The 1,114,414-nt window shown below is 36.0% G+C and overlaps 38 protein-coding genes and 4 long non-coding RNA genes across 74 annotated transcripts; 21 read left to right on the top strand and 21 right to left on the bottom strand.

The window, feature by feature from the left end:
• Positions 1-3,253: 3,253 nt before the first annotated feature.
• Positions 3,254-9,381, top strand: LOC131806716 (dipeptidase 1-like). The gene is made up of 3 exons (XM_059131326.1): positions 3,254-3,280; positions 3,417-3,678; positions 9,302-9,381. The coding sequence occupies exons 1-3, from the start codon at positions 3,254-3,256 to the stop codon at positions 9,379-9,381; spliced, it is 369 nt and encodes a 122-aa protein (XP_058987309.1).
• Positions 9,382-102,178: 92,797 nt separating this feature from the next.
• LOC101898622 (guanine nucleotide-binding protein-like 1) lies at positions 102,179-104,650 on the top strand. Its single transcript, XM_059131333.1, has 6 exons — positions 102,179-102,386; positions 102,469-102,800; positions 102,859-103,005; positions 103,070-103,259; positions 103,317-104,192; positions 104,256-104,650. Exons 1-6 carry the CDS (start codon positions 102,308-102,310, stop codon positions 104,393-104,395), a joined length of 1,764 nt encoding a protein of 587 aa, XP_058987316.1. The 5' UTR covers positions 102,179-102,307; the 3' UTR covers positions 104,396-104,650.
• On the bottom strand, positions 104,181-110,012 carry LOC131806720 (ATP-dependent DNA/RNA helicase DHX36-like). Its single transcript, XM_059131332.1, has 10 exons — positions 109,207-110,012; positions 108,865-109,027; positions 107,983-108,800; positions 107,750-107,926; positions 107,282-107,674; positions 107,111-107,224; positions 106,932-107,051; positions 106,704-106,859; positions 106,513-106,641; positions 104,181-104,621 (listed from the first exon to the last, which is right to left on the bottom strand). The coding sequence occupies exons 1-10, from the start codon at positions 109,953-109,955 to the stop codon at positions 104,522-104,524; spliced, it is 2,919 nt and encodes a 972-aa protein (XP_058987315.1). The 5' UTR covers positions 109,956-110,012; the 3' UTR covers positions 104,181-104,521.
• A 1,171-nt stretch (positions 110,013-111,183) lies between these two features.
• Positions 111,184-113,913, top strand: LOC101898799 (dosage compensation regulator). 2 transcript variants are annotated; one of them, XM_020038710.2, is made up of 4 exons: positions 111,184-111,316; positions 111,378-111,913; positions 112,393-112,555; positions 112,617-113,913. In XM_020038710.2, exons 2-4 carry the CDS (start codon positions 111,423-111,425, stop codon positions 113,637-113,639), a joined length of 1,677 nt encoding a protein of 558 aa, XP_019894269.1. In that variant the 5' UTR covers positions 111,184-111,316; positions 111,378-111,422; the 3' UTR covers positions 113,640-113,913. The 2 variants fall into 2 exon arrangements, with proteins under 2 accessions (XP_019894269.1, XP_058987351.1); XM_059131368.1 differs by lacking the exon at positions 111,184-111,316 and having other exon boundaries at positions 111,323-111,913.
• A 1,051-nt stretch (positions 113,914-114,964) lies between these two features.
• On the top strand, positions 114,965-116,068 carry LOC131806712 (methionine aminopeptidase 1D, mitochondrial-like). The gene has a single exon (XM_059131322.1). The coding sequence runs from the start codon at positions 115,103-115,105 to the stop codon at positions 116,039-116,041; it is 939 nt and encodes a 312-aa protein (XP_058987305.1). The 5' UTR covers positions 114,965-115,102; the 3' UTR covers positions 116,042-116,068.
• A 1,015-nt stretch (positions 116,069-117,083) lies between these two features.
• On the top strand, positions 117,084-168,086 carry LOC101889879 (protein diaphanous). 4 transcript variants are annotated; one of them, XM_059131338.1, is made up of 5 exons: positions 117,084-117,244; positions 143,277-143,581; positions 162,476-164,428; positions 164,496-165,026; positions 167,232-168,086. In XM_059131338.1, exons 2-5 carry the CDS (start codon positions 143,278-143,280, stop codon positions 167,702-167,704), a joined length of 3,261 nt encoding a protein of 1,086 aa, XP_058987321.1. In that variant the 5' UTR covers positions 117,084-117,244; position 143,277; the 3' UTR covers positions 167,705-168,086. The 4 variants fall into 4 exon arrangements, with proteins under 4 accessions (XP_058987321.1, XP_058987322.1, XP_058987323.1 ...); XM_059131339.1 differs by having other exon boundaries at positions 117,086-117,381; XM_059131340.1 differs by lacking the exon at positions 117,084-117,244 and adding an exon at positions 118,407-118,535.
• A 3,883-nt stretch (positions 168,087-171,969) lies between these two features.
• On the top strand, positions 171,970-397,000 carry LOC101895886 (platelet-derived growth factor receptor alpha). Of its 15 annotated transcripts, none has more exons than XM_059131342.1 (18): positions 171,970-172,220; positions 340,317-340,685; positions 367,172-367,585; positions 367,645-367,772; positions 373,679-373,850; positions 375,138-375,329; positions 381,966-382,117; positions 382,194-382,850; positions 384,866-385,175; positions 385,230-385,385; positions 385,440-385,718; positions 385,777-386,256; positions 386,321-386,480; positions 389,147-389,391; positions 392,093-392,119; positions 392,221-392,816; positions 392,879-393,029; positions 395,655-397,000. In XM_059131342.1, the coding sequence occupies exons 2-18, from the start codon at positions 340,556-340,558 to the stop codon at positions 396,209-396,211; spliced, it is 4,806 nt and encodes a 1,601-aa protein (XP_058987325.1). In that variant the 5' UTR covers positions 171,970-172,220; positions 340,317-340,555; the 3' UTR covers positions 396,212-397,000. The 15 variants fall into 15 exon arrangements, with proteins under 15 accessions (XP_058987325.1, XP_058987324.1, XP_058987334.1 ...); XM_059131341.1 differs by having other exon boundaries at positions 340,402-340,685; XM_059131351.1 differs by having other exon boundaries at positions 340,402-340,685; positions 395,811-397,000.
• Positions 397,001-399,836: 2,836 nt separating this feature from the next.
• On the top strand, positions 399,837-403,134 carry LOC101896629 (large ribosomal subunit protein bL28m). The gene is made up of 5 exons (XM_005179524.4): positions 399,837-400,024; positions 400,159-400,593; positions 402,127-402,273; positions 402,345-402,586; positions 402,647-403,134. Exons 1-5 carry the CDS (start codon positions 400,004-400,006, stop codon positions 402,723-402,725), a joined length of 924 nt encoding a protein of 307 aa, XP_005179581.2. The 5' UTR covers positions 399,837-400,003; the 3' UTR covers positions 402,726-403,134.
• Positions 403,135-404,764: 1,630 nt separating this feature from the next.
• On the bottom strand, positions 404,765-408,869 carry LOC101896811 (GDP-mannose 4,6 dehydratase). Its single transcript, XM_005179525.4, has 3 exons — positions 408,672-408,869; positions 407,966-408,401; positions 404,765-405,871 (listed from the first exon to the last, which is right to left on the bottom strand). The coding sequence occupies exons 1-3, from the start codon at positions 408,813-408,815 to the stop codon at positions 405,291-405,293; spliced, it is 1,161 nt and encodes a 386-aa protein (XP_005179582.2). The 5' UTR covers positions 408,816-408,869; the 3' UTR covers positions 404,765-405,290.
• A 7,431-nt stretch (positions 408,870-416,300) lies between these two features.
• On the top strand, positions 416,301-422,306 carry LOC101896982 (uncharacterized). Its single transcript, XM_005179526.4, has 3 exons — positions 416,301-416,460; positions 420,304-420,474; positions 422,014-422,306. The coding sequence occupies exons 1-3, from the start codon at positions 416,403-416,405 to the stop codon at positions 422,220-422,222; spliced, it is 438 nt and encodes a 145-aa protein (XP_005179583.1). The 5' UTR covers positions 416,301-416,402; the 3' UTR covers positions 422,223-422,306.
• A 2,865-nt stretch (positions 422,307-425,171) lies between these two features.
• LOC101897158 (V-type proton ATPase subunit F 1) lies at positions 425,172-426,250 on the bottom strand. Its single transcript, XM_005179527.4, has 4 exons — positions 426,090-426,250; positions 425,941-426,022; positions 425,674-425,879; positions 425,172-425,598 (listed from the first exon to the last, which is right to left on the bottom strand). Exons 1-4 carry the CDS (start codon positions 426,141-426,143, stop codon positions 425,566-425,568), a joined length of 375 nt encoding a protein of 124 aa, XP_005179584.1. The 5' UTR covers positions 426,144-426,250; the 3' UTR covers positions 425,172-425,565.
• Positions 426,251-428,865: 2,615 nt separating this feature from the next.
• Positions 428,866-478,329, bottom strand: LOC101897335 (mucin-5AC). Of its 2 annotated transcripts, none has more exons than XM_059131320.1 (4): positions 478,254-478,329; positions 431,336-432,649; positions 430,177-431,266; positions 428,866-430,110 (listed from the first exon to the last, which is right to left on the bottom strand). In XM_059131320.1, exons 2-4 carry the CDS (start codon positions 432,297-432,299, stop codon positions 429,810-429,812), a joined length of 2,355 nt encoding a protein of 784 aa, XP_058987303.1. In that variant the 5' UTR covers positions 432,300-432,649; positions 478,254-478,329; the 3' UTR covers positions 428,866-429,809. The 2 variants fall into 2 exon arrangements, with proteins under 2 accessions (XP_058987303.1, XP_005179585.2); XM_005179528.4 differs by lacking the exon at positions 478,254-478,329 and adding an exon at positions 447,147-447,630.
• On the top strand, positions 436,754-623,283 carry LOC101897737 (inward rectifier potassium channel irk-1). Of its 2 annotated transcripts, XM_059131321.1 has the most exons (8): positions 436,754-437,231; positions 509,191-509,398; positions 617,574-617,635; positions 617,693-617,820; positions 618,514-618,909; positions 618,972-619,078; positions 622,679-623,015; positions 623,077-623,283. In XM_059131321.1, exons 1-8 carry the CDS (start codon positions 437,204-437,206, stop codon positions 623,125-623,127), a joined length of 1,317 nt encoding a protein of 438 aa, XP_058987304.1. In that variant the 5' UTR covers positions 436,754-437,203; the 3' UTR covers positions 623,128-623,283. The 2 variants fall into 2 exon arrangements, with proteins under 2 accessions (XP_058987304.1, XP_005179588.2); XM_005179531.4 differs by lacking the exons at positions 436,754-437,231; positions 509,191-509,398 and adding an exon at positions 611,106-611,688.
• A 4,270-nt stretch (positions 623,284-627,553) lies between these two features.
• LOC101899116 (protein NEDD1) lies at positions 627,554-631,959 on the bottom strand. The gene is made up of 5 exons (XM_011292611.3): positions 631,887-631,959; positions 631,601-631,808; positions 631,382-631,540; positions 630,815-630,953; positions 627,554-629,295 (listed from the first exon to the last, which is right to left on the bottom strand). The coding sequence occupies exons 2-5, from the start codon at positions 631,797-631,799 to the stop codon at positions 627,915-627,917; spliced, it is 1,878 nt and encodes a 625-aa protein (XP_011290913.2). The 5' UTR covers positions 631,800-631,808; positions 631,887-631,959; the 3' UTR covers positions 627,554-627,914.
• A 10,381-nt stretch (positions 631,960-642,340) lies between these two features.
• LOC101897904 (glutaredoxin-related protein 5, mitochondrial) lies at positions 642,341-643,997 on the bottom strand. The gene is made up of 2 exons (XM_005179532.4): positions 643,612-643,997; positions 642,341-642,619 (listed from the first exon to the last, which is right to left on the bottom strand). The coding sequence occupies exons 1-2, from the start codon at positions 643,895-643,897 to the stop codon at positions 642,429-642,431; spliced, it is 477 nt and encodes a 158-aa protein (XP_005179589.2). The 5' UTR covers positions 643,898-643,997; the 3' UTR covers positions 642,341-642,428.
• Positions 643,998-645,254: 1,257 nt separating this feature from the next.
• Positions 645,255-658,834, top strand: LOC101898071 (Golgi phosphoprotein 3 homolog sauron). The gene is made up of 5 exons (XM_005179533.4): positions 645,255-645,869; positions 655,584-655,711; positions 655,797-655,915; positions 655,991-656,166; positions 658,135-658,834. The coding sequence occupies exons 1-5, from the start codon at positions 645,654-645,656 to the stop codon at positions 658,381-658,383; spliced, it is 888 nt and encodes a 295-aa protein (XP_005179590.1). The 5' UTR covers positions 645,255-645,653; the 3' UTR covers positions 658,384-658,834.
• Positions 658,835-661,670: 2,836 nt separating this feature from the next.
• On the bottom strand, positions 661,671-667,458 carry LOC101898251 (protein transport protein Sec24C). The gene is made up of 10 exons (XM_005179534.4): positions 666,799-667,458; positions 665,672-666,091; positions 664,990-665,604; positions 664,466-664,925; positions 664,295-664,410; positions 663,981-664,229; positions 663,477-663,926; positions 663,240-663,408; positions 662,392-663,182; positions 661,671-662,334 (listed from the first exon to the last, which is right to left on the bottom strand). The coding sequence occupies exons 1-10, from the start codon at positions 667,039-667,041 to the stop codon at positions 662,194-662,196; spliced, it is 3,654 nt and encodes a 1,217-aa protein (XP_005179591.2). The 5' UTR covers positions 667,042-667,458; the 3' UTR covers positions 661,671-662,193.
• A 2,589-nt stretch (positions 667,459-670,047) lies between these two features.
• Positions 670,048-677,643, bottom strand: LOC101899288 (phospholipase A1). The gene is given in 4 exon segments (XM_020035391.2): positions 670,048-672,411; positions 672,414-672,528; positions 676,881-677,169; positions 677,300-677,643. Coding segments are annotated over 4 exon segments (1,245 nt in total). The 5' UTR covers positions 677,382-677,643; the 3' UTR covers positions 670,048-671,652.
• A 5,448-nt stretch (positions 677,644-683,091) lies between these two features.
• Positions 683,092-686,216, top strand: LOC105261559 (zinc finger protein 337-like). Its single transcript, XM_011292612.3, has one exon. It carries the CDS (start codon positions 683,229-683,231, stop codon positions 686,154-686,156), a length of 2,928 nt encoding a protein of 975 aa, XP_011290914.2. The 5' UTR covers positions 683,092-683,228; the 3' UTR covers positions 686,157-686,216.
• A 3,961-nt stretch (positions 686,217-690,177) lies between these two features.
• Positions 690,178-693,130, bottom strand: LOC101898422 (FAS-associated factor 2). Of its 2 annotated transcripts, none has more exons than XM_011292613.3 (6): positions 692,855-693,130; positions 692,555-692,791; positions 691,504-691,783; positions 690,814-691,445; positions 690,605-690,748; positions 690,178-690,545 (listed from the first exon to the last, which is right to left on the bottom strand). In XM_011292613.3, the coding sequence occupies exons 2-6, from the start codon at positions 692,672-692,674 to the stop codon at positions 690,345-690,347; spliced, it is 1,377 nt and encodes a 458-aa protein (XP_011290915.2). In that variant the 5' UTR covers positions 692,675-692,791; positions 692,855-693,130; the 3' UTR covers positions 690,178-690,344. The 2 variants fall into 2 exon arrangements, with proteins under 2 accessions (XP_011290915.2, XP_005179592.2); XM_005179535.4 differs by having other exon boundaries at positions 692,851-693,130.
• Positions 693,131-696,146: 3,016 nt separating this feature from the next.
• Positions 696,147-697,080, top strand: LOC101898597 (protein C10). Its single transcript, XM_011292614.3, has 2 exons — positions 696,147-696,679; positions 696,741-697,080. The coding sequence occupies exon 1, from the start codon at positions 696,292-696,294 to the stop codon at positions 696,622-696,624; it is 333 nt and encodes a 110-aa protein (XP_011290916.1). The 5' UTR covers positions 696,147-696,291; the 3' UTR covers positions 696,625-696,679; positions 696,741-697,080.
• Positions 697,081-698,924: 1,844 nt separating this feature from the next.
• On the bottom strand, positions 698,925-731,041 carry LOC101898772 (tudor and KH domain-containing protein homolog). 2 transcript variants are annotated; one of them, XM_059131385.1, is made up of 6 exons: positions 730,834-731,041; positions 703,099-703,502; positions 702,207-703,031; positions 700,296-700,402; positions 700,097-700,225; positions 698,925-700,020 (listed from the first exon to the last, which is right to left on the bottom strand). In XM_059131385.1, exons 2-6 carry the CDS (start codon positions 703,419-703,421, stop codon positions 699,584-699,586), a joined length of 1,821 nt encoding a protein of 606 aa, XP_058987368.1. In that variant the 5' UTR covers positions 703,422-703,502; positions 730,834-731,041; the 3' UTR covers positions 698,925-699,583. The 2 variants fall into 2 exon arrangements, with proteins under 2 accessions (XP_058987368.1, XP_005179594.2); XM_005179537.4 differs by lacking the exon at positions 730,834-731,041 and adding an exon at positions 713,192-714,030.
• A 1,287-nt stretch (positions 731,042-732,328) lies between these two features.
• On the top strand, positions 732,329-733,210 carry LOC101897120 (uncharacterized). The gene is made up of 3 exons (XM_005187103.4): positions 732,329-732,482; positions 732,548-733,003; positions 733,062-733,210. The coding sequence occupies exons 1-3, from the start codon at positions 732,422-732,424 to the stop codon at positions 733,199-733,201; spliced, it is 657 nt and encodes a 218-aa protein (XP_005187160.2). The 5' UTR covers positions 732,329-732,421; the 3' UTR covers positions 733,202-733,210.
• LOC101896242 (ubiquitin carboxyl-terminal hydrolase) lies at positions 733,198-735,611 on the bottom strand. The gene is made up of 4 exons (XM_005187098.4): positions 735,433-735,611; positions 734,983-735,266; positions 734,788-734,914; positions 733,198-733,684 (listed from the first exon to the last, which is right to left on the bottom strand). The coding sequence occupies exons 1-4, from the start codon at positions 735,469-735,471 to the stop codon at positions 733,448-733,450; spliced, it is 687 nt and encodes a 228-aa protein (XP_005187155.2). The 5' UTR covers positions 735,472-735,611; the 3' UTR covers positions 733,198-733,447.
• Positions 735,612-737,422: 1,811 nt separating this feature from the next.
• Positions 737,423-740,277, bottom strand: LOC101896943 (uncharacterized). Of its 2 annotated transcripts, none has more exons than XM_005187102.4 (3): positions 739,785-740,270; positions 739,489-739,726; positions 737,423-737,811 (listed from the first exon to the last, which is right to left on the bottom strand). In XM_005187102.4, the coding sequence occupies exons 1-3, from the start codon at positions 740,153-740,155 to the stop codon at positions 737,662-737,664; spliced, it is 759 nt and encodes a 252-aa protein (XP_005187159.2). In that variant the 5' UTR covers positions 740,156-740,270; the 3' UTR covers positions 737,423-737,661. The 2 variants fall into 2 exon arrangements, with proteins under 2 accessions (XP_005187159.2, XP_019893623.2); XM_020038064.2 differs by lacking the exon at positions 737,423-737,811 and adding an exon at positions 739,299-739,428 and having other exon boundaries at positions 739,785-740,277.
• On the top strand, positions 738,151-739,186 carry LOC101896086 (protein ABHD11). The gene has a single exon (XM_005187097.4). It carries the CDS (start codon positions 738,225-738,227, stop codon positions 739,113-739,115), a length of 891 nt encoding a protein of 296 aa, XP_005187154.2. The 5' UTR covers positions 738,151-738,224; the 3' UTR covers positions 739,116-739,186.
• Positions 740,278-743,255: 2,978 nt separating the features above from the next.
• Positions 743,256-746,126, bottom strand: LOC131806717 (zinc finger protein 493-like). The gene has a single exon (XM_059131327.1). The coding sequence runs from the start codon at positions 746,124-746,126 to the stop codon at positions 743,256-743,258; it is 2,871 nt and encodes a 956-aa protein (XP_058987310.1).
• A 4,015-nt stretch (positions 746,127-750,141) lies between these two features.
• On the top strand, positions 750,142-760,237 carry LOC101895851 (UDP-N-acetylglucosamine--dolichyl-phosphate N-acetylglucosaminephosphotransferase). Its single transcript, XM_005187096.4, has 4 exons — positions 750,142-750,435; positions 750,498-750,853; positions 750,910-751,144; positions 759,480-760,237. Exons 1-4 carry the CDS (start codon positions 750,290-750,292, stop codon positions 759,967-759,969), a joined length of 1,227 nt encoding a protein of 408 aa, XP_005187153.2. The 5' UTR covers positions 750,142-750,289; the 3' UTR covers positions 759,970-760,237.
• Positions 753,766-759,357, top strand: LOC101895677 (beta-1,4-mannosyl-glycoprotein 4-beta-N-acetylglucosaminyltransferase). Its single transcript, XM_005187095.4, has one exon. It carries the CDS (start codon positions 753,869-753,871, stop codon positions 755,555-755,557), a length of 1,689 nt encoding a protein of 562 aa, XP_005187152.2. The 5' UTR covers positions 753,766-753,868; the 3' UTR covers positions 755,558-759,357.
• Positions 760,238-764,871: 4,634 nt separating the features above from the next.
• On the bottom strand, positions 764,872-833,449 carry LOC101895152 (uncharacterized). Its single transcript, XM_059131334.1, is given in 11 exon segments — positions 764,872-768,546; positions 769,310-769,951; positions 773,642-774,226; positions 774,337-774,432; positions 774,435-774,555; positions 781,871-782,011; positions 782,166-782,310; positions 782,386-782,511; positions 784,317-784,594; positions 786,786-789,110; positions 832,772-833,449. Coding segments are annotated over 10 exon segments (4,407 nt in total). The 5' UTR covers positions 789,045-789,110; positions 832,772-833,449; the 3' UTR covers positions 764,872-768,532.
• Positions 775,747-781,864, bottom strand: LOC109613364 (uncharacterized). The gene is made up of 2 exons (XR_002194929.2): positions 781,712-781,864; positions 775,747-781,627 (listed from the first exon to the last, which is right to left on the bottom strand). It is a non-coding gene; the product is annotated as an uncharacterized LOC109613364 (long non-coding RNA).
• A 2,588-nt stretch (positions 833,450-836,037) lies between the features above and the next one.
• LOC101896412 (protein maelstrom 1) lies at positions 836,038-838,081 on the bottom strand. The gene is made up of 2 exons (XM_005187099.4): positions 837,093-838,081; positions 836,038-837,024 (listed from the first exon to the last, which is right to left on the bottom strand). Exons 1-2 carry the CDS (start codon positions 837,960-837,962, stop codon positions 836,386-836,388), a joined length of 1,509 nt encoding a protein of 502 aa, XP_005187156.2. The 5' UTR covers positions 837,963-838,081; the 3' UTR covers positions 836,038-836,385.
• A 2,914-nt stretch (positions 838,082-840,995) lies between these two features.
• On the top strand, positions 840,996-844,631 carry LOC101894988 (5'-3' exoribonuclease 2 homolog). The gene is made up of 2 exons (XM_005187090.4): positions 840,996-843,748; positions 843,818-844,631. Exons 1-2 carry the CDS (start codon positions 841,174-841,176, stop codon positions 844,126-844,128), a joined length of 2,886 nt encoding a protein of 961 aa, XP_005187147.2. The 5' UTR covers positions 840,996-841,173; the 3' UTR covers positions 844,129-844,631.
• Positions 844,632-848,321: 3,690 nt separating this feature from the next.
• Positions 848,322-926,918, bottom strand: LOC101894606 (uncharacterized). Of its 4 annotated transcripts, none has more exons than XM_059131377.1 (5): positions 926,499-926,918; positions 917,908-918,160; positions 857,752-859,498; positions 856,688-856,957; positions 848,322-850,263 (listed from the first exon to the last, which is right to left on the bottom strand). In XM_059131377.1, the coding sequence occupies exons 3-5, from the start codon at positions 858,317-858,319 to the stop codon at positions 849,107-849,109; spliced, it is 1,995 nt and encodes a 664-aa protein (XP_058987360.1). In that variant the 5' UTR covers positions 858,320-859,498; positions 917,908-918,160; positions 926,499-926,918; the 3' UTR covers positions 848,322-849,106. The 4 variants fall into 4 exon arrangements, with proteins under 4 accessions (XP_058987360.1, XP_058987361.1, XP_058987363.1 ...); XM_059131378.1 differs by having other exon boundaries at positions 926,757-926,917; XM_059131380.1 differs by lacking the exons at positions 917,908-918,160; positions 926,499-926,918 and adding an exon at positions 876,677-876,960.
• A 3,752-nt stretch (positions 926,919-930,670) lies between these two features.
• LOC101890992 (protein MON2 homolog) lies at positions 930,671-953,988 on the top strand. Its single transcript, XM_005178865.4, has 19 exons — positions 930,671-931,133; positions 936,524-936,655; positions 936,823-937,314; positions 940,910-941,474; positions 941,548-941,689; positions 941,843-941,969; positions 942,038-942,841; positions 942,899-943,111; positions 943,176-943,514; positions 943,574-943,718; positions 943,780-944,060; positions 944,123-944,374; positions 944,434-944,588; positions 946,018-946,180; positions 946,255-946,548; positions 946,610-946,794; positions 946,856-947,344; positions 949,448-949,530; positions 949,594-953,988. Exons 1-19 carry the CDS (start codon positions 930,993-930,995, stop codon positions 949,869-949,871), a joined length of 5,280 nt encoding a protein of 1,759 aa, XP_005178922.2. The 5' UTR covers positions 930,671-930,992; the 3' UTR covers positions 949,872-953,988.
• Positions 953,989-985,390: 31,402 nt separating this feature from the next.
• On the top strand, positions 985,391-988,274 carry LOC131806734 (uncharacterized). Its single transcript, XR_009344154.1, has 3 exons — positions 985,391-985,781; positions 986,029-986,645; positions 986,740-988,274. It is a non-coding gene; the product is annotated as an uncharacterized LOC131806734 (long non-coding RNA).
• On the bottom strand, positions 987,675-1,070,603 carry LOC101893684 (neuroplastin). 7 transcript variants are annotated; one of them, XM_059131372.1, is made up of 7 exons: positions 1,070,462-1,070,603; positions 1,032,289-1,033,021; positions 993,317-993,437; positions 991,048-991,208; positions 990,874-990,981; positions 989,593-989,787; positions 987,675-989,519 (listed from the first exon to the last, which is right to left on the bottom strand). In XM_059131372.1, exons 2-7 carry the CDS (start codon positions 1,032,359-1,032,361, stop codon positions 989,386-989,388), a joined length of 792 nt encoding a protein of 263 aa, XP_058987355.1. In that variant the 5' UTR covers positions 1,032,362-1,033,021; positions 1,070,462-1,070,603; the 3' UTR covers positions 987,675-989,385. The 7 variants fall into 7 exon arrangements, with proteins under 7 accessions (XP_058987355.1, XP_058987357.1, XP_058987358.1 ...); XM_059131374.1 differs by lacking the exon at positions 1,070,462-1,070,603 and adding an exon at positions 1,070,179-1,070,441; XM_059131375.1 differs by lacking the exon at positions 1,070,462-1,070,603 and adding an exon at positions 1,069,826-1,069,978.
• On the bottom strand, positions 998,426-1,004,276 carry LOC109611844 (IQ motif and SEC7 domain-containing protein 2). The gene is made up of 2 exons (XM_020035186.2): positions 1,003,488-1,004,276; positions 998,426-1,000,344 (listed from the first exon to the last, which is right to left on the bottom strand). The coding sequence occupies exon 2, from the start codon at positions 1,000,244-1,000,246 to the stop codon at positions 999,056-999,058; it is 1,191 nt and encodes a 396-aa protein (XP_019890745.2). The 5' UTR covers positions 1,000,247-1,000,344; positions 1,003,488-1,004,276; the 3' UTR covers positions 998,426-999,055.
• Positions 1,070,604-1,074,458: 3,855 nt separating the features above from the next.
• Positions 1,074,459-1,107,698, top strand: LOC101891165 (CD109 antigen). Its single transcript, XM_005178867.4, has 7 exons — positions 1,074,459-1,074,661; positions 1,094,975-1,095,891; positions 1,099,246-1,103,014; positions 1,103,085-1,103,278; positions 1,103,351-1,103,525; positions 1,106,128-1,106,233; positions 1,106,307-1,107,698. The coding sequence occupies exons 2-7, from the start codon at positions 1,095,029-1,095,031 to the stop codon at positions 1,106,519-1,106,521; spliced, it is 5,322 nt and encodes a 1,773-aa protein (XP_005178924.2). The 5' UTR covers positions 1,074,459-1,074,661; positions 1,094,975-1,095,028; the 3' UTR covers positions 1,106,522-1,107,698.
• LOC131806726 (uncharacterized) lies at positions 1,083,988-1,085,803 on the bottom strand. Its single transcript, XR_009344150.1, has 3 exons — positions 1,085,198-1,085,803; positions 1,084,602-1,085,134; positions 1,083,988-1,084,230 (listed from the first exon to the last, which is right to left on the bottom strand). It is a non-coding gene; the product is annotated as an uncharacterized LOC131806726 (long non-coding RNA).
• On the bottom strand, positions 1,086,021-1,087,344 carry LOC131806727 (uncharacterized). The gene is made up of 2 exons (XR_009344151.1): positions 1,086,423-1,087,344; positions 1,086,021-1,086,353 (listed from the first exon to the last, which is right to left on the bottom strand). It is a non-coding gene; the product is annotated as an uncharacterized LOC131806727 (long non-coding RNA).
• A 3,055-nt stretch (positions 1,107,699-1,110,753) lies between the features above and the next one.
• On the top strand, positions 1,110,754-1,113,183 carry LOC101891447 (mRNA export factor Gle1). The gene is made up of 3 exons (XM_005178868.4): positions 1,110,754-1,110,955; positions 1,111,032-1,111,295; positions 1,111,354-1,113,183. Exons 1-3 carry the CDS (start codon positions 1,110,950-1,110,952, stop codon positions 1,113,073-1,113,075), a joined length of 1,992 nt encoding a protein of 663 aa, XP_005178925.2. The 5' UTR covers positions 1,110,754-1,110,949; the 3' UTR covers positions 1,113,076-1,113,183.
• Positions 1,113,184-1,114,414: the final 1,231 nt, after the last annotated feature.

The following is a 1,114,414-nucleotide window of genomic DNA, read 5'->3' on the forward strand; positions in this document are numbered from 1 at the left end:
AGCTAAAATCATCAAAATACCGAATATTGGGAGGTACGATTATATGGGGTCTATATCAAAATGTGGAACTGCACAGAAAATTTTAGTCATAGGCTGTAGTATCCATTGCGAACTTCGAATACGAAATTTGAAACATTTTCGGTGAATAATGCCGCTTAAACCATCGAAATACAAAATATCGGGAGATGCCCTTATATGGAGCTATACCAAAAGGTGGACTTACAAGCGGAATGACCAACTTAATATACCCTCCATACCATGGTGGAGGGTATAAAATCTATTCACTTTTGGCTGATATTATATATATGGTGAGCGATAAACGTTAAATCGGATGAAGATGTATATCGAAGCTATGTAAAAATCTGACTCGATCTAGTACCAAATATCATTGTTGTGGAGCGCATATTACTCATTTGAAACATATATATGAGAGCTATAGCTATATTTGAACCGATTTTCACCAAATTTGAAGTACATGCTTCTAGTGGAATTCAGTGAATTCGGAAGAGTCAAAATTCGGTCCATTTGGGCTGATATTAGCACAGTTGGCACTTAAAAATACCAAAGTATCGATTAACTCAAGCAAGCGCTTCGCCGGGAATGGGCCAAAATACCGCAGAGCAACATTCGGGCAGCGTGTGACGGTTTCATTGGCTGTTTGAAGGCCATAATTCGTGCCAAAGGTGACCAATTCGCAGAAATCTAAATGTATTCTAAAATTTGATGGTATTTCCGACATCTCTTGCTTTCATTCAATAAAATTTAAAAAAAATGTAAAAATTATGGCATTTGATTTTGGTGCAGTTTTTTATCTCACCCTGTACATTTTTATCCGATATCAGGTTTATTGTGCACCAAATGGCTAATATCAGCCCAAATTGAGTGAATTTCGGGACGTACGTTTCCATTTTGTGAAAATCGACTTCGATATATTTTATTCAATGTTGTTTGATATAAATGATTAAAATGTCTTCGTCAAATTTGGCGAAAATCGACTCAGAACTTGATATGCCTGCCCTCCGAAACCAAACTATAACTGCTCTAAAGCCAAATGTGGATAGGTGGTATGATCTACTTCAAATAGATTATTTTGTTACGGGAGCTTTACTAAATATGCATAGGTGTAGGGTATCATATAGTCGGCCCCACCCAACTTGTTAAGTTTTCCTTACTTGTTTTACATTTCACAGTTCCTTCCAAATTGTGGAGGGTATTGAAAGATCGGCCCTTCCAAACATAGCTGCTTTTTGGCTTGTTGTACTGTATTGTTTCTGTAACTACTTGGCGTTGCACAGTGTTTTGTTCTAAGAACCCGAAATGTTAGATTGCAAGAAAAATCGAAACCCAAACCTTCAAAATCCATTCTTTTTGAAATAATCCCAAATTCTTTTTGGGAGTTTCCTGATTAATACCAGCCCGAAAAGCGTTTGAAGTTAATGAAAATCCAGATAACAAATTTCATAGCAATATTAAATAGTGAATAAATATCGATCCACTTTAAATTAATCGCCATGTTTTACATCCCGATTAATCAAAACAAATAGCAACTAAAAAATTCAGATAAAAACAAGAAAATAAAAGAAAAACAACAACAAATGACATAAAATAGAAAAAGTTGTTCATTTTTTCCGAACAATTAGCCAATGAATGATTTGACTATAATAATCATTATAATGATTAATGTTTTAAAGTAAGTGTGTGTGTGTGTGTGTGTGTATGTGTGTGTGTGTCATTAAATTTTCACTCTGATGGCAATTATTGATGACTGCAATTGGAGCAAATTGACAATGACAAATTCTAACAACAGCAGCAACAAAAAGAATCTGAATAAAAAAAAATCGAAAAAATAACTGTAATCATCATTAGTGTGCAATAAAGATAATACTTTTGTCACTTGCACTCACTTATTGCGGATTGCAGGAGTAACTCCAACACGGTGAATTCCTCCACACATACATAGATACATACATACATGTATATTGATGTATGGATGCACAGGGTGAGATAAAAAAAACTGCAACAAAGTCAAACGCTATAATTTTTACATTTTTTAAAAATTTTAAATTTGAATTTTTTTAAATTTGAATTAGAGCAAAATATGTCAGAAATAGCATCAAATTTTAGGATAAGTTTAGATTTGTTCCAATTGGTCACCTTTGCCACAAATTATAGCCTTCAAACGGACAATGAAACCGTCACACGCTGCCCGAATGTTGCTCTGCTTGAGGTGATCGACACTTTGGTGTTTTTTAGTGCCAGCCTTGCTCTCCAAAATACTCCAGACACTATAGTCCAACGGATTGGTATCCGGAGATTTTGGTGGTCATTTTGAGCTGAAATGAAGCGAGGAACCTCATTTTGTAACCATTCTTGGGTGGAGCGTGCTGAGTGCGATGGTGCTGAGTCCTGTTGGAATGTGCAAGGTCGACGGACAAAATGTTTGCGTGCCCAAGGCTTTAATACACCCTCCAGAATACTTTCGCGATAATATTCGGTAGGCATTCATTCTGATGCCACGGTCGATTAATACGAGCGGAGAGCGACAATGGGCTGCTATGGCGGCCCACACCATCACCATGGCCGACGCTTGAGTTCTACTGGCCAACCGAAGGTGAACATTTTCAGCTGACCTCTTTGGCAAGTAAACACGATAACTTAGTTTGTTTACAAACTGCTGGACAACGAATGGTTTCTCATTGGAGAAAACCAAATTCGGCAGTTAGCCAATTTCGGCCAAGCGAAGCAACTCTTTACCTCTTTTGAGTCTATTTTCTTTCTTCTGTGGTGTAAGTTCTTGCACTTTTTGGAATTTCAATGGCTTTACCCCAAGCTCATTTTTCAATATTTGCCGAATGGAATATTGCGATATGTTCAGCTCACAAGCCATTTTCGGCCACTGCGACGCGGGTTTCGATCAAGTCGCTTCTCTACTTTTCGAACCATTTCTGCTGATGTTGCCGTTTTCTTCCGTCGTTTTCCTTGACGCTGACGGGCTACGCTACCAGTATCATGTTAACAAGCGATGGTACGAGACACAAAATATTTATTCACATTTAAATGGTGGAGTGCTCTAACGATAGCCACTTGTGGTTTTCCAGCCAAATATAAAGAAATCACACTATCACGCTTGAATTCCATCACGAATAACTTTTTTTCTGGAAAATTCTCACCAAAATGCTTTTGTAGGCTTGCAAAAAATATAATGAGCTGTCACTGGAATAATTTTAAAAGCTGTCGGACGAGTGGCATAGTAATGACAGCACCCTGTGTAGAAATGGATGTATGTATGTATTTTAGTTTTTAACATCACCAGCATTATTGTGTTTGACATGACACATTCATCATTCTGACTTTTGTAATTAATGGTAATTTTCTCTCTCTCTGTTCTCTCTACCTCTTCCCCTCTCTCATTACAGACAATTATACGCGAAATGAATCGTTTGGGCATGATGGTCGATTTGTCACACGTCTCGACGGGCACAATGCGAGATGCTCTGGAAGTCACCGAAGCACCTGTGATATTCTCCCACTCGTCCGCCTACGAACTATGTAATTCGAGTCGCAACGTCCAGGACGATATGCTGCAATCGATGGCCAAGAACGGTGGCATAATTATGGTCAACTTTTACTCGCGTTTTTTGTCGTGCAGCGAAAATGCCACGGTACACGATGCTGTCGGTAAGTGGGACAATCAGTTGATAATGGTTCAATGCATGCTCTATTGTGTTGCTTTTATTTTTTATGTTGCCAGCTGGCTATTCTAACTTTAATTTTGAATGAGTCCATTATGAGGTTGGGATTGGTTCAAAAGTTTTGGTCGACCAGTTGAATAGGTGATGTGTGTTGTGAGTTGCTTTTAGAATTTCTAGCTCAATACTGATACCAATCGAAGCAAACATTTTCTGGTTTGTTTTTCTTTTTTCGGTGGTTTGTTCTGTCGTTCTTCTGATGCAATGGGTGACAAAACTAAATATTTTTACATGGCATAGTAATGGCATTAGCTGACCACACAGCCGAGTCGCTTATTACAGATTGGTTTCCCCTTTTTTAGAGGACAAGGGTAGAATCTGCTCGTCAAGAGTGGAATCTGCTGGATTTCGAGCGAATATTACTCCCACCCTAAATCGAGCGAAACATGCTCGTTTTTAATTCAAGCGACATCGATATATAAAATATAAATGATTTTTTTCTAATCCTAGGAGTACTCTCACTCGAATTGGAGTAAAGAGTGAAACTCACTGGAGTTTGCCGAAATTGCTGATTTCTCACTTCTTTTAGTTTCGTTTGCAGATGTAGGTTGAGACAACACACATCCATAGAAACATAACAAAGTTAAAACAAAAACTAAATCGGTGCTCGTCAAGAGTAGAATCTACTCCATCTCGAGCGATTTTTACTCCCGCTCTAATTCGAACGAAGTATGCACGATCTTATTCGAGCGACATCGAAACATATAATATCATAGATTTATTTTTTTTTTTTTTTTTTTTTTTTAATCCCGGGAGTAATTTTACTTGAATTCGATTAAAGATTGAAACTCACTCCAGTTTTTCGGTGTTCTTCCGGGGTTTTGGGAGTGATTTAAACATTCACCAAAATTTACTCGATCCGGTGCTGTGCTCGCATTTTAACATATTTGTTAAAATTTGTTCTTCCAAGGTAATCAGGTTCCTTTGCTAACAATGTTAACTTTTGTGGAAAATGCACTCTAATTTAGGGCATTTGACGAGCAGTTTAATAGCGATTGTCGATCATGACCCAAACTACCCTGGGCGTATTATAAGTTTGATTTGGCCAAACAGTAATATGTGTAACATCGCGAAATATTGGCCCAGACCAGGGCTAGCCAAACCAAACCCACCTCTCACACAATCATAGCTTTGTGTATAAAACTCACCATCGATTAGTAAACTCACCACCAGAACTCTTCACTTCTTTACCATCAACAAATTTGCTATGCAAACAGTCAGTAGCTTTTAATCTTTCAACGAAGTAGGAGATCCCGATAGAATTAACACACCCAATGTTTACAGAGAGAGGGAGAGTTACTCTCTCGATGTTCACGTCACATCTTTTGTGTTCGTAGTGGTTGACCAGCCCCACGAAGTTTTGTATCGATCTTCCTACCTCGCCGAGTAGAGTTGCTAAAACCCACCTTCCAACGAAAGTGCTAGTACATAAAGGTGCCACACCTTTACATTGATGCTCAATTTTTAGATCTATATATAGTGTGGAATCGGAGGTATAGCAAAATATACACATGAATCTAAATTTTCAAAAAAAATATCGAATTCCTACAAGCACTACAGGGGTGAAAAAAAATTGGAATTTGATATTTTTTTATGTCTCTGGCCATGTTCGATCGAAGTAATGTAACAACAACAAGAATGCCAGTCATATGGCTACAGAGGGTATAATCTTTCGACACGGCCAAAACGCGCCTCATTGAAATAACGGATTTAAACCCTAGGTCTCTTTTGACCAAATCCGTTTCAGGACATTTGGAGTCGATGTAAGAGCGTCCGCACGTCCGTCCGTCTGCCTGGATAATGCGCACGATAACTCTCGAAAAGAGTATACGATTTGGTTCTAACTTTGTACATCGTAATATTATTATCATTATTATCAAACATAGATCGAGTCCGGAGATGGGCAACACCGCTACAGTCCTTCTGGTACCTTCTCCAAAAAATTTCGAAATTTAAAAAAAAATAAATATTTTACTGCATAGAAAGATAAAAGATACTCGGATTTTGCCCCAAAGCAAATCTTAATATTTGCTTCAGTACTAGGTCAGTGGCGAAAATGGACAATATCGGTACACTCCATCAAGTACCTCCCCTACAAAGGATCAAAATGTTAAATAATTATAACTCTTATAAAACGTAATATATAGGAGTCCGATTATCTTCAAATTTCGCACATTTCAATGTTTCTACTAACAACAGATCTAATATGAAGAAAAGATAGAGCGGACCACTCTTTCTGGTACCTCCCCCACAACGGGTCAAAATTTGGAATAGAAAATAGTTCATAAATAGCGATTTGAGCATCCGAGTAATTTGAACTTTTGTATACCTCAATATTACTTACCAACACAAGATGTGGTGGGAAGACGGGATATATCCGCCAATTCCTTAGCCACAAAGGGGTCTAAATTTTGTTTATAAAAACACTCATAAAATGCGGAATAAACATCTGATTCTCATCAAATTTCACACAAGCCAATATTCTCTTCCAACACAAGATCTGGTGTGAAAATAATATATATCGACCTGCAGGTACCTTGCCACAAAGAAAAATTATTCAATATCTCATATAAATATTTATTTCAAATACTTATTTTCAAACTTATGTGAGATACATAATGTAAAATATTCACCCACTCCTTCGAAAACAACCCCATAAAGGGCCAGCAGTTTAAATAATCATAAGGGAAGTCGAAAGATAGGCTATATCGGTCCATGATATTGCATGGCCCTTATATATTCGGTATTTTGAAGATTTTAGCCACACTGCTCAATGAAATTGTCTGAAATTCTACACAAGGAGTTCTTTGTGAGTACTTTAGACCCTGAAAGCGAATTGTCTATATAGGTCCACGATATCGAATGTCCCCATATAACTCTACCCCCCGATATTCAGTATTTGGATGATTGTAGCCACATTTTTCAATGGAAATGTGTAAAAAGCCACACCAGGAATTCCTTCAGAGTATATTACCGCCTGGAAGAGAATTTTCTATGCAGGGTGAGATAAAAAACAACAACAAAGTCAAACGCCATAATTTTTACATTCTTTTAATTTTATTTGGCACGTCTTATGGCCTTCCCGGCGAAGCGCTTGCTTGAGGTGATCGACATTATGGTATTTTTTAGTGCCAACCTTCCTTTCCAAAATACTCCAGACACTATAGTCCAATGGATTGGTATCCGGATATTTTGTTGGTCATTGTGCGCTGGAAATTAAGCGAGGAACCTCATTTTGTAACCATTCTTGGGTTGCGCTTGCTGTGTGCGATGCTGCTGAGTCCTGTTGGAATGTCCAAGGTCAAAATGCGGCCAAAATGTTTGCCTGCCCAAGGGTTTAATACGCCCTCCAGAAAATTTTCGCCATAATATTCGACATTTATACTGATGTCACAGTCGATTAATACGAGCGGAGAGCGACCATCGTATGTTATGGCGGCCCACACCATCACCATGGCCGGCGCTTAAGTTCTGGTGGCCAACCGAAGGAGCACATTTTCAGCTGACTTCTTTGGCAAGTAAAAACGATCAGTTTGTTTGTTTACAAACTGCTGGACAACTAATGTTTTCTCGTCGGAGAAAACCAAATTCGGCAGTTCACCACTTTCGGGCAAGCGAAGCAACTCTTTAGCTCTTTTGAGTCTATTTTCTTTCTGTTGCGGTGCAAGTTCTTGCACTTTTTGGAATTTCATTGGCTTTACCCCGACTCATTTTTCAATATTTGCCGAATACCATTTTTCGGCCACTGCGACGCTGGTTTCGATCAAGTCGCTTCTTTACTTTTCGAACCATATCTGCTAATGTTGCTGTTTTCTTCCGTCCACTTCCTTGACCCTGACGGGCTACGCTACCATTATCACGGTAACGAGCGATGGTACGAGACACAAAAGATTTATTCACATTTAAATGCTGATGTGCTCTAACGATAGCCACTTGAGGTTTTCCAGCCAAATATAAAGAAATCACAACTTTTTTTCTCACCAAAATGCTTTTGTACGCTTTCACTGGAATAATTTTAACAGCTGTCAGACGAGTGGCTTAGAAATGACAGCAGTCTGAAGTTGGTTGCAGTTCTTTCATCTCAACCTGTATATATTCACGATAACGTATGCCCTCAATCAATGGAACCCCCCGATATTCTGTATTTTGATTATTTTAGCGACATTTTTGACGGGAATTGTTTCAAATTTCGTATTTAAAGTTCGTAACGGGTCAACGTCTTCGTATAGCCTCCATATGTCGGTACCTCCCTTTGTTCGGTATTTTGATGATTTTAACGACATTATTCACCGGAATTGTTTAAAATTTCGTATTTGAAGTTCCTAATGGGTACTTCAGTCTATGACAGAAAATTGTCTATGAAGGTCCAGGTCTTCGCATAGCCCCTAAATATCGGTAAATCCCAAAAATCTGTATTTTTAAGAATTTAGCTACATTATTCTCAGGAATTGTTTAAAATTTCGTATTCGAAATTCGTAATGGGTAATACAGCCTCTGAAAAAATATTACCAATGCAGGACCACGTCTTCGTATAGCCCCATATAACGATTTTCCTTTGAGCGGTATTTCGACGGAATTTTTTGGACATTTTTGAAGTCCCTTCAATAGTGCGGAGGGTATTAAAAGTTTGGCCAGCCGAACTTAGCTGCTTTGTTGCTTGTCCCTTAATAGTTTTCTAGCAACGATGCTCCTATTATGATTAAATCTTTTTATGCGCAAGCAAAAATAATAATAATAATAATAAGATATATTTATTTTCCCATTCCTTTTACCCTCCCCGTTTACTATTCTACCCATTAAGAGCTGATTAGTTTCTTTCAAATAATATTGAAAACTACATAAATCTAATTTATATATCTTTTCTATTTTCATTTTTCCTTTATGACTACTCCACCACCACTCTACGGCTGCCAACTTCAATCCATTGGCTTGTACCTACTCTTCATCTAATCTGCCTCATCAAATGTTCCGCCATTGCTGGGATTACTTCACAAATCAATTTTATGGTGACTGGCTCTAATTCGGGTGATTGGTGCATTGAACTTTGATTATACGTTTGTTAATTTAACCAATTTTTGTCGTCGTCGTTGCTGCTGCTGAACAACCGAACAACCATTACCTTTAAAACTACAACTATAACGACAATGCTTATATGAATGCCAACAACACCAACAACAACAAAAAATTCAATTGCATTATGCAAATCGTCTTTTGCTGATTTATCCCAACGCACACTCCAATCAATTTTCTTTTCATTCTTCGTTTTGACGATGACAACTGTCACGGCGGCGACAACGACGACCTCGATGATGCTGATAATTCTGCTGCTGCTGCTACTTCTGCTCCTGCTGATGACTGTCAATTCTATGGCCTTAAATATTTGCTGGAATGTTGCCTATATTAATCTACAACGCTGGCGTGTCTATCTTCTTCATCTTCACTGCTGTTCTGCTGTCATATCGCCTGGCCTTACCATGAACCCCGCTGTTGATGCTGCTGATGATGATGATGACGATGCTGGTGTTGGTGTCGGTGTGTCGGCATTTGTACAGCTCATATAAATCACATTAAGCGTGTTGCCGGCATTGATCATGTGGGCCTTGGTGCCGGATACGATGGAATCAATTTGTAAGTAAATGAAATTTATTTTTGTATTATCGCATTACTTGTATGCGTGTGTGTGTGTGTGCGTGTATATAATATATATATTGCATCTTCGAATGCCCGGTCAAAGTGCTAGTGTACGTAAAAGGGCACAGTGGTATTTCAAAAATAACTATCTACATCTACATAAGAAGGCTCAGTTAAAATTTGACGAAACCTCTGAAACTAGAGGTGAAATGTGGACGAACTTTTAGTAAGAGCAATAAAAGGCTACAAAGATTTCTTATATCCATTCAGTTCTACTCAATTCCCAAAAAACGATTTGAAATGAAAATTACGAAATTTGGAACAGGGTGAGATAAAAAAACTGCAACAAAGTCAAACGCTATAATTTTATACATTTTTATACCCTCCACCATACTATGGAGGGTATATTAATTTTGTCATTCCATTTGTAACTCCTCGCAATACTCATGTCAGACCCAACCAAGTATATATATTCTTGATCAGCGTAGAATTCTAAGACGATTTAGCTATGTCCGTCTGTCTTTTGTAATCACGCTATCTTTCGAACGAATTGAGATAGAAGGTTAAAACTTTGCACACATGTATATTTTGCCAGCAGGCAGGTTAAGATCGCAAATGGGCCATGTAGGTCCACGTTATCATATAGCCCCCATATAACGGTACCTTCCGATATTCGGTATTTTGATGATCTTAGCGACATTATTCACCTGAATTGTTTCAAATTTGGCATTTGAAGAATGATTTCACGACAATATTCGGCATTTGTTTTGATGCCACGGTCGATCAATACGAGAGGAGAGCGACCATCGGCTGTTATGGCGGCCAACACCATCACCATGGCCGGCGCTTCAGTTCTGGTGGCCAACCGAAGGTGCACATTTTCAGCTGACCTCTTTGGCAAGTAAACACGATCATTTTGTTTGTTTGTTTACAAACTGCTGAACAACGAATGTTTTCTCATCGGAGAAAACCAATTTCGGTAGTTCACCACTTTCGGCCAAGGAAAGCAATTCTTTAGCTCCTTTGAGTCTATTTTCTTTCTGTTGTGTTGTAAGTTCTTCCACTTTTTGGAATTCAACGGCTTTACCCCGAGCTCATTTTTCAATATTTGCCGAATGGCATATTGCGATATGTTCAGCTCACGAACCAGTTTTCGGCCACTGCGACGCGGGTTTCGATCTGGTCGCTTCTTTACTTTTCGAACCATTTCTGTTGATGTTGCTGTTTTCTTCCGTCCACTTCCTTGACGTCAGGCTACGCTTTTAGTAGCACGGTAACGAGCGATGGCGCGAGACACAAAAGATTTATTCACATTTAAATGCTGGAGAGCTCTAACGATATCCACTTGTGGTTTTCCAGCCAAATATAAAGAAATTACACTATGACGCTTGAATTCTAACAGCAAGTTACAACACCATTTTTTGGGAATTCTAATTAAAAGGTCCTAGAATGTTCCAAATAATACCAGAAATTTGGAAAGGGTCAAACTGGTGAGTTGTAGGGAAGAAAGTTAGACTCGTCATTTTTAACCGATCTCGATACAATTTGGCAAAGGTGTTTCCGAGCTCTATAAGATATCTGGTACTAAATATCATTCTTGTCGAATGCATATTACGAATGCGAGGGACTTTAAACCCCAAACCGGATGAAATATATATATGGGAGCTATATCTGAACCGATTTTCTCCGGATTCGATATACTTGCAACTAGACTGAATCCGGTCGGATGTGCCAAAATTCGGGTCATTTGGATTGATATTGGCCATTTGATGCATAATTAACCCGACATCTGTTGAAGATATATATGGGAGCTATATCCAAATCTGAACCGATATTGATAAAATTTGGCAGAGGTATTTCTGGGCTGTATTTGATACCAAAAATCATTTTTGTGGGGTGCATATTACGGAATTCACACCGAATCACATGAAACATATATATGGGAGCTATATATATCTGGACTTTTGGACAGATATTGGCCATTTGATGCAGAATTAACCCGACATCTGTTGAAGATATATATGGGAGCTATATCCAAATCTGAACCAATCTTCTTGAAATTTGGTAGAGATATTTCCGAGCTCTATAAGATATCTGGTACCAAATATCATTGTTTCGAATGCATATTACGAATGTGAGGGACTTAAACACCAAATCGAATGAAACATATACGAATTTTACCTCCCCTACAAAGGGTCAAAGTTTTGAAAAACCAAAACGATTATAAAATCCGAAATAACCATCCAGTTCTCTTCATATTTTACACATCCCATCATGCCTACTAACACAGAATGTGCTGTGAAGATGGGATATATCGGTTCACTCCTTCTGGTACCTCCACAACAAAGGGTCAAAATTTTGAATATCCATGAAGCTCATAAATCGCAAAATTAACATCCGATTCCATTCAGACTTGGCACATCTCAATATTTCCATCAACACAAGATCTGTTATAAAAATTGTGGAGTTCGGGCCATTTCTTCTAATTCTTCCTCCACAAAGGATCAAAATTTTGAGTAACCAAAACGTTCATAAATGCGAAGTAAGCATCCTATTTCATTCAAATTTCACACATCCCAACATTTCTACTAACACAAGATTTGGTATAAAAATGAATTATATCGGACCACTCCTTCTGGAACCTCCCCCACAAAAGGGTCGAAATTTTGAGTAATTATATCTCTTATAATTTGCGAACAAAGTCTGTGACTCTTTTAAAACTTGGTAGCGTGAGATCTGAGATTAATACAGAAATCATCTAGAATCCTTGTGGAACCTCCCCCACCAAAGGGTCGAAATTTTAAATAATTATATATCTTATAATTTACGAAAGAAGTCTGTGATTCTTTTAAAACTTGGTAGCGTGAGCTCTGAGATTAATACGGAAATCTTCTAGAATCCTTCTGGAACCTCCCCCACCAAAGGTTTTAATTTTGATTAATTATTCGCATCAACTTGGAAATAAATATTAGATTCTCCTCCCAATATTTTTTTTTTCGGTATTAGATGAAGTGGAATCCTTTGGTCCCCTATATCTGGTACCTCATGCATATTTTCTCCTTTTCCAAAAGTTATTACACTTCTCACGTAAAGGTGAATAAAGTAGTCAATTTAGCCCAAATCTGGCACATTTATATGGGGCTTAGGTCAGATACGAAATGGACAATATTGGCCACTCCTTCGGAATCTCCCCCATAAAAGTTCTCTATGGCTACAAATTTTTATATTTATTTTTTTTAAAGAAGCAATATAATTAACGCTCAAAAAAACACTGTATCTTTTTGTCCTGCCATCCAAAGTTCATTTGTGTCCATCCCAGCGGTAAAGAGAGCAAGCGAATCTGATTCTCAATTCTGGATGGGCTAGATGCGATTGTTGAAATCGATTTTTTTGGTGTTTTATGGTTTTTTATTTTTCAATCTTTCTCTCGCAGTTTTCCCAACGCCATTCACTTTTAATCGTTTATAACGGCCAACCGAACGACAGACTGAATGACTGACTGTTGTTGGACGACCAGACAAAAGTAGTAGCGATGTAAAAAAAACAACAAACACCGAAATCAAATGAATTCCCTTGATCCTGTTGCTGTCCCAGTTGTTGATTGTCTGCTGCCGCTGCTGGCCAATGTCTGGCATTCGTCAATATCATTTAATGGTTGGTTATATTTTTAAATTGAATCCTAGATACTGGCGAACTGGACGTTCTTCGCATTTCATTCATTCATTCATTTAATAATCTGAAGGGAATATTTGATTAATTTATGTCGAAAAAATGAAAAACGAAAATCGAAAAACAACAACGACGATGAAACGAAACGAAACCTTTTAATTGGCCAAAGGGAAAGTAAACGCAAATTGAGTTGGTGGTTCCGGGGTGTGGGTCGTTGGGATGGCTGAGGAAAATAAAGTTTTATTTATGTAATGGGATTTTGCTTTTTGTTGTTGTTGTTTTTTTTTTTCTGTGCCCTCTGGGTTAATGGTTTTTCTTGTCCAATAATTAATTAATATTCCTTTGTAATTGAAATGGCCTTATGTTGACGATCGACCAAGCGACCAATCGACCCGGTTTATGATTGATGTTCAGCTTCAGATCCATTGCAGGGGAAAAATTAATCAAAAACATAGACATTGAAACCGACAGCCCACAGAGGAGGACAATTAATCGATTGTCACCGGCCAAATGTTAACATGGGGAGGTTATGACTGTTAATCGATGCTATTACCATTTATTATTTATGTCACCAAGTAGCAGCGGCAGGGCAAATATTGACTTCCAAAATTTAAGGAACTCTTTAGTAACCTTGGAATTATCTGTAGCAATTAATTTAGTTATTAAGGAAGTTGTATGAATGGCCATCGATTTGTTAGAGAGATAGGTCACTTTTCTTTCTCTCAAAATACATCAGCAAGAAACAAGGATATAAAAGGATTCCACAGCCAGATGGCTTCATATTTGCTCAGGCTAGGGTTTTTCGTATCAATTATCTACAAAACATAATTTCAAATTATAGCTAAACAAGTTAAAGAGTTTATTTCGTTTTTGCGACAGATATATAACCTCAGGCAATCTTCGCTCATTAAACCCTCGGTTTTGCCGATAGATATATACCCTCAGTCAATCTTTTATTATTATACCCTCAGCCATATTGCTAGATAGGGTATATATCAATTGATATGGCCAAACGTGCCTCATCGAAATAACGATTTTAGACCCTAGGTCTCTTTGGACCAAATCCGTTTCAGGACATTTGGAGTCCATCTAGCTATGTCTGTCTGCCTGGCTGGTGCGCACGATAACTCTCGAAGGGAGTATCCGATTTGGTCCAAACTTAATACATTGTAATATTATTGTCAAACTTAGATCGAGTTCGGAAATGGATAATATAGTTCCACTCCTTCTGGTACCTCCACCACAAAAGGTCGAAATTTTCTAAAAAAAAACATTTTACTGCACAGATAGTGAAAGGATGATCCGATTTTGCTCCAACTTTTCAAACCCCAATATTAAGTGTGAAAATAGACAATATAGGTCTACTCTATCAAGTATCTCCCCCATAAAGGGTCAAAATTTGAATAATTTAATATTTTTAAAGGGTAGCAATAATCCGCTGTTGCTCCAACTTTGGAAAATTTTGAATAATTACAACTCTTATAAAATGTAATGTAAGTGTCCGATTGTCTTCAAATTTAACACATCACAATATTTTTATAAACTCAAAATCTGGTGTTAAAAGGGAATATATCGGTCCACTATTTCTGGTACCTCCCCCCAGAAATGGTCAAAATTTTGAATATCCAAAAAAACTCATAAAACCGAAATTAACATTCGATTCCATTCAGACCAGGCACATCTCAATACAACTATCAATACAAGTTCTGTTATAAAGACGGTAGAGATCCGACAATACCTTCTGGTACCTCCCTCACAAAGGGTCAAAATTTTGAATACCTAAGCCGAAATTAGCATCCGATTCTCTTCAAATGGTCTATAGAGACCTAGGGTTTAAAATCGTTATTTCGATGAGGCACATTTTGACCGTATCAAATTATACATGTACTAGCCATATGGCTGAAGGTATGATAACGAGAAAATTGGCTGCATGTATAAAAAATCTTTTAAAAATGTTACTAAAATAAATGTTAGAAAATAATAATTATTCGGTGGTGCCGTCATATGGATGATATGATAAATCACGGGCTTATACCAGTATTTTTCCACAGAAGACAGAACCCATTACAAAAGCATATATACCGAATTTTTCAAGAAAAAAATCACCAAAATACCAATTTTCGGAGGGTACCGTTATATAGGGGCTATACGAAAACGTGGACCGACATGACCCATTTACAAAATGTATCTGGCTACTGAAAAAATACACATATGTGCAGAATGTTAGCCTTCTATATTAATTCGTTTTATTACAACAGACAGGTGGGCAGAGAGACGGGCATCACTAAATCGACTTAGAATTCAATGCTGATCAAGAACTGTATAAAATTTTGTATTTGAAATTCGTAATAGATACTACAGCCTATGACAGAAAATTGTCTGTGCAGGTACAAATCTTCGTAGAGCCCCCATATAATCTTCCTGTATTCTATATTTTGATGATTTTAGCGTCATTATTCATCGGAATTGTTCCAAATTACATATTTAGAATTCGTAATGGGATCTACAGTCTGTGCCAGAAAATTGTCTATGCAGGTCCAGGTCTTCGTATAGGCCCCATATATCAGTACCTCCCTATATCCGGTATTTTGACGAGATATATCCACCGAAATTGTTTGAGATGTCGTATTTGAATTTCGTAATAGATGCTACAGCCTATGACAGAAAATTGTCTATGCTAGTCCAGGTCTTCGCACAGCTCCGATATAACGGTACCTCCCTATATACGATATTTTGATGATTTTAGCTACATTATTCACCGTTTATTTCAAGTTTTCGAATTTGAATATGGAAATGGCTTATGACAAACAATGCCTATGTAGGTCCACGTCGTATTGACCCCAATAAAACGGCTATATTCGGTATTTCTAAAATTTAAACAGAATTTTTCAAGGATTTTATTTTTTGAAAAATTCCAAATGGTGGAGGGTATTATTCGGCCGGGCCGAACTTACTGCTTTTTAACTTGTTTTTTTATGTTTCCACTCTGTCGAATTTTATTTTTTTTCACGATTTTTAACCTCACTTTCAATTCGCATTTTAAATCCTTTTTCATTTGGTAAATATCGGTGCTAAAAGAATTAACTTAAAAATCGCAGCCCAACTAATTATGGCGCCCAATTTAAAATCGATAAACTTATCAAATCTCCCCAGTTGCACAGCGCTTAATGCACTTACATAGCAGTCATAAGTTATGTATTTGTTTTTCGGTTGAATTTATCAATAAATTATTTGTGATAAACAAAATACCAGCCACATTGATTGCAAAAAAAAAACAACAACAGCAAAACAAGTGATTTGAACAAGCAACATGAAATTCACACAAATTAGTTGAATTTGGTTGCACACCAATTCTCTCCTGTCTCTCTTTTGGTCACTCTCTCTCTCTCTCTCTCTCCCACACTCACCCATTCATAATTCCAATGCCATTATCACCCGGACATTGGTAATCTCTCAATTGGCAAATACTACAACTTCAAATTAGATAATGATAAATACATAATAAATTAACTTAAATATGTAAATACATATGTATGTTCGCCAAATTTGTGTTATGAATATAATATGGCCCAGCAAAAGCTTAGCTCTAACCATGTAGTGCAGCTGGAAATGAATCAAAACAAATAGTCGAAGACCAACACCCAGCAATTATGCCGACCACAAGTTCAATGAAATTTTAATCAGTTTTATATAAATCAAAATAAAAATTTACAATGGTCTCCTCTCTCTCTCCCTCTCTGCCTCTCTCAATACTCAATGTGGACCAAACAACGAATGAATTTGACTTCATTTGTAATAATTCCCAAAACGAAGCAAATATTGCTACCATGACAGAATCAAACCCATGGTCATAATGAAAATGCCAACATTGAAAATCAAATATTGCCAATGGCTAAAGTCTATGTAAAATACAATATGACCAGCTGGTTGGCTGGCTGTCTGGTCAATTGAGAACAATAATTTTAACAGCAGCAACAACAATAACAACAGTAGTTGTAATAAAATGTGTCCAGGGGTTCGTGGACATAATAGTATCCAGCAAAACGAGGGATATTAGAAAATGAAAAAAAAAAAATCACAAAAAATAAACAACCGGATTTTTTGCCACATGACATTCAGTTTTAGTCCTTTATGGTATGTTCGGGCTAGACATCCATTGAAGAGTAAGGATAACAATTCAATATGTGTTTTTCCCTCCGTTTTATTTCATCCTCATTCATAATCATAATAAACAAAGCTTCATCATCGGCCAAAGTAGTCCTTTTTTTCTAATATGGTCACCACAACCGGAATTTATGTTCAAAACATGACAAACAAAACAGGCCACAAAAATAACAAAATGACCAGCGAACAATGGAAATTATTTGTGGGACGTTAGTAGTATATGCACAAAATGACACCGGATAAAAAGTATCAGTCGGTTTTGTCGACAGATGTATACACTTAGCCAATTTTCGATTATTTAAACTTCTGTTATGATTATTCAAATTGATGACTCCCTATGGAGTAGGTTCCGCAGGAATTTGGCAATTCTCAAAAACAATAAAATTCGTTAAAAATTCTGTTAAAATCTTAAAAATACCAAATGTAGCTGTTATATTAGACGACATGGACCTGCATAGGTAACATTTCTCATAAGCCATTACAATATTCAACGTAAAAAAATCGGTAATAATGTAGATAAAACCATCAAAATACCGAATATCGGGAGGTACCATTATATGGGGGGCAATTTTCTGTCTTAGGCTGCACTATCCATTACGAACTTCAAATACCAAACTTGAAACAAATCCGGTGAATAAATTCGGTAAAATCATAAAAATACCGAACATTGAGAGGTACCGTTATATGGGGCCAATACGAAGACGTAGACCTGCACAGACAATTTTCTGTCTTAGGCTGTAGTATCTATTACGAACTTCAAATACCAAAGTTGAAACAATTCCCGTGAATAATGTCGCTAAAATCATAAAAATACCGAATATCGGGAGGTACAGTTATATGGGGGCTAAACGTGGACCTTCATGGCCCATTTTCAATACCAAAAGTCCTGCAGACATAACATACACTTGAGTAAAATTTTATCAACCTACTTCATTTCGTTCGGAAGCAGACAGGGCTAAATTGTCTTAGAATTTTAGGCTGATCAAAAATATATATACTTTGCTGGGTCTTAAATGTATATTTCGAGGTGTTACAAACGGAAAGACAAACTTAATATAGCCTCTATACTATGGTGGGCTGATATTTCCTATATGGTGATATATAAAATCGGAAGAAGATATCGAAGCTACATACAAATCTGAACCGATTTCAATAAAATTTGACAGAGGTGTTTTCGAGCAGTATCTGATGCCCGGTATCAATTATCATTGCTGTGGAGTGCATATTAAGCTTGTTAGGGATTTAAAACCCCAAATCGGATGAAATATATACATGGAAGCTAAAGCTATATCTGAACCTATTTTCACGAAGGTTTTCAGAAGTGCCAAAATTCAATCCATATAGGATGATATTAGCCATTCAGTGCACAAAAAACTGAAATCAGATACAGATATATATGGGAGCTATATCCAACTCTGAACCGATCTTGACAAAATAAAAAAAAACTCATTTCTGAGCTGTATCTGATTATTATTGTTTTGGATTAGAGTGCATATAAAGCATGTGAGGAACAAATTGAACTACTTGTTTCTAGGATGAATTCGGAATTCAGGCCATTTGGACATATATTGACCATTTGGTTAACAATTAAGCCGAAATCCGCTATGTCAAAATTTAAACCTATCTTGACAAAATTTTAAACACATCTTTCTGAGCTGTATCTGATATCTCTTACCAAATATTATTATTGTGGAGTGCATATTAAGCAAATGAGGGTCTTTAACACCAAATCGCAGAAAACATATATATGGGAGCTATAGAAAATTTGAGTACTTGCTTCAAGACTGAATTCGGTCGGATGTGCCAAAATTCAGGTCAGGTAGAGTGATATTGGCCATATGGCGCACAATTAACCACAAATCGATTGAAAGTATATCTAAATTTGAACCGATTCTCACCAATTTTAATAGGGTTCGTCCATGAGCCAGACAAATATTGTTTGGAAATTTTCAGCTCAATCGGATAATAAATGCGACCTGCATTTTGTTCACAAAATCCCATCTTCACAGCAGATCTTGTGATAGTAGAAATAATGGGATGTGTGAAATTGGAAGATGCTTTTGGGATGCTTTCGGATTTTATTATCGTTCTGGTTATTCAACAATTTGACCCTTTGTGGGGGAGGTACCAGAAGGAGTGGACCGATATATTCCATCTTCACACCAAATGAATATTGTAATGAATATAATTTGAAGACAACCGGACTTTTACATCACATTTTATAATAGTTATAATTATTCAAAACTCTGACCCTTTGTGGAGAGGTACTTTATGGAGTGGACCGATATTATCCATTCTTGAGCCTTACCTAGAACTGACACAAACATTATGATTTGAAAAATTAGAGCAAAATTGGATTAGTGCTATCCTTTCTGTGCACAAAATATTATTTTTTTGAAAATTTTGAACTTTTGTGGGTTAAGTACCAAAAGGAGTGGACCGATATTGCCCATCTCCAAACTCGGTTTAAGTCTGATGATAATATTACAATGTACCAAGTTTAGATCAAATTGGATGCTCCATTTGATAGTTATTGTGCGTACTAGCCAGACTGACGGCTAGATCGACTCCAAATGTCCTGAAACGGATTTAGTTCAAAGAGACTTAGAGTATAAAACCGTTATTTCGATGAGGCATGTTTTGGCCGTATCAAATGATATATGCCCTCTCTAGCCATATGGTTGAGGGCATAATTAAGCGAAAGTTATTCGAAATGTATAAATTCAAGCTTTATCGCTTTATATACGTTTTTTTTAACAATTATCTATTATCGAACCTTTTCTGTAACAACACATTTTACAAATGTTAGCACGAAAGGTAAATTTACTGCCAATGAATTTGAAAATTTAGCTGAAATTGATTTCACAAAATATATACTCTACAAATATTGCACATCTATTTCAAAATCATTGGATTGTGTGACATCTATTTTACATTCACAGTTGTGACCCCAATAATGTGAATATTTTTTAAATTTGTGTAAATTGTTTGCTAAATATTCATATGTTTTGCTGGTTCTTTGTGAAATACATGGCATTATATTCTGAGATTCGATGGCAATGACAAATATATTCGGTATCGCATAACGATATTGAAATACAAACAAAATTTCGCTATCATTTTCGCTGGAAAGGATGACGCCGGTGGATTTTTATGGTTGCTTCGCGTTCGATAATGTTGCATGATTATGAACATATATTTGTTACAACAGCTGTTCAAAGACTAGGAATGTTTTTTCGTTTTTTTTTTTGTGTTTGTGTGTGTGTGTTGTATCATTTTGATGTCAATGCTGTTGGCAAAAGCAATATGGGCCCGAGGGAAATTGTCAACTCAAACAAATTAAATTGTAAATCATAAAAATGAAATACTGAAAAATTTGCAGCAGATTGGAGTTTTAGGTATGTGGAGGTGTTAAAGTCTTATTGAAGTAAGAATAGGTTAGGAAAAGGTATTTATTTTTCTAGTCTTTAAACTAATGAGTTTTCTCAGGAATGCAGGAAATTTCTCAAACGTCTTTTAAAGACATAATCGTCAGTTTTTAAGGATAAAAATGGAAAGGACAACCCAGAATTTATACCCTCCACCATTCTGTGTAGGGGATATTAACTTTGTAACTCCTCGAAATAGTCATATTAAACCCTCCACCATTTGGAACGAATTTGGAAATTTTCAAAAAAAAAAATAAATAAAATTAAATTCGTTAAACATTCTGTTAAAATCCTAAAAATACCGAATATAGCCATTATATTGGGGTCTATGCGAAGACGTGGTACGGCATAGGCAACTTTTGTCATAAGCCATTATAATATTTAAATACGAAACTTGAAAAAAAATCCGGTGGATAATATAGCTAAAATAGTCAAAATACCGAATATCGGAAGGTTCCGTTATATCGAGGCTATACCTGGACCGGACCTGCATAGACAATTTTCTGTCATAGAATGTAGTTCCCATTACGAACTCTAAATATGAACTTTGAAACAACTCCGCTGAATAATGTTGCTTAAATCATCAAAATACCGAATATCGGGAGGTACCGTTATATCGGGACTATATGAAGATCTGGTCCTGCACGAACAATTTTCTGTCTTAGAATGTAGTTCCCATTTCAAGTTCTCAAAACGAAAATTGAAACAACTTCGGTGAATAATGTCCCTAATGTCAATATATCAAATATCGGGGGGTACCGTTGTATGTGGGCTATACGATATCTTGGACCTATATAGACATTTTTCTTCCAGGGCATAAAGTGCTTAGAAAAAACATCTAGTATGAATTTTTAGACAATTACATTTTAAAAATTAGCTAAAATCTTCAAAATACCGAATATAGTGAGGTACCGTTTTATGGGGGATAAACAATCATCAAAATACCGAATATCGAGGGGTACCGTTATATGGGGACTATACAATATCGTGGAGCAATATGACTCTAGTGTGATTACAACATACGGACAGACGGACGGACGAACAGGGATAAATCGTTTTAGAATTTTTTGCTGAACAAGAATTTTTTGTTATGTCTAAAATTACTATTTCGATGAATTACAAACGGAATGACAAACTTAATATACCCTCCATACTATGTATGGTGGAGGGTATAAAAATTGTAAAGGACAAGCCTAATTTTATACCCTTTCAAATTCTACGGAGGGTATATTAAATTGTAACAAATATTCATAATCATGCAATATCATCGAGCAGAAAACAACCATATCCCATGGCGTCATCCTTTTCAGTGAAAATGATACCGAACTTTTGTTTGTATTTCAATAGCGTCATGCGATACCAAAATATTTCTCATTTGCCATCGAATCAACGAAAATAATGCCATGCATTTCACAACAAACCAGGAAAAAATATGAATATTTAAACAAATTTGAAAAATATTCACATTATGTGGATGGCAACTGTGAATGTCAAATAGATGTCACGGAATCCAATGATTTTGAAACAGATTTTGTAATATTTGTAGAGTATAAATTTTGTGAACTCAATTTCAGCTAAATTTTCAAATGCATTGGCAGTAAATTAACCGTTCGTGCTAACATTTGTAAAATGCGTTCTTCCAGATAACTGTTTAAAAAAAGTAGATAACAGTTCAATTTAGACATTTCGAAGACCTTCGCTTAATTATACCCTCAGCCATGTGGCAAGAGAGGGTATAAAGGGTGAAAATGAAAAACCTTCAACAAAGTCAAACGTCATAATTTTTACTTTTTTTATCTTATTGCATGAAAGCAACATGTGTCGGAAATAGCATCAAATTTTAGAAGTTTAGATTTGTTCGAATTGATCGCCTTTGGCACGAATTATGGCCCCGAATGTTGCTCTGCGGTATTTTGGCCCATTCCCGGTGAAGCACTTGCTTGAGGTGATCGACACTTTGGTAGTTTTTAGTGCCAACCTTGCTTTCCAAAATACTCCAGACACAATAGTCCAACGGATTGGTATTCCGAGATTTTGGTGGCCATTGTGCGCTGGTAATAAAGCGAGGAACCTCATTTTGTAAACATTCTTGGGTGGCGCGTGCTGAGCGCGATGGTGGTGCTGAGTCCCGTTGGAATGTCCAAGGTCTGCGGCCAAAATGTTTGTGTGCCCAAGGCTTTAATACACCCTCCAGAATATTTTCGCGATAATATTCGGTCAATTAATACGAGCGAATAGCGACCATCGGCGGTTATGGCGGCCAACCGAAGGTGTACATTTTCAACTGACCTCTTTGGCAAGTAAACACGATCATTTTGTTTGTTTACAAACTGCTGGACAATGAAAGTTTTCTCATCGTAGAAAACCAAATTCGGCAGTTCAGAACTTTCGGTTCTTGCACTTTTTGGAATTTCAATGGCTTTACCCCGATTTCATTTTTCAATATTTGCCGAATGGAATATTGCGATATTTTCAGCTCATGAGCCATTTTTCGGTCACTACGACGCGGGTTTGGATCAAGTCGCTTCTTTACTTTTCGAAGCATTTCAGCTGACTTTGCTGTTTTCTTCCGTCCACTTCTTTGACGTCGACATCTGTCTGAATTTGGTTGCAGTTTTTTCATATAACCCTGTATACACATTGTTATGTCTAAAATTATTATTTCGATAAGTTACAAACGAATTGACGAACTTAATATACCCTCCATACTATGTTTGGTGGAGGGTATAAAAATTCGAAAGCACAACCCTGATTTTATACCCTCCACCATTATTAGCTTTGTAACTCTTCGAAAAACTCACGTTAGGCCAGAGAGACAGACGAACATCGCCCTATTGACTTAGGATTTTACGCTAATCCAGAATATACACACATATATATATATATATATATATATATATATATATATATATATATATATATATATATATATATATATATATATATATATATATATATATATATATATATATATATATATATATATATATATATATATATATATATATATAGAAAATACTTTACTGCACAGAAAGAGAAAGGATAATCTGATTTTGCTCCAACTTTGCAAATCCTAATATTTGCATCAGTGCCACTTCAGGTGAGAAAATAGACAATATCGGTGTAGTCCAAACCTGGCACGTTGCAATATTTATATCATATTTATTTAGCTCCGATACGAAATGGACAATATTGGCCCATTCCTGCGCAACCTACTCCATAGAGGGTCAAGAATTTGAATAATTATAACAGAAGTTAAAATATATTTCAACCAGTAAGGAAAACTCAAAAGTCGGGCGGGGCCGACTATATGATACCCTACACCACTATGCATATTTAGTAGAGCTCTCTTAAAAGGTTTATACAGGGCATTTCAGAGCTGTATGAGATATTTGGTACAAAATCAAAATCTATCTAATTCTATCCTGCATTTTACGAACTATAAATATCTCTGAACCTGGTTTCTCCAAATTTGACGTATTAGATTCTAGACTGAATTCGGTCTTATGTACGAAAATTCATGCCATTTGGGCTGATATTGGCCATTTGATGCACAATTAACACGAAATCGGATGAAAATATATATGGGAGGCATATTCAAATCGGAACAGATTTTAATAAAATTAAAATCAACTATTTTTGGGCTTTATCTGATATCTGGTACCAAATATCATTCCTGTGGAGTGCATTTTACGAATGTGAGGGACTTACAGACCAAATCGTATGAAAGATATATATGGGAGCTATAGCTATATCTGAACCGATTTTTACTAAAATTGGTGTACTTGCTTCTAAGCTGGTTTCGGTCGGATTTGCCAAAATTGATGCTATTACGGCCATTTGGTGGTCAATCATCCGAAATCGGATGAAGATATATATGGGAGCTATATCCAAATCTGAACCGATTTCGATAAAATTTAAAACAGCTATTCCTGTGCTCCATCTAATACCTGGTACCACATATCACGGTTGTGGATTGAATATTACGAATGTAAGGGACTAAAACACTAAATCGGATGAAACATATATATGGTTGCTATATCTATATCTGAACCGATTTTCACTAAATTTGATATACCTGCTTCTAGGCTGAATTTGGTCCGATGTACTAAAATTCAGTCCATTTGGACTTATATCGGCCATTTGGTGCACAATTAACCCGAAATCGGATGAAGATATATATGGGAGCTATATCCAAATCTGAACCGATTTCGATAAAATTACAAACAGCTATTTCTGGGCTGTATCTTATATCTGGTACCAAATATCATTCTTGTGGAGTGCATATTACGAATGTGAGAGGCTTAAACACCAAATCGGATAAAACATATATATGGGAGCTATAGCTGTTTCTGAACCGATTTTCTCCAAATTTGTTGTATTTGTTTTAAGGCTAATCTCGGTCACATGTGTCAAAATTCGGGCCATTTGGGCTAATATTGGCCATTTGGTGGTCAATTAACCCGAAATCGGATGAAGATATATTTGGAAGCTATATCCAAATCTGAACCGATTTCGATAAAATTTAAAACAGATATTTCTGTGCTCCATCTAACACCTGGTACCAAATATCACGGTTGTGGATTGCATAGTAGGAATGTGAGGGACTTAAAGATCAAATCGGATGAAAGATATATATGGGAGCTATAGCTATATCTGAACCGATTTTCTCCAAATTTGATATACTTGCTTCTAGGCCGAACTCGGCTGGGTGTGCCAAAATTCAGGTCATTTGGACTGATAGTGGACATTTGGTGCACATTTAACCCGAAATCGGATGAAGATATATATGGGAGCTATATCTAAATTTGATCCGATTCTCACCAATTTCAATAGGGTTCGTCCTTGGGCCAAAAAAGTTATGTTTGGAAAATTTCATCTCAATCGGATAATAAATGCGACCTGCATTTTGTTCACAAGAATACATGGACAGACGGACGGACGGACAGACGGACTGACATGCATAAATCGACTCAGAAAGTGATTCTATGAAGGTTCTCAAAAGTAACTATAGGTCTATCTCGTTTCCTTCTCCATGTTACAAACAAATGCACAAAGACATAATACCCTTACCACTATGTGGTGTAGGGTATAAAAATCGAACATTGGCTGAGGGTATACATCTGTGGGTGAAACCGTCTGATAATTTTTAACTTGTTCAAATTTAAAATGTTGAAATCTAATTGCTCTACAAATTTAAATGCCAAACACCTCTTTACTCTCCAGAATTTTAATTATTTTTATTATTGGCATCAACTATTCATTTTTCTCTCCTAGTTTCGCTTCCAAACGAATTCTTTGGCATAGTCCAAATACCATCATTGCATCTATTCTCCACCACCACCATTGGAGATAAATTGAATAAAGTTCTTAGATTAGTGATTTCCCCCCGTCAACTCCCCCGGCCCCCCAACATCTGTTGCAATTATTCTTCAGATGATTAGCTGCCATAACATCTCCTCTTCTCCCATGTCTTACTCTTTGCCGGCTGGTATACACAACTCAAACAGACTTTACACATCATCAGATCTGATTAGCTCAGCCTAAAATAGGCAGTACAACAAAGGAATTGTTCGCATCACATATAAGGGTACCTCCCGTTTTTCAGCATTTTGATGATTTTTGCCACATTATTCAACGGATTTTGTCTAAAAATTGGTATTTTTAGTTCATAATGGGTTCTAGCTCCGGTGGCAGAACATTGAAAATGTAGGTCCACGTTTTCCTAAAGCGCACATATAGCGATACCCACCGATATTCGGTAGTTTGATAATCCTAGTCACATTTACCCACGAAAGTGTATCTAATTTGGTATTTAAGAAGTTTTGGTAGATGACAATCTTTGAAGTATAAAATTGTCTATAGAGGTTCCCGTTTTGGTATATGGGGGCCTGTGGCGGCCTCACCCACTTTATGGTGGTTTGAAAAGTTTAACAGCATTATCCAAACGATCTTTGTAGTTTAAAGTGGAACTCGTTTGAATTCAGATACTTTTGTATAAAAATGTTTTCTTCACCCAAAAGTGGAGGGTATTAAAAGTTCGGCTCGGAGCCTAATGTATTTTTCTTTTTTTTATACCCTACACCACATAGTGGTAAGGGTATTATGTCTTTGTGCATTTGTTTGTAACATGGAGAAGGAAACGAGATAGACTCATAGTTACTTTTGAGAACCTTCATAGAATCACTTTCTGAGTCGATTTATGCATGTCAGTCCGTCCGTCCGTCGGTCTGTCCATGTATTCTTGTGAACAAAATGCAGGTCGCATTTATTATCCGATTGAGATGAAATTTTCCAAACAATATTTTTTTGGCCCAAGGACGAACCCTATTGAAATTGGTGAGAATCAGATCAAATTTAGATATAGCTCCCATATATATCTTCATCCGATTTCGGGTTAAATGTGCACCAAATATCCACTATCAGTCCAAATTACCTGAATTTTGGCACACCCAACCGAGTTCGGATTAGAAGCTAGTATATCAAATTTGGAGAAAATCGGTTCAGATATAGCTATAGCTCCCATATATATTGTTCATCCGATTTGTTATTTTTGTCCTCCGCAGCCGTAATATGCACCTTGTAATAACAATATTTGAGGAAATATATCAAATACAGCTGAGAAATACAGTTGCTAAATTTTATCGAGATCGGTTCAGATTTGCTCCAGTATATAACTTCGTCCGATTTGCCTTTTATTGTGTACCAAACGTCTAATATTTGTCTAAATGGTATGGGATTTGGCACTTAAGACCGAATTGAGTCTAGAAGCTAGTTCTTTACTGGTTTTGTAACCATTTTTGGGTGGCGCTGCTGAGTGAGATGGTGCTAAGTCCTGTAGGAATGTCCAAGGTCTGAGGCCAAAATGCTGGCGTGCCCAAGGTCTATATACCCTCCAGAATATTTTCTCGATAATATTCGGTCGATTAATACGAGCGGAGAGCGACCATCGGCTGTTATGGCGGCCAACCGAAGGTGAAATTCGGCAGTACATCACTTTTGGCCAAGCGAAGCAACTCTTTAGCTCTTTTGAGTTTATTTTCATTCCGTTGCGGTGTAAGTTCTTGCACTTTTTGGAATTTCAATGGCTTTACTCTGAGTTCATTTTTTTGCCGAATGGAATATTGCGATATGTTCAGTTCACGAGCCATTTTCGGCCACTACGACGCGGGTTTGGATCAAGTCGCTTCTTTACTTTTCGAAGCATTTCAGCTGATGTTGCTATTTTCTTCTTTGATGTCGACATCTTCTTTGACGTCGACATCTGTCTGAATTTGGTTGCAGTTTTTGCAGATCACCCTATATACACATTGTTATGTATAAAACAAGTAAGCAAAGGCTACAGTCGAGCGGGGACCACCGTTGAATACCCTACAACACTATAATAAACGATACAGTTTATATAGGCGAGATACTCGAAAGAATTCCACAAGATATTGCGACAAATAATAAAAGAAAACCATCAGGTTTCGTTCTCAAATTTTCGAATAATATCAACTTAAACTAATTTGCTCATTTCCAATTTATTGGTAGATGTTGCACTTAAATGGTCTTCCTTGATCTGGAACCAATATTTCCCAATGACCTATAATCTCTCAAAAGTGGCAGGAGATTAACATTTATTATTGGTTTTTGACTGAAATGCATCTATATGAGATACAGACATTTTACTATATTCTTCAACGGAATTAGCGTTAACGAAATAGTCGGAAGTGCGTCTTTCCTGTATTTCTGAATTCTCCAAAAAGTCACTGGAATTGACATTTTCTTATTTTGTCTACAAAAGTTGGCAAACTATTTCCCACATTAAATATTTTTGGATGGCCATCCAAAACTGCTTGGCTTTTGCAATATGCGGTTACCCCCATTCAAATGTGCGTGAGGATCGGGCGAGAATTACGACCTGCTGAAAATTTTGCAGTTTTTTGGTCCATTTCAACCCCTAAATATATGGCGATCATCTCCAAAAAGAGTAGGCATCTATTCTGATCCTCATCTTATCTCCATGCAAAATTTCGTAAGCATCGGGCCATAAATGCGATCTGTATATGATATCCTGATATCCTAACTACTTAGTTTTGTTAGCTGTAGAAATATTACCAAATGTTTAATTCAAAATGAAAATATGCCAAAAATATGACAAAATTGAAAAAATATGAGAAAATGTTACAAAATTGATATTTTCATCTTTAGAGAGATATTTTTATGCGGGTTTTTTAGACGTTTTTTCTTTCCTGCCAAGAGGCCATTCTTAATTAATGAGAACTGTCGAAATCAGTTCAGACGTTCTCGACATATAAGAGATTCTCAAGCATATCTTCTTTGATAGACATATATATCGCACATATATCCAATTTGTTGGATGTTAACATCAATGTAAAGGTCAGAAGTAACCTTGTCATGGCTTTGTGATTTCGCCGGAATTTAAAATATTCGTGGTTTAATGAAAAATGTTGAATTTTTTCAACACAAAAGATATGGTCTATTTTACCCGCTAAATATTATCCGATGACCACCCAAATTGATAGAATTCTTCCCCGCCCTAAACTCTAGCTACACGCGAAATTCCGTGTCAATTGATCTATAATTGCCACCTGTATAGCTACTTCAAAATCCGACATTTTTTCAGTATTTGGTCCATTTCAACCCCTAAACATTTGGCGATCATCTCCAAAGGAAATAGGCTTCTATTCTGACCCTAACCCCACCTTCGTGCAAAATTTTGTAAGGATCGGGCCATAATTGTGACCTGTAGCGTGATTACAAATTAACATGGACGACAGCGACATTATTCACCGGAATTATTTTAAATTTCGTGTACCTAATACAATAGTATTTTTTCAGAATTTTTAAAAAGCTTCAAATTCTTTCCAAATGGCTGAAAGTATAAAAGGGTCAAGAATTTGAATAATTATAACAGAAGTTAAAATATATTTCAAAAATCGAACATTGGCTGAGGGTATACATCTGAGGGTGAAACCTTCTGATACTTTTTAACTTGTTCAAATTTGAAATGTTGAAAATTAATTCCACTACAAATTTAAATGCCAAACACCTCTTTCCTCTCCATAATTTTAGTTATTTTTATTGGCATCAACTATTAACTTTTCTCGCCTAGTTTCGCTTCCGAACGAATTCTTTGGCATAGTCCAAATACCATCATTGCATCTATTCTCCACCACCACCATTGGAGATAAATTGAATAAAGTTCTTAGAATAGTGATTTCCCCCGTCAACTCCCCCGGCCCCCTCAACATCTATTGCAATTATTCTTCAGATGATTAGCTGCCATAACATCTCCCCTTCTCCCATATCTTCCTCGTTGCCGGCTGAGATACACACAACTCAAACAGACTTTACACATCATCAGATCTGATTGGCTTAGCCTAAAATAGGCAGTACAACAAAGGAATTGTTCGCATCACATATAAGGGTATCTCCCGTTTTTCAGCATTTTGATGATTTTTGCCACATTATTCAACGGATTTTGTCTAAAAATTGGTATTTTTAGTTCATAATGGGTTCTAGCTCCGGTGGCAGAACATTGAAAATGTAGGTCCACGTTTTCCTAAAGCGCACATATAGCGATACCCACCGATATTCGGTAGTTTGATAATCCTAGTCACATTTACCCACGAAAGTGTATTAAATTGGGTATTTAAGAAGTTTTGGTAGATGACAATATTTGAAGTATAAAATTGTCTACAGAGGTTCCCGTCTTGGTATATGGAGGCCTGCAACGGCCTAACCCACTTTATGGTTGCTTGAAAAGTTTAACAGCATTATCCAAACGATCTTACTGGTATTTGTAGGTTAAAGTTGAACACGTTTGAAGTCAGATACTTTTATATAAAAATGTTTTCTTTACCCAAAAGTGGAGGGTATTAAAAGTTCGGCTCGGAACCTAATGTATTTGTTTTTTTTTTTTCAGTTTTTTCCATATAATTGATTGATTTAATATTAGGTTCTCAAATTTTCAACTGCATTCCATCACCTTTAACAGCGCATTAATGTTGAATTGCCAACAAGAGAAACCTGGCATATCAATTACACGACGAACTACAATAACCTCCAAATTGGTATTAGGCCCATAATGTCCTTTGTAATGGGGTTGGTGACTGACAAACAGAGAGAGATTCGTACATGTTATGGCATTTCCAGGATTCAGGGGGGTCAACACCTCTCTCTCTGCCTCAGCTGGGTTTGACTGCTCGAGCAATAAGAACGGCTTCTAATTAAAATCGCCAAATTGCCAATTATTCACTACAACTGTAAATCGCATCGTAACTGTCCACGAACTCGCAATACATGCCAAAGCGTTTAATGGATGGACTTGGAAGAGACGCAGTTGCAGCGGCGGCAGTTGCTGGCTATTTAATCAATCAAAAATGTTGACTTCCTTTGTCTGTTCAAGAGAGCGAGAGTAAAGCTTTAAAGGAGAAGAAGAGTTGCTATGCCAAAACTGGGGTTTAATTTGTGTTCGCCAAACAATTGAGTGGCGTCAACAGCACACCGGATATCCTTTGGTTGTACCAACAAACCAACACCACCATCACCACCACCTCCCGTTGACTTCATTAGAGACTATTGCACCGCAAAACAACGAATATGAAAGTAGGCAAGTGGTGGCTGGCTGTTCGAGTCAAAGCCTTTTGTAAATTTACCCAGCCAACCAACACTCGCTCTCACACACACACACTCGTACATTCGACCACTACCACACCGCAAAAGTCCAGTCGAAATGCAAATGGAAAAAGAGTTAAATTAATTCCTATTGTTCAAAAGGCACAGCCGAGCAGCAGCTGCTGGCTGGAAATACAACAACAACAAACAGCCACTAAACGACCAAGCGACTAGTCCAAATAGCCACAGCCAAAGAGCATCAGCAACTTAAAGGCGTTAAATCAGCCGACCAACCAGCCAGCCAGCCAGCCCGTGGTGGTCTCTATTAAAGATGGGAAATTAGTGGAGCACAAACAATCGAAAATTATTTCTGGTCTGCTGTGCATGTAGATTATCCAGTTGTAATGTTTCAGCTCGTACTTCATGTCCATCCTCCACATCTTCTTCGGCATCTCCACTCTTCTCCATGCTTCCTTCAGTCATTATATTGCTGTTGGCTTATTTGAAACTCAAGAAGTCCAATGATGCGAACAATTCCTTTGTTGTACTGCCAATTTTAGGCTAAGCAAATCAGATCTGATGATGTGTAAAGTCTGTTTGAGTTGTGTGTATCGCAGCCGGCAACGAGGAAGAGGAAGACATGGGAGAAGAGAAGATGTTATGGCAGCTAATCATCTGATGAATAATTGCAACAGATGTTAAGGGGGTCGGGAGTAGTTGACGGGGGGAAATCTCTAATCTAAGAACTTAATTCAATTTATCTCCAATGGTGGTGGAGAATAGTTGCATCAAAGCAATGATGGTATTTGGACTATGCCAAAGAATTCGTTCGGATGGGAAACTAGGCGAGAAAAATGAATAGCTGATGCCAATAAAAATAATTAAAATTATGGGGGGAAAGAAGTGTTTGGAATTTAAGTTTGTAGCATGGGGCTGGGATAATTGCGTCCTTTAGTGGTGGCAGTGGAATTAGATTTCAATATTTTATATATAAACAAGTTTAAAAGTATCAGTCGGGTTTGCCGATATATATACCCTCAGCCAATGTTCAATTACTTAAATATATGTTGAATTCTGTCATGATTATTCAAATTGTTGACATTCTATGGTGTAGGTTCTGAAGGTATGGGCCAATATTGTCCATTTCGTATCGGACCTATTTAAATATGATAAAAATATACCGACCAGCTAGGCTTGGACTATATCGACTACTTCTTTCACTTCATAAGAGATATGTAATAATTTTTAGAAAATATTAAAATTTATGTGAGCTACATGATATAGCCGAAGCATTCCTTTTTCACCCAATACAGATAAAAATATTGGTATGGGAAAAAAATAAATGAAAATCGAACATGGGTGAGATAGAAAAAAACTGCAACAAAGTCAAACGGCATAATTTTTACATTTTTTTTTTTTTAATTTTATTGAATGAAGGCAAAAAATGTCGGAAATGGCATACAATTTTAGAATAAGTTTAGATCTGTTCGAATTGGCCACCTTTGGCACGAATTATGGCCTTTAAACGGCCAGTGAAACCGTCACACTATGCCCGAATGTTGCTCTGCAGTATATTGTCCCATTCTCGGCGAAGCGCTTGTTTGAGGTGATCGGCACTTTGGTATTTTTTAGTGCCAACCTTGCTTTCCAAAATACTCCAGACACAATAGTCCAACGGATTGGTATCCAAAGATTTTGGTGGTCATTGTGGGCTGGAAATGTAACCCCATTTTGTAACCATTCTTGGGTGGCGCGTGCTGAAGCTGCTGAGTCCTGTTGGAATGTTCAAGATCTGCGGCCGAAATGTTTGCCTACCCAAGGCTTTAATACACCCTCCAGAATATTTTCGCCATAATATTCGGCATTTATTCTGATGCCACGGCATTTATTCTGATGCCATTAATACGAGCGGAGAGCGACCATCGGCTATTATGGCGGTCCACACTATCACCATGGTCGGCGCCTGAGTTCTGTTGGCTAAACGAAGGTGCTCATTTTCAGCTGACCTCTTTGGCAAATACGAACACGATCATTTTGTTTGTTTACAAACTGCTGAACAACGAATGTTTTCTCATCAAAGAAAACCAAATTCGGCAGTTCACCACTTTGGGCCAAGTGAAGGAACTTTTTAGCTCTTTTGAGTCTATTTTCTTTCGGTTGCGGTGTAAGTTCTTTCACTTTTTGGAATTTCAATGGCTTTACCCCGAGCTCATGTTCAGCTCACGAGCCATTTTTCGGCCACTGCGATGCGGGTTTCGATCAAGTCGCTTCTTTACTTTTCGAACCATTTCTGTTGATGTTGCTGTTTTCTTCCGTCCACTTCCTTGACGCTGACGGGCTACGCTACAAGAATCACGGTAACGAGCGATGGTACGAGACACAAAAGATTTATTCACATTTAAATGCTGGAGTGCTCTAACGATAGCCATTGTGTTTTCCATCCAAATATAAAGAAATCACCCTATCACGCTTGAATTCCATCACGAATAACTTTTTCTCTGGAAAAATCTCACCAAAATGCTTTTGTACGCTTGTAAAGAATATAATGAGCTGTCACTGGAATAATTTTAACAGCTGTCGGACGAGTGGTATAGTGTCCGTGTTCGACTTGTGTTTTTTTTTTTTTTTTTTTTTTTTTTTTTTTGTTCACCAAATGGCGAATATCAGCCTAAATGGACTGAATTGTGGCACTTCCGACGGAATTCAGCCCAAAAGCAAGTGCTTCAAATTTAGATGAAAATCGGGCCATATATAGCTATAGCTCTCATTTATATGTTTCATCCGATTTGATGTTAAATTCCCTCACATGCGAAATATGCACTCCTCAACAATGATATTTGATACCGAACATCAGATACTGCTCGAAAATACCTCGGCCAAATTTTATTGAGACCGGTTCAGATTTTTATATATCTTCGATATACATCTTCATTCGATTATTGCTCGCCATATATGTAATATCAACCCAAATTGAATAGATTTTTACATATTTAATCGAATTTTCCATTTGGCGGAACTCGGTCCGGTATATCTATTGTTCCAATAAATTTTTTTTGTAATATAATCCTTATCAAAGTCATATAATGCACTATACATCAATGTTATTTGGTACTAGAGGTACAAAGGCCTATTTCAAATTTGTTAAAAATCGATTCAGAGTTAAATTATGACCACTCTAATGCCATGATACGCCATCAAATAAGGTTCATAGTTGGTATGATCTACTTCACATAAATTCCCAAATATAAACTTTTTTTGTCACGGGAACTCTACTAAATATGCGACGTGACCTTTCCTTACTGTTTTTATATTCTCAGTTATATGGCTCGTTATACCCTTAGCCATATGGAGGAGAGGGTATATATCATTTGATATGGCCAAAACGTGCCTCATCGAAATAACGGTTTTGCACCCTAGGTCTCTTTGGACAAAATCGGTTTCAAAACATTTGGAGTCGATGTAGCGATGTCCGTCCGTCTGTCTGTCTGGCTTGTGCGCACGATAACTCTCGAAGGGAGTATCCGATTCGGTCTAAGCTGGGTACACCGTAATATTATTATCAGACTTAGATAGAGTTCGGAGATGGACGATATCGCTCTATCGATACGTCCCCCACAAAATGTCAACATTTTCAAAGAAAATAATTTAAACAAAAAAAATTTCTATAAAATCGGTTATAAAGATGGTAAACATCGACCAACTGCTTCGGAATCTAAAGGGTCAACTGTTCGAATAATCATAACTCAAGGCTGAGGGTATAAATCTGTCGGCAAAACCGACTGATACTATTTTACCTGTTTTTTTTTTTTTTTTTTATTAATTTCCCTTTGCAAATCCTTGAAAATCTCCATCACAACACAGCGTTCCTTTTGGCAATATGCTACCTGTCTTTAAAAAATATTGCCTCATCTGTTTAAAAACGAATGCAAATATTTAAGGACAATTTACAAATAGCCATGGTTAGAGCATTATACCTAAATAATTTAAAAAGTCAACTTACCCCTTAACCCATCCGCAAATACACGAAATAATTCTTTCGTCGTTAGGCGATTCGCTGCTCACGTCAAAGACACGTAATTAAATTTCCGCATAATTACCTTTGTTCAACACGCAATATTTGGTTCATTTACCAGGACCAAATTGAAATATTAATTTTAATCATTCGGCATTACCTGAGAACAGCACACACAATGAAGGCTGAAAGTCTGAATAACGAGACAATGAATGGCGTCCGAAGGCTGGCAAAAAGGCACCCTGAGATTTATTACCCCGTTCAGTGGTAGCCGTACCCCCTGCTGGGCAGACAATAACAAATAGGCCATTTAAATGTCTTAATAAAAGATTTAATGAAGACTTTTTCGCTGCCGTTTGTTGTTTTGCAATTTTGCAAACCACCCCCTCCCCCCTCTTCCACCCCATTTCTTAGTTGGCCAGACTTGAAAATAACCATCGCCCCGCAAATTTATTGATAATAAATAATAATTTTATTGAATGCCAACTAAGATGGTGGTGGTGTTGCCGAGGACATGCTGGCCCAAAAAAATAATTGCCAAAATATGTAGCTTACCTGCTGGGAGCTGGCTTTTGAATTATTCGAGAAAACAATGGTGGCCAAGGGTTTGAATTGGTCTGGCTTTCAGCAAATGAAAAGACCATTACCATTTACGGCGGCCACCATGAGGGAGGGGGCGTCTGGAGTGAGTAAATAAATAACCCAAACAAAGACATTAAACAAACATCCAACAACAGCAGCAGCGGCAGAAGAGAAACATTAAATAGGAAGATCCATTCGAACATAAAGTACTCATGCCAGGGTGGATGCCAGTGAGCCGACCAGGGGAAACGGAAATAATAGTGAACGGAAACGGAAAAATTTCGTAAACAAACATCTTAACTATGTTTTACTTCTTCTGCCAACTGAAATAGAAATATTTAGCAACTAATCGGAAAATATCATAAATATAAAAGAGAAAATTTTAACAATTTATTATTTTCAATGGCTACAACAAACAACAACAACAACAACAGGATGGAGAACAGACAACGACAACATTATCTTTGCCAAACAATGTAAATTATTTATGAGGCAAATAGAAATATTGCGGTCGCCCTCTTCCGCTCTCTCTCTCTCTCTCACTCTCTCCCACACCATCTCTCACAATGGCAATATATTACTTTGTACTTGATGGTTACTATGAGCATACACACCTCTCAACATAAATTCGGAAAATAAATGGTGCATACATAAGGGCAAGTAAAGCCACAAAAATTGTTTATATATAAAAGAATAGTAAGACAAGTTGAAGAGTATCCGTCGGGTTTGCCAACAGTTGTATACCCTCAGCCAATTGTTGAAAATTTAAATATATTTTGACTTCTGTAATGATTATTCAAATGGTTGAGCCTCTATGGAGTAGGTTGCAAAGGAATGGACCAATATTTTCAATTTCGTAACGGACCTAAATAAATATGATATAAATAATGCTATGTGCCAGGTTCGGACTTTATCGACTAATTCCTTCACTTTCTATGCGATAATGTGATAATTTATTGAAAATGTTAAAATGTGCGTGAGGTACCAGATATAGTCGACCGAAGTTTCCATTTTCATGCTTCATCTAAATGTTGGTATGGCCAAAAATGACAAGAAAATCTAACATTTATATCCAAATTTATGTGAAATCATAAATTCAGATAAATTCCATATTCATATCAGGTTTCTGGTTGAGAGAAATATTTATATATAGCAAGTTGTAAAGAATCGCTGACTTATTTCGCAAGATCCTCATTGTGAGTGAGGTACAAAAATCGGTTCGCAGATATACAGGGTGAGATAATTTTTTTTTTATTTATTTTTATTTATTTTTATATTTTATTTTATTTATTTATTTATTTATTTTTTTTTTTTTTTTTGAAATTGAATAAAAGCAACAAATGTCGAAAATAGCATCAAATTTTAGAATAAGTTTAGATTTTTTCGAATTGGTCACCTTTCAGATTTGTTCGAATTATGACCTTCAAACGGCCAATGAAACCGTCACACGCTGCCCGAATTGTGCTCAGCGGTATTTTGACCCATTCCCGGCAAAACTCTTGCTTGTGGTGATCGACACTTTGGTATTTTTTAGTGCCAACCTTGCTTTCAAAAATACTCCAGACACAATAGTTCAACGGATTGGTATCCGGAGATTTTGGTGGCCATTGTGGGCTGGAAATGAAGCGAGGAACCTCATTTTGTAACCATTCTTGGGTGGCGGGTGCTGAGTGCGATGGTGCTGAGTCCTGTTGGGATGTCCAAGATCTGCGACCAAAATGTTTGCGTGCCCAAGGCTTTAATACACCCTCCAGAATATTTTAGCGATAATATTCGGCATTTTTTCTGATGCCACGCTCGATTAATACGGTCTACACCATCACCATGGCCGGCGTTTGAGTTCTGGTGGCCTGTGGCCAAGCGAAGGTGCACAATTTCAGCTAACCTCTTTGGCAAGTAAACAAGATCATTTTGTTTGGTTACAAACTGCTGGACAATGAATGTTTTGCTCATCGGAGAAAACCAAATTCGGCAGTTCACCACTTTCGGCCAAGCGAAGCAACTCTTTAGCTCTTTTGAGTCTATTTTCTTTCCGTTGCGGTGTAAGTTCTTGCACTTTTTGGAATTTCAATGGCTTTACCCCGAACTCATTTTTGAATATTTGCCGAATGGAATATTGCGATATGTTCAGCTCACGAGCTATTTTTCGGCTACAGCGACGCGGATTTCGATCAAGTCGCTTCTTTACTTTTCGAACCATTTCTGCTGATGTTGCGGTTTTCTTCCGTCCACTTCCTGGACGTCGGGCTACGCATTCAGTAACAAGGTAATGAGTGATGGTACGATACACAAAAGTTTTATTCACATTTAAATGCTGGAGTGCTCTAACGATAGCCACTTGTGGTTCTCCCCCAAATATAAAGAAATCACACTATCACGCTTGAATTCCATCACGAATATTTTTTTCTGGAAAATTCTCACCAAAATGCTTTTGTACGCTTGCTAACAATACAATGAGCTGTCACTGGAATAATTTTAACAGCTGTCGAACGAGTGGCTTAGAAATGACAGCAGTTTGAAGTTTGTTGCAGTTTTTTCCTCACCCATCTTCACAACAGATCTTATGTTAGCAAAAATGTTTGTATGTGTGTACAAGTACTAAATTTGATATTGGGTGAAGGTATAGAATTGAAATCCTAAAATTTGATATTTAGGCCACTGTTGGTGTCTAGTACGAAGTGATACTAAATTCGGTATTGGGTGAAAGAATAGAGCTGGAATGCCGAAATTTGATTTGGAGTCGCTGTTGGTATCTGAGACTTATTTTGCGAATAGTACAAAATGACACAAATTTTGGATCACTGTTGGCATGATTGGTATTATAAATAGGCTTATAGGCGATTTTTCCACCAGAATATCTATTTTCTATTCGACATTCTTCGCATCTTTAGAAGTTCTGCTTGCAAAGTGGTCTTAAGTAGATCCAGTATTTTCTACACTCCTATATCACTGTTCCTCCTGATGTTCAGTTGTTTTTTTCTTTCTGCCCCAATTTACAACAAAATTAGCTAAAACTTGGCATATCGAGGTCCCATTAGGTAAATTATCTTCTTAGCAGATCATGTCCACCATTTCGTATAGCTTTCAGGTTGGGGTACCTACCTACTGAGTTGCAGTATTTTGAAGGTTTTAGCCTCAAGAGCTAGGTTAGAGATGCGGCAATCTTCGATCGAACAAACTAGTTCCGTTTGACCCCAGCCGATTTTGCGATAACTCTGCGTATGATTGATATGAAATTTATGACGTCACTCATACGTTTAGGATCTTGTGTATTGAATTATGAACTGCATTTTTTACAACTCTAATAGAGTCGCCAGTGTTTTTTTTTTTTTTTTTATTCCTGGTAAGCCCTGCCCGTCTGTGGTAATCACGCTAGAGTCAAAACGAATAAAGATAAGAAGCTAAAATTTTGCACAGATCAGTCTTTTGTCTGCAGGCAGTTCTAGTTCGTATGAAGATGGGCTATATCGTATAGACCCCATTTAACGGTTGTTCATAAAACTATGAACATGAAAGACTGCTGCAATAAATTAGATCGTTAAGTGATTTAGGCTATAAAATGTTTATGTAATTTTAACCCAACATTCTAGAGTACTTGTAAATGTGTGTGCATGAAAGATAAGAGCATAAGGGATGATAACACTTCATGCTGCTGGAGACGCATTGATAATAAAGAATATTCTCCCATAAACATGCGCTCAGCTGGGGAGTAAATATAGATCACAGCAATTGTGTGTTGCATTAGGCCTATGCATAGAATTAGAAATGTCAAGTGTTTGTAGCCTTAAGTAGATGCATAAGATTAAACCCCCCTAAGATTTCTGTTGTGTACTAGCACTTAAGTAATACATTTTGTTCAATAAAATTAGAATTAAACTGACAAACGAACAAACAAGTTCTAGAATTTGATTCTCCCGCTAACATTGGTCCTTCGACAAAAAAAAAACCAGCGGCCACAAAAATATATTTCAAAAAAAAAAAAGAGAATTATATTTTTGTAAAAAAAAAAAAAAACAAAACAGAAAAAAAAGCCATAGGGGCAAAACAAAAAAAGCCATAGGGGCAAATAAAAAACAAAAAAAAAGCCATAGGGGCAAAACAAAAAAAAAAGCCATAGGGGCAAATAAAAAACAAAAAAAAAAGCCATAGGGGCAAAGAAAAAACAAAAAAAGCCATAGGGGCAAAGAAAAAATCAAAAAAAGCCATAGGGGCAACAAAAGCAAAAAAATAAAACAGAATAATTTTGAAAAAAGCCACAGGGGCATTAAAAGAAAAGAAGCTAAAACTACAAATTTTACTTGCTTCACAAAACAAGGAAAAATGGCGTCGAGACATAACTTGTATAAGCTCCAAAGCCTACTCCTTAAAGAAGTAATTGGGATTAAGGAAAAACTGCAAGCAGGCATGGTTCGGAAAGCAGCCATGGGTGACACACTACGATCCCTGGAAAGCAAAATGAAGGAAGCCACTACGAACCACGAAATGCTGAGAGTGCATGGCGAAAACACTGATCCCTATTTCAAAGAAAATGTTTGGGATCTCATCAACTTGAACTATGGAAAAGCAAAGGAACTCCTAGCGAGTTTGGAAGAAGAGGTCGAGCGAGAACCGCAAAGGGTAATAAAAGAAGCAGAGCCCGAAGTGCATGGGCTAATGCTCGATCAACAGTTAAAGGCCATCCAAGAGGAAATGCAACAACAGATGCAACAACAAATGCAACAATTTATGTTGATGTTCGAGAAGAATAAAAGAGAAAATGAGGAAGAAAGACAAACCCATATAGAATCATCACCAATGGGCAATCAGGCGAATATAAAAGTAAGCGCAATCATCTACCAATTCAGGAAAAAAGTAAACAAACTCGCCGATGCCGTTGAAAGCGATTTAGCTGGACTATCAAAATATGCTTTGGAGTACATGAAGTCATCGTGGGAGAAGCATATGGATGAAATTAGGAAATTGCATCTCGAGCTCTCAACGGTGCATGGAATGGAAGAGGTAGATCTCGAATTTGAAGAAATTGAAGAAAAGTTTGAGAGCAAAATGCAGGATATGATAAGAAGGATAGATGGTCTTAAAGAGGAGTCACTGGAAGTAGAACTAAAAAGAGTTCAAATACCATCCTTTAGTGGTCATGTGGAAGAGTGGAGTTCATTTCACGATTTATTTAAAAAGATGATTGATGAAAACTCCAAATTATCAAAAGTTCAAAAACTGTACTACCTCAAGACAAATCTAAAAGGAGAGGCATTTCGCTTGGTGCAACATCTTCAAGTGACCGAGGCAAATTATGAAGCAGCATGGGAATTACTGGAAAAAAGATATGGCAACAGGAGAATTTTATTCACTAAATTGGTAGATAGAATACTGGACCATCAAAACATCAACAGCCTGTCAGCAATAAGCATAAGAAATTTGCTGGACAATGTAAATGAAAGTATTCAGGCGTTGAAAGCAATGGATATTCCCCTAGAGCAAGCGGATCCCATTTTAGCCCGAATAATTATACGGAAACTGGATAAGGATGGGCTTATTCTTTATGAGCAGAATGTAAAGAAATCCAAGGACATCCAAAAACTTGAGGATGTGATGGACTTCCTGGAGCAGCAGTTTCAAGCCTTGGAAGCTTCAGTAGGCAGAAAACACAATAACATAGGACTGTACAAACTCCAAGAAAAATCAGCAGTGGTAGCGGAATTAAAACAATGTAAGTTCTGTAAAATGAGCGGACATGATATCGCATGGTGCAGAAAATTTTCGGCGTTATCTTCGAATGAAAGATACAATTGGGCAAGATCAGCACAGGTCTGCCTCAGATGCTTAAGCCACAACAAGGATAAAAAATGTTACAATGAAATTAAATGCCAGAAGTGTGGAATGAATCACATCACAGTGATGCATTTAGAGCGAAGAGGACATACGAAAGCAATGACCACCAATACAACAACAAATGTTCTGCTAGCAACAGCCCAAGTTCGTATAAAATCACTGCATGGAGAATTTGTAACAGTCAAAGCGCTGATAGACCAAGGATCACAAATTACATCCATATCAGAGGACGCGGCTCAACTGTTGCAGCTACCAAGGAAGAAGACAGAAGTGAGGTTACAAGGTCTAGGAGAGACCCTAGTTGGCGTGGCGAAATCTAAAGTTGCACTGGAACTACGACCCAGATTTTTGAGCAACATAATGATTAAGGCAGAAGCACTAGTCCTTCCAGCACTTGCATCAGCACATCCCGACAGAAGGTTTCAATATGACGTGGATAAATGGAGAAATGTAAATTTGGCAGATCCAAATTTCAACAGCCCGGAAAGAATCGATTTAGTCATTGGAGCCGATCTTTACTCACAAATATTGGAAGAAGGAGTTCGCCACGATGAGCAAATTGTGGGACAAAATACGAAGTTGGGTTGGATTTTATCTGGAACAGTAGTAGTAAATCCTGGATTGAACATAAAGAAATCGGCAGCAACAACAACAATTGAGAGGTTCTGGGAAATAGAGGAAATAGAAGATGAAAAAACGACCGAAGAAGACGAATACTGCCTTAAGTTATATGAAGACACAACACGCCGAGACAATTCAGGAAGATTTGTCGTGCGTTTGCCGTTAATTGAAGAAAAAGATTTGGGAGATTCATATAAAAGAGCCATGGCGAGGTTTATAAACTTGGAAAAAAGATTAGAAAATAATGCGGAATTAAAGTCAGAGTACGAGAAAACAATGAACGAGCTCATATCCATGGGCCAAATGGTAAAGGTGGATCCAAGTAAGAAGGCTTTGTATTATATGCCGCACCAAGCAGTGGTACGTGAAACAAGTCTAACCACAAAAGTTAGAGTGGTATTTGATGCTTCATCGACAACTTCAAATGGGAAGTCGCTGAATGACATACTTCACGTGGGACCAAGGCTTCAAAAAGATATATTTGACATTGTAACAAAGTGGAGATCGTGGAAGTTTGTCATCTCAGCTGATGTGGAGAAAATGTTTCGTCAGATTAAAGTTGAAAAAGAAGACCAGGAATACCAACATGTGTTGTGGAGGAGTAATCCGTCGGAGCCTATCCAACAATATAAACTTACTACGGTAACATATGGCACTGCATCAGCACCATTTCTGGCTGTAAGATCGCTCATAGAAATTGGAAATAGGTGCCAGAATCAAGAAATCGCTCAGAGGATCAAAGAAGATTTCTACATGGACGACCTTTTAACAGGAGCGAATACAAAACAAGAATGCAGGGAGGTGCAGAAGAAGATAACGCTGCAACTGGAGGATTATGGGTTTCATTTAAGAAAATGGATATCAAACTCTCCTGAAGTATTGAGTGCGGTGAAATTGAATGAAGAAAATGAAGTGCTGAGAATAGAAGAAGATGAATGCTTGAAAACATTGGGATTACAATGGAATCCACAGATCGATTGCTTTACATTTAGTATGCAAATTAAAAAAGAAGACAAGTTGACAAAACGAATAGCATTGTCAAGACTGGCACAAATATTCGATCCATTAGGTTGGCTGACGCCAGTCACGGTAACAGCAAAACTATTTATACAGCAGTTATGGATACAACAAATAGAATGGGATGTGCCATTGGAGGAGAAATTGAGTGGAGATTGGCGGCAGTTTACATACAGTCTGCCTGCTTTAGAAAATTTAAGGATTCCAAGATGGTTTGGAATATTGGAAGACAAAACTGCACAGTTACATGGGTTTGCAGATGCTTCCGAGAAGGCTTATGCAGCAGTCGTATACCTTAAGGTAAATTCGCAGGTGACCATAGTGGCTGCAAAAAGTAAGGTAAATCCAGTAAAAAATAGGAAGACGCTTCCAAAGCTGGAACTTTGTGCAACACATCTATTGGCTAAACTACTACAGAAGATCAAAGGAGTATTGAAGTCAGCAACACCAACTTTTGCTTGGAGTGATTCCATGATTTCCTTGGCATGGATTCACAACTCCAAAAACAAGGATAAGTTCATAAAAACAAGGGTGATGGATATTTTGGAGAGAATACCCGAAGCGAAATGGGGCTACGTCAAGTCAAAGGAGAATCCAGCAGATATGGGTTCAAGGGGTGTCCCACCGGAGACTTTGACAAACAATACATTGTGGTGGGAAGGCCCCGAATGGCTGAAAAAAGATGAACAAGATTGGCCAAAAAGCAACATAAATCAAACAGTAGCAACAACAGTAAAGTTTTCGACTGAAAACCACTTATATGAAAGTATGATGAAGTATTCGTCATTTAAGAAACAGATACGTGTAATGGCTTATCTACTGCGTTTTATAAAAGGGCTAAAAAAGAAGCGAGCAGTAAATGAGCATTTGACGGCAAAAGAGTTGGAAGAAGCAGAGATGGAGATAATAAAACTACATCAAGAAAGAGAATGGCCAGTGGAACTAAGGAAATTGAAGACATTGGGAACGGTGGATCATCAAAGTAAAATAGCTTCACTACATCCACAGTTGGATCGAAATGGCATAATGCGGGTTGGTGGAAGACTTGCTTTGTCAGAGCTGAACTATAACCAAAAGCATCCAATAATTATTCAAAAGTCAAGATTAGCGGGAAATATCATTCGAAATTGTCATATTCAAACGATGCATGGAGGAAATCGACTTATGGAAAATATACTAAGACGAAAATATTGGATTATTGGAGCTAAAAATAGGATAAAACTTTGCATTAGGTGTTGTCCAAGATGTACGCGCTTTAGAGGTGAAGTGCGAAATCAATTGATGGGAAATTTACCAGCTTACCGTGTCAGTATAAATCAACCCTTTCAACACTGTGGCATTGATTATGCGGGTCCGCTACAAATACGGTGCTCCAAAACAAGAGGAGTGAAGGCTATGAAGGGTTACGTAGCGGTGTTCGTATGCATGGTAACTAAGGCGGTTCATTTGGAAGCTGTCAGCGAACTTACAACGGAAGCATTTCTGGCGGCGCTAAGGCGATTTTTCGCGAGAAGAGGAAAATCAACCGACTTATATTCAGACAACGGAACGAACTTCGTAGGGGCAGCAAGGCAGCTTGACAGAGACTTTTTGGATGCCGTTAAAAACAACACGAAGTTAGCTCCCATTTTGGAAAATGAAAAAATAAGTTGGCATTTCATTCCGCCGGCAGCTCCTCACGTTGGAGGAATTTGGGAAGCAGCAGTGAAGTCCATGAAATATCACCTAAAAAGAATAATTGGTGATACGAAATTGACTTACGAGGAGTTGAGTACGGTGCTATCTCAGATTGAAGCAGTATTAAATTCGAGGCCGCTACATGAACTTGGAAGCGGTACAGAATATATTGACACTTTAACACCTGGACATTTCTTAATTGGCCGTCCGATGTTAGAATCACCGGCGACTATCGATGAAGGTAACTTAGGATGTCTTAATAGATGGAAACTGCTACAACGAATTAAAAGTCATTTTTGGAGCAGATGGAAAGAGGAGTATCTAACCACATTACAAAACCGAATGAAATGGAAGAAACAAAATAATAATGTGGAAATAGGCAATGTGGTGATATTGAAAAACGAAGAAACGCACGCGGCGCGATGGCCACTGGCCAAGGTGGTAGAAGTCCATCCAGGGAAGGACGGAGTTGTAAGGATTGTGACAGTTAAAACACAAGACGGCGTGATAAAGAGGCCAATTAACAAATTACGTCCATTGGAGCATATGGACGAGGAATCTGAAGAATTGCCCAGACAGGAAAAACAGGCGGAAATTACACATACTAATATGACAAGATGTGAGCGAAAAATAAGGAAACAACCAATAACGTGGGCAATGATGCTGAACTTATTTTTACTAATATCTACCAAGGCATCATCTGTACATGAACTGAATAGTTCGGCTGCGGTATATTTGGATCCCATGTCTCAAATTCACATGGTTTCCTCATCATGGAATATGGTTGTGTACTTTGAGCTGAAACCATATTTAGAAACATTAGACCTGGCTTCCGAATTGCTGAAAACATCAAAAAGCTTATGCCCACGACTTCAAACTTTTGAGGAGCAGTGTTGGTCCACGATTAACAATATGGAACTCAAGATTAATAAGATAAAGACCAACAATCGATTATTCCTCAGAGAAGACAATCGTCAAAAAAGAGGAGCTCCGTTGAAATTTGTAGGTTCGTTTCAACACTGGGCATTTGGGATAATGGACGATGACGATCGAGTAGCTATGGAGAGCAATATGAAAAATCTATTAGCCAACCAAAAGGATTTGAAGAAGTTAGCAAAACAACAGACATCTGTAGTCGACGCTACAGTAAATCTTTTAAGGAAAACCACAGAGGAAGTGAATTCGCACTTTTCGGATATCAAAGGCAAAATTGAGAACATAAGTGCTACAATGAATGAGAATTACTTCGTGTATAGAGAATCCATACGATTCTTTATAATAGCAAAACAAATTCATGAGCTTTTGGAAGAATGTGACGAAGTCCAAAAAGAAGTTGTTGATGCATTAATTGATGTAAACAGCGGTAAGTTTCATCCCGTCCTGATAACACCCAAACAATTACAAGCAGAGATAGTAAAAATACGAGATGCTCTGCCTGAAAAATATGTACTGCCAGGAAAGCGTACAGGAATGGAATTAAAAGAGATCTTACATTTGATGACGTGCCACGGATCGTTTGTGGGGTCCCAACTGGTAATTAATATAAAAATACCGCTGTTCAATCGGCAGTCATCCCAGTTTTACAAAGTAATTCCGATACCATTTGAAGAAGGAAATACGATATTGATAGCCCGGGTGAATTCCCCGTACATTGTATATAATTTTGAGCTGGATTCTTTTCATTTCTTAACACAGCCTATGCTGAATGAGTGCAAAGAGACGTTGGGTAAGGAGATAATGTGCGAAGAGAATTTTCCATGGAGAGATGCAACTACAAATAATTGTGAATTATCTCCTCTGAGACCGCACATAAAACTAAACTGCGCCTATGACGAAGTGGAACGAATGCCTTATTGGATGCCATTGAAACGAAATGGCAATTGGCTTTTTAAAACCTTTTCAAGTACAACAGCTCATTTGCAATGCTCTCACAAACAACAGACGATTATGGAACTTCCAAAGCAAGGAATTCTCACGCTGGATGCAGACTGTACAGCGAGGATCGGTAAAGATGTAAGTCCGGACGAAAAAGAATCAATCAAACCCCTTGGAAATATACTTATCAATCATCATCAAGAAATTGACGAGCTAAAGAAATTCGTGGACAAGTTAAAGAAAGAAAATGTGGAATTGCGAGGCTTGAAGTTCCATCACATCTCATCACACGTAGCTTTTATTTTAGTAATTATAGTAATAATAATTCTAATTATTTTATTTATAAGAAGACAGAAAAAATTAAAACGCATAACCGAAATTCAATTTCCCCGAGGCCAGGATGTCTAAATAAATTATTTGCCGCCCGGGAAAATGTTCATAAAACTATGAACATGAAAGACTGCTGCAATAAATTAGATCGTTAAGTGATTTAGGCTATAAAATGTTTATGTAATTTTAACCCAACATTCTAGAGTACTTGTAAATGTGTGTGCATGAAAGATAAGAGCATAAGGGATGATAACACTTCATGCTGCTGGAGACGCATTGATAATAAAGAATATTCTCCCATAAACATGCGCTCAGCTGGGGAGTAAATATAGATCACAGCAATTGTGTGTTGCATTAGGCCTATGCATAGAATTAGAAATGTCAAGTGTTTGTAGCCTTAAGTAGATGCATAAGATTAAACCCCCCTAAGATTTCTGTTGTGTACTAGCACTTAAGTAATACATTTTGTTCAATAAAATTAGAATTAAACTGACAAACGAACAAACAAGTTCTAGAATTTGATTCTCCCGCTAACAACGGTACCCCACGATATTCAATATATTGTCGATTTTAGGGACACTATTTCAAATTTCGTATTTAAAATTCGTAATGGGTACTACAGCCTATGACAAAAAATTGCGTATACAGGCCCACGTCTTCTTATAGCCTCCATATAAAGGTACCTCCCAATATTCGGTATTTTGATGATTTTAGCGATATTATTCACCAGAGTTGATTTTAGTATTTGAAGCTGGTAATGCGTACTACAGCCTATGACAAAAAAAAAACTGCCTATGCAGGCCCACGTCTTCTAATAGCATCCATATATTGGTACCTCTCTATATTCGGTATTTTTGATGAATCTAGCGACATTATTCAGCGGAATTGTTTCAAATTCCGTATTTGATGTTCCTAAGAGGTACTTCCGTCTATGCCAGAAAATCGTCCATACAGGTTTTCGTATAGCCCCCAAATAACGGTATCCTCCTATATTCGGTATTTTAATGATTTTAGCTACATTATTCGCCGGATTTTTTTTCAAGTTTCGTATTTGAAGATTATAATGGCTTATGACAAAAGTTGTCTATGCAGATCCACGTCTTCGTATAGAACCCAATATAATGGCTATATTCTGTATTTTTAAGATGAGGGTAGAGGGTATTCGATGTTGGGCCCGGCCGAACTTACTGTTTTTAACTTTTTTGTCATAGAATGGATATCTTTAGCATCAGGCAGTCTGTGTCTTTTTTCGGTACCCGAATTTTTGGGATTCATCGCAGCTCACGATTTAAGTAACATCAACTTTACTTTCGACATGCAGTATTTTTAAATGAACTAAAGAGTTCAGGTTGAATGTTTAAGTCAGTGATTTATTTTTTCCCCAAAAGAATAAACTGGCATTTGTTTTTCGAGACGAGTCGAGCATAAGGCCCACTTTTTTTAGAATAGTGTCTCTTCAATGAATCCTTTTTATATTTTCAAAATTACCGCATTTCATAACCCTTTTATCGGCGGCCATAAAACAGACCCAGAAATTATTTACAACAGACAATAACTCTTTTAATTTGACCTCGAGGGTGTGTTCCTCCAACGCTGGTATGGGCAACATTTTCTGTTACATATTTATGTAAATACTTTCATGGTTAGGAGAAATTTTTGGTCTGGGCACATTATTATGTTTTATTTGCAACGTTATGGCTAAATGTACGGATGTTTATAAAGTCAGTCAGTGGTTCAAATATTGCAGTCATATATACATACATATATACGAATACTTTTAACCATAGATAAATATAAACCATTCATGTACATACATTATGTATTGTTTAGTTGTGGCTTTCGGAGGCTATGTGAAGTGCTGGTGGTGGATGGAGCAAATAAATGTGGTCAGTAGACCACAGGAATTGTACTCAAATGTTATAGTTTGAGAAGTGGGGAGAGTGGGGAATTGTGAACCCTTGGGTATACGTTTTGACGTAACAGATACGTCCATCGTGAGTGCATTGAAAGAAATTTCGGAAACTTCGAATTAAGATTCCTCGCAATCCGTTAATTTTCGGTACATAGTGTCTTCGGCAATATTACAGATAACAATATGAGGATTATTTTGATCAAATAATTTAACTGCAAAGTAAGTCAAATAGGTGTATTTTTGGTCCTTTTTTTTAAAATGTGGTTACAGCAGAAATGGTTCGAAAAGTAAAGAAGCCACTTGATCGAAACCCGCGTCGCAGTAGTCGAAAAATGCCTCGTGAGCTGAACATATCCCAATATTCCATTCCAATATTGAAAAATGAGTTCGGGGTAAAGCCATTGAAATTCCAAAAAGTGCAAGAACTTACACCGCAACAGAAAGAAAATAGACTCACACCCATGGGGGTGTGGGCCGCCATAACATTCGATGGTCGCTCTCAGCTCGTATTAATCGACCATGGCATCAGAATAAATGCCGAATATTATTAAGGAAATAATCTGGAGGGTGTTATAAGACTTGGACATGCAAACATTTTGGCCGCAGGCCTTGGACATTCCAACAAGCACTCAGCACCATCGCACTCAGCACTCCCAACCACCCAAGATTGGTTACAAAATGAGGTTCCTCGCTTCATTTCCAGCGCACAATGGCCACTAAAATCTCCGGATACAAATGCGTTCGACTATTGTGTCTGGAGTATTTTGGAAAGCAGGATTGGCACTAAAAATACCAAAGTGTCGATCATCTCAAACAAGCGCCTCGCCGGGAATGGGCCAAAATACCGCAGAGCAACAATTGGGCGGCGTTTGGCAATTTGAAGGCCATAATTCGTGCCAAAGGTGACCAGTTCGAACAAATCTAAACATATTCTAAAATTTGATGCTATTTCCGACATTTTTTGCTTTCATTCAATAAAATGTAAAAAAATTATGGCGTTTGACATTGTTGCAGTTTTTTATTTCACCCTGTATATGAGAGCTATATCCAAATCATAACCGATCTCAATATAATTTGCCAAAGATATTTCCGAGCTTTATAAGACATCTGGTACCAAATATAGTTCTTGTGGAGTGAATATTACGAATGTGAGGGACTTAAACCCCCAAATCGAATGAAACATACATATGGGAGCTATGGCTATATCTGAACAGATTTTCTCCGAATTCGATGCACTTGCTTCTAGGCTGAATTCGGTCGGCGGTACAAAAATTTAGGGCTTTTGGACTGATATTGGCCATTTGGTGCACAATCAACCCGAAATCGGTTGAAGATATATATGGGACCTATGTCCAAATCTGAACCGATCTTAATAAAAAATTTGGCAGAGATATTTCTGGGCTTTATCTGATAACTGGTGCCAACTATCATTGCCGTCGAATGCACAATACGAATGTGAGGGTCTTATACACCAAATCAGATGAAACATATATATGGGAGCTAAAGCTATATCTGAACCGATTTTCACCAAATTCTAAACTGAATTCGGTGGGATGTACCAAAATACAGGTCATTTGAATTTATATTAGCCCTTTGGTGCACAATTAACCCAAAATCGGTTGAAGATATATGGGAGCTATAACCAAATCTGATCCGATTATCACCAATTTCAATAGGATTCGTCCTTGGGCCAAACAAATATTGTTTGCAAAATTTCATCTCAATCGGATAACAAATGCGACCTGCATTTTTTTCACAACAATACATGGACAGACGGACGGACTAATATGCATAAATCGACTCAGAAAGTGATTCTATGCAGATCCTCAAAAGTAACTGTGGGTCTATCTCTCATCCTTCTCCATGATACAACCAAATGCACAAAGACATAATACCCTTACCACTATGTGGTGTAGGGTATAAAGAATTTTATGTATAAGTATTTTCACGGTGTATTCGATACACATCGGAACACTGAAACATTACGAATAAAAGAAGTCTTTAAGTATTTTTATTGTCAGCTTTCTTCCGGCCGGAGGAAACCATTAAACAGCTTACAAAAATCTACAAGAATAACAACAAACAACCAAAAAAAAAAAAAAAAAAAAAAAAACAAAAGATAAATGACCCGCAGACAAGCCAATGTAAGTGAATACATAAACTAGGGAACTTAGAGATATATGTACGTACGTATGTATGTGCCATAATTGTTTCTAGGTCTGTTTAGGGAATTGACGACCACAACAAGAGACAAAGGCGAAGGATGGGGGTCGCCATAACCACAAAAAAGAAAGAAAAAAGGTTACATATTTTTTTGGTCAAAAAATGGTAGACAAATTATTTCGATGGACCTATTGTGTAGTATTTACTTCCCGAACAAAATAAAATAAATTTTGAAGGTAAATAGTGAAGACATGAAAGTTTATAAGGCCATATAAATAAATAGGTCGAGTTGTAGAAATTATATAGATTGTTCCTCATTCCAGCTACACGCTTCATATACAATTGTATCAAGTGAAAAAGCTGTAAGTTCGGCCGGGCCGAACTTTGAATACCCTCCACCATTTGCAACGAATTTGGCAATTCTCAAAAACAATAAAATCCGTTAAAAATTCTGTTAAAAACTTAAAAACCGAATGTAGCAGTTATATTAGGGTCTATACGACGACATGGTCCTGCTTAGGTAACTTTTGTCATAAGCCATTATAATATTCAAATGCGAAACTTAAAAAATCCGGTGAAAAATGTCGCTAATATCATCAAAATGCCGAATATCGGGAGGTACCATTATATGGGGGTTATACGAAGACGTGGACCTGTACAGACAATTTTCTATCATAAGCTGTAGTATCTATTACGAACTTCAAATACCAAATTTGAAACAGTTCCGGTGAATAATGTCGCTAATATCATCAAAATGCCGAATATCGGGAGGAACCATTATATGGGGGCTATACGAAGACGTGGACCTGCGCAGACAATTTTCTGTCATAGGCTGTAGTATCTATTACGAACTTAAAATACCAAATTTGAAACAGTTCCGGTGAATAATGTCGCTAATATCATCAAAATACCGAATATCGGGAGGTACCATTATATGGGGGCTATACGAAGACGTGGACCTGCGCAGACAATTTTCTGTCATAGGCTGTAGTATCTATTACGAACTTAAAATACCAAATTTGAAACAGTTCCGGTGAATAATGTCGCTAATATTATCAAAATATCGAATATCGGGAGGTACCGTTATATGGGGGCTATACCATAACGTAGTCCTACATGGCTCATTTTCAATACCAAAAATCCTACAGACATAATATACATTTGAGTAAAATTTTATTAATCTACTTAAATTCGTTCGTAAGCTAGAGTGATTTCCACAGATGGACAGACGGACGGAATAAATCGACATAAAATATTATGCTGATCAAGAATATTTATGTGGGGTCTAAAATATATATTTCGAGGTGTTACAAACGAAATGACAAACTTAATATACCCTCCATACTATGGTAGAGGGTATAAAAAGTTTATGTACCCTTTTGACACCCTCAGTCATATGGCTATCGAGGGTATATATGATTTGATACCGGGTGTCCGTCTGTCTGTTTACCTGGCTGGCTGATACGCACGATAACTGTCGAAGAGACTATCCGCTTTGGTCTAATCTTGGTAATTCGTAATATTAAACTTAGATAGAGTTTGGAGATGGGAAATATCCGCGACCTCCTTCTGGTACCTCGCCCAAAAAGGTCAATTTCTCAACAAAAAAATATTTTACTGCACAAAAAGATAAAGGATAATCCGATTTTTCTTCAACTTAGCAAATTCTAATACCTGCATGAGTGCCAGATCAGGTGCGATAATGGACAATGTCGGTCCATTCCCCCACAAAGGGTTAAGATTTTGAATAATTATAACTCTTAGAAAATGTGATTCAAATTTATCTTCAAATTACACACATCACAATATTTTTATTAACCCAAGGTCTGGTGTGAACATCCCCCACAACAGGTAAAAATTTTGAATATTCATAAAGCACAAAATTAACAGACTTGGTACATCTCAATATTTCTGTCAACACAAGATCTGTTATCAAGGTGATAGAGATCGGACTATTTCTTCTCGTACCTCCCCCACAAAGGGTCAAAGTTTTATTAAATCCGAAATAAGATCCCGTTTCTCGTCGTATTTCACACATCCCATTTTATTTACTAACACAAGATCTGCTCGTTGGGATATATATCTGTCCGCAAAACCGATTGATACTACTTTACTTGTTTGATATATGTTTAATTATACCCTACTTTGTGTTGGGGGTATTATAAGTTTGATTGGGCCAAAAATTATGTAACACCTCGAAATATTGGTTTCCCACATAGGAAAGTATATATGGATCTTCCTATCTCGCCGAGTTGAGCTGAGTCGATCTAGCGATGTATGTCTGTCCGTCCGTCTGTCTGTTCGTCTGTCCATGTTAATTTGTAATCACTCTACAGGTCGCAATTATGGCCCGATCTTCACGAAATTTAAAATGTAGGTGGGGTTACGGTCAGAATAGAACCCTATTTCTTTTGAAGATGATCGCATAATATTTAAGTTGAAATGGACCAAAAACTGAAAAAATTCCTTATTTTGCAGTTGCTCTACAGGTCACAATTATGGACCAATCGAAGCGAAAGTTAGCATTTGGGCTGGGCAGAAGCCTTCCAATTTTGATGGTCATCGGGTAATATTTAGTGGTTGAAATAGACCATAGCATTTGTGATAAATAAAACTCAAATTTTCCATTAAACCGCGAATATTTTTAATGACGGTGAAATCACAAATAGACGAACAGGTCAATTCTGATTTTTGCACTTTACAACACAGGTTGGGGTTATTATATACAGATTGTAATTATCGTCCGATCCTCACGAAAATTTTCACAAGGGTAGGATTAGGCTTAGAAGGGCTAGGTCTATCGTTTTCAAAGATGTCCGCAATATATTTAGAGGTTGAAATGGACCAACAATTAAATATATTCCTGATTGTGCAAATAGAAACCAAAAGACACGAAATCTCGCATGAAGTTAGAGTTAGGACAGAGGATATAATGGACCACTACTTTTGTGTGACAAAATACCAACATTAGTATTGTAAATAAGCATTTTTGGTTCGAATTGAGTAAAAACTTCCCCTCTCAAAATTTCCAAAATTATAATCCTGCCTCCTCAAAAAAATGTCTTAAAGGTGCAGGGCATAATTTTCCTTTTGGTACTTCTAAAAATCTGCATACATATTTTAGTTGGTCCTTAAAAAAATCCCAATGCAATATGCCTGATAGTTTATTAAAGATCCACGAATATATTCCTTACAAAAGATTCGCGTATATATCCCGTATTATCATTCATTCCAAAGTTTAGTAGTTTTAAGACGGATAACAGTTTTCAAATTGCCTCAGCATGGAAATATTTTTTTTAAGATAGTCCTTTAAAAACTCCGGGTGCATATTGCTGATATTTATTACATTCCAAAGTTTAGTATTTTAAGAAAGATAAGAGTTTTAACAGATTGGCTCAGCATGTAATTAGTATCCGTATGGTGGGTTTTCAACTATTGTTGAAAAATTTTGCAAATTATTATATATTTAATTAATTGAGGCAATATTTCAATTTAACTTTATAGATATTAATTTTTATGAACAACTTGCATTCCCTTCCTTCCACAATAACGACAAATGAAACCTCACCGTATACTTGTGGTCATTATGTATACGCCACCTTGGCATTCACAATTGATTTAATGACAATCTCTATACAAATTCTCTCCCCAGTTTTTGGGTTCCTTTAAAATCTTCTATTTTGGTGTATGTGTGTGCCTGTGTGTATCTTAATTAATTTATTCAATTTGCCCATCCTCAATGTTTCCGGCATTGTCTGCCTCTCTCTCTCTCTCTCTTTCTCTACACCCTTCAAACCAACTAATGTCGTTTTGTATTTTAAAGTCATTTGTTTAAACTAATCGTTTGCTAAATGTGTAAAATTTTTCTAATCTTTATTAATTAACATTGAAAAGATAAGAACATTAAAGATTTCCAGATTGTGGTTTCAAGTTATCGATAACGAACAGGTAATGTGTTATCTTTAAAGGAGAGTCAGATGAGAGGAGAGAAAGAGAGTGGATAGAGAATAAATAATGAGCATAATATGTTTGGTAATAAATTATTCAATAATACCGTAAAGTTGTTTGAAATTATGGGACTTTGTTTAATGGCTTCCTTATTCACACAGGTAATGGGAGTAGTTTTAAGTCAAAACAGGCGAATAAATTTTAATAAAACAAATTAGAAAGTATCAGCTGAGAGCATATGTTCCATCAGCCGATGATTACTTATATACATTTATGTTTAAATACTAGCCATATGGGAGCGAAAATTTGGGGTTTGCAAAACTTACGAAACGCCGTATCAAATGCTATATATACCCTCTCTAGCCATATGACTGAGGGCAAAAATATCGGACTCATAATTAAGTGAGCAAGAAGGAAGTCCAAAAATAGAGTCCCTAAAAAATATGTAATTTTGTGCAATGAAGCCTTTAAATAACATTCTTCAGACGTCAGGATGTCAATCAGTCCATGTAAATAATTTTAGAAATAAATTTAATTTCCATCCATCAAATTTCTGATGGTAACAACATCATTTATTTTCAACAGTATTTCTTTTCATTAGAAAATTTTGGCTATTCGAAAAATTAAATAAATAAATATTCACCAATATGCCCGGCAGTAATTTATTTTCTCATCATCATCATCATCGAAAAACGAAAACCAAATCTTATATAATAAATTAAAGTCATTTCACTTCAATTAATCCTATTTCGAAAAATTTATTGGCAAAAATGTTGCCTTAATCATTTTTAATTAACATTCAGTCATTGAGATGCAGATATTTAAATTTCTCAATTGTGGTTGGCAAGCCGATGAAAGGTCTAATGAAATACTTAAGTTTTACCACAAGATATTACAGAATAAATAATAGATATGGTAATTAAAGATGATGATATGCACAAGGGTGTGTGTGTGTGTGTGTCTCAATGTCTGGTGTCATGGAAATTTGAAGAAAATTTGATTGGTCTATTGAATGGTTGCAACAACGGCCACAAACAAAGGCTTTACAAGACCATGAAAACTTAAGAAAATTTAGTTAAAGGCCTAACAAAGAATATAGACACATGTCAATTTTATGAAAGAAATACATACGTTTCTTTGTGCTTGACAGGATATGACAGGAGAATATGTTACTAAGATTAAAATATTATTTTAGTAATTGTCAAGCTAGCAGGGTGAGGCCCTGATATGGTAACCGTGTTGGGATCATCAAACAAATTTAATACAAATTTTGTACAATTTAGTACTTTTCGTACAATTATAGTACACATTTCTAAAAAATCCAGATAACAACAGAGATCTCAATATCAAATTTCGCGATTTCAACTCTATCCCTTCACCTAATACCAAATTTAGTACCACTTAGTACATTTCGAACAATTATAGTAGACACTTCCAAAATCACCTCCATATCTTAACCACAGACACCAAAAGTGACATCCATGTAAAATTTCAGGATTTAAGTTCTATTCTTTCACCCAATACCAAATTTAGTAACATTTAGTACGCATATATAAAAGAATCTGCATCGCACCATCCTAGACACCAACAGTGATCCAAATTCAGTACCATTTAGTACTTTTCGAACAGTTGTAGTAGGCATTTGTAAAACACCAGATACCTTAAAACTATTCTTCAAGATGTCAGTCATATCCTTTTATCCAATACAAAATGTAGTACTAATTAGTACTTTTCGAACCATTATGGTACACATACCCAAAACCACCTTCATATATTAAGCGCAGATATTAGCAGTGACATTTATATCAAATTTCAGAATTCCAGCTCTATTCCTTCACCCAATACCAAATTTTTTACTATCTTGTAGTTTTCGTAAAAACGTGGGACGCATTTTCAAACTGCCGCCAAATTTCAAATACAATTTCCAAATCACAGCCAAATCTCAAATACAGATACCTATAATAATCTAAATATGAAGATTAATATATTAATATATTATTTCAGTAAAAGTCAAGATAATTCCTTATCCTGATATAGTAATCGTGTTAGGATCATCAGACAATTTTAATCAAAATTTTGTACTATTTAGTACTTTTCGTACAATTATAGTACACATTTGCAAAACCAACACCAAATGCCAACAGAGACCTCAATATCAAATTTCAGGGTTTCAGCTCTATTCCCTCAGCCAATACCAAATTTAGTACCATTTAGTACTTTTTGTACAAATATGGGACACATTTCTAAATCTCCGTCAAATCTCAAACACAGATATCATTATCATTAATCTAATTATCACATTTCAGAATTTTATCTTTACCCAATACCAAATATAGTACTATTTAGTACTTTTCGTACTATTATATAACGCATATGCAAAAGTCCCGCCATATTTTCACACAATAGCAAATTGTACAAAATATAACAGTTTTTGGCACTTTCTTACTTGTAGTACACATTTCAAAGATTTTCCATTCACCCAAAATGGAATTGTACCAAAATTGGTACCATTTAGTACAGTTTTTACACATGGCACATATCTCCAAAACTACCTTCTTACATCAACCTCATTTCCAAGTACTGATTCTCATACCAAATTTCAAGATTTCAACAACTATCCGTTCACATAGTTCCAAAAGGTACATTTTAGTACATTTGTAGTACACATTTCGAAAACTACCTCTTTATCACAAACATACCACCCACAGGGACGCTAATATAAATTTTCAAAATTCCAGCTTCATCCGTTCACCCTATGTTCAAGGATTCCAAATTTAGTACCACTAAGTACAGTTCGCACATTTCCAAAACCACATCAAACTTACTTTCCAGCCTTGATTCTCATGATAAAAAATCTCAAGTTTTTAGCTCTACCTGTTCACATAATACCAAATGGTACCATCTTAGAAGTTTAGTGCCATTTGTGCCCAAATGTCTTTTGGTACATCTATCCTGCACTCCATCAGTGAGTCTCATTCCAAATTCTAGCTTATTCCGTTGGTCCAATACAATGGTATAAGCGACTACCTAGGCTGCTCTGTCTTATGGCGCGAAAGCTCCCTCTCCAGATCATAGTATATTCTCCCTTAGACGACTGGATGGAGGAGTTTTATCCACCATATGATGACATCCAAGCAGGTACTGCAACGAGAGCATATGGTTATGTTGATGTACGGAAAGAACCTTCGGCCGACCTATTGCGGTCAATAAGAACTCATTGTCCGCGCCTTGAGGACCTTGTTCCTACTTTTCATTTTGTTGCAGATAGCTCTGCACGGACGACTTGCTGTCGAATGTGACACCTAGGATATTGAGGTAATTCTTGGTCTGAATTAAATTTCCCTCGACCTGCATATTCAGCTGTGTTCTCATCTCCGCAGATCATGTGGTAAAAAGTGAGGCCGCTGATTTACTTGCGGATATTTTCATATTCCTCGCGTGAAAGTAGGCGTTAAGCTCCGCGACATAGGTATTTAGCCTTACCCATAGTCCATCAACAACAGGGCCCGACTCCATGATTCTACCATCATCCGCATATGTTACAAAGAGGTAGAGATTAAACAGTTCCGGAGATATCACCAACCCTTTACTAACTCCCTGTTTCAATCTATGGGTATAGGTATTCAACCTTACACATATATCATCAACAGACTACCTGTTTCAATCTACGGGGTTTGAACTTCTTGTTCCGGAATTCCACGTACCCACCGCTTCCCACAGCTTACTCATCTCGGTTTCAAAGTTGCAAAACTTCAGATGGTATATCTACATTTTCCTCTTCTGCTCTTGTACCAACCGGTTGACTTCCGGCAGATTCTGGCAATAGTAGGGTTGGAACGACGGATATTCATAACGTTTCCTAGTCCCCTGTTCCTGCTGGTCTTATTTCGGGTATATAACGAGAGGCTGTAGCTTCGATGATGTCTCGGAAAATCCTTTCTGCCTTCTCTGCATGGGACTGATCCAAGATAAACGACGGGTTACCAAGTCACGTCGTTTATCAGAACGGCTGACACTAAGATTAAGTCTAGCGAACTGTGACTTTCTCCTCTTATTCAGGTTGTAGAGCCCTGAATCTGCCGATCCCCTCTGCTCATTACCTGGTCAATGTCACAACTTATGGTGGACATTATAATCCCCTAGTACCAGGTGATTAATGCCGCGGCTCATAGTTATCAATCGGCGGGATATACACATTAAGCACCTCTACCTTGGCACTTCCACAATTGACTGGCTCAAGCGAGATAGTCCTGCATTGAACATAATGGCGTTACAGAAACACTAATCCTCCATCTCCACATCTGGAGCGATCCTTCCGAAATACGTTGTTACCACATCTAATTTCAAGAACGATTCAGACTCCGGAGTTGGAGTAGCAACAGTTGCACTAAAACAGATCTGTACCGGATGACATTCTGATAAAGCGAGCTAAACCAAGTTCCGGGTTTTCCTTCGATTCCGACACGGACCAAAAGAATCCGGAGAAGGCATTCCGGGATATGCTGCTCCAAAAGCAGAAAAATAAACAAACACAAACTGAGGTGGCAGCCGCTGGCCGATACTGAGGTTACTTTGCGATGTAAATTTTCAAAGTTCCGATACACGTTCCCTCTTTTATAGCTCTACTTTCATTATCTTTTGGATTTTCCTGTAATTATCGAGAAAATGAATAACACTGTGCGTACTTTTCGAATTTTTAAATAAAATATGCTTAGGAATCTTTTTGGACTTTACAAGGTTTCTCTGGCCTAATAGTATATTTAAAATAAAGTTGAAGAACCTCCAAACCGAAAATAGTGTTTTTAAAGGGAAATCCTTTAATTATTTGCTTTCGAAGTTACTTTTTGAATTTTTTTTTATTCCGTATGAAACTTTTTAAAAACTTCCGGATGAATATTATGGATTTTTGATGAAATTTTCGAAGACTTTCTGGCACAAAATAGGGGCATTTTTAAATCCATCGAATTATAATAATTTTATTTTTCTTTAAATAAAAGTTGTTTTGTAAAAAGCCACCCGACTTCAGACCTCTCCATACTCATGTTTATTTTTTTCTCTCTGTCCCTCTCTCTCTTAACAAATGACAATTAAACAATTAATTCACATTCCGAAAGTGTAATTCACAATAATAATAGTAGTAATAAAACCACAAGCCGAATGGTATCGATTATTGAGATTAACCGCATGTAAGTGACGTGCCTGTCACTTGTTGTCACTGGCCATGTTAAAAACATTAAACAATGCTCGATTAACACTACAATCAGCAATGGAGTTTATGGGTATCTTTCGATTACAATAGGAAATATAAGTATATAATTGGAATGCGAGAATTATGTCGATTATAAAAATATAAAAAAATTAACCCTTCTTTAAGGTCTAAATGCAATAAATGGTAAAAATGTCATTGGGATTTTTTTTATTATTTAAATAATTTGCTGCCAATAACATCAAAAACTTGTCTTCTGGGCTCCCATCACAAATTGATGGGTTAAAAAAAGAACTCTTTGTTATTTAGTGTACTTGTTTTGTTAAGTTTGTTTTTTTTTTTAATTATAAATTATATTTTTAATTTGTTTAATTGCAAAACTTGCACATGTCAATCGTTAATTCATTTGCAGTGTTTAATTATTTTTAATACTAAATCCGTTTCCTCTTTTTTTCCTTTTCCGTTAACTAAATATCATAAAAGTATTTGTATATATGAATACGATATTGGGGATATAATAAAACAATATAATAACAATACTACATGGGAAAAAAGCCAGTAAAAATCGTAACGAAAGCCATTAGGCAGGGCTTAATTATTAAAGAACTTATAATATTTTTTTCCATTATGAACACAAAAATCCAAGAAAAACCAGTAAGGAAAGATCAAAAGTAGGGCGGAGCTCACTATATGATAAGGATCATATTAAAAAATAGTTATTGGAGCAATAGATATACCGGACCGAGTTTCACCAAATGCTAAAATTCGATTGAATATGTAAAAATCTATTCAATTTTGGCTGATAATTCATATATGGTGAGCAATAACCGTAAAATCGGATGAATATGTATATCGAAGCCATATAAAATCTGAACCGATCTCGATAAGATTTTGCAGAGGTATTTTCGAGCAGTATCTGATGCCCGGTATCAAATATCATTGTTGTGGAGTGCATATTACACATGTGAGGGACTTAAACCCCAAAATATTTGGGCTGATGTTAGCCATTTAATGTACAATAAACCTGATATCGGATAAAGATATACAGGGTGAGATAAAAATAAACTGCGACAAAGTCAAACGCCATAATTCTTACATTTTTTTAATTTTATTGAATGAAAGCAACAAATGTCGGAAATAGCATCAAAATTTAGAATAAGTTTAGATTTGAATTATGACCTTCAAACGGCGAATGAAACCGTCACACGCTGACCGAATTTTGCTCTGGGGTATTTTGGCCCTTTTTCGGCGAAGCGCTTGCTTGAGGTGATCGACACTTTGGTAATTTTTAGTGCTAACCTTTCTTTTCAAAATACTCAATAGTCCAACGGATTGGTACCCGGAGATTTTGGTGGTCATTGTGCCCTGGAAATGAAGCTAGGAACCTCATTTTGTAACCATTCTTGGTTGGCGCGTGCTGAGTCCTGTTGGAATGTCCAAGGTCTGCTGCAAGGCTTTAATACACCCTCCAGAATATTTTCGCTATAATATTCGGCATTTATTCTGATGCCACGGTCGATTAATACGAGCGAAGAACGACCATCGGCAGTTATGGCGGCCCACACCATCACCATGGCCGTCGCTTGAGTTCTGGTGGCCAACTGAAGGTGCACATTTTCAGCTGACCTCTTTGGCAAGTACACGATCATTTCGCTTATTTACAAACTGCTGGACAACGAATGTTTTCTCTTAGGAGAAAACCAAATTCGACAGTTCACCACTTTCGGCCAAGCGAAGCAATTTTTTAGCTCTTTTGAGTCTATTTTCTTTATGTTGCGGTATAAGTTCTTGCACTCTTTGGAATTACAATGGCTTTACCACGACCTCATTTTTCAATATTTGCCGAATGGAATATTGCGATATGTTCAGCTAACGCGCCATTTTTCGGCCTCCTCCATTTCTGCTGATGTTACTGTTTTCTTCCGTCCACTTCCTTGACGCTGACGGGTTACGCTACCAGTATCATAGTAACAAGCGAAGGCACGAGCAGCGCTGCTCAAGAAAAAATATATATTTCCAGTCAAATATCTCGTTGCTGATTTAAATCAAGAACAAAACAGCGTTAAGTCATTATTTATACAAAAATTTTTTATCCATTTGCTTCATAAATTATTTGTCAAACATTCTTGTTTAAAAACAATTAAATGGAATCGTAAAATATAAAGAAAAACTGTTTTTTACTTTTCTCTTAAATTATCTCTTTTTTCGGCTCATACTCTAGAACGCGGTTTTGAGCACGGCTGGTACGAGACACAAAAGTTTTATTCACATTTAAATGCTGGAGTGCTCTAACAATAGCCACTTGTGGTTTTCCAGCCAAATATAAAGAAATCACACCATCACGCTTGAATTCCATCACGAATAAATTTTTTTTCTGGAAAGTTTCCACCAAAATGCTTTTGCTTGTAAACAATATAATGAGCTGTCATTGGAATATTTTTAACAGCTGTCGGACGAATGGCTTAGAAATGACAGCAGTTTGTACAGAGACCATACCCACTAAACATTTGAATAAGTGCTGGTTGAAATAATTGGGTCCACTTATTAATTTACATATTCTTCCACGAGTAATGTTAAGTTTTTACGTAATCTCCAAATAAAACATATATTTTTATATATATTGATAAAAAAACTTATTTATTAAAGTTCTAATGCAATTCTCTTTTTGGTTGCAAAAATAGAATGTCAAAATAACTAGACATTTCTTGCAAGCAAACTGTGCCCTTTTCTTGCACTGATGCTTCTTCTTATTACAACACTGGTTATTATTTTCTGAGCAAAGACAAATTCTATTTCCAACTCTTTTTCTCTTTGTTGTGTGATTGTTTTTGTTCTACTACGATTTTGCTAACCATTACCGGGTTTTCTGCAATTAGCATAACAAGAGAAAGAGAGTAACAAAGGGGGGAAGAATAACAAGGAACAGTGTTTATGTGGGGTATGTTCAATGATGCTGCTGTAGCGTTTCTCACAAAAACTTTGTGTATACACTAGCGAGGCACAAAATTCCATTCTGGCTGCAAAAAATCGAAGAAATACTGTATTATTTTTTTTTTTAAATCTCACCTTTACTGTGGTTCCAAGGATATTTTTTCCATTTTTTCTCTTCATCCAGTTAATTACTGCAATCGAATACTTAAAGTTACATTTGCAATTGCAGTTTAATTTCATAGCATTGTATTTATTTTAATTAATGTTACATTGTTTATAACTAATTAAATAACAATAGTTTTATGCATATTTGACATATGTATATATGTACACAGCTACATGTGTATTTGTTTGTTTGTTTGTTTTTGTTTTCATTATTTGTTTATGAACAAAACTATAATCCAACGGTTAAATAAACGATTACATTTCATTGAATGTTAATAAATTAATTCAAATATGAAAATCCATTAAACATTTATAAATACAATAAATAAATATATATATTTTTACGTGTAAATTACAATGGCAAATTAATGTAAGTAGGCAATTTTCGCAATTGCTTTTCGGTGAATATTTAAATTTTGCTCATACATCGACTAAATACTGACTCGATATATTCGGATATAACTTTCCAGGTGACTTTTTACAGGGTGAAATGAAAAAAATGCAAACAAACATTAGACTGCTGTCATTTCTAAGCCACTCGCCCGACAGCTGTTAAAATTATTCCAGTTACAGCTCATGATATTATTAGCAAGCGTAAAAACGCATTTTGGTGAGAATTTTCCAGAAAAAAAGTTATTCGTGATGGATTTCAAGCGTGATAGTGTGATTTCTTTATATTCGGCTGGAAAACCACAAGTGGCTATCGTTCGAGCACTCCAGCATTTAAATGTGAATAAATCTTTTGTGTCTCGTACCATCGCTCGTTACCGTGATACTGGTAGCGTAGCCCGACGTCAAGGAAGTGTACAGAAGGAAAACAGCAACATCAGCAGAAATGATTCGAAAAGTAAAGAAGCGACTTGATCGAAACCCGCGTTGCAGTGGCCGAAAAATAGCTCGTGAGCCGAACATATCACAATATTCCATTCAGCAAATATCTGAAAATCAGTTCTGGGTAAAGCCATTGAAATTCCAAAACGTGCAAAAACTTACACCGCTACACAAAGAAAATAGACTCAAAAGAGCTAAAGAGTTGCTTCGCTTGGCCGAAAGTGGTGAACTGTCGAATTTGGTTTTCTCCGATGAGAAAACATTCGTTGTCCAGCAGTTTGTAAGCAAACAAAATGGTCGTGTTTTCTTGCCAAAGAGGTCAGCATCAGAATAAATGCCGAATATTATCGCGAAAATATTCTGGAGGACGTATTAAAGCCTTGGGTATGCAAACATTTTGGAGGCAGACCTTGCACATTCCAACAGGGCTCAGCACACGCCACCCAAGAATGGTTACAAAATGAGGTTCCTCGCTTCATTTCCAGTGCAAAATGGCCACCAAAATCTCCGGATACCAATCTCTTGGACTATTGTGTCTGGAGTATTTTGGAAAGCAGGGCTGCACTAAAAAATACCAAAGTGTCGATCACCTCACCTCACCTCCGGGAATGAGCCAAAATACCGCAGAGCAACATTCGGGCAGCGTGTGACGGTTACATTGGCCGTTTGAAGGCCATAATTCGTGCCAAAGATGACCAATTCGAACAAATCTAAACTTATTCTAAAATTTGATGCTCTTTCCGACGTTATTTGCTTTCATTCAATAAAATTTAAAAAAAATATTTAAAAATTATGGCGTTTGACTTTGTTGCAGTTTTTATACCCTGGAGGGGTATTTTGATGTCATTCCGTTTAATAACACCTCGAAATACACATTTTAGATCTCACAAAGTATATATATTCTTGATGAGCATAAAATTCTATGTCGATTTAGCGATGTCCGTACATCTATCCATCTGTGGAAAGACGGTATAGCTTCCGAACGAAATGAAGTAGATTGATAAAATTTTACTCAAATGTATATTATGTCTGTAGGACTTTTGCTATTGAAAATGGGCCATGTAGGTCCACGTTTTGGTATAGTCCCCATATAACGGTACCTCCCGATATTCGGTATTTTGATGATTTTAGCGACATTCTGTACTGGAATTGTTTCAAATTTCGTATTTGAAGTTCGTAGTGAATACTACAGCCTATGACAGAAAATTGTCTGTGCAGGTCCACATTTTGGTATAGCCCCCATATAATAGTACCTCTCTATATTGATGACTTTAGCTACATTATTCACCGATTTTTTTCAAGTTTCGCATTTGAATATTGTAATAACTTATGACAAATGTTGCCTATGCAGGTCCACGTCGTCGTTTAGACCCTAGACGGTTACATTTGTATTTTTAAGATTTTAACAGAATTTTTAACGGATTTTATTTTTTTTAAATTTGTAAAGGATTAATTTTTTTTTTTGAAAATTGCCAAATTTGTTGCAAATGGTGGAGGGTATTCAAAATTCGGCCCGACCGAACTTACAGCTTTTTTTACTTGTTTTTATCTCACCCTGTATATATCCAAATTAGTGTTTGGGTTATCATTAGCCAAGACGTTTCTGATTATGTGCTGTTGGGTATCATGTGGTCAAACCGGACCAATTTAAATGCCTTTCTCATTGGCTTTATTCCGAATACCTCTGCATCTTACGAACACAAGTTCAAACACACGCACACTCAAATACTTCACAAATATTTTATGGCCTCGGCAAAAAATCATGAATAGTTTGTGTTTTGGTAGACACATCTGCAAAATAATTACCAACACTCAAAATACGATTTAACTGACAAAACCAGACAATTTGTCAAATCGGTCATCAAATGCTTCAAGATAAATGACAATTTCTTTGTTTACCCCTCAATAGAAGACGAAAGGGTTATTTCTGTTTTATTTTTTGTTTCTACAGAGACAGAAGAAAATCTAAACATTAATCTTTCAACAAAATACCAACACGCACGCACCCATACATACACAAACAACATCTACACATCTTTCAATTTTTTGTTGATGTTGTTGTTTCAACTATGTATGTGATGAATGTTAAATGTCCTTAAAAATGATTACTGGTAATCGAGAGAAGGAGGTAAGGGTATACATTTTGTAATCTGTCGACATGTTTATGTGTGTGCGTGAGTTTCTCCCTCTCCGAGACACTCATGCAACAACCCAAAATAAAATTGAAGAAATATTTCAAAACTCTTCTTCGTAAAGAAAGACAAATGATGGAATCAAAACAAAACTTCAATAATCTATTGGATACATATGAGTGATTGTGTTAAAGTTAAAGCAATGGGAGAGTCGGAGATGGGGCAATTTGATGACATAAACCTGAGTAGTATTCTTAGAAAATCTGAAATGAACCACAATACAACAGCAGAAAAGTCGAAGACATTGTAGATATAAGAGAAAAATTCCATGTTTTGTAGAGTATTTTTAACAATTTTGTTTTCGATATTTTGTAGCTACTGGTCGGGCAAAAAAAATTGAAAGAAACTATTAATAGCAGATAGCATGAAAATCTAGAGAGGTATGAGATAGGGACAAATAACGTGGATTTTTAAATATTTTAATGAGGATTTAATAAGTCCGCAAAACAGGACTATACACGTCTCAGTGGGTTCTTTGTAAAGGATTAGCCATAAGAAGGTACTCTTATATTTTGAACTATACTTTGTAAGATTTAAGATAGAGAATTGACATTTGATAGAAATCATTTGTTTAAAAAATGAATTTTTTGACTTTTTATACCCTACCACATAGTGGTAGGGGTATCATGTCTTTATGCATTTGTTTGTGACAGGGAGAAGGAAGCGATATGGACCCATAGTTACTTTTGAGGATCTTCATAGAATCACTTTCTGAGTCGATTTATGGATGTCAATCCGTCCGTCCGTCTGTCTATGTATTTTTGTGAAAATATCCCACCAAATTCAGCAAATACATCGAATTTGGTATAAATCGGTTCAGATATAGCAATAGCTCCCATATCTGATTTGGTGTTTAAGTCCCTCACATGCGTGATAAGCAATTCACAAACATGATATTTGGTACCATATCAGATACAGCCCAAAAATACCTCTGTCAAATTTTATCAAAATCGGCTCAGATTCGGATGTAGCTCCCATATATATCTTCAACCGATTTCGGATTAACAGTGCACCAAATGGCCAACATCAGTCCGAAAGTCCTGAATTTTGGTACATCCAACCGAATTTAGTCTAGAATCAAGCACATCGATTTCGAAGAAAATCGGTTCAGCTGTAGCTCCCTTATATTCGATTTATCCGCTTTGGTGTTTAAGTCCCTCACGTTCGTAAAATACATTCGACAACAATGATGTTTGGTATCAGATATCAGATACAGCCCAGAAAAACCTCTATCAAATTTTATTAAGATCGGTCCAGATTTGGATATAGGTCCAATATATCCTCAACCGATTTCGGGTTAACAGTGCACCAAATGGCCAATATCAGTTCAAAAGTCCTGAATTTTGGTACATCCGACAGAATTCAGCCTAAAAGCAGGTACATTAAATTTGGTGAAAATCGGTTCAGATATAGCTATAACTCCCATATATATGTTTTATCCGATTTGGTGCTTAAGCCCCTCACATTTGTAATATCCATTCTACAACAATGATATTTGATACCAGATATATTATAGAGCTCGGAAATACCTTTGCCAAATTTTATCGAGATCGGCTAAGATTTGGATATAGCTCCCATATATATTCTTAATCCGATTTCAGGTTTATCGAGTAAATAATGGATAATATCAGCCCAAATGGAGTGAATTTCGGGACGTACGTTTCCATTTTGTGGAACTCGGCTCCGATATATATTTTTATACCCTCCACCATAGTATGGAGGGTATATTAAGTTTATCATTCCGTTTGTAACACCTCGAAATATACATTTTAGACCCCAAATGTACATTTCTGCCCGACTGTGGAAATCACTCTAGCTTCCGAACGAAATGAAGTAGGTTGATAAAATTTTACTTAGATGTGTGTTTGATATGCAGGACTTTTGATATTGAAAATGAGCCAAATAGGTCCATGTTTTGCTATAGCCCCCATATAACGGTAGCTCCCAATATTCGGTATTTTGGTGATTTAAGTGACATTTTTCACCCGAAATATTTCAATTTTGGTATTTGAAGTTTGTAATGGATACTAAAGCCTTAGACAGAAAACTGTATGCGCAGCCACCATATAACAGCACCTCCCGATCTTCGGTATTTTGATGATTTTAGCGAAATTTTTCACCGCAATTGTTTCAAATTTGGTATTTGAAGTTCGTAATGGATGCTACAAATTATGAAAGAAAATTGTCTTTGCAGGTCCAGGTGTTCGTATAGCCCCCATATAACTATACCTCCCTATATTCGGTATTTTGATGATTTTAGCAACATTATTCACCGGATTCTTTTTTTCAAGTTTCGTATTTGAATATTGCAATGGCTTATGACAAAAGTTGCCTATGCAGGTCCACGTCGTCGTATAGACCCTAATATAACGTCAACATCTGTTAATTTTATGATTTTAAAAGAATATTTAACGGATTTAATTTTTTTGAAATTTGCCAAATTCGTTACAAATGGTGGAGGGTAGTCAAAGTTCGACCCGGCCGAACTTACGGCTTTTTTACTTGTTATTAGTTAGGTTTTACATGTTCGACCTTATCTCTCGTCGTTTATAAAATAAATCATATTTTATTTCGACCTCAATTCTTATTGGAAACCCTCAACTACAAATGCAAAAAAAAATCCTATTAGTTTCTTTCATTTATCACTGCCAATACTTACAAGTGTTTACAAGTGTGCCTTGCGCCACACCACCCCACCCTCCCTAAAACATATAAAATTGAAGATGAAACTCAAATCCTCTAACTCAATGTTATTTTTTTGCAACAAAGGTGCGAGAATTCCCTTTGGCACCTTTTGCACGTTACTTTGTACATTGGTTTCGACAACATTGTCAACAAAAACAACAACAACAACGATGGCAACAAACGCAGCAGCATCAGCAACAACCTTGCAGTGCTATTAACAGCTAACAGCAAACATCATCACTCAGAAATTGAAGGGTGATACAAATTTTCAAAATACAAAGCAACGAGAAAAAAACAGATCTATTGAATTGAAAGGTGTATTTGTTAAGATTCATGTTGTTCGGGGGTTCGGGATTTGCTCTTCGAGAGTATGTTGGTATCATGTTGAATATATAGACAAAAATAAATCGAAGTGTCAATATTTTCTGACACAGAATGAGATTGCAATGCTGTATTCGTTTGTGTTGGAGTGTTCTTTATGGTTGCTCTCCCCATCCAGCACCTCTATCCTTCTTTACAAATCTTTCTCTCAGCCCATGCATGCATTGACCCATATTGGCACTCCAACCCAATGCCAGTGTGTAAATTTAAGATTAGAGTATCGTTTCCATTTCCATATGCATTGTGAGTTGTTGTAACAAGCAAATAGGTTGGGTTGCATTTTTTCAAACTGGAATGTCCAAATCATTCAAATTCCAACACTCAATTGTAGGTTTAGAACATGACTTAAAAATAAATTGTTACACCAGATTTTAAATAAATCAGACGAAATATCAGAATTTTTTTACGTTTGGTTTATCTTTCCTACTTTGATTCCAATAACAAATCGTCTAGATAATCCGCAGCGTTATGGATTATGTAAGGACGAGTGTCCACCTGTCGCTGGAATACGTTCGCGGGGGTAGGGTTCCTCACAAGAAATTTTTATTGAAGAGACTGACAGTGAAACAGGTAGTTTTTCGTTTGAACAGGTAAAAAAGCTGTAAGTTCGACCGGGCCGAACTTTGCGTATCCTCCACCATTTGGAAAGAAATTGGCAATTTTCAAAAAAAAACCATTAAAAATTCTGTCAAAACCTTAAAAATACCCAATGTAGCCGTTATATTAGGGTCTATACGACGACGTGGACCTGCATAGGCAACTTTTATCATAAGCCATTACAATATTCAAATGCGAAACATTAAAAAAAATCGGTGAATAATATAGCTAAAATCATCAAAATACCGAATATCGAGGGGTACCGTTGCATGAAGGCTATACGAAGACGTGGACCCTCACAGACAATTTTCTCTCATAGGTTATAGTATCCATTACGAACCTCACATACCCAATTTGAAACAATTCCGGGCAAAAATGCCGCTAAAATCTTCAAAATACAAAATATCGGGAGGTTCCGTTATATGGGGGCTATACGGAGACGTGAACTTGCATAGACACTTTACTGTCTTAAACTGTAGTATCCATTACGAACTTCAAATATCAAATTTGAAACATTTCCGGCGAATAATATCGCTTAAATCACCAAAATACTGAAAATAGGGAGGTACTATTATATGGGGCTATACCAAAACGTGGACCTACATGGCCCATTTTCAATACCAAAAGTCCTGCAGATATAATATACATTTGAGTAAAATTTTATCAACCTACTTAATTTCGTTCGGAAGCTAGAGTGATTTCCACAGACGGACGGACATCGCTAAATCGACATAGAATTTTATGCTGATCAAGAATATATAATTTGTGGGGTCTAAAATATTTATTTCGAGGTGTTACAAACGGAATGACAAACTTAATATACCGTCCATACTATGGTGGAGTGTATAAAAAATTATTTGTATCGCATTATTACATCCTGCACCATAGTATGGGGGGTATATTAAGTTCGTCATTCCGTTTGTAACACCTCGAATTATACACTTTAGATATCACAAAGCAAATGCAGGGTGAGATAAAAAAAAGGTGATCGACACTTTGTTATTTTTTAGTGCCAACCTTGATTTCCAAAATACTCCAGACACAATAGTCCAACAGATTGGTATCCGGAGATTTTGGTAGCCATTGTGGGCTGGAAATGAAGCGAGGAACCTCTTTTTGTAACCATTCTTGGGTGGCGCGTGCTGAGTGCGATGGTGCTGAATCTTGTTGGAATGTCCAAGGTCTGCGGGCAAATTGTTTTTGTGCCCAAGGCTTTAAAACACCCTCCACAATATTTCGCGATAATATTCGGCATTTATACTGATGCAACGGTCGATTAATACGAGCGGAGAGCAATCATCGGATGTTATGGCGGAACACACCATCACCATGGCTGGCGCTTGAGTTCTGGTGCGATCATTTTGTTTGTTTACAAACTGCTGGACCACGAATGTTTTCTCATCGTAGAAAATCAAATTCGCCAGTTCACCACTTTCGGTCAAGCGAAGCAACTCTTTACCTCTTTTGAGTCTATTTTCTTTCTGTTGCGGTGTAAGATCTTGTACTCTTTGGAGTTTCAATGGCTTTACCCCGAGCTCATTTTTCAATATCTGCCGAATGTAATATTGTGATATGTTCAGCTCACGAGCCATTTTTCGGCCTTTTACTTTTCGCTTCTTTACTTTTCGAACCGTTTCTTCTGATGTTGCTGTTTTCTTCCGTCCACTTCCTTGACGTCGCTACCAGCATTACAGTAACGAGCGATGGTATGATACACAAAAGATTTGCTCACATTTAAGTACTGGTGTGCTCTAAACAGCCAAATATAAAGAAATCACACTATCACGCTTGAATTCCATTACGAATAACATTTTTTCTGGAAAATCCTCACCAAAATGCTTTTGTACGTTTTTAAACAATATAATGAGCTCTAACTGGAATAAATTTAACAGCTGTCGGACGAGTGGCTTGGAAATGACAGCAGTCTGAAGTTGGTTGCAGTTTTTTCATCTCACCCTGTATGTCCAGAGCCTACTACCACACTTGGATTTCACTTCAATTCAGTTTATATTCTTTTTTAATATCAAGGATCCCAGACGGCACTCCGATTTGGCTATAATTAAGGTTTTATCCTTTTTTAATGTGAAAGGTCCACGACGCCACTTTAATTCCGATTAAATTTAGCACTTTCTTACCTTCAATTTGAAAAGCCCAAGATCGCAAATAGTTACTCCTGCAATATTAACGTTTTCCACCCAAGACCCACAACGGCTCTGGAATTCAACACCACGTTCATGTTTCAATTGATGTTTTACCGTGACACTATGTCTTGTCTTGCATTTCCTCTATTCACTGGTAATTTTGATGGAGGTTCTGAATTTCACTTTAAGCGACTTTACCTTCTCCTTCACCGGTTCACCATAAACTGAATGCAAGCCAAGCTTTGTACGCCCTTTATGCCCTTGGCAAAGAATTCTAGGCTGCTTCCAATGGCCTTTCGTCGGTCGGTCCTCTGCTGCGGACTCGGCCACGTGGCTTGCAAAATAGCGGGACATTGTTTGTGATATTGGCGTTAGAATTGTCGGGAACTTGTTTACATCTTCAAGGTTTATTAAGTATTTTGGGCACAACTTTAGAATTCTAATATAAAATTCTGATAACTTCAAACATCGAGCGAATAATAAGTGAGAATGTTTCAACTATTTTGTTACAATTTTCATTAAAATTAAATTTAAAAAATCTTCTTTATACAAACAAAAAATGAGCGAAGATTTTTGCCATCACAAGTACTTATAGATTTTGCCATGGGTTATACTAATAGGGAGGCTTCCTACTTCAAGTGTAGTTTAAGAATTTATTTCTTCTCTAAATTATTTTATTCCATTTTGAAGCAATGCATATGAGTCCGAAACCCCTCATAAATCTTAAATGTTGTCCATTTTCTAATTTTCTCCCCAAAACCATGGGAAATTTCCAAACCATATGGCATTTTCTCACATAAACATAAAATAAGATTGGACAGCACTGATATAAATTCTTTTAAACTATCTAAACAAATATGTACCAACCAAAGTTGAATGTTAGAAAAATTGTTATTTTTTGCCATGCGAAAAAATACACAAATACAAATGGCAAAGGGCTCGTCTCGCACAGAGAAAGCTTTGTGAATAGAATAAAATATCAACACCAGACCAACAACAACAGATGTTTACACACCACTACAAGTGTAATGCAATATACGTTGTATATTGCACTTTTGTATTAACAATATGTCTGTACACATACATATGTGTGTGTGATATTTCAAAGGATAATTTTAACAAGGGTAGACTCAGTATGTGAGCTATAGCATAGAATTTCCACCAACTATGGAAATTTGAGAATTCCAATCTGAGAGTTACCGATAAAGGACTTTCGGAAATACTACTATCGCTATTGTTGCCTCTAAAATGAATGTTTCGATAAGCAAAGTAACGTGGAGAATGCTCGACATCACTTCGAGAAGGATTATATTAAAAACAAGTAAAAAAGCTGTAAGTTCGATCGGGCCGAACTTTCAATACCCTCCACTGTTTGCTACAAATTTGGCAATTTTCAAAAAATGAAAATCCATTAATTTTTTTTTTTTTTTTTTAAATCTTAAAATTACCGAATGTAGCCGTATATTAGGGTCTATACGAAGACGTGGACGTGTCATAAGCCTACACAGACAATTTTCTGGCATAGGCTGTAGTATCCATTACGAACTTTAAATACAAAATTTGAAATAATTACGGTAAATGGGGACTATACGCAGACGTAGACCTACACAGACAATTTTCTGTCATAGGCTGTAGTATTCATTACGAACTTCAAATACCAAATTTGAAATAGTTCCGGTAAATAATGCCGCTAAAATCATCGAAATACCGAAAATCGGGGGATACCGTTAAAATGGGGGCTTTACGCAGACGTAGGCCTGCACAGACAATTTTCATAGGCTGTGGTGTCTTTTATGAACTTCGAATACCTAATTTGAAACAATTCCGGTAAATAATGCAACTAAAATCATCAAAATACCGCATATCGTGAGGTACCGTTAAAATGGGGGCTATACGCAGACGTGGACCTACATGGCCCAGTTTCTGTCCTATGCTGTAGTATCTTTTACGAACTTCGAATACCAAATTTGAAACAATTCCGGTAAATAATGTCACTAAAATCATCAAAATACCGCATATCGTGATGTACCGTTATATGTCCCATTTTCTGTTTTAGGCTGTAGTATCCATTACAAACTTCAAATACCAATTTTGAACAACTGCGGTAAATAATGTCGCTAAAATCATAATATCGGGAGGTACCGTTATATGGGGGCTATACGAAAACGTTGACCTTCATGGCCATTTTCAATACCAAAAGTCCTGCAGACATAATACACATTTGAGTAAATTTTTATCATCTTACTTCATTTCGTTCGGAAGCTAGAATGATTTCCACAGACGGACAGATGGATAGACGCACAGACGGACGGACGTTGTTAAATCGACATAGAATTTTATGCTGATCAAGAATATATATACTTTGTGGGGTCTGAAGCGTATATTAAACGGAATGACAGACTTATTTCCATACTATGGTGGAGGGTATAAAAATATGTATCGGAGCCGAGTTCCACAAAATGGAAACGTACGTCCCGAAATTCACTCCATTTGGGCTGATATTAGCCATTATTTGCACAGTAACCCTGAAATCGGTTGAAGATATATATGGGAGCTATATCCAAATCTTAACCGATCTCGATAAAATTTAGCAGAGGTATTTCCGAGCTCTCTAAAATATCTGGTACCAAATATCATAGTTGTCGAGTACATATTACGATTGTGGGAGACTTACGCCCCAAATCGGATGAAACAACCGATTTTCTCCGAATCCGATGTACTTGCTTCGAGACTGAATTCGGTCGAATGTGCCAATATTCAGGTTATTTGGACTATCCGTCGTCAAGGAAGTGGACGGAAAAGCAGCAACATCAGCAGAAATGGTTCGAAAAGTAAAGAAGCGGCTTGATCCAAACCTGCGTCGCAGTGGCCGAAAAGTGGCTCGTGAGCTGGACATGTCGCAATATTCCATTCGGCAAATATTGAAAAATGAGCTCGGGTTAAAGCCATTGAAATTCCAAAAAGTGTAAGAATTTACACAGCAACAAAAAGAAAATAGACTCAAAAGAGCTAAAGAGTTGCTTTGCTTGGCTGAAAGTGGTGAACTGCCAAATTTGGTTTTCTCCGATGACAAAACATTCGTTGTCCAGTAGTTTGTAAACAAACAAACAAAATTATCGTGTTTACCTGCCGAAGAGGTCAGCTGAAAATGTGCACCTTCGGTTGGCCAACAGAATTCAAGCGCCAGCCATGGTGATGATGTGGGCCGCCATAACAGCAGATGGTTGCTCTCCGCTCGTATTAATCGACCGTGGCATCAGAATAAATGCCGAATATTATCGCGAAAATATTTTGGAGGGTGTATTAAAGCCTTGGGCACGCAAACATTTTGGCCGCGGACCTTAAACACTCCAACAGGACTCAGCACCATCGCACTCAGCACGCGCCACCCAAGAATGGTTACAAAATGCGGTTCCTCGCTTTATTTCCAGCGCACAATGGCCACCAAAATCTCCGGATACCAATCCGTTGAACTATTGTGTCTGGAGTATTTTGGAAAGCAAGGTTGGCACTAAAAAATACCAAAGTGTCGATCACCTCAAGCAAGTGCTTCGCCTGGAATGGGCCAAAATACCGCAGAGCAACATTCGGGCAGCCTGTGACCGTTTCATTGGCCGTTTTAAGGCCATAATTCGTACCAACGGTGACCAATTCAAACAAATCTAAGCTTATTCCAAAATGTGATGCTATTTCCGACATATTTTGCTGTCATTCAATAAAATTTAAAAATTATGGCGTTTGATTTTGTTGCAATCTTTTTTATCTCACACTGTATATGTGAGCTATATTCAAATCTGAACCGTTCTTGATAAAATTTGGTAGAGGTATTTCTGGGCTGTGTCTGATATCTGGTTCCAAATATTCTTGTTTTCGTATGCATATTACGCTTGTGAGGGACTTTAAATCCCAAATCGGATAAAACATATATGTGATGTGCACAATAAACCTGAAATCAGATAAAGATATATATGGGAGTCATAACCTAATAATCTGAACCGATCTCGATAACACTTAAAACACTTATTTCGGAGCTGTATCTTATATCTGGTAGCAAATATCATTCTTGTGGAGTGCATATTATGCATGCGAGGTACTTAAAATCCCGAATCGGTTGAAACATATATATGGGAGCTATAGCTATATCTGAATCGATTTTAACCAAATTTGATATACTTGCTTCTAGATTGAATTGGGTCGAATGTACCAAAATTCAAAACTTTTTATCATATATTGGCCATTTGGTGCGCAATAAGCCCAAAATCGGTTTAAGATATGTATATATGGGAGCTATATCCAAATCTGAACCGATCTTGACAAAATTTAGTGCACTTATTTCACAGCTGTATCTGTTATCTGGTATCAAATATCATTGCTGTCGAATGCATATTACGAATGTGAGGGACTTAAAACCCCAAATCGGTTGAAACATATATATGGGAGCTATAGCTCTATCTAAACCGATTTACAGCAAATTTGAAGTTCTGGGTTCTTGGATGAATTCAGTCGGAATTGCCAAAATTCTGGTCATTTTGACTTATATTGGCCATTTGGTGCACAATTAACCCGAAATCGGTTGACGATATAGATGGGAGCTATATCTAATTTTGAACCGATTCTCACCAATTTCAATAGGGTTCGTCCTTGGGTCAAACAAATATTGTTTTGAATATTTCATCTCCATCGAATACATGGACGACTGACTGACATGCATAAATCGACTCAGAAAGTGATTTTATAAAGATCATCAAAAGTAACAATGGGTCCATCTCGTTTTCTTCTCCATGTTACAAACAAATGCCCAAAGACATAATACCCTTACTCCTATGTGGTATGGGGTATAAAAAGAAGTTACAAAACCTATTTAAAAAAAATGTACTCTCAACCATGTAGGGGTGGATATATTCGTTAAAATCCACCCAAACATCAATTTCTATATGGTCTGGTCTAACAAAGTATTTAGAGCGTACAAGGAGGAAGAATGAATTTCCATTTCACCGGGTTCTAACTGAAAAAAAAAAAATAAAAAAAGGCAACAACTAAAGCAGATTGACACTTTGCCTAAAATTTATGGCCTGGTTAGCATTCATGTGTCTGCTTGTAGTCCAATGCCAATGGAGGAGGTTTCTTTTATTTCTTAAAATAACACATTATGCTCCTCTTGGGTTCCTCTCTTAGCCTACTTATCTTGTTGCTGTTGTAAAAGATTAAAAGAAAATGTCTATTTGTTTTTTGCATAAATTTTAAATAAATTCTAAAAAAAGGAAATCTTTATGTAAATATGTATAGATTAAATAGAGAATTAGTTTGACAACCGGTTTTTTGCCATAATGTGTCTTAATTCGATTCTTTGTTTTCCTTCTCTCGTTACAGCACACCCAAGGGCCTGGAAGATGTCTCATCATATCCCACATTATTTGCCGAGCTACTGGGGGCCGGATGGTCCATTGAAGATCTAACGAAATTGGCTGGTGGCAATTTTTTGCGTGTCATGCAGCAAGTGGAAAGGGTGCGCGACGAAAAACGTGCTGCTGGCGTCAAACCCTATGAGGATCATCCCAATTTCCGTGCCGAAGATCCATACAACTGTACATCCAGTTAATCGTATGTGGGCATTTAGATGGCAGATTAGGAAAGAATGCTTTAAGGTTGTACAGTACACACACACAGTTAGTAACCACATAGGGATACAGAAGGATGATATCCTTCTCGTTTTTTTTTTAATAAATAAAAATTATCATAATCTTCCATCATTCGACACCAGGACTATATATATTTTAGCTGACACCTGGCTGATGGCGAAATGGAAAACCGAACAAAATTTGTATTTTAGATAATGGCAAAAAAAATACATGAAAACAAAATTTGTTTTTCGGAAACATAGATATCTTAAGTTTAGTTATGTATAAGAGAAAAAAAATATATTGTATAAAAGTAAATATTTAATAGATATTAATGTCTAAATAGATTATGGAATGTAAAGACACACAAGTTTTTTTTAAATGAATTATAATTTCGTAAAAAATGTTTGTTTGGTTTCCTAAAAATATAAATTTGTTATTAGTGGCATTTCAAAATCTTAAGATAATCTTATACATTTAAATTGTTGGTCCTGATGAAGCAAGAAATCCTAATAATGGGGGTGAATCCAGATTGGGATGAGCCCCATAGACACACGGGGCCTTTAAAATTTTCCTAGAAAAATTTTCATAGCCCCCCTGTGCTTTTAAAATTTTCAAAGTCCCCCCCCCCTTCCCCCCGGGGCCTATAAAATTTTTATAGAACATTTTTCAAAGGCTCCCGGGGCCTATAAAATTTTTATAGAAAATTTTTCAAAGGCACCCGGGGCCTATAAAATTTTTATAGAAAATTTTTCATAGGCACCCGTGGCCTATAAAATTTTTATAGAAAATTTTTCATAGACACCCGGGGCCTATAAAATTTTTATAGAAAAATTTTCATGGGCACCCTGGGCCTATAAAATTTGTATAGAAAATTTTTCACCGGCCCCGCGGTGGCCTATAAAATTTGTATAGAAAAATTTTCACAGGCCCCCCGGTGGCCTATAAAATTGTTATAGAAAATTTTTCATAGGCACCCGGGGCCTATAAAATTTTTATAGAACATTTTTCACCAGCCCCGCGGTGGCCTATAAAATTTTTATAGAAAATTTTTCATAGGCACCCGGGGCCTATAAAATTTTTATAGAAAATTTTTCATAGGCACCCGGGGCCTAAAAAAGTTTTATAGAAAATTTTTCATAGGCACCCGGGGCCTATAAAATTTTTATAGAAAATTTTTCATAGGCACCCGGGGCCTATTAAATTTATATAGAACATTTTTCAAAGGCACCCGGGGCCTATAAAATTTTTATAGAAAAATTTTCAAAGGCACACGGGGCCTATAAAATTATTATAGAACATTTTTCAATGGCACCCGGGTCCTATAAAATTTGTATAGAAAAATTTTCAAAGGCACCCGTGGCCTATAAAATTTTTATAGAAAATTTTTCATAGGCACCCGTGGCCTATAAAATTTTTATAGAAAATTTTTCATAGGCACCCGGGGCCTATAAAATTTTTATAGAAAAATTTTCATAGGCACCCTGGGCCTATAAAATTTGTATAGAAAATTTTTCACCGGCCCCGCGGTGGCCTATAAAATTTGTATAGAAAATTTTTCACCGGCCCCGCAGTGGCCTATAAAATTTGTATAGAAAATTTTTCACCGGCCCCGCAGTGGCCTATAAAATTTGTATAGAAAATTTTTCACCGGCCCCGCGGTGGCCTATAAAATTTGTATAGAAAATTTTTCACCGGCCCCGCAGTGGCCTATAAAATTTGTATAGAAAATTTTTCACCGGCCCCGCGGTGGCCTATAAAATTTGTATAGAAAAATTTTCACAGGCCCCCCGGAGGCCTATAAAATTGTTATAGAACATTTTTCATAGGCACCCGAGGCCTATAAAATTTTTATAGAACATTTTTAATAGGCACCCGGGGCCTATAAAATTTTTATAGAAAATTTTTCAAAGGCACCCGGGGCCTATAAAATTTTTATAGAAAAATTTTTCATAGGCACCCGGGGCCTATAAAATTTTTATAGAAAACTTTTCATAGGCACCCGGGGCCTATAAAATTTTTATAGAAAAATTTTCACCGGCCCCGCGGTGGCCTATAAAATTTGTATAGAAAAATTTTCACAGGCCCCCCGGTGGCATATAAAATTGTTATAGAACATTTCTCATAGGCACCCGAGGCCTATAAAATGTTTATAGAACATTTTTCATAGGCACCCGGGGCCTATAAAATTTTTATAGAACATTTTTCATAGACACCCGGGGCCTATAAAATTTTTATAGAAAATTTTTCATAGGCACCCGGGGCCTATAAAATTTTTATAGAAAATTTTTCATAGGCACCCGGGGCCTATAAGATTTTTATAGAACATTTTTCATAGGCACCCGGGGCCTATAAAATTTTTATAGAAAAATTTTCATAGGCACCCTGGGCCTATAAAATTTGTATAGAAAATTTTTCACCGGCCCCGCGGTGGCCTATAAAATTTGTATAGAAAATTTTTCACCGGCCCCGCGGTGGCCTATAAAATTTGTATAGAAAATTTTTCACCGGCCCCGCAGTGGCCTATAAAATTTGTATAGAAAATTTTTCACCGGCCCCGCAGTGGCCTATAAAATTTGTATAGAAAATTTTTCACCGGCCCCGCGGTGGCCTATAAAATTTGTATAGAAAATTTTTCACCGGCCCCGCAGTGGCCTATAAAATTTGTATAGAAAATTTTTCACCGGCCCCGCGGTGGCCTATAAAATTTGTATAGAAAAATTTTCACAGGCCCCCCGGAGGCCTATAAAATTGTTATAGAACATTTTTCATAGGCACCCGAGGCCTATAAAATTTTTATAGAACATTTTTAATAGGCACCCGGGGCCTATAAAATTTTTATAGAAAATTTTTCAAAGGCACCCGGGGCCTATAAAATTTTTATAGAAAAATTTTTCATAGGCACCCGGGGCCTATAAAATTTTTATAGAAAACTTTTCATAGGCACCCGGGGCCTATAAAATTTTTATAGAAAATTTTTCACCGGCCCCGCGGTGGCCTATAAAATTTGTATAGAAAATTTTTCACCGGCCCCGCAGTGGCCTATAAAATTTGTATAGAAAATTTTTCACCGGCCCCGCAGTGGCCTATAAAATTTGTATAGAAAATTTTTCACCGGCCCCGCGGTGGCCTATAAAATTTGTATAGAAAAATTTTCACAGGCCCCCCGGAGGCCTATAAAATTGTTATAGAACATTTTTCATAGGCACCCGAGGCCTATAAAATTTTTATAGAACATTTTTAATAGGCACCCGGGGCCTATAAAATTTTTATAGAAAATTTTTCAAAGGCACCCGGGGCCTATAAAATTTTTATAGAAAAATTTTTCATAGGCACCCGGGGCCTATAAAATTTTTATAGAAAACTTTTCATAGGCACCCGGGGCCTATAAAATTTTTATAGAAAAATTTTCACCGGCCCCGCGGTGGCCTATAAAATTTGTATAGAAAAATTTTCACAGGCCCCCCGGTGGCATATAAAATTGTTATAGAACATTTCTCATAGGCACCCGAGGCCTATAAAATGTTTATAGAACATTTTTCATAGGCACCCGGGGCCTATAAAATTTTTATAGAACATTTTTCATAGACACCCGGGGCCTATAAAATTTTTATAGAAAATTTTTCATAGGCACCCGGGGCCTATAAAATTTTTATAGAAAATTTTTCATAGGCACCCGGGGCCTATAAGATTTTTATAGAACATTTTTCATAGGCACCCGGGGCCTATAAAATTTTTATAGAAAAATTTTCATAGGCACCCGGGGCCTATAAAATTTTTATAGAAAAATTTTCATAGGCCAATGGCTACATTCGGTGTTTTTAACATTTTAATAGAATTTTCAACCAATTGTATTTTTCTGAAAATTGCCAAATTCGTTGCAAATGGTGGAGGATATTCAAATTTCGGCCAGCCGAACTTACAGCTTTTTTACTTGTTGAAAATAAACGTTGCCCAAATCAATACCATTCACTGCTGGTAATTTAAAACCCCTTAGACATATCTTATGGTAATTGAACTTCATAAGCCCCAAGACTCAGTTCTTTCGCATAATTCGCCCAAAAAAATAATAATTTTAATATTTAAAATTCAAATCATGTTATAAAAAATAAACAATCTACAAGGATATCTAAGGATAAGATTAAAATAAAAAGCACTTGATATTGCCCATAATAACAAATTTATATGTGAATGTATTTTATTGTTTCCCATTTTTTTTTCAATTTCAATTTTTAACACCTTCAACTAATATTTTAGAATACCTCTGAATATAGGCTTATCATTTATATAATAAATAACAAGAACAACAAAAAGGGAAAAATAAAAAAATAGGATTTTTATGAATTCAATATTACACACAAACACAGTGAAAGTGACAATTGACACACACACATGGAAAAACCTACACGTACGCACAATAAAAACAAACAATCTAACTTTATTGACACTTTTTTTGCCAAGCCAACCAAAAAATGAAAACAAAACGAAAACTAAAAACCAAAAAATTATACTAATGAAAAACAATTTTCTACCTTCTGTTTTATTTTTTTCTATTTTTCTTCAAAGCCGAACTATGCCTGGACCAAACAAACGAACAAACAAAAACCTACACCCCCATGAAAAAACCACTGACATAACACTGAAATAAAAAAGTAAAGGATTATCAAGTTTTTAAGCTGATTTCCAAATTTAAATTACAACTTTTTTTAACAATATAACACACCCATACACACACTCTCATACCCACACAGGGACTTGCTAACAACAATACAAATGCACCAAAAACAGGAGAGAGAGAGAAAAAAAAACATCAGAAAACTTTTGCTAACAAAACACCTGATTTCTGTTTTGTTGTGTGGTATGACCCCCAACAACAAATCGTTTGCAACTAAAACAATCCTCTTTTTTATAATTCCCACAACAACAGCAACAACAAAGTATATAACAAAAATATAAAAAATATATATTATACATATCAAAGTTTAAGTATTTTTTTTAATTAATTGTTTTTCCCTCTTCCTCTACAACAAAAAAAGAGAAAAAAAAGGGTTGGGAGAAAGAGATTTAAATTTCAGTGGCCACACAAATCCCCAAAGTAACACCGATTGTTTTCCCCACTTTCTTTTTTGGACAATTTACAAATTATTATTTATATTTTTTCTATAAAAAAGAATAAAAATATGTTATATATAGCCCACACACAATAAAAAAAGGGAAAATAATTACACTTAAATATATTGAAGAGTAAAAATAATAAAGTGGATAGAAAATAAAATAATACAACTATTTAGTTTGTAAGAAGTTCTTTCTAAGAACCCATCGTTTAAGTGCAACATAAAGGGAATACAACAATTATAAATACATAAAATTAAGAACTCTAGTTAAATATTGAGATGGATATAAATATTAATAAAATGCATATATAGCATAGAATAATCTAGGGAATATAATGAAAATAATATAATATACATAATATTGAAAATGTTATGGAAATAATAGAGTGCTGGAGGAGATGAAATGAGAAAATTGAGGTTATGTTGAATAATTCTTTAATTGAAATTCCTTTAATATAAAAAGAGTTGCTTTAAATTAATTATTTTTGGAAATGATCATCCTTTGATGATCTTGTCATATTACGGCTTCTCGCTTTCCTAAAGGAATCAATCTGCGTACGAAAAAGTTGCTAATTAACTCTCTATTTCTTCTAAACGAATAGCAGAAAAAAGAAAACTGAACAGCACTAAATCGCTGCTGTCGGCTTCAAAATGTCGGCATTTCACACAACAATTCGAAAGTGTTCTTATCTCAATGTCAGTTAGCAGCTTTTTTATACTCTTGTCCTCCGAATCTGTGAAAATTCCGTTTGTAACACCTCAATCCGTTTTTAACACCTCGAAACATACATTTCAGACCCCACAAGGTATATACAGGGTGAGGTAAAAAACTGCAACAAAGTCTAACGCCATTATTTTTACATTTTTTTAGATTTTATTGAATGAATGCAAAAACCATGGCCGGCGCTTGAGTTCTGGTGGACAACAGAAGGTGCAAATTTTCAGCTAACTTCTTTGGCAAGTAAACGCGATAAATGTTTACTTACAAACTGCTGGCCAACGAATGTTTTCTCATCGGAGAAAACCGAATTCGGCAGGTCACCACTTTCGGCCAAGCGAAGCAACTTTTAGCTCTTTTGAGTTTATTTTCTTTCTGTTGCGGTATAAGTTCTTGCACCTTTTAGAATTTCAATGGCTTTACCCCGAGCTCATTTTTCAATATTTGCAAAATGGAATATTGCTATATGTTCAGCTCACGAGCCATTTTTCGCACACTGCGATGCGGATTTCGTTCAAGTCGCTTCTTTACTTTTCGAAACATTTCTGCTGATTTTGCTGTTTTCTTGCGTCTACTTCCTTGACGTCGGGCTATTCACATTTAAATGCTGGAGTGCTCTATTGTGGTTTTCCAGCCAAATATAAAATAATCACACTATCTCGCTTAAGTTCCATCACGAATAACTTTTTTTCTGGAAAATTCTCACCAAAATGCTTTTGTACGCTTGTAAACAATATAATGGGCTGTCACTGGAGTAATTTTAACAGCTGTCGGACGAGTGGCTTAGAAATGACAGCAGTCTATAGTTGGTTGCAGTTTTTTTCATCTCAACCTTATCTTTGTGTGTTTTTGCATATTGTCTGTGATCTCACGTTTCAGATTTATAAAGATGTCGTATGTATTTATAGTGGGTAATGTATATTTGATCGAATCTAACGGCAACACAATTCGGTCTATGAACATAACCTTGCTTTTACATGAGACAAATGATCTTCGATGAAAACATGTTTACATTCTGCATAATCGCATCTACTTTTCTACCTTCCTCCCAGCACCATATTCTTTCCATAACACAATGTAAAAATACTGGTTTTTATTTCCTGAATGTTTTCGAGTTTTATTTTTCACCAAGTAAGTCATCCGATATTCGATTTGAATACGAAATAGCGTAAAGTTGTACTAAAATTCGCATGTAAGACAAAGTAAACAAACAAAAAAAAAACGAAGAAATGTTATCTTCTGGACATAGTTATTATAATTTTAGGTAATTTAGTAGAATCCTTGAAATTAGGCTAATATAGGAAATATATTAATATATAATTATTTAAACTATGAGGTAGATGTTGTAAAATAAAAATCGATCATAAGAGCTTTCCAGTACCAAGTACTCTTGCAAGTCTAAAAAATAACACCTTTATCAAATTATTTATTTTTTTCTTTATATTATTCCGATTAAGAGGTGATTTGTGATTAAGAATTTTGATTTACTAAAAATTCACATGCATAAATAATATTTATGATCCGTAAATTTATTAAATTTGGTCTAAAAGTACGTTTAACGTGACAATTGACTTCTTACAATAATTCTGATCATGGAAAACATACGTTAAATATATTGTGATTGGTAAATTACTTGGTAGAAGAATACAGGTAGATGCATTAACATTTGGAAACATAGATATATCAAACTTTTTTAAGAATTTAAAAAAAATAAGTCGATTTTTATATGTTTTGTTCTACGACGCCGACCGGAGGTTCTTATGATATGTATTTTTCAACAATTTTAACGAATTTGAATAATTTTTCATTCAAAATTTTCAATTTCAAAGTTGATTTGACAGTACTTTAAGTTGTCTGAGTAAGAATAAAACAAGTTAAAAAGCAGTAAGTTCGGCCGGGCCGAACTTTTAATACCCTCCACCATTTGCAACGAATTTGGAAATTTTCAAAAAATAAAATCCTTAAAAAATTCTGTTAAAATTTTAAAAATACCGAATATAGCCGTTATATTGGGGTCTATACGACGTGGACATACATATGCATTGTTTGCCATAAGCCATTACCATATTCAAATTCGAAACTGGACCCGCACCGACAATTTTCTGTCACAGACTGTAGTTCGCATAACGAACTTCAAATACCAAATTTTAAACAATTCCGGTGAATAACGTCGCTAAAATCATCAAAATACCGAACATAGCGAGTTGCCGTTATATAGGGGCTATACGAAGACGTGGACCTGCACAGACAATTTTCAGTCTTAGGGTGTAGTATCCATTTGGAACTTCAAATACCAAATTTGAAACAATTCCGGTGAATAACGTCGCTAAAATCATCAAAATACCGAATATAGGGAGGTACCGTTATATTGGGGCTATACGAAGACGTGGACCTGCAAAGACAATTTTCTGTCTTAGGGTGTAGTATCCATTTGGAACTTCGAATACCAGATTTGAAACAATTCCCGTGAATAATGTCGCTAAAATCATCAAAATACCGAATATCGGGAGGTACCGTTATTTGGGGGCTATACGAAGACATAGACTTGCACAGACAATTTTCTATCTTAGGGTGTAGTATCCATTTGGAACTTCAAATACCAAATTTGAAACAATTCCGGTGAATAACGTCGCTAAAATCATCAAAATACCGAATATAGGGGGGTTACCGTTATATGGGAGCTATATGAAAACGTGGACCTACATGGCCCATTTACGAACTTAACATGCCTACTGGAAAAATAAACATGTGTGCAAAATTTTAGCCATCTATCTCAATTCATTCGAAAGATAGCGTGATTACAACAGACAGACAGACAGACGGACATCGCTAAATCGACTTAGAATTTTACGCTGATCAAGAATATATATACTTTGTTGGGTCTGACATGAGTATTTCGAGGGGTTACAAACGGAATGACAAAGTTAATATACCCTCCATAGTATGGTGGAGGGTATAAAAATAGTTTCATCCATTCACTTTTCATTGATACCATAATTATTATTCAATGACGCTCACATGGTAGAATAATATGGGTAGACGCATCGACACAGCTGCTGGGACAATAAACGGTCAAACCAATTTTGGAATTGAAAATGTTGAGTGAAAAATTATTTAAATTTGTAAAAATTTTTTATAAGCGCGATTTATGATAACCTCCGAATGACGTCGTATAAGAAAACATATAAATATATACTTATATTTGAAAAAACATTTATTTATTATTTTTTTTTTTTTTTTTTTTTTTTTGACATATTAATGCTCCCAAGCGCTGGACTTAAGGCGGAGAATACATAAAGCTCTTATTTGGCTGGCGGGAAATGAACAAAGAAGCCTAGGCCCAAAATCTACGAAGAATCCAGCCGATGACTTAAGCCAGCCAAATAAGCGCTTTATGTATTCCCCGCCTTAAGTTCTGAGAGTTTGCAAATTCTTCCTGGAAAAAATTTCTTCTTGCAATCACTTGCAACTCTTCTTCTCTCCTTCCGGTGATTTTAATTTGGCAAGTAATTTTTGAATTTTTCATTTTATGACGGACATATTGTTTTGTTACGACAAAACAGCTGATTGCTTGCAAGTTTTTGCTGGGAATTTCGTCTGTTTATATTTCAGAGTTTTCTTGCAAAAGAGAATAAAATTACTTTACTGTCTCAGAAAGATGTTACTGGACAATTCCTGCAGGAAAAGTAACCAGACACGCCTATTGTTGTGAGAACATAACCTAGCATTTATACAATACAAGATTTGATTGAGAAGTAAAACAAAATAATAATTTCGTATTTTGAAATACAAATTTGTGGCTCTATAAAACGAAAATAGAAATGTATTTTGGATTTTACCTTCAGTAAAAGCAATTTCAGAAAACATTTACCATTTCACACAAATCACCTCAAATTTCGATCACTCAATATGATGACATATTCAAATAATTGGCACATTCCTTAAAAACATCACAACATAATTATAAACCAAAAAAAAAAAACAAAATATGAACAACACACTCTATCTTTATCTCTGTACCTTCATCAAGAAACCTTATAAAAGAAAGCAGTTCGTAGATATAATTGCCCGAAATGAATAGTAAAATTTAGATTTTTACTTTAAATTTCCCTAAAATAGTTAAGAATTTTTATATAAATATTGTAAAATGAAATATTATAATTATTAAGACATTGTTAAGTTTTTAGTTAAGGAAACTATATTTCATAACTTTTTTAAAAAGTAAACACTAAAACACTCACTGTCTTTATACAAAAGCAAAAAACAAACTTCTAAAGTTAATTAAAAAAAAACTATATAGAAAATGTATTTGTATTTCTAGCAAAATATCTGTTAATTATTTTCTGTTGAATAAATATTTTAGGTTAATTTGAAAATATAGGGTGTTGCAAAATACCCAACTGTAGTCCATACTACTTTTTTTAAATTTATTCGATTTTCTCAAACACCCTGTAATGATAAGAAAAAAACATAAATAACAAATACGTATATAATTGTGTATTGTATTTAAAATAACAATGTAATTAATATGTAATTTATATAAATACATTATGTGTGTAATCTAATCCAATATAAGAACTTACACAAATACAAATATTTATGTAGACCCGCAGTGGTGAAAGAAAATTTAATAAATTCTTAAGAAAATTTCATTAACCGTAAATAAGAAAAAACCCAACTTATCATTAAGATATTTAATATCTGAACTGTAAAATCGTAATATAACATTATGAAATTGAAATAAGAAATAGTTAATAAAACAGTAAAATAAACAACTTTGAAAACGAAATAAAATTCAAACCAAATGAATTGCATTTTTATGGCAATTTTTTGTAATTTGTAAAGAAAACCCAAAACAAAAAACAGAAGAACAACAAACGAACAACAACAAGAAACCATTCATTGGTGGTGTATCCGCCGCTAAATTTGGAGCAGATTTTTTAGTAATAAATTTTAGATAATTTAATGAAAATAAAACAAAACATCAGACACACACATACTTATATATACATATTTACTATATAAAATTAATACAAACTCAAAAAACATACACATACAGTAATTAAAAATAGTTCTCCTTAGTTAATTAAAAAAAAAACAAACAGTGTGTACAAATTATAGATATATTATGCAAATATAAAATCATAAATCTATAATTTCTCAGTGATTCCATACCACTATTATTTCTTTCCACTTAAATAAGCTTTTTCCTGTAATTTATCCTATCAAATATAGCTGTTTAGAAAGCAAGTTTCCACCTCTGATTTGTGTATATAAAATGAATATAAAATTATTCCTTTGACAACATCCAAAGGAATAACTTTGAAAAAATTGTAAACATATGATTGAACTGAGTTACCTTTCTTAATTCTACCACGAGATAAAGGCTAAAACACATAAAAGTCTAAGAATTGACTTCGGCGTGAAAATACAACACTGTTACCACTTGTGAATTGGGAACACTGTTGTATTTTCACTCCAAAACATGGTAGAAGACTACAGGTAGACGCATTGACACAGCTGCTGGGACAATGAACTGTCAACCCAATTTTGGAATTGACATTTTTGAATGAATATTGTTCCTGATGATGTCTTCCGTCGGAGGACGAAATATCGAAAATAATAAATAAATATTATTAAAAAACAAGTAAAAAAGCAGTAAGTTCGGCCGGGCCGAACTTTGAATACCCTCCACCATTTGGAACGAATTAGAAAATTTTCAAAAAAAAAAAAAAAAAAAATCCAATAAAAATTCTTTTAAAATCTTTAAAATATCTAATATAGGAAGGTGCCGATATATGGGGGGATATACGATATTGTGGACCTATAAAGACAAATCTATGTCTGCGTGTAAAGTACTCGCAAGGAACTCCATGTGTGGATTTTCAGGCAATACGATTGGAAAATGTGGCTAAAATCATCAAAATACCGAATATCGCGGGGTACCGTTATATGGGAGCTATACGTTATCGTTAACCTATATAGAGAATTCTCTGTCGGTGGGTAAAGTGCTCACAAAGAACTCTTGTGTACAAAGAACCCCTTGTGACCATTTCGTTGAAAAATATGGCTAAAAACATCAAAATACCGAATATCGGGAGTACCGTTATATGAGGGCTATACAATATCGTGGATCTATATAGTTAATTCTCTGCCGAGGTATAAAGTACCCACAAGGAACTCCTTGTGTGGATTTTCAGACAATTCCGATGAAAAATGTGGGTCAAATCATAAAATACCGAATATCGGGGGGGTACCGTTATATGGGGGATATACGATATCGTGGACCTGTATAGACAATTCTCTCTCAGGGGGTGAAGTACTCACAAGGAAGTACTTGTGTTGATTTTAAGACAATTCCATTGAAAAGCGTGGCTAACATCATCAATATACCAAATATCGGAGGTTACAGTTATATGGGGGACATACGATATCGTGGACCTATATAGACACTTCATTTTAAGGCGGTAAAATGCCCACAAGGGACCCCTTTTGTGGATTTTCAGACAATTCCGTTGACAAATGTGGGTAAAATCATCAAAATACCAAATATCGAGGGTACCGTTATATGGGGGCTATACGATATTGTGGACCTATATAGATAATTCTCTGCCGAGGTATAAAGTACCCACAAGGAACTCCTTGTGTGGATTTTCAGACAATTCCGTTGAAAAATGTGGGTAAAATCATCAAAATACCGAATATCGGGGGTACCGTTATATGGGGGCTACACGATATTGTGGACCTATATAGATAATTCTCCGCCGAGGTATAAAGTACCCACAAGAAACTCCTTGTGTGGATTTTCAGACAATTCCGTTGAAAAATGTGGGTAAAATCATCAAAATACCGAATATCGGGGGGTACCGTTACATGGGGGCTATACGATATCGTGGACTTATATGGACAATTCTCTGCCGAGGTATAAAGTTCCCACAAGGAACTCCTTGTGTGGATTTTCAGACAATTCCGTTGAAAAAATGTGGGTAAAATCATCAAAATACCGAATATCATCAAAATCATCAAAATACCGAATATCGGGGGTACCGTTATATGGGGGCTATACGATATTGTGGACCTATATAGATAATTCTCCGCCGAGGTATAAAGTACCCACAAGAGACTCCTTGTGTGGATTTTCAGACAATTCCGTTGAAAAATGTGGGTAAAATCATCAAAATACCGAATATCGGGGGGTACCGTTACATGGGGGCTATACGATATCGTGGACCTATATGGACAATTCTCTGCCGAGGTATAAAGTTCCCACAAGGAACTCCTTGTGTGGATTTTCAGACAATTCCGTTGAAAAAATGTGGGTAAAATCATCAAAATACCGAATATCGGGGGGTACCGTTATATGGGGGCTATACGACATTGTGGACCTATATAGATAATTCTCTGCCGAGGTATAAAGTACCCACAGGGAACTCCTTGTGTGGATTTTCAGACAATTCCGTTGAAAAATGTGGGTAAAATCATCAAAATACCGAATATCGGGGGGTACCGTTACATGGGGGCTATACGATATTGTGGATCTATATAGATAATTCTCTGCCGAGGTATAAAGTACCCACAAGGAACTACTTGTGTGGATTTTCAGACAATTCCGTTGAAAAATGTGGGTAAAATCATCAAAATACCGAATATCGGGGGTACCGTTACATGGGGGCTATACGACATTGTGGACCTATATAGATAATTCTCTGCCGAGGTATAAAGTACCCACAAGGAACTCTTTGTGTGGATTTTCAGACAATTCCGTTGAAAAATGTGGGTAAAATCATCAAAATACCGAATATCGGGGGGTACCGTTACATGGGGGCTATACGATATCGTGGACCTATATGGACAATTCTCTGCCGAGTTATAAAATACCCATAAGGAACTCCTTGTGTGGATTTTCAGACAATTCCGTTGAAAAATGTGGGTAAAATCATCAAAATACCGAATATCGGGGGGTACCGTTATATGGGGGCTATACGATATCGTGGACCAATATAGCCCATCTTCGAACTTGACCTGCCTGCAGACAAAAGAGAGATCTGTGCAAAATTTTAGCTTCCTATCTTAATTCGTTTAGACTGTAGCGTGATTACAACAGACGGACAGACGGACAGACGGACAGACGGACGGACAGGGCTAAATCGTCTTAGAATTTTACGCTGATCAAGAATATATATACTTTGTTGGGTCTAAAATGATTATTTCGATGAGTTACAAACGGAATGACAAAGTTAATATACCCTCCATACCTTTTTTGGTGGAGGGTATAAAAACAACAAAGACCTCAAGCTCAATTTTAGTAAACTTACATTTGAAATAATTTAAAATAAAGGTCGAAGAAAATAACTAAAAATTAGAAAATTATTCAAATTTGTAAAATTTGTTGAAAACCGCATATTACAACAATCTCCGGCGTCGTATAAGAAAACATATAAAAATCTATTTATGTTTGAAAAAAATATTTTAACAATTTTGACATCCCAAGCGTTGATGCATCTACCTTTATTCTTCTACCATGCCTTGTAGTGTGTTTACATACAAAGGATGATGTGACTAAAGCCTTATTTTCACATTGAACATGTTTTCTTACACGTCGCCAATCTGCGATTATTATGATATTCATTTTTTTAACAATTTATACGAATTTGAATAACTTTTCATTCAAAATTTTCAATTTCAAATTTAGTTTGACAGTTCATTGTCCCAGCAGATGTTTCGATGCTACTACCTGTATTGTTGTACCATGCTACAAGGTCTACCCACATTTATAAGGGATAGTACACACTATTAGTTTTTCCTAGAAGATATCACTCAAAATAAATAGCAAGCAACCATTTTTTTAGCAAAACTGATAGTGTATACCCCGCCTATGTAATGTTTATTGTCATGGTGGAAGAATACAGAATGAGATAAAAAAAAACTCCAACAAAGCCAAACGCCACAACTTCAACATTTTTTTTAATTTTATTGGATAAAAGCAGAAAATGTCGGAAATAGCATCAAATTAGTTTAGATTTGTTCGAATTTGTCACCTTTGACACGAATTATGGCCTTCACGGCAAATGAAACCGGCACACGCTACCCGAATGTTGCTCTGCAGTATTTTGGCCTATTCCCGGCGAAGCGCTTTCTTGGGGTGACAATATAGTACAACGGATTGGCATCCGGAGATTTTGGTGGTCATTGTGCGCTGGAAATGAAGCGAGGAACCTCATTTTTAACCATTCTTAGGTAGCGCGTGCTGAGTGCGATGGCACTGAGTCCTGTTGGAATGTCCAAGGTCTGCGGCCAAAATGTTTGTGTGGCCAAGGCTTTAATGCACCCTCCAGAATATTTTCGCGATAATATTCGGCATTTATTCTGATGCCACTGTCGATTTATACAAGCGGAGAGCGAACATCGGCTGTTATGGCGGCCCACACCATCACCATGGCCGGCGCTTGAGTTCTGGTGGCCAACCGGTGCACATTTTCAGCTGACCTCTTTTGGCAAGTAAACACGATCATTTTGTTTACAAACTGCTGGAAAACGAATGTTTTCTCATCGGAGAAAACCAAATTCGGCAGTTCACCACTTTCGGCCAAGCAAAGCAACTCTTTAGCTCTTTTGAGTCTATTTTCTTTCTGTTGCGGTGTAAGTTCTTGCAGCTTTTGGAACTTCAATGGCTTTACCTCGAGATCATTTTTCAATATTTACCGAATGGAGTATTGCGATATGTTCAGCTCATAAGCCATTTTTCGGCCACTGCGACGCGGGGATCGATCAAGTCGCTTCTTTGCTTTTCGAACCATTTCTGCTGATGTTGCTGTTTTCTTCGGGCTACGCTATCAGTATCGCGGTAACGAGCGATGGTACGAGACACAAAAGATTTATTCACATTTATATGCTGGAGTGCTCTAACGATAGTCACTTGTGGTTTTCCAGCCAAATATAAAGAAATCACACTATCACGCTGTATTTTCACACAACAAACAAACAACACTTTTGATTAAATTATATTTTCCCGAGCTGAGAAAATAGAGCTCGCTAAAATCGAAAAAGTACTTTTGCACTTTACTCATAAATTTCACAACTGAAATGTCATCCAAGTATAACACGATGTAAACTACAACTACATGTGGAAAATTTGACACCACATATGTAAAACCGTTATCGTCTGATAGCAACGTATGCTAAGAGGTGCGTTACTTAAAATTTTTTTCTGAATATGAAATAATTGCTTTCACTGAAACATGGTTAAAATCTATCGGTAGGTCTTAGCGGCTACTTTGCTTTCTTCGCTAAATCATCGTTAACTGATTAGAGAATCGCACCACAGGACTGTTATGGTACATTTACACTTTATCGGATTTAGAAAAGTCGGTGAATTAAATTACATTGAGTATACATCAAATAAATCCTCAATCATAAAGGAGATTAATCCGGCAAAAAGAACTAATTTAAAATTTCTATTACATTTGAACCATGCATCTACCTGTATCAACGCTTGGGAACATTGATATGTCAAAATATTAAAATTGTTTTGTCAAAATTAAGTAGACTTTTATATATTTTCTTATACTATGCAAATCGGAGATTTTTATAATATGCATTTTTTAATTATTTTTCATTCAGCATTTTAAATTCCAAAATCGGTTTGACAGCTCATTGTCCCAGCAGTTGTGTCGAAGGGACTATCTGTATTCTTCTACTATGATTTGAACTCATTGCAGTTGATCATATTTTAATATGGCAACACCAGAGTGATTGCTTAGTTTCTTTAAATAGTGTACACACTATCTGTTTTGAGTGATAGTTTTGCTCAAATATCGATTGCGACAGTTTAGTTGGGCTGCTACAGTTTAGTGTTGGTTTTGCATATATCCAGACGTGTATAAATACAAACGAGAAGAAATTTAATTTATGGCAAAAATATATCAATTTGTACACTCACAGTTTTTTATGAATACCTCATTTAATATCGGCTAACCTTTAGTTTACTATGGCATTGCCCACGAAAATTTTCAAAATATCAATTTTTAATTTACTCTTTTATTAATTACAATGACTTTGGTCATGTTGTCATTTACGGCCTTCACCACCATAAAGCGGTCTATTTAAATTAATTTGACATAATAAGCTTAAAAATACAATGTCAAAAAAAAAAGATTAAGACAAATCCATTATCTTGACAATGATCAATGTCAATGTAAACGCAGTAATGCGACTCCCCAAATGCAATCATTTCTCTTTACATTTTTTTAGATATGCTTCTTCTTTTTAATAATTTTAACTTTGAATAATTTACAACTTCCTCTAGTATTATTACATTTTTACAAATAACAAAACCCTAACACGAACAAATAAAAATAATAATTTACAAAACACCTAAAAACCGCAAAGAAGAAGAAAAACAACAACCACAACAATTTCTACATAGTTAAATAAAAATAATAAATTATTGAGAAACAAAATCCAAAAACAATGAAACAAACAAAAAACAAATACAGCAACATCAACACAAACCAAACCTAAAAAAACTATACCAATAATTAATGCAACAAATGGTAATGTAAAAGATTATTAAAAAACAAGTCAAGAAAACATATAAATTTAAATAAAATATTTAGTGAATGACAAATGAAAAACTGAAATTAACTTAATATGTAAAATTTTATGAAATAAAAATTTCAAACAAAAAAATACGATATAGTTATTTTTTTAATGGAAAGTACTGTTCATTTCTGTGGTAAGTACATATGAAAATAATTAGACGTGAACATATCTCGATTTATATATATAAAAAATTTAACAATGGAAATATAAAATACGTGTCGTCTGATAGCACTTTAAGAATAACAAAAATAACGCTCTCTCATATATAAATTGTCAAAATACCACAGTTTGTGTTTATGACATGGGTGTCCCGACAATTGGAAAATCGATGAAAAACATACAGTTAAAAGTATCCACTTGAGTTTTTTATATTAACAAGTGCGTTTATTGATAATTAATAAATTCAATTTCAGTCTTTTTTAATATTTTAACATTAACGTCTCAACTTAAAATAATGAAATAAAAATAACAATATTCATGTTAACTAAAAATAACCAGTAAGAAAAGATCAAAAGTCGGGCGGGGCCGACTCTTCAGCAATATGCGTATTTAGTAGAGCTCCCATAACAAAAAAGTTTACATTGGGAATTTAAGTGAAGTGACCAAATATATTATATTATAAAATATTTATTGGAGCAATAGATATACCGGACCGAGTTTCACAAAATGGTAAAATTCGGTTGAATATGAATGAGCGATAATTGTAAAATCGAATGAAGGTGTATATCGAAGCAACATAAAAATCTGAATCGATTTTGATAACATTTGGCAGAGTTATTTTCGAGTACTATCTGATGCCCGGTATCAAATATCATTGTTGAGGAGTGCATATTACGCATTTGAGAGACTTAAACAACAAATCGGATGAAATATGTATGGGAGCTATAGCTATATCTGAACAGATTTTCACCAAATTTAATGTACTTGCTTCTAGGCTGAATTCGGTCGGATATGCCAAAATTCAGGTCCTTTGGACTGATATTGGCTATTTGACGCACAATTAAGCCGAAATCGGTTGATAATATATATGGGAGCTATATCCAAATCTGAACCGATCATGACAAAATTTGATACACTTATTTCAGAGGTGTATCTGATTGCTGGAACCAAATATCGTTGTTGTGGAATGGATATTACGCTTGTGAGAGACTTTGAACCCCAAAACGGATAAAACATATATATGGGAGCTATAGCTATATCCGAACCGATTTTCACCAAATTGGAAGTACTTGTTTCTAGAATGAATTCAGTCGGAATAGCCAAAATTCATTTCGTTTAGGCTGATATTAGCCATTTGGTGCACAATAAACCTCATATCGGATAGACCTTCTTTTATAGTCATAATTTATAAAAAGTGACCATTTCGGCTCCTAATAATTTTTTTACAGACTAGTTTCAGTTTCTCATTATTTGTTAATCAAAATATTTTTATTTAAAATATATTACAAAATTTTTTTCAAACGAAAATGTACAGAAAATTACAATTTTGAAGATATAGAAATTCTAAGACTTAAGTACTCTTAGACGATGCACTGGAATATATAGCAGGGTTTATTATAGTTAGGATATATAGTTAGGATATTATATACAGGGCACATTTATGGTCCGATCCTTACGAAATGTTGGATGGTGGTGGGGTTAGTGTCAGAATAGAAGCCTGATGTTTTTGGATATGATCGCAAAATATTTAGCGGTTCAAATGGACCAAAAACTGAAAGTTTTCTGACACGTCATAACTATTATCCAATCCTTAGGACATTTTAAGTGGGGGTTCGGTATTGGACCTGCCAAGCATTTTAGATGGCCATCCGCCACCAAAATGTCTATTCCACCGAAATGCTGAAGGTGAATTCCAGGCGAATTAAGAAATACACGAATGGCGCACTTCTGATTTTTTTACAACAATTCATATAGAGAAACCTTAATTTTCAAATATTGTTTTGAATAGCCATAAGCATGACTCTCTTTACTTAAGCTTTGATATGGGGAAAATTTTATAAAAATATGTATTACTTCGGTCCAAACCATGAATTTTTTTTAGAGATGAAAAGTTTAAATAGTCAAAAAGCTGAATATTCGCCCGGGCCGAACTTTGAATACCCTCAACCATTTAGAACGAATTTGAAAAATTTCGAAAAGGATAACATTCGCCAAAATTCTGTTAACATTTTAAAAATACCGAATATAGCCGTTATATCAGGGCCTGTACGACGTGCACCTACATAGGTATTGTTTGTCACAAGCCATTACCATATTCAAATTCGAAACTTGAAATAAACGGTGAATAATGTAGAAAAAATCATCAAAATACCGAATATAGGGAGGTACCGTTATATGGGGGCTATACGAAGACCTGGACCTGCATAAACAATTTTCCGTCACAGGCTGTAGTTTCCATTACGAACTCTAAATACGTAATTTTAAACTAGCTTCCATTACGAACTTCAAATACGACATCTCAAGCAATTTCGGTGAGTATTGTACCTAAAATCGTCAAAATACCGAATATAAGGAAGTACTGATATATGGGGCCTATACGAAGACCTGGACCTGCATAGGCAACTTTCTGTCACAGGCTGTAGTTTCCATTACGAACTCTAAATACGTAATTTTAAACTACTACTGTGAACAATGACGCTAAAATCATCAAAATACCGAATATAGGGAGGTACCGTTATATGGGGGCTATACGAAGACGTGGACTTACACATACAATTTTCTGTCTCAGGCTGTAGTAGCCATTTCGAACTTCAAATGCCAAATTTGAAACAATTCCAGTGATTAATGTCGCTAAAATCATCAAAATATCGAATATAAGGAGGTACCGTTATATGGGGGCTATATGAAAACGTGGACCTACCTGGCCCATTTACGGACTTAACCTGCCTACTGGCAAAATAAACATGTGTGCAAAATTTTAGCCTTCTATCTCAATTCATTCGAAAGATAGCGTGATTACAACAGACAGACGGACATGGCTAAATCGTCTTAGAATTTTACGCTGATCAAGAATATATATACTTGGTTGGGTCTAAGATCATTATTTCGATGACTTACAAACGGAATGACAAAATGAATATACCCTCCATAGTGTGGTGAAAGGTATAAAAAAGTTTCCAGATATATGAAGGTTATTCGGAAGGAGGACCAATAAGGTCCAACATCTGTTTTTGAATTTAATATGATTTTATTAAAATGTATTAAGTCCTACTACTGAAAATTATACACCGAATGGTGATTACAATGGGATCGTTTGTAATCTTAAAACTTTCACAACCTTTATTTAACCTTTTCAATCCGCATCTAATGTAAAGAAGTTAATTCATAGTTTATAATATCATTCTATTTCTAATTTCTGCTTCTATAAGGTTCATGCCTCTTAAAACTCTTCCAACTTCATTAACTTCTTCTAAATGGTAAAACTAGACACTTTATAACAAAACAAGTAAAAAAGCAATAAGTTCGGCCGGGCCGAACTTTGAATACCCTCCACCATTTGGAACGAATTAGAAAATTTTCAAAAAAATAAAATCCAATAAAAATTCTTTTAAAATCTTTAAAATATCTTATATAGGAAGGTGCCGATATATGGGAGGATATACGATATTGTGGACCTAAAAGACAAATCTATGTCTGCGTGTAAAGTACTCACAAGGAACTCCGTGTGTGGATTTTCAGACAACACGATTGGAAAATGTGGCTAAAATCATCAAAATACCGAATATCGCGGGGTACCGTTATATGGGAGCTATACGTTATCGTTAACCTATATTTAATATTTTAAATAAATTTTTATATGAACATATATAATTAAATTCTTTTTCTACGGTACATCCGAATATTTAGAAATTACGTACGTGATTCGTAGAATCGTAAACACTCATAAATGACTCGAATTTAAGACAAAGGGGACTCATAAAAGACTCCTAAATAAATATACATATGAGTGATATATGACACTTAAAAGACTAATAAATAACTCACTTAAGACTCATAAATGATCAAAAAATGACTTAAAAAGGACTCGAAATAGATTCACAGATTCACGTAGAACGATCAGAAAATGGTCGAAAAAGACTCTTAACCAATCTAGAGGAAGACTCATATGTGATTTATTTAGAAGAGTCGCGGGGGTTCACGTTTTTCTCCCGACAACTGAGTCTTTTATGATCAGAAAATGCGCTCATATTCCAGCTTTTTAATCGCGCAACCGGATCAAAAAAAAACTCGAATATGATTAAAAATTTCAAAAAATGCTGACTGGGTAGTAGAGCTCCCCTAACAAAAAAGTTATTTTGCGAATTTAAGTGAAGTAGATCATACCATGGCACAATTCTTATTGAGCTATTTATCATACCAACCATGGTACAATGAATTCAAGGTAGGGCAGAACTACCATATGATTTCAATTTTTTTATTTTTCTGGCTTAATATGTCAACTTCATTTGTTCATGTGTGCGTATTCTTTTCAATAATAAAAAAAAATTGTTCAGAAAATATTCAAATTCGGGTGTTTTCAAAATGCTTATTGCAACGTATGCATCGACAAAGTCTACAGTTTTTGTCGCGAAATAAACCATAAGAGATATATAGAACATGATTTTGAAAAGAAATTTTGACCTTTCATTCAGTTTTCGCAATTTTAAATTATTTATTCAAAATCAATGCAACAAGTTTTTTGTTTTTTATACCCTCCACCATACTATGGAGGGTATATTAATATTGTCATTCCGTTTGTAACTCCTCGAAATACTCACGTCAGACCCAACAAAGTACATATATTCTTGATCAGCGTAAAATTCTAAGACGATTTAGCCATGTCCGTCTGTCTGTCTGTGTGTCTGTCTGTCTGTCTGTCTGTCCGTCTGTCTGTCTGTCTGTTGTAATCACGCTATCTTTCGAACAAATTGAGATAGAAGGCTAAAATTTTGCACACATGTATATTTTCCCAGTAGGCAGGTTAAGTTCGTAAATGGGCCATGTAGGTCCAAGTTATCATATAGCCCCTATATAACGGTACCTCCCGATATTCGGTATTTTGATGATTTTAGCGACATTATTCACCGGAATTATTTCAAATTTGGTATTTGAAGTTCGTAATGGATACTACAGCCTAAGACAGAAAATTATCTGTGCAGGTCCACGTCTTCATATGGCCCCCATATAACGGTACCCCCCGATATTCGGTATTTTGATGATTTTAGCGCCATTATTTACAGGGATTCTTTCAAATTTCGCATGTGAAGTTCGTAATGGATACTTCAGCCCATGCCAGAAAATTGTCTGTGCAGGTCCACGTCTTCGTATAGCCCCCATATAACGGTACCCCCCATATTCGGTATTTTGACGATTAGCTACATTATAAACAGATTTTTCTTCAAGTTTCGCATTTAAATATTGTAATAATTTATGACAAAAGTTGCCTATGCAGGCCCACGACGTCGTATAAGCATTCGGTATTTTTAAGATTTTAACAGAATTTTTAACGGTTTTTTTTGGAAATTACCAAATTTGTACCAAATGGTGGAGGGTATTAAAAGTTCGGCCCGGCCGAACTTACAGCTTTTTAACTTGTTATTGTTTTGATAGTAATTCTGACATTACAAGCCAAACAGGTAGACCTCTATACTTGCAATTTTTTCAAAGTTAGCCTACCTTGAATTCATTGTACCATGATTGTACCATGCCTCCGTGCACTTTTTATAAATGAACAGTAATTCAACTTTTTGATAGTCAAGAAACAAAATGACCCTTGCATAACAAAACAAGCAGCATTTATGCACTTATCTGTGCAAAATATTATTAACCCTCTGCAACTGACGTGGTCTAATTGTAACAATGTGACTGACATGGGGTCTAGCAGACCTCATTTTTAAACCGATTTCCCATGCTCAAATTTTTGACTGGCGCCTTCTTGGCCTTATTTATCTACAACAGTAAACGATTGCTCTTTTCACACTGAGCGACGTAGGAGCATGAATAGAAAAGGTAACGAGAGCGTAGAGATCGTAACTTGTTATTTTACAAAGTTACGAACGATTGTTCTCTTTGCGGGGTCTGTCAGACCATACGTCAGTTGCAGAGGGTTAAAAAAAATACACAATTTTGATCACTTTTCAAACAGCTGCCAGATCTTTTTAAGACTAATTATTTTTCAATCTCTAGATGATCGCAATACGATAATAAATAACAGAAAAATGGTCGCATTTTGCACATCTCAATGATTAATTTGTGATTCCCCTACATTTTGTTGTTGTATATTAAACTGATCTCTTTTCACTCATTAGAGATAGTCATTTTCGAATCGCTTTTCGATCATAAAAGTCATTTAATAATTTTTTGGTCACCAAAAGGACTCGAAGAAGACTCACCAAAGTGATTTTTTCAAAAAACAAGCTGGGTAAATACGATTGGCCCCTAATGTGGGTTCTGGGGCTGGATTCTTGTTCTATGAAAATATGAAATAAAAAATATTTCCTTAATAAAATTTTTCATTTGACATTACTTCTCTTTATAAAAACTTTTCATAGAACAAAAATTGAGGCCCTGCTCCAGAACGCGGAATATATGTGACTATTTATTTGACCAATAAAGTGACTTTAGCACGACGTGAATATCGTCGCAGATTTCATAATTCGAAAATTGCAATAACAATCAACATGGCATGCAATTCTTACGCCTTTCTTTCTATCGGGAGGCTCCGGAGAGCACCAAAACAGCTGTTTTTTGCATTTTCCCACTTCTTTGTCAAAATTATAATTTTCGCACTTTGCTTTGTCCTCATTCGTACACATTCACATTTGGGGTGTCTTCCGAAAGGAGAATTCCAGACATTTTTGTAAAATTCCTCAATTTTCAAGTAATTAACCCGTCTCAAAAGGTAAAACAGCAAAAAAGATGCCACAAGCTCGTCGCAAAGTTCCATACAGTGGCAAAAAGAAGAAAGATCAATTGCTGCAAAAACGTCAATTAAAAGGTGAGAAGGCATTGAAATGCCGCAAATGAAGTCACTCGTAATAGACAATTGACTTGTTATTGTGCTTTCTTCAAATCTATAGGCTCGCAAAAATATTTGCGTACCCGCAGCGATGATGGTGAAACAACAGAGGACAATGAATTAACCGTACGCAAACTGATGATGCGTTCCCAAGGATCCGGTGGTGGTGGTAATCGAAATGCAAATCGTTATAATTTGTGTTTCTACCAGGAATCCAAAAAGGAAATGGAGCGTTTAAAATTGGAAGGATTAAAGCCCTATGCTCCAGCCACTCCAAAGCAACGGGAAATTGATGCAAGTTTTTATGATGGTTATGATTTTCCAATAAGACCAGAATGGAATTATGATATGGATAAAGCCACCTTGGATCGTAATGAAAATAAATATTTCAGGGTAGGTGAAGAGAGAATATCCTTTGGGATTTTCATTGGACGTGTCTTTTGTTTTTAAGGAATATGTCGAGCAATTGCAAAAACGCCAAAAGGAAGAGAACAAGGAGTTGTCTCTATTCGAATTGAATTTGGAAACATGGCGCCAATTGTGGCGTGTATTGGAACTGTCAGATATTCTATTGATCATTGTCGATGTTCGTTATTCGGTAAGTTAAAATGGTTGGGAGGTACTTATCCCACATATTTTGAAATAACAATGTATACTTTTAGACCTTGATGTTTCCACCATCCTTGTACGACTACATTGTGAACAAGATTGGCAAACATGCCATTCTGGTTCTAAACAAGGTGGATTTGGTGGCACCTGAAGTGGTGGTGGCCTGGCGCTCATACTTCAGAGAAACCTATCCCGGCTTGCCAGTTGTTATATTCGCCTCAAATCCCCAACAATCTAAAAAGGGTAAGTGATAAATGGAAGCGGGCTTGTCTTACAAATAAGCGACTTGCTTTCCTTTAGGTACCCAACAAAGCCGCCGTTTAAATTACAAACGTGGCATAGAAGGTGTTCACAATATCTTTAAGGAATGCCAAAAAATTGTACAATCCGAGGTTGATCTTACCGGCTGGGAGCAAAAGATACTTGAAGATATGGAAACGGATAATGCATTTTTGGAAACTGAAAACGAAACAGTGGTGGAGAAAACTGTGGACGAAGCCGAAAGTACAATGCCCCACGAAAGTGACGGAAGGAAACGTGAAAAATATTACAAAGGCATACTGACCCTAGGCTGTGTAGGTTTTCCCAATGTGGGTAAATCTTCACTAATTAATGCCCTCAAGGGTCGTAAAGTTGTCAGTGTTAGCCGCACCCCAGGTCATACTAAACATTTCCAAACTATATTTTTAACCAATTTGGTACGACTTTGTGATTGTCCGGGTTTGGTATTCCCTTCGTCGACATCAAAATACTTGCAAGTTCTTTTGGGTAGTTTCCCCATTTCACAGTTGCAAGTTCCCTATCGTTCCATCCAGCTAATGGCCGAACACTTGGATCTGCCGAAAATTTTAAAAATTCACTTGCCCGAGGACTATGATGAATGGTCGCCCGTGGCCATTTCAGATGCATGGGCCTTTAAGCGTGGCTTCATAGTGGCCAAATCCGCGAGGCCAGATCGCTATAGGGCAGCCAATCATCTTTTAAGATCTTGTGTGGCAGGACAGCTGCAATTGATATTACAATTCTATCCACCCAATTTCAACGAACAAAAAGATATGTGGCTCAAACATCCCGATGTGGAAGAAGTTAAAAAATATCAAAACCTACCAGAAACTGGAAATGAGAAGGAAGAAGACATACAAGATAATGAAGATACATCTTCAGTTAACTCAGAGAGTAAGTAAGATTATTCGATTTGCTAATTCTTTATTTCATTTGATTTTATTTCTTTTACTATAGGTGCATACGAAACCGATGAAAATAGTTCGTCCAATGATGAAACAAATGCCGATGAAGACGATGAAGCTGCTGAAAATGCCTATCTTGCTGGACAGGCCTCGACATCGCGTAATGCCTTCGCTTTGTTAGAAGACGATTAAAGAAAGCAAAAACATTGAAACATAATTGGATCTGTATTAAAATGGTCATGTTATCCAGTATTTTGTAGTCATTATTTGCAGTCCAATCTGGATTACATATCTACTGAAATTGGAGCACTGCTCCTTTTAGTAATCTTCGGTATAATCATCATCGTCCTCCTCATCCGTCGGATATTGATCAACGTGTTCACCCATATCATCCAAAGAAAGTAGCAAGTGTATGGCTCTGCAAAAAAAAAAAACACAAAATTAAAATGAAAACGCAACGAAGCATTTTATTTAACAAAAACATGTGTATGTATAATTGTTATTGATTAACAATATATAATAATAAACTATGACATTTTATATATGCAAAATAATGATATGTTGTTTCATATATAATATAAAACACAATATATAAAATACAGATAAATTGAAGATATGTCAAAAACAGGTATTAGGGTATACCTTCAGCAGGGATTATATAAAAATAATAAATTCTATGCAATTGCTACAGTTGAGTTCTGCAGTATATATAGAGGCCCTTTATCAAAACTTATATAGGCGTAAAATCAACTGCTTAGGGCCTATAGATATAAAGCCCTTTACGAGCTCCTACTGTATCTTGAGTTCTACCATGGGAATCTTCTATAAGTAGAAAAGCTTCAATAAGAATTCAATGAAGAGAATAACTATTACTTCTAGAATTTTTAACGATATTCTAAAATCAAATGGGTTTTCTAAAGATAAAATATTTTTAAAGGGGTCCTCTAATACTGCGAAGCTTTATGCAAGGACATACATACAGGGTGAGATAAAAAAAAAACTGCAACAAAGTCTAACACCATAATTTTTACATTTTTTTAATTTTATCAAATGAAAGCAAAAAATCTCGGAAATAGCATCAAATATCAGGATAAGTTTAGATTTGTTGGAATTTGTCATCTTTGGCACGAATTATGGCCAATGAAACCGTCACACGCTGCCCGAATGTTGCTCTGCGGTATTTTAGCCCATTCCCGGCGAAGCGCTTGTTTGAGGTGATAGACTATTTGGTATTTTTTATTGCCAACCTTGCTTTCCAAAATACTCCAGACCCAATAGTCCAACGTATTGGTATCCGGAGATTTTGGTGGTCAATGAAATGAAGCGTGGAACCTCATTTTGTAACCATTCTTGGGTGGCGCGCGCTGAGTCTTGTTGGAATGTCCAAGGTCTGCGGCCAAAATGTTTGCGTGCCCAAGGCATTATTAATACACCCTCCAGAAATTTTTCGCAATAATATTCGGCATTTATTCTGTTGATCGATTCATACGAGCGGAGAGAGACCATCGGCTGTTATGGCGGCCCACACCATCACCATTGCCGGCGCACATTTTCTTTAGCTCTTTTGACTCTACGTTATTTCTGTTGCGGTGTAAGCTCTTGCACTTTTCAATTTCAATGGCTTTACCCCGCGCTCATTTTTCAATATTTGCCGAATGGAATATTGCGATATGTTCAGCTCACGAGGCATTTTACGGCCACTACGACGCGGGTTTAGATCAAGTCGCTTCTTTACTTTTCGAGCCATTTCTGCTGATGTTGCTGTTTTCTTCCGTCCACTTTCTTAACGTCGGGCTACGCTACCAGTATCACGGCAACGAGCGATGGAACGAGACACAAATGATTTATTCACTTTTAAATGCTGGAGTGCTCTAACGACAGCCACTTGTGGTTTTCCAGCCAAATATAAAGAAATCACGTTTGAATTCCATCACGAATAACTTTTTTTCTGGAATATTCTTACCAAAATACTTTTGTATGCTTGTAAACAATATAATGAGCTGTCACTGAAATAATTTTTTTAACAGCTGTCGTACAAGTGGCTGAGACATGACAGCAGTTTGAAGTTGGTTGCAGTTTTTTCATCTCACCCTGTAGACAGAACATTTATTTGTAATTACAATAAGTTAGAAATACCACATAACAGTTTTCTATAGGAAGAAGGCCTGTAGAATGACAATTTTAAGGTCCTTTATAAAATATCATTTATCAGAGCAAACTGACTTCTGAAGATTGTCCCCAAATTAAAATCCCATTTTTAACCTACTTTTAATTTTGGGACATTCTGTAAAACATTTCTTTGACCATACCTTATTAATTGTTCATCACTGCTATTGGGTTCAATGGGTGAGGGATGCATAGCCTTTTTTCTGAGCAGCACACCAAGAAGTTGTCGGAGTTTTAAAATCACATTAGAAGATTCTCTATCGCATTTGAAGCTAGAAATTTAAGGAATTTAAGTAAAGGAAAATTTTATATACTTTTGTTGTTAATGACTTACAAATATATATCCGCCACACTAATGTAAGGTTCATGAGGCGATAACTCTCCTTGTTTTACACCATCGCCAAATATCAGCAAGGCCATGGGAAACACCATGGTGGCATCTAAAAGATAAACTTTAGATGTTTTTTGCTTTTGAAAATAAACAAAATAGCTAAAGAAATGGAAACAGAAATGAGGAATTTTTTTTTAGTCCAGATTTTAGAAGAAAAGGATTTCCACTTACTTGGCATCGAAAGAACCCTCTCCACTATTTACCGAAGATGGATGGAAGTTGACCTTACGATCTACAGGCGTTGACATACTATGTATGGCATGGACATGGCGACCAACACGTTTTACTTTTCTAAATGACAAAGATAGTAATTTAATATTGGTGCTTAAAAACAACGATTTTTCTTTCACCTTAAAAATGCCAAATTAGGATAAAGCCCCGAGGCAATTATGGCCCTTAGCAGGGGAACATTATCCGAATTAGTGTTGGAAATTCTGGCACAACAATCGGCAAATTCTAAGAAACTATTTGGAAAAGTTTTAAATTATCAATATCAAAATTGCAAAATAGCTTAATTTCACCTTGAATTCCTTAAAATTTCTGCAAATTGCTTTTTCATATTTTCAATTTGTGATACCGTCGATTTACTTAAGAAGTTGTTGTAGCAAAAATTCATATCTCTCCCCTGATCACAAGCTGTGCGATAACTTTTTATGACATTGTGAATTAACAGGTGATCACTTTTGGTATTTTGTGCCAAATCACGTTTTATGTTATCAACCTTTTTCTCCAAACCCAAGGGTGTGTAGAAGGGACTTTTGAATGAAATACCTGCGGCTGCCGATGTTATGGGATCCAAACAACGAAATAGGGCAGCCATTAAAATCATTTTCCCCATTTGTGGATCGATGGGTAAACGGGCTAAATGTAAACCCAAGGGCGTTAGATTACATTCATTGTCTAGGGCATCTATGCTGGAATAATTTATGGAAATAAAACATTGAATTGGTATTTAAAAATCTAGTAATAGGAAATAATATTAAATTTACCATTTCAAAAGTTTGAGACCATGATTTATGGCTCTAATGTCGGGGACATTTATCAATGTTTTTAGAAAATCATAAGGTTCTTTGATATGCAGCAGTTTCAAATTCAATATTATGGACTCTAATTTGGTACGTAATATCTCCGGTACAGGTATCTCAGACATTGACCTTTCTCTAACTCTGTAGAAAAATATTATTTTGAAAAATCTATCTAGGAAAGGTTGCCAAAATTTTACCTTGTAAATAAATTATAACAAACACCGGGCTGCACACGACCAGCACGACCCTTGCGTTGTTTGGAATTTGCCACGCTAACCCAGTCTTCTTGTAACGTTTGTATATTTTGTTCTATATCATAGTCATTGACTTTGGTTCTTCCTGTATTTATAACATAGACCACATCATCAATGGTCACTGAAGTTTCGGCCAAAATGGTGGATAAAATTACCTTACGCATACCCGGTGCCGCGGGTTCAAAGACGTTTCTTTGATTCACTGTGGGCATCATCGAATGCAAAGGATATATTTGGATTTTCTCTGCCAAATGCTGATGTCTCGGATTAGAGGGCCTCTGTAGTTGATCATTTAACTTTGAGATCCGTTCATAACCCGGCAGAAAAACTAAAATCGCTCCCGGCGGTTTATGTTCACAAATATAAAATATTAAAAATTCTAAGAAATTCAAATTTGCACAGCCCTCGGAATCGGAATATCGCCGCAAGGTATCAATAACTTGTCTATCGTATTTATCCTTCATTGCAGATACATACGAATCGATCATGTGGGTATATTGAAAATTCTTTTCCGACACTTGTTTCTCATGCTTGCGCCGCGGATTGTGACCCCTTTGGGGTTTTCCCGATGCTAGGCAATCATTTTGAAAATTTGTATAACCAGTCTCTTGTAATATATCCTCTAAATATAGAACTTCTACTGGAAATAAGGTACCATGTATATACAAAGTGTGACAATTATTGAAATATTCGCAAAATGTTTCCTCCGATACGGTGGCACTCATTAATATCACTTTTAAATCGGGACGATAGGGGAGTATCTGTAATGAAGAAATAATTTAAAAAAAGTAAAGTCTGGGAAGTTTATGTATTTCTCAAACTCACAATTTTCAAAAGACCCATCAGCAGATCCGTTTCCACACTGCGTTCGTGTATTTCGTCCAATATTATTGTGGTCAATTCACTCATCAGCGGGTCTGTTTGCATTTTCTGCAACAAAATGCCGGTGGTGCAATATAAAATGGATCCATTGTCTCGAGGCATGCGACTAGAAAAGAGGCAATTAGAAAGTTATGCGAACATTAGGAATGGAAGATTTTTTTAGTTAAAGTTTGGATGACTTTACAGAGGACTGATAAATAAAAAATGGATCTTCTAAGGTATTGGACCTTAAAACAAACAAATTCCATCCTTTTACTTTCCAGCTGTTTCCAGTAAAATACCCACCTTTCCAATCGAATTTGATAGCCCACAGAACTGCCTAGCGATTCATGCCGTTCATAAGCCACTCGCTCGGCAACTGATATTGCCGATATTCTTCTCGGTTGGGTGCATACAATGCGACATGTATTGCCCTTATTGGCCGCAATCATTTCATCCAATATCAATTGTGGTATTTGCGTTGTTTTGCCACAGCCCGTACTGCCCACTACCAATACAACTTGGTTTTCTCTTATCGACTTCAAAATATTCTCAGACTGCTGCATGGTAGGTAATTTTTGGCGCATTTTCAACTTTTTCAGATATTCTTCATTTTCATTTTTTCTTTCCAACTCCAATTTCAGACGTTCACTATGTTCTTCATTTGGATTTGGTTTCGAGTCAAAGTTCTCTTTGGCCTTTTCCAAAAACTCTTCGAAGCTAACATGTAGCAGGTTATGAAAATGTTCTCGGAACTCATGACAAACCTGCTCATCCTGATTTTGTTGTTCAAATGCTTCCAAGAATTTATGAACCTGACTGAGAACTCCGGGTGGAATATCTACGGAGGGATTAAGTCGTATACCGCCTGTTCGTTGCTCCTCATCTCTCTTTTTCATGCCAAGATTGCGATAATACATTCCGATTTCTCGACCACTTAGACCAGGTGGTCTACCACCTCCACGACCACGGCCTCCTCCATGCCCACTATGGCCTGCACCATAATCGCCGTCACCACCACCACCTCGACGACCGCGAAACCGATTTCGATTCATTTTCCTATTATCCGGGATAAATATTGAAACGTGCGTCCGCCAGGTAAGAAAGGAATTTAAATTGTTTACGAATGGCTATGTAAACGAAATAATCAATAGGGTTGCCAAGTTTATTTTATATAAGCAACAAAAAGCTAACATTTAAGATGAGAATACATAAAGCGCTTAAGGTGAGAGTACATAAACAGCTTGAAGTCTTCGCACGGCATACTTTGTGACATATGATAAAGGGATGCCAGAGCCGCACTCAAATTCTGCCGTCGCTTCCCTTTATAATTTGACATTAATTTGTCTATCCATGATGCCAAGGGTATTTAGGGTATTCTCACCTATAATGCTTATTTGACTGGCTTAAGGTGGAAGCATGGTACAATGATATCAAGGTAGGGCTATGATACCATATGATTTCAATTTTTTTATTTTCTTGGCTTAATATGTCATCTTAATTTGTTTATGTATGTGTTTTCTTTTCAATAACAAAAAAATTGTTCAGAAAACATTCAAATTCGGATGTTTTCAAAATGTTTATTTCATTGTATGCATAGACAAAATCTAGAGTTTTTGTAGCGAAATAATCCTTTAGAGATATATAGAACCTGGTTTTGAAAAGAAGTGTTGACCTTTCATTCAGTTTTCGCGGTTTTCAATTATTTATTCAAAATAAATGCAACAAGTTGTTTGATTTTTCATTGTTTTGATACTAATTCTGACATTACAAGCCAAATAGGTAGACCTCTATACATGCAATTTTTTCAAAGTTGACCTACCTTCTCTTCATTGTACCATGGGTGGAAGTACATAAAGAGCTTTTTGACTGTCATAAGTCATTGACTTGTGTCTTCTTTTAGTTTTAGATTGACTTAGTTCGATTTTGGCCGTATGATCCTTTGTTCATTTCCAAAGATGCCAGCCGATGTCTTATGTCATCAGGTACATATAATGGATTTCTAAATAAACATTTTGGAAATGACATGTTGTCAAATATATAATTTTGATAAAATTGCAAACTTATGATGCTTTCCAAGGTGTAGTTGATAATTATATGGATTTTATTTGTTTTTATTTTTTTATTTTTGGTCAAATACAACCCTGATTTAAGGGTAATTGTCTAGTGTAAATGCGCAAACTAATAAATTATCGATAAATTATAAAAACGTCAGGACCCTACAGCTGATTGCGTTTCTTCCATTCTTATTCGCAAACACCGTTTTTCTCTACCGTTATGCATCGCATTCATTCGTAAACAAACAAACATCTTTCGTTATTTTGTTTTGTGCCTATTTTTCATTTGGATCTTTTCTCTTGACTCCCTCAATTATATCGTTTGGAACGCTTTTAAATTTGTTCGGTCAAAAACAAAGGTAAAATGGCGAAGTGGCAATTGAAACATTCATTTACCATTTCATTTTTGTCAAACTTCAGATCGATTTAATTTCTATTGGAACTGATATTTGAATTTAGAAAACTATGAACCGTAATCCATATCCAGACTTTGTGGCACCGCCATCATGTTCGTATTCAAATCAAAGATATTTTGATGGCAATCGCAGCGAACGCGCTACAAGTGTTTGTTCCTCATCGTTAGAGGTGATGGACGAAGGCTATTTAAACAATTGGATCTTAAAATCGGAACTCCTGGAAAAGAATAAATGCGAAGAATTTCAAGAAATTTTCGAATTACGTCGTCGCTTGCCAGTTATCCAGCATTGCCGGGAGATTTTAAAAGCCATACGACGCCATCAAGTCGTGCTGTTAGTTGGCGGGCAATCGTGCGGTAAAACCACCCAAATACCCCAAATGGTTTTGGATGATTTTATTTTCAATAATTGTGGCAGTGAATGTCGAATTGCTTGTGTTCAAACGGATAGGCCAAATGCCTCATCAGCGGCAGAGCATGTAGCCTACGAACGGCTGGAATCATTGGGAAATTCAATTGGTTTACAAGTTGCTGGTGAAATGTAAGTGTTGCAATCATTATGTGGGGGAGTTAGTAGTGTTTCAAATGACATAAGAATATATCACATTTTTAAGCTTCTTACATTTCTCTCTTCATACGTGAGATGGACAAGCTCAAAGAACTCTATAGAAGAATTGAAGAGAAGTCTTTAAATGTGACCAGATACCAGCCTTTATAGATTACGAAAAGTGAATTTTAGCAGTCCCCTAGATACTTTAATCAATCAGATATGAGTCTCAATAAATGATATAATGTGAGCCTTGATTTGCCATTAAAAGTTTGTCTTTATAAATGATCAAAACGTAATCAGTGCGCTGAGAACTACGTTATGATCCAAATATAGTTGATAAATGTCTACACATTACCACATATCTACATACTAAATAAAACTGATTCCACTTTGCATTTTGGTAACTAGAGGACCTTTCAATATACAATTTCTGTATGACTAATTTTTAATTTATATTAATTCTATTTCAGCAACATGCCACGGGAAACAGGTTACATTTTATACTGTACTGCACAAATCTTAATTGGAAGATTCAAAAACGATCCGTTATTGAAAACTTTCACATGCGTTATATTGGACGATATACAAGATCAGTGTCCGGAGTATAATCAATTAATGGATAATTTGAGAAATGTATGTAAATAGTTAAGTAGTCTTAAGATTTTATGAATTTTTGTTTTGCATTGCTTTGTAGATTTTACCCTTTCGGCCGGACTTGAAAATCATTCTAATGAGTAACACAGCTTCAGAAGACACATTTTGTGATTATTTTCAGGAGTATCATGTCTTCTTTGTACATGCAATGCCACAGTCGTCGATGTCCAAAGCATCAAGTTTATCAACAATATACGACGATGCCATTCAACAAAATATTAACAATGATGATGCTATAACAATTTCTGATAGCGCATCGTCTGTTGTAACAAATGTAGTACGCGTTCAGCAGGATAACTATAGGAAATCCATAGCAATTCTAAGTAAATATGATGGCAAAGATATTAGTCAATTATCGAAAAGGGAAAAGAAACTAATAAACAAACATAGAAAAAGAGTGGAATTGTTTGAAAAAGTGCATCCCAGTGCTCGAGCAGAGATAATAACAGACTATGGATCTCCCACCACAAGTGCATCGTTTGCCGCAAAAATTAAACACAGAAGACTCAGCAGTATTTGTCCCAGTTCAGAGTTACAGGTTGCAATAGTTGATAGATCTAATCCTCAGGGGAGAATCAGCGATGAAAAATGGTATAATCTCGAGGAAATGTTAATAAGAGAAATGACCTCCAATAAATGGACTGAACGGGGTATATCATTTGAGGGTGCAAACTGGTCTAGAGGAATAAAAATTATTAAATGCGGCAACAGTCAATCGCTAGAATTCTTAAAAACTAACATTGCAAATGTCTGTCAAAATTGGCCCTATAACCATTTAGAAATTATACCTTATTCCAACTTGCCACCGCGCATTTTTGCCAGAATGTGGATTCCACCACCGGTGCCACCAACGTCTGCCATTCTCACGTTAATTGAAAAACAAAACAAAGGCATTGAAACCTCAAATTGGAAAATCCTCAGTTGTAAACCATCGAGAAAGAATCTCGGCACTGACTATCGTATGTTTATCGATGCCAACTCATCGAAAAAATTACAAGAGAGCCAAGGTCGCATAAAATATGGTCTAAACTTTATTAGGATTATAGTAGCAAATAAGCTTTAAGCATTACATAAAATAATAGAAAAAAATTATTTAAGGTAGCAAATGATGATCTCAAACAGCTTCCTTTTAATGAAAACAACACCAATGCCCACTGTCAAATGAAAGAAAAATATCCAAAGAGAAGCGGGCCTTCAATCATTACTATCACATTTACAGTATTTAATGAATAACATTTCAGTTTATTTTTTTTATGAATATTCATATCGAAAATTCATTTACAAATCCCATGCGTACATACTTATGTAAATAAATACATTGAACTTATTTCACTAAATATTTTGCAATTATAATTTTACAATTAATTTCAGAAGACTATAAATTTAAAAAAAAAAATATGTTAATTTTCTTGTTCAACGTAGGCACCAGTGCTAATTGGGAGTTTATATGACAGACTTACGTATAGAGTTTGCAGATGAACAATGATTGGAATGCAGAAATCGTCGAATATCAGGGGATACTTCTAAAAAGATGAGGGATCTTTGTAGACGGACTGAAAAGGAGTGTTCATAGACAAGTTGAGTCTTTATCGACGATCTGAGAGGGAATCTTTATATTCTATGTGGAAAGAAAGTCTTTATAGACGAACTTAATCTTTAAAGACGAGCTGAAAGAACCACCGATTCAAGGCCTAAATAAGATCAGGCAAGAAGGCTACATTTGACATAGTTTGTGCTCTATTGTGGTTTCACTCCATTTGAATTTCAAACCAAAACCCATATACGTTCGGCCAGTAAACCTATCTGATTACCAAGTGTGCGGTCAAAAACATTTTTGTGATTTGAAATTCAATGAAAACGAAATCACAATAGAACAAAAACTACGGATTTTTTTTGTCAAAAGTAATCAATCTGTTCATGGATGCATCTACCTGTATTCTTCTACCATGGGTCTATGTAAACACACCAGATCTATAGAACACACCATGGTAGAATTGATATGTCAAAAATTTTTAAAATGTTTTGTCAAAAATAAGTAGATTTTTACATCTTTTCGTATACGACGGAAATCGGAGGTTGTAATGATATGTATTTTTCAACAATTTTTACAAATTTCAATGATTTTTCATTCAAGATTTTCAACTCCAAAATCGGTTTGACCTTTCATTGTCCCAGCAGCTGTGTCGATATGTTCCTGTATTCTTCTACCATGACATTAACCTACAACACTGTAAACGCACTATAACTGCTATTTCTAATTAATTACTTATTGTGAATGGTTATGAAACCGCTGTTACTTCAAAAATGTGGCTATTTGCGATTTCCAAACCCCTGTAGTTTTGTCGATCTAAAAACCCCTATTACCCTTTGGTGTGTTTGGAGATTTTGTAGATTTTGTTTTGTTTCTTGATCTTTATCGACAATTCCTTTTACACCAATACACCAAACCATTGTGAATGGCCAGTCAACGTTCACGTAAGAAGATAGATTTCTTGGGGATTTTTGATTCTTTTAATAAAAAAAGAAATGAGAAACAAAGTGCTTCAGTATTCCGTAAGGCATTTTATGCAACGTTTCAGTAAGAACAAACCAAATTTTGGCACCTGCAACACAGTGGAAATTGGTAATGTCTCCGAAGAGAGGGAGGTGCCGGAGCACATAGTGAAGCCAGATTATTACTATAAACCAATGCCGCCCGGCTTTACATTGGGCGAGCCGGAAATTAAGAATCAACAGCAAATTGAATGTATGCGTAACAGTTGCAAGTTAGCAGCCCAGGTACTGAAGTCTTGTACGGATATTATTAAAGTTGGTGTCACTACCGATGAAATTGACGAATTTGTTCATAATAGTATCATCGCAGCGAATGCATATCCCTCACCACTGCGCTATGCCAGCTTTCCAAAATCAACCTGCACTTCGGTAAATAATGTTGCCTGTCATGGCATACCAGACGATCGTCCCCTGCATGATGGCGATATTATAAATGTGGATATTACGGTTTTCCTCAACGGTTATCATGGAGATTGTTCGAAAACCTTTATGGTTGGCGATGTCGACGAGAGAGGCCGCTATTTGGTGGAAAAAACCGAAGAATGTTTACATGAATGCATTCAATTGTGTCGGCCACAGGTCGAATTCAAAGCCATAGGAAATTTTATAGCAAAATTCTGCAAACAAACGGGACTCAATACAATTCCTGCATTTATTGGTCATGGCATTGGCAGTTATTTTCATGGTCCACCAGAAATACTTCATTTCAAAAATAATGTGCCCGGCACCATGCAGACTGGCATGACATTTACAATTGAACCCATATTGACGTTGGGTGGACCTGATATTGAAATCCAAGAAGATGGTTGGACGGCTATGAGTGTGGATGGTGCAAGGAGTGCACAATTCGAACACACAATTTTGGTTACCGATGATGGCTGTGAGATTTTAACAAAAATTGATGAGAATTAATGCTGTAAGAAATAAAAAATAATGATTGAGAGAAATGGAAAAATGTTTGAAATTTATTTGATACACATCCCAAGTCGGGAAATTGTTCCATGCTTATATTTCTCAGGGTATGAGTTTTTACTCCCTTTTTACAAAAAGTTATTTATTCTAATTATTTAGATGTGAGACTCGTCAAATCATAATAGATTAAGATTAATAATGGTAAATCCTTCAATCCTGACATAGAAATGCACTCTCCATTCACGCCTCTAAATTTCGTGATTAACGAAGGTAAGTCATAACAGAATTGACAGTTTTGATGTAAATACTTTTCCTGCAGAAATTCTTCAGCAACTTCTTTCTGAGAGAGTAAGGTAATTTTATTCTTTTTTGCAAGAAAACTCTGAAAAGTAAGCTGACGGAATGTTCCTGCATAAACTTGCAAAAAACAATTCGTCTGCTATAAAAATAAATAAATCTAGCAAAAATTAAAAATTAGTCGAAAAACAATACAATTAGACTTGTGATTTCAAAAATAAACATGTTTTAAATTGTTCTGCCCAAATATAAATAACCGGTAGAAGAAGAGTTGCAAGTGATTGCAAGAAGGAATTTGTCTAGAAAAAATTTGGAAACTCTCAGTAAAACAGCTGTCAAAATTTCTATTTCGAACCGCTATCTTTTGCAGAACTTTTGTGTTAATAGTCAACAGCCAGTAACAATATGCAACAATTGTTACAAGTAGGGTAACCAGATACACCTACAGTTACACATCACGTTTGAGCACTTTATCATGATGGCAAACGGATATGTAAACATGACAAATTTTTTAAATTAGATTAGATATCTGGCTGCTTATAACTTTCGTATGTAAACGATGGTATAAAGGCGCAGATTATAAAATATCTCCGAAATGTACAAATAACCATTTACATGGGCTACGTCACGTTATCCATTAATTGATGGTGGTCATTGTGGTGAAAATCCATAATTCACAGTTAACATTGTGAATGATCGAGGGGAATTAGATCACTCAGCGATAATTGTGAATGAACTCTGTGTTGACATTTGAACGAAATAACAGAAATACTAGAAATACACGCAAAGCAGCACGACGGAAAGTTTTGTCGCAAAAGATCTGAAAATCTCACATTTTTTTAGTAAAGTAAAACGCAACGACGAGACGTAGCAAGAAAAAAGTTATAAAAAACGAATGTAAACGAGGTATTGAAAATAGTGATTGTTTGAAAACAAATATAATACTTTGTTTATTAAAATCAATAGAATAAGAATAAAACAAGAAAACCCAAAATCAACAAGTGGGTTATATGTTCAATAAAATATAGCAGCAAATATACAAAGTAAGCAAGAAAGTGTGTGTGAGTGTGGTGTTGTTGGAGAAAAAAAAAACGAAAAAATTGCAAAGAAATAAAATAAAAAAGTGTCATTGGCTGATAAATTATTCGATAAGAAACCAAAAAAATATTGGAAACGCTTGAAACAGCGCATTTTTTTTTTTTGTTAAATTATATGGAAGCTTGGTTGTAGAATCAAGTTTGTTTAATTTTGTTTGTTTTTGTTCACACATAAAACAAAAAAACAGGCTGCTTGTGCCAAATACAACGAGTGTTGGTGTCTTTTTTTTTTAATGGCTGGCTGGCTGATTGAGTGTGTTCGCTGAGTGTGTAGAGAGCGCGACCAACAGTCATCATTTTGACTGACTTTTTCTTTCCAATAATTTTTCTTTTTCTTAATTTTGTGTTGCTTAAATACCTTGTGTAAGCTGTGGCAAATACCATCATAAGCATCAAATCTACCACTACTACAGAGTAAGGAGGCAACATCGGTAATAACAACACAGATTTGGATTTGATGTTGTCATTGGTTTTGTTGTGTTCATTTTTCTCTTGTGTGGTGCAGAAGAATTCAAGACAAGCTTATGACTTGTGTCATAAAACCATAAAACATCCACGAGAATCGTTATCATTCCATCAGAGAGTGTGAGAAACAAAATATAAAACGAAGGAGCAGAAGAGAGGGCTCATTGAAGGAAATAAGAAAAAAAAAAAACACTCACAGTATTTTGGTTATGCAAACAAAAAAATTCAAAGTCAAATAACTCAAAAGAAGGAACAACATAATTTGACTGTTAAATTTCAATTTGTTAAACGAACGAACCTAGGCTAAAAGGCTTTATCTTACTGCCATCATCCCCCTCTGTTGCTGGCCTTTGCAAATAATATTCCCCATAAGATTATAACTGCCTTTTTCGTCGCATCGCCGCATACTAACAAACAATCGGGGACTTCTACCGATCAACCCGACCGGTTTGAGTAAGTGGAATGTTCAATGTTTGGTTCTTGATGTTATTTTATTTTGGTATCTATGACGTAAACCCTGAGTTTTTAGAAAAACAGCAACCGCAGCAAAACAAAATTTATTGATAAGTTCAAGCAAAAACAAGCATTAAAAGGCCACCAAAAAAACCATAAGCAAAATAACGCATTCCACAGAGGTAAGTTGAGAATCTTTGTTGACAAGTACAGCTAAACGTATTGGATGTTTCTTCTTCAGTTCAGATGGAAGTAGCATTACTAATAAGAACAATTTCTAATATACAGAAGGCATAATATATCTGCATATAGCAAGGGATAGTATATGCTCTGGGAAGGATATGGAATTCGGAATGAATGTCCAATATATCAGATCACTCAAAAATGTACGAATTTGTGACCATGGAAGTTTATATTTACTGATGCCTTTATGGAACTCTATAGTTTCGGCACTTCTTGTCCAAATTAAAGTTTAATTTGATTACCAAAGCTTTTTTAGGTAAAAATTTAAAATCTGTGTCAACGGCAGTCCAACTTTGTGCAGAATTAAAATATTTTTTACCGAATTTTTCATTATTCGTTCAGTTTAGAGTCTGTCCACAGGCGATAGCCTTTAGATATTAGATATTACTAAACCGTAACAACCCAGCATGAGTTCAAAAGAAATCGAAATCGTTCCCTGTAAGAATTGAGGATATTACTATACCCCACCGAAGTTGGACTAAAGCAGAAAGAAAGTTGCAGCTCCGATATTGCAGGAGGATATTGATCTAGGATTTCATTGCATGTATAATAAATGGGCTTCTGAGAACGCCCATTGATAATTAATTTTTTTAATATGATTCGCTATTAACCTTTTGACGTCCGATATGAATAATATTTATGGTGCCTTTACGATAGCATCTGACGGTTGTGTCGTGGAGGTGGATCTTCCATCACCTTGTGATAGCTGGGATAACAGGGCAGAAAGATCGCCAGCAGGAACAGCCTAGTTAACAATACTTTATGTTATCCGAATGACGGTCGTGTCCATCACTCTGTGATAGCTGGTATAACAGGGCAGATTGCTCGCCAGCCTAGTTAACAATACTTTATGCTATTCGAATGACAGTATACTTATCTCCTCATTAAGGTGATGCATACTGGTCATTTGGGCACAGGCAGATGCAACTAGAAGTGCATTGTTTACAAATTTCTCCATTGAGTGCCCCTTAGGAATGGTTACGAATCCATCCTAGGTGCACATTTAAAAGCCAAGACCACTTTTGGGAATTTTTGGCGAAATTCTTAATTGAAGATAATTTTAACTTGTAGACGAATTTTTAATCTTAAATCGTGTAGCCGATTTTGAATCTCTGTCATATGCCATGTTTATGTTAGAACTTTTTGTAGGGATAACCCACTTTGATAGGATTTATTTGAAGTATAAGTAATGTATATGACAATGTTAATCCAAATCCAGTGGTTTAACCCATATATATGTAAACGTACTGATACAGAATTTATAACCCAAGCTCGCGAGCATTGTTACTATCCATTTTATCCATACATATATTAAAATCATGAGTTGACGATTTAGAGTTGACGTTTTTGAAAAAGAAAGAGAAGAATAATAGTGCAGTAAAAAGTCAAAAATAAGTTAGTGACACCATAATAATTTTTAAATGGACTATATTAGACTTTGCCTGAACAGATAAAATAATTGCCAAATATTTCTTTTTCTTACCATCGTGTAATGTCTGCTTATTGGTCTCTGAATGTGCGTCATAATTACCATAAATAAATTTTCAACAAGTTTGTTTTGTTTATTTACATTTGTTTATAAATAAACAAAAAACGCGAATAATAAATGGAAGTTCAAGGTTTAAACACCGTTAAAACAATACAATTTTCATATTATTCATAGCAACACACCAATTTCAAATTTAAAAAGGAGGCCATAAAATTTAAAATTCAAAAAGTAGGCCAAAAAATGAGATGAGTCAATACCATGTTTCCCGTTTGCCTGACTACAGGTATATAATTTTCTCCCATCAGTGAAAAAGTACCAACCTGAATAAATCTGTTATCATCTGTTAAAATAAACAGAACGAATTGAGGTTTGCCACCAGGTCATAAATTCCAACTTGTCGTACCCACTTCATCCATGTCAAAGTTCGTAACATACTCAGGTGTTATGCAATTAATGAAATTTTCACAGGCTTGACTTAATTTGAAGTTAAGATGAAGTGTATATCTTAAAGAAATCTGGAGACATCTACAGGGTGAGATCAAAAAAACTGCAACCAACTTCAGACTGCAGTCATTTCTATGCCAATCGTCCGATAGCTGTTAAAATTATTTCAATAACAGCTCATTATATTGTTTACAAGGTACAATATTTTGGTGATAATTTTCAGAAAAAAAGTTATTCGTGATGGAATTCAAGCGTGATAATGTGATTTCTTTATATTTGGCTGGAAAACCACAAGTGGCTATCGTTAGAGCACTCCAGCATTTAAATGTGAAAAAATCTCTTGTGTCTCGTGCCATCGCTCGTTACCGTGATAGTGGTAGCGTAGCCTGACGTCAAGGAAGTGGACAGAAGAAAACAGCAACATCATCAGAACTGGTTCGAAAAGTAAAGAAGCGACTTGATCGAAAAATGATGAAAAATGAGATCGGGGTAAAGCCATTGAAATTCCAAAAAGTGCATGAAATGACACCGCAAAAGAATGAAAATAGACTCAAAAGAGCTGAAGAGTTGCTTCGCTTGGCCGAAAGTGGTGAACTGCCGAATTTGGTTTTCTCCGATAAGAAAACATTCGTTGTCCAGCAGTTTGTAAACAAACAAAATGATGGTGTTTACTTGTCAAAGAGGCCACCATAACAGCCCTCATCTCATCAGAATAAATGCCGAATATTATCGCGAAAAAATTCTGGGGGGTGTATTCAAGCCTTGGGCACGCAAACATTTTGGCCAAAGACCTTGGACATTCCAACAGGGCTCAGCACCATCGCACTCAGCACGCGCCACCCAAGAATGGTTACAAAATAAGGCCCCTCGCTTCAATTCCAGCGCACAATTGCCACCAAAATCTCCGGATACCAATCCGTAGGACTATTTTGTCTGGAGTATTTTGGAAAGCAAGGTTGGCACTAAAAAATACCGCTTCGCCGGGAATGGGCCGCAGAGTAACAGCGTGTGACGGTTTCATTGGCCGTTTGAAGGAAATAATTCGTGCCAAAGGTGACCAATTCGAACAAATCTAAACTTATTCTAAAATTTGATTCTATTTCCGACATTTTTTGCTTTCATTCAATGAAATTTCAAAAAAAAAAAAAAATGTAAAAACTATGGCGTTTGACTTTTTTTATCTCACCCTGTACAGTTGAACATTGACATATTCAACATTGGCAGAGAATATGGTTATGGCATATAATTTACAAAAATTTGAAACATGCCAGCGGATTTTCCGTATTTTCCTTATTGACAATTAAACGACTTTTTAATAAATTAGCCATTCCCTTAACAAATTGTAATTTCAGCTCTTCTATTTCTTAAGACCACCCCATTTCAGTCGATTCATCTTTTTTACGTTTCCTTTAAGCTGATCCGTTTGCGGGTATGTTTCTTCAAGAACGTTTCGAAACATTTCTATGTACTTATGTCGATGTATTTGTGTGTGCTTCCAAAAGAGGGGTTGAAATACAAGATCGACGTCCTCGTACCAAACTTTTGTTTGTGCTGACACAAATATGACCGTTTCTAAACAGAACTAATCCTGTTAGGACTTTTTCCTTTTACTTTGTTTAGGTTATATTTTTTCTCATTTCGTTGTTTTTTTTTTCTTCATTTCTTGCTTCTTCTACTTCTTTTTATATCTACTCACCACATTTCTGGGTTGTCTTGGGGCATAGGGCGTAGACCATTAACACCATCCCAATAAGAATACTATAGTGTTGGTGTAGTTGGCTCTGTTATTTTGTTGCAGTTTTTGTATTTTTTGTTTTTCCTTTTCAGTGTTTCTTTGGCTCGTGATCTGCATATTATCAACTATCAACAACAATTATAATAATAATAATTGTAGCAGCGTCCACAATTGGGGAATTTGTTACACTTTGTGTTGCTTAAATAAGGGACATTTCTTTAAATGTCAGCGTATTAAGAAATACTGTCATGCAAAACGGGGGGTTTCAAATGGTCATATTTTGATGACTAATTTTTTCCCACCAAAGAATTAAAACTAAAAAATTACCGGGGGTAAGGCAGGGAATACCAAAATAATTACGATATCCAAAACAAAATGCCAACACTGTTCAAAAGTAATCGAAATCTTTCATGGAATTATATATTTAAACCCAGATTTTGAGGATTCCAGGACATAGCAACATAGAGGGTAATCACGTGTTTGATGAATTAGCTTGAAGCTGTTTCCAGTCGATTGATCTACCTTGACTGTAAAACTACCAATACGATATTATGTCAGTTGTGTCAACAAATCTCTCACCGAAAAATTTGGAAGAAGATGACACTTGGAAACCGGTTCCAGGCCATCTGGCCGGTAATCTCTAGAAAGAGAACAAACTCTTTTCTATCACTTAGTAGGTCGGATCTAAGAATCGCGAGAGGCATACTGATTGACCATTGCAGTTTTACTTATCTGAAGTCAAGAACAGTGTTTTTGACTATGTGAAGTTGAAGAGAAAGAAGCTATTTGGCAGACATAGATCCCATCATTACCCAAAAATTTTGCTAAAAGCATTTCTTGATAAGGCATGTCTCCCTGCTAGGATTATGTTAACGGATGCTGGCCAATGTTGTTCATCCTATTTAGAAAAGAAGTTCAATGTGGAATTAGGGTAAAATAAGAAAATATAGCAAAAGGGAAAGTTAAAAGAAAGAGGAAGAAACGAAGAGGGTGAAAGCGTATCCACGTTGTGATCAGCGTGTTGTCTTTAGCCATTTTAATCTTCTGGCTAACTTCTGGCTAACTGGCTCGGTTTCAGAAAAAGAGAACAAGTTGGGTAGACTTTGCTTACCCAGTAGCCTCTGTCTGACTCCATTAAGAGTTGGATAGTGGCAGAGTGAGTGCTCCACCGTCTCAGTTTCCTCTTCGTCCTGATAGAGCCTCCAGTATTCGGTGTCGGCGCTCCATCCCCACTTTGAAGTTATGGCCCTTATGTTGCAGTGTCCTGTAATTAGGTCCACCATAAGCTTTAGGTCAGATTTCGTTAAGGATATGTGTGACGTTGATCTCCGTTCGGAGATCACTGGCAATATTTTTTTTTTTTTGAGATATTAGATCCCCTTCCAATCAGCCAGCACTCTTAAGGTAGTGCTTAAGTAATACTTGGAGAAGTGACACAATAGCGGCTTCACTGAGCTGTCAATATCTAGATCTACTGACTCAGATTCGCCAGATATGTTACAATGACTAGTGCCCCAACAAAGTTTGATAGACGTCTTGAACTTTTCCAAAGCATTTCTGAATTCCAGAACAGACACAGCTTTGCCAGAGGGAGGGACATCCCTAGATCTACTCCAAATGTCCTGAAAAAGACCTAAATAAACTTAAACCGTTATTTCGATGAGGCACGCTTTGGCCGTATCAAATGATATACAGCCATATGGCTGAGGGTATAAAAACCTTTTGAAATGATAGTGTCCTTACTCCATTTGACAACAGTGTTTGTTATAGTATACAATTTCTATATCTCATACGCTGATGTTGTCGGAACATCAACAGCAATAACTTTTTATTCGTATGTTGCTGAATTCCCCTCTATTTTTTTCCACTCTCAATTTGTACATCACCCCCACTTGATCGATCATTCTCTTTATTGTTGTCCCTTATACTCTCTCTCCCTTAGCTTGTCACCCTCACTCGATTGTTTATTTATTTTTTCTCTATTCTGTTTGCCGGCTACCGGAATTTAGAATGTAAACAGAGATACAATTCTGTTCAGCTTCTCAATTGTTCGCTCCATCCACCATCAGTCATTGTACTTTTAAGGGGTACTGCAAATCTGTCCCTCCCCCCTCCAACAGCATTTTTATGTGGCTTTGGCATTCTGAAATTGCAGTGGATTGTAAATTGAGATGTGTATTGTCTGTCTGTCTACGATATGTGATGTCTAGGTTAGCTTAGTCATGGATAGTTGTTGTGTCGAGTTAATTTGAGTCAAAGATTACTTAATGTCAGCTCGTGCGAGGAACTAGTGAGTGACAAGGTTAGGGTCTGATATAATCACGGGATAACATCTAGTGGAATTTTATGGCAAAGATTAAAGGGTGGGCTATAGAAAATTCCATATTAAAATCCTCAAAAGTTGTATCAATGGGATTATGAGGTGCTTGTACATCGGACGGATAATACAATACTATTACCATGATATATTGCCGAGAGTAGTAGAAGTTATCGACCAATACGAAAAGGTCAATGCAAGAACAGAAGATCTGGATTGTTGTCAAAATTACCACGCACATAACAATGCCTTACATTTCATGAAAATTATTGTCTGTCTAGTAACATACAGTCATTGGCCACTCTTTGAACAATCATAAATTTATTCAAAATCCGTTCGCAGCATAATTTAATTTGAAATGCATAAATGAATAAAATTACCTTTTAAATAAATAAAAGTGGAATGACCTATAGTCGCTTTTATACCCTATATATTTACTCAATTCGGAATGAATAAATTATATAAATTCTATTAAAAAAGGAAGATCAGAAGAGAGATATTACACACCGGCTTGATATTTTGGTTTTTCGACGACAAGTCAGAACTTGAATATGAATTTGGCTATATTTGTCGTTGCCACATGGCTAGAGAGGGTATACGGTCGAAACGTAGCTCATCGAAATAACGGTTTTAGACCCTAGATCTCTTAGGACCAAATCCGTTTCAGGACATTTGGAGTCGATCTAGCGATGTTCGTCCGCCAGTCCGTCTGTCTGTCTGGTTGGTGCGTACGATAACTCTCGAAGGGAGCATCCGATTTCGTCCAAACTTGGTACATCGTAATATTATTGTCAAACTTAGATCGAGTTCGAAGATGGGCAATATCGGTCCACTCCTTCTGGCACCTCACCCACAAAGGTCGAAATTTCAAAAAAAAAAAAACTATTTTACTGCACAGAAAGCGAAAGGATAATCCGATTTTGCTTCAACTTCAAATATTTGCATCAATGCTAGGTTAGATGCAAAAACGGACAATATTGGTCCACTTCATCAAGTACCTCCCCCACAAAGGGTTAAAATTTTAAATAATTATAACTCTTATAAACTGATGTTAGAGCCTTCTTCAAATTACACACATCACCATATTTTTATTAACCCAAGGTCTGGTGTGCACTTGGAATATATAGATCCACACTTTCTGGTACCTCCGCCACAAAAAGGGTCAAAAATTTGTATACCAATGAAGCTTATAAAACCCAAAATTAACATCCGATTCCATTCAGACTTGGTACATCTCAATATTTCTATCAATACAAGACCTGTCATAAAGATGGTAGAGATCGAACCACTCTTTCTGGTACTTCCCCCACAAAGGGTAAATATTTTGAATAACCAAAACTATCATAAGAACCGAAAAAAGCATGCGATTCCCTTCATATTTCACACATCTCATTATTTCTACTGCCACAAGATCCGCTGTGAAGATGGAACGTATCGGTCCACTCCTTCTGGTACCTCCCCCACAAAGGGTCAAAATATTGAATATCCACGAAGCTCATAAAACCCGAAATTAACATCCGATTCCATTCAGACTTGGTACATCTCAAATATTTCCATCAAAACAAGATCTGTTATAAAAATGGTAGAGATTGGTCCATACCTTCTGGTACCTCCCCCACATAGGGTTCATAATTTTGAAAAACAAAACGCTAAAAGAAAGCGAAATAAGCGTCCAACTCTCATCAAATGTGTCACACACAAACTTTTTTGTTAACACAATATCTGTTGTGAAGGTGATATTCATCTGCAGACCCCTCCTGGCACATCACCCACAAAGGGTAACAATTTTCAATACTTTTATCTGTCATAACTTGCAAAACAATTCAGCGATTCTAAACAACTTGCTATATCTAAATAGTTCTCTCCACCAGAAACCTGAGATGAATATGGAATTTATGATTTCGCACAAAATTGGATAAAAGATGTTCGAAAATAGACTCAAAAGAGCTAACGAGTTGCTTCGCCTAGCCGACAGTGGAAAACTGCCGATTTGCCGATTTGATTTTCTCCGATGAGAAAACATTCGTTGTCCAGCAGTTTGTAAATAAGCAAAGTGATCGTGTTTACTTGCCAAAGAGGTCAGCTGAAAATGTGCACCTTCGGTTGGCCACCAGAACTCAAGCGCCGGCCATGGTGATGGTGTGGGCCGCCATAACAGCCGATGGTCGGTCTCCGCTCGTATTAATCGACCGTGGCATCAGAATAAATGCCGAGTATGCGAATACGCGAAAATATTCTGGAGGGTGTATTAAAGCCTTGGGCACGCAGACATTTTGACCGCAGACCTTGGACATTCCAACGGGAATCAGCACTATCGCACTCAGCACGCGCCACCCAAAATGGTTACAAAATGAGGTTCCCCGCTTCATTTCCAGCGCACAATGGCCACCAAAATCTCCAGATACAAATCCGTTGGACTATTGTGTCTTGAGTATTTTGGAAAGCAAGGTTGGCACTAAAAAATACCAAAGTGTCGATCACCTAAAGCTAGCGCTTCACCAGGAATGGACCAAAATACCGCAGAGCAACATTCAGGCAGCGTGTGACGGTTTCATTGGCCATTTGATGGCCATAATTCGTGCCAAAGGTGACCAATTCGAACAAATCTAAACTTATTCTAAAATTTGATGCTATTTTCGACATTTTTTGCTTTCATTCAATAAAATTTAAAAAAAAATGTAAAAATTGTGTAGTTTGACTTTGTTGCAGTTTTTTATCTCACCTTGTATAAAGCGAGGGAAGCAGTCGATATAGTCCAAAACTGGCACGTCCTTTGGAACCTACTCCAATAATTCAATAATTTGAATAATCATAACAGAAGTCAAAATATATTCGAATAATCGAACATTGGCTGAGGCTATACATCTGTCGGCAACACCGACTGATACTTTCTAACTTGTTTTAGTAAATTTTACGTTTTTTCTTTAATTGTGGCATTTCTTTCCTCTCATCTCCAAAAATACATCAATTCGATAAGTATGAGGAATGAATGAATGAATCAAATTATTGAGTGTTCTACGAATCGAATATGGCTATACAGATGGCTCATTATGACGGTCCACATGGTTATAATGTGATGAATCATGGTAAAGTAAACAAAAAGCAACTTCTAAATTTCTCAATTCATGACGGTACCGATGATGATGATGATGCTTATGTTGGGAGCAACAAGCATTCCAACTCCATCAACAAAAAATACATTAAGCACACCCTTTCAATGTGTGTGTTTTTTAACTCTTTTCTACACTTCATTCCTCTTTCGTCTTTTTTCTTTTTGTATTATTATTATTATTCTTTTTTGTTTGTTATGTTTTGTTTTGGCCAAATAACATTTATGGTTAAGTAGGTTTTTGACATCCCTCTCCCCACTCCCCATCGTTTTTGATTACACTTTTTTATTGTTAAATATATATTTGGTGGTTGTTTTTGTTTTTGTTTTTTTTTTTCTGAAAAATATTATTTTTTTAGATTGTTGTAAGTCAGGCGCTCAGCTTTTATGCCAGCCAGCAACAGTTACCGCTAGCATTTTTCCATATAACCAGGCTACCAGCCAGCTATGCCGGTTGTTTTAACCTAACTCACCACCACACAATTCAGTTTCACTTTTAGCCGAGAAGCTCATTACGTTTGTTATTATTTTGTGTAGTTTTCTGGTGATTCAAACGTTAAATTAGAAAACCAGTTATTGTGGCCAATTGTTGCGAAACCAGAAAAGGATTAAGTCCAACAATTCGTATTTAATTATTATTTAATGTTGAGGCATGTAATATCTAACGAAGATGGTATGCGATATACAGGGTGAGAAAAAAGAACTGCAACAAAGTCAAACGGCATAATTTTTACAATTTTTTTTTAAATTTTATTGAATGAAAGCAAAAAATTTCGGAAATAGCATCAAATTTTAGAATACGTTTAGATTTGTTCGAAAAGGTCACCTTTGGCACGAATTACGGGCTTCAAACGGCCAATTAAACCGTCACACGCTGCCCGAATTTTGCTCTGCGGTATTTTGGCCCATTCCCGGTGAAGCGCTTGCTGGAGGTGATCGACACTTTGGTATTTTTTAGTGGCAATCTTGCTTTCCAAAACAATCAAGACAAAATAGTCCAACGGATTGGTATTCGGAGATTTTGGTGGCCAGTAACCTTATTTTGTAACCATTCTTGGGTGGCGCGTGCTGAGGGCGATTGTGCTGAGTCTTGTTGGAATGTCCAGGGTCTCCGGACAAAATGTTTGCGTGTCCAAGGCTTTAATACACCCCTCCAGAATATTTTCGCGATAATATTCGGCATTTATTCTAATGCCATGGTCGATAAATACGAGCGTAGAGCGACCATCGGCTGTTATGGCAGCCCACACCATCACTATGGCCGGCGCTTGAGTTTGGTGGCCAACCGAAGGTGCACATTTTCAGCTGACCTCTTTGGTAAACAAGATCATTTTGTTTGTTTACAAACAGCTGGACAACAAATGTTTTCTCATCGGAGAAAACCAAATTCGGCACTTCACCACTTTCACCACTAACTCTTTAGCTCTTTTGAGTCTATTTTCTTTCTGTTGCGGTGTCAGTTCTTGCACTTCTTGGAATTTCAATGGCTTTACCCCGAGCTCATTTTTCAATATTTGTCGAATGGAATATTGCGATATGTTCCGCGCACGAGTCGTTTTTCGGCCACTGCGACGCGGATTTCGATAAAATCGCTTCTTTAGTTTTCGAACCATTTCTGTTGATGTTGCAGTTTTTTGCGTCCATTTCCGTGACGCAAAGGTACGACACATGGAAGATTTATTCACATTTAAATGCTGGAGTGCTCTAACGCTAGCCACTTGTGGATTTCCAGCCAAATATAAAGAAATCACACTATCACGCTTAAATTCCATCACTAATAACTTTGTTTCTGGAAAATTCTCAACAAAATGCTTTTATACGCTTGTAAACAATATAATGAGCTGTCACTGAAATAATTTTAACAGCTATCGGACGAGAGGCTTAGAAATGACAGCAGTCTGAAGTTGGTTGCAGTTTTTTCATCAAAACCTTTACTTGGCATTGCCCTGTGAATCCCCATTGACCTTTGCTCATCTTGAAATGTAACTTTGTATAGAAGGCTTAGGTGAATCATAGCTTAGCTTAAAAAGGGAGGGGGCACACGAACCTGTTTCCATTTCGACTTCCTAACCCAGTTGAAAACTTATTCAAATCATCGAAAAAAAAATCTCCATAAATTAAAAATTTCGGTCATGCCTCACACTTTGATGTATTGGACATATATTTGTCAAAGCCGATTATTTCTTCCCGATTGCTTTTGATTTACTTTATTTTATTTATTTCCTCAAATTTGGTTTTTATTCCGAACTGGACATTTTTTGTTTAATACTCCAATCGCGCACACACACTTGGAGGGGAATGGTGTTTTTTTATTTGTTTCTATGGCCTTTACAATTTATTGTTTTTTTTTTGCAATGATTCATTCTGTCGTTATTGAGTTTTGTTTTTATTATATTTCTTATTTATTGTTGCTAGTTTTGCATATATATATAAAAGTTTTTTTGTTTGTAGTTTTTCAATGATTGTTTCATGATCGTTTTAATATTCTGCCTGCAGCCAGCCGTTCTCGTCGCTGCCGTTAAAGAGTCGATCTAGTCTTATCATTTCTAGGTTCACATGATTCTGTACTTTTTTTTCACTTAATCGAAAGCGAGAAACAGCACGCTCTGAAGCTGTTGTGGGAATGCAAAAAATAATATGTAGTTCAAACTGATAATCAATGATTTAAGCGAAGCGGTCATCTGACTAATAAATTTAAAAGAAAGAAGGATTACATGAAAAGGCGGGAAAAATAGAAATGTAATCATTTAATTTAATAAAGAGGGGGAACTTTTTCTTTCAATTACACTGTGCAACAAAATTCAATACTATCGATAATTTCAGGAAAGGCTCAGTATATTATGAAAATAGAGATAAAAACTGGAGACACGCGTATCGCCGTTTTTATACTCTCCACCAAAGATAGTATGGAGGGTATATTAAATTCGTCATTACGTTTTCCGGAACTCATCGAAATAATCATTTTAGACATAACAAAGTATATACGGGGTGAGAAAAAAAAGACTGCAACAAATCAAACGCCATAATTTTTAAATTTTTTTAAGTTTCACTGAATGAAGGCAAAAAATGTTGGAAATAGCATCAAATTTTAGAATAAGTTTAGATTTGTTCACCTTTGTTACGAATTATGGCCTTTAAACGGCCAATGAAACCATCACACGCTGTCCGAATGTTGCTCTACGGCATTTTGGCCCATTCCCGGCGAAGCGTTTGCTTGTGGTGATCGACACTTTGGTATTTTTAGTGCCAACCTTGCTTTCCAAAATACTCCAGACACAATTGTCCAACGGATTGGTATACGGAGATTTTGGTGGCCATTATGCGTATGAAATGAAGCGAGGAACCTCATTTTGTAACCATTCTTGGGTGGCGCGTGCTGAGTCCTGTTGGAATGTCCAAGGTCCGCGGCCAAAATGTTTGCGTGCCCAAGGCTTTAATACACACTTCAGAATATTTTCTGGATAATATTCGGAATTTATTCAGATGCCACGGTCGATTAATACGAGGGGAGAGCGACCATCGGCTGTTATGGCGGCCCACACCATCACCATGGCTGGCGCTTGAGTTCTGCTGACCAACAGAAGGTGCACATTTTCAGCTGACCTCTTTGGCAAGTAAACACTATCATTTTGTTTGTTTACAAACTGCTCGACAAGGAATGTTTTCTCATCGGAGAAAATCAAATTCGGCAGTTCACCACTTTCGGCCGACCGAATCAACTCTTTAGCTCTTTTTCTTGCACTTTCTCTTTTTCTTGCACTTTTTGGAATTTTAATGGCTTTACCCCGAGGTCATTTTCAATATTCGCCGAATATTGCGATATGTTCAGCTCACGTGTCATTTTTCGGCCACTGCGATGCGGGTTTCGATCAAGTCATTTCTTTACTTTTCGAACCATTTCTGCTGATGTTGCTCGAAAAAAATGCAAAAAAGTAGTCTAATTTTTTGATAGATTTTCCTCAGCCTTTTTTCGAGTTGACGCCTTAACAATGACATAAAATTTCGTTTCAGACAGAAAGCACTGATGCCAATATTAGGATTTGCAAATTTTAACAAAGTCGGACTAACCTTTCTCTTTCTGTGTGTGTGTAATAGTGCCGAACACACTATATACCTAAGGTCGAAGTATTGCAAAAGCTACCAATGCATACAGAACAAGTTAAAAAGCAGTAAGTTCGGCCGGGCCGACGTGGACCTACATAGGTATTGTTTGCCATAAGTCATTACCATATTCCAATTCGAAACTTGAAATAAACTGAGAATAATTTAGCTAAAATCATCAAAATATCGCAGGCTTTGTTTGTCATAATAAGCGGTGAATAATGTTGTTAAATCATCAAAATATCGTATAAAGGAGGGTATCGTTCTATCGGAGCTGTGCGAAGACCTGAACCAGCATAGAAAATTTTCTGTCATAGGCTGTAGCATCCATTACGAAGTTCAAATACGACATCTCAAACAATTTCGGTGTCTATTGCACCAAAACTCGTCAAAATACCGAATATAGAGAGGTACTGATATATGGGGTCTATACGAAGACGTGGACCTGCACAGACGAAGACGTGGACCTGCACAGTGGACCTGCAATTACGAATTCTAAATACGTAATTTGAAACAATTCCGGTGAACAATGACGATAAAATCATCAAAATACCGAATATTGGGAGGTACCGTTATATGGGGGCTATACGAAGACGTGAACCTGCACAGACAATTTTCTGTCATAGGTTGTAGTATCCATTACGAACTTCAAATACCAAATTTGAAACGATTCCGGTGAATAATGTCGCTAAAATCATCAAAATACCGAATATAGGGAGGTACCGTTATATGGGGGCTATATGAAGACGTGAACCTGCACAGACAATTTTCTGTCATAGGTTGTAGTATCCATTACGAACTTCAAATACCAAATTTGAAACGATTCCGGTGAATAATGTCGCTAAAATCATCAAAATACCGAATATAGGGAGGTACCGTTATATGGGGGCTATATGAAGACATGGACCTGCACAGACATTTTTCTGTCTTAGGCTGTAGTATCGCTTTCAAACTTCATATCATGTGTGCAAAATTTTAGCCTTCTATCTCAATTCGTTCGAAAGATAGCGTGATTACAACAGACAGACGGACATCGCTAAGTCGACTAAGAATTTTACGCTGATCAAGAATATATATACTTTGTTGGGTCTGACATGAGTATTTCGAGGAGTTACAAACGGAATGACAAAGTTAATATACCCTCCATAGTATGGTGGAGGGTATAAAAAGTCACATTTTGGTGCCGTTTATGGGCTGGTGGTCTCGTTAGACCGTAGTCCTTCAAAGTTACTGCGAATCTTAAGATAACTGAATTGTAAGCTCTATCGTGAGAAGACATCCAACCTTATTTTGCAAGACCTTGACTTGCATGACATGGGGTTTCAACAAGACGTTGCCACGTAGCACACGTAGTAATGGATTTATTGAGAGGCGAGTTCGGTGAACATTTAATTTCTTGTTCTGGACCGTTCAGTTGGCCTTTAGAATATTTTTGTGGGGCTATGTTCATGTCTATAAAGACAGCCCGCTTCAATTAATACATTCGAAGACAACATTGAAGCATTTATTCAAGAAAATTGGACAAAACAGATGGATCCTTTTAGGCGCGGTCGCGATTTATAAATACATGAAATAATCTTCAATCCTTAAATTAGATGGACAATTCAAAATAATTAAAAAAAAACAGTAAAGAAAGTCCTAAAGTCGGGCGGGCCGACTTTATGATATCCTACACCACTTTGCTAATTTATTAGAGCTCCGCATAACAATTAAAAGTTTTTATGGTAGAATTCAATCATACACGCTATGATTATAATTATAATTTAAAGTTCAAAGGACTAAATATGCCGAAGCATTTGTATCTTTTAAATTCGGACTTGTATTGCCCATTTGGTGCAAAATTAATTTGAAATCAGATAAAGATATATATTGGAGCTATATCCAAATCTGAACCGATCTCGATAAAATTTGGCAAAGATATTTCTGAGCTGTATTTGAGATATTTCCCTGAAAATCGTTGTTACGGAGTGCATATTAAGGCTGTGTGTAACAAATATAACAAATCGGATGAACAATATATATGGGAGCTATAGCCATATCTGAAGCGATCTTCACCAAATTTGGCATACTAGCTTCTAGACTCAATTCGGTCGTAAGTGCCAAATTCCATCCCATTTGGGCAAATATTAGACGTTTGGTGCACAATAAAAAGTAAATCGGACGAAGTTATTTATGGGTGCTATATCCAAATCTGAACCGATCTCGATAAAATTTAGCAAATGTATTTCTGAGCTGCATTTGATATATTTCCCCAAAATATTGTTGTTACAGAATGCATATTACGGCTGCGGAGGACAAAAATAACAAATCGGATGAACAATATATATGGGAGCTATAGCTATATCTGAACCGATTTCGATCAAATTTGGCATACTTATTTTCAGGCCTAATTTGGTTGTATGTGCAAAATTCCATACTATTCGGGCTGATATTACACGTTTGGTGCACAATAAAAGCAAATCGGACGAAGATATATATGGTAGCTATATCTAAAGTTTTACCGATTATCTCCAATTTCAATAGGGTTCGTCCTTGGGCCAAACAAATGATTTGTGCAAAATTTCATCTGGATCGGGCAATAAATGCGAACTGTACTTTGTTTACAAAAATACATGGACAGACGGACGGACGGACTGACGGACGAACATGCATAAATCGACTCAGAATATGATTCTATGCAGATCATCAAAAGGAACTATGGGTCTATCTAGTTTCCTTTTGCCTGTTACAAACAAATGCACAAAGACATAATACCCTGACCACCTTGTGGTGTAGGGTATAAAAACTTTGTCACAGAGTGTGCTTGAAACTGTAATTGCAAAGCAATTTTAGGTAAAATTTCGAAATTTATATTGGAAATCAAAAAATTTTTGTTTGTAAATTGGTTACAACATAAGTATGAAAATTTATTCATTACGAATACAACATGCTTGTATTTTTTTATTCGATCATTAATCATGCGAATTAAACAACTTTCAAAAATAATAAACAAAAAAAAATTTTGATTAGGTGTCGGTGGAGACTCGTGTCTGTCAGCGTTTGTAGTCAGATTTTTGATGTCTACAGAGGTATGAACAACACCGCCACCACACGTTTCCAACAGGTGTGAGTGAGCTGTAGACATCAAAAGAGTTTACAAAACAAAAAAAAAAATCGGAAAATTTTTGGAGGAAATTCCTAAAAAAAAATCGGCTCTTGTTGAAAATTCAAGTTTTTCACATTACATAATTTTCCAATAATTCATTACATCTGTAATAAGCTGTTAAGAGGCGACTACAATGCATTTTCTCACACCTCCGGCTGGCGGTTGCGATGAATCTATTTATGATTAATTGATCATCTCCATGGGAACCAAGGCAAGAACAGATGTTGATGGTGATGGCGATGATAGTCATCACCACGTCATCTTCTTCCTTTGCAATCATGTGCTGTTTTGCTGCCGCTGACTTACTTAAATGGAAATAATTGAATGCCAATGTTTATTTGTATTAGTATTTTTTTTTGTTGTTTTTTTCCAATTTTGTTCTAATATAATTTGCACTTTTGTTTATTTTGTTGTTTTTTTTTTTTTCAAAAAAAAAAAAATACTCTCGCTTCCCCACAATTATGATGTCATTATCATTAGCTTAAGTTCTGGCTGTTGTTGCTATTATTGTTGTTTAGATTTCTTTGAATCGCATATATATATTTTAGAGGTTGGAAGGGGTTCGAGAATCGTTTGTACATTGTATTTTCAAATTCATTATCGCTTTGTGTTTATATTACGTTTTGGGTTTTTTGTTTATTTAGAAATACAAAGCTTCAGACATGTTGGAGCGCACAAGGGAATGGCTGACAAAAATTGTATACGGTTCATCTAATATTTTGAAAAAGAACATTAACCGAAGAGACAAATAAGGTTATATAACAATTAACATTAACGGTTTTTGGAAATCTTTTTCTGGGTGACATCTGACAGATGTCATCCATTTGTTTGGATTATAATGTTCTTATCTTTGTTATTTTTTTTTTTTTTTGTAACTCTTTAAAATAGTGAGAGAATGAGACGGCTTTATCGATTATCTTTCGCTGTAAAAGAGAAACAAACTTGCTCTGAGAATACGACTTTGAGGGGTAAAAATGTCAAAATGAATTTATAACACTGTGCAACACATAAAATAATAACAGAGAAATTCCAGTAGATTATGAAAATAGAGATAGTTTCCACCGTAAAGTTACCAAGAAAAAAGAGGGGACAAGTTCCCTCCTCTTCCACATTTTTCGAAATTTTCGGAGTAATATTCCTTGGAATCCCTTGATTTTAGGTACATAGGATCTTTGGCAATATTGTAAATAAAAACAGGAGGTTTATTTTGATCGCAAAAGGGTCTCTTTGGTCCTTTTTTGAAAATATGGTTAAAAAGGTAAAATTTTGAATAATTATAACTCTTATAAAATCTGATGTAAGAGTCCGATTGTCTTCAAATTACACACATCACTATAGTTTTATTAATCCAAGGTCGGACGTAAATATGAAATATATCGGTCTACTCCTTCTGGTACCTCCCCCCACAAAGCGTTTAAAATTTTGAATATCTATGAAGCTCATAAAACATGAAATTTCTACTAACACAAGATCCGATGTGAAAATCGATTATATCGGTCCACACCTTCTGGTATCTCCCCCACAAAGTGTCAAAATTTTGAATAACCAAACCGATTATAAAATCCGAAATAAGCATTCGGTTCCCTTTATATTTCACACATCCCATTATATCTACTAACTCAATGTCTGGCGAGAATATGGACTATATCGGGCCACTCCTTCTGGTACATCCCCCACAAAGGGTCAAAATTTTGAATATCCATGAAGCTCATAAAATACCAAATTAACATCCGATTCCGTTCAGACTTGGTACATCCAAATATTTCCATCAACACAAGATATGCTATGAAGATGACATATATATTTCTTCTGGTACCAACTCCACAAAGGGTCAAAGTTTTGAATAACCAAAACGATTATAAAATCCGGAAAAAACATCCATTTCTTCTGGTACCTGTCCCACAAAGGGTCAAAGTTTTGAATAACCAAAACGATTATAAAATCCGGAATAAGCATCCGGTTCCCTTCAAATTACAACACATTGCATTATTTCTACTTACACAAGCTCTGCTGTGAGGATGGGATATATCGGTCCACTCCTTCTGGTACTTCCCCCACAAAGGTTCAAAATTTCGAATATCCATAAAGCCCATAAAACGCAATGTTAACATCCGATTCTATTCCAGACTTGGTAAATCTCAATTTTTCCTTCAACACAATATCTTTATAAAGATGGCAAGATCGGACCATTTCTTCTGGTACGGTTATCAGCCCAAATTGGATCGAATTTTTTATTGTCCACCGATTTTTTTCCATTTGGCGAAACTAGGTCCGGTATATCAATTGCTTCAATAAATATTTTTAATAAAATTCTTATCGAAGTCATATCATGTACTATACAGCAAATCCGTGAAATTTGTTGAAAATCGATTCAGAGTTGGATATAGTTCCCAAATTGTGACTACTCTGAAGCCATGATACGTATTCAAATAAGGTTCGTAGTTGGTATGATCTACTTCACAGAAATTTTGGTGGTGTAGGGTATCATAAGTCGGCCCGCCCGATTTTTACCTTTCCTAACGTTTTTTTTTTGTTTGTTTTTTTTTGTGAAATGTTGACCTTTTGTGGAGAAGGAGGAGTGGACGAATATTGCCCACATTGGAACTCGATCTACGTTTTGATTATTATATTATGATTTAACACATTTGGACCATGCGCAAAGAAAAAAAGACGTAAAGATCGAGCCCAAAATATCTTTAAATGGATTTAATTCAAAGAGGCCTTGGACCTGGAACCTTTATTTGAACGAGGCGCATTTTGGCCATATCAAATGATGTATACCCTCTGTAGACACATGGTTAATGGTATAAATATTAGTTACGGTATAATAATTTCTACCATTACTTAATTCCGCAACACTTCCACGTAAATATTCAAATGATTTTAAACACATTTCCTTTCCCCGTCTATAGGAGGAACCGAGTAGTTGTTTTGTTTTTCACTTCACTTCGCTTCTCTTCTACTTTGTTTTTTTTTTTGTTTTGCTTTTTGTTCAGCTATAATTTATTAGAATTTTATCCGCCAATTCCGCTTTGTTTATTTACAGTTTACAAAGGGGCGGGGGAAAGGGATTGATGGTAATGCTTCGGTTAGCAGTGAGCGGTGGGGGCCGCGGCACACATTCAATATTCAATTCCATGTTAACTGGCCGTCAGCGTAGCTAGCTGGGCATTAATTCATTGCTTCCGAAAACGGCATTGTTGCGCTTGTTGCAACACATGTGTGGTAAAATAATTATGTGCATCGAAATTTGTTATGCTCTTATAATTTTTGTATTGCATTGTTGATGCAAGAGTGAGTGCATTACTCAGCCACTCATCTATCAGCGGGTCTAGGTGAATTAATTTATTGTGATATTAAAACGTAGTATTCTATGATTTTTTTTATAATTAGCAACTAAAAAATGGAAAATAATTAAAAAAGGCCTTAGCTGAAGATCTATATCACCGAGAGAGAAAAAATAATTGAGGGATACCCTCCGAGATATATAACCATGTACATTTCAAGATTATTTCTAAAAGCAACACCCTATTAGACATACCTATATATAGGCATTAGAAATCGGTTTCAAGGATTCTCAAAATGAGAACTCTTCTTTCAGAACGATAATTTATGTAGGAAAATAATCTCCTTGGTCAGACAAAAGCATCGATATTTATGTTTTAAATTTTTTGATAACAAATATCACTGTGCGACAAAAAAATAATAATACTAAATAATTACAGAGAAAATCCAGCTGATTATGAAAGTAGAGCTAAAAATAGAAGACACGTGGTATTGCCGTTTTAAAAGTTTACACCTCAAAGTAACCTAAATAGAGGGAACAAGTTCACCTCGTCTTCTACATTTTTTGAAACTTTCAGATTAAGATTCCCTGGATTCCGTTGATCTCTGGTATATAGTGTTCAAACCAAATGTTGCCAATATCCTCTTCTTTAATCTTTGTGAACTAAATGTTACCATTCACGAAATAAGCAGTAGTTTGATAGATGGATTGCAGACCATTTACATAGTCTTTAGATCTTTTTTCGCAAGGTTTAATATAGAACTTTAAAATTTGATGAAGTTCTTTGGATTACTTCTAGAATAATTAGCTTAAAAATGGATCATGTCGATCCACTTTTTGGTATAGCCCCTATATAAGTCTGCGATTTCAAGTATTTTTTACATTTTGTTCATATTTTCCAGCCAAGACTGGCTATTGGACAGTGAGTGACTGAGTCAGTCCACCTTAAAATTTTAGATTAGTTCCTACAGTTCGTTTTAGGCACAGTTTGACAACATCTTTTATCAAAACTTCAAAACTTCTTACATGGTCCAAAACTGTTTCAACGTCTCCATATGTAAATCCTAGAAATTAACAGTGACTTCAATATCAAATTTCAGAATTGCAGCTCAAATCCTTTACCCAATTCCAAATCTAGTAACATTTATTATCCACAGTGAACCGAAATTAGTACCATTTAGTACTTCTCGAACAATTATAATACACTCATCCAAAACCCCACATTCATATCTCAATTCTAGATACCAACAGAGACCTCAATATCAAATAAATATCACGCAATACCAAATTTAGTACCATTTAGTACTTTTCGTAAAACCCTAGGATGGATTTCCAAACCACCGCTAAAACTTAACCTCAGATACATACCAACAGCTATCTATATATAAAATTTCAGTATTTCAGCTATATTCTTTCACCCAATACTAAATTTAGTGCCATAGTACTTTTTGAACAATTATCGTATGCATATCCAAAAACACCTCTGTATCTCAATTCCAGATACCAACAGAGCCCTCAATATCAAATTTGAGGATTCCATCCCCATTCCTTCACCCAATACCAAATTTAGAACCATTTAGTACTTTTCTTACAAATATCGGACGAATCTCCAAGCCACCTCCAAATCTTAACCTCAGATACATACCAACAGTTATTTAAATATCAAATTTCAATAATTCAGCTAATACTTTTCGTACAATTTCTGTACACATATCCAAAACCTCCTCCATATATCAATTCCAGCTACCAACAGAGACCTCAATATCAAATTTCAGGATTCCAGCCCCATTCTTTTCACGCAATACAAATTTAGTACTATTTAGTACTTTTTGTGCAAATATAGGACGTATTTCTAAACCATCGCCAAATCTAAACTGCAGATACCAACAGTTATCTAAATATCAAATTTCAGGATTTCGCCTATATTCTTTCATCCAATACCAAATTTAGTACCATTTAGTACTTTTCGTACAATTATAGTACACATATCCGAAACCAACTGCATATGTCCGAACTACTCATGAACAACGATCCTATTCCCAAATCTCAGATTTCAAGCACTATCTGTTCACCCAATGCCAAATTTTACCAAATATAGTACTATTTAGTACTTTTCGTGCACTTGTAGTTCAGATTTCCATAACCACCATTTTATCACCACCAACAGGACCCCCAAATACAATATTTAAAAATTCCAGCTTCATCCGTTATTCGAAATTTAGTACAATTTAGTACAGTATGCACACTTACTACACATTCCTAAAACCACCTTTATATATCAAATTTACTTTACAACCTTGACTCACATACCAAATTTCAGGTTGTTGTCTCTCTCCGTTTGCATAATACCAAATGGTACCATTTCAGCAGTTTAGCACCTTTTTTAAATCCTCCACCTTGAAAAGGAGGGTATATTAACTTTGTCATTCCGTTACTAACATCCCAAAATATTCGTCGTCGGTCCCATAAAGTATATATATTTATGATCTCCATAAAATTTTAAGTCGATTTAACAATGTCCGTCTGTCTATGTGTCTGTTGAAATCACGATACAGCCCACATTATTTGTCGTAGAGCTTCAAAATTTGGCAGAACAACTTGTATTGTGTCTAGGATGGGATATACCGGTCCACGTTTTCGTATAGCCGCCAAATAACGATACCTCAAGATATTCGGTATTTTGATAATATTCCCCACAATTTCACACAAATTTGTCTAAAAATTGGTATATGTAGGTCATAATAGGTTTTAGTTTCACTGACGGAACATTGCATGTATAGGTCCACTTTTTCGTACAACCCCCATATAACGGTACCTTCTGATATTCGGCATTTTGATTATTGGATTATTTAAAAATTGGTGTTTGTAGTGCTTAATTGGTTCTAGCTCCTTTGGCGGAACATATTATATAAAGGTCCACGTTTTCGTATAGCCGCCATATAACGGTACCTCCCGATATTCGGTATGTTGATTATTTTTGCCACTTTATTTCCACGGATTTGTCTAAAAATTGGTATTTGTAGTACTTAATGGGTTCTAGCTCCTTTGGCGGAACATATTACATAAAGGTCCACGTTTTCGTATAGCCACCATATAACGGTACCTCCTGATATTAAGTATTTGATGTTTTTTTGCCACATTTTCCACGGATTTGTCTAAAAGTTGGTATTTCTAGGTCATAATGGGTTTTAGTTTCACTGGCGGAACATTGTACGTATACGTCCATATTTTCGTATAGCCCCCATATAACGGTACCTCCCGATATTCGGTATTTTCTTAATTTTTTTTTACTTGGTTACGAAAGATTCTAAATCTCAAAGTTCGAATTTCCCAAAACCCCATATATCCTGTTCTCCATCAGTGACTCTAATTGTAAATTGTATAATAGCTTGCTCATTTTGTTTGTCCAATACAAATTATTCAATTTTTAGTACTTTCGTACCCTTTTAGTACGAATTTCCAAAAATTTAGCCTGATCACACGCCTATGCATCAAGGCTGATCCTTGTTCAAAATTTCATGATTCAAGTTTACGTCGTTTCGTTTGGGCGTTAATTCTCACCACGACTGGTCTTCGTTAAAAATTTCAAGATTCAAGTTTCAGCCGTTTCGTTTGGGCGTTGATTCTCAGTCAGTCATTTCACTAATCTTTTTTATAGATAGATTTCAAGGGACATATTTTAACGAAACATATTTTTTGAAAAAAGGACCAAAAGGGGTCTCCTTTGGTGATTCACTTGAGGCTCATATTTTTTAACCAAAATAATCCTCGTGTTGTTTTTAGTAATATGACCGAAAATAGAAATATATATATAATGCAAGAATTTCAAGAAATCCTTATTTGAAAATTAAAAAAAAACTTGTAAGAGTTGGAGACCTGCCTCCCCGATTTAGGTTACTTTGAGATGCAAACTTAAAAAAAAACGATACACGCGTATTCTGCCTCTACATTCATAATCTGCCGGATGTTCTCTGGAATTATTAAAGAATTTGAGTTTTGTTGCACAGTGTTATTAGCTCTACTTTCATAATCTACGGGTTCTTCCTGCAATTATGGATAACATTTTATTTTGTCGCACAGTGTAATCATGGTTTTTTCAAGAACATTTCTTTAGGTTTTCTCAATTACCTCTAACCGCGAATTTCTCAGGAGTATATTCTAGGGTAAATTCTAGACATTTCCTATTTTCAAACATGAATTCATTAAGAATGTTCCCAAAAAAAAACTCTCTAATTTAGAATTTTTAGTTTTCTATAAATCTTCCATAATTTTCAAAAAAAATATAAATAAATGCTGTATTCAATAATTCCATCAAAATTTCCCCACATTTCCATTTACATTGATAGGGCAACACTGTACAAAATGTAAACAAAGATTTATATTTTTATTTTGTTTTCTTCATTTGGTCTTATTTTTTGCATTCGCTGCTCCAAACCCCATCATGAAACCAACAAACCTGCCAACCAGCCAACTAGGCATTCAGTCAGCTCCAGATGCCCCGTCATAGCAAAACTGCGGAATAAAGAGTAGTGATAAAAAGAAAAGGAAAAATGAAACACAAATTGCTGCAACAGAGCATTGGTTCAGTGTTTACGTAAAAAACGAAAAGAAAAAAAAGAGAACGAACGAAACAGTGGCAGCATATGGGGTCCTGAATGGCGGCCAACATAAACAAATCTATAGCTAACTCAAACCAAATGAAATTATGGAGGGAAATTAAAAAGAACGAAAACAAAAAAAAAAAAAAAAAAAAATGAAAACAAATGTCAAAGAGAGTGCGGCTAGACATATGACTGTTACGGTTAACATATCAGCTGGGAATTTTTCTCCAACCAAACACACACACACTCATGCACAAACACCCACCCATCGGCCAGACAGCAAGTCAGCCAGTCAGTCACAATAAATAACAAAATTTGCCGGCCAGGACTTACTTTGCTGCTCTACCAAAAAAGAGCCCCCCACCAAAAAATATACAAAATTATTTAATTAAATTAATTATTTTTAAAATCAAAGACAATCCAAACTAACAGAATGCACATTTTTGCTTTTAGAATGTCGAAAAATGACAAAAACAAATCGGGCGGCGGCCTCTTGGAAAGTTGGTTTGGCCGCCCAAAAGCCAAAGGCAATAACTACAGTACCGGTACGCTGTCGGGGCGACCCACATCTACAGATGGCGAGGTTGCCTTCGATATACAGGAACTGGAAAAGACCATACGAGCTCTGAGCGACTCCGAAGTGGATGCCAAATTTATGGAAATTCTGGAAGATATGAATATACCCAAGGATAAACGGGGGCCACTGCTATCGAAATCGATAACAGAACGTCAGAAAATGATTTTCATGCATTTGAAAGGTAAGTTGAACAGAAATAAAATTTACTTTTTTATCATATCTTCATAAACATTGCTGATGTTTCAGTTCATTTCGTTGTTATTTCGCATTCCATAGATAAGATTATGAGAATTCAAGAAAAAAAATTTCGTCACTTTGCTGAAACTGAAACAAGTGTTTCTTTTTTGTTAATACTGTTGGCGCTTAATGAGAAGTGTGTAATTGAAAAAAAAATTGTATGATTCATTTTTTTCGCCTGGAATTCATATTGCAATGAAGAGATTAATTCGTGAAGGTTGTATTTTTGTTCCAAATTGTTGAATATTGGAATATATCATACCACAATGCATGGATCAAGGATCACGGAAATCAATCCTTAAGATTATACCCCTTAACACCATGCCAATTTCACATAAGATAGACTTAGATAACCCATTGGGGTAAAAAAAGGAGTTGTCTAATATCATAATACCAAAGTCTGCATAACTTCATGATCAAAATTATAAGCTACTATAAAATGGATAATATCGGCCATCTGCTGTTGATACCTGGTCACAAAGAATCAAAACTTTAATGCAGCTATAATTTTTAGTTGTAAAATTACAGGAAAATCCAAGAGGATTCTGAAAGTAGAACTAAAAAGTAAAAAAAACTTTAAGTTCGGCCGGGTCGAACTTTAATACCCTCCACCGACCATTGGGTAAAGAAAACATTTTTATATAATAGTATCTGAATTCAAACGTTTTCCGCTTTAAACTACAAATATCAGTAAGGCAGTTTGGAAAATGCTGTTAAACCTTTTCAAAAAACCATAAAGTGGAGGAGGCCGTTATATAATGAGGCCATACCAAAACGGGACCCTCCATAGACAATTTTATACTTCAAGGATTGTCATCTACCAAATCTTCTTAAATACCAAATCTGACACAATTTCGTGGGTAAATGTGATTAGGATTATCAAAATACCGAGTATCGGTGGGTATCGTTATATGTGCGCTGTAGGAAAACATGTACCTAAATTTTGAATGTTCTGCCGCCACAGCTAGAATCCATTATGAACTACAAATACCAATTTTTGGACAAATTCGTAATAAAATGTGGCAAAAATCATCAAAATACTGAATATCGGGAGGTACCGTTATGGACCTACATATATATACTATATTCCGCCACCGGGGCTAGAACCCATTGCGAACTACAAATAACAATTTTTGGACAAATTCGTGGAAAAATGTGGCAAAAGTCATTAAAATACCGAATATCGGGAGGTACCGTTATATGGGGGCTATACCAAAACGTTTCGCCACCGAAGCTAGAGCCCATTGCAAACTACATATACCATATTGGCCTATTCCCGGCGAAGCGCTTGCTTGAGGTGATCGAAACTTTGATATTTTTTAGTGCCAACCTTGCTTTACCAAATACTGCAGACACAATAGTCCAACGGATTTGTATACGAAGATTTTGGTGGCCATTGTGAGCTGGAAATGAAGCGAGGAACCTCATTTTGTAACCATTCTTGGGTGGCTCGTGCTGAGTGCGATGGTGCTGAGACCTGTTAGAATTTCCAAGGTCTGCGGCCAAAATGTTTGCGTGCCCAAGGCTTTAATACACCCTTTAGAATATATTGGCGATAATCTTCGGCATTTATTCTCATGCCACGGTCGATTAATACGAGCGGAGAGCGACCATAGGCTGTTAGGGCGGCCCACACCAACCCCATGGCCGGCGCTTGAGTTCTGGTGGCCAACCGAAGGTGCACATTTTCAGCTGACCTCTTTGGCAAGTACGAACACGATAATTTTGTTTGTTTACAAACTGCTGGACAACGAATATTTTCTCATCGGAAAAAACAAAAATCGGCAGTTTACCACTTTCGGCCAAGCGAAGCTACTCTTAAGCACTTTTGAGTCTATTTTCTTTCTGTTGCGGTGCAAGTTCTTGCACTTTTTGGAATTTCAATGGCTTTACCCCGAGCTCATTTTTCAATATTTGCCGAATGGAATATTGCGATATGTTCAGCTCATGAGCCATTTTTCGGCCACGGCGTTGCGGGTTTTGATCAAGTCGCTTTTTTATATTTCGAACCATTCCTGCTGATTTTGCTGTTTTCTACTACCTTGACGTCGGGCTACGTAGTACCAGTATCACGATAACGAGCGATGGTACGATGGACACAAAAGATTTATTCACATTTAAACGCTGGAGTGCTCTAACGATAGCCACTTGTGGTTTTCCAGCCAAATATAAAGAAATTTTACTATAACGATTGAATTCCATCACGAATAACTTTTTTTCTGGAAAATTCTCACCAAAATGCTTTGTACGCTTGTAAACAATATAATGAGATGTCACTGAAATAATTTTTACAGCTGTCGAACAAGTGGCTTAGAAATGACAGCAGTCTGAAGTTGGTTGCAGTTTTTTCATCTCACCCTGTTGAAGTTGTCTTATAGGTACCCGTTTTGGTATGGCCCCCATATAACGGCCTCACTTTATGGTTTTTTGATAAGTTTAACTGCACTATCCAAACTTTCTCAACGGTATATGAAGCTTAAAGTGGAACACGTTTGAATTCTGATTGTTTTATATGAAAATGTTTCCTTTACCCAATGGTGGAGGGTATTAAAAGTTCCTAATATTTTTTACTTGTTAAGAATGTCTACGTTTTGAGAAAAATTGTAAATATTTTGATATTTTTATTTTCAAATGCAATATTTTTAATTAAATTTAAAATATTCCAATTACCATTTGAATGTGTGCTGTTTCATTTTTGGAAGAAACAGCCGAAATTTATTTAAGCATAAAAAAGTTAACTCTGCAATACTTCATAGTTTTATCTATCGCGATAAAAAACCGCTTGCTTTTTTTTAATTTGTCTTTTGGCATTAAAAGTTTATCCAAAACAAATGTTGTTGTTTATTTATATTTAAGAAAAAATGTGTGGTTAAACTAACAAAATTTTGATAAGACTATCCATCCCATCCAGCGTTTGTAGTTGAGTAGAGGGTTCGTGCCGTAAACACATGTGGGATTCAAACGTTTTTCGAGTCCACTCAAATCATGTGCTAAATGTCTGCCGTTGTTGTTCGATAGAACAAACACTTTGCATAAACATGATTTTCAAAATTGTTGTTTATCGAATATGGCCATGGCTTTAGGTGGTGTCAACAAAATATTTTGAATTTTGTTTTTAAACTCTAAACAAATACAAATAAAATTTAAGGTTTAATGTACGCCAGCGGGGAAAGGTTATAATGTCTAGAGGCCATTTGTCGCAAAATGTTGTGTTTTTCTTATCGCCATTTTCTATGATAAACATTTTTCAAATTTATTAGTACAAAATAAACATGCATATGCCACGAGTGATTAAATCAAATTTCATCATCCAGTTACTCTAAGAGTCTAGATTCAGGTGCCCTCTACTTCATCGGCGAAAAGTCCAATTCAAAATTTTAGAATCGTTCCAAGAGTTAATGTTCGGCCTTTTTTATACCCTCCACTATACTATAGAGGGTACATTAACTTTGTCATTCCGTTTGTAACTCCTCGAAATACTCATGTCAGACCCAACAAAGTATATATATTGATCAGCGTAAAATTTTAAGTCGATTTAGCCATGTCCGTCTGTCCGTCTGTCTGTCTGTCTGTTGTAATCACGCTATCTATCGAACTAATTGAGATAGAAGGCTAAAATTTTTCACACATGCTTATTTTGGCAGTAGGCAGATTAAATTCGTAAATGGGTCATCTAGGTCCACGTTTTCACATAGCCCCCATATAACGGTACCTCCCGATATTCGGTATTTTGATGATTATTGATGATGATTATTCAACGGAATTGTTTCAAATTTGGCATTTGAAGTTCGTAATGGATACTACAGCTTATGACAGAAAATTGTCTGTGCAGCTCCACGTCTTCGTATAGCCACCATATAACGGTTCCTCCCAATATTCGGTATTTTGATGATTTTAGCGTCATTATTCACCGGAGTAGTTTCAAATTACGTATTTAGAGTTCGTAATGAAAACTACAGTCTGTGCCAGAAAATTGTCTATGCAGGTCCAGGTCTTCGTATAGCTCCGATATAACAGTACCTCCCTAAATACGGTATTTTGATGATTTTAACTACATTATTCACCGTTTATTTCAAGTTTGGAATTTGAATATGGTAATGGCTTATGCCAAACAAAACCTATGTAGGTTCACGTCGTAGAGACCCCAATATAACGGCTATATTCGGTATTTTTAAGATTTTAACAGAATTTTTTACGGATTTTTTTTGAAAATTTCCAAATTCGTTCCAAATGGTGGAAGGTATTCAAAGTTCAGCCCGTCCGAACTTACTGCTTTTTAACTTGTTTAGTACTCAAAATGCACATTTTGTTCAGTTTGAGGATTTTTTACTCAAAACTGCATACATCGTTTCTCTTCATTCTCAAACTTTCAAGGTTTTATATATTATTCAAGTTGTTTGCCTTTTACACCATTTTTTTTTTTAAATCTTTCATTTTAAAATTTAGCGAGGAGGATATTAGTAAAATTATTGCACAATAGACCCACACCCAATTTTCTGCCCAAAACTGTTTCCATGTCTCCCTCCATATGTGACCTCAATATGAAAGTTCAGGATTTTAGCTCTATCCCTTCACCCAATACCAAATTTAGTAACATTTAGTACGCCTATCAAAAATAATTTATATCTATCCCCGCTATATATTAGTACCATTTAGTACTTCACAAAACATTTATAGTACTCATTTGAAAAACCACCACCAGGTATCAAAAGCAGATACCAACAGAATTCTCAATACCAAATTTGAGTATTTCAACCCTATTCCTTTTCTGAATACCAAATTTAGTACCATTCTGTACTTTTCGTTAAGTTTTGGTACACATTTCCAAAACCACCTAGATATACCATCAGAAACCTTAATATCAAATTTGAGGATTCCAGCCCTATTCCTATACTCAATACCAAATTCAGTAGCATTTAGTACTTTTCGTACAAATATAGGACGAATTTCCAAAAAACCACCTTCATATGTCAATCCCAGATACCAACAGTGACCTTAATTTCAAATTTCAAAGATTTCTACTCTATTCCTTCACCCAATACCAAATTTAGTACTTTTCGTAAAATTTTAGTATACATATCAAACCCGCCTCCATATCTCAACCACAGGCACCAAAAGAGGCCTCGCTATCAAATTTGAGGATTCTAAGTCTATTCCTTCATCTAATACCAGGTTTAGTACTATTTAGTACTTTTGCTACAATTTTAATACGCATTTCAAAAACCATTTCAATATCTTACTCCCTAATACCAACAGAGATCTAAATATCAAATTTAAGGATTCTAGCCCTATGCCGTCACTAAATACCAAATAGAGTACCATTTAGCACAATTTCAAGCACAATCTGTTCATCCAATACCAAATAGTAACAAATGTAGTACTATTTAGTACTTTTCATCGACTTGTAGTACACATTTGTAAAACCACCTTTTTATAATAAACCTACCAGAAACAGGGACTCCAATAGAAAATTTTAAATTTCCAGCTTCATTCGTTCATCATGTACCAAACTGTTCCAAATTTAGTACTATTTAGTACAGTTCATCCACTTAGTACACATTTCCAAAACCACTTTCCTATATTAAAGTTACTTTCCAACCTTGACTCTCATATTTCAAATTCTTTAACTCGATCCGTTCAATTGTTGTCCAAATATTAGCATTTTAGAAGTTTAGTACAATTCTAGAACTTTTCGTAAGCTTAAAGTTCGAATTTCAGAAGAAATAGTCCGATCTCTACCATCTTTATAACAGATCTTGTGTTAATAGAAATATTGTGATGTACCAAGTCTGAATGGAATCGGACATTAATTTCGCGTTTTGTGAGCTTCATGGATACCCATAATTTTGACCCTTTGTGGGGGAGGTACCAGAAGGAGTGGACCGATATATCCTCTCTGCACACCAGACCTTGGGCTAATTTTTTTTTTATTTCGGACTTTATGATCGTTTTGGTTGTTCAAAACTTGAGGTACCAGAAGCAATGGTCCGATCTGTACCATCTTTATAACAGATCTTGTGTTGATGATTGAGATGTGCCAAGTCTGATTGGAATCGTATGTGTGGGGGAAGGACTGGATGGAGTAGACCGATATAGTCCATTTTCGCACCTGATCTAGCATTGATGTAAATATTAGGATTTGCAAAATTGGAGCAAAATCGGATTATCCTTTCTCTCTCTGTGCAGAAAATAATTTTCTTTGAAAATGTTGACATTTTCAGGGGGAGGTAACAGAAGGAGTGGACCGATATTGCCCATCTCCGAGGTACCAAGTTTGGATAAAATCGGATACTCCTTTCGAGAGTAATCGTGCGCACCTGCCAGGCAGATAGGCGGATGAACGTGCATGTGAAATAAGAGTCCGATTGTTTTCAAATTTCACAAATACCAATATTTTTTGTCAACAAAAGATCTCCCCCACAACGGGTCAAAATTTTGAATAACCATGAAGCTCGGAAAACGCGAAATGAGCATACGATTCTTTTCAAATTTCATACATCCCAATTCTTCTACTTAAGCCAGATCTGGTGTGAAGATGGTAGATATCGGGCCACTCCTCCTGGTACTTCCACCACAAAGGGTCATAATTTTGAGTAAATGTAAAGTTTATAAAATTTGAAAAAAGAGTCCGATTATCTTCAAATTTGCCACAATTCAAAATTTCCATATGAAGATCGGGTTGATAGGAACACTCTTTCTAGTACCTCCCCCACAAAGGGTCAAAATTTGTAGTAATAAAATGAGCATCCGATTACTTTCAAACTCGGCACATCCCAATGCTTCTAATAATACAAGATGTGTTAAGAAGATGGACAATATCGGACTACTCTTTCTGGTACCTTCCCCACAACGGGTCAAAACTTTAAATAATTATAACCCTCATAAAAAGCGAACTTTTCGTAATATTATCAAATATTTGAGATTAACTGAAGCAAGTAGTCGATATAAAATCCGAATGTAATACGTTTTAACACACCTCTGTCAGATACGAAATGGAAAATATTGGTCCACTCCTTCGGAACCTCTCTAAGAAGGGTCAACGGTTTACAAAACATAACGCAAATCAAAGTATATTTAGATAACGGAACATTGGCTGAGGGTATGTAGTTGTCGGCAATACCGATTGATTCCATTTAACTTGTTAAAAAAATAAATAAAAAAAATAATTAAATAATACACTGGCTATCACACGCCGACGCACAAAGACTTACCTTCGTGCAAATTTTGATTGAGTCGCCGGCATTGGAAAATCTTATCAAAAATATTACTTTTTCTTATATTTTTAGAAAGAAACTTTTTTTATCATTATTATTAGGAGCTGATAGCAATAAGACATTATCTTCTTTTTCCACTTCGTTAAAAAAAACGTTCACCTTGCTGCGATGTCATTGCCAGTCGTTGAAAAAAATTCGCTATGAAAACATTATTCTAAAATTAATTGCTGATAAATAAATAAATGTCGCCGTCAAGTATTCTCAATTTGTTCTTTTTTCATTTTTGTGTTGCCTTGTTCCAAATTAAGTTAATTCACACCTCGCGGTGATGGACTCATGAATGTTTTTTTATTTTCCTATATATCAGATATGAAGAATATCTACATATATATAAACAATGTCATCTCCAGACACTTAAAAAAATATATAATAATAATAAAAAATATAAATAAAACAATAATAATTATATTAACTTTTTGCGTTTTTTTTTGTTCATTGTTCACTTTGCGAACGAACACTCAAAATAATGAGCAATGAATGAATGCCAATACAAATGACTGCTAAAAAGAAAAATAAACAAAACAAAGCAGCATTTCCAATTTAATATTCTATTAACGTCTTGGCATTATTTTAATATTTTATTGCATTTTTATAATATTTTTTATTTTACCTTATTTCACACGAGCGCTCACACACACACACGCATTTCAAAGGGAGGGAGGTAGGGGGCTGGCAAACGGTCGTTATTAGGAAGACGTTAAGCGACAAACTGCTGCTGGAAGCTAGACATCACGAAACAAACATTAATTATTTGTTTTGCTTCCACGTTTAAATAGCTTTTGGGATTTGTCACAGGCTTATCGAAAACACAGACACAAAAATATAACGGATACAACATTTTTAAATTCCATACAAAAAGGAAGTCCGTATTTGGAAACCTTAATTTAAACACACTTTTTGGAATCAATATTTTTCTATAAATTGAGGTTAATTGCAATTAAAAAAAACAAATTTGTTTAAATTTTAATCGGTTTTTTTGAGGTGCCAAATTGAGACATTTATTGGGAACTCAAAACTTTCAGTTTCAGATAGGAATTTCGAATTATCTGTATGCATGTGGCGGATTTGTGTATCAAAGACGTAGTGTAACAAAAACTGCAACAAAGTTAAACGCCATAATTTTTATTTTTATACCCTACACCACAAGGTGGTCAGGGTATTATGTCTTTGTGCATTTTTGCATTTGTAACAGGCAAAAGGAAACGAGATAGACCTATAGATCCTTTTGATGATCTACATAGAATCACATTCTGAGTCGATTTATGCATATCCGTCCGTCCATGTATTTTTGTAAACAAAGTACAGTTCGCATTTATTGCCCTATCCAAATGAAATTTTGCACAAATCATTTGTTTGGCCCAAGGACGAACCCTATTGAAATTTGAGATAATTGGTCAAAATTTAGATATAGCTCCCACATATATCTTCGTCCGATTTGCCTTTTATTGTGCATCAAACGTGTAATATCAGCCCGAATAGTATAGAATTTTGCACATACAACCAAATTAGGCTTGAAAATAAGTATGCCAAATTTGATCAAAATCGGTTCAGATATAGCTATAGCTCCCATATATATTGTTCATCCGATTTGTTATTTTTGTCCTCCGCAGCCGTAATATGCACTCTGCAACAACAATATTTGGGGAAATATATCAAATACAGCTCAGAAATACATTTGCTAAATTTTATCGAGATCGGTTCAGATTTGGATATAGCTCTTATATATTACTTCGTCCGATTTACCTTTGATTGTGCACCAAATATCTAATATTTGCCCAAATTGGATGAAATTTGGCACTTACGACCGAATTGAGTCTAGAAGCTAGTATGTCAAATTTGGTGAAGATCGGTTCACATATAGCTATAGCTCCCATATATACTGTTCATCCGATTTGTCATATTTGTTACCCACAGCCGTAATATGCACTCCGTAACAGCGATATTCAGGGAAATATATCATAAACAGCTCAGAAATAATTTTATCGAGATCGGTTCCGATTTGGATATAGTTCCCATATATATTTTTATCCGATTTCAAATTAATTGTGCACCAAATGGGCAATACAAGTCCGAATTTAAAAGATACAAATGCTTTGGCATATTTAGTCCTTTGAACTTTAAATTATAATTATAATCATAGCGTGTATGATTAAATTCTCCCATTAAAACTTTTAATTGTTATGCGCAGCTGTACTAAATTAGCAAAGTGGTGTAGGGTATCATAAAGTCGGCCCGCCCGACTTTCTTTACTGTTTTTGTTTTTAATTTCATTGAATGAAAGCAGAAAATGTCGGAAATAGCATCAAATTTTAGAATAAGTTTAGATTTGTTCGAATTGGTCACCTTTGGCACGAATTATGGCCTTCAAACGGCCAATGAAACCGTCACACGCTGCCCGAATGTTACCGTGCGGTATTTTGGCCCATTCCCGACAAAGCGCTTGCTAGAGGTGATCGACACTTTGGTATTTTTTAGTGCCAACCTTGCTTTCCAAAATACTCCAGACACAATAGTCCAACGGATTGGTATCCGGAGATTTTGGTGGCCATTGTGCGCTGGATATGAAGCGAGGAACCTTATTTTGTAACCATTCTTGGGTGGCGCTTGCTGTGTGCGATGGTGGCCAACCGAAGGTGTACATTTTCAGCTAACCTCCTTGGCAGGTAAACACGATCATTTTGTTTGTTTACAAATTGCTGGACAACGAATGTTTTCTCATTGGAGAAAACCAAATTCCGCAGTTCACCACTTTTGGCCAAGCAAAGCAACTCTTTAGCTCTTTTGAGTCTATTTTCTTTCTGTTGCAGTGTAAGTTCTTGCACTTTTTGGAATTTTAATGGCTTTCTCCTGAGCTCATTTTTAATATTTGCCAAATGGAATATTGCTATATGTTAAGCTCATGAGCCATTTTTCGGCCACTGCGACGCGGGTTTCGATCAAGTCGCTTCTTTACTATTCGAACCATTTCTGTTGATGATGCTTAGAAATGATATGAAGTTGATTGCAGTTTTTTAATCTCACCCTGTATTCTTGATCAGCGTAAAATTCTAAGTCGATTTAGCGATGTCCGTCCGTCTGTCCGTCTGTTTTAATCACGCTATCTTTCGATCGAATTGTGATAGAAGACTATTCTCCGGAATTGTTTTAAATTTGGTATTTGAAGTTTGAAAGGGATACTACAGCCTTACACAGAAAATTATCTGTGCAGGTCCACGTCTTCGTATAGCTCACATATAACGGTACCTCCCTATATTTGGTATTTTGATGATTTTAACGACATTTTTCACCGGAATTGTTTCAAATTTGGTATTTGGAGTTCGTAATGGATACTACAACCTATGACAGAAAATTCTCTGTGCAGGTCCACGTATAGCCCCCATATAACTCCTAATATTCGGTAGTTTGATGATTTTAGCGTCATTATTCACCGAAGGATTTTCAAATTACGTATTTAGAGTTCCTAAGGGGAACTATAGTCTGTGCAGGTCCAGGTCTTCGTATAGGCCCCATATATCAGTACCTCCCTTATTCACCGTTTATTTCAAGTTTCGAATTTGCTTATGTAGGTCCAAGTCGTATAGACCCCAACATTACGGCTACATTCGGTATTTTTAAGATTTTAACAGAATTTTTAACGGATTTTATTTTTTGAAAATTTTCAAATTCGTTTAAATGGTGGAGGGCATTCGACTGCTTACTGCTTTTTAATTTGTTTATAAATGTAAACATTTCATAAGGAAATGCAATATCAATGTCTTATCTATAGATGTCCCTTAATATCTTAAGACATTATCTCAGAAGTTGGACAGGATTCTGTAAGTAGTTTCAGAAAATTGGGCTTTCTAATTTTCTCTTAGCAATAAAGGAAAGTTTGAGTACCGAATAGAAACCACACAAAATTTCGTTAAAACATCAGATATTCATGTCACTCCAAAGAAAATGTCAACCACAACCACGTCATTAACTTTCAAATCGAAGTAGGTTTAGATATTGCAATTCTATTCTTAAAACACCAATGGTCTCTCATTTTATCTGACCTTTCCTTGTTACAAATCATTTTTTCCCTTACGTTATACCCTAATGTATGTACACACATGCGGACAATGATATGAATGGAATATGTAAAACATATGTTGGCCATTGCGTCCCCTCTTCATACACGAACAGTTTACCGCCATTTTCAATGACCTTGACTTTTTATCGTCGAAATTGTGTGTTTTTTTTAAATTTATTTTTAAACCATAGACTTGAAAAGAGAGCAATTGTGGCGAAAGAGAAGAGATAATGAGAAATAATTTAATAAGTGAGATATACTCGAAAGTCATAATTTTTTGATGTGATGGATGAAACGTGTTAATTCTATAAATATTTATATCTGAATGGATTTCTTTTTGTTTTCTGCAATCAGAATAAATATTTGAATGCTCAACAAGAAAGCGACAACTACGTTGTATTTTAAAATAGGTATTTTTCTATTATTCTCGGGTTATATGGAAAGCAGAAATAAGTACACGTTTGGTGGAATAAATTTTGTGCATTTTTTCAGTTAACATGTGTGTTGGGAATTTTAGCAGAGCTAAGGAGAAAGTGTATCAGTCGCAATTATAAATTATTGGAAATTGTTGTAATTTTTTTATAAAAAAATAAATAAATAAAAATAAAAAAATAAATAAAAAATGCGATTAAGGCTTCCTATTTTTTTTTATTATTTTAATAATAACACTGTGCAACAAAATTTAATTTTTCCATAACTACGAGAAAAAATGTAGCAGATTATGGCAGATTATAGCAGAGTTACGGAGAAAGTGTATCAGTCGTAATTATAAATTATAGGAAACTGTTGTAATTTTTTATAAAAAAATAAAATAAAAAAATAAATAAAAAAATTGGCGATTAAGGCTTCCTATTTTCTTTATTATTTTAATAATAACACTGTGCAACAAAATTTAGTTTTTTCCAATAATTTCAGGGAAAATCCAGCAGATTGTGGAAGTAAAGCTAAAGCAAGTTAAAAAGTATTGGTCGGTTTTGTCGACAGTTGTATAATCCTCATCAAAGTCTGATTATTTAAATATATTTTGAATTCTGTTATGATTTTTCAAATTGTTGACCCTCTGTGGAGTAGGTTCTGAAGGAATGGGCCAATATTGTCCATTTCGTATCGGATCTAAATAAATATTATATAAATATTGCTACGTGCCAGGTTCGGACTATATCGACTACTTCCTTCACTTTATATGAGATATATGAAAATTTTTAGAGAATGTTAAAAAGTGTGTGAGGTTACCAGATATAGTCGACGGAAGTATTCCATTTTCATACTTCATCTAATACAGATAAAAATATTGTTATGGGCAAAATTACAAGAAAATCGAACAATTATATCCCATTTTTATGCAAAATCATAAATTCCACATTCATCTCAGGTTTCTGCCTAAGAGATATATTTAGATATAGCGAGTTGTAAAAAATCGCTGACTTGTTACACAAGTTATGACAGATAAAAGTATTGAAAATGTGTGGGTGAGGTACCAGAAGGTGTTCGCAGATACATATCATCTTCACAACAGATCTTGTGTTAGCAAAAATGTTTGCATGTGTGAAATTTGAAGAGAGTTGGATGCTTATTTCACTTTTTTTGAGTGTTTTGTTTTTCAAAATCTTGAACCCTATGTGAGGATCTCTACCATCTTTATAACAGATCTTGTGTTTGTGGAAATATTGAGATGTGCCAAGTCTGAATGGAATCTTATGTTTATTTCGCGGGTTATGAGCTTCGTGAATATTCAAGATGTTGACCCTTTGTGGGGAGGTAACGGAAGAAATGGTCCGATCTCTACCATCTCTATAACAGATCTTGTGTTATTAGAAATATTGAGATGTGCCAACTCTGAATGGAATCTGATGTTAATTTCGCGGGTTATGAGCTTCGTGGATATTCAAGATATTGACCCTTTGTGGGAGAGGTACCAGAAGGAGTGGACCGATATATTCCATCTTCACAGCAGATCTTGTATTTATAAAAATAATGGAATGTGTGGAAAATGAATAGAACCGGATGCTTATTTCGGATTTAATGATCGTTTTGGTTATTCAAAACTTTGACCCTTTGTGGGGGAGGTAGCAGAAAGAATGGTCCGATCTCTACCATCTTTATAACAGATCTTGTGTTGATGGAAATATTGAAATGTACCAAGTCTGAATGGAATCGAAATTTAATTTCAGGTTTAATGAGCTTCATGAATATTCAAAATTTTGTCTCTTTGTGAGGGAGGTACCAGAATGAGTTGACCGATATATTCCATCTTCACATCAGATTTTGTTTTAGTAGAAATAATTGGATGTGTTAAATAACTAGAGAACCGGATGCTTATTTCGGATTTTATAATCGTTTTGGTTATTCAAAATTTTGACCCTTTCTGGGGCAGGGAGAATGTCATAAAGTGGTCGGTCTCATTGTGTGGGGACTGTACCACAAGGATTATCTATTGCAAGTTTCGAATACCAAGTTTGAAACAATTCCGTAATAAAAAAATAACAAAGATCACCAAAAATCCGAACATATGGAGGTACTGTAACATGGAGGCTATAGGAACTATATAGAAAATGTAATGCCACCGTCAGAAACTATAAATATTGACCTTAAAACAATTCCGTACAAAATGTGGCTAAAATACGAATACGGTACATCCAGAGTTGTCGTTATATGATGACTATAAAAAACGTGCACCACCGACATGACCCATAACGTGATTACTATAGGGTGAGATGAAAAAACTGCAACCAACTTCAGACTGCTGTCATTTCTAAGCCACTCGTTCGACAGCTGTTAAAATTATTCCAGTGACAGCTCATTATATTGTTTATACGCGTACAAAAGTATTATGGTGAGAATATTCCAGAAAAAATTTTATTCGTGATGGAATTCAAGCGTGATAGTGTGATTTCTTTATATTTGGGTGGAAAACCACAAGTGGCTATCGTTAGAGCACTCCAGCATTTAAATGTGAATAAACCTAATGTGTCTCGTTCTATCGCTCGTAGCCCGACGTCAAGGAAGTGGACGGAAGAAAACCATAACATCAGCAGAAATGGTTCGAAAAGTAAAGAAGCGACTTGATCGAAACCCACGTCGCAGTGACCGAAAAATTACTCGTGAGCTGTACAGAACATATCACAATATTCCATTCGACAAATATTGAAAAATGAGCTCGGGGTAAAGCCATTGCGATTCCACAAAGTGCAAGAACTTTCACCGCAACAGAAAGAAAGTAGACTCAAAAGAGCTAAAGAGTTGCTTCGCTTGCCGAAAATGGTGAACTGCCGAATTAGGTTTTATCCGATGAGAAAACATTCTTTGCCCACCAGTTTGTAAACAAACAAAATGATCGTGTTTACTTGCCAAAGAGATAAGCTGAAAATGTGCACCTTCGGTTGGCCACCAGAACTCAAGCGCTGGCCATGGTGATATGGTGTGGGCCGCTATAACAGCCGATGGTCGCTCTCCGCTCGTATTAAAAAATCCAAAGTGTCGATCACTTCAAGCAAGCTCTTCGCCGGGAATGGGCCAAAAGGGGCCGCAGAGCAACATTCGGGCAGCGTGTGACGGTCTCATTGGCCATTTGAAGGCCATAATTCGTGACAAAGGTGACCAATTCGAACAAATCTAGACTCATTCTAAAATTTGATGCTATTTCCGACATTTTTTGCTTTTATTCAATAAAATTAAAAAAATGTAAAAATTATGGCTTTTGACTTTGTTGCAATTTTTTTATCTCACCCTGTATATGGCCTATACAATTGCAACCAGTGCACTTCTAATAACATCTCTATTTTAAGAATATATTTTCGAATTTTGCTTAAAATGGAAATGACACCAACCAGAGAAACAACAAAAATAATAATTAAAAACAATATCTCTCACACACACACACACCAAAACAGAAACCACCTAAGATATGACTAATTTTGCAATCTTAGTATTTTCCATTTTTTGTTTTCGCTTGGAAGAGGTATAAAACGATAAGACTGCATTTACTGATACCTACCTGTTGTTGTGCCACTTAAAGCCTGTTAACACTTATTGATGGCTAGTGATGTCATAATATTCCGTTTTTAAACACAATATGTGCATATAAACACTACAATTTCATATCTATAAAAGTTATTAACTGTGACGTTATTGCAATCTGCGTTGGTACTATTATTTGTAGAATCAATAAGCGACTTAGCTTACATAGAAAGTTCTACTTACTGTTTGGTTCAAAGATCTCTCGTTTAATTCCAGTTACGATTATACTTTGTACCTTTTTCTAACAACCGATTGTTTGTGGTTAATCACGAGTTAGAAAATGCCATTCGTATTAAAAATATGTAATACTTCGTCAGCGAAAAGTCCACTCTTAAAATTTTAGGTCGTGTTAGGCCTTTTTAGTACTCGAATGCACAATTTTTTCATTTTGACAAAATTTTTATACCCTCAGCCTCAGAGGGTATATATCATTTGATACGGCCAAAACATGCCTCATCGAAATAACGATTTTTGACCCTAGGTATTTTTGGACCAAATCCTTTTCAGGACATTTGGAGTCGATTTAGCGATGTTCTTCCGTCCGTCTGTCTGCCTGGTGCGTATGATAATTCTCGAAGGGAGAATCCGATTTCGTCCAAACTTGGTCCATTGTAATATTATTGTCCTTGTCTCCTTCTGGTACCTCCCCCCACAAAATGTAGACATTTTCAAAAACAAGTTAAAGAGTATTTGTCGGTTTTGCCGATAGATGTATACCCTCAGCCAATGTACGATTACTTAAAAATATTTTGACTTCTGTTATGATTATTCAAATGTTTAACCCCTTATGGAGTAGGTTCCGAAAGAAATGACCAATATTATCGGATCTAAATAAATATGATATAAATATTGCGACACGCCAGGTTTGGACTATATTAGTAACTTCCTTCAATCTACATGACATACATGATCATTTTTAGAAAATGTTAACGTGCGTGAGCTACCAGATATAGTCCATTGAAGCATTCCATTTTCATGCTTCATCTAATACATTTAAAAATAATGGTATGAGCAATATTACAATAAAATCGAACATTTATATCCAATTTATTGAAAATCATAAATTCCATATTCCTCTCAGGTTTCTGGCAAAGAGAGATTTATTCAGATAAAGAAAGTTGTAAAGTATCGCTGACTTGTTTCGCAAGTTATGACAGATAAAAATATTGAAAATTATGACCCTTTGTGAATAAGGTACCACGTATGAGGAGCTCAGAGATATATATCATCTGCACAACAGGTATTGAATTAGCAAAAATGTTTGTATTTGTGAAATTTGAGAATAGTTGGATGCTTATTTCGCTTTCTTTGAGCCTTTGTGGGGAGGTACCAGAAGGAGTGGACCGATATTACCCATCTTCACAACAGATCTTGTGTTAGTGAAAATAATGGGATGTGTGAAATATAAAGAAAACCTGATGCTTATTTCGGATTTTATAAACGTTTTGGTTATTCACAAATTTGACCCTTTGTGGGGGAGATACCAGAAGGACTTGATGGAGTGGACCGATATTATTCATCTTTGCACCTGAACTAGAACTGACGCAAATATTAGGAATTGCAAAGTTGGAGCAAAATCGGATTATTGCTTCTCTTTCTGTGGAGAAATTTTGACTCTTTGTGGGAAAGGTACTTGATAGACTGGACCGATATTGTCCATTTTCGCACCTGATGTAGCACTGATAGTAATATTAGGATTTGCAAAGTTGAAGCAAAATCGGACTACCGCTTCTCTTTCGGTGCAAAAAATATTTTTTGAAAATTTCGACCTTTTGTGGGAGAGGTACCAGAAGGAACTTACCGATATACTCCACCCTAACACCAGACCTTGGGTTGATAAAAATATTGTGGTGTGTGAAATTTCAAGACAATTATTTTTTGTGGTGGAGGTACTTGATGGAGTGGACCGACATTGTCCATTTTCGCATCTGACGTAGTACTGACGCAAATATTAGGATTTGCAAAGTTGGAGTAAAATCGGATTATCTTTTGTCTTTCTGTGTAGAAAATATATATTTTTAGGAAATTTCGACATTTTGTGTGGGAGGTACCAGAGGGAGTGGACAGATAAATTTTATTTTCACACCAGACCTTGGGTAAAAAACATATTGAGATGTGTACAATTTGAAGACAATCGGACTTTTACATCACATTTTATAAGAGTTGTAATTATTCAAAATTTTGACCCTTTGTGGCGGAGGAATGTTCAAGGTTTGCATGCACAAGGCTTTAATAAACCCTCCAGAATATTTTCGCGATAATATTCGGCAATTATTCTGATCATCGGCTGTTATGGCGGCCCACGCCATCACCATGACCGGCGCTTGAGTTCTCGTGGCCAACCGAAGGCGCACATTTTCAGCTTTGGCAAGTAAACACGACAAACAAAATTGTTTACAAACTGCTGGACAACGAGTGTTTTCTCATCTGAGAAAACCAAATTCGGCAGTTCACCACTTTCGGCCAAGCGAAGCAACTCTTTAGCTCTTTTGAGTCTAATTTTTTTCTGTTGCGGTGTAAGTTATTGCACTTTTTGGAATTTAAATGGCTTTACCCCGAGCTCGTTTGTCATTATTAGCGGAAGGGAATAATGCGATATGTTCAGCTCACGAACCATTTTTCGCCACTGCGACGCGGGTTTCGATCAAGTCGCTTCTTTACTTTTCGAACCATTTCTGCGGATGTTGCTGTTTTCTTCCATCCGCTTCCTTGACTTCGGGCTACGCTACCAGTATCACGGTAACGAGCGAAGGTACGAGACACAAAAGATTTATTCACATTTAAATGCTGGAGTGCTCTAATGATAGTCACTTGTGGTTTTCCAGCCAAATATAAAGAAATCACACTATCACGCTTGAATTCCATCACGAATAACTTTTTTTTCTGGAAAATTCTCACTCATATGCTTTTGTACGCTTGTAAAGAATATAATGAGCTGTCACTGGAATAATTTTAACAGCTGTCGGACGAGTGGCTTAGAAATTAAAGCAGTCTGAAGTTGGTTGCAGTTTTTCATCTCACCCTGTATGTATAGATACAGAAGATATCCGCCATTCATGTTTCATGAAGGTCTCACAGAAATTTGAAATATATTAGATATATTCACAAGAATATTGAATGTTCGAACTTGACTATATTACTATGATTGAGTAATCCCGTCAAGAGAGGCACATTCAGGTTGGACCTGGACTTGCCTTTCCGGTGGGCTAATCCTTTTCACGCCAGAACGTAAAATTACAAATATAGTGGATTCCATTAAGGAGTTGTTTTGTCAAAAATTAAAAAATAAATCAAGGATATGATCCTCGTGAAATTGTGACCAACTCAAATTTTTGATCAGTTTTGTATTTCTGAATAAAGATATTAAAATTATATTTATTTGTCCACCTAAAAACAACATCGATATCATCAGTTCATGTAAAATATATATATTTTTATTTCCCACTTCAACTTTACTAATAGCTTTTATCGTTTTTCATTCTTTTTCCCGTAGGTAAAAATTCCCTCGAACATCGTGCCAATTCGAAATTCGAAAAACCTCTCGACTACATTGAGTACCTGCGAAATGGCGAACACAGTGAACCAAAAATCTATGCCTGCCTGGAAAGTTTACGTGTTGCGCTCACAAATAATCCACTGTCGTGGATTAAGGAATTCGGAGAGGATGGCATCGATGAGATCATCAATTTGATGCGACGCTGTAAAAAGGAACGAACTTTGGATCGCATCGAGCTGGAATGCATACGTTGCCTCAAGGCCATAATGAATAATACATGGGGATTAAATTTGGTCCTAACGCCAGATCAACATACGGTTGTATTACTCCTGGCACAATCGCTTGATCCACGCAAGGTGACCACAATGTGTGAGGCTGTAAAGCTATTGGCCTCATTCTGTTTGGTACCCGAACGCAACGGCTATGACAAGGTTCTGAGGGCCATTACAACGGCAGCCTCAACATCGTACAAATCAAGTGAACGCTTTCGGCCCATTGTCGACTCGCTGTTCATATCGGAAAAATATGATCCACGTCGTGAGTTGGCCTGTCACAGTTTGATTTTCATCAATACCCTCACAAACACCCCCAGCGACTTAAATTTCCGCCTCCATTTGCGCTGTGAAATCATGCGTATGGGTCTGTACGCGAAATTCGACGACTTCAAGAACATGGTGGAGGCGAGCAATAATGACTCGTTGAAACAACATTTTAAGATTTTCAATGAGATACGTGAGGACGACTTCGAGGAGTTTATCCAGCGATTCGACAATGTCATCTATAATATGGATGATGTGACGGACTGCTTTGAGGTTGTGAAGAATTTAGTTACCGATACACCTGCAGAACCCTACTTCCTGTCGATAATGCAGCATTTGCTGTATATCCGCGATGACTTCTACTACCGGCCTGCCTATTATCAATTGATCGAGGAGTGCATATCGCAAATTGTCTTTCACAAAGGCTACTGTGATCCGAATTTCGAAAATCGAAATTTCAATATCGATACCTCATTGCTGTTGGACGATATCGTGGAAAAGACCAAGGCCAAAGAGTCACAACGTGCCGAAGAGTATGAGAAGAAAATCGAGCAATTGGAAAATGCCAAACAGGAGGCTGAAGCCAAGGTGGCGCTGTTGGAGGAGAAAATCAAAGATATGGAGAAGAATGGTATTGCAGCTCCATCGCCAAGTAAACTGCCGAAAGTGAATATTCCCATGCCACCACCGCCGCCAGGAGGAGCAAGAATGCCAGCACCGCCACCACCACCTCCTCCACCGGGTATGGGAGGAGGACCGGGCGGTCCACCACCTCCGCCACCACCAATGCCCGGCATGGGTGGTATACGTGGTCCACCACCGCCACCTATGCCTGGCATGGGTGGTCCTCCTCCACCTCCCATGCCGGGTATGGCCGGAGGTCCGCGACCACCACCAATGATGATGCCCATGGCGCCAGTCTTGCCACATGGCCTTAAACCCAAAAAGAAATGGGAAGTAAAGAATCCCATGAAACGTGCCAATTGGAAAGCCATTGTCCCACAAAAGATGTCGGACAAATCATTTTGGGTCAAGTGTGAGGAGGACAAACTGGCCTCCGATGATTTGCTTGCCGAACTTGCTATTAAATTCTCCTCCAAACCCATCAAAAAGGATCAAAAGGATAGCGTCGATAAGCCAACTACGCTGACCAAGAAGACAATTGATTTGCGTGTTCTGGATGGTAAATCGGCCCAGAATTTGTTGATTCTTTTGGGTGGCTCTCTCAAGCATTTGTCCTATGAACAAATCAAGATATGTCTTTTACGCTGTGATACCGATATTTTGTCTTCCAATATTCTGCAACAATTGATACAATATCTACCGCCTCCAGAGCAATTGAAACGTTTGCAAGAAATCAAGGCCAAGGGAGAACCACTACCGCCCATCGAACAGTTTGCAGCAACAATAGGTGAGGCATTCATTCCACATCAATAACAGCTGAATTCAATGGATTAACTGATCTCTTTATTTTTCAGGTGAAATTAAACGTCTCTCGCCACGTTTGCATAATCTCAACTTTAAGCTAACCTTTAACGACATGGTCCAAGACATCAAGCCGGACATTGTGGCCGGCACCGCGGCCTGTGAAGAGGTGCGCAATAGCCAAAAATTCTCCAAAATTCTAGAACTAATATTGCTCATGGGCAATTACATGAATTCGGGCTCAAAGAATGAATTGGCGTACGGTTTTGAAATTTCCTATCTGACAAAATTGACCAACACCAAGGATACCGAAAATAAACACACACTGCTACACTATTTGGTCGATGTGGTGGAAAAGAAATTCCCCGACGCCCTGACATTCTACGATGATATGTCACATGTGGATAAAGCGTCCCGAGTCAATTTGGATACAATACAAAAATCGATGCGACAAATGAATTCAGCTGTTAAAAATCTAGAAACCGATTTACAAAATAACAAAGTGCCACAATGTGAGGATGATAAGTTTGCGGAAGTAATGAGTAAATTTGCGGCGGATTGTCGACAGCAAGTGGATGTGTTGGGTAAGTGGATTAGTGGTTAAGTTAAACTTTCACTCATAAACTTAAGCTAAGTTGATCAAATAGAGAGAATAGAGACAGGAAAATAGAAAATAGAATATAAAGAAAAATATATAGGAAGGAAATAGAAGGAATGTTGGATGTATATGGGAAATTATAATATTGTAAAATTATTTGTCCCTGTAACTGTCTTCCTGGCGTTAAGTTTTTTGTAGGTCTTTGCAAAGTCTTCCTCTTAGAGAGCCCAAAAACATAAAAATAAGAAGTTGGGATCACTGTTCATGTTTCTGATTTTTGGCGGTGTTTCTTATTTATGAGGAAGGGAATTTTCCTAAGTAATCCGTTAATAGAGCTCTCAATACCACAACAATTTAGTCTATCCTTATTGAAAAGCACATCTCAGAGCAAGTATTCCCATCCCTGATTAGAAAGTCCTATTACAATTAGCGGCAAAATTCATTTTTCTTCTATAATTACAGGAAAAAAATGCAGTAGATTATGAAAGTAGAGTTAAAAAAGAATAAACTTCGTTTTGAAAGTTTACCTCGCAAGGGGCAAGTTCCCTCTCATATACAATTTTTAGATTAAAACTTCTTCAAATTCTTATATTTTATTTTTAATCCCTTTGTCATATATCTAAAAATTGTTTGTCATATGCCTCAGAATAATTCAAAATTCTAAAGAAATTTATAAATATTAAGAATGCCACATTTTAGGGCGAAAGACGTGCTTCATATGAGTTTATGCAAAATATTCCTTCAACGCATAACTTTAGGAGAATGACGTTAAAGACAACAATGAAGGGTGAGATAAAAAAACTGCAACAAAGTCAAACGCCATAATTTTTAAATTTTTTTTACATTATTTTTACATATTTTATTGAATGAAAGCAAAAAATGTCGGAAATAGCATCAAATTTTAGAATAAGTTTAGATTTGTTCTAATTTGTCACCTTTGGAACGAATTGTGGCCTTCAAACGGCCAATGAAACCGTCACACGCTGCTAGAATGTTGCTCTGTGGTATTTTGGTCCAATCCCGGCGAAGCGTTTGGTTGAGGTGATCGACACTTTTTAAAGCCAATCTTGCTATCCAAAATACCCCAGACACAATAGTCCAACGGATTGGTATCCCGAGATTTTGGTGGCCATTGTGCTCTGGAAATAAAGCGAGGAACCTCATTTTGTAATCATTCTTGGGTGGCGCGTGCTGAGTGCGATGGTGCTGAGTCCTGTTGGAATGTCCAAGGTTTGCGGCCAAAATGTTTGCTTGCCCAAGGCTTTAATACACCCTCCACAATATTTTCGCGATATTTATGTGGGCCGGCATTTATTCTGATGCCACGGTAAATTAATACGAGTGGAGAGCACCCATCGCCTGTTATGGCGGCCCACACCATCACCATGGCCGGAGCTTAATTTCTGGTAGCCAACCGAAGGTACACATTTTCATCTGACCTCTTCGGCAAGATCATTTTGTTTGTTTACAAACTGCTGACAACGAATGTTTTCTCATCGGAGAAAACCAAATTCGACAGTTCACCACTTTCGGCCAAGCGAAACAACTCTTGAGCTCTTTTGAGTCTATTTTCTTTCTGTTGCGGTGTAAGTTCTTGCACTTTTGGAATTTCTTTACTTTTCTAACCATTTCTGCTGATGTTGCTGTTTTCTTCCTTCCACTTCCCTGACGCTGACTGGCTACGCTACCAGTATCACGGTAACGAGCGATGGTACGATGGACTCAAAATATTTATTCACATTTAAATTCTGGATCAAACGATAGCCACTTGTGGTTTTCCAGCCAAATATAAAGAAATCACACTATCACGCTTGATTTCCATCACGAATAACGTTTTTTCTGGAAATTCTCACCAAAATGCTGTACGCCTGTAAACAATATAATGAGCTGTCGCTGGAATAATTTTAACAGCTTTCGGACGAGTGGCATAGAAATGACAGCAGTCTGAAGTTAGTTGGTTGCATAGTTTGCTCTGAGACTCATAGTGAAATTTGATCTTGAATAATTCCTCTCTTAAGCCTTTCTGTCTAAAACGAAGTTTTATGTTCCTATCTTGCATCAACCCAAAAACGAAACCGAAGAAAAAACGAATATATTCGCTTTTTTCGAGAAAATAAAAATAGCTTTTAGCTTGATATGATATAAACTTTACTCCAAGTACTTATCGTGTATTTCTTCTTATCAATTTCAGGTAAAATGCAAGTTCAAATGGAGCGGCTCTATAAAGAACTTGGAGAATATTTCGCCTTTGATCCGGCCAAATATACAATGGAAGAATTCTTTGTCGACATCAAAACCTTCAAGGATGCCTTCTTGCAGGCACATCAAGAAATCATACGCCAACGCGAAGAGGAGCAAAAGAAACGACGACTGCAAGAGGCACGCGAACAATCGTTACGCGAGCAAATGGAAAGGCAGCAACGGAAATTGGTCGATATGGATGCAGCTCATGCTCAAGAGGGTGTCATGGACAGTCTATTGGAAGCTTTACAGACAGGTTCGGCATTCGGTAGTCGAAATAATCGCCAACAGCGAAGACAACGGCCGGCTGGAGCCGAACGTAGGGCACAATTAAGTCGATCGAGGTCGCGGACAAGAGTAGCGCCCACCGGTTTAGTGTCACGAGAACTGCTGGCCAACGAAGCATTAATGGGTTCTGCTTAGTTTAACAAATTGTGTTTCCTAGACTCGTGAACTTGTGTTGTATATATGCATATATATAGATTTCTTCTTTCTTTTTTAAGTTTAACTGAAAAAAACAAAACGAAACAAAACAAAACGAAAAGATGCCGCTTGTAGTCAATAAGTCATTACTGTAATGAGATAATACTTTTATTATTTTTATTATTCTTTTAATTTTCTTTTTATATATATAAATAACGACGTGAGATCCTATCTACAAAGACCGACAATTGAGATAACTACTTTTACTTAAACTACTCTAAACTATTGGTAACTATTTAATAAACTTTATTTTTATACATCGAAAAGAGAATGTAAAATGTAAATTAAAATAAAATAAAAACAACTACAAATATAACGGAAATTGGCAGTTTTTATGTGCAAAAATTAAATAAATTCTTATTTTAATTTAAAATTAATCTGACCAAGCCTGATAAAAGATCTGTAATAATCGTTAATGGAATATGTATAATAGTGGCAGTCAAGTGTGGAATAACTGAGCAGGAGGTCATAATGCCGACCATGAGTTGTGTAATTCCGTCTTAGGTACTGACCAGAGAGGGTCAGGGTAATTTGAAGATTGCTTAACCGTTGAAAGCTACACCTTCATCGCGAAGGAAAGGCCATTAATGCTCACTTCAAGAACTATTTACGCCTTCGGTAGTTAGGGTACCAGAATGGATTTTCTGACATATCACAGCCCCAGACCCTCGCTATATGCATGTTTTGTGAGTATATACTCTACGAGCTCACGTCTACACATGTAGTTGACGATCTAACCTTTCAAACTTATGTGGTGTGCTCAATATTCTTAAACATGATTGGCGTGATTGACTGCATTAAAAACTTTTGATAAATCAAGCGACACAATAACAATTCTGTCGCACGGCCTGATGTGGTTGAGTCCTCGGCTTACATGTGCGAAAATGGTGTGTAAAGTTGCAATTTCCGGAATCCGTGTTGATGATCTCTTATGTTTATGGGGAGGACATCGGCATGGATCACAGTAACGGGAGCACCCTGACCATGTTCTAGGCATCGGGAACTATTAGGGTGGCTGACGACAAGCTCAGGAGTGTGGTTAGGTACTTAACTTCTGGTTGTTCCAGTTGCTTCAAAATCACCATAGAGATTCCGTCAGGACCAAGCACTTTGGAGAACGTACACGGTGTGGGATTCTTTACTTAGCCTTGTCACTTCTATGCCGTTAAATGAGACCGATATTCGATTATCCCTTTTTCTAGGGGTTCGAGAGCGACTTAACCGTTGCCCTTAATTAACTCGGTCTGGTACTTTCTCACATTTTCCGCTTATGCTCGCCAACTTACCTGTTTACCTCCAGATTTAGTTCCCTGACTCTGTTAGTACGACGAAACTCATTTCCCTGATTTGTTAGTCCCGCTGCCTCTGCTGGGAAATTAGGTTTTACTTAAGGTATTCGACCAGCAGATATATATCAGGCGCTTGCTGATTTGATGATATCCCGGCAACACCTATCTTCCAACATTAATTGTGGTGGTACCTCCTCGGCTGGGAGTGATCGTGTACGTTGTAGGATCCTTCTCTTAACCCTGTCACTTTTATGCCGTTAAATAAGACAGATGTCCAATCATCCCATTTTCCAGGGTTCGAGAGCGACTTAACCGTTGCCCACAATTTACTTGATCCGGTACAGATTTTACAATGATTTTTAACTTTTTCCGCTCAGGCTCGCCAACTAACCTCTTTACCTCCAAATTTAGTTCCCGTTCCCTTAAATGAGACCGATGTCCGATCATATGTTTTTCCCGGTTTCCAGAGCTACTTAATCCACAATTTACTTGATCCGGTACTGATGTTGCATTACGTCTTCACTTTTTCTGCTCAGGCTCGCCAACTAACCTTGTTACCTCCAGATTTAGTTCCCAAACTCTGGGATTATTAGGGTTATTACGACGAAGTTATCGTTGATTTGTTCGTTCCGCTGCCTCTGCTATTCGACCAGCTGGTACATAGCGAACTGCTGCAGCTTTGATGATGCCCCGAAAATTCCTATCTGCTACTTGAATCATCAGATACGTAAGACAGTTCTCTGAAGCGGCAATTGGTATATTCTCTGAATTCTAGCCAATTGGCTTTCCCATGGTGAAGGAAAGTGCGGCGTTCAGAGTCCATAAAGTCTGGTGGTCTAATGATGGCGACGAAAATGGGAGGTGGTCTGAGTCTAATGAAATGACGCATCCTCATTTACTGTGCAAAATGTGAAGCTATCAATTTTCCTCAGCCAGCGCCTTGCCCTCTGGTCATTACCTAGGACAGAATGTCATAATTTATCTTGGGCATTGAAATCCCCAAGCGGTTATTGCCTACAGGAAGTGAAGTGATGTTTGGCATATAACGCGAAGCACAATTATTTAACGACGGCATGTACACGTTAAGCACCTCTACATCGGCGGTTCCACACTTGACCACCACCCCCATATATTCCATGTATGGGTCACTAGAGTCAAGTTCAGCCGTGATAGGTCTGTACTGGACAGAGTGATTCAATAAAAACCATAATCCTTCACCTTATTTGTAAACCTTCCTCCGTATGTTGTATCCATAACAACTATGAAGCCTGCATGTGTCACTTTGCTACGTCTCCTTTATCACAGCGACCTTGATGGTCTTCCGGTGCTTTGATACGAGGTGATGCTTGTGGGAGACTTTAGAGATTTTTATCGGAATTGTTTCAAATTTCGTATTTAGAGTTCGTAATGGGTACTACAGCCTGTGACAGAAAATTGTATATGAAGGTCCAGGGCTTCGTGTAGCCCCCATACAGCGGTGCTGTGACAGGTATTTTGATGGTTTTAGGTAAATTATTCACCGAAATTGTTTCAAATTTCGTATACAGGTGCAGGTCTTTGTATAGCCCCCATATTACGGTACCTCCCGATATTCGGCATTTTGATGATTTCAGCGACATTATTCACCGGAATGGTTTCAAATTTCGTATTTAGAGTTCGTAATGGATACTACAGCCTCTGACAAGAAATTGTGTATGTAGGCTCACGTCTTTGTATAGCCCCCATATTACGGTACCTCCCGATATTCGGTATTTTGATGATTTCAGCGACATTATTCACCCGAATTGTTTTAAATTTGGTATTTGAAGTTTGTAATAAATACTACAGCCTATGACAGACAATTGTAAATGCAGGGCCAGGTTTTCGTATAGACCCCATATATCGCTACCTCCCTATATTCGGTATTTTATGATTTTTGCGACATTATTCACCGAAGTTGTTTCATATTTCGTATTTGAAGTTCCTATATGGTACTACAGCCTATGACAGAAAATTTTGTATGCAGGTCGAGGTCTTCGTATAACTCCCTTATATCTGTCCCTCCCGATATTCGGTATTTTGATGATTTTAGCTACATTATTCACCGGAATTGTTTCATATTTCGTATTTGAAATTCCTATATGGTACTACAGCCTATGACAGAAAACTATTTATGCCGGTCCAGGTCTTCGTATAGCCCCCATATATCGGTACCTCCCCTTGTGCGGTATGTTGACGATTTTAGGTACAATACTCACTTGAATTCTTTAAAATGTCGTATTTAGAGTTTTTTGTCTATGCAGGTCCAGGTCATCGTATAGCCCCCACCCACACCCTATATCGGTACCTGCCTATATTCGGTATTTTGATGATTTCAGCTACATTATTCACCGGAATTGTCGCAAATTTCGTGTTTGAAGTTCCTATATGGTACTACAGTTTATGACAGAAAATTATTTATGCAGGTCCAGGTCTTCGAATAACCCTCATTAATCGGAACTTCTCTATATTTGGCATTTTGATGATTTTTGCTACATTATTCACCGGAATTGTTTCAAATTTCATATTTCGTAATGGGTATTATAGTATGTGAAAAAAAATGTCTATGCAGGTCCAGGTCTTCATATAGATACCCTATATCGGTACCTTCCTATATTCGGTATTGTAATTATCTATTGAGTTGCACAGTGTTATTTAGACATTTTTCTTTTACTCTACAGCGCCACCTACTGCAATTGTTGATAACTAACCACTACGTTTACATATTGTTGTACCACATTGCAGGGTTGCTGTATGGAATAAATTGAGGAAACGATTTCTGTGACTATCGATTATTTAAATCGTTTTGTGATTTTGGAAATTATCGACTATTTCCAACCAACTGTTTGCGAAGGCAGGCAAGCAGACAGACGGCCAACACAACAAAACGTTAAACGTTAGCTGTGTGGATGAGAGCCGGCCAGCTAGCAAATGAGCCAATGTAGATGTGGTAGTTCGAACTGTTCAATCGTAACGATAAGAACGTAGATTTACGGCTGAATGTCGGTTAGCGGAAACGGTCAGAATAGAAGCGAAAACAAACAAATATATTCGGGCTATTGTTTTGAAACATAAACGACGCGAATAAGAATACAAAACAAATTCAATGGAAATTTAAAACCAGTATTGGTATTGAAAGAAGAAATTTGGTAAATGAAATGAGAAAAAAAAAAATAAAATAAGAAGATCCAATTGGAAGAGAATTGAAAATCGGAAAAGAAAAAAAAGGGGGAAACAAAAATTCAAAAAATTCGGCGGTCAATGGCATTGAGAGAGTTGATATGAAACACCTTTACCCAGAAAAGATGCGGTGGATCAAGTTCGAAATTAATTGTTCTTTGTTTGTTGTAGTTCCACTTTTTTTTTTTTTTTTGAAAATGTGATTAAATCATCAAATTTGTTTGTTTAAATCAAAAAAATGTGAATAAAGTTGAAAATAGTGAAAGAAATGTGAAAAAATTTCATAACCTGAAATAATCAACAGGTGGTTGGTTGCTAGGTTGTCTAATTTTAAGCGTTCTTATCAGAAAAAAATATAATAAAAAATAATGTTAATCATTTTAACTAAATGCCTACCTTTGTTTTGTGGAAAATAATAAAAATAAACAACAACGAAATAATAAAAAACAAAATATCCAAACCAAACGACACGGCGTAATTCTTTTGTGTCCAAGTATTTTAATCATTGATCGCTGCTGATAAAGAAAAGTGTTCTCTAATGTTTAATATTCTCGTTTATAATCGCTGACGTAGTTGTTGTTGTTGTTGCTGTACTTTCTCAATAAAAAGCAAAAACAACGCCGCCGGATACGTTGAAAACTTCATAATTATCGTTCAGATGCAAAGGTGACGTTTCAAATAACGCCACGCAACCCCCCTCTAACCCTCACCTGAAATACCCATACGGAATGTGTTATGAGTGATCACAACAAATATCTGTTGCTGTTGTTGTTGTCTCGTCGTCGTCGTCGCTGCGCTGCTGTTTCACCTTTTATTTTTTTCGTTTTGAATGTTGTTGCTGCTGCTGCCGATAAGCTGTTGTTTGTCGTTGTTAGCGGTGCCGTTTTGAAGCCAAGGAATCACCAACAACCCTACCACCACCACAGCTCAAGTATGAATCATCCAAAGGTGTCATTCATTAAAACAGAAATATAAAATTCTTAATTTATTAATGTTTATTTTAAGAAGGAATAAAACTTGTTTTTACTTTAACCAAAAATACAAAAAAAAAAAAAAAAAACAGTATAGAAAGTCTTAAAGTCGGGCGGGGCTGACTTTATGCTACCCTACACCACTTTGCTAATTTAGTAGAGCTCCGCATAACAATTAAAAGTTTTTATGGGAGAATTCAATCATACACGCTATGATTATAATTATAATTTAAAGTTCAAAGGACTAAATATGCCGTAGCATTTGTATCTTTTAAATTCGGACTTGGGCATTTGGTGCAAAATTAATTTGAAATCAGATAAAGAAATATATGGGAGCTACACCCAAATCTGAACCGATATCAATAAAATTTGGCAAAAGTATTTCTGAGCTGTATTTGAGATATTTCCCTGAATATCGTTGTTACGGAGTGCATATTACGGCTGTGGGTAACAAATACAACAAATCGGATGAACAATATATATGGGAGCTATAGCTATATCTGAACCGATCTTCACCAAATTTGGCATACTAGCTTCTAGACTCAATTCGGTCGTATGTGCCAAATTCCATTCCTTTTGGGACAAATATTAGACGTTTGGTGCACAATGAAAAGTAATTCGGACGAAGTTATATATGGGAGCTACATCCAAATCTGAACCGATCTCGATAAAATTTAGCAAAGGTATTTCTGAGCTGCATTTGATATATTTCCCCAAATATTGTTGTTACAGAGTGCATATTACGGCTGCAGAGGACAAAAATAACAAATCGGATGAACAATATATATGGGAGCTACAGCTATATCTGAACCGATTTCGTTCAAATTTGGCATACTTATTTTAAGGCCTAATTTGGTTGTATGTACAAAATTGTGCCATACTATTCGGGCTGATATTACACATTTGGTGAACAATAAAAGGCAAATCGGACGAAGATATATATGGGAGCTATATCTAAATTTTTACCGATTATCTCCAATTTTAATAGGGTTCGTCCTTCGGCCAAACAAATGTTGTTTGGAAAATTTCATCTCAATCGGATAATAAATGCGACCTGCATTTTGTTCACAAGAATACATGGATAGACGGACGGACGGACAGACGGACTGACATGCATGAATCAACTCAGAAAGTGATTCTATGGAGATCCTCTAAAGTAACTTTGGGTCTATCTCGCTTCCTTCTCCATGTTACAAACAAATGTACAAAGACATAATACCTTTACGACTATGTGGTGTAGGGTATAAAAATTCGCTGCCCGAATGTTGCTCTACGGTATTTTGGCACACTCCCGGCGAAGCGCTTGCTTGAGGTGATCGACACTTTAGTATTTTTTAGTGCCAACCCTGCTTTCCAAAATACTCCAGACGCAATAGTCCAACGGATTGGTATCCGGAGATTTTGGTGGCCATTGTGCGCTGGAAATGAAGCGAGGAACCTCATTTTGTAACCATTCTTGGGTGGCGCGTGCTGAGTCCTGTTGGAATGTCCAAGGTCTGCGGCCAAAATGTTTCCGTGCCCAAGACTTTAATACACCCTCCAAAATATTTTCGCAATAATATTCGGCATTTACTCTGATGCCACGGTCGATTAATACACCATCACCATGGCCGGGAGCTTGAGTTCTGGTGGCCAACCGAATGTGCACATTTTCAGCTGACCTCTTTGGCAAATAAACACTATAATTTTGTTTGTTTACAAACTGCTGGACAACGAATATTTTCTCATCGGAGAAACCCAAATTCGACAGTTCACCACTTTCGGCCAAGCGAAACAACTTTTTAGCTCTTTTGAGTCTATTTTCTTTCTGTTGTGGTGTAAGTTCTTGCACTTTTTGGAATTTCAATGGCGTTACCCCAAGCTCATTTTTCAATATTTGCCGAATGGAATATTGCGATATATTTAGCTCACGAGCCATTTTTAGGACACTGCGACGCGACTTCTTTACTTTTCGAACCATTTCAGCTGATGTTGCTGTTTTCTTCCGTTCACTTTCTTGACGTCGGGCTACGTAGTACCAGTATCACGGTAACGAGCGATGGTACGAGACACAAAAGATTTATTCACATTTTAATGCTGGAGTGCTCTAACGATAGCCACTTGTGGTTTACCAGCCAAATACAAAGAAATCACACTATCACGCTTGAATTCCATCACGAATAACTTTTTTTTCTGAAAAATTCTCACCAAAATGCTTTTGCACGCTTGTAAACAATATAATGAGCTGTCACTCGAATAATGTTAACAGCTGTCGGACGAGTGGCTTAGAAATGACAGCAGTCTGAAATTGGTTGCAGTTTTTTCATCTCACCCTGTATACCCTTATTACACTGTAACGCAGTGTATCACAATCCACACAAATAAACAAATGTCCTACTCCAGAACTGAAAGAATGTAGAAGTTTTTACTACGATAATCGATTTTCCCTTTATGATATCGAAAAAAATCGCAAAATTAGTAGATTCTTTCCGGTTCTGGAACAGAACAAATATAAAATTAAACTTTTACAATTTAACGAATATTTAACGCTAAATTATTTTCAGATGATCTCACACATGTATCTATCTGTAGGTTTTTGTTGTTATTTTTATGAATGGTTGCTGTTGTTGTACTTGCATTTGTTGTGCACGATTTGGGTTCTGTTCAATGCAAAATTTCAACATAAAATAACACAAGTTTACAAATTTATGACAATTTGATGATAGGGCATTGAAACAAATATTTACAGATTTTTTAAAGATTTATTTTTTAATAAAAGAGTAAAGTAATTGACTGACTGACAGACAGATAAGGCTGGGTTCTGTTTGGAAATTCGTACTAGAACGGTACGAAAAGTACTAAAATGTACGAAATTTGGAACAATTTCGTATCACATGAAAGGCTAGAGCTAAAAACTTGAAATTTGGAATGGGATTCATGGTTGAGGAGTAGAGTCGATGTAAGGAGGTAGTACTAAACGGTACTATATTTAGTATAATTTGAATTTGGATGAACGGATGGAGCTGGAATTCTGAAATTTGGAAATAACAATACTATTGCATTCAAGGACCGAGGAATGTTGGTAGTTATGTAAGTATGTTGAGGAATGTTGGAAACAATAGGGTTGGAATCCTGATATTTGGAAATATGAATACTATTACATTCTAGGATTGAGGGAAAATGTGGTACAATTTTCATTTTGCGAACCGGCAGAGCTGGAATAAGATTACTATTGCAATGTAAGACTGAGGTATTCGGGTAGTTTTGGAAATTCGTACTTATAAATTTTAGTTGTTTAGTTTAGTTTAGTTTAATTTGAATATTGGGAGAACCGTTCGGAATATTGAAATTTGAAAATACGATTACTATTGCATTGTAGGATGGGGGTATGTAGTAAATTTTAAAAAGTCGTTCTTATGTGTAGTGAATTTGGTACAATTTGGATTTGGGTGAACCGGTAGGGGTGGAATCCTGAAATTTGGAATTGAGATTATGGCGTGGGAATACGATTGGGATATGTAGAAAATTTTGGAAATTCCTACATACAGGGGAGATGTAAAAACTGCAACCAACTTTAGACTGCTGTCATTTCTAAGCCACTCGTCCGACAGCTGGTAAAATTATTCCAGAGACAGCTTATTATATTGTTTAGAAGAGTACGAAAGCATTTAACTGAGAATTTTCCAGAAAAAAAGTTATTCGTGATGGAATTCAAGCGTGATAGAGTGATTTCTTCATATTTGGCTGGAAAACCACAAGTGGCTATCGTTAGAGCACTCCAGCATTTAAATGTAAATAAATATTTTGTGTCTCGTACAATCGCTCGTTATCGTGATACTGGTACTACGTAGACCGACGTCAAGGAAGTGGATGGAAGAAAACAGCAACATCAGAAGAAATGCTTCGAAAAGTAAAGAAGCGACTTGATCGAAACCGGAATCGCAGAGGCCGAAAAATGGCTCGTGAGCAGAACTAATCGCAATATTCCATTCGGCAAATATTAAAAAATGAGCTCGGGGTAAAACCATTGAAATTCCAAAAAGTGCAAGAACTTACACCGCAACAGAAAGAAAATAGACTCAAAAGAGCTAAAGAGTTGCTTCGCTTGGCTGAAAGTGGTGAACTGTCGAATTTTGTTTTCTCCGACGAGAAAACATTCGTTGTCCAGCAGTTTGTAAACAAAAAAAATGTTCGTGTTTACTTGCCAAAGAGGTCAGCTGAAAATGTGCGCCTTCGGTTGGCCACCAGAACTCAAGCGCCGACCTTGGTGATAGTGTGGGCCGCCATAACAGCCGATGGTCGCTCTCCGCGACGTGGCATCAGAATACATGCCGAATTTTATCGCGAAAATATTCTGGAGGGTGTATTAAAGGCTTGGACACGCAAACATTTTGGCCGCAGACCTTTGACATTCCAACAGGACTCACCACACAGCACCATCGCACTCAGCACGCGCCACCCAAGAATGATTACAAAATGAGGTTCCTCGCTTCATTTCCAGAGCACAATGGCCACTAAAATCTCCGGAAACCAATCCGTTGGACTATTGTGTCAGAAGTATTTTGGAAACCAAGGTTGGCACTAAAAAATACCAAAGTGTCGATCACCCCAAGCGGGCGCTTCACCGGGAATGGGCCAAAATACCGCAGAGCAACATTTGGGCAGCGTGTGATGGTTTCATTGGCCGTTTGAAGTCCATAATTCGTGCCAAAGGTGCTCAATTCGAACAAATCTAAACTTATTCTAAAATGTGATGCTATTTCCCAAATTGTTTGCTTTCATTCAATAACTTTAAAAAAATGTAAAAATTATGGCGTTTGACTTTGTTGCAGTTTTTTTAGCTTACCCTGTTAATTTAAATATTCGAAAATTGGCTAAGGGTATACATCTGTCGACAAAACCGACCGATCATTGTTAACTTGCTATTCATTATTATTGTTATTTTTTAAATCTTAATCAATTTTTTTTTGGTTTTTGAAAACGATATTGCTAAATAAAAAATTTGATTTTTTTTTGGCCAATTTATAAAATACAAAACGCTTGTTTCGACAAATCAGCTGATTGCTTGCAGGGTTTTACCGGGATTCTAATGTTTACTTTCTACAGTTTTCTTACAAAAGATACAAAAACCAGCTTTCCATACCTTCCTCGATTAGTGGATCGTGATATTTGTAAATTTTTTTGAAAATGAATATAGGCATATATTGATCCATTGCGTTTAGAGATCTTACAAAAATGTATGCCACTAGTCATCTACCTCAATTTAGAACACTTCGAAAATTGAATATTTCTTAAAATTAACTTTTGAAATTAAAAATTTAAATAAAATTTGTTTACCTGTGTATTTATTTTTTTAATAATTTGTTAAAACAAAACGCTAAACTATAGCATCAGCAATTTTTTGTGTTTAGTTAAATACGTTTTCACATTCCCACTTTTCGATGTCGATTTGTATTTTGTTCGGTCTGCACTTTTATTCTCTACGTTGTCGTTATCGTCGTGTCTGAACAATTATGGCTGTGTTAACAACGTGCAGTCGTTTTATTGGTTTTAGTTTGGCCAAAAACCACAACTTGTTGGGGCAATTAGTAATTGTTTTTTTTTCACAGTCCAAGGGGAAGTGTCATTAACGAAATTAACAAAAAGGTGAAGACGAGTATTTCATTTTGGGTGGATGAACGTGTATAACAATATGAAATTGTTTTAGTTTTAAAATGCATGAAATAAAGCAGGCAGATGCGTTGTGGTAGAAAACTTGAGAATATAACAGTGCTTTTGCAGTTTACCAGATTTATTAACAGCAGTGGATTTAAATTTGAAATCATGGTAGAATTAAGAAGGTAAAGTCATTGTCAAAATTTATATTTACCAACCCATTGTACATACAGATCTCAGGAGATGGCAATCTGTTTGCTATGCAGTGAAATTTGACACAGTAAATGACAGAAAATGCATAGATGGATATGCCCGTTTGAAATGACTTTACCTTCTTAATTTTACCATATTTGAAATATACATCAAATAAATCCTAATAAAGGAGGATGACACGGCAAAAATGTAAACCTACTATAAGCTTGAATGGAATTTGAAATAGCTCAAGGTTCAATAACTTAAAGTTCAATTAGACGTCTCATAACCATAACCACATTAAAAACGGTTAAAAACAAGCTTATGGAGTATACATAGTGAGATAAAAAACTGCAACAAAGTCAAACGCCATAATTTTTACCTTTTGTTTTTTTAAATTTTATTGAATGAAAGCAAAAAAATGTCGGAAATAGAAAATTTTAGAATAAGTTTAGATTTGTTCGAAATGGTCACCTTTGGCACGAATTATGGCCTTCAAACGGCCAATGAAACCGTCACACGCTGCCCGAATGTTGCTCTGCGGTATTTTGGCCCATTCCCAGCAAAGCGATTGCTTGAGGTGATCGACACTTTGGTATTTTTTAGTGTCAACCTTGCTTTTCAAAATACTCCAGACACAATGGTCCTACGGATAGGTATCCGGAGATGTTGGTGGTCATTGTGCGCTGGAAATGAAGCGAGGAACCTCATTTTGTAACCATTCTTGGGTGGCGCGGGCTGAGTGCGATGGTGCTGAGTCCTGTTGGAATGTCCAAGGTCTGCGGTCAAAATGTTTGTGTGCCCAAGGCTTTAATACACTCTCCAGATTTTTTTCGCGATAATATTCGGCATTTTTTCTGATGACACGGGCGATTAATACGAGCAGAGAGCGACCATCGGCTGTTATGGCGGGCCACACCATCACCATGGCCGGCGCTTGAGTTCTGGTGGCCAACCGAAGTTGCAAATTTTCAGCTAACCTCTTTGGCAAGTAAACTCGATCATTTTGTTTTTTATTTACAAACTCTTGGACAACGAATGTTTTCTCATCGGAGAAAACCAAATTCGGCAGTTCACCACTTCCGACCAAGCGAAGCAACTCTTTAGCTCTTTTGAGTTTATTTTCTTTCTGTTGCGGTGTAAGTTCTTGCACTTTTTGGAATTTCAATGGCTTTACCCCGAATTCAAATGGCTTTTTGCCCAATGGAATATTACGATATGTTCAGCTCACGAGCCATTTTTGGCTTGGAAATAACAGCAGTCTGAAATTGGTTGCAGTTTTTTCATGTCACCCTGTAATGTCACCGTACATACCAATTGAATTTTGGTTTTCTGTCGTAACAAAAACAAAACTCGGTCCACGTTTTTGTATTGCCCCCATGCAACGGTAACTCCCGATATTCGGTGTTTTGATGATTTGTGCCAACATTTTCACTGATTTATCTAAAATATGGTATTTGTAGGTCATAATAGGTTCTAGCTCGTGTGGCGAGATATTGTATAGGTTTATGTTTTCAACGGTACCTTCCGATATTCGGTATTTTGATGATTTTTGCCACATTTTTCCACGAAGTTGTCTAAAAATTGGTATTTGTAGGTCATAATGGGTTCCAGCTTCGGTGGCGGAACATTAAATATTTAGGTCCACGTTTTCCTATGGCGCACATAGAACAATATTCTGATAATCATAGTCACATTTACCCACGAAATTGTTTCAAATTTAGTATTTAAGAAGATTTGGTAGATGACACTCCTTGAAGCATAAAATTGTCTATAGAGGTTCCCGTTTTGGTATGGCCCCCATATAGTATGGCCTTAAACACTTTATGGGTTTTTGAACAGTTTAACTGCATTGCCCAAACGGTCTCACTGGTATTTGTAGTTTAAAGTGGGACACGTTTCAATTCAGATACTTAAATATAAAAATGTTTTCTTTATCCAAAGGTGGAGGGTATTAAAAGTTCGGTCCAGCCGAACATAGTTGCTTTTTTACTTGTTTTTAAAATTGTGATCTTTGTACGGGAGCTATATGAAGACGTGGATCTGCATAAGAAATTGTAGTAAGATCTTCAAATGCGAAATTTGAAACAATTCCTGCGAATAATGTCGCTAAAATCATTAAAATACCGAATATCAGGGTGTACCGTTGGTTGGGTGCTGTACGATATCGTGGACAATAGGCAATTCACTTTCAGGGGGTAAAGTGCTCAGAAGGAACCCCTTGTGTGGATTTTTTGACAATTCCATTGAAAAATGTGGTTAAAATCATCAAAATACCGAATATCGGAAGGTACCGTTATATGGGGGATATACGATATCGTTGACCGATATATACGAAATTTATAGGCACAGGCTGTAGTACCCTTTGTATACGAAATTTGAAACAATTCTGGTGAATGAAGTCGCTAATATCATAATTAAATTTCGAGTAATGGGAGGTACCAATATAGGGGGGCTATACGAAGACATGGAACTGAAATTTTGAGGCATGGTCTGTACTACCAATTACAAACTTTGAATACGAAGTTTGAAACAATTGGGGAGAATGATGTCGCTAAAATCATCAAAATACCGATCATTGGGAAGCACCGTTATATGGGAGCTATAGGAAAACGTTGACTGACCGACATAGCCCTGGCAAAATACACACGTGTGCAAAATGTTAGCCTTCTATCTTAATTCGTTCGAAATATTGCGAGATTTAAATAGGCAGACGGATAGGCACACAGAAAGACATCGCTAAATCGATCGATTACGCTGATCAAAAATATATTTACTTTCTTGGGTCTAATATGAGTATTTCGAGGAACGGAATGACGAAGTTAATATACCTACCATACTATGGTGGAGGCTATAAAAATCACTATTCGAGACAAAATTAAAACACCAAAAGTTTTGCGAAAGGTCATGGAAAATGTGCCGAAAAGAGCACATTTGTGCGGAAAAATGGCCATCACTTTCGGGATATCATTTTTAATAAATAATCTAAAAATATTCCGAAAAGGTCCGTACCTTATCCTCTTAAAAGAAAACGCAGACTTTTCTGATGGAACCAATAAAAAGTGCATAATATCAATTGTTCGCCATCTCCTCATTTCAGCTCTTCGTCGTTTCACCCATTAAATTAATACGACAACTCATGAGCAATTCCTCCGCAATAACTACACAAATTCTGCAGTTTATTTAAATTAATTTCCAAACATTACATGTTATGAAGCAATTTGAATTTTTAAATTCATTTGTTATTTTTTTTTTATTTTCCTTTTTGAACTGGATGACAATACCACCAACCGAAATAATGCAGACAATAATGAAAATACGCATCATATGACAGCTATCAAAAACAGTAGCGATTCAATTGGCATTGAGCCAAAATAAAAGAGAACGCCAGAGAGAGATACAAATGAGGATTTTCTTCTTGTTTTTTGGTGGTATTTGACGGCATTTGGCAATTGACGCTGTGTGTGACCAGCTGATTATCCCAGCAGGTGAAAATGACTAGTGGTGAATTAGTCTTCTAACCCCTAATTTTGGGCATGGAAATGTAAGGGGATTTTTAGAACACCAGGGGCCCTATTCTGTAACTTTTTAAAAATGTTACTCATTGTTTATTTTATTGACAATGAATTGTTTATACCCTCATCCATTTGCCTACCGAGTGTAAAGATCATTGGATACGCCAAAAACGTGCCTCATCGAAATAACGATTTTAGACCCTAGGTCTTTTTGAACCAAATCCGTTTCAGGCCATTCTCTCTGTCTGGCTGTTACGCACGATAACTCTTGAAGGGAATATCCGATTTGGACTTGGTGTATCGTAATATTATTATCAAACTTAGATCAAGTTCGGAGATGGACAATATCTGTCCACTCCTTCTGGTACATCCCCCACAAAAGGTCGAAATTTTGAAAAAAGGATTCAAAGAGGAAAGATAATCAGATTTTGCTCCAACTTTGCAAATCCTAATATTTACATCAGTGCTAGGCCAGGTGCGAGAATGGCTCCACTCCACTCCACTCCATCTAATACCTCCCCCACAAAGAGTTAAAATTTTAAATAATTACAACTCTTATAAAATGTGATGTAAGAGTCCGATAGTCTTCAAATCACACACATCACAATATTTTTACTAAACCATGGTCTGGTGAGAAGATGGGATATATCGGTAAACTCCTTCTAGTATATCCGCCACAAAGGGTCAAAATTTTGAATATTCATGAAGCTCTTAAACGCAAACCTAACATCCGATTCCATTCAGGCTTGAAACATCTCAATGTTTTCATCAACACAAGATCTGTTATAAAGATGGTAGAGATCGGAACATTTCTTCTGGTACCTTCCCCACAAATGGTTAAAGTTTTTGAATAACCAAAACGATCATAAAATCCGAAAAAAGCTTCCGGTTCTCTTCATATTTCACAGATCCTATTATTTCTACTAACACAAGATATGCTGTGTGAAGATGGGATATATCGGTCCACTTCTTCTGGTGTCTTCCACCCAAAGGGTCAAAATTTCGAATATCCATGAAGCTCAAAATACCCGAAATTAACATCCGATTCCATTCAGACTCGGTACATCCCAATATTTCCATCAACACAAGATCTGTTATAAAAATTGTAGAGATCGGACCATTTCTTCTGTTTCCTCCCCCACAAAGGATCAAAATTTTGACTATCTATAAAGCTCATAAAACGCGAAATTAAAATTCGATACCATTCAGATTTAGTACATCTTAATATTTCCATTAACAATATGTGTTACAAAGATGGTAGAGATCGGACCATTTCTTCTGGTACCTCTGCCACATAGGGTTCAAGATTTTGAAAATGCAAACGCTCAAAAGAAAGCGGAATAAGCATCCAAACTTCTTTAAATTGTCAAGGTCAAGGTTAAGTTCGAAGATGGGCTATATCGGTCCACGATATCGTATAGCCCTCATATAGCGGTACCCACGATGTTGGGTATTTTAACCACATTTTTCAATGGAATTATCTGAAATTCTACACAAGGAGTTCTTCGTGAATACTTTACCTTTTGAAAAATAATTGTCTATATAGGTCCACGATGTCGTATATCCCTCATATAACGATACCTCCTTATATTCGGTATTTTGATTATTTTAGCCACATTTTTTAATGGAATTGTCTGAAATTCTACACAAGGAGTTCTCTATGAGTACTTTACCCCCTGAAAAAGAATTATCTATATAGGTCCACGATGTCGTATAGCCCCCATACAATGGTGTCCTCCCGATATTCGGTATTTTATGATTTTAGCCATATTTTTTAATGGAATTGTCTGAAAATCCCCACAAGGAATTCCCTCTGAGTACTTTACCCCCTGAAAGAGAATTGTCTATATAGGTCTACGTTTTAATATAGCACCCATATAACCGAGATATTTGGTATTTCCAAGATTTTCGCGAAATTATTCACCGGAATTGCGTCAAATTTCATATTTAAAGTTCATAACAGGTACTACAGCGTATGACAAAAAATTACTTATCCAGAACCACGTCTTCGTATATCCCCCATATAAAGGTTTTCATTTAAGCGGTATTTTTCGACTGGATTTATTTTTTTGAAAAACTTCAAGTTACTTCCGAATGGTAGAGGCTTTCCAACGAATTGAGAAAGAAAGCTAAAATTTTGCATACATGCGCAGTTTACCAGTAGGCAGGTTAAGTCCGGAAATGGGCCATATCGGTTCATGTTTTCGTATAGCCCCCATATAACATTACCTCCCAATATGCGGTATTCTGATGATTTTAGCGATATATTTTACCTGAATTATTCCAAATTTCGTATTTGCAGTTCGGAATGGGCACTACAGCCTATGGCAAACATTTTTGTATGCAGGTCCACGTCTTCGTATAGCCTCTATATAACGGTAGATTTGAGCAACATTATTCACCGGAACCGTTTCAAATTTCGTAGTTGGAGATGTTTATGGTTACTACAACCCAGGTAGGTCAACTTTGAAAAAATTGCAAGTATAGAGGTCTACCTGTTTGGCTTGTACTGTCAGAATTAGTATCAAAACAATAAAAAATCAAACAACTTGTTGCATTTATTTTGAATAAATAATTGAAAAAACGCGATAACTGAATGAAAAGTCAACACTTCTTTTCAAAATCATGTACTATATATCTCTGAAGGAATATTTCGCTACAAAAACTCTAGATTTTGTCGATGCATACGTTGAAATAAACATTCTGAAAACACCCGAATTTGAATATTTTCTGAACAATTTTTTTGTTATTGACAGGAAAACGCATACATAAACAAATAAAGATGACATATTAAGCCAAGAAAATAAAAAAATTGAAATCATATGGTAGTTCTGCCCTACCTTGATATCATTGTACCATGCTACAACCTATGGGAAAATTTTCGTTTGCAGGTTCACGTCTTCGTATAGCCCTCATATGACGGTACCTCCCTATACGAGTATTCGGTATTTTCATGGAATTGTATCAAATTTCGTATTTAAATTTAGTAATGGATTCTACAGCCTATGACAAAAAAAATCGTATATAGGTTCACGACTTCGTATATCCCCCATATAACGGTACATCCCGATATTTGGTATTTTGATGATTTTAGCGACATTATTCACCGGAATTGTTTCAAATTTGGCATTTGAAGTTCGAAAAGTGTACTACAGCCTATGACAAAATATCGTAAAATTAAAAAAAAAAAAAAACTTGAAGACGTGGACCTGTCTTCAATTTTTTTTTTTAAATTTTCAAGTTCCTTCCAAATGGTGGAGGGTTTAAAAGTTCGACTCGGCCGAGCATAGCTGCTTTTTTCATTGTTTTTCAAACTAGATACTTTACTAATCTTGTTCGGCGAAAATCAAGTAAGTTAGGCTACTTTAAAAAATTTCCCAGTACCTCAGTCAAGTACCTATGCAACTAGTTCCCATATTTCCTACAGGCATCATACCCACTTTCGATTTTGGGACTTAGTTACGTACATTGATAAATGGATCAGTCAAATTGGCACAATTAATTGGTGACCGATTTTTTTTTTGCAGGACAGATACATATGTTCGATTGTTTGTTTGTTGATGTTTACACTTGTTTTTGAGATGTTATTTTTGGACATAAACACAATATTCAAATAATAAATAGTTTGAAGTGGAAGGAAAATACAATATTTTTCAAAAAACAAAAAAAAAAAAAAAAAAAAAAAAAAAAAAAAAACATAAACATAAACACAAAAAGAATTAAAATTCTCAACAAATAAGTTCAATGGTGTCGGCTATTAGTTCGCTTTTTCAATAAAAACAATTTATCTTTTGATTTGTTTCGCTAAAAAAAATGTTCATAATGACAAGCAGACCCGTAAATTTTAGCGTATTTAATTTTTTTTTGGGTGGAAGATTGAAATGCTTGCTAGCCAGCCAGCCATTCGAACGTTTTGTGAATGATGCTAATTTTGGCATTTTTTTGCTTTGTTGATGGAGTGAAAGAAATAAGAATTCACTCAAAATCCACATTTCCAAATGTTTCAACGAAAGACATTTTGCCTGGCAATGTGTGTTCAACCTCAGACGAATGCTAATGACGTCGATTGACGATTGCCTCCATTGAATACTTGATTGAATGTGACTGTTAATAGATTTGAAAATGTTTTGTTAAATTTTGCAACCAGTTTGTGGAGAAAACAAAAATTAATGACCTTTAAAAGCACATTTGTCAGAGTGGGTGCAATGAATTTTATGAATATTTCCAGAATTTCAATGCGTACTAGAATTGTTCGAAAAATTAATCTAACTAATTTTGGATCACTGTTTGTGTCTAGGATGGAGAGAAGTAATCATGGTACAATGAAGAGAAGGTAGACCAACTTTGAAAAAATTTCAAGTATAAATGTCTACCTGTTTGGCTTGTAATGTCAGAATTAGTATCAAAACAATAAAAAATTAAACAACTTTTTGCATTTACAAACACTCTAGATTTTGTCGATGCATACGTTGAAATAAACATTTTGAAAACACCCGAATTTGAATGTTTTCTGAACAATTTTTTTGTCATTGAAAAGAAAACACATACACAAAACAAATAAAGATGACATATTATGCCAAGAAAATTAAAAAATTTAAATCATATGGTATCATAGCCCTACCTTGACCATTACATTGTACCATGGATGTAATGGTTTTGGATATCCGTATAAATGAAGCTGAAGCTGACTATAAGCTAAGATTCTGAAATTTGCTATTGAGGTCACTGTTGGTTTCTGGGTGGATGTTCAAATAGTTTTGGACAGAAAAAATTAGATGTGTGTCCATTATGCAATGGGTTTCTTTTATTCTTTCCGAAAAAGATAGATTTGAGTAATATAAAAAACCTTTGAAAATCTGAAAATTTAGTACGATGTATAAAGTTTTGATTAAACAAGTTTAAAGTATCAGTCGGTATTGCCGACAGATGGATACCATCAGTCAATGTTCGATTATTTAAATATATTTTGACCTCCGTTATGATTATTTAAATTGTTGACCCTCTAAGGAGAAGGTTGTCCATTTCGTATGGTACCTAAATAAATATGGTATTAATATTGCGACGTGCCTGGTTTGGGCTTCATTGGTTACTTCCTTCACTTTATATGAGATATGTGATAATTTTTACAAAATGTTATATAGTCGACCGAAGTATTCCATTTTCATGTTTCATCTAATGCAAACAAAAATATTAGCATGGGTAAAATTTCAAGAAAATCGAACATTTATATCCAATGGTATGCGAAATCATTAATTCGTTCATCTCAAGATTCTGGTTAGGAGACATATATTTAGATATAGCAAGTTGTAAAGAATCGCTGAGATGTTTCGCAATTTATTATAGATAAAGGTATTGAAAATTGTAACACTTTGTGGGCGAGGTCCCAGAAGGGATTCGCAGATATATATCTTTTTCACAACAGATTTTGTGTTAGCAAAAATGTTTGTGAAATTTGAAGAGAGTTGGATACTTATTTCGCTTTCTTTGAGCGTTATATTTTTCAAAATCTTGAACCCTATGTGGAGAAGGTAGCAAAAGAAATGTCCGATCTCTACCATCTTTATAACAGATCTTGTGTTAATGGAAATATTGGGATGTACCATGTCTGGAATGGAATCGGAGAGTGGACCGGTATATCCCATCTTCACAACTCATCTTTTGTTAGTGGAAATAATGGGATGTGTGAAACATAAAGAGAACCTGATGCTTATTTCGGATTTTATAAACGTTTTGGTTATTCAAAACTTTGACCCTTTATGGGGAAGGTATCAGAAGAAATGGTCCGATCTCTACCGTTTTTATAACAGGTCCTGTGTTGATGGAAATATTCAAATGTGCCAAGTCTAAATGGGATCGGATATTAATTTCTCTTTTTATGAGCTCAATGGTTATTCAAAATTTCGATCTTTTGTGGGGGAGGTACCAAAAGGAGTGGACCGATATATTCCATCTTGATACCAGTCCTTGGGTTAAAGAAATTATTGGGATGTGTGAAATGGGAAAACAATCGGATTCTTGCATCACATTTTATGGGACTTATAATTATTCAAAAATTTTATCCTTTGTGGGGGAGGTGCCAGAAGGAAAGGACCGATATTGTCCATTTTCGTATCAGACCTAGCACTGACGCAAATATTACAATTTGCAAAGTTGTAGCAAAATCGGATTATCGTTTCTCTATCTGTGCAAAAAATATATATTTTTGAAAACTTCGATCATTTGTGGGGGAGGTACCAGAAGGAGTGGTACGATGTATTTCATCTTGGCACCAGACCTTGGGTTAATAAAATTATTGGGATGTGTGAAATTTGAAGACAATCGTACTCTTACATCACATTTTGTAAGAGCTGTAATTATTCAAAATTGTAACCCTTTACGGGGGAGGTACCTGATGAAGTGGACCGGTATTGTCCATTTTCGCGCCTGACCTAGTACTGATGAAAATATTGGGATTCGCAAAGTTGAAGCAAATTCGGATTATCATTTCTGCCTTTCCTTTCTGTGCAATAAATATTTTTAAAATTTCGTCCTTTTGTGGGGGAGGTACCAGAAGGAGTGGACCAATACATTCCATCTTCACAACAGAGCTTGGGTTTACAAAATTATTGGGATGCGAAGACAATCGGACTCTTACATCACGTTTTATTAGAGTTCTAATTATTCAAAATTTTGACCCTTTGTGGGGGAGGTACCTATTGGTGGACCGATATTGTCCATTTTCGCTCTTTATCTAGCACTGATGAAAATATTAGGATTTGCAAAGTTGGAGCAACATCGGATTATCCTTTCTCTTTCCGTGCAATAATTTATTTTCTTTGAAAATTTTTACATATTGTGTGGAAGGTACCAGAAGAAGTGGACCGATATTGCCCATCTCCGAATTCGATCTGAGTTTGACAATAATATTACGATGTACCAACTTTGGTACATCGAGAGTTATTGTGCGCTTCGAGAGCTATTGTGCGCAACAACCAGCCTTAAACGGATTTGGTCCAAAGAGACCTAGACCCTAGGTCCGTTATTTCGATGAGGCACGTTTTGGCCGTATCAAATGATATATACCCTCTGTAGCCATATGGCTGAGGGTATAAAAATGTGAATATTTGTAATTGGAAATTGTTAATATTATTACGTTGTTGTTTGGTAGATATGGACCTGACGTATTTGGGTAATACCGACGGACAAAACATTTTACCATAGTGGTCTGTGCTACTTCGAATTTTAGGTAAGAAGCTGTAAAACGCAAAATGATGAGTGAAAAAGTCGGTAACTCATTTTTTGAGTTATTAGTGAATTAGTGAATCCCTCAATAAATCCTTTTCATCCTGCCTTGGAGCATTCTTAGCTAAAATTTAGGAAAACCTCTTCGCTCTCAGTTTCTGGTAGGTAGTCAGAAAGACAGCAGAATAGTAGGTATACCCCAATCTGCCAGGGTATTAGCCAAACAATTTCCTCGTTTCAGGACCTAATATAGATGGAGTGATAGTCCTTCACTTCACTTCTCAGAGAATAATGGTGCGAAAACCCAAATTGGGCAACATAGACCACTCCAATGCATTGCATACTTTTAAACAAGAAAGATCCTATAACAATGTCCCAATAAGTGGTGGAACAACTGCGGATATAAAAATGAATACACTGTAACACATTGTGTAACACAAAAAATTAATTAAGGGACAATTCCTCTAGATTATGAATGTAGATCTAGAAAAATAATACACGTGTATCGGCTTTTTGATAGTTTATAAAGCAAAATTACCTAAAAAGAGGGGCAAATTCCCCCCTCTTCCCCATTTTTGGAAACTATCAGATTGAGATTACTCGGAATTCGTGCATTTTATGCATATAGTGTCTTCGGCATTATTTCAGATAAAAGATCAAGGAATAGTGTGGTCGATCTTTTAACCCTCAAGGTAGTCAACAGAGGGGGGCCTTTTGGGCCTTTTTTTAAATTTGATTAAAAACTCAAATTAACGGGATCGCAGCAAGTCAAAATATTCTACAAAATTATTTGTCATAAAAAAGTTCTAGAAGCCATCAAAAGCCAAAAGGTGAGAATACATAAAACGCTTTTTCGACTAGCTTATATCGACGGTTAGCTTCTTCGGACAAGAAAAAAGGAGTTTTAGGTTGACTTAGTTCGATTTTGACTCTGCGCTCCTTTGTTCTTTTCCGAAATAGCCAACCGATGACTTAAGCTAGTCGAAAAAGCGTTTTATGTATTCTCACCTTAAATCTTACCTAAACGCCAGGAATTCCTATATATTAAAAAACATTTGGGGTTAAATCCGTACTTAATGTGAGTTTATGCACCAAACTCCTACAAAGCATCATTTTTGGGAGGATGACCTCAAAGATAAAAATATTCTAAATCAAATTTCACCATAAGTTACTAAAGAAAATAAATATTTATTTTAGCTTTAATTATTGAAATTTAATTTTGTTGCACCGTATTATTATTATTTTTATACCCTCCACCATAGTATGGAGGGCATATTAAGTTTGTCATTCCGTTTGTAACACCTCGAAATATACATTTTAGACCTCACAAAGTATATATATTCTTGATTAGCATAAAATTTAATGTCGATTCGATTTTTTTTAAGTTTTGCATTTGAATATTATCATGGCTTATGACAAAAGTTACCTATGCAGGTCCATGTCGTCGTATAGAACCTAATGTAATTCGGTGTTTTTAACAGAATTTTTAACGGATTTTATCGTTTATGAGATTTTTCAAATTCGTTCATTCAAAAATTGGTTTTCAAAAATTGGCCCGGCCGAACTTCCATTTTTACTTATTATTATTATTATTATTATTATTATTATTATTATTATTATTATTATTATTATTATTATTATTATCATTATTTTTATTATTATTTTATTTATTATTTTAATTATTATTTATTCAATAAATTAATATATTTTTTTTTGTTTTTTTTTTTATTTCAGATTTTAGTATTTAAAGCCATACAAAAACATTGAACAAACTTACAAGGTATGTATTTTTAAAATTTATGATTTTCCATAAAGTCACAGCTAGCTGTACTTTGGGGATACATAATCAAAAACCAAAGTCAGCTTTTAGATTTTTCAAATTTTGTTTTCTTATAATTTTGTCCGATCAGCTATAAATAGATTTTCTTGTATGTTTTATATATTCAGTCATATGGCTAAAGAGGGTAATTATATGTGATACGGTCAAAACGTAACTCTTCCAAATAACGGTTTTAGACCCTAGAACTCCTTACACCAAATTAGTGTCAGGAAATTTGGAGTCGATCTGGGGTTGTCCGTCCGTCCGTCTATCTGGCTGGCTGGTGCGCACGGTAACTCTCGGAGGGAATATCCGATTTTGTTCAGACTTGCTACATCGAAATATTATCAAACTTAAATTGGGTTCGAAGATGAGCAGCACCGGTCCACTTCTTTTGGTAATTTCCCTACAAAAGGTCAACATTTAAAAAAATATTTTATTGCACAGAAAGAAAAAGGATAATCTGATTTTGCTCCAAATTAGCAAATCCCAATATTTCCATAATTTCTAGGCCAGGTGCAAAATTGGACAATATCGGTACACTCTATTAAGTACTCTCACACAAAGGGTCAGACTTTTGAACAATTATAACTCTTATAAAATCTATCTGTTTTGATATCTGCAGACTAAAGGCCTGCACAAGACGAATTATTTGAATTATGCTTTTTTCGACACACTGACTTTGTCTACTCAATCATGCGCTATGTATTTGAAAAGCAATGACAACCAACAACATCCCCCATTTTGATTCATGTGTGCCATTGTCTAAGGTTCGATCGTGGCATGGCTGACTCGAATATTTGCATGGTGTTCTCGAAAAATGCAGGGTGTCAACGATGACATGGAACCGTGTCATCGTCAAATTGTGTGTCATTTGTGTGCGTGTGCTTAAATTGAGAGAGTGTGTATGTGTTACTTTCGACGGTGAGGATGTGTTTTTGTGTGTGCTGTAATTTTGAAGTAACAAACACCGCGTAAATATAAAATTGAGTTCAATAACAAAATGTGCATAGACATAAGCAAATGAATAGAAAAAATGAAATATATACTGAACAATCCCAATTTATTGGTGATTATCATAAAATTTTGGTCATAAAAAAGAGGTAAATATTGTTTGCCTATTTCCTATCTACATAAAATGTTCTTTTAAAATTAAAGTTTGTGGACAGAGATTTGACTATCATTCAAAAACAGAATATGCACAGAATTGATCAATGGAAGTAGGGTAAGTGTGCCTAAGTTCGGCATGTCCCAGTAGTCGGCACTTTTTATTTTTAAGCCCAAATAAATGAAACTATTATAACTAAATGTATTTTGCTTACTTCAAATATATTGTCAGCTATCTTTGTATACAATTTCGGTAAGAAAAGATGAATTATTCTAATAAAAATTAAATTTTTGTCTGTGAATATCCTCAACAATCCATATTCTTAAGAAAAGTACAATAAAGACGTCGAATCAGTTTAACTAAACAAAAATATTATATTTTAATGAATTAATTTATTATTATTATTAATTATTCTTACAAAAAAATTGGTATGCCGACTGTTGGAACATGCCATACCGACAATTGGCAAGTGGTGCCGACTACTGGCAAAAAAGCATTGTTTTAATAAAACTACAAATTTATGAAATTTAATAAAAAATTATTAAAACTTTATTTATTATTGCAAAAACTATACAAAATTTCGAATCTGAATACATTAACTTTGTAATAATTGAAAAGTTCCACTCAGAATGGTGAGCGATTAAAAACGCGAAAATCCTAAAAGTGCCGACTACTGGTACACTTACCCTATATAGTGTTGTAACGTGAATTACAGTAGCACTCATTCTCAATTACACCTCACTACCTGAGGCAAACATAAGAAAATTTTTCAGGAGATTATTGTTTTTTATAAGAATTTACATTTTAGATTGTTTCGTCAATAACCACGAAATGTGAAAAATTTGTGTGGACCAATTAGAAGTACCTTTAATATTTTAGTATTCGCCAAGAAATTCTTTATTACAATTTTTTTCACATATCCGAAAAGCAGGTAGCGTTTGCGCTTTGCCTTCACCACGTGTATGTCTTTTTCGTTGGTAATTGTTGTTGTTTTTTTTGATAGAACATTTCTGATGACACACTATTCAACATTCCCTTTTATTGGTCATTACATGTTATGACGATGGGTTTGAGAGTGACCGACATGACGAGACATCGAGCATTTAGTTGGATGTCGCGTACTGTTATGCGTTTGATCAAACAGGGCACAACATGACGAGCGTTTTCTCTCCATGGCATAAACAGAGAAAATTGTCACATTTGCAGCCCTTTACTGCAGACTCCATAGACAGTAAACAATTTGAATAATCATAACAGAAGTCAAAATATATTTAAATAATCGAACACTGGCTGAGGGAGACTGATACTTTTTAACTTGTTTTGTATATAATTAATTCGATTATACCTATAATGACTCCCAAAACGGTACGAGCAACTTTTAATTGTTTTCAGATTATTTGCATTCCCAGAAAAATTTAAACTGCATTCGCATAATAATATTTATATATAACAGAGGATGACACAGTTTTCCCAATCACCTAAAGCTTTTCTTCCTCATTAAGAACAACATTGTCATGTAATTATGCCTTGTGTGTGTGCACGTTTGTCTGTCATCGCCGTTGTTGTACTTCGAACATCTGTTTATCACCACTCTTTCTGACTGTAGGATCTGGTACGTGCCATCCACGTTTATTTTTACACGATTACGGACAGAATTTTCGTTCATGAGATTTAATTTGATGTTCAGATTTTGTTGTCTGCCTTACAATGATTTCGAAATCGCAAATGAATAAATTCAATGTTCATTGTTCCCGTTTTCTTGTTGTTTTTAGCACCTGGGGTAAAGAAAAATGATGCCTTCCATATGCCGGGTAATGACTGAATTTCCTTATACAGCGTTTTTAATGTTGAAATAACGACGGAACGAAATTGCATCTTCTATAAAAATTAAAAATCGAGGAAAGGTTATCAAAAATAATAATAATAATAATAATAATAATAATAATAATAATAATAATAATAATAATAATAATAATAATAATAATAATAATAATAATAATAATAATAATAATAATAATAATATATAAATAAATAAAAATATTTTTTTTTATAAATATAATAAATAAATTAAAAAATAAAAAATAATAAATAAATAAGTGAGTATAGCCTGGTCTTTCCTTGCCCACATATGCTCTCTTTCATAACCTGCAAGAATGTACAAATATTACTACGATAACTGATTTTTCCTTAATGATATCGAACACAACATAAAAAGTATTAGTCGGTTTTGCCGACAGATATATACCCTCATCCAAAGTTCGATTATTTAAATATATTTAGACTTCTGTTATGATTATTCAAATTGTTGACCCTCTTTGGAGTGGGTTACGAAGGAATGAACCAATATTATCCATTTCGTATTGGTACTAAATAAATATGATATAAATATTGCGACGTGCCAGGTTTGGACTATACCGACAACTTTCTTAACTTTGAGATATGTGATAATTTTTAGAAAATCTTAAAATGTGTATGAGGTACCAGATAATGTCGACCGTAGTATTCCAGTTCAATACTTCATCTAACACAGCAAAAAATATTGGTATTGGCAGAGTTACAAGAAAATTGAACATTTATATCCAATTTTATGCAAAATCATAAATTCCGATAAATTACATATTCATATCAGATTTCTGGTTAATTGAAATGACCCTTCGTGGGTGAGATGCCAAAAAGGGGTTCGAAGATATATATTATCTTCACAACAGATCTTGTTGTTTGTATGTGTGAAATTCGAAGACAGTTGAATGCTTATTTTCTTCTTCTTTGAGCGTTTTGTTTTTCAAAATCTTGAACCAGTTGTGTGGGCGGTACCACAAGAAATGGTCCGATCTCTACCATCTTTATAAGAGATATTGTATTGATGGGAATATTGAGATGTACCAAGTCTGAATGGAATAGGATGTTAATTTCGCGTGGTATGCGCTTCATGGATATTCAAAATTTGGACCCTTTGTGGGTAGGCACCAGAAGGAGTGGACCGACATCTTCCATCTTCACAGCAGCTCTTGTGTTGATAGAAATAATGGGATGTGTGAAATATGAAGACAGCGGTGTGCTTATTTCGTATTTTATGACCGTTTTGGTTATTCAAAATGTTGACCCTTAGTGGGGAAGTTACCAGAAGGAACGGTCAGATCTCCACCAGAAGGAATGGTCCGATCTCTACAATCTTTATAACAGATCTTTTGTTGATAAAAAATATTGAAATGTACCAAGTCTGAATGCAATCGGATGTTAATTTCTCGTTTTATTCAAAATTTTGACCCTTTGTGGTTGCGGTACCAGAAGGAGTTGACCGATACATTCCATCTTCACATCAGATCTTGTGTTGGTAGAAATAATGGGATGTGTGATATATGAAAAGAACCGGATACTTATTTCGGATTTTATAATCGTTTTGGTTGACCCCTTTGGGGGAGGTACCAGAAGAAATGGTCCGATTTCTGCCATATTTATAACAGATCTTGTGATGATCGTTTTGGTTATTTAAAACTTTGATCTTTTGTGGGGGATGTACCAGAAGAAATGGTCCGATCTCTACCACCTTTATAACAGATCTTGTGTTGATAAAAATATTGAGATGTACCCAGTCTGAAAGGAATATGATGTTAATTTCGCGTTTTATGAGCTTCATGGGTATTAAAAATGTTGACTCTTTGTGGGGTGGTACCAGAATGAGTGGACCGATATATTCTATCTTCACAGCAGATCTGTGATAGTAGAAATAATGGGTGTGTGAAATATTAAGAGATAAGGGTGGTTATTTCGGATTTTGTAATTGTTTTGGTTATTCAAAATTTTGACCCTTTGTGGGGGAGGTACCAGAAATAGTGGACCGATATATCTCATCTTCACAGGAGACCTTGCGGTAATAAAAATATTGTGATGTGTAAAATATGAAGAGAACCGGATGCTTATTTCGGTACTGGTTATTGAAAACTTTGACCTTTTGAGGGGGAGGTACAGAAGGAGTGGTCCGATTCTTCCCATCTTTATAACAGAGTCTGCGTTGATAGAAATATTAAGATGTGCCAATTCTGAATGGAATTAAATGCTAATTTCGCGTTTTATGAGCTTCATGAATATTCAAAAATTTTGAACCTTTGTGGGGGAGGTACCAGAAGGAGTGGACCGATATATTCCATCTTCACACCAGACCTTGGGTTAATAATAATATTGCGATGTGTGTAATTTGAAGACAGTCGGACTTTTACATCACATTTTATAAGAGTTATAATCATTCAAAATGTTGACCCTTTGTTTGGGAGGTACTTTACGGATTGTGCCGATTTTGCTCATTTTCCCCACCTTATCTAGCACTGATGCAAATATTAGGATTTGTTAAGTTGGAGCAAAATCGATTTATCCTCTATCTTTATGTGCAGTAAAATATATATATTTTTTGTTGAATATTTCGATTTTTTGTGGGGGAGGTACCAGATGGAGTGGACAGATATTGCCCATCTCCGAACTCGATCTAAGTTTTATAATAATATTACGATGTACCAAGTTTGGACCAAATTGGATATTCCCTTCGAGAGTAAACGTGCGCACCAGCCAAACAGGCAGACAGAGAGACAGACAGACGGATGGACGGACGGACATCGCTAAATCGACTCCAAATGTCCTGAAACGGATTTGGTCCAAAGAGACCTAGGTTCTAAAACCCTTATTTCGATGAGGCACGTTTTGGCCGTATCAAATGATATATACCCTCTCTAGCCATATGACTGAGGGTATAACCAGCCATATACAAATATTCGAAGTAGTAAACTGGAACAATATGAACAAATCATCTATTATTTCTCAATATTACTCCAATTTAAGTTCCTCTATCACAGAAATGTTAACTGGAGGCAAGCATCCAACGATTCCAGACTGATCGATTGATGGACAGACAGTCAATCAGTCAGTCAATCAGCAATATATCATGGTCAGCGTAGGAAAGCTTGTCTGCTTCTGATAAGCTTTGAGACGTACTTATTTTATTTCTTCGAAAAATTCTCAAACCATCCAATATTATTGATATATACAGACAAACAGCTCCCATTCCCATGTAAAAATATTTTAGGGTGAAAAAAATATATTTATCATTTCGGAGGACAGTTATTTATTTTGCGGAAATTGAAATGATATCATTTTTCTTTGCAAGTTATTTTCCTTCTTTTTTTGGTATTCGTTGTTGTCGCATTACTTTTCGCAACAATAAAAGCCCACGTATTTTCCCAACGAAAACGGAAAATCATATTTAATTAAAATGTTGTTGTTTTTCTTGTTTTCTTGTATTTGGTGTACAATCTGGGAGTGAGCAAGTGTGGGTAAATAACATGTGTCCACCACCAGACACATGAAATGAGAGCTGTTGTCGTCGCCACTCGCCGCTACTTGATCTTAATTAAGTTGGCCATTATCTGCCACTGCTGTTTCACTCGGCGACTTGTTCACTGGCTGACTGTTGGCTGCCACATCAATTAGCCAAAGTATTCCAAAAATATAACACATTTATGCAGCTAAACTACAGGGTATAACTTGGGTTGGTAAAATCTTTTTGGGGCCAAAGACCAAAACATTTGACTTCTTTGGCCAAAAGTTGTGCCAAGTGTTTGTCGGTGGTGAATGGGGGTTCAAAGGACAAGTGTACGGTTTCTTCACATGCCAACAACATTGAGTAGGAAAACTTTTTGGATTTGATTATTTCGATAAAGTTTCTGTGTTATTTGGATATTGATATTTGAAATGGAAGGATAATGTACCTCTGAGGTTTGGAAGCAAGTAAAAGCATCTAGCAGCTTGAAAAGAATTTTAAAGTTATTAAAAACAGTCATAAAATTTTTAGGTGCGAAAATGGACAATATCGGTCCACTCCATCAAGTACCTCCACCACAAAGGGTCAACATTTGAAATAATTATAACTCTTATAAAATGTGATGTAAGAGTCCGATTGCCTTCAAATTACACACATCACAATAGTTTTATTAACTCAAGGACTGTTGGAATATACTCCAGTCCTTCTGGTACCAGCCCCACAAAGGGTCAAAATTTTAAATACCCATGGAGCTCATAAACGCGAAATTAACATCCTATTCCATGTACAGACTTGGTACATCTCAATGTTTTTCTCAACACAAGATCTGTTATAAAGATGGTAGAGATCGGACCATTCCTTCTGGTACCTCCCCCATAAAGGGTCAAAGTTCTGAATAAATAAAACGAATATAAAATTCGAAATAAGCATTCGATTCTCTTCATATTTCACATATCCCATTATATGTACTTATAAAAGATCTGCTGTGATAATGGGATATATCTGCAAACCCCTTCTGGTACCTCCCCAACAAAGGGTCACAATTTTGAATATCCATGAATAAAGAGCGAAAATAACATCCGATACCATTCAGACTTGGCACGTCTGAATATTTCCATCAACATAAGATCTGTCATAAATATGGCAGAGATCAAACCATTCCTTCTGGTACCTCCCCACAAAGAGTGAACGTTTTGAATAATAAAAATAGCATAAAACATACGGATCCCTTCCTATTTCACACATCCCATTATTTCTACTAACACAAGATCTGCTGTGAAGATGGGATATACCTGCGAACCACATCTGGTACCTCCTCCACAAGGGGTCAAAGTTTTGAATATCCATGAATATGGACCAAGCTCATAAAGAGCGATACCATTCAGATTTGGCACATCTCAATATTTCCATCAACACAATTTCTGCTATAAAGATGTTAGAGATCAGACATCAGACTTCTTCTGGTACCTCCCCCACATATGGTTCAAGATTTTAGAAAACTAAACGTTCAAAGAAGGCGAAATAAGCATCCGTTTCTCTTCAAATTTCACACATACAAACATTTTTGCTAACACAAGATCTGTTCTGAAGATGATACATATCTGCGAACCCCATTTGGTAGCTCACCCAGAAATGGTCACAATTTTCAATGCCTTTACCTGTCATAATTGGCGGAATAAGTCAGTCATTCTTTACAACTAAATATTTCTCTCAACCAGAAATCTGGGATGAATATGGAATTATTGATTTCGCATAAAATTGGATCGGAATGTTCAATTTTTTTGTAATTTTGCCCACACTAATATTTTTATCTGTATTAGATGAAGTAGGAAAATGGAATATCTCGGTCACGCAAATTTCAACATTTTCCAAAAATTATTACCTATCTCATATAAATAATATAGTCCAAACCTGGTAAGTCGCAATGTTTATATCATATTTATTTACGCCCGTTACGAAATGGACAATATTGGCACATTCCTTCGGAACCCACTCCGTAGAGGGTAAAAGATTTGAATAATTATAACAGAAGCCAAAATACATTTAAATATTCGAACATGGGCTGAGAGTATACATCTGTCGGCAAAACCGACTGATACTTTTTTTTTATTGTTAATAATTTACGCCATTTTGGCGTTAATGTCGGTTTAAAATAATCCGCTGATTGCTTGTAAGTTTTTGCAGGGTTTCCGTCTGTAATTTTTTTTCTCAGTTTTCTTGAAAAGAGAATAAAACATCCTTGTTCTCTCAGCAAGGAGTGGCTCTACAATTCCTACAGGAAACGTAACCAGACAGTCCCTTTGTCTTGTCTTTGAAAATGTTTAGTATGTTCAGTGTCAATTGATCGTTAAACCCAGTTGTGATACTGAAGCTCCGCCTAATTAGGAATATTGCTATCCAACAAGGGGATACAACATTCAGTTTGTGGTTCGTTAAAAACGAGTCCATGTATCATTTTTGCCCTTAACAACACTTTCCAGGGAGCAATTGTACTAGTACTCCACTTACCACCAAGTTCCAAATATTTTTGAGACTAAAAAATTCCGTTTTTTTTAATTGACGTCCCAAATCCCACTTGCTGATAAGAAAATGTACTCTTGCATTTAGTAGCATTTCTGAATTGATGTCATCATTGCTTTGTACTTACTTTAGTATCTAAGGCTAATTAGTATCTTAACGGAGCTGATAAGAAATCTAAAAAAATATTACTTTGGGAAAAAAATCAAAAGTAAAAAAGCAGCTAAGTTCCCTCCACCATTTGAAAAGAACTTGAAAATTTTCAAAAAATTACAAAAAATACCGTTATACCTTTATGCAGAGGCTATACGAAGACGTGGGCCTGCATACAAAATTTTTAGGCAAAGACTGAAGTACCCTTTACAAACTTCAGATACGAAATATGAAATAATTCGGGTGCATAATGTCGCTAAAATCATTAAAATAGCGAATATTGTGAGGTATCGTTGTATGGGGACCATACGAAGTTGTGGAACTGAATTCGAAATTTCCGGTGAATAATGTCGCTAAAATCATCAAAATATCGAATATCGGGAGGTACCGTTATATGGGAGCTATACGAAAACGTGGATCGAATGACAAAGCCAATATACCCTCCATAGAATGGCATTTTTTTGCAAAGTGAACTAACTAAGAAAGATAGGCTAAATATGACAAAGCCTGAGCTTCATATGGAATACCTTTATGTCCCAATTTTTAATATCATAACTCGTAAAAATTGAAATAACTCAAAAACAAGTAAAAAAAACATTAAGTTCGGCCGGGCCAAACTTCTAATACCCTCCACCTTAGGGTAAAGGAAACAGTAGAAGAAATATGACAAAAACCATTAAAATGCCGAATATCGGGAGGTATCGTTATATGGGGGCTATACCAAATCGTGGACCTACACATGCAATATTTCGCCAACGGAGCTAGAACCCACTATGACCTACAAATACCAATTTTCAGACAAATACGTGAAAAAATATGGCAAAAATCATCAAATTACCGAATATCGGGAGGTACTATTATATGGGGCTATACCAAAACGTGGACTCATAATTACAATGACTCGCCACACGAACTGGGACCCATTATGATCTATAACTACCAATTTTCAGAGAAATTCGTAAAAAAATGTGTCAAAAAATCATCAAATTACCGAATATCTGGAGGTACTATTATATGGGGGCTATACCAAAACGTTGACCTATACATACAATGTTTCGCCACACGAACTAGGACCCATTATGACCCACAACTACCAATTTTTAGACAAATCAGTGAAAAAATGTGGCAAAAACCATCAAAACACCGAATATCGGGAGGTACCTTTAAAAGGGGGGCTATACCAAAACGTGGACCTATACACGAAATGTTTCGCTACCGGAGCTGGAGTCCATTATGACCAACAAATACCATTTTTTAGACAAATCCGTGAAAAAATGTGGCAAAAATAATCAAAATACCGAATATCGGGAGGTACCTTTAAAAGGGGGGCTATACCAAAACGTGGACCTATACATGCAATGTTTTGCCACACGTACAGGTACTCGTTATGACCTACAAATACCAATTTTCAGGCAAATCCGTGAAAAAATGTGTCATAAATCATCAAAATACCGAATATCGGGAGGTACCGTTATATGGGGTCTATACCAGAACGTGGACCGATATATCTCATTTTAAATACCAACCATCCTAGACAAAATACAAATTGTTCTGCTAAATTTTGGCGCTCTACGTCAAATAATGTGGGCTGTATCGTGATATCAACAGACAGACGGACAAACGGTATGACAAAGTTAATATACCCTCCTTTCCAAGGTGGAGGGTATAAAAATTGAAATCCATAAATGATATATAGATCAACTCCAACTAGAACCTACTCCGCCAACGGTCTATATTTCGAATAAACCTGCATCAAATAAAATGCGAAGGGAGTTTATCCAGATTACCATCTGAACTAGGTTCAGAAGGTTCGATCGCGTTCATAATCAGATGTCTGAAAAAAGTGTTGTTAATCTGGAGCAAATCTGTTGTTCCCAAACATGCATTTTCAAGCAAAACGATTTAAATCGTTTTCTAAAATAAGGCATAGGTTTATAATATTTTTCTATTGTTCTGAATAAAAAAAATACTTATCACAAATCCGCCGGCGTAGAGTGGAAGGAAATAAGCAAATAATGCCGTGCCATACTAAAAATGTCTGTAAGCATGTAGGCTTGTGACCAAATATTTGCAGTTAGCGCTCTACCAAACTACGCAGCAGCAAATACTTAAGGTTAACCAACAACACATTTTGGGGCATTTGTTTATTTTTGCTGCGGCAGCAGAGTTAGCCGAGACTGGGTAAGTGACGACATAGCTACATAGATAGCTAAGCAAACGTTCCTTGGTAATGAACGACAGCTGGCTGGAGTTTTATTTTTGGAGTTTTTTTATTCGTTTTTTGTTTATACCCTCCACCATACTATGTAGGGTATATTAATATTGTCATTCCGTTTGTAACTCCTTCATATACTCATGTCAAACCCAACAAGGTATATATTTCTTGATCGGAGTGAGATTCTAAGCGATGTCCGTCCGTCCGTTTGTTGTAATCACACTATCTTTCGAATGAATTGAGATAGAAGTCTAAAATATTGCAGGCAGATTAAGTTCGTAAATGGGTCTTTTCGGTCCACGTCTTCGCCCCCATATAACGGTACTCCCAATATTCGGTATTTTAGTGTTTTTAGCGACATTGTAGGCCGAAATTGTTTCAAATTTCGTATTTAAAGTTCGTTTACGTAATCTATGACAACAAATTGTTTATGCAGGTCCACGTCCTCGCATAGCCACCATGTAACTATACCCCCAATATTGGAGTTTTGGTGATTTTAACGACATTTTTTAACGGAATTGTTTCAAATTTCGTATTCGAAGTTTGTAATGGGTAATTTAACCTAAGACAGAAAATTGTCATGTAGGTGCAAGTCTAGGTATAGCTCCCACCTCCTAATATTCGGTATTTTTACGATTTTAGCGATATTTTTTATTGGAATTGTTCCAAAATTCGTATTTGAAGTTCGTAATCTATACTGTAACCTAAGACAGGAAATTGTCTATGCAGGTCCACGTCCTGCATACCAATATTCGGTATTTTGATGATATTAGCAACATTATTCACCATAATTTTTTAAATTTCGTATTCGAAGTTTCTATTGGGTACTACAGTCTGACAGAAAGTTGTCTATGCAGGTCCACGAATTCGTATATAGCGATATGAACAATACCTCCCGACATTCGGTATTTTGATTATATTAGCGATATTATTCAACGGAATTGTTTCAAATTTCGTATTTGAAGTTCGTAATGGGTAATTTAACCTAAGACAGAACATTGTCTATGTAGGTCCAAGTTTACGTATAGCCCCCATACAACGATTAATCGATATTTTTACGATTTTAGAGACATTATTCACCGGAATTGTTTCAAATTTCGTATTTAAAGTTCGTAATGGGTACTACAGCATATGACAGGAAATTGTCTATGCAGGTCCACGACTTCGTATAGCCCACACATAACCGTACTTATTTTTATTCGGTATTTTGATGATTTTAGCGACATTATTTAGCGGAATTTTTCAAATTTCGTATTTGAAGATCTTAATGGGTACTACAGCATATGACAGAAAATTGTCTATGCAGATCCACGACTTCGCATAGCCCCCATATAACGATACCTCTCGATATTCGGTATTTTTACGATTTTAGCCATATTTTTTACCGGAATTGTTCCAAATTTCGTATTTAAAGTTCGTAATGGATACTGTAATCTAAGACAGGAAATTGTCTATGCAGGTCCACGTCCTCGTATAGCCCACATATAACGGGACCTCCCAATATTCGGTATGCTGATGATATTAACAACATTATTCACCATAATTTTTTAAATTTCGTATTCGAAGTTCCTAATGGGTACTACAGTCTATGACAGAAAATTGTCTATGCAGGTCCACGACTTCGTATAGCCCACATACAACGGTATCTCCCGATATTCGGTGTTTTTACGATTTTAGCGACATTATTCACCGGAATTGTTCCAAATTTCGTATTTAAAGATGTTAATGGGTACTGCAACCTATGATAGAAAATTGAGTGTGCAGGTCCAGGGGTTCGTATAGTCCCCATGTAACGATACGAACAATACCTCCCGACATTCGGTATTTTGATTATATTAGCGACATTATTCACCGGAAATGTTTCAAATTTCGTATTTGAAGTTCGTAATAGGTACTACAATATATGACAAAAATGTACTTATGCAGGTCCACGTCTTCGTATGGCCGCCATATAACGATACCTCCCAATATTCGGTATTTTGATGATTTTAGCGACATTATTTACCTGAATTGTTTCAAATTTCGTGTTTGAAGATGTTAATGGGTACTGTAACCTATGATAAAAAAGTGCGATACATCCCGATATTCGATATTTTGATAACATTAGCGACATTATTATACTACAGCCTATAACAAAAAAGAAAAAAAAAACAAAAAATATGCAGCTCACCGTTTTCATATAGTCTCCATATAACGTTTTTTATTGGAAAGGTATTTTTTTACTTTTTTTTTTAATTTTTAAGTTTCTTCCAATTAGTGGAGGGTACTAAAAGTTTGGCCCGGCCGAACTTAGGCGCTTGTTTATGCCCTCAGCCATATGGCAATAGAGGGTATATATCATTTGATACAGCCATAACGTGCCTCATCGAAATAACGGTTTTAGACCCTAGGTCTCTTTGTACCAAATCCCTTTCAGGACATTTGGAGTCGATCTAGAGATGTCCTTCCGTCCGTCCGTCTGTCTGGCTGGCTTGTGCGCACCATAACTCTCGAAGGGAGTATTCGATTTGGTTTAAACTTGGTGGATCGTAATATTATGGTTAAACTTAGAACGAGTTCGGAGATGGGAAAAATCGGTCCACTCATTCTGGTACCTCTCCCACAAAAGGTCGAAATTTTCAAAAAATATATTTTCTGCACAGAAAGAGAAACGATAATCCGATTTGGCTCCTACTTTGCAAATCCTAATATTTGCATCAGCGCTAGGTTAGCTTCGAAAATGGACAATATCGGTCCACTCCATCAAGTACCTCTCCCACAAAGCGTCAACATTTTGAATAATTACAACTCTTATAAAATGTGTTGTAAGAGTCCGATTGTCTTCAAATTTTAAACATCCCAATAATTTTATTAGGCCACGGTCCACTCCTTCTGGCACCTCACCCACAAATGGTCGAAATTTTCAAAAAACTATATTTTCTGCACAGAAAGAGAAACGATAATACGATTTTGCCCCAACTCTGCAAATCCTAATATTTACGTGCTAGGTCAGGTGTAAAAATGGACAACATCGACCTAATCCACTAAGTACTTCCCCCACAAAGGGTCAAAATTTGGAATAATTACAACCCCTAAAAAATGTGTTGTAAGAGTCCGATTGTATTTAAATTTCACACATCCCAATATTAACCCAAGGTCTGGTGTTAAGATGGAATGCATCGGTCCACTCCTTCTGGTACCTCCCCCACAAAGGGTCAACAATTTTGAATGACCATTAAGCTCATAAGACGCGAAATTAACATCCGATTCCATTTAGACTTGCATACCTGAATATTTCCATCAACACAGGATCTGTTATAAAAACGGTAGAGATCGGGCCATTCATTCTGGTACCTCCCCCACAAAGGGTCAAAATTTTGAATGACTAAAACGATCATAAAATCCGAAATAATCATCAGGTTCTCTTTTTATTTCACACACACAAACATTTTTTCTAACACAAGATCTGTTGTGAAAATGGAATATATCGGTCCTCTCCTTCTGGTACCTCCCCCACAAAGGCTCAAAATTTTGAATATCTATGAAGCTCATAAAAAGCGAAATCAACATCCGATTCCAATTCAATTTCACACATACAATTAGTTTTCCTAACACAAGATCTGTTGTGAAGATAATAAATATCTGCGAACCCCTTCTGATATCTCACCCACAAAGGGTCACAATTTTCAAAAAGTCGAAACAAGTCATCGAACCTTTACAACTTGCTGTATGTATTTAGATATTTCTCTCAACCAGAAACCTGGGATGAATATGGAATTTATGATTTCGCATGAAATTGGTTATAAATGTTCGATTTTCTTGTTATCTTGGCCATACCAATATTTTTATCTGCATTAGATGGAGTATGAAATGGAATACTTCAGTCGACTATATCTGGCAACTCACGTACATTTTAACATTTTTTAAAAATTATCAAATATCTTTCAAGGATGTAACCAACATAGTCCAAACGTCACGTCGCAATATTTATTCATATTTATTTAGATCCGATACGAAATGAACAATATTGTCCCATTCTTTCAAAAACCCACTTCATAGAGGGTCAAGAGTTTGAGAAGTCAAAATATTTTTAAATAATCGAACATTGACTGTGGGTATACATATGTCGGCAAACCCGACCTATACTTTTTTACTTGTTTTATCACACTTATGTCGCATACGAAATGGAAAATATTGGCCCACTCCTTCGGAAATAACCGAACATTGGCTGAGGGTATGCAGTTGTCGGCAAGGCCGACTGATTCTATTTAGCTGGTTACTTGTTTATTTTGGCTTCCGTTGCCTATGTCGTTTCTTTGTTAAGTCCGCTGTTATCTTTTGCCATCGCTTGTTAAAAGTTTGGTTGTTTTTTTTTTTTTGGAACCTTTCCCTGTCGTTTGCATTTTTTTGGCAAAAGAAAAAAAAAAAACATTTCTTCAGTAATGAGATGATTAATTAATGTTTTTTTATTTTTTTTTTCTCTTTCACTACGAACTGTTGCTGTCGTTCGAATGCCTCTGCTCTTGTCGGTAACTTCTGTTTTTTTTCTTTTGATTTTTTTCTTTCGTTATTCGCCGCTTAACGTGTGACGTGCAAAACCCTGAGATTAACTTTTCTTCGGTCATAGGCTACCAACCAGACATTTTAACTTTTAAATTTTCAAATAAATTATTTTGTGTTGAATTATTTTTGTGTGTTTTTCATTCGTCGAGACTTTCACTTGTAATTCTTAATGAAATTAATAGCTGACATTTTTTTTTATCGCAAATAACGATTAAAGGCCAGAGGTAACAAGGAAAGATTGAGAAGGGTTATAGCAGCAAATCATTTTTCATTTATTCCTCTAAATTGCCATTTTGACATTTAAAATAGGGTTGGCATTGCGATGTTAAATCCAGCTCAAACAATTTTCACTTGTTCCAGGTTCTCTTGTGTCCAAGTGAACCCCAACATCTTCTGGCCATGCCGTGGCTTCTCCTGTATGTCCTCTACCATAAACCAGCGACCATTTCGCCAAATTACAGTTTATTACTACGTTGTAAAACTGAAGCAATTTTTATAACACCTCTGCGTAAAATTACAGATTTTTATCACCGTCTCGCTCAGCAAAAAAAAAAACTGAAAATTTTGTTAACATTTTTTTTTGCAATAAAAAAGTTTTCCAATTGGAGTTGGGTTGGCTGGTACATTAAACAAACTATACAAAGTTGCCGTTGTTTATTTCTATCTCTGCGGAAAAATCTAAACTGCCGGAAAGGCCACCAACTATTTGCAACCACATCAGGAGAAGGGAGAAATAACCTTATCTGCATATTGGACATGAAACAGAACAATGAATATATATTTTGGTGAAAAAAACATAAAACGAAATGAAAACGTAATTTATTGCAATATTATTAGGGTGAACCCTAGGCCCTAGGTCTCTTTGGACCAAATCCGTTTCAGGACATTTGGAGTCGATCTAGCGATGCCCGTCCGCCCGTGTGTCTGTCTGGCTGGTGCGCACGATAAGAGAGTATCCGATTTGATCCAAACTTGGTACATCGTAATATTATTGTCAAACTTAGATCGAGTTCGGAGATCGGTCCACTCCTTCTGGTACTTCCCACACAAAATGTCAACATTTTCTAAGAAAATAATTTATTGCACTGAAAGAGAAAGGATAATCTGATTTTGCGAATCCTAATATTTGCATTAATGCTAGATCAGGTGCGAAAATGGACAATATCGGTCCACTCCATCAAGAATCTCCCCACAAAAGGTCAAAATTTTGAATAATTATAACTCGTATAAAATGGGTTTTAAGTGTCCGATTTGCCTTCAAATTACACACATCACAATATTTTTACTAACCTTGTAACCTGATGTGAAGATAAAATATATGGGAAATGTCATAAGTTTTGCTTTATTTATTTCTTCAAATTTAGTACTACTTAGTACTTTTCGTACAAAACATTTCCAAATTAATCTACATATTTCAATTACCCAACCAACAGAAGCCTCAAAATCAAATCTCAGTATTCCAACTCTATTCCTTACACCCAATACCAAATTTAGTATTTTTGGTACAATTCCAAAAGCACCTCCATATCTTAAACACAGACACCAACAGCGACACCTACATCCAATTCTCTATCACCGAATACCAAATTTAGTACTTTTCTTATAAATTCGATACCATCTCTCTATTTCAATTCAAGATACCAACAGAGATCTCAATACCAAATTTGAGAATTTCAGACCTATCCCTTCACTCAATACCAACATTAATACCATTTAGTACTTTTCGTGCAACTATGTATAGACACAACAACAACAATAACCTCAATATCAACTTTCAGGATTTCTACTCTTTTCCTTCTCCCAATACCAAATTTAGTACTATTTAGTACTATTCCTTAAATTTTGGTACACATTTTCAAAACCAACTCCAAAGATCAATACCATATACCATCAGAGACCTTAATATCAAGTTTGAGGATTTCAGTTCTATCCCTTTACTCAATACCAAATTTAGTTCCACTAAGTACCTTTCGAACATTTATAGTACGCATTAGCAAAATCAACACCACATACCAACAGAGATCTCGATACCAAGTTTAAGGATTTCAGCCATATCCCTTCACTCAATACCAAATATAGTACAATTTAGTACTTTTCGTGTAACTATAGAACGCATTTCCAAAACTACCTCCATATCTTAACCACAGACACCAACAGTGGCCTGAATATCAAATTTGAGGATTCCAAGTCAATTTCTTTATCCAATACCAAATTTAGTACTAGTTAGTACTTTTGGTACAATTTTAGTACACATTCCCAAGACCACTTCTATATATCAATCGCAGATACCAACAGAGACCTCAATACCAAATTTGAGGATTTCGGCCATGTACCTTCACTTAATACCATTTGGTACTTTGCGATCATTTATGGTACGCATTTGCAAGCCACCACCAGATACCAACAGAGACCTATCCCTTCATTCAATACCAAATTTAGTACCAGTTAGTACATTTTTTATTTAGTACTTTTGGTACAATTTCAAAATCTTAGATACCAACAGAAACCTCAATGGTCAATTTGAGGATTCCTTGAGCCCTATCCCTGCACTCAATAGCAAATTTAGTAGCATTTAGTACTTTTCGTACATATGTAGGACGAATTTTCAAACCACCGCCAAATCCCAAACACAGATACCATCAGTAATATAAATATCAAATTTCTGAATATTATCACTATCCCTTCACCCAATACCAAGTTGTACCAATTGTAGTACGATTTTGTACTTTTTGTGCACTTGCGGTACACATTTCCAAAATCTTGGAGTACACATTTCCAACAGGGTCCCCAATAAAAATTTTCAAAATTCCACCTTTATCCGTTCACCCTAAACCAAACTGTCTCAAATGTAGTGCAGTTTGCACACTTAGTACACTTTTCCAAAACAACCGTCATGTATCAAACTTACTTTCCAACCTTGGACACCGATAGTGAGGTAGTTAATAGGCAGAGGGGCTTATTTGCCCTCGAATAAAATTTTATAATGCAAGTTGAGTTTCTCATATGCGAATGTGTCTCACTTGGTTAAATGATGTTCAGTTAACGGAACGACATTAGGTTCCTTAAAGTAGGGAATATTTCTCATAACATTTTATAATTTTATACTTTAATTCGGAAACTATACCCGATGCTAATTGCAATTAGGTGGAATTTACTGTTGTATGTTTACATTTTTAAGTTTTTTTTTTTCGTTTGAAAATCATATTTGAATTTCACTGTTCAGATAACACTCAAATTCATTTATAACCGTTTCTTTAATTTAATACGGGTCAGCGAGTGATTACTCACCAGTCCATATGGTCATTTTGGGCATTTTATGGGATTTTCTTATCAACGTTTATGCTGTTGTGAATTATTGCTGAGACAATTGTTATTGAAATGTTATTTGTTTTGAGTGTAGAAGACGATCACAGGAATACACATTGAAATCGTTAGAGGGGCCCTATAACTATTTCCATTAGAAAAAAAGGAGGAGTTTAAGTAAATATTGCTGGCATTTTGACTTTGTTGCAAACATATGATTTTATAAAAGAAACGCCTTGTTCAATAATAAAATTACTTTTATTGATAGAACTCAATTTTAGATTTCTGTACACACGAATGAGAATACTTTTCAAGTGATGAAAACATTTTTCCACAAAAGGTATGAACACATATATCAAACAAGAAAATATTCAAATTCGATAACTTAAAGTAGAAATAAACAAGTTAAAAAGTATCAGTCGGTTGTGCGGACAGATGTACACCCTCAGCCAATGTTCGACTATTTAAATATATTCTGACTTCTGTTATGATTATTTAAATTGTTGAAGTTTATTGGAGTAGGTTCCGAAGGAATTGGTCAATATTGTTCATTTCCCATCGGACCTAAAAAAATATGATATAAATATTGCGACGCACCAGGTTTGGACTTTGGTACGACGGAAGAAGATGAAAATATTGGTATGGACAAAATTTAGATAAAGAAAATTGTAAAGAATCGCTGATTTGTTTCGGTTGGGGTACCAGAAGCGGTTCGCAGATATGTATCATCTCCATAAAAGATTTTGTGTTGGTAAATATGTTTGTGTGCGTGAAATTTGAAGAGAGTTGAATGCTTATTTCGCTTTCTTTGAGAGTTTTGTTTTTCAAAATCTTGAATCCTATGTGAGTGAGGTACGAGAAAAAATGGTCCGATCTCTACCATCTTTATAATTAATTTTTTGAGCTTCATGGATATTCAAAATTTGCCTATGTGGGGGGAGGTACCAGAAGGAGTGGACTATCACATCTTCACAGCAGACCTTGGGTTAATAAAAATATTGTGATATGTGTGTTTTGGAGGAAATCGTACTTCTACATCACAATTTATAAGAGTTATAATTATTTAAAATGTTGACCCTTTTGTGGGGGAGGTACCAGAAGGAGTGGACCGAAATATCTCATCTTCACAGCAGATATTATTTTAGTGGAAATAAAGGGTTGTGTGAAATATACAGAGAACCGGAAAATGTTTTTCGGATTTTATGCTCGTATTGGTTATTGAAAATTTTGACCCTTCGTGGGGAGGTTCCAGATGGAGTGATCTGATCTCTATCATCTTTATAACATACCTTGAAGTGCGAGAAATATTGAGATTTGCCGTTTTATGAGCTTTATGGATGTTTAACATTTTGACCATTTGTGGAGGAGGTACCAGAAGGAGTGCACCGATTTATCCCATCTTCACAGCAGATATTATGTTAGTAGAAATAATGGGATGTGTGAAATGAGAACCGAAAATTTACTTCGAATTTTATGGTAGGTTTGGTTATTCAAAACTTTGGCCCTTTGTGAGGAAGATACTAGAAGGAATAGTCTGATCTCTGCCATCACTATCAAATATCTTGAGTTGATAGAAGTATGTGCCAAGTCTGAATGGAATCGGATATTAATTTGACGTTTTATGAACTTCATGGATATTCGAAATTTTGACCCTATGTGGGGGAGGTACCACAAGGAGTGGACCGATATACTATATATATATAACAAGTAAAAAAGCTGCAAGGAGGTACGAGAAAAAGCCGGGCCGATTCTTCTCGTACCTCCTCCACAATTTTGACCCTTTGTGGAGAGATACTTGATGGAGTTAACCGATACTGTTCAATTCCGCACCTAACCTAGCACTGATGCAAATATTAGGATTGGCAAATTTGGAGAAAAATCGGATTATCTGTTCTCTTTCTGGTCAATAAAATATTGCTTTTGAAAATGTCGAGCTTTTGTGGGGGACGTACAAGATGGGTGGACCTATATTGCCCATCTCCGAACTCGATCGAGTTTGATAATAATATTTCTATATTCCAAGTATGGATCAAATCGGCTACTACCTTCGAGAGATATTGTGCGCATCAGCCAACTGTCCTGAAACGGATTTGGTCCAAAGAGACCTAGGGTCTAAAATCGTTATTTCGATGAGACATATTTTGGGCGCATCAAATGATATAAAGACCCTCTCCAGCCATGTGTGAGTCCGGTGGATAATAAAACTGGAACTGGTGGACCTATATTGCCCATCTCCGAACTCGATCGAGTTTGATAATAATATTTCTATATTCCAAGTATGGATCAAATCGGCTACTACCTTCGAGAGATATTGTGCGCATCAGCCAGACAGACAAGCAGACGGACGGACGGACATTGCTAGATCGATTGCAACTGTCCTGAAACGGATTTCGTCCAAAGAGACCTAGGGTCTAAAATCGTTATTTCGATGAGACATATTTTGGGCGCATCAAATGATATAAAGACCCTCTCCAGCCATGTGTGAGTCCGGTGGATAATAAAACTGGAATGTATCCGATCAGTGTATTTTTAGAGTTAATAACATGGATTCACTCCTCTCCACCGCACTGCAATACGTTTATTTACATATGGAGTATCCTCAGCCAAGTGGTGTAAATTACTCTCTGAGCACCCTCGATGATTAGTTAATATTTCCTTTAATATACTACCACCTCCACCCACCCACCATATGTTTTTGTTTTTCAATCTCAGCCTTTACTACTTTCTTTCTCTGTTTATCAATAAAATTCAGTTTTTTTTATGAAAAACAATAACAAAAATCCCAAATATCGAGTTTGTTTTTATAGTAAATTTTTTGTCTTCTGTTTTTTTTTTTTTGGTCTCTTTTCGTAATAAAATGCGGGCTATGTTTACATTACGTCGTCGTTTAATTGACACCAATATGTCGATGTAACACAAACCATATCTTCTGGGGGAGATATGCGTGTCGGTGTAAACACCAGCCAATCGTTTGTCTAACCATTCATTCATCCAACTCACTGCCTTGCAACTGCCTTGGTATGAATGCATGCGCGCGGAACCACGGGAGTTTGTAAATCACTGCAATCGATGTCTTCAATTGCTTGAATTTTGTTATTTTAAATTGTCATGCATTTGTTTGTTTGGAAATTTAGCGCGTTCGATTTTTATTTCGTCGAAATGCCATTGATATTTACCTACCTGCTTGACAGCTGAACAATTTGTTTCCAAAAAATACCAAAACCAAAACCACATGGCATATTTGGTACGTGTTGGCCGTTTGTTCGATCGATCGATTGGGTGCTGATTTCAATATATTGAACATAAGTGTAGACAAACAAGCCTGACAAATATTTGTATTATGTGTGAGCGTGAGTGCGTGCATTGGTAGCGGATATGACGTAAGTTTCACACTTACGCCAAATTTATGTTAAACGTTCGGCTATCAATCAGACTCTGTTTAAGAACGTTATTTAAATCTGCTAATGTAGCTCAAGGCCAAGCTTGTTTTATACAGAAAGAGAAGAAACAAATAGAGAACATTAAGTCTGGCCGTTTTTATGTAAAAAATAACTGAATTCCAGCCGTACTAAGGCCGTTTGAATAATGCTTTTAAACTTTTCAAAAAACCATAAAGTGACTGAGGCTGTTGTATGGGGCCATACCAGAACGAAAACCTCCATAGACAATTTTATACTTTAAGGATTGTCATCTACCAAATCTTCTTAAATGCTAAATTTGAAAAAATCCGTGAGTTAATGTGACTAGGATTATCAAAATACCGAATATCGAGAGGTAACGTTATATGGGGGATCTATATGCTCTATGTCCCACCACCGGAGCTAGAATACATTACGAACTACAAATACCAATTTTTAGATAAACTCGTGTAAAAATGTGACAATACCGAATATCTGGAGGTACCGTTATATGGGGCCTATGTGAAAACATGGGCCTATACAAACAACGTTCCGACGTTCCGCGGAGCTAGAACCCACTATGACCTAAAAATACCAATTTTAGACAAATCCGTGGAAGAATGTGGCAAAAATTATCAAAACTCCGAATATTGGGAGGTGCCGTTATATGGCGGCTATATGGAAACATGGACCTATATATACTATGTTCCGCCACCGGAGCTAGAACCCATTGCGAACTATAAATACAAATTTTTAGACAAATCCATGGAAAAATGTGGCAAAAATCATCAAAATACCGAATATTGGGAGGTACAGTTATATGGTGGCTATATCAAAACGTGGGCCTATACGTACTATGTTCCGCCACCGGAGCAAGAAACCGCCTAGTTATGCCACCGGAGAAGAATTTTGACCCACATATACCAATTTTAGACTGATCCGTGGAAGAGTGTGGCAAAAATTATCAAAATATCGAATTTGGGAGGTACCGTTATATTGGGGCTATGCGAAAATGTGTACCTTTATATATAATGTTCGCCACTGGAGCTAGTACCCATTATGACCCACAAATACTAATTTTTTGACAAATCCGTGGAAAAATGTGGCAAAATTAATCAAAATACCGAATATCGGGAGGTACCGTTATATGGCGGCTATACGAAAACGTGGACCGATATATCTCATTTCCATACCAACCTTCCCGGACACAATAGGAATTGTTGTATCAAATTTTAAAGCTCTACGTCAAATAATGTGGACTGTATCGTTATACCCCCTTTTTAAGGTGGAGGATATAAAAACGAAACAGGAACCATTTTAAAAGTCTGTTACATGGGTCAGCGTGCTAGCCAAGAATGGATCCAGGGGCCAAGTTTAAAATACAAGGTGGCGCAAAAGTATTCCTCCTATCAGAAAATGCTATAAATTATACGATTGGCCCCTAAAATCAGTTCTGTTTTGACATTGACAAATGCGAAACACGCGCTACACTGCTCCAGATCGCGGAATATTGTTGACTATTTATTTGACCAATAATCGGTCGGTGACCTTGGCACAACGTGAATTTCGTAGCAGATTTCCTGGCCGTTCAACGCGTCTACTGGTGAAACACTGCGACAATTAGTCGCTCGCCTCGAAAAGACTTTCACAACAAAAAATGCTGCCAGCCGTGGCAGACCCTGGAGTATCCATTGTGCAGAGTATATTGCTGCTGTAGCCGAGGCTGTCACGTGATGTTGCCATCGACATCGACCAGGCGACGTGTCACGCAAATGGGTATCAGTCGCGACGGTCTTTACAATTTTGCTACAAGATTTTAAGATGTTTCCGTACAAAGTCCAGATGGTGCATCAGTTGTTAGCTGCTGACCGCCAATCGCATTTAACATAGGCTCAAGCCATCCTTAATCACTACCAAGAAAAGGATGATTTTTCATCAAAAATCATGAGTGATGAGCCAATTTCCATTATAGCGGGTACATAAATATGCAAAAATCTGAAAATCCGCATGTAAGTCACGAAGAGCCATTACACTCGCTCAAAGTCACTGTATGGTGTGCTGTTTTCGCTGGAGGAGTCATCGGTCATTTTTTCCTCGAAAACGTCGTAGGCCAAAGGGTTACTGTGAATGGAGCTCTGAAAATCCGCATGTAAGCCACGAAGAGCCATTACACCCGCTCAGAGTCACTATATGATGTGCTGTTTTCGCTGGAGGAATCATCGGACATTTTTTCTTCGAAAACATCGTAGGCCAAAGGGTTACTGTGAATGGTGAGCGCTATAAAGCAATGATTAACGACTTCTTATTGCGGTAACTTGATGAGTTGGTATTGGAAAACATGTGGTTCCAACAGGACGGTGCAACGAAACACATTGCACGTGCCACAATCGATATGCTGAAGGATGCATTTCCCGGTCTCGGGTTAATTGTGCACCAAATGGCCAATATCAGTCCAAATAACCTGAATTTTTTTTAGCACATCCGACTGAATTCAGTCTAGAAGCAAGTACTTCAAATTTGGTGAAAATCGGTTCAGATATAGCTATAGTTCCCATATATATGTTTCATCCGATTTGGTGTTTAAGTCCCTGACATTCGTAATATGCATTCGACAACAATGATATTTGGTACCAGGTATCAGATGCAGCCCAGAAATATCTCTGACAAGTTGTATCAAGATCGGTTCAGATTTGGATATTGCTCCCATATGTAGCTTCAACCGATTTAGGGTTAATTGTGCACCAAATGGCCAACATAAGTCCAAATACCTGAATTTTGGCAAATTACCTGAATTTTGACATATCCGACCGAATTCAGTTTAGAAGAAAGTACATCAAATTTTGTGAAAATCGGTCCACTATAGCCATAGCTACCATATATATGTTTCATCCGATTTGGTGTTTAAGTCCCTCATATTCGTAATATGCATTCGACAACAATGATATTTGGTATCAGATATCTTATAGAGCTCGGAAATACCTTTGCCTAATTTTAGCGAGATCTGCTGCATATAGCTCCTAAATATCCTTAATCCAATTTCAGGCTTATTGTGCAAATAATGGCTAACATCAGTCCAAATGGAGTGAATTTCGGGACGTACGTTTCCATTTTTTGGAACTCGGTTCCGATATATATTTATACCCTACAAGACTATGTGTTGGGGTATTATAAATTTGATTGGGCCAAAAATTATGTAACACCTCGAAATATTGGTTTCCCACATAGGACAGTATATATGGATCTTCCTATCTCGCCGAGCTGAGTCGATCTAGCTATGTATGTCCGTCCGTCCGTCTGTCCATGTTAACTTGTAATCACTCTACAGGTCGCAATTATGGCCCGATCTTCAATTTAGAATGTAGCTGGGGTTAAGGTCAGAATATAACCCTATTTCTTTTGGAGATGATCGCAGAATATTTAGGGGTTGAAATGGACCAAAAACTGAAAAAATTCCTGATTTTTCAGTTGCTCTACAGGTCACAATTATAGACCAATCCAAGCGAAAGTTAGCAATTTTGATGGTCATCGGGTAATATTTAGTTGTTTAGTAGACCATAGCATTTGTGATAAATAAAAGTCAATTTTCCCATTAAACCGCGAATATTTTTATTGCCGGCGAAATCACAAATAGACGAACAGGTCAATTCTGACCGATAGACAGGCAAATCATATAGATGAGTCTAAATTAGGAGACACAGAGGGGCCTCTTGCTTTTGGAGATGATCGCAAAATATTTAGGGGTTTAAATGAACCAAAAACCGAAAAAAATCCTGATCACAAAATTGAAGCCAATCGACACGCCTGAGAAGATAGTTAAGCACAGGGAAGAATTCTGGCATTTTGAATGACCATTGGAATATATTTAGCCGTAAAATGGACCACAAAAACTAACAGCACGACGGAGTGCATAAATATTGGGAAAATGTCCCTGGTCAAAATGCTAAGGGTAATATCTGGGTAGTGCTCCGTGACATAATTTCAAAAGCGAAATCTTCCAAAATGGATTTGGACATGAGGGGGTTTCTAACATATTGTAGTGTTGTAGGGTATCACATGGTCGGCCCCGCACGTCTATAGCCTTTGCTTACTTGCATTAATATAATCCTTCTCGAAATGATATCATGTACCCTATAGCAATGTTATTTGGTATAAAAGATTAAAATGTCTCCGTCGAATTTAGTGAAAATCGATTCAGAATTGGATATGCCTCTCATATATTAGCTTCCTCTGAAACCAAACTATAACTGCTCTACATTCAAATGTTGGTAGGTGGTATGATCTACTAGAAATAAATTGTTTTGTTACGGGAACTCTACTAGATATGCATAGTGGTGTAGGGTATGATATAGTCGACCTCCCCCTACTATTGACTTTTCCTTACTGGGTTTATTCCATAAAACCTACAAAGACGTACTGTACACAAAAAGTCTTTTAGAAAATTATTTAACATTTTCATGAATTATAACACATTATTGGAATTCCGTTTTGCATACCACCACCTACCTGATGCGTTCATTTGCAACAATTAATTGTTGCAGAATGGCAACATTGCAATTGCATCCATCAAAGTTTTATGAAGATAATGGAGGTGTCATGACGCTATCACTTTTATGTGTGTTTCGTTTGAATAACGGCTTAAACTGTTTGCTTGTCATTCTGTCACTAGCTAAGTATCCATAAACAAGTGAAAACAATAGCAGAAGTGGCAACAGGAAAACAAACAAAAGCACTCATCAATATTTGTCCATTTCAAACTCACATCCACACTCACACTGCTCATACTATGTAGGACACACGAATGTTTGAACATACATTGTTGGCCTGTGGTGCACGGAACTAATTGTGAACTAGAACCAGTGATATTTATGAAAACAGCGTCATAGTTACTCAGCTATGCAGCATAAATTTTATAGTCTTTTGTGGGGCTTTCGCTATTATGAGTAATGATAACTACATACCCCATAAGGAAGCTGGGGAGCCATGCCAATATTTTTGTCAGCGATTTTTGAGACATTATCAACTTTTTGTCTACAAGCTTTAGTTTTCTCCCAATAAGAAGAAGCATGATAGTCTCATACTCTGATTTAGTGTTTAGGTCCCTCACATTCGTCATATTCACTCCACGACAAGGATATTTGGTAACAGATATCAGATACAACCCAGCAATATCTGTTTCAATTTTTATGAAGATAGGTTTAGAATTGGATATAGCTCCCAAATATATATATTTATCCGATATCAGGTTTATTGTGCACCAACTGGCTCATATTATTCCAAATGAACGGAATTTCGGCACTTCCGAAAGAATTCAGACTGAAAGCAAGTACATCAAATTTGGTGAAAATCGGTTCAGATATAGCTATAACTCCCATATATATGTTTCATCTGATTTGGTGTTAAAGTTTCTCATATGCGTAATATGCATTCCACAACAATGATATTTAATACCGGACATTAAATAGAGCTCGAGATTACCTCTGCCAAGTTTTATGGAGATCGGTTCACATTTTTCATAGCTTCGATATACAACTTCATCCGATTTTACGGTTATTGTCCACCATATATGTAATATGAGTCCGAATTGGATAGATTTTTTCATCTTTAACCGATTTTTTTTATTTGGCGAAACTCGGTCCGGTATATCTATTGCTCTAATAAATATTTCTAAATATAGCCTCAAATTGTTACTGCTCGAAAACCATGATACCCATTCAATAAGGTTCTTAGGTTTTATGAACTACTTCACATATATTCCCAATACAAAATTTTTGTTATGCATTGCGGATTAGGGTATCATATAATCGGCTCCGGCCGAGTTTTGACCTTCCTTACGTGTTATACCCAAAGCCATATGGCTAGAGGGGATATATATCATTTGATACGGTCAAAAGTTCCTCATCGAAATAACGATTTTAGACCTTAGGTCTTATCATCTGATATAATCATCTGATTCTCTTCAAAGTTCACACATCTCAATATTTCTATCAACACAAGATCTCATAAAATTATAGTAGGTACCTTCCCCACAAACGGTCTTCATTTTGAAGAACCCAAAGGATTATAAAATCCGAAATAAGCATCCGGTTTTCTTCATATTCCATACATCCCAATACTTCTACTTAAGCAAGATCTGCTGCGAAGATGGGATATATCGGTCCACCACTTCTGGTACTTCCCCCACAAATTATCAGAATTTGGGATAGCCATGAAGCTCGTAAAACGCGAAATAAGCATCTAATTCTCATCAAAGTTCATACTTGTCTATATTTTTACTAACGCCGGATCTGCTGTGAAGATGGAATATATCGCTCTACTCCTTCTGATACCTTTCCCACAAGGGGTCAAAGGTTTTAATGAAGCTCATAAAACGCGAAATTAACATCCGATTCCACTCAGACTTAGTACATTTCCATTTTTCCATCAACACAAGATCTGTTATAAAGATGGTAGAGATTGGATCATTTCTTCTGGTACCTCCACCAAAAAGGGTTAACATTTTTTCACACATCCCATTATTTCTACTAATACAAAATCTGCTGTGAAGATGTATATAATGTGTATCGGTCCGCTCCTACTGGTACCAACCCCACAAAGGGTCAGAATTTTAAATAGCCATGAAGCTCGTATAACGCGAAATAAGCATCTGATTCTCCAAAAATTTCACACATCTTAATATTTCTACTAACACAAGATCTGCAGTGAAGATGGAATATATCGGTCCACCCCTTCTGGTACCTCCCCCACAAAGGGTCAAAATTTTGAATATCCATGAAGTTCATAAAACGTGAAATTAACATCCGATTGCATTCAGACTTGACAAATCTCAATATTTCCATCAACAAAAGATCTGTTATAAAGATGGTAGAGATCGGGCCGTTTCTTCTGGTAACTACTCCACATAGTCATGATTTTGAAAAACAAAACGCTCAAAGAAAACGAAAAATCATCCAACTCTCTTCCTATTTCACACATACAAATATTTTTGCAAACACAGGATCTGTAGCGAAGATAATATATACATGCGAACCCCCTCTGGTACCTCTCCCACAAAGGGTCACAATATTCAATACTTTTATCTGTCATAACATGTGAAATAAGTCAGCGATTCTTTACAACGTTCTACATCTAAATATTTCTCTCAACCAGAAACCTGAGATGAAAATGGCATTTGCGATTTCGCAAAAAATTGGATATAAATGTTCGATTTTCTTGTAATTTTGGCCATACCAATATTTTTTCTGTATTAGATGAAGCATGAAAATGGAATACTTCGGTCGACTATTGCTCTGCTCCAGTACCTGCAAGAATCTACTAGTTGTGCAATTTTCTTCGATATCATAAAGGAAAAATGGGTTATCGTAGTAAAATCTTTTACATTCTTGCAGTTCTGAAACAAACCATAAGTGTGGAAATACATAAAGCGCATATTTGGCTGGCTTAAGTCATCGGCTGGCTTTTTCGTAGACGAATAAAGGAGTTTTAGGTTGACCTAGCTCGATTTTGGCCCTAGACTCCTTTGTTCATTTCCGAAGAAGCCAGCCGATGACTTAAGCCAGCCAGATAAGCGCTTTATGTATTTCCACCTTAAGTCTGGTACCGCACATTTTAACATTTTCTAAAAATTATCACATATCTCATACTTCCTTAGTCGATATAGTCTAAACCTGGCACTTCGCAATATTTATATCATATTTATTTGGGTCCGATACGAAATGGACAATATTGGCCCATTCCTTTGGAACCTACTCCTACTTCAACAATTATAATGAAGTGAAGATATATTTAAATAATCGAACATTGACAGTGGGTATACATCTGTCGAAAAAACCAACTGATATTTTTTTAACTTCTTTTATTTAAATTTAAGAAAAACAGTTTTTTAATAATAACCTTTTACAACTGTGATGTATGGTTTTATACTCTCTCATGTATTAGAATTTCTATTGGTTATTTATCCCCCAGAGCGTATATCTACTATTATTCCTAGGACTTTATTTTAATTTTAACCGGTAACGTGGCTAGTAATACGCTGGCCTGGTCATCCTCCATTCAAATACAGGACATTATTTACCAATGGCAAATACATGTCATTGAAAGATTCCTAACCAGCAGACCAGATACCACAGTACTATAGAATAGATGCTCTCTTAGTTTTAGTTTTGTTGCAAAACAATTATCCCACACACACACATTTCCTTTCCTTAGGAAAATTGAATAGATAAGAAGTTTTCAATTTGCATTGTTAGAGAATAAATGAGAGAGAGAGAGAGAGGGAGAGAGAGAAAACTGAATTGCATTCCATTTAAAGAAGAAATTGGCCATAATCGTTGTACGTGGACGAAGTGCAATGCAATTCAATTAAATGAGTTCAGAACAAAGTTCAAATGTCAAAGTACCATGGAAAACGTTTAGAGGAAGGGTGATTGAGATATTATGAATGTGAAAGGAATACTTCTTTAATTGCCACTTAACTTTATATGGTGGTAAAGGAGTTGAAATGCCTGATTGCGGATTTTAAAAGAAATGTGATATAAAACATCCACTAGACACATCAAAAATGGTATATACAACAATATCCATCAGAGTTTGGTTTGTTAGTGGTTAGGGGCCTATAAATTAAGTTTTTCACTTTCTGCCAGGAAGAACTAGGGCATTAAATTTTTATTATAACTCTCGGTCCATATAAGGTCGAACAAAAACTACTTTGGGCAAGAATTTGACAATAAACTTAGAAGTTTTTATACTATGTATAATTATGTATTTTGACAACAAACTTAGTAAACAGATGGGCTTACTTACTACCTTATATAGGACTTAATCGCCACTTTCTTAAAAAATATTTTATACGACCTACAAAAAAAAAAAAAAAAAAAAAAAAAAAAAAAAAAAAAAACTTTGCCGTAATAAAAAATATTAAAAGAGAACAAGTGTCCGTTAGACTGCGAATTACATAAATGTGTCAAAACTAAACTGAATTAGCATATTTTGTAGAGCTCCCGTAACAAAAGAATTTATTTCAAGTAGATCCTACCTTTATAGCAGTTATAATTTGCTATAGATAGATATAGGATTATATTAAAAATATATAAATCGGAGTTGTACAACATGGAAACGTACGTCCCGAAATTTACTCCATTTGGCCTGATAAACCTGAAATCGGATTAAGAGTATATATGGGAGCTACATCCAAATCTTACCAATTCACGATAAAATTTGGCATTTGACAGGTATTTCCGAGCTATATAAGATATCTGATACCAAATATCATTGTTGTCGAATAAATATTTCGAAAGTAAGGGACTTAAACACCAAATCGGATGAAACATATATATGGGAGCTATAGCTATACCTGCTCCGATTTACACCATATTTGAAGTACTGGATTATAGGATGAATTCAGCCGTAATTGCTGAAATTCAGTCCCTTTGGTCTGATTTTAGCCCTTTGGTGCATAATAAACTTGTTGTCGGATAAAGATATATATGGGAGTTATATCCTATTCTGAACCGATCTCAATAAAATTTGACAGATGTGTCTGATTTGAGCAGTATCTGATGTCCGGTACCAAATATCATTTTTCTGCAGTGCATATTACGCATGTGAGGGACTTATATAATTTGGAATGTGTAACGGAATTTAAAAAGAACATACATTTGCCAAATTATATTGAAATATAGCTCCCATATATATTTTCGACAGATTTTACATATTTCATGCAGCCAACGCGATATGTATCTCCGATTCCAATAAAATTCGGCATTAGTGACTAGATTTGGTAGAAAAATAAATTTACCAAATTATATTGAAATCGGTTCAGATTTGGATATAGCTCTCATACATATTTTCGGCAGATTTTACATATTTGATGCACCCAATGCGATATGTATGTCCGATTCCAATGAAATTAGGAAAGAGAGACGAAATGTGATACCAAAAAATTTACTATCGCAATCTACGTAACGGTCAGAATTGACCTGTTCGTCTATTTATGATTTCGGAGGGGTTTAAAAATATTCGTGGTTTAATGGAAAATTTGACTTTTATTTAACACAAATGTTATGGTCTATTTCACCCACTAAATATTACCCGGCGACCATCAAATAGCCCTAAGATCTAGCTCCACACTAACCTCCACTTGGATTGGTCTGTAATTGCAACCTAAAGAGCAACTTCAAAATCAGGAAATTTTTCCGTTTTTGGCCCATTTCAAAAGCAATAGGCTTCTATTCTGGCTTTAGTCCCACCTCTATTCTAAATTTCGTGAAGATCGGGCCATAATTGCGACCTGTACAGTGATTACAAATTAACATGGACAGACGGTCATACATAGCTAGATCGATTCAGCTCGGCGAGATGGAATGATCCATATATACTTTCCTAAATGGGAAACCAATATTTCGAGGTGATACATAATTTTTGGCCCAATCAAACTTATAATACCCCCAACACATAGTGTAAGGGTATAAAAAAAAAATATGAACATAAATATCCTTGAAAAATCTGTACAATCGATTCGTAATTTTTTTTAATAATTCAAATTGTGTTTTCATTCAGATCACAAACATTTTTAATAATTTTTTTATTTTTGAAAAATTGAAGCCAATTGAATAAAAACATAATAAATTTGAAATCCTTTATTGCGGCAAATTTTTGAAAGGGTCTACAAGGAAATCTTGCACAAGAAACTTGATAAGGAATTTCTGCTATTCTGGTACATATGAATGATTATTTTCTGTTTCAAATCTCGTATATTTTTTCACCGGCATCCTGTAAGTATTGCGGTTTGGCTTACAAATATTCTATCTTGATATAAAACAGATAATGCATTAGATTTATTTCCCCCGACAATTATGCCATGAGGGGGTTATTACCTCATAAATTCGTTGAAATTATCAAAGCTGAATCCCACGTGTTTTTTTTTTGGCTATGGTGTTACAAAATTCAAACAGCCAACACAAATTGAATGTAATGTTTTTACAACGCCTCTCTCTCTCTCTCAGTCTCTCTTTAGCAAATAAATTATTCATTGGCAATAAACTCTGATTACATTTGCACCAAATTTTTGGTCAACAATTTATAACCCAAATAAATAATTTAGTGGGTTATAATTTATAACCCACTAAATAACGGTTAGTGGGGGTAATGATAGGTTTCTGCTTCCCAAATGTACCGCGTAAATTCTCCCTTTTCGATTGTTTTTTCTTTCATGGCCAGTTTTCAATCGCTCCACAATTTTTCCCAATTCTACTTTGAATTTAAAGATTAGTTTATCATGTCCAACTAGGTCTTGTCAGTAGATTTCATCTTCAATTGCTGGCGACAGATTTATGCTTTTGTTTTTGCTCTCCACCAGGATAATAAAATACTCGTAATGTCCTTTATGTAACCAGTTCACATAACAATTTATCAATGTTTAACAGGGCGCTTGTTATTGTTCTCTTTGTTTGTTCTTTTGGATTATTATCATTTTTTTTTTTTTTTTGGTGAATGAATTTGCTTTTGTGAAAGCCACAATAACTGGACACGGTCTCCAGCAGTCAGACATTGAAATATTATCAAATAATAAAAGAGAATCAGTTTTGTTGGGAATGGAAGGACAACATCGTATATATATCTTGTATTCGCAACGTTTTGTTAGTTGAAAATTAATTTGGTTTATCCTTCTGCATGACGGAAGAGAGGATACACAGTTGTTCATATGTAATGGGGAAATTTTTCAGAAATGTCGTTATTTGTGGAACAATAGAAAATTTATAAAATAAAATAGGTTTAAACCAGTAAAAAAATTCTTAAAGTCGGGCGGGGCCGACTTTATGATACCCTACACCACTTTGCTAATTTAGTAGAGCTCCACATAACAATTAAAAGTTTTGATGGGAGAATTCAATCATACACGCTATGATTATAATTATAATTTAAAGTTCAAAGGGCTAAATATGCCGAAGCATTTGTATCTTTTAAATTCGGACTTGGTGCACATTTAATTCGAAATCGGATAAAGATATATCCAAATCGGAACCGATCTCAACAAAATTTGGCAAAGATATTTCTGAGCTGTATTTCATATATTTCCATGAATATCGTTGTTACGGAGTGCATTTTACGGCTGTGGGTAACAAATATAACAAATCGGATGAACTGTATGTATGGGAGCTATCCGACCGATCTTCACAAATTTGGCATACTAGCTTCTTCACTCAATTCGGTCGTGCCAAATTCCATCCCATTTGGACAAATATTAGACGTTTGGTGCACAATAAAAGATAAATCGGACGAAGTTATATACGGGAGTATATCCAAATCCGAACTGATCTCGATAAAATCTAGCAAACGTATTTCTGAGCTGTATTGGATATATTTCCCAAAATATTGTTGTTACAGAGTACATATTACGGCTGCGGAGGACAAAAATAACAAATCGGATGAACAATATATATGGGAGCTATAGCTATATCTGAACCGATTTCGATCAAATTTGGCATACTTATTTCCAGGCGTAATTTGGTTGTATGCGCAAAATTCCATACTATTCGGGCTGAAGATATACATGGGAGCTATATCTTAATGTTGTCCGATTATCTCCAATTTCAATAGGGTTCGTCCTTGTGCCAAACAAATGATTTCTGAAAATTTCATCTGGATAGGGAAATAAATGCGAACTGTACTTTGTTTACAAAAATACATGGACAGACGGACGGACGGATGGAAGGACATGCATAAATCGACTCAGAATGTGATTCTATGCAGATCATCAAAAGGATCTATGGGTCTATCTCGTTTCCTTTTGCCTGTTAGAAACAAATGCACAAAGACATAATACCCTGACCACCTTGTGGTGTAGAGTATAAAAAGGCGCTGCTCGAATGTTGCTCTGTGTTATTCATTCATTCCCGACGAAGCGCTTGCTTGAGGTGATCGACACTTTGGAATTTTTTAGTACCAACCTTGCTTTCCAAAGTACTCTAGACACAATAATTCAACGGGTTGGTATCCGGATATTTTGGTGGCCATTGTGCGCTGGAAATGAAGCGAGGAACCTCATTTTGTAACCATTCTTGGTTGGCGCGTGCTGAGTCCTGTTGGAATGTCTAAGGTCTGCGGCCAAAATGTTTGCGTGCCCAAGGTTTTAATACACCCTCCAGAATATTTTCGCGATAATATTCGATATTTATTCTGATGCCACGGTCGATTAATACAAGCGGAGAGCGAACATCGGCTGTTATGGCGGCCCACACCATCACCATGGCCGGCGTTTGAGTTCTGTTAGCCAACCGGAGGTGTACATTTTCAGCTGACCTCTTTGGCAAGTAAACACGATCATTTTGTTTGTCTACAAACTGCTGGACAACGAATGTTTTCTCTTCGGAGAAAACCAGATTCGGCAGTTCATCACTTTTGGCCAAGCGAAGCAACTCTTTAGCTCTTTTGAGTCTATTTTCTTTCTGTTGCGGTGTAAGTTCATGAACTTTTCGGAATTTCAATGGCTTTACTCCGAGCTCATTTTTCAATATTTGCCGAATGGAATATTGCGATATGTTCAGCTCACGAGCCATTTTTCGGCCACTGCGACGCGGGTTTCGATCAAGTCGCTTCTTTACTTTTCGAATCATTTCTGCTGATGTTGCTGTTTTCTTTCGTCCACATCCTTGACGTCGGGCTACGCTACCAGTACCACGTTAACGAGCGATGGTACGAGACACAAAAGATTTATTCACATTTAAATGCTGGAGTTCTCTAACGATAGCCACTTGAGGTTTGCCAGCCAAATATAAAGAAATCACACTATTACGCTTGAATTCCATCACGAATAACTTTTTTTTCTGGAAAATTCTCACCAAAATGCTTATGTACGCTTGTAAACAATATAATGAGCTGTCACTGTAATAATGCTAACCGCTTTCGGACGAGTGGCTTAGAAATGACAGCAGTTTGAAGTTGGTTGCAGTTTTTTTCATCTCACCCTGTGTATTGAAATCTGTACAGATTTGGATATAACTCCCGAATATAGTTTCGACCGATTTCACATATTTGATGCACTAAGCCCGATATGTATCTCCAATTTCATTGAAATTTGGAATGTGTGGCGGATTACAGACTAAAATTAAATTTTGTCAAACGATATTGAAATCCCTTCAGATTCGGATATTATTTTATTAAGAAACATAGACCAACCACGCCTTTGCAATGTTATTAGGCTAACACAACAATTGAATTGAGGCTACGATTATTACGGGGAAGTATGTAGGTTCAGTTGTATTGCTAGCTCGAATCTCTCTAATAGCAAAAATAAATGCCAAGGACAAACTTTTCATGTGTGCGGACTAAATGTGGCATGTCCCAGACTTCCTCGTGGCCAGCTGTTTCGGTTTCTTTGTTTACGCTCCTGAAGAAAAACCAAGGAGCCAGGTCGAACTTTTAATACCCTCCACCATTTAAAGGGAACTTGAAAAATCTGTCAAAAAAAGGTTCAAAAATGAAACCACGGCTAACGAAGACGTGGTCCTTCATAAGTAAATTTTTGTCGTAGGCTGTAGTACCGATTCCGAACTTCAAATACGAAATTTGAAACCTTTCCGGTGAATAATGCCGCAAAATTATCAAAATATCCCCGTTAAAGGGGAAACGTAGGCCGACATGGGCCATTTACGAACTTAACCTCAATTCGTTCCAAAGATAGCGTGATTACAACAGACGGAGTTCTGAAATGGTATTAAACTTCTAAAATGGTAACATTAGGTATTATACGAACGGATAGACCTAAAAAACTTGATATATGATAGGATGTTTGATTTGTACTACAAGTCCACGAAAAGTACTATATTTGTTTCAATTTGGTATTGGCTGAAGAAATAGTGCTTGAAATCTGAAATTTGATTATGCGGTCGCTCTTCATGTGTAGCCTGGATATATGGAGATGAATTCGGAAATCTGCACTATAATTGTACTTAAATTACTAAAAGACACAATTTTCTAATTTGGCATTGGGTGAAGGGATAGAGATAAAATTCTGGAATTTGATCTTTAGATTAATGGTGATTTCTGTATTGGAGATTTGCCGGTGGTTTGTACCAAAAGTACGAAATGGTACTAAATTTGATATAGGGCTAGAATCCTCAAATTTGACAATGAGGTGTTTATTGGTATCTGGAATTGAGATATGGAGGTGGTTTTGGAAATGTCTACTATAATTTGCCAAGTCCTAATTTTGATATTGGGTAAAGGAATAGAATTGAAATCCTGAAATTTGATATTGAGGTCTCTGTTGGTGTCTGTGGTTAAGATATGAAAGTGGGTTTGGATATGCGTCCTATATTTGTACAAAAAGTACTAAATGGTACTAAATTTGGTATTGAGTGAAGAGATGGGGCTGGAAATTGATATGAAGGTAACTCTTGGTGTCTATGGTTAAGATATGAAGGTGGGCTTGAAAATGCGTCCTATGTTTGTACGAAAAGCACTAAATTTTGTATTAAGTGTAAGGATAGAGCTGGATACCACAAATTTGCCGGTGGTTTTGTAAATGCTTACTATAAATATTCGAAAAGTATTAAATGGTACTAATTTTGTATCACTGTTGGTGTCTAGGATGGAGAGATATAAATTATTTTGGATAAGCGTACTAAATGTTACTAAACTTGGTATTGGTACTAATTTCGCATCACAGTTGGTGTCTAGGATTGAGAGATGTGGATTATTTTGGATATGTGTACTAAATGTTACCAAATTTGGTAATGGTTGAAGGGGTTGGGCTGAAATTCTGAAAATTGATATTGAGGTCTCTGTTGGTTTCCAGGGCTTACATATGGAGATGTCGAATTAGTTCTGGACTGAAAAATTGGATGTGGGCCCATTGTGCAATGGTTTTATTATTATCCTCCTCGGTAAACTTCAAAACGAAAGCTTTCCAAGACTCTTTTGTTGTTAAAGGTAAACATTTTTCTATTATTCTTACCGAAAAAGAAACTAAAAACTTGAATAATATATAAAAACTTGAAAGTCTGAAAATTTAGTACGATGTATGACGTTTTGATTAATAATTCTGTCATACTGAACGAATTGTGAATTCTGGTCTAAAAATTATCTTAAAATTTTATGGTTGACTTTTCGCTGACGAAGTAGCGGCCACTTTTGCTAGTAAATGAATTTTTGAAATTCGGAGCACATTCATTATTCATCCATTCCCCTCACTCGCATTGTAATTAATGTATCTTTAAATTCACTTGCAATTATCAATTGGCATCTAAATTCCGTCATTCTCAACTTAACAAATTATCTCTTCAACTTCAATTATCACTTCAAGTTTCAACGAAAGGAAAGACCCGAAGGGGAAAGATCTTACATTTATATTCCTCTTTATCCAAAAACTGTTTGTTATTTCTTTCTTCTCCTGATGATGAACTCAAATTCAATTTTCTCATTTTTTTACTATTTCTTTTCAGATTAATACAGCAATCAATGATACTCGAATTTATAAGGTAAGTCTTTAAAAATATTGATTCAATTTAATTGAATATTAAAAATTCTTACTGAAGATTAAAACAATTAACTTTTAATCTCATTTATCAAAAATGGTAATATCAATAATTTTCTTTTATGAACTTAATTGATTTATATCCCCATAAAGGACATAATAAATGTATGCTTGCGGAATTTCAATATAGAATGTCTGGGACATTGTTTGAAGGTTGGCCATATCGCAAATGTATTATGTCAGGAAAACACATTCCCTAAAGGGTGTGTGCTTTTGACCGAATTTTTTGATGAGAAATGATATATTCTGAAAACCTTAAGCGAAGATGCTAAATCAAGTCGAGATTCCCATTACCTAAGACTATTTAACATGAATTTTGCCCACTCTCAAACCCAAATTCAGTTCAGCAATTAGAAATGTTACCAAAGTTTAGGAAATATTTTAAAATTTAATGGATTTGCCTTCGGGGAACATATTTTCTAAAAATAGGTTATAACACTGTGCAACAAAATTATTTTTTCTTTTAATAATTACAGGGAAAACCCAGCAAATTATTAAAGTAGAGCTACATACCGAAGACAGTTTTGAGAGTTTACATCGCAAAGTAACCGAAATAGGGTAGGCAATTTCTCCCATCTACCAAAATCATTAAATTTTTGGGTATGAAGTGTCTTCGGCAATATTGCAGATAAAACAAATTAAAAAGCAGTATGTTCGGCCGGGCCGAACTTTGAATACCCTCCACCATTTGGAACGAATTTGGAAATTTTCAAAAAAATAAAATCCTTAAAAAATCCTGATAAAATTTTTAAAATACCGAATATAGCCGTTATATTGGGGTCTATACGACGTGGACCTACATAGGCATTGTTTGTCATAAGCCATTACCATATTCGAATTCGAAACTTGAAATAAACTCTGAATAATGTAGCTAAAATCATCAACATATCGTATGTAGGGAGGTACCGTTATATCGGAGCTGTGCTGTCACAGGCTGTAGCATCCATTACGATCTTCAAATACGACATCTCAAACAATTTCGGTGAGTTTTGTACCTAAACTCGTCAAAATACCGAATATAAGGAGGTACTGATATATGGGGCCTATACGAAGACCTGGACCTGCATAGACAATTTTCTGTCACAGACTGTAGTTCCCATTACGAACTTCAAATACCAAATTTGAAACAATTCCGTTGAAGAATGTCGCTAAAATCATCAAAATACCGAATATCGCGAGGTACCGTTATGGGGGCTATACGAAGACGTGTACCTGCACAGATAATTTTCTGTCTTAGACTGTAGTATCTATTTCGAACTTCAAATACTAAATTTGAAATAGTTCCGGTAAATAGTGTCTCTAAAATCATCAAAATACCCAATATCGGGAGGAACCGTTATATAAGGGCTGTACGAAGACGTGGACCTTCATGGCTCGTTTTCTGTTTTGGGATGTAGTATCCATTACGAACTTCAAATACCAAATTTGAAACAATTTCGATAAATAATGTCGCTTAAATCATCAAAATACCGAAAATCGGGTGGTACCGTTATATGGGACCTACATGGCCCATTTTCTGTTTTATGCTGTAGTATCCATTAGGAACTTCAAATGCCAAAATACCGCATATCGGGAGGTACTGTTATATGAGTGCTATACGAAGACGTGGACCTACATGGCCCATTTTCATTACCATAAGTCCTGCAGACATAATACATATTTGAGTAAAATTGTACCAACTTACTTCATTTCGTTCGGAAGCTAGAGTGATTTCCACTGACGGATAGACGGACAGACAGACGGTCATCGCTAAGTCGACATAGAATTTTATGCTGATCAAGAATATATATATACTTTGTGGGGTCTAAAATGTATATTTCGAGGTGTTACAAACGGAATGACAAACTTAATACACACTCCATACTATGGTGGAGGGTATAAAAACGAGCAATATATTGGTGGAAATTTTTAATCCTCGTACGAGTCATCAATTTAACGGAATTGTAGCAAGTAAAAATATTCTACAAAATTATTTGTCATAAAGTTCTACTATAGGTCCCAGAAGACATCAAAAATCTTACGTTCATAAATATTAAAAACACTTTTTAGGGTTAAAGCCGTAGTTTTTGTGAGTTTATGCAAAATCCCCTACAAAACTAAAGTTTAGAAGAATCATGTCAAAGGCAAAATTATTCCTCATTAAATTTTACCAAAGAAAATAAATCTCTATTTTAATTGTATAGCATTTTCAGATTAAATTAAACCTTTTGCAATTCAAATTAAACTTTTTGCAGTGGAATTGAAACCTTTTGCAGTGAAAATGAAACCTTTTGCAGCGGAAATGAAACCTTTTGCAACCGAAATGAAACCACTTGCAACCGAAATAAAACTTTTTGCAAATCAAATGAAACTTTTAAATTTATAGAAGGAAAGATATCAAAACATTTTTATTTTTACTAGTTTTTAAATTAAATCAATTAATAATTAATAATAATATAACTAAAATATTGACAAAGAGGATTTTTTATTGATTATAAATATCTACATTTATTTATATTATTTCTTAAATTTTCAATTATTGTAATAACAAATGGTTCTTTATTGATTTGATATAAAATGCTTCCATATTATTAAATTCCAAATGCTTAACGCTAAAAAGAGAATCTACACTTGTGTTTTATGGAAGCTTTAAGAAAAAAATTTATAAAAACATAAATATTAATAATCAATAAAAATGTCTCTTTAACTATATATTAGTTATAATTATTTGATTTAATTTTAAACCTACTAAAAATAAAAATGTTTTGTTATTTTTCTTTCTAAAATTCTAAAAGTTTCATTTGATTTGCAAAAGGTTTCATTTCCACTGCAAAAAGTTTCATTTAATCTGAAAATGCTATATATCAAATTTCCAAAAAAAAAAGAGAGAATTGAATCTATATCCCTTCAAATTTAGTACCATTTCACACAATTACAATACACATTCTCAAACCCACTTCCAGATCTCAATCGCAGATACTAACGTACAATTATAGTACACATACCGGAAACCACCACCAGATATCAACTTCAGATACCAACAGTAATCTAAATATTAAATTTCAGAATTGTATGTCTTCTCCCTCAACAAAGACCAGATTTACAACTATGGTACACATTTACGAAACCAGCTTCATGTGTCCAGGCTACTTATGAACAGCGAACCTAATACCAAATTTCAAGCACTATCTGTTCACCCAATACCAAGAAGTAATATAGTACTATTTAGTACATTTCGTGCACTTGTAGTACATATTTCCACAACCACCTCTGTATCATAAACTTACCACCAACAGGGACCCCAATACAAAATTTCAAAATTCCGCCTTCTTACGTTCTGCCTAAACAGAACCGTTCGAAATTTAGTACCATTTAGAATAGTTTGCTCACTTAGTAAACACTTCTAAAACCGTCTCCTATATAAAACTTTCTTTCCAACTTTCATTCTCAAATTTCAAGTTTTTTAGCTCTATCCGTTCATAGTAGAATTGTAGAATTTTAGCACCATTTGAGAACCTTAAAGATTGAATTTCCATAAGTGTCTCTATCCTGCACTCCAATACAAAGTATTTAATTTTTAGTACATTCTGGTAATTTTTGTACCATTTTAGTACGAATTTCGAAAAACCCAGCCTCGCGCAGATATTTCAAGATTCTAGCTTTAAGATTCTTTCAAGATTCTGCTTCTCGGCCAGTCAGATATTTTACTACTATTATATATATAGAGTAGTATAGATAGAAGGCTAAAATTTTTCACACTTTTGAATTTTGCCAGTAGGCAGGTTAAGTTCGTAAATGGGCCATGTAGGTCCACTTTTTCATATAGCTCCCATATAACGGTACCTCCCGATATTCGGTATTTTGATGATTGTAGCGACATTATTAACCGGAATTGTTTAAAATTTTGTATTTAAAACCCATGATGGGTACTCCAACCTATAACAAAAAATTACGTATTCAGATCCTCGTCTTCGTATAACCCCCAAATAACGATACCTCCCTGTATTCGGTATTTTGATTATTTTGGGTACACTATTCATCGGAATTGTTTCAAATTTCGTGTTTGAACCTCGTAATGGGTACTACACCCTATGACAAAAAATTACTTTTGCAAGAACATGTTTTCGTATAGCCCCCGTATAATGGTTATCATTTGAAAGGTATTTTTCTACGGATTTTTGGTTTTGAATTTCTTTCTTCAAGTTCGTTTGGTGGAGGATAGTAAAAGTGTGGCCTGGTCGAACTTAGCTGCTTTTTGACTTACTTACTGTTAGCCCAATAGCAAAGCGTTGTGGGTCTTAGTAAAATAATATGCGAATCTGAACCGGTTTTAATATAAATTGTCAAAATTAATTTTTAGACCAAATTCCGTCACAAATTCCAAACTTCAATTAAACTGGATATACATAGGGTGTTTTGTGCATCAAATACATGAACTCGGACAAAAATATATATGGGAGCAATATTCAATACTAAATTCCGTTACATATATCAAATTTTGTTGAAATTGGAAATTCGTAGTGTGTTTGGTGCATCAAATAAATGACGCGGGACGAAAATATACATACAAAGCGTGTTTGGTGCATCAATTACATAAATTTGGTCGAAAATATGTATTGGAGATATATATCAAATCTGAAACAATTTCAATATAATGTGACAAATAAATGTTCGTACCGAATTCCGTCTCTCATTCCAAATTTGAATACTGTATCTATAACCGAACAATAGATGAGTCCATACAAAAATTAATTTTTTTGGAGGTACCTCTGTTTCTGATGCCATATCTCCAGTTCCAAGAGGAATTTCAACAATGTATATAGCCTATGTTACTTTCAGGCTATGCTGTAAAATATGTGGAAATTTTCTGGAAAATCTGTTCAGCAGTTTTTGAGTCTATTAATTACAAACAAACGCACAAACATTTTTCTCTTTTATATATATATAGAAGAAAAGACATAGAAGACATATAAATATATAGGTTGAAAACATAGTTTCGTGTTCCTTTTTAAATTTGTATAAAAACTATAATTTGTTTAATTAAATTTCCACGCTCGTCATCCACAAATAATTATAGCTTTGCAACAAGTTGTCATGCTGAAACGTTTTCGTCGCCTGCCACAGCATAACCATCAAGCCCAAGCACCCACCCACACACACACACACATAGACAACGGTGTAATTATTTACTGTCCACAAATGTCAAAAGAAATTAAAAGCATATTTTTGTCTGCGGAAAACAAATTCCGGACGAAACTATCGCACCGGACATCTTCAGCACGCTTTGCAACAGAAACCATTGTTGCATGTTTTATGGTCATAATGAACGACCGACCAACCGCCTCAAAGAAAGAATGAATTGGACAACAGAATGTGTCGTCAACTATGTAAGTATGTACATTAAAATATTTGCCATGGGTCGGTCGGTCGGTCCACAATGGATCATTATGGCCAACCATAACCATAACATTTGTGCCGGGGGCACATTAGCCGCTTATTAATGGTTCGAGGAAAAAAAACCGAGTGTTAAATGATTTTGCCGACCAACTAGAAATGGGTATGTCGGTCGCTCGGTCGGACAAGTATGAATGAAATGTTGTCTTGAAACATTTAAATGTTTAACGAACAGCGAGGACAGAAAAAACGCTTCCTCATGAAATTCATGTGAAAATTCATTAATTAATTAGCATAATGTTGTTTGTTTTTTATAAAAATTATTTGGCGGATACTTTTGTCGTGCTGTACATTTGATTTTACACCTACAATTTCAAATGTGCTAAATAGCCGAACATTCCATTTTCATGCATATTAAGGAAAATGTAACACGCAATGGTGAAAAACAAAAAAGCTCTCGGAATTTTGAAAGACATCGCATATGATTCTTCTAAGGCGATAAAATAGCTCTCTCGGTAATTACAGCACCCCTAAGATTCAACCACGACATCATGTTTCTGTTGTTTACTGTGCGAAAGCAAATATATTGACCCCAGTCAAGCTCTCTGATATCTATATTTCATGTAGTGATATAAGCCATAAGGGTCAATCGTTTTATTGAAAATTTTGACCCTCTGTGTGGTGGATGTACTTGATGGAGTGGCTCAATATTGTCCATTTTCGCACATGATCTAACACTGATGTAAATTGTAGGATTTTCAAAATTGGAGCCAAATCGGATTATCGTTTATCTTTATGTGCAGTAAAATATTTGTTTTTGACAATGTCGGCCTTTGGTGGGGGAGGTAACAGAAGGAGAAGTACCGATATTGAGCATCTCCGAACTCGATCTAAGAATGATAATAATATAACTATGCACCAAATTTGGACAAAATCGTATACTCTCTTCGAAAGTTATCGGGCGCACCTCCCACCCAGAGAGACGGACGGACATCAATAGATCGATCCAAATGTCCTAAAACGGAATTAATCCAAAAATACCTAGGGTCTTAAACCGTTATTTCGATGAAGCACGTTTTGACCGTATCAAATGATATACAGCGTGAGATAAAAAAAACTGCAACCAAATTCAGACTGCTGTCATTACTAAGCCTCTCGACCGACAGCTGTTTAAATTATTCCAGTGACAGCTCATTATATTGTTTACAAGCGTACAACAGCATTTTGGTGAGAATTTTCCAGAAAAGAAGTTATTCGTGATGGAATTCAAGCGTGATAGTGTGATTTTCTTATATTTGGCTGGAAAGCCATAAGTGGCTATCGTTACATCACTCCAGCATTTAAATGTGAATAAATCTTTTGTGTCTCCTACCATCCCCCGCTCGTTATCGCGATATTGGTAGCGTAGCCCGACGTCAAGGAAGTGGAGGGAAGAAAACAGCAACATCTGCAGAAATAGTTCGAAAAGTAAAGAAGCGACTTGATCGAAACTCGCGTCGCAGTGGCCGAAAAAGGGTTTGTCAGCTGAACATATCGCAATATTCTATTCGGCAAATATTGGAAAATGAGTTCGGGGTAAAGCTATTGAAATTCCAAAAAGTGCAAGAACTTACACCGCAACAGAAAGAAAATAGACTCAAAAGAGCTAAAGAGTTGCTTCGCTTGGCCGAAAGTGGTGAACTGCCGAATTTGGTTGTCTTCGATGAGAAAACATTCGTTGTCCAGCAGTTTGTAAACAAACAAAATGATCGTGTTTACTTGCCAAAGAGGTCAGCTGAAAATGTTCACCTTCGGAACTCAAGCGCCGGCCATGGTGATGGTGTGGGCCGACATAACAGCCGATGGACGCTCTCCGCTCGTATTAATCGACCGTGGCATCAGAATAAATGCAGAATACGCGAAAATATTCTGGAGGGTGTATTAAAGCCTTGGGCACGCAAACATTTTGGCCGCAGACCTTGGACATTCCAACAGGACTCAGCACTATCGCACTAAGCACGCGGCACCCAAGAATGGTTACAAAATGAGGTTCCTCGCTTCATTTCCAGCGCACAATGGCTACCGAAATCTTCGGATACCAATTCGTTAGACTATTGTGTCTGGAGAATTTTGGAAAGCAAAGTTGGCGCTGAAAAATTCCAAAGTGTCGATCACCTCAAACAAGCGCTTTGTCGGAAATGGGCCAAAATACCGCAGAGCAACATTCGGGCAGCGTGTGACGGTTTCATTGGCCGTTTGAAGGCCTTAATTCGTGCCAAAAGTAACCAATTCGAATAAATCTAAACTTATTCTAAAATTTGATGCTATTTCCGACTTTTTTTGCTTTCATTTAATAAAATTTAAAAGAAAATGTAAAAATTATGGCGACCCTGTATGTGTAGTAAGTTGTACTAAATTTGGTACAATTCCATTTTGGGTGAACGGATGAAGTTTGTAATTTGAAATGTTGGTATTAAGGGTCCCTATTGGTGGTAGAATTTTAATAAAGATGTGGTGCAATTTGGTGTTGCTTGAAATCTGAAATTTGATATTTCGGTCACTGTGCATGTGTAACCTGGACATATTGAGGTGGTTTTGAAAATGCGTCCTATATTTGTACGAAAAGTACTAAATTGTGCTAGATTGGGTGATGGTATAGAGATAAAATTCTGAAATTTGATATTTTTGATAACTTTTGGTGAAGGGATGGAGCTGAAACTATGACGTTTGTTTTTTGCGACAAGTGTTGGTGTCTAGGATTGAGATATGAAACATTTACAAAATGAGTACTAAAGTTATACCAAAAGTACTAAATTGTACTAAATTTGGTATTGAGTGAACGCTGAGAGTTGGAATACCGAAATTTAATATTGAGGTTTCTGTTAGTATATGTTGTTGAGGTCCCGTGGTGGTTTTGCAAATGTGTACTATAATTGTTCGAAAAGTATTAAATTGTATTTGATTTGGATCGCTGTTGGTGTTTAGAATGGAGAGATATAGATTGTTTTGGATGTGCCTACTAAATGTGACTAAATTTGGTATTGGAAGAAGGGATATAGTCGAAATTCTGAAATTTGATATTGAGGTTGGTATCTAGGTTTTACATATGAAGACGTTGAAATAGTTTTTGGACAGAAAAATTGGATGTGGGACCATTGTGTAATGGTTTTACTAATATCCCCCTCGGTAAACTTCAAAATAAAAGATTTTAAAAACTTTTTGGTGTAAAAAATAAACATTTTTCTATTATTCTTCACCGATAATGAAGTTTTGATCAAAAAATGTTGTCAAACTGAGGTAAATTCTGAATCTCGAGTACTAAAAAAGACCTAACACGAACTGTTGAAACGAATCTAAAATTTGATGGTGAACTTTTCGCTGACAAAGTAGCCAGCACTTTTTGGTATTATTATATGCCAAAAATTATCTAAACTAGCATTGCATTGCATTTGGTCGAAAATAGATGCAGAAATGGCAACCCTGTCTAGATTACCACTTTCATTCAATACCACCACACCGGACAAATTATCAAAATAAAATATCCATAATTCATTTTAATAGAAGATAAAAGTCATAATTTATTATGGCAAAATAATTGGCCAACATTAAGAAAAAACAATCTCCCGACTCAAATCTATGTCAACTCTGCTGAACAAGAACACGATAGGTATTGGCATACGCCGTGCAGAGCATATGAGACAAAACAGGCAGAGAGACCGACACACATGAACTGCAAACAGAATTGTAATAAATTTATTTGCATTTCACAAATGATATCATTAACAAAATGGTGTTTTTTTAAACTCTTAACAAGATGCAGGACAGGCGAGCTGACAGTCTGATAGTCAACCGAAACTTTGCATGCTTATCTTAAACAAGAGAAACATTGTTCGTTCTTTACCATAAACAACTAACACGAATTTGTAAAAAAGAACAGAAAGAAAACAGAAAAAATCGAAATTTTTTTTTAACTTAGGGATGAAAATTTGGATGCCGTAGGATAGTTCAAGGCCTATATAGGTCGGCCAAGAAGACTATTTGTGTCAACAATTTGACAATAAACTTAGAGATTTTGGTGGCCATTGTAATTTGACTCACAAATGTTATTTGGCAGCAAACTTAGTAGTCAGAAGGGCTTTCTGACCGACCTTATATAGGCCATGAGATAGTTTAAACTCTACCAGCAAACATTGATAGCAAGTGATCCAAAGTAGAGTTATGGATTGAAGCTTCGTTTTGCATTGCCTGTAAGTTGAACATTGGTTGAAGCCAATGAGAAATACTACACTTATAGAGATAAAAACAACTGCAACAAAGTTAAAATTTTTTTTTCTTAAATTTTATTGAATAAAAGCAAAAAATGTCGGAAGTAGCATCAAATATGTTTAGACTTGTTCGAATTGATCACCTTTGGCACGAATTATGGCCTTCTAACGGCCAATTCGCTGCCCGAATGTTGCTCTGCGGCCCATTCCCGGTGAAGCGCTTGCTTGAGGTGATCGACACTTTGGTATTTTTTAGTGCCAACCTTGCCTTCCAAAATACTCCAGACACAATAGTCCAACGGATCAGTATCTGGAGATTTTGGTGGCCATTGTGCGCTGGAAATGAAGCGAAGAACCTCATTTTGTAACCATTCTCGGGTGGCGCGTGCTGAGTGCGATGGTGCTGAGTACTGTTGGAATGTCCAAGGTCTGCGGCCAAAATGTTTGCGTACCCAAGGCTTTAATATACCCTCCCGAATATTTTCACGATAATATTCGGCATTTATTCTGATGCCACGGTCGATTAATATGAGCGGAGAGCGACCACCGGCTGTTATGGCGGCCCACATCATCACCATGGCCGGCGCTTGAATTCTGGTGGCCAACCGAAGGTGCACATTTTCAGCTGACCTCTTTGGCAAGTAACACGATCATTTTGTTTTTTTTTTACAAACTGCTGGACAAAGAATGTTTCCTCATCGGAAAAAAAATTCGGCAGTTCACCATTCTCGGCCAAGCGAAGGGACTCTTTAGCTCTTTTGAGTCTATTTTCTTTCTGTTGCGGTGTAAGTTCTTGCACTTTTTGGAATTTTAATGGCTTTACCCCGAGCTCATTTTCCAATATTTGTCGAATGGAATATTGCGATATGTTCAGCTTACGAGCCACTTTTGGCTTGGAAATGACAGAAGTCTTAATTTGGTTGCAGGTTTTTCATGGTACCCTGTAATGTAATTGATTATTTGTGACATACCATAACAAACTGCTGGACAACGAATGTTTTCTCATCGGAGAACGGAGAAAACCAAATTTGGCACCATTGTTCACCACTTTCGGCCAAGCGAAGCAATTCTTTAGCTCTTTTGAGTCTATTTTCTTTCTGTTGCCGTGTAATTTCTTGTACTTTTTGGAATTTCAGTGGCTTTACCCCGAGCTCATTTTTCAATATTTGCCGAATGGAATATTGCGATTTATTCAGCTCACGAGCCATTTTTCGGCCACGTGCGATGCGGGTTTCGATCAAGTCACTTCTTTAATTTTCGAACCATTTCTGCTGATGTTACTGTCTTCTTCCGTCCACTTCCTTGACGTCGGGCTACGCTACCAGTATCACGGTAACGAGCGATGGTACGAGACACAAAAGATTTATTCACATTTAAATGCTGAAGTGCTCTAACAATAGCAACTTGAGGTTTTCCAGCCAAATATAAAAAATCTCACTATCACGCTTGAATTCCATCACGAATAACTTCTTTTCTGGAAAATTCTCACCGAAATGCTTTTGTACGCTTGTGAACAATATAATGAGCTGTCACTGGAATAATTTTAATTTTAATAATTTTCATCTCACCCTGTATATCTGTCGGCCTAACCGACTGACACTTATAAATTTGTTTTTTTTTTTTAAGAATATTTTTCTCCTATGGACATCCCTAAACCAGCATCATTGCCAAAGTACAAAAGCCAACGGTATCACTGGCATGATTAATGTGCATCCAGTAGATGTGTCTTGTAATAGATAGAGCGTAGGAGGATACAGATACCACCGGCATGACTATACTCAACTAGCAGCTAGTCAAAAAAATATGAACAGGGAACAGCTAATGTTTGCCAGCTGCCGTCGACCATTGCAATAGAATAGAAAGCATTGTGTCTCTCTCTCTCTCTGTTGGAAAAAAGTTCCATTTACCAATGCAGATCACAAAAAACTGCACCACTTCTGATACTTTTCTGTTTTTTTTTTTTCAATGAAAAACTTGGAGTTCATAGAAAAGTTTTTTTTTTCAAACAAAAAAAAAAATATCCAAAACACATCTACATGCACAAAAACTCACAATCGTGCCTTTATTATAAATGTAAAAATATTACCAAACAAAAAAAAAATCTACTCAGCTCACGTTGAAGTCACTTGACAGTCGTAAACATGTCAGATAGCATTTAAACAAATGAAAAGTCATTCACGTGGCAATAAAACCAACAACAGATAATGGATAAGTTCGCGGCTTCTGAAAAGAGGAAGATTAAATAAGGATTTGGTTATTTTCCTGGTCTTCACTGCTGCTTTAAAGGGTCTAATGTTAGTCATTTAGTCAACAATGCGTAATTCAAAGATTTGTTTAATTTTTGTAATGCTACAAACCATTTCCCGATACCTATAAAGGCTTAATAGCCTAGTCTACCAGCCCATCCGTATTAGATTAAGTTGGATAATATTATTACTCCCTTTTACATCAAAAAGTCTTGAAAATCATTCATTTTGACGTTTTCTGTCTAAAACTATGTCAACGTTTTTTATTTGTTATCCTTTGAAGCCAACAGTCAAATTTCAAAATTTCACCTCTATCCCTACACCCGATACCAAATTAAGTAACATTTTTTGCGCATGTAAAAACAATCTACATCTCCCCATCCTAGATATTAATAGCGATCCAAAATTAGTACCAATTAGATCTTTTCGTACAAATATAGTACGCATTTTCAAAACCATTATCAGATCTCGAAACCAGATATCAACAAATACCTCAATATTAAATTTAAGGATTCCAGCCCTATCCCTTTACCAAAAACCATGTTTAGTATCATTTCTTACCTAAATTTCAGGATTTCAGCTCATTTAATGATATCCCTTCACCCAATATTAAATGTAGTACTACTTTGTACTTTTGGTACAAATATAGGACGCATTTCCAAACCACCGCCAAATATCAAACATAGAAACCATCAGTATACATACATGTATTCATCGGCAATCTAAATAAATTTCAGAATTTTTATACGCTCCACCATAAATAGTAAGTTCGTCATTCCATTTGTAACTCTCATGGAAATAATAATTATAGACCCAACAAAATATATATATTCTTGATCAAAAAAATGACATAAAATTTTAAGACGATTTAGCCCTGTCCGTCCGTCTGTTGTAATCACGCGAGAGTCAAAACGAATAAGGATAAGAAGCTAAAATTTTACACAGATCAGTCTTTTGTCTGCAGGCAGGTCAAGTTCGAAGATGGGCTATATCTGTCTACGATATGGTATAGCCCCCATAAATCGGTACCCCCGATATTCGGTATTTTGATGACTTTAGCCACATTTTTCAATGGAATTGTCGGAGGAGTTTTTCGTGACTACATTACCCCTTGAAAAAGAATTTCCTATATAGGTCCACGATTTTGCATATTCCCCGGTACATACATCTATTCGGTATTTTCAGTCACATTTTTTAATAGAATCGTCTGAAATTCTACACTAGGAGTTCTTTTGTCTATATAGGTCCACGATATCGTATAGGTCCCATATAACGGTACATCCCGACATTCGATATTGTTATGATTTTAGCCACATTCAATGGCATTATCTAAAATTCTACGCAAGGAGTTCCTTCTAAGCACATTACCCCCTGGAAGAGAATTGTCTATATAGGTCCACGACATCGTATAGCCCCCATATAATGGTACCCACTGCCCCCGCCATATTTTTCAATGGAATTGTCTTAAAATCCACAAAAGAAGTTCCTTGGGAGTATAATACCCCCTGGAAGAGAATTGTCTATATAGGTTCACGATATCGTATATCCCTTATATAGCGGTTCCTCCCGATATTCGGTATTTTGGTAATTGTAGCCAAATTTTTCAATGGAATTGTCTGAAAATTCACACAAGGGCAAGAGAAAGAAAACTGTCGAAATAGGTTCACGTTTTAGTATGGCACCGATATAACGGTACCCCCAGATATTCGGCATTTCCATGATTTTGGCGACATTATTCACTGCAATTGATCAAATTTCGTATTTGAAGTTCGTAATGGGTACTACAACCTGTGACGGAAAATTGTCTATGCACGTTTTTGTCCTCGTGTTTGTATAGCCCCCAAAAAACGATGCCTCTTCTTATTCTGTATTCACCGGAATTGTTTCAAATTGAAGTACGGAATCCACGTCTTCATATAGACTCCATAAAAAGGTTTTCATTTGAGCGGTATTTTTCTACGATTTTTTTTGAAAATTTTCATGTCCCTTCCGAAAGGTGGAGGGTATAAAAAGTTTTGAAAATGTTCATGTTCCTTCCGAATGGTGGAGGGTATAAAAAGTTCGTCGTTTGTTTATACCCTACACCATAGTATGGAGGGTATATTAAGTTTATCATTCCGTTTGTAACACATCGAAATATACATTTTAGACCCCACAAAGTATATATATATTCTTGATCAGCATAAAATTCTATGTCGATCTAGCGATGTCCGTCGGTCTATCCGTCTGTGGAAATCATTCTAACTTCTGAACAAAATGAAATAGAATTTCACTCAAATGTATATTATGTCTGCAGAATTTTTGGTATAGAAAATGGGTCATGGTGGTCCACGTTTTGGTATAGCCCTCATATAACGGTACCTCCCGATATTCGGTATTTTGATGATTTTAGCGACATTATTAATCGGAATTGTTTTATATTTGGTATTTGAAGTTCGTAATGGATACTACAGCCTAAGATAGAAAGTTATCTATGTTGGTCCACGTCTTCGTATAGCCCCCATATAACGATACCCCCGGATATTCGGTATTTTGACAATTTTAGCGACATTATTCACCGGAATTGTTTCAAATTTCGAATTTGAAGTTCGTAATGGTTACTACAGCCTATGACAGGAGATTGTCTGTGCAGACCCGCGACTTCGTATAGCCCCCATATAACGGTACCTTCATGTATTCGGAATTATTATGATTTTCATTATTCGTCGGAATTGTTTGAAATTTCGTATTTAAAGTTCGTAATGGATACTGCAGGCTAAGGCAGAAAATTGTGTGTGTATGTCCACGTCTTCATATAGCCCCCCTATATAATGGTACCTTCCGATATTCGGAATTTTGATGACTTTAGCGATATTATTCATCGGAATTGTTTGAAATTTGGTATTTGAAGTTCGTAATCGATACTGCAGGCTAAGGCAGAAAATTGTGTGTGTAGGTCCATATTTTGGTATAGCCCCATATAATAGTACCTCCCTATATTGATGATTTTAGCTGCATTATTCACCGATTTTTTTTTTCAAGTTTCGCATTTGAATATTGTAATGGCTTATGACAAAAATTGCCTATGCAGGTTCACGTCGTCGTTTAGACCCTAATATGATGGCTACATTTGATATTTTTAAGATTTTAACAGAATTTTTAACGGATGTTATTTATTTTTGAAAATTGCCAAATTCGTTCCAAATGGCGAAGGGTATTCAAAGATCGGCCCGGCCGAACTTACAGCTTGTTAATTCTAACATGGTATATAACATATGCAGTATAGAATAAACTTTCTTTTTTTGTAGTTTAATATTTTTCGGTAACGCCAACGCTATAATGTAAAAATTCGAAACAAAAGTAGATGTCATATAACTTATGACTTTAAAATTATGTCTCAACTAACTTTAACTATCTATAATAAGGTATATTCCGCAATCTGCTTTTTCATTGTACAAGAAAAAATCACATCAGCACCTTACTTATCCTCGGCCAAATAAATACTCTGTTTAAAAATTTTTAAATATTTAAGCACAACCTCTAGGCTTTTTACCTTCAGAAATTTTATGACATTTTCTTAGTAACACAGGTATAAAAAAATCCTACGAAAACGTGGCAATTAAGTCAGTTTTATTGTTACACATTATGCTAAAAGTCAAAATGTTACTCATAAACTTGTGCGAGTATCTTGTTCTAGCATACCTTAAGGCGCAGCAACTGCTGCTATGGCTATGCCATCAAATGCTAAGGTAATAAAAATTCTCATATTTCAATTTATAAACAACGCTTGTGTGTGTCTCTCTCTCTCTCTCTCTCATTACCTTGAATACGCTCATCTTACAAGCTTCTTCAGTTCATGGTAATTTTTGGAAAATAAATTTAGTATTTTCTGGCATATCTTAAGGCGATTAATCTGAAATCATTGCGTGCATACTTTTAAGCAGGTCATTACGTAAAAATATTTCCTCCTAAAAATATGCAATGCAAAATGTTCATAAATAACAACCAACAGACATTGGCGAAATACCTCGTTAAAACTTGGTGAATGTGTGTGTGTGGGCTATGCAAACGAAAGTTTGCATAACCGTTAAGATACCTGCGACTTGGCGCCCAATTGCCCCAGAAGTTAGAGAACAATGTAATTTGCACTTCATGTAAATAAATCATGCAAGAACTGCGAAGCAATTGCGTTTTGCATAACTTTTGTAGGAGCAACAGCAGCAACTACAACAACCCAAGTTTACACCTTCCGTTGTCTGCCGGATGTTTAGATATTCGTGGAACAAGTGGTGGACTGTAGTCATCTTTGGGCGGCCCAGCTAAGGGTCCTTGCGAAACACAGCATGATACATTGATATATACGAGGCAAAGGTGCAAAGAATAAGATGACAAATTACGCAAAATCTAATTGGAATGCATTCGAAACTGTGAAGGACCTGGACACAAGTGATGCTACCTACGCTAACTAAGGGTCTGATTGTTTTTTTCTTCCTGTTATTTCTTTCCTGTTGGCCAGAGAGGGTCGAAAGGTCAATGGTGGATGGAGAAAAAAAATCAATAAATTTGGGAAAGTTAAGAGTTTTATGGTGATGGAGGGAGGATGAAGGATGAAGGATGATTTTTTAACAGCTATCGGAAATGATATCTCAGCATTAATTTATTTATTATTGTTTAATTCAGTTTAATACAACATTAATTAGCAACGTCTGTGCAATAACAATTTTTTGCGAGAATACATGGAATAATATTAAAAGTAGAAGTAAAAATAAAAACTAGAATAATCTGTAATAACAATATTAAAGTGGGTGCTATAGCGGGTGAGAGTGGGAGAAATTGAGAGCATGAGAGTTGTGATAATGCTGGTAGAGAGAGAGAGAGAGTGTTTGAAATTCAAATTAAATTAAAAGAGTAGAGAGAGTTTAACCAGCGGTGCTCAAATCCGTGTTCTAGAACATGAAGAGAAAAAAGATATAATTTAAGAGAAAATTAAAAATCTGTTTTTCTTTATATTTTACGGTTCTATTTAAACACGAATGTTTGCCAAAATAATTTATAAAGCAAATGGATAAAATATATTTGTATAAATAAAGACTTAACACTGTTTTGTTCTTGATTTAAATAAGCAAAGAGAAATTTGACTGAAAAGAGATATTTCTTCTTGAGCACCGCTGGTTTAACCTTTAAATTTTACCCTCTCTTTACATTTTGTTGAAATTCTCTCTTTTATTGCGATGAATGATAGTACCTGTTGTTTTTTTAATGAAATATTGTAATTTATTAATTAATTACGTCCCAACATTTCACATCGAGAGTTAAAGGTTACGAAGAAGTTCAGCTAATTGAGGGCAATGTAAATTCCAATTAACTCAATTTCGTCCGTCCTGTACTAGTTGTAAGACGTAATTGTACAAAATGTGTCCTTAAGTAATGCGAAGAGAACCAATTGATATTTTATACCCTCAGTCATATGGCTAGAGAGGGTATATATGATTTGATATGGCCAAAACGTGCCTAATCGAGAGACCCAAGGTCTCTTTGAACCAAATCCATTTCAGGACATTTGGAGTCGATCTAGCAATGTTCGTCCGTCTGTCTGGCTGGCTGTTGCGCACGATAACTCTCGAAGGGAGTATCCGATTTGATTCAAAGTTGGTACATCGTAATATTATTGTCAAACTTAGATCGAGTTCGGAGATGGACAATATCGGTCCACTCCTTCTGGTACCTCCCCCACAAAATATCAATATTTTCAAAGAAAATGATTTTTTGCACAGAAAGGATAATTCGATTTTGCTCCAACTTTGCACATCCTAATATTTTCATCATTTTCATCAGTTACGAAAATGGACAATATCGGTATACTCCAACAGGTACCTCCCCCACAAAGGGTCAACATTTTGAATAATTACAACTCTTATAAAATGTGATGTTAGAGTCTGATTGTCTTCAAATTTCACACATCTCAATAAAGGTATTAACCCAAGGTCTGGTGTGAAAATGGAATGTATCGGTCCACTCCCTCTGGTACCTCCCACACAAAATGTCGAAATGTTCAAAAAATATATTTTCTGCACAGAAAGAGACGCAATAATCCGATTTTGCAAATCCTAATATTTGCGTCAGTGCTACGTCAAGTGCGAAAATCGTCAATATCGGTAAACTCAGGTACCTCCCCCACAAGGGGTCAAAATTTTGAATAATTACAACTATTATAAAATGTGATGTAATAGTCCGATTGTCTGGAAATTGCAAACATACCAATATTTTTATCAACCCAAGGTCTGATGTTAAGATGGAATATATCGCTCCACTCCTTCTGGTACCTTCCCCACAAAAGGTCGAAATTTTCAAAAACAAATATTTTTGAGCAGAAAGAGAAACGATAATCCGATTTTGCTCCAACTTTGCAAATCCTAATATTTCTACTAGTGGGTGCGAAAATGGACAATATCGGTCCACTCCATCAAGTACCTCCCCCACAAAGGGTTAGCATTTTGAATAATTACAACTCTAATAAAATTTGATGTAAGAGTTTGATTGTCTTCACACATCGCAATAATTTTATTAACCCAAGGTCTGGTACGAAATTAACATCCGATTCCATTTAGTCTGTTATAAATACGGTAGAGATCTGGTACCTCCCCCACAAAGGGTCAAATTTCTGAATAACCAAAACGTTTATAAAATCCGAAATAAGCATCAGGTTCTCTTTGTATTTCACACAACCCATTATTTTCACTAACAAAAGAACTGTTGTGAAAATGGGATACATCGGTCCACTCCTTCTGGTACCTCCCCCTCAAAGGTTGCTCAGAATTCGAACCTACGTCGGTTCGACAAAACTTCAGACTTGAGCAGATGTATCATACGTCGGACAATACAATATAATTTTTCCCTTTATATCACAGCTGATGTCGTTTCTTGTGTTTACGGCGGTGCTGAAGTACGGAAAGTCTTTTACTACCTCAAAATTATAGGAACCAACTGCCACCGTTGGTCCTAGTTCAATTGACGCATTGCTCGTCGGCACCATCAACTTGGTTTTCTCACCGTTTACCGCCAGACCCAGATTCTCCTTCGACCTTCCTACAGGTATCAGTTATTACTTCTTTTACTTATCGTCTCATGATATCTATATCATAAGCCTAAGCAAGTAAGATGTGAAGATTGTACTATTTCTTTTGACGTTTGTTCTCGTAGAACCTTTTCCAGAAGCATGTTGAAGAGGTAACACTAAAGACTGTCTCCTTGCCCAAAAACCTCTTTTGGTACAAAACTATTCGGAGAGTTTCATTCCTATTTTAACTGAGGATTTCTAATAGCTTAAAGTAATTTAATAAAGCCCGGTGAGATTTGCGGGAATACCAAATTCAGACAAGGCTTCAAATGCCTTTGATCGTAGCAGGCTGTCGAAGGCTGCTATATAGTCGACAAAAAGGTGTTGAAAGAGATGATCTGCATCTCTTTCGTCTTTTCCAGGATTTGCCGTGGGGCAAAAATGTAGTCAATGGTGGACTTGCCAGGTCTAAAATCGCATTGGTATGGTCCAATTATTTCCTTGGCCAATAGGCCTTAGTCGTTCGCACAATATCCCTGTGCCTATCTTGTAGGCAATAGGGAGAAGACTTATGCCCCTGCTGTTGGAGCAAACAGTATTATCTCCCTCCTTGTGGACGGAGCCTAGGATGCTCACGTTCTAATCTTCGGGTATACGTTCTTCCTGCCAAATGCTGCTAACTAACTGATGAATACACCTTATCAGCGTGTTGCCTTCGACTGCTAGGCAATCGGTCATCAAATGGTCTATCTTAGTCCAAAATTGGCATACTCTTGCCAACATTTCGTCCGGTAGCTCATGTCCATAGACATGCGTTTTAACATAAATACCATTGCTAATCCCAGACAAAATTCCCGAGTTCTCTTTTTGGAAACAAAATTGTCCGCATAATTACTTCATGTTAATTTGGTATGTATATTCTCGAGGCTATGCAATGGAATTTCGACCGTAGAAGTATCCTTGAAATACACTCATTCTATTTTCATTAAAGTGGCGGCAAAGTATGTTAGTTATTTAAGTTGCGCGAGGACATGCAACCAAATCAAAGCTCATTTGAACAAAGAAGTGTTTTTCATGGCTGGAAAAATGTTGTAATTTGCATTTATTTTCACCTTAGGGCGGCGGGTATATACAACATTTTGACGACAAAAAAGCAAATCTATTAACCCTCCAAAAACACTAACCACCAGACTTCTGGTGGTTTTAAGCACTCCTCTATTTCCGCTTGTGCCATATTTCTATTCGACTTGCAGTCTCGTGTTTTGTCGCCATTAATCTACAGGGTGATACGAAAAAACTGCAACCAACTTTAGACTACTGTAATTTCTGTCATTATTCCAGTGACAGCTCATTATATTGTTTACAAGCGTACAAAAGCCTTTTGGTGAAAATTTTCCAGAAAAAAAGTTATTCGTGCTGGAATTCAAGCGTGATAGTGTGATTTCTTTATTTGGCCGGAAAACCACAAGTAGCTATCGTTAGAGCACTCCAGCATTTAAATGTGAATAAATCTTTTGTGTCTCGTATCATCGCTCGTTACCGTAATACTGGTTGCGTAGCCCAACGTCATGGAAGAGGACGGAACAAAACAGCAACATCAGCAGAAATGATTCGAAAAGTAAAGAAGCGATTTGATCGAAACCTGCTGGTCGCGGAAAAATGGCTCGTGAGCCACACATATCGCAATATTCCATTCGGCAAATATTGAAAAATGAGCTTGCAGTCAAGCCATTGAAATTCCAAAAAGTGCAAGAACTTACACCGCAACAGAAAGAAAATAGACTTAATGGAGATAAAGAGTTGCTTTGTTTGGCCGAAAGTTGTGAACTACCGAATTTGGTTTTCTCCGATGAGAAAACATTCGTTGTCCAGCAGTTTGTAAACAAACAAAATGATCGTGTTTACTTGCCAAAGAGGTCAGCTGAAAATGTGCATCTTCGGTTTGCCACTAGAACTCAAGCGCCGGCCATGGTGATGGTGTGGGCCGCCATAAAAGCCGATGTTCGCTCTCTTCTCTTGTATTAATCGACCGTGACATCAGGCATCAGAATAAATTTCGAATATTATCGCAAAAATATTCTGGAGGGTATATTAAAGCCTTGAACACGCAAACATTGTGGCCGCAGACCTTGTACATTCCAACAGGACTCAGCACCATCGCACTCAGCACGCGCCACCCAAGAATGGTTACAAAATGAGATTCCTCGCACATGGCCACCAAAATCTCCGGAAACCAATCCGTTGGACTATTGTGTCTGGAGTATTTTGGAAAGCAAGGTTGGGACTAAAAAATACCAAAGTGTCGATCACCTCAAGCAAGCGCTTCGCCGGTTTTGGGCCAAAATACCGCAGAGCAACATTCGGCCAGTGTGTGACGGTTTCATTGGCCGTTTGAAGGCCATAATTCGTGCCAAATGTGACCAATTCGAACAAATCTAAACTTATTCTAAAACTTGATGCTATTTCCGACTTTTTTGCTTTCATTCAATGAAATTTTAAAATAAAATTTAAAAATTATGGCATTTGACTGTGTTGCAGTTTTTTTTTATCTCACCCTACAGTATGGGCTTCTTAATGAAGTTAGCTGCAAAAAAGTTAGAAAGCAATACCCTCCACCATTTGGAACGAATTTGGAAATTTCCAAAAAACAAAATCCTTTTAAAATTCTGTTTAAATCTTAAAAATACCGAATACAGCCGTTATGTTGGGGTCTCTACGACGCGAAGCTACATAGGCTTTGTTTGTCATAAGCCATTACCATATTAAAATTCGAAACTTGAAATAAACGGTGAATAATGTAGTTTAAAAATAATCAAAATACCGTATAGACCTGGACATGCATAAAGAATTTTCTGTCACAGACTGTAGCATCCATTACGAACTTCAAATACGTCATCTCAAACAATTTCGGTGAGTATCGTACCTAAAATCGTCAAAATAGGTAAGTACTGATATACGAAGACCTGGACCTGCATACGCAATTTTCTGTCACAGACTGTAGTTCCCATTACGAACTCCAAATACGTAATTTGAAACCACTCCGGTGAATAATGACGCAAAAATAATCAAAATACCGAATATCGGGAGGTACCATTATATGGGGGCTATATGAAGACGTGGACCTGCACAGACAATTTTCAATTTTCGAACTTCAAGTCCCAATTTGAAATAGTTCCGGTAAATAATTTCGCTAAAATCGTGAAAATACCGAATATCGATGGGTACCGTTATATGGGGGCCATACGAAGACGTGGGCCTACACAGACAATTTTCTTTCACGGGCTGTAGTATCCATTACGAACTTCAAATAACAAATTTGAAACAATTCCGGTTAATAATGTCGCTAAAATCATCAAAATACCGAATATCGGGGGGTACCGTTATATGGGGGCTATACGAAGACGTGGACCTACATGGCGCATTTACGAACTTAACCTGCCAACTAGAAAAATAAACATGTGTGCAAAATTTTAGCCTTCTATCTCAATTCGTTCAAAAGATAGCGTGATTACAATAGACGGACGAATAGGCAAACAGACGGACATCGCTAAATCGACTAAGAATTTTACGCTGATCAAGAATATATATACTTTGTTGTTGTTGGAGTTACAAACGGAATGACAAAGTTAATATACCCTCCATAGTATGGTGGAGGGTATAAAAAAAGAATTTAATGGCAAATCTATTAACCCTCAAGAAACACTTACGACCTTTATGCCAATGTGGCCATGTAAATCTAATTTTAAAACTGAATATTGTATGGCAGCACTTTTAAACGATTTTTGATTTACATGTGTTTGTTTAAGGGTTAAAGTACGAAAAACTAAAATTTTTGATACGCCAAGTTGTAAGGATTTTTCACGTGTTCCCAAGATGTCTAGCTGTGTTGGCTACGTGACTTGAGATTGCTGCACGTTTGCAGGCAACGCTTGAATGGCTAATAGAAACATCAGAAATCCACACACGAACACATTCCTACACACATACCCTAACGCCTTGACGATTATGAAGTCAAGTGGAGTGGATTAAGAACCCATTTTTTATGATCCACTGGTAGTAAAAAAATTGCATCAAAAACTTAAGTGCTCTGGGTTTAAAAAAAAAAAAAAAAAAAAACTTTTCTATGAAAATGTCTTCTTTTTTCATTTTTGTGTTTCAATATCGACCGGGGTCACTACCTAGCCATTTGCGTGCAAGCGTTTGCATGTAATCGAGTTGAGAATTTTGTTTCGTTTTTTTGTTTTCATTTCTACGTTAAATTCATTTTTATTGTTCCCCCTTGGCTGTTTCACAGCCCCAAGGGTTCTAAGCATATAGTAGAAGCTCACAACAGCTTTTCGAAAATGAAAACAAACATTGGCGGGAATTCTGAGAACGTCATACAAGTATGTATGTCATGTATGGACGTACATGTACATGGTTGCCATTCGGATAACTGCTGTCGTTTTATGACCGACATAGATGCGAAGCGAGAAGATAAGCGAATAGATAATTATCTGCTGCTGCGAAATATTTGAAAAAGGTGTTTCGTCATACCATGTTTTGCTATCATTACTTTATTTGTCTTTTAATTATTTTAATTTTTTTTCGTTGGTTGTTGTTTTAATGTCGGTGGTTTGTTGTTGTTGTTGCTGCTGCGTTGTCGTAACGATAAAAACAATAGTCATGTGTTTCATATTTTTACTAATTTTAATAGAAGGGAAGGTAGAAAGAATGAAGGCCAAAGAGGAAAAAGCACGGCCGGACCGTGTGGGATTTTTTGAGGAAAATTCACCAAATTGAGCCTTTTCGCAATATAGAAATCTTGACAAGTTGGAGCAGGAAATTTTTCTAACCATTGTGTAAAAAATGAGAAGTGAAACACTAGTGCTTCGTTCTGGTGTAGAATCAATTCTCTATCCGGCTCGAAGGGCCAAATTCTTCAGTAAGAGGAGAAACAAGTAAAAAGGCTGTAAGTTCGGCCGGGTCGAACTTTGAATACCCTCCACTATTTGGAACGAATTTGGCAATTTTCAAAAAAAAAAAATCCTCTAAAAATTCTGTTAAAATTTTGAAACTACCGAATGTAGCCGTTCTATTAGGTCTATACGACGACGTGGACCTGCATAGGGAACTTTTGTCATAAGCAATTAAAATATTCAAATGCGAAGACTTGCACCTACACATACAATTTTCTGTCATAGGCTGTAGTATACATTGCGAATTTCAAATTTGAAACAATTCCGGTGAATAATGGCGCTAAAATCATCAAAATACCAAATATCGGGAGGTGCTGTTATATGGGGGCTATACGAAGACATGGATCTGCACAGATAATTCTCTGTCATAGGCTGTAGTATCCATTACGAATTTTAATACCAAATGTGAAACAATTCTGGTGAATAATGTCGCTAAAATCATCAAAATACCGAATATCCAGAGGGGCTATAGGTGGACCTGCACAGATAATTTTCAGTGATAGGCTGTAGTATCCATTACGAACACCAACTACCAAATTTGAAACAATTCTGGTGAATAATGTCGTTAAAATCATCAAAAACCGAATATAGGGAGGTACCGTTATATGGGGGCTATACCAAAACCTGCACATACAAATTTCAGTCATAGGCTGTAGTATCCGGACTTTGTTTTTGTAGCGATACACCTCTTGTCTGAAGAGTAGTTCCTTCTAATTGTAGTGAGTCTCTTACCACTGGTGGAGGAAAACTCCTACTATTTTTATAACCTACACCACAAGGAGGTCAGGGTATTATGTCTTTGTGCATTTGTTTGTAACAGGCAAAAGGAAACGAGATAGACCAATAGTTCCTTTTGATGATCTGCATAGAATCACATTCTGAGTCGATTTATGCATGTCCGTCTGTCCGCCCGACTGTCCGTCTGTCCATGTATTTTTGTAAACAAAGTACAGTTCGCATTTATTAACCTATCCAGATGAAATTTTGCACAAATCATTTGTTTGGCCCAAGGGCGAACCCTATTGAAATTGGAGATAATCGGTCAAAATTTAGATATAGCTCCCATATATATCTTCGTCCGATTTGCTTTTTATTGTGAACCAAACGTGTAATATCAGTCCGAATAGTATGGAATTTTGCATGTACCATCACATTGGACCTGAAGATAAGTATGCCAAATTTGATCGAAATCGGTTCAGATATAGCTATAGCTTCCATATATATTGTTCATCCGATTTGTTATTTTTGTACTCCGCAGCCGTAATATGTACTCTGTAACAAAAATATTTGGGGAAATATATCAAATACAGCTCAGAAATACATTTGCTAAATTTTATCGAGATCGGTTCAGATTTGGATATAGCTCCCATATAGATTTTTATTCGATTTCAAATTAATTGTGCACCAAATGGGCAATACAAGTCCGAATTTAAAAGATACAAATGCTTCGGCATATTTAGTCCTTTGAACTTTAAATTATAATTATAATCATAGCGTGTATGATTGAATTCTCCCATAAAAACTTTTAGTAGATATGCGGAGCTCTACTAAATTAGCAAAGTGGTGTAGGGTATCAAAAAGTCGGTCCCGCCCGACTTTAAGTCTTTCTTTACTGTTTTTTTTTTTGTGTGATCGCTAGTTATTTTCCCTTTAAGAAAACTGAATGCTCCATTGACCAAATATAGAAAAGAGAAGAGAAACATTTTGAGAAGCCCAATAGTTCAAACTTCTATTAAACTAAATTCATCCGAAATCTCAATTCCCCTCCACAATAAATATACATATCTACAAATTAAAACTATTGAACTTCCTGTCATATGTCAAACGATTTTATGTTATCCCAAGATCAAACACAAGAAATCAAAACCAATTACATTTGTCTTTATCAATCAACACCTGTAGTCAAAAGAAATGCAGAGAGAGAGCGAGAGTGCGACTGTGTGCGCTGCTTCCATGACCCTTTTATCCTCCTTGCCCTTTCGTAAACAAAACAAACTAAACTAACACAAAATGAAATGTTAATGAAATTCATGTTATCCCACAATCTTTGGTCTGCTGTATTTGCTGACATTCAAGGCAATTTACCTGCCTCAATAATGTTTCGTATGGAATTAGAATAAAATTCCAAGAGTTTTTATGTTTGTTTTTCCAGGGAAATTTATGGGAGAAGAAAGGGCCGGGGGTATTGAGAAAGGGAAATGGGAACATTCAAAGGGCTTTGATGACAGTTTCTTCATTAAAATGTACTGCTCTCCCCCTCTCCGTTTTCTCATTTTCTCCATTCTGCGGTAGTTTCTTTGTAGAAAAAGGTGCTGTTGTACGGTTGTGTTAAAATGTGATTTATAAGGATTATACAAGGAATAGTTTAGTAGTATTGTTGAGTCCCCTTTTGCCGATGGTACTAGTAGGGCATGAGGATTGATTGAACACATGTTGAAAGATTTCTGCACATATTATTCCAACAAGAGAAACTATTTCGTTTGGGATTCGATCTGGTTCCGGTGTTTTTCTTTGAATATCCTCCACTATACATACAGAGTGAGATGAAAAAAAAGCAACCAACTTCAGACAGCTGCCATTTCTAAGCCACTCGTTCGACAGCTGTTAAAATTATTCCAGTGACAGCTCATTATATTGTTTACAAACGTACAAAAGCATTCCGCTCGTATTCATCGACCGTGGCATCATAATAAATGCCGAATATTATCGTAAAAATAAACTGGAGGGTGTATTAAAGTCTTGGACACGCAAACATTTTGGCCGCAGACCTTGGGCTCATCACCATTGCCCACCCAGGAATGGTTGCAAAATGAGGTTTCTCGCTTCATTTCCAGCGCACAATGGCCACCAAAATCTCAGGATACCAATCCGTTGGACAATTGTGTCTGGATTATTTTGGAAAGCAAGGTTGGCACTAAAAAAATACCAAAGTGTCGATCTCCTCAAGTTAGCGCTTCGCCGGGAATGGGCCAAAATACAGCAGTGTAACATTCGGGCAGCGTCTGACAGTTTCATTGGCCGTTTGAAGGCTATAATTCGTGCCAATGGTGACCAATTCGAAGAAATCTAAACTTATTCTAAAATTTGATGCTATTTCCGACAGTTTTTGATTTTATTCAATCAAATTAAAAAAAAAGAAAAATGTAAAAATTATGGCGTTTGACTTTGTTGCAGTGTTTTTATCTCACCCTGTAGTATGGAGCGTATATTAAGTTTGTCATTTCGCTCCCCGTAAAACGGTACCCCCATTTTTTAATGGAATTGTCTGAAATTCTGAACAAGGAGTTCTTTGTAGGTACTTTACCGCCTGCAATTTTCTATATAGGTCCGCGATATAGTATATTCCCCATATAACGGTACCTCCCGATATTCGATATTTTGATGATTTTAGCCACATTTTTCAACGGAATTGTCTGAGAATGAATACTTCACCCCCTGGAAGAAAATTGTCTATACAGGTCCACGATATCGTATAGCCCCCATATAACCGTACCCCCCCCCCCCCCCCCCCCCCCCCCGATATTCGGTATTTTGGTGATTTTAGCCACATTTTTCAATGGAATTGTCTGAGAATCCACACCAGGAGTTGCTTCTAAATACTTCACTCCCTACAAGTGAATTGTCCATACAGGTCCACGATATCGTATAGTCCCCATATAACGATACCCCCCGATATTCGGTATTTTGATGAGTTTAGCAACATTTTTGACCGGAATTGTTTCAAATTTCGTATTTAAAGTTTGAAGCTCGTTATGAGTACTACAACCTATCCACAAATAACAGTACCTCCCTTTATTCGGTGTTTTGAAGATATTAGCTACATTATTCAACGGAATTATTTCGAATTTCGTATTTGAAGTTCGGGAGTACGAAGTACATATTTTTATATATATATAATTTTTTTCTTTTTTCAGCTTCTCTTTTTCGATTCTTCGGTACGAACTTTTTCATATTACTTTTTCGGGAGAAATGGGGGTATCCCTTTTTTATTAGATTTTTGGTATTATCTCATACTCCGTTTGAAATTCTTCTTTATTATCTGTTTCTATATTTTTGAGGATCACCTATGACGTACTTCAATGCAATCGTTTTTCGATTTTCTCTTAGCTTTTGGTACAAGGCAACTGCTTGCCTGAGGTCCTCCCTTATGATCTTCTGAATATTTTTAGCTTTACTAACAATGGTTTTCATCGCACTCAATTTTTCCCAAGTTTCACAAAACCATCTTCTTCTGCTATTTTCAGGCAACCATAACTAGGGAAGTTTATTTTAAGTGACACAACTAGTAATGATCGGCACCTGTCACTTCTTACTGTAGGGCTGTATTTGTTGAATAGATTTGTATGTATGTCTCTTTTCCTCTCTCTCTCTCTCTCTCTTACACAATTTTTTTCTCAGTTTGTTTTGTAATTTAACTATTTGAATTAATGTATAGGATTTCATGTTTGTAGCTGCTGTTGCAATGCCATACACATACCTTTTATTACAGGCCATGTTTTGTTTGCCTTTTGTTGTACTACAGTTGACATTTAACCTTTTTTGTGAATGTCGCCATTTACTTCTTTCCCAAAGAGTCAAAAGAAGTGGAATACCTTGTTGCAGGGCGTCTACTGTATCGGGCTGATATTCTGGCCGTTTTGTTGGCCTGTGGCATGTGTTTAGAATTTTTATTAGTTTTTTTTCTTGCTTTACTTGTTGTTGCCTACACTGTAGCCCGCCTTTACACTCTCATATATTACCATATGAAATTCAATATAAACATAGTTTTTATTGTTGTTACGTTAGATCGTCCTCTGCATTTTTCCTTGCACGTTATAAAGTAGTTTTTAATAATGATTGTAAATGTTGGGTTTTTTGTTGTTGTTTTTGGTTCTGTTGTGGATTGAAATTATAATCGAATTTGTTTGTTTAAATTAAATACTATTTGATTGTTTGTTTTCTTTTATGTTTTTTATATCTCCAGTCTTTGTTGTAAAAATGTTATTCTGAGGATTTAGAATTTAAACATGGTTTTTATTATGGAATTTTATAGCTTCTTTAAAATGCAGAGATTTAAGATTGTTTTAGCCGAATAAGCCATTAAAATGCAATTTAAACTATCTTTGGCATTACAAATAAGTTAAAAAATAATGGGTTATTTCTTAAAAATTGCAAAGCCAAATAAATTAATAATCTCATTGCCAAGCAATCAGTAACACTTCCTTCGGTGCAAGCGAAGAGAACAAACATAGTAAAAACCCGAACAAATATGCAGTTTATCTAAACATTTGTTACGTTTTTGTACCTTAAATTCTTGCAGTAAATTTTTGCTCATTTTATTAAAATCTTCTATATATTTAAAAGAGGAAAATTTTTGAAAATTTATAGACTCAAAAACTGCTGAACATAGCCTGAAAGTAACATAGTCTATATAAATTTTTTAAATTCCACTTGGAACGGGAGATATAGCATCAGAATCGGAGGTACCTCAAAAAAATTTACTTTTTGGCTAGACATATCTATTGATCGATTAAAATATGGTCTTCAAATACGGAGTGCGTAACGGAATTTGGAGCAAAAATAATGTTGTCAAATAATATTAAAATCGGTTGAGGTTCGAATATATCTCGGATATATTTTCGGCCGATTTCACATATTTAATGCACCAAACACGATATATGCGTCTGATTCCAACGAAATTCGGGTTAAGGGACGGAATTTGGTACAATAGTAAATGTTCATATAATATTGAAATCCGCTGATATTTGGATATAGCTCCCATATACAGGGTGAGATAAAAAACTACAACAAAGTCAAGCGCCATAATTTTTACATTTTTTTATAATTTTATTGGATAAAAGAATATCGGAAATAGCATCAAATTTTAGAATAAGTTTAGATTTGTTCGAATTGGTCACCTTTGGCACGATTTATGGCCTTCAAACGGTCAATGAAACTGTCACACGCTGGCCGAATGTTGTTCTGTGGTATTTTGGCCCATGCCCGGCGAAGCGCTTGCTTAAGGTGATCGACACTTTGGTATTTTTTAGTGCCAACCTTGCTTTCCAAAATGCTCCAGACACAATAGTCCAACGGATTGGTATCCGGAGATTGTTACGGAGATGTCACGGTCGATTAATACTAGGGGAGAGCGACCATCGGCTGTTATGGCGGCCCACACCATCACCATGGCCGGCGCTTGAGTTCTGGTGGCCAAACGAAGGTGCACATTTTTTGTTAGAATTTCAATGGCTTTACCCCGAGCTCACTTTTCAATATTTGCCGAATGGAATATTGCGATATGTTCAGCTCAAGAGCCTTTTTTTGACCACTGCGACGCGGGTTTCGATCAAGTCGCTTCTTTACTTTTCGAACCATTTCTGCTGATGTTGCAGTTATCTTCCTTCTGTCAACTTCCTTGACGTCGGGCTACGCTATCAGTATCACGATAAGGAGCGATGGTACGAGACACAAAAGATTTGTTCACATTTAAATGCTGGAGTGCTCTAACGATAGCCACTTGTGGTTTTCCAGCCAAATATAAAGAAATCACACTATCACGCTTGAATTCCATCACGAATAACTTTTTTCGGGGAAAGTACTCACCAAAATGCTTTTGTACGCTTGTAAACAATATAATGAGCTGTCACTGAAATAATTTTAACAGCTGTCGAACGAGTGGCTTAGAAATGACAGTTCTTTAATTTTCCAAATTTTATTGAAAACGGTTGAGGTTTGGATATACCTCCCATATATATTTTCGGCCGATTTCGTATATATGATTAACCAAATACGCTACGTATCTCCAATTTCATTGAAACATAAAAAGTGTGACGGAATTTGTTCCAAAAATAAATTTTGTCAAACAATTTTAAAATCGGTTCAGTAGCAAATGAAATGTCACACAACTTGAAAAGATTGCATATTCCTGCACGCTTGACATTTGCTATGAAATTAATAAATCCGAAGGACAAACTCTTCGTGCATGTGGACTACATTCGGCATGTTCCTGTTTTTCTCATGGTCAGCTTTTCCTGGCATGTTTACGCGTTGGTAGACCGAGCTTTTTTCCCTAAATATTCGTCATAGACCCCATAAAGTGTATATATTCATGATCAGCATAAAATTCTAAGTCGATGTCCGTCTGTTGAAATCACGATACAGCCCACATTATTTGACGTTGAGCTTCAAAATTTCGCAGAACAATTTGTATTGTGTCTAGGATGGTTGACATTAAAAATGAGATAAATCGGTTCACGTTTTGGTATAGCCGCCACATAACGGTACCTCCCAATATTCGATATTTTGATGATTTTGGCCAAATTTTTCCACAAATTTGTCTAAGAATTGATATTTGTAGGTCATAATGGATTGTAGCTCAGGTGGCAAAATCTTTTATGTATAGGTCCACGTTTTTGTGTAACCCCAGTATAACCTGATATTTGGTATCTTGATGATTTTCACCACATTTTTCCACCAATTTGTCTGAAAAATTGGTAATTGTAGTTCATAATGGGTTTTAACTCCGATATTGGGTATTTTAATAATCCTATTCACATTTACCCATAAACTTGTTTCACATTTGGATTTTAAGAAGTTTTGGTGGATTACAATTTTAGTAGTATTAAATTGTCTATATAGGTTCCCGTTTTGGTATGTCCCCCACATAACCATAACCATCGCTTGTTATCGTTACCATCGATACTGGTAGCGAATCCCAACGTCAAGGAAGTGGACGGAAGAAAACAGCAACATCAGCAGAAATCGTCCGAAAAGTAAAGAAGCGACTTGATCCAAATCCGCGTCGCAGAGGCCGAAAAATGGCTTGTGAGATGAACATATAGCAATATTCCATTCGGCAAATATTGAAAAATGAGCTCGGGCTAAAGCCATTAAAATTCCAAAATGTGCAAGAACTTACACCGCAACAGACAGAAAATAGACTCAAAAGAGTTGCTTCGTGTGGCCGAAAGTGATTAACTGCCGAATTTGGTTTTCTCCGATGAGAAAACATTCGTTGTCCAGCGGTTGGCAATCATACAAAATGATCGTGTTTACTTGGCAAAGAGGTCAGCTAAAAATGTGCACCTTCCGTTGGCCACCAGAACTCAAGCGCCGGCCATGGAGATGGTGTTGGCCGCCATAACAGCCGATGGTCGCTCTCCGCTCGTATTAATCGAATGCTGAATATTATTGCGAAAATATTTTGGATGTTGTATTGAAGCCTTGGGCACCCAAACATTTTGGCCGCAGATCTTGGACATTCCAACAGGACTCAACACTCCAACATCGCACTCAGCACGCGCCACGCAAGAATGGTTACAAAATGAGGTTCCACGCTTCAAATCCAGCACACAATGGCCAGCAAAATCTCCGGATACCAATCCGTTGGTCTATTGGTCTGGAGTACTTTGGAAAGCAAGTTCGCAGTAAAAAATACCAAACTGTCGATCACCTCAAGCATGCGCTTCGCCGGGAATGGGCCAAAATAACGCAGAGCAACATTCGGGTAGCGTGTGACGGTTTTCATTGGCCGTTTGAAGGCCATAAATCGTGCTAAAGTTGACTAATTCGAACAAATCTGAACTTATTCTAAAATTTGATGCTATTTCCGGCATTTTTTGCTTTCATTCAATGACGAAACAATTCGATAATGACTGCGGTGATTCGCATTACGATGCCGAAGTACTCGATTTCGACTGCGGTAATTTGACCCCTGATTATTTCAATGGGCATCTCCTTAATCTTTTGAGCTGAAAAAGTTTCAAAGGTTAAAATCCCATAATCACAGCTGCTGCAACACGACATTACAAGCTAATAATTTTATCTTCACAAAACGGAAGAAAAACCAAAAGACCATTTTGTCAGCAGCATAATTCCCTTTACACTGAGATTAAACGTCTGCAATATAACTGGTGAATTTTAACATTTTCTGCACCACTCCAGACTTTCTTGATATCTCCTCGCTATGCCACATGCAGTTCTGGCTGGAGCAGTGCGACCAGCATTTATGACGCTGCTTAAACGAATTAATTATTGTGAGTGGCTGTAATTGTTCAACTCGGCAACTTAATGTGGCATTTAATTTCACACTTTTTGCTCGTTCTGCTTTGGCATCTTTTTTATTCGTGCCATTCTTATGTTCGCTTTTATGTGGTTTTTATCACTCATTTTAGCAATGCCAGTCATAAATGAAATCCTCTGAAATTGGAATGGTGATGGGCATGATGTTGATGAGAAAGATAATGTCTTTCAAGGATGTTGTTTTTTATCTTTTTTCAGAGACTTCTAATTCGATTTCTTACAAGCATCGCCGTTTGCATAACGAAAACGCTTATAGGTATATTAATTGCTGTGAGGATAGAGATACGTTAAAAATATAACCGGTATTCAATATACTCATCCTTTTTTATACCCTCCACCATAGTATGGAGGGTATATTAAGTTTGTCATTCCGTTTGTAAGACCTCGAAATATACTTTTTAGACCCCACAAAGTACATATATTCTTGATCAGCATAAAATTCTATGTCAATTTAGCGATGTCCGTCCGTCTATCCGTCTGTGGAAATCACTCTAGCTTCCGAACGAAATGAAGTAGGTTGATAGAATTTTACTCAAATATGTACTATCTATGCAGGACTATTGGTATTGAAAATGGACTATGTAGGTCCACGTTTTCATATAGCCCCCTTATAAAGGTACCTCCCGATATTCGGTATTTGGATGATTTTAGCGACATTATTTACCGGAATTGCTTTAAAATTAATATTTAAAGTTCGTAATAGATACTACAGCATAAAACAGAAAATGGGCCCTGTAGGTCCACGTCATCGTATAGCCCCCATATAACGGTACCTCCCGATATTCGGTATTTTGTTGATTTTACCGACATTATCTACCGGAATTGTTTCAAATTTGGTATTTGAAGTTCGTAATAGATACTACAGCATAAAACAGAAAATGAGCCATGTAGGTCCACATCTTCGTATAACCCCCATATAACTGTACCTCCCTATATTCGGTATTTTGATGATTTTAGCGACATTATTTACCAGAATAGTTTCACTTTTGGTATTTGAAGTTCGAAATGGATACTACATCCTAAGACAGAAAATGAGCCATGTAGGTCCACCTCTTCGTATAGCCTCATTTAACGGTACCCCCCGATATTCGGTATTTTGATGATTTTAGCGACTTTATTAACCAGAAATGTTTCAGATTTGGTATTTGAAGTTCCTAATGGATACTATAGCCTAAGACAGAAAATTGTCTGTGCAGGTCCACGTCTTCGTATAGGCCCCATATATCAGTACCTCCCTATATTCGGTATTTTGACGAGTTTAGGTACAAAACCCACCGAAATTGTTTGAGATGTCGTATTTGAAGTTCGTAATGGATGTCACAGCCTGTGACAGAAAATTGTCTATGCTGTTCTAGGTCTTCGCACAGCTCCGATATAACGGTACCTCCCTATATACGATATTTTGATGACTTTAGCTACATTATTCACCGTTTATTTCAAGTTTCGAATTTGAATATGGTAATGGCTTATAACAACCAATGCCTATGTAGGTCCACGTCGTATAGACCCCAATATAACGGCTGTATTTTGTATTTTTAAAATTTTAACATAATTTTTAAAGGATTTTATTTTTATGAAATTTTTCAAACTCGTTCCAAATGGTGGAGGGTATTCAAAGTTCGGCCCGGCTGAACTTACTGCTTTTTAACTTTTAAATAGACATAACCCTGTTAGTATAGAGTTTACAATGGAGATGTAGTACTCTATGTTTATATTGGAAATTATATTGGAAATATTGAATGATTCTTACTTACTCTAGCCTGAACAAAATTATTGGCACACCAAGCAACGCTGTGAATGATTACGTATTTGTAAAGATATGGCAATGATGGAGCACAAAATTTCATAAGTAGTACCGTTGTTTTTTAGAGTGTTGCAAAACATACAAGTGTAAAAGGGAGGTACCATTATATCGGGGCTATACGAAGGCCTGAACTTGCTTAGACAATTTTCTGTCATAGACTGTAGTTCCCATTACGAACTCTAAATACGAAATTTGAAGCAACTCCGGGATATAATGTCGCTAAAATCATATATATATATATATATATATATATATATATATATATATATATATATATATATATATATATATATATATATATATAGTGGTACTGATATATGGAGGCTACAAAGACGTAGGCTTGCATACGTAAGTTTTTGTTATAGGCTGCAGTTCCCATTACAAATTCTAAATACGAAATTTGAAACAACCCCGGTGAATAAGGTCCATAAAATCGGTTGTACCGTTGTATGTGGGCTGTACGATATCTTTGACCTATATAGACATTTCACTTCCAGGGGGGGCAAAATACTCAGAGGGAACTCCTTGTGTGGATTTTTAGACAATTCCATTGACAAATGTAGCTAAAATCATCAAAATACCGAATATAGGGAAGTACCGTTATATGGGGGCTATACAATATGGTGGACCTATATAGGCAATTCTCTTCCAGGAGGTAAAGTACACAGAAGGAACTCCTTTTTTGGATTGAAGATGTTGGCTACAATCATCAAAATACGGAATATGGGGGGGGGGTGTACTGTTATATGGGGGCTATGTGAAAACGTGGACCTAAATAGAAAATTATCCACCCATTCCAATAAGAAATTTGAAAAAAATTCCGGGGAATACTGTCGCTGTAATCATCAAAATATCGAATATCGTTATATGGGGGATATACGATATCGTGAACCTATATAGACAAATATCTTCCAGGTGGTAAAGTACTCCTAAAGAATCCCTTGTCTTGAAGTTCAGATAATTCCATTGAAAAATGTGGCTTATATATCAAAATAGCGAATATCGAGGGGGTTCCGTTGTTTGGGACGATATCGTGAACCGATATAACCCATCTTCGAAATTTACCTGCCTGCAGACAAAATTATTGATCTGTGCCAAATTTTACCTTCTTGTCTTAATTGGTTTTGGCTCTAGCGTAATTACAACAGACGGACGGAAAGGGCTGAATCGTCTTGGAATTTTACGCTTCTTTCGACACCTGAGTTGTATTTGTTGCAATTTGTATTTTTTGCATTGTTTTATCATATTTTTTCTAATATTTTTTATAACAATTCTGGCTTTTTATTGCCTTCGCTCGGTGTTATTTCAGAGCATATTGCGAGGCGGTCTCAGTAAATAATAGTTTACTGAACTCACCGACTAACAAATTTGAAATCCATAATTTCCACTTCGTCATCCCTAGTTGCCAAACACAATACCAGTCGGAAGTATTAAATGTTAATACCATCATTCCAGACGGTAATGTTCCGAACATCTTCTTAACAGTGGACACCAAAAGATAATTCATCATCGTCTGTGAAAAGACACGCCCTGCAGTGTGTTTGTTTGTTCGCTGGCGATGTGTTCCCCCATAATTCTTGGCGCATTAGCCACATGACCAACACCTTGGAGGATGAAACATTCTGTCACATAATCTAGCAGGTAATGGAGGAAGAATGAATAAAATAATAAAATAGAATAAACAGAAATACGAATTTTAATGCATTTACAATAAGATATGGAATGACAGAAATCCGGGATGAAAGTGTCGGTAATGGAAGGTGAGTGGAGAGTTACGACATTGTACAGACGATAGAATGGTTAGCACTCTCTCAAAGACTTATACCTTTTCCATTTCTTGAATACGGGAATCAGTGCATTCCGACATTGAGTTTTTGAAATTGCGAGAAGTTAATGTTCATGAGAATTAATGCCTGATTTATCACAAAAATGTTGCAGGTCTATAAACTTAAGAATTATACCTTGTTCCGTCATTAGAAATATGATGCAGGCTCACAGCCAATATACAGAGTGAGATGAAAAAACTGCAACAAACTTCAGACTGCTGTCATTTCTAAGCCACTCGTCCGACAGGTGTTAAAATTATTCCAGTGACAGCTCATTATATTGTTTACAAGCGTACAAAAGCATTTCGGTGAGAATTTTCCCGAAAAAAAGTTATTCGTGATAGATTTCAAGCGGGATAGTGTGATTTCTTTATATTTGGCTGGAAAACCACAAGTGGCTTTCGTTAGAGCACTCCAGCATTTAAATGTGAAAAAATCTTTTGTGTCTCGTACCATTGCTCGTTACCGTAATACTGGTAGCATAGCCCGACATCAAGGAAGTGGACGGAATAAAACAGCAACATCAGCAGAAATGATTCGAAAAGTAAAGAAGTGATTTGATCGAAGCCCATGTCACAGTGGCCCAAAAATGGCTCGTGAGCTGAACATATCGCAATATTCCATTCGGCAAATATTGAAAAATTAGCTCGGGGTAAAGCCATTGAAATTCCAAAAAGTGTAAGAACTTACACCGCAAAAGAAAGTAAATAGGCTCAAAAGAGCTTAAGAGTTGCTTCGGTTGGCCGTAAGTGGTGAACTGCCGAATTTGGTTTTCTCCGATGAGAAAACATTCGTTGTCCAGCAGTTTGTAAACAAACAAAATGATCGTGTTCGTACTTGGCAAAGAGGTCAGCTTAAAATGTGCTCCTTCGGTTGGCCACCAAAACTCAAGCGCTGGCCATGGTGATGGTGTGGGCCCCCATAACAGTCGATGGTCGCTCTTCGCTCGTATTAATCGACCGTGACATCAGAATAAATGTCGAATATTATCGCGAAAATATTCTGCAGGGTGTATTAAAGCCTTGGGCAGGCAAACATTTTGGCCGCAGACCTTGGGCATTCCAACAGGACTCAGCACGCGCAACCCAAGAATGGTTACAAAATGAGGTTCCTCGCTTCATTTCCAGCGCACAATGGCCACCAAAATCTCCGGATACCAATCCGTTGGACTATTGTGTCTGGAGTATTTTGGAAACAAAGGTTGGCACTAAAAAATACCAAAGTGTCGATCACCTCAACCAAGCGCTTCGCCGGGAATGGGCCAAAATACCGCAGAGACAAATTCGGGCAGCGTGTGACGGTTTCATTGGCCGTTTGAAGGCCAGAATTCGCGTCAGAGGTAAACAATTCGAGCAAATCTAAAGTTATTCTAAAATTTGATGCTATATCCGACATTTTTTTGCTTTCATTCAATAAAATTTGAAAAAACAAGTAAAAAGGCTGTAAGTTCGGCCGGGCCGAACTTTGAATACCTTCCACCATTTGGTACAAATTTGGCAATTTTCTAAAATAATAAAATACTTAAAAATTCTGTTAATATCTTAAAAATACCGAATGTAGCCATATATTGGGGTCTATACGACGTGGACCTGCATAGGCAACTTTTATCATAGGCTATTACAATATTCAAATGTGAAACTTGAAAAAAAATCTGTTTATAATGTAGCTAAAATCATCAAAATACCGAATATAGGGAGGTACCATAGGAGTTATAAAACGTGGACCTGCACAGACAATTTTCTGTCTTAGGCTTTAGTATCCGCTACGAATTTGAAATACCAATTTTGAAACAATTCCGGTAAATAATGTCGCTAAAATCATCAAAATACCGCATATCGGTGGGTACCGTTATATGAGGGCTTTGTGGGGTCTAAAATGTATATTTCGAGGTGTTACACACTTAATATTCCCTCCATACTATGGTGGAGGGTATAAAAATGTAAAAATTATGGCGTTTGACTTTGTTGCATTTTTTTCATCTCACCCTGTATTTATGCAATTACCTACAGTTCCATCATCTATTTGGATATGCAAATCTCTTGTTGCTTGTTAATTGGAATCATAAATACTGTCTTCCCGAAATCGGCCTATAAACCTGAAATGTCAAAAAGCAGCATTCCATTTATTAGCAAATGTTTTCAACAAAACAGTTTCATAGGCAAATTGTCCATATTTCAGCAATGCTGAACGTTACTTTCCCGTATTTGGGTCAATTATGATATGATATTCGGTTCTTTTTATTCACGTCCGCAGAATATTCAAGGTAATGCCAACAATTACTTAAGTGTGTTTAGCCATAAAGAAGCTATCATTATTTGCGATTAAGTATCAGTTGTCAAAATACCGGTATAAGACAACGAACATGTCTGCAAGTTTGTTTGAAAAGTGACACTTGGGGAGGTGTTACTTGCATAACTAGCGAATTTAGGGAATGTCCAGTTCAACAACTTTTTATGAAGAGAAAGCAATTTATCTTCAGAATTCTACAATGAAAGAATAAATATTTACTGAAAACGCACAATTTTCTTCAAAGAAAAAAATTTCTAGTCGTATTCTAGTCATCTGTGATTCCTAGCACCTAAGCAAAATCTATGATATTTACAATAATTCTAATTACTTTTTTCATATATTTATTCGGATTAAGGATATATATGGAAGCTATATCCAAATCTGAAACGATATTGATAACATTTGACAGAAGTCCTTAGGGGTACTATTCTATATCTGGTACCAAATGTTATTCTTGTGGAGTACATATTAGGCTTTTGAGGGACTTTAACAACAAATCGGATGAAACCTATAAATGGGAGCTGGGAGCTATATCTGAAGCGATTTTCACCAACTTTGATGTACTTGCGTCTACATCGAATTCGATCGGATGTGCCAAAATTCATTTGGACTGACATTTACCATTCAGTGCACGATCGGTTATCCGAAATCGGCTGAAGCTATATCTAAATCTGAACCGATCTTGATGCAATTTGGCAGAGGTATTTTTGGGCTATATCTGATACCAATCATCATTCTTGCGGGGTGCATATTACGAATGTGGGAGACTTAAACACCAAATCGGATGAAACCTATATATTTCTCCGAATTCGATGTACTCGCTTCTACACCGAAATCGGTCGGATGTACCAAAATTCTTCTTCTTGACTGAATTCGGTCGGATGTGCCAACATTCAGGTGATTTGGACTGATATTAGCCATTTGGTGCACAATTAACCCTGAATCGGTTGAAGATTCATGGGAGCTATAAAAAAATAAGATCCGATTATCACCAATTTCAATAGGGTTCGTCCTTGGGCCAAACAAATATTGTTTGGAAAACAATATATACCAATATTGGTATAAATATTGGTATATATATATATATATATATATATATATATATATATATATATATATATATATATATATATATATATATATATATATATATATATATATATATATATATATATATATATATATAAATCCAACTTTTATATCCAATTTTATGCGAAGTCATAAATTTCATATTTATCTCAGCTTTTCCGATGAGGGAAATATATAGATATAGTAGCAGATCGTGTGCCAGTAGAAAAAATGGGATGTGTGAAATATGAAGAGATTCGGATGCTTATTTCCGATTTTTATAATCGTTTTGGTTATTCAAAACTTTGACCCTTTGAGGGGGAGGTACCAAAAGAAATGGTCCGATCTCTACCATCTTTGTAACAGATCTTGTGTTGATTGAAATATTGAGATATGCCAAGTCAGAATGGAATTGAATGTTAATTTGGCGTTTTATGAGCTTAGTTGGTATTAAAAAATGTGGACCTTTTGTGGGGGAGGTACCAAAAAGAGTGGACCGATATATTCCATCTTAACACCAGACCTTGCGTTAATATAAATATTGCGATGTGTGAATCGATCGGATCGATCGATCGGACCATTTCCTCTGGTACCTCCCCCATAGGGTAAATTTTTATATAATTATAACTCTTATAAAGTATGATGTACGAGTCTGATTGTCTTCAAGTTACACACATCACACTATTTTTATTAAGGAAAGGTCTGGTGTGAAGATGTAATATATCGGTCCACTCCTTCTAGTACCTCACCCACAAAGGGTCACAATTTAAAAAATTAAATAAAAATATATATTTTGGTAATAAATGTAGCTGACTTAACTCTGGAAGTTGAGGTATAGACCAATTAAAATATGGACAACGAAATGTTTATTTTGTCTTTTCATACAGATTTCTGTACGAATCGATTTCGTTAATAAATTTTGAAAGCATTTCATGTTTAAATATCAAAAAGTCTATGTAGAAAGTATATAACTCATCTCACAACTAGTTCCTCTTGCAAGTGGTCATTCCAATGGGCATTACCATTGGCTAGCCACATTGTAAAACAGCTCTTGTTCTGGGAATCATTTTACATTCCAAATAAATGGCTGTGGTTGGGGAAAAGTTTTACATGGAAAATGGGTTGGTTGACAGTCCGGTTGGTTCTGAAGAATTTTTCAAATTGGGTGGTTCTTTGGTTATCTATTAGACTTGATGACCAAGAAGAGGGGGATTTTAATTCATTCATATCTCATAGTCTCAGAAAAAAAATTTAAAATTGAAAGGGATTTGCATTGGGTATTGATTTTACTCTTAGGGAGAGTTTGTTATTATAAACGATGTATTTTTATGTAAATCTTTTTTTCTAATATTAAAATAAGATGTATTCTTACAAAAAATTCACTATTTCCTAGTTTCATTTAAAAATATAAGTTAGTTTTTTGAGTTTTTGGTATCAGGTTTCCTTGGCTCTATTGCCAAACAAACTGGGTATCGTTTGTGCCAAAATAAACTCAATGTACTCTCCATTTTATGGTAGAAGTCGTAAATATATTTGGCCATATTTATGTTTTAGCCATCAAAGGCATGAGTACCCTCGCAATAAAATATCGTCGTATTGACACCAGTTTCAAATCAACAGGAAATTCCTTATTTAGGAAAAAGTAGCAATCGTTTTTTTCGATGACGGCTATCACAATAAACAATTTTACGACAATAATACAAATTTGGTACATTTTTGTTAAGTGATCTAATAATGAGACACTTTTGTTTGATTGTCGCTTAATTTTATACCGAGCATAAATTTTTGATATAGAAATTAATTGTTTTATTTTTTTCTCTCTTTCAGGTAAGTCGGTCCCTCTTTGGTGTCTGGAATTATGAGTGAGTTTTTAATCAAAAATCTTCATAGAGACATTGGCAAATTTTGGAATATCAAAACATAGTATGTCACATGTTACTTTACACACTTGTAAATGCATATTTATACCCTACACCACAAGGTGGTCAGGGTATTATGTCTTTGTGCATTTGTTTGTAACAGGCAAAAGGAAACGAGATAGACCCATAGTTCCTTTTGATGATCTGCATAGAATCACTTTCTGAGTTGATTTATGCATGTCAGTCCGTCTGTCCGTCCGTCCGTCTGTCCATGTATTCTTGTGAAAAAAAATGCAGGTCGCATTTATTATCCGATTGAGATGAAATTTTGCAAACAACATTTGTTTGGTCCAAGGACGAACCCTATTGAAATTGGAGATAATCGGTAAAAATTTAGATATAGCTACCATATATATCTTCGTCCGATTTGCCTTTTATTGTGCACAAAACGTGTAATATCAGCCCGAATAGTACGGAATTTTGCACATACAACCAAATTAGGCCTGAAAATAAGTATGCCAAATTTTATCGAAATCGGTTCAGATATAGCTATAGCTCCCATATATATTGTTCATCCGATTTGTTATTTTTGTCCTCCGCAGCCGTAATGTGCACTCTTTAACAACAATATTTGGGGAAATATATCAAATGCAGCTCAGAAATACCTTTGCTAAATTTTGTCGAGATCGGTTCAGATTTGGATATAGCTCCCATATATAACTTCGTCCGATTTACCATTTATTTAATTTATTTATTTATTTTATTTATTTAATTTAGTCTAGAAGGTAGTATGCCAAATTTGGTGAAGATCGATTCAGATATAGTTATAGCTCCCACATATATATTGTTTATCCGATTTATTGTATTTGTTACCCACAGCCGTAATATGCACTCCGTAACAACGATATTCAGGGAAATATATCAAATACAGCTCAGAAATATCTTAGCCAAATTTTATCGAGATCGGTTCAGATTTGGATATAGTTCCCATATATATTTTTATCCGATTTCAAATTAATTTCGCACCAAATGGGCAATACAAGTCCGAATTTAAAAGATACAAATGCTTCGGCATATTTAATCTTTTAAACTTTAAATTATAATCATAGCGTGTATGATTGCATTCTCCCATAAAAACTTTTAATTATTAAGTGGAGCTCAACTAAATTAGCGAAGTGGTGTAGGGTATCATAAAATCGGCCCCGCCCGACTTTAGGACTTTCTTTACTGGTTTTATACCCTCCACCTTGGAATGGAGGGTCCACGTTCTGGTATAGTCCCCATATAACGGCACCTCCCTATATTCGGTATTTTGACGATTTATGCCACATTTTTTGAGGGATTTGTCTGGAAATTGGTATTTATAGGTCATAACGGGTCCCTGAGCGTGTGGCAAAACATTGCATGTATAGGTCCACGTTGTGGTATAGCCCCCATATAAAGGTACCTCCCGATATTCGGTATTTTAGTTATTTTTGCCACATTTTTTCACGGATTCGTCTAAAAATTGGTATTTGTTGGTCATAATAGGTTCCAGCTTCGGTGGCGAAACATTCCATACATGGGTCCATGATTTGATATAGCCCCCATATAAAGGTACCTCCCGATATTCGGCATTTTAATGGTTTTTGCCACATTTCTTCTAATGTTTCTTTAACTTAAGGTGGAGGGTATTAAAAGTTTGGCCCGGCCGAACTTAATATTTTTTTACTTGTTATACCCTCCATTATTATATGGAGGATATATTAACATTGTCATTCCGTTTGTAACTTCTCGAAATATTCATAATAAACCCTATAAAGTAAATATATTCTGGATCAGCGTAAAATTTTGAGACGATCTAGCGGTGTCCGTCTGTCTGTTATAATTACGCTATTTTTCGAACGAATTGAGATAGAAGGCTAAAATTTTGCATACATTCATAGTTTACAAGTAGCAGGTTAAGTTCCTATATTAGCCACGTTTTCGTATAGCCCTCAAATAACGGTACATCCCGATATTCAGTATTTTCATAATTTTAGCGAGATTATTTACCGGAACTATTTCGAATTTGGTATTCAAAGTTCGTAATATGTACCACAAGGTGAGATGAAAAAACTGCAACCAACTTCAGACTGCTGTCATTCATAAGCCAATCGTCCGACAGCTGTTAAAATTATTCCAGTGATAGCTCATTATATTGTTTACAAGCGTACAAAAGCATTTTGGTGAGAATTTTCCAAAAAAAAAGTTATTCGTGATGGAATTCAAGCGTGATAGTGTGATTTCTTTATATTTGGCTTGAAAACCACATGTGGCTATCGTTAGAGCACTCCAGCATTTAAATGTGAATAAATCTTTTGTGTCTCGTACCATCGCTCGCTACCGTGATATTGGTAGCGTAGGCCCACGTCAAGGAAGTGGACGGAAGAAAACAGCAACATAAGCAGAAATGGTTCGAAAAGTAAAGAAGTGACTTGATCGAAACCCTCGTTGCTGGGGCTGAAAAATGGCTCGTGAGCTGAACATATCGCAATATTCCATTCGGCAAATATTGAAAAATGAGCTCGGGGTACAGCCATTGAAATTCCAAAAAGTGCAAGAACTTACACCGCTACAGAAAGAAAATAGACTCAAAAGAGCTAAAGAGTTGCTTCGCTTGGCCGAAAGTGGTGAACTACCGAGTTTGATTTTCTCCGATCAGAGTAAACATTCGTTGTCCAGCAGTTTGTAAATAAACAAAATAATCGTTTTTACTTGCCAAAGAGGTCAGCTGAAAATTTGCAACTTCGGTTGGCAACCAGAACTCAAGCGCCGGCCATGGTAATGGTGTGGGCCGCCAAAATAGTCGATGGTCGCTCTTCGCTCGTATTAATCGACCGTGACATCAGAATAAGTGTCGAATATTATCGCGAAAATATTCTGCAGGGTATATTAAAGCCTTGGGCAGGCAAACATTTTGGCCGCAGACCTTGAACATTCCAACAGGACTCAGCACCATCCCACTAAGCACGCGCCATCCAAGAATGGTTACCAAATGAGGTTTCTTGTTTCATTTCCAGCAAACAATGGCCACCAAAATCTCCCGAAACCAATCCGTCGGACTATTGTGTCTGGAGTATTTTGGAAAGCAAGGTTAGCACTAAAAAATACCAAAGTGTCGATCACCTCAAGCAAGCGCTTCGGCAGGAATGGGCCAAAATACCGCAGAACAACATTCGGGCAGCGTGTAATGGTTTCATTGGCCATTTGAAGGAGATAATTCGTGCCAAAGGTGTATAATTCGAACAAATCTAAACTTATTCTAAAATTGGATGCTATTTCCGACGTGTTTTGCTTTCATTCAATAAAATTTGAAAAAAAAGTGAAAATTATGGCGTTTGACTTTGTTGCAGTTTCTTATCTCACCCTGCAGCTCCCATATGTATGATTTATCCGATTTGTTGTTAAAGGCCCTCACATGTGTAATATGCACTCCACAACAATCCAATATTAGTCCAATATTAGTCCAAATGACTTGAATTTTGGTACATTCGACCCGAATTCAGGCTAGAAGCAAGTACATCAAATTTGGTCAAAATCGGTTGAGATATAGCTATAGCTCCCATATATGCTTTTCATCCGATTTAGTATTTAAGTTCCTCACATGCGTAATATGCACTCCACAACAATGATATTTTATACCAGACATCAGATACAGCTTTGCCGAATTTTATCGCGATCGGTTTAGATTTTTATATAGCTTCGATATACATCTTATCCGATTTTATGGTTACTGTCAGCCCAGATCCGATATATTTCTTTATATTCAACCGCATTTTTCCATTTGGTGAATCTCTGACTCTCTAATTCTCTCTAATTCTTATCGAAGTCATATCATGCACTATGCAACAATGTTATTTGGTACATAGGCCTCCATCAAACTTGTTGAAGATCTATTCAGAGTTGGATATAGTTCCAAAATTGTGTCTACTCTAAAGCCATGATTCGCATTCCAATAAGGTTCATAGTTGGTAAAATCTGTGCAGTAGATCTAAATTCAAATTCCCAATATAAACTTTTTTCATTACGAGAGCTCTGCTAAATACGCGTAGTGGTACAGGGTATCATATGGTCGGCCCCGTCCGACTTTTGACCTTTCCTTGCTGTTTTTTTTTTTCTTGTCGTAAATATTGTTTTTCGAATATGTTTACAACTTTTCCGACGTATGTAATTCGCGTCGGAAATGTATGTCATTCCCGACGACCCATCTATTGATATTTAGTCCACAGAATTACAATCACTTGTCCCTTAAAATATTTCCGATATTTGAAAAATGTTTTTTTCAATATTAAATTGAAACCTTATAAATATTGTTTCAAACTTAATTTGTATTGTGCCCAGAAACTGCATTAAAAACTTTCTATAATTGAACCTAAAATTCGATTTTAAATTTTGTTCCGAAACAAAAAATGGAAACTTTAGCCATTTCATCCTTTCTCTATTCTACGGCAACAACAGAAAAAAACCAAAACCTCAACATCAATAAATCATGAAATGTTTTAAGTTTTTGCCCATCCGCCTCTGCAGTTACGGGTTGGTTCAACTGTCAGCCGTTTCAACTAACAAAAACTGAATTCGAACAAAAAATGAGTTCGAAGTTGTATTTCATTTATCAAATTGTTGTCCTTTATCAAATACATTGACATAGCTAGTAACAAATTCAACGAATTTTTGATAGTCCATTACAATTTTTCAGTTATTGAAAATTAAATATGTGAAGAAAACAAGATTCGCCATGTGAATAATAAATAATAAGCAATAATATAAGGCCGAGATTTGTTCCTCCTTTGTCTAAATACCCAGAAATTACGACTTTATGATACCCTACACCACTTTGCTAATTTAGTAGAGCTCCACATAACAATTAAAAGTTTTTATGGGAGAATTCAATCATACACCCTATGATTATAATTATAATTTAAAATTCAAAGGACTAAATATGCCGAAGCATTTGTATCTTTTAAATTCGGAATTGTATTGCCCATTTGGTGCACAATTAATTTGAAATCAGATAAAGATATATATGGGTGCTATATCCAAATCTGAACCGATCTCGATAAAATTTGGCAAAGATATTTCTGAGCTGTATTTGATATATTTCCCTGAATATCGTTGTTACGGAGTGCATACTACGGTTGTGGGTAACAAATATAACAAATCGGATGAAAAATATATATATGGAAGCTATAGCTATATCTGAACCGATCTTCACCAAATTTGACATACTAGCATCTAGACTCAACTTGGTCGTAAGTGCCAAATTCCATCCCATTTGGACAAATATTAGACGTTTGGTGCACAAAAAAGGGTAAATCGGACGAAGTTATATATGGGAGCTATATCCAAATCTGAACCGATCTCGATAAAATTTAGCAGATGTATTTCTGAGTTGTATTTGATATATTTCCCCAAATATTGTTGTTGTAGAGTGCATATTACGGCGGCGGTGGACAAAAATAACAAATCGGATGAACAATATATATGGGAGCTATAGCTATATCTGAACCGATTTGGATCAAATTTGGCATACATATTTCCAGGCCTAAATTGGTTGTATGTGCAAAATTCCATACTATTCGGACTGATATTTCACGTTTGGTGCACAACGAAAGGCAGATCGGACGGGGATATATATGGGACCTATATCTAAATTTTTACCGATTATCTCCAATTTGAATAGGGTTCGTCCTTGGGTCAAAGTAATTATTTGTGCATGAATTTATTCATATGAATCGGGCAATAAATACCACCTGTACTTTGTTTACAAAAATACATGGACAGACGGACGGACGAACATGCATAAATCGACTCAGAATGTGATGTGAATCATCAAAAGGAAGTATGGGTCTATCTCGTTTCCTTTACCTGTTACAAAGAAATGCACAAAGACATGACCGCCTTGTGGTGTAGGGTATAAAAATTGTCACAAAATCAATATTAACATCATTATTGGAATCTTTTATGCGATTTTTTTAGATTTTATTCGTTTATGCCAAGAGGGCATTCTGAACTGACAAAATTTGTCAAAATCGGTCCAGCCATTTATGAGATGTAAGCATTCTAGCTAATATCCCTTTCCTTTGAATATACATATTTCATATATTTCGCAATATATATCCGATATATTTACTATCAGCATATACGTAACGATCAGAATTGACCTGTTCGTCTATTTGTGATTTCGCCGGGATTAAAAATTTTCGCGGTTTAATGCAAATTTGACTTTTATTTAACACAAATTTTATGGTCTATTTCACCCACTAAATATTTCCCAATGACCATCAAAATAGGAAGGCTTCTGTCCAGCCCTAAGCTCCATGCTAACTTCTATTAGTCTATAATTGCAACCTGTAGAGCAACAGCAAAATCAGGAAATTTTTTCAACCCCTAAATATTATGCGATTATCTCCTAAAGCTATAGGCTTCTATTCTGGCTCTAGCCCCACCTCCATTCTCAATTTCGTGAAAATCGGGCCATAATTGCGACCTGTAGAGTGATTACAAATTAACTTGGACAGACGGACAGACGGACGGACGGACATACATAGCTAGATCGATTCAGCTCGGAGAGATAGGAAGATCCATATATACTTTTCTATGTGGGAAACCAATATTTCGATGTGTTACATAATTTTTGGCTCAATCAAACTTATACTACCCTCAACACATAGTGTTGTAGGGTATAGTTAGTATTTGAGAACTAAAAAACTCAAAATAATGCTTTTAGGTCATTTGACATTTTAGACAATGACAACAACAACAACGTTTTTTTTTTCACATATCATTAAACAATTAAGCTACTCGATGCTGAACCACAGAGTATGGCATACAATATTCTTGATGCTCTTAACAGGGTTAGTAGGCAAATATGTTTGTCTGTGTGTGTGTGTATTTTGAATGAAATGAAAAACTGCAATAGACACCTACATACACACATAGATATGCGCATATTTCAGATGCACTCACTCGCTTTCAGGCCAATTTCCCATTTGCATGGAGTCAAAGCATTTCATTGATTCTTGAATGAAAGGTTAGGGGCGTGGGGTATGAGGCATGGGGCATGTGAATGCAAAAGGTTTGTTGTTTGGCTGCAGCAGACTTCCGTAAAACGGCGGCTGAGTGATAAAAATAGAATGCAAAGCAAAAAACCTACGCTTTTACTATCAAGTCACTCTTCATTAGTTTTGAAAGCACGAGAGTCATACCGAGAGAGAGATGTGAGTTTATTGAATAGTATAAAGGGCCATGTTTGTATGCAGCACACCCACCCACCAGATCGCTGGCTGTGGAATGTGTAAATTTTGTATGGGTGAGGGAGATTACTTCATTCCAAGAGCTACCAAAAATAATAGAAAAAAATGTTCCAGCATCATTTGTTTGTGGCATGGATATTTTTAAAATTCTGGCAAGGTATCTTCATATTGCATTGTTATATGAAATTAATTATCCCAACACTCTGCTATTTCGTAGGCATTTTAACAGTTTTCTATGAATTTCATATTCTGTGAGAACAAGCGACCGATATTTTAAGTAGAAAGCATTTGCAAAGATAAATGTTTACTTCGTTTTGATGTAGGAGAAAACTCATGGAATGTTTGGCATGCTAATGAAGCATCTGTTTGCAGAATTTAAAATTGTACAACATTTTAGTGCAATAAATCAGAGGCATAATCCGAAGCCATGATTTTTAAAAATGTGTAGTGCAAAAATATAGCCTTCAGTTGAAAATATTGGATTTTATAATATCCAATCTGTAGAGAACAAAAATGTACAAAGAAGTAAATGTTACGAGAATATGCCAAAATATCAAAAGTAGGTTGCATAAGATACAACACCAGGAACATCATCATATTCTCAAAGTCAAAACTATAATCTAAACAGATACTTGTTTAAAGCTTCAATTTTAAAATCTGACAGTAAATTTACGCGATGCCTATTCGAACTAAAATTCGATAAAATTAGTTAAAAAGTATCAGTCGGTTTTGCCGACCGACGAATACTCTCAGCCAATGTTCGATTATTTAAATATAATTTGACTTCTGTTATGATTATTTAAATTGTTGATCCTCTATGGAGTCGGTTCCGAAAGAATGGGGCAAAATTGTGTATTTCGTAGCGGACCTAAATAAATATGATATAAAACTTGCGACGTGCCAGGTTTGGAATATACTGGTTATTTTCATGACTTATATGAGATATGTCATAATTGTTATACCCTACACCAGGTAGTGGTAAGGGTATTATGTCTTTGTGCTTTTGTTTGTAACATGGAGAAGGAAGCTAGATAGACCCATACTTTTGGGGATCTTCATAGAATTACTTTCTGAATCGATTTATGCATGTCAGTTCGTCTGTCCGTCCATGTATTCTTGTGAACATTTATTATCCGATTAAGATGAAATTTTGCAAACAATATTTGTTTGGCCCAAGGACGAACCCAATTGAAATTGGTGATAATCGGAGAAGATTTAGATATAGCTCCCATATATCTTCAACCGGTTTCGGGTTAATTTTGCACAAAATGGCTAATAGAAGTCCAAATAACCTGTATTTTGGTACATCCCACCGAATTCAGTCTAGAAGCAAGTACATAAAATTTGGGGGAAATCGGTTCAGATATGGCTATAGCTCCCATATATATGTTTCATCCAATTCGGGGTTTAAGTCCCCCACAAAAGGGTGATATGCACTCCAGAAGAATGATATTTGGTATCGGACATCAGATACTGCTCGGAAACACCCCTGGCAAATTATATCGATATCGGTTCAGATTAGGATATAGCTCCCATATATATTTTTATCCGATATCAGGTTTATTGTGTACCAAATAGCTAATATCAGCCCCTAATGGACTGAATTTTGGCAATTACGACTGAATTCATCCTGTAACCCTGTACTTCAAATTTGGTGTAAATCTGTTCAGATATAGCTATAGCTTCCATATATATGTATGTTTCATCTGATTTGGTGTTTAAGTCCCTCACATTCGTAATATGCATTCGACAACAATGATATTTGGTACCAGTTATCATATACAGCCCAGAAAGTCCTCTGCCAATTTTTATCCAGATCGGTTTAGAATTGGATATAGGTCCCAAATATATCTTCAACCGATTTCGGGTTAATTGTGCACCAAATGGCTAATGTCAGTCCAAAATTCCTGAATTTTGGTATATCGAATTTAGGGAAAATCAGTTCATTCGACAATGCATTCGACAATAATGATATTCGTTACCAGATATCTTATAGAGCTCGGAAATACGTCTGAGAAATTTTATCAAGATCGGTTCAGATTTTGATATAGGTCACACATATATCTTTAACCGATTTCGGCTTAATTGTGAACCAAATGGCCAATATCTGTCAAAAAGTCCTGTATTTTGGTCCAATCCAATCCATCCAACCATATCCTTAATGCGATTTCAGGTTTATTGTGAAAATAATGAATAATATCTGCCCAAATTGAGAGAATTTTGAGACGTACGTTTCCATTTCTTGCAACTCGGCTCCGATATATATTTTCATACCCTCAACCATATGGCTAGAGAGGGTATATATCATTTGATGCGTCAAAACGTGCCTAGTCGAAATAACGGTTTTAGACCCTAGGTCTCTTTTTACCAAATGCGTTTCAGGACATTTGGGGTCGATCTAGCGATGTCCGTTCGTACATCGGTTCGGAGATGGGCAATATCGGTCCACTCCTTCTGGTACCTCCCCCACAAAAGGACCATTAAGCCCATAAAACGCGAAATTAACATCCGATTGCATTTAAACTTTATACACCTTAATATTTTCATCAGCATAGGATCTGTTATGAAGATGGTAGAGATCGGACCATTCCTTCTGGTACCTCCCCCACAAAGGGTCAAAATTTTGAATAACCACAACGTTAATAAATTCCTAAATACGCATCAGGTTCTCTTTATATTTCACACATCCCGTTATTTCTACTAACACAAGATCTACTGTGAAGATGGGATACATCGGTGCACTCCTTCTGGTACCTCTCCCACAAAGTGTCAAAATTTTGAATATCTATAAAGCCATAAAACGCGAAACTAACATTCGAATCCATTCAAACTTGGAACATCTCAATATTTCCACCAGCACAAGATCTGTTATAAAGTTGGTAGAGATCGGACCATATCTTCCTTTAAAACCTATTCCACATGGGGTCAATAATTTGAATAATAATAACAGGAGTCAAAATATATTTAAATAATCGAACATTGGCTGGAGGTATACATTTGATGGCAAATTCGACTGATATTTTTAACTTATTTTGAAGAGATAAATATTGTTCAGAACGAAATTAGGAATGTCCAAGTTTTACAACAAATTACACTTTGATGTTGGCAACAGTTATAGAAAACACATATACTCATTGGAACTGCATGTAAAACACATTGGCAGAACTTTTTTCCGCTATATAGTCACAATAGACCGACATTCCGAAGAATGTCTTATTCGAAATTACATTACGACAAAATACGCTCTGGGTCACAGGATTTAGTGATCTTGCCGAAAGTTTCAGTTTACAATGGCATCTAATCTCTTCATTTATGTGTAATTGCAGGTTTAATAAATTATGTCGAAATAAGTTTATTTGCTAAAGTTTGTGCATATGCAGATGCGATCTGCTCTCTATATGTGTGATAGGTACACCCATGGTACAATGATATCAAGGTAGGGCTATGATACCATATGATTTAAATTTTTTAATTTTCTTGGCATAATATGTCATCTTTATTTGTTTTGTGTATGTGTTTTCTTTTAAATAACAAAAAAATTGTTCAGAAAACATTCAAATTCGGGTGTTTTCAAAATGTTTATTTCAGCGTATGCATCGACAAAATCTAGAGTTTTTGTAGCGAAATAATCCTTTAGAGATATATAGAACCTGGTTTTGAAAAGAAGTGTTGACCTTTCATTCAGTTTTCGCGGTTTTCAATTATTTATTCAAAATAAATGCAACAAGTTGTTTGATTTTGTTATTGTTTTGATACTATTTCTGACATTACAAGCCAAACAGGTAGACCTCTATACTTGCAATTTTTTCAAAGTTGACCTACCTTCTCTTCATTGTACCATGGGTACACCGAAGATGAAATTGTATGGATCTTTAAAGCCCGAAGTGGAATAATTCCTCTTGGATATAACAACTTCGATTCCAACATTGGGAGCAAAGAATATAAACTCTGTAATATGAATGAAGTCGAAACAATGGAGTACTTCACTGAAATTTTCCCTATATCCCGAGAGATTCGAAAAACGATGCTGAAACAGTGTAAAGTAATCGCAAAACTGGACGCACAAGATGATGAAGACTGAAAAAATCTAGCAAAATATTTGAAAATTTCTTCTAAGTATCGTCAAATAATTATTAATGAATTTACTAAATTAAATTTTGTTATGCAACAGACGTGTAGTTAAACATAGTCACGAATTTATTTCACTTCTGTAATTGAATCACATTTTCTGTAATATATTCTGAATTCCTTGAGTTGCCAAAATTCAACTCAGTCGCCTGATTGTTGTAATGTATAGACATTTTAATCGCCGTTATTAATGCGAACCGTTCAATGCAGTAAAAAGAAGGAAAACTGTGAAAATGTGAAATTTATTTCTTCTTTGACGATTCTACTGTACTCCTCCTCGCATGGCTATCATAAATTCCTCAGTGTCAATATCTCTCTTGACTATATAACCTCTACAGGATTCCGCAACGTTTTGTTTCTGAAGCAGTTATACATTGTTGTTTATTGCCCACTTTTAGTTGTTTTTCTTTGCTTTTCCCGTCACGCTACTGCGACGATATTTGCCTTGATGTTGTTACACTGGATGTCTTCTTGTTGTGGATCCATAAATTAAATTGAAGTCGTATGGTCAAATTCAAGAGTTTTTCTCGCTTCGCTTAATTCCAACGACAACTATGTACATACGTACATACATACATACATATGTTTCTTCGAAGGTATGGTAGAGTTTAAGATTTCATAGAAAAAGTTATAAATAGTGTTCATTTTTTAAAGTATTTGAGCTACTCTTAGGAACAGTGTCACTCCTCATGTAGTGATGACTAATTACAGCAATTGTCAAAATTTAAAGGTCAATTTCAGATTATAATATTTTCCCATATAATGACCAAAATATTCAGACAGTAATTTCACATTTTATTGAAGCCGTTACTATTAAAAGCTTTAACTTCTATGGGGGTACGTGTTACTATTCAATATTTGCAAAGAATGACTTTTGGCATACCCACGACCAATTGAGCGCCACAGCTAAATTTAGGTCCTCGAAGACTCGCCACAGTCACAGAGCCCACTTTGGCTTAAATATAGTATTCTATTCTGCAAGTATCTGTGGTATCTGTATTGCCGACACATGTATACCCTCAGCCAATGTTCGATTATTTAAATATATCTTGACTTCTGTTATGATTATTCAAATGTTCGAACCTCTATGGAGTAGGTTCCGAAGGAATGAACTAATATTGTCAATTTCGTATCGAACCTAAATAAATATGATATAAATTTTGCGATGTGCCAGGTTTGGACCATATATGTGATAATTTTTAGAAAACGACAAAGTTACCAGATATAGTTGGCAGAAGTATTCCATTTTCATACTCCATCTAATACAGATAAAAATATTGGTATGGGCAAAATTACAAGAAAATCGAACAATTATACCCAGATTTATGCGAAATCATAAATTCCACGTTCATCTCAGGTTTCTGTCTAAGATAAATATTTAGATATAGCGGGTTGCAAAGCGTCGCTGACTTGTTTCGCAAGTTATGACAGATTAAAGTATTCAAAATTGTGACCCTTTGTGAATGAGGTATCCGAAGGATATATATCATCTTCTTGATGGAGTGAAGCTATATATCCCATCTTCACAGCAGATCTTGTGCAAGTAGAAATAGTGGGATGTGTGAAAAATGAAGAGAATCGGATGCTTATTTCGGATTTTATAATCATTTTGGTTATTCAAAACTTTGACCCTTTGTGGGGGAGGTAGCAGAACAAATGATCCGATCTCTACCATCTTTACAACAGATCTTGTGTTGATGGAATGGAATCGGACGATAATTTCGCGTCATGAAGCTCATATGAATATTCCAGTGTTTGACCCTTTGTGGGAAAGGTACCAGAAGGAGTGGACCGATATATCCCAACTTCACAGCAGATCTTGTGTTAGTAGAAATAATGGGATGTGTGAAATATGAAGAGATCCGGATACTTATTTCGGATTTTATAATCGTTTTGGTTATTCAGAACTTTGACCCTTCGAGGAGGAGGTACCAGAAGGAGTGGTCCAATCTCTGCCGTCTTTTAAACAGTGCCAAGTCTGAATGCAATCGGATGTTAATTTCGTGTTTTACTAGCTTCATGGTTATTCCAAATTCGAACCCTTTGTGGGGAGATACCAGAAGGAGTGGACCGATATATCACATCTTAACAACATATCTTTACAACATATGTTAGTAGAAATAATGGGATGTGTGAGATATGAAGAGGACTCGAGGCTTATTTCGGATTTTATAATAGTTTTGGTTATTCAAAACTTTGACCCTCTGTGAGGGAGGTACCAGGTGCAATGGTCCTATTTCTACGATCTTTTAAAAAGAGCTTGTGTTGATGGAAATATTTAGATGTGCCAATTCTAAATGGATGTTAATTTCTCGTTAACACCAGATCTTGGGTTAATACAATTATTGGGATGTGTGAAACTTTAAGACAATCGGACCCTCATATCACATTTTATAGGACTTATAATTATTCAAAATTTTGACCCTTTGTGGGGGAGGTACTGGATGGAGTGCACCGATATTGTCCATTTTCACACCTGACCTGATGCAAATATTAGAATTTGCAAAGTTGGAGCAAAATCGGATTATCCTTTCTCTTTCTGTGCAGTAAATTATTTTCTTTGAAAATATCATCATTTTGAGGGGGGAGGTACCAGAAGGAGTGGACCGATGTATTCCATCTTAGCATCAGACCTTGGGTTAATAAAATTATTGGGATGTGTGAAATTTGAAGACAATCGGACTCTTACTTCACATTTTATAGGAGATGTAATTATTCGAAATTTTGACCCTTTTTGGGGAAGTACTACACGGTCCGATATTGTCCATTTTTGCATCTGAGGCAGGACTAATGGAAATATTAGGATTTGCAGAGTTGGAGCAAAATTAGATTACATTTTCTCTTTTTGTGCAGTAAAATATTTTTTTTGAAAATTTCGACCTTTTATGGTGGAGGTACCAGAGGGAGTGGGCCGATATTGCCCATCACCGAACTCGATCGATAATTTGATAATAATATTACGATGTACCAATCGGATATCACACCATATCGGATAATCTCTTCCAGAGTTATCGTACGCACTAGCCAGCCAGACAGACAGACGGATACCCCTAGAACAGATCCAAATGTCCTGGAACGAATTTGGTCCAAAGAGATATAGGGTCGAAAAACGTTTATTCGATTAGGCACGTTTTTGCCATATCAAATGATATGGCATATGGCTGAAGGTATACAAGTAAAAATGCTGTAAGTTCAGCCGGGCCGAACTTCGGAACGAATTTGTCAATTTTTAAAAGAAAATAATATCCGTTAAAAATTCGATTAAAAACTTAAAAATATCGAATGCATCCGTTATATTAGGGTTTATACGACGACGTGGACCTGCATATGCAACTTTTGTCAGAGGCCATTACAATATTCAAGTACCAAATTTGAAACAATTCCTAAAATCATCAAAATACCTAAAATCATCAAAATACCGAATTTAGGGAGGTATCGTTATATGTGGGCTATACGAAGATGTGGACCTGAACAGACAATTATATGTCTTAGGTTGTACGTTCCATTACGAACTTCAAATACCAAATGTTAAACATTTCCGGTGAATAATGTCGCTTATATCACCAAAATACCGAATATCGGGAGGTAACGATACCTATGGGGGCTATACGAAGACGTTGATCTGCACAGACAATTTTCGGTCATAGGCTGTAGTATCCATTATGAACTTCAAATACCAAATTTGAAACATTTCCGATGAATAATGCAGCTTAAATCACCGAAATAACGAAAATAGGCAGGTACCTTATATGAGGTCTATACCAAAGCATAGACCTACATGCCAATTTTGAATACCAAAAGTCCTGCAGACATAATATACATTTGAGTAAAATTGCATCAACCTGTCCTAGGTCTGCGACCAAAATATTTGCGTGCCCAAGGCTTTAATACGCCCTCCAGAATATTTTCGCAATAATATTCGGCATTTATTCTGATGCCACGGTCTATTAATATGAGCGGAGAATTAATATTAATGCAATGGAAAATTCTCACCAAAATGCTTTTGTTCGCTTGTAAACAATATAATGAGCTGTCACTGGAATAATTTTAACAGCTAGCGGACGAGTGGCTTAGAAATGACAGCAGTTTGAAGATGGTTGCAGTTTTTTCATCTCACCCTGTATGTTATTACTTGTTTACCACTCCCGATTTTTCCATGTTGCTCTCCACTATGCTCTCCTAACCCAAAAATTTACTAAACCTCGTCAATATTATTAATGAAGTTTACACGAAATCGATTAAAACTCGTTTCGTTATTCTGTCCAGTATTCAATGATCGCCTAAATTTTGCGTTACACAGTAGCCAACAGAAATCTTAACGAATTCATTTCTTAATGGCAAAAATGCAACAACAACGTCACCCCATAGGCGGACAGGGAAAATGGACATTCGCAATGGAGAATCCAAAAAAACGAAAAAACAACAGCCACTGCAAATGGACTATCCTGAAGACTAGACTAGACTCGACTGGACATTGTATCAGGCAGACAAGTACAAGATCCACTTGTCTCAAGATAATGCTAATGAAATGCATGCAGCCATGCATGCACTTCATGCAACGAATAACAACAAAAAAAAAACAACATCCAACACCATCAAGATACCACGTCACATCACTCGCCTTTATTGGGAGTATTTGCCAAAGCAGCATGTGTCTGGGGTTTGAAGCAAATTTAAAGTGACTCCGCAACTCAAGCAGCATTAACTCTGCGAATAAAAAAAAACTAAAACTCCAACCTAAAGAAGACAGCTTCCTTTTTTTTGTGATGCTTATCTTTAGATAGAGAGGAACTATTTTTAGTCCTGCCCATGACTGCTACTTTAATTTTTTCTTGGCATGTTGCAGCAATTAGTTGTGAAGCATTGTTAGCCTTGACTCAATCAATGTTCATGTGTCTGTCCGGCTGGCTGACTGGCTGGCAATGCCAAGGTCAAGTCCAATCAATTGCTGTTGTGGCATGCTTTTTGGCTACCATGTTGCATGTTTCTGTTTGGTCTGTGTGCCAACAACATCGGATACAAGTTGTTGTAGGTTTTTACAACTTCAACTTGTTGTTGTTTGTTTTTTCTTTTTTTATTTGACAGCTTTGAAATTGGTTTAATTTTTATGTAGCTTTTCCGGTTTTTTGGGGAATGGCTTCACGCCAAAGAGCAAGTTGTTGTTGGAGTGGAAATTGATTTTATGATTTAGTGTACCCTACTAGAAATCAATGAGGTATGTTGGAGCCATAGGAAAATTAAAGAGGTCAACTCATTTGCCATTCTCTCATCGGTAACGCCAAACCTTTTTATACCCTCCACCATACATAGTATGGAGTGATGTTAAGTTCGTCATTCCGTTTGTAACACTTCGAAATATATATTTAAGACCCCACAAAGTATATATATTCTTGATCAGCATAAAATTCTCTGTCGATGACCGTCTGTCTTTCCGCCTGTCCGTCTGTGGAAATCACTCTAGCCTCCGAACGAATTGAAGGTATAGCCCCATACAACTACACCTCACTATATTCCGTATTTTGCTGGTTTCAGCGACACTATACACCAGAATCGTTTCAAACTTCGTATTTGAAGTTCCCAATAGGTACCACAATCTCTAACAGAAACTTGATAATGCAGGTCCAGGTCTTCGTATAGCCCCCATATATCGGTACCTGCCTATATTTGGTGTTTTGATGACTTTACTGACATTATTCGCCGGAATTGTTTCAAATTTCGTATTTGAAGTTCCTAATGGGAACTTCAGTCTATGACAAAAACTTGTCTATGCAGGTCCACATCTTCGTATAGCCCCCAAATATAGGAATCTGCCAATATTCGGAATTTTGATCATTTTTGCGACATTATTCACCGGAATTGTTTCAAATTTCGTATTTGACATTCGGAATTGGTACTACAGCCTACGACAAAAAATTACTTACACAGTATAGCCCCCATATAACCGTTTTCATTTGAGCAGTATTTTTCGACGGATTATTTTTTTTGGAAATTTTCCAATTTTCGTCCCGATGGAAGTTTGCTGCTTTTGTATACCCTCAGCCATATGGCTACAGAGGGTATAGATCATTTGATACGGTTAAAAGTGCCTAGTCCAAATAACGGTTTTAGACCCTAGGTCTATTTGGGCCAAATCCGTTTCAGGATATTTGAAGTCGATCTAGATATGTCCCACCGACCGTCTGTGTGGCTGATTGGTGCGCACAATAAGGGAGCATCCAATTGGTCCAAACATGGAAGATCGTAATATTTTTTATCAAACTTAAATCGAGTTCTGAGATGGGCAATATGGGTCAACTCCTTCAGGTAGCTCCACCACACAAGGTCGAAATTTTCAAATAAATATTTTACTGCACAGAAAGAGAAAGGATAATCCGATTTTGCTCAAACTTTGCAAATCCTAATACTTGCATCAGTGCTAGGTCGGGTGAGAAAATGGATAATATCCGTCCACTCCATCCAGTACCTCCCCCACAAAGGGTCAAAATTTTGAATAATTATAACTCTCATAAAATGTGATGTAAGAGTCCGATTTTCTTCAAGTTACAGACATCACAATATTTTTATTACCACAAGGTCTGGTGTGAAGATGGAATATATCGTTCTACTCCTTTTTTGGTAACTCCCCCACAAAGGGTCAAAATTTTAAATATCCATTAAGCTCATAAAACGCTAAATTAACACCCGATTCCATGCAAACTTAGCAGATCTCAATATTTCCATCAACGCAATATCTGTTATAAAGATGGTAGAGATCGAACCATTCCTTCTGGTACCTCCCCCACAGAGGGTCAAAATTTTGAATAACCAAAACGATTATAAAATCCGAAATAAGCATCCGATTCACTTCAAATTTCACACATCCCATTATTTCTACTGACACAAGATCTACTGTGAAGATGGAGTATATCGGTTTACTCCTTCTGACACCTGCCCCGCAAAGGTTCAAAATTTCGAATATCCATGAAGCTCAAAATACGCGAAATTAACATCCGATTCCATCCAGATCTGGTACATCTCAATATCACCATCAACACAAGATCTATTATAAAGATGGTAGAGATCGGACCATATCTTCTGGTACCTTCCCCACAGAGGATCAAAATTTTGAATAACCAAAACGATTATAAGATCCAAATCAAACATCCTGTTCTATTCATATTTAACAAATCCAATTATTTCTACTGACACAAGATCTGCTGTGAAGATGGGATATATCGGTCCACTCCTTCTGACACCTCCCCCACAAAGCTTCAAAATTTCGAATATCCATGAAGCTCAAAATACGCGAAATTAACATCCGATTCCATCCAACATCAACATCAAGATCTGTTATAAAAATGGTAGAGATCGGACCATCTCTTCTGGTACCTTCCCCACAGAGGGTCAAAATTTGAATAACCAAAACGATTATAAAATCCGGAATAAGCATCCGGTTCTCTTCATATTTCACACATACCATTATATTTACTAACACAAAATCCGTTATAAAGATGGTAGAGATTGAAAAATTTCTTCTGGTACCTCCCCCACATAGGGTTTAAGATTTGAAGATTTAATGGAATCGGATGTTAATTTCGCGTTTTATTAGCTTCATGAATATTCAAAAATTTGACCTCCTATGGGGGAGGTACCGAAAGGAGTGGACCGATCTCTATCATCTTTATAACAGATCTTGTATTTGAATCACCAGTGATCGGACAATATGATTTTTAAATCATAATCTTAATTCCAGTATCTCATGTCGACTCCTGCCAACAATAAGAAAAATCTTCACATTCAGATCCCTGTTATTACATGCGATTTTAATGACGTCCATCGACATTTAGTTCCAGCCCTTTACTTGCAACTTACCTATGGCCTTGTGCCATTGTTGCACATTCCATCACATGCAACATCAAAATCTTAATGACTGACACAAATTGCAGGGCTGTTGCGGAGATCTGTTGATATTTCCCCCACTCCTTTTACCGCAACAATTTGCGATGTGCGTGAATGAAGTAAATTACACGAATATGAAAATGTTGTTTATTTTTATAAAAAAATAAAACTGAAATTAAGATTGTTTCGATATAAAATCTGCGGGGTCATTTAACAAAAAATATGTTATTATTATCATTACTGAGTAGGATGGAATTGAAGGGTGTTTTTGAAAATGGGTGGCTGGTAATGTTTAAAAGCTTTTTAAGATAAACGAAAAAAATAAAACATTTTCGATAATGTTGAAGTTAAAGAAGGCTGGAAAGTCTTCTGAACTGGTATTGCTGAAAATTATGATGGGTTTTTATTGTAATTGAAAAAATGCATTTGCTGTTCATTTTTGGCATCATGAATCAATATTTTCTGTTTGCTTTTTTTTTTTTTTTCTTTTTTATTTATAATTCTGATTCTCGAGTGGCTGCAATGACTAATGCACCTGTTTCTTTTTCTGTCTAAATGATCCATACATCAATACAAATTTGAGATGACTCACTGTCCTTCAAACACGTTTTCTTTTTTTTTGTGAGTGACGACTAAATTAGCGGTTTCAAGTTTAATTTCTAAAAATAACTAACAATTTCCCATTAGAAGTATTGAGCAAAGGTTGCCAATATAGCAACAGGTATGCAGGTCCACATCTTCGTATAGCCTCCGTACAAAGGAATAACGGTATTTTTCGTAATTTTTTGAAAATTTTCCAGTTTCTTTCCAAATGGTGGAGGGTATTAAATCCCATGTGAAATTCAACACACCTCGTACACAATCATAATTTTGTGTATAAAACTCACCATCGATCAGTAAACTCACCTCCGGGACTGTTAACTTGATTACCAACAACAAATTTGCTTTGCCATCAGTCAATTGTTATCATGGTAGAAGAATACGGTAGTCGCATCAACACATCTGCTGGGACAATGAGCCGTCAAACCAATTTTGAAATAGAAAATTTTGAATGAAAAATATTCAAATTCCGATTGGAGTCGTATAAGAAAACATATAAAAATCTACTTATAATACCCTCAGCCATATGGCTACAGAGGGTATATACAATTTGATACGGTCAAAACGTGCCTAGTCGAAATAATAACATTTGGAGTCGATGTAGCGATGTCCGTCCGTCTGTCTGTCTGGCTGGCTGGCTGGTGCGCACGATAACTCTTGAAAGGAGTATCCGATTTGGTTCAAACTGGGTACATCGTAATATTTTTGTCAAACTTAGATCGAGTTCGGAGATAGGCAATATCGGTCCACTTCTTCTGGTACCTCCCCCTCAAAAGGTCGAAATTTTCAAAATATATACTTTTTGCAGAGTAAGAAAAAGGATAATCCGATTTTGCTCCAACTTTGCATATCCCAATATTTGCATCAGTGCTAGGTAAGGTGTGAAAATGGACAATATTGCTCCATTCTCCATCAAGTACCTCCCCCACAAATGGTCAACATTTTGAATAATTACAACTCTCATAAAATGTGATATAAGTGTCCGATTGTCTTCAAATTTCACACATCCCAATATTTATATTAACGCAAGGTCTGGTGTTAAGATGGGAAAAATCGGATCACTCCTTCTGGTACCTCTCCCACAAATGAAAGGGAAGCAATAATCTAATTTTGCTCAAATTTTGCAATACCTAATATTTTCGTCAGTTGTAGAACTCGTGCCAGAATGGATAGTATTGGTCCACTCTGTCAAGTGCCTCTCCCACAAAGGGTCAAAATTTTGAATAATTATAACTCTTAAAAAATATGATGTAAGAGTCCGATTGTCTTCAAATTTTAAATATCCATGAAGTTCATAAAAAGCGAAATCAACATCCGATTCCATTCCAGACATGGTACATCTCAATATTTCCATCAACACAAGATCTGTTATAAAGATGGTAGAGATCGATCATTTCCTGCCCCATATAGGGTTCAAAATGTGGAAAAACATAGAAAAATAGAGGAAGCGAAATAAGCATACAACTCTTTTCAAATTTCACACATACAAACATTTTTGCTAACACAAGATCTGTTGTGAAGATGCTATACATCTGCGAACCCCTTGTGGTACCTCACCCACAAAGAGACAATAGTTTCAAAACTTTTATCTGTCATAAATTGCGAAAGAACTCAGCGATTCTTTACAACTTGCTATATCTAAATATATTTCTCTCATCCAGAAACTTGAGATAAATATGGAATTTATGATTTCCCAATTTCAAACTCTTGACCCTCTATGGATATATATATTATGGATCTTCGAATACAGCAAATCCGTAGGTATGAGGAATATTTTGGAAGTAAAATGACTAAGGTAAATTTAGGAATTTTTCAAAATTAGCTCATATTTCCCTCAAGACTTCATTTTAGAACTTTGATGCCAAAAACAAATTGTTTAACAAATTTTACTATGGGTCGGTCACCTCAGATAAGAAGTTAATATACATTGCAGATATGTGAATAATATCCGTACTAAATTGAGTAATAATATCCGTACTAAATTGAGTAAAAAGTAAATATATTTTTAATTTTGGATAATTTTGGGTGTTTTCAAAAATATGACCCTATTTCCACAAGGGCTCATTTTAGCAGAATGTTTTCCATTAAGAAAATGTTCTCCATTAAATTTTACTAACAATTGATGAAGACAAGAATTATGTAGATATACAAGGTAATATAAAAATATGACTCTGATTTAGAAGTATATAAGGAAGAATGCATGTTTGGGTCAATTTTGGGTAAATTTGAGTGTTTTCAAAACCATGTAAATATTATTACATGGGCTCATTTTAGAAGCTACACATCAATGAAGAAAATATTCTCCATTAAATTTCACTGAAAATTGCTAACGACAAGAAATCTCTAGATACAAAAGATAATATAAACATAAGATGGCCGTTCTGGAACTATATAAAGAAGAATTCTTATTTGGGTAAATTTTGGGTAATTTTTAGTGTTTTCAAAACCATGACCATATTTTCGCAGGTACTCATTTTAGAAGCTATATATCAATGGAGAAAGTGTTCTTCATCAAATTTCAATAAAAGTTGCTGAAGACAAGAATTTTGTAAGTATAACAGATATAAAAATATGACGACCTATTTGGCTATATAAAGAAGAATTCTTGTTTGTGCCAATTTTGGGTAATTTTTAGTGTTTTCAAAACCATGACCATATTATTACAAGGGCTCGTTTTAGAAGTTATATATCAATGGGAAAAATATTCTCCATTGAATTTCACTAAAAGTTGCTGAAGATAAGAAATATGTAAATATAACAGATATAAAAATATGACGACCGAACTGGCTATATAAAGAAGAATGCTTGTTTTGGTCAATATTGGGGATTTTCCAAATACAAGCAACATTTTCCGCAACATTAAGTTTCAGAATATTGATGTCAATAGAGAAAATATTTCTCATAAAATTTTGCTTTAGACCGTCGAATGCAAGAAGTATATATATAGCAAGTATCTGAGAAATATTGGTACCTACTTGAACATTCAATATTTTTTTTAAGTTTTTGCAATTTTGAGTATTTTCCCAAAACATGACCAAATTTAAACAAATGCTAATTTTAGAATATAGTGATCATTAGAGATAATATTCTTCATCAAATTTCAATTAGAATTGCCGAAAATTCTCATTTATTAAAGATATCATAAAAATATGGCGCCCAATTGGGGTCTATAAAAAGAAGAATTGATCATTTTAGGAGAATTTGCATTCCATTTCCATAAATTCCATTAGTTTTAAGGATCGATGTCGAAAAGGGAGTTATTTTCTCTCAAATTTTCCTACTGGCCATCTCAGAAGTCGGATATATAACGGAGATCTCAGAAATATCCGTACCAATATAAATATATATAGTATTTTTTTTAATTTGGATAATTGGTGGAGCATTTACCAAGAGATGTGCAAGTATCCCACAAGGGCTTCATTTAGAGGATAGTTTCCAGTGGAAAAAATATTCTCCATAGAATTTCACTAGAGGTTACCAAAAAGACAAAAAAATCTGGAGTTATACCAGATGTAGTGAAAATATAGCATTTTTGATTCAGATGACTTATTTTCGCTATGCTGCGAAGGGTGTAAAACGGGGCCTTGAAATAAAATGTGTCGAATTTGAAAGACCGCAAAGTGACAATTAAAATAAAAACATACTTTAATCATTAATTAAAAAATAACAAATAAGTTTTTATAAGAAATTTAGGTCTCAATGAACCCAACCGAACTCACATGCAAAAACAAAATATAAAAAACCCTGCAAGACGCAATTGCAGAGCACTTGTGCGAAAAAAACTATTTGTCTTTTCACTCACATTCACCCCTAAATCATTTCTAATTTATTAGCATTTCTGAATAATTGCATCGCGTCTCATGAGTGTGTTCAGGGAAAACAACAACAACAACAAAAACCAACTCAATATATTTCCAAAGGAAGGGCAGCAACTAAAAATGGTCAGACAATTGGCCGTCCATCAATTGAGTTGCTGTTGCATGGCAGAGTGTAGTGGTGTGTCCAGATTTCCAAACATCGCGTTTTTTATAAACTGCTACAAAATGCGAGAATAATGTCTGAACTTTACTGACAGTTGGTAATTATTTACAAGGCAATAACAACAGCAACAACAACTATAACAAAATGGCAAACTAATGACACAAACGTCTGCCATTCATGCGCATTTTTTTTCTCAGTAACAGTGAGAGCAAAAAAGCTAAGTCGAACAAATGGCTATTAGTTGAGAGGGTGTGCAAGAAAGGGAATAAAATAGATGATGAAGGCAAAAGAAGATCGATTTGATATTCCGTATACAATAACAAAATTATCTAGAGATCTACATGATGTTAAATAGACTGAATGAAAATGATTCATGTTATTAATGAAATCTTACGTTATATCAACGAAATTTGCCATTGATATCAATGATTCAATGAAGTTATTTCATTGGTGTTATGAAACTCTTTTAGTAATATCGAAAGGAGTTTGAGTTATGCTACGAAAATCGTACATTATATCATCGTAAATTTTCATTGCTTTTGAATCAACGTAAAACTTCATTCATTTATAAAAAGAGTACAATATTTAAGCTAAGTTCCCGAACTACATGAATGTAAAAATGTTTACAACGATAACCGATTTTTATACCCTCCACCATAGTATGGGGGTATATTAAGTTTGTTAATTCGGTTGTAACACCTCGAAATATACATTTTAGACCCCACAAAGTATATATATATATATATATATATATATATATATATATATATATATATATATATATATATATATATATATATATATATATATATATATATATATATATATTCTAGATCAGCATAAAATTCTGTCCGTCTATCCCTCTGTGCAAATCATTCTAGCTTACGAACGAAATTAAGTAGATTGATAAAATTTTTCTCAAATGTATATTATGTCAGCAGGACTTTTGGTATTGAAAATGGGCCATGTAGATCCACGTATTGGTATAGCCCCCATATAACGATTCCTCCCGATATTCGGTATTTTGATGCTTTTAGCGACATTATTCACCGGAATTGTTTCTAATTTGGTATTTGAAGTTCATAATGGATGCTACAGTCTATGACAAAAAATTATGTGTGCAGGTCCACGTCTTGGTATAGCCCCCATATAACGGTACCTGCCGATATTCGGTATTTTGATGCTTTTACCGGCATTATTTACCGGGATTGTTTCAAATTTGGTATTTGAAGTTCATAATGGATGCTACAGTCTATGACAGAAAGTTATGTGTGCAGGTCCACGTCTTCATATAGCCCCCATGTAACGGCACCTCCCGATATTCGGTATTTTGATGCTTTTAACGACATTATTTACCAGAATTGTTTTAAATTTGGTATTTGAAGTTCGCAATGAATGCTACAGCCTATGACAGGAAATTGTCTGTGCAGGTCCCCGTCTTCGTATAGCCCCAATATAACGGTACCTCCCGATAATCGGTATATTGATGCTTTTAACGACATTATTCACCGGAATTGTTTCAAATTTGGTATTTGAAGTTCGCAATGGATGCTACAGTCTATGACAGAAAGTTATGTGTGCAGGTCCACGTCTTCATATAGCCCCCATGTAACAGCACCTCCCGATATTCGGTATTTTGATGATTTTAGCGACATTATTTACCGGAATTGTTTTAGTTTTGGTATTTGAAGTTCGCAATGGATAATACAGCCTCAAACAGAAAATTTTCGGTACAGGCCCACGCGTTGGTATAGCCCCCCATTATAGGGGGGCATTATTCACCGATTTTTTTTCAAGTTTCGCAATTAAATATTGTAATGGCTTATGACAAAAGTTCACTATGCAGGTCTACGTCTCCGTATAGACCCTAATATAAGGGCTACATTCGGTCAGACCTTAACAGAATTTTTAACGGATTTTATTTTATTTTATTTTTTTTTTTTTTTTTTTTTTTTTTTTGAAAATTGTAAAATTTGTTCCAAATGGTGGGTATGGGTGGTAGTTCGGCCCAGACAAACTTACAGCTTTTTTACTTGTTCCAGTTATGTATGTGCATATTTGTACCCTACCCCACATAGTAGTAAGGGTATTATTACTTTTGAGGATCTTCATAGAATCACTTCCTCAGTCGATTTATGCATGTCAGTCAGCCCGTCCACGCATTTTTGTGAAGAAAATGCAGGTCGCATTTATTATCCGATTGAGATGAAATGTTGCAAACAATATTTGTTAGGCCCAAGGTCGAAACTTATTGAAATTGGTGAGAATCGGTTCAAATTTAGATATATCTCCCATATATATATCTTTAACCGATTTCAGGTTAATTGTACACCAAATTACCATTATCAGTCCAAATGACCTAAATGTTGGCACATCCGACCGAATTGTGTCTAGAAGCAAGTACATCAAATTTTGATGAAACTCAGTTCAGATATAGCTATAACTCCCATATATATGTTTCATTCGATTTGGTGTTAAGTACCTCACATGCGTAATATACACCCTACAAGAATAATATTTGGTACCACATGGCTCATATCAGTCCATATGACCTAAATTAAGGCACATCCGACCGAATTCAGTCTATCTATCGGTTCAGATATGGCTATGGCTCCCGTTTATAGGTTTCATCCGATTTGGTGTTTAAGTCCCCCAAATTAGTAATATGTACCCAACAAAAATGATGCTTGGAATCAGATGCAGCCCAAAAATACATCTGCCAAATTTTATCGAAATCGATTCAGATTTGGATATAGCTTCCATATATATATGAGCCCAAAAGTACTGAATTTTGGCACATCCGACCGAATTATGTCTGGAAGCAAGTACATCAAATTTTGATGAAACTCAGTTCAGATATAGCTATAACTCCCATATATATGTTACATCCGATTTGGGGTTTTAAGTCTCTCACATGCGTAATATGCACTCCACAACAATGATCTCTGGTACCAAATATAAGATACAGCTCAAAAACGAGTGCCTAAAAATTTGACAAGATCGGTTCAGATTAGGATATAGCTCTCATACATATTTTTATCCGATATCAGGTTTATTGTGGACCAAATGGCTAATATCAGCCCAAATGGACCGAATTTTGACAATTACGATTGAATTCAGACTAGAAGCAAGTAAATTACCAGGTATATGTTTCATCCGATTTGGTGTTTAAGTCTCCCACATCCGTAATATGCATTCGACAACAATGATATTTGGTACCAGATATTTTATAAAGCTCAGAAATACCTTTTCCAAATTTTATCGAGAACGGCAAAGATTTGGATATATCTCCCATATATATCCTTAATCCGATTTCAGGTTTATTGTGCAAATAATGGCTAATATCAGCCCAAATAGAGTAAATTCGGGACGTATGTTTCCATTTTTTGCAACTCGGCTCCGGTATATACAAATATTTTTTAATATAATCCTCCTCCAATGATATCATGCACTCTTTAGCAAGGGCTTACAGATGTTATAACTTCCGACCAACTACAAATCCGCAACCAAACTTATGCTTTCGGTCTGTTATAAAAAGTCCCAGAGGGCCTTCTATAAAAAATACCTCTCTCGCCTTATATATATATATATATATATATATATATATATATATATATATATATATATATATATATATATATATATATATATATATATATATATATATATATATATATATATATATATATATATATATATATATATATATATATATATATATATATATTCCATAAGAAGGCCTACACGGCCGACATTATTTGCATGTAGCTCTCCTTATTTAAGAAATTTCCCTCATCACCTCATCCCAAAACACACACACCCTATATATTACTGTGACTGATGTCTTGCGTTTGCCGTATAGAATTAACTATTACTTTGAAGGCTATCATGGACGATGGCAGACGATGTCTTTGCACACTCGCCAGCCAGCACTAAAAAGTTGTTAGTAGTTCAAGCTACTCATCCGAAGAATTCATTGATAATTCACCCACCACTCGAGGTGCTTCACAATTTCCTCTAATCGTTTGTCTGGTAGAATGAATACCAACAATCGGGTTGCATGTGCAACGTTGCATGCCACCAATTACAATAATTGTTATACACTGGAATACTCTGCAACCACAACTACATACAAGAGAGTACGTTGTTGACTGAATTGTAAATTCACAAACTAATGGCGATGATGACGATGAGGATAGTCTTGCAGGTTTCAATTCCACAGAGACAGAAATGCAAATTGTGTCACAAATCATATTTTTATTGAATGGGAATTATAGAGAAATGTATAATCACAAAGGACTAAAGAGGTAGGATCAGAGGGGTTGTGTTGTTTTCATTTATCTGCAGTTTAATTGAGGAATATTTAAAGTTGCCAAGTTAAATTTAATTCGAAATTTTATAATAATGGACTTTACATAAAGATGTGTGTGGGATTTTAATCCGATAGTTGTGATACAAGTGAGAAAGAAAGAAAAAATCATCACCCAAAATTCAGAACGGGAATATTATATATTCTTGGTGTTCTTTATTATTTCTGTTTTTATACCCTACACCACAAGGTGGTCAGGGTATTATGTCTTTGTGCATTTGTTTGTAACAGGCAGAAGGAAACGAGATAGACCCATAGTTCTTTTTGATGATCTGCATAGAATCACATTCTGAGTCGATTTATGCATGTCCGTCCGTCCGTCTGTCCATGTATTTTTGTAAACAAAGTACAGGTCGCATTTATTGCCCGATCCAGATGAAATTTTGCAAAGATCTTTTGTTTGGCTCAAGGACGAACCCTTTTGAAATTGGAGATAATCGGTAAAAATTTAGATATAGCTCCCATATATATCTTCGTCCGATTTGCCTTTTATTGTGCACCAAACGTGTAATATCAGCCCGAATTGTATGGAATTTTGCATATACACCCAAATTAGGCCTGAAAATATGTATGCCAAATTTGATCGAAATCGGTTCAGATATAGCTATAGCTCCCATATATATTGTTCATCCGATTTGTTATTCTTGTCCTCCGCAGCCGTAATATGCACTCTGTAACAACAATATTTGGGGAAATATATCACATACAATTCAGAAATACATTTGCTAAATTTTATCGAGATCGGTTCAGATTTGGGTATAGCTCCCATATATAACTTCGTCCGATTTACCTTTGATTGTGCACCAAACGTCTAATATTTGTCCAAATTGGATAAAATTTGGCAATTAAAACCGAATTGAGTCTAGAAGCTAGTAAGTCAAATTTGGTGAAGATCGGTTCAGATATAGCTATAGCTCCCATATATAGTGTTCATCCGATTTGTCATATTTGTTACCCACAGACGTAATATGCGCTCCATAACAACGATATTCAGGGAAATATATCAAATACAGCTCAGAAATATATTTGCTAAATTTTATCGAGATCGGTTCCGATTTGGATGTAGCTCCCATATATATATATCTTTATCCGATTTCAAATTAATTTCGCACCAAATGGGCAATATAATTCCGAATTTAAAAGATACGAATGCTTCGGCATATTTAGCCCCTGAACTTTAAACTATAATTATAATCATAGCGTGTATGATTGAATTCTCCCATAAAAACTTTTAATTATTAAGTGGAGCTCATCTATATTAGCAAAGTGGTGTAGGGTATCATAAAGTCGGCCCCGCCCGCCTTTAAGACTTTCTTTACTGTTTTTTTTTTTTTTGTTCGGATATAGCTATAACTCCCATAGATATGTTTCATCCGATGGCCAATATCAGCTCAAATGGACTGAATTTTGGGAGTTTTCGACGGAATTCAGCCTAAAAGCAAGTGCTTCAAATTTTGGTGAAAATCGCTGGTGAAATCCGATTTGGAGTTTTAAGTCCCTCACATGCGTAATATGCACTCCACAACAATGACATTTGATACCGGGCATCAGATATTGTTCAGAAATAAGTGTTTACAATTTTGTCAAGATCGGCTCAGATATGGATGTAGCTCGCATATATATCTTGAACCGACTTCAGGGTTTTTATGCATCGAATGGCTAATATCAGCCCAAATGGACTGAATTTTGCTATTTCCGATGGAATTCAGCCTAAAAGCAAATGTTTCACTTTTTCGTGAAAATCGATTCAGATATGGCTATAGCTCCCATATATACAGGGTGAGATAAAAAAACCGCAACAAAGTCAAACGGAATTTTCTATTTAAATTTTATTGAATGAAAGCAAAAAATGTCGGAAATAACATCAAATTTTAGAATAAATTTAGATTTGTTCGAATTGGTCACCTTTGGCACGAATTATGGCCTTCAAGCGGCCAATGAAACCGTCACACGCTGCCCGAATGTTGTTCTGCGGTATTTTGGCCCATTCCCGACGAAGCGATTGCTTGAGGTGATCGACACCATCACCATGACCGGCGCTTGAGTTCCGGTGGCAAACCGAAGGTGCACATTTTCAATTAACCTCTTTGGCAAGTAAACACGATCATTTTGTTTGTTTACAAACCGCTGGACAACGAATGTTTTCTCATCGGAGAAAACCAAATTCGGCAGTTCACCACTTTCGGCCAAGCGAAGCAACTCTTTAGCTCTTTTGAATTTATTTTCTTTCTGTTGCGGTGTAAGTTCTTGCACTTTTTGGAATTTCAATGCTTTACCCCGAGCTCATTTTTCAATATTTGCCGAATGGAATATTACGATATGAGACGCGAGTTTCGATCAAGTCGCTTTTTACTTTTCGAACTATTTCTGCTGATGTTGCTGTTTTCTTCCGTCCACTTCATTGACATCGGGCTACGCTACCAGTATCAGTCTAGAAGCAAGCACATTAAATTTGAAAATCGGTTCAGATATAGCTATAGCTCCCATACATATATTTATTCTAGTTGGTGTTTAAGTCCCTCACATTCGTAATATGCATTCGACAAGAATGATATTTGGTACCAGATATCTTATAGAGCTCGGAAATACCTTCGGATATTGTTCCTAAATATCTTCATCCAATTTCAGGCTTATTGTGCAAATAATGGCTAATATCAGCACAAATGGAGTGAATTTCGGGATGTACGTTTCCATTTTGCGGAACTCGGCTCCGATGTATATTTTTTTAATATAATCCTTCTCGAAGTGATATCGTGCACTCTATAGCAATGTTATTTGGTATAGAAGATTAAAATATCTCCGTCAAATTTAGTGAACATCGATTCAGAATTGGATATGCCTCCCATATATATTAGTTCCCACTGAAACCTAATTATAACTGCCCTAAAGCCGAAAGTTGATAGGTAGTATGATCTACTTCAAATAAATTATTTTATTACGGGAGCTATACTAAATAAGCGTAGTGATGTAGGGTATCATGTCATTCAATTTTGTGTTGCTGTGATGTAATTCAAATTTGTGTTTTTTCTTCAGATTTAGCATTAGTTGCGATAAATTCAAATTTTTCTTATTTTTTACGAGTTTGATTCAATATTCTCGGACCCACAAGACATTTGGGTTGAAACCAAAAAGATTTGACATAGCCTGCCTACAATTTTCTAATTTTAAATGAATGAAAGCATATTCTGATTTTGTAGCTAATATTTCTTTTGGCCCGTGATAACCGAAAGAAAGCTCTTCTTTTTTTCTTAAGGCAACCTATCGTTTCTAGCATTAATTGAATATGTTTCGCAGAATTCAACCAAAATTACATTTTCGTGTTATAAAATAATTTGTAAGTCCATGCAAGTACGTTAATACCAACGTTTTCTATTTTTTATTGCAGGTAAGCTTTTAAACCTAGACATTATTACGTATATTTTGGTAAGTCCATCTCATCAAATTTCCTAATAAAAGGCTATCAATCTAAAGAGAGATAAAAAATTTTCAATGAGTACAACAAGTTTATGGTTTTAATACCCTCAGCCATATGACTAGAAAGGGTATATATCATTTGATACGGCCAAAACGTGCCTCATCAATGCTACGTCAGGTGCGGAAATGGACAATATTGGTCCACTCCATCAAGAACCTCCCCCACAAAGAGTAAAAAATTTTGAATAATTACAACTCCTATAAAATGTGATGTAATAGTCCGATTGTCTTCAAATTTCACACATTCCAATAATTTAATTAACCCAAGGTCTGCTGTTGAGATAGAATATATCGGTCTACTCCTTTTGGTACCTCCCCCACAAAAAAGTCGAAATTTTAAATATCCACTAAGCTCATAAAGCGCGAAATTACCATCCAATTCCATTTAGACTTGGCACATCTGAATATTTCCATCAACCCAAGATGTGTTATATTGATGGTAGAAATCTGGTACCTCCCCCCACAAAGGATGAAAGTTTTGAATAAACAAAACAATCATAAAATCCTAAAAAAGTATCCAGTTCTCTTCTCAAATTAGATATATTACAATATTTTTATTAGCCCAAGGTCTGCTGAGAAGACGATATTTATCGGTCTTCTCCTTCTGGTACCTCCCCACAACGGGTCAAAATTTTTAATATCCATGAAGGTCATAAATCGCGAAATTAACATCCGATTCCATTCAGGATTCGTACACCTCAATATTTCCGTCAACACAGGATCTGGAATAAAGATGTTAGAGATAGGACCATTTCTTCTGACCAAGATGCTCAAGGAAAGCGAAATAAGCATCCAACTCTTTTCAAACTCTTTGAAAATTATATATATCTGCGAACCCCTTCTGGTACCTCAACCACAAAGGGTCACCATTTTCAATGATATTACCTGTCATCAGATATTATTTCTCTCAACCAAAAACCTGAGATAAGTTTGGAAGTTATGTTCCATTTTCTTGTTATTTTGCCCACACCAATATTTTTATCTGCATTAGATGAAGTATGAAAATGGAATACTTCGGTCGACTATATATGGTACCCACATTTTAACATTTTCTAAAAATTATCACATGTGTCATGCAAAGTGATGGGAGTTGTCGATGTTGTCCAAACCTGACACGTCGAAATATTAATGTCATATTTATTTAAGTCCGATACGAAATAGGCAATATTGGTCCATTCCTTCCAAATTTCCAAATTATTGCGAATTTCAAAGTACTGCCAAATCAAAATAGTTGATTTTAGAAGTCCCAAGTTTAATATATCAAGGTGTTGTAAATGACCCCATTTCATTTTGTTATTCAAAATACATATGCCATGCACATATGTATGCCTTTTTACGATTCGAATGTGAGTCGACATTACCTGGTCCCCCATGAATGAAACTTATTTACAAAAAAAAAAGAAAAAAAAACGTTCCCCCTTCACACGTTTTCTATTTTCAGTTTTTTATGTAAATTATAAGAAATAAAATGACCATCACACTTTTGTTTGTTTATTGTTTATTTGTCAATGCATAAATAAATAATTAATTAATTGATCTCAAGTGTGAGGCATTCGGCTGCCATATTCCGCGAGTAGATAAATGAATGCATGAATGAATGAGGGGAAGTGCAATGACGTCATTAATTTGTGTTTTTGTGATTTTCAAAATGTTTTTACGTGACTAATGATTCTTCGACGAATGTAGGTATGTATGTTTGGGGCAGTGGTGTGGGGAAATTTGTCAATTGCATTTATATGTTAGCAATTTGATTAAAATCGAATTAATTTCAAATACAACGCATATTCGTTCTTCAAAATGTTATTAATTTAGCAAGAATTTATTTTTTGCGATAATTAAGATATTATAAACCCAAACAAATTATAGACTACTCCTCAAATAAATGTTTAACGAACATGTCTTTTATTTGATGGACAATCAATGGAATCAACAATCCAACTGAAAACGATTTATTAAAAATATTTTCTCTGAGATAAAATAAATCTATGAGATAAATACCTCTAATTATCTTACATTTCTAAGGAAGTTCGAAACTAGTAAGGAAAGGTCAAAAGTCCATTTTTGCACCTGACCTAGAACTGATGCAGATATTAGGATTCGCAAAGTTGGAACAAAATCGGATTGTTGCTTCTCTTTCTGTGCAGAAAATATTTGTTTTTTTTGAAATTTCGACCTTTTCTGTGGGAGTTACCAGAAGGAGTGGACCAATGTATTTCATCTTGGCACCAGACCTTGGGTTAATAAAATTGTTGGGATGTGTGAAATTTGAAGATAATCTGACCCTTACATTACATTTTATATGAGTTGTAATTATTCAAAATGTTGACCCTTTGTGGGGGAGGTACCTGTTGAAGTGGACCGATATTGTCCAATTTTGCACCTGACCTAGCTCTAATGAAAATATTAGGATTCGAAAAGTTGGAGCAAAATCGTTTTATACTTTTCCCTTTCTGTGCAATAAACTATTTTCTTTGAAAATGTTAACATTTTGTGTGGAATGTACCAAAAGGTGTGCACCGATAGTGCCCATCTCCGAACTCGATCTAAGTTTGACAATAATATTACGATGTACCAACTTTGGATCAAATCGAATACTTCCTTCGAGAGTTATGGTGCGCACCAGGAAGGCAAAGAGACTGACGGACGGAAGGACATCTCTAGATCGCCTCCAAATTTCGTGAAACGGATTTGGCCCAAAGAGACCTAGAGTCTAAAACCGTTACTTCGACTAGGCACATTTTGGCCGTATCAAATGATATATACCCTCTGTAGCCGTATGGCTGAGGGTATAAAAATATTTATTGAACCAATACGTATACCGGGCCTAGTCTACAAATGGAAAACTTCGGTTGAATCTATCCAAATGGGGTTGATATTACACACAGGATGATATGAAAAAACTGCAAAAATCAAAAGCCATACTTTTTACACTTCTTTAAAATTTTATTAAATGAAAGAAAAAAATGTCGGAAATATCATCAGATTTTAGAATAGTTTTAGATTTGTTCGAATTGGTCATCTCTGGGACGAATTAAGGCCTTCAAACGGCCAATGAGACCGTCACACGCTGCCCGAATGTTGCTCTGCGGGATTTTGGCCCATTCCCGGCGAAGCGCTTGCTTGAGGTGATCGACAGTTTGGTATTTTTTAGTGCCAACCTTGCTTTCCAAAATACTCCAGATACAATAGTCCAACGGATTGGTATCCGGAGATTTTGCTGGCCATTGTGCGATGGAAATGAAACGAGGAACCTTATTTTGTAACCATTCATAGGTGGCGTGTGCTCAGCGCGATAGTGCTGAGTCCTGTTGGAATATCCAAGGTCTGCGGCCAAAATTTTTGCGTGCCCAAGGCACGCGATAATATTCGGCATTTATTCTGATGCCACGGTCGATTAATACGAGCGCCATCGGCTGTCCACATCATCACCATGGCCGGAGCTTGTGTTCTGGTGGCCAACCGAAGGTGCACATTTACGATCATTTTGTTTGTTTACAAACTGCTGGACAACGAATGTTTTCTCAGCAGAGAAAACCAAATTCGGCAGTTCACTACATTCGGCCAAACGAAGCAACTCTTCAGCTCTTTTGAGTCTATTTTCTTTCTGTTGCGGTGTAAGTTCTTGCACTTTTTTGGAATTTCACTGGCTTCACCCCGAGCTCATTTTTCAATATTTGCCGAATGGAATATTGCAATATGTTCAGCTCACGAGCCATTTTTCGGCCACTGTGACGCGGGTTTCGAACAAGTCACTTCTTTACTTTTTGAACCATTTCTGGTGATGTTGCTATTTTCTTCCGTCCACTTCCTTGACGTCTGGCTACGCTACCAGTATCACTGGTGGTAGCGTAGGTACGAGACAAAAAAGATTTATTCACATTTAAATGCTGGAGTGCTCTAACGATAGGCACTTGTGGTTTTCCAGCCAAATATAAAGAAATCACCCTACCACGCTTGAATTCCATCACGAATAACATTTTTTCTGGAAAATTCTCACGAAAATGCTTTTGTACGCTTGTAAACAATATAATGAGCTGTCACTGGAATAATTTTAACAGCTGTCGGACGAGTGGCTTAGAAATGACAGTAGTCTGAAGTTGGTTGCAGTTTTTTCATATCACCCAGTATGTGGGAGCAATAGCTATATCTGAACCGATTTTCACTAAAATTTGAAGGACTTAGTTTTAGGCTGAATCTCGTCAGAATTGACAAGATTCTGTTCATCTGGGCTGATATTAGCCTTTGGTGCACAATTAACCCGAAATCGCTTAAAGATATATATGGAAGCTATATCCCAATCTGATCCGATTTTGATAAAATTTCATAGAGGGATTTTTGAGCTCCATAAGTTTTCTTCGGGTACCAAGTATTATTCCTCTGGAGTGCATATTACGAATGTGAGGGACTTAAAACCCCAAATCGGATGAAACATATGTATGGGAGCTAAAGCTATATTTGAACCGCTTTTCACCAAATTTGAGGTGCATGCTTCTTGATGGAATTCGTTCCGATATGCCAACATTTAGGTCATTTGGACTGATATTAGCCATTTGGTGCACAATTAATCCGAAATCGTTTGAAGATATATATTGGAGCTATATCCTAATCTGATCCGATCTCGATAAAATATGGGCGAGGTATTTTTGAACTCCATAAGTTATCTGGTAAAAGGATCATTTTTGTAAAGTGCATTTTACGCATGTGAGGGACTTAAAACGCAAAATCGGATGAAACATATTTTCACCAAATTTAAAGTACTTGTTTCTAGGATGAATTCAGTCGGATGTGCCAAAATGTAGTCCATTTGGTCCGATATTAACCTCCTCATGCAAAATAAACATGAAATCGGTCGAAGATATATATGGGAACTCTATCTAAATCTGAATCTAAAATCTGAATCGATTTTAATAAAATGTGTAACAGGTATTGCTGTATCTGATACCTGTTACAAATATCATTCTTATGGAGTTCATTTTACGAATGCGAGGGACTTAAGACCCTAAATCCGATGAAACATATATATGGGAGCTATAGCTATATTTGAACCGATTTTCACCAAATTTGATGTACTTGCTTCTAGACTGAATTTCGGTCGGATGTGCCAAAATTCAGTTTATTTGGACTGATATTGGTCATTTGGTGCACAATTAACCCGAAAATCGGTTGAGCTATATCTAAATCTGATCCGATTCTCACCCATTTCAAATGGGTTCATCTTTGGGTCAAACAAATATTGTTTGGAAAATTTCATCGCAATCTGGTAATAAATGCGACCTGCATTTTGTTCACAAAAATACATGGACAGACAGACGGACGAAAAGACGGACTGACATGTATATATCGTGAGTGATTATATGAAGATCCTCAAAGGTAACTATGGGTCTATCTCGCTTCCTACTCCATGTTACAAACAAATGCACAAAGCCATAATACCCTTACCACTATGTGGTGTAGGGTATAAACAGTTCATGTGATTTCGATGGCTCCCCAATTTATTTGTGCATTCTGCAAGTTCCCAGTAATCTCTCTCCAAGTCCATCAATTCATTTGAAAATGATTCATTCATCTGTCAACAGCTGTCAGCCAGAAGAAGTCTGAATGTTAAACCCCTCAACCATTTGTGTTGTCTTTCTCTGTAAAACATGTTCGTTGTCATTCATTACCACCCAGTAAGTAACAACCAGAACAACAGCAACGACAATTACATAACATTTTACAACAGTTGCGGCATGTTAACAAAACCGCAAAAATATTACAAGCCAACATGCAGACGTATGAACATAAGAATATTTTTTATGTATGGATATGAGATTTAATTAAATTATGACAATATTTATGAACATGGTTTTTTTTTTGGAGGACCTGGTTATTCCGCTCCGTTGATTTTAAGTTCGAACATATGGCTGTAACCGTGTTCAGAAATGTTAGTATTTTTAGAAATGACGATCCGAGAATTGTAATTGTGGCATAATTTCTGTCATTGGAGCAAAATCGGATTATCCTTTATCTTTCTGTGCAGAATTTTTTGTTATTGTTTTTTTTTTTTTTTTTTGAAAATTTTGATTTTTTTTGAGGGGGTACCAGAAGGAGTGGACCGATATTGTCCATCTTCGAACTCCATATAAGTTTAACAATAATATTACAATGTACCAAGTTTGGATACTTCATTCGAGAGTTATCGTGCGCAGCAGCCAGCCAGACAGACGGACGCACATCGCCAGATCGACTCCAAATGTCCAGAAACGGATTTGGTCCATCGAGACCTAGAGTCTAGACCCGTTATTTCGATGGGGCACGATTTGGCCTTGTCAAATAATTCATCAACGCCCAGACTAAACGGATAAAGCCAGAATTTTGAAAATTTTGGTGAGGGCCGCTCTTAGTTCTTAGATGAGGTTGGGTTTTTTGGAAATTCGTACTAGAACGTTACAAAAAGTACTAAAAGGTATTAAATATGGTACCCTGTATTGACAAACACGTAAAGCTAGAAGTCTAAAAATCGGAATGAGGATCACTGTTGTAGTGTATGATGAATGTACAAAAGGGGTTTTGGAAATTCGCTCAAAAAGTTGTACGAAGAGTACTAAAATGTACTACATTTGGTACCATTTCGCATCATGTGAACGGTTAGAGCTAAAAACATGCAATTTAGAATTTTAACCAAGGTTGAGGATTAGTGTCGATGTAGGGAAGTAGTTTTGGAAGGGTAGACTAATGTATACGAAAAGTACTAAACGGTACTAAATTTGCTACAATTCAAATTTGGATCAACGGATGAAGCTAGAATCCTGAAATTTGAAATTAACATTACTGGCGGAGTGTAGGATTGGGATATGGAGGTAGTTTTCGAAATTTGTACTTATTTGCACAAAAAGTGCGAAATGGTACTAAATTTGGTACAATTTCGATTTGAGTGAACTGGATAAAGCTGGAATGGTGAAAATTGGGTATGTAGGGTATGTGGCACTGTAGGATTGGGGTATGTAGGAAGCTTTTGAAATTCGTACTTATATGTACTAAATGGTACTAAGTTTTGGTGGAAATTGCAATTATGTTGAACCGATAGAGATATAATCCTGAAATTTAGAAATTGGATTTCTATTGGATTGTATAATGTAGTTAGTTATGGGAATTTGCACTTATCTGTACTAAACGGTACTAAATTTGGTACAATTTAAGTTTTAGAAAAACCGATAGTGTTGGAATCCTGAAATTTGGAAATAAGATAGCAATTGCAATGTAGGATAGAGATATGTTGGAAATTTAAAAAAAATCGTATCTATGTGTACTAAATGGTACTAAATTTGGTACAATTTAAGTTTTGGAAGAACCGATAGAGTTGGAATCCCGAAATTTGGAAATAAGATAACAATTGCAATGTAGAATAGGGATATGTAGGAAATTTAAAAAAAAAAATCGTATCTATGCGTACTAAATGATACTAAATTTGGTACAATCTAAATTTTGGGAGAACCGGTAGATTTTTATCGGTTGGGTGCCGCAAATTTTTATGGAAATATGGCAAGTACATTGGCAAGTATGACACAGGTTGTTATGGAAATTTGTACTTATATGTACTAAATAGTACTATTTTTGGAACAATCGATAATGCTTGGTTAAACCGATAGTGCTTGAAATCTGAAATTTGGTATTAGGGTCGCTTATCATGTGTAGCCTGGACATATGGAGGTGGTTTCGAAAATATGTACCATAATTGTACGAAAAGTATTAAATAGTACTATATTTGGTATTTGGAATTGGCGGTTGTTTCGGAAATGAAGGGATACAGTTGGAATCGCGAAATTCGATATTGAGGTCTCTGTTGGAATCTGGGGTTGAGATATGGAGATGACTTTGGAAGAGTGCTCTATAATTATTCGAAAAGTACTAAATGGTACTAAATAGGGATAGAGCTCGAATACCTAAATTTGATTATGAGGTATCTGATATTGAAATATTAAGGTGGTTTCGGATATGCGTACTATAATTGTTTGAAATGTACTAAATTTGGTGTTGGATGAAGGGATAGGGCTGGAATCGTCAAATTTGATATTTTGGTTTCCGTAGGAACCTGGGATTCAGATATGGAGGTTGTTTAGGAAATTTGTACTTTAAATGTCCGAAAAGTACCAAGTGGTACTAAATAGGTTATTGGGTGAAGAGGTAGAGCTGGAAACTTGATATGGATGACACTGTTGGTGTCTGTGGTTAAGATATGGAGATGAGTTTGGAAGTGTGTGCTATAATTATTTGAAAAGTACTAATTGGTACTAAATTTGGTATTGGGTGAAGGGATAGGGCTGGAATTGTCAAATTTAATATTGAGATCTCTGTTGGAATCTAGGATTGAGATATGGAGGTGGTTTTGGAATTGTGTACTATAATAGTACGAAAATTACTAATTGGTACTAAATTTGGTAATGCGGAAATTACAGAGCTGAAATCCTGAAATTCGATAATTATGTTGAGATAGTATAATTATTCTCTCTCTTTCACTCACTCCCCCCTCTCTCTCTCTCTTCCCTCTTGTCTTTTATTCTCTATTTTCAAAATGTGTGTTATTTTAAGATCATTCTCTCTTAAAGAATTAACACACTGATCAGCCACAACCTTCAATTTCAAAACACTGTTCCGTGGCATGAGTGCCCCAAACGCTGCGGATCATTGATAAATAATCAGACATTAATTGTGCGTCAAAAAAAAAAAAAAAAAACTTCCAACTCCAAACTTAAACAATGGGTGTGGTCGATACTTCGCCTGCTGTTAGTCTGATGCGGTTTCCGATTTCTATGTCTCTGGTTTTGGGGTCACTATGTCAACGTATCATTGCATAGCGGAGTAATGCTATACATTTTCGTCTGCTCTGCGGCATTCCCGATTGAATGGCGTTCTAGTTTCTAGTTTGAAATACCAAGTAATTAGGGATGACAATAAAAAGGGGAAATAATACAAAAATGGGATTTTTTGTTGTAATATTGGGATTTCCACAAAACGATCGTACAACACGCAAGAGACGTATAGGGTTCGCAATGTGTGACACCTTGTATAAAGTTTGATATTAAAGTCTCATGTGTAGTGAATAAGTAAAACAAGGACCGACCAAGATTAATTCAGAGTTGGGCGCCATTGGATTAATTTCGAGAAAACTGAGTATTGTCTTTGGTTACAACCGAAATTCGAACAAATTGGGTGAATTTCGGTTGTAACAAATGCCAATGGGAATTTTCAAATACCACAGAAATCTCCCACTTCCCTCCACGACATCCCTAGACCTCTATAGCACCATAACAGCAAGAACAGCAGAAAATTTATTAATGTTTTTTTTTCCGTTCTCCATATTTTCTCCATAGATTTTTGTCGCCGGTCGCCGTTCTGTTATCAGACTCTTGTTTAGCGTTGTTTATGTAATTGTTATTAAACACAATAAAACAATGTGACATAAAAAGAAAGAAAGCAACAAAAAAGAACGAGAAACGAATTACACTTTGGATGTCATAAATTTCGATGTTTGATGTTGTTATTGAGTTGCTTTTTTTGGGAGGGGAGATTATAGCACACAACCGCTCACTCAACCATGATAGGCTCCCCACCATTCTCATTGGGGCGTGTAAGTCTTGCCAACTTTGTTGGATATTTACTGGAAGGGAGTGAGTAGTTTAACGTAGGTGTAGCTTTTTTTGGAGGGGATGGAATCGATTTTTTATATCTAAATTAATTGAACCGAATTTATCAATAAATGTCTGCAAATATGTGCACACACACCCATCCACAGACAAGCAAACATATGCCGTGCGGATGATGATGACACATGGTCGCAACTCAATGAGAAATGGGCCAATTAAAGGCAAGGTATTGTAGGTTAAATTAAAGTGTGCTTAGAGGATTTTTTGACGTCATAAAATGTATTAATCATTAGGTATTATAGAAAGAATGAAGCCATAATATACGGGCTACTTAGATGAAATTATGTTGGCTTTATAGGCAGCCTAGGAGACTAGCCTGCTACTTCGACAGCGAAAAGTTTGAGAATATGTTTTTATCAAAGTACACATGTCCGAAATCACCTCCATATCTCAATTTCGGATACCAACATAGTCCTCAATATCAAACTTGAGGATTCGAGCCCTTTTCCTTCACCCAATACCAAATTCAGTACCATTTAGTACTTTTCGAACAATTATAGCACATATTTCCAAAATCACCTCCAGATACCAACATTGACCTCTATCTTAACTTTGAGGACTCCAGCCCTGTCCCTTCACTCAATACCAAATCTAGTACCATTTAGTACTTTTCGTAAAATTTTAGCACACATTTCCAAAATCACCTCCATATCTCAATTCCAGTTACCAACAGAACCCTCACTATCAAATTTGAGAATTCCAACCCTATCTCATCACTCAATACCAAATTTAGTTCCACTTAGTACATTTCGTACAAATATCGGACGCATAACCAAATCCACCTTCATATCTTAACCAAAGACACCAACAGTGACCGTAATATCAAATTTGGGGATTCCAGCAGTATCCCTTCACCCAATACCAAAATTAGACTATTTAGTACCAATGACAAATTATAGTACATATTTCCAAAATCACCACCATATCTTAACCAAAGACACCAAGACTGACCTCAATATCAAATTTGAGGATTCCAGCCCTATCCCTTCTTCCAATTCCAATTTAAGCACCATTTAGCACTTTTCGTAAAATTTTAAATTTTTTACACCATCAGATACTTCAATATCAAATTTGAGGATCCCAGCCCTATCCCTTCACCCAATACCAAATTCAGTACCATTTAGTACATTTCGTAAAAATATAGTACGCCTTTCTAAAACCACCTACATATATCAATCCCATATACCATCAGATACCTCAATATTTAGCCCTATTCCTTCACTCAAAAGCAAATTTAGTACCACTTTGTACATTTCGTACAAATATGGGACACATATCCAAACCCACCTCCATATCTTAACCAAAGACTCCATCAGAGACCTCAATATCAAATTTGAGGATTCCAGCCCTATTCCTTCATTCAAAAGCAAATTTAGAAATATTTTATAATTTTCTTACAAATATAGGACGCATATCCAAACCCACCTCTCAATCCAATTTCAGGAATTCAATTATATTCCTTCACCCAATACTAAATATAGTACGATTTGGTACATTTCGAACAATTATAGTACACATTTCCAAATCACCTCCATGTCTCAATCCCAGATACCGACAGAGACCTCGATATCAAATTTGAGGGTTCCAACCCTATCCTTTCACCCAATACCAAATATAGTACCATTTAGTATTTTTCGTACAAATATAGGACGCATTTCCAAACCCGCCTCCAAATCTCAATCTCAGGCCAGTAATCTGAATATCAGAATTTCAACTCTATCCCTTCACCCAATACCAAATATAGTACCAGTACGGTACTTTTCGTACAATTTAAGTACTCATTTCCAAAATCATCTCCATATTTCGGTAAACCTAATAGCAAATTTCACATTTCAAGCACTATCTGTTCATCCAATACCAAATTGTACCAAATATAGTACTTTTCGTGCACTTGTAGTACACATTTGCACAAACTACATTTGTATCCCAAATCAACCACCAACAGGGAGCCAAATACACATTTGTCGCTTCATCGGTTCACCCTAAACCAAACTGTTCCGAATATAGTACCATTTAGTACAGTTCGCACACTTAGTGCACATTTCCAAAACCGCCTTCATATATCAAGCTTACATTCTAACCAAGATTCCAACTTTATTGATTCTCCCAAAATTTCAGTTCTACAAAATTTAGTACCATTTAGTACACATAAGTACGAATTTCTAAAACTGCCTACATTCGTCAATCCCAAAATGCAATAGTAATCTTATTTCCAATTCTCAGGATTCCAACTCTATTTGTTCTCCCAAAATTTCAGTTCTACAAAATTTAGTACCATTTAGTACACATAAGTACGAATTTCCAAAAGAACCTACATTCTCAGTCATAGGATGTAATGCTAATGTTATTTGTCAATTTCAGAATTCCAGCTCTATAGGTTCTCCCAAAATTTAGATTCTACCAAATTTAGTATCATTTAGTACACATAAGTACGAATTTCGAAAACTACCTACATACTACAATCCTACACTTCCAAAGTAAATTTCAGGTTTCCATCCCTATCGGTTCGCCTAAGCACAAATTATACCGAATTTAGTATCATATAGCGCAGATAAGTACGAATTTCCAAAACTTCCTACATAACCTAATTTTACACTTTAGCAGTACTCTTAATTCTAAATTTTGGGATTCCAGCTCTATCGGTTCACTTAAATTCAAATTGTACCAAATTTAGTACATATGTAAACATTTCCAAAACTAACTACATATTCCAATCCTACACTCCGACAGTAATCTTATTTCCAATTTTCAGGATACCAGCACATCCAAATTGTACCAAATTTAGTACCATTTAGTACAATAGAAACCTTATTTTCAAATTTCAGGATTTCAACTCTACCAGTTCACCAAAAGCTTAAAATGTACCAAATTTAGTACCTACCCACATTCCTCAGTCCTAGAATACAATAGTAGTCTTATTTCTAAATTTCAGAATTCCAGCGGTTCACCCAAATCGAAATTGTACTAAATTTAGTACCATTTAAAAATTTTATGCACATAAGTACAAATTTCGAAAACATCCTACATATCCCGAACCTACACTCCACCAATAATGTAAATTTCAAATTTCAGGTCAATCCGTTCCTGCGAACATTTCGTACTTTTCTATACATGAGTACACATTCTCAAAAATGCGTCCTTACATCGACTCTACTCCTCCACCTTGATTCCCATTCCAAATTTCAAGTTTTTAGCTCTAACCTCAAATACGACCTTTTAATATTTTTCGTACCGTTCTAGTAAGAATTCCGAAAAATCCAGCCGTATCTGACCCCTTCGGACCAAGAGCGACCCTCACCAAAAATTTGAAAATTCTTCAGCCCTTTCGTCTAACAACATTCCAAATCGTCTTCCCCAATGAGGAAATTGCAATGCAACTACTTCTTTTGACCTATCTCAATTCAATTTTTTTCATATAGACAATATGTCTTCAATTTGTTTAGAGAATTCTGATCCGAACACAACATCAGATGTTATTAATAAAATGCAAGAACAACAAATCTGGGTCAAACAATTATAGGAAACAATATTTCTCAATGAAAAGAATTTTAATTGAGTTTCAATAATGCAAAACACACAGACTGCCAGCCAACCAGCCATCCGGCTTGCTAGCTATGGCAACTTTACATCAAGATTAAAGATAACCCAGTTCCGATATTCCAACCACAAACATTTTACACTTTGGCACTTCATAAGTGGGTGTCATGTAGGGGAAACATCGAGTTTGAAGTGAGGACAAGAAAATTTTTGTGGAAACCAGCATCCAAAATATTCTGCCATATGGCCTTTGTGTGTGTGTGTCTAAATGTGTATGCAACCATGTGTCTGGCTATGGTTACAGAAGGGAGATTTATAGGAACTCTATTTCGTATCTTTCCTTAAATCTTTTTTACATTTGGATTGCGAAACCAAACATTTCAGATGGCTGCATAATTTTGTGTTGTGTTCTGTTTGTGAGTTTGGCCCAGCCGCCAACGGAACAGTTGTGGGCGATTTTGAATCAATTGAAAATGGGGGAAAAAATCTTTTGACTACAAAATTAAATGAATTGTTAATATGCAAACATATATCAATTTGCTGAAATCAATTATCATTTTTTGGGTGGCGAAGAATTATTTGATTTTGATTTGTTGGTACAGCACCCAAGAGAATTTAGAACTTTATTTGGGAATAAATTGAAACATTGACGGATAATTTAGACAATATTTCTATATAAATTGATACAAACCATTGGCAGTAGGGAAATGAAAAAAATTGGGCGAGGCAGACTATATGATACCCTACACCACCACACGTATTTGGGGGATCTAGAAGGAATAAATATTCGTTTAGATTGGGAATCTGTGTAAAGTAAATCATATCTTTACGAAGTTTAAGGACTACGTGTTACGACTTTTAGTTTGGAATTGTTTATATATATCTTAATCTGATTCGATTTCAACTAAATTTGACGAGAGTATAAGTTACTGTTGTATGCGACGTTTCGTAAGCAATATCATACTATTGAGGACATATTATGACTTTGAGAAGGAATAAATATAAAAGCTCCTAAAACATCTGGTTCAAAATTTGCACCGTTTATTCTAAAATTGTACTAAACTTCTAAAATGGTAATATTTGGTATTATGCATACGAATTGAGTTAAAAACAAGTAAAAAAACAGTAAGTTCGGCCGGGCCAAACTTTTAATACCCTCCACCTTAGGGTAAAAGAAACATTAGAAGGAATGTGACAAAAACCATTAAAATGCCGAATATCGGGAGGTACCGTTATATGGGGGCTATACCAAAACGTGGACCTATAATTACAATGTTTTGCCCCACGAACTAGGACCCATTATGACCCACAAATACCAATTTTTAGACAAATCAGTGAAAAAATGTGGCAAAAAAAAACTAAAATACCGAATATCGGGAGGTACTGTTATATGTGGGCTATACCAAATCATGGACCCATACATGCAATGTTTCGCCACCGGAGCTGGAACCCATTATGATCAACAAATACCAATATTCAGACAAATCCGTGAAAAATGGTTGCAAAAATCATCAAATTACCGAATATCCGGAGGTACCGTTATATGGGGCCTATACCAAATCATGGACCCATACATGCAATGGTTTGCCACACGCCCAGGGACCCGTTATGACCCACAAATACCAATTTCCAGACAAATCCGTGAAAAAATGTGGCATAAATCATCAAAATACCGAATATCGGGAGGTATCGTTATATGGGGACTATACCATATATATGGGGACGTGGACCGATATATCTCATTTTCAATACCAACCATCCTAGACACAATGTAAATAGCTCTGCTAAATTTTGGCGCTCTACGTCAAATAATGTAGGCTGTATCGTGATTTCAACACACCGACAGACAGACGGACATCGTTAAATCGACTTAGAATTTTATGCTGATTATGAATATATATACTTTATGGGGTCTAAGACGAATATTTAAGGATGTTACAAACGGAATGACAAAGTTAATATACCCTCCTTTCCAAGGTGGAGGGTATAACTAGAAATTTGGTAGAGATTCGTTGGAAAGTAAGTTTCATATATGAAGGTAGTTTTGGAAATTTGTACTAAGTGTGCAAACTGTACGAAATGGTCCTAAATTTGGAACAGTTTGATTTAGGGAGAACTGATGAAGCCTAATTTTTGTTTTGGGATCTATGTTGATAGTAGGTTTGCGATAAGGAGGTGGTTTTGGAAATGTAACCTACAATTGCACGAAAAGTACTAAATATGTAGTACTATATTTGGTACCATTTGGTATAGGGTGACAAGATAGTGCTTGCAGTTTTAAATATTCTATTAGGATCGCGGTTCATGTGTAGCCTTGACATATGGGGGTGGTTTTGGAAGTGTGTATTATAATTGTACGAAAAGTACTAAATGGTACTAAATTAGAAATTAGGCGAAGCGATAAGGATATAATTCGAAATATGCTATTTAGATAACTGTTGGTATCAGAGCTTGGGATTTTAAGGAGGGTTTAAGTCCTATATTTGTACGAAAAGCACTAAATGGTACTAAATTTGGTATTGAGTGAAGGCATAGGGTTGGAATCCTCAAATTTGGTATTGAGGTCTCTGTTGACATCTGGAATGAAGATATGAAGGTGGTTTTGCAAATGTATACAATAATTGCACGAAAAGTACAAAATATGGTGTTGGGTAGAGGAATAGACCTGAAGTCCTGAAATTTGATATTGAGGTCACTGTTGGTGTGGTTAAAATATGGAGGTGTTTTTGGGAATATGTATGGTGCTAAGAATCAAATAGCAACCAAGAAAATCTTTAAAGACGACTGAAAAGAACCCGAACCTCTAAAAGGAAAAGGAACCTCTAAAGGCGTTTGGAAAGGGGTTTCTATGGGCCACTGATAACACATCTCAGTCGAAAAATGAGAATAGATGATTGAAAAATCTCTTAAAGAGGACTGAAACAAATGTTTACAGATTTTTGGAAAGAAAAATTAAAACCAAAAAAAAAAAAAAAAAACAAGTAAAAAAGCAGCTAAGTTCGAGCCGAACTTTTTATACCCTCCACCATTTGGAAGAAACTTGAAAAATTTAAAAAAAAAATCCGCTTAAAGGTAACGCTCAATATGAACATGAAAACCGCTATATAGGGGCTATACTAAGACGTGATCCTGCATAAGTAATTTTTGTCACAGGGTGTAGTAACGGTTCCGAACTTCAAATACTATATTTGCAGCAATTTCGGTGAATTATATGGCTAAAATCATCATATGCCGAATATATGGAGGTACCGTTATATGGGCCCTATAACAAAACTTGGACCTATGTGGACTATTTTCTTCTCGGAGGTAAAGTATTCAGAAAGAACCTTTTGTGTGGATTTTGAGACAATTCCATTAATAAATTTGGCTAATATCATCAAAATGCCGAATATAGGGGCGTCCCGTTATATGTTAGCTATACGATATCGTGGACCTATATAGTAGTTCTTATATAGAAGTTCTGATAATTCCATTGAAAAATGTGCCTTAAATTATCAAAATAAGGAATATCGGGGGTACCGTTGTATAGGGGCTATACGATATTGTGAACCGATATAGCCCATCTTCGAACTTGAGTTGCCTGCAAATAAAAAACCGATCTGTGCAAAATTTTTGCTGATCAAGAATATATATACTTTGTTGGGTCTAAAATTATTATTTCGATGAGTTACAAACGGAATCACGAACTTAATATACCCCCTCCATACTATATATGGTGGAGGGTACAAAATGAATTTGTTTTATTTTTAGATATGACGTTCCATTTTACTACAATTCTCTTTTTACTTGCTTCTGGAATTAAACTCTCAAATTTCCGGACATGAACGATTTCTCAAGCATTGATCCATGCTAGTTTCACTCTTTACTCGAATTCGAGTGTTCTAATTTTACTCTATTTTTCTGCGCTACTCGAATAAGAGCAGGTAGATTTCACTCGTTTTCGAGTGAGAGTAAAATCCAGAGTAAATCAAGATTCAGGCAAATTTTACTCTTGCCGAGTATTCTTTTAGTTCTTGTCATACCGTTGTTTTATTTGAAGGTATGAGTATTGTTTCAACCCTCTGCCCCAAATAAACTTTACCACTCGGAGTTCCTTGTGAGTACTATATCTCTTGGAAGAGAATTATATATACAGGTCCATGATATCGTATAGCCCCCATATAACGGTACCCCCCGATTTTCCGCATTTTGATGATTTTAGCCAAATTTTTCAACGGAATTGTCTGAAAATCCACACAAGGAGTTCTTTGTGAGTGCTTCACCCCCAGACATAGATTTGTCTATATAGGTCCACAATATCGTATTTCCTCCCATATGTCGGTACCTTCCGATGTTAGTTATTTTAAAGATTTTAACAGATTTTCTAATGGATTTTATTTTTTTTGATAATTTTCTAATTCGTTCCAAATGGTGGAGGGTATTCAAAGTTCGGCCCGACCGAACTTGCTGCTTTTTTAATTGTTTTTATTGGAATTGTCTGAAAATTCACACAAAAAATTCCTTCTGAATACTTTACCCCATGAAATAGATCTGTCCATATAGGTCCACGAACTACAGTCTATGACAGAAAATTGTCTATGCAGGTTCAGGTCTTCGCATAGCCCCTACATAACGTTACCTCCCCATATTTGACTTTTTTATGATTATAGCCTCCAAATTACGGTACCTCCCATTATTTGGTATTTTGATGTTTGTAGCCAAGTTTTTCAATGGAATTGTCTGCAAAGCCACACAAGGAGTTCCTTCTGAATACCTTACCCCCTGAAATAGAACTGTCTAAAAAGGTCCCCGAAATTCGGCATTTTGATGATTTTAGCGACAGTATTCACCGGAATTTTTATCAAATTTCCTATTTAAAGTTCGTAATGGGCACTTCAACATTTGACGGAACATTGTCTATGTTGGTCCACGTCTTTGTATAGCCACGTCTTGTACGTATAACGTTTTTCATATAAGAGGTATTTTTTTAATATTTCAAGTTCCTTTCCAATGGTGGTTCGGCCCTGAACTTATCTGCTTTTTTACTTGTTTTTTTATAGTTTTAAGAAACAACCCATTTTTCCACATTACCTTTTAATGTGTTTTTCGGCCTATGTGGCTCCCAAACATTTTGCTGAGTTCTTACCTGCATGCACTTTTCCACCACACTGTCACAGACCCAGACATCTTCATGCAATACCTATGGCTAGACATATCAGCATGTTTTCAAAATCAACAACTCAATAAAGTAACGAAATGCCTTGTAAATATATTTTATAAATACAGATGTTAAAACACATTTCGCTGCAGGCAAAAATAACCAACAATAAAATAAACAAAACTTTAAACAAATCATATGCGGATTATTTGCATCATCTGAAAAAAAGCCACAGATCAACCAGACAATCTACCAACACTTTTGTGGCTTTCCTGGGCGATTTTCCGCAAAAGAAGACATATAAAAACCCCAGCAAGTCTGAACAAAAACTAAACAAAACTACTAAGAACTATGCATAAATTTATAAAGCAAATCATAATTTGCATCTTGATAAACACAGAGTCGGCTGGCTGCCTGGCTGGCTTTTGCCTTCAACGCTAGACCACAATGAACTCTAGTTTGCTGAGAATAAAAATGTTCTCCTTTTTCTTTGCCGCGCTTTGTGATAAAAAGCAAAGATTTATTTGGATTACATTTCAAGAGTTTTTTTTTCCAAAACAGAAATCGTTTTGTGGCCATGAAGTCAAAATTTGTTTATAATTTATATCCTTTTAAAGATGTCAAAATTTGGCCACAAATTGTTTGCATTGAATTCGGTTTGCATGCCATTAAAATGTGCAAAATATTCTAAATCTGTAAATATTTATTATTGCCAATAAACAATTTAATTGAGGGAAGGGAAATCTTAATCTGCCCCCAATTTATTGGCGGAATTGTTAGTTTCTAAGAGTTTTTACAGTGCCCCAGCAAATCTTGGGATTGTACGATCCTCCACCATACTATGGAGGTTATATTAACTTTGTCATTCCGTTTCAAAATCTAAGTTGATTTAGCGATGACCGTCTGTCCGTCTGTCGGTCTGTCTTTGTTACGATTGGAGAGAGAAGGCTATTATTTTGGACACATGTGTATTTTGCCAGTAGGCAGATTAAGTTCGGAAATGGGCCATACCGATCCACGTTTTGATATAGCCCCCATATAACCCTACCTCCCACTATTCGGTATTTTGACGATTTTAGCTATATTATTTACCAGAATTGTTTCAAATTTCGCATTTGATGATCTTAATGGGTGCTACAGCCTATGAGATAAACCGCTTATGCAGGTCCACGTCTTCGTATAACCCCCATATAATGATACCTAACTATATTCGGCATTTTGACGATTTTGTGGCATTCGTATTGGAGGTTCGTAATGGGTACTATAGCCTATGACTGAAAATTGCCGATGCAGGTCCCGTCTTTCTCACCGAAATATTTTGAAATTTCGTATTTCAAGTTCAGAATCGGTACTAAAGCCCATGAAAAAAAATTCCTTATGAAAGACAACGTCTTCGTATAGCCCCCCATATAAGGGGTTTCATTTTGGAAATGGAAAAATTTTTTTTTAATTTTTCAAGTTCTTTCAAAATGAAGGGGAGGTGGAGGACATTAAAAGTACATCCTGTTTGTTTGTTTTTCTTCAAGGAGCGTAAACAAAGAAATCGGTCGGTCTATCAACGCGTGAACATGCCAGGTACAGGTGTGAAAATCAGGAATATGCCAAATTTACTCCGCACGTACCAAGTGTTTGACCTTGGGATTTATTGTTGCTATTGGAGGGATTCGAGGTAGCAATACAACTGAACCTAATAATCGTAGCTTCAATTCGATTGTTGTGTAGTATTTAAACCCTCAGCCATATGGCTACAGAGGGTATATATCATTTGATAAGGCCAAAATAACGATTTTATCCCCTAGGTCTCTTTGGACCAAATCCGTTTCAGGACATCTGGAGTCGATCTGGAGTCGATGTTCGTCCGTCTGTCTGTCTAGCTGGTGCGCACGATAACTTTCGGAGGGAGTTAGTCCAAACTTGGTAAATCGTAATATTTTTATCAAATTTAAATCGAGTTCGGATATGGGCAATAGCGGCCCAAACCTCCCCACAAAAGGTCGAAATTCTCCAAAAAAATATTTTACTGCACAGGAAGAGAAAGGGTGATTTAACTCCAATTTTGCAAATCCGAATATTTACACTAATTTTATTTCAGATGCGAAAATCGGACAATATAGAACCACTCCTTCTGGTACCACCCCTACAAAGGGTCAAATTTTAGAGTATCCCTAAAGCTCATAAAACGCGAAATTAACATGCGATTCCATTCAGACTTAGCACATTTCAATATTTCTATCAATATAAGTTCTGTTATAAAGATGGTAGAGATCGAACCATTCCTTCTGGTACCTCCCCCACAAAGGATCACATTTTTGAATAACCAAAACGATTGTAAAATTCGAAATAAGCATCCGGTTCTCTTCATATTTCACACATCCCATTATTTCTACTAACACAGGAACTGCTGTGAAGATGGAACATATCGGTCTACTCCTTCTGCTACCACCCCCACAAAGGGTCAACATTTCTAATATCCCCGAAGATCAGACCATTCCCTCTGGTACCTCCCCCACAAAGGGTCAACATTTTGAATAACCAAAACAATTAAAAATACGAAATAAGCGTCCGGTTCTCTTCATATTTCACACATCCCATTATTTCTACTAACACAAGAACTGCCGTGAATATAGAACATATCGGTTCACTCCTTCTGCTACCTCCCCCACAAAGGGTCAAATTTTTGAACATCCATAAAGCTTAAAAAACGCGAAATTACCATCCGATTCTTTTCAGACTTGGCACATCTCAATATTTCTATCAACAAAAGATCTTTTAAAAAGATGGTAGAGATCGTGGTACCTCTCTCACAAAGGGCCATAGTTTTGAATAACCTGAACGATTATAAAATCCGAAATAAGCAACCGCTTCTCTTCATATTTCACCCATCCTATTATTTCTACTAACACAGGAACTGCTTTGAAGATGGAATATCGGTCTACTCCTTCTGGTATTTCCCCCACAAGATTTCAAATTTTAGAATAACCATGAAGCTCATAAAACGCGAAATTAACGTTCAATTCCATTCGGAGTTGGTACATCTCAATATTCCCATAAACACAAAATCTGTTAGAAAGATGGTAGAGATCGGACCAATCCTTCTAGTACCTCCCACACAAAGGATCAAGATTTCGAATAACCAAAACGAATATAAAATCCGAAATTAGCATCGGGTTCTCTTCATATTTCACACATCCCATTATTTCTACTACCCCGTAGAGGGTATACATCTCTCGGCAATATCGGCTTATACTTGTTAACAGGCATGTGATTCCATTCCCCCCTCCCAATCACTATTAACATTGCGATTAAAAACAGTACACGTTATTAGTTTTGCAGACCACTCTATTTTCTGTAGTGCGCAGCAAGTTGCAAACAAATTTCCCGCCATATTTTACAAAACGATCTTGAAATATTATTCAAACTTTTTTTTTCAAAATGTACTGGAAAACAAATTATCAGCAGATCGATCTGACGTCATTAGTTATGACTATTATTTTCTGTAAATTTTTTTGACGTTCATTTGTTTGCAAAATGCGCCACTCACATTCCAACCATATCGGATTTATCATTAAGCTTTCGTGTTCGTTGTTTTTTTTTCTGTTTTCTTCATAATTCACAATTAAAATTTATTATTTGTAGTTTAATCCAAATAAAGTTCTTTTGCATGGAACTGCAAAAACATTTAGACGAAGGCAAAAGAATGGAACTCAGAATTGTATAAATTTCACAACATTAATTAATTATAATTGGCTAGTACAGAAAATTTCGTCATGTCGGATTGTTTTGGAAAGTGTCTATTGGTGTGACGTTACTACTACAGAGAGAGAAGGAGAGAGAGAGCACTTTTGTTACTAACCATGGTCTAGGAAATCAAAATTGCTTAAGTAGCTGGTTAATGACAGAATTAACGATAATTATAGGGAACAACCATTTTTCAATTACTAATAATTTTGGTAGTTAACGAAATTTGACTGCAAGGTCGCCTGGACACAGAGTTGATCATTTTCACTTGAGAGTGAAACTTGCTCGAATTTACCCTTCAAAGAGTAAAAGTTTCATACGAAATTTACTCATCACTCTTTTGTTGTGTGTGAGAGCGTTCCCGAATCACTCGCACGTGGAAAGTTAGAGTGAGAGCAGAATCGCTCAAAAAAGAGAGAAATTAAGTAGAAAAAAATACTTTGCTTGCTGATTTGTGTGTGTGTAACAGCAAACCGGTTTTCAAAAAAAAAAACAAGTGGAAAAGCTGTAAGTTCTGCCGGGCCGAACTTTTAATACCCTCCACCATTTAGAACGAATTTGGCAATTCTCAAAAACAACATAATCCGATAAAAATTCTGTTAAAATCTTAATAATACCAATGTATACTACGACGTGGACCTCCACAGCTAACTTTTGTCAGAAGCCATTACAATATTCAAATGCGAGACTTGAAAAAAATCGGTATATCGGAATAATGTCGCTAAAATCATCAAAATACCGAAAATATGTTGGTACCGTAATATGAGGGCTAAAATCATCAAAATACCGAATATAGGGAGGTACTGATATATGGGGCCTATACGAAAACCTGGACCTGCATAGACAATTTTCTGTCACAGACTGTAGTTCCCATTACGAACTCCAAACACCAAATTTGAAACAATTCCGGTGAATAATTTCACTCAAATCATCAAAATACCGAATATCGGGAGATACCGTTATATGAGGGCTATATCAAAACGTGGACCTGAACAGACAATTTTCAGGCATAGGCTGCAGTATCCATTACGAACTTCAAATACCAAATTTGAAACAATTCCCGTGAATAATGTCGCTTAAATCATCAAAATACCGAATATAGGGAGGTACTGATATATGGGGCCTATACGAAAACCTGGACCTGCATAGACAATTTTCTGTCACAGACTGTAGTTGCCATTACGAACTCTAAATACGTAATTTGAAACAATTCTGGTAAATAATGTCGCTAAAATCATCAAAATACCGAATATCGGGAGATACCGTTATATGAGCGCTATACGAAAATGTGGACCAGCACAGACCATTTTCTGTCTTAGACTGTAGTATCCTTTACGAACTCCAAACACCAAATTTGAAACAATTCCGGTGAATAATGTCGCTAAAATCATCAAAATACCGAATATCGGGAGGTAAGGTTATATGGAGGCTATACGAAATCGTGGACCTACACAGACAATTTTCTGCCATAGGCTATAGTATCCATTACGAACTTAAAATACCAAAATTTTAAACAATTACGGTGAATAATATCGCTAAAATAATAAAAAAAATACCGACTTTCGGGTGGTACGGTTATATGGGGGCTACATGACCCATTTCCAATACCAAAAGTCCTGCACACATAATATATATTAGAGTAAAATTTTATCAACCTACTTCATTTCGTTCGGAAGCTTGAATGATTTCCACGGACGGACGCACATAGAATTTTATGCTGATCAAGAATGGTTATACTTTGTGGGGTCTAAAATGCATATTTCGAGGTGACAAACTACATATACCCTCCAGGCTCCGGTCGATTTGGTTTTATATAATTTGAGACAAATTGGTTGTGTTGGGAGCCATTTTCAACCGATCTTAACCGTAACTTCAATCTTGGGAGCCAAGTTTATAAAAAAACACTTCTCAAGTGTAGAAAATCTGCTTGCTTGTAGCTGATGATGATAGTTTTTTGGGAAATGGACTGACTGTGATTCTCATTCACTTGAGAATGCTCTACACTTATTGAGCTTGTTTTTCACCAACGTCTTCATATCGAAAAGGTAAAAAGGCCAAGTCACCTTTCCCGATGTTAAGCCTTAAGCCATGAATTCTCTTAAATAATATCAAGACTAGTTAAAAATGGCGCCCAACTTTTTCAAAGATAAAAAGTAATTTTACAAACTTAGGTCTCAAGATGGCAAATAATATTAAAACAAGTTAAAAATTGTCAGTCGGTTGTATCTCAGCCATGGAATGAGGTACCTGAAGGGGTTGGCAGATATATATCATCTTCACACCAGACCTTGTGTTAGTAGAAATAATGGGTTGTGTGAATATGAAGAGAACAGGGTGCTTATTTTGGATTTTAATACCGTTGTGGTTATTAAAACCGTTGACCCTTTGTGGAAGAGGTACCAGAAGGAATGATCCGATCTCTACCACCTTTACAACAGAAATTGTGCTTATAGAAATATTTAGATGTGCGACGTCTGAATGGAATCGGATGTTAAGTTCACGTTTTATGAGCTTCATGGATATTCACAATGTTGACCCCTTTATGGGGGAGGTACCTGAAGGAATGGAAATGGATGTTAATTTCGCGTTTTGTGAACTTCATGGATATTGAACATTTTGATGCTTTGTGTGGGGGTACCAGAAGGAGTGAACCGATACATTCCATCTTCACACCAGACCTAGAGTTAATAAAAATTGTAGGATGTGTGAAATTTGAAGACAATCGAACTTTTACATCACATTTTATGAGAGTTATAATTATTCAAAATTTTGACGATTTGTGGGGGAGGTACTTGATGGAGTGGACCGATATTGTCCATTTTCACACCTGACCTAGCACTGATGCAAATATTAGGATATGCAAAGTTGGAGCAATATTGGATTATCCTTTCTCTTTATGTGCAGTAAAATATTTTTTTTTTTTAAATTTAGACCTTTTGTGGGGGAGGTACCAGAAGGAGTGGACCGATATTGTCCATCTCTGAACTCGATCTAAGTTTGACAAAAATATTACGATGTACCAAGTTTGGACAAAATCAGATACTCCCTTCGACAGTTATCGTGCGCACCAGCCATCAGACAGACGGACGGACAGGCATCGCTAGATCGACCCCAAATATCCTGAAACGGATTTGGTCCAAAGATACCTAGGGTCAAAAATCGTTATTCCGTTGAGACACATTTTGGCCGTACCAAATGATGTATACCCTCTCTAGTCATATGGCTGAGGTTATAATTATGTGGCGCCCAACATATTCAAACTATAATTTAAACGTACAATTTCAGAATCATTGGAGGGGAAAATAGTAGGAACCTTGCCTGGATTTGCAACACAAGAACAATGCTCTTCAACGTGTTTGGGTTTGTTTCGTTTGTTGCTGTCGTTTGAGACAATACACATACGTAGAAATACGACAATTGTGCGACAAAAGCTACAAGAGAGCTCGGTAAGAGAAAAATCTGCTCGCTTTCGTACGAAGTTTGCTCCCACTCTAAAGCAAACAAAGCTTGTTCGCCCGAGCAAAAAATAGAGTTTGTTCGTTTTGTTTTTTTTTTACTCACGGGAGTGCTCCCGCGAATTTCACTCTTTGCTCGAATTCGATTGAGTTTTTTAGAGGTCTGGTAGTCGCTAAGACCTACGGATTGATTCCTGCATTCTTGCAGATCCGGAAATTTTTTATATGGAAATTATACGACAATCTTTGGTAACGACAACAATCCCTGTAGGAAATGTCAAAAATAAATCTTAACTGACTTACCATTGACTTAGTCACTAGTTCTGCAGACCAAGTATTGACAGGCAATGCTCTTTTCCTATAGACAGTGGTTCCTGTCACATTGTCTGTATTTAGACAGTAGTTCTAACAGTGGCATATTGAGATATTGGAGCTAAGAAGTCAGTACTCCCTGAGCGTTCATATTACTTATCTAGTTCTGTTTGCAAACGGGAACTCCCCAACTCTTAACACACTCATCAAAATTCACACAAATTAAATATCCAAAGGGGAAGAGTTCTAGTTGTTGTGCCAGCAACACACACACACATTTCTAATAACGAATTTTAAGTTTAACAGAAAAAACTGTTTATTTGAAATCACGTTCTCTAACGGAAACATAACACAATATTCCAACAATTGAGTTGATCTGCATTCAAACACTTGGGCGCCACTTACTGACCATTTTCAAAACAATAGAATATTTTCATTATAGGAAGTGTTGAGCAGGGCATTGAACATATGCCGATGGTTGTGATGATCAAATGCACAGGGGGGGGAGGGATGGGCGGACATAAAATGTGGAAGTGACCCGATTGTCCAAACAAACAAAGAATATTTTTTGATTTCATAGTTTCTTGTAGCATTCTTGTGGCATGTAACCCATATTCGGAGTTATAGTTTTTTTTTTCTATTTACAAGTTGTAAATGTTTATGGGTCGTATTGCTTAACGGAATAAACACATAATATTTTTTTGTGAAAGGTAAGCCGATTGAATTTGAAAAATACAACTAATTTATTTCTACAAATGTTTGGGTGAAAAATAATTTAACAAAAATTGAAGTTTAAACTTACTTCATAAGAAAATTGAGCTCCAAATATGGGAATAAGGGAGATAAGTCGACATCATTTCAACTTTTATCCATATTGCCATTCCGAAAAAGCCCTAAATCGATTACGTCTTCTATAAGTAAGGTAAGGTAAAGGGGGTAGCTTCTCACCACGATTTTAATACAAATGAATAATAAAGTTTTGGTACCCAAAATTCCAACTAATATAGAGAATTTTTTGGAAATGGCGCCCAACATATTTAAATGCTCCCAAATCGAAAACATTTAGGTGTTGTATTTCTTAGCAGAATAAATGTATACTCGATTTCGGAAAGGGAAGAGGTTTGGATTTAAAACGAAATCCTCATTATTTCTACAAAAAATAGAATAGTTGAAATAATTGAATTTGTAAAAGGCGCAAAATTTCAAACTTCATCAAAAAATTGAACTCCTATTACAGGAAAATAAAAGTAACTAAACCAACGACGACATAATTTTTACATTTTTTTTAAGTTTTTTGAATGAAAGCAAAAAATGTTGAAACTAGTATCAAATTTTAGAATAAATTTAGATTTGTTCGAATTTGTCACCTTTGGCACGAATTATGGCCTTCAAACGGCCAATGAAACCGTCACACGCTGCCCGAATGTTGCTCTGCGGTATTTTGGCCCACTCCCGGCTAAGCGCTTGCTTGAGGTAATCGACATTTTGTTATTTTTTCGTGCCAACCATGCTTTCCAAAATACTCCAGACACAATAGTCCAACGGATTGGTATTCGAAGATTTTGGTGGCCATTGTACGCTGAAATGAAGCGAGGAACCTCACTTTGTAACCATTCTTGGGTGGCGCGTGCTGAGTGCAATGGTCCTGAGTCCTGTGGGAATGTCCAAAGTCTGCGGCCAAAATGTTTGCTTGCCCAAGGCTTTAATACACCTTCCAGAATATTTTCGCGATAATATTCGGCATTTATTCTGATGCCACGGTCGATTAATACGAACGGAGAGCGAGCATCGGCTGTTATGGCGGCACACACCATCACCATGGCCATGGGCGGCGCTTGAGTTCTAGTGGCCAACCGAAGGTGCACATTTTTCAACTGAATTCTTTGGCAAGTAAACACGATCATTTTGCATGTTTACAAACTGCTGGACAAAGAATGTTTTCTCATCGGAGAAAATTAAAATCAGCAGTTCACCACTTTCGGCCAAGCAAAGCAACTCTTTAGCTCTTTTGGGTCTATTTTCTTTCTGTTGCGGTGTAAGTTCTTGCACTTTTGGAATTTCAATGGTTTTACCCCGAGCTCATTTTTCAATATTTGTCGAAGAGAATATTGCGATATGTTCAGCTCACGAGCCAACTTTCGACGCGACGAGGGTTTCGATCAAGTCGCTTCTTTACTTTTCGAACCATTTTTGCTGACGTTGCTGTTTTCTTCCATCCACTTCATTGACGTCGGGCTACGCTACCAGTATCACGGTAACGAGCAATGGTACGAGACACAAGCGATTTATTCACATTTAAATGCTGGAGTGCTCTAACGATAGCCACTTGTGGTTTTCCAGCCAAATATAAAGAAATCACACTATCACGCTTGAATTCCATCACGAATAACTTTCTTGCCGGAAAATTCTCACCAAAATGCTTTTGTACGCTTGTAAACAATATAATGAGCTGTTACTGGAATACTTTTAACAGCTGTCGAACGAGTGGCTTAGAAATGACAGCAGCCTGTTGCAGTTTTTTTTTTTTTTTTTCATCTCAACCTATATATATATACTTTATGAGGTCTACGACGAATGACAGAGTTTATATACCATCCTTTTCAAGGTGGAGGGTATAAAAATATTTAGATTAGTTGAAAATTCAAATTGTGTCAAATAAAGCCAACAATAGTTGAAAATGGCACCCAACGTATGAAAATATAATGCCATGTTTACGTTAGTTCTTTTTGTAGGGTTAACCTACTTTGAGAGGATTTATTTGAAGTAAAAGTAATGGATATGACAATTTAAATCCAAATCCAGTGGGTTAACCTTCATATATATAAACGTACTGTAAGTTGTTACAAACTTGTTTCCCAAAATACCAAATAAAACAAAGCTCTACTGAAAATATCTCTCTGCATCTTTCGATTTAACATCAACATTTTGAACATGTTGGGCGCCATTTTCAACTATTGTTGGCTTTTTTGACACAATTTGAATTCAAAATTGAAAGGCCAGACTATAAAAATGTTTTTCAACTGTTAAAGTTAAAATGACTCCTAAAATATCATAGTTGTCCGGAAAAATATCAAAAAAGCTTAAAAATGGCGCCCAACTTAAAAAAAAAAAAATTGGAAACTGTTTTTTTTAAAGCTTGGTTCCCATAATGCAAACTAACGCCAAGTTCAGTTGAAAATGGCTTCCAACATATTTAACCTCAAATCAAATGATATCTTTAGAATATGTTGGGCGCCATTTTCAAGTGATCTTCACATTATTTGCTATATTTTGGGGAGAAATGTTTATGAGAATACTTTTCAAATGTTGGGAGACAAAGTGTATATAGATGAATTTAAAATGGCGTCCAACATATTTAATATCAAAATTAGGAAAAAAGGCGCCCAACTTATTAAAAAAAACGTAAAGCGTTTGTATAAGCTTGGTTCTCAAGATACAAATTAATGTCAAGATAAAAATTAATGTCATGATCAGTTGAAAATTGCTCCACAATCGTTCGATCCTTTAATGAAATTACACTATTTGAAAATGTTGGGCGCCTTTTTTAATTATTCTTAATATTATGTGTTTGTATATTATAGATTTTTGACCTCTCGCTTGATTTGTATTTTATTACAGACGTTTCGTTGCTGTTTTGTCGCCTAATCTAAATATTATTTCAGGCAAACTTAATGTGTTGGGCGCCATTTTTAACTAACCTTCACATTATTTCCCATCTTGGGAGAATTTTTTATAAAAAACACTTTTCAACTGTTCCATGGCAAATTGTACGAAGACAAATTGAAACTGGCGCCAAACATATTTAAATTGTGTCTAATAATATCAAAGTTCGCAAAAATGGCGCCCAACATATTTAAGGTTGAAAGGCGTTTTTTATAAACCTAGCTGCCAAGGTGAAAAAAATATCGGTTGAAAATGGCACCCAACATATTCTAACTGCCTAAAATTGAATGGAATCATTACATTTGAGGTTAATGTTTATACCCCCTGCTTTTGCTCATAATAAATCTTTTGACAAGAAAATATATTGTTCCGAAAAAAACTTTCCAAAATTTATAAAAACTTCTACCCCTTCGAAAACTGATTATTTTTAAAAATAAAAGCAGTTTTTTTTAACAATCACACAAACACATACACATAAATGATTTATCTAAGTAAAATATTATTTTTATTTTTAAACATTACTTAAGTCTTAGGTCTTTGGCTCTTTGACATGGCTCTCATAATAATTAATGTTTCAATATCAGTTTATTTTATAAAAAAAATAAAATTAATGTATTGTTTTTGTTGTTGTTTTCTTCTCATTACAGATAAATACTCTACTGTGGCTCTGGTTAGCGCGCCTCGAAGTAAACAAATGAAAAATTTAAAATGAAAACAAAATTTTTGTATTCAACAATACATCAAAAGCCGGGAATTAGGGTAGACGATTTAAATGTCATATGATATGAAATTGAATGGGATTTGGACTTGGGTAAATGGGGATGCAAAATTAAGAAGTTTTATGGATAACCCCTCAAAGTACCCCCAGAGATCTGAGTGTCAGTGCATAGGGGATACATATTATCTGCCAAAAACCCCATTCCCAAACCTAAAATATGGTACATGATATGGTCCATGAGAGTGAAACAACTGAAGATGCGATAAGGTTAGCATACCAGCAGCACGAAAACACATGTTGTCCCAAATGGCGCCCAATAGAACTGTTAGATTATAGTCAAATATAAAAAATGGATTTCTGGATAGTTTCCTCTAAGGAACCCATTTAAAACAACATTGAAAAGTTTTCTATTCTTCTATGAACTGAACACCATTTCAAGATTTTCCATAGACAAAAACTAATGGTGCCCAACATATTTTTAAAATTGTAGAGAGACTTTCCGCAGATTGGTACGCCAAATTACATTATTTTCTTGTTAATGGCTGCCAATAGAATCGTTATGGAGATCATATAAAAAAGTTTATATTTCCCTCTCAGTAACCAGAAAGTCAGAAGGTCTTAAGCGTCTTTTATAGACTGAAGACCTTTTAAAAATCATATATAGATAGAAGGTCTCCCGTAGAGACAAACCGAAGAGATTTTAATATTTACTAAATAATATCAATAGTAGTAGATAATGGCGCCCAACATATTCAAAAATTGAAGAATTTTGTCCACACGTTTGGTACCCAAAATTAATACTAATTATTCCATTTTTTCCATGGCGCCCAATAGAATCGTTAGAGAGATAAAAAAAATCATATCTGGGTATTTTCCTCTCAGAAACCCATAAAACAGAACATTTAAAAGGCTTTCTGTGGACAGAAGGCCTTAAAAGGTCTTCTATAGACTAAAGGGGCTTTATCTTATATTGATAGAAAACACTCTATAGGTCTACCGTAGAGAAAACCCAAAAAGATTTCAATGTTGGCCAAACAATATCACGACTAGTGGAAAGTGGCGCCCAACGTATTATAAAAGCGTTTTATCCACATAATTTGATCTCTGGATATTTCACAATGCTGTTCCATCATTGAACAGTGGTACCTTCACGTTAGAAACTCAAAATACTAAATAATATTAATATTAGTGGAAAATGGCGCCCAATGGAATCATTAGACTTAATTAGATAGACTTAGATAGTAATATATCCAAATATAAAAGTACTAAACATGATTTTACATCGTGTCATCCGAAATTACAAACAATATCAAGATTAGATGACAATGGCGCCCAACATATCAAAAGTTTATAAGCGTTTTTTCACACATATGGTATTCAAAATGGCGCCCAATGGATTAGAATCAAATAAAAACTTCGATCTCTGGGTATTTTCCTCTCAGCAACCCATATAACAGCATATGAAGGGCCTTATGTGGACATAAGGACTAAAAGGGTATTTTATAGGCAGAAGACGATTTAAAGTTTTTTTACATAGAATCCATTTGAAAGTTATTTTGTAGACGCAAACATTTGTTAATGTCTTCTGTGAACCGAAGTGTCTTCAATTGTCAAAAATTATCAAGATTACTTGAAAATGGCGCACAACAAATACAAAAATCGAAGAATAGTTTTCTATGCACTGCCAAATATCCAGGGACACATATTGCATTTCTTGGTTGATCTATAATTTAACGATCACATTTTCCGCCATTTTTATAAAATTATGAATAAATAAACAATTTATATAAATTTTATAAATATTGTTTGGTTGGGCGCCATTTTCAGCTAATCTGGGCAATATTTTTTTCTTCGATTTAACGATTTAAAAGTATTCTTAACACGTATGGTATCCAAAATGGTGCCCAATAGAATCGTTCAAATAGGGATCTTACAAAAAACGATATGTGTTTCTGGGTATTTTTCTCTCAGTAACAGACATAACAGAGCTTTTAAAAGGCCTTCTTCGGACAGAAGGCCTTAAAATGTCTCTTATAGACTGAAGACCTCTGAATATTTACTATAATATTAATATTTTTGGAAATGGCGCCCAGTGAAATCGTTAGATTAAAGATCACACAAAAATAAATGATTTGTGTCCCTGGGTATTTTTCTCTCAATAACCCATATCTTAGAGGTCAAAACGTCTTCTATGGATAAACGGCCTTAAAAGGTATTTTATAAAGGTCTTGCGCAGATAAAAAACTTTGTAAATGTCACTTTTGAGCCGAAGAGATTTCAAATATCAAAAAAAAAAAAAAAAAATTCAAATTGTAAAAAATGGCGCCCAACATTTTGGTACACAAAATGTAGAATAATATTTATATAGATTGAAAATGGCGTCCAATGAAATCCTCAAACAAAAACTTTGATCTCTGCCTATGGACAGAGGGTCTTAAAAATCGTCTATAGAGACCTCTGGTAGGTCCTCAATAGACAAAAGATCTGTGAAAACTTTTCTATAGACCAAGAACATTTAAAACTATTTTGTATTTTAAAAGGTCTTCTAAGAATAAAAGTTTTCTAAAAGTCATCTACGAACCGAATGGTTTTTAAGGCATCAACGAATATTTCAAAACTCCACAGAAGACCTTGCTAAACTTTGGATTCCCTATTCCAAAAGTTGAAGACCTTCCCAATATTGTTTACGATGCAATGTCTTCTTTAAATCGAAGAGATAAAGCTTAGTAAAAAAATGGCTCCCAACATATTGGGCATAATAATTAAACAATTAAAATAGTATCGGTCGGTTTTGCCGACAGATGTATACCACCAGCCTTGAGTTATTATTATTCATGCTCTTGACCCTTTATGGGGGAGGTTACGAAGAAGTTGGGCAATATTGACCATTTCGTATCTGACCTATGACTGATATAAATATTACAACGTTCCAGATTTGGACTATATCGACTACTTTTTGTACTTTATATGACATATGTGCAAATTTTTCGGAAATGTGAAAATATGCGTGAAGTAACAGATATACTTCATCTGATACAGATAAAAATCTTGGTATGTGCAAAATTTTAAGTAAATAGAAGATTTATGTATATCCAATTTTATGCGAAATCATAAATTCCGATAAATTACATATTCATATCAGATTTCTGGTTAAGAGAAATATTTAGATATAGCAAGTTGTAAAGAATCGCCGACTTGTGCCGCAAGTTATGACAGATATAAGTATTGGATGTGTGGAGAAGAAGAAATGGTGCAATCCTATATAATATTTTTATTAACCCAGACCTTGGGTTAATAAAAATATTATGATGTGTGTAGTTTGAAGGCAATCGGACACTTATATCACATTTTTTGCACCTGACCTAGCACTGATGCAAATATTAGGATTTGCAAAGTTGGAGCGAAATTGGATTACCCCTCTTTCTGTGCAGCAAAATATGTTTTCTATTTATTTATTTATTTTTTTTTTTTTTGTTTTGAAAACTTCGACCTTTTGTGGGGAAGGTACCGGAAGGAGTGGACCGATATTGCCCATCTCCGAACTAGATCTAAGTTTGATAATATTACGATGTATCAAGTTTGGACCAAATCGAATACTCCCTTCGAGAGTTACCGTGTGCACCAGCCAGACAGACGGACGGACATCGATGATCGACTACAAATGCCCTGAAACGGATTTGGCCCAAAAAGACCTAGGGTCTAAAACCATTATTTCGATGAGACATTTTTTGGCCGTATCAAATGATATATACCTTCTCTGAGGCTGAGGGTATAAAAATCTGAAAGTGGCACCTAATGACATCCACAAACAAAATTTTAAAAATATTCATTGCTATCTGGTAGGTCTTCTTTAGACAGAATATCTTTGAATAGTCATCTATAGACATAGAACATTTAAAAGGTTTTCGTAAGGCTTTCCAGGGACAAACGTGCATTTTAAATGGTGTTCAATGAATAATAGGCTTTCTTGAGATTCTTCAGCAGAGGATTTTTTTATACCCTCCACCATACTATGGAGGGTATATTAATTTTCATTCCGTTTGTAACTCCTCGAAATATTCATGTCAGACCCAACAAAGTATATATATTCTTGATCAGCGTAAAATTCTAAGACGATTTAGCCATGTCCGTCTGTCTGTCTGTGTGTCTGTCTGTCTGTCTGTCTGTCCGTCTGTCTGTCTGTTGTAATCACGCTACCTTTCGAACAAATTGAGATAGAAGGCTAAAATTTTGCACACATGTATTTTTTCCCAGTAGGCAGGTTAAGTTCGTAAATGGGCCATGTAGGTCCAAGTTATCATATAGCCCCCATATAACGGTACCCCCCGATATTCGGTATTTTAATGATTTTAGCGACGTTATTTACAGGGATTGTTTCAAATTTTGTATGTGAAGTTCGTAATGGATACTTCAGCCCATGCCAGAAAATTGTCTGTGCAGGTCCACGTCTTCGTATAGCCCCCATATAACGGTACCCCCATATTCGGTATTTTGACGATTTTAGCTACATTATAAACAGATTTTTCTTCAAGTTTCGCATTTAAATATTGTAATAATTTATGACAAAAGTTGCCTATGCAGGCCCACGTCGTCGTATAAGCATTCGGTATTTTTAAGATTTTAACAGAATTTTTAACGGGTTTTATTTTTTGGAAATTGCCAAATTTGTACCAAATGGTGGAGGGTATTAAAAGTTCGGCCCGGCCGAACTTACAGCTTTTTTACTTGTTTTAAATCTCAAGAAATTGCAAGGCCCTTCGATGACAAAAAAAAATATTTCAAAACTCCTCTATACACAGAAGATTTCAAATGTCAACTAAAATTCAGTTCAAAATGGCGCCCAACATATTACTAACCCAAATGTTTATATATTTTGAAAATGGTTTTTTGTAGGGACACCGAAGGCTTCCTTAAAGACCTTTTTGGGACAAATGTATATTTTAAAAGGCCTTTCATGAATAAAAGTCTTTTTAATAGTCTTCTGTAGAGATAAGTTTTTTTTGAAATGTCATCTTTGGACCGAAATGATTTCAAGGCTCTCTTTCTCTCTTCTCTTCTATACTCAAATGATCTTCCATATATACAGCCAAAACCTTGCTAAAATTGCATTCCCTATTTGGAAAAAAAAAGTTGAAGACCTTCCCGATATTGTTTACAATGCAATGTAAATGAGCGGCTTTTAAATAACGTTCCAAATTGAAACACAGCTTGAATACAGTCAACGTTTTGCTCGAAAGAAGAAAGAAATTGAAATAAACAGATTGTTTTTTTTTCAATTTTATTTCATTTTATTTTGTTTCTTTCTTTTGTTTTCTTCGCGCCTTCTTTTTTTTTTCTTTTTGTTTTAAAATTGAACAAAAAAAATTTAATTGATAAAAAAGAGTTATATTTTTGTAAAATAACGTCCAGCGGCAGCAGCTACAGAGCTACAACAACAAAAACACAAAAAAACAAGAAAAACAACAATGGGAATTTATCTGAAATTAAAAAACAACAAAAAAAAATACCCAACAACAACAGCAAATGAAACAAACGAATGTGTTTTGAAGAAGCAGAGGAAGACAACAGGCCGAGTAAACAACAACAACAAAAACATTGTGAGTAGCAGCAGCAACAACAACAATAGCACAAACATCGATTCCAATCAACAAAAGTCCAGCGCACGAATAGTTTACTTAAGGAACTCGAACGGATAAGACTGAACTTCGTATTTCGAAAATAAGCGCGGACGGATTGCGGTTGATGGGTGTTTTTGTTTTCTCATTCCTTCTCAATTTTTTGTTTTCAATTCGAATGCAATTCTCTTCCAATTCAAAACGTAACAACGAAATCAATACAACAACAACAAAATAATCAATCAAATACAAAATACAAAAAAATATTGAAAATTCAATACAATGTGATTCAACAGTGATTATCTTTCAGAATTTCACTTTGTGCCTCCGTGAGCGTGTGTGTGCATTTGTGTTTGTGTAAAAGCCAATCTTAATCACCTTTCCGCATTCGATAGAGTTGGCGCATGATGCTTAACAGAAATATGTGATTTTTTTGAAAATAAAAAAATAAATCAATAAATCTCTACAAAAGTGCAATTACAGTGTGATCCATAGAAATTTACAAATACTGAAAAATATTTTTGAGAAAAATAAAATCTGTGAAAAAAAATGAATTTAAAACGACCTCTAAGGCCGTCCAGAAGTAGGCGCGGTTCCAGCAATTTACATAAAATGGATTTACGGTTTCTACTGCTACTGGGATTATGGATATCAAACAGCATCATTGGATGTGCAGCAAGTAAGTAAATATATTGTTTAATTTATTTTTTTTTTTATTAAGACCTTCTAAGTACCACAAAGGAATACCATAAAGGGGGGATGCTAAAAACTCTTGGCTCTATATTGGGATTCTAGAATGTTAAATTACACTCATATCCGCTAAAATCGAAAAGAAGCAAGTGTGTTACTTCCCAATCAACGTATACGCGGAAATTATTTTGATTATTTTCTTAAACTACACTGTGCGACAAAAACAATCGTTTTCGAAAATTGCGCGAAATTTAAAAATATGAAAGTTTACAACGGGTGGTAACTTAAATAAGGCGGAGATGTTCCGCCCATTTTAACATATTTTCAAAATACTAGAACTAAGATCATTGGAATCTATGCAAATTAGGAATGCAGTGCCTTTTGAAGAACAAATTAACCCTCAATCGAATTGTTGATCCTCTTCCTCCAAAACGTTGTAAAACGTCATTAAAATGTGATCGATCAAATCAAAATATTCTGCAAAAATTATCAAAACTTACCTAAACTCCGAAAATCGGTAGATGTAACAAGTACAAAAGCAGCTAAGTTCGTCCGGATCAAACTTTTAATACCCTCCACCACTTTGAAGGAATTTGAAAAATGACCAAAAAATTCCGTCGAAAAATACCGCTCAAAGGAAAATAGTTATATGGGGGCCTACACGTAGACGTGGTCCTGCATATACAATTTTTCGTCATGGCTATATATTTTTTTCAGAGGCTATATGAAGCCGTGGACCTATATAGTCAATAGGTTGTAGTACTCATTACGAGCTTTACATACGAAATTTAGAACAATTCCGGTGAATATTGTCCCTAAAATCATCAAAATACCAAATATAGGGAGGTGCAGTTATATTTGGGCTATATGAAGAAATGGACCTAAGTTCGGCTCGGCCGAATTTAAACCCCTTTTAACTTGTTTTATCTTTTTTTATTGGATTTTCGTTTTCATTGAAAAGTTGTCGAATGAGTGTTAGAGAATTGTGAGAATACGTAAGAGGGGTTTTTGTGACATGAGTCATCGTCTGGTTTTTTCGTAAAAAACAAAGGTATTACTCCATATTTTTCGAAAAAAAAAAAAAAACAGATGACTTTATGAACGAACTAAATTTACGAAATTTGAAACAATTCCGGTGGGTATTATCGTTAAAATCATAAAAATACCAAATATGGGAAATTACCGTTATATGGGGGCTATGCGAAGACCTGCACCTGCATAGACAATTTTTTGTCACAGTTTGTTGTTCTCATTTGAACCAATTCCTGTGAATAATGTCGCAAAAATCATCAAAATACCGAATATAGTGGAAGCCACCAAAAAATGTAACAAAGTCAAACGCCATAATTTTTACATTTTGTTTTCGATTTTATTGAACGAAAGCAAAAAATGTCGGAAATAGCATCAAATTTTAGAATTTGTTTAGATTTGTTCGAAATGGTAACCTTTGGAACGGCCACACGCTGCCCGAATGTTGCTCTCCGGTATTTTGGCCTATTCCCGGCGAAGTGCATGCTTAAGGTGATTGACATTTTGGTATTTGGATTCGTATTTTTTAGTGCCAACCTTGCTTTCCAAAATACTCCAAACACAATAGTCCAATGGATTGGTATCCGGAGATTTTGGTGGCCATTGTGCGCTGGAAATGAAGCGAGGAACCTCATTTTGTAACCATTCTTGGGTGGAGCGTGCTGAATGCGATGGTGCTGAGTCCTGTTGGAATGTCCAAGGTCTGCGGTGAAAATGTTTACGTGCCCAAGGCTTTAATAAACCCTTTAGCATTTTTTTTTTTGCGATAATATTCGGCATTTTTTTTTTATGCCACGGTCGTTTATTACGAGCGAAGAGCGACCATCGGCTGTTATGGCGTTCACATTTTCATCTCACCTCTTTAGCAAGTAAACACGATCATTTTGTTTGTAATGCTGGACTGGAATGTTTTCTCAACGGAGAGAGAGAGAGAGAAAACCAAATTCGGCTGTTCACCACTTTCGGCTAAGCGATGCAACTCTTAGCTCTATTGAGTCTATTTTCTTTCTGTTGCGGTGTAAGTTCTTGCACTTTTTGGAATTTCAATGGCCCCGAACTCATTTTTCAATATTTGCCGAATGTAATATTGCGATATATTCAGCTCACGAGCCATTTTTCGTCCACTGCGACACGGGTTTCGATCAAGTCGCTTCTTTACTTTTCGAACCATCTTTGCTGATATTGCTGCTTTCTTCCGTCCACTTCCTTGACGTCGGGCAACGTAGTACCAGTATCACGGTAACGAGCGATGGTACGACACAACAAAAGATTTATTCACATTTAAATGCTGGAGTGCTCTAACGATAGCCACTTGTGGTTTTCCAGCCCAATATAAAGAAATCAAACTATCAGACTTGAATTCCATCACGAATAACTTTTTCTCTGGAAAATTCTCATCAAAATGCTTTTGTACGCATGTAAACAATATAATGAGCTGTCACTGGAATAATTTTAACAGCTGTCGAACGAGTGGCTTAGAAATGACAGCAGTCTGAAGTTGGTTGCAGTTTTTTTCATCTCACCCTGTATATTATTCATCCGATTTGTTATATTTTTTATGTGTTGTATGGGGCTCTACTAAATATGCAAAGGGGCGTAGGGTATCATAAGTCGGGCCTCCCGACATTTTGCACACATATGTATTTTATCAGTAGGCAGGTTAAGTTCGTAATTTGGCCACGTCGGTCAACATTTTCGAATAGCCCCCATATAACGGTACCCCCGATATTCGGTATTTTGGTGATTTTAGCGACATTATTCGCTGAAATTGTTTGAAATTTCGTATTTGAAGATCTTTATGGGTAGTACAGCATATGACAAAAAATTTCGTATGCAGTTCCACGTCTTCGTATAGCTCCCATATAACGGTACTTCCCTTCATTTGGTATTTTGATGATCTTAGCGACATTATTCGCCGGAATTGTTTCAAATTTCATATTTGAAGATCTTAATGGGTACTACAGCCTATGAAAAAATTACTTATGCAGGTTCACATCTTAAAATAACCCCCGTATAAAGGTCACCATTTAAACTGTATTTTTCGGAATTTGTTGACATTTTTCAAGTTCCTTCCAAATGGTGGAGGGTATTAAAAATGCGGCCCGGCCGAACTCAGCTTCTTTTGTACTTATTTTTCTTACACCCAAAGGCCCATTGTAGCATTTTGGAAAGGCTATAGTGTCAACTATAATTTGACATAAATGTTGAGAACTCCCAAAATGGGACATATTTCGACTTTTGGGGGACTTTTGAAAAAATCCAGGTCCAAAAAATTAATTATTTTGATACAAGTCCGGAACAGTTTTAAATAATCATGTGACCACTTGTTGGATAGGTATTTTAATTGGCTTTCAAACGATACATATATTGTCGGTCTAGAAGGCCGGGCCAATACCTACCTTTGGGAAAAAAAATTAAAAAAAAAATCCGACAGTTTTTACTAAACTAGAGTGAAGCCAAAAATATTTGAAATGTCTGTAGCCAAATAATTCCAAAATCACAAACATTTAAAATATTTATTACTTGCTTTATTTCAGAACCCAAAAGAATCTACTAGTTTTGCAATCGTTTTCGATATCATGAAGGAATAATCGGAGATCACAGTAACAGAACTGCAAGAATATAAAAGTTTTTGCTACGATAACCGATTTTCCTTTTATGATATCGAAAATATTAAAAGCTAGTGCATTCTTGCAAGTACTGGAACTAAGCAAAAATATATGATAATATTTATCGGCTTGGGAATAAGTCCGATTGACTTTTGTTTTATTCAAAGAAAAACTCAATGAAATACTTTTTAATTTTATATTCGACTAGCTGAAACCGGTGAGCTTCGCTACCCTTTTTGAGTTAATATACATATACGAATATTTTGTGGTTTAAGAAAAATAAAACAAATTCAAGAACTTAAAAAACGTATTTATTGCAATACTACAAACGCGTGAACATGCCAGGAACAGCTGACCTGCCCAATACCATTGCAAAGGCGTTGTGGGTCAAAGCTTCCTAATAAAATCATATCCCAATCTGATTTCAATATAATTAAACAAAATTTATTTTTGGGCCAAATTCCGTCACGCATTCCATATTTCATTGAAATTGGAGATACATAGCTTATTTAGTGCATCAAATATACGAAATTGGCAGAAACTATATATAGGAATATATATCCAAACCTCAACAGATTTCAATATAATTTGGAAAATTATTTTTGAACCGAATTGCATCACATATTCTGAATTTAATTGGAATCAGACTAACATATCGCGTTTTGTGCATAAAATACATGAAATTCACTGAAATATATACGGGAGCTATATCAAAACCTGAACCGATTTCAATATAAATTGACAAAATTATTTCTGCTCCAAATTCCGTCATTCTTTCCGAATTTCATTGGAATTGGACAAACATATCGTGTTTGATGCCTCAGATATGTGAAATCGGCAAAAAAAATATATGGGAGCTAGATCCAAATCTGAATCGATTTCAGTTTAATTTGACAAAATTATTTTGGCTCCGAATTCCGTTATTCACTCCGAATTTAAAGACTATATCTGTAATCGATAAATAGATATATATATATATACAGGGTGAGATGAAAAAACTGGAACCAACTTCAGACTGCTGTAATTTCTCAGCTCATTATATTATTTACAAGCGTACAAAAAAAAACATTTTGGTGAGAATTTTCCAGAGTTAAAGTTATTTGTGATGGAATTCAAGCGTGATAGTATGAATTCTTTATATTTGGTTGGAAAACCACAAGTGGCTATCGTTAGAGCACTCCAGCATTTAAATGTGTCTCGTACCATCCGGGAATGGCCCAAAATACCGCAGAGCAACATTCGGGCAGCGTGTGACCGTTTGAAGGCCATAATTCGTGCCAAAGGTGACCAATTCGAACAAATCGAAACTTATTCTAAAATTTGATGGTATTTGCCGACATTTTTTGCTTTCATTCAATAAAATTTCAAAAAAAAATTTAAAAATTTTAGCGTTGGACTTTGTTTCGGTTTTTTTTATATCATCCTGTATGTTCGGCCCGGCCGAATTTAAAGCTCTTTTAACTTGTTAAATTTTTATTATCAGATTTTCATTTTCATTAGAAAGTTATCGAATGGATGTTAGAGATTTTTAGTGCCACTAAAGGTGGGAATACGTAAGAGGTTTTTTTTTTTGTGGCATGAGTCATCGTTTGGTTTTTCCGAAAAAAACAAAGGTATTACTCCATATTTTTCGTGAAAAAAAAAAACAGAAGACTTTATAAACGAAATTTGAAACAACTCTGAATATTGGGAGGTATCGTTATATGGGGGCTATAGTGTGCATTAAATATGTGAAATCGGCCGAAAATATTTATGGAAGCTATATCCAAATCTGAACCGATTTCAGTATAATTTGACAAAATTATTTTTGCTCCGAATTCCGTTACACACTCCAAATTAGAAGACTATATCTGTAATCGATCAATAGATATGACCATACAAAAACTAAATCTTTTGGAGGTACCTCTGATTCTGATGCTTTATCTCGAGTTCCAAGTGGAACTTAAAAAAATTGTATAGCCTTTGTTACTTTCAGGCTATGCTGTAATATATTTGGATATTTTCAGGAAAATCTGTTCAGCAGTTTTTGAGTCTATAAATTACAAACCAACAAACAAACAGTCAAACGTACAAATATTTTCCTCTTTTATAGAATAGATACGAATACGATTATCCTTTCTTTTTTTATACCCTACACCACAAGGTGGTCAGGGTATTATGTCTTTGTGTATTTGTTTGTAACAGGCAAAAGGAAACGAGATAGACCCATAGTTCCTTTTGATGATCTGCATAGAATCACATTCTAAGTCGATTTATGCATGTCCGTCCGTCTGTCCATGTATTTTTGTAAACAAAGTACAGTTCGCATTTATTGCCCGATCCAGATAAAATTTTACACAAATCATTTGTTTGGCCCAAGGATGAACCCTATTGAAATATATATATATCTTCGTCCTATTTGCTTTTATTATGCACCAAACGTGTAATATCAGTCCGAATAGTATGCAATTTTGCACTTACAACCAAATTAGGCCTGGAAATAAGTATGCCAAATTGGAAATCGGTTCAGATATAGATATAGCTCCCATATATATATTGTTCATCCGATTTGTTATTTTAGTCCTCCGCAGCCGCAATATGCACTCTGTAACAACAATATTTGAGGAAATATATCAACTGCAGCTCAGAAATACCTTTGCAAAATTTTATCGAGATCGGTTCAGATTTGGATATATCTCCCATATATAACTTCGTCCGATTTACTTTTTATTGTCCACCAAACGTTTAATGTTTACCCAAATGGGATGAAATTTGGCACATACGACCGAATTGAGTCTAGAAGCTAGTATGCCAAATTTGGTGAATCGGTTCAGATATAGCTATAGCTCCCATATATTGTTCATCCGATTTGTTACCCACAGCCTTAATATACACTTCGTAACAACGATATTCAGGGAAATATATCAAATACAGCTCTGAAATATCTTTGCCAAATTTTATCGAGATCGGTTCAGATTTGGATATAGCTCCCATATATATCTTAATCTGATTTCAAATTAATTTTGTATCAAATGGGCAATACAAGTCCGAATTGAAAAAAAAATACAAATGCTTCGGCATATTTAGTCCTTTGAACTTTAAATTACAATTATAATCATAGCTTTTAATTGTTATGTGGAGCTCTACTAAATTGGCAAATTGGTGTAGGGTATCATAAAGTCGGCCCCGCCCGACATTTAGACTTTCTTTACTGGTTTTCTTTCCACTTAAACCAATCGAGGATTTTCTCTGTCACAAATTTTGATCTTTTCAGCCGATAATTGGGTTGATAATAGTTTCTTTGTTGTCTTCAAAACAATAAATAATCACTTCTTTAATATCCAATTTGGGGTGTTACCATTCAATACTTCTTTCGAACCTTGTGGTGTTGAATAACAAATGTTGCGGCGTTGAAAATACTTAACATGCCAACATTGCGTCAAAGCCGCTGATAACAAAGATGACGATGATGGTGGTGGTGGTGGTGATTATTGTTTCAAAACCATCTAATGCCTGTATCCAGTTACACAAATAAAACCCAAAACAACAACAACAATTAAAAGTGTCTAAAACTGCCCTCCTACACTTCCCGCTACACAAACTATTTGTTATTTACGCTGACACACCTTATCAGTAGTGGTCATTCCTTCATTCTTTTGTTTTTCTGGGGAAATGCCAAATATTCCGAAAAACAACAACAACAAAAATAAGAAAAAGATATCGCTTAAGAATTCGTTTTCCTCTTCCTATTGGTGAGTGAACGAGCGAGTGAATACCAGCCAGGTCTGCTACTTGCCTGCCAGCCTGCTGGTTATCCAACCCGTTAATATTATTATGTGCAAGCTGCAATCTCCTTTCCGTTTCGTCCCATACATCAACGGACACTATGTAAATATCAAATGGCCGTTTGTGTGAAGGGATTGCTAGCTGAATGGCTGGCTGGATGGGTCCATATGTACTAATCGCTGCATTCAGTAGCTGAATGACTGACTGCCTGCCTGTATTCGTCGTGATAAGGTTAATTCTGTGTATTGTGACTGACTGACTGATATCAACAAAAAAAAAAACAAATAATAAAAAAACACAGCTCGTCAAAAAAACACGCCAGCCAGCTACGATGCTACCCCAACTTCTCCTCGTAATCTTATGCTGCTTCTTGTTTCCATTGTTTTTATTATTTGTACACAAAATAAATTCATAATCACAATTTTCTAAAAATAGAATGATTTAATTGTGGATTTTTTTTCGCTTGGCCCACAGCCATTTGATGGTGGGTTGTGAGAGACATTGTTGCAATGTCGGAAACATAAATTACTTGAATAGGACTATTCCCGTTACTAAAGGTAAGTAAACATCATAGGATTTTTATACCCTACACCACACTGTGGTCAGGGTATAATATCTTTGTGCATTTGTTTGTAACATAGAGAAGGAAGCGAGATAGACCCATAGTTCCTTTGGATGATCTGCATAAAATCACATTCTGTCCCGATTTATGCATGTCCGTCCGTCTGTCCATATATTTTTGTAAACAATGTACAGGTCGCATTTTCAACCCGATCGAGATGCAATTTTGTATAAATCATTGTTTTCTCCGGATTCTTTTTGTGCACCAAATGAATACTATTAGTCCGAATTCGATGGAATTTGGAATATATGACCAAATTGAGCCTGGAAACAAGTATGTCAAATTTGGTGGAGATCGGATGAGATATAGCTATAGCTCCCATATATATTGTTCATCCGATTTGTTAACTTTGTCCCCCACAGCCCTAATATGGACCCCGTAACAACGATATTCAGGGAAATATATCATATAGGGCCCAGAATTGCATCAAGGTCGGTTCAAATTTGGATATACCTTCCATATATATCTTGGCCGATTTCGGATTAATTGTGCACCAAATGGCCAATATCAGTCCAAATGCCCTGAATTTTGGCCGACCGAATTCAATCTAAGTTCATCAAATTTGGTGAAAATCGCTTTAGATATAGCTATGTAGCTCCCATGTATATGCTTCATCCGATTTGGTGTTTAAGTCCCTCACATTCGTAATATGCATTCGACAACAATGATATTTGGTACCAGATATCTTATAAAGCTGGGAAACACCTTTGCCAAATTTTATCGACATCGGCTAAGATTTGAATATAACTCCCATATATATCTTCAATTCGATTTCGGGTTAATTGGGCACCAAATGGCCAATATCAGTCCAAATGACCTGCATTTTTACACATCCGACCGAATTCGGTGTAGAAACTGCAACAAAGTCAAACGCCATAATTTTAATTTTTTTTTTTAATTTTAAAAATGACGAAAATTGCATCAAATTTTAGAATAAGTTTAGATTTGTTCAAATTGGTCACCTTTGGCACGAATTATGGCCTTCAAAGGGTCAATAAAACCATCACACGCTGCCCGAATGTTGCTCTGCGGTATTTTGGCCCATTTCCGGCGAAGCGCTTGCTTTGGTATTTTTTTAGTGCTAACCTTGCTTTCCAAAATACTCCAGACACAATAGTCCAAAGGATTGGTATCCGGAGATTTGGTGTCCATTGTGCGCTGGAAATGAAGCGAGGAACCTTATTTTGTAACCATTCTCTGGTGGAGCGTGCTGAGTGCGATGCTGCTGAGTCCTGTTGGAATGTCCAAGGTCTGAGGCCAAAATGTTTGCGTGCCCAAGGCTTTAATACACCCTCCACAATATTTTCGCGATAATATTCGGCATTTATTCTGATCCCACGGTCGATTAATACGAGCGGTGAGCGACCATGGGCTGTTATGACGGCCCACACCATCACCATGGCCGGCGTTTGGGTTCTGGTGGCCAACCGAAGGTGCACATTTCCAGCTGACCTCTTTGGCAAGTAAACATGATCATTTTGTTTGTTTAGAAACTGCTGGACAACGAATGTTTTCTCATCGGAGAAAACCAAATTCGGCAGTTCACCACTTTCGGCCAAGCGAAGCAACTATTTAGATCTTTTGAGTCTATTTTCTTTCTGTTGCGGTGTAAGTTCTTGCATTTTTTTGGTATTTCAATAGCTTTACCCCGAACTCAATTTTTCAATATTTGCCGAATGGAATATTGCGATATGTTCAGCTCACGAGCCATTTTTCGGCCACTGCGACGCGGTTTTCGATCAAGTTGCTTCTTTACTTTTCGAACCATTTCTGCTGATGTCGCTGTTTTCTTCCGTCCACTTCCTTGACGTCTGGCAACGCTATCAGTAGTATCACGGTAACAAGCGATGGTACGAGACACAAAAGATTTATTCACATTTAAATGCTGGAGTTCTCTTACGACAGCCAATAGTGGTTTTCCAGCAGTTTTTAAACAAACAAAACGATCGTGTTTACCTACCAAAGAGGTCAGCTGAAAATGTACACCTTCGGTTGGCTACCAGAACTCAAGCGCCGGCCATGGTGATGGTGTGGGCCGCCATAACTGCCGATGATCGCTCTCCGTTCGTATTAATCGACCGTGGCATCAGAATAAATGCCGAATATTATCACGAAAATATTCTGGAGGGTGTATTAAAGCCTTGGCACGCAAAGATTTTGGCCGCAGACCTTGGACATTCCAACAGGACTCAGCACCCGCCCCCAAGAATGGTTACAAAATGAAGTTTCTCGCTTCATTTCCAGCGCTCAATGGCCACAAAAATCTTCGGATACCAATTCGTTGGACTATTGTGTCTGGAGTATTTTGGAAAGCAAGGTTGGCACTAAAAAATACCAAAGTGTCGATCATCTCAAGCTAGCGCTTTGCCGGGAATGGGCCAAACATTCGGACAACGTGTGACGGTTTCATTGGCCGTTTGAAGGCCATAATTCGTGCCAAAGTTGACCAATTCGAACAAATCTAAACTTATTCTAAATTTTGATGCTATTTCCGACATTTTTTGCTTTTCTTCAATAACATAAAAAAAATGTAAAAATTATGGATCTTGACATTGTTGCAGTTTTTTTATCTCACCCTGAATACAAATACAGACAAGTGAACGCAGAGGTTCTATGTGATTGCAGAGGATCCACTGTCTCTTTTTTATTGCAACTACGATTACTTCCAATGAGAGCAAACCGACAACAGCCGATGCCTAGCGGCAATCCGCTCACTATGGACTCCGCCAAGGGAGTTGTAGAGGAGATCTCAATCAGCCAATCATCATCAGTGATTGACTGGGCTTGGGAATTTGTGGTGGAACGAATTTTTCTTCCAACTAACCCGAATTCATATATAAATTTGCTAGTTTCGAGTTGGACCTGGAGTCTCCTTCACATTCCATTCTGTAGACTACATTGGATTTTTTTTTCTCGTCCTTGACATTGTCCTTAAGTTTGCTGAAAACGTAGCTTAGATTATTAATGGATTTCAAGACTAGATTGTATTTAGTATCGTCATATATGTATTTTCAGTGCCTTAAACCTCTTCAAGAAACCCTTCGTGTATGTGATGGTTTTGTAGATCTACCTTGTTGTCCTGTTTATAATAGGTTTTCTAGGGTGTTTTGAAGATGTTTTCATTAAACGCGTTAATTAAATTGTCAATTCCTTTGATTGCACATCAAAAAATTACGAATCTCCGTAAAACCCGCAATTTAGTGTAGCTGTGAAGCAGACATTCTGATAATTATCATGCACCTAAAGTAATTAAATTTTACACGTACTCACACACGTTATTATATGAGACATAATTTCCTCACACAATAATTTCCATTCGAAAACCTGTTGCTGACATCACGATCTAGTTTGACCATCTTCTTCTGCTGATGACGCATTCAAAATAATTTATATGTTAATTCGAAAAACAGCAATGCATGACCAAAACATATATCGATAATTTAATTGATAATGAATCGAGTAAATAGCAGAGAACCAGCAGTGTTTATATGACACTAAGCGTATATATATGACAAATCATTAAATTGGATTATCTGAAAACATGTACGCAACAGATGGTGATTAAAATTTTATAAAAGGTATGCGAGAATTTTGATAATTGGAAAAATGTATATCGCTCATTTAAATGTTCTTAGCAAAAGATTCTTATTTTTTAAGCGTTTTATAGATGTTCGCTTTACTAATGCCAAAACACATGATTACTCCTAATTATAATTGAGTTCCTGAAATATAACACAAAGAACCCCTTAAGATTTCAATTAAATATAGAACTTGACCGAGTCATTGATTATGGCTGTCGAAAAGTCCTTTTTCAGTAGAGTTGGGCAATCTAGTTTACTGAGCGGATTGATCTTCCTCGTTCCTTTCCTCAAAATGAACTTGGTGGTTTGCCGTTCATTCATATTAGGTTGTCAGGTTATACATTATATACAAAATGGCTACTATGTACAATTATATTGGAGATTGTGTGTTTGTGGTTAAGTCCCCATTTGTTGAAGTAGTTGTGGAGCGTATTCGTGTACGCGTTCAATCTTCTTTCCACTGCGCTTCCGAAGCGACCTCATAGCGCCAGTAAAATATCATGATTCTCCTTTCGGTGGTTCAGAGATCTCCCTGACCAACATGTTGCACAAGACCAGTTCCAGCTGTGATCCCTAGGTAACCCCTAGTAAGCAGCTTAGACAATTTGTCATCAACTCTAACCCGAAAGACGATATCCTGAAGAAACCTTGCTACCATGTGCCGGGTTTATTCATGGAATCCAAATTAATGCGCTTCGCATTAAATGCCATACCATATCAAAGGTTTTCGTGAAGTTGATATGAACTTCACTATTGTTTCCATTTTAGACTTGTAACCATCCGCGAGATATGTTGTAAAGACTGCAAGGGTATGTGTTGTAGTATTTTGTTTTATATCTTAATTGGCAGACACTTAATATCCTCATATCTTCTATGATTCGGTTAATTCGGCGCAGTAGAAAGTGTTCAAACAGCTTCACAAACAGGGATACCAGTATATAGGTCCTCCTCAGGGTTACATATATGTGTTGACAATGTTGAGGTAGGAATTGTCTATTTTTTTCGCGGACTGATGACTCTATTGTGTATCGGCCAGGATCGCAGTTTTTCGTGTGTTATCTGAGCTAACCACTCCATCATTGTTTATTATTCCTTTTAACATCTTTTATGTCAGAGTGAAAGTAATCAATAGTTCGCCGAACACTATTTTTTCCTTGGTTATCCAATTTTCTTAAGGTGCAGGTACATAGAGAGCTAGCCGATGACTTAAGCCAGTCAAAAAGCATTTTATGTATTTTCACCGTTTTTGGTCACGAAATCCCTTAATTAAATTAGGGCATGTAATGTAGAATGATACTGCCTTAACTAAATTTTTTTGTCAGACACGATTTCTCTTTTTTTAAGACTTTTTGTGTCGGAGTATAAAATACTCAAATAGCTCCCAGAACACTGATTTTCCTTGGTTATCTCAAAGTACGTTTACATACAAATCCAGGTTAACCCTATTTTTGACCAATTACCATACAAATGTACAATATCACCAAGCGAAACTCGTACAGCTAAAGAAAATTTTTATTTTTCTTATAACTTCCAAAAATCAAAATTTAAAAAAATGTTTTTTTTTACATTTTATTAGTGCGCTATGTAAGTAAATTACAAAGCGAAACAAACTTATAATTTTAATTCATTTCAAGTAAATAAATATTAAAAGAGATCATATTTCAATGCCAAAGCCACACTTGTATACTTCGTATAATTCAAAGTATTTCTAGACATTAATATTTTGTATGCATTCCATTACTTTTTTACCATTTGTGGCCAGGTTAAATTTTTTGCCATTCTTCCAACAAAGCTTTCTTCAAATCTTCTTTGGTATTGTTGTATGTTGGCGGATTTTTCCATCGAGATAGCCTCATAAATTCTCTATGGGGTTTATGTCTGGACTCTGCGTTGGTGTATCCATTACGTGGGGACTGTTATATAGCAGCCATGACCATACTTTATAAGCCTTGTTTTCGGATCATTGTCTTGATAAAAAAATAATAATCTTCGCCAAGGCCGAGCTTTTCCTTACAGAGTGGGAAATTCTCTTTCAAAATGTTAAGGTACATAGTCTGATCCATAATACCATCCCACACCATTACTGACCCACAACCGTGCTTCACTGTAGGCTTAATTTTTTTTGGCAAGGAGCGCTTCATTTTCCTTTCTCCATACATAAGGTCTGCCACTTATTTTTTAAGGGCAACATACTTTTCCCAAATCCTTTTCAGCAATTTTTGCGAGAATGAATCCTTTTTGATCTGCCGTAAAATATACTTCTAATCACTCGAAGTAAATATTTTATTATTTGCCGTTTTTGACTTCTTTTCTACACCTCCATCTGTTTTGAACCGTTTTATGATGTAGATCGGCTTCTATTTACAGTCATATATCTCATCGATTTATGGTTTTTGTAATGTTTAATTACTAAATTTCTCACATCAACAGTGGTTTGTCCTCGTTGTCTTCTCATTTCTTATTTTTTTTTTTAATATTTACGTCAGTAAATTACATAACACGTGGAAATTTGTGGTAAATTAGCTTTTAGGGACTTCCCCAAATACATTTTCCAACAATCGCGTGAAGTTGGGCGCAGATCGAAACAGGGTTGACATATAAATGTAAGCTGCACGAGTTTTGCTTTTGCATAGAAATTTAATGAGTTTTAGAACAAATTTCATTATTTTGTTAAATAAATAAAAACCGTAAACTTTTTTCTACGGCTAGTTCTAGTAACTTATACAATAATAAAAAATATAGGTTTCGTTTGGTAGTGATTTTGATGTTTTAATATTATGTCTCGTATTCCACGATTGTATCTTGTATGGATTGATTGTATAGATCCGCCCTGACCTTTAAGGATTCTGTGTACACACTAATTTCCTCCGTAGAATTTTCTTTTGCAGAATAAGGGCTAGTATTTCTGGTGAAAGTCTGCGGAGTCCTCCTGGCTTTAGAGCAACAACACACCTACGCTTCGTGCACGCATCAAAAATTCTTCAAAACATTGCAACTGCTCACATTTGTGTGTGGTCTTCAACTCACCTGGGCAATCCGCCAATTCACATTGAATACGCAATTTTTCTGGGAAAATATCTAAACCCTTCGTTTTATTAAATTTCCCATCGTTTGGCCACTGAATAACCGTAACATAGTTAATTTATGCACAAATTTCCACCTGGTGGACTTTCTTATCACATGGAATCTATAACTAATGCAGTGGTGAAAGAAAATACGTGCCTCTGCCAAAAACTGCCCAGTCGCCGACAATTGGAGGCGGCCGACCGGCTCAATTGAAAGCACAAAATTAAACAGAATGAGACAAATTGATGTCAGTCCATTGATAAATGATGATGTTCGGACCATGGCTGGTGTTGCATTCAATTAATTAATTTGTGTTTGCAGAAACTGTGTCACACACATACATTGACAGCTGGCTAAGCATTCCGCCAGCCAATGGGGAGTGATGGTATTGCTGGCTGGCTGGCTAGCTAACTAAGCGTAATGTTTTTCCAACATATCGGTAACATCGATCGTGTCTGGACTTTGTACTGTTTTTGCAAATTGAGGAGAAAAACTTGGACACCACCGATGGACGATATTTCAATTTTTCCTGGCTGACAATGGTCAAAGCAAAACATTTCAAAACTGGCTGCCACAACACCGCCAACATCAGCAGCAAGAGAAAAAAATATCACAGATCATTTTATATGATTTGTCATTCATGTGTGCCACAAATTTAAAATAGTTGAGCGGTTGCCACCTACACCTCAAACTCTATGAAAGTTACAGATAGGCCTATTGTCAACTATTTAAAAAAAATTACACCGATTCGTCATTCACATCACATTGTGAATTCGTTATTCTCTGTTGCTCCGTTGTTATGATCTGCAATCAAGTCGATGGCGCATTTTCATATATGGAAAATATTACCCGCGATTATCATGATTTTCTACAATTTTATTGTTATTTATTGTTGTTCCCTGTGCTTTGTTGTTGTTTTTTAGCTAATCGATACTCGCAATTGAGTGCAAAAATGTAATGAGTTATCGCAATTTTATAAATATATTTCAATATTGATTTCAGACACACATCGTGCAATTTTTAGGTCCCACCACCAAAAACCAGCTGATTGCCAAATTTAATGTTAAAATGTATTATTGTGATTGAAATGATAGAACAAAAGATAAACTCAGGCCTATTTAAAAGGTCATATGATAAGATCAGCTGATTTCATCCGTATTGTCAAAATGCATGCAATTGTGAATTACACGCATGAAAACGTAAACAAAAATTTTGAGAGTATTTTGACACATCTAAGGTAGATCTACTAGGTTGTCGCATCACCCCACCTGACGGCACTTTTAAATGTCAAAACATGTTGTTGTAATGCTGAATTCGCCCTAAATGAATGCAACACATGGTAGAAGAATATAGGTAGACGCGTCGACACAGCTGCTGGGACAATGAACTGTCAACCCAATTTTGGAATTGAAAATGTTAAATGAAAAATTATATAAATTTGCAAAAATTGTTGAAAAACACGGATTATAATAACCTCCGAATGATGTCGTATAAGAAAACATATAAAAATCTACTTATATTTGAAAAAAACATTTAAATTTTTTTGACATATAAATGCTCCCAAGCGTTGATGCATCTACCTGTATTCTTCTGCCATGATGCAACACAAAAACAAAGTTTGTTTATGTCTTCATCACTAAAAGTATTTTTTTCTAATATTTCAAAAAAAAAAAAAGAAAATGAAAAAGTGTTCCGGCGGGTGAATCCATGCCATGTGGTACAATTTTATTCAAATCCTAGGTGTTGAGATTACGTATAGCACTGACCTTGACATGTAATTTATCGTGGACATTTCCAGGTGGCCCAGACGAACATGCAGCAGCCGCTGCCATGAGGGCTTGCAACATCGTGGATCCTCCTCTTAGATTTGCATGGGTCCTTGCTAGCCCTTTAGGGCCTGACTCTGCTGTATAGCCATTTTACTTTGCTGCTCCAGCTTTTCACGAGAGTTATGACTCAATTGGTCTTATCCAAACTTCCACTAGCCCCAGCTCTTCCAGCCTTCTGTGGTCTGTGAAAACTCTTTGTATAGTTTGAGGAATTTGCATCGGCCCTGCCACCAAGAGGGGTTAGGTATCCACCAAGTGGCTACTAGCTGGAATGCTGTGGCCACTTGGTGGACTTTTACTGGTAGCGATATTGATGGTATGCTCTTTCTTTAAAACCATTTGATCGGCAACACTTGCTACTATTGTGCCATGTGCTGGAGTCGGTGTAACCTCCGATAACCAACATTGACTGGAATATTAGTGGTATTTGTCGAAGACGTAGAACATATTACAGTTGTGGGCTTGTATAAACATTTCGAGGGCTAACTATCAACTTGGGGCAATGGTCCCCAAGAGTCGTATTATTACTGGACTTATTTCACACACAACATAACATGTAAACAAACACCTCGTATCTGATTGGTTGAAACAAATTTGCGCAAACTTTAAATGTCATGGCGAATGTATGTTTTTTTTTGCCTTAGATGCCAATTTTGACATTTGAGGGTACCACAAAAGTTGCTTTGTTGTAGTAATTCGCCGATGCGGTTACCTGTTAAATCTACCTTGGACACATCGTTTGTAATACCTTATTATTGGCATGGCATTTCGAGGACAATGCAAAAAAAAATTTCCAGCTCTGTATTTTTCTGTAATTGATTTGTCAAAATTTATTGCATAGAAAAGTGATTCCCATCTCTGATTTGTGTACATACAATTGATTTACATTTTGACAATGAAATGTTGTCAAAGGATTAATTATAACAAGTAAAAAAGCAGCTAAGTTCGGCCGGCCCGAAATTTTTATACCCTCCACCATTTGGAAGAAATTTGAAATATAAATTTTTTAAATCTATATGGGTGCTATACGAAGATATGGTCCTGTATAAGATATTTGTGTTATAGGCTGTAGTAACGATTCTGAACTATATATACGAAATTTGAAATAATTCCGTTGAATAATGTCGCAAGAATCATGAAAATACCAAATATCTGGGGGTACCTTTATATGGATGCTATACTTAAACGTGGACCTACTTAGACAGTTCTCTTCTAAGGGGTAAAGTACTCCGCGGCATCTCCTTGTGTGGATTTAAAGACAATTCCATTGGAAAACTTGGTTGAAATAATCAAATTACCAAATATAGGGTGGGGGGTTGTACCGTTATATTGTGGCCATACGATATCGTTGACCTATGTAGATAATTCTCTTCCAGGGGATAAAGTACTCACAAGGAACTCCTTGTGTAGAATTTCAGACAATTCCATTGAAAAATGTGGCTAAAATCATCAAAATACCAAATATCGGGAGTTTCCGTTATATGGGGGATATACGATATCGTGGACCTATATAGACAATTCTCTGTCAGAGGGTAAAGTACTCATAAAGAACTCCTTGTGCGCAATTTAAGACAATTCCATTGAAAAATGTTGCTAAAATCTTCAAAATACCGAATATCGGGGGGTACCGTTATATGGAGGCTATACGACATCGTGGACCGATATAGCCCACCTTCGAACTTGACCTGCCTGCAGACAAATCAGACAGATCTGTGCAAAATTTTAGCTTCCTATCTTAATTCGTTTTGACTAGCGTGATTACATCAGACGGACGTACGGACAGGGCTAAATGTAATATGCTGTAGTATCCACTACGAACTTCAAATACGAAATTTGAAACATTTCCATTGAATAATGTCGCTAAAATCATTAAAATATCGAATATCGGGAAGTACCGTCATATGGGGGCTATACGTGGACCTGCATACGATTTTTGTTCATTTTTATTCATTTTTATTCATTTTTATACCCTACATACATTTGTTTGTAACATGGAGAAGGAAACGAGATAGACCCATAGTTACTTTTGAGAACCTTCATAGAATCACTTTCTGAGTCGATTTATGCACGTCAGTCCGTCTGTCCGTCCGTCCGTCTGTCCATGTATTCTTGTGAACAAAATGCAGGTCGCATTTATTATCCGATTGAGATGAAATTTTCCAAACAATATTTTTTTGGTCCAAGGACGAACCCTATTGAAATTGGTGAGAATCGGATCAAATTTAGATATAGCTCCCATATATATCTTCCACTACCAGTCCAAATTACCTGAATTTTGGCACACCCAACCGAGTTCGGCCTAGAAGCAAGTATATCAAATTTGGAGAAAATCGGTTCAGATATAGCTATAGCTCCCATATATATCTTTCATCCGATTTGATCTTTAAGTCCCTCACATTCCTACTATGCACTCCACAACCGTGATATTTGGTACCAGGTAATAGACGGAGCACAGAAATAGCTGTTTTAAATTTTATCGAAATCGGTTCAGATTTGGATTGGCCCGAATTTTGGCAAATCCGACCGAAACCAGCTTAGAAGCAAGTACACCAATTTTAGTAAAAATCGGTTCAGATATAGCTTTAGCTCCCATATATATGTTTCATCCGATTTCGTCTTTAAATCCCTCTCATACGTAATATGCACTCCACTGGAATGATATTTGGTACCAGATATCAGATAAAGCCCAAAAATAGTTGATTTTAATTTTATTAAAATCTGTTCCGATTTGGATATGCCTCCCATATATGTCTTCATCCGATTTCGTGTAAATTGTGCACTAAATGGTCAATATCAGCCCAAATCAAATGAATTTTCGTACATAAGACCGAATTCAGTCTAGAAGCTAATACGTTAAATTTGGAGAAACCCGGTTCAGAGATAGCTATAGTTCGTAAAATGCACGATAGAATTAGATAGATTTTGATTTTGTACCAAATATCTCATAGAGCTCTGAAATGCCCTGTATAAACCTTTTTACGAGAGCTCTACTAAATATGCATAGTGGTGTAGGGTATCATATAGTCGACTTTTGAGCTTTCCTTACTGGTTCCCATTAAGATCTTCCAATACGAAATTTGAAACGGTTCCGGTGAATAATGTTGCTGAAATCATCAAAACGCGGACTATCGAGAGGCACCCTTATATGGGGGCTATACGAAGACGTGGATACAAAAATTTTTGTCATAGAATGGTGGCGGGTATAAAAAAGTGAAGTATATGATTGCACAGGGTTACATTCTTAATTCTACCATGTGTTAGATTGTTGTTACCATGGTAGAAGAATACAGGTAATCGCATTGACACAGCTACTGGGACAATGAAATGTCAACCCAATTTTGAGTGGAAAATTATTCAAATCTGTTAAAAATCTACTTAGTCTACTTCTAAAAATCTACTTATTTTTGAAAAAAATCATTTAAAAAATGTTAACATATCAATGTTCCCAAGCGGATGCATCTACCCGTATTCTTCTAACATGCAGCAACGCTGTTACACATATATTTTCCGATCCAGTTGTCAAAAAATTGACAACAAAGAAATCAATTTTTTATAAAAATACGAAATATTGGTGGTTATCGTAATAATGGATAATGTGGACCTAAATATTCAATGTTCTGCCAACGGAGCTAAAACTCATTATGAACTGCAAGTACCAATTTTTTAGTCAAACCCGTGGAAAATTGTGGCAAAAATCATCAAAATATCAAATATCGAGAGGTATCGTTATAACGTGGACCTATGCATACATTATTTCGTCACCGGAGCTAGAACCCATTATGACCAATTTGTAGACAAATCCGTGGAAAAATGTGGCAAAACTCATCAAAATGCCGAATATCATGAGGAACCGTTATATGGCGGTTATACCAAAACGTGGACCGATATATCTCCAATACCAACCATCCTAGACAATGCAAATTGTTCTGCCAAATTTTGTAACTAATAAATAATACATCACATCAAACTACGCAAGGTTCCAGATTTAAATTAAATTATAGTATATTATGCTGATGTTTTTTTTTTCTTCTTCAAATCAATTTGCTCAACTCAAGAACTTTTAACCCTTCTGATGTTGATGAGTACAAGTATCAAATGACATTACTGACTTACTCCATTCTTGTTGTTATTGTTGATGTTTTGCAATTCCAGTGAATTCATTAGCCTTGGAAATTGCAGACAGCGCGAACAGCAAGCGAGCGAGCGACTACATTAGATCATCATCCTTAACTAGTTGTTGTTTTTCTCATGTTTTTGTTTGCCATGCTAAAGTTCAGCGTAAACAGAATATCTCACCCGGCCGTCCAATCTGAAAGAAAGAAAGTTCAAATTAATTCAACGGCATCTTTGTCGTTACACACACATGCATACAAGTATGTCATTGTGTTGTAATTTTCGTTTCATCTTCAAGCAGCAATAACAATAATAATAATAACAATAAAATTCAATATTTTATTAAATTGCGATATAAACGAAGAGAGAAACTTAAACGAATAGCGGCGTCAGAAAGAAGCGCCTTTCCTTCAGATAACACACAGTCGTTTTTTTATAGTATGGAGGGTATATTAAGATTGTCATTCCGTTTGTAACACCTCGAAATATACATTTTAGGCCCCACGAAGTATAACCATTCTTGATCAGCATAAAATTCTATGTTGATTTAGAGATGTCCGTCCGTCTGTGAAAATCACTCTAGCTTCCGAACGAACTGAAGTAGATTGATACAATTTTACTCAAATGAATGTTATGTCTGCAGGACTTTTGGTATTGAAAATGGGCCATGTAGGTCCACGTCTTCGTATAGCCCCCATATAACGGTACCTCCCAATATTCTGTATTTTTATGATTTTAGCGGCATTATTCACCGGAATTGTTTCAAATTTAGTATTTGACGTTCGTAATGAATACTACAGCCTATGACAGAAAATTGTCTGTTCAGGTCCACGTCTTCGTATAGCCCGCATATAACGGTACCTCCCGATAGTCGGTATTTTGATTATTGTAGCCACATTATTCACCGTAATTGTTTCAATTTTGGTATTTGAAGTTCGTAATGGATACTACAGCCTATAACAAAAAATTGTCTTTGTATAGCCCCCATATAACGGTACATCCGGATATTCGGCGTTTTGATGATTGTAGCGACATTATTCTATGGAATTGTTTCAAATTTAATATTTGAAGTTCGTAATGGATACTACAGTCTATGACGGAAAATTGTCTGTGCAGGTCCACGTCTTCGTATATCCCCCATATAACGGTACCTCCCGATATTCGGTATTTTGATGATTGTAGCGACATTATTCACCGGAATTGTTTGAGATGTCGTATTTGAAGATCGTAATGAATATTACAGCCTATGACAGAAAATCGTCTGTGCAGGTCCACGTCTTCGTATGGCCACCCTACAACGGTACCCTCCGATATTCGGTATTTTGATGATTTTAGCGACATTATTCACCGGAATTGTTTCAAATTTGGTATTTGACGTTCGTAACGAATACTACAGCCTAAGACAGAAAATTTTCTGTGCAGGAACACTTCTTCGTATAGCCCCCATATAACGGTACATCCGGATATTCGGCGTTTTGATGATTTTAGCGACATTATTCACCGGAATTATTTCAAATTTGGTATTTGATGTTCGTATTGGATACCACAGCCTACGACAGAAAATTGTCTGTGCAGGTCCACGTCTTCGTATAGCCTCCATATAACGGTACCTCCCGATATTCGGTATTTTGATGATTATAGCGACTTTATTCACCGAAATTATTTGAGATATCGTACTTGAAGTTCGTAATGAATATAACGGTACCTCCAGATATTCGGTATTTTAATGATTTTAGCGACATTATTCACCGGAATTGTTTCAATTTTGGTATTTGAAGTTCGTAATGGATACTACAGCCTATAACAAAAAATTATCTTATAGGTCCTCGTCTTTGTATAGCCCCCATATAACGGTACATCCGGATATTCGGCGTTTTGATGATTTTAGCGACATTATTCACCGGAATTGTTTCAAATTTGGCGTTTGAAATTCGTAATAGATACTACAGCCTATTACAGAAACTTGTCTGTGTAGGTTCAAGTCTTCGTATAGCCCCAATATAATGGTACCTCCCTATATTCGGAATTTTGATGACTTTAGCTACCTTTTTCACCAAAATTTTTTATTAAGGTATCGCATTTGAATATTGTAATTGTTTATGACAAAAGTTGCGTATACAGGTCCACGTTTTCGTGTAGAGCCTAATATACGGCTACTTTCGGTATTTTTAAGATTTTAACAGAATTTTAAATGGTGGGAGGTATTCAAAGTTCGGCCCGGCCGAACTTACAGCTTTTTTACTTGTTTTATTAAGTACATGGTTACAAATCGGGTTTTTGTGGTAAAGTGCATCTTTATGAGTACAAACCTACTTTATTTTGGGGTTACAATAAGTCTCAGCGGTATTTCTGGTTTGTGTATTTTGGCCATCCATATATTCTGGAGCATTAACTGCTGAGCATGCCATTTTTATACCCTCAGCCATATAGCTAGAGAAAGTATATATAATTTGATACGGGCGAAACGTGACTCATCGAAATAACGGGTTTAGACTCTAGGTCTCTTTGGACCAAATCCGTTTCAGGACGTTTGAGGTCGATCTTGCTATGTCCGTCCATCCGTCTGTCTGGCTGCTGCGGACGATAACTCTCGAAGGGAGAATCCAATTTGGTCCAAACTTGGTACATCGCAATATTATTATCAAACTTAAACCGAGTTCGGAGATGGGCAATATGAGTCCACTGCTTCTGGTTCCTCCGCCACAAAATTTCAATTTCAACATTTTCAAAGAAAATAATTTATTGCCCAGAAAGGAAAGGATAATCCGATTTTGCTCCAACTTTGCAAATCGTAATATTGGCATATGTGCTAGGATAGGTGCAAAAATGGACAATATCAGTCCACTTCATCAAGTACCTCCTCCACAAAGAATCAATATTTTATAAAATAAAAATAAATAAATATAACTCTTATAAAATATGATGTAAGGGTCCGATTGTTTTCAAATTACACACACCGCCATATTTTTATTAATCCAAGATCTGGTGTGGAAATGGAATATATAGGTCTACTCCTACTGGTACCTCACCTACAAAGTGTCAACATTTTGAAAATTCATGAAGCCCATTCAGATTTGGAATGCATATTCATTTTCATCAACACAAAATCTGTTATAAAGATGGTAAAGACTCGACAATTCCATTTGGTACCTTTCCCACAAAGGTTCAAAGTTTTGAATAACCAAGACGATCATAAAATCCGAAATAAGCATCTTCATATTTTACACATCCCATTATTTCTACTAACACAAGATACGCTGTGAAGATGGCATATATCGGTTCCAAATGTAGGACCATTTAAAGGTTAATTATGGTAAGAATGCCTTTAATAGATCTACAGGGTGATATGAAAAAACTGCAACCAACTTCAGACTGCTGTCATTTCTAAGCCACTCGTCCGACAGCTGTCAAAATTATTCCTCATTATATTGTTTACAAGCGTACAAAAGCATTTCGGTGAGAATTTTCCAGAAAAAATTTTATTCGTGATCGAATTCAAGCGTGATAGTGAGATTTATTTATATTTGGCTGAAAACCCACAAGTGGCTATCGTTGGAGCCCTCCAGCATTTAAATGTGAATAAATCTTTTGTGTCTCGTACCATCGCTGTGATACTGGTACTACGTAGCCCGACGTCAAGAAAGTGGACGGAAGAAAACAGAAATATCAGCAGAAATGGTTCGAAAAGTAAAGAAGCGACTTGATCGAAACCCGCGTCGCAGTGGCCCAAAAATGGCTCGAGAGCTGAACATATCGCAATATTCTATTCGGCAAATATTTAAAAATGAGCTTACACTAAGCCATTAACAGCCGATGGTCGCTCTCCGCTCGCATCAGAATAAATGCCGAATATTATCGCGAAAATATACTGGAGGGTGTATTAAAGCCCTGGGCACGCAAACATTTTGGCTGCAGACCTTGGACATTCCAACAGGACTCAGCAGCATCGCACTCAGCACGCGCCACCCATGAATGGTTACAAAATGAGGTTCCTCGCTTCATTTCCAGCACACAATGGCCCCCAAAATCTCCGGATACCAATCCGTTGGACTATTGTGTCTGGAGTATTTTGGAAAGCATGGTTGGCACCAAGCGTTTTGTATGGGAATGGGCCAAAATACCGCAGAGCAACATTCGGGAAGCGTGTGACGGTTTCATTGGTCGTTTGAAGTCCATAACTCGTGCCAAAGGTGACCAATTCGAACAAATCTAAACATATTCTAGAATTTGATGCTATTTCCGACATATTTTGCTTTCATTCAATAAAATTTAAAAAAAATGTATTTACCCTCCACCTTGGAAAGGAGGGTATATTAACTTTGTCATTCCGTTTGTAACATTCTTAAATATTCGTCGTAGACCCCATAAAGTATATATATTCATAATCAGCATAAAATTCTAAGTCGACTTAACCTTCGTCTGTCTGTCCGTCTGTCTGTCTGTCTGTCTGTCTGTCTGTCCGTCTGTCCGTCTGTCTATCTGTCTGTCTGTTGAAATCACGATACAGCCCACATTATTTGACGTAGAGCGCCAAAATTTAGCAGAGCAATTGGTATTGGATGGATGGTTGGTATTGAAAATGAGATATATCAGTCCACGTTCTGGTATTTTTTATTACAAAGCCGGGTCTGTACCCGAAAATTTAGTAAAACTTGTGGGCAAAGTTAAGAAAAAACAAAACTGGTTGTTATTGAGGTTCTCTTTAAAAACGGTTTACTAGACAAAAAAAGGGACATGATAGCAAGCTTCTGACTGGCTACAATGCTGAGCTTCAAGGATTGCCATCTATTTTTGAAATTTTTGCTTGTTATACCCTCCACCTTGGAAAGGCGGGTAGACCCCATAAAGTATATATATTCATAATCAGCATAAAATTCTAAGTCGATTTAACGATGTCCGTCTGTCTGTAGGTTGAAATCACGGCACAGCCCACATTATTTGACGTAGAGCGTAGTAGCAGAGCAATTTGTACTGTGTCTAGGATGGTTGGTATTGAAACGAACGGTCCACGTTCTGGTATAGCCGCCATATAACGGTACCTCCCGATATTCGGTATTTTGATGATTTATGCCACATTTTTTCACGGATTTGTCTGAAAATTGGTATTTGTAGGTCATAATGGGTTCCGATATTCGGTATTTTGATGGATTTTGCCACATTTTTTCACTAAAAATTGGTATTTGTGGGTCATAATGGGTCCCATATAACAGTACCTCCCGATATTCTGCATTTTGATGGTTTTTGCCACATTTCTTCTAATGTTTCCTTTACCCTAAGGTGGAGGGTATACAAAGTTTGGCCCGGCCGAACTTAATGTTTTTTACTTGTTTTTCGTTTCTGAACTTTCTGGGCAACGTAGTTTTCTCAGAGGGAATTTTTCTCTTTAATGAGTTTCACTTCTACAAAAGTACGGGAACACAATAAAAGTCTACTTTTGTTTTAAAATAGCTATTCATTTGCATTGATTTTCCCTTTGATTACTTAACAGGTTTCTGTGTGGACCCCGTATACTTTGTTTATATTTTATTTCTCATTCCTGATTAACTTCGGTTTATCTAAATGGGTTCACAGCAATGCCCTGACCATAGACATGTTACAACAATAACAACTTGAAGACTCCGAAGAAATATGAGACTTTTCTATTGGAAACATAAACAACAGCAACCATCAGCAACTGGAGATTCACCACAACACACAAAAGAAACAGACGAAGAAGAAATTCTTCATGCTTATCTTTTGTCAGACTGGCGGCGGCATGACCCTCGCATCTTTCTTTTCATTTCTTCTCTTTTTTTCATTTCTACGATAGCAAATGTGTTTTGTTTTTGTTTTAATTTCTTTCAAATCTCCTTCTTTTTCAGTGCCACATCCCAAACCCCAAGATGCATCGAATCGCATTAGTAAATCGAATGACATGGATTATGAACGAAATTATGCCGTGGAATTGGGTGCACCCCTTTTGATACCTCTGCAGGATGAAGTCATACTGGAAGCCAATACCGATTTTGTGTTACGCTGTGAATCGAACGAGGATATTGTTTGGAAGCATCCATTCGAGTCGGATGTCGAAGAGAGTACCTACCAGCCAGATGATCCCAGCCGTCCATTTGGTCGTATTCTAACCCTAAAAATGGTTTCCTATTCCTCGGTGGGCAGTTACTATTGCATCAAAGAGTCCAGTGTCAATGTTACACATTTGCTGTCCATCGAAGATGCCACCCTAACCGATTTGGCCAACAACAATTTGGCATCATCGATTTATGTTTTTGTGAATGGTAAGTAAGGCGAAAATATGAAATCCAATGAGATCTTGAAACGTGTTCCCGTACAACAGATACCACGAATTTATTGGCTCCCATGCCCTTCCCCGTCATACATGTGGTGCAATTTGAAGATGCCGTCATACCATGTAAACCCTCAATGCCAGACGTAGATGTTCTACTAACAATGCCCAATGGAAAGGTAAGAGAAAATTGTTACCAAAAGGGAGGAGAAAAATGGCTAGACTATCTAATGTTAAGCCAATAATAGAAGGTAGCGTGCCATGATAGAAGAATACAGGTAGATGCATCAACGCTTGGGAACATTGATATGTCAGAATTGTGTAAATGTTTTTTTTTTTTTTTTTTTTTCAAAAATAAGTAGATTTTTATATGATTTACCATGCGACACCAGCCGGAAGTTGTTATGATACTCAATTTTTAAAAAAATTGAATAATTTTTCATTTATAATTGTCAATTCCAAAATTGTTGAAAAATGCATATCATAAGAATCTCCGATTGGCGTCGTATAAGATAAAATATAAAAAACAATTTATTCTGAACAAAAAATTTAAAAATTTTGACATATTCCCAATATTCCCATGTGTTGCTGCATCTACCTGTATTCTTCTTCCATGGGAACGTCCAAGGACTCAAAGTACGTTTACCTACAAGTCATTATCATGATTAATTCACTAATCACAATAAAGCTGACTATGGAAAACAGATGTCACATCTATTGTGATTGCCCAATTATCACGGTTTGAACCGGGTGAAAATTTTGTCTGTCCATGCGCTCAAAAGGAAAATTTAATTGTAATTTTTTCATTCAAGAAACTCTCAAGCAGCTTCCCTTACATTATTGGCTTAAGTTATTAGAAGTTGTCTTTTTTATCGGATTTTTTTATTGTTTTTTTTTTTTATAAATGTTGCTTTGCAATTGCTTTCTATTAACTTGCTAACATCTAATTTAAGCACTCACCCACACTCACACATAACAAAAGAAAAGAGGAAGGTCATACATTAAAAGTCAAACAATATTTTCAAATTTTATTCAATACGCAGGATCACATTAATATCAAATTGTTGCAGAACAATTTTTTTGTAGTTATATTCCATGAAAGACTGAGCCAAATCTATGGACGAACTGTGATTTTTGTTTTACCCACCACATAAATATTAGTTTACGGTATAAAAAGGCCACTAATTGTCATATGCCTAAAAGTATGCAACACCTTACAACTATACACATTCTTGAATATAAAATTCTATGCCGATTTTGGGATGTCCGTCTGTCTGTGGAAATCACTCTAGCTTCCGAACGAAATGAAGTAGGTTGATAAAATTTTAGTCAAATGTGTATTATGTCTGCAGGACTTTTGGTATTGAAAAAGGGTCATGTAGGTCCACGTCTTCGTATAGCCTCCATATAACAGTACCTCCCTATATTCGGTATTTTGATGATTTTAGCGATACCATTCACCGGAATTGTTTCAAATTTGGTATTTGAAGTTCGTAATGGATACTACAGCCTATGACAAGAGACTTTCTGTGCAGGTCCACGTTTTCGTATAGCCCCCATATAACGGCACTTCCCGATATTCGGTATTTTGATGATTTTAACGACATTATTCACCGGAATTGTTTAAAATTTGGTATTTAAAGTTTGAAATGGATACCACAACCTATGACAAGAGACGTTCTGTGCAGGTCCACGTTTTCGTATAGCCCCCATATAAGAGTACCTCCCTATATTCGGTATTTTGATGATTTTAGCGACATTATTCCCCGGAATAGTTTCAAATTTGGTATTTAAAGTTTGAAATGGATACTACAGCCTATGACAAGAGACTTTCTGTACAGGTCCACGTCTTCGTATAGCCCCCATATAACGGCACTTCCCGATATTCGGTATTTTGATGATTTTAACGACATTATTCACCGGAATTGTTTAAAATTTGGTGTTTGAAGTTCGAAATGGATACTACAGCCTATGACAATAGACTGTCTGTGCAGGTCCAAGTTTTCGTATGGCCCCAATATAACGGTGCCCCCGATATTCGGTATTTTGATGATTTTAGCGATACTATTCATCGGAATGGTTTCAAATTTGGTATTTGAAGTTCGAAATGGATACTGCAGACTATGGCTGTGCAGGACAACATTTTGGTATAGCCCTTACATAATAGTACCTCCCTATATTGATGATTTTAGCTACATTATTCCTCGAATTTTTTTCAAGTTTCGCATTTGAATATTGTTATGGCTTATGACGAAAGTTGCCTATGCAGGTCTTTCGTCGTCGTTTAGACCCTAATATGATATGGTATTTTGAAGATTTTAACAGAATTTTCAATGGATTTTATTTGTTGAAAATTGCCAAATTTGTCCCAAATTGTGAAAGGTATTCAAAGTTCGGCCCGGCCGAACTTACAGCTTTATTACTTGTTTTTCTTCTGCTTGTGTGGAACATTCGTTGTAAGCAAGCAAAAAAGAATATAATGCAGGAGATGAACAATATCGGTACACTCCATCAAGTACCTCCCGCACAAAGTGTCAAAATTTTGAATAATTATAACTCTTATAAAATGTGATGTAAGAGTCCGAATGTCTTAAAATTACACACATCACAATATTTTTATTAACCCAAGGTCTGGTGTGAAGATGGAAAATATCGGTTCACTCCTTCTGGTACCTCCCGAAAAAAGGTCGAAATTTTCAAAAAAAAAATATTTTACTGCACAGAGAGAGAGCGAGAGAAACGATGATCCGATTTTGCTCCAACTTTGCAAATCGTAAAATTTCCATCAGTCCAACGTCAGGTGCCAAAATGGACAATGTCGGTCCACTTCATACAGTACCTCCCCCACAACGGGTCAAATTTTTGAATAATTAGAACTTTTATAAAATGTGATGCAAGTGTCCGATTATTTTCAAATTACATATATCGCTTACCTGCTTCTGATACCTCCCCCACAAAGGGTTAAAATTTTGAGTATCCATAAAGCTCTTAAAACCCCCCAAGTAACACCCGATTCCATTTAGACTTGGTTCATCTCAATATTTCCATCAACACAATATATGTTATATGGATGGTAGATATCGGACCATTCCTTCTGCTACCTCCCCCACAATGGGTAAAAGTTTTGAATTATCAAAACGTTTATAAAATCCGAAATAAGCATCCGGTTCTCTTCATATTTTACACATACCACTATTTCCAGCAACACAAGATCTGCTGTGAAGATCTGATATACCGGTCCACTCCTTCTGATACCTCCCCCACAAAGGGTTCAAAATTTTGAGTATTTATTAAGCTCATAAAACGCGAAAATAATTTCCGATTCCATTCCGACTTGGCACATCTCAGTATTTCTATCAGCATATGACATGTTATAAAGATGGTAGAGATCGAAACATTCCTTCTGGTACCTCCCCCACCAAGGGTCAACGTTTTGAATAACCAAAACGATTTTGAATATCTATTAACTTCATAAAATGTGAAAGTAACACCCATTTAGACTTTGAGATTAGTACTAATTTTTGTTTTTTTTTTTTTAGATTCTCGCCAAAGTGGTTCTCTAAGAGTGTGTTTCACATTGCGCTCTTTAACTAGATCTACCATTAAATACAAACTAGTTATACCATTACAAATTTTTATATTGTTTGACTTTTTATGGAGGGGGAAATCTCTAATTTCTAAACTACTAACACTGTATCTAATATTTTGTTTTTTTTTTTCATGTTAACACCTATCCACAAATCTTCTGCTAATCCTTTTTATATTTTCGGTTTTGGCTCTTTAATTTTATTTTGGTTATTTTCATTTTTTTTTCTATTATAATTTTTCGGAAATCAAAAAATCGTAGGATGATGGTCAAATTATAATTACAACCTCAAATATAACAGTTCAAAATATTAGCTATCCATCGCTTATGGTCTATGATAGTATCACATATAAGCCCACAATCGGATTTACGGTTCATAGTTTGAATCAAGTTTCGGGCGATGTGAACTGTATTGGTCAATATCGAGGAGCGACTTCGGATCTAATTTATACCTTTAAAGTTTTTCGTATGTGGTGATTATGTTTTTCGTTTTTTATATTTCAAATAAGAATTGACTTAGATCTCACTAACCCGTTATGTAGAAAAAAAGTATTTATATAGAGTTATAATAAATATGTATATAGGTAGTCTATCTTAAAGCCAAAAAACGGTTATATAGCTTGAAAAAGTCGTATAGTAGGATAAATATATCAGTAAAGTTTACCATTTGAGATATAGATGGTACTTGGTGGCTAAGTGTTGAACTGGTGCCATCTACATCTTAAATTCCAAAATTAATTCAATTTGTAGTATATATGTAAAATTTGTATATATCTTTCTATCTATGTACACATATGTATATACATTTCACTTTATGTATGTAAAAGTTATATAAAAATATGTATATAGCCAGTAACATTGAAGATAAATTCGTTTATATAGACCAAAATTCAGAATTTCCAATAGAATTTGCATTTGAAGTGTAGATGGTGATTGGTGGCCCAAAAGAGAAAGTCTAAGCTTGCGCCATCTACTCATGAAATTCAACAGAAATATTCTTAAAACAATGTGTACCATTTTCGTAAGTTTTATTTAAACACTTATCAATATGTATAAATGATGTATATACATTTCCATTTTTTTAATGTATAATTATTTATGTATATGCATTTACATCATTGTAGTTAACTTCCTTTGAGTAGTTTTTTATAAACAGTTCTAAACTATAAGTTTATACATTTGTAGCAGTGTAAATTGTACTTTTGATATTACATTATTCTTATTTTTTAGTTAATATCTCTATCAGGTATAACTGTAAGTTTGTTCCCATAGGCCAAATCACATCAACGCTTAAATCGTAACTTTGGCGTAAAAATTAAACAATGTTGCCATTACCAGCTGATTTTAGCGTTTAGTTTAGCCAAAAATGACAACAATGTTTTATTTTATCGCCGAAGCATTGTAGACGAATACAGGTAGCCGCATCGACACAGCTGCTGGGACAATGAACTGTCAAATCAATTTTGGAATTGAAATGTTTGATTGAAAAATTATTAAAATTTGTAAAAAAAAAACATATCATAACAACCTCCGACTGGAAAGCATATACAAATATACTTATTTTTGGAGAAACATTAAAAAAAAATGGCTATCAATGTTCCCAAGCTTTGGTGCATCTGTATTCCTGTATTCTTCTACCATGTGCCGAAGTCACGATATAAGCCTTGATCTGTTTAAGCTTTACAACTCTTAAAGCTTGCTAACTATACACCGCGACTGATTTATTTTCCTAGCTACCCAATGTGTTCATTGGGTTAACTTTTTTTGCATCCTGTGGGCAAATCCGAAATTATTATTTAATCCTTTTTATACCCTACACCACATAGTGGTAAGCCAAATATAAAGAAATCACACTATCACGCATGATATGCCTTCCATATATAAATTCAATCTGAAACCAAAGTATAACTGCTCTCAAGCCAAATGTTGAAAGGTGGTATGATCTACTATAAATAAATTCTTTTGTTACGGGAGCTCTACCAAATATATATAGTGGTGTAGGGCCCGCCCGCCCGACTTTTGACTTTTCCTTATTGGTTTTATTATAATAAAGTACAGTATATAGGATGTTATAGTTTATAGAATCGCGTTACTTTTAAGTTTAGGAATCGCGAAAATTATTGTCCTCCGTTCCCGATAGTAAGCAAACTGTTGCTAAAAATGTCAAACTACTAAACTAGAAGTTGATTTGGTTTCCTGCATTATTATTTTTTTAGTTCACTAATCCATCGTACACATGACAGGGGATACTTCCCTTCTTTGGTTTTTGGTACTACCTTTATTTTCTCTCTCACACTTTTGGGTTATTTTTTGGAAAAATTACACTCACACACAACACCTACAAAAGAAACACCATTTCCATTTACAAAAAAAGAAAACTTTACGCTTTTGCCACTAATAATTGCTTGCTTGCCGTCCTGATATAAGAGTGCCTTATAAATTTAGATTTTTTTTTTTTTCAAAAATAATCTGTTTAAATTTTTATGAATTCTAATTTAGACCTTAGCCAGCGATAGTGGTGTACGCTATAATCCACAATTGGGATTTGTCATCGAAGTTCGCAGCATGGAAGAACATGGCGATTACATTTGCCGGCCCAAAATACCATCTCCGGACAATGAAGCAGAGTCGACCAGCGTCGAAACTATTCTTGGTAACAAAATTGTTAATCGTGAGTTGTTGCACCCCTGTTTTGTGCTTGTTTCCGTCTTTTTTAAGTTTGTTAGTTAGCCCCCTAATGATGGTCCCTTTAACTCAATGTCTAAAACCAACAAAAACCCTAAAATAAGAAAAGCTTCCACGCTCCACCTAGCCCCCTACCTACATACTTATGAAAAAGTTTTTTAAGGAGCAGAAAAAAAATGTAAAAAAATGGGGTGGTGTGTAATCATAGAGAACAAGAAAAAAGGATTTTTGTGGTTTGTTGTTGTTATTGGTATTTTTGTGGAATAATTTCCAAGATAATCGACTACATCTCATGGAGGCATTCTTGCCTATTCCATTTTTTTTTTAATCACGACAAATGCCTGTTTCTACTTGAAGCACCCTGTGAATGCACAGGGTGATTTGAACACAAAAGAGCATAATAATAATGGTGAACAGTTAAAAATTTCTGAAGTAAATGATGGTTTATATTAAAAAATAGAGTAAAAAATAAAATATTACATAAAATAAATATTCAGTGACATATTTTACTGAAATACACTTCTTAAAAAAGTTGTCTTGCAAAAACAAAAATACAAAATTTCGAATCACCTTGTGACCACCATAAATTGCTTGTAAAACACGTTTTATACGTCCGTATTAACCAAATACGCCAGGTCCATATCCTAAAAATTAATGATTTTAAATTTCCTTTTGAGTGCTTCACCCAAAAAATTGCATATGCCGGTCTACGCCTTCGTATAGCCCCCATATAACGGAACCTCCCGATATTCGGTATTTTGATGATTTTAACGACATCATTCAACGGAATTGTTTTAAATCTCGTATTTGAAGTTCGGAATCGATACTACAGCCTATAACAAAAATTTGCATATGCAGGTCCTCGTCTTCGTATAGCCCCTATATAACGTTTTTCATACAAACGGTATTATTTATATTCTTAACATTTTTCAAGTTCCTTCCAAATGATGGAGGTTATTAAAACTTCGGCCCGGCAGAACTTAGCTGTTTTTTTACTTGCTCCGTATCCTGGGTAACGCAGTAAAAATTCATTGAAAAATATCGAACACCTTTGTATCGCAACATATACGACTATCGTTATAATATTTAGAAATTGTTTATCCTCGTGTCGATTATCTTCGAAATTAGGCCATTTGCAATTTTTTTTATCAATTTTAATTGGTTTTGGTTAATTTAAGTTTATATTTAATGGTGGTGTGTCTGTTCTCTCTTCCTACTCATTTCTCTTCAAAAAAAATCTATCACAACATTTACAAAAAATTATTATAATTAGCATTACAACTGGATAATGGGTCAATAACAACGACACAATCTTCAACTGGAATAATGGGTCTAACAAATTCCAAACAATTGGATAATAACACGATTACAAATTTTGATACAACTCCCACCACATCTCCCATTCCGAATTCCTCAACTATAACTTCAACATTAACAACCCGACCGGCGACGAACACTGTACCAAGTACCGTAACTAACCAAAAACCAGTCCTCAATGTCATTAACAGCACCTCTAGTCTTCGTCGATACAGTCGTCGTCGCAGTAGTAATCGTTTAGAAAACTCTACTCTATCCATTGATGTGAACCCCCCTCAGCTAACAATTGGTGATGGCAATGCCATGCTTAATATTGATGATCCACGTTTGCACGATAATCATTTGGGTGATGGTTTCATTCCGCGTACCACTTCGACAACAATCCCATCGACATCTACTACCGACAGCAATGACGATGACGACGACAACAGCAACGACACCGATTATGATTCGTTTTCCAATAGCAATGAATCGCAATATAGTTCGGAAAATAGTTCCGACGATTCAATGAAAACGGTTTCAAGATTAATACGCGACGTAGAAACTACAACCAGACGTTCATCTCGTAAAAGTTTAGCTAAGAGTAGTACACCTAAGCGTAAGTGTTTCATTGCTTTTGGTGGCGTTGTTTGTCTCGCTTAGTTATTCATTTTCATTTAAAATCGTTGTTGTTCACCGAAAAAAAGGATACTGAGCTTTAACAGATGTGTAATTAGAATTTGTGATGCTGATATCTAGTTTACACAAGACTCGGACGGGATCGATTTTTTTTTTCGTTACAGTTTAGTATTTATCATGGTAGAAGAATTCAGGCAGATGCATCAGCGCGTGGGAACATTTATATGTCAAATTTTTTGCCAAAATTAAGTAGACATTTACGCCACCGCCTAGAGGTTTTTATGATATACATTTTTCAAAAACTTTAACGAATTGGAATAATTTTCCATTAAAGAATTTTCAATTTCTAAATTGGTTTGACAGTTCATTGTCCCAGCAGCTGTGTCAATGCAACTTTCTGTATTATTCTACCATGTGTAAAATGATATCCACTAAATTTTAGAGTCGATTTAATTTGACTTATACGCAATGGAGTTGACTGTAGAAATTCATTCAAAGTAGTAAGTCTAAACGTACTATAGGAAAACTATAAAAAGTAAACAAACTGCAACCCTGTAAACATATAGAAGTAAACAGCTGATTTCTCAACTTGCCCGCTTAAAAGAATAAAATGGAAAAAGAGTAAAAAAAGTAAGAGAATTGGAAAATTCTGAAATTCCTATAATCAAAAACAACTGTCTGTCGAAAGAACAAGAATTGGAAGTGATTAAGCAAATTTTCAAAGTATTTTAATGTTTTCGGCCCTTTTGCATGTTATTCTTTTAAAGAGACAAATTGTGTGGTTTTGACAAATCAGCTGATTACTTGCATAGTTTTACAGGGTGGCAGTCTGTTTACTTTTTATAGTTTTTCTTATAATAAGTTTAGACTCACTAAATCAAGCGGATTTGAACTGAATGACTGTCGCAAGAAGAAGAGTTGGAAGTGATTGCAAGAATTTTCCAAACTCTCATTAAAATAACTGTCAAAACTTCTCTCTTCGAACCGCTCTCGTTTTTTGGTAAAAATTCTTACAAATTTTAAAGTAAAGGTTAGAGTACATAGAACGCTTTTTTTGACTGGCTTTAGTCATCGGCTGGCTTCTTCGTAGAGGAACAAAGGAATTTTAGGTAATCTTAATTCAATATTGTTCTTTTCCGAAGAAGCCAGTCGATGACTTAAGCCAATAAAAAAGCGTTTTATGTATTATTAAGGTGAGAATACATAAACAGCTTGAAGTCGTCGCATGGCATATTTTGTGACATTCATAAGAGATGCCAAAGCCGCACTCAAATTCGACGGCAGGATTCTAATGCGACTCTGGCGTACCTTTAGGATATGTCACAAAATATGCCACGCGATGACTTAAAGCTGCTTATGTACCCACACCTTTACACATTTTGAAGTAAGCAGACACAGGCTGATTATTACATCTTTCCGATAGATAACAAAATAATGTTGTCGGACAAATAAGTCTTTTTTCGTTATAACCAGTTTCCTTTAAATATGAAAAATTCTTTTAAACTAAAGCAAAATGTATTCAAATAAAAAGGGATAACGCAAATCGATAATTTTCTATTGACGAACTGAATTAAAGATTTACTTCACGAAATTAATTGCAAATTCACTCTGTTTATTTTTAAACTAAAATGGAGATCTCACTGAGAAAAACTGCAGTGGCTTCCAGGTACATTTACAAAAATCTTGCCATATCTCTGAAAAAGAATTTATTTTAAAGGAAAGATGCAACAATGAAAACCCGATAATATAAACTTTATCCTTTACTTTTTCTAAAGTAAGGGATAACAAAACCGGACAATAAAGAAAATATATAAAAACGGGCCATATAGATAATAGGTGATAAGAAAGAAGTTATGTATAGAAACAAGACAACTGAGTTTATGTGTTTTAACTTCCAAGGGAACATTTTGCCGGTCTGGCAAAAAAAACGTTCTAAAAAACACACAATTTGTCATGTCTAAACATCTGATTTGTCTACTGATGCTGTCAAAAAAAAAAAAAAAAACAACATTTATATTAAACATTTATTTTATTCCTTTATGTTGGATTCCTCGCGAGCAAACTTCTGACAGCAAGAGAACACCAAGTCCGCAATTCGCCTCCTCTGTTTTTCTGCCCGTCATATGCAAAAATATTTTTGATTTGCAATTATTTTAGATGTCAAAAGTTGTACGATGCTAGAGGAGTTGTCATATACAATTTAGAAAATGAAACTAGCTTTATTCTTGTAGCGTGAACTTCACGAACGGATAAACGGCAAATAATTTTTCAGCTAATCAACTACCGACTGGGCTCAGTATCCTAATCCACAGGTTAATTCAGTATCTTCATACACCCCACGCACATAAATACATGAAACTTTCACCATTTTGGTATTATTTATTTAGTTATCCTTTGGTGTTTTATAATGTTGTTTTGATTTTTGTGTGTTGTATTTGTCTTTTTTATGTTTTATGTTCTGAATTTTTTATTAAGTTTTTATATGTACATATATATTGCATGAGTTATTATGTTTATACAGTCTCTAACACTACCGTTACATGTCACATGTGCATATGTAAATAAATCTGCATGCTAAGTATATTTTTAAGTTTTTTTTTTTTGTAACATTTTTGGAATTTTTAAGCCAATTGTTGAATTTTTGAAAATAAAAATATATATGCCTAAACATTTTGTCCATTGAATGCCCTACATCATAGGTTGCCATATCACAACTACTACAATAAATCGATTTATGGCGGGTCTTTGAATGCAAGACCTCCAAAAATATCCGAATCAAGTTTTTTGTCAGCGATCTTTCAAAAAAAATTCCTCAACAACAGCTATTTTTAAGCACATTTTTCGATAACAGTTAAAATTATTAATCGATAATTAAAATAATGGCAAATCGTTTATTTTATATTGAAGAACTGAACTGAAGATTTATTTAACCAAATTAATTACAAATTCGTTTTATTTTTTTTTAAACAAAAAGGAGATGCCACTGTGAAAAAATGCAGTGACTATCAGTTACATTGACAAAAATTAATGATTTTATTGCCATATCTCTGAAAAAACATTTTTTTAAAGGAAGATGTAATAATGAAAACCCGATAATGTGAACTTTATCCCTTACATTCTAAAGACAGGGATAATAAAATTGGGCTATAGGGAAATATATAAGAAAAGTCCTATGTCCATTAGGGCCATAAACAGACGAAGAAATTAAAATAATGTGTTTACAGGAAAGGAGGATGATAAACCGGGATCTATAGGTTTCAAAAGGGAGCCGGTTTCTTTGTTGAGCGATTGTAAGATTCAAAAATTGATTATAAAAATGTTCCTTGTTCCTTGCTAGCGAACAGTTCATTCTTGACTTCTGTCGTGTTCCGTTTCCAGGTGAATGAGGACATTTTGCTTTCTTTCCCACTTCGATTCTTTAGTGTCTTCTTCTGAACTTGATTCTTGTTTTTCTCCAAGTACTTCAGTAATGGAATCTTCGGTTCCAAATCTTTCATACTTGCTGGATTTTTTTTGACTATTTTCGCAGCCAGCTTTTCGCGTTTGCTCCCAGCTGCTTGATGGGCCTTCTCCGAAAAATACAGTATTTCGGAATGCAGTTTCACTTACTCTTCCGAAAACTTTACGATGAGATTTGTTTGAGCCCTTACTGCATGTGCTCTCTCCTTAGTAGCCACCAATTCGGACTTGAATTCCTGCACTTGGTTTGTTAGAACACGGCATTTATATTCATTCACACCATCTTTCAATGTTAAATCTCGTCAAACTTCTCGCTGGAATTTTTGACTATTTTCGCAGCCAACTTATTGCTGCTCGATGGGCCTTCTCCGAAGAAGGCAACCTCTCCGAAATCTGTTTTACTTCCTCCTCCGAAAACTTTACGTTGAGATGTGTTTGAACTCTTACAGCATGTACTCCCTCCTCAGCAGTCACCAATTCAGACTTGACTTCCACTTGATTTTGTAGGACACGGCATTTATATTCATTTACATCATCATTCAATGTTATATCTCGTCGAACCTCTCGCTGGTGCGCAGTTCAACTTATTGCGTTTGCTCTCAGCTTCTTGATGGGCCTTCAATTTTGAGTCTCGTCAAACCTCCAGGTTACATTCAAGCTTTATGGTTGTTGCTCGTTGTTCAGCCATTTCTCGCTTTAAGGCGAGAATACATAAAACATCTTTTTGACTGGCTTAAGTCGTCAGCTGGCTTCTTCGGAAAAGAACAAAGGAGCGGTGGGCCAAAATCGAACTAAGTCAACCTAAAACGTCTTTGTTCCTCTACGAAGAAGCTAGCCTATGACTTAAGCCAGTCAAAGAAGCGTTTACGTATTCTCACCTTTACTTCCTCTAATAACTGGGCATATTTATTAGAAAGAGCTTTTTTCATAGCTAAAGTCACATTTAAACTTTTTATATTCTTATTTCCATATTCAAACGTCATCCGTGGAGTGCGTATGATGCCTTAAATTGCACATATGACACCATCCGTTGGTGAGACATCTTTTGTTTATCTTGTGTTCAAGACAGAAGCATTTTTTTAGCATGGATCTTCCTTTCAACTGGTTTCATAGGTTTCATCTTGTGCCCAACTTCATAGCAGACATTACACGACTCCTGTACATGGTTGAGTTCTTTCTCGAACTTCGTCAATGGCTGCCATTTCACCGATTCGTCCTCATGAGGATAAGGACTTATAGCCTCACACCTCAAACTTTAAATTGGTAAGAACCACACATTTTTTGGTATGAAGGTGTGGTTGTGAAATAATGTGCCTAGTGGCCTACAGAACTGGCGCTGTGGGATTAACCAAACGTAATGTTACGGTGATCTCAGATATGAAGCCTCCTCGATAAGTGTTTACACGGTCACCACAGTCTTTTGTGCTGTAGTCTCTTTGGTTCAGCATTATTTTTATTGGCTGATAAATTTCCCCTCTGTGGGAACTATTCCAGCTCTAGTATTAGCCCGATAATTTTCCACTCTTGAAGGCAATTTTCAGCTTAGCTGACAGATTTTTCTCGACGTTATGGCATATTCTTCATATATTATGTGGAGATATTCTTTTTTCCACGGTCCGACTCGAAGAACCAAATGTAGCAAGGTGAGAAATCGAAACTAATTCCATACAATCGGTTGAGCTTTCCTTTCTTGACTTATTACAGAAGGAGTTTAATAAAATATTTGCCAGTTTTTCTCTTACAAAAAGCACGATGTGTTTTATTTAAAGTTTAGCATGGACAAGTGCAACATACCTCTTTATACAATTACCGCTCTCAACAGCTAGGGACCGCTCAATCGATTAATGTTGTTGTTGACAATATTTAAAGATATTGTTGGGTGACATTAAATGTGGGGTATCAATGGAAATACCATGGTATGAGAATACATCGACACAGCTGCTGGGACAATGAACTGTCAAACCAATTTTGGAATTGACATTTTTGAATGAAAAATTATTCAAATTTGTAAAAAATTTAAAAAAGGCATATTGTAATAATCCCCGATTGACTTCGTATATGAGAACATTTACAAATTTACTTACATTTGAAAAAAATATTTGAATATGTTTGACATATAAATGTTACCAAGCTTCGATGCATCTACCTGTATTCTTCTATGTGAAACTACCTAAAATGATTACTGTTAGTTAAACTTTACATCTCTACATTAACATTAATATGCCTAGCCATGATTTCAAGCTTTTTATGTACTTGCATCTTCAAGGTGAGCAGCTCGGCATCATGCGTAGGCATATTAATGTCAAATTATAAGGGGAAACGACGGCAGAATTTGAGTACGGCTCTGGCATCCCTTTATGATATGTCACAAAATATGCCATGCGAAGACTTCAAGCTGTTTATGTACTTTCACCTTTAATTTTACCTCCCAAAAAAAGACGTTATATATTTTTGTTTTTACATGTTTTGTAGATGCTTTTTGTTTAATTGTTGTAGATACTTTAAAATGTAATTTTGTGCTTTGTATTGTTTGTGTTTTTATTTTTTGTTTTTTAATTTCTATGTTCCATTAACGCCATTTTAAAACAAAAACAAAACATATCCCATTTATCACATCAATCACAACAAAGAAATATTTCCATTTTGGGAAATATTTGATTGAATTTTCCAAAACCATTTTATGTTAATTTCAACCCATACAAAACAGCTCGTACCGAGAAAATGGAAAGACCCACTGTAACATCGACATCGAAACATCACGCGCTGGTGGGTGAAACCTTTCAATTGGTATGCGAGATACGAACAGCTCATGATGTTGTTGTGAAAATAACATGGAACATGCCCGAGGGTGTGGATCCAGTAAGTTGAAAACACTTCCCCCCTTACCTAACCTCAATTACACAACATAACCTCAATTGTTTACATTGTACTACAGGAACGCGTCACTCAAGTCAGTCGACCAACCAATAAATACACCGTTCATCACACCTACACTGAGAGCATTTTGACCATACGAAATGCCCAATTGAGTGATACGGGCAAATACACATGTGACGTCATGGATCACAGCAAGCACAAGAACAAGGATTCCTACGACATGGTCATAATGGAGGAAGGCCAATCCTACATAGACATGCATGAACAAAACAATTACTATGAAATTGCCTCGACAGCCAACAAGACAATGCAAATGGTTGTGCTCTATAAGGGATATCCACATCCGACATTGCAATGGTTCCGACCGGATGGCACTGAAATACCACAGGGTGTTTCATTCAATGGCAAATATAATGTGACCACATTGGATCACAAGTCCACGCTGTACATCAAGAATGCAAGCCTGCTGGATAGTGGCGTATACGTTGTACGCGCTGCCAATGGTAATGTGCGTAAGGAACGTGAATTCACCGTGACCGTGCATGATACTCCAATGGTTGCCATAGATGATGTCTATGTGCATGAGGGTGAAAAGGCGCATGTTCAGTGTCGCGTAAAGTCACATGTGAAGGCTATAGTCACATGGGTGTTCCAGCCGTGTAGTATTGAACCCAGATGGCCATCGTGTGATAAGAAGCTGATACAAGATTTTAATGTAAGTATTTAGAAAGGGAACATTTGATCGATAACAACTATTATTCTAGAGAAGATTTTCGATAACAGCTTATTTTTATACCCTTCACCATACAAGTTTGAAGATGAGCTATATCGGTCCATGATATCGTATAGCCCCCATATAACAGTACCCCTCCGATATTCGGTATTTTTATTATTTTAGCCACATTTTTCGATGAAATTGTCTGAACCTACACAAAGAGTTCTTTGTGAGTACTTTACCCCCTGAAAGAGAATTGTCTCCTTCCGCGATATAGTATAGCCCCCATATAACGGTAACCCCGATATTCGGTATTCTGATGATTTTAGACACATTTTTCAATGGAATTGTTTGAAATTATACACAAGGAGTTCTTTATAAGCACTTTACCTCCGGAAAGAGATTTGTCTATATTGGTCTACGATATCGTATATCATATAAAGGTACCTCCCGATATTCGGTATTTGGATGATTTTAGTCACATTTTGCAACGGAATTGTCTTAAAATTCACATATGGAGTTCCTTGTGAGTACTTTATCCCCTAAAAGAGAATTGTCTATATAGGTCCGTGATATAGTATAGCCTCCATATAACGGTACCTCCCGATATTCGGTATTTTGATGATTTTAGCCACATTTTTCAATGGAATGATCTGAAATTCCACACAAGGAGTTCTTTGTGAGTACTTTATCCCTTTGAAGAGAATTATCTATATAGGTCGACAATATCGTATAGCCCCCATATAAAGGTACCCCCCGATATGCGGTATTTTGATGATTTTAGCCATATTTTTTAACGGAATTGTCTAAAATTCTACAGAAGGAGTTCCTTGTGAGTACTTTATCCCCTAAAAGACAATGGTCTATATAGGTCTACATTTTCGTATAGCCTCCATATAACGGTACCTTCCGATATTCGACATTTTGATGATTTTAACCACATTTTCTAACGGAATTGTCTGAAATTCTGCACAAAGATTTCTTTGTAAGTACTTTACCCCCAGAAATAGATTTGTCTATATAGGTCCACAATATCGTATATTCCCCATATATCGGGACCTTCCGATATTCGGTATTTTTAAAATATTACTAGAATTTTTAATGGATTTTATTTTATTCTTTTAATTTCCTAATTTGTTCCAAATGGTGGAGGGTATTCAAAGTTCGACCCGGCCGAACTTATTGATTTTTTACTTGTTTTAATAAAAAAATTGTCGTTTGACAATAATCTATAAAATATGAAGGATATTCGATAGCAATATTTTCTGAAATCAAGGCAAATTAATTCGATAACAACATTCGATTCGATAACAATAAAAAAGTTCTTCGTTAACACCTTTTCCATAGAAAATTGAACAATAATAATCTGTTCTATAAAGTTCTTCGATAACTACAATTTTTATGGAAAAGTTGCTCTATAACAAACCATTCTATGGAAAAGTAGTTCGATAACAAATTTTCCATAAAAAAGTAATTCCGTAATTAACTTTTGCTCTGTTCCAGAACCTGCTAGAATCGGCTAGTTTAGCAACTTTTTGTCGATATCATTAAGGGAAAATCAGTTATCATAGTAAAAATTTTTAAATTTTTGCAGTTCTGGAACCATTTTTCATAAAACCGATAATTTTTGATAACAACCCTTTCTATGGAAAAGATGTTCGCTGTCAATATTATCTATGGAAAGGTTGTTCGATTACTACTAGAGTTTTCCGATAACAAGCCTTTCTATGGAAGGTAGTTCGATTAAAGAGGTAGTTCGATAAAAGTAGTAGAGTAGTTCGATAAAAGTAGTAGAGCAGTTCGATAAAAGTAGTAGAGCAGTTCGATAAAAGTAGTAGAGTAGATAAAAGTTGTTCGACATGGAAAAGATGTTCGATGCCTATTTTTTCTATGAAAACGTTGTTCGATTGCTACTAGAGTTTTCCGATAACAACCCTTTCTATGGGAAATTATTTTGATATTTCGCCATTTCTACTTCCAAATTACTAATAATACCCCCTGCATCCCGTTCACAGGAAACTAGCTCTCGCAATGGTGATACCTTTATCGATTTTGTTTACAACATGTATTTTGTGCCCCCTTCACCCGGAATCGTTTACTGTACAGCTGCCAATGCTATCGATAAAGTGGTACATCGCGGCAATGCCAAAGCCCATGTTCTTGTGCGTGATATAGAGGAAAATATGACAATTTATGGTATTAATGATACCGATATTATTGCCCGGGGTGATGAGGTGACCATCACCTGTGCTGCGGTGGCCTATTACTTTAGCGATAATATCCAGTGGTTCGATAGCAAAAGGGAACCAATCAAGGAATCTAATGGTAAGTTAATGGCGTCAAATTTGCCTTGCAAATTTTACAATTCCCTAATTTCAGACATAAAAATAAACCGATCAAAGAGTAACTACTCCTACAAATCATCACTGACATTCAAAAAGATCAAAGACGAAGATCAGGGTATCTATGAGTGCGGAGCCGCCCACATAAATGATAGCAAGATAGAGTATAGGATAATAAATCTCATAGCTCATGGTGAGTGGAAAACGATTTCGATTGAAGTGCGTTGAAATAATAATTATTTTACAGAACCCTCTTCGCCACAAATGACCTATACCAATTTGGGTAACAACATCAAATTGGAACGCAAATTGGGTGAATCGCTTGAGCTGAGATGTGAATCGCATGCCATACCCAAGGCCACTGTAACATGGTATAAGGATGATGTGGAACTAGTAAATATTTCCAGTGAATATGTGGGTCACATGGTTATACCCTACTTGAAGCCCGATGATCAGGGTCAATATAAATGCGTGGTGGCAAATCGTTTGGGTGTCGTTGAACAGACGGTCAATGTTAAAATTACCAGTAAGTGGCAAAATTTTCAGATTTTCAATTCTTGATTTTGAACAACATTTTTTCATAGATATTCCGGGCCTTACATTGGGTTGGATCTGCGGCATTGTTCTGCTGCTTCTAATTCTTATTGGCTTGGTAATCTATCTGTATATACGCGTCAAGAGGGAACGCAAACTTTTGCGTGAACTCAAAGCTGCTGGTTTGGCCAATTTCGAGGAAGGTGCCCTGGAACATATTAATCCGGCTCTTACACTGGACGAACAAGCCGATTTGTTGCCTTACGATCGTTGCTTTGAATTTCCCCGGGATAAATTGAAATTGGGCAAACAATTGGGTGCCGGAGCCTTTGGCGTTGTTCTCAAAGCCCATGCAGAGGGCATACGCCCTGAGGAGAAAGAAACTGTGGTGGCTGTGAAAATGGTTAAACGTAATGCCAACAATGAGGTAATGCGTGCCCTGGTCTCAGAATTGAAAATAATGGTGCATTTGGGTCAACATTTAAATGTCGTCAATCTATTGGGCGCCGTCACCAAAAACATTGCCAAACGTAAGTGAGGATGGATATTTTCGGGAACAGCTAAAAATAATGATTGTTGTTGTTATATTGCCAGGTGAACTTATGGTCATTGTGGAATTTTGTCGCTACGGTAATGTCCAGAATTTCTTGATGCGTAACCGCAAACGTTTTATCAATCAAATTAATCCACACACGGGCAAAATCGATGCCAACATCACCACACAACGATTTTCCGATAATTTCGAATTGGATCGGTAAGATAAAGTTTTGATTGTGTTTTCTTAACTTATTTAATCTATTGGTTGTATTCACATGTTACATTGGTACTAATAGCACTCCAAAAATTTTGTTTGTTTTCCAAAATATATTTTAACCCAAACAGTCCTCAAAATGATTAAATCCCTGATGCAGTAGCTTTTTTAATATTATGCCTAATATTAAATTATGGGGGGCCTACAGTGGAGCCAGATAAAAGGAAGAATTGTTCAAAGGACAGAATTGCGGTACAAAATTAGTAGAGAAATTTCTTTTTGTTTTTTGGCTTAAGGCCCTTGATAAAATAATTATTGCTCTGTTCCAGAATCGGTTGCAAAGACTTTTATATTCTTGCAGATCTGGAACAGACTAAGTTTTCCCTTCTATCCAAAATTTTTATTAGGTTCTAAAATCATTTTCTGGAAACTGTTTAAAAACACAAATTAAACTGCCATAAAGTCAAACGCCATAATTTTTACATTTTTTTAATTTTATTGAATGAAAGCAAAAAATGTCGGAAATAGCATCAAATTTTAAAATAAGTTTAAATTTGTTCGAATTGGTCATCTTTGGCGCAAATTATGGCCTTCAAACGGCCACACGCTGTCCGAATATTGCTCTGCCGTATTTTGGCCCATTCCCGGCGAAGCGCTTGCTTGAGGTGATCGACACTTGGGTATTTTTTAGTGCCAACCTTGCTTTCCAAAATACTACAGCCACAAGAGTCCAACGGATTGGTATCCGGAGATCTTGGTGGCCATTGTGCGATGGAAGTGAAGCGAGAAACACGCTTGAATTCCATCACGAACACGCTTGAATTCCATCAAAAAAAATTCGCACCAAAATACTTTTGTACGCTTGTAAACAATATAATGAGCTGTCACTGGAATAATTTTAACAGGTGCCGGACGAGTGGCTTTGAAATGACAGCTGTCTGAAGTTGGTTGCAGTTTTTTTTATCTCCGCCTATATATATCTGCGAACCCACCCACAAAGGGTCACAATTTTCTATACTTTTATCTGTCATAACTTGCGAAACAAGTCAGCGATTGTTTACAACTTGCACTTAAACTACTTAAATATTTCTCTCAGCCAGAAACCTGAAATGAATATGGAATTTATGATTTCGCATAAAATTGAATATAAATTTTCGATTTTCTTGCAATTTTGCCCATATCAATATTTTTATATGGATTAGATGAAGCATGAAAATGGAATACTTCGATCGACTATATCTTCTACCTCAGGCACATTTTAACATTTCCTAAAAATTACCATATATATCTTATATAAAGTGAAGGAAGTAACCAATATATTCCAAACCAGTCATATTTATTTAGGTCCGATACAAAATGGGCAATATTAACCCATTCCTTCGGAATCTACTCCATAGAGGGTCAACAATTTGAATAATCGTAAGAGAAGTCAAAATATATTTAAAAAATCGAACATTGGCTGAGGGTATACATTTCCAAAATTATCAAGAGCTTATTTATTTGAAATTTTTAATTATTTGTCATTATTATATATTACTATGCATTAAAAAGTGGACTCCACGAACATATAATTAACACAATCATTTTTGTTAAGTGGTGGCCTGATGCCTTCAGAAATATGAATAGTGCTGCCTAGTTGCGGGTGTGTATTAAAATGAGTAAGCATCAAAGAAAAACAAAGAAACCCAATGAGAGAGAGAGAGAGAGAGATAGAGCGCCAGAAACAGCCAATAGCAATCGAACTTCTATTTTATGGTAATTTGTTTATGAGATCATACCATTCACAGTGAATGGTGTGATTAGAAGAAGAGCTCAATTCCTTTTATTCTTTCTGCCGGCATTTGGGCAACGTTAAAATTCTTGTACTTTACAAATATTAAACGTTACAGAAATTGAGTCCCTTGACAAATCAATTCCATCCATCTGAAAATGAAATAGTTCGAATACTCATGTCGTAGTAGTTCCAGAACAATATACTTGGGATTTAATCATTTCGTTTGACTTTTATGCTTAATACTAACCTTTCCTTTGTCGCACCTTCTACTTCTTGTTCTTGTTTTGTTATAGACTCTAATTAAATATTTTGTTTTTAATAAAATTGTTTTTTCTTTTTATTTCTTTTTACCCTAACACACGTTACAAATTCATGTAAATTTCTAAACCTTACTAAAACACTTTCTTCTTGCACCCAAAAAACCGCACATATTCCAATACACTAACACATACACAAATCTAATTGGTGATGGATATGAAATTCTAACCTATAAAAACTATGTGTTTTTTTTTTCTTTTTTCGTTTTTATTTGGTATACTCCCTCCCTCCCCCTCACGAAATATCCAACTATTTTATGTTTAATAATTACACAAATTAACCATAAATAAAAAAAAATATGAATGAAATTAACTTACTGGTGTCGGTGATATTGCTGATGATGATGATGATGGCTATTGTATTGGATGGATGTAAATGTGACATAACCTAACCTATAAACCTCTACCAATAAAAAAACAAAAACAAACAAACCTTAATCATTATGTGTGGTGTATGGGAATATAATCCAACCTAACAACCTTTGTGTCAAACAACCTCCCCATATTTTGTAAACTCTCCCCCCATCATAATAATATCGAAACCCCACCCATCTCGAACGTGTTTGTTAAAAATGCAGTTCTGGCCTCAAATATGTTAATTTATCCTTCTCAAATCATCAATATATCAATCACGTCAATAATATGAACAATATGAACAACTATTATTCCTCAAATAATCGCAGAGAAACGGATAATGATCCTCGTTCGGGTACACGAGCTGGTCGTCCTGGTTCCACAGGTTATATATCCAAATCGGAATTGTACGAGGGTCAAATCAACACATGCGGTACTGAGAATACAGTTATGACCACGGTGCCAGAAGGTAAGTCAAAGAAAACAAGAATATATTTCTATGGTATTTACATGGTAAAATTAAGGAGGTAATGTCATTTCAAATAAGACTATCCATCTCTGCATTTTCTGTAATTTAGCTTGTCATATTTCACTGAATAAAAAACAGGTTCCCATCTCTGATTTCTGTGTATGCAATGGTTTTATAAATATAAATTTTGACAATGAGACGTTGTCAAATGAATAATTTTGAAAAAAAAATTGTAAACATATGATTGCATGACTTTACCTTCTTCGTTCTACCATGGGTGTTTAACAAAATTATTTATTTTTAATTTGAAAATTTATTTATTCGCCCGACCATGTGATACCTGGCTGTACTATCAAGCAAGCGAATTTGTGTTACTGGCATATTTTATAGATGTATTTTAACTATTGCCGCTCCAAAAAATAATAATAAGCCACACTGAAAAACACCAGCATCTTCCAAAATAATATTCTTTTTTCCATCAATTAGCGCCTTATTTAAATTGTAATGACGAATCCTGAAAGTATTTTGTCGGAGATATCAATCTGCCTTAAGGGAACTAGCTATTTCACTTAGCGGAACTTGGAACTAACTTAATCCAGGTTTGTTCACAAACCAGGAATGCATCTCCGCCGGTACGACTTTGTAGTCTTAGCCAATTTAGTTTGTTTTTACACATATCGTGTGATATATACGTGCTATTTCATAAAAAAAAACATTCCGCCTGATAGAAGCTTAAGAAAATGGTAAAATAAAAGTAGAGACATGTAAATCGATTTTCTTATTAATACTATTTATACCATGTTCTGATTGTTATTTGATTCATGTTATTCGCTCTCAAAAATTCGTGCATGAATTAACGAGTTCTTACGGCACTACTCGTAATTCATTCTAATATTATTGTTTTATTTTTATACACTCCGCCATAGTATGGAGGGTATATTAAGTTTATCATTCCACAAAGTTACATATTTCTTGATCAGCATAAAATTCCATGTCGATTTAGCGATGTCCGTACGTCTGTCCGTCTGTGGACGTAGGTTAATAAAATTTTACCCAAATGTATATTATGTCTGCAGGACTTTTGGTATTGAAAATGGTCCATGTCGGTCCACGTTTTGGTATAGCCCCCATATAATGGTAACTCCCGATATTCGGTATTTTGATGATGTTAGCGACATTATTCACCGTAATTGTTTCAAATTTTGGTATTTGGAGTTTGTAAGGGATACTATATCTTATGATAGAAAAATGCCTATACAGGTCCACATTTTCGTATTTCTCATATATAACTGTACCTCCCTGTATTCGGTAGTTAAGGTGAGAATACATAAAAGGCTTTTTTGACTGACTTAAGTCATCGGATGGCTTCTTCGGAAAAGAACAAAGGAGCGTAGGGCCAAAATCGAACTATGTCAACCTAAAAATCCCTTGTTCCACTACGAAATTTGGAGTCCGCAGTGGGCAATGGATCTTTAGACAGAAAATTGCCCATACCTCCCAAGTTCCTTCCAAAGTGGGGGGTATTAAAAGTTCAGCCCGGCCGAACTTTGCTCCTTATATTAGAACAAAGACTAGCGGGTTAATCACGTATCATGTGAAATTAGTTTAAAGTCTAAAAGCCAAAGTCGTCTTTTCGTAGTCGATTTTAAAGGTGGGAATACATAAAGCGCTTATTTGGCTGGCTTAAGTCATCGGCTGGCTTCTTCGGAAATGAACAAAGGAGCTAGGGCCAAAATCGAACTAAGTCAACCTAAAACTCCTTTGTTCCTCTGCGAAGAAGCCAGCCGATGACTTGAGCCAGCCAAATAAGCGCTTTATATATCTCCACCTTTAGACCGTAGATTTTTGGTACAATTTTTACTTTGGTACGAACAAACAAATATTATATTTTTATGGTCTAACAGAAAAGTAAAAAATATATCCTATGTTCTTACCAAAGCTCCGCGCCAAAAAAAAATAGGAAGTACTTTAATTTGAGAAGTCAAAGTAGAAAAAAAGGCTTAAGGTGAGAAGACATAAAACCCTTTTTTGATTGGCTTAAGTCATCGGCTGGCTTCTTCGTAGAGGAACAAAGGAGTTTTAGGTTGACTTTGTTCGATTTTGGCCCTTCACTCCTTTATTATTTTCCGAAGAATCCAGTCGATGACTTAAGCCAGTCAAATTAGCGTTTTATGTATTCTCACCTTTAACAGTCTGGGCCAAAGCGAGAGATCGAAAACTCGACTTTGGTGTTCGACTTCATATCCACGAATCAAATCACAAAACACTAAAATGTAAAGGTGAGAGTACCTAAAATGCTTTTTTGACTGGTTTAAGTCGTTGGCTGGCTTCTTAGTTCGATGTTGGCTTCATTGTTATTTTCCGAAGAAGCCAGCCAATTACTTAAGCCAGTCAAAAAAGCGTTCCATTCTTTCTCTTAAAATTGAAGTTGTGGTTAACGTTAGGGAGACTAGGAAGTGGTTTTGTTTTAGTTGGTTTGACAAACGCCTTTAAAATCTACATATGAATATTCTAGGCTTCGATATTAACCAAAAAATATGTGAGGGAATAATTCGAAAAACAAATTGTAGGTTTATCGAAAGAGAAAATTCCTGAAGGACGCAGTGTGGCAGCACATGGTCGCCTTAACTTGTTTTAAACTTAAAAGTTTCAAAAATAATTTAAATTTTATTAAAATTATCAATTATCTTGCCTTCACAAGGAGTTGTTGTTGTAAAGGAAGAAGAAGGTAATGATTTCCTTAATATCCAAACATATTTACAAATTTCCGATTTTCCTTATTTACCTTGCTCATAACTCAAAACTTTCCTCTTCTCCTCCCTCGCACAGATGAAGATAATATTATGTCCAACAATTCCGTACAACCCGCATGGCGTTCCAATTACAAATCCGATTCAACGGAGGCCATGTCAATTACCACCATGGATCTTATAAGCTGGTCCTATCAGGTTGCCTGTGGCATGGAATATCTTTCATCGAAGAAGGTGTTGCACGGTGACTTGGCAGCACGTAATATTTTACTGTGCGAAGATAACATTATCAAGATTTGTGATTTCGGTTTGGCCCGTTCGATGTACAAGAGTGACAACTACAAGAAACAGGGTGATGCTCCATTGCCCATCAAATGGTTGGCGCTGGAGTCTCTGAGTGATCACATATTTAGCACCTACACTGATGTCTGGTCATTCGGCATTGTTTTGTGGGAATTGTTTTCATTGGCTAAGGTGCCATATCCAGAAATCGATGCCAATCAAAGTTTATATTTGAAACTCAAAGATGGCTATCGCATGGACAAGCCACCCTATGCCAATGATGACTTGTATGAGATTATGTTGGAGTGTTGGCGTACAAATCCCGAATCAAGACCATTGTTTAATGTGCTGAAAGAGAGATTTGGTCAGATGCTGGGCGAAGAGGTTGCAAGTGTAAGTATTGAGATTGGTGTTGATATCAAATGCAAATATAATTTTGTTTGTGTCCTTTGCAGCATTACATGGACTTGAATGAACCCTACTTAAGAGTAAATACAGAATATATGAAGAGAAATCAAACGGATTATTTGGCTTTAATGGGTTCACCGGACGAAATGGCGCCGCCTCCGCCAAGATATGTCAATGGTCATATACTACCGGAAATTCGTAAGTTTTTCTCTAAAACTATTTATCCAAACCCAACCTAAACCGAATACACAAACACACACCCCACACTATTTTTAGAACAGACTTTGGAGTAATGATGGCATATTCTAAATAAGTTCAATAAGTTCATCGATAACAAACTATTTTTGTTCGATAACAATATTTCTTTAAAAAAAGTTGTTCGAAAAAACCTTTGCTAAAGGAAAGTAGTCCGATAACAATCTTTTCTACGGAAAAGTTGTTCGATAACAACCTTTTCTACTTAAAAGTTGTTTGATAACAAGAAAAGTTGTTCGATAACAACCTTTTCTATAGAAAAGTTATTCAATAACAACCTTTTCTATCGAAAAGTTGTTCGATAACAACTTTTTCCGTAGAAAAGTTGTTCGATAACCACTTTTTCTATAGAAAAGTTGTTCGATAACAACTTTTTCCATAGAAAAGTTGTTCGATAACAAATTTGTTCGATAACAACCTTTTCTATAGGAAAGTTATTCGATAACAACTTTTCTATGGAAAATCTCTTCGATAACCACTTTTTCTATAGAACAGTTGTTCGATAAAAACTTTTTATATAGAAAATTTGTTCGATAACAACTTTTTATATAGAAAATTTGTTCGATAACAATTTTTTCCACATAACAACTTTTTCTATAGAAAAGTTGTTCGATAACAACTTTTTCTATAGAAAAGTTGTTCGATAACAACTTTTTCTATAGAAAAGTGGTTCGATAACAACTTTTTCTATAGAAAAGTTGTTCGATAACAACCTTTTCTATAGAAAAGTGGTTCGATAACAACTCTTTCTATAAAAAAGTTGTCCGATAACAACCTTTTCTATAGAAAAGTGGTTCGATAACAACCTTTTCTATAGAAAAGTTGTTCGATAACAACCCTTTCTATAGAAAAGTTGTTCAATAGCAACCTTTTCTATAGAAAAGTTGTTCAATAGCAATCTTTTCTATAGAAAAGTTGTTCAATTGCAACCTTTTCTATAGAAAAGTTGTTCGATAACAACCTTTTCTATAGAAAAGTTGTTAGATAATAACATTTTCTATGGAAAAGTTTTTTGATAACAACATTTTCTATGGAAAAGTTGTTCGATAACAAAATTTTCTATGGGAAAGTGATTCGATAACAACCTTTTTTATAGAAAAGTGGTTCGATAACAACCTTTTTTATAGAAAAGTGGTTCGATAACAACTTTTTCTACAGAAAAGTTATTCGATCACAAGCTTTTTTATAGAAAAGTTGTTCGATATCAACCTTTTTTTAGAAAAGTTGTTCGATGACAATTTCGTCTAAAGAAATGTTATTCGGTAACAAGCGTTTCTAAAGAAAAGTTGTTCGATAACAATCGTTTCTATAGAAAAGTGGTTCGATAACAAAATTTTCTGTGGAAAAGTGATTCGATAACAAACTTTTCTATAGAGAAGTGGTTTGATAACAACTTTTTCCATAGAAAAGTGACAACAACTTTTCCTATAAAAAAGTGGTTCGATAACAACATTTTCTACATTGTTCGGTGACAATTTCGTCTATAGAAATGTTATTCGATAACAAGCGTTTCTATAGAAAAGTTGTTGGATAACAATCGTTTCTATAGAAAAGTGGTTCGATAACAAAATTTTCAATTTCTTCTATAGAAATGTTATTCGATAATAAGCTTTTCTATAGAAAAGTTGTTCGATAACAATTGTTTCTATAGAAAAGTGGTTCGATAACAAAATTTTCTGTGGAAAAGTGATTCGATAACAACCTTTTCTATAGAAAAGTGGTTCGATAAGAACTTTTTCTATAGAAAAGTGGTTTGATAACAACATTTCTGTAAAGCAATAGTTCGATAACAACCTTTTATATAGAAAAGTTTTTCGATAACAACTTTTTCTATAAAAAAGTTGTTCGATAACAACTTTTCCTGTAGAAAAGTTTTTCGATAACAACTTTTCCTATAGAAAACTTTTTCGATAGCAACTTTTCCTATCGAAAAGTTTTTCGATAACAACCTTTTCTACAAGAAAGTTGTTCGATAACACCATTTTCGATAGAAAAGTGCATCGATAACAACATTTTCGATAGAAAAATGGATCGATAACAACCTTTTCAGTAGAAAAGTGGATCGATAACAAACTTTTCTATAGAAAATTTGTTCGATAACAAACTTTTCTATAGAAAATTTGTTCGATAACAAACTTTTCTATAGAAAATTTGTTCGATAACAACGTTTCCTATAGAAAAGTTGTTCAATAACAACGTTTCCTATAGAAAAGTTGTTCAATAACAACTTTTTCAACAGAAAATAACATTTTCTAGAAAAACGTACGTTTTCTATAGTTCACACGATTTCGATAAATTAAAATATCATCATATTCCAAAAGTCTGTTAAAAAATAGTTATACATAATTGTTTTAATAATGGATTCTATTGTCTTGTCTTTTTCTTGTACTATTTCTGTATCTCTCTCTGGTTCTCTTTGGAACATTGTATACTGCCATATAATCATCACAAAACCTTAAAACAACAACTAAAACATCCGCTTCTACCCTATATTCTGCAACACTATCTGCCCAACAACATGCACTACATCAATATTATTTGCACACATTTACATTTACACCAACACAGGCATTGATTTGTCCTCTGACGATTACTTACAAATGAGCCCCAATGGTGGCTCAGTAATTTTCTCACCAACTCGTCCCAAAGACTCACCCCCAATATGTACCGAAGATAATGCCGATCATCCACCCACAATCTCAACTACTTCCTTTAACTTCCCAGATAATGCAGCCGAACAACATTCCCCCACATTAGCCAACAATTTGGATAGTCCGAATAATAGCAAGCCACCGCGTGTTAAGAAGGATGGCATTGATCCCCTGCCCGAAGAAATACCCATGCTGGACGCAGTCAATCATCACGAAGATAGTCCGGATCAACCGCGTAAATATGCTCAAATGTTGCAGCAACAAACGAAAAATATGCCCACACCATCACCCCGCCATCACATAAAGGAGACGAAATTGAATGGTGGCGGCGGAGGTGAGGATGCAGAGAATTACATAAATCTTAAATCGCCCAAGAAAACCATTAACAATAACGGCGCCAAGCATCCTGAGGCGTTTTCAAATCCCAGCTATCAGATACTCAAGCCGGGCACCGATAACATAGATGTCAAATAAAGGATGATATTGTGATTTGTCAAACAAATTGCTGGAGAGAAGAGCGTAAGAGAGATACGTCCGCGCCTTTGCCTCATTAGGTATCATGTTATTTATTTTCTTATATGTCCTCCAAACGTCTTTGCGCTATCAAGTCCCTAGATTAAATAATCGTAATATATTTTAGAACTACTTGCTGTCTTTTCTATTGTCAATTTACTCAAACGCTTTGTCTCGCCTGTCTGCAACTCTGTGACGTAAAGGTTAAGTAGAGTTCAAAAAAAAGTTATTTTATTCCTCCAAGGTTACGAGGAGAGTTACTTGGAACTCTCTCTCACACACACTGTGAGACCGAAATACGCATAAATGCAACTTCATCTTTAGTTTTTTTCAATCTGATATAAGTTTTGCTAACATTCTCTAAAGCTTGACTTCTGCATTTAAACTTAACAAAACATTGTTATTTATTAGAATTGTTTTTTATAAATTATTTTTGCTACTATTATATGAAGAAAACCTCTGCATTTGTAAAGGTGACAATACATATAAACGCTTTTTTCATTGGCTTAAGTCATCGGCTGGCTTCTTCGTAGAGGAACAAAGGAGATTTAGGTTAACTTAGTTCGATTTTAGCCCTACGCTTCTTTGTTGGCTTCCGAAGAAGCAAGTCTATGACTTAAGCCAGTCAAAAAAGTGTGATATGCATTATCACCTTAAAATTGCTATTCGGTCGATATTTTGAGAATCGATTTTCCAAAACATCAGTTTAACACTTTTCCCAAATTCATTGGAAGTAAATTAGATTTTTTTTACAAAATCAGAGGTTTACTCACCGCACATGTATACTGTAAAAAGAAAATAAAGTTCAAACTAAAAGTTTTAACTGAATTTTGCCGATAAAATCAGAAATTGTTATCGCCCATAAAAAAAAGATCACCATTAACGCCTAATTATTAAAACAAATCAATTAAATCGAAAAACAAAAACAAATCATTATATATTTTTAATATAGCTGTATTATGTGTTATACTACTGTAAACCTAGGATATCATTTTAGCTTTAAATATTTGTTTATGTAATATAACTTTATTTTACCGTTAAGTATTTTTATTAAAAAAAAGAATGAAATAAGAAAAATATTATTATTTTATATAATGTAAACTCTAATATATAATATAAATATATTTTAAATGAATGTTTTAATAAAAATAAAATATTATCGCAAAACAGTCATCGTATTCGATTGATCAATAACAAGAACAACAACAAATTTTAAAATATATATATTTTTCTAAAAAAAAAACACCATATTCTAAATTGTACAATAAAACAAAAAATCAATTAATATACATTAAAACTGTTTTATTACATACCCGAGCCACTTCGCCAAACGTCATATCAAGGTGATTTAGCTCTGTTCCAGAATCTGCAAGAATATACTAGTTTTTCAATTTTTTTTTCGATATCATAAAGTGAAAATCTGTGATCGTAGTAAAAAGTTTTAAATTTTTAAAATTCTTCTACAATGGTACTAACGGAAAGTATCTCTGGGGTTTTACAGCCATACTCTCCAAAGTCGCAAATGTTTCCGCAACGGGGTTGTTTATATTTTGCATTCGAACAATGATCTATATCATTTGTTGACCCTTTTCGTATATTAGCAGACATCTTTTAATTTTTACAACCGAAAATACCGATAACTCTAAAATATGCAACGTAAATGCGCCAAACACTTTATGCTACGAGGTTGAAGGTGGTTAAAAATGAAGCGAATGCCTTCAAAATACCTATAATAGCGCGGGAGAGTAATAGTACGTTTATATATATGAGGGTTAACCCACTGGATTTGGATTTAAATTGTCATATCCATTACTTTTACTTCAAATAAATCCTCTCAAAGTAGGTTAACCCTACAAAAAGTTCTAACGTAAACATGGCATAATATGGGATATATATGTTTACCGCATGACGAACCTATTAAAGCTTACACAACATGGTGGCAAGTATACAAAAATTAAGACAGCATATAGCAATTCCTAGAAGGGTGACTTTAAAGAGCTAAACTTCTAAGATAACTGTTTTCCTGCCATAAATCATCGGATGGTTTACATGGGAATTCAGGTTACATACGCTGAATTTGAAGTAGTCTGAATTGCTAAACCGAATATAGCAACGATTTTCCAACGAACTCGACATTATCAGGATTTATTACTTAATCCATATTTATTCAACCACATTTACCATAAAATCTCACGTCGGGCTTTATTCGAAATGCGTGTGGAACTACATACTAACGAAAACAGCACTGGATTTTTACATTAATACTACAGCACACTCCAAAATCGCAAAAGTTTCCGCAAAATTGTAAATTGGTAAAACTAATGACGCGTTTAGATTAAACATTTAACCCGGATTAACCAACATCATTTATTCAACAAAATCTGCCATACAAAAATGGATCTTCTCTCGAACGGATTTAAATCAAATCCGGTGCGAAATCTACGTACTGATGTAAAACATCACTGTGTACAGCATTAGTTCTGCGGTACATATTTGTGGTGGAAAAATACAACACTGATTCAAAACAATTTGTCTAGATTTTTTTTCAATTTGACCATGGTAGAAGAAAACAGGTTGATGCATCAACGCTTAGGAGCATTGATATGTCAAAAATTTTAAAATGTTTTTCCAAAATTAATTCGATTTTTTAAATTTTTCCTATGCGACACCAATCGGAGGTTGCTATGACACGCATTTTTCAATAGTTTTAACGATTTTGAATAATATTTTTATTCAAATTTATTAATTTTAAAATCGGTTTGACAGTTCATTGTCCCAGCAGCTGTGTCGATGCGACAACCTGAATTCTTCTACCATGAATCTGGCTTATAATTTCCTCTTTGTGTCATGAATGAAGACAAGGCATAGCAATCACCTGAATTCCAATTTTTTTCTTTTGGTACTCTTGTAATGTCGAAAGGTGTATACAATTTTTGTATGTGTATGTAGTGCTTTGGATAATCAACAAAATAAATTTGAAAATTTGTAAATTCTGTTGAAATTTATTTTCATATTACAGCTTTGGAGAGAATAAATGCTTGCGTTTTGGGAAGAAAAAATAGTAATCGTATTAGGAACTCGATATTGTGAAAAATACTCGGAATTTTATTCATTTTTTACCATTTTTGCTTAAATTTCTTATTGGTAAATTTGACGTTACAGGATTATAGCTTCAGGGTTGTGTTTTTCAAATTTTATCATTCTGCTTCACCTTTTAATTATTGTATCATGGTTTGTACTTCTTTCGATCAATATCTAAATATATGTTTTCGGCAATTTAAATTTTCAATGATGAGTTTTAAAAAAGAGTTTAGAAAAAGATTTGCAATTACCGATTTGACAAATTAGGTTACCTCTTTTATTCTGCCATTTCTGATAAATTTAATGCCATGTAAGGTAATACCATGGGTTTTTTGAATATGGCAATACTCCACATGATTGTGTTACCATTTACAAAAGAAGAAGAGCGCAACAAAACAATAAAACATCTGTTATTGTGCAAACTGTCAGAATTTTGACCATTCTTCATCTCCTCATTCGTAAAAATTCCACATTCTCTTTTATATTATTTTCCGATCCGACATTTTCGGCAGTCGCACACCGACAAAGGGCATCCAAGTTGTTTTCAAAAGTTTTTTCGTAAATTCCAAAGCACTTATTTGTTTTAAAACTTATTGGTGGTAAAATTGGAAAATTCGAAGACATCCCAGTAGAGAAATTTAATCAAAAAGAAGAAAAAATACTAATCTAATTATGGCACATGCCACCAAACAAGTGAGTCTGCCGCCGTGCTTTGTGACGCAATAAATGAACCGCCGTGGAAATTGTTTTTCACTGTTGTGGCTTTGTTGCTTAACCAATTACTTGGAACGTGTTTCATCTTGGTAATGTTATATTATTGATTTTAGGGACCCCAACTGTTAAATGGCTTCAAACGTTTAACCCGTTTCGACAAAGGCTTGGGTGCCCAATTGCCTGAAGCCTATAAGAAATTCTGGCGCGAATGGAAAATGACCCAACCAGCGGCCGTGCACTATATTCCCAAGGATGGCGTTTGGGAACGTGATGAAGTTACGGGTGAAATTAAGCCGGTGCAAAATGTACCCATACCGCTGATCGATCCACCCGAAAGTCACCAAGGTATATGGGGTGGTGAAGCTGTCATAAAAGGTTTTCAAAAGCGTCAGCGCCTGTCACGTCGTGTTCCACACTTTTGGGTGCCGGTGTTGAAGCGTTCCGTTGTGCACAGTCAGGTGTTGAATGAATACATGTCGGTGGTGGTGACCGATAGGACTATAGAAAAAATTCATGAATGTCATGGGTTTGATCATTACTTGTTGAAGGTAGGTACCTATCCAAAGAAAAAATAGTAGCTGCTTGTAATATTTTTATTTCACAAGTTAGGCGTGTTTCAAGATGCGTTATTTTTTAAAAGATATTTATCTAAGTAGGTAGAGATCCATCGAATTATTGCAGACTGATTGCTTAACAACAATTGCAACAAAAGTTTTCAAATTTTGCATCACTTTTTTTGCCTCAAAATGTTTTCCGATTACATATTTCTCTGATTTATAAGAAAACACACACAGTGTCACCATGTCAATATTGATAATCTATAGATTTGTAAATATTTAAATGTCTTTGCTTGCACTGAACTTTTCTCAAAATCACATTGATAGCAAGACAATGGTGTCTTTATTGAGGCTGAGGCCACGATCAATGACCGTCATATAAGACAACAACAAATCTCCTCTTGGAGATTAATTGGTTAAATAGGGTATATTTGTAGAGTTTTCAAAATTTGTATTGAAATCCAGAGAGTCCTGTTGCAATCCTGACGTATTTTAAAGATGTCTTAATAGTTTTCTATACCCTTTTCCGTACATAGTATGGATGGTATATTAAGTGCGTCACTCCGTTTGTAACTCTTCGAAATAATCATTTTAGGCATAACAAAGTATATATATTCTTGATCAGCGTACAGCGGCTAAAACGATTTAGCCCTGTCCGCCTGTTCGTCGGTTGTAATCACGCTAGAGTCAAAACGAATAAAGATAGGAAACTAAAATTTTGAACAGATCAGTCTTCTGTCTGCAGGCAGGTCAAGTTCGAAGATGGACCCTTGATATTCGGTATTTTGATGATTATAGCCACATTCCCCAATGGAATTGTCTGAAAATCCACACAAGGAATTCCTTCTGAGTACTTAACCCTGTGGAAGAGAATTGTTTATATGGGTCCACGATATCGTATAGCCCCCTTACAACGGTACCCCACGATATTCGGTATTTTGATGATTGCAGCCAAATTTTTCAATTAAATTGTCTGAAAATCCATACTAGAAGTTTCTTTTAAGCACATTACCCCCTGGAAGAGTATTGTCTATATAGGTCCACGACTTCGTATAGCCCAATATTCGGTACATCCCAATATTCGGTATTTTGATGATTTTAGCGACATTATTCACCGGAGTTGTTTAAAAGTTCATATTTGGAGTTCGTAATAGGAACCACAGTCTATGACAAAAATTTGTTTATGCAGGTTCAGGCCTTCGTATAGTCTCCATATATCAGTACCTCCCTATTTTCGGTATTTTAATGATTTTAGCTACATTATTCACCGGATTTTTTTTTTTCAATTTTCGTATTTGAATATTGCAAATGTTGCCAAAAAATATCAAATGAATGTAAACAACTTGTTGCCTATAATTTTGAATAATTCTGACAGGAAGCGTTCATAGCCTCAGGGCTGCATTTCTGTAGTTCTCTGTTATATTAGTTTACTAAGAAGTGGAATTGATAACAGTATATTACGCTAAAGTGGCAAAAGCAAAAAAAAAAATTAATAACGTATTTCAATTCTCATTATTTTTTCAGACCCCAGCCTGTGACTTGCGTTCAGCATTGGCCCTTACACTAAAACGGAAAATTCTTATTGAACTTTTAAATAATTGCCCATCTTTGGCAGGGCAACCCAGCGAACGTGAACGTGTTCTCAAAGAATACAAATGTTATTTGGAAGCGGTAAGTGTGAAGTGTATCAACTCAACTAGAATTGTTTTTTCTAAAAATCTTTATAACTTGAACCCCCTTAGTACACCCCCGAGGAAATTGAATGGTACGGTTATACCTATGATGAAGCAATTAAGAAAATTGCTGCTCAAATACGTGAACAAAACAAGCCAGTTCCACACAAACTTGAATTCCGTAGAAAATTAATTGAACAATTGCAACAGGCAAATATGAAGAGCGAAACAGAATCGGATGAACCATCGGGTAAATTGGCTGCAAAAAGTTCATCAGACAGTGATGCCGATATTGAAGCACTAACAAAATTGTAAGTAGTTTTTTACATATTCCTGCCTTCACCAAACTAAATTGTAATTTCTTTTTCCAGAGAATCACCTTCTTCAAGTTCAAGCTCTTCCAATTGGTTATCAAAGATAAATCCATTTGGAAAGAAACAGGAGACATAAAGAATGTAAAATGTAATTAAATTTATTTCTTTCAATACTGCCCCCATTGTTGTTCAATTCTTTTTTGTTTTGTTTGAATGCTCTTCCTTTATCTTCAAATGGAGCCAAAAATAGCACTTCATGTTATTTGTTTTCCATTTTTTCGCTTTTGTTTGTATTCTTTAAATAGATGTGCAAAAAAACGTATTTTGAAATTCATGAAAACCAGTTTTACTTTCACCAATTTGTTCATCTCATATTTTGATTTTTTTTTTGTCTCATATCTCGAGTGTAGAAGTTCCTGGACAAGAAAAAAAAAAGAATCGAACAACTTGTTATTGCAAAGGAATTGCGGAATAAATAAAAACAAGAATAAAGAAAAGATATGTTGGCCTAGCCTTATGGTAATGAATATTCAATAGTAAACAAATGGATTTTTATTTTAAAGGATATCAGGGAACTACGCACTCTGCGGCCGCGTTGGGTGTTTATTTACCATGAAAATAGTTCAGGGATCTGCAAGAATCTGTTTTTTAAATTACTTAAATCTCGGGTTTTCATGAAAGGTGTTGTAAAACCCGTTTAGACATATGTTTTAAGAGTAGTCAGAATATTATATGAATTAATGAATCCTGCGGGCATTGTTTAGAAATACAGGGTGAGATGAAAAAACTGCAACCGACAGCTTTTAAAATTATTCCAGTGACAGCTCATTATATTGTTAAAAAAAAAGTTAATCGTGATGGAATTCAAGCGTGTTAGTGTGATTTACTTATATTTGGCTGGAAAACCACAAGTGGCTATTGTTAGAGCACTCCAGCAATTAAATGTGTGTAAATGTGTCTCGTACCATCGCTCTTTACCGTGATACTGGTACTACTTAGCACGACGCCAAGGAAGTGGACAGAAGAAAACAGCAACATCAGCAGAAATGGTTCGAAAACTAAAGAAGCGAAAGCAGCGTCGCAGTGGCCGAAAAATGTCTCGTGAGCTGAACATATCGCAATATTCCATTCGTCAAATATTGAAAAATGAGCTCGGGGTAAAGCCATTGAAATTCCAAAAAGAGCAAGAACTTATACCGCAACAGAAAGAAAATAGACTCCAAAAAGAGCTATCGAGTTGCTTCGCTTGGCCGAAAGTGGTGAACTGCCGATGAGAAAACATTCGTTGTCCGGCAACGTGTTTACTTGCCAAAGAGGTCAGCTGAAAATTGCACCTTCGGTTGGCCACCAGAACTCAAGCGCCGGCCATGGTGATAGTGTGGGTCGCCATAACAGCCGATGGTCGCTCTCCGCTCGTATTAATCGGCCGTGGCATCAGAATAAATGCCGAATATTATCGCGAAAATATTCTGGAGGGTGTATTAAAGCCTTGGGCGCGCATTTTGGCCGCAGAACTTGGACATTCCAACAGGATACAGCGCCATCGCACTCAGCACGCGCCATCCAAGAATGGTTACAAAATGAGGTTCCTCGCTTCATTTCCAACGCATAATGGCCAGCAAAATCTCCGGATACCAATCCGTTGGACTGTTGTGTCTGGAGTATTTTGGAAAGCAAGGTGGACGCTATAAATACCAAAGTGTCGAACACCTCAAGCAAGCGCTTCGTCGGGAATGGGCCAAAATACCGCAGAGCAACATTCGGACAGCGTGTGACGGTTTTATTGGCGGTAATTCGTGACAAAGGTGACCAATTTGAACAAATCGAAAGTTATTCTAAAATTTGATGCTATTTCCGACATTTTTTGCTTTCATGCTATAAAATTTAAAAAAAATGTAAAAACTATGGCGTTTGACTTTGTTGCAGTTTTTTATCTCACCCTGTATTTAGAATCATATAAAGAAAACTTTTTTCTACAACTTTGTGTATTTTATAAAATGGAAGTTCGAGGATGCGTTTGCAGGAAAGCGACTAAAAATTTATATTGGAAAGTTTTCTTCTTACTATGATTTAGATTTGATTTAAAACTTCTTGAAATGTCAGGATGGATGTCTTCTGGACATCCCAGATACTGACATAATCGTTAGTTTTGTTTTCAATAAAACACTAAAAGTTCATATGATAGCAAATAAATAATGTGCCCACTTTATTATTCGATTGCTAATACAAAACATAATTTTTGTTGCTTAGATAAATTGAAACTTTACAATTAAAAAAAAAACAACGACTAATAAGTCGTTTAAATTGAAAGGACCTTAAGAAAAATCTATTCAATTAATTTACACTGATTTTTGTTTGTCTATAAATTATAATACACAATGATGATATAAATACAAATTATCTTAAAATTATATAAATAAAATTGCAAAAGTAAATGTGTGTTTTAGTTGTATGCATACAAAGGAATGCTGATTTGTTAATTTAATAAAATACTTAAACGTACCCTATGTGGAAATTACAATAAATGAAATTTAAGAAATATATTTGTGCTTTGGATAAAAGCGGCATGAGCGAGTTATAACAAATCACATAGTACATATGTATATATAAACCATATAAAAATACGCTGTCATCAGGAGTATAGCTTTGTCGTATATAAATGCCAGGACCATTAATGGCCTACTCCTGTCATTTTGTTTAACTAGGCGATGGGATTTTTCTTCATCAAGGCAATGTCGGCAGCCATCATGTCATTTACCAGATCCATAAATGTTACCCTAGGAGACCAATTCAATTCACGTTTCGCTTTTGAAGCATCACCCAAAAGTAAATCGACTTCGGTGGGACGGAAATATTTGGGATTGATTCGCACCCGTACAATGCCGCTATCCTGTTCAATTCCAATTTCGTTTACACCTTCTCCCTGCCACACAATTTGACGTCCAATATAGCGAAATGCGGCCTCAACAAATTCTCTCACACTGTGTGTTTCGCCGGTAGCGATGACATAGTCGGAGGGTGTATCACGTTGTAGCATCATCCACATTGCTTCCACATAGTCCATGGCATGACCCCAATCTCGTTTCGAATCTAAGTTGCCCAATTCAAAATATTCCAATTGATTGAGATAGATCTTGGCCACAGATCGGGTAATTTTACGTGTAACAAAGTTTTCACCTCGTCGCGGTGATTCGTGATTAAAGAGAATACCATTACAGGCAAACATGTTATATGCCTCACGATAATTGACAACTATCCAATAGCCGTACATTTTGGCACAAGCTAGAAAGTGAGAACAAGAGAAGGTAACATAAGAAAGTTATAACGTAAAAAGCAGATAGAATATGGATGGATGGAATATGGAATATTTTTAATTTGGCTCTAAGCTGGTTAAAATGGTATTGTTCTAAGGAAGCCATCTCAGATAGCCAAGCTTCAAAAAAAATAGTTTTAGTCGAAGATACTTAAAACATCTAAAGCGTATTATGTCCGTATAGGACGACAGTAATATTTGTGTGTTTATGATTGGGTGTTGCAGGTTGAGTTCGAAGATGGGCAATATCGGTCTCGTCCTTCTTGTACCTCCACCACAAAATGTCAACATTTTCAAAGATAATAATTTACTGCACAAAAAGAGAAAGTATAATCTGATTTGTCTCTATCTTTGCAAATCCTAATATTTGCATCAGTGCTAGGTCAGGAGCGAAAATCGACAATATCGGACCACTCCATCCAGTGCCTCCCCCTCAAAGGGTCAACATGTTGAATAATAATAACTCTTATAAAATGCGATGTACGAGTCCAAGTACATCACAATATGTTTATTAACCCAAGGTCTGGTGTGAAGATGGAATGTATCGGCCCACATCTTCTAGTACCTCCCACACAAAGGGTCAAAATTTTGAATATTCATGAAGCTCATAAAACGCGAAATTAACATCCGATTCCATTCAGATTCGGTACATCTCAACTTTTCCTTCGGAACAAGATGTGTTACAATTATGGTAGAGATTGCACCATTCCTTCTGGTACCTCCCCCACAAAGGATCAAAGTTTTGAAAAACAAACACGATCATAAAATCCGAAATAAGCATCCGGTTCTCTTCAAATTATACACACCACAATATTTTTATTAACCCAAAGTCTGGTGTGAGGCCCACTTCTTCTGGTACTTCCCCCACAAAGGGTCAAAATTTTGAATACTCATGAAGCTTATAAAACACGAAATTAACATCCGATTCCATTCAGACTGTGTACATTCCAATTTCAAAATTTTGGAAAACAACACGCTCAAAGAATGTAAAATAAACATTCACCTCTCTTCAAATTTCACACATCCAAATATTTTTATTAAGGCAGGATCTGTTGTGAAGACGATATATATCTTCGAACACTTTGTGGTACCTCACCCACAAAGAGTCACAATTTTAAAAATTTTTAGCTGTCATAAACAAGTCGGCGATTCTTTACAATTTGCTATATCTAAATATTTCTCTTAACCGGAAATCTGATGTGAATATGTTATTTATCGGAAATTATGATTTCGCATAAAATTGGATATGAAAGTGCGATTTCCTTCAAATTATATTAGATGGAGTCTGAAAATGGAATACTTCGGTCCGCTATATTTGTTCCACATTTTCCAAAAATTTGCAGATATCCATATAAAGTATAGGAAGTAGCTGACATAGTCCAAATCTGGCTCGTTTTAGTATTTATATTAGTCTTAGGTCAGACACAAATTGGTAAATATTGGCCAACTTCGGAACCTCCCCCATAAAGGATCAACAGTTTGAATAATCATAACTCAAGACTGGGGTATACATCTGTCGGCAAACCCGACTGATACTATTTTACTTCTTCTAAATATAATCTAGTGCGGACATGTATGTCAATGGCCTCATAGAAATGTTTTGTTATATGTAATTAATGATGACTTTATACGGCGAAGTTAATTCTTACTTTGCGATAAGGTTTTTGGTGATGGATATTTTGTACTTTTAAGCTTATTCGTAGGCTCAAAATTAATTGTGTTATATCTCTAGAACAGAGAAAAATTATCTGATAAGTAAGTCCAAGCTGGATTGACATTATTACAGATGGAATGAACTAGGTATTTAAATATAGCCAGTTTTTAAGCATTTATTGATGTTTAAAACTTACGCCCACAATTATGTCCCTCATTTTTTTTAACAACGGCATTGTTGACGCTAATCACAACAAAAATTTAAACGACGACCGCAAAAGTTATAGAATACGATGTGGGAAATTATAAAAAAAAACTTGTGATCATTTTGTTATATATCTATCATATCTGCAATCAATCAGTCTATGTGACAGGTCTTTTTTAAAGTTATAAGTATTATCTTAACATACCATATGGTGATCTCGGATAAAAGGGTGTTTGTTCGTTCTGTGGTGTCTCCACCACCTTGCCATATAATTCGGAGGTAGATGCTTGATAAAATTTGACTTGTTTCTCCATGCCACACGTCCTTATTGCATCCAATATACGCAGTGTACCAACTGCATCAACTTCGGCGGTGTATTCGCTCAAATCAAACGACACTTTAACATGAGATTGGGCAGCCAGATTATAAATCTCTTGAGGTTTGACTGTATTAATGATTTTCACCAAACTACTGCTATCCGTCATATCGCCATAGTGTAATTTCATGGAGCCACCCTTATGGGCCTTGGGATCAGCATACAAATGTTCAATGCGCGATGTATTAAAGGTACTGGCGCGGCGTATTATGCCATGGACTTCGTAGCCTTTCTTCAAAAGAAATTCAGCTAAATATGAGCCATCCTAAAAAACACACAGAATTTAATTAGCCATGTATATCTAATATAAAGCTAAGTGTTATGTAGAACACATTTAGTTTTCGTTTTTTTTTTCCTTATCTAAACACATATCCATCGAACACTGAGTCACTCAAACTAGTATAGTGAACACATGTATTAAATCAATGCCATCAATGATTAAGTTTTATAAAATATTTAAACTATTGTAAAACTATTATCAATATAACACGTCGTATTATCTGTAAAATTGATTTGTTGTTTCATTTTTCTCTACCTGTCCTGTGATGCCGGTAAGCAGTGCAATGCGTTGCTTTGGCTTATCGCCATCAATTGCGTCAACTTGATTTTCCTCAGTTGTATTTTTTCCAGTTGCATTGTTAGAGTTTTCCAATATGTCATTATCTTGATTTTCACTCATATTTCTTGGATTATTAATTCAGTCTGAAATGAAGCGTAGTGACTACAAGCCAAATACCAATATAAACAAAGACACAAAATGATACAAACGGGGTTGCCGTGTTTTATGTTACGTTTAGAACGAACGGCATCCCTTATCATATCAGCTGTGATAGGGATCTAATAGTTGACATTCGACGGGCTTGTGCTGTATCGATAAACGATTAAAATGTATAGAGTAGGGTACACACATTATCATACAAAGGAAAACAAACGAAACGATCAACATAAAGTTCACACAAAGACACAAACATTAATTTTTTTCGTTTGTTGTGCGAAATGACTGGTACATTTAGAGTTGCCAATCAAAACATAACAAAACATAAAGACATAATAAATAAATAAAAAGTCATGAATTTAACTTAACATTAGTTTTTTCATTATTTGTAATGAGTTAATATACAGGGAAACGCTTGCAAATATTTGCAATGAGTATTGTACTGTTTCGTCTCCAATGTTGCGTCATCCAGCCGAGTACGAAATTAATATGTCTAGCAATGCATTCGATTTGAACAATTTTAATAAATTTAACCATATTTGTATTGTTTCTTTTCTGGTGAGCCCATGTTTGAAGTCCATGCTGATGCTGCCATGGATGGCCATCAAGATATTCCAATACCTGACATAACTTAAGTTTTTGTTATCATTTGTTATCATTATTGTCAAAGTTTAGATAACTTAACGCCATTTTTAACGACTGTATATAACAACAAGTAAAAAATCATAAAGCTTTTGCCACATAAGCTGCTTGGCATCATAGCTATGCATATTAATTCCAAATTATAAAGGAAAATGACGACAGAAGTTGAGTGCGGCTCTTCTCATCCCTTTATGATAAAGTCACAAAATATGCCATGTACCAGCACCTTAAGAAGCTTTATCCTTTTGGAATACGTAATAAATTAAGAAAAATGACAAAAATCTATAACACAATGTAGGACTCTATTGTGTTATAGATTTTTGTACGTGCTCTAGGTTTTTTAGGCCTTTGGAAAAGCGGTTGAATTATTTTACTCTAATACTGTCCTATGTCGATATAAATATCGATAACTCAATAGTCCAGTAAATGAGAGCGAGTAAAGACAGCAGATTTGGCAGTTGAGTTACTTAAGGTGCAAGTATATAAAAAGCTTGAAGTCATGGCTAGGCATATTAATGTCAAATTATAATTGCAAACGACGGCAGGATTTTAATGCGGCTCTTTAATCCCTTTATGAAATGTCACAAAATATGCCTAGCCATGACTTGAAGCTTCTTATGTACTTACACCCTTAGACTTTGCAAATTTTTACTGGAAACATCAGCTATAAACGCGTGTATATATACGTAAACAAAGATCAGCTGACTGACATTTTACATCATTGTAAACTAGTCTAAAGAAGTAGGATTTAGAAGTCGAGCTCTGTTCCAGAACCTGCAAGAATCTAATAGTTTTGCAATTTTCTTCGATATCATAAAGAGAATATCAGTTATCATAATAAAAACTTTTACATGCTAGCAGTTCTGGAACAGACCATTAACATGATTAGTCTAAATGGGACATTAATCGTGATTTTTCACTCACATAAAAAGCTTGAAGTCATGGCTAGGCATATGTTGTGACATTTCATAAAGGGATTACAGAGCCATTACTTCAAGCTTTTTATGTATTTACACCTTTATACCCTCCATCCACATTCGTCATTCGTAGCTTAATTCATCTATAGGAAGCTATAATTTTCGTCAGATCAGTATTTTGTCTGCAAGTATGTTAAGTTCAAAGGTGAGCTACATCGGTCCACGATATCGTATAGCCCCCATATATCGGTATCCCCAGATATTCGGTATTTTGATGATTGTAGCCACTTTTTCAATGAAATTGTCTGAAAATCCACAAAAGAAGTTCCTTCTGAGTAATTTACCCTCTGAAAGAATAATGTCTATATAGGTCCACGATACGGTATATCCCCCATATAACGTTACCTCCCAATATTCGGTATTTAGATGATTTTAGCTACATTTTTCAATGGAATTGTCTAAAAATCCATTTTAGAAGTTCTTTCTAAGCACCTTACCCACCGGAAGAGATTTTTTTAAATTTTTATTTGACAATATTTCATTGTCAAAATCGTCTTAATTGTACCATGCCACAGACGTACGTTTCCTACTATATAGCATTTTTGAAGAATAGTAAATGGAAACAATTTTTGACTTCCAAACAAATTATAAAAAAATCGAAATACGTCAGGGAATATATAAAAATTAACAAATAATATTTTAAAAGTTCCATTCGTAATTGTTTTTGCAACTGTCTGGACACCGAGGTCACACGGGCAAAATTTGTTCCTATCACAACTAATACGCGAACTCACTTTTCTAGTCTTTTGTAAACGCGGGGTTAGTTAACATAAAACACAGCTAATAATTTTTATTCTCCTCCTATTTGCTTTGACAACTTTCGTGTTTCGAAAAAAAAGTAAATATTATTGTCCAGTTCATTGACTTGCGATCTTCTAAGACCACAACAATTTTCAATGCAGAAAAACTTGTTTCTGTTACTGTTATTTTTCCACATGCAAGGCAAACAAAAGTATGTCATTGGGCAATTAAAGTATGTGGTTGCATTCGAAAAAAAAAACCAAAAACAAACGAAAATAAAGCTGCGGTCATGCCACTAAAATATACGAATAAGTGTAGCAAAATAAAATGATTTCAAACAGTGCGACAGCAATGATTAACTGTTACATCTTGTTGCTTGGAAAAAGCTCACTGTGTGTTGTAGAATGAGACATGATCAAAGTATCGCAAAAAGCTTTTGCCAAAGACAATAGTTGATATTGATATTTTTTTAAAAAGATTTGGTTTTTGCATGCACATAAACATTTTGCTGAAATTGTGGTCATAAAAAAGTTCAGAACATATATATAAACCTTTGATTGTAACCCGCAAATCGCGTCGTGTGATTATTTAAGTTTAACAAAACTGGTTAACTTTGAAAATCCGACAGAGAGACAAAACTTGTGAAAACAATTTCTGAAACACTTTTGCTTTTCGAAATCAAATCATACAAAGATTATTTTACTCACTATCTCATGCCTATCGACTCATTCAATACCACACACCCAAATAATTAATTAAATATATGCATGTATATATGTATATTATTAATATGCATATTAATTTTTGATCTTTTGCATATTTTTCCATAAAATTCGAAGTCATGAATGTTGAGAATCATGCTGTCTCTTAACCTTTAGCAAAGCAATTTGATCTTTGGCTGTGAGAGCAAGAAAAAAAGCTTAAATAATTTTTTTTCAATTCATACAACTTGCACGGTGGATGGAACTCATAAATGCGTTTATGACAGACAAAACAATTGAGTTCATATATTTTAAATATAAAGATGCTATGAGACGATAAAGGTGAGAGTACATAAACAGCTTGAAGTCTTCGCATGGCATATTTTCAGACATATCATAAAGTGATGCCAGAGCCGCATTCAAATCCTGCCGTCGTTGTTCCCTATAATTTGACATTAAAATGCCTAGCCATGATACCAAGCTGCGTATGTACCCTCACCTTAAGGGGGAGAGTACATAAAAGGCTTTTTTGACTGGCTTCAGTCATCGGCTGGCTTCTTCGTAGAGAACCAAAGCAAAGACCTAAAATGGTAAGAAGTGAACAAAATACGTTATGGAATAATAGTTAATGTGAAAATATGTAGATGCGCTGCTCACAACAGAGACATGTTAGCATAAAAAACAAAATTACGGAGCAGTTTTACGAAAAAAAATTTCGGTCAACCAAAAATCTTGGCACAAAATTAAATTCCACTGGCATTTTCAATTCATTGAAAATTGCATTTTCTGTTAAAATAGCTTAACATTGGTGATTATGTTTTTATGATATCGTAAGGCAAATACCCCTGGTGACAATATTTTGACTCTGTCTTGTCTCATCTTATGCCATGTTTACGTTAGAACTTTTTGTAGGGTTAACCTACTTTGAGAGGATTTATTTGAAGTAAAAGTAATGGATATGACAATTTAAATCCAATCCAGTGGGTTAACCCTCATATATATAAACGTACTGTTAAGCTGGAAATACATAAAGCGCATATTTGGCTGGCTTAAGTCATCGGCTGGCTTCTTCGTAGATGAACAAAGAAGTTTTAGGTTGACTTAGTTCGATTTTGGCCCTAGGCTCCTTTGTTCATTTCCGAAGAAGTCAGCCGATGACTTAAGCCAGCCAAATATGCGCTTTATGTATTTCCAGCTTAAAGTACATACATACAGGGTGAGATGAAAAAACTGCAACCAACTTCAGACTGCTGTCATTTCTAAGCCACTTGCCCGACTGCTGTTAAAATTATTCCAGTGACAGCTCATTATATTGTTCACAGGCGTACAAAAGCATTTTGCTGAGAATTTTTCAGAAAAAATGTTATTCGTAATGGAATTCAAGCGTGATAGTCTGATTTCTTTTTATTTGGCTGGAAAACCACAAGTGGCTATTGTTAGAGCACTCCAGCATTGAAATGTGAATAAATCTTTTGTGTCTCATACCATCGCTTGTTACCCTGATACTGGTACTACGTAGCCCGACGTCATGGAAGTGGTGGGAACAGCAACATCAGCAGAAATGCTTCGAAAAGTAAATAAGCGACTTGATCGAAACCGGCGTCGCAGTGGCCAAAAAAAGGCTCATGAGCTGAACATATCGCAATATTCCATTCGGCAAATATTGAAGAATGAGCTCGGGTTAAAGCCATTGAAATTCCAAAAAGTGCAAGAACTTACACCGCAACGGAAAGAAAATAGACTCAAAAGAGCTAAAGAGTTGCTTCGCTTGGCCGAAAGTGGTTAACTTCCGAATTTGGTTTTCTCCGATAAGGAAACATTTGTTTTCCAGCAATTTGTAAACAAACAAAATGATCACGTGTACTTGCCATAGAGATCAGCTGAAAATGTGCACCTTCGGTTGGCCACCAGAACGCAAGCGCCGATCATGGTGATGGTGTGGGCCGCCATAACATCCGATGGTCGCTCTCCGCTCGTATTAATCGACCGTGGCATCAGAATAAATGCCGAAAATTATCGCGAAAATATTTTGGAGGGTGTATTAAAGCCTTGGCCACGCAAACATTTTGGCCGCAGAACTTGGATATTCCTACAGGACTCAGCACGCGCCATCCAAGAATGGTAACAAAATGAGGTTCCTCGCTTCATTTCCAGCGCGCAGTGGCCACCAAAATATCCGAAGAAGAATCTACAATTTTTGCAATTTTTTTTTCGATATCATACATTTTTTTGAAAATAAAATATAATCACAATGTAACCATAGTACAATAAAAAGGTAAGGTAGAGCTCCCACCTGATTACAATTTTTTAAGCGGGCCCGACTTCTGCCAATAAAAACAAAATATTTGCAAAATCAATGATTGGAAGAAACTTTAATTGCGGGGCGCGCATTAATGACATAAACCAGATTTGCTATGGAATCGGAAGATTGAACACTTAGGAACATATTTTTGAGAGAATATCCAAGTATTTTACTCATATTTCGCGCTATTTGACTCATTTTAGAAAGGAACAAAAAATATTAAATAAATGAAAACAACTTGTTGCCTATAATTTTGAATAATTCTGAAAGGAAGCGGGCATAGCCTCAGGGCTGTATTTTTACGAAGTAGTAGTTTTACGAAGCTGTTCTACCTCCTTATTGTACCATGAATGTAACCCATGGTAGTACGTAAAGTCATTCAATCACATATTTACAATTTTTTACAATTTTTACCATGATATAACCGAAGGAAATAAAATAAGTATAAAACCAGTAAGTTCGGCCGTGTCGAACGTTGAATTCTCTACCATTTGGAAGAAATTTTAAAAAAAGTAAATAAAATCCGTTAAAAATTCTGTTAAAATCTTAAAAATACCGAATATAGGGAGGTATACGAAGACCTGGACCTATGGGGCCTATACGAATACCTGAACCTGCATAGACAATTTTCTGTCACAGGCTGTTGTACCTATTAGGAACTTCAAATACGAAATTTCAAACAATTTCGGTGAATATTGTACCCAAAAACCGTCAAAATACCGAATATAGGGCGGTACTGATATATGGGGCCTATACGAAGACCTGGACCTGCATAGACAAATTTCTGTCATAGGCTGCCGTTCCCATTACAATCTCTAAATGCGAAATTTGAAACGACTCCGGTGAATAATGTTGCTAAACTCATCAAAATACCGAATATTGGGAGATACCGTTTTATGGAGGCTTTACGAAGACCTGGACCTGCATAGACAATTTTCTGTCATAGACTGTAGTTTCCATTACGAACTATAAATACGAAATTTGAAACAACTCCGGTGAATAGTGTAGCTAAACTGATCAAAATACAGAATATTGGGAGATACCGTTTTATGGAGGCTATACGAAGACTTGGGCCTGCATACGCAATCTTTTGTCATAGGCTGTAGTACCCATTACGAATTCTAAATACGAAATTTGAAACAACTCCGGTAACTAATGTTCCTAAAAACCCTTAAATATCGAATATCGGGGGTACCGTTGTATGTGGGTTATGCGATATCGTGAACCTATACAGACGTTTCTCTTCCAGGAAGTAAAGTGCTTAAAAAGAACTTCCAGTATGGATTTTTAGACAGTTCCATTGAAAAACATACCTAAAATAATGAAAATATCGAATATGGGGAGGTGCCGTTATATGGGGGATATACGATATCGGTGACCCATTTAAACAAAACTCTCGCAAGGGGCAAAGTTCTCAAAAGGAACTCCTTTTACAGATTTTCAAACAACTTCATTGAAAAATTTGGCTACAATCATCAAAATACCGAATATCGGGGGAGTACCGTTATGTGGGGGCTATCCGGTATCGTGGATCTATATAGACAATACTCTTCCAGGGGGTAAATTTTCTCAGAAGGAACTCATTTTATGGATTTTCAGACAATTTCATTGAAAAAATTGGCTACAATCAGCAAATCGGGGGATGTCGTTAAAAGACTGATCTATGCAAAATTTGAGTTTTCTATCTTTATTTGTTTTGACTCTAGAGTGATTACAACAGACGGACAGACTGTGCAAAATCGTCTAAGAATTTTACGCTGATCAAGAATATATATAACTTTTAAGGTCAAAAATTATTATTTCGATGAGTTACAAACGGAATAACGATCTTAATATACCCTCCATACATGTATGGTGGAGGGTATAAAAATCCACAACTCCCTATTAAAAGTCACCTAACAAAACAAAATTGCATCTTTCCACCGACGCCAATTTCTTTCAAATAATTTCCAATCTCCCTCAAAACACTGTGTCTCGCGTTCATGATCAACATACCAACACGGAGAATGCTTTGCGAGCATTAGATATTGTTTTGAAGTAGATTTTCAGTTTAGCTTTCGATTTCGAATATCTAAAGATGTCGTATTGCTATTCAATTAAGTCTCCACACACATCAGTCGTTCGCAAACGTCGTCGCCTTAAACATCTCAAAGTAACACAGCCGTCAAACACCCAACCAAAAATAAAAATGCAAAAAAATATTTTGATTGTTTTGAGCGTTTTTGCTCTGTGTTTGGTAAATAGCGGTAAGTGAGGTGTTTCATCAATACGATATTGAAATATTTGTGCATGTGAATTTTGAATTTGCATTTGAGTGCAATAAGTAACAAATCTGCCTATACTATATACAGTTTTTGTTAGGAAAAAGTTGTTAAAAACTTGTTTGTTTAGACACAGGTATTCCATTGAGAATATCGAACATTTGCTTGCTTCCCATTGCCAGTTTGTGAATTGAATATTTAAATAACAAAATATTTGACATCATCAGTGTTAAGTCGTCTTGTATTGTTGTTGTTATACTTACAACGCAAAAGCAAAGTCACACAGCAGTAATAACAATACTGGAATATTTTTACAACAACAAAAATGTTAATAAATGTAAATCAAGCGAGTATCGAGGCGTGGGATATGAAGTCGAATGCGAAGGAAAAAACAAAGTTTTTTGTTCCTAGGTTTCTAAAGTTTCTGCTTAATTTAAAACCTAATATTTGAAAAGCACATAGAATATTTTTATTTCGTATTTATCCTTATTCTTTTATAATGGGCCATGTAGGTCCTCGTTTTGGTATAGCCCCATGTAATGGTACCTCCCGATATTCGGTATTTTGACGATTTTAGCGCCATTATTCACTGGAATTGTTTAAAATTTGGTATTTGAAGTTCGTAATGTATACTAAAGGTTAAGGCAAAAAATTGTCTCTGTAGGTGCACGTCTTCCTATAGCCCTCACATTACGGTACCTCCCGATATGCGGTATTTTTATGATTTTAGGGACATTATTCACCGGCATTGTTTCAAATTTGATATTTAAAATTCGTAGTGGATACTACAGCCTATGACAGAAAATTGTCTGGGCAGGTCCATGTCTTCGTATAGCCCCCATATAACGGTACCTCCCGATATTCGGTATTTTGATGGTTTTAGCGCCATTATTCACTGGAATAGTTTTAAATTTGGTTTTTGCAGTTCGTAATGGATACTACAGCCTATGACAGAAAATTATCTCTGCAGGTCCATGTCTTCGTATAGCCCCCATATAAGGGTATCTCACGATATTCGATATTTGGATGATTTTAGCAAAATTATTCACCGGAATTGTTTCAAATCTGTTTTTTGCAGTTCGTAATGGATACTACAGCCTATGACAGAAAATTGTCTGGGCAGGTTCTCGTTTTGATATAGCATAGCAACATTATTCGCCGCTGAAATCAGCAAAATACCGAGGTACTGATATATGGGGCGTATACGAAGACCTGGACCTGCACAGACAATTTTCTATCATAGACTGTAGTTCCCATTACGAACTCTAAATAAGAAATCTGAAACAATTGCGCTGAATATTGTTGCTGACATCAGCAAAATATCGATTAGAGGGAGGTACCGTTATATGGGGGCTATACGAAGATCTGAGCCTTCATAGACAATTTTCTGTCATAGAGTGCAATATTCATAAGGCACTTCAAATATGAATTTTGAAACAATTCCGATGAATAATAACGCTAAAATCATCAAAATACCGAATATAGGGGTGTACTTTTATGGCAGCTGTATCAAAACGTGGACCTACATATCCCATTTTCAATAACAAACGTCCTAAAGACATATCTGGGTAAAATTTTATCAATCTACTTCAATTCGTTCGAAAGCTACAGTGATTTCCACAGAATAGACATAGAATTTTATGCCTGATCAGGAATATATACAGGGTGAGATAAAAAAAAAACTGCAACAAAGTCAAACGCCAAAATTTTTACATTTTTATTTTAAATTTTATTGAATGAAACCAAAAAATGTCGGAAATAGCATGAAATTTTAGAATAAGTTTAGATTTGTTCGAATTGGTCACCTTTGGCACGAATTACGGCCTTCAAGCGGTCAATGAAAACGTCACCACTTTCGGCCAAGCGAAGCAACTCTTTAGCTCTTTTGAGTCTATTTTCTTTCTGGTGCAGTGTAAGTTCTTACACTTTTAGGAATTTCAATGGCTTTACCCCGAGCTCAGTTTTCAATATTTTCCGAATGGAATATTGCGATATTTTCAGCTAACCAACCATTTTTCGGTCACTGCGACTCGGGTTTCGATCTAGTCGTTTCTTTACTTTTCGAACCAATTCTGCTGATGTTGCTGTTTACTTCCGTCCACTTCCTTGACGCCGGGCTACGCTACCAGTATCACGGAAACGAGCGATGGTACGAGACACAAAAGATTTATTCACATTTAAATGCTGGAGTGCTCTAACAATAGTCACTTTTGGTTATCCAGCCAAATGTAAAGAAATCACGCTTGAATGACATCACGAATAACTTTTTTCTGCCAAATTCTCACCAAAATACTTTTGTACGCTTGTGAATAATATAATTAGCTGTCACTGGAATAATTTTAACAGCTGTCGGACGAGTGGCATAGAAATGACAGCAGTCAGAAGTTGGTTGCAGTTTTTTTCAACTCACCCTGAAAATAAAATGTTACAAACCGAATGACAAACTTAATATACCTTTGTATGGTAGAGGGTATAAAAAGAATTATAAGTATATCGACTTTTTTCTATCCGGCTGAAAATTCTATACATATGGATACACATGCCTTTGAGTCAATTTATATATATTTTTTTTTTCAAAAAATTACTACTTCCATTTTTTTACTTTAATTTCGGTACATTTACTGGTTTTGAAAATATAACATAATTTGCGGCATACTTTAATAAAACATAAATATGACTAATCGTTTAGATTGTTATGGTGGTCAGTTAGAGAATGTATTTTAAAATTAGAATCATAATTTGAATGCCTATTGGCTAATGCGTCATATTTTAAAGAGGTTTAACCGCAGGTGGAGAATATAAACTAGCAATTACTGGGTGTCACAATATGTGATTTAAAACCACGTACATAAACATGATTTGTCTTCATATTGTTTTGTTTGTTTACAAAACAAATAAAGCTCCGTACTTTTTTTTTTAGAAAAAGTAGCAAAAGAGCAATGTGTCAAAAAATGTTGTTACAGAAAAAAGAAGTTAAAAATATACGGGAACGGAAAAGTGGCAACTACGCAAAAACGTCAAGATCAGTTGACAATAATGATGCTAACGAACAGCCGATGAAACTAAATTAACAAAATTGAAAAAATTTGTGTATCACCATTCTATGGAGGTTATAAGCATGAATTATCGAAAACTTTAAAATGGCCATAACTTCTTAAATATTGAGTTTTCGGCGATTTTAGCTATTATTTGTGATCACTTTTTTAAGCATGAATTATCGAAAACTTTAAAATGGCCATAACTCCTTACATATTGAATTTTCGGCGTTTTTAGCTATTATTTCGTTTGTAATTCTAAAAATATTCATGATAGGACCTTTAAAGTATGTATCGCCCGATAAACAGTATTTTGATGATTTAAACGACATCATTAACTCGAATTGTTTCAAATTTCGTATTCGAAATGTGTAATAAATACTACAAGCTATGCCTAAAAATTTCGTATGCAGGTCCACATCTTTGTATAGCCCCTATAAAACGGTACCTCACTTTATTCAGTATTTTGATGATTTTAGCGACATTATTCACCGGAATCCTTTCAAATTTCGTATTCAAAGTTCGTAAAAAACGCGAAAACTGAATAAAAGGTCAAGATTTCTTACAATGCTACAATATAACTTAATTGGTCTGTTGCAGATCTGCAAGAATGTAAAAGTTTTGTAACCGATTTTGCTTTAATTTTATAACCGATTTTCCCTTTATGATACCGAAAAAAAAATCCAAAACTAGTAGATGCTTGCAGGCACTGGAACAGAGCAAATGTAAAACTCTACCAATTTTTACACACATTTTTCTAATATTCCCCCATTTCATCCCCTTTTATTTCCAGCTAATGCCATCAAATGTTATAAATGTAAATCGATTACTGATCCCGGATGTGCCAGTGACATGATCGATGAAAATTCCCGCATTGCAGTTGTTGACTGCGATACTGTACCGAAACCAAATTCTATGGATCAATATATGCCAGTTACAAAGTGCAATCGTGTTGTCACAAGTGGTAAGTTTTAAACAGATATTTTTGTATTGGCGATTAAATGGCAGAGTGTAAGGGTGAGAATACATAAAAAGCTTTTCATTGACTTAAGTCATCGGCTGGATGCTTCGGAAAAGGACAAAGGAGCGTAGGGCCAAAATCGAACTAAGTCAACCTAAAACTCCTTTGTTCTTCTACGAAGAAGCCCGCTGATAACTTAAGCCGGGTTGTATGTTCATGATCCACATTTTCAAATCGACCACACCTTTTTAAACAGAATATGAAAAACATGAGGAAAACAGCATATTATTAAACTCTTCTATTGATTTGTTATCCATTATTTTTTTTTTTTTTGCAAAAATAAATTAAAAAATACATATTGTTTAAAAAAAACTTAAAATTCAAATCAGCAAATGCCAATGGAAATTTTGTTGTGTTTGCTCGATACAGTGATGTCATTTCTCATATTCCGTGTTAAATAAATTTGGCAATGGTTGCTTCTACATACGGCCTATCTATCTATGGGGAAGGCCTCCCACCACACGGCTACAAAAACATTAAACATATGGCCAATAGAAATAAATAAACAACATAACATTTGCGAACATTTTGTGTGTTGTATCGTCTTGGTGAATTCTTTTCAATTTACTCATAAATCTATGACGTCAGATTTCTAAAAATTCCATTGTTAACATTCAAAATACGCATCTCTGCCTTTGATACAATCCGTTCATAGTTGTTACGACCCGAATAATTGAAGGTGTAAAGCTTTGTTTTACAAAACAAAAGCTTTGTTACTAATCAAAACAAACAGACGCTTTTACAAAGTCACCAATTGTTCAATTGCGTTGTTAATTAGAGTTAAACTACTGCACAGTACTTTGAACCATAGAATATTTTGAATTTACACCATTCAATTTTTAACTCGAACTCTTGCCTATATTTTTCGAAAATATGTAGGTGAATTTCATATAAAAATGTCAAGGTTCAGATACATAAAGAGCTTTTTTTACTAGCAAGGTAATATAGGTTAATTTAGTTCAATTTTGGCCCATAATTTATACTTGTTAACCGTAGGCTCCTCTGTTCTTTTACGAAGAAGTCAGCCGATGACTTAAAGTAGGAATATATATATAAAGCTTTTCGGCTGCCTTTTTCGTAGAGGAAAAAAAGACTTTCAAGTTGACATAGTTCGATTTTGGCTCTACGCTCCTTTTTTCTTTTCCGAAGAAGGCAGCTGATGACTTAAGCCAGTCAAAAAAAATATGTATTCTCACTTTTGAGGTGAGAGTACATAAAAGGCTGGCTTCTTTGTAACAGAGCAAATGACTTTTAGGTTGACTTAGTTCGATTTTTGCACTACGTCACTTTGTTCTTTTCCGATGAAGTAAGCCGATGACTTAAGCCAGCCAAAAAAGCGTTTTATGTACTCTAACCTTTAGATCAGTCAAAAATAGAGTTTTATGTATTCTCACCTTTAAGTTATTAAAGAACTTTATGTATTTGCACCTTACATTAGCAATTTATAACAATATCCAATAAATAAATTTTCTTCATTTTCAGATAAAGCCGGCGTCATTATATCACGCGATTGTCACTTCCAAAGTATTGGTTCCGATCCCAATGTTTGTACTGTATCTCACAGCCGTAAAATTGACAGCTGCCACACCTGCTCTGGCGATTTGTGCAACAGCAACTCATCAGCTGGTCGTTTCATGGCAATTGGATTCACTGCCATCTTTGCTTTAGTTGCTATGGTGTTTGCTTTTTAATTTACTTTCTTTATAAATGTGTTTTTATTTTGTTATTATTTTTCAATAAAGTTTTTTTCTCATTTGTAAAAAGGTAAAAATCCAGCTGTGGACTTTTAAGAAAATCAGCTGTTTGTCTGGCAATTTTTTTATAAGCCGAATGACTGGCTCCTTCGTAACTGAAGAAAGTAGTTTTAAGTTGTATTAGTTAAATTTCGGCCCATAATTTATACTTGTGTACCCTACGCTCCTTTGTTCTTTTACAAAGAAGTCAGCCGATGACATAAGCCAGTCAGATAAGTTTTTTGTGTGTACTCACCTTAATTCTAATCAGTCTTGCAATTTGTGCACATGTGAACATATCAAATTAATATGGAATGGAAGAAAATAAGGGTGGAAATACATAAAGGGCATATTTGGCTGGCTTAAGTCATCGGCTGGCTTCTTCGTAGATGAACAAAGGAGTTTTAGGATGACTTAGTTCGATTTTGTCCCTAGGCTCCTTTGTTCATTTCCGAAGAAGCCAGGCGATGACTGAAGTCAGCCAGATAAGCGCTTTATGTATTCCCACCTTAATGCATGTTCAAATGTATTGTTATGAGATAATACAATATTAGTTTTGTTGTGGTTGGAATGCAAAAAACTAAACGACGCCTTTGAGGAAACACTCGTAACTATTGAGTGTACCGCATAAAGCATTCCGTTAATATGTAGATCCATGATAAAAGAATACGGGTAGTCGCATCGACACAGCTGCTGGGACAATGAACTGTCAAATCAATTTTGAATGAAAAGTTATTCAAGTTTGTTAAAATTGGAGAAAAATGCATTTCATAACAACCTTCCGATTGGCATCGCATAGGAAAACATAAAAATGTACTTTTTTTGAAAAAAAAAAACATCAAAACTAAAAAACGTCAACGAAAATGTCAGAAATAAACGAATGAACGAATTGTGCACTAAATGGCGAATATCAGCCCAAATATGGCACATCCGACCGAATTCAGTCTAGAAGCAAGTACACCAAATTCAGATATATATGTTTCATCCGATTTATCCGTAATATGTACCCCACAAGAATGATACTTGGTCCCAGATACAGCCCGAAAATAGCTCTGCCAAATTGTAACAAGATCGGTTCATATTTGGATATAGCTCCCATATATATACCTTCAACCGCTAAATGGCCAATATCAGTCCAAATGACCTGAATTTTTTCACATCTAACCGAAGCAAGTCAGTCTAGAAGCAAATACATACAATTTGGTGAAAATCGGTTCAGATTTAGCTATAGCTCCCATATGTATGTTTTATCAGATTTGGTCTTTAAGTCCCTCATGTTCGTAATATTTACCCCACAAGAATGGTATTTGGTACCACATATCAGATACAGCCCAGAAATACCTGTACCAAATTGTTTCTATATCGGTTCAGATTTGGATATAGATCCATATATATCTTCAACCGATTTCGAGTTAATTTTGAACCAAATGGCCAATATCACTACAAATGACCTGAATTTGGGTACATCCGACCGAATTCAGAATAGAAGCAAGTACATAAAATTTGGTAAAAATCTGATTTCAGATTTATTGTGCAAATAATGGCCACAGCAAATGGAGTGAATTTCGGGATGTACATTTCCATTTGGTGGAATTCGGAATCCTTCGAATCCTTCTCGATGTGATGTCATGCACTCTATAGCAATGTTATTTGGTATTAAAGATAAAAATGTCTCCGTCAATTTTAGTGAAAATCGATTCAGAATTGGATATGCCTCCCATATATGAGTTTCCTTTGAAGCCAAATTGTAACTGCTCTAAAGCCAAATTTTGATTTTGTTATGGCATCTCCACTAAATATGCATAGTGATTGATGTAGTGTATCATATATTCGGACCAGCCCGACTTTTGACTTTCCCTTACTGGTTAAGTTTACCGATGAGGATATTACTGAAACCATTGCAAAATAGACCCACATAAAATTTTTCTGTCCAAATTCAACGACGACCTAGAAACCGACAGTGACCTCAACATCAAATTTCATAATTTCCGCTCTATCCCCTCACCCATGGTAGAAGAATATAGATAGACGCATCGACACAGGTGACGGTACTATAAACTATCAAACCAATTTTGGAATTGAACATTTGGAATGAAAAATTATTCAAATTTGTGAAAATTGTTGAAAACGCATATTAAATAACCTCCTATTGACGTCGTATAAGTACTTATAAAAATCTACTTATATTTGCGGTTGCGGACCAGGCACTGCCACAAATATTAGGAAATACAGAGCTTGAGTAAAATCGAATGAATCCTTCTATAAGTCAAATTATTTTCTTTGAAAATTTTGAACTTTTGTGGGGGATGTACCGGGAGCGTACCGATATTGCTCATCTCCGAAATCGATATATGTTTGATAATAGTATTACTAAGTCTGGACGAAATCGGAGACAGACGGACGGACAAAAACACCTAGATCGACTCCAAATGGTCTGATTTTGTACAAAGAGACAGTTTTAGACAAGTTTTTTGATAATGCACGTTTTGGACGTATCAAATTATATACCCTCAGTATCTAAATGGCTGAAGGTATAAACAATTATTAAAAAAAGTTATACTGATTTCAAGAAAAATGTTTAGGTACCGTGTTATTAACATTTTTCAGTGGCAATTTTTTTCTAAATCAATGTTGATCAGATCATAGACTATGAGACAAAACTCTTGGGTTTCTCAAAAAATTTCCCCGTCAAAGGCAGTCAAACATCAAAAAATAAAAAAATATAAAACACTGATTTTTCAATTGATCTCAAGCCAAAGTTATTTAGAAGTTTTTTTTTTTTTTTTTTAATTTTAGTTGTTGACATTTCAGCATATCCTTATTAAATACCAAATTAAAAAAATTGCAGATGAAGTCATAACCAAGGTAGCGTCTTGATGCATTTTGTTATCGTTATATTTTAATATGTTTTAGTTTACTTATGTATTTATTGGGTAATTTTCTTTTGTTTTATTTGTAATACAGTTTAGAACAACCAACAATAAACAGCTATACACAAAAGAATACAAAGTTGAAAATAAAATGTCATCATAATTGGTGAACCACCTCAGAACAAAATAAAATTGCACTTTCAGGTGACACCTAACGATATGAATATGGAATGGAAGAAACAATATAGAAATCTAAGAATTTCGCCAGTCACCTGCTTTTTTAAATTACTGATAGGGACTAAAACACATAGCACTTTACAAGTCACCGCCCGGCACTATATTATAGTATTTTCACAAAAGTATAACTTAAAGCGATTTTGGGATTTGAAGCATAATGACATCGGCGATTTTGTTGCAGTATTGAGAACTCCTTAACGAACCAAATCTTCAGGATTGAACATGCCCTACAAAAAACCAAAACAAATAAATGCAATTTTTACAAGTTTTTGTTTTTATAAAACGAAGGAAAGAAAACTTACCCTGGCACGTCTCAAAATCGAATCTTTGCTGGCATCATAAGGATGATCTTTGGAGGGTATTTCAAGAACAGCAGGAACTGGAGATGTATGGGCATCAATCACGTGACGAATAAGTTCAGCGCAATTCTGGTTAATTAGGATGATGTCGATGTCATCGCGTTTCAAGAAACGCTTGAAACAATCTTCGATTTCGCTGACAGCAGTATCTGCACGTTATGTGAGCCCATGTTAGACTATGTTTTATGGAATTTCATATTGAATACTTACTCTTATCGACAACCATGAAATTTGGGTGACGGTTCTTGTTTATTTCACCAACTCCACCAAGCAAAAAACCAACACAGGTGTCCTACAAAATTTAATGACAAAGTTAAATATAATTCTCACTATAACACTGTTTTATAAATCGAAATTACCTCATCACCAATGACTGAAATCAATTTTCCACGAATAGCTGAATGCAAAGCCATTTTTTCCTAAAAATTTTTCAGCCTTTTGTGGTAGAAAATGAATACTGCAACGAAAATGTGTATGTAATTGTAAATTTCTTCGTTGGTCAGATGACAAACGTCAAAACACAAGCTGGGTTCGCACTTTGTGGTAATTTATAAAAATGACACAACAGCTGATTGCCACTGAAATGTTTAAATCAATACAGCTAGCGTAAAGTTGTAAAACGCATAACGCAAAGGTACATAGCACAAACCATGGTACAATAAGGAGGTAAAACAACTTCGTAAAACTACAGAAATACAGCTCTGGGACTATTCTTGTCAGAATTATTCAAAATTAAATACAACATGTTGTTTTCATCTATTTTACATTTTTCCTCATTTTTAAAATGACTTAAATAAGTGAAAGATGAACGAAGTGTCTGGATTTTATTTCAAAAATATGATCCAGAGTGTCCAATCTTTCAATTTAATGGCAGAACTGGTTACGTTTCTTCCAACCACTGATTTTGAAAATATTTTTTATTTTTTAAAACAATATATATATATTCAAAATTGGCAGAAAAATTGTAATCAGCTGGTAGTTCTACCTTACATTTTTGTTGTACCATGGCAAAAGCTAAATTTACAGTCTGCATCAAGTATATAATATTTGTTGCATATGTTTTAATATATTATAAGATAATTTTTTCCATAAGCCTTCGTCGGGATTTACCTTGCGTTTTCAAAAGACTGGACAATAGAGCTTAGGAATTTGGCAATCAATTCCTAAGCTCTATTGTCCAGTCTTTACCAAAAATTGCCGTTGTGCCGAAGACTTCGTAACAATTCTAATATCATTAATAAAAACCGTATGGGTTTGTTTATTTTTTTATTAGTTTTTCTTGTCATATTTTTTGAGAATATATAAAGAGCATATTTGGCTGGCTTCTTCGTAGATGAACAAAGGAGTTTTAGGTTGCTTTGTTCATTTCCGAAGAAGCCAGCCGATGACTTAAGCCAACCAGATAAGCGCTTTATGTATTTCCAACCTAAGTCATCAGCAGGCTACTTCGTAAAAGAACAACGGAGAACGAAGGTTGACTTAGTTCGATTTTAGTCCATAAATTATACTTGCTCACCCCACGCCCCTTTGTTCTTTTCCGAAAAAGCCAACCGATGACTCAAGCTTGTAAAAAAGCTTTTTAGGTAGCTGCATGTTAAAAGGGGGTTTCCTGGCTTTTATTGTAAAAGATCAATGGAATTTAGTGTGGCTTTTTGATGGTCATAAATCCTGGTACAATGGCAAAGGTAGCCGAATCTATACAGCTGCTACCATGACAGAAGAATACAGGTAGGTGCATCAACACTATATAACAATATATAACAAAAATCTCCAAAAATACATGGTTTTTTACATATTCTCTTTCATTGGCTTTCCTTCGTAGAGGAACAAAGGAGTTTTAGGTTGACATAGTTCGATTTTGTCCCATAATTTATACTTGTTCACCCTTCGCTTCTTTGTTCTTTTACAAATGATGACTTAAGTCAGTCAAAAAGCGCTTTATGTGTTCCCACCTTTAGATTCTTGAATATGCTTCTGTTACCTCTTAAGAAAATTGAGACTGTATATATCTGTCAAGGGTAAAGGAACACCTGTTTCATTACTCTGCGGTCACTGATAAACATTTGGCCAATAAAAAGACCTACAACCTTTTCTCTTAAGGTAAGAATACATAAAACACCTTTTTGACTGACTTAAGTCATCGGCTGGCTTCTTCGAAAAAAGGACCCAAGGGCCGAAATCGAACTAGGGCAACCTATAACTCCTTTGTTCCTTAACGAAAAAGCCAGCCGATGACATAAACCTTTCAAAAAAACGTTTTATGTATTCTCACCTTTATTCACTTAATAAAATCATTTTATATTTTAAAGAAGCACAGAGGAAATCGAAAATAAACCAAATGCAATTGGAATATTTGAGTATGGAGACAAAAACAAATTTGTGTTGAAATCGTTATGGCAAAATAATAAAAACGCAAATTTTTTTAAAGAAAAGTAATAATTCTTTTATAATATTGGAGAAATACAAAATAACAACATCTGAATTTCCTTGTATAAGAATGCATTTAAAAATCAACGTATTTTTGCAGAAAATATTTAATAATTTTTTATATTTCAATATTAGCTGGTCCTGATGCATCTACCTTTAAGGTGAGAATCCATAAAACGTTTTTTGGCCTGTTTAAGTATTTGGCTGGCTTCGGAAATAAACACAGGGCCCTATGGCCAAAATCGAACTAAGTCAACCTAAAACTCTTTTGTTTGATTTTGGAATTGAAAATGTTAAATGAAAAATTATTGAAATTTGTAAAAATTGTTGAAAATTGCAAATCATAACGACCTCCGATTTGCGTCATGAAAAACTACTTATTTTCGACATACCGTTTTCAAAATTTTGACATATCAATGTTCCCAAGCGTTGGTGTATCTACCTGTATTCTTGTACCATGGGCCCAATCATAGCAACAGTGCTGCTAACTTTAATTTAGACTTTTCATAATTTTGGGTTTTAATTTTACGAATTTGTTTGAGGACTACCAAAAACTGAGTTATTGAATCTCAATACTCATGTCCCTTATTAAAGAAATTTTGAATTTTTTGAAATAAATGAAATCAAAAAATGTCGACTAAAAATTGATAATGCCCACAAATGTGCGACGATAGCCCCATCTTCATCAAAACAACCACACAATATAAATTGACTTCTTGTTGTAAATCATATATTTAAATTAAATAAAAAATAAATACATTTTGGAAATTTCTTTCTATACTCTAGAGTAGATGTACTATATATAATATAAATAATTTATGGAGTTTAAATTAAATTTATGAGAATTTTTTTTGTTTACTTTTATAAACAATAAACATAATTGATTTTTTTCTCTATACTATAAAATACATATGTACTAGAACAAAATACATATACACAGTTATTGGGGGTTAGCCTTGAAAGCCTACCACGTAATATAACAAATGTAGTTATTTTGTTTTGTTTATTTATTTAAATACAATTACGATAATTGTGCTTAAGTTAGTGATAATATTTTCTTTACACTTATGGTGTAATTTTTTGAGAGGTTAGCCTTCATTTTGATTTGCCCAAAATAGATTAAAACAGTTTGTTTTGCTTTGCTTTCACTTACAGCTTGCTAAATATATATACCCTACGATATACTACATACATGATTTATTAATATGTTTTCTTTTTATTTGCTATTACTATTATTCACTGGGATTGTCTGTCTACATAGTTTAGTTAGTGGGCATATTTGTTAACTACAAAGGTTAAGTAACACAAAAACCCAAAAACAAACTTATTAATTACTACAACTACATATTATTACAAAAGATAATACATACATATAACTAACAGTATATTAAATACATTCTGTTATAACAAAAGTATGAAGATTTATTTTAAGTAGTATACTTTCTCGGTGTTTAGAAAATCACACATTTATGTCGGTGCAATTTCTTGCGTTCTTCTAAAGAACGCATTTTCTCTTCATACCATTTGAGGAAACGTTGCTGATATGTATCGCGTTCGTATTGCTGACGCGAAACATGGTATGCCTTGTGATAAGTGGTTATGGGTAATATCTCCTGCTCTTCACGGCTCATGTTGGCCGTTATGTTTCTACACTATTTACAGTGTACGGTGTAGGTGGGTTCAGTTGATTTGACACGAAGCTTTTGTTTATAATGATATTCTTTGAGATAGGACTTCAGGCGAACGGGTAATTCCAATTCATTGATGCCATCATAGGTGGTGTTCGAAACAATGGTGGCGCGACATAATTGTTGTAATGAAAAGCAATTTTTACGATGCAATGGCATGGTAAGCATGGGCTCAAAGAACATAACACATGCGGGATCCTTGTAGTGTTCCAAGAGGCCGGTGACCGTGCTAGCCGTAAATACGCCTGGATCATGACAATCGAAACTGTAAGAAGAAGAGAGGATATTAAACTTTGTTTTCTTTTTTCTTGCGTTAACGAGAAACACTTACCTGAAACGATGACCACTTTGCTCAATACGTGCATGCAATGATCTGCCATATTTTCGAAATGTTACCGAAAACAAAAATTCCTCTTGGGCTGAATCTCTTAGCAGAAAAGTGCCTTCGGGCTTTCCCTCCAATAAACGTTCGGCCTCATAGCGATCAATTTTACCCCAATAGAAACTAGAATTCGTTATACGTTCCAAATCGGGTACTAGATAGTGGACAAAATCCACTTGGGAATGCACAATGGGGCCATTGGTGACAGCGGCAGGCGCACCAGCGACACTACCGCCACTACTACTACTACTACTGCTGGTACCAGCACCAGGTGGAGCATGATATGTTGTGGTTGTTGTTGCAGTTGATGTGGGTATAGAGCTTTTTAAAGGATTTCTTAGCGCACAATGGCTATAAGGAACTTGAACCATTAAATCATTATTGTTGGAGGCATTGGCGGAGGAAGTAGAGGGAACAGAGGCTGTTGATAAGACAGGATTTTGCGTTATAGATATAATGCTATTGACGGGTAACGTCATCGCATTAGCTGTTGTCACTGCAGGCGTTATTGGAATAGCACACTGAACCACAACAAATTGCGACGGCGTGGTCAGCGGTATGATGACATCACTACCATTTGTGCCCGCAGAGGCCGTTGTATTCCACAGTGTCGCCGCCGCTGCTCCGCTTGTTGCCGTCGTGGTGCCAGTGGCCGATGGTAATACCAAAGCAGCAGATGTTGTTGCGTTCGTCGACTGTGCCAGGGTCGTGGAATGCATTGAATTTCTTTGCAATTGCAGGGCATTTACAATTCGATTACTGGGCAAATTAGGTATGGAATGTCTTTCAACCGATGATTTTTGTGCTTTCTGTTCTGCTGCTTTACGTTCCCTTTCCAATTGCTGCTGTTGTTGTTTTTGTGCTTTATTAGATGATCGCGATAGCGAGGGATCCAATATCCGACGGAATGCATCGCGGCAGCTACATTTGCGACAACGACGTTTCGTTGACGTTGTACTTGAGGAGGAGGAGCTGCCACCATTGTTGGCTAATGATTTTGATTTGCGCCGACAGCAGACATTCGATTCGATTTCAGATTCTGGAAGGTAAGGAAAAAAAGAAAATGAATTAGTTAACGTTTTGGAAAGCAATAAATTGTATAACCCACCTTCAGTTGTTGGTGCCGTGCTGGCACCCGTCGCCAGTGGTTTCAATTCACTTTCTAATACTTCACAATATTCAACAATATCTTCGGATGTTTCTTCCGTAATACCATTGTCTTGACTTAAACGTTCCAGCCGTTCTCTGGCCCCATCCGCCATTGATGATGATGATGTTGATGAACTGGGAAAATTTGTACTACTTCTTTGATTGAAATAATTATTGTTGCTGGTTGCTGCCGCTGCTGATGGCATAACCAAGGTGGTGGATGAAAAAGAACTGCCAGCAGTTCTTGTTGGATTGGCTTGATTTAGCGTACTGCTACTACTTCTACCTGCACCATTGCTATTAAGGGTCACATTTAGAAAATGTGCTGGCATAGCCGTTTCTGTGGCTGCAGCCATTAATTCCGTAGAATTTAGATTACAATCAGCTGTTAAGGCTTCAAGGGAAATGTCTTGAGGGATTAGGGTTGCACTATTGGATGAACAAGGTGAGGATGACATTGTGTTAGTTATTTCATTTCCGTTTTCCATTTTGGCCAATTGAATTTTAATAATTATCTGACGGCCACAAGATAAGTTATTGACCGATGTTGAACTACAACTACCGTTAACGCTGTTGGCGCTTCCGTTGCAGTCTAAGGTCTGATGCAGAATGCCACCACCTCCACTACCACTTGGTGTTGCAGTAGTTGCGCTATGCAGGCAGGTAGTATTAGTTCGACAACAATCACCCTCGGCCTGAAATATGCCTCCTGTAGGACTTTCTTGTATTTGTAAATTGATAGTTGGTTCAATAATGTGACTATTATTATTGGTGTTGGGTATGGGTATTCTCCCGGTTTTTGTTGTTGTTGCTGTAGTCAATGGTATTATTTGATTTGGTAATTCTTGACCATTTATAATTTCTTGTCCAGCTGTTTGTGTTTTTGTGGCTGATGCAGCTGTTTTACTGAAGCGGTGACCCATCTGAATGTGTATGTTGTTTGTTGCCACCACCAAAGATAGCGAGAGAGGGAGAGCGCGCACAGTAATAATTACAATAAACGTTTGCTGTTGCTCTGTTTACTCCATTAATCTTGTGTGACACTTCACTTCTCCTTGTGTGAATTCCGTTGTTTGTTTGTATTTTTTCTCCTTTTCTGTTTTTCAATTAGAAATTTATCTTGCATTGACACCTTTAATGATATGATGTTCTCTCCCCATGTGGATTTTTCTCTTTTCTACTGTTCTCAATTGATTTGATTTGTGTTTTTTGTTCTTGTTGCTGCTACTGCTGCTTTACATGTGTAAAAGATTGACTTCAACGACGACGATATCTGTAATTGAATTAAAACAATACATATTAATTAAATGATAATTGAGACGAGATAGGTGAAGAGAATAAAAATAATAAATACAACAGCTTGACGTCAAACAAAAACAGTTCAATGGCGATTTCTTAATTTATTCATAGAACAAATAAAATGTGAATTGCAATTCATAAAAATTTTATTTTAATGATTAAAAAGTTAATTATTGTTCTTTTCAGGAACGTTTGAAAATAAAAAATTTTAATGGCCTTTAAATTAAAAAATCATAAAATCATTAATTCCAAAATTCTTGAGGAATAGGGCTACTAGATTCTAGCATAGAATTGTAGCTTGGAATCAATTACTGTCGATCCTTTTTTTATATGACCAGGCACCACACAGGATATATTAGCAAACACATTTAATAAAAAAAAAAACATTTGTGCTGATATACAACAATGGCGTTCCCACCTGATTCATAAATAAAATAAATAATAAGAATGCTGCCTTATCGTAATCTTTATTAAGGTATAAATTAAGATTTCCATATTTGAATAGAATAAACTTTATTCTAGGGCTATCGCAAAGATAAAAATTGTAGGTGATATAATATTATATTGCAAGATTGGTGCCTTAAACATTTAGATTAACATATCGATTGACGTAATACAAAGTTTGTGTAGCTGATTATGTCGAAAAATTACGGGGATTGTAGCTGTCGATTGTACCTACACAGCGAATTTCACATTCGTACACTATCTTAAATATCCTAAATATTTTTCTTGTTTTGGACAAATTCACAATTGTAAATTAGGTCCATAACTTGGTACTGCTACGGTAGATCATAAGTTGATGTAGACGACCAAAGAGACGACAGTTAATCTGGGTTAATACAACGACCATATATTCCTGAAAGGAAATCTGTTTAGATATATGCAGATATAATTCAGTGATTTTATATAACTACTAAGTCTTCTGTCAGAGTTACAGCTGATTGATATACGAGTATCGATGGGTATGTTCAGTGTTGTTTAACTATACATCCCTAGAAAAAGTAGGATTCGCATGACAAAAAAAAATGGCAATTACTTTGCATAACAAAATTATGCTGTCATTTAGGTAATTGTCCAAATTCGTTTAATGGTTTTTTATTTTGAATTTAAAACTACAAAATAAAAAACCAAGCAACCATCAACATGAAACTGTAATTGGGTTAGTTGTTAATTAAAGCCAAACGCATTGAGGTTTTGAGAAATGACTAATTAACAATATTTAATGATCTTTATTTATTACGACAGGTAGGTAGGTGGTTGTATATCTGGGGTGTCAGACAACTTATAGAAAACGCAAAAATTCCCAAATTAAAATCTTTTCCAAGAAACTTTTCACATTTTGGGTGATAAGTAGATACTTATCGTCGGGGTCCGTAACACAAGGGAAGAGTAATTTTGCAAGTATGTCTTTAATGTAAATAACAAAAACAACAACAATTGTTGGCGATACAAAAAAGGCCTTTTAACTCAACCCAAACTCGAATACATCCAGCGCACACAATACAATACTGCTGCTTCTGTCACTCAGTACCAAAGCAAGTAACCATTGAGGCAAACAATTCCAAGAAGTAACGGAAGAATACAAAAATTGTATTCGAATTCTAGGTATTAATATAACAACGCAGCACACTATTATTACCTTTTCAAGGAAGCAACCAAACGCAGCTAACATTATTTGGTAGAAATTCTTCCATTATGGATCTTATAACATAACAATAGAAGCTTGTTAACTGCGAAAATGAAATTTAATTCAAAGAATTACTTACTTTAAGTTGTTAGGTATAAACAATATAACTATAACTTGGAAGTTTTGTTGTCTCTAAAATTTAACATTTAATTTCCAACCTTTTTCCCCTACTAAAAAACATCGGAAATTCTTTGAACAGCAAACCAACACTTTTCATCATTTCACATGCGTAGTATGCTTTTTGCAACATTTATCTCTGTGTTCAAAATGGCTTGTGGAGTCGAAAAAAAAATTCATCGGAATTTTTTCATATAACAATTCAATACAATAAAGTAAGAAAAAAAAAAAAAAAAACATTTTTTTATATTTGTTTTATTATAATTCTGTGAAATTTGTATTGATGCCTGTTGTCTTGTAGTCGTTGTTGATGCGTGCTATACTAATGATGTTCGTAGAAAAATAAACAGAGAAAAAAAAAACTGAATCAAAAGTGTACAGAGAACGAACGAGTGGAACAAGTGGACAGACAATTTTTCAGAAGAATTAATTTCTCTTTGCGCGAAAATAGCATAAAAATAATTTAAAGAAAAAAAAAAAAAAACAACATCACAAACAGGCAAACAATTTTTAAGGGGAAAATGCGGTACACATTCAAAATGTGTTGTGTGATGGAGAACAGTAAAAGAATGTTGGATGGGATTGAGCTCAATGTCTACTACAAGCAGAAAATCAATCGCAAATAATGAACATATTTTCTCAAAGATAAAGTAGAGAATCAGTTAAAAACTAAGCTATTCTAATAAATAAAACGACAACACAACTGTAAGATAAAATTACTCTAAATTGTAGAGGTAGTTTCTAGCAATGCAATGTACAGGGTGAGATTTAAATGAAAATAAATATTTTGTGTCTCTTACCATCGCTCGTTACCGTAATACTGGTAGCGTAGCCCGACGTCAAGGAAGTGGAGGGAAAAAAACAGCAACATCGCAGAAATGGTTCGAAAAGTAAAGAAGCGACTTGATCGAAACCCGCGTAGCAGTGGCCGAAAAATGGCTCGAGAGCTAAATAGAACATATCGCAATATTTCATTCGGCAAATATTGAAAAATGAGCTCGGGGTGAAGCCATGGAAATTCCAAAAAGTGCAAGAACTTACACCGCAACAGAAAGAAATTAGACTCAAAAGAGCTAAAAAGTTGCACCTTGGGTTGGCCACCAGAACTCAAGCGCCGGGCCGCCATAACAGCCGATGGTCGCTCTCCGCTCGTGTTAATTGACCGTGTCATCAGAATAAATGGCGAATATTATCGCGAAAATATTCTGGATGGTGTATTAAAGCCTTGGGCACGCAAACATTTTGGCCGCAGACTTTGGACATTCCAACAGGACTCAGCACGCGCCACCCAATAATGGTTACAAAATGAGGTTCCTCGATTCATTTCCAGCGCACAATGGCCACCAAAATCTCCGGATACCAATCTGTTGGACTATTGTGACTGGAGAAGTATTTTGGAAAGTAAGGTTGGTACCATGGTACAATGATATCAAGGTAGGGCAGAACTACCATATGATTTTAATTTTTTTATTTTCTTGGCTTAATATGTCATCTTTATTTGTTTATGTATGTGTTTTCTTTTCAATAACAAAAAAATTGTTCAGAAAACATTCAAATTCGGGTGTTTTCAAAATGTTTATTTCAACGTATGCATCGACAAAATCTAGAGTTTTTGTAGCGAAATAATCCTTTAGAGATAGAAAGTACAAGATTTTGAAAAGAAGTGTTGACCTTTCATTAAATTATCGCGGTTTTCAATTATTTATTCAAAATAAATGCAACAAGTTGTTTGATTTTCTATTGTTTTGATACTAATTCTGACATTACAAGCCAAACAGGTAGACCTCTATACTTGCAATTTTTTCAAAGTTGACCTACCTTCTCTTCATTGTAAACTTATTCTAAAATTTGATGCTATTTCCGACATTTTTTGCTTTCATTTAATAAAATTAAAAAAAAATTAAAAGTTATGGCCTTTGGCTTTGTTGCAGTATTTTTATTATTTATTTTCCGTGCAGCACTTTTTTCTCAGACTTTCTTCCAAAAAACCAAAATGTAATTTGTTCTGATAATCTATGAAGGAGATCTATTGAAAATACTATAAAATATTTCACAAAGAAAATACTTTTTTACTATAGAATTAATTTAAAATGCTAAAAGTCGTAAAGAAAACTAATATAATAGGTAATTACATTTAGGGGTGTTCACATGTTTACATTTGGCGCGCTTTTATTTGTCGATCTAGTGTACCCTACAAACTAACTAGCTGCTAAGAATTCCTACATTCGCCGCAAAAGCAACTCATTTTATTTTCCTAAATTATCATACTTCATTCGAAGTATAGGCCATTACCAAAGGACAATTGTCCATAATGGGCTTGTTCTACCCACTATGGAGCAGAAGAACATACAATGGAAAGAAAAATTAGTTTTGAAATATTCCATTGGATCCTTTTTTGTTTAGATCCCAAGAAATGCAATAAATGCCAAGAGCAACAACAACACTAAAGGGAATGGAATACAAAACCATTACAATGAAGCCAGCAACAACAACGACACAGCTACACATTTTACAAAATCGTCAATGTCTACTACACGAACTGAACTGAACTGAAAAAGGGTCTTCAAAATTCCAGGAAATAAACAAAATTCAAGCGAAGAATGGTGGTATAAATGTGAATAAAGGAAAATTCTAAACACAAAGGATAAAAACAACAACAGCAACATCACGATGGACTACAACAAAGATTGTTTGGCCATGATTGGATGATGATATTGTGCATGGATGGATGGATGGCTGGATATGTGTGTATGTAAGTGTTTATTATTGGAATTATAAGGCCGAGGACTTTTCACAGCAATTGAATTTTATTGATTGACAAGAAAATTAGAAAATATTTTCAATGCATACACATTTTCTATCAAGGCTAGCTAGAACACAATGTTAAATAAATTACAAAGTATAAATGAACAAAGTATAAAATTGAACGCCAATCCAACACTCCTCCTCGTTCATTTTATATTACACTTCAAACGTAGAAATTCGTGTTTTGATATTGGTAGAGGCTTTGTTAAAATATCCGCTATCATATCCTCAGTCGGACAATATTCACAAATTATTATATTGTTCTTCACCAATTCCTTTGTAAATTTATATTTAATATCCATATGTTTTGTTCTAAATGAAAATTTGTCATCTGTAAGAATTCGAAGACAACTTTGATTATCATTGAAAATAACAGTAGGTTTGGTAGGAGGTTCATTGAAATCTCTGAGCAGTTGTCGCAACCATTTAGTTTCCTTTCCGGCTTCAGACATAGATATGTATTCTGCCTCACAAGTGGAAGTAGCGACGATGGATTGCTTTTGACACGTCCATGATATTGTTCCTCCATTATAAAAAAATATGCGACCACTTGTTGACTTTCTTCCAATTTGATCATCAGCCCATGATGCGTCTGCATAACCAATTAATTCCAAATTATCTTTTTGAACATTGCTCAAGTTTAATTTCATGCTTGCAGTGTGCACCAAATATTTTACAACTCGTTTACTTTGTTTCCAATCTTCTTCCGACGGATTTGAAACCTTCTGTGACAAGAAACATACTGATGCAGAAATATCTGGTCTCGAATTAACAGATATATAAAGTAAATGACCAATAAGTTTTCGATATTTTGCATTAGTTTCCAACAAGTTTGAAATGTTTTTCTTTCCGTAATTTATATCCATAGGAGATTTTGACAACTTGCAACTTCCTAGGCCAAACTCATCTGCTAATCTTTTAATATATTGGGATTGACAAATTTCATAATTTCCATATAAATCTTTACTAATTTGAATTCCCAAATAACTTCTTATATCTCCCAAATTCTTCATAACAAAACTGTCAGATAATATTTTTTCTATACATTGTATCTGATCAGTTGTTGAACATGCCAAAATTATGTCATCAACATATATAATAATATAGCATATTTGGTCTAATATATATCCGGAATAAAAACAGGGGTCACTCACGCTTTGTTTTAATTTTGCCTTTGTCAATGTTTCATTCAATAAATTATTCCACGACCTTGAAGCTTGCTTCAACCCATATATGGCCTTCTTTAATAAACAAACATTTTTCTCATTTCCATCTTCAAAACCTTTCGGTTGTACCATGTAGATTGTTTCTTCCAAATTTCCATTGAGAAATGCGGTTTTTGCATCTATATGTTGTACAATCAGATTTCGTTTCGCAGCAACAGAGAGAAGCATTCGAAAAGTTGTATGCATGACGACAGGCGAAAACACTTCATTGTAGTCTACTCCATATTTCTGCGAATATCCTTGGGCAACGAGTCTTGCTTTATAACGAACAAAATCCCCATTGGCATTTCTTTTTAATTTGAAAACCCATTTACTGCCCACCGCTTTCCTCCCTTCAGGTAATGGTACTATGTCCCATGTATTATTAGTTCTCATAGCTTTTATTTCTTCTTGCATAGCATCAAACCATTTGTCCTTATCATCGCCTTTAATAGCTTCATCATACGTTTTCGGTTCTGGTTCGTGATTGGCCATCCAAATTTCATCTATTAATCGTTTAGCTGGAATACCCTTAGTTGATCTTTTGGACACGCGTACTGTTTGCTCCTCATCATTCTCACTCTCCTCCTGAATTTGCACATTACTGATTGCTCCTTCATTTTCTTGATTACTTGAAACAGACCTTGATGTTAGATTTTCATCACTATTGGAAACAGAATCTGAAACTGGTAAATTCTCCTCCTCAATCTGTAATGTGCCTTGTTTCTTTTGTGGGAAATCCATTGAGCAATCTCTTAATTCTACTTCTGTAAATCTTACATCCCGACTTACGACAACCTTGTTTTTAGACGCATCGTAACATCGATAGCCTTTTGAATTTGCATCATATCCGAGAAAAATCATCTGATTTGCCGTTGAATCTAACTTTTGCCGCTTTTCAGATGGTATATGTACGAAACATTTTGAACCAAATATATGAAGATTTGAAACATCTGGCTTCTTACCATACCATAATTCATAAGGAGTTTGTTTTGTTGCTCTCGTTAGCACTCGATTTTGTATGTAGTTTGCTGTTGACACGGCTTCACCCCAGAATGATTTTGGTAAATCAGCGTCAATAAGTAAACATCGACTCATTTCCACAAGTGTGCGGTTCTTCCTTTCAGCCTTACCATTTTGCTGTGGAGAGTAAGGGGTGGTAAATTGAACTTGGATACCTTCCGATTTTAAATAATCTTGTAGACGTTTTCCTGTATATTCACCGCCTCTATCGGAACGGATTACCTTGGGGTTACTGCCAAAAAGAGTATTGCAAAACTTTATGAATTCTCTTATAGTCCCTTCCACTTCAGACTTCTCTTTTAGCAATTGTATCACTGTGAAACTTGAGAAATCATCTATAAAAGTGACAATATAACGTTTTCCATTAGCTGTTGCAGTCTGCATAGGTCCGCATACATCCGTATGGATTAAATCTAGTGGAGCTTTAGATGAACATGTTGACTGTTTTGGAAAAGGCAGCCGAGTCATTTTTCCTTTTATGCACGTTTCACAAGATTCTTTAATATTGCAGTTGACTATTTTCATACCTTCAACTAATCCGTCTGCTTCCATTTTACGAATTGCTTTGGGATCCCTGTGGCCTAATCTGCGATGCCACTGATGAATACAATTTTCATTATGTTGTGTCAAGGTACAAACAGCATCTGGTGTCCTTAAAATATACATTTCTCCACTAACATCTGCAATTCCGACTGTTATATCTCTTTGTGTAATTTCACAAACATTTCCTTTAAATTTGACTTCATATCCATCCTTTGACAGTTGTCTAACTGATAGAATATTCCCAACAAGGGTAGGTACATAAAGAACTTCTTTCATTGAAATTTTTCGTTCAACACCATTATCATTCACTATCTTTAAATCACCATATCCTAATCCTTGAACAAAAATATTTTCGCCATTTGCTAATTGCAATGTACTTTTGTATGTCTCATTTAAGGATCGAAAAAATTCTTTATTGTTCACCACATGCCTTGTAGCACCTGAATCGATTAACCAAGAACCTTTACTTGCACTTCCAAAGTTGAAAAGAAAATCATTCGGCGGTTTTGGCGATTCCTGCTTTTCTTCAATCGCGTGAACCTTATACTTGTTTTTGCTGGTGTCTTGCTTTATTTTCCAATTTTTATATTTTACACAATTTTTCTTTTGGTGACCAGGCTTTTTGCAAAAGAAACACGTCTTATTGGAATTGTCAGCAATTTTCATAACAGCATCATTTGAAACGCCATTAGAATGTAGTCGTCTTTCAAATTCAGCAATGACCCTTTGTTGAACAAATGCGAACGTAATCTCCTCTTCTTTGCGTGATTCGAGTGATGTTATCAACGTATCATAGCTCTCTGGAAGACTACTGAGTAACATAGCAGCACTCCATTTATCCGTCAATGTCTCTTCACCGATATCTCTTAATTTTGTGAATAAATCATTCATGTTATTAATGTGGCTTACCGCATCACCTCCTTCTTCAAGCTTCAATGAGCATATAGAACGCATCAAAAAGACTTTATTCGTTAATGTATTTCGCTCATGATACTCTTTTAAAGCATTCCAAGTCTCTTTTGCTGTTTTAAGGTGCCTTATATGACATAATTGATCGTCCATCACTAAGAGACCGATTGTGCCTCTTGCCTCGTCATCCTTTTCATCCCAATCACTAATTGCTGCCGCATTTATAATATTACCTGCTTCTCCTCGATTTTCACGGGGTCTTGGTCCTTCAATTACTTTCTTCCATAGATTTTGCTTCCTTAGCAATAGTTCCATTCTGAATTTCCAATTTGCATAATTGGAATTGTTCAATTTTGAAAATCTTGGTTTAGCTTCAGCCATATTGCCTTTACTCCTTATTGAATTCTGTTCCTGGAAATATTGATGTCCTTAGTATTTCTTGATAATCCTTGATCCTTTTGTCGATTGTTGAAGCTCTTTAAGGGCCCATAACCTATTGGAATTATAAGGCCGAGGACTTTTCACAGCAATTGAATTTTATTGATTGACAAGAAAATTAGAAAATATTTTCAATGCATACACATTTTCTATCAAGGCTAGCTAGAACACAATGTTAAATAAATTACAAAGTATAAATGAACAAAGTATAAAATTGAACGCCAATCCAACATTTATGTGTGTTGATATTTTGATGAATTTTGTTAAACTCGTTTTGTTTGTAATTTTCACTAACGAAGACAACAACAACATCGTCATCATCACCACCACCTTTAACGTTTTTTGTTGGCTGGCTGGCTGGCTGTCTCTCCTCACTATGAAAGAAAGACCAAACGAACACACAACACAATGAGCCTTGTCATTTTTACTTGGAATTATTTATGAATGCATGTTTTCTTTTGACATTACCGCAAAGAAAACGAGTCAGAAGAGCCATACAACACGCAAGTGAAAGAGACAGAAAAAATACATCAGAGAGAAGAAGCTTGGCTTAAAGAGAAACCAACTGATTTCTCAAAACTCAATTGATGAGGAATTCATTTGAATTTGCCAAAATCCAACCAAGTCGTTTCCCCTTTTGACATCTTGTTGGAGGTTGGGGGTAATTCCACTCACATTGTAGCACAATTCCGTGAAGACGTTTTTATGGTTAGCATTGAAACAATGTTTTGTGTAGGATGGAGGATGGCAGCAGCAGATGATGATCATAATGTGTATGTGTTACCGCTGCTGATGATGTCTTTGGGATTCTTGGATTTTGTTGTTAGCCTCACTTATTCACAAAGACTCCAATTATGGAGAATTTATGCATGAACAAAATGTGCATGTGTTGTGTTTTTGATTTATTTTTTGTTTTTTCGCCCAAAAATGAAACATTTTTAATATGAATTTCATTAAATTAATCATAATTTTCGTTCGTTTGTTGCTTTTCGCTGAAGAAGAGATAGGTGGTAGGTAGTTTAAAAGGTAAAAATATGAATTTGAATTCTTGGAAATTCCAATCAAAGCCATTTGCATTCGAAATCCATATTTCGCCTGCTTACCATCCTCCACCAGACAGTCAGCCAACCAACCAACTTTAGTTTACATTTTTCCAATTACTGGTTGTTGGTTAGCTGACTGACTCACTCTCTCGCTACTCTTCGGTCGTTTACTACTACTTCAACCATTATTAAATTCTGTGAATTTTGTGGTTGTAATAATGAACAAAATTTCTGTAGATCTTTGATGTAGTGGGTAGGTGTGTATGTAGGGGACAGTCAGGTTAAGCGTTGAACACAGAAAATGAAAACAAATAATTTGAAATTCCATTGAAAAAAAAAATTAAAGTTATTATTTGGAGGTGAGGTGAAAAATGTTAGGGTTATTTGGATGATGTAGTGATTCTAGGTATTAAAGACATATCATTTTGGTAACTCTTGGGAGGATTTAGTTGCTCTCAAATAAGTATGTATCGGTTGGTTTTTCATCCATGATTTCACAGGTATTTAATTTACACAAGCCCAACTAGGATCAGGACCTTTCGATATAAAAAATTTAGGAACATTTTCACATAAGTAGATACATTTGAACTGGAACCTGTCCAAAAATAAACATAGGTATGAAAAAACATATTAAAGCTTGTGTTAAATTATGAATGTATCCGGATTGCACATAACTTAAGCTAGGAATTTTGGAATGGAATTTTCAGGAAAAACCAATTATCACTTCTCCCATTCCCAAGTTTTACACAAGACAGTCTGGTATACTTGCAGGACCGACTTGAGTTCGCCTTGTGCTAAGTACTCTGACCTGCATATATTATTACGTGATTCAACATTAAGTAAACGCTACGTGTACATCAATTTGTGACAGCCATAGTTGTAGACTCCGAGTCACAATTAAATCTTGGTATCTCCCAAAATTATGAAATTTTCTGTTGAATTTCAATTGAAACTTAACAACACTTGTAGCCATGTTTGTCGAATGTCATAAATAGATCGTATATTGTTTCTATGTCGATTAGCATGAGCTGTTAAGCAGATGTTGCTTATTTTGTATTTTTTTTTTGTGATCAATTCCTAGGAAATGGAACAGGTAATGATCATCTATGCGAATTATGTTTGAATTTCACAATGAGATGAAAAAGGGTTTGCATACGCCAGGCGGAAAGGCCGTGTGAAAGAGATCAGGAAATTGGCTAAGAATACAATGCTGCCAACTATCAATTATTATGAACGCAGCCAAAATGATCTACTTCGTAGAGATAGCATTCACTCTAACGAGTAGTTTTGGCCCAGTTAAGATCCGGATGGTGCAGCCGCCTCAATTCCTATTGGGTCCGGCTTGACAGTGATGTGCAAAAGATCTGCCCAGCTTGTGACACAGGTACACATGACACGCTGCACCTATTTCGCTGCCCAGCCAAACCTACTCACCAAACCCAGGTGTCGTTGTGGACCCAACCCGTACAGGTTGTATCCTTTTTGAGACTAGACTTAGAGGCAGAACCCGATTGAGAGGAGTCAAAACGAACACAGCAGTATGAGCTGCTACAAAACATCAATTTCGTAGAGAATATCTAAAAAAGGGAATTTTCTGAAAGTTTGCAGGCATTTGGAATTTTTCTGGCTTCAAGTTTAGGAAGTATAGAGCCTGGGAAGGATATGTTTATTTTTAATGATTGAATTAAATGGTGATGGCAGATGTTTCGCCTCAATAGATTGTTGTTCAAGAAGATTTTCTCATGATTATTGTTACCCATAACTTTCATGTTGTCCTGAGGGAAATCAAATTTGAATAACAAGTGACTAATAGATCGGATGAAGCTAGAATATTAATAAAAGTCTATCAATCTAAAAACACCTTGAAATATTCGCCTCAGACGTACTAATATGCCTTTTTGGTGTTTTCAAAGAATAAACACTACATCCACTCAAAAATTGTATATATATTCGAATCGAAACAACTGTAGTTTCATATACAGGGTGAGATGAAAAAACTGCAACCAACTTTAGACTGCAAAAGCAATTTGGTGAGAATTTCCCAAAAAAAAAAAATTATTCGTGATGGAATTCAAGCGTGATTTCTTTATATTTGGCTGGAAACCCACAAGTGGCTATCGTTAGAGCACTCCAGCATTTAAATGTGAATAAATCTTTTGTGTTTCGTACCATCGCTCGTGACTACCGTGATACTGGTAGCATAGCCCGACGTCAAGGAAGTGGACAGAAGGAATAAAACAGCAACATCAGCAGAAATGTTTCGAAAAGTAAAGAAGCGACTTGATCGGAACCCGTGTTGCAGTGGCCGAAAAATGTCTCATGAGCTGAACATATCGCAATATTCCTCGGGGTAAAGCCATTGAAACTCCAAAAAGTGCTTTTGCAGCTAAAGAGTTGCTTCGCTTGGCCAAAAGTGATGAACTGCCGAATTTGGGTTTCTCCGATGAGAAAACATTTGTTGTCCTGTAGTTTGTTAACAAACAAAATGATCGTGTTTACTTGCCAAAGAGGTCAGCTGAACATGTACACCTTCGGTTGGCCACCAGAACTCAAGAGCCGGACATGGTGATGGTATGGGCCGCCATAACAGCCGATGGTCGCTCTCCGCTCGTATAAATCGACCGTGGGATCAGTATACATGCCGAATATTATTGTGAAGATATTCTGGAGGGTGTACCAAAACTTTGGGCATGCAAACATTTTGGCCGCAGACCCTGGTCATTCCAACAGGAGTCAGTACCATCGCACTCAGCAAGCGCCAGTGCGAGGTTCCTCGCTTCATTTCCAGCCCACAATGGCCACCAAAATCTCCGGATAGCAATCCGTTGGACTATTGTGTCTGGAGCATTTTGGAAAGCAAGGTTGGCACTAAAAAATACCAAATTGTCGATTAGCTCAAGCAAGCGCTACGCCGGGAATGGGCCAATAATACCGCAGAGCAACATTCAAGTAGCGTGTGAGGGTTTCATTTGCCGTTTGAAGGCCATAATTCGTGGCAAAGGTGACTAATTCGAACAAATCTAAACTTATTCTAAAATTTGATGCTATTTCCGATTTTTTTGCTTTTATTCAATAACAATAAAAAAATTTGAAAATCATGGCGTTTTGCATTGTTGCAGTTTTGGTTTTGGTTTAGTAAAAACTCTTCGATTTTTTCGAAATTTTTTCTAGAGGTATGTATTTTTACCCTGATCCCGGGAAACTACTTTTTTCTGCTGGGTCCGTTCGCAAGATAAAAAAGTTCCCCGAAATCAGGGTAAAAATAACTTCCTCTGAAAAAAAATTCGAAAAAATCGAAGAGTGTTTACCAAAATAGAGTTGTTCCCAGTTTTTTTATATCACCCTGTATATGCAATGGATTTGACAATTTACCACGGTTTGGTTTTAACAAAAAACCGATCACTTCTCCTCGGTTAAATTAAGAAAACTCCTTTACCTGTTGCCGGAAAAAAATCAACAAATTGGCATCACTGCCAAAAAACATATGTTTTTGACTTTTTCGTTTTTGTAATGAAGCCAATGAGAGCAAGAGAGAACAGTGGAGTTTCAATTTAAGTAGTGAGTCGTTGTAGAAAGATTAAATAAATTCCTTTTTTGGGAACCAAACGTTGGTTGGCATTTAATTACATTTTTATTGTTGTACTTTCCACAATTTTTAATCCAATTGAAATATTGTATATCCGAAAAACAAAAACACTCAGCACAGCAGAGCTAAACCACCGTATTATCTATGTTTTTGTGTGTGTGTGCTTAGAATATACAATTAAATGTTTGATTTATGGGAAATTGTTGTTAACATTTCTAGGTTTTTTCCACATCATTATTTTGTTGTTGGTTTTCCTTTTTTTCATCATTTTAACAGTTAACGTTTTTTTTTTGTGTGGAAGTTTTCTTTTGCCTCTTTCCACTTTGGTTGTTATTGTAGTACGTTTTATTAACTTTCAAACCGGAAAAAGGTTGGGTTTCTTGTTTATGCTGGCTGACTGGCTGGCTTCCCTTGACTTAACTCACAGACAAACAACAACAACGACGACGACGGCGAACACACATTTTCATGTTCAAACGCACACACACAGCCACTCTCACACCCCAAATATTATGTTTTTGTGTTTATTTTTAAGATTGTATTCTTGTGACCAACATCAATGGATATGACGAAAAATTGTATTTCACATTTTGTTATTTTCAAACACTTGTGTTGAAAAAAGAGCCAAAAAAGGCTGGTCACTTTTGTATGAACAAAACAATTTCTAGGTATTTTTGTTTTAGGTACGCTGCCTCATTAATCCAAAACGTGAGTGGTTTTTCAAGACATCATACACTCAGGCCGACAGACAGACCACGGCGGCGGCGACAATGGAACAGCGGAAGTATGAAACCAAATATGTAGTTGATATTTATTTATTTATTACAATAACACATACACAATATACTTTTGATGTTAAAGCCATATTTTTTTTTATTTATTCTAGGCCATACTTCTTAGCGGCTCAAGTTTAGCCGTGTAAATATATTTTTCCTTTTTGTTCAATAAATTCATTGTTTTCAGTGTAATCTGCTTTACTGGTCTTTCTTGTTTTTTCATGAAAGCGCACAACTGTATTTGCCTATCAAATAGTTTATTGAACAACAACAAAAATCGCCACTACAAATAAATTAAAAATTCATACAACTAGAAAACTAACACGCACGCACACACACCTTGGTTTTGATTTTCTCTCTCCTTCTTCTCCTCCGCTTTGCTTGCAATTTTTAAATTAAAATTCATTGACGTCGTCGATCTCACTGACTGACTGACTGACTGATTGGCTATTTAAGCTGCTTACTTTATGTAGAAATGCCTGGCATTCACATTTGTAGTTTTTTCTTTATTTCTTTTTTTTTGTTAATAATTGTGTGCAAATAATTTAAATTTTATACTTTATTTTCTCGAGACCACTCGACACGCACACATGGCACAATACAAATTTAGAGTAGTCTCCTCCAACATTTATTTGCAACAATACACAATGAAATAAGAAACAACACACGAAAAAAAATCGCTCGAAAAGGCAATGAACAAAAAAAAAAAAAACTGAATTGTATTTTATTTCACGTTTATGCCGTTTCACCGAGACGACGAAGACGACAACCGCTTGCGACCGGTTTGTTTGATTTTTAAACAGCGACTGAAATAGCAATGACGAGTGAATGAATTCTATTACCAAACCAGCATATTCAGTTTTGTTGTGTGTGCGCGACAGAAACACGAATGAACTCAACCAGCAACTTTTATCTGCTCTGGAGAGAAAGCATATTTGATAAAATGACAGAGAGAGAGATATAGTGAGAGAATGTGTCTAACGGGGTTGGAAAAGTAGAATATATTGATAAATTTTACACGCAGTGTACTTTCCGACAAAATATGTACTTTTATTTAAAACGTTTGCGAACGTGAATGTCATAGCATAAAAATATTGCTATTGATGTACAAAGACTTTTAATTTTTAAATATTTATTTGTTAATTTTTACACAAGCTGGAGGTTTTGTAAATAATACATATCTGAAAGTAAAATCTTAATTACAGCCAAGATGTTTTCGCAAAAACCGTTATTTTGATCATTAATTCCTTTGATTTGATTGATGATTTTATATTTATAAAAAAGTAAAGTTAGCCAGCACTTTGGAACGGCGTCGGCTGGATGAGATAATAGTGCCTTAAAAAAGTTTTTCCTTTAGAGCACTTTAGATTGAATTGCGTAAATTTAGGATCTTATATAATAATAATAAAAATTATAATAATAACAATTATAATAATAGCAATAATAATAATAATAATAATAATAATAATAATAAAAATAATAATAATAATAATAATAATAATAATAATAATAATAATAATAATAATAATAATAATAATAATAATACTAATAATAATAATAATAATAATAATAATAATAATAAAAATAATAATAATAATAATAATAATAATAATAATAATAATAATAATAATAATAATAATAATAATAATAATAATAATAATAATAATAATAATAATAATAATAATAATAATAATAATAATAATAATAAAAGAAATAATAATAATATTATTATTAACAATAATAATAATGATAAGAAGAAGAAAAATAGTATCAGTCGGTTTTTCCGACAGATGTACAGGGTGGGATAAAAACACCACAACAACAATGTCAATCGCCAACATTTTTACATTTTTTTTAAATTTTATTGAATGAAAGCAAAAAATGTCGGAAATAGCATCAAATTTTGAGATTTGTTTGAATTGGTCACCTTTGGCGTGAGTTATGGCCTTCAAACGGCCAATGAAACCGTCACACGCTGCCCAAATGTTGCTCTGTAGTATTTTGGTCCATTCCCGGCGAATCGCTTGCTTGAGGTGATCGGCACTTTGGTATTTTTTAGTGAAAACCTTGCTTTCCAAAATACTCCAGACACAATAGTCCAACGGATTGGTATGCGGAGATTTTGGGGGCCATTGTGCGCTGAACATGAAGCGAGGAACCTCACTTTGTAACCATTTTTGGGTCGCTCGTGCTGAGTGCTATAATGTTTGAGTGCCCAAAGCTTTAATACACCCCCCAGAATATTTTCGCGATAATATTCGGCATTTATTCTGATGCCACGTTCGATTAATACGAGCGGAGAGCGAACATCGGTTGTTATGGCGGCCCACACCATCACCATGACAGGCGCTTGAGTTCTCTTGGCCAACCGAAGATGTACAATTTCAGCTGACCTCTTCGGAATGTAAACACGATCATTTAGGGTGCAAGTACATAAGAAGCTTGAGGTCATGGCTAGGCATATTTTGAGACATTTCATAAAGGGCTTACAGAGCCGCACTAAAATCCTGCCGTCGTTTTTTTATAATTTGACATTAATTAGCCTACCCATGACTTCAAGCTTTGTGTGTACTTGCACCTTTAGTTTGTTTACAAACTGCTGGACAACGAATGTTTTCTCGTAGGAGAAAACCAAATTCGGCAGTCCACCACTTTCGGCCAAGCGAAGCAACTCTTTAGTTCTCTTGAGTCTATTTTCTTTCCGGTGCGGTGTAAGTTCTTGCACTTTTTGGAATTTCAATGGCTTTGCCCCGAGCTTATTTTTCAATATTTGCCGAATGGATTATTGCAATATGTTCAGCTCACGAACCATTTTTCAAAATGTAGACCCTTTGTGGGGGAGGTACCAGAAGGAGTGAACGGATATATTCCATCTTCACACCTTGGGCTAATAAACCTATTGTGATGTGTGTAATTTGAAGAGAATCGGATGCTTATTTCGGATTTATGATCGTTTTGGTTATTTAAGATGCTGACCCTTTGTGGGGGAGGTGCCAGAAGCAATTGTCCGAACTCTACCATCTTTATAACAGATCTTGTGTTGATGGAAATATTGAAATGTGCCAAGTCTGAATGGAATCGTATGTTCATTTTGCTTTTTATGAGAATTTTGTGAGGGAGGTACCAGAAGGAGTGGACCGATATATTCCATCTTCACATAAGACCTTGGTTTAACAAAAATATTGTGATGTTTGTAGACGCTTACGTCACACTTTATAAGACTTAATGTTGACTCTTTGTGGGAGAGGTACTTGGTGGAGTGGACCGATATAGTTCATTTTCACACCTGACTTAGCATTGACGCCAATATAAGGATTTTCAAAGTTGTAGCAAAACCGGATTAGCCTTTCTCTTTCTGTACAGTAAATTGTTTTCTTTGAAAATGTTGAAATTTTGTGGGGGAGGTACCAGAAGGAGTGGACCGATATTGCCCATCTCCGAACTCGATCTAAGTTTGACAATAATATTACAATGTACCAAGTTTGGATCAAATCGGATACTCCCTTCGTGAGTTATCGTGCGCACCAGCCAGCCAGACAGACGGGTCTAGAACCGTTATTTCGATGAGTCACGTTTTGGCCGTAATAAATGATATATACCTTCACTAGGCATATGGCTGAGGGTATAACACAACCCATTAAATTATGGTCCTCCGAGGAATGTTTTACATATTTTTAATGTTCATGGTTCTATTTATGGTAAACAGTTGCCATATCGAGTACATTCGCCTTGTAATTGATGTACAAAGGAGAATCAACACTGTACGAAGCAGTGATTCAAATTTCCCATCTCTGATGAGAGAGCCTGTATAATTTATTATGAGAGCATAAATATTCGTTTGATGGCTTTTTAGTCGTGTAAATGGCATAGATATTTCATTATCGAGAAAAATGAATGGTTTCTTTTTCTTGTTGTTGTTGTTGTTGTTGGGGAGCTGCTATAGTATAGCAGCAATGGTCTGTGGATTCCACAGTGGGGATAAATGCTAGGAGAGTGTGTGTGTGTGTGTTCGTCCGTATGTTGTGAGTGCACCGACAATGATAAAGATGATGATTCTTGTGTTAATCATTAAGTAGAAATGTATATATGTACGTATGTATGTAGTTTTGTGCATACATATTTATTTATGTTCTATTCATTATATAGCCGTTCAATGTTTTCGACAAAACCAATCATAATATTACGAACAACAACAGCAGCAGCAATAAAGGAAACTAAAAAAAAGTAATCGTTTACAAGCTGAAACACACCCCTTCCTGGTTGTTGGGGGCCACATTGATATATTTAAATGTTTGATTGGTGTTGTTGTTGCTGGTTGTGGCATTAATAAAATACAGTGGCTCCCCTATTCATATGAATGTTGGTGACAAATTTAAAAAAGGGGTACCCCCGTTATTTTTGGGACCAAGCCGACTAAGGTTCAAATGTAGATATAGCTCCCATATATCTTCAACCGATTTCGGGTTCATTGTGCACCAAATGGCCAATATCAGTCCAAATGAACTCAATTTTGGTACATCCCATCGAATTTAGTCTAGAAGCAAGTAAAAAAAGAAAATCGGTTCAAATATAGCTATAGCTCCCATATATGTGTTTCATCCGATTTGGGATTTTAAGACCTGCACTCCACAAGAATGATATTTGGTACCAGATATCACATACCTCCCAGAAATAGCTCTGCCAATTTTTATCAAGATCGGTTCAAATTTGGATATAGCTCTTATATATATCTTTATCCGATTTCAGCTTTTTTGTGCACCAAATGGCCAATATAAGCCCAAATGGACTGAATTTTGGCACTTCCAACGGAGTTCAGCCTAAAAGCAAGTGCTTCAAATTTTTGGTCAAAATCGGTTCAGATATAGCTATAGCTCCCATGTATAGGTTTCATCCGATGTGGTGTTTAAGCCCCCTACATTCGTAATATGCCCTCCACAAGAATGATATGTGGTAGCAGATATCAGATACAGCTCAGAAATAAGTATTTAAAATTTTGTCAAGATCGGTTCAAATTTGGGTAAAGCTCTCATATATATCTTTATCCGATTTCAGCCTGTTTGTGCTCCAAATGGTCAATATCAGCCCAAATGGACTGAATTTTGGCAATTCCGAAAGAATTTATCTTAGAAACAAGTACTTCAAATTTGGTGTAAATCGTTTCAGTTATAGCTATAGCTCCTGTATATATGTTTTATCCGATTTGGGGGTTTAAGTCCCTCACATGTGTAATATGCACTTCACAGCAAGGCTATTTGATACCAGGCATAAGAAACTGCTCGTAAATATCTCTGCCAAATTTTATCGAGATCGGTTCAGGTTTTTATATAGCTTCGATATACAGATTTATCTGATTGTAAGGTTATTGCGCACCATATATTTAGTATCAGCCCAAATTGAATAGATTTTTTTATATTGAATCGAATTTTACCATTTGTTGAAACTCGGTCCGGTATATCTATTGCTCCAAGAAATATTTTTTAATATAATCCTTATCGAAGTCATATCATGCATTACTTCACATAAATACCAAAAATATAGAGTTTTTTGTTACGAGAGCTCTACTAAATACGCATAGTGGCGTAGGGAGATATACGTTCTCTCGTTTCATTGATTTCGGTCCCCCGTTTCAACCTTAATTGCTCCCATTCTTATGTGTGGGTCACTGTAAATTGTTAGCGTTAGTGATGTTTCCACGTTCTCAAAAAATAAAACAAATTCACAAAGCGTTTATTATCAAACAACAACAACAATAGCTACGAGTTGGGAAGGTGGGTATGTACATGAAATCAAATAGCGTAAATGTATTTTTGTTGGGGAGGGGAACAAAATTCATTCATTCAAGGAATTCCTACACTGCGGCGTCGGCGACGACGATGATGTTGTTCAATAGAACCGCCATGCACATGCCTGCTATATATTCCCTCCACCACCCAGCCGCCTACAACAAAACAATTATCAGACATTCTCGGTAATTGAGCACTGTGAGAAAATCACTTTTAGAGAGGAGAGAGAGAACCTTTACAATGTAAGCAGTAACTTTCTCTCGGGTTATAGCCAATGTGCCGTTTTTGCTCTCACAACAATTAAACGAGCAAGAGAGACATGGATGATGACAGAAAAATATAGAATTACAAAAATTACGGTAAAAGCGCAAACACATTTCCACGTGTTGCTACGTCAAATATTTGAAGGTGAAGTCAAGATAATGAAGGTGAAGAGTAAAGGCAAATATCAACACCGACGCTTGTTGGTGGTGGCGCAACTCCATTCACAAAATAAATGATTTTTAGGTGGAATAATGACTAATAATAATTGCACATGTTCGTTGAGATAACTATTTATTAATGATTTATTAATTTTGTGAAATACATTCCTATCTGCAAAACCCTTACACTTACCAAGAATATCGGTGACTGAACTTCGTTGCTTTGAGGGGAATTCCTCTTAAACGAAGGTATTTCCCCATAAAATCTAAACGTTATTTAATTTTGTCATTTTAGAATGATATACATATGACAAATTTGAAGAGGGTTTTATGTAGGATGTATGCACATTTGTATGAGGGCTATACGATATCGCGGACCTATATAGACAATTATCTTCCAGGGGGGTAAAGTATCCACAAAGAACTCCTTGTGTAGAATTTCAGACAATTCCATTAGAAAATGTGCATAAAATCATTAAAATACCGAATATCGGGAGGTGGTGTTATATGGGGGATATACGATATTGTGGACCTTAATAGACAATGAAATTGTCTAAAAAACCATGCTAGAAGTTCTTTCTAAGCATTTTACCCCCTGGAATAGAAATGTCTACATAGGTCCACGATATCGTATAGCCCACATACAACGGAACCCCCCGATATTCCATATTTTGACGATTTTTGAGACATTATTCACCGGAGTTGTTTCAAATTTCGTATTTAGAATTCGTAATGGGAACTACAGCATATGAAGAAAAAATGTGTATTTAGGCCCACGTCTTCGTATAGCCTCCGTATATCGGCACCTCCCGATATTCGGTGTTTTGGTGATTTTAGCGACATTTTTCACCGGAATTGTTTCAATTTTCGTATTTGAAGTTCCTAATAGGTACTACAGCCTATGACAGAAAATTGTCTGTTCAGGTCCACGTCTTCTTATAGCCCTCATAAAAAGATATCTCCCGATAGTCGGTATTTTGATAATTTTAGCGACATTATTCTCCGGAATTGTCTCAAAATTTCGTAGTTCGTAATGGATACTACAGCCTATGACATAAAATTGTCTATGCAGTTCCACGTCTTCGTATAGGCCCTATATATCAGTACCTCCCGATATTCGGTATTTTGATGATTTTAGCGACATTATTCACCGGAATTGTTTCAAATTTAGTATTTGAAGTTCCCAATAGGTCCTACAGTCTATGACAGAAAATTATCTATGCAACTCCACGTCTTCGTATAACCCCCATAAAAAGGTATCTCCCGATAGTCGGTATTTTGATAATTTTAGAGACATTATTCACCGGAAATGTTTCAAATTTGGAATTTGAAGTTCGTAACGGATAATACAGCCTTAGACAGAATATTGTCTGTGCAGGTCTATGTCTTCGTAAAAGCCCCACATATATCAGTATCTCCATATATTTGGTATTTTGACGATTTTAGGTACAATATTCACCGAAATTATTTAAAATTTGATATTTAAAGTTCGTAATGTATACTACAGCTTAAGACATAAAATTGTCTGTGCAGGTCCACGTCTTCGTATAACCCCCATAAAAAGGTATCTCCCGATAGTCGGTATTTTGATAATTTTAGCGACATTATTCACCGGAAATGTTTCAAATTTGGTATTTGAAGTTCGTAACGGATAATACAGCCTTAGACAGAATATTGTCTGTGCAGGTCCAGGTCCTCGTATAAGCCCCATATATCAGTATCTCCCTATATTTCGTGTTTTGACGATTTTAGGTACAATATTCACCGAAATTGTTTGAAATTTGGTATTTGAAGTTCGAAATGTGTACTACAGCTTATGACAGAAAATTGTCTATGCTGGTCCAGGTATTCGTATAGCCCCCATATAAAGGTACCTCCCAATATTCGGTATTTTGAGCTATATTATTCACCGTTTTTTTTTTCTCAAGTTTCGTATTTGAATATTGTAATGCCTTATGACAAAAGTTGCCTATGCAGGTCCACGTCTACGTGTAGACCTCAATATAATGCCTATATTCGGTATTTTTAAGATTTGAAGAGAATTTTTAATGGATTTTATTTTTTTGAAAATTTCCAAATTCGTTCCAAATGGTGGAGGGTATTCAAAGTTCGGCAAAGTTTACCCAAGGCACGCCAGATAGACATTTAAAGCTACAAAAGCGGTTTAGACACAGTAAATACCCTCCTACGAGAACGTAGGGGTTTTTCGTAATTGTTCTCTAAACAGAATAGCTGCTGGGCGTGTGGTTCATGAGCTAATCCGCATTTCATTAGTGATTCATGCTATTTAGGTCACATATAACGATAAGTTTCTAATATTCAAAATATCCTTTTTAAAAAAAATTGAACTTTTTACAATCTCGTTCACTTTTCCTCAAAACCTGGAACGCGTCATAATGCCAATATAAAAAAATACCCCTATTAGTCATCCAAAAAACTTGCAAGCAGTGGTGATTCCTAAAACTAAACGACAATTGTTATCAGGAAAACAAGATCGTACCTAAACTTTGGAATACTATCGAAAAAAAATTCTCAGCGAGTGATTCGTTAATTTTTGAAACCGCATTGCCAAACACCGGGTAGCACAGTGGGAGACAAGCAGCCAGCCAATGTCATTCACACACACACGTACTGAACAACGTATGACAGATAGATAACTCCAAAGAAACAATAGTTAGTCAGTCAGTCAGTCAGGCGATATCGTAACTTTGATTTTTTTTTCATTCGTTCTTCGTCAGAATACCCACAGTGAGTCACTTGTGAAACTTTTACGGCGGACTTTAGAGTTGAGAATTCCACAATATCTTCGGTTCTGGTACCTGGTTTTTTTATGGTGGTGCTCATGTGGTTGGCTGTGTTTTAAAAATGGTCGATGACGAAGTTTGTTCAGTTGTGCTGTTGGTCTTTGGTAAGAAAATAACCAGGCGGGCTATGTGCAGCAACATCGTATGATGTTTTTGTGATGATAGTGGTTAGATGTTGTTGCGGATGATGGAAGAGGCATTGTTGCCAGAATTTCAAAAAAAAAAAATGTCTCATCCTCCTTTGGAAAGAATTTGGAAATTTTCAAATAATAAATAAATCCGTTAATAATGTGGCTAAAATCATCACAATACCGAATATTGGGAGGTATCGTTATATGAGGGCTATACGAAGACGTGAACCTGCACAGAAAATTTTTTGACATAGGCTGTAGTATCCATTACGAACTTCAATTTCCAAATTTGAAACATTTCCGGTAAATAATGTCGCTAAAATGATCAAAATACCGAATATCGGGAGATACCTTTCTATGGGGGCTATACCAAAACGTGGACCTGCACAGACAATTTTTCTGTCACAGGCTGTAGTACCTATTAGGAAATTCAAACACGAAATGTGAAACAAATCCGGTGTATAATGTCGCTAAAATAATCGAAATACCGAATATAGGGAGGTACCGTTATATGGGGGCTATACGAAGACGTGGGCCTGCATAGATAATTTTCTGCCATAGGCTGTAGTATCCATTACAAACTACAAATACCAAATTTGAAACAACTCCGGTGAATAATGTCTCAAAAATCGTCAAAATACCGAATATCGAGAGGTACATTTATATGGGGGATATGCGAAGACGTGGGCCTGCATAGACAATTTTCTGGCATTGGTTGTAGTACCTATTTGGACATTCAACACGAAATATGAAACGATTCCGGTGAATAATGCCGCTAACATCATCAAAATACCGAATATCGGGAGGTACCGTTATATGAGGGCTATACGAAGACGTGGACCTGCATAGATAATTTTCTGCCATAGGCTGTAGTATCCATTACAAATTTCAAATACCAAATTTGAAACATTTCCGGTGAATAATGTCGCTAAAATCATCAAAATACCGAATATCGGGAGATACCTTTCTATGGGGGCTATACCTAAACGTGGACCTGCGCAGACAATTTTCTGTCACCGGCTGTAGTACCTATTAGGAAATTCACACACGAAATATGAAACAATTCCGGTGAATAATGTCGCTAAAATCATCAAAATACCAAATATCGGGAGATACCTTTCTATGGAGGCTATACGAAGACGTGGACCTGCACAAACAATCTTCTGTCACAGGCTGTAGAATCCATTACAACTTCAAATACCAAATTTGAAACAATTCCAGTGCATAATTTCGCTAAAATCGTCAAAATAACGAATATAGGGAGGTACCGCTGTATGCTGGCTATGCGAAGACGTGGACCTGTATAGATAATTTTCTGTCATAGGCTGTAATATCCATTACGAACTTTAAATACCATATTTGAAACAACTCCGGTGAACAATGTCGCTAAAATCACCAAAATACCGAATATGCGGAGGTACTGATATACGGGGGCTATACGAAGACCTGGATCCGCATAGACAATTTTCTGCCACAGGCTGTAGAACCCGGTATGTATTGCTAATACGAAATATGAAACAATTACAGTGAATAATGTCGCTAAAATCACCAAAATGCAGAAAAAGGGAGGTACTATCGGGGCTATACGAAGACGTGGGGGCTATACGAAGACGTGGACCTGCACAAACAATCTTCTGTCATCGGCTGTAGAATCCATTACGAACTTCGAATACCAAATGTGAAATATTTCAGGTGAATTATGTCGCTTAAATTACCAAAATACCTAAACAAATAGGGAGGTACAGTTCTTTGGGAGCCATACCCAAACGTGGACTTGCACAGACAATTTTCTGTCATAGGCTGTAGTATCCATTACGAACTTCAAATATCAAATTTGAAACAATTCCGGTGAATAATGTCGATTAAATCATCAAAATACCGAATATCGGGAGGTTCCGTTATATGGGGGGCTATACGAAGACGTGCACCAGCACAGACAATTTTCTGTCATAGGCTGTAATATCCATTACGAACTTTAAATACCATATTTGAAACAACTCCGGTGAAAAATGTCGCTAAAATAATCAAAATACCTAATATCGGGAAGTACCGTTATATGGGGGCTATACGAAGACCTGGACTTGCACAGACAATTTTCTGTCAAAGGGTGTAGTACCTATTAGGGAATTCAAACACGAAATATGAAACAATTCCTGTGAATAATTTAGCTAAAATTATCAAAATACCGAATATGGGGAGATACCTTTCTGTGGGGGCTATACGAAGGCGTGGACCTGCACAGACAATTTTCTGTCAAAGGGTGTAATATCCATTACAAACTTCAAATACCAAATATGAAACAACTCCGGTGAATAATGTCTCAAAAATCGTCAAAATACCGAATATCGAGAGGTACCTTTATATGGGGGCTATGCGAAGACGTGGACCTGCGCAGACAATTTTCTGGAATTGGCTGTAGTACCTATTAGGAAATTTAAACACGAAATATGAAACAATTCCGGGGAACAATGTCGCTAAAATTATCAAAATACTGAATATCGGGAGGTTCCGTTATATGGGGGCTATACCTAAACGTGGAGCTATATAACCCATTTTCAATACCAAAAGTCCTGCAGACCCAACACACATTTGAGTAAAATTTTATCAACCTATTTCAATTCGTTCGGCAGTTAGAGTGGGATCTAAAAAGTATATTTCGAGGTGTTACAAACGGAATGACAAACTTAATATACCCTCCATACCACCATGGTGGAGGGTATAAAAATATGAATAATGTCTTCGAAATCCCCCCTTATTAAAAATCGTCAAATATTTTTTTTCGACTAAATTCGCCATCGCATTGATGGCGTTGGAATGTGGCAACTCTTTTCAGAAGATGCCTGGATGGTTGGGTGCTGCTTTTTGGATTTGTGGTTTCTGTGGTGCTAAACAATAGCAACAACAACAACGAGAATAGCGACCATGTCGTGCTTTAAGTTAAAATCACAACTTTGTATTGTTCCTCTTGTTGGCCGGATTTCTTGCAAAAGGTCGGTGGCGGTGGATCGCCTGCCTGGTTGGTTGGCTGTTTGATTGGATGTTTGCTTGTTTAGTTGTCAGCTTGTTACCTCTGCTCTGATCTACTACAGACCATTAACCATGAAGAATGAGGGAATATCTTTGTGTCGGTTTGTCTGGCTGGTGTCTTGGGCCATGCTTATTTTTTGTTGCTGTTGGGAAGCAGCGAACGAGGAATGGAATGAATGGCTGTTTGGCTTTGGTGCGAAATCCATTGAAATTTCGTCACAACTCTATAAATGATTATGACACCCCTTCTTTTTTGTTCAGATGTTTTTTTTGTTGTTGGATATGATTTGTTGTTGTTGTTGCTGTTGTTATTGACTCTTTCTCTCTGAGTTAACTCTGGCGAAGAATGCCATCGCCTGGCATTGCTTGTTTTGGTGAGGGAAGCTAGGTAGGTTCTTCGTTTTCGTTGTCTTTCATTGGCCCTGCTGCTACTCCACTTATATGGTTATATGTAATTCAAATGAATTATAAATAATTTTCCTTATTGTTGTTGTTCTTGTTGCCATTGTTTTTTTTTATTTAGTAATTTTAACAAGAAATAATTTCGTTACCAATACCACGAATTCAAGGCAATAACAGGTCATGCAAATAGTCATTGGTCTTTTTGGTCGGTTTCAATGTGATGCGACAGCAGCAGCAGATGTTTTTGCAATGAGTCCGCCAAAATTGGTTATACACATTTTCGTATAAAGAACCAGATTGAATTAATGCCAATTTAAATTTTATACCCTACACCACACAGTGGTAAGGGTATTATGTTTTTGGGCATTTGTTTGTAACATGGAGATGGAAGCGAGATAGACCCATAGTTACTTTTGAGGATCTTCTGAGTCAATTTTTGCATGTCAGTCCGGCCGTTCGTCTGTCCATGTATATTTGTCAACAAAATGCAGGTCTCATTTATTATCCGATTGAAGTGAAATTTTCCAAACCATATTTGTTTGGCCCAAGGACGAACCCAGTGGAAATTGGTGAGAATTGGTTAAAATTTAGATATACCTCCCATATATATATCTTCAATCGATTTCGGGTTAATTATGCACCAAATGGAAAATATCCGTCCAAATGTCATAAATTTTGGAGCATCCAAACGAATTCAGTCTAGAAGCAAGTACATGAAATTTGGTGTGAAATCGGTTCAGATATAGCTACAGCTCCCATATATATGTCCGATTTGGGGTTTAAGGTACCTCACAGGCGTAATATACACTCCACAAGAATGATACTTGGTACCAGATATCAAATACGGCCAAGAAATACCTCTGCTAAGTTGTATCAAGATCGGTTCTGAGTTGATATACCTCCCATATATATCTTCAACCGATTTCGGGTTAATTCTGCACCAAATGGCCAATATCCGTCCAAATGCCCTAAACTTTGGCGCATCCAAACGAATTCAGTCTAGAAGCAAGTACATCAAACTTAGTAAAAATCTGTTCAGATATAGCTATAGCTCCCATATATATGTTTCATCCGATTTGGGGTTTTAGGTACCTCCCATGTGTAATATGCACTCCACAAGAATAATTTTTTGTACCAGATATCAGATACAGCCCAGAAATACCTCTGCCAAATGTTATCAAGATCGGTTCAAATTTAAATATAGTTCCCATATATATCTTCAACCGATTTCGGGTTAATTGCGCATCAAACGGCCAATATAAGTCTAAATGACCTGAAATTTGGCGCATCCAAACGAATTCAGTCTAGAAGCAAGTACATCAAATTTTTGTAAAAATAGGTTCAGATATAGCTATAGCTTCCATATATATGTTTCATCCTATTTGGGGTTTTAGGTACCTCACAGGCGTAATATGCACTCCATAAGAATGATACTTTTATAGCAGATATCAGATACAGCCCAGAAATATCTCTGCTAAGTTGTATCAAGATCGGTTCAGAGTTGGGTATGCCTACCATATATATCTTCAACCGATTTCGGGTTAATTCTGCACCAAATGGCTAATATCCGTCCAAATGCCCTAAACTTTGGCGCATCCAAACGAATTCAGTCTAGAAGCAAGTACATAAAATTTGGTAAAAATCGGTTCAGATATAGCTATAGCTCACATATATATGTTTCATCCGATTTGGGGTTTTAGGTACCGCACATGCGTAATATGCACTCCACAAGAATGATAATTGTTACCAGATATCAGTACGGCTCAAAAATGCCTGTGTAAAATTTTATAGAGATCGAATCAGATTTGGATATAGCTTCCATATATATAACTTTATCCGATATCAGGTTTATTGTCCATCAAATGCCTAATAACACCCCAAATGGACTGAATGTTTGCAATTCAAATGGAATTCAGTCTAAAAGCAAGTGCTTCAAATTTTTAGTGAAAATCTGTTCAGATATAGCTATAGCTCCCATATATATATATGTTTTATCTGATTTGATGTTAAAGTCCCTCACATGCGTAATATGCACTCCATAGCAATAATTTTTTTACCCTTAGCCATATGGCTAGAGCTGACTGTATCAAATGATATATACCCTATTTGATACGATCAATACGAGCCTCATCGAAACAACGGTTTTGGACCCTATGTCTTTATTTTCATCAGTGCTAGGTCAGGTGCGAAAATGGACAATATCGGTCCACTCCATCAAGTACCTACCACACAAAGGGTCAAAATTTTGAGTAATTTTAACTCGTATAAAATGAGATGTAAGCATCCGATTGTCTGCAAATTACACACATTACAATATTTTTCTTAACCCAAGGCCTGGTTAATAAAAATATGGAGTATATCGGTCCACTTCTTCTAGTACCTCCCCCACAAAGGGTCAACATTCTCTCAAGTTCATAAAACTCGAAATCAACGTCCGATTCCATTCAGACTTGGCACATCTCAATATTTCCAGCACGACAAGATCTGTTATAAAGATGGAGGAGATCGGACCATTCCTTCTGGTACCTCCCCCACAAAGGGTTAAAATTTTGAATATCCATGAAGCTCATAATACTCGAAATTAACATCCGATTCCATTCAGACTTGTCACATCTTAATATTTCCATCAACACAAGATCTGTTGTAGGGATGGTAGAGATTGGACCATTCCTTGTGGTAGCTCCCCCACAAAGTGTAAAAAATTTTGAATAATTACATCTCTCATAAAATGTGAAATAAGTATCCGACTCTCTTCAAATTTTACACATCTCAATATTTCCATTGACAAAAGATCTGGTGTGAAGATGAGATTTATCGGTCGACTCCTTCTGGTACCTCCCCAATAGAGGAATCAAAATCAAAATTTTTAATAACAATACGCCCTACAAATGCGCAATAAGCGTCCGATTCTTTTCAAACTTTACACATCTCTCGTTTATGGTCCTTTAAATATCCTTTAAACATTCTTTAAAAAATCCACGTCTATAGTCCTTTGAAAATTCTTTAAAAAATCCACGTCTATAGTCCTTTAAAAATTCTTTAAAAAATCCACGTCTATAGTCCTTTAAAAATTCTTTAAAAAATCCACGTCTATAGTCCTTGAAAATTCTTTAAAAAATCCACGTCTATAGTCCTTTAAAATTCTTTAAAAAATCCACGTCTATAGTCCTTTGAAAATTCTTTAAAAAATCCACGTCTATAGTCCTTTGAAAATTCTTTAAAAAATTTATAGTCCTTTGAAAATTCTTTAAAAAATCCACGTCTATAGTCCTTTGAAAATTCTTTAAAAAATCCAAGTCTATAGTCCTTTGAAATTCTTTAAAAAATTTATAGTCCTTTGAAATTCTTTAAAAATCCACGTCTATAGTCCTTTGAAAATTCTTTAAAAATTTATAGTCCTTTGAAAATTCTTTAAAAAATCCACGTCTATAGTCCTTTGAAAATTCTTTAAAAAATCCACGTCTATAGTCCTTTGAAAATTCTTTAAAAAATCCACGTCTATAGTCCTTTGAAAATTCTTTAAAAAATCCACGTCTATAGTCCTTTGAAAATTCTTTAAAAATCCACGTCTATAGTCCTTTGAAAATTCTTTAAAAAATCCACGTCTATAGTCCTTTGAAAATTCTTTAAAAATCCACGTCTATAGTCCTTTGAAAATTCTTTAAAAAATCCACGTCTATAGTCCTTTGAAAATTCTTTAAAAAATCCACGTCTATAGTCCTTTGAAAATTCTTTAAAAAATCCACGTCTATAGTCCTTTGAAAATTCTTTAAAAAATCCACGTCTATAGCCCTTTGAAAATTCTTTAAAAAATCCACGTCTATAGCCCTTTGAAAATTCTTTAAAAAATCCACGTTTATAGTCCTTTAAAAATTCTTTAAAAAATCCACGTCTATAGTCCTTTAAAAATTCTTTAAAAAATCCACGTCTATAGTCCTTTAAATGTCCTCTAAAAAATCCAAATTTCTATTCCTTTAAAAATTGTTTAAAGAATCCGTCCATGTCGGTCCACGTTTTCGTATAGCCCCCATAAAACGGTACCTCCCCATATTCGGTATTTTCATGTTTTTAACGACTTTATTTCGAACCGGAATTATTTTAAATTTCGTATTTGAAGTTTATAATGGGTACTACGGCCTATGTCTAAAAATTTCGAATTCAGGTTCACGTCTTCGTATAGCCCCCATATAACGGAGATCAAATTAGGTTTTTTTTTTAGATATTCTCCATTTTGTCAACATTTCAAGAGTTTTGTATGTCAAACCCTCTCCTGAATTCTCGGAGTATGTGGATATATATGTATGCTCTATATGTATGTATGTTCTAACGAAAATTCCAAATGACACAAATGCGTCATTCCATGGAAGTATTTTGCTTTTTATCCAAATCCATATATTCCTTGAAATACATATTTCGTATTTCAAGGAAATTTAATTTTCTATGTTTTTAGGAATTATAAAAAACAAAAGTTTTTTTTTTGTTCCATTAGCATGGAAAGCTCACACTACTGCTTTTGCGGATTTTTGCGCTGCGAGCACATTTCTTGCAAATCCGAATTGGTTGTTTTGTTTTTCCACAGAAACCAGCCGATAAAAATGCAATTAAATGTTACGGTGTTACACACACATACACTCTCACAAACACACAATGCAACATCTCTTCCACAAAATTCCGAATCGGATTGGTGTTGGGAATCCTACCAACACCATTCGCTCATTCACTCCACTCACTCACTTCGTTTGTTTTCCTCTGACACCTTTTCAACACACAGACACACACACACTCATATTCATACTCCTAAAACATTTTCTTATAATCTTTCATTGGCATCTGTTGTGTCTCCCTGCTGAACTCCCTAATACCCCTTAACCCCCCCCACAACCCAACCATTTCCCCACAAACACATTTTCTTCCTATATTTGATATGGAAAATAATACCGTTGAACAGCAACAACAACAACAACAGCAACAACGGCAACAATAACACCATTAACATGAAGAGATTTTCAAATTCACAAGAAAACTCTTCAAAACAATGTTCACAAATAAACAACAACGGCGAACGGGAGGGTAGGAAGGTACCTACCAACCGTGGCAATATCTGGTATCTATGCGCCGTGGTATCTACCGCCAACACCGAACGAACGTCAAACGAACATTCACACCAACAAATGTACGCAAAAATTTCATCATTTTTCATTCGAATAAAAAAAAACTCATGATGTGAACAAATAAATAATGAAAAAAAACAACAACAACAACAAAATCATGGATCAAAAAACCTCAAATAGCCTTCATCAAAGGAGAAAAGCCAACTACCAGCAAGTAAAAAAGCAGTAAGTTCGGCCGGGCCGAACTTTTTATACCCTTCCAAAGAATTTGGAAATTTCTTGAAAAAAATAAAATCCGTTAAAAATTCTGTTAAAATCTTAAAAATATCGAATATAGCCGTTATATTGGGGTCTATACAAAGACTTGGACCTGCATAAATAACTTTTGTCATAAGCCATAACAATATTCAACTACGAAACTTGAAAAAAAATCGGAGAATAATGTAAGAAAAGTCATCAAAATACTGAATATAGGGAGGTACCGTCATATAAGGTCTATACGAAAACGTGGATCTGCATAGACAATTTTCTGTCGTAGGCTGTAGCATCCATTACGAACATCTCAAACAATTTCGGTGGGTATTGTACCTAAAATCGTCAAGATGCCAAATATAAAGAGGTACAGATATATGTGGGATATACGAAGACCTAGACCTGCATAGACAATTTTCTGTCAGAGACTGCTGATCTCATTACGAACTTCAAATACGCAATTTGAAACAACTCTGGTGAATAATGTCGCTAAAATCATGAAAATACCGAATATAGGGAGGTACTGATATATGGGGCCTATACGAAGACCTGGACCTGCATAGACAATTTTCTGTCATAGGCTGCAGTACCTATTAGGAACTTCAAATATGAAATTTCAAACAATTTCGCCGAATATTGCACCCAAAACGCGTCAAAATTCCGAATATCGGGTGGTACTGATATATGGGGTGGTACTGATATATGGGGCCTATACGAGAACCTGGACCTGTATAGACAATTTTTTGTCCTAGACTGTAGTATCCATGAGGAACTTCAAATACGGAATATGAAACAACTCCAGTGAATAATATCGCTAAAATCATCAAAATACGGAATATAGGGAGGTACTGATATATGAGGGCCTATACGAAGACCTGGACCTGCATAGACAATTTTCTGTCATAGGCTGTCGTACCTATTAGGAACTCTAAATACGAAACTTCAAACAAATTCGGTTGAATATTGTACCTAAAATTGTCAAAATGCCAAATATAGGGAGGTACCGTCACATGGGGGCTATACGGAGACCTGGACCAGATTAGACAATTATCTGCCATAGACTGTAGTTGCCATTACGAACTCTAAATACGAAATTTGAAACAACTCCAGTGAATAATATCGCTAAAATCATGAAAATACCGAATATAGGGAGGTACCAATATGTGGGGCCTATACGAAGACCTGGACCTGCATAGACAATTTTCTGTCATAGGCTGCAGTACCTATTAGGAACTTCAAATACGAAATTTCAAACAATTTCGGTGAATATTGTACCCAAAACGCGTCAAAATTCCGAATATATGGTGGTACGGATATGTGGAGCCTTTACGAAGACCTGGACCTGCATAGACAAATTTCTGTCATGGACTGTAGCTACCATTACGAACTGTAAATACGAAATTTAAAAGAACTCCGGTGAATAATGTCGCTAAAATCGTTAAAATACCGAATATCGGGAGGTAGCGTTATATGGATGCTATACGCAGACGTCGGCTTTATTGACAATTTTCAAACACAGGCTGTAGTTCCTATTAGAAACTTCCATCTTCACACCAGATCTTGCGCTAGTAGAAATATTGGGATGTATGAAATATGAAGAGAAACGAATGCTTATTTCGGATTTTATAATCGTTTTGGTTATTCTAAACTTTGACCCTTTGTGGGGGAGTAGCTAGAAGGAATGGTCCGATATCTACCATCTTTATAACAGATCTTGTATTGATGGAAATATTGAGATGTGTCAAGCTTGAATGAAATCGGATGTTACTTTCGCGTTTTATGAGCTTTATGGATATTCAAAATTTTGACCCTTTGTGAGGGAGGTACCAGAAGGAGTGAGCCGATATTATCCATCTTCACACCTGACTCTGGGGTGCTAAAAATATTGTGATGTGTGTAATTGGAAGGCAATCGTACCCTAAGACCTCATTTTATACGAGTTATAATTATTAAACATTTTGACACTTTGTGGGGGAGGTACCAGGAGGAGTGGAATGATATATCCCATCTTCACAGAAAATCTTGTGTTAGTAGAAATATTGCAACGTGTGAAATTTCAAGAATATCGGAAGCTTATTTCGCATTCATTAATATATAATTATTCAAAATTTTGACCCGTTGTGTGGGTGGTACCAGAAGAGGTGCCCCAATACGTATCATCTTCATAACAGATCTTGTGTTGGTAAAAGTATTTACATGTGAGAAAGTTCGAATCCTTATTTCAGATTTTATAGGAGTTATAATTATTCAATATTTTGACCCTTCGTGGGGGAGGCACCGGAAGGAGTGGACCGATATATTTCATCTTCGCACTAGACCTTGGGCTAATCCAAATATTATCATGTGTGTAATTTGAAGACAATCGGACTCTTACAACTCATTTTATACGAGTTATAATTATTCAAAATGTTGACCCTTTGTGGGGGAGGTACTTGAGGCAGTTGACCGAGATTGTCCATTTTCGCACCTGACCTAGCACTGATGCAAATATTCGAATTTGCAAAGTTGGAGCAAAATCGGATTATCTTTTCTCTTTCTGTGCAGTAAATTATTTTCTTTGAAAATTTCGACCTTTTGTGGGGGAGGTACCAGAAGGAGTGAAGCGATATTGCCCAACTCCGAACTAGATCTTAGTTTCATAAAAATATTACGATGTACCAAGTTTGGACCAAATGGGATACTCCCTTCGAGAGTTATCGTGCGCACTACTCAGTCAGACAGTCGGACAGAAAAACGGACGGACGGACTCCAACTGTCCTGAAACGGATTTGGTCCAACGAGACCTAGGACCTAAAGTCGTTATTTCGATTAGGCACGTTTTGGCCATATCTAACTTAAATCTACCAGTTATATTCGTAACAATATAGAGTAGCCCTTGCACAAATGGATTTTTTGTAAGATTTGCAATTTTTCGTAAACTTCCCACTGTTTTTCAAACGGCTTACCTAATGGTCATATGCCTGGTGCCTGTGAGCTTGTCCATATATACATACGTACATATGTATGTACTTGATCGTATCAAAATACCTACTTGATGCATTGCGAACATAATATATGAACATAGGTACGTACTACAGCAAAAACAAAAAAAGCAACAACATGTAAATATATCTGTACGAATGGATGTGCAATTTTTCGTGTGAATTCGGCTTTAATGTTGCCATACAATGCCAACACTTGCGTTGTTGTTGTTATTGTTGGAGTTTTGTTTTTTTTTTCGTTTGCTTATTTTCTCTCCTCCTGCTGTCAACTTTTAATTAGCAAACATTAAAATTGAGCTACTCACACTCACACACCGACACCATCAAAGCTGGGGAGAGGTGAGCAGGAGACGTTGATCCAGCGACACCCTGCTGCTCTTTTTTTCTGTTTGCTGTTCGGTTTCCAACTTCATTGTTTCAAAACGAAGGCAAACAAAAAAAAAATAAAAAAATGAGAAACAATGAAAATTAAAGCGAATTACAATGAAATCTGTTGAAGCTTTTTTTCCCACAGAAATTCTCATGAAATTAAATAATTACCAACGCCAAAAACAGAGAAGTGTAAAAAAAACAAGTAAGCAAAGGCTACAGTCGAGCGGGGCCGACCGTTGTATACCCTACAACACTATAATAAACGATACAGTTTATATAGGCGAGATACTCGAAAGAATTCCACAAGATATTGTGACAAATAATTAAAGAAAACCATCAGGTTTCGTTCTCTAATTTTCGAATAATAGCAACTTAAACTAATTTGCTCATTTCCAATTTATTGGTAGATGTTGCACGTAAATGGTCTTCCCGGATCTGGAACCAATATTTCCCAAAGACTTATAATCTCTCAGAAGTGGCAAAAGATTAACATTTATTATTGGTTTTCGACTGAAACGCATCTAGATACAGACATTTGACTATATTCGTTAACGAAATCAGCCTTAACGAAATAGTCAGAAGTGCGTCTTTCCTGTATTTGTGAATTCTACAAAGAGTCACTGGAATGGACATTTTCGTATTTAGTCTACAAAAGTTGGCAAACTCCTTCACACATTGAATATTTTTGGATGGCCATCTAAAACTGCTTGGCTTTTGCAATGTCCGGTAACACCCATTTAAAATGTGCGTGAGAATCGGGCGATAATTACGACCTGCTGACAATTTTGCAGTTTTTTGGTCCATTTCAACCCCTAGATATATTGCGATCATCTCCAAAAAGAATAGGCTTCTATTCTGACCCTCATCTTATACCCATGCAAAATTTCGTAAGGATCGGGCCATAAATGCGATCTGTATATGATATCCTGATATCCTAACTACTTAGTTTTGTTAGCTGTAGAAATATTACCAAATGTTTAATTCAAAATGAAAATATGCCAAAAATATGACAAAATTGAAAAAATATGATAAAATTTTACAAAATCAATATTTTCATCTATTTTTATGCGATATTTTTAGACGTTCTTTCTTTCCTGCCAAGAGGCCATTCTGAATTAATGAGAACTGTCGAAATCAGTTCAGCCGTTCTCGACATATAAGAGATCTTTCAAGCATATCTTCTTTGATAGACATATATATCGCACATATTTTGCTATATATCCGATTTGTTGGATCTTAACATCAATGAAAAGATCAGAAGTAACCTTGTCATGGCTTTGTGATTTCCCCAGGATATAAAATATTCGCGGTTTAATGAAAAATTTTGAATTTTTTCAACACAAAAGATATGGTCTATTTTACCCGCTAAATACTATCCGATGACCACTCAAATTGGTAGGCTTCTTCCCCGCCCTAAACTCTGACTACATGCGAAATTCCGCGTCGATTGGTCTATAATTGCGACCTGTATAGCTACTGCAAAATCCGACACTTTTTCAGTTTTTGGTCCATTTCAACCCCTAAACATTTGGCAATCATCTCCAAAAGAAATAGGCTTCTATTCTGACCCTAACCCCACCTTCGTGCAAAATTTCATAAGGATCGGGCCATAATTGCGACCTGTAGCGTGATTACAAATTAACATGAACAGACAGACGGACGGACGGACATACATAGCTAGATCGACTCAACTCGGCGAGCTAGGAAGATCCATATATACTTTCCTATATGGGAAACCAATATTTCGAGGTGTTACATAAATTCTGGCCCAATCAAACATATAATACCCCCAACACATAGTGTTGTAGGGTATAAATAATAATAAAAAAAATTTGCAAATTATTGTTGGTTGTCCACCATCGTCTCTTGCATTAGGCCCATCAACCCGCATCGTCAGACCTTTGGCGTGAAATTGAAAATCTAAAATAGAAATGGAACAACAGCAATTTGACCTCCCCGAACAGAGACAATGGGCCTGGCATTGTGCTGTTGGCTATTGAATGCGCTGTTATTGGGGTTGTGGTGGGGTTTGGCGTTGTTGTTGCGTTGCGTTGCTACAACAAATGTTCAGTGTTGCGGTTTGTGGTTGGGTGGTAGTGATGAAGTTGCACTTTTACACTGAGGAAAATATTTGCCGAGGAATAGAAAAGAACGCTCTATTCAAAGGTGAAAAGTTTCAGCAGGGTCTAATAAAAGGCCGTTCAAAAAAAAACAACAACTTAAAAAGCTGTATGTTCGGCCGGGCCAAACTTTGAATAGCCTCCACCATTTAGAAGGAATTTAGCAATTTTCAAAAAAAAAAAAAAATAAAATCCGTTAAAAATTCTTTTCAAATCTTAAAAATAACGGATGTAGCCATTATATTAGGGTCTATACGATGACGTGGACCTGCATAGGCATTTTTTTGTCATAAGCCATTACAACATTCAAATACGGAACTTGAAAAAAAAAAAAACAGTAAAGAAAGACCTAAAGTCGGGCGGGGCCGACTTTATGATACCCTACACCACTTTCCTAATTTAGTAGAGCTCCACATAACAATTAAAAGTTTTTATGGCAGAATACAATCATACACGCTATGATTATAATTATAATTATTAAAATTAATAATTAAATAATAAATTAAATTAATTAAATTAATAAATTAAATTAATTATTAAAATTAATTAAGTTCAAAAGACTAAATATTCCGAAGCATTTGCATCTTTTAAATTCGGACTTGTATTGCCCATTTGGTGCAAAATTAATTTGAAATTAGAAAAAGATATATATGGGAGCTATATCCAAATCTGAACCGATTTCTATAAAATTTGGCAAAGATATTTCTGAGCTGTATTTGATATATTTCCCTGAATATCGTTGTTACGGAATGCATATTACGGCTGTGGGTAACAAATACAACAAATCGGATGAACAATATATATGGGAGCTATAGCTACATCTGAACCGATCTTCATCAAATTTGGCATACTACCTCCTAGACACAATTCGGTCGTATGTGCCAAATTTCATCCCATTAGGGCAAATATTAGACGTTTGGACCACAAAAAAAAGTAAATCGGACGAAGTTATATATGGGAGCTATATCCAAATCTAAAGCGATCTCGATGAAATTTAGCAAAGGTATTTCTGAGCAGCATTTGATATATTTCCCCAAATATTGTTGTTACAGAGTGCATATTACGGCTGCGGAGGATAAAAATAACAAATCGGATGAACAATATATATGGGAGCTATAGGTATATCAGAACCGATTTCGATCAAATTTGGCATACTTATTTTCAGGCCTAATTTGGTTGTATGTGCAAAGTTCCATACTATTCGGGCTGATATTACACGTTTGGTGTACAATAAAAGGCAAATCGGACGAAGCTATATCTAAATTTTTACCGATTATCTCCAATTTCAATAGGGTTCGTCCTTGGGACAAACAAATGTTGTTTGGAAAATTTCATCTCAATCGAATAATAAATGCGACTTTCTTTTTTTCACAAGAATACATGGACAGACGGACGGACAGACGGACTGACATGCATAAATAAACTCAGAAAGTGATTCTATGGAGATCCTCAAAAGTAACTATGAGTCTATCTCACTTCCTTCTCCGTGTTACAAACAAATGTACAAAGACATAATACCCTTACCACTATGTGGTGTAGGGTATAAAAATCGGCGAATAATGTAGCTAAAATCATAAAAATACCGATTATAGGGAGGTGCCGGCTATACGAAGACCTGGACCTACATACACAATTTTCTGTCACAGGAACTTCAAATACGAAATTTGAAATAATTTCGGTGAATAATGTCGGCAAAATCATAAAATATCGAATATCGGGAAGTGCCTTTACATGGGGGCTATACGAAGGCGTGGACTGCACGGACAATTTTCTGTCATAGGCTGTAGTATCCATTACCAACTTCAAATACCAAATTTGAAACATTTCCGGTGAATAATGCCGCTTAAATCACAAAAAATACCGAATATCGGGAGGTGCCGTTATATGGGAGCTATATCAAAACGTGGACATACATGGACCATTTTGAATACCAAAAGTCCTGCAGATATAACATACATTTGAGTAAAATTTTATCAACCTACTTTATTTTGTTCGGAAGCTAGAGTGATTTCCACCGAAGGATAGACGAACGGACACCGCTAAATTGACATAGAATTTTATGCTGATCAAGAATGTGGGGTCTAAAATGTATATTTCGAGGTGTTACAAATGAAATGAAAAACTTAATATACCCTCCATACTATGGTGGAGGCTACAAAAACGAAGACAACCAATCAACTCGACAGTTAAGTAGGATACTTCTTAGTAGCCACTGAACTTTCGCTCGAACACCTAGACTTTCATGTCGGCTTTCGTCAATGATTCTTGGCACAATATCTTTGGTGTGGTTCTTGGCACATTTTTATACCCTCAGTCATATGGCTAGAGAGGGTAAGATTTTAGACCCTAGGCCTCGAAATAACGATTTTAGAGCCTAGGTCTCTTTGAACCAAATCCGTTTCAGGAAATTTGGAGTCGATCTAGTGGTGTCCGTCCGTCTGTCTGTCTGTCTGTCTGGCTGGCTGGTGCGCTTGATAACTCTCGAAGAGAGTATCCGATTTGATCCAAACTAGGTACATTGTAATATTATTATCAAACTTAGATCGAGTTCGGAGACGGGCAATATAGATTCACTCCCTCTCATACCACCCCTACAAAAGGTTGAGGTTTTCAAAAAAATATTTTACTGCACATAAATATAAAGGATGATCCGACCTTGCAAATCTTAATATTTCGACCAGTGCTAGGTCAGGTGCGAAAATGGACAATATCGGTCGACTCCTTCTGGTACCTCCCCCACAAAAGGTTGAAATTTTCAAAAAAAAAAAAAAAAATGTTACTCCACTTAAATATAAAGGACGATCCGACATAGCAAATCTTAATATTTCCACCAGTGCTACGTCAGGTGCGAAAATGGACAATATCGGTCCACACCTTCTGATACCTCCCCCGCAAAGGCTTAACATTTTGAATATACATGAAGCACAAAAATCGCGAAATTTACATACAATTCTATTAATACTTGGCACATCTCAATATTTCTACCAGCACAAGATCTGTTATTAAATTTGACCCCTTGAGGAGAGGTACAAGAGGGAATGGACCGATATATCCCACCTTCACAGCAGATCTTGTATTAGTAGAAATAATGGGATGTGTGAAATTTGAAGAGAACCGGATGCTTATTACGGATTTCATGATCGTTCTAGTTATTCAAAACGTTGACCCTGGGGAGGGTACCAGAAGGAATGGTCTGATCTCTACCATCTTCATAACAGGCCTTGTGCTTATGGAAATATTGAGATGCACAAAGTCTGAATGGAATCGGGAGTTAATTTCGCGTTTTATGAGTCTCATGGATATTTTAAATTCTGACCCTTTGTGGGGGAGGTACCAGAGGGAATGGACCGATACATCCCATCTTCACAGCAGATATTGTCTTAGTAATAATAATAGCATGTGTGTAATTTGAAGAGAACCGGATGCTTATTTCGGATTTCATAATCGTTTTAGTTATTCAAAACTTTGACCCTTTGTGGGGGAGGTAGCAGAAGGAATGGTCCGATCTCTACCACCTTTATAGCGGATCTTGTATTGATAGAAATATTGAGATGTACCAAGTCTTAATGGAATCGGATGTTAACTTCGCGTTTTATGAACTTCGTAGATATTCAAAATTTTGACCCTTTGTGGAGGAGGTACCAGAAGGAATGCAACGACATATTCCATCTTTACAGCAGATCTTGTGTTAGCAGAAATAATGGGATGTGTGAAATTTGATAAGAACTGGATGCTTATAACGGATTTCATGATCGTTTTGGTTATTCGTTGGAAACGTTGACCCTTAGTGTGGGAGGTACCAGAACGAATGATCTGGTCTCTACTATCTTTATAAGTGATCTTGTTTTCATAGAAATATTGATATGCGCCAAGTCAGAATGGAATACGATGTTAATTTCGCATTTTATGAGCTTTACGAATATTCAAAATTTTGATCCTTTTTGGGGGGAGGTACCAGAAGGAGTGAACCGATGTACTCCATCTTCACACCAGATCTTCTGTTGGTAAATTTATTGACATGCAAGAAAATTGAAAACAATGGAGTCCTTATTTCAGATTTTATACAAGTTATAATTATTTAATATTTTGACCCTTCGTGGGGGAGGTTCTTGATGGAGTGGACCAATATCTACCATCTTCATACCAGACCTTGTGTTAACAAAAATATTGTGATGTGTGTAATTTGAAGACAATCGGACGCTTACATCACATTTTATAAGAGTTACAATTATTCAAAATGTTGACCCCTTGTGGGGGAGGTACTTCATGAAGTGGACCGATATTCTCAATTTCGCACCTGACCTAGCACTGATGCAAATATTTGGATTCGCAAAGTTAGAGCAAAATTGGATTATCCTTTCTCCTTTTGCATAATAAATTATTTTCTTTGAAAATGTTGACATTTTGTGTGTGGAAGGTACCAGAAGGAGTGGACCGATATTGTCCATCTCTGAACTCGATTTAAGTTTGACAATTATACTACAATTTACCACGTTTGGATCAAATCGTATACTCCCCTCGAGAGTTATCGTGCTCACCCGCCAGACAGACGGACGGACGAACATCGCTAGATCGACTCCAAATGTGCTGAAACGGATTTTGTCCAAAGAGACCTAGGATCTAGAATCGTTATTTCGATGAGGCACGTGAAATATATCCTCTGTAGCCATATGGCTGAGGGTATAATAATTCACTGCTCGGAATAAGCTGTGATCCACTATACATTTGCTGACACCGGGTTTCCCACTCCTATCTTTTGGTTTTGCAGTTGTACGCGCACGCTCGGTGTTGATGTCATTCATTACTTGGTAATGAGGAGAAAACGTTTTGAAGAATGACCCAGTAAAAACTCATACTACTAATAATGAAGAAGGTACTTTGTTAACTTTACCCTTTAATGAGTTTTTGCGAGTTATAAAACTTGGGAGTTTTTGATATGGACAACAGCTGACAACAATACGACTTTAACACTTTATGCTAGCTCACGATGTTTTTCAAATCTGCACCCAAAATAAAAATGTCCACTTCTCATATCTCTTTTAAATTTTTAAGTATCTTAAGACCCCATCTCTTAGTTAAACTTCATTCCACCCTCTAGCGCGGCTGGGACGACGGCGAATTGTAGGCGTTTTAGTTAATTCACCAAAGAACCTCCACAGGCGTATCATTCATCGAACTGTTAAACCAAATTGCCACTTGACATAATCATCATTGTATAAAATGACAACAACAACGACAACAACAACGTCAACATCAACATCAGCAACAAGAACAACAATGGCACATCAATGGCATGGCACTAACCATTGTCAATAAATATTTGAGTGAGTATCTCTCCCGCATTGAAAATGAAAGCAAAGCGTGTGTGTGAGTGTGTGTGTGTTGTGTGGTGGGAGGCAGAGAGGGAGAGAGGGAAAATTTCATACGAAAAATGCATATTCGTATGAATTCCAATTAAAGTACTGATTGCTGTTGTTGTTGTTGTTGCTCCTGCTGTCATTGTGGTTTGTAGTGTGGCAGTTGTTGGTGTTGCTGTAGCTGTTGTTGGTGTTGCTGTAGCTGTTGTTGTATTTATTGCTGATTGCAATATTGCTAAGCGCGCATTGTAGTTGTACAGTGTATATATATATGAACTACGCTGTTGAGTGATATCAACAAGGTGAAGCAAAAAATGCTAACATATTTTTAAAACAATTCACAGTGGATGGCTGAATTTATTCTAAATACGGTATGCATTTAGTACAGGCGGAAATCGGTCCATAAATAGGGTTTTCCAAAGAAGGGGTGTTATTATTAATTACCGAGGGTTTATGGCTAGAGAGGGTATATATCATTTGATACGGCCAAAACGTGCCTAATCGAAATAACGATTTTAGACCCTAGGTCACTTTGGACTAAAACCGTTTCAGGACATTTGGAGTCGATCTAGCGAGTCTGTCCGTCCGTCTGGCTGGCTGGTGCGCACGATAACTCTCAAAGGGAGTGCCCGATTTGATCTAAACTTGGTACATTGTAATATTATTGTCAAACTTAGATCTAGTTCAGAGATGGGCAATATCGGTCCACTCCTTCTAATACATAGACCCTATAAAAAGGAAAAATTTTTTTTTGAAGAGAAAGCATATTCCGATTTTGCTCCAACTTTGCAAATTCGAATATTTGCATAGAGCTAGGTCAGGTGCGAAAATGGACAATATCGGTACACTCCATCAAGTACCTCCCCAAAAAAGGGTCAACATTTTGAATAATTATAATTCTTATAAAATATGATATAAAAAGTCCGATTGTCTTCAAATTACACACATCCAAATATTTTTATTAACAGAAGGTCTTGTGTCAAGATGGAATATTTTGGTCCACTCCATCAAGTACCTCCCCCACGAAAGGTCAAAATATTGAATAACTATAACTCCTATAAAATCTGAAATACGGAACCCATTATTTTCAACTTTCACTTTCAGGCATATTAATAATTTTACCAACACAAGATCTGGTATGAAGATGATATATATCGGACTACCTCTCCTGGTACCTCCTACGGGTCAAAATTTTGAATAATTATATATCTCATGGAATGCGAAATAAGCTCCCGATTCTCTTAAAATTTCACACTTCCCAATATTTTTATTAACCCATTGTCTGGTGTGAACATGAGATATGTCGGTCAACTTTTGGTACCTCCCCCACAAAGAGTCAACATTTTGAATATTCAAGAAGCTCGTAAAACGCATACCTAACATCCGATTCCATTTAGACTTGGCAAATCTCAATATTTCTATCAGCACAGGATCTGTTATAAAGATGGTAGAGTTCGGAACATTCCTTCTTGTACCTGGCCCACAAAGGGTCAAAGTTTTGAATAACCAAAACGCTTAAAAAATAGGAAATAAACATCTGGATCTCTTCACATTTCACACATCCCATTATTTCTTCTAACACAAAATCTGCTGTGAAGATGGAATATATAGGTCCATTGCTTCTGATAACTCCCCCACAAAGGGTCAAAATTTTAAATAACAATGAAGCTCAAGAAAACGCGCAATTAACATCCAATTCCATTCAGACTTGGTGCATCTCAATATTTCCATCAGCACAAGATCTGCTGCAAAGATGGTAGAGATCGGACCATTTCTTTTGCTATCTGTCTTACATATGGTTCGAGATTTTGAAAAAACAAAACGTTCAAAGAAACCGAAATAAGCATCCAACTCTCTTCTGCTGTTAAGATGTTATATATTTGCGAAACTCTTCTGGTATCGCACCCACAAAGGGTTACAATTTTCAATACTTTTATCTGTCATAACTTGCGAAACAAGTCAGCGATTCTTTACAATTTTTATATCCAAATATTTCTCTCATCCGGAAACTTGAGATGAATATGCGATTTATGATTTCGCATAAAATTGGAAACAAAATGTTCGATTTTCTTGTTCGAATTTTGCCCAGACAAATGTATTTATCTGCATTAGACGAAGTATGAAAGTGGAATACTTCGGTCGACTATATGTGGTACCTCACCCAAATTTTAATATTTTCTAAAAATTATAACATATCTCACATAAAGTGAAGGAAGTAGTCGATATAGTCCAAACCTGCCACGTCGCAATATTTATATCATATTTATTTAGATCCGATACTAAATGGACAATATTGCCCCATTTCTTCGGAACCTGCTCCAGAGAGAGAGTCAACAATTTGAATGATCATAACAGAAGTCAAAATATATTTAAATAATCGAACATTGGCCGAGGATATACATCTGTCGGCAAAGCCGACTCGTTAAATTTCAAAAGTGATAGCGACCTGACATTTGACAAGTAACTACTACGCCATTACTAAAGATGAAATTTCATCGCTTGCCTAAAATTTGCACATAGCCCAAAAGCCTGGCAGGAGACAAGGGTAGTTCTTATCCGCAAACCTGGTAAGGCGAGTTACGCAATACCTAATTCTTATCGAGCGTTAAGTCTAACATCATTCTTCCTCAAATCCATGGAATGTACAATCGATTTTGTAATTTATGAATTTCTTCTTTACATACCTTGAATCATCTGAGTATATGAATCTACTTCCTCTGCCGATTATCCTTAGTTATTTGAAATAACACATTTGATATTCTAACAAAGATCTTAGCGAATTTTCTGCAAGTAAAAATTGAAAAATATTATCAAAATTTATCATTTTTATCTTTGGTTTCAATGATTTTTTTTAAATAAAATACACATTGGAAAATTTGGCCTATTTTTATATCCTCCACGATACATAGAGGGAGGGTACAGTAAGTTCGTCATTCCGTTTGTAACTCATCGAGATCCAACAAAATATATATGAACAGCGTAAAATTCTAAGTTAGGAAGCAAACATTTGGCACAGATCAGCCTTTTGTCTGCAGACAGGTCAAGTTCGAAGATGGGCTATTTTGGTCCATATATTCCTTATTTTTACGATTTTAGGTATATTATTTACCCGACTTATTTCAAATTTCGTATTTAGAATTCGTAATAGGTACTACAGCCTATTACAAAAAATTGCGTCTGCAGGTCCAGGTCTTCGTTTAGGCCCTATATCTGCACCTCCGTATATTCGGTATTTTGACGATTTCAGGTACAATATTAACGGAAACTGTTTGAAATTTCATATTTAAAGTTCCTAATAGGTACTATAGGCCCAGGTCTTCGTATAGGCCCCTTATATCATTACCTCCCCCATATTCGGTATTTTGACAATTTTAGGGGCATTATTCACCGAAGTTGTTTCAAATTTCGTATTTAGAGTTCGTAATGGGTATGGCGTATGCAGGTCCTTCGCGTAGGTCCCATATATCAGTACCTCCCTATATTCGGTATTTTTATGATTTTAGCAACATTTTTTACCGGAGTTGCTTCAAATTTCGTATTTAGAGTTCGTAATGGGTACTACAGCCTATGACACAAAATTGTCTATGCAGGTCCAACGGTACCTCCCTTTATTCGGTATTTTGATGATTTTAGCTACATTTTGCACAGGATTTTTTTTTTTCAAGATTCGTATTTGAATATTGTAACAGCTTATGACAAAAGTTGCCTATGCAAATCCACGTCTTCGTATAGACCAGAATATAACGTCGATTTCCTCTATTCGGTAGTTTTTAAGATTTTAATAGAATTTTTTAAGCATTTTATTTATTTATTTTTTTTTTTTTTTTGAAAATTTCCAAATTCGTTCCAAATGGTGGAGGATAATCAAAGTTCGGCCCGACCAAACTTACAGCTTTTTTATTTATTTTTTTTTTTTTATTTTTTTTTTTATAAAATTTGACGATAATTTCTGTGTGTTCCCGTACGAAGAACTCTAAAAAAACTTTTCAACTAAATAAGTAAAATTAATAGATTCTTGCAGTGTCTGGATGAGAGCCAATTGTAAAAGCTAGAACTTTATAATCCATTAATTGGTAGAAATTAATTACAAATGTTCGATAACCCTTTGGTGTGTACGCGCTCTCTACGTATAGAGAGGTGGCCCCCTCGGTCGGCAGGGGCGGGTGTGAGAGGCGTGGGAACGAACGAAAAAAAAAACACAGGTCCAGTTAATGAGAGGGAAAGTGAAGAAAAGAGTAATTTTAACAGATGCCTTACTGAGAGTTTGCAAATTCTTACAGGGGAAAATTGTCTCATTGAGAATTATCCAATATCATCAGCTGATAGAAAAACAGCTGTTAAGTGTTCGATTTGAAAATATTTAAAAATGTCGGACAATAATTCAATTATTTAATTTTTTTTCAAATAAATAACATTCAATATTCTATTATAAGATTAAAAATGTTCACTAAAAAAACTCAAAATTATATTTAACTAGCTGGCCCGGTCCGCGTTGCCGGCCCGTAGTTTTTGTATATTATGCATATTTTTAAAAGCAAAATTATTCACAGATATGACTGATATAAGTGTTCACCTACTGGTCGATTAAAAGTGTTTTAAAATATCTATACCCATTTATAAGCCGTGGACTTCAATATTTAAACCGTGTGCTTCAAATGTGTGGATGTGCTATACAAATCTATTAAAAAGTGTATATGAATCTTATCCCCATGTAAGGGATCAAATTAATTTTTAGTATGGTAAAAATCGTAGCAAAATTTTACAGTCAAATGAGAAGCAATTTGGAATTTACTGTATTTTGTACACCTCATAATTGAGGGTTGAATGATTTAAGAATAGGCAAAGTTAATTACTTTTTTTTTAACCCCATTAGCACCTTAGATTGTGCATTAGAGTCCTCATAAGTCCCCCTAACCATGTCGGTCTGTTTGTCCGCCAAAAGGTGGACTTGAGGGGATACTATTGCATGGAGAAAATTCTAAAATTTGTGAATATGTTGACATTTTTGTGTAAGATTTTCACCCCCCGAATACACATTTTTAGCCAAATCCTTTGAAATATGGTAAAATCAGGAGGTACCTTTATATGGGCACTACTCCGAAACATCGACCTACTTTGAAAACTTTCTTCTACCCGTTAAAATCCAATATGACAAATAGAGGCCAAATCAAAATTATAGGTATTTCACACCCATTACCGTAAGATGGGAATTTATTTTATTTTCCATTTAAATTGTAAATTGGAGACCCCATAAAGTCCATATTTTTCATCATAGTATAATTCAATGTCGATTCAACAAATATTCGGTCCCGTACTACTTTCTTATATTTGTAATTTGTTCATGTTCCCACAATTTATTTCATATAGATGTACATTCCAAATCTACGTTCCCAACCAATATTCTCTTGGGAGTTACAAATTCAATAGAATACAAAATTTTCCTTTCTGACCACACATTAGATGTGAAAGTGGACTTGGGGATACTCCAATGTGGAGACTTTACTTAAATAATTCCTATGTGGCAATTATCTGTATGATGGTTCCTTTCCCCAGGGTAGCATAACAAAATTTTTTAGCCAAATCAATTGATGAATGTGTTCAAGACCAATATGGGCCCTACTCTGAATATTTCAAATTTTATGCGAAGAGGTTCTGTACCCCCTTAGACACAAAGATGCCTAATAAGGGCCAAAAAATAAAAAGTGACTAAGACCCCAAAAATAGCTTGAATCATACGATGGTTATATAAATATAAAATCGGGTTGTACCCTTATCCGTGAATTATGATCTATATCATGACCTGCAAAAGCGATTTAAGGTATCTTGAATGTTTGGGAAGAATTTCTGGGAGGATAGAAATCCTTTTCTTAATAAAAGTCCCATTCGCTCTACTATTTTGCTCCTTTTATATTTGGTATTTTCCTGATTGTACTCCCAAAGAATTTAGCAATTTGAGCTCTCATTGGACGGATTATTGTCACATAAAAAAGGTATGTTCACGCTTTGAGATGAGGCCCATTAGGCTTTTTCGGTCATTTTTGATTATTTAAATGTGTTCGCATCTTCCAGCTGAACCACGATATAGGCCCTGGAGTTGAAAGGTAGATGTCAGTTTACATCCTATTTCTCACTTATTTCATTTTTTTGGTGAAAAATTGTATATAGTGAAAAATTATTCTTTATTTTGTTCACAAAAAATCAACTGAATTCAATATGATAATACAAATTGAAAAAAATTGACAAAAAAAGAATAACAAATTGTAAAAATCTTCAACTTGTTACCTGATTTTGTACAGCAAATGTTTAAAGATCCTTACAAAGTTTGTCAATAGAATATACTATTATTTTAAAATTCGATTTCATTGAATTTTTTTTTTTTCGATTTTTTCCCCGATTTCAGAATTTGTGCAATGAGATCTCTTTTTCGTGAGTTTTTAGCGATTTTGAAAAAGTAATTATCTTTTAACTTTGGTGTGACCGCGTTTAATTATTTCGATATCCTCTATTCCGTTTCGCCACCGCATAATTCGATACTACACTTCCATGTAACCCGCCATCAATTTCAGTTCTCAAGAAATCAAGTCAATTAAATAAATTGGTATTAATATTCGAATTCAAAAATAAAATATAAAAAACACTACAAATGTACATTAGAAAAAAGTAAGTCAAAATGGAAAAAAAATCATGCAAAATAAAACATTACTATTGTACAATTCAAAAGTCAAAATGAAAATGTTAATATATCACATTTTTTTGGATATTATCCTTTTCGGAAAAGAGACAATTCCGAATTTGTTTGAATCGTTAAAATCTGTCCAGCGGTTCTTAAGTTATAAGCGTAGTAACTAACACAACTTCCTTTTATATATATAGATTTTTTTAACAATTTTAAGAATGGACATTATATCCATTACAACATTTTATTGTTGGGCAATTCTAAAACCAATCCAAACCAATTGTCATTAAAACTAAATTTTTATTAGCGTTCATTAACGGATCCCCCTGTAAAAAATTGCAGTTTTCCATACACTCAATTATACATATTGTCCACCTACAAAACGAAATAAATTTTCAATAACAACAACTTCAGGGTCTGAATTATATAACGATTTCTAAGTAAATTTTAAGCAATTTAAATTGAAATTGCTTTGATGTGGTGATGGAATAATTTGCGAATCGATAAATATTTAAAAAAAAAATTGAGAGAGAGTTGCAATATTACACACATACACATGTACAAACATACGGGGTCAGATAATTATTTTATTTATTATAAATTTACAAAAAAAAAAAAAAACAAGTAAAAAAGTATCAGTCGGTTTTGGCGACAGATGTATACCCTCAGCCAATTTTCAATTATTTGAATATATTTTGACTTCTGTTATGATTATTCAAATTGTTGACCCTCCATGGAGTAGCTTTCGAAGAAATGGGTCAATATTGTCCATTTCGTATCGGACCTAAATAAATATGATATAAATATTGCGACGTGGCAGGTTTGGACTATATTTTTTACTACCTTCAATTTTTATGAGTTATGTGATAATTTTTAAAAAATGTTAAAAGTGTGCTCGAGGTACCGTATATAGTCGACCGAAGTATTCCATTTTCATCCTTCATCTAATACAGATAAAAATATTGGTATCGGCAAAATTACAAGATAATCGGACATTTATATCTAATCTTATTCGAAATCATAAATTCCATATTCATCTCAGGTTTCTTGTAGAGAGACATATATTTAGATATAGCAAGTTGTAAAGAATCGCCGACTTGTTTCCCAAGTTATGAGACTAAACATTGTATATTGAACATTGTGACCCTTTGTGGGTGAGGTACCAGAAAGGGGTTCGCAGATATCTATCATCATCACAACAGATATTGTGTTAGCAAAATGGTTTCGATGAGTAAAAGAGATAAGAGAGTTGAACGCCTATTTCGCTTTCTTTGAGCGTTTTGTTTTTCAAAATCTTGAACCCTTTGTTAGGGAGGTACCAGAAGAAATAGTCTGATCTCTACCATCTTTCTAATAGATCTTGTGTTGATGGAAATATTGATATGTGCCAAGATTGAATGAAATCGGATGTTAATTTCGCGTTTTAAGAGCTTCATCAATATTCAAAATGTTGACCCTCTGTGTGGGAGGTACCAGAAGGCGTAGACCGATATATCCCATCTTCACAGCAGATCTTGTGTTATTGGAATGATGGGATGCGTGAAATTTGAAGAGAACCGGATGCTTATTTCGGATTTTATAATCGTTTTGGTTATTCAAAACGTTGATCCTTTGAGGGGAGGGTACCAGAAGGAATGGTCTGATCTCCACCATCTTTATAACAGATCTTGTGCTGATGAAAATGTTGAGATATATGCTTCATAGATATTCAAAATTTTGACCCTTTTGTGGGGGAGGTACCAGAGGGAATGGGCCGATATATTCCATCTTCGCAGCAGATCTTGTTTTGGTAGAAATAATGGGATGTGTGAAATATGAAGAGAAACGTTTTGGTTATTCAAAACTTTGACCCTTTGTGGGGGTGGTACCAGAAGACGTGGACCGATATATCCCATATTCACAGCAGATCATGTTTTAGTAGAAATAATAAGATTTCGGATTTTATGATTGTTTTGGTTATTAAAAATTTTGACCCTTTGTTGGGGAGGTAGCAGAAGGAATGGTCCGTTCTCTACCATCTTTATAGCGGATCTTGTGTTGATAGAAATATTGAGATGTACCAAGTCTGAATGGAATCGGATGTTAATTTCGCGTTTTATGAGCTCCATGGATATTCAAAATTATGACCCTTTGTGGGAGAGGCTCCAGAAGGAGTAGACCGATATATTCCATCTTCACACCAGACCTTGGGTTAAAAAAAATTGTGATGTGAGTAATTTGCCTCATCGAAATAACGGTCTCTTTGAACCAAATACGTTTCAGGACATTTGGAGTAGATCTACAAATGTCCGCCCGTCCGTCTGTCTGTCTGGCTGGTGTCCACGATAACTGTCGAAGGGAGCATCCGATTTGGTCCAAACATGGTACATCGTAATATTATTATCAAACTTAGATCGAGTTCGGAGATGGGCAATATCGGTCCACTACTTCTCGTACCTCCCTCAAAAAAGTCTAAATTTTCAAAAAAGAATATTTTCTGCACAGAAAGAGTGGCAATAATCCGATTTTACTACTACTTTACAAATCATAATATTCGCCTCAGTTCTCGGTCAGGTGCAAAAGTGGATAATATCGGTCCACTCCATCAAGTGCTTCCCCCCACAAAGGGTCAAAATTTGGAATAATTTTAACTGTTATAATTTTAACTGTTATAAAATGAAATCCGCTTGTCTTCAAATTCCACACATCCCAATATTTTAATAAACTTAAGATCTGGTGTTAAGATGGAATATATCGGTCCACTGCTTCTGTTTACCTACCCCACAAAAGGTCGAAATTTTTAATATCCATGAAGCTCATAAAAAGTGTTAATAACATCCGATTCCATTCCAGACTTGGCATATCAGAATATTTCCATCAACACACGATCTGTTATAAAAATGGTAGAGATTGGACCATTCCTTCTGGTACCTCCCCCACAAAGGATCGAAATTTTAAATATCCATGATGGTCATAAAACGCGAAATAAGCATCAAGTTCTCTTTATATTTCACACATCCCATTATTTCTGCTAACACAAGATCTGCTGTGAAGATGGGATATATCGGTCCACTCCTTCTGGTACCTCCCCCACAAAGGTTCAACATTTTGAATATCCATGAAGCTCATAAAAAGCGAAATTAACATCCGATTCCATTCAGGCTTGGAACCTCTCAATATTTCTATCAACACAAAATCTATTATAAAGAAGGTAGTGATCGGACCATTCGTACTGTTACCTCCCCCACAAAGGGTCAACATTTTGAATATCCATGAACCTCATAAAAAGCGTAACTAACATCCGATTCCATTCTAGACTTGTCCATCAATACAAGATCTGTTATAAGTATGTATATGGGAGCTAGGTCTAAAAGTGAACCGATTCTCGCCAATTTTAATTGGGTTCGTCTTTGGGCCAAACAAATATTGTTTGGAAAATTTCATCTGGATCGGTCAATTTATGGGCATGCATAAATCCACTCAAAATGTGATTCTATGCAGATCATCAAAAGTAACTATGGGTCTATCTCGTTTCCTTCCAAACAAATGCACCCAGACATAATACCCTGGCCTCCTTGTGGTGTGGGGTATAATTAACATAAAATGGGAAAACACAGAACCTATTTTCGTGGTTTCGACGCATATATACCATTTTCGGGTTACCGTAATAGCCACAAATCATTCTCATCGGCGTAATTTTTATCAGCCCATTTTTTAGACGTATAAAATTTATAACTTAGAATGTTATAAATGCAATCTTATCTTGGGTGATAACATAAAAATTCTAAGATTCGCGCTTCTTGGACGTGGGCGCGTGAGTTTGTGCGAGGTTGGCTCCTAAGAAAAATGATAAGGGTTCGTTAACTCCGTCAAAAAAAAAAAAAAAACGGAAAAAAGACGTTAATGTACGTCACCACAACTACCTCTAATCGCATGAAAAATAATAATTATTTGTTGTTGTTGTTGCTGCTGTTGTTGTTATTTTTATCAAAACACTCAAAATGCAATAAATTATTCTATGAAATTCGCAAACATTCACAACCAACCAGCGTTGCTTTGCTACTTCACGTGAATTCTTCGCAGAATAAATACCGACATAGGTATATACAAATGAAAGAGACCAACAAAAGCAACAACAACAACCACTAAATGGAAAAAATAATAATTTACGTAAATGAATTTTCTCTGAAACGGACCTAATTGTCGGAAATACCCATTAAAGGTTTCAGAGTACGCAACGCAACGCAGCGTAGCAAAGCAAACGCTGCGATTTCTTTTTATGATTGCTTTTTTGCTGGAATTGTTTTTTATACCCTACACCGCAAGGTGGTCAGGGTATTATGTATTTGTGCATTTGTTTGTAACAGGCAAAAGGAAACGAGATAGACCCATAGTTCCTTTTGATGATCTCCATAGAATCACATTCTGAGTCGATTTATGCATGTCCGGCCGCCCGTCCGTCTGTCCATGTATTCTTGTGAACAAAATGCAGGTCGCATTTATTATCCGATTGAGATGAAACTATGCAAACAACATTTGTTTGGCCCAAGGACGAACCCTATTGAAATTGGAGATAATCGGTCAAAATTTAGATATAGCTCCCATATATATCTTCGTCCGATTTGTCTTTTATTGGGCACCAAACGTGTAATATCAGCCCGAATTGTATGGAATTTTGCATATACACCCAAATTAGGCCTGAAAATAAGTATGCCAAATTTGATCGAAATCGGTTCAGATATAGCTATAGCTCCCATATATATATTGTTCATCCGATTTGTTAGTTTTGTCCTCCGCAGCCGTAATATGCACTCTGTAACAACAATATTTGGGGAAATATAGCAAATGCAGCTCAGAAATACCTTTGCTAAATTTTATCGAGATCGGTTCAGATTTGGATATAGCCCCCATATATATAACTTCGTCCGATTTACCTTTGATTGTGCACCAAACGTCTAATATTTGCCCAAATAGGATGAAACTTGGCACTTACGACCGAATTGAGCCTAGAAGCTAGTATGTCAAATTTGGTGAATATGGGTTCAGATATAGCTATAGCTCCCATATATACTGTTCATCCGATTTGTTATATTTGTTACCCACAGCCGTAATATGCGCTCCGTAACAACGATATTCAGGGAAATATATCAAATACAGCTCAGAAATATCTTTGCCAAATTTTATCGAGATCGGTTCCAATTTGGATATAGCTCCCATATATATTTTTATCCGATTTCAAATTAATTGAGCACCAAATGGGCAATACAAGTCCGAATTTATATAGAATATAATTATAATCATAGCGTGTATGATTGAATTCTCCCATAAAAACTTTTAATTGTTATGTGGAGCTCTACTAAATCAGCAAAGTGGTGTAGGGTATCATAAAGTCGGTCCAGTCCGACTTTAAGACTTTCTTTACTGGTTTTTTGTTGCCGTTGTTGTTTTTTTTTGTTTTCTTTTCATACGTATTTAATTCCCAATAATTGAATATGACGCCTGTGCCAAAGAGTAAAAAAATGTGCGTGACCGAACGAACGAACCGAAAATGCATTGCATTTAATTGTCGATGTCTCCACCATGGCTTCCAAGAAACTGAAATTACTTATTCGAGTAATTAGAAAAAAAAAAACAACAAACAAATAATAACAACAACTGCTTAGTAACTTAACATTAAACAGACGTCGAGGCCTCAGGGGTAACGTGGCATAAGCAAGGGGAGTAAGAGAGGGCATTTCGAGAAAAAAAAAAAAAAAAACAGTAAAAAATCAGCTAAGTTTGGCCGGTTCGAACTTTTGATACTCTCCACCATTCGAAATTAACTTGAAAATTTTCAAAAAAAAAATCTGTCGAAAAATACCGCTCAAATGAAGACGTGGTGCTTGTTGCTCTGCGGTATTTTGGCCCATTCCCGGCGAAGCGCTTGCTTGAGGTTATCGACTCTTTGGTACTTTTTAGTGTCAACCTTGCTTTCCGAAATACTCCAGACACAATAGTCCAACGGATTGGTATTCGCAGATTTTGGTGGCTGGAAATGAGGCGAGGAACCTCATTTTGTAAGCATTCTTGAGTGGCGCGTGCTGAGTGCGAGTAGAACGTCCAAAGTCTGCGGCTAAATGTTAGCTTTACTACACCCTTCAGAATATTTTCGCGATAATATTCGGCAATTCATTCTGATGTCACGGTCGATTAATACGAGCGGAGAGCGACCATCGGCTGTTATGGCGGCCCACACCATCACCATGGCCGGCACTTGGCGCTTAAGTTCTGGTGGCCAACCGCGCAAATTTTCAGCTGACCTCTTTGGCAAGCGCCGCTTACACGATTATTTTGTTTGTTTACAAACTGCTGGACAACGGAGAAAACCAAATTCGGCAGTTCAGCACTTTCGGCCAAGCGTAGCAACTCTTCAGCTCTTTTGAGGTTATTTTCCTTCTGTTGCGGTGTAAGTTCTTGCACTTTTCGGAATTTCAATGGCTTTACCCCGAGCTCATTTTTCTATATTTGCCGAATGGAATATTGCGATATGTTCAGCTCATGAGTCATTTTTCAGCCACTGCGATGCGGGTTTCGATCAAGTCGCTTCTTTACTTTTCGAACCATTTCTGCTGATGTTGCTGTTTTCTTTCGTCCACTTCCTTGATGTCGGGTTCCGCTACCAGTATCACGATAGCGGGCGATGGTACGAGACACAAAAGATTTATTCACATTTAAATGCTGGAGTGGTCTAACGATAGCCACTTGTGGTCTTCCAGCCAAATATAAAGAAATCACACTATCACGCTTGAATTCCATCCAATCACGAATAACTTTTTTTCTGGAAAATTCTCACCAAAATGCTTTTGTACGTTTGTAACCAATATAATGAGCTGTCGCTGGAATAATTTTAACAGCTGTCGGACGAGTGGCTTAGAAATGACAGCAGTCTGAAGTTGGTTGGAGTTTTTCCATCTCAAACGATTCCAAACTTCAAATATGAAATTCGAGACAATTTTCTTGCAAAGACTGTAGTACCCAAACAATTTCAGTGAATATTGTACCTAAAATCGTCAAAATACCAAATATAGGGAGGTTCCGTTATATGGAGTCTATACGAAGACCTGGACCTGCATAGACAATTTTCTGTCATAGGCTGTAATATCCATTACGAACTTCAAATACGAAATTTGACGTAATTCCGGTGAATAATGTCGCGAAAATCCTGGAAATACCGAATATCTTGGCGTAACGTTATATAGACAATTCTCTTCCAGGGGGTAAAGTACTGAGAGGGAACTCTTTGTGCGGATTTTAAGACATTTCCATTGAAAAATTTGGCTGAAATCATAAAAATACCGAATATCGGGGGGTACCGTTATATGGAGGCTATACGATATAGAGTGGACCTATGTAGACAATTTTCTTCTAGGGGATAAAGTTCTCACACAGGAACTCCTTTTTAGACAGCGTTATTGAAAAATGTAACTAAAATCATCAGAATACCGAGTGTCAGGAGGTACAGTTATATGGGGGCTATACGATATCGCGGGCCTATATAGATTTTTTTTTCATTGAGTAAAGGACTCAGAGGGATCTTCTTGTGTAGGATTTCAGACAATTCCATTGAAAATGTGTATAAAATTATCTAAGTACCGAGTATCGAGGGTATCGTTATATGAGTGTTATACGATATCGTGGAGAGATATAGCCCATCTTCGATCTTTACCTGCCTGCAGACAAAAGACAGATCGTTGCAAAATTCTAGCTTCCTAAATTTTATTCGTTTTGACTCTAAAGTGAGTACAACAGGCAAACGGATGGACAGATCTAAATCGTATTAGAATTTAACGCTGGTCAAGAATTTATATACGTTGTTGGGTCTAAAATTATTACTTCGATGAGTTACAAACGGAATGACGAACTTCATATGCCCTCCATACTATGTATGGTGGAGGGTATAAAAACAAATTCGCTCAGCGGATTACTACGACGAACAGTTGGTCTGGCGTTTGTGTGCCCAACAGCAGCGGGTGAGATTGAAAAATAAAATACCTTCTGGTTCTGGCGTGCGTTAATATGGAATGTGTTGTTGCCAGTGATAATGATTTTGCACCGTATGAGGGAATAATTCTCAATCACATTCTTCTGCCAAATGGATAAGTAGAGCTTCCATTATTAGAAGTGGTTCAGGTATGACTATAGTTCCAGTTTCTGTGACACTGAATGAGGCCCCAATCTAGCTAAATAAAGTTCTGTGGAGAAGATTACACCGTACAGGGAATCCTGATAGGTATTCAACTCTCAAGGCAAAAATAAATAGAATTATCCAAAGAGCGATTCAATGGGTACCAAATAAACGATCTTATGTGCGGGTGTGTTAAAACAGTCGCGGGTAAAAATTATGTCAGAATTCCAAATCTCTAAGGTAAAGATGGGGTCAAGACTGACATGTTTTTTTAAATTTTATTGTTTAATTATATAGCATTAAGTTTTAGAATAAGTTTAGATTTGTCACCTTTGGCACGAATTATGGTCTTCAAACGGCCAATGAAACCCTCACACGCTGCCCGATTGTTGCTCTGCGGTATTTTGGCCCATTCCCGGCGAAGCGCTTGCTTGAGGTGATCGACACTTTGGTATTTTTTAGTGCCAACCTTGCGTTCCAAAATACTCCAGACACAGTAGCCCAGCCAATTGGTATCCGGAGATTTTGGTGGACATTGTGCGCTGGAAATGAAGCGAGAACCTCATTTTGTAACCATTTTTGGGTGGCGCGGCCAAAATGTTTGCGTGCCCAAGGCTTTAATACACCCTCCAAAATATTTTCGCGATAATATTCGGCTTTTAATCTGATTAATACGAGCGGAGAGCGACCATCGGCTGTTATGGCGGTCCACACAATCACCATGACCGGCGCTTGAGTTCTGATGGCCAACCGAAGTGGCACATTTTCAGCTGACCTCTTTGGCAGGTAAACACGATCATTTTGTTTGTTTAAAAACCGCTGGACAACGAATGTTTTCTCATCGGAGAAAACCAAATTCGGTAGTAAACAATATAATGAGCTGTGACTGGAATAATGTTAACAGATTCGACAACAATGACATTTAGTGCCAGATATTTCATACTTTGCGAAATCGGCTAAGATTTGGATACAGCTCCCATATATATCCTTATTCCGATTTCAGGTTCATTATGCAAATAATGGCTAATATCAGCCCAAATGGAGTGAATTTCGGGACGTACGTTTCCATTTGGCGGAGCTCGTCTCCGATATTAATTTTTATACTTTCGACCTTGAAAAGAAGGGTATATTAACTGTGGCATTCCGTCTGTAACATCCCTAAATATTCGTCGTAGACCCCATAAAGTATATATGTTCATAATCAGCATAAAATTCGATTCGAAGCCGATTTAACGATGTCCGTCCGTCCGTCTGTCTGTTGAAACCACGATACAGACCACATTATTTGACGCAGAGCTTCAAAATTTGGCAGAACAATTTCTATTGTGTCTAGGATGGTTGGTGTTGAAAATGAGAATATCGGACCACGTTTTGATATAGCCGCCATACACTCGTAACAGTATCTGCCGATATTCGGTATTTATGATGATTTTCGCCAAATTTTTCCACGGACTTGTCCAAAAATTGTTATTTGTAGTTTGTTATGGGTTCTATCCCCGGTGGCGGAACATTGTATGTATAGGTCCACGTTTTTACATAGCCCCCATATAACGGTACCTCCAGATATTTGGTATGATTTTTGCCAAATTTTTACACGGATTTGTCCAAAAATTGTTATTTGTAGTTCGCAATGTGTTCTAGCTCTGGTGGCAGAACATTGAATATTTAGGTCCACATTTTCCTATAGCGCACATATAACGATACCCACTGATATTCGGTATTTTAATAATCCTAGTAAAAATTTACCCACTTAATTGCAATAAGTTTTAGGCACAGATACGTGCGAAATAACTCCATAAATTGGAAACCTGAAACCAATTAACCAAACAAAGTCGGAAATATGACCGCCGAAAAACCAACAACCTTTGGCACCTATGAAATGCTTTCTTTCCTAATCTATTACGTGTGTTGCGGCAGACTTCTTTTAACCAAATTCTTTGCAAAAATTTATAGTTTGTTTATTTAGTTTTTATTCATTGAAAAAATAATGAAGACTTTTCCTCGAAACGGACGTCAGAGCCAGAGAAAATCAAAAACAACAACAGCAACAACATACATAAACAAACAACAAGCAAGGTATTCATACATTTATGATACTACTACAGTTCGGAAAAAAAAATAAAAATGTTGTGGTATTTTATTCGTTTGAAAAATTGGAAATTCATTTGAAAGCGTATCACAAACAGAAGCCTCAAGTGCATGGGTCAATGTCGAAGTGTGGGCGCAACACAATGCCAATGGCGGGGGAAGAGAAGTGTTGAACGAAGTTTGAAGCGATTGTAAAACAAATGAAACCGCAAGTTATTGCAATATTGTTCGCTCTCTCTCTCCCTCTCTAATATTCGATTCTCAGAACGAAATTTGAGGTATTTTAGAGGAGGTGGATTGATTCTCATGTATGAGATTTGCATATTTATCTATGTATACATGCATATGTATGTGTGCAGGCACGGAAATATGAAATATTCAAATGTCAAAGTTGGAGAGGCTGTTGGTTGATTCTATCAAATACCAATTTCAATTAAAATTGATGGCAATTGCATGGCACGAAGGAGGATATAGTGACGCAAATGCATGTTACGGTGTAAATATACATTTGATGTCCTTACTTATAATGGGGGCAATGAATTGTCAAACCAAATTTGAATTTGAAAAATTTGAATGAAAACAAGTAAAAAAGCAGCTAAGTTCGGTCCGACCGAAGGAACTTTCCACCACTCGGAAGGAACCTAATAAAATTAAAAAAAAAAAAAAAACAGTAAAGAAAGACTTAAAGTCGGACGGGGCCGACTTTATGATACCCTACACCACTTTGCTAATTTAGTAGAGCTCGACATAACAATTAAATTTTTGTATGGAAAAGTTCAATCATACGCGCTACGATTATAATTATAATTTAAAGTTCAAAGGACTAAATATGCCGAAGCATTTCTATCTTTTAAATTCGGACTTGTATTGCCCATTTGGTGCACAATTAATTTTAAATCGGATAAAGATATATATGGGAGCTATATCCAAATCGGAACCGATCTCCATAAAATTTGGCAAAGAAATTTCTGAGCTGTATTTCATATATTTCCCTGAATATCGTTGCTACGGAGTGCTTATTACGGCTGTGGGTAACAAATATAAAAAATCGGATGAACAATATATATATGGGAGCTATAGCTATATCTGAACCGATCTTCACCAAATTTGGCATACCAGCTTCTAGACTAAATTCGGTCCTAAGTGCCAAATTCCATCCCATTTGGACAAATATTAGACGTTTGGTGCACAATCAAAGGTAAATCGGACGAAGTTATATATGGGAGATATATCCAAATCTGAACCGATTTCGATAAAATTTGGCACATGTATTTCTGGGCTGTATTTGATATATTTCCCCAAATATTGTTGTTTCAGAGTGCATATTACGGCTGCGAAGGACAAAAATAACAAATCGGATGATATGGGAGCTATAGCTATATCTGAACCGATTTCGATCAAATTTGGCATACTTATTTTCAGGCCTAACTTGGTTGTATGTGCAAAATTTCATACTATTCGGGCTGATATTACACGTTTGGTGCACAATAAAATGCAAATCGGACGAAGATATACATAGGAGCTATATCTAAATTTTGACCGATTATCTCCAATTTCAATAGGGTTCGTCCTTGGGCCAAACAAATGATTTGTGCAAAATTTCATTTGGATAGGGCAATAATTGCGAACTGTACTTTGTTTACAAAAATACATGGACAGACGGACGGACGGACAGACGGACACGCATAAATCGACTCAGAATGTGATTCTATGCAGATCATCCAAAGGAACTATGGGTCTATCTCGTTTCCTTTTGCCTGTTACAAACAAATGCACAAAGACATAATACCCTGACCACCTTGTGGTGTAGGGTATAATCAGCCGAAAAAAAATACCGCTCAAATAAAAACCTTTATATCGGGGCTACACGAAGACATTGTGCTGGATAAGTAATTTTCAGTCATAGGTTGTAGTACCGATTCTGAACTTCAAATACGAAATTCGAAACAATTCCGGTGAATAATGTCTCTAATATCATAAAAATACCGAATAAAGGGAGGTACCGTTGTATGGGGGCTATAATAAGACGTGGACCTGCATGGACAATTTCCCGCCATGGGTACTACACTCATTACGAACTTCAAATACGAAATTTGACGTAATACCGGTGAATAATGTTGCGAAAATCCTGGAAATTCCGAATATCTCGGGGTAGCGTTTTATGGGTGCTATACTAAAACGTAGTATAGACAATTCTCTTCCAGGGGGTAAAGTACTCCGAGAGGACTCTTTGTGTAGAATTTCAGACAAAAAATGTGTTTAATATTGGGGGGAGGGTGGACGTCCGACCGGCTGTCTATATAGGTCCCCCGATATTCGACATTTTGACGATTTCAGGTACAATATTCAACGAAGCTATATTAAATTTCGTATTCGAAATTCCTAATATTTACTACAGCCTGTGACAGAAAATTGTCCATGCAGGTCCAGGTCTTCATATAGGCCCCATATATCAGTACCTCCCTATATTCGGTATTTTGATGATTTTAGCTACATTTTTCAATGGAATTGTTTAAAAATCCGTACTAAAAGTTCTTTCATAGCACTTTACCTCCTGGAGGAGAAATGTCTATATAGGTCCACGATGTCGTATATGCCCACATATAACGGTACCCCTGATATTCGATATTTTTATGGACATTATTTTATGGACATTATTCACCGGAGTTGTTTCAAATTTCGTATTTAGTATTCGTAATAGATACTACAGCCTATGACAAAAAAAAATTGCGTATGCAAGCCCACGTCTTAATATAGCCTCAATATAACGGTACCTCCCATTATTCGGTATTTTGATGGTTTTAGGGACATTATTCACCGGATTTGTTTTAAATTTCGTATTTAGTATTCGTAATGGGAACTACAGTATATAACAGAAAATTGTCTATGCAGGTCCAGGTCTGCGCATATGCCCCATATATCAGTACCTCTCTATATTCGGCATTTTGACGATTTTAGGTACAATATTCACCGAAATTGTTTGAAATATCGCATTTGAAGTTCCTAATGGGTACTAAAGCCTGTGACAGAAAATTGTGTATGCAGGTCCAGGTCTTCGTATAGCCCCGATATACCACCCTATAATCTGCATTTTTGATGATTTTAGCTACATTATTCAACGGATATTTTTTCAAGTTTCGTATTTGAATTTTGCAATGGCTTTTGACAAATGTTACCTATACAGGTCCATATCTTCGTATAAACCCTAATATAATGGCTACATTCGGTATTTTTAAGATTTTAGCAGAATTTTTAAAGGATTTTATTTTTTTAAAAATTTCCAAAAATTTCGTACCAAAAAGGACGACCGATCTTTACAACAGATCTTGTGTTAGTGGAAATAATGGGATGTGTGAAATATAAAGAGAACCTGATGCTTATTTTGGAATTTATAAACGTTTTGGTTATTCAAAACTTTGATCATTTGTGGGGGAGGAGGAGAAGGAATGGTCCGATCTCTACCATCTTGATCTTGTGATCTTGTGTTGATGAAAATATTTAGATGTGCCAAGTCCGAATGAAATAGGATGTTAATTTCGTGTTTGATGAGCTTAATGGATATTCAAAATTTTGACCCTTTGTGAGAGAGGTACCAGAAGAAGTGGACCGATATATTCCATCTTAACACCAGATCTTGGGTCTATAATAATATTGGGATGTGTGACATTTTAAGACAATCGGATCGTCACATCAAATTTTATAAGAGTTGCAATTATTCAAAATTTTTACCCTTTGTGGGGGAGGCGCTTGATAGAGTCGACCGATATTATCCACCTAGAATTGACGTAAATATTAGGGTTTGCAAAGTTAGAGCAAAATTTGAGTATTGCTTCTCTTTCTGTGCAGACAATTTTGACCTTTTGTGGGGATGGTACCAGAAGGAGTGGACCGACATACTCCATCTTCACTCTAGACCTTAGGCTAATAAAATTATTGGGATGTGTGAAATTTGAAGACAATCGGATGCAAATATTAGGATTTGCAAAGTTTGGGAAAAACGGATTATCGTTTCTCTTTATGTGCAGAAAATATATATCTTTTTTTGAAAATTTCGAACATTTGTGGGGGAGATACCAGAAGGAGTGTACCGATATATTCCATCTTCACACCAGACCTTGGGTTAATAAAAATATTGAGATGTGCGTAATTTCAAGATAATCAGACTTTTACAGCACATTTTATAAGAGTGGTAAATATTCAAAATTTTAACTCTTTGCGAGGGAGGTACTTGATGGAGTGGACCGATATTGCGCATTTTCGCATATGACCTAGCACTGATAAAAATATTTGGATTCTCAAAGTTGGAGCAAAATCGTATTATCGTTTCTATTTCTGTGCGGAAAATATATATTTTTTGAAAATTTCCATCTTTTGTGGAGTGGGCCGATGTTGCCCATCTCCGAACTCGATCTAAGTCTGACAATAATATTACGATGTACCAAGTTTGGATAAATCGGATACTCCTTCGAGAGTTATCGTGCGCACCAGCCAGCCAGACGGACGGACATCGCTTGATCGACTCCAAATGTCCTGAAACGGATTTGGTCCAAAGAGGCCTAAGGTCTAAAACCATTATTTCGACGAGGCACATTTTGGCGGTAACAAATGGTATATACCCTCTCTAGCCATATGGATGATGGTCTACACCCGTACCAATGGGGGATTTTTTGGAAGTTGCCACATTTCCCCATGGCGCAAAGGGAACAAATTCCGAGAGGAATTTATTTCGCGACAGCTGTGAAATTTTCCTGGATTAGAAATACTAGATTATCAGTAATGTCAAATATCTTAGTTCCCAACTGGTCGACTTACATAATCACTAAGCATTGCTCTTCCCATTTAGACCTGAGAATGGATTTATTTTGTGGCTTACCGTACACCACATAGTGGTAAGGGTATTATGTCTTTGTGCATTTGTTTGTAACATGGAGAAGGAAGCGAGATAGACCCATAGTTACTTTTGAGGATCTCCATAGAATCACTTTCTGAGTTGATTTATGCAGTCAGTCGGTCCGTCCGTCTGTCCATGTATTCTTGTGAACAAAATGCAGGTCGCATTTATTATCTGATTGAGATGAAATTTTGCACAAATCATTTGTTTGGCCCAAGGACGAACCCTATTGAAATTGGAGATAATCGGTCAAAATTTAGATATAGCTCCCATATATATCTTCGTCCGATTTGCTTTTTATTGTGCACCAAACGTCTAATATTTGCCCGAATAGTATGGAATTTTGCACATACAACCAAATTAGGCCTGAAAATAAGTATACCAAATTTGATCGAAATCGGTTCAGATATAGCTATAGCTCCCATATATATATACTGTTCATCCGATTTGTTATTTTTGTCCTCCGCAGCCGTAATATGCACTCCGTAACAACGATATTCAGAGAAATATATCAAATGCAGCTCAGAAATACCTTTGCTAAATTTTATCGAGATCGGTTCAGATTTGGATATAGCTTCCATATAAAACTTCGTCCGATTTACCTTTGATTGTGCACCAAACGTCTAATATTTGCCCAAATGGGATCAAATTTGGCACAAACGACCGAATTGAGTCTAGAAGGTAGTATGTCAAATTTGGTGAAGATCGGGCGGTTCAGATATAGCTATAGCTCCCATATATATTGTTCATCCGATTTGTTATTTTTTGTCCTCCGCAGCCGTAATATGCACTCTGTAACAACAATATTTGGGCAAATATATCAAATGCTGCTCAGAAATACCTTTGCTAAATTTTATCGAGATCGGTTCAGATTTGGATATAGCTCCCATATATAACTTCGTCCGATTTACCTTTGATTGTGCACCAAACGTCTAATATTTGCCCAAATGGGATGAAATTTGGCACATACGACCTAATTTAGTCTAGAAGGTAGTATGCCAAATTTGGTGAAGATCGGTTATAGCTCCCATATATATTGTTCATCCGATTTATTGTATTTGTTACCCACAGCCGTAATATGCACTCCGTAACAACGATATTCAGGGAAATATATCAAATACAGCTCAGAAATTTCTTTGTTAAATTTTATCGAGATCGTTTCAGATAGTTCCCATATATATTTTTATCCGATTTCAAATTAATTTCGCACCAAATGGGCAATACAAGTCCGAATTTAAAAGATACAAATGCTTCGGCATATTTAGTGCTTTGAACTTTAAATTATAATCATAGCGTGTATGATTGAATTCTCCCATAAAAACTTTTAATTTTTATGTGGAACTCTACTAAATTAGCAAAATGGTGTAGGGTATCATAAAGTCGGCCCCGCCCGACTTTAGGACATTCTTTACTGGTTTTTGTTTTATTGCTTTGTTCATAGTTTTATTTCTGTTAGTTGTTTCTTCTTTCTTTTTTTGTATTTTCAGTTTTGGTTTCCCACAATATTGTTGTTGTAGCTTCTTCATTGTGTTTAGCTATTGTGTGTTGTTGTTATTTGTATTTGTTTAAACAATAATAACAACATCATCAGCGCTATTGTATCTCTTGAGCCTATGCGAAAAACACAAACGGATTCGTGGAATCACATTAATTATGTCTTTATGGTGGATTTGTTTATTTTTATGTTAATAATATTACAATGTGTTGTTGTTGTTGTGATGTCGTGGCTATGGCTGTCTTTGTTTGTTTTGTTGATGATGTCTTGGCGTAGCTAGCTGTCTTCCTGCCATTCATGATAATTCTCTTTTTTGTCTACAGTTTTTGTACAGATTGATGCGTAGTAGTCAGATGTGAAATTTTGAGGAATAGCCCTCGAAATAATCGCTATGGAGGGTTTGTTTTGGGTAGTGAGGCCACCCTACTTAATGCCACTGAAATACCAGCAAAAAAAAAACATTCCTATTACCAAACCAGTAAGGAAAAGTCAAAAGTCGGGCGGGGCCGACTATATGATACCCTACACCATTTGGCATATTTAGTAGAGCTCCCGTCACAAAAGAATTTATAAGAAGTATATCATACAGCCTATCAACATTTGGCTTTAGGGCAGTTCTAATTTGATTTCAGAGGCAAGTAATACGTATGGGAGGCATATCCAATTCTGAATCGATTTTCACTAAATTGGTCATTTTTTCGTTTATAACAAATAACATTGCTGTAGAGGACATGATATCACATCGAGAAGGATTATATTAAACAAATATATATCGGAACCGAGTTCCACCAAATGGAAACGTACTTCCCGAATATCACTTCATTTGGGCTGATATTAGCCATTTGGTGCATAATACAGGGTGAGATGAAAAAACTTCAACCAACTTCAGACTGCTGTCATTTCTAAGCCACTCGTCCGACAGCTGTTAAAATTATTTCAGTGACAGCTGGTGAGAATTTTCCAGAAAATAAGTTATTCGCGATGGAATTCAAGAGTGATAGTGAGATTTCTTAATATTTGGCTGGAAAGCCACAAGTGGCTATCGTTAGAGCACACCAGCATTTAAATTTGAATAAATCTTTTGTGTCTCGTACCATTGCCTCGTTACCGTGATACTGGTATCGTAGCCCGACGTCAAGGAAGTGGACGGAAGAAAACGGCAACATCAGCCGAAATGGTTCGAAAAGTAAAGAAGCGACTTGATCGAAACTGGCGTCACAGTGGCCGAAAAATGGCTCGTGAGTTGAACATATCGCAATATTCCATTCGGCAAATATTGAAAAATAAGCTCGGGGTAAAGCCATTGAAATTCCAATAAGTGCAAGAACTTACACCGCAACAGAAAGAAAATAGACTCAAAAGAGCTAAAGAGTTGCTTCGCTTGGCTGAAAGTGGTGAACTGACGAATTTGGCTTCCTCCGATGAGAAAACATTCGTTGTCGAGCAGTTCGTAAACAAACAAAATGATCGTATGATCGGTGCTTGCCAAAGAGGTCAGCTGAAAATGTGCACCTTCGGTTGGCCACCAGAACTCAAGCGCTGGCCATGGTGATGTTTTGGGCCGCCATAACAGCCGATGGTTGCTCTCCGCTCGTATTAATCGACCGTGGCATCAGAATAAATGCCGAATATTATCGCGAAAATATTCTGGAGGGTGTATTAAAGCCTTGGGCACGCAAACATTTTGGCCGCAGACCTTGGACATTCCAACAGGACTCAGCGCCACCATCGCACTCAGCACGCCACTGCCACCCAAGAATGGTTACAAAATGAGGTTCCTCGCTTCATTTCCAGAGCACAATGGCCACCAAAATCTCCGGATACCAATCCGTTGAATTATTGTGCCTGGAGTATTTTGGAAAGCAAGGTTGGTACTAAAAAATACCAAAGTATCGATCACCTCAGGCAAGTGCTTCACCGGGAATGGGCCAAAATAACGCAGAGCAACATTCGAGCAGCGTGTGACAGTTTCATTGGCCGTTTGAAGGCCATAATTCGTGCCAAAGGTGACCAATTCGGACAAATCTAAACTTATTCTAAAATTTGATGCTATTTCCGACAGTTTTTGCTTTCACCCAAAAAAATTATAAACATTTAAAATTTCCAATAAAATTTAAAAAAAAAAATTAAAAATTATGGCGTTTGACTTTTTTCCATTTTTGTATCTCGCCATCAAAATCTGAAATCGGATTAAGTATATATATATGGGAGCTATATCCAAATCTAAGCCGATCTCGACCAAATTTGGCATAGGTACTTCCGAGCTCCATGAGATATCTGGTACCAAATATCATTGTTGTGGGGTGTATATTACGCATGTGAGGTACCGAAAACACCAAATCCGAAGAAACATATGTATGGGAGTAGTAGCTATATCTGAACCGATTTTCACCAAATTGTATGTACTTCCTTCAAGACTGAATTCGGCGGGATGTACCAAAATTCAGGTCATTTGAACTGATATTGGCCATTTGGTGCACAATTAACCCGAAATCGGTTGAAGATATATATGGGAGCTATATCCAAATCTGAACCGATCTTGATACAATTTGGCAGAGGTATTTCTGGGCTGTATCTGATATCTGGTACCAAATATCATTGTTATCTAATGCATATTACGCATGTGAGGTACCTAAAACACCAAATCGGATGAAACATATATATGGGAGCTATAGCTATATCTTGACCGATTTTCACCATATTTTTTGTACTTACTTCTAGACGGAAATCGGTCCGATGTGCCAAAATTCAAGTCATTTGGACCGATATTGACCATTTGGTGCATATTTAACCCGAAATAGGTTGAAAGGGAGCTATATCCAAATCTGATCCGATTATCACCAATGATTCTTCCTTGGGCCAAACAAATATTGTTTCGAAATTTTCACCTCAATCGGATAATAAATGTGACCTGTATTTTGTTCACAAGAATTCGTGGAAAGACGGACGGACGGACAGGCGGACTGACATGCATAAATCGACTCAGAAAGTGATTCTATGAAGATCCTCAAAAGCAATTATGGGTCTATCTCGCTTCCTTCTCCAAACAAATGCCCAAAGACATAATACCCTTACCACTATAAATATAAATATAATAAATGGTATAAAAATGAGTTATCCAACCAAATACTGGCAGCCGTAATACCTGAAAAGTAGAAGGGAAATTTTACGGAAAACAGAAGTGAGTTCCATGGAAAGTGGGGACTTCAATGAGGTAATTATAATAGGGTTTTAAATTTGGCCTAACTTTTGATCCGCCTGATTACAACACCCAAAGCATTGTAATGTGCGAAAAATATCGATACATCAGTCAGAACATTTTTTCCATTTACTAAGTGATATTCTTTCCTTATGTCACGTCTAAGAACATCCAGTCCTTTATTGAACTCTCCGAAAAAAAAAATGGATGTTTCAAATTTTCATTTTCGAATGACATGTGACATTATGTGACAAATCAGCTGCTCCACTTTAAAAAGCAAACAGCTGTTGTCTTCGCCAACAGAGGAAAAGAAAACACCAACAATGATCAGCTGGCCTAAAGTGGGAAACACACGCAACACTTCAACCCTCGAATTTATTTCGAATTATTGGCACACGCAGGAACAGCTTATTTGTCTCTGTGTTATGAGTGACAATTGTGATGAGAGGGGTGAGGAAATTTGTAAGTAACAGCTGTCACAACCAACAGCTGTATTCGGAAGTAAGGCGGCGTTGCAACGTCAAAACAACATTACAAAGACTAAAATATTTGTTATCAAAAGAATTGAAGGCAGTTTAATTTGACATTTTCAATTGACACGCACACACACACATACGAGCAGATAAAACGGACAAACATCTGAGAAAATTCAATTAAGAAAAATGGAAACAGGTCTTTGGGAGATATATACTTATAGGTCTGGGGCACGCCAGGGGTATTCCCCCCTTAAAAACATTAGGGATTTCGTTAAAAATATTTAATTAATTAATTATACCCTACACCACACTGGGCTAAGGGTATTATGTCTTTGTGCATTTGTATGTAACATAGAGAAGGAAGCGAGATTGACCCATGGTTACTTTTAAAGATTTTCATAGAAATACTTCCTGTGTCGATTTATGCATGTCAGTCCGACCTGTCTGTCCATGAATTCTTGTGAACAAAATTTATCATCCGATTGAGATTAAATTTTCCAAACAATGTTTGTTTGGCCCAAGGACGAACCCCATTGAAATTGGTGAGAATCGGTTCAAAATTAGATATACTTCCCATATATATTCAACCGATTTCGGGTTAATTGTTCACTAAATGGCCAAAAGTTGGCACATCCAACCGAATTCAGTCTAGAAGCAAGTACATCAAATCGATTTTAAAATCGGTTCGGATATAGCTATAGCTCCCATATATAAGCTTCATCCGATTTGGTGTTTAAGTCCCTCACATTCGTAGTATGCATTCGATAACAATGATATATGGTACCAGATATCAGATACAGCCCTGAAATACCTCTGCCAAATTTTATGAAGATCGGTTTAGATTTGGATATAGCTCCCATATATATAGTCTCAACCGATTTCGGGTTAATTGTGCATCAAATGGCCAATATCTGTCGAAAAGTCCGGAATTTTGGTACATCCAACCGAATTCAGTCTAAAAGCAAGTACGTCAAATTTGCTCAAAATCGGTTCAGATATAGCAATAGCTCCCATATATATGTTTCACACCATTTGGGTTTTAAATCTTCCACATTCGAACTATGCACCCCGCAAGAAGGATGTTTGTTATCAGATACAGCCCAGAAATATCTCTGCTAAGTTGTATCAAGATCGGTGCAGATTTGAATATAGCTCCCATATATATCAACCGATTTCGGGTTAATTGTGCACCAAATGGCCAATATAAGTCCAAATGACCTGCATTTTGGCACATACGATCGAATTCAGTCTAGAAGCAAGTACATCAAATTTGGTGAAAATCTGTTCAGATATAGCTATAGCTCCTATATATATGTTCCATCCGATTTGGCGTCTAAGTCCCTCACATTTGTAATATGCACCCCAAAAGAATGATGTTTGGTACCAGATATCAGATACAGCCCAGAAATACCTTCTGCGAAATTTTGTCAAGATAGCTTCAGAATCGGTGCAGATATAGCTATAGCTCTCATATATATATGTTCCATCCGATTTGGTCTTTAAGTCCCTCACATCCGTAATATGGATTCGACATCAATGATATTTGGTATCAGATATCTTATAGAGCTCGGTAATACCTTTGCAAAATTTTATCGGTTCAGATTTGGATATAGCTCCCATATATATCCATAATGCGATTGCAGGTTTGTTGTGCAAATAATAGCTAATATCAGACCAAATGGACCGAATTTTGACACTTCCGATGGACTTCGGCCTAAAAGCAAGTGCTTCATAAAATCGGTTCAAATATAGCAATAGCTCCTAAATATATGTTTTATCTGTTTGGTGTTAAAGTCCCTCACATGCGTAGATACTGCCTGAAAATACCTCTGCCAAATTTTATCGAGATTGGTTCAGATTTTTATACAGCTTCGATATACATCTTCATCCGATTTTACGGATATTGCTCCCCATATATGTAATATCAGCCCATCTTGAATAGATTTTTTCATATTCAACCGAAATTTACCATTTGGTGAAACTCGGTGCAGTATATCTATTGCTGCAATAAATATGTTTATATCCCCCACCATAGCATGGAGGGTATATTAAGTTTGTCATTCCGTTTGTAACACTCCACAAACTATATAAAGTATATATTCTTGATCAGCATAAAATTCTTAGTCGATTTAGCGATATCCGTCCCTCGATCCGTCTGTGGAAATCACTCTAGCTTCCGAACGAAATGAAGTAGATTGATAACATTTTACTCAAATGTATATTATGTATGCAGGACTTTTGGTCCATGTAGGTCCACGTTTTTGTATAGCCCCCATAGAACGGTACCTCCCGATATTTGGTAATTTGATTATTTTAGCGACATTATTCACTGGAATTGTTTCAAATTTGGTATTTGAAGTTCGTAATGAATACTACATTCTAAGACAGAAAATGGTCTATGCAGGTCCAGGTCTTTGTATAGGCCCCATATACCAGTATCTCCCTATATTGATGATTTTAGCTACATTATTCACCGATTTTTTTTTCAAGTTTCGCATTTGAATATTGTAATGGCTTATGACAAAAATTCGTTCCAAATGGTGGAGGTTATTCAAAGTTCGGCCCGTCCGAACTTACAGCTTTTTTACTTGTTTTATATATTCCTTATCGAAATCTTATCAAGTACTACAGCAATGTTACTTGGTTCATAGTTGGTATAATCCAATTCACATAAGTTCCCAATATAAACCTTTTTGTTACCCGAAATCCCGAAATTTGATATTAATATCACTATTGGTGTCTGTGGTTAAGATATGGTTGGTTGGTTTCGGAAATGTTTACTATATTTGTTCAAAATGTACTAATTGGTACTAAATTTAGTATTGGGTGAAGTAATGAGGCTGGAAACCTCAAATTGAATATTGAGATCTCTGAAATTTTAATGACCGTCTATATTGGCGTCTAATATGAGATAGTTTTGGATATACGTACTTTAATTGTACTAAATGGTAGTAATTTTGGAAATGGGGAAAATTAAAAAGAGCTGAAATCCTGAAATATGATATTAAGGTCACTCTTGGTATCTGGAAATGAGGTATGGTGGCGATTTTGGACATTTGTGCTATAATTGTTCGAAAAGTACTAAAATGTCCTAAATTAGGTAAATTGGGTGAAGGGATAGAACTGGAATCTCGGAATTCGATATTGAGATCTCTGTTTGTATCTGAAATTGTGATATAGAGGTGTTTTTGGAAATGTGTACTACAATTGTACGAAAAGTACTTAAAAGTACTATTTTTGGTATTTGGTGAAGGAATAGAGCTAAAATCCTGAAAGTGGAAATGGATGTCACTATTGGTGTCTGATATTAAGTTCACTTTTGGTATCTGGACTTTGAGATATGGAGGTGTTTTTGGAAATGTGTACTAAAATTGTATGAAAAGTACTAAAATTTACTCAATTTGGTATTGGGCGAAGGAATTGAGGTGAAATCCCGAAATTTTATATGGATGTCACTATTGGTGTCTGAGGTTGAAAGAATGAGCTTGTGTTGGATATACATACTATAATTGTACTAAATGGTACTAAACTTTGGAATGTTGGAAATTAAAGAGGTGAAATTCTGAAATAGGAAGTTAAGGTCACTCTAGGTATCTGAAGTCGATTCTCCTCCAGAGGGTAAAGTACTCAGAAGGAACTTCTTGTGTGGATTTTCTGATAATTCCATTGAAAAATGTGGCTAAAATCATCAAAATGCCGAATATGGGGATTTATTAAATGAAAGCAAAAAATGTCGGAAATAGCATCAAATTTTAGAATAAGTTTAGATTTGTTCGAATTGGTCACCTCTGGCAAGAATTAAGGCCAATGAAATAGCCCGAATGTTGCTCTGCGATATTTTGGCCAATTCCCGGCGAAGCACTTGCTTGAGGTGATCGACACTTTGGTATTTTTTAGTGCCAACCTTGCTTTCCAAAATACTGCAGACACAATAGTCCAACGGATTGGTTTCCGGAGATTTTGGTGGCCATTATGCGCTGGAAATGAAGCGAGGAACCTCATTTTGTAAATATTCTTGGGTGGCGCGTGCTAAGTGCGATGCTGCTGAGTCCTGTTGGAATATCCAAGGTCTGCGGCCAAAATGTTTGCGTGCCCAAGGCTTTAATACACCCTCCAGAATATTTTCGCGATAATATTCGGCATTTATTCTGATGCCACGGTCGATTAATACGAGCGGAGAGCGACCATTGGCTGTTATGGCGGCCCACACCATCACCATGGCTGGCGCTTGAATTCTCGCAGCCAACCGTAGGTGCACATTTTCAGCTGACCTCTTTGGCAAGTAAACACGATCATTTTGTTTGTTTACAAACTGCTGGGCAACGAATGTTTTCTCATCGGAGAAAACCAAAGTCGGCAGTTCACCACCTTCGGCCAAGCGAAGCAACTCTTTAGCTCATTTGAGTCTATTTTCTTTCTGTTGCGGTGTAAGTTCTTGCACTTTTTGGAATTTCCATGGCTTCACCCCGGGCTCATTTTTCAATATTTGCCGAATGGAATATTGGCCATTTTTCGACCTCTGCGACGCGGATTTCGATCAAGTCGCTTCTTTACTTTTCGAACCATTTCTGCTGATGTTGCTGTTTTCTTCCGTCCATTTCCTTGACGTCGGGCTACGCTACCAGTATCACGGTAACGAGCGATGTTACGAGACACAAAAGATTTATTCACATTTAAATGCTGCAGTGCTCTAACGATAGCCACTTGTGGTTTTCCAGCCAAATATAAAGAAATCACACTATCACGCTTGAATTCCATCACGAATAAGTTTTTTTGTGGAAAATTCTCATCAAAATGCTTTTGTACGCTTGTAAAAATTATCAAGAGCTGTCACTTGAATAATTTTAACAGCTGTCGGACGAGTGGCTTAGAAATGACAGCAGTCTGAAGTTGGTTGCAGTTTTTTTCATCTCACTCCGTACATATACTTTGTTAGGTCTATAATTATTATTTCGATACTATGTATGACATATGAAGGGCATAAAAAGGCTTAACACGAACTGAAATTTTAAGGTGGACTTTTCGCTGACGAAGTAGCGGACACATGCTAGTATAAAATATAAGAGTTCTAGCTCTCCCAGTATAATATTTAGTACCTTTTTGGTACACATTTAAAAACACCAGACCTTATTTAATGCTTCGTTTTTATACCCTCCACCATAGTATGGAGGGAGGGCACATTAGGTTTGTCATTCCCTTTGTAACATCTCGAAATATAAATTTTAGACCCCACAAAGTATATGTATTCTTGATCAGCATAAAATTCTAGGTCGATTTAGCGATGTCCGTCCGTCTGTCCGTCTGTGGAAATTACTCTAGCCTCCGAACGATTTGGAGTAGATTGATAAAATTTTACTCAAATTTGTGTTAGGTCTGCAGGACTTTTGGTTTTGAAAATGGGCCATGTAGGTCCACGTTATGGTATAGCCCCCATATAACGGTACCTCCCGATATTCGGTATTTTGATGATTTTAGCGACATTATTTACCGGAATTGTTTCAAAATTGGTATTTGAAGTTCGTAATGGATACTACAGCCTAAGACAGAAAATTGTCTGTGCAGGTTCACGTCTTTTTATAGCCCCCATCTAACGGTACCTCCCTATTTTTGGTGTTTTGATGATTTTAGCGACATTATTAATCGGAATTGTTTCAAATTTCGTATTTGAAGTTCGTAATGGGTACTACAGCCTGTCGTTGAAAATTGTCTTTTGCAGGCCCACGTCTTCGTATAGCCCCCATATAAGGGTACCCGCCGATATTCGGTATTTTGATGATTTTAGCGACATTCTTTACCGGAATCGTTTCAAATTTGGTATTTGAAGTTCGTAATGGATACTAAATACTAAGTCAAAAAATGGGCCATGTAGGTCCACGTCTTCGTATAGCCCCCATATAAGGGTACTCCCCGATTTTCGGTATTTTGATGATTTAAGCGACATTATTTAGCGAAATCGTTCCAAATTTGGTATTTGAAGTTCGTAATGGATACTACGGCCTAAGACAGAAAATTTTCTGTGCAGGTCCACATCTTCATATAGCCCCATATACCGTACCCCCCGATATTCGGTATTTTGATGATTTTAGCGACATTATTTATCGGGATTGTTTCAAATTTCGCATGTGAAGTTCGTAAGGGATACTTCAGCCCATGCCAGAAAATTGTCTGTGCAGGTCCACGAATAGCCCACATATAACGGTACCCCTCCCCATATTCGGTATTTTAATGATTATAACTACATTATAAACAGATTTTTCTTCAAGTTTCACATTTAAATTATTGTAATAACTTATGACAAAATATGCCTATGCAGGCCCACGTCGTCGTATAAGCACTCGGTACTCTTAAGATTTTAACATAATTTTTAACGGATTTTATTTTTTGAAAATTGTTAAATTTGTATCAAATGGTGGAGGGTATTCAATGTTCGGCCCGGTCGAACTTATAGCTTTTTTTAATTTTTAATTTTCAAATTTGTTCTGAATGGTGGGGGTTGAGTACCCTCCCGAACTTACCGCTTTTTTACTTGTTAGTACTTTTTCGTACGTTTTAATACTTATTTACCAATAAACCACCTTGTCGTACACTTTTTGGTAACACTTTTATAAGATTTTCGAATTGGAACCAATTTACCCCACCGAATCTTATTTCAGATGCATGGCCCCAAAGGAAGAAATACTCTGCACGAAATTGTTCGATTAGACGTCGTGGCAAAGGGGAATCGAAATATATGGCATATAAACAAGTAATGCATAATAACCACCCCACGAAATGGCTTCGCATACCCTTAAGGAAATGTTATTATCCAACTTTTGATATACACATGTATATTTGTACATATGTATGTATGTATGTATATAGGTATGTATGAAATTAATCGATATATGATACCATCAAAATATTCACATCAATATGTGGCTGCTGGCCACAAAAACTGGGTTTTTTTACGATTTCGAATTGCCGGCGAAACAAATAATAAACCAAAATTAAATCTGATTTAAAATAAATTCATATCTTAATTAGTATTCAGTTTTTTTTTATTTTTCTTTACATCCGAAATCAAAATCCGAATAAAAAAAAAATACAAAATTACGAAATAATTTATTTTTAAATATGTTATCACTTTTTCCATCTGTGTGCATGTGAATTGGTATGCCGAAAAAGAGAAACATGGACCGCAAGTTAAATTTATTTCAAATCTATTTTTATTTTGATTGGGAATTCCATAACAAATCAAATCTAACTCATGTTTATACCTTGAAGATGTGGTGTGATGGCTTGTAGACCTAAAATCTGTTAAAAAATTAAAATATTGTTCCCACACCCACCTAGTTTTCGGTTTTTTATCGCCTTTTCATAATGAGCTGCATAGTTTAAGCTATGTGTGAGAATGACCTTTGATTTCGAGTTTCAAAGGCGTGTTAAAATAAGATCATCTCATTAAAAATGATTTTCCGTCACTAACATGTTTTTATGTTATTAATTAAATATGTTATTAATTAAAAGAAAAAAAAATTAAAAAATAAAAATCCGGACTATTAACAAAAACAGAAAACGGTTTAAGCCGAAAAAATTTATTGCCAATCGAAGAAAAGATATTAGACAGACAATTCTGTCTTCCAATAATGAAAGTCGATATGTCTAGAGAAGACGTAAATTTCTCTAGGCGTCCCTCAGTCTACTCTTAGTTAGAAAGTGCCCTCAGTTCTCAGCTGCCAGTGATTTTTCTTTCTTAACCCCTTCGTATCATTTTAACATCCATTTATTTTTTGGGTAAACTTCGGATGGACTCTAGCCGAATACATGTAAAAACCTGTAAGGAAAAGTCAAAAGTTGGGCGGGGCCGACTATATGATACCCCACACTATCTATCATACCAAAAAACATTGCCATAGGGGGCATGATATCACTTCGAGAAGGATAATATTAAAAAAATATGTATCGGAGCCGAGTTTCACAACATGGAAATGTACGTCCGGAAATTCACTCCATTTGGGCTGATATTAGCCATTATTTGCACAATAAACCCGAAATCGGATTAAGGATATATATGGCAGCTATATCAAAATCTGAGCCGATCTCGATAAAAAGGTATTTTCGAGCTCTAAAAAATATCTGATACCAAACATCATTCTGGTGGTGTGCATTAACGAATGTGGGGCATTTAAACACCAAATCGGACAAAACATATATATGAGAGCTATAGCCACATCTGAACCGATTTTTATGAAATTTGATGTACTTGCTTCTAGACTGAATTCGGTCGAATGTACCAAAACTCAGGACTTTTTGACAGATATTAGCCATTTGATGCAGAATTAGTCCGAAATCGGTAAAAGTTATATGGGAGCTATATCAAAATCTGAACAGATCTTGATAAAATTTGGCAGATGTATTTCTGGGATGTACCTGATATCCGATACCAAACACCATGCTTGTGGGGTGCAAATTACGAATGTGGGATACATAAACACTAAATCGGATGATATCTATATATGGGAGCTATAGCTATCTCTGAAACGATTTTCTCGGAATTCGATGTACTTGCTTCTACACTGAATTGGTTCGGATGTACCAAAATTCAGGACTTTTGGACTGATATTGGTCATTTAGTGCACAAGAAACCCGAAATCGATTGAAGATATCTATGGGACCTATATCCAAATATGGGGACTATACGAAGACGTGAACTTTTACAGACAATTTTCTGTCTTAGGCTGTAGTATCCACTACGAATTTCAAATACCAAATTTGAAACGATTCCGGTAAATAATGTCGCTGAAATCATCAAAATACCGAATATCAGGAGGTGCTGTTATATGGGGGCTATACGAAGACGTGGAGGAACATACGATTTTTTTTGCCATAGGTTGTAGTACCCATTACGATCTTCCAATACGATTTTGAATTTGAAACGATTCCGGTGAATAATGTCGCTGAAATCATCAAAGTACCGAATATCGGGAGGTGCCGCTACATGGGGGCTATACGAAGTCTTGGACCTGCACAGACAGTTTTCTGTCATGGGCTGCAGTATCCTTTACGAACTTTAAATACACAATTTTAAACAACTCCGGTAATTAATGTCGCTACAATCATCAAAATTCCGAATATCGGGAGGTGCTGTTATATGGAGGCTATGCGAAGACGTGGACCTGCACAGACAGTTTTCTGTCATAGTTTGTAGTATCCATTACGAACTTCAAATATGAAATTTGAAATAATTCCGGTAAATAATGTCGCTGAAATCATCAAAATACCGAATATCGGAAGATACCGTTATATGGGGGCTATACGAAGTCGAGGACCTGCATAGACAATTTTCTGTCATGGGCTGCAGTATCCATTACGAACTTCAAATACCAAATTTGAAACAATTCCGATGAACAATGTCGCTGAAATCATCAAAATACCGAATATCGGAAGGTGGTGTTATATGTGGGCTATAAGAAGCCGTGGACCTGCACAGACAATTTTCTGTCATGGGCTGCAGTATCCTTTACGAACTTTAAATACCAAATTTTAAACAACTCCGGTAATTAATGTCGCTAAAATCATAAAAATTCCGAATATCGGTAGGTTCTGTTATATAGGGGCCAGGAGAAGACGTGTACCTGCACATACAATTTTCTGTCATAGGTTGTAGTACCCATTACAAATTTTCGGTACGAAATTTGGAACAACTCCATTGAATAATGTCCCTAAAATTCTCAAGATATCGGAAAAAGGGGGAGGGGTTAGATTTTTTTGAAATGGTCACCTTTGGAATGGGAACGGTGACGAATTCGAACAAATCTAAACGTATTCTAAAATTTGATGCTATTTTCGACATTTTTTGCTTTCATTCAATAAAATTTAAAAAAAAAATTGTAAAAATTATGGCGTTTGACTTTGTTGCAGTTTTTTTTTTTATCTCACCCTTTATAATACATGGCCAGAAGCCTAAGGGCACTTCAATACAAAAAAGCCTGATCTACTTCATTTACTTTTGAACAAAAAACACTTGAACCATTTCCATAAAAACCCCACAAAATTTGTACAATAATTTGTCCATTGCTGCCGTATTATCATCGCAACAACAATAACAACACCAACAAGACAGACAAGACAAGCGGAAAAAACTGCAAACTCATGAATGTCAACAAATACCAATAATTTCTAATGCCGCACCACACAAGGCGGCCGTCAGCAGCAGTCACTCACAACGGCCGTCTGTCATTGGTTTTGACGCTGTAACAGTGAACAGCTGATAAGTTCCAGGAAAAAATTAATGAAATGAAAGCGAAGCGAAAAAGGCCGCAACAACACCACCGACAACAACAATTATATGTGGAATACAACAAAATCGCTGTTGGCAGAGATAATAATAATTAACACAAATTTCGGAAAGATAACAAAATTCAAGTTAAAAATGACAAAATAAAACAAATTACGCGAATAAAAATGCCACAACAAAAAAGCAAAAAAAAAACAGCACAGCACATGAACGTGCATGCATACACATTCACACACAGAAAAACACATGTTAATTCGCCATAAAGTATTCAAACAACAAACAACGAAAAAAATCTGTGGCATTCTGGAATGTTAGACTGAGTTAAAAGCGATTAAAACGGACGGCAATTAACTTTAAAATATATTGCACTACCACTGGGGGTATATGTACACACCCATACGTAAATATAAAACTTTTTGGGTCCCCTAATGTTATTTCACTAGATTACTATATACCCTATACAGGGTGAGATAAAAAAACTGCAACAAAGTAAAGCGCCAAAATTTTTACATTTTTTATAAATTTTATTGAATGAAAGCAAAAAATGTCGGAAATAGCATCACATTTTAGAATAAGTTTAGATTTGTTCGAATTGGTCACCTTTGGCACGAATTATGGCCAATGAAACCGTCACACGCTGCCCTCATGTTGCTCTGCGGTATTTTGGTCCATTTCGGTGAAGCACTTGCTTGAGGTGATGGACACTTTGGTATTTTTTAGTGGCAACCTTGCTTTCCAAAGTACTCCAGACAACGGATTGGTAACCGAAGGTTTTGGTGGCCATTGTGCGCTGGAAATGAAGCGAGGAACCTCATTTTGTAACCATTCTTGGGTGGTGCTGGTGCTTTGGTCTGCGGCCAAAATTTTTGTGTACCCAAGGCTTTAATACACCCTCCAGAATATTTTCGCAATAATATTCGGCATTTATTCTGATGCCAGTTTGATTAAGACGAGCGGAGAGAGACCATCGGCTGTTATGGCGGACCACACCATCACCATAGGCGGCGCTTGAATTCTGGTGGCCGATGGTGCACATTTTCATCTCAGCTTGAATTTTGAAAGGTAGAAACTAAGGGTCCACCATTTCACACCCTCAGCCATATGGCTAGAGAGGGTATATATCAATTGATACGGCCAAAATGTGCTTCGTCGAAATAACAGTTTTACGACCTAGGTCTCTTTGGACCAAAACCGTTTCAGGACAATTGGAGTCGATCTAGCGATATTCGTCCGTTCCTCCATCTGACTGTCTGACGATAACTCACGAAGGGAGTATCCGATTTGGCCCAAACTTGGTACATCGTAGTATTATTATCAAACTTAAATCGAGTTCGGAGATGGGCAACATCGGTCCACTCCTTCTGGTACGTTCCCCCCATTAAGGGTCAAAAATTTGAATATCCATAAAGCTCTTAAAGTGTGAAATTTACATCCGATTCCATTCAGACTTGGCACAACTCAATACTTCCATCAACACAAGATCTGTTATAAAGATGCTAGAGATCGGGCAATTTCTTCTGGTACCTCACTCACAAAGGGTCAAAGTTTAGAATAACCAAAACGATCATAAAATCCGAAATAAGTGTCCGGTTCTTCATATTTTACACATAACATTATTTCTATTAAAAAAAATCTGCTGTGAAGATGGGAAATATCAGTTCACTACTTCTGGTACCTACCTCCCCATTTTCAATATTCATGAAGCTTATAAAACGCGAAAATAGTATCCGATTCCATTCAGACTTGGCACATCTCAATATTTCCACCAACACAGGATATGTTATAAAGATGATAGAGATCGGATCATTCCTTCTCGTACCTCCCCCACAAAGGGTCAAAATGTGGAATAACCAAAACGATTATAAAATCCGAAATGAGCACCCGATTCTCTTCATATTTTAAACATCCCATTATTTATACTAAAACATGATATGCTGTGAAGATGGAATATATCTGTCCACTCCTTCTGCTACCTCGCCCACAAAGGGTCCAACATTTTGAATATTCATGGAGCTCATAAAACGCGAAATGAACACCCGATTCCATTCTAGACTTTGTACATCTCAATAATTTTATCAACACAAGATCTGTTATAAGGATGGTAGAGATCGGACCATTCCTTCTGGTACCTCCCCCACAAATGGTCAAAGTTTTGAATAACCAAAAACTATTATAAAATCCGAAATAATCATCCGGTTCTCTCCATATTTCACATATCCCATTATTTCGACCGACACATGATATGCTGTGAAGATGGGCAACACCGGTCCACTCCTTTTGGTATCTGCCCCACAAAGGGTCAAAATTTTAAATACCCATGAAGATCAAAAAACGCGAAATTAACATCCGATTCCATTCAGGCTTAGCACAACTCAATATTTCTATCAACACAAGAACTGTTATAAATATGGTAGAGATCGGTCCTCTCCTTCTGGTACCTCCCCCACAAAGGGTCACGATTTTGAATATCCATGGAGCTCATAAAACGCGAAATTAACAACCGGTTCCATTGAGACTTGGTGCATCTCAATATTTCCGTCAACACAAGATCTGCTATTAAGATGGTAGAGATCGGACCATTCCTTCTGGTACCTCCCCCACAAAGGGTCAAAGTTTTAAATAACCAAAACGATTATAAAATCGGAAATAAGCATTCGGTTCTCTCCATATTTCACACATCTTATTATTTCTACAAACACATAATATTCTGTAAGGGTGGGATATATCGATCTACTGCTACCGGTACCTCACCCACAAAGGGTTAAAGTTTTTAAATATTCATGAAGCTTATAAAATGCGAAACTGACATCTGATTCCATTCAGACTTGGTACATCTCAATATATCCATCAGCAGAAGATCTGTTATTAAAACGGTAGAGATCGGCCCATTTCTTCTGGTACCTCCCCACAAAGGGTCAAAGTTTTGAACAACCAAAACGATTATAAAATCCGAAATAGCCATCCGGTTCTCTTCATATTTCGCACATCCCATTATTTCTACCAACACAAGATATGATGTGAAGATGGGATATATCGGTCAACTCCTTCTGGTACGTCCCCCCATTAAGGGTCAAAATTTTGAATATCCATAAAGCTCATAAAGTGCGAAATTTACATCCGATTCCGTTTAGACTTGGTGCATCTCAATATTTCTATCAACACGAGATATGTTATAAATTTGATAGAGATCGGACCATTCCTTCTGGCACCTCCCCCACAAAGGGTCAACATTTGGAATACCCAAAACGATTATAAAATCCGAAATAAGCACCCGGTTCTCTTCATATTTCAAACATCCCATTATTTCTACTAAAACATAATATGCTGTGAAGATGGGCAATATCGGTCCACACCTTCTGGTACCTTCCCCACAAAGGGTCAAAATTTGAAATATCCATGAAGCTCATCAAACGCGAACTTAAAATCCGATTCCATTCAGACTTGGCACATCTCAATATTTCCATCAGCACAAGATCTGTTATAAAGACGGTAGAGATCGGACCATTCCTTCTGCTACCTATCCCACAAAGGGTTCAAGAGTTTCAAAATCAAAACGCTCAAAGAGAACTAAGTAAGCATTCTACTCTCTTCAAATTTCACACAAACAAACATTTTTGCTAACGCAACCCCTCTTGTGAAGATGGTAGATATCTGCGTACCCCTTCTGGTACCTCACCCACAAAGGGTCACAATTTTCATTACTTTTGTCTGTCATAACTTGCGATTCTTTACAACTTCCTATATCTAAATATTTCTCTCAACCAGAAACCTGAGATGAAAATAGGATTTATCGAAATTTAAGATTTCGCATAAAATTTGATATAAATGTTCAATTTTCTGGTAATTTTCCCAATGTCAATATTTTTATTTGGATTAAATCAAGTGGGAAAATTGAATTCTCCGCTCGACTATATCTGGTACCTCTCGCTCAAATTTTAACATTTTCTAAAAATTATCACAAAATTATCTACAAATTATTATTATCATATAAAGCAAAGAAAGCAGTCGATATAGTCTGAACCTGGCACGTCGCAATATTTATATCATATTTTATTCAGCTCCAATACGAAATGGACAATATGGGCCCATTCCTTCGGAACCTACTCCATAGAAGGTCAACAATTTGAATAATCATAAGAGAAGTCAAAATATATTTAAATAATCGAACATTGGCTGAGGGTATATATCTGTCGGCAAAACCGACCAATCGATCTTTGTGGCCAAAAAATACTACTTTTTTCGTGCGACATGTCCTTGTTAAAATAAGGGGTTCTGAAGCAGATTTGTAATAATTCTCTCCGTTCAGTAGCATTGAGTATCAAAATAATATTTTTTCCTAAAATACATCGAGACCCTTTTTGACTCATCCAAATTATTTGAAATAAGAAGAACATACCCACATACATACATACATCCGTATAAGTCATTTTCTACCGTTTTGGATTTTGTTCTACATTACCATTATGAAATTACCCATGTGTGTGCGTGTGTGTGCGGTTTAACCTCTTTGGACAAAATATGTTAATGGCTTTTCTTGGTAAGTGTCAAAGACAAATAACAACAACAATGTTGTCTTTGACAGTGACACACTGCTGTTCTTGTTGCTGGGGTGTCGATATTCTATGACATACTTATGTGTGTGTGTGTGTGTATGTTTCGAAACTTATTTACTTATGGTACGTCTAGGCAAAACTTGACCATAAGGGTTGGCCGGAAAGCCAAACCTAGGCGTTGTCTGTTTCGTCCGTTTCCTGTTGTTCTAACAGAGGTAAAGCATTAACTAGAGCAAATACACGCACTAGGTGGCACACACACACACACGCACACAAATAAAGGTAGGGTTTCCTAGACATGCGAGAATAACAAAAAAAGACGATAAATATTTGTTCGAAAGTGAGATGTGTTTGATTGAATGGGAGGTACGACAATTTGAAGGCAAGAAGTTTTTGTGGGGCATTCAGGCACCTTTATGTTTGTGCCATTAAATTGTAACAATATTTGGGGTTGGCATGTGGTCTTTGAACAGATGCATGGTTGACATAAGGAAGCCGATATAATTATACCCTCCACCTTGGAAAGGAGGGTATATTAACTTTGTCATTCCGTTTGTAACATTCTTAAATATTCGTCTTAGACCCCATAAAGTATATATATATTCATAATCAGCATAAAATTCTAAGTCGATTTAACGATGTCCGTCTGTCTGTCTGTCTGTCTGTTGAAATCACGATACAGCCCACATTATTTGACATAGAGCGCCAAAATTTAGCAGAGCTATTTGCATTATGTCTAGGATGGTTGGTATTGAAAATGAGATATATCGGTCCACGTTCTGGTATAGTCCCCATATAACGGTACCTCCCGATATTCGGTATTTTGATGATTTATGCCACACATTTTTTCACGGATTTGTCTGGAAATTGGTATTTGTAGGTCATAACGGGACCCTGAGTGTGTGGCAAAACATTGCATGTATAGGTCCATGATTTGGTATAGCCCCCATATAACGGTACCTCCCGATATTCGGTATTTTGATGATTTATGCCACATTTTTTCACGGATTTGTCTAAAAATTGGTATTTGTGGGTCATAATGGGTCCTAGTTCGTTTGGGAAACATGGTAATTATAGGTCCACGTTTTGGTATAGCCCCCATAGAACGGTACCTCCCGATATTCGGTAATTTAATGGTTTTTGCCACATTTCTTCTAATATTTCTTTTACCCTAAGGTGGAGGGTATTAAAAGTTTGGCCCGGCCGAACTTAATGTTTTTTACTTGTTTTTAAGTTATCCTGTATAGATGACAATGAAGCCAGTCGCCTTAAAAGAATAGTCAAATTATAAGACCCGTGTATGGGCATTCTGAAAGTTAGCAGTGTAAAGTAACCTACATAGGGGGTACAAGTTCTCCCCCTTTTTCATATTTATACCCTAAACCACTAGGTGGTCAGGGTATTATGTCTTTGTGCATTTGTTTGTAACAGGCAGAAGGAAACGAGATAGACCCATAGTTCCTTTTGATGATCTGCATAGAATCACATTCTGAGTCGATTTATGCATGTCCGTCCGTCCGTCCGTCTGTCCGTCCGTCTGTCCATGTATTCTTGTGAACAAAATGCAGGTCGCATTTATTATCAGAATGAGATGAAATGTTCCAAACAACATTTGTTTGGTCCAAGGACGAACCCTATTGAAATTGGAGATAATCGGTAAAAATTTAGATATAGCTCCCATATATATCTTCGTCCGATTTGCCTTTTATTGTGCACCAAACGTGTAATACCAGCCCGAATAGTATGGAATTTCGCATATACACCCAAATTAGGCCTGAAAATATGTATGCCAAATTTGATCGAAATCGGTTCAGATATAGCTATAGCTCCCATATATATTGTTCATCCGATTTGTTAGTTTTGTCCTCCGCAGTCGTAATATGCACTCTGTAACAACAATATTTGGGGAAATATATCAAATGCAGCTCAGAAATACCTTTGCTAAATTTTATCGAGATCGGTTCAGATTTGGATATAGCTCCCATATATAACTTCGTCCGATTTACCTTTTATTGTGCACCAAAGGTCTAATATTTGTCCAAATAGGATGGAAATTGGCACTTACAACCGAATTGAGTCTAGAAGCTAGTATGTCAAATTTGGTGAAGATCGGTTCAGATATAGCTATAGCTTCCATATAAATTATTCATCCGATTTGTTATATTTGTTACCCACAGCCGTAGTATGCACTCCGTAACAACGATATTCAGGGAAATATATCAAATAAGCTCAGAAATATCTTTGCCAAATTTTATCGAGATCGTTTCAGATTTGGATATAGCTCCCATATATATCTTTATCTGATTTCAAATTAATTGTGCACCAAATGGGCAATACAATTCCGAATTTAAAAGATACAAATGCTTCGGCATATTTAGTCCTTTGATCTTTAAATTATAATTGTAATCATAGCGTGTATGATTGAATTCTCCCATAAAAACTTTTAATTGTTATGTGGAGCTCTTCTTAATTAGCAAAGTGGTGTAGGGTATCATAAAGTCGGCCCCGCCCGACTTTAAGACTTTCTTTACTGTTTTTTTTTATAAATTTTCGAATAAAGATTCTTTGGAATCCATGCATTTGAAGTATACAGTGTCCCAGGCAATATTACTGATGACTGTACAATGTCGTAACGCCTTTAAACCCTAGAAGGAGTCAACATTGGGTTCTTTTTTCAAAGTGCGGTTAAAAATTCCACTTGAACGGAATCGTAGCAAGGTCAAATATTTTACAAAATTATTTGTCATGAAATTCTACTATAGGTCCTAGAAGATATCAAAAGTCTAAATCATACCTAAACGTCAGGAATTCATATATTATTCATATTAAAGACGTACTTTATGTGAGTTGAGGCCATAATCTCCTGCAAAGAATCATTTTAGAAGCATGACATAAAAGACAAAAATAATCTTCATTAAATTTCACCATAAGTCACCAAATAAAGGAAATCTCTAATTTCATTATATATCAAGAAAATATCTCAAAAAAAAAAAAACTTTGCAAAAAGTCACGAAAATATATTTCCGAATTTGTCTTGCCTTTTTTCGAGTTAATGCATAAAAGTAATATAAAAATTTCATTTTACACAGAAAGTGTCAAAAGAAGAAATATTCTACACAAAATTTCACTATAAATCTCAGGATGAACTATATATCTAGGATCAATAGTTTTTTAAGAAAATAACATTTGAACTATATATATTACAAGTAATAATGATGTATTAACGTTTTTTACTGACAATTTAACATTTTTCCATTCCAAGTCAAAATCTCCTTTAATACTTTATTTTTTGGGGATCGTTTTAAAAGAAGAAATAATCTAGATCAAATTTCACTATGAGTCACCAAAGAAATGAAATCTCTATTTTCATTGTATACCGGAAAAATATTTGCAACAATTTTCCCATAAATAACCGAAAATATTTTATAGATTTTTGATCAATTTTTCCTCGGCTTTTTTTGGAGTTAATGCATAAAAATAATATAAAACTTCGTTTTTAGGAAAAGGTTTCAAAAGAAGAAATATTCTACACAAAATTTTACTTTAAATCTCTGAATAAATCATATATGCAGGATTAATAGTTCCTGAGAAAATTACATTTAAAATTCATAAATTAAAAGTGAAAATGATGTGTAAAAGTTTTTTTTACTGCTAATTTAACAGGTTTTCTATTCTAAGTCAAAATCTCCCTTAATAATTTATATTTTGGGGAAGCTATCAAAGGAAGAATTATTCGAGATCGAATATCAAATGAAATTTGTACAGGGTGAGATGAAAAAAACTGAAATCAACTTCAGACTGCTGTCATTTCTAAGCCACTCGCCCGACAGCTTTTAAAATTATTTCCAAAAAAAAAATATTTTCCAAAAAAAAAAAGTTATTCGCGATGGAATTCAAGCGTGATAGTGTGATTTCTTTACATTTGGCTGGAAAACCACAAATGGCAATTGTTAGAGAACTCCAGCATTTAAATGTGAATAACTCTTTTGTGTCTCGTAACATCGCTCGTTACCGTGATACTGGTAGCGTAGCCCGATGTCAAGGAAGTGGACAAACGGAAAACAGCACCATCAGCAGAAATGGTTCGAAAATTAAAGAAGAGACTTGATCGAAATCCGCGTCGCTGTGGCCGAAAAATGGCTCGTGAGCTGAACAGAACATATCGTAATATTCCATTCGGCAAATATTGAAAAATGAGTTCGGGGTAAAGCCATTGAAATTGCAAAAAGTGCAAGAACTTACACCGCAACAAAAATAAAATAGACTCAAAAGAGCTAAAGAGTTGCTTCGCTTGGCCGAAAGTGGTGAACTGCCGAATTTGGTTTTCTCTCCTCGATGAGAAAACATTAGTTGTCCAGCAGTTGGTAAACAAACAAAATGATCGTGTTTACTTGCCAAAGAGGTCAGCTGAAAATGAAGTGTCAAGCGCCGGCCATGGTGATGGTGTGGGCCGCCATAACAGCAGATGGTCGCTCTCCGCTCGTATTAGTCAATCGTGGCATCAGAAAAAATGCCGAATATTATTGCGAAAATATTCTGAAGGGTATATTAAAGCCTTGACAGACCTTGGACATTCCAACAGGACTCAGCACGCGCCACCCATCAATGGTTACAAAATGAGGTCTCTCGCTTCATTTCCAGCGCACAATGGCCAACAAAATCTACGAACACCAATCCGTTGGACTATTGGGTCTGGAGTATTTTGGAAAGCAAGATTGGCACCAAAAAAAAAAAAAAAATACCAAAGTGTCGATCACCTCAAGCAAGTGCTTCGCCGGGAATGGGCCAAAATACCGTCTGTCTGTTTGTCTGCCCGTCTGTCTGTTGTAATCACGCTATCTTTCGAACGAATTTAGTAGAAGGCTAAAATTTTGTACACATGTTTATTTTGCCAGTAGGTAGGTTAAATTCGTAAATGGGTCATGTAGATAGCCCCCATATAACGGTATCTCCCAATATTCGGTATTTTGATGATTTGAGCGACATTATTCGCCCAAATTGTTTCAAATTTGGTATTTGAAGTTCGAAATGGATACTTCAGTCTAAGACAGAAAATTATTTAGCGTCATTATTCACCCGAGTAGTTTCAAATTACGTATTTAGCGATCGTAATGGGAACTACAGTCTGTGACAGAAAATTATCTATGCAGGACCAGGTCTTCGTATAGGCCCCATACATCAGTACCTCCCTATATTCGGTATTTTGATGATTATAGGTACAATTCTCACCGAAATTGTTTGAGATGTCGTATTTGAAGTTCGTAATGGATGCTACAGCCTGTGATTGAAAATTGTCTATGCAATTCCAGGTCTTCGTATAGCTCCGATATAACAATACCACCCAATATACGGTATTTTGATGATTTTAGCTAAATTATTCACCGTTTATTTCACGTTTCGAATTCGAATATGGTAATGGTAATGGCTTATGACAACAATACCTATGTAGGTCCACGTCGTATAGACCCCAAGATAACGGCTATATTCGGTATTTTTAAAATTTTAGTAGGATTTTTAACGGATTTTATTTTTTGAAAATTTCTAAATTCATTCCAAATAGTGGAGGGTATTCAAAGTTCGGCCTGGCCGAACTTACTGCTTTTTAACGTGTTTTATCTTTGTTATGTCTAAAATTATAATTTCGATGAGTTACTAACGGAATGACGAAGTTAATATACCCTCCATATTATGTATGGTGGAGGGTATAAAAGTGCAAAAATAATAGGTTCTGGAACAAAGCCATAATTTCCATTTTTTATATATACTTTGAATGTAATTTTCTTAAAATCCAATTTCTGAGGCTTGAAATAGAAAAATATTTTCCCTCTTGACACTTTTTGCCTAAAACGTAGTTTCAAGCAACACACAAATCGACCAATGAAATAGAGTAGAAGGCCTATAGCCTCTAGATTATGGTAGAGTTATTCTTTGCAATTCCTGCCATTAGAATTTCAATGAAATGAAAACCCTTGAGTCCTGATTGTCACAGAATTTTTTGCAAGGCCGTTCATCCCCATATTCCCATGAAGGCAACACACACACACATACCATCTCTCATATATCCACGTACCTACCTACACACATTTGACCAAGAGAGAGCGAGAGAGGGGATTTCCTTGAAATTGATTTCGACATATAAAATATCTATCTGCTTCCAAATAATTTTGTCAACGAGTGGATAATTAGTTTTATTTTTCTGTTTCATTTTCCACTTAATTTCATATTTCAAAGTTAGATTGTTGTTGTTGTTGTTGTTTTGGGCTGAGTTGGTTTGGTTGACGGTTAAATATCATCGAATGGCAATATAATCAAATTTAGCCAGAATTCACGAAGCAGAGGGGCGGAAGGGGGAGAGGGGTTGTATGTGAAGATTTCAAATGAATTTATCAATGCATTTGCAATTTGCCAAATGGATATTTTCAAATGAAAACGAAAATGAATGCCAAAAAAATACGATATTGAAAAAATTTAACAGAATATTAAATTTCTCGGTAAGCAGATAGGTAGGGAGGCGGGGGGGGGGGGGGGTGGCATTCGTTTAGGAATCCCAGTAAATACTGAAAATGTTAATACATTTCGATGAAATCATATTTGTCATTCTGTGAATCAGATTTTAATATGAATCTATGCTAACAATGCTATGAAATTACCTACCGAGAGAGTGAGAGGGAGAGAGAGAGAGAGTTACATAGAAAATATTTAAAATGCATTCATTTATTTTCCATTGAAAATGACAAAGCCTGGAATTAAGTTATGATAAAAAAAATAAATTTGCGTTTTTGACTACTGCGAATCGCATTTTTCGAAAGTAAGGCAAAACTAATTGCAAATACTGGATGTGTGTCAGGGAAATAGGTAAGGGAGGGGGCTCTACCATTTGTTCTTAAATGATAGGCCACTCCCTCATGAAAAATGTCACGATTTTGGTTTAAACCATTTCGCCTGGGTTGTTAATTACTCAAGCACTTGATTGCTCAGGATACATAATTCCGACCTACTTACAATCCCAACAATGTAGGGACCACATCTGAAGCATTTTTGTCGTCCACCCAAGATACAAAACAGCCACCATTTGAAAAGAACTTGAAATTTTTCAAAAAAAAAAAAAATCCGAAAACTACCACTTGAATGAAAACCCTTATATGGGGACTATACGAAGAATTGGATCTGCATTCGAACTGCATGCCCCAGTTTGTAGTACCCATTAAGATCTCCCAATACGAAATTTGAAACGATTCCGCTGAATAATGTTGCTAAAATCATGAAAATACCGAAAATCGGGAGGTACCGTTATATGGGGGGCTATACGAAGGCGTGGACCTGCATAAGCAATTTTCTATTATAGATTGAAGTACCTTTTAAGAACCTCAAATACGAAATTTGAAACAATTGCGGTGAATAGTGTCGCTGAAATCAGCTAAATACCGAATATGGGGAGGAACTGGTATTTAGGGGCTATACGAAGACGGGGACCCGCATACGAAATTTTTTGACCCGGGTTGAAGAACCAACTAAGTAAATACGAAATTTAAAACGATTCCGGTGAATAATGTCGCTAAAATCATGAAAATACCGAATATCGGGAGGTACCGTTATATGGGGGCTGTACGAAAACGTAGACTTGCGTACAACATTTTTTGTCATAGGCTGTAGTACCCATTACGAACTTCAAATACGAAATTTGAACCAATTCGGGTGAACATTGTAGCTAAAATCATAAAAAAGATTGATTAAATAATTTAACCCTTAAGTGAGTCACCAAAGGGGTCTTTTTGGTCCTTTTTTCAAAGTAAGTTTAAAACTCCCTTAAAATGCGCTCGTAGCAAGTCAAAATATTCCACAAAATTATTTGTCATAAATTCTACCTTTAGGTCCTTGAAGACATCAAAAGTCCACATTATGCGCAAACGCCAGGAATTCATATACAGGGAGAGATAAAAATACTGCAACAAAGTCAAACGCCATAATTTTTACATTTTTTTTAGATTTTATTGAATGAAAGCAGAAAATGTCGGAAATAGCATTAAATTTTAGAATAAGTATAGATTTGTTCAAATTGGTCACCTTTGGCACGAATTATGGTCTTCAAATGGCCAATGAAATCGTCACACGCGGAACGAATGTTGCTCTGCGGTATTTTGACTCATTCCCGGCGAAGCGCTTCATTGAGGTGATCGACACTTTGGTATTTTTTAGTGCCAACCTTGCTTTCCATAATACTCCAGACACAATAGTCCAACGGATTGGTATCCGGAGATTTTGGTGGCCATTGTGCGCTGGAAATGAAGCGAGGAACCTCATTTTGTAACCACTTAGGTGGCGCGTTCTGAGTGCGATGGTGCTGAGTCCTGTTGGAATGTCCAAGTTCTGCGGCCAAAATGTTCGCGTGCCCAAGGCTGTGATGCACCCTCCAGAATATTTTCGCGATAATATTCGGCATTTATTCTAATGCCACGGTCGATTGATATGAGCGAAGAGCGACCATCGGCTCTTATGGCGGCCCACACCATCACCATGGCCGGCGCTTGAGTTCTGTTGGCCAACCGAAGGTGCACATTTTCAGCTGACCTCTTTGGCAAGTAAACACGATCATTTTGTTTGTTTACAAACTGCTGGACAACGAATGTTTTCTCATCGAGGAGTAAAAACCAATTTCGACATTTCACCACTTTCGGCCAAGCGAAACAACTCTTTAGCTCTTTTGAGTCGATTTTCTTTCTGTTGTGGTGTAAGTTCTTGGAATTTCCATGGCTTTACCCCGAGCTCATTTTTCAATATTTGCCGAATGAAATATTGCGATATGTTCAGCTTATGAACCATTTTTCGGCCACTGTGACGCGGGTTTCAATCAAGTCGCTTCTTTACATTTAAAACCATTTCTGCTGATGTTGCTGTTTTCTTCCGTCCACTTCCTTGACGTCAGGCCACGCTAGCTGTATCACGGTAACGAGCGATGGTACGAGATACAAAAAATGTGTTCACATTTAAATACTGGGGCGATAGCCACTCGTGGGTTTCCAGCCAAATATAAGGAAATCACACGCTTGGATTCCATCACGATTAACTTTTTTCTAAAAAATGCTCTCCAAAATGCTTTTGTACGCTTGTAAAGAATATAATGAGCTGTCACTGGAATAAGCTGGAAACAGCTGTTGGACAAGTGGCTTAGAAATGACAGCAGTCTGAAATTGGTTGCAGTTTTTTTCATCGCACCCTGTATATGTTTCATCCGATTTGGGGTTTTAAGCGTAATATACACTCCACAACAATGATATTTGATACCTGATGTCCGGTAAAGCTCGAAAATAATTCTGCGAAATTTTATCGAGATCGGTCCAGATTTTGAAATACCTTCGATATACATCATCTTTCGATTTTACGGTTATTGTCCACCATATATACAATATCAGACCAAATTGAATAGCTTTTTTATACCCTCCACCATAGTTTGGAGGGTATATTAAGTTTGTCATTCCGTTTGTAACACCTCGAAATATACATTTTAGACGCCACAAAGTATATATATTCTTGATCAGCCTAAAATTCTATGTCGATGTAGCAATGTCCGCCCGTCTGTCCGTCTGTGGAAATCACTCTAGCTTCCGAACGAAATGAAGTAAGTTGATAAAAATTTACTCAAATGTGTATTATGTCTGCAGGACTTTTGGTATTGAAAATGGGCCATGTAGGTCCACGTCTTCCTATAGCCCCCATATAACGGTAGCTCCCGATATGCGGTATTTTGATGATTTTAGCGACATTATTTACCGGAACTATTTAAAATTTTTGTATTTGATGTTCGTAATAGATACTACAGCCTATGACAAAAAATTTCGTATGCAGGCCCACGTCTTCGTATAGCCTCCTCCCGATATTCGGTATTTTGACATTATTTACCGGAAATATTACAAATTTTGCATTTGAAGTTCGTAATGGATACTACAGCCTATGGCAGAAAATTGTCCATGCAGGTTCACATTTTATAACCCCCACGGTACCTCCCTATATTCGGTATTTTGATGATTTTAGCTACATTATAAAAAGATTTTTTTTTCAAGTTTCGCATTTGAATATTGTAATAGCTTATGACAAAAGTTGCCTATGCAGGTCCACGTCGTCGTATAGACCCTAATATACGGCTACTTTTGGTATTTTTAAGATTTTAACAGAATTTTTAACGGATTTTATTTTTTTTTTTTTTGAAAATTGCCAAATTTTTATTCCTCTTTTCAGGCCGTTATGGGTTAAATATTTTTAAAGAATTGTTATTTTCCTTTTCAAGGCTTCTAGGCCTTTTCAATGCCTCTAGACGTGGATTTTTTAAAGAAATTTCTCACTCCTCTTCAAGGCCTCTAGGCATGGATTTTTTAAAGAATTTTTAGGCTACCCTTCAAGCCCTCTAGACATGGATTTTTAAAAAAATTTCCTTACTCTTCTTCAAGGCCTCTAGGCATGGATTTTTTAAAGAATTTTCCCACTCCTCTTCAAGGCCTCTAGGCATGGATTTTTAAAGAATTTTTGGGCTACTCTTCAAGGCCTCTAGGCGTGGATTTTTTAAAGAATTTTTGGGCTACTCTTCAAGGCCTCTAGGCGTGGATTTTTTAAAGAATTTTTGGGCTACTCTTCAAGGCCTCTAGGCGTGGATTTTTTAAAGAATTTCCCCACTCCTCTTCAAGGCCTCTAGGCATGGATTTTTAACGAATTTTTGGGCTACCCTTCAAGCCCTCTAGACATGGATTTTTAAAGAATTTTTAGGCTACTCTTCAAGGCCTCTGGGCGTGGATTTTTTAAAGAATTTTCTCACTCCTCTTCAAGGCCTCTAGGCATGGATTTTTAAAGAATTTTTGGGCTACCCTTCAAGCCCTCTAGACATGGATTTTTTAAAGAATTTTTAGGCTACTCTTCAAGGCCTCTAGGCGTGGATTTTTTAAAGAATTTTCCCACTCCTCTTCAAGGCCTCTAGGCATGGATTTTTAAAGAATTTTTGGGCTACCCTTCAAGGCCTCTAGACATGGATTTTTAAAGAATTTTTAGGCTACTCTTCAAGGTCTCTAGGCGTGGATTTTTTAAAGAATTTTCCCACTCCTCTTCAAGGCCTCTAGGCATGGATTTTTAAAGATTTTTTAGGCTACTCTTCAAGGCTTCTAGGCGTGGATTTTTTAAAGAATTTTCTCACTCCTCTTCAAGGCCTCTAGGCATGGATTTTTTAAAGAATTTTTGGGCTACTCTTCAAGCCCTCTAGACATGGATTTTTTAAAGAATTTTCTCACTCCTCTTCAAGACCTCTAGGCATGGATTTTTAAAGAATTTTTGGGCTACCCTTCAAGCCCTCTAGACATGGATTTTTTAAAGAATTTTTAGGCTACTCTTCAAGGCCTCTAGTCGTGGATTTTTTAAAGAATTTCCCCACTCCTCTTCAAGGCCTCTAGGCATGGATTTTTAAAGAATTTTTGGGCTACTCTTCAAGCCCTCTAGGCCTGGATTTTTAAAGAATTTTTGGGCTACTCTTCAAGGCCTCTAGACATGGATTTTTTAAAGAATTTTTAGGCTACTCTTCAAGGCCTCTAGGCCTGGATTTTTTAAAGAATTTTCCCACTCCTCTTCAAGGCCTCTAGGCATGGATTTTTAAAGAATTTTTAGGCTACTCTTCAAGGCCTCTAGGCGTGGATTTTTTAAAGAATTTTCCCACTCCTCTTCAAGTCCTCTAGGCATGGATTTTAAAAGAATTTTTGGGCTACCCTTCAAGCCCTCTAGACATGGATTTTTTAAAGAATTTTTAGGCTACTCTTCAAGGCCTCTAGGCGTAGATTTTTTAAAGAATTTTCCCACTCCTCTTCAAGGCCTCTAGGCGTGGATTTTTCAAAGAATTTTCTCACTCCTCTTCAAGGCCTCTAGGCCTGGATTTTTCAAAGAAATTTTGGGCTATCCTTCAAGGCCTCTAGGCATGGATTTTTAAAGAATTTTTAGGCTACTCTTCAAGGCCTCTAGGCGTGGATTTTTCAAAGAATTTTCTCACTCCTCCTCAAGGCCTCTAGGCATGGATTTTTTAAAGAATTTTTGGGCTACCCTTCAAGGCCTCTGGGCATGGATTTTTAAAGAATTTTTAGGCTACTCTTCAAGGCCTCTAGGCATGGATTTTTAAAGAATTTTTAGGCTACTCTTCAAGGCCTCTAGGCGTGGATTTTTCAAAGAATTTTCTCACTCCTCCTCAAGGCCTCTAGGCATGGATTTTTTAAAGAATTTTTAGGCTACTCTTCAAGGCCTCTAGGCATGGATTTTTTAAAGAATTTTCTCACTCCTCTTCAACCGAATTTTTCCACTTTTTGAAACTCGCTCCGGTATATCTATTGCTCGAATAAATATTTTTTTTAATGTTATTTGGTACTAGAGGTACAAAAGCCTCGGTCAAATTTGTTAAAAATCGATTCAGAGTTGGATATAGTTCCTAAATTGTGACTACTCCAAAACCATGATACGCATAGGGGTGTAGGGTATCATATAGACGACCCCGCCTGACTTTTGACCTTCCCATACTTGGATTATTGCATAAGGTCACATTACATAAAAATTTTGGGTATGATTCGAGTCCAGAATTAATTCTTACCCAAACTACATTAAATATTCAAATACTCGTATGCGGCCCATGGCAAAAACTTCAATTTCTAAAGTTTTTCGTGGTGAGATCATTTGGCAAAAGAGAGTTTAGTCACTGCCCGGAGGATGACTCAAAACGTGGTTAATGACACCTTTTTGTTAGTTTTTAATTAGAATTTTATCGATAAGGTGGTTGCGTGGAGTCAGTACCAAAGTATCTACCGACATAAATACATACATACACACATGTACCAGTATGTATGTATGTGTGTACATAAGTACAAATTCCAAATGTTTATCTATGGAAATTGGCAATTTGTTTGCCTAAATCTAAACAATCGTATCGGCTAGACAATGGTTTTATTTTTAGAACATTTTTCGAACGATAGGGAATTTCTGGTGAAGAAGTTAAAAATAGAAAGACGCTTTTTTGGGGGTGTAATCAAGAATTGCTTAGATAGGAAAGTATGTATGCATGTACATACATAGATACATATATACATACATACATACATACATATGTATGTATCTATGTAAAAGAGAAATAATGACTCGATTAATAGTTGCTACCTATGATTCATGTTAGTCTCGACCTCGGCCATTTGTGTAGGGCGTCTGAGATTTTTTTTCAAGTCTATGATCTCAAAACACCTCTCTCCCTAACCCCTCTATAAATCAATAAGTTCTTGTCAATATCTCAAATCCCTGACTCACTTTAATTTATAATTCCAAAAATACGTTCTTTGCCCACCCCCACACAGCCGTGGGAGTAGCATTGAACTTTTACTTCAACCTAACCAATGCCAACCAATTTCAAGTAGTTCAGCTGAAGTGGGTATTCTGTGGAAGAAATAACAAGAAGAAGACGAGAAAACAAAGCGATAAGATTGTCATTAATCGGAAATCGAATGATAATTGAAAGTAGCAATTCAAGGAAAAATTCAATCTGATATATCTGGAGGAGGGTGGTGGAGGAGTCGCATTACCGCCTACTATCTATCAGCTATATTTGAGGGTTAATTGCAATTATTCCTGGGAAATAAGAAATTGTGACGACACGTGATAGTTCAATGCAATCGATAAGATGAGCTATTTAGAAGTATTCGAATACGGCTACTAATCACATGGGATATAAAGTTGTGGGTTTAGCTGGTATATAACAAGTGGAGAAAACATAGCAACATATATAACCAAAGCTTCGATTGCCAACAAACTCTATGGCTGATAAAATTAGCTTTGGATACATACACAAGCTAAAATCGGCAAAGTTTGTTACATACAGGGTGAGATAAAAAAAAAACTGCAACAAAGTCGAACGTCATAATTTTTAGATTTTTCCTTTAATTTTATTAAAGGAAAGCAACAAATGTCGGAAATGGCATCAAATTTTAGAATAAGTTAAGATTAGATCGAAGTGGTCACCTTTGGCACGAATTATGGCCAATGAAACCGTCACACGCTGTCCGAATGTTGCTCTGCGGTATTTTGGTCCATTCCCGGCGAAGCGCTTGCTTGAGATGATCGACACTTTGGTATTTTTATACCCTCCACCTTGGAAAGGAGGGTATATTAACTGTGTCAATCCGTTTGTAACATCCTTAAGTATTTGTCGTAGACCCGATAAAGTATTTATACTCATAATCAGCATAGAATTCTAAGTCGATTTAACGATGTCCGTCTGTCTGTCCGTCTGTCTGTGGAAATCCAGATACAGCTCACATTATCTGACGTAGAGAGCCAAAATTTAGCAAAGCAATTTGTTTTCCGTCTAGGATGGTTGGTATTGAAAATTAGATATATTGGTCGACGTTTTGGTATAGTTCCCATATAACGGTACCTCCCGATATTCGGTATTTTGATTATTTTTGCCACATTTTTGCACGGATTTGTCTAAAAATTGGTATTTGTTGGTCATAACGGGCCCCTGTACGTGTGGCAAAACATTGCATGTGTAGGTCCCCGTTTTGGTATAGCCCCCATATAAAGGTACCTCCCGATATTCGGTATTTTGATTATTTTTGCCACATTTTTTCACGGATTTGTCTAAAAATTGGTTTTTGTGGGTTATAATGGGTTCCAGCTCCGGTGGCAAAACATTGCATGTATGGGTCCATGATTTGGTATAGTCCCCATAAAACGGTACCTCCCGATATTCGGTATTTTGATGATTTTTGCCACATTTTTTTACGGATTTATCTGAAAATTGGTATTTGTAGGTCATAACGGGTCCCTGTACGTGTGGCAAAACATTGCATGTATAGGTTCACGTTTTGGTATAGCCCCCATATAAAGGTACCTCTCGATATTCGGTATTTTGATGATTTTTGCCACATTTTTTCACGGATTTGTCTAAAAATTGGTATTTGTGGGTCATAATGGGTTCCAGTTCCGGTGGCGAAACATTGCATGTATGGGTCCATGATTTGGTATTGTCCTCATATAACGATACCTCCCGATATTCGGTATTTTTATGATTATTGCCACATTTTTTCACGGATTTGTCTGAAAATTGGTTGTTGTAGATCATAAAGGGTCCCAGTTCGTGTGGCGAAACATTGAATTTATAGGTCCACGTTTTGGTATAGTCCCCATATAACGGTACCTCCCAATATTCGGTATTTTGATGATTTTTACACATTTTTTTTTTCACGAATTTCTCTGAAAATTGGTAGTTGTAGATCATAATGGGTCCTAGTTCGTGTGGCGAGTCATTGTAATTATAGGTCCACGTTCTGGTATAGTCCCCATATAACGGTACCTCCCGATATTCAGTATTTTGATGATTTATGCCACCTTCTTTCATGGATTTGTCTGAAAATTGGTATTTGTAGGTCATAACGGGCCCCTGTACGTGTGGCAAAACATTGCATGTATAGGTCCACGTTTTCATACAGCCCCCATATAAAGGTACCTCCCAATATTCGGTATTTTGATTATTTTTGCCACATTTTTCCACGGATTTGTCTAAAAGTTGGTATTTGTGGGTCATAATGGGTTCCAGTTCCGGTGGCGAAGCATTGCATGTATGGGTCCATGATTTGGTATAGCCCCCATATAACGGTACCTCCCGATATTCGGTATTTTTATGGTTTTTGCCACATTTTTTCACTGATTTGTCTAAAAATTGGTATTTGTGGGTCATAATGGGTCCTAGTTCGTGTGGCGTGTCATTGTAATTATAGGTCCACGTTTTGGTATAGCCCCCATATAACGGTACCTACCGATATTCGGTAATTTGATGATTTTTGCCACATTTTTTTCACATATTTGTCTGAAAATTGGTATTTGTAGGTCATAATGGGTTCTAGCTCCGTTGGCGAAACACTGCATGTGTAGGTCCACGATTTGGTATAGCCCCCATATAACGATACCTCCCGATATTCGGCATTTTAATGGTTTTTGCCACTTTTCTTCTAATGTTTCCTTTACCATAAGGTGGAGGGTATTAAAAGTTTGGCCCGGCCGAACTTAATGTTTTTTACTTGTTTTTTTTTTTTAATTTTATTGACTGAAACCAAAAAATGTCGGAAATAGCATCAAATTTTAGAATAAGTTTAGATTTGTTCGAATTGGTCACCTTTGGCACGAATTATGGCCTTCAAACGGCCAATGAAACCGTCATACGCTACCCGAATGATGCTCTGCGGCATTTTGGCCCATTCCCGGCGAAGCGCTTGCTTGAGATGATCGACACTTTGGTATTTTTTATAAATTTAGCATAGCAATTTGTTTTGAGTCTAGGGTCCTAGTTCGTGTGGCAAGACATTGTATGTATAGGTCCACGCTTTGGTATAGCTCCCATATAAAGGTACCTCCCGATATTCGGTATTTTGATGTATTTTATGCAGAGTTCTCCAAAATCTTCCCTATTCAAATAATTATTTTTATAATTCCTTTTCAACATTCTAATCTCAGAAATTAATTAGATTTTTTTTAATTCCCCTTCTAAAAATGCTAAACAAATATAATTCTCCCACTTCTTGGGAATAAACAACGATGTGGGAAAGATATTTAAAAAAATCTTAAAATATATTTCCCACACACACACAAAATTGATTAAACAAATATTCCCACTCAAAATTTTCCCCAATGACGTTGTGGTTGAATAACACGAAGCGCCGCAGTTTTCCCCCGGAAAAAAGTGGAATAACCTTGTTATAGAATGCGGCGCATTTGAATGACAAGCGCCTATTTTGTTTAATCATGTGATTCAATTTTTTTTGTTTGTTTTGCGCCCCTCTCCCAAAACAAAACAATTGATGCTGTCAAAATGAATATCCGAGTATACCGTTATTTATTTTAATAATGCGAAGAAAGTGTTTTTCTTTTCATTTTTTTTGTTTTTCAGCCACCTTGCTTTGATGTGTTATTTTTGTGAGGATTTTCCAAGAAAAGCATTTCGCCTCATAAAATTAGATCATATTTTTGGGTCTTAATTTTGGGTGTGCCAAAAAAAGCAAAACAAAAAAAAAAACAACGAGTGGAAAATGAAAACAACAAATTTGTTGTTTTTTCTTTGGCTTTTCTTTTTATTTATAGGAGTTCCCAAAAATTCTTTAAATCTATTCTATTCTAAACGAAAAGAGATTGAGGCGGTTAAGAGACATTAAAATAACGGGATGAGAAGAGCTTGCGGAGTGAGAGAAAGTGGTGGGAGAGTGCAAAATACATAACCGAATTCGCTTATTTTTGGTGGCCAAAGGCCATATTTTCACATGACACCCAGTGAACAATTTGACACCGATTTGTTGATGGTAACAGAAATGACAAAAAGTAATTGCAGAAAAGATCTAGAAAATAAGGAAAATAGAGCTAAAAATAGAAGACATGTGTATGGGTGTTTTGAAAGTTTAGATAGAAATAGAGGGGCGGCAAGTTGTACGCCATCCCAATTTTTTTCAAATTTTCGGATTCCTTGGAATCCTTGCATTTTACGTATATAGAGTCTTCAACATTATCACAGATAACAATACGAGGATTATTTTGGTTCTGGAATTTTAACCCTCAAACAAGTCACCAAAGGGGTGTTTTTGGTCCTTTTTTTCAAAATATGCCTTAAAACTCCCTTTCAACAGCATCATAGCAAATTAAAATATTCCACAAAATTGTTGGCCATAACATTCTACTATAGGTCTCAGAAGACATAAATAATCCCAATCGTACGTAAAGGCCAGGAATTCGTATATATTAAAACATATTTTAGGGTTAAAGACGTACTTTAAGTGAGTTTATGCAAAAATCTCCTAGAAAACATTATTTTAGATGTATGACGCTAAAAGCCAAATTATTCTCCATTAAATTGCACTATAAGTCACCAAAGGAGTTCGACCAAGCCTAACTTTGAATACACCCACCATTAAGAAAGAATTTGGCAATTTTCAAAAAAAAAAAAAATAAATAAATAAATAAAATAAAATCCCTAAAAATTCTCTTAAAATCTCAAAAAGACCGAATGTAGCCGTTATATTAGGGTCTATACTACAACATGGACCTGCAGAGGCCACTTTTGCCATAAGCCATTACAATATACAAATGCGAAACCTAAAAGAAATCGGTGAATAATGTAGCTAAAATCATAAATATACCAACCATAGGGAGGTGCCGTTATATGGGGGCCATACGAAGACCTGGACCTGTACAGACAATTTTCTGTCTTAGGCTGTAGTATCCATTGCGAACTTCAAATACCAAATTTGAAACAATCCCGATGAATAATGTGGCTAAAATCATCAAAATACCGAAAATAGGGAGGTACCATTATATGGGGCCTATACGAAGACGTGGACTGGCACAGACAATTTTCTGTCATAGGCTGTAGTATTCATTACGAACTTTAAATTTCAAATTTGAAACAATTCCGGTGAAAAATGTCGCTAAAATTATCAAAATACGGAATATCGGGAGGTAACGCTATATGGGGGCTATACGAAGACCTGGACCTGCACAGACAATTTTCTGTCATAGGCTTTAGTATCCATTACGAACTTCAAATACCAAATTTGAAACAATTCCGGTGAATACTGTAGATAAAATAATAAAAATACCGAATATCGGGAGGTGCCGTTGTAGGGGGTCTATACCAAAACGTGTACCTACGTGGGGTCTAAAATGAAAATTTCGAGGTGCGAGGTGCAAAAGGAACAACATTTGTTTAGCCCAGTGACGAACCCTATTGAAATTGGTTAGAATCGGATCAGATTTAGATATAGCTCCCATATATCTTCAACCGATTTCGGGTTAATGTTCAATATAAGTCCAAATGACCTGAATTTTGGCACATCCAACCGAATTCAGCCTAGAATTAAGTACATCAAATTTGGCGAAAATCGGTTCGGATATAGCCATAGCTCCCGTATATATGTTTCATCCGATTTGGTGTTTAAGTCCCTCACATGCGTAATATGCACTCCAGAATGATCATATATCAGATACAGCCCAGAAATACCTCTGTCAAATTTCATAAAGATCGGTTCAGATTTGGATATAGCTCCCATATATATCTTCAACCGATTTCGGGTTAATAGTGCACCAAATGGCCAATATCAGTCCAAAAGTCCTGAATTTTGGTATATCCAACCGAATTCAGTCTAGAAGGAAGTACATACGATTCCGTGAAAATCGGTTCAGATATAGCTATAGCTCCCATATAAATGTTTCATCCGATTTGGTCTTTAAGTTCCTCACATTCGTAATATGCATAAGACAACAATGATATTTGGTACCAGATATCAGATACAGACCGGAGATACCTCTGCCAAATTTCATCAAGATCGGTTCAGATTTGGATGTAACTCCCATATATATCTTCAACCGACTTCGGGTTAATAGTGCACCAAATGGCCAATATCAGTCCAAAAGTCCTGAATTTTGGTATATCCAACCGAATTCAGCCTAGAAGTAAGTACATCAAACCGATTTGAAAATCGGTTCAGATATAGCTATAGCTCCCATATATATGTTTCATCCGATTTGGTGTTTAAGTTCCTCACATTCGTAATATGCATAAGTCAACAATGATATTTGGTACCAGATATCAGATACAGCCCAGAAGTACCTCTGTCAAATTTCATAAAGATCGGTTCAGATTTGGATATAGCTCCCATATATATCTTCAACCGATTTCGGGTTAATAGTGCACCAAATGGCCAATATCAGTCCAAATGACCTGAGTTTTGTTACATCCAACCGAATTCAGTCTAGAAGGAAGTGCATACAATTTGGTGAAAATCGGTTCGGATATAGCTTTAGCTCCCATACATATGTTTCACCCGATTTGGTCCTTAAGTTCCTCATATGCGTAATAAGCACTTCACAACAATGATATATGGTACCAGATACAGCCCAGAAATACCTCTGCCAAAATTTAATCAAGATCAGTTCGGAATTGCGTACACCTTCCATATATATCTTCAACCGATCACAAACACGATTTCGGGTTAATTGTACACCAAATGGCCAATGTCAGCCCAAATGACCTGATTTTTGGAAAATCCGACAGAATTCAGTTTAGAAGAAAATTCAGCAAATTTGCTAAAATCGGTTCAGATATAGCCCGGCTAAAATTTGGATATATGGCTTCATATATATCCTTAATCCGATTTGAGGTTTATTGGCTAATATTAGCCCAAATGCTATGAATTTCGGGATGTACGTTTCCATATTGTGGAGCTCGTCTCCGATATTTAATATAATCCTTCTCGAAGTGGTATCATGCCCTCTAAAGCAATGCTATTTGGTATAAAAGATAAAAATGTCTCCGTCAGATTTAGTAAAAATCGTTTCAGAATTGGATATACCTCCCATATATTTTAGTTCCCTCTGAAACCAAACTATAACTGCTCTAAAGCCAAATGTTGAGAGGTGGTAAGATCTACTTCAAATACTAAATTCTTTTGTTACGGGAGCTCTTCTAAATATACTTAGTGATGTAAGGTATCATATAGTCGGCTCCTGCCAAACTTTTGACTTTTCCTTACCGGTTTTTGTTTGCATAGTGTTATGAGAAGATTTTGTGAAAACATCTCCCACCAGTCTTTCAAATACAAAACGTAAAATGTTCGAAAATCTAAACGATCTCCGATTGAAAAGTTTGCTGGGTCATACTCAATCGCCCTGCACACATTTACATATGTATGTGTAAATTTTCATTCACACATATCTACAAATTTGGGAAAATAAAACAAATATTCTTACCGTTTCCCCCCGTCTCTCTATGGGTACCCATCTCTCTAATAAGTTTGGTTTACACATATGTACATACATCCGTCCGTCCGTCCGTCCATCCAACCACATGTATGTACGAGGGTGTGTTCAAGTTTGCATGATTTTAATGAATAATTCTTAGAAATCTTTTTCTACAAAAAATACAAATTTTATTGTCTTTTTTTGTTTCGTTCTTCGGCAAAAACAAACCGAAACCCATAAAGCAAAAGCGTCAGAACGAATAATAACAACAGTAGCAGCAACAACAACAACAAAAGCCCATCATCCGTAATTCGGCATTTCTCTTTTAATTCAACTTTTATATTAATTTACACTTTAATGGGTCTGCGAACAGGCGGACAAACAATCGCTTTTTGCCTGTGGCCGACCTGTGTTTCTTTTGGTAACGAATTTATTCCAAGAATCGAATACAAAGGGGTTTTTCGGTTAAGGATTGAATTCAATAGAAAGAGAGAGGTAGTATATAAAAATGAACACTCGTACGTACATACATATATACGTACATGCACACTTAAGGACGCAAACAACCCAAGGATATATCATCGACAATTAATTAAAATCAACCGACACACTTTTCATTGGAAATACAAATAAAAATGATTGACTGAAAATTCCGATTATTATTTTTACAGGGCCTTAGGCGTGGTATTGCGATGAGATTCGATGTGAATTGAGTGAGACATATAAGGAAGGGTGAGACGAAGGAGGAGGTATTACAAGGTGGAATTTTTACTTTTTATACCCTCCACCATAGTATGAAGGGGAAATTAAGTTTGTCATTCCGTCTGTAACACCTCGAAATATACATTTTAGACTCTACAAAGTGTATGTAATTCTTGATCAGAATAAAATTCTATGTCGATTTAGGGATGTCCGTCCGTCTGTCCGTCTGTGGAAATCGCTCTAGTTTCCGAACGAAATGGAGAAGGTTGATAAAATTTTACTCAAATGTATACTATGTCTGCAGGACTTTTGGTATTGAAAATGGGTCAAATAGGTCCAGGTTTTGGTTTAGCCCCCATATAACGGCACCTCCCGATATTCGATATTTTGATGATTTTAGCGACATTATTTACCGGAATTGTTTTAAAATTGGTATTTGAAGTTCGAAATGGATACTACAGCCTATTACAGAAAATTGTCTGTGCAGGTCTAGGTCTTCATATAGCCCTCATATAACGGTACCTCCCGATATTCGGTACTTTGATGATTTTAGCGACATTATTTACCGGAATTGCTTCAAATTTGGTATTCGAAGTTCGTAATGGATACTACAGCATAAGACAGAAAATGAGCCATGTAGATCCCCGTCTTTGTATAGCCCCCATATAACGCTACCTCCCGATATTCGGTATTTTGATGATTTTGGCGACATTATTTACCGGAATTGTCTCAAATTTGGCATTTGAAGTTCGTAATGGATACTACAGCCTAAGACAAGAGATTGTCTGTTGAGATCCACGTCTTCGTATAGCCCCCATATAGTGTTACCTCCCGATATTCCGTATTTTGATAATTTTAGCGACATTTTTCACCGGAATTGTTTCAAATTTGGTATTCGAAGTTCGTAATGGATACTACAGCATAAGACAGAAAATGAGCCATGTAGATCCCCGTCTTTGTATAGCCCCCATATAACGGCACCTCCCGATATTCGGTATTTTGATGATTTTCGCGACATTATTTACCGGAATTGTCTCAAATTTGGCATTTGAAGTTCGTAATGGATACTACAGCCAAAAACAGAAAATGGGCCATGTAGGTTCAAGTCTTTGTATAGCCCCCATATAACGGTACCTCCCGATATTCGGTATTTTGATGATTTTAGCGACATTATTCACTGGAAATGTTTCAAATTTGGTATTTGAAGTTCGTAATGGATTCTACAGCCTAAGACAGAAAATTGTCTGTGCATGTCCAGGTCTTCGTATAGCCCCCATATAACGATACCTCCCGATATTCGGAATTTTCATGATTTTAGCGACATTATTTACCGGAATTATTTTTAATTTCCTATTTAAAGTTCGTAATGGATACTAAAGCCTAAGACAGAAAATTGTCTGTGCAGGTCCACGTCTTCGTATAGCCCCCATATAACGGCACCTCCCGATATTCGGTATTTTGATGATTTTGGCGACATTATCACCGGAATTGTCTCAAATTTGGCATTTGAAGTTCGTAATGGATACTACAGCCAAAAATGGTCCATGTAGATCCCCTTTTTTGTATAGCCCCCATATAACTGTACCTCCCGATATTCGATATTTTGATGGTTTTAGCGACATTATTCACAAGAATTGTTTCAAATTTGGTATTTGAAGTTCGAAATGGATACTACAGCCTATGACAGAAAATTGTGCAGGTCCACGTTTTAGTATAACCACCATGATGCCTCCCTATATTCGGTATTTTGATAATTTTAGCTACATTAGTCACCGATTTCTTTTTAAATTTCGCATTTGAATATTGTAGAAGCTTATGACAAAAGTTGCCTATGCAGGTCCATGTCGTCGTATAGACCCTAAGATAACGGCTACTTTCCGTATTTTTGAGATTATAGCAGAATTTTTAACGGATTCTATTTATTTATTTATTTTTTTTTTTTTTTTTTTTTGAAAATTGCCAAATTCGTTCCAAATGGTGGAGGGTATTCAAAGTTCGGCCCGGTCGAACTTACAGTTTTTTTACTTTTTTTCTATTTCATGGCCATAGGACAGTTCCAAAAACTTCTATTCTATTTTCATTTTTTTTTTTTTTTCATTGGAATTCCGATGAATATAGATATCTTAAGATTTTATGTGTCAGAACCATATACATCACGAAAAAATTAACTGAATCGCCACCAAACCGATGAGGATGAGAATGGGAAGCATAATTCAAGTCTTCCCAAATTTTAATAGAACAGGTGCAGCAGTACATTAGCCATTTTGCTTAGATTTCAGGCAGGTTTCGGCGAGTCTATTCCCTATTAAATTTAAACAAACATTAACATCGAAATGTAACCAAAATAGAGGGGGCAAAATTCTCCCCTCTTCCACACTTTTGGAAATTTTCGAATAAGGATTCCTCGGAATCCGTGCATTTTAGGTATATAGCGTCTTTGGCAATATTGCAGGCAAAAATACAAGAAAAATTTTTTTTCTAAGAAATATTAACCCTCAGAATATTAACCCGAATTAAAAAGGGGTCTTTTTGGTCCTTTTTTTTAAAAATCTGGTTAAAAACTTCCTTTAAACGGTATCGTAGCCAGTCAAAATATTCTACAAAATTATTTGTCATAAAATTCCATCATATGTCCTAGAAGACGTCAAAAGTCCAAATTGTACCTAAACACCAGGACTTCATATATATTAAAAACACATTTAAGGGTTTAAGTCGCACTTTTTACGAGTTTGTGTAAAAATCTCCAACAAAGCATAATTTTCGAAGTATAATATCAAAGAAGAAAATATTCTTCATCAAATTTAACTATAAGTCACAAAATAAAAGAAATCTGTTTCCACTCCATGTCAAAAAATGTGTTAAAAAAAAGAAAGAACGAAAACCTTCCCTAATTTTTTTCTGATCAATTTTTCCTCGGACCTTATGAGTTTGTGTAAAAATCTCCAACAAGGCATAATTTTCGAAGTATAATATCAAAGAAGAAAATATTCTTCATCAAATTTAACTATAAGTCACAAAATAAAAGAAATCTCTTTTTTCCACTGTATGTCAAAAAATATTTACATCAATGTTCTCAAAAAAAAAAAGAAGGAAAATCATCCCAAAGTTTTCTGATAAATTTTTCCTCGGACCTTATGATTTTGTGTAAAAATCTCCAACAAAGCATAATTTTCGAGGGATGACGTCAAAGAAAAAAATATTCTTCATCAAATTTTACTATGAGTCCCAAAAGAAAAGATATCTCTATTTCCCCTGTATGTCACAAAAATATTGACATCAATGTTCTCAAAAAAAGCTGAAAATCTTCCCTAATTTTTCTAATAAATTTTTTTGGACTTTTTTCGAGTTGATGCCTAAAAGTAACACAAAATCTCATTTTAGGTGGAAGGTGTCAAAGGAGAAAATACTCTAAACCAAATTTCATTATAAATCTCAGAATAAACCATGCATCTACCTACAATAGTTTTTATGAAAATTACATTCGAAGTTTGTGTGCTAAAATTTAAAATTATGCCTTTGGTTTGTTATACACTCAGCCATATGGCTAGAGAGGGTTAATATCATTTGATACGGCCAAAACGTTCCTTATCGGAATAACGGTTTCAGACCCTAGTTCTCTTTGAACCAAATGCGTTTTAGGACATTTGGAGTCGATCTAGCGATGTCCGTCCGTCCTTCCGTCTATCTGGCTGGTGCACACAATAATTCACGACGGGAGTCTCTGATCAATCCAAGCTTGGTACATCGTAATATTTTGTTCAATCTTAGATCGAGCTCGGAGATGGGCAAAATCGGTCCACTCCTTCTGGTACCTCCCCCACAAAAGGTCAACATTTGCAAAGATAATTATTTTCCGTTAACAGAAAGAAGGGATCATCAAAATTTGTTCAAATTTTGCAAATCCCAATATTTGCGAAAAAGGAAAATATCTCCCCACTCCATCATGTACCTCCCACAAAAAAGGTCAAAGTTTTGAACAATTATAACCCTTACAAAACACGAAATATGCACCAAATTTACTTAACATATCACACATCCCAATATTTCTACCAACACAAGACCTGGCGTGAAGATGGAATATATCGGCCCACTCCTTCTGGTACCTGCCTCACAATGGGGTAAGCGTTTTGAATAACCACGACGCTAATGAAATGCGAAATAAGCCTCCGATTATTTCCAAACTTGGATGTGTGAGATACGAAGAGATTTTCGGATTTTATAATCGTTTTAGTTATTAAAAACTTTGACCCTTTGTGGGGGAGGTACCAGAACAAATGATCCGATCTTTACCATCTTTATAACAGATCTTGTATTGATGGAAATATTGAGATTTTCCAAGTCTGAATGGAATCGGATGTTAATTTTGGGTTTTATGAGCTTCATGAATAGTCAACATTTTGACCCTTTGTGGGGGAGGTACCAGAAGGTGTGAACCGATATATTCCATCTTCACAGCACCTCTTGTGTTTGTATAAATAATGGGATGTGTGAAATTTGAAGAGATCCGGATGCTTATTTCGGATTTTATAATCGTTTTGGTTATTCAACCCTTTGTGGGGGAGGTACCAGAAGAAGTTGTCGGATCTCTACCATCTAAAAAACAGATTTTGTGTTGATGAAAATATTGAGATATGCTAAGTTTAAATGAAATCGGATGTCAATTTAGCGTTTTATGAACTTCACGGATATTCAAAATGTTGACCCTTTGTAAGGGTGGTACCAGAATGAATGGTCCGACCTCTACAATCTTTATAACAGACCTTGTGCAGACAGAAATGTTGAGATGTACCAAGTCTGAATGGAATCGGATGTTAATTTCACGTTTTATGAGCTTCATGGGTATTCTTCCTTTGTTGATCCTTTGTTCGGGAGGTACCAGAAGGATTGGACCGATATATTTCATCTTCACACCAGACCTTGGGTTAATGAAAATATTGTGATGTGCGTAATTTGAAAACAATCGGAAACACACATCACATTTTATTGGAGTTAAAATTATTCAAAATTTTTACCCTTTGTGGGGGAGGTACTTGATGGAGTGAACCGATATTGTCAATTTTCGCACCTGACTTAACACAGATGCAAATATTCGGATTTGCAAAGTTGGAGCAAAATCGGATTATCGTTTCTCTATCTGTGCAGAAAAAATGTTTTCTTTAAAAATTTCGGCCTTTTGCGGGGTAGGTACCAGAAGGAGTGGACCGATATTGCCCATCTCCGAACTCAATCTAAGTTTGATAATAATATTAGGATGTACCAAGTTTGGACCTAATCGGATATTTCCTTCGAGAGTTATCGTGCGCACCAGCCAGAGGCACAGATAAACGGACGCACGGACATCGCTCGATCGACTCCAAATGCCCTGAAACGGATTTGGTACAAAGAGACCTAGGGTCTAGACCCCTTCTTTCGATGAGACACGTTTTGGCCGTATCAAATGATATATACCCTCTGTAGCCATGTGGCTGACATTACTTTCGTTTCTGTAAAGTTACACAGCACTGATAGCTACGGAGAAAAAGATGAGATACGACCAAATGATGTGTCGGATCAAATACGAGTCTATTTCTTCATGTGAGATGTACTCCCTGTGTGTATGTACTCCCTGAGATTGTGATATGATGGTGAGAGCTGAGAATATCTCCTCTGGCTATCTTTAATCGGGTTACTTTCAATTTCAGTCTCTTGCAAAGATGGACTAAGTGAATAGGCATGTTCCCGGCTATGGGTATATTTTATTTATAGAGTATATGGAAGACATTTTACAGGTCTTTCAGAGATATTATTTCTTTCATTAAAATTTCATAGCTCTTCGTTCAAAGATTTTCTTTTAACCGCTCTCCTTTTCAATGTTCAATTCAATATTTTTATGCCTTTCAAATGCAGGTCTTCTGCATTTGTTGCCAACAAAAACAATTTAGATAAGCCCCGAAACAAAACCACTACCTACTTAATCCCTATGACATATTTACGTATACATGTATTCATTGTATGTATGTTGTTCTGTCACTTTGATTCCGACGAAATAAAATTTGGATTGAAACGATTTTAAACCACCCAACAAACGACACACACACATCGCCAATAATCCGAGTGATTTGAAAAGTGTGCCCAACTTACATTGAATTGAGAGGAAAAAGATTTATTTTAATCTGACATGTAAATATGACAAGTGTGCAGGTTTACCCACCTCCCTCCCTCCTTCGACTCCTCCATTATGCTAATGAATTTGTGTTAATCTTTTGAGCCCGAAAGTATTTGAAAAGAGATTTTCTCAATTTAATGGAAATTTAATATGAAAAGATGAAGATAAAGAAGAAGGAAATGCTTTGTAACAGCTTCCGGATTAACCGATGAATAGCTGAAATGTGATAATCTAAAACTTTCTCTCTGCGGGGTGGAATGACAGAATTATTATTGTCATTAGAAAAAGAAGGTGTTTTGTGGATAAGTAAGACAATTCTTTTAACATTTTTATGAGTTTCTATTTATGACTGAGAAATCAAAGCCATTGGCAGCCTTGATAGATGGACACTCAAACCCCAATTCTGAAAAAAAAGATAAAAACAGCACTACTTGCCCTCTTGTATTAAATGGATAGAAACAAGTCAAAAAGCAGTAAGTTCGGCCGGGCCCCCCAACCCCCACCATTTAGAAAGAATTTGGAAATTTTCAAAAAAATAAAATTCTTGCAAAATTCTGTTAAAATCTTAAAAATACCGAATATAGCCGTTATATTGGGGTCTATATGAAGACGTGGACCTGCATAGGCAACTTTTGCCATAGTCCAATAAAATATTCAATAACGAAACTTGAAAAAAAATCCATGGGATAAAGTAGCTAAAATCCTCAAAATATCGAATATAGGGAGGTACTGAGGTATAGGCCCCCTATACGAAGACCTGGACCTGCATAGACAATTTTCTGTCTAAGGCTGTAGTATCCATTACGAACTTTAAATACCAAATTTGAAACAATTTCGAATTGTGTCGCTAAAATCAACAAAATACCGAATATCGGGAAGTGTCGTTATATGGGGGCTATACGAAGACGTGGACCTGCACAGAGAATTTTCTGTCATAGGCTGTAGTATCCCTTAAGAACTTCAAATACCAAATTTGAAACAATGCGGGTGAATAATGTCGCTAAAATCAACAAAATACCGAATATCGGGAAGTGTCGTTATATGGGGGCTGTACGAAGACGTGGAGCTGCACAGATAATTTTCTGTCTTAGGCTGAATTATCCATTACGAACTTCAAATTTGAATCGATTCGAGTGAATAATGTTGCTAAAATCATCAAAATACCGAATATTGGGAGGGACCTCTATATGGGGACTATACGAAGACTTGGACCTGCAAAGACAATTTTTTGTCTTAGGCTGTAGTATCCGTTACGAACTTTAAATACCAAATTTGAAATAATTCCGGTGAATATTGTCGCTAAAATCAACAAAATACCGAATATCGGGAGGTGTCGTTATATGGGGGCTGTACGAAGACGTGGATCTGCAAAGACAATTATCTGTTTTAGGCTGTAGTATCCATTACGAACTTCAAATAATGTCGCTAAAATCAGCGATTAATGATTAATGTCGCTAAAATCAGCAAAATACCGAATATACGGAGGTACTGACATGTGGGACCTATACGAACGCCTGGACCTGCACAGACAATTTTCTGTGTTAGGCTGTAGTATCCATTACGAACTTCAAATACCAATTTTTAAACATTTCCAGTGAATAATGTCGCTTAAATCACCAAAATACCGAATATCGGGAGGTACCGCAATATGGGGACCATTGGAAGTAGTCGACCTGCACACACAATTTTCTGTCTTAGGCTGTACAATCCATTACGAACTTCAACTACCAAATTTGAAACAATTCCGGTGAATAGTGTCGCTAAAATCATAAAAATACCGAATATAGGGAAGTACCATTATATGGAGGCTATACGAAGACATGGACCTGCACAGACAATTTTCTGTCACAGGCTGTGGTACCTATTAGGAACTTCAAATACGAAATTTGAAACAATTTCGGCGAATAATGTCTTTTAAATCACCAAAATACCGAATATAGGGAGGTACCGCTATGTGAGGACTATACCAAAACGTGGACCTGCACAGACATTTTCTGTCATAGCCTGTAATATCCATTACGAACTTCAAATACCAAATTTGAAACAAGCCGGGTGAATAACGTCGCTAAATTGATCGAAAAACCGAATATCGGGAGGTAGCGTTATATGGGGGCTATACGAAGACCTGGGCCTGCAAAGACAATTTTCTGTCATAGACTGCAGTTACCATTACAAACTTCAAATACCAAATTTGATACAATTCCGGTGAATACTGTCGCTAACATCGTGAAAATACCGAATATCGGGAGATGTCGATATATGGGGGCTATACGAATACGTGGACCTGCACGAAAAAGTTTCAGTCATAGGCTGTAGTATCCATTACGAACTTCAAATACCAAATTTGAAACAATTCCGGTGAATAGTGTCGCTAAAATCATCAAAATAGCGAATATCTGGAGGTACCGTTATATGGGGGCTGTACGAAGACGTGGATCTGCAAAGACAATTATCTGTTTTAGGCTGTAGTATCCATTACGAACTTCAAATAATGTCGCTAAAATCAGCGATTAATGATTAATGTCGCTAAAATCAGCAAAATACCGAATATACGGAGGTACTGACATGTGGGACCTATACGAACGCCTGGACCTGCACAGACAATTTTCTGTGTTAGGCTGTAGTATCCATTACGAACTTCAAATACCAATTTTTAAACATTTCCAGTGAATAATGTCGCTTAAATCACCAAAATACCGAATATCGGGAGGTACCGCAATATGGGGACCATTGGAAGTAGTCGACCTGCACACACAATTTTCTGTCTTAGGCTGTACAATCCATTACGAACTTCAACTACCAAATTTGAAACAATTCCGGTGAATAGTGTCGCTAAAATCATAAAAATACCGAATATAGGGAAGTACCATTATATGGAGGCTATACGAAGACATGGACCTGCACAGACAATTTTCTGTCACAGGCTGTGGTACCCATTAGGAACTTCAAATACGAAATTTGAAACAATTTCGGCGAATAATGTCTTTTAAATCACCAAAATACCGAATATAGGGAGGTACCGCTATGTGAGGACTATACCAAAACGTGGACCTGCACAGACATTTTCTGTCATAGCCTGTAATATCCATTACGAACTTCAAATACCAAATTTGAAACAAGCCGGGTGAATAACGTCGCTAAATTGATCGAAAAACCGAATATCGGGAGGTAGCGTTATATGGGGGCTATACGAAGACCTGGGCCTGCAAAGACAATTTTCTGTTATAGACTGCAGTTACCATTACAAACTTCAAATACCAAATTTGATACAATTCCGGTGAATACTGTCGCTAACATCGTGAAAATACCGAATATCGGGAGATGTCGATATATGGGGGCTATACGAATACGTGGACCTGCACGAAAAAGTTTCAGTCATAGGCTGTAGTATCCATTACGAACTTCTAATACCAAATTTGAAACAATTCCGGTGAATAGTGTCGCTAAAATCATCAAAATAGCGAATATCTGGAGGTACCGTTATATGGGGGCTATACGAAGACCTGGACCTGCACAAACAATTTTTTGTCATAGACTGTGGTGTCCATTACGAACTTCAAATACCAAATTTGAAACAATTCGGGTGAATAATGTCGCTTAAATCACCAGAAAACCGAATATCGGAAGGTACCGCTATGGTCCATTTTCCGTCTTAGGATGATGTAGTATCCATTACGAACTTTAAATACTAAATTTGAAACAATTCAGGTGAATAATGTCGCTAAAATCATCAAAATACCGAATATCGGGAGGTACCGCTATGTGGGGACTATACGAAGACCTGGACGTGCACAGACAATTTTCTGTCATAGGCTGTGGTATCCATTACTAACTTCAAATACCAAATTTGAAACAAAACTGGTGAATAATGTCGCTTAAATCACCAAAATACCGAATATCGGGAGGTATCGTTATATGGGGGCTATACGAAAACATGGACCTGCACAGACAATTTTCTGCGTTAGGCTGTAGTATCCATAAAGAACTTCAAATACCAAATTTGAAACAATGCGGGTGAATAATGTAGCTAAAATCATCAAAATACCGAAAATCGGGAGGTACCGCTATATGGGGGCTATACGAATACGTGGACCTGCACAGAAAATTTTCTGTCATAGGCTGTAGTACCTATTAGGAACTTCAAATACCAAATTTGACATAATTCCGGTGAATATTGACGCTAAAATCATCAATATATCGGATATCGGGAGGTAGCGTTATATGGGGGCTATACGAAGACCTGGGCCTGCAAAGACAATTTTCTGTCATAGACTGCAGTTACCATTACAAACTTCAAATACCAAATTTGAAACAATGCGGGTGAATAATGTCGCTAAAATCATCAAAATACCGAATATCGGGAGGTACCGCTGTATGGGGGCTATACGAAGACCTGGACCTGCACAGACAATTTCCTGTCTTAGGGGGAAGTATCCATTACGAACTTCAAATACCAAATTTGAAACAATTCCGGTGAATAATTTCGCTTAAAAACCGAATATCGGGAGGTGTCGTTATATGGGGGCTATACGAAGACCTGGGCCTGCATAGACAATTTTCTGTCATAGGCTGTAGTATCGATTACGAACTTCAAATACCCGATTTGAAACATTTCATGTGAATAATGTCGCTTAAATTACCAAAATACCGAATATCGGAAGGTACCGCTATGTAAGGGCTATACCAAAACGTGGACCTACATGTCCCATTTTCAATACCAAAAATCCTGCAGACATAATATACATTTGAGTAAAATTTTATCAACCTACTTCATTGCGTTCGGAAGCTAGAGTGATTTCCGCAGACAGACAGACCGAAAGACGGAGGGACATCTCTAAATCGACATAGAATTCTATGCTAATCAAGAACATATATACTTTGTGGGGTCAAAAATGTATATTGCGAGGTGTTACAAACGGAATGACAAACACCACTACTATAGTGGAGGGTATAATAAAAGTGAACCCTTGTCCCAAAAATCTAGAAAAAAAACTTAACAGTCTTAGAATTACCCACCCTAGGGCTATAAGCCTCAGTCCCAGAGGCTAGAATATTTTATATCAAGTTTTTGTTTTTTTTCCCTTCGTATTTTGAAAATGATCAATGGTTCAAAGAAAATTAGCGTTAACACTGTTTTTTTTCTTCTGCCGGGCACCCTCAGCCATCATCAACTTGTCTATGACGGCGCCATACAAGCCATAAAAATGTTAGACTTTTTTTCGATTAGCAGTCCATGGCTGGATGGATGTTGGTGATCATGACGATCGGGGAATCTATTAACACCACACAAAAATTACCGAAGACAACAACAACAAGTCGTAAAAACAGTGTTTGGATGAGAAAAAAGAGTTTATGGTGTCTTCTTAACCCTCAGAGGGCTAAGATTTTAATGGGGACGAAATGAAGCCATATATAAAGAGTTGGGGAAAAATACAAAACATTAACAGATCTACGAAGTCAATCTGTAAAACGTCAAGGGAAATCTGGGTTACTTCCATAAGGTCTTACAGTAACCGAATTCAGGCCGTATAGACTCAAATTCTAGCCTTTATTTGAAAAAGGAAGCCATCTAATGACTTATGCCAGGAAAAATCCGCATTTGTTGGAAGAAATTGAAATTTTGTTCAAATTGAGTTTCTCTTTAGAATTTCCAGGAGTTTTTTAGACAATAGATTTCAAAAGAAAGTACAGGGTGAGATGAAAAAACTACAACCAACTTCAGACTGCTGGCATTTCCAAGCCACTCGTCCGACAGCAGTTACAATTATTCCAGTGACAGTTCAATATATTATTTACAAGCGTACATAGGCATTTTGGTGAGAATTTTCCAGAAAAAAAATTATTCGTGATGGAGATCAAGCGTGATAGTGTGATTTCTTTATATTTGGCTGGGAAACCACGAGTGGCTATCGTTAGATCACACCAGCATTTAAATGTGAATAAACCTTTTGTGTCTCGTACCATCGCTCGTTACCGTGATACTAAAAGCGTAACCCGACCTCAATGAAGTGGACGGAAGAAACCAGCAACATCAGCAGAAATGGTTCGAAAAGTAAAGAAGCGATTTGATCGGAACCCGCGTCGCAGTGACCGTGAGCTGAACATATCGCAATATTCCATTCGGCAAACATTGAAAAATGAGCTCGGGGTAAAGCCATTGAAATTCCAAAAATTGCAAGAACTTACACCGCAACAAAAAATAAAATTGACTCAAAAGAGCTAAAGAATTGCCTCGCTTGGCCGAAAGTGGAGAACTGCCGATTTTGGTTTTTTGTTGTCTCCGGTGAGAAAACATTCGTTGTCCAGCAGAACTCAAGCGCCGGCCATAGTGATGGTATGGGCCGCCATAACAGCCGATGGTCGCTCTCCGCTCGCATAAATCGAGCGTGGCATCTGAATAAATGCCGAATATTATCGCGAAAATATTCTGGAGGGTCTATTAAAGCCTTGGGCCCGCAAACATTTTGGCCGCAGACCTTGGACATTCCAACAGGACTCAGCACAATCGCACTCAGCACGCGCCACCCAAGAATGGTTACAAAATCAGGTACCTCGCTTCATTTCCAGCTCACAATGCCCACCAAAATCTCCGAATACCAGCGGTTGGAATATTGTGTCTGGAGTATTTTGGAAAGCAAGGTTGGCACTAAAAAATACCAAAGTGTCGATCACCTCAAGCAAGCGCTTGGCCGGGAATGGGGAATGGGCCAAAATACCGCAGAGCAACATTCGGGCAGCGTGTGACATTTTTATTGGCCGTTTGAAGGCCATAATTCGTGCCAAAGGTGATCAATTCGAACGAATCTGAACTTATTCTAAAATATGATGCTATTTCCGACTTTTTTTTTGACTTTGACGTTTGACTTTGTTGCAGTTTCTTTATCTCACCCTATACCTTAGATCTGGGTAACTTCCATAAATAACCGAATTCAGGGCTTAAGAACCCAAATTCAATCCTTTATTTGAACAAGGAAGTCATTTAATGGCTTGTGTCGTTAAAAAAAATCCTCCGATGCATTAACTCCTTTAGTTGTCTCTTGCAATTATAACCATTTGTTGGTAGAACTTGAAATTTGGTGCAAATAGTGTTTCTCTCTAGAATATTTTTTGACATTGGAGGTTCCTAATATTTATTCTCGTAAAAATTCAAAAATACCCCAAAAAAACCCTTTGGCCGCAAATGGTTTGAACACCCAGCCATCAAAACACAACCGTTTTTCACACGAAGCAACGAAAACAACATTTTCGCATTTGAAGTTCAAAAACCCCAACAACAATTCTAAGATATTTTTTCGAAAAAAAAATTGAACAAAGAAAGAAAACATCATTCCCATATCCCCATCGGCAAAATTTCAAAACAAAACAAAACGTAACGCTAAACCGCATTTGTGTTAACTATTTATTTATTTATTTTTTCTTTAACAATTTTCACAATCATTAGCTGTGGCGCTAATTGATGAATGCCAAAGGGAGTGGAGGGGGGGGGGGGGGAGGGAATAAGACAGCAACAATAAAAAAAGTATTGGATAGAAAACATCGGGGAATTTGAATAAGTTATCCATCTTCAGCGTTTTTTTTTTTTTTTTTCTTAACCTCCTCCTCCTCTCCCATGACTTTTTCTTTGCAAAATTTGTGTAGGCGAATAGCGATCCACATGATCGCCAAAGAAATGTGTAAATTGTTATGAGTCTCGATTATTTTTTATTTGATCAAATGGATCTTTATGGCCTTCGATCATGGGATAATGTCATGGGATGCAATTAAGTGATATTGATGTTGATTTTGAAACTGCCCGAGGCCAGTGTTGGGCGCTTGGAGAGAAATGCGAATTTCACACAGTCACAATCGAAATGATATCTTCTATGTACAAAAATAGACGTAAAAAGGCTATTAGTTGTATAGGCAAGTCTAAAAGTCCCAGACAAGTTGATGGTGGCGCCCAACGTAATATCATTGTAAACGATTCCTTCAAAATGTAATAATATATACTTTGACGGAGAGCTAACCCTATAAGGGCCACTTTTTTTGATTGACATATCACTGTCCTTTGAGATTTGTCGACCTTTGAATTGAAGGGGGATTCGGGATTTTAGCTTTTGCCGATAAAGATATTTTAGGCACTTGGTGCCATAGTGCTCTCTAAATCTGTGTTATGTGTCAATAGACCGATGCTAATCGAAATAGTCCAACATTTTCATGGCTTACACGATATCGCCACAGACAGGCGAATGGTGGCGCCCAACGAAATGTCTCAAAAACATAAAAAGTAAATGAAATATTCTTGTCCTGGGGCTAAGAGTGAGCCCCATAATGGATAATTTATATTAGATTGGTGTAAAACTGTATATTGACTAGGGTTTCGGATTTTAGCTTTTGTCGATGAAATATATATTTTCGACACTTGATGCAATAGTACTTCCCAACTCTGTGTTAAGTGTAAATAAGCTCCAGCATCATAAAACGACGGCTGCTAATCGGAAAAGTCCAACATTTTGAAGGTTTACATGATGTCGTCATAGACAAGTTAAAGGTGGCGCCCAACGCAATATTTCAAAAACATAAAAAGTAAATGGTATATTCTTGTACTGGGACTGGAAGTTAACCGTATGATGGATAATTTATGTATATTGAATTGGTGTCGCTCCGGCCAATGAGTCCAGTAAAGCTGTATATAGAACACGGTTTCGGATTGTAGCTGTTGTCGATGAAGTGTCCATTTTAGACACTAGATGAAATGGTACTTTCCAACTCTATGTTAAGTACAAATAGACTCCACCATCATCAAACGTCGACTGCTAATCGAAAAAGTTCAACATTTTAATGGTTTACATGATACCGTCATAGACAAGTTAAAGGTGGCGCCCAACGGAATACCTCAAAAACAAAAAAAAGTAAATTAAATATTCTTGTACTGGGACCTTTGATGGATAATTTATATTGGATTGGTACCGCTTTGGCCAATGAGTTTAGTAAAGTTGTATATGGAGCAGGATTTCGGATTTTAGTTTTTTTCAATGAAATATCCATTTTGAACACTTGGTCCAATTGTAATTTCCAACTAAGTATTAAGTGTTAATAGTCTTCACCATCATCAAACGTCGACTGCTAATCGAAAAATTTCAACATTTTAATGGTTTACATGATGCCGTCTTAGACAAGTTAAAGGTGGCGCCCAACGGAATACCTCAAAAACAAAACAAAAAAATGGTAAATTAAATATTCTTGTGTTGGGACTTTTTAACCCTTTTATGGAAAATTTATATTGGATTGCTACCGCTCTGGCCAATGAGTTTAGTAAAGTTGTATATGGAGCAGGATTTCGGATTTTAGCTTTTTTCGATGAAATATCCATTTTGGACACTTGGTCCAATAGTAATTTCCAACTAAGTATTGTGTGTTAATAGTCTTCACTATCATCAAACGACGGCTGCTAATCGAAAAAAGTCCAACATTTTCATGGTTTACATGATGCCGTCATAGACAAGGTAATGGTGGCGCCCAACGGAATATAACAAAAAGTTAATGATATATTCTTTTCTAAGGAAATAATCGAGCGGCAATTGTGCTTCGATAATTCTTCGAAGGTTGATTTGTCAATATTAGTCGATAGCTAATTGCTAAAGATTTTCCCAATTAAAAACAAGTAAGCAAAGGCTATAGTTGTGCGGGGCCGACTATGTTATACCCTGCAACACTACAATATGTTAGAAGCCCCCTTATGTCCAAATCCATATTGGAAGATTTCGCTTTTGAATTTAGGATTTTGACTAGGGACATTTGCCCGATATTTATGCACTCCGTCGGGCTGTTAGTTGTTGTAGTCCATTTTACAGCTAAATATAATCCAATGGTCATCCAAAATGCTGGAATTCTTCCCTGTCCCTAACTCTCGTCACAGGCGTGTCGAATGCCTTCAATTGTGTGCTCGGAAAAACATTTTTGTTTTTGGTTAATTTGAGCCCCTAAATATTTTGCAATCATCTCCAAAAGAAAAAAGCCCCTCTGTATCTCCAAATTTAGACTCATCTATATGATTTGCTTGTCTGCGATATTTGGCTATATTCGTCAACAAAATCAGCATAAAAAAGTCAGAAGTTCGCCTTTTGTGTATTTCGGATATCGCCTGTATTTAATGCTGGTATTTTTTCACACAAAATTAGTGGTCCATTCTACCCTCTGCTAAATATTACCCGAGGACCATCAAAATTGGAAGCCTTCTGCCCAGCCCTAAGCTCTAGCCCCATGCTAACTTCCGCGTCGATTGGTCTATAATTGCGACCTGTAGAGCAACTGCAAAAACAGGCAATTTTTCAGTATTTTGTCCATTTCAACCCCTAAATATTATGCGATCATCTCCAACAGAAATAGGGTTCTATTCTGACCCTAGCCCCACCTCCATTCTAAATTACGTGAAGATCGGGCCATAATTGCGACCTGTAGAGTGATTACAATTTAACATGGACAGACGGACGGACGGACATACATTGCTAGATCGACTCAGCTCGACGAGATAGGAAAATCCATATATACTTTCCTATGTGGGAAACCAATATTTCGAGGTGTTACATAATTTTTGGTCCAATCAAACTTATAATACCCCCACCACATAGTGTTGTAGGGTATAAAAACTAACGCGTAGCTAGCTCATTGATACTAATTGGTCAGCACCAACGTCGATTCGTCATCAATAGCAACAATCAATAATTCTTCGATTATATTTCGATAACTGATCGATTGAACGGCGGTAGCACAATATTTAACCTGCTTTGTCGATAGCTCATCCGTTGCTTATCATTAGCAAATCGGAAATGTATTGAAAACTCATCGAATAGTCATAAATGGCCCAATCATAACTTATCGATAGTTCGCCAGCAGCTCAGCCCGAAGACAGTTCGTCGATATGACGAGAATAACTCGGTGGTAGCAATTCGATAGTTTTTTCAAGGATAGCGGGTCCGTAGCACTTCGATTGCTCGCCGATGGCTCATCGATAACTCATCGTTGGTTGATCTAAAGCTCGTCGACATTTTATAGATTGTCTATTGACAGCATTACAATAGCTCAACGAGAGCACGTCGATAGCTTGTCAATAGCTAGCTGATAGTTCGCCAATGGCACGTTGATGGCTCCTTTAGAGCTTATCAATATCTCATCGATAACACATCGTTATCTCATCGATATTTCAGCCAAAGCTCATCCATATCACGCTGATAAATTGTTGATAGATAATCGACATAAATTCTATAACTTTTGGTTAGTACGTCGATAGATCTTCGATTGCTCATCGGAAGCGCTTGGTTAGTTCGTTGATAGCTGGTACCATGGTAGAAGAATATAGGTAGACGCGTCGACACAGCTGCTTGGACAATGAACTGTCAAACCAATTTTGGAATTGAAAATTTTGAATTAAAAATTATTTAAATTTGTAAAAGTTGTTTAAAAACGCGAATTATAATAGCCTCCGAATAACGTAGTATATGAAAGTATATGAAAATCTATTTATATTTGAAAAAACATTTAAATTTTTTTGACATATCAATGCTCCCAAGCGTTGATGCATCTACCTGTATTCTTCTGCCATGGCTGGTACATAGAATATCGATTGTTCATTGATATCTTATTGCTGAGGATTCAACGATAGATCGTGGATACTTCATAGGAAGCACTTCGATATCTCGCCAACAGCTCATCTGCAATTTGTCGATCAATCGCCAATAACTCATCGATGGTTCCTTAATAGCTAATAGATTCGATATCACGTTGATAACTCGTGGAAAGTGATTCGATAGTTTTTCCTAAGTACCTCGAAAGCTCCGAACCCTCTGGTTGATTGCTGATCCATAGCATATCGATTTCTCATAGATATCTCAACAGTAGCTTGTCAATAACTGGTCGATGGGTCTACGATAGATCATAGATGGATAGCTCTTAGATACTTCATAAACAAAACTTCGACAAATCAGCGGCAGAACGTCGATAGCTCATCAACATTACTTCGATAGCTAGCCAAAAGCACGCCGAGAGCGCATTGGTTACTTATCTCCAGCAAATCGGCAGTTCATTGATAACTCTCCAATAACTTAACTATATTACCTTAATAGCTCATTGAAAGCCCCCCTCGATGGCTTTTCTTTAGCTGCCGATGTAGCTAATCGAAAGCTCGGAAACATCTGATCGATAGCTGATCCATAGCACATTGATGGTATATAGATATGTCATAGATAACTCATTCATAACTCGTCGAAAGGTCCACGATAGACCATAGATAGCTAAAGTATAGCTCGTAAATACTTCATAAACAGCACTTCGACAACTCATCGGCAGAATGTGAATAGTTCATTAATAGCACATCGATAGGACTTCGATAACTAATCAAAAGCTCGCCGATGACATAATAGCTAATTGATGGCTCGTTTTTAGCTCATGGATAGCTCGTCTAAAGTTATTCGATAAATCATTGATACGTGGTCGGAAGGTCGTCAATAACTCATTGATATCTAGTTGATGGCTCATCAATAACTAAAGGGTATCTCTTCAATATCTCTTTTATAGCTAATCGATAGCTCATTCCTGGCTCATGGATGGCTCGTCGAGAGCTTGTCTAATACTAATTCAGAACTCGTCAATATCTCATCGATAGCACATTAGTAGCTGGGTGACTCATCCACAACTTATCGATAATTAGTTGATATATCGACTTGCTATCAACTAATTATCGATAAGTTTTGGATGAGTCACCCAGCTACTAATGTGGTATCGATGAGATATTGACGAGTTCTGAATTAGTATTTGATAAGCTCTCGACGCATCGATGGTTTAGCGATGGCTCGCCAACTGTCCGTCGATAGCTGGTCGATGTATTTTCTATAATTTATTTAAAGCTCATCGATTTCTAGTTGTTAGAATACGGATAGCTCGTCGAGAGCTTGTCAAATATTCATTAAAAACTCACCAATAACACATCGATAGCACATTAGTAACTCGATAGCTCATCGAAAACTTATCGATAATTCAATGGTAGCTAGTCGATATGACTCGTTCATCGATCGCTCGTCGAATATACATCCAAAGCTGGTTGATTTTTCTTCTATAGCTAAACAATAGCTCATCGATTGCTCGTTGTAAGCTCATGGATAGCTGGTCAATAGGTAATTGATAGCTCATCATTAACTCATTCGTTGCTCGTCAATAACTCATCAATATCTGTTCTATAGCTAATCGAAAACTAATCCATTGGTCGTTAATAGCTCATGGCTCTTCGGGAGCTTCCCAAGTACTAATTGAGAACTCGTCAATATATCATCGATAGCACATTAGTAACATCCAAAACTTATCGATTATTCATTGGTGGAACATCGATCGCTCGTCGAATATAAACAATAGCTGGTTTCTGTCCCTTCTACAGGTTGAGATAAAAAAAAAACTGCAACAAAGTCACCTTTGGCACGAATTGTGGCCTTCAAACGGCCAATGAAACCGGCGCGTGCTGAGTGGGATGGTGCTGAGTCCTGTTGGAATGTCAAAGGTCTGCGGTCAAAATGTTTGCGTGCCCAAAGCTTTAATACACCCTCCAGAATAATTTCGCGATAATATTCGGCATTTATTTAGATGCCAAGGTCGATTAATACGAGCGGAAAGCGACCACCGGCTGTTATAGTGGCCCACACCATCACCATGGCCGGCGCTTGAGTTCTGGTGCCCAACCGAAGGTGCACATTTTCAGCTGACCTCTTTGGCAAGGCTTTAATACACCCTCCAGAATATTTTCACGATAATATTCGGCATTTATTTAGATGCCAAGGTCGATTAATACGAGCGGAGAACGACTATCGGCTGTTACGGCGAGCCACGCCATCACCATGGCTGACGATTGAGTTCTGATGGCCAACCAAAGGTGTACATTTTCAGCTGACCTCTTTGACAGGTAAACCCAATAATTTTGTTTGTTTATAAACTGTTGGACAACGAATGTTTTCTCATCGGAGAAAACCAAATTCGGCAGTTCACCACTTTCGGCCAAGCGAAGTAACTCTTTAGCTCTTTTGAGTCTATTTTCCTTCTGTTGCGGTGTAAGTTCTTGCACTTTTTGGAATTTCAATGGCTTTACCCCGACCCCTTTTTTTAATATCTGCCGAATGGACTATTGCGATATGTTCTGTTCAGCTCACGAGCCACTTTTCAGCCACTGCGACGCGGGTTTCGATCAAGTCGCTTCTTTTGCTTTTCGAAATATTTCTGCTGATTTTGCTGTTTTCTTCCGTCCACTTCCTTGACGCTGACGGGCTACGCTACCAGTATCACGGTAACGAGCGATGGTACGAGACACAAAAGATTTATTCGCATTTAAATGCTGGAGTGCTCTAACGATAGCCACCAGTTTTTTTCCAGCCAAATATAAAGGAATTACACTATCACGCTTGAATTCCATCGCGAAAAACTTTTTCCTGGAAAATTCTCAGCAAAATGCTTTTATACGCTTGTAAACAATATAATGAGCTATCACTGAAATAATTTTAAAAGCTATCGGACGAGTGGCTTAGAAATGACAGCAGTCTGAAGTTGGTTGCAGTTTCTTCATCTCACCCTGTATACCTTAGATCTGGGTAACTTTCATAAATAACCGAATTCAGGGCTTAAGCACCCAAATTCAATCCTTTATTTGAACAAGGAAGTCATCTAATAACTTCTGTCGTTAAAAAATCCTCCGATGCATTAACTCCTTTAGTTGTCTCTTGCAATTATAACCATTTGTTGGGAGAACTTAAAAAATTTGGTTCAAATAGTGTTTCTCTTTAGAATCATTAGGAAATGTCTTGACTTTAGAGTTTCCTAATATTTATTCTCGCAAAAATTCCCACAAAAACCCCTTTGGCCAGTGGGGAGGGGGATAATGAAGACAGCAACAATAAAAAAAAGTATTGGATAGAAAACATTGGAGAATTTGAATAAGTTATCCATCTTCAGCGTTTTTTTTTTTTTCTTTTAACCTCCTCCTCTCCCATGGCTTTTGATTGGCAAAATTTGTGTAGGCGAATAGCGATCCACATGATCGCCAAAGAAATGTGTAAATTATTATGAGTCTCGATTATTGTATTTTTATTTGATCAAATGGATCTTTATGGCCTTTCGATCATGGGATAATATCATGGGATGCAATTAAGTGATATTGATGTTGATTTTGAAACTGCCCCAGGGTAGTATTGAGCGCTTGGGGAGAAATGCGAATTTTACACAGTCACAATCGAAATGAGACGTAAAAAGGTTATGATTTATAAAGGTAAGTCTAAAAGTCTCTGACAAGATGATGGTGGCGCCCAACGTAATATCATTGTAAATTATACCTCAAAATATAATAGTATATTCTTAAACTTTGACGGAGAGTTAACCCCATAACGCCCACATTTTTTGATTGACATATCATTGTCCTATGAGATAAGTAGGACTTTGTTTTGAATGGGGTTCCGACGTTTAGCTTTTATCGGTGATGTTTGAATTTTTGGTTTTTGGTGTAATAGTGCTTTCTAAATCTGTGTTAAGTGTTAATAGACGGCAGATAAACGAAAACGTTCAACATTTTAATGGTTTACATGATGCCGTCATAGACAAGTTAATGATGGCGCCCAACAGAATATTTCGAAAACATTAAAAGCAAACGATATATTCTTACACTGGGAAAGTTAACCCTATGATGGATAGTTTATATTAGATTGGTATTGCTCCGGCCAATGAATATAATAAAGCTGAGTTTCGGATTACAGCTTTATAATGTTTTCAAATTTTAGCTTTTGTCGATCCATATAAATTTAAGGCGTTCGGTATATTACTTTTCAACTCTGTGTCAATAGACGGCGGCTAATCTAAAAAAAAAGTCCAACATTTTCATGGTTTACATGATGCCGCCATAGACAAGTTAATGGTGGCGCCCAACGGAATATCAAAAAACCAAACAAGTAAAAAAACATTACGTTCGGACGGTCCGAAATTTTAATACCCTCTACCTTAGGGTAAAGGAAACTTTAGAACCTTTAAAAATACCAATTTTTAAACAAATTCGTGGGAAAATGTGGAAAAAAGCATCAAAATCCCGAATATCGGGATCTACCGTTATATGGAACTATAAAAAACGCGGACCTATACATACAATGTTTCGCCACCGGAGCTAGAACCCATTATGAACAACAAATACAAATTTTTAGACAAAACCGTGAAAAAATAGTTTGTGGATATTTCATACATAGTTCACCGATATCTGATTGATAGCTCATCGATAACTTGTCAATAGTTTCTCGGCCTGTCTCCCATAGCTTATCAATAATACGTCGCTAGTTCGTTGAAAACTTGTCGAAAGATCCTCAATAGATCATTAAAGCCAGACAATATCTCATTAATAGTTCAACGATAGATATATCTATAGTTAATCGATAGCTCATCCATGATTCGTTGATAGCTCATGCATAGCTTGCCGAAAGCTTGTTAATAACTCATTGATTGCACATCAGTAACCCGGAAGCTCATCCGGTGAATCAATGATAGCTCGTCGACATGACTTATTTATGGTTCATCGATAGCTCATCAATTACAAATTGATGGCTTATTAATAATTCAGATATAGCGAGCCCAAAGCTTATCGATATTTCATACATAGTTCACCGATATCTGATAGATAGCTCATTGGTAACTTATCGATCGCTCTCCCATAGCTTATACATATACTACGTCGCTAGATCGTTGATAACTTGTCGAGAGCTTCTCGATAGCTCATTGAAAGTTTGGTGCTTCCACGTCGACAATTCATGTATAACTTATCGAAAGCTCGCCGCTACCTCTTCGATGCCTCGTTAATGTCTCATTAATAGTTTAACCAGACATCGTCGGTATTTCATCAATAGCTTAATGGTCGCTGCTTGATATGACATACTCGTCGTCATTGATAGTTCCTCAAGATCTTTGATATAAGATAGATAGATAATATAGTCGTTACTCTCTTATCCATTGATAGCTCGACGATATACAGGAATGCGATAACTCGTCAATAGCCTGTCGAAGGACTGACGTTTTACAGATGTAATAGACCTGTTACAGACATAATAGACAGATATAATAGAAAGTATATTATTTATTGAGAACTGTATTTTAGTTACAAAAGGCTTGTAGATGGGAGGTACTGGAAGATACGTTTTGAGGCATAGAGGCTCTGTAGGAGGTCATTTATTTATAGAAAGCTTGAAAATGTTTTTTTTTTAGGTTTTGGGACCTAGTATAAGGCCATCCTTGTATTAAAGAACTGTACAGGGTGAGATGAAAAAAACTACAGCCAACTTCAGACTGCTGTCATTTCTAAGCCACTCATCCGACAGCTGTTAAAATTATTCCAGTGACAGCTAATTGTATTGTTTACAAACGTGCAAAATCATTTTGATGAGAATTTTCCAGAAAAAAAGTTATTCGTGATGGAATTCAAGCGTGATAGTGTGAGTTCTTTATATTTGGCTGGAACACCACAAGTGGCTATCGCTAGAGACCTCCAGCATTTAAATGTGAATAAATCTTTTGTGTCTCGTACCATAGTTCGTTACCGTGATACTGGTAGCGTAGCCCGACGTCGAGGAAGTGGACAGAAGAAAACAGCAACATCAGCAGAAATGGTTCGAAAAGTATAGAAGCAACTTGATCGAAACCCGCGTCGCAGTGGCTGAAAAATGTCTCGTGAGCTGAACATAACATATCGCAAGTATTGAAAAATGAGTTCGGGGTAAATCCATTGAAATTCCAAAAAGTGCAAGAACTTACCCCTCAACAGATAGAAAATAAACTCAAAAGAGCTAAAGAGTTGCTTCGCTTGGCCGAAAGTGGTGAACTGAAGTGGTGAATTTGGTTTTCTCCGGTGAGAAAACATTAGTTGTCCAGGAGTTTGTAAACAAACAAAATGATCGTGCTTAATTGACAAAGAGGTCAGCTGAAAATGTGCACCTTCGGTTGGCCACCAGAACTCAAGAGCCGGCCATGGTGATGGTGTGGGCCGCCATAACAGCCGATGGTCGTTCTCCGCTCGTATTAATCAACCGTGGCATCAGAATAAATGCCGAATATTATCGCGAAAATATTCTGGAGGTTGTATTAAAGCCTTGGCACGCAAACAGGACTCGGCACGCGCCACCCAAGAATGGTTACAAAAAGAGTCGATCACCTTAAGCAAGTGCATCGCCGGAAATGGGCCAAAATACCGCAGAGCAACATTCGGGCAGCGTGTGACGGTTTCATTTTCCGTTTGAAGGCCATAATTCGTGCCAAAGGTGACCAGTTCAAACAAATCTAAACTTATTTCCGACATTTTTTGATTTCATTCAATAAAATTTGAAAAGAAAAAAATGTAAAAATAAAGGTGTTTGACTTTGTTGCAGTTTTTTTTTTATATCACCCTGTAGAGTAGATAGACTTTTAGGCATAGAAACCCTGAAGATGGTATCCTGTTTATAGGAAAGCCAAAGACGGGGCTTAAGGTATAGAATACCAAGAAAAAACTTTTTATAAAAAACCTGAAGGCTTAGGGTATAAGATTCCAAAAGAGGATTTCCTCTGTTTAACCGCAGAGGTTCCTCTACTGATAAACGACCTGAAAATGGCATACTAATATAGAAAACTATGGAGATGTCTATTTTATTTATAGAAATCTGAATAAGATGTTTTATGTAATGAAGACAGTAAAAAATGTCTGAATCCTAATATTTTCTTGTAAAAGGTCTCAAGATGATATTTTAGACGGTCGAGCCTTTAGGTATGGACTCGGTGGTTTTAAGGCCTCCTACAAAGTTTAGAGGTTTAGAATGTCTTCTATACATATCGAATATATTGTAGAGATAGTCCTATATCTATTATCTATTTTACTCAAATGCTCTACATTCTCACCTCAAAATCAAGTTCCGCCGAGTTCTTTTAAACACCAAGGTTTGCTTTGGTTTTCTCATAGCGGCCATATAATTTAATTTAATTTTTTTAATTTTTTTTATACCCTCCACCATAGTATGGAGGGTATATTAAGTTTGTCATTCCATTTGTAACACCTCGAAATATACATTTTAGACCCCATAAAGAATATATATTCTTGATCAGCATAAAATTCTATGTCGATTTAGCGATGTCCGTCCGTCTATCCGTCTGTCCGTCTGTGGAAATCACTCTAGCTTCCGAACGAATTAAAGTAGATTGATACAATTTTACTCAAATGTATGTTTTGTCTGCAGGACTTTTGGTATTGAAAATGGGTCATGGGGACCGTTATATGGGGGCTATACCAAAACGTGGTCCTACCCCCATATAACGGTGCTTCCCGATATTCGCTATTTTGATGATTTTAGCGACATTTTTCGCTGAAATTGTTTCAAATTTCGCATTTGAAGTTTGTACTGGATACTACATCCTATGACAGAAAATATTCGTATAGCCTCTTCGTATACCCCCCGTGTAACGGTACCTCCCGATATTCGGTACTTTGTTGATTTTAGCGACATTATTCACCGGAATTCTTTCAAATTTCGTATTTAAAGTTCGTAATAGATACTACAGCCTATGACAGAAAATTATCTGTGCATGTCCACGTCTTCGTATAGCCCCAAATATAACGGTACCCCCCGATATTCTGTATTTTGATGATTTTAACGATATTATTTACCGGAATTGTTTCAAATTTCGCATTTTAAGTTCATACTGGATACTACATCCTATGACAGAAAATTGCTTGTGCAGGTCCACGTTTTCGTATAGGCCCCATATAACGGCACCTCCCGATATTCGGTATTTTGATGATTTTAGCGACATTATTTACCGGAATTGTTTCCAATTTAGTATTTGAAGTTCGTAATGGATACTTCAGCCTATGACAGAAAATTATCTGTGCAGGTCCACGTTTTATAACTCCCATTGGTACCTCCCTATATTCGGTATTGTGATGATTTTAGCTACATTATAAACAGTTTTTTTTCAAGTTCCGCTATTGAATATTGTACTAGCTAATGACAAAAGTTGCCTATGCAGGTCCACGTCCTCATATAGACCCTAATATATGGCTAGATTCGGTATTTTTAAAATTTTAACAGAATTTTTGACAGATTTTTTTTTTTTTTTGAAAATTACCAAATTTGTTCCAAATGGTGGAGGGTATTCAAAATTCGGCCCGGCCGAACTTACAGCTTTTTTTCTTGTTTTTCTTTCAAATTACAAAGAAATGTTCAAGGTTAAGATTTGAATTTGAAATGTGAATAACCGACAACAACAAAAAATAATTGTTAAAAGTTGTTATAGTTTCTTGAGAGTTATTTGTTTGAGTCGTTTTATTTATCAACCTGTGCCAGATCTTGATATGCGTTTTTCTGTTGGCTCAGAGCGGACACAAATTATGGCATTGGAGAGATACCGGCTGCTGATGCTATTACCGATAGACCAACCAACCAGCCGACTTGCTAGTCAGTCAGGTGAATAGAAATAAAAACACGTTTTCAATTCTTTTTTTTTATTTCAATTTCAAAATCTTGATAAATTTACGTCTTTTGTTTAGATTTCAAAAAAAAAAAAAAAACAATGAAATTAGGAAACAGAACAACTTGGCGAGTAAACAAAATTGAAAGAAATAAAATTTTAGAAAAAAAATACAATGGCTTTGTAAACGAAAACAAAACACTGTAATAAACTATTTGAATTTTAGACAAACAAAAAAAAAAGTATTCAAAGAATGAAAAAAAAAAACACAAAAAATTATTTGTGTGTGACACAAAATCGTTTTGACCAATTGGCCATGGAGACAAAAGACAGCCATGCCGTTTGTCATCTTTCGGCCATTAGAGACACAGGAAAAAAAAAGAACGCTGGAGGACCGGCACACAATTGGAAAAAGGAACAAAACCAAATCGATTTGTTCCACTCACTTCATCTTGAATAACAAGGTAGTGGGGAAAAGATCAAAACAAAATGTTTTGAAATTAGTTTTTGCAAATTTTGAACTACGAACAGCTGTAGAAGGGAGGAGTATGGAAAAATTGTGTTCTCACGAGAAAGAATGAAAATTTGAAGAATGCAGTTTTTAAGTCACAATACCTCGCAATATTCTTATGTCTGTGGACCATTCTTTGAATAAATTTTCAGTTGAAAAAGAAAACTTAGAATGGGAAAAGGCAACAACTGCCAATGGTAGGCTTGCCCTTGGTTTACTGCAGAAAAAGTGCAGTCGGGCCGAAATGTGGCAAACATAATCAAAATACCGAATATCGGGAGGTACCGCTATATAGGGCTATACAAAAACGTAGACCTATACATGCAATGTTTCGCCACCGGAGCTAGAACCCATTATGACCCACAAATACCAATTCTCAGACAAATCCGTGAAAAAATGTGGCAAAAATAATTCAAATACCGAATATCGGGAGATACCATTATATGGGGGCTATACAAAAACGTGGACCTATACATGCAATGTTTCGCCACCGGAGCTGGAACCCAATATGACCAACAAATACCAATTTTCAGACAAATCCGTGAAAAAATGTTGCAAACATCATCAAAATACCGAATATCAGGAGGTACCGCTATATAGGGCTATACCAAAATGTAGACCTATACATGCAATGTTTCGCCACCGGAGCTAGAACCCATTATGACCTACAAATACCAATTCTGAGACAAATCTGTAAAAAAAAATGTGGCAAACATCATAAAAATACCGAATATCGGGAGGTACCGTTATATGGGGACTATACCAAAACGTGGACCGATATATTTCATTTTCAATACCAACCATCATCCTAGACACAATACAAGTAATTCTGCTAAATTTTGACGCTCTACGTCAAATAATGTGGGCTGTATCGTAACATCGGACAGAAAGACAGACAGACGGACGTCGTTAAATCGACTTAGAATTTTATGCTCATTATGGGGTCTACGACGAATATTTAGGGATGTTACAAACGGAATAACAATGTTAATATACCCTCTTTCCAAGGTGGAGGGTATAAAAATATTTATATTTTCTGCATAGAAAGATAAAGGATAATCCGACTCTACTTTGCAAATCACAATATTTGCGTCACTTCTAGGTCAGGTGCGAAAATGGACAATATTGGTCCACTCCATCAAGTACCTCCCACACAAAGGGTCAACATTTAAAATAATTAAAACAATCATAATATTTCACTAACAAAAGATCTGCTGTGAAGATGGCACATATCGGTTCACTCCTTGTACCTCCCCCACAAAAGGTCAAAATTTTGAATATTCATGAAGCTCATAAAACGCGAAATTAGTGTCCGATTCCATTCAGACTTGGTACATTTCAATATTTCCCTCAACACAGAATCTCTTATAAAGATGGTATGGAAATCGGACGATTTCTTCTGGTATCTCCCCCCACAAAGGGTCAAAGTTTTGAATAATCATAACGATCAAAAACAAGTAAAAAAGCAGCTAAGTTCGGTCGGCCCGAACTTTTAATACCCTTCACCATTTGGAATGAACTCGGAAAATTTCAAATAAAATTTCGAAAACCACTATATGAGGGATATACGAAAACGTGAACCTACATACGAAATTTTTTGTCAAAGGCTGTAGTACCCTTACAAACTTTAAATACGAAATTGGAAACAGTTCCAGTGAATAATATCGCTAATATCATTAAAATATCGTATATCGGGAGGTACCGTCATATGGCGGCTTACGAAGACGTTGACCTGTATACAAAAATTTTTGTCATAGGCTGTAGTACCGATTACGAACTTTAAATATGAAATTTGATATAATTCCGTTAAATAATGTCGCTAAATTCATGAAAATGCCGAATATCGGGAGGTGCCGTTATATGGGAGACTATACGGAAACGTGGACCGACATGGCCCATTTACGAAATTAACCTGCCTACTGGTGAACTACGCATGTATGCAAAATTTTAGCCTTCTATCTTAATTCGTTCGGAAGATAGAGTGATTACAACAGACAGACGGACATCGCTAGATCGTCTTAGAATTTTACGCTGATCCAGAATATATATACTTTTTAGGGTCTATCATGAATATTTCGAGGAGTTACCAACGGAATGATAAAAATCCGAAATAAGCATCCAGTTCTCTTCAAATTATACACATCGCAATATTTTTGTTAACCCAAGGTCTGGTGTGAAATTAGGATAAATCGGTCCACTCCTTCTGGTACTCTCCACAAAGGGTCAACATTTTGAATAATCATAAATCTTATGAAACATGAAATTAGTATCCGATACCATTCAGACATGGTACATCGCAATATTTACCTCAACGCAAGATCTATTATAAAGATGGTGGAAATCGGACCATTCCTTCTGGTACCTCCCCCATTAAGGGGCAAAGTTTTGAATAACCAAAACGATTATAAAATCCGAAATAAGCACCCGGTTCTCTTCATATTGCATACATCCCATTATTTCTACTAACAAAAGATCCCCTGTACAAATGGGACATATCGGTTCACTCCTTCTTGTATCTCCCCCACAAAGGCACCTCAAAATTTTGAATATTCATGAAGTTCATAGAACGCGAAATTAGTATCCGATTTCAATCAGACTTGGTAAATCTTAATATTTCCATCAACACAAGATCTGTAGAGATTGAACCATTTCTTCTGGTACCACCCTCACTTGGGACTCAAGATTTTGAAAAATAAAACGCTCAAAGAAAGCGAGATAATCATCCAACTCTTTTAAAATTTTACACATCCAAATATTTTTTTCTAACACAAGATCTGCTGTAAAAATGGGACAAATAGGTTTACTCCTTCTGGTACCTCCCCCACAAAAGGTCAAAATTGTGCATAATCATAAAGCTTATGAAACATGAAATTAGTATCCGATTCCATTCAGACTTGAAGCATCTCAATATTTCCATCAACGCTAGATCTGTTATAAAGATGGTACCGATCGCACCATTCCTTCTGGTACCACCCTCATATAGGGTTCAAGATTTTGAAAAACAAAGCGTTCAAAGAAAGCGAAATAAGCATCCAACTCTCTTCAATTTTCACACATCCAAATATTTTTTCTAACACATGATCTGTTGTGAAGGTGATATATATCTGCGAATCCGTTCTGGTACCTGACCCACAAAATGTCACAATTTTCAATTCTTTTATTTGTCATAACTTGCGAAACAAGTCAGCGATTCTATACAATTGGCTATATCTAAATATTTCTTTTAACCAGAAATCTGATATGAATACGGAATTTCGCATAAAATTGGATATAAATGTTGGATTTCCTTCAGATGTTGCATATACCAAAATTTTTACCTGTATTAGATGAATTATGAAAATGGAATATTTCGGTCCGCTATATCTGTTATCTTGAGCACATGTCCAAAGTTTCCAACAATTTGCACATATCCTAGTCGATATAGTCTAAATCTGGCAGGTTGTAATATTTATATCATTCTTAGGTCAGAAACGAATTGTTCAATATTGGCCAACTGCTTCTGAACCTCTCCCCTAAAGGGTCAACAGTTTGAATAATCATAACTCAAGGCTGGGGGTATACATCTGTCGGCAAAACTGACTGATACTATTAAACTGTTTTCTATACCCTCCACCATAGTATGGAGGGTATATTAAGTTTGTCATTCCGTTTGTAACACCTCGAAATATACATTTCAGACCCCACATAGTATATATATATTCTTGATCAGCATAAAATTCTATGTAGATTTATTGATGTCCGTCCGTCAATCCGTCTGTGGAAATCACTCTAGTTTCCGAACGAATTGAAGTAGATTAATAAAACTTTACTCAAATGTATATTATGTCTGCAGGACTTGTGGTATTGAAAGTGGCTCATGTAGGTCCACGTTTTGGTATAACCCCCATATAACGGTACCTCCCATTATTCGGTACTTTGTTGATTTTAGCGACATTATTCACCGGAATTGTTTCAAATTTGGCATTTGAAGTTCATAATGGATACTACAGCATATGACAGGCGATTGTCTGTGCAGGTCCACGTCATCGTATAGCCCCCATATAACGGCACCTCCCGATATTCGGTATTTTGATGATTTTAGCAACATTATTTACCGGAATTGTTTCAAATTTGGTATTTGAAGTTCGTAGTGAATACTACAGCCAGGTCTACTTCAGGTCCACTTATAGCCCCCATAGAACGGTACCTCCCTATATTTTTGGTATTTTGATGATTTTAGCGACATTATTCATCGGAATTGTTTCAAATTTAGTATTTAAAGTTCGTAATGGATACTGCAGCCTAAGGCAGAAAATTGTCTGTGCAGGTCCACATTTTGGTATAGCCCCCATATAATAGTACCTCCTTATATTGATGATTTCAGCTACATTATTCACCGATTTTTTTTTTTTTTTTCATGTTTTGCATTTGAATATTGTAATGGCTTATAACAAAAGTTGCCTATGCAGATCCACGTCATCGTTTAGACCCTAATATGACGGCTACATTTTGTATTTTTAAGATTTTAGCAGAATTTTTTATGGATTTTATTATTATTATTTTTTTTTTTGGAAAATACCAAATTCGTTTCAAATGATGAAGGGTATTCAAAGTTGGGCCCGGCCGAACTTACAGCTTTTTTACTTGTTTCTGTTTTTTTAAATATGCCTCCTTCTTTGATTAAAGCAAAAACTCCTCTTGGGAATTTAAGAACCTCAAAATGAAGCCGTGTGTATAGAAACTCTTGCTACACGAAGAGATTGTTTTAATATCCTTTCGTCTATCGGACTCCCTGGTTAAACATTCCTTGGTTCGACATCGTATTCTTATAGAGAATCGGACAAAGATACAAAAATACATTTGTTCCACTCACTTACGTGCAGCAACAATACCGGCAAATACCAGAACAAATTTCAACCATTCAACAATACCTATTTAGAAAACAATCAAGAAATTGATTTGTATTTTTATTTTATTATTATTATTATTTTATTTTTTTTTTTTTTTTTTTTTGAGAGAGTGAAACGAATGATTGAAAGGAATTTCGAAAACAATAACATTACCGAATTTCAAGTCACTTGAAATTTTCATTGGTTGGCAATTAACAAAGGGACAATGGCAGGGATTAACAGCAGGATGCAACAACACACACACACACTCATATATACGGTCTTAAAATCCCTTCGCACAGATAAAATCGATTCACCTTAACAATGATTGAAATTTATATTTTTATAGTGTTTTTCAAAAGAAAAATAATATTTCTATTATTAGACTACTGAAACAATAAAATCGCGTAGATACATATTTTTTCAATTGATTTTCAAAATTCTTTGATGATAAAGGACCTCCATGAAATAGAAAAGAAAAAGGAATCTATTTTTATTACGGACCGAGCAGATGGGCAACATTTTAAAAGGGAGCTGTTGAAAAGTGTGTTTAGGCAGCTGTATGATCCGAATAACCCATTAAAAGGTAATGAAACAAACTACTCTCTGCCGTGCTAGTGGGGAATAATGGGTTAATCCTTAGAAAAATTATAAATTACAAGAAAATTACTTACCAAGTAATGAGTAACATGCACGGCTGATTACAAAAAAAAGGAGAGAGAGAGACGTCAAATGAAGAAAAAATAAGTAAAAAAGCTGTAAGTTCCGCCGGGCCGAACTTTGAATACCCATTGGAACGAATTTAAAAATTCTGTTAAAATCTTCAAAATACCGAATGTTATTATATTAGGGTCTATACGACAACATGAACCTGCGTAGGTAACATTTGTCATAAGCCATTACAATATTCAAATGAGAAACTTAAAAAAAATCGGTTATAATGTCGATAAAATCAAAATACCGAATATCGGGAGGTACCGTTATAGGGGGGCTATGTGTGGACCTGCACAAACAATTTTCTGTCGTAGGCCGTAGTATTCATTACGAACTTCAAATATCAAATTTGTAACCATTCCGGTGAATAAATTCGCTAAAATCATCAAAATACCGAATATCGGTAGGTACCGTTATATGGGGACTATACGAAGACGTGGACCTACATGACCCATTTTCAATACCAAAAGAAAATTTTCAATCGACATAGAATTTTGTGCTGATCAAGAATATATATACTTTGTGGGATCTAAAATGTATACATCGAGGTGTTACAAACGGAATGACAAACTTAATATACCCTCCATACTATGGTGGAGGGTATAAAAACAAGTAAATAGTTACAGTCGGTTTTGCCGACAGATGTATAGGAGGGTATATAGTATAGGAGTGTATAGGAAGGTATATTAACTTTATCATTCCGTTTGTAACATCCTTAAATATTCGTCGTAGACTCCATAAAGCATATATATTCATGATCAGCATAAAATTCTAAGTCGATTTTACGATGTCCGTCTGTCTGTCCCTCTGTTGAAATCACGATACAGCCCACAATATTTGACATAGAGCTTCAAACAATTGGCATAACAATTTGTATTGTGTCTAGGATGGTTGCTATTGAAAATGAGATATATCGGTCTACGTTTTGGTATAGTCACCATATAACTGTACCTCCCGATATTCGATATTTTGATGATTTTCCCCACATTTTTTCACCGATTTGTATAAAAATTGGTAATGGGTTCTAGCTCCGGTGGCGGAACATTGCATGTATAGGTCCACGTTTTGGTATAGAACCCATATAACGGTACCTTTCGATATTCGATATTTTTTTGATTTTTGCCACATTTTCCGCGGATTTGTCTAAAAATCGGTATTTCTAGGTAATAATGCGTTCTAGCTCGTGCGGCGAAACATTGTATGTTTAGGTCCATGTTTTGGTATAGCCACATTTTTCACCGATCTTTTTTAAAATTGGTATTTGTGAGTCGTAATGGTTTCCTTTACCCTAAGGTGGAGGGTATTAAAAGTTCGCCCCGGCCAATTTATTTATATCATCTTCTCAACAGATTTTGCATTAACAAAAACATTTGGATGTGCAAAATTTGAAGAGAGTTGGATGGTTATTTCGCTTTCTTTGAGCGTTTGGTTTATCAAAATCTTGAACCCCATGTGGGAGAGGTACTAAAATAAATGGTTCGATCTCTACCATCTTTACAACAGATCTTGTGTTGATGGAAATATTGAATTGTGAATGGATCGATCTCTACCATCTTTATAACAGATCTTGTATTGACGGAAATACTGAGATGAACCAAATCTGAATGAAATCGAATGTTAATTTCGCGTTTTGTTAACTTCATGGATATTCAACATTTTGACCCTTTGTGGGGGAGGCACCTGAAGGAGTGAACCCATATACACCATCTTCACACCAGACTTTGAGCAAATAAAAATATTGTAATGTGTTAAATTTGAAGACAATCGGAATCTTACATCACATTTTATAATTATTCAGAATTTGGACCCTTTGTGGGGGAGGTGTTGGATGGAGTGAACCTATGTTGTCTATTTTCCCACCCGACCTAGCGCTGATGCAAATATTAGGATTTACAGAGTTGGAGCATAATCGGATTATCCTTTCTCTTTCTGTGCAGTAAATTATTTTCTTTGAAAATGTTGACATTTTGTGAGGGAGGTGCCAGAAGGAGGGGACCGATATTGCCCATCTCCGAACTCAATATTACCAAGTTCGGACTAAGTCGGATACTCCCTTCGAGAGCCAGACAGGCGAACGGACGGACATCGCTAGATCGACTCTAAATGTCCTGAAGCGGATTTGGTCCATAGAGAGCTAGTGTCTAAAACCGTTATTTCGACGAGGCACGTCTTGGCCTTACCAAATAATATATTCCCTCTCTAGCCATATGTCTGAGAGTATAATAAGGCCTAACACGAACTCTTGCAACGAATCTAAAATTTTAAGGTGGATTTTTCACTGACGAAGTTGGGGGATCTTACTGGTGTCTACTCTAGTGTCGCTTGAATAGACGCATTGGAAGACAAAACATGAAAGCATTTGCATTAAATAATCTTCAAAGGATACATTATTCGGATATCAATTATCAATTCAAATAAAGACTTCATGCAATTTTCTGATTTTTGAAATATTTTCTATAGCTCCTAAAAAATGGGAAAAAAAGTAGCCGTTTTTAAAAACTTGTATAAATAACGTGCCAGCCCGATGTAATAAAATTTTTTGAACATTATATACATAAAATCTCATATCTTGAACGTTGGGCGCCACAAGACATTATTTTTCTCATTTCTGACTACGTTAGTACTAGGTGGGCTTGGATTGTAAGTGGTCAATTCGACTCGAAAAATGAAATGGAAAAACTTCAACAAACTTCAGACTGCTGTCATTACTAAGCAACTCGTCCGACAGTTGCTAAAATTTTTCCAGTGACAGCTCATTATATTGTTTACAAGCGTACAAAAGCATTTTAGTGAGAATTTTCTAGAAACAAAAGTTATTCGTGACGGAATTCAAGCGTGATATCATGATTCCATGATATTTGGCTGGAAAACCACAAGTGGCTATCGTTAGAGCACTCCAGCATTTAAATGTGAATACATCTTTTGTGTCTCGTACCATCGCTCGTCACCGTGATACTGGTAGCGTAGCCCGACGTCAATGAAGGGGAAGTGTGCGGAAGAAAACAGCAACATCAGCAGAAATGGTGCGAGAAGTAAAGAAGTGATTTGATCGAAACCCGCGTCGCAGTGATCGAAAAATGGCTCGTGAGCTGAACAGACTATATCGCAATATTCCATTCGACAAATATTGAAAAATGAGCTCGGGGTAAAGCCATTGAAATTCCAAAAAGTGCAAGAATTTACACCGCACCGGAAAAAAATAGACTCAAAAGAGCTAAAGATTTGCTTCGCTTAGCCGAAAGTGGTGAACTGCCGAATTTGGTTTTCTCCGAAGAGAAAACATTTGTTGTCCAGCAGTTTGAAAACAAACAAAATGATCGTGTTTACTTGCCAAAGAGGTCAGCTAAAAATGTGCACCTTCGGTTGGCCACCAGAATTCAAGCGCCGGCTATGGTGATGGTGTGAGCCGCCATAACAGCCGATGGTCGCTCTCCGCTAGTATTAATCGACCGTGGCATCAGAATAAATGTCGAATATTATCGCGAAAATATTCTGGAGGGTATATTAAGGCCGTGGGCACGCTAACATTTTGGCCGCAGACCTTGGACATTCCACAGAACAGGACTCAGCACGCGACACCCAAGAATGGTCACAAAATGAGGTTCCTCGCTTCATTTCCAGCGCACAATGGCCACCAAAATCTGCGGATACCAATCCGTTGGACTATTGTCTTTGGAGTATTTTGAAAAGCAAGTTTGGCACTAAAAAATACCAAAGTGTCGATCACCTCAAGCAAGCGCTTCGCCGGGAATAGACGAAAATATCGTAGAATAACATTCGGGCAGCGTATGACGGTTTCATTGGCCGTTTGAAGTCCATAATTCGTGCCAAAGGTGACCAATTCGAACAAATCTAAACTTATTCTAAAATTTAATGGTATTTCCGACATTTTTTGCATTCATTCAATAAAATTAAAAAAAAAATGAAAAATTATGGCGTTTGACTTTGTTGCAGATTTTTTTTATCTCACCCTGTATTTACGTGCCTTTAAAATATGATCTCTGGCCAAGTCCAAAAAAATTATGTTTAATAATGGACTCCATATAAACGTAGGTTGATATCGAGAAGGTGTTCTATCCATACGTCTTTTACATAAGTCGAAGTAATACGTCTTCCATCCATGGAGGACAATTGGAGGAGAAGTCTTGGAATCATAAAGTCTTCTTCATGCAAAAGTCATTCAGAAATCAGGCAATAGGCCATTATAGTAAAATATGTTTCAAAAAGTTCTTTCTATCAAAAGCACATGAGCCTTCTCCCTCTTTCTCTCTCTCTCTCTCTCTCTCTCTATCTCTCTCGTTAAGACTATTTGTCGATAGCATAACAAGGATATTTATGATAATGACGATGAAGAAGGATAATTTATTCGTAATCTTAAAATACTTCATAAAAGCCAATGTAAACATGACCCCAGCTGATAATCAAAAGTAATGACCTCTTAAATGGTCGGATGTCAAGAGGGTATGGCCGGCCAACAAGGGTCATCACAAACAGAAATCAATCAAACGAACATGTGTGTGTATGTATGTTTTCAAAGGACGACCATAAATGTCGGTGTGTGTGAGTGTGCGTGTGTGAGGGTATTTGAATTTCGTTTTGTGAGAAGTGCGAAAATTAAATTGTATTCTTGGGTGTGGAAGGGGACACAAAAGGATATCATGATAAGATACAACAACAACAAGATACAATCCAGTATGAATACAAAAAACTAACATAAATTACAACAAACACTCTCTCTCACACACACACATCAAACATGACAGCTGGTTAGAGTTGCTCTCAGGGTCTTTACTTTCAAAAGGCAACAAAAATGCGGCATTCAGGTTTGATGAGGATGATGTTGTTGTTGTTGCTGTTAACTCCAAGAAAAGGAGCTGATGTAGAAGAAGCCAATGAAATTTACAAACAAGACACACACACACACATACATACATATATTTACTGACATTTATAGACACACACGTTCTGTTCCTTGACGAAAGGAGGTTACCCAAGTTCAAAGGAAGCCAGATGACAAAACAGTTTACGAAGTCGTACGGCAGCAACAACAACAACAATGTGAAAGAAAAACAAAGTTTGTCGATAGTCTAAAGAAGGAGACGAACAAGAACAAACATGACTTAAATAAATACCGGTATGACTGGCTGGCTGGTTGGCTGGCTCTCCGTCTGGTCTTTATGTGGCATAAAAACAGAAAAACTAAAATCATGTTGAAAACGAATCCTTTTACACAAAGCCGATCCTTGGAAACAAAGCCAACACCATGCACACTCAACATACACACATAAGGGCAGAACGGAGGGCCAACCTTTAGTCTCAGTTCACTTCTATATTCTGGCTGCAATTTCCTATTGTCAAGGTAAACAAAGTCGAATGTTGAACAAAAAAAAAAAAAACAAGGTGTTGTTATTCGAACCCAACCACACACGCTATGCTCCTCACAATTTGCCAGGGATCGAACTGCCACACCAGCATGATCATTCAGGCATGTCCACAATGTTGAAGACTGTTTGTTTGGGGAGGAACAGATGAAGATCAATTTACAATTTCTTTTGTTTTTGTTTCGTCATCAAGTGACACCTTGAATTTTTTTTCCTTTCAATCGGAAAAAATTATTTTCATGGAAGAGCATGAAATTCCAATGAAAGAAATAGGAACAATTATAGGGAGGTAGGTAGGTAGGAAGGTATGTTGTTATTCAAAATTCAGACAAATTTCAAAAAGACCATAAGAACTTGTAGGGTTTGAAGATGAGAGAGAGTGAGAGAGAGTAGAGTTTTCCTACCGATGGAGAAAGAGATATGTAAGTCGATATTCGATTAATCGATTTTTGATTACATTGTGCAACAAGACTCATTTTTTTCCAATAATTACGACGAAAATTGTGCAGATTATAAAAGTAGAGCTAAAACGTGTAACGATGTTTTGAAAGTTTACATCGAAAAGTAACCAACATAAAGTGGGGCACGTCCCCCTCTATTTCCACACTTTTGGACATTTTCGGATTAGGATTCCTCGAAATCCGTGCATTTTGGGTATATAGTGTCTGCGACAATATTGCAGATAAAAATATGAAGAATAATTTGTGCGATAATAATCAAGTGCGAAAATGGACAATATCGGTCCACTCCTTCTGGTACCTCCCCCACAAAGGCCCAAAATTTTGAATAATTACAACTCTCATAAAATATGATGTAAGAGCCTGATTGTCTTCAATTTTCACACATCCCAATATTTATATTAACCCAAGGTCTGGTGTTAAGATGGGCAAAATCGGTCCATTCCTTCAGGTACCCACAAATGGTCGAAATTTGCAAAAAAATATTTTTTACACAGAAAGAGAAGGCATGATCCGATTTTGTTCTAACTTTGGAAATTCTAATATTTGCATTAGTGCTAGGTCTGGTGTGAAAATGGACAATATCGGTACACTCCATCAAGTACCTCCCCCACAAAAGGTCAAAATTTTAAATAATTACAACTCTCATAAAATGTCATGTAAGGGTCCGATTGTCTTCAAATTTCACACAGCCCAATATCTATATTAACCCAAGGTCTGTGTTAAGATGGGCAAAATCTGGCAAGATCTGGCAGTAAGACGGAATATATAGGTCCACACCTTCCGGTACCTCCCCCATAAACGCTGAAAATTTTGAATATCCATGAAGTTCATAAAAAGCGATATCAACATCCGATTCCATTCCAGACACGGTACATCTCAATATTTCTATCAACACAAGATCTGTTATGAAGATGATAGAGATCGGACCATTTCTTGCCCCACATAAGGTTCAAAATTTTGAAAAACATAACGCTTTAAGAATGCGTGAAATAAGCATCCAACTCCTCTTCAAATGCTATATATCTGCGAACCTTTACTTAGTGATTTCCTGCATCATTTCCTATCCTCCGATTAATTAAATCGCTAACTGGATATACCTTTTCCAGGGAATGGATCTCACTAAGTTGAGTGGCCAGTAATGCATTTAAAAAGAACTACGGCTTGTTGTTCCACAGGTGCTTTGGCTCGCTGTTCCGTAGGAGCTTCGGCTCGCTGTATGATAGCTCAAACATTGGTAGTGGATTAGAGGTAGTCATAAGCCATAGTGCCAGCTAGAATAGTTACCTAGCCATAGTAAACGAGCCAAATAGCTAAACACGAACATACACACAGTGAGCTGCCGGTTCTCGAGCATATTCACCACATCTTATTGCCGAACCCGAAAGGTTTCTGATTCATTTGCGAAGGCCTAGACATCGGTTCTCGAGCATATCCACAGTGAGTTGCCGAACCTGAACAACCTAAGACGACCTGGACATCTTCCCCTGAGTGTCTCTACAGTAAACTGCCATATCCTAACGATCATACCACGAGTCTCCAATCCGCCTTCGAAGACCTGGACATCATCATCATCCCAAGCACCTACATCGTAAATCCCGATTATTCTCCAATTCGTCACCAAACCGAACACCGACGTCACCAAGAGCACTGACCTTATTATTCCTGATAACCTTCGAGCCGTCGACAATCGATAACCGTAAGTTCTCTATTACCGGTTTCCGATCCATTTGCGAAGGCCTAGACATCGACTCCCCAGCATTTCCACAGTGAGTTGCCGAACCCGAATAACCTAAGACGACCTGGACATCTTCCCCTGAGTATCTCTACACTGAACTGGCATATCCTAACGATCATACCACGAGTCTCCAACCCGTCTTCGAAGACCTAGACATCATCATCCCAAGCACCTACATCGTAAATCCCAATTATTCTTCAATTCGTCACCATACCGAACACCGACGTCACCAAGAGCATTGACCTTGTTATTCCTGATAACCTTCGAGCCTTTGACAATCGATAACCATAAGTTCGTCAACATACCAAACGCCGACGTCACTACATTGCAATTACTGATTACTTGTAACCCGTCGACAACCGACCATCAACATATTTCCTGTTATCTTCAAGTCGTCACCATCCCGAATGCCAGCGTCGCCCGAATGGTGCGGTGTCATAATCATGATATGTACAAAAGGAAAACTTATGGAATACCTATCCAACAAGTGATCCATATATCATATGAGCGGTACCGGAGCAATTAAAAAAATGGTATTTTTTTATCGGAACTTTTTAAAACCCACAAAAATGGATCTATTAATACTACACTGTAGCCTAAACTCTTGCCGAAATGGTGGAAAATGTGCCGCTAAACAATAGTTTTCGTCTGTCCACGAGTCTTTCACCCTCCTATCTACGAGGCATCGTAAACGTCGAATTCCCGATTATCAACTGAACAAATCTCCTTTGAATTCCCGATCAGAATAAAATTCTATGTCGATTTGACGATGACCGTCTGTCCGTCCGTCCGTCTGTGGAAATCACTCTAGCTTCCGAACGAATTGAAATTTTTCTCAAATATGTGTTTCGTCTGCAGAACTTTTGGTATTGAACATGGGCTATATAGGTCGACGTTTAGGTATAGCCCCCATATAACTGTACCTCCCCAAATTCGATATTTTGATGATTTTAGCGACATTATTAATCAAATTTCTTATTTGAAGTTCCTAATTCCTAGACTGTAGTACCCAGTCTATGACAAAAAATTGTCTATGCAGTTCCGGGTCTTCGTATAGCCCCATATATTAGTACCTCCCTATTTACTTTTTGGTGATTTAAGCGACATTTTTCTCCGGAATTGTTTCAAATTTGGTATTTGAAGTTCGTAATGGATATTTCAGGCTATGACAGAAAATTGTCTATGCAGGTTCAGGTCTACGTATAGTTCCCATATGACGGCACCTCCCCAAATTCGGTACTTTGCTGATTAAATTATTCACCGGAATTGTTTCAAATTTCGTATTTGAAGTTCCTAGCGGGTACTTCTGTCTATGACAGAAAATTGTCTATGCAAGTCCAGGTCTTCGTATAGCCACCCTTATAACGGTACCTCCCTATATCAGGTATTTTTATGATTTTAGCGACATTTTTCACAGGAATTATTTTAAATGTCGTATTTGAAGTGGGTACTTCTGTCTGTGACAGAAAATTTTCTATGAATGACCAGGTCTTCGTAGAGCCCCCATATATTGACCGGAGTTATTTCAAATTTCGTATTTGAAGTTCTATGACAAAAAATTGTCTATACATGTCCAGGTCTACGTATAGCCCCTTAATATTGGTACCTCCCTACATTCGGTAATTTCATGTTTTTGCGACATTATTCACCGGAATTGTTTCGTATTGGAATATTGTAATGACTTGTGACAAAAAATGCTTATGCAGGTCTACGTCTCCGAATAGACCCCAATATAATGGCAACTCCCTCTATTCGGTATTTTTAAGATTTTAATGGAATTTTTAACGAACATATATTTTTTTTTTTAATTTCCTATTTTGTTCCGAATGGTGAAGTGCTTTTTTTATTACCTATTTAATTTATTTATGGCTTCTTTTTGACAGATCATATGGAAACTAATTCCGATGCCAGTCCATTTTAAAACAAGGGGTACAACCATGATTTAACGACTTGTTTCTCATCAAACATTTTGCTGGGTACTTTTAGGCCTTGCCAAATGCCATTGAATTCCATAACCCAAAAAAAATGATACACGTGTATCGTAATTTCATTCATTTAATCTCTCAAAATGAAATGCATATTTAATTTAATATTCAGTTTTTTTTTCTCCTCGTTTTCATAAATACTTCCATTAGCAATTGCCAATCAACGTACGAGTATTAAAATATAAGCCCGCCAATATCATCCCGCCACCCTCTCAATTACTTTCAATTCGAATGAAAAATAATTTCATTTTCCAAAACCAAATCAATTTCATGTCGATAATGGAAATGGAAAAAGAAAATGAAAATGAATTATGTTGACAGCTTGGAATAATGGCTTTCTTTAATGCACACATTTATTTGTTTCTATTAAAAATTGAAAAATATGTATATATTCGAGGGTGTGTGTGTGTGGCCACGGCTCTATGCAGAGAGAGAGAGAGAGAGTGTGTGTGTGAGTGACATGTTTGCAGGTGATAGTTGAGTGAATGCAATTTATTGTTGCATATCCGTTAAGTGATGGGTATTCCGCCCGTGTCTGGCCAGACCAAATGGATGAATTTTTATATCGCACACAATTTCCACGAATCAATTTTCAATTCAATTTATATCCAAATGCAATCAACTGTCGTCGTCGTCGACTGGCAGGCTGGCTGGCAAAATGCATTTAATAAATTCTCTCTTTTGGTAAAATATAAAAATCGTAAATAAATAATAGGGCAATATTGAAAGCGAATTTTTAATTTACAACATCTAATAGAATTTAAATGTGAGATATTCTGGATTTAGGAAATTTTTATAAAGATTTAGCGAATAAAATTTAAGTATCATCTGTGGAGATTGAAAATGTGGGGTTGATCGAAATGATATTTTTATACTCTCCACCATTCTATGGAGGGTATATTAACTTTGTCATTCCGTTTGTAACTCCTCGAAATGATCATAATAGACCCTACAAAGTAGTGCATATATTCTGCATCAGCGTAAAATTCGAAGACGATCTAGCTATGTCCGTCCGTCTGTCTGTTGTAATGACGATATCTTTCAAACAATTCAGCCGGGCCAATCTTTAAATACCCTCCACCATTTGGAACGAATTTGGAAATTTTCAAAAAAATATAATCCGTTAAAAATTCTGTTAAATTCTCAAAAATACCGAATATAGCCGTTATATTGTTGCCAATACGAAGACGTAGACCTGCCATTACAATATACAAATACGAAACTTGAAAAAACAAGTAAAAAAGTATCAGGTTTTGCCGACAGATGTATACCCTCAGCTAATGTTCGATTATACAAATATAATATATTTTGCCCTCTGTTATAATTTTTTCAAACCAGAAGGAATGGTCCGATCTCTACCTTCTTTGTAACATATCTTGTGTTGATAAAATATTGAGATGTACCAAGTCGAATGGAATCGAATGTTAATTTCGTTTTTTATGAGCTTTATGAATATTCAAAATGTTGACACTTTGTGGGGGAGGTACAAGAAGGAGCGGAACGATATATCCCATCTTAATACCAGAGCTTAGGTTAATAAAAATATTGCGATATGTGTAATCTAAAGATAATCGGGCTCTTATATCACATTTTATAAGAGTTACAAGTATTCACAATTTTGACCCTTTGTGCAGGAGATATTTGATGGAGTAGACCGATGTGGTCCATTTTCGCACCTGACCTAGCTCTAATGCAAATATTAGGTTTTGCAAAGCTGGAGCAAAATCGGATTATTCTTTCTCTTTCTGTGCCGTAATTTTTTTTAATGTCGACCTTTTGTGAGGTAAGAACCAGAAGGAGTTGACCGATATTGCGCATCTCCCAACTCGATTTAAGTTTGATAATATTATTACGATGTATCAAGTTTGGACCAAATCGGATACTCCCTTCGAGAGTTATCATGTGCACCAGCCAACCAGAAAGACGGACGGACACCCGAATATCAACTTCAAATGTCTTTAAACGCATTTGGTACAAAGAGATCTAGTCTTCAAAACAGTTATTTCTATGAGGTACGTTTTGGCCGTATTAAATGATATACATCCTCTGTGGCCATTTAGATGAGGGTATAAAAAAATCTGCTAAAAATGTCGCTAAAATCACCAAAATACCAAATATTTGGAGATACCGCCTTTCGAGTAATAAAGTAAATAATGAGACTATTCCAGCAATCTTCTGTCAAAGAAGACAGAACCCATTACAAACGCTACATACAGAATTTCAAACGATTCCCCTGAAAAAATGTTAAACATGGTGGGCTATAAGAAAACGTGGACCTATAGGCGGTGATATTTGTTCTTAACTCGCCTTAATATGCCTTTGTCGCCACACAAGGTACGAAAAAGACCCATTAACGTTGCCATATTCGCAATTTTTATACCCTCTACCATTCATAGTATAGTTGGTATATTAAGTTCATCATTCCGTTTGTAACTCATCGAAATAATAATATTAGACCTAACAAGGTATGTATATTCTTGATCAGCGTAAAATTCTAGGACGATTTAGCCCTGTCCGTCCGTCCGTCCGCCCGTCTGTTGTAATCACGCTAGAATCAACACGAATAAAGATAGGAAGCTAAAATTTTGACAGATCAGTCTTTTGTCTGCAGACAGGTCAAGATGGGCTATATCGGTCCACAATATCGCATAGACCCCATACAACGGTACCCCCCGATATTCGGTATTTTTATGATTTAGCCACATTTTTTCAATGAAATTGTCTGAAAATCCACCAAAGGATTTCCTTCTGAGTATTTTCCCTCTGGAATATAATTTTCTATATAGATATAGATATAACGGTACCTCCCGATATTCGGTATTTTTATGATTGTAGCCGAATTTTTCAATGGAATTGACTAAAAATCCATACTAAAAGTTCTTTCTAAGCACTTTACCCCCTGAAAGAGAAATGTCTGTATAGGTCCACCATATCGTATAGCCCACACACAAAGTACCCCTATGCAGGTCCACGTCTTCGTATAGACCCCAATATAACGTCTATATTCGGTATTTTTAAGATTTTAACAGAATTTTCGGTTTATAGGGTGTGGATGTTAGCTTTAGAGTAGGAGCCATTTCTAACTCCATATTCGTCAAGGTCATAAAGACATTCTACATACCTATGTATACTTTGCCCAGAGAACCTTAACAAGTGTTAAATATTTCAACCCAGATTACGGGAAAATTTCCTTAAACGAAAAATGATGTTTGTTTTTTTTTTCTGTGACAACCGCCCAGATTCCAATGAACTTTGGTTGCCTTATTATTTTTTCACACGAAAGCAGTCACTCACCCTCCTCTGTGTTATATTACTGAACAACTACGATATACTAATTGGAGAATACGTGGAAAAGTAATCATCATATTCGTTTTAACAATTAAATGAACTTTCACTGGAACGAAAGAAAGAAAATAAAAAAAATGTGAGGAGAATCTCTACTCTGCCACAGATGTCAATTGCACACGTTTGCAGGGGTGAGTGGGTGGGTGGCTTGTATGGGTAGCTGGTGGGTTAAGAAATTTCAACAGAAATGGAAAACAAAATTAAATCTCTGAACTCATTTCAGTTTCACGGGAAATTTCAACATTTCACAAAACCCAGAGAGTTTGGAAAATTTTTGCTTCAATGCTGGAGGGTTGTTGGTGGCGATGGTGATCGCACACATACAAACATGCGGCAAGGACATTTTCCGTTGAATTCCAAACTGAGTCTCCCCGCCAAAGCCAAGGCAAAAGATATTATTCCACCCCTACAGGAGTTTTGTATTGAAAAACATGATCCATTTTTAGAAGGAATTGAAATCCTTCCTTTTTTTCAGTTCACTTCACGCTAACAGCTTTTGGATCCCGCCTGTCCCTTTCCCCTCCCCCGCAAAGCCGGCAAAGACCTTTTTCAATGCAATTAAAATTATAAAAGGAAAAACGCATTCCAAGAAACAAATTGAGTTTTAAGAAGACTTCAATATTTTGCACCCCCCCCCCCCCCCTCCCTCTCCAAACCCACGTTCGCTGTGCACAACATCCACTTCCAAACCCCCCCTTCCCCAAAAAAATACAAGAGTTTCAATGGTCGTCCCTGGACTAACGCCTTGGATTTCATTTTTATTTCGACCCAAACCCTCTGCTCCAGCCTTCCTCCAACTCTCCCCATCTCCCCCACCTCTTCGATTTTTTGTTGTTCCACAACAGCTGAACCCATTCCAATGAATTCATTACTGGCTGACTTGATGCGACGACAACAGAATTCCAGAAAATCATTTCGACATCAATATAATGATGGGTAAAACAACGAACAAGAACAAGAAAGTCATCCAGAGCACACAGCCAGACATTCCTCCATAGGAGCACACAAGCGACAACATCAGCAGATGGCAACAAAGTAGAAAGACAAAAATTAATGTCAAAAAAAAAAAAAAACAACGATGACAATGGGAACACTACCATCAAAATGGGCAGAATTTTTGTTTTATTGTTGCTGGTCGGTCGGTCGCTCGGTCACAAAAGGTCGGGAGCAACATATGGCAAAAGCAAAAAATAGCAAAGGCGAAAACGATGAAAACCCTTATAACACCAGCTATGACACAGCTGATGACAATGTATCGATGCCTGTAACATTGGCTATGCCGTTGGCGGCATTTGTGCGTGTCTTGCAAGCATTCGAAGTTGTATAGATTCCTTGGTGTTTGGGGTCAGACAGCACCAATGTGTTCGGACATTAGGTGTGTACGATAACTTTCCTGACACAAAATTACTCAGTAACTTATACAGAGACAATTGTCTCTCTCTCTCTCGTACAAGTATCGAAAACAGCTATTCTCCAAAAATAAATTGTTGAGGTTCAGAATATCAGTTCTATCCCTTCCACTAATTCCAAATTTGGTAACATTTACTACGCATATCCAAACCAATCTACAACTCTCCTTCCCAGATAGCAACAGTGATATAAAATCAGTAGCATTTAGTGCGTTTCGAATTATAGTTCACATTTCCAAAACCACCTCCATATCTCAATTACCAACGGAGACCTGAATATCAAATTTCGGGATTCCATTTCCACCTCCATATCTCAATTCAAGATACCAACAGGGACCTCAATATCAAATTTCGGGATTCTCAATCAATACCCAATTTAGTACAATTTAGTATTTTTCCTACAATTGTGGTACACATGTCATAAACCACTTCAAAATCTCAACCTCAGATAATAGGAGGCATTTTCGTACTTTTAGGAGGATTTTTCGTACTTTTAGTACAAATATAGGACGCATTTCCAAACCACCGCCAAATCTCAAACATCTTTACAATTAGTAATTTAAATATCAAATTTCAGAATTTTATTTCTATCCCTACGCTCAATACCAATTATAGTACCATTTAGTACTTTCCGTACAAATATGGTACGCATTTCCGAAACCAATTGCAAATGTCCAAGATATACATACAGGGTGAGATAAAAAAACTGCAACAAAGTCAAACGCCATAATTTTTACAATATTTTTTTAAATTTTATTGAATGAAAGCAAAAAATGTCGGAAATAGCATCAAATTTTAGAATAAGTTTAGATTTGTTCGAATTGGTCAACTTTAGCACGAATTATGGCCTTCGAACGGCCAATGAAACCGTCACACGCTGCCCGAATGTTGCTCTGCGGTATATGGTCCATTACCGGCGAAGCGCTTGCTTGAGGTTATCGAAACTTTGGCATTTTTAGTACCAACCTTGCTTTCCAAAATACTCCAGACACAATAGTCCAACGGCGGATTGGTATCCGGAGATTTTGGAGGCCATTGTGCGCTGGAAATGAAGCGATGAACCTCATTTTGTAACCATTCTTGGGTGGCGCGTGCTGAGTGCGATGGTGTCAGCAGGAATGTCCAAGGTCTGCGGCCAAAATGTTTGCGTGCCTAAGGCTTTAAAACAACCTTCAGAATATTTTGCTCGATAATATTCGGCATTTATTCTGATGAAATATTCTGCTGAAAATTTGCAAATTTTCAGCTGACTTCTTTGGCAAGTAAACACAATCATTTTGTTTGTTTACAAACTGCAGGACAACGAATGTTTTCTCATCGGAGATAACCAAAATCGGCAGCTCACCACTTTCGGCCAAGTGAAGCAACTCTTTAGCTCTTTTGGAGTGCTCTAACCGTAGCCACTCGTGGTTTTCCATCCAAATATAAATAAATCACACTATAACGCTCGAATTCCATCACAAATAACTTTTTATACCCTCAGCCATATGGCTACAGAGGGTAAATATCATTTGATACGGTCAAAACGTGCCTAGTCGAAATAACGAGTTTAGACCCTAGGTCTCTTTAGACCAAATCCGTTTCAGAACTTTTGGAGTCGATCTAGCGATGTCCGTCCGTCCGTCCGTATGTCTGGCTGGCTGGTTCGCACGATAACTCTCAAAGGGAGTATCCGATTTGGTCCAAACCTGGTACATCGCAATATTTTTGTCAAACTTAGATCGATTTCGGAGACAGGCAATATCGGTCCACTCCTTCTGGTACCTCCCCTACAAAATGTTGAAATGTTCAAAGGAAATATTTTATTGCACAGAAAGAGAAAGGATGATTCGATTTTGCTCCAACTTTGCATATCCTAATATTTCCATCAGCACTAGGTCAAGTGCGAAAATGGACAATATCGGTCCACTCCTTCGGGTACCTCCCCCACAAATGGTCAAAATTTTGAATAATTACAACTCTCATAAAATGTGATTTAAGAGTCCGATTGTCTTCAAATTTTACACATCCCAATATTTATATTAACCCAAGGTCTGGTGTTAAGATGATGCAATATCGGTCCACTCCTTCTGGTACCTCCCCCACAAAAGATCTAAATTTGCAAAAAAATATATATTTTTTGCACAGAAAGAGAAGGGATAATCTGATTTTGCTCCAACATTGCAAATCCTAATATTTGCATCAGTTCTACGTTAGGTGTAAAAATGGACAATATCGGTGCACTCCTTCAAGTACCTCCCCCACAAATGGTCAAAATTTTGAATAATTACAACTCTCATAAAATGTGATGTAAGAGTCCGATTGTCTTCAAATGTCGCACATCCCAATATTTATATTAATCCAAGCTTTGGTGTTAAGATGGAATATATCTGTCCACTCTTTCTGGTACCTCGCTCACAAATGGTCGAATTTTTCAAAAATAAAATATATTTTTTGCACAGAAAGAAAAATGATTATCCGATTTTTCTCCAATTTTGCGAATCCTAACATTTGTATCAGTGCTAGGTCTGGTGCGAAAATGGACAATATTGGTCCACTCCTTCTGGTACCTTCCCCACAAAGGGTCAACATTTTAAATAATTACAACTCTCATAAAATGTGATGTAAGAGTCCAATTGCCTTCAATATTTCAAATATTTATATTAACCCAAGGTCTGGTGTTAAAATGGGCAATATCGGTCCACTCCTTCTGGTACCTCCCCCACAAAAGGTCGAAATTTTCAAAACATATATGTGATTTAATAAAATGTGATTTAAGATTTCAATTGTCTTCAAATTTCACCCATCCTAATCATTTTATTAGCCAAGGTCTGGTGTTAAGATGGAGTATATCGGTCCACTTCTTCTAGTACCTCCCCAACAAATGGTCGAAATATTTTCTGCACAAAAAGGGAAGCAATAATCTAATTTTGAAAAACGTAACAGTCAAAGAAAGCGAAAAAAGGATCCAACTCTCTTCAAATTTCACACATACAATAGTTTTTGCTAACACCAGATCTGTTGTGAAGATGCTTTATATCTGCGAACACCTTCTGGTACCTCACCCACAAAGGGACACAATTTTCAATATTTTTATCTATCATAAATTGCGAAGTAACTCAGCGATTCTTTACAATTGCTATATCCATCTGCTATAATTTATTTTTTATATATAATTATTTTTATATATTATAATATTTATATCATATTTATTTTATTCCACGAAATGGACAACATTGACCGATTCTTTCAAAACCCACTCCATAAAGGGTGAAGAGGGCTGAGGGTATACATCTGTCGGCAAAACCGACCGATACTTTTTTACTTTTTTTTTTTTTTTTTTCAAAATTGCCAAATTCGTTCCAAATGGTGGAGGGTACTCAAAGTTCGGTCCGGCCGAACTTCCAGCTTTTTTACTTGTTTCATGTTTGAGCTGTGTCACTGAGTCCTACTACCAAAGGAATATCAGGACAGTCTACTTAGCGTGGTTCACTCAAAACATTCGAAGACGGGAAATTCCTTTTTCGTGTAGTTATCCTGTTTTGCTACCTTTTTGTCCTTCTGGTAAATGTTTCTCATTCATGGATCTAAAATGGATCCATATACTTGTACCTAATTTGCTTAATATGTACCATCACTTTAAGGCATCCATTTTAACCCGTTCTTGCTCTATTCCAGAACCTGCAAAAATCAGCTAGATTTTCAATTTTTCCCATTACAAATTTGCAAAGTTTTCGTTGAAAAAAAAATAACAACACCTCACACACCAAAACAGAGTTGGCAACCATGTTCGTTATGAGCTACTTCTTATCGTTTATTTACATTTTGGCATTGTTGGTGTTTTTCTTTGGTTATGTTGTTATTGTTGCTGGCGTCGCTATTGCTACCGTCGTTGATTGCAACATAGCCGCTATTCACATGAATGTGAAATGTGCCAATTGAGAACGACGGAGAGCCCCACAGCCAACGAGCATAATGTGGGGTATGAGAGAAAGAGAGAGAGAGAGAGGGAGAGCTCAGTGAATTGTTGTTACCAACGTGTTGTCTTCTCTTGTCTTTGTTGTCACTTCTGAGAATTGGGTCTAAATTAGAAATGCGTTTCTTGGAAATTTTGGTTATATTATTTCGTTGATACGCTGATGATGTTGATGATGGTACCTTGGTTGGTTCTGTTGGTTCGTACATTCGTTGAAATTGTTTGAGCGGTCATCAACGCCGTTGACTGGCAATATGCTTGTTTTACTCGATGATTGTAGGTATGTGTGACTGGCTGACTGACTGACTGACTAGCTTTGCTGGTAACGTGAATGAAAATAGATGGATGATGTGCCTGACGAATGTTTGGTTGGATGGATGTATGGATGGTGGACGGAGGTTTGTGTACCGTGTTTTCGAATACAAGATGTTGGCTAACTGACTGTCAGAGGCTGTTGAGGCGATGGCAATACACAAGTGCCTGCCTGTACGTAGCCTCAACAGAAAATTTGTGTTATTTTCTTAGGCTACGACGTTTTTTGTTTCTCTGTTTCTGTTTCTTTTTTTTCTGCTAAAAGTTCAAATTTATTTCTTAACAGTTTTTTTGTTCTCCTTGATTGTCTTGCAGCAGCCTTGGTATGAAAGACTAGTTGGCTGCTTGCTAAGAATTAATGAACGCATGGTTGTAGTAGAGGGTTGCCAATTGTGGGCATTTTTTCCGATAAATGGGTTGAAATTTTCTACTATGGTAGTAAAAATGTGCACCCTCGGTTGGCCACCAGAACTCAAGCGCCGGCCATGGTGATGTTGTGGGCCGCCACAACAGCCGATGGTCGCTCTCCGCTCGTATTTATCGACCGTGGCATCAGAATAAATGCCGAATATTATCTTGAAAATATTCTGGAGGGTGTATTAAAGCCTTAGGCACGCAAACATTTTGGCCGCAGACCTTGGTCATTCTAGCCGGACTCGGCACCATCTCACTCAGCACGCGCCACCCAAGAATGGTTACAAAATGAGGTTCCTCGCTTTATTTCCAGCTCACAATGGTCACCAAAATATCCGGATACGAATCCGTTGGACTATTGTGTCTGGAGTATTTTGGAAAGCAAGGTTGGCACTAAAAAATACTAAAGTGTCGATCACCTCAAGCAAGCGCTTCGCCGGGAATGGACCAAAATACCGCCAAGCAACATTCGGGCAGCGTGTAACGGTTTCATTGGCCGTTTGAAGGCCATAATTCGTGCCGAAGGTGACCAATCCGAAAAAATCTAAACTTATTCTAAAAGTTGATGTTATTTCCGACATTTTTTGCTTTCATTCAATGAAATTTAAAAAAAAAATGTAAAAATTATGGCGTTTGACTCAGTTGGAGTTTTTTTTTTATCTTACTTAATGGGATGATTGTAATTTGAAGAGAACCGGAAGTTTATTTCGGATTTTATGATCGATTTGGTTTTTTAAAACTTTGACCCTTGTGGGGGAGGTACTAGAAGGAATTGTCCAATCTCTACCAAATTTATAACAGGTCTTGCGTTGATGGAAATATTGAGATGTATTAAGTCTGAACGGAATCGAATGCTAATTTCGCGTTATATGAGCTTCATGGATATTCAAAATTTCGACCCATTGGGGGGAGGTACCACAAGCAGTGGACCGATATACCCTATCTTCACACCAGACCTTGAGTAAATAAATATATTGTGATGCGTGGAAATTGAAAAGAACCGGATGCCTTTTTCGGATTTTATGATTGTTTTGGTTATTCAAAACTTTTATTTTTGTGGAGGAGGTACCAGAAGAAATGGCCCGATCTCTGCCATACCGATATTGTCCATTTTCGTACCTGATATAACACTGTTGCAATAATTAGGATTCGCAAAGTTGGAGCAAAATAGAATTGTCCTTCTTTTCTGTGCAGTAAAATATCGTATCCTTTGAAAATGTTGACATTTTGTTGTGTAGGTACCGAAAGGAGTTCTCCAAAATTGCCCATCTCCGAACTCGATCTAAGTTTGACAGTACTATTACGATGTACCAAGTTTGGATCAAATCGTATACTGCCTTTGAAAGTTATCGTGCGCATTAGTCAGCCAGACAGGCGGGGGACATCGCTAGATCGACTCCAAATGTCCTGAAACGGATTTGGTCCAAAACTGTTATTTCGATGAGGCACGCTTTGGCCGTATCAAATGATATCTACCCTCTCTAGCCATAAGTTTCTTCCAAATGATAGAGGGTATTTACAGTTCGGCCCGGTATTTGTGGAGGAGGGTATATTAACTTTGTCATTCTGCTTGTAACTCCTCGAAATACTCATGTCAGACCCAACAAAGTATATATATACTCTTGATCAGCGTAAAATTCTAAATCGATTTAGGGATTTCCCTCTATCTGTCTGCTTGTAAATTCGTAAAGGGGTGTCGGTTTCGGCCAACGTTTTCATATAGCCCCCATGTAACGGTACCTCCTAATATTCGGTATTGTGATGATTTTGGCGACGCTTTTTACCAGAATTGTTTCAAATTTTGTATTTGAAGTTCGTAATGGATACTACAGCCTATGACAGAAAATTGCTTATGCAGGTCCACGTCTTCGTATAGCCCCCATATAGCGGTACCTCCGAATATTCGGTATTTGGATAATTTTAGCGGTATTACTCTCGGGAATTGTTTCAAATTTGGTATTTGAAGTTCGTAATGGGTACTACAGCCTATAACAAAAAATTACTTATGAATACCCACGTCTTCGTATAGCCCCCATATAAGTGGTTTCATTTGGGAAATATTTTTTTGCGGATTTTTTTCTTCAAAATTTCAAGTTCCTTCAAAATGGTGGAGGGTATTAAAAATGGACACGGTCAGTATATATAGCTGTGTCAACACTTTGTTCCAGGGTATTTGAAAGCCTTGGAGGAAAGCTGGGCGATTTTTGGTCATTGAAGTGTTGATTTCATCAGCTACACTAAGCGATGTCATTAACTCTTTAGCAGATGTTATTTTAGGAGTCTTTTAACCTCAATTACTAGGATTTCCAGTAAATTTTTACCTCTTGATTATTCAGATGAGTTTGGAATGTTTACCACTGTTTGTGAATGTTCTGTTTTGAAGTCCTTTTTCGGATTCACAATAGTAATGGGGTCTGCTCAACATTGGAACTAACAAAATATTGTTGAGGGTCCACTTTTTTCCGAAATTTAAAATCATTGAAGTTATGCTCTGCCCCAGAACTGCAAGAATGTAAAAGTTTTTACTACGATAGCCTATTTTCCCTTTTTAATATCGAAAAAAATTGCAAAAATTGTAGATTCTGGCAGGCTCTGGACCAGAGCATTAACTTGCCCTCGAATAAAACACCTCGCAATTTCTCATCATCCAAGGTCTTCCTATCTTTGTACTGGCCCCTGACTTGGTAGATAATTTATCTCCAATCCGGCAACTCCCTCCATACATGAATGAATGCCGATGATGAAATTCGTGTGAAGCGCAAAACGAAACAAGCGATGTGAATCCAAAGACGACAACGAAATAACAATAAATTCCTGGTATTTTAATTTAGAGCGAAAATGAAATTATGACAGAACTGATTTTTATGGAGATTGGAAGAAAGGTATTAGGGTAACAAGAAGACAGAAAATGGTAGATGGCGACCAATCAAAAAAAAAAAAAAAGAAACACACAAATGTTCCCTTATGGCGCCCAACAGCACTTTCAACGAATGTTTGATTGTGTGTGTGTGTGTGTCAATACAATTATTTTAAAAGGACAAAATGAATATACATAGCTAGGTTGGGAGGTACTCATCCATAAAGAACGTACGTAAGTATATAAAATGGAAAAGGGCTAGTGGTTATGACTGAATTCCAAATCAAAGCAGTTATCTGGAACTCGTTAATAATTTCATTTCCAAATAAATCCTTTGAGGAGATGCACGTTTACATTCGGAATGAAAGGATACCAAGCTCAATGGCAAACTAATTTTTGTTGTCAATTGGGATGAGTATGCTTTTGGGTGTTCTAATAGGATACGATTGGAACACACCCAAAGGGTCTGAGCATAGACAACCAATAGTTGTGTTCATGGTAGACCAATTGGTACTTTTGGAACATATAATAAAAGATCGTTGGGTTATAAAAGACAGATGTGTCTTCTTCGCCTTATTATAACCTCAGCCATATGGATAGAGAGGGTATATATCATTTGATACGGCCAAAACGTGTCTAGTCGAAATAACGACTAGACCCTAGGTCACTTTGGACCAAGTCCGTTTCAGGACATTTGGAGTCGATCTAGCGACGTCCGTCCGTCTGTTTGTCTGGCTGGTGCGCACGATAACTCTCGTAGGAAGTATCCGATTTGATCCACACTTGGTACATCGTAATATTATTGTCAAACTTAGATCGAGTTCGGAGATAGGCAATATCGGTCCACTCCTTCTAGGACCTCCCCCACAAAAGTCAAAATTTTCAAAAACAATATTTTTTGCACAGAAGGAGAAAGGATAATCCGATTTCGCTCCAACTTTGCAAATACTAATATTTCCATCAGTGCTAGGTCAGGTGGGAAAATGGACAATATCGGTACACTCCTTCTGGTACCTCCCCCACACAGGGTCAAAATTGTGAAAAATTATAACTCTTATAAAATGTGATGTAAAATTCCGATTGTATTCAAATTACACACATCACAATATTTTTATTAATCCAAGGTCTGGTGTAAAAATAGAATATATCGGTCCACTCCTTCTGGTACCTCCCCCACAAAGGGTCAAAATTTTGAATATTCATAAAGATCATAAAACCCGAAATAAGCATCCGGTTCTCTTCATATTTCTCACATCCCATTATTTCTACTAACACAAGATCTGATGTGGAGATGGAATATATCGATCCACTCGGTCTGGTACCTTTCCCACAAAAGGGTCAAAATTTTGAATATCCATGAAGCTCATAAACTGCAAAATTAATATCCAATTCCATTCAGACGTGGTACATCTCAATATTTCCATCAACACAAGATCTATTATAAAGATGGTAGAAATCGGACCATTCCTTCTGGTACCTCCCCCACAAAGGGTCAACATTTTGAAAAATTATAACTATTTTAAAATGTGATGGAGGCGTCCGATTGTCTTCAAATTGTACACATCCCATTATTTGTATTGACCCAAGGTCTGGTGTGAAGATGGTATATATTGGTCCTCTCCTTCTGGTACCTCCCCCACAAAGGGTCAAAATTTCGAATATCCATGAAGCTCATATAAAACCCGAAATTAACATCCGATTCAATTCAGACTTGGTACATCTCAATATTTCTATCAACACAAGATCTGTCATAAAGATGATAGAGATAGAACCATTCCTTCTGGTACCTTCCCCAAAAAGGGTCTAAGTTTTGAATAACTAAAACGATTATAAAATTCGTAATAAGCACCCGGTTCTTCACAAATTTTACACATCACATCACGGACCATTCCTTCTGGTTCCTCACCCACATAGGGTTCAAGTTTTTGAAAAACAAAAAGAGCGAAATAAGCAGCCAACTTTCCTTCACAAGTTTCGCACATCGAAATATTTTTACTCACACAAGATCTGCTGTGAAGATGATTTATATCTGCGAACCCCATCTGGTACTTTACCCACAAAGGGTCACAATTTTCTATACTTATATCTGTCATAACTTGCGAAACAACTCAGCGATTCTTTACAAATTGCTGTATCTAAATATTTATCTCGTCCAGAAATCTTAGATGAATATAAAATTTATGATTTCGACTAAAATTGGATATAAATGTTCGATTTCCTTAAAATTTTGCACATTCCAATATTTTTATCTGTATAAGATGGAGTATGAAAATTGTGTACTTCGGTCGACTTTATCTTATACCTCACGCACATTTTAACACTTCCTAAAAATTATCACATATCTCATATAGAGTGAAGGAGGTAGTCTATATAGTCCAAACTTGGCACGTCGCATTATTTATATAATATTTATTTATGTCCTATACGAAATGGTCCGATATTGACCCATTCCATCGGAAGCTTCTCCACAGAGGGTCAACAATCTGAAAAAACATAACAGAAGTCAAAATATATTTAGATAATCAAATATTGGCTGAGGTTATTCATCTGTCAGCAAAACCGATTGATACTTTTTAACTTGTCTTACTAAACCCGCCTATGGTTCAAGGTCTATTTATTAACATCATCATTACCATCATCCGTTCCAATTATTAATAAATATTTTCTTTTTTTTGTGTGCCTCACACCTTGCTATTTTGCATTCGCCACAACCACATGCAATGGAATATTCGGCCTTTGGAATTCTGATGAAAGGTGCTTGGCCCCTTCAGGCCTACGTCAACAAAAAGTGAAATGCTGCTAATTAGGGATTTACATATTGTCGGAAAAACGCACAGAAATAATCAACTGAGCGAGTGGCACTGTGTTTATTCCCACCCAAAACACAAACAAGAAAAAACAATCTGATAAGTTCAAAGTAAACACAACAATGCCTCAAACACACACACACACACATACACTGGCCGGCCCCCATATAAACCAAGAGATAGCACTGTCCTTGTCGCCTACTCCATCAACAACAACAACAAAAATACTACACGAATAACTGTTGTCATAATTTTTTCATTTTTTGTTGTTGCTCCACATTAATACTTCACGGATCTAGTTAGGTTCCTACAACAACAACAATAACAACGAGTGAATTTTATTTACTAATTATTTTTGGCTTTCTTAATTTCTCAGCCATGTTGTTTTTTTCGGTTTTGACCGTGTCTGTGTGTGTGTGCCCGCGTACTGCTTATTATTCTGTGAATTCCTAAGAAATATCTTAATCAAAACAAAATTCCGAGAACTGCAAGTACTTTGTACTCTTAACTCTCACTCGCTCACGCTCTCTCACTGTGTTCTTTGGGAATTTGTTGTGACAGTGTGGTCAGAGACAGAGATGGCAAAACAAACGTACGAAAATGTACTTTTTCAAGCAGTAAACGAAATATGGAAGTACAAAATTGGTAATGACAACCAAATACGATCTGCATTGCCATGCTAAAAAATAATGAATTATTCCGAACAAAAAATTGCAGCAAAATAAAGGTGGGAATACATAAAACACTTATTTGGCTGGCTTCTCTGTAGAGAAACAAAAGTTGTAAAGGTCTGACCACAAAATCCTACCAAGAAAAACTGGGAAGCTGCATGAGCTGAATAACCCATTAAAAGGTAATGTGAATAACCTATCATCTTCATTATCAATAGATTACTTCTAAACAACTACAATGCCAAAAATCGAGGAATAAAAACAAATTAATAAGTTTCAATCGGTTTTGCCGACAGATGTATACCCACAGCAAATGATCGATTATTTAAATATATTTTGACTTCTGTTATAATTATTCAAATTGTTGACCCTCTATGGAGTAAGTTCCCAAGGAATGGACCAATATTGACCATTTCTTATCGGACCTAAATAAATATGATATAAATATTGCGACGTGCCAGGTTTGGACTATACTTCACTTTCTTCACTTTATATGAGAAATGCGATAATTAGAAAATGCGATAAGTAGAAAATGTTTAAATGTGAGTGAGGTACCAGATATAGACGACCGAAGTATTCCATTTGCATACTTCATCTAATACAGATAAAAATTACAAGAAAATCGAATATCTATGTCCAATTTTAACGGAAATCACAAATTCCATATACATCTCAGGTTTCTGGTTGAGAGAAATTTTAAGATATAGCAATTTGTAAAGAATCGCAGACTTGTTTCACAAGTTATGACAGATAAAAGTATTGAAAATTGTGATCTTTGTTGTAGGTGAGGTACCAGAAGGGGTTCGCAGATATATATTATCTTCACAACAGATCGTGTGTTAGCAAAAATGTTTGCATGCGTGAAATTTTAAGAGAGTTGGATGTATACTTCGTTTGGAAAATCTTGAAACCTATGTGGGGGAGGAACCAGAAGAAAAAGTCCGATCTCTACCATCTTTATAACAGATTTTGTGTTGATGGAAATATTGAGATGTACAAAGTCTGAATGGAATCGGAAGTTAATTTTCTTCATGGATATTCAAAATTTTGAACCTTTGTGGGGGAGGTACCAGAAGGAGTGAACTGATATATCCCATCTTCACAACAGATCTTGTGTTAGTAGAAATAATGGGATGTGTGAAATATGAAGAGAACCTGATTCTTATTTAGCGCTTTTTCGTGGATATTTAAAATTTCAACCTTTTGTGTGTACCAGAAGGAGTAGACCGATCTCTACCATCTTTACACCAGACCTTGGTTTAATAAAAATATTGGGATGTGTGAAATTTGAAGACAATCCAACTTCTACATCACATTTTATAAGAGTTGTAATTATTCAAAATTTGATCTCTGTGGTGGAGGTACTGGATGATGTAGACCGATATTGTCTATTTTCGCACCTGACCTAGAACTGACGCAAAAGTTAGGATTTTCAAAGTTAAAACAAAATAGGATCATCGTTTCTCTTTCTGTGCAGAAAATATATATTTTTAAAAATTTCCATATTTTGTGGGATAGGTACCAGAAGGAGTGGACCGACATTGCCCATCTCCGAACTCGATCTAAGTTTGACAATAATAATACGATGTAACAAGTTTGGATCAAATCGGATAGTGCCTTAAAGAGTTATCGTGCTCACCAGTCAGACAGACATACAGACGGACATACATCGCTAGATCGACTCCAAATGTCCTGAAACGGATTTGGTCCAAAGAGATATAAAACCGTTATTTTGATGAGTCACGTTCTGGCCATATCAATGTCCACATTTTCAAAGAAAATAATTTACTGCACAGAAAAAGAAATGATAATCAGTTTTTTTTTTCTAACTTTGCAAATCCTAATATTTGCATCAGTGCTAGGCCAGGTGCGAAAATGGACAATATCGGTCCACTCCATCAAGTACCTCGCCCACAAAGGGTCAAAATTTTGAATAATTATACCTCTTAAATAAAATGTGATGTAAGTGTCCCACTGTCTTCATATTACAAATATCACAATATTTTTATTAACTCAAGGTCTGGTATGAAGATGACATATATCGGTTCACTCCTTCTGGTACCTCTCCCACAAAGGGTCAAAGTTTTGAATAACCAAAATGATTATAAATTCCGAAATCCCTCTTTTATATACTCTCACTCATATTTCACACATCCCATTATTTCTACTAATACAAAATCTGCTATGTAAATAGGATATTGCGGTTCACTCCTTCTGCTCAACAATTTTGAACATCTACACATCATCCAACATCAAAACAGAATCTGTTTTAAAGATGTTAGAGATCGGATAATTTCTTCTTATACTTCCCCCACATAGTGTTCAACGATATTTTGTACCGTTTATTTGCCATCCCTGTGGATAAAATTAAAGGAAAATTCTCAGAATTTCTTTCCCAATTAAGGAGAGTGTTCTTCTCTTCATTTCTATCTCTCTCTCTTACACACTGCATAACAGATAACATCTCCTCTCTGCCATTGATGCCTGCAAACAAAACAAGTTTGGATTTATCGACTTGTTTATAGGTATTTGTTGTTGTTGTTGATGCAGTGGTTCTGTGAATGATGTTAACGATGCTTAAGACGACGACAACGGCACGATAATGATGTTGATGATGATGATGATGATTATCATGATATTTTCTCAATGAGCTTTGTTTTTTTATTTCGTTGTTGACATTCGTTACAAATATTTACGTTTTGTTGTAATTACAGCAAGAGGCTGTTCTTGCAACCGCAATATATTGCCGCCATTACAAGCCAGAGATGGGAAAAAGGTGATATGATTTGATTTTTTGTAAAGGTTACATTTCTTTGTTCATTTGGTTTTATTACATTTTTACATTCTTCTATACCAGGTTTAAAACTGAAAATCCAAAACTGAGACAATGTTAAAATTTTACTGCGATAACCGATTGTTTCTCTAAGATATGGAAGATTCTTGCAAATTCTGGAACAGAGTACCCATTAATGAAAAATTTTTTAAAATTCAGAACTCCCATCCTTGAGGTTGACTACTTGAATTTCGTTTTATAAATACCGCCAATATTTTGCTTTGGCCAGACACCAGATACACAAACAAACCAACCTGACTGGCCTCAAAACAAACATTTGCCGGCCTATCCCCATGTCATCCTCCATCGATTGAATCGGCGAGTAGAACGACAATACCTGCCTAACCTACCACACATATAATTATTTTAACAACTTAAACAAGTTGATGTGCTTCGGGTTTAATCTCCCCTGTCTCTCTCTCTCTCATTGATATATTGAAATAAGTATTTTCATGAATTGTTCTTCTTTGTCTCATATTTGCACCTTGTTTTCTGTAGCTTTTATTTCCTCCTTTTTAACCATTTGGCATTTAACTGGAATTGTAAAAAGAAGTCCAGAGTCGAAATGAATGTTTTGGGTTGAACGGCGTGTCAAGTCTTATGACAAAGGTAGGATGTACTAAAATTCAGGACTTTTGGACAGATATTGGCCATTTGATGTAAGATTAACCCGAAATCAGTTAAAGATATACATGGGAGCTATAACCAAATCTGAACCGATTTTGATAAAATTTGGCAGAGGTATTTCCGAGATCTATTATTATCTGGTACCAAAAATTACCAAATTTTATCGAAGTAGGTTCAGATTTTCATATAGCTTCGATATACATCGATTTTACGGATATAGCTCACCATATATGTAATATCAGCCCAAATTGAATAGATTTTATGTCTGCAGGATTTCCGGTATTGAAAATGGGCCATGTAGGCCCACGTTTTGGTATAGCCCCTATATAATTGTACCTTCCTATTTTCGGTATTTTGGTGATTTAAGCGACATTATTCACTTTCAATGTTTCACATTTGGTATTTGAAGTTCGTAATGAATACTACAGCCTATGACTGAAAATTGTCCGTGCAGGTCCACGCCTTCGTATAGCCCTCATATAACGGTACCTCCCGATATTCGGTATTTTGATGATTTTAACGACATTGTTCACCGGAATTGTTTTAAATTTGGTATTTGAAGTTCGTAAGGGACACTACAGCCTAAGACAGAAAATTGTCTGTGCAGGTCCACGTCTTCGTATAGCCACCACATAACGATACCTCCCGATATTCGTAATTTTGATGATTTTAGCTACTTTATTCACCGATTTTTTTTTCAAGTTTCGGATTTGAATATTGTAATGGCTTATGACAAATATTGCCTATGCAGGTCCACATCGTCGTATAGATCCTAATATAACTGATACTTTCGGTATTTTTGAGATTTGGTCAGAATTTTTAACGGATTTTAAGTTTTTTTTTTAAATTGCCAAATTCGTTCCAAAGCGTGGAAGTTATTTAAACTTCGGTCCCGCCCAACTTACAGTTGTTTACTTGTCATATCATGCACTAAACTCATTTAAAATTAGAATTCCCAGCTCTGCATTTTCTGTAATTTACCTTGTTAAATTTCAATGCATAAAAACAGTTTCATCTCTGATTTTGTGTGTATACAATGGATTTATGAATATAGATTTTGACAATGGGATGTGTCAAATGTATAAATTTGAAAAAAAAAATGTATGATTGCATGTCTTTACCTTCTTAGTTCTAACATGTTATTTGATTCATAGATTCACATAAATTCCCAATATAAATATGTTTGTTACAGGAGCTCTACTAGATATGCATAGTGGTGTAGGGTATCATATAGTCGGTCCCGCCCTACTTTTGACCTTTCCTTAATGGTTTACATTAAAGTTTTGGGCTATTTTTTCCGCTAAATATTGTCCGTTGGTCAAACAAAATCGCAGGCTTCCGACCAGCTCTAAACTCTAGGCGCATGCTTAATTCCGCGTCGATTTTCTTATAATTGCGACCTGTAGAGCAATTGCAAAATCAGGAAATGTCAACGTCTCAAATGGTCCATCCGATTTGTCCAATTTTTACATAATCTCTATAATGTGTCAATTGTAGCGGCATGTCATACTAGTCAAGCTTTTGACTTCCTATATTCCATTGCGTATATGTCATGTAAATCGAATTCATATCCAGTGGATATTATTTGGCATATAGGTTTTGGAATTGGCATTTGAGTTCGAGTGGATTTCGTAAATCTAAAGGTGAGGGTACATAAGATGCTTGGCATCATGTCTAGGCATTTTAGCGTGAAATTATAGGGAACAACGACGGCAGGATTTGAGTGCGGCTCTGACATCCCTTTATGATATGTTACAAAATATGCCATGCGAAGACTTCAAGCTGTTTATGTACTCTCACCTTTAATGTTGTATTATCCATGGTAGAATTAAGAAGGCATGCAATCACACAATTTTTTTTCAAAATTACTAATTTGACAACATCTCATTGCAAAAATTTTTAGAAATCAGAGATGGGAATTTGTTTTCCATGCAGTTTAATATGAAAACGCAAATTACAAAAAATACAGAAATTTAAAATGACTTTACCTTCTTAAATGTACCAGCGTATTTATATTTCCATTTAGAGAGGTAGATATTGATAACTTTCATTAGATCGTTTTTCTACATAGGCATCAAAAAATAATAATATTTTTCACAACAAAATATAAAAAGTTACGTAACAATCTTTGCAATCTTATATACTATATTACTGTCAGTATATAAAGTGATAATCATTCGATTCTTTGATACTTAAAATTCAATTTATGGCAAGTGTACACACTTTTCCTAGAAAAGTTATAATTTATTGTGATCAGTACAATAAATCATACCTGTAGTTACAATTTTAAATAAACCCCGGTCTGCGATTTTAAGACCGGCGTAAAAAGAATTCGTAAAGATTTCGTTCCGATTCTTACAAAGTTATGGACATAAATGCGACGGCTCACCGTCCACAATTTCGCACTGACTCTGTAATCTAATTGCACACACACACAACAAAACACTTTTGAATTTCCTTTTACACTTGCAAATGAATTTTCCACGAATCAGTTATGGAAAATTTTCATCAAGTAGCATTAGTAGTTTGCAAATATATAGATGATTTATTTATTATATTTTACTTATTTCCAAATATATAATTAATTCCATTTCACACCATTAAAACCGGAATTTTTCGCACTTTTGTTTTTATTTTTAATTTCTCAAAGATAAGAACAATAGCAAAGCTATGCGCGAACATAGATAGACGAACGTCACATTAACTGCAGTTGTTTCCTTAAGTTGTCTGTCTGGTGCGAGCGTTTGTTGTGGTCTTCTGTTTTATTATTTCTGTTATTTTCTCTTATTCGTCGGTTCATTCATGTGCGCTAACAGTGAGTTAACAGAGGACTATTAACAGTTTATAAATTACATTGTTTGGTATATTATCTAGATGGCGCTGTGTACACGTAATAATGTGGCATTTCTATTTATGGAATTATTTAAAATTAAAACAAGTAAGGAAACGTCAAAAGTCGGGTGGGTGCCGACTATATGATACCCTGCACCACTATGCGTATTTAGTAGAGCTCCCGTAACAAAAAAAAAATTATATTGGGAATTTATGTGAAGTAGATCATACCAACTACGAGTATAAACCAAATAACATAGCTGTATAGGACATGATATCACTTCGATAAGGATTATATTAAAAACTATTTATTGGGTCAATAGATATACAGCAAATGGTAGAATTCGGTTGAATATGAAAAAATCTATTCAATTTGGGCCGATATTGCATATATGGTGAGCAATAGCCGTCAAATCAGGTAAAGATATATCTAAGCTACATAAAAATCTTAGCCAGTGGTATTTTCGACCAGTATCTAATGCCCGGTAAATAATATCATAGTTGCGGAGTGCATATTACGCTTATGGGGGACTTTAACCCCCCAAATCGCATATATATATATATATATATATATATATATATATATATATATATATATATATATATATATATATATATATATATATATATATATTGGTGAAAATCGGTTCAGATATAGCTACTGCTCCCATATATATATATATATATATATATATATATATATGACACTTTATATGTATATATATATATATATATATATATATATATATATATATATATATATATATATATATATATATATATATATATATATATATATATATATATATATATATATATATATATATATATATATATATATATATATATATATGGGAGCAGTAGCTATATCTGAACCGATTTTCACCAAATTTGAAGTACTTGCTTATAGAATGAATGTGGTCGGATGTGCCAAAATTCAGGTCATTTGGACTGATATTGGCCTTTTGGTGCACAATTAACCCAAAATCGGTTGAAGATATATATGGGAGCTATATCCACATCTGAAGCGATCTTGACAACATTTGAAACACTTATTTCTGAGCTGTACCTGATATCTGGTACCAAATATCATTGTTGTCGAAAGCATATTACGCATGTGAGGGACTTAAAACTCCAAATCGAATGAAACATATAAATGGGAGCTATGGCTACATCTGAACCGATTTTCACAAAATTTGAAATACTGCTTTCTAGACTAAATCCGGTCCATTTGGACTGTGCCAAAATTCAGTCCATTTGGACTGAAATTGACCATTTTGTGCACAATTAACCTGAAATCGGTTGAAGATATACATGGGAGCTATGTCTAAATTTGAACTGATTCTAACCAATTTAAATAGGGTTCGTCCTTAGGCCAAACAAATATTGTTTGGAAAATCTCATCTCAATCGGATAATAAATGTGACCTGCATTTTATTCACAAAAATACATGGACAGACGGACGGACTGACATGCATAAATCGACCCAGAAAGTGATTCTTTGAAGATCCTCAAAAGTAGCTATCATGTTACAAACAAATACACAAAGACATAATACCCTTGCCGCTATGTGGTGTAGGGTATAATCAACTTCTCGTAAATGTGAAATTGACACTTTAAATGTATGATTTCAGCCAATCAGAAGCTAAAAATCGTTCTACTAGTCATGGTGGAATCAGATAGGTAGTCTCATGCAATTTTACGTTTACAGTTTTCTTTTCCGCCAGATTTAAGGTGTTGTGGTGGTTTAGCTACAATTTTCTATAAATTGTGTTCCCAGCATGTAGAACTGTGTTCCTTGCATAGAAATAGTCTACATAGGTTCATATTTTGGTAAAATCCCCATATGACAGAACCTCCAGATATTCGGTATTTTAAAAATTTTAGGTTTAGCTTTGTATTTGGAGTTCGTGATAGGCTCCATCTTCTCTGGCAGATAATTGGCCGTAGAGGTCTATGGTTTTGTATAGCGCCCATAAAACTATACCTCCAGATATTCGGTACTTTGATGATTTGTGTCACACTTTTCACCGGAATTGTTTTAAATTTAATATTTGGAATCTATAGCGGGTACTACCTCCTATGACAGAAAGTTGCCCATACATATCCTAATCTTCGTATAGTTCCCATACAGTTGTACCTTCCTATATGCGGTATTTTGACAATGTTTGCCACACATTTCAACAGAATTAATTCAAATTCGAAATTTGTAGTTCGCAGTGGGTATGTTGCATCCTATGACATAAAATTTCCTCACAAAGTCACGTCTACTTGTAGCCCCCATATAACGTGTACCTCCCAATTATCGGTTTTTTTGCCTATATCTAAAAAGGATAATCCGATTTCGATCCAACTTTGCGAAACCTAATACTTGCTTTAGTGCTAGGTCAGATGAGAAAATGGACAATGCCCCACAAAGGGTAAATAATTTGAATAATTATAACTCTTATAAAATGTATTGACTTCAAATTACACACATCAAAATATTTTTATTAATCCAAGGACTGGTGTGAAGATGGGATTTATCGGTTCACTCCTTCTGGTACCTCGCCCACAAAGGGTAAACATTTTGAGTTCCATGAAGCTTATAAAACGCGAAATTACCATTTGATTCCATTCAAACTTGGTACTATATTAGATGAAGTATGAAAATGGAATACTTCGGTCGACTATATTTGGTACCTCGCGCACATGTTAACATTCTTAAAAATTATCAACTATGTCATGTAAAGTGTAGGAAGTTACCAATATTGTTCTAACCTGGCACGTCGCAATATTTATATCGTATTTATTTAGGTCCTATATGAAAGGGAAAATACTGACCCATTCCTTCGAAACCCGCTGCAACAATTTAAATGATCATAACAGAAGTCAAAATATACAGGGTGGGATGAAAAAACTGCAACCAACTTCAGGCTGTTGTTATTTCTAAGCCACTCGTCCGACAGCTTTTAAACTTATTCCAGTGACAGCTCATATTGTTTACAGGCGAACAAAAGCATTTTGGTGAGAATTTTCCAGAAAAAGAGTTATTCGTGATGCAATTCAAGCGTGATAGTGTGATATCTTTATATTTGGCTGGAAAACCACAAGTGGCTATCGTTAGAGCACTCCAGCATTTAAATGTGAATAAATCTGTTGTGTCTCGTACCATCACCCGTTACCGTGATACTGCTGGCGTAGCCCGACGCCAAGCAAGTGGGCGAAAGACAACAGCAACATCAGCAGAAATGGTTCGCAATATTCCATTCGGCAAATATTAAAAAATGAGCTCGGGTTAAAGCCATTGAAATTCGAAAAAGTGCAAGAACTTAAACCGCAACTGAAAGAAAATAGACTCAAAAGAGCTAAAGAGTTGCTTCGCTTGGCCAAAAGTGGTGAACTTCCGAATTTGGTTTTCTCCGATGAGTTTGTAAACAAACAAAATGATCGTGTTTACTTGCCAAAGCAGGACTCAGCACCATCGCACTCAGCACGCGCCACCCAAGAATGGTTACAAAAAAAGGTACCTCGCTTCATTTCTAGCGCACAATGGCCACCAAAATTTTCGGATACCAATCCTTTGGACTTGTTGTGTCTGGAGTATTTTGGAAAGCAAGATTGGCACTAAAAATACCAAAGTGTCGATCAGCTCAAGCAAGCGCTTCGTCGAGAATGAGCTAAAATACTGCAGAGCAACATTCGGGCAGCGTGTGACGGTTTCATTGGCCGTTTGAAGGCCATTATTCGTCCCAAAGGTGACCAATTCGAACAAATCTAAACTTATTCTAAAATTGGATGCTACTTCCGAAATGTTTTGCCTTCATTCGATAAAATTTAAAACATATGTAAAAACTATGGCGTTTGACTCTGTTGCAGTTTTTTTATCTCACCCTGTATATGGAAGCTATACCCAAACCTCAACCGATTTCAATATAATTTGGCAATTTTTGTTTGATACCAAATTTTGTCTCTCTGTCCGAATTTCATTGGAATCGCACGTACATATCGAATTTGGTGCATCAAATATATGAAATCGGACGAAAATATATATATGGGAGCTATATCCAAATTTTAACCGATTTCAATATAATTTGCAAAATTTATTTTTGTACCAAATTCCCCCACTCGTTCCGAAGTTCATTGGAATCGGACATACATATCGCGTTTGGTGCATAAAATACATGAAATCGCTCGAAATATTTATATGGGAGCTATACCCAAACCGCAACCGATTTCAATACAAAATTATTTTTGCTCCAAATTTCGTTGCGTCCTCCAACTTTAAGGCCATATCTGTAATCGATCAATTGATATGTGCATACAAAAATTAAATTTTTAGGAGGTTCCTCCCGTTCCAAGTGAAATTTCAAAAATGTATATAGCCTATGTTACTTTCAGGCTATGCTGTAGTATATATGGAAATTTTCAGGAAAATTTGTTCAGCAGCTTTTGAGTCTAAAACTTACCAACAAACTATGATATATAGAGATATATTTCCCTCTTTTATAGATATAGATTAGTTCTGACAAAAATTAATGATATTGACTAATGCCATCTCGTACCTCACCCATATAGGGCCGACATTTTAAATTGAATTGAATTGTAGACCCCCATGGGCCTTCGGACGAAGCTCGTTTTGCAAGGCTACACTCGAAGGAAGTATGCAAAATCAACCAAAATTTGCAAACTTAGTCATAATGGATCATCAGTTCAGGTACCTCCCCTAAAGTGTACAACTCTAAAAAAGCTCACATAAATTGTTTGGTAATATTCGATTTGGTTGAAATTTTGCTCGTCTTTTTATGTATATCAGACATAGGTACAGTACGAAAAACAATAACATCGGTTCTCTCCTTAATCGGCACCTCCCATAAAGACTGGACACTCAAACCAGCAAAATTGCACTGGCTAATCAGGTCTGTTTATTGACATTTACTAAAATATAAGTCTGTTTCTGCAGTTTCTTAAAAAAAATTCCCCACGAACAAATTCAAGCGTGCTACTGGACTCTAGATTCAAATCGCTGAGAATCCAACTTCAAACCACACACAGTACGATAAGCATCCACAACATAGTTGCCGTAAAAACTGGCCAATATATATTGACTAAATGACCGTGTGACATGATCTGTAATTTTAAAAAGAATATGCATTCAACTGATAAAAACTGCAGTTGACATGAATTTGCAGAATTGTAATGAGGAAACGAATCGTAAATTATTCGCCATTTGAAGATATTATCTTGTACGAAGTCATAATTGCTATCAAATCAGTAACTTGTTTGTATCTCATCAAAGCAAACACCAGAATAGCACCGTTTTATAAATAAATAATATTCGTATGTGTGTGTGTGTGTGTAAGTAGAGTGATATTCTTCACGTCTTTATCACATAGAGTCTGGGGGGATAAATGTGGCAAAAAGTTCCTATTATTATTATTATGAGGGCCATATCTCAAAATGAAATGAAGCCAACAGAAGTTATAGAAAATACTTGGAGAATGCCAGAGTAAACTGACTTGATGATAATAAATTCTAAAGAGCCTATCTTTTTTCTCGTTGAAGATAAACTCTTCGAGTGTCATTGTTCTGTGATCGGGCAGCGAACAGCGGGCGAAATGAAATTGGTAGGAGACAAAAGAGAACTAATTCGGGAAATTGACCAAAAGTCATCGGAGGCAATATATAATGACCTCGTAGTCAAAACCTATTGATTGGGTCACTATATATTGACCTCGGTTCAAAACCTATTGACTTCGAGTCAATGTCGTCCGGTATTGACCTCGGGTCAATACCTATAGACGACGGGTCAATACCTATTAACCTCGGGTCAATACCTATAGACGTCGGGTCAATACCTATTAACCTCGGGTCAATACCTATTGACCTCGGGTCAATACCTATTGACCTCGGGTCAATACCTACTGACCTCGGGTCAATACCTATTGACCTCGGGTCAATACCTATTGACCTCGGGTCAATACCTATTGACCTCGGGTCAATACCTATTGACCTCTGCTCAATTCCTATTGACCTCTGCTCAATTCCTATTGACCTCTGGTCAATGCCTATTGATCTCGGGTCAATATTTATTGAGCTCTGGTCAATACTTATTGAGCTCTTGTCAATACTTATTGAGCTCTGGTCAATACTTATTGAGCTCTGATCAATACCTAATGGCCACTGGTCAATACCTATTGACCTCGAGACCTCTGGTTAATACTTATTGAGCTCTGGTCAATACTTATTGAGCTCTGATCAATACTTATTGACCTCTGATCAATACTTATTGACCTCTGGTCAATACCTAATGACCACTGGTCAATACCTAATGACCACTGGTCAATAACTATTGACCTCGAGTCAATACCTGTTGACCTCGAGTCAATACCTATTGACCTCGAGCCAATACCTATTGACCTCGAGTCAATACCTATTGACCTCGAGTCAATACCTATTGACCTCGAGTCAATATCTATTGACCTCGAGTCAATACCTATTGACCTCGAGTCAATACCTATTAACCTCGAGTCAATACCTATTGGCCTCTAGTCTATACTTATTGACCTCGAGTCAATATCTATTGACTTCGAGTCAATATCTATTGACTTCGAGTCAATACCTATTAACCTCGAGTCAATACCTATTGACCTCGAGTCAATACCTATTGACCTCGAGTCAATACCTATTGACCTCGAGTCAATACATATTGACCTCGGGTCAATACCTATTGACACCGGGTCAATACCTTTTGACCTCGGGTCAACACATATTGACCTCGGGTCAACACCTATTGACCTCGGGTCAACACCTATTGACCTCGGGTCAACACCTATTGACCTCGGGTCAACACCTATTGACCTCGGGTCAATACCTATTGACCTCGTGTCAATTCCTATTGACCTCGGGTCAATACCTATTGACCTCGGGTCAATACCAATTGACCTCGGGTCAATACTTATTGACCTCGTGTAAATACTTCTGGTCAATACTTCTTGGCCTTTGGTCAATATCTGGGGTCAACACCTATTGACCTCGAGTCAATACCTATTGACCCCTGGCCAATACCTATTGACCTCGAGTCAATACCTATTGACCCCTGGCCAATACCTATTGACCTCGAGTCAATACCTATTGACCCCTGGCCAATACCTATTGACCCCTGGCCAATACATATTGACCCCTGGCCAATACTTTTTGACCCCTGGTCAATACCTATTGACCTCTGGTCAATGCCTATTGACATCTGGTCAATACCTACTATCCTCTGCTCAATACCTATTGACCTCTGCTCAATACCTATTGACATCTGGTCAATACCTATTGACCTCTGATCAATACCTATTGACCTCTGATCAATACCTATTGACCTCTGATCAATACCTATTGACCTCGAGTCAATACCTATTGACCTCGAGTCAATACCTATTGACCTCGAGTCAATACCTATTGACCTCGAGTCAAGACCTATTGACCTCGAGTTAATACCTATTGACCTCGATTCAATACCTAGTGACCTCGAGTCAAAACCTATTGACCTCTTTTTAATACTTATTGACCTCTGGTCAATACCTATTGACTTCTGGTTAATACTTATTGAGCTCTGGTCAATACTAATTGACCTCTGGTCAATATTTGTTGATCTCTTATCAATATCTGTTGACCTGGGCCCGAATAAGCTCAGTTCACTCGTAGCGACATAAAAATGTTTCAATTTCCCCCACTGTGCAGTAATTGTGAGAACTTTTATAGAAACCGAATATGTAAGAATAAAATGTTGATATGTCACATCGCCAAGATCATTTTTCCAGCGTTGATGTCGCTGGTGTGGACAAACTGAAAACGATAAAGATTAGTCGTCTATCGTATCCCACACAGCCACTACTTACATATGTATGTATGTAGGTACATATATTTATCTTTAAATGGGTACTTGAACTAAACACATCGCTTTTAATCTCATTCTGCTCTGGAGCAAAACTAAACTGTCAGTTGACGATCGTGGTTGCAACTAAACGGAACTCTTTTGGACAGAAGAGAAGAAACGGTGTCTTCCCCTGATCCGAAGAATGTCATATATCAAACTCAATTAAGCTATAGAAATAACTACAACAGCAACAACTTGACTAATTGCCTTTAATTAGACAGTAAAGAAAAACGACATCTAATTGTCGGAGATAAACTCGTAAAGTGCGGGTGGACCACAGAAATAGACACGCATTTGTGTGACATCTCCGTTCGCATAGTTCAATCCAATGTAATGCAGTGGGTCATTTCCTCGTAAGAAAAAGGAAAGAAGAAAAGAGTGCAATTGAAAATGGCTTCGTCATCGAGCAGCCCACAAATGCATCGCTCAATTTCGATGCCCGTCCAACCCCAACCCTTGCCGACAAAGACAATGCAACGTTCTCAGGAGAAGGAGACTCTCTATGAGGAAGACTATTATCCTGAAAGTCCCAACTGTGAACGTCGTCACAAATCCCGAATGCTGGCCGACGAGCGCCTGGGTTGTCACAGTCAAAGTGATAAGTGAGTATAAGTGAGCAGCGGGGCGCCCCCGTATGTGTGACTGTTTGAGAATGATTTCTGGCTCAGAACAATATGGTTTGGATATATTATTCTGATATCTTCAACTTAAGTTTTTATTGACCTCGACGCGACTACTTACTCTTGAGATATCGGATTAAGCATGAAAATGAGTCAGGTTTTCTGTGTTCGGTTTAATTTTGTCCTACTATCCACCATCGGAAACAATCTGTAGAATGGATTATTAGGTCGTTCATCATATGGCTCGATGCTATGGAAAGTCGTTGTGTATTATGACGTACATTGCTCCTGAATTCGATTTCTTTTTACACCCTCCACCATACTACGGAGGGTATATTAACTTTGTCATTCCGTTTGTGACTCCTCGAAATACTTATGTCAGACCCAACAAACTATATATATTCTTGATCAGCGTAAAATTCTAATTGGAGTTTTAGCGATATCCGTCTGTCTGTCTGTCTGGGTGTCTGTCTCTCCGTCTATCTGTTGTAATCCTGCTATCATTCGAACAAATTGAGATAGAAGGCTAAAATTTTCCAAACATATGTATTTTGCCAGTAGGCAGTAGGTTAAGTTCGTAAATAGGAAAGGTCGGTCCACGTGTTTGAATAGCCCCCATATAACGGTACCTCTCAATATTCGGTATTTTGATGATTTTAGCGAGATTATTATACCCTCCACTATAGTATGTAGGGTATATTGAGTTTGTCATTCCGTTTGTAGCATATCGAAATATATATTTTAGACTCCACAAAGTATATATATTCTCGATCAGCTTAAAATTCTATGTCGATTCAGCGATGACCGTCGGCCTATCCGTCTGTCCGCTTCCAAACGAAATAAAGTAGGTTGATAACATTTTACTCAAATGCAGAAATTTTGGCATTGAAAATGGGCTATGTAGGTCCCCGTTTTGGTATAGCCCCCATATAATGGTACCTCCCGATATTCCGTTTTTTTATCATTTTAGGGACATTATTAACCAAAATTGTTTCAAATTTGGTATTTGAAGTTCGTAATAGGTACTACAGCCTATGACAGAAAATTGTCTGTGAAGGCCCACGTCTTCGTATAGCCCCCAAATAACGACACCTTCCGATATTCGGTATTTTGATGATTTTAGCGACATTATCCATCGGAATTGTGTCAAATTTGGTATTTGAAGTTCGTAATGGATAATGCAGCCCATGACAGAAAATTTTCGGTGCAGGTCCACGTCTTCGCATAGCCCCCATATAATGGTACCTCCCGATATTCGGTATTTTGATGATTTTAGCGACATTATTCACCGGAATGGTTTCAAGTTTGGCATTTTAAGTTCGTAATGGATATTGCAGCCTATGACAGAAAATTGTCTGTGCAAGTCCACCTCCTCGTATAGCCCTCATTTAACGGTACCTCCCATATATGGTATTTTAATGATTTTAGCGACATTATTCACCGGAATTGTTGCAAATTCTGTATTTGAAGTTTGTAATGGATACTACAGCATATGACAGAAAATTGTTTGTGCAGGTCCACGTTTTGGTATATCCCCCAGATTATGGTACCTTCCCATATTCGGTATTTTAATGATTTTACCTACATTATTCACCGATTTTTTTTTTTTAAATTTCGCATTTGAATATTGTTATAACTTATGACACAAGTTGCCTATGCAGGCCCACGTCGTCGTATAGACCCTAATATAACGGCTACATTCGGTATTTTCAAAGTTTTAACAGAATTTTTAAAGAATTTTATTTATTTTTTTTTTTTTTTGAAAATTGTCAAATTCGTTCCAAATGGTGGTGGGTATTGCAGCTTTTTTACTTGTTTTTAATTTAATTGTCAAAAAGGTACAACCGATAAGAATATGGGTTTTATAGAATTGAAGGAATGATTTAATAACTTGTCGTGGCAGTGCAGTAATTTCAGTTAAATTAGAATTACAGCGCACCAAAAGTGGTTCCTATTACCCCGTTCTGTTCAGTACAGACTTAGACTCTAGTGACCCATAATAGAAATGGATGGGAAAATAGTTAAGTATAGAACTATCGAGCTAAAGGATCTTAATGTGTATTCCCGCCATTTAGCACTGGCAGAACATAAAGATTGCTACACGGTGATTGAACGATGAGCAATGGCGCCCAATACCAGTCATTTTTTTAAAATAAGGTATTTTCTATCGAACACTGGGAATTAAGACGATAGATGATGTAGTCGATCTAGCCATGCCATACGAAGGGAGTATCCGATTTTGTTCAAATATGGCACATCGTAATAAGTTAGATCAAATTCGGTACCCCCACTACTTATATCTAACCCACAAATCTTATATATTTAGAACTCTAGTAATATGTGGAATCGAAAACCGTTTTCTTCGCCAAATACAAGGTGAGATAAAAAAACTGCAACAAAGTCAAACTCCATAATTTTTTACATTTTTTCTTAAATTTTATTGAACAAAATCGAAAAATATCGGAAATAGCATCAAATATTAGTTTAAGTTTAGATTTATTCGAATTGGTCACCTTTGGCACGAATTACGGCCTTCAAGCGGCCAATAAAACCGTCACACGCTACCCGAAAGTTGCTCTGCGGTATTTTGGCCTATTCCCGACGAAGCGCTTGCTTAAGGTTCTCGACACTTTGGTATTTTTTAGTGCCAACCTTGCTTTCCAAAATACTCCAGACACAATAGTCCAACGGATTGGTATCCGGGGATTTTGGTGGCCATTGTGTAACCATTTTTGGGTGGCGCGTGCTGAGTCCTGTTGGAATGTCCAAGGTCAGCGGCCAAAATGGTTGCGTGCCCAAGGCTTTAATACACCTTTCAGAATATTTTCGCGATAATATTCGGCATTTATTCTGATGCCACGGTCATTTAATACGAGCGGAGAGCGGCTTTTATGGTGGCCCACACCATCACCATGGCCGCTGCTGTTCTGATGCACCGAGTTCTGGTGGCCAACCGAAGGTGCACATTTTCAGCTGACCTCTTTGGCAGGTAAACACGATCATTTTGTTTGTTTACAAACTGCTGGAAAACGAATATTTTCTCATCGGAGAAAACCAAATTCGACAGTTCACCACTTTCGGCTAAGCTAAGCAACCTTTTAGCTCTTTTCAGTCTATTTTCTTTCTGTTGCGGTGTAAGTTCTTGCATTTTTTGGAATTTCAATGGCTTTACCCCGAGCTCATTTTTCAATATTTGCCGAATGGAATATTGCAATATGTTCAGCTCACGATCCATTTTTCGGCCACTGCGACGCGGGTTTCGATCAAGTCGTTGCTGTTTTCTTCCTTCCACTTCCTTGCTGTCGGGTTACGCTACCAGGTAACGGGCGATGGTGGATGGTACGAGACACAAGAGATTTATTCACATTTAAATGCTGGAGTGCTCTAACGATAGCCACTTGTGGGTTTTCAGCCAAATAGAAAGAAATCACACTCACACGCTTGAATTCCGTCACGAATAACTTTTTTTCTGTAAAATTCTCACCAAAATGCTTTTGTACGCTTGTAAACAATATAATGAGCTGTCACTGGAATAATTTTAACAGCTGTCGGAGGAGTGGCTTAGAAATGACAGCAGTGTGAAGTTGGTTGCAGTTTTTTTCATTTCATCCTGCATTTAAAGCTAACACCAAATTTAGTAGCACTTGGTACTATTCGTTCACGTAGAAATTTATTTCCAAAACCTCTTCATATCTCAGTACTACACAGCAAATTCTGACGTCAACACCAAAATTCAGATATATATCCGTACAATCAATACTAAACTTTGTACCATTTATTAGCTTTTATACTATTGTAGTACTTATTTCCAGAAATAATTCCAAATTTCAGGACTTCACCTCAAATACAATTTGTACAAAATTTAGTACTATTTAGTAAATACCACAATCCGACGCTCCCACAGTAATCTAGATTCCAAAGTTTAGCATTCCTTCCTTATCGGTTCGCCCAAATATAAATTCTACCAAATTTAGTATCATATAGTACAGTCGAGTACGAATTTCCAAAACGTCCTACATAACTCAATCCAACACTCCAACAGTAATCTTATTTCCAAATTCCAGCTCTAAGGGTTCAGCTAAATCCAAATTGTACCAAATTTAGTACATTTTAGTACATATAAGTACAAATTTCTAAAACTACCTACATATCTCAATCCTACACTCTGACAGTAATCTTATTTAGAATTTTGAGGATACTAATGTTGATGACTACCTACATCGTACAGTCCAATAAAAACCTAATTTTCGAATTTCAGGATTACAACTCTTGCCAAAATATAAATTGTACCAAATTTTGTACCATTTAGTACACATAAGTATGTTTTTCAAAAAATTCAAGAATTTCCAAGAGTTCAAAAGTAATCTTATTCCAAATCGAGATTGTACCAAATTTAGTACCATTATGTACTTTTCGTACACATAAGAACACATTTCGAAAACTTCCTCCATATCCAAATCCTATACTCCGCCAGTAATGTTAATTTCAAATTTCAGGATTCCAGCTCCATCCATTCTTCAAAATTCAAATTGTACTAAATTTAGTACAGTTTAGTCCTTTTCATATATATGAGTACACACTTCCAAACCTACCTCCTTACATCGACTCTACTCCTCAACCATGATTCCCATTCCAAATGTCAAGATTTTAGCACTAATCGATCACATGATACGAAATGGTACCAAATCTAGCACCATTTAGGACTTTTCGTACACTTATAGTACGAATTTTCAAAAAGCCTTTTAGTACGTCTATCCATCCATTCGTGACTCTCATTCTTATAGTTCTAGTTCTACTGTTTTCTCAAATACAAATGCTACCATAATTAGTACCCAGCGTTACCTGACGCATTCGGACCAGAAGTGACCCTCACCCAAAATTCTAAGATTCTAGCTTCAGTCATTTCGTCGGAGCCTTGATGAAACGTTAAGTCAGTCAGTCAGTCAGTCAGTCATTTATTTTACTATTTTGTTAATATATAGATACGTTTTGACAAAAGGGCCAAAAAGACCCCTTTGGTGACTTGAGGGTTACAATTTTCCACCAAAATAAGCAATATTGCCGAAAATCTGTAAACCTTAAATCAACAGCTTAGAGTGATTCTTAATCCGAAAATTTCCGAAAGCGTGGAAGATGTCCCCCTTTCAATACGCCGATGCATGTGTCCTCTATTTGTAGCTCTATTTTCATAACCTGCTGGATTTTTTCTGTAATTATTTTTATACCCTCCACCATAGTATGGAGGGTATATTAAATTTGTCATTTCGTTTGTAACACCTCAAAATATACATTTTAGATCCCACAAAGTAAATACATTCTTGGTCAGCATAAAATTCTATGTCGATTTAACAATGTCCGTCCGTCTATCCGTCTGTCCGTCTGTCCGTCTGTGGAAATCACTCTAGCTTCCGAACGAAATGAAGTAAGTTGATAAAAATTTACTCAAATGTGTATTATGTCTGCAGGACATTGGTATTAAAAATGGGTATTTGGGTATTCGTATTTGAAGTTTACAGACAATTTTCTGGCATAGGCTGTAGTATCCATGCCTATGCCAGAAAATTGTTTGTGCAGGCTTATGCCAAAAGTTGCGTATGCAGGTCTATGTCGTCGTATAGACGCTAATATACGGCTACATTCGGTATTTTTGAGTTTTTAACAGAATTTTTATCGGATTTTATTTTTTTGAAAACTTTCAAATTTCTTTCCAAATGGTGGAGGGTATTCAAAGTTCGGCCCGGCCCACTTAGATGCTTTTTTACTTTGTTTGCTCTACTTTCATAACCTGCTGGATATTTTCTGTAATTATTTTTTATGTTGCGCCGTGTAATTGACTTTTTCTGTTATCTTTTTTTTTTTTTTTGTAGCATTCTCACCACGGATTGGGCAGGAAGTACCATTGAGCTTAACACCGATTTACGACGAAATGGTAGGCAGAGACAAGAGTACATCGGATTTTTTAACCTTATCTATCTTTTTTCACCAGAAATCGATACCTTTTACAATCCACCCAAACCCTACAGGGTGATAGAGAAAAATGGTCGGGAAAATGTCATATTCAAGAGGCTGCCGGAGAAATCATGGCGTTATATAAGAGATTTCGTGACAACGCTGGTAAGAATGCTGATACCAAAGAGATTTCTAACAAATACATCAACCGCATCCGAATCATGTTCATCGTCCATCGATTGTAATAATGCCACCAACAGCAACATCACCACCCCCACCAATGCCACTGTAAATAAACATCAAGAATCGACTAGAGATCGGGAATCACAGGAAATGGAAAGCGATAATGAAGGGACTATTTCAACTGAGTGTAATAAATTATTAGATAACGAAGAGAGATCTGCAGAACATGTTTCAAGAAAAGTAAAGTTTTCCCTATACGATTAGTTGTGAGTGGAAATTCCGATTTGTTGTGAGCCTTTGATATTAGTTTTTGGTAATTAATTTTCCGGAAAAGGTTATGATGAACCCTCTGGGACCCAAATATTTTACAGAAAATTTTGATATCGTATAGAAAAAAATCTCCAAGGGTTGTCTGTTGTAATATCTCATTATAGCCCACATTCGTTTAAATATAACATTCCATCTTTTCTCGTTTTTTTCTATTTTTTATGTTTCATTTTTGTTTGTTGTTTTTGTTTTCGTTTTAATAAAATTGTATGTGTTCTTCACACTCAAAATAAAAAATCGAAAATATTTCATTTCACTAATATGCGATCTTTAAAATATTATGAAAATATGAAAAATCTCCACTATTTTATTCCCCCTTAAAATGTATGCGTCTGTGTGTGTGTATAGATCGAATTAGATTGGAAATACATGCTAGCCATGTTCATTGGCAGCTACTTCCTTAGCTGGTTCGTTTTTGCCATTCTCAGCTATATGGTCGCCTATTCACATGGCGATCTAATGTATGACGAAGTCACCGGTGAACGTTTGGGCGAGGGAAAAGATCCCTGCATTATTGGCGTCTATGATTTCACCTCGACCTTCATTTATTCGATGGAAACTCAAACCACCATTGGTTATGGTGAAAAATATCCCAGCGAAGAGTGTCCCGAGACAATGTTTCTATTCATAATGCAGATTGTTTGTTCCATTGCCATTGAGGGTGCAATGGTTAGTATCATTTATGCCAAGACGGCCAGGCCAGCCAAACAAATTACGAAAATGAAATTTAGCAATAAAGCGGTGGTAAGTAGGGATATGGAATATTTAGGATTAACTTTTAAAATTCATATATTTTATGTCCCCAGATCTGCTATCGTGATGGTAAATTGTGTTTGTTGTTCCGTGTCTGTGATCCGCGGGAGCAGCACAGCATTGAAACAAAGATACGAGTCTATATGATTATCGACAGACCGTGAGTATATAAAAAAGTGAAAAATCAGTAAGTTCGGCCGGGCCGAACTTTGAATACCCTCCATCACTTGCAACAAATTTTGGAATTTTCAAAAAAAAAAAATAAAATCTGTTAAAAATTTTAAAAATACCGATTATAGCCGGTTATATTTTGGGGCTTACATGAAGACGCGGACCTGCATAGGTCATTACAATATTCAAATAAAAAAAATTTTGTACCTTAAATCATCAAAATACCGCATATAGGGAGGTACCGTCATATGGGGGCTATACGAAGACCTTGGCCTGTATAGGCCATTTTCTATCATAGACTGTAGTACCCATTAGGAACTTTAAATACAAATTTTTCAAACATTTCCGGTGAATTTTGTACCTAAAATCGTCAAAATACCGAACATAGGGAGGTATCGATATAAGGAAGCTATACCAAAACGTGGACCTGCACAGACAATTTCTTGTCATAGACTGTGGTATCCATTATGAACTCCAAGCACGAGATTTTAAACAATTTCGGTGAATTTTGTCAAAATACGGAATATAGGGATGTACCGTCACATGGGAGCTATACCAAAACGTGGACCTGCACAGATAATTTTCTGTCACAGGCTGTAGTACTCATTATAAACTTCAAATACAAATTTTTAAACAATTTCGGTGAATATTGTGCCTAAAATCGTCAAAATACCGAATATAGGGAGGTATCGATATATGGGGAGTGTACGAGAACGTCAATATTCTGTCATAGACTGTAGTTACCATTACGAACTCTAAATACGAAATTTCAAACAATTTCGGTGAATATTGTGTCTAAAATCCTCAAAACACCGAATACTGGGGGTACAGTTATATGGGGGCTATATGATATGGTGGATCGATAAAGCCCATCTTCGAGCCTGACCTGACTTATCTATGCAAAATTGTAGCTTCCTATTTTTATTCGTTTTGACTCTAGCGTGATTACAACAGACGGGCGGATGGACGGACGGAAAGGGCTAAATCGTATATTTACTTTGTTATGTCTAAAATTACTATTTCGATGCGTTATAAACGGAATGACTAACTTAATATACCCTCCATACAATGTATGGTGGAGGGTATAAAAAATAGCAAGAGCCCGCTACTTCGTCAACGACAAGTCTATCTTAAAATTTTGGATACGTTCCAACGGAATTTGTTTCTTTTGTCCAAAATTATTTTAATCTTTCCATATGTGAACCCTAAAAACCAACAGTGAGCACAACATCGAATTTCAGAATTTCAACCCCATACCCAAATTAGGAACGTTTAGTACGCATATCCAAAAAAACTACACCTTCCTATCCTATACACCACCAGAGTTTCAAAATTAGTACTGTTTTGTACTTTTCGAACAATTGTAGTACACATTTTCAAACCCACCTCCACATCTCAATCCTACATACCGACAGAAACCTCAATATGAAATTTCGGATTTTCTGCTCTATCCCTTCACTCAATACCAGATTTAGTACTTTTCGTATAATTTTAGTACTCATTTACAAAACCGTTCCATATCTCAATCCTAGACCCTTAACAGTTTTCGCAATATAAAATTTCACGGTTTCAGTTCTACATCATCACCTAATACCAGATTTAATAACATTTAGTAAGCATATTCAAAACAATCTACATCTTTCCTTCCCCGGAACCAAGAGTGTTCCAAAATTTGTGACATTTAGTACTGTTCGAACAATTATAGTACGCATTAGAAAAACCACCAACAGATCTCAATATCAAATTTCAGGATTCCAGCTTTGTCCCTTCAGCCAATTCCCAATGTAGTATTACTTAGTACTTTTCGAACAATTTTAGTACACATGTCTTAAACCACCTACATGTGACATTTATATCAAATTTCAAAATATCTCCTCTAATCCTAAACCCAATACTAAATTTAATACTATTTACTACATTTCGTAATACTAAAGTATACATTTTCAAAACCACTTCCTGATACAAACAAAGAACTCAATATCAAATTTGTGGTTCTCAGCCCTATTTTTTCGAACTAGTATAGTACACATTTCCAAATCCACCTCCATATCTAAATCCAAGGTACGAACAGACCACTGAATATTAAATTCCAAGGATCCCAGATCTATCCTTTCATCCAATACCTATTTTAGTACCACTTAATCCTTTTTGAAGAATTCTTGTACGAATTTTAAAAACAGCCTCCATATCTTAGCCAACAGTAACTTTAATATAAAATTTCTCCATTTCCAAATTTAGTACCATTTAGTACAATTATAGTATGTATGTCCAAAAACCAGCTCCTCCTCTCTACCAAAGACACCAATAACATAGTGACATTCATATCAAATGTCAGGATTTTAGCTCTATCCCTTAACCCAATACCAAATTTACTATCATAGGACGCATTTCCAAACCACTACCAAATCTCAAGCAGAGATACCGTTAGTAATCAAATATCAACTTTCAGAATTTTATCTCTATTTCTTCACCCAATGCTAAATATAGTAACATTCTGTACTTTTCGTACACTTATAGTACACATTTCCAAAACCACCTCCATATGTCCAGACTATAAATGAACAGCGACCTTAGTACCAAATTTCAGATTTCAAGCAAGTACTTTAAATTTGGTGAAAATTGGTCCAGATATAGCTATAGCTACCACATATATGTTTAATCCGATTTGGTGTTTAAGTCCCTCACATTCGTAATATACAGATATCTTGTACAGCTCGGAAATACCTCTCCCAAATTTTATCGAGATCGGCTTAGATTTGGATATAGTTCCAATATATATCCTCAATCCGATTTCAGGTTTATTGTGCAAATAATGGCTAATATCAGCCCAAATGGAGTGAACTTCGGGACGTACGTTTCAATTTTATGCAACTCGGCTCCGATATACATATGTTTTTAATATAATCCTTCTCGAAGTGATATCATGCACTCTATTGCAATGTTATTTGGTATAAAAGATTAAAATGTCTCCGTCAAATTTAGTGAAAATCGATTCTGAATTAAGTATGCCTCCCATATATTAGTTCCCTCTGAAACCGAATTATAACTGCTCTAAAGCCAAATGTTGATAGGTGGTATGATCTACTTCAAATAAATTCTATTGTGACGGGAGCTCTACAAAATATTCATCATGGTGTAGGGTTTCATATAGTCGGCCCCACCCGACTTTTGACTTTTCCTTACTAGTCTAATTCAAAATTACTTTCCAACCTTGATTCTCATTCCAAATTTTATAGCTCGATCGGCTCACATAATACCAAATGATACTATTTTAGAAGTTCAGTACCATTTCAAACTTTTTGTAAGCTTAAAGCTCGAATTACCAAACACCCTTTGGTATATCTATCCTGCACTCCATCAGCGACTTTTATTCGAAATTACAGAATTCTAGCTCATTCCGTGCGAATTTCCGAAAACCCATCAAAACTGACCCTACACACCAAAACTGACACTCGTGCAAAATTTCAAGATTCAAGCTTCAGCCGTTTGGTCTGAATGCACCTCTACCAAATTTTTCGGAAATTTTCTTCTTTTTTTAATTTTTTAAAATTCTAACATATTTTTCTCCTTTCTTCTTGTTTCCATTTAGCACAAAAGAAGGCGAACTCATTAAGACCCATGCCGAATTGCAATTGGAAAACGATGGCCAACAGTTGATTGTGTGGCCGGATACTGTGTGCCATGTCATCGATGAGAATTCGCCGATGCGTCACTTCAAATGTGCCAAGGATTTGGTTAATGCCCAATTTGAATTGTATGTCAGCATTGTGGGTGTCTCACCGGCCACAGCTCAAGTGACAGAGGCTCGAACCTCGTACATACCGCGTGAAATATTCTGGGGTCAACGTTTTGTCAACATCATCAAATACGATTCGCAAAATGAACGTTACGAAGTGGATTATAGTAATTTCAATACCACAATATCGGTGAGGTATTTTTGAATTGGAATATCGAACTGGTTTTTTAAATAATTGTATTTCATTTAAGGTCGATATGATGAATTTCCACGAAGCCATAAAGGAGCGCAAAGAAGATTGAAACTCGTTGGATGGATGGTTGGTGGGAAATCCTATCTTATGTTAATTAATTTTATATTGTTATATACGAACCTATGTTTTTTGGTTATTTACATACCTAACTCCGTAATGATTTACTAACCACAATTGCCGAATAAATCGATATCTATATCCTTTATATGTATGTTAATTAAATTGTAAAGGATGAGTGACTGATTTCCTCAGCAACAACCAGATGAATCGACTGAAATTTGCCAAGTTGGTAGTTTTGGTAGATAAGGGATAAATGTGCGGAGTTCATACTAAGAGGTCTGAAAAACATTAACAAGTTACAAAGCAGTAAGTTCGGAATACCCTCCACCATTTGGAACGTATTTGGAAATTTTCAAAAAATAAAATCCTTAAAACATTCTGTTAAAACTTTAAAAATACCGAAAATAGCCGTTATATTGGGGTCTATACGACATGGACCTACATAGGTATTGTTTGCCATTAGCCATTACCATATTAAAATTCGAAAATTGAAATAAACGGTGAATATTGTAGCTAAAATCATCAAAATATCATATATAGGGAGGTACCTTTATACCGGAGCTGTGCGAAGACCTGGCCCAGCATAGACAATTTTCTGTCACAGGTTATAGCATCCATTACTAACGTCAAATACGATATCTCAAACAATTTCGGTGGGTATTGTACCTAAACTCGTCAAAATACCGAATATAGGGAGGTACTGATACATGGGGCCTTTACGAAGACCTGGACCTGCATAGGCAAATTTCTGTCGCAGACTGTAGTTCCCATTACGAACTCTTAATACGTAAATTGAAACAATTCCGGTTAATAATGACGCTAAAATCATCAAAATACCGAATTTTGGGAGGTACCGTTATATGGGGGCTATACGAAGACGTGGACCTGCACCGACAAGTTTTTTCCTCATGCTGTAGTATTCATTACGAACTTCAAATACCAAATTTAAAACAATTCCGGTGAATAATGTCGCAAAAATCACCACAATACCGAATATTGGGAGGTACCGTTATATGAGGGCTATACGAAGACGTGGACCTGCACAGACAATTTTCTGTCATAGGGTGTAGTATCCATTTCGAACTTCAAATACCAACGTTGAAACAATTCCGGTGAATAATGTCGCTAAAATCATCAAAATACCGAATATCGGGAGGAACCATTATATGGGGGCTATATGAAAACGTGGACCTACATGGCCCATTTACGAACTTAACCTGCCTACTGAAAAAATAAATATGTGTGCAAAATTTTAGCCTTCTATCTCAATTCGTTCGAAAGATAGCGTGATTACAACAGACAGACAGACGGACATGGCTAAATCGACTTAGAATTTTACGCTGATCAAGAATATAATATATACTTTGTTGGGTCTGACATGAGTATTTCGAGGAGTTACAAACGGAATGACAAAGTTAATATACCCTCCATAGTATGGTGGAGGGTATAAAAAGTTGAAAATTCATACTATAAAGGTAAAAAGAACGATAGGGCTAGGCTTTTAACAGTTTGGACGAGAGTAACTCTGGCTGCAAAATAGTGAAATACAGGGTGAGATAAAAAAACTGCAACACAGTCAAACGCCATAATTTTTACATTTTTTTGTAAATTTTAATGAATTAAAGCAAAAAAGTAGGAACTAGCATCAAATTTTAGAAGAAGTTTAGATTTGTTCGAATTGATCAACTATGACACGAATTATGGCCTTCAAACGGCCAATTAAACCGTCACACGCTGCCCGAATGTTGCTCTGCAATATTTTGGCCCATTCCCGGCGAAGCGCTTGCTTGAGATGATCGACACTTTGGTATTTTTCAGTGCCAACCTTGCTTTCCAAAGTACTCCAGATACAATAGTCCAACGGATTTTGGTGGCCATTGTGCGCTGGAAATGAAGCAAAGAACCTCATTTTGCAACCTTTTTTGGGTGGCGCGTGCTGAGTGCGATGGTGATGAGTCCTGTTGGAATGTCCAAGGTCTGGTGCTAAAATGTTATCGAGCCCAAGGTTTTAATACACCCTCCAGAATATTTTCGGTATAATATTCGGCATTTATTCTGATGCCACGGTGGATTAATACGGGTGGAGAGCGACCATCGGCTGTTATGGCGGCCCACACCATCACCATGTCGGGCGCTTGAGTTCTGGTGGCCAACCGAAGGTGCACATTTTCAGCTGACCTCTTTGGCAAGTAAACCCGATCATTTTGTTTGTTTACAAACTGCTGGACAACGAATGTTTTCTTATCGGAGAAAACCAAATTCGGCAATTCACCACTTTCCGCCAAGCGAAGCAACTCTTTAGCTCTTTTGAGTCTATTTTCTTTCTGTTGCGGCGGTGTAAGTTCTTGCACATTTGGAATTTCAATGGCTTTACCCCGACCTCATTTTTGAATATTTGCTGAATGGAATATTGCCGTATGTTCAGCTCACGAACCATTTTTCGATCAAGTCGCTTCTTTACTTGCGAACCATTTCTGCTGATGTTGGTGTTTTCTTCCGGTCACTTCCTTGACGGGCTACGGGCTACGCTATCAGAATCACGGTAACGAGCGATGGTACGAGACACAAAAGATTTATTCACATTTAAATGCTGCAGTGCTCTAACGAAATCCTCTTGTGGTTTTCCAGCCAAATATAAAGAAATCACACTATCACGCTTGAATTTCATCACGAATAACTTTTTTTACTGGAAAATTCTTACCAGAATGCTTCTGTACGCTTGTAAAAAATATAATGAGCTCTCACTGGAATAAGTTTAACAGCTGTCGGACGAGTGGCTTAGAAATGACAGCAGTCTGAAGTTGGTTGCAGTTTTTTCGTCTCGCCCTGTATTTCATACAAAGTGAAGAAAGTATTGGTTAGTCCAAACCTGGCGTTATTTATATCATATTTATTTAGGACCAATACGAAATGGACAATATTGGCTCATAGAGAAACCGAAACCTACTCCATAGAGGGTCAACAATTGGAAAAGCCATAACTGAAATCAAAATATATTTAAACAATCGAAAATTGGCTGAGGGTATAGATGTATAACCTCATAGATCATATAGAGCTAGAGATGTATACCCTCAGCCAATGTTCGATTGTTTAAATATATTTTGACTTCAGTTATGGCTATTCGGCTAAACCGACTGATACTTTTTAACTTGTTATTTTCGATTATTTGTTTTCGTTGTTCTATTATTAACCCATATTCGCCAAGTTCATCCTTGACATGCTTCTTTTTATACCCTCCACCATAGTAGGGAGGGTATATTAAGTTTGTCATTCCGTTTGTAACACCTCGAAATATACATTTTAGACCCCACAAAGTATATATATATGTTCTTGATCAGTATAAAATTCTATGTCGATCTAGCGATGTCCGTCCGTCTGTGGAAATCACTCTAGCTTCCGAACGAAATTAAGTAGATTAATAAAATTTTACTCAAATGTATATTACGTCTGCAGGACTTTTGGTATTGCAAATGGGCCATGTAGGTCCACGTTTTGGTATAGCCCACATATAATGGTACCTCCCGATATTCGGTAATTTGATGATTTTAGCGACATTATTAATCGCAATTGTTTCAAATGTGGTATTTGAAGTTCGAAATGGATACTACTGTCTAAGACAAAAAATTGTCCGTGCAGGTCCACTCTTAGTATAGCCCCATATAACGGTACCTCCCGATATTCGGTATTTTGATAGTTTTAGCGACATTATTCGCCGGAATTGTTTCAAATTATGTATTTAGAGTTCGTAATGGGAACTACAGTCTGTGAAAAAAAAATTGTCTATGCAGGTCTAGCTTTTCGTATAGGCCCCATATATCAGTACCTCCCTATATTCGGTATTTTGAGTTTAGGTACAATACCCACAGAAATTATATAGGAAATGTTGATGATTTTAGCTGCATTATTCAACGTTTATTCCAAGTTTCGAATTTGAATATTGTATTGGCTTATGACAAACAACGCCTATGTAGGTCCATGTCGTATAGACCCCAATATAACGGCTATATTCGGTATTTTTAAAATTTTAACAGAATTTTTTAAGGATTTTATTTTTTGAAAAGTTCCAAATTCGCTCCAAATGGTGGAGGGTATTCGAAGTTCGGCCCGGCCGAAATTACTGCTTTTTAACGTGTTTGAATTCCTTTACTCCTTGTTTGTGTGACTGCTTCTAATCGAATCTGTAGATACGAATTCCAAATCATAACTAATTTTAAGAATATGGTCCAAAAATTGTATTCTTGGCGACAATCCTAACGATATGCATAGGTTTCGGGGACTTGGCTTAACTTGCTCCATGTATTCCGACATTTAACGCAGCTGGATGAAGCTTTAGAGTAGGACAGGACCTGGGCTACTTTTCCATCTACCATAGTAAACACTTATTGATAGTCAACGTCAATAGACTCTCCGTCAAGACTTCTTTCAATCGGCTACAATGATGCAATTTACGTTTTTACACCACTGGCACAGTTTGCTTTATTTAAATTCATATTTAATTGGTCTAAAGTATTTCGTTGACCTCTCCATATCTTCATATTTCCTTATTAGGCGCAAAGGTAAAAAATGGCACCGTGAACATTCATTCATTACAATTCCAATATTAACAATAATTAAAACTCATCTATTCAAATATTAAAAACTTTCAAATAAGAAGCCTTATAACTAATACAAAAAAAAATATAAAGAAAATTGAAAAATTAAAAGAAATGAAATAAATAAAATGATCATAAAATGATAACAGAGAATGGACAACAAATGTAGACTGGAATACAAGGACTACTCATTTTTATTCGACTGCTGCAAAAGCTGCAATTTTAACATCTCATTTTCTTCTTTCAGCCGTAGGAATTCATTGACAAATGGGTCCGTTTGCAAAAGCACACCCAAACAGTCACGGATTTCCTCAATCTCTTCGGAACGTTGATTCCATAAATTAAAGTTCTGTGTGAAAATTTGCCATTTATTGGTTTCATTTTGTAGCTTAATTTCGAATTCAAGTTGAGTGAAACGTTCCAGCATTTCATTGCGTAAATCGTTGACGACTTGCTGAACGCCTGTGGCATCATTGTGATTCAAAGGTGTGGTTATTTGCTTTCGATTGGCTGGCCCAACAGTTGAGGTGAGCAAAGGACGATTAGAAGCTGTTAAAATACCATCCATTGAATTGCGATTGGGGGTACTGTTAAAATTGGCAGGCAATGCCTTTAAACGTGATTGTGGCACAAACTGCATATCCGTTTGAGGATTCTCTTTATCCGATTCTCCTTCAACGGAAGATTCGTGACTTGTTTCCTGTATAACTTTTTCCTCTTCCTTGATTTGTGATAACTTGCCAGCAGCAGTAAGCGGTGATATGGGTGATTTACTTTGATCTCTTAGTGGAGCCTTGAGAAAATCTGATGTATTTACACGGGCATCAAAGGAATCACTTGGTGTAATTGATATATTAGGAGCTCCCAGACCACCACCCACCTTGCCAATCAGTGACAAACGATTTTCATCGGAAGTAGGTTTCCGCGACAAGGCTTCCCAATCGAAACTGTCGCGGCGTGGCACAAAACGTGGGGACATTTTCTCTTGGCCACGATTAGCGTGGAAATCAAGAAAATCACAAAATGAATCACGATGTGAACGTGTATTTTCACTGGCCACTCCTGGTGCAACAGATTTATTTGCAATGGCAATTCCTGAAGTTTCGCCAACACTGGAACTAGAAAAGCTTTGACCCGAATTATCACCTGGCATTGGGACAAAAGCAACTCTGGTAACTCCCACATCATGTATCTTTTTCGAGGACAAATACGCCTTTGTGTTGCGAAGATCATAGGTGGTGAGTTCACCTTTCAAATTGCCCACGCACATATAATTTCCACATTCACTTGCCGCCACCGTCGACAGCGGATGACAGTAGGCCAACTGCAAAGGTTTTACTTTGCGCCGTGTATCGAATATATTTATGACACAATCATAACCGACACTTATCAGAGTGTCGGGGCTAGCTGGAGACATACACAAATCACGACATTGGGCACCATGAGCATCGGCAGCATGAAAAACTTTACGTTTGGTGTGAACATCGTAAATTGTTACGGCACCCTTGTACGATGCAATGGATAATTGGAAGCGTTTGGTGGGATGAAAACGGGCCAATGTGGAACTGAAATGTAAAAAAAAAAAAAACAAGTTAAAAACTATTAGTCGGTGTATACCCTCATCCAATGTTCGATTATTTAAATATATTTTGACGTGTTGATGATGATTATTCAAATTGTTGTCCCATTCCTTCGGAATATTGTCGATTTGGTATCGGACCCAAATAAATATGATATAAGTATTGCGCTGTGCCCGGTTTGGCCTATATTGACTACTTCCTTCCCTCTATATGAGATAAGGGATAATGGTTAGAAAATGTTAAAATGGGAGTGAGGTACCAGATATAATCGATCGAGATACAAATACTTGTTTGGGCAAAATTCGAACAGGAAAATCGAACATTTATATCCAATTTTATGCGTAATCATGGATTCCATATTCATCTCAGGTTTCTGGTTGAGGGAAATATTTAGATATGGCAATTTATAAAGAATGGCTGACTTGTTTCGCAAGTTATGAAAGATATAAGTATTACAATAAAGAACCTTTGTGGGTTAGGTACCAAAAGGGGTTTGCAGATGTATATAATCTTCACAGAAGATCTTGTGTTAGCAAAAATGATTGTGTGTGTGAAATTTGAAGAGAGTCTGATGCTTACTTCGCTTTCTTTGAGCGTTTTGTTTTTCAAAAACTTGAACCATTTGTGGGAGAGGTACCAGAAGAAACAGTCCGCTCTCTAGCATCTTTATAACAAATCTTGTGTTGATAGAAATTTTGAGATGTACCAAGTCTGAATGGAATCGGATGTTAATTTCGTGTTTTATGAGCTTCATGGATATTCAAATTTTTGAGCCTTTGTGGAGAAGGTACCAGAAGGAGTGGCCCGGTATATACCATCTTCACAGCAATTCTTGTGTTGGCAGAAATAATGAGACGTGTGAAATATGAAGAGAACCGGATGCTTATTTCGGATTTTATGATCGTTTTGGTTATTCAAAACTTTGACCCTTTGTGGGGGAGCTACCAGAAGGAATGGTCCGATTTTTACCATCTTTATAACAAATCTTGCGTTGATAGAAATGTTGAGATGTGCCAAGTCTAAATGAAATCGGAGGTAACCTTCGCGTTTTATGATCTCCATGTATATTCAAAATATTGACGCTTTGTGGGGAAGCTACCAAAAGTAGTGGACCGATACATTCCATCTTCACAACTTGAGTTAATAAAAATATTGTAATACGTGTAATTTGAAGACAATCGGACTCTTTCATCACATTTCATAAGAGTTACAATTATTCAAAATGTCGATCCTTTGTGGGGAATGTACTTGATGCAGTTGACCGAGATTTTGGTACAAAGAGACCGTTATTTCGTCTAAGACCGTTATTTCGATGAGGCACGTTTGGCCGTATCAAATGATATATACCCTCTCTAGCCATATGGCTGAGGGTATAAAAATTGCAATTTTATTGATGTTTATCTGTCAGAAAGTCTCAGGTTTTCCGACTTTTAAATAATGAAACAAAATACGGAATACGCTTATTTTCCAATCAATTCGAACGCTAATTACCACCGATACTTACTTGTTATCAATATTAAAGGAATCTATTTTGGTTTTAGTCCTTTGGCCATATATATTAATCAATCCATTTTCAAATACCGACGCAATGTATTCATCGGAAGCATTATAGTCCATGTACAAGACGGAATTACGATTTGAATCTGCAAAAGGTAAAGGAATTACAATGAAGAAAGTTCAAAAGTAAGCAATTAAATCTTAAATATGTATCAGAAACATTGAGGCACAAAGCTAGAGGCGTAAAACGGATTTACTCTAGTTTAGTAAAAACTCTTAAATTTTTTTGAAAAATTTTCCAGTGGTAGTTATGGGGGGAAGGACCCGGGACACCAGATTTTTGTCCTGAAATACCTATCCAACAAGTGGTTATATTATTTATTATTTATAAGCAGTTCGGAAGTTATAGTCAAAAATCGAAGAGTTTTTACTAAAGTAGAGTTGTTCCAATTATTCTCATACACTTTTTTTTGGATTTTTGATCACCAAGACATTAGCTTTGAATTCTGAAGGCCAGTTATTTATTTCAAGTAGCATGTCCGCTTTTTGTATAAATGTGATGCCAAATACTTACCAGCACTAAACTTGTGCACAAACTCCGATTTGTGGTAGTTATAGAGCTTCACCTGGCCATTTGACAAACCCACAGCCATTTCTTCCATTGATTGTTTGGCACAGGCCACACAATAGACATTGTCTATGGTTAACTTGCGGACACGCTGTAAATCCGTCTCTGAAAAGTTAAGAATATAAGATAATCACAGAAATTCCATGCACTTGTTGGTTCACTTACTCTGCGCCTTCTCCTTGACCCGCATTATTTCCAAACCGGATTTTTTATTCACTTCCACAAAGATCCTCTGTTGGGCATAGAATTGAAAATCTGTATTTTCGCCATTGGAATGTTGATAGATGGATTTGGTTTCCAAGTTATTGAAATCGGTGAGGATTGTTGTTTTTGCCGTCGACACAAGGTACATGTTCGCTGCCATGATATTTATCTATTGTAAATGTGGGATTATAAATAAACGAAAAGCTGGTAAATGCTTTGTATAGTTATTTCTCTCCACAACAAATACCGAAAGTTATTTCAAATTTTTCTAATTGGACGCCAAATTGTTTAGGGCTCTAGAAGTCGTTTATGTTTTATGGAAGCTTAATCGATTTTATTCTGTTATCGTTTTGTAAGCTATGCCAATTGGCGAGACATACGACTAAAATAATACCAAAATAATAAAATAAATGGAGGGTACATATTTTTGCTATAATATTTGATCCATTCCAAGACCTGCATTAGTGCAAAAGTGTGACTACAATAATCGATTTTTCTTTTATAATCGGTCTGTTCCAGAAATGCAAGAATCTAATGTGGCGTTTCCACTGCACTTGATTCGCTCTCTATTCGTTGTTTGACCCTTAACTATGAAAAAAACTACCTAATTCTTCACACAAAATTTCCTGAGCGAACACTTATATTTGTACGTTGTTCAAATCAAATCATTCTCAGAACAACGAAAAAATATGTCCCATCCCTAAAAAATGAGAGTATTTATCGGAAAAATAAATTATGACATTTAAAATAGAAAAATTGAATGAAATTTTAAAAATTTTTGGGAAGACTGAAAATTATGAATGAAAACTACAATGTTGAATGGCGTATGTACATTCAAACGAAAGTAAATTTTGTTTTCTCTCTCATTCGAGGTGCGCATTTTGTCCACGAGTTTAAATTTCCACAGAAAACTGCAAACAAAAGAGGCAATATTTTCAAAATGTTTCTATCGGCAGAAAAAATGTTTGACAAGTGTCTCTCCAGCAGAATTTAAAAATGGAAAAACACAAAAATGTGTTCAAAATGTCAACATTTACACAAAAAGTTGAAAACATGAATGAAAATTATAAAATTAATGATATAAAAAATCTTTGGGAGGAAAACAATAATTTCTTTTATTCATATAAGTGAGAATTTCATGTATTTTCGTATAAATTCCCATTAAAATCAACATACAAAAATTTTTGGAAAAAGGATTATTTTACTATGAATTACGAATCGTGCCGTATGAACGGGTTAATTCGTGTACCTAATTCTGAGAGCGAACAACGTTGTTAGGTTTCCAATGGAAACATGCTATAATAATCTGGCAACGCCATGACTGAATAGAAGTGAGAAATTGTGCAGCTGATCATATTTCGTGTTTGTCTTGCTAAAGCGTATATACATCTCTAAATTTGTGTTTGCTTTTATGAATTTTGTAAGAGCATTGTGGAGAAATTGAAATTTAAAAGATAAACTTTGGATTTTTGTGGAAAAGTATACAAGCTTTATCTGGAGTTTGGCGTGTTGCTGTGAAGATTATAATACATTGCTGAATTGGATTCTAACTGTAGTTGCTTTGCTTTTTACGCTACTTGTTGCTGTTGTTGTATGCTGTTTGTTCTTGTTCAATATGCCGGGTGCCGCTAAAATTGTATGTGGTGTGTGCTCTGAAAATGTTGGGAAGAGTGGTAGCATCAAATGCATAATTTGCTCACACTGGGTGCATGCATCATGTGCCCAGCTATCTGATAAGGAATTGTTGGCTATGAAGGCGATCAAAGTAGCAGCATTTGTTTGTAGTTCTTGTGGAGACAAACTTGCCAATCCAGGAAGTGTTGCTGATGATATCCGCCAGCTCAATAAGAAATTCGACAATTTTATTACTACAAATCAAGCTGAGCAGAATGCTATTAAAAGTGCACTTGATAACATAAAAGCCGAGATGGTTTCATGTTTGAATGGCATGAAAGAAGATATTGTAAGTTGTAACAACCGCATTGATGATGTTGATTCTCGCACTTCATTAAAAATGAAATCTTTGGAAGCGGAAAATAATATACTTCATCGGAGGCTTAACCGGGCAGATTTTATTATTGGGGGTTTGCCTGAACATTTAAATGATTTGATTGCTGTTGTTGTTGCTTTGGGTGAATTCTTCAAAATACCCATTACGGCAAACGATATCCATCATGTGTGCTATATGCATAATCGCAAGGCGGTCTTGGTAAAATTCAATTGTGTACTGATTCGTGATAAAGTTATGAAGGAGTACTTCCGGACTCGCTCCCTAAAGGTCTCGGACATCCTGAAAGGTGATGGAGGAGATATTAATGCAAGGATCTACCTGAATGACCACTATTCTCCAGCTGCTGCAAAACTTTATACAATATGCAAGAGTATGGTTCGCAAGCAAATTGTAACAAAATTCAAAATTTTAAATGCTGATAAGCTTAGAGCCAAATTGCTGCTGTCCGATGGTAAGGAGGTGATTTATGATACTGAGCGATGTATTTTGCTCCTACATGATGCTGCTTCACTAAACTAAGTTTTTCTTTTCTACATATTTAACCTAGTTTTGATGATACAATGGCATAATATAATATCAGTCCTTATAAGAAGTTCAACTTTTGTTAAATCTAGGTTATAATTTTTGTTGTCACTATAACTATAGCTTTTGAATTTTTTCTTTTTCTCATAATATGAGTTTACAATTATATTGATCTCGTAAGATTTATGATTAGCTGTGTCTTTCGCATTTTAATGAAATTTCTGGAATTTTTTAATAATACTCTGAATTTGTATAATTATTTTTGTTGGTTCCCCATCTTACGTGCCTTGTATAATTTTGATGTCTTTTAACATGAATATGGGTGAGGCGATTAGTGGAAACACGTATTTTAGATCTATTTTTAATTCAAGCGAAGGAAGATTTATTGTGGCTCATTTAAATTGCCAAAGCATAAGGCCTTCTAGTAATTCAGTTAAATTTGATGAACTTAGTGCAATGTTGGCTGGATCCAAAATTGATGCTTTTGGTATCTCGGAAACGTGGTTGAAGCCTTTTGTCTCCAGGAAAGCGATTAGTATTCCAGGATATAACTGTTATAGGAATGATCGTGAGCAGTCAAGAGGTGGAGGTGTGTGCATTTTTGTATCTAAATCCCTCAAACACAAACTGGTTTTTAAGTCCTCAGTGTTGGGAAAGTGTGAATCGCTCTTTTTAGAACTATATTCTGGCAACACAAAGTGCGTTTTTGGGGTTGTTTATTTACCACCTGTAGGGGATCTGGTGGCTTTCGAAGAAATTCACTATGATGTGTTAATGAGTTTTTCAAATGTGATTGTTGTTGGTGATTTTAATTGTGATATGTTCAAAGTTGCGAGAAGTAGTTTAATGCGTGCTATGTGCTCTAGGTTGAACTTATCCGTTTTACATAACTCTATACCGACGCACTTTGATGTGGCTCATGCTTCCTTTTCTTTGATTGATTTTATGCTAATAAGTGACAGCTTAAAGCCCCATTATTCTAATCAAGTCCAATGTCCCTCATTATCACACCATGCTTTAATTTTTTCCTCTTTTGATATCAATATGAAAACCTTGGATGAAATTATAGAGTACAAGGATTACAATAATATAAACTGGGATGGATTGCAACAAACCTTGAGTAATTTTGACACACCTTTATTCTTCTCAACTAGTGACGTCAATGCTAAATGTTTGCTACTTGATTTGCTTATAAAAGAGCTATTTCTTTTTGTACCTACAGTTAGAAGAAAAATTCATTCGTTTGATCATAAGTGGATGAGTAGAAGGGAAATTGTATTTGCTCAGTCTTTAAGAGATGCGTCATATAAAGCATTCCAAGAGAATAGCACTAATGAGAATTGGAGTATTTTCAAAAGATATCGTAACCGGGCTAAATCATTGATTAGAAAGGTGCGACGTCAGTTCTATTCTAGACATTTTAATGGAATGAATTGTAAAGAATTATGGCGGGCTTTAAAAAGGTATGGTTGTTCAGGTGCTGAGGGTGCAGATTACGATGATGATGTTAATGCGCTGAATAACTTTTTCGCATCAGGTGCTGGTCCTGATGTAGTTGGATTGTTTGATGTTGATCACTTTGAAGATGTTAGTAATTCGTACTCATTTGAGTGTGTAGGTAGAGAGGATGTTGCAATTGCTTTAGGTAAAATTGAGTCTAAGTCTGTTGGCGTGGATGAAATACCACTTGAGTTTTTAAAGATTTTGTTTCCTCATATTTCTTACTTGATCTTGGACTTGTTTAACTCGATTATAACTACATCAGTTTTTCCTATAGCATGGAAGACAGCGCGTGTTGTTCCTATCCCGAAAACTTCTGCTATACGTTCCTTTGATGATATGCGGCCCATATCAATTTTACCTGTCTTATCCAAGGTATTTGAACATATATTAAAGAATCAAATTCTGTCTTTTACCAGGAATAAAATCTTTGAATCACAATATGCTTTCCGTGCTGGTCATAGTAGCACATCTTTGCTGTTGCATCTCACCGAGTCTATCAGAGGCAACATGAATAAAAATTATGAGAGCATCTTGATTTCCTTGGATCTGTCTAAAGCGTTTAATTCTATATGTTATGCTACTATGATACGTAAACTCAGGAATGGCTTTAATTTTTCCTATACAGCGTGTAAACTGATTATGGATTATATGAATCATAGGTTTCAATTCGTTGAATTGAATGGTATAAGATCTAGGGTTGCACGTCTGACTTCTGGTGTACCACAGGGCTCTGTTTTAGGACCACTTTTATTTATACTTTATATTAATGATTTCTCTGCGTGTTTGAATACAAACTCCTGTGATGCATTTGTATTTGCTGATGATATTTTCTTATTGTTTAGTGCTGATAAGGGATGTGAGACTATTTTAGAAAATAATATAAATGTGTGTCTTAATTCAATACTCCAATGGACAAGCTGCAATTCTTTGACGATAAATCCTTTAAAAACAAAAGCAATTCGATTTACTTCTAATGAGATGGTAATAAATATTTTTATTGGACAAACTATGGTACAATTTTTAGATCAGCATAAGTGCTTGGGAGTCATTATTGATAGAAGGCTTAATTTTGGACCTCATATTGACTCTGTTCATGCTAGAGTTTATGGAATTTTGCGTAGACTTTACTCAACTTGTTTCTATTTTCCAAAATGGATTAAGTTCAGAATTGCTTATGCGCTATTAATGCCGTTGGTTTCATACGCCTTAGAAGTCATATCTGGAACTGTCTATTACAATGTTCTTAAATTGAAATGCATTGTTAACTCTATTATCCGATATGTCTATAATATTCGCCGGCGTGATCATGTTTCCCCATTTGTTAAGCAGTTTCTGGGATTGCCTTTCGAACGATATATTGACCTTCGCAATTTGCTTTTTTTTTACAAAATTATTAAAACTGGTATACCCTTGCCTCTGTGCGATATGTTTAAATTTACCCGTTCCACTAGAAATACCCAGATTGTCTTACCAAGGATTTTTAACTCTCAATTTGAGAAGTCTTTTATAATTCGCGTTGCAAGATGCTGGAACTTCCTACCTGTTGACCTGCGCATTTTTTCGCATTCTAATAATGTGATTCGTTTAAAGTTATGTAACCATTTAACTACTACTGAATTGTAACTTTGCATAATCTTACCTTTGCCTTACAATTTTCCATTTCTCACTTGATGTTTCTTCGATTTATTCGCCTATTCTATAATTCTGTATTTAATCTTTAAGTATTTGCGGCTGGGGAGCCAACAAATTTAAATTTAAATTTAAACTCTAATTTAAACAAAAAAGATAGAGTAAGATAAAGTATTTTATAGTAATGTGTGATAAAATAAATATTTGTATTTGTATAATTAAGATTTTTTCTATTTGGTAATATTACATTGTAATGCTATTTTTGGCCTAAAAAGGCTTCTGTGTTACGAAATCTTGAATAAATAAATAAATAAATAAATAAATAAAAGTATTTACTTCGATAACCGATGATCTCTTTATGAAATCGAAAAAATGTAGTAGGTTCTTGCAGGTACTGGAACCGAACAAAATTGAAAAACTAGTAGATTCTTGCTGTTTCCTTAAAGGATTACCAGACGGAATAGGTTTTACATATGTGCTGTCACTTTTATTATCCATGTGTATTTCCGTGTGTACGTCAAATTGTAATTTTACATAAGACTCATAATTCTTGCTATCACACACATGCATATGTTTTTCACACAACAAACAAACAACAATTGGTCTGTTCCAGAACTGAAAGAATGTACAAATGTGTACTAGGATAACCGATTTTTCCTTTATGATATGGAAAAAATAGCAAAATTTTTAGATTTTTACAGTTTCTGGAACAGGGCATTAAATTATAGCGATTAAATTATTACTCTGTTCCAGTACCTGCAAAAATCTACTAGTTTTGACATTTTCTTCGATATCATAAAGTTTAAATCAGTTATCGTAGTAAAAACTTTACATTATTTCAGTACTGGAACAGTCCATATAATTTACCGATGAGAATAGGGCTCGTTGTGATCGAAAAAGTAAGTATGTATCATGGTAGAAGAATACAGGTAGTCGCGTCGACAAAGCTGCTGGGACAATGAACTGTCAAACTAATTTTCAAATTGAAAATGTTAAATGAAAAATTATTTAAATTTATATAAATTGCTGAAAAAATGAATATCATAACAACCTACGATTGGCGTCGTATAAGAAAACATATAAACATGCATCGACGCTTAGAACATCAATTTTTTCTAGAATTGTGCGCATATTCGACCCTATGGACAAGATAAGTACCATGGATTAGATGGAGAACAACATTTTCATTCGAATGAATTTTCGTGTTTTCCATATTTTTTATTTTTAAATTCTATGAAAATTTTCCATTTGTGAATGTCATAATTTTTTCGATAAATGCTCTCATTTTTTTGGAATGCGACATATTTTATCATTGTTCTGACTGTGATTTGATTTGAACCATGGTACAATGAATTCATGGTAGGGCAGAACCATGGTACAATCATGGTACAATGAATTCAAGGTAGGGCAGAACTACCATATGATTTAAATTTTTTTTATTTTTCTGGCTTAATATGTCAATTTCATTTGCTTATGTGTGTGTCTTCTTTTCAATAATAAACAATTTTTCAGAAAATATTCAAATTCGGGTGTTTTCAAAATGCTTATTGCAACGAATGCGTCGACAAAATCTACAGTTTTTGTCGCAAAATAAACCATAAGAGATATATAGAACCATGGTACAATGAAGAAAAGGTAGGTCAACTTTGAAAAAATTGCAAGTATAGAGGTCTACCTGTTTGGCTTGTAATGTCAAAATTAGTGTCAAAACAATAAAAAAATCAAACAACTTGTTGCATTTATTTTGAATAAATAATTGAAAACCGCGATAACTAAATGAAAGATCAACACTTCTTTTCAAAATCATGTACTATATATCTCTAAAGGTTTATTTCGCTACAAAAACTCTAAATTTTGTCGATGCATACGTTGAAATAAACATTTTGAAAACACCCGAATTTGAATATTTTCTGAACATTTTTTTGTTATTGAAAAAAAAAAAACACATACATGAACAAATAAAGATGACATATTAAGCCAAGAAAATAAAAAAAATTAAAATCATATGGTATCGTAGCCCTACCTTGATATCATTATACCATGGTTATTACCTTTAATGTGCGCCTTGCAATGGACGTTTCTTCCAATCATTGATTTTGAAAAAAATTAGTTTTTTGTTTCAGTAGCTGCAAGAATCTACTAGTTTATGTGGCGTTTCCACTGCACTTGATTCGCTCTCTATTCGTTGTTTGACCCTTAACTATGAAAAAACTACTTAATTCTTCACACAAAATTTCCTGAGCGAACACTCATATTTGTACATTGTTCAAATCAAATCACTCTCAGAACAACGAAAAAATATGTCCCATCCCTAACAAATGAGAGCATTTATCGAAAAAATTAATTATGACATTTAAAAATTCAAAATAGAAAAATTTAATGAAATTTTGAAAAATTTTGGGAAGACTGAAATTTATGAATGAAAACTACAATGTAGAATAGGGTATGTACATTCAAACGAAAGTATATTTTGTTTTCTCTCTCATCCGAGGTACGCATTTTGTCCACGAGTTGAAATTACCACAGAAAACAGGAAACAAAAAAGGCAATATTTTCAAAATGTTTGTATCGGCAGAAAAAATGTTTGACAAGTGTCTCCCCAGCAGAATTTAAAAATAGAAAATACAAAAATATGTTCAAAATGTCAACATTTACACAAAAAGTTGGAGACGTGAATGAAAATTATAAAATTAATATTATAATAAATCTTTGGGAGAAAAATAATCATTTCTTCTATCCATATTAGTGACAATTTAATGTATTTTAGTATAAATTCCCATTAAAATCAACAAACAAAATTTTGAAAAAAGGAATTATTTTACTATGAATTACGAATCGTGCCGTATGAACGGGTTAATTCGTGTACCTAATTCTGAGAGCGAACAACGTTGTTCGGTTTCCAATGGAAACATGCTATTAGCAATTTTTTTGATATCATAAAGAGAAAATCGGTTATCGTAGTAAAAACTTTTATAGCATGTTTCCATTGGAAACCGAACAAAGTTGTTCGCTCTCAGAATTATGTACACGAATTAACCCGTTTATACGGCACGGTTCGTAATTCATAGTGAAATAATTCCTTTTTTCAAAAATTTTGTTTGTTGATTTTAATGGGAATTTATACGAAAATACATGAAATTCTCACTAATATGAATAGAAGAAATGATTGTTTTTCTCCCAAAGATTTATTATATCATTAATTTTATAATTTTCATTCACGTTTTCAACTTTTTGTGTAAATGTTGACATTTTGAACATATTTTTGTATTTTTCTATTTTTAAATTTTGCTGGAGAGACACTTGTCAAACATTTTTTCTGCCGATACAAAGTTTTTGAAAATATTGCCACTTTTGTTTGCAGTTTTCTGTGGAAATTTCAACTCGTGGTAAGTATTTGCGGCTGGGGAGCCAACAAATTTAAACTCTAATTTAAACAAAAAAGATAGAGTAAGATAAAGTATTTTATAGTAATGTGTCATAAAATAAATATTTGTATTTGTATAATTAAGATTTTTTCTATTTGGTAATATTACATTGTAATGCTATTTTTGGCCTAAAAAGGCTTCTGTGTTACGAAATCTTGAATAAATAAAATAAATAAAATAAATAAAATGCGTACCTCGAATGAGAGAGAAAACAAAATGTACTTTCGTTTGAATGTACATACGCCATTCAACATTGTAGTTTTCATTCATAATTTTCAGTCTTCCCAAAAATTTGTAAAATTTCATTAAATTTGAATTTTTTAATTTTTAAATGTCATAATTTATTTTTTAGAGAAATGCTCTCATTTGTTAGGGATGGGACACATTTTTTCGTTGTTCTGAGAGTGATTTGATTTGAACAATGTACAAATATGAGTGTTCGCTCAGAAAATTTTGTGTGAAGAATTAGTTAGTTTTTTCATAGTTGAGGGTGAAACAACGAATAGAGAGCGAATCAAGTGCAGTGGAAACGCCACATTACATTCTTGCAGTTTTGGAACAGACCATTTGTTTTTCAAAAAAAAAAAAAATAAATAAATAAATAATAATAATAATAATAAATAAATAAATAAATACAAACACCATATTTGCAGAAGTCAGGCACACTTAGAAAAAATTGTAATCAGCTGGCTGCTCTACCTTACCTCTTTATTCTACTATGGTTTTACATATGTGCTGTCACTTTTATTAACAATTGGTCTGTTTTACCTTCATGATATCAAAAAATATTGCGGAACTAGTAGATTCTTACAGGTTCTGGGCAGACCACATGTGTATTTCCGTGTGTCATTCGCAAAATGTATGTTTTTTTTTTTTTTGTTTCTAGAATTGTGCGTATATTCGACACTATGAACAAGATGCGTACCATCGATTAAATTTTTCTATTTTGCATTCTCGAATGTTATATTTTTTTTTCTATAAATGCTCTCATTTTTTGGGATGGGACATATTTTATCATTGTTGTGAGTGATTTGATTTGAACAATGCATAGATATAAATGTTCGCTTAGGAAATTTTGTTTGGAGAATTTTGTCGTTTTACCCTATTTTATGGTCAAAAAACGAATAGAGAACGAACCAAGTGCAGTGTAAACTCCACATTACTCTTGAATTTCATAACAAATGTATTTCATGTATCGTACGATGCATGGTAGAAGAATATAGGTAGATGCATCGACACAGCTGCTGGGACAATGAACTGTCAAACCAATTTTGGAATTGAAAATGTTGAATGAAAAATTATTTAAATTTGTAAAATTTATTGAAAAACGCAAATCATAATAAGCTCCGGGTGAGGTCGTATAAGAAAACATATGAAAATCTACTTATATTTGAAAATGAATTTAAAATTTTTTGAAATAACAATGTTCCCCAGCGTTGTTGCATCTACCTGTATTCTTCTGCCATGGTACGATGTTTGCAACTACTACATATGGACATTTTGACACTACATATGTAAAAAACATATCGTCTGAAAGAGCTTTTAATAATAACATTTCTCAAAAATAAAATGCTCTTACAAAAATTAACAAGATAAAGAAAAAGAAAAAAATCAATATTCCAACAACATTTTATTTTAAAGAAAATAAAAAACTAAAGAATGAACAAATTTGATTATAGACTAATTAAAATATATAAATTTATTTCCCTTCTTTCTTGTTATCTGTTTCATTAGCTTCTTGTAAAAGAAGTGATTCAATTCCCACTTTTTTCAACTCTTCGATTAGATCTCCACTTTGATGCATTTGCAGGAGAATGTCACAACCTCCCACAAATTCGCCGTTGATGAAAACTTGTGGTATGGTGGGCCATTCAGAGAATTCCTTAATTTCTGCAAAAAAAGATTAAGCAATTTAAAAGATAATTCAAACAGCTGTTAAATGGAATAGAATGTACAATATAAGATGAATTTAACCACATAAGTCTAAAATTAACTCAAAAAAGATTCAGATATTGCTATAGCTCCCATATATATGTTGCAGCCGATTTGACTTTTAATCAACCTGAAAGCCGTATGTTTCCGATATTAATATTTGGTACGAGATAACTATTTGGTACCAAAACTATTTAATGTTTAATGAATTTGAAATCAGTTGAACCTTAACACATGAAGCCAAATTCTAAAATTGGTGAAGATCAATTCAGATATAGATGTAGCCCTCATATATACTGCAAATATTTTGAGTTTTAAGCAGCCTGAAAGTGTTAATATGCCCCAGATATAACATTTGGTAGCTACATCATATAACCCCTGGAAATGCCTATGAAATATTGTATACAAATCGGTTCAGATTCATTATTTCATTTGTGCACATAACCAGAGCAGCTTCGGGCATCAAAAAGTAGGCCTACCCGACTTAGATCAATTTCTTGCTGGTACTCTCTTCCTATAGTTTAGGTCTAAAAACATTCCAGCCAGTGACTTTTTGTTCACTCCAATATATTAATGCTAAATATGTTAACGAGACAAAAACTAAAAGGACTACATCCAAACCATTGCAAAGGTCATGCAAAAAGATGTAGAACATTTTCATTTAAATTACAATCATTTATATTAGCTCGAAAGATCTTATCTACGCAAAAGGAATTATAAGTATAAAGTACAACAACACCTAAAACGTTCTACGAAACTCATCCAAGACCTAACTTCTAAAGCAATATTTAAATAACTTCACAACTACACGGCTTCAATATTATGAGCTCCACCCGAATACAACACATCTCTGTTGAGACCTCGCCTTAAATGTCATTTAAATACCTCCACTGCAAAAATTGTAAAGCGGAAAACTTAACCATTAGCTAAAAACAAACATTGGATCTTACTCTCTCTCAGTTCGTCGCTTTGCAAAACATCGTGGGCATCATATTGAACACCATGCATACGCAAGATTTGTACCACTGCATTGCTGAATCCACAACGAGGTGCCTCCGGGTTTCCTTTCATGAAAACAACAACCTTATTTGTGTTCACCAGTTTCTGGAGCACTTCTTTGGTAAAGGTTTGAGGCGCATTGCCCTCGGCCGAGAAGAAACGATGCGATTGTGCGAGGGCAGCAGGCAAGCGTTGTGTGAAATTGCTTCTAAAAACTTGTCTAATAAGTCCAGCCATTTTTGTGATAAGCAATGTTTAGAATTCGAACCGGAAAAAATATTAATTGTGCTCAACACACGTAACCGCGACTAGGGATATGTAAGTCGACTTTGGATTAATCGACTTGTTGGTTTGATCGTCATCGACTTTTCATAATCGGGTTTGATTTTTTAAATTTATTTCAATGCAAAGAAAGCCATAATGTGTATTTTTAAAGAAAATGCTATGTAAAACTAATTTATACATATATTAACAAATAATCAATTATTTTTTTTGCATATTTTTTTTCGATATCATAAAGTATGGTAGAATAATACAGATAACAGCAAGTGTTGTTGTTCAACGAACATAACAACCACATATACTTTTGTTTTTGTACGTAATATAATAGTTATGTGGTGTTTCCACTGCACTTGATTCGCTCTCTATTCGTTGTTTGACCCTTAACGAATTAGTTCTCCACCCAAAATTTCCTGAGTCAATACACTAATATCTGTACATTGTTTAATTGTATAGTTGTTAGATGTAGGTCCAAAACTATATAAAAAAGTGTATACCTACTGTATATCAAGAAATGGAATTAAATCACAAAATGTCATGTCGAATTTGATACTAGTATTACTATAGAGGGGTTTGCTGCTACCTGTAATAATTGATCTGTTCCCGAAGTGCAAGAATGTCAAAGTTTTTGCTACGATAACCGATTTTCCCTTCATGATATCGGAAAAAATGCAAAACTAGTAGATTTTTTAAGGTTCTGGAACAGAGCTAATTACACCATGGCTCTGTTCCTGCAAAATCTACTGGTTTTGCATTTTTCGATATCATAAAGGAAAAATCGGTTATCGTAGTAAAAATTTGTATTTTTGTTACATAAGCAACGTGACGATGTCTCATGGCATTTAAAGTGGCACACTAAAAGAAATGTCGCACTTGAACTCTTTGTTATTCCAAGTCAGAATTTATGTATATCCGCCTAATCTTTTTCGTAATTGCTTGAAAAACAAAATAAAAGAGCATGGAAAATATTTGTTTAATTTTTTGAAATGAATATTTATTTCTTCACCCCCCTATCTCCTTTAATTAGAACTAGATGCTTTATTCCAGAACTCCAAGTTTTCCTTTATGATATCGAAAAAAATGCAAAACTAGTAGATTCTTGCATGTTTAAGAATTTTAAGAAATATTCTATTCCAAAACGTTCAAGGATTTGATTGTTTTAAAAGTTTTTCAAGAATTCGATGTGAACATGCCATTACGAGTGACTAGATACCAGTTTGACATGTTGCCAAGCCGAGTATTTAACCATTGTAAATCGATTCATTCGATTAAACCACTAACGATAACTATCGAAACCACAATTCCAATTCGAATCGAACTGAAATTGTCATCACAAACTTGTCGTGGAATGTGTCAATTGGGGAAAAAGTAATAAAAAAAGAAATTATTAACAATAAAATTAAAATATATATATTTGGGAAAAAGACAACAAAATTCCAATCAAAAAAAGTTGCAATATATTTCATTGTCAAATGTTTGTGTGTTAAATTTGTCAACGTGTTTGTTGTTCATGAAAACTGTGTGTTTTAACGAAAGTAGGTGGAAAACAAAAAAAGAAAAGAAAATTGCAACACCATCAGTCGTTGAGAGGAAAAAAAAAATAACCAACCAACTAAATTCCCCAATACACAAAACGAAAAAGACGACATATTTTTAACCTGTTATAAGTAATTCAAGCAATATTGAATAAAAGTAAAGAAAGAAAAACAAAAACATGAATCGTTCCGATGGTTTAGTGAGACGTACTGTTCGCTCGAGAGAAAATGGTGCTGATTCAGGCAGTGCCTCCGGAAACGCGAATACCCCCGACGATAATCAAGACTTGCAAGAAAACAAAGATCACGAGGATAACATCGATGATGGTGACTCCAAAGAGACACGTTTAACGTTAATGGAGGAGGTGCTATTGCTGGGTTTGAAAGATAAAGAGGTTAGTTTTTTGTTGATGAACAAAGGAGGAGTCGGAAACTGAGTTCGTTCTATTATAATTCAAAACAACCATACTTTTGTAGTTAACTACGTCTTTATTTCCTTATGTTTACATAAATGTCAAACGAAACTAGTTTTTTACCTTTGGCGATTATTCAATTTCCACACTGTCAACAAGCTGCTGGACCCATCATCATCATTACAACAACAACAACAATAATAACAATCAAGCACCCCATCCATCATCAGCATCATATTCCACATCATCTTTTCTTGTTTTTATGCATTTTTCTTTGTGTAATTCTTGGGTTACTCTTCTTTACATTCTCATAGGTATTTTTTACTTTGAAGTTTTCATTTCGTCTTTTTAAACAAATAATTTAGCTTCTTTCTCTACTTCTTTTAATATTCTCAAGTGTTTTTTTTTAATTTTTGATGACGTTGATCATTGTTGTTGCAGGTTTTTTTTTTAATGTTTTTGGATACCTCTTATCTTCAAGTTTTTTTTATTATACATCAATGGAGTGTAGAGACGAGAAGGTAGTGGAGGGAGGGGGTGGATCAGATTGTGGTGACATCCATCTGTTCGTTTGGGTGACTTTAATGTAATAAATTCTTAGTCATTGCGGTGACACGCTGGAAGTTGCATATATCTTGATTCTACTATTAAGGAATACACCCCACATTTGGCATTATAATGGACTGCAATTTTTGTCAATGCTGTTGGGTTGTTTGTTTGTTTTTTCGGCATGTGTGTATTGAAGTCATTGTCATTATCCATAAGGCATTAACTCTTTACTATCTAAGGCAAATTTTACGTCAACAGTAAAAAGTGGGACAATGTACAGAGATCATACGTAGCTATGCCAATATTGGCACAAATATTTCTATTTTGATAGACTTTAAATGGATGTTGAACCAACCGCCGATGAACGAAGTTCATATTTAATTGTGATATGACATCTCTAATGTTCGGCTATTGTTCTATTTATTCTAAAACTTTTACTAATACAAGGTGAGATGAAATCCTGCAAAACAGTCAAACGCCATAATTTTTAAAAGGAACCTCATTTTGTAACCATTCTTGGGTGGCGCGTGCTGAGTCCTTTTGGAATGTCCAAGGTCTGCGGCCAAAATGTTTGCGTGTCCAAGGCTTTTATACACCCTCCAGAATATTTTCGCGATAATATTCGGCATTTATTCTAATGCCACGGTCGATTAATACGATCGGAGAGCGACCATCGGCTGTTATGGCGGCCCACACCATCACCATGGCCGGCGCTTGAGTTCTGGTGGCCAACCGAAGGTGCACATTTTCAGCTGACCTCTTTGAAAAGTAAACAAGATCATTTTGTTTGTTTACAAACTGCTGGACAACGAATGTTTTCTCATCGGAGAGTGAGAAAACCAAATTCGTCAGTTCACCACTTTCGGCCAAGCGAAGCAACTCTTTACCTCTTTTGAGTCTATTTTGTTTCTGTTGCGGTGTAAGTTCTTGCACCTTTTGGAATTTCAATGGCTCTACCCCGAGCTCATTATTTAATATTTGCCGAATGGAATATTGCGAGCCCTTTTTCGGCCACTGCGACGCGGTTTTCGATCAAGTCGCTTCTTTACTTTTCGAACCATTTCTGCTGATGTTGCTGTTTTCTTCTGTCCACTTCCTTGACGTCGGGCTACGCTGGCGGTATCACGGTAACGAGTGATCGTACAAGACACAAAAGATTTATTCACATTTAAATGCTGGAGTGCTCTAACGATAGCCACTTGTGGTTTTCCAGCCAAATATAAAGAAATCACACTATCACGCTTGAATTCCATCACGAATAACTGTATTTCTGGAAAATTCTCACCAAAATGCTTTTGTACGCTTGTAAACAATATAATGAGCTGTTACTGGAATAATTTTAATAGCTGCCGGACGATTGGCTTAGAAATGACTGAAGTTGGTTGCAGTTTTTTTTATCTCACCCTGTAATACCTCAGCGTTATGGGGTCTTCTTTATATGTGCTGGTCACAGAGGTTTGGCTATTTTAGGGTTACCGAAACATTGCTTCGTCAGTCTAAAGATCATTGGTACTCGGGTATTTAAGTCGAAACTCCCCCCACATCCGCGACTACTTTCTAAACTCCCAGGTACCCAATATATCCCCTGGACTTTCCATTACTATCAACTTTACTCCTCGAAGGCGGCATTTTGTCCAACGTCCTTAGCAGAACTTCTTCCAATGAATTTTGAATTTGTTTTAAATTTTTGTAGTGGATTTTGGATTTAATTTTTCTTTTTTAATGTGTGTTGTTCACGAAACATCGCTTCGTCAGTCTAAGGATCATTTGACACTCGGGCATTTAAGCCGAGATTCGCTGCCCATACCCGCTGACTGTCCGCGACTACTTAGTCAATTCTCAGCTACCCATTATATCTATTGGGTCGCCTTTCCACTGTACGCAACCTGTGGATGAGTCCAATAGCAATCAGCTTTGCTCCTCGATGGCGGAAAACGGACCAATGTCCTTAGCAGGCCCTCTTTCAATGAATTTATTTTAAATTTTGGCAGTGAATTTTGACCTAGTTTTTCTTCTTTTATTGAAATTTAGATATATTTTTATAACGATTTTCTTTAGCAAATTTTTCCTTTACTATTTTCAAGATGAAATTGGTTGATGTATCCATTTTAAAGCTAAGTGCTATTCGCAATGTGAAATGCCGCAGCTGAATTAAAAGATGTTGGAGACACCAGGGCTTTTATTTCTTCTAAAACAATTGAGTGTACCAATCACTGGTACCACAATCATCCCCATTAGTTCCTATAATGCCAATAATTATACCCTACAACACTATGTGTTGGGGGTATTATAAGTTTGATTGGGCCAAAAATTATGTAACACCACGAAATATTGATTTCCCACATAGGAAAGTATATATGGATCTTCCTATCTCGCCGAGCTGAGCCGATCTAGCTATGTATGTCCGTCCGTCCGTCTGTCCATCTGTCCGTCTGTCCATGTTAATTTGTAATCACTCTACAGGTCGCAATTATGGCCCGATCTTCACGAAATTTAGAATGGAGGTGCGGTTAATGTCAGAATAGAGCCCTATTTCTTTTGGAGATGATCGCCAAATGTTTAGGGGTTGAAATGGACCAAATACTGAAAAAATGTCGGATTTTGCAGTAGCTATACAGGTCGCAATTACAGACCAATCGACGCGGAATTTCGCATGTAGCTAGAGTTTAGGGCGGGGAAGAAGCATACCAATTTGGGTGGTCATCGGATAATATTTAGCGGGTAAAATAGACCATATCTTTTTTGTTGAAAAAATTCAAAATTTTTCATTAAACCGCGAATATTTTAAATCCCGGCGAAATCACAAAGCCATGACAAGGTTACTTCTGATCTTTACATTGATGTTAAGATCCAAAAAATCGAATATATAGCAAATATATGCCATATATATGTATATCAAAGAAGATATGCTTGAAAGATATCATATATGTCGTTCTCATTAATTCAGAATGGTCTCTTGGCAGGAAAGGAAAAACGTCTAAAAAACGCATACAAATATCTCTCTAAAGATGAAAATATTGATTTTGTAACATTTTCTTATATTTTTTCAATTTTGTCATATTTTTGGCACATTTTCATTTTGAATTAAACATTTGGTAATATTTCTACAGCTAACAAAACTAAGTAGTTAGGATATCAGGATATCATATACAGATCGCATTTATGGCCCAATCCTTACGAAATTTTACATGGGGATAAGATGAGAGTCAGAATAGAAGTCTACTCTTTTTGGAAATGATTGACATATATTTAGGGATTGAAATGGACCAAAAAACTGCAAAATTGTCAGCAGGTCGTAATTAAAAATATTCAATGTGTGAAGGAGTTTGCCAACTTTTGTAGACAAAATACGAAAATGTCCATTCCAGTGACTTTTTGGAGAATTCACAAACACAGGAAAGGCGCAGTCAAAAACCAATAATAAATGTTAATCTTTTGCCACTTCTGAGAGATTATAGGTCTTTGGGAAATATTGGTTGGATTGGTTGGAAATGAGCAAATTAGTTTAAGTTGCTATTATTCGAAAATTAAAGAACGAAACGTGATGGTTTTTTTCTTTTATTATTTGTCACAATATCTTGTGGAATTCTTTCGAGTATCTCGCCTATATAAACTGTATGGTTTATTATAGTGTTGTAGGGTATTCAACGGTCGGCCCCGCTCGACTGTAGCCTTTGCTTACTTGTTTTTTCTGTATTGTATTGTATGTATTGTGATCCAAATGAGATAGCCCCTAATAACAATAATTTATTGTCATTTTTATTCGATTTCATTCAATACTGGCTGTTTCCCCCCAAACTCTCTTTTTACAAAACTATTTTTGTTTTAATTGCTTGATAGCATAATTCAGGCCGTCAGTTCTCTAATATTTTTGAAAAATGAAAATGAAGTTATGATTTATACCGGAAGGTTGTTGATTGCTCTCTAAAATGTTTATACGATTATGCCGCAGCCATGGTTTAATTTTCAGCAAAAAAAAGCAACAACATTATCATCAATTCACAGAACGTGATGGCATTTGAGTTCGTTTGTGATAAAGAGTACTAGTCACAAATATTAACAAAATTTTTAATTTGTTTTAAAAGAATAGTAGCAGCTGATAGATAAACCCGTAAATCAAAATTCGTAGAAAAGGAAAAAATGTCTAAAATATGGGCTGCTATTAGAATTTGATATAAATTTAATGCCAAAACAATTTTGAAATTACATCAATAGCGTTATATTTGGAAATTTTACCAAATGTCAACAACTCTTACTTTGCTCCGACAAAATTTTAATAATTAGGCCGGTTGTAGGAGAGGGGAGTAATTTGTACTACATCTGAATCTAGATGACATTTAACCATATTTTGCCTAGTGATACAACATTTAGAACCTGAACTTCCTCTTCAGTGCTTGTCATTCTCTTATCTTTTGGTTTCGTAACATTTGTTTTACACGTTTCTTGTACTAAAAAAAAGGAACATATATGTGTGATACCTCCTTCATTTATTTTCATTTTATTTTACTGATAAAATGGTTGATTGTTTTCTCTTGTTTTTTAGCTTTTGGCTTTCTTTATTGTTCTCTTTCTTGGTCGTTGATTATTGCAATTGTTTTTCTTTTCATTGTTTTTGCGACCGTTTACAATATTTCATTCACTAGCCTAGCCTAACACCCGCATAGCATGGCATTGTTGTCGCTATCACACTTTTAATTTTAGTAATTGATACTTGAAAAAATATGTGTCATAAATTCGTCTAGGCTATCATTGAAATAATGTATTTTGGCGAGTTAGTTTAAACATTTGATATAATTTATGCTGACCGCTTGGTATATTGAGAGTCGTTTGAATATATATGATATATTTCATAATTTAGGTTTGAAAAAAAAAAACAAGTAATTAAGAAGCATTAGTCGGTTTTGCCGACAGATATATACCCTCAGCCAAAGTTGATTACTTAAATATATTTTGACTTCTGTCAGTTCCAGAGGAATGTACCAATATAGTCCACTTCGTATGGGACCTAAATAAATATGATATAAATATTATGACGTGCCAGGTTTGGACTATATCGACTACTTCCTTTACTTTATATATATACCGACTGAAGTATTCCATTCTCATGCTTCATCTAATACAGATAAAAATATTGATATGGGCAAAATTACAAGAAAATCGAACATTTACGGGGTGAGATGAAAAAACTGCAACCAACTTCATATTATATTATTAAAATTATTCCAGTGACATCTCATTATATTGTTTACAAGCGTACAGAAGCATTTTGATGAGAATTTTCCAGAAATACAATTATTCGTGATGGAATTCAAGCGTCATAGTGTGATTTCTTTATATTTGGCTAGAAAACCACAAGTGGCTATCGTTAGAGCACTCCAGCATTTAAATGTGAATAAATCTTTTGTGTCTCGTACCATAGCTCGTTACAGTGATACTGATAGCGAAATGGTTCGAAAAGTAAAGAAGCGACTTGATCGAAACCCACGTCGCAGTGGCCGAAAAATGGCTCCTGAGCTGAACATATCTCAATATTCCATTCGGCAAATATTGAAAAATGAGCTTGGGGTAAAGTCATTAAAATTCCAAAGAGTGCAAGAACTTACACCACAACAGATAGAAAATAGATTCAAAAGAGCTAAAGAGTTGCTTCGCTTGGCCGAAAGTAGAGAACTGCCGAATCGAGTTTGGTTTTCTCTCCAGCAGTTTGTAAACAAACAAAATGATCGGTTGGCCACCAGATGATTTCGATTGGCCACCAGAACTCAAGCGCCGGCCATGATGATGGTGTGGGCCGCCATAAAAGCCGATGGTCGCTCTCCGCTCGTAATAATCGACCGTGGCAATAGAATAAATGCAGAATAGTATCGCGAAAATATTCTGGAGGGTGTATTAAAGCCTTGGGCACGCAAATATTTTGGCCGCAGACCTTGGTCATTCCAACGGGACTCAGCACACACCACCCAAGAATGGTTACAAAATGAGGTTCCTCGCTTCATTTCCAGCGCATGGCTGGCCCAAATCTCCGGATATCAATCCGTTGGACTATTATGACTGGAGTATTTTGGAAAGCAAGCTTGGCATTAATAAATACCAAAGTGTCGATCACCTCAAGCAATCCCTTCGCCGGGAATGGTCCAAAATACCGCAGAGCAACATTCGGGCAGAGTGTGACTATTTCATTGGCCGTTTGAAGGCCATAATTCGTTCCAAAGGTGACCAACTCGAACAAATCTAAACTTATTCTAAAATTTGATGCTATTTCCGACATTTTTTGCATTCATTCAATAAAATTTTAAAAAGAAATGTAAAACTTATGACATTTGACTTTGTTGCAGTTTTTTTATCTCACCCTGTATATTCGTATTTACAACTGATCTTGTGTTAGCAAAAATGTTTGTATGAGTAAAATTTGAAGAGAGTTGGATGCTTATTTCGCTTTTTTTTGAGAATTTTGTTATTCAAAATTTTGACCCTTTGTGTGGGAGGTACCAAAAGGTATGGTCCGATCTCTACCGTCTTTATAAGATATCCTTTGCTGATAGAAATATTCAGATATGCCAAGACTAAATGGAATCGGATATAAACTTCGCGTTTTATGAACTCAATGAATATTCAACATTTCGACCTTTTGTGGGGGAGGTACCAGAAGGAATGTACCGATATATTCCATCTTCACAACAGATCTTGTGTTAGTATAAATAATGGTATATGTGAAATTTGAAGAGAGTTGGATGCTTATTTCGGATATTATTAACGTTTTGGTTATTCAAAACTTTGACCCTTTGTGGCGGAGGTACCAAAAGGAATGGTCCGATCTCTACCGTCTTTATAACAGATCCTTTGCTGATAGAAATATTCAGATGTGCCAAGACTAAATGGAATCGGATATTAACTTCACGTTTTATGAGCTCAATGGATATTTAAAATTTCGACCCTTTGTGGGGGAGGTATCAGAAGGAATGATCCTATCTCTACCATCTTTATACCAGACCTTGGGTTAATAAAAATGTTGGGATGAGCGTAATTTGAAGACAATCGGATTCTTACATCACATTTTATAAGAGTTGTAATTATTCAAAATATTGAACCTTTGTGTGGGAGGTATTTGATGTAGGGGACCTATATTGTCCATTTTCGAACGTGACCTAGAGCTGACGCAAATATTATAATTTGCAAAGTTGGAGAAAATTCGGACTATCCTTTCTCTTTCTGTGCAGTAAATTATTATTATTTTTTTTTTTTGAAAATGTTGACATTTTATGGAAGAGGTACCAGAAGGAGTGGACCGATATTGCCCATCTGCGAACTCTATTAAAGTTTGACAATAATACTACGATGTGCCAAGTTTGGATAAAATCGGATACTCCCTTCGAGAGTGATCATGCACACTAGCCCGACAGATAGTCATCCAAAGTATTGGGCCCAGACGAAATCTCAATGGCAATGTTGAAACAACTGGATACACCGCGAGTTGAGTATGTGATAAAAGTTCTCATCCTGTCGCTAAACATCCACATCGTTCTCGAACCCTTGGAAATAGACCAGGTGAAGGCGAATCATACAGTACAATTTCACTTTTGTCGCCAATAGCAAAAACTCTCGAGGCTTTTCTTCTCCCCAGAGTCAGTGGATGTTATCCAATTACTAACCATTAAGACGGATTCCATCCACAACAGGATTGCTCGCCATATCCACACATATCTGTCGAGGATTAAATCAGAACATGCCGTGTCATAGAACAGTGTTGGTAGTTCTTGACCTATTAAAAGCATTAAATGCAGTCAACCACACCACGCTGTTTGAGGATGTAAAGAAAACTATGGCTAATTTTGAAACGTTGGATAATCAACTATATGTATGGACGTGTGGACAGAATAAGAACTCCAAGCCACATAGACTAAAACAATGAGTTCCCCAAGGTGGGGTGATATCTCCGGAACTGTTTAACATCTACCTTTCCGGAATTCCTCACCCTCCAGACTGCATAAAGATCATCGGGTTCCTGTGTTGATGACATATGTGTAAGGTTGGACACCTATCTCGTGGAGCTTTCCGCATAATTCCACACGAGAAATATGACATACAGAGCTGAGGGGCACATAATTCCGACCACTAACTACTCCAAACTGCTTCGGATCACATTTGACAACATGTTCGCAAGACACAGCTATCAGCGACAAAATAAAAAGTAGGAACAAGTTTCTCAAAGCGCTAGCCGGCAGCACATGGGGTGCGAGGTCGGTCTGTGGTCAAGTGTGATCTCCGAATAGACGCAGTGCACGACCATCCCGACCTGCCAGACTGATATTCTGAGAACTGCGTCGGGGCGCCTCTTCATGACACCAGTAGACCATCAATATTAGGAGGCGAAGGTCCTTCCCGTACGTCATCATATCTATATGCTTTCGTTACAATACCTGCATGGGCGTTATAGTGGGTTGGTTGATTTAGACCATATATAAAGGTTCAAGTCATATTACCTAAGTATTTTTGACATTTTTTTTATTCTAACATTACTTGCAATAATAATTAACGTCTTCGTTTTTGGTATAGTTCTTCGTAGTTCATCTGGAGTAGTTCACTATGGAGAAGTTCATTGATACTAAGTTATAGTCGTCTGTAGAAACCCAATTTCAGTCGCATATTGAGAGTTTTTGTAAGTCGCCTATCCTTCCTTTCAATCGCCTTTATAGATTATTTTAAGTCGTCTATAGAAACTTCTTCAGTTGCCAATTGCGACTCCTTTTGGTTGTCTATAGAGTTTTCCTTTCAGTTATTATCTATTATCAGAAGACAGCCTTATGGTTGTCTATATACACCCTCTTTGAGTTTTCTAAATATATTCCCATTTAAAAGTCCATATAGACTTCCTTTTATTCACGTTTCATACTCTATCGTAACTCCCTTCCGGTCGTCCTTAGAGTCTTCGTTTCAGTCGTTTATAGAAACTCCTTTCCATACGTTTATTTGGAACGTCATCTATCTAGGGATATAGCTTTGTTTAAATAACGAAAACTAAACAAAAAATCCTACCAAAATTTCTTTGTCTTGTAAAGGATATTGGAAAAAATAATATCTGCTTCCAAAATTGAGTATAACCTCGAAGTATTCATATTAAAAATCAAATGTTCCCTTTTTTCATTTCAGGGTTACACATCGTTTTGGAATGATTGCATATCGAGCGGCCTACGCGGCTGCATTCTTATCGAGCTGGGACTACGAGGTCGCATTATGATGGAAAAATCTGGTATGCGCAGACGTGGACTATGTTCAAGGTGAATTCAAATGACGAAGCAAACCCCTTTTATTATATGAAACAAAATAAACTTTTTTTGACCCATTCATAACTAAAACTTTTAGAAAAGTCATATTGAAATCGGATCAGCCAACCGGTGATGTTCTATTAGATGAAGCCTTAAAGCACATAAAAGAAACAAATCCACCCGAAACGGTACAAAGTTGGATTGAATATCTAAGTGGTAAGTGCAATCACGTCCCCTCCTCATAAAATACATGGTTTCCTATTTTTTATTCTTTTGTTTTATCAATTTAAGGTGAAACTTGGAATCCATTAAAATTACGCTATCAACTGAAAAATGTACGAGAACGTTTGGCTAAAAATCTGGTCGAAAAGGGAGTATTAACAACAGAGAAACAAAATTTCCTATTATTCGATATGACAACACATCCACTCAGTGATAATGTGGTCAAATGTCGCTTGGTGAGAAAGGTGGGTATTCGCAGAATTTATCATGATTTTTATGATGTTTTTTCGTTAAATTATGTTTGGTGGGCAACTTGAGGGAAATTAAAGCCTTTTGTTGAAGATCATCTTTACAAAACCAGTATTTTAGTTTTTTTTTTTCCAGGGATCTTATTCGACAGTAATGGTCTTTTTGCAGCAACTTTGAATTATAGTAAGGGGAGGATATAAAGCAATCTTTTAATTAATTTCATATGCCACATAACTTCCCTTTTCTTGGGGAGTAGTAAAAACTAAATTGTATTAAGACAATTTGGATATAACTGTTTCAAAGCAAATCTGCATAGGCTCAGGCAATGCAGAAATCAATATACCATCGATCTGAAATTCACATTGTTGTGGGATGCAACTATATTAGTGTTTTTTAAACCCAATTCATTAGCAAATTACATTTTCATTTCAGTAATGGGATTCTCTAACTCATTTTTTGAGGATCCGACAAAAATTGGTAACTTTTAAACACAACAAAGTCAAACTCCATAATTTTTACATTTTTTTTTTAAATTTTGTTGAATAAAAGCAAAATATGTCGGAAATAGAACCAAATTATAGAATAAGTTTAGATTTGTTCGAATTGGTCACCTTTGGCACAAGTTACGGCCAGTGAAATCGTCACATGCTGCCCGAATGTTGCTCTGCGGCATTTTACACCCTTCCCGGCGAAGCGCTTGCTTGAGGTGATCGACACTTTGGTATTTTTTAGTGCCAACCTTGCTTTCCATAATACTCCAGACACAATAGTCCAACGGATTGATATTCGGAGATTTTGGTGGCCATTGTGCGCTGGAAATGAAGCGAGGAACCTCATTTTGTAACCATTCTTGGTTGGCGCGTGCTGCTTGCGATGGTGCTGAGTCCTGTTGAAATGTCCAAGGTCTGCGGCCAAAATGTTTGCGTGCCCAATGATTTGATACACCCTGCAGAATATTTTCGCGATGATATTCGGCATTTATTCTGATGCCACGGTCGATTAATACGAGCGGAAAGCGACCATCGGATGTTATGGCGGCCCACACCATCACCATGGTCGGCGCTTGAGTTCTAATGGCCAACAGAAGGTGCACATTTTCAACTGATCTCTTTGGCAAGTAAACACGATCATTTTGCTGGACAACGAATGTTTTCTCATCGTAGAAAACCAAATTCGGCAGTTCACCACTTTCGGCCAAGCGAAGCAACTCTTTAGCTCTTTTGAGTCTATTTTCTTTCTGTTGCGGTGTAAGTTCTTGCACTTTTTGTAATTTCAATGGCTTTAAACCGAGCTCATTTTTCAATATTTGCCGAATGGAATATTGTGATATGTTCTGTTCAGCTTACGAGGCATTTATCGCCACTGGGACGCGGTTTTCGATCAAGTCGCTTCTTTACTTTTCGAACCATTTCTGCTGATGTTGCTGTTTTCTTCCGTTCACTTCCTTGACGTCGGGCAACGCTACCAGTACCACGGTAACGAGTGATGGTACGAAAAACCAAAGATTTATTCACATTTAAATGTTGGAGTGTTCTAATGCTCTAACACTATCACGCTTGAATTCCATCACAAATAACTTTTTTCTGGAAAATTCTCACTAAAATGCTTTTGTACGCTTGTAAACAGTATAATAAGCTGTCACTAGAATAATTATAACAGCTGTCGGACGAGTGGCTTAGAAATGACAGCAGTCTGAAGTTGGTTGCAGTTTTTCCATCTCACCCTGTATACCCTATCTAGCCATAGGGCTGAGGGTATAGAAAGGAAGTTAAAGTTGACAACATTGGTATCTTTCGGCAACTACTTTTCGTCTCTAACTCACCGAAAAATTTCGTCAATTGCCGAAATTTTAAGCATTTTAATTTAACGAAAAAACGGAGAGTTGTTCGCATATATTAACGAGTTTATTGACATATTTTGTATTGGCAATCTCTAATTTTTGTAATCTTTATTCCCTCATTTAGATTCAAGATTCTGTTTTATCAAAATGGGTCAACGATGCGCAACGCATGGACAAACGGATGTTGGCTTTAATATTCCTGGCCCATGCCAGTGATGTCATTGAAAATGCCTTTGCCCCACTTAACGATGACGACTACGAAGTGGCCATGAAACGTGTCAGAGAGTTGTTGGATCTGGATTTCGAAGCGGAGGCAGCAAAACCGAATGCCAATGAAATTCTTTGGGCAGTTTTTATGGCTTTTACGAAATAAAATCAAATTCTTCTTTTTTAATCAAATTAATATTATTTTCTTTCCATTTTTTTGTTTAACATATTTCTCTATATATACATATATTATAATTTACGTTTTTAATTAGTAAATTAAAATAAAAAAGAAATTATATATACACAACAACATATACATACAAAAAAAAAAAAAATAAAGAAAAAAAAACAAACAAACAAACAAAACATATACACTTATATAAAATATATTTTTTCCAAACAAAAAAAAAAAACGACAATGCCACTTATGTAAAAGAAGCTCTAAAACTCCTGTTTTTTTCTGTGACATATATTTTTCTTTTCTAAATTTAAGAGAAATTCACACACGACACATACTCCCACTCACACACACACATACTTCTTTAATGTTACAAAAAAGAATGATAATGCATATTAAGTAGAGTGCAGTGAAATAATAAATTAATAAAAACAAGAAATATTTTAAAATTTAATTCAAACATAAAATGACAACAATGTTTTATATAGGTTTTGATAGTAAGCAAAATTAATAACCATAAATACTTTAATATATAAATTAAAAAAAAAAAACACTTTATTAAAGTAAATATAAGAAGTGAAAAATTGATAATCGTATCCTTCTTTTCTTTTTCATTTCTAAATTAAGTCATTAAATGCATTGTATGTTTTTTTATTTTTATTTCAATACTATTGTTTATAAAACATCACAAGGAAAAACAAAAAAGCTAATTTATTTTGAGTTCGATTTTTAAAGGTTATAATGGAAAATATAAAAGACTTTCGAGGCATTACTTCGAACGACATTCCATAGTGTCATGTAAAAAAAACTCAACAATGTAGAGGTAAGTAGTACCGAAAAGGGAAGGAAAACATTGTAACCGATATGCTAATCTCACCTATCCAATACCGACGAAATAGATATGAATCTATACTCGAATTTGAAACCAACGACTATAAATGCGATTCATATATATTACATAGCGAAGTACTAGCAATGAATAAGAAAAAGGTTCTAGACCTTAAAATTGCCGACAATATGGTGCTTAAAATGAATCGCACGTCCAATAACCCAGAAACACAAGAGCTTTTATAAAATATGTGGGTTCCAGAGGAATTGAAAAACGTTTTAATAGAACAGGCCCACGATAGGCTTACGTTACCTCACAAAGGTATATCTACAACATTTTACGGTATTACATCCACCCCTTTTACACCGCTCGATCGACCCCAAATGTCCTTGGACGGTTTTTTTCCAAAGAGAAGCCACTCGTCCGACAGTTGTTAAAATTATTCCAGTGACAGCTCATTATATTGTTTACAAGCGCACAAAAGCATTTTGGTGAGTATTTTCCAGAAAAAAAGTTATTCGTGATGGAATTAAAGCGTGATAATTTGAACTCTTTATATTTCGCCTGAAAACCACAAGTGGCTATCGTTAGAGCACACCAGCATATAAATGTGACCGTGATACTGGTAACGTAGTACGAAGTCAACAGAAAAAGGCAGAAATGGTTCTAAAAGTAAAAAAGCGACTTGAACGAAACCCGGCCAGTGGCCGAAAAATGGCTTGTGAGCTGAACATATAGCAATATGCCATTCGGAAAATATTGAAAAAAGAACTCGGGGTAAAGGCATTTATCTTCCAAAAAGTGCAAGAATCCTCACGGCAACAGAAAGAAAATAGACTCAAAAGAGCAAAGAGTTGCTTCGCTTGGCCGAAAGTGGTGAACTGCCGAATTTGGTTTTCTCCGATGAGAAAACATTCGTTGTCCAGCAGTTTGTAAACAAACAAAATGATCGTGTTTGGCAAAGAGATCAGCTGAAAATGTGCACCTTCGATTGGCCACCAGAACTTAAGCGCCGGCCATGCTGATGGTGTGGGCCGCCATAACAGCCGAAAGTCGCTCTCCGCTCGTCTTAATCGACAGTGGCATCAGAATAAATGCCGAATATTATAGCGAAAATATTCCATCGCACTCAGAACGCGCCACCCCAGAATGGTTACAAAATGAGATTCCTCGCTTCATTTGCAGCGCACAATGGCCACCAAAATCTCCGCATATCAATCCGTTGGACTATTGTGTCTGGAGTATTATGGAAAGCAAGGTTGGCACTAAAAAATACCAAAATGTCGATCACCTCAAGCAAGCGCTTCGCCGGGAATGGGCCAAAATGCCGCAGAGCAACATTCGGGCAGTATGTAACGGTTTCACTGGCCGTTTGAAGGCCATAATTTGTGCCAAAGGTGAACAATTCGAACAAATCTAAACTTATTCTAAAATTTGATGCAATTTCCGACATTTTTTGCTTTCATTCAATAAAATTAAAATAAAGATGTAAAATTTATGGCATTTGACTTTGTTACAGTTTTTTTTTATCTCACCCTGTACAGACATGCCCATCAAGGATGTTTGGACATTTGATATGTTCCTTTTATTATGTATCGTGGGAGTTCTTGCTGTTGGATTCGTTTGACGGGATAAGATCCCTAGTATCCATCACAACTAAGAAGCCTGCCTTCCCACTTCCGTTGCATCACACCGGGACAAATCTATGTTTTTGCTCTGAATCAATACGATGCATATAGCCGGCCGAAGCTTAGATGTTATTGTGTCGGGTAAATCAGAGTATCAAATAAAAGCTGTGTTCCAGAACCTGCAAGAATCTACTAGTTTTGCAATTTTCTTCGGGGAAAATCGGTTGTCATAGTAAAAACTTTTAAATTCCTACAGTTCTGGAACAGACCAAAAATGTATTTAATTTTTTTCGATAAATGTTTTTTTTTATTAATTTTAAGGTTTTTACATAATTTCTAAGATAAAAATGTTTACGATTGTTCCAGTATATATATGTATTGTATGTGTTGCCATTTTGTATGGGTAATATAACTAAAAAAAGTACATACCACTGATATAGGGGAAAACAAAATAAAAGAACAAACAGGTGGAATCAGAATTCAAAATAAAACCAATTGAAGCTAACATTCTTTTAAAGAACTTTATTGCAAATCATGGTGGTAAAATCAATAAATTTCAAGAGAATGTAAGAAAAACAAAATAATTTAACCAACCACATTCGGTCATTATGTTTAAACATGCAAAGATGATAAGAAGAACATGGTATTAACAGATCACCATTTGAGTTAAACTTAAATTAAGAAGCTCCCGGGATAGATCAAAATAGTTTTTTTTTATGTAGAATGTACAACAAATAATTGCCTTTGTAATAAAATCCTCATCATTTGCATTTGAAATATATTTTGAAGAGAAGAAAATAAAGTAAAAATACACCAAATAATTATGAATTGTTGTGTATATTTTATGCAAACAAAAAAATATCTAAGATAAAGCGAATGTATTTTTAAATATACTTTTCGTTACTTCGTTTCTTCATGTCGTGATCAATCACACGCATACGACCATACACACGCACACAATGAAGAAAGAAATGCAAATAAACAATTATAGAATAATATAAAAGGAAAATATATAATTATCGAAACGTGTTGGATTTTTAACAATTGAATTGCATTGCATCGGAAACAAAAAGAAACCTTGTTCTGGTGTTTTTCTTTCGGTTTATTGTAATATGTAATGTTGTTGTTGCTGTTGGTGTTATTTTGATTACCATATAACGTAACGTTTTGTTTTCTTTTGTTGGTTTTGTAAATTTAAAATGAAAATTATGCTTTTTGTTTATTTAACTTCCTTTACCATCGCCTGGAACGCGCTATACGCGATAGACGAGCACGATTCTGTGAATAGCTGCGGCATGTCACAGAGGCCGCAGTCGTTGCATTACTTTTTAAACCTAAGGGCTAACTTAATAATTCTTTAATCTCCTTATGCATATGACATAAGAAATCCACATAGCTGGCGGAGCCATCAGTGCCACGATCTTCTATTAGGAAATGCCTGAATACACTTTCCAGTTTGTCGTTTTGACGAACGCATGTAACCTGAGAATGAAATAAATAATTAGTAGAAATTCGTAAATTATTATGACTCTTACTTACCCTCATATAACGTGTACGATCTCCCATAATCCTCTCAATAATATTGGTAACTCTTTTCGCCAGTGGTGTATCTCCTGTAATTGCAAAACGTTCAGCATTAACCTGTTGTGTACACTGTACACCGAACAAGGGCTGTATGAATGTCTGGGGCAACGATTGACCCAACCAGACAAAGAAATGTACACCATTCTCCAAAATATAAGCACCATCGGGGGCCATTTTTTCATGTGTACAACGAATTGACATGGGCAAATCTGTATCGTCGGGATCCACATTGTGTATGGGTATAAATCTTGGATACAAATACGACACGGATGTATTCAAATCCATTGACAATACAAATTGAATGACATATGAACGATCGTCCAAGGTCATGTCGGAACCACCCGAAATTGCATCGTTCTTGAGCAAACATGAAACATATAGAGGCAATAGTTTCAAACATTCCGGCAATATAAGCTGGCCAGCCGACGATGGTGTGGTACAATGTTTACGATAACATGCCAAAATCTGAGCAGAGCGATGAATGAGATTATCTTTGACAGCCTTCGGTGTAAGTTCCATGAGTTTGAAACATGCTTGCTTGGCAAAGAACAACATGATGGCATCTAGATCACAACTCTTAAAGACTTCGGCAATTGTGGTGGTAGCTTTAAGGCCCAAGTTGAGAATACGCAAACGTCGTTGGCCACTGCAGGATGTATAGAGAAGAGCAATCTGTAGATACACATTTTCCTCGGGCGGCAACTTATCATCATGCTTGATTTCAATGGCAATTGACTTGTTGCAATCTGTAGGAGGGAATTATTTCAGTTAAGAGTTTCTTTAAAAACATGCTAACTACTTACCGACACTGGCCAACTCCACATCCGTTGTATTTGTCATAAAGAAGTGACCATAGAAATCGGTGGCCCTAACACCAGCCGAAGTACGTACACGCATAACAGCATCAAAGGCAATTGGTCGGGACACGTTCTTAATAACATCTTCAATTAAACGCTTGCCATCAATGTCAGCCTGTAAAGCAAAATCCACAAATTAAAGACATTAGGAATTGAAAAAATGAGAAGCAATTTGGTTCATACCTGGAAATATGTGTATTTATAAACTTCACCACCCGTCAATCGGGCCACCTGTCCAATTGTTGCAATGTCAATGTATGAATTATTAAACAAGAACAAATCCACTGAACAACCATTTTGCACACACTCCTGTCCCAGATTATTGTACGACTGACATTGGGGTATGAGAACGGTTTTCTCTTTTTCTGTTCCCAAAAGTTTACGGTCATCACGATTCTTTAGTTTTCCCGGTGCTTCTGCAATTGGCAATGTGGAATTGAACACCAATAGTTTGCCAGCACAATTAGATGCCTTCAAGGCTTCCAGACCCGCCTGGATGGCTGGATATAATATTGTTTCGGTTTCCTTGGTGTCGACAAACATTTTGGGAATTTGTTCCATTAAAGCATCAATGACAGCTTCCGATTCTTCGGGGTTACACAAGAAGCCATCCAACAAAGGCATGAACATGTCCTACAAATATTGCGTTATTTTTATACAGATAAAACATTACTTATCGCGACTTACATGTACATCACCAACCACCATCATTTGTGGCTGGGCCAAACTGCTCTTGATGTTGTAGAAATGAACAGTGCTATTGTAGGTTATGAAACCTACACGCATTTTCGATTTATCTTGACCCTGATCAATGGGTAGATTTTTCAATATATTCTTGATTTGGGAACACAATAGATGGACCAATCCAGATTTGATGGTATTATACGAAACATCAATGACAAAGATAAATGCTGGAATTTCCGGGGGAGTATTATTCTGCATGGAAATTAAAATAAAGTAAAATATGCCATCGACCACATTAATAGCGAACACAAACTTACTCTACAATAATCCTTGGTAGCCAAAAATTCATAGGTGCCCAAAACCAATTCAGGCCGCTCATACTTATCAACACGCTGGCCAGTATGATCCAAATGTTGGAAATATTCCGTTGGTACTGTAATAGAAACCACAATTTATCATCGGAACTAAAACCACGCCTTCAAACTTACCTTCAGTGCTAACTTTACACATTAAGCATTGGAAACGACGTCCAGCATCGACAAACTGCATATTGGGCGACATGTAGGCTTTGCAACGATTACAACGTATTGGCCCCAAAGCACCAAAATCAACAATTGGCGGTTCGTATTCACCCTCGGCAATGCGAGCAAAGGGTGATACTATCAATGAAAACGGAAGAGCAGTAGTTTTTAGCGTATCCGCTGTGGCCGGGACACAATAGAGCGATGATCTTATAAATCTTGGTGATGAATTGCCTTGATCTTGGACCACATATTTGGTGGTCACCAATGGTGGCAATAGACCAGCTTGATTGGTAACAAAAGCACCGCCAGCATTACGTTGATTTTCAGTCATAACTTGTATGGGATTTGGCATTTGATCGGGATCGAGACGTCTTTGTTGTTGGAATTGTTGTTGTGGCTGTTGATACATACCACCGGCTGGTTGCTAAGGGAAAGGAAGGAAAAATGTGATGAGTAAGGCACAACATTTTCTAGTGGAGTTAACTTACATTAAAACCGGGTCTTCCTGGCATCGGTTGTTGGCCGGGATAGCCACCTGGCATGGGAGGTTGACCTGGCATTGGTGGTTGCCCAGGTTGTTGGGATGGATATCCAGGTATTCCACCTGGCTGTTGGCCAGGATATGCTGCTTGCTGTTGGCCAGGCATGGGTGGCATACCAAATGACTGTTGACCTGGCATAGGAGGCATACCGGGTTGTTGTTGGCCGGGCATGGGAGGCATACCGGGTTGTTGTTGACCAGGCATGGGTGGCATACCGGGTTGTTGTTGGCCAGGCATGGGTGGCATACCGGGTTGTTGTTGGCCAGGCATGGGAGGCATACCAGGTTGTTGCTGTCCAGGCATGGGAGGCATACCGGGTTGTTGTTGACCAGGCATGGGAGGCATACCGGGTTGTTGTTGACCCGGCATGGGTGGCATACCAGGTTGTTGTTGGCCAGGCATGGGAGGCATACCAGATTGTTGTTGGCCAGGCATGGGAGGCATACCAGATTGTTGTTGACCCGGCATTGGTGGTTGTCCAGGCCTAGGTGGCATTTGGGATTGTCCACCGGGATAACCCTGATTGCCTTGTTGTTGACCTGGCATTGGTGGCATCGATTGCTAATGTAAATACAACAAAAGTGAAATTACAGTATTCAAATGCAAGCTACAACAAAGAAAAACATACCACAGGTTTTTGAGTTTGTTGTTGTTGCTGCTGCTGTTGTGGTGGTGGCATATGTGGCAAACCCGGCAAGTTTGCACTATTTACAGTCATTTGATTGCCAGGACCAGGAATGTTTTGAGCTGGTGGAAGATTTTGACCAATTTGTCCCTGTTGAAGACCTGGTGTACCAGCTGTCGGTGGCCGAGATGATGGTCCATTGGGATACGATGGAAAATTATTATTATTGTTTGTGGTCGGGGCCATAGATGTAGGTGGAGCACCGCCGCCCATTGGAGGTGGTCCATTTGTTAGGGTTTGTTGCTGGGGTGGTACTGGCCCTCCCATTGATGGGGGTGGTGGCATGTTTGCGTTGTTGAATGCTTGTGGGCCAGGTGTTTGCTTGTTAGGATTCAAATTCATGCTGCCCATCGATTGTGTTAACTGAAATGAAATAACATATAGTTTTATACACATTTTCACGGCAACATGGTCCCATTGTCTTGTCTTGGGTAGTGATGGTATTCAGTTGCAGATATATAACTTATCAGAGTTCAATTTCCAACTAATTTATAGTATTCATCGTGATAGAATACCTTTCTACGAGTTGTCCTAAACCTCTAATGGACCCTAAAGCTGTTAATACATTCTAAGCAAATTAAAAAATACATTTAAGTGGTCTTTTCTTTTTGGTTAGTGGTCCCTAAAAAAATAAATATTAACAATGTTTGTTTCTAATGTAATTTAGCCTATGGAATTATTCTTCCAACCAAATGACCTACATTCATTGGTATGTACAACTGATCTTATCACACTACACCCGTACAATTGTTTTTGTTTCTTTTTTATTTTCTTATTGGAAATGCAAGACAATTTTCATCTACGCTTGTCATCTGAAGATTATGATAATGACTAAGATGTTCAGATTGAACCAAAAGCTTATACTCATTACGTAGTCTCATGAAAACGGAAGTTTGATAAAGAAATCGTATAAAACAAATAATAACAACAAAACCATTTGAGAAATATGAACCCATAGACGTATAAACATAGAAACATAGAAAAGCGACAATAAAGAGAAGTGCAAACAATGTCTCCACAACTACACCATGTCATCGATCTTTGTACATTTGAAAGTAAGTCGAACAAACCTGCTGTTGATAATTTCCATTCATAATATTGGGTTGAGGCGGTTGCTGCTGTTGAGGAGGACCTGCTTGTTGCATAGGTGGTGGCATTTGACCAGGCATTGATGAGGGAGGGCCAGGTTGTTGAGCGGGCCAGCCGGTTGGGGGATATTGCTGCTGAGTAGGTACACCACCAGGAGGTGGCATCATTTGCTGCGGTGGTGGTTGCATTGTTGGCGGAGGACAATATGCATTAGGGTTCATCATTTTTTCAATATTCTAATTAATATTTTTTCCACAATTTTCTCAACAGCATAAACTTTTCACTTTATTTCTTCGATAAACCGAAAACTTCAATATTTTTTCTTCACTTTTGCCCGTTGATCCTCGTTTCGTCGTTCGTTCTCTGGATTCACACAGTATAACACGTAAACACCAAAACACCTCAGTTGCAATGACTCTTTTTCTGCCCTTATTTATTATTTCGTGGACTTTTTGGCTACACTTTTATGACTTTTATTTATCTGACAATGGACACGCAACAATTTCCAACAATTTATGATGCAAACAGGCTTAAGAAAGTATATTTATTTCTTTCTGTATTGAAAAAACAAATTTTCTTTCAACTCTTCCACGTCAGACCGTCAGAGCAGACCAAATTTTCTTTTTTGCATACAATATCGATTTCGATTAATGTTTTCTCTACGATAATTTTGGTCAACTGTCATTCGAGTAATTTGACATTTTGCCACGTACATTTCAATGGGGTGTGTTCAGTGTATGTGGTATTGCCAGATGGAAATATATTTCCAAACAAGAAAATTATCCAATTAGAAATGTTTTGAGGTATATGGTGTTTAAAAAGGATAAAAGGATGCAAAGGAAATAGATAATTTATATCCGGTGGTTAAGAGTTAACATTAAAAATAACAAAAAAAAAAAAAAAACATGTTAGAAAGATCAAATACGTAAAATATATTTTATAAAGACAGTGAGGCAGTGATGTGAACGTTATTTTTATAATTTTCATTTATAATTTTGCGTTTTAACTTTGCCGATATCTGTCGGTTAATTTAAAAAAGTTAGAGAATTGAACTAAAGAGCACAATTTGTTCTGTAGCTTTTTTCCCTTAACAACTATGAATAGGATAGAACTACAAAGGTAAAGTCACGTAATCATATGTTTACAAATTTTCAAATTTAGACATTTGACAACATCTCATTGTCAAAATCTATTTTCATACATCCATTATATACACACAAAATCAGAGATGGGAACTGCTTTTATGCAATGAAATTTAAATTTAAATTACAGAAAATTCAGAGCTGGGAATAATATTTGGAAATAAGGTTATCTTTATTTCATTGTACCCATGGCACAGTTACAGAAGGTAGAACAAAGCTACCGCTCAAATACAATTGTTTTCTTTTGGTGCCCTTATTATGTCAAAACATATACACATTTTGTATATGTGTGTGTATTGTTTTGAATAAAATATACAATAATTTCAAATTATTTCAAATTTGTTTGCAAAATAAATGCAAATTTTCGACGTAAATGGGTAACAAATTGTACAATTTTGTGATAAAACTGTATTGTCCTACTATTTTAGATTCTATCTCGTGAAATAACCCCAAAATTCCATTCTTGTTTCGCGGGTTTTCCCAATATAAGAATTTTGTTATAAAATTAAAAATAAACAAAGCCTACTGTTGCATATTTAAAAGTCTATTCGGCACTATAAGACTCCAGCACAGAGTTGTATTTTCCTAATTTCTTTGAAGATGAGCAACCTTCTTATTGAGCCAAGATTACACCATGACTATTGCGAAGTTTAGTCATTTTACGCATCAATATTTTGTAATATTTGATACAAAATGTTGATCGCATACCAAAAATTTTGGACATTTCAGGCGATAAATTAATTAATTTTTAGATAATAAACGTTTTATTATAACATGAAAGTACTAATCATGCACCATAAAAATTAACACTTTGATTTGGTTGTGTCGCCTTTTTGGGAAACAGCTGTTTTCTTGCAAAATTTGACTAAATGTTGTTCGATAACTGATAACCAGAGGGAAAATTCTCTCAGAAGAGGTAATTGAGTATTTTTGCTGGAAAAGTTATCTTATATATATATATATATATATATATATATATATATATATATATATATATATATATATATATATATAATAGATAGAACAACCACAGAGAAATGGGTTTATTTTATTGACTATTGTTTATCGATCATATTTAGCGCGTAAAATGACTCAACGCCATTGTGAGTTTCTCTAACATGATGTGATGTTCGTTTGAATTGTAATTTTCGAAAAACTAAAACAGCTGTGCTGGGTTTTGTTTTATTTGTGCTGCTTATTTTACTCAATATCTTTAACCGTTTTCTAGATATGGCAATTTCGATAAAAGGACCTTTTCAAAAAAAAAAAAAAAAAAAAAAAAAAACAAGTATATGTGCTGAGTTGTGCTCACTTTGCATAATTGTTTGTCCATACATAACGAATTTCAACGTACACTCGTTATTCGCTAAAAACTTAAAAAATTGTATAACTTTTAAGAGATATGGAATAATGTGGAAAAACTATGGGAAAGCTTATATGAAACGACTTTAACTTCTTAATTTTACCATGATTCTGCCCTACCTTGCAATTATTGTCCCATGGATGCAGGTTCATAGACGTTTTAAGTTGAGAATATATAAAACGACAATAAAGTTTTAGGTTGACTTAGTTCAATTTCGACCCTACGCTCCTTTATTCTTCTACGAAAAAGCCAGCCAATTAATTAAGACAGTCGAAAAAACATTTTATGTATTCTCACCTTTATTTTACTCACTTCAAGGTGAGAATACAAAAAACGCTTTTTGACTGGTTTCTTCGTAAAAGAGTAAAGAAGTTTTAGGTTCACTTAGTTTAATTTATAATTGTGTAGGGTACAGTTCCCTCATTTGTTTTTTTTTTATAAAGAATCCAGCCGATGACAAAAACTCCTTTCATGTAGTCTCACGTTAAATCATCGGCTGGTTTCTTCGTAAAATAAAAAGTATAAATAACGGGCCGGAACTGAACTATGTCAACCTAAAACCTCTTTGTTCTTTTACGAAAAAGCAAACCAATGATTTATGCCAGTAAAAAGCTTGCTTTAGAGAATCGCACTTCTGGTCTATAAATGCACCTTGTATATTCATCTGATGTCATTTTTACCCACATAACCAAAAAAAAAAAAAAATAGAAAATAAAATCTCAAAATTGGAATGTATGAGTGAAAATAATTTTTATTTATAGTGTGTGAATAGGAAATCAAATTGTGTCATTGATGTGCTATGTATAATAAATTGCGTCAAATGTATTTAAAATCCGAATAACTTTGTCATCTACGTAAACCATCTAGTCGTGTAATTTTTTGCATTATATTCCATAGCGATTTCGTGATTTACATGCTATTTAAATTAACTGTCATTCACAGAGATTAGTATGTTCGTTACTTGAGACTTTTATTTTCTCAACGTCATTTAAGATAAGACCAAGGAAATGTCTTTTTGAATTGGAAATTCAAGTTTTACATATTGTTACAGTACGTTTACATATAAATGGGTTAACCCACTGGATTTGGATTTAAATTGTAATATCCATTACTTAAGGTGGGAATACATAAAACGCTTTTTAACAGGCTTGAGTCGTCGGCAGGCTTCTCCATTGAGGAACAAAGCAAATACAAAAAAATAAAAGCAGGAAAAGATAGAGTCAAAATATGGCAACCCTGTGAAAATACCTCTGTTGTTATGACATCATAACAACATATTTACCAAATATATATCCAAATTTTGGGTTTCAAAATCCAAAAATTGGGTTTCAAAATTCTATTCCATAGACTTTCTAAATTAATTGCAAATTGCCTAAGCGGTTTAAATCGCATAACATTGCTAACTATCACTGCCTTTACACGGTGCAATTTTTAGCTGGCATTTTTATCAATTCTCTTTTAAAATTTCTGCGTAAATATTCGCGCCTTTACACGGTGGCATTTTACGATAATAGTGCTTGGCATTTTTTCTGACATTTTATTTTATTCAGTATTTCGTATAGAGCTAATTGTTTGTAACAGATATTTATAAAGAAGTGATTTAAAATTAAATGTGTGAATCTAAAGAAGAAATGATGGAAAAAGTTATTGAGGTGTTAAATATTGCATTATTAACTTTTATTTTAACTTTCTTTTTTTACTTTTTAATACTTCCAATTAATTTTCATATAATTCATTATACAATTCAATCACTAAAAACATCACATCACAATAAAAGAAACGCATCAAAAATTACAATAAAGAAACGATATGAAATGTCAAAATCATAAAAAATTGGAAGAAGCAAAAAGAGAAATGCAAAGAAAATGGCATGAAACCCTATGCGGTGGCTTATCGTGCCATTTTTTCTTCTATCCTTGTCTCTCAACACCTTTTACCAACAAAAAAAATGGCATGGTTAAAAAATGTCACCGTGTAAAGGCAGTGTAACTATGTTGTTACGATATCATAACAACAGAGGTATTTTCACAGGGTTGCCATATCTTGGCTCTGTCTTGTCCCATCTTTATACTTCTATGAACAAAAGAGCTTCAGTTTGACTTAGTTCGATTTTAGTTCCGAAGACGCCAGTCGATGACTTAATCCAGTCAAAAAAGCGTTTTACGTATTCTCACCTTTATACTTCATATAAATCCTCTTAAACTAGGTTAACCCTAGAAAAAGTTCTAAAGTAAACATAGCATTAAAGTATATTATTCTAAAATAAATTAATGAATACTCGTATGTGTTACTCGTCCATAACTAAATTTAAAAAAAATCTAAAAAAAAAATTAAAGTACATCATTATTAGTTTCTAGATTTTCATTTGTCTCTTTTGGTTTTCGACGGCCCAAGGCATAAGGTGGTTCACCATTAGTTTTAACGTAGAAGGTACCTCTTTTCGGCGTTGACGGTTCTCCGCCCATTTTAAACTCCACACCAGATGTCGATAAGATCCATTCTTTATCCGACTGCCTCTGACACAATGTACCCCAAAAACCTTTCTCACTCGTAATGGATTCGGCAAAATAATTATAAGCTCTAGAATGGGAGCAGCCATATATATAGCATTTCTTCTGATCTTTGCCAAAGTTGGGGTAAAAAGTTGCATGGCCAACTGGATCTTCAAAACCCAAACTGCTGCTTGTCTGAATCGATTCCACATAATCTGCATCGGAAGGATCAAGGCGCTTATTATCATTGATATCACGAAATTTCGGCCCCGCCGGGTCCAAAGCGAATATGGTATTTATGCGAAATGGATGAATTTGTTTGCCAGCACTACCAGCTATTTGTGCGCCCAATGAATGTCCAATTAGATATACATCACCAAAATATAAATTTTCTTTCAAGTGTAAAAATCTCATGAATTCCGCGAGGAGGAATCCCAAGTCTTCTATTAAGTCAACCACTCCAAAGTAATTTACATTCGAAGAGATAACACTCCAATCGACGACTATTACATTGAAATCTGTGTCGTTGCCATCGTTACTATCTAATATTGGACCCGTTACATTGTATGCCTCGAGGTGACTCAATGGTGAAATGGTGTCATTTCGCTGCTGATGTTGTAATAAATTGTTGGCCGTGCTAGCGACATGTAAGCATTTTTGACAGCTCTGTTAAAAGATCCTTTACTTTGACTCATCCAGCCATGAATGATAATTCTGTAAGATAAAAAATTATGAAAATTCAATTAAAGCATTAATTAAAGCCATAAAAAATGCAAGCTCATGAAGAGATATTTCGTCTGTTCCAGATCTGCAAAAAATTAAAAATGTATACTACAATAACTGATTTTCCCTTTATGTTATCGAATAAGAATATTGCTCTGTTCCAGTACCTGCAAGAATCTACTAATTTTGCAATTTTCTTCGATATTATAAAGGGAAAATCGGGTATCTTAGTTAAAACTTTTATTTTCTTGCAGCTCTGGAACAGACCTTATGCAATTATCCAATAATTTTGCAATTTTTTTTCGATATCATAAATGGAAAATCGGTTATCGTAGTCAAATTTTTCATATTTTAGCAATTCTGGAACAGAGCATATATTTGCCTTGTTCCAGAACCTGCAAGAATTGGTTATAGTAGTAAAAACGTTTACATTCTTGCAGTTCTGGAACACGTCAATATAAGGGTGAGCGTACATAAAACACTTTTTTGACTGGCTTAAGTCATCGCTCCTCCTCGGACTCCTCGGAAAAGAAAAAAGAAGCGTAAGGCTAAAATCAAACTAAGTCAACCTAAAAATCCTTTGTTCCTCTACGATAACTTGTTCCAGCCGATAACTTAAGCCAGTCAAAAAGCGTATGTATGTATTCTCACCTTAAGGCAGTAAAAACTGTTTCTATGTGTTTTCACCTATACGCCAAAAAAAAGCTCTTTATGTAGCTGTACCTTTAACATGGTAAAATAATACAGGTAGTCGCATCAACTCAGCTCCTGGGACAATGAACTGCCAAAACAATTTTGGAATTGGAAATTTTCAATGAAAAATTATTGAAATTTGTAAAATCTTTTGGAAAATGCATATGATTATAACCTCCGATTGGCTTCGTATAAGAAAGCATATAAAAAAATACTTATTTTTGATTAATTTTTTTAAAAAAAAATTGACATATCAATGTTGCTAAGAGTTGATGCATATACCTGTATTCTTCTACCATGACCTTTAACTTCATTGCAAAATGTCCCCATCTCTAATATGTTTTATACATACATGATATGTAATATGTATATACAACTGATTTATAATATATAGAAACATGTGTATCCGAATCTCATAAGTGTATTTTTTCTCGAGTTTATAGTACGTTTATATATATGAGGGTTAACCCACTGGATTTGGATTTAAATTGTCATATCCATTACTTTTACTTCAAATAAATCCTCTCAAAGTAGGTTAACCCTACAAAAAGTTCTAACGTAAACATGGCATTTTGTCTATTAAATTAACTTTTTTCTTTTTTTCTACACTGATAAGGCTCAAATGCATTTCACTTTCATCATCAACGCCAGTCAATGTTGAGCGGCTTGAACTTGCACTTTTTATTCCATTCATAAGCTACACAAACAACTGCCGCATAATGCATTAACAGACATATGCGGGAAATGTATATTGTATTTCCTCGTACACTGTGTTATCAATGAACTGGGATCACTAACAAATTACCGTAGCCGATTACATTTGTACAATGAAATGTCATTGCATTGATGCCGATCTAAATTATGAATAACGTACATAGTTTGACATTATGTGTATTTTTTTAACTCGATATTTCGTAATAATTTAACAAAATATTACTGGAAATTTAATTTTTTAGTCCAGTTTCCTCTTAAGGTGGGAATACATAAAACGCTTTTTTGACTGGCTTAAGTCATCGGCTACTTCTTTGGAAAAGAACAAAGAAGCGGGTGGCAAAAATTGAACGAAGTCTTTCTAAAAATCTCTTGTTCCTCCACTAAGAAGCCAGCCGATGACTTAAGCGTGTTAAAAAAGCATTTTATGTACTCTTAACTCTCACAAAAAGTCAATCTTAAACCTTTTTCTTCTTTTACGAAGAAGCCGACCGATGACTTAAGGTCAGGGGTGCTCAAGAAGAAATATCTGTTTTCAGTCAAATGTCTCTTTGCTTATTTAAATCAAGAACAAAACAGTGTTAAGTCATTATTTATGCAAATATTTTGTATCCATTTGTTTTATAAATTATTTTGGCAAACATTCGTGTTTAAAAACAATTAAATAGAACCGTAAAATATAAAGAAAAACAGAATTTTAATTTTCTCTTAAATTATCTCTTTTTTCTCTTCATGTTCTAGAACACGGTTTTGAGCACACCTGCTTAAGGTTCATTTCCGGAGAAGCCAGCCGATGACTTAAGCCAGCCAAATAAGCGTTTTATGTATTCCCACCTTTGAGCCAGCCAAATAAGCGCTTTGTGTATTCTCACCTATAGTTATCGGCTGCCTGGAAGATGTGTAGAGTGAACAAGTATAAATTATGGGCCGAAATTGAACTTTTTCTGAAACTCTTTTGTTCCTTTACGAAGAAGCCAGTCGATGGGTTAAGCCAGTCAAAAAGTGTTTTATGTATTCTCAACTTAAGGTGTATCTAATACACAAGGTTAACTAATTAATATTCAACAATATAAACGTGCTATTAAGGTGATAATACATAGAAGAATGTTTTTCTGGCATAAATCATCTGTTTGTTTTTTTTTCGTAAAAGAACAAAGGAGTTTTGGGTTGACTTAGTTCAATTTCCGTCCATAATTTAAAATATGTCCTATGGGTCAGAATACATAAAAGGCTTTATTGAATGACCTAAGGGTGGGAATGCATAAAGCGCTTATTTGACTGGCTTAAGTCATCGGCTGGCTTCTTCGGAAATGAACAAAGGAGCCTAGGGCCTAAACCTAAAACTCCTTTGTTCCTCTACAAAGAAGCCAGCCGATGACTTACGCCAGCCAAATAAGCGCTTTATGTTTCCCAGCTTAAGTCATCGTCTGTTTTCTTCGAAAAAAAAAAAACAAAGAAGCGAAGGGCCAAAGTCGAACTAGGTCAACCTAAAACTCCTTTGTTCATTTACGAAGAAGCCAGCCGATGACTTAAGCCAGCCAAATATGCTGGCTTAAGCCAGTAAGAAAGCGTTTTATTTATTCTCACCTTACAATCATCGACAGGCTTCTTTGCAAAAGAACAAAGGAGGGAGGATAAATATGAATTATGGGCAAAAATTGAACTAAGTCAACCTCCTTTGTTCTTTTACTAAAAAAAACAGCCGATGACTTAAAGGTGCAAGTACATAAAGAGCTCTTTTGAATGGCCTAAGTCATCTTTATAATATTGCTTATTATAATCTAAAATCAAATAAAAATAAAAAATACATAAGTACATACGAATTTTTTCAATCACAGCGAACCCTATGTTCACCAAAAAATATGATTTGACCAAAAGTGTTGTTTTTTTTTTTTGTTGCGTAAAAATATATATAATATTAAATTTGCGTTAAAAAATCGTCCATAAAATGTTATATTGGCCTATTCCACAACTGTAAATGTGAGAATACATAAAACGCTTTTTTGACTGGCTTAAGTCATCGGCTGGCTTCTTCGGAAATGAACAAAGGAGCCTAGGGCCTAAACCTAAAACTCCTTTGTTCCTCTACAAAGAAGCCAGCCGATGACTTACGCCAGCCAAATAAGCGCTTTATGTTTCCCAGCTTAAGTCATCGTCTGTTTTCTTCGGAAAAAAAAACAAAGGAGCGAAGGGCCAAAGTCGAACAAAGTCAACCTTAAACACTTTTGTTCCTCTACGAAAACTTAAGCCAGTCAGAAATGCCTTTTATACACTCTCACCTTATCTTCTTTATCATGTAGTAAATTATTTCCTGGTACAATGAAATAAAGGTAACCTCATTTCAAATTAACATTCCCAGCTCTGTATTTTCTGTAATTTACGTTGTCAAATTTCAATGCATAAAAAACAGTTCCCATCTCTGATTTTGTGTGTATACAATGGATTTACGAATATAAATTTTGACAATGAGATGTTGTCAAATGTATATATTTGAAAAAATTGTAAACATATGATTACATGACTTTACCTTCTTAGTTCTACCATGATTATTTCGAATATTTTCAAATCGAAATTAAAATTTGAAACTGAAATTAAAACAACGTTTGTTTGGGACAAAACAACATTTTTATCATTTTAGAGACTTGATATTATTTTTTCGCGCTTTTTCGTTTTCTTAAATTGAAAAGGTGTAAAAGTGTGTCAAGTAAACACAAAAAATGTTTGCATTTAATATTAGCTTTTATGTGTTAGTAATTAATTTCTGTTGTTTTTTTAGATTTGATGAATTTGCCCTTTTTTGTATATAATTGTATCATGGTTTTAATTGTTTTTATTAATCCACACAAATTAAGTGTTTTGTGCCAACAGCCTTTGGATTCACACATTTTCACTGAAAGTTCGCACATGCATACATTTTTTATCTAAATATCAAAACTTACCGCGTTGGATGATCAGCATTGAAACCTGACCGCGTAACACTATCAACATCGTCTGTAACTATTTCACGACCACATTCGGGAAAGTCACGTTTATAAAGAAAGAATTGCATTTTGACGCGATCATTGCTGACAAACGGTATCCAGTGTTTGAAGAATTTCTTTAAAAATGATTTATCAAAGTGACGTTTAAAGAAGCCGGATGGTGCCTTTAGCGTATGAACACAAACGTCATCGGTAGTGCCATTCACCTCTCTAGACTCAGGAGGAGCACACGCCACTGGTACATAAACTAAATGAATGAAAACAAAACCACAGACACACACAAACATATGTGAATAAAGCCGGCATTAAACAAATAAATCTCTGACAATAGCTGGGGTACTTTAGATTAGATTCCATGCTATTGGTTTTTTGTTTACCATTTGTCAAAATTATATTCAGCACAATAAATATGAATGCTATTTTAATTGATCTTGACCACACCTCCGGAAATGCATGCATTATGTTGTTGTTTTTATTTTCTTTGACTTAACAGATAATTTCACTTCGATTACGAATTCAATACGAAAATTTGTGACGATGCCAAAAATAACGAATGACCAATTTAGCTACAGCTGCACGAAACAAAAATGCCACAACGCTGACCTGCTCAATGGTGAGTTAATAACCGACTGACCATTGTTTATTTTGGTTTTCTGATCCAAAAGTGTGAGATCTGTAGTCGTACAGTGTGTCCAATAAGATTGTGTTGGGTTTCCAAATACAAAATGAATCGAATGGACGGAGTGTTTTGTAAAGTCAGTAGAGAATGGTCGGGGTACGACTGCCGGTTATGTCAAAAATGTCGTCTGATTATTGCCAATTGACAAAAAAAAGTTCTGTGAATGTCAAAATTGATCACTTCGGTAGTTTTCGTATTAAATAAATGTGTTTAAAGCTGAGAATACATAAAGCGCTTATCTGGCTAGCTTAAGTCATCGGCTGGCCAACCAAATATGCTCTTTATGTATTTCCAGCCTAAGGCTGGAAATACATAAAGAGCCTATTTGGCTGGCTTAAGTCACCGGCTGGCTTCTTCGTAGATGAACAAAGGAGTTTTAGGTTGACTTAGTTCGATTTTGGGCCTAGGCTCCTTTGTTCATTTCCGAAGAAGCCAGCCAAATATACTCTTTATGTATTTCCAGCCTAAGACCTGTGGTAAAAACGTCGAAGACGTACGTCAGGATTAGCTAGGGGTGTTAAATTTGTCAAATGATGATCTCAACTGCTAAAGTTGAGAAAACATAAAACGCTTTTTGGACTCGACTGGCTTCTTCGTAGAGGAACAAAGGAGTTTTAGGTTGACTTAGTTCGATTTTGGCCCTACGCTCCTTTGTTCTTTTCCGAAGATACCAATCAAAAAAAAAAACGTTTTAAGTATTCTCACCTTTTATGTATTCTTACCTTAACCACATTTACAATTTTAATAATATTTTCTAGAAACCTGTTCCTGTACTCGTGGAAATTGTAAAGAATATAGAACAAGTTTCTGGCTTTTATGTAAAAGAAAAATGGAGTGTAGGGTGAGCAAGTATAAATTATCGGTGGAAATTAACTTAAACCAGTAAAAAAAACATCTTCCATGTATTCTCATCCTGAAGGTGAGAATACATAAAAGGCTTCTTTGGCTGACTTAAGGCTGCAAATACATAAAGAACATATTTGGCTGGCTTAAGTCATCGGCTGGCTTTTTCGGAAATGAACAAAGGAGCCTAGGGCCAAAATCGAACTAATTCAACCTAAAACTCATTTGTTCCTCTACGAAGAAGCCAGCCGATGAAATTTTAGTGCGACTCTGTACTCCCTTTATGAAATACAAAATATGCCTAGCCATGACTTCAAGCTTCTTATGTACTTGCAGCTTAAGGGTGGGAATACATAAAGCGCATATTTGGCTGGCTTAAGTCATCGGCTGGCTTCTTCGTAGAGGAACAAATGAGTTTTAGGTTGAATTAGTTCGATTTTGGCCCTAGGCTCCTTTGTTCATTTCCGAAGAAGCCAGCCGATGACTTAAGCCAGCCAAATATGCTCTTTATGTATTTCCAGCCTTAAGCCAGCCAGATAAGCGCTTTATGTATTCCCAGCTTAACTCTTTATGTACGTGCACCTTAAAGGTGAGAATATATAACACGCTTGTTTTGACTGACTTAAATCATCAGCTGGCTTCTTGGGAAAGAACAAAGGAGCATAGGCTGGAAATACATAAAGCGCATATTTGGCTGGCTTCTTCGTAAATGAACAAAGGAGTTTTAGGTTGACTTAGTTCGATTTTGGGCCTAGGGCCTTTGTTCATCTACGAAGAAGCCAGCCGATGACTTAAGCCAGCCAAATATGCGCTTTATGTATTTCCAGCCATAGGGTACACAAGCATATTTTATGGTCGGAAATCGAATTAAGTCAACCTAAAACTCCATTGTTCCTCTACGAAGAAGCCAGCCGATGACTTAAGCTATTTAAAAATAGTATCATGTATTCTCAACTTTAAGCCAATATAAAATTTGTTCTAAGTGTTCTCACATTACAGCATGTTACAATATTAAGATAATGTAAGCGAATTGGCGTTCAATAAAGGTGACAATACATAAAACGCTTTTTTTTGACTGGATTAACTCTTCGGCTGGCCTCTTCGGAAAATAGCAAAGAATCGTAGGGCCAAAATCGACCTAAGTCAATCTAAACCTCATTTGTTCATCTACTAAGAAGCCAGCCGTTGACCTAAGGCAGTCAAAGAAGCGTTTTATATATTCTCACCTTTAAGCAATGACTCATGTTGAAAATCAATTAATACCAAGTTTACATAGCACGTCTTTAGCTCTCGATTAGTTGTTCTTTTATATAAATGACGTTGTAAAATGAGTAATTTAGGTGTAGTGTAATGCTGTTTTCATGTCAGTCATCTCATGGTAGAAAAACATAAGTAGACGCATCAACACAGCTTCTGGGACAATTAACTGTCAAACCAATTTTGAAATTGAAAATGTTGAATGAAAATTTATTTAAAATTACTGATAAACGCCTATTATAATAGCCTCCGAAGGACGTTGTATAAGAAAACATATAAAACAATCTACTTAGTTTTGAAATATTTTGACATATCAATGTACCCAAGCGTTGATGCATCTACCTGAATTCTTCTACCATGAGTCATCTCTTTCAATGAACTGTATTCGGATTTGATATGCCCCCATACATAAAAATGAGTAAAACTCTCATAACCTGTATTCGCTTGGGCTGTTGTTTAAGACACTCTTCGTTTAATACAATCGTGACATGCACAAATATCCAGTGTGGAAGATCATGGGAGGTATTAAATTGATGAAACAATGCAGAACGTTAATGATACTTAACGGCAACACGATGACGAGGGTTATGTACTCCAAGACACCCGTAGACATACACAAATTTCTGAATCAGACTGTCTATATGCTGCAAAATTAGGTTTAAGGGGCAAACACATAAAGAGCCATCGTCTGACTTTTTTAGGTCTACTTAGTTCAATTTCGGACTGCTTCTTAGTTCTTTTACCACCTTAACCCACAAAGGAGCCATGCGATGACTTAAGCCACTCAAAAAAAGCCTTTTACGTATTCTCACCCTAACTTAAAAAATAACAATCGATAACTTATGCCAGAAAAAATCCTTCTATGCATCCCAACCTTAATAATACAAGATTAATTGTAATTGCTGTATTCCAAAGAAAAGTCAATTGTAGTATGGTCATAGCTCTTAAGAATAAATAAGGAAAAACACATAATTCAGAAAAACTAATTAAAAACAAAATAAATTAAGACATCTCATTACACACATACCAGTTATTAACATACCATTTTTAATTGAATTTCACATAAGTTAATATAGAGTTTTTCTCTAAAGTCGTATATAAATATTCCCTCCGACACTTGGCTTTACATTGTAAGCAAAGCTATAGTCGATACAATGAAGACGTTCACAATTGGAGTATTTGCTGTACTGTTTGTTCTCGTGCATACATCGCCGATTGACGTTGGTGAACGATGTTCTTCGGAGGAAGATTATATTCCAAATAAAACTTTCGGATTTTTTCTTGCTCTGATGGATGACAGCAAACTGGAATTGGAAGGTGAACCAAAGGACATTGCAAGAAAAATTAAAAATGTTATTGAGCAAATTAATCTGAAGGAACATTTGAATGGTATTGATTTGCCGGATTTCGTTCTGCATGGTCAAGTAAATATTGAAAAGAAGGAAAGGCTGGACGAAGTGTTCAAAAATTATCAAGATATATGAACATTTCCACAGATTAAACGGCCACCAAATCATATTATTTATAACATACTATTACTTATCAATATTAACCAATAAATAGAGTTTGCATAAAACATGAAATCCTTTAATTTGCACGGGGCTGGCGTTTAATTGTTGGTACAAAGTAGTTAATAAACAAATACTTGAAGGCTTTTCTATCTGTTTTAAAGGTTTAGGTATATAGAAGGATTACTGACTTAAGGTTAAGGTGAGAATACCTAAAACGCTTTTTTGACTGGCTTAAGTCATCGGCTGACTGTTTCGGAAAACAACAATGGAGCGTAGGGCCAAAATCGAACTAAGTCAACCTTAAATTCCTTTATTCCTCTACGAAAAGTCAACCGATGACTTAAGCCAGTCAAAAAAAAAAAACGTTTTATGTATTCTCACCTCAAGAATCGTTTGTTCCCCTACGAAGAAGCCAGCCGATGACTTAAGCCAGTAAAAAAAAACTTACATAAAAAACATCCTTACTGGCTTAAATCATCGGCCGACTTCTTCGTAGGAATTCAAAGGAATTTTAGGATTTCTTAAGCTGGAAATACATAAAGCGCTTATCTGGCTGGCTTAAGTCATCGGCTGGCTTCTTCGGAAATGAACAAAGGAGCCTAGGGCCAAAATCGAACTAAGTCAACCTAAGCCTCCTTTCTTCATTTACGAAGATGCCAGACGATGACTTAAGCCAGCCAGATAAGCGCTTTATGTATTTCCAGCTTTAGTTTTATGTATTCATTTATAGGTCATCGCCTGGCTTCTTCTTAAAATAGCAAATGCCTTTTGAAATTTTTTGCAGTGGTAGGTATTATTACCCTGATTCCGGAAAATTATTTTTTTCAAGGAGGACGGACCAAGGACCGACAACGCGAAGCCGGCGTTGGACTTACAATAACTTGACTGTAACCGCTTTAAATAACATGTGACCACTTGTTGTATAGGTATTTTCATAAGCTTTCAAACGGATCCGGGTCTTGAACCCGGACTTTTGGGTCAAAAATTTGGGGTACTTCCAGAAATAAATTGTAATAATACTTGGTCACTCTACGCTCCGGTTTTCAGCCCGTGTTAAAAATCTGATTCCAGTAACAATAGAACCCTGGCTCCATATACAAGTCAACAAAGTTGCATCGCACCAATTCGAAAAAAAACATACATTTTGGGATTTTGTGCGTTATTACATTTTATTTCATTCTCCTTGGTTTTCCTAATTCGTTTATTTACAAGGTGGCAAGATATGGACGGCTGCTTTCTTCATTTGCTGTAAAGACTCGTTTTAATTCAAATAGTTTTACAAATATTTCTACTTTTACAAAATAAACATATACATAGGTAAATTTGAAATTTTACAGGTAATTTTTAGTATTTTTTTTCCTTTTTGATCGATTGCAGAAAAACTTTACAGCAAGAAAAGACTGAGGCGTGAATTCGCCCTTTGTCTGAAAAATTATATAAATTATATAAAAATTACCTTGTCTGGAACGTTTTTAAATGAAATTGCAATGAGAATCTAGCATAATTTTGAGAGCGAACAAAGTGAATGAAAGTGCAATGAGAACATAGCATAAGTCGAATAATCGGTTTTCACCCAAGTCCATAGTCGAGTTCAATTTTCAGAGTATTAAAAGTCGATAATGCGATTGATCGAAAGTCGACTTACCTATCCCTAAACCCCAGTGAAAAACCAAACAAATTAGAAAAACCCAAAAATTTTTCCAAAATACGTAATATTATAATATGCAGTGTCTCGGTGGCAACTCTGCTATCAATAGGCAAGTACTCGGTTTTTACACAAGTCCATAGTCGAGTTCGGTAAACGATAGTAGCAACTAGTTCCCCGCTCTTTAGTGAAGATGTTTAATTTTCTCATGTCTCATTCGTAAACAATAGAGTACCCCGAGTTTTTGCTTTCGTTTATTTTTCATCGGGCATTCCTTTGTGGCCTTCATATTCGTTTCATTCGCTCTTCATTATTGATGCCGTCAGAAAAAAATCTAAAATCGGATAGTTTTATATATATAAAGGGAAAATATGGAGGTTCAAATAAAACAAGAAGCTGATAGCGATGATGAAGGCCCTTATCCCACACCAGTTGCACCAAATATTCAAATGGTGGTAAAGAAAGAAAAGCTAATTATCGTGGATACTTGTGAAAGCCCAGATCCCACACCAGTTGCACCAAATATTCAAATGGTGGTAAAGAAAGAAGAGCTAATTATCGAGGATACTTGTGAAAGCCCAGACCAGGAAAAAGAGTATCATGTAGACGGATTTTCCATACACTTTATGGATGGGGATGATGGTGGTGGAATGGATCATGACAATGATGATTATTCTAATGAATGTAGCGACAACGATGTTGCTTTGTTGGAAGATGCTAGCAACGATTTAAACGCATCATCTCCATCGGAAGATGAAGCCGTCGAACAGAAAAGTGGACCTAAAAAAAGACAAAGACGAAAGAAAAAACAATCAGAAATTTATGTAAAAGTTGTAAATTTACTTCATCAAAACTCGATACGCATACTATGTCCCATATGCAAGGTGTCGGTACAAAGATTCGGTATGTGGTCAAAACACATAACTCACTATCATTCCCAATTTGCTGAAGAGATTAAAAGTAACTATGAATATTTATCCATTCGAACGGCCACTTGTAAAATTTGCAGTTTGACGTTGACGTCTCATGCCAATCATTTCCTACATTACCTTAGTAGTCACAGTTCGGAAAACAATGTACTATTTGTCTGTAAGGTCTGTAAACTGCGAGTAGTTGATTTTACGACCATAGTGGAACACATGAATGAAAACCATAAAAAGTTAAAGGTTACCTTTACATATTGTCCGATTCCGGAGTGCAATATACAGTTTTCGGAAAAAATGCTAATGAAACTACATTTTATGGATATTCACAATAGCGAATTTAAAACCAAGTTTGGGTTTTTCATTTGTGCCCTATGCAATCATCCCAAATTCGATAAGGAAAATCAATTTTTTGATCACCTAATGAATTTACATGGATTGTGTGATTATAACTGGAAGCTGTTGCATTTTTCACAAGTCTGCTTGAATGGAGAGAAACAGTTTGAATGTCACGAGTGTTCTCAAAAATTTGTAGATACAGGAGGACAGAAACTGCTGGAACATTATCTGTCCCATAAAGAAGAATTTGTTTGGTTCTGTAGATACTGTCAATTGAAATTAACATTTAAGGACACCCTGCACTTTTGTACTCAAATGTACATACATTTTTCGAATGTTAGAAATCAGCCATCATCATCTTCCAACATTCCGCCTCCAACAATACTTTCAACACTAGACATTCCTGCCTACGAAACAACAGAATGGAAAGCATTCGAAGCATACATAATGCATGTATGTCCATTTTGTGGGAACGATTTCAAAACCTTTACATCGTGGCAATTGCACCTAAGGCAAACGCATCTTATTAACTCATTAAAGAGCTTACGCCTATCAATTATGGAAAGTGATTCCAATAAATATGTTTGCATCGATTGTGGTACAGGAGTAGGAAAATCATCAAAGGACATACATACGCATCGTTTCCAACATTTACCCCATTTTCCATATACGTGTCTGAAGTGTGCGGAATGTTTTCGAGATTTGGAGACGGCCGTTGAACATTTTCAAAAGCAATGCGGAGATGACGATAGTAGCAGTTTGCAGGATGACTATAAATCGATGAAGATACCAAAATTGTGTGATGACGAATTGAATTGGATTGAGATAATTTGTTCAATGTGCAAGAAAATAAAACGTTTCCCCGCCAAGGAAGATATTGAAAAGCATTTCCGTGATAATCACAACAATTTTATATCTCAATTCAATAAAAGTGCAAACAATATCGATATGGTTTGTAGGAAGTGTAAAACTACAATACGCAGCGTCAGTAATGAAATATGTCTAAATCATTACATAAAGCATATAGGTGATGGACCCTACAGGTGTTTGATGTGTCAACGTTCCTATACAGGCATAGATATATGCCGAAGACATGTACGTAGATTTCACAGTATGGGTATTCGTGTGAAGAGGTCATTGCAGCCGGACAACTCTGACATGGCAGAAAATATCATGAAAGGTGTAAAACGAAGGCTTATTACATCGGGAAGGACATCTACCACACCAACCAACTCTGGAAGCGGCAACCAACAGGATACCATTAACAACGGCCTGGGTACACTCTCTAGCAAGTCAATAATTTTAAATGAGTTTGTAAGTTTTATTGGTTTTGCCTGTCCTGAATGTAATCAATTGTTTGATACACATACCGCCTGGAATGAACACATTAGCAAAGAGCACACATTCTTTAACCTATCCGAGCTGTCCGAATACGATGTCGCGTCGGGTAGGCATAAATGCCTGCAGTGTAGTCTATTGCTTGATAGTACTATGTCGCATCGGCAAAAACACAAGCTAACCCATATGCCGCATAGAGCATTTATTTGTACGCTATGTGAGTCGCGTTGCAACTCGCTGGGCTTAATTTATGGCCACTTGCGTCGTAATCACTTTCGCAAGGGGACCTTTGAATGTCCCATATGTTTGGTCAATCTGACTACATCCTATGAACGATCGGTGCATGTTAAACGGGCTCATCCACGCTCCGAATGGCCAGAAACTATGTGTTCGATATGCTATCGAAAGTATAGTTCATTGGCGTCGCATATGTTAAGCCATGATATTAATAGACCAAAAAACATTTGCCCAGTCTGTGGTACTGGTATCGTAACCATAAGTGATTTAAAAAAACATATAATTAATAAACACCATGTAGACGATCCATCGGAAATTCTTGCCAAGGCTAATTTGGTTTCTTCTCGTGTAGCAGCATCGAAGGCGATCAAATTGGAGGAAGTTGAAACAACCGATACAAGTTCGGAAATATCTGATGGTGGTTGTAATAGTCATCAACCGACTGTATCGAATGAAATCTAGACTAATAAAGTATGAATATAAGTATTTTAGATGAATCTTAAATATAATGTGTGTACGCCTTTATGCGGTAAATAAAAACGAGAAAACAAATGAAACGGATGTATGTGTTTTTGGACATCTCATTTTTAAGGAGTGGAATAAGTGGAGGATGGGTTCGGCATGAAAGCATCACTGCTTCGGCATAAAATTCATTTGCTCATGCCCTAGCTCTACACCGTTGGCGTTAGCGTTACATATGACGGCCGTACCTACATTTTTTTGTCCGAGTAATATTTTTCGTTCAGTCCCTCCCTCCATAGTATTCTTGATCAGCATAAAACTCTATGTCGATTTAGCGACGTCCGTCCGCCTGTGGAAATCACTCTAGCTTCCGAACGAAATGAAGTAGGTTGATACAATTTTACTCAAATGTATATTATGTATGCAGGACTTTTGATATTGAAAATGGCCCACATAGGTCTACGTTTTGGTATAGCCCCCATGTAACGGTACCTTCCGATATTCGGTATTTTCATGATTTTAGCGACATCATTCACCGGAAATGTTCCAAATTGGGTATTTGAAGTTCGTAATGTACACTACAGCCTAAGACAGAAAATTGTCTGTGCAGGTCCACGTTTTGGTATAGCCCACATGTAATGGTACCTCCCTATATTCGGTATTTCGATGATTTTAGCTACATTATTCAACGATTTTTTTCAAGTTTCGCACTTGAATATTGTAATGGCTTATGGCAAAAGTTGCCTATGCAGGTCCACGTCGTCGTTTTGACCCTAATATAAAGGCTACATTCGGTATTTTTAAGATTTTAACAGAATTTCTAACGGGTTTTATTATTATTATTATTATTATTTTTTTTTTTGAAAATTGCAAAATTAGTTCCAAATGGTGGAGGGGATTCAAAGTTCGGCGCAGCTTTTTACTTGTTTGTTTTTTTTTAATGTATACTGTATACTTGGTACAATTTGGTATTGGCTGGAGAAAAAGAGCTGAAATTTGATATGGGTGTCACTGTTGCTGTCTGTGGTTAAGATATAGAGGTGGTTTTGGAAATTTGTACTAAAATTGTACGAAAAGTAGTAAATAGTACGAAATTTTGGTATGAGGTGAAGGTATGGTTTCAGCGATTAAGAAATAGTACTATATTTGTTACAATTCGTGATAGTGCTTGAAATCTGAAATTTGGTTTAGGGTCGCTGTTCATGTGTAGCCTGGAAATATGAAGGTGGTTTCGGAATTTGTACAATATTTGTACGACAAGTACTGAATTCTACTATATTTGGTATCGGGTGAAGGGATAGAGAAGAAATTCAGAAATTTGATACTTAGATAACTGATGATGAAGTGGTTTGGAAATGTGTGCATTTGGTACGAAAAGTACTAAATAGTAATAAATTTGGTATTGGGTGGAGTTATAGAGTTATAATCCTGGAATTTGATATAGATGCCACTGTTGGTGTTTGCGGTTAAGATATGAATGTGGCTTTGGAAATATGTACGAAAAGTACTAAATGGTACTAAATTTGGTCAAAGAGATAGCTAACTGTTTAAATCTGAGGTTGTGATTTGGAGGGGGGTTTGGAAATGCGTACTATAGTAGTTCGAAAAGTACTAAATTGAACTAAATTTGGTATTGGGTCAAGGATAGAGCTGAAACCATTAAAAAATTTATATTGCGATAACTGTTGGTGCATAGAATTGAGATACGGAACGATTTTACAAATCAGTACTAAAATTATCCGAAGTGTACTAAAAATTGGAACTGGAATTCCGAAATTTGATATTCAGGTCTTTGGTGGTGGTTTTGCAGAAGCATGCTATAATTTTTCGAAAAGTACTAATTGGTACCAATTTTGGATCACTGTTGTTGTCTAGGAAAGAGATAATAAATTGTTTTGGATTTTTGTAATAAATGTTACCAAATTTGGTATTGGGTGAATGGATAGAACAGAAATTCTGAAATTTGACATTGAGGTCACTTTTGATAGTTAGAGATTAAATATAGAGACGTTGCAATAGTTTTGAACAGAAAAATTGGATGTGGGTCCATTGTGCCATGGTTATACTAATATTGTCTTTGAAATGAAAGATTACAAAATTTTTTGGGGTATTATTCTTTCCGAAAAAGGGAATCTTGAATAATATATAATACTTTGAATGTCCGAAAATTTACTACAATGTATTAAGACTTGTCAAACTACTTAGGCCTAAAGCGGCCCTAAAGTACTGTGTTGTTATGTGGACTCAATCAGTCCATTATCCTTTTTCAGACCCAGTCCCAAGGTGATGAAAGATATTAGTTCAAATCGCCTTCTTCTCTTTCATTGGTGATCCGTTTATATGTGTCGTTAAGCGGGACATTTTATGCTAGAGTTCTATTATTTCGGGATGTAACACCTCAACAGAAGAAACCTCAATATACAAGGTGACATGAAAAAACTGCTGTCATTTCTAAGACACTCGTCCGACAGCTGTTAAAATTATTCCAGTGACAGCTCATTATATTGTTTACAAGCGTACAAAAGCATTTTGGTGAGAATTTTCCAGAAATAAAATTATTCGTGATGGAATTCAAGAGTGATTGTGTGATTTCTTTATATTTGACTGGAAAACCAAAAGTGGCTAGCGTTATAACACTCCGGCATTTAAATGTGAATAAATCTTTTGTGTCTCGTACCATCGCTCGTTACCGTGATACTGGAAGCGTAGCCCGACGTCAAGGAAGTGGACGAAAGAAAACAGCAACATCAGCAGAAATGGTTCGAAAGGTAAAGAAGCGACTTGATCGAAACCCTCATCGCAGTGGCTGAAAAATGGCTCGTGAGCTGAACATATCGCAATATTCCATTCGAAAATATTGAAAAATGAACTCGGGATAAAGCCATTGAAATTCCAAAAAGTGCAAGAACTTCCACCGCAACAGAAAGAAAATAGACTCAAAAGAGCTAAAGAGTTGCTTCGCTTGGCCGAAATTGGTGAACTGCCGAATCGAATTTGGTTTTCCCCGATGAGAAAACATTCGTTGTCCAGCAGTTTGTAAACAAACAAAATGATCGTGTTTGCTTGCCAAAGAGGTCAGCTGAAAATGTGGACCTTCGGTTAGCCACCGGAATTCAATCGATGGTCGGTTTCCGCTCGTATTAATCGACCGTGGCATTAGAATAAATGCCGAATATTATCGCGAAAATATTCTGGAGGGTATATTAAAGCATTGGGCATGCAAACATTTTTGCCGCAGACCTTGGACATTCCAACAGGACTCAGAACCATCGCACTCAGTACGCGCCACGCAAGAATGGTTACAAAATGAGGTTCCTCGCTTCATTTGCAGCCCACAATGGCCACCAAAATCTCCGGATACCAATCCGTTGGACTATTGTGTCTGGAGTATTTTGGAAAGCAAGATTGGCACTAAAAAATACCAAAGTTTCGATCACCTCAAGCAAGCGCTTCGCCGGGAATGGGCCAAAATACTGCAGAGCAACATTTGGGCAGCGTGTGACTGTTTTACTGGCCGTTTGAAGGGCATAATTCGTTTCAAAGGTGATCAATTCGAACAAAACTAAACTTTTTCTAAAATTTGATTCTATTTCCGATAGTTTTTTGCTTTCATTCAATAAAATCTAAAAAAATGTAAAAATGATGACGTTTGACTTTGTTGCAGTTTTTTTTTATTTCACCCTGTATGGTCATATCCAATATAAATAGTGTACAGATTGCTTACCACAATGTAGTTAATTGAAATGGATTGTAAAATGGATTGTTAATGAACTGTATTTTTTATCATTTTCCAGCAATGGGCTTAAATAATTAAAAAATAAAAATTTTAACAAAAAAAAAAATTAAGAAAAATATTAACAAAATTAGGAATTCTTCTTTTCCATCAATTTTCCAGTTAGAAATACGAATATATTAAATGAAAACGGGTGTTGAGTTTTAATCCCCCTTCTTAAGGTGGCGGATTGGGCAGTGCTCCACAAAAAATGTCTTGGAATTTTTACGTTAGATTTAAACACATCAATGGGCATTCGGTTTTGTTTTATTACTTTTCATTTCTTCATAACATTTCTGGCGTTCACGAAAGTTCTGAATATTCTAGTTTCTTTTTTAATCATCATAACCATCTATATGATCGCGATTATCATAATCAACATTCATATACATACATCACAAAATGTACTACTAATATTACGCCTCCAAATCATTGACAAATAGAACCTCACGATTTGTTAACCCAACCTCAACTAGAGTCTTATTAGCAAGTGATAAAGTGGCAGCATCATTATCTGTTTCATAGGATTTCGAATATAGAACTCTTTTGGGGAAATTCGTTGTGATTTCAAACTCATCCGGTGTTGATGGATGGCAAAACAAATAATTGGAAAGATCCTGAAAGACAAGCGTATAGTTATTTAAGCAAGAGTTCAATGCCAAGTTCTATGACTTACTAATAACGAATTTGATTGCTGGAATCTACGTTCAATACGTGCACCATTTGGTAGTTTAAATACCACACTAATGGCATCCACAGCATCGGCGGGTGGTTCAGACGGGACTTGTTGGGCCAATTCCATTTTCAATCGTACAATTTCCTATGGGAACAGAATAACATGCTAACACTCTTCAATGGCGATTGTATAGTCAGTCAACACATTACCTGCTTACGTTCCTCGACTTTTTGTTTCTCCCTTTCCAAAGCCTCTTCTACTTCTCTTTCTCTTTGCCGTTCCAATTCACGCTGGCGCTCCTTTTCTTCATCGGCCCTTAAACTTTGAAGATATGCCTCATCCTGTTGCTGACGCAGGGTCTGTGTTAGATTTCTCTCCAAACGGTCCGCTCGGGCTTGACTTAACCACACATCGTTGGCATTGATCACAGTTTGCAAACGATTCACCAGCTCATCGGCTGTACAATCGCCCTCAAAACGTCCCATTATTACCATGCGATTGGCTCGCAAGGCAATAAGTACCATAATGGGATAGGTACGTGCATTTATTGAATGTGAGACACGATAGCCCTCAGGCGATGATACATCGCAACCCCAAAATAAGGTATTGCGATTGATGAAGTCTATAACGCTACGATTAGCCAATGTTTGGCTACAGAAGGAATCTACATCTGGGTTTTTAGTAGGATCTTTATGTAGATACACTAACAAGAAGCGTAATTCTTGTTTGGCATCGTTCAGGGCTTGGGCATAGGTGCCCTGGTAGAAGACCGGATGCTGAGGATAACGTTCATTGTAGCTTTGTATGAAACTCATGACATCACCCAAGGGATCTGTGACAACTGGAATATAGAAATAAATATAAGTTTACTGTAATCAATATTGTGCTTGAATTCTTACTTCTTTCTTCATTTCCTCCAAAGAATGCACCCAAAATGCTTGATATTGTCGAATAACAATATTGAAACACCATATTGATAATATAACCAATAATACCGGTTATACTACGTGGCATTGGACCAGAATTGCTGCCACGTGATGTTCGACCTCCGGGCATGTGTGCGGAAAAGACCTGTTGCAGGAAACGATCATTGATGACAGTTGGAGCCCGTACTTCTCTAGAACCGACATAGGATGAGGGCCTACCTTCGCGTATGTTCATTTGCTCCTGCACGGCCACCTTGAAGAATAAACATTTTATGGAAATTATGTCAGAGATGGAGCGATTACATCTTCTAAACCTTACTTATATCGACATGAGAATAACTAATAAGTGGGTTTGTTTTGAAATTATATTAAGATGAAGTAGCACTCATTGCAGAAACTTTTGAAAACTGTAGTACAAGTGTCCCTTGGGGCCGCTACAGTATAGCGATATCAGATTTTATTTCTGAAAGCTCATACATTTGAGATATGGATCTGCAAAGTTCTGCAGATGTTCTTGGATTAGTTTTGAGACCTATCAAGGCAATGTGTATATGATTATGAATCACTTGAGATCCTGATTCTAATATCATAATTTAATACATTCCGAAATGTAGACGGTTTCGGCCCAAATTCCAACACCAACTACGAGACACGTCTACTTTTTTAAAAAGTTATTGGAAATTGTATTTCGTACTTTAGTTCTACACATTGAAAATCACCATAAAATGTAAGGAACTTTGGTAACTCAAGTTTCTCAAGAGCCAGAGCCTCCTGCAAGAATAAAAATGCATCGTTGTAATCGGAACTCTATGAGCTGCATATGGTACAATTTTCAAATTAAATTTGTTGTTACTTTAGTTCCATTACAAGTTTCCATATTAATAGGCTAAGATATAGAAATATTTCCTACAAACCCTCCCACCCAGCCTTAAATTCATTAACAATATTAACACCTTCCAACAAATTGAAAGAAAAATACTTGTTTTTTTCTTTTCTTACAAATACTAAAGACTGCATTACTCACCTCCAAGTCCCATTGGTGCCTTATCAATACATCACGGCATATACTCATATCTTCAATGCCCGTAAGATCTTGCAGTTGCAATACCTTTTCCGTCTGCTCATTAGTAAGTCCGTCATCCATCTTTGTTGTATGTGTGTGCAGCAGCAGATATTTTCTAAACTAAACCACCGTGTGTGTCAGTCCGCTTGCGTTTTTTCTTGGTCCAAACTTCACAGAATATTGAACAATTATATTAAACTGTAAGAAAATGAATTTTTTCAAATGTATTTTTGTTGTACATGGCTATGTCTACTGACCTACTGGCTAGTTGGTGTTTTTTTCACTCCAATAGGTCTGGCGACTGACGGACCTCTAATTATCTAGTTTTATGTTAAGCAGTTGTTTTGTTTCTCCTGACACCACTATGGCAAATAAATACCACTTGACATAGCTACGTATTGCAGTAAGCGTTTTCTGTGTCTTTTAAGCTTTGTTGCAAAATATTTTGCATAGATAGTGATAAAAAAGTTTTTAAAAAAATCTTAAAATTTCCGTGGATCGGATCTGTAAAAAATTCAATGACAATTAGTTTTTTTTTTTGTTTTTCTGAAAATGTCAAAAGTTTTATGGCATTGCCAGAAGCGAAAACGTTGGCAACGCATGTTTTTACAAGGCAGTTAGTGTGGAGGTAGCGTAAGACAATATAAATAATATCCATTCGTTTTTAATATAGCCTGTTTTGGTGTCTACATTGTTTACATGTTTTCTTATGCGATACAAATAGGATTTTTCAACAATTTTTCCATGGTAAAATAAAGAATAAATAAGCATTCTCATCTTTGCATTTTCTGCAATTTACCTTGTCAAATTTCACTGCATAGAAAGCAGGTTTCCATCTCTGATTTTTGTATGTACAATGAATTTTAACCACTTTTTCCATGGATTTTAAAGCGAGTATAGCCTCAGGTCTGTATTTTAGCAGTTTTACGAAGCTGTTCAACCTCCTTAAGGTGCGCTTGAATTTTGGTTTCTGCGTGATCATTGTTGTCATTCTTTTGTTGTGTTTTGTAAAGACTGATATATATTTATAAGTTTTAATTTATATTTTTCTTCCGCTCTTCTATCTATGTACATTTATTTGAATATTTTTGCAGAAATATGTCACCGCTAATGAAAAAATTAAATGTGTGTAGGGTTATAGTTAGGGTTATGGTTACGTCGATGTTGTATTCCACGTCTAATGTTACATTTCCATATATATTCCAGCAAGACCGACAAGACATTTTTATTTATTCAGATGTTAAGGTGTGGGTACATGTATGAGTGAAAAATTTACAAAAATCTTTTGAATTTTGAGACATAACAAAATTTTGATCATATTGATAACGCGAGAAGCGGTCTTCTAATTTTCCGCGATTTTTTCATATCAAAAAAGTACCGTGACCAACTTTTTCGATTAAGCAGGCCATCCACAGGCGAATTTGTTCGACGAACATGTGTTGTTTACATCGTTGGTGTTAGTGAATTTTTTGTTGGTGTTAGTGAATTTTGTGTTCGTCGTTTTGTTCGCCAAAAATTAAAGCGTTTCAATCTTAGGTGTGTCTGGTTACTTTTCCAGCAGGAATTGTCCAGCAACTTCTTTCTGAGAGAAAAGGCAGTTTTATTCTCTTTTGCAAGGAAAATGCGAAAAGTAAACAGACGGTATTCTTGCAGAAGCTTGCAACTAATCAGCTGATTTGTCAAAACAAACCAATTTGTGCCCCATAAGGAGAATTAAAACAAAGGAAGCAATACTAATTTTACAAGTTTTTTTAAATAAAAATGTTTGAAATAGTCTTTTATTTTCTTATTACACAAACTATTAGTCTCCAAAAACTTGCTAATTCCAAAAAAAAAAAAAAAAATAGTTCAAATTGAAAGCACAAAAATAAACAAACAAACAATAGAAAACATCTGATTGAATGTCGATGAATGAGAAGAAGAAGAGTTGCAAGTGATTGCAAGCAAGGTAGATCTAACAGGTAACCGCATCGGCGAATTGCTACAACAAAGCAACTTTTGTGGTCCCCTCAAATGTCAAAATTGACATCTAAGGCGAAAAACATAGATTCGCCATAACATTTAAAAGTTGCGACAAATTTGTTTCAACCAATCAGAAACGAGGTGTTTGTTTACATTTTATTTTGTGTGCCTCTCGTCGTAAACGAACGTCGCAATAAAAGTTTTTATTGTAAAACAAATAAGAATAAAATAAGTATTAATTGTAGTATTCCGATATTTTTTAAACCAAGAAACTTATAATGACTATATTTTACTGGTTTAAACCGAAAGTTTTCCGGAACTGCAAATGACAAGAGTCGAATTCTTGCACTACTCCCCGTGATGTGCTTTGGGAATCTTAGATGTCGAGGCTAACTTAATTCTTAAAGCTGCACTCCATTCTAACCTCCTTCCTTCATTTTCTTTTAATTTTTTTTACTGGTTTCACTCTTTACTTGCTCTTAAATTATTTGAAATATTATAAAAAGGTACTTTTAGGGAAGACAACATAAACAAATTTGTTGTTGCATTCATTTAGGGCGAATTCTTCATTACAACAATTTGTTTTGACATTTAATGGTGCCGTCAGCTGGGCTGATGCGATTACCTAGTACATCTACCTTGATTGCAAGAAGAAATTTGTCCAGCAAGAATTTGCAAACTCTCACTGAAAGAACTGTCAAAATTTCTCTCTCCAACCGCTCTCTTTTGCAGAACTTTCGGGTTAACAGACGACTTCTAGCAACAATTGTCACAAACTTTAGGGTAACCAGACACACCTCTTTTCTGTGTTCGCACGAACATTTGACACAGTGGGTGACAGTGTTCGCCGAACATCAGTTGAAAAATACTTTTTTTAGAGTGAAGACGAACTTAAAATGTCACAACAATTTCTATCGGAATTTATTAATTGCCTGGAAAATGAACCAGCATTGTGGCAAACAAAAAGCGACATATATAAAAATAAAAATGCCAGAAACAAATCGTCCAAGTCCAAGACTCTGGGGAGAAATTTCAGTTAAAATACCAAAAAAGTCGCTGAAAGCCTTTCATTTGCACTTATTGCTTCTCTCATTGTAGTATCCTGTCGATGAATTTCTGGAGCTACCAAATTTAATAGAGCTGCATATGTTTCAGCGTCCATTCTAAGAAAATTCTTTAAATCCACCCGGGAACTTTCTTTCAGTTCCTTTAAGAGTTTTGTATGTGTGAACTTTTGACGCTTTGCATACCATTCTTTCATCCATATGCTGTGTTTTATTTTTTTTATCTTCCTCCTTATTTTCATTTTCCTCCAAACAAACATGTATTGCCATCAAGGCAATGACTGTGTCGCGGTCGCTGTCTGATGACATGTTTACTCGATGAAAATTGTTTACAAATGATGTTCGCGAGCATGTTCGCTCTCGTTGGTGGGCAAATGAAATTTTTGTTCGACGAACAGTTCGCCGAACAGATTCGCCTGTGGATGGCCTGCTTTATTTGATTATGCCAGATATCTGTGGTTGTAAATACAGCTCTGATTGAAAACCATTTCCCTTGTGTGAATGCTATGTTACCGAAAGAGAAACATTTTCTTTGAATACATCACATTGATTTCGTAAACAAAAAATCGTCGGCTATTCTCTTCCGCGTCACATTCGTATCGTTTGGAACGTTTTTAGCGTTGTTCAAAGGCAAGACCGAGAGAAATAATAATTAAACAAACAACAGCAACAATGAACAACGATACTGCCAAACAAATATTAATTGACATCATACGCACAGTAAATCAGCCTGAGAATTCGAAAAAGTTATCGGAAGCCAAGGCCTCGGCTGGCAAGGAAATGCTCCTGATGATGCAGCATGTTTTCCCATTGGTAATGCAATTACAAACGGAGGTAATAAAATCCTATGGATTTTCGGGCAATCGTGAAGGATTGGTTCAATTCTCGCAATTGATACGTGAACTGGAAAGAGAGGATGTGGAAATTGCTAGACTACGCAGTCAAATACGTGCGATATATTTGCCACCCATTGCCATCAATACGACCAATGATATATTAATATAAGATTCATTCGTAGAAAGGATCCCATTCATTACAAAGTGTGTCTATGATAAGATTTGTGCGTATTCAACATTTCAACATCATTGTATGGGAATCAATTAACATGGTCATTTTCCCAGTTTCGATCATCACCAATATTCGAGGTCCAAATGCATTTCATTTTTTAGATGTATATTCAGAGAAATAGTATTAACAAGAACTTCAGTCTTATAACAATAACAAATTGCATTTATGTGCGAACAATTGCTCTCAATTTTTTAGGTTCTGAAATCAAAACTTCGAAGTATTTATAACATATACTGCCAATTACTGCGAAGAATCTTGAGATATCAAAATAAGTCTATAGAAATAATACAACCTTCTTTATACAATATTGTGCTTGGTGCAATTTTTATATATATTTCATGTAAGCGTATTATAAATTTCTAAAAATATATAATAAAAAAGCATGCAAAAACATTTCTACTGTTTAACTCAAGTTATAGCTAACTCAAGTTATAGGCAGGAAGGGGTTTTATAGTTTATGCTTTTTGTAAGGCTTGGCTGGATAAATAAAATGGAATGTGAACTATTCCTCAATCGAATGAGGAAACTGTGAAGCCCCCCGATTAGCTTCATGAACATTAACGTCTTTTTTCTGCAGTCCATGACGAAAGCATGAAGTAGGCTGCGTTAGATATTCATCATATAGGTCTATATTGAACAAAATGCTGCGGTAGGAAAAACAATTTTTATACCCTAAGCCATCTGTCTAGAGAGGGTATACAGGGTGAGATGAAAAAACTTCAGACTGCTCTTATTTCTAAGCCACTCCTCCGACAGCTGTTAAAATTATTCCAGTGACAGCTCATTATATTGTTTACAAGAGTACAAAAGCATTTTGGTGAGAATTTTACAGGAAAAATGTTATTCGTGATGGAATTCAAGCGTGATAGTGTGATTTCAGAATAAAGACGAATATTATCGCGAAAATATTCTAGAGCCTTGGGCACGCAAACATTTTGGCCGCAAACCTTGGACATTCCAACAGGACTCAGCACCATCACACTCACCAAGCGCCACCCAAGAATTGTTACAAAATGAGGTTCCTCGCTTCATTTCTAGCGCAGAAAGGCCACTAAAATCTCAGGATACCAATCCGTTGGTATTTTGAAAAGCAAGATTGGCACTAAAAAATACCAAAGTGTCGATCACCTCAAGCAAGCGCTTGGCCGGGAATGGACCGAAATACCGCCGAGCAACATTCGGGCAGTGTGTGACGCTTTCATTGGCCGTTTGAATCATTTGATACGGCCAAAATGTTCCTTATCGAAATAATGGTTTTAGACCCTAGGTCCTTTGGACCAAATCCATTTGAGGACATTTCGAGTCAATCTAGCGATGTCCATTCATCTATCCTCTATCAAGTACCTCCCCCACAAAGGATCAACATTTTGAATAGTAATAACTCTTAAAAAATTTAATGTAAGTGTTCGATTGTCTTCAATTTTTATTAACCCAGAGAAGATGGCATATATCGGTTCACTCCTTCTGGTACCTCCCCAATAAAGGGTCAAAATTTTGAATATTCATTAAGCTCATAAAACGCAAAAATAACACCCGATTCCGATTCAGACTTTGCTCATCTTAATATTTCTATCAACACAAGATCTGTTGTAAAGATGGTAGAGATCGGACCATTCCTTCTGGTACATCCCCTACAACTGTTCAAAATTTTGAATAACCAAAACGATTATAAAATCCGAAATAAGCATTCGGTTCTTTTAAAATTTCGCGCCTCTCATTTTTTATACTAACACAAGGTCTGCTGTGAAGATGGAATATATCGGCGCACTCCTTTTGGTACCTTCCCCGCAAAGGGTTCAAGACTTTGAAAAACAAAACACTCAAAGAAAGCGAAATAAGCATCCAACTCGCCTTACATTTCACACAGCCAAACATTTTTGCTAACACAAGATCTGTTGTGAATATGATATATACATATGCGAACCCCTTCTGGTAACTCATCCACAAAGGGTGACCAATTTCAATACTTTTATCTGTTATAACTTGCAAAACAAGTCAGCGATTCTTTACAACATGCTGTATCTAAATATTTTTCACAACCAGAAATATGAATATGGAATTAAATAATTTCTCTTAAAATTGCATCAAAATGTTTGATTTTCTTGTAATTTTTCCCATACCAATATTTTTATCTCTATTATCAAAATATATGTAAATAATCGAACATTGGCTGAGGGTTCCTTCAATTCCCTTCAGCATACGAACTTTGTCGAACAAAAACTAAAATAAAATGCAAATTTTATGATTTTTAAATTCTATTTATTTCCATGGAAATTTTGTGTTCATTTTCCATGTTAAGTTTTTCTGTACAACAAAGTAGTATTTGATATCTTCAAAAACGATATGCAACGCCAATTTCGGACAATTGGATCAACAATATGTACTCAATTTGATTAAGTAAATGTTTCAATTGGGAGGGTACATAGAACATAAATGATATTTCTTGTTCATTTGTTGTTATTGTAATAAAACAAACACTTAATATACATTGGAAATATTTACACAAATTGAGGATAATCATTCAAGAAAGAAACAAATATAAAAAAGGAAAAGGGCCGAAAATAAAAAATAGCTCATAGAAATGAAAAAAGAAAGGACAACAGTAGTTGTTTAATAAAAACCATATAGGGTGTATGATGTCCCCAAATAAAAAAAAAAGAAAAAGGAAGCAAAGAAAAATAGAATAATATTAAATAACAACTAAACATATGGCATAAAGATTCTTAAATTAAAAAAAAAAAATAAAAATAATAAAATACAATTTGTAGAAAACTTAAAAAAAACTTCACATTCTATTTACAGGAGAAGTATTGTTCAAAAACAAATATAAGAACACTACAACTGCCATACTATCTAATTTCTGGTACTTCTAAAGTAACAACAATAACCACAGTCTTTATCGTTGAGGATTGCCATTGAATAATGTTGACGGCGTCGTTGCATGATGGTGACCGTTTGTGGTCATTATGTTTGCACTTCCGGCTGTTGCTGCTTGGCCGCCATTCAGAAACTCCGAGGGAGACATTTTTGTAACAGCTGCAGCAATATTGTTGCCATTAACGTATTTATCAAACGGAGTAACTGTTTTCAAATGCTTCAATTGTTCTTCAATTAAAGCATCTTCGGCGGTATCGGCATTATTCGAGTAGGCAGCTGGGGATAAAGGTGGCTGCGGTGATTGTGGCTTAACGGATGACGTTGTCGATGAGGTCAAGGCATCATTGGAATTGCTAAGACTTGCTGTATACGGAGACATTGCACGTGGGTAATCCTCGCTGGTTGGCAGAGCATAGCCATGAGAAATCATCATGTGACCCAAATTAATTTCAATGCCTATTTCCGGGAGAAAAAAAAGCCACAGAAAAAAAATATTTAAAATTTAAACACCTTAGTTATATACAAAACATACCCTCTTGTATATCATATAATTCAACGCCGGGTATGGGAGATCCTTCGCGTGCCGCTGCATTTCCAGTCAGGGTTTTAACGCGATCCTTATATGTAACAACACGTGAAATTAATTTCTTCCAACGGGCAACTGTTGTTTGAAAAGGAAAATTATACAAATTGGATTTATTAGTCTATCAATTATGCGGACGTAACCTTACCTTGTGTAAAATCTTCAAAGAATTCAATGGATTGGGGTTCCCATGTCTGTGGGTCGTTAATTAACGTTGACTTCACATTGGCCAAAAAGCATTCAACAGCTTGAAATCTGTAAGAAACAAATTGAGGATTATTACCTAGTAAAACGACAAAATAGATAGTTACAGCATGCGGATATGACTGGAAGTGTGGTAAGCGTTTCTGTAAGGTCTGGCTACATAAACAAAGGGTTTTATCATTAATGAAGGCACACCTCAAGACTAATTCTTCGACTTAAATTACATTAACATAACAACACCTGAGAAGAACGCTTGGACTGGTGGCGAACCTCCACTGGCTATGTACACAGACGGTTCCAAGCTTGATGCAGGAACTGGTACATGCTGCCCTAATCTACTAAAATTCGACTTAAATTACATTAACATAACAACACCTGATAGGAACGCTTGGACTGGTGGCGAATTTCCACTGGCTATGTACACAGACTGTTCCAAGCCTGATGAAGGAACCGGTATATGATGCCCCAATCCACTTAAATTCTATGATAATCAATGAATTAAATGATAATTTCAGCGTTTTTTCAGTCGAAGATTCTTCCAATTAAGAAGACAGCTGATGTGGTTGGAGAACTTTTTAATATCATCCTCATTATAACAGGAGTGTTTCCAAGTCAAATGTACTGCTTTAAATTCTTTAAAACCTAAGGTCATCTAGCGACAATCTTGAGAAAGAACCTGCTCCCTCCTATCAATTAGCCGGTCTGATCTAAGAATCACAGTAGAAACTTTGACTGGCCTTTGCAGCATTAGATATTAGATAGGGTTAACAGTGGTCCTGACTACTGCAGAATGCAGAAGAGGTAGTGGCGATTGAACACCTACTATGCAGATGTCCCATGTTATCTTACGAGAGACAAATGTCGTTCGATTATAATCTATAGGTTTGCTATACGCATCCCCTGGCTTTCTTTCCATTTTCCTCTCATCACCCATTATTCTTACTGAGAGGGACACAACAGGTCAAACAAAGGTTTGCAAGTGATGCTGCTGACGACTCGGGTGTAGCTACGCATCCTTAAACCTAACCTGATTCGAGAAGGATTATATTAAAAAAATATATATCGGAGACGAGCTCCACAAAATGGAAACGTACTTCCCGAAATTCAGTCCATTTGGGCTGAAATTAGCCATTATTAGCACAATAAACCTGAAATCGGATTAAGGATATATACGGGAGCTATATCCAAATCTTAGCCGATGTCGATAAAATTTGGCAAAGGTATTTTTGAGGTATCTGGTACCAATATCATTGTTATCAAATGCATATTACGAATGTGAGGGACTCTAAACCCCAAATCGGGTAAAACATATATATGGAAGTTACAGCTATATCAGAAACAAATTTGATGTACTTGCTTCTGGACTGAAATTTCAGGCTTATATTGACCATTTGGTACACAGCTAACCCGAAATCGGTTGAAGATACATATGGGAGCTATATCTAAATTTGAATCGATTCTCACCAATTTCAGTAGGGTTCGGCCTTGGGCAAAACAAATATTGTTTGGAAAATTTCATCTCAATCGGATAATAAATACGACCTGCATTTTTTCACAAGAATGCATGGACAGACAGATATGAAGATCCTCAAAAGTAACTGTGGGACTATCTCGCTTCCGTCTCCATGCACAAAGACATAATGCCCTTATCACTATGTGGTGTAGGGTATAAAAACTGGTTTAAGGTTTTTAACTGTGTTACAAGGTTTTCTACTAAGTGGCAAGAAGGCCTTATCCAGTATTTAAGCGCCAAATAGAGAAAAAGTTCAACCAAACCCTGACGATCTGACTTTTCCTTGTAAAATAAATATTTGATTCAATAGTTGTTTGAGTATTTATATTCCATTCAACCTACCTTAATGTAAGAAAATCCGTACGCAATTCAAAAATTTCATGAGGTAATACATATTCACTATCGCCATAGTCAACAAAATACAAATCCAATACAACCTCATTGGGATTGTATTGATTGGGTAGAATGCCAACAACTTCAGCTCTATACCATTTATTGTCATGTTTAAAAACCGTTGCGACAATTTGGCCCAAATATGGTTCATGTATTTGATGCATTGCACGATTTTCAGCATTACTATAGTACGCTGTCATATTGGCTACCAAATCATCCAATTTCTTGGTTTGTGGTCCAATGAGTTGTACCCAAAACTTTGCTGGCGAGGCAATGGCTGAAACATATACCTCCATGGGTTTTTCATCGTTGCGGGCGGCCATTAGTTTTTCACGCGGCGGCAAATGCGAACTTAACGATGTCTGTGACGAATACATGCTGGAATTGACACTGTTTGCGGGTGAACGTCTGGGTTCACGTTTCTGTTCCACCTCTTGAACAGCTCTGCGTAAATTGTCATCTTCTTCGATTTTATCTTCAATCATTTTACGAGCAATATTGACCTGCTGACGATTACCAGTAATTGTGATACGTCTCGTATTGGCACTGCGTACTCCGGCATCTACGGAAACCTTGGCCAAGGATAGACGGCATATTTCTTGCATTGCTTCACCGCAACGACCCATAATTTTGCCACAAACACTTTGTGGTACATAGATTTCTTCTTTGACAATCGGTGAACGTTCGATTTCCTTTAAGAGAATGGCACGAGCTTCTTTTACATTGTCCGGATAGCCAGTTATTTCACACATTTTATGTGTATCGTCTTTGTCCCTGGAAAAGTTAATGAAAATGACATTATTAAAAATCGTACATGTTAATTGATTGTTATGCTGCTCACCGAAAATGTATGGTGGTCTGGGTTCTATCCTGTATCGATTTCAAATTGGCCCCTTGTCTACCCGCTATGAGCGCAACATGTTCATTGGTTATTTTAAACTCAACCTTAACATCTTTTTGTGCCTGTTTTGTTGCTTGTGAACTTTGTCGGCTTATGGCTTTGGGTTTTTGTGAATGATTTCGATTGTCCTGCTTTTGATCTTCATCATCTTCGTCACGTTGCTTGAAGTAGGCATATAACATAGCACCACCGAGTGTGCATAGACCAAAGCCTAATATAAGCTTATATGTCGGGGTATTGGACAGAACTGTGTTGCGAAACATTTTCTCTGTTAGGTGATTGTGTCAAAAACTAATTCAAGTTGGTCGTCCAAAATAAAGAAAAATGTTGTGACAGCTAGTAACCTAAAAGAATAAATAAAAAAAGGATTATTGTTAGGGAAAATAGGAGAATTTGCTAAAAATTAATGATAATTTAAAATCACTTAAATAGAAATAGAATTTAGGGAATTATTTGAATATAACTCAGAGATTTTGGAAAGCAAATGACAGTAAAATTTGTGGGAATTGTATAGATATTGGTTTAAGGATGCGCAGCTGCACAGGAGTCGGCAACTGCCTTTGGTCCGTAGTGTACATCCTAGGAAGAATATAATTGTTGGTGATAAGAGAGATAAAGATATAGAACAAGTAAAAAAGTATCAGTCGGTTTGGCCGAGAGATGTATTCCCCCAATCCTTGACTTATGATTATTCAAACTGTTGACACTTTATGGTGGAGGTTGCGAAGCAGTTGGCCAATAATGACCAATTCGTATCTGACCTAAGACTGATATAAGTATTACAACGTGACAGATTTGGACTATATTGACTACTTCCTGTAATTTAATTTTTTGGAAAATGTGGAAATATGCGTGAGGTAACAGATATAGCGGACCGAAGTATTCCATTTTCATACTTCATCTAGTACAGATAAATATAGTGGTATGTGCTACATTTGAAGGATATCGAACATTTATATCTAATTTTATGAGAAATCATAAATTCCAATAAATTACTTAAAGGGTGAGATGAAAAACTGCAACCAACTTCAGACTGCTGTCATTTCTAAGCCACTCGTCCGACAGCTGTTAAAATTATTCCCGCGACAGCTCATTATATTGTTTACAAGCGTACAAAAGCATTTTGGTGAGAATTTTTCAGAAAAAAGTTATTCGTGATGGAATTCAAGCGTGATAGTGTGATTTCTTTATATTTGGCTGGAAAACCACAAGTGGCTATCGTTAGAGCACTCCAGCATTTAAATGTGAATAAATCTTTTGTGTCTCGTACCATCGCTCGTTACCGTGATACGGGTAGCGTAGCCCAACGTCAAGAAAGTGGCCGAAAGAAAACAGCAACATCAGCAAAATTGGTTCGAAAAGTAAAGAAGCGACTTGATCAAAACCCGCGTCGCAGTGGCCGAGCATATCGTGAGCTGAGCATATCACAATATTCCATTCGGCAAATTTTGAAAAACGAGTTCGGGGTAAAGCCATTGAAATTCCAAAAAGTGCAAGAACTTACCCCGCAACAGAAAGAAAATAGGCCCAAAAGAGCTAAAGAGTTGGTTCGCTTGGCCGAAAGTGGTGAACTGCCGAATCGAATTTGGTTTTCTCCGATGAGAAAACATTCGTTGTCTAGCAGTTTGTAAACAAACAAAATGATCGTGTTTACTTGCCAAAGAGGTCAGCTGAAAATGTGCACCTTCGGTTGGCCACCAGAACTCAAGCGCCGGCCATGGTGATGATATGTGCCGCCATAACAGCCGATTGTCGCTCTCCGCTCGTAATAATCGACCATGACATCAGAATAAATGTCGAATATTATCGCGAAAAAATTCTGGAGGGTGTATTAAAGCCTTGAGCACGCAAACATTTTGGCCGCAGACCTTAGACATTCCAACAGGACTCAGCACCATCGCACTCAGCACGCGCCACCCAAGAAGGATTACAAAATAAAATATCATCTTCACAACATATCTTGTGTTAGCAAAAATGTTGTATGCGGGAAATGTGTGGAGATGGATGGATTTGGCTGCTTAGTTCGCTTTCTATGAGCGTTTTTTTTACAAAATCTTAAACCATATGTGGGGGAGGTACCAGAAGAAATGGTGCGATCTCTATCATCCTTATAACTATTCTTGGGTTGATGGAAATACTGAGATGTGTCAAGTCTGAATGGAATCGGATGTTAATTTCGCGTTTTATGAGCTTCATGGATACTTAAAATTTTGAACTTTGTGGGGGAGGTACCAGAAGGAGTGGACCGATATATCCCATCTTCACACCAAAACTTGGGCAAATAAAAATGTTGTGATGTGTGTAATTTGAAGAGAACCGGATGCTAATTTTGGATTTTTTGTTCGTTTTCGTCATTCAAAACTTTGACCCTTTATGGGGGAGGTACCAGAAGGCATGGTCCGATCTCTACCATCTTTATAACATATCTTGTGTTAATGTTAATTTCGCATCACGCGCCGGGCAAACGTCACGCACATCATCGTCAAACGAATTGAGACGACTTCACCATCCTGAACGTAATTGCACCAAAAACTATCCTGGTTTGTCTAGGCAGCTGACGTTCTTCAGCTGCAATGGATGGGGTGGACTCCGAGGACATCATTCATCCTGTAATTGCTGATAGCATCGGCGATTGTTCGGTATGAATGCCACTCAGACCTGCCTGATAAGCTTCTTGATCATCTAGAGGTTCTCTCTTACAGCGTTGGACATCCCTCTGTAGATCGTGTATGTCCTTCATGACACGCCTGGTTGGGGGAGTTGTATCCACCATATGATGGTTGGGATGACTCTGGCTTGCACGAACGACTTGAATATGCTGTCGATTGTGACTCCTAGAATCTTGGGTAGTTCGTGGTCCAACGTTTCAAAATTGGCCGGAGGGTAGTTCTCTGCACGTCCTCAAACAGTATGGGATGATTGACCGTATCAAATGCCTTTGATAGGTCAAGGGCTACCGACACTTTTCTGTTACACGGTGTGTTCTGGTTCAATCCTCTAATAATATGTGTGCAAATGGCGAGTAATGCTGCTGTGGTGCTATGTTGTGCTGATGATTGGCAATTGGAAAGCTTCCTCTAACGCTTGGGAGGAGTAAATCTTCGAGAGTCTTAGCTACTGGCGACAAAAGCGAAATCGGCCTGTACGATTCGCCTTTGTTGGCATCCTTGCCTGGGTTAAAAGCGGGACCATCTGGCTCATTTTCCAGGCTTCGGGAACTATGTGGGTGGCTAGCGATAGGTTGAGAACTTCTGTTAGGTACTCGACTCCCGGCGTATCCAGCTGTTTCAGCATTACCATTGACATTACGTCTGGGTCCAACGCTTTGGATGACTTAGCGTTCGGGATGATATTTGCAACCCATCACCCATCGTAAATTGTGATGGTTCCTCCTCGGAGGGAAGATATTTGATACGATGTAGTACTTTTCGCTTCGCCCTGTCTCTCTCGGGATGCTCGACAAATTGTCGGTTAAAATACTCATGCTTAAAAAAGTGATCACAAATAATAACTAAAAACGCCGAAAACTCAATATTTAAGGAGTTATGGCCATTTTAAAGTTTCCGATAATTCATGCTTCAAAAAGTGATCACAAATAATAAAAGTGACTGAGGTCATCCTTTTTTCCAAGGTTCGCGTTACCCACAGCTTATTCATATCGGTTCTAATGTTGCAACACTTCACATGATCTACAAATTTTGTAGACCCCGTTGACCCCCGTTCTTACACCATCTGTTGAGCACAAAAAGATTTGATTTTCAAATCTGTCTAGAACAGAGCTGGCCCTTCGCACAAAGAAAACAAAATAGTTTTGGCTGTCAATATAGGATGATGTTATACTAGAGCTACCATTTAGAGGTCAAGTTTTTCGGTTTATTTTCAATAAACAATCTCAACTAATATAAACTTTAAAAATCACTTGAGATTCAAAGAAATAATTTAATCAATTAGTTTTATTGCAAGAATGTTTTTAATGAATGAAGGTGTCACTGTGATTTAAAAATAAAATATCACCTAATTTGAAAAACAATTCCATCGCAAATCATCATACAAAATACCATTGGCTGTAATCTTATCAATTTTTCAATTTTTTTTTAATCAGCATAATTATGAAGGAAAAAGAAAACAAAACATCACGCATTCTCTTTCACCCACACGTGTAAATTCATTTAAAAAAATGTTAAGCCGAAAGTGAAATAACAATGTAGCAAAGTAAAAATATTGCAAACAGAAGAGATTATTGTTCTTTCCCTTTATTCAAGTTCAAATTCCAATTGATGAAGGTCATGTTTGTACGCGCGCAAAATTGAAAGAGAAATATTGTCATATGTCTTTGGTGGAAAAGACGGTACAAAAAATATATATTTATAAATTTTTCGAAATGGATTAAAATAGCTGCTATATGTGCGAATGATTATTTGTCATACATTGAGTGAGTTGAAAAAATACAGTGAGTTAAAAAATAAATGTATACAAGGAAAGCGCCTTTTATAATAGGCTATGCAGGAAGCAAATTGTTTTTTTTTTTCACAAAGATATGAAAAAAAGATATTCCATAATGTTTTACTCTCGCTGTAGTTATGTTTTTATACCTTAACATTTGTTTGTAACATGGAGAAGGAATCTAGATAGACCCATAGTTACTCCTGTGGATCTTCATAGAATCACTTTCTGTTCGTCTCTCCATGTATTCTCGTGGACAAAATGCAGATCGCATTTATTATCCGATTGAGATGAAATTTTCCAAACAATATTTGTTTGGCCCAAGGACGAAATTGGTGAGAATCGGTTCAAATTTAGATATAGCTCCATTTCGTGAAACTCGACTCCGATATATATATATATATATATATATATATATATATATATATGATTTTAATATAATCCTTCTAGAAGTGATATCATGCACTCTATAGCAATGTTATTTGGTAATCAAATTTAGTAAAAATCACATTCGAATTGGATATGCCTCCCATATATTAGTTCCCTTTGAAACCAAACTGAAACTGTCCTAAAGCCAAGTGTTGGTAGGTGGTATTCAAATAAATTCTTTTGTTATGGGAGCTGTACTAAATATGCATAGTGGTGAAGGGTATCATATAGTCGGCCCCACCCGACTTTTGACTTTTCCTTACCGATTTTTTGTTTGTTTCTGAATCACAAGAGCCACATTAAAATTATCTTTTGTGGCTATGTACTAACAAAAAAAAAAAAAAAAGAATACCGTAAATAAAGATTTATTTTGTCTATACAAGTCATTCATTTATATTTTTAATACTAGAACATTATAAACGAAAGATAATACTCTTTCTCACGTGTGCATGTGATTTGAGCTACTATTGAGAGAGAGAGGAAGAGAGAGAGAGATAAGATTTAGGAAAAACAATTCTGTACACACTATAGATCTTTAGGCGCCAGATATTGATAATCGTATGTTTTGAATTAAAAAGGAAAAACAATAAAAAAAATTAAGTAAAAAATAAAGATGAAATATCAAATGAAATTAGAATTTTGTTAAATACGAATGTATATAGAAAAGGGAAATGGATATGATCTCATTGACGTTTAACGATGTAACAGTGATTCGAAATGGATTTTAATGGTGATTGCTTTTAAATTTCAAATGGGTGTCTTTGAAATTTAATACCTCATTAATTTTTCCTAAAAAAAGCTACTTTTTTAATTTTATCAAAAAATTTTTAAAAGTAAAAATACAACATTTATTATAAACTCTCAATTTGATAGGGAAATTGAAATATGTCTCTACAAAATGTCAGAACAAAATAGTCGATTTATTCTAATTTACTGAAATTTTAGACAAAAAGGCAAAGCTCAATAAAATTTCGTACAAATTATTACAATATATTAAGTACGCAGAGAATATCTGAAAATAGTTATATTTGCTTGCCATATCACTTTCAAAACTTTCAATATCAATATGTGCCCTCACGTATTGGTATAACCCTCATATACGAGAGCTATAGCTATACCCGAACCGATTTTCACCAAATTTAAAGTACTTGTTTCCATAATAAATTCAGTCGGAATTGCCAAGATTCAGTTCATTTGGGTTGATATTAGCCATTATTTGCACAACAAAACTGAAATCGGATAAAGGATATATATGGGAGCTGTATCCAAATCTTAGCCGATCTCGATAAAATTTGACAATGGTGTTTCCGAGCTCTAAAAGATATCAGGTACCAAATATCATTCTTGTGGAGTGCATATTACGAATGTGAGGGACTACCAAATCGGATGAAACATATATATGGGAGCTATAGGTATATCTGAACCGATTTTCAAATTGATGTTCTTGCTTCTATGCTGAATTCTGTTTGAAGTGCCAAATTTCAGGACATTTGGACTGCTATTGGCCATTTAGGGCACAATTAGCCCGAAATCGGTTGAAGATATATATGGGAGCTATATCTAAATTTAAACCAGTTCTCACCAATTTCAATTGGGTCCATCCTTGGGCCAAACAAATATTGTTTGGAAAATTTCATCTGAATTGGATAACAAAGTTCCGAAAGACTGCACTGCATGCGAAACATGCCGGTAAACCACTCTACATTATTCTAAATGCCCTGCTATGCCTATTCAACTCCCTCCACGAGATCTATAGCTACAGTATATCTCAAAGTGGCTGAATGGTTCAGCCTCTCCACATGGTGCTGTAAGCCATAACAAATTTGTGGATAATTAAAACGGCATGCGAAAACACTTTGCAAATATGAATCATGCTTTCCTTTTCCGTCCTTGTTCCATGCATCCACTTTCATTCGCATCACGTATTTTTTTTGCAAAAAAGTAAATAAACCAAAAATCCCCTAAACATTTCATTTGTTTATGAAGTCAAATGGCAAATAAAAAAAAAACCAAACGTTAAAAATCTCAAGGTTGTCTTAATAATAAAAACAAACGGAATTTTATTTAGTGTTTAGTGGCCGGTGGTCAGTAGGTAGGTACGTAATTATACAAATACTACAAAAACAAGCTGAGTTCATTTTTCTAAAACAAATTCACAAAAAGAGATGCATTGAAATTCTTCACGGAATATTCAGACACTTCACGGTGGGCTATTGAGGAAATAAGTGAATTAAAATCTAGTCATTTAATTATAAACAAATTCCGTGGTCTTTCGGTACATTTGAAATATTTAAGAGTGATTTATTAAACAGCTAGTTAAAAGTCGGGGTGTTCGCACGGACATAACAATATTTAATTTTAAATGGATATTTTTAATTTTAATATAAAGTTGTATAGAATCCTTCAAGGACCAAATAGAGAAAGTTTTAGTTTTTCTTAATACGAATATAGTTTAAACAAGTAAGCGCAGTAAATCTGAAACCCTTTTGGCTTGGATGAAAGAATCCCTCAAGATATAGGGATACATAATAGGACTACTTAAAAAATAATTTCAAATATAAAGGTTCATTCTCTAATTGACGATTGTAAGGAGTTATAAATAATGTCTATATATCCAATCCTCATAGCAATATTTTTCGGAAAAAATCATTACTTAGTATGCATATGTATGTATTTGATCCATTTCGTTTTTGAATTAGTGCCATACAGTCGTACAAAAGCGCTATTTTGTTTTTGGCCGGACCCACGAGACCATGCAAATCTTCTTTGAAATGTCCCAATATTTACCGCCACTGCCGTGCTAATGGGAGTTCTGAAGAACATATATATATACTAGTATGTGCCCGCTACTTCGTGAGCGAAAAGTCCACCTTAAAAATTTAGATTCGTTCCAACAGTCCGTGTTAGGCCTTTTTAGTACTCAAAATGCACAATTTGTTTCTTTTGAAAAAAATGTATACAAAATTTCCTTTTTCGGAAAGAATAATAGGAAAAAGTTTACCTTTCACACCAAAAAAAAAATCCTTAAAAAATTTCATTTTGAAGTTTATCGAGGAGAATATTAATAAAACCAGTGTACAATGGGCCCACATCCAATTTTTCGGTCCAAAACTATTTCAACATCTCCAGATAAATACCACAGAAACCAAAAGTGGCCTAAATATCAAATTTCAGAATATCTTCTCTATTTCTTCAAACCAATACCAAGTTTAGTAACATTTAGTATGCATATCCAAAACAATCGACATCTAGATCCACAAATTACTATCCCTTCACCCAATACCAAATTTAGTTCTAATTAGTATTTTTCGAACAATTATAGAATGCATTTCTAAAACCACCTTCATATCTCAATCCCAGATCGCAAACAAGCAAATTTTGGGATTCCAGATCTATCCCTTCACCCCACAATACTCTATATAGTGCATTTCATAACATTTTGATACTCATTTGCAAAACCATTCCATATTCCAGCTCTATCCTTTCAGCCAATAGCCAATTTAGTACTTCTTCGAACAACTATAGTACGCCTTTCCAAACCCACCTCCAAATCTCTACCCCTTCACCCAATACCAAATTTAGTACCATTTAGTACTTTCCATACAAATATAGGACACATTTCCAAACCATTGTGGCCCCAATATCAAATTTCAGATTTCAAGCACAATCTGTTCACCCAATACCAAATTGTAGCAAAAATAGTAATAGTTAGTACATCTGGTGCAGTTGTAGCACAAATTTCCAAAATCCCCTCTTTATTGCAAATGTATTTCCGAGCTCTATAAGATACCAAATATCATTGTTGTCGAAAGCATATTACGCATGTAAAGTACTAAAACACCAAATCGGATGAAACATACATATGGAAGCTATAGCTTTATCTGGGACGATTTTCTCCAAATTTGATGTAGTTGCTTCTAGACAGAATTAGGTCGGATGTATAAAAATGTACAAATTTTTGACAGATATTAACCCGAAATCGGTTGGAGATATATATGGCACCTATAGCCGATTTTCTCCGGACTCGATATAATTGCTTCTAGACGGAACTCGGTCGGATGTGCCAAAATTCAGGTCATTTGGACTGATATTGGTCATTTGGTGCACAATTAACCCGAAATCGGTTGAAGATATATATGGAAGCTATATCCAAATCTGAACCGATCTTAATAAAATTTGGCAGAGATATTTCTGGGCTGTATCTGATACCAAATGTCATTCTTGTGGAGTGCATAATACGCATGTAAGGGACTAAAACCTCAAATCGGATGAAACATATATATGGGAGCTATAGCTATATCTGAACCGATTTTCACCAAATTTAATGTACTTGCTTCAAGACTGAATTCGGTCGGATGTGCCAAAATTCAGGTAATTTGGACTGATATTGGTCATTTGGTGCACAATTAACCCGAAATCGGTTAAATATATATATATAGGAGCTATATCTAAATCTGATCCGATTCTCACCAATTTCAATAGGTTTCGTCCTTGGGCCAACAAAAAATGTTATCTCAATCGGATAATAAATGCGACATGCATTTAGTTCACAAGAAATCATGGACCGACGGACTGACATGCATAAATCTACTCAAAAAGTGATTCTATGAAGATCCTCAAAAGTAACTATGGGCCTATCTCGCTTCTTTCGCCATGCTACAAACAAATGCACAAAGTCATAAGACCCTTACCACTATGTGGTGTAGGGTGTAAAAATCAGTGAGGTGTTTTAATATGGGCGCTATAGCACGTTACACTTTGAAACTTTTTTTGTGGGGAGAAATCGGTTCTAATCCGAAATGTCAAATTGCAGCTAACGGTGATCATGAATGTTTGTATGTACATACTAGTAGAGTTTTCCCCTCAATAAGATACGCTCTAATCTTTTAACCCATGCATCACAATTTCTGTTTATTCGCCCCAAAAAAAATGTTAAAACAGTTCTGCCTCATTGCTTATTCAGTGGATTTATAGACGACGTACGACCTTGATAATGAACGCAATAATGGATGTTATTGTTATTGTTGTGGTTGTTGTTGTTTCTTAATTAGTTTGTTTTATGACAAAAGTCGGTAATTTTTTTTTAAATGGAGGAGAAGAACCTTCTGTTAAACGAAATTGTGTAAAATTGTAATTGAGTGTAGTGCGGTGTGGTACGAACCTTTGATGTTTGCTGGCCACCTATGATGTGCACAAAAAACCAAAATCGGTGGAACTGTGGGGGTGTTTCACAACGGCGAAAAACAAAATTGTTTTATTTTTGAAAACAAAAATGGTATTGGCGTTAATGTCGCTGCTTTTGCTTCTGCTGCTGCTGTTTTTGGGTGATGATGTCTTTTTTTCTAACCGAAAGCGTTTTGATATTTCAACCAAAGAAAATTACATAAAAACCAAAATGTTCTCTTATAACGAACATATGGATTATGCATACACATCTGGGGTTGAATGAATTGCTGTGTTTTTAATTACAGACACGCCGCCGCTATACATTAAGAATTTCGGATTTTTTTTAAGATTTTTCCCTTTTTTTGAATTTCTTGTTTGATAACAATTAAAAATATTTATCACAAAAATTTATTGGGGGGAGCTATTTTTGTTTTAATTTTTTTTTTCTCCGATGATTTCATACAATTTTATTGGCTTCGTTTGTTTTTTTTTCTCTTATTTTCTGTATTTTTTCTTATGGAGATCGTCGTAGTCGTTGTCAATGCAAATTTGCAATAAATCTTGATTTTTTTCTTTTAATTTAGACTTTGTTTTGTATTTCACTTTTTTTTTTGGTATTGAAAATGATTTATGTTTTGTTGTTTTTATTTCGCGTTTATTTTTGTTGGCCAATTTTTATAAGCAAATCATTTGTTGCACTGCTTTCGTTACCGCTAATGAATGTCAACTAAAAACCACCTCAAAAAAATATTCTCAGCTATACGACCCGAACCAATCGTGGTCGTAGTACCACACTACAGCGACAGTGTTTGACTAACAAGTGTTTTTGGTTTTATTATTTTTGTTTGTTTGTTTTTGGTTTTGTCTTTCCATTTACTCTCACATTTTCTTGGCTTTTTATTTCATTAAACGACAGTTAGTAAATGGCCATTCTCAGAGAATGAGAATTTGTTGTTAAATGGAGACAAAATAAACAAAAAAAACAAGTTAGCGATTAAGTCGGCACGACGTTCGCTCGTTCCTTTCCCTTGCTGGACTTGTGTTAAGTCAGACAGACGGACATGTTCTTAAGGCACATCTTTTCAGTTGTATGATGTATTTTTTTTTGCTTTTGCTGTCATATGAACGAAAAAAAACCGGCTACAACAGGGTCTCCTTGTTTACCCTCTCTCTCTCTCTCTCTCTCTCTCTCTTAGTTTTTGTGGATCACAGTGTGCGGAAATAAGAGAAAATCGAAGATTCGTGCAGTATTCAAGCAAAATATCAGCGGCGGGCAAGACCAGATATATAATAGCCTACATAATTCTAGTTATCAACAAACAAGTAAAAGCTCGGCCAGGCCTTTGGGTAAAGAGAACATTTTTATATAAAAGTATCTGAATTCAAACGTGTTTCATAAAACCATAAAGTGGGTGAGGCCGTTGTATGGGGGCCATACCAAAACGGGAACCTCTATAGACAATTTCATACTTCAAGGATTGTCATCTACCAAATCTTCTTAAATACCGAATTTGAAACAATTTCGTGGGTAAATGTGGGTGCCATTATATGGGCGGATATAGGAAAACATGGACCGATATATTCAATGTTTCGCCACTGGAACTAGAACCTATTATGACCAACATATACCAATTTTGAAAGAAATCCGTGGAAAAATGCGGCAAAAGTTATCAAAAATACTGAATATCGGGAGGTACCATTATGTGTGGCTATACAAAACGTGGACCTATACATACAATGTTGCGCTACAGCTAGAACCCATTATGATTATTACCAATTTTTAGAGAAATCCGTGCAAAAAAAATGCAAAAATAATGAAAATACTCAATATCGGGAGGTACCGTTACATGGGGCTATACGAAAATATGTACCTATACAGACAATGTTCCGCCACCGCAACTAGAACCCATTATGACCTAACATACCAATTTTTAGACAAATCCGTGGAAAAATGTGGCGAAAATCATCAAAATACCGAATATCGGTACCTCCCAAGATCGGCTCGGATTTGGATATAGCTTCTATATACAGAGTTGCCCATATTCGACGGACCCATCTGGCAACGCCATAATTTTTGACAGAGATGTCACATCGCTTAATGACATACCGCGTTTAAAGCGTCAGTCCAAGCAGATTTTTACCATGAACCAATACACGCCACGCAAGCGCTCTGAAATAGTTGAAATTTACATTCAACAGAAGAAGTCAATTGTGAAAACTCAACGTGCTTTTAAAACATTAAAAAATGTGAGAAGTGCGCCTTCTAAGAACACCATTTTCGACTGGTAAGGCTCTTTCTAATCCGAAGAGGCCATATAAAAGTCGACCAAGGCGATGGGCCGAGAATATCGCTGCCGTACGAGCCAGTGTTGAGAGGTCCCCAAGATTTGCATTTGTTCCCGTACAAAATTCAATTGACGCAAAGAATGTTGCCTGCGGACAAGCCTCGTCGATTGGACTGGGCCCAAAGAGTCATGGGTCCGTCGAATATGGGCAACCCTGTATGTCTTAAACCGATTTCGGGTTAATTGTGCACCAAATGGCCAATATCGGTCAAAAAGTCCTGAATTTTGGTACATTCGACCGAACTAGGTACCATATGTCAGATAGAGCCCAGAATATACCTCTGCCAAATTGTATCCAGATCGGTTCAGATTTGGATATAGCTGCCATATATACCACTTCAACCGATTTCGGCTTAATATCAGTCCAAATGACCTGAATTTTGGCACATCCGACCGAATTTAGTCTAGAACCAGGTACATTTAATTTGGTGGAAATCGGTTCAGATATAGCCATAGCTCCCATATATATGTTTCATCCGATTTGGTCTTTAAGTCCTCTCACATTCGTAATATACATTCGATAACAATGATATTTGGTACCAGATACCTTATAGAGCTCGGAAATACCTCTGTCAAATTTTATCAAGATCGGTTCAGAGTTGGATATAGCTCCCATATACACGTTCAACCGATTTCGGATTAATTGTGCACCAAATGACCAATATCTGTCAAAAAGTCCTGAATTTTGGTATATCCGACCAAACTAGGTATCAAATATCAGATACAGCCCAGAAATACCTCTGGCAATTTGTATCAAGATCGATTCAAATTTGGATATAGCTTCCAAATATATCTTCAAGCCGTTAGGCAATATCAGTCCGAATGACCTGAATTTTGGCACATCCGACCGAATTCAGTCTAGAAGCAGGTACATTTAATTTGGTGGAAATCGGTTCAGATATAGCTATAGCACCCACATTAGTAATAAGCATTCGACAACAATGATATTTGGTACCAGATATCTTATAGAGCTCGGAAATACCTCTCTATCAAGATCGGTTCAGAGTTGGATATAGCTCCCATATACATGTTCAACCGATTTCAGGTTAATTGTGCACCAAATAACCAATATCTGTCAAAAAGTCCTGAATTTTGGTATATCCGACCAAACTAGGTATCAAATATCAGATACAGCCCAAAAATACATCTGGCAATTTGTATCAAGATCGATTCAAATTTGGATATAGCTACCAAATATATCTTCAAGCCGTTGGGCAATATCAGTCCAAATGACTTGAATTTTGGCACATCCAACCGAATTCAGTCTAGAAGCAGGTACATTTAATTTGGTGGAAATCGGTTCAGATATAGCTACAGCACCCACATTAGTAATGTGCATTCGACAACAATTATATTTGGTACCAGATATCTTATAGAGCTCGGAAATATATTTGCCAAAATTTATAGAGAACGGCTAAGATTTGGGTATAGTTCCCATATATATCCTTAATCCGATTTTGGGTTTATTCTGCCGACTTATGAATTTTCCTTACTGCTTCCATTTTTATAACTGGTTCAAAAATACAGATTCCAACTCACTGTGCTGTTTGTATTATGCGACATACACACAAATTGCTTTGCTTACACATGTCTCCCCATTTGCATTTACTAGCCGTGTCGTGTGTCGATTTAGTTTTTCGGAGTATGTGTATCGTCGCCACACCGGTATAACGACTTTATTTCAGGAGGAGAAGATTTGAATAATTTCGGGTTTCGATGAACACTTTTGAATTTATTTTCGACTTATGATATCAACAATGGTTTTGATGGTGTTGATTGATAGATATTTCCCATAAAAATGATAAATAAATCTATTCCACTCAACAGTTTTGGTTGTTAACACAACAGTCAATTTAAATGTTCGTTTTCGTCGATAAGAAGTGTATCGGATTTTTATCTTTGGAACTAATTATGTATGTACATTTGACAAATGCACTTAGGTTTTTTATTGCCGCGACTCCTTTAAAACGAAAACTCCACTAATGCGCACTATCTTATGTTCGTTAAATTACCACGGAATTTTCATGTTAATTTTTCTTGGATAGCATTTGATTTTTTGTTTTGCATTTAAGCCATCAAAACAAATTTGTCTTGGTATTCTTTACTCTCACAGAATCTAGACATTTTTCTGCCAAGAACTGAAAAGTGAGGCTCAGATAGCTAACACACAAAATATTTAAATGTAGAAAACGGATACAAAAATATTTAGTTTTCTTAATTGCATTCATCAGCATTCTGAATAAACAAAATCGATTTGTTGTGTTTTCTTTAAATTGCTTTGATGCCCAGCATCTTCGAAGCGAATATGAAATGCTTATGTGATGGAAGGGGGATTCAATTACAGTCTAGCTATAGGATTTCCAAGAAGTTTCATAAACGAAGCTTAAGTATTTTCAAGTGTTGTTGGTTGGCTGGCATCGAATGAATTAGCGTACTTGCCAAACAATTAATAAGTGTGGATTAAATTTTAAACGAATAATTTTTACCCTACATATGTACGTCCAAAAAACGTAAAGAAAGGTCAAAAGTCGGGCTGGTCGATACTCAAAACACTATGCATGTACAGTGGTTTCTATTTACCTGCATCAACATTAGCTGCGCATTGGCCTTTGCAGACTAAAAAACTTTTTTTATGCCATTTTTTTCTGAATCCCTTTATTTGAATTGTATTTAAGTACCCAATCGATAGCTGCACATTGGACATTCCTGCCTCGAAAATTTGGTATTTTTTTTTTTAATTTGGTTACAAAAGTTGTATTTATCTGCACAAGAAAATTTTTTGCAAACTCAAAAAAGACACTAAAAACTACCACTTCGTTTTTGTTTTTGTATTCGCAAAAACAATAACAACACAAGAAAAGAGCATGCATTAAAAACATATTCTCGCTTCCTCTCCCACACTAAAAGATAGTTATGCTGCTGCTTTGTTGTGCACGAATAGAAAATTAAAGATAACTGCACTTTTTGTGCACGTAAGTAAAATTAAAGATACCTGCTTCATTGTGCAGATAAATGCAATGAAGCTACCTGCATTTTGGGCATTGCTGCACAAGATGTCGTGCAATTTTTGATTGTGCAGGTAAGCAAAAAATACTGTATTGTAGAACAGATAAGTACACATTTATATTGAGAACTTATGTAGAGTAAATTATATGGTCGTTATTTAGGCCATGTTATGGACGGACATGTACAGGGTGAGATAAAAAAACTGCAATAAAGTCAAACGCTATAATTTTAAATAACGAAATAACGGTTTTAGACCCTAGGTATCTTTGGACCAAATCCGTTTCAGGACATTTGGAGTCGGTCTAGCGATGTTCGTCCGTCCGTCCGTCTGTCTGGCTGGCTGGTGCGTACGATAACTCTTGAAGGGAGTATCTGATATCTTGGTACATCTTAATATTTTTGTCAAACTTAGATCGAGTTCGGAGATGGGCTATATCGGTCAACTCCTTCTGATATCTTCCTCACAAAAGATCGAAATTTTCAAAACAATATATTTTCTGCACAGAAAGAGAAACAATAATCCGATTTTGCTCCAACTTTGCAAATCCTAATATTTGCATCAGTACTGGGTCAGGTGCGAAAATAGCTCCACTCCATCAAGTACCTCCCCCACAAAGGGTCAACATTTTGAATAATTATAACTCTTATAAAATATGATGTAAGTGTCCGATTGTCTTTAAATTACAAACATCACAATATTTTTATTAACCCAAGGTCTGGTGTGAGGATGCAATATATCGGTTCACACCTTCTGGTACCTTCCCCACAAAGAGTCAACATTTTGAATATCACTGTAGCTTAATCGATACGAAATTACCATCCAATTCCATTCAGACTTAGCAATTCTCAATATTTCCATAACCATAAGACCTGTTATAAATATGGTAGAGATCGAACCATTTCTTCTGGTACCTCCCACACAAAGGGTCGTAATTTTTGATTAACCAAAACAGTCATAAAAACTGAAATAAGTATCTGGTTCTATTCAAATTACACACATCTCAACATTCTTATTAATCCAAGGTCTGGTATAACGGTCCACCCTTTCCGGTACCTTCCCCATAAAGGGTCAAAATTTTGAATATCCATGAAGCTAATGCGAAATTAACATCCGATTCTATTTAGACTTAGTACATCTTAATATTTCCATCAACACAAGATCAAATATGGTACAGATCGGACCATTTCTTCTGGTACCTCCCCCACATAGGGTTCAAGATTTTTGAAAAACAAAACGCTCAAAGAAACCGAAAAAAGTATCCAACTCTCTTCAAATTTCACACATCCAAATATTTTTGCTAACGCAAGATCTGCTATTAAAATGATATATATGTACCTGCCAACCCCATCTGGTACGTTACCCACAAAGGGGCACAATTTCTAAAACTTATATCTGTCATAACTTGAGAAACGAGTCGGCGATTCTTTACAACTTGATTTGATATGAATATGTAATACTGGTTTAAACAGAATACGCAGATTGATTTACTTTCAAACATCTTCAGTTTGGTCTCAAATTTAGCCATTAGTCGTCCTACAATTAAATCATTGAATTTTATTATAAAAATGTTTGGTCTGTTAATAATTGTCAATTTTGGAGTGAAGATCAGCCAGAAGCATTGCAAAAGCTGTCAATACATCCAGAAACAGTTTGGTGCGGTTAATGGGCTGGTTAGATTTTTGGACGATACTTATTTAAAAATACCACGCAACGTTACGTAACTGTGAATGGTGAGGCCTACCACGATATGATCTCTAACTTCTTTTTTGCCAAAAATGCAAGAGCTTGACTTGCATGACATTTAATTTCAACAAGACTGTGTTACATGCCACAAAAAACGCCTAAAAATGGCTTTATTGAAGGCGAGTTTGGAGAACATTTTATATCACGTTCGGAAACGGTCAATTGGCCGCATAGCCCATGCGATTTACACATTTTATATCACTTTTGGAGAACGGTCTATTTACACCTTTAGACTATTTTTGTGTTGGGCTCGCTTCAATTGAAAAATTGCATAATTATAAACATTTTACAAAAATATTCTCGTTTAAATAGTACTTTTTAGTTCGAAATTGTTCTTTAATGATTCAAAAAGACTCTTTTGAAAATTTGTTAATAGTAGCATAGTTATGGGTCTTTCAAATTTGTTGTTTCCGCTAAGTTTTTCTTAAGTATGTGTATTGGTTCGTTCGTGATGAATGACCTTCACAGACAAAAAAGCAAATTTTTATAGAATAAATCATATTTTCTTAGCGAAATTTTATACAAATATAGATTACATTATATTCGAAGCTAATATAAACTTCTTTTTACATTTAGTTATAAACATTCTTGAGTTTAAGTATGAAAAATGTCGACTACTGGGACATGCCGAAATTAGACGCACTTACCCTATATAGTAAAGGTGGTTGTAAGTGATTTTTTCATTTCCCTTTTAATTACAAACTCAAAACCTTCAATATGTCATAAAGCTCCCCCTGATAAACAATTTTTAAATATATTTTCAGAATCCGTTGACTTCCTCAATTTTTGATTCATTATTTCAAAATTTTCAATAATTAGACGCATCGAATTCCTTCCACAATCATTTCCGTACAATGTAGGGTACCTATGTACATGTGTGTACATACAGACATCATAAAATCGAAACTTATATGACATGTGGAATACAAACGTATCACTTTTGCCGCTAAGACGTTATGTCGTAATATATATATATATATTAGCGTATACATGTTGTACGACAAAGCAAGCTTGTTTCATCTTGTTCATTTTTCGCGCTGACAATGCCAGAATTGAGTTGATTTTATTTGTTTTGTTTTCTCGTTTATTTGCAATAATAACAACAACAACGGTATATTCGACAGAAAAAAGGTAAATAAATAAAACATTTTGTACATTTTGTTTTATTATGTCATTAAACTAAATTTAGCAATCAATGTATTGAACCAAAACGGCTCTCACACACTTTACTGTTGTTGCTGTTTTCGTTGCTCACTTGGCCATGCAGCGGCATTTGCATTTGTAAACATGAATTTAATTTTTTTCTGCCTTTGAAGTAAGGAACGAATGATGTTCTCGCTTTGACTTATTTTGTTTCGTCTTAGCGTTTGATTCGATTTAGTTGCGGTAGAGCTGCGTCATCATTTCACGTTACTATTGTTGTTGTTATAAACTATTAGCTGAGTAAAAACCCGTTACTAGTTTTGCCGATTTTCTATTTTTTTTCGGTTTGTTGTTTATTCTGTTGCTAACCTATGGTCAAATTTGATTCAAGTTGATTGGGTACAAAGTTCATTAGAATATCACTTTTGATTTACTCGAGACTAATGATGTTGTTCTGAACGGATATAGATAGATATCGATATATAAATTGAGTTTTGGCCTGGGACAGATTCAATACTGATTTCCAGAAAACACACGGTAGGTTGTAATAGGAGGATTGAAAAGTCGCCGATAAAAATTCCAATTTTTAGACAAATCCGTGGAAAAAATCATAAAAATACCAAATATCGGGAGGTACCGTCATACAATGTTCTGCCACTGGAGCTAGAACCAATAATGACCTACATATTCCAGTTTTTAGTCAAGACCGTGGGAAAATGTGGCAAAAATCATCAAAATACTGAATATCGGGAGGTACAGGAGGTTATATGGCGGCTATACCAAGACGTGGACCGATATATCTCATTTTCCATACCAACCATCCTAGACACAGTACAAATTGTTCCGCCAAATGTTGAAGCCCTACGTCGAATAATGTAAGCTGCATCGTGATTTCAACAGACAAGCGGACATCGTTAAATCGAATTAGAATTTTATGCTGCTTATGTATATACAGGGCGCGATGAAAAAACTGCAGCCAACTTCAGGCTGCTGTCATTTCTAAGCCACTCGTCCGACCGCTGTTAAAATTATTTCAGTGACAGCTCATTATATTATTTACGAGCGTACAAAAGCATTTTGGTGAGAACTTTCCAGAAAAAAAGGTATTCGTGATGGAATTCAAGCTTGATAGTGTGATTTCTTTATATTTGGCTGGAAAACCACAAGTGGCTATCGTTAGAGCACTGCAGCTTCGCTTGACCGAAAGTGGTGAACTTCCGAATTTGGTTTTCTCCGATGAGAAAACATTGGATGTCCAGATATTTGTAAACAAACAAAATGATCGTGTTTACTTGCCAAAGAGGACAGCTGAAAATGTGCACCTTCGGTTGTCTACCAGAACAGCAGAGCGACCATCTGCTGTTATGGCGGTCCACACCATCACCATGGCCGGCGCTTGAGTATTAATCGACCGTGGCATCAGAATAAATGCCAAATATTATCGCGAAAATATTTGGAGGGTGTATTAAAGCCTTGGGCATGCAAACTTTTTGGTCGCAGACCTTGGGCATTCCAACAGAACTCACAGCACCATCGCACTCAGAACACCACCGCCACCCAAGAGTGGTTACAAAATGAGGTTCCTCGCTTCATTTCCAGCGCACAATGGCCACCAAAATCTCCGGATACCAATCCGTTGAACTATTGTGTCTGGAGTATTTTGGAAAGCAAGGTTGGCACTAAAAAATACCAAAATGTCGATCACCTCAAGCAAACGCTTCGCCGGGAATGGGCCAAAATACCGCAGAGCAGCATTCGGGCAGCGTGTGAAGGTTTCCTTGGCCGTTTGAAGGCCATAATTCGTGTCAAAGGTGACCAATTCGAAAAAATCTGAAATTATTCTAAAATTTAATGCTTTTACCGACATTTTTGGCTTTCATTCAATAAAATTAAAAATTGTAAAAATTTTGGCGTTTGACTTTGTTGCAGTTTTTTTTTATCTCACCCTGTATGGCTACAGTCTATTAGGGTAGCCGGAATTTTAAATCTGGAGTTAGAGGTAGAACAGGGCAGAACTGTTGCAACAACAACGGTAAGATCCCGTGTAAAAAATTCTTCTAAATTTCCTTACAAACCTATGTTTATTCTGGCTGTATGAGATCTTCTTGGAGTGGAGATTTAAAAAAAAAAAAAACATTTTTCTTGCATAACTTTGCAGAAACCCAATTGAGTGATTAGTAATGATTTTACGAGCTGGCTCATATATTTTAGAGGGAAAATCGATTTACTAAGAAAATGCCTTTAAAGGTTTCCACTTTGGTCGGCATAAATAACCTTTTGCCCCACAAGCAGTCGAACAAATCGAAACTTATTCTAAAATTTGATGTTATTTCCTTCATTTTTTGCTTTCATTCAATAAAATTTAAAACAAAAATGTAAAATCTATGGCGTTTGACTTTGTTGCAGTTTTTTTATCTCACCCTGCATATATTTTATTAGAAGAAATAAAAATAATTTCTTAAGTGAAATTGTATATATGTATTGGTTTAATACCAGGTTTTTAAAATCATTTTTGTTAAACGGAACGGAAAGGTGTCTAATTTGATTTACGGTTTCAATCGATTCGATGATACCCACGTGATAGTGCAATTGTGCCAACACCATAAGTAATAAATCATTGTGGTTTGGACAAACGTGTGATTCTGATTACTCTCGGCCAATTTCAAGATATTAATAACAATTTGTAGGTTTCAATTGCCACATTAAGCATTTATAAGTTGTAAACTTAAATAAAATGTCTTATGTTAATGTGTTCTGTTGTGGGTTTCTTCGAAGAAATTAGCTTGGCTGCCGCGCTTAGTTACAGCATAACAAAAATAGTTGCATTTGTATATATACACACTGAATTACACACTTATTTATTTTTAATAAAACATTGCAACAACAAACTAAAACATACACATGTATATTTAACAAAAATGTGACACGGAATTTTTGTCGTTGCTGTGACGTATTTGTTTTCCCTTTCGGCCTTTTTTTGCAAGACCTGTGTAAAAAAAAAAACAACAATTCTTTTTTTGGCAGAAACTCAAAACACCGCCGCACAGGAAAAAAAAAGCTGAAGACGACACACATTAAGTTTTTCTAGATTTTGCTTTTAAAAACAAAAGGCAAGTTAACAACAAACGAAACTAAAAATATAAATATGTTTTTATGGAGCAGATAAATTTAGTTGATATTTTTTTATTCGAAAGATGTTAATGACTTGCGAACAGCGATTCGTTGGTATGGTAAGGTAAAACAAAAATTTGGAGGGCAACAATTTTGAGTGAAAAAAAAAAAAAAACAAAAACATTGAGAAAATGAGAAACGAAATAATGATGGAATCTACTTCACAATTATCGTCAAAAATAACTAAATTCAAAATTATTAATATTCAATATTTTAGTATATTAAACAATAACACATTATTATTTAAAAACATATAAGCAAAGGCTATATGTTTTTTTTGCGGGATCGACCATGTGCTACCCTACAACACAACACTATAATAAATTAGAATGACACACACCCCCCCCCCCCCCCCCCCCTTTAAGTCCAAACCCATTTTGTTCGATTTTGTTTTCAAAATAATGCAATACAGTCCTGACAAAAAGTCATCTTTTGTTTTTGACCGGCCGCTAAATATTAACGATGTGCCAAATTCCGTGTCGACTGGTCTATAATTGGGACCTGTAAAGCGAAAAGTTTTTGGACCTTTTTAGCCCCTAAATATTTTACGATCATCTTCCGTGAGGATCGGGCGAAATCGGGACCTGTAGCGTGATAACAAATAGACATGGACAGACGGACGGACCGACATAGCTAGATAAAATCAGCTCGGCGAGATAGGAAAATCTATATATGACATCGTGGGTCTAGTACCAATATTTTGCATTATTGCACATAAACATATACAAAACCAGTAAGGCAATGTCAAAAGTCGGATGGGGCCGACTAAAAAATCTATTAAATTTGGGCTAATATTACATATACGGTGACCCAAACCCGTACATCGGAGTGCATATTACGCATGTGAAAGACTTAAAAACCCAAATCGGATGAAACATACATAGGATCTATAGCTATATCTGAACCGATTTTCACTAAATTTGATGTACTTTCTTCTAGACTGAATTCGGTCGGATGTGTCAAAATCCAGGTCATTTCTACTGATATTACAATTAACACAATTAACCTTGGGCCAAATTTTTCTGAATAAATAAATAAAAATTAGAACTGCATTAATACTGTAGTTTTTGTTGTAATAGCTACACATGTTTTGTGTGATTTCTACTAATGCGATTCTATCTATAGGTTTTAACATTTGTCTACCTTCGCGTTGAGGGTGTACTGCGAGGACTGCATCAGTATGAATGACATTAGGACCTGCCTGATAGGATTTCTGATATAAAGGCTCTCTCTTATATGGTTTGACATCTCTCTCTAGATCTTGTATGTCCTTCCTGACCCAACTGTGTGGGGATGTTTTGTCCACCATATAATGGTGACTCACACGATAACACCCAAGCAGGTACTGCAACAAAAACATATGATTATGCTAACGCAAGGGAAGAACCTTCGTCTCCTCAAGTAAATGGTCCACAGGAGTCACGAGGAGACACTCTGTTTCAGTTCTCTGGGAGGTATTCTTGCAGGCCTGAACACGTTTCCAATGCGTTATACTCGTATTCGTAGACCACACTGGTGCCGTATAGCTAACCAGAGACCGACTATCGCTATATAAGAGATCAAAAGTTTCCGCGGCAAGTGCTGCCGGCTAACGCTTTGAGGGCTTTGGGGCTACTTTTCAATTTATCGCAAATAGCTGCTGCGAATGTGACCCAAAGGATCGACCGGCACATTCAGCTGTGCTCTCATCTCCGCAGTCGGATATTTTCATAATCCTCCCACGGAAGAAGGCTGTAAACTACGAGATACAGCTGTTTACCCTGACACATATATCATCAATGACAGGACCCGACGCCATGATCGTACGCATAGTCATCCGCGCGGAATTCCGGAAAGGTAGAGGATAAATAGTTCCTGTGATATCACCCATCTTGGGGAACTCCCTGTTTCACTCTACGAGGCTTGGACTTCTTGTTCCGGAAATCGACGTGCGACTAGCGTTCACATATATAATTGGCGATCAAACGTTTCAAACGCGGCCGCAGAATAGTATCCTTAAAGTCTATGAACAGCGCGACATGGCACGGCCTATTCTAGTTCAGTCCTCGAATAATTAGTGTGGATATTGTTGTTGTAGCGGTAATGAAGATATTTGGTTCGGCTAATCTAGTTCAAGCTTATCTTAATGGGATGTATATATGTGTGGATATGGTGTGTAATGCTATTGTGGTACTATGTTGTGGATAGAATCCAGGTTGATGGTTAACAACTGGATAACCTCCTCTGATGCTGGGGGGAGTGATGCCTCCAATCTTTACTACTGGCGACAAAAGCGAAATTGGCTTGTATGATTTGGCTTTGCTGGCATCCTTGTCTGGTTTCAGTAGAGGGACCGTCCTGCCCATTTTCCTCGACATGTTGAGAACTTTTGTCAGATACTTAACTCTCGGTGTATATAGTTTTTTCAAGATTACCTTTAAGATTCCGCCTGGACCCTATGCTCAAATTGCCGTTAAAAGTTACCGCATTCCTAAATGACACTCGGACGCTGGGCGTTCATATCGGTTCTACTTCAGATGTTCTTGCCACATTTCCGATTTTGCTCCTGTACCAATCTGGCAGGTATTTAGCGAGCGACTGTAGATTTCGTGATGTCCCGGAAAATCCTTTCCGTTCCCTGAACATCGGAAGAGTTAGGCTTTCCTATGGTTGGTCAGTGAGCTTTCCTATGGTTGAGGAGAGTGCGGCGTTCCGAGGTTTTGAAATCGGGCGATCAGCTAATGGAGACGATTATCGGAAGATGATCTAAGCCACGGGAAATAACAGGTTGCCAAGTCCCATCATATATCAGAACGTGACACTAAGGGTTAAATCTAGCCAACTGTAACACTCTCCTCTTATTCGGGTGGTGGCATCCTCATTTACCGTGCAAAATGTGGAGTAGTCCAATATCAGACGGTTATTGCCAAATTCACAACCGCTTTATTTGCTGACATAAGGCTATAACCGCCCTGTACCAGCAGATTTCAATGTCCACCATGAATTGTTGCATTCCGCTATAGGTTGGGACACGAAGGGATCAGCATTGGCATAGCAGATTGACTACTCCACATTTTGCACACCTATAACCGGCTGCACCTGGTGGCCGATGCCATGGCTGCCCAGGCTGTGATCTCCTGACGGGATTCTCCCCAATGTAAGAGTTGATGATTCTGCTTTTAAGCATAACATCAAACCATTCAATGAGGAACTTGGGGCTACCAACTTTTCACAGAGAGATTCAAGTGTGTGTCTGCTTTTGCTACTTTCTATACGTCTGGTATTTGTCTGGTATATAGTCCCCATAAACACCTGATTTTCTGTGTTCTAAACGTTTTTGCTACATTATCCCAGCAAATGAGCTGAAACTTTCTCTGATATTTTTCATAACTCCATTTAAAGCTACCTTTTGATTTTCTATATTTGAAATGCCCGATCCAGATGACATTTTGCACAAGTCATTTTTTTTGGCCTAAGGACGAACCCCATTGAAATTGGAGAAACCCGGTAAAATTTAGATATAGCTCCCATATACATCTTCGTCTGATTTGCATTTTATTGTATGGAATTTTTGACCAAATTAAGCCTGGAAATAAGTATCCCAAAATTGAAATCGAAATCGGTTCAGAAATAGCTATAGCTCCCATATATATTGTTCATCCGATTTGATATTTTTGTCCTCCGCAGCCGTAATATGCACTCTGTAACAACGATATTTGGGGAAATATATCAAATACAGCACAGAAGGTATCAGAAGGGGTTCGCAGATATATATCATCTTCACAACAGATTCTACTTTAGCAATAATATTTGGATGTGTGAAATTTGAAGAGATTTGTATGATTATTTCGCTTTCTCTAAGCATTTGTTTTTTAAAATCTTGAACCCTATGTGTTCTGTGGGGAGGTACCACAGAACAAATGGTCTGATCTCTACCATCCTTATAACAGATCTTGTGTTGATGGAAATATTAAGATGTGCCAAGTCTGTTGGAATGTCCAGAGTATGTGGCCAAATTGTTTGCGTGCCCAAAGACTTTAATACACCCTCCAGAATATTTCCGCGATAATATTCGGCATTTATCCTGATGCCACGGTAGATTACTACGAGCGGAGAGCAACCATCGGCTGTTATGGCGGCACACATCATCACCATGGCCGGCGCTTGAGTTCTGGTGGCCAACCGAAGGTGCACATTTTCAGCTGACCTCTTTGGCAAGTAAACACGATCATTTTGCTTGTTTACAAACTTCTGGATTACGAATGTTTCTTCATCGGCGAAAACCAAATTCGGCAGTGCACCACTTTCGACCAAGCTAAGCAACTCTTTAGCTCTTTTGAGTCTATTTTCTTTCTTTTTTGAGTCTATTTTCTTTCTTTTTTGAGTCTATTTTCTGTGTTTGCTCATTTTTCAATATTTGCCGAATGGTATATTGCTATATGTTCAGCTCATAAGCCATTTTTTGGCCACTGAGGCGCGCGTTTCGAGCAAGTCGCTTCTTTACTTTTCGAACCATTTCTGCTGATGTTGCTGTTTTCTTCCGTTTACTTCCTTGACGCTACCAGTATCACGGTAACGAGCGATGGTACGAGACACAAAAGATTTATTCACATTTGAATGCTGGAGTACTCTAACGATAACCACTTGTGGTTTTCCAGCCAAATATAAAGGAATCACACTATCAAGCTTGAATTCCATCACGAATAACTGGAAAATTCTCACCAAAATGTTTTTGTACGCTTGTAAACAATATAATGAGCTGTCACTGCAATAATTTAAACAACTGTCGGACGAATGGCTTATTGTATTGAAAGGTATGTTACAGTTGGTGAAAATCGGTTCAGATATGGCTATAGCTCCCATATATATTGATCATCCGATCTTTTGGGTCTCATATGTCCTGAATTATCTACGCTGACAGCCGACATATGCGGGTGGTGGTTGTAATATATTGTTTCTTAGAAATCTGATGAAAAAATACCCAACAATATATAGCGTTGCCCACTAAGATAATTCCCCTTAACGGTTTTCCTCATTTCCTTGAATTTGTTAATGGTCTTATCAATTTATTTGATTTGGCATTAGTCCCTTCTGAGACCTTAATTGAAAATACATATATTTTTAATGCATTTTGAATTAGAACAATTCACAGTTAGTCGCCATCGTAATACCTTCCCACACAAACAGATTCCGCGCCGCCGCTCCATATTAAATTTCATTCATGTCAAAAATCAACAAACCATGAATGGAATTTTGCAAAATTCCTATAAGGGAATTATTTGTGATTAAATCATCCATCTACCTCTCTGGCATTATCTGAAATGATATAAACAATTGTATGCATACATACATACACACATGTGTGTTTGTATATTCATATTTATATACTAATTAAAATACAATTAATTGATTAGATTACAAATGGAATACTAGTAGCTATCTAACTGATGGCCAACAATAAACAACGAAACAACAAAAAGCTGTGGAAGAGTGCAACAAAAAAGAAAGTAAGATAGCCAACCACCTAGGTATCTATTATATGTAAATAACCCAAATGATGGGTTATTGTTTGAATGAATGTCTTCCATCAGTAATAGAAATTGCATGACGGCACATACAAACCAATGCAGCCAAAAGGAACACTGTAGGTACAACTATAGGAAATAATCAGCATTTAATCTACTTAAGACTCACAGAAACAGAATGTACGAAAACCACAAGCCATGGCGGAAGAAAACTACGCAGAAAAAAGAGAAAATATTCATGGATATATAAAATGTAAACCCCCTCCATTCCATGGACCCATAATAACCTACATTCAACATGGTGAATGGTCGTCACATTGCTGCTATTGCTGGCCAACAGAAAACTCAAATTGAATATCCTTTCACAAATCCATTTCACCCATAAATAATCGCACACACACGCACTCTCTCGGAGACTGCAGTAAGCCAAATGCCGGTATTATTATTGCAATGGCTCTGAACTTGTTTCAAAGGTCTTCACTTTCGAACCATGTCCAACCAAAACAGACACACACATCTGTTTCAAGTTCATAATAAAATGTGACATACAACAACCCGCTTGTCACTATTCCCCCAATAGCATTACTAGAGAGAGCGAGTTTTTGGCCCCCAAAAAAATGGTAAGCACAAACAAAATTCAAGTTGAATTATGTTTGGAGCTTATAGCACACATTCGCCTCATATACACCGACATGAGATGGGAAAGAAGACAAAGACGACTTACCCTGAATATTTGATGTAGGAACTAGTTTTTCTTTTATAAAAAATACACACGCAACACACACACAATTTTTCACACTTATTTTAATTTTCAAATTAATTTATTAATTCTATGTCTTTTATATAATTATTTGTTATTTTTTCTGGAATATTTTGAAATAGTTTTCCTGGCTTTGTTTCTTTCAAGCATCTCACAGACTTACAAACTTTTGCGAATGTCAAGTTTTTTAATAGCGCTCTCAATTCTATTGCAGAGAGACCGACAAAAGAAAAAAACGTGCGGTTTGACAGCAAACAGATGACGGAAAGTATTGCCAAGCTGAAAAACGGCAACATTTGCAAAATGTCAACCCAACGGACATTTTTGATTTGAAAAAGGAATGGAATTGTCCAGTAGATTCCTTCTGAGTAAGGTAACTTTATTGTGATTTGTAAGAAAATTGTGAAAAGTAAACAGGCGAAGTCCCGGCAAAAACGGCTGATTTGTCAAAGCGAAACAAATTGTCCGCCATAAAAGAAATAAGGCAACAAAATATAACGATTAGGCTTACGATTTCCAAAATAAAGATGTTTTAAAATTGCTTGTCCAAATATAAATCAACTGAAGGAAAAGAAGGGGAGTTGCAAGTGATTGCAAGAAGAAATTTGTCCAGGCAGGCAAGGATGCCTTCAAAGGCAAATCATACAGGCCAAAATATCGTTTTTGTCGCCACAGCAATTACTCTCCAGACTTTACTTGTACCCAGCATCATAGTAAGCTCTCCAGTTGCTAACTATCAACGCGGATTCCGCCACATATCATACGAGGATTAAACCAGAAGACGGGTCATAGTCGGCTGGTAGACCTTGACCCATCAAATGCATTTGATACTGTTTGAGGACATAGAGAGAACTACCCTCTGGCCATGTTTGAAACATTAGATAATCAATTATATGTATGTGTGGACGCCAGTCGCCCTCCAGACGGCATAGAGATCGTAACGTAAGCGAATGATTTTACGATCATGGCGTCGGGCCCTGGGTTTGAAGACATTTAGGTAAGGTTACACATCTAGCTCTCGGAACTTGGCGTCTATATCCATGCGAGTAATATGAAAATATCCGCCTCTAAATCAATGGCCACATTCTTTACTATACGATCTTCGAAGATGAGAACTGAGCTGTAGGTACAAGTCAAGGGAAGATCCTAGAGGTCACCTACGACCACATCTGCTACAAAATATTAAGTAGGAACAAGGTCCTCAAGACGTTAGCCGGCAGCTTTTGGGTTACGGACAAGGAGATCTTTTTGAATTTTTATAATGTGGTCAGCTGTGCTTCCCAAGTGTCGTCTGCGAATATAATTGCTACTCAGTTGATACAGATCTGTCAGATAGAAAACAACTTATGTATTTGTTTTGATAGTAATTCTGACATTACAATAAAAAATAAAAAATAAATAGATTCTATGAAAATGTAAAAACAATACATTTTTATATAACGGAATTGAGCCGCCAGTAAAAAAATTCGTTGATTGGCGATATGTTAAGTCGTCGCCGCCGTCGAGAAAGTATTCCGGCTTCGTTGTTTATTTTAGAAGAGCGCTCCAAAAAATGGTTGACTCCACAGATACCCAAGATACCACACACAATAACACCTTATCTCCAGTGTGGTGTAAGTTAGTGGAAACAAGTTATCCAATTTAGATTTTAATTTCGGTATTGAATTTATTCTTCTAGATTCTCCCAGTTCAAATGCAAAGTCCACGGCTGATAGCAATGTGTTGGCTTGTAAGGCACGTCTGGAAGTCATAACAAAGACAACAATAGAACATTTCCAGAAATGGTGTCTCACAGACAAACGCGGCTTACATCTGTGTCTCCACATCGAAGGTATAAAAACAAAATTATTGGAACAAATTAATACATCTACGGAGGGAAATAGCAGCGAATTTACCCTGTATCCGGCAACAATGAAACCGCATTGTAATAATTTATCAATTATTGCTACAATATGCAGAGATATTGCTGTTAAAACCAAGGAATCTCTCAAACAATTGAAAGCTTTGAGTAAGCTGCCTGGAAGTTGTAATGAAATATTCTATCGTTCGTGGGAATTGGATGAATTTATTGCGTTCTTAACCGAACTGGCAGGACGTTACGAAAAGGAGGCTGAAATAAGACTGGCAGTAGCGGGTAAGTGGAAATGTTTTGAGATTTTTTCTTTTTGATTAATGCTTGCTTTTTGTTCTAGAAAATCTTCCGCACTGTACAACAAGATCGGATCTTATACGTTGGACTTCTGCCTGGGAATATCCACAATATGTAGATTCCTATGTCCATAGTCTTTTTAAATACTTTAATGAAGAATTAGAAAATAGAAACAAGGGTTAAAGACACAAATATATGTATTTATTTTTATATGAATTATTACAAATTTAAAATAATAATAGTAAACAAAAAGCATTAAGCCGTACAAAAAGCTACATATTTATTGTTAATGAGACTAACTCTCGTTGTTTTATCATCAGTTCAAAAACAAATACATTAAAATAACAAAAAAAAGTTATAAATTCAGTGGAGCAAAGCTTTTTTAGCGCGATGTATAAGTTAATGTAAATTCCAAGATATTTCAAGTCTTTAGTTTTGTGCAGCTGCCAATGCCATTACGGTGAAACGTAACTCTTCAGGATCTCGTGCCATAAATTCCTTGCATACTCGGGCAGCATCTTGTACAAAAGTTTCGGGTGTGGTGGCACCATGTTTTACGGGGAACGATTTACGTCCATCCAGTTCATACAAGGTACCATCCACATTGACCAAAGCAATGAAATGGTGATAGACTTTCTCCTCAGGATTGGCAGTGGTTTGACCCTCCTAATAATGGAAAGAAATAAAAAGTTTGGGGGGGAGGTGTTATTTTCTTTGTAGGGCTATCAAGTTTACCAATCATGTTAGACATACGTAGAGTGACGTGAAATCATTGTGTATAACATTTTTATAGCATACTTATAAGCGCTTACAATAATATTTAAACAAAAAACAACTAAAAAAGCAGTAAGTTCTGTCAGGCCGAACTTTGAATAGACTTCACCACTTGGGACGAATTAGCAAATTTTCAAAAAATTAAATAAAAAATACAGAATATCGGAGGGTACTGTTATATGGGGGCTATACGATATCGTGGACCTATATAGATAATTCTCTTCCAGGGGGTAAAGTACTCATAAGGAACTTCTTGTGTACAATTGCAGACAATTCCATTAAAAAATGTGGATAAAATCATCACAATACCGAATACCGTGGGGGTACCGGAATATGGGGCCTATACGATATCTTGGGCCGATATAGCCCATCTTCGAATTTGACCTGTCTGCAGACAAAAGACAGATCTGTGCAAAATTTTAGCTCCCTATCTTAATTCATTTTTGACTGTAGCGTGATTACAACAGACGGACGGACGAATTTTAGGATTTTACGCTCATCAAGAATATATATATAGATTGTTGGGTCTAAAAAATATATTTCGATGAGTTACAAACGGAATGACGAACTTAATATACCATCCATACTATGTTTGATGGAGGATATAAAAATTATAACCTATAGATTATTTAAATTATACTTTATTTATACCGTAAATATATTTACTTACATAACTATCCAAAGCGCTTCTATATATTACAATTGTGAGTAGCGCCTAAAAGTATGCTACAAAAATGTGTAATATAAATGTGAAAGCCACCTTACAAACAAACCTAACACAATGCGTGTTGCTCCATTAAGTTCTTGATAAAGTTTTCAAACACATTTAGGTTTAATCGGTTTTCTTGTTTTTACCTTTCATGAGGAACAAGACAGTTATCTTCGAAAGATAGACTGAGGCATGAAATATTCAATATTCGCCGGGAAGTATCTCATAACAGTCAACATTTTTTATTGACTTTAAATTATATTCCCCTATACAATAAAATACTTACGGTTGCCAATGCCTGATGATCTTCAGCCACACCCTTATCGTTTTCCAACGCTTTGCCTCTATCCTCAGGTGATAAGTCTTTGGCGGTTTCCAGGAATTTTTTCAATGCACCATCTTCAACTTTAACGCTGTTGTAAACATGAAAAAAAAAATTAAAATAACGAATCCAAATATTAACTGTCTCAATCAAACATACTCTTCATTATTAGCCACACTGTGAATAAGGGCCACAGTTCCACAGGCGTTTGAGGTAAATTGACGCATATAGAACAGAGATTTGGGATAATCCTGAGCCTCAGCGGCCAAACGTTCATGTTCCTCGGCCCGATGTTTTTCATATTTTTCCGAACATGGGAATAGCAAGATAATCGATTTTACGGGTTTTGGAATCCATTCCAACATTTCCGGTTCCAGACCGACAACATCGATGAGAGCCCATTCTTTGGACACCCCCAATTTGTGTATGTATTTAGTTAGAACCTACAAATAATCAACAATTTCAAACATTTTTTACCATGAGTCATAGCAAGCTGTTTAATGACGCCTAGTTGTCGCCAGGCATTTTTCCACCACCGTCACCACAATTCTTTTGTTAGGACTTTGTGGTTTCATATATTCTATTCTAAATGATTGTTTTTAAACCTACATCGGGATTCGATTCCAATGGGGTCCAAACTGAAGACATTTTGGCTTTGAGATCAATATGTGATGACGAGCAAAAAATTGCAAAAAGAGTCCTTCCAAAAAGATTTTCTTCAACAAGCAAGAAAAATGCCGGCTTTTCTCGGTGGGAGTGTGACTTGTATTTGAATTTCCTTTTGTGTACGAGACGCAACTTTTTTTCTGCATTTTCTTTTGTTGCGAAAGCTTTCGCCTGGCGTGTGCACTAAATTGGAGCGTTTGACGGCAATGCAAGCGAAGCGTTACGTCGAACTTTTATGGAATGTGGTAAGCACTTAGAGAACAACAAGTAACCGTCTACTAAATTTCGAATATGTTTACATTACGCCCGACCAAAAACCCATTCTTTGCAAAAAAGCAAGGATGTCTTATAACAGAGCAAGCAAATCTAAACTTAGCACTGATTGGGACGCTTTTAATGAGTACAAAAGTGAGTTAAAGAAGGCTAAACGTAGATCTTGGGTCAACTTTGGAGAGTCTGTAGAGGGGCTAGATTATGCTGCCATATTTTGTAAAATACTATCTAACGATCCCAAGTCCATGGCATGGTAGAAGAATATAGGTAGAGGCGTCGACACAGCTGCTTGGACAATGAACTGTCAAACCAATTTTGGAATTGAAAATGTTGAATGAAAAATTATTTAAATTTGTAAAAATTGTTGAAGGACTTTTGGTATTGAAAATGGGCCATGTAGGTCCATGTTTTGGTATAGCTCCAATATAACGGTACATCCTGATATTCGGAATTTGAATGATTTAAGGGACATTATTCACCGGAATTGTTTCAAATATGGCATTTGATGTTCATAATAGATGCTACAGCCTATGACAGGAGATTGTGCAGGTCCACGTCTTCGAATAGCCCCCATATAACGGTACCTCCCGAAATTCGGTAATTTGATGATTTTTGCGACATAATTCACCGGAAATGTTTCAAATTTGGTATTTGAAGTTCGAAATCGATACTACAGCCTATGACAGAAAATTATCTGTGCACGTCTTCGTATAGCCCCCATTCAACGGTACCTCCCGATATTCGATATTTTGATGATTTTAGCGACGTTATTCATCGGAATTGTTTCAAATTTGGTATTTGAAGTTCGTAATTGCCTAAGACAGAAAATCGTCTGTGCAGGTGCACGTCTTCGTATAGCCTTCGTATATATAACGGTACGTCCCGATATTCAGTATTTTTATGATTTTAGCCACATTATTCACCGATTTTTTTTAAGTTTCGCATTTAAATATTGTAATGGCTTATGACAAAAGTTACCTATGCAGGTCCATGTCGTCGTATAGATCCTAATATAACAGATACGTTCGGTATTTTTAAGATTTTAACAGATCATGATGGAGGATATTCAATGTTCGGCCCGGCTGAACTTACAGTTTTTTTACTTGTTAACTCTTTTCTTGTATTGTGCTTCGTACCCAGTTTGTTGAAAGAAGTAACGATGACCTATATTCCCAAAGCCGGGCAACCTTGCCACACATTAGCTAAAGTTTACAGACTGATTAGCCTCTCTTATTTCTAATGAATATCTGGAAATTTGTTTGAATGAAAATTTTAATATAATAAATACATCGTAGCAAGGATATATCCATCGTCGAACAGTGGAGACACGAGGTTGACCGATACATTGAGAAAAAACATGAAAAATTCCAACTTTACTTTGGCAGTTTTCCTCGATATAATGAGGATTTTTAACAATGTGAATCTGGAATCAATCTATAATGCTCTCTATGAAAAAGCTCTTTTTGTGTTTGCACCTTTAAGCCGGTAAGAAACATATGAAGGTATATAAGCAGCTTGACATCTTTGCTAGGCATATTAATGTCAAATTATAAAGGGAAACGACGGTATCCCTTTATGATATGTCAGAAAATATGTCATGCTAAGACTTCAAGCTGCTTATGTGCTCACACCTTTATTCTATGTTGCAATTGTGACTACATTTTATTTTGAACATTTTAACATTTATTCTTCAAATTCTTATAACATAGAAAAAATAGTTAGTGCATCTTATTTGTACTTAACGAATGATATTAGTCTCTTTCAATGACTATAACGTTTATCTTATTCGAATATAAAGTTTTTTTTTTATTAAAAATAATTATCTTCAATTTGTCAATAACAGGAAATCCTCTGCTGGAAATGTTTTGCTACAGGTACAGTGTATATGTTTTTCTTTTTTTACTTTTTAACTTTCCAGTAATATAATGCCATCAATATTCCTAGGGTCGTTAGTGAGCCCATATATAAATAGGATGCCAACATGGATTTTTTCGATTTCTTAGGTTCTTTGACGCTTAAATTCGATTTTTTGTATTTGCTGCTAATTATCTGTAAAATAAGAAAAGATTCGTAAATATAAAAATTATATACTGATTCCCACCATAAAAAACAAGCTTTGATGTGAAAAATATTTGTTAGCAGAACTTGAGTCTAACATGGATTATATGGTTCGCATATGTTTATTGCAACAAATCCCAAAAATATATATTACCCAGAATTTAGTAAACCCAACCTTATTGTTGTTTGCCTATAAGAAAAAATAAATATCTTATGTAAAAAATCAAGTATTCAAATATCTGCTTACTATGCTATGCGTATGCTTGTAATGAGTACCCCCAATGTTTACGTTCTTGTCGTCATATGTTCTATGTCTCAACTTGGCAACCCTAGATGGTCTTATCACTTTGAATTTCATTCTAATGGCCGCTATCTCTTCTCCTGTGTGACTTTACTGCCTAGAGATGTTATATTCCGGAAGAAGATTTATATTTCCATTAATTCAAAAATGTACTCGACAATATAGTGAAAATGTTGCACCAGTTAAAATGGCCTATAATCTCTTTGAGGGTGCCAATACCGACATGTCACGACCACCTTTGGTTATAATGCACGGTTTGTTTGGTTCAAAACAAAACTGGAGGGCAGTCGGAAAAGCGTTGCAGGCCAAGACAAATCGCAGAGTCATTACCGTCGATGCCCGTAATCATGGTGATTCTCCACACACGGCCGAACACAGTTCCATGCATATGGCTGCCGACATAGTTCATCTTATGCAACAGTTGGACATAAACAAAATATCCGTTATGGGTCATAGTATGGGTGGCAGGACCATGATGTATATGGCTCTTAAATATCCGCATCTAGTCGAGAGCGGTGTTATCGTTGATATTTCCCCACTGACATTGCCCAGAGATTTCTATGAAATGGAACAAATTTTTGGTGCTATGATGAATTTGCGTGTACCACCGGAAATGGCGATGGCCGATGGACGTAAATATGCCGAGGTAGAAATGAAAAAAGCGGTAGCATCTAAGGAAACCATAGATTTTATTCTACTCAATTTAAGAAAAAATCCCGATGGTACTTTCAAGTGGGCAGCTAATGTTGAAACACTGTATAATCATCTGAGATTATTCTCCGATTTTGAATCGCATATTGCTGGATTGGAGCCATACAAGGGCCGTACAATGTTCATTTGTGGCAATAAATCGAATTTTGTCGATCCCAAAAGTTGGCCACAAATACAAAAGATATTTCCCAATTCAGATATTCATTGGCTGGACGCTGGTCATTTGGTGCATTTTGAACAACCTGCCAAATTTGTTGAGCTCTTGGTGAACTTTTTAAAGTAATGAATAATATCGAGTCTTATTTCGTTTAGAACAAATTTGTTAAATAAAAATAGAGAATATTAAGAAAGAAATATTTTCTCAAAAAGATTGGCGTTTTATCGTATTTATAAGGGGGGATGGGAAGACATTCTGATATAGATCCTGTCTCGGATATATTTGGTCGTGACCCCCCACCTACTCGGTGGCTTTAATGCGAATATTGAAGATTAAGTCATATGAGTTGTAGAAATTCAATGAATTTAGCACAACGGTCTATTCCCTCTTTGGGCATACCCACATATTAAGCGATCAAGCTAGCCTTTAGTTTCTATAACTGTAGGTAATTATAAACAATCTCTATACATTTATATGGACATAGTAGCAATGTACAAACCTCTTCAATACTTTTAATTTCCTTGTCAATATCATCGGTAACGCCATACAGCTCATTGAGGGCTTCCAGTACAAAGCGACTGGCAAAGGACTTCTCCCCAACAATTACATCGTCAGGTGGCATAATTTGTAATTTATAATTTGCAGCTGCCAGTGCAGAGCGCATAGTTTCCAAATGTTGATTGGCGTTGTTAAGAATTTTTCGATTATAAGAATAGGCTTCTTTTAACTGGCATATCCTTGAAAGACACAAAAAATAGATTAATATAGCTTCTCCAACAAACCGGCAATACTTACTGCTCATATGATGGATCCTGATTGGGTAGTTGTTCAAAGAACGCCAACAACTCCTCACGTTGTTTACGTTTATTGAAACCCATCAATTCAAGGTCATCGTGTTTTAACGAGGCCAAATCTCGATAGGATATATCTTCGGCAATGAGCTTTTCAACAAAATCACTGCTATTGTCGCCCTGCGTTGCCAACAATGTGGTCAGGATTTCCCGATTGGCCTGAGTGTCTCCTTTGGGTTGAATGAATTTGTGGCGATAACGCAAGAAACCGCTGTCGCCATCATAAAGTATACCTTTGGTCTGGAATTCTTTGTTAGATTCAAACTGCACTGCCGGTACATTAACCGAAATCACAGAATTTTTAACTTCCTCCATTTTTGAAATTTTGTTTACCTATAGTTTTGTTTAAAAAGCGAAAAAAGCGATGCGACTACAACAAAAACATTTTTGCACAAAACAAACGGTGTTAAAGGGTTGCCAAGTTCACGTTCTGGTGGCATGGCCTGAAATCTGACACTGTTTGGTGAATTTGATGAAAGAATTCTGAAGCTCAAACGGCATCAATGTTTTAGTTTTATTTTGAATTAGGAGTAGACAAAAAAGAAAGAACAACCTCCTTCATCATCAAATGCATAGTTTAATTTCATACACCATAATAGTTGTGTTCCAGAACCTACAAATTAGTACTAATTAGTACTAATTCTGCTACAACGCGTTCCCGTACTCCAAAAACTAGCAAAATTTGCAGCTCTTTCGAGAAAAAAAATGGTGCACATATATTGATACATTTCAATTTCAAAACTAATATTTGTCGTGGAAAAAACAAAAAGAGAAAATATGGAGCAACTAATGTATTCACTTTTGGATGATTCCAGCAGTGAATGAGGAATCAGATTATTATTTTTTATTATAGATTATAAATTTAACATATCGTCTTCAATACTCATTTTTTTAGATTTTCATCAGTCCGATTTAGACTGTTTACTTTTGGAATTTTGACATTCGCATTTCTTCTAATTTTCCGTTCCCTTAATTTCTGAGCACACCTAAATGAGAATGACATTTCGAACTGTTCTCCTCTCTGCTAGTTTTACTACTAAAAAAGTACTGGAACACAACTAATGACAAAACTTCAGTTTGGCACATACATTTCGGTTTTCTTAAATTCTTGGCAATACTGGTCACTTCACTTAATCGTCGGTGTGTTTACTGCTTTAAAGTCAAAAGTCGATTTACATATCCCTGGCCGGCAGATAACAGATGTTATGTGTTTTTACCATTTTTATTTGACTTATCAATTGAATTGCTTTGCCAGAGGGACGCCTAGGGATAGGTATGTCGACTTTCGATCGAATAATCGGCTTTTAGTACTCAAAGTTCTGAAATTCGAACTTGACTATGGACTTGGGTGAAAACCGAGTACTTGACTATTCATAGTCGATTGTTCGACTTATGCTATGTTCTCATTGCAATTTCAATTATTTTGTTCGCTTTCAAAATTATGCTATGTTCTCATTGCAACATTATTTAAAAACGTTCCAGACAAGACAAATTTTATAAATACAAACAAATGTTGAATGCATGCCTGTCTTTTCTTGCTGTAAAGTTTTTCTGAAATCGATCAAAAAGGAAATAAAAAATACTAAAAATTTTCAAATTTACCTCTGTATATGTGTATTTTGTAAATGTAGAAATATTTATAAAACTATTTGAATTAAAATATCTTGCCACCTTGTAAATAAATGAATTAGGAAAACCAAGGAGAATGAGATAAAATGTAAAAAGGCACAAAATCCCAGGTATGTATGTTTTTTATTTGTTTACGAATTGGTGCGATACGACCATGGTAGAAGAATATAGGTAGATGGGTACATTGATATGTCAAAATTTTTAAAATGTTCTGTAAAAATGAGAAGATTTTTATATGTTTTCTTTTACGACGCAAATCGGAGGTTGTAATGATATGTATTTTTCAACGCAACGAAAAAAAAAAATAGACTCAAAAGAGCTAAAAAGTTGCTTCGTTTGGCCGAAAGTGGCGAACTACTGAATTCGTTGTCCAGCAATTTGTAAACAAACAAAATGATCGTGTTAACTTGCCAAAGAGGTTAGCTGAAAATGTGCACCTTCGGTTGGCCACCAGAACTCAAGCGACGGCCGCTCTCCGCTCGTATTAATCGACCGTGGCATCAGAATAAATGCCGAATATTGTCGCGAAAATATTCTGGAGGGTGTATTAAAGCCTTGGACACGCAAACATTTTGTCCGCGGACCTTGGACATTCCAACAGGACTCAGCACGCACCACCCAATAATGGTTACAAAATGAGGATCCTCTCTTCATTTCCATCGCACAATGGCCACCAAAATCTCCGGATACCAATCTGTTGGACTACTGTTTCTGGAGTATTTTGGATAGTAAGATTGGTACTAAAAAATACCCAATTGTCGATCGCTTCTAGCAAGCGACAACATTGGCAAGCAACATTTGGGCAGCGTGTGACACTTTCATTGGCCGATTGAAGGCCACAATTCGTGCCAAAGGTGGCCAATTCGAACAAATCTAACATCATACTAAAATTGCCAAAGAGGTCAGCTGAATATGTGCACCTTCGGTTCCTCGCTTCATTTCCATCGCACAATGACCACCAAAATCTCCGGATACCAATCTGTTGGACTACTGTTTCTGGAGTATTTTGGAAAGCAAGATTGGTACTAAAAAATACCCAATTGTCAATCGCCTCTAGCAAGCGCTTCACCGGGAATGGACCAAAATACCGCAGAGCAACATTCGGGCAGCGTGTGACGCTTTCATTGGCCGACTGAAGGCCATAATTCGTGCCAAAGGTGGCCAATTCGAACAAATCTAAACTCATACTAAAATTTGATGCTGTTTCCGACATTTTGTGCATTCATTCAATAAAATTTATAAAAATGTGTAGAAATTATGGCGTTTGACTTTGCTGCAGTTTTTTTATCTCACCCTGTATATTACAAGGCGTTTCAAACGGAATGACATACTATGGTGGAGGGTTAAAAAATAACAAAGTATTTAATTTTTTGTACAGTTTTTGTACTTTTCGTACCCTTTTGGTACCATGAAATCACATGCCTACTCACCAAGATAGGTAACAATAATGTATAGAACATTCATACGACAGTTTGTGACGCCAACAGTGTAGAGGTAGGGCATGAACAAATGAATTTCATGACAAAACTGATTTGCGAACCCATTTTTATTTACTATTCTAATCATACACAGGGGTGGCATTCCAGCATTAAATATGTTGCATACATTATGCATCCAGAAACTTTCTACTTATTCCATTAGGTAAGGAGGTGTCGTTAGGTAAGGAGATGTCCAAAAACACATACATCCATTTCATTTGTTTTCGTATTTTTATTTACCACATAAAGGTGTACATACATTATTTAAGATTCATCTAAAATAGAAATATTCATACTTTTGTTTTAGTCTAGATTTCATTCGATACAGACGGTTGATGACTGTTACCACCACCATCAGATATTTCCGAACTTGTATCAGTTGTTTCACCTTCTTCCATTTTGATAGCCTTCGATGCTGCTGCACGAGAAGAAATCAAATTAGCCTTGGCAAGAATTTGCGATGGATCGTCTACATTGTGTTTCTTAATTATATGTTTTTTTAAATCACTTATGGTTACGATACCAGTACCACAGACTGGACAAATCTTTTTCGGTCTATTTACATCGTGGCTTAACATATGCGACGCCAATGAACTATACTTTTGATAGCATATCGAACACATAGTTTCCGGCCACTCGGAGCGTGGATGAGCCCGTTTAACATGCACCGATCGTTCATAGGATGTAGTCAGATTGACCAAACATATGGGACATTCAAAGGTCCCTTTGCGAAAGTGATTACGACGCAAATGGCCATAAATTAAGTCCAGCGACTTGCAACGCGACTCACATAACGTGCAAATAAATGCTCTATGCGGCATATGGTTTAGCTTGTGTTTTTGCCGATGCGACATACTACTATCAAGCAATCGACTACACTGCAGGCATTTATGCCTACCCGACGCGGCATCGTATACGGACACCTCGGATAGGTTAAAGAATGTGTGTTCTTTGCTAATGTGTTCATTCCAGGCGGTATGTGTATCAAACAATTGATTACATTCAGGACAGGCAAATCCAATAAAACTTACAAACTCATTTAAAATTATTGACTTGCTAGAGAGTGTACCCAGGCCGTTGTTAATGGTATCCTGTTGGTTGCCGCTGCCAGAGCTGGTTGGTGTGGTAGATTTTCTTTCCGATTTAATAAGCCTTCGTTTTACACCTTTCATAACGTTTTCTGGCATGTCAGAGTCTTCTTCATACTTCTTCTTCATTCGAATACCCATATTGTGGAATCTACGTACATGTCTTCGGCATATATCCAGGCCCGTATAGGAACGTTGACACATCAAACACCTGTAGGGTCCATCACCTAAGTGCTTTATGTAATGATTTAGATATATTTCATTACTGACGCTGCGTATTGTTGTTTTACACTTCCTACAAACCATATCGATATTGTTTGCACTTTTATTGAATTGAGATATAAAATTATTGTGACTATCACGGAAATGCTTTTCAATATCTTCCTTGGCGGGGAAACGTTTTATTTTCTTGCACATTGAACAAAATATCTCAATCCAATTCAATTCGTCATCACACAATTTTGGTATCTTCATCGATTTATAGTCATCCTGCAAACTGATACTATCGTCATCTCCGCATTGCTTTTGAAAATGTTCAACGGCCGTCTCCAAATCTCGAAAACATTCCGCACACTTCAGACACGTATATGGAAAATGGGGTAAATGTTGGAAACGATGCGTATGTATGTCCTTTGATGATTTTTCTATTCCTGTACCACAATCGATGCAAACGTATTTCTTGGAATCACTCTCCATAATTGATAGACGTAAGCCCTTTAATGAGTTAATAAGATGCGTTTGCCTCAGGTGCAATTGCCACGATGTAAAGGTGTTGAAATCATTCCCACAAAATGGGCATACATGCATTATGTATGCTTCGAATGCTCGCCATTCTGTTGTTTCGTAGGCAGGAATGTCTAATGTTGAAAGTAATGTTGGAGGCGGAACGTTGGAAGATGATGATGGCTGGTTTCTAACCTTCGAAAAATGTATGTACATTTGAGTACAAAAGTGCAGGGTGTCCTTAAATGTTAATTTCAATTGACAGTATCTACAGAACCAAACAAATTCTTCTTTATGGGACAGATAATGTTCCAGCCGTTTGTGTCCTTCTGTATCAACGAATTTTTGAGAACACTCGAGACATTCAAACTGCTTCTCTCCATTCAAGCAGACTTGTGAAAAATGCAACAGCTTCCAGTTATAATCGCACAATCCATGTAAATTCATTAGATGATCAAAAAATTGATTTTCCTTATCGAATTTGGGATGATTGCATAGGGCACAATTGAAAAACCCAAACTTGGTTTTAAATTCCCTATTGTGAATATCCATAAAATGTAGTTTCATTAGCATTTTTTCCGGAAACTGTATATTGCACTCGGGAATCGGACAATATGTAAAGGTAACCTTTAACGTTTTATGGTTTTCATTCATGTGTTCCACTATGGTCGTAAAATCAACTACTCTGAGTTTGCAAAGCTTACAAACAAATAATACATTGTTTACGGAACTGTGACTACTTAGGTAATGTAGGAAATGATTGGCATGAGACGTCGACGTCAAACTGCAAATTTTACAAGTAGCCGTTCGAGTGGATAAATATTCATAGTTACTTTTTATCTCTTCAGCAAATTGGGAATGATAGTGAGTTATGTGTTTCGACCACATACCGAATCTTTGTATCGCCACCTTGCATATGGGACATAGTATGCGTATCGTGTTTTGATGAAGTAAATTTACAACTTTAACATAAATTTCAGATTGTTTTTTCTTCCGTCTTTGTCTTTTTTTGGGTCCGCTTTTCTGTTCCACGGCTTCATCTTCCGATGGCGATGATGCGCTTAAATCGTTGCTAGCATCTTCCAACAAAGCAACATCGTTGTCGCTACATTCATTAGAATAATCCTCATTGTCAAGATCCTTTCCACCACCACCACCGCCACCATCCCCATCCATAAAGTGTATGGAATATCCGTCTACATGATACTCTTCTTCCTGGTCTGGGTTTTCATTGTTGTAGTTGGCTTCACAAGTATCCTCGATAATTAGCTCTTCTTTCTTTACCACCATTTGAATATTTGTTGCAACTGGTGTGGGATAAGGGCCTTCATCATCGCTATCAGCTTCTTGTTTTATTTGAACCTCCATATTTTTCTTTATATGTATAAAACTATCCGATTTTTCCGATTTTTTTCTGACGGCATGAACAACAAGTCCCAACGAAACGAATATGAAGGCCACAAAGGAATACTTGATAAAAAGTAAACAGAAGCAAAATCCCCGAGGGACCTCTTTTGTTTACGAATAAGACATAAAGAAAACTGAACACATTCACTAAAAGAGCGCGGAACTAGTCACAAATTTAATTTGACCCATGACAATTTTATATTGCCAGATTGTTGAACAGAAATGGGAAAGATGAAAATGTAAAGTGGCTTACACGCCATTGAACAAAACGGTGCAGAAACACTTGGATGCAGGGAAAATGCATGGTACAATTATATCAAGGTAACATCATATCAAATTATTAAGCCCAACTCTGCATTTTTCTGTAAATTATCTAGTTAAATTTAATGGCAAAGAAAACAGGTTCCCATCTTTGATTTGTGTATGTATTTCTCAATAAACATGTAAAATTTTAAAAAAAATGCAAACATACAATTGCATGACGTTAACTTCTTTGTTCTACCAAGAGAAGAGTGGAGAAATCCTTTTATTTGGTCTGACATACAAGTATATGTCGTTTTTATCATTCCAGATGTTTTACAATAAAGCTGAAGGGATGGGAATAGTATAAGTTAGTGCACACTTTTTTGTTCCAGAAACTGTAGTGGAATTCTTTAACTTATTTTTGAATTCCCGAAAAAATCGGTAAAAAAAATCGACAACTCGGAAAGTCGTAAACTCCCTATTTAAAGAGCGATTACAACAAAAACATTTCTGCACAAAACAGACGAAGTTGCGGGGTTGCCAAGTTCATGTTCAAGTTCTGGTAGCTGTGAGAAATTGATGAAAGAATTCTAAAGCTCAAACAGTATAAATGTTTTAGTTTTATTTTGTATTAGGATTAAACAAAAGAGAAAGAACAGGCGAAAATGTATTCACCGTACCTCCTTCGTCAATAGATACATAGTTTAATTTCATACAATTTTTTTCTACATACAGGTACTACATTAGGGTACAATAAGGTCCACTCCATGGTAGAAGAATACAGGTAAATGCATCAACGCTTGGTAACATTGATATCTGGCATAATTACAGAAGGTAGAACAAAGCTATCCCCTAAATACAATTTTTTTTCTTTTGGTGCCCTTCTGCTGTCAAAACATATACACATTTTGTATATGTGTGTGTATTGTTTTGAATAAAAACTACAATTATTTGAAATTATTTCAAATTCGTTTGCAAAGTAAATGCATATTTTCGTCCTTAATTGTCCCATGGTACAATAAGGAGGTAGAACAGCTTCGTAAAACTTCCAAAAACTTCAAGATGGCATATTTTGTGATATAGCATAATGTAAGGGCCTGAGCCATTAGTTGACATTACATAAGCATCTTGTCATCAAGGCTAGGCAACTTGATACCAAGCGGCTTATGTATCCACACTTTAGGGTGGGAATACATAAAGCGCATATTCGGCTGGCTTAGGTTGTAAGCATGGTACAATGATATCAAGGTAGGGCTATGATACCATATGATTTCAATTTTTTTATTTTCTTGGCTTAATATGTCATCTTTATTTGTTTATGTATGTGTTTTATTTTCAATAACAAAAAAATTGTTCAGAAAATATTCAAATTCGGATGTTTTCAAAATGTTTATTTCGACGTATGCATCGACAAAATCTAGAGTTTTTGTAGCGAAATAATCCTTGAGAGGTATATAGCATGGTACAATGAAGAGAAGGTAGGCCAAGTTTGAAAAAATTGCAAGTATAGAGGTCTACCTGTTTGGCTTGTAATGTCAGAATTAGTATCAAAACAATAAAAAAATCAAACAACTTGTTGCATTTATTTTGAATACATAATTGAAAACCGCGAAAACTGAATGAAAGGTCAACACTTCTTTTCAAAACCAGGTTCTATATATCTCTAAAGGATTATTTCGCTACAAAAACTCTAGATTTTGTCGATGCAAACGATGAAATAAACATTTTGAAAACATCCTAATTTGAATGATTTCTGAACAATTGTTTTGTTATTGAAAAGAAAACACATACATAAACAAATAAAGATGACATATTAAGCCAAGAAAATAAAAAAATTGAAATCATATGGTATCATAGCCCTACCTTGATATCATTGTACCATGGTATATAGTACATGATTTTGAAAAGAAGTGTTGACCTTTCATTCAGTTATCGCGGTTTTCAATTATTTATTCAAAATAAATGCAACAAGTTGTTTGATTTTGTTATTGTTTCGATACTATTTCTGACATTACAAGCCAAACAGGTAGACCTCTATACTTGCAATTTTTTCAAAGTTGACCTACCTTCTCTTCATTGTACCATGGTTGTAAGTACATAAGACGCTTGAAGTCATGGCTAGGCATATTTTGTGACATTTCATAAGGGTATTACAGAGCCGCACTAACATCCTGCCGTCGTTTTCAATTATAATTTATGTATAATTTTTATGCCTAGCCATGACTTCCAACTTTTTATGAACTTGTACATTTAATGCTAGGAACACAATTGGAGCGAACGACGAATTTCGCCCTACGCGGCGACAAAATGAGCCGCGAAAATTCGTCGTATGGAACACAATACCGACGAAATTATAAAACAGCTGATGAAGTTGTTTACTTTTTGCTCATTTGTTGACTACAATGAATTATACAAGAACACATAATTCTTTACGTTCTCTATTATAATTTCACTTATGTCCATCTTCTCTATTATAAATTCACTGATATCCATCTTCACTCAGGCGCAAGTACACAAATAAATAAACAAATTAATTATGTTTTTTTTATACGAGTAACAGATAGTAGAGTGACCATAACAAATTTTAAAGTAAAAAGTAACTTTATTTACTAAAACACATAAAATTCGTACAAGTATGGCCACCTTGTACTGTTTTGTTCGCCGGTCGCCGGCGTATGAAATAGAAATAAAGCTAATTGAGTTCGCGGCGACCGACGAAATTTTCGCCGGTGCCGTGATTGTGTGCACTTCCATATACACATATGTGTTTTATTTTTGACGACGAACATACGCCGCGAAAAAATTCGTCGTTCGCTCCAATTGTGTTCCTAGCATAAGTCATCGGCTGGCTTCTTTGTAGAGGAGCAAATGAGTTTTAGGTTGAGTTAGTTCGATTTTGGCCCTAGGCTCCTTTGTTCATTTCCGAAGAAGCCAGCCGATGAATTAAGCCAGCCAAATAAGTGCTTTATGTATTCCCACCTTTAGTGATAGAACAAAAATCAAGCCCGTGATACAATTTCGACTGACAACCTTGGCCGTCTGTGTGTTTGCAGCTTTAAAGTCAAAAGTTGATTTACATATCCCTTGCCGGCAGATAACAGATGTTATGCTAGGAACACAATTGGAGCGAACGACGAATTTCGCCCTACGCGGCGACAAAATGAGCCGCGAAAATTCGTCGTATGGAACACAATACCGACGAAATTATAAAACAGCTGATGAAGTTGTTTACTTTTTGCTCATTTGTTGACTACAATGAATTATACAAGAACACATAATTCTTTACGTTCTCTATTATAATTTCACTTATGTCCATCTTCTCTATTATAAATTCACTGATATCCATCTTCACTCAGGCGCAAGTACACAAATAAATAAACAAATTAATTATGTTTTTTTATACGAGTAACAGATAGTAGAGTGACCATAACAAATTTTAAAGTAAAAAGTAACTTTATTTACTAAAACACATAAAATTCGTACAAGTATGGCCACCTTGTACTGTTTTGTTCGCCGGTCGCCGGCGTATGAAATAGAAATAAAGCTAATTGAGTTCGCGGCGACCGACGAAATTTTCGCCGGTGCCGTGATTGTGTGCACTTCCATATACACATATGTGTTTTATTTTTGACGACGAACATACGCCGCGAAAAAATTCGTCGTTCGCTCCAATTGTGTTCCTAGCATTATGCGTTTTTATCATTTTGACATTTCTTATCAATTTTTTGAGAATTGCTTTGCTGTGGCATTCTAATTGGTAATTCTGTTTCTGTCCGTCGTCGTAAACTTCTTCATTCAACGTTACTAATGTCAGCGGCTTACTAATTAAATTAGACCAAAATTCTTATCAAGGAAGTTAGATTTGGGTATATATCGAAAGGATGACCTATATAACAGTGGCCTTGAATGGCCTAATTGCGGTCGGGGCCTATTTTATGGCTTTGCGCATTATACCGCGTTTTAAGGATATGTTTATCAAGGCCAATCTCTTTGGAAAGGATCTGTGCAAAAGAGACAAAAAAGAAATGTAAGTATTCTGGTGGCAGAAAGGGAGATCTTCAATACATTGTTTGGCCCTTTATTCCACAGACCAGAATCATTGGGTGTTTTGGTGGGCTGTGTCTTCTTGGTGGCAATGTTTTTGTTTATTCCTGTGCCATTCACGTTAGAAGAAGCCGCTGCCATGGACGTGGAGACTGGTGGCAAACCAGCCACATTTCCCCATGAAGAATTTGTGGAATTGATTGTGGCCTTGCTGTCGATATGTTGCATGATTTTGTTGGGTTTCGCCGATGATGTATTGGACCTAAGATGGAGGCATAAACTTTTGTTACCCACCATTGCAACGTTACCATTGTTGATGGTATATTATGTTAATTATAACTCGACAACGATAATAATGCCAAAATTTGTAAGAGGCTTATTTGGTTATTCCCTAGATATTGGTAAGTTCAATAATATTAATTGTTGAATGAAGATGGCTTAATTGTATTTTCTACAGGGGTTCTGTATTACATTTATATGGGAATGTTGGCTGTATTCTGTACCAATGCAATTAATATATTGGCCGGCATCAATGGCCTGGAGGTTGGCCAATCGTTAATTGTTGCCGCATCTATATTGATTTTCAATGCAATTGAATTGTGTTTGGGCCATCAAGTCGATGGTCATAAGTTCAGCGTTTATTTAATGTTGCCATTTCTGGCTGTATCGTTGGCTCTATGGAAATATAACAAGTAAGTAGAATATCGTTGTGATGTATGTATGTAGATAAGACAATGTTATCGAACTTGTTGAAATTTTATCATTACGAAGCAAGAGATATTTGAAAGTGAGGAGTTCAATAATGCGGTAGGTAGGTATATAATTGTTAAATAATTATATGTTTTTTGTCGCTTAACTGTGAACTTTTTCATTATGTATTCGTTCATTTGTTTGTAATACTCAAGAAAACAAGATATATGTGTGGATTATTGCATGCCACTCATTTGTTGTCGTTAATTATATACACATAGGTCCCAACGGAATGATAATGACAACGGAAGGTATATTAACTTTGTTATTATGTTTATAACTCCTTGAAATAATTATATTATTCCCTAAATTCTTGATCAGCGTAAAATGCTAACTTGATTTAGTGTTTTCCGTCTATCTGCATATGCCTATACGTACATCGCTTGTAATCATGTTCGAACGAATTTTGTACATATGTGCATTTTGTCAGTGAGCGGATCAGGTTCGTAAGTCGGTCAACGTTTTCCATATAGCGGTATTTTCCGATCTATATTCGGCATTTTGACGAATTTTGGCGTTCATAATCCCTTAAAACCGCATTTTCCTCACTAGCCAGAATTCAGAGAAACCACCAAACTTTGCTTCAGAGAACTGCCCAATCTTTCTGATGTTCGGGGAAGTATTTTTCGAGACATCATCAACATCTTTAATTGCCCTGCCAAACCTACCCTACACACTCCAGAAGATCTTTAGTCATAGCCTGCGAAGGTATTTTTGCACCCGGATTAGCGAACATCAAACAAACCATTTGTAGCTGTACTGGGCCCCTGTTCGAAGGTTTGTTCCTTCGAGTCAATTCGTGGGAAAAATACTCAGTCCTGCCAGAATGCCGCCCTTCGAACAGGCGAAGGACTTACCGGTGCGACAGCATAATAAAATTCTGTCAATGCAATACCTGCTTGAGTGTTACATACAGAGCCATCCGAATCACCATCTGGTGGATAGGCAATCGCTGCCCAAAGACCTTCATGATCTAGAGAGAGAGAGATGCAAAGGTATATGAGAGAGCCTCTATTTCAACTGGACTATCAAGCAGGACTGAATAGTAGTCACTCTGACGCTGTCTAGGAGACCATCGCCCACCAATCGCAGCTGAAGAGCGAGAGCTGCCCCGACAAATTCGTGTAGATTTATCACAGTTAAGATCAATTCCTATTGGGTCTGGTTTGACAGAGATGTGCAGAACATTTACCCGGCTTGTGACACAGATCCACATGGCACGCTGCACCTATTTCGCTGCCCGGACAAACCTACCCCTTTTTGAGACTAGACTTAGAAGAACCCGATTGAGGGGAGTCAGAACGAAAACAGCAGTATGAGCTGCTACAACAACAACACCTATACAAAATATGACCTTAAAATGGGACTCGGACGCGGATCACGAAGCGAAAGGGAAGCTTGGGAGCAGACAATGCTCTAACTATTGAATTAGTTAAAGACAGCAGAAAGCAATATGACAGATCATTGCAGATTTGGCATAGTTAAGGCTAAGTCAGGACGAAATTTTGCATGGAGTTAGGGCTAGGTTCAGAATAAAAGTGTATAATTTTTGGTAACAATTATAAACCATGATTAGAGCTTAGAACAGCGCCAACACCTTCCACAATTCAAATATATTTGTTTGGGATAGAGGGCTTAAATGTAGGACAATTGAAATTGTATATGATCTCGTGGCTTTACCTAATAACATGGGGCCATACATATATAGAATTTTCATTATGCTACAGATATCGTTACTTCAAAAAAAAAAAATAAGTTTTGAATGGAAAAGTTGTGATCGTTTTGCTGGAGCAAATTATATTGTTGCGCATATTGCGTCAGCTACCGATGCTTAAATTTTTTAAAGATCGTAAGCAGTTAAAAATATTGATTCCAGATCTAATAATCTTATCGTTTGTTTCTTAATTGGAAATTAAATTTGCAAGTGAATTATGGCAAATCTTAATCTTACTTATCTGAACTTGACCCGAGTAGAAACACTGTGCTGCTTCATTGCACTCATATTCCATGCTCTCTCTCTCTCTCTTCCTTTGGTATCTGTCAAAATCATATGTTGAGAAATCATGCAAAAACAAACAAAAAAATGCAATGTGAATTCTTCAATAAATATAAACAAAAATTAAGGGTGTCTTTTTCGGACAAAATAAACAGAAATCAGCTGTTTATTGCAATGAAACTCAGCTGAGAGTTGTCAAAAGTCACAAACAAATGATATACACTTTGTCACCCCACCCCCGCACACCAGATGATTAGAGTCATCATCATATTGTCCTCCGATATAAAAACGACCCCCAACTGCTGTTGAGACAAACAACCTCTGCACCACCACCACCATCCCCATCCCTATTTTTAACCATATGACGACTCAGACGACGATGACGAAGAAAGAAGATACAACTGAGCTAAACAAGAGAAAAAAGAAACACCATCGCACACAACGAGCTGGCTTGGTCGGGCAAACAGAAAAAACTTCGTTGCCTAAAGAAAGAACATGAATAAAACGTAGAAAAAAGTTTCCTTTTTCGCTGGCATGACTGCTGTCCCGTCTACATTTGGGTGTGTGCTGCTTGAGAAAAATAATTCAACATAAAATCGATTTGTAGTGCAAATTATCTGTTTGAAAAATGTAAATTTCTGTAGAATAGTATCCAGTATACCAGAGCTAAATGCATTTACGTCTGGGTTCCAGTCACCACCATCCAAATGGGTGTGATTTGGCTGCAGATACCAGATACAAAGACACAATGCAGTTAATCAAGCAACCCTCGTTCACTACCCCTCTGACGGCAGTTGGGGCAGTTGGCCAGCAGCTGCAACAGAAAGAACAACAGCAACAACACCAACATCATTATCATCACTCAATTACTAAGAGGACAAAACGTTTCTTCCTCTGGACGATATTGTTAATACAGTTTGGCTTTATTTTATGTTTTTGGTTAATGCAATTGGGTTTAAGTGGTCGCCTTAAAGAGAGTACAGGACTGACGTTGGTCAAACCAACACAAGATGGGCATGGACGTATCAATTTCATAAGACCTGCAGAATCCTTAAAGGACAACACGAATAGTTTGAGCAGAGAAAGTCAAAGAAAGTCAAATTTTCAATGGTCTTCAAGAGATTTAAAGTTCCAGCAGGACTTTGAATTGCAAAAGGCAAGGTATAACCTAACAGATGCCGAAAAACTAATGTTTGGTGAACCATCATTGTGGTGTTTCAAGGAAGGCACTTCAAATGATACAAAAGGAGCAGCAGCCGATGATGATGTCAACGATACATGGCCCGATAATTGTTCCTGCATGCCGCAGTGGCATGGCCAAGATTGTGGCCAGCCTGAAGTGATATGGAGGGCCCTGATGACAGCCAAAAACGCTTTCAAACTACAAAATCCCACCCAGGCTGAAGCCCACCGTTTAGTGTATATGATAGAGGGTCATTTTATTAGCATGGATCTATTGGAATTGCAAATACAAGCCGTCATAAAGGTTGTGGACTATTTTATAATACATTATAGACAACAGACACCTGTAAATATGAAACACCTGAAAACCCTTAAATTCAAACTGAAGCAAATGTTACCCGAACACAATTATCTACTGTACCATTGTAGGCTGCCCTCGGCGAGTAACTGTTCCTCGGCCGATGTGTATCGACTGTTTAGGCAGCAACAACTCTTAAGTAATGCCATCAAGCCAACAGATCTATTCATCTATAGTAATGATCAAACCATATTGGGTCACCGGGCCTTGACATTTTTCAAATACTACAGTTCCAATGTACCTTTAATTGTGTTCCGTTTAAAATTCATTATATATGGATTCTTTTGGCAACATCCAGATCTAACCAAACTTGATGGTATGATCAGTTCATTCCAGCAGGTGGATAACTCCAATTCCGATCCCTCGCATTTGAAGGCACTACAACGACGCGGAACCACCACTGGACAGGAGGAGATACTTGTCATTGGAGATTTAAATCATTTTGGTGGTTGGTATTGTAAATACTGTCAAGAACCCGATGAAATTATAATGGAATTGCAACAATTAACACAGCAGGCGAGCGGGAACAATAGTCATAGATCAGATCAGTTGCAGGCTATTGAAAATGTCATAACATTTCCCAAGGATAAAAAACACTCACTTCACATCGATTCGGCCTATGTGCAACAACTGATTTCATCGGGCCTCTATTTGAACGATGGCCAAACCGGTCTGGTCAAAGTTCGTCGTTTTGCTGATAAGTATTTTGCACCCAGCTATGCTGTACAACAAAGTTGGAAATATGGTCATTTGTTGGTAAATATCTATGAATCATTAGATGATGTCTTGGCCGATGATAACGAAGATGAAATGTTTTAGTAGTAGAATTTAAGTGTGGATAGTGAGTACATTTTTAAGGATTATTTAAAAAAAAAATGTGTTATGTAAATACTAGAACAGAACGAAGCAATACATTTTTAGGGGGACAATTGTGTAAACGAGAAGAATTGTAATTGCGTTAGGTTGCCTAATTAAGGAATTTTGTGTGTAATGCAGTCCCATTAAGGAATAGGCCAGATTGTTTGATTGATTTATGGGCTCCATATTTTGACTCGTCGGTCCTTGGGTATTTGAATACATACTCGAGTATTTGAACTCAAAACTCTCCCAGACTGTTCACAATTATTAATGTAATTTACATCTATCGGGCTTTCGCGCATCGGATCTCAAATGACGGGAGAGTACGAGAAAACTGGTCTTTGGTCCTCATACCGCTACCGAAATATTATCGATTCATAAGAAAGATTCGTCCTTAAAGGTAGATCAGATACCCTACAACCGGTTTCCAAGTGCAGCTAATGTAATAGCTTATTGGTGGTTTAACAATCTCATCAATCGGTATATTAATCGACTGGGATCCGCCTGGAGCTAATATCATAATACATCAGCCACTTAATGAGTCCACATATTTCAGGGAGGGCTTTCTTGCAGTCAAGACTGGCTCTAGATTTAATGGCACTTGACCTTATAACTTTAAAAACCGCTTTACTATCGACATATATAGGCACTGATCCTGCTATTCCATTGCATAGTTCTTTTCCTGTTGAATTGTGCCAAAATATGCTGCGCCTGGAAGTTTAGCAGCATATTCAGGTAGATTGGGGAGTGCTGTTGAGAGCTCCGGTTGTCAGTAAGGACGCGAATCTCTGAACTAGGGTTAATTTGGACATGACTGCCCCACTGGTCCCCTATTTCCGAAGACTATATTTTATTAGATTATTCTAGGCCAAAGGTTTATTGATATAGGACAAAGATTTATTAATATTGATTTGTGTGCATTTGGTAAGAGCAAGAGGTAAAAGAGAGAGAGGGAGTAGAATGCATTCTCAAAAAAAAAAAAATCACGCTGTGGACTTCAAAACTAAAACAATTTTTGTATTTTTTTTCCAAAGAATTGTTAGTTTAATTTAAGAAAATATTAAAAATATCTTTGTTTAGAATAGCGAAAAAATCTAATCTTATAGAAAAAGGTTCCTTAAACGAATTTGTAATGCAATTATTATTGAATGTAACTCTAATAAGGAATTCATTAAACGAATTTGTAATTAATAATTAAATTAAGATAATTTATTATGAAAAACAGAAACAAACAACAACAATATCATCATTATGTAATTTATTCATTGTGCCTGCTAATTAAAAAAAAAACAACAACAAGTCATTGAAATTACCTTAACATAAAAGTTTAAAACAAAAACATTATCAATCATTATTCGATTATTTTTGTAAAATCAAAATTGTTAGTTTTGACAACAAATAAAGGCGATATGCAACAAATATAGAAACTTTATTAAGTCGAGAGCCACTAAGTGTACACCTTGTAGAAACCGGTCTGTTTCTGCAAAGTTTAATTGAACCTAATTTAAGAAAAATATGAGTTTTCGAACTAAAAACGATTGTCAGTAACTCATTTTAATTCTATCAATTTTTAAATGAACTTCACAAAATATTCGAAATGCTCTTCTGTGTGTATATCGCCTTCTATTTAGAGTCACACCGAAATTTTTGGCTTATATCGCTTTTTGATTAAAATCTTATCTCATCACATATCACTCATAAGGAAATTAAACTAAAATCATCCGAATGTATATGAATTAAATATATAACGAAATGGAAGACTTATAATACTCAGTTTTCCCCCAACATTATATATTCATGAAAAATCATCTTCTTCGAATGTTACTAATATCGTAAAATTGAAATTTATATATGTAATTTTTAAGCATAAGCAGATGTCATATTTATTTATTTTCATGTATGTATGTTAAAATAACCTTGGTATGTAGGAGCATTACCAAAACCCTAAATTGGCCTTAAAATTTTTGTTTTTATTTAGATACGATGGCAAAAGAGAACACATAAGTTAGAAATTTATTGAAGGGTATTTAGTTGAAGTTTCAAAAAGCAAAATCTTTTCGTGAAAAATGTCGGACCTACCTTCCCTATGTTTAGCCATTTTAAAAGATTATCAATTGTAGCTTCTGAGAACTGCCAAACTGTTTTGATGATCGGTAGCCGCTCTCTATGTACATACTTGTTGGTTGAATGCCCGAGCAGAGACATGTGGTTGTCGAATGAGCGTGATAAGTTCGGCGTGCTAAACTTATTGATCCCAGAGACAGTTAATTCACATTGGAGATCATCCAGTTGGTACAGGATAAATTGCAGGATGATAGAACCGCAGTCACATTTAACGACATAACAATGCCTGATTGGAAGTGGTGCTCTGGTTTTTTATTTACGACGGATGATGTGACAAATGTCACCCGTAACTCTAAATCATACAAAGCATTGGTCCCGGATGGAATCACAATAGTAATGTTGAAACAGAAGATGAATAACCGACAAAAGTCATTTACCAGTCGCTTGACACCCACATCGTCCCTATAACCTGGAAAGAAAATGGGTTGGGTGGTCCCGCAGCTAAAAGATGCTAGCAAAGCTGAGTCATACAGGCCAATTTCGTTTTTATCGCCAATAGCGAAGTCTCTTGGGTCTCCTTCCCAGGAAGCTATACATATTCAACCACATTAGTCGAGGGCTAAACCAGAACAATTGTCCTGCCAAATACCCAACTAAGTTTTTATTGGTACGCATCTTGCGTAACTAATTAAAAGTTTAAAAATATGGAGGAATAAAAGTGTTCTTTGCCATGTCATCTTTGCTTTAATACCCCATTCCCTTTTTAATGTCGATCTTTTTTTATTGTTTTTAGTTTTTAAAAATGATTTTATTTAACTTGTGTCATTACTTTTGCTAAATCCAATTCATAAGAATACACAACCAAACCAAAGAAATTTAAATAAAAACACACAATAGGACCAATCAATCAGAGGTATCCATCACCAAAAAGTAACTTCCGAAAAAATATCGAATACCAATCAACTGACTTGGGAAAACATTGGCTCAGCTTACGGTCATGCAATTTTGTAAATGACAGAAGTGGAATTAAGTTTTCAAAAAATTTTCAAAATTCATCCGATGGCTGATGTTTCCCAAGTTTATTCCATAGAAAACAAACAACAAAAAAAAACCAACCTAATTACCATAGACTCAATGCGAACGGAAATAAACGAAAGAGAGAGAGAAAATAAAGATTGTAAATGAAAACGATAACAGAAAAAAAAACAGCTGTGATATAACGAAAATATGACACAACCCGCAAACAGATTGAATATTATTTTGATAAAAATACCTGCAAAAATATGTTTATATCCTTCCCTATCAGCCACAACTAGACTAGATAATTTTTAGATAAAATCGTCATTATGATCTAAGAATTTATTTTCCGATTTGTTATATATAGTATTTTATGTTATTTAGTCAAAAGCATTTGTTATTTTCAACACCAAAACTCACATTCGCTGCTACAAGTCGATGGAAAAAGGGAAATAATTCAGATTGTTCCGAAATAACATCTGAACCCGCTTCCTTGGCTCGCAACGACTTAGCGAATTAGTAAATTATTTCAATTCAATTATTTACCCATTATTGTCTACAAATATAAGCAATTGAATGTCGTATGTACGCCTTAATCGCTAATTTAAGTGATTATTGTAAAACAACAATTTGTCTTATTTAAATTGAACAAATAAATCCTTTAACGAAAAACTACCATATTTACATTTTGTTTCCTTCTTGAGCCTGGGAAAAGATCTCCTTCCTACTGGCATGTTTCTATTTAATACTAGTATTTGTATACTCTCCACCATGAAAGTGTTTTTTTCTTTTGTCTTTACAGATATCCCTCGCAGGTGTTTGTCGGTGACACATTCTGCTATTTCGCCGGCATGACATTTGCCGTTGTCGGCATTTTGGGCCACTTCAGTAAAACTTTAATTCTCTTCTTCCTACCACAAATCATAAATTTCCTCTATTCCATACCACAACTCTTCAAATTTGTACCCTGCCCGCGACATCGTTTGCCCAAATACGATCCACAAACGGATCTCCTGCACATAAGTACAACAGAATTTCGAAAAGATGAACTAAACATTTTGGGAAAACTCATGGTCACCGTTCTCAAGACATTCAAATTGATCACATGGCAGGAGATGCCGGACGGTCGGGTAATAACGAATAATTTCACATTGATCAACTTTGTGTTGGTGGTCTTTGGTCCGGTGCACGAGCGTGTGGTGACACAAATGCTGATGGGTGTACAGGTGCTGTGTTCCATTGTGGCATTTGTGATACGTTATCCGTTGGCAAGTTATGTCTATGATACGTAGTCGGAAATTGAGTAATTAAAGTTTGAGCATCGTTCACATCCAGCAAATATTGAGGGTGTGTGCGGGCGTGTGATTGTGTGGAACGATTCCATGTTGTTGTAATTGACAAATCGAGAGAGGTAGACGAAGAAACAAAAACTCCTAACCAAAAAGATTAATATTTGTTTACTTTTAGTTATTAAAGTACAATCCACATGATAATTGTCATCATCTAGGAATAGGCAAAATATAAATTATTAAATAAATTTGGACATGCATTTTTTAAAAAGTGTGTTTTTGTTTTAACCGATATTGAGGTAAGTAATTATACTGTAGATAAATTAATCGATTTTAAAATAATTTTTAAAGAAACACAAGTGGCCCATTTAGAGATTGTTTCTCTTTATACCAACTGACTATTTATACTAGGTAGTAAAAAAAATACAGTTTTTTTCTGTGAAAAGGTAGAGTTAACAAAATTTGCCCTTATTTCTCCGACAGATCAATTAATTTTTAATTTAATAATATAATAATTAATTTTTATACCCTACAACACTATGTTTTGGGGGTATTATAAGTTTGATTGGGCCAAAAATTATGTAACACCACGAAATATTGGTTTCCCATATAGGAAAGTATATATGGATCTTCCTAGCTCGCCGAGCTGAGTCGATCTAGCTATGTATGTCCGTCCGTCCGTCTGTCCATGTTAATTTGTAATCACGCTACAGGTCGCAATTATGGCCCGATCCTAACGAAATTTTGCACGAAGGTGGGGTTAGGGTCAGAATAGAAGCCTATTTCTTTTGGAGATGATCGCCAAATGTTTAGGGGTTGAAATGGACCAAATACTGAAAAATGTCGAATTTTGCAGTAGCTATACAGGTCGCAATTATAGACCAATCGACGCGTTTAGGGCGGGGAAGAAGCCTACCAATTTGGGTGGTCATCGGATAATATTTAGCGGGTAAAATAGACCATATCTTTTATGTTGAAAAAATTCAAAATTTTTCATTCAACCGTGCATATTTTAAATCCCGGCAAAATCATAAAGCCATTACAAGGTTACTTCTGACCTTTACATTGATGTTAACATCCAACAAATCGGATAAATAGCAAAATATGTGCGATATATATGTCTATCAAAGAAGATATGCTTGAAAGATCTCTTATATGTCGAGAACGGCTGAACTGATTTCGACAGTTCTCATTAATTCAGAATGGCCTCTTGACAGGAAACAAAAAACGTCTAAAAAAATCGCATAAAAATATCTCTCTAAAGATGAAAATATTGATTTTGTAACATTTTCTCATATTTTTTCAATTTTGTCATATTTTTGGCATGTTTTCATTTTGAATTAAACATTTGGTAATATTTCTACAGCTAACAAAACTAAGTAGTTAGTATATCAGGATATCATATACAGATCGAATTTATGGCCCGATCCATACGAAATTTTGCATGGGGATAAGATGAGGGTCAGAATAGAAGCCTACTCTTTTTGGAGATGATCGCCATATATTTAGGGGTTGAAATGGACCAAAAAAACTGCAAAATTGTCGGCAGGTCGTAATTATCGCCCGATCCTCACGCACATTTGAATGGGGGTTACCGGACATTGCAAAAGTCAAGCAGTTTTGGATGGCCATCCAAAAATATTCAATTTGTGAAATAGTTTGCCAACTTTTGTACACAAAATACGAAAATGTCCATTCCAGTGACTTTTAGGAGAATTCACAAATACAGGAAAGACACACTTCTGACTATTTCGTTAACGCTGATTTCGTTGAAGAATATAGTCAAATGTCTGTATCTTATATAGATGCGTTTCAGTCAAAAACCAATAATAAATGTTAATCTTTTGCCACTTCTGAGAGATATCTGGAAATATTGGTTCCAGATCTAGGAAGACCATTTAAGTGCAAAATCTACCAATAAATTGGAAATGAGCAAATTAGTTTAAGTTGCTATTATTCGAAAATTAGAGAACGAAACCTGATGGTTTTCTTTTATTATTTGTCACAATATCTTGTGGAATTCTTTCGAGTATCTCGCTTATATAAACTGTATCGCTTATCATAGTGTTGTAGGGTATTCAACGGTCGGCGACCCCGCTCGTCTGTAGCCTTTGCTTACTTGTTTTTGTTATGTTTTAACTATGACCTAGCACTGACGCAAATATTAGGATTCGCAACGTTGGAGCAAAATCGGATTATCCGTTATCCGTATAAAAACGGGATTTACCGTCTGAAGTTTTGCAAATTTTAACGGATAAATCGCTCACAAAATATGTCGCCAACAACACATATTTTTCTCGAAGTCTGTAATTTTACAGATTCTTGAGACTTTACTCCTTCCCATCATTAGATGCTCATGATCAACAACACCGGGATTTCACGCCATACCCACTATATTTGTAGCTCTTAACAGAGGCGTTTTATAAAGTTAACACTGCTGCGCTGGTTAAGGGGGCGAGGGAACTACACTCCAGTTCCACTCCAGTTTGAATATTTGGATAATTATATAGCATTTTCAGATTAAATGAAACCTTTTGCAATTGAAATTAAACTTATTGCAGCGGAAATGAAACCTTTCGCAACCGAAAATGAAACTTTTTGCAAATCAAATGAAACTTTTTGCAAATCAAATGAAACTTTTAGATTTTATAGAAGGAAAATACTAACACATTTTTCCATTATTGTAAAACCAAATGGTTCTTTATTGATTTGATATAAAATATTTCCATATTATTGAATTTCTATAAGCTCAACGCTAAAAAGAGAAATTTAAACAAATTCTGGCCTTTATAGGTATGGGCAGGACTGCAATGTTTTATAGTTATAGTGTACTATTAATCTTACCTAATTAAGGATTCCAGCTTCGCAGCTTTATTGATTATGGAGATTATGGATTTCAATACCATACATCCTAGACACAATTAAATGTTGTGCCAATTTTCTAAGCTCTTCATCAAATCTCAATATCGTGATTTCTATAGACAGACGGGTGGACATCATTTAATCAACTTTGATCATGATTGTATATGCTTTATGGGGTCTACGACGAATATTTAGAGGTATTACAAACGGAATGACAAATTTAATATACCCTCCTTTCCATGGAGGAGGTTATAAAAAGGTGTCTAATTCAGGTCTTTTGGAGGAAAGACCTTAAAAAACATTTTTAAACTTTTTTTATAGAAGCTAAAAATTTAAGAAATAAATTAATAATAGATATTAATGATCAATAAAAATGCCTCTTTGACTATATATTAGTTATAATTAGTTGATTTAATTTTAAACCTACTAAAAAGAATTTTTTTTGTAATTTTTCCTTCTATAAATCTAAAAGTTTTATTTGATTTCCAAAAGGTTTCATTTCCACTGCAAAAGGTTTCATTTCCGCTGCAAAAGGTTTCATTTAATCTGAAAATGCTATATGTGGAATACCGAAACAAGAATCCAACACTCTCACGGTTATATGGGATTCTCCACATGACAAACCTCTACCTTTTCAGTATTCTATGTCAGGCGTCGTTGATTATTTACAAATGAACAACTATATCACGGATCTTGTTTTCTTTTTCCTAGCGAAGAATATAGAAAAATATCCGCCACTTTGTCAGTGTGGCATGGCATGAAGAGATGAGGACACAGCTAAATGTGTAGCTTGAGGGACATTTAATACCAGACAAGATTTCCATTCAACAGCTTGTTCAAGTCGACCGCTCAGACGCGATATTAGAGAGATTCATTAGATCGACAAGCCTTTCAGGAAGGTTTGATACTGATCCAGTCAACGATGTTTTTAAACAATTAAGTGTGAAGAAAGTCGCCTGCCTAGACATACCAGGGCAGTTTTGGCCTAACTACGTTTGGGATGGTGAAGTCGTCTCAATTCGTTTGTCGCCCAATGTATAAAACGTATGTTCAGCATTCGATACAGACCCCCACACGATGTTGTAGCTTCGTTGGCATATGCTTAATGTTATACTTTGCGAGTGGACGTATCCTTTCACCTAGAGATCGTCTTTCTAGTTTTCAACTTTGGACGGCATTGTGGAATTTGCCGATTTATCCGTATATTACTTGCCCATTTCCAGTAGGTTCAACGTTTATTGGGTAAGATTTTTTTATCAGTCAGGCTGAAGATGTCTGGTACAATCATGTCTATACATCGAAAAAGTAAAAAAGGTCGGCCCGTACATTTTTTTCGGTCTTATTCTCGTAATGCTTCAAAAACATACATTATGGGTTTCCTATAAATTTTTGTCAATCGTTACTACTACCAAATCAACCAAATGACCCATCATTTTTTCAATTAGAAAAAAAAATGCGAATTACAAAGGTAATATTTCGAATTACAATTGGAATAATTCGAATTACAATTAGAATTCTTGAATTTCAACTGAAATAAATCGAATTTTCGAATAACAATTAGATTACAATTAGAAAAGGATTACAAACAGAAAAGGTGTGGTAATGTAAATGTTACTTTGTTTACATTACCTTTTGATGGATTATTCAGCTCCCAAGTTTTTGCTGATTCAAAATAGCCCGGCCCAGCCTTCCAGGTTAACAGGTGTTAAATAAAACACAATTCTAATAATTTATGTGGTATGTGTGTGTGTGTTTTATTAATTAATTTATTGTTTTTAAATTTCATTTATCAGACACATGATGTTTGTATGTATTTATGTATATTTTGTTTTCCATTTAATGTTTTTTGTTAATTTATTTAATGATTTGTTTAGATTTCCATTTGATAGAATATTTGTTTCGTTTGTTTTTTTTTTGTTTTACTTTTGTGAAAGGTGAACTTGCAGAATGTGAAAGGTGTTTCTGCAGTATCACATAGTTAGAGGGCGGGGGAGTAGTGATAGGAAAGGGAATTTAGGGGGAAAGGACAATTTTCTTTATTTGTTTCTTTTTTTTCTCAATATATTCATATATTTGTATAATTATCTTTTTCTGTTAAAAACGTTTCGTTTATTTGTTTGTGTTTTTTTTTTTTCATCTACATAAATTAATCAAAATGATATACATCATACGTACTTATATTAGGGGGGGTTTTGTTTTGTTTGTTATACTGTATGATAGCATGTTTTAAAAAAACAGGAGCGCATTTTTTGTAAAATTGTTTTTTTTTCAATTTTTTTTTTCTATAGAAATTGTTTGTTTTTTGTTTAGTTTTTTATCTTTTTGTTTTGTTTTGCTACAATCAATAATTTTACACACAAGTTTATAAAAAATTGAAGCTAGATAACTGATGTTAATGTCTATTCACATGCTGAATTCGAATCTCCAATCGTTTTGTCAAAATTAAAACTCTGTATTAGTTGTTTAAGTAGAGCCATCATGTTTTTATTTATAAACGGATTGTTATGTGCTCTGTGATCATCGAATAGGTGAGCTCCCAATAACCCGATTTTAGGCCAAATAAAAGGGACAATTTAATGGAAAGTTTACCCGAATGGCCAGAAAGTGTATTGCACAGGAGTCTAAGGACCCTTTTTAACATGGGCGGAATAAGTCATTTATTATTTTAATGAAATTTTTATAGAATCAACAAATGACCAAATTTCCACTTCTTGACAAATCGACACGAATTCAGAAATATGTTTATTTATCACTTTGTCCTCAGTTAAAAATTGTGTCTTTGCACTTAAAAAACAAGACAATCTACTGTAATAATAAGCTTGATGTTCGTTATAATTTGTGTGGAGAATGATAAAGCTCAATGGAGTGGGAGGGAAGAATTTATGGAATAGAAATCTATGAAGAAATCTAAAAACAAAATGTTTTGAAATCATTCAATGCGGCGGTTTATTATAAACTCCACACCATTGGTAAACATGAATTTTGAGATATCTCTTGCAGAAAGGTAAAATCGTTCCAAAGGGCTGCTTATATGTGCCCAAAGAATAGGCCAAATTGTCTTCTTCTAAAAGAATCTAAAAGACCAAATGATTTTCTTGTAAGAAGTTCAAATAGTCTCTGCTACAGTAGTTCAGGATGCGGGCAATTAGAAAAATGTATTGCTGACTAAAAAATGTCTCCTAGCTTGCTATCTGTAGTGAAAACTCCAAAACTTTCAAAATTCGCCAAAAATGCCATTGCAAAAAAGCAAATTATTTTCTTATAAAAGACCAACGGCTCTCTATAGAGGTCCAAAGGGGTCCAAATATGTGGCAAGTGGTTTACCAATAGATGTAGGCAAACAAATAATCCCATGGAAAACTGAATGGTCTTCTTGTAAAAATCTGAATTAGTCTTCTTGTAGATGGCTCATTAAAATGCCAAATGGTTTGCGTGTTGAAGTCCAAATGGTATTTCCATAGAATACCAAATGGTGTTCCCATAGGAGCCCATATTGTTTTATGTTTAGATGGCTTGTAGCAGGCCAAATGTTCCATTTAACGAAGTCCAAGTTAATTTACTTACAGAAAGCAAAATTAATAAAACAAAATGGTATTCTTGTAGAAGAGAAGAGTACCATTCTGTAGAAGACCAGAGTTTTTACCGAAATGTCTTACTATGGACTATTAAATGGTCTTCCACAAAATGTTCTTTATAAGCAAACAAATAATCCCATGGAAGACTGAATGGTCTTCTTATAAAAATCTAAATTGGTTTTCTTGTAGATGGCTCATTAAAATGCCAAATGGTTTGCGTGTTAAAGTCCAGCCAAATGGAATTCAAATTGTCTTTTCGCAGAAGTACAAAATTATCTTCTAGCAAAAGGCAAATATAGATTTCTAAAAGAACGTGAAATGGTAATCTAGTCGGAGAGCAAATGACCTTTCAATAAGAAAATCAAATGGTTTCCATACAACTCAGAATTGATCTTATAGAGGGCTTGCTTATGGCAGTTCCATTTGTGTTCTTATATTAAACCAATTTTTGGCGTAAAGAAGACCAAATCCTGGTAGAAGTCAAACTTGTCGATAGGTCTGATTATAGGAATTCAAATTGTCTTTTAGTAAAGTAACTTCTTGGAAAAGGCAAATATAGATTTCTTATGGAAGTCAAAATGGTATTCTATACCTTTTTATAGAAGACCATTTTATCTTTCCATAGAATTCACAATTGGTTTTCTCATAGAGGGCAAAAGGGTCTGCTTATAGCAGTTCCAATTGTGCTCTTATATTAAATCCACTTTTGCTTATAGAATACCAAATACTGGTAGAACTCACACTTATCTTCTGCTAAAAGAACAAATGATATGCCAATGTAAGGCTAAATTAAATTAACATAGAATGCTCTTATAAAGATAAAGTTCTGCGTACCAGAGAATGTAAAATTATCTTCTAACAGAAAATAGTATTAATACAGAAGAGCAGACAACCTTTTACCAAATAGCCTTCCCATACAATTCAAAATGGGTATTTTTATACAATGCCTGTTTGTAAAAGCTTCAATTGTTTTCTTATGGGAAACAAATTTTACCATTTTTTATGTAAAATCAAATGCTGGCAGAATTCACACTTATCTTCTGCTAGAAGACCAAATGGTATGCTTATGGAAGGCTAAATGAAATTAATAAAAGGTTCTTATAAAAGTAAAATGGTCTTACATAAGTAAAGCGGTCTGCCTCTCAATGACCTAAATGAGTTCCTTACAAAAATGAGTATTTAATACAATATTAAAATTCTAAAGGTGGCTTTGAAAAGTCAACTTGAAATGCTATTATTTAAAATTGGTATAGAGTTTACAAAAATTCCCCAAATAAAGAAAAAAACATGTATCACACCTGGGTCTCAATTCTTGTTCTATGAAAATGTGAAATGAAAACTTTTGTAAAGGAAAGAAATGTCAAATGAAAAAAAAATGTATAAAGGAAATATTTTTCATTTCATATTTTCATAGAATAAGAATCCAGCCCCTGGGCCTCAATTCTTGTTCTATGAAAATATGAAATGAAAAATATTTCCTTTATAAAATTTTCATTTGAATTTCTTTCCTTTATAAAAGTTTTCATTTCACATTTTCATAGAAAAAGAATTGAGCAACTGGTATTTAAAAAAATCCATTAACCCGACTTAGGTTTACAAACAACAAAATCTATTTCCACAAAATTTTCTACAAAAATGATTCCAAATCATATGTTTATTCAAAATTTTCTACTTAAAAAAGGCAAAGTATCTGTTACAACTTGCGCGACAAATTTTTTCCCTCTCCCATATACATCGTAAAAATGTAAAGTAAATATTTGTAAACCCCAGCCGGATTTGAAATGTTCTCCAAAACGTTGATGTCCATTACAGCAATATATCAATAAATAATAATCATATATATGTATATGTATTGTTTGATTTTTGTTTGTTTTACATATTTTCTCTTCTTTATAATTTTATATACGATTTTTATTCATAAACATTTTTAATAATTATTTTTTTTTCTCTTTTATGAAAACAATTCTACATCTTTTGTTTTTGTTGTTGTTGTTTCTGGCATAATCTGTTATAAGATTTAAATACATAAGTGTTATACTTATAAAATACATTGAACTCCAATAATATTTTTTTTTTCTCTTTTTGAAAACAGAAACCAATCTCTTTGTTTGTTTTTTTTTCTTTATCTCTCATGTGATTACATCTAGAAATAAAGGGGGGGTTATTAAGTGGATAAGAATAAATGGAAGGGAAATAGATTAGGGGCTCAATTTTAGGTCTATGAAAATTTAATATCCAGGATTGGATTTGTAGTAATGTTAAACGGGCCATAAAACTCCAAACACAAAACTTTTTTAGGGTTGTGGGAATTCCAAACCCAACATTTGTACTAATAGTCAAGTGGAAAAAAAACGTACAAAAATTCGAAAATCCAGAAATGCTATGGAAGTCTTTTTTTTAACTTTGTACTTCCTTATGACAGTTATAGAAAGGATGTGTTCTATTCTTTCTGTAATATTGTGATCGTTTGCAGAATTTGTTATGGTAAAGTTTTGTAATATTAAAAATAAGCTTATCTGGAGTTCATATGGAAACAAATGTAAAATCCTCAATAGAGCCAAAGAAAGCTTCATCTAAAGGGAGGACCCCAAAGACTTCCTGAGGAAGCCCATTTGGAAAAGTAGTTTTTATATAGCCCGGCAAGCAAACATTTTTTCCTTCCTTGATTTAATGAGAAATTCCAATGTGGGGAAATTTTGCTTCCAGTGTTCAAAGACTATAAAATTGAGCCCTTTTAGGGGGAGTGAGGCTGAAAGTAAAAGTATGGGACAAAAGCCCAGGGATAACAGAAAACAAAGAAGAATAATTATTCTACAAAGAAAGAAACAAGAAATAATAGAGCTACACTAAATTTTAACACGGTGAAGTTGGGGGAGAAGAATTATTTGTTGGATATGATGAGTTACCCGATGATGAATTCGATGATCCAGATGCCGATGATGAAGTCGAGGTAGTCGAGGATGATGGCATAATCGATGATGATGATGCCGATGGTGAAGCAGTGGAGCTGGTGCGATTTTCACTATTATCATCTGCATTGTTTGAACTACCAAAGCCTGAACTAAGTGAATCATAGGGTACATTTGTTGTATCACACAGATTTTGTTGTTGTTGTTGTGGTTGTGTTGATTCTAAATTATTATGCATAAATCTATTGGCAACAGCTACTGATGATGTTGTTGTTTCAGGTTTTTCAGCTGATCTACTGCTAGGGTCTTTTGTTGCTGGAGCAGCGGCAGCCGTAGCAGCAGCCATAGCATTAACAAGTATGGATTTACCATTTTCATCTAAAATTATATTAAGTTTATCTTCCATAATTGGCTTGTGGTGTAGCGGTGTCTCAGTTTCGGTCTCCTCTACATTGGTGGGAACATTTAAACGCAGTCCCTTTTTCAAATCCTCTGTCAGCAGCTCATGCAATGTGGTGCCATCACGTTGTTTGGAAATTTTATAAATAGCTGGACATGATTTGGATGATTTAACATCGTTTGTATCCTTGACATCTTGCATTTCATTTAATTCCATGTTACTGTCAGTTGGCATATTGTCTAGATGGCAGAAAAAAAAAACGGAGAAAGTCAATTGATTGATTTAGCATCGAAATTATTAAAAAAAAAATAAATAAAATTCTGTGACCCAAAGGTTTCTTATATGAGGCCAGCCAAAGGCTTTGCCAAATTGTCTTACTAAAGACGTTCAAATGGTGTTCCTTTAAAGGAAAAAAAATAGTCTTCATAAAAAGTCAAAGGGTCTTTTAATATAAATTATATTTTTATATATAAAGGGTGATTTTTTTGAGGTTAGGATTTTCATGCATTAGTATTTGACAGATCACGTGGAATTTCAGACATGGTGTCAAAGAGAAAGATGCTCAGTATGCTTTGACATTTCATCATGAATAGACTTACTAACGAGCAACGCTTGCAAATCATTGAATTTTATTACCAAAATCAGTGTTCGGTTCGAAATGTGTTTTTATCGACAAATTTTGTTCAGCGATGAGGCTCATTTCTGGTTGAATGGCTACGTAAATAAGCAAAATTGCCGCATTTAGAGTGAAGAGCAACCAGAAGCCGTTCATAAACTGCCCATGCATCCCGAAAAATGCACTGTTTGGTGTGGTTTGTACGCTGGTGGAATCATTGGACCGTATTTTTTCAAAGATGCTGTTGGACGCAACGTTACGGTGAATGGCGATCGCTATCGTTCGATGCTAACAAACTTTTTGTTGGCAAAAATGGAAGAACTGAACTTGGTTGACATGTGGTTTCAACAAGATGGCGCTACATGCCACACAGCTCGCGATTCTATGGCCATTTTGAGGGAAAACTTCGGAGAACTATTCATCTTAAGAAATGGACGGGTAAGTTGGCCACCAAGATCATGCGATTTGACGCCTTTAGACTATTTTTTGTGGGGCTACGTCAAGTCTAAAGTCTACAGAAATAAGCCAGCAACTATTCCAGCTTTGGAAGACAACATTTCCGAAGAAATTCGGGCTATTCCGGCCGAAATGCTCGAAAAAGTTGCCCAAAATTGGACTTTCCGAATGGACCACCTAAGACGCAGCCGCGGTCAACATTTAAATGAAATTATCTTCAAAAAGTAAATGTCATGGACCAATCTAACGTTTCAAATAAAGAACCGATGAGATTTTGCAAATTTTATGCGTTTTTTTTAAAAAAAAGTTATCAAGCTCTTAACAAATCACTCTTTACATTAAAAGAAGTTAAAAAGTATCTGTAGGTTCTACCGACAGATGTATACCCCCTCCGTCAATGTTCGATTGTTTAAATATTTTTTGACTTCTGTTATGATTATCAAAATGGTTGACCCTTTATGGAATAGGTTCCAAAGAAAAGGGCCAATATTTTACATTTCGTACAATACAAGGTGAGATGAAAAAAACTGCAACCAACTTCAGACTGCTGTCATTTCTAAGTCACTCGTCCGACAGCTGTTAAAATTATTCCAGTGACAGCTCATTATATTGTTTACAAGCCTACAAAAGCATTTTGGTGAGAATTTTCCAGAAAAAAGTTATTCAAGCGTATTTGGTTGGATAACCCCAAGTGGCTATCGTTAGAGCACTTCAGCATTTAAATGTGAATAATTTTTTTTGATACTGGTAGCATAGCCCGACGCCAAGGAAGTGGACGGAAGGAAACAGCAACATCAGTAGAAATGATTCGAAAAGTAAAGAAGCGACTTGATCGAAACCTGTATCGCAGTGGCCGAAAATGGCTTGTGAGTTGAACATATCGCAATCTTCCATTCGGCAAATATTGAAAAATGAGCCCGGGGTAAAGCCATTGAAATTCCAAAAAGTGTAAAAATTTACACCGCAACAGAAAGAAAAAAGACTCAAAAGAGCTAAAGAGCTGCTTAGCTTGGCCGATAGTGGTGAACTGCCGAATTTGGTTTTCTCCGATGAGAAATTATTTGTTGTCCGGCAGTTTATAAACAAACAAAATGATCGTGTTGTTTACTTGCCAAAGAGGTCAGCTGAAAATGTGCACCTTCGGTTGGCCACCAGAACTCAAGCGTGGGCCGTGGGTTATGGTGTGGGCCACCAAACAGCTGATGGTTGCTCTCCGCTCGTATTAATCGACCGTGGCATCAGAATAAATGCCGAATATTATCGCGAAAATATTCTGGAGGGTGCATTAAAGCCGTGGACATGCAAACATTTTGGCCGCAGACCTTGGACATACCAACAGGACTCAGCACGCGCCACACAATAATGGTTACAAAATGAGGTTCCTCGCACAATGGCCACCAAAATCTAAGGATACCAATCTGTTGGACTATTGTGTCTGGAGTATTTTGGAAAGCAAAATACCAAAGTGTCGATCACCTCAAGCAAGCGCTTCGCAGGGAATGGGCAGGTACCAGAAGGAGTGGACCGATATATTCCATCTTCACAGCAGATCTTGTGTTAGTAGAAATAATGCGGTGTGTGAAATATGAACAGAATCGGATGCTAATTTCGGATTTTATAATCGTTTTGGTTATTCAAAACGTTGACCCTTTGTGGAGAAGTTACCAGAAGGAGGGGACCGATATATTTCATCTTCACACCAGACCTTGGGTTAGTAAAAATAATGGGATGTGTGAAATATGAGGGGGAGTTACCAGAAGGAATGGTCCGATCTCTACCATCTTTCCAACAGATCTTGTGAAGATGGAAATATTGAGATATTCCATGTCTAAATGGAATTGGATGTTAATTGGATATTCAAAATGTTGCCCCTTTTGTGGTCAACATCGGCCCATATATGGGGTTATATATTCGAAACTTTTCAACCTCTACCTTTCCGACAATCTTTGCCGTCCAGTCGGCATAAAGATAGTAACGTATACAGATGATTGTAACGTTAAAAACCTATCTCGGGGAGTTTGTTGCCTTCTTTCAAGCCTCTCTATGTCAACGGCCACATTCGTAATAACATGATCTGCGAAGATGAAAATATAACTGCAACTGCAAGTCGATGAGCATTTAATTCCAACCACAAACTACATCATGAACCTAGGGGCCCGATTCGACAGCATGTTCAAGCCGTCAGCGCAAGCAATAGCTATTTATTAATTTGAAAAATTAAAACAAGAACCTCAAGTCCTTATTTTGGCCTCATATAAGGCTATAATTAGGCCTGTGTTCAGCGATGTTGCTCCAGCGTGGGCTGCCCAGTGAAAAATTACTACAGCCTATGACAGAAGATTGCCTGTGCAGGTCCACGTCTTCGTATAGCGCCCATATAACGATACCTCCCTATATTCGGTATTTTGATGATTCTACCGACATTATTCACCGGAATTGTTTCAAATTTGGTACTTGAAGTTCGTGATGGATACTACAGCCTATGACAGAAAATTTTCTGTGCAGGTCCACGTTTTGGTATAGCTCCCATATAATGGTACCACCCTATATTCGGTATTTTGACAATTTTAGCTACATTATTCACCGATTTTTTTTTTCAAGTTTCGCATTTGAATATTGTAATGGCTTATGACAAAAGTTGGCTATGCAGGTCAACGTCGTCGCATAGACACTTATATAACGGCTACATTCGGTATTTAACAGAATTAAATTAAAGGATTTTTATTTTTTGAAAATTGCCAAATTCATTCCAAATGTTGGAGAGCATTCAAAGTTCGGCATGGCCGAATTAACAGCTTTTATACGTGTTTTTTCTTATTCATACTTGTATTCAAAATGCACAATTCTATTTACCTACCTTCATAAAAAGCCGAATGCCTTTGGGCTTTACCACCGCCGTCCATGGCAAATTTATCCGCCATTGTTGCTGCATAATGATTATCTTCAATGCTGCCCGCACCCACAGGATGACCTGTGGTTATTTGCAGTTGACACAATGCCAATGCCGTATCGTCTGTTAGGCCAACATTCAAATTATGTGCCAAATTGTTGAAAGTTGTTGGACTATCGTCGTCATGCGATCTTTGTATGGGCGTGTTAATCAAAAGTGGCTGCTGTGTCAAATTGAATGTTTCCAATTCGTGTTTGCGATGATCGAGATTCTCATTTATATAGTTGATGTGTATGGGTGATGTTTGCAAATTCAATTGTGAACGACGTTTGTTGTTGTGTTCCTCGGCCATTAGCGGTGGTGGCGGTGCGCCTGATGCACAGCAAATGGAAGCCTTGTTGGCCGAACTGTTGGCCAACAATTTCGATTTGAGTAGTTGTAAATCTTTGACATCTTTGGAATTGTAGGTTGATGGATATAATGAGGCGTTGTTACTGCTCAGATGGGGATCATTGGTGGAGGCCATTTTGGTTTTGAAATACATATCGATATCTGTAATGGAAATAACAACACGAAAAAGAATGGAAAACACATGAAATTGGGTGTGTCAAATGGAACTGGTTGATTGGATTTGGCTGAGTGTGCCCATACAAACACATTACCTTCGGCATAGTCTTCTTCACCGCGACCGCGACAATTCTCAAAATAGAAACTGGGTAAATTCTCAAGAACTTTATTCAATGTCTGCTGTTGATATTGTAACCTTCGCGTAGACGCAATACTTGATGAGCGCTGAATTTGCGTATTTTATTGCGTTGGAAGACATAATTTTCGCGTACCCAATTCAATTGACCGGTGGAATATTCACGAACCTTTTTCACCTAAATCATACATATACACATATATATTCAAAATTTGTTTTTTTTTTTTTTTGTTTTTTTTGATTGAAAATTTACAAATAACTGAAAGAATATATCTAAAAATATTACGGCGACAATAAATAAAGATAGATATACATATGACAGTGGCGGCGAGCGAGAGACGCTTTTGCTTGGTGTTCAAAATTTGTTGTTGTTTTTTTTTTACAATATTTTGAACACACCTTAATTTGCTGGACATGATTGACGAATGTTTTTTAAATTGATTCATGTCCAATTTTCTTGTTTTTCTATTCTTTTTTATGGTATTTCGGTACAGTGGCATGAATTTATTTTATGTACAGTGTTCCACAAAACGTGCCCTTTTTATAGGGCAATGCTTTTCCGAAATAAGAATTTATTTTTGTAGACCAGACAGGGTTTCAAATATAAGGCTGAAAGACTACTTCCTAAAGAGGTTAAAAGACTCTCTGTATGAAAAGGAACCGGCTAAATGCCCTTTATAACGCCCAAATTCTTTTTTTGGGAGTCTGAACAGTCTATTTATAGAAAGACAGTGTTCCATTTTTTTTTTTTGGGAGTCTGAACAGTCTATTTATAGAAAGACAGTGTTCCATAAGGACATGCGATAAGTAAAGAATGGTTTTCCAAGGTAAGAACTTATTTATGAAGACCATATAGTCATTCAAATAAAAGACTGGAGAAGACTAAGAAGTTAAAAGACTCGTTGTCTGAAGAAAACTTCGTTTAAATAGCCCCAACATGTATTCTCCTGAGAATAAAAAGTCTACTCATAGAAAAGCTAAAATGGTATCCTTTTGAATGCAGCAAGACTGTGTTGCACAAATAGTGGGGGTTTTAAGGGCGATAACTAAAGGAATGGTCTAGCTGGATAAAAGAGTATTTTTATAAAAAACAATGGGGAAAAAAGTCCTCTAAAAAGCCCTAATATGTATTCTCATAGGAGATTCAAAAGTCCACTTATAGTAGGCCAAAATGGCATCCTTATGAAGGTCCAGAAGGAAGAAAGACAATGTTCCACAAAACGTTTCCTTTTTAAGGGCGATAAGTAAAGGAATGCTCTTCCGAAAAACAGAACTCATTCTATGCAGGCCAGACTGGCCTTCAAATATAAGACTGACAAGCAGGTCTTCAACATCCTAAAGAGGATAAAAGAGTATTTTTATATAAAGAATGGGGAAAAAGTCCTTTAAAAACCCTCATGGGAAAATCAAAAGTCTACTTATAGAAGGCCAAAATTGCATCCTTATGAAAGTCCGGAAGAAAAAAGACGAGAAAAAGACAATGTTCCACAAATCGTGGGCTTTTTAAAGTATAGGAATGGTTTTCCAAAAAAAAAAAAAAAAACTCATTCTATGCAAGCCAGACTGGGATTGAAATGTAAGACTGGCAAGCTGGTCTTCTACTTCATAAAGAGATAAAAGTGTATTTTTATATAAAAAATGGGGAAAAAGTCCTTTAAAAAGTCCCAAGATGTATTCTCATGGGAGATTCAAAAGTCTACTTATACATGTCTAAAATGTCATCCTTATGAAAGTCCGTAAGGAAGAAAGAAAATATTCCGCAAAACGTGTCCTTTTAAGGGCAAGTAAAGTAAAGGAACGATCTTCCGAAAAAACTATTTTTTTTTGCAGACCAAAGGTTTAAGGTTTAAGATATAATACTGAAAGGTCGGTCATCTACTTCGTAAAAAGGAAAAAGGTCTTTCTATAAAAAAAAAAAAAAAAAAAAAAAAACAGGAAAATGTACTTTAATACCCCAAATATGCTATCTTCTAGGAGCATAAAAAGCCTACTTATAAAAAACGAAAATGATATCCATATGAAAGTCCATAAGGAATAAAGACAATGTTCCACAAAACGTGTCCTTTTTAAGGGCTATATGTAAATAAATGGTCATCCGAAATAAGAACTTATAGAGGTTAAAAGAGAGGTCTCAAAGGGGGATTAAAAATTGTATTATTAGAAGAAAGAAAACACGGAATATTTTACTGGATTCAGAATAGCATTTTTAAAGCGTACCGGAATAGAACCTTAAGACTTATATTTGCCAAAAAGATCTTCTGGTTGAAGTCCGAAATGGTTTTCTGATTGAAGATCGCAAACTTCTTCTTCTTCTGCAACAATTGACAGGCCTTTTCTATGAAGATTCGATGCCTTCCCTTTTACTAAAACAGGGTATATATAAAGACCAGACCAGAATGGGTATTCTATTATCAGACTAAATACGATTTTCCATACCATAAACCCCAATACACAATCTGAAAAGAAGTTCTCACTCAAGATTCCCTTTGACATGTAATAATAAAATCCTGCAAGGTAGTTCCCCATTTTTTTCTGAACACTGTACATAAAATAACTTGTTGCTCAAGCGCAAAGCCTCTCGCTGTGTGCGTGTGTGTGTTTCCTTTGGTTTTGTTAATTTGCAAGTTTTCCTATTTCTTCGTTTGGCTGCGGCATTTCATTGACACGCAGACACCAAATGGAAGAAACATAAACTTCTTCGGTTGGTAAATATATTTATGAAATACGACGTTCAGTTAGAAAATGTTCCAATTGTCAAGTAAATTGGGACACACGAGAAGATACGGCAATGCGTTATTTACGGAGAATTATACAAAAAGAGACAAACGATGCAATAACAACAACATTCATCAACCAAATATGGCTGGCTGCTAAATGCTATGATTTTGTCATGTCTTGCTCAAAAATAATTATGGGCAAATAACTAATACGCAAACAAACAACATTAATTTTTTCATTTTTCATTTTTGATTTTTCTTTGCCAAGATTTGCCTTTAAATATGCTCAACACACGTGCACCCCACCTTTTTTTCCTAGAGTTTGGTGAGGGCAGTTCAATGTAGGATATACCAAATCATGCGAACAAAACTATCATCCGTTTTTACGTCGACGCTTGTAATCAACAACAACACAACGACCTATTTGTATTTTTTTTTTTTTTTTTGGTAGGCCATTATATTCGTCAAGTCCAGGTTGTGATCGATTCACGCGGAACGAACTCTTCACTTTTTTTTAAAAACATTGGAATTGAATACTTGTTATTTTAAAAATTTATCCTTCAGTCGATGTTTTGTTTTATTGGAAATTTACAAAAAAAAAACTGTTTTTAACGAACGATTTCATAAGGCAATCTTTTCGGAGTCTTTACCTTATCCATACCCATTGCGAAGTTTTATTTTAAAGGTAGGTTTAGCTGCAACTAGTTCGAAAAAAAAAAAACATTGTATAAAAAAACCCTCAAGACGAATGTTCTACGAAAACGAATGTATTCGAATAGAGATCTAAAGGTGTTCTAAATTATGTTGTGGGGAAGAAAGAGGTGTTATTACAAAAATTTGGTGTGTTAAATAAAAAAAAGAGTTGTATTGAATTGGTGAAGGTCTACATAAGGTCGGAGAAAAAAAGTAAACGCAGCAAATCACTGAGATTGGTTTTCTTTTCAAAACACAATTACGTATTTAGACAGCTAACTTGGTAGTCAGATGTGTTTACTGGCCGACCCTATGTAGGACTTGGTATTGTTGTATGTGATAATATTTCCCACATTCCTGTATAATGAATGAAATAATTCTGATATCATTTGGGGGAAATAAACAATCTTAAGGGGATCTGAGAAATCGAAAATGGAATGAATGGGTTTTTTTTTTCAATAATTTCTAAATAGTATGTAAAAGAAGTATGATTTTCAATATCGTAGTAAATAGAGGCCAGAACTAATGTTGTGTAAAAATATTACGGGATCACAAAATGTTTTTGGGGATTTTTTTTTTAAATTTATGAACGCAACATTACAATTAAATAAAAGACCCAAACCCCTTTTTAAATGAGACAAAAAATGCTTTTTGGATGCCTGAAGAGCTGTTTTTGAAGAGACCGGATGATGATATTATTGTAAAATTGAATTAAATTGAAATGAAAAATGATCAGAAATTAATTTTGCCTTTGCGAGAATATCATATAAAAATAATGAAGGAAATGAAGTGATATTGATTATTCTTTTATTTTTTTATTTTTACTTTTCATTTTGCCAATTTATGTTCGCGTATATTGTTTGGCTAAAGAAATAAACAAAAACACTCTAAGCTATAGATTAATTTCAAAAACTTTCATGAATACTACTTCAAAAGATGTTCAAGACATTTGCATAACAGGAAGAGAAACTATATATGTGCAGGATGAGATGAAAAAACTGCTACCAATTTCAGATTGCTGTCATTTCTAAGCCACTCGTCTGACAGCTGCTAAAATTATTCCAGTGACAGCACATTATATTTTTTACAAGCGTGGTGAGAATTTTCCAGAAAAAAAGTTATTCGTGATGGAATTCAAGTGTGTGGCTATCGTTAGAACACTCCAGCATTTAAATGTGAATAAATCGTTTGTGTCTCATACCATCGCTCGTTATCGTGATACTGGTAGCGTAGCCCGTCGTCAAGGAAGTGGAAGGAAGAAAACAGCAACATCAGCAGAAATGGTTCGAAAAGTAAAAAAGTGACTTGATCGAAACTCGAGTCGCAGTAGCCGAAAAATGGCTCGTGAGCTGAACATATCGCAATATTCCATTCGGCAAATATTGAAAAATTAGCTCGGGGTAAAGCCATTGAAATTCCAAAAAGTGCAAGAACTCACACCGCAACAGAAAGAAAATAGACTCAAAAGAGTTAAAGAGTTGCTACGCTTGGCCAGAAGTGGTGAACTGCTGAATTTGGTTATCTCCGATGAGAAACATTCCTGGTCCAACCGTTTGTAAACAAACAAAATGATCGTGTTTACTTGCCAAAGAGGTCAGCTGAAAATGTGCACCTTCGGTTGGCCACCAAAACTCAAGCGCCGGCCATGGTGATGGTGTGGGCCGCCATAACAGCCGATGATCGCTTTCCGCTCGTATTAATCGACCGTGGCATCAGAATAAATACCGAATATTATCGCGAAAATATTCTGGAGGGCACGCAGACATTTTGGCCGCAGACCTTGGACATTACAACAGGACTCAACACGCGCCACCCAAGAATGGTTACAAAATGAGGTCCCTCGCTTCATTTCCAACACACAATGGCCACAAATGACTTTGTTGCAGTTTTTATCTCAACCTGTAGATTCCATCATTATCTATAGATTTTGTACAAGCATCTTCTGGCATGTCAAACCATCCTGCTAAATCAGAATGCGGCCCTGAGAACTTTAAAGAGTGCCACATTATGACTCCAGTGGACCGTTTACATGAGAAGACGAAGGTTCTTTCCATACGTCAGCATAATCATATGCTTTCGTTGCAGTGACTGCTTGAGTGTTATCGTGTGAGTAATTCCCCCCGGAATGAATGGTGTAGCCGTCTCAATTCGAAATGGGCGAGCGGGCGTTCGGAATTGATGAAGATGTGATACAGGCCCGCACAATACGCTGCATACTTTTAATTTCCCTGCCACATCTTCGCTACTCACTCCAGAGGATCTTTGGCTATAGTCTATAAGAGTAACTGACTTCCTAAAACCGGACATTGCAGCAGAACCTGAAAATAAATATATCTGCTGACGCAAACAACCTCAACTAATCATTATTTCCAACGGCTGTGTCTTCTATTTTTTCCTATCTGAAATTTCTCTTCCTAGGATGAACGCATTGGACCAAAAGGCCTCCAAGTAATGAGATACCGATTCCAGACAATGATGAATGGAAGCCAAACTACCTCTAATCAGTCTGACGGCAAAGAAGGCGCGGGAGCAACTAAAATGACCTACTCCTACAGGTTGAATGGAAATTGTCGTATTTCTCAGACAAGAGGAAGGATGAAATAACTGAACCGGTGACTATTTATTTGGATAGGTATGTGTTAGGTATAACTTTCTTTCTTTCATTCCTGCTTTCTTTTCACACAGGATGATCATAATGGGCCGAAGGGTCTTCGGTAACTACGCATCCTCTAAAATCCTATGGCTGAGGAGCACTATCGGCCGATTTCTTTTCTTTCTTATACCCTCCACCATAGTATGGAGGGAGGGAATATTAAGTTTGTCATTCCGTTTGTAATACCTCGAAATATACATTTTAGACCCCACAAAGTATATATATTCTTGATCAGCATTAAATTCTATGTCGATTTAGCGTTGTCCGTCCGTCTGTGGAAATCACTCTAGCTTCCGAACGAAATGAAGTAAATTAATAAAATTTTACTCAAATTTATATTATGTCTGCAGGACTTATGGTATTGAAAATGGGCCATGTAAGTCCACGTTTTGGTATAGCCCCCATATAAATACCTCCCGATATTCGGTATTGGTCCACGCCTATGCAGGTCCACGTCGTCGTATAGACCCTACATTCGATATTTCCAGAATTTTAAAAGAATTTTTAACGGATTTTATTGTTTTGGATAATAGCCAAATTCGTTCCAAATGGTGGAGGGTATTCAAAGTTCGGCCAAGCCGAATTTACAGCTTTTTTACTTGTTTTTGTTTGAAAATGAATTTGTATTCCTTTTTTGACGTAAAATAAAATTAAATCCCTTTTCCTATGGCTTCAAAGAAACTAGAAACATTTCAATGAATACTACACACTGCCAAGAAGACACGATCGCCCTGGTAAAAATCATGATTTCATCTTTAATTCGTCGATTTACATTTAGCACCATCGAGCTGGATTGTATTCTATTTTTTTTTTTTGCAAAATGTGTCCCTCAAAAAAGTGATGGCAATTAGAACAGCTAACTTCACAGACGGTAAGCAATGTACTTAGGATATGTTTTTGAGTATAAAAAAATTAATTTAAATAAAATAAATATTCCTAAATCTGTTGCCAGGAAAATGCTAATACTGAATGGCTTGGACTGTAATTAATAACACAATAAAAATGTTAATTAAAATACGAAGATGACATTTCCAAACGAACGGTTCTAAATTCACTCATACGAAGCAAATATTTTTCAAATCGTTGCCCATGATGGATGATTTAAAAATTGATTGGATTTGTGTGTGTGGCATATTCTATTCACCACAGGAATATTCAAACACTGATTGATTTGGATCTTCTCGACACTATAAAAACAAAACATTTCATTACTCAGTCTTAATTACAACAACTAACCCATTGACCCACAAACAAATCAAATTGATACATACAATTTACCAAAAAACCGACACACTGTTCTTCTTCTTTTGGCCATGTCTTGCCTGTCGATCGTGTGACATCCCATAATACAAATATTGGTTCTCTTTTGATTGACGCTCCACCACTGGTACACACATATATTCATATCTTGTTGAAACAATTCGATATACCTGATCATAATATTGATCCTTAAGCGCTGTCAAATGATTTGAGCCCATATCACGAAATTCTTTCAAATGTTTAGCCTGAGATGAGTAACTATTTTGTATCCATTCAACTTGTTGTGTACAGTTTTCACGTATACGATGGACCTGGGCAATATATCACAAATGATAATCAAAAAATAATTGACAATAAAAAGTTATTAATAATCATAAAGTGGTAGGGGGAGGGAGGGGTATTGTTTTTAGAAAGTGAATTAAAATTGTCAAACATAGAAGAGTAAATGGTCAAAATGTGTATTACTTGCTGAGCATAATTTTCCCTTAAACGTTCCAATTGTTGACTCTTATAATTCTCAATACTATCCAACATGGCGTATATTTGACGAGCTCTTGGCGATTTCTTGTTACGTTTTGCACAGCAAGTGAATTTATCAAAAATACCATATCTACGACGAAACAAAAAACAAATCACATTTTTTTCGGTGAAATTAAAACAAAAACGATTCTTGGATTTGACTTACCTATTAAATATCTGCCTAAAGCCTTGAACAATCAGGGTAAGCAGTAAAAAGGCGGTGGCTGCTGCTGTACCAGAAAGTAAACTTCCTATTTTAACGCGATAGAAAATAATGGGATCTATTTGTAATCTGCAAAAAAGAAAAACAAGAAATGTAAACAACAAACAAGTAAAATAGTATCAGCCGGTTTTGCCGACAGATTTATACCCCCCAGCCTTGAGTTATGACTATTCGAACTGCTGACCTATTATGGGGAAGGTTCCGAAGCCGACATGTTTCGCAAGTTATGACAGATATAAAAATTGAAAATTTTGACTCTTTGTGGCTGAGGTAACAGAAGGGGTTGGCAGATATATATTATCTTCACAACAGGTCTTGTTTTAGCAAAAATGTTTGTGCGAAATTTTTTTTTGTTTTTCAAAATTTTGAAACCTATGTGGAGGGGGTACCAGCAGAAATGGTCCGATCTCTAACATCTTTATTACAGATCTTGTGTTGATGGAAATATTGAGATGTACTAAGTCTGAATTGGAACCGGATGTTAATTTCGCGATTTATGGGCTTTGTGGCAATTCAAAATGTTGAACCTTTGTGGGGGAGGTACAAGAAGGAGTGCACCCAATTTCACACCAGACCTTGTGTTAATAAAAATAATGTGATGTGTGTAATTTGAAGAGAGCCGTATTCTTATTTAGGATATTATGAAGGTTTGGGTTATTCAAAATTTTGGTCCTATCTTTACCATCTTTATAACAGATCTTGTGTTGATGCAAATATTGAGATGTGCCAAGTTTGAATGGAATCGGATGTTAATTTCGTGTTTTATGAGCTTCATGAATATTCAAAATTTTGACTCTTTGTGGGGGAGGTACCAGGAGGAGTGGACCGATGTATCCCAATTTTCCACAGACCTTAAGTTAATAAAAATATTGTGATGTGTGTAATTTGAAGAGAACCGTATGCTTAATTAGGATACTATGATCGTTTTGGTTATTCGAAACTTTGACCCTTTGTGTGGGAGGTACCAGAGGGAATGATCCGATCTCTACCATCTTTATAACAGATTATGTGTTGATGGAAATATTGAGATGTGCCAAGTCTGAATGGAATCGGATGTTAATTTTGTGTTTTATGAGCTTCATGAATATTCAAAATTTTTACACTTTGTAGGGGCAGGTACCAGAAGGAGTGGACCGATGTATCGCAATTCCACACCAGACCTTGGGTTAATAAAAATACTGGGATGTGTGTAATTTGAAGGGAACCGTACACTTAGTTAGGATAATATGAAGGTTTTGGTTATTCAAAATTTTGACCCTTTGTGTGGGAGGTATCAGAAGGAATGGTCCTATCTCTACCATCTTTATAACAGATCTTGTGTTGATGGAAATATTGAAATGTGTCAAGTCTGAACTGGATTGGACCGATATATTCCATCTTTACGCCAGTTAATAAATATATTGTGACGTGTGTAATTTGAAGACAATCGGACTCTTACATCACATTTTATAAAAGTTATAATTATTCAAAATGTTGACCCTTTGTGGGGGAGGTACTTGATGGAGTGAACCGATAATGTCCAGTTTCGCACCTGACCTAGAACATTAGGATTTGCAAATTTAGGGCTAAATCAGATTATCCATTCTCTTTCTGTGCAGTAAAATATTTTCTTTGAAAATGGTGACATTTTGTGTGGGAGGTACCATAAGAAGTGTGCCGATATTGCCCATCTCCGAACTCAATCTAACTCTCGAGAGTTATCGTGCGTACCAGCCAGCCAGACAGACGAACGGACGGACATCGCTAGGTGGACTTCAAATGTCCTGAAACGGATTTGGTCCAAACAGACCTAGGGTCTAAAACCGTTATTTCGATGAGACACGTTTTGGCCGTATCAAATGATATAATTATTGCCTTGACTTCCCATTACTTACCGTATAAAAGCCGATGCATTGCCCATCACATTGTAAGCATAGCAGGTATAAAGGCCACTATCACGCCGTGTAATATTATTTATTAGCAATGAACCGTTCTCAATTAGAGCCACACGTTCCTTGGCATCTTGGCGCTGGAGGCTAACATTCAGTGTTGTCTCTTCATTCGTCAGCGAGTTAAATTCAAATTTGCCCAATTCTTTGTCATTGTGATTGATAATAATTGGCCGTTTATCTGGATCAGCATGATAGCGTAGAATCTTGTTCGTTGGTGTAACCTTTAAAAGAAACAAAGATGCGGAATAGGAACAAATTAGTAAATTTGTATGTGGTGTATATAGTATGCAACTAAGATAATACATTTTTAAGTGAATACATTCATCATTTCGAAAAAAAAACACATATGAGAGCATATGAAAAAAAAAACAAGTGAAACTTCCGCTATAGAAAGTAATCGCACTCTGATGATAAAAGTATGAATGATTGCTGCAGTGGGTCACGTTGACATACACGGGCAGTAGACGTGGATTACTGTGAATTCACATCCAATAGAAGGATCTCTTGACTAAAAAAATGACTACTAGCTAAAAAACGTTATACTGTCAGCCCTCTATATGAATTCGGGAACCTCTCTGAGCAAAAAAAAACAGACTTATTTTATCTATATTTATATAAAAAAAATGTCGTTAGCTGTGAATGGCTATACCGATTTGGATAATTGACTACGCCCACTTCTTTCGATTTATCTAAAACACTTATATTTGCCAAACCACCTGCTGGTATTTATTGTTCGACTGAAATGAAATTAATTTGTTTGGTCCAAGAACGAACCCTATCGAAATTGGTGATAGTAGGTCCAAATTTAAATTTAATTCCCGCATGTATCATATCATCCGATTTTACTTTTTTGTGCGAAAAATGTGTAATATCATCCAGAATCGGATGGATTTTGGCATATAATCAATCCAGATAAAGGCGCAGGAAAATCAGCTCAATCAATAATGCAGCCAAAATCGTTATTAAAGTCACAACGTATACTTCAATTCAGGAATTCCAGTATATACATCAATTCGGGTCCTGTCGCTGTTAGCACGTATGTAAGGCTTGGCGCTTTCTTCCAAGCGAAGAATATGAAAATATTTGTCGTTACGTGACCGGCCACACTTTTTACCACTTGTATTGCAGATATGAAAACGCAGCTGAATGTGCAGCTCGATAAACATTGAATTTCAACTGCAAATCTACTCCAAGAAACATTCGACAGCATGCTCAAGACGTCCGCGCAAGCCACAGTTATCTGTGGCAACAAGACCCTCAAATCTATCGGCTGACAGCACTTGGGTCGCGGATGAAGAGACCTTTTAGACCTATTATAATCCGAAAGATCGGTCGGTGAATACTAGCAATACACGGTGGAAAATTATTCAGATCCCTTTATAGGGGATATACCAGAAAGAGTGGACCGATATATTCCATCTTCACATCAGACCTTGTGTTAATAAAAATATTGTAATGTGTGTAATTTGAAGAGAACCGGGTGCTTATTTCGGATTTTATGATCGATTTTGTTATTCAAAACGTTGATCCCTTGTGGGGGAGGTACCAGAAGAAATGGTCCGATCTCTACCATCGTTATTAAAAATCTAGTATTTACGGAAGTATTGAGATCTACCAAGTCTGAATGGAATCGGAGGTTAATTACGTGTTTTATTAGCTTCATTAATATTCAAAATGTTTACACTTTGTGGGAGAGGTACCAGGAGTGGACCGATATATGCCATCTTCATACCAGACCTTGGGTTAATAAAAATATTGTGATGTGTGCAATTTGAAGACAATCGGACATTTACGTTATACGAGTTATAATTAATCAAAATGTTGACACTTTGTGGGGGCGGTACCTGTTGGAGTGGATCTACATTTTTCATTTTCGCACCTGAATAGCACTGACGCAAATATTAGGATTCACAAAGTTGGAGCAAAATCGGATTATCCTTTGTCTTTATGTGCAGTAAATTATTTTCTTTGAAAATGTTGACATTTTGTGGGGGAGGTAAAAGAAGGTGTGGATCGATATTGCCCATCTCCGAACTCGATCTAAGTTTGGCAATAATATTACGATGTACCAAGTTTGAATCAAATTATCGTGCGCACCAGACAGCCAGACGGACGGACATCGCTAGATCGACCCCAAATGTCCTGAAACTGATTTGGTTCAACGAGACCTAGGGTCTAAAACCGTAATTTAGATGAGGCACGTTTTGGCCGTATCAAATTATATGTTGTAGCCATATGGCTGAGGGTATAATAAATGGAATGACAAACTAATATGCTTTTCGTTTTGTGATGGTTGACAAAAAATACGCCATATAATACGAAAATAAATAAAATCTTCTTTTCGATAAGTGCAGTCTATACCCAACCATTTAATTAAATTCCTTTTTCCTTTTTCATATTTTCCAAACTTACCCAAATAACATCCGGCGACGGACTGCCCGAGAAACTGCAATCCAGCTTGGCCGTCGAATGCAGCTCATGCATTTTCAAATCGGTTGAATTCAACAGCGCCGGTTTGGTGCAATTCAACGTCTTCAATATTTGAATCATATCGCCCGGATAACCGTGCAGACACTTCAGTGAGGATATCAATAAATCTAAGTCTTCAGCCTTTTCCGATGAGGTAAATTCTTCGTCACTCTCGACGACATCAGTGGGGTGATGGTGGTTGTTATCGTCGATGAGATAACTGCTGCTGCTGCTGCTGCCCGTCAGCGTATGGCGATGCAGACGCAGTGTATTGTTCGTCGATGTTAGCCACGAGGCAAGCCAATATAGTTTGCAGTTGCAAATGTAGTCGTTATTTAAAATATTTATAAATCGTAGATTTGGCAGGTATCTTAACGATTCGGGTAAATAGGAGAGGTTGTTGTGACCCACATTGAGTCGTTCCAGATATTGTAGATGGGCGATTTCCGAGGGTAGCTGTTGCAGGGCATTGTGGGCCAGCAGCAGTACCTTGATGTTGGGCGCATTCAGGAATAAAGTCTTTGGAAGTTTCTTCAGATTGGGATTGTACTGCAGCGACAGGTGCGACAAATGTTTCAGCACCGACGGGTCAATGTGCGACACATCGGAACGTGACAGTAGATTGTTTAGCTTTTCAATTGGAGTGTGTTCCAAACGGAATGAAATTAGATTGCGTTGATGCATCAGAATGCCGCTGGGCAATTGGGTGAAACGATTGTTGCTCAGATCCAAATGCTGTAGTCGCTGCAACGGATGGAATAGTATGGAGGAGATTGTTGTTAGATTGTTCGATGAAATGTTGAGAGTAATCAGATTACTCAACGACTCGAATGCCTTGCGATCAATGCTGGTGATGTGGTTCACCGACAAATCCAAATGCAGCAACTTCTGCAGATTGTAGAAGGAATTCTTGTTGATGCTCTGCAAATGATTGCGCTGCAGCAGCAACAGGCGCAGCTCACCGTTCAGGGCGAAGAAGTTGTCGGGAAACGATAGCAATTTGTTGTCGGCCAAATTTAATATTTGCAAGTCTCTCATCGAACGGAACAGTTGGAAGGGCAACACCTGCAAGGCGTTGTGGGCCAAGTGTAGTCTTTGCAGTTTGAACACACCATCGAAGGTGTTTCGCGGCAGGTCAGCAATTAAATTGTGGGTTAAATTCAGAACTTTAAGTTCGCTTAAATTATTGAGGAATGCCCCGTTGAGGGTACGCAAACGATTGTTGTCCAAGCGTAGCTCCCGCAGCAGATTGGTGTGATGCAGCGGCGAGAGGTTACAATGCTGAGAATCGATTTGATTGCCCGAAAGCTTAAGTACTTTTAAACGTCTCGACACCTGTGACCTGATCCAGCCAATGCACTGCACCTGATTGTCGGTCAGATCCAATACCTCCAGATATTCAAAATTCGATTCGAATTTACCAAAGAGATCTTCCATTTGCTGATCGCGTACAGCACTAGATATCCATTGGAGATTCTGAACACTTTCCAGTTGTTGCAACTGCAGGCGGCTGTCATCGTTGGCGCCACTGCCATAGCAGTGCTGCAGGGTGATGTGGGTATATTTGATATACTTTTTCGCTCGCAGCTCTTCGTTAATGTTCGACACCGAGGTGTTTTCGCAGAACAGTTTGAAAACATTCAAATCATCACCATCGGCTGCATTCGACGAACCGACAAACAGTGGACTGATAAAGGCCACATTATTGTCGTCCTGATAGTCGGCCAGAATGTCACGTTCTTGTATCTCATCGTTGGCATCCTTCGACGACGACGATGATGACCGGAAACCAAAGGCATCAAAGGGATTAAAGATATGCGAGAAGAATCGATTAACCTCTTTGATTGGCTTTTGGTGGCTGGGGTGTTGAATGAACGTTGTGGTCGGTTCATGGGCCAATATCGATGAGATACATGATGTCGTTAGAGGATCTAGTGGCTGCGGTTGTTGTTCGTGTTGTTGTTGTACTTCTTGTCGTTTTAACTTGGTAACTGAGTCTTGCTGGACTGCTTCTACTAGAAATGAACGCTGACGTTTCGTTCGGACCACTTTTGGATTTACATCATTGTATGTGTGTAATGCTGATTCATGTTGGTTGTGTGTTTGTTGTTGTTGTTGTTGTTGTTGCAACAATTGTAAATTATTTAAGTCAATAGCGAGGAATAGAACCAATATCAGGGAGATCTGGGATATTGTTTCCATTTTTCTGTTTGTAATTTTAGAAATGTATGTGGCATTCTTTTATCATTCCCGCTAGGCATATTATATCTGAAATGAAATGAGAAGAAGAATGAAGATTAGCCATAGGTTGTCAGATTTGAAACAGGAAAGTACTTTACAAAATAAAAAAAAACAGTAAAGAAAGTCTTAAAGTCCGTCGGGGCCGACTTTATGATACCCTACACCACTTTGCTAATTTAGAAGAGCTGCGCATAACAATTAAAAGTTTTTATGGGAGAATTCAATCATGCACGCTATGATTATAATTATAATTTAAAGTTCAAAGGGCTAAATATGCCGAAGCATTTGTATCTTTTAAATTCGGACTTGTATTGCCCATTTGGTGCGAAATTAATTTGAAATCGGATAAAAATATATATGGGAACTATATCCAAATCTGAACCGATCTCGATAAAATTTGGCAAAGATATTTCTGAGCTGTATTTGATATATTTCCCTGAATATCGTTGTTACGGAGTGCATATTACGTTTGTGGGTAACAAATACAATAAATCGGATGAACAGTATATATGGGAGCTATAGCTATATCTGAACCGATCTTCACCAAATTTGACATACTAGCTTCTAGACTAAATTCGGTCGTAAGTGCCAAATTTCATCCAATTTGGGCAAATATTAGAAGTTTGGTGTACAATAAAAAGTAAATCGGACGAAGTTATATATGGGAGCTATATCCAAATCTGAACCGATCTCGATAAAATTTAGCAAATGTATTTCTGAGATGTATTTGATATATTTTCCCAAACATTGTTGTTACAGAGTGCATATTACGGCTGCGGAGAACAAAAATAACAAATCGGATGAACAATATATATGGGAGCTATAGCTATATCTGAACCGATTTCGATCAACTTCGGCATACTTATTTTCAGGTCCAATCTGATCGTACGTGCAAAATTCCATACTATTCGAACTGATATTACACGTTTGGTGCACAATAAAAGGCAAATCGGACGAAGATATATATGGGAGCTATATCTAAATTTTGACCAATTATCTCCAATTTCAATAGGGTTCGTCCTTGGGCCAAACAAATGATTTGTGCAAAATTTCATCTGGATAGGGCAATAAATGCGACATGTACTTTATTTACAAAAATACATGGACAGACGGACGGACGGACATGCATAAATCGACTCAGAATGTGATTCTATGCAGATCATCAAAAGGAACTATGGGTCTATCTCGTTTCCTTTTGCCTGTTACAAACAAATGCACAAAGACAGCAGTTTGAAAACAAACAAAATGTTCGTGTTGCCAAAGAGGTCAGCTGAAAATGTGCACCCTCGGTTGGCCACCAGAACTCAAGCGGCGGCCATGGTGATGGTGTGGGCCGCCATAACAACCGATATTCGCTCTCAGAATAAATGCCTTGGACATGCAAACATTTTGGCCGCAGACCTCGGACATTCCAACATAACTCAGCACGCGCCACCCAAGAATGGTAACAATATGAGGTTCCTCGCTTCATTTCCAGCGCAAACGGCCAATGGTGCCTGGAGTATTTTGGAAAGCAAGGTTGGCACTAGGTTGGCACCTCAAGCAAGCGCTTCGCCGGGAATGGACCAAAATAACGCCGGCTACGTGTGACGGTTTCATTGGCCGTTTGAAGGCCATAGTTCGTGCCAAAGGTTATCAATTCGAACAAATCTAAACTTATTCTAAAAGTTGATGCTGTTTCCGACATTTTTTCCTTTCGTTCAATAAAATTTAAAAAAATAAAACAAATAAAGTGATGACGTTTATTGCAGTTTTTTTTATCTCAGTTGAAATAATGGAATGTGTGAAATATGAAGATAATGCTTATTTCGGATTTTATGATCGTTTTGGTTATTCAAAACTATGACCCTTTGTGGGGGATAGGTACTAGAAGGAATGGTCCGATCTCTACCATCTTTATAACATATCTTGTGCTGATAGAAATATTAAAATGTGCCAAGTCTTCGTGTTTTATGAGCTTTATGAATATTCAAAATGTTGAACCTTTGTGGGTGTTTGAGAAAAGAGCCCAATCTCCCCAATCTTCGATTGACAATTCTATTCTGGATCCTGCTTAGAGGATCAATGCTTGTAATAATGAGAATAGAGTCCAATCTCCCTTTTCGATTATCAACTCTATTCTCTATTCGCTCCGCTTGGGTGTAGATTCAATTCTTTGTATCCGGCTCGGCGGGCCATTGTTAAGATGAGAAAAGAGCCTAATCTCCCTCTTCGTTGTCAACTCTATTCTCTATTCGGTGGTGATGAGAAAAGAAAACCAACCGAATGGTTTGGCTGTTGATTCAATTCTTAGCATTTGGCTCGAAGTACCAAATATAAAAAGTGAAAAAAAGAAGGAACAACCTTATTCTTTGGATGTAGTTTCAATTGTAGATCGTGCTCGAAGAATCAATGTTTTTATACCCTGCAACACTATGTGTTGGGGGTATTATAAGTTTGATTGGGCCAGAATTTATGTAACACCTCGAAATATTGGTTTCCCACATAGGAAAGTATATATGGATCTTCCTATCTCGCCGAGCTGAGTCGATCTAGCTATGTATGTCCGTCCGTCCGTCTGTCCGTCTGTCCATGTTAATTTGTAATCACTCTACAGGTCGCAATTATGGTCCGATCCTAACGAAATTTTGCAGGAAGGTGGGGTTAGCGTCAGAATAGAAGCCTATTTCTTTTGGAGATGATCGCCAAATGTTTAGGGGTTGAAATGGACCAAATACTGAAAAAAATCGGATTTTGCAGTAGCTATACAGGTCGCAATTATAGACCAATCGACGCGGAATTTCGCATGTAGCTAGAGTTTAGGGCGGGGAAGAAGCCTACCAATTTGGGTGGTCATCAGATAACATTTAGCGGGTAAAAAAGACCATATCTTTTGTGTTGAAAATATTCAAAATTTTTCATTAAACCGCGAATATTTTAAATCCCGGCGAAATCACAAAGCCATGACAAGGTTACTTCTGATCTTTACATTGATGTTAACATCCAACAAATCGGATATATAGCAAAATATGTGCGATATATATGTCTATCAAAGAAGATATGCTTGAAAGGTCTCTTATATGTCGAGAACGGCTGAACTGATTTCGACAGTTCTCATTAATTCAGAATGGCCTCTTGGCAGGAAAGAAAAAACGTCTAAAAAAATCGCATAAAAATGTCTCTCTAAAGATGAAAATATTGATTTTGTAACATTTTCTCATATTTTTTCAATTTTGTCATATTTTTGGCATATTTTCATTTTGAATTAAACATTTGGTAATATTTCTACAGCTAACAAAACTAAGTAGTTAGGATATCAGGATATCATATACAGATCGCATTTATGGCCCGATCCTTACGATATTTTGCATGGGGATAAGATGAGGGTCAGAGTAGAAGCCTACTCTTTTTGGAGATGATCGTCATATATTTAGAGGTTGAAATGGACCAAAAAACTGCAAAATTGTCAGCAGGTCGTAATTATCGCCCGATCCTCACGCACATTTGAATGGGGGTTACCGGACATTGCAAAAGCCAAGCAGTTTTGGATGGCCATCCAAAAATATTCAATGTGTGAAATAGTTTGCCAACTTTTGTAGACAAAATACGAAAATGTCCATTCCAGTGACTTTTTGGAGAATTCACAAATACAGGAAAGACGCACTTCTGACTATTTCGTTAACGCTGATTTCGTTGAAGAATATAGTCAAATGTCTGTATCTCATATAGATGCGTTTCAGTCAAAAACCAATAATAAATGTTAATCTTTTGCCACTTCTGAGAGATTATAGGTTTTTGGGAAATATTGGTTCCAGATCTAGGAAGGCCATTTACGTGTAACATCTACCAATAAATTGGAAATGAGCAAATTAGTTTAAGTTGCTATTATTCGAAAATTAGAGGACGAAACCTGATGGTTTTCTTTTATTATTTGTCACAATATCTTGTGGAATTCTTTCGATATCTCGCCTATATAAACTGTATCGTTTATTATAGTGTTGTAGGGTATTCAACGGTCGGCCCCGCTCAACTGTAGCCTTTGCTTACTTGTTTTCGTTATCATTATCATAATTAGAAGTTTAAAATGAAATTTATTTTATTATGCCTGACAATGGAAAGTTGTTTGGTATTTTAATTACCCAGCGTTTGTGGCCGATTCTATTTTGAAGCATTTTCCAAAATGTATTATTCAGTTGAGTGCTGCCATCGTCGAAAAGCAAAGCAAAACCAAACCGAAATTGTATAAAGAGTCCAACCAACAACATTTGGGCCATAAATAAATTAGTTGACATTATTGTGTGGTTTTAAGCCCTTTGGGAACCAGGCAGTACATGATAACCGTGGCAGTAGTTGTGTTCGCAGTCATGTGTGTTTGTGTGTCAACTTATTTTATTATGTTTCTACTGATGCAGGAACATTGGTTTTTGTTTTTTGTTTTGACCATGGCCATATCGATGTCAACACATAAATTGTATACGGCCAATTTCCGGGTGGATACTGCAGGGAGCAGCAGAGTGGTGTTTCTGTGTCCTCCCTTTGTTTTTCATATCCCAACCTAGAAAATATTGAATGGATGAGAGAACAAAAAAAAAAAACAAAAAAAAAAAAACAATCCCTGTACTGCATTACAGCTGGTGCTGTCATTGATTAATAATAATGCCGAGAGTGGTTGTCGATTTTTTTTCTTTTGTTCTTTATGTAATCACAAAATTCTCCCTCAACAAATTGTTGTCGTTCCGTAATTGGAAAATTGATTAATAATAATTACAGTTTCGGAATATTGTACGACAACAGTTTTCTAAGAATGTGAAAGAAGGAGAGCCTATATATCATGGCATATTTAATTTAGCAAAGATTGGATAATATTCAAGAGTTCATGAAAGCCTGAAGTTGTCAGAATTTTCCGTAGCAATGAATTTTTGATAAGCAGTTGCGGACAATTGAGCTTTCTTGAGGGATAACTTAAAAAATACGTCCTTTCCTACACTGGGGTGTAAAGCTAACTCGTGTCCATCTGAGGTTACTGTTTGCAGTGAGGCTACCAAGTGGCAGGAAATTTGTCAAAGGTTTTCTAGGCTGTCGCTGATATTCTGAGGAAAATATCATGGTTATGGATAGCATATTACGGCTTTGATACGAGGCTCAGTTTTTGGCTCAATGGAAAGAGGCAGAATTGTCGATTTTGGGGTGAAGATCAGACAGAAGCATTGCAGAAGCTACCGATGTATCCAGACAAAGTCACTGTTTGGTGCGTATTTACAGGGTGTGATAAAAAAAACTGCAACAAACTCAAATGCCATCATTTTTAATTTTTTTTTTAATTTTATCGAATGAAAGCAAAAAATGTCGGAAATAGCATCAAATTTAAGAATAAGTTTGGATTTGTTCGAATTGGTCACTGTTGGCACGAATTATGGCCTTCAAACGGCTAATGAAACCGTCACACGCTGCCCGAATGTTGCCCTGCGGTATTTTGGCCCATTCCCGGCGAAGCGCTTGCTTTGGTATATTTTAGTGCCAACCTTGCTTTTCAAAATACTTCAGACACAATAGTCCAACAGATTGGTATCTGGAGATTTTGGTGGCCATTGTGTGATGGAAATGAAGCGAGGAACCTCATTTTGTAACCATTCTTGGTTGGCGAGTGCTGATTGCTGATTGCGATGGTGCTGAATCCAGTTGGAATGTCAAGGTCTGCAGCGAAAATGTTTGCTTGCCCAAGGCTTTAATACACCCTCTAGAATATTTTCGCGATAATATTCGGCATTTATTCTGATGCCATGGTTGATTAATACGAGCGGAGAGCGACCATCGGCTGTTATGGCTGCGCACACCATCACCATGGCCGGCGCTTGAGTTCTGGTGGCCAACCGAAGGTGCACACTTTCAGCTGACCTCTTTGGCAAGTAAACACGATCATTTTGTTTGTTTACAAACTGCTGGACAACGAATGTTTTTTCATCGGAGAAAACCAAATTCGGCAGTTCACCACTTTCGGTCAAGCGAAGCTACTCTTTAGCTCTTTTGAGTTTTCTATTTTCTTTCTGTTGCGGTGTAAGTTCTTGCACTTTTTGGAATTTCAATGGCTTTACCCCGAGCTCATTTTCACAATATTTGCCGAATGGAATATTGCGATATGATCTGCTCACGAGCCATTTTTTCGGCCACTGCGACGCGGATTTCGATCAAGTCGCTTCTTTACGTTTCGAACCATTTCTGCTGATGTTGCTGTTTTCTTCCGTCCGCTTCCACTTCCTTGACGTCGGGCTACGCTACCAGTATCACGGTAACGAACGATGGTACGAAACACAAAACATTTATTCACATTTAAATGCTGGAGTGCTCTAACGATAGCCACTTGTGGTTTTCCAGCCTAATATAAAGAAACCACACTATCACGCTTGAATTCCATCACGAATAACTTTTCTTCTGGAAAATTCTCACCAAAATGAGAAATGATAATAATCTGTCACTGGAATAATTTTAACAGCTGTCGGACGAGATGCGTAGAAATGACAGCAGTTTGAAATTGGTTGCAGATTTTTCATCTCACCCTGTATACCCTCTTTTGCCATATGGCTGAGGGTATAAAAAGTGAAGCCCATTCACCAAAAATTCTGCGTTCATTCATTTGGGAATATAAGTCATATATGGTTCATAATTCAGGATATCCATACTTAAACGTATGAGTGATCTCAAAAATTTCATATCACACATACGCAGAGAGCAGATACAAACGACCGGTGTCCACGGAACTAGATTAGCACAACTTTACTCTCAGGCATCTTTCTGCCAAGACAATGTCGTTTGCGAAAGTCAAAATTTCAAACAAAATTTGGATAATAATTCTGTTTTAAAGACCATAATCCCTCTTCCCTATTTCTTTCCACAATAAAAAATGGGGGGAAATATTCACTTTTAGCAGCACGTCATAACTATATTTTCCAATATTCCATTTTTGTTAGTTATAATAGTTATAGTTAGTTATAATAGTATTTTTTTCGAATTCCACGTAAAAATTAGAAATCAGTAATGACCATACTTGGGGTTTATAGGCCAGGAAAACTGAATCCGAAGCTGCCGTGATCTTATGTAAACATTCCGATGGTTGGATAGAGGCTATATAACTATGACTGTTAGACCAAAGCAAAAAGGTGAATCTACCTCACCTGAGATGTGACAACATTTTGAAAAAAAAAAATTGTGGAAAAAGTTAAATCTAGGAAAAAATTCACCGCCCGGTTACGAAACTAGACACTCCCTCAAAGGATAATATATGGTTTGATGGATAAACTTTTCTCCAGTAATACGAAAATATTGACGGCATTTAAAAAATATCCAACGATAAACGTAGTTTTGAGTGGAATATTTATTTTTAAAATTATTCCCAAAAAATGGCACACTCTTGTTAGAAAATGCCAAAAAACGCCGAACACACACAATTCACACACTCACTCGCACTGACATTTTTTTCTCACACAGTAAACACTCTCCAACCTACCTCTGCCAAATAAATAGAATTTATATAATAGTTACCAAGCCACCACTACTACGTCCGTTGATAGAACTGCCACAATACTTGGTCTAACCACTCCTAATGCTAGACTAAAGTTGCCCATTTGTATTTGTGGAGCAGCAACTGGCGACAGCATGACTATCCCATGTAGCAGTCGCAGTCGCAGCAGCAGCGCCACCAGCAACTGCAACAAAATCAGTAACAAAAATAAAAGCACACGCGCCAGTCAGTAGTCGTAGTAGGTAGGTAGTAGCATAGTAGAAATAGACGAAGAAAGTAAAGTAAAATAACAACAATGACAATAACAACAACAAAAAAACCAAAAACAAAAACAAAGTAAAAAAGGATAATACAACAATTCAAGGCACAGACACAGACACACTCAAACCCAGAGACAGTCGCTCGCTCGTTCGCTGGCTCACGAAAGCGTCACAACAATTCGTCCTTGAACTTTTTGTGAATTGAAAGTGAAAACAGCAACAAGAAGAACAATGCCCATAACACCATCCTGCTGTTGTTGCTGTCGTCGTCGTCGTTCGCCATCCATAAGACACACTCCATAAAATGAGCAGAGACACACACACACACACTTGCTACACCATTGCTATTTGCCGAGACTGACTCCACTGCCTCTAACCTCTCGAATATTTATCCATCCAACCATCCATCCTCAACAAATTCAGGGACGTGCATTGCAGCTCCAATATGGATAAGAAGAAACCAACCGCCTGGCTAAAGCTGTTTTCACCTTCAAAAATTTTCTAATTTATTTCTCTTGTAAATTGATGTCTACCAAAAAATCAAGGATAACCATAAGTACTTCGAGCAGGTGATTCATTTGGGTAGAAAATAAACAAAAAAAAAAACAAAACTTTTGATGGAAAATAATAATATCAAGTAATAGAGGCATTCAAAACAAACTTTAAATGGTCTACATCATCAGGAGAGGCCATTAAAATATATATCAAATAATAATTCAAAAAAAAAAATATATATCGAAATGTTGATATTGTTCCAGATGGGGGATATATGCAATTTTGAACCCATGCTAATAGAGGGATACAGATATGGAACAAGTTACAACTACCAACAAGATAGAAATATCAGTCATTTTGCCCACAGATATATACCCTCAGCCTATATACGTTTTTTTTTAAAAATCCGTAATTTTTTTCAACTAGGTTTCCAAATGTATTTTTTGGTAAGGAAACTCTCAAATTCAGACACATGCCATTTTTTGCCAAGAAGCTCAATAAAAAATGAATCTTGCACTCCAGCATTTAAATGTGAATAAATCTCTTGTATCTCGTACCATCGCTCGTTATCGTTATACTGCAAGCGTAGCCCGACGTCAAAGAAGTGGACTGAAGAAAATAGCAACATCAGCAGAAATGGTTCGAAAAGTAAAGAAGCGACTTGATCGAAACCCGTGTCACAGTGGTCGAAAAATGGCTCATGAGCTGAACATATCGCAATATTCCATTCGGCGAATATTGAAAAATGATCTCGGGGTAAAGCCATTGAAATTCCAAAAGTGCCAGAACGTACACCGCAACAGAAAGAAAATAGACTCAAAAGAGCTAATGAGTTGCTTCGCTTGGCCGAAAGTGGTGAAGAGCCGAATTTGGTTTTCTCCGATGAGAAAACATTCGTTGTACAGCAGTTTGTAAACAAACAAAATGATCGTGTTTACTTGCCAAGAGGTCAGCTGAAAATGTGCACCTTCGGTTGGCCACCAGAACTCAAACGCCGGCCATGATGATGGTGTGAGCCGCCATAACAGCCGATGGTCGCTCTCCGTTCGTATTAATCGACCGTGGCATCAGAATTAATGCCAAAAATATTATCGCGAAAATATTCTGAAAGGTGTATTAAAGCCTTGGGTACGCAAACATTTTGGCCGCAGACCATAGACATTCCAACAGGACTCAGCACCATCACACTCAGCACGCGCCACCCAAGAATGGTTAAAAAATGAGGTTCCTCGCTTCATATCCAGCGCACAATGGCCACCAAAATCTCCAGATACCAATCCGTTGGACTATTGTGCCTGGAGTATTTTTGAAAGCAAGGTTGGCACTAAAAAATACCAAAGTGTCCATCACCTCAAGCAACCGCTTCGCTGGGAATGGGTCAAAATATCGCAGAGCAGCATTCGGGCAGCGTGTGACGTTTTCATTGGCCGTTTGAAGGCCATAATTCGTGCCAAAGGTGACCAATTCAAACAAATCTAAACTTATTCGAAAATTTGATGCTATTTCCGAAATTTTTTGCTTTCATCCAATAAAATTTAAAAAAAAAATTAAATTTATGGAGTTTGACTTTGTTGCATTTTTTTATCTCACCCTCATCCATGTGGCTACAGATACCGCTAAAACGTGCCTCATTAAAATAACGGTTTTAGACCCTAGGTCTCTTTGGACCAAATTCGTTTCAGGACATTTAGAGTCGATCTGGCGGTGTCCGTTCATCCCTCTGACTGGATGGTGCACCCGATAACTCTCGAAGGGAGTATCCGATTTGATCCAAACTTCGTATATCGTAATAATATTAAACCTAGGTCGCGTTCGGAGATGGACAAAGAGTGGACCGATATTTTAACAGAAAATTATTTACCTCATAGAACAAGAAAGAATTATTCAGTTTTGTGCAAACTTTGAAAATCCTAATAATTTTATCGGTGCTAGATCGGGTGCGAAAATAAACAATATCGTCCGAGTCCATCAAGTTCCTCCCCCACAAAAAAAAATCAAAATTTTGAATAGTTATAAGTCTTATGAAATGTGAAATAAGAGTTCTATTGTCTTCCAATTTCGCACATCGCAATATTTCTACCAGTACAATATCTGCTAGGAATAACGGACCAATACTTCTTGTATCAACACAAAATACTGTATGAGATGGAATATATCGGTCCACTCCTTCTAGTACTTCCCCCAATTATCTTCAAATTCCACAAGATCTGAGGTGAAGACCATAGATATCGTCCCACCCATTTTTGGTACCTCCCCACTAATGGTCAACATTTCCAATACTCTCATAATTTGCAAAAGAAGTCAGATATATCTAAATATTGGTATATCTAAATATTTCTCCTAAGCAGAGACCTGATGTGAATAAGTAAAGCTGAGGGTCGATCAAACTCCCCCAGGTCCTTGCCGCCTCCATGCCGAAAACGTAATTACCCGCACAAATTTAAATAGTGCGAAATCTCACGGCGAAACACATTAGCAAAAAATCTCATTACCAAATAATGAGTTTTTAAAGACCTATTTTTTTTGCACCAATAACTACTTTCAAAACAGCATCCCTTTAAACCCTTTATTTTAACATGGAAAATCCATAACAAGTAAACATTACCAAACTGCTGCTTCCACGGAGATTCGAATCATCGACCCTAGGTTTTTAGATACAATGTTCCGCAGTTATACATTACTTGGTATGATAAACATGTAAAAAAGCAGTAAGTTCGGCCGGGCCGAAATTTGAATACCCTCCACCATTTGGAAAGAATTAGAAAATTTTCAAAAAATTAAATCCATTAAAAAATTCTGTTAAAATCTTTAAAATACCTAATATCAGAAGGTGCCGATGTATGGGGGGATATACGATATTGTGGACCTATATAGGCAAATCTATGTCAGGGGGTAAAATACTCACAAAGAACTCATTGTGTAGAATTTCAGACAATTCCGTTGAAAAATGTGGCTAAAATCATCAAAATACCGAATGTCGGGAGGAACCTATATAGATAATTATCTTCCAGGGGATAAAGTGCTCACAAGGAACTCCTTGTGTGAATTTTCAGACAATACCATTGGAAAATGTGGCTAAAATCATCAAAAGACCCAATATCGGGGGGTATCGTTATATGTTGGATATACGATATCGTTAACCTATATAGAGAATTCTCTGTCAGGGTGTAAAGTGCTCACAAAGAACTCCTTGTGTAGAATTTCAGACAATTCCGTTGAAAAATGTGGCTAAAATCATCAAAATACCGAATATCGGGGTGTACCCTTATATGGGGGATATACGATATCGTGGACCGATATAGCCCATCTTCGAACTTTTCCTGCCTGCAGACAAAAAGCAGATCTGTACAAAATTTTAGCTTCCTATCTTAATTCGTTTTGGCAGTAGTGTGATTACAACAGACGAACGGACGGACAAGGCTAAATCGCCTTAGAATTTTACGCTGATCAAGAATATGTATACTTTGTTGGCGAACTTAATATACCCTCCATACTATTTATGGCGGAGAGTATAAAAAGTAAGTAATTTTCCTTGTAAATGGATCGGAAGCAAAATTCATTATTTTTTTAGCTTACTGGTAATGCAATGGGTTGGGATACTTGTAATGCAGGAGGTATGTAGCTGTCGTTACTAGTAAGCCTATAAATCGCACACATTCTATAATATATGGCACCTTTGGAGACTGATTTAGTAAAGATTCCCAGCACTGTAAACCATTAGTGGAATATTGTCTCTGGACGATATTTGCCCTGATAGTGAAACTAGTAAAAGAGAGAGAGGTGTGAAATTTGCTCTGAGAGAAGAACGTTGTACTGACAGTACAAGAACGGATAACTAGTAAAAAAGTCAAATCAAAATCAACATTTCAGCCTTGATTGGCTCTTCCTTCCATTTTTTCTTTGAAGAACATCATTCGCCGCCTTTTTTCTATCGATTTCTCTCAAATTTCACCACAATTTCCACTAGATATTCGGTACAAAAATGGGTTTTTAGTAAAAAATTGCAAAAAAGCTAAAACGGGCAAATTCTTTCGCAGTCGTTCTAGAACGCTGGAACTATTACACTGTGCAACACAAGGCTTATGTATCAGCGTTTCGAAAGTTTACATCGCAAAGTAACAAAAATAGAGGGGTTGAAATTGGTCGAGTTTGCTCCGTAAATGTTTTCCAAAGCAAAAAGTGTTCACAATTCTCCGAGGATGTTTCCTTTTCTCATCACGTCTCTGTAATTGAATCGACGTCACTGTTTTTTAATGCATTTTAGAATAGATTGGCGTTCTTGCACATTTCATTTGCAACAAACAACAAACCAATGGGAATTGTCATGGCAATGGATAGTCATCCAACTCATCCAAAAGCCAGCCATCCAGAGCACATGCATTTACAGAAACTTGCTAACTTGTTTTCAAGTGATACAGTAAATTCCGTGTGTCACACAGGAGGCAGGGCTGGGAATAAAATAACAACAGAGCAGCACCGAACAGAACAGTCATTGTGACGCCTTTGACTTCAATTGTGGCAAAGTCAACAATAAAAAAAGAAAAGCAAACAACTATTTATAATTAGTTCGAAAGTGTCATTGTGAAGAAAGGAAGAGAAAAAAGGGCGAGAGAGTGAGTGAGAGTGAGAGAGCGAGAGACAGGAGGAAATGCCTTAATTACCATTGCTTGGTTTATTAAGTGCAAATGGAAATCGCTTAGGAAAATAATTTAATGATTGATTTATGTGCTACATTATTTATACAATAATTTTTCTTTTAGATTCATATCGAAATTGATAGGCTGAAAACAAAAAAAAAAGTGGGTGTTTGGATGTTGTTAGGTGGAAAGGGATTCATTAGCGGGTAAGACACAGAGAGAGAGAGAGAACAAGAACACCTAGCTGTTGGATCATTAACCGCAAAGGCGGTGAGGGGTAATTAGTTGGGGTATCATTATTTCGTTATTTTCAGACCAGTAAATTACACACTTAAAGGTGAGAAAATCAAAGACAGTGCGATGTTATGGTATTAGTTGTATGGTGTCAGTTTCATGTCTCAATATCGATGTTTCCTTGATAATATCTGGCAATTCAATTCTAGCTATAAATTCCTTGCACTTTCTATATCCTCCACCATAGTACGGAGGGTATTTTAAGTTTGTCATTCCGTTTGTAACACCTCGAAATATACATTTTAGACCCCACAAAGTATATATATTCTTGATCAGCATAAAATTCTATGTCGATTTAGCGTTATCCGTCCGTCTGTGGAAATCACTCTAGCTTCCGAACGAAATAAAGTAGGTTGATAAAATATTACTCAAATGTGTATTATGTCTGCAGGACTTTTGGTATTGAAAATGGGCCACGTAGGTCCTGGTTTTGGTATAGTCCCCATATAATGGTACCTCCTTTTTTTCGGTATTTTTGTGATTTTAGTGACATGATTCACCGGAATTGTTTCAAATTTGTTATTTAAAGTTCGTACTGGATACTACAGCCTATGACAGAAAATTGTCTGTGCAGGTCCACGTCTTCTTATAGCCCCCATATAATGGTAGCTCCCGATATTCGGTATTTTGATGAATTTAGCGACATTATTCACCGGAATTGTTTTAAATTTGGTATTTGAAGTTCGTACTGGATACTACAGCCTATGATAGAAAATTGTCTGTGCAGGTCCACGTCTTCGTATAGCCCCCATATAACGATACTTCGCTATATTCGGTATTTGGATGATTTTTTCAATATTGTAATGGTTACCTTCCTATACCTATGCAGGACCACGTCGTCGTATATACCCTAATATATCGGCTACTTTCGGTATTTTAAATATTTTAAGAGAATTTTTTTTAACGGATTTAATTTTATTTATTTATTTTTTTTTTTTTGAAAATTGCCAAATTCTTTCCAAATATTGGAGGGTATTTAAAGATCGGCCCGTCCGATCTTACAGCTTTTTTACTTGTTACGTTTATCCTTGTATCCTTAATATTACCTGAACATAACAAATTACAGACCCATTTTGAATATTCAAACTAATTAACCAAAGTTCTATTTAATTTCTAAACCCATATCAAAATGTGTCAAAACAAAAATAAAATAAAAATCACTCAACAATCCCTATTTATTTCTCGGATAATCTTTCAAAAACATGCCGCTAAAAATCCCGAATCAAATGACCTTTTTACATGCAATGTGTCAGCAAGCCATCAGAAAAAAATCCTTTTTTCAGACTGGCCATCTCTGATAATATGCAAATGATTTGTTTTTCTTAATGAGTTATTTCAAAAAATTGTTTGCAACAAAAATAATGCTGTTGCTGTTTTTTTTTTTTGTTTATAAACAGTTGCGAATTTTCTTAAGTGATTTTGCTGACGTAACATTTTAAGTAAACTCAGAAAGCGAGAAATAAAACACAAATAAGTACTGGCGCACAAGTGTCTATCATTCGTATTTTTTTTTTTGGCATTAGAAAATGTCATCAAATCAGTTTCATTTTCAACAATAATTAAAAGAGCAGTTGTGGATAAAATTTACAGTGGTGATCAAAACATATTGAACTTAGGACATACAATTAATGGCTTTAAAAAGTAGATATGAGTATCTGGTGTCCTGCAGGATTGTTAGCTGTGAACTGGATATTAATACATTGAAAAGGAACTACAGTTTGCTATTTATACAAGAGCTTTGTTCCATGGTTTCTATAGAAGTTCCACCTCCCTCTTTCTAAAGAAACTTCGTCCCGCCTACAGCAGCTGTTTTTCATTGTTTCGACGGTAATTTAAACAAGTCAAAAAGTATCAAAGTGCGATTAATTGAATATATTTCGACTTCTGTTATGATTATTCAAACAATTGACCCTCTATGGAGTAGGTTCCGAAGGAATGGGCCAGGTATTGTCAATTTTATATCGGACCTAAATAAATATGATATAAATATTGCGATGTGTCAGGTTTGGACCATACCGACTATTTTCTTCACTTTATATGAAATATGTGATATTTTTTAGAAAATGTTAAAATATGCGTGAGGCACCAGAAATAGTGGACGGAAGTTTTCCATTTTTGCGCTTCATCTAATACACATAAAAATACTGGTATGGGAAAAATTACAAAAAAATCGAACATTTATATCCAATTTTATGCGAAATCATAAATTCCGATAAATTCCATATTCCTATCAGGTTTCTGGTTGAGAGAACTATTTAGATATATCAAGTTATGACAGATAAAAGTATTGAGAATTGTGACCCTTTGTGGGTGAGGTACAAGAAGGGGTTCGTAGATATATATCATTTTCACAACAGATCTTGCGTTGGAGCAAAATCGGATTATTGCTTCTCTTTATGTGCAGAAATTTTTTTCTTTTGTTTGAAAATGTCGATTTTTTGTGGGTGAGGTACAGAAGGAATGGACCGATATTTTCCATCTTCGCACAGGACCTTGGGTTAATAAAAATATTGTGATGTGTGTATTTTGAAGACAATCGGAATGTTACATCACATTTTATAAGAGTTATAATTATTCAAAATTTTGACACTTTGAGGGGGAGGTTCTGGATGGAGTGGACCGATATTGTCCATTTTCGCACCTGCCGTAGTACTGATGGAAATATTAGGATTTGCAAAGTTGGAGCATAATCGGATTATCCTTTTTCTTTCTGTGCAGTAAGTTATTTTCTTTGAAAATGTTGATATTGTGTGGGTTAGGTACCAGAAGGAGTGGACCCATATTGCCCATCTCCGAACTCGATCTAAGTTTCGATATAATATTACGATGTACCACGCTTTGACCAAATCGGATACTCCCTACGAGAGTTATCGTTTGCAGCAGCCATCCAGAAAGACAGACGAACGGACATCGCTTGATCGACCTCCAAATGTCTTGAAACGGATTTAGTCCAAAGAGACCTAGGGTCTAAAACTGTTATTTCGATGAAGCACGTTTTGACCATATCAAATGACATACAGGGTGAAATGAAAAAACTGCAACCAACTTCAGACTGCTGTCATTTCTAAGCCACTCGTCCGACAGCTGTTAAAATTATTCCAGTGACAGCTCATTATTTATTGCTGAGAATTTTCAAGAAAAAAAGTTATTCGTGATGGAATTCAAGCGTGATAGTGTGATTTCTTTATATTTGGCTGGAAACGCACAAGTGGCTATCGTTAGAGCACTCCAGCATTTAAATGTGAATAAATCTTTTGTGTCTCGTACCATCTAACGAGCGATGGTACAATTATTGAAAAATGAGCTCGGGGTAAAGCCATTGAAATTCCAAAATGTGCAAGAACTGACACCGCAAAGAAAATAGACTCAAAAGAGCTAAAGAGTTGTTTCGCTTGGCCGAAAATGGTGAACTGCCGAATTTGGCTTTCTTTGATCTCCGATGAGAAAACATTCGTTGTCCAGCAGTTTGTAAACAAACAAAATGATCGTGTTTACTTGTCGAAGAGGTCAACTGAAAATGTGAACGTTCGGTTGGCCAACAGAACTCAAGCGCCGGTCATGATGATGTTGTGGGCCGCCATAGCAGCCGATGGTTGCTCTCTCTCATATTAATCGACCGTGGCATCAGAATAAATGCCGAATATTGTCGCGAAAATATTCTGGAGGGTGTATTAAAGCCTTGGGCACGCAAACATTTTGGCCGCAGACCTTGAACCTTCCAACAGGACTCAGCACCATCCATTCAGCACGCGCCATCCAAGGATGGTTACAAAATGAGGTTCCTTGCTTCATTACCAGCCATCAAAATCTCCGGAAACCAATCCTTTGGACTATTGTGTCTGGGGTATTTTGGAAAGCAAGGTTGGCACTAAAAATACTAAAGTGTCGATCACCTCAAGCAAGCGCTTCGCCGGAAATGGGCCAAAATACCGCATAGCAACATGGGACGGTTTCATTGGCCGTTTGAAGGCCATAATTCGTGCCAAAGGTGACCAATTCGAAGAAAACTAAAATTATTCTAAAATTTAATGCTATTTCCGACATTTTTTGCTTTCATTCAATAAAATTAAAAAAAAAATTTAAAAATTATGGCTTTTGATATTGTTGTTGTTTTTTATCTCATCCTGTATAGTCGGCCTGTATCTCAGTTTTTGCATGGTGGTAACCACTCCATGATTATTTACAATTCCTTAAGTAATATGTCTTTGAGTTCCCATTAATGCTCTCCAAATAGCCCTTGAAGCTATGATCAATATGCTTAGTATTAGGGCTCAACTTGTGTATGTGGTTAAGATTGTCAATTATTGATCGGAAACCCATTATTTGGTAATTGAAGTTTTTGCTGGGCACTTTTGCTGACCCCAAAAATTCTTCCGCAAGAATGTATGGGAAATTAATTAAATTTCTCTTTTTTGGCCACTGCAGCATTGCAATGCGTACTTTTGTTTTATTTAATTTACTGACTTCAAAATAGCTTAAGAGCAAATATAGCAAAGAGCAAAACATGTTATGGTCTTGCCGCCAATGTTCTGAAAGTGACATCAAGTAATGCCCCCGAAAAAAAAAAAACGCGAACTGATGCCAAATAAATTGCTTGCTTTCTTTATTTCATGGTGTGTGTGTGTGTGTGCATAGCATAACCTTCACCCTGACAGAGAATCTTGGTTGTGTATCAGCTTCTTACTTTTAGATTTTTGTTTGGCAAACTAGTCCGTCGGTTCATTCATAATGACAACGGTGATGCCTAGCTGCCTGGCTGGCTGACAGGCAGGCAGGGCCAAGACATATGCTCCACTACGAGGTATGTTTGTATTTATTCAAATCTTAAGTTGAATGAATGTTCTGTCAGTCCATCTGGCCTCTGGTCAGGTTTGCCGTCCCCACAATTTCTATTCTGAAATAAAATAAAACAAAAATGCAATCACCCAACATTGCAGTCTTCCATAAATCACTTCAATTAGAATTTTTGCGGTTGAATTGGAAATTGCCTGCAAGCCTTTTGTCGTTGGCACTTGCATTGTGTAATGGCGACATTGTTTACAACAAATTATGGTCTCTGATTACATGATGTTTTGTGGTTGTCAACAGCAGATAATGACAGAAAGACATAAATGTTTCCTAGTTATGTAGGAGATTGTGTTAGAAAGATGAATTATCGAGGAAATGATTAATATTACGAACGGGGAAGGAAAGAAATCCGATTTGTATATCCTCAGCTATGTGGTAAGAGAGGGTATATATCAATTGATACGGCCAAAACGTGCCTCATCGAAATAACGGTTTTAGACCCTAGATCTCTTTGGATCAAATCAGGATTCGATTTAGCGATGTCTGTCCGTCTGTCTGGCTGCCTGGTGCACACGATAACTCTCGAAAGGAGTATCCGATTTAATCCAAATTTGATACATCGGAACATTATTACCAAACTTACATCGAGTTTGGAGCCAATATTGGCCCACTCCTTCTGGTACCTCCCCGCAGAAGAGCGAAATTTTCAAAAAAAAAAAAAAAAAAAAAAAATGACTGCACAGAAAGAGAAAGGATAATCCAATTTCGCTCCAACTTTGCAAATTCTAGTATTTGCATCAGTGCTTGGTCTGGTGCGAAAATGAACAATATCGGTCCACTCAGTCAAGTACCTCCCCCATAAAGGGTCAAAATTTTGAATAATTATAACTCTAATAAAATGTAATGTAAGAGTCCGATTGTCTTCAAATTACACACATCACAATATTTTTATTTACCCAAGGTCTGGTGTGAAGATGGGATATATCGGTCGACTCCTTCTGGTACCTCCCCCACAAAGGTCAAAAATTTTGAATATCCGTGGAGCTCATAAAACGAGAAATTAACATCCGATTCCATTCAGACTTAGTACATCTCAATATTTCCATCAAGACAATATCTGTTATAAAGAAAGTAGAGATCGGACCAATTCTTCTGGTACCTCCCTCACAAAGGGTCAAAGTTTTGAATAACCAAAACGATTATTTTATCCTAAAGAAGCATTCGGTTCTCTTCATATCTCACACATTCCATTATTTCTACTGAGACAATACCCGTTGTGAAGATGGGATATATCGGTCCACTTCTTTCGGTACCTCCCCCACAAAGGGTCAAAATTTTGAATTTCCAGGGAAACTTATAAAACTCGAAATTAACATCCGAATCCATTCACACTTGGTACATCTCCATCAACAAAAGCTTTGTTATAAAGATGGTAGAGATCGGACAATTCCTTCTGGTACCTCCCACACAAAGGGTCAGAGTTTTGAATAACCAAAACGATTATTTAATCCGAAATAAACATTCGGCTCTCTTCATATTTCAAACATCCCATTATTTATACTAAAACAAAATCTGCTGTGAATGTGGGGTATATCGGTTCATTCCTTCTGGTACCTCCCCCACAAAATTGTAAAAATGTTGAATATCTATGAAGGTCATAAAACGCGAAATTTACATCCGACTTCCATTCAGACTTGGCACATCTCAATATTTCAATCAACTCAATATCTGTTATAAAGATGTTAGGGATCAGACCATTTTTTCTGGTACATCCCCCACAAAGGGTCAAAATTTTAAATAACCAAGGCGATCATAAAATCGGAAATAAGCATCCGGTTCTCTTCAAATTTCATACATGCCATTATTTTTAGTAACACAAGTGTTCAACATTTTGAAAAACAAAACGCTCAAAGAAAGCGGATTAAGCATCCAACGCTCTTCAAATTTCAGACATCCAAACATTTTTGCTAATGCAAGATCTATTGTGAAGATGATATATATCTGCCAATCCCTTCTGCTGCCCCACCCACAAAGGATCACAATTTCTAATACTTATATCTGTCATAATTTGCGAAACAAGGCGGCGTTTCTATAGAACTTGCTAAATATTTCTCTTAACCAGAAATCAGATATGAATATGAAATTTATCGGAATTTATGATTTCGTATAAAATTGAATATAAATGTTCGATTTCCTTCAAATTTCGCACATACCAATATCTGTATCTGCATTAGATGAGGTTGAATATTTCTGCCCGCTATATCTGGTTCCTCACGCATATTTCTAAATTTTCCAAAAAATTTTCCATATGTCATATAAACTATAGGAGGTAGACGATATAGTCCAAATCCGTCATGTTGTAATTTTTATATCAGTCTTAGGTCAAATACGAATTCGATAATATTGGCCAACTACTTCGGAACCTCCCCTACTAAGAGTCAACATTTAGAAAAATCATAACTTAATGCTGGGGGTATCATCTGTCGGCAAACCCGACTGATACTATTTAACTTGTTATTTTTCACATGAAAACCCCTAAAATCTTTAAATTTTTTCTAACTGCATTTCTCCAAGGCATTTAAGATATGCCATCAATTTGTCAATATTTACATAGTATTGCATTTGAAAAATTCGCAAGAGGCTTTATTAGAGGAGCAAACACAACGTTAATTGTACGTAAATTGTTTACACGTGATATTTACTGACGATGGAAGGCCTTACTATAAACGATCTAATCTCATTATCACATTTTGTGTTGAAAATGCAAAAAAAAAAAAAAAAATAAAAATAAATAAAATAAAAGTATGTGGTAAACAAAACAAAAAAATGGCGTACTTGAACAGATTAGAAGCCACAAGTGAAATATTGATCAATATATGTGTATATATAAATAGATTGTTATCAGAGGTTGTGAAAAGTGATAATGTAAACATATTCAGAGGTGCAACCGACGTAGAGTATCTGCATTTGTATTAAAGTTTGTAGGTAATGAGGGCGACTCGCCAAGCTCATCGAATCACTTTCTCCACTCTGATTGATCGCTTTAACAGCATAATTTGGCAACGAAAATAGTTGACCGAAAATGGTTTTTTTTTTTTTTGGATGTGCGGATATAAAAAGAATTCCTTGGGTACCAAGTCCTATACGACGGTTGACCCATTCATTTTACGTTTAAGCCGGTCAACAAGCAAAATAATATTAAGTTCGGCCGGGCCGAAATTTTAATACCCCCACCATTGGGTTTTTTGGTTTAAACATCTGAATTTAAATGTGTTCCCCTTTAAACTACAAATACCAGTAAGACCAATTGGATAATGCTGTTAAAATTTTCAAAAAAAAAAACATGGGGGCTGTACCTAAACGGAATTGTCAATAGACAATTTTATACTTCAAGGATACCAAATTTAAAACAATTTCGTGGGTAAATTATCAAAAATTAGGATTATCAAAATACCGAATATCGGTGGGTATCGTTATATGTGCGGTATAGGAAAACGTGGGCCTAAATATTCAATTTTCTGCCACCGGAGCTAGAACCCATTATGAACTACAAATACCAATTTTTTGACAAAACCGTGAAGAAAGTATGCCAAAAATCATCAAAATAGCGAATTTCGGGAGATACCGTTATTTGAGGCTACACCAAAACGTGGACCTATACATACAATGTTACGCCACCGGAGCTAGAACCCATTATGACCTACAAATACCAATTTTTTGACAAAACCGTGAAGAAAATGTGGCAAAAATCATCAAAATAGCGAATATCGGGAGGTACTGTTGTATGAAGGCTATACAAAAACTTGGACCTATACATACAATGTTACGCCACCGGAGCTAGAACCCATTATGAACTACAAATACCAATTTTTAGGCAAATCCGTGAAGAAAATGTGGCAAAAATCACCAAAACGCCGAATATCGGGAAGTACTGTTATATGAAGGCTATACAAAAACTTGGACCTATACATACAATGTTTCGCCACCGGAACTAGAACCCATTATGAACTACAAATTCCAATTTTTAGACAAAACCGTAAAGAAAATGTGGCAAAAATCATCAAAATAGCGAATATCGGGAGATACCGTTATTTGAGGCTATACCAAAACGTGGACCTATACATACAATGTTACGCCACCGGAGCTAGAACCCCTTATGAACTACAAATACCAATTTTTAGAAAAATCCGTGAAGAAAATGTGGCAAAAATCAATTCCGTTATATAGGGGGCATACCTATACATACAATGTTTTGCCACCGGAGCTAGTACCCACTACAAATACTAATTTTTAGACTAATCCTTAAAAAAATGTGAGTAAAACCATCAAAATACGGAATATCGGGAGATACCGTTATCTGGGGGCTATACAAAAATCTGTACCGCTATGTCTCATCTTCAATACCAACCATCCTAGACACAATACAAATTGTTCTGCCAAATTTTAAAGCTCTACGTCAAGTAATGTGCGCTATACCGTGATTTCAACAGACAGAAAAACGGACATCGTTAAATCGACGTAGAATTTTAAGCTGATCATAAATATATGTATGTACTTCATGGGGTCTACGACGAATATTTAGGGATGTTACAAACGGAATGACAAAGTTAATATACCCTCCTTTTGAAGGTGTGGGGTATAAAAAGTCGGTGATTGGAGTCGATGTGGGAGAGAACTCATTGGTATAGCTCACAGGGATTTGTTTTATCTTCTCCGTTTTTAGAATTTCTCGGAAGACTTTAGGCGAAACATTTGTGGTGTACCACTCTGAATTATCCGTTCTACACAAAACTGTAATCATATGACCAGTTTTACCAGGAACAAGCGACCAGTTGCTTCGATGTGCTTCTTCCACGACAAGTAAAGAAGGATGCGCCACCTTTATCTCAGGACGTTAACCATGGCGATCTTGCATCATCCGTTCACACACGACATTAATGTACTGTGACACAAAGGCCGTTTTTGGACGACCTTCCCTAACTTCTTCTTTGTCCCAGCACTATAAAATTTTTCTCCAACGCCACACAATGTTAATTCCATTCTATATAGACTTCTTGGCTTCAGTTCGTTTATAGAGGTGACATGGCCTCGGGTCGTCTGTAGAGACCCATTGGCCTCAGATCGTCTATTGACCCCCCCCATGGCCTTGGGTCGTCTAAAACCCCCTGGCGTCAGCTCTTCTAAAAAGTGACTCCCTGGCTTCAGCTCGTCTAGAAAGATACTTCCTAGCTTCAGTTCGTCTAGAAAGATACTTCCTAGCTTCAGTTCGTCTAGAAAGAGACTCCCTGGCTTCAGCTCCTCTAGAGAGAGAGTCTCCCTGGCGTCAGCTGTTATAGAATGAGACTCCCTGTCGTCAGCTCTCATAGAAAGAGACTCCCTGGCTGCAGTTGGTCTATAGAGACTCCCGGGCTGCTGCTCGTCTATAGAGACTCCCGGGTTGCAGTTGGTCTATAGAGACTCCCGGGCTGCAGCTAGTCTACAGATACTCCCGGGCTGCAGCTCGTCTATAGAGATTCCCGGGCTGCAGCTCGTCTATAGAGACTCCCGGGCTGCAGCTCGTCTATAGAGACTCCCGGGCTGCAGCTCGTCTATAGAGACTCCCGGGCTGCAGCTCGTCTATAGAGACTCCCGGGCTGCAGCTCGTCCAAAGAGACTCCCTGGCTTCAGCTCGTCTAGAAAGATACTTCCTAGCTTCAGTTCGTCTAGAAAGAGACTCCCTGGCTTCAGCTCGTCTAGAGAGAGAGGCTCCCTGGCGTCAGCTGTTATAGAATGAGACTCCCTGTCGTCAGCTCTCATAGAAAGAGACTCCCTGGCTGCAGTTGGTCTATAGAGACTCCCGGGCTGCTGCTCGTCTATAGAGACTCCCGGGTTGCAGTTGGTCTATAGAGACTCCCGGGCTGCAGCTAGTCTACAGATACTCCCGGGCTGCAGCTCGTCTATAGAGATTCCCGGGCTGCAGCTCGTCTATAGAGACTCCCGGGCTGCAGCTCGTCTATAGAGACTCCCGGGCTGCAGCTCGTCTATAGAGACTCCCGGGCTGCAGCTCGTCTATAGAGACTCCCGGGCTGCAGCTCGTCTATAGAGACTCCCGGGCTGCAGCTCGTCTATAGAGACTCCCGGGCTGCAGCTCGTCTATAGAGACTCCCGGGCTGCAGCTCGTCTATAGAGACTCCCGGGCTGCAGCTCGTCTATAGAGACTCCCGGGCTGCAGCTCGTCCAAAGAGACTCCCTGGCTGCAGCTCGTCTATAGAGACTCCCTGGCTGCAGCTCGTCTATAGAGACTCCCTGGCTGCAGCTCGTCTATAGAGACTCCCTGGCTGCAGCTCGTCCAAAGAGACTCCCTGGCTGCAGCTCGTCTATAGAGACTCCCTGGCTGCAGCTCGTGTATAGAGACTCCCTGGCTGCAGCTCGTCTATAGAGACTCCCTGGCTGCAGCTCGTCTATAGAGACTCCCGGGCTGCAGCTCGCCTATAGAAGCTCCCTGGCTGCAGCTCATCTATAGAGACTCCCGGGCTGCAGCTCATCTATAGAGACGTCCTTTACCTGGTCACAGGGAAGCCCTTCAGCTGGTCTAAAGAAACTCCCTTTCAGCTCATCTATTGAGATTTCCTTCAGCACGTTTGTAGGGAGTTCCTTAAGCTCGTCCATTTATAGACCTTTCCCTCAAAACTCTCTTCAACTTTTCTACGATCATCTACAGACTACCCTTAGACCCTCTCTAAAAACGTCTCTGCTATGCTCATCAAACCTTTGCACCTTAATGAATCTCCACGTAAGAGCACAAAACAAAGACCACCACCACCATGGCGAATGTGATTTTCAAAACAGAAGGTGCGACTGGAAAAAAAAAATCTGTCATAATTAAATTAATTTGAAAGCTTTAAACTAATCAACCATCCGTCCATTCATTCATTTGACCATTCATTTCGCAGTCGTCGTCATCATTTATGCCATAAACAAATGCAGCAACAACAACAAAATAGGAATGTGGCAGTGACAATGGCTAAGTACGTCGCAACAACAACTGTCCGTGCAACATTTATGGCCTGGTCTAGGTTGCAAGAGTCAATATAGTTCGATAATGTTAGTTTGTATATTTTATCAGTCCACCCTTTCGAACATTATCGTATGTTTTGAGTGGTGGTGGGAAATGTCAGGCCATTGTTATTATCTGTGAATTGTGCATTTTTGCAATCATCAATGACAAAATGTCGATACTCAACTGAGCAAACTGAGAGCAAACTATGGCGCTATTTATGACTGCGGGCGGGCTGTCTAGCTGACATGTTCGACATGTTACTATCATTAATAAAATCAATCTATCGATTCTCTAATGGCGCCAAAAAAATATTCATAACGTAACGTAGTGTATGTATCTACGTAATGTTTGTCTGATGAATGATTTGTGTATGTATGTAAAGCTAAACATATATGTATATATCTGAGAATGTAGTAAAGAGTGTGTGTGGTTGGAGGTGCTCAACCAACCAACCAACCAACAACCCATCATCATCATCGTCATCGCCAAACAATTGTTTGCCATTCACACTTGCAATATTCGTTCGTCAGAGCCGTCTTGATTTTGTTGATGTGGCGTTATTTCAACGCCATTATTTTTTAATACATATTTACCATCTTCAGCCGTACACTCATACCACCCACCCGCCCAACCACCACCTCTCTCAAACATGGACTTTGTGCCACCAAAGAATGACTGGCTGTAAAAGTAACCAGAGACCACTTTAGCAAACAAAACATTTTAAAAACGTCGTATGTTGATGAATGGAATGGAGAGTAGTACAGTGGTTCTTGATGGCAGGGTAATGAGAAAATTTAACGAAGATAAAAATCAGATAAGCTTAAATTCCATTATTAGGAAAAATACAAATATACTCGAATAATTTTATATTCCTTTACGACTTTAAAATATTTTTAAAGCCCTCAAAAGCTTAAATTTCATAATATAAAGACTACAGGGTGAGATAAAAAACTCCAACAAAGTCAAACGCCAGAATTTTTATACCCACCACCATAGTAGTATGGAGGGTATAATAAATTTGTCATTCCGTTTGTAACACCTCGAAATACACATTTTAGACCCCACAAAGTATATATATTCTTGATCAACATAAAATTCTATGTCGATTTAGCAACGTCCGTCCGTCTGTGGAAATCACTCCAGCTTCCGAACGAAAAGAAGTAGGTTGATAAAATTTTACTTAAATGTGTATTATGATTGTAGGACTTTTGGTATTGAAAATGGGATATGTAGGTCCACGTCTTCGTATAGCCCCCATATAACGTTACCTCCCTATATGCGGTATTTTGATGATGTTAACGACATTATTTATCGGAATTGTTTCAAATTTGGTATTTGAAGTTCTTAATGGATACTACGTCTTCGTATAGCCACCATATAACGGTACCTCCTGATATTCGGTATTTTGATGATTTTAGCGACATTATTTACCGGAATTCTTTCAAATGGCATTTGAATGTCTTATTGAATACTACAGCCTATGACAGAAAATCGTCTTCGCATAGCCACCATATAACGGTACTTCCCGATATTTGGTATTTTGGTGATTTTAGCAACATTTTTTACCGGAACTATTTCAAATTTAGTATTTGAAGTTCGTAATGAATACTACAGCCTGTGACATAAAATTGTATGTGCGGGTCCACGTCTTCGTATAGTTCCCAAATAATGGAACCCCCGATATTCGGTATTTTGATGATATTAGCGACATTATTTACCGGAATTATTTCACAATTTGTATTTGAAGTTCGTACTAGATACTACAGCCTATGTCAGAAAATTGTCTGTGCAGGTCCACGTTTTATAGCCCCCATGGTACCTCCCTATTATTCGGTATTTTGATGATTTTAGCTACATTATAACAGATTTTCGCATTTGAATATTGTAATAGCTTGTGACAAAAGTTGCAGGTCCATCTCGTCGTATAGACTCTAATATACGGCTACATTTGGTATTTTTTAATTTTTTTAACAGAATTTTTAACGGATTTTATTTTATTTTTTTGAAAACTGCCAAATTTGTACCAAAGTTCGGCTTGACCGAACTTACAGCTTTTTTACTTGTTACATTTTTTTTTTAAAATTTTATTGAATGAAAGCAAAAAATTTCGCAAATATCATCAAATTTTAGAATAAGTTTAGATTTGTTCGAATTGATCACCTTTGGCACGAATTATGGCCTTCAAACGGCCAATGAAAACGTCACATGCTGCCCGAATGTTGTTCTGTGGTATTTTGGTCCATTCCCGGCGAAGGGCTTGCTTGAGGTAGTCGATATTTTGGTATTTTTTAATGCCAACCTTGCTTTCCAAAATACTCCAGACACAATAGTCCAACAGCGGATTGGTATCCGGAGATTTTGGAGGCCATTGTGCACTGGAAATGAAGCGAGGAACCTCATTTTGTAACCATTCTTGGGTGGCGCGTGCTCAGTGCGATGGTGCTGAGTCCTGTTGGAATGTCCGAAGTCTGCGGCCAAAATGTTTGCGTGCCCAAGGCTTTAATACACCCTCCAGAATATTTTCGCGATAATTTTCGACATTTATTCTGATGCCACGGTCGATTAATACGAGCGGAGAGCGACCATCGGCTGTTATGGCGGCCCACACCATCACCATGGCCGGTGCTTGAGTTCTGGTGGCCAACCGAAGGTGCACATTTCAGCTGACCTCTTTGGCAAGTAAACACGATAATTTTGTTTGTTTACAAACTGCTGGACAACGAATGTTTTCTCATCGGAGAAAACCGAAATCGGCAGTTCACCACTTTCGGCCAAGCGAAGCAACTCTTTAGCTCTATTTAGTCTATTTTCTTTCTGTTATGGTGTAAGTTCTTGCACTTTTTGGAATTTCAATGGCTACCTTTTTGGAATTTCAATGGCTACCCCGAGCTTATTTTTCAATATTTGCCAATGTGGATTAATGTGGAGTCAATCGATATCGACAAGTCGGCGAAGTCACCTTCGGCCCCATTATTCCGAGAGATATATAAACACGTGGGCAACATAAGGGCCGTGAGTTCTAGGTGGAGTGGTGGTGATTACAGCAGACTCTCTCAAAGTGAGGACAAAACTAAAACTGTCGATTCTCTTATTAGAAGTTGGCCACGTCATGCATTCATTTGTAATTGGTGTGTGATGGCAGGTATGTGCATCTGCAAACTCTTCGCATTTTTTCAATTTTTTGCTGGCACCGAAACCCGAGCCAATAATCTTAATTTTTGTAGTCGGACGTGTAACTATGTGCCTCAATTACACATTACTTGGTATGATATGATACACATACGTTTTTTCGCCTACTGGTATTGCAAAGGATATGTTAGATGTCTGGTTGTCATAACAAATAATGCTGAAAGTGACGCATATGAATGTGAATCTCGGGGCAAAAAATTTGAGCCATGCCAAGTGGCTACCCCTCAATACCACTGTATTTTGTGTTCGTATTATGCGCTTAGATGGAGTCTCATATAGCTCGCTTATAGGGGGCGTCGTTATATTTCCATTACGAATGCATATTGGCGCTAGGATTTGAAATGAATAAATAATGAAAGACACAAAAAAAACTGTCGTGTCCGCACATTTAGTATTAAAGTGTGTCAATATTTATCGTTCGTGCATTAATGCTGCCTAAATGCGTCGTCGTTGTCGTAAATGGTAGTCGGTAGTTGGTAACTGGAGCAATACTCGGCGAAGCACATACAAAAAATAATAAAGAATGACAATGCAGACGTTTTTTTGCCGACACAATGGTAGTTTGGATAGTTGGTTGGATGTTTGCTCTCCCCAGCAGAAGTAGGTGTTTCTGTAACTGTATTTGTTTTAGTATTTTTCTTTTTTGTTAAACTTTGGAAATGATAAATGAGATTTGCCCCTAATTACCAAATGTGGGGTTTAGGTAAATTACTTTTTTTTTTGTTTGTCTACAAATTATATAACTAATTTCGGATTTAAAGAGAAAAAGATTAAAGATATGTTTGCAATTTTCGGAACAACTCTAGTTTAGGAAAAACTCTTAAATTTTTTGGAAAACTTTTCCAGAGGTAGATATTTTTACCATGATTGTGGGAAACTTTTATTTTTGGGACGGACCCGGGAAAGCAGATTTTTACGCGAAAGTCCGGGTTCAAGACCCGGGCTACACCTGGATCCCGATATGACAATATAGGTGTTTGGAAGTTATAGTCAAAAATTATCGATTTTTTGGATCCGAATTATTTATAAAACCCCCTAAAGAGTCGAAAATGAGCTCTTTTTTATCATTTGAAAGCTAATGAAAATACCTATCCAACATGCTTTTTCCAGAGGTAGGTATTGTTACCCTGATTCCGGGAGACAATTTTTTTGGGGTACGGACCGGGGACACATGATTTTTGACCCGAAAGTGCGGGTTCAAGACTCTGACTGAACCCGGATCCCAATATGACAATATAGTTGTTTGGAAGTTATACAGGGTGAGATGAAAAAACTGCAACCGACTTCAGACTGCTGTCGTTCCTAAGGCACTCGTCCGACAGCTGTTAAAATTTTTTGTCAGTGACAACTCATTATATTGTTTACAAGCGTACAAAAGTATTTTGGTGAGAATTTTTCAGAAAAAGAAAGTTATTCGTGATGGAATTCAAGCGTGATAGTGTGATTTCTTTATATTTGGCTGGAAAACCACAAGTGGCTATCGTTAGAGCACTCCAGCATTTAAATGTGAATAAATGTTTTGTGTCTCGTACCATCGCTCGTTACCGTGATACTGGTAGCGTAGCCCGACGTCAAGGAAGTGGACGGAAGAAAACAGCAACATCAGCAGAAATGATTCGAAAAGTAAAGAAGCGACTTGATCGATCAAAATCCGCTTCACAGTGACCGAAAAATGGCTCGTGAGCTGAACAGAACATATCGCAATATTCCATTCGGCAAATATTGAAAAATGAGCTCGGCGGAAAGCCATTGAAATTCCAAAAAGTGCAAGAACTTACACCGAAATCAAAAAGAAAATAGACTCAAAAGAGCTAAAGAGTTGCTTCGCTTGGTCGAAAGTGGTGAACTGCCGATTCGAATTTGGCTTTCTCCGATGAGAAAACATTCATTGTCCAGCAGTTTGTAAACAATCGTGTTTACTTGCCAAAAAGGTCAGCTGGAAATGTGCACCTTCGGTTGGCCACCAGAACTCAAGCGGCCATGGTGATGGTGTGGTCCGCCATAACAGCCGATGGTCGCTCTCCGCTCATATTAATCGACCGTAGCATCAGAATAAATGTTGAATATTATCGCGAAAATATTATGGAGGGTGTATTAAAGCCTTGGGCACGCAAACATTTTTGGCCTCAGACCTTGGACATTCCAACAGCAGTTGGCACCATCGCACTCAGCACGCGCCACCCAAGTATGGTTACAAAATGAGGTTCCTCGCTTCATTTCCAGTGCACAATGGCCTCCAAAATCTCCGGATATCAATCCGTTGGACTATTATGTTTGGAGTATTTTGGAAAGCAAGGTTGGCACTAAAAAATACCAAAGTGTCGATCACCTCAAGCAAGCGCTTCGCCGGGAATGGGCCAAAATACCGAGGAGCAACATTCGGGCAGCGTGTGACGGTTTCATTGATCGTTTAAAGGCCATAATTCGGGCCAAAGGTGACCAATTCGAACAAATCTAAACTTATTCTAAAATTTGATGCTATTTCCGACATTTTTCTATTTCATTCAATAAAATTTAAAAAAAAAATTTAAAAATAATAGTGTTTGACATTGTTGCAGATTTTTAATCTCATCCTCAGCCATATGACTGAGGGTATAATTAGGATATTCTCTATGTATACAGAGATTTTTTTGTCTGTGCGATGGCGTTAGTGTGTATAATATTCAAAACTTTTGATTTGAATGTTGTTAACGTTTGTGTCTTTGCACCTCTTCTTAGATCATGAAAATCTCTCTGATCTAAAAATTTAATTAAAAAGAACCGATTCCCTCACCATTGCTCCAAAAAAAGCCAACCATTTTATGGAGGAGCATTATTTGAGGGTCTTTGGGGCAGATGAAACAACATGCAATCTAGTGGGGATAGAGGTTTATATGAGTTAATAAAAAAAGTCTAGATAATGAAATCAGCGACATTTGCGTGTCTTCATTTTTTTCTCTATTTTTTTTTAAAAGAACAGAATATTATTGCCAGTTCTATTTTCGTTGCTATTTTCAAAAGCTGTAATGCCGACATTTTCCATTTTAAATGCTAATCTTGAAAAATGTATATAATCGACAAAATAAACACGAAACGATAAAGCCAACGTCTGAAAAAAAAAACACAAAAAAATGAAAAAAGAAAAATGTGCCAGTAATTTTTTCTTTGCTTCTTTTGCATTTCATTTTGGGCTGTGATTTCATTTCATTTCAGTTGAGTTTCTTTAATTTATAGTTCTTCTTCTTCCTTCACTTGCTTTGCCGTGTGTTCACTCCCAGGTTGGCATGTTCGAAAAGCTTGGTTTTGCTGGTTTATTCTTTCAGGCTTTTTTGTTATGAATTCATTGGAGGTTTCGGTTTACAATAGATATTTTTGTTGGTGTGTTGTGGGTCTTGGTCTATCTGCCAGTGTTACAAAAAAAAAAAGAAACATTTTCTAAGGTGTTTCTCTGCAATGCTTCTCCACCATGTGCCGTGTTCAATATGTTCCAAGTCTGTCTCCAGTGGGTTGGATGTGGTGGTATTTTCTTGCCATGTTTGCCTTTTCTTGTTTCTTTTTTTTCTACATTTTTTGGTTTGCTTTGCTTTTCCTACGAAGCAAAGTCTTTTGGGGCTGTAACAACAAATGAAGCTTTGGTCTTCTTTCTCCACACCATGGATAATAGTTATTCAGACATCGAATGTGTTGTTGTTTTTTTTTTACAATCATCAAACGCAATTGTCCCCAAAATGAGAAAAACAAAATTCAATGTCACCAAAGTTATGACAACACACAGCAGCTTGGCTTCAGCCGGGCAGCCTGCCCACCACTCAAAAACCCTATCAACCAACCATCAATGCCAACAGTTTCCAAATGAAATACTGTTATTTGTTGAGAACAAAAAATGTGTCTGTCGAAAATTTCTTTGCATTGCATAACAAAAAAATTCTTCATTGTTATCGAGACGAAAATGGCTCCATCAGTCGCTAACGTAAACATTTATTTCTATTTCATTCAACAAAGCATTATTAAAGTAGCTTAAATCGAGCAAATGAAAATTTAACTTTTAAATTGGAACATCATCCAGCCATTGCTCTACATAATTGTCATAATTAAGAATCACTTCATCGAAACTTCTTCATCTACTGAAAAATGTTTGTTTTTACTTTGATAAGTTAAGTTTTAAATTTTCTTATCAGAACTGACGTTTTGAAAGCACTAACACACACACACAGCCACCAATTAAAATGCATATCTTATCGCATGGGTTTTCTTTAATTTGTGTCCACAAAAATCACGTCTCATCTCGATAAAAAAAAAAAAACAAGTAAAAAAGCAGTAAGTTCGACCGGACCGAACTTTGAATACCCTTCACCATTTGGAACGAATTTAGAAATTTTCAAAAAATAACATTCGCCAAAAATTCTGTGGTGGTACCGTTGTATGTGGGCTATACGATATCTTGAACCTATATAGATATTTCTCTTTCAGGGAGTAAAGTGCTTGGAAAGAACTTTTAGTATGGATTTTTAGACAATTACATTGAAAAATGTTGCTAAAATCATCAAAATACCGAATAATAGGGAGGTACCATTATATTGGGGTTATACGATATCGTAGACTTATATAGACATTTCTCTTACAGGGGGTAAAGTATTCAAAAGGAACTCCTTGTGTTTATTTTCAGATAATTCTATTGGAAAATGTGGCTAAAATCATCAAAATACCGAATATCGGGCGGTACCGTTGTATAGGGGCTATACGATATCGTGGACCTATATAAATAATTCTCTACTCAGAAAGAGCTTCTTGTGTGGATTTTCCGACAATTCCATATGAAAATGTGGCTAAAGTCATCAAAATATCGAATATTGGGTGGTAGCGTTGTATGGGGGCTAAACGATATCGTGGACCGATATAGCCCATCTTCGAATTGGACCTGCCTGCAGACAAAAGACTAATCTGTGCAACATTTTAGCTTCCTATCTTAATTGGTTTTGGCGAATTTTACGCTGATCAAGAAATTATATACTTTGTTACGTCTAAAATTATCATTACCATTCATACTATATATGGTGGAGGGTATAAAAATATTAAAACAAATAAATAAGGTATTTCGTTCGGTCGTATCGAAACTTTTATGCCCCTTCAGCCAAGGAAAGGGAGAATCGATTAAAGTTTTTTTTTTTCTATATGCCCTTAAAGATCATCAAGTAATATTTTTAAAATCATCACAGAGAACAGCATCAATCCTCGTCACAGGTGCATCAGAAAGTACTCCCCAGGCTACCAGGGTCAGGGTCGTAGTCAGCTTAGCGGTTACCAGAATGAGAGTCTCAGGCTAAGTATCCGAGTGTCCACGATCCTTGGACTCCGCTAGGCGAAGTGAATTTACTGGCGCCCGAAATTAACCAGTGAACGGCGTGGTTCAAAGCTAAGCTAATGCTGAGTGGTACGTAAACCGTTCCTATAACTGTTCCCAGGTTTGCTGTCAGGGTACAAACTGCATTTAAACGGTTGGCTCGCTGAAACTTGGGTGCCTCAGAGACCTCGTTGGGGGAAAAGAAACGATTAAGAAAAACACACAACCAACTGTAGAAACATCGACCCAGGACATAATTTTAAATTCGGGTGTGGACGACACTCTGGTGACGTACTGTGACTTGGTATTTGAAAGTATACAAAGACAATCTGCCCTCTTTGAAAAAACCAAGACACTGATATTCAGCCAGGAGAGTGTTCCATCCGGTTTTGGGAATGGCTCACCTCTCTCTGATGAGGATGTGGACGTTATAGTCATACCCTTATCTCAAAAAGTTCCAATCACCTACCGTGACTCTAGCTCATGGAAGGCAAAAGCCAAGATTGGTTACAAGCGGTCAGTGAAGTACTGTAAAAAGTTCATTGGCCGAGACCCCTCTCAGAAAGGCTCTGATTAGGGCAATAGAAAAGGCTCTGATTAGTGCTAACCTTAAAGCAGAGCGAAATTTGATAAAGAATTTTGGCTACTGCCAAAGCTAGTCAACCCGAAATCAGCGATATTCCGGCTGATGGAACTACAGCTTCCACTATCGCACCATCAACGGAAACATGCGCCGTCCCCATTGAGTGTAAAGTCCCTGCTAAGAATCACAGTAGGCGAAAAAGAGGGAACCCGAGATGATCGATGCCTAGCAGGTTCATCGTGCAATGATGAAGATGGGAGGGATGACGATGAAGACTTAGGAACCGCATCCCGAGGCCAAGAAACTGTCGACGAGTCAATTCCCCTTGCCAAAATCTGTCGAAACATTGCACTTAAAGAACCTCGACAGGCAACTATGATTAGAACAGTGCAGGCGTCTCGAATTCGTATTAAGTTTAGTCCTATGGCTAGCCTAGGTGGGGGGGGGGTAATTTTGCAAAAAAAAAAAACTATCGGCCGGGATCCTTCAATACTTATGGAGAGGAAGATGTAAATACAGATGTAACTGAAGGTTGGCTGTAGATGTATAGATTTTGCTAATCATTTTATCCCTGCATTTGACATCGAAGAATAAACGCTAGCCTGCGAGTCCCTATTCACTCGATAAATCACTTTCAGCGGAAGGTTGGTGTTGCGTACTCGGATGCAGCCTCAACTACAGAGTCACACACCGAACCCACTGTGAAAGGTCGAAATGGCAGGGAACGTAGTACGAAAAGCCTAAGTCTGAGGCGGCAACTACTGCTGTGTAAATGACGAACTCCGGACCACCTTCATCACATCTCACTATGAAGAGGGAACAGTCAGCTGAGAAAAAGCATTCAGAGGTCAAGAGACTCTCATTCAAACAAACTTATAAATCCAATCCTCAGAACTTCGGACCGGAAGAGGATAACTCCGGACCGCCTTCATCACATCCCACTATGAAGAGGGAACACTCAACTGAGAAACAGCATCCAAAGTTCACCTCTCATTGAAACAACCCTGCTTAATCATCTTCCTCTGACACTAGCCAGAAGGTTGAGATCAAGAAGCAAAAGATAGGGTAGCCAGCTGGCTGCAGTTTCAATTAAGAAAAAAACCCCGTACCAAGGAATTTGAGTAAAAATGCCGAAAAATCGGAATTCGAAATAACATGTTCCACAACCATTAATTTCAAACTGATGTCTAAAATCTTTAAAATACTGAAATAGGCCCGCAGAGAGGAAAACTGTGCAAACTCCATTTGTCTACGTATGAATACGAGATGTTTTCATTTGGCAGATAGATGAGGGTAAAAAATATGTAAACTGTTTGACAAATTTAAAATATCTTCTTTCTACGGTAGGGTGTATAAAAAATATTTGTTTTCGGGTGCATCCGCACTTGAAATCGAATGTGTAATTTCGTTGTCTAGGCATTCAGATCGATTGTGTATAGATAATGTTTCGAAACACGTTTTTATGCCTGAATATTACTGCGGGTACTATTGCACCTTAATTTGATTGGGTATATTTGAGTCTCATAGGTCAGGTAGGCAATATGTATTTCAGGTCTCATTTAATTTGAGCAATTTTCTTCTAATGAATTCTTTGACAAATATTTATGGGCCCGTACGGAGCCTAGTATTATAATATATATAAAAAAACAGTAAAGTAAGTATAAAAGTTGGGTGGGCCGGCTTTATGATACCTTACGCCCTGTGCATATTTATTATAAAAAATATAACAAATCGGATGAACAGTAGCTATAGCTATATCTGAACCGATTTTCACCAAAATCTGAAGTGCTTGCTTTTAGGCTGAATTCCGTCGGAAGTGCCAAAATTCAGTCAATTTGGGCTGATAATAGCCATTTGATGCACAATGAAAGGTAAATTGGACAAAGATGTATATGAGAGTTATATCCAAATCTGATCCAATCTCGATAAAATTTGCCAGAGGTATTTTAGAGATCCATAAGTTATATCCTAATCTGTACCGATCTCGATAAAATTTGGAATACATATTTTCGAGCAGTATTTGATGCCCGCTACCAAATATCATTCTTGTGGAGTGTGTATTACGCATGTGAGGTACTTAAACCCCTAAATCGGATGAAACATATATATATATATATATATATATATATATATATATATATATATATATATATATATATATATATATATATATATATATATATATATATATATATATATATATATATACTGGTGGCCAAAACTAAAGCAACTAAAATCGCAAAGACAATAAATGTCCTGTAACTTTTACAAAAATAAACAAATAGTAATTATTTTTCCAGTTTTAAATGAGGGTTTAATTCACTTTTAAGAAACTAAAAATAAAAATACAAAAATAATTTTGAACGAAAAATAATATGTGGAAAACTAAAATGACCCAATTTTTGCTTGGTCAAAACTAAAGCAACTTTTGATTTTTTATTTTAAAATAATTAAATTTTGGCTAGTAGTCGATAGCATAACCATTATTTTTGATAGCAGCTGCACACCTACGAGGCATTGAATCTATAACACGCTAAATTTGATCCATGGGTGTGCTTTCCCAGGCACCCCGAATTCTTTAGAAAATGTTGTGCTTATTTATTTCCGAATCTCTCTTGATCTTCCTATCTACGATACTCCAAAGGTTTTCTAAGGAGTTTAGGTCAGGTGATTGTGCCGGCCATGACAAAACATGAATTTTTGACTCCCGCAACCAATATTTGACAAGTTTGGGATCATTGTCATGCTAAAACACCCAAATCAGCCGAATATTTTACTCAGCGTAAGGGAACAACGTGATGTCCAACACATCTTTGTAAACAAACCGATCCACAACTTCCTTTATTTTATGGATAGGCCCAAGTCCATAGAAAGAAAAACAGCGCCATGCCATTTTTGACCCTCCCTCATGCTTCACTGTACCTTTGCAACACTGCGGCTTGAGTCCTTCATTTTTTGGTCTTCTCACCGTAAAATTTTTCACGTCTGAGCCTTTAATATTAAACGTAGACTCATCCCAGAAATAATGTTTTTTCCATTGAGCTTGATTCCACTTAATATTATCGTTTCCGAAAGCCTTTTTGATTTTTTTTAGATATAAATGGTTTTTTGATATCTTACGGGCATGCAGACTACTACTGCCACTACTCGTCTACGCACTGATCTCGAGCTTATATCCAATGATTGCTCTCTCACCAATCCAGTTGAACTCTTAAATAGTTGTTTTTTATTTCTGTCACAATTTGTGGATCATTACGGGCTGAAGTTTTTCACGGCCTTCATCCGTTATAGACTGTTACTACTGATCCAGTTTCAAAAAACTGACTTAGTATACAGAAATAATTATGAAATCACATAAATATTTATGAAATATTTCTCGGAAATCATTTTCTGTGATATGTTGTTTTGATAGTCACTGATAATTTGCTGTTTTATTCAGGTAATGTATTTGCCTTTAGCCATTTTTAAAATTTTTTTGGGCAGTTCTTAAAAAACGAAAAGAAAAACACATTATGACAAGCGAAATTGTCGAAGGAAGCAAAAAGCGATGAATATCACAGTGAAAACAACTGAAATTGCAGCGGTTATATGAATGTACAACAGAGTTGCTTTTGTTTTGTCCACGCCAAAATCGGGTTAATTGACTTTACCAAACATTATTTTTTTATATACAAATGAATTTTGGTTTTATGTTTTAGGGTTTTAAAAATTGAATAAAGTACCTAATTTAGGACAAGAAAAACTTTCTCATTTTCTTAATTTTTGAAAAAGTTACAGGGCATTCATTCTCCTTGTAATTACAGTTGCTTTAGTTTTGGCCACCAGTGTATATATATATATATATATATATATATATATATATATATATATATATATATATATATATATATGGACTGATATTGGCCATAGGTGATATTGGCCGAAATCGGTTGAAGATATATATGGAAGCTATATCTAAATTTGAATCGATTCTCACCAATTTCCAATTTCAACCAATTTCTTTGGGAAAAAGAAATATTGTTTGCAGAATTTCTTCTCAATAGAATAAATCTCCTAACTTTCCCGTTTTCTTGATATCATAAAGGAAAAGTCGAAAAAAAAATTACATTCTTGCAGTTCTGGAACAGAGTACACCTAAGTCTGTTTTTACACGGTAGATTGGTTCCAGAAGAAGCCGTGTAAAAAAACCGTGTAAAAAAGTCATTGATTTTATGGGTGATTTGTTCCTAATGGGTGATTTGTTCCTAATTTCTAAGACCTATTAAAATTAGTGAAAAACAAGAATTTTTAAGAACAAGAATTCATGTCTATTTTATTAAATCAAATATATAATGCTTGTGCTATTCACATTTGCTTTGACCAGTAAAAAATGTTTGTACGCGCTAAAGGGGAATTCACTTAAATCTTTAAGCTAGTGTTCGCAAACTATTGATACTATCGATGGTTTCAGACTTTTTTCTTTCATAAATACTTTTTTGTGATATGAACATACTTCGCAAAAATTAAATTTGACAAAAAAAATTAAGTACATAAAATTTCAAATCGTGCTAAATGGAATAAAATCGTGTAAAAAAATTAAAAATATTCAATTTTCAAACCGTGTTATATCAAAACCGTGTACAAAAAGACCGTGTAAAAACAGACTTAGGTGTATTTATTTCTCTTACGTAGTCTTTTGCTTGTCAAAAACATCCCTATTTCTTTACCATATTTTATTATAACAGAACATATGTTTGCCGCTCTCTGGTGCAAGACCTATGCCACAGTTGTTTGCAGTATGACGTTGGCAATAACATCATCATCATCGTCACCATCATCTGCCACAAACCATTCGCATCATTGAACACTCAAGCTATTGACATTTTGACGATGCCTAGATTAAAGAAGAAGATACTGTTTTTTTTTTTTCAAATTTCGCCACAACAGTATTCAAAGTTTTTGATGAAACTTGTAGAGCGAGTTTTGTTTTCGGCGCTGTGACTATGTGTGTGTATTTTTTTGGGAATGTCATAGAAAAAAGCTTGCAAAAATTTCGACAACAGAATTTAGCAACAAAAAATAACCACTTTGTGTTTTGCTTTAACAAAGCAATACCCATACAATAAAACAACGGCGGACATAAAACAAATCTATATTAGATTTGCAGTAAGACACAGACAAGTCTGCATAGAATCATTATCTGTGCGAGATTATGTGGAAGTGCTACTTTTATGGGTAAACAAATTTTAGTTTTTTTGAAATTATATCAAAACAAGTGCTGTGGAATTCAATATGGGCCATGCATCGGAAATTCCATTTTTCATTTATCTATTTATACAATGCATTATAAAAGCCAGTATGACCAATCACACTACTCCTCGCTTAAACTCGAAAGAGTAGCAAGAGGTAGAGAGAGACATCAAAGTCATATAACTATTACTTATTATCCATTTTGAAGCACTTGCTTTCAGGCCGAAATTCATAGGAAGAGTCGAAATTCGGTCCATTTGGGCTGAAATAGTCATTATTGGCACATGATACCTGAAATCGGATTGAGGATATATTTGGAGCTATATTCAAATCTGAACCGAAAAAAAAATTGGCAAAGGTATTTTCAGAGCTCTATCAGATATCTGGTACCAAATATCATTGTTGTCGAATGCATATTACGAATGTGAGGGACTTAAAGATCAAATTGGATGAAACATATATATGCGAGCTATTGCTATATCTGAAACGATTTTCACCAAATTTGATATACTTTCTTCTACACTGAATTCGGTCGGATGTGTCAAAATTCAGGTAATTTGGACTGATATTGGCCATTTGGTGAATAATTAACCCGAAATCGGTTGAATATATATATGGGTGCAATATCCAAATCTGAACCGATCTTAATACAACTTAGCAGAGATATTTCTGGGCTGTATCTGATATCTACATCATTCTTGTGGGGTGCATATTACGAATGTGAAAGACTTAAAACCAAATCGGATAAAACATATATGTATATGGAGCTATTGCTATATCTGAAACGATTTTCACCAAATTTGTCGTTCTTGCTTCTAGACTGAATTCGGTTGGATGTGCCAAAATTCAGGACTTTTGGACTGATATTGGCCATTTGGTGCACAATTAACCCGGAATCGGTATAAGATATATGGAAGAAATATCTAAATTTTTACCGATTATGAACAATTTCAATAGGGTTCGCCCTTTAACAAGCAAATGTTGTTTGGAAATTTTCATCCCAATCGGATAATAAATGCGACCTGCAGTTTGTTCACAAGAATAGTAGGAACAATGTCCTCAAGGCACTAGAGGTGCGGACAAAGAGACATTGTTGACCTCTTATAACCCGAAAGATCAGTCTGTGGTCAGCTATGCGACCCCATGGGGATTGCGAATACAAGTGCTACACAGTGGAAGAATATACAAACCTACCAAAATGCTGCCCTGAGAACTGCAAAAAGGTGGTTCCTAATGTCACCAGTGGAGTTGAAGGTTCTTCCCGTACGTCAGCATAATCATATGCTTTCATTAGAGTACCTTTTCGGATGTAACCGTCGGAATCATCCAAGCCATCATATGGCGGATAAGACTCCCCCACATAGGCGTGTCAAGAAGGACCTAAACGATCGAGAGAGAGAGAGAGAGAGAGAGAGAGAGAGAGAGAGAGATGTCCAACGCTATAAGAGAGAACCTTCAGATCGAGAAGCCTATCAGCCAAGTCTGAGTGGCATTCATACCGATGCAGTCTCTGATATTATTAATACCTACAGTATGAACGTTGTCCATGGAGTCCACATCCCATCCATTGCAGCAGCAGAACGTCGGCTGCCTTGATAAACTAGGGTAATTTAGGCCCAACTACGTTCAGGATGGCGCAGTCGTCTCTATTCCTTTGAAGATGTGCAAAACGTCTGGCCAGAGTGCGATACGCTTATGCCCTCAAAATGCCCTGCCAAATACAACCTGTAAAGGTAGCCGAATTCTTGAGCAAGAAACGAATACATCTTATACTGCTATTTACAATTTACAAAGGAAAATATTCCTTTCTAAGAAGAGAGGTCTACGGGGAATGTCTGCAAAAAACTGATTTAAAGAAGGGAAGCTGCTACCCTCGTTGCTGTTGATCCACTGTGATCGATTTGCAATTAGATTAGAATTTGTAGTACCCATAGGAGTAAAGGAGGCAAGTTGAAAGATGGGAACGTATATTTTTAAAAAAAGTAGTGAAAGTCTCAACGAGAATTTTATTTCGGCATAAACACATTTCTACTAGTTGCTACTTTTCAAAAGCTACCTGAGACGACTTGAAAGCAGAACCCTTACTGTTGGATCTATGACTGAAATTAATGGTATGGATAGGACCCAATATTCACCAAACTAAGCTAAATACCATTTTCCATCTCCATGTCCTAATCTACTCCCCACACATGCGGCATTAATCAGGATTGTGGGTATACTATCCGCAATTTTAGATTTATATTTAGCAAAAGCTATTATCACTCCTACCACAACTCCGACCTCGGTCTTGCCAATTAAAGGAAGGAAGAAAGAAATCCTTCTTAAATTTGACTACGATATGACCAATCACTTTTTCCTTAGTAAATTTATGTCCGATTTGTTCTGATTTATCGGCAATACCATTCCTGGTCGCAGTAGATCGAGCACAGATCTTCAACTGGATACACTGTAATCTAGATTATTAAAATCCTAACATTAAATCCAGTCCGAGGTCTTTATACGTTTACGGACCTGATATTGAAAGTCCATTAATTCGTAGTTGGAAAATACTAGGATATTCAACAGCCGCCTCACACCGCATATCCTTTCCCTTCATACAAAACATTTATGTCAGTCCACTGCGTCTTCAACACTGTCTACTTAGATGGACTTTAAACACTACCGTTCAGTATCAGGAACTTAAGAGAATTTTAAATAGGTATAAGTACTTATAAACAAGTAAAAAAGCAGCTAAGTTCTCCAGGACCGAACATTTAATTTGAAAGAAAATTGAACATTTTCAAAAAAAATATTCGAAAACTATTACTTAAATGAAAACTGTTATATAGGTGCTATACGAAGACGTGGACCTGCATATGAATTTTTTTTTCATACGCTGTAGTACACATTACGAACTTCAAATACAAAATTTGAAACAATTCCTATTAATAATGTCGCTAAAATCATCAAAATACCGAATATCGGGAGGTACCGTTATGTGGGGGCTATACGAAAATGTTAACCTGCATAAGAAATCGTTTGATCATAGGCTATAGTACCCATTACGAACTTTAAATACAAAATTTAAAACAATTCCGGTGAATAATGTCGTAAAAATTGTGAAAATACCGAATATCGGGAGGTTCCGTTATATGGGGGATGAATATATGAAGATGTGGACCTGCATACGAAAATGTTTGCCATAGGTTGTAGTAACATTAAGATCTTCCAAAACGAATTTTTGAAAGGAAAAAATAATCAAAATACCGAATATCAGGAGGTACCGTTATATGGGGGCTATACGAAAACGTGGACCGACATGGCCCATTTACGAACTTAACCTGCCTACGGGGGAAATATGCATGTATGCAAAATTTTAGCATTCTATCTCAATTCGTTCAAAGGATAGCGGTATTACAACACACAGCAAAACAAACGGCCATCGCTAAGTCGTCTTAGAATTTTACGCCGATCCAGAATATACATACTTTGTAGGGTCTATCATGAATATTTCGAGGAGTTACAAACGGAATGACAAAGCTAATATACCCTCCATAGAATGGTGGAGGGTATAATAAAAGGTTTGGCCAATCTAAGAAAGGCTTAAAGGACATCATCAATGACATCGAGGAAACTACTTCAAAACAAAATCGAGGATCGAAAACTGACGAAATCGAAAAACTTTTCCATGAATAGAGCGCATGGATTGGGACACAAATTCAGTCAAAGGCAAGTACATTTCTATGGACAGAAAAAGTGTTTTGATAAGTGGCATTTAAGAATCTGAAAATTGAATATATCAAGTTTTAATTCCTCTCTTGCCATCGTTGCAGAATAGATGTTTTTCAGCTTCAAATTTTCTATGACACGTAACGACTTTCCCATGACACAACAATAAAACAAAGAGGTGGCCTTTGTACCTCTTTATTGGTCGGGAACTCTTGCCATTGAAAATATATGTATTATTCATTATAGCCCAAAAAGGGAAACAGAAAGAAAACAAATTTCGTCGTTGGGGCCTTTCCTCTCTCCAAGCAAAACAGTTTCTTTTTAGGTGAAAATATGCACGTTCGATTCCCATCTTAGCAAAGGCATTTTGCATAAAAATATTGAATAACAACAACATGGAGCAATGAAAAAAGAGCAACAGAAACGATGTGTGTATCAAAGATATCACTACGTTCGCAAGAATCGGCAAATGTAATGCCAAATACGATACGATAGACAGCAGCTGGCTGATACGTTTCCAATTACAGATACGAGCTGGTGGTGGTCGTAATCAAATAAATGTCGATCCAGTATTTCCATTGACGTTAAAAAAAGACTTAATTAAAAATATAAAAGCAAACACGAAAAATATTCCATCAATTTTTAACTTACCAATACTTCGCCATAACTTCAATCTGTTTTTGCTTATGGCCGTTTTCTACAAAGATCCTAGGTTGGAAATTTTTATATCCATATAAAAAAGAAGAAAACACTTTTTGTTGCTGCCTTTCACAGTGTGGTGCTATAAAAAATGTATACAAAATCTTGCTCCTACTAGATTTTTTTCTTTTTGGTTTCTTAAAATTAAAGAGAAAGGAAAAAACAATTTGATTATATTATAAATAAAATGTTTGATTGATTTTTTACGTCTTCTTCTTCTTTCACTTTTTGGCAATGTACATTTATTTTATTTCATTCATTTTTCACCCTTTAAACACGCACGCACTTAATTTTCTCCTCTTCAACAAATTGATTTCTTTCTTTTTCTCATTAAAAAATTTACAATTTCGTTGCGATGTTATGTTGTTGTGGCTTCTTTATTTATCATTTAATTCAATTAGATTTGGTTGCACATATATATTTTTCTTATTTTTTTATTTTTTCCACAAGCATCCACAAATTCAGGAGCGAACGAGCGAGCGAGCCGATGTGATGGGCGAATGAGAAACAATAGAGAAAAAGCAAAAGCACGACAGACGAGAGTTGTCACAGTGCAGCAGCAGCAAAAGCAATGTAAACAGATGTTTGCTGAATGCAATAATCGCTGTCAAAATGTTTTCAAAGTTTAATGAGACATATATTTTACAACAACACTGAATGATATGTTTTTGTTTACATTTTTAATTAGTTAATTACTTTTACAAATAAAAAAACTATAGACAAACAATTGAATCAGGTTATGTGGCGTTTCCACTGCACTTGATTCGCTCTCTATTCGTTGTTTGACCCTTAACTATGAAAAAACTACCTAATTCTTCACACAAAATTTCCTGAGCGAACACTCATATTTGTACGTTGTTCAATTCAAATCACTCTCAGAACAACGAAAAAATATGTCCCATCCCTAACAAATGAGAGCATTTATCGAAAAAATAAATTATGACATTTAAAATTAAAAATAGAAAAATTTAATGAAAATTTAAAAATTTTTGGGAAGACTGAAAATTATGTATGAAAACTACAATGTTGAATGGCGTATGTACATTCAAACGAAAGTAAATTTTGTTTTCTCTCTCATTCGAAGTACGCATTTGGTCCACGAGATGAAATTTCAACAGAAAACTGCAAACAAAAGAGGCAATATTTTCAAAATGTTTCTATCGGCAGAAAAAATGTTTGACAAGTGTCTCTCCAGCAGAAATTAAAAATGGAAAAACACAAAAATATGTTCAAAATGTCAACGTTTACACAAAAAGTTGAAAACTTGAATGAAAATTGTAAAATTAATGATATAATAAATCTTTGGGAGGAAAACAATAATTTCTTCTATTCATATTAGTGAGTATTTCATGTATTTTCGTATAAATTCCCATTAAAATCCACAAACAAATTTTTTGAAAAAGGAATTACTTTACTATAAATTACGAATCGTGCCGTATGAACGGGTTAATTCGTGTACCTAATTCTGAGAGCGAACAATGTTGTTCGGTTTCCAATGGAAACATGCTATTAATTCATTCCACTTTGACAGCTTAACGACAACTAGAAAAGGCAACAAATCGATAGCAATATCGCTGGTATCAATACGTTATTTTAGAAGAGAGTATCGATTGTTAGTTTTCCACCGTTAATATCGGACGAGATGCCAACAATGGGACCATGAAATTTAAAAATTTCAACAACAATTCAATTTTGTGGAATTTGACTGTTTTTTAGATATTTAAAAAGGTTTTTTAAATAAAATTTGTTTTGAAGTTATAAAGCGTGGTTTGTTAATAACACTAACTGGGGAAGCAGTGGTACGAATGTAAGAAGTGAGTCAGTATTCAATTTTATTCTGAACAATAATTTTAGAATTTTTCTGATCTACGGTAGTGTTAGGAGAAAGTCATTGACATCAATATGGAAGACTCTGCTATTAGCAATTGGAAAGTATTTAAAAAGTGCTCTTTTTAAGACGAAAAAAAAAGATTTTCTTTCAGATGGTGTTAGACACAAATCTGATAGAAATCCAAAGGGAACAGACTGTGGTAAATTCAAATCTCTTACGCCAAAATTAAAAAATGATCTTCGAGGTCTGCAGTCAACCAATGACATCGAGAGAGAAGTGAATCTGTTCTCAAATTTTCTTCTTTCAAGCTATTAGAAATCTTATCCAACCACCTACTCTGAGAGGAAATCCCAGCCGGGTTGTTGGACTAAAGACCCTGCTACTCTTTGGAAAACAGCGAGATTATATAGCAGATGCTTTGTTCCAGAATCTGCAAGAATATACTAAGCTTGCAATTGTTTTGTCTGAACAACAAACTTTCCTAAAACTTGATGGGCGATCAACACCTTTCATCCCTTCAAGTCTCCTGGTCCTAACGGTATTATACTAGCAATGTTTCAAATGCACCTAAATCGATATTGGCTATATTGCAGGATATTTTAAAGGCTTGTGCTTCGTATCCAGTCTTTGCAAAAGAAGTACCGATAACCTATATTCCCAAAGCTGGGAAACCTACTTACCTAAAGACTGCAGACCAATTAGCCTTCTTCCTTTCTAATGTAGAGCTTAGACTGGTTACTGGACCTGAAAATTCGTCCAAATTTAAATGTTAATATAATAAGTACACCGCTACATGCCTGTATCAAGAGACAGACCTACGCGAAGTTGTCTGATACATTGAGAAAACATGGAAAACTCGAATTTTACTTTGACAGCTTCCTCGATATAGAGGGGCTTTTAACAATGTGAAACTGAAGCCGATCCATTATGCTCTCAATGTATCTGGTATTTCCCCTTTCCGTATTGAATGGAATGTAAGAATGGTGAAAAAGCTGGATAATCCATACATGCTTGGTAGAGTTCCATCAGAAAAATTTGCCAGTAGTTCAGGCCGTCTTTCATGCTGCCTACCTTGACTTCTGGCGATTTACGTAATACTGTCTAAATATAATTAACAGGACTAATGACTATATATGTTGATAGTCAGACGGTTAGTTTTTATAAAAAAAAATCAATAGCAAATTAACAAAGAAAAATCATTAGAGTTGCCATATTCGCAGTTTCATGATCATGTCTCGAAACAAACATGATTTCCGTGGACTTGATCAGTATTATACAAATCCTCCAAAGATTTGGGCTTTCGACAATGGGAACCCATTGCAATATTACAATTTTCATGGGGTCCCAAATATAATTGTCCCTCAAGAAATGATAAAGTCAGTTTAAATTGATTTCTCATTTTCAGTTATTTATTTCTAATTTAAGAACTAAATACTTTGTTTTTAATTCATTGCGATAATAAAACTTAGTATTGGGTTTTATACATATTTAAGGTAGACTAAAATACTAAAAATCGAATATTCTGTTTGCCAAAATACGATACCATCTTAAAGTTGGTAATTGCTAATGTGCATGTGTTGAATAAGAAACTGAAATTTTTTCATATACATATTTCATGATCAACTACTAGACTATGTAAAACGAAAAATCAAAATAATTCATGGGAAGAAATCTATTGAGAACAAAAATTTACTGGCTTCTTAAATATTCGTAGACAATTTTTCTACGAACTTATCTAAGGCTTTAGAAAACGTCCACGACCATAACTGCTACCACTTATGGTATTAAAAGATGCATCACTAAGTAATAAACGACCGCGTCCAAAACTTGCCACAGAACTATAGTCATCAGTATCCGATGTCAAATCATCATTTGTATAGTTAATATCGAAATGAGATTTAGCTGGCTGACGTGGAATATTACGTGAACGTAATGTCCAAGGATTTAAATCGGCACAGTCTTCATACTCTGTATCTTCAAAGCTACTTTTAAGGGTGCGTGTTATATTCTTGGCATGACTTGATAAATTGTTTTTCCGAAGTCCACCTGCCAATGCAGGAAAATTCACAGTATACGTTTTACTTGCTTCAGATACCAAGGTTTTTTGGTCATCATCATCATAGTATAGCTTGGAACCAGCCACGGGTTTGGTAAAATTAGTTGCTGTCGTACCAATAGATATGAAGGATTCAGTGTCGGAATAGAAACTCGGTGCCGGAGTAACAATTTCGTTGACATTCGTATTGGCTGGACAGTGGAGTCCGGGCACAAGTGGTATAGCAATATCACTGCACATATAATCGGCAAACATATAACCCCAACGGGTTACATATGATTGGGTACAATATTTACAAGTATCAATTTCCTCGTGATACTGAAAGAAAAAAAATTTATGCAATTATAAAGGCATCATGTCCAAGTCGAAAATCCATAATATCCTACCTGACATCCAATACCACATTGATATTCAAAGAAGTCCCGATCAAAATATGCATCAGTAATGTAAAAAGTTTTTGGTTTTTCCAGCTCACCAGCCTCGCAGGTGGCTTCCTTCATGACAAACAATAAATGTTGTATGGAATACACATTAAGTCCAACATTATTCGCCTCAACATCAGCTTTTAAGAATTGTAACACAGACTCGACAATATGTATGCTATCACGATGAGTATAGACTGGTGGATAATTCCCGCTCTTGCTATCACGCACAAAATTTAAAATATCATTATAAATCATGCCTAATTTTGTTTCGCCCAATGCATTTGGGGGGAGTGGCAATTTATGCGTTGTATCCGACAAGTGTTGAGCTTCATATTGATGCCCGTAAATATTTACACCAGGATTAATGAGCGTTTGATAGACTTGCTGTACACCGCCCTTTAGGGAAAATTTAGCCACTGCTATTTCCGCTGGTACATATATACCATCTTTTAGTGTCTTTGTAAAATAATTCACCATTATAAAATTATAAGTTTGTGTTTCCAATTGTCCATGGCTGGCACTCTTTCGCACCGTTTCTTCAATATCACGTTTCATCTGACGCTCTTTCTTCTCTTGATCGGCACGTTCTTTTTCCACCAGGGAAATAGGTACACCAGTACAAGTTAATTTTTCAGGGCCAATACTGCCGTCGAATGAAGTTTCCTTCTTGGCTTTTTCGTTATATGGACTCCGTTCTGCGGCGTCCATTGTCTTCCATACTTTTCCCGCTTCTTCGGTAGCTTCAGAAATCGACAGCCCCTTGCCATATTTATTTCGCCACTCGATTGTGAAATACATAAAACCACTGGGCTTTTGTTTCTTTGGTGCCATTTTTCGGTGGAAAATTAATTAAACAAGTAAATTTCTGACGCGAAATGAAATTGCAATGCTCTGCTTTAAATAACTGTTATTTGCATATCACACAATGTGAACCCAAGTTTTTTTTGTAATCTAATGACAATGCCGATAAGTTTACTTGCCGCCGATGTAATGTTTAACTATTTCTTGAGCTATATAGCCATGCAGCTAATTTAGACTTTATGCTAGGAACACAATTGGAACGAACGACGAATTTCGCCCTACGCGGCGACAAAATGAACCGCGTAAATTCGTCGTATGGAACACAATACCGACGAAATTATAAAACAGCTGATGAAGTTGTTTATTTTTTGCTCATTTGTTGACTACAATGAATCAGAGAATTGTAAAGTTTATTAAAATTGTTAAAATAATTAACATAATGTATATTATAGTAAAAGCTTATCTGCTTCTTCATGCTAGGAACATAATTGGAGCGAACGACGAATTTTTCGCTGCGTATGTTCGTCGTCAAAAATATATGTGTATATGGAAATGCACACAATCACGGCGCCGGCGAAAATTTCGTCGGACGCCGCGAACTCAATTAGCTTCATTTCTATTTCATACGCCGGCGAACGGCGAACAAAACAGTACAAGGTGGCCATACTTGTACGAATTTTATGTGCTTTAGTAAATAAAGTTACTTTTTACTTTAAAATTTGTTATGGTCACTCTAATATCTGTTACTCATATAAAAAAACATAATTAATTTGTTTATTTATTTGTGTTTTCACACAAGCAGATAAGCTTTTACTATAATATACATTATGTTAATTATTTTAACAATTTTAATAAACTTTACAATTCTCTGATTCATTGTAGTCAACAAATGAGCAAAAAGTAAACAACTTCATCAGCTGTTTTATAATTTCGTCGGTATTGTGTTCCATACGACGAATTTACGCGGCTCATTTTGTCGCCGCGTAGGGCGAAATTCGTCGTTCCCTCCAATTGTGTTCCTAGCATCACTCAGGCGCAAATACACAAATAAATAAACAAATTAATTATGTTTTTTTTTATACGAGTAACTTATAGTAGAATGACCATAACAAATTTTAAAGTAAAAAGTAACTTTATTTACTAAAACACATAAAAATCGTACAAGTATGGCCACCTTGTACTGTTTTGTTCGCTGTTCACCGGCGTATTTTTTTTTTTTTGAAAACTTTTACTTTTTAGGGTAATTTGGGCCTACTGATGGGATGATGGGTATTTTTAGAAGGATTTTTTTTAATTATTGACAGTTTACTCTTGCTACGTAAACAAAAATTGTTAAAAATTGTACCCCTTTCATACATAAGTATTTTTTTTTGAAAATTTGTGTTTATACTGTTCGAAAAATCGAACAGAGGCGCGAAAGGGGTTAATTGCTTTCACCACTTTTGTGTTTGTATTTATTGTTTGAAAAAATCGACACAGCTGATGAGACAATGAACTGTCAAACAAATTTTGAAATTGTAAATTATGAATGAAAAATTGCTCGAATTTGAAAAAATTGTTAAAAAGCTCATATTATAATATGATTGGCATCGTATGAGAAAACATATAAAAATCTACTTATATTAGAAAAAAAAAAAAATTAAAATTTTTATATATCAATGTTCTAAAGCGTTGATGCATCTTCCTGTATTCGTCTATCATGGAAGAAATTAAGTAGTTTTGCCATTGAGCTGAATTATTAGAGACTATGGCATGCGAGATATTACCTATGGTACAAGCTGCTTATGTACCCATACCTTTAAGATACAGGTACATAAATATCTTTTTTTTTACTGACTTTAAGGTGAGAATACATAATACGCTTGCTTTGCACTTCCAAACGTGCATCGAAAGAAATTGCAAAAATAGTAGATTCTTGCAGTTTCTGGGACAGGGCAGTTTACAGCTTTTAGGATGAATAACATATTGGAAAATACATACTTAGAATACAGAATAACATATTGGGTATTCGATATTGTAAAAAATCCGAAATTTAATAACGAAATATCATAAATATATGATGTTGTCAACACAACTTATTATTGAACCAGAAACTGCAAGAATCTACTAGTTTTGCAACTGTTTCCGTTTACGTAAAGGCAAAATCGATAATCGTAGTAAAAACGTTTAATTTTTGGCAGTACTGGAACATATCAACTATATAAAGGTTTTTTAACATTGATTTATTGGAATCGCCCTAGAGAATTTTCTTATGCGGCAGCATAATCTGCTCGATTATGGGGGTATTTGTCCGGTGGGTATTTTTATCCCCAATGCAATTTTTATGGCATGGACCTTAAGGTGAGAATATATAAAACGCTTTATTGACTTGCTTAAGTCATTCTTGTAATTCTCATGGTAGAACTAATAAGGTAAAATCATGAATTCATATGTTTTCAATTTTTTTCAAAATTATACCTTTGATAACATCTCATTTCGAAAATGTTTATTCATAAATCCACAAATCAGAGATGGAGAGCTGTTTTCTATGCAGTTAAATTTGACAAAGTAAATTAGAGAAAACACAGGGCAGGGAATGCTTATTTGAAATGAGATAACCTTGATTTCATTGTATCATTGTAGTTCTGGAAAAGAGCAAAAAAGTATTTAAGGCTAGAGAGAAACAGATCATGACAGAGGTATGTTAATACATGGCAAAATTACAGAAGGTAGAACAAAGTTACCTCCTAAATACAATTGTTTTCTTTTTGTGCCCCCATTCTGTCAAAACGTGGAAAAGGAAAATAATTTGAAATTATTTCAAATTTATTTAATATTTTCCACGTAAAGAGGCAACAAAGTTTACAAATTTGGGATTAGACCATATTGTTCCTCTATCTTGGATTCAATTTTGTGAAAAAAAAAAAGGAAAATCCATTTTATGCATCTCCGCCTCAAATATCCTATAATTGCCCTAATGTACGGTGTGCAAGTGAATTGATAACAGAGTTTGACGTGTCGCTGTAATCCTTAGTGCTATTCTACCAAACCTTACGATACGTTACCACTAACCCAATTCCTCTCTTCTCTACACGCGTTTTTTTTCTCATTGTTGTTTTTTATTGGCCCCCGAAAAAAATAAATATTGTAGAAAAAAGAGCACGTTTTTAAGTGGTAAAATTAATACAGTTTTTTAAAACTGTTTCGTCGTTCCATTTGCAATTCCAAAATTGCAGAACAAAATTAAGACTCCGCGCACGCAATGGGAGTACCAGCATTCTTCAGATGGCTTAGCCGTAAATACCCCAGTGTTATCATAGAATGCGTGGAAACTAAAGAAGTTGACCCAGAAACTGGGAAAAATATTTATCCCGATGCCACACAGCCGAATCCGAATGGCATCGAGTTCGACAACTTGTACTTGGACATGAATGGTATCATTCATCCATGTACACATCCGGAGGACAAACCGGCGCCTAAAAATGAAGACGAAATGATGATCGCCATATTCGATTGTATTGATCGCTTGATGAATATTGTGAGACCGCGCAAGGTTCTGTATATGGCCATTGATGGCGTGGCACCCAGGGCGAAAATGAACCAACAGCGTTCAAGACGTTTTAGGGCTGCCAAGGAATCCGTGGAAAAGCGTATGGAAATGGAGAGGATACGTAGCGAGTTGTTGGCCAAGGGATGTGTACTGCCACCCGAAAAGGAAAAGGGCGAACATTTCGATTCCAATTGTATCACACCGGGTACCCCGTTTATGGAAAGACTGTCACAGTGCCTGCACTATTATGTGCACGATCGTTTGAACAATAACCCCGCCTGGAAGGACATCAAGGTCATCTTGTCCGATGCCAATGTGCCGGGAGAGGGAGAACACAAAATTATGGATTATATTAGGAAACAAAGGGCCCAGCCGGACCATGACCCCAATACACAACATGTCCTGTGTGGCGCTGATGCCGATTTGATTATGTTGGGCTTGGCTACGCACGAGCCAAACTTTACCATCATAAGAGAGGAGTTCTTACCCAATAAACCCAAGCCGTGTGACATGTGTGGCCAGTTTGGCCATGAAATGGACAAATGTCAGGGCTTGAATGCTGCTGGTGTTAATGATGTAACAAACTTTAAGCCAGATGTGGCCGTTGGATCGGAAGTTAGGTTTATATTTGTTCGCCTGAGTGTTCTGCGAGAGTATCTGAAGAAGACGTTGGAAATGCCCAACCTGCCATTTAAATACGAATTCGAAAGAGCCCTCGACGATTGGGTATTCATGTGCTTCTTTGTGGGCAATGATTTCCTGCCGCATTTACCCTCTCTGGAGATACGAGAAGGTGCCGTCGATCGCTTGGTTGAGCTGTACAAGAAATGTGTTTATCGTACAAATGGCTATTTGACGAACTCTGGTGAAGTAGACCTGGATAGAGTGCAATTGATTCTAACGGATTTGGGTAACGTGGAAGATCACATCTTCAAGGAACGACAACGGCGTGAAGTGCAATTTAAACAACGTGAGAAGGCAAAACGTCGCAACGAGGCCAACGCTTACAATGCTGCCGTAATGGAACAATCGGGTTCGTTTAAATTGAATGCCTTGGGGAAAGGCAATGCAAATCCGTTGCCCATAATCGACAATTACAAACAGAATGCGGCAAATTTGAGAAATGCTGGTGGAGCTGGTCAAAAACGAACTGCTGCTCAGGCTGGTTTGGATGAAGACGAAGAGGAGGAAGAGGTGAATGATGAGGTTCGCTTGTGGGAGAATGGCTTCAAGGATCGTTATTATGAATCTAAATTCGATGTGGGCCAGGAGAATCTCGATTTTCGTTATTCCGTGGCCCTGCAGTATGTGCGAGGCCTTTGCTGGGTACTCAAATACTACTATCAAGGCTGTGCCTCATGGGATTGGTATTTCCCATATCATTATGCACCATTTGCCTCGGATTTTGTTAACATATCGGGATTGTCAACACATTTCCCCAAGGGCTCGAAGCCGTTTAATCCCCTGGAACAGCTGATGGGTGTGTTTCCGGCGGCAAGTAGCAGTCATGTGCCGAAACCATGGGCCACTCTCATGCATGATCCCCAGTCGGAAATTATTGATTTCTATCCGGAGGACTTTAAAATTGATTTGAATGGCAAGAAATATGCCTGGCAAGGTGTGGCCCTACTGCCGTTTGTCGATGAAAATCGCCTTTTTAAGGCCTTGAAACCCTACTATGGCATGCTGACTGAGGCCGAAATCAAACGTAACAAGCGTGGCGATTGCCGCCTGTACATCAGTCAGGGTAATGCATTCTTCAAAACATTTACCAAATACTATTCACAAAACAAATTTGCAACGACACCCGAAATTGAGGTACTAATGGATGGTATGTCTGGTACTGTGCTGGAAGCCGATGATAATGTGCCCATAAATGGTACACTGCCCTCGCCGATAATGGGTCTGTATGATATTACGGAAAATCAGGTGGTAACCGTACGCTTTAGGGATCCACAGTATGAGGAAGATTTTATATTCCCAGCGAAGCGTTTGAAGAACGCCATTGATCCACCCACGGTGTTGGCGCCCGAAGGTCGTGATTCGAATTATAAGCCACGTATTGGTTTCAATCATGACATGCCACAGGCCTATATCACTCAAGGTGGACATCGCCACTTGAATAATGCCATGGGTCAGGGGGGCAAATTTCAGAATCAGTATAATACCCAGGGTTTCAATTATAATAATATGAATAATAATTACAATAATAATAGAAATTCCGGCTATGGTAGAGGAGGAGGAGGTGGAGGCGGCCATGCCGGTGGTGGTGGAGGAGGACGTGGAGGTGAGTAATAATTGAAATTTATTTTGTCTCTTATTTAGTTTATTTATCTCCTTTGTTTTATTATTCAAGGTCCTGTATATGGTGGAGCTGGCCGCGGTGGCGGAGCTGGCGGCGTGCAACGTTTCCATCCATACAGTCAACAGGGTGGACGTGGGCAACAGCAACAAGGACGTTTCCAACAGAATCAGCAACAGCAGGGAGGCTACGCTTCATCGTCGTTCCAAAACAGAAACTACCAGCAACAGAATCGCCGGCCAAACAACAATAATAACAATAACAACTTCCCACAAAATAATCAATTCAATAAGAATGCTGGAGGCAATAATTGGGCGAGAGGTGGTGGCGGCGGCGGTGGTGGAGGTGGACGTAGATACAATTAAATGTATTTGTTCAATTTTTTTGTTTGCCGACGATTTAAAAAAAAAAATCACATGTTTTTATAGTTCCCACCAGAAATCCGAAATGAAATGGTACATCCTTCCTGCGCACACCATTCAAACAACACAGATTAGAAAAATTAATATTGGATACTTAATTATGTTTCTTTTTGTACTTTTCCAAAAGTATTTAAAAATTGCAAAATTGACTAGACGATGATTTCAAAAAATTTTTATTTTCAAAATACGATTTTGTTATCGTATCACAATGTATGTATATGTATGGAACATATTGCAGATACATTCTACATACCTATATCTATTAAGTAAGATCATAGCATAAGATTATAGTTTGTAATTTAAAAGAAGAGAAAAAAAAACCAAACAAATGTATGAAACAACACCAGTACACAAAATTGACTATCGCGAGTAAGGATAGAATGTTTTTTTGGTAACAATTGTTTTTTTTTTAATAAAACACAATTTTGAATTACAAATTTTAAAAATATTGGGATTTTATTAATGTAAATATTTAAGGAAATCCAAAGTTTAAGTAGCGATCGCCGCCTTAATTAGAATCATAATTCTTCTGTGTTAATATTGAAGGACATGTAGGAAGACAAGATAGATCGTCCAGACTCTCTCCATACAAATTTACGATTTCTGGAAAAGCTTATCTGTTGGATCCATGATGGAAATGTATGGAAAAGATTAGAACTCAACCAAAATTAACGTTTACCAATTGTTTCCAAGATAGAGCTGCAATCATATTGGAATGATTGTCTACAAAAGCCGTGACCACCCTATCTGTTGAACCTATCCCGTCATCACCTATAGAAATGGTAAAGTTTTAATATTGCACAGATTTCGTCGAAAATCGTTTAGATCACTACCATATACCATACCGACCATACTTTTTACCGCATGGACTGTGGAGATGAGAATACAGCTGAAAATGTAGGTCGAGGGCCACATAATTCCTACCACAAACTAACCCAAAATCTGTGGGTCTGTATTCGAGAGCATATTCAAATCGTCGGCGCAAAACCCGCGGCTTTCTGCAGTACAATGAAAAGAAAGACTAAGGTCCTCAAGGCGCTAGCCGGCAGCACTTGGGCGAGGATAAGCAAACCAGTGTGGTCTGCCAAAACGAGAGCAACGCAATGGAAAAGTATTCAGACCTGCCAGAATGCCGACCTGAGAACTGCAACAGGGTGCCTCCTCATGACTCCAGTGGGGTGACGAAGGTCCTTACCATACGTCAGCTTCCGTTGCAGTACCTGCTTTGGTGTTACCGTGTGAGTCATCCCAACCACTATATGATGGACAGAACTCCCATGCCCAGGCGTGTCGGAGAGAGGAAGGGGAGAGAGGTCCAATGATAGAAGAGAGAGCCTCTAGATCTGCAAGCCTATCAGGCAGGCAGCTGAAGAACGTCGGCTGCCTAGACAAACCAGTGCAGTTTGGCGCACTACGTTCAGAATGGTGCAGTCGTCTCAATTCGTGCGAATTGATTAAGATGTGCGGAATGTCTGGCCAGCGTGCAATGGAGTTACGCACCATACGCTGCATCTGTTTTATAGTCTCGCCAAACCTTCCCAACTCATTTCAGAGGATTTATGGCTACAACATATAAGGGTAGCAGACTTCCTAAACCTGAGCATTGTGGCAGAATTAGACTAAGAGTCTATAAACAACTAACACATGTATCACTGATACAACAACAACAACAACAACTGTTTGCTTTGTGGGAAGCGAAAGTGATCTTTTGCAACCCAAACCTTCGAATTCTTACAAAAGCCTGTGTTAACTTTGAGATCCATCCAGCTGTACCCGCCAAAATCCAATACTAAGACCAGCATCCCGCTTCTCAGCCCGCTTCAGGATCTCCGTTAACCCCATTATAGAATGTGGAATCCCCATCGAAGCCACCATTTTGCATGCGATCTACGAGACAGTCACTGCGGCGACTTTTCTGTATTAAAGGCCATTAACTGCGGTATTTAAGAAGTCTACAGATTCCTTATTGTTGTAGGTAATGACCCTGGCTCTTCTGTATATTGCTGCTCGTCCTCATCCAATAGATATAGGTACGGCATCTTCTCGTCGATCAGCAGATATTGAACTTCGCTGATGTACACATTAGGATCAGCCTGATCTGTGACCGCTACTTTTAAGTACTTCGGTACTATCCGTTTAAGAATGCGCAAGACGGTTTAGTTTGAAAATGCGCAGCTACACGGGATCGGCAACTGCCTTTGGTTCATTGTGTTCATGCTAGGAAAATATTGTTGGTTATAGGAGAGAGATAGAAAAAGAGTAGGAAGGGTTTATAGCAGTAAGCAGGACGGACTGTTTAGCCAAGGAAAGTTGTGATGGGCTCCATGTTTGAAAAGCCTACGTCTCTTGTTGGATAACATGAGATATCTGCTTAGTAGATGTTTAATCGTCTCTATCTCTCATCATATTCACGTCGTGTACAGTTGTCCGGAACACTGCAAGCCCATTTTGAGGTCAGATATGCCAGGAGTTGATATCAGCTATGCCTGTAGTTAATATTAGATATGTAGTCAGATATCAGATATGCCTACCGTGATTCTTCGATCCGACCTACTGAATTCAGACAAGATACGCTTACGTCCGCTTGTTGTATCTTTCGTTGAGTTGATGAATTAACTGATGGGCTCGGCTGAGCCGATTTCAAGGTTTGATTTATTCTTCTTCCAACTTAACCTCAGCCTTGTTGTCCTTGCTTTGGAGGGCGGTACCTCCGGTTTTGCCACTTCAGAAGCCTTTTTTGTTCCAGTTTCTATTCCAATATAAGATAGATTGCTAATAGCCTGACTTCAAGCGTTAAGGACATTGATGGACATTTGATCGCATAACACCTCTGCATTAAGAAGGTCCTTGTTCAGATCCAAGAACCTAAATTACTTGGCAGTTTGGTAAACAAATATTTCCCCTCGTTAATCAAAATATCATTGGTATTCACCTATTTCCTTCGAGATCCTCGCCAGTCTAATGGCTAACTTTTGTGTAGGCCTATTAAATTCGGAAAAATATTGGGATGTGTGTAATTTGAAAAGAAACGGGTGCTTATTTTGGATTTTATGATCGTTTTGTTTATTCAAAACGTTGACCCTTTGTGGTGGAGATACCAGAAGGAATGATCCGATTTCTACTATCTTTATAACAGATCTTGCGTTTATGGAAATATTGAGAATGGAATCGGATGTTAATTTCGTGTTTTATGAGCTTCATGATTATTAAACATTTTGACCCTTTGTTGGGGAGGTACTAGAAGGAGTAGACCGATATATTCTATCTTCACACCAGACCTTGGTTTATTAAAAATATAGTGATGTGTGTAATTCTGACAACCTGAAAATCTGAATCTTGCATTACATTTTATAAAAGTTATAAGTATTCAAAATTTTGACCCTTTGTGGGGGAGGTACTTTTCTATTTTTCACCTGACCTAGCACTAATGCAAGTATTATGATTCGTAGGAGTAGGAGCAAAATCGGATCATCCTTTCTTTTTCTGTGCAGAAAAATTATTTTCTTTAAAAAATGTTGACATTTTGTGGGGGAGATACGTTCTAAGTTTGACAATTATATTACGATATACCAAGTTTGGATCAAATCGGACACTTCCTTCGAGAGTCGAGACGGATGGACGAATCGGCTCCAAATGTCTTGAAACGGATTTGGTCCAAAGAGACCTAGGGTCTAAAACCGTTATTTCGATGAGGCATGTTTTGGCCGTATCAAATGATATATACCCTCTCTAGCCATATAGCTGAGGGTATAAAAAGTCCCTCATGTAACGGCCTCATCTGATTTTCAGTATTCTTAATATTTCGGAGAGCCGTTCGAGTTTTCAATAGGTCTAGTCTAATGCAGCGTAGAAGGCCCTATTTTTAGTGTTTTTATATTTAATTGTTTTTATACTAAGTCAATATCCTTTTCTTGGAATAAATAAAATGTCGTTTTCGGTATCGGAGTCTGATTGAAAATTGATTGTAATCCGGAAAAAAAAAATTGTGGCGCCTCGAAAATAACACACTGACCATCCTACAGAATCTGTGTTTATGTTGCCTCCAAAATTCTTCAAAACCACGTTGGTAAAAAATAAAATCCTTCACATTTAATCCCCCAACCAAATAATAATTCGAGAAATAAAAACAAATTAAATACTTTTAAATTATTGTTTGTTTTTCTGGTATTTACTGGAAACACTGGGAACTTTATTGTGACAAAACCAAAAAAAAATTAATGTATACTTATTTCAGTTTACCATTACACAAAGCTTGGCTTTTTGACAACAAAAAAGGCATAAACTTATTGATTTTGTTTTCTTTACTATAAACTTGCATAGAGATTCAGATACAATTTGGTTATTATTATTCCATTAAAAAAAACAAACACATATTCAAATATTAATTTCGTTAGCAAATGCCCTTGTAGATGTAAAGGTATTTTTTGTCCAATTTTAGAAAAAAGGGGAATAGAAAAAGAAGTTGCTAAGATAGTAACACATTTTAAGAAGTTATTTGTTTTTCTTTCTTTTTTTTTCAAATACATACATATTTTTTGTTTTTTTTTTTTCGTTAGATTTCTTTTGATTTGCAGATAAAGTATTCTCTTTTTTTTGTTGTCTATATTATATAATAGTAATTATTGCATTTTAAATGGCTTAAAAAATATACACATTTATATTCATTTCTATAAGTTATTTGTTTTTAAAAATAAAAAAAATTCTACTAGTTTTAACTTAAAGATTATTCTGTTGTTGTTATTCTTCACATCTGTCCATTTTTCGTTTTTGTTATTGTAGTTGTTTATCATAAAACTTACAGGCTAATCAATGAGTGGCTCTGTTTATGTGTATATATGCATAGTATGTATGTATGTGTGTATGTGGCTATATGTATGCGTTTACTACTAAAAATAACTTAAAATATCCTAACATTAAAATACTATTTACATTTTGTGGTCTGATCCAGCAGCTTCTTCCACAGATCGAATTGCTCATTGGCCTTAATCATATGCACGGATATTGATTTGCGAATATTGCAGGGATTAAAGGCAATGCGCCGATTAAGGAATTCATTGACATGCACCCGCTTGATGCCCAGCTGTTGGGCCACAATGCCCGTCGTAAAGACATCCTCCAGCTTCAGATAGACCTGATGCAGTGATCTAACATACAGCTCATGCACAATATCACTTGTCAGCACATAGGCCGGGCCGGTGGTAAAGGGCGGAAACACAGCGGCATTAAATTGCCCCGTCGATATATAATATTTGGATTTCTTGTTTCGTATGGGTTTCCATTTCTTGGCCAAACGTCCGTAGATGACACGTTTGTCCTTCGCATGGGCATCGAGGAATTGCAACAGCTTTGGCACATTTATGAACATATCATCATCGGTTTTCAGTATATACTTGGCCTTGGGGCAATGATTGTCCACCCATTCCAGGGATGATAATGTTTTCAATGTCAAATTGTTGTAGGAATCAATAAAGTGACCACGTATCAGATCACCATAAATCATATTCTCTTGGGTCAGGGCCTCGTTGATGGTGGCATTGGTGGTACGACCCAGTATAAAAGCGGTGGAAACATCACGACGTGTACCGAAATGACCCCAGGTCTGTCGTATGGCCAGTCGTGCCTCGGTGTGAGTTTGTGCTGATGTTATGAGTATTAAAAGTTTCAATTTGTCACCCTTGTTGGGACAAATTTGCTCAATATCGATCTCCTCGTTCATATGGCCGGGTTCGTAAATTTGTTGCGTGGGTATTCCCTGTGTTGGATCGGCAGATTGTACCTTTGTTGCTGCCTTTTTGGTGGTTGCTGTCGTTTTAGCTGATGATGGTGCAGCAGCTGCTCCCGCTGCAGATGCCGATGAGATCGCCGCCGAGGCTACTTGTTTTACAGCCTCATTTTTGTTGTTATTTTTATTATCATCAGCAATTTTTTCACTATCTTTATTATTTATATTGCTGAGAATGTCTCCGGCACCTCCTTTAATGGTCATTATAACCGAGGGCTGTTGTGCCTCATCGTTGTCATCGAGTATTTCATTGTCATCATTGTTAGGATCCAGTGGTAGATAATACTTATCGGGGGCTGAAATGAATTGAAAAACAAAAAAAAAAGATATTAGACTTTGGAATCAAATGACTGGAAACGAATAAGTCGATGTATATTAAAAAGAATGGATTTTCGTCCTTTGAACTACTCCAACCGAGTTCCTAAATTGCGAATCTTCTAAAAAAGAGGACATGGTTTGGCTATCCAGTCAAGTATCAAATCAAGACCTTCCTATAATGATATTTTCACAAAAGATGTTTAAGGAGAATTTAAGCTTTAAACGCCGATTACCAGAGTTCCTGGATTGCCGCCCTTGATGTTACCGTACCAGGTGATCTTAGCTAACTGTCCCAACAACCCAGTTGAAGAACTTAGCATTTATATAGGAAGCTTTGCTGCCTGTCAAACAAAATTTAGACTGGAAATACATAAAGAGCATATTTGGCTGGCTTAATGCTAGGAACACAATTGGAGCGAACGACGAATTTCGCCCTACGCGGCGACAAAATGAGCCGCGAAAATTCGTCGTATGGAACACAATACCGACGAAATTATAAAACAGCTGATGAAGTTGTTTACTTTTTGCTCATTTGTTGACTACAATGAATTATACAAGAACACATAATTCTTTACGTTCTCTATTATAATTTCACTTATGTCCATCTTCTCTATTATAAATTCACTGATATCCATCTTCACTCAGGCGCAAGTACACAAATAAATAAACAAATTAATTATGTTTTTTTTATACGAGTAACAGATAGTAGAGTGACCATAACAAATTTTAAAGTAAAAAGTAACTTTATTTACTAAAACACATAAAATTCGTACAAGTATGGCCACCTTGTACTGTTTTGTTCGCCGGTCGCCGGCGTATGAAATAGAAATAAAGCTAATTGAGTTCGCGGCGACCGACGAAATTTTCGCCGGTGCCGTGATTGTGTGCACTTCCATATACACATATGTGTTTTATTTTTGACGACGAACATACGCCGCGAAAAAATTCGTCGTTCGCTCCAATTGTGTTCCTAGCATAAGTCATCGGCTGACTTCTTCGGAAATGAACAAAGGAGCCTAGGGCCAAAATCGAACTAGGTCAACCTAAACCAATCATAAATAATTAAGGCAAAAAATTGCTAGTGCGGCAACGCTAATGGATATTTTTCGTACCTTGTGTACACTATATGTTGGGCAAATTTAAAAGGATTTTGTATTGAATTAAAATGACGTTTTTTTTAAATCAAATTATTTCAACCATTAGGTTTCGAATATATGTGCTGAATCTTGATAAGTCTGTGGAGCAACATAAAACTTGAAAAATCTGATCCTGAACGAACAACTTCGCCAATGTGGCCAAGATAGGAAGATTAAGTGTGAAGAGGAAAACCAAACTCTCGAGTTGATTTTCCGTTGATATACCCGTTCGTTGTGCATATTGCTGTGGTCGTTCTGATTCCAAAATTTGTGGCCAGTATTTCAGGTTCAAGTCGCTTCTTTACTTTTCGAACCATTTCTGCTGATGTTGCTGTTTTCTTGGAACAACTCTAGTTTAGTAAAAACTCTTAGATTTTTTCGAAATTTTTTCCAGAGGTAGGTATTTTTACCCTGATCCCGGGAAACTATTTTTTTCTTGGGGGACGGACCCGGGACCCCAGATTTTTGACCCAAAAGTCCGGTATCAAGACCCCGCCTGGACCCGGATCCACTTACCCGATATAGACAATATGGGTATCGATTGAAAGCTTATGGAAATACCTATCCAACAAGTGGTCACATGAAGGGGTAAGTTTTCATGGTTCGGAAGTTATAGTCAAATTATCGATTTTTTGGACCCGGATTTTTTATGAAACCCCCAAAAAGTCAAAAAAGGGCCCATTATGGGGGTCAACAAAATTGTTTCCAAATTATAGCTGACACTCTTACCTTTCCAAAATGCTACAATTTGTGCTAATACCTTTTTCGGTTCCAGAGATATGGGTCTTTTCATCCGCATAACCCGATTCTAACCAGTTCATTAAAATTATGTTTTTAATAAAAAAAAGTGTTTATTTCGCGTAGCAGTCGTCGGAATAACAAAAGTTTTCTAAATTTGGCACTTTTTGTAAATAGCCGGCCTTCGGCCGGGGCTTGAGATTTTCACCTATGGGTATGTCCGACCCCGGCTAACGCGAACAAAAGGTTCATAATTTCGGCACTCTTTGTAAATAGCCGGCCTTCGGCCGGGGCTTGAGATTTTCTCCTCTGGGTATGTCCTACACCGGCTAACGCGAACCAAAGTTTTCTAAATTGGATACCTTTTGTAAGTAGCCGGCCTTCGGCCGGGGCTTGAGATTTTCTCCTCTGGGTATGTCCTAAACCGGCTAACGCGAACCAAAGTTTTCTAATTTGACACTTTTTGTATATAGCCGGCCTTCGGCCGGAGCTTGAGATTTTCTCCTCTGGGTATGTCCCACACCGGCTAACGCGAACCAAAGTTTTCTAAATTTGACACTTTTTGTAAATAGCCGGCCTTCGACCGGGGCTTGAGATTTTCTTCTCTGGGTATGTCCCACACCGGCTAACGCGAACCAAAGTTTTCTAAATTGGATACCTTTTGTAAGTAGCCGGCCTTCGGCCGGGGCTTGAGATTTTCTCCTCTGGGTATGTCCTACACCGGCTAACGCGAACCAAAGATTTCTGAATTTCATTCTTACGCAAAATATACCTTTTTTATTGAAAACATAGTTTTAATGAACTGGTTAGAATCGGGTTATGCGGATGGAAAGACCCATATCTCTGGACTCAGTAAAGGTATTAGCACAAATTGAACCTTTTTGGAAAGGTAAGAGTGTCAGCTATAATTTGGAAACAATTTTGTTGACCCCCATAATGGGCCCTTTTTTGACTTTTTGGGGGTTTCATAAAAAATCCGGGTCCGATAATTCGACTATAACTTCCGAACCATGAAAACTTACCCCATCATGTGACCACTTGTTGGATAGGTATTTTCATAAGCTTTCCAACGATACCCATATTGTCTATATCGGGTAAGTGGATCCGGGTCTAGTAGGGGTCTCGAACCCGGACTTTCGGGGCAAAAATCTGGGGTCCCAGGTCCGTCCCCCAAGAAAAAAATAGTTTCCCGGGATCATGGTTAAAATACCTACCACTGAAAAAATTTTCGAAAAAATTGAAGAGTTTTTACTAAACTAGAGTTAAGCCGAAATCACACTATCACGCTTGGATTCCATCACAAAAAAAAAACTTTTTTTTCTAGAAAATTCTTACCAAAATGCTTTTGTTGTAAACAATATAATGAGCTGTCACTGGAATAATTTTAACAGCTGTCGGAGGAGTGGCTTGGAAATGACAGCAGTCTGAAATTGGTTGCAATTTTTTCATCTCACCCTGTATAAGTAAGTCTAGAGTAGTACCTATATTTCGAGAACCTTTCATGTCCCCTGGGGGCTTGGGGTAACTTGGTATGCGCGCAAAAATTAATAAATAAACAAAAGAAATGAATAAATATTCTTCCACTGGACTTTGACCCCATCAATAGACTTCTAAGATATAATATATTCTTTTTAGCTAATCTTCATAATTAATTAATAAAAGTGGATAATCCCTCTAAATAATTCGGCAAATATATAGTGAAAATAAATAGGTTGTTTAGATAACCATCATTTCATGTTTCCAAGAAATATGATAGGGAACAAAATTTCCACTACTTATCGCATTTAGACACAATTGCCGCAATATAACATTTCACTTTCGTTCAATGTTATGTTGAATAGAGGCGACGTCGTCATTACCGTATTTCTTAAATTTGACTTTGGGTTTTTGTTTATTTCTTGCTAGACGACTAGCTGACTGGCCGGTCTTATCTTTTTGTGGTGCCCAAATTATATCGTTTTTTTTCTGGTGGTGGTGCAGTGGTTGGGTGCTGTTTTGTTCGACGTCATAACACAGCTACTGCATATTGTTGTTGACTTTATACTTGAGACATAATAAATTTTTTGACTTCCGTTTTTATGCGGCACTCTCAAATACACGTACTTTTAATTTTATGGCATAATTTTTTAATCAGTAACAGAAGCTAAGATTTGTTTCTATTATTTGGAATATGTGCTGACGTTTGTTTGAATGCTGTCATGATAAACGATACAGATTTTTAATTTGGAAATATTTTCAAAAAATATTTTAGCTTTAAAGAAGATAATTTTCAAATACTTATAAAGCCACATTTTTTGGGAATGTATCTGAGAGCACGAGTAAAGATGTAGCGTGCTCCTACATAGAGGATTTTTCAAATGTGTTTGAAAAAAGACTCATGTCGAATTTAGCAATACGCCTTAAATGCTAGCCTATCTATTTTTATAGTCCCCAATATAGAAATAACATAACCGGCTCTTAAAGCTATCGCATCTTTCAAAATCAATTCTTCTGCAGTCCTGTGGTGTAGAACAGTCCTGGAAAATCTACATTGTAGTATTGAAAGCAATGAGAAAACCTATTAATTCGCAGTCAACAGAACTTAAAGTTGCCGACATGTTCAAACCCCCTCTGTCATTTTTACGGAGCATTAGAAATACTCTTCGGGGAGAAAGCCAAAGTGGAATATTAAGAGGCCACTGCAACATCCGAGCAATACTGTAGGCTGTGTGAGGATGAGGAAAAAAATGAAACGATCGAACTCCTTTTGTGCCATTGCCCTGCTTGTAAGGGAGAGACTACGAACATTAAACTCACGATCTCATTGTGTATTTAGGCACAGATTCCTTTGTCACCGCAGAAAGACTCTGGCGCCAGAGTTAAAACACAACTCATTCCGATGCTTTTTCCTTTTATCCTTCTTAACGTTTATTCCTTCTTTCTTTTCATTTTGACGCACGACGATCCCAATGGACCGAAAGGTCTCCGAGTGACGTAGTTACAATCTCACATCCTCTAATTTAACCTAAGCTAAACACCACCATAAAAAGGAGATTGTATTAAATTTGGCATACCGTTTGTAGTTCCTCCAAATATTAGCCTGAAATTCCACAAAGTATATATTCGTGGTGGGCATAAAATTCTAATTAGATTTAATGACGCCCGTCTGTCCGGAAAGAGTATACTAAAATTATACTAAGCGGATGGACCATCTGAAGCGCATTAGCGGTCAACATGCATGCATGAAATTATTTTTATTAATTTTGAAAAACTTTCCAATAGGTATCTCCAGTTATGTAGTATCTTGGAAAAATATTTCAACGAAAGTGTCTCAAATTTGGTATCTGATGTCCGATATTTAGTGTTCAGAACATTGTCAATTTAGATCCAGGTTTTCCTATAGGCCCCATATGACGATCCTTTCGGATATTATTGACTAGGTTACCCATATTATGAAAGGATGTGTCTTTAATTAGGCATTTGATGTTCGCAAAGGATACTAACCACTGCAGTAGGCAACTGACTACACAGGTCCTCGTTTTCCTACAGCCCTCCATATAACGGTACCGCCCAATTTATGGTATTTTGAGGAGTTTTACTGCATTCACCAATCAATTTCGTAGGCATTTGAAGTTTTAAATGGAACTTGTTTTGAGTATTGAATCCCGATGCTTTAACTTCTGAATGGGGGCTATTAAAAACTCTGTCCGGCTTAACTTAATGCTATTTATATCCTCTACCATGCTATGGAGGGTATATTAACTTTGTCATTTCGTTTGTAACTCTTCGAAATACACATGTCAGATCCAACAAGGGATACATTTTCTTGATCAGCGTAAAATTCGAAGTCGATTTAACGATGTCCATCCGTCTGTCTGTTAGAATCACGCTATCTTTTGAACGTATTGAGGTAGAAAGCTAAAATTTGGCACACGTGTGTATTTTGCCAATAGGCAGGTTATGTTCGTAAATGAGCCATGTATAGCCCCCATATAACGTTACCTCCCAATATTTGGTATTTTGATGATTTTAGCGAGATTAGTTACCGGAATTGTTTCAAATTTCTTATTTGAACTTCTGAATGGGTACTACAACCCATGACAAAAAATTACTTATGCAAGCTGGTATAGCCCCTATATAACGGTACCTCCCAATATTCGGTATTTTTATGATTTTTGAGACATTATAGACCGGATTGGTTTCAAATTTGGTATTTAAAGTTCATAATGGCTTTGTATATCCCCATATCACGATAACTCCCGATATTCGGTATTTTAATGATTTTTCGCCGGAATTATTTCAAATTTCGTATTTGAAGTTGGGAATCGGTACTACAGTCTATGATAAAAAATTGCGTATGCAGGCCCACGTCTTCGTATAGCCCCATATAACTTCGTATAACCCCCATTTAAACGGTATTTTTATGCGATTGTTTTTTTAACATTTCCAGGTTCCTTCCAAATGGTGGAGGGTGTAAAAAGTTCGGGCCGGCCGAACGTAGGCTTCTTTTTACTTCTTTTCTTTGTAATTTTTTCAACATTGAACTTACATTTGTTTATCGTATCAGCGGTGGCCACCACGTGATGCTGACTTGAGATATTTTTCAATATTTTATCTGCACTTTCAATGAATTTTTGCAGATTAGATGTTGGTATTAGAACATCTGAATCTGATATTTTATTTTGTTGTGCTTGTTGTTGTTGCTGCTGCTGTGATTGCTGGCCTTCGGGTGATTGCTGTTGTTGCTGCTGCTGCTGTTGTTTCATTTCACCTGCTCCTGTACCAGAACCGGCTGATGCTGCTGAATTGTTAATATTAACTGTAAGTGGAGAGAGGGAGAGAGAGAGAGAGAGAGAAAAAAATCGAATAAGTAAACAATTTATTTATAATCTACAAAAAAAATGGATAAAAAGCTAACAGAGACGTTTTGAAAATGTGTACTAATTGTGCGAACTGTACTAAATGGTAATTCATTTGAGAATGTTTTGGGTGAACGGATAAAGTTGGAATTTTGAAATTTTGCGTTAGGGTCCCTGTTGCTGGTAGGTTTGTGATAAAGAGGTGGGTTTGGAAAGTTTGTACTACAACTGCTTGAAAAGTACTAAATAGTACTATTTTTGGTACAAATTGGTATTGAGTGAATAAATAGTGCTTGCATTTTTACATTTTCTATTAGGGTCGCTGTTTATGTGAATCTTGGACATATGGAGGTGGTTTCGGAAATGCGTCCTGTAATTGTACGAAAAGTACTGAATGGTACAATATTCGGTACTGGGTGAAGTGATAGAGATAGAATTCTAAAATTTGATATTTAGGTATTTATATGGGAGCTATATCTAAATCTGATTCGATTATCACCAATTTCAATAGGGTTCGTCCTATGCCAAACAAATGATGTTTGCAAAATTTCATCTCATCGGATAATAAATGCGACCTGTATTTTGTTCCCAAGAATACATGGACGGACTGACATGCATAAATCGACTCAGAAAGTAATTCTATGAAGATCATCAAAAGTAACTATGGGTCTATCTCGCTTCCTACCCTACCACTATGTGATCTAGGGTATAAAAAAGAGCTCAAACTTAAATCATCGAATCCTTTAAAACTTACCTAAATTATTTTCAACAGCCTGGACATATTGTTCCTCTTGCATTAAATCGTTGTTTTGATTATTGAAATGGTCCAAGGCGGTATCATCGCCAACACCACCTCCGACACCGAGTGTCAAGTCTTCGGCGCCACCGGTGCCAGTTTCCCCTGCAGCACCAACATCTGTGCCCGGTCCATCACTACCACCACCATCTATGGCATTTTCATCAATGGTGGGCTCACGATGATGCGTTAATTTTTTAATGACGACCACATCGTTGCCATGACTGCCACCACCACCACCTGCTGATGGTAGATTCTCGTAACGTATATATGGCGGGGCAGCCCTGTTGTTCTTGACATTGGCACTTGCCACCGGTTCGAAGACATCGGCGTTACTGCCAGCGCCGCTGCTGCTTTTATTTGCCATTGAAAAGGCCATCAGTGAGGCCATAGCTGTATTGCGCATGGGCGGCGGCGCTAGGGTCTGTGTGGATGAATAGGAGGCATAGATAAATATGGTTAGAACAACAATGGACACCACAATTAGAAATCTCAACAAACGAGTATTGTGCATGTTGCTGGCCATGGCAAGAGTATTGGCTTTGCTAAACACCCCGGTGTTGGAATAACTGTTGTCTGGTAATATTAGCCAAGTTGTGATGATTCTGATGCAGCTGATGCTTTCTGGTTTGGCCGCTGCATTAGAAAAAAAGTTATGAAGCAGTTGTGTTTCTGTTTCTGTTGTTGATTAAGGACTTCTAAAATATGAGTTGCCCGCACACAGCTGGAGGTTGTCGTTTTGGCTTGTTGGTCCCCGTCGTCTTGGGTGATGCTTCTCTGCTTCAGGTTCTATGTGTTTTGACTGGTTTTTTGCTTAGCTTGTCTTGTTGTTCTGTTATGGCCAAAACAAGAGTTTTAATCGGACAACAAACAAGTTACACGCGCAAAAAAAAATATATTATATCAGCGGCAAAAAAGCCAGAGTTGTTGTCTCAGGGTGATGAAGGTAAAACTGGAATGCTGGCTGGCTTTGGAAAAAATGTAAATGGTCTGTTGTTGTTGGACTAATGACTAGTTACGTCGACGTCGTCGTTGTCGTGGTTGGCCTTATGTCGTTGCTATCTTGTGGCTTGTCTGACGGTTTGTCTGCCTGGCTGCCTGCCTTCCCAAGTTTTTGGTTTTGTTGACGGACTTTGTTTTTCTTTTTGTTTTGTTTTAAAGACTTTTGCGTTTTTTAATTGTTTAAAACCAGAGGGGGGGGGGGGTTGGATGTCTGCTTTAATGATAATAAGAGTATATTGTTGTTACTGTTGTTGATTTTGTTATTGCATCTTAATCATTGTACATTTTGTTGTGGTTGCCGTTGTTGTTGTTGTTGTGTTTGCTAATATAATATATTTAACTGGAGTAAAGAGCAGAGCCGCAAAATTTTTGCCTAGTTTACTCTCAATATCATCCAAGCGTATTGGTTTTTTGTTTGTTTGTTACTAAGACTATATTTGTTGTTGCTGTTTGTAGTTTGTTGTTGTTGTATTGGTTTATGGTGGATCTAGTTGAATAAGCTGCGCATGCTCAGTCTCATAGGTATTTTTGTTTTAATTCTCTAGTTTTGTTTTTAGCTTTTTGTTGTTGCTATTTTGTTTTTGGGTGAAATATGGCCGCGTTGTCGTCACAAAAATTCGTAGTCTGCTTCTTCTTCCTTGATTTCGTCAGTGTTCAGCCGAGACAGTTGACTGCCTCCATTTGCATATTTCTATGTTAGTTCCTGCCGGAGTAAAGAAGAAAAGACAAAAAATATTTGAATAAAATTAAAAATTTAAGTAAATGCAAATAAAAAACACTAAATATAGAAACAAAAAAAAAAACCTTTTTGTGTAAATATTTACAAGTTTCGAAAAAAGTTTAGGTGACCTTGACAGAGAAAAGAAAGATTTGACATTTTAACAATGAAAAAATTCTATAGAAAGAATGAGTCATTTGAAGAGGTTGGTTAAAGAAAAAATAGCTTGAAATTTGTCTGCTTTTTTATACCCTCCACCATAGTATGAAGGGGATATTAAGTTTGTCATTTCGTTTGTAACACCTCGAAATATACATTTTAGACCCCATAAAGTATATAAATACTTGATCAGCATAAAATTCTATGTCGATTTAGCGATGTCCGTCCGTCTGTGGAAATCACTTTAGCTTCCGAACAAAATGAAGCAGGTTGATAAAATGTTACTCTAATGTATATTACGTCTGCAGGAATTTTGATATTGGTATATGGGACATGTAGGTCCACGTCTTCGTATAGTCCCCATATAACGAGACCTCCCGATATTCGGTATTTTGATGATTTTAGCGACATTATTCTCCAGAGTTGTTTCAAATTTGGTATTTGAAGTTCGTAATGGATACTATAGCCCAAGACAGAAAATTGTCTGTGCAAGTCCACGTCTTCGTATAGCCCCCATATAACGGTACCTCCCTATTTTCGGTATTTTGGTGATTTAAGCGACATTATTCACTGGAAATGTTTCAAATTTGGTAGGGGATACTACAGCCTAACATAGAAAAGTCCACGACTTCGTATAGCCCCCATATAACGGTAACTCCCGACATTCGGTATTTTGATGATTTTGGCTACATTATTCACCGAGTCTTTTTCAAGTTTCGCATTTAAATATTGTAATGGCTTATTACAAAAGTTGCCTATGCAGGTCCCCGACGTCGTATAGACCCTAATATTACGGCTATATTCGGTATTTTTAAGATTAACTGAATTTTAAACGTTTTTTTTTTTTTTTGAAAATTGTCGAATTCGTTCTAAATGGTGGAGAGTATCCAATGTTTGGCCCAGCCGAACTTAGAGCTTTTTTAATTGTTTTGTAGAAAAAATAGACCTAATTTTTAAAATTAACTTAACCATTTTTTTTTTTTTTGAGAAAAAAGGTAGAAATTTTGCCAAGTGGTAATATCATTAAAATTATTAGCCCATAATTTATTATACCGCCCCTCAAATGGTCAATATTTTTCGCATAAAAAATATTGGTCCAATTCTTCTGTTACCCCTTCTCATAAAATACTAGCAAGTACCCAATACTTCGTCAGCGAAAGACCATCATAAAATTTTAGATTCGTTCCGACAGTTCGTGTTAGGCACTTTGACAATTTTTTTTTCAATCCAAAAGTTTTATATGTTTAATTCAAGTTTTTCCTTTTTCGAAAGAGAATAATGGGAAAATGTTTAAATTTTACACCAAAAAGTCTTCAAAATCTTTCATTTTGAATTTTAACGAGGAGGATATAAGTAAAACCATTGCACAATGGACCCACAACCAATTTTTCTGTTTAAAATTATTTCAACGCCTCCATATGTAAACCATTGAAAACAATAGCGACCTCAATATCAACATTTTAGGATTCCAGCCCTATCTCTTCACTCAATACCAAATTTAGTATCATTTGGTACACTGATTTAAAACAATCTACAATATAGTACACATTTCCAATACCACCTCCATATCTTAACCACAGACACCAGAAATTACATCCATATCGAATTTGAGGATACCAGCTCTATCCCTTCACCCAAAACCCAATTAAGTACCGTGTAGTACTTTTCGTACAAATATAGTACACAATTCCAAATCCATATCATCCATATTAAATTTCAGGATTTCAGCTCCTTTCCTTCATTCAATACCAAATATATTACGAATTCGTACTTTCCGTACAATTATGGTACACATTTCCGAAACAACCTCCATATGTCCAGGCTAATACAAAATTTCAAACTGCAAGCACTATCTTTTCACCCAAAACCAAATTGTACTAAATATAGTACTATTTAGCACACCATCTTCATATCTCAGTTCCAGATACCAACAGAGACCTTAATATCACATTTGAGGATCCAAGCCCTATCCTAGCAGCCAATAATAATTTAGTGTCATTTAGTACTTTTCGTACGAAAATAGGACGCATTTCCAATCCATCGCTAAATCTCAAACACAGATTCAATCAGTAATCTAAATACCAAATTTAAGATTTTTATCTCAATCCCTTCACCCAATACTAAAAATAGTACCATTCAGTACTTTTCGTACGAATATAGTTCACATTTCCCAAACACACATCTCCATAACATAACCACAGACACCGAGAGTGACATTCATATCAAATTTCAGGATTTCAGTTCTTTTCCTTCACCCAATACCAAATTTAGTACGACTTAGTACTTTCCGTACAACTATAGTACACATTTCCGAAACCACCTCCATATGTCTAGGCTACACATGAACAGCGATACTAATACAACATTTCAATCTGCAAGCACTATATTTTCACCCACACCAAATTTCAGATTTCCAGCACTAGTAATTTTCGTACTTTTAGTACTTAATTAAATTCGAATGTGTTCTTAGTGTAATAACTGTACTATATGGTACTAAATTTGATAAAATTTGGTCTTTCGTGAAAGTATAAAGGTGGAATGTTGATGGAGGATGTGAATTTGGCAACCCGTATTGTAACATGTATGACAAGTACTAAATGGTACTAAATTTGGTATGGGTATAAAAATATGCTTCTGATTGCCCTTAAACATATTTCTAAGCCCCACCACTCTAATATACAAAATTTTCACACATTTTTCTTACCCGCTTACATATATGTGTACATTTCTACGTACGTATGTCTGTATCTACTCCACACACACACACACACACACACAAAAACACCCAGTGATGGAAGTAAAGTGACCTTCCTATTTGGTTGGGTGTAAATATGAAACTAACGAAAAAACACAAATTCTCAGCGCATCACATCATATTGACACCTCAAGGTCACAGCCGGTGATGATGAGCCATCTTCATAGGAGGCGCCATAAGTACTGATAGACTGACTGATGACGACTACACACAAGGCATGGACAATGAGTCTGTTGTTGTTGTCAATGGAGATTATGATAATTTGAGGAAGGAGGCATTCATCGGCATCTTATCATCTTCATCATCGACATCATAAAGATTAATGGCAAGTTTTGGGTTGTTAAGTTAATTGTTGTTTATTTGCTTTAAAATAAAGTACTTCATTTCATAGAAAAACAAAACAAAAAAAAAAAAAAAGACAGGAGTACATTGTACAATTATGTTTGTGGTTTTGGGGGCTATTTCGAACGAATTTATTAATACCTGCCTGCAAGGTAAATGAACCCATTCAATGCTACTGAAAAATGCTTTCCAAAATTTTGGGTTCCGACAAAAAAAAAATAATATGACACGAAGTCTGATCGTTTATTTTTAAGCTTACCGAGGAAGATATAAGTAAAACAATTGCACAATGGACCAACATTGTATATTTCTGCCCAAAACCATTTCGACTTTTCCATATGTGAATCCTAGAAACCAACAACATTGGCCTCAATATCAAATTTCAACTCTATCCCTTTATGCCAAAGCATATTTAATAACATTTAGTGCGCATATCTAACAATCTTCGTCTCTCCATCCTAGACACCAAAAGTGATTTAGTACCATTTAGTACTTTCCGAATAATTATAGTACGTATTTGCAAAACTACCACCAGATACTAACGGAGACCTGAATATTAAATTTGAGGATTTCAGTCCTATCCTTTCACTCAATAGCAAATTTAGTACAATTTAGTACTTTTCGTACGAATATAGGACGCATTTTCAAACCACCGCCAAAATCTCAAACACAGATGCCATCAGTAATTCAAATATCAAATTTTAGAATTGTATCTCTATCCCGTCATTCAATTAAAAGTACTTTTCGTTCCATTATAGTACACATTTCCAAAAAAAACATCTCCATAACATAACCACAGACAGAGACACCGACACTGGCATCCATATCAAATTCCAGGATTTCAGAACTATTTCTTCACCCAATACTAAATTTAGCCATTTTTAAACCCACCTCCATATATCCAGGCTACACATGTTTACCCAATACCAAATTGTGCCAAATATAGCCCAATTTAGTACTTTTCGTACAATTATAGTACGTACAGGGTGAGATAAAAAAAAACTCCATCAAAGTCAAACGCCATAATTTTTTCATTTTTTTTAAATTTCATTGAATAAAGACAAAAAATGTCGTAAATAGCATCAAATTTTAGAATAAATTTAGATTTGTTCGAATTAGCCACCTTTGGCACGAATTGTGGCCTTCAAACAGCCAATGAAATCGTTACACGCTGCCCGAATGTTGCTCTGCGGTATTTTGGCCCATTTCCGGCGAAGCGCTTGCTTGAGGTGATCGACACTTTGGCATTTTTTAGTGCCAACCTTGCTTTCCAAAATACTCAAGACACAATAGCCCAACGGATTGGTATCCGGAGATTTTGGTGGCCATTGTGCGCTGGAAATGAAGCGAGGAACCTCATTTTGTAACCATTCTTGGGTGGCGCGTGCTGAGTGCGATGGTGCCAACTCCTGTTGGAATGTCCAAGGTCTGAGGCCAAAAATGTTTGCGTGCCCAAGGCTTTAATACACCCTCCATAATATTTTCGCGATAATATTTGGCATTTATTCTAATGCCACAGTCGATTAATACGAGCGGAGAGCGACCATCGTCTGTTTTGGCGGCCCACACCATCACCATGGCCGGCGCTTGAGTTCTGGTGGCCAACCGAAGGTGTACATTTTCAGCTGACCTCTTTGGCAAGTAAACACGATCATTGCTGCTGGACAACAAATGTTTTCTCATCGGAAAAAAAAACCAAATTCGGCAGTACACCACTTTCGGCCAAACGAAGTAACTCTATAGCTCTTTTGAGTCTATTTTCTTTCTGTTGCCGTGTAAGTTCTTGCACATTTTGGAATTTCAATGGCTTTAACCTGAGCTAATTTTTCAATATTTGCCGAATGGAATATTGCGATATGTTTTGTTCAGGTCACGAGCTATTTTTCGGCCACTGGGACGCGGGTTTCGATCAAGTCGCTTCTTCTTTTTTTCGAACCATTTCTGCTGATGTTGTTGTTTTCTTCCGTCCACTTCCTTGACGTCGGGCTACGCTACCAGTATCACGTTAACGAACGATGGTGCGATGGACACAAAAGATTTATTCACATTTAAATGCTGGAGTGCTCGAACGATAGCCAATTGTGGTTTTCCTTCGCTTTTGCCGACAGATGTATACCCTCAGCCACTGTTCGTTTATTTGAATATATTTTGACTTGCGTTGCGGTTATTCAAACTGTTGACCCTTTATGGGGGAGGTTCCAAAGGAGTGGACCAATGTTGTCCATTTCGTATCTGACCTAAGACTCATATAAATGTGCCAGATTTGGGCCACATCAGATCCCAGATTACAATGTTTTAAAAGAATCGCTGACTTTTTCGCAAATTATAAGAGATATAAATATTGGAAATTGTGACCCTTTGTGGGGGAGATACCAAAAGGAGTGGGCCAATATCTATAATCTTCAGACCAGATCTTGTGTTGATAGAAATATTGGGATGTGTGAAATTTGAAGGGAATCGGATGCTTACTATGCATTTATAAGCGTTTTGGTTTTTCAAAATTTTGACCCATTGTGGGGGAGGTACCAGATGGAGTGGTCAGATATATTTCATCTTCAAACCAGATCTTGGGTTAATAAAAATATTGTTATGTGCGACAAATGGAATGAATCGGATGCTTACTTCGCATTTGATCAGAGTTATAATTATTCCAAATTTTGACCATTTGTGGGGAAGGTACCAGAAGGAGTGGTCTGATACATTCCATCGTCACGCCAGGTCTTGTGTAAGCAGAAATATTGGGATGTGCTAAGTTTGAAAATAATCGGATAACCATCTAGCGTTTTGTGAGCTTCTACTTATTTTAACAAGGGCATGTTGTAGAAGGCCAACAGCATTGGCATTCATTTCTAATTTCACCGCACTTCGAAATCTGTTGTAGGATATTTTGGAATCGATCCAGCCATATTCGTCTGTGCGCATGATAAGCCTCGAAGGAATTCTCCGGTTTGGTTCAAACTTAGTACATCGTAATATTTTTATCAAACATAGATAGAATTCAGATGGGTAATATCGGTCCATTTCCTCTGGTGCGTAAAAAACAGTAAGTTCTCCTGGGCCAAGCTTTGAATACCATCCACCATTTGGAACAAATTTAGAAATTAGAAAAAAAGTAAAATCCTTTGAAAATTCTTTTAAATTCTTAAAAATTTCGAATATAGCCGTTATATTGGGGGTCTATACGAAGACGTGAACCTGCATAGGCAACTTTTGTCATAAGCCATTACAATATTCAAATATGAATCTTAAAAAAATCCTTTCAATAATGTAGTGAGGTACCGTTATATCGGCACTACACGCAGACCTGGCCCTGCATAGACAATTTTCTGTCACAGTCTGTAGTGCCTATTAGGAACTTCAAATATGAAATTTCAAACAATTTCGGTGAATATTGCACTTAAAATCCTGGACCTGCATAGATAATTATGAATTCCAATTCCATAACGAATTCCAAATACGAAATTTGATATATATATATATATATATATATATATATATATATATATATATATATATATATATATATATATATATATATATATATTTATATATATATATATATATTGAACATAATCTCAAAATACACAATGTATTTTATGGAAGATAAGAAAATCTTCTCCCCCTCTTACTACACAGGCGCCATCATATTTCGAACCATGTATTCTAAATCTCCACTCAATTGAATTGTGATAAGGAAAACCAGCATTTTTCAAAAAAAAAAAATTCTGGAAAAAAATTAATTACCTTTTGTGGTGATGAAAAGCAAACACACTCAGCAATGCTCCCTCTTCATTGTGAAAATATTAATGAGAATTTTATTTTTTCATTGCAAAATTGCAAAAATTGAATTATTATCTAAAGTGTCTATAAAAGTTAATATATGTACAAGTGTTTTAAAAGCCAACAGCCAAAGCCAACAGCAAACAAATCACTTACCAAATGAATTATCAAATATATCAATTATTATCAATAGGGAAAATGTTTGTGATTTTTGCGGCAGAAAATATTATTTGGAAGTAATTATACCCTACACCACTGGGTGGTCAGGGTATTATGTCTTTGTACATTTGTTTGTAACAGGCAAAAGGAAACGAGATAGACCCATAGTTCCTTTTGATGATCTGCATAGAATCACATTCTGAGTCGATTTATGCATGTCCGCCCGTACGTCTGTCCATGTATTTTTGTAATCAAAGTACCAGATGAAATTTTGCACAAATCATTTGTTTGGCCCAAGGACGAACCCTGTTGAAATTGGAGATAATCGGTAAAAATTTAGATATAGCTCCCATATATATCTTCGTCCGACTTGCCTTTTATTGTGCACCAAAGGTGTAATATCAGCCCGAATAGTATGGAATTTTGCACATGCAACCAAATTAGGCCTAAAATAAGTATGCCAAATTTGATCGAAATCGATTCAGATATAGCTATAGCTCCCATATATTGTTCATCCGATTTGTTATTTTTGTCCTCCGCAGCCGTAATATGCACTCTGTAACAACAGAATATTTGGAAAAATATATCAAATGCAGCTCAGAAATACATTCGCTAAATTTTATCGCGATCGGTTCAGATTTGGATATAGCTCCCATATATAACTTCGTCCGATTTACATTCGATTGTGCACCAAACGTCTAATATTTGCCCAAATCGGATGAAATTTGTCACTTACGACCGAATTGAGTCTAGAGGCTAGTATGTCAAATTTGGTGAAGATCGGTTCACATATAGCTATAGTTTCCATGTATAGTGTTCATCCGATTTGTCATATTTGTTATCCACAGCCGTAATATGCACTTCGTAACAACGATATTCAGGGAAATATATCAAATACAGCTCAGAAATATCTTTGCCAAATTTTATCGAGATCGCTTCCGATTTGGATATAGCTCCCATATATATTTTTATCCGATTTCAAATTAATTGTGCACCAAATGGGCAATACAAGTCCGAATTTAAAAGAACCTTTGAACTTTAAATTATAATTATAATCATAGCGTGATTGATTTCTTTACTGGTTTGTGTTTTGATTAAGGTTGGAGGACGAGCAGTCCAGGCTGTATGAACTGAATAGCCCCAGAATACTCCTGCTACTAAACCTTCAAAAAATATTTCCAAATTTCCACAAATATCCTTTCTATGGCCGACCTTCATAAACACTCTTAAAAATGCAGAATAACCCTGCCCATACATATTCCTTGAAAAAAAAATCCTTAAAGTACACAAATATCCTAAAAATATTTTTGTAAATTCACGAATATCTTTGCTTATAGCGCTTAAGAACTGTGCCAAAAAACCGAGCAAGGATGTTGCTCACAGCCCATAATAGAAAGCCATAAAAACTCACGGATATCACAGAGATGCCTCTGCCCGTAGTCATTAAGAAATAATGATAGGCACCACCTAAATATCCCTAACAAAATATATTAAAACAAGTACAAAAAACTATAAGTTCGGTCGGGCCGATCTTTGAATACCCTCCACCATTTAGAACGATTTTGGCAATTTTCAAAAAAATAAGATCCGTTAAAAATTCTGTTGAAATCTTAAAAATACCGAATGTAGCCATTATATTAGGGTATATACTATACGACGACGTGGACCTGCATAGGCAACTTTTGTCATATACCATTACAATACTCAAATGCGAAACTTGAATAAAAAAATTCGTTGAATAATGTCGCTAAAATCCGATACCTCCCGATATTCGGTATTTTAATGATTTTAGAGACATTATTCACCAGAATTGTTTCAAATTTGGTATTTGAAGTTCGAAATGGATACTACAGCCTAAGACAGAAAATTTTCTGTGCAGGTCCACGTCTTCGTATAGCCCTCATATAACGGTACCTCCCGATATTCGGTATTTTGATGATTAAAGTGACATTATTCACCGGAATTGTTTCAAATTTGGTATTTGAAGTTCGCAATGGATACTACAGCCTAAGACAGAAAATTGTCTGTGCAGGTCCACGTTTTCGTATAGCCCCCATATAACGGTACCTCCCTATATTCGGTATTTTGGTGATTTTAGCGTCATTATTTACCAGAATTTTTTAATTGCGCATTTAGAGTTCGTGACAGAAACTGCAGTCTGTGACAAAAAATTGTCTATGCAGGTCCAGGTCTTCGTATAGGCCCTATATACCAGTACCTCCCTTTATTCGGTATTTTGACGAGTTTATGTACAATACTCACCGAAATAGTTTGAAATGTCGTATTTGAAGTTCGTAATGGATGCTACAGCCTATGACAGAAAATTGTCTATTCTGGCCCAGGTCTTCGCACAGCTCCGATATAACGGTACCTCCTTATATACGATATTTTGATGATTTTAGTTACATTATTCACCGTTTATTTCAGGTTCGGAATTTGAATCTGGTAATGACTTATGACAAACAATGCCTGTGTGGGTCCACGTCGTATAGACACCAATATAACGGCTATATTCGGTATTTTTAAAATTTTAACAGAATTGTTTAAGGATTTTATTTTCAAATTCGTTCCAAATGGTGGAGGGTATTCAACATTCGGCCCGGCCGAACTTACTGCTTTTTAGTTTGTTTTTAAATATTTTTTAGGGCTATCAGAGGTTCTATAGCGGCTTTCGCAAAAAATATATTTTTGAAAAACTATTGTGTCCATATTTAAGGAATCTCTATAAGGAATTTTATCCAGAAAAAAAAAAAAACGTGGAAGCTGGAGGATTACACATCAGTTTAGTGGGCAGGACGCACCTACTCAACCATTATGGTTTTAAGGGATTTCACCCGAAATAAGTAGCCATTCTTTGGCCAGCAAATTTTGATATTTTGATGATTTTTACGACATCATTCACCCGAATTGTTTCAAATTTCGTATTCGAATGGGTGCAATGCGTACTACATCCTATGCAACAAAATTTCGTATACATGTTCATCGCAGTCTTCGTATATCCCCCATAAAACGTTACCTCTCCATATTCGGTATTTTGATGACTTTAGCGACATTATTCGTCGGAATTGTTTCAAATTTCGTATTTGAAGATTTTATGGTATTTTTCGGAATTTGTAGAAATTTGTCAAGCTCGTTCCAAATGATGGAGGATATTAAAAGTTCTGACCGGCAGAACTTAGCTGCTTTTTATATGTTACTTTTCAATTCTTTCGCGGATCTTCCCCAGATTCTCCAAAAATTGATGACAAATTTCTACCGAATCATAAATCAATTCCACACATGATTATTTTTGTTAACAAACAATACGTAAAAACACACACACATCATCATCACATTTCGAAAGTATTTGTATTAATTGGAATATTCATTCAACACCTGTCATAAATAATCGATAATCAGAACAGCAGCCCATTCGTAAGTTCAACATTCCATTAAATAACAATAAAGAAATAATTATGACTTTTCATAAAGAAATGTCAATATTGAATGACACTGGTATACAGAATTTATTTTCGGGAAATTTCCATGCAAAGCGATGGCATCATATTTCAGGGATTTATTTTTTTTTGGGTCTCAATTTGAAGATTTTGCCAATTTTTGGCACTACGTTTATGTATATGTTTTGGTGTCCCTACATTTTTCTCATATGTAGAACTTGTACATTTGACAGAGTAGAAGTGGTAATCTCATTTTCAAAATCGGTAATGGAAACCCTTTCGATATTTGGAAATCATCGACCATTTTAAAATAATAAACAAGCTAAAAAGTATCAATCGGTTTTGCCGACAGATGTATACCCTCAGCCACTGTTGGTTTATTTGAATATATTTTGACTTGCGTTACGGTTATTCAAACTGTTGACCCTTTATGGGGGAGGTTCCAAATGAGTGGACCAATGTTGTTTATTTCGTATCTGACCTAAGACTCATATAAATGTGCCAGATTTGGGCCACATCAGATCCCAGATTACAATGTTTTAAAAGAATCGCTGACTTTTTCGCAAATTATAAGAGATATAAATATTGAAAATTGTGACCCTTTGTGGGGGAGATACCAAAAGGAATGGGCCAATATCTATAATCTTCAGACCAGATCTTGTGTTGATAGAAATATTGGGATGTGTGAAATTTGATGGGAATCGGATGCTTTCTATGCATTTATAAGCGTTTTGGTTATTCAAAATTTTGACCCGTTGTGGGGGAGGTACCAGATGGAGTGGTCAGATATATTTCATCATCAAACCAGATCTTGGGTTAATAAAAATATTGTTATGTGCGACAAATGGAAAGAATCGGATGCTTATTTCGCATTTGATCAGAGTTATAATTATTCCAAATTTTGACCATTTGTGGGGAAGGTTCCATCGTCACGCCAGGTCTTGTGTAAGCAGAAATATTGGGATGTGCTAAGTTTGAAAATAATCGGATAACCATCTAGCGTTTTATGAGCTTCTACTTATTTTAACAAGAGCATGTTGTAGAAGGTATGTACATCTAGACTAGACCTGAATATATTTCTAATTTCACCGCACTTCGAAATCTGTTGTAGGATATTTTGGAATCGATCCAGCCATATTTGTCTGTGCGCATGATAAGCCTCGAAGGAATTCTCCGATTTGGTTCAAACTTAGTACATCGTAATATTTTTATCAAGCATAGATCGAATTCAGATCGGTAATATCGGTCCATTTCTTCTGGTGCGTAAAAAACAGTAATTTCTGCTGGGTCCAGCATTGAATACCATCCACCATTTGGAACAAATTTAGAAATTTGAAAAAAAAGTAAAATCCTTTGGAAATTCTTTTAAATTCTTAAAAATTTCGAATATAGCCGTTATATTGGGGGTCTATACGAAGACGTGAACCTGCAACTTTTGTCATAAGCCATTACAATATTCAAATATGAATCTTAAAAAAAAATCCTTTCAATAATGTAGCTAAAATCATCGAAAACCCGAATATTGGAAAGTACCGTTTTTTCGGCACTACACGCAGACCTGGACCTGCATAGACAATTTTCTGTCACAGTCTGTAGTGCCTATTAGGAACTTCAAATATGAAATTTCAAACAATATTGTACTTAAAATCGTCAAAATACCGAATATGGTGAGGTAGTGATGAAGAAGACCTGGACCTGCATAGTAAATTTTCTGGCATAGACTGTAGTTCCCATTATGAATTCCAAATACGAAATTTGAAACAACTCCTGTGAATAATGTTCCTAACATCGTCAAAATATCGAATATCGTCGACCTATATAGACATTTCTCATCCAGGGGGTAAAGCGCTCAGAAAGAGCGCTGGGAGCGATGGGATTTAGACAATCCCATTGAAAAATGTAGCTAAAATCATCAAAATGTCGAATATAGGGAGGTACCGTTACATGGGGGATATACGATATCGTGGACCTATATAGACCGTACTCTTCCAGGTTGTAAAGTACTCAGAAGGAACTCCTTTTGTGGATTTTCAGACAATTTCATTTGAAAAAATTGGCTACAATCATCCAAATACCGAATAACGGGGGTACCGTTATATGGGGGCCTTACAATATCGTGGACCGGTATAGTCCATCTTCGAACTTGACCTGCCTGCAGACGAAAGACTGATCTGTGTTATGTCGACAATTATTATTTCGATGAGTTACAAACGGAATGACGAACTTAACATGCCCTCCATACTCTATGTATGGTAGAGGAGGGTATAAAAAACGCGTATAATTAAAATACCAATATTTTTCAAATTTTCAATTATTATCTCTTGTTTTCGAAGCAATTTGCCACAACGGTATAAAAATAATCAAAAAACTATTACAAGAGATTTGAAGCAAATTAAAAATATTTACCCCAATAGAGCCGGCCTATGTTTTTATACCCTCCACCATACTATGGAGGGTATATTAACTTTGTCATTCCGTTTGTAACTCCTCGAAATACTCATATCAGACCCAACAAAGTATATATATTCTTGATCAGCGTAAAATTCTAAGTCGATTTAGCGATGTCCGTCTGTCTGTCTGTCTGTCCGTCTGTCTGTCTGTTGTAATCACGCTATCTTTCGAATGAATTGAGATAGGTGGCTAAAATTTTGCACACATGTTTATTTTTCCAGTAGGCAGGTTAAGTTCGTAAATGGGCCATGTAGGTCCACGTTTTCGTATAGCCCCCATATAACGGTACCCTTATTCACGGGAATTGTTTTAAATTTTGGTATTTGAAGTTCAAAATGGATACTACACCCTAAGACGGAAAATTATCCGTGCAGGTCCACGTCTTCGTATAGCCCCCATATAACGGTACCTCCCGATATTCGGTATTTTGATGATTTTAGCGACATTATTCACGGGAATTGTTTCAAATTTGGTATTTGAAGTTCAAAATGGATACTACACCCTAAGGCGGAAAATTATCCGTGCAGGTCCACGTCTTCGTATAGCCCCCATATAACGGTACCTTCCTATATTCGGTATTTTGATGATTTTAGCGACATTATTCACCGGAATTGTTTTAAAATTGGTATTTGAAGTTCGATATGGGAACTACAGTCTGTGACGGCTCCAGGTCTTCGTATAGCCCCCATATAACGGTACCTCACTATATTCGGTATTTTGATGATTTTAGCTACATTGTTCACCGTTTATTTCAAGTTTCGAATTTGAATATGGTAATGGCTTATGACCAACAATGCCTATGTATGTCCACGTCGTATAGACCCCAAAATAACGGCTATATTCGGTATTTTTAAAATTTTAACAGAATTTTTTAAGGATTTTATTTTTTGAAAATTTCCAAATTCGTTGCAAATGGTGGAGGGTATTAAAAGTTCGGCCCGGCCGAACTTACTGCTTTTTAACTTGTTTTTTTTTTTTTTTTTTTTTTTTTTGTTTTTATCGAAATGTGATGTCTCATGCCATGACAAGGATTTCCCAAGGTAATTTTCCACTAAAAAAAAATAACAAAAACAAAATGCGACACGTGCAAAGAGTTCTATAGAAGAAGTGAAGAAAAAATCTGCGATTGTTGAAAAAATAATTAAACCGCTTAAATGCGATCGAAAAGATCGTAATAGTTCACACGTGTTGGGTAATAGTTTAGACGTGAATGTGTATGACACAATAACCCATGTGTACTTGTGCAGGGAGGCGTGAAGATTGAAATTTTCTAGTGGTTGTTTCTGCTTGGCTTGATTTGTTGCAGGCATTGACAAGTTTTTGAATGTATCCTACTCGGAGAAGATACGAGACGTGATCTGTTGTTAGCAAAGGGTTAATGAATTTACTCCCAATATTCACGAAAGGATAGCCACCATAATTGAGCGTATTTTGAGGATGTTGAAACCCACTGTTCATTATTAAATTAAATGATACTAATGTAGATTTTAAACCTAAATATCCCACGTTCCCACAGGAGACAGCCAAACAATTTTCATATATTTTTGATTCCAAAATTGAATTCGATCAAAAATTGGAACTTCATATACAGGGTGAGATGAAAAAACTGCAAACAACTACAGACTGCTGTCATTTTTAAGCCACTAGTCCGACAGCTCTTAAAATTATTCCAGTGACAGCTCATTATATTCTTTACAAGCGAACAAAAGCATTTTGGTGAGAATTTTCCAGAGAAAAAGTTATTCGTGATGATGATTCTTTATATTTGGTGGGAAAACCACAAGTTGCTATCGTTAGAGCGCTCCAGCATTTAAATGTGAATAAATCTTTTGTGTCTCGTACCATCGCTCGTTACCCTGATACTGGTAACGTAGCCCGACGTCAAGAAAGTGAAAGAAAACAGCAACATCAGCAGAAATGGTTCGAAAAGTTTAGAAGCGACTTGATCGAAACCCGCCTCGCAGTGGCAGAAAAATGACTCGTGAGCTGAACAGAACATATCGCAATATTCCATTCGACAAATATTAAAAAATGAGCTCGGGCTGAAGCCATTGAAATTCCAAAAAGTGCAAGAACTTACACTTCCAAAAAGTGCAAGAACTTACACCGCAACAGAAAGAAAATAGACTCAAAAGAGCTAAAGAGTTGTTTCGCTTGGCCGAAAGTAGTGAACTGCCAAATTTGGTTTTCTCCGATGAGAAAACATTCGTTGTCCAGCAGTTTGTAAACAAACAAAATGATCTTGTTCACATGCCAAAGAGGTCATCTGAAAATGTGCACACTCGGTTGGCCATCAGAACTCAGGCGCACGCCATGGTGATGGTGTGGGCAGCCATAACAACCGATGGTCGCTCTCCACTCGTATTAATCGACCGTGGCATCAGAATAAATTCCGAATATTGTTGCGAAAATGTTGCACTCAGCACGCGCCACCCAAGAATGGTTACAAAATGAGGTTCCTCGCTTTATTTCCAGCGCACAATGGCCACCAAAATCTCCTGAAACTAATCGGTTGGACTATTGTGCCTGGGGTATTTTGGAAAGCAAGGTTGGCACTAAAAAATACCAAAGTGTCGATCATCTAAAGCAAGCGTTTCGCCGGGAATGGGCCAAAACACCGCAGAGTAACATTCGCGGGCAGCGTGTGACGGTTTCATTGGCCGTTTGAAGGCCATAATTCGTGCCAAATGTGACCAATTCGAACAAATCTAAACTTATTCTAAAATTTGATGCTATTTCCGGCATTTTTTCCTTTCATTCATAATTAAAAAAAAGGTAAAAATTATGGCGCTTGACTTTGTTGCAGTTTTTTTTTATCTCACCCTGTATATGTTTATGTCCCTCACATTCGTAATATGCACCCCACGAGAATGATATTTGGCATCAGATACAGGTCAGAAATACCTATGCTAAATTTTATTGAGATCGGTTCGGATTTTAATATAACTTCGATATACATTTTCATCCGATTTTACGGTTATTGTCCAGCATATAATTTGGTTGGATAGTTTTTTTTCCATATTCAACCGAATTATTCCATTTGGTGAAACTCGATCCGCTATATCTGCTCCAATAAATATTTTTTTAATATAATTTTTATCGAAGTCGCACTATACAGCAATGTTATTTGATACTTGAAGTCCAAAGACCTCCGTCAATTTACTGAAAATCGATTCAGAGATGGATATAGTTCCCAATTTGTGACTACTCTAATGCCATGATACGCATTCAAATAAGGTTCATAGTTGGTATGATCTACTTCACATAAATTCCCCATTCCCACGCATACTGGTGTAGGGTATCATATTGTCGGCCCCGTCCGACTTTTAACCTTTCCTTACTGGTTATGTTTATATATTTTACATTTTGTCCCTTACAAGAATGGTATAGCATTGTTGAATAACTCCCAATACGGTGGCGCCCAATCAAACGATTTTTGGATTTAGAATTATTTGCTTTTGTTCCAAAGAGGTTTCCCATAGAATTTCATGTAGCACAACTTACTGCGATCACAATTTGTTGCACAATGTAAAATGTTGCAATTCAAATCTGGTCTCCATGATATGCATGGAGATGACCCATTTGATATTTTTGAGTCATGAATTATACATTTTGGGGGGAAGAATATACAAAGGAAACCACAATTACCACATGAGTTTGGCACAAAAATTTTCCTCAACATCAGATCGGTGTGAGAGGAGGAGGATCAATGACCTTCTTTCGCCTTGTTAATTGGATTTATGTTGGAAATGTAAACAAATTATTTTTTTATTAACATTCATTCACTCGTTCACTCACTTGGGTACAAATGTATGCACATATGTATATAACTATGTGGTGGTTGTGTGTTCGACAAGATCTCTGCGAACAACCACAAGACCAACAAAATCACTGGTTAGGAAATTTGGGGTTTTTTCTTCCTCTTCTGGTTTTTATTTTTTATTTGGTTTGTCGCCTCGTAACCCGATATCAAATTCATTCAATAAAATTCCATTACTCAGCTCCTCGAAATACTGATGAAGCTGATACAAGAAAATCAACAAACACACACACACTAGCACATAAACAAACAAAAATCACATAAAAATTAGGTCGGCATTGTTCATCATCATCGTCACAAATTTCACATTGGTCAGGAAATATTCGATGTTGTTCGTATTTTTGTTTCTTCTTTTGGTCCGCAAATTAAAATGATTGGCAAGTCGTGATTTTGATTTTTTTTTTCGTTTTGTTTTAACCGTCTTCTTTTTTTTTTTCGTTTGCAATTCACCCGACCGTTGTTGGCGAAAGACAGATACGATCAAATTTATGGGGATCACTGAAGTTTAGAATGAATTTACAATAGAATTTTATACAACCAATTGAACGAACCAAACCCCAACTGGCGCGAACGAAGCAACCTGCAAACGAACAATCCGTCAAGTCGTCCGTCTGCATACCCACCACCATCACACGACACGCAAATCGTCATCGGTTATAACATCAGTGTGAATCGTCGGTCGGTCGTATCATTAACGTGCGAGACACCAACAATTGAAGTTCGTAAAGATATTAACCAAACGAAGAATATTGGGTGTGTTTTTGTTTTCGAAATTTCAGTGCAAAGTGCAGCAGTATTTTATGTATTTTTCTTGCCAAAAAATAACTTAAATGGCGCCCAATTATTTTCATATCATGAAATGTATTACAAATCCATGTAAAGTAAATGGCGCCCAATCAGAAATTGTCCTTATCTTTGATCTTCAAGTAAGAATTACTAGTTAGTATTGTATAATAAGTGTTTCTTATCCAAAAAAAGACTGATTTCAACTTCTGCATTAGGAAATGTCTAGGCCAAGTAGTGAAAAAAAAATATTTATTTTCTTAAAATGTCCATTACTTTTATTTATTGACGCCCAATTATTTTTTTATGAAGAAATATTTTTTTCTACATTACAAACACCATATAAAGTAAGTGTGGCGCCCAATCCGAAAATATCCTTTGTCTGGTTTTTATAACCTCATCCATATGACTACAGAGGGTATAAATCATTTGATATGGCCAAAAACGTGCCGAAAACATTCGGTTCTCTTCATATTTCACACATCCCATTATTTCTGCTAACACAAGGCCTTCTGTGAACATGGGATATATCGGTTCACTCCTTCTGGTACCTACCCCACAAAGGGTAAAAATATTGAATATCAATGAAGCTCATAAAACACGATATTAACATCCGATTCCATTCAAACTTAGCACATCTCAAGATCTCCACCTACACAAGATTTGCTTTAAAGATGGGAGGAATCGGACCATTTCTTTTGGTACCACTCCCACAAAAGGTAGACATTTTCAAAAAAAAAAAAAAAAAAAAAAAACATTTTACTGCACAGAAAGAGAAAGAATAATCCGATTTTGCTCTAACTTTGCAAATCCTAATATTTCCAATGGTGCTAGGTCAGGTGAGAAGATGGGCAATATCGGTTCCGGTACCAGCCCCACAGAGTATGAAATTTTTGAATAATTATAACACTTATAAAATGTTATTTAAAATTTCGATTGTCTTCAAATTACACACATCACAATATTTCTAATAAACCCAATGTCTGATGTGAAGATGGTATATATCGGTTCACTCTTACTGGTACCTCTCCCACAAAGGGTCAACATTGTGAATATCCATGAAGCTCATAAAACGCGATATTAACATCCGATTCCATTCAGACTCAATATTTCCATCAACATATATCTCAATATTTCCATGGGAACTGTGGCGGAACATGGTGTATATAGTTCCACGTTTTGGTAAAGCCTCCATATAACCGTACCTCCCGATAGTCGTTGTTTTGATGATTTTGGCAACATTTTTCCACGGATTTGATAAAAAAATTGGTATTTGTAGTTCGTAATGGGTTCTAGCTGCTGCGGGGGAACAAAGGATATTCAGTATTTCGAAGATAGTTGCCACCTTTTCACGGATTTGTCTAAAAATTGGTGTTTGTAGTTCATAATGGGTTCTAGCTCCAGTAGCAGAATATTGAATATTTTAGGTCTATAGCGCACATATAACGATACCCACCGATATTCGGTATTGTTTCAAATTTTTAATTGGGGATAATTTGGTGGATGACTATCCTTAAAGTATAAAATTGTCTATAGTGGTTCCCCGTTTGGTATGGCCCCACCCCACAACGGCCTCACCCACTTTATGGTTTTTTGAAAAGTTTAACAGAATTATTCAAACGGTCTTGCTGGTATTTGTAGTTTAAAGTGGGACATGTTTGAATTTCGATACTTTTATATAAAAATGTTCTCTTTACCCAGAGTTGGAGGACATTAAAAGTTCGGCCGGTCGAACTCAATGTTTTTTACTTGTTGATTGGAAAATTTGGAAGGTAACAACAAACGAAAGTAATGTTTACAAAGAGTAGGACACAAATATAATTTACTATATTACCAAGTAATGAGTACAAACACCATATGAAGTTGATGGCGCCAATCAGGAAATATACTCATCTTTGGTCTTTAATAAATATTTCCGTTTCAGAGTTATAAGCAAAAATTTATTCATACGTAATGATTATTTTTATACCCTACACCATATAGTGGTATTGGTATAATGTCTTTGTGCATTTGTTTGTAACATGGAGAAGGAAGCGAGATAGACCCATAGTTACCTTTGAGGATCTTCATAGAATCACATTCTGAGTCGATTTAAGCATGACCGTCCATCTGTCTGTCCATGTATTTTTGTGAACAAAATGCAGGTCGCATTTATTATCCGAATGAGATAATATGGCCAATATCTGTCCAAACGACCTGCCTTTTGGCACATCTCACCAAATTCAGTCTAGAAGCAAGTACATCAAATTTGGTAAAAATCGCTTCAGATTTACTATAGCTCTTATATATATATATATATATATATATATATATATATATATATATATATATATATATATATATATATATATATATATATATATATATATATATATATATATATATATATATATATATATATATATATATATATATATATATATGTTTCATCCGATTTGAGGGTTTAAGTCCCTAACATTCGTAATATGCACTCCACAGAAATGATATTTGGCATCGGACATCAGATACAGCTTAAAAATACGTTTGTCAAATTTAATCGAGATCCGATCAGATTAGGATGTAGCTCCCATATATAGTTTTATCCGATATCAGGTTAATTGTGCACCAAACGACCAATATCAGTCCAAATGACTTGAATTTTGACATATACGACCGAATTCAGTATAGAAGCAAGTACATTAAATTGGGTGAAATTGGTTCAGATATAGCTATAGCTCGCATATATATTATACGACTTGGCGTTAAAGTCTCTCACATGCGTAATATACACTCCACAAAAATGATATTTGATATTTTATCGGGATCGGTTCAGATTTTTATATAACTTCGATATACATCTTCAACCGATTTTTCGGCTATTACACGCCATATATGTAATATCTGCCCGAATATTGAATAGAATTTTTCATATTCAACCGAATTTTACCATTTGGTGAAACTCGGTCCGGTATACCTATTACTCCAATAAATATTCTGTAATATAAACCTTATCGAAGTCATAGCATGCCCTCTACAGTGCATAGGTGGTATGATCTAGGTGGTATGATCTACTTCACTTAAATGTCCAATATAAACTTTTTTTGTTAAGGGAGCTCTACTAAATGAGCATAGTGGTGTAGGGTATCATATAGTCGGCCCGACCGATTTTTTATCTTTCCTTAATGGTTTTTCTTCAGCTATTGAATATTTGTTTCAAGAATGAACAGACTGGCTGGCACAATATTATGTATGTCTTTAATTGTCCTGTCAAATTCACTCCAAAAGATCTTTGGTTACAACAATATGCAAAGGTAGCCAAAACTCGAAACCTGGAGATAGAAGCCCTCATGAGTAGTTGTACAACAACATTTTTTTGCGGAAAAAATTGTCGAAAATTGCTTGAAAAAAACCGCCTAATATTCATTAGAAAATTATTTTGCTTACGATGGTGTTTGTCGTCGCGATACTTGTCTTGGCCTGTTGTGAGTAGTATTGGCTTTATAAACAAATCACCAAAAGCACACAAACCAGCCATCCATATATCTACCCATCCATCCATTCCAGTTACGGCACATTCGAGTGGCACAAGAAATGTGAAGAGCTGCTGTTGGTGCTCATGATGATGATGAGTGAGACGACGACCACTTGAGATGGGGGTACGTTATGGCGCGTTACTTTTTTTTCCTTTCGACACTAGACCAACTTGGCAAATATTAATTTAACAAATTGAGAGGAAGTTAGAAGAAAAACAAAAAAAAAAACGAAAAGCTAATTATATATGCGCCGCAGAGGAAAAAAGAAGCACCCGATCATGTAGTCATCTCATCCTTTAAGTTATTAGCATTTGTAATGTAGTAACTGACTTTTGCTGTTCTGTTCAATTTTTATGTCGTTTTGAATTCTTTTGCGTCAAGAGGGTCTTAGTTTTGAAAAGTCTGGTGGAGAGAGAAAGAGAGATGAGTTGTTTAACATGTCGCCAATTCCTGCATGCGTCATGTTTTTGTTATCGCTCGAAAAAATATGTAAAGTATTTTACTGTCTAAAATCACCGCACGTGAAGCCATTTACATTACCATTACAACATTGAAATGCGAAACTTGAAAAAAATCGGTGAATAATGACGCTAAAATATTCAAAATACCGAATTATCGGGTGGTGTCGTTATATGGGGGCTCTACGAAGACGTGGACCTGCACAAACAATTTTCTCTCTTAGGCTGTAGTATTCATTACGAACTTCAAATAACAATTTTGAGACAATTCTGGTGAATAATGTCGTTAAAATCGTCAAAATATCGAATATAGGGAGGTACCTCTATATGGGGGTTATACGAAGACGTGGATTTACGTGGCCCATTTTCAATACCAAAAGTCCTGCAGACATACAGGGTGAGATGAAAAAACTGCAACCAACTTCAGGCTGCTGTCATTTCTAAGCCACTCGTCCGACAGCTGTTAAAATTATTCCAGTGACAGCTCATTATATTGTTTACAAGCGTACCAAAGCATTTTGGTGAGAATTTCACAGAAAAAAAGTTATTCGTGATGGAATTTAAGCGTGATGGTGTGATTTGCTAATATTTTGTTGGAAAACCAGAAGTCGTTAGAGCACTCAAGCATTTAAATGTGAATAAATCTTTTGTGTCTCGTACCATCGCTCCTTACCGTGATACTGGTAGCGTAGCCCGACGTTAAGGAAGTGGACGAAAGAAAACAGCAACATCAGCAGAGATGGTTCGAAAAGTAAAGAAGCGAATTGATCGAAACCCGCGTCGCAGTGGCCGAAAAATGGCTTGTGAGCCGAACATATCGCAATATTCCAAATATTGAAAAATGAGCTCGGGGTAAAGCCATTGAAATTCCAAAAAGTGCAAGAACTTACACCGCAACAGAAAGAACATAGACTCAAAAGAGCTAAAGAGTTGCTTCGCTTGGCCGAAAGTGGTGAACTGCCGAAATTGGTTTTCTCCGATGAGAAAACATTCGTTGTTCAGCAGTTGTAAACTAACAAAATGATCGTGTTTACTTGCCAAAGAGGTCAGCTGAAAATGTGCACCTTCGGTTGGCCACCAGAAGTCAAGCGCCGGCCATGGTAATGGTGTTGGCCGCCATAACAGCCGATCTTCGCTCTCCCCTCGTATTAATCGACCATGGTATCAGTATAAATGCCGAATATTATCGCGAAAATATTCTGGAGGGTGTATTGAAGCCTTGGGCACGCAAACATTTTGGCCGCAGACTTTGAACATTCCAACAGGACTCAGCACCATCGCACTCAGCACGCGCCACCCAAGAATGGTTACAAAATGAGGTTCTTCGCTTCATTTCCAGCGCACAATAGCCACCAAAATCTCCGGATACCAATCCGTTGGACTATTGTTGTTGTAGTAAACTAACAAAATGATCGTGTTTACTTGCCAAAGAGGTCAGCTGAAAATGTGCACCTTCGGTTGGCCACCAGAAGTCAAGCGCCGGCCATGGTAATGGTGTTGGCCGCCATAACAGCCGATCTTCGCTCTCCCCTCGTATTAATCGACCATGGTATCAGTATAAATGCCGAATATTATCGCGAAAATATTCTGGAGGGTGTATTGAAGCCTTGGGCACGCAAACATTTTGGCCGCAGACTTTGAACATTCCAACAGGACTCAGCACCATCGCACTCAGCACGCGCCACCCAAGAATGGTTACAAAATGAGGTTCTTCGCTTCATTTCCAGCGCACAATAGCCACCAAAATCTCCGGATACCAATCCGTTGGACTATTGTGTCTGGAATATTTTGGAAAGCAGGGTTGGCAAAAAAATACCAAAGTGTCGATCACCTCAAGTAAACGCTGCGCCGGGAATGGACCATAATACCGCAGAGCATGTGTCGGTTTCATTGGCCGTTTGAAGGTCATAATTCGTGGTAAAGGTGACCAATTCGAACAAATCTAAACTTATTCTAAAATTTGATGCTGTTTCCGACATTTTTTGCTTACATTCAATAAAATTAAAAAAAGTAAATATTATGGTGTTTGCCTTTGTTATAGTTTTTTTATCTCACCCTGTATATATATATATATCATTTTCCGATGTGGAAATATATCCACCCATCCACGCATCGATAATTCAATGGATATCGATCAGAAGAAAGTAAGGCTGTCTCACCACCCACCCACCATTGACATACACAGAAATGCATTCGAAATTCGATTCCGGGGGCTCCCCCCCCCCCCTTTGACAAAGCTACAAATACTGAATTTTGTTAACAACGCACTTTTGTTCAATTTCACAATTTGCGCGAACACCCTCCAAAGACTGTTTCGTTCCAGTCATCTCAAGTGGTTTCTAATTAAAAAATATTAACTAATTGTTCTCGTTGCTCAGGTTATATCGAAAATTAAATTCGTCAGAAGTAGGTTCTTCTGCGAAAAATTTAACAAGTACGGATAAGAGAAATTTATGAGTAAATAAATAAGCAACTTTTTATTGGATGTTTTTTTTTTTTTTTTGTTTGGTTCGTTGTTTACAATTTCTCTTAACAAGAGGTTTGATAATGACACTTTGCAACACACGCAAAAATAATTACAGGAAATATTTGTAGACATAACAAGTAAAAAAAGGCTATAAGTTTGGCCGGGCCGAACTTTGAATACCCTCCACCAGTTGGAACGAATTTGACAATTCTCAAAAACAATAAAATCTGTTAAAAATTCTGTGGAAATTTTAAAAATACCAAATGTAGCTGTTATATTGGGGTCTATACGACGACATGGGCCTGCATAGGTAACTTTTGTAAAATATTCAAATGCGAAAAAAATCTAAAAAATCGGTAACTGATGTAGATAACTTTATCAAAATACCGAATATCGGGAGGTACCGTTATATGGGGGCTATACGAAGACGAGGACCTGCACAGACAATTTTCTACCTTAGGCCATTACGAACTTTAAATACCAAATTTGAAACAATTCGGGTGAATAATGTCGCTAAAATCATCAAAATACCGAATATCGGGAGGAACCGTTATATGACCGTAAAAAATACCTCATATGGCGGCCATACGAAAACGTTTACGTTTTCCTTCATAGGCTATAGGACCCATTACGAACTTTATTTGCGAAATCTTAAAAATTCTGGTGAATAATGCCGCTACATATACATATATATAATTTTTTCCGATGTGGAAATATGTCCACAGCTGGATCCGGAAGATGTGTTTTTGCGATAACAATCGATTACAGTCGAATGTGCTCATTATTCCTGGTAATTATTACAGTAATATGGCCTGGTAATTATTACAGTAAAGTGCCCATCAAAATAACAGTTGTAGACCGTAGGTCTCTTTGGACCAAATCCGTTTCAGGACATTTGGAGTCGATCTAGCGATGCTTGTTGGTCCGACCGCCCGTCTGTCTCGAAGGGAGTATCCGATTTGATCCAATATTGGTAAATCGTAATATTATTGTCAAACTTAGCTCGAGTTCGGTAATGGGCAATATCGGTCCACTCCTTCTGGTACCTCCCACACAAAATATCAATATTTTCAAAGAAAATAATTTTCTGCACAGAAAGAGAAAGAATAATCGGATTTTGCTCCAACTTTGCGAATCCTTATATTTGCATCATTGCTAGGTCAGATGCGAAAATGGACGATATCGTTTCCCTCAATCAAGTACACCAACCAAGTTACACCATCCAAATATTTTTGCTAACGCAAGATTATCATACAGGGTGAGATGAAAAAACTGCAACCAACTTCAGACTGCTGTCATTTCTAAGCAACTCGTCCGACAGTTGTTAAACTTATTCCAGTGACAGCTCATTATATTGTTTACAAGCGTACAAAAGCATTTTGGTGAGAATTTTCCAGAAAAAAAAAAGAAATTCGTGATGGAATTCAAGCGTGATAGTGAGATTTCTTTATATTTGGCTGGAAAACCACAAGTGGCTATCGTTAGAGCACTCCAGCATTTAAATATGAATAAATCAGTTGTGTTTCGTACCATCGCTCGTTACCGTGATACTGTTAGCGTTCCCCGACGTCAAGGAAGTGGACGGAAGAAAACAGCAACATCAGCAGAAATGGTTCGAAAAGTAAAGAAGCGACTTGATCGAAACCCGCGTCGCAATAACCGAAAAATGGCTCGTGGGCTGAACATATCACAATATTCCATTCGTCAAACATTGAAAAATGAGTTCGGAGTAAAGCCATTAAAATTCCAAAAAGTACAAGAACTACACCGCAACAGAAAGAAAATAGACTCAAAAGAGCTAAAGAGTTGCTTCGCTTGTCCGAAAGTGGTGAACTAACGAATTTGGTTTTCTCCGATGAGAAAACATTCGTTGTCCAGCAGTTTGTGAATAAATAAATGATCGTATTTACTTGCCAAAGAGGTCAGCTGAAAATGTGCACCTTCGGTTGGCCACCAGAACTCAAGCGCCGGCCATGGTGATGGTGTAGGCCGCCATAACAGCTAATGGTCGCTCTCCGCTCGTATTAATCGACCGTAGTATCAGAATAAATGTCGAATATTATCCCGAAAATATTCTGGAGGGTGTATTATAGCCTTAGACACTCAAATATTTTGGTCGCAGACCTTGGACATTCCAACAGGATTTAGCACCATCGCTCTCAGCACGCCCCACCCAAGAATGGTTACAAAATGAGGTTCATTGCTTCATTTCCACCGCACTATTGTGTCTGAAGTATTTTGGAAAGTAAGGTTGGCACTAAAAATACCAATACCAAAGTGTTGATCACCTCAAGCTAGCGCTTCGCCGGGAATGGGCCAAAATACCGCAGAGCAACATTCGCGAGCAGCGTGTGACGGTTTCATTGGCCGTTTGAAGGCCAAATTTCGTGCCAAAGGTGACCAATTCGAACAAATCTAAATGTATTCTAAAATTTGATGCTATTTCCGATATGATTGCTTTCATTCAATAAAATTTAAAAAATAAATGTAAAAAGTATGGCCTTTGACTTTGTTGCAGTTTTTTTTATCTCATCCTGTAAGAGTCCAATTATCTTCAAATTACACACATTACAGCATTTTTATTAACCCAAGGTCTGGCGCGAAGATGAAATATATCGGTCCACTCCTTTTGGTACATCAACCATCAATCTGGGGTCAACTTTTAAAACGCGAAATTAACATCCGGTTCCAATTCAGAATTAGTACATCTGAATATTCCCATCAACAAAAGGTCTGTTATAAAGATGGTAGAGATCGGACTATTTCTTCTGGCACCTCCCCCACATAGGGTTTAAGATTTTGAAAAAAGAAAAACGTTCAAAGAAAGCGATATAAGTATCCAACTCTCTTCAAATTTCACACCTACAAACATTTTTGCTAACAAAGGATTTGATGTGAATATGATATATATCTGGGAACTCCTTCTGGTACCTCGCGCACAAACTGTCATAATTTTCAATACTTTTATCTGTCATAACTTGCGAAAGTTGTCAGCAATTCTTTACAAGTTGCTATATCCTAAATATTTCTCTCATCCAGAAACCTTCAAATTTTGCAAATACCAATATTTTTATCTGTATTAAATGAAGTGGAATATTTCGGTCCGCTCACGTCTCATATAAAGTATAGGAAGTAGTCGATATAGTCCAAATCTGGCACGTTGTAATATTTTTATCACCCTTAGGTCAGATAAGAATTGGTCCATATTGGCCAACTTCTTCCGAAACTTCTCCATAAAGGGTCAACAGTTTGAATAATCATAACTCAAGGCTGGGGGTACAACTCTGTCGGCAAAACCGACTGATACTATTTTACTTGTTTTTTTTTTTAGTTTACTGGTAATGCGAGGGTATGAAGTTGTTATATATTTTTTTGCCTGCAGAGAGTACGTAGTACGAGTGTACGACAAGCAAATTTCATAAACTTAAAATATGGCACACCATAGGTCTAGGCTTTAAAAAAAAAAAGAATTTATATGACCTTAATCGCAATTTCTTTTTCTATTTCTTTATTTATTTTTTTATTTCCTCAATACTTTTTTTTTTTTTTTGTATTTTATCAAGTGGCCAAAAACACTCCAAGGTTCCCTTTTAATTTTTTCCCCCCAAAAAAAAATAAAAAACATGTTTGTGAAGCAGTTTTTAAGATTTTGCACCCCATGGCAATATTTGAACAATTTGTAGACTTTCAAAAACTTGTGGAGTTGAGATTTCGTTTCCTGTACATATTCCCCTCTCTCGCCTCTCTCTTTTAGACGCATACACACAAAACATTAGAATATTCGGCAAGTTCATTGACAGCAAGAGAAGTAATTATTTATCCCAAACTTTGGGGGTCAAATCTGTGCTGCGTTCACAACCTGGCTAGATGGCTGACTGCCTGTTTCTTTCCCTTATCTCCTCATTGATACTCACGAGGTTAGTCAGGGTTTCTTATCTTAAATTCCAAAAATGAAAATTGATTTGTTTGAGAACACCTTAATCAACATTCTGACGACTGATTGATGTTATATTCTTTTATTTTTTTTTTTTTTTGGTGGTGGGGGAAAAAACAGAATTCGGAATTCCTATCATAAATTTCGGTGGTTAATTGTTTGTGTTTGGTGTTGTTGTTGTTGTCGCGGCTGTTCTTGATATTGTTAATCATGATAATGGGGTTAAGATTCTTTTCTAAGAAATTTAAAAAAAAAAAAAAAAAAAAAACATTGAAGGAGTTTCTGCGAGTTTGCCAGTAATTATGTGAGCTGAGTACATATGACCGCTTATCACTTTTGGAATGTTTGAATATTGTTGCAGAAATACGCAAATTGGTCATATCTCTGGAATTTGATGAGCTATGTCTTCGTAGTACATGTATCAGTGTATAAGTGAGATAGTCTTTTTTGACAAGTCCATTTATCTACCACAAATTCCTTAGATGAATCTGGTTCCCGCAAAAATTTGATAGTCATATACAGGGTGAGATAAAAAATCTGCAACAAAGTCAAACGCCATAATTTTTACAATTTTTTTTAAATTTTATGGAATGAAAGCAAAAAAAATCGGAAATAGCATCAAATTTTAGAATAAGTTTAGATTTGTTCGAATTGGTCACCTTTGGCTTCAAACAGCGAATAAAGCCGTCACACGCTGCCAGAATGTTGTTCTGCGGTATTTTGGCCCATTCCCGGCGAAGCGCTTGCTTGAGGTGATCGACACTTTGGTGTTTTTAGTGCCAACCTTGCTTTCCAAAATGCTCCAGACACAATAGTCCAACGGATTGGTATCCGGAGATTTTGGTGGCCATTGTGCGCTGGAAATGAAGCGAGGAACCTCATTTTGAAACCATTCTTGGGTGGAGGTGGCGAGCTGAGTGCGATGGTGCAGAGCCCTGTTGGAATGTCTAAGGTCTGCGGCCAAAATGTTTGCGTGCAGAGCCCTGTTGGAATGTCTAAGGTCTGCGGCCAAAATGTTTGCGTGCCCAAGGCTTTAATACGCCCTCCCGAATATTTTCGTGATAAAATTCGGCATTTATTCTGATGCCACAGTCAATTAATACGTTGTTTTTAGTGCCAACCTTGCTTTCGAAAATACTCCTGACACAATAGCCCAACGAATTGGTATCCGGAGATTTTGGTGGATGGATTGTGCGCTGGAAATGAAGCGAGGAACCTCATTTTGAAACCATTCTTGGGTGGCGGTGGCGAGCTGAGTGCGATGGTGCAGAGCCCTGTTGGAATGTCTAAGGTCTGCGGCCAAAATGTTTGCGTGCCCAAGGCTTTAATACACCCTCCCGAATATTTTCGAGATAAAATTCGGCATTTATTCTGATGCCACGGTCGATTAATACGAGCGGAGAGCGACCATCGGCTGTTATGACGGCACACACCATCACCTGGCCGGCGCTTGAGTTCTGGTGGCCAACCGAAGGGGCACATCTTCAGCTGACCTCTTTGGCAAGTAAACACAATCATTTTGTTTGTTTACAAACTGCTGGAGAACGAATGTTTTCTCATCGGAGAAAGCCATATTCGGCAGTTAACCACTTTCGGCCAAGCGAAGCAACTCTTTAGCTCTTTTGAGTCTATTTTCTTTCTGTTGCGGTCTAAGTTCTTGCACTTTTTGAAATTTCAATGGCTCATTTTTCAATATTTGCCGAATGGAATATTGTGATATGTTCAGATCACGAGCCATTTTTCGGCCACTGCGACTCGGGTTTTGATCAGGTCGCTTTTTTACTTTTCAAACCATTTTTGCTGTGTTGCTGTTTTCTTCCGTCCACGGTTTTAGACCCTAGGTCTCTTTGGACCAAATCCGTTTCAGGACATTTGGAGATGATCTAGCGACGTCCGTCCGTCTGTCTCTCTGGCTGGCTGGTGTGAACGATAACTCTCGAAGGGAGTATCCGATTTTCTGGCACCTCCCCCAAAAAAAGGTTGAAATTAAAAAAAAAAAAAACATTTTCCTGCACAGAAAGAGATAGGATAATCGAATTATACTCCAACTTTGCAAATCCTAATATTTGCATCAATGCTAGGCCAGTTGCGAAAATGGACAAAATCGGTCCATTCCATAAGTACCTCCACCGCAAAGGGTCAAAATGTTGAATAAATATAACTCATATAAAATGTGATGTAAGAGTCCGATTGTCTTCAAATTACACACACATCGCAAAATTTTTATAAGCCCAGAGTCTGGTGTGAAGATGGAAAATATCGGTCGACTCCTTCTAGTACCTCCACACATTCGATCAAAATTTTGAATATCCATGAAGCTCATAAAACACGAAATCGACACCCGATTTTAATCAGACTTAGCACATCTCAATTTTTCCATCAACACAAGATCTTTTTCAAAGATGGTAGAGATCGGATCATTCCTTCCGGTACCTCCCTCAGAAAGGATGAAAGTTTTGAATAACAAAAACGATCATAAATTCCGAAATAAGCATGCGGTCCTTCTCAAAATTCACACATCCAATTATTTCTACTAACACAAGATATACTGTGTATATAGTACCTCCCCCACAAATGGTCAAAGTTTTGATTAACCAAAACGATCATAAATTCCGAAATAAGCATCCGGTTCTCTTCATATTACACACTTCACAATATTTTTATTAACCCACGGTCTGGTGTGAAGATAGAATATGTCGGTCCACTCCTTTTGGTACCTCCCCCACAAGGTTATCCATGAATCTCTTAAAACACGAAATAAACATCCGATTCCATTCAGACTGTACACATCTCAATATTTCCATTTCTATATAAAGATGGTGGAGATCGGACAATTTCTTCTGATACCTCCTCCACATAGGATTCAAGATTTTGAAAAACAAAACAATCAAAGAGAGCAAAATAAGCATCCAACTCTGTTCAAATTTCACACCTACAAGTATTTTTGCAAACACAAGATCTGTTGTGAAGATGATATATATGTCTGCAAACCCCCTCTGGTACCCCATCACACAAAGGGTCACAATTTTCAATACTTTTATCTGTCATAACCTGCGAAAGATGTCAGAAATTTTTAACAACTTGCAATATCTAAATATTTCTCTCATCCAGAAACCTGAGATGAATATGGAATTTACGATTTCGCATAAAATTTGAAATCGACCATTTCGATTATCTTATAATTTAGCCCATACCAATATTTTCATCTGTATTAGATGAAGTATGAAAATTGAATACTTCAGCCGAATATATCAGGTATCTCGAACACATTTTAACATTTTCTAAAAATTATCACATATCTCATATAACAGTGTTGGCTTGTTTGTTCGGGATACCATAGTATTTTGTTGTTGCAAAATGGTCAGGCTTAATCCCTTTATTGATGTTTTTATAAAAACAACGTTTGTTTATTAGTGGAGAACGATGGTAATGTTTACCAGGGGGTAGGGCAGGGAATACCTAGGTCTCGGAAAGTGCCACCAATCCTCATCAGTTCCCTGTTTTTTGTCTGGGATATTCTACCCAGAAGTTATTTTAAAAATAATATTTATTTAGGTCCGCTACAAAATGGAGAATATTGGCTCATTCCTCCGGAACCTACTCCATAACGGGTTAACAATTTGAATAATCATAACAGAAGTCAAAATATATTTAAATAATCGAACATTGGCTGAGGGTAATACATCTATCGATAATACCGACCGATACTTCTTAGCTTGTTAAGTAACATTTTTAATAAAAGAAAATCTCACCGATTTGTTGGTGCTCCCCAAAATACAAAACATTTTTTGTCAAGAAACCAGTAAAGAAAATCTTAAAGTCGGGCGGGGCCGACTTTATGATACCCTACACCACTTTGCTAGTTTAGTAGAGCTGCGCATAACAATTAAAAGTTTTATGGGAAAATTCAATCATACACGCTATGATTATAATTGTTATTTAAAGTTCAAGGGACTAAATATGCCGAAGCATTTGTATCTTTTAAATTCGGACTTGTATTGTCCATTTGGTGCACAATTAATTTGAAATCGGATAAAAATATATATAGGAGCTATATCCAAATCGGAACCGATCTCGATAAAATTTGGCAAAGATATTTCTGAGCTGTATTTAATATATTTCCCTGAATATCGTTGTTACGAAGTGCATATTACGGCTGTGGGTAACAAATATGAAAAATCGGATGAACAGTATATATGGGAGCTATAGCTATATCTGAACCGATCTTCACCAAATTTGACATACTAGCTTCTAGACTCAATGCGGTCATAAGTTCCAAATTTCATCCAATTTGGACGTTTAGACGTTTGGTGCACAATCAAAGGTGAATCGGACGAAGTTATATATGGGAGCTATATCCAAATCTGAACGGATCTCGATAAAATTTAGTAAATGTATTTCTGAGCTGTATTTGATATATTTCCCCAAATATTGTTGTTACAGAGTGCATATTACGGCTGCGGAGGACAAAAATAACAAATCGGATGAACAATATATATGGGAGCTATAGCTATATCTGAATCGATTTCGATCAAATTTGGCATACTTATTTTTAGGCCTAATTTGGTTGCATGTGCAAAATTCCATACTATTCGGACTGATATTAGACGTTTGGTGCACAATCAAAGGCAAATCGGACGAAGATACATATGGGAGCTATATCTTAATTTTGACCGATTATCTCCAATTTCAATAGGATTCGTCCTTGGGCCAAACAAATGATTTGTGCAAAATTTCATCTGGATAGGGCAATAAATGCGAACTGTACTTTGTTTAGAAAAATACATGAACAGACGGACGGACGGACAGACGGACATGCATAAATCGACTCAGAATGTAATTCTATGCAGATCATCAAAAGGAACTATGGGTCTATCTCGTTTCCTTTTGCCTGTTACAAACAAATGCACAAAGACATAATACCCTGACCACCTTGTGGTGTAGGGTATAAAAACATGATAAAATATGTTTACAAAACTCACACCTTGCCTCGCGTAACTCATAACGAAAACAATTAAATTTCATTATTAATTAATTGCCAACAAAATGCCATATTAACAATATCATTAACCGTTTAGTTTAAACAAAAAGTAAACAAACAGCCGGCAATTAATTGAAACAGCAACAGCGACCAAGATCAGATTACATTTTTAGCCACAAAACAAACAAAAAATTGAAACAGAGGAAATTGGGGGGGGGGGACACATTGCGCCATAACATCGAAAAAGAAAACACAACAAGAACAAAAAAAACTAAAACAGAGCGCCACATAAAATTGGGATTGTCCATTGCAGCTCTGACACCCTAATGACATACATATCAAATGTCAATACGATACACATGATATGTAAACAGAAACAGAGGGCAGGCAGATAACAAGAGCTTATTTCCGTCAGTGTTATACATTGCAATTAAAAATTGAGAAAATTTGAAAAAAAAACACAACCTCCCCCCCTGTTTTTTTCACACTAAGCGCTGTCAGGTCAGTCAGTGTTGCGTGTAATGTGATAAGGTGTAATATCAAATAATTAAAATTGATGAGCAGAAATAAAATTATGTGAAAAAAAACGCTGTCATTATACTCGGGGAATCTGTTAGTGGGTAGACAGACATATTGTCACGGAAAACAATTTAAAAAAAACAGCTATGGTCCATAGAATGCAACAGACAGTATGGTTTCTTTCATCTACTGGCGTAGGCATCTACCGCATCTAACTTCGTCATTCTGTCTGTAACTCCCCGAAATATTCATGTCAGACCCAACAAAGTATATACATATATATCAAATTGGTCACCTTTGGCACGAATTATGGTCTTCAAACGCCAATGAAACCGTCACATGCTGCCCGAATGTTGCTCTGCGGTATTTTGGCACATTTCCAGCGAAGCGCTTGCTTGAGGTGATCGACACTTTGGTAGTTTTTAGTGCCAACCTTGCTTTCCAAAATACTCCAGACACAATAGTCCAACGGATTGGTATCCGGAGATTTTCGTGGGCATTTTGCGCTGAAAATGAAGCGAGGAACCTCATTTTTTTTGTATATCTTTTACCGATTTCGGGTTAATTGTGCACCAAATGGCCAATATCAGTCCAAATGACCTGCATTTTGACACATCCGACCGAATTCAGTCTAGAAGCAAGTACATCAAATTTGTTATGTGCTAAATTTGAAGAGAGCTGGATGCTTATATCGCTTTCTTTAAGCGTTTTGTTTTTCAAAATCTTGAACCCGATATCTACCGTCTTTATAACAGATCTTGTGATGAAATCTACCAAGTCTGAATGAAATCGGATGTTAATTTCGCGTTTAATGAGCTTCATGGATACTCAAAATTTTGACCTTTATGGGGAAGGTACCAGAAGGAGTATATCGGTCCACTCCCCATCTTTACACCAGACCTTGGGCAAATAAAAATGTTGTGTAGTGTGTGGTTTGAAGAGAACCGGATGCATATTTCGGAATTTACGATCGTTTTGGTTATTCAAAACGTTGACCCTTTGTGGGGGAGGTACCAGAAGGAATGGTCCGATCCCTAACATCTTTATAACAGATCTTGTGTTGATAGAAATATCGAACTGTACCAAGACTGAATTTTTACCCTTTGTGAGAGAGGTACCAAAAGGAGTGCACCAATATATATCCCATCTTCAAACCGGACGTTGGGTTAATAAAAATACTGCGATATGTGGAATTTAGAGAATATCGATAAGAGTCCGATATTCTCTAAATTCCACATTTTATGAGAGTTATATTTATTCAAAATTTTGAACCTTTGTGGGGGACGTACTTGATGGAGTGCACCGATATTATATATTTTTTCGCACGTGGCCTAGCACTGATGCAAATATTTAGGATTGCAAAATTGGAGCAAAATCAGATTATCCATTCTCTTTCTTTGCAGTAAAAAATATTTTTTTTTTGAAAGATTCGACCTTTTGTAGTGATTTACCAGAAGCAGTGGACCTATATTGCCCATCTCCGAATTCGATCTAAGATTGACAATAACATTACGATGTACCAAGTTTGGATCAAATCGGATACACCCTTCGAGAGTTGTCGTGCGCAGCAGCCAGACAGACGGACGGACGGACATCGCTAGATCGACTCCAAATGTCCTGAAACGGTTTTGGTCCATTTTGGCCGAATCAAATGATATATTCCCTCTCTAGCCATATGACTGAGGGTATAAAAAAAGTTGGATATCATCTCAGGGTAGCGCGCGTCATTTTAGTTACTTTACGATTCGCAGAAACTTTGAAGAAGTACAGTGCAATGAGCCACCAGTCCATTAACCGCTCCAAACTGTGACTTTTTCTGGATGCATTGGTGGCTTTTACAATGTTTCCGGTTGATCTTTATTCCAAAATCAAGGAATGAGCATCGTCGCTGAACATGATTTTTTTCCAACAGCCCATTCAACAAAAATGCTACTTTCGCTAGGTCGTTCCGCTCATTTTTTTTTTGGAATTTTGAAAGGATTCACTCCAAAATCCTTCCGCAAAATTTTCCGCACTGTTGAGTAACAGAGGCTGCGAACGGTGAAGAATCGATAACTGAAGGTCATCATTAATACTGGCCGATACAACTGCGAAATTGCTTTAGTTCGTAAGGGTGTTGATGGTTTGATGTCCAACAATGTATTTTTAGTGCGAAATTTAGTCACAATAGCCCGAACAGACGCTTCTGCGGGTCGATTAAACCTGATGAACTTAGCAGAGCACGCATTTTTATAATTAAATTCAATAATTTGCAATCATTGTTCGATTGTAAGACGATTCATGACTAAAATTTCAGACCCAACTGAGGCTATTTGACAGTAAGGCAAAACACGAATTGTGCGTGACTTGTTGAACCACTTTTACCAAAATGAACAGTGCCAAAAAAAACATACTCTATTTCTTCTTTTTATACCCTCCGCCATATGGTTATAGGGGGTATATATCTTTTGATACGGCCAAAACGTGATTTACGAAATAGCCGTTATAGACCGTTTTAGGATATTTGGAATCTTTCTAACGATGTCTGTCTAGCTAGTGCGCACGATAACTTTCGAAGGCAGTATTCGATTTGATTCAAACTTGGTACATCGTAATATTATTATTAAACTTAGATCGAGTTCGAAGATAGGCCATTTCGGTCTACTCCTGCTGGTACCACCTACACAAACATGTTATTACCCAGAAAGAGAAGTGTTAATCTGATTTTGTTCCAACTTTGCAAATCCTTATATTTGCATCAGCGCTAGGTCGGGTGATAAAATGGTCAATATCGGTACACTCCATCATGTACCTCCCACACAAAGGGTTAAAATTTTGAATAATTATAACTCTTAGTAAATGTGATATAATAGTGCGATTATCTGCAAATTACACACATTACAATATGTTTTATTAACCTTAGGTCTGGTGTGAAGATGGAATATATCGACCAACTCCATCTGGTACCTCCACCAAAAAAAGGGTCAAAATTTTGCATATCCATGAAACTCATAAAACACGAAATTAATATCCGATTCCATCCTGGTATCGGTATCTTTCCCACATAGGGTTCAAGAAAAACAAAACCCTCAAAGAAATTTCACACATACAAACATTTTTGCTAACACATGATCTGTTGTAAAGATGCAATATATCTGCGAACCCCTTCTGGTACCTCACCCACAAAGGGTGACAATTTTCAATAATTTTATCTGTTATAACTTGCGAAACTAGTCAGCGATTCTTTACAATTGGCTATATCTAAATATTTCTCTCAACCAGAAACCTGTAATTTATGATTTCGCATAAAATCGGAAATATAAATGTTCGATTCTCTTATAATCCAATATTTTTTATCTGTATTAGGTAAAGTATAACCAGTAAAGAAAGTCCTAAAGTCGGGCGGGGCCGATTTTATGATACCCTACACCACTTTGCTAATTTAGTAGAGCTCGGCATAACAATTAAAAGTGTTTATTGGAGAATTCAATCATACACGCTATGATTATAATTTAAAGCTCAAAAGACTAAATATGCCGAAGCATTTGTATCTTTTAAATTCGGACTTGTATTGCCCATTTGGTGCGAAATTAATTTGAAATCGGATAAAAATATATATGGGAACTATATCCAAATCTGAACCGATCTCGATAAAATTTGGCAAAGATATTTCTAAGCTGTATTTGATATATTTCCCTGAATATCGTTGTTACGGAGTGCATATTACGGCTGTGGGTAACAAATACAATAAATCGGATGAACAATATATATGGGAGCTATAACAATATCTGAACCGATCTTCACCAAATTTGGCATACCTTCTACATACACCTTCTAGACTAAATTCGGTGGTATGTGCCAAATCCCATCCCATTTGGACAAATATTAGACGTTTGGTGCACAATAAATGGTAAATCGGACGAAGTTATATATGGGAGCTATATCCAAATCTGAACCGATCTCGATAAAATTTAGCAAAGGTATTTCTGAGCTGCATTTGATATATTTCCCCAAATATTGTTGTTACAGAGTGCATATTACGGCTGCGGAGGACAAAAATAACAAATCGGATGAACAATATATATGGGAGCTATAGCTATATCTGAACCGATTTCGATAAAATTTGGCATACTTATTTTCAGGCCTAATTTGGTTGTATGTGCAAAATTCCATACAATTCGGGCTGATATTACACGTTTGGTGCACAATAAAAGGCAAATCGGACGAAGGCAAATATGGGAGCTATATCTAAATTTTTACCGATTATCTCCAATTTCAATAGGGTTCGTCCTTGGGCCAAACAAATGTTGTTTGCAAAATTTCATCTCAATCGGATAATAAATGCGACCTGCATTTTGTTCACAAGAATACATGGACAGACGGACGGACGGACAGACAGACGGACTGACATGCATAGATCAACTCAGAAAGTGATTCTATGCAGATCATCAAAAGGAACTATGGGTCTATCTCGTTTCCTTTTGCCTGTTACAAACAAATGTACAAAGACATAATACCCTGACCACCTTGTGGTATCGACTACACGTGGTACCTTACTCAGATTTTAACATTTTCTAAAAATTATCACATGTCTCATATAAAGTGAAGAAAGTAACCAATATAGGCTGAGGGTATACATCTGTCGGCTAAACTGACTTCACGTGAAACAGCTGATAAACCTAGAAAACCCCGAATAATTAGCATTCTATGTCTGAAGACCATATATGGATCTTAACTACTCCCTTACGCTCCGTATTTTAAACTGATATACGATCCCACTCCACTTCTCCTCACTGCCAGGTTATCAATCACAGACCTCCAAAATTTCTATGGTATAACCGGGCACACATCTGGGCCCTATCTAATCATTATGTCAGCATTTTGCTATCTGATTCAAATTCTTTTTTATTTAATATTATTTTCAAACAGAAAAAAAATGAAAACGGCACCCTAACAATCGCAACGATGATAATTTGACCAACTTAAAACCTCTGTCAACACCAATTAATTTCATTTATGGAACAAATTTTTCGATTGTAAAACAACAAAATGGAACAGAAAACAAGAAGAACTACAACCACAATAAATGGTTTTTTTAATTTGTGTTACAGTGGCCAAAACGACAGCAATGTAAACATGAGTAGAACACCGAACACGGGTAGTGAGTGAGCGAATGAGTAAATATTGGGACGAAAATGTGTTTCAATTTATCAGCAGTTTTTTTTTTTTTTGTTTCTTTTTCAATTTTTGTTGTTGGTTTGTATCTTTGCTGAAGTGTCTATATTTTATTCATTTTTTTTTTGTTTGGCTGCCTTTTAGTAATTTATTTTTTCTAAATATTTGATTTATTGGTAAAAAATGATAATTAAACAAAAGAAAAAAAAAAAACAATAAACTATGCAAAGTACACAATGATAATGAATTTTGTTTTTTTCGTTGGTTTGTGAATGGCTGCTGATAATACCCTGTCAAATGTCATAACTTGTTTGTTTTTTTTTTTTTTTTTTTTTTTTGGCTATGTAAATATTGTGTTTAATTTGTCAGAGACTTCATAGAGATATGACATAATGACGTAGAAATGCGGGAACAGCGAGAGAACAAAGAAATGTATCAATGCCACTAATTTTGAATTATTGTTGGTGACGTACCTTGTGGATAGATAGATGACCATTGTTATAATTTGCAGATGTTGGATATGGTTATCTAATCTGCGGTACTGGAGTACTGAATAGATTTAGCCTTTAAAGATGACCACAGAAGTCATCTACAGTAAGGTAAACAGACAATCAGGTCTTTAGGTTAGGTTAGGTTAGGTTAGGTTGAAAAGAGAGGGTGAACCTAAATCCTTATGAACATACACATCGGCCTGTTATGTACTCTTTTAGCATGCCTTACACCTTTTTATACCCTCAGCCATATGAATAGAGAGGATGATATATCATTTGATACGGCCAAAACGTGCCTCATCGAAAAAACGGGTATAGACCCTAGACCCTAGGTTTCTTTGGACCAAATCCATTTCAGGACTTTTGGAGTCGATCTAGCGTCGTCCGTTTGTCCGTCTGTCTGTCTGACTGAGGCACACGATAACTCTCGAAGAGAGTATCCGAATTGGGCCAAACTTGGCACATCGGAATATTATTATCAACCTTAGATCGAGTTCGGAGATGGGCAATATCGGTCCACTCCTTCTGGTACCTCCCCCACCAAAGGTGGAAATTTACAAAAAAAAATATTTAGCTGCACCTAAAGAGAAAGGATAATCCAATTTTGCTTCAACTTCGCAAATCCTAGTATTTGCATCAATGCTAGGTCAGGTGCGAAAATGGATAACATCGGTCCACTCCATCCAGTAACTCCCCCACAAAGGGTGAAAATTTTGAATAATTATAACTCTTATAAAAAGTGATGTAAGAGTCGGATTGTCTTCAAATTACACACACCACAATATTTTTATTTATCTACGCTCTGCTGTGAAGATAGAATATATCGGTCCTCTCTTTCTGGTACATCCCCAACAAAGGGTCAACATTTTGATTATACATGAAGCTCATAAAACGCGGAAATAATGTCCGATTCCATTCAGACCTGGTACATCTGAATATATTCATCAACACAAGAGCTGCTATAAATATGGTAGAGATCGGACTAATCCTTCTGATACATCCCCCACAAAGTGTCAAAGTTTTGAATAATCAAAACGATCATAAAATCCGAAAAAAGCATCCGACTCTCTTCATATTTTACACATCCCATTAGTTCTACTAATACAAGACTTGCTGTGAAGATGATCCACTCCTTCTGGTATCTCCACCACAAAGGGTCAAATTTTTAAATATCCATGAAACTCATAAAACGCGAAATTAACATCAGATTCCATTCAGACTTGGTACATCTCAATATTTCCATAAATGCAAGATCTGTTATAAATATCGTAGAGATCGGACTATTCCTTCTGATGCCAATACCATCACTCGTCACCGTGACACTGGTAACGTAGCCCGACGTCAAGGAAGTAGAAGTGGACGGAAGAAAACAGCAACATCAGCAGAAATGGTTCGAAAAGTAAAGAAGCGACTTGATCGCAGTGGCCGAAAAATGGCTCGTGAGCTGAACAGAACATATCGCAATATTCCATTCGGCAAATATTGAAATATGAGCTCGTGGTAAAGCCATTGAAATTCCAAAAAGTGCAAGAACTTACACCGCAACGGAAGGAAATTGTAGACTCACAAGGGCTAAAAAGTTGCTTCACCTGGCCGAAAGTCGTGAACTGCCGGTTTTCTCCCATGAGAAAACATTCGTTATCCAGCAGTTTGTAAATAAACAAAATGATCGTGTTTTCTTGCCAAAGAGGTCAGCTGAAAATGTGCACCTTCGGTTGTCTAGCAGAACTCAAGCGTCGGCCATGGTGATGGTGTGGGCTGCCATAACAGCCGATGGTCTCTTTCCACTCATATTAATCGACAGAATAAATGCAGAATATTATCGCGAAAATATTCTGGAGGGTGTATTAAAGCCTTGGTCACGCAAACATTTTGGCCGCAGACCTTGGACATTCCAACAGGACTCAGCACCATCGCACACAGCACGCGCCACCCAAGAATGGTTACAAAATGAGATTCTTCGTTTCAATTCCAGCGCACAATGGCCACCAAAATCTCCGGATACCAATCCGTTGGACTAGTGTGTCTGGAGTATTTTGGAAAGCGAGGTTGGCACTAAAAAATACAAAAGTGTCGATCACCTCAAGCAAGCCCTTCGCCGGGAATGGGCCAAAATACCACAGAGCAACATTTGGGCAGCGTGTGACGGTTTCATTGGCCGTTTGAAGGCCATAATTCGTTGCAATGGTGACCAATTCGAACAAATCTAAACTTATTCTAAAATTTGATGCTATTACCGAAACGTCTTTCTTTCATTCAATAAAATTTTTAAAAAAATGTAAAAATTATGGCGTTTGACTTTGTAGCAGTTTTTTATCTCACCCTGTATATCAGAGAGGAGTTGGAGAATATTGGCCAACTCATTCGCAACCTCCCCCATAAAGGCTCAACATGATCAATAATATATACGGATGCCAAAATATGTTTAAATAAACGGACAATAGCTGAGGGTATACATCCGTCGGTAAAAAAAAAACGCCTGATACTTTTTATACCCTCCACCATACTATGGAGGGTATATTAACTTTGTCATTCCGTTTGTAACTCCTCGAAATACTCATGTCAGACCCAACAAAGTATGTATATTCTTGATCAGCGTAAAATTCTAAGTCGATTTAGCCATGTCCGTCTGTCTGTCTGTCCGTCTGTCTGTTGTAATCACGCTATCTTTCGAACGAATTGAGATAGAATGCTAAAATTTTGCACACCTGTTTATTTTTCCAGTAGGCAGGTTAAGTTCGTAAATGGGCCATGTAGGTCCACGTTTTCATATAGCCCCCATATAACGGTACCTCCCAAAATTCGGTATTTTCATGATTTTAACGCCATTATTCACCAGAATTGTTTCAAATTACGTATTTAGAGTTCGTAATGGGAACTACAGTCTGTGACAGAAAAATGTCTATGCAGGCCCAGGTCTTCGTATAGCCCCCATATAAGGGTACCTCCCAAAATTCGGTATTTTGATGATTTTAGCGCCATTATTCACCGGAAGTGTTTCAAATTACGTATTTAGAGTTCGTAATAGGAACTACAGTCTGTGACAGAAAAATGTCTTCGTATAGGCCCCATATAAGGGTACCTCCCAAAATTCGGTATTTTGACGAGTTTATGTACACTGAAATTGTTTGAGATATCGTATTTGACGTTAGTAATGGATGCTACAGCCTGTTACAGAGAATTGTCTATGCTGGTTCAGGTCTTCGCACAGTTCCGATATAACGGCACCTCCTTATATACGATACTTTGATGATTTTAGCTACATTATTCACTGTTTATTTCAAGTTTCGAATTTGAATATGGTAATGGCTTATGACAAACAATGCCTATGTATGTCCACGTCGTATAGACCCAAATATAACGGCTATATTCGGTATTTTTAAAATTTTAACAGAATTTTTTAAGGATTTTATTTTTTTAAAATTTCCAAATTCGTTGCAAATGGTGGAGGGTATTAAAAGTTCGACCCGGCCGAACTTACTGCTTTTTAACTTGTTTTAATTTGTTTTTATGATATTTAATAAAAAAAATATTCGGTGCAAAATAGTTATACTTATTTTTTCCAATACTCTTGACTTGCATTAGCTCTCACATGATGCCCATATCTAAAAAGTTCAGATTTTCATAAAATAGCATTTAGAGCTCGTATCGCTTCGGATCGTTTGTTGTTAATAGTTTTGAAAAGCCATTCACAAAAGCTCTGTGGCAAATTTGTTGATAAGCAATTTTGATTAATCTGTTATTAAGATCTAATAAATATTATTGACCCAAGTCATTTATAAAATTATCAAAAAAAAAAAACAAGAAAAACAATTGCATATCATTGTCATGTATGGTCTCTGGGGGCTCAAACTTTTAATCTGATATTGCCCCGCCAATAAAATCAATATTCATAAAGCCATGTATGCCGATACCAAAAACGTTTTTGTTTTTAAATTTCTGTTGTTGCTGTTGTTGTTGGTAACACAATTCGTCTATTATAGGCCATAGAAATTGAACGACGACCTTCGCATGGTTACGTTCTTTTGTTTATGATTATGAATAGTTGTTGTAGTTGCTGCCGCCTGCCTGCCTGCCCGACTGATTCATAACCCTCTCTGCGATATATCAATTAATTAATTAACATATTATCGACATGGTAATCGTACTTGGGCCGACATGTTTTTATCAACGAATCAATGAATCGACTTAACGTATCGTCGAGGAAAACCCCACGTAGTAATACCACTACACACACGTACACGGAAAGTGGTAGAACAAACACACACGCTCACCCACCCACCCATTGAATGGACGAGGCAGGAGGGTGAACGGTCTTTGGGTCTTACAACTCAAGTTATGGGTATTTGAATGTCTGGCGATAGTTTATCATTAAATCAACACTACCATGGCAACATTTTTTTATCTCTGATTTGGTTAGTTTAGCTTTTTGTTGTTTGCAAATTTTTGAAATTAGCTCAAATGTGCTCTCTTCGGTTAAAAAGAAATTAAAAACAAAACAAAAAAACAGTAAAAAAAATAGTAAGTACGGCCGGGCCGAACTTTGAATACCCTCCTCCGTTTGGAACTAATTTTAGAATTTTCAAAAAAAAAAAATAAAATAAAATAAAAATTAAAATTCGTTAAAAATTACGTTCAAATCATAACAAGTAAAAAAGCTGTAAGTTCGGCCGGGCCGAACTTTTAATACCCTCCACCATTTGGTACAAATTTGGCAATTTCCAAAAAAAAAAAAATAAAATAAATAAAATAAAAAAATCCTTTAAAAATTCTGTTAAAATCTTAAAAATACCGAATGTCTATACGACGACGTATACCTGCATAGGCAACTTTTGTCATAAGTTATTACAACATTTAAATGCGAAACTTGAAGAAAAATTTGTTTATAATGTAGCTATAATCATCAAAATACCGAATATAGGGGGTACCGTTATATGGGGGCTATACGAAGACGTGGACCTGCACAGACAATTTTCTGGCATGGGCTGAAGTATCCATTATGAACTTCAAATGCGAAATTTAAAACAATCCCGGTAAATAATGTCGCTAAAATCATCAAAATACCGAATATCGGGGGGGGTACGGTATATGGGGGCTATACGAAGACATGGCCCATTTTCTGTTTTCTGCTGCAGTATCTGTTACGAACTTCAAATACCAAATTTGGAACGGTTCCGTTAAATAATGTCGCTAAAATCATCAAAATACCGAATATCGGGGGGTACCGTTATATGGGGGCTATACGAAGACGTGGACCTGCACAGATAATTTTCTGTCTTAGGCTATAGTATCCATTACGAACTTCAAATGCCAAATTTGAAACAATTCCGGTGAATAATGTCGCTAAAATCATCAAAATACCGAATATCGAGAGGTACCGTTATATGGGGGCTATATGAAAACTTGGACCTACATGACCCATTAACGAACTTAACCTGCCTACTGGCAAAATAAACATGTGTGCAAAATTTTAGCCTTCTATCTCAATTTGTTCGAAAGATAGCGTGATTACAACAGACAGATAGACGGACATGGCTAAATCGTCTTAGAATTTTACGCTGATCAAGAATATATATACTTTGTTGAGTCTGACGTGAGTATTTCGAGGAGTTACAAACGGAATGACAAAATTAATATACCCTCCATAGTATGGTGGAGGGTATAAAAACACCGGATATAGGGAGTTACCGTTATATTGGGGCCTATTCGAAGACGTGGACCTGCATAAGATTTTTTTTGTCATGGGCCATTACAAAATTCAAATACGATACTTGAAACAATTCCGGTGAATAATGGTTGCAAAAATCATCGAAATACCGAATATCGGGAGGTACCGTTAAATAGGGGGGCTATACGAAGAAGTGGACCTGCACAGACAATCTTTTGTCACAAATTACTGTAGCCATTAGGAACTTTAAATACAAAATTTGAAATAATACCGTTGAATGATGTCGCTGAAATAATCAAAATATCGAACATAGGGAGGTAGGTACCCATCTATGGGGGCTATTCAGAGACCTAGACAATTTTCTGTCACATATTGAAGTACCTATTAAGAACATCATATACGAAATATGACACAATTCCGGTGAATAATGTCGCTGAAATCAGCAAATTACCGAATATATGGGGGCTTTACGAAGACCTGGTCCAGCAGTCTGTCATAGACTGTTGTACCCATTACGAAATATAATTACGAATTTTCAAATTTTAAAATGAAATTACAAGGTGAGATAAAAAAACTGCGCCATAATTTTTATTTTTTTTTTTAAATTTTATTGAATGAAAGCAAAAAATGTCGGAAATAGCATCAAATTTTAGAATAAGTTTAGATTTGTTTGAATTGGTCACCTTTGGGCACGAATTATGGCCTTCAATCGGCTCTGCGGTGTTTTGGCCCTTTCCCGGCGAAGCGCTTGCTTGAGGTGATCGACACTTTGGTATTTTTTAGTGCCAACCTTGCTTTCCAAAATACTCCAGACACAATAGTCCAACGGATTGGTATCCGGATATTTTGGTTTGCCATTGTGCGCGGAAAATGAAGCGAGCAATCTCATTTTGCAACCATTCTTGGGTGGCGCGCACTGAGTGCGATGGTGCTGAGTCCTGTTGGAATGTCCAAGGTCTGCGGCCATATGGTTTGCATGACCAAAGCTTTAATAAAACCTTCCAGAATATTATCACGATAATATTCGGCATTTATTCTGATGCCACGGTCGAATAATACGAGCGGAGAGCGACCAGTGTGGACATGGAATATATATACTCTGTGGGGTCTAAAATGTATATTTCGAGGTTTTACAAACGGAATGACAAACTCAATATATCGTCCAAACTATGGAGGAGAAACACATTATCTCAAAAATTCCAGGCAATCATTGCGGACAAATCAAAATGTGAGTGGTGGGTATTAAGTTTATGTGTGACGTTCATACCTGATAAATATTAGCAGGTGGTGCTGTGTATCGCTATAATCTAAAACTAACATAAGACAATAAAGAAAAAAAACTTTGAACGGCATAGGAAAGTTTTGGAACCCTATCGAGAAAAAATGGTCCCATCTCTACCCCCCTTATAACAGATCTTGTGTTGATGGAAATATTGAGATGCACCAAGTCTGAATGGAATCGGATGTTAATTTCACGTTTTATGAGCTTCATGGATATTCAAAATTTTGATCCCTTTGTGGGTAAGGTACCAGAAGGAGTAGATCGATATATCCCATCTTCATAACAGATCTTGTGTTAGTAGAAATAATGAGATGTGTGAAATTTGAAGGGAGACGGATGTTTATTTCGGATTTTATGTTCGTTTCGGTTATTCAAAATTTTGACCCTTTGTGGGGGAGGTACCAGAAGGAATGGCCCAATCTCTACCATCTTTATCACAGATCTTGTGTTGATGAAAATATCGAGATGCACCAAATCTGAATGGAATCGGATGTTAATTTCGCGTGTTATGAGCTTCGTAGATATTCAAAATTGTGATGCCTTTGTGGGGAAGGTACCAGAAGGAGTAGATCGATACATCCCATCTTCACAACAGATCTTGTGTTAGTAGAAATAATGAGATGTGTGAAATTTGAAGGGAGACGGATGCTTATTTCGGAATTTATGTTCGTTTCGGTTATTCAAAATTTTGACCCTTTGTGGGGGAGGTACTAGAAGGAATGGCCCGATCTCTACCATCTTTATAACAGATCTTGTGTTGATGGAAATATTGAGATGCGCCAAATCTGAATGGAATCGGATGTTAATTTCGCGTTTTATGAGCTTATTAGGTTATTCAACCGTTTGAACCTTTGTGGGGGCTGTTCCAGAAGGATTGGTCCGATCAGTACCATCTTAATAATAGTTCTTGTGTTGATAGATATATTGAGATGTACCAAGTCTGAATGAAGTCGGATGTTACTATTTCGTTTTATGGATATACAAAATTTTAATCCTTTGTGGGGGAGGTACCAGAAGGAATGCATGGATACATTTCATCGTCACACCAGACCTTTACACCATAAAAATATTGTGATGTGAAATAGGTTGATACAATTTTACTCAAATGTGTATTATGTCTGCAGAACTTTTGGTATTGAAAATGGGTCATGTAGGTCCACGTTTTGATATAGACCCCCATATAATAGTACCTCCCTTTTTTCGGTATTTTGATGATTTTAGCGACATTATTCACCGGAAATGTTTCAAATTTGGTATTTAAAGTTCGTAATGGGCACTACAACCTATGACAGAAAATTGTCTATGCAGGTCCACGTCTTCGTATAGCTCCCATATAACGGTACCTCCCGATATTCGATATTTTGATGATCTTAGCGACATTATTCACCGGAATTGTTTGAAATTTGATTTTTAAAACTCGTAACGGATACTACAGCCTATGACAGAAAATTGTCTGTGCAGGTCCACGTCCTCATATATATCCCATATAATGGTACCTGCATATATTCGGTATATGGATGATTTTAGTGACATTATTTACCGGAAATATTTCAAATTTGGTATTTGAAGGTCGTAATGGATACTACAGCCTATGACGAAAAATTGTCTGTGCAGGTCCATGTCTTTATATATCCCCCATATAATGGTACCTGCATATATTCGGTATTTGGATGATTTTAGCTACATTCGCATTTGAATATTGTAATGGCTAATGACAAAAGTTGCCTATACAGGTCCACGTCATCGTATGGACCATAATATAATGGTTACAGTCGGTATATATAAGATTTTAACAGAATTTTTAACGGATTTTTTTTTTGAAAATTGCAAAAATCTTTCCAAATGTTGGAGGGTATTCAATGATCGGCTCGGACGAACTCACAGTTTTTTTACTTGTTCCATTTATAAAGTCTATCTTAAACTGCAAATTTTTGTCTTATTCTACCTCTGACTCAAGAGATGTTTTATATTCCGACACGTTAAGGTAAGATCCAATGGTATTTAAGCTAAGACTTCTGTTAGACCTGCACTTAAAAGTCCACCTTCATTACAGCTTCGGTAGCTTCTTATCATAACATCTTAAGATTAAATTTGCTGTTATATCCCTAATTTTACAAATTTATTCACGGCTGATACGGCTTCTTAAAAAAATGTAATAATACTTCCAATTACAAATCCACGAAATATTTATGGCTGATATTGCTGGCTTAAGAAACAAATTTACGTCTTCCAATTACAAAATCAAGCCAAGGAAATCTCAGGTTGCAACATTGATTCTCTTGTGTTTTTTTTTTTTCTATTTTTTTTGTATTATTTTTTGATCGATTTTAATTGACCTCAATCATGTCAAAAGTGTGTGAATGTGTGAGTGTGTTATTTTGTTTTCTTTTCATAATCGCTGCTATTATTTTTGTTGCTGTCTTGTTTTTTAGACTTTTCACTTTCAGCGTGACATTCATTGATTTATTCCACAACATACGTTCATTCATTCATTCAGTCACTCAGTCAGTCGTACCTCTATTGATTTTTGTTTAGGTCGTTAGTTAGTGGTTGTTATAGTGCCGATTCCGTTGTTTGTAGTTGTTGTACATTTATCAGTTGCCGTTGTTACATTTTGTTATGAACTATGTTGCCCAAGCAACTTGAAATGAAAACGAAAAGCAAAAAAAAAAAAAAAAATGAAACGAAAACGCTCCCCCATACCCTCCGGTATCCTCTCTGCCATGAACATATGCTATTGCACAAATTCGGTTAAACTCTTTAAGTTGTCGTTTAATTTTTGTTTTTTTTTTTTTTTTTGGTTTGTTTTGCTTTCTTGATTTTCTAAAGCGGCACAACAGCAAAAAATGTGTGTGGAGGTCAGAGGAAATATTTACGAATTATGTGTAAATCTTATTTAACTTTTTGGTTCACATTGTCTTTGCTGGTATTATATGACTGACACTTAACGTAAGTCATTTGCAGGTCACCGCATTAAATTGTAAAGACATATGGCTATACAACTGGGATCGAAAAAACCCAAGCCATAGAATCACAGAGTGAACTAGTTCTTATGTGAGTTGAGTTCCTAATCGGTTCAAAGTATAGATTGATTTCCGCTATAATACCAACCAGGGTTTCGTACTTCGCAGAGGAACTAGATTAATTCAGCTCTTCACTACAGAAGCTAATACGTTCACCGAAGAACGATGGAACGTCAAAAGTAATTGAAACAAGTAAAAAAGCTGTAAGTTCGACAAAGCCGAACTTTGAATACCCTCTTTTCAAAAAATGAAATTCGTTAAAAAATTCTGTTAAAATCTTAAAAATACTAAATTTAGCCGTTATTCAGGGTCTATGCGACGACGTGGACCTGCATAGGCAGCTTTTGTCATAAGCCATTACAATATTCAAATGCGAAACTTGAAAAAAATCGGTGAATAATGTCGCTAAAATCGTCAAAATACCCAATATGGGAGGTACCATTATATGGGAGCTACACGAAAACATGGACCTGCACAGAAAATTTTCTGTCATAGGCTTTAGTATTCATTACGAACTTCAAATACTAAATTTGACACAATTCCGATGAAAAATGTCGCTAAAATCATCAAAAAACCGAATATAGGGAGGTGGCGTTATATGGGGGCTATACGAAGACGTGGACCTGCACAGACAATTTTCTGTCATAGGCTGTAGTATCCATTACGAAGTTCAAATACCAAATTTAAAACATTTCCGGTAAATAATGTCGCTTAAATCATCAAAATACGAAAAAAAAATAGCAAAACGTGGACCTACATGGACCATTTTCAATACCAAAAGTCCTGCAGACATAATATACGTTTGAGTAAAATTTTATGAACCTACTTCATTTCGTTCGAAAGCTAGAGTGATTTCCACATACGGACGGACATCCCTAAATCGACATAGAATTTTATGCTGCTCAAGAATATATATATATATATATATATATATATACTTTGTGGGGTCTAAAATGTATATTTCGAGGTGCTACAAACGGAATGACAAACTCAGGATGAACTAATTTTTTGTCGCTTGTATTTTTATACCCTCAGTCATATGGCTAGAGAGGGTAGATAACATTTGATACGACCAAAACGTGCCTCATCGAAATAATAGTTTTGGACCCTAGGTCTCTTTGGACCAAATCCGTTTCAGGAGATTTGGAGTCGATTTAGCGATGTCCGTCCGTCCGTCTTTCTGTATATCTGGTTGGCTATTGCGCACGATTACTCTCGAAGGGAGTATCCGATTTGGTCCAAACTTGGTACATCTTAATATCAAACTTAGATCGAGTTCGAAAATGGACAATATCGGTCCACTACTTCTGGTACCTCCCCCACAAAACATCAACATTTTCAAAGAAAATAATTTACTGCTCCAACTTTGCAAATCCTAATTTTTTTATTAATGCTAGAGTGACGTGCGAAAATGGACAATATCGGTACACTCCATCAAGCCAAGGGTCAAAATTTTGAACAATTGTAATTCTTATAAAATGTAATGTAAGATTCCGATTGCCTTCAAATTACACACAGAACAATATTTTTAATAACCCAAGGTCTGGCATGAAAATGGAATATGTAGGTCCTCTCCTTTTGGTACCTCTCCCACAAAGGTTCAAACTTTTAAATATCCATGAAGCTCATAAAACGCGAAATTAACATCCGATTCCATTCAGAGTTGGCAAATCTCAATTTTTCTATCAATACAAGATCTGTTATATAGATGGTAGAGATCGGACCATGCCTTCTGGTACCTCCCCCACAAGGTATCAAAGTTTTGAATAACTAAAACGATTATAAAATCCGAAATAATCATCCGGTTCTCTTCATATTTCACATATCCCATTATTTATATTAACCCAAAGTCTGGTGTGAAGATGGAATATATCGGTCTACTCTTTCTGGTACATCTACCACAGAGGGTCAAAATTTCGAATATCTATGAAGCTCATAAAACGCTAAATTAACATACGGATCGAACCATTTCTTCTGGCACCTGTCCCACATAGGGTTCAAGATTTTGAAAAACAAAACGCCCAAAAAAAGCGAAAAAAGCATCCAAATCTCATGCCCGTGAAGATAAATTTAAAAATATAAAATCAAAGACACAAGCCACTTGTATTTTGTGTTGGTGCGCAAGGGGTTTATTGAAAAATAGTTTTTTTTTTTATATTAATGATTTTTACCTTTTTTTTGGATAAATCAACGTATTTTTAATAAGTATTAAGATAATAACACTTCTCCTAAATTAATTTAACAGTAAAATGACACAATTTCCCGACGAGGACGAATAACCAGAGTGGTGTTGGCGGTAGGGAAACTGCATGGAAAATGCTGAATTGCACAAAAACTATGCTAGCTGCGTCATTGAGGCGGGTCTTAAATGAAAGGTCTCGAGGAGTACTTTCTGGCTATATATGCCTTATATTCCCAACTGATTTCAGATAATCGAATTTTTTCGACTTTCTAACCAAAGTGGCGGTTTCGGTAGGGAAACTGCATGGAAAATGCTAAATTGCACAAATCGAAAAAGTTCGATTATCTGAAATCAGTTGGGAATATAAGGCATATATAGCCAGAAAGTACGCCTCGAGACCTTTCATTTAAGACTCGCTTCAATTTCAATTTCTTCTCTCTTCAAATTTTCCGTCTGTTGTGAAGATGATTTATATCTGCAAACCCCTTCTGTTTACTCACCCAAAAAGGGTCACAATTCCCTAATCTGTTCGATTATCTGAAATCAGTTGGGAATATAAGGCATATAAGAAAAACAGGTCTGACATTGAGCTTTCGAAACAATAATTAATAAATAATGTCTTCATTATCTTTGAAAATAAAGTCTAACACTTATCATAGCCATTTAAGTGCAAAATATATCATCCTCACCATTGTTAGCTAATCATTAATGTGATAGCACAAGAGCCATTATCTTGCCTAAGTCATTTTTAATTAGTTTCACTTGCTCAGAGTGCAAAAGCACAAAATTAATAGATTAAATGGTAATCAAAGAAAGAACATTTTGTTGGTTGAATCTCAAACATTTCTAATCAAATCACAAGAAAGAGGGAGTTATGTTCAGCCGGGTGGAGTTTTTTTTTTTTACCTTGAGTTCTTAAAACTATTTTAATTTTTCATTTTGTTTTATAAAATAATCGAATTTTTTCGACTTTCTAACCAAAGTGGCGGTTTCGGTAGGGAAACTGCATGGAAAATGCTAAATTGCACAAAATCGAAAAAGTTCAATTATCTGAAATCAGTTGGGAATATAAGGCATATATAGCCAGAAAGTACTCCTCGAAACCTTTCATTTAAGACCCGCCTCAATTTCAATTTTTTTTCTCTCTTTAAATTTTCGGTCTGTTGTGAAGATGATTTATATCTGTGAACCCCTTCTGTTTACTCACCCAAAAAGGGTCACAATTCCCAATACTTTTATCTGCCATAACTTGCGAAACAAGTCAGCAATTCTTTGCAACTTGCTTATATTTCTGTCAATCAGAAACCCGAGATGAATATGGAATTTATTATTTCGCATACAATTGGATATAAATGTTGGATTTTCTTGTAATTCGGCCCATTAGATGAAGTATGAAAATGGTATACTTGCGTCGACTATATCTGGTACCTCACGCACATTTTAACATTTCCTAAAAAAAATTATCACATATCTCATATAAAGTCTGGGGGTCCTAAAATCTCTCAATTTCCACGCTAAACCTTCTCTCTCACACACTCGTATTTATAATTACCATCCCTTTTGTTGTTTACATGGATTGATGTCTTTTTATATGTGTGAAAGCTCATTGACAAAGTACGTGATTGCCATTTCATTGGAATGTTGTAGGACATCCTGAACTGAGATTCTCGAAGCATGCATGTGCAAAAATGAGTGAGTAAGAAGTTGTAAATCACACCGGGAACTAAAGCCGTGTTTGAACTGTGCTAAGAAAAATCGTTTGTGAATCATTAATAAAAGTATTTTAAGACTCGTTATCTAAAGGAATCCTAGTTCAAATCTCATCGAGAAATAAAACTTTGCTTTAAATTATTCGGAATTGCATAGAAATATTAAGTCCTGCCTTCGGATCGTGATAGGTTAGGTGATAGGATGCGTGGTTGTTTAAAACACAACCACTCCAGTCGAAGACCTGCTGGACGATTGTGTTCATCCTATTTAGGGAACAAGAAGAAGTCCAATGTAAAACCAGTAAGGAAAGCTCAAAAGTCGGGCGGGGCCGACTATATGATACCCCACACCACTATGCATATTTAGTAGAGCTCTCGTAAAAAGGTTTATACAGGGCATTTCAGAGCTCTATGAGATATTTGGTACAAAATCAAAATCTATCTAATTCTATCGTGCATTTTACGAACTATAGCTATCTCTGAACCGGGTTTCTCCAAATTTTACGTATTCTTCTTCTTCTTCTAGACTGGTGATTTGGGCTGATATTGACCATTTTGTGCACATTTAACCCGAAATCGGATGAAGATATATATGAGAGCTATATCCAAATCTGAACCGATTTCGATAAAATTTAAAACAGCTATTCCTGTGCTCCATCTAATACCTGGTACCAAATATCACGGTTGTGGAGTGAATATTACGAATGTATGGGACTAAAATTCTAAATCGGATGAAACATATATATGATTGCTATATTTATATCTGAACCGATTTTCACTAAATTTGATATACTTGCTTCTAGGCTGAATTTGGTCCGATGTACTAAAATTCAGTCCATTTGGACTTATATCGGCCATTTGGTGCACAATTAACCCGAAATCGGATGAAGATATATATGGGAGCTATATCCAAATCTGAACCGATTTCGATAAAATTACAAACATCTATTTCTGGGCTGCATCTAATACCTGGTACCAAATATCACGGTTGTGGAGTGCATAGTAGGAATGTGAGGAACTTAAAGATCAAATCAGATGAAAGATATATATGGGAGCTATAGCTATATCTGAACCGATTTTCTCCAAATTTGATATACTTGCTTCTAGGCCGAACTCGGTTGGGTGTGCCAAAATTCAGGTAATTTGGACTGATAGTGGACATTTGGTGCACATTTAACCCGAAATCGGATGAAGATATATATGGGAGCTATATCTAAATTTGATCCGATTCTTACCAATTTCAATAGGGTTCGTCCTTGGGCCAAAAAAATATTGTTTGGAAAATTTCATCTCAATCGGATAATAAATGCGAACTGCATTTTGTTCACAAGAATACATGGACAGACGGACGGACGGACAGACAGACGGACGGACATGCATAAATCGACTCAGAAAGTGATTCTATGAAGGTTCTCAAAAGTAACTATGGGTCTATCTCGTTTCCTTCTCCATGTTACAAACAAATGCACAAAGACATAATACCCTTACCACTATGTGGTGTAGGGTATAAAAAAAGAAAATATAGCAGAAGTAAAAGTTAGAAGACAGAGAGGAAGAAGCGAAGAGGATGAAAGTGTATCCACGTTGTGATCAGCATAACTGCTGGTTCGGTTTCAGAAAAAGAGGTCATGTCGGGTAGAATTTGCTTACCCAGTAGCCTCTGTCTGACTCCATAAAGAGTTGGACCGGGACCAAAAAAGTTTGACAGACGTCTTAAACTTTTCCGGAGCGTTTCTGCATTCTAGAACATCAATAGGTTTGGATGTAACAGAATTAAAAGTCTTCAAGGGCGCCTGACTATCGACATATATAGTCAACGGTCTATTCAGTTCATTGATCGTGATGATCTAGCCGTGCTGCTGGCTGATGGTTAATAAGCTTTAAAAATTCTTTGCCGACCCAAACATAAAAATTCCTAAAATTCTAAGAAAAACAGGTCTGACATTGAGCTTTCGAAACAATAATTAATAAATAATGTCTTCATTATCTTTGAAAATAAAGTCAAATACTTATCATAGCCATTTAAGTGCAAAATATATAATCCTCATCATTGTTAGCTAATCATGAATGCGATAGCACAAGAACCATTATCTTGCCTAAGTCATTTTTAATTAGTTTCACTTGCTCAGAGTGCAAAAGCGCAAAATTAATAGATTAAATGGCAATCAAAGAAAGAACATTTTATTGGTGGAATCTCAAACATTTCTAATCAAATCACAAGAAAGAGGGAGTTATGTTCAGCCGGGTGGAGTTTTTTTTTACCTTGAGTTCTTAAAAATATTTTAATTTTTCATTTTGTGTTATAAAATAGTTTCTGAATTTAGCTCCCACTTCTGCAGGACTACAAAATAATATAACAATGTTGTTACGAATTACGTAAAATTTCACAATGGTTGACAATTAAATGTTTGGCAGAATTTTTTTGCATATCTATATTCATTCTCACTACAATTCCTGTCATCTAAATTACTTTTAAATTATTTAATAGGAGAAAGAAAGGTTTCATTAATTTATTAAATGGATTCGGACATTCAAAACATTTTGCAAAGACATCGGTTCGGTTGAAGAATTCACAAGTTGAATCCTCGGGCCGGAAATCAAGCAGGAACATACACATTCATATCAACTTATACGAAATGAGTTCCGAGTCGGCCTGAAGTCCACATTAAATTGCCTCAGAGAATTAACCACTGAATTATTCACTAGCTGAAATACATAGCTCATAATAGAATACAGAATATAGTTCTCGTACTCACTCACTCGTATTTATAATTTCGGACACTGTTGTTTCCATGCATTTGTTTGTTTGTATGTTTGAGTATGTTCATGAACATCATCGTCGTATGTCTATGATAAATGAATGTGGTTGCCATTTCTGAATTGTGATTCTCGCTACTTCCATGTACGTGTGAGGACCTATAAATACGAGCGAGTAGGTTTCCAGTCAGTTTCTCACCTTTCTTTTTGTAAAGAAGGCTGCCATCATACTTTTCCTTACTATATTGTTTAACCACTGCCTCAACATCGACTATTTCCCAATAGCCTGGAAGGTGGCACTCGCGGTACCAATTCCCCAAAGCCCAGAGCAAATATAACCCTTAGGGGGAGCTATAGACTTATATCCCTGTTATCGCCCTTGCCGAAGCTGTTTGAACACTTTCTACTGCCTCGAATCAACTGGATCTTCGAAGAGAGGAGGAACATTCGGGAAGCATAGCATATGTATGGACATCAATATCGTATTTTCATGATGAATGGACGTGGTTGCCATTTGTGAATTATGATTCTCGATACTTCCATGTACGGGCGAGGACTTATAAATACGAGCGAGTAGGTTGCCAGTCAGTTTTTGCGTTTATTTTTGTAAAGAATCCTGGTGAAGCCATCATCCTTTTCCTTACTATATTGTTTAACCACTGCCTCAACATCGGATATTTCCCAATAGCCTGGAAGGAGGCACAAGGGGTACTAATTCCCCAAAGACCAGAGCAGATACTACCCTTAGGGAAGCTGCTTGAACACATCCTACTGCGCCGAATCAACTGGATCATCGAAGAGAGGGGGATAATAAAGGACTGCCATCTCGGACATGCAGCAAAACACTATACAACCGTCCTCCGGCCAATGTGAAACGTTGGATAGTAAACTACATGTGTGGACGCCAGTTGTACGTGGAACCTATAAACAAGAAGTCAGGCATCCGTAGAATTAAACAGAGAGTTCCCCAAGTTGGTGAGATATCTGTTTAACCTCTACCTTTCTGACATTCCACGACCTCCAGACGGCATAGAGATAACGTACGCACATACACATAGAGATAATAACGGACGCTCGTGGGGTCCGAACCCATCATTGATGACATATGTGATCGGTTAAACGCTTACCTACTTCATCTAACCGCCTTTTTTTCACTGCGAGGAATATGAAAACAGCCACACTTTTCACCACATGGACTGCGAAGATGAGGCTGTCTTTGAAGATCGATGGTGTTTTAATTCCGACCACCAATTACCCCCTTAGGGGTCACATTCTATAGCCTTTTCAAGTCGTCCGGGCATATCACAGCTATCTGAGACAAGATTAGAAATAGGAACAAGGTTCTCAAATCTCTGGCCGGCAGCACTTGGGGAGCAGTTAAGGAAACATTGTTGACGTCTTACCACGCGATAGGCAGGTCTGTAATATATGCGGCTCCGGTGTGGTCCGCCAACTTCCTACCAGAATGCCGACCTTAGAACCGCAACAGGGTGCCTCCTTATGACACCTCTCGACCACCTACATGAAGGGGCGAAGGTCTTACTGGTGTGACAGCATAATAAAATGCTGTCAATGCAATACCTGCTTGGGTGTTACAGACAGAGCCATCCGAATCACAATCTGGCAGTTAGGCAACCCCCGCCCAGGCATGTAAGGAAATACCTTCGTGATAAAGAAAAAGAGGTTTAAGAGAGAGCCTCTAGATCAACAGGCCTATAAGTGGAACTGAATAGTATTCACTCTAACGAGGTCTCAGAAGTCATGGAGGGGTATAGAGTGAATACCGTACTCGGAGACAATCGCAGCTGAAGAGCGAGAACTGCCCCGACAAACCCGAGTAGTTTTGGCTCAGTTAAGGTCTGGATGGTGCAGCCGCCGCAATTCCCATTGAGCCCGGATTGACAGCGATGTGCAGAACATCTGGCCAGCATGTGGCACAGGTCCATATGACACGCTGCACCTACTTCGCTGCCCAGCCAAACCTACTTACCTAACTCCAGTATCATTGTAGACCCAACCCTACAGGTTACATCCTTTTTAAGACTGGATTTAGAAGCAGAACCCGATTGAGAATAGTCAGAACGAATACAGCAGTATGAGCTGCTACAACAACAACAACCCACACCCTAGCAGTCTTTAAACATTCGTTCCGTATGGTTTAAGACCAAAATGGGAACAATTGCAATTGGTTGGGACTTCACCAAAGCATTTGATATACAAAATGCAAATATTTAGCTTCGATTGACTAACTAACTAACTACCATGCGGTAAGAAGTTTCCTCCAGAATCGAGTCATTCGCATTAGAGTTGATGACAAACTGTGTAAGCCACGACTGGTAAAAGCGGGGGTTCCTCGGGAATCACTGATGGCACCTGTCTTGTGCAACGTGTTTGTTAGCAATATCCCCGGACCGGTCGGAGAACTTACACATTTAACGATTAACCTCGCTACAAATGCGGTTACTGCTGGAAAATCTAATATTTTCCGATATTTATTTCTATTAGGTACATTCTCAGAGCACGTGACCCAAAATTTTCAATCGAAAATATGTCTCTTAAATCAAAACTCACCTGTTGTTATTTGATCAAGGACTGACAGACTAACTGAGTATCCGACAACGCTTCTGAATGGCAAATTGAATTGGCAGCACTTTCGCAATTATAAACTGCTCTTTGTATTTTAGTAGCTATTATTTGGAATCTGATGACGTCGTAGCAGCTGGACCGCAGTAACATGCTGTTTGAATGTTTTGTTGTTGTATTTTCTTTTCGTTAGTGGTCTCGTGGTGTTGTATTTTTTCTTAATTTATTTCCACTCCACCTTCTGTAGTTTTTTTGTTTTTTTTAACATGTGAGAAAAAAATATTGTTTATTTAGTTATTTATGGTCCATTTTGTTTTGCAAAAACAACAACGCAACAAATAAATATTTGTATGAATAAAATGAACAACATCAACGCCAAACACAACAATAAGATAGGCAATCCCACGGCGACCGGTTCTATGTACCGGATTGACTCGGAGGCACATTTCTCCGACCAGGGGCCGCCAACCCAGCAAATACATGTTCGTGTTCGTCCATTTTTCTGATGTGGGAGCAACATTACCCGGAATGTTTGCTCCGTATTCTCTTGGTCCGAGCCGGGATCGAGACCAACCCCGGACCATGGTTCTGCTCCGTTTGTCGTAATCGCATCCACCACAGATCGGTTTCGGTGAGATGCAACGGATGCATGGAGTGGGTGCATTTCCGGAATTGTTCCGGCCTAAACCGGATACAGGAGTATAGCGATAGGGACTACATTGCTTCCTGCTGCGTCAATGTAGACCCCAGTGAGTCTTCATCTTCGGCGTCCTCATCGTCGTCGCAATATGAGACTCCCCCGCAATCTCCTCAACAGCAATCTACGCAGCAGCTGACGCCACACATTGCTGTTCAAGTTCCGGACAATGCATCATTTCTCCAATTTAATTGTGATGGTCTCAGAGGTAAGATCAATGAAATTGTAAGCTTTATGAGTCGGAAGAACATCAAGGTCGCAGCGATCCAGGAGACGAAGCTGAGTACCACCTGCAGGCTTCAAAGTTGTGATGGATACAACGTACTAAGGAAGGATCGCTCCAGAGGTGGAGGTGGAGGATTAGCGTTCCTATTGCACCACTCTGTCCAGTACAGACCTATCTCGCCTGAGCTTGACTCTAGTGACCCGTACATGGAATGTATGGGGGTAGCGGTCAAGTGTGGAACCGCCGAGGTAGAGGTGCTCAACGTGTACATTCCGCCGTTAAATAGCTGTGCCCCACGTTATATGCCTAATATCAGTTCACTACTGGTAGGCAATAACCGTCTGGTGCTAGGGGATTTCAATGCCCATCATGAATTATGGCATTCCGTCCTAGGTAATGACCAGAGAGGCATGGCGCTGGCTGAGCAAATCGATAGCTCCACGTTTTGCACAGTGAATGAGGACGCGCCCACCAGAATAAGGGGAGACTGCCACAGTTCTCCGGACATATCCATCGTGTCCCCAGGTCTGACGAATGACGTAACTTGGCAATCAGTCATTTCTCTAGGCTCAGACCACCTCCCCATTATTATCGCCATCAATAGACCACCCGACTTCATCGACTCTGAACGCCGCACTTTCCTTAACCACGGGAAAGCTAATTGGCAAGAATTCAGAGAGTATACCAATCGCCGCTTCAGAGAACTGCCCAACCCATCTGATGTTCAGGTAGCAGATAGGTGTTTCCGGGACATCATCAAAGCTGCAGCCGCTCGCTATATACCTGCTGGTCGAATACCTGAAATAAGACCAAATTTCCCAGCAGAGGCAGCGGGATTAGCAAACGAGCGAGATGAGCTTCGCCGTACTAACCCTAATAACCCCAGAGTCAGGGAACTTACTCTGGAGGTAAACAGGTTAGTAGGTGAGCATAAGCGGAAAAAGTGGCTAGAACATCTGAAGCATTGCAACATCGGTACCGGAACGAGTAAATTGTGGGCAACGGTTAAGTCGCTTTCGAACCCTGGAAAAAAGGACGATCGGACATCTGTCTCATTTAACGGCGTAGAAGTGACAGATCCGAAGAGGTGCGCGTGTTATTTTAACCGGCAATTTGTAGAGCACCCCGAGAGTGACAGGGCGAAGAGAAGGATACTACGCCGTGTACGATCCCTTCCAGCCGAGGAGGTACCACCACAATTTACGTTGGCAGATGTTGCACAGGTCATCAGAAGCGCAAAGTCATCCAAAGCGCTTGGTCCTGACGGAATCTCAATGGTGATGTTGAAGCAACTGGATGAACCAGGAGTTGAGTATCTGACAAAGCTTCTCAATCTGTCGTTAGCCACCCTAGTAGTTCCCGATGCCTGGAAAATGGGCAGGGTGGTCCCGCTACTGAAGCCAGGCAAGGATGCCAGCAAAAGTGATTCATACAGGCCGATATCACTTTTGTCACCAGTAGCAAAGACGCTTGAGGCTTTACTCCTCCCCAGCATAAGAGAGTGTTTCCCAGTAGCCGATCATCAACACGGATTCCGAAAATTGCATAGCACAACAACAGCTTTACACGCCATTTCCACACATGTCAGTAGAGGTCTCAACCAGAACAGGCCGTGCGATAGAACAGTTATGGTGGCACTTGATTTATCAAAAGCCTTTGATACAGTCAATCATGCCACACTGTTCGAGGACATTGAACGCACCACCCAACGCCAAGTTTGAAACGTTGGATAGTAAACTACATGTGTGGACGCCAGTCGTACGTGGAATTCAGAAACAAGAAGTCGAGCATCCGTAGAGTTAAACAGGGAGTTCCCCAAGGTGGGGTGATATCTCCGGAACTGTTTAACCTCTACCTTTCTGAAATTCCACGCCCTCCAGACGGCATAGAGATTATTACGTACACAGATGATTGTACGCTCGTGGCGTCCGGACCCATTATTGATGACATTTGCGATCGGTTGAACGCTTACCTTGTTGATCTTACCGCCTTTTTCACTGCGAGGAATATGAAGATATCCGCCACTAAGTCGACGGCCACACTTTTCACCACATGGACTGCGGAGATGGGGCTATCCTTGAATGTGCAGGTCGATGGTGCTATTATTCCGACCACCAACTACCCCAAGGTATTAGGGGTCACATTCGATAGCCTCTTTAAGTCGTCCGCGCATACCACAGCTATCTGCGACAAGATTAGAAGTAGGAACAAGGTCCTCAAGTCTCTGGCCGGCAGTACTTGGGGAGCTGATAAGGAGACCTTGTTGACCTCTTACAACGCGATAGGCCGGTCTGTGGTAAACTATGCGGCTCCAGTGTGGTCCGCTAACGTCAGTGCTACGCAGTGGAAAAATGTTCAGTCCTGCCAGAATGCCGCCCTTAGAACCGCAACAGGGTGCCTTCTCATGACACCCGTCGATCACCTACATGAGGAGGCGAAGGTCTTACCGGTGCGACAGCATAACAAAATGCTGTCAATGCAATACCTGCTTGGGTGTTATAGACAAAGCCATCCAAATCACCATCTTGTGGATAGGCAACCTCCGCCCAGGCACGTTAGGAAAGACCTTCATGATCTAGAGAGAGAGGTACAGAGGTATAAGAGAGAGCCTCTAGATCAACAGGCCTATCAAGCGGGACTGAATAGTATTCACTCTAATGCGGTCTCAGAAGCCATTGAAGGATATAGAGTGAATACTGTGCTAGGAGACCATCCCCCTCCCGTCGCAGCTGAAGAACGAGAGCTGCCCCGACAAACCCGAGTAGTCTTGGCTCAATTACGATCCGGATGGTGCAGCCGCCTAAATTCCTACTGGGCCCGGATCAACGGCGAAGTGCAGAACATCTGCCCAGCATGTGGCACAGGCCCACATGACACGCTGCATTTATTTCGCTGCCCAGCCAAGCCTACTCACCTAACTCCAGTCTCGTTATGGACTCAACCCACACAGGTTGCATCCTTTTTGAGACTGGACTTAGAGGCAGAACCGGATTGAACTGAGTTAGAAAATGGAAACCAAACGAACACATATGTATGAGCTGCTACAACAACAACAACAACAACAACAATAAGATAGAAAAACAAACTTAAATCCGCTTGGGCATCAGATGAAAATCTCAAGAAAGAAAAAGAGGCAGAGAGTAAGTAAATGAGTGCGATGTGACCGAGATCAAGAGAAGTGAAGAAAAAAAAAACTGATTTGAATCTTTTTCAGAAACTATACCCGCACTCTTATCTGGATACTTTGGTGAACTGAAAGGCAAGTCGACGCAACAATTTAGAAATGTGCTATGCACCCAGCAAACATACAATTTGTTATAAAAAAATTTAATTGGAATAGTACTTTGTTCCTTCATAGGCATCTCTAACGTCCCCTCGAATCTCATAGTCAAATATCTGACCGAAGTGTGATAAAAAATATTCCGATTGACGCATTTTAAAACGAGTTGACAAATATTGTCGATCATTGAAACTGCTCTAAGTTTGGTAAGAGTATTTGGATGATGGATTTTTGGGTGAAATCGGAAACTGACTTTGAGATTTTTTGTGCGCCCAGCTTGCCTTCGGGAAACATAGCTGTTTGCTGTTGGACCCGTTTACAGGTTGCGGAAAGAAAGCTCAGTAAATATACTATATTGCTGCGAATTAAATAAGCAGTCGCGGACATTCGGCAAATCTTGGGTTAAAAGTGTTACAAGTTTGAAGACGAGCTACCGACTATATTGTAACTGAGCTTCGTTGATAACTGGTTGCCTCAACCAATACCATGATGCGAAGTCTAGGGGATTTTAGTGTCCGCCATGAGTTGTAGCATTCCATCCTAGGTAATAACCAGAGGGGATCAGCGTTGGGAAACGAGGATACACCAATCCGAATAAGAGGAGAGCGTCACAGACATATCCATACTGTGACCCGGTCTGATAAATTACGTGGCTTAGCAACCCAGAATTTTTCTTGCGTTTCGCGATAATCGTCTCCAGAAGCAGATAGCCAGATTTCATAATCTCTGAACGCTGTCAAGCTCACAGGCCAAAATTCAGAGATTTTACCAAGCTTCGCTTTAGTGAAATGACCATCCTTTGTAATGTTCGGATACAGAATGGATTTTCCGGGGCATCATCAAAGCTGCAGCCGCTCGCTATATCTCTGCTGGTCGAATACCCAAAATAAGACCTAATTTTCCAGTAGAGGCAGCGGGACTAGCGAATGAACATTAAGAGTTCTGAAGTGCCAGTGGGAGTAGCGAATGAGAGCCCTACTGATCCCAGAGGCAGTGACAATGTAACGGTGACTGATGAAAAGTGGTGCGCTGGCCACATGGGAATTGAGTATCTTACTAAAGTAATTAACCTGTCGTTAGCCACCCACATCGTACCCGGAGTGTAACAAATGGGCAGGATGGTCCCACTACTTAAGCCAGACAAAGATGTCACCAAAGGCGACTCATACAGATCAATTTCGCTTTTATCGACCGTATCAAAGACTCTCTCCAGTGGCCAACCATCAGCACGGATCCGGTCAACAACATAGTACCACAACAGCATTACACGCCATTCCCACAACATAATGTTTGAGGGCGTGGCCAAGTTTGAAACGTTGGATAATCAACTATATGTGTGAACGCCAGTCGTAAGTGGAATTCCGGAACAAGAAGTCTAATCCTCGTACAGAGAGATCCCCAAAGTTGGGTAATATCACCGACACTGTTTAACCTCTAACTTTCCGGAATTCCGCGCCCAACAGACGCCATTGAGATCGTAACCTATGCGGATGATTGTAGGATCATGGCGTTGGGTCCTGTCGCTGATAACATATATGTTAAGGTGAACACCTATTTCGTCAGCATAGCTATATGCCTTCATGTGGGCCATCGTAACCATTGGTGGATAGAACTCCCCACCAATACGTTTCAGGAACGACCTGCATAATCTAGCGAGAGAGCTCCAATGATCCAAAGAGAGCACCTGGATCAGGAAGCCTATCAGGCAGGTCTGAATAGCGTTAATACTGATGCAGTCGCCAATGTAGTCCAACCCCAATCTGAAGCAGCCGAATATCGTCGGTTGTCTAGACAAACTTTCAGGAGGGTGTAGACGTCTCAATTCACGGGAAGAAAAGGCTATAGTTAAGTATATCCCCAAAAAGGCAGCGTCAAGAAGAAACCTAAACGTCAGCATCACTTGTTTCAAACAGAGCAAACGGAGCTCTCAAGAGCACTTCCCAAGCTGCATTGAAGATGATGCTAAACTTCCCGCTATTGGATCTTTTGTCAATGTTTCAAGCAACAAGGATTGTGCTGACAAGCGGGAGGAAGGCACGAATCCTGTACAACCCAATAAGACTAAATATTTTAGGTGAATGTGGTTACATGTCCACCTTTTTCGACTTCAATTGCATTGACGTAACAATACCTTATAGGGACGCTTGGGCTGATGGCTAAGCTTCTCTGAACGGTCTGGCTATTTAAACAGACAAATCCAAGATAGATAAAGACACCATATTCTGCCCTTATCAATTTATTAGATGCTCATTTAGTCTTGATGCTGGGTTTTATTCAGGCGGAGATTCTTGTAATCAAGGTGGCAGCAAAAATAGTAAGACAACTATGCGATAACAAGAGTGACTATATATATCAAGTCAAGTGCGAATAAATCGAAAGCCCCACTAGATATACGTGAATTCACTAAGCTTTGTTGGGTTCCATGACATAGCAACATGGTGGCTATTGAAATCGTTGATGAATTAGCTCACAGTCAGACCACCGTAAAGCTATAATGCCATCTGCTTACAAAAGTCTCTCACTGATGATATAGAAGGTGTTACTTCGAACCCGGTTGCAAGTTTTCGAAGGTCTTCTATTACTTAGCACGACTAATCGAAGAATCGCGGTAGGCCTACTAACTAGCTACTGCAGTATCAAATATCTGACCTCTAAATGGTATAACAGTGCTCCTGACTAATATAGACTATATGATGAGGAATAAGATATAACGACTTACTGTCCTTCTTCCCAGACATAGATCCCATTATTAAGTTTGTCATTCCGTTTCTAACACCTCTTCTTGATCAGCATAAAATTCTTTGTCGATTTAGCGATGTCCGTTCGTCTATGGAAATCACTCTAGCTTCCGAATGAAATGAAGTAGGTAGGTTTACTCAATTCTATATTATGTTTTCAGGACTTTTGGTATTGAAAATGGGCCATGTGGGTCCACGTTTTGGTATAGCCCCCATATGACGACACCCCCGATATTCTGTAGTTTGATGATTTTAGCGATATTATTCACCGGAATTGTCTCAAATTTGGGATTTGAAGTTCGTAATGGACAGCCTATTACAGAAAATTGTCTATGCAGGTCCACGTCTTCGTATAGCACCCAAAAAAAATATTACAGCCTAAGACTGAAAATAGTCGGTACCGTTCACGTTTTGGTTTAGCCCCCATATCATAGTACCTCCCTATATTCGGTATTTTGATGATTTTAGCGACATTTTTCACGGAATTTTGTTTTCCAAGTTTCGCATTTGAATAATGTAATGGCTTATGACAAAAGATGCCTATGCAGGTCCACGTCGTCGTTTAGACCCTATATATAACGGCTACATTCGTTATTTTTAAGATTTTAATAGAATATTTAACAGATTTTATTTTTTTTTTTTAAGTTGCCAAATTCGTTCAAAGTTCAGCCCGGCCGAACTTACAGCTTTTCAAGATTGTTACTTCTATATCTTCCCTCTATCTTATCTCCAATTCTTATTCGGAGAGTTTTTACCAGATCATGATTTGGACATTTTGACATATGGCTAGCAGTTGTAAATTCTCAAAATGTTTTCTGGGTAAAATGTTGATATGTTTCGCCCAAATGTGAACAGCTCGGACAACACAAACGCTTTTGATATTCTTTAAAATCTGTTGTTGTTGCGGTTGCTTTATGGAGGCACACATTGATTTGGGCAAATTTAAAACTATACATTTTTTTTTATTGTTTAAGATTGAATCCGAATGTGGAGCATATAAGAGGGAGAGCGAGAGGGAGAGAGAGAGAGATACACATGTATTTTTGAGAAGGCGGGTAATGAAAACCCCCACTTGATTTCTTACAAATATTGTATTTGTTGTTGTTCTTGTTCTTAAACAATTGACGTTACTGGTGTTGTTGTTGTTGTTCATATAAGGAGGAGATTTGGTGGTTTTTTGTTAGGACTTAATTATTTGTTATTCTGATCACATATACACACACAAACACTTATTCAATGGCTATTGCAAGAGATTTGACTTAATTTCAAATAGATTACAGAAACAAATATTGCCATAATTTTTTCTTTTTTTTGTTGTTGTTGTTGTTATATTTCTTCATTAACACATTGCACGAATGAACGAATAGGAGGAGGAGGATGATGACAAATATAAACACTGTCGGAAATGGAATAGATGGATGGTGGACCAGAGTCCAATGAAGTTGTTTTTTTTTTTTTAATTCACTTTTTTCGCGCAGTAATTATCATTTAATTAACACCCAGCTCCAACCAATGGAAAGTACCTTCTTTTGTGATTGCACACACGGCAACAAGGATAGGAGTGAGTGGGGAAATCAGCCGATAGCAATGGGGAAAAGAAATACATGAAATATTCTCAAATATCTTTTAGAGACTCACAAAATCACAATTTGCTTGAACATGTTCTGTTTGAACCGATGCATGTGTGTGACAAACGTGCATTTGTTGCTTATTATAAAAGCAAATACATTTCGACATTTCCAATAGAAAAAATGCACCGAGTCGATACAAAACTTATGTTTTTACTCCTTCGTCGTCATTGTCGTTTTTTTTTTTTGCTTTTTGGGATACACTAATTATGCGAACTTCAAATTGATTTGAATTTTGACCACAATATCATTTTATTTTATTACAAACATTTAATCGAATAGATCTTTCTCCGTCTGCTTTTTTATTCACTTTTTGGTCATATTGGTTTTTATGTTCCTTTAAATTTATAAACAATAAAAAAATAACAAATACGCCAGCCTGCGAAACGTTCAGCTGCGCTGCTGCCTTTTGTTTTTGACCGACCACTAGGGATACGTAAGTCGACTTTTGGCGTTGAATACCCCAAAAAGTCAATGTTGATTTGTGTTTGTGGTGAAAATCGCAAAGGAGACTTATCGTAATCGGGTTTTAACTTGGAGATTATCGATTTTTTGTCGACTTTTCACTTTAAGACACAAGCCAAATATTAGCTGTGTTCCAAATATTAGTGTGCTACTATTTTGTACCATATTTACAAGTTTGACTTGAAAATCACCATTTTGTTTAATCCTTTTTGAGATGCAACTGTCAAACCGATTTTGGAATTGAAAATTTTGAATGAAAATTTATTGAAATTTGTAAAAAATATTGAAAAATGCATAACAATCTCCGATTTGCGTCGCATAAGAAAACATTATTTTTGACAAAACATTTTAAAATGTTTGATATATCAATGTTCGCAAGCGTTGATGAAAAATTGTAAAATCGTATGATTACATGTGATTACCTTTGTAATCGTACCATGCAAAAAACTATAAAGGTGAGAATACATAAAACACCTCTTTGAATGGCTTAAGTCATTCGTTGGTGAGAATACATAAAACGCCTCTTTGAATGGCTTAAGTCATTGGTTGGCTTCTTCATAAAAGAACAAAGGAGCTAACCCTATGCTCCTTTGTTCTTTTATAAATAATTAATTAATAATTGAACTAAGTCAACCTAAAATTTTTCTATGATGATTAATCTGGACTTAAAATTGAATGTGAATGCGCTGTAAGTCTTGGTGCAAACATTAGTAATTTCATGCAAATAGTTTAGTTTTAGTAAGCGTAGCCTCCCCTTCTTCGTCTAATGATGCATAAGTTTATGATAATTTCATACAATTTATTTAATATATCATTCGTGTGATTAACCGAACTTACCGAAGATTCACACCACTGCTTTAATTTCTTCATCCACGACCATAATAACATCATTCGTGTACTCGACTTGGTGCAACACGTCGACCGATTACAATTGATTTTAGTACGACCGACAAATATTAAAGGCAAAATGACAGTCAGCGCCATCTGTTTGTCACGAATTTCCTAAGGAAATTGTTAATTGTCCTATTTCAGAACCTACAAGAATGAAAAAAAATGTTATCACGATAACCGATATTTTCTTTATCAGCAGAATAAGTAGATTCTGGCAGGTTTTTGAACAGAGGAAATATCAAAGGCATAATCCATTTCACTACCTATTCACACTGAAGTTCACACAATGATTGATCGTCATTTTAAAGAAATATCGTAATAATGCGTAATAATCTTACCGTATATAACAAATATCGTAACTGTGTATTTGTAAACTATAGCTCATTTAAAGTACTTCTAAATTTATGAAATCCACTCGATCTCAAATGCCAATTCCGATGAACGCAGAATACAGGTAGATGAATCAAAGCTCGGGAACATTAATATGTAAAAAAATGTAAATGTTTCTTCAGGTTTAGATAGTGGAATTGTATATGTTTTCCAATACGACGCAGATCATAGGTTGTTATTATATGTATTTTTAAAATATTTTACAAATTTGAAAAATTTTCCATTCAAAAATTTTAATTCCAAAATTGGTTTGACAGATTGGTTGTTCCAGCAGCTGTGTCGATGTGACTACCTGTATTCTTCTACCATGCCAATTCCATAGCACATACGTCAAATAATATCCACTAGATTTTTGAATACGATTACATGCTATACGCTATGTAATTGACATTTGAAATCCATCTCTACATGTTCTGTAATTTCCATCTCTGATTTCTGTGTATGCAATGGGTTTATAAATGTAAACTTTGACAATGAGAAATGAAATGAAATTTTGAATAAATTTTACTGTCCTAATTCTACCATGATTATCACCAATAATGAAGTTTACAATTTATATTTAATTAAAGTATAATTTCCTTTCTTTTCTACATCCATATTATTTATATTTTGAATAATTTTTCTATTTTATCTAAAGATTTTATCCACGTTTACGTTAGAAGATTCTTGCTCTGCAGGGTCTGGAATAGAGGAACACAAATTAATTTGGCATATTAAGCCAGGCAAAAAAAAAATATATCATTCAATAAAATTTTATGTCGATTTAGCGATGTCCGTCCGTGGAAATCACTCTAGCTTCCGAACAAAATGAAGTAGGTTGATAAAATTTTACTCAAATGTGTATTATGTCTGCAGGACTTTTGGTATTGAAAATGCGTAGTACCTCCCTTTTTTCGGTACTTTGGTAATTTAAGCGACAGTATTCAGCGTAAATGTTTCAAATTTGGTATGGAAGTTCGTAATGGGTGCTACAGCCTATGACAGAAAATTGTCTGTGCACGTCCAAATCTTCGTTTAGCCCCAATGTAACGGTACCTCCATACATTCGGTATTTTGATAATTTTACCCACCTTATTCACCGAATTTTTATTCAAGTTTCGCATTTCAATATTTTAATGATTTTTGACAAAAGTTGCCTATACAGGTCCACATCATCGTATAGACCCTAATACAACGGCTACATTCGGTATTTTTAAGATATTAACAGAATTGCCAAAGTCATTCCAAATGGTGAGGGTATTCAGAGATCGGCCGGGCCGAAGTTACATCTTTTTTACTTGTTTATATCAAAATTTTATATTTCCACTACTGAGGCTATGCCCGTTTCCTGTCAAATTTGCAAGTACTTTTCATTTATTCAATACTTTCCCTCAATTTTTTAAAATCATTTAAACAGCGGGAAAAACGAATCAACTGCCTGGATTTTCTTTCAAAAATATGATCTAAACAGCTCTATCTTTCAATTCCATGGCATAAATGGCAAATAGCTTCAATGGCCATCTCGGAATTTACGCGTCTTCCAATCATTGATTTTGAAAATATTAAGTTTTTATTTTTTAAAACAATAAAGACATACAGAAAATTGGTAGAAGTCGGGAACACATAGAAAAGATTGTAATCAGCTGGTAGCTCTATCTAACGTTTTTATTGCACCATGTAATAAATAATTGCAGTGCAGCCTTTTTGTTTTAAGATATTTTGATGGTGCATGGTACAATAAAACTACAGAAATGGAGCCATGATGCTATGCCCGACTACTATTAGCAATATTTAAAAATACATGCAACAAGTTGTTTTCTTTTATTTGATATTTTCCTCATTTTTAAAATGACCTGGATTTTCTTTCAAAAATATGATCCAAACTGCTCAATTTTTCACTTCCATGGAAAAACTGGTTAATATCCTTAATGTGCGCCCTGTAAAGTACTTTTCTTCCAAATTTTGATAATTAAAAAATATTGTTTTCGTTTTTTTCAAAACAATAAATACATATACAAAATTGTCAAAAGTCGTGCGCACTTAGAAAAAAATGTAATCATCTGGTAGCTCTACCTTACTTTTTTATTGTACTAACCATGGTAAATATTGGTCTGTTCCAGAACCTGCAGGAATGTACTAGTTCTGTTATTTTTTTCGATATCATAAAGGGAAAATCGGTTATCGCAGTAAAAACTTTTACATTTTTGCAGTTCTGGAACAGACCAATATGGTCTGTTATTACTAAAGTGGCGTTAGCATTGGAACCTGTCGCCGCCTGAATTGGTTCATTCATAAAAGAATTCGAATAGCAATGGGAACATGGTATTAAGAATTCGCAGAAAGAGCAATGTTATTCAAACGCTCGTGTGAACATGTCATTATTCCTTATTTTTTTATCGAAAAAATCAAAATCGAAACATCGATTACTCGATACATTTTTGACTAGTCAAAAATCCCAATAAGACAGAAGAAGAAGAAGAAGCGAAAATTTTATTTTTCATACGCGTAAATAAGTGAATCGAATTGGATGGGAAAATACCTTTTTTCCCAGCGTTAAAATAGTAAATATATGGAAAATAAACACAAATGAATGCAATTCCAATGTAATGTAATCAAAATAAAGTGAAATATTTGGAAATTATCTGCTAATAAAGCAAGTTCGAAGAGAACAAAAAAAAAAGTGATTCAAGTCTAGCAAGAAGAAGAGAAAAAGAAAAAAGAACTGCGGCTCCATCCGAAGCAAGTGCAAGAAAAAAAAAAACAAACAAAAAACCAAAGTATGTCTTTTGTACGTACGGTTGGATCGGGCCCTGCTACCGGAGGAAATGCGGAATCCGTGCAAAAGTTTGTGGAAGCTTTGAGGGCTGACTTTAAAACACTATCATTGGAGACCAAAAAGAAATATCCACAAATCAAGGAGGTAAATGTGTTCCAATGGAATCTTGTGTTTTTTGGGAAATAATTTGTGGTGTAACATTAACGATGGGTGGTGTGGGACATAAGCATATATCCTTATGTTCTAATATGGTTTCCACTATGTATGTGCTTCATTATAACGTGGCTATTTCCCCCTACTCCCTTGAAGTCATGTTGTCGTTCTTTGGGTGGGGGTTGTAATCAATTAGGGTTGTTAATGTCTTGGTTTTTCATTCACAAAAACTAAAAGAAATTGAAGTGGTTGACAGGTGGGTGGGAAACTATTCCTAAGAACCAAAAAAAAAAAAAAAAAAAAACAGGTAACATGACATATGTGCCGGATTAGGTATAGCATTAAATAAACGACGAAATCAATTGCAGAATGTTTTAAAAACAAGTTTTTTCTTAAATCGATGCATTTGAAGGGGCTTCATTGGAGAATACTGACGATTCATAGTTTCCGGGGTACCTATTACAATTAAAAAAGTTAAACACCTTAGCTGAGGAAAGCTTCAGGAAGTATTCTCAAGTTATTCGTTAAACTAGTTCAGCTGTCTTTGTTCAAGAAAGTCTTATATTTAAGAATTGAATTGAATTGAATGAAGAATATGACAAAATCTAATAATAGTAGAATTACGTGTAAACATGTCCTCCTGCGTTAATGTACGGCAGCCGTATCAGGTGCATTCACTTGCAATTCTGTATCAGTATAGGTTAAGATTTCGATATACCCCCATGTTAATAAAATCAATGATTCGAAAATTCAATAATTTTCAGAAATGTCTGCATTTTGATTTTTCTAAACAAATTCTGTTGCAAAAAGGAGAAAACAGGTCCAGGGTTTGGACCCACATTTGAACGAATTTTCAACGATATTTCTTTGAATTGATATTTGTATACACAATTGATTTGTAGGAAGTAGTGCAGGACATAGCTGAGCACTCGGACAAATTTGCTGAATTTGGAGTCTGAGTCGAAAAAAATCGACATAGACTCCGGGTAGTAACATTTTTTCCTATAGGGTTTCCCATTTTTATACCCTACAACACCATGGATTGGGGTATTAAAAGTTTGAAGATGATGAAACTTTGGAGAATTTTCTCTGCCAATGACCTGCCAGACCTAAATGAGATCAATGTAAATGAAATAAAAGAGTTAAGGAATTTTGTTAAGGCGATCCTTCATTCCAGTCCAAAGGCTACAGAAACTTTACCGCAAATTATGGTGTTAAAGGGTATAAAATGTTCGGCCCAATCAATTGTAGCTTTTGCTCACTTTTTTTGTTAGCGTTGAAATTTCACTCAAGTCATAATAAGCAGAAGATATCTTGATTGAAGATCCACTATTTGAAATTGAAACGGTAGCTTCCAAATTCTTGATATGTTGAAACTTGTATATTTTGCATATTTACAGGACTAACGAGTTAAGTTAGGATAACTTAGTCAAATCGATGGGGAAGATATAAAATTAGTTTTTCAGAACAAATATTAATTTGTTTTTAGAGTCCTGCAGGGGTCGAAAGCTGATCAAAAATGAGACGGCTCCGCAACCCTGGTGGATATATAAGGTCGGAGAGCAAACCAATCTGAACCCATTCCACACCAGCTGATATTGGAATTAGCAACCAATGAATCAGTTGGTCTTAATTTCGAAACATAGAACAGTCTCATCGATCCGTAGATCAATCGACAGGGAAGTATCTCGAGCTAGTTCGTCAGCCACTTCATTCTCCACTATATTACTATGTTCTAGAATTCATGTATTTCAAAAGGGACTTTCTTGCTTTCAAGAATGACACATTTGATTTAATGTCCTGGTCCTTCGATATAACATAGTTCTCTTATCATTTTGGCTGCCTTCTAGATTGCAAGAATCTCCGCCTGTACATCGCTATAATTGTCATTAAGTTTATATGAGCATTTAAATATTAGATTTGGACAGCACCGGTGCCTTTATCCAACTTGAAACCATCTGTTTATATGGCCACACTAACCACAGGTTGTTCACCACCAAACCAAGGGTATCTTTTCGGTATCGTTACGTTAACGAAATTGAAGTCGATTTAGTGTAACTCCATCCAGTATTGGCAACGAAAATTGAACTATTTTGGAAGTGTTTGGGTAATGCGTTCTTTGGGAATATATGTCACTGTTACCTTTACTTCCCACAGACTGGGTACGAAGCACAACCTAAGACAAGCCTAAAAAATATCTCCTGTCCTTCTTCTACCTTAATTGCCACCATCATTGGGAACATGTGTCTCTCGGTGTTTACCGACGAATTGGTGTTGGGCCCGATAGGGTTACTCGGGTCGACTTTCCCGGGAGTCAACCCCTGACTAGAGGTCGAGGCATAACCTTGTTATTTGTATCCCACACTTCATCGTTATTTGAAGGGATTGAGGTCGACCATAGCAAAGCCTCTGTACCATGGCAATGACTCGGTAACTAAACCTGATTCGCAGTCGGTACCCTGGCTGCAAACCCGTAACAATGATGGATACGTTACGGGCCACTCCAGCGAAAGGGGTCCTCCTTATGTGGGGGGTAGCACAGAGTACCACTGATTCGCTCTTCAGTCTAAGAATCATTGGCACTCGGTATTTATGTCGAGACTCTCCACCCGCAGCCTTATCTAGTGGGCTTTCCACTATCCGTAACCTGTGGACGTGACCGATAGCAATCATCTATTCTCCCCGAAGGCGGAGAACGTCCCATCAGGTTTATTTGCTTTTTTGAGAGTATTGGACCAGTTACTTTTCAGACCAGAATCAGGTGCAGCCAGTGGAGAACTCCTAATTACATATGTGTTCATGATTTGTACATCTATTCAAATTAAACATGTCGGAATGAAATGAGATTATAATGTCTCCTTCAAAGGTTAGTAAGTTTTTATACCCTACACCACATAGTGGTAAGGGTATAATGTCTTTGTGCATTTGTTTGTAACATGGTGAAGAAAGCGAGATAGACCCATAGTTACTCTGGAGTATCTTCATAAAACCACTTTCTGAGTCTACTTATGCATGTCAGTCCGTCTGCCAATGTATTTTTGTGAACAAAATGCAGGTCGCACTTATGCGATAGAGCTGAAATTTTCCAAACAATATTTGTTTGAACCAAGGACGAACTCTTTTGAAATTGGTGATAATCGTATAAAATTTAGATATTGATTAGATTGTGCATCAAACGGCCAATATAAGTCTAAATGACCGGAATTTTCGTACATCCACCCGAATTCTGTCTAGAAGCAAGTACATCAAATTTGGTGAAAATCGGTTCAGATATAGCTATAGCTCCCATATATATGTTTCATCCGATTTGGGTTCTAAAGTCCTTACAAGCGTAATATGCATTTCACAACAATGATATTTGGTGCTAGATATCATATACAGCTCTGAAATAAGTGTATCAAATTTTGTCAAGATCGGTTCAGATTTGGATATAGCAACCATATATATCCTCAACCGATTTCGGGTTAATTGTGCACCAAATAGCCAATATTAGTCCAAATGACCTTAATTTTGGCATATGGGACCAAATTCAGTCTAGAAGCAAGTACATCAAATTTGGTGAAAATCGGTTCAGGTATAGCTATAGCTCCCATATGTATGTTTCATCCGATTTGATGTTTAAATCCCTAACATTTGTAATATGCATTCGGAAACAAAGTTATTTGGAATCAGATATCTTATAGAGCTCGGAAATACATCTGCAAAATTTTTATCAAGATCGGTTCAGGTTTGGAGATATCTCCCATATATATCCCTAATCCGATTTCAGGTTTTTTGTGCAAATAATGGTTAATATCAGCCCAAACGGAGTGAACCATTACCATTTACGTTACGTTACCATTTTGTGGAACTCGGCTCCGATGTATATTTTTATACCCTCCACCATAGTATGGAGGGTATATTAAGTTTGTCATTCCGTTTGTAATACCTCGAAATATACATTTTAGACCCCACAAAGTATATATATATATAAAATTCTATGTCGATTTAGCGATGTCCGTCCGCCTGACCGTCTGTGAAAATCACTCTAGCTTCCCAACGAAATCAAATGTGTATTATATCTGCAGGACTTTTGGTATTTGGTCATATACGTCCACGTTTTGGTATAGCCCCATATAATAGTACCTCCCTTTTTCGGTGGTGATTTAAGCGACATTATTCGACGGAAATGTTTCAAATTGGGTATTTTAAGTTCGTAATGGATAGCACAGCCTAAGACAGAAAATTCTCTGTGCAGGTCCACGTCTTCGTATAGCCCCAATATAACGGTACCTCCCGTTATGATGACTTTTGCGACATTGTTCACCGGAATTGTTTCAAATTTAGTATTTGAAGTTCGTAATGGATAGTACAGCCTATGACAGAAAATTGTCTGTGCTGGTCTTCGTATAGCCCCCATATAACGGTACCCCCGATATTCGGTACTTTGATGACTTTAGCGACATTATTCACCGGAATTGTTTCAAATTTGGTATTTGAAGTTCGTAATAGATACTACAGCCTATGACAGAAAATTGTCTGTGCAGGTCCACGTCTTCGTATAACCCCCATATAACAATACCTCCCAATATTCGGTATTTTGATGATTTTAGCGACATTATTCACCGATTTTTTTCCAGTTTCGCATTTGAATATTGTAATAGCTTATGACAAAAGTTGCATATGCAGGTCCAAGTCGTCGTATATACATTCGGTGTTTTTAAGCTTTTAACGAATTTTATTTTTATGAAAATTGCCAAATTCGTTCGAAATGGTGGAGGGTATTCAAAGTTCGGCCCGGCCGTACTTACAGCCTTTTTACTTTTTTTGTGGTACTATTCCACATTTGTCAAATTTTATACAATAGTTGTCAATTATTTCAGATACTCCATCATCATAAAATTGGGAAAGAATTGTCTTGCCATACATTTAGAATCTTTTGTATTTCATGTTGCATATTACATATTTCTTTTGTCCAAACTAACCTGTTAATCGATTTCAATTTTTTTTCTCATTACAACTTATAAATATCCTACGGCTTTTTATACAACCGACATCAACAAAATCCCTGTAGAGAAAAAAAAAGTTGATTTGCTATTTACAAAAATAAAATCTTGGTTATTCTTCTTCCCTTCTTCGGTAATCTAAGCATGCCACAACATAATAACCACAATATGTTTTGTTATGCGGCAGCTTATAAATAAATCAAACAGGGGGCAAAAACTTGACAGGGACCATACATCCACAAACACAACCCCAACCACACATTCACAAATATTTGTTGTGATGGCATTTGAGGCTGGTCTCTCGGTCGTTCGGTCGTCCTTTCATTTAAGCCGTTAAGCTATTGACATTATTAGTATTTTATGCTACATCCTTTTCTTTTCTTTCTCTTTTTGTAGTCATGTGAAGAGGCCATTTCCAAACTCTCAACAGCCGGCAGCAATCAACAACAATCAGTCTACTATACAGTCAATCAGATACTATATCCATTGGTACAAGGATGCGAAACGAAGGATTTGAAAATTATCAAAGTGAGTCATAGTTGGATACATAATCCATGTCATATTTCATAATTTTTATACCAATTTCAAGAGTTTTCATTCTTTTTTCTGGTCAAGCATTTTTTGAATTCAATTGCCTTGCTCTCTTATCTAATCGTTTTCTTGTTGTTGCATTTCTTTCCATGTGTTTGCCCCAGTTTTGTTTGGGCATGATGCAGCGTCTTATCACCCAGCAGGTGGTTGATCAAAAAGGTGCCCGCTACATAACCGACGCCCTCTGGATGTTAATGGAACACAACATTGAAGAAGTTAAAGTTTTACAAACCATTACCCTGCTATTGACCACCAATACGGTGGTGCACGGTGACACTTTGGCAAAGTCGTTGGTGTTGTGCTTTCGTTTACATTATACAAAAAATTCAACCATTGTCAATACAGCAGGTGCCACAATACGTCAACTGGTATCGTTGGTATTCGAACGAGTCTATTTGGAAAAAGATTCACTAACCAGTCTCCAGCAACGGGATGCATCGGGAAATGTGGTGGAAATTGATGCCACCGATACCAGTATCACAAGTGCTGGCGGTAATAGTGGCAGTGGTGCCGGGAGCGGGGTCTCAAGCTTATCATCATCAGGCGGCCCCAGTGAAATGTCAACATTTGCCTCAGATGCGTTTCTATTGTTTCAGGTATGTGTTTTTTTTTTTTGCCATAGAGAATGACGAAATGTGTAGTTTCTTATCAGTTCTACCCTATAGTTGTTAATTGTTAATCTGTGAAGGAGAAGGGAGAAATGTGGTTTTTCCAAGAATGCTACTTATCACTGACATTTTCAATTTGATTTGAAAATGTTGATAATAATTTAACGTTTACAAAGTTTAGATACCATTTGAACTTTTACTGCAGAGAATAAGTCTATGATTGATTTATGATTTTTAATTGTTCGGGTGTTAAGATTCTTTACATAGGAATGTTAAAACTAGAACTAACATCGTAATGTAATATTTCAGCAATTCGAATGTAAATACCGGTATTTTTCAAATTATTTAAAAAATTATAATAAATTCCAAAAACACCTAAAGTAAAAAAGAAAAGTGATGCAAAAGAGTTAGGAGATGGGAGGAAAAAAAATAAATAATTATATAAATAAAATCTGTTAAAAATTCTGTTAAAATCTTAAAAATACCGAATGTAGCCGTTATGTTAGGGTTTATACGACGAGTTAGACCTGCATAGGCAACTTTTGAATAATAATTTCGTTGAATAATGTGCTAGAATCATCAAAATATCAAATATGGGGAGGTACCATTATGTGGGGGCTATACCAAAACGTGGAGCTGCACAGACAATTTTCTAACATACGCTGTAGTATCCCTTACGAACTTCAAATACCAAATTTGAAACAATTCCGGTGAATAGTTTATCTAAAATCATCAAAATATCGAATATCGGAAGGTACCATTAAATGGGGGCTATACGAAGACGTGAACCTGCACAGACAATTTTCTGTCTTAGGCTGTAGTATCCATTACAAACTTCAATTACCAAATTTGAAAATAATCCGGTGAATAATGTCGCTTAAATCACCAAAATACCGAAAAAGGGAGGTACCTTTATATGGGAGCTGTACCAAAACGTGGACCTACATAGCCCATTTTCAATACCAAAAGTCCAGCAGACATAATATACATTTGAGTAAAATTTTATCAAACTACTTCATTTCGTTCGGAAGCTAGAGTGATTTCCACAGACGGACGGACATCGCTAAATCGACATAGAATTTTATGCTGATCAAGAATATATGTACATTATGGGGTCTAAAATGTATATTTCGAGGTGTTACAAATGGAATGACAAACTTAATATACCCTCCATACTATGATTTCCTCAGACGGACGGACATCGCTAAATCGACATAGAATTTTATGCTGATCAGGAATATATATACATTATGGGGTCTAAAATGTATATTTCGAGGTGTTACAAATGGAATGACAAACTTAATATACCCTCCATGCTATGGTGGAGGGTATAAAAATATGGAAAACGCCAATTTAACTTTGACAGTTTCCTCGATATAGAGAAGGGACTTTTAACAATGTGAAGCTGGAGTTGATCCATAATGCTATCTATGTCGCTGATATTTCCTCTATACCGATTAAATGGATTTGTAGAATGTTAAAAAGCAGGATAATCAATTCGTGCTTGGAAGAGAGTTCCATTAGGAAAACTGTCAGCAGGAAGGCGTTCTCTTACCCCTGCTTTGGCTTCTGGCGATTAACGAATTACTTGTGAGCTGACCTAATGCAAGATGCACCAGTACAGTTGTTTGGTTGAGCATTTGACAATGGTCTGTGGGTAAACCCTGCATAGACAACTACTATTCACTAGGAAACTCAAAATACTTCAATTTTCGCTACCAGCAGCGTTAAAAATGGAGCAAGAACATAGAGGAGCGTTCTAAAAAGGCTCTCGTTGCATTCTATTCGGGCAGAAACGCCGTAGGGAAGAGCTGGGGCTTAGGCCATAAGTCGTATACTGGTCTTACCAGTTCTGACATATGTTTGCCTCGTCGGGTGGCATGCGATTAAATCCAGGACACTCTTGTTCAAATTAAGCACAGAACGTGTAGAGCTTTGCGTAATTACTGAGAAACGGAGGCGAACCCCCTCTGGACGGTCTGGTCAAATATACAGACTGCTCCAAGATGGATGAAGGCACCGGTAATGGCATATTCCGGCAATCCATTCATGCAAACATAATGTCAATTCTAGCGTTTTTCAGGCGGAGATTCTTGCAATCAAGAAATCAGTCGAAATAGTAAGAGAACCAGTGACCCCGAGTATACCCTAACGCGTTATGAGCGACCAATAAATAACAATTATTAGCACACCATGTGTTGTTAGAGCGGGACAACAGTTTTTTACAAAATGCGAGCGTAGTCTAAAAATAGGGTCATGAGCAAATTTTTCATTAATGGTGTGGGCCAGTTCTCGAACGTCTTAGTTTGAGAAAATTCAGACTTGATCAGATGCTTTGGCTTCTTAAGTGCTTTATCACGAGATCTTCTCGAAGTCAGGATCGCAGAACTTCACATATCCTTCTTTACCTTGAAATAGGTTTTTTAAAGCAGATTCGACTTCGAGATTCGACTTTCTGCAGAGACTTCAGTGTTTGTACGGTTTCCGGGTACCGGTACTAGTTTTTCCTTCTCTTTACCCTTCCAATCAGAACATTCTGTCTCGAGAGAGGGGACTGACCGTCTTGGTTAGAGAAAATTCAGACTTGATCAGTAGCTTCCGCATCTTAAGTACTTTATCACGAGATCTCCTCAAAGTCAGGGTCACAGAACTACACATATCCTTCTTTACTTTTTAATCGGCTGCTTAAGGCGGATTCGACCTTTCTGCAGAGACTTCAGTGTCTGTACGGTTTCCGGGTACCGGTACAAGTTTTTTCTTCCCTTCACCCTTCCAATCAGAACATTCTATTTCGAGAGAGGGGGCTGATGAGCTGCTGCGAACGTTTAACCCTCAGAGGAGATGCATCTGATTTGAGTTTAGTGCTGTATGGAAAATCATCATGTTGTTCATATCCTCTGGTAAGGAGTTGTTTTTCTGTGTCCGGCTATGAAATTCGGGTCGTTCGATTTTTTTTCATTATTGATGTGAGGCCACCATTTGCAGTTCTTGAGTACATGCCTGGTTTGGATTGAATTTTGCTCAGATGCTTGGGTTTTTGGGTTCTTTACCCTGGAAATGACAGGTTTAGGTAGATTCGGCCTTTCAGACGAGATTTCAGTGTCTGTCCGGTTTTTGTTTACCGGTGCCTCTTCTCACTCTTCATATAAGAACATTCTACCTCGAGAGAGAGACTGGGCTTATCAACTGCTGCCGACGTTTAAGTGGAGAGAACTATCCAGGTTTAGATCAAGGCCTGCACCCTCTTTAATTAAATTTAAAATTACCAACAATTTTGTGGGGTGGCCCAACTGACAAAAAATTAAATTTTCAGGATAAATTTCCTAAAAACTTTAACATTTCCAAGGATGCCCGGCCCCCGGGTCCTTCCCTGGCTATATCGATGGTGTGAGCCACCATTTGAAGTTCTTGAGGGGTGTGGGTTGAGACTTGCTCAGATGCTTGGGCATTTCAAGTACTTAATAACGAGACCGCTGTGAATTCGGGGACATAGAACCACACATATCCTTCTTTACACTGGAAAATTAATTTCATTATCCAATTTTCTTTTGATTCTAAATTCTATCATCTAATCTATTTGCAGGATCTTGTCCATTTGGTAAATGCCGATCCACCATTCTGGCTTGTTGGCATGAATGAAATGACCAGAACTTTCGGTTTGGAACTGCTCGAGGCAGTGCTGACAAATTTCAGTGCTGTATTTCATGAGAATCGTGATTTCCGTCTGCTACTGAAAGAACGTGTCTGTGCCCTGGTCATCAAACTATTCTCGCCCAATGTCAAACATCGTTCTTTGCCAACACAAAATGCAAATGGCAATACCACAACTACCAGTGATAAACCCTACTTCCCCATTAGCATGCGTCTGTTGCGACTTGTGGCCATACTCATACAAAAATATCACACAATATTGGTGACAGAATGTGAAATCTTTCTTTCGCTGATTATCAAATTCTTAGATCCCGACAAGCCCCATTGGCAACGGGCCCTGGCGCTGGAGGTAATACATAAATTGGCCACCAAACCATCATTGGTTGCATTCTTTTGTAAATCATACGATTGTAAAAATCACGCCACAAATATTGTACAAGATATGATCACGGCATTGGGTACATATGTTCGCTACTCGTTGATAAATTCTGCGGCATGTAAGTTGAGAGGACATTTTTGGAAGTAGTATTGAAGAAATAACATGAACTTTTTCACGCTTCTTTCTTTCAGTGCTGAATGGCCAACAAAACGGAGCCGTCCAATTGAATACTTTGACCGCTCATAACTCGAATAATCAATGTGGTTTCGTTTTCCGTGGAGCCTATATGCCTTTGGTGGCCACATTCCCACCGGGCATATCTAAAGCTGTTTAGTAAGTATGGTTTTCGACTTCTTTGGCATTATTGTAATTTGATGAATAGGGTCTTATGTTTTTGGAATACGATTCATGTTTTCTGTCATACAAACAGGAAAGAATTATTCTTCAAATATTTTTTGAATAATTCACGTTCCATTTTTATTTCAGTTTAGAGATGTTAGATAAACAGGAGGCACCTCAAATTCCGGACAGTTATGGAATTTCAGTGGCATATGCGGTTCTCTTGGATATAACTCGTTCCATAGGCGGAGTTATTCAAAGGACACCTGAAATGGTATGTCGTGTAAAGATACATACACTGTTGAGAGCGGTGTCATATCATATCTCTTTTACCTTTTCCAGCATCCCACTCACAACACGGCTGTCATTACGGAAGAAGAACATAAACCCTTGTGTCTACAATTGATCAATTCCAGCTGGTCTGGTTTATTGTCCGCCTTCGTACCGCTTGTAGACGCCTCCATTGATGAGGCCACCACCGATAATATTCTCAAGGCTATGCAAAACTATGCCGCCCTGTGTGGCATTATGGATCTTTTGAATCCGCGTGATGCTTTTATTATGGCCATTTGTCGTGCCTCTTTCCCACCCCATTATGCCATGTCGATTTTTGCCAATAACCCACATATGGATGTTGATCTCAGATGTCATACACGTTCGAATAGCCAAGATCTCAATAATCAATTTATGAGTTCGTGCAATGAGTCCGGTGATTTTCGTCAACAAATTGTGGCAGTGGGAACACCACTGCCCAGTGCTTCCCTGCCGCATAGTGTAATGCAGGCTCCGGTTATGTTGACCACCAAAAATTTACAATGTATGCGTGCCATACTGTTTTTGGCCCACAGCAATGGTAGCATTTTGGGCACTTCATGGCACATTGTGTTGCAGACGCTGCAACATTTGGTGTGGATTTTGGGTCTGAAACCATCGACCGGTGGTAGTTTGCAGGCATTTCCCAAACCCGCCGTTGAGGCTAATGTGGGCATACAGACAGCTGTTATGGCCGATTTACCCGTTCTATCACAAATGTTGAGTCAACTTTTTGAATCTAGCCAGTATTTGGATGATGTGGCGTTACATCATTTAATTGATGCTCTTTGCAAGCTATCGCATGAGGCTATGGAATTGGCATATGCCAATAGGGTAAGTACCATTACATCTATAGGTTTTGTTAAATTCTAAAACCTGTTGGTTTTTCAGGAACCTTCATTATTTGCGGTGGCTAAGCTTTTGGAAACGGGTCTAGTGAACATGCCACGCATAGAGGTGTTGTGGCGTCCCTTGACTAATCATTTACTAGAAGTGTGCCAACATCGTCATATTCGAATGCGGGAATGGGGTGTGGAGGCCATAACCTATTTGGTTAAATCGGCATTGCAATACAAACATAGCCAGCCGTTAAAGGAGAATATGGTAGGACTTCATGTGGTTTACATAAAAATGGAATATTTATTTAAAAACACTTCCTATTTTGCAGAATCTTCAAACCATGCTTTTAAATCCTTTGTCTGAACTATCAACTGTACCCCATGCAGATGTTCGTCAACGTCAGCTCGATTGTGTTTTACAAATTTTAAATGGTGCGGGAGAAATTCTCTCGTTTGGCTGGCCTGCCATTATAGAAATCATTGGAGCCGTCAATGAACATCATGGCGAGCCATTGATACGTACTGCATTCCAGTGTCTACAATTGGTTATTACCGATTTCTTGACCGTAATGCCGTGGCGTTGTTTGCCCTTGTGCATTTCCACAGCAGCTAAATTTGGTTCACAAACCCAGGAGTTGAATATTTCCTTAACAGCTATTGGTTTGATGGTGGGTTTTCTCTTGTGTAGAGGTGACAATTTGGAAATTAAAATGCCTTTTTCTTTCAGTGGAATATTTCGGATTTCTTTAATCAAAATCAAGACAAATTGATGTCAGCCCAGGTGGATGATAGCACAATATTGCCCGATTTTCCGGGCACTGTTAAAATGCCGCAATTCGATAAGCTGTGGATGTGTCTCTATGCCAAATTGGGTAGGTGGTTTTTCCCTATTTGTATTTCTTGTATTATTGAAATTTTTATTATGCCCAACAGGTGAGCTTTGTGTGGATTCCCGTCCTGCTGTACGCAAATCGGCTGGCCAAACTCTATTTTCAACAATTTCTGCCCATGGTAGCCTTTTAAATCCTCCCACATGGCAGGCTTTGGTATGGCAAGTTCTATTCCCTCTGCTGGACAATGTACGTGCCCTTTCCAGTTCGGCTAGCAATGAAAAAGTTGATGCCAGTGGTAATATATTAATACATCATTCCCGCAATACAGCCCAAAAGCAATGGGCTGAGACACAAGTATTAACTTTATCTGGAGTTTGCAGAGTAAGTATTTGGGTTTTTAGTGGTGTTTGAAAAATTTAAAGTCATTCGCCTACTTCCTTTAGGTCTTCAATACAAAGCGTGAATTGATACAAATGTTGGGAGATTTCGATCGGGCATGGTCTTTAATTTTGGAATTCATACAAAATGCTGCTCTGAGTAAAAATGGTGAAGTTTCATTGGCTGCTTTAAAATCGCTTCAAGAGATTATGTATCACAATTCAGAGCCTAAAGTTGCAAGCAAACAGGAAACAGCTTCTTCTACATCGAGTACAGCTGGAGATAGAACAAAACTAAAAGATGAAGAAATTTGGAATGTAAGTGGCTACCATAGTTTCATTTATCTGTTATTAAATTGGATTTTACTGTGTTTCAGATTGCTTGGAAGATTTGGTTAAATATCGGCATGGAAAGTACAAAAATGACAAAATCTCAGGAATCATCACAAGATGAGTTCTATGTACCCAGCCAGGCCTATTTGACAGCTTTAATACAAATCTTTCCTGCGATATTTCAACATATACAAAAAAGGTAAGTCCCACCACAACGGTAGGCTGTACACATATATGGCACACTGTAAAAGTAGTCGACGCCAAGGAAAGTATTCATTCATCTTATTTTATAAGATATCTGAAAACATTCTACAATTTCGTATAGTTTGAAAGTTGCGACGCATCCAAACAAATTGTGATTAAAACCTATTATCCTTGGCCTAGATATACGAACTGTGTTGCTGAATTTCATCAACAATTGGTCGCTCTTTTACGATCGTCCAACTTAGCCACGTTGTTTGAGGATGTAGAGAGAACTACCCTCCGGCCAAGTTTGAAACGTTGGATAAACCACTAATATGTGTGGACGCCAGTTGTACGTGATCTGCGGAAATGAGAACCGAGCTGATTCGGTTCGGTGGGGTAGTTCCGACCACGAACTACCCCAAGATCCTAGGGGTTAAATTCGACAACATGTTCAAGAGGCCACAAGGTCTCACTTTTCAGCACATGGACTGTGGAGATGAGGCTATGGTGGGTTGATGGTGTTGTAATTCCGACCACTAATTACCCCAAGGTCTTAGGGGTCACATTCGATAGCCTTTTCAAGTCGTCCGCGCATACCGCAGCTATCAGCGACAATATTAGAAGTAGGAACAAAGTTCTCAAGGCAGCACATTAGGAGCTGATAAGGATTGTTGACCTCTTAAAGGGCGATAGGCCGTTCTGGGGTAAACTATGCGGCTCCGGTTTGATCCGCCAATGTTAGTGCTACGCAGTGGAAAAATATCCAATCTTGCCAGAATGCCGCCCTTAGAACCGCAACAGGGTGCCTCCTCATGACACCTTTCGACCATCTACATGAAGAGGTGAAGGTCTTGTCGATAAAATGCTGTCAATGCAATACCTGCTTGGGTGTTACAGACAGAGCCATCCGAATCACCATCTGGTGGATAGGAAAGACCTTCATGATCTAGAAAGAGAGATGCGGAGGTAAAAGGGAGTCTCTAGATCAACAGGCCTATCAAGCAGGACTGAATGGTATTCACTTTGACGCGGTCACAGAAGTCTTGCAAGGATATAGAGTGATTACAGTACTCAGAGCCCATTCCCCTACCATTTCATATGGAGTGCGAGAGTTGGCCCTACAAACCCGAGTAGTTTGACACAATTAAAATCCAGATGCCTCAACTCGTATTGGGTCCGCATTGACAGCCATGTACTGTGCCCAACATGTGTCATAGGTCCACATGACACGTTATACCTCTTTTACTGTCAATCTATACAGGTTTCTTCGTGCTTGGGGTTGGACTTAGAAGCGGAATCAGAACTGCTACAACAACAAATATTGTTTTGCAAATTGTGATATTCTCTCATTAGTTTTTAATTTATTTGTCATTTAATGATGTTTATATGCTTTTGTTTTCAATAATACGTTGCATTTCTAAATTTTTCTTTATTATTTTCAGATTCAAACAATCTGATTTTGAGAAATTCTGTACAGTATTGACTAATGCAGTTTGTATACCCGTACAAACCGAAGCAGTTCCTTATATAATGTCCTCAGTGTCCGATTCATTGTTAACGCCATTACATGATAGTATACTCGAGTGTATGGAATTAATACAAAAGGTAAGTATTTTGGTTTTTGGAGATTTGTGTTAACCACCAGTTTTTATTGATTTTTTCTACATTCCTTTATCTAGGAGGCTACCAAAGAAGATTCCAATTTAAGTCGCATGATTCCTGCTATATTCCGTCAATTACTGGTATTCAGTAAATTTGCCTGTACGCCACCGTCTCTACATATTGCTGAGCAACATAATAAATATTCCAAAACAACGAATCACTATGGAGGTAACAATAGTTCGGTGGAAGTTGTTAGCATGAATTATATACCATTTGGCGAGAAATCCATTAGTATTTGCGTTAAGCTATACCAATGTACAGCCACTGAGGAATCTGTTATGCAGGAACACATTTTGCATGAAATCATTAAGGTATGTTCTCTAAAAATGTGTTTTGTTTTATGTTTTTAAAATCTCTCAATAATATTTCTAGGCTTTAAGAACTCCCCTGGCCATGAAATACAAATGTTTGTCGTCGAGTACATGGAAATTGGCCATCTCAAGTTTAATCACAGTACTGCATACAGGTCTCAAAGTAGCTAGAGCGAAATCAAATTACTTTACTGGCATGTGGGATGATTTAGCAGACACACTTGATAAATTCCTATTTCCTCAAAGGTAAGAATTTGATTGTGATGAAAGGATAATGTAATTAAAAAACTCCCTTCCCCTTTGGCAGTGTCTGCACCATTGAAGATCGTGGCCTTGAAGAAATCGTGTTGGATGAAACCATTGACTGTCAAGTTATTGAACTATTACGTGACGAAGTTTTGCCTTACGCCCATGAAATGCCTCACCAGTTTATAATGCAAATTGTTGTTCTACTCAACAAAGGTTCCATACATTCCGCCTCCGATTCGAATATTTGTTATGAATCCGATTGGAAGCTACGCGAAATATTTGCCAAGACATGTTTTGAGACATTGCTGCAGTTCTCTCTGTTGGATGATAATTGTAATAATAATCGTTCGTCGGTATCGAGTACGGCCAGTCCATCGACAGCTGCTGCAAATGCATTAAATGCCAATATTGCCAATGCTGTTGGTGGTGCAGGTGGCAAAGATTTTGCTGGTCGTTTAGCGGTAACGGCATTGCTACATCGTTTCCAAGAGGTATTGAAACGTTTCAACGATGACGAACGTCAAAGTGGGAAGTGTCCATTGCCAAGGTAAGTTAAAAAATTAATTTATTGTTAAATGAAACGAAGTAGTTTTCCACATTTCTTTATACCCAAGTTGTCAGGTGTAGTTCCAATATCAGTGTTTTATATAAAGACAATATTTATTTAGCAGGGGACACCATTTCGAAACAATTTTGCTTTTTGGCTTTCTTTTTCTTCCTCGCAGCATTTTTAGCGGCGGGTCCATCGTTGTTTTTCCTTGCTTTTAAGTACCTCTGGTTTTTAAATCTCGGAGACCTTCTTTAAAGTCTTCTTTGTTCCAGTCTCCTCTAATAACACCTTTCCAGATGAGTAGGGATTTTCCGCAGTTGTCGCCTTTTTTGAGGCTTCGACCGATTTTACCACTGGTCTGCATTTGGGAATACTACTTATCGGGCATTCCTTTAGTGTTGCGTTAGGATATGTCCTCTCGAACTTCAGGCTTTGATGGATCCCCATCGGCATATCGATATGCCTTATAATACCCTACGCTACAAGGTGGTCAGGGTATTATGTCTTTGAGCATTTGTTTGTAACAGGCAAAAGGAAACGAGATTGAACCATAGTTCTTTTTAATGATCTGCATGGAATCACATTCTGAGTCGGTTTATGTATGTCCGTCCGTCCGTCTGTCCATGTATTCTTGTAAACAAAGTACAGGTCGCATTTATTGCCCGATCCAGATGAAATTTTGCACAAGTCGTTTATTTGACCCTAGGATGAACCCTATTGAAATTGGAATAATCAATCAAAAAAAAAAAAAAGATATAAATCCCATATATATCTTCGTCCGGGTTGCCTTTTATTGTGCACCATACGTGTAATATCAGCCCAGATACTAACAAATTAATCTTGAAAATAAGTATACAAAATCGGCTCAGATATAGCTATAGTTCCCACATATATTGTTCATTCGAATTGTTAGCTTTGTCGTCCGCAGCCGTAATATGCACTCTGCAAAGACGATATTTGGGGAAATATATCAAATACAGCTCAGAAATATCTTTGCTATTTTATTTTTCAAGATCGGTTCAGATTTGGATATAGTTAGATATATATCTTCGTCCGATTTGCCGTTTAACATTCCGCAATATTCCACTCGCTTCGCCGGGAATGAGCTCGGGGTAAAGCCATTGAAATTCCAAAATGTGCAAGAACTTTCACCGCAACAGAAAGAAAATAGACTCAAAAGAGCTAAAGAGTTGCTTCGCTTGGCCGAAAGTGGCGAACTGCCAAATTTGGTTTTATCCGATGAGTTTGTAAACAAACAAAATTATCGTGTTTACTTGCCAAAGAGGTCAGCTGAAAATGTCCACCTTCGGTTGGCCACCAAAACTCAAGCGCCTTCCATGGTGATGGTGTGGGCCGCAATAACAGCCGATGGTCACTCTCCGCTCGTATTAATCAACCATGGCATCAGATTAAATGCCGAATATTATCGCGAAAATATTCTGGAGGGTGTATTAAAGCCTTGGGCACGCAAACATTTTGCCCGCAGACCTTGGACATTCCAACAGGACTTAGCATCATTGCACTTAGCACGCGCCACCCAAGAATGGTTACAAAATGAGGTTCCTCGCTTCATTTCCAGCGCAGAATGACCATCAAAATCTCCGGATACCAATCCTTTGGACTATTGTGTCTGGAGTAGTTTGGAAAGCACGGTTTCAAGGCCATAATTCGTGCCAAAGGTAACCAATTCGAACAAATCTAAATTTATTCTAAAATATGATGCTTTTTCCGGCATTGTGTGCTTTCACTCAATGAATTTTAAAAAATAATAAAAATTATGGCGTTTGACTTTGTTGCAGTTTTTTTTATCTCACCCTGTATATATGAGGTGTTTTAGTAGGGTAGCCAGGCGATGCTTTTGGAAAACCAATAGACAATAACGGGATCTAGAGAGTTCCTATCTCCCAATTGCCAATTAGTTTCTGTCTCCTGTTTGATAACATTGAGTATCTGCATAGTAGGTGTTCAATCGTCTCTACCTCTTCTTACAATCTTATTCAATTTTGAGATCAGATATCTGATACTCCAGTCAGTATGCCTACTGCTATCCCTAGTCCTTTCTTAAGCCCTTGTTAATTTCTATTGCTTTTTATTTTTCAGATTCCGCCTTTCGGAAATCTCCTTTGTTTTAAAAGCAATTGCCACATTGGTTATATCCATGAAAAAGGCGCCGGCATCGAAAGGTTTGTAAATTTTTATAAACCAATAAAAACAACAAACTAATACTATGTGTTATATTTTTGCAGTAAATAAACCCGCCTGGGATCAATTAATTGGTCTCTATCCATATTTGGTAGATTGTACAACAACAACATCACCCGAAGTGTCACGTTCATTACGGGAGGCTCTTTTACAGTACACAGATTTGTTGCATGCACCAAAATATTTTAACAATAACAACAACAACAACAACAACAATGTCGACAATACTGCAACATCATCGTCATCCTCAAATATACAATGTGTCACATCATCCTCCTCAGTGTCAAACGAGACACAGCAACACACCAATGGTCCAGAGTAAAACGGAATGAAAAGCAAAATAGAGGTTTGTACTGACTTGATCAGAGACAGAGAAAAATAAAACGAGAAAAATAAATACAAAATATATTTGAAAATATGAAATAATAGGGATATGCTTTATATAAATGAAAATGTAGTTAAAAAAACGCCTACCAGCAAATGTGTACATGCTTGCATGTACTTCGCGCATAGAAAGAGAGAGACTCGTAATATTTATTCATACATTCACATATAACAATATACAATTATACACATATTTAAAAAAAGAGGAGAGAAATAATCAAATTTAAGTTTTAAACAACAATAATTTTTATTCCAAAACAATATTATACTACATATATACAAACTCAAAATGTGTGATTTGTTAAAACAAAACAAACGAAATAAATATCATTTGCTACATAAGGTGTGCTTTTTATAGAATTTCATTTTGTTGTTGGTTTTCCCATATTTATTGATTTTGTTTTGTTTTAACTCTCCACACTACAACTATAAAAATAACTATGCAATAAATCAATTATTTACATATATTTATATTCATAGTAATTATGCAAAATGTCCTAATCATAACTGTGGAAAACCTCAAGATTTTTGGCGTTCCAAAACAAAAGTGAGCTTTCTTTAACTCATGCTGTATTATCGTCGACCAATGAGTTGTTTTCAATTAGAACCCAGTCATCTAAAATAGAAGAATTTCTTGCTTTATTTGGCCATGATTGGATTAAACCAGTTAGTGTCCAAAGAACCCCGCAGACTATTCGGGAGTTAACACTAGAAACAAAACATCAATCCATAAATGATTTGGAGGTGTAATTATTCCACTCGAATCTGAAAATGAGACGAGTGTGGAAAGTTCAAATGTAAAAGAATGGCAAAAACAAAACTATAATAATGAAGTTGTGATTCTTCAGGATGTTTTAAATTATATAGCTTTAGAGAGCCTTTGGAAGATGAGCTGATTATCTATGACGCATGTCAAAGAAACCGGTAATAAATAAAAAGTGTGACCAAAAAAGTATCCTCAAAGGGGAAAATATAGAGAGAATTGGAAAATTTAGAAATAATTTGATAGATTTCTTGGCAAATAATTTAAAAGATTTCCTGGCGAATTATTCTAGTCCTTGATGAATTAAATCCTATTTCTTGAGTATTTCTTACAACAACAAATAAGAACTATAGACCTAACCTGTAAACATTCTTCTCCATTTTACCATAGTCTACAAGGTTTTGTGTTTACAATTTTTCCCAAAAAAAAAAAAAAAGAACTGGATTAGCAAAGCGTAGTCCAACTAGAATGTAATATAAATTTTGATTAATTGAATAATCCAAATACCGATTATCAAATATTATGGCCAGGAATGCTTTCATCTTCTAAAAAAAAGGGTAGTACGAGTAACAAGAGTTGCAGCTATAAAATTGCGAAGATACCGCACTGACCGAAAGACTTTAGTACTATAACAGATTCCAACTTTGCCAAGGATGATTTGCAAAAAGAGAGAATACGGTCAAAACATGCTTCATCGAAATAACGGTTTGAGACCCTAGGTCCCTTTCCACCAAATCCGTTTCAGGACCTTTAGAGTCGATCTAGCAGCCCATCTGTCTGGCTGGTGGGCACGTTAACTCTCGAAGGAAGTACGTGTACAAATTGGTACCTAGGTTAGGTTAAATAACGGTTTGAGACCCTAGGTCTCTTTCGACCAAATCCGTTTCAGGACCTTTAGAGTCGATCTGGCAGCCCATCTGTTTTGCTAGCTGGCAATTTAACTTTCGAAGGGAGTATCCAAATCGGTACCTACGTTAGGTTAATGGATGCGTGGTTGTTTGAACAACCACACCACTCGGTGACCTGCTGGTCCATTATTAATTTGTACCTAAGGGATAATCCAAATGTCTACAATCTTTCCAATATTTGTATAAGTGCTAGGTCAGCTGCGAAAATTAACAATCTCGGATCACTTCTTCTAGTACCTCCCCCACAAAGGGACAAAATGTTGAAAAATCATATCTTACAACTCTAACTTTGCACATCCCAATATTCCTACCAACACAAGATCTGTTGTGAAGATGACCCGTCAAAGGGTCTATCATTTTGAATAAAAATAATGATCATAAAATGCGAAAATGAGAAATAAGAGATGATAATGTCCAAGACGAACTTTAGGGTTTCTATTTCCCACCTGCCAAATAGCCTATGTCTCTTATTGGATAACATGGGACATGTACAAAGTAGATGTTCAATCGTCTCTACCTCTTCTTTATCTTCACATAGGCTACAGTAATCAGGAACACAGTTGTCCCATTTTGAGGTCAGATATCTTCTAGCATAGACCTACTAAATGATAGAAGCTAGTTTGTTCACCGTCTAGAGATTGCCGGGCAGATATCCTGCAACCGGTTTCCAAGTGCCATCTTCTTCTAGCTTTTCTTTTTTGAGAGATTTTTGATGGTTTATCGGCCTCATCAATCGGTATATCATTCACCTGGGATACGCCTCGAGCTACTAATTCATCAGCCACTTCATTTCCTACTATATTGCTATGCCAATCAGCCATAGGTTAGGTTAGTTTAAAGGATGCGCGGTTGTAAAAACAACCACTCCACTTGGAGACCTTTTGGTCCATTGTGTTCAACCTAATTAAGAAGCTAGGAGAATAGGATAGAGAGAAGAAAAGAAAATGAATAGTGAAGAAGTGAGAATCAGTATAAAGAGTACAGAAGTTAGTAGGTTTGCATCCACGGTGTACCGACGTGTCCTCCTTTGCCATTTTAGTCCTCTGGCTAACTGAATCAGCCAATAAGGCATAGATGTAATGTAAATATGGGATGTGACACATTTTATCCTTTGGTCAAACCACAAGGCTTTTACAGCATCAATCCTATTTGAGCATATTTGCAATTAGCCAATTTGGGCCAAAGTATGTTTCTGAAACTTCCTTTATAACACTGCTAATTGCGAGTTAGGAATTTCAATAATACAACTCTTGTCGATAAAAGGGAAGTGACAATTCTTCGCCATTAGGTCATTACAGCATTTGAAAATTCGTTATTGCACTTTCAAAATCCGAATTGAAATTTGTAAAATATTTCTTAAAGTTTCGCCCCAGCCACAGTTGTGATTACCAAATATGTACTAAAAACAAACAATAGCAACAAAATACGACGAAAATTAGAGTATAATTTTTTTTTTAATAAAACTTTACATAGATGATATACATGCATATATACACACATATAAATAATAATAATACTTATTAATATTTGGAAATTTTACCTTTTAACCAACAAAAACCAAACTCCAAAGAAACGAAAATCCAATACAAAAAGAGAATCTTAAACAAAGAAGATAACGCATTTTATTGAAACTGAGAAAATAATGAAGAAAATGTACCTTTTCCATATATTTTATTCTATTTTTTTATTTTTGGTCTTTCTAATAATGTATACAAACCATATATAAATATATAACAAAAAAACTTTAGAAATAAAAAAAATCTAACAAAAAAAGACAATTCTTATATAATTATCATTATTATAATAAAACACGTTTATAAAATATATTATTAAATAAAAAATATTTATTATTATTATTGAAATGGAATTTCTGTTTGTTATCACTAAATAAAAGAAATAAATAAATGTTTTAATAGTATGTATCTTATTTACATAAAAAAAAAATTCCAAAGTATTGATAATAATTATTTAATAATCTTTGTTCTGTTTCCTATTTGTTTTGACTCGATTTCAATTTCTTTGTTTTTTTTTTTTGTATTATCTTAAAGAGTAATCCTGTAGTCGTTTTTGTGTATTACATTTTTAAGAATATATATTTCTTATACGCATATTTGTATAGTTTAACAAATCAAAAACAACATAATATATATACACTAACACTACAATTACTCCAGTGCATATATAGATACATACACTAATATACACATAATGAGGTCAAATGTAACCTCAAAGTAATATTCTGAACACATAAAATTTACATGTTTTAAAGTAAACAACTACCCGAATTACAAACAAAAAAGAATCTTTGTAGTGAACGTTTTTATTGTAATAATAAAGAAGAGGAAGAATAAACAATCAATAAAGTTTTAAACCCCAAAATATAACTGTCTTTCTTATATCGATGTATGTATATTTTAAGTTGCCAAGCGGAACATGTGGAATTAAAGAAAACTTCTTTAAATAATAAAAAAATTGTTTAGAAAATATTCAAATTAAGGTGTTTTCAAAATGCTTATTGCAACGTATGCATCTACCAAATCTACGCGCGTGCTGAGTGTGATGGTGCTGAGTCCTGTTGGAAAGTTCAAGGTCTGCGGCCAAAATGTTTGCGTGCCCAAGACTTTAATACACCCTTCAGAATATTTTTGCGATAATATTTACCTCTTTGGTAAGTAAACACGATAATTTTGTTTATTTACAAACTGCTGGACAACGAATCTTTTCTCATCGGAGAAAACCGAATTCGGCAGTTCACTCTTTTAAGTCAAATTTTTTCTGTTGCGGTGTAAGTTCTTGCACTTTTTGGAATTTCAATGGCTCACCCCGATCTCATTATTCAATATTTGCCGAATGAAATATTGCGATATGTTCAGCTCACGAGCCATTTTTCGGCCACTGCGATGCGGGTATCGATGAAGTCGCTTCTTTACTTTTCGGACCATTTCTGCTGATGTTGCTGTTTTCTTCCGTCCACTTCCTTGACGTCGGGCTACGCCATCAGTATCACCAACCGAGTAACGAGCGATGGTACGATACACAAAAGATTTATTCACATTTAAATGCTGGTGTGCTCTAACGATAGCTACTTATGGCTTTCCAGCCAAATATAAAGAAATCACACTATCACGCTTGAATTCCATCACGAATAACTTTTTTTCTGGAAAATTCTCACCAAAATGCTTTTATACGCTTGTAAACAATATAATGAGCTGTCACTGGTATAATTTTAACAGCTGTTGGACGTGCGGCTTAGAAATGACAGCAGTTTGAAGTTGGTTGCAGTTTTTTCATCTCACCCTGCATGTCTGATATAAATATTACAACGTGCCATATTTGGACTATGTCACTTGATATAAGACATGTGATAATTTTAAACATTGTTCTCTTCATAAAAGGAGTCCACTACCAATATACAATATTTATATGCAGGAATACGCTGTGATACTATTTGCTGGATTGGTAAGATTTGTCTAACGCTTGGGAGAACTTCATCTTTTATAGGCATTCTTTCATGACTCCAGTAGAGGAACCATCCGGTCCATTCTCCGAGCTTCGGGAATGATGAATGTCACCAACACGACATTTGAAACATCAACCATCGTAAATTGTGTTGTGGTACTTCCTTAGACCTGGACGTACATCTGAAAATATTGTATATGCTGCCGACAGTATATTTTGTTCTTTTAACGCTATTTATACACACTATCAAGGTAGAACGTTTATAAATCCTTGGAACTAGCATATCAACTCCAATAGAGATATGAGACTGAATTGTTCACAGATGTCCGATCATAATTTTTAGACTGCCCAAACTGTTTCTTACTAAAAAATACTTAACAGAGAGAATCTTATTTAACAATTGGAGCAATTAACAAGTAAAAAAGCAGTAAGTTCAGCCGGGCCGTACTTTGAATACCCACCACCATTTGGAACGAATTTGGATATTTAAAAAAAAAAGATCCGTTAAAAATTCTGTAAAAATCATAAAAAATACCGAACATAGCCGTTATATTGGGGTCTATACGAAGAGGTGGACCTGCATGGGCAACCTTTGTCATAGGCCATTACAATATTTAAATACGAACCTTGAAAAAATTCCGGTAGCTAAATTTATCAAAATACCAAATATAGTTCCGATTACGAACTCTAAATACAAAAGTTGAAATAACTCGGGTGAATAATGTCGCTAAAATCATCAAAATACCGAATATCGGAAGGTACTAATATATTGGGGCTATGCGAAGACGTGGGCTTGCATACGCGAATTTTTGTCATAGGCTGTAGTATCCAATACGAACTCTAAATGTACAAGTACATAGGAACCTTGAAGTCATGGCTAGGCATGATATTTCATAAAGGGATTACATATATTTCATAAAGGGATTACAGTGCCGCACTAAAATCCTGCCATCGTTTTTCATTAAAATTTGACATCAATATGCCTAGCCATGACTTCAAGCTTCAAGTGTTGACCTTTCATTCAGTTATCGCGGGTTTCAATTATTTATTCAAAATAAATGCAACAAGTTGTTTGATTTTTTATTGTTTTGATACTAATTTTGACATTACAAGCCAAACAGGTAGACCTCTATACTTGCAATTTTTTCAAAGTTGACCTACCTTCTCTTCATTGTACCATGCGTGCACCCTAACTCTTAGTTCGTGTTTGTTCTTTTACTCTCCTTTGTTCTTTTCCGAAGAAGACAGCCTAACTTAAGCCAGTCAAAAAAGCGTTTTATATATTCTCACCTTTAGTATGATATGTGATTTTAAACAAATTTAAATAATTGTTCATTAAAAATTTTGAATTCCAACGTACGTACTTTTCGTATGCAAACCGAGCCCTATTTTCATTGAAAAAATATAAGGTGTATCTGGTTAGTTTTCCTGCAGGAATTGTCCAGAAACTTCTTTCTGAGAGAATAAGGTAATTTTATTCTTTTTTGAAAGAAAACTCTGAAAAGTACACAGACGGAATTCCTGCAAACGCAAACAATTAAAAATGAATCGAAAAACCAAAAAATGTTTTTAAATTACTTGCCCAAATTAAAATCAACAAATCCCGTTGATTTATACGTCAAATAAAATCCACTGGTTTGAAGATTTGACGAGTACGCAATGGAATTGACTGTTGAAATTGACAGGATTTATTCTATATAAACTAGTCATAATCGCCGTACACACTTAACAGATCCAGTGGAATTCAACTGTCAATTTTATTGTCCACTGTACTTGAGTGTCGACTTCATTTGACGTATAAGCATTTGGATTTGACAGCTAAAATCCACTCGATTTAATAAGTGTAAACGTATTTTTACGTCTACGTAAATTCAGTTGAAATTCACTGGATTTACTATGTGTGTACAACGTTTAACCATGATAAAATTAAGAAGGCAAAGTCATTTCATGCAATGAGCATACCCATCTCTGCAATTTCCGTAATTTACCTTGTTAAATTTCACTGCATAAAAAATAGGTTTCCATCTCTGATTTGTGTATTTAGAGGGGGTTTATAAATATACATTTTGACAATGAGATGTTGTCAAATTAATAATTTTGAAAAAATTGTAAACATATGATTGCACGACTTTACCTTCTTAATTCTACCATGGTTTTAGCAGACTCCGAAAATATAAACAAGATTTGAATACTCCCCTTTTCAATGGAAATAAAACACAGAGACAAAATATTAATCTAAATAAAATTTTTTATTTAATTTATTTTATTTTCAATTTTTGTTCTTGTCATCATTTAATAATAAGTATAATAACATTTCTCATTTGTTTTTTTTTTAATTATTAATCATAACTTAATTCATTTAAATTTGGTTTTGTTTTTATTCGGTTTTTAGTAATTTAAATCAATACAGTTTTTTGTTGTTTAATTTCATTATAATTTAATTTTTTGTCATTATTTTGTTTTTTCTTTGTTTTGGATGTCTGGTAAATTATATTTTTTATGTATAATTAGGCAATCGAAAGTTCTAATGAGAGGAAAGGAGGAGAGCGAGGAAGGGAAATTTTTGGTTTTAAGTGTAATTTTTTTATGTGATGTATGGGTAAAGAAGAAGGAGGGTGGGAAAAGGTTTCCACAAAAATTTGTGATTCTTATTTTGTTATAAAGTAAATGAATTTTTTTTTGACAGCTAATGCTATTTTGTGACACCCTGTCTAAACATAGTATAAATTAATTACAGTTGCCGTTTGAACATGGTTTAAATATACGTTTTAAAACTACAAAGAATGTAAAATTGGGGGTGTTCACATGCAGTGATGGTGGCTAAATGAATATTTTATTTGGAGGTATTTGTTTTTGGGGGGTCTGATTTTTCTTCTTGTCGATTTAAAGGTTACATATTACTTATTATTGACAACATCTCATTTAGTTGTTAACCACCATCAACGAACGAAATTGAAAACAGAAAGAAGAAGGGCCATATGTAAAAGGATAGGATAGGATTAGGATAGTTTTAATTTTTTGACGGGAATTTATTTTTTTTTATTTGTTTAATTTTTTTTGTTAAGTGCAACATTGGTTTTATTTGAATTGTTTTTTTTTGCTCTTTTTTCTGCATTCGGTATGTACGAGGAGCAGATGTTTTGGTTTGTTTTATTCTATACAACTTGTTTTTAATTTTAAATGTTCAATGTTTAGTTTTATTGTTTTAGTTTTGTTTTTACTCTTTGTTTTGTTTATTTAGTTTAACCTTATACAATACATTGCTATTTCAAAAAATGTTCATTCATTTATGTTTTTATTATTTTATTAATTTTTGGGCCTAATTTTTAATCAGGATTTCATTAAAGGGAATTATGGTTTTGTCTGTTTTCTCCTTCGTCTTCTTTTTTGTTTAAGGTATAATACATTGTTGTCATATACTTCGGTACGTTAGAAAGACAGGGAATGTGTTTTTTTTTTTTGGTGATTTTCATTTCCTTCGTTTTAATTTTGTAGTGGTTTAGAATTTGATTTATTAATGGGCCAGAGGTTGGTGATATTTATGTTTTGTTAAGTGTATTTAATTTTTATATGTATATTTATATCGTTTATAATGTAATATGTAGGTAATGTATTGGGTTTGTTCATTTTTATTATATATATGTATATGTATTTAACAATAGTTGCTGTCATTTTTTTGTTTCTTCAAATTAGCACAAGTGTGTTTGGTTTTTTCATGTAATAATTTTTGGTAATTTGGTTAATCGTGTGATTTTGTTTTAATACTTAACGTTTATCATATATGTGTATATATAAATTATGCAATTAAAAAATATGATTTTTTATAATGAATTGAGATCAAATTATTAATATCAACTATAAAATGATTTAATCATATACAAACATATATGTTTTGAACATGTGTAATAGATAAAACCCTAAGAAGGCTTTATCAACTCTGAATATTCTTCTGCATTGAGAAGTTAAATATTTGCCTTAAATGTCTTTAACGAGGAGAGCAGGGAGACTTTGAAATCTTAAACAAAAATACAACACTTGTAGCTGATAACAGTGTTGTATTTTCTCGTTTCATTTAAACCAAAATGTCAATAGCTTTGTACTTTCACGCCGAAGCTTTGATCGGTTTCACCCTTTAGTGCCGATAAAACCGACTCACTGTTATTGTTTTTCGATACGTCTAACATGTAAAGCGCACAACGCAACAACAATTTTGTAGCCCCGAAAGTACCTATGTTGCAGTAAAGGTTTTACCATAATTTTTGGACGTACAATTTAAAAATAACGCAAGCTTTACTCTGTTCAAGACACAACATTGAAAAACGAGTTGCCACATGTATGCGGTGGGTATTCTATGTGACCCATTCTTTTAATTTGCATTGACTAAAATATTGCCGATAAAACCGACTCCCTTTGATTGTTTTTCGATGACTTTAACATGAAAAACGCACAACGCGTGTATTCTGTTTGTCCTAAATTTACCAGCCGGAAAAAAAAACTATGTTGCAGTAAAGATTTTACCATAGTTTTTAGACGCACAATGTAAAAATAACGAAAGCAATCAATTAAAGACACAACATTGAAAAACGTGTTGCCACATGTATGCGAGCGTCTGATAAAATGGGTATTATGTGTGACCCATTTTTTAATTAGCATTGACTTAAAGTATGAAATATATCAAAGCTTCAAAGTGTTTGTGGCGTGAAAATACAACACTGTAGCAATTTTGGTTGAACGACACGTGAAAACACAACACCGTTGTCAGCTAAAAGTGACAACAGTGTTGTATTTTCATGTCAAAGTCACAATTTGAAAGTACGTTTACACACCAAATCTTTACCTCGATTTACCCTGATAATTGACCATTGACCAGTCACATATTAGGGTTAATCCGGGTAGAGGTTTTGTATACAAACGTAAACTTAAGCTAGTTTGATAAGTTCGCTTTGGCAACAGTTTTGAAGCCTTTTTACATATGGGAGATCAGGTGGTTTTAAATGTCATTTATATGTCAATTTTATTGAAGAAATGACAAATGTCAAAGTAGAAAGTGTTTTCCTAACCTTTGTCTATAGATTTTAATATTTTTTGGGTATTCAGTTTTATCAGATACGCTACCAGCATGTTACAAATTTTTTCTAAGTGTGCCCGATGTCAGTCAAAATTGTGGGAGCATTCATAGCTTTTAAAAATAAAAAAATAAACAAATTCAAGGACTAAAAGAAACATTCCTGCCGGGACGCTCACTGGGAATATTAACCAGTTTTGGAATTGAAATATTGAACAGTTTGGATTATGTTTTTGAAAAAAAATCAGGCTTTCCATTTATCTTTCGCCCTTTTAACTCATTTCAAAAATTAGGAAAATATCAAAGAAATGAGAATAAGTTCATTAACATTAAGGCTGAAAATACATAAAGCGCATATTTGGCTGGCTTAAGTCATCGGCTGGCTTCTTCGTATATGAACAAAGGAGTTTTAGGTTTACCTAGTTCGATTTTGGCCCTAGGCTCCTTTGTTCATTTACGAAGAAGCCAGCCGATGACTTAAGCCAGCCAGATAAGCCCTTTATGTATTTTCAGCCTAAACTCTTTAGGTTGACTTAGTTCGATTTTCACCTACGCTCCTTTGTTCTTTTCCGAAGAAGCCAGCCGATGACTTAAGCCAGCCAAAAAAGCGTTTTATGTATTCTCACCTTTAGGACTGTGTTTCAGTAGTTTTACGAAACTGTTTTACCTCCTTATTCTAATATGGTTTTATTATGAAAAATAAATGTATGAGATTCGTGTTGGAACAAAGCTAATGTGTTAGTTAGCAGATTTGTATTTTCAGGCCATTTGTCCAAAGTAATCCCTTCTTTACACAAGACAAATTGCCTTCAATCGTAGTTGTAATTTATTACCCATACAAACATGTATAATTTGATTTATATTTGACATATGACATTAAATCAGTCGGCTTACTAAAATATATATGTTGCCAATTAAGTTCATATCAAGAAATGTATTATTAGATCGTACCAGACACTATTATGACCGCCTTAAAACGAAATAATATTATTTAAAAACGGATCTCGTACTTTCGATAAAAATATCTTTTTTCAAGAAGATTTTAAATAAAAGATCATTTAATGTGGTCAATTCTGAAAAATTAATGAAATGAAATTAATGAAAAACATATTGTTTGCATGTATGTAAGTATATTCAAATAACTGTGACAATTGTTGTCATGTGTTTCCATTTTTGTGTTAATGTTTGTTTTTGTTTTTTGTATCGTAATAAGTATTTTTAATGAACACTTTCTGGGTTCAAAATTTTAGAATTAATTTAAATTTATCTTAGTTTTTTTTTTTTGGTTTTTCTTTTAAGTATAGAGTTTAGAAATACTTTTTTAATGTTTAAATTTAATGACTTTTTTTTGGGTTTTGGTTAATGTTTCTTATTCATTAACTGTATTAAAGTAATAATTAGAATTAATATAATTTATAATATATAAATATGTTACAAGAGTAATTGTTTTTTTTTTTTTTTTTTGGTTTCTTTTTTAGTATATTAACAAAACTCAAAATATAAATAATTTTTATAAATAATGAAGCGCTGTGCCCTGTTTTTTTTTTTAGTTTTTTATTTGTGTAAGTTTAATGTATTTTGTTTCTGTTTCATTTCAAAATATATATAACAATTAGTTTAAGCAGTTTCATATTTTGTTCGTAACAATTTCTATGTTTGTTTTCTTTGTCTTGTAATGTGTGTGTGTGTGAAAAGAGTCCAACGGAAAATTCAATGTTTATCTTAATGTATGTTTTAAATGTTATTTTTAAATATGACAATCAATACAGGCTCTCATTTTATACCAAACTTTTAAGTAGATGTTAAAATATGCCAAAATAAGTTTTGGATGTCAATATCAGTGTAGTCTAAAAGTACGGTTACACTTACTAAATAGTGTGGATTTGTCAATTCCAATGAAATCGACTTTCAAATCCAATAGATTTAATTTGACATAAACGCAATGGACTTGACAGTTGAAATACATTTAAAATGTGTCCAATTAGAGAAGAAATTTGAAATCCTATCTAAAACATTTTCAGAAATGTCAAACAAATTTAACAACTTTTGTATTACTTAAAGGAATTACTGACAAGACACTACTACAGAGTTGTCTTTTTCCTTTTATACTACAAGTACGTTTAGGTTAACGTAATCCCCTTGATTTGAAATGTCAATTTCATGGCGTATACGTCGAGTAATATCCGCTGGATACGATTTACATGACGTATACGCCATGGTAGAAGAATACAGGTAGTCGCATCGACAATGAACAATGGACAATGAACTGTTAAACAAATTTAGGAATTGGAATTTTTGAATAAAAAATTATTGAAATTTGTAAAAATGTTTGAAAAATGAATATTATAACAACCTCCGATTTGTGTCGTATAAGAAAACATGTTAAAAGCTACTTATTTTTGAAAAAAAAAAAAAAAACATTTAAAAAATTTTGACATATCAATGTTAATGCATCCACTTGTATTCTTCTACCATGGCATGGTAGAGGAATACAGGTAGTCGCATCGACACAGCTGCTGGGACAATGAACTGTCAAACCGATTTTGATACCGAAAATCGTGAATGAACAATTATTGAAATTTGTAAAAATTTTTGAAAAATACATATCATTACTACCTATGATTTACGTCGTATAAGAAAACATATAAAAATCGATTTACTTTTGACAAAGCGCTTAAAAAATGTTGACATATCAATGTTCTCAAGCGTTGATGAATCTACCTATATTCTTCTACCATGTACCATGGTATACGCTATAAGATTGACATATGAAAGTGAGTGGATTTAGCAGTCTGAATGTATGCTAAGCTTTTCTTCCATTAAACGGTATTTTTTGCAAATTACAAACCAAATATTTTTATTTTCTGTATTCTTCTGCCATGCGTATGCTTGCTTAAAGATTGACATTATTCTCATATAAATTTGATAGCACATTTACATACAAAATCTTTATCCCAGTTAATTATTTTATAATTGTCCAATCACAATGAATTCAAAGTTTATTTTCAATAGTTAAATTATTGTGATTGGTCAGTTATTTGGTTTAACCCGGTTAAAGATATCTATGTAAATACACTGGCAGTCTAAGTCATGATACATGAAGCCGCTTTAACACAGCTGGTGGTACCATGAACTGTCAAAAGGTTTTTGGAACTCAAAATTGAGAATGAAAAATTATTGAAATTAGTTTTATATGTTGAAAACATATATTTTAACAACCTCTAAATGACATCGTATTTCAAAACATTTTTATATTTATTTATTTTATTTTCTCAGAATTGTTTGAATGTTGTACAAATAGTGTAACCTGCACACGTAAACTGAAACAGTAATAGAGAAAAAACATAAGAAAATAGAGTAAGTATTTTTGAACATTTGATTAAACAAATTGTGTACACGATTTGTACAACATACAGACTTAGCGAATTTATGATCATATATTATACTCATGTAAACTGATGTTTAGTATGTCACCTGTATTGACTTTATTCGGATGTCACACAAAAATGCTTCCAAATTAAATTGCACAGTTTGTGTGTGTGTGTGTTGTACAACAATACAATTTTAACTAATAGCACGTTTAGACTACTAAATCCACACGATTTCAAATGTCAATTCCATAGCGTATATGTCACGTAAATCGTATTTATAAATCGAGTGGTTATTATTTGACGAGGAATTCACATTTGAGATTGCGTGAATTTGGTAAATCTAAACGTTGAGATTTTCTTTAAGAAAAAGACTCTTTTAAATTTGTAACCGATTGTTATAGTTAGGTTTGTGTGTCTGTGTAGTTCTTTGAAGACATGTGGAAATTTTTTATTTACTTTTTGTTTAATTCTTTTCATGATTAACTTTGATTCATTATATTCATTACTCAACTAATACTATTTTATTTACTTTGTTTTTGGGGTTTCTTTTATAAATTTAAATCATATTCTATTTAAATTTTGGTTTATGCATGTCCTTTTATTCGTGGCCTAGCAATAGGTCTTTGTGTTTATTTTCTTTTTTTTTTAAGATTTACTATGTTTGCTCTATTTTCAATTTACCCGTAGTAACAATTTTTTTTGGTATTTTTTTAAGATTTTATAAAATATTTCGTTTTGCATTTTTAAGTGTTTTTTTAATATTAACATTTTCTTTGTTTTATCTAATCATACAAATTAAATAATTAGAAAAAAAAAAAACAATATTTTAACAACTAAGCATGGTAGAAGAATACAGGTAGTCGCATCGGCACAGCTGTTGGGACAATGAACCGTCAAACCAAGTTTGGAATTGAAATTTTTGAATGAATAAATATTCCCAAGCATCTACCTAAATTCTTCTTCCATGCAACTAAGTAATAACTAAACTCCTTTTAATGTGTCACGTAGAAACTATACAAAATATCAATTGATAATACAATGTTTAAACGTGAAGGGTCAAAATTAATAAAATTGTTTTCTTGAGCTCTATGTGTATACATTCCTCGAAATTTTCATTTAAGCTTGGTATATGTATTAAATATCGTTATTTTAGTCGTTATATATGTATTATAAATATAACTCCTAAAAAACACTCATATAAAATAAAAAAAACATGATAAAATAATACAGGTAGCATCAACACAGCTACTGTCAAAACCTTTTTTTGGATTCAAAATTTTAGAAGAAAAACTATTAAAATTTGTTAAAATTGTTGAAAAATACATATTATAACAACCTACAAATGAGGAGGTATAAGAATACAGTTAAAAAACAAATTATTTTTGTATAAACTTTTAACAATTTTTGACATATTAATGTTCGCAGGTGCTGATGAATCACCCTGATAAAACTTATACTCCTATTTTATCAGGACATCGTCTGTCAACTGTTGAAATGCTATCAAATAAAGTTTTTAGAGAATATGACGTTCGTTTGACAAAACAACCTGTCATGATTTGATGAATAATGATCCAATTGACAATACAAAATACATTATTGAATACGAGTCTATTGAACTGCGAGTATAGTCATAACTTCACTAGAAACGGAAATTTAAATAACACGTTCAATTAAAACATGGAAAATGCCACACACATAAAGACGTCTTATTCAACTGTCAATTCCATTGCGTTTCCGTCATACAAATTTCTCTGGATTTCAGATTTAACATATACGCAGTACAAGAGTGTGTTTAGACTACTTAATCTATTCAACTTCAATTGTCAATTTCATAGCGTATACGTCACGTGAATCGCATTCATATTATTATTTGACGTATACGCTTTGGAATTGACATTTGAGGTCGAATGGGGTTTGTAATTTTTAATTGGCAGTTGAAATGCACTTGGTGTCTTGTATGTATACTTCTGTAGTTGGCAAATATAGGTAACGTTTTTTTTTGACGTAAAAGTAAGAGAGCGTTTAGACTAATTAATCCACTCGATTTGAAATGTTAATTCCATAGCCGCCCAGCTGATGTTTGTTTACGTATACATACACAACCTAAAGAGAATACAAAAATAGCTAAAGAATTTTTTCCCAAATATCTAATACGGATACAATTGGTGTGGGAAAATAAGTATCTATAAAATGTTGTATCTAAAGGCGCTATAAGTCTAAAAACAAAATAAAAGGCGTCCCAACTAGAACGACATTTTTAAATTTGGTGTCATTCGAAGGGTCATTGTTTGGCATTTGAACAATTGTTACTGTTTGTAGGTAGAAGAAGGTGAATGACTTCGTTTATTGGGTATTGGAGAGACAAATGCATCCTCAATGTGTAAGTATGTGGGGTTTTTGGGCTGAATGAATCATTGGACTTTTACTTTATAAAAGTCAGGCAGGTCAAGCGCAAACAGTCAATGGTGTTCTGTATTGTGAAATGATAACCAGTTTTTTCTGGTCTAGAACTGAAGAAATGAATGTGGATGGCGTCTATAGCGTGCGATTTAACACCTTTCGATTTTTTGTAGTCTAATAAGTCAACAACGACAACTTAATGCTAGGAACACAATTGGAGCGAACGACGAATTTTTTCGCGGCGTATGTTCGTCGTCAAAAATAAAACACATATGTGTATATGGAAGTGCACACAATCACGGCACCGGCGAAAATTTCGTCGGTCGCCGCGAACTCAATTAGCTTTATTTCTATTTCATACGCCGGCGACCGGCGAACAAAATAGTACAAGGTGGCCATACTTGTACGAATTTTATGTGTTTTAGTAAATAAAGTTACTTTTTACTTTAAAATTTGTTATGGTCACTCTACTATCTGTTATTCGTATAAAAAACATAAATAATTTGTTTATTTATTTGTGAACTTGCGCCTGAGTGAAGATGGATATCAGTGAATTTATAATAGAGAAGATGGACATAACGTTTTCACACAAGCAGATAAGCTTTTACTATAATATGCATTATGTTTATTATTTTAACAATTTTAATTAACTTTACAATTCTCTGATTCATTGTAGTCAACAAATCAGCAAAAAGTAAACAACTTTATCAGCTGTTTTATAATTTCGTCGGTATTGTGTTCCATACGACGAATTTTCGCGGCTCATTTTGTCGCCGCGTAGGGCGAAATTCGTCGTTCGCTCCAATTGTGTTCCTAGCAATAAGTCTAAAAACAAAATAAAAGGCGTCCCAACTAGAACGACATTTTTAAATTTGGTGTCATTCGAAGGGTCATTGTTTGGCATTTGAACAATTGTTACTGTTTGTAGGTAGAAGAAGGTGAATGACTTCGTTTATTGGGTATTGGAGAGACAAATGCATCCTCAATGTGTAAGTATGTGGGGTTTTTGGGCTGAATGAATCATTGGACTTTTACTTTATAAAAGTCATGCTAGGAACACAATTGGAGCGAACGACGAATTTTTTCGCGGCGTATGTTCGTCGTCATAAATAAAACACATATGTGTATATGGAAGTGCACACAATCACGGCACCGGCGAAAATTTCGTCGGTCGCCGCGAACTCAATTAGCTTTATTTCTATTTCATACGCCGGCGACCGGCGAACAAAACAGTACAAGGTGGCCATACTTGTACGAATTTTATGTGTTTTAGTAAATAAAGTTACTTTTTACTTTAAAATTTGTTATGGTCACTCTACTATCTGTTACTCGTATAAAAAAAACATAATTAATTTGTTTATTTATTTGTGTACTTGCGCCTGAGTGAAGATGGATATCAGTGAATTTATAATAGAGAAGATGGACATAAGTGAAATTATAATAGAGAACGTAAAGAATTATGTGTTCTTGTATAATTCATTGTAGTCAACAAATGAGCAAAAAGTAAACAACTTCATCAGCTGTTTTATAATTTCGTCGGTATTGTGTTCCATACGACGAATTTTCGCGGCTCATTTTGTCGCCGCGTAGGGCGAAATTCGTCGTTCGCTCCAATCAAGGTAGATATACTAGGTAATCGCATCAGCCCAGTTGACGGCACCATTAAATGTCAAAACAAATTGTTGTAATGAAGAATTCGCCCTAAATGAATGCAACAACAAATTTGTTTATGTTGTCTTCCCTAAAAGTACCTTTTTATAATATTTCAAATAATTTAAGAGCAAGTTTAGAGTGAAACCAGTAAAAAAATGAAGGAAGGAGGTTAGAATGGAGTGCAGCTTTAAGAATTAAGTTAGCCTCAACATCTAAGATTCCCAAAGCACGTCACGGGAAGTAGTGCAAGAATTCGACTCTTGCCATTTGCAGTTCCGGAAAACTTTCGGTTTAAACCAGTAAAATATAGTCATTATAAGTTTCTTGGTTTAAAAAATATCGCAATACTAAAATTAATACTTATTTTACTCTTATTTGTTTTACAATAAAAACTTTTATTGCGACGTTCGTTTAGGACGATAGGCGCACAAAATAAAATGTTTCGTTTCTGATTGGCTGAAACAAATTTGCCGCAACCTTTAAATGTCATGGCGAATCTATGTTTTTCGCCTTAGATGCCAATTTTGACATTTGAGGGGACCACAAAAGTTGCTTTGTTGTAGCAATTCGCCGATGCGGTTACCTGTTAGATCTACCTTGGCTCCAATTGTGTTCCTAGCATAAGCCTTAAACGAGGAATTTGAAATACAACAGTATTTATGCAAAATGGTTATTAAAAATTTCATATGTGTCACTAAAGCTGCGGAGGCAATCTGCACAATATCTTACTCTATACATAACCTCATTCTGTCTATTTTTCAATATAATAACTTTTTTAATTTTTTTTAAATATTCGTGTTTTATATAAAATTTTAAAAATTGCGTTCTAGTTGCGACATACTTTATTTAAAGTTTGTTACATGGTAGAAGAATACAGGTAGATGCATCAACGGTTGGGAACATTGATATGTCAAAATGGTTAAAATGTTTTATCAAAAAATAAGTCGATTTTTATATGTTTTCTTATACGACGCCAATCGGAGGTTGTTATTTTTCAACCATTTTTGTGAATTTCAGTAATTTTTCATTTAAAATTTTCAATTTTAAAATTGGTTTGACAGTTCATTGTCCCAGCAGCTGTGTCGATGCGACTTCCTATATTACCCTACCATCATGGTAGTAGAATACAGGTAGATGCATAAACGCTTGGGAACATTGATGTATCAAAAAAATTTAAATGTTTTTTTTTTTTTTCAAATATAAATAGATTTTTATATGTTTTTTTATGCGACGCCAATAGGAGGTTATTATAATTCGCATTTTTAAACAATATTTACAAATTTAAATAAATTTTCATTCAACATTTTCAAGTCCAAAATAGGTTTGACAGTGTCGATGCGACTACCTATATTACTCTACCATGGCTTGTTAAGCATGTGTACACATACCAAATCGAGTGGGTTTCAAATATCAATTCCCTTGCGCATGTTTCAAATTTGACATCGGTCAATAAGCATTGTTTTGGGAGAATTGGCAGAATACATGAATATTTGGAAACTATTTGCTTTTTTTTTGGGATTGTCAAATCCTTTGATCCTTTAATAAGTGTTTGAAATAAAATTTTCAGAATTCAAATTCTATGCTCATGCCTTGGACAAAAAAAAGCTAATATATTTAATTTCTACCGACACATTGAAATTAGTCAAAATATTTGTTTTATATAAAATTATGTCTATAAAAACGTTCAAGAAATAATATAACTTAAATTTAATTTAGGCGATTTGCTTTTTTATGTATTGTTTATTACTTACGATTTAGTTAAAGTTTATGTTTTTTTTATTTTTTGTAATTTATTTCATTGTCTAAGACTACTTTACATTTCAGGGGATTTTTTTTTATTTAGAACTCAAAATTTTTTTGGTTTAATAATTTTAATGTATTTATAAATATGTATGTATGTATGTATATTGTATATTTATAGTAAATGTAATTATGTATAGTAATATATTTATGAAATTTTTTACTTACAACTTATACTTACATTTGTTTTGAATACATAGTCTACATTAGTTTACTTGTGTTATTCTCTAAAGAATTACTTTCTTGTATTTTTTTTTTTGTTTGTTTTTGGTTTGGAATAATACTTGTTACTTTTATAAGAAATAATTTTTTAGAGAATAGCAAAAAATATGTTCCTCATAAGGAAAACAACAAAAAACCGAAATAAATATACACTGGAATTTGTTTTTCAAAATATTTTTTGTGTGTTATAATTTTTTGTTACTTTATCTTCTCACTTCTAAATACAGTTTTATTTTTTATGAAAAAAAAACTTTTCTCAAAATCTCTAATATTAGTTTTATTTGTATTTTTTACTTTTTTCATCAGTTTAAATTGTATTATCTCTTTTGCTAAATTAGGAATTTCAGTTAGTTTTGCTATAGTTTCGCCTTATAGTTGTTGTTTTTTTTTTTTGTTTTATAGAAAAAGAGTTGAACTAAATTATTATTCCATTAAGAGGAGGTGGGTTTTATTGAACGCAGAAGAAAAAACCAAAAAATACTAAATTATTTTAGAAATTATTGTTGTTGTTTTTGTTGTTGGTTTTCTTTTATAGTTAAGGGTAATAATTCATTCACTCATCACTTAGTATTTTGTATAGATTTTTGTGTCTAAATGAATCTAGTATTTGGTGTTCTTTCTTCAGTTTGTATAAAACCTAAAGCTTTGGTTAGTGATATACATATGTAAGTAAGTATATATAAAATACATGTAGTGAATATATAGTATGTAGTTAGGATATTTGTGTATTTATACATAACAAAATAACAACGTAATAGTTTTTTTTGTTTCAGAAAAAAATTGTTGTCAAAGGAAATATTGTGATAATGCCGTATGTATTTGTTTTTGAAATGACAGCCATTGACATGCGAACACTTACGACAGTCAAGGTAATTTAATAGTACGTTTATATATATGAGGGTTAACCCACTGGATTTGGATTTAAATTGTCAAATCAATTTTGAAATTGAAATTTTTAAATTAAAATTTATTCAAATTTGTAAAAATTGTTGAAAAATGCATATCATAACAACCTCTGATTGGTGTCGTATAAGAAAACATATAAAAATCAACTTATTTTTGTAAAAAACATTTCAAAATTTTTGACATATCAATGTTTCCAAGCGTAACGTAAACCAATTTTGACATTTCGTATGACATTTTTTGTTACACATCTTTATTGTGGTATAGTAGTAGTTCTGCCGAAATGTCAAAGTAAGAATTTTGTACTACACTGCCATGGTAGAAGAATACAGGTAGTCGCATCGGTACAGCTGTGGGGACAATGAACTGTCAAACCAATTTTGAAATTGAAATTTCAAATTCGTTAAAATTTTTGAAAAATGCATATCATAAGAATCTCCGATTGACGTCATATAAAAATCTACATATTTTTGATAAAACATTTTATCTTCCTGCATTTTAGCTTAAAGTACGTTTACACAATTATCCTCGCATGTAATAATTGTTTAAACATTATTTGATTGACAGCTTTTTTAATGCAGTTGATGTACAACCATGGTAGAAGAATACAGGTACTTAGAAGTTCATTTCAAATTTTCATAGAACAAGAATCAAGCCCCTGGATTCCAAATAAATCCGATATAGAGATCTATTTTTGTATGGTAAAAAAACGTTTACATACAAATCATTATACGAGTAAACTTTGATAATTGACCAGTCACAATTAATTTGGCTATGAAGTTTCTAAAAATTTTAATCAACGTAGAATACAGTCATATCTGTTAATAATATATATTTTTTGATTGGGAATAATGTCGTGTGACTTTTATCAAAGTTTTATTTTGGATTTCTCTTAAATTTCGGCATTATCGACAATATATCTTGCACATATTTAAAAAGGGGTTTAATTGAGTTCGGGTTTTTTTCGGTAATTTTTTTGTATCATTGTGTGTGTGTGTGGGAGGATCTACTCAGCTTATATATAATAAAGCTTCATTTGGATGTTTAAATGTTCTTCATCATTTTGTTTATACACAAATTAACAATAAATTATTATTAATACATAGGTTTAATTAATTTCATTTTATTACTTTATATTATGTATATCTGTATATTTATAGTACTCGTAAGTAAATTCTGACATAAGCTCGGCTTTAACTAAAGTAAAAAGGAAGATAGAGATAGTCAGAATGGGAATGCGAATTATGATAAGAGAATAATAGAGAAGAGAAAAGAAAAGAAAGAAAAAAATTGAGAAACATTAGATCATTATATTAAATCAAGAAAAAAAGAGAAGTTAGGAAAAAACAACATATTGTTTTATTTCAACTATTTTACAATTATCTACTATTTATATTAGTTTATTAGAAATGAGAAATACACAATTACTAAAAATATCTTAACTAGCCATGTGACTTTACAAGTTTGTGGCAGTTGTTTTTTTTAACGCGTTGAAAATTAAATTAAACTGAACAAGACAAATTATCAAAGGTGGAGTTTTCGTTTTTTTTTTCAATTTTGTGGAACATTAAAGAAATATATATTCAGAACTTGATCATGATCGAGAGTGTAAAAGTACGTTTACATACAAAATCTCTATTCGGGTAAACCCTGATAATTAACCAATCACAATAAATATGACTGCATATAATATAAACATGACGTCTTTAAGACTATAAGCATGTTTAGACTAATAAATGCACGCAATTTAAAATGTCAATTCCAGAGCGTATGTGTCACGTAAATTATGTGAATGACGTATACGCTATGGAATTGACATTTGAAATCGAACTGATTTAGTAGTCTAAACATGCTCTTAGTCTTAAGAAAATCATGGTTTATGTTCAAATGTCAATTCCATAGCGTATACGTCACGTAAATGACGTAAATACGTATTTGAGATCGAGTGGATTCCATAAATATAAATTTACTTAAAAACAGATCAAAGCCATGGTAAAAGAATATAGGTAGACGCGTCAACACAGCTGCTGGGACAATTAACTGTCAAACCAATTTTGGAATTGAAAATGCTGAATGAAAAATTATTTGAAAAACATGTATTATAATAACCTCCGAATGACGTCGTATAAGAAAACATAAAAAGTCTACTTATATTTGGAAAGATATTTAAAATTATTTGACATATCAATGTTCCCAGCGTTGATGTATCTACCTGTATTCTTCTACCATGATCAAAGCTTAAACCATGATATCGACGTGAAAATACAACGCTGTTGCCATTGTTGGCTGAACGAAACGCATGACAGAAGAATATTTGTAGTCGCATCGTCACGGCTGCTGGGACAATGAACTCTCAAATCAATTTTAAAATTGGAGATTTTGAATGAAAAATGCTCAAATTCTTTAAAATTGTTGAAAAATTCATGTCATAACAACCTTAGATTGGCGTCGTATAAGAAAACATATAAACAACTAGTTATTTAAAAAAAAAAAAACATTTAAAAATTTTGACATATCAATCTCCTCATGCGTTGATGCATCTACCTGTATTCTTCTACTATGACGAAACGTAAAATAAACAACACTGTTGTCAGCTGCAAGTTGGGCAGTGTTGTATTTTCACTCCAAAGTCACGATTTATGTTTTTTTTTTTGTAAAATATTTGATTTCAAAAGAACAAAGTTTGACCGTTTCACGTTGGAAAATAATCGCTAAATTATAAATGGGAACGCTGAAAATCTCGTTGGTTCTCCGTTTTTGATTGTTTTTCTTAACAACTTCCAAAATGATTAGCACTTACTGGCTTTAAAAATTACTAGACAGCAAGAAAACGAATTGGCCAAGTATTTATGTGGTAGTCAAATACAACTCTTATTCAAGTCAATTTGTCCTGTGTAAACGTCTGGTTAGAGACATATGACTTATTTTCCTTCTTTTATAATTTTGCGTCTTGTCAGTTCAATTTATGCATATTTACATTTTATCTTTCTTCTTCGCTCTCGCAGAAATCGAAATGTGTTTTACTTTTTGGGAGAACCTATTCAAAATTAAAAGTTTATAAGAACAACAAATTATTTGCAATTACAAATCCTTATGAAGATTTTGAAAATTTGTTGTTTTTTTTGCTTTAAGTTAAAGTTCTTTCTCTTTTCTTCGTTTCAATTATATAATACTATTTTTAATTACTATAGTTTATTACAAATCAACATGTGATGCTTAACAATGAATTTCAATTAATTTTTATTTGTAAGATTTTGTTTTATCTATTTTTGTTGTATATACTTCCGAGTGTGTATGTGTGTGTGGGAGAGAGAGGTTTAATGATTTTTTAATTATAATTATTATTATGCACCATAAAATTATAAAAACAAAATTAATATTTATTAATTTTTAATTAATATTTCGTACGTTTACGTTTTTTATTTATATTTGTTTTCCTCTGATTTTCTAAATTTGCTTTATACAAAATATTTGTTAAATAATTTTTCATAATTTATGAAAAATATTTTCATAAAACTGCTCCTCTCGTCTTTGTTCTGCATGTATTTTTTTTTTTTTGTTTTTTTTTTAATTTTCTTTTGTTTACTGTTTTTTGACACGGGCAGTCTATTTTTTTGATGATTTTTTTTATTTAAACATTATTTTAAATTCCTAGTTGCTTCTTTTCATTAATATAATTAAACTACACTTGTCATTAGTTTAAATGTAACACAACAACTCCTCGTATTTATATATATATATTTTTTGCTTTTTTTGTCTAAGATTTTATTTCTACGCACCATTTTTAGATTGTTTTTATTTTTCGGGGGGATTTTCTTTTGGTTTTGGGAAATTCAAGAGAATTTCTGAAAAGGAAGGGTTTTAAAAAATGTCACAAGTAATTTTGAAGTCAGATTTTATTGAAACAGTCAACGATGTCAAAAATACAATTTTGTAAATGTTTAAAAGTATAAAGGTTTTGTTTCTTTGAATTGTGATGCTATTTTGAGTAAGTTTTAGGGCGAAAATACATAAAGAGCATATTTGGATGGCTTAAGTCATCGGCTGGCTTCTTCGGAAATGAACAAAGGAGCCCAGGGCCAAAATCGAACTAAGTCAACCTAAACCTCCTTTGTTCATCTACGAAGAAGCCAGACGATGACTTAAGCCAGCCAAATATGCGCTTTATGTATTTCCAGCCTTAAGCATGGTATAATTAAGAAGGTAAAGCAATTTCAAATAAGCATATCCACCACTGCACTTACTGTAATTTACCTTGTCAAATTCCACTGCATAGAAAATAGGTTCCCATATGTGTACATACAATATACAATAGACTTGTACATATCAAATGAATAATTTCGAATGACTTTACCTTCTTAATTCTACCATGGTTTCAAGTAAGAAGTTGCAAAAGTTAAAGATTCTTTCACGCCAAAAACAGAAGAGTTCATTTCATTTAAAATGTTGTCAAAAAAATTGACAATTGCAACAACAATTTAAAATTGTGAAAAAAAATTAATTTGCATTTTCAGACGCTGGCAAACTCTAAACAGTGACAGTGAGGGGACCAGTTCCTGCTATCCAGTATCTTCTCAAAAGCAATGCTGGAAGATCTAAAATTGTGATTTTTGTTATGTTTTTTGTTTTGTAGCTTTTTTGTCGAAATCCTTGCAAAAAAAAAAAATTGTTGTCAAAGGAAATATTGTGATAATGCCGTATGTATTTGTTTTTGAAATGACAGCCATTGACATGCGAACACTTACGACAGTCAAGGTAATTTAATAGTACGTTTATATATATGAGGGTTAACCCACTGGATTTGGATTTAAATTGTCAAATCAATTTTGAAATTGAAATTTTTAAATTAAAATTTATTCAAATTTGTAAAAATTGTTGAAAAATGCATATCATAACAACCTCTGATTGGTGTCGTATAAGAAAACATATAAAAATCAACTTATTTTTGTAAAAAACATTTCAAAATTTTTGACATATCAATGTTTCCAAGCGTAACGTAAACCAATTTTGACATTTCGTATGACATTTTTTGTTACACATCTTTATTGTGGTATAGTAGTAGTTCTGCCGAAATGTCAAAGTAAGAATTTTGTACTACACTGCCATGGTAGAAGAATACAGGTAGTCGCATCGGTACAGCTGTGGGGACAATGAACTGTCAAACCAATTTTGAAATTGAAATTTCAAATTCGTTAAAATTTTTGAAAAATGCATATCATAAGAATCTCCGATTGACGTCATATAAAAATCTACATATTTTTGATAAAACATTTTATCTTCCTGCATTTTAGCTTAAAGTACGTTTACACAATTATCCTCGCATGTAATAATTGTTTAAACATTATTTGATTGACAGCTTTTTTAATGCAGTTGATGTACAACCATGGTAGAAGAATACAGGTACTTAGAAGTTCATTTCAAATTTTCATAGAACAAGAATCAAGCCCCTGGATTCCAAATAAATCCGATATAGAGATCTATTTTTGTATGGTAAAAAAACGTTTACATACAAATCATTATACGAGTAAACTTTGATAATTGACCAGTCACAATTAATTTGGCTATGAAGTTTCTAAAAATTTTAATCAACGTAGAATACAGTCATATCTGTTAATAATATATATTTTTTGATTGGGAATAATGTCGTGTGACTTTTATCAAAGTTTTATTTTGGATTTCTCTTAAATTTCGGCATTATCGACAATATATCTTGCACATATTTAAAAAGGGGTTTAATTGAGTTCGGGTTTTTTTCGGTAATTTTTTTGTATCATTGTGTGTGTGTGTGGGAGGATCTACTCAGCTTATATATAATAAAGCTTCATTTGGATGTTTAAATGTTCTTCATCATTTTGTTTATACACAAATTAACAATAAATTATTATTAATACATAGGTTTAATTAATTTCATTTTATTACTTTATATTATGTATATCTGTATATTTATAGTACTCGTAAGTAAATTCTGACATAAGCTCGGCTTTAACTAAAGTAAAAAGGAAGATAGAGATAGTCAGAATGGGAATGCGAATTATGATAAGAGAATAATAGAGAAGAGAAAAGAAAAGAAAGAAAAAAATTGAGAAACATTAGATCATTATATTAAATCAAGAAAAAAAGAGAAGTTAGGAAAAAACAACATATTGTTTTATTTCAACTATTTTACAATTATCTACTATTTATATTAGTTTATTAGAAATGAGAAATACACAATTACTAAAAAATATCTTAACTAGCCATGTGACTTTACAAGTTTGTGGCAGTTGTTTTTTTTAACGCGTTGAAAATTAAATTAAACTGAACAAGACAAATTATCAAAGGTGGAGTTTTCGTTTTTTTTTTCAATTTTGTGGAACATTAAAGAAATATATATTCAGAACTTGATCATGATCGAGAGTGTAAAAGTACGTTTACATACAAAATCTCTATTCGGGTAAACCCTGATAATTAACCAATCACAATAAATATGACTGCATATAATATAAACATGACGTCTTTAAGACTATAAGCATGTTTAGACTAATAAATGCACGCAATTTAAAATGTCAATTCCAGAGCGTATGTGTCACGTAAATTATGTGAATGACGTATACGCTATGGAATTGACATTTGAAATCGAACTGATTTAGTAGTCTAAACATGCTCTTAGTCTTAAGAAAATCATGGTTTATGTTCAAATGTCAATTCCATAGCGTATACGTCACGTAAATGACGTAAATACGTATTTGAGATCGAGTGGATTCCATAAATATAAATTTACTTAAAAACAGATCAAAGCCATGGTAAAAGAATATAGGTAGACGCGTCAACACAGCTGCTGGGACAATTAACTGTCAAACCAATTTTGGAATTGAAAATGCTGAATGAAAAATTATTTGAAAAACATGTATTATAATAACCTCCGAATGACGTCGTATAAGAAAACATAAAAAGTCTACTTATATTTGGAAAGATATTTAAAATTATTTGACATATCAATGTTCCCAGCGTTGATGTATCTACCTGTATTCTTCTACCATGATCAAAGCTTAAACCATGATATCGACGTGAAAATACAACGCTGTTGCCATTGTTGGCTGAACGAAACGCATGACAGAAGAATATTTGTAGTCGCATCGTCACGGCTGCTGGGACAATGAACTCTCAAATCAATTTTAAAATTGGAGATTTTGAATGAAAAATGCTCAAATTCTTTAAAATTGTTGAAAAATTCATGTCATAACAACCTTAGATTGGCGTCGTATAAGAAAACATATAAACAACTAGTTATTTAAAAAAAAAAAAACATTTAAAAATTTTGACATATCAATCTCCTCATGCGTTGATGCATCTACCTGTATTCTTCTACTATGACGAAACGTAAAATAAACAACACTGTTGTCAGCTGCAAGTTGGGCAGTGTTGTATTTTCACTCCAAAGTCACGATTTATGTTTTTTTTTTTGTAAAATATTTGATTTCAAAAGAACAAAGTTTGACCGTTTCACGTTGGAAAATAATCGCTAAATTATAAATGGGAACGCTGAAAATCTCGTTGGTTCTCCGTTTTTGATTGTTTTTCTTAACAACTTCCAAAATGATTAGCACTTACTGGCTTTAAAAATTACTAGACAGCAAGAAAACGAATTGGCCAAGTATTTATGTGGTAGTCAAATACAACTCTTATTCAAGTCAATTTGTCCTGTGTAAACGTCTGGTTAGAGACATATGACTTATTTTCCTTCTTTTATAATTTTGCGTCTTGTCAGTTCAATTTATGCATATTTACATTTTATCTTTCTTCTTCGCTCTCGCAGAAATCGAAATGTGTTTTACTTTTTGGGAGAACCTATTCAAAATTAAAAGTTTATAAGAACAACAAATTATTTGCAATTACAAATCCTTATGAAGATTTTGAAAATTTGTTGTTTTTTTTGCTTTAAGTTAAAGTTCTTTCTCTTTTCTTCGTTTCAATTATATAATACTATTTTTAATTACTATAGTTTATTACAAATCAACATGTGATGCTTAACAATGAATTTCAATTAATTTTTATTTGTAAGATTTTGTTTTATCTATTTTTGTTGTATATACTTCCGAGTGTGTATGTGTGTGTGGGAGAGAGAGGTTTAATGATTTTTTAATTATAATTATTATTATGCACCATAAAATTATAAAAACAAAATTAATATTTATTAATTTTTAATTAATATTTCGTACGTTTACGTTTTTTATTTATATTTGTTTTCCTCTGATTTTCTAAATTTGCTTTATACAAAATATTTGTTAAATAATTTTTCATAATTTATGAAAAATATTTTCATAAAACTGCTCCTCTCGTCTTTGTTCTGCATGTATTTTTTTTTTTTTGTTTTTTTTTTAATTTTCTTTTGTTTACTGTTTTTTGACACGGGCAGTCTATTTTTTTGATGATTTTTTTTATTTAAACATTATTTTAAATTCCTAGTTGCTTCTTTTCATTAATATAATTAAACTACACTTGTCATTAGTTTAAATGTAACACAACAACTCCTCGTATTTATATATATATATTTTTTGCTTTTTTTGTCTAAGATTTTATTTCTACGCACCATTTTTAGATTGTTTTTATTTTTCGGGGGGATTTTCTTTTGGTTTTGGGAAATTCAAGAGAATTTCTGAAAAGGAAGGGTTTTAAAAAATGTCACAAGTAATTTTGAAGTCAGATTTTATTGAAACAGTCAACGATGTCAAAAATACAATTTTGTAAATGTTTAAAAGTATAAAGGTTTTGTTTCTTTGAATTGTGATGCTATTTTGAGTAAGTTTTAGGGCGAAAATACATAAAGAGCATATTTGGATGGCTTAAGTCATCGGCTGGCTTCTTCGGAAATGAACAAAGGAGCCCAGGGCCAAAATCGAACTAAGTCAACCTAAACCTCCTTTGTTCATCTACGAAGAAGCCAGACGATGACTTAAGCCAGCCAAATATGCGCTTTATGTATTTCCAGCCTTAAGCATGGTATAATTAAGAAGGTAAAGCAATTTCAAATAAGCATATCCACCACTGCACTTACTGTAATTTACCTTGTCAAATTCCACTGCATAGAAAATAGGTTCCCATATGTGTACATACAATATACAATAGACTTGTACATATCAAATGAATAATTTCGAATGACTTTACCTTCTTAATTCTACCATGGTTTCAAGTAAGAAGTTGCAAAAGTTAAAGATTCTTTCACGCCAAAAACAGAAGAGTTCATTTCATTTAAAATGTTGTCAAAAAAATTGACAATTGCAACAACAATTTAAAATTGTGAAAAAAAATTAATTTGCATTTTCAGACGCTGGCAAACTCTAAACAGTGACAGTGAGGGGACCAGTTCCTGCTATCCAGTATCTTCTCAAAAGCAATGCTGGAAGATCTAAAATTGTGATTTTTGTTATGTTTTTTGTTTTGTAGCTTTTTTGTCGAAATCCTTGCAAAAAACTTTTGACAGAAAGAAAAATAGACCAAAATTCGCCTCTGTTGTCATTTTTTTCACTTGCCTGTGGATATCGATTCAAATTGTAAATCGTATTCCATAAATCCAATGGATATTATTTGACGTACAACTACGGAATTGACATTTGAGTGGATTTTGTAAATCTAAACATTTTTTAGGATGTTTAAAATGTCAGCTGTTGTTTGTTTTTATTTATACATACACAACCAAAAGAGAATGAAAAAAGTGGCCAAAATAGTGATGCGAAAAAAGGTAATATGTGGATAATTTATATTGAAATGTAAATAACTTTTCACATTGGTGACCGTCTAAAAGGTAAATAAAATTTTAAAGTTTTTATTATTCGAAAGCAAAATATAGACGTAGCCTTGGCGGAAATATTGGTGACCTTGGAGTGTACCGCAGTACTAGTATAAGAACTTAGTGATGCATTTCGTTATTATGTAGATGCCCCATCCGTTTTAAAATAAATCCAGTCGTAGGAATATCAATTTTGTATCTTAAATCTGTTTTATTAATCCTGACTAAGCAAGAAATCTTGATAATGTGAGTTAAATTAGACGAAATGTCAAAATTTGTTTGTTTATTTTTCGTACTGGGATTCCACTCACAATAATAGTTTTGACAAACAAACCTTGATGATCAGCTGATGCTTTCTGATTGTGTTATGAGTAATTTCATACAAAAAGTTACTGTGTGTGTTTAAATCACTTTTTCATCAACCAATTTCAAAAAGGTTTATAAAACCAAATATTCATACCCAATTTAAAATTTCATTTTTTTAATTAAACCAACCAATTCAACGTATTTTTCTATAATCGAATTTATTGGTTGAATATCAAATTGATTGGTCTATTATCAGGGTTAACCCGAATAACAATTTGTATGTAAACGTACTTTAATATACCTGCCTTGTTATTAAGTAAATCAATTAAAGTGGGTTAAACAGCATCAGTTATGAAAATCTATTTAACTGTCAATTCCAATGCATAAATCTCAAATCAAATCGACTCTGAAATCTAATGAATATCATATGAAGTATACGTAGTATAATTGACCATAGAAATCCGCTGGATTTGTTTTGTGTGCAAGACGTATTAGGTTAGGTAATAGGACAATTCATGGTAGAAGAATATTGGTAGCTGCTGGGAAAATGAACTGTCAACACGATTTTGGAATTGAAAATATTGAATAAAAACTTATTGGAATTTGTAAAAATTGTTGAAAATGCATATCAGAACACCCTCCGATTTGCGTCGTATGAGAAAACATATACAAATCTATTGATTTTTGAAAAAATAAAAACATTTTACAATTTTTGACATGTTCCCAAGTGTTTATGCATTTACTTATATTTTTCTACCATGGGACAATTGTAATAATTTCCAACTTTGTATTTTCAAATGTCATGTCAAAGTTAACTTGATAGAGAACTGAACTAGTGACATACAGTTTGTCTTAAAAATTCGTTCCGAAATCCTGTTAATGCCGATTTTTGCTCGCAATCGACCTTTATTTCCAAACTTCTCATTCAAGATTAACAGTGTGTACCCAACTTAGTATTGACGTTTTGCTATGTCAATTTGCCATGGTAGAAGAATACAAGTAGTCGCATCGTCACAGCTGCCGGGACAATGAACTGTCAAACCAATTTTGGTTTTAAATTTTTTGAATAAACAATTATTCAAATTTGTAAAAATTGTTAAAAAAAATGCATATTATATCATGCTCCAATTTCTGTCATATAGGAAAACATATATATATCTACTTATTTTGATGAAACATTTTAAAATTTTTGTCATATTAATGTTCCGAAGCGTTAATGCATCTACCTGCATTTTTCTACCATGGAATTACCGTAGCTGATTAACTAGATTAATTGTCAAAACACTTATTGTTTACAGCATAAACAATCAGTAAGACTGATTGGTGTTACGCCTTATTATTCCGCCAAGGAGCTACTAACCATTGAACTCTAAAGATACCCCTTAATAATGGAATGCCACAATTTGTGGCAGTCATGCGCCTACTTTTATTAATGAAAGTATACACGATTTATAAAAACAAAAATCTTCCAAGTAGTTGCTTCGTTCACACCGAAGCATACATGGTACAATAAAAAGGTAGAGCTCCCAGCTGGTTACAATTTTTTTCTAAGTGTGTCCGACTTCTCCCAATTTTTGTATATATTTGTTCTTTTAAAAAATAAAAACAAAATATTTCCAAAATCGATGATTGAATTCGTCAGCTTTGCTATGGAATTGAAAGATCGAACAATTTAGATCATATTTTTGAAAGAAAATCCTGGAATTTTATTCATTTTTCGCACTATTTAACTCATTTTAAAAATGAGGAAAAATAACAAATAAATGAAAACAACTTGTTGCATGTAATTTTGAATAATTCTGACAGGAAGCGGGCATAGTCTCAGGGCTGTATTTCTGTAGTTTTACGAAGCTGTTCTACCTCCTTATTGTGCCATGGAAGCATGTATTATATATCCACCCAGTTATCTTAGCGCATGGTGGAACTGGATCCGCTCAAATGGTCTCCCTATGTTTATGATGAGAAATTTCAGACAATACAGAATAGAGACAACCAAGTACTCAAGTAAAAAAAAAAAACAACAAAAAAACTCCAAAATATTTGTTTATATTCTTATTTTCCAAAAAGAAAATATTATAGTCATATGCAACAATTGGCAACACTGATTCATGACTGATAGCCGTTGGAATTCAAATGAAACTCCTAAAGGTATGCAATGTTTTCTTGAGAAAAATGATGTTAATTTACAAGCAAAACTGTTGAACTGTTTGCAATATTCGTTTTAGCAAAATAGAAACAACTTGTGACTAATTTAATCGTTGGGTTTCAGATCATCAACTCCAGTAATGTCAAATATGTGTTAATGTGTGTGTGTGTGAAAATGTTTAGAGGCCAAAGAGCTTAGAGAAATATCCTATGGTTAAAAAGGGATTTCTTTTTTGTTTAACAACAATTACAAAATTTTGTCCTTTATTAATAATAATAATAATTGTTATTATCATTCTCTTGTTAATTTAACTACGTGATTTTCATTTCTTAATGGTTTCTTCTCTTGAAGGGGCGCAGGAAGTGAGGGATTCGTATGTTTGTATGTATGTATATTAATAGATATAAGTATATACATATACTCTCAATTATAAATTATTTATAATACATTTTGTTTTATTAAATTTAGCATTTTATGAAAATACATATTTTCATCACGTTTTAGATTTTTTTCTTTGCTTCGCCACATTCAATTTACGCTGGTGGTGGTGGTGGAGATTTGAATTTCGTTATGGATTTTTGTTTTTTGGTAGTGGCTGCGACTTTTAAGATTTTCTTTTGGATTACGCCGGCCTCAAGACTTTTGAATGTGAGTTGAATCTTGAAGCAAGGTGACAACTAGTGATGCAGAAATAAACTATGATGATGACGATGAAGAAGAAGAAGAAGGCGCGGCAACAACGACGAAAACGATGATGATGATGATAACCCCGAATAATGGCAATAATGACATCGCTAATGGCGCTAGACTATATAGGTGGCGATGATAATGTTGTTGGTGGTGGTGGTGATGATGTAGCTTAGTTGTGGTTGAGGTGATGATATTTGTCGTTTGTTTTTTTTTTGTCTTTACACAATTTGTTCTATCTCATTTCATTCATTCGTTTTTTCTTTTTCTTCTAAATCAGTTTCTTGGTTGCTTGTTGTTCTTGGTGGTGATGGTGGTAGTTGTTTTGTAACAGTTGTTGTAGTAGTTTTGTTATAGTATTTAGTAATAGTAGTAGTAGTAATAGTTAGTAGTTGTAGTAGTAATTATATAAATCTAAATTAGCAGTTCTATTTCTAGTTGTGGTAGGGGGAATTTCTAATCATCATTCGCTCTATAAGTAAAAAAGAAAAAAACAAATCACATAATAAATAAGCAAATTATTTATGCAGAATTTCTATCATACAAAAAGTTCCACAATATTAGGATGTTGTTAAAATAAAAAATAACTAAAAAAATGAAAATAAGTAAAAGTTTATTGAATTTGAACTTAAATTCAGATGTGTGTTTGCAAAACTTTCCTCTCCTGTTACACGTGTTTGTAATGTCTAAAATAAGAAATATTTCTGGGCAAAGTGTCTAACGTTTTTTTCTCATTTTTATTCTCTTTGCAAGAAAACTGTGAGAAGTTAATAGAAGGAGTCCCTGCAAAAGCATGCAAACAATCAGCTGATTTGTCAAAACAATTTGCCATAAAAAAATATTATTTTAAAAAAGAAGAATTTTCGATTTACCAACATTAAAAAATGAAAATGTTTTCAAATTGCTTCCATAAAAATAAATCTTCGGACGGAAACGTGCCTAACTGATTGCCGTAGAAAGGAGGACAAGTAAAAAAATATTAACTAAAACTAATAAACATTAATGAACTTTTAATACCTTTCACCATTGGGTAAAGAAACCATTTGTATATAAAATTATCTGAATTCAAACGTGTTCCACCTTAAACTACAAATACCTTTTGACCTTTTCAAAAACCCTAAAGTGGATGAGGCCGTTGTATGGGAGCCATGCCAAAACTTTTTACACTTCAAGGATTTTTATCTACCAAATTTTCTTAAATTTGAAACAATTTCGTGGGTAAATGTGGCTACAATTATCAAAATACCGAATTTTGGGTGGGTATCGTTATATGTGCGCAATAGAAAAACGTGGAAATAATATTCAATGTTCTGCCACTGGAGCTGGAACCCATTATGAACTACAAATACCAATTTTTAGACAAATATGTGGGAAAATGTGGCAAAAATCATCAAAATACTGAATATCCGGAGGTACTATTATGTGGGGGCTGCTAAAAACGTGAACCTATACACAATGTTTTGCCACCGGAGCTAGAACTTATTATGAACTACAAATACCAATTTTTAGACAAATACAGAAAAGAAAATGTGGCGGAAATCATCTAAAACTGAATATCGGAAAGAACCGTTACATAGGAGCAATACCAAAACGTGGACCAATATATACTATGTTTCGCCACCGGCGCTAGAAGCTATTATGACCTGCAAATACTAATTTTTTAAACAACTCCGTGAAAAAATGTGGCGAAATTATCAAAATACCGGCTATACCAAAACGTGGACCGATATATCCGATTTTCAATACCAACCATCCTAGACATAATACACATTGTTGTTCCAAATTTTGAAACAGTCGAGAATTCCAATTGTAATTCTAATTATTCCAATTATAATTCGAATTATTTCACTTGTAAATCGAATAATTCAAATTTTTATTTTAAAAACGATTGCGTTTTTGTTTCATTCTAATTTTATTTGTACGCATAAACCGACCTAGGGTACCCTTTTTTAAATTAAAACTAGCTGTGTTCCATGGTAGAAGAATTCAGGTAGGTAGTAGCATCGGCACAGTTGCTGGGACAATGAACGGCTGTCAAAACTATTTTGGAATTTAACATTTTGAAAGAAAAATTATATTAATAAATTTTGACATATCAGTGTTCCCAAACGTTCATTTGGTCTGTTCCAGAACGTAAAAGAATGTAAAACTTTTTGCTTTGTTAACCGAATTTCCTTTTATAAAATCAAAAAAAAAAAAAGCAAAAATAGTAGATTCTTGCAGCTTATATCCTGCACCCTCTGAAGGAGGGTAATTTTTTTTTGTTTTTTTGCAGTAATGTCTCGAAATATCGACGGAGACTCCATAAGCTATATATAATCCTGATCACAATCAAATTCAAAGTCACACCAGTTTTTTTAGGATATTTATTTAATGACTATATCCAAAGACATAAAATGGTAAGGACTGGAAAAGGTGCAGAATGGAAAAAAGTTAATGTGAAAAATATATATAAATATCCATGTTCGCAAAAAACATAATTGCAGAGCAGTTTTACGAATAACACGTTCTTTAAAGCAAAAATTTGGTTTCAAAATTGCATTGCATTGACGTTTTTAAACAATTGAAGTTGAATGCATTTGCTATTAAAATCACCTGGTGTCAATATTTTGACTCTGACTCGTCCTATCTTTTGCTTTGTTTCAGTAACTGCAAGAATCTATTAGTTTCGTGGTCTATAATTTAACCATGAATCGTCTTAAAAACGAACAACGCTTATAAATCATTGAATTTTATTATCACAATACGCGCTATGTTGAGAATGTTCATCGCGCGCTTCTTGTGTTCTGCGACACACGTTATTTTTTGGCTAAGAAAGCAGAAATGTCGATTTTGGAACGAAGATCAGCCAGAAGCATTGCAAAAACTACCAGTGCATCCAGAAAAAGTCAAAGTTCTGTGAGGTTTATGTGTTGGTGTCATTATTGTAAAGTACTTCTTCAAAGATTCTGCGAGAGCTACCGTGAGATGATATCCAACTTTTTTTTCCCCAAAATGCAAGACCTTGACTTGCGGGACATGTGGTTTGAACAAACAGGTGCCACATGCCAAACAGCACGCGTAACAATGAAATTGTTGAGAGGCGAACATTTTATTTCACGTTTGGGCCTGGTCAGACTATTTTTTGTGGGGCAAATAAAATGTCATATCTATACAGATGAGCCCGCTTCAATTCACGCATTAGAAGATAACACTGAAGCAATTATGTGTGAGATATCGGTCGAAATGTTGAAGAGTTAGCCGAAATAGAGTTCTATCATCAGGTGATTGAAAATCAGCTGTTTTGTGGCTGACGTCAATAGTTCCAACCGGTTCGATACTTAGTTTTTATCTTCTATTATTCAAATTTCGTTACAGTAATTTTGTGTAAAAAGTTTTGGACCTAAATCAAGTTATAGACCCTCTCCACGCAGTGGTATATGTTGTGACAAGTAAAAAACTGGACCTGCGAACACGTCGACCTGCACATATAATTTTCTGTCATAGGCTGTAGCATCCATTTCGAACATCCAAATTGCACTTCAAATACCAAATTCGAAATAATTCCGGTGAATAATGTGGTTAAAATCATCAAAATACCGAAAATGGGGAGGTCCATTTTCAATACCAAAAGTCCTGCAGACATAATATACATTTGAGTAAAATTTTTTCAACCTACTTAATTTCGTTCGGAAGCTAGAGTGATTTCCACAGACGGACGGATGTCGCTAAATTTGTGGTCTCCAAAATGTATATTTCGAGGTGTTATAAACGAAATAATATACTTAATATACCGTCCATACTATGGTGGAGGGCATAATAAGGCATCGAATAAATAATCCAAGTATAAGGAGCGAACAATCACCAGAAATACAATAGCGGACAAGAAATTCCATTTGCTGGCCAAATAAATAGTTTTGGATACAATTTAAAATAAAAGAAAATAAAAAAACGTTTTTGTTTTTATTTTTTTTTTGTTTAATTTTTTATTTTAAAGGCTTTTGTTCTTTATATAATTATTATTATTATTTAAAGAGAAAACGTAACATAAGAATTATAATAATAATAAGAAATCATAGTAGAATTTCAAAATTAATTATTATTTAAGTGATATAACACAAAAATTAAGAAAAAAATAATATAAAATAAAAAAATATAATATTTATTTGGAGAAAACACAAAATCCGAATAGATTAATGAAGATTTTATTGGTATATAGATATAAAATTTATTAAGTGGAGAAACAAAAAAATATATATATATTTATATAAGGGTGGGTGTATGGTGTAAGTACTTATATAAGATTTTAAATGTTAAATGTTAACTAATAAAAATAAAAAAACGAAACGGAGCTGAAACTAATTTTATAAACCAAAATTTTGAATGAAAATACAAACAAAAATAAACAATTATTATTTAATAACTATTTCAAATAATTTTAGTCGATTTTTTACATGAAAGAAAGGCGGCAACCACTAATTTGTTGGGTTATAGAAAATGACATTCTATTTGAAATAGGGGTACTATTAAATGTTTAGGAATACTAATGGCTACGTTTGGAGAAAAATATTTTCTGCACTCAATTTTGGGGATGGGAGGGGGACATGTCCGCCTATTTGGTTGCCTGTTTTTTCATTGGTGTAGGTGAACAACGCATGGAATTGGTATGTTTAAGCACACTTGGCAAATGGATTTTGAATTTTTTTTTTGATTTGTGAAAATCCCAAAAATATATATAAATGGACAAAATGGGTGGGGCGGATAAATACAAATATATTTAATTTCTTCAATTTTAATTACACGCCTATATAACTTAATATAAACTAGCATTGTAGTGTTAGGAAAGAGCAATCCAAGAGTTACTCTTTAAATATTGTTGCAGTGCTTAATAAACCTCCTTTTTAACAAAAAAATATATAACCCAAAGATTTAATCAGATTTTTTGCATGTAAAATAAAAGAAAATGTACCTGAAGCAAGAAGTAGGATACAAAATCTATTGTAGAAGACCGTGTAATTGAAGTTAGTTGAACCACTTAATTTAGGTATTACTATTCATGCCACCACTTCAGGAACATTTTATTTCCAGACAATGCAAACAGCTCTTTCTAAAAGAGTTTATTTTTAAATCTGTGAAGGGTGCTGGGTTTTCGTTATTTATTTAAAATAAAATTAACAACTTTAGTGTTTTCTTGTAGCTTATGCAAAATACTTTTTTCCCTTTTCTCATTACATGATTGTATCTCTTTTAATGTACATATAGAACAAAAAAAATGTATATAATTACAAATACATAAAAACATATTGTGGTTGTATTTGGTTTTGGTAAATTTAGACCGTTTTTTGTTTTTTATTTTATTAATAATAAAACTTTATTCTTTAATTTAATAGTATTAACATGTTGTAAATTAATGTACTTTTGCACTAACAAAGTTTGTTGATTTAGAAATGAAAGATTTAAAGAAAGTAAGAAAAAAAAAAGACATATATGGAAGGATTTTGCGGAAATTTTATGTTGTGGTGTATCATATTTAGAAAATTAAAAAAAAAATAGACGAAAACGAGACATGGCAAACAATTATAATTTGTAACTTATTTGAAAATTTCAACTAAAATTAAACTAATTTTTCCTTTTATTTTTTTGTTTTTAAACTTATTCTCATATTAGTTTCATTACTTTACATACTTAAGTCGTTTGTTTTTTTAATTTATTTGTATATTGTCTGTTATAGTTATTTTTAGGTGTTTTTTGTTTATGTCAAACTATGTTACTTTTTTAATTTAAATTGAAATTAGTTTATTTCTGTATTTTAACTACTTTGGCAGAAGAAGAGACAAAGAGACAACAAAGAAGTTGTTGTTGATAAGTCAACGGAAGAATAAACAAATAATGACTAATTTCCTTGGTGTTCGAAATAAAAAGAGAAATGTTTAAGGAAGTGTTTTTTGTTTGTTGTTGTTGTTCTTGTTATTTAGACTTTTGTGTGTATGTGTCTGTGTGTGTATGTAGATGATCTACAGAAACTTACTGATCCTGGGCATCTGTGTCATCATCCGCTACATTCTTGTTGCGTCTCTTCTCGTAAATCAAAATGATGGTACACAGTATCAACACTTCAGCACAGATACCCAAGAAAGGCCACAAAGCGGCAAATTTGCCTGGAAAACAAAAAAAAAAACAACAGCAGATAAATAAACAAGGACATAATTTGAAATCTTGAAGTTATCTTACCTTTTACACGTACAAAAGATGTATCACTAGCTTCTGGCACTTTAGCGTATTCGGTGGCTGCATTACGGCCAATACATTTGTATTCGCCTCTATCGTCCAAACTGACATTTTCAATGGTTAAAATAGCATTTTGAATTTTATTATCATCGGCTCTTAAAATATAACGACCTGTGCTATTGTTGATGGTTAAATTACCTAAAATAATAATAAAAGAAAAACGAAAATTAAAAAACAAATTACAACAAATGCATTACGATACGAATCGTTATATCCTCCACCTTGGAAAGGAGGGTATATTAACTTTGTCATTTCGTTTGTAACACCCCTAAATGTTCGTCGTAGACCCCATAAAGTATCTATATTCATAATCAGCATAAAATCCTAAGGCGATTTGCCGATGTCAGACTGTCTGTTGAAATCACGATTCAGCGCACATTATTTGACGTGGGGCTTCAAAGTTTGGCAGAACAATTTGTATTGTGTCTGGGATGGTTGATATTGAAAATGAGATATATCGGCCCACGTTTTAGTATAGTCCCCATATAACGGTACCTCTCTATATATGGCATTTTGATTTTTTTTTCATTTTTTTTAGCTCCACGTTTTCGTATAGCCTCCAGTACCTCTCGATATCCGGTATTTTAATAATTTTTTCCACATTTTCCCCACGAATTTGTCTAAAAATTGCTATTTAGAGGTCATAATGGGTTTTAGCTTCGGTGACGAAACATTGTAGGTATAGATCCACGTTTTCGTATAGCCCCCATATAACGATACCTCTCAATATTCGGTATTTTAATGATTTTTACCACATTTTCCCACGAATTTGTCTAAAAATTTGTGTTTGTAGTTATTTTTGGGTTCTCGCTCCGGTTGCAGAACATTGAACATCTAGGTCCATGTTTTCCTATAGCGCACATATAACGGTACCTACCGATATTCGGAATTTTGAGAATCCTAGCCACATTTACCAACTAAATTGTTTCAAATTTTAGAAGATTTTGTAGATGACAATCCTTGGAGTATAAAATTGTCTATATGGGTTCCGTTTTGGTATGACCCCCAAACCACGGCCTCCCTCACTTTGTGGTTTTTTGATAAGTTGAACTTCATTATCCAAGCCGTCTTACTGGTATATGAAGTTTAAAGTGGAACACGTTTAAATTCAGATACTTTTATATAAAAATGTTTCCTTTCCTTTGGGTAAGGTAGAGGGTATTAAAAGTTCGGCCCGGCCGAACTTAATGTTTTTTACTTGCTTTTTTTCTTTCAAATACTTACCAAAACTCCATGACAATTGTGGATCAGTACCAACAACAGTACATACAATTGACAATTTTTCACCCTCAACAACGCCAGAGTTTGAAGGCACTCTAACAGCAATTTTAGCTGGAAATTATAGAAACATTTAGTGGTTATTTTTGAAATCCATTACTCGTGACTCACAACACTTACCAACTACATTAAAATCTTTCTTTACATTATTGGCCACACATGAATAAAGGCCATCATCATGGACATCTGTTTTTTCAATCATGAACTTTCTTTCGGCCGCCAATATGCGATAACGACCTTCAAGTTCTTTTACTTTACTCACTTCTGTACCGTTTCTTTCCCTAAAAATGAAAAGATGAAAATTAAAAATTGCGATTGAGAAATATACATAAATATTAGCTTAGAAACATAGTAAGAAGGCTATTTGTAATTATACCATCACAAGGTGGTCAGGGTATTATGTCTTTGAGCATTTGTTTTTAACAGGCAAAAGGAAACGGGATAAGCCCATTGTTCTGATCTGATGATGTCCGTTATTTTTGTAAGCAAATTACAAATCATTGCCCCATCCAGATGAAATTTTGCACAAATAATTTGTTTGACCCAAAGACGAACCGTATTATTGAAATTGGAGATAATCGGTCAAAACTTAGATATATCTCCCATTATATCTTTGACCGATTTGCTTTTTATTGTGCACTAAACGTGTAATTTCAGCCCAAATAGTATGGAATTTTGCAAAAACGACCAAAATTAGGATTAAAAATAAGTATGTTAATTTTGATTGAAATCGGTTCAGATATAGCTATAGCTCCTATATATATTTATTATTTTTGTCCTCTGCAGCAGTAATATGCACTATGTTACAACGATGTTTGGGGAAATATATCAAATACAGCTCAGAAATACCTTTGCTAATTTTTATCGAGTTCGGTTCAGGTTTGAATGTAGCTCCCACACATATCTTCATCCGATTTGCCTTCTATTGTGCACCAAACGTGTAATATTAGCCCAAATGGGAAGGAACTTGAGTCTAAAAACAAGTATGTCAAATTTGGTGAAATTCGGTTCAGATATATATGGTTCATCCGATTTGATATTTTTGCTCTCCACAGCCGTAATATTCACCCCGTAACAACGATATTCGGGGAATTATATCAAATACAGCTCAGAAATACCTTTACTAAATGTTATCGAAATCGGTTCAGATTTGGATATAGCTCCCTATATAACTCTATCCGATTTCAAGTAAATTGTGCACCAAATGGGTAATACAAGCCCGAATTGAAAAAGCAGAAATGCCTCTTCAAAATTTAGAAGAAATCGATGCAGAGGAGGATATTCCTCTCATATATTAGTTCCTTTGGACTTGAAATTATAATTGTATAATCAAACATATATTTTTACGATGAAAATAGGGTTCGTATGATCGAAAAAGTACGTATGTACCATGGTAGAAAAATACATGTAGACGCATCGACACAGCTGCTGGGACAATGAACTTTCAAACCAATTTTTATAATTGAAAATTTTGAATGAAAATCTTTTCAAATTTGTAAAAAATGTTGTCGTATCGTTAAGATCGACTTATTTTTGAAAAAATATTTTAAAATTTTTGACATATTAATGTTCCCAAGCGTTTATGCATCTACCATGATATATATGCAATACTTGTAAAGAGAAAAGCATGGTAGGATTTAGAAAGTAAAGTCGCATCTTAACAATTGTTAAAAAAAAATTTTGACAACCTTTCATTGTCAAAATGTCTATTTAAGTATACATTGTATAAATACAAATCAGAGATGGGACCCAGTTTTCAATACAGTGACATTTGACAAGATAAATTGCAGATTTGGATATGCTTATTTGAATTTTATTTTTAAGATAAAAATATGGTTCGCTGTGACCGAAGAAGTAAGTATGTACCAAGAAAGAAGAATGCCGGTAGATGCATCAATGCTTGATAACATTGATATGTTAAAAATTTTAAAATGTATTTTTCAAATATTAGTATATTTTTATATGTTTTCTTATGCGACGTCAATCGAATTTACAAATTTCGATAATTTTTCATTCAAAATTGGTTTGACAGTTCATTGTCCCAGCAGCTGTGTCAATACGTCCATCCGTATTATTCTACCATAGTATGTACCATGGGCTATCTATTAGGTCATCCAATAAGACCTGCTGGTTTCTCCCGTATTGTCAAAATGCAATTGTGAATTGTAAGAAAACGTAAATACAAAATTTTGACAGAATGAGGATTTTTAACCACAATGGTGACTTTTCATTCTGCTTACACAACCTGTTTAATGGGCCTTAGTATGTATGCTACTCATGTATTTCACAACTGAAATGTCGTCACACATATAATATACATATGAAAAAGACATTTCGTCTGCTAGAGCCTTTACATATGACTAATTGAACATTTTCAAGTAATACTCACCATGTTAATTCGTAATTTCCTTCCCCTCTAATTTCACAACTTAATACTAATGGAGCACGTATATCATAAACTTTTAACTGTTGTTCGACATTATCGTAGTTTGGCACCAAAAATTCTTGCTCTGCAAAATTTCAAAAGATAAAATAAGAATAAAGTTTTAGTTTTATACGATATAACAAAGGAGATAATAATCAAAAAATATAAAAATTTTAGCAAGAAAGTTTAAAGGGGAAAATGACAATTAAACTAAGCTCTACTTATATTTACACTTAAATGAATGATCACAATAAAGAAAAATAGAAAGAAATATAATCATACGCATAGGTAGTTGAACTCACATAAAAATAATAATAAAGATAGAAATAAGCTTAAACTATTCATGAATAATGTAACATACACTAGAGAAATTCATGATCGATGATGAAGAGAAACGAACGTAATGGATAATAAATAAAATATCTAGAAAAAACTAGCTTTAACTTAACCTACAAAGGTAATAGTTGGAGAAGATACATTTTGTTTTATAAAGCAATTGTTTTAAAAATTGTATACATATATAATTAACACAAATTTATAAAAACAATAAAGCATGAGATCTGAAATCATGTCTATATTAATGTCATATAAATGTCTGGTATTAAAATAGTACATTTTTCATTATTTATTTAATGTTTAGTAGTTGGCCAAAGAAATTTGCCACACGTCGTTGCTTGAGGTTTAACTTTTGATAGTTAACATCGATAACAAGTTCGATTTCAATTGCGAGTTAATTACACCATGTTCATTAATGAAATTATTAAAAAAAGAATTCTAAACTTAAAATTAGCCTTAAATATGGAAGAAACTGGTAAAATAGAAAAAAAAAAAAAACTAATAAATATTTATTTGGTGTAGAAAAATGATATCACAACCTGTATTAAGGGATAGGTTTCTTTGTGTTGTGTATGTCTAATGATAAAATTCTAAATTCCAAAAGAGGAGTATTCGCGTGGTTTGGTGGAGTATACAAAGGAATGGATTAAAGAGAAGCAGCTGGGGGAAATGATTCTTTTGAATGTGTCTTCCATACGAATTAGTTTACCACCAATTACTTATGAGATTGTAGGTTTGTGTATACAATTGAACATATTTCTCCCCCGCCCCACTCTCGTCTCTCTTTTCATTCCATTCCACCATTGTATCACACGTTCATGATATATTCAAAACATTTTTGGTTGCCAAATACTCGTGTATTCTGTACATATCATGAGTATTGTATGTGTATGATTGTACCGTGTGAGAGGTTGGTTTTAGCTATACAAATTATTATATATATGTATGTATATAAACAAGCATATATATTAGTTTTGTTTGATGATTAATATTTATTATGTCAAACCAGAAAATTAAAAAAAAAACTAACAAAAAATTACGTTGACAATTATGATGACAGTGATATGACTGTGGCTCTTGGGCGTCGTCGTCGTTGTTAAAATGGCATCAAGTCGACAATGAAGATGGCTTTGATGGCTTTTTGTAAAAGTGTATTCAAATATAATTTAGAAATAAAGATAAAATGCAACAATTTCAGATTAAAAACGTAATCGGAAAAAGAAGCAGTTATTTTCGGTTGGTTCAAATGTATCTTATTCAACTTGGAGTGAAATTACTAAGTTAAAAAAAATAGGCAATTAAATTTTTCGAGTTTATATTGGCTTTGTTGTAAATAATAACATGATTAAAAATAAATTAAAAAAATAAATTAATACTCTGCAATAAGAAAACATATGAAATCTGTGTTAAATACCAAACTGAGATATTATGTATAAATATATGAAACATTGATTGAATATTTCGAATATAAATATGATACGAATTTTTAATGAATCTTCAAAAACTTTATAAAGAGTCGGAGTTTTTGTGCTCCAACGACTGTGTAGTAACTAGACTTTACAAAATCCACACTGCCGAATTCCGTCGTCAGACCAAATAAGGGACACTAAATAAGCTCATGCGATATTTCAACTATCTTATAGGTGATGAAGTAAAGGTGAGGGTACATAAGCAGCTTGGAATCATGGCTTGACATATTAATGTTAAAATAACATTTAAAACGACGGCAAGATTCGAGTGCGGCATCCCTTTATGATATTTCACAAAATATGCCATGCGAAGACTTCAAGCTGCTTATGTACTCACACCTTAAAGTTGGGAATACATAAAGCGCTTATTTGGCTGACTTAAGTCATCGGCTGGCTTCTTCGTAGATGAACAAAGAAAGTTTAGGTTGACTTAGTTCGATTATGGTATGCTTTGCTGCATTGCAATACAGATAGTCTGTTCCAGAAGTGCAAGAATGTAAAACTGTTTGCTACAATAACGGATTTCTCTTTTATGATATTGAAAAAAAATTCTCGCAGGTTCTGAAATAGAGAGAGAAGTACACATTCATAGCAGCATGATAAATATCGAATTCAAATTAACGTATCAACGTTTGGGTACATTGATATGTCAAAAACATTTGAAATGTTTTTTTTTTTTTTTCAAAAATAAGTTGATTTTTATATGTTCTCCTATACGGCGCCAATCGAAGATTGTTATGATATGCATTTTTTTCCGAAATTGGTTTGACAGTTCATTGCCCCAGCAGCTGTGTCGATGCGACTACCTGTGTTCTTCTACCATGACTATAAAGTACTCCAAACAATGTTTAAACATAATATTAATACTATACAATACTGTTTATTATATTGTAATGTACACGATAGAAGTTATATTGTAATGTACACGATAGAAGTTTTTTATACATTTCATATATTCCACAACTGAAATGGCGACACGATATGTGTAACTTCTACATATGGAAATGTAAACATGTAAAAAACGTTCCGTCTGATAGAGCCTTTAACATTGCTATTTATGTTGTTACGATATCGTACCAAGAGGGGGAAATTTTACCTTGTGTCAATGTTTAGACTCTGTTTGTCCTATCTGCGAACTTGTCAAAATTAAGGGAAGATTCGGACGAGAATCTACTACAAATTACTAGGTAAATTTGGCCGTGTAAAAAATAATTGCATGGTTGCCAGCTTGTGATCGGTTGATTTTGAAGGAATGCCATCTAGATTTGGCAGTTGTACTAGTTTTGCGCTGCTGTACAAGTTTTACCGTTAAAAAAAGTATGTGTTAAAAATACATTTAGATTTACGAAATCTGCTCGATCTCAAATGTAAATTCCGTGGCGTATACGTCAAATAATATCTACTGGATTTATGAATGTTATTTACGCGACGTATACGCCATACAATTGAAATGTGAAATCGAGTGGATTAGTAGTCTAAACGTGCTCTAAAAGTGTCGATGTCAAAAGTTAATTCTATAGCGTATAGCGTCAAATAATATGCACTGGATTCGTATTCATGACGATGCGCTTTAGAATTTACATTTGAAATCGAGTGTATTCAGTAGTCTAAACATACTCTAAATGTAGGTTTACTTAGTTCGATTTTGGTCCTTCGCTCCTTTGTTCTTTTCCGAAGAAGCCAGCCGATGACTTAAGCCATTCAGAAAAGCGTTTTATGTATTCTCACCTTTACGCACGGTTTATGTACTAGGGCCTGCCGTATAATAGAAAACAAAAGACCAATTTTATACTTCGCGATTCTTATCTTCTGAGAAAAAGACGACTTTTCAATCTTTCTGTGACAATTTAATTTCTGTAAAACAGAAGATAAAATCGATTGTTGGTCTTTTTGATGGGCATAATAGCAACGTAACATTAGTAATATTAGAAACTCAACCAAAAATCTATGGTCTCAAAATCGAATATAACAAGCCGATTTTGCGTCGTTAGATCAAAAGTCGATTTACATATTCCTATCTCGTGGCCGAACTAAACCAGGAAAAGTTAAGAGCAAAAATGAGGTTCCATACCGCTCTTTAAAAATAATAAGTAGACAAATTTGGCCAAGTTTAAAAAAAGTTTCATAATTACAAGCATCTGATTTGCTGAAGGATTGCCATCTAATTTGATTTTTTCCGATCTCCCTTAGTGTGAACTTCCTATTACGATTTTTTTTTGTAGTTCCACTACAAATAAGTAGAGGAACACAGCATCTTTGTCCTAAATTACGCGTTTAACGACAAAAATCGACTTTTCGACTTTTCAACGAAAAAAAGTCGTTAGATCGAAAGTCGATTTACATATCCCTATCTTGTGGCCGTAAAACATGTAAAAATACACTAGGCCATGTTAACAGCAAAAAATGACGATTTTGGCCAAATGACAAATTTGGCCAAGTAAAAAGCTTCTGATTTGCTGCCACCTATTTTGATAGTTTTACTTATTTTCCGATCTCCCAATTTTTGGATCAAGAAGGTCCCACTGAGTGAACTTCACATTCGATTTTTTCCAATTTCGCTATAAAAAAGTACGGAACACAGCATCTTTGTCCTAAACTACGCGTTTAACGACATACGTCATTTATTAGGCGTATAATTAAAGGAATTGACAATCTAAATAACGTGTTTTGTTCAAACTGGTTTTATGTGAATATAAACTAAAATTTAATATAATTTAATTTCTTTCATAAACAATTCGCCATTTGTTATTTAGACCTTTTAAAAAGAAAAAATAAGAAACAGTAACAAATGTTATATCCCAATTACTTTTATATTAAAAAAATACTTTCAAGTAAAATTTATCTGGGTTTACAATTTTTCACAGTTTGGTATTTCATTCCATATTTATATAAATAAATAAGTGTAAAAGTTGAAAAGACTCAAAGCGTTTTCTTATTAAAAAAAGGATGTAAAATATGTCTGGTAAGAATTTATTAAGAGAAAATGTATGTAAGAATTAACAAATTATTAAAATTAAACAAAAAACGGTAAAACAAAAACAAAGAATAAAAGGAAACAAAAAACATCAAGTTATTCGTTAAAACAATGCAGAGAAAGATAGTGGGATCTTCATAAAATTGGTACAACAAAAAGAAAAACATTTTTGAGAGAGAGAGAGAGTGAGACTTAGAGAGAGAAAGAGCAATATAATTAAAGAAAAATATACAGCAAATATAAAACAATTATTAAGAATAATAATACATTGATAAATGAGAGATTTTTTGTATTTTGTATTTTTTTTTTTCGTTTATTTTAATCATAAAAAAGTCGTTAAAACGAACATTTAACGAACAATAACGAACGAACAAACATATTAGCAACTAGCAGCACACACACACAGCATGAAAGATGATTGCATGATAAATTCAATGATGAATGACGATTGGACTGACTGATTGATGGTGGATACTATGTATACATACTAGTGAGCGAGAAGAGAGCAAAAGAAGATAATTAAACCAGAAATCCATAGAAAAATAATAAAACAACAACAATAGTATTTAACATATGGATGACAATGCGTGACGTTTGGCAGGGTTGTATTTTCGTTTTTTTTTTTTTTTGTTTTGTTTTGTCAAAGGGAATAACAAACTATGACGAGATGACTAGAAAGAGCAAAGAACGATATTTCATAGCTATTTGCTAAAATTAGCTATTATTATTATTGTTTTTAAAAAATGCACAACATACGTAACAGATGCGTATGATGAGTTGTTGGTAGTGGTGGTGGTGGTGGAAAACCAAAAAAAAACATGTAGTTTCAAATTTAGGAGGAACACTTTGGAATCGAATGAAAAAATCAAATAATTTGATAAAAATGATGATTTGATTTTTTTGTTTGGGATTTGTATTTGTTTTTTAGCAATAAAAGCCAAAGTTATGAATCTCACCCATATTGACTGGAGGAGGAGGATAGATAAGTGAAATATTGCTGGGAGCCATTGTTTGAGTTACCACGCCTGGTAAAATCAGTACAGGTTGTTGTAGTTGCTGCTGTTGCTGACGTTGACCGCCAGCCGCTGCTGCTGCGGTTACTGCTCCTGGTGCAAAAATAGGTGCCGATGTGGCAGCAGCTGCCCCAGCAACACTTCTATCCACCGGCATTGGCATATACTGTTGATTTGGTGGCATTTGAGGATAATGTTGAAATGGATGCGGATAATAGGTAATTGGTGGATGTTGAATCTGTTGTTGGCCGCCAGCGCCACCACCGCCCGCTGGCATACTCATGACACCCGGTGCATGTGAGGGAAACGTCACCATTGGATTATAGAATTGATGTGGATGCGGGTAGTAATAATTCGGAGGAATATGATATTGTGGCGGTGCCTGGGGTATTCCTCCAGCTGGCGAACCTGGTGCAATGTGATAACCATCATGGGTTTTGTGTTGATATCCCGGCATATAATAGGGTGGATAGTAGGGAAATAGGCCGGGCATTGGCGGTGGTGGTGGAGCTGCTGTAACGGGAGCGGGTGTGGTACGCGGTGGCGGGAAGCTAGGTGGTGTAGCAGCATAATAAATGCCTGTAGGTCTCCACGATTCGGTTGTATGGTGTGGCGGTGTGGGTGGCGGATTCAACTCATATGTTTTTGTCTTGTTGTGATAGCGTGTGTCCATCGATGCCACGGGGCTACCATCAAAATTTGTTGTATTTATCAGAAATAACTTGTGCTTCAAATCATGTTCCATCTGTTGGATATGTGGCAAATGACCATCGTGATCATGCTCATGCGGATGATGGTGACTGTGATGGTGCTGCTGCTGCTGTTGTCCACTGGTTGTCGTTGTAATTGGTTTTTTCGTTGGCAGTGCTAGAATTTGTGGCGGTGTTTCTGGTTCGGTTGGCTCCCAGGTGCGTGTAAATAAGTCATCTTCATTCGATTGACTTGGCGTTAGATCGTGTATTGTTACATAACCCGATTCTGTGGGAAAATATCGCTGATACTCCTCGTTCCGATTGCGACTACCACCCATGTGATGTTGTTGTATTAGAAATGGTGATAACGTTTCGGGTTTATCCGGTTCTGGATTGCGTACTTGCAGCATGTGATAGCTGGCGTGTAAATGGTTGCACTGATATTTGCCCTCGTGTACCTTAAGGGCATGACGAACTGTGATGTGAGCTTCAATTTTGTGCTTTTCACCTGAGAGTTGTTCATGGCGCAAGACGCAAATCGAAAAAAAGTTTGTGTGAAAAATAAGAGATATGTTGAATTACATTTTATTTATCCCTACTTTACGAAACAATCCTTCTGATTATAATTTGTTATCAAAAAAAAAAAAAAAAAGAAAAGATGGTCATAGGAAACTGCTAAGGAAAGTAATGACTACAAGTACTGCAAGTATTTGAGACGCTTTTAAATATTTTATTATTATTAGATCAAAGGAAATTCATAGAAACTATAGAATATTAATAATACTAATCACTTTTATCTATTCAATTATAATTAACATTTATATGTAGCCATGACTGTTGTAAGATTCTTAAACGCAAACGCAAAACGCGTCATAAATCGTATTTAGGTGATACACCCCGTGTTCACTTTATCAATAACTGAAGCACACGAGTCACCCAGTACCCAAGTCAATCATAATAAAAGGAAATAAATTCAACTATTATTTGCCTTTATGAGGATTTATTTGAAGTTTATGCAATGCAATGGACAACTGGGGTTATTAAATGCAGTAATAACAAATATCTGGATTATAATTCTTTTTAGAAAAAAAAAATGGAATTTAATAAATCCATTTCGAATTTTCTATAATATTAGTTGTATGTATAATGTATCAATACATTTTTCAACCTTGTTAGCCCTGCTAATTAAATGTCAAATTTACAATATGCACATTTCCGCTCGGCCAAATTCATGTAGCTAAAACAAGCAGAAATGTGCACCACTCAGCGCCATTTTTTTCTCGAGAGAGCTGCAAGTTTTGCTAGTTTTTGGAGTACGGGAACGCGTTGTAGCAGAATTAGTGCTAATTAGTACTAATTTGCAGGTTCTGGAACACAACTATTGTTTACCAAAGATATAGAAGTATAAAGATGGGACAAGACAGAGTCAAGATGTGGTAACCCTGTGAAAATACCTCTGTTGTTATGATATCGTAACAACATAGTTAGCAATGTTAAGCGATTTAAACCGCTTAGGCAATATGCAATTAATTGGGAAAGTCTATGGAATAGAATTTTGAAACCAAATTTTTGGAGTTTTCAAAGTTTTGTTTGTCATTTTTTTCTATAAATGTGTTTTTTTTTTATATTAACATGGTCCTGTCTTAAGCTGTAATTTAGACAATATAGACACAAACCATTTGCTCAGAATGCATTTTGTCCAGTCTTTACCATTTTAGGTCTTTGTGCCTACGTTCTATAGAAAGCCTGCTATCAGACCCAAACTATTTTTGTTATTAACAATCTAAAATAGGACGTGGGAAAAATTAGAGAATATTTGCGATATTAATCCCGTTAAAATATCCCCCGTATTTATTGAAATGTTTGGTGAATAGTTATGTTACAGCCATGACTTCAATTCAAGGGTAGCATTTGCTCTAAATCATAATCACCCTGTTTATCTATAACTGCAGTAAGCGAGTCACCCAGTAAACAATTCAATTTATGATAGAAGAATATAGGTAGACGCATCGACACAGTTGCGAGGACAATGAACTGTCTAACCAATTTGGGAATTGAAAATGTTACATGAAAAATTATTTAAATTTGTAAAATAAAAAAGTCTACTTATATTTGAAAAAAAAAAAAAATTAAAATTTTTTGACACTACAATGTTCCCAAACGTTGACGCATCTACCTGAATTCTTCTACCATGATTCACGATATCGAATGGCCCTCATATAACAGTGCCACCGATATTCGGTATTTTAATATTTTTAACCACATTTTTCAATGGAATTGTGTGAAATTCTACACAAGGAGTTCCTTCCAAGTACTTTACCCCCTGAAATTGTCTATATTGGTCCACGATATCGAATGGCCCCCATTAACGGTACCTCCCGATATTCGGTATTTTGATGATTTTAACCAAAATTTTTCATTGCAACTGTCTGAAATTCTATACAAGGAGTTCTTTTTGGGTACTTTATTCCTTGGAATATGGGTCCACGATATCGTATAGCTCCCATACAGTGGTGCCCCCGATATTCGGTATTTTGATGATTTTATCTACATTTTTCATTGGCATTGTCTGAAATTCTACACAAGGAGCTCTCTCTGAATACTTTATGCCATGGAAGATATTCGTTATTTCCAGGATTTTCGCGTCATTATTTGCCGGTATTGCGTCAAATTTCGTATATGAAGTTCGTAATGGGTACTACAACCTATGACGGAAAATTATCTATGCAGGTCCACATCTAGTGTAGCCCCCATACAACGGAACGTCCCCTTTATTCGATATTTTGATGATATTAGCGACATTTCACCGGAATTGTTTCGAATCTCGTATTTAAAGTTCGGAATGGTTACTACAGCCCCCAATATAAAGGTTTTTATTTGAGCGGTATTTTTCGACGGAATTTTGTTTTGAAAATTTTCAAGTTCCTTCCGAATGGTGGAGGGTATAAAAAGTTCGGCCCGGTCGAACTTAGCTGCTTTTCTACTTGTTTTCTTTTGAATTGTGAAATATTCAAAAAAAAACAAGTAAAAATGGAAATTTTAAAAGTCGCGTTTATCTAACAAACAAGATAAAGTGAAGCACTTCTTGTATTCCGACTAATAATAAGTTTAGATATACGAAATCTACTCAATTTAAAATGTCAAGTCCATAGTGTATGATTTAAATATAATATCCACTGGATTTATGAATACGATTTACGTAACGTATAACGTATAACGACATTTTTATCGAGTAGATTTAGTAGTCTAAACGTGCTATTAAGAGAGAACCAATTGAAACTCATAATCAAATATTAATATTTTTACAGGTAGCGACATATCAAATCGCAATCCAAAGAAAATTGTTTAAGGAGGTGCCTTGGATCGTTTTAAACCTACCTATATGAAACAGTGTCGATTTTTTTTGTCTTTTTACCCGAAAGTTTCCGTTTTTCTGTCAATATGAAGTATATAAATATATATACTGCAGTATGCTTATAAAACCTGGCGACATATCAAATCCTGCAAAACCTTGATTTTCCTATTGACCACCAATGAACAAAAAAAAAACTTTACTTTAAACTATATGTCAAATAGCTCAAAAATGTGTTGGAGTTTTCTAAAATTGTAACGCTTTTATTCTCCGCGGGATTTTGTGTTGACAAAACTCACCCTCAATAGCACTTTCGCTTAAGACATATGAATGTTCATCATGACCGTGTCGTAAATTGTGTACTTTAATGGCTTCGCCATCCTTTAACCAGTTTATTGGATCTGTTATGGGTATAATGCATGTAATTGAAAAACGTTCACCCACATTAACCGTTGAATCACCGTAGTAAATCGCTGTTTCATATTCAAATTCTGTTGAATCTTCGACATCATTTACTGTATTTTGTGTAATATATCATAGACATTGACGGACGGCCGGTCGGGTCGGCCAGTCAGCCAAGGAGTATCGTTGCCATGGTAAATGTGTGTGGTGGCATGCAGGAAAAAAATGTTGTATTTTGTTTTTTTTTTTTTTTTTTTTTTTTGTGAGCACGGGTCAGCACCATCCATCCGCCGCCACGAAAGTAACGCGCGCACACACACACATGTAAAACATTTTTATTATTTTTTGCCATTTGTTTAACACGAATTGCGTGTTTGTGTTGTTTTTATTCCACATCACAGATCATCATCACCATTGAATTTCATATTGAAGTTAGAGGTCATTTATTTGGTGTTGCATGGTGTTCGATTTTCGATTTTATTACACCCCATTGGGTTGACGTATCAAATTGATTTGAAATTCAAGTTGTTATTATGTATTAAACGGTATTATGTCGAAGTCACCAACAATGTGTGTGTGTGATCGAACGTAGTTGGAGTTTGATGTTAGTAGCAGAATAGTAGTAGTAGTAATAGACAGAAATGGCAGAGTTTTGCATGTTTTAAGATTCATATATAGATTATGTACAAAATATATATGTATATATATATATATATTTTTTATTTATTTAATTGATTCAGTCAGTTCGTACTGTCTTTTTATTTTGTATTACTAAGTCTTATATTTCGTTTTTTTTTTTTTTTTTTTTTTTGTAATTTTGTGGCTTTTTAGAAATCAAGTCGAGAATTTATTGAAAGTTTGGAAGGGAATAGTTAAGAGGTCGTATTATACTAAAAAGACAAGCCCAAATTCAATTCTTAATTAATTATACTCATTTTTTCTCGTAATCATACAATGTGAGCCCATTGTTTCATATTGTATTGTGTGAACCACCTTAAACAACTTAGTAGCACTCATGGGTAATCGAGTCATCCCAACAGCGTTTGGTTCATATTGTATGTTGTGAACCACCCTAAACAACTTGGCAGCACTCTTGAGTTATCGAGTCATCCTAACAGCGTTTGCTAATGAAAATGTTTCTTTATCTCTAATTTTCATAAAATGGACGTTGTGCTCAAGAGTGAGATGTGAGAGTAATTTTGACAATTGCGTACCAAGTGATTATAAAGCGAATATTACTGGAGAAAAAATCTATAGCAAAACTGTGCACGTTGGATTTGTTGCTGTTTCAATCAACTGTTTTATGGTTGGCTTTTATGCTGATGGCAACTCTTCTAGAGTTTTCTAAATCTACTTTTCTTTTTACTTTTTTTTTTATTTTTGTAAAAAACCAGTATGGAAAGTTCAAAAGTCGGGCAGGGCCGACTATATGATACCCCACAGCACTATGCGTATTTAGTGGAGCTCCCGCAAAAAGACTTTATATTGGGAATTTATGTGAAGTAGATTATTCAAACATGAACCAAATAACTCCGACAAGAATTAATATTTGTTGGAGTAATAGATATACCGGACCGAGTTTCACAAAATGGTAAAATTCGATTGAATATGAAAAAATGTATTCAATTTGGGCTGATTTTTCATATATGGTGAGCAATAACCGTAAAATCGGATGAAGATGAAAATCGAAGCTATATAAAAATCTAAGCCGATCTCGATAAAATTTACTAGTGGTTTTTTTCGATCAATATCTGATGCCCGGTATCAAATATCATTAGTGAGGAGTGCATATTACGCATGTGAGGGACAAATCGGATAAAAAATATATATGGGAGCTATAGCTATATCTGAACCGATTTTCACAAAATTTGAAATACTGGTTCCTAGGATAAATTCGGACAGAATTGCCAAAAATTCAGTTCATTTGGGCTAATATTCATTTCATGTTCATTTGGTGCACAATTAACCCGAAATCGGTTAAAGATTTATATGGGAGCAATATCCAAATCTGAACCGATCTTGACAAAATTTGATACACTTTTTTCAAAGCTGTATCTGATATCTTGTACCAAAGATCATTGTTGTGGAGTGCATATTACGCATGTGAGAAACTTAAAACCCCAAATCGGATAAAACATATATGTGGGAGCTATAGCTATATCTGAAACGATTTACACCAAATTTGATGTACCTACTTCTAGACTGAATTCGGTCGGTTGTGTCAAAATACAGGACATTTAGACTGATATTAGCCATTTGATGCACAATTAACCCGAAATCGGTTTGCAAAATTTCATCTCAATCGGATAATAAATGCGACCTGAATTTTTTTTCACAAAAATACGTGAACGGATGGACGGACTGACATGCATAAATCGACTCAGAAAGTGATTCTATGAAGATCCTCAAAAGGAACTATGGGTCTATCTCGCTTCCTTATCCATGTAACAAACAAATGCACAAAGACATTATAACCTTAGCGCCATGTGGTGTAGGGAATAACAAGAAACATCATTCTTACTCACCCAAAATAACTTTTATAATGTGGAGAATTTTTTTTTGAGGTCGGCTATTCCTCTGAGTTTAATAACCAAAATGAAAGAAAAGTAAATCTTTCTCGAAAAACAAACAGTCACATCTTATACACACAAGCAAAGCAGGTGAGACCTAGTGAAATATGCGTACAGTGTGAATACACACTGCGTACAGTGTGAATACCCCTAAAATGCATAACGTTAGTTTACATTGACGTTCACTATAAATACGAAAAGCATTTTACTTTGTTTTCACTTAAAATGTACACTTCTTTGTAAAACTATTTTAACTGGGTGTGCCTTTATTTATCTACACTGTTGGATTCCCTTTCCAAACTTCAATAAAATACAGAAGAAAACTTGATTTCTAATAAAAATAAAACAAATAGTTTTGTGTGTTCATTACAAATACACATTTATACGTTTTAAAAATAAAAAGTACATAGTATTATTATTGCCACATTTATAGGTAAAAACAAAACAAAAACAAATAGGAAATGAACGAAATTGAAAATCACAAATAATTACAGTGAAACAAAAAAAAAATCAAAATATTGAAACAAAACATAAAAGGAAAGATTGCAAAATACCACAAAACAAAGAAACAAACGAACTTAATAACACAACAACATAAAATTACATTTTTTTGCTATTATCTTACATTGAAAATATGAATAAAACCAAACGAACAGAAAACAAATTTAGTTTATAATGTAAGTGTTTGTGTATATATTATGTTTTGAAATTGAAATCAAAAAACAATAAACAATATGGGTTTCGGCATACAATTTTAATAAGTTTTTGGTTTATGGGAATTTGAAAAATATCCAAAAGTGTACGTTTTTGTACTTCTTTTTCATTTTGGTAAATAATTTCAGATCAAGTTGTTCATATTGGGAATTTCATTTTCAGCTCCAAGTTGAATGTAATTGAAAATTAAGATAATTTATTAGCAGATAACTAATGAACATAAAAGAAATAGAAAAACAGAAATATAAATCTAAGAATAAATTATAATTAAATTAATTAAAATGAAATAAGAGTTTTGAAATAAATTAAAACGTATTTCACATCATTTCATAATATATCAACACTGCATGGCAACATTTGTAGAAATGGTATTGGTAGTTATTTGTAAAAGGACAAAAAACGTTATTTACGGAATTGTTCTTGTTATTTTACTTTAATTTTAAGGTTTCCATTAAATGACAAATGAAACATAATGCCTGTAAAAGTACGTTTACATACAAAATCCCTACCCAGATTAACCCTCATAGTTGACCAATCACAATAATTTTGAATTTATTGCGATTGGCCGATTATAAGAGTAAACCCTGGAAGCGATTTTGTATGTAAACGTACTTCAAGTTTAAGTTAACCTTAACAAACTTAAAGTACATTTACATACAAAATCCCTACTCGAAATCCTCTTTAATAAGTCTAAACGTAGTTTTTGGGGGATATAAATACCGCTCAGCTGATGTTTGTTTACGTATACATACACAACCAAAAGTGAATTCAAAAAATTGATATATCAAAAAGGCTAATATAGAGACAAATGTAGACCTATTCTGTAATTTTTTTAACAACAATGAGTAAGTTTACTGTACAAAATAATCATTTGTTTGTTTTGTTTTTGTGTTACAATAACAAAAGAAAATTTGACGACAATTTGATGTTTTTTGTTATTGTTTGAATACATAAACACGCAATGGTGTATTCCTTTAGTATGTAGATTCCGCACCGGATTTAAAATTAATCCTGTCACTAGAAGATTCATTTTTGGATGTTTAATATCATTTCACTAGCCCGCCATATACGTCTCGCTTAAAAAAAAAAAAAACAATAAAAATAAAAATACAGAACATGCCGTTAATAATGGTATTACAGAAATGTATTGCCTAATAACCACAAATTTTCATAAACACAATAAGGACTAGGGCACTGAAATAAAGCTTATTTCACTGTGCGTTCCATCTAGTTCAGCTATTTTTAACTGAACTAGTTCCAGTTCATAATTAATCAATTTAGTTCAATTGCTCAGATTTAAATCGTTTCCGAGCCTGAACTAGTTCGTGAATCCAGTTCACAGTTAACTATTTAGTTCAATCAACGAGTTTATGCACACATATGTAAACACACCATAAAGAACAAAAGAAGTATGATACATTATAATTGTATCATACCATCAATAACAAAAAAAATGAAAACAGATTTCAATACCTGCGGTATGACTTAGCACAGGAGACGGTGTAATTTTATATGTAAATGATTTACTGAACTAGTTCAATTACTAATTTTAGTATAACGATCTAGTTCACGCGAATTTTTCAATCGAACTAGTCTACCCGAACTATTGTCGTAGACAAGGACAAAGGCCGATAGATAAAAAAATGATGCTGTCAGACACATAAATCGTTTTTCATTATTACAAGTTTCATTTAATTATGGACTGTCCGACAAGGAAAAAGGCCAGAACATCTTCCCTTTATATTTAACGTAAAATTTACTGAATTTATATTGCTATATTTTATATTGGTATGACAATAACACGAAATTAATTACACATTAATTTTTTATTATTTTTAAACTAAAATGAAGATGCCATTGTCAAAAAATGCAGTGTCTGCCAGTTACTTTTTACAAATAGCTTGTCATATCTATGAAAAAATTATTTTATTTTAAAGGAAAGATGTAATAATGAAAATCCGATCATGTGAACATTATCATTTACTTTTTCGGAAGTAAGGTATAACAAATCCGGACCATAAAGAAGAAATATAAAAACGTGTCATAGAAGTATAAAAATGGGACAACAAAGAGTCAAAATATTGTCACCAGGGGGATTTACCTCTAGTTACGACTTGGTTAGTTCCGAACGATCTAGTTCCAATGGACTGTTCTGCGAAACGAACGAATGGAACTAGATCCAGCTCCTTAGTTCATTCCCTCAATTTTATTATCATATTTTAAATTCTTGTATTTTCTGATGCCGCACATGGAATGCCATCGGGTATTTTTGAATTTTGTCATTAAAAATAACAAATACGATTCAAATAATGATTCTAATGAACTGTATTCGGAACTATTTGCAAAGAAGGAACTATAATTAGGATCTAGTTCCTTATGAGAAAAGGAACGAAAAAATCAATCCGCTTCGTGATTTAAATTGCCCAACTCTAACGACAACACAACAAAAATTTATAATAAATTCAATTGCAAACATAACACAATCAGAAAAGTGAGCGAACTTCGAAAGGGATTAGAAAAAGGGCAATTCCGTCGTAGTGACATTTAAAGCGTGAAATTTTCGTTTAAACTGAATTTGAAAATATTTAAAATTGATGTCTATATTATTCGGTAGAATACACGAACATATATATACGGTGTATATGTTTGACAGATTAGGGACACAAAAAGAAACAATAATATTTAGGAAGTAAAGGTAATAAGTAAAATTAGATAATTTCATAACATCAAAGTGTTTTCATTTGTCTTTATTAATTATTTATTTAGTTGTCGTTTATATTAAAGGTTTACAATTGAAATCTTTATTTTATAAAGTAACCTACTGTTCTAACTAACTGACGGAAATGAATAATAAATTATTCCTTTTAGATAAGATGAATGGTGTTACGTGTGGGTTACTACGCTCACTTCTATCTTAGCGTGGTTTTATTTAAACAAGAATTTGTTTTAACGCAATATATTTCATCATAACGCAGTTAAAAACTGAAAATTTGGAACAAGTACATAGTGCTAATACCAAGTTGTTGTTAAGTTTGTTTTTTGTTGGCGAAATTCATAAATAACAAAATATAATCTTTATAATGTCTCGAATACACATTATCAAGTGTACGTTGTATTACTTTGATAAGATTATTATGCGGTTGTTTTAGTAAACGTCAACAACGATGTCAAGAGGGAGACATTTTGAGTTGTGTTACTGCAATAATCGTCAAGTTTGTTATATGTGTGTATGTTTTCTTGGTTGTTGCGAAAGTGTCAAACAAACAGAGATAATAGAAAAATAGCGTATAGATGGCGCTATCTTAGGTCGAGATAGAGGGGGAAAATAATTGTTAGATTTCATTGCAACCACGGCAGCATTACCATTAACGCTTGGGAATTTGATATGTCAAATGTTTTAAATGTTTTTTTTTTTTAACTAAGTAGATTTTTATAAGTATTTTTTATTCCACACAAATCGAAGGTTGTTATGACATGCATTTTTCAACAATTTTTACAAATTTGCATAATTTTTTATTTAAAATTTTCAATTTAAAAATTGGTGTGATAGTTTATTGTCCCAGTAGCTGTATCGATGCGACTACCTGTATTCGTCTACGATGATTACAACCTAGGAACGGAGATTTTTTAATTTTTATGATATTATACCATGTTTAAAGGCCGTACGCACATCATATTCAAATTCCAACTGTCAATTCCATTGGGTACACGTCAAATGAAATCCACTGGATTTGGCAGTCGATTTCATTTGACGTAAATGCAATGGAATTAGAGGTTGATATCCTGCCGATTTATTAAGTGTAAACGTAATGTATATCTAACAAACTCAAAATAAAGCTACATTTACACTGGCACCAATCCAGTTCTCATGAAACCTTATCCGATGTAAACATAGTCTAATATGTGAACTGAGTCGAATTTCTAGCAACGGCTTCAGATTTTCAAAACGTCTCTGAAATTCCCTTATAATTTTAGTAAGTCTAAACGTAATGTGCATTTAACATTTGTGTACTGTTTAAACCAATGGTAGAGCAATACAGGTAGATGCATCAACGCTTGGGAACATTGATATGTCAAAAAAATTTAAATGGTCTTTCAAATATAAGTTGATTTTCATATGTTTTTCTATACGACGTTATTCGGAGGTTACTATAATTTGCGTTTTTTTAACAATTTTTACAAATTTAAATAATTTTTCATAAAACATTTTCAATTTTAAAATTGGGTTGACAGTTCATTGTCCCAGCAGCTGTGTCGATGCGTTTAACCCCTAAAGTAAAGATACATTTACACTGACACGTAATTTACGTAATTTACAGAAAGAAATTAATAATCCGAATCCAGTGTCTTATGAAACCTTGATCGATGTAAGCATAGTCTAATATGTGAACTGAGTCATGGTAGCAGAATACAGATAGATGAATCAACGCTTGAGGACATGTCAAAAAATGTTAAATGTTTCTTCAAAAATAAGTAGATTTGTATAAGTTTTCCTATACGACGCCAATCGGAGGTTGTTATGATACACATTTTTTTAAAAAATTTTTACAAACATGAATAATTTTCATTCAAACATTTCAATTGCAAAATCGGTTTGACAGTTCATTCTCTCAGCAGCTGTGTCGTCTCAGCAGCTGTGCATTCTTCTACCATGAACTGAGTCAAATTTTTAGCAACGGCTTCAGAGTTTCAAAACGGCTCTGAGATTCCTTTATAATTTGACATTTGACAAGAAATAAATATTCATTTACATATAGCTTTTTGAGAATAGTGAGACGAATTTACATACATTTGTTAACATTCATAAAATATTTGGAAATATTTAAGCACACAGCCATGTATTATCCTAGATAATTAATTGCGAAATGCGGTATTACATATTCTTGTCAATATCTAATCACAAAAAATAGGCAAAAACCTTGAAGAAATCTAACCATATAAATCTTTTTTAAAAAAAAAAAAAACAAAATACTAAAAATAGATTTTACAAATGACTCGAAGAATGACACTGACAATGAAATAGAACACCCAAAGCAATATTATTTGGCGTCGTCATCAAAATGGTTAAAAATACACAAGGCAAGAGACAACATCATCGAAAGAGTTTTTTTTTGTATTTAATATGACTGTTTGTTGTTTTTGTGGTTGTGTGATTTGCTTGTCGTCATCAGCAAAATTTTTACATCAAACAAATTATTTTAATTTACACGAGGTGTGACACAGAAAAAAAAATAAAACAAAAACAAAATATATTTATGTATGCATGACAATCACATAAAGACAAACACGAAATTTATTATTTGTTTGTGTATATCGTGTATGACAAATAAGGATACTAATTTGTCAAATTGCTGTTACAGCATCAACAAACAATGAAAAAAAAAAATAGATAACGGAACGAATTTTATTTTTAGTCGGCAAACACGAACTGGTGTAACCTATTTTAGTTTATATCAAATTCATAAAATGATAAAAACTAGACAAAATGCTTTTCCGAAAAAAGTTTATGTGAAAAATATTTAAGGCATTATCACAAGGAATGGGCTTTGTATATGTGTCGTCACTTTTATTATCTATGTGTATTTCCGTATGCATGTCAAATTTGTAATTTTACATATGACTTATAATTTTTTCTATTACACAATTGCATGTTTTTTATTTCCTTGGTATGTGATTATGGTGTATCTTATAAAAAATTATAATACTTTATGGATGTATTTTTACCGCAAATTTCATTTTATATATTTTCACAAAACAATAAACAACACTTTTGATTAAATTTTATTTTCCGATGAAAATAGGGCTCGCTGTGATCGAAAAAGTACATACAGGATGAGATGAAAAAACTGCTTCAGACTGTTGTCATTTCTTATCCACTCGTCCGACAGTTGTTAAAATTATTCCAGTGACAGCTCATTATATTGTTTACAAGCGTACAAAAGCATTTTGGTGAGAATTTTCCAGGAAGTAAGTTATTGGTGATGGAATTCAAGCGTGATAGTGTGATTACTTTATATTTGGCTGGAAAACCACAAGTGGCTATCGCCATCGCTCGTTACCGTGATACTGGTACTACGTAGTCCGACGTCAAGGAAGTGGACGGAAGAAAACAGCTACATCAGCAGATATGGTTCAAAAAGTAAAAAAGCGACTTGATAGAAACCAGCGTCGCAGTGGCCGAAAAATGGTTCGTGAGCTGAACATATGGTAATATTGCATTCGGCAAATATTGAAAAATTAGCTCGGGGTGAAGCCATTGAAATTCCAAAAAGTGCAAGAACTTACACCGCATCAGAAAGTAAATAGACTCAAAAGAGCTAAAGAGTTGCTTCGCTTGGCCGAAAGTGGTGAACTGTCGAATTTGGTTTTCTCCGATGAGAAAACATTCGTTGTCCAGCAGTTTGTAAACAAAAAAAAATGATCATGTTTACTTTCCAAAGAGTTCAGCTGAAAATGTGCACCTTCGCTTGGCCAACAGAACTTAAGCGCCGGCCATGGTGATTGTGTGGGCCGATATAACAGCCTGATGATCACTCTCTGCTCGTATTAATCGATCGTGGCATCAGAATAAATGCCGAATATTATATCGAAAATATTATGAAGGGTGTAAAAGCCTTGGGCATGAAAACATTTTGGCCGTAGACCTTGGACATGCCAACAGGACTCAGAACCATCGCACTCAGCACGCGCCACCCAAGAATGGTTAGAAAATGTGGTTCCTCGCTCACATTTGCAGCGCACAATGGCCACCAAAATCTACGCATACCAATCCGTTGGACTATTGTGTCTGGAGTATTTTGAAAAGCAAGGTTGGCTTTAAAAAATACCAAAGTGTCGACCACCTCAAGCAAGCGCTTCGCCGGGAATGGGCCAAAATACCGCGGAGCAACATTCGGGCAGGATGTGACGATTTTATTGGCTGTTTGAATTTCATAATTCGTGCCAAATCTGACCAAATCTAAACTTATTCTAAAATTTGATGCTATTTCCGACATTTTTTGCTTTCATTGAATAAAATTTAAAAAAAAATATAAAAATTGTGGCGTTTGACTTTGTTGTAGTTTTTTATATCACCCTGTATGTACTTTACTCATGTATTTCACAATTGGAATGCCCTGCATGTATCACACGATACGTGCATTACATATGTATATAAAAACACAGTTCGTCTGATAGATCCTTTATGAAAAAAGATTTCACACGTTTTCATTTAATTGAATATTGCAATTGCCCTTAGCATTATTTAGCATTGATGAGTTAGATGTTGTGATATCATAACAACAAATTTGGCCTTGGTAAGCCATTTCACCGAACATTTTATTCTTTTATAATTGATGTTCCACATATTTTTTCAGATAAACTACTTTTATAAAATGCATTTTATTTAACCCACCGACTACTGAAAATCGCTTCAATGATAACATTGAAAATGTGTTACCCTGTTGATAATACACCACATTTAAAATGTGTTACCATGTGTTTTTCACTATGTTGATGACTTATAGTATGTTTACAACAGAGCTTTTTATCAGCTAATCTACTTTATGAGAATTTTGACCTATAACCAATGAAATTGCCATTTAAATCCACATAATATATAAAGTTTAAATCTTTAGAGAATTAAATTTAAATCTTCCTGATTTATAAACAGACAGACAGTTTCTATTTTACTTAATCTACATAAAATGAATTTTTAACCGAACATCTTTAAACCTTGCATTTATAATTGCTACAAAATGTGTTATAAACGTGAACATTTTCAGTTACGTTGCGTCTACAATACTGTTATGGGACCCGGTGCACGTAAATATAAACATAAATATAAGTATAAATTGATATATATTTGCGGCTAAATGACTGGATGAGTGCATGCATCTTCTGTTTAGTTAATAAACCTCGTGATATTTACTCCTACAGATTCTCTTTTGTTCTCTTTTATTTACACATATATTTCAGATGCTGTTTTTTTTTTTTGCTTATTAGTACATATTCTGAGGTACATATTATTAACCATATCTAAATAGAAACCAATGGCAACAGCAAAAATCCCGTTTCCATTGTTTGTTTACACAGAATGCAAATAATTGTATGGTATTTAAAAGATAAATATTTATATTTTACTTATAATATAAATATGGAGCATGTCCACCATGACAATAACGTTCAAGTCAGCGAAATTATCAGTCATCGAGTAAAGTTTATTTTCCACTTCTGTATGTGTAGGAGAAAATTTTTCTTGGTTGAAAATGATACAACATTTTGTTGTTATCTTTGTTGACTAGAGTTTACACAAGACAATTTGTTTGGAATCAGAGTTGTATTTTACTATCACATAGATAGTGGACCGATTGTCTTCCCATCTGTCTTACATATTTCAAAGACAAACATATGAAGAAAAAACTGTCAAAAAAAACCCAAGGAACAACGCAATGCAGGAAATAATTGACTGGTCGCATGGGTTACACAGACAAATTTTGTTTATATTGGCCATGGTAGAATTAAGAAGGTAAAGTCATGCAATCATATGTTTAAAATTATTCGTTTGACAACTTCTCATTGTCAAAATTTATATTTGAAAATTTGCATTGCACATACACAAAACAGGGATGAGAACCTGTCTTCCATGCGGTGATATTTGACAAGCTTAATTACAGAAAATGCAAAGATGGCAAGGCTTATTTGAAATAACTTTACCTTCTTAATTTTACCACGATTTTGGCATATAAATTATAATAAATTGTGTCGTTTGTAAACTCAGTGTTAGTTATGCCTATAAAATACCACAATCTGGAATAAAAAGTATGGTCAACGTCCTCACAATTCTTTGAAATGTATGACATTTACTTCTAGACAATGTAAAAAAACAATACTTTGTTGACATTGAATAGATATGTGTCAGTAAGCTATAAAAACGACAACTATGCCACACTTGGATGAGGTTACCATATTTACAACAGAATTTTACATGGTACAATAAAACGGTAAGGTAGAGCTACCAGCTGATTACAATTATTTTCTAAAGGTTGCAAGTACATAAGAAGCTTGAAGTCATGACTAGGCATATTTTGTGAAATTTCATAAACGGATTACAGAGCCGCACTAAAATCCTGCCGTCTTTTCCATTGAAATTTGACATTAATATGCCTAGCCTTTGCTTCAAGCTTTTTATGAACTTGCACCCTAAGTGAGCCTGACTTCTGCCAATTTTGTGTATGTATCTATTGTTTTGAAAAATGAAAACAACGTATTTTCAAAACCAATGATTGGAAGACACGAAGCCATGAAATTGAAAGATTGAACAGTTTGGATCATATTTTTGAGCGACAATCCAGGCATTTCATTCATTTTTCGCGCTATGTAACTTATTTTAAAAATGAGAAAAAATATGAAAAAAATGAAAACAACTTGTTGCATATAATTTTGCATGAGTCTGACAGCAAGCGGGCATAGCCTCAGGGCTGTATTTCAGTAGTTTTACGAAGCTGTTCTGCCTCCTTATTGTACCATGGAATTTTAAAGTGTTTAATTTTTTTTTTAATTTATTCAGATGGCACAATAACAAATGTAATCTCATGCAATCATACAATTAAAATATTTTTATTTGATATCAGTTCATTGTCAAATTTTTTAGTTCCTCCTTATATATGGGCGTACAAGTGGCAAGATATTTATATTTATTACCAATTTTCGTTTCAGTACAGAATTCATACATCTAATATTATGAAGATTTTTCAGCTGCTTATTTTGAGGGTTTGATCCTTAAAGACTGACTTAAAACATCATTCGAGGGCTATGAATGTACTAACAGCTTTGAGAGTGTTTTCTTGAGGTAAACCGCATAAAATCTTAGTTTTTATAAGTTTAAGCCGAAGGAAAAATAAATAAAATTCATCCTACTGAGATATGGAGCATATAATTGATTTTTTTTTTTGAGCCAAGTAACGCCGAAAATTATAGATTCTTAATTTTTTAAATACTGCCACTCGTCTTACGTAAATATTTAGGTATGAAACAAATTTTAATTCCAAAAATGACTATTTGAGTTACCGACCAAAATTCTGTAAAATTAAAATGCTTATAATTTCGGTAAGAAACGAAATTTATCGAAAAGTTAGCGTCGACATTAAAGTAGTCGTGAAGACCTACCGATATATACCAATGTTGTCAACCTTAACTTCTTTTTTATATCAAAATTTTGGGTTTCAAAGTTATTATACATAAAATGAGCTAGAGAATCGCACCACAGGTCGAGTTCGTTGTAAAAGGGTTGCCATATTCGATTAAGATTGTATACACAAATCAGATATGGCAGCCTGTTTCTTATGGAATCAAGTATAGAAATTTATCAAGGTAAACGCATGCAAAGCTGGATATTTTTATTAGAAATGAGGCTACCAAATGTTTGTACAATGACAGAAGAATACAGGTGGTCGCATCGACGCAGTTGCTGGGACAATGAACTGTCAAATCAATTTTAAAATTGAAAATTTTGAATGAAAAGTTATTCAAATTTGTAAAAATTGTTGAAAAATGTATATTATAATAACCTGCGTTTATTGTCGTATAAGAAAACTTAAAAAAAATCTACTTATTTTTTAAAAAACATTTTAAAATATTTGACATTTTAAAATACCCATGCGTTGATTCAGCTACTTGCATGGTTACATGGTTTGTACCATGCTACATTATTTAAATAATAACCTTTCTATACCCTGTCTTTATCTCGACGATGATTGAAAAAATAGATTCTAAATTAAAAGTGGCCTGCATGATCATGATAAAATGTAAGTTCATATATCGGAAACAAGGGAAATAATTTTTAAAACTAATTAGATTTAATTTATCTTCCAGTGGTCTTTTTTCTTCATTATTTCCTTTGTATTTCGTTGATCAAACAGAATATGAACAGAAAGGAAGAATCGCAAGAATTAAAACAAAATTCTTATCAGTTCAAAACAACAAGTACAATATAATTAAATGTGTATTATTTTGATTAAAATTCAGGCTTTTGACAGCAATTTCATTGAAATGAAGAAACATGTGTAAGTCAATAAACTTTTAAATATTGAATATGAGTAAATTACATGATTCGACCAATGACGTCTTGGAATATAAATTCATTTTTAAAAACAATTTTTTGCGGCTCATTTTTTTTAATTAATTCATCTTAGGCGTTAGGTAAATAGTTCATTTGTTGTCACTATGGTAGAACTAAGAAAGTAATTTCTTGCAATCTTATGCTAGGAACACAATTGGAGCGAACGACGAATTTTTTCGCGGCGTATGTTCGTCGTCAAAAATAAAACACATATGTGTATATGGAAGTGCACACAATCACGGCACCGGCGAAAATTTCGTCGGTCGCCGCGAACTCAATTAGCTTTATTTCTATTTCATACGCCGGCGACCGGCGAACAAAACAGTACAAGGTGGCCATACTTGTACGAATTTTATGTGTTTTAGTAAATAAAGTTACTTTTTACTTTAAAATTTGTTATGGTCACTCTACTATCTGTTACTCGTATAAAAAAAACATAATTAATTTGTTTATTTATTTGTGTACTTGCGCCTGAGTGAAGATGGATATCAGTGAATTTATAATAGAGAAATGGACATAAGTGAAATTATAATAGAGAACGTAAAGAATTATGTGTTCTTGTATAATTCATTGTAGTCAACAAATGAGCAAAAAGTAAACAACTTCATCAGCTGTTTTATAATTTCGTCGGTATTGTGTTCCATACGACGAATTTTCGCGGCTCATTTTGTCGCCGCGTAGGGCGAAATTCGTCGTTCGCTCCAATTGTGTTCCTAGCATTATGTTTACAATTTTTTCAAATTTATACATTTGACAATATCTCATTGTCAAAATGTTTATTCATAAATCCATGGCATGTACACAAATCAGAGATGGGAACCCGTTTACTATGCTGTCACTGACCAAGAAATATGAATAGTAATCGAATAGGAGGACAGTGGTCTTGAGATAAAAACAAACATTAGATTTCAAATAAAAATGCAATGCAATCTAGAAATTTAAACTAGAAATGATTCATTCAATTTTTGTTGTTGTACATAGTTTGTTTCAAGATATGTATGTGAAAATTATTTATTTACAAGCTTTATATACACTAAAATGATGATTCATAGAATGCAATTTATAATCGAAAATTCTTTAAAACCTGTTATGACATATGAATATTGTCATTTGTTTCTGCCGACACATTTAATTAATTCTTTATAATTTAGTCATTGAATGTGTGACGTACCCTCTTGTCATATAAATGTTTCTGCAGTTATACAGTAATGACGCTAGAATGAAAGCAACTCTTTGAAATATAGATGGCGCTGATCAGTTGATTGTATTTGTTACTAAACTCCGAAGCCAGGCGAAAAATATTTGATTTTATGGAAGAGAAGACATTTTCTGTGTGCAGATGTCCAGAAACTAAAAAAGGAAATCTATCAAAATGTTATATTTCAGAACCTGCAAAGATCTACTAGTTTTGCAATTTTGGTAGATATCATAAAGAGAAAATTTAAATTACTCTTACTAATCAGGTGAAAAATAAAAAGGTTTCAAATTAAAAATCTCGTATGCATGTTTTTTGTTTTCAATCTCATATTTATGACATGTGAAAGTATGAATGTCGAAATAACTACATACATACAGATATGTACATATGTTTTTTTCGGGCAATAGTTTGGTCGCTTGATTGAATGGATGGATGGCCGGTCGGCCAATCACCATTTCAGTTGTTTGTTTGTTTTGGTACCTATTACCCAAACGGCCAAGGTAAGAAATTGAAGGCAAAGTCTACAAAACAGCACATGTGCTACCAATTTGGTTCAAAGTTTGAGTGTGTGTGTGTGTGTTGCGTGACTCTGTGTGAAGACGGGTGATTAATGGCAGGGAAAACAGAAAACAAATTATATTGTCGAATCGAATGTAGCAGCAGCAGAGCAGAAGAAGAATACTGCTAATGTACAAATATCTAAAAAAAATTATCAATTATAAAAGCCATAATGGGCTAGTCAATTAAAGTAGGTATGTGAAATTAAATCGATGTGGATATTGAACGTTATAAAAACACAAACTAGGCCTTTCAGATTGCAAAATTTAAATATTTCGATGTGTAACAAAGAACAAAATATATGTATGCATCTAAAAAATATTTTCCTATTTTATACGAATACATCGTGATAGAATTAAGAAGGTAACAGTACGTTTACATATAAATGGGTTAACCCACTGGATTTGGATTAAAATTGTCATATCCATTACTTATACTTCAAATAAATCCTCTTGAAGTAGGTTAACCCTGCAAAAAGTTCTAACGTAAACATGGCATAATCCTATGCAATCATATGTTCACAAATTTTTTGAAAATTATTCCTTTGACATTTTGTTGTCAAAATGTGTAGTCATAAATCAATTGTATATACCCAAATCAGAGATGGGAACTTGCATTCTATGAAACTAAATTTGACAGAAAAAAAAACAGAGAAACTTTGAAATGAAACTACCTCGAAATAATTGTATCATGGAATAAATATGAAATGCATACAACGGAAATTAGGCTAGAGTTGCCATCACATGAAAATTAATTGTTTTTATTAAAGCTACCTAATAAAAAGGCGTACGCAAATTAAAAGTTCCCGTCAACTATTTCGAGCCTTTTGTGTAATGAAACGTCTTCTAGTGTCAAAATAATGGCGAAAAATAGAATATAATGTTCAGCTATTTTTTGTTATGTTCTGGTAGCAAAAATGTCAAAACTAAGTGGAAGCCATTCAAAATCTGGCAGCCATGACACTATTTTTATGCAGATGGCAACTAATTGCTGCTCTAGAACCTGCAAGAATCTACTCGTTTTGCACGTTTTTTCGATATCATAAAGGGGAATTAGATTATATTCAAAATATTGACCCTTTGGGGGTGGAGGTACCTGAAGGAGTGGGCCAATCTCTACCATCTTTATAACAGATCTTGTGTTGATGAAAATATTGAGATGTGCCAAGTCAGAATGGAATCGGATATGACTTTCGTGTTTTATAAGCCTAATGAATATTAAAAATGTTGATCCTTTGTGGGGGAGGTACCAGAAGGAGTGGACCGATATATTCTATTCTCACACCAGATCTTGGTTTTATAAAAATATTGTGATGCGTGTGATTTGAAGACAATCGCACTCTTATATCACATTTTATAAGAGTTATTATTATTCAAAATTTTGACCATTTGTGGGGAAGGTACTTGAAGTAGTGGACCGATATTTTCCGTTTTCGCGCCTGACCTAGCACTGATGCAAATATTAGGAGTTGCAAAGTTCGGATTACTCTTTTTGTGCAGTAAATTATTTTCTTTGAAAATGTGTGGGAGTTACCAGAAGGAGTGGACCGATATTGCCCATCTCCGACCTAGGGTCTAAAACCGTTATTTCGATAAGGCACGTTTTGACAGTATCAAATGAAATACTATCTTTATCTGAAGGTGTAAAAAATACTGCACACAAACCCTGTGAACTTAAAATACCGTTGCCATGAGTTGATCAAAATAACAAAAGAATCAAATGTCAATTACTCAACACACTACTGTCTCTGTTTGCTTTACTTGACTTTTGCATAAAATGGCAACACCCAGTAAACTTTTGTAACAAAGTCATATTATTTTATTAATCCAACTAAATGCACCAGTTTTTGTTTAAAATTTAAATAAAATAAAAAAAAAACAATTTGCAATAGTTTATTTTATTTACACATCGCTAGAGATTAATGTGTTCACCAAGGTGGTACATAAATATCAAGATCATCATCAATTATACAAAATGTTTACACATTATCCGACTATATATGCTGTTTACATTACATTGAAATTATTTGGCTTTAAAATGCCTTCATAAATTACACAAGTTTACAAAAAAAAAAAAAAAAAAAACAATTGAAAATTGGATATCACCATTTTTTATACCCTCAGCCACATGGCTACAGAGGGTATATATCATTTGATACGGCCAAAACGTGCCTAGTCGAAATAACGGTTTTAGACCCTAGGTCTCTTTGGACCAAATCCGTTTCAGAACATTTGGAGTCGATCTAGCGATGTCCGTCCGTCCGTCCGTCTGTCTGTCTGTCTGTCTGGCTGGTGCGCACGATAACTCTCGAAGGGAGTATCCGATTTGGTCCAAATTGGCTACAACGTAATATTTTTGTCAAACTTAGATCGAGTTCGGAGATGGGCAATATCGGTCCACTCCTTCTGGTACCTCCCCCACAAAAGGTCGAAATTTTCAAAAAATATATTTTTTGCACAGGAAGAGAAAGCATAATCCGAATTTTCTCCAACTTTGCAAATCCTAATATTTGCGTCAGTGCTAGGTCAGGTGTGAAAATGGGCAATATCGGTCCACTCCATCAAGTACCTCCCCCACAAATGGTCAAAATTTTGAATAATTACAACTCTCATAAAATGTTATGTAAGAGTCCGATTGTCTTCAAATTTCACACATCCCAATATTTATATTAACCCAAGGTCTGGTGTTAATATGAACAATATCGGTCCACTCCTTTTGGTACCTCCCCCACAAAAGGTCAAAATGTTCAAAAAATATATTCTTTGCACAGAAAGAGAAAGGATAATCCAAATTTGCTCCAACTTTGCAAATCCTATTATTTGCATCAGTGCTAGGGCAGGTGTGGAAATGGACAATATCGGTCCACTCCATCAAGTACCTCCCCCACAAATGGTCAAAATTTTACAAAAATAATTACAATTCTCATAAAATGTTATGTAAGAGTCCGACTGTCTTCAAATTTCACACATCCCAATATTTATATTAACCCAAGGTCTTGTGTTAAGATGAACAATATCGGCCCACTCCTTCTGGTACCTCCCCACAAAAGGTCGAAATTTTCAAAAAAAAAAAAAAAAAAAAACAAATTTTTTGCACAGAAAGAGAAAGGCTAATCCGAATTTGCTCCGACTTTGCGAATCCTAATATTTGCGTCAGTGCTAGGACAGGTGTGAAAATGGACAATATCGGTCCACTCCATCAAGTACCTCCCCCACAAAATATTGAAATTTTGAGTACCCATGAAGCTCATAAATCGCCAAATTAACATCCGATTCCATTTAGACTTGCCATAATCTTAACACTAGTCAAAATATATTTAGATAATCGAACATAGGCTGAGGGTATATCTCTGGCGGCAATACCGACTGATACTTTTTAACTTGTTTTTTTTAGAATTTCTAGTATCTTATGAATGTTTAAATCGAAAACAGGATCCATTAGAATCGTCGTAACATGGTTTTGAGTTCAAACATACAACATATTAAATGCCTTAGAAACAAAAGAAATTGGAGTTTTTTTCCAATTTCTACTAATCCGTTAAGTCTCAAAACTTTCGAAATATTTAATGAACCATTTAAATTTAACAAAACTTTGCCCATACTCCATTCCCTGACAATTACATAACCAACACTGCAATTGTATCATTTTGATGGGTAGCGAAAGAAATGAATCCAGATTTAATGTTTGTAATCTGTTTCCAACAAAAAACAAAATTCTAATTTACCCAACAAATTCAATTCAATCTCCCCTTCATAATGACCGACCTACCCTATCTGTGTGTGTGTTCTCATACTACTTTGCTACTTCGGCCATTGCCATCATTTACCTAGGTCGGCCAAACGACCGGTCGGACACTCGTCTTCTTCAATACACAAAAAAAACACTTTCAATGACTCTTCTTGCTCTCTTTCTCGCGGCATTCCTCTCTCCCTCTCTGTTATTTCAATAAAACTCAACCCAATCCCAAACATATCCCCATCATTTGATTCTAATGCCTGATTTTGTTATTTATAATTTGATTGTACAAACAAATAGCCAGAATTTACTTTTCTCTTGACCACATTCAGCAGAGTTGGTGTGGTGTTAATAGTTGGGCCAACAACAACAAAAACACAAAAACCTCGAAACAAGCAAAAAAGAAGAAAAAAAGTACAACAACAAAAACAAACATAAACTTAAATACTCTCAAACACATATTCATGTTGGGTTCAGATGGGTTGTGTTGTACACAAACAAACGGTAAAATAAATTTGTTGTTGTTGTTTTTATTTTGTGTCTGCAAGGGGTTATTTTGGGGTGTTGTTGATTGAATTGCGGAAGAAAAATTGGAGGTATCAACTGTGTATAGTTGGAAGATAAACTGTAAAATAATTAGTTTTCTTTTATTTTTGGAAATTACTTAAGACAATTAGTTACAAAATACAAAAGTGGGAAACAAACACGAGTTATAGTATGTTTACATTAGAGTATTTTTGCCGGGTTAACTTCATGTATGAGGATTTAATTGTCGTAGGTGTATGCAATGGAATTGGCGATTTTATATGTAATGGGGTTACTAAGTCCGGTAAACTGTATGAGGTTCAATACAGTGTTGCCAACTTAGCTTAAATTAAACCGGGAAACGGCCCCCTAAATGACATGATTATGATACAATGATGTGAGATGCATGTAAGATATAAAAGTGTTTTAAAGATAAATAATAGCGCATTTAGATACAAAATTGTATGCGCATAGCTCATATTATCAGGATTTATTGCTTAATCCGGATTTATTCAACTAGATTTACCGATATTCGGTTTTTAATGTTTTTAGCGGCATTACTCAGCGGAATTGTTTCGAATTTCGTATTCATAAGTTCGGAATCGGTACTACAGCCTACAACAAAAAATTACTTATGAAAGACCACGTATAAGGGGTTTTATTTGGGAGGCATTTTTCTATGGATTTTTTTTTTTAAATTTCAAGTTCCTTTAAAATGGAATTAAAAGTTCGGCCCGGCCGAACTTAACTGTTTTTTTACTTGTTATACACTCAGCCATCGAAATAACGGTTTTAGACCCTAGATCCGTTATAGGACCAAATCCGTTATAGGTCATTTTGAGTCTTTCTAGCGATGTGTGTTCGTCCGTCCGTCTGGCTGGTGCGCACGATAAATCTCGAAGGGAGTATCCGATTTGATCTCAGCTTGGTACATCGTAATATTATTATCAAACTTGGATCGAGTTCGGAGATGTGCAATATAGGTCCACTCCTTTTGGTACCTCCCCCACAAAATGTCAACTATTTCAAAGAAAATAATGTACTGCATAGAAAGAGAAAGGATAATCTGATTTTGCTCTATATTTGCAAGTTCCAATATTTGCATCAGTGTTAGGTCAGGTGCGAAAATGGACAATATCAAAGGTTCAAAATTTCGAATAATTATAACTGTTATAAAATGTGATGTAAGTGTCCGATTGACTTCAAATTACACACATCACAATATTTTTGTTAACTCAAGATCTGGTGTGAAGGTGGAATATATCGACCCACACCTTCTGGTAACTCTCTGACAAACAGCCAAAATTTTGAATATCCATGAAGCTCATAAAACATGAAATTAACATAAAACGGGAAAAATCAACACAAGATCTGTTATAAAGATGGTAGAGATCGCACCGTTTCTTTTGGTACCACCCCCACAAAGGGTTCAAAATTTTGGAAATCAAAACGCTCAAAGAAAGCGAAATAAGCATCCAACTCTCTTCAAATTTCACACATGTAAATATTTTTGCTAGCGCAAGATCTATTGTGAAGATGACTGCGAACCCCTTCTGGTACCTCACTCACAATGGATCACAATTTTCAATACTTATATCTGTCATAAATTCGGAACAAGTCGGCGTTTCTATACAACTTGCTATTTCTAAATATTTTTCTCAACCAGAAATCTGATATGAATATGTATTTTATCGAAATTTATGATTTCGCATAAAATTGGATATAAATATTCGATTTCCTTCAAAATTTGGCCCTACCAATATTTTTATCTGTATTCGGTGAAGTATGAAAATGGAATACTTCGGTCCGCTATATCTGTTACCCTCACGCATATTTCCACATATTTTCCAAAAATGTTTACATGTCTCACACAAAGTGTAGAAAATAGTTGATAGAGTCCAAATTTGGCACGTGGTAATATTTTTATTAGTCTTAAGTCAGTTACGAAATGGTCAATATTCGCCAAATGCTTCAAAAGTTTGAATAATCATAACTTAAGGCTGGGGTATAAATCTTTCGGCAAAACTGACTGATACTATTTTACTTGTTTTTTTTTTATATTTTACAAGTTCGTTCCAAATTGTAGAGGGTATAAAAAGTTCGGCAAAGACTTGCTGATTATTTGCCTGTCATAATAAAATTCAATGATTTGTGTGGTAAAATTAAATACCAAACTAAAGATGTTTGATAGTAAAACAAAACACGACACGTGCGTGGCCACTTTAAACCAGTGTTGCCAACACGATAATAACTACAAAAAAACCCTTTATAACCATTTGTTGTCTCTACCCAATAACGTTTCCTTGAACCATATTTTCTTTATTAATTTTGTTTTTATTCTGTTCATATGTCGGATCGAGCATTTTTCGTTCGTGTTCATTCATTTCTTTTTTTCCGTGTTGTTCATTGTTACTCTTCATTCGATATTTCGATTTGTTATTATTCAGTAATGCTGCAATCAGCAGAATACGGCACGATTGAAAGTGATAAGAGAACATAGGGAAGCAAAAACAGAAAAAAATAAACATTATAGACGAACTGAATTGATATATGGAACAATTGAACAAAGACGACTATTCTGTCTGTCAGCCAAACAGCCAGCCAGCCAGCGAGTATGGCAACCAGGCCAAACTGAAGATAACGCTCAGTGAATGGGAATAAGGAGAAGAAAAAGAGCACAGAAATAAACTAAACAAAAATGTTCTACATTATTTGTTCTTTGTTGTTATTTCTGCTGCTGTTGTTGCTGCCTATGCTTTTGCTTTTACTGTTGTTGTTAAGCATTCAAAAATAGATTAATGGAAAAAAAGTTGCATATTTTCTTTGTATTTATTTCCTATGTCTATGTCCGTTGCCCTGTCTTCCATTCGAGTCTTTGCTCTTCTTTTGTTTCCTTTCATGTTTTTTTTCATATATATGTAAAATGAAATGAAAAAAAAAAAACTCTCAACTAAATGAGTAACATTTCCATGCCTTCTTCCTCTCCCAGTGAATGAGTAGGGGCAGGATACCTACATAGTTCCCACATTGTAGGGCAAGTACTTATGGGGCGACCACCAGGTGTTAATAATAAAAATAATGTTAATGAAAGCATAATTTAACTGTTTTTTTTTTTTCAAACATATTGACACAGTTGTCGGCCACTTGCAACAACATTAAAAGCTAGGGGGAACAATAGTGCAACAAAAAAATGGCCATAATTAGATCACTAATATTGGTCAGAGGGATAGCGAGTTTCTTTGAGACTAAATTGGAGAAGATTTAAAAGTCATGATCAAAAGGCTTTTTTAGTGCATTTATGCTATTTAAACACTGGGTTAATCATGTGTGTTTAGATAGGAGGATATAAATGCCGCTCAGCTGATGTTTGTTTACGTATGCATACACAACCGAAAGGGAATGCAACCAAATGGCCAAAAATTATGTATCAAAAACCCTAATCATTATAAAATTAAACAGATAGTCATAAAAGCATACCCATCTCTGCATTTTCTGTAATTTACCTTGTCAAATTTTACTCCATAGAAAAAAGGTTCCCATCTCTGTACTTTTGTATGCACTATGAATTCATAAATATATATATTGACAATGAGATGTTGTCAAATGAATAAATTTGAAAATAAAAAATGGTTAACTTATGATTTACCTTCTTAATTCTACCATGAACCACAATTGGATGTAAACAAACTATACCCCCAGCCTTGAGTTATTATTATTCAAACTGTTGACCCTTTATGGGGGAGGTTCCGAAGCAGTTGGTCAATATTGTGTGGGCCACCATAACAGCCGATGGTCGCTCTCCGCTTGTATTAATCGACCGTGGCATCAGAATAAATGCCGAATATTATTGCGAAAATATTCTGGAAGTTGTATTAAAGCCATGGGCACGCAAACATTTTGGCCGCAGACCTTGGACATTTCAACAGGACTCAGCACGCGCCACCCAAGAATGGTTACAAAATTAGTTCCTCGCTTCATTTCCAGCGCACAATGGCCACTAAAATCTCCGGATACCAATCCGTTGGACTATTGTGTCTGGAGTATTTTGAAAAGCAAGGTTGGCACAAAAAAAAAAAAACCAAAGGGTCGATAACCTCAAGCAAGCGCTTCGCCGGGAATGGGCCAAAATAGCGCAGAGCAACATTCGGGCAGCGTGTGACGGTTTCATTCGCCGTTTAAACAAATCTAAACTTATTCTAAAATTTGATGTTATTTCCGACATTTTTTGCTTTCATTCTAAAATAAAAATTTAAAAATGATGGCGTTTAACTTTGTTGTCGTTTTTTAATCCCAACCTGTATATCTTCTTTACAACAGATCTTGTCATGATATGCAACAATTTTTACAAATTTCTATAATTTTTCATTCAAAAATTGTCATCTCCAAAATTGGTTTGACAGTTCATTGTGCCAGCAGCTGTGTCGATGCGACTACCTGTATTCTTCTACCCTGTTTATAGGCTAAAATAAGTTAATTCAAACATTAGTTTCCATGCCAGGAGGGAACTAGTTCACCAGTTCAACCAATGAATATTCATCTAAAGGAAGCTTTACACTGACGTGAAAATAGTGTGAATTATTTGAAGCATATTCAAAGGAATGGACGGGTTTTGTGTATAATGTTCTAAGATATTTGAACTATTTGCTAAGATTTATCAACAAAACTCAGTACGATTCTAGTCTCAACAATTTTTGATTTTGACAAATCAGCTGATTTTCAGTTAACTCGAATAGAAGATTGTGTGTCTATTTTTTTAAAATTATATTTCAATTTGGGTGAAGTCATGGCTAGGCATATTTTGTGACATAAATTACAGAGCCGCACTAAAATCCTGCCCTCATTTTCCATTATAATTTGACATGAATATGCCGAGCAACAATTACTCGAAGAGTCAACACAAAGGGTCGCATTTGTGGAACACCGTTTAAAATTAATTCAATCTCAATCAGCACTGCTGTTTGTCTAATATTTGCAGACATAGGAACACAATTCAAATTATAATTCTTAAGTTGGAGAGATCATGGATAGAACAATGGTAGAAGAATATAGGTAGACGCGTCGACACAGCTGCTTGGACAATGAACTGTCAAACCAATTTTGGAACTGAAAATGTTGAATGAAAAATTATTTAAATTTGTAAAAATTGTTGAAAAACGCGAATTATAATAGCCTCCGACGTAGTATAAGAAAGCATATAAAAATCTACTTATATTTTTAAAAACAATTAATTTTTTTTTTTGACATCTCAATGCTCCCAAGTGTTGATGCATCTACCTGTATTCTTCTGCCATGGATAGAACTTAACAAAGCAAACTAAATATTGACTGGATATTTTTAGACCAGATCAGATTTCTTTAAATATACTCAATTGAAAATTAAGATTTTTTACAACATCATTTCTTACAACCACCCGATTCAATATAAAACAGAAACGAGATTACACAAACACATATAAACTAGATATAACTTTAAAAACTAGTTGATGTTCACTGACAAAGAATGTTTGGAATGTACATTAAAATGGGTTAACAAAAAAACTTTTTCAAAAACTTGGAGAGAAAAAGACTATTATAAGATATTTCAAAAATCAATTATAAACACACTTATGTTTATAATAACCGTGTTTTTTATTTATTTATTTTTTTTTTTTTTTTTGCACACCCCATACAATTGACCTTTGTAACACAAAACCAAAAAAAATGTTTATAGAACAACTTTATGACATTCATGTATAGAGAAAAATTCATATTGATACAAATTTACAACTACAGGCCTTATACATATGTATGCATGTGTGGTGGCACCTCGACCAATAATGGCAACCGCCCAGTTATTGCGAGAACACACACCGACCAGTATCGAACATAACATAAATAAATTTCCTAACGACAGCAATATTGTCATAAAAACACGTGACTTTTAATTGATAGCCAAACGAAATTGATATTGAAAATGGGGAATGCTACAAATATCTTGTTATGAGGGGGGGATATAACAAAATCATTTGATAACAAGAAGAAGATGGCATATATTTTGCTACAAATATAATTGGTGGATTCGGAGAGAAAATGTTTTAAAAAGGACATTCCTCTATTCGGAGAACAAATCGAAACATGAATTTTGACAGTTCGAGGCAAATCACCTGTTTTTTTTTTTATTTTTTTTTTTTTTTGAATGAAACTTGAATTAACTCATTTTGACAGATTGCAGGTTGATCGAATGTTCATCTCATGACATGTCCTTATAAACCAGGAAATGTCAAACACGCTCTTGTTTTTGATTTTTAGTAAAATGAAAACCCATAGTACAATTATAGTTTCATTTCAAATCAGCATACCCAGCTCTGCATTTTTCTGTAATTTAAACTGCCAAATTAAGCTGCATGGAAAAAAAGTTCCCATCTCGGATTTGTGTAGGTACAGTTGATTTATGATGCAAATTTCGAAACAATATTTGTTTGGCCCAAGGACGAACCTTATTGAAATTGGTGAGAATCGGTTCAAATTTACATATAGCTCCCACATATATCTTCAACCGATTTCGGGTTAATTGTGCACCAAATGCCCAATATCAGTCAAAATGACCCGAATTTTTGCACATCCAACCGAATTCAGCCCTGAAGCAAGTACATCAAATCTGTTCAGATAGATTTCATCCGATTTGGTGTTTAAGTCCCTCACATTCGTAATATGCACTACATAACAATAATATTTGGTACCAAATATCAGATCCAGCTCGAAAATACGTATGCCAAATTTTATCGAGATCGGTTCAGATTTGGATATAGCTCCCATATACATCTTCAACCGATTTCGGGTAAATCATGCACCAAATGACCAATATATGCCCAAATGACCTAAATTTTGGCACATCCGCCCGAATTCAATCCAGAAGCAAGTACATCAAATTGGGCAAAAATCGGTTTAGATATAGCTACAGCTCCCATATATATATGTTTCATCCGATTTGGTGTTGAAGTCCCTCACATTCGTAATATACATTCGAAAACAATGATATTTGGTACCAGATATCTTATAGAGCTCGGAAATATCTCTGCCAAATTTTATCGAGATCGGCTAAGGTTTGAAATAGCTTCCATATATATCATTAATCTGATTTCAGGGTTATTGTGCAAATAATGGCTAATCTAATTAATTCTACCAAGTATTCAATGATGTTCCCAAGCTTTGATGCATCTACATGTATTCTTCTACCATGAATTGGAGCAGTGTGCTAAATGCATACAAGGAACTAGTTCCTTTTAGGAAAAAGGGGCGTGAACAAATGATTTTACGGAATGGATATTACATATGTGCTGTCACATTTATTTCCCATGCGTATTTACGTTTGTGTGTCAAAATTGCCATTTTACCTATGTCTCATTTAATTTTTGCTATATCACACATGTTCATGTTTTCTATTTCCTTTGATTACTTTGTGGTTATATTGTATTTAAAAAAATATATATAATTATATACTTTATGGAGGAAATTTTACTGCAAATTTAAGTCTCGCAGTGATCGAAAAAGTACGTATGTATTTCACAACTGAAATGTAGTCCATAATTATATAACATTTGTAAAAAACATTTCGTGTGAAAGAACTTTACTCGGCAAGAGTTTACGAAATGTTGTCTTTTTATTTTTCCCTCTTTTCTCTCCCAAGAGAACTTAATGGATAAATCTTGTAGAAAAGGTAAACAAAAATATATAAAATGTTTCGATGTTCGTTAAAGTTTAATATTCCTTTCTTCAGTAGCGTACAATGTCCGTCTGAACATGACATGACATTAATAATACCAAGAATAATGTTGCCATATCTCATATTTCATGTTACGCATTGCAGTGTTGACATTAGAAACAATGTGATAAAAATATGAATTACTTGTAGATAGTAACTTACTTTATAATAAATAATAAAATAGTTTAAAATAAAAAAATATATATGGAAAAAGGGTAGAAAGAGAAAATAACTTAAAGAAAATAGAAAATAATATTAAATGAAAAGAAAGAGAGAGTAACCTAAAGGAAAATTTTGTAATAGGCTTTGGTTACAAAAAAAATATATAAATTTATTTTAAATTTAGAACTAAAAATTCCAAAGTAAATAAAAAAAAACAAAAATGAAATTAAATACATTTTAAATATATATTGTAATTATATAGACAAAGTAGTTCTTTTTTTGATTTGTATTCTTGGTAGAGGATCAAATAAAGTGAGAGATATATTTAGAGAGAGAGATAGAGGTTGAACCAAAAATAGAAACGTAAACGTAAATAAATAAAATTGACATTAACTTACCAGGTGATTGAGCATAAATCGCTAAAAATATTGAGAGGAATGAAAATAGGCCTGCCAAAAATTTTGCCTCCATCTTTGGTATTGATCCGTGGTTTGTACTTTAAAGCTTATCTTTAATGGATTAAATTTATCTAAATGACAATTTGCGTTTGCTTTGTTACCGATGTTCGGGGCGGGGGGCGTGTTGCAGTTGTTGTATTGGTTATTTTGTTGTTATTGTTGCTGTTGTAACAATGGATGACCTTTTCTGTAACACGTGTGTGGTAGAGAGGTTGATAAATAGCTAGATAGATAGGTAGTAGTAGTAGTGGTAGTAGATAGTAGAGTATGACGTTTTAAATCCTTATTTGTTGTTATTGATTTGTTGACAATTTTGTTGTTGTTGTTGTTGTTGCAATGATGATTATCTTTTGTTTTACTTATTTAACAGAATTTGCTTTATACAACTTTATTTTATTATTTTTTTTTTGGTTTTGGTTTTGCTATTTCATTAATTTTATTTATATATTTTTTTAAATTAATTAATTATTTTTTTTGTTTTATTTTATTTTTCTTAGAATGATTTATATGATTTTGTTGTTGTTGCTATTTTTGATGGTTGTTTGTTTTGTTGCTATATCTGGTTTTAATTTCAGAGGTCGTCGTCTTGCAATCTTTTTTGTTCTGTCTTCGTGCCGTTTTCTTCTTCTCTCCGTGGCTATGCGTTAATGTTGTCGTCATCAATTAACGAGAGCTGCAATAAAAACACGAACAAAAAAATAATATTTCTAATTAATTGTGATATCAATGATATATTAAAATCTATTTAATAATATACATACAGTCTGTCATGAAAGTATTTAGAAGAGTCGAAAAATATTTTTCATTCTGAGAGTATTGATTAATGAGATCGAAACAGAATCAATGCGTTTCCAATCGATTTAAGTCGCTTTTTTGACTTGCCTAAGTTATCGGCTGGCTTCTCCGTAGAGGAACAAAGGAGTTTTAGGTTGACTTAGTTCGATTTTGGCCCTGCGCTCCTTTGTTCTTTTCCCAAGAAGCCAGCCAATGACTTAAGCCAGTCAAAACGGTGCTTTTTGTATTCTCACATTTACAAAGAAAACTTTACTCTCACAAATGGAAACAAAAGATTTTTTTTCAAAACACTTCCCTGTCATACTGTATGTATATAAAAAGTGCATACATGTTTCTTTGTGTGTGGGTATAAAAAATATACAAAATAATATTAATAAGCCATATCTCTTTATGTGAACAAAATATGTCCACACAGCATTATAGGCAAAACAAATGACACTAGAAATATTGCATTTTTTTCTGATAACACACTCAATGTCGAACAGACAAAAAACGAGAGAGAGAGAGAGAGAGAGAGCGCACGAAGGAAGTGAGCGGTCTTGAGTGACCAACAAACAATAGATTATTTTACTCATATTCAATTTTCTTTCCAAAAAATGAAACCAAAATATTCTAGAAATGAATTGACGAACAAAAAATATATTTTTATCACATAAGTATTTCAAATAAATGTATCGAAAAGAAATACAAATTTACATACATTTTCTGTTCTATTTTCAAAGTTGCATTTACAGAGTTGCATTTTGATATTTTCTTTAAATTCATATGCATAGGATCATATGAAGTTGTATTGGCCCCACTAAAGAAAATAGGAAAATGCAACTCTGTACCGAAGTCTTATTGTGTCAAATAGTGTTTTAAACATGCAACAATTTGTTTAGTTTATTTTACTTTTTTTTACAAAATTATGGTCTGTTCCAGAACTGCAAGAATGATACATTTTTTACTACAATAACCGATTTTCCATTTTTTTTTTTTGATATCGAAAAAAATGCAAAAATTGTAGATGCTTGCAGGTTCTGGAACATCCCTTTATTATATCGTGTTTTTTTTAGAAAATTTAATACAAGATATAGGGACTATTGTAAAAAATCCCAAAATTACACATTTTGTTGCCCATTAACGTCGAAAATATGCGTTTCTATTGCAAGTGAATTTTGAAATAATTTTAAATTATTTTCTATTTTAATCAAAACAATATTCTGTCCGTGACAGAAAAGGGATATCAAAAGAAAAAAAATTGTATTTAGGAGTTAGCCTGGTTCTACCTTCTGTAATTGTACCATGAATCGAATTATATTCAGTTTTTACACTGGTTCCTATAGTTCCCTTGTTCATGCTTTGAACTTTACTCCCCTTTGTGAGTAAAGAAAAGAAACCATTTTGCGTCTATTTGTTGCTAAAAACTAATGGAACGATTAATATTGAAGGGACGATAGAGCTAGTAGGGACAATTGAGCTTATAGGAACGACTGAACAAAAAGGAACTAGTTGAACAAAAATGAACTAGTTGAAAAAAACTAGTTCCTTTTGAGAATAGGACGATCGATCGGCTCATAATACATAATGACAATTATCGATAACAGCATTTTTTTAATTGCCTATAATTTCGATAATAGTAATAAAAAGACCTACCGATAGCAATAATGTGGTTAACTTTTATTTCACTTTTACCTGAAGAATTGGAAAATAAAATGAAATTAACTTTTTTAAAAACCCACGAAACTGAGATGTCCTAAAAAATTGAGACGTTTCTTATGCATCTCTTAAGGTGAGACTACATAAAACTCTTTTTTGACCGGCTTAAGCCAAAGGCGATTTTTGCGCATTATTCACCGGAAAAAATTGGTATTTGAAGTTCGTAATGGATACTACAGGCTATGACAGAAAATTGTCTGTGCAACAGAAAGAAAATAGACTCAAAAGAGCTAAAGAGTTGCTTCGCCTGGCCGAAAGTGGTGAACTGCCGAATTTGGTTCTCTTCGATGAGAAAACATTCGTTGTCCAGCAGTGTGTAAACAAACAAAATGATTGTATTTACTTGCCAAAGAGGTCAGCTAAAAATGTGCACCTTCGGTTGGCCACCAGAACTCAAGCGCCCGCCATGGTGATGGTGTTAACCGCCATAACAACCGATGGTCGCTCTCCGCTCGTATTAGTCGACCGTGGCATCAGAATAAATGCCGAATATTATCGCGAAAATATTCTGGAGGGTGTATTAAAGCCTTGGGCACGAAAACATTTTGGCCGCAGACCTTGAACATTCCAACAGCACTCAGCACCATCGCACTCAGCACGCGCCACCCAAGATTGGTGGTGAAAATGAGGTTCCTCGCTTATTTCCAGCGCACAATGGCCACCAAAATCTCTGTATACCAATCCGTTGGACTATTGTATCTGGAGTATTTTGGGAAGCAAGGTAGGCACAAAAAAATACCAAAGTGTCGATCACCTCAAGCAAGTGCTTCGCCGAGAATGGGCCAAAATACCGCAGAGTAACATTCGGGCATCGTGTGACGGTTTCATTGGCCGTTTGAAGGCCATAACTCGTGCCAAAGGTGACCAATTTGAACAAATCTAAACTTATTAAACCTATTTCCGACATTTTTAGTTTTCATTAAATAAAATTTAAAAAAAATGTAAAAATTATGGCGTTTGACTTTGTTGCAGTTTTTTTTATCTCACTCTGTATAACCTCCATAGAATGGTGTAGGGTAGAAAAATGCGGCAACTACCAGCTATTTTTACAAAAAGCTTGTCATATCTCTTTTTAAAAAACTTAATTTATTTTAACGCAGGGATGTATATCCTTTGCTTTTCCTTAAGTAAGGGATAACAAAAATGGACTATAAAGGAATGATATAAGAACGGGCCTATATGTTTTTTATAATCCGCATAAAATTAATGCTTAAGAAGATCTTACGAACTACAAATAAGTTTGGAATTTTTTAGTGTTGAATATTTTTCCATAACATACAAATCAGTTGCCTTCAAAGTGCAATGGACTGTTCTGAATCTGTTTTGATTGTTTTGTTATTTGTATTACAAAGAAAGCTTTACTCTCACAATTGAAACAAAAGATTTCACTTTCCTGTCATACTGTATGTATATATAAGTGCAAAGATGTTCGTGTGTGTGGGTATAAAAAAAATATACAAAATAATATTAATAAGCCATATTTCTTCTTGTGAACAAAATATGTCCACACAGCATTATAGGCAAAACCAATGACACTACAAATATTGCAACACAAATATCTGATAACACACACAATGTCGAACAGACAAAAAACGAGAGAGAAACTTCAAAGAAAATAGAAAAATGCAACTCTGTACTGGAGTCGTATTTTTTCAAATAGTCTTTTAAACACTTGTTCTTTTCCGAAGAAGCCAGCCAATGACTTAAGTCATTAAAAAAACGTTTTATGTATCCTCACCCTCAGTCATTTCTAACATTTATTTCCATTCATCGAGGAGTGCCAGTTATTCGATTGTCCTGTTACAAATATATGTTTACTTTGAATTCCGGGGTATAGTCAACAATCTTTTTATACCCTCCACCACAGTATGTCAATCCGTTTGTAACACCTCGAAATATAGATTTTAGACCCCACAAAGTCTATGTCGATTTAGCGATGTCCGTTCGCCTGTCCGTCTGTGGAAATCACTCAAGCTTCCGCACGAAATGAAGTGGGTTGATAAAATTTTACTCAAATGTGTATTGTGTCTGCAGGACTTTTGATATTAAAAATGGGCCATGTAGGTCCACGTCTTCGTATGGTCCCCATATACCGGTACCTCCCGATATGCCGTATTTTGATGATTGTAGCGACTTTATTTGCCGGAACTATTTCCAATTTTGTATTTGAAGTTCGTAATGAATACTACATTCTAAGACAGAAAATGAGCCATGTAGGTCCACGTCTTCGTATAGCCCCCATATAACCGTACCTCCCGATATGCGGTATTTTGATGATTTTAGCGACATTATTTACCGGAATTGTTTCAATTTTGATATTTGAAGTTCGTAATGGATACTACAGCCTATGACAAAAAATTATCTGTGCAGGTCCACGTTTTATAACCCCCATGGTGCCTCCCTATATTCGGTAATTTTATGATTTTAGCTACATTATAAACAGATTTTTTTTTTGCAAGTTTCGCATTTGAATATTGTAATAGCTTGTGACAAAAGTTGCCTATGCAGGTCCACGTCTTCGTATAGCCCCCATATAACGGTACCCCCCGATATTCGGTATTTTGATGATTTTAGCGACATTATTTACCGGAATTATTTCAAATGTTATATTTGAAGTTCGTAATGGATACTACAGCCTATGACAGAAAATTGTCTGTACAGGTCCACGTTTTATAACCCTCATGGTACCTCCTAATATTCGGTAATTTTATGATTTTAGCTACATTATAAACAGATTTTTTTTTTTTTTTGCAAGTTTCGCATTTCAATATTGTAATAGCTTGTGACAAAAGTTGCCTATGCAGGTCCACGTCGTCGAATAGACCCTAATATACGGCTACATTCGGTATTTTTAAGATTTTAACAGAATTTTTAACGGATTTTATTTTTTTGAAAAATTTGTACCAAATGGTGGAGGGTATTCAAAGTTCGGCCCGGCCGTTATTATTTCATTATGAGTGTTATTATTTCATTATGAGTGCAGTCTTGACATTTTTCTTTCTCCTCGCATTTCTAATTCCGCTTCATTCTGAATTGGAATTTTCAAACCTATCTCTCTAACAATTTATGTTTTGTCAATGTATTTTTTCAATACCAACTTTAAAAATCATGAATCACAGTCTCCCAAGCGTATAACGTAGACGTACGCGCTGCAATGGCAAAAAATGCCGTACAAAAACAACAACAACAAAAAACAAGTGGGAGAATTAAATATACAACACACAATCGAATTTAAATGCCTACGTATGAGTAGATCTTTATGTATGTACATTTGTGTGTATATAAATAGCTACTATTGAATAGAAAATAAAACACGATTTAAACACACAACAACGTTGACACTTGACAAACGTAAGTTTACAACAGAGAAATCAAGTCAATGCGCTCACTATATGCCTGTATGCCACCAATGACGTAAGAAATAAATACAACACGTTTTTGCAATTTCACTTCACATCATTTGAAAAAAAGAATGTTGGTTGGTTGGTGGAGGTGATGAGCCATAGGAAATCACAGAACGATCTTATAAGACTCAGTGTATTTTATTTGTATTTTGAACATGTCTGGCAAACCCAGACGACAATTGACGTATTAACATACTTGGGCACACACACGCACGAACGTACAATGGGCATATGTACATATTTGTGAAAAATCAAAAGAGATTTAGATTCTTATTATATATGTATGTAATACTCAGCAACACACATACACACACACATGAACACACGCTAAACATCTTACAAAAGAATTTTTGTAGATTTTTGCTTATTCTATAGAATTTTATTTTATTTATATTTTTTTTATTTTGTTTTACGTACTCAATAATATTTTTTCACACCATCGGCAAAGAATCCAAATTAGAAACACTTTATATAGGTATTCGTTTTTTTTTTCTTTTGTTTTTGCTTTTCAAACAACAACCACAACAAAATATATATGTATATGGGCGGAAAATGAACAACAACAAAACTAATCAAGAACTTCACAAATACCGAACACGGAACGTATGGACGGGGGCGATCGATCGTACAACAATTTACGATACGAATCCGAATGCGAAAATTGTACAAACTTACGAAAGAATGTGAAAAAAAACGAAATCAAAACAGGGTTTTCTAATTCCAAATTTGAAAGACAAAGACGATGAGAAAAACCGACAACAAAATTAAATAAAACCAAAAGAAAATGTAAACAAAGAAGGGAGAGACGTTTACAACTCGGATCTTCTCCCAATGCAATAATTGAATTGTTTCCTTCACAACGATTTCCGCACGTTCGTTTGTCAGTAGTGGATGCAAATCAAAAACTGAAAAAGCGTTCCACGCTCTTAATTTGACAACACTGGGTGTTTTTGTTTGCCACACATAGAGCACAAAAATCATAACATTAGTGTTGTATCAAAACAAGAATTTGGTACTCGCGCGCATCTGGCTTGTCATTTTTCGTATTCGGATTCGTATTCACAATGCCAACAAAACAACCAACAACGACTCTGAGTAAATGGTGTACTCTTCGACGTACCGTAAAAAACTCAAAAAACAGAACACAACACAACGCGACACGACAAGTGTTGTATACGCGTAGAAAGCAAAAACTGAAATGAGCGCATGAGAAATATTTAATACATTAACATAACATCATCATCAGCGTCGCCGTCGTCAACGACGTTGCTGTTGTGTCGACAAAATTGCAGGCGGGTGTGTGTGTGTGTGTGTGTGCGGGCTTTTCGAGATAAGATTGTCAGCAATGTAGAGAGTTCGCTCGCAGAAAAAAAACGTTATAACGTAAACAACGTGATAAATGCGGCAACAATAATACGTTGATGACGTTATCAGCAGCATTGAGCAAATAACACCAAAATAAGATAACAGCAGCAGTCAACACACAAGTAAAATTTTGTGCTAAAGACAAGAGGCGAAGAGAGAGAGAGCAAAGATAAGTGAGAGCCCATAAGAAATCAGAAATTTTATTAGTGATGCCAAGATCATCATTACTCAAAATAGGCACAAAAATAATCGAATAACCAATTATTTTTATAACCTACACCACATATGCCAGTTATTACATCTTGCCGATAGATATATGATGTCGGACTCATAAATCGTTTTTCGTTATTACAAGTTTTATTTAGGTATGAAATGCCCGATAAGCAAAAGGTCATACCATCTTCCCTTTATCTTTTAACGTAGAGTTTACTGAATTCATGCTGCCATATTTTTTATTGATAATGTGGCAATAACAGCGAAATTTATTTAAATAAAAAAATGGATAATGCAAATCGTTTATTTTATATTGAACAACTGAATTATAAATTTATTTCACGAAATTAATTACATGAAGTAAATGAAGATCCCATCGTGAAAAAATGCAGTGAATACCAGTTACTTTTAAAAAAGCTTGCCATATGTCTGTAAAAAATGCATATATTTTAAAGGAAAGATGTAATAATGAGAACTTTATACTTCACTTTTCTTAAAGTAAGGGATAACAAAAGTGAACTATAAAGGAAAAATATAAGAACATGCCATAGTGGTCTTTGTGTATTTATTTGTAAAATGAAGAAAGAAACGTGGATCTTCATAGAATCACTTTCTGAGCCGATTTATGCACGTCAGTCCGTCTGTCTGTCCATTCGTCTGTCCATGTATTCTTGTAAACAAAATGCAGGTCGCATTTATTATCCGATTGAGATGAAATTTACCAAACAATATTTGTTTGGCCCATATTGAAATTGATGATAATCGCATCAGATTTAGATATAGCTCCCATATATATCATCAACCGATTTCGGGTTCATTGTGCACAAGATAGCCAATATCAGTCCAAATGACCGGCATTTTGGCACATTATTCAAAAAAGTACCTCAAATTTTGTGAAAATCGGTTCAGATATAGCTATAGCTCTCATATATATGTTTCATCCGATTTGCTGTTTGAAGCCCCCCACATTCGTAGTATGCATTCCATAAGAATGGTATATGGTACCAGATATAGCCCAGAAATACCTCTACCAAATTTTATCAAGATCGGTTCAGATTTGATCGGTTCCCATATATATGTATATATTCAAACGATTTCGGGTTAATTGTGCACCAAATGACCAATTTCAGTCCAAATGACCTGAATTTTGGCATATCCGACTGAATTAAGTCTAGAAGCAAGTGAATCAAATTTGGAGAAAATCGGTTCAGATATAGCTATAGCTGCCAAACATACAGGGTGAGGTGAAAAAACTGCCACAAACTTCAGAGTGCTGCCATTTCTAAGCCACTCGTCCGACGGCTGTTAAAATTATTCCAGTGACAGCTCATTATATTGTTTACAAGCGTACAAAAGCATTTTGGTGATAATTTTAGAGAAAAAAAGTTATTCGTGTTGGAATTCAAGTGTGATAGTGTGATTTCTTTATATTTGCTGGAAAACCACAAGTGGCTATCGTTAGAGCACTCCAGCATTTAAATGTGAATAAATCTTTTGTGTCTCGTACCATCGCTTGTTATCCTGATACTGGTAGCGTAGCCCGACGTCAAGGAAGTGGACGGAAGAAAATAGCAACATCAGCAGAAATGGTTCGAAAATTAAAGGAGCGACTTGATCGAAACCCGCGTCGCAGTAGCCGAAAAATGGCTCGTGAACTGAACATATATCGGAATATTCCATTGGACAAATTTGAAAAAATGAGCTCGGGGTAATGCCATTGATATTCCAAAAAGTGCAAGAACTTACACCGCAACAGAAAGAATATAGACTCAAAAGAGCTAAAGATTTGCTTCGCTTGGCCGAAAGTGGTGAACTGCCGAATTTGGTTTTCTCCGATGAGAAAACATTCGTTGTCCAGCAGTTTGTAAACAAACGAAATGATCGTGTTTACTTGCCAAAGAGGTCAGCTGAAAATTTGCATCTCGGTTAGCCACTAGAACTCAAGCGCCGGCCATGGTGATGGATAGCCGATGGTCGCTCTTCGCTTGTATTATTCGACCGTTGCATCAGAATGAATGCCGAATATTATAGCGAAAATATTCTGCAGGGTGTATTAAAGCCCTTTGGCCGCAGACCTTGGACATTCCAATAGGACTCAGCACCATCGCACTTAGCACGCGCCACACAAGAATGGTTACAAAATGAAGTTCCCGGCTTCATTTGCAGCTCACAATGGCCACCAAAATCTCCGGACACCAATCCGTTGGACTATTGTGTCTGGAGTATTTTGGAAAGCAAGTTTGGCACCAAAAAATATCAAAGTGTCAATCACCTCAAGCAAGCGGTTCGCCTGGAATGGAACAAAATACCACAGAGCAACATTCGGGCAGCGTATTACGGTTTCATTGGCCGTTTGAAGGCCATAATTCTTGCCGAAGGTGACCAATTCAAACAAATCTAAACTTATTCTAAAATTTGATGTTATTTCCGACATTTTTTGTTTTCATTTAATTAAATTAAAAAATGTAAAAACTATGGCGTTTTACTTTGTTGCAGTTTTTTGATGTCACCCTGTACACAAACCAGAGATGGGAATCCTTTTTTAATGAAGTTAAATTTGACCAGGTAAATTACAGAAATGTGGAGATGGATATACTTATCTGAAATACACAAATTGACAAAGAGATGTTTTAAACATATGATTGCATGACTTTAATTCCACCATGGATTTAACAAAATATTTTGCTCAAAGATCTTTGCTGGGAGACTGAATCGAATATGAATGGGGAAACACAAATCGATTTTTGTCGATAAATACATTGGTCGATATTTTGCATTAATAAGTCAAAGTGAAGTACACACTATCGATCAATTTAGTCAAATTAAAAATGTTTATACCCTTCACCATTATATGCAGGGTATATTAGCTTCATGATAGACCCTACAAAGTATATATATTCTGGATCATCGTAAAATTCTAAGACAATTGTGCGATGTCCGTCTGTCTGCTGTAATCACGCTATCTTTCGAACGAATTGAGATAGATCGCTAAAATTTTGCACAGATATGTATTTTGACAGTAGGCAGGTTAAGTTCGTTAAGAGGCCATGTTTCCACGGTCCACGTTTTCGTATAGCCCCCATATAACGGTACCTTCCGATATTAGGTATTTTGATGATTTCAGCAACATCATTCGCCGGAATTGTTTCAAATTTCGTATTCTAAGTTCGAAACGGGTAGTACGGCCTATGGCAAAAAATTTCGTATGAAGTTCCGCGTCTTCATACAGGCCTCATAAAAGTATTTTGATGATTTAGCAACATCATTCGCCGGAATTGTTTTAAAATTCGTATTTGAGGATTTAATGGGTGCTACAGTCTATTACCAAAAATTACCCGTCTTCGTATAGCCCCCGTAGAAAGGTCACCATCCTAAGGAAATCCTAAGGAATTATGCAAAACCTTAACATTTGACAATTAGGTTCAATATATCACACAAAATAATCGAATACTTCATTTCAATGCAACAAAATAATCGAATACTTAATTTCAATGCAACACTGTGGTCTTCTTAAATATTAAAGATAACATTTGACTTCTCTCCATAACAACAGGGAATGTGATCAGCCTATACATATAAACGCTACATACAGACTTAAAAACATATGTATTTGTGTATGTAACAAAAATTCAAATAACTTCTTATCAACAAAAATGCGAACAATTAATGATAAAGCAACTATTTTGCAGATATTTTCAAAGTAACAAAAAAAAAAAACTAACAACACAAGTCAACCTCTAGCGATCATGATAAGAGGCGTGTCATATTAAAATTAACGGTTTTCTATGTAAACAGTACGTGAAATCAGGAATTGTTTACATAGCGTACAATACGCAGACAATGTCTTAAAATATATATTGAACATTTAATGGAGTATTAACAATGATTTGCTAAAATTGTTTAAAATGCTTATGGATGAGCCGGGCATAATTTGTGCAGGGCGTACATAGCGGGCAGAGACAGTATGAAGATAATACAATATTTACAGTATCGGCTTTTAATTGGCATGCCAAATAAACGATGAGTGGGTATGTAAACACACTTAACGTCTTATTGTTATTGAGTATGTATCATGGTACAAGAATACAGGTAGATCCATCAACGCTTGGAAACATTGAAATGTCAAAATTTTTAAAGTGTTTTATCAAAAATAAGTAGATTTTTATAGGTTTTCTTATGCGATGCCAATAGTAGGTTGTTATGACATACATTTCCAAGAATTTTTACAAAATTTCAATATTTCTTTATTCACAATTTTCAATTCCAAAATTGGTGCGACAGTTTATTGTCCTAGTAGCTGTGTCGATGCAACTACCTGTATTCTTCTACCATGTTATGGTTACTTTTCCGCAGTATTTGGCTTTTTTCAGAGAGCTCGTATTATTTATATCGCAAAAAGTAGACAGAGAGAATTTCCGCGTGAATTTTCAAGATCTGAGTTTATTTTAATAATACAATTAATTCAGCTTAACCTAATTTCAAATAATATTCAGCCCTGGATTTTCGGTAAATTGCCATGTCAAATTTAACTTCATTCTTAAGAGATTCCCCATCTGCGCATATACAACGGATTTATGTATATAAATTTTGACAAAAAGATATTGCCAAATGTATAATTTAAACCAATAAGGAAAAGTCAAAAATCGGACGGGGCCGACTATATGATACCCTACACCACCATACATACTTAATAGAGCTCCCATAACAAAAGAATTTATTTGAAGTAGATCATATCTCAACCTTTGGCTTTAGAGCAGTTATAGCTTGATTTCAGAGGCAACTAATATATGGGAGACATAACCAGTTCTGAATCAATTTTCACTAAATTTTTATCTTTTATACCAAATTACATTGCCATAGAGTGCATGATATATTTTCAAGGACTATATTAAAAAATATATATCGTAGCCGAGTTCGTCCTTGGGCCAAACAAATATTATTTGGGAAATTTCATCTCAATCGGATAATAAATGCGACCTGCTTTTTGTTCACAAGAATACATGAACAGACGGATGAACGACGGACGGACTGACTGACTTGCATAAATCGACTCAGAAAGTGATTCTATGAAGATCCTCAAAAGTAACTATGGGTCTACCTCGCTTCCCTCTCCATGTTAGAAAAAAATGCACTAAGACATGCTAACCTTACCACTGGGTGTAGGGAAAAACATGATATGGGGTATACAAACATTCCGTCTAATAGAGACTCAAGGGAACGGCGTTCAAAAAAATGGTACCAATGCACAGTGGTCGAGGTCGTGTGGGAACAGCGGCCAATAATACTTTCAGTGCAGATATCAATATGAATCTTTGGTTATGGTACCTTGATGGGATAAAAATAAAAAATGTGACAAAATGGATATGGTCGATGCATGTTTTGGCATGGTCCCCTTACAACGTACCTCCCGAATAAGGGTTATTTGCCCAATTCTTGTCACATTTCTAAACCAGATTGTAATGTTATTTGACATTTTACATTCTAAGGAGTTAAAAAATAATTTTACTGAAAATTATTTGGAACGGCCCGCCTTCAGGTAGAGTCCCCCTGTAAAGGTACTTCCAAAAATAGAAGCATTTTTTATACAAATCAAGTCCAAATTTGATTATTTTTTGTAAACAAAATGTAAAATACCAATTTAATGTAAAATTAAATCAAAGTTAAATTTTGCACAAATAATTTGTTTGACTTAAGGCCCTATTGAAATTGGAGATATTTGGTCAAAATTTAGGTATAGCTCCCATCCATTCAATTCATCCAATTTGCCTTATATTGTGCACCAAACTTGTAATATCAGCCCAAATAGTATGGAATATACGTACGACCAGATTGGACCTGAAAATAAGTATGCAAAATTTGAACGAAATCAGTTCAGATATAGATATAGCTCCCATATATATTGTTCATCCGATTTGTTATTTTTGTCATCCGCAGGACATATATCAAATATAACTCAGAAATACCCTTTTTAAATTTTATCGAGATCTGTAAATATTTGGATATGGCTCAAATATATATCTTCGTCCGATTTGCCTTTTATTGTGCACCTAACGTGTAATATTAGCCCAAATCAAATTTAGATATAGCTCTCACATATATCTATCCAATTTCAAGTTAATTGTGCACCAAATAGATAATACAAGTCCGAATTGAAAAGGCGCAAATGCCTCGACAAATTTAGTTGGAATCGATTTGGGGGGGATATTCCTCCCATATATTAGTTCCTTTGGACTTTTAATTCTTACTACAGTATTTTTTGCTTACCTGCACAATCAAAAATTGCACGACATCTTGTGCAGCAATGCCCAAAATGCAGGTAGCTTCATTGCATTTATCTGCACAATGAAGCAGGTATCTTTAATTTTACTTACGTGCACAAAAAGTGCAGGTATCTTTAATTAAAACACCACTTTATTCAACAACAAAGTAAGTTTTCTCATGAATTGTCTAGGCAAGCAATGCTCACCATCAGCGTCATCGAAACTTCAAACAAAAGAGTGTTCTCTTTTAACTCATCAAAAGTAGTTAAGCAAGCAGCGTGACCGTTGTGCCACTAAAGTATCAATTTTGCCACTTTTTTTGGGCTTTGATACCTTTGTGCCACTTTTTTATTTTGATCCTAAATGAGCCACTTTTTTGAATTTTTGTGCCACTTTTTTATACATTGTGCCACCTTTTTTATACCCTCCACCATAGTAGGAAGGGTATATTAAGTTTGTCATTCCGTTTGTAACACCTCGAAATATACATTTTACACCCCACAAAGTATATATATTCTTGCTCTGCATAAAATTCTTCGTCGATTTATCAATGTCTGTCCGTCTGTGGAAATCACTCTAGCTTCCGAACGAAATGAAGTAAGTGCTGGTCTTTATCTTCGTATAGCCCCCATATAAAGGTGCCCCCGATATTCGGCATTTGGATGATTTTAGTATTTGAAGTTCGATAGATACTAAAGCATATGACAGGAGATTGTCTGTGTAGGTTTACTTCTTCTTATAGCCCCTATATATCGGTACCCCGATATTCGGTATTTTGATGATTTTTGCGACATTATTTACGGGAATTATTTCGAATTCTGTATTTGAACTTCGTAATGGATACTACAGCCTATGCCGGAAAATTGTCTGTGCAGGTCCACGTTTTATAACCCCAATGCACCTCCCTATATTCGCTATTTTATTTATTTTAGCTACATTATAAACAGATTTTTTTCGCATTTAAATATTATAATAGTTTATGACAAAATTTGCCTATGCAGGTCCACGTCATCGTATAGACCCTAATATACGGCTACATTCAGTATTTTTAAGATTTTGACAGAATTTTTACCCGATTTTATTTTTTTTTTTTTTTTTGTGAAAATTGCCAAATTTTTACCACATGGTGGAGGGTATTCAAAGTTCGGCCCGGCCGAACTTACAACTTTTTTACTTGTTTTAAATAAAATGTGAAATAAATTGTGTCACTTTCTGTGCCACCATTTAAAGTGATGTGTGCCACTTTTTTTAAGAAATGATACTTTTTGTGATACTTTTTGAAAATTTCCAGCGGTCACACTGTAAGCAAGGGATAGACAAACTCAGAGAGACAAATTCACAACATATGTATTTGAGCATCAGTGGTGTTTTATCCAGCATAACCATCTTTTAGTGTGGGAGAGGAAGCGAGAATGTGTTTTTAATGCATGCTCTTTTCTTGTGTTGTTATTGTTTTTGCGAATACAAAAACAAAAACGAAGTGGTAGTTTCTAGTGTCTTTTTTGAGTTTGCAAAAAATTTTCTTGTGCAGATAAATACAACTTTTGTAACCAAATTAAAAAAAAATACCAAATTTTCGAGGCAGGAATGTCCAATGTGCAGCCATCGATTGGACTCTTAAATACAATTCAAATAAAGGGATTCAGAAAAAAATGGCATAAAAAAAGTTTTTTGGTCTGCAAAGGCCAATGCGCAGCTAATGTTGATGCAGGTAAATAGAAACCACTGTATAATCATAGTTGGTATGATTTAATTCTCACAAATACCCCATTAAAACCTTTATTTGGTTGGTATGTGACGCTCTACTAAATATGCAAAGCGCTGCAGGGTATCATGAAGTCGGCCCCGCCCGACTTTAAGACTTTCTTTACTGGTTATTGTTTGCTAACGTTCACTGTCCCGTTATAAAAGGGTCAGAGCTCAGAAGAAGACAGTTAATAAGATCTGTGTTTGTTGAAACACGAGAGTTTTTCGGGTATGATTTAGTCGAAACTTTGTTATATCTTTGTTTCTAGACTCCACGGCCTCCTCCTAAAATTATCTAATCGATATAATGACAAATTTATAATGTCGGATGCATGTATAAAAATTTTATGAACTGTGGGTGGAAGATAGTGCCATGGGTATAATTTTATTAACTCTTTAGCAGTTTCCAGTGCAAAGGCCTTAAATTGTTCGACATTAATATTATACCCAGAAGACAATGCTTGCAACATTATTGAACACCCCTCAATTGCATCCTTATTAATCCCAAACAACAAAACATATTCTATGTCACTAGCACCATAGAACTGACAAAATTGCAGAGAAGTCACTTCAGTATATTGGGCATAACGTACAAATCTGACAAAATCTGAAAGTTAAATTAGCATTTTTAGAATCTTAGGGCCATTACTAATGGCGTGAAAAAAAATACATTGGAGGATTCAGGGAGGAAAACTATTAAACCTTTAACTGAAATCCAATTTAATTTCAAAATTAATCTTAATGGCAACTTAGAACACTCACATCTTCTATATTATACACATATAATAAACACACAAATTACTGCACTATAAACAAATCAATACCTTGCTTTTCAATAATAATGCCAAGATTTGTCGTTTTAAAATGTATTTAATTTTGTAATACAGTTCTATTTTTACTCCACTTTTTCACTGATCCCACTGAAAAAAGCAACTAACTACATTTTCTCTTTTTTGATGCTATTTTTGAAGTGGGCCGTTAGAATGAAGCCAAGATTATTATGTTTTCTAAAAATCTTAAACCCTTAAGAGTTCATTTGTACACATTTGACAATAAATATCTGATTTTCATTTTTTGAATTTTGGCAAATGGCATTATATTACATTGCATGTTCTGGAACACAAATCTAATGTTAATGGGTACATTTCTTCAGTAAATCAAGTAAAACTGTCAAAATTTCTCTCCGAATTGGATCTTGTCTAAATGAACTTTTGTGTAAACAAACAACATCCAGTGACATTCATTATCAGACAGATAGACCGACCTATTATTCTCGACACTCTTTCTCTACCCGCAAAGACACATTTATCACAAAGAAAACTGCTCTTGATCAAGGCATTGTTTAATTTCTTATTTGTCTTACGTCACATTACCTCATGCAGGGTCAGATGTTAACAATTAATGCCAAATTTTTTGTTTGGCGGGGGGATGGTCGTTCTCCTTTGAGAAGCGAAAAAGAAAAGAATGCATGATTGCAAAAAACGCCAGCAACAACAAGACCACCCATCATCGTGTTAAACAGCCGTTTCTATTTTGTTTTTTTTTTGCAAATCTGTCTGAGCGGGCCAGCAACGATATGCCAAAAACAAATATATATATACCTAAGTATTAACACATATATATTTTATAATGTCGGTTGGTCGTGTGATGATGTTTTTCAAGAATTTCGTGAATTGTTTTCCCCCTCCTTTGTTGTTTTTGTTATCATTGTTTTTTTTTTTGTTTACATAGTTTACGAAATCCGCGCGTCATTGGCTGCACGAAAGTGGAAAGTCAATGGCGAGAAGAAAAGCCACAACAACTACACCAGAGCATAGAGTATTCAAAACAATAACCGATTGAATGAAATTGTTTAACAAAAAAAAAACTAATATCGAAATATACTCTTGAAATAAATTCTATGTACATGTGTTTTGATTAAAACAATCATTCGCATTGAAATTTGTTGAAGATATCAATTGCTAATGGCACAATTTGATCAATGTGCGGAACATTTTGTTATAAATTAGTTTACCATTATTTGGCAGAAAGAACATTAATTAATTTATATTTATTTTTTTTAAATTAGCTTCCATTGAAGGATCAACAATAGCATTTTATATACAGATATGAACCCGCATATGTATTTAATAATTAATTTTTAATTCGAAACTATTAATAAAGAAATGAAGCCATTTAGTTGGTATTCATTTTAAATCGAACTCACTAAATATATAGAGGACGCGAATGAAATATAAGGTCTGTGTTGAAAAGTATTTAAAAGTGATGAGTATTCGGGAGTGAAAGAGGAATGGAAAATATATGTAGAGAAGATTAGAAAAGAAACAAGTAAAAAAGCAGTAAGTTTCCATAACGAACTTTCCATACCCTCCGACATTTGGAACGAATTTGAACATTAAAAAAAAAAAACGAAAAATAAAATCCGTTAATAGAACGGTCGGCGAAGGGGTTTTTGTTGTAACAGACAAAACCAACTTACTTGGTTATGCTACTTCGTTCAGGTTGAACGAAAGCATAACAAGTGGAGAAAATGTAAATGTTTATAAGTGCGGTTGTAAGATTTAGAAGACTTTCCAAAAGAATTTTAGTTTTATTTAATTCTTTGGTTCCTCTTCCATTGAGCTTACGATCTCGTCACTTGGGTAAAAAATGTTTTTTGTCATAGAAGTTATTTTTAAAATAACTTCTGGGAAGAATATCCCAGACAAAAAACAAGGGAACTGATGAGGATTGGTGGCTCTTTCCGAACCCTAGGTATTCCTTGCCTTACCCCCTGGTAAACATTACCATCGTTCTCCACTAATAAACAAACGTTGTCTTTATAAAAACAATAATAAAGGGATAAAGCCTGACCATTTTGCAACAACAAAATCCGCTACAAATTCTGTTAAAATCGAAAAATACGCAATATAGCCGTTATACAGGGTGAGATGGAAAAACTGCAACCAACTTCAGACTGCTGTCATTTCTATGCCACTCGTCCGACAGCTGTTAAAATTATTTCAGCGACAGCTCATTACATTTTTTACAAGCGTACAAAAGCATTTTGGTGAGAATTTTCCAAAAAAAAACGTTGTTCGTGATGGAATTCAATTGTGATAGTGTGATTTCTTTATATTTGGCTGGAAAACTACAAGTGGCTATCGTTAGAGCAATCCAGTATTTAAATGTGAATAAATCTTTTGTGTCTCGTACCATCGCTCGTTAGCGTGATACTGGTAGCGTAACCCGACCTCAAGGAAGTGGACGGAAGAAAACAGCAATATCAGCAGAAATAGTTCGAAAAGTAAAGAAGTGACTTGATCGAAACTCGCGTAATAGTGCCCGAAAAATGGCTAGTGAGCTGAACATATCGCAATCTTCCATTCGGCAAAAATTTAAAAAAATGAGCTCGGTGTAAAGCCATTGAAATTCCAAAAAGTGCAAAAACTTACACCGCAACAGAAATAAAATAGAATCAAAAGTGATAAAGAGTTGCTACGCTTGGCCGAGTGGTGAACTGCCGAATTTGGTTTTCTCCGATGAGAAAACATTCGTTGTCCACCAGTTTGTAAACAAACAAAATGATCGTGTGTTCTTGCCAAAGAGGTCAGCTGAAAATGTGCACCATCGGTTGGCCACCAGAAATCAAGCGCCGGCCATGGTGATGGTGTGGGTCACCAACCAACAGCCGATGGTCCCTCTCCACTCGTATTAATCGACAGAATTATTAATCGATCAGAATAAATGCCGAATATTATCGCGAAAATATTCTGGAGGGTGTATTAAAGCCTTGGGCACGAAAACATTATGGCCGCAGACCTTGGACATTCCAACAGGACTCAGCACCATCGAACTCAGCACGCGCTACCCAGGAATGGTTACAAAATGAGGTTTCTCGCTTTATTTCCAGCTCACAATGACCACCAAAATGTCCGGATACCAATCCGTTGGACTATTGTGTCTGGAGAATTTTAAAAAGCAAGGTTGGCACTAAAAAATACCAAAGTGTCGATCACCTCAAGCAAGCGCCTCGCCGGGAATGGGCCAAAATAGCGCAGAGCAACAATCGGGCAACGTGTGACGGTTTCATTGGCCGTTTGAAGGCCATAATTCGTGCAAAAGGTGACCAATTCGGACAAATCTAAACTTATTCTACAATTTGATGGTATTTCCGACATTTTTTTTCGTGGTCCTTTTCTGTCATAGACTGTAATATGCATTACGAACTCCAAATGCGAAATTTGAAACAATTCCGGTGAATAAAGTCGATAGAATCATCAAAATACCGAATATCGGAAGGTACTGTTATATGGGGGCTATAGGAAGAGGGGTCCCTGCATACGCAATTTTTTGTCATAGACTGCAGTTTCCATTACGAACTTGAAATACCAAATTTGAAACAATTCCGGTGAATAATGTCGCTAAAATCGTCAAAATACCGAATATCGAGAGATGTCGTTACTTGGGGGCTATACGAAGCCGGGGACCTGCACAAAATATTTTCTGTCTTGGGCTGTAATATTCATTACGAATTTAAAATGCTGATCAAGAATATAAATATACTTTGTGGGGTCTAAAATGAATATTTCGAATTGTTACAAACGGAATGACAAACTTAATATGCCCTCCATACTATGGAAATCAATATGCCCTCCATACCTTTAGAAATCAATGTAAGACAAATTTGAATAATGGATTTGTAAATACTTATGTAGCCCTACATTGGGCGCCATATACATCATTCAAAGGCCACTGAAACCATAGATCTATAACTCATAGAATTCCGTAAAATTAATGATGAAGGCTATATTCAAAATGTTCTCAATTTATCTCGGGTCCATGCGTATACTTTGTCCCTGCTTACGCTAACGTTGCTCCGTTGCGCGAAGTTCATTTGTAAAACCGAAAGGTTGGATATTTTTGGAAAAAAATGGAAAATAATTTGAAAAGAGCAATTAATTTGAACTGTTAAAAACTCAAACCGTAAATTCTGTTTGATATTTGTTATCAAACAGATCAAGGGAACCGTTCTAGACACTTGAAGTGTTCTCAGACGTTTCAGGGTTTTACAGATCTCCATTTGATCTCCGTGAAAAACGTGAGCACTGCAGATAGAACGAAATCACACAACCTTGCACAAAAGATAATATGTTATCTTTATTTATCTTATTATTTCACCTTATTTATATAATTTTAAGAAAAATGTAGATATTCCTGTCACAGATAGTTCATGTCATGACTAACATCACATTATATCGCTGCATTAATATCTCACTGGATGTCAAGTTTCAAATAGAGTTATGAAACATATCTAGTTTAGATAGAATATAAAAACACAGATTTTTAATAGATTAGATATGCTCGAAGGTTGTATGCAATCTTTGAGCGTTATCTCAGCCTTTAGTTACTCACGTAAACTACCATATTTGTAAAAGAAAAAATATAAACATGAGGATATTCAAATTTGTATATATATATATATATATATATATATATATATATATATATATATATATATATATATATATATATAGATGTTCTGTTAATGTGGGGTGTATTAAATCCTTATTAAGATGACATAAACTATTAGATTATCTATATCTGTAATTTTGCGGTTGGTCGCCAATCTTACCAAATATACCTAATATGCTGGATGAACAACGGCGATCGGCGATCGTGAGATTTAACGCCTTTTGTCTCGCGCCCATACAGACAAGCGTGCTTCAAATAACACATTGTTGGACAAAATTTGTTTATGTGGGAAACGCTACAGTAGCATCACTGTAGCTTTATCTGAACATACACCACATAAACACTGTTCCTTGTTATTCTTCCCCCTTTCGTGCTCTCTTTCTCTTGCCAATTGTAGAGAATCCAGTATTGCTTAGGAATACCGTTGTCTCTAGCATAAATATGAATAGAGCGAGAACAACAACACTCCCATAACAGAGAGAAAGAGAGTCATAAACTTTAATAGAAATACAAATTGAGATTAAAAACCAGTATTGTAATTAGAAGGAGTATCAGTGCAAGAGAAAAGGTGCTGTTTGGCATAGAAGAACTCAATTGTAATTTTGTCATTCCATTTTTGCAACCAAAAGTAGAAGTTCATTGGAATTTTAATAAATACGTTATTGTAACAATAAATATAATTTGATATTTTATTTGGAGCATATACTTGAGCAAGTGGAGCCATAGTAAAATAAAGGGAATTGGAGTAATAATCGAGGAGAGGGTGCGAATAATTATTGGAGCTAAATTATGCTGTTGATGTAAAATATTGCCCGCGCCATTCATATGTTGGAGAATATTGCTCGTGGAGCAAGGATAACAAACCATTGGAAAAATACCAATTACCCTAAATTAGAGAAATGCAGTGTTCGTTGGTGAATCGCGGGTAAGATTTTTTAGTTGCTTATAAACAACAGAGAAAAAAGTCTGCTATAACCAGTTGCAAGTTGAAATCGTTGCAAAGGGAAGTCGTCGATGGCAGAAAGGTTGGGCAGGAATTGTGCATCCGTGGTGGTCAACCTTAGTAAAGTTGGGAAATGGCCCCAGCAACATTAAAGCATTAATTCCTTATTTAATCCGACCGGAATCTTGAGAAGGGTATGCCAAAGGGTATGCTGATGGACCAACATTTGCATGAAATAATTTTAAAACATTAAATACAAATAAATTTGCAGCAATTCGAGAAGTCCAGAATTGATATCGCCTTAGCCCAGGAACCCACTGTATTTAAGCAAAGTAGGAGCCATCGGGTTTTTGATTTTTAACAAAATAGAAAAGCTGAAATTATGTAGATTGTGTAAAAAATAACAATAGGGCGCCATATAGTTTTCATATGCAAAATGTAGACTTAACTATATGTTACGACTATATGTTATCCTACACCGCTATGCACATTTTAGAAGAGCTCCCGTAACAAAAGAATTTATTTGGCTTTAGATCAGTTATAGTATGGTTTCATAGGTAACTAATATTTGAGAGGCATATCCAATTCTGAATCGATTTTCACTAAATTTGACGGACACATTTAATATACATTGCTATAGAGTGAAGTGAGTGAAGGATTATATTTAAAAAAATCAATATCGGAACCGAGTTCCACAAAATGGAAATGTACGTTCCGAAATTCACTCCATTTTGGCTGATATTAGCCATTATTTGCACAATAAACCTGAAATCAGGTTAAGGATATATATGAGAGCTATATTCAAAATCTGAACCGATCTTGATAAAATTTGACAGAGGTATTTCTGGGTTGTATCTGATATCTGGTACCAAATATTATTCTTGTGGAGTGAATATTACGAATGTGAGGGACCTAAACACCAAATCGGATGAAACCTATATATGGGAGCTATAGCTATATCTGAACCGATTTTCTCCGAATTCGATGTACTTGCTGCTCAATTGAATTCGGTCGGTTGTGCCGAAATTCAGGTAATTTGGACTGATATTGGACATTTGGTGCACAATTAACCCGAAATCGGTTGAAGATATATATGGGAAAATTTTCTCCATCGAATAATAGATGCGACCTGCATTTTGTTCACAAAAATACATGGACAGATGGACGAGCGGACAGACGGACTGTCATACATAAATCGACTCAGAAAGTGATTCTGTGGAGATCCTCTAAAGTAACTATGAGTCTATCTCGCTTCCTTCTCCATGTTACAATCAAATGCACAAAGACATAATATCCTTACCACCTTGTGGTGTAGGGTATAAAAAAGCTCGTTCACACATCCAAGCCATATGTTTAACTTTTGTAAAATTTGACATATGTCAGCTTATGCTTAATTGGATAAAAAAAAATATAAGAATTACATTCAACTATCAAAAGGGTATGTATTTGAAGTAGGTTACAAAATAACAAAGAACTAAGTCATGCCTAGCTACTGAATAATCTATTTTAAATCTTAGATGTCATCGGACGAAGACGAAGAAAGGTAAAACAAAAGAAGAAATAATAATAAAATGAACTCTTTCGTTTAAAATTGCAAAGAAATCGGGTGTTTTTCGTCTTCTTCTTCTTCTTTGTTGCCTTCCGTTCATTATTGTATGTATATCGAGAACTAATTAAAACCAATAACTTTATTGACAGCCCCCCATCAGAATAAAACTACAAAGCAAGTGTAATATATGTACTTCTTTTACATAAAATGTATATTAAGGTGGGTAGGAGATCAGACAAGAAGTCGATTTTCGATTTTCCCCAACCCAAAGTCAATTTTGATACCAGTCATATCTTGTGAACCTAATTCAAATTTGATATTTGAAGTTCGTAATGGATACTGCAGGCTATGACAGAAAATTGTCTGTGCAGGTCCACGTCTTCGTATGGTCCCCATATAACGGTACCTCCCGATATTCGGTATTTTGAGGATTTTAGCGACATTATTCACCGGAACTGTTGCAAATTTGGTATTTGAAGTTCGTAGTGGATACTACAGCCAATGACAGAAAATTGTCTGGGCAGGTCGACGTTTTCGTATTACCGGTATCTCCCGATATTCGGTATTTTGCTAATTTTAGCGACATTATTCACCGGAATTGTTTCAAATTTGGTATATGAAGTTCGTAATAGATACTACAGCCTATGACAGAAAATTGTCCGTGCAGGTCCACGTTTTCGCATAGCCTCCATATAAGGGTACTTCCCGATTTTCGGTATTATGCTGATTTTAGTGACATTATTCATCGGAATTCTTTCAAATTTGGTTTTTGAAGTTCGTAATGGATACTATAGCCTATGACAAAAAATTGTCCGTGCAGATCCATGCCTTCGTAATGCTCCCATATAACGGTACCTCCCGATATTCGGTATATTGCTGATTTAAGCGGCATTATTAACCGGAATTGTTTCAAATTTGGTATTTGAAGTTCGTAATGGATACTACAGCCTACAGATCCACGTTTTGGTATAGCCACCATATAATGGTACCTCCCAATATTCGGTATTTTTGATGATTTTAGCTACATTATTTACCGAATTTTATTTTTCAAGATTCGCATTTAAATATTCTAATGGCTTATGACAAAAATTGCCTATGCAGGTCCACGTTGTCATATAGACCCTAAAATAACGGCTACATTCGGTATTTTTAAGATTTGAACAGAATTTTTAACGGATTTTATTTTTTTTTGAAAATTGTCAAGTTTGTTCCAAATGGTGGAGGGTATTAAAAGTTCGTCCCGGCCAAACTTATAGCTTTTTTTACTTGTTCTTTTATAGAACCATAAGTCGTAAATACCTAATATCTATAGAGCTTTTGACCGTCAATGGTTGTTTTATCCTGGATTCACACTGGATGATATTTAGATGACCCCATCTAACGTCTACGAACTTGGATATCTTTATCACAGTGCTCTGCCGAGTTTGGGTAGAGGGAAAAAAATAAATAATCCAGCATATTCTTATAAGATATCAATCAGCTCAGGCCCAAATAAAAAAACACAACACCAACAACAACAACACTAACAATGACCTAAACAGATAAGAAACTAAATTGGAAACTGCAAATCAACAAAGAAAGAAACGTTATAAAAAAACATCGATCCAACACCAATGGACAATAAATAGAAGGTAGCCAGCCACCCAGTCAGCCAGCCAGCCAGCCGATGGTGATAGTTGGTTGGTGGGTGGGTATTGCCGCTGCTGCTTGGGAATCATGCTGTTTTGTTTATTTCAATTCATTGATGTTACTAAAAATATACGATACGATACAAAAATATAAATTAACACCATTTTCAATTTTATTCTACATCATCATCGTCATCTTCTTCAGGTGCCAATATGGAGAGGTTGATGGAGGAAAGGGGGATGTCTAACATATGTATGCCTGTAGTTAGCAATTAACTAGTTTACCATTGGCCTTTATAGGAATATATTAAACAAGTGAAAAGACGATAAGTTATACCGGGCAGAACTTCTAATACCCTCCACCATTGGCTAAAGAAACCGGAGCTAGAGCTAGGGGCATGGAAAGGAAACGAGAGGTAGAATCCGAGGGCGGTACTGGCATTCGGGACAGTCAAATTTAATTTTCAAAAAATATATTTTTTGCACAGAAAGAGAAAGGATAATCCGATTTTGCTCTAACTTTGCAAATCCTAATGTTTCCAGCAGTGCTAGGTCTGGTGCGAAAATGGACAATATAGGTTCACTCCATCAAGTACCTCTTCCACAAAGGATCAAAATTTTTAATAATTACAACTCTTATAAAATGTGATGTAAGAGTCCGATTGCCTTCAAATTTCACACATCCCAATATTTTTATTAACCCAAGATCTGCTGTTACGATGGACTATTTTGGTTCATTCCTTCTGGTACCACCTCCACGAAAGGTCGAATTTTTCAAAAAATATATTTTCTGCACAGAAAGTGAAACGATAATCCGATTTTGCGCCAACTTTGCAAATACGAATATTTGCGAATATCGGTCCACCCCATCAAGTACCTCCCCCACAAACGGTCAAAATTTTGAATAATTATAACTCTTATAAGATGTGATGTAAGAGTCCGATTGTCTTCAAACTGCACACATGACAATATTTTTATGAACACAAAGTCTGGTGTAACGATGGAATATATAGGTCCACTCCTTTTGGTACCTCCCCAACAAAGGGTCAAAAATTTGAATATCCATGAAGGTCATATAATGCGAAATTAAGATCCGATACCATTTAAACTTCGCATATCTGAATATTTCAATCAACGCAGGATCTGTTATAAGAAACGGTAGAGATCGGGCCATTCCTTCTGGTACCTCTCCCACAAAGGGTCAAAGTTTTGAATAGTAATAACATTTATAAAATGTGATGCAAGTGTCTGATTGTCTTCAAATTACACACATCACAATATTTTTAATAACCCAAGGGCTTGTGTGAAAATCGGTCGACTCCTTCATATACCTCTCCCACAAAGGGTCAAAATTTTGAGTATCCATGAAGGTAAAATAATGCGAAATTAACATCCGTTTCCATTCAGACTTGGTGTACATCACAATATTTCTATCAACACAAGATCTGTTATAAATATGATAGAGATCGGACCAATTTTTCTAGTACCTGTCCCACAAAGGGTCAAAGTTTTGAATAACCAAAACGATTATAAAATTCAAAATAAGCATCAGGTTCTCTTTATATTTCACACATTCCATTATTTCCACTAACAAAAGATCTGTTGTAAAGATGGGATATATCGATCCTCTACTTCTGGTACCTCCCCACAAAGTCTCAAAATTTTGAATATCGATGAAGCTCATATAACGCGAAACTAACATCCGATTTCATTCCAGGCTTGGTACATTTCAATATTTCCATCAATACAAGATATGTTATAAAGATGGTATAGATCGGACCATTTCTTTTGCTACTTGGCCCACATAGGGTTCATGATTTTGAAAAACAAACCGCTTAAAGAAGACGAAATAATAATATTGTCCGATTCCTTCGGCACCTACTCCATAGAGGGTCAACATTTTGAATAATCATAACAGAAGTCAAAATATATATTTAAATAATCAAATATTGGCTGAGGGTATACATCTGTCGGCAAAATCAATTGATACTTAACTTGTTTTAGCTTCACATTCTCTTTGTCTGTCACTGGATTTCTATCAAAATCTCGTTGCTGTAACTTCAGCTATTTTTACAAACGATGCTTGTTGGCAACACTGGTTTTAACAGCTTCGTGTTTTATTTCACTGTCAAACATCTTCAATTTGGTCTATAATTTAACCATGAATGGTCTTACGATTTTACGAACATCGTCCGTCCATGTTTATATTTTATAAAATTGCTCTATAGCTCTTAAAAAATTACCCTTTATATTGAAATATGAAATTTAGCACTCCTCTAAACCGCGAAAATTGGATGTGAGACATTTGAAAGACTCCTCAGCTTTGAGTGCAAGATTCACATGATTTCCCATGTCATAATCTCTCTTGGCAATCTAAATGAATTTTGAGACTTTAGTCATTATATTTTTTTTTAATTTAAACCAAAATTTTATGGATTCCATTAAGTGTGAACCTGATGTCATGTTTTCTTACCAAAATACTAACACACTATTCACAATACCTAATAAAAATGGTCATTTATTACCAAAAAAATATATGGGAGAAGGAAGAAGAAAGAAATAACAAAACATTAAAGCCACAAAAGAAACAAAAATGATGGAAAAATTGAAAAAAAGAAAAAAACTTGGCAGCCAAAAAAATCAATGGTCACCACACACAACACACATTGAATTGTAATGTCTTAAAATAAATGGTGGCAGCACAGGCAGCAGCAGGAGAAGAACAGGAATCACAAGAAGGAAAATAAGAAGGAGAACAGCGACAAGAGGAGGCAATGCCCAAAACCAGCGAACCAACAAAAAAAAAAAAGACGGGAGACGAAAACGAAGAAACTAATAAACAAATGACCTTGTTTTAATTTAATATTTTACAACAATTACAACATAGCTTCGCTTCTTTTGATTCTATTTCTTGTTTCTCGTAGTTTTTTTTTTTGCAAAATAGCAAAAAGAACTGAAAATACACAAAAAAAAAGAAGAGTCGCGTGTATGAATGCGTGTTGTAGTAGAGAAGAGAATCTCGCCTGTGTGGGGTTGAGTAATAACATAAAGAGAAAGAGAGCGAGCGAGAGTGATGAGGCTGTCAAAAGATGGGGGAGAGTGAGTACAAGTGTGTGTACCTGAGAAAATGAATGTTTTGTGCTTAACCAATCAGCCAGCCAGCCAACAAACAAACACTTAATTTTAATAGCAAATTAATAAAAAAAATATAAAAAGAGAATAGAGGCGATGAAATAAAAAAATGTATTACACATTGGCTAATCATATTTAAAGAAAATATCCCAAGAGGAGACACGTGAGAATTACCAGAAATAGTATAAAAAGGGACTGACGTCACATAAAAACAACTATGGAATACCAAAAAACAATTGAATCTAATTTTGTAAATACTAAAATTCATAACGGCACCTCGTGTGGTAAAGTTTTATATATTTCCAAAATATTGTACATGCTTTAATTTTTCAATTTTTTTTAGTGGATGTGATTGTAACTAGCCTTTGTGAAGAGAGAAAAGTACTCAAATGTCCCCAGCAGAAGAATAGGAAAAAGCCTGAAAACGAATTGAAAATATCAATGTTTTGCTAACATTTGGCTGATGTTAGGTTATTGGTGGTATATTATCCCTACACTCTGCTCCCCTCTCTCTTTGTCCCACAACATTTGCACAATGACAACTGACACATTGAGGTGCAGAAAATCTGACGTCATGTCTTAAAATTGAAATTGAACCAGCATAAAATAAAACAATAACTACAATAATAAAAGTTAAAAATTGTGGGCAACAACAACAACAAAAACAAGTGCAAATGTTAGGACTTCTCCAATGGCATGGAAATGCGATGGAAAAGATTTTAGTAGAATTAAAAAAGAAATCCAACAGCCTAAAAGTATGCTCTGTTTTCCATATTTTTTTTATTACTCGTTAATTCTGATAAGAATGATACTGACAGGGCTGCCAACAACATTTGAAGAGAAATTTTTAAATTTTCAGAAAAAGAAAATCGGCATTTGCAATTTTAAACACATTTTTTGTTTCATCTAAATGAACAAGGACATGGAAGATTAATGCTGCACGCACAGCACTGCGTGGTATAAGGCTACAAACAGGCTCGTGTTTTATCAGATTGTAAAGTCTGCATGTGGTTATTTTTATACCCTCCACCATAGCATGGAGGGTATATTAAGATTGTCATTCCGTTTGTTAAACCTCGAAATATACATGTTAGACCCCAAAAAGTATATATATTCTTGATCAGCATAAAATTCTATGTCGATGCCGTCTGTCCGTCAGTGGAAATCACTCTAGCTTCCGAACGAAATGAAGCAGGTTTTTAAAATCTTACTCAAATGGATATTATGTCTGCAGGACTTTTGGTATTGGAAATGGGCCATGTAGTCCACGTTTTGGTATAGCCCCCATATAATGGTAACTCCGTATTTTCGGTATTTTGGTAATTTAAGCCACTTTATTCAGCGGAAATGTTTCAAATTTTGTATTTGTAGTTCGTTATGGATACTACAGTCTATGACAGAAAATTGTCTGTGCAGATCCGGTTCTTCGTATAGCCCCCATATAACGCCACCTCCCGATATTCGGCATTTTGAGCATTCTGGCTACATTATTCACCGGAATTGTTTCAAATTTGGTATTTGAAGTTTGTAATGGATACTACAGCCTAAGACAGAAAATTATCTGTACAGGTCCACGTTTTCGTATAGCTCTCATATAATGGTACTTCCCTATTTTTGGTATTTTGATAATTTTAGCGACATTATTCACCGGAATTGTTTCAAATTTGGTATTTGAAGTTTGTAATGGATACTACAGCCTACGACAGAAAATTGTCTGTGCAGGTCAAGGTCTTCATATAGCCACCATATAATCGTACCTCAGAATATTCGGTATTTTGATGATTATAGCGCATTATTCACCGATTTTTTCAAGATTCGCATTTAAATAGTGTAATGACTTATAACAAAAGTTGACTATGCAGGTACACGTTGTCGTATAGAGCCAAATATAACAACTACTGGGAACTCTACTTTTAACTAATTGTCAATTTTGACATTAAAACAATTCGAGTAATTTAATTTCAGGTAATATTTAAAATTCTCAAGAGAGCTTCTAATCTTAAATTTTGTTAAGGTTTTCCTAAGTAAAAATTCTTTACACATTAGGAATGCCAAAAATTCCTGCGTTTTATTTCAATTTTTTAAAACCCTTTTAAATTTATTTAATCACTTTCAGAAATTTCTGCAAAATGTTTAAAGTTTAACTCCCTAAAATCGAATTCTAAAGATTGTCCTTTAGTTTATAATATAAATTAAAACATTATTTCTCTTCTTCATTACATTTATATAAATAAATAAAATACTACTACTTAAAATACTATTTTTTGACCATAAAGCTAAGTTTACTTAATCATATGCTCTTTTCCAGTACCTGCAAAAATCCACTAGTTTTGCAATTTTCTTCGATATCATAAAGGGGAAAATCGGTTATCGTAATAAAAACTTCTACATTCATGCAGTTCTAGATCAGACCAATAGTCTAAACAATTGTTGGTGTTCATGAATAAATTGATATTATATCTTATAACATCCTGTTCTTAAAATTGCTTTAAAGAAACTCCATTAATTAAATAAATAAATAATTAAATAATTAGTTTGTGCTATCGATAACGTGGAGAATATACGTAAGAAAACAGGTAAATTTTATTTGTTTCGTTTAGATTTTCTTAATTTAACTTTAGCAATGTTTGATGTCGTATTAAAATAAAATATGTGACAATTTGTGTCGATTGTTAAAATATTGTCATTTCTGAGGAAGAAATTTGCATTTTCTATTTTTAGAATAAAAAAAATCATCAAAATGCCAAGTAATCGGCAAAATTGGCAGCCCTGTACCATACAGAGTCAAAGGCAAAGAGAGCAAAAACAAAGAGAGCTGTATGTAATTGAAAAACATAAACAGTGATGCTAATTAAGTGTTTTCATACATCAATTTTAGTATTTCACTTGTAACACAGCGAAAAATTCGTCGCAGACTATAGATATTTCTGGTATTTCGTTCAGAGGGAATACCAACAATACTTACGCTATAAGAAATTTTTGAGGGGCTACTCCTATAACATTTTTAAGAAAAACTACAAAACTAATAATTTAATTTATAACAAAAATTATTAATGGAAAGTCCAATTGTACAGGGTGAAATGAAAATACCGCAATCAACATTAGACTGCTGTCATACTCGTCCGACAGCTGTTAAAATTATTCCAGTGACATCTCATTATATTGTTTACAAGCGTACAAAAGCATTTTGGTGAGAGTTTTCCAGAAAAAAAGTTATTCGTGATGGAATTCAAGCGTGATAGTGAGATTTCTTTATATATGGCTATCGTTACAGCACTGCAGCATTTAAATGTGAATAAATCTTTTGTGTCTCGTAACATCACTCGTTACCGTGATACTGGTAGCGTAGCCCGACGTCAAGGAAGTGGACGGAAGAAAACGGCAACATAAGTAGAAATGGTTCGAAAAGTAAAGAAGCGACTTGATCGAAACCCACGTCGCAGTGGCCGAAAAATGTCTCGTGAGCTGAACATATCGCAATATTCCATTCCCCAAATATTGAAAAATTAGCTCGGGGTAAAGCCATTGAAATTCCAAAAAGTGCAAGAACTTACAACCCAACAAAAAGAAAATAGACTCAAAGAGTTGCTTCGCTTGGCCGAAAGTGGTGAACTGCCATATTGGGTTTTCTCTCTCCGATGAGAAAACATTCGTTGTCCAGCAGTTTGTAAACAAAAGAAATGATCGTGTTTACTTGCCAAAGAGGTCAGCTGAAAATGTGCACCTTCGATTGGCCACCAGAACTCAAGCGCCTTCCATGGTCGCTCTCCACTCGTATTAATCGACCGTGGCATCATAATAAATGCCGAATATTATCGCGAAAATATTCTGGAGGGTGTATTAAAGCCTTGGGCACGCAAACATTTTGACCGCAGACCTTGGACATTCCAACAGGATTCAGCACCATCGCACTCAGCACGAGGTTACTCGCTTCATTCCAGCGCACAATGGCTACCAAAATCTCCGGATACCAATCCGTTGGACTATTGTGTCTGGAGTATTTTGGAAAGCAAGGTTGGCACTAAAAAATACCAAAGTGTCGATCACCTCAAACAAGCGCTTCGCCGGGAGTGGGCCAAAATACCGCAGAGCAACATTTGAGCAGCGTGTGACGGTTTCATTGGCCGTTTGAAGGTCATAATTCATGCCAAAGGCTACCTATTCGAACAAATCTAATCTTATTCTAAAATTTGACGCTATTTCCGAAATGTTTTGCTTTCATTCAAAAAAAAAAAAAAATATGCGAAATTTGAAGCGAGTTGGATGCTTATCTCGGGTTCCTTGAGCGTTTTGTTTTGCCAAAAATCTGGAACCCTATATGGGGGAGGTACCAGAAGAAATGGTCCGATCAGTACCATCTTTATAATAGATCTTGTGTTGATAGAAATATTGAGATGTACCAAGTTTGAATGGAATCAAATATTAATTTTGCGTTTTATGAGCTTCATGGATACTCAAAATTTTATACCTTTGTGGGGGAGGTAACAGAAGGAGTGAACTGATATATTCCATCTTCACACCAGACTTTGGGTTACTAAAAATATTGTGATGTGTGCAATTTGAAGACAATCGGATACTTACATCACATTTTATAAGATTATACAAAAATTTGACCCTTTGTGGGGGAGGTACTTGATGGAGTGGACCGATATTGTCCGTTTTCGCATCTGACCTATCTCTGATGCAAAAATTAGGATTCGCAAAGTTGAAGCAAAATGGTTTTTTTTTTCTTTTTCGGCGCAGTAAATGATTTTCTTTGAAAATGCTGATATTTTGTGTGGAAGGTACCGGAAGGAGTGGACCGATATTGCCCATCTCCGAAATCGATCTAAGTTTGACAATAATATTACGATGTACCAAGTTTGGATCAAATCGGATACTTCCTTTGAGAGTTATCGTGCGCACCAGTCAGACAGACGGACGGACATCGCAAGATCGACTCCAAATGTCCTGAAACGGATTTCATCCAAAGAGACCTAGGGTCTAAAACAGTTATATCGATGAGGCGCGTGTCAAATGATATATACCCTCTGTAGCCATATGGCTGAGGATATAAAGAGTCGTGGCCGTACGCCTAATCTTAAAGTGGCAATATGAAATTTATACCATTGCAACTGCGGCATTCCGCTGTTAGTGTATTTGCATCACTAGACTTCAATTGTTGTTCCATAAAAACTTTTGAAATGTTGAATGAGAAAATATTTTACATTTCATATTTTCATAGAAAAAAAGAATTCAGCCTTTGGACATTGCCATACCAATCTAAATTCACATTGAAATGTTATCCTATAGTCTTTCTATCCAAAAATATTAGCCTTTCAGTGTTTTTCATTCTTATTTTACAGAATCTTCAAAGATGGACCTACCAAATTCTAGGCTAGGAAAGAGCGAAGAACTTAATAGACACTTTAAATGAAATACATGTCAATATTTGGTCTGTTTTTGGAACGGCAAGAATGTAAAAGTGTTTACTACGATAACCGATTTTCCCTTTATGATATCGGAAAAAATGCAAAACTAGTAGATTCTTGCAGGTTCTGGAACAGACCAAATGTTGATTACGATAAAACGCAACTATTACTCTGTTCCTGAATTGCAAGACTTTACTAGTTCTTTGATATTTTTCGATATCATAAAGCGAAAATCGGTTATCGTGGTAAATTAAACATACGTTTACAAACTCCTAAATAGTCGGGTTTGAGCCATCTTAGATCTGGGGAACTCTTGTGGCATTCTCAAATCAATTTTGCGTTTCCGACAAAAATCGCTAAAAATCGCACAAAAAATTAATAAAAAGTTATCAACATTATTTCTATCGTCAGATCTTTGCGACAAAATTACACACATCACAATAATTTTATTAACCCATAGTCCGGTGTGCAGATGGGTAGTATCGCTCCACTCCTTCTGGTACCTCCCCCACAAAGGGTCAACATTTTTAATTATACATGAAGCTCATACATCGCGAAATTAACATCCGATTCCATTAAGACTTAGTACATCTCAATAATTGCATCAACAGAAGACATGTTATAAAGATGGTAGAAATCGGACCATTTCTTCTGGTCCCTTCCCTACATAGGGTTCTAGGTTTTGAAAGTCAAAACGCCCAAAGAAAGTGATAAGCATCAAACTCCCCTCAAATTTCACACATCCAAATAGTTTTGCTAACGCAAGATCTGTTTTGAGGATGATATAAATCTACCAGCCCCTTTTGGTACCTCATCCACAAAGGGTCTCAATTTCCAATACGTATATCTATCATAACTTCCAAAACAAGTCGGTGATTCTTTACAACTTGCTATATCGAAATATTTCTCTTAACCAGAAATCTGATATGAATATGTAATTTATCATAATTTTGGATATGATTGTTCGACTTCCTTCAGATTTTGCCCATACCAATATTTTTCTGTATCTGTATTAGATGATGTATAAAAATTGAATACTTCGGCCCGCTATGTCTCATTTCTTATTCATATCATTCCACATTTTCCAAAAATTATCACATACATGAGGTATGAGGTATAAAGTGAAGGAAGTAGTCGATATGGTCCAAATCTGGCACGTTGTTATATTTATATAAGTCTTAGGTCAGTATTTCGGAACCTCCCCCATAGAGGGTCAATAGTTTGATTAATTATAACTCAAGGCTGGGGTTTACACCTGTCATCAAAACCGACTGATACTTTTTTTACTTGCTCGTGCTTAAATGGACACTATCTAATGGGGCAAAAGCATCATGCATTACAAACACAATGTTTTAAAAATAGTAGAATTAAAATGGGAACCTTGTGCAAACATATGTTTACAATTTTATTAAAAATTATTTCATTGCCAACATCTCATCCATGGTAATATTATAGAAGTAGAATATGACAACCTTTACATATCTAAAATATTAACGTATGTCAAGTGGCATATTTAAAAAAAAAATATAATAATATATTTTTCCGTCGTCCTACATCAAGTGGAAACAAAACACAGCGCAATCTTTTTGTTCTAGCTAAAGAAAAATTATATCAAAAAGCAAAAGAAACAGGTAGTCGCATCGACATAGCTGCTGGGACAATGGAATTGAACATTTTTAATGAAAAATTATTGACATTTGTAAAATATTTTGAAAAAATGCACATCATACACATAAGAATCTACCTATTATTGTTAATTTTTTTTTAATTTTGACATATCAATGTTCGCAATCATTGATGCATCTACCTGTATGCTTCTACCAAGTCTCATTGTAAAAATGAGAAGTACAGAGCGGGGAATGCTTATTTCAAACGACGTTACATTCTTAATTCTATCATAGATTAACATTTGTCATTCACAATTATGGAAGATTTGCAAATTTCATTGATATAGCCTTCATGTAGCGTTGGAAGCTTCGTTGCAAACATACATGCCATTGACCGAAATTCAGTCTAATTTAAATACATCTTCTTGTCGGTTTTGCTTTCTAAATGAATCATTACATTTTTGAAACACTTATTTTTTTTTAGAAAATTACACATGTCCGAGTGAATATCGAAAACTAGGCCGTGAATGGTAAGGGTTTTATTACTCATTTTATTTTTGAGTTTACATTGACTCTGTTCTCTAGTTTCATGTAAAACATTTAAAAGAATGTAGCGTTTTTTTAGCACTGACATGTTGACAACACCGAAAACAGCTAAATAGATATTAGAAATAGCACATTTATAGCTGTCACTGAGTTAAAGTTCAGAGAGGAAATGTGTGTGTGTGTGAGGGAGAAAATAAGTTTCCTCTTTTTGTTGTTTTTTGATTTTGCACGCTGTTTTCATTTGCTCTCAATGATATATTTTTCAATTATATTATAATTTTTTTTTTCTTTTGCCGGGTTAGTCAAACGTAACGTCTATTGCCATCTAATGTTTAAAACACTTTCGTTTACATATTTTGTAATGAGGATTTTCTTTTACATAAAAAATCCACATGTTTCTATGCGAACGACAGACAAAATCAAAGCCAACGAATGAAGGCAAAAAGGAAAGCAGGAAACTCCTTTACATAATTTGTACCTATACCTTAACCTGAAATTCCTTTGGCAAATAATTTTGAATATTTCATTGTGAAACAAAATTGAATACCTATTTCCCTCGGAATAAAAGTAATGCCGAAATTCCAATAAGAAAAATAAAAACACATTAATTTTTCCAAAATAAAAAGAAAATATCTTTTTTTTTTGATTACAGGATACTCAATAGCAAAAAAAAAAACATCAAATGAAATATAATGGTAAAATGACATACACCAAAAAGAAAAACGAAAAAGAACGATTAAAGAAGAAATCAAGAACACAAAATCTAAGAGAATAGACGAAAAATTGAGGAAATACTCGTCTTTTGGTTTCTTTCTTTCTTTTTTCGATGTCCTCTCGTCGTAGTCGTCGTTCTCGTCGTATCGTGTGTTGGTGGGTGATGATGATGATGATGGCGACTTCGACGTTGACGACGTTATGACGTAAACGTTCTGTCAATGTTATTTTATATTGATTGGCTTATTATTGTTGTCTGCAACTGCTGCTGCTCTTGATGGTCGTTTTTGAAGAAAAAAATATATATATTTCTATTTTTTGGTTTCCTTCTTTAATTTTGTTTTTTCATTGGCAATTTTATTTTTCTTTTTTGCATTGTACATTTACATGCTGGTTTTAAAGCTTGGGGCGGCTGACTTCTTCTGCTCCCAAAATCATTTGAAATTTTAAATACTTCAGCACAAAGTGAGAAAAACTCGATAAAATTTACACACACACGCACACGCTCAGTCGATGGATAATTTTTTTTTTTGCTTTTTGTTTAAAATATTTCCAAAATTTTAAAGGTTCACTATATAGGTATTTAGCTATTGAGACAGCATGGAAATGCGGCCAACGCAGGAAGAACAGCGGCACGAGAAATATAGCAGCACCAGCTCAAGAACAAAAAAAAAATCTAAAAGGAACACACCAAAAAAATATACACCACTGGCACAAGAAACACAGCACAAGAAAAATTGCACACACACTCGCACGCACACAAAATTCAAGAACGCTGATGACGGCTTCTGAATGGTGGCCAACAAAGGTGACTACTACTATGCTTTTCCCGTTTTTTTTTGTTATTTCTGTCAATGCTTGCGCTTGCTGGCTGGCTATGACGAACTTTTTGGCCTTTTCTGCCCTTTTTAACACACACAATAATATTCGGTCATCATTTAGAAAATTATTTTGGGTCTTGTTCCATTTGCTATTATCGAAGCAAGACTTTCAATTTAGCTTTTTAACTAACTTTTTTGTTGTGTACATTATTTGCATAATTTCACAATGCCTTAACAATATTTAATTTTTTCCAACTTTTTTCATAATTTTCTATATATTTTTGCAATTTTTCACGATAGAAAAAAAGAAGATTACAAACACCCGCACTTTAGCCTCTCTCACTGGCAATCTCTTGCCTTTTGTATTTTTCCTTTTTGATTTCCTTTTTGGAAAATTGACAGCTACTCTCTCTCAGCTACCTCACGCACTCGTTCGCTCTCTCTCGCTCGCTAGCTCGCTCACCCAATAATTTTACTCTTTTAAACAAAATATTTGACTATTCGTTGTTGTGTTACACGACGTCTTCTCTTCTCTTTTATTCACCTTTAAATAATTTTTCCTTCTTCTTCTTTCTCTTCTCTTTTCGTTTTCTTACTATTTTACTACACTACCACAACTTTTTTTGCAATTTTTTTCTTCTTGGAAAATATTTTTTCATCATCATTAAGTTTCATTTATTTGATGTCACTTTTTTCAACATTTTTCAGCTTCATTGGCTTCTTGGTTTGCTTCACGCACAATTATCATTGACTGCTGTTTGTCATTGAGGATTTCTTTCTGTTGGAATTGCTTAATTTAAGTAGATTTTTTTTTGCTTATTCCTTACTTAATTTAAATTGATTTTTATCCGAATACAGAAATTTCGTCTATTCTTCCATCGTCCATCTTTCGACTAATCACCAAAAATCGGTAACATTTTTTGGGGTTGGTAACTTGTTAAAATAGTTTTTGCTTTGATTGTGATATCGAAATGGAAAGTCGATTAGGACTTTGCGATTTTCAACAATCGATTAATCGAAAGTCGACTGGCTATATCAAAAAAAAAAAAATCAAGAAATGTGGTCCTCTCACCTAAGTCCCCAAAATTCCTGAATTTTCAATCGAATTGGTCTTAATTTTATTGCTGGAAATCACCAGCGTAAGATGTCCTTATTGAAGGTATTGTGAAGATTTTGCGAACATTTTTCAGCCGGTTATTCTGGGATCTTGTTTCTCAAAGGCTTACTTAAAACAAAACTTCATTCGAGGACTGCACAAGAACTAAAAGCGCCGAAAGTGGTTTAAAATCTCTATTAAGCTTCAGACAAAATAATTGACATTCGTTTTCCTAAGACTGGAACATATAACTGTTTTTACGTGCCTAGGAATGTCAAAAATATTACTATTTTTGTAAAATATGCCACTCGTCATATGGAAATATTTTAAAAAAGGAAATAATTTTTGTTTGAAAAAAATTACTAGGTCCAGTACTTCAGGAAAGAATTGCAAAATTCGATTTGGCAAATGAGTCTAGCCATGGTAGAAGAATACAGGTGGTCGCATCGACACAGCTGCTGGGACAATTAACTGTCAAACTGATTTTTTAATTTAAAATGTTGAATTAATAATAATTGAAATTTGTTAAAATTGTCGATATTCTTTATTCTTCCAACGTGAGTCTACATCTATCGTTTCGGCATTACATTCTTTGAGTAAATTCTTGTTCTACCTTGAGCAATGTTGCTTCCACTCTGTAATAATTTATAACCATTATAGAAGAATCCAGGTAGACGCATCGACACAGGTGATGGGACAATGATCTGTCAAACCAATTTTGGAATTGAAATTTTTGAATGAAAAATTGTTCGAATTTGTAAAAACTGTTGAAAACGCATATTATAATAACCTCCGAGTGACGACGTATACGAAAACATATAATAATCTACTTCTAATTGAAAAACATTTTACAATTTGTGACATCTCAATGTTACCCAGGCGTTGATGCATCTACCTGTATTCTTCGACCATGTTTATAACTTAAAATTACAACAAATACTTCAAATCATGGTAAAATTAAGAAGGTAAAGTCATTTCAAATAAGCATTTCCAGCTCGGCATTTTCTGTAACTTACCTTGTCAAATTTCACAGCATAAAAATAGGTTTCCAAATCTGATTTGTGTGTATACAATGTATTTGTAAATATAAATTTTGACAATGAGATGTTGTCAAAAGAATAATTTTGAATAATAATCATATGATTGCATGACTTTATCTTCTTAATTCTACAATGCTTCAAATTTTTATGTCAATTATATTTTTGTATGTCAAATTTGAGAAATTTGGACTAGCTGAAGATTATTTCAAATAATAAAATATATAAAAATTAAAAAAAAAATAAAATATAAAAAATTATTTGAAATTAAATACTGAATTCCTAGGTGTTATAAATTTAAATATATCTTTATTTTAGATTTTTTTAAAGTAATATTTTGGTAACATTTTCCAAACGATTTTTTCTTTAACTCAGTGACAACCCTGCAAATCCCGCTCATAAGAAATGAATGTGAGATAAATGCTGCCAGTCAAACCAAATCGAGAAAGAACTACAATTGGTGCTGCCAAGTGAACTGGCGCCATCTATTAGTTGGGAGAGTGAAACACCTATAGGCCGTTGTTACATAGTTTTGCGTTGATGCTGAGAAGTCCAATAATGCTTTGTTCCTTAAGCTGCTATCAGATGAAAAGGGTTTTACATACGTGTTGTCACTTTTTTATCCATGTGTACAATTAAATTGGCATAGCATGTGTTCATTCCTTTCCTTTTGATCCTCTGAGAGTAGTAGCTAATATCGTCATATAGTCTGCAACCATAGGTCTTTTAGAACGAGTTGAGCAGTAGAATTTAAGCTGTCTGGAAGATTAGTTGGAAATGGGATGTTAAAGTTGTGGTTGCATTCAAATGCTCTGACAAATTTGGTTAAAATGTCATGTCAACAATGTGAGACAAATGTCGTGGAAATCGTAGAGCAAAGATGCCAAAATGTGCCCAAGGTTGGTGAAAATGCCAATTCTCTTGCTAAAAGAAGGAGTAAAAGTACCAGAAATATGCCAGTCCATACCATTTATACTCCATTGTTAAACATCATCGTAGACATAGAACATTTTTGGTATGTTCCAGAACTGCAAGAATTTAGAAGTTTTATAACCGATAAACCCTTTATGATATCGAAGAAAATTGCAGACCTAGTAGATTCTTGCAATAGAACATTTACTGAGAAAGTTCATGAAATTGCACAAATTTAAAATTTTTCACAAAATTAGTTGAATATCTTAAAAAAATGTAAAAAAAGTTTTTCACCACTGAATTTAAAAACATGTATTTATTTGAGAGTCGTACAAAACATATCACCATAGTGGGGAAGTTGAATAGTATGTGTGTACGCTACGTTGAATTTCTGACAGTTCGAGTCAGAACCTGCAAAAATCTACTGTGTCTGTATTTTTTACCTTTGTATACGCTCCACCATACCATGGTACAATAAAAAGGTAAGGTAGAGCTATCAGCTGTTTACAATTTTTTTTCTAAGTGTGCCCGTCTTCTGCCAATATTGTGTATGTATTTATTGTTTTGAAAATGACAAAAAAAATATTTTCAAAACCAATCATTGGAAGACGTGTACATTGCGGCTCGCGGATTAAGGGTATTAGCCAGTTTAGCCATGAAATTGAAAGATTGAACAGATTAGATCATGTTTTTGAGAAACAATCCGTTAATTTCATTCATGTTTCGCGCTATTTGTTTCATTAAAATATGAGGGAAAGCATGAAAAAAAATGAAAAGTATTTGTTTCATAAAATTCTGAATGAGTCTGACAGAAAGCGGGCATAGCCTCAGGGCTGTATTTCTGTAGTTTTACGAAGCTGTTCTACCTCCTTGTTGTTCCACGCACCATACTATGGGGGAATATTAACTTTGTCATTCCGTTTGCAACTCCTCGAGACACTCATGTCAGTCCAAACAAAGTATATATATTCTTGATCTGCGTAAAATTCTAAGCCAATTTTGCAACGTCCGTCTGTCTGCAGTAATCACACTATCTTTCGAACGAATTAAGATAGAAAGCTAAAATTTTGCACATATGTGTATTTTGCCAGTAGGCAGGCTAAGCTTCTAAATGGGTCATGTCGGCCCACGTTTTCGTATAGCCCCCTCTTAATATTCTGTATTTTGATGATTTTAGGGATATTATTAACCGGAATTATTTCAAATTTTGCATTGGAAGATCTTAATGGGTACTACAACATATAACAATAAAATTACTTATCCAGGTCTACGTCTTCGTATAGCCCCCCATATAACGGAACCTCCCAATATTCGAAACTTTTAAGATTTTAACGACATTATTCACCGGAATTGTTTTAAATTTCGTATTCATAGGTTTCATGGATACTACAACCTATGAGAGGAAATTGCCTATGCAGGCCCACGTCTTCGTATAGCCCACATATAATAGTACTTGCCTTTTATGGGTATTTTGATGAAACAAGCTACATTATCCACCGGAGCTATTTCAAATTTTGTATTTGAAGTTCGGAATCAGTACAACAGCCAATTTAAATTTTTAAGTTCCTTCCAAATGGTGGAGGGTATTAATGGTTCGGCCCGGCCAAACTTAGTTGCTTTTTATTTGTTTGCTTTAAAAATTGTTTTCTAATTGTTGTCTATTTGTTTATTGAGATTTGCTGGGATATTTCTAGGGATACTTCAGTCGACATTTAAACCATGAAGTCGATTTATCGATTAGTCAACAGTCGACTTATATATTCCCTCCATGGGCTTGGCATTTTTCTCATTACTTTGTACGTTTCGTTCGGTTGTGTTGACTTTTTCTTATTTATTGTCTGCTCGGTGCGTGAAATTATTTGTTTTTGTGTTATTTTAGTTAGATTTGTTTATGAAATCATTAATTTTTTACCAAAAAACGAAAGATAATAATGTTCACTTATTATTTGCTATAAAAATTGATTGGAAAAAGTGTTAGAAAGGTAAGAAATTTGAGAAAACATGGAAAAGTGTTTCGAAAAGAAGAAAAAAACGCATGAATGAATAACATGCCAAGTGGTTATATTCTTGTTGTTGTTGTCGTGGTAGTGCTGGTGGTTGCGAGTGATCACTACGGGTGAGAATCTACGAAAACAGTATATAAAACAAAAAAATACCTTTGGTGTGTTGTTTTTGTGTTAGGTGTAAGTGTGAGTTGTGAGTATTGTGTTGTTGTTGTATAAAGTGGCTTATTGTTGTTGGATTTTGACAAATAAATGTCTCAACTTTGGGCGTTGACCATAAAAAAACGTATTATTTTATTGGAATTTGTTAAATCAAAACAAACTCCATTAAACATTGAAAAGTAAATAATGCTTTGTAAAAATATGACTTTAATCCTGTTTAAATGTGATGCTGTTTTGTTTTCAATACAAATAATTGTGGTAAATGACAACTCCTTGAACATGGTTGCCAGATACACTTGTTTTACTTGAACTGCTGGAATTGAAGTGTGTTGTTTTTTTTTTGGGAATTATCAAAATTACTATGGTTTCAAATTACACATGGAAAACTGAAGCAAGAACCAATATTAACCTTTCAACCCTGGCCCTTTTGTCGTTCTTATTTTATTTCAGCTCAACACTTAAGCCTGGCATATTGTCGTTAATTAACATCAATTATGAATCACACAATTTGGCTTCTTGTCTTGCCCGTCATGGCGTTGGGTCTCGTACTCCATACCCCGCTTGTAGTTGCACAACTGATACACAACGACAGCAACAACAACCGCCAATGTACAGATGTGCACTACTACTTTTTGGTTAAAGCCGTGTATGAGGGTGAATTTTTTTTCGCAAGACTCCCGCGGCTGGTGCTTATCTGTTTGGTTTTGCCATTTAGTTTTATATTACACCTTCTGTGTTTTGGCAGCTTGTTTCCATCTAACTTGCAACTTAAAAAAAAATGTTCTCTCCCCGGCAATAATGCAGTTTGTTCTGTGGGGTTTTTGTTGGTTTTTAAGTCCGTTCATTAACATTAAACGCCATAGCCCTTTGTTTGTGTGCCAATACCGTGTCATGTTGTACCTAACCGGGGACTGTTTCTTTTTTGTATGGAAATTGTTGCAATGTAGTGTAACTTACTTCACTGGCTGGCCGGCTGGCGGTCAAGTGCAGTTGATACCATAATCTCCTTTTTGTTAGTTTTGTTGTTATCTTTTTGTATCGTGCTGCATGGTTTCAAATAATTATAAGCCCAACGCCTGTTGCAGGCCGTTCACATTCGGCGCAAAAAGGCAACAAATATATGGGGCCGGGTTTTTTGGCAAAACCTGTCCACAACCACCGCAGAAATTATCCCAATTCTGTTGGTAGTGCATCCCATAATTGGTCCTCAAATGGATTTGCTCAGTTTTCTTGGGTTTTTAGTGAGGATGGTGAGGATGCTTCGAGATTTCAATTTGCTTGTAATTTCTGCGGGGTGTGTAGTCTGGGTGGCGATGGGATCAAAATGCCGGAAATGGTTTGATAGGGTTCGCTACGTACGAAATTAGGCTCGAACAGGGTTGAGTTAAAGAGTATTATAAAGGTAGTGAATGACAGGGTGACTCAGGCTAAGAAGTGACTAGGCAGCCCTATGATTGCTGAGTAGGTGGGAACCTACTACTACTCCGGGGTGAGCTGAAATGAGAATTCACAATAGAATAAAAAATGGCTATTGACAGTTGAAAAGAAAAAGGAATGAAAATTGAAAATGGCTCAGGAAAATGGTGTTTCGTGGAAAATGAGCGTCTGGCGGGATTCACTGAGAAGAGGGGTATAAAAGGCTGCGAGCATAAGAAAAGAAAGTTAAGAATAAGACGTTACCGGTGAAACTTAGCTAGAGAGCAGTGCAGAAGTGGAAAAATTTAATTTGTGTGTTGCGATTTTTTTTATTGTGAATATTCCGGTGGTGTATCAAGCTTTTTTGGAAGCACCGAAAATTGTCCGGTTTTGGTCAGCACAACGGCGGGAAATTGCCTTTTCTTTTTGGTAACGCAAGGTAGTGGCAAGTTGTCCACAGGAGAAAAAAAGCAAAAAAAAAAAAGTTACATTGAGGGTGTGGAGATTTGAATTGTAAACTGGCCAGCTGCAACTTTGAGCTTTTTGCTGTGCCGGTTATTGATCCCGCCCAGAACGCCGGCATTGTAAAAGGACCAGTCAACAAGTCCAGCTTCATTTGAGGGTTTGCCTGGCGTTCAAAATCTGTTTCCTCCGGAAAGAAGCGTAAACTGGAAGGAGAGATAAGAAGAATTAATCAATAACGTTATAAATCACTGCTCAGGTAAAAGGTGTCTTACCGTTGTGTTGTCCTTGATATATTTATATATATATGTGACGTCCATAAAATTTGCTGTCTCCTTTTTTGGAACTAAAAGAAAAGAAAAAAAGAGTTAATAATCATAAATTTCGAGAAAAAAAATATAATATTCAGTATAAAGATTTAGTAATAAGATAGGTTATAGTTCTTAGGATTTAAGTAATAATCAGTTTGTAAGGGAAAAATACCGCGTTTATTTTCAAAGGCTAGGAGGTGTTACAGTAAAATTATCTTGAGTCCTTGTGATTCGATCTGATAGTTTAGGCCGTGGAATTTTAGCGGCAATTAGGCCGGTTAAGAGAGCTCTTTTAGGTGGCTAGTAATTTCGTATAGACGCGTGAATATTGCGCGGGAAAAGCAAGGCAAAGGATAATATATTGGTTTCTACCGAGTAATTAAAGCCATAGATTTAAGAAAGCCCGGTATTATTCTTAATTTGTTTTTTTTTATACCATACAGTTTGTCAATTTTAGTGTAAGAAAAAAAATAGTAGAGAAAAAAATTAAGAAAATATTTAAAGCTAACTTATTTTTTTTAATAAAATTAAAAATGATTCTTTTGTAAACAGTAGATACTAATATGTGTTGCTAAGTTTGTATAGCTTGGGGGGAAGGTGGTATGAAGTAAGTGTGTGATTCGAAGCGTGTGGCTCAAGGGGATTCAGAGAAACGCAAGAAATGGAAATACTGGATCCAGGTAGGGTGGGCGAGTGTGGGATCGATCCACCGAGATCCCTGTATGATGACTCCTATTTTGTATATCGTAGAGTAGAGCAATTGTAGTAAAGTCCCCTTTCAATGTTAGTGTGTTGGATTCGATTGGCGGGTTGAGATCCCTAGCCCTGGGAGTCTCTGTGACAGTCGGATGGCCTAATCGTATGCCGAGCATATGCACACATAACAGAGATGGCGCCCAATATTCTAAAATAAAGCTTTATTGTACCTGATACCACTGTCAAAAATGGCGACTCAAACATGGCCGTGTTAAACTGTGATATTAGGTTAGTAACTCTGTGCAGTAACATCGACGCACACAGCCATAGAATGCTAGTAGATTTTAAATAGACAAAAGAAAATGTTTTTGACAAATAATATTCTGTGATATTAGTATGCATCCGAACTTTAGAGAGATGGGTTACGAAGTGCGATATTACTATATCAAATATATTATGGGAACGTTTTCTCCACTGTTCTAAGTAGGGTGTAATCAATAGCTTGTAATTCCGAGCTGGAATAAAACAATTTGTATTGAGAATCCTACTGTTAAAATTTGTTTTTGTGAAATAACCCAAATAAATTATAGACAGGAATAAGTACATCGAGTAGCAGCAATAGCGATTTTGATCTGAGAGATGCAAAAATCTTAGTATTGCATATAAAAACCCTGAGCTTTCATTTATGAAATGTAATAGATATGTCAGGGGTCCGAAGTTAACAAAGCACTATAATTTATTAGAAGAATAAGAATGTCTAAGGGAAGAGTCATACACCTCATAAAGGGCACTAAAATTATTAAAAAAAAAATAATAATAATAATAAAAAAATAAATAAATAAAAAAAAACCACACACACACTGCTTCTGAAAATTACACTTCCCCCGTAGATCTATGTTGTAATTGTCAAATTTGAAAATTTGTATGTGTAATTGTAATCGAATGTATTTATAAAAGTATTTGTTTTGCCGATGTTTCATATTTGAAAAAAAGGTTAACTGAATTTAAAACTTACTTACAAGAAAAGGTTTCGTCCGAGATTCAATTGATAGCAAATGAGAAGATAAATTTTGGGTATAGGTCATGATCTACAATACCCGCAATAGTAAAAGAAATAAGAGAGGCAGACCCGAAAATTTTGACCTAAACCGATCGACTTATTTTCCAGAGCAGAGTAAGCAAAGACGAATAGGGTCGGACGAAATGGCGAATGAGGATAGGAATATGAGTGCTTTGCAATTTATCGATCTAGCAGACACGATAATGCTAAGAGATCAGAACACCAATCATGTGCCAACAGTGAGTGATAATTTGAATAATAATGGTCCAACTACTTCCGACTTACATGGACTGGTACAAGATGAAGCAGCGTCTGTCCAGAAGTCATTGGAAGATAAAGTTAAAAAAATGGTCGAAACAGAAATATCTGATGTAAAGAAAATGATAGATTCTTTATCAAAAGGCATGAGAGAACTATCCGACACTGTGCGTAAACAATTAATTGTACCCCCATCGGCTACAGTAGCCTCTAATTCTATTACAAATAGTAATGCTAATCCGACGTCAAACAATAATAATGACGCAGTAAATAGGAATATGCCACCAATTATCCAATTTCCGAGTGCTAGTCAAACTCCATTATCAGATCAATTTACTGGCCCGATAACGAATACGTTTAGAGTGGAACCACTAGGAATACGAGTTGATAAACTTGGTTTAAATTTCAGTGGTGACCCGAAAGGCTTAAGAGTTATGGATTTTATTAAGCGGTTAGAGATCATGCAGGCTCAATATAACATTCCATGGTCTGAAGTGTTGAGGGATTTCGCCTTTCTGGTTTCTGGTCAAGCCAGAGAATGGTATTGGCTGCATAGACAAAGTAATGTTTACACCGATTGGATGGGTCTTAAAGAAGCGCTGATAAGCCAGTATCAAACCCCACAATCCAAATTCGATATACTCAGGGATTTGTTAGAGAGGAAACAAAGGCCAAATGAAAGCATCAATAGTTATTTTCACGAGATGGGAATTTTGCGATCTAGATTACTTCAACCTATTTACGAGTACGAAATGATTAAGATCCTAAGGGGAAATATACGTGAAGATATAAAACGACATGTATATCAGATGACCATTTCGTCGGTTGAACAGCTACGAATAGAATGTATTGAAGCTGAGAGAAATTTCCCTAGGCGCGAAAATAGAGCTGTAGCGTTCCCCCAGCGACCTATCCGCCAAGTAAATGAAATATATGATGAAATTTATGAAAAGCAGGTAGAAGTACCGGAGGAGAATATTGGTGAAGAGCTGTCAGCTATCCGGATACAAAGCCAAATTAGAGTTCCAATTATCTGCTGGAACTGTCGAGAAAAGGGGCATGTTTTTATGGACTGTCCAGTAGAAGTCCGGAAATTGTTCTGCTATAGGTGTGGGAAGCCGGACACAGTAACCCCAAAGTGTCCTGTCTGTCAACAGGGAAACTCCCGAAGGGGTGTGGAAGTGACAGGGGAAACACACCCGTCAGAGAACCCTGTGAATCGGAAGAATTAGCACCCAAAAACGTCCGAATTTTAATAAAAAACAACGATAATATATTTAGAGATAAGAGTAGTGTAGAATCGAAAAATTTTTCTGCAGGTCAGAGGCATTACATTCCATTAGAAAATCGCCAAAGAAATTATGCTAAGGTCAAGGAGAGAATTTTTAACTCAGAGTTTACTGTAATCCCGAAAAAAATTATTGAATTGAGACAAAAATCCAAGAAGTGGCGTGAGCAGCGAAGATATTTGATAGAAACGATTTCGAGAGTGACTGGTATTGCCTCAGATCCCAGAGTTTTCTCGGAAATCAGTATGCAAGGAAAAATCATGAATGGGCTCCTAGACACCGGCGCCTCGGTTACGATGTTAGGGAAAAATTGCCGAGAGATAATAGAAGAACTTGGCATTCCAATTATACCAATGTCCAGCAGGGTAACCACCGCCGGAGGTACACAGTATAATGTTTTAGGGAAAATTAAAGCCATCATAAAATACCAAGAGCAGGAAAAATTTATGACACTGTATCTATGTCCTCAATTGGAACAAGAACTATATCTTGGAATAGACTTCTGGCGAACATTCGAATTAGCCCCTGATGTGATAGGAGCTGCTGAAATTAATATAGAAAAAGTTTTCAGGGATATGACTGCTACGGGTCCCGACTACAAACTCAACCCTCACGAGTTAACAAATGATCAAGAGAATCGATTAAAATGCATAGTAAAAAAATTCAAGACCTTTGAAGAAAATGGGCTAGGTTGTACTAGTTTAGAAAAGCATTCGATTAAGCTCGTGGAAGGTGCGGAACCGGTTAAAGACCGCCACTATCCAATGTCTCCAGCGGTTCAAGCTATCACGTACCAAGAAGTCGATAATATGTTAGCACTTAATGTTATTGAGGAAAGTGAAAGCCCTTGGAGCAATCGTACAACTATCGTACGAAAGCCCGGAAAAAATCGTTTCTGTCTGGATGCTCGAAAGTTAAATAAGCTCACGGTCAAGGACGCATATCCCCTGCAAAACATTGAAGGAATACTAAGTCGCATTGATGAAACTCATTACATTAGCAGCGTGGATCTTAAATATGCGTTCTGGCAAATCGAATTAGACGAAGAAAGCAAGCCGTACACCGCTTTTACGGTCCCAGGCCGTCCATTGTATCAATTCCGTGTGATGCCGTTTGGATTGTGTAATGCTGCACAAAGGTTATGTCGACTGATGGACAAAGTCATTCCCCAACGACTCAAGGAGAATGTCTTTGTGTACCTGGACGACCTGTTGATTATTTCAAGTGATTTCGACGAGCATCTTCGTCTATTGAATGAAGTAGCCGATTGCCTTGACCGAGCGAATTTAACAATCGGGTTAACCAAGTCAAAATTTTGTTTTCGTCAGTTGAGATATTTGGGATTTATTATTGGAGAAGGCATGTTGCGTACTGACCCCGAAAAAGTAGAAGCAATTCGAAAAATTAGAATTCCCAAAAGTGCTAGGGAAGTGAGAAGTTTTCTGGGTACAGCAGGATGGTACCGAAGATTTATTAAAGACTTCGCGTCACTTTCAGCTCCCCTTACTGATACCCTGAAGAAATCGCCCAAATTCGTAATTACGGAAAAGGCAAAGGAGGCATTTGAAAACTTAAAGAGGGCCTTAACTTCCGCACCGGTGTTACGCCACGCAGATTTTTCCAAACCCTTTTTTATTCAATGTGATGCTTCGGAATATGGCATCGGCGCTGTTCTATTTCAGCTGAATGCCGAAGGACATGAACATCCGATCGCTTTCTATTCGAAAAAACTCAATAAGTGTCAGAGAAATTATAGCGTGACAGAGAAGGAATGCTTGGCGGCGGTGATGGCTATCAAAACTTTCCGTCCTTACGTGGAGCTAATGGAATTCACCGTGATAACAGATCACGCTAGTTTACAATGGCTGATGAGTCTAAAGGACCTCAGTGGTCGTTTAGCTCGCTGGTCATTGCAACTTCAGGGATTTAACTTCAAAATCGAGCACCGAAAAGGAAAGGAAAATGTTGTCGCCGATATGCTATCCCGCCTACCCAATGCCGACGAAATAGACATGAATCGGGTTTTTGAATTCGAGACCACCGAGTTTGAAAGTGACTCGTACAAACAGCTTAGAGAAATTATAGCAAATAAAAAGGAGAATCTCCCCGATCTAAAGATTGTCGACAATATGGTATTTAAAAGAGATTACAAGTCCTATAACCCAGAAACACAAGAGTTTCAGTGGAAATTGTGGGTCCCAGAGTCTTTGACCCATTCTTTAATAGAGCAAGCCCATGATAGAACGACGTCAGCTCACGGAGGCATATCAAAAACCATTTTTCGTTTAAGAGAAAAATATTACTGGCCTCTAATGGTATCCCAGGTTAGGCAATATGTGTCTAAATGTACTGTTTGCAAAGAGACAAAGCCTACCAATGAAAATACTCAGCCTCAGATCGGAAATGAAGTCGTGACAAATCTTCCCTTCCAGAAACTCTACGTTGACTTCCTCGGGAAATACCCCCGGTCTAAAAGTGGCAACGCCTTTATATTTATAGTGGTGGACCACTTTAGCAAATTTACATTTCTTAAGGCAATGAAAGAGGCAACAGCTTCCAATGTGGTAAAATTTATGGTTGAGGATATATTTCGTAAGTTTGGCGTACCCGAGACGATACATTCCGACAATGGGGCACAGTTCGTATCTAAAACTTTCAAAGACATGATTGAAACATATGGAATCAATCATATCCAAACAGCTCCATATGCTCCGCAGTCTAATGCATCTGAGAGAGTCAATCAATCAGTATTGGCGGCGATTAGGGCATATCTAGAAAATGACCACAGAGATTGGGACCTGTATCTAACAGACATAGAGTGCGCCTTAAGAACATCGATTCATACTGCAACTGGTGTAACGCCATTTTTCGCGCTGTTTGGTCATAGTATGTATACCCATGGTTCAGATTATAAATTAGCTCGGAAGCTCCACTCATTGGCGGACCATGAAATTATACATTTAGATCGTAACGACAAGATGGAACTAATCCGAAATAAAATTAGACAGAATATGCATCAGGCTTATCAACAAAGCGCAAAAAGGTATAACGCAAGGGCTCGTACGATTATTTTCTCTCCGGGGCAAGAGGTATATAAAAGAAACTATGTTCTTAGCGATTTTGGGAAAAATTTTAATGCTAAGTTTGCCCGGAAATTTACGAAGTGTCGTATAGTAAAGCCCATAGGAAATAATATGTATTCTCTCGAAGATCTAAATGGAAAGGCGATTGGAATCTGTCATGCAAAAGATCTTAAAAGATAAGTGGAAAAGAAAGTCTGTTCAATCCCCTTTCCCAATTCAATTTTTATAAAAAGAATTCTAAAATAACTTTCAAAAACTATTTCACATTTGGTACCAATTCTATATCACATTTATCAGCAATTGTTTAATTCAAAATCGAATGAATCAAAACAAAACATAGAAAATGTGTCTGATGAAACTAAATACGATAGTAAAATCACCTTCGTACTGAATTCATTCGTATTAAGGTTCAAAAATATCAGCTGATCTGTTCCCCTAATTGGGTAATTCAAAGTAATCAGACTCTAGTTTCACGTTTATCACAGCTGTCTAATTTCTTTTACAAAATATTCTACGCGACATACAAATTTGAAAAAAAAAAAAAAAAATTTTACTCAAACACACCCGGTGGCGATAAAAATAGCACAATCTGGTTTATTCCGGCATAAATTAATGAAAGATTCCCATACATAAAAAGCGAACATACATAAAACTACATTCTACCAGACAATCACGTAGACACCACGATTATGGTATTTGTTTACCTATCAATCACATCAGCAAATACCGCATACAAAATCCGTTCTTCGGCAACCACGACGACAAGACAGGCATAGGCACAAATATTTCCGCATGCAAAATGTTTCACCACCTATTAAGGAATGAAAGTTATTAAATGTTCAAAACAAACAAAAAAGTACCGAAATACATTCCTAGGGCTATGCCCGCTTTCTGTCAAAATACTTCAAAATTGTATGCGACAAAATGTTTTGATAATTGTTGTTATTTTTTGAATGCGTTATTGAACGCACGGATTTTTTTTCAAAAATGTGATCCAAACTGTTTATTCCTTCAATTCCAGGACAAAACAGGGTAATATTTTGAACGCCGGCCACGCAGTGTTCGTTTTTCCAAACATTGACCTTGAAAATATTTTTTTTTATTTTCAAAACAAATAATACACAATAATGACAGAAGTCGGGCACACTTGGGAAAAAAATTGTAATCAGCTTTCAGATCTACCTTACTTTTTTATTGTACCATGATTTCAATAATTTGATCAAATTATTTGTGTATCAAAGTACGTATAGATTCCAACTTTGAAGATTATATCCATAACCAAGAAGAATGTGTGAAATTTTGATGAAATCGGAGAATTTTTCATTTAGAGCTGTTGGGTGTTACCAGTGTGGATCCGCCAGAAAGGACAAATATATTCCAACTCCACACAAGGTCTTGGGTTGGTAGAATTATTGGGTTGTTCCGGATGTTTACCTTTTTGTAGTGAAGGTCCCAAAGGAGTGGGCCGATAAATCCCATCCGTTCCTCTGAACTTGTCTTAGTAGAAATACTGAATGCGGGATTTTATAAATAACCGAATGCGTATTGTAAAATTTATGAGCGTTTTTGATCTTCCCAAATGTTGACCTGCTATAGGGGAATTACCAGCGAGTTTCCCGGACTCGGAACTCGATCGATGTTTGGTAGTGACACGATATTTTCAGGGTGTCGGATCGAGAATTATCAGGCGAACTAGCAAGACATGTTTCACAGATCTGATGGACAGATTAGAAAAATAAATTAATTTATGTGGTTCTATTTCGATGGGGGATATTTACCAGCATGAGGGGGAGGGCTTTGACCAGCCTGCTGTTCGGAGCTTATGCCCGGCATGAGACCTTCAGGGAGTGGGATGTCCCCACGTAAATGAGTAATGCGGCCGTGCACATCACCTCCGTCCTCGATTTTGTGGCCGAAGTTGAAGTTTTGTTGCAGGCCGTTCACATTCGGCGCAAAAAGGCAACAAATATATGGGGCCGGGTTTTTTGGCAAAACCTGTCCACAACCACCGCAGAAATTATCCCAATTCTGTTGGTAGTGCATCCCATAATTGGTCCTCAAATGGATTTGCTCAGTTTTCTTGGGTTTTTAGTGAGGATGGTGAGGATGCTTCGAGATTTCAATTTGCTTGTAATTTCTGCGGGGTGTGTAGTCTGGGTGGCGATGGGATCAAAATGCCGGAAATGGTTTGATAGGGTTCGCTACGTACGAAATTAGGCTCGAACAGGGTTGAGTTAAAGAGTATTATAAAGGTAGTGAATGACAGGGTGACTCAGGCTAAGAAGTGACTAGGCAGCCCTATGATTGCTGAGTAGGTGGGAACCTACTACTACTCCGGGGTGAGCTGAAATGAGAATTCACAATAGAATAAAAAATGGCTATTGACAGTTGAAAAGAAAAAGGAATGAAAATTGAAAATGGCTCAGGAAAATGGTGTTTCGTGGAAAATGAGCGTCTGGCGGGATTCACTGAGAAGAGGGGTATAAAAGGCTGCGAGCATAAGAAAAGAAAGTTAAGAATAAGACGTTACCGGTGAAACTTAGCTAGAGAGCAGTGCAGAAGTGGAAAAATTTAATTTGTGTGTTGCGATTTTTTTTATTGTGAATATTCCGGTGGTGTATCAAGCTTTTTTGGAAGCACCGAAAATTGTCCGGTTTTGGTCAGCACAACGGCGGGAAATTGCCTTTTCTTTTTGGTAACGCAAGGTAGTGGCAAGTTGTCCACAGGAGAAAAAAAGCAAAAAAAAAAAAGTTACATTGAGGGTGTGGAGATTTGAATTGTAAACTGGCCAGCTGCAACTTTGAGCTTTTTGCTGTGCCGGTTATTGATCCCGCCCAGAACGCCGGCATTGTAAAAGGACCAGTCAACAAGTCCAGCTTCATTTGAGGGTTTGCCTGGCGTTCAAAATCTGTTTCCTCCGGAAAGAAGCGTAAACTGGAAGGAGAGATAAGAAGAATTAATCAATAACGTTATAAATCACTGCTCAGGTAAAAGGTGTCTTACCGTTGTGTTGTCCTTGATATATTTATATATATATGTGACGTCCATAAAATTTGCTGTCTCCTTTTTTGGAACTAAAAGAAAAGAAAAAAAGAGTTAATAATCATAAATTTCGAGAAAAAAAATATAATATTCAGTATAAAGATTTAGTAATAAGATAGGTTATAGTTCTTAGGATTTAAGTAATAATCAGTTTGTAAGGGAAAAATACCGCGTTTATTTTCAAAGGCTAGGAGGTGTTACAGTAAAATTATCTTGAGTCCTTGTGATTCGATCTGATAGTTTAGGCCGTGGAATTTTAGCGGCAATTAGGCCGGTTAAGAGAGCTCTTTTAGGTGGCTAGTAATTTCGTATAGACGCGTGAATATTGCGCGGGAAAAGCAAGGCAAAGGATAATATATTGGTTTCTACCGAGTAATTAAAGCCATAGATTTAAGAAAGCCCGGTATTATTCTTAATTTGTTTTTTTTTATACCATACAGTTTGTCAATTTTAGTGTAAGAAAAAAAATAGTAGAGAAAAAAATTAAGAAAATATTTAAAGCTAACTTATTTTTTTTAATAAAATTAAAAATGATTCTTTTGTAAACAGTAGATACTAATATGTGTTGCTAAGTTTGTATAGCTTGGGGGGAAGGTGGTATGAAGTAAGTGTGTGATTCGAAGCGTGTGGCTCAAGGGGATTCAGAGAAACGCAAGAAATGGAAATACTGGATCCAGGTAGGGTGGGCGAGTGTGGGATCGATCCACCGAGATCCCTGTATGATGACTCCTATTTTGTATATCGTAGAGTAGAGCAATTGTAGTAAAGTCCCCTTTCAATGTTAGTGTGTTGGATTCGATTGGCGGGTTGAGATCCCTAGCCCTGGGAGTCTCTGTGACAGTCGGATGGCCTAATCGTATGCCGAGCATATGCACACATAACACGCCATGGGTGCTATCACCGGTCGACAATAAAAACAACGTTTCTATTTACTTGTGACGTTGGTGACGACCGTTGGAATGTGCTATGTTTAAAGTTTTATAACACTCTAATATGCACAAATCATTCTGTATAACCTAGCAATAACTTGGTTTATAACTTAGACCCTCTTGTAGCAATTTCGTGTGATTTTTAGTAACTTATAATATTGCAATGACCCAAAACCGTGGTAGAATACAGGTAGTCACATTGACACAGCTGCTGGGATAATGAACTGTCAAACCGATATTGGAATTGAAAATGTTGAAGGAAAAATTACTGAAATTTGTAAAAATTGCTGAAAAATGCATATCATAAGTACCTCCGATTCGCGTCGTATAAGAAAGCATATACAAATCTTTAATAGCATTGTCAAACCAATCTCACGTACTCCAGAATATCGTTGGATGCAGCACGCGAAGTAGCCGTATTTTTGAACCTGGGAGCTAGAACCGTCTTAGCAGAACTCAGACAAAATGTGTGAAGCTGTTGTTTGGCTCAAGGACGAACCCTATTGAAATTGGTGATAATCGGATCAGATTTAGATATAGTTCCAACATATCTTCAACCGATTTGGGGTCAGTTGTGCACCAAATGGCCAATATAAGTCCATCCGACCGAATTCAGTCTAGAAGCAAGAACATCAAATTTGGTGTAAATCGGTTCAGATGTAGCTGTAGCTCCCATACATGTGTTTTTTGTCTCATTTAGGGTTTAAAGTCTCTCACAAGCGTTATATGCATTCCACAACAATGATCTTGGATATCAGATACAGCTTTGAAATAAGTGTATCAAATTTTGTCAAGATCGGTTCAGATTGGGATATAGCTCCCACATATACTATCTTCAACCGATTTCGGGTCACTCCAAATGATCTGAATTGTGGTACATCCAACCGAATTCAGTCTAGAAGCAAGTACATACAATTTGGTGGAAATCGGTTTAGATATAGCTATAGCCCCCATACATATGTTTTATCCGATTTGATGTTTAAGTCCCTCACATTCGTAATATACATTCGATAACAATGATATTTGATACCAGATATCTTATAGAGCTCGGAAATATCATTGCCGAGATAGCTGACATATACATCTTTGAACTGATTTTAGGTTTAATGTGCGAAAAATGGCTAATATCAGATAGAAATATCTCCGTCAAATTTAGTGAAAATCGATTCAGAATTGGATATGCCTTCCATATATTAGTTCCCTTTGAAACCAAATTATAACTGCTCTATAGCCAAATGTTCATAGGAGGTATGATCTACTTCAAATAAATTCTTTTGTTACAGGAGCTCTGCAATATATGCATGGTTGTGTAGTGTGTCATATAGTCGGCCCCGTCCGACTTTTGACTTTTTCTTCCTGGTTTTTATTTTAGATTCGTCGGTATGTTGAGTATTGAGGTTCCAGACATCTGGGACTAGAATGCGGACATCTAGTCACTTAAGTTCTCGACTGGTAATATCAAGTCGTCGATTTTTACCGACGAGCTGCGCCACTGAAGGAACTACTGAAGGCTTGTTTCTCTAAAAATAAGTTTAATGGGGTTTACAAGAGCATTCTGAAAAGCACACGTGAACAAGACCAATCCAGTTCTTTGAATATTGCCCAAATAGTTTCCATAGGACGATTTGTCAACTAATACACGCAATGATTGGTCGTTCAATGTTAAAGCTTCAGTCCACAACTCTTAATGAGAATGGATCAATTAATGTGATGATCAATGAAAACGACGGCAGGATTCCAATTCACCTCCGACATCCCCTTATAATATGTCATTAAATAAACATAACATGATGCCAAGTTGCTTGTTTATTATCCACATTAGGTTTCTTAATTTGCGTTCTTCGATACTTTTCTTCCATTTGAGTTGGAGCTCGAGAATGCTACCAAGAATTGCTCAATGTGTCCTTATCCACCACTGGTGACAAAAATTGTGAAATCTTAAGCCTCTTTGTCTAAATCCGTAAAAAATCTATATTGCTGCTATATGTAACCAACATTAACTAAACATTTTGTTCTGAATTCTTTGGTGCCACCAAGTAAGAACACTCTGTGGTTTGTAGAGCTTATAGTACTATAGTACTTTGATACTATAGTACTTATAGTCCTCCCATTCTGAATGTGGATAATATTGAATGTCTTGTCTAACACAATAAAAAAATCTTTATAGAAACTGATGTACATATGTGATAATTCTTCCTCTTGTGACGCATGTGTGAAATTGAACATCAAATGTTGACCTTAACATTCATGAACCTTTTTAATGTAAACAAATGTTTTTAATATTCTAAAATAGTTTTTTTTAGAGGAAAATCTAAACAAATCAGAAAAGGTGAATAAAAAAACTAAACAAAGTGGTTGTACACAAACAATTGATAATGGACAAGAATTATAAACAAATTTGACTCAATTAACAATCAATTAATTAGCATCTGTTCCCTTGATTTGTTTTTTTAAATACCCAACCATACGCAATTCACGCAATATATATTAACATAGGCATTGCTATATGTTGAAAACTCGAAGCCATTTTAGCCAAGGAACATCAGTGGTTATGAGAAAAAATTGGCTTAAATTTATTTCTATCATAACTGCCTCCATGCATTTACTTCAGTTGGATAAAGGAACGTTGGAACTTCGCTATTCTTTACTTGGAGAACTCTGATCATTTCATCATTGACATATTTTGATAGTATAATAAAACCAAGGGATAAGAAGAAAAGATTGCCCATCGAAGGTCATTGAGCTGAATGCTTAACAGATTTAATAATAATTGGGATTTCAGATAGGTATGAGGATCTTCATGTCCGAAAGAATTCAATTAGGTTCTGTGACCCTTTTCGGGCATCATTTCTTCATCTTCACATGTGCTGTGTTTCAGGACTTTTTATACCCCCACACCACATAGTGGTAAGGGTATTATGTCTTTGTGCTGATAGACCCATAGTTACTTTTGAGGATCTTCAAAGAATCACTTTCTGAGTCGATTCATGCATTTCGGTCCGTCTGTCCATGTATTCTTGTGAACATTTATTATCGGATTGAGCTGAAATTTTCCAAACAATATTTCTTGGGCCCAAGGACGAACCCTGGTGATAATCGAACCGATTTCGGGTTTATTGTCCACCAAATGGCCAATATAGGTCCAAATGACCTGAATTTTGGTACATCCCACCGAATTCATTCTAGAAAGCAGTACTTCAAATTTGGTGTAAATCGGTTCAGATATAGCTATAGCTCCCATATATATGTTTTATCCGATTTGGGGTTTGAAGTCCTTCAAAAGCGTGATATGCATTCCACAACAATGATCTTGGGTACCAGATATAAGATACAGCTTTGAAATAAGTGTATCAAATTTTGTCACGATCGGTTTAGATTTGGATATAGCTTCCACATATATCTTCAACCGATTTCGGGTTAATTGTGCACCAAGTGGCCAATATCAGTCAAATGATCTGAATTTTGGAATATCCGACCAAAATCAGTCTAGAAGCAAGTACATAAAATTTGGTGGAAATCGGTTTAGATATAACTATAGCTCCCATATATATGTTTCATCCGATTTGGCGTTTAAGTCCCTCACATTCGTAATATGCATTCGACAACAATGATATTTGGTATCAGATATCTTATAGAGCTCGGAAATACCTTTGCAAAATTTTATGGAGAACGGCTAAGATTTGGATTTGGCTCCCATATATATCCTTAATCCGATTTATGGTTTATTGTGCAAATAATGGCTAATATCAGCCGAAATGGAGTGAATTACGGGACGTAAGTTTCCATTTTGTGGAACTCGGCTCAGACATATATTTTTTAATATATATATGTTATTTGACACAAAAGATAAAAATATCTCCGTCAAATTTAGTGAAAATCGGTTCCATCTGAAACCAAACTATAACTGCTCTAAAGTCAAATGTTGATAGGTGGTATGATTTACTTCAAATTAATTCTTTTGTTACGGGAGCTCTACAAAATATGCATAGTGGTGGTGTAGGGTATCATATAGTCGGCCCCGCCTGACTTTGGACTTTTCCTTACGGGTTTTATTGTTAGAATTTGTATAAAAGGGAAATTGAAACGCTTCCTGAGAGAAAAATACTGAAAGTTATTTAATATAGCTCAAACAATGCTACTACTTTTTAATCGGCACAATTTTCCGTAGCATTATTTGCCCCAGTCGTATACTAGAAACTGCTTCATCGGTACTTAGAGTAACACTCATATATTTCATAATTTTTTTATAATATTTTTATTCTTACCAACAAAACTCAATAATTTCTATTGATTTCGAAACCACTATATGAAGATTTGTTTACATTCAATTCAACACCGGACTATATATTCATACAACACCACCCAATAGCCACAGACATGCACAACAACAAACCAAAGATGTAAGTCGGCAAAAAGTTCGTGCGTGCGTGCTTCTATGCTGAAATCAAGACGCAAGATATCGGTCAACGAAAAACAATCAACAACAAGAACAAAATACGCTAACTCTGCGGGCACAAGAATTAAACCATAAATATTTAAAATGAAAATAAACATATTTTTTGTAGATCCTCCCAAAATCATGATGCTTACATGTATGTCTGTCTGTCTGCCTGCCTGCCTGCGTGTCCCCCCAATATAGTACCAAATCTGCTGTTCTTTATTTCTATTTAAGAAACAGAAAAAAAATGAAAACTAAAAATACTTAATGCCCTGATTAGAATTTGTATATGTGTGTGAGCGCGCTTCTTAGATTTGTACGGCTCGGAGACAAAATGTAAAATGTGCGTATGATTTCGTATTCGAATGCATGGAATAGACTATACCTCAACCAATTCAGAGAGGAGGCATTCATTTATAGATTTAACAAGAGATATCCGTGCTTTTCTTCTTTTTCGAATTTGGTTCACTGTGACAAACAAACAACTGCAACAAATCTATACATTTTTATGTCTGCCTAGTTCTGTGTGTTCTTTCGTTTGCTCTTTTTAAATGTTAATGACTAGGAAATATTGTGAATAGGCTTAGTTAAGTCAAGAAAGATATGGGTGTTTCCACATAGAATAAAAGCTATTTTAGTATTTAAGATTAAAAAGATTTGAATAGGAAGAAATTCTAGATAAATTAAATTCATTGCAAAGATCTCAGTACTTCTGCGTTCACTGAAAGAGAGTGCTACCTAAAGTCAAGACATCATTCCTTCCGGCAAGTCTTAAGGTGGGGTACATAAGAAACTAGGCATATTAATGTCAAATTATAAAGCGAAACGACGGCTCTGGCATCCCTTTATGATATGTCACAAAATATGCCATGAGAAGATTTCAAGCTGTTTATGTACTCCCACCTTTATCATCGACTCCATTTCACAGCCATTGATGAAGAAGATAGTCTAGTAATCGGAAGCACAACAACCGAGATCCAGGAATATTTGTCCATCTCAGACAATCCATCTTTCCTCCACAGACTTTACTTGAAGTTTTGATTGGAATAGTGAGGAGGTGATGAGAAAACTATATAATCCCAAGCCTATACCGATATCGAATGGCCATATAGGCAACAAAAATGTTGCACTATATACTCTGGAGAGTCAGTATTTCAAAGAACTCAAACATTTGAGAAATTCAATTGCATTTATTTATTCTTCACTTTGAAATTAGGTATAAACTCCTGTATAAATAAGTAATGGCGCTAATATCTAGCTGGCCGAGACAAAATTGTAGCAAATTCTAAGTTCGTTGATGTTGCTGTACCAGTTTCACATATAGAGTGAAGTGGGGATTATGTCCGGGCGACGTGAAAAACGTCTGCCTGGCGTTTGCTATAGGACCGCACAATGCTCTCCAACTCTTTAACTGACTCTGATCTTTGGTTACAGACTGCGAAAGTAGCCGAATTATCGAACCTGCTTCCACAACGGACATAATCCCCAAGGGGGGGAGTATGACCGTTTGCTGTGGAGACTACTTATAAAAATATTAAATGTATCAAACTTGGGTTCGTGTTAGCTGGTGCGGGACATAACCAGTGGAGAAAATCTCAAGCCCCGGCCGAAGGCAGGGGTTCGCATTAGCCGCTGCTGGACATACTCTCAGGAGAAAATCTTAAAGCCGGCCGAAGTCGTCTATTTACAAAAAGTTTAAAAATTAGAAATCTTTGGTTTGCGATATCCAGTGCCGGATACTCTCAGAGTAGCAAAAAAGTTTAAAATTCGCAAAAAGTTTCAAATTTAGAAAAACTAGGTTCACGTTAGCCGCTGCCGGACATACCCAGAAAAGAAAATCTTAAATCGGGGCCGAAGGCTAGCTACTTACAAAAAATTTAAAATTTAGAGAACTTTGATTCGCCACAGCCGGTGCCGGACATACCCAGAGGAGAAAACCTAAATTTTTTCGCACAGCCGTTTATGTTTGTATTCGTTTTGAACATACCCATTATGATGGGGATTATGACCGATTTTTTCTTGGAAAAAATCCCCATTCCTTTATTGGAGTTATGACCGAAAATGAAACGGTCATAACCGCCATAATTGAAATGGAGATTAGCACCGTTTCGCACATCTTCGTCAATTTGTGCCCAATACATTTAGGACAACATCCTGACAATTAAGACACCATCCTGTACGTAATTTCATAAAAAAAATGCCCTAATTTATCTAGGCCGCCGACGGGAGTGGACACCGAGGACGGCATTCATATTGTCATTGTTGATGGCATGTGTGCCTGATATGCTTATTGATCTAGAGGCTCTCTCTTATAGCGTTGGACCTCCCTATCTAGATCATGTATTTCCTTCCTGTTACGCCTCGGCGGAAGAGTTTTATCCACCATATGATGGTTTGGATGACTTCCACGATAACAGCCAAGCAGGTACTGCAACGAAAACTTATTGTACGGCAAGGAACTTCGCTACCTCATGTGGATGGTCCCTATCGCAGTTTTCAGGACAGCATTCTGATAGGTTTGGATGTTCTTCCACGGCGTAACACTTGTATTCCCATATTCGCACACTGGGGCTGCATAGTTGACCATAGCGTTATAAGAAGTCAACAAGGTCTCAAGTGCATCAGAGCTCTAGTAAGAAAAGATTACATTCAAAATATCCAAGAACTGCCGACTTTTCATATGTTTTGGAAGGGCATCTCGCAGTAGGGATTGAACGATTTTGATGAACTATTCGGACATACTTATCTTTACTTATGTATAATAGAAATATTTTTCGGATTCGCGCATAAGTTATTTTGGTTTTTTATTTAATTTTTGTTTTGGATTAATATGCGGAATGACCCATATTGTAACACAAATTTTCTTTCATTCTAAATAGGCATAATAATGAAGTGTCGATGCTGTGAATGAAATCATTTGTTTGAATACGGCAGCAGTGGCGGGCGGAAGCAACAGCAACATCTACATTATTCCTATTGGAAGAATTTTTGACGTCCATTCGTTGATTACATCAGAGTACATCGGCACTTCATTTAATTTCACTAATGGTTTCACATTAAAATCACCACTTAACCCATTCCCCATTGACTTGAAGTAGGAAGAATAACACATCATTATTACGTATTTTATGTTCTTTTCATTGCAGATATTTTTCTTCCGTAAATAAAACATCACCCCTAGATTGGAGGGTGGGAGCGCTATGACAAAGCAACGCCATCGGTGCCTTATACAGTCGATGCTGTTTTTTAGTATCACATTGGTGGGCATTTTTCCACTGATAACAGCTCAACAAGATTTCTATCAACAAAACCAATACTCCACACCATCTTCATCGTCCTCCTCATCATCGAATTATGATATTTACAATAACAACAACAATAATAATCCATATGCCAGCAACAACAATGATCCCTATAATACCAATATAAATGATCGAACACGTTACCGAACCGATGGCAATAACAACAATCTCAATGATCTGGATCAACAGGATTATGGCGGCAAACGCCCCTCGTATGGCGATGATGAACCCTCTTTGAATCGTGGCAAAACTTCATATAATGTTAAAACTTCCTTTTTGGAAGCTTATCATGCCAAAGAGCCCACCTATTTTATTGTGGCATCACGTATGGTCCGTCCTGGTCTCATCTATCAAGTATCAGTAAACATACTGCAGGCCCAGTATCCAACAACTGTACATGCCAGTATATCATGTGATGGTGTGCAAATAAGCGGTGAATCGAAAGAAGTGAAAGAAGGTGTGCCGGAAACCTTGCTGATGCGTGTCCCACCCACCAGTGTTAGCGGTGAATACAAGTTGCGAGTTGAAGGATTCTACAATAATGTCTTTGGCGGTTTGGCATTCCTCAACGAGACACGTTTGACATTTTCACAACGTTCAATGACCATATTCATACAAACCGACAAACCTTTGTACATGCAAGGTGAAACAATACGTTTTCGTACCATACCAATAACAACGGAGCTGAAAGGTTTCGATAATGCCGTTGATGTTTATATGTTGGATCCAAATCGACACATTGTGCGACGTTGGCTATCAAGGTATGTAGACAATTAATTAACGTTTTAAGTGATCTGTAGTGGGATTCTATAACTAGCTAACGACACAATCAACGGCAATTATCGTAATGTTTTAATTGTTTATTATAAGCAATTGGGTAATTAAAAAAATTGTATTTTAGCGACGAAAAATAATAGTTGATATCTTTACCGACGGAAGCAATGTTGTTAATATTTTGTTTGAACATTTTTCGATTGATAGACTACGATTTTTGTCCTCCCAGTACTGATCTGACAAATTAAAATTTACAGCACTACTGATATGTTTATCGGAAGTTTCTTTAGTGTTGCGTTAGGATATGCCCTTTCGAACTTTCTAACGATCTTCTGGTTCGTTCTGATAAGCTGCAACTCCTTATCAGGGAGCTTTGATGGAGCTCCATTGAATATTGGCTGCAGTAGTTTACTGCTCGTGGATATGACTTGTTATCCCTATCCCCCATATCGATGCCGAAGGCGCCCTGGCCTACTTCTACTTCAATTGCTTCCTGCCTTAGCATGGGCTTGTCGTATTGTATTTACCGATGAATTGGTATTGGGGCAGCTTGGTATTCTCAGGTCGGGAGTCAATTCTTGTGAGGCATGGACTACCGAGGTATCAATTGCCTGCCACTCGCAAGACAGGGGGCTTTTCCAAAATTTACAGATATACTGTCCTGGCTCAATTGTATCAGTCCCATATTCGCAATAATTTTTCGGATATCCAGCTGTGGTCTTGTAACGCTTTCAATTCCTAAGTCCATCGTCAGGGCATTGTCGCCTGGATATAGACATATTTCTAATTTATTATAAGTTTTATCCGTTAGGTTAGGTTAAAGGACGCTCGGTTGCCGTTTGGTAACCACTCCACCCGAAGACCTGCTGGTCCATTGTGTTCATCCTAAATGAAGAAAGTGTTAAGAAAGAAAGATTGGTGGAAAAGGTGAAGATACTGTTGATAGGAAACTGAGTGATATAGGTAATCCACGGCCAGAAATTTTGCTGTGTCGTCTTTAGTCCCTTAAGTCTTCTGGCTAATTAAAGAATTACTGTAGGGTCAGCATTAGAGAACGAAGACAAATCATGTGACAATTGCTCCCCGACCAACCTGTGTCTCAAGTTAATGAGTGCTGGACAGTGGCAGAGCAAATGTTCGATCGTCTCAATTTCTTCCTCGTCTCGACACATTCTTCAGTAATCAATATCATCGCTGTTCCATTTCGAGGTCATTGCGCTCACCTTGCAGTGACCTGTGATGATGCCCACCACAAGTTTTAAATCAGGTTTCGACAAGGACAGTAACGACTTTGTTCTCTTCTCAGAGAGTATGGGCCAGATTCTTTTGGAAATGCTACATCCCCTTTCATCCAGCCATTTTTGTTGAATTCTCTTAGAGTAATGTCTATGAATTACCTGTAGGAAGCGACTGTGTTTTCAACTTTAATGGTTGCTGATTCGGGCCCTAGCCTAGCCAAATCATTTGCAGTCTCGTTGCCTGGAATATTGTAATGACCAGAAACCCAACAGAGCTTGATGGACAACCCAGTGTTTTTCAAGGATCTCCTGCATTCCAAAACAGCCCTAGACTTAATGGTGGAGGAGTTAAAAGTTTTCAGTGTCTATCTTGGCTATCGAAATATATAGTCACCGGACCGTTAACATCGTCGTTCCTCGTGACCAACAGGTCTATGGCTTTTTTGACCGCAGAGATTTCCGCATGAGACAGGCTACAATCTTTTCTATGCTTGTAGGATTCACGAACATTAAGAGTGCCACAGGAGACCCGGCGATGTGCAATATCAGTCCACTCCTTCTGGTACCTTCCCCGCAAAATGTCGACATTTTCAAAGAAATCAATTTACTGCACAGAATGTGAAAGGTAATCCGATTTTGCTCCAACTTTGCAAATATGCATCAGTGCTTGGTCTACTCATCAAGTACCTCTCCCACAAAGGGTCAACATTTTGATTATAACTCTTATAAAATGTGATGTAAGTGCCCGATTGTCTCCAAATTACACAAATCATAATATTTTTATTAACCCAAGGCCTGGTGTGAAGATGGAATATGTCGGTAGAGATAGGACCATTTCTTCTGGTACCTCCTCCACAACTACAACTTGCTATATCTAAATGCAGGGTGAGATGAAAAAACTGCAACAAACTTCAGACTGCTGTCATTTCTAATTCCGACAGCTATTAAAATTATTCCAGTGACAGCTCATTATATTGTTTACAAGCGTACAAAAGCATTTTGGTGAGAATTTTCCAGAAAAAAAGTTATTCGTTATGGAATTAAAGCGTAATAGTGTGATTACTTTATATTTGGCTGGAAAACCACAAGTAGCTATCGTTAGAGCACTCCAGCATTTAAATGTGAATAAATCTTTTGTGTCTCGTACCATCGCTCGTTACCGTGATACTGGTAGCGTAGCCCGACGTCAAGGAAGTGGACGGAAGAAAACAGCAACATCAGCAGAAATTGTTCGAAAAGTAAAGAAGCGACTTGATCGAATCCCTCGTCGCAGTGGCCGAAAAATGGCTCGTGATCTGAACATATCGCAATATTCCATTCGGCGAATATTGAAAAATGAGCTCGGGGTAAAGCCATTGAAACTCCAAAAAGTGCAAGAACGTACACCGCAACAGAAAGAAAATAGACTCAAAAGAGCCAAAGAGTTGCTTCGCTTGGCCGAAAGGCCAAAATACCGCAGAGCAACATTCGGGCAGCGTGTGACGGTTTCATTGGCCATTTGAAGACCATAATTCGCGCCAATTCAAACAAATCTAAACTTATTCTAAAATTTGATGCTATTTCCGATATTTTTTGCTCTCATTCAATAAAATTATCCCACCCTGTATTTCTCTTAACCAGAAATCTGATATGAATATGTAATTTTTATAAAATATCTCATATAAAGTATAGGTAGTAGTCGATATAGTCCCAATCTGGCATCTTGCAATATTTGTATCAGTCTTGAATATGAATTGGTCAGTATTGGCCAACTGTTTCGGAACCTCCCCCATAAAAGGTCAACAGTTTGAATAATCATAACTGAAGACTGGGGGTATAAATCTGTCGGCAAAACCGCCTGATACTATTTTTCTTGTTGTTGCCCAAAATCTATTCTTCAAATCGCACGCAACCGCACAAAAAAGTTTGTTGATTTGGAACAGAGTTGTCGTTATCCTTCTTTTTTTTTTTTGCTTTAATAAAACCACGTTTCTTTATAAAAATTCAGAAAAAGTTAGTTACTTTAAATGTGTTCTAAATACTAAGATCGCAATTTTTAATTGCACTAATAAAACGACTGCATCCAAAAACAATTTATTAATCTATTTCATTATCTTTCCGCAGGCAATCAAATTTGGGTTCCGTTTCATTGGAATACAAACTTTCCGATCAGCCAACATACGGAGAATGGACAATTCGTGTTATTGCCCAGGGACAAACGGAAGAAAGTCATTTCACGGTCGAAGAATACTATCAAACACGTTTTGAAGTTAATGTAACAATGCCGGCATACTTTTTCAATACCGATCCCTATATTTATGGCACAGTTATGGCCAACTTTACAAGCGGTGCTCCAGTCAAGGGTAATCTAACGTTAAAGGCATCGTTACGGCCAATTGGCTATTTTAGCAATCAGGCATTGAACGAGAAATTCCGTTTGGGTAGATCACCATTGGAGATGACAACAACACTGGAACATGAACATCAATTGCGTTACAATCAGAATTACAATCCCACCCAATATAATCCGAACATTATAAATCCAGAATATCCAACACAATTGCCACAGGATCAGCAGTTCAACTTTAATCAATATGTTATTGAACGCAACTATCAATTCGATGAGGAGTGGCCATTTTGGGTTCAGAAACCAGATGTACCGGAAACATTTGATCCCTGGACAGGGGAATATAAGAAAACATTGCCATATCTGCGCTATTTCAATGGTACATTTAATTTCAAATGGCCAATGCGTGAATTGGAGACACTTGTTCCGAACTTGGCAAATATGGAAGTTTTGATTACGGCCACTGTCGGAGAGAAATTTTATGATGAAATTATTTCGGGATATGCCATTGCCAGGGTATACAATTCGAGTATACGGGCAAAATTCCTTGGCGATACTCCGCAGGTGTTTAAACCAGCTATGCCCTTTACAGCTTATGTGGCTGTGGAATATCATGATGGTTCACCGATTGATGAGAACATACTACGCCAAGGTGTTATGGAGGTAAATGGTTTTGTGGAAAGTAAATCTGGTGGTCGGCGGGATTGGCCAGCTCAACGTTTGAAGATGATGTCTCAGTCACCGGGTGTGTGGGAAGTTAAAATTGATCTGCGCCATGACTTGCAGTTGGATGAGCGTCCACAATCCAGAGATTTCCTCAATGGCGTTTCACAAATGCGTTTACAGGCACAATTTGTAGATCCGCGAGGAGAAAGGGCACAAACTGAACTATTGCTGGTGGCCCACTATTCGCCACGTAATCAACATATTAAAGTAACGACCAGTACCGAGGCGCCAATCGTTGGAGAGTATATTATTTTCCATGTTCGTACGAATTTCTTTTTGGAAGATTTCAATTATTTGATCATGTCCAAGGGTGTAATTCTAATGAATGATCGTGAAACGATACGTGAAGGTATAAAGACCATAGCAGTGGTGCTCAGTGCCGAAATGGCTCCGGTGGCCACAATTGTCGTGTGGAAAATTACCCAGCAAGGACAAATCGTGGCAGACTCGCTAACCTTCCCGGTCAATGGCATTTCGAGAAATAATTTCACAGTTTACATTAACAATCGAAAGGCCAGAACGGGAGAAAAGGTAGAAGTGGCCATTTTCGGTGAACCAGGATCTTATGTGGGCCTATCGGGCATTGATTCGGCTTTCTATACCATGCAGGCAGGCAATGAATTGACATACGCCAAAGTTATTACCAAAATGTCAACTTTCGATGAGCAGACCAATGGAACATATAGACAAATTTGGCACTCTCATGCCGGCAATCCCGATGAATTGGTATATTATCCAGCCTCTTCTTTTGGCATCGATGCCAATCGCACATTTGAATATTCCGGTTTGGTGGTCTTCACAGATGGCTATGTGCCAAGACGCTACGACAATTGCAATGCCTCACTGGGTTATGGCGAATGTTTGTCCGGTCGCTGTTATCGCTTGGAAAAGAAATGTGATGGCCTGTTCGATTGTGATGACGGTACCGATGAAATCGGTTGCCATGTACGCAACGATACCGATTTGGAAAATTATCGCAAATATCGTTTCAATCGTGTTCTGAGACATTATGAAAATGTTTGGCTTTGGCGTGATGTTAATATTGGCCCTCACGGACGTTATATCTTTAACATTGAGGTACCCGATAGACCTGCCTATTGGATGGTTAGTGCATTCAGTGTCAGTCCCTCGAAAGGTTTTGGCATCTCCAAACAGCCCATTGAATATGTGGGTGTACAGCCGTTCTTTATTAATGTTGAAATGCCAACGGACTGTCGCCAGGGTGAGCAGATCGGTATACGTGTGACGGTGTTCAATTACATGACAACACCAATCGAGGCAATTGTGGTGTTGCATGGAAGTCCCGACTATAAATTTGTCCATGTTGAAGAGAATGGCATTGTACGATCATATAATCCACGCACATCATTCGGTGAACATCAATTCTTTATTTATTTGGAAGCTCAGGGTACGTCGATTGTATATGTGCCCATAGTACCACAACGTTTGGGTGACATTGATGTCACCTTGCACGTGGCCACACTCTTGGGTACAGATGAGATAACACGTCGCCTGCACGTCGAAGCTGATGGTTTGCCGCAATATCGTCATCAATCTATTCTGCTCGATCTCTCCAATCGTGCCTATGTCTTTGAATATATGCATGTTAATGTTACACAAACTCCGGAGATACCCTATCAAGCTGATCGTTACTTCGTCTATGGTTCGAATAAGGCACGTATATCAATTGTGGGCGATGTTGTGGGACCCATTTTCCCAACCATGCCAGTAAATGCCACCTCTCTGCTCTATTTGCCCATGGAATCAGCTGAACAAAATGCTTTCTCATTTGCCGCCAACATGTATACCCTACTGTATATGCGTCTCATTAATCAGAGAAATAAAACGCTGGAGAAGAATGCTTTCTATCACATGAACATTGGTTATCAACGCCAGCTGAGCTATATGAAACCGGATGGTTCCTTCTCGCTGTTCCGTTCCGATTGGAACAATTCAGCATCGTCAGTATGGTTGACAGCATATTGTGTACGCATTTTCCAGGAGGCCTCTTTCTATGAATGGGAAAACTTCATCTACATCGATTCGACAATTATCGAGAAGAACATCAGATGGCTTTTGCAACATCAAACTCCCGAGGGTGGTTTTTATGAGACCACCTGGTTGCCAGATCGTAAAATGAATCGTACGAATTTCGCCAACAATACAGCACTGCAGAATCGTAACATTACCCTTACCTCACATGTACTCATTACACTGGCCACAGTCAAGGATTTGTCCGGTTCACTGGGAGCACGTGTAGCGCTAGCACAGCAGAGGGCTATTTCATGGATAGAACGTAATATGCAATTCTTACAAGATACTCCAGAACCCTATGATGTTGCCATTGCGGCATATGCCTTGCTCTTGAATAAATCTCCAATGGCTGAGCATGTCTTTAGCATTCTACAGAGGCATGCACGTATTGTGGGTGATTTTATGTATTGGGGCAACAGTGAACTGCCGCCTCCTCCTAAAAAATTGGAAAATCAGAAATGGTTCTCGTTGCCACGTCTGCCCTACGAATATGATTCGCTTAATATAGAGACGACAGCATATGCCCTGTTGGTTTATGTATCGCGGCGTGAATTCATTATAGATCCCATAGCACGTTGGTTGAATGCCCAACGTTTGAATGATGGAGGCTGGGCCTCAACACAGGACACCAGTGCTGCTCTACGGGCCTTGGTTGAATACACAGTTCATTCACGTATTCGTGAGGTATCCTCATTGACGGTGGAAATAGAGGCATCATCACAGGGTGGAAAGACTCAAACCCTACACATTGACGATAAGAATTTAGCCCAACTGCAATCGATAGATGTAAGTTAAAGGGGTTTTTAGGAGATTGGAATTTTTTGTTAAATTTTTTATTCTTCTATCACTACTACAGATTCCCAATGCTTGGGGCACGGTGAAAGTTCAGGCCAAGGGTGCAGGTTTTGCCATTCTTCAAATGCATGTCCAATACAATGTTGACATAGAAAAATTCCAAACTAAGCCACCGGTACCGGCTTTTGGTTTGAAGGTGAAACCCATATTCCATGGCCGCAATCAGTCTCATATTTCCTATTTGGCATGTCAAAAGTAAGGATAATTGTTTGCCAAAAATTACCAGTTATTATAATTTTTCATATTCTCCTATCTCTTACCCACTAGTTGGATTAACCGTCAAGAATCAGAACGTTCTGGCATGGCTGTTTTAGATGTCACCATACCAACCGGTTATTGGATACAGCAACAAAAATTGGATTCATATGTCCTAAGCAATCGTGTACGAAATTTACGTCGGGCTAAATACCAGAACTCGAAAGTTATTTTCTATTTCGACTATGTAAGTATGGAAATGTATAGTTCGTAAATGCCATTTGTTTTTGGCGTTTCGTATTAGTTCGGATAATGTATCGTCTAAATTATGCTCAGATTTTAATTGCCTACTATATCCACCAATAAGCCAAAATAAGCTATGTTATTATTCTTCCATTTTGGCGATTAACAACTATCTTATATCACTGAGGCCTGTTAAAGGTATTTAAAGACCGTGTAGTTCTCTAAACGGGACTATTTTGAATTTCCTGCATCGAATCAGAACTAATATGTAGTAATTATAGATAGTCTCTAAAAAAATCCTCCGGATATAATGTCGATAAATCTGATACCTGCAGTCATTCTAATCGATTTCATACTGTTTGGCAATTGAAAGCTACATAGCATATCAAGAAGTTCAAGGCCGACTTAAGTAAATGTGTCATCATTTTAGTTTAGACTTATTAGTCCTTTCTTTTTTATACCTTCACCATAGTTTGGGGGGTATATTAAGTTTGTCATTCCGTTCCCCACAAAGTATATATTCTTGATCAGCATAAAATTTTATGTCGCTTTAGCGATGTCCGTCCGCCTATCCGTCTGTGGAAATCACTCTAGCTTCCAAACGAAATGAAGTAGGTTCACTCAAATGTATATTATGCAGAGGGCTTTTGGTATTGAAAATGGGCCATGTAGGTCCACGTTTTGGTATAGCCCAGCCCCCATATACAGGGTGAAATAAAAAAAAAACTGCGACAAAGTCAAACGCCATAATTTTTACATTTTTTTAAAATTTTTTTGAATGAAATTAAAAAATGTCGAAAATAGCATCACATTTTAGAATAAGTTTAGATTTGTTCGAATTGGTCACCTTTGGGAAGAATTACGGCCTTCAAACGACCTATTAAACCATCACACGTAGCCCGAATGTTGCTATGCGGTATTTTGACCCATTCCCAGCGAAGCGCTTGCTTTAGGTGATCGACACTTTGGTATATTTTAGTGCCAACATTGCTTTCCAAAATACTCCAGACACAATAGTCCAACGGATTGGTATCCGGAGATTTTGGTGGTCATTGTGCGCTGGAAATGAAGCGAGGAACCTTATTTTGTAACCATTCTTGGCTGGCGCGTGCTGAGTGCGATGGTGCTGAGTCCTGTTGGAATGTCCAAGATCTGCGGCCAAAATGTTTGCGTGTCCAAGGCTTTAATACACCCTCCAGAATATTTTCGCGATAATATTAGGCATTTATTCTGATGCCTCGGTCGATTAATACGAGCGGAGAGGCGGTCATCGGCTGTTATGGCGGCCCACGCCATCAACATGACCGGTAAACACGATCATTTCGTTTGTTTACAAACTGATGGACAACGAATGTTTTTCATCGGAGAAAACCAAATTCGACAGTTCACCACTATCGGCCAAGCAAAGCAACTCTTTAGCTCTTTTGAGTCTATTTTCTTTTCGTTGCGGTGTAAATTCTTGCACTTTTTGAAATTTCAATGGCTTTACCCTCATTTTTCAATATTTGCCGAGTGGAATATTGCGATATGTTCAGCTCACGAGCCATTTTTCGTCCACTGCGACGCGGGTTTCGATCAAGTCGCTTCTTTACTTTTCGAACCATTGCAGCTGATGTTACTGTTTTCTTCCGTCCACTTCCTTGACGTCGGGCTACGCTTCGAGTATCACGTTAACGAGCGATGGTACGAGACACAAAATATTTATTCACATTTAAATGCTGGAGTGCTCTAACGATAGCGACTTGTGGTTTCCAGCCAATTATAAAGAAATCACACCATCACGCTTGATTTCCATCACGAATAACTTTTTTTCTGGAAAATTCTCACCAAAATGGTTTTGTTCGCTTGTAAACAATATAATGAGCTATCATTGAAATAATTTTAACCGCTGTCGGACGAGTGGCTTTGAAATGACAGCAGTCTGAAGTTGGTTGCAGTTTTTTCATCTCACCCTGTATATATATTCTTGATCAGCATAAAATTCTTTGTCGATTTAGCGATATCCGTCCGTCTGTGGAAATCACTCTAGCTTCCGAACGAACGAATGTTATGTCTACAAGACTTTTGGTATTAAAAATGGTCCATGTAGGTCCAGGTTTTGGTATAGCCCCCACATAACGGAACCTCCCGATATTCGGTATTTTTATGATTTTAGCGACATTATTCACTGGAATTGTTTCAAATTTGGTATTTGAAGTTCTTAATGAATACTACAGCCTATGACAGAAAATTGTCTGTACAGGTCCACGTTTTGGCATAGACTCCATATAACGGCACCTCCCGATATTCGGTATTTTGTTGATTTTAGCGGCATAATTCACCTATTTTTTTATCAAGTTTCGCATTTGAGCATTGTAATGGCTTATGAAAAAAGTTGCCTTTGCTGATCCACGTCATCGTATAGACCCTAATATAACGGCTACATTTGGTATTTTTATGATTTTAACAGATTTTTTATCGGATTTTATTTTTATTTTTGAAAATTACAAAATTCGTTCCAAATAGTGGAGAGTATACAGCTTTTTTACTTGTTTTATAACATATTTTCTGTGCTATGACAGAAAAGATTACTACGACATGTATTCACATTTATCCTTCATTTCTAGCTTGATCAAGAAGACGTATGTGTTAATTTCACCATTGAACGTTGGTATCCTGTGGCCAATATGTCCAGATATTTACCAATACGTGTCTATGACTACTATGCTCCTGGTAAGTACAAATGTCTTACAATAATACCTGATCAGAAAACTAATTCTTTTATATATTTTTTCCATTCATTTAGAACGTTTCAACGAAACTATATTTGATGCCCTGCCAACGTACCTATTAAATATATGTGAAGTATGTGGCAGTTCACAGTGTCCATACTGTTCCATATATAACATGGGATGGAGAGCTTCTATGTCGGTGTCATTGATTTTCTTTAGCGTTTTTGTTTACTTAATGCGCAGTCGTACACATGTTCTGCTCAATGTAATACATTTAATGGGCGTTTAGCCGATTAATAGCCAGTCCAAAATACCACAATAATTTCCCAAGAAGTAGTAAATCAAGTGTATTATTAGTGTTTTTTTTTTTTTTATTATTATTATTTTGTAAGAAACAAAAAGTCAACCAACGACGATTTGTGGAGAATCGTAATGCAAAAAATTCCAAATCGAATATATATATTTTTTTTTAATTTTGCAATAACAATTGAAAACATATCCGTCCAGATATATAATCACTTTAGAAGAAAAAAAAAACGAAAACATATTTTTTAAATTTAGTTTTAAGTTTTATCAAATTGAAAGAAAACAAAAAAGAAATCTCTCAGATGTACAAAATAATTCAGAACTATTAAATACCAAGAGATCAATTACCATAGATAGCCTTGCAGCACTAGGAACTTTTCAGGCAAATTATACAATAATGCCAGCCATTTCATTGATCCCTTATTTTCTTTAATATATTTTTTCTTTTCTAATTATCTACAATCATTTTGTATATAATCAAGTGATGAAATTCACAATATTTTTTGGAAAGCTTTATATGACAAAATTTTTAACCATGAAAAATGAATTTGTTTCTCTTTTATACAAAACTATAACTAAAAAAAAACACACGAAGTGTGTTGTAATCTCGAATTGTTTTTTCTATGTTTTTGTCTCAAATTTCAACAATGCCACAAGTGTCTTATATTCAAGCATTTAAGTAAAAACAAAGAATCAACAAAAAAAAACCATTAATGCCTTAGATTTTAGAAATCATAGATCATATTATATACACACAAAATTGGAAAAATGTATTGTCTTGAATATCTATATGTTTTAAAGTAAAATTACATGAATTACGTTTCTGTCTAAAATAATATATAATCTAACGAATCTCGATATCCCTCCTCACTGTTTGCATTGTAGTTTAGTTCAATAGGATTTTTTTGATATATAATACATATTTATACCTACATCCATATCAATGATTATAATCTTTGCAATAAGAGTAAATTATATACAAGCATACTACTTACCACCTTTGCAAAATAAGGCAACTGAAATCCTTCCGTCCTATAATAATTGAATTATTTTTTTATATATAGAAGAGAATAACCATTATTTTTTAAAAGAAAAATGTTTTGTCTCATTTATACAAAAAGTTTTAAATAATACAAAAATGTCATTAAAAAATAAAAACATTCAAATTGTGTTTCTCTTTTTCTTTCTCGTAGGTCTACATAATTATGATAAAATAGGTAGATTTGTGTATGTAAAGGAAGAAATCTCTTTTACTTTAACATTTGTAAGATTTTTTTTAATTAGCCTTAGGCTGTAAGTACATAAGAAGCTTAAAGTCATGGCTATTCTATTATAATAGAATATATTCTATTATAATTTGACATTAATATGCACCTTTACTGCGTCTGGGGTTGGAATCGGAATGATTTCAAATTCATCTGGGAAAACGCCACTACAAATTGCGTTAAAATAAGAGAAAAGATCGTTGCAGTTTTTGTAGACGACCAAATACAGGGTGAAATGAAAAAACTGCAACCAACTTCAGACTGCTGTCATTTCTAAGCCAATCGTCCGACAGCGGTTAAAATTATTTCAATGACAGCTCATTATATTGTTTACAAGCGTACAAAAGCATTTTGGTGAAAATTTTCCAGAAAAAAAAAGTTATTCGTGATATATCGCAGTGGCTAAAAATGGCTCGTGAGTCGAACATATCGCAATATTCCATTCGGCGAATATTGAAAAATGAGCTCGGGCTAAAGCCATTGAAACTCCAAAAAGTGCAAGAACTTACACCGCAGCAGAAAGAAAATAGACTGAAAAGAGCTAAAGAGTTGCTTCGCTTGGCCGAAAGTGGTGAACTACAGAATTTGGTTTTCTCCGATGATAAAACATTCGTTGTCCAGCAGTTTGTAAACAAACAAAATGATCGTGTTTACTTGCAAAAGAGGTCAACTGAAATTGTGCACCTTCGGTTGGCCACCAGAACTCAAGCGCCGGCCATGGTGATGGCGTGGGCCGCCATAACAGCCGATGGCCGCCTCTCCGCTCGTATTAATCGACCGAGGCATCAGAATAAATGCCTAATATTATCGCGAAAATATTCTGGAGGGTGTATTAAAGCCTTGGGCACGCAAATATTTTGGCCGCAGACCTTGGACATTCCAACAGGACTCAGCACGCGCCACCCAAGAATGGTTACAAAATGAGGTTCCTCGCTTCATTTCCAGCACACAATGGCCACCAAAATCTCCGGATACCAATTCGTTGGACTATTACGTTTGGAGTATTTTGGAAATACCAAAGTGTCGATCGCCTCAAGCAAGCGCTTCGCCGGGAATGGGCCAAAATACCGCAGATCAACATTCGAGCAGCGTGTGACGGCTTCATTAGTCGTTTGAAGGCCATAATTCGTGCCAAAGGTGACCAATTCGAACAAATCTAAACTTATTCTAAAATTTGACGCAATTTCCGACATAATTTGCTTTCATTCAATAAAAATTAAAAAAAAATGTAAAAATTATGGCGTTTGGCTTTGTTTCAGTTTTTTATCTCACCCTGTATATCATCCCAGTAGAAATTAGGGAGCTACATGAGCCGATTTACCCATTACAATGAGGCATTACAAAGCGAAAGAACGTATTTATACCCTACACCACATAGTGGTAAGGGTATTATGACTTTCTGCATTGGTGAAGGAAGCGAGTTAGAGGATCGTCATAGAAACACTTTCCGAGTCGATTTATGAATGTCAGTCCGTCTGTCCATGTATTATTTTATGAACAAAATGCAGGTCGCATTTATTATCCGATTGAGATGAAATTTTCCAGACAATATTTGTTTGACCCAAGGACAAACTCTATTGAAATTGGTAATAATCGAAACAGATTTAGATATAGCTTCCATATATATCTTCAACCGATATCGGGATAATTGTGCACCAAATGGCCAATATATGTAAGTCCAAATGTCCTGAATTTTGCCACATCCAATCGATCTTCAATCTACCTCTAATTTAGTGAAAATCGTTTTACTTTTCCTTACTGATTGTCTTATTATTAAGTGATGAGCAACGGGGTATGGTGCACGTTTCTGAATTGAAAACCGAATGTAGTGAGTTCGATAATTAGCGACGACGAACTTAGGAGAATATAATAAAATACGGCTTAACTCTAGTTTAGTAAAAACTATTCGATTTTTTTCCAATGGTTGGTATTGGGGGACGGACCCGGGACTCCATATTTTTGACCCGAAAGTCCGTCTTCAAGACCCCGACTAGACCCGGATTCAGTTACCCCATATAGACTATATAGGTAAACTTCTAAAAATGGGTGAAAAAATTCTAAAAAATACCTGGTCACATGATGGGGTGATTTTTAGCGGTTCGAAAGTTATAGTCAAATTATCGATTTTTTGGACCCGGATTTTTTATAAAACCCCCAAAAAGTCAAAAAGGGGCCCATTATGGGAATCAACCAAATTGATGCCAAATTATTGCTGACACTGTTACCTTTCCAAAATGCTACAATTTATGCTAATACCATTTCTGGGCCCAGAGATATGATTTTGCTGCAATGTATCCCCCAACTTGTCCGGGATTTTAAGGCTTTTATAATCAAATAAATTGATTCCCTAAACGTTCAGGATTGTGCAGTCGTCCTAATGTGCCTGTTCAGCGTACAATAAAAGCACAAACGCTACGCAGTATCACTTTAACTGACCTGCCAAACCTACTCAACTCACAACCGAAGATTTTTAATTAAATAAATAATATTTTGATAAAAGTAAGCTTTTTTACAAATAACGAATTAGTACAAAAGAGATGCTAAAACGCCCCTAGAAGAAATCCCGACGTGTAAAACATTTCTTATTGGAACGGACCAATTATTGTCAGACATTATTTAACACTCCCATTCGTAAACAAATCACTCTCATATTGTTATCTTCTTACATTTCATCGGTTGTTTTCTTTTTTGTTTATTGTTTGTATCGTATGGAACGTTTTTAATTTAGTTTGTATAAAAGCAATATGGCGAGCAGACAACGAAGCGGAACGATGTTTTTGGCGGCGGCGGTCCATTTTGTTCGCGGCGGCGAGAATAAAATTAAAATTATTATATATATATTTTTTAAAAAAGTTTAAAATATTATTTTATTTTTTTTTAAATTTGCTGATATATTTATGCTCTACATTTTTCTAATTATCTGGTGGCGATTTGCAGCCAATTTGAGCGACAGATTCGGCAGCATCTGAAAAACAGAGCGGTGGCGGCGCCGTTTTATAATCGACTCGTTTCCACCTCTGATGCCGAGTTGCTTCATGTAGGGGAGTTGAGTGTTTAGTAGCATTTCCAGTGCATCTTTTAGGGTAGTTTAAGAATATAAGTTAACTTTAAAAGCATAATAAGCAATTTCCAGAAAATTTAACAACATGCTGGTAAGTAAACAAATTCGTTAAAAATAGACTCGGTTCGTTGAATGTGTCTTCTTTGTTATCAACACCTAATGATTAGGCCCAAAAAGTTGAGGAGGCACTGAACGACATAAACAAACTTCATATAACTGTTTTGGAACATGCGGCCGAAATTTCGCCTTTTGTTAATGGAAGGTCCCTGGGAATGGACGTTGAAAACAAAGAGAACTCAGCGAAGAAGCAAAGTGCGAGAAATGGAAATGTGAGCGTTACTTCAAATACTAGGAAAACTCCAACCAAACAGTCGCCACCATCCAAAAGCACACACAGTAAAGTTGCTACGTTGGAATTTAATAGTCTACAGGTAAGATTGTCAATCGAAATATATCAAAATCCCGAAATAATTTGAAACGTTCCTTTAGAATTTGGACATCAATGCTGTTAATTCCAGTATCTTGCTTCGCGAAGCAGAGGAGTCTAGAAAACGATCCATACGACAGCAGGTTTTAGATATGCATGAAAAACACTTGACTATAATGCAGGAATGCCTTCGACCCATTGAAGAACAATGCAAAGAAGAAAAACGCAAATGGTTAGAGAAAAAGCGCCAGAGTGATACTCAGATTATGCTTAAAGCAGAACAGCAATCGGAATTGGATATCAAAGAACATCAACGACAACTGGAGGCCTTGCGTCTTCAAACTCAGCGGCAGTTGCAAGTAATATCTTTCCAAGGAATAGCACAGTATCAATCAAAATTCCGAACAAAATATGAAGCTATAGTAAATTTGCTAATGTCCATCGACAAAGCGGCGATGATGTCCTGTAACGATTACAACAACAAACTCAAGGAACTGATACAAATGTTTGAGCAATTGATTAATAAAATTAAAGGTGGCACATGCGGTGGTGAGGAATTAAAAACCGCCGATAATCTCTGCAAATCATTGGCCGCATTAGAGATTGGTATTGTGGAAGCCCTTAAGCAGGAGAAAGAAAAGCAAGAAAGTATAGCAAAGGAACAGCAAAAGGCGCAGAGCGTTCAGGCTGCAAGCGAGATCGCACAAGAATCGCAAATACCACAACAACCACCACTACAACAAGAACAACAGCCACCTCAACCAAAACCACAAAACGAAACGTCCCATGCTGAGCCTACTCCTGTTCCCCAGCAGCCACCTATGAAAGAAAATGTTCCAGAAAATAGACCCACAGACATAACGGATAAACCACCCAATGTCACTTCTCAGCATGTTAGCCCAGAGCGCCTAGAATTTTACACAAAAATTAATACGTTCTACCTGGAAAAGGTGGAACGTGTCAAAGCCCTACAATCCGATGAATCTATGAAGAAGTATCGCTTCGATTGCCAAAAATCCATTAACATACCCGTCAATGCAATATCGGCAGTTAGTCCTCAACACATACAGGACAAATTTGATAAACTGTATTCCTTTGTAACGTCCCAGCCTCCATTGGGTCGAGATTACTGTATACTACTGATGGCAAAAAAGTTTGTGGGGCAAGGCGAGACAACAATTTCCAGTAATCCTCAGGCAGCATTTCCAGTTGCTTCCGTCATTGTTTCGCTCTGGAAGTGTATACCCGAGTTTGGTCAACTTTTCTTGGCATACTGTTTTAAAGAGTGTCCATTTCTTGTGCCCTACTTTATACCACAGAAAAAGGATCAATCTCCAGAAGAGTATTCCAAAGTTTTGGGTTTTCGAACTGTTGATGGCCAACCAGAAAAACAGGAAATGTATTTAAAACGCCAGGCTGGCATAGCACGTCTATATGCCGCTGTTATGGTAACAAACGGACGCCAGCAAGATTGTAGTCCCCATCCTTATGGTTTGGAGAATGCTTGGCGTTGGCTGGCTAATATGATGAATATTGCCCCCTTGCCATTTCTTTCGGCGACCTTAATAATGGAAATTCTTCAAATTGTTGGTAGTGATATGTGGTCCAGTTATGGCAAACAATTTGTTAAGTTACTGGTGTATATACAACAACATTATTTTGCAAAGCTTTCGGAAGGTGACATGGGTGGTCCCAAGGCAAGACTGGAATTATTGTTAAATACATTTTTGAGAGATGGCCAAATACAAAAACCGGCTGGAATGTTACCTGTAGGCTTTTGGTAAAGCCATAAGAGATCAGTTACATTAGCTAGTCTATTCTATTGACGACGAAATTATGCTATTTTATAAAAGTTGTTTAATTATTAAAATTTTGTAGGGTTTTTCTGATTACCCAATGTGTGTTTTATTACTGTTCATGCTTCGAATAGCAACTTTTTTGTTTCTAGGGAAGATATTTGAAAATTTCCAATATCGTAGTTTCTATGGTGGATCTACATACTTAGATCATCAAAGATCATCCTATCTCGCCGAGCATCCTATCTCTCTGTCAATGTCACTCTACAGGTCGCAGTTATGGGTCGATCCTCACGAAATTTTGCAGGGAGTTAGTGCTCTAAATACCAATTCTTTATCAAATGGATAGAGTGGAGGAAAGGTCAGGATAGAAGCCAGTCATTTTGAATATGATCTGATAATATTAAACAGGTGAAATGGACAATAACACTTGTGTGAAAAATACCAACGTTTTTTTGGTGCTGATAGTCACTTTTGTAATTTTTAGAGAACGTGTGTTTTTGGGAAATTTTGGTTATTCGAAAGGAGGACCTAATAATCACCACATCTGCTTTAAAATTAATTCTAAACTTATTCTACTCAGACTTTACCGTAAATTACAGGGTGAAATGAAAAAACTGCAACCAACTTCAGACTGCTGTCATTTCTAAGCCACTCGTCCGACAGCTGTTAAAATTATTCCAGTGACAGCTCATTAGATTGTTTACAAAATCATTTTGGTGAGAATTTTCCAGAAAAAAAAGTTATTCGTGATGGAATTCAAGAGTGATTCCTGGCTGGAAAATCACAAGTGGCTGTCGTTAGAGCACTCCAGCATTTTAAATGTAAATAAATCTTTTGTGTCTCATACCATCGCTCGTTACCGTGATGCTGGTAGCGTAGGCCGACGTCAAGGAAGTGGACGGAAGAAGACAGCAACATCAGCAGAAATGGTTCGAAAAGTAAAGAAGCAACTTGATCGAAACCCGCGTCGCAGTGTCCGAAAAATGGCTTGTGAGCTGAACATATCGCAATATTCCAATCGGCAAATATTGAAAAATGAACTCAGGGTAAATCCATTGAAATTCCAAAAAGTGCAATAACTTACACCCCAACAGAAAGAAAATAGACTCAAAAGAGTTAAAGAGTTGGCCGAAAGTGGTGAACTGCCGAATTTGGTTTTCTCCGATGAGAAAACATTCGTTGTCCAGCAGTTTGTAAACAAACAAAACGATCGTGTTTACTTGCCAAGAGATCAGCCGAAAATGTGCACCTTCGATTGGCCACCAGAACTCAAGCGCCGGCCATGGTAATGGTGTGGGCCGCTATAACAGCCGATAATCGCTCT

The sequence above is a fragment of the Musca domestica genome, unplaced genomic scaffold, assembly GCF_030504385.1.
Source record: "Musca domestica strain aabys unplaced genomic scaffold, Musca_domestica.polishedcontigs.V.1.1 85, whole genome shotgun sequence".
Lineage (NCBI taxonomy): Eukaryota > Metazoa > Arthropoda > Insecta > Diptera > Muscidae > Musca > Musca domestica.

Excerpts from the sequence above, each read along its gene's own strand:
- LOC101896811 (XM_005179525.4), bottom strand. The coding sequence starts at position 408,815 with ATGAGTGAAAATCAAGATAATGACATATTGGAAAACTCTAACAATGCA. Across the intron at positions 408,402-408,671 it reads TTACCGGCATCACAGGACAG|GATGGCTCATATTTAGCTGA; the intron begins GTAGAGAAAAAT and ends TGTGTTTTTTAG. Across the intron at positions 405,872-407,965 it reads TTATCCGAGATCACCATATG|CTTGTGCCAAAATGTACGGC; the intron begins GTATGTTAAGAT and ends CTCACTTTCTAG.
- LOC101895851 (XM_005187096.4), top strand. The coding sequence starts at position 750,290 with ATGACCTATATAACAGTGGCCTTGAATGGCCTAATTGCGGTCGGGGCC. Across the intron at positions 750,436-750,497 it reads AAAAGAGACAAAAAAGAAAT|ACCAGAATCATTGGGTGTTT; the intron begins GTAAGTATTCTG and ends TTTATTCCACAG. Across the intron at positions 751,145-759,479 it reads GCTCTATGGAAATATAACAA|ATATCCCTCGCAGGTGTTTG; the intron begins GTAAGTAGAATA and ends TTGTCTTTACAG.
- LOC101898597 (XM_011292614.3), top strand. The coding sequence starts at position 696,292 with ATGAACAACGATACTGCCAAACAAATATTAATTGACATCATACGCACA.
- LOC101897120 (XM_005187103.4), top strand. The coding sequence starts at position 732,422 with ATGGTTGACTCCACAGATACCCAAGATACCACACACAATAACACCTTA. Across the intron at positions 732,483-732,547 it reads CACCTTATCTCCAGTGTGGT|ATTCTCCCAGTTCAAATGCA; the intron begins GTAAGTTAGTGG and ends TTATTCTTCTAG. Across the intron at positions 733,004-733,061 it reads AATAAGACTGGCAGTAGCGG|AAAATCTTCCGCACTGTACA; the intron begins GTAAGTGGAAAT and ends TTTTTGTTCTAG.
- LOC101898772 (XM_059131385.1), bottom strand. The coding sequence starts at position 703,421 with ATGTTTCGCAACACAGTTCTGTCCAATACCCCGACATATAAGCTTATA. Across the intron at positions 703,032-703,098 it reads CAGACCACCATACATTTTCG|GGACAAAGACGATACACATA; the intron begins GTGAGCAGCATA and ends TAACTTTTCCAG. Across the intron at positions 700,021-700,096 it reads ATTATATGATATACAAGAGG|GCATTGAAATTAATTTGGGT; the intron begins GTATGTTTTGTA and ends TCCCGGAAATAG.
- LOC131806712 (XM_059131322.1), top strand. The coding sequence starts at position 115,103 with ATGAGAAACAAAGTGCTTCAGTATTCCGTAAGGCATTTTATGCAACGT.
- LOC101899116 (XM_011292611.3), bottom strand. The coding sequence starts at position 631,799 with ATGGCAGCGAACATGTACCTTGTGTCGACGGCAAAAACAACAATCCTC. Across the intron at positions 631,541-631,600 it reads GGTCAAGGAGAAGGCGCAGA|AGACGGATTTACAGCGTGTC; the intron begins GTAAGTGAACCA and ends TTAACTTTTCAG. Across the intron at positions 630,954-631,381 it reads TGTGCACAAGTTTAGTGCTG|ATTCAAATCGTAATTCCGTC; the intron begins GTAAGTATTTGG and ends TACCTTTTGCAG.
- LOC101896629 (XM_005179524.4), top strand. The coding sequence starts at position 400,004 with ATGGCACATGCCACCAAACAA. Across the intron at positions 402,274-402,344 it reads ACAAATGTTATTTGGAAGCG|TACACCCCCGAGGAAATTGA; the intron begins GTAAGTGTGAAG and ends GAACCCCCTTAG. Across the intron at positions 402,587-402,646 it reads ATTGAAGCACTAACAAAATT|AGAATCACCTTCTTCAAGTT; the intron begins GTAAGTAGTTTT and ends TTCTTTTTCCAG.
- LOC101894988 (XM_005187090.4), top strand. The coding sequence starts at position 841,174 with ATGGGAGTACCAGCATTCTTCAGATGGCTTAGCCGTAAATACCCCAGT. Across the intron at positions 843,749-843,817 it reads TGGTGGAGGAGGACGTGGAG|GTCCTGTATATGGTGGAGCT; the intron begins GTGAGTAATAAT and ends TTATTATTCAAG.
- LOC131806716 (XM_059131326.1), top strand. The coding sequence starts at position 3,254 with ATGACAGCACCCTGTGTAGAAATGGAT. Across the intron at positions 3,281-3,416 it reads CACCCTGTGTAGAAATGGAT|ACAATTATACGCGAAATGAA; the intron begins GTATGTATGTAT and ends CTCTCATTACAG. Across the intron at positions 3,679-9,301 it reads CACGGTACACGATGCTGTCG|CTCATATAAATCACATTAAG; the intron begins GTAAGTGGGACA and ends GCATTTGTACAG.
- LOC101896242 (XM_005187098.4), bottom strand. The coding sequence starts at position 735,471 with ATGTCTTCAGTTTGGACCCCATTGGAATCGAATCCCGAT. Across the intron at positions 734,915-734,982 it reads AGTGTGGCTAATAATGAAGA|CGTTAAAGTTGAAGATGGTG; the intron begins GTATGTTTGATT and ends TGTTTACAACAG. Across the intron at positions 733,685-734,787 it reads ATCATCAGGCATTGGCAACC|GAGGGTCAAACCACTGCCAA; the intron begins GTAAGTATTTTA and ends TTCCATTATTAG.
- LOC105261559 (XM_011292612.3), top strand. The coding sequence starts at position 683,229 with ATGGAGGTTCAAATAAAACAAGAAGCTGATAGCGATGATGAAGGCCCT.
- LOC101898251 (XM_005179534.4), bottom strand. The coding sequence starts at position 667,041 with ATGATGAACCCTAATGCATATTGTCCTCCGCCAACAATGCAACCACCA. Across the intron at positions 664,411-664,465 it reads GTGTAAAGTTAGCACTGAAG|TACCAACGGAATATTTCCAA; the intron begins GTAAGTTTGAAG and ends TTTCTATTACAG. Across the intron at positions 664,230-664,294 it reads CTACCAAGGATTATTGTAGA|AATAATACTCCCCCGGAAAT; the intron begins GTAAGTTTGTGT and ends ATTTCCATGCAG.
- LOC101896982 (XM_005179526.4), top strand. The coding sequence starts at position 416,403 with ATGCAAAAAAATATTTTGATTGTTTTGAGCGTTTTTGCTCTGTGTTTG. Across the intron at positions 416,461-420,303 it reads TCTGTGTTTGGTAAATAGCG|CTAATGCCATCAAATGTTAT; the intron begins GTAAGTGAGGTG and ends TTTTATTTCCAG. Across the intron at positions 420,475-422,013 it reads CAATCGTGTTGTCACAAGTG|ATAAAGCCGGCGTCATTATA; the intron begins GTAAGTTTTAAA and ends CTTCATTTTCAG.
- LOC101890992 (XM_005178865.4), top strand. The coding sequence starts at position 930,993 with ATGTCTTTTGTACGTACGGTTGGATCGGGCCCTGCTACCGGAGGAAAT. Across the intron at positions 941,475-941,547 it reads GTTGATAAATTCTGCGGCAT|TGCTGAATGGCCAACAAAAC; the intron begins GTAAGTTGAGAG and ends TCTTTCTTTCAG. Across the intron at positions 949,531-949,593 it reads AAAGGCGCCGGCATCGAAAG|TAAATAAACCCGCCTGGGAT; the intron begins GTTTGTAAATTT and ends ATATTTTTGCAG.
- LOC101896412 (XM_005187099.4), bottom strand. The coding sequence starts at position 837,962 with ATGGCACCAAAGAAACAAAAGCCCAGTGGTTTTATGTATTTCACAATC. Across the intron at positions 837,025-837,092 it reads AATGTGGTATTGGATGTCAG|TATCACGAGGAAATTGATAC; the intron begins GTAGGATATTAT and ends TTTTTCTTTCAG.
- LOC101891165 (XM_005178867.4), top strand. The coding sequence starts at position 1,095,029 with ATGACAAAGCAACGCCATCGGTGCCTTATACAGTCGATGCTGTTTTTT. Across the intron at positions 1,095,892-1,099,245 it reads GTGCGACGTTGGCTATCAAG|GCAATCAAATTTGGGTTCCG; the intron begins GTATGTAGACAA and ends ATCTTTCCGCAG. Across the intron at positions 1,103,015-1,103,084 it reads CCCAACTGCAATCGATAGAT|ATTCCCAATGCTTGGGGCAC; the intron begins GTAAGTTAAAGG and ends TCACTACTACAG.
- LOC101889879 (XM_011295265.3), top strand. The coding sequence starts at position 142,773 with ATGAAACACAAATTGCTGCAACAGAGCATTGGTTCAGTGTTTAC. Across the intron at positions 143,582-162,475 it reads GATTTTCATGCATTTGAAAG|GTAAAAATTCCCTCGAACAT; the intron begins GTAAGTTGAACA and ends TTTTTCCCGTAG. Across the intron at positions 164,429-164,495 it reads ACAGTTTGCAGCAACAATAG|GTGAAATTAAACGTCTCTCG; the intron begins GTGAGGCATTCA and ends TTTATTTTTCAG.
- LOC101891447 (XM_005178868.4), top strand. Across the intron at positions 1,111,296-1,111,353 it reads TGGAATTTAATAGTCTACAG|AATTTGGACATCAATGCTGT; the intron begins GTAAGATTGTCA and ends ACGTTCCTTTAG.
- LOC131806720 (XM_059131332.1), bottom strand. The coding sequence starts at position 109,955 with ATGAATCGAAATCGGTTTCGCGGTCGTCGAGGTGGTGGTGGTGACGGC. Across the intron at positions 109,028-109,206 it reads TATCAAATTCGATTGGAAAG|TCGCATGCCTCGAGACAATG; the intron begins GTGGGTATTTTA and ends CCTCTTTTCTAG. Across the intron at positions 104,622-106,512 it reads AGTGATGAACAATTAATAAG|AGCCATACACTTGCTACTTT; the intron begins GTATGGTCAAAG and ends TTTTTTTTGCAG.
- LOC101896943 (XM_005187102.4), bottom strand. The coding sequence starts at position 740,155 with ATGGAGGAAGTTAAAAATTCTGTGATTTCGGTTAATGTACCGGCAGTG. Across the intron at positions 739,727-739,784 it reads CAGGATCCATCATATGAGCA|GATATGCCAGTTAAAAGAAG; the intron begins GTAAGTATTGCC and ends GTGTCTTTCAAG. Across the intron at positions 737,812-739,488 it reads AAATTAAAAGTATTGAAGAG|ATAATTAGCAGCAAATACAA; the intron begins GTTTGTACATTG and ends CTTATTTTACAG.
- LOC101897904 (XM_005179532.4), bottom strand. The coding sequence starts at position 643,897 with ATGGCTGGACTTATTAGACAAGTTTTTAGAAGCAATTTCACACAACGC. Across the intron at positions 642,620-643,611 it reads AAGCGACGAACTGAGAGAGA|AAATTAAGGAATTCTCTGAA; the intron begins GTAAGATCCAAT and ends CTTTTTTTGCAG.
- LOC101895677 (XM_005187095.4), top strand. The coding sequence starts at position 753,869 with ATGCATTTACGTCTGGGTTCCAGTCACCACCATCCAAATGGGTGTGAT.
- LOC101897335 (XM_059131320.1), bottom strand. The coding sequence starts at position 432,299 with ATGGGTCACCGCTTCAGTAAAACAGCTGCATCAGCCACAAAAACACAA. Across the intron at positions 431,267-431,335 it reads CACGGCACCAACAACTGAAG|AATCTGAAATCGAATCGAAT; the intron begins GTGGGTTATACA and ends CTTACCTTCCAG. Across the intron at positions 430,111-430,176 it reads CAAAGTGGTCATCGTTTCAG|TTTCGATTGTCATGATCCAG; the intron begins GTAAGTGTTTCT and ends TTCTTCTTACAG.
- LOC101897158 (XM_005179527.4), bottom strand. The coding sequence starts at position 426,143 with ATGGCTTTGCATTCAGCTATTCGTGGAAAATTGATTTCAGTCATTGGT. Across the intron at positions 425,880-425,940 it reads TTTCATGGTTGTCGATAAGA|ATACTGCTGTCAGCGAAATC; the intron begins GTAAGTATTCAA and ends CATAACGTGCAG. Across the intron at positions 425,599-425,673 it reads CGATTTTGAGACGTGCCAGG|GGCATGTTCAATCCTGAAGA; the intron begins GTAAGTTTTCTT and ends GGTTTTTTGTAG.
- LOC101898799 (XM_020038710.2), top strand. The coding sequence starts at position 111,423 with ATGAACCGTAATCCATATCCAGACTTTGTGGCACCGCCATCATGTTCG. Across the intron at positions 111,914-112,392 it reads TTACAAGTTGCTGGTGAAAT|CAACATGCCACGGGAAACAG; the intron begins GTAAGTGTTGCA and ends ATTCTATTTCAG. Across the intron at positions 112,556-112,616 it reads TAATGGATAATTTGAGAAAT|ATTTTACCCTTTCGGCCGGA; the intron begins GTATGTAAATAG and ends ATTGCTTTGTAG.
- LOC101897737 (XM_059131321.1), top strand. The coding sequence starts at position 437,204 with ATGGATGGATGGCTGGATATGTGTGTAT. Across the intron at positions 437,232-509,190 it reads ATGGCTGGATATGTGTGTAT|ATGCATGGCCCCAAAGGAAG; the intron begins GTAAGTGTTTAT and ends ATCTTATTTCAG. Across the intron at positions 618,910-618,971 it reads AATTTAGCAATAAAGCGGTG|ATCTGCTATCGTGATGGTAA; the intron begins GTAAGTAGGGAT and ends TTATGTCCCCAG.
- LOC101898622 (XM_059131333.1), top strand. The coding sequence starts at position 102,308 with ATGCCACAAGCTCGTCGCAAAGTTCCATACAGTGGCAAAAAGAAGAAA. Across the intron at positions 102,387-102,468 it reads GCAAAAACGTCAATTAAAAG|GCTCGCAAAAATATTTGCGT; the intron begins GTGAGAAGGCAT and ends TCAAATCTATAG. Across the intron at positions 102,801-102,858 it reads ATGAAAATAAATATTTCAGG|GAATATGTCGAGCAATTGCA; the intron begins GTAGGTGAAGAG and ends TTTGTTTTTAAG.
- LOC101898422 (XM_011292613.3), bottom strand. The coding sequence starts at position 692,674 with ATGGATGACGGACTTACTAATGAGCAGACGGAAAAGGTATTGCAACTG. Across the intron at positions 691,784-692,554 it reads GGCACCAATGGGACTTGGAG|GTGGCCGTGCAGGAGCAAAT; the intron begins GTGAGTAATGCA and ends TTATTCTTCAAG. Across the intron at positions 691,446-691,503 it reads TGGAGGAAATGAAGAAAGAA|TTGTCACAGATCCCTTGGGT; the intron begins GTAAGAATTCAA and ends TCTATATTCCAG.
- LOC109611844 (XM_020035186.2), bottom strand. The coding sequence starts at position 1,000,246 with ATGCTGCAAGTACGCAATCCAGAACCGGATAAACCCGAAACGTTATCA.
- LOC101894606 (XM_059131377.1), bottom strand. The coding sequence starts at position 858,319 with ATGGCCAGCAACATGCACAATACTCGTTTGTTGAGATTTCTAATTGTG. Across the intron at positions 856,958-857,751 it reads GGCTGTTGAAAATAATTTAG|TTAATATTAACAATTCAGCA; the intron begins GTAAGTTTTAAA and ends CTCCACTTACAG. Across the intron at positions 850,264-856,687 it reads CGCTGATACGATAAACAAAT|CCCCCGATAAGTATTATCTA; the intron begins GTAAGTTCAATG and ends AATTCATTTCAG.
- LOC101893684 (XM_059131372.1), bottom strand. The coding sequence starts at position 1,032,361 with ATGGAGGCAAAATTTTTGGCAGGCCTATTTTCATTCCTCTCAATATTT. Across the intron at positions 993,438-1,032,288 it reads GATTTATGCTCAATCACCTG|AGCAAGAATTTTTGGTGCCA; the intron begins GTAAGTTAATGT and ends GAAATTTTGCAG. Across the intron at positions 991,209-993,316 it reads GGAAATTACGAATTAACATG|GGAAAGAAACGGTACAGAAG; the intron begins GTGAGTATTACT and ends TTTCATTTTTAG.
- LOC101895886 (XM_059131342.1), top strand. The coding sequence starts at position 340,556 with ATGAATTTAAAACGACCTCTAAGGCCGTCCAGAAGTAGGCGCGGTTCC. Across the intron at positions 382,118-382,193 it reads TGCCCGAGGGTGTGGATCCA|GAACGCGTCACTCAAGTCAG; the intron begins GTAAGTTGAAAA and ends ATTGTACTACAG. Across the intron at positions 392,120-392,220 it reads TGTTGTAAAGGAAGAAGAAG|ATGAAGATAATATTATGTCC; the intron begins GTAATGATTTCC and ends TCCCTCGCACAG.
- LOC101898071 (XM_005179533.4), top strand. The coding sequence starts at position 645,654 with ATGAATCGTTCCGATGGTTTAGTGAGACGTACTGTTCGCTCGAGAGAA. Across the intron at positions 655,712-655,796 it reads AGACGTGGACTATGTTCAAG|AAAAGTCATATTGAAATCGG; the intron begins GTGAATTCAAAT and ends TAAAACTTTTAG. Across the intron at positions 656,167-658,134 it reads AATGTCGCTTGGTGAGAAAG|ATTCAAGATTCTGTTTTATC; the intron begins GTGGGTATTCGC and ends TCCCTCATTTAG.
- LOC101896086 (XM_005187097.4), top strand. The coding sequence starts at position 738,225 with ATGTTATATTCCGGAAGAAGATTTATATTTCCATTAATTCAAAAATGT.
- LOC131806717 (XM_059131327.1), bottom strand. The coding sequence starts at position 746,126 with ATGGAGGTTCAAATAAAACAAGAAGCTGATAGCGATGATGAAGGCCCT.